The 1,153,433-nt window shown below is 45.2% G+C and overlaps 2 protein-coding genes and 1 pseudogene across 2 annotated transcripts; all 3 read right to left on the bottom strand.

The window, feature by feature from the left end:
• Nucleotides 1–197,831: 197,831 nt before the first annotated feature.
• On the bottom strand, nt 197,832–1,052,853 carry LOC138452344 (G protein-activated inward rectifier potassium channel 4-like). Its single transcript, XM_069604965.1, has 5 exons — nt 1,051,912–1,052,853; nt 714,564–714,727; nt 610,127–610,197; nt 321,314–322,273; nt 197,832–198,518 (listed from the first exon to the last, which is right to left on the bottom strand). The coding sequence occupies exons 4-5, from the start codon at nt 322,236–322,238 to the stop codon at nt 198,163–198,165; spliced, it is 1,281 nt and encodes a 426-aa protein (XP_069461066.1). The 5' UTR covers nt 322,239–322,273; nt 610,127–610,197; nt 714,564–714,727; nt 1,051,912–1,052,853; the 3' UTR covers nt 197,832–198,162.
• LOC138452327 (uncharacterized) lies at nt 1,023,940–1,031,914 on the bottom strand. The gene is made up of 2 exons (XM_069604964.1): nt 1,031,712–1,031,914; nt 1,023,940–1,031,618 (listed from the first exon to the last, which is right to left on the bottom strand). The coding sequence occupies exon 2, from the start codon at nt 1,026,502–1,026,504 to the stop codon at nt 1,025,389–1,025,391; it is 1,116 nt and encodes a 371-aa protein (XP_069461065.1). The 5' UTR covers nt 1,026,505–1,031,618; nt 1,031,712–1,031,914; the 3' UTR covers nt 1,023,940–1,025,388.
• An 830-nt stretch (nt 1,052,854–1,053,683) lies between the features above and the next one.
• Nucleotides 1,053,684–1,053,880, bottom strand: LOC138461370 (small nucleolar RNA U3; annotated as a pseudogene).
• Between the last annotated feature and the right edge of the window lie 99,553 nt (nt 1,053,881–1,153,433).

Genomic DNA, 1,153,433 nt, shown 5'->3' with positions numbered 1-1,153,433 from the left:
TGTAAACTGTTTTAAATCTTCCATTCATTTTCCGAATTGTAAGCTCTTGCTAATCCATTGCTTGTGATTGTTAATACCTTTACATTGTTGCTTTAGTGAAGAACTGTATTTGTTTCAAGGTTTTTGCACACATTCATTATTCTATTTATCCATCGCCGAGTGTCCTTTTTAACGTTGCAAGGGTTCAAAATGCGTTTTTCACTCTTATTTGGGGAGGGAAAGTCGGATTTGGATTCCGTTTTCAGTTTCTTATTCCTGATCACCTGCTGCTTCCTTGTATCCATTCATAATTGATTATTGGTGGGTTGAGGGAACGTTGCAGGGGGAAACCCTAACTTGAGTGCTATCTGTCCTAAATTAAAAGTGCTCCTATTCTGCTGTGCTGTGTATGTACTCCACTAAAAAGTCAAACCCAGTGCATTGCTCAGATTCTCATTTGCAACTATCACTCCATTGGTGATTGCTGCGCTATATTAAGAGGGCAGTGATTTTGTTTGAATTTCAATAAATAAATAAATATTGCATTTGACCAACCAGCCTGGCTCATGGTCCATTGTGACCTGGGGTATTTGAAAAGGGGGTGTGATATGAGTGGTGTACCATCCCAAAATTGAATCCACATAAATAAGGAGAAAAGAACCTCAGTTAGGCGCTACATACGAGGCCGGGGCCTCACTGTGCGTGTCGCCTGATTGAAATCCTTAACACCATTCAATCCCATTCACCCGCTTCTTGCCCTGTTATTTATTTTTAAATGTTTTTATTGGCATTTGCTTAGTTACAATCATGCTTCAATTTCCATATCACATGCCTGCATTTAATCAACAACAACAAAAAACCATTAACAACAACTTCCTACACATGCTTGTATTATGTGCAATCTCCTTCAGGGCAGGCGCTTCAATGGTCGGGGCTATCGTTTCTGTTGCTCATATCTCAGTTGGGGATTGTCACTTGTTTCCGGGGAGTGTTTAATTGGGTACATCTCGGGTGTTTCCCTGTCCTGCTTGGCGCATTCATGGGGGCTTATCATCAGACGGGTGGAACATGTCCCAGAGCAGTGCTTTCCATGCCCCACATTTGTCTGTACCATCTGCTTCCGCCCTGTTCGCTCCCTCCACCCATGCCTTGGTTTCTGCCTCTGCCCACCGCTCAAATTCCTTGTGCCACTTTTCATATTGCGGGCCGGCAGCCGTTTTCCATGACATGGCAATGGTTCTTTGGCTAATATACATGCTAGGTCCATGAACCTAACCACATGCTTGTATTTACTGATCCGGGGGTAGGCCCCAAGCAAATATTCTTTCAGAGACCACTCGTACCTTTGTATTCCAGCCTGCCTGCATGCTCGCTCTATGCGTGCCCAGAACCTTTGCAAACACACACCCCCCCAGAAAATGTGTAGCATATCAGCATCCTCACCCCTGCATCACGGGCATTGGGAACTAATTTCCTTTTTGAACATAGCTATTCTGTGCGGGGTCATGTATGTGCGGTATAACACATTCAGTTGTATTGATTTGAAGCGCTGATTCCTTGATACAGCCTTGGGGAAGCCCAGTATTCTCTCCCATTCTTTCTCTGTTATTGTTGCGCCTAGGTCTTTCCCATTGCTCTTTGAGCACTGTGCCCTTAGGGTTGGGTGTGTCTATCAGCATACAATATTACAAATGAAATGGTCAAAAAGGCCACAAAAGGACCCAGCACTAATGCCAAAAGTATCAAGGTTGTAACACAGGCAGCGTTCAACTGTTGAGTTGCGGGTACCTTGACCTGGTTACCCACAGAAACAATCAGGTAAAAAAGTTTAACAGTGAATTGCGCCAAGTTACAAAGATTGCACCAAAGTGATTTGGTATGGTATTTTGAGATTTAATACAGGACAGCCTGACACGTGTTTCAAGCGAAAGCTCTTCCTCTGAGGCCAGAGTTCCTTGTCCAATTAGAAGAGCCTCTCCCTTTCATCATTCGTCTGCCGGAAGGCTGTTACTCAAATTTGCAGTTGCAATTGCATTTGGCTATCAAAAATCGGGATTATAATTAGAATCGTCCTAACTTCAAGGAATTGCTCATCCTAAATGGACAAGGAACTCTGGCCTCAGAGGAAGAGCTTTCGCTCGAAACACGTGTCAGGCTGTCCTGTATTAAATCTCAAAATACCATACCAAATCACTTTGGTGTAATCTTTGTAACTTGGCGCAATTCACTGTTAAACTTTTTTATCAGCATACAATATTACCTATACCGCCATGTGTGTGCTATCTGTGCATACGTCAGCTGCTATCTGCACCTCCGGTGAATAGGGGTTTACCAGTTTCAGTAGGTTATGCGCTCTCCTCCAGACCTTCCTGCCCAGTGTTATCATTAGTGAAGTGTGTTTCAGGCCCTCCTGTTTCACCCACAGTATTTCTTTCAGTTGGATGGGGGCCACTAGCTGTTGTAGTAGGTCTGTTTCAGAGGTAGACTTGTCTGCTAGCCATTTAACTATGTGGCTAAGCTGTGCTGACAGGTAGTATCTTTCGAGATCTGGTAGTTTCACACCACCCTTGTCATATGGTAAGTATAGAATTGCTAGTGGGAGTTTGTGGCGAGCCGTGCCCCACAAGAAGTCTCATAGCAGCCCTTCCAAGGAGCTGAAAAAGGATGCCCTTACGTAGCACTGCACGTTATTGAAGAAGTACAGGAACCTTAGAGGGAATGATCATTTTGGTGATGGCTACCCTTCCTAACAGTGATAGTGATAGTGGCAGCTGCAGAACTTCATGGACTTCTTCAGACTGTGCACCACCTTTGCTGTGTTATGTCCGTGCATTTTCTCCGGTGTGTGTCTAATGTTCACCCCAAGGTACTTGAATGTGTCCACCTCCCATTTGAGTCCCACCACAGGTAGTTCATCGATTTCCCCTTCAGCCCAGCCAACGAAAATATGCAGGATTTGGTTTTGCTGAAGTGAATGCCTGACACTTTCGCGTAGTTGTCAAGTATGTCAAGGATCACTGGTCAGATGGGATCTCTCATGTACAGCAGCACGTCGTCCGCATAGAGCGACAGCAGGTGTCCCCTTCCCCCAACCCAGATGCCAGCATTCAGGTGTTGCTTCCTAAGGTATATCCGCTTCTTGTGATAGTCTCACTCACCTTGTATGCACTCTCACACACAAGTACCATTTTCTCCCACCAACCAATACCTCACCTTTCACACACTTTCAGCAATTTTTCTCTACACCCGTCTGCACTGTCCTTTCTCCGCTTGATCTTTTGGCCCTCGTTTTCCCTCCCTTTACCGCACCCGAACAACCCACACTGCCTTTATTCCCATGTCCCTTGTTTAACCTCCCTCTTACCCTTCTATTTGGTCTCTTCCTCAGCTGGTTCTCGAGGCCAACCACTGACATCCTTCTCCCCAGAGGCTGGGTTACAGGTATACAAGCACATATCATAGACTTTAGGCCCCCCCATTGTTGTACCTGGGTACGCCAGCATGTGGTAACGACGGCCTGCACAAAGTATAATCAATTGCAGAGTTCCAATGTCCTCCAGCATTTGATAATCGCAGCTCGCTAAGGGTCTAGTTCATTCCAGAGTTTGTATCAGGACTAAACAAAGTCTCTGGATTGCCAGTTTGGTATACAGACTGCGCCTTGGTCCGTCTGAAGGTACAATCAATTTCACGGTTTGTGCCCGTCTCACCTAGATCATCTGGACTGCTGGGTTGGTGTGTGGATGGCTATGCAGTTTTGCAGCTCCTCGCCAGCTCTCTTCTGGTTCGGTTGCACGCTCTTTCCTTTGGCCACCATGCCTTTTGGTTAATGTATTCCTATGGTACATAAGGAAAAAGACTTGCCTGCTGTGTGCACAACAGTTATGAGTCAAGAAAAGGTGGACCTTGGTTCACTTAGTCAGGCACGGGTACCAGGGACAGAGACTGGGGCCATCCGAACTCCCTCACCCCACCTCTGGGGTAAGAATGCCTATAGGAATCCCCGTGGTAGGCCTCCCACTCCAGGCTGATAGGGGTCCCCATCCCTTCATGACAGGGTCAGATCTCTGACCCTGTAACAATAATGGCATGTGTGATAAGACATTGAACTTTAAAAAAATCTCTTTTTTGTTGATAAGCAGATACTAAGCCTTCCAGTCTAAGTTTAGAGATTAATTGGTTGAATTCCTCTGTCGATATAGGATAGGGCGGAATGAGCTGAACAGCTCAATTCGAGTGTGATGTGGAAGGGTTATAAGGAAAGTAATTTTGTTTTTGATCTGTGTATGTGGTATACATTGTTTTGTGGTATAAATGGTCTGCAAGTGAGTTAGAAAGGGATTCGGAAGATGTCATAGTATCTGAAAGTGCTTGCGGTTTATGGAATTCAGATATCTTGAATACTTTAAATATGGAGCTAAATTAATAAGGGAAGAGCCATGATTTTATGGCCTTTTTAAAAGCTGGTAGCTCAGAAATGTTTCTTATGAGGTAGAGGAGTGAGTTGCGCATTCTAGGAGCAAGAATCGAGAACACTGCTCCTCCTACGTGCCTTTTGCGATAAGCTGGTATTTCAATGGTGGTGTGAGAGAAATATTTCAAGTTCCTAGTGGCAACGTGTTTCGTTAATTCCTCCTGCAAAAAAAGCTAGTTATGTTCAATGGATGGCTAGGAACATAAAGCAGGGTACATCAAAGTCAGCATGCGCCCTGTCAGGATCCATTGCAGTGGAATCAGTGGCAGGGTAATGTGATCCCTATGCCTCAGTCCGAGCAACAATCTAGCAGCCGCGTTGCAGACCTTCCGGAGTCTTGCAATTATGTCTTCAGGGTTCCTCTGGTAGATAAACTGTTGGCACAGCTCAGTCTAGACAAAATATAGGTAACAACGTGGTTGGCGGTTGCAGCGATAGATTTTGATTTATGAAAGCTCCTACATGTATGTCTTGTGGAGATGGTGATAGGGAGAGGGTCGACTTGTTAAGGGTGGAAATGATTTGGGTTCCGTGCTCTGGATTATCTATAAGAGGCATTTTGGTTTTCTCTGGAGTAAGCAGAAGGTGGTTTGAAGACATCCATTGATCTATGTATAGAATATTTTCTGTGATGTTGCAAATTGTGACATTTATGATTTGTTGAGTATCAACAGCATCATTATGGTATTCAAAATTGAGTGTACTTAGGAAGGATTGCATAGGATATAATAAAGATTGAAGAGGAGTGGGGATAGTAATGATCCTTGAGGTACCCTGACCAGGCATCTTTTAGAAGTAGAGGCAAAAGGCTTGATGCACATTTGTTGAGGGTGTCATTTGATGAAGGACACAATCAGCTCTAGAGGTAGGTCTCTAATGCCCAGATCGGCTAGGCATACCTGGAGAATTGAATGGTCAGCCAAATCGAAAGCAACTGAAAGATCAGGTGAAATAAGAGCTGATGCCCGGTCCTAATCTGCACAGGTTTTTAGCTCATCCCATATCGAAAGTCATTTAGTTTCAGTACTGTGTCTGGGTCAAAACCACAAATTGCATCGCTTGAAGGTATGCTCCTCGATTTAAAAGTTTGGCCATAAATCTACATTTAGTGATAGCTATGAAGTTATTAGGATTAGTCGGATCTAGTCCCACTTTTTTTGTTAATGGTTTCCAAAATTCTTCCTTAAATTCATCATGTACTGTATCCAAAGAAAAGGAACCATTAAGTACAACTCCTGCTGCATCTGTTGTGACTGGGAACTTTAGGCATTGCTAGAAGAAGCCGGGGGTACATGGATCAAAGGCAAATCCAGCGCGCAAGCTTAAAAGGATTAAGTGATTGAGTTCTTCCACAGATATAGGATGGAATGAGCTGAACAGCCGAACAGTTCAGCTGATGCGTACGGCTACAAGTGCTAGCAGGCAGGGGTGGACTGGGAACCAAAAGTGGCCCTGGAAAACTTTTCAAAGCAGCCCCATATTTCACCAAATGAGAGAGCACGCCGTGTGAGCCCAACCCTTTAATGAGGGGTTTGGGAATATCCCCCAAGAAAATGGTGAATACAATTAACAAAAATGAGTTCATTTAAAGCATTTTGTAAACATGTATGGATTAAAAAGTCATGTTTTAAATAAGTTCATGATCTCTCAAAGTAGATTTTCAATGATAATGGGACAAACAAGAAGTGTCATTTCAGTCTGAATAACAGTAAGAAACATATCAAATAACACGTTTGGATCCAGTGCTCACAGAGGTCTCCAATGTCCCACAGCCTGCACATATATCTGAGTCCCCCCTCCCAGCTGTAAAGTACTAATGACATTGTAATCTCGATTTGCATTGCAAAGGCCACCGGGGTATATTTCAGAAAAATTCCAGGAATATGGGTCCATTGTCTGAAGCGGCCCCATTGCCAGTGGACTTTTTAAATCCTCAGCTGCCTGCACCTAGCACTGCTTTCCCTTCCAGTTCCGCCCGCCCCACAGTAAAGAGGGCTGCTGGGAATCATCAGTCAGTCCAAGCCAGAGTTTACAGGAGCCCTGCCGGAACCACTTTTCTGTAATGCCTGTCAGCAGGCCGGGCACGGTGCGGCCTTTAGACCTGCAATTCCTATTAACACACATTATCAGTACTGATTGAATATGTGTTGGTGTCACCTCCTCATCCGGCCAAAGGGGAAATGCCAGTATGTCACTCCCAAAATCCAACCTCAAAAACAAAAGCCATGTAATAAACATGGGCAGCAACAACACCCTACTTCATAGAATACACAAGCCATGACTCAATCCCCCTACACCATTGGCATAGAAAGAGGATTCAACAGCAGTTAACCCGAAAGCACAAGTACATACAAGCAGAAGCAACCGTAAAATAAATGCAAATCAGTGATAATGCATTGAAAACAAACGAAAGTGACTGCATTAAATAACTCTACACAAAACACAATGGTGCACAACTGCAGGCTCCATAAAAAGCAGCCTCTACAAGTTGCACACACAATAACCAGCAACTGCAATACATAAAGCACACATATAGGCATCTGAAATAACGGTTTATGCAATTATTCAACTAACCGAGCCAGCTAAATGGCTGAAATAGCAGCCACTCCTTAAACCAACAAAGACGGGGCTGTAAAATCAGCCCCACAACACACAAATCGAAGACAAACAGCACACCTTTGGCTATAACTCCTACACTGCAACCCCAACCACAGTATCCCTCCCTACAGCATGCGCGCACACACTCATGCAAAACCAAAGACTGTGAAATAATGCAAGAAACTGCCGTCGAGTACAAGTCTTCTAACACCCAACACCTTTAAAACAAGTATCTAGAAGCAGCAAAATGAATCACAAGGCTCCTTTTATAGTCTAAAATTAGAGCCAGCTGTTGCAGAGAGAAAGTGTACACTGCCATATCGACTGAGAACCCGCTCATTAAGCTAATATCTCTATGCTTCTGTACTACTTACCACGTGTCGCAGACAAAAGTCAAAGAGTAGTTTTACTTTCCCAGGGTCACATGGGCATTACTGTGTTAAACATGTGAAATACCTTGCTAAAACCGCGACATGATGCCCTGTGCGCCAACACGACACTGTACTGGATAGCTCAGTCTGCAAATGTGGTGTCTGCTGCTGGGCTCTGTTATGCCCACCTCATCCTCCAAAGTCAAAACCAATACCTCATGGTTGGTATTCGGTGAAATGAATGCGATCTCCTCTGTGGAAATTTAGACAGACTCCTTTATCCAAGTAAATCCTTTTTTCCTTGGAACATCATCACTAAGGAAACAGAAATGAGTGCTCCTTCGGGAGTCTAGGGCTCTCATTGTGGCTATTGCAATCTGGAAAGGACGCAGTGAGTCCGGGATGTGCCCAAACCAAAAACTAGAAAATGGACTCTGGAATCCTGCCAATTCTCTCGGGAAAATACCAAATGCACAGGTTATGTATGACCTAGTGCCACAAAACAAGAAGCCTCAAGAGACATATTAAGTGTACACACGAAACCAGGCTGAACAGCATGAGCACAGAGAAACAGGCAGAGACTGCAGTGCTCTCAATACGGAAAAGATAATTCAATTACAGCAACCCACATTACATGTTGCCACACCAGCAGACATAGCAGGGAAATAGACAATGTACAAAATGAGCCCGGAGGAGCAGGACTTGAAAAGGATACATGTCATTCATGAAATGTTCCCTCTATGTGTGTGCTTTTCTTCGTTTGGGTCGCATTTTCTTTTTGCTTAGTTTCAGTGCTATATTGTCCTCAGATTATACCATTTCCCATCAGGCGCTATGCTAGAGATCAGCATCAGCTCCTCCATGCCCGGCCGACTCCACCCCCCTCCCTGGCACAGTCAGTCAACACAGCAGCACATCGTGAGCCTGTGGCGGTGGCCGCCAATGCAGCCTGAATCCATGACGTGTTGCTTCACATGCGAGGGTGTGTGTTTGTTTTTATCTGTTTTTTTGTGCAACGTGCGGACCGTCTGGTACTGCAGGCTAGTTGTTTTCAGGAGCTTCATTTTCAAGGCACAATTTGGAATGATGCAGAGCTGGGCTTCAAAAATGCAACTATAGATTCACCTGTTATGGCGCTATAAACGCATCAAGCTGATACCTTTGTGGCAATTTAGTAATAGTCTTGTGACTTCAAACCTGTCATACAGCTTCCTATCACAGGGAGCAGTTTATATACATTAACATTGCCTTTGTTGACTCCCTCCTAGCTGTTACCATAGCTTGATTGAGTGATTGTTTATTTATTATGCGCTATACACAAGTGTTTCAAAGCGCACCCATGCATTGGCGGGGAAGACATAGGGAACACAAGACAAACGATCTTATTAGGCATGGCACATTCAGATTATGCAGGTGAACAGATGCAGGAAATGCGTGGGGGGGGCACTTGCTAACATAACTGTCCATCCAAACCGTTACATACTAGGTAGTGCAGTGACCCTGCTCCCTAGCACAGTTAGTCAGCACTGTCAGCCCTCGACGGTCACGTTCTCAAATGAAATCCGAACCCATACCACGTAGAGCAGTGATCATGGCAGACTGACAGCCATTCATGATGCGCAACCCATCATTTTAAACGTACTATCCCAATATACATCCAAACCCATACCACGCACAGTGCAGATTTAAGTGACAAACTACAGTTACCTATGAGGTCGCGGGTGGCCCAAGCCCACGATCGTGTTGTTTCCGAATCCGACAGAGAGAGTGCCCCTGTGCACAGTAGGTAGCTGCAAGCAGGCCGGGATGGGCGGGGGAGGCACTGCAGCCTGTACCAGCAGGGACCTGACAGTGGCAGGGCAGGATAGCAGAAGCCTTCTTCCAGCTTCCTGGCTAAGCTTGGGGTGCGTGCTTGACTCAGCCTCAGGCCTCAGCTCCACAGTGAGCCTCGCCGGTCGCTTTGCTGCACTTAAATGCAGCTCGTCCCCGAAACAGGGTCCGTACCGGAGCATGTGTATAAGAGCACACTAGGGCATGTGCGTTGCTTACGATGGCCTCCACAATGCGCAGGTGCGAGCACCAAACCTGTGGGCAGAATGCAGTGCTAACCACACCAAGGCTGGATCTGGCTGTCATTCATGTTCCCTCCTAATCCCCCCACATCCCCAGTCACACGAAGGTTATGTACATGAACAGACGATGACTTTTAGTCTCGCACAGAAAGAATCATTTAAGTAAAGTTATTATGCATGGGCAGCTTACATTCCCCCTCTTCATCTATGTATCCTTCCCCCATGAAAAGAGGCCCTATGTGCAGAGGCCTACCGGGGAATCTCCTTGTTTCTGGTGGGTCAGTCCATGCCTGCTAGCAGGGCTCAAAATGTGCACTTGCCACTAATCACTAACCATTGCTGAGTGTTAATTGACTCTTCATGAGTTAAGAAATGCTGTATTGTGTGCATGTGGAGAACTGAAGAGGCGAATGGATTTTCATGCCTGGCTAGTAGCTTTCAACTTGAATGTTGTACCTTTGTGCTACATAACGATTTTTATTTGATCCGATTATCCTTCTAAATTGTTTTTAATAGAAGCGGTCTGCAAGTGATTTACAAAGGGATTTAGACAGTGTGATAGTATCTGAAAGCGCCCCTGGGGTACAGTTGGACACTTCCTTGTGTGGGTCGGCAGCCTCCAGTATTGTGGCTGAATAGAATTTTGATCTTTCTTTTGTTCATTGATGCATGATGGCCTGTGTTTTGGCAGTGGGTTTCTGTGCTGTTATTTTTGTCCTCTCTCCATTTCATTTAGTGCCTTTAATTCATCATGGAACCACAGCTTATTTATAAATTCTCTGTTAGCTTCTAAAATACTCCTTGGTGTAGACATATATAGGCCTGTGGATAGCTAGTTTTATGGTCCATAAGGGAAGAATCGTCTGGTGTTATCCAAGCCAGTAGTAGGATGAGCTTATTGGTGATATCTATCTACTTTCAACACCCGAGGGAATTATTTGTTTTAGGAGGTTGTATGTCAGGCGAAGTGAAGCAGGTAGTGTTGAAACATATGGCTGCATGATCAGTCCATGGAAACTAACGAGGGACCAGTGGGATACTATGTTTGCATTACTGAAGATGGTGTCTCTGTGTCTGCCAGCTGGTGGTTTTCTTTTCTTTCCATTTTTAACCAATGTAGCTCAAGGCCTTCAAGACTGGGAATTCGTTTTTTGTGAGATGGTTCTGTGGTTGCGCCAGCCATATGTTGAAGGCCCCAAGGACACACAGGTGGGTGTGCGACAAAAGCTTGTTAGCTATGAAATCGCCCATTTTCTCACCAAAGTTAGAGTGATATGTAGGAGCGCAAATTAGATCGGATTTGGGTGATTCACGCTCAGCCTTCTTAGAGTTAAATGAACATTTTTGTTGGTGTGAAAACAGTTCAAAGTCCTCAAAAAAGGTAATCCAATAAATGATTTATTCTCATTAGGTTCAGCCAACACGTGTTTCGACCTAAGTCGTCCTCAAGGCTGACATAGAAATCATAGTACCATACATACATTAAAATCAGGATTTCGTGCAAATGCATGGGCATAGAACAAAACAGTGTTGTGTCCCATGAAGGTTACAAGTATATAAAATAGTTACATGGAATATATTTAAACATATTTGTTGCATAGCATATATATGTACGAAAAATGATTTAAACAATTAGCGAATCCATTAAGCCAAATAGTCACATACCCATGGTCATTTCACTGATGGAGGGTGATGCAGAAGCGAGAAAACACAATAAAGACACATTTTTACAAACCTGATTGAGTAGGTTAAGTCTTATTAGCATAGCTTGCTAAGTGCTTAGATGAATAATGCACCTCACTTGCACCCAGCCACTGTATTACTAAATTCCGTGTGAAAGTGCTACGTATTATGTGCTCACTAGGTTGGCCATGATACCCAGCATTGGGTGAATTGTTGAAGACTTTCTATTATTTGCCTGCTACCAAGTTGAGTGAGGTATGACTTAGCCCCATACGTTTGTTGTAGTGTGTGTGTTTACTTACACATAAATCACCCGCTGTGATCGCCCGCCCGGCATTAGTATAGATGGGAGTTCAATAGTAACTTACCCTTATTGTGCATAAGTCGATAGGTGATCCTGATGGGTTGAAATAAAATAGTCATTGGGCCTCATTACGAGTCCGCCGCTAGCCGTGCCGGAAAAACCGCAGGCTGCCGCCGGACCCGTAATACCATTCTGCCTCCGTGATTGCCAGAATCACCGGGGCATTGCAACCCCGGTGACTCGGTAATTCCGGAGGCGGAATTCTGTAAATCCCCATTCCCATGGAGTCCCATTGGACTCCATGGGGATGGGGACCATGGAAACACCGGTTACGTCTATGACAGAGCCGGTGTTTCCATGTCCGCCTGCAGGCGGGTAGTGTTAATCCCGCCAGGTCAGACCTGGTGGGAGTGACACCTCCTGCCTGCAGGACTCTGAAGCAACCAGTCCGGAAAGAACGGTGGCAGCGGTTTTACAAATTGCAAATTGCGGTACCGTAATTAACTCCAAGGTCCCTTTGCGGGTCCAATCCTTAATGGCTGGTAAAACCGGCCGTTAAGGTAGGGACCCGCAAAGGGACCTCGTAATTAGGCGGTAAGGGGTTAACGGCGCCGCCACCTTCTACGGCGTTAACCCCTTACCGCCTGGGTCGTAATGAGGCCCACATCTCAAAGTCTTTATAATTCCTTTTGTTTTATCCCAGTGGCACCGCGCAAGAACGCTTGCTGTAACACCATTTTTATTGTTGTGGTGGTGCTGTGGTGATGCTAGTGCGTGCAACGTCACACTCCAAACGTGCATGACATCACTTGAGAACAAGGCATGAAGTGTACGTTTCAGTTTGCCTGAGTAATGATACAAACCCATGCGCTAAATTTTATTAGTGATATGTAGGAGGTCTGTAGATCAAGAGGGAGGATATTGATGGAGGGGAAGAGGCATTTATCTTGGTGAGCATAGACTCCCGTGAAGGTGCCACAATATCAAGGTAGGAGCGTGTCGCGTGGGCTGTGAACAGTTTCAGGCAGTTCAAGGTGGAGACACAGCTGTATGCTAACATCTGCTTTCTCTGTACTAAGCAGTAAAGACTGTTCACTTATTATTGCTCCATCCAGTTTTTTTGTCTGCACTGCTTGGAGATCGCAGTAGAATATTGTGCAGCCTCAATAAGCATTATCGGGTTGTGTGATTGGCTATTCTTAAGACTGCGATGTATGCTGCCGAGCTGTGACCTGAAGCGGCGCTCTGATATTGTAATTGACTTATTTGGAGGCCAAAGTCAACATGCCGCCTTTGCACTAGGAAGCGCCCACCTCAGAAGTACTTCTCGTGAAGAAGCTGCTAAAACTTATGCCATTACTAAAGCTGGAGGCAAAGAAACAGAAGTGACCCTTCTAAACATATCAGTCACCTTCACACGTCTAGCCGTAGATAAAGTGGCTGATACATTGCCTCATGCTGAGAAAATAACAGCATTTTTCCCTAGGAAGCAAATACCGGACTTTCTTCTGAAAAGGTTGTGACCTCTTCACCCAATGTTGAATGCGGAAGAGGATCTTTTTTATTGCTTTCCTTTGACAATAATCAGGTATTACTGAACCTATGTTGCACCTTGCAGAGAGAATCTATGGGTGGTTGTGGGGTAACAACACAATCAGTCTTTCCACCTACAACCAACTCAGCAGGGTCTGTACCTACATTGGACCATAGACTTTCGAAAACCATGACTTAGAAACAATTTCAAATGATGTATCGAGTGGTTTGGACATTTTGAATACATCTAATGCTTTGAATATAATATCAGCTGAAGTTACTGAAATAGCAGTGGTTTCCAAGTCATTACTGGCACTATGCTCTAAAATTGCGACAGATTAAAATGATTTAATGTACAAAGTTGGCCGCATAGTTGATGTAATTTTAACAAATAGTGACATGACTTTGGAAAATGAATTGATTAGTATTCCCCATACTCCAAAAGTTACTTCCTATTCAGGAAAAGGGCTTTGTGATGAAGACCTAATTATATCAGAACCTATCACTGCCTTGCATTCTGAGGAACCTTTAAGTTCTAAAAAGAAATCCCCTGTCAATCTGGAGTCTATGAATAGCCCTGAAAAATGTACAGCCCAAACAAGTAGGCACAGTATAAAACACCTATAAAGACAAAGGAAAAGACAGCGAGGTAGACTCACAAACATTTCTAACAATAAATCTGTGAGTTCTGAAATGGCAACAAAAGCTGGTACTATTAAGGATAATCGCTGTTGAGACAGAAATCGCAGCAACTTAGGAGTCATGAGAAAGGTAATGTTATTCTGAACTTAAAAAAACAAAGTAGACAGGGACCTATGGATAATTGGCTGGGTACTAGAAATCCAGCACCAGACCGATCTTCTAGTTTAGAAGATGAAAGTGAGATGGCAAATGATTCTTGTGACAATGACCCTGGCTCATTTACTAATAATGATGCAGAGACTGCAACTGGAAATGCTATGATGACTCAATTAACATCATCATAGCTACTAGTGGGTGGCAGACATCCAGATACCAGAGTCAAATTGAACAAGTTCAATGTATCTAAAATTAAGATATTTTAACCTTTAGCTAATGTATTAAGTCCTTTTATAAACAGAAGCAATTTGATGCATATTTTACACGATATTCCTCAATTGGTTATGATCTCATCTAATGACATATCTTACACTGAGTTGCCAAAGAATGAAAGTGAACAAACCTGGGTAATTGAGCATTTTATATCTTCCTTGTTTGTCGAACATATATTATTGTATGCACCAGAGATTGCGAAAATGGGTTTTGAGATTTCTGACTTGCAGACAATTGAGGGTGACTTATAAGCATACTCGTTATGGAATGTTAAAGATTTGAACAATCTGATCATTGTAAAAACAGATTTGGGGCAGGAAATGAAGCATTTAGAAGCTAAAATGGATGCCTTTAAGATGGCAATAAATCAAAACAAATCGAGATCTGCTTCTATGAGCCTTGCTCAGAAAAACTGAATATAGGGTGATAATTTAGTAATTCATACAACTACACAGCTGTGCCTACTATCTTGGAATTATCGTGGCTTTAGATCATTTTTGCAACATCATAATGGTCGAAATATATTGTCTAATTCGGACATAATTTGTTTGCAAGAGACTTTGTTAACATCCACATGCCATATCAATGGATTCACAATAATGCAGAGAATGGCTGTTAAGGGCCGTATGGTTCGACCTTCTGTGGGGCTGATAATTGGTGTGAGGGTTGATCTTCAAGTAAGAGTATATGTTAGCCATTTGCAAGATAATAATGCGATTTCTGTGATCATATCTGGATTTGCAGAAGATGATCAATTTAGAATACCCTTGATTAACTTGTATAATCTTCCTGGTGGTACAAGAACTGGGCGGTTGCAAAATCACTTTGATAATGTACTAAACCAGTGATCGGATGTTGGCAATGAATATTATTTCTTGATTACAGGTGATTTTAATACAGCTTGTCACGAAATTGATATTAATTGTTCCATATTACCCTTACATCAACCTTCCTGAATGGATGGAATATGCAATTTTCAAATCCCAGTGAAATCTTGCAAGACACGCATCTCTACACTTAGAGGGTACGACGTCCTTTCATCGCGGGATGTTTTTTCGCAGGGTTTTTTACCGCAAATCTGTTGATGCATTTTGTGGGGAGGTTACAAAAATATATAAATTGGGTGTGGGTGTACAGGAATATAAAAAAAATGAAAGGGGATCAGGGTTTGGGGGGTAATCCCCCAAAATGAAAAATACAAAATTCGATGAGTTTTTTCATAAAAAAAGATCTTTCGTAAAAAACCCAACGAAAAAACATCCCGCGATGAAATGACATGGAACCACTTGGAGAAGAGGCAACCAGAGGTCAGACATTTATTACATTTTTGTGTTCAACTCTCTTATGACCAAAGTCACTGATTACAGTCCCTGTTTACAGGGCTTAGTGACCATGCAATATTAGGATGCTTATTGCATGTCAGCAGGATACCCAAAGAAATCATTGGAGTTGGAGAGGTTGGTTTGAATTGTCAAATGAGTAGACTAAATTGGTCAGGGAAAAATGTTGAACTATTTAATAGCTTATTAATTCAGTTCATGGAAAATAGAAAACGGTATTGTAGCAGCCAGTGTGCTTCATCTTCTTGGAAAAAGTTTGAGGATGCTATTGATGGCATGAAAAGATTAATAAGTGCTAAAACAAGAAATGTGGCATATCAATATTAAGGCAATGCACCATTTGATATCGAGATTGTTAACAGGAGAAAGATACATCGATCCACTATTAGTTTAATCAGGAAGGAATTGGCATATGATATAATAACTATGAAGAATATATTTGCCAATCTCAGAACTAAGTTCATAAATTGGGTGAGAGTTCACAAACAGTCTAAATTCAAAGCTCAGTTGTTGGCAATGCATATGGTTTTGGACCAGAAAGATAACAAAAATGTTTGGTATTATGTAAATAAATATATGGATGATGGCCAATCTAAGTTGATCAATCCTATCTCTGATGAAATATGGATGTGCTTTATCGAAAACTTTTATTATAGGAATGTACAAGGTGTGTGTGAAGATAGTAACATGATGTTCTTGAGGCACGCTGAAGAGAGCTATGATTCGTACTGGTTCTCCCAAGATACTGATGATATATATAGAAATATAATGAAGACTTAATCTTTGAGGACTCTGGGTCCTGATGATATTCCTAAGGTTGTCATTAAAGCTCAACCTGAACTGTGGGCCCAATTGTTGCATAGATTCTTCTCTGATATCCCTGAAATTGTACTAGTTCTCCAGTCATGGAAAAAGGTTACTTTAATTCCTATAATTAAAATAGGTTTCAATACAATTATCGATTATTAGCTCTCTCTGATAACATGTAAAAAAACGTTGTTACATGTTTGCTGGAGAGCCTTACTTTATGGACAGATTCTAATATGTTGCTAACTTTTCAGCAGATAGGCTTTCAAAAAATTAACAATGTATTTACATTAATCAATTTGATTAGATCTACTGTTGAAACAAAGGATGCCAAGCTGTATATCTGTTTTATAGACTACAGCAAGGCACTCGACTCAGTATCTCATGAACTCTTATGGGGAACATTGTTAAAATGGGGCTGTGATTATTACATCCTTGAGATGATCAGGCACATGTATAATGAAACCTGTGTGAATATAAGGTTGGATGTGAGAGGCACTACCTCTACAGATATGGCAACTAACTATGGAGTGAAACAAGGATGTGTTTTAGCACCCCTTGTGTACAATCTATTCATCTCTGACATGCAATCTTGTTGGAATGAGTGTAACAGCTTTGCACCAAAATTAGGGAACAGGCGGCAGAGGAGTAGCCTCTCCCCCGCTCTTTGATGACAGCAGGGACATCATTTCACCAAAATGCCAGGGGTAGCAGAAGTGACATCACACAACCCTTGACCCATGATGACATTACAGGAAGTGATGTCATTTGACCCCACCCCAAAGTGATATCGCGGGAAGTGATGGAACACCACCTTTAACCCGTTGACAAAACAGGAAGTGGCATCACATAGCATTGTACACTACGAAAAATATGGTTACGATATTACTATAATGTGATGTACATTTCATACAAGTATGGATCACCATATGTATCATTAAGATCAGTGTGTATAGGCCCATATTACCAAATTACTGTGAATGCAAGCAGACGTCCATGACCAAATGATAATTATGTGTTATTATATAGCACTTACTCTTAAGCACTTTATATAGAACAAATTTACATCCAATATCTCCCAACCTGTGTTGGTACTCATTTACCGACCTCAGAAGGATGAAAGGCTGGTTTGAGGCATTTAAGAACAGACTAAATCAGTGACACACCCCCTGAAGTGTGCCTGAAATAAACATTTAATGAGTCTAGCAATTATTGTATAGAATTCCAGAAAGTCACATTATTTGGTATTCCTATTCTTTCTTATTTAGGGTCAGTTCTGAAAGTGTTAGACTTGTGGCACTCCTGTTCTTCTTTTTTTAAGGGGCCTGAACAAGAAAGCCTGTCACTCCAGAAGTAAAGAGCCACATGGTGCTGGCCACAGCCCAGGAGCTAACATTACAAAAAAAAACAACTTTTTCTTTTTGTTTTTTTAGAGGTCGCAAGGAAGACCACATAGGTCGCAAGGGAGACCTCAGAGGTTGCAGTTGCGACCTCTGGTGACCCCTAAATGATGTCCCTGGATGACAGACAGGTAGATGTGGTATTTAGTGCCAATACCCCTCTCTCCTGTCCAACATTGTACAAATGAGGAGTATTGTCTATTGAGGCAGATATGCTGCCCTTATTTAAGGCAAATACATTGGAAACACTGGGTACACTTATTTAAGGGCAACATAGAACATAAAGGTATGTTTACATTGCGCACAACATGACTAACAGAGAATATAGATTTCTGATGCAGAATGTAGTTCGGCAAAATACAGCCATTGCATTACAGATGGCTTGTCATGATGCCCGCTCCCGGGGAGCCGGTTCAAGCCCTGCGTCCCCGAAAGCAGACATCCAGTCCCCAGGGAAGGACCCAGCAACCCCATATAGGGGCCCTTTGGACAGTGTCCTGGCGCCTATGGCGCTAGGCTCATAAAAGACATCAGTCCTGGCACCATAGGCGCCAGGCTCATTATGGGAGTGCTTGGGTGCACTTACCTGATGCAGACCATGCTGCAGGATCCCGGCCTCCTTGAGGCCTGAAAGGAACTACTTTACCTGTGGGACTAATTTACCATCCGGGCGTGGTCAGGGAAGGATACATACCTGATTGGAGGAAGGATACATACCTGGAACTTCTTCCAAGGCTATTTAAACCCCCCCGAACAGCCACACGTGCTTTGCGTTGTTCTGCATCTAGCAGCTGGACGCTCACCGTGTCTGCTCCTGCATCCTGACTTCTGCCACGCCTGCCAGCATCCTGGATCACCTGCAAAGGAAGAGAAGAAGAGAACAGAAGAAGGAAAAGTCCTTACCTGCTAAATCCGCATCCCGGAGACATCTCGCGGACAATCCTGAAAAGGAAGACTTTTATTTAAAAGCTCATCGCGTCGATCGCTGCAGCGCCGCATACCACTCACATTTACAGGGCGCCTCCATGTCCAGCAGCGATCATCCGGATTCGCAGTCATGCCCCAGCGCCTAGGGAGAAAAAGACAAGAACAAAAGGTGAGAGAGAGAAGGGAATAAGGAAAGCTAAATCTCCATGTTAAGACTTACCTGTTGATTCATTCCCTCTTCATTTCGGGTCCGCGCCGCATCCTGGCATTTCCGGACCCCGGCCCCTAAGGGGAAAAAGAGACATCAGCGTTAATGAGCGAATGAAAAGACATTACCTAAAAACGCTCATTAAAGACTTACCTGATTTCTACAAGGATTTCACCTCTCATCTCGGGTCAGTGCCTGTTCCCCGGCATTCCGTACCCCGGCCCCTATGGGGAAAAAGACACTAGCATTAGTACATTAATGCATGGACACAAGGGGAACCTCTTATCAAAAAACTTACCTGGAAGCCAAGCAAGTTTGGTTCTCACCAATCCGACAATCCAGTGAAGTAACTGGATACCAACGCGCCCCTGCATCAGAAGCAGGATGGAGAGCTCGTCCTTCCAGACCCTAAGGTGAGACGCTACGGGGAATCACAGAAGGGTTTCGAGGAGGGTGAGAGGGGAAAGTGGGAGGCCGATTGCATTACCCCGCAGACTTTTAATCCCCTATTTTCGCCTACAGAAGGATACTTCTGCGAGCCAGACAGGCCAGATTTGGGGGCCCGGTCCAGTCCGTCTTCCGAACCCTGCGCATCACCTTAGAAGAGGTCACAGCAGCGTGAACCAGGCCAGCGCCTCCGTGGGAGTCAGGTAAGCGTTACATGGCTGCAGGCCTTTGAATCCCATGAAGGTTTAAAAGTGCTGGACGTACAGAAAAGGTGTGGTGTGCAGAAAAGGGAGTATGTTGGGCAGAAAGTCAAGGTACAGTGATATAGCTGAATTTAATAGCAGAATATGTGATTTTCAATGGTGTGACTCATAAAACGAAACTGGAATACAGTCAAAAAGTAGGTAACTGGGTGAGATGACCTTGGAACAGAATGTACTAACAGTTTGGAAAATAAATGCGTCATTTGCTAAATGTGGTCTTTCCAAGTTTGAAAGATTGCAACATATATCTCTTGTTCAGTGAAATTTGGGAAACTACCGAGTCTTGCTAAATTTGCATAAGGAGTCATGTGCTTCAGGAAGTGTTTATGTCCAATGGGAAAGAAATTATGTTTTGACCTTTAGGTAAAGTGGCCAATTCAGCCCTGTTGAAGTATAAGGTTCATATTAGCATAAATGACTTTGCAATTTGTTGTCATTGTACAAAACCCATGGTGTATGTATTACAAGGTTGAGATTTTCCCTTTTCAACGGTAACGAGCATTAAATAAACAAATTCACTCCCAGCCGACTGTCTATGTCCCTCTTTGTCATGATGTATGTCTCCAAGAGGTGGCTGACTACAGAAGAGTATGTCGGGGAGGAACACTGTGTGTTTACAAAGCCTCTAGGATGGTTATCCTACGCTGATGATACCGTTAATAGACAGAAAAGTGATTGGGTTACAGTGTAGTTTAAATGACCTTGTTAGATACTAAAAACAAAATGGCCTCACCATCAACCCCCAAACAACCAAAGTTATGATCATTGGTGGTAACCAGTGCTCCAAATTTTGAGGTGGGAGTATTTTACTCCCTATTTTTAAACTTTGAGAGTAAATGTGATTTTTAAGAGAGTAAAAATTAGTTTTTTCCTTTGCAAGAGAGAAAAAAATAATGTGCAAAAACTTTATGGAAATCATTACCATGAGGTAGCTTTCTGTTCATGACAGAAAAGAGGGTTCTCTCACAATGAACAGATAAAGCACAAGGTGCAGTGGCACAAACACCCTCTGACAAGTATTACGCTTTTGAACTCTTTGTTCACACAGAGCAAGCCAGCTTGAGTAAAAACCGCGCATGCCTCCCCTACACAAACAGAAAAGGCGAATCAGGGCAGCCCTAATGAAAGTTTTTATCATGTAGAACAGGTAGTAATCAGTACAAAGTGTAAAGCAAGGGTAGCAGATGCCCACACAAAGAACCAATCAGGAATGTTTCTGCACAGTAGAAGCTCCTCTCATATACAACAGGTATAACATAGCCCTGGTAGTGCACACTCCACTCCTAATATAGAAAAGGTATTGCATGGGTCGCATTAGATCATGCTTTCCTCACATACAACAGGAACATTGTGAGTCTCAACAATGCAAGATTACCACACTTGGAATATATACATTATAGGTCCTAATAGTAGAAATTCCAGTTGCATAGAGAAAGAACTGCATGGGATGGAGCTATGCAAACAGCCCTACACTGAAGAGGTAAATTAAGGGCCTCACCAGAGCAGTGTAACCTACACTCATAACTGGAACATCATAGGCCTGAGCTGACCAAATTACTGCCCCAAAGAACATGTCAAGCACGTGCCTCACCAATACAGCAACGGATGAACCGCACTCATAGAACAGCAATAGTTAATTGCATGAGCTGGGCAAGATCCTCAAAGATAGAACTAATATAACAAAATATGTAGGCTAACTCAAAACAGAAACGTTTTGCATAGTAGGAATTCAATAAACCATAATTAGAAGGAATTGAGCCTTAGAAAATCACATTATTTCTATACCAATTCCCAGTCACTCTACAACTGTTTCACTGCCTAAAACATGTTGCAGCAGGGGGTGTTAAACTAATACAGGGTGATAGTAATTCAATACGCCTCATTATTTCTCAACAGTGTGACCATTTCTGTATATGTTTACATTTTGTAAACACAAAAAGCCTACCCAATTTCACAGTGAAGCAAACATGAATTTTATTGTGTGTTTTGAGGATCAATAGAATTGTCTTTCAATGTTTAATGAAAGTCCTCATTTCCTGGAACTACTACTACCTAATGGTATGCCAATGTTATGATACGTAAGGATGCAGTGCTAAATTCTATGCCTAATATCTATACCTAAATTCTGGCTGGACAGACTTAATGATTTGTTATTTATATTGCACTTTTGGCAAAGCACTGAACAAAGAACATATTTACATACAATTATCACCCAACTGAATTTCGCACTCATTTATCGACCTTGGAAGGATGAAAGGCTGAGTTGGTCTTGCTGGGATTCAAACCTACAAACTGCAAATCATGCACAGATAGCACTCAACAAGCTGAGCTATCTTACCGGCTGCCATCCTTCAGAGGTTGGTAAACTGACTATCGACTGAGGTATAATAATCACAGTGCCTAGAAGTTGGACAAACCATTTATGAAGCACGCTACATAAAAAATTTAAATAGATATCTGGATTATCACTATAGGGACTGGTTTTGCTGAGTTTCTATTTCAATTACAAATTTAACACATTTTTTGTAGCATTGTTTCCACTTCCTGTTAAGTCAGGTTTTGGCTGTTTTAATTGTAGTCTTGACAATTTGAAAGAGGATGTAACACCTGTGATTGGCTTAATTACAATCGCTCAACCTTGAGCAGGGACTCTGCTGCCACTAACCATTTATATTAATATATACCCCATTAGATGTAAGTTAAGATTGAGCGGATGTCAACTAGAGCTTGCATCCTTTTATAATTAGATTGTACATTAAAATTATACGTGTAAACATGATTTGCCTCCTCAAGGGAGCAGAAAGTATGCAGGAGGCACCCAAAACATGACAAAACATGAAAATGAATAGGACCCATTAGAAACAAAACAGTTCTCAATTGTAACTCAGTTTTCCATATCATTAAATATATGATCCTAAAATGCTAGGAAAATAAATATGCACAATGCTTCTGTTTGCTCCATTGCATCTACACACAAAACACAGCAGAAGTTGACCAGAAAGAAACCATTCTTTATATCACGGTGTGTGGTTTCTTTCTGAAAGGCTTCAGAGAAAAACATTCTGTTTCAGAGGCTTTTCTCCAAGGCTTGCAATTTCATCCATGTAGATAAAAATCTAAATTAAGAGTTGTGGTTTCTGTTAAGTAACCTGACCTTTGCAATGCTCCTCTCTGCTCTAAACATGTGAGTAAATGTATGCAGAAAAAGAATAAGGCTGTCGTATTTCCATAATTTTAATGCATAGAAAGGCCTGGAACGATGTTTATCTGGAGACCTGGTGGTAATAATAGAAAAGATCAGAAATGTGTTTGGTGGCTAGAAGATCGTGACATTGAAGTAGTCAAAGAAAATATCTATTTGGGAATACCGATAACCTCTTGTCTAAATAGTTGGGTGCTGCATAATTATATGCAGACTAAAAATGTAAAGAAAATGCATTTGATTAAATCATTTGTTGCACACAAAGGAGGATATTCGGCGTTAGGCTTTATAAAATGATATAAAAGTTGCATTATCCCAAAGATTTTATATTTGCTTGAGTCATTTTTGAAAAAATTATCATGGTTACACACATTGGAGGGAATGATTTGGAGGTATTTATTGGGATCACCTAGATGAGTACCGATTGAAGGGATAAATTGCGAGATGGGTTTAACTTCTTTTTTAACAATATGGACATCTAATCAAGGAGTGTTTTATCTTAAACTGCTGATTTTGGATACAATTAAGAAGAACTTTGTCTGGGGGAAATTCTCCCGGGGTCAGCTGGGCTGTCCGGGGACCTCCGGGCAGGGAGGCCCCAACTCCTCCCGCGTATCCCAAAAAATGAGTATGAGACACACACAAGAAGCAAGCTGGTTCTGCTGTTTATTAAACAACGGCAAGGGTGGGTCTAGGATCGTACGCGTCCGTCCTGACTCTCGAAATTCGTGGGGCTCGCAGGCCCTTTTTGCCTCAGTATGACGCGCTACTTGCGTCACCTGGGAAAGTTAGCAAAAAACCTATCGCCACTTTGGATTGGTTCCTCGAGTGGTAGGGTTATTATAGCACACGTATAGAGGAGATTGTTAGTGGTTAAGGGTCAGTCAGGTGGTATACTTGGGTTGTCCCTTCTATTAGATACATGAAAATTGTTACACGAAGACCCCTGATGATTGGCTAATGTTAATGGCGTCAGTGATGAGTGCCCCATGTTCTGATTGGTCCACTCGCGAGCCCCCCAGCCTGGGACCATCGTTGTTCCCAGCTCGTGGTGTATCTGTCATTTGCAACAATATGTAACTATGTGTTTGTGCAGACAATGCGTGGATTGGCTCATATGCTTGAGAGCAGACTATTCCCACCGCCGTAGGTGTCCATTGGGTCATTTCATTGTTGCAGCCTGTGTCTCAAAACGTGGGACCCGGCGACTTCTCCCTCCTGGGTCTGGCACCCTGTCAGGTTCGGCTTGGTCACGTGAGGAGAGACCGTGGTTGAGGCAGAATTCTGCACATTTAAAATTGTATTTGCCTCTGCGTGTCTGGCTTAGTTTGCAGGTGTGACCTTGGCTTCAGCTTGTGTCATGCGAGTTGCAACATTGCCCCCTTGGCTGTCAGTTCTCGCTAGGCTCATTCTGCAGGGTCAGCAATTGTACTTTTGCTCGTTCAATGTTCGTGGAGGCTCTTGCTTGCGGCCTACTTGGGCCTGGTGCATAGGTGGGGATGTTTGATGCACGGCACTTTAAGTTACGGTATCATATTGCTTCATCTCCAGTATCATGTCTTCGTTGCATTTCTCATCGCAATGCATGGGTTAGGAGAAGCGTCAGCAAGCATTTTAGATGAGTTCTTTGTGCGTCTTGCGTTTCTGCATTTTGAAGAACCTAAGTGAAAAATAATAAAGATGCGCGTCGGTGGGTGTGTCCGTCACCTACGTCATAGCACTGAATATGTTCTTCGTGTGGATTGGTGTGGGAGTGTCCAGTGTGCATGGTTGCACGGGTGTTCTGACCGTTGGCTAGGTCATCATGGCATCTCTAACGATGTGTTTATTTACTGTTGAATGGTTCAGTCGAGTTCATCCATGCCGCAGGTGTCGGCTTGGGCAGGGCAGGCTGGTGGGCAGGCTGGTGGGCACATCCGGATGTTCCTGTACCAGGGTATTTGGTCGTCTGGTAGATAGGCAAATTCCTCTCGTGGTGGGTGTCTGGGCCGCAAACCTCTAGGCCAGGGGCGTGAGGGGATTGGTGGGAGTCTTTTGTCCCATTCTCCCACTTCAGTCCCCCCTCTGGTCGACTTGTCGACCACAAACATATCTTTTTCCTTATCTCCTCTTACTCTCCATATTTTCGTTACTCCTCCCAGGTGTCCATAGTGGTTGACATGGTCTTCAAATGACCAATACATATACACACAGCTTCCTCCAGGTGTGCAGTATACCCATTTCCCAATGTAGCTCCTTGGGTTTCTTGGGTTTTCGAGCTTCACGGATGGGGGGTCCAGGTGGTTGGTGATGATCTGTTTGCGTAGTTTTTCTCTTTCTTTTATTATTGTGTCTGTGTGCTGGCCATCATCCGTCGGCATCAAGGGGTGCATACCAACCATTTTGATCATTTCGTCTGTAGTGCGTGCTTTCCGGGCCTTCCAAAACCTTATTATGATCAGTGCAGCTCCAGCCAGTATTATGCATCCAACTATAATCTTCAGTCCGTCCGACAGCCAAGATGGCATCCATGACCATAACATTGAAAACCAGCTGTCATCCTTCTTCACTCCTTTACTTTCTTCCATCATTTTGGAGTGCATCTGGGCCAGTTGTGATACTGCTTCTGTCAGTGTACCATTGTCAGCATCGTTAGCAGGAATAAATGTGCAGCATGATTGTCCTATCTTTTTGCAAACTCCTCCTTCCATTGCTGTAAGGAGATCTAATACATATCTGTTCTGTAGTGCTACCATCCTCACTGCTCGCAGTTCCTCTTTTATTGCTTTGAATCCATTTACTGTAGAATTAATTGTCATCATTAGCTCCCATCGAGTTATCTGGAGCCATTTTGCGTTTGCGTAAGCTTGTAGTCCCGGATGTATTATTGACGAGAAGAACATTGCTGCTCTGCTGAATAGTCTGTGTTCTGGTGGGATTGAAGTGAGTGCTGTTTCCGACCTTCCCCATAGGTAATTTCCTGTCAGAGGTTCTCCTTGTCTCTTCTTTCTATTCATGACATTGTTGTTGTTGTTGTTTTCGTACTCTGAACCCTTCTGAGGTTGTACAGATCTCTTCTTTCTCTTGTTTCCTTCATCCATTTTAGGGAAGTTCGCCATGTTCACATGTTTCTGGGGCACCACTAGTGATGGTACATTAATGTGTACCATTGTGCATATACCATTCCACAGAGGGGGCAGTGTGTGGTATGCCTTGTTTCCACAGGCCCAGTAATGGTCCATTAATACTGCTGTTCCTGCTCCCCCCTCAGGTAACTCTATCACGTTTGCACAGTTGGTGTTGTATCCCACGTCCACTTCTCCTCAATGTTGGTAGCATATTTTAGGTGCAGACAGCGGCAGTATGCTCATTGGGTCTTCATCCTTCTCCATCCACGTCAGCATAGGATCTTACTTGCCCCAAATCGTCCAACATCTGTTATTGTGTTCATCAATAGTTGTAATATTTTCTCTTGTTACCATGTTGCTGCCAATCACTCCTATGTCCCATTTGTTGTCCATGTACACCTTCCCTGTTATTGTTACCAGTGGTCTTTTCCAACATCCTTGTGTACCAGGAACTTCAGTGGCGTACCAGTCACATGGTAGGTATTGTAGTGTCACTTTGTTCGTTTCTCCCTTTTCAGGACCACTTGTCATGTATCTGAATGCTTCAGAATGCAAACTGCTCTTGTGGTAGCTCAAATAAGTCTTGAGGAAGTTGTTTTCGTATGGATATGTGTCTCGCGTTTTCCACACCAGCCTCACCACCGTCCCTTGAAATCGCCCTCTCGTTTGGAATAGTGCCAGGTATATTATACATCGTGCTGTCTTTTCATCTATTTCTGTGGCAACGAACGTTCGAGAAGCGCTCATGGTGTATGGGATCAATGAGCAGACGTAGCAGCTGTCTTCTGTTGTCTGCTTACCTATTTGGGTCATGTGTTGGTACCACATGTTGTTCGAGACGTGTGCTGAATCTGTTATGTAATTATCAATACCTTTATTATCTGAGTATGTGCTGCGTTTAACTCTATTTCCCTTATGTAGAGGCTTGCTAGTACCACCTGACGTAACACCTGTTGCAGCCGTGGGTTGGGGTACATTAGGTTTGGGTGCAGCCAAAATATTGATAGCATAACTTTGCTGCCATACAGAGGCAGCCAAAAAACCAGTGATCATCAAAACCCCTATCATTTATATTACAGAAGCTAGTCTCACCGGCATTTTGCTCTTACCTTGCTGCAGTCCAGCAGCTTATTCTTGCGACGTTAAAGTTGCCCGCCTGAAAATTCTCAATAAGCTTGTTATTAGTGTTAGTTGTTGTTTTCAAGCTCTCCCTATCAAGTAGTCGTTCAGTGCCCAGGCGAAGAGCTATTCCCACGCCAAGCTAAGCGATCTTTCTCTTAGGGCAGGCAAGTGTTGGTGAAGATGGGACATTGATTGTACTATGGCCAAGATAAATGCTGTGTAGTAAACACGTACCCTCCTTCTTTTTAGGTACTTTGGCCTTTTTATGTGATAGACAAATTGGTGTGATAGGGCTTCAGGGTAATTATCGTCTACTTAGCATCTACTCCTGGGCAATGTACGCTGTTAGTTATCTGTTTTCTCAGCAATACAATAATACGTGGTACCTGCATGTGCGAAAAAAAGAAAAAGAAAACATACAAGTGTTTACATGTGTATATGTGCAAGACAATGTCCTTCAATTGGGTGGTGGCTGTAGTGGGTAGGAGGTTTGTGGGCAGAGGGTTTGGGGCTCAACTGGCAGAAATCTCTTTACTCTTTGATCGTGTGACCATGGGGTGGGCGGTATGGGAATTACCAGTTTCTATTTCAGTAGTTGTCTCTGGGAATTCTGGGGGGTGGCAGGGTATGGAGACACTGAGGTCGTCAGCTGTGGTAGAAGTCTCTTTCTCCGTGGGTGACGCTGTCGCTGTTCTTCCAATGGCCCTGTCGGTGACGCTAGGGCGGGTCTGGAGTTTGTAGATCTTCACGTTGTGTAGGTGATTCCAAGCACGTTTGTCCTGCAACTTCACTGCTCTCGTAGATACCTCCTCTACCAGGTGGGAGCCAGTGAAGCGTGGGCTGTTCCACTTTCTATTGAAATTGCGGATTAGCACGTGGTCACCTTTAGCAATTTTGCACAGTTTTTCCTTTTCCAATTCTTTATCCGCGTCTTCTTGTTGATCACTCTTAGACCCGCCCCACGTGCGCTCGAGCTGTTGAGACACAAACACTACACTAGTAATCAAAGAAGACACATATTGGTACATTTCATCACCAAGAACAGTTGCAGTGTTTTCATAGTCTGTGAATGCTCTTGATGTTGGCATTGGAGGAAGGCGCATTTGACGTCCGGTCACCACCTTGTGAGGAGTGAGGTGGTGGTCGGAGCCTGGTCTATTCCTCAGCTCAAATAGAGCTAGCGGAAGGCAATACAACCAACTCTTCTTTGTTGTTTGCTGTATCTTTGCAATTGCCTCCTTCAGTAGGCCATTCAGACGTTCGCATAAACCGTTGGCCTGTGGGTGATATGCACATGCAAATTTATGCTTGATGTTCAGTAAGGATGTGATGTGCTGGAATATTTCATTAGCGAAATGCGGGCCGTTATCCGACCGCAGTACCTCGCACACTCCCCACCTGGGGAAAACCTCCCTTACTAGAAATTTAGCTGCTCTAAATGCATCTGGATGTGAGCAGGGTCCTGCCTCAATCCACCTGGAGAATGGGCATACCACTACAATCATATACCTATTTCCTTGACATACGTTGATCATATCAACGTAGTCAATATGGATGTGCAGGAAGGGTCCCTCTGGCCGGGGTATAGTACCTTTTATCACTTTCAGCGTGTGACCGGCCGTAAACTGTTGACATGTGAGACAATTGCTGATAAAATTTGTCACATGGGAATTTAACTCGGGACAGAACCAATCTTCCCTAATTCGTGCTGCAATAACTTCCTTGCCTGTTTGGGCTGGGTGGTGGAGTTGGCTCAGGGTGGTATTCAATAGTGCCAATGGCATTACCATCTTTCCAGTGTTACCCTGACACCATAGTGCGTCAGTTGGCGACATTGTACATCCTCTTTTGACCCATATTTCTTTTTCTGCCATTGGTGCAGCCGCTTGTAACTCCATTATCTGTGTGGCTGGGAGATGGGTGTAACCCTCTCTCATCAACATCTCTTTAGCTATCCCACTCCCTCTCCCTCTCTCTGACTCTGGGGGGTTCCATATCTCACCAAAATATGCAGCACACTTCGCATGTGCGTCTGCTGCTGCATTTCCTTTTGAGATATGATCTTCTCCATTAGTGTGTGCGGTACATTTGACCAAAGCTAATTCTTGGGGATCATTTATTACTTCAATTAATTCAGCTAATAAGAGAGCATGTTGCACTGGGGTGCCGTCAGCTCTACTAAATCCTCTTCTCCTCCATTTTATAAATCCTGAGTGGACAGTAGACGTGACATATGCGCTATCAGAGTATTTAGTTACTCTTTTGTGAAAGCTTTCCTTCAACGCCAAGATCAGTGCAACCAATTCTGCTGCTTGAGCAGAGTAATGTTGTGGTAATTGTACACATTTCACCGCCACACACACCAATTCCTCTGTCATTTTTACCACTGCTGCCCCAGTTCTCCTTATCCCATCACTCTGGTCTATTGTTGATGACCCATCAATGAACAAGAGCTCTCCTCCATTCAGCGCATCCTCTTCAACTTTTCTAGTACATGAGTACATTTCGGTAGTCTGCGTACAATCATGTGCATAGTCGCCCTCCTCAATAAGTTCCGCTATAAAACTTGCAGGATTAACTGTGCTGCATCTGACAATTGATAATTCTGGTCTAGATAAGATGATCTCATAACCTGACGCCCTCTGCGTGGTTAGTGTGGATTTAGGCTTGTTCAATATTGCAAATAGTGCATGTTCCACAAATAGTGTGGTTGTGCACCCCATTGTAATAGATGATGATTTCTCTACCGCGAAGGCAGCTGCGGCGAGACCTTGTTCGCAAGGGAAATGACCTAACATAACAGGATCCAAGTGACCACTGTAAAATGCTACCGGTTTGTATCCCATGCTTGTCTTTTGAGCCAACACTGCTTTCATTACTGCTGAGTCGCAATGTGAAAATATAAAGAATTGTCGTTCATAATCTGGGGTGGCCAGTACCGGAGCAGTTGATATTCCGTCTTTCAGTTCATCAAAGGCTTCTTTCATTTCCATTGTCCACCCCAATTTTTTCTCCCCTTTGTTAGCTCCTCTTAATGCTTCAAGTAGGGGTCCTATGTATGAGCTGTAATCAAATACCCATGCTCTACAGTAGTTGCACAATTCCAGGAACTGCTGCAGTTCCCTCACTGTTTGTGGCAATGGCGTTTTTGATATAGCCTGTGCTCTTTGTGGTGCAATCTTTGTTCCGTGTTGGGATATCAGCTGACCAATGTATAGTACCTGTTCCTGACAATACTGTAACTTTTCTTTTTCTACCTTGTAACCCTTTTCAGCCAATATTGTCAGCATCTTTAATGAGTCCTCCCTGCATTTTTTTCGCTTGTGCTGCAAATTATTATATCGTCAACATACTGCAACACTGTGCTTTTCAATTCAATGTTTCCCAAGTCCATCTGTATTACTCTGTTGAAAATTGAGGGTGACTCGCAGTACCCTTGTGGCAATCTGGTGTGTTTCCATTTTGTGTTTCTGTACGTGAAGCTTGTTAGATCTTGTGAATCTGGATGTAGGGGTATTGAGAAAAAGGCATTTTTGAGGTCAATCACTGTAAATCGTGATGCCTCTGCTGGAATGCCACACAATATTGTGGCCGGGTTTGCTGCTATGGGGTATTCTGCTTCCACTATGTTGTTCAAGGGCCTGAGGTCCTGGATGAAACGCCAAGACCCGCCTTTAGCTTTGCGCACTGGATATACGGCTGTGTTACATGGTGATTCTGATGGTACCAATATGCCATTATTTATAAGGGCCGTTATTGTTTCATATATGCCCTCATCTGCCTCTTTTGATAGTGGGTATTGCTTCACTCTAGGGAGTATTGCACCTTTTTTCAATTTTATTCTTACTCCCCCTATACTTTTTATGCACCCCACGTCATAGGGACTAGTAGTCCATAATGATGTTGGGATTTTTGCCATATCCTCCTCAAAAAAAGGAACTGGGGTGGATGTGGGTGCTTCAAGTGCCATTGCAATTTTCTGTGCCACTTGTTTGTACGTCACTCTTAGCCATATATCTACACTCATCATAAATACCATTTCACCCTCTTCCTTTTCTTCTGAAAAGAGCTCCTCGTCTGACACCTGGGTGAGCCTGCATCCCACAGCTAGGGCTATCACTGCCCTCCATGCTCTTCCTTCCCTGTCTTGGGCATGTACTGCGATATAATCAGCAGTTGCTATAATGCTCTCCATGCACACTGAAATCACCTTTCCTTCTGGTTCATTGGCTGGTGTTTCTGGTCTAAACAAATAGGCTGTTGGCCTCCTCCAGATCTTTCCTTCTATTCCTGGCATCCATGCGAATGCCATGTCTGTTCCGTACTGGAACAGTTCGCCATCTACTGGCACAGCCCTAATCACTGTCTGTCCACAGTATGCTTGCATAATTTGCCGTGCAGTGAGCATGTTTATTCCAGGAGTGGAACAAATTATGCCGTCCTCCATAAAGGAGATTGTCATATTCAACCAGCTCATTATGTCTCTCCCAAGTATGTTTACTGGTGAGTCCCTTGAATATAAAAGCGGGACGGACATGTCATAATCCCTTATCGATAAGGGGATGTTATCAGTAAAGGGAACCAACCCTCTAGCCCCAGAGAATCTTTGGGTGTTCATGGCCTCACCTCACATTTTAAATTTACCTTCCCTTATGCAAGACCGGGTCGCCCCCGTGTCAACAAGGAATGATCATTTTTTGTCACCTATCGTTACCTCTATGCGTGGTTCCTCCGCACTATTAGGTGTTACCGACAGGATGGGACACACCAAGGCCGTCTGTGGGCTGTCCTATTGTGGGTATAATGATTGACCACTTCCGGTGTAAGGGTTGTGTCCCAGGACCGTCACCCTTCCCAGTTGTGTTTGCTATAGCTGTGTATTGGTAGAGGTTATTTTATGGTCTTGAATTTGAGCGGGTTGCTGTACTTGCTGCACTTGATGTTGTTGTGTTATTGCTACCTGTTGTTGTGGTGGTGAGTATGTCTGTGGCTGTTGTTGTGTTGCTAGTTGTTGCTGCACATTTCCCGGCAGCAGTGCCTGCTGTTGTTGGTGGCCCTGCTGTTCACTTGTAGGCCCTTGTTGTCCCCGTTCTCCCCATGCTGGTGTGCCGGGTCGCATTCTACATGTGCGTGACATGTGCCCTAGTAATCCACAAATCCAACATACCGGTGGTTCCCTGGTCTGCCATGGAAAACTCCCTGAATTGTCCTGGTATACTGGTTGCCCGGTGGGGTAGAAATTTCTGAATCCCCCCCCCCTTGCTGCTGTGTGTTATAGCCGTATCCCCTCCCCCTCATCATTCCTCCCCTTCCCCTGTTATAATTATAATATCCAGTTCCTGGTGTTGAGTATCCTCCTCCCATGTTAGTCGTATATGGTGGGGGCGGCAGTTGTGCTACAATCTGTGGTGATTGTATTTGGGAGGGATCTTGTGCAGCCACTACTTGTGTGGGGTTTTGGGTCATTGTTGTAGGTGTAGTTATTAGTGCACCTTCCATCGTGTATTTAGTAAGTTTTTTCTGCACCAATTTAGCCTCTTCCGCCTTTCTATCCTCTTCCTTTTGTTTCATCTTTTCTTGCCATGTCCTACAATGATGTACTATCGTCAGTTGTATTTCTGGCCATGCTTTTGCTTCCATCCCCACTACTTTCTTCAGTTGTTTCTGCACTGCTTCTGGGAGCCCTTGTATTAGTATATGATAGAATATTGCTGGTGTTTTGTCCCATTGTTCTCTAGTTTCCATATGCCACTTCTCTTGAATTTCCTGTATATAATCAACAGGATCTTCGTTTTCACGCATCTTGCGTGATGTAATTGCTCTTATGTCTGATGTGTCTGGGTACTGTACCCTCAGCGCTTGCCATAATGCATGTCTGCAGTTTGCGAATGGTGCCCCATCGTGTGATGTGTTTGTTATTGTGACTCCGGGGAAGCCTGCTCTCTTCCAGATGTCATCTGCTGCATCCCCCAATATTGATATTAGGAGGCCCTTTATATCTCCTACTGCCAGTTTCTGTCCTGCGGTGTGTTTTTCCATTTCATATATCCATTTCCCCGCACCTCCACTTAATGATGGGAGCCTGCACTTTATATTTTCCTTGTCTGCATGCTTCCAAGGGACGTATTGTGGTCTAACCGCTCCCCTCTCCAGAAGTGGCATTAGGTTGTGTCCTGTTTGACCCCCTGGGTTCCCCAAAGTCGAGTCCGTGTACCCCTCCTCTTCTTCCGTATCATCTACATCGTCTGTTGAGTCCATATTTCCCTTGCTCGTAACTGTTTCTCCTCCATCTCTACCCCTTCTTTTATCATTTCCTTTATTTAATGTGGGCGTGTGTATTCGTTCTTCCTGCCTGCGTCCAGGGAGGTCTCTAAGCCTACCTGCATAGGGTGTGTGTTCATGAGGGGCGGGTGCGGGTGTAGGTGGGCATGTTGCACGGGATGAGTGTGGGGTGGTGGAGCATGTTGGACGGGATGATGAGGGTGTAGCTGCACGTGTCTGCCTTCCCGCCATTCCTTGCTCTTCCTCCTCACTTCCCCCCAGTTCTTCCTTTCTCCTGCAGGCCCATGGTGATTCCCTGTTTGTCCGGGTGATATACAATTTATCTAGACTTTCCCTTTCCCTATTTCTTCCTTCCTTCTCCATTCCTTCTTCTTCCTCACTACAAAAGTCATCCAGGAGCGACAACCCCCAATCTGTCTTTTTCCCCCTAATCGTTACTGTTTTTAAGTCTATTAGATCCGTTCCTCCCGTTTCTTCTTTACCAATTGCTCCCCTTTGTGCTGATGTTGTTGCGACGTCTGTGTCTCTGCTTACATATCTTCTTACTTCACTCTCCCCTCTCTTATCTTCTCTTTCCCCTTCTCTTTTCTCCACTATTTCTCTACCAATGTTCTCTCTTTTCTTTATTAATTCCTCCATTACTTCACTACTCATCTTTTCCAATATCCTTTCCTCTTCTCTCTTCCTTTCCCATCTCTCTCTTTCCCGCTCTAATATGCTCTCTATCATCCTCCCCTCTTTGTATTTCTTTGTCGTGTCTGATAGTATTCTCCTCTTCCATATTTCCATTTCTTTTTCTTTCTCTTCTTCCTCTCTTTTCTTGTCACGCAGTGCTGCTCTGGATACCCTTTCTGCTACTGCCTTTACCCTTTCAGCTTCTCTCTTTCGCTCCTTAGTTCGTTCCCTCATTTTTTCCAACTCATTCTTACTTTCTTTCCTTTCCCGTGCTCTCTCTCTTTCCTCTCTCTCCAGCTGCTTGATCAGTGCATTTTGCTCATCCCTTAATTCTGCTAATCGTTCCTCCTAAATCTCTTCCTTTTGTCGTGACAGCTCTTCCTCCTTTCTTTTTCCCCCTTCCCCTTTCATCTCGCTCTTTCTGTCATTATCCTCGTCCATTTTCCTTACTACCTCCTTCTCTTCTCCTGTTAATGAACCTCGTAATTTTAATAATACCTGCGCAGCTACCCACTCATCATGTCCTATTGCTGCGATTTGTTCTTCGCTAGTCCTCCCCTCCCCTGCGGGCATCTTCGTATAAGTTGGTCCCGTCGTACTAGTCTGCTCCCCTCCCGTGTGGCCACCGGTAGCTGTATATGGTGGCGGGCTGTATGCCGGGTTCGAGTACCCCTCAGCCGCCCTTAATTGTTCTCTCACTATTTCTCGTAGTTCCGTTAAAGGATATAACCCCCCTTCCTCTTTTTTCACTACCTTCGCTAGGGGCATGTCGTCGCTCAGTTCCTTTTTTATTTCCTTTTCGTTTATGTTGTGACTCTTTTCTCCTTCCTCTTGTCCGTTCCCCGTGTCCTGTGTGCCTTCACTCTCTTTTTCCCCATTCTCTTCTTCCTCCTTAACCTTCTTCTCTTCCTTTGTTTCCCCCACAGTGAACATTCCGTTTGGTCCTGGTCGGGACCCCTGGAACATCCTCCATAAGTTAAACACCTCCACGTGGTGTGTCAACTTCTTCCCCTTCTATGTGTTATGCAGATGGGTTAATAGTAAGTGTTGGGTGTATGGATCGAAACTGCCATTAGGCGGCCATGGTGTCGTCATTTTGTTGTCCGTCCCCTGTGTCCATTCTATGCTGTATTTGATCAGTTTCTCCCTATGGGGTGACAGTGTTTTACATATATGCTGTAGTGGAGTAGTGAGGGTGTTCCCCCACCCTCCCGATCCTGTCCCGTATGACATAGTAGCACTTCAATTGTTATCCTCCCTCTATATGGCAGCGGTTATCTTGCTAATAGTGTACGCTATACAATTTCAGATCTTTTACCTGGCCCCATAATTTTGGGGACTTGCGATTGTCCGCTAAAACAAAATAGTAAAATATAGCATTTGCATTTGTATATTCTTTTCTCTCTTTTCTTCCTTCACCAAACACTGTTACGGCCCCCTACGGCCGAGGCGCACGTAGCCCCCTGCGGCTGCATGCCCTGTGTGACGTTCTTATACAGCCGTCCCACTTTATTTTACCCCTCCTCCTCTTTCTTCACTTGTCGTGGCCGGCGTTCTCCGTGCGCGGCCACGTCCCCCTCTTCACCTTGCCCCGATCTACTCGTTACCGTTTATCTTCGTCTCCACTCCCTTACCATTATTCTCTTCCCCACCACTCTCCAAAAAATGCCTTGTGTTCGAGATATCCTATGAAAGCCCTACTGGTGACGTCACCGACCTCTTCCAAAACTACCGGTAAATTCTTTATATGTTTTTTCAAGAGTTTGAAATAAGTTTGCAATCTACCCACGTTAACCCCACAGCTGTCCTCTTGTCACGCCTGGAACAAGGTAATCAACAATATAATCAGACTGCGCACACTGCGTCGCCTCGCGTGTGATACGCCCCTCGACAGGAGGGCTTAACCAGCCAATTATCTTCCGTATTAGGCAACCAGCTAGCTACCGCCTACAGGGAAACGTCATCTATCTATTGAGTTTTCTGCTCGAACAATAGGGATCCTCATCTACTCATTGATCAATAATCACCAATTCGTAGGAAACCGCACACACACACCCTTACAGGTGGTCGCGGCCTAGGCCAATCAGTGTCTACGAGCGGCCGCACGTGATGTTTTCGTGCTCCGCCCCATCCTCTTTCGTAACGTAGCGGACTGCTCTCGCACTTATCCAGCTACCATTCACTTCACCGTCAACACTAATTTATCAAAACTTCGCCGCGCACCTGTGTAACACCTCCCACCTCCCGTATTCTATTCCTACCCCTTCCCTCACAATTTCACATTGCTTGTTGGGCGTGGCATACTCACCAAGTTCTCTTGATGCGGGGCCGCTCGACTGCGTGCACCCCTCCAAGCGGCTCGCCACCTCCCCTCGTCTAGACCACGTCTGGACACTCGCCAACCGCGGGCGGGATACTTCTCAACCGGCTCCCGAAGGCCAATATCCGGATTGCGCTGTCCGGTCTTTTCGCAGTTCCGTGATGGTCCTGTAGCCCTCAAAAGGGGGCAGCGGCAGAGGGGGCCGCGCCGCCGGGCCTCCTCGCAACGAGAGCACTCGGAAAAATAAAATAAAAGCAGATCTTAAACAGATCTCAGCAGTGCCTCCAACATGTCGGGGGGAAATTCTCCCGGGGTCAGCTGGGCCGTCCGCGGACCTCCGGGCAGGGAGGCCCCAACTCCTCCCGCGTATCCCAAAAAATGAGTATGAGACACACACAAGAAGCAAGGTGGTTCTGCTGTTTATTAAACAACGGCAGGGATGGGTCTAGGATCGTACGCGTCCATCCTGACTCTCGAAATTCGTGGGGCTCGCAGGCCCTTTTTGCCTCAGTATGACGCGCTACTTGCGTCACCTGGGAAAGTTAGCAAAAAACCTATCGCCACTCTGGATTGGTTCCTCGAGTGGTAGGGTTAGTATAGCACACGTATAGAGGAGATTGTTAGTGGTTAAGGGTCAGTCAGGTGGTTGTACCTTCAATTAGATACATGCAAATTGTGACACGAAGACCCCTGATGATTGGCTAATGTTAATGGCGTCAGTGATGAGTGCCCCATGTTCTGATTGGTCCACTCGCGAGCCCCCCAGCCTGGGACCATTGTTGTTCCCAGCTCGCGGTGTACCTGTCATTTGCAACAATATGTAACTATGTGTTTGTGCAGACAATGCATGGATTTGCTCATATGCTTGAGAGCAGACTATTCCCACCGCCGTAGGTGTCCATTGGGTCATTTCATTGTTGCAGCCTGTGTCTCAAAACGTGGGACCCAGGCGACTTCTCCCTCCTAGGTCTGGCACCCTGTCAGGTTCGGCTTGGTCATGTGAGGAGAGACCGTGGTTGAGGCAGAATTCTGCACATTTAAAATTGTATTTGCCTCTGCGTGTCTGGCTTAGTTTGCAGGTGCGACTTTGGCTTTGGCTTGTGGCATGCGAGTTGCAACATTGCCCCCTTGGCTGTCAGTTTTCGCTGGGCTCATTCTGCAGGGTCAGCAATTGTACTCTTGCTCGTTCAATGTTCGTGGAGGCTCTTGCTTGCGCCCTACTTGGGCCTGGTGCATAGGTGGGGATGTTTGATGCATGGCACTTTAAGTTACGGTATCATATTGCTTAATCTCCAGTATCATGTCTTCGTTGCATTTCTCATCGCAATGCATGGGTTAGGAGAAGCATCAGCAAGCATTTTAGATGAGTTCTTTGTGCGTCTTGCGTTTCTGCATTTTGAAGAACCTATGTGAAAAATAATAAAGATGCGCGTCGGTGGGTGTGTCCGTCACCTACGTCATAGCACTGAATAGGTTCTTCGTGTGGATTGGTGTGGGAGTGTCCAGTGTGCATGGTTGCACGGGTGTTCTGACCGTTGGCTAGGTCGTCATGGCATCTCTAACGATGTGTTTATTTACTGTTGAATGGTTCAGTCGAGTTCATCCATGCCGCAGGTGTCGGCTTGGGCAGGGCAGGCTGGTGGGCAGGCTGGTGGGCACATCCGGATGTTCCTGTACCAGGGTATTTGGTCGTCTGGTAGATAGGCAAATTCCTCTCGTGCCTGGTGTCTGGGCCGCGATCCTCTAGGCCAGGGGCGTGAGGGGATTGGTGGGAGTCTTTTGTCCCATTCTCCCACTTGAACTTATTACAACTTATTACAATATTTTTCCGTAATGGCAAAAGGCTTGTTTCCAAAATCCAAACCTTTTAAAGCATTTGAAACCGAGGTTCTTAAATGTTATGTTGAAATTGGTTTTACAGTAGAGAATCCATTTCTTTTAACTAGAGCAATAAATGAATTGAAAGAAAAAGTGAGACTTTGGTATATATGTTCTCTATTTCAATACTTGTCTTCTAAGTGCAAATTCTCAAAATACGTTAGATAGAGGTTTTATTTTCCCCATCCGTTCAATCACCCTGTGAACTGTAAACGTAAGAAGACACGTGATTTTATTTTTCGAGTGCAATTTAACCAGCTGCCACTTCAGAGGATTTGGGAGCATGGAAAGGAATTCCTGGAATTGTGAGATTGTGTCGGGTAAGTGGTGCAGACGTGGAAACCATTCGGCATATTGTTACCAAATGCCCGCTGCTGGAATCCCGTTATAAAGATGGTTATACGTTCTTTGTTTGTATATTTGGGAATGTGGAGACTGACCAGTTTTGGTGATCGTTGTATTCTGCAGAATCCATGAAAGGAACTATGGCAGAATTGTATATTTGGCAACTGTTTTTAAGTTGAGATTTTATGAGAAAGGACGAGATAAGTCCTGGTGAGATTAATTAGTGCAAAATCAAAAAAACAATTATCAAGGCAGGAAATAATTGATAACTCTTCTATGTGTGCTAAGCTACTCCCCTGCTCCTTCTCCTCTGACTTGAGAAAAACCTTTTATCTAGGAGAAAGAGCATCATGTATAATTAGGGAAAGGTTCTCATAGAGCCACGCTTCAGTAAGAATTAATAGATTGGTTTGTATTCTAAGAAACAGTCTTTCAGGTCACACTTGTACTTTGCTTCTGATCTCACATTGGGAAGTCAACAAATCCGTGCCTTGGATCGGTTAGGGATGTCCGGAGTGCCCATGGGTAATGCGCATGGGCGTGCCTCCGGTGGTTAAGGGTTCTGTCTGAAGAAGTGATTCTGGTTGCATGTGCAGAAAGTCTTGCATTGCCTGTGGTCGGGTTTAGCCTAATAGTTGAACTTCTTTTGGTTCACTTGCGGAGAGAAACTTAGCTATGGAAGCATTGATGGTATCCACTGTCTCGGATATATACCTTTTAGGGGGGAATGGGGATATTTATTTTTATGTATACATTTATTTATTTATGTATATCGCACCGAAAACCCGCAGGCATCAGGGCGCACAAGAACACGAAGGTACGAACAGAGAAGACAGGACAAGGGAGGGAGAGAGAGAAAGGAAAGACAAGGGGATCTTGTTCAGCCGCTTTAACTAAAGAGTAAAATCTTTAGTGATTTACGGAAGGGCATCAGGTTAGCGCCCTGTCGTAATTCCACAGGTAGAGAGTTCCAGAAGCGAGCTGCATGTTAGGAAAGAACATGCAGAGGCCATTTGTCAATTTGAATCTGGGACAACAAACCAGAGCCAAGTTATCTGAGCGTAAGGTTCTTTTGGGCTCGTATATGACCCGTAGGGTTTTCAGATAGGTCGGAGCTTTCCCGTAGTGGCATCTACGAACCAGTGTAGCAGTCTTAAATTAGATGCGGGCTGGAACCGGGAGCCAGTGCATAGCTTGTCTACTGGAGGAGATGTGATCCCTCCGAGAGATGTGTATAGCATCATTTTGCAGAACTTGAAGTTTGTGGAGGCATCCTGTGTTTGCACCAATCAAGAGAGCATTACAGTAGTCTGTGGAGGGGTTCATCTCCTCTTTTGCTGCCTTTGGGTGGTTGCAGGTATGGGTGCCTGCTGGGCAGGTCAATGTGAATATTGATCTTGGTGAAAGCTGATTATTTGAGGCCTAGTAGCATATTCAGTGTTGTTTTGTGTCAGTCCATCTAGGGAGCTCGGCGCATCAAGGACCTGAGTCACCACATTCCGCCTCACGCATGGTTGTTTATAGCGGAATACCTCATATAGAAGCACAGTGAATCAGGTAATCTCAGTTCTTATATTGAATTGGGGTTATTAAGCCCTGTGTGAGTAGCTTGATGGGTGCTATGTAAGCGTTTGGGAGAATGTGATACAATGGAAAAAACAATTTAGTGGGAGAAGGCATACGAATTAAATCACCCTGCCCATAGTTTAAAGGGAGCTGTTGTCTGTCAGTAGCTTTAGGTCAGTCCAGATTTAGATCTTCTAGTCTATTTGGTGATAGGTTTCCCCGGGGGGTTACACCATTCTTACGTATAGTGGTTCTGAACATTCTTAAGAGCATTCGAAGGGGGGAAGAAAGAATTGCGTTTAGGGAGACCAGAAGGGAGTTTGAACATTTGATCCTTAAGAGTATTCATGGAAGCAGTTCGTTTTTCGGGGGTGCTCACTTGAATTGTTGTGCGTATTGGGCTTGTACCCTGTAGTTCTGTGGGATAGTGGGCTACAGGTGAAAGGTTCTTTCGTACAGCTATCATTCACCATAGCCGTTCTGTAAAAAGCAGAATGTGATGTTAACCCTCTCTAAATGAGAGGCAGGTTCAGAAAGAGTGTGGCTATCATGCTTTGGGGCTGAGAGTAGGGTTCAGACCTGGAAGAGGAGTTCTCTACGGGAAGCTGGTTCTGTTCTGCTTGGCCACTGTCTTGTAACCTGTCCTCCCCTCTCGTTAATGTTGTGAAGTGGGTGGTGTGGATGGCTTCAGGATATGTCAGCCCTGAAGCCCTCTTTGCAGCCGTCCGGTTCGGTATCTTTTTCAGGAGACAGTCTGTATGAGGCAGGTATGGGTCAGAGTGACTATCTACTAATGGGGCGGAGAATGATACAGTTGACGGCGAGGAGGAAGTTATGCAGGGGTGTGAGATGACCGGCTGGAAATGTCCTAGGCTGGAATTATACTCCCGCAGATATTAGAATGTCGCTCGCGCGAGCCCTCTACTCCTTATAGCTATTCTATATTTTGTTTTTGCGTCTAAATGGTATATCTAGAGAGAAAAAGACTGATGAAGTAGAGAGCGTAGGCCTGCACAGATACAATACGCGTCACACAGTCCCTGCCTCCACGATTTGTATCTGAACCGTCATGTAACCCATTTAACTATTGTTTAAGTGATCGTGAAATGCGGAATCTGCAATTAACATATTGTCAGGGTCATCCAGGAAGTGCTTATTTTATTGCTCGAATGACAAGTAACAATAACTCGTCCGATAACTGTGTAATTCGTGGTACAGGCTATGTTGAGTGTGTATAGTCACGGCAGTCAGTTTTTAGGAAGGTGTGTAGACAATTCGTGTTGTCTACGAGAAGAAGAATTTTACGTAATCATATATGCGTAGATTAGACAGTAGTTTTCGGTGGATAGCAGGAAGTAGGTTTATACTTAGTAACAATGATAACACAAATATCAGAGACGCCTGGACAAAGCCAACTGAACTTCAGATGGGGAATGCAAAAGATGCATTAAAGATCGTGGTGACAGATTTTACATAAATTCTGTTTACCTACACCAGGTTTTGTCGGATACACTTTGGATGATAAACACAGAATATAACATTTGAAAAATGCTATGAACCTGGCACTATTTCATACAGTATAAGCAATTCTCCTTGCCTTTGGCTTTCCGACAGCGCCGTAGCACAACCTATTCAACATGGAGACCGCTAGAGGGCAGTATTGTTTAAAAAACCGGAAAATAGATTAATGGTTTTGAGAAGCTGAGTTGAACAATAAATTGTAAGAAAGTGCCCGACTTAATACATCAAATACATATAACCTAAGATGTGTCTGCAAGATGACACCTCATACCACTGTGCAATGCTCTAGAACATCCAGTCACTTAGTGGAAAATAAGTAAATTGTGGGAGCCATTCAACCATTCAACAATTCAAATTAAATTAACGAGTTTTACAGTGCTGGCAGATGAACCCTTCCTGTGCCCCCACTATTGTAACAAGTTGCTGCAAGCAGTGGCAGAGGCAGCTTTTGGTGCGGGGGGGGGCGGGGGGGGTGGTGGGGGGCAGGGGTGGATATCTCTTGAGCGGGAACCGGCATTGCAAATTCACAGTAGTTGGCAGGTGGAAACTATTGTTAATGGAACCAGTGCTGGAAATGGAAAAAATGTACTGGGGATCCTTGCAGGGATGGGGCACTGGGGAGTAGCTGGCCAGGGCAAAGGGGCGTAGCCTCAGGCTTGGTTACACAATACAAAATCTCTTCATAGAACCCAATCCTGGCGATTTGCATGAAAGCAAAACACATAATGGGAACATGAGGATGTCCACAATTCCAAATGTAAAACATGTCTGATAGGCCAAAACATGTGCCTGGAGTTGCTGTTGGTACTCATGTTCAGAGGAGAATAGCCTACCATTTTGGTGCTGGACTATCCACGGGTGGGACAAAGATTGATATGTGTATGGACATTTCTCCTCTGGGAAGAGCATAACGAGACCCTCCCAGGGCCATGGGCCGTGTTTGTTATGCACATTTTGGGTACTTAGGTTCTCACCCTAAGTTACCAGGGGAATCAAGCCGTGAACCCCTTTCTCACTGACTAGGCCGAAACACGTGTCTGGGGTAGCTGTTGGTAATCTTGTTCAGAGGATAATTGCCTAGCATTTCGGTGCTGGACTGCCTATGGTGGGACAAAGGCTGATAAGTGTATGGAAACTTCCCCTCTGTAAAAAGCAAATTGAAAGTGGTATAATTCCCAGTGTTTTCTAGCCATAACATGTAATAGATTATAGCGTTGGTCTATTATCATAATAGTGACCATTAAAAAAATGGTATTTGTTTTTTATATTGTGCTTCACGACGGACCCCAGCCTCTAATTGCGGTCATGGTATCAACCAAATGCTTCTCAGGTTTGTCTTGTTTTCAAGACGAGCCTACCCATTCCTTTGTATAGTGCATGTCACAACGTTTTTAGTCTCTTAATTGGCATCAATGTCATGTAACTTCTAACGATGAACTGGACTGTCAGAGGCTGGTGTCTGACATTTACTGTTATGCCTCTAACGCGTGGAGCAATGTTATGTCATTCACACATTATAGCAACAGTGTTATCTAATGTATGTGCTTCTACACTGCATACAAGTTAACTCACAGGCTACAAATCAAAGCGTACTGGGTTCTCGAACCTTCAGCAGTTTTAAAATAACTAACAATGAAGTCACTGCATATGCAAAACAGCAGGCGCCTATGTCCTTTGACAGCACCGGGCTTTGCTAATCTTAGAGCCGCCCCAGTGCAGCAGGAGGCAACAAGCTGCACACAAAACACACCTGCACGGTCTCCCACTACCACGTCAGATATATAAAGCGCCGCAGCCATATACAGGCCGATTCATGTAATTCCTCACAAGTGTTTCACGCGGCTGGCGCACAGCGTGCCTGTGCGAATGTCTGCGCCAGCCGCGTGCGATAAAATCTATTTCCGCGCACAGCGTATTCATGGATTCTCGCCTCCAAAAGCAGACGTGGCGCAGAGTGACGCAGCGACCCTGCAGCAGTGCCAGTTACGCCCCCAAGAAAGCCCTCGCGCAAGGAAAAGCCATCAAGATCGCAAAACCATTGCAAAGGGCTGCGCCAACCCTGTACCAGTTTACCGGACTGGCAAACAGCAAACGCAAAGTGGGGAACGTGTATTACGGGTTTCGGGAACACGCGTGCGCGAGAAGTTTCACACGCGAATGGCCTGGGTGCGTGTATTTCAGGAGTGCGCGAGAAGCTCCACACGCGAATGGCCTGGGCGCGTGTATTTCAGGGGTGCACGAGAAGTTCCACACGCGATTGGCCTGGGCGCGTGTAGTTCAGAGGTGCGCGAGAAGTTCCACATGCGATCGGGCCTGGGGGAGCGTGTGTGTGTATTTCAGGGGTGTGCGAGAAGTTCCACACGCGATCGGGCCTGGGGGAGCGTGTGCGTGTATTTCAGAGGTGCGCAAGAAGTTCCACACGCGATTGGCCTGGGCGCGTGTATTTCAGAGGTGCGGGAGAAGTTCCACACACGATCGGGCCTGGGGGAGCGTGTGCGTGTATTTCAGTGGTGCGTGAGAAGTTCCACACGCGATCGGGCCTGGGGGAGCATGTGCGTGTATTTCAGAGGTGTGCGAGAAGTTCCACACGCGATTGGCCTGGGCGCGTGTATTTCAGAGGTGCGCGAGAAGTTCCACATGCGATTGGCCTGGGCGCGTGTATTTCAGAGGTGCGCAAGAAGTTCCACACGCGATCGGGCCTGGGGGAGCGTGTGCGTGTATTTCAGGGGTGCGCAAGAAGTTTCACAAGCGACCGGGCCTGGGGGAGCGGGCTACGTGCATTTCAGGGGCTCGCGGGTGGTTTTACACGCGATCGGGCCTGGGGGAGTGGGGTACGTGTATTTCAGGGGTGCGCAAGAAGTTCCACACACGATCGGGCCAGGGGGAGCGTGTGCGTGTATTTCAGGGGTGCACGAGAAGTTCACCACGCGATCGGGCCTGGGGGAGCGTGTGCGTGTATTTCAGAGGTGCGCGAGAAGTTCCACACACGATTGGCCTGGGCGCGTGTATTTCAGAGGTGCGCAAGAAGTTCCACACGCGATTGGCCTGGGCGCATGTATTTCAGAGGTGCGCGAGAAGTTCCACACGCGATCGGGCCTGGGGGAGCGTGTGCGTGTATTTCAGGGGTGCGCGAGAAGTTTCACACGCGACCGGGCCTGGGGGAGCGGGGTACGTGCATTTCAGGGGCTCGCGGGTGGTTTTACACGCGATCGGGCCTGGGGGAGCGGGGTACGTGTATTTCAGGGGTGCGTGAGACGTTCCACACGCGATTGGGCTGGGTGCAGGTATTCCAGGGGTGCGCGGGAAGCTTTACATGCTCGCCTACAACACGTATTCATGGAATCGAACGTGGCCAATCCGGAAACACGTACACCAGCAGGAAGTAGGCGTACGTCCACCCGCACAGCATAAAAGTGCACGCAAACAACAAACAAGCTCAGACGCCAGGATGAACATACCGTTCCTAGCAGCAGTGGCCGTGGGATACCGCAAGAGGAGGAGGAGGATAGTCCGGGCCAGAATTTTTACACCCAGAACCAGCCTTTTTGGGATGCCTGATGACCATGTGCATGGGAGGTACAGGTTTCCACCTCACATAATACTCGACCTGGTCAGTGAGTGGGAGGATGACCTCACATCAACCACCCTGTGCTCCCAAGCACTCAGCCCCCTGGAGAAGGTCCTCAATGTACTGCACTTCTTGGCCACTGGATCATTTCAGCGGACAAGTGCCATAGTGGGGGGGGGTGTCACAGGCCACGCAGTCACGCTGCCTACACCAGGTCTTGGCCATCATCACCGCACGCCCATCAGTCCGCAGGCACATATACCTGCCCAGAACACCTGCAGAAAGGCAGGCTGTCGCCCAGGATTTCTACAGGGTGGCACAATTCCCCAAAGTGCTAGGTACCATTGATTGCACCCATGTGGCTCTACGTCCCCCCACGGCAACTGAGCACATCTATAGAAACCGCAAGCACTAGCATTCCATCAACGCCCAGGTAGTATGTGATGCCAAGGGAATCATCACCTCAGTATACGCCAACTATCCAGGCTCCACCCACGACAGTTTCATCTACAGAATGTCTACCCTAAACCGGGACATATAAGCTGGGCGGCACGGCGTTACATGGCTGCTCGGTGAGTATAAATGCCACTGCGCATGCATGCATGTCAGATACTGAGTAATGTCACACCCCACTAATGATACCCATCACCACCTCCCCAGGGGACAGTGCCTACCCTCTCAGCACCCACATGATGACGCCAATTCGGAACCCCACCACGCCACCCCAGGTAAGATACAACACAGCCCACATTGCAACCCGGGGCATCGTGGAGCGCACATTCGGAGTGCTCAAGTCACGCTTCCGCTCCCTTGACCGTTCTGACGGGCAGCTGTTATACGCTCCCCCAGTAGTGTGCAGGATCATAGTGGCAGCATGTGTCCTGCACAACGTTGCAACACGCCGGGGCCTAGCCGTGGACATGGTGGTGCCCCCACATCCCCAACCACATGCATGCCCACTGTGCATGGGAGGGGAAAGGGCACGGGGTGAGGCAGCCCGTACGCAGCTCGTGGCTAATTACTTCACATAAAATCACTCCCCTGTGGAGTGCACACAGCCCTGGCACATACCAGCTGACAATCAATGACGATTGTAACTGACAATTATGATGTGTCAATGGACAGTCAACTGTCACAACCATACCAGCCTGAGATTGTACATCTGGAAGTGTTCCATTGTGTGCTTCCCTACCTACACAAACACCACCAATGCTGTGTTCAAAAGACACACTTCTATGCTGCTAAAATCATTACCCCCTTGCAAGACACAACATGACAACAGTGCCATGTCACCCAACCCCTCCCCAGCACCGCCACCCAACACACCATGGCATGACATGGCATGTGAGAGCAAACAAAGTCATCCCCCAAACATGACACGTGTCACAAAGTACAGTGTCCCTAATGGAAACTGGCCACACACAATATTCCCACATAAATGTAGAAACAACAACACACATGACCAAATACTTACCACAATACAATCGACATAGCATAAACATGACAGTACTAAGGTAAAGGATACATAGTCTTACAACATGAGAATGCCAGCACATCCACCACCTCCAACTGTACAGTGTTGTTGCCACGAACATCTGGAAGTCCAATGCTCACAACATGAGCTCCATCTCCAAAGTGGACGGCCTTGTGAAGACATGAGGAATGAACCTGCAAATTAGGAGGGAGACATGGATGCACAAGCACACATCAATACACCATGCAGTGCACAATACAACAACAATATGCACTAGGAATGTATACACAGCATTGACTACAGACTGCCCACACATGTCGTGGGAGTCCAACGTCACTGTGTAAGTCACTGTCACTTGGGCACACCCTTTGCAAGCCCATGGAAATGGGAAGCAGGAGGGGTGTGTGTCTCACGAACCCAAGCATCTAACCCAAACTCAGGACAAGCCTGCATGTGCCCAGCCGGAATACAGTGGATGCCCACGGGAGCCACAAAAGGCAACACACTGCAACAAAAAATCAAAAATCAAAAATCAAAAATGGCCATGTGTGGACCAGGGGGGTGGGGGAGGCCACCCAGGAGGTCCGAGGACAGGGTGCCCACCAACAGCCACCTGCGTGAATGTTGGGAAAAAAAACACCTCCATGGGCTCATGGCCTGCACGGCTACTAAATTGTGGGAGATTCACTGCTGGATTCGCTCTCCTCAACCTCTGCTGCTGCTGCCACAGGAGGTGGTGGTGCTATGGGAGGCAGCCCACGCAAAGCCCTAGTTTGGTCCTCCGTGGCAGCAAGTATGCGGGTGTGGAAGGCCTCGTTCTGGAGGGATATGGTGCGGAGATCCCCATGCAACACCCGACATGTTGCCCGGACCTCCGCCCGAGTTGCCCGGGCCTCCGCCCGAGTTGCCTGCATCTCTGCTGAGAGCTTACAGGTGACGCGCTCCAGCAGCTGTTCCGTCCTGGTGACAGTGGAAGCCTCAAGGTCCACAAGAGTCTGCCTGAGGTGCCGGACCTCTCCCCTCAGGGCTTCCCTCTGCCCCTGGGCATCTAGAGAAATTGATTCCCTCAGATTGTCCAGGGCCGCCTGTCTTTCCCCTTTGGACGCCAACATGTCCTCCCTGACTGATTGGCAAATGGAGTCTGTTGCCTGCTGTAGTAGCTCCATCTGCCTTTCTGGGGGGACAATGGAAGTGGCCACACTCTCCATGGCTTGAGCAATCATTTCTGATGATGCTGCCTGTTGGTTGGCCATACCGTATATGGATTGCTCCCATGCGGTATTGCCCGGTGGCGGACGGCCACCGCGTTGGCGGGCACCACACCTGTCTGGGGCAAGGCGAACTGCGCCTTGCTGTGTCGGCACTGCCTGAGGCTGCATGACTGCATTTCCCCTCTGATCTGCTGGCCCAGGAACAGGATCAGATGTTGTGGAGTGTGGCCCTGCATCCGTAACCACCACAGGCGCACCTACCAACACTGACATCCCCATAGTGGGCTCTACCCCTGGTGCAGGTGGGTCGGACAGAACAGTATCCCTTCCATGAACACATACCTGCGAATCCACATAGGTCTCATCTGAATCAACACCTGAAAAGAGTTCTGGGGAGGTGCAGCCAGGGACACCCCTGGACAGTATGGCCTGCAGCAAGAGAGGGTTCTCCCCCACCACCAAACCACGTCCCCCACTGGTGCCTGGGCGTGCTACAGATCCCTCCTGGGCCTGCACCATTTCCTCTCCCTCAACAGCATCAAGTGCGTCATCCTCTGCAAAAACATGGAAGACAAAAAATGGAAACAGGCATTAGCACCATGGCACGCTATTAGGCCAGACAAGCTCCAGTAACAGTACTTGATTTACACATGTCCCACATGACTATAACCCTCCCATGCATGCACTGTCCATGAGTTGGAAGGGGAGGACAATGTCAGACACTGATGACACCAAGATGGAAGAGCAACACATTAGCTGCATGCTGGCTAGCAGTGCCATCACACATTGGCCTGGGAGTGGCATGTCCAATACACATACATGACACATGCCATCACACAGATGGCATGTACCATAGGCATGTCATATATGTGACAATAGGGCAGAGTGATGCGCAGTAGAACCGGGTGAATTCCTACAATCAGCCTGAATGAACACAGCTAAATACGGAACTATGTTGTTGCAAGATGCCACTTCAAGGGCAACTGGCGCGATGTAGTGCAAAATGCCTACTGAGGGCAGAAGGGATACTGTAATACCCAAATCCCGGGGCGCCGAATGCATTGGATGAAGCACATGGGTGGCCCAAAACACTCAGGCACACACACCCTGACCTGGCACTCAACCAGAACCCCTCCCACAAACAACATACACATGGATCACACACACATGCATGTGCACTCACCGGACAATGCCTCGTAATCTGGCAGTTCTCCCACACCTTGGATCTGCTCCTCTGTGACGTAGGTCCCAGCAACATGCTCATGTAGAGTGAGTTCAATGTCCTCTTGTGGAGACCCACCTCCAGTCACCAGAGTTGCGGCATGACTTGAGGCCAGCTTTTTCTTTGCCCTACGCTTAAGGTCGTTCCAGCGCTTGTAGCACTCAACAGCTGTGTGCCTCACAAACCCAAGGGCACTTATGCTGTCCGCGATGGACTGCCAGTGTGCCTGACGTCGAGCAGGTGTGATCCTACACCCTGAAGTGACCAACATTTCGGCGTCATGTTCGGACACATACTGCACAAGTGCATCCAGTTCGGCATCGTTGAAGCTAGGCTTCCTTGGCGAGCCGGACCGTGTAGCCGTGTCGGGGTCATCAGCCTGTACTGGACGAGCACTCTTCCTCTTTCTTTTTGTGGGTGGTGGGGATCCGGAGTGCCCTACGCCGCTCTGGACACTAGAGGCAGGAGCACCGCTGGACTGTGTAGTAGTAGTGTGCGATGGCACACTGACCACATGACTTTCTGCAGGCATTAGCTGAAGTGTGATGATGGCAGGGGGAACCTCAGACTGATGTACCGGGATCAACACTGTCCTGGCTGGGAGAGTCAGAGCTGGGGTGGTCGGAGCTGCAGCTGCCCCTGCAGCCTCCCCACCCCGCCTACTCGGGGCAGCAGATGACATGGCTGCCCCTGTACCACGTGGCCTGGTGACACTGGCTTGCGCCGCCACCCGTGGCCTAGACTTGGCGACCTGAAAGTCAGCCTGGGAGTCACCCTGTGCTAGGTCAGGTGCCACAACGGGCCGGTCCAACAAGGGCTGAGCAGGGATGGTGTCAGCCACGTTTCCCTCAACCATGGGGGGGGGGGATGTGTGTCCCTGATTGGTCCTCCACACGTGGGGGGCTAGGGGTAGTCTGCAAATCCTGTCCACATCCCCTACCGCACCCACCACGCCCACCTCTTGAGGCTTGGCCACCTTTGCCATCCTTACCACTTGCTCGCCTCCCAGCCATGGCACTGATGGATTTGTGCGTATGGGAGTTGCAGTAGACAATTGTCCTGGGCAATTGGTGTCAAAGGGGTAGGGTACTAGATGGAATTCGTACCCAAGTGCTCTAGCAAGGCTGTATGGAACCCCTGGGGAAAGATGACGGGTCACGCAACGCACAGGCACCCCTAAAACAGAAAATGACGTGCACGTGACCCCTCGTAGACCACATGCATGGGAAAAGGAACCCGCACTACGCTGTGGCACCCAGAAACACAAAAATGAACGTATGCGTGTCACACGCAGCCTACAATGACCTCTGAAGGGGTACGCTACACACGGGGCTAGCACAGTTGGTAAATACGTGCACGACTCACCGTCTGCCTGGGAAAAGAGCGTGAAAAATACGCGCGTTGGCAACACCCCCGCCAAAGGAAGATTTGTACACTGTCTGAGGAGACAGGACAAAAGGAGAAGTCAACGCTGTTTGAGGAAATAGGTCAAAGAGAAAATCAGAAAAATACTGACAGAGTTAACAGGGAGTATGAACTAGAAACACTGTGAAGTAAATCGCGTGTGAACCGACAAGAAGTACAGATTTCACCCACTCGCTCTCCACGAGAAGCACGTGCAAGGAAATGACGTACTACACGTACCTTTTAAACCACACCACACGTCCTACGTCACTTCCGCGTATACGCACTGAGGCCCTATCCTCCAATTACGCAGGCCGACACTCGGACGTGCAGTTTTTGGTCTTGTAACATTCCCCCGGGTACAGGGAAACGCCCGCGCGTGTCACGTCACAGATGCGCCTGCGCTGTCAGGGCCTTTGGCCCAATGGAATCGCGTACACAGGCCAATCGCGTGTGGAACTTCTCGCGCACCTCTGAAATACACGCGCCCAGGCCAATCGCGTGTGGAACTTCTCGTGCACCCCTGAAATACACGTGCCCAGGCCAATCGCGTGTGGAACTTCTCGCGCACCCCTGAATACACGCGCCCAGCCCAATCGCGTGTGGAACTTCTCGCGCACCCCTGAAATACACGTGCCCAGGCCAATCGCGTGTGGAACTTCTCGCGCACCCCTGAAATACACGCGCCCAGCCCAATCGCGTGCGCAACTACTCGCGCACCCCTGAAATACACGCGCCCAGGCCAATCGCGTGTGAAACTTCTCGTGCACCCCTGAAATACACGCGCTCAGGCCAATCGCATGTGGAACTTCTCACGCACCTCTGATATACACGCACACGCTCCCCCAGGCCCGATCGCGTGTGAAACTTCTCACACACCCCTGAAATACACGCGCCAAGGCCAATCGCGTGTGGAACTTCTCGCGCACCTCTGATGTACACGTACACGCTCCCCCAGGCCCGATCGCGTGTGAAACTTCTTGCGCACCCCTGAAATACACCCGCCCAGGCCAATCGTGTGTGGAACTTCTCGCGCACCTCTGATGTGCACGCACACGCTCCCCCAGGCCCGATCGCGTGTGGAACTTCTCGCGCACCCCTGAAATACACACGCCCAGGCCAATCGCATGTGGAACTTCTCGCGCACCCCTGAAATACACTGGCCCAGGCCAATCGCGTGTGGAACTTCTCGCGCACCTCTGTAATACACGCACCCTGGCCATTCACGTGTGGGACTTCGCGCGCACATTCACGTGTGGGACTTTCGTGTGGCGGACATGTATGGGCCTGTGCGCGTCTTTGGGCGTGCGCTGTTTTTCCCTATTCCATTCCATGAATACGTTTTGTAGACGAGCGTGTGGGCGTTCTGCGCACTTGCTCCTGTACTTCCCCCGTGACGGCCACATTTTCACAAGTTGTTCCCCATTCTCTGTGTAACGCCCCGTGTTACGCCTACTTTTGTTATGTGCGCCGCGCTATGTGCGAATTCGCTGTGGCCTTATCGCACAGTGTTCGATGACCTGTGCGCCAGCGTGTGCCAGCGTGCACCGCGCACTTTTTCAGCGCACATCCAATATTTTTCTCGTGCACGGACTTCCATGAATCGATGTGCGCTGGTTTCCCTGCAATTTTCGCACTTGCACTGCGATTTACGCACTTGCACTGCGAATCGCATGTTTTCGCACGCTTGCGCCGAAATTTTCGGCGCACATTAATTCCATGAATCGGCCTGTAAATGTGGGAAGCTGCATCGAGCTACCACTGTAGGCGATCCCAGGCCTTAGGCCACACCTGGTGAAACACCCAGTTTCCTGCTAGACCAATCAGATAGATCACCACAGCCAGAGGATCTTCCGGGATGAGATACCCCCGAAAGTGTGCCCAACTCCTTTGCCACCATCAAACTTACAGCACTCTCCTTCATGAGCCCATGGAGGGGCTGGTACCATTGGAGTCTGTGGCAGCGGGGACCTGTCTGCCCAGTTGGGCCGGAAGAGACAGAGGGGTTTGGTGATGCCTTCCCACTCTTCCTCTTGGCGGGTTTTTCTCACTTTCTATCTGGCACTACCTCCACCCCAGTCACTCCATTCGCCACCCTCATCTTTTCAACGTCGCCATCTTTGAACCTGTATCTTATATTTCTGCTCTCACCTCACTTCTTCCTTCGTTACATACTTTCTCTTCTCTTTCTCCTGACTGCTTCCTCTGCTCTCTCTTGATGCTCTCACCTCTCTTTATCCTTCCTATTCCTTTACCCCTTCACGCAAGCCTTCCTAGCCATGGGAGAACTCCTGCCTTTACCTATTCAGACGTGTTCTAAGTCGGACTGAACGCATACGTCTCAAATCCCATCCTTCTGCTGCTCTTTCGTTCTTGTCTTCTCTCCACTCTACCTTTTACTGACTGCTAAAAAGGACTACTTTACTAATCTGTTAAACTCTCTCTCATCTCAGCCTCGTTACCTCTATCACACTCTGAATCATATTCTCTCCCCTCTTGCTCCTGACCCAGTCACTCTTTCCGCTCTCACTGCGCCCGATTTTGCCGAATACTTTTCTGCAAAAATGTCTATGCTTCGTTTTTCTATTCCTTCGTCTGCTACTTCTTTGCTATCTTCTACTGTTCCCTTTCCCCCACTCTTCTCAGTGATGTCCTCATTTTCTCCTCTTACGTCTCCTCTCTCCTTGCTAAGTCAAATCCTGCTCTGGGCCCCCCGTTTCCTCTGCCTTCTTCTATGATTCCTTCCGGTACCCTCTTCTTATTCCTTTTCTTACCACCCTTTTTAAGTCTTCTCACTCTAATGATGTTTTCCCCACATCTTTCAAGCATCCTTCTATTCTACCTGTTCTGAATAAACCTCCTCTGGATCCTTCCTCTGCAGCTCACCCTATTTCACTGCTAACTTTCCTCTCTAGGTTCTTTGGGTGCACAGTCTATGTGAGGGTTTCTCCTCATGTCAATGCCAATGCTCTTCTCCCTCCTCGCCAATTCTGTTTCTGCCCAGGTCACTCCAGTGAGACTGCCCTTCTTGCTGTTCCTAACTCTCTTCTCCCCGCTCACTAGTGTAAACTTTCCTCTCTTCTCATATTCTTGGATCTTTCTGCTGCATTCAGCACTGTTGATTACACTGTTCGCCTTTCTTCTCTTCATGCTCTGGGCTTTCGAGTTTTAGAATGGTTCCCCTCTTATCTCTCTGCTCGCACTTTCTCAGTCTCCTGGCCTAGCCAGTCCCCTTCTATTTTTCCCTCTCAGCCACGGTGGTCCCAGCAGCTCTGGTTTAGGCCTTTTATTCTTTTCTCTCTACACTATCCCACTCGCGTCTATTATCTCTTCTTTCAGAGTCTCCCATCAGCTTCATGTGGATGTCACAGATCTTTCTATCCTTTTCTTTCACTCTTATTTGCAATCTACTCTTTCCCCCTGTCTTCTTAATATTCAATCACATATGACTGCTCTCGATGTACATTTGATTCCCTCTAAAACCTAGGTGATCCTTTTTCCTGCCTTCGCTATTCCTTCTCTCATGCACCCCCATTTCTTTTCCTTCTATCTCTACTGTACCCCGTTCTGTCGCCCGTAATTTGGGCATTACTTTTGATTCTTTCTTGTCTTTCTCTGCACACATTTCTGCTATCTCATTGCTTCCAGTTCTATGCGTAAGTCTCGTCAACTTCTCACTGTTCAATCTACTAAGATCTGCTCTCTTGTCTTGTTTCCCCATTTTTCTAAATCTATCTTAACCCACTGAGTGCCAAGGACGAGTATGCTCGTCCTTTTTGCATAGACTTGCATAATAGCCTGGCACTTTAAGGAACATCTACTTTCGACTTTAATGAGCTGTGTTTTTTTTATTAATTTAACTGCTTTTCTTACTGCTCGTGGTTTGTTCAGCGTTTTGGCATAAAGAGCTATAAAAATATAATAAAATACAAATACAAATGAAGAAGGCTGTCCTTTTGACTAATTCTTGCCTGTTCGCCGTTTGGTTCTTTGATTGTTTTCGACTTTTACACCCTCTAATGAAGACCCTCTGATGGTACTATCAATGAAAGGAGGCCCTCAGGAGTGTGAGAAATAACCAGATTTGGGGAAAATCTGGTAATTTCTTCTTTCTTAAAAAAAGAAAAGAACGTGAGATGTGCTTCCCATAACTCTGTGGCACATTATTTACCTTTTCCATTGAGCATCAACGAATGTCAAAATGAAAACGTTCTCAGCAGATTTAATGCCAAATCTTTCTTTGGTCCAAATGATGAAACTGCCTGGGGTGGCAGGAGCGTGTAGTAGGGGGTTTTGGAAATGGACAGGCGGGCTTCACCTATACCACTCCTACCGTTCTGAATAAAGTAGACATTGAACAATGCTCTGACCCATTCAAATGTAAACATCACAAATCATAAGGGGCCCATACATCGGCCATCTTATTAGGGGTGGGAATTATGCTTCTGCAGTGAATAAACACCAGAAAAGAGATGGCACATTATCTCCATAGGCGGCACACCCACAATCGCCTGTCTTTCAGGTGTGCGGGCCTGGCCCACGCTCATCAGCCAGTGGCATCCTCTCTTCTGTCTGCTTGTCCTTCACACATATACTCAACTACCTGGTTTCCAAACACTCCCAATGTTTTCCCATTCAGGTTAATGAAACACCGAGAAATAAGGTAAGATTATCTGCAGAGGATCACAGAATTTAATCAAGTAGGGAAGCTGTGGGTTATATTTTAGCTCCCCAAGTCGCAGTCATCACTTTAGCCACAAGACAGCATTCTGCTCCTGGCACACCTCTTGCAACAGGAATTCTTCATATATTGATAGTGGAAGGTGGAAAATGGGCATGAATATACATCCAGCTGAGAGATGCTTCATTATTGGTATTACCCAAAATGATAGTTCCGAATTGGCCGAATAGTACAATTGGCCGAATTCGGCCAGTACTATTTGGTCGTTTCGAAATGATCAATGTGGGTAATCACTACCAAACATGGGGAGTGGGGGTTGCTGGGGTGTCCCCTGCTCCTCATGTTTGGTAGTGATGGCCTTTGGAGGTAGCAGGGGTATCCCCCGCTTCCAGAGGTATGGAGGCGTGTGTCATGACTGCTGATAGTTCCAGGACCGCTGATACGAAGCGCTGTCCTCCCGTTTCCCCTGCATTCAGGACCTCTGATGTTTCCGGAGTGAGATGTTCACTGTTTGCATACAGAATGGCTGCTAAGCCATTCTACACGCGTTGGAAGTTGTTGGGACTGTCGCCATGGCGACTATGCGGCGGCTCGATGGTACGCCTCAAGGTGAACATGATTGAAACGCTCCCCCCGTGATCACGTGGACGTAAAGAGTCATGTGTCATCTATTTAACCATTCGCCATGCGGGAATCCGGCGCTTCTGATTGTGTGTTTCAAGGCTCTGTTGTATCCCGCATTCCAGCGCACTACTTTGTTTCCATTTCTGAAGATTAAAACAACGTTTCTGTCATGATGCCTACCTCTAAGGAACCAGTCCGGGCCCAGCAACCCCAGAGGCAGGCATCATTTCCCCCAGGAAGGTCTCAGCGGGCCCAAGTCGGGGCCCTTTGGACTGAATCCTGGCGCCTTAGGCGCCAGGCTCATATTGGACCCCTGTCCTGGCGCCTTAGGCGCCAGGCTCATAATCGAGGACATGTGTTTAAGTGCTTGGGTGTACACTTACCTGATGCAGACCTTGCTGCAACATCCAGGCCCCCTTGAGGCCTGGATGGGACTATTTTGTCTCTAGAACTACTTAACCACACGGGTGTGGCCTGAGGAAGAATGCATACCTGAGTGGAAGGATACATACCTGGGACTTCTTGAAAGGCTATTTAAACCACGCCCGATCAGTAACTCACGCTTCGCGTTGTTCTGCATCTAGCAGCTGGACGCTCACCGTGCCTGCTCCTGCTTCTGGACTTCTGCCACGCCCGCCTACATCCTGAAACACCTGCATGTGGAGAAGGAGAAAGAATCGGACAAAAGAAGAGCCCTTACCTGTTTCAACCTCGTCCAAGAGTCGTCCCGTCGGCGATCCTGAAAAGGAAAGACTTTCATTTTAAAAGGTCAACTCACCCGTCGCTGCCGCGCCGCATTTCACTCACCTTGCTGCCAGCCTCCATTGCCAGCGGCGCTCGTCCGGATTCGCTGCATCAACCCGGCACCTGGGGAAAAAAGACAGAAATCAAAGGTGAGAGGGAGAAGAACATAAGGAAAGCCAGAGCTTCCATTTAGACTTACCTGTTTGGGTCATACTTCATTTCGGGTCTCTGCCGCATACAGGCACCTGCATACCCTGGCCCCTAAGGGGAAAAGAAAGACAGCGGAATTAATGAGAGAATGAAAAGGCATAATAAAGACTCTCATTAAAGACTTACCGGAACTTACCTCTCGTTTCGGGTCTATGCTCGTTCAGCATTCTGACCCCGGCCCCTATGGGGAAAAAGACATCTGCATTAGCGTTTAATATTGCACTCAGAGGAAAAACATTCTTTGAACACTAACCTGAGCATTCTTCATCATTTTCATCGCTCTTCTCGGGATCCACGTTCTGCACCTGAAAGAAAGACAATAGAGACTTTTTATTCTCGGACATTAGCAGAACCAACATGGATGTATGAGAGTGAATCCAGTGAATTAACTGGGTTTCAACGCGCCCCTGCACCAGAAGCAGGAAGGAGAGCTCGCCATCACAAAACCAAAGATGAGATTCTAGGGGAATTACAGAAAGGGGGTTCGTTCAGGAGGTGAAGGGAGTGGGAAGCTGCACATTGCCCCGCAGATCATTAACGCCCCTCCCTTTTCACATACAGAAGAACCGGCCCTGCCATACTCTGAGTCCAGCGCCTCACCGGAAGAAGCAACTTCATTCCAGTCCTGGTCAGCACCTCTGTGGGAGTCAGGTGAGCGTTACAGTTTCCAGGACTCCGGCTTCTACGCCCGCTACACAGTCACTGCAGGATTCACAACCTCGAACTGGTAACGGATTGATCTCATTGTTACTTCGATACGTTTACGTCTATATCTCCATGGTTGGCTACAAAGGTGTGGGAGGTTTATTATGGGGCAGTTTTGGCCGCAACAAAATTGGCTTTGCACTGATTTGACCACGGTCAAATCGGCCATTTCAAGTAGGAAAGGGTAACATTTGACTGTTGCATGAGTGTTTTGACTCAGGGGATGCTAGGCAACCCTCCAGCACTCTATAGGATAGTGTGTGCTGGGTCTGAAAATTTAAAGAGACTAGTAAAGACAATTTAACTTTACATGCTCCGGGAGACAGTAGTCAGTCCAAGAGAAGGTATTTAAACCTTGGGAAGTCTGAAAGACATCCCTGTGCCACTGCACTGAAGGTGCTGTGTGACACACAGAGAAAGATGACGTCTATGGAGTTGTTTTAAAACTCAATAACCAAAGAACACAAAAGTAAAGCACACATCAAAATACATGGAAGAGTGGGAAAAAGGCTCACACTCTCTCCAGGTAGAAACATCAAATCCTAGAAATCCAGCAAAGTTGCTGAGGGTCTCAAAAGGTAAGGGAAATTAGCACATTCTTGAGAATTCTCCCTAACACAGACCCACTAGATGACTGGTTGGAGGCTGGGTTTACCAGGGGCAGGGTGCAGGTTTCAGTACAAAAATTGACTCATCTGTGAGGAAGTTCAATCAAATGTTTTATGATTTAAAAATGTTGGCCATCCACGTGCAGCATTCACTAAAATGGGTATTTCCTCTGCAGTCTCCCGTACGCAAACCAACAGAAGCTGATCCTGCTTAGCTTCACAGTCAGCAGGGTGAGCAAATGACTGATGGCATTCATGGTACTGAGATGAAACACTGATTGTATGCAGCTGCACAGCCTGGATTGGCTCGACCCTGCCACCTGTGAATATAAGCATGATCGGCCTTGGTTGGTTTGCAGAATGGGAAACTGCAGGGGAAATACCAAGCTTAGTGACTGCTGCACATGGGTGGCCAACATTTTGAAATCATAAAGGTTTTGAGTGAACTTCCCCACAAATTAGTCAATGTGTGTACTGAAATCTGAACCCTTCCCCTTGTAAAACCAGTCTCTAAGCAGTCAGCTAGCGGTTCTCCAGAGCCAGCCGTGATCATATTAAATTAAAACATGTAAACACGATCCAACCAAGGATGATCCTGCTTAGCTTCACGGGCAGCAGGAAAATGATTAGTGGCATTCTGGGTGCTGAGATGATCCACTGATTGTTTTCGGCTTTACAACCTGGATGGGCTGCACCCTGCTGTCGGTGAAATTAAGCAGGATCGGCCTCGGTTGGTTTGCGGAGGGGTGACGTTGTCATGCGGGCCTTGTGACAGCAGCGTATTAATGTCAGCTTGAGGGGCGTGTCTTATGATTTAATTCCACGGGGCTAGGGCAATGTATCAACGGATAAGATTAGCACAAGATGGCAGTTTCCAATGTGTGAGTTTCGGTTGTGTAAATGTGACAAAATCCAAGGTAAGATGCATTTGTTTTTTTTAGGGTCGATCGATATATGATTAAAAATACATGCCCTATCCATTGGGACAATAAAATTCTTGAGTGAATTTCCCCTTTAAAGCACACGCGTGTTTTGTTACTTTTAAATGTTTTTATAATCAACCAAATATAGAGTTGATTTGATTTGTGACATTTACATTGCGCATCGGGAAAAATCAGCTGCATCTGATCTTACGGTACCTAGTATCCTTTTATTTTCTTGATTTGAAGCATTTGTAAATGAAGTGAGAGATGTGGTTGCTTGCTAGAAAGCACATTTTGTAACATAATCTGCATACTCCACAACAACAAGCCACTGTCTCTGTAATACTCCAGAATCAACGAGTTTTGTACTTGTGAACCATTACAAAGGCTGCTGCGGCTCTCTCTGACTTAAGGGTACAATTTAAATACTTATTAATAGCGGACAGGTCCACCATGCCCATTTCGTCTTCAGTTTCCCCACCTACCAGTTGCATTACCACACACACACACACACACACACACACACACACACACACACACACACACACACCCATCCCCCATTGTTGTATTGTGTGTATTGTGCTTGGAGGTGAATGTAGAAGCATGTGATGTAAGATGGAATGTTATGGTGTGAGTGAGGGAATGCTTGTGATGAGGGTTCTAAGCCTAGGCAGCCGGAATGCCCCTGCCTGGGTGATGGGAGCCAGTGTCTGTTCCTAGCATCAGTTATACTAAGATAACCCAATGTAAGCTAACTATATATAATCAAGTACTTACCTGCGAGCGTAAGGAAGTCACCTTATTCCAAATATTTTTGCCAAAAAGTAAATCTTTGGTGGTGCTTACTTGATGAAGCGCTGTCCCTGCTGGAGGCAGGTTGGCACACTTGCCCAAGTCAGGGTCTCAAACAGGGCGAACACCCACTCTGCCACTCCCCTGACTCTACCACTGGAAACCTCATGTTCTCAGTCTTTGATAGCTTTCAGTGGTGTAATTTTTCCAGGCATGCTGTTCTGAGACGTTGATCCTTAGTTGGTCTGTTGTTACTTATGTGCAGCAACGTAATTTTAGATTAGCACCCTGTGGGTGGGAGCCAGCCAATCAGCAGGCTGGAAATGTGGGCTCACACTCCCGATCAAGTTCCACTTCCAAGCTGCCTAATGGCCGGCTCTGCAGCCCGCCATCTCCCCCAAATCTCTTTTGCCTTTTTTATCCCAACCCACTTTCCCCAACCTCACTCACCTGATTGTGGTGGTACTGCCTGCCGCTGCAGCTTCCCAGTGACTTCCTCTTCCAGCCGCCATAGTAATGGAATAGGGGCTCCGTACAGAGCCCTGCCTTCTACTACCATGGCAGCCATCTTTGCAAAGCATTATCAGTCATTGTACGGAGCGCACGCGGCATCCCATTTAATGAATGAAAATGCTTCCTTTTTTTGAACACCCCGGGTTACCGCTTTGGTAACCCGGGGTGCCCATGGCATTCTTGACCTGTTCCATTGTAATGCCCTAATGCCCTAGTTAACCGCCCTCTCTTCCCTCAGGACATGAACTCGAGCTGCTGGGCCATTTTCCCTGGTATGGCCTGTGGAAAGGGTTAAGAATGCCATATTGTAGTAAAAAGTTGGAAGGCAGGTGTCTGATGCTGATGCGGGCCTAGACAGCGTGTTACATTTCAGTGCACAAAGCATTTCCAGAAGCATGCAATGTTTTTAGTATGATCCAAAATAAAACCCGATTGGGGTAAAATGTAAAGAGTTTGGGACTTCTACTTCATTAGGTATGTATCCCATTCTAATACAGGGTTTCAAGATGATGAGAAATCTTGCAATTGCCAAACCCGCTAGCTGCTCCGAACTAGCAGTCAGTATCTGTACTCCCTAAGAGAGCATTATCATGAGTTACTTATCCAAACATATGCCTTGGAATGACCCATGGCTGGCTCAGCTTTGTTGTCCTCTAATGATGCTTGCACATGGCAGGCCGCCAAGGTGCACACTTCCCGCCATATAGCAGCATGGGCACTTAATCAAAACAATTCTTACAGTTGCACGCATAGATCCTCAGTGTATAACAGTTTACTAGGAACTTACAGTACTCTTTCATTTTGGCTATCAGGTGATGCTGAAGTTCTACCTGTGACGAAATGACTATCGCTCTGCAGGTAAATAGGGATGAGTAGTGGCTAAAGTGCCTATTCAGCCCCACATTACTACTAAACCAGCAGTGATCCCTAGCCCGAAGGCAGGCTATTCTCTTAAGAGGGGTGTGAATGTGATGACAATAGCTACCCAAACAGCAATAGCACAAACGTTCCAAAATAAAGAATATCCAATCAAGGTTTCAACTAAACACACCAATATGCAATACATATGACTATAAAAACATGATCAATAACCCAACCGTGCAGAGAGAACACATGAAATGCAGACTCTAGATGTAGCAAACACTGTGGGTACTGTAGAATGGCGAGAAAGGCAAGACATTGCAACAATGTCACTTGTAAGGACAAGTCTTGAAGACAAATGTGCAAATGGGTGGCTTAGCAACAACTAGAATTCCAAAAGTGGACCATGGGCTTTGAAACTCGTTCTTAGGTGGCTTGCCCGCGTCAAATCAGGCTTTGTAAGGTTATCTGTGCACATCGAACGGGGTTGAAAGGTGGATGGTTGTGGTTGTCCAGGTGGTGACCTGGCGTCCGGCCGGTTTGGAGTGGAGCTCTGCGTGGTTCGAAGGTGGCGCTCGAGTGATGCAGTTCGATGAGCCCACCAGGGTCGGTTCAAAGGTCAAGCCGGTGTAAGGCAATGGTTACTGCTGGGTCATGTCGATAAGGGACACAATGCTTGCTGCAGTTCGAGTTGAGGTCCGGAGCATTCAATGGGGGGTCCTGGTGGTTTGATATGTGGTTCGAAGGTGGTTTAAAGTCATTCACAGTAGAAAGCTGGTGTCCGAGCTGAACAGGTGACCTGCTATGTGGGTACAATGTGGCAGTTCCATGAATACAACACAGTGGTTTGAAGAGTGGCAAAAAGCAGCACAAGGGGAGCTGGTGGTTCGAAGGTGTTTGAACATGGTCGATTCAGGTCCAGGGATTATTTGAAGTGGCACAATACAGGAATACAGCTACTTTGTGGCTTCTACTGGAGTCCGAATCCAGGTGTTCGGGGACAAGATTGGCCCTTTTCCTCTTTGCTTCCAGGAGGCTAGCTTGCACCTGCAGGAATCCTTCACCTCCAGTGAGGATCCTAGGTACTGGTGCAGCTGCCTAGTGCAGGTCTTAGTCCAACAGCAGTCACCCCCCAATGTACCCCGGGGACGGGTAGAGCTTGCCTTTGTCTTGGAAAATCTGTCTTCACCTCTAGCAGAAGGAAACGACTGCTCACACAAAAATGTCCAAACTAATTATTCTGTTCCTCATTAAATGTCCAAAGGAATCAAAGACGGAGTGGGACACCATTTCCTTATAAGGGTAAAGGCTGTCAGGGGATTGGATAAGAGCAAGCCTGCTTTAAGAGGTCCAGTGCCTGTTAAGTTAACAAGTGACTTTTGGCTTGCATCATACCCAAAGTGCTCTGCTCTGAAGGAAGTAAAGGAGCTAGGAAGGAAAGAGAATCACACAGAAAACCAAGATGGAGGAACCTTCCTCCAGTCCCTTCTGCTCTGTCTGACTTTTCTAACCCAACCTCTTTCTCAAGCCTGTAGTTTCAAAAGCACTTGGGTATGCAACACCCTGGTGTGTGGTCGGCCCTTTTGTTAAGGGTGTGACATTTGAAGCGTGGTTCCAATGAGTCATCCTGCCGAGCTTTTCCTGGGCTGCAGATGTGTTACCCAAACTCCCATGGAATTAAAGAGAGAGACAGCTTTGTCTTGCTCCTACAGTAGAAAGGCTAGAATCCACATAGCGTTTCCATAGCTGACCTGAGCTCATAGGTTTGACATATGTAGTTATGATACAAATCTGATGTGGGTGTAATAATGGTATGAAGAATTAGTCACCATACCAAAAAACATGTATGGCTTATTATTAGAGATTATCCTGCCACCGGATAATAGTTCTTTATAATTATTATGGTTTTGCATCAGAGGTGCATATTTAAATACAACTTGGGTCTGCTGTGACTTTGGAATTCACCACAGCTCTCAAACAGGGCACCTGTGACAGCTGAACGAGCTCTGTGCCACAGTAGAGGAGGTGCTGCAGAACATAATACTGATGCAGCATGGCATAGGTGTTCTCTATGTGTTTGTCAAAGAATTTTCTGAAAGGGGGTTCTGTTTCACACACTACCCTTTCTGAGATGGATCATCCTCTTTATTTAATTGATTAGAAAAATAAAAAAGACAGGGCTTCAACAGCCTTACCAGATGGAATTTACTCACACCACCAATAAGCCAACACTGTTGCATTGGAGTATAGCTAGGAGGGAGATGACATGTGAGGAGGGATACATAGCCCATGGGTGTTGTTTTGGAATTTCCTACCAATTGACTGCCCATGTAACATGTTAATCACTATGGCCAGCCCGCCCATTACCTGCCCTGCCCAACCCAAAACCCACCATCCTGGAAGCCCTTTGAGCTAGCTCTATCAAGCAGTAACATTAAATCCTGTCCTGAGTTAATGGCTTAATTGCAGTGGTAAATGGCCTAACACATGTCTTAACCAGGTCACTTGTTATATATCTGTTCCTTGCACTAGAGTCCTGTTAAAAAAGTACTGTCAAAGCCAACAGTGCATAATAGAAATTTACCAGGCACTACTATCAATTGCACAGGTACTCACACCATTTTAAAGCGGTTGCCATCTTTTGGCCAAGTAGTGCCATTGTGGCAGTGCCTGGCAAAAACCTATCCCATGTGGGGGCATGCTCCAAAGCAAGATAGGAAAGTAGTATAGCAAGCAGTGTAACAAGATGGGGAGGAGATCGGTACGCCGGCTTTGGGTGCACCCATTTCAGAGTTTCGCCTTCGGCCCAGGTCCCATTTAGACGCGCCTGGGGTATTAGTGCAAACAGTAATATCCCGGCGCAGGAACCTTTGCACGCTGGCATGTTACTGTTTTCTTTAATATATTGAACTCCTAAGCAGTAATAAATGCAGTGCTTTGGTTGACAATATATTTAAGCCAAACATTATGTGTTCAGTACATGGAACCATTACAGCTCGATGTCCTGAGCGCATAGTGTTTGGCTTAAATATACTCTCAACCAAAGAACCGGATTTATTATTATTTAGGATGACAATTTATATAAGAAATCAGTAACCACCCAGAGCGGATAGGTTCCCCTGTGTTGGGATATCACTGTTTAGAGTGGATGGGTGTGCCCAACAGGGGTCGTTTAAATAGGACCTGTGCTGGAGGCGCCACACCGAAATGGTCTGTGCCAAAAAGCCTGTGTGGGAACATCTGCCTTCAGAGGAGATTTGCGACTGGGGCACGAAAGGGTAAAGTTAGCTTCTCACATATTCTCAGCGCTGGTCATTGGGCCGGCTCTCGCCGGATCCGAGATCCGGCGCCAGATGCGTAGCCGGATCTCAGGATCCGGCCAGAGTCAGCCATGCTCTGCGCGGTGTAAAATTGAAAAAAATATTTTTGAAAAAATAAAATTGTTGAAAAAAAAATGCCCACCAACGGCACTGAGTATGGAGGCGGAGCAGCTCATTGCCGCCATGAGCGGTCTGCTGGCTCCGCCCCCCCACATGTACACAGTCAGACTTCGATAAAGGTCGCAGCTGCAGGACACGCAAACTGTAACTTCCTCTGTTGACCCTGTACAAGTGGTCATCAAAGGAAGTTACAGTCCTCAGCCACGACTGCAACTTTACATATCTTTTGGTCTGCATGGGAGCCTGCATACCCATTTTTTGCATTTGGTGTAGGGGTCGATTACAGTGGGCGCATGCACAAATACAGCCTTTACTCATGTGTGCATGTGGCTGTTTATTCCATCCCAGATGCATATTTGTCACTCAAACATGCATGACACATTTGTGCACTTGCGCAGATTCATCACGTGTGCTTACGAAGGTGTCTGTATGGGACTATGCTTCAATGTATCCGTATCATTCTTTCTACGCACCAGTCACTTTGACTCAGTGCACCAAAATGGCCTAGATGCAGGAAAACAAAACTTGGGACAGCTCGAGCAATGTTGCCACAGTTAGGGCTGTCACAAGATGTGGTGAGGCCCGGGGCAAAAACATTTGGTGAGGCCCCCTTTCGATTTTAAGCACTGGGCCAGCGGGGGCACCTTCTCAGATCTCCCCTTGTGTTTGTGTGGAGGAACCCAAATATGGTTTATTACTACAACTGCAAATCAACTACAGCAAATTTGATTTCTCTACTGAAGAAAGGTTTATACCAGACTAACTTTTGTATCATATGCATAAATATATATAGGAAGGCATGACAGCATGTGGTGCATGACGTCAGCATTAAGGAGCACACTGCCCCTGTGTGCGCATTAAAACACACTTCATACATAGTGACAGATAGATGATGTACAGTGGAGGCTGGTGAATTTCTAAACTGAAGAGGCTTAAATGTTTGTGCCAATTATGCAGGATAGACCGGGCACAGTGAGGGTGCCCAAACCAAACAAGGGTTATTTGAGGGGGTTTCTCACTCCCAAGAAAAAGTTTGAAACATTGGGTTAAAATTATACATTTAACAGCACTTTCTTTGTAAAATTGGGTAGAAATCCATACAGTTTGCAATTGTTTTTTTATGGAAGCACGTGGAAAAACCCAATAGTTGCAAGTCATCAACCGTGAATAGGAACATTTTCCAATACATTTCACGCTGCTGTTGCCCACAACGTATGCTAGCATAAAATGATATTCACGCTGGTTGTTCCCATGTGATCTATGCAGGCTGCACCAATATATGGCATTATTACCATGTACGCACTCCCAGGCAGGAAACATGCCATGCCACAAAAAGTATGGGCAGGCTGACTGTGCACCATAAGTTTTATTACTTGCTCGATTGGCCTAAATTCATTGTGGGCCAATTTATCCAAGTAGTATGCTTGCTTTAACCTTGATGCATAGTCCTGTGCAATGTGGGTAAAGCAAAACAAGCATTGTCAATGCTAACAGTTTGGGCTTTCATATAGGTATGGTAAAGGCACTGCTGTATTGGTATTTACTGGCCGTTGATGGTAGCAGATGCAAACTGGTTTGAGTACCTGAGCATCTAATAGCAGTGTCTGGCAAATGCCTAATACGTATGCACAAGCCAAAACTGTTGGCTTTGCCAATGTTTGTTTTTAACAGGACTTCAGTGAAAGACACGTAGGGTGCATTACCATTGAGCAGATCTGGCTCTAGCTCCCTCCCAAAATGTTGGGTTTTGTTGACTCGACCTGGCTGCATGGGTGCGGCCAGCCCCTGGCTAGGGAGGGCTGAAGCCCTCCCACTTTGAGGCAGAAGGCCTCTCTCAAAGTGTTGCCAGCCCATAGCTTTCGTTAAGGAGTGGCAGCAGCATCGAACATACAGAGTACAAATGCCTATCCATGCAATATCAACAGACTAACTTTGATAAACCCAAAGTCTTAACTTCTGGTCTCAGCTTTTAGATGGCCCACCTCTCCAGATATTAGCATAGCATTATGAAAGTAAACAGCCTTAGGGCGAAAGGTACAACTCGTTACCAAAGGGAAGGTGAAATAGCTATTCAGCTTCCTAGCTTGGCTCAGGGTATCGGGACGGAAGTGGGAGGAGGGCTCGTTGAAGATGTGTCAGGGCTAGTGGGGGCCCATTTCTTTGCGATGTTTGTGGAGCACCCCCGGCCTTACAGATTGGATAAATAGGCCAAGGCACCTGTGAAGTTCCCAAATCAATAATGAAGTCAAAATAATACAGTGAGGCGGTTGAAAGCTGTAGAGTATCAGTAGGTATCTGTGTCGTAAGACTGCCAACATGGGGGCAGCTGCTTGGTGGCCCATTTCAACTGCAAAAGCAAAAAGACCCAGGCGCCATCCCTCAATGGGGAGACTGACAGCAGGATGGGGTTATTGGCCCCACTCACTATCCACTTTCAAAATTGTCATCCAGCCCCTGCTGGGCTGACCAACAGAGCAGTGGCCAGACGGAACAAGACACAGATGTTAAATTGTGCCTGGGCTTTGTGTTAACAAAGGCACTGCAATTACTAACATCAAATATGCCACTGTTAGCACCTGCATTCATAAACATACATTTTTAGGTAATTGAAATTGTGATGTGGGGTTAGTACTTGCATGCTACGGGAGTGATTAAAAGGGAAGTGGTGACATGATACATCTCATTCTCAGCAGTCCTTAAGTGTGACGTTTCAGAAATGAAGGTGAGAGTTAGCTGCTGGTGACATTTAAGCTTCACCAGAATAGTCTCATTCGAATGTGGAAAGATGTTAGATGTGCCACACAAGTAAGTTTGCCCCTCCCCCATCGGCTCTGAAGTTAGCGCACTCCCCACATTTGAAGTGTTAGTCCCACTCCGTAGCAACCTGAAAGTTTAGACGAAGTGCACCTCTTATGCCATGACCCCACCTCTTAATTAATTGGCCCGCAGGTCTGCTAAATGTAGGGGTGGGGGCTTGTGCACATACTCACATACAACACTTTAATCCATGCATTCATCCACCAGTCACACAATTCCTTGCATGCACACAAACATAAAACCAAACACAACATTGACACCAACATACACACCAATATACACGCGCACATTCATGCACATATGCATGGTCATTTAATTTAAATACTTTTTTATTTGTTTAGTTGATAAAATCAACCTTTCAAATTACAAAACAATTATCTGTATTGAGTAGTTTTACATTAAAAGTTTGGGAAGCTCAAATAACACAAATAACACAAAAGCATGTGCAAATAAATGAACACAAAGTAAAATATCGTGCTTCGACTGGGTACAAAATACAATAAAGCATAATTTACTTGCCTATATGACATACTGTAGAGCACACGACTCACATTCTTCCATAAAATTCATGAAATTTACATGCACCAATTTAATTATAGTGTCATGATTCTGTGAATATGACGTCCAAGACTGTACTATTGCTACTTTTGTGGCTAATTTAGGACATGAAAACATTTGCTGCCAAATATCCGTCTGCATATACAAGTTTTGTTCTTCAATGAAATTTGTGAAGGAGAACTTTGAAATTGACTTCAGTTGAGGGCAATGAACTATGCAGTGTTCCAGTGTCTCTTTTTGGTTCGGAATTTTGCAAAGCCGACACTGGTTTAGCTCCTTCGAAATTTGCTTCCTTTGGCCCAAAACATCTAATTTTGGCCATAGAGGCAAACGGAATCGGAGGAACTTGTATCGAATCTTTGATCAAGGAAATCTAACCAAATAATCGGCAGTAGTTCTATATGGTTTGTGACCAAATGATTTACGGTCAAAATCTCTATACACTAGGGGGTGGTGTGTTGAGCAGCCCAAGATGGCTGCTTAGCTTTGGAGCTCCGTGTGGCTCCGGCCAAAATCCGCCCACAGCTGTGGTCTTCTCTATCCCTGCGACCCCATACTTTGCAGAGCTGTTCCTTTATCTCTCCTGCCTGCTCCCTGACAATCCTGCTCTGAATCGGTCCTGTGAGTCCAGGGAACAGGACTAGTGAATTGGTTGCCTGTCGGCCTGCAGGGGCCTCTGCCCCCGCCCAGCCCCCGCCTCCTCGTCTTCGGCTCCTCTCGACTGCGGCGGGCGGTGGAGCGCTGTGTGCGGTGCCTGTGTGGACTGCCCCCCTCTGAGGGCTCCCGCTGCACGGCCCGGGGACACCTACTTGAGGCGGGATCCTACCATCGTTTGCGGCAGCCCCCCTTGGAGTGCGCCATCGCATGGGCGGCCGCCGGGGGGGCCTGCGCTGCAGTGCGCCCCGACTCCCTCCCTCATTACCAGCGCCGGAGCTCTCGTCTTAGCACGGCGCGAGGTGGCTGGTCTGGAGCCTGACCGCCCCTGGAGATACGAGGCCCATTGGGCGAAAGACCACAGCATCCAGGTGAAGAGCGGGGAGGGGCCGCCGGGCTGGCGCTCGGCTCCCTGTCTTGCTTCCCCTTCTCACCCCACACTGGAAGGGGGCACCATGCCCTGACTGCCTGTCCCTAGGAGTGGACGTGCAGGGGCTCGTGATCATAGCACAGGACACCTTTTTCAATCCCCATCACTGGAGCCCTGAATTGCACCATAACCCCCTTCCCTACGCAGAGGGAATGCAATTAAAGTACTCTTGGGCTGGTGGTGTGCTGGCCCTACATTCTCCCTCCCCCCTTGATTGGTGGCATCTGGGCTCCTGGGGGAGCGAAGCCTGACAAACTGAACTTCCACAGTGCCCCCCAGCCTAACAGAGGAGTGGCTGACATTTTTGTCAGGTGGCTATTCGCCTTTGTGGACTGGCGGCTTCCCCCTCTTGGCCCCTGAGTGGCCCCACGCTCTCTATCTGGCTGCGTTCTTCCCACCTCCAGTGCCGCTGTAGTGTGTCCGCACCGCCGCCACAGGTGTAGTGCCCACCGCCTGCCATTGCATCGATCCCTTGGCTATCCGCCCTCCCCCATTTGCTGCACTTGTGAGCCCCCACCTCACCCGGGACTGTACCGGCAATGTCCAACAGTTCTAGAGGGGCCTTGAAGGGGGGAGCCATGGACACATTTACTAAGACTGTCCTGAGATCGGAGGCCGGTCACACATCATCCCTGCAGGAGGAACCTGAGCCTGATCCTCACCCCGGTACAATGGCCCCCGATTTGACTACACTCATGGAATCTATGGCCAAAAATTTTGCCTCCTTCCACGAGAAGTTGGATCACATTAATGCCAATGTGGCCTCCCTAAAAACACGAGTGGACAAGTGGCTACTAGAATAACTGACGCTGAAAGTAGAATATCAACGACTGAAGATGATATTCAGGTGCTACAGAATACAGTCGCCTCCTTGTCACGGGATATGAAGAGTGTAAAAGCAAAGTGCGACGACTTGGAATCGCGCTCTCGCAGAAACAACTTGTGCATTATTGGGGTTCCTGAAAACGCTCTGAAAGGACGCATGTAGGATGCTGTAGAAACCTTGCTCAGAGTCCTGCTTGGCAACCCGCACCTCTCGCCCCACTTCACAGTTGAACGTGCCCATCGAGCTTTGTCACCATGCCCCAAACCGGGCGACATCCCAAGGCCTATCATCGCCAGTATTCTAAATTACAGCGACAGAGACCTCATCCTCTGCCTGGCACGTGAGAAGGGTGACCTACGCCTCGAGGCCAACACCGTCAGGATTTTCCCAGACTTTGCAATAGCGGTACAACAAGAGAGGCATCAATTCCTCGGGGTCAAGAAATTGCTTAGAGAAAAAAGTGTCCTGTACGCCATCCTGTTTCCTGCAAGACTCAAAATTACGCACAACAGTAAATTGTACTTTTTTACTGTTCCCGACGAGGCGCACATTCCTCTTCAAGATCCAACTGGTAGCCTCGCCAACGATAATTGACCTAGTGTACCTTACCCTAATGCGGCCTAACCCGCCTAGTAAACTTTCACTTTGAATGAGACAATGCCAATAATGTACTGCAAACTCAGCAAACTCAGCCCCTTCTACAAGTACCCGGCTTCAGGCTTTCCCCTTGTACTTTGGCGCATCCTCATCTCCAGCCTGTTTCCATTAGCCTACTGTCTTTGGGGCCTGTCATAGGATCCGCTTACCTCAGAACCTGTCCTCAGCAGCTTTTGCTGTCTTATATGACGTTCAAATGGCCGTCCACACGGCAACAGCACACCTTACTGCAATTGCAATGTTTATGTTTTGTTGGGTGTTACTGCTGGTTGGCCCCGGTTGGGCCATGGTTGGGGCATATCCCTGTTGGATGTTGCCCTTCGACCTCTACTTCTCAGGGAGCATCAATTTAATTGGTGGCACACGCACCTGGGGTGGGGGGATATACACTGCAAGTTGGGGGTGGGCAGTGAGGGTGGGGGGAGGTAAGGTTGGGGTTTTGGAAAATGTTATTGTAAAAGGCAGAGGCAGACGGGCAGACCACACGACATCGGGGCACCCAGTTAGGGGCTCGCTCCACCCTATTTGCAAACTGCGGCGACAGTGGTGGGATGTTCCTTAGACTCTCCAGATGCCTACTACAGTAATGTCCTGGAACATCCGGGGTTTAAGTAATTACACCAAGGCGCGTAAAATCATGACTTACGCCAATAGACATGGATGTAAAATACTACTGTTACAGGAAACGCATTCCATGGGCCCCCTGACCAAGTGTATGGCACCATTATGGGCTCCCCACAGATATTCCACCTCCTATTCGACCCGTGCCAGAGGGGTACTTACCATGATACATAAATCACTTAAGTATTCACTCCACAAGAGCTACATTGACCTAGAGGGAAGATATATTATATTGTACTGCACAATAGCTAGCAGAGAATACCTGTTAGTAAACACTTATGGCCCCAATGTGGACTCCCCTGACTTTATCGACCAGGTGGTATTTAAACTGCTGGGCTGTGTAGGGGTGCATATTATCTGGGGGGGAGGGATATGAACTTTACTTTGGACCTTACATTGGATAGAACAGGCACAGCTCCCAGACCATTATCTGGCGCGGCCCAAAGACTTCTAGCATACTGCTCAACACTCGACATACAGGATGTATGGCGGGTGCTACATCCACATGCACGCGAATACACTCACTACTCCTCGGTGCACGATAGCTCATCCAGAATTGACATGCTTTTTCTGTCAAGCGCAATGCTGGGGAGAGTGGTGGAAACGCAAATTCTGGCTCGTACCCTGTCAGACCATTCACCGATCGTGATGTCCCTGGAACTGGGAGTACCTCCCACACCATCAACACTTGGAGGTTCAAGTCTAATGCACTCCAAGACATAGTATTCAAGGTGGATATTCTTGCCGACATTCAGTCCTATTTTGAGCTTAATACACTCCAGTCCACCTCCCTGGGAATCCGATGGGACGCCTTCAAAGCCTTCATCAGGGGAATGTCTATCTCCAGGGAGGCAGGAGTCCTTAAGACTATAAGAGCAGCCCTTGGCCGCTCTGAAACCAAACTCTGCGAACTAGAGAGGCCCCACCCATCATCAGTTGACCCTGCCACTCTTCTCCAAATTAGCAGTGAACTCCAATTCATTAAAGAGCAAGCCACTAGGGAGGTGCAATACTTCAGCCGCCCGCAGGCTGCGCAGAAATATGGGGAAGCTGATAGGGCTGGGAAAACACTGGCTGCCTTTGCCAGGGGTGAGTGGGGCCAAACTCAGATCACTTGGGTTAAGGACAGACATGGTACAGCTCGGTGGTCCGATCAGCAGATCCTGGAAGTCTTTACGGACTTCTATTCAGAACTATAATCTCAACCCCCTGAACACAGCAAATCTTTTATGCGAGACCTCCTTGAGCAGATTCCCACAACTTGTATCTCCCCCGCAACCAGAGACAAACTGGACTCTCCCTTCCAACTTGATGATATAGTTGAAGCCATATATAAGCACTGGGCCCCGATGGGCTGACCGCAGAATTTTACCAAGAGCATGTCGCCATACTAGCCCCCAAACTACTTGAAGTGTGGAATGAGTCACTCCGACTAGGATCCCTTCCCCCAACACTGCGTGAGGCCGTTATTACAGTTTTACTTAAACCCGGTAAGCCCAAGGATGAGTTCGGATCATAGAGGCCCCTCTCCTTAATGAATTTGGATACTAAAGTTTTTTCGCTAAAGTGATCGCCAATCGTTTCCTCCTGGTCATATCATAAATGGTCCATGATGACCAGTCGGGCTTTGTGCCTGGGAGATCCACATCCCATAACATTAGAAGGTTGCTCAATGTTATGTCGCGCATTGACCAGGGGACGAGTGCAGTTGTAGTCACACTGGATGCCCAGAAGGCATTCAACATGGTGTCCTGGAAATACATGTGGCTGGTGTTGGAAACCATGGGCATAGGGCCTAACATGATTGCATACATTAAGTTACTGTACACCTCCCCGGTGGCCAGGGTCCACGTCAACTCCAAGACGTCGGGCTTGATCCCCCTTTTTAGAGGTACCCGGCAAGGCTGCCCATTCTCCCCGATCCTGTTCGCCCTGGCAATGGAGCCAACGGTGGACTACGTAAGGGAGCGACACTCTCGGAAAGGTATACAGCTGAAAGACTCCACTGAAATTATTTCGCTCTATGATGACGACGTATTGTTGTTTATAAGAGACCCGGCTGTTCACCTTGACCCAATCTTGCACGATATTACCCGTATAGGCACGCATTCTGGGTTCACTATTAACTATAATAAATCCGCAATCTTACCCCCCACCAGCTCCACTGAGTACCGCTCTGCTGCTCCCCTGACGGGATCAAATATCTGGGAGTCCAGGTGGCCCTGACCAAAGACACATTATTGGCAGACAACTACGTGGCAGCGGCAGAGCAAGCAGAAGCCAAGATGGCGCGCTGGCGCACCCTTCCACTTTCATTAGCAGGGAGACTCTCACTGGTGAAGATGATCTTACTCCCCAAATTATTGTACATACTTAGCAATGTCCCTATCTGGCCCGGAAAGAGATACTTCATTAACTTACACAAGCTGTATGCCCAATTCCTGTAGCACTCTGGCGCTGTGCGTAAAAAATGGTCAGACATGGCACTCCCCTATGATAGAGGGGGATTCACCGCCCCCGATATGCTACGGTACTGGATCGCAGCACAGGTGCAGTTTGCCTCTTATTGGTATCCCGGGCCCCCACCTTGTCCCCATGTCAAGCTGGAAACACTGGCAGCAGCGGGCACCAACATAATGTCTTTAATCCTACATCAGCAGTACCAACCTGATTCACCCATCGACCCGGGCTATGCCACGGTGCTAGCCTGGGGCCGGATATTTGAGACCTGCATTGAACAACGCCCATACTACAAATGGCTCCTCCCCTGGCGATTTCCCGGGCTGGAACCCACATTCGACACAGCACTGGTACGACACTGGGAGGGCCTGGGAGATCACACCCTAACTGACTTCTACCCTGAGGGACAGTTTATTACCTCACAAACGTCACAAACATGGAGGCCGGGTCACTCGGGCTCCGCACTGGAAACCTTGCAGTTCTATAGACTCTGCGTCGCCTTCAAAGATGCATAGGTGGAGCTCACTGACCACCTATGGGAGAAGATGTGTTCTCATACCAATAGGGTTTCCTTAAATTTCCGCTATCGAACCATACAATTTAAGTTATTAAACAGGCTGTACTACACCCCGTGCAGGATATCCAGCTTTGCGCGTGCTGACCCACGACCTTGCCCTCTCTGCAGCGCGGAGGGAGTTGACCATTTGCACATGTTCTGGAATTGCCCAGGCCTGACTACATTCTGGGGCAGGGTGTTGGAAACGCTATCTGAAATCACTGACTCTGTGGTGAATACTGACCCGTTGGGAGTGCTGTTTGGGATATGGCAGACTGAGGGGGCTAGGAGCATGGGTAAGTTCCTGAATATTGGCTGTATAGTGGCTAAACATTTGTCCCATCCCCGCCTTCATTCCAGAAATGGTTACATTTGCTCACGTGTTCCCGAAACTGTGAAGAAGACTTTCTTGAAATTATCCCAGCCCGCTCCCGCCCCAAGAACATATGGTCCGCTTTCAACAGTTACTTGAATGGCTTGGACGATACTTCCACATTAGACGATTCTCCCCAGCCTCCTCTTTGAAGTGCTCTGGAACTTGTTGCCCTGCGATATGATGTCCCCCCCATGCTGTTGTTCTATTGTTTCTGTATACCTCTGTATTCGCGCATGTATTTGCGTAATGCTTTGACTGCCCTGATGTATGTATATGCTTTATGCCTCTGCCAACTAAAATAAAAGTAAAAAAAATATATATCTCTATACACTAGGCATTTGGTTTGATTGACACATCAATCATGTTGATGGATCTTTATTTTTGCACGACCTTGATTGATTAGAAGCAGTCCTAAATCAATCGAGGCATCCGCCAGTGCATTCAAGGTGAATTTACACCAAGTTTGAGAGAACACCTGATTCCGAGACAACAAATGATTGGCCATTTTTCCTAAAATATTTGGGTGGTTTAAGGATAAAAGACATTTTTGCAATAAGACACAGTATTTCCAGATGACATGAGAATACATGGATAAAGAACCCAACTCAAAGCGAATTAATGGTAGCGGGGTGCAGACAGGGAGGTGTAAACTTGCTTCCAAAAGAACGATTCCAATTTCTCCCACCATAAGGCGTCTTTTGGTATTGTGGCTTCAGTTCCATAGGTCAAAATTGGAATCACTTTTTGGTGGTAAAAGGTCAACACATTCCTTACTGTACATTTGCCCAACTTGCCCATTAAGATTTTCACTTGGGAGACCAAGGAGCGTAATTTCCTTCTTAGATTTGGCTTATACCATGAATTTGTCAAGGTATCAGAGATCGTTATGCCCAAGTACCTGTATTGGGATACTTATTCAAGTACAACATTCTGTAGCTTCCTATTATTAGATTTTACCTTAGTACATGAATGCCATTTGCATACCATTGTTTGAGTTTTAGTTGTATTAATTATCAAATGGTTCTCATTTACATAAGTTTCCAAAGCATCTAATACATTTTGCAGTCCTATGTGAGTTTTAGAAACAAATACAAGGTCATCTGCGTAAAGCAGATAAGCGATTTTATGTAGACCCAAACTCGGTGGGTCACTCCTGATCTGACTAAGAGCCACTCCCAAATCATATATGAACAGGTTAAATATTGTAGAGGCAAGTATGCACCCTTGTTTTAACCCTCTATACATGCAGAATTTACATGACATATGTCGCCTCATTGAAAGTCTAACCTGCATGGATGTATTTGTGTGTAGAAGTACGATTAGAGACACAAGAGATTGAGGGCAATTATATTTGACCAATTTGTTGTAGAGTAAGACTCCGATCAATAGAGTCGAACGCCACCCTGAAGTCGACGAATGCTAAATATAAAGTCTGCCTCTGTGCTGCGTGGTCTGACAGAAGCATGTTCAGAGTGATAATGCTTGGAATTGTGCCCAAACCGGCAACAAAACCCGAAAGGATCAGTATACCGTGCTTGAGCGGACCACTTATTCAACTCTCTGAGAATTAAACGAGAGAATATTTTCCCCGGCGCGTCTAATAACGCAATGGGTCTATAACTAGAGGGCTCTTTCCTGTCCCCTTTTTTATAAATGGGGACTATGATGGAATGTTTCCAAGTTGGTGGTAAAGTTTGCGTCTTATTGATGATGGAGAAACTATTAAACAGGATTTGAGTCCAAGTTTCTGGATGTTCTTTCAACATCTTGTTGGACAACCCATCGGGGCCGCAAGCTCTTGACTGACTTGCTTCTTTGATAAGTAGTCTGATGTCATCCAAGTCAAAAGATAAATGAAACTCAGAAGGGGTTATGATGGATTCTAGTTTTTCCCCCCTGTCAGGAAGTTTATAATGATTTGTGAAGTGGTCAATCCAAGAGGATTCTGATACTTCATTGGCTTGTGTAGTTACTTGAGGACCGATTCTAACTTGATTAAGTAAGGTCCACATTTTAGCCACATTCTTATTTTGAACAGCTTTTAGTAATAGCTGACCATCTATCTGAAAGAGCTTGGCACACCTAAATTTGAGCCAGTTTTTGTATCTAGTTCTGATGTTTATTAGGGTTCTGTACCTGATGTTAACTAGTAGATTCTTCGCTTCACGCTTCTGCGATCCATACAAACTTTTTTGTGTTTTTAATTCATGATCAAACACATGCAGTATTGATGTTCTATTACCCTTCTTTGAGGAGGTGGCATGCAATGTTGTTTGGAAGGCTTGCATCATGTCTGAGTAAAAAACATTGCTAGTACCATTATTTGTACAAATTCTTAAGGCTTCGTAATTCAAACATGTGTGAAAATTACCCAGGGCCTGTACACATATATACACATTTAATTTAAAATATAAAAACACTTACCTTACCTCCATGCACCCTTGAAAAGCCCCAGAGCAGCCAAGGGGGACCGGATGGCACTCACTCCGACACATAGACATGCTGTCTGACAGGAGACAACTCTTCTCCTATCAGTCAGAGTGTTCAGGCTGAGCAACGTGAACACACTGACTGACAGGAGAGAAGCCCTCTGTTGTCATTCAGCATGTCCACTTTGTCAGCTGAATAACAGGAGGCAGCAGAGCTCGCTTCTGAGCCCTGCAGTCTCCCATTATTTTGCTGTTTGTTGCGGAGCAAAACGGCTTTGCAACAAACAGCAAAATCATTGCAGGGGCAGAGAGCAGACAGCACGGTCCCCCGTGTGAATAAAGGACACGGGAGACTGTGCTGCCTTCTACTTAAGAGAGGGGAGCGCGAGGCCCAGGGAAGTTTGCTCCTCCTGCCCCCCCTCGTGACGGGTCTGGCCACAGCACAAGGTTTTTGCACAAAGATGGCTCAAAGTGTATAGCGAAAGTTTATAAAAACAATTCCATAAAATGTCTGTCTAATGATAATCAGCGCTGCCTCAGCATGATGTTTCTCAACAGAAGACCGCAGCTTCTGCACCTTAGGACCCAAGATTTTACACAAACCAAACAAAGCCCCGACCAGGTTTATTTGTTCATGCAATGTTTGTCGGATACATGGACCTGGAATATTTATTTATTTATGCAGTTTGTCGAATACTTTTATCCGATAAACATTGCATAAATAAATATACAGGTATCCACAAACATTGCATGAATAAATAAATACCCATTATTAACATTGAAACTATCCCACATGATGCAGCCACCTAACTGCTTTCAGAGGGGAGCTGCAGGCGCTGTGCCAGGTGTGCTTCAAGTAACAGAAAGCATTGCTTATGGCGTACTGAAAAACACTGCATGGGATGCAAATTGTGCATTTTAAATAATATTTACTGAGTAGTTTAAAGTGGAATTGATATATAGTTTGGAAAAGAAGCATAATGAAAGAAATTGCGCCGTTTTAAACTATTATTTTGGACATTTCCTTTGATCGAGGTCAACTGCCACCTCTGCCCCCCACAAACCCCGCCTCCTTGGGCACCGCCTCCCCCATCCAAACTCTTACCCCACTCCAGACCTTCTGGGATCCCCCACCACATTTTTTTCCATTTCCACCACTGCATATTCTGAGACACGAAAGTACTATAATACAAAGGTAGGTCACTTGTCTAGGGACTTGTTAACCTTATTGTTGTGTCCTACAGGAAGTATGTGGCTACTTCTACACCTGCTCGCGTGAGACAGGGCTGCAGTGGGAGCATTAAGGTAGGGTGACTGGCAACGAGAATTAGAACATGGAATCACATTTAGTCCGTGTCAATGAGGGTTTGTGCAATCCTGTTGGGACCTGAACTTAAGTTTCTGTGAAGGCGTCAACAATTTACTAGCCAAGAAATGTGTTGTACAAACAGGGGAACATAGATACAGCGAATGGAGGATTGCATGGTGGTAATGCAGCTGTAAATGGGGTGACTTTACCAATTCCATTGGGCAGGCGAAAGAGGTACCATCAACAAATCAGCCTAGTCCTTGTGATTTGAGTGTTAGCAATGTGCATCTTTTTTTCAGGCACCTTTGAACGTTGAAGGTAGTCTGAAGGCCATACCAGAAGGATATTGGCAATGGCTACCACTAACATTCAAATCCCATTTTGCTGATACACGAAAATGACCTATTAATCTGGAATTTCTGTACTCTTGGAATACCAGAGGGCACTCCCATCTCTTTGAAGAAGATGGTCTAGTTGCTTACTTGGAGCAGTTTAATATTGTGGTTCTCCAAGAAACATGGTTATCAGCAGAGGTCCAGCTCGATGATAGAAGTACTGTACATGTGTCACTAAACAAGGTCCCTTGGGGAGACCTAAAGGTGGCCTTTTAGTCCCTGTTCGATCCCCTTAGAAGATCGAGAAACTATTATTGTCAGCATGTTTTAGTTACCAAACTCGCATTAATTGTGATCAATGTATATGACCCTCCAAGTATGGTTTTGACTCGCTATAATGTAAAGACTGTTGTATTAAAATTATAGAACAATCGCTATCCCATATGGCTCATGGGTGATTTTAATGCTGAAATTGGTGATCTCCCTCTACACAATGATATTTCCGTTAGATCTCAAGTTGCTTATCCAAATCCGTTGGGTAGTAATAGCCAGGGGTTGACATGGTATAACATGCTGTATGCCCACTCTCTAGTGAAAATAAATGGATTAACATTGGGAGATGTGAATATGGCTTTCACTAGGATTGAGGGTAAATTAGCCTCTAGCCTTGACTACATATTTTCTAATGAAATGGGAATACAGTACATAGTGAACATGAGCATTGCCGAGCGGGAGGAGAGTGACCGTCTGCCTCTATGCCTATTATTTGTGCTTCCTAGTTGGGTGGAGGAGGAAACACAGAACATGATGGTAATGGGGGTGTATACATTAGTGAAGGTAAATACCGCATACCATGGCACCCTAGAAACATTGAGAAGGTGAATCATGCGGTGTTTGCCCTACTCCCAGCGTTTATCACTGAGGGGGGATGGGAAAAAATAATAACTTGCAATTGTTATCTAATTTCTCTCAGTTAATGATAAATATTAAAAATCATATAGTAGAGAGACAACCATATAAATCAGTTGGTGAAGGATCGAACATTAGCCTACCCTGATGGTTTGGAAATGACACTATAATTAAAGATGCCAAAAAAAAATTTGAATTGAAATTTGTAATGTGCTAAAATGTAGTATTAGCACATTAACTGTGAATGGGGTCACTATACAGATCAAATATCTCAAGAGGAATGATAAACAATGGATTAAACTACATAAAAAAAGATTGTGAAATGAAACAGTGGCAAAAAATAGCCAGGTTAGCTTTGGCCAATAATACAGAAGGAATATGGCATCTACTAAACAAAAATAAAAAACGTGAAATTACAATTAATTGTATTACTGAGGCAAAATGGGAGGAATATATAAAGGGCACCTTGGGGAGAGTTGAGGATTCAAATGATGTCTTTTCAATCCCGAATGTAAAATGGGAATGTAAGGCTTCTGAATTAGATATCATTGTAATTATCGAAAAACTGAAGAATTCTCGTGCTGCAGGACCCGATGGGGTTTGCAATCTAGTGCTTAAAAGCCAACCAGTGCTATGGGCTGCTGCCCTTTCCCTGTTATTCAAACAAATAGGTAATATTGGTGAGATCCCTATATCGTGGAAAACTAGTCACATCTTAACCGTCCACAAGAAGGGTGCATGGGACCAGCCTGCACATTATTGTATGCTGGCCATGCTTGATGTCTCATCTAAAATCTTCACAAACGTATTGTTACATTAACTAAATATGTGGATTAAAAATAATCAGATATTACCAGATAATCAAAAAGGATTTAGGGACAAGTCTAGCACTATACATAACTTATTGATGTTGACATCGATGTTTGAACACTCATGGGGAAGGAGCGATTTAGACGTATTTTGTGCGTACATCGATTTCTCTGCCGCATTTGATACAGTACTACGTAAAAAAACTGTGGCAGAAGCTTAATGCATGGGGCATACCTCAAGGATTGCTTAGAATGCTAATGTTACTTCATACCAACACCACAGTTTGAATAAGATTAAATGCGGCAGGGAGACTTTCAAATCTCATGGACACCTGTTGCGGTGTTAAACAGGGGTGTATGATTGCGGCCATTCTCTTCAATTTATACTTAGTGGATATGAAGGCAGCATTTAACCTAGTTGATGCAAACCCAAGAAAGACCAACACTGTGTTGATAGGATGGCTCGCCTATGCAGACGATTTGTTATTACTAGATTACACCCCTGTTGGTCTGCAGCGCTTGCTTCATTCCCTTGTTGCTTATTCCATCGAAAATGGATTGACAATCAACATTGAAAAAAGTAAAATTATGGTTGTCACAAAAAAACATAGACCTAAGAAATAAATTTGGACTTTAGGAACAAGAAAGATCGACCAAGTCAAAATATATAAGTATCTGGGGATAATTGTCGATGATAAGCTAACCTGGGATGCGCAATGGTTGGCTGTCAAGCAACGTTGTCGCACTGCCGCAAAGGCATTAAGCACATACATTGGTAGAAATAATGGTTATTCAGTATCAGCAGTGATGACCATTTATGCAGCAAAATAAGGTCAGTGCTTTCGTATGCTGTGGAGATTTGGGGCCACAAATTAGAAAAACGTTTAGTAATTTTAGAAGCTACGATGCTGAGGAAACTATTGCGTCTTGCGCAATGTGTCCAGTGCTTTAAGTGGGCCGGGGCCTGGCGGGGCCGGGCTCCGGCAGTCTCCAAAAAGTGGGGCTGAGCCGGGGCCCTGCCGGGGCCCCCCGGCCTCACCACGCCATGGCAGGACGCATTACCCCGCCGCGGCCGCAGCCGCGACGGGATATGCGCCCGCCACTTTAACGTCAGGCAAGCTGACAGAAGTGCCAGCCAGGCACAGCGTTGCTGTGACTGGCTGGCACTTCCGTCAGTCACTGTAACTTTCTCTGATGACCCCTCATCTGAGGGGCCATCAGAGGAAGCTAGAGTCCCTTAGTTTTCCCTCGCCAGGTCACTGACCCTCAGCGAACCCGCGGGCTACGTGATCTAATCTGCAGATTAGATCACGGAGCCCGCGGGTTCGCAGAGGGTGAAAGACACCTCGGGCTCTGTGATCTCTGCTCTAAGCAGAGATCACTGAGCCCGAGGCGCCTTTCTGCTTTGGCAAGGCTTTATAAAAGATGCCTTCAACTGTGTACGTTTAAGCCATCTTTTATAAACGTAGACATATTTCTATGTTTATAACAGACAGCTTGAATCGTACACAATTCAAGGCATCTTTTATATAGCTTTGTCGACGGACAAAGCCACCTTGGGTTTTGTCCGTCCTCAACGCTTTATAAAAGATGGCTACGTTTCAAGCCGTCTTTTATAAACATAGACATATGTTACAAATGTCTATGTTTTTAAAAGGCAGCTTGAAAAGTACACAAACCATAGTAAGGTAAGCACACAAGTGTGCGTAACTTACTATGGTTTGTGCACTTACAAGCCACCTTGTATAAACATAGAAATATGTAACATTGCTATGTATATAAAAGAAGGCTTGAAAAATCACAAACCATAGTAGTACGCAAACAAATAGTTAAATGCTCAAATACATTTATATATTTGTTTGCGCACCTTACTATGATTTGTGCACTTTTAGGCCACGCCCGCAATGGAAGCCACGCCCCCAAACGAGGGCCCCCCCTCAATTTTTTACCCCACTTAAAGCACTGAATGTGTCAGTGTTGAATATTTGTATTTGGAGTTTGATCTAAAAGGCATTAGGTATGTTTACATTAACCAATGTGTGTTGTTCTATGAAAAGGTGTGTAATTTGCAAATCGATACGCTAATTGTCCCATACATGAAGGCCTTTTTGCAGCTGGAAGGCAATGCTCCGATGTGCACGATGGGAAAGTTATTCAAAATACAGAGGAAATGGACAGTGGGGAGTGATCCGCACGATGGGAAAGTTATTCAAAATACAGAGGAAATGGACAGTGGGGAGTGATCCGCACGATGGGAAAGTTATTCAAAATACAGAGGAAATGGACAGTGGGGAGTGATCCTTGCCACTCTATTGGAGCTTTGAAAATGTGGCTAAAAAGGAAATTGTATGAGTTTGCATATGATCACAATGTGATAAAAATGGCATCTAATAAATATAGTGATGCTTATTGTGCAGAGTTTTTATCCATATATAATAATGCCCCCCCTGTACATACCTGCTTACTCAAGCACCAAAACATTCCGCACCTACTTATCCTTAAATGTAATGTGTCTGAGGCTCTGGAGACCAAAGGAGATAGAATAGGTGTTGCGTATGATAAGAGGCTTTGCCGTCTGTGTGTGAACACCGTAGCAGAGACACTCCTCCACTTAATAATGTACTGTGAAAGTCTCACTACTTTACCATATCAGTATTTTAAGTCTTATGATAATGTGATAAATATGATGGAACTTGATGAAATGTGGATGATTTTTATGAGTGGTATTGATATTAATTTAATAAATTTCATCCTATTATTTTATATTAAGATTGTGGATATTTTAAGATGCATTGAATAGGTATTTGATGTAACGCTGTTATCATTTATGTGATGATGTAGATGTGAATTTTTTTATTGTGTTTTTTAATGGTGTTTGGTTCTTGTGATATACAAAGCCCTAGTTGGCTGAATGTATACTAATAAACTAAAATTATTTACTCTAAGGGGGAGATGTAAAAGCGAATTCGAGCATAGAAAGGGGTCGTAAATGAGAGTGACCAGAATTCCCAAACATAAAATTGGGATAGCCCACCACCATAAAAGTACGACAAAAGGCTGCCAGGATTAGAGTTCAGTAGCGGGAAAAGGGGTCCGCGGGAGCATATTCCAGACGCTCCCCTGGATATAAACTGTGTGCATGAGACTGTGACTCTCCGCGTGCTCGGCTCTGGCTGCTGCCAGAGGCGGGCCTGGGAAACCCTTTCTCAAGCAGGCCTCTGTGACACAATCAGTCAATGCACGTGCCTGTTGATTCTCGATGGCCTAGGCATGGGTAGATTTGCCTTAGTGGGAAAATCGCAGAACCCTTATTATTTACTTGGGTAGGGTGACCAGATTTCAGAATAACAAGCATTAGCAATGGCTGCAGCTTAGCATTGGTGAAGGTGTGAAATGCACGGCTGTAATGGTACCAACTGACCAGTAATGGCAGCAGCTGCAAAATGGTGCCGGTATTTGGGCATATAATAGACAATGCCAATTTAATACTTATACTCAAGCCAAAACCGTTCTCTTTGCAATGTTTTTTTTTTAATAACAGGACTTCGGTGAAGGACTCACATACAGCTTATAAATGAAGTGGCTGAAGGCACACTTGGTTAAGCCACTTTTATTACACCAGTAGCACATCACTTACAGTTCTGATTAAGCCATGAACTCTCAGAAGACTGCCACCCACTGGCAGGCTCTTTGGGCGCACGGTTTGATGTTACTGGTTGGTACAACTAGCTGAAAGGTATCCATCAGGACGTGTATTGGGTGGGCAGGTGTGGGTACTATATATCCAAGCACTTGCATCATTGCACGGGATTCACATCAAATATTCAGATATACATATCGGTGTTAGGTACTGCCACAAAGGATCATGTGGCTGTTTGTGCAATGTGTGTGTGTCTGTGCATGTTCAGTGTGAATGTGTGTAGTGTGGAAATATGTGTACGTGTATGGACATGGTATCCGCATACGCACAGTGTGTGGAACTGCGTGAATTGTGTTGTACGTACATTGAGTGAGTGTGCACATTGTGAGGTTGTATGAGCGATGTGTGTGTGTGTATGTGCAGTGGGTAGGCGTATGGTCGGGTGTGGGAGTATGGACAGCGTTGGGGCTTATGTTTAATTTGTGGGCACATGTTATGTTCAAGGTGAGAGTGCATACAATGTATGCGTACATGTGCAGTATAAGCATTGTGCGGGTTTATGCACAGTATGTGCGTGCCTTTGCATTGTGTGGATTATGCACAGTGGATGTACGCAGCGTGCAGAGGTGTGCGTGCATTGTCTGAATCATGTATGAGCATTGCTTGGTTGTATGTGCAATGGAGATACGCATGTGTACAATTGGAGGGCGTGTGTGCATTGTGTATGTGTAGTGTGAGGATGTGTGCGCAGTATGTCCGTTTATGTGCAGTGTTCAGATGTATACACAATGTGTGGATGAAAGGCCAGTGTCTTGGCAAATGCACAGCGTATGGGCTTATCTCTGGTGTGAGTGTGTGGTTTCCTACTATTGGTGCATGCCCATTGTTGTTATGTGCAGTGTGAGGGTGTGTGCAATGTAAAGAAGTGTGTACACAGGGTACTTGTAAATGTGCAGGGGCACTGTTTTTATCTTTCATACAGTGCGTGCTTTATAAAGGTAATGACGTTGATACAGATCAATGGGCAGATATGGCACTAGACTGACATACAGAGCTGGTTGGTTACTTCGGGGAGGATTAATCAGGGAATCAGGTCATTACACGGCTGTTACATTGACCACAATCTCCATGAGTGTGGCCAAAACAAAGAATAGGAAAGTATACAGCTTCCACTATCTTGAACAATGAATTGCACAGTGCTTTCAAGAAAGACAGGTGTCTTCCATTACATGTTTTATAATTAGCCACAGTTGATGACGTGAAAAACATGTTTGTGGAAGCAGGAGTATGTCCCTTGCATGGCACGTGCATGATGAGGTAGGTGTGTGACCCTTGGTGGGGGCAGTGGCCTAGGATGCGGGGGTGGAGGGGTGGGCTAGGAGGAGCCCCACATGTGTCCGAGTGTAAGGGGCTCAGGGCTGGCACAAGGCATGGGTTGCCTATGCCTCTGCCCAAGGCCTAATTTACCAGGGGCTCAGCAGCCCCCCTCTAGGACACTGATTAGGGGGGACGATGGTCAAGAAAACCACTTCCCCAGCCACTAGCATACGGGTCGCCCAAATGTCTTCACAAAGCTCTACACATTAGAAGGGGCAGATATTTGTCATTTGTGAGTGGAATCCATTTGACTTAAATTGGAATGAATGTTGTGGGTGATAAGATCTGAAAGAGACTTGCATCGAAGGTCACGACACAGCTCCAGAAATCTCAGTGTTCTCAAGACTATTAACCAGAGCCACAAAGTAACCCCCACCCTTTAAATTGTTTAATGTATTTCTGTAACTTCTGTTAATTGTAGTTATTGTACACTTCCATTCAGAATGGGGATATTTAGCTGCTATCAAACTCTTTGCTTAACCTATTTATAGAAGCATTTGCATATTTGCCAGGTCGGTTTAGTATATATTCTTTTGACCCACCAAAATGGAAAAGATGCACGAACAGCTGTTACTCACCACTCCGCAGGAGGTCAAGGATGTGGATGAATGACCATGGAGATGATGGGAGTACAGGAATCGATTTCAACATTCACTTCCAGCTCCCCTGAGTACAAGACTCAGGCTTCCTCAAAAGAGGGGCTCTTTTCTACAACGTACCTCTGCTGTTTCGATTGGAACAGGCAGAGATGTCAATTGAATAAAAGAGCGGGGAGAACACGCACCACCAATACCAATGCTGAAAAGGAATACAAAAATATTACACAGTGTTGAGAGAACCCAAACAATCAAACAACAGTATGATATAGTAAATACCTAGGCAGGTATTGGAGTGGAGCTTCCCCGGGATGGATCTACAAAAATAAGGAATTCACTTTAATGAGTGGAAAATAGTCTAAGGGATCAACCTACAGTATTAAACCAAAAACAACAGACCTGAATTGTGGGCAATACAAGGGTTGAGAAATGGCCAGGATTGGAGACAATGGTAGGAGAAAATAACAAACAGGAATATTAGTACAAGGAAATAAGCCCGGGTGGCACGAGGGTCGCACTAGTGTCGGGTTGGTGCAGAATCAGGAAAGCGTTAATATGCACTTTGATGGTGAGTTCACAAAGTCTGATATTCCAATTAGTGTCCCAGAATTCAGCAAAAGGAAATTCCCCACAGAGCAGTAAGTAAATGGTACGTTAAAGACAAAGATGGAGTTGGCAGGGTTCACCCGTGGTACTGCTGCAGTGAGTTACCTGAGAACAGACACATTCAGGCAGGAGCGGAGTAGCTGAAGTGCTTCGGGGTGCTGGTAGCGGAGAACCTGCGAGAGGCAGCTGGAGCCGGAAGAATAACGTTCCGCGTCTACTGACAGCAAGCCGGAGAAGTGCCACGAGAGGCAGCAGGAAGCAGGAAGAACAATCCAATAACATTCCGCGTCAAGAGCCAGGAGAACACAACAAGGACCAGGGGAAAGAGTGAGCAGGTCAGGAGCAGTCCGGGTCAATGCAGTAGCGGTCGGTAGACAGTGCCAGAAAAGGAGGAGGAGTTTCAATCTGGAAGCCAGGCGAGGGTCAGAACCAGGTAATCAGGTCAAGGTCTCGTGAGAAAGGTTTCACGAAGGAAAGAACGGACGTAAACGCAGTAGCTGTAACGCTAATTAGCAGCAACAAGCCAATTGAAAGACAGCGATTTTAAAGCTGTATGGGGACATGTCTTGCCGTACGTCTTCTACGTACAAGACGTGTCAGGTGACACGGATTCCGCCGTAGTTTGTGCAGGCACCATGGCAACCTGATCTGCTCCACAAAGAAGCTTGCAAATGAGTCGAACGCTGCAGGGGAGCCTGAAGTGTAACAACAGCCAAGAGCTTAAATTGCAGGTTTGACCCACTCCGAGCTTCACCACTTAAGCAAAGTGTGTGCCTTATCTGCCAGCATTTTGAGTCCGGAGAAGCAATTCATTGTATGCACTTTTCAAAAGGGCCCAAATCATACAGAGTGTGATGCTGCTCCATTTATAATAATTATAGTGACCAGTCATAAACAAATCACACAGGTATTTGTTTTGTGTTGTTATATTTGTGCAATTGTCTTCCCAAAATGCACTGGACTATCACTCCTTGTGACGTCACTTTCAGTATTGTGCCATCTTGCAACGTCAATACATGTGCACATGGGGGGTGGGGAGCGTGAGGGGGGACTCCATGTCTTTTTACTGATGCTCAGGTCCTGCAGATCTTAAATCTGGCTTTAGGGTGCTTGTTTGGTGAGTGTGGTGAGGGTGCTCGTAGCAGGGGTTTCTGAGTGTGTCCCGCCCACTGCCTTCTGTGTGCAGCGCAGCTGGGAATCCTCGGATGTAAAGCTCCCAGCAAGGCGAGCGCCTCGTTTAATACCTATCACCTGCTTCACTGAAATGAAGACCAAAGACCATGGGCCACATAGAGTTTTTAGGGTGGCTGATCTTGCTGGGATGAGACTATTGGCAGGATTACATCCGTGCTTTGTGGCAACCATCCACACCTGTGCCTGCGTCTGCATGCAAAGAGACCTGCCATACAAGGGATTATTTAGTGCTTTAAGTGGGGTAAGAAATTGAGGGGGGGGGTCCTCGTTTGGGGGAGTGGCTTTCATTGTGGGCATGGCCTTGAAGTGCGCAAACAAATATATAAATGTATGTGAGCATTTATATGTTTGTATGCGTACTACTGTGGTTTGTGTACTTTTCAAGCCATCTTTTATAAACGTAGCAATGTTACATATTTCTATGTTTATAAAAGGTGGCTTGAAAGTGCACAAACCATAGTAATTTACGCACACTTCTGTGCTTACCTTACTATGGTTTGTGTACTTTTCCAGCCACCTTTTATAAACATAGACATTTGTAACATGTTTCTATGTTTCTAAAAGACGGCATGACACGTAACCAATTCAAGGCATCTTATATAAAGCGTTGATGACGGACAAACCCAAGGTGGCTTTGTCCGTCGACAAAGCTTTATAAAAAATGCCTTGAATTGTGTACCGCCTCGGGCTCTGTGATCTCTGTTCAGAGCACATAGATCACAGAGCCCAAGGCGTCTTTCACCCTCTGCGAACCCGCGGGCTCTGTGATCTAATCTGCATATTAGATCATGGAGCCCGCAGGTTCATGAGGGTCAGTGACCTGGGGAGGGCAAACAAAGGGACAGTAACTTCCTCTGATGACCCTGATGAGGGGTCATCAGAGGAAGTTACACTGACTGACATAGCTGCTGGACCCATATGCACGCAATTTACCTTAGTGCTTTTCGTAACAGTGGTAATGGGCTGCCGGGAACCTTTCCCTCCCCAGAGAAAGGTTAGACCACACATTTGTCAAGTGTTGGCAATAAAAGGCCGTAGGACTTTATTGTTACAGATATGGTTATGGAAACAATAACAATAATCGCATATCCTAATAATATCATACTTTTGGGCACCAGGTCCTGAGGTTACCCACTCTGGCCCATGCCGCCTTCTTGTCCCACGACTTGTTATGGTCACCGTCCAGTGTCCTGTATTTCTCTTCATTGTTCTTCTTCCTTCTTTTCTAGGGTGGGAGGGCTTTGTGGAAAAGAAGAAAGAGAGTGGAGGACACTGAGTGAACAGCGAATCTCCTGACTGTTTGGGTCCCCGTTCAGGGTCCACAAACAGTTTGTATTTTTCTGAGAGCTGTGCAGATCTTATATAAGACCCAGGGGTGGCCCTGGGTCTTTGATGTGCAGCCGTGGTGGCTGACTGTCTGGCCCCCCGAGGTGGGGGGGAGCAGGTCTTTGTACTCCTTCCTGCCTGCTGTTGGTTTCCTCTGGGTGATTAGCACCCTGTTGCTTTGTGGACCTCACCCTTCCTGCGCTTTGTAGTGAAGAGAGACTGCGTGTCTCTGTGTTGTGGGGGAGAGGGGAGCAGGCTTGGGGGGAAGGCAGCTGCCCCTCTCCCATGCTTGCCGGATGGTACCAGCAGTTACCCTGCCTCGCTTTGGGCAGCCCAGCAGCATTGTCCATAACTGCTGGACCCATATGCATGCAACTTACCTCAGTGCTTTTTGTAACGGTGGTTGTGGGCTGCCGGGACCCTTTCCCTCCCCAGAGAAAGGTTAGACCACACATTTGTCAAGTGTTGGCAATAAAAGGCCGTAGGATTTTATTGTTACAGATATGGTTATGGAAACAATAACAATAATTGCATATCCTAATAATATCATACTTTTGGGCACGGGTCCTGAGGTTACCCTCTCTGGCCCATGCCGCCACAACCTGGATGGGTTACCGGCTGTCCAGGTTTCCCCCAAAAGTTGTTGCTTGCTTTGTCCTAGCTGCCTTGTCTGTTCCCCTTAGTTTGGGTATTCCTTTGATCATGCCTGGTGCCGTGCTTAATATGGCCCAATTTGGGGGAGCCTTATGGTCCATACGCTGTCTCTGTTTTCTACTTCGATTCCCACCTTATGCTAGTGTTTGCGCATGTTCCCGGGGAGCCCCGCTTGGTTCCCCTGTTTTCCAGTGTTTGCCCATAAAACAAAATAGTTTACATTAATCTGTAGTTTAGCTGCCTTCTGGCCCCGGCCTTTGTGGCTTTGCCCTGTTTATCTATTTTTTAAAAACTTTATGGTTTGAGGCTTCTAGAAGCGTGGCCCGGCCCTTTGTGGCATTGGCCAGATTTTTTTATCTTAGAAACATTATTGAGGTGGATTTGTGGACAGGTGGAGGAGCCCTGGGGGTATTTGTTCATATTGGACCCTGGAACATGTAACTGTATCTTAACTTGGTGGGGTAGCTCCCTCCTGTTCCCTGAGCTTTGGTAACCATTGTGGAATTTCACAGGTTTTCTAAGGGATGGTCCACCCCTGTTTTACTCATGTTTGTTAACAAGAGGTAGTTTTGTACCTGCCTTTTGGTTCCGCGCTACGATATGGCTCCCTGGCCCTCGCCCTTGAGCGTTTGTTGGCTGTTGTATTGTGCTGTGTGGTGCTTTTCCCCACTGCTTATTAATTTTGTTGAACATGTTTTCCGGTTCCGTGCTACTTTTAGCACTCTGGCCTCCGTCCTCGGGCGTTGGCCTGTTGTGCTGCGCTGTGTTTATTCCACACTGCTTATTAATTATGTTTGAACCTGTTTTCAGGTTTGGTGCTATTTGTGGCACCCTGTCCCCGGCCTTCTGGTGTTGGCATTTTGTGCTATGTGGTGTTTGTTCCCCACTGCATCCTAATTTTGTTGAACCTGTTTTCAGGTTCTGTGCTACTTGCAGCACTCTGGTCTCGGCCCTCGGGCGTCGGCCTGTTGTGTTGTCTGGTGTTTATTCCTCACCGCTTATTGTTTTTGTAGAACCCGTTTTTGGGTTCAGTGCTTACCTGCAGTTTTCGGGCCCCAGCCTTCGGATGTTTGGATTTTTGCCTTCTTCTGTTTCTCGCTTGTATTTTCCTCTGCGTATTTTTCCTGCCTGGTAGGCTGTAACCTTATTCTCTGGCATCTTGGTGCACTGTCAGCCTGACTTCTGATGCACCCATGTGTTAATGGTCTTTCCTTTAAAAAATACACCTAATTCTCTTGTATGTTCCGCTACCTCTTTTGTTTCCTTCTCTATTCTGTTCTGGACACACTTGCATCACATGTTTTGTTTTTGTTATTTATATGGCGCTACGGACCCCCAGGTATCAGCGCACTGCTAATTTCCCATGGTGTGTGGTGCTCATTTTTTGACCTTGAAGCTAATGAAAGGCTGAGTTCGGCCCTGCCGGCGTTCAACCCTGCTTTAGCAGGCTCTGCCCTGATGTCAAAGTGCACGCTCTACTTGCTCTGCTATCTGACTCGCTGTACCGTTTTGTAGGGTGTGACTATATTTTGGAGATATATCCTCTATCTGTTACCTTGGCTGCCCTTAGCGGCAAACCTGGGTTGTTATTCTGACCCCTGGTTTGTGCTCGTTTGTCCTGTTACCTGTGTTGATGCCATTCTGCTCCAATCCCGGCCACCTCAAGCCACTGGGGAAACTGGTCATCCGCTTGAGTACTACCTGCATGTTGCGGGGGATCCTGATGGTCTGGAACACTTCTCTCTTAATGGTGCCTTAGTTTCTGGGTTTTGTTGTAATCGTTCGGCTGTAACTTTGGTTCTGCGTATTTATTATTACCCCTGAGGTGAAGCTGTGTTTGGTATGGGCTGGACTGGGCTCTGGAACCACCCTTTTGTGCGAGTTGTGGCTGCAAAATGCTCTGCTTGCTGTGTTACCTGACTGTTAGGTTGTCTGTCCTGTCCTAGCTGCTTGTTTCAGCTCTTTGAACTGTTTAAGGGGCAAACTTGCTGTTCGTCTGCCTGCATGTGTGTGTCTTTGGGGACCCTGGCTGGTTGTGACCATTGGTGGGTGTGCGGAATCTGTGTCTTCTGGTGCCCTGTGTTGGTGCTATCTTACTAACCTTGCAATGGTGGCTTTGCTGTCATCGCCCCTTCTTCACCTGGCACCTTACTTCTAGCCTCCGATGTCCTGGATGCTTCTGTGCTCTTTTGTCGTATTGTCGTTGCCCCCTTATGTGCCTGTGGTCTGGTTCTGTTGCACTACTTCAGTAGTGTTGTTGCAACTGGGTCCCCTGAGTACAGGTTTTCCTTAGTTGTGTGTTGTTTGTACCCGTTTCAGGGTTCTGTGTTTATTCTGCGTATACAGGAATGTGTGGCCAGCTTCGTTTTGGGTAGCTGTATTTAGTTGGAGATCCCTTTCAACGGGTTCTATTTTTTGTGGCCTTTGTTTCAGGCTGATGCTGCTACGCATTGGCTTGTGTGTTGTCTCTGCCAGGCTTCAAAACTGCACCAGTATGCTCTGTCCGGGTGTGCCAATTTTTTAGTGCTTATGCTGGCATTTGTATGAGTGGTTTCACAATGTGTTCCTGAGGTCCAAGGTATCGGCCTGTCCCTTGCTCCACCCTCAAACTTCTTGTGTTATGCGCTAGGCTTGTGTCTTGGCGCTGCCTGTGCTGCAACACTTTGGCAATTCGAGAAACGGGCTTGTTTGTTGGTAATTTGGCTTGTTGTGCGCTGTCCATGGCCTACCCCTGTTGTTGGGTGGCATGTTCCACGGCTTGCTGTGCCCCGTATCAGGGTACTGTGTTGTAGATATAAACTTGTCTCATGGCTGGTTACACTGATTTGTAGTGCTTGTGCAAGTTTTTGTGTTAATTTGGCTTGTTGTGTGCTGTCCCGGGTCCACCCTCTTTGTTGGGTGGCATGTTCTATGTCTTGCTGTGACTTTTAATAGGGTACTGGTATGTAGATGACAAACCCTTGTCTCATGGGCATGATAACCAATAGTTTTATTTTGTTTGTTTGTTTTGGCATCTATACAGCATTAAAAGCCATCAGGCCTCTGCACGCTTTTTATGCCCATAGGTGTGTGATGTTTAGTTTATCGACCTTGGAAGGATGAAAGGCTGAGTTTGGCCCTGATGCAAGGCTGACTTTGGCCCTGATGAAAGGCTGAGTTTGGCGCCTGGCGGGATTCGAGGCTGCGTTGGCAGGCTCTGTGTGGATGCCACAGACGAGCATTCTAAACGCTGTGCTCTCCGACCAGCAGTTTGAAAAACTGTCTTTTTCGACAGTGTCAGGCTAACTGATGTGCCATGCCCCGTATCAGGATACTGGTGGATGCTGCAGTAATTTTGTAAATTAGAACGTGCTCTGCTATTGCGAGATTGCATGGCGTTTTGGCCTTTACTTGCCCGTGTTTCCATAAGAGCATATTTATGGTGGAACTACCATTCTTTATTCATTTATCTTCGGACGTCTGCCCCTTGCTTTTGTGTCATATCGTCTCAATTTAGCGCTACGAACCCTTGGCTATCTGAGTGCTGCTTATTATTACCCACAGTGTGTGGTGCTCATTTATCGACCTCGGAAGGATGAAAAGCTGAGTTTAGCCCTGCCGGGATTCGAACCTGTGTCAGCAGGATGTGCACAAATGCCAATGCAAGTGCTCTACTCACTGTGGTATCGGACCAGCTCCACTTGAGTTTTCTTTAAACTTTTTCACAGAGAGGCACATCCTGCAGTGCAGGCAGGGTTGGGTCGGGGTCAGCTCCTCTGCTCCTTTGCTTCCCTTCGTTTTCTTGGCTTCCCCACGGTGTCTGGTGTTTAAACAACTGTGCTGAGGTGTCTCGAATGCTAGGATCCATCGTGATTTTATTGCTCCACTAATGGCTTGTTCTGTGTGTGCCAATGTCATTATGATAAACATGGGAACATTCCCCTGTTTCTCCCCCTTAGTAGAAACAAACTATGATTTACGATTTTTTGGTTTTATTGCTCCTCCTCTGGTCTGCGGCGTGTGTGCAACTATTATTATGCTAACCACGAGAACAAACCACTCGTCTTTATTCGTCGTAGCCCAGCTCTGTAAAAATGTGCATGTAACTGGTGCTAGGACCCTCGGGCATCTGAGCACTGTAGTGATTTGCATTTTAACTAGTGCTACGTCCCTCGGGCATCTGAGCACTGCTTCTTATTCCCCGCGGTGTGTGGGTGCTGTTTTATCGACCTCGAGGGATAAAAAGCTGAGTTTGGGCCTGCCTGTATTTGATCTGCGTTGGCAAGCTCTAACAAAATGTTACGAGCACTCACTCAACTAATAATTATTTAGCATTTATTTAGCCATGGTGTGTGGTGCTCATTTATCAACCTCAGAAGGATGAAAGGCTGAGTTTGGCCCTGCTGGGATTTGAACCTGCCTCAGCGCTCTACTCGCTGTGCTACTGGACCGGCTTAATGACAAGCTGTTTGTATTTTACAATTGCCAGTGCCATTAGATTTATATATGCAAATATTTCTTTATGCTGCTGCTTGCTTTTTGGTAACTGGCTGCTGTTATGCCTGTATACCTCCAATTCTATGTTCTTTGTTGACTATACTGTTTAGTAAAATGCAATGCCCTGTAACGATGTATCATTGGTTTTGTACAATGAAGCATTTATGTAGCGTTACCGAAATATCTGAGTGCTGCTTATTATTGCCCACAGTGCGTGGTGTTCATTTATCAACCTCAGGATTTTTTTAAAGTGCCCTGATCAGGCAAGCACTTTAAATACTAAGTACTGTGACGAGGAAGAGCATGCATATGTGCCATGGAGATTACTGGGAATTAAGAGCAGCGCATTCCAAATACTAAGTACTGTGACGAGATAGAGCATGCATATGTGCACTGGTGATTGCTGGGAAGTAAGAGCAGCACTTTCCCGCTTTTACTGTGCATCATCACGACAACCAACGAATGCGAGGTTGAATTTGGCCCTGCCGGGATTTGAAACTGCATCTTTCAGCTCCCAGGGTGAGCGCTCTGATCGTTGTGCTATTAGACAGACTGCAGTGCACTTTAAATTATAGCCTGGCAGATATACTGTCAATCCTCTTTCACGAGATTGGTTAATTGGTGCCCTGTCAATTGTAGCAACAGACCCCCTCCACCCCCCGTGCTCCTGCAACAAAAACTATTGGCCTGCGTTTCCCATATTCATTGTTGTTTATTAATTTTGGAAACTGATGTTTGGGCATTTAAATGTAGCCGCGTTGTAGCAGACCATGTTGCTTTGTGCTGACTTGCTTCCAAACTCATCGTCAGTTTCACCCTGCGGCGTCCTTAACCCCCCTCCTTGCCGAGCTGGACCCGGCCGCAGAAGTAGCGGGCCCGTTGTTTTTGATTTGTCTAAGAGGGGAGGCTGAATCTATTTCGCTCGGCCGCTCTGCTATGTGGAGCGGCCAGCGTTTCATTCCCCCGGCGCCGCGGCTGATTTACTAGAGATACTGTAGCAATGTCACCGCGGCGCCGGGTTCTGTTTCTTCAGCGTTCCAACTCCGGAGGCTCGCTGCAGTTTCACGATTCCCTGGTCTTAAAGATGTCTTGCGTTCCTTGCCCCGCTGGGGCCTCCTTAAACTGCGAAGGGATACGTTTGTTGTTCTGCAGCTCTTATATAAAACCCAGGGATGGCCCTGGATCTTTGATGTGTAGCTGTGGGGGCTGGCCCAGCCCCCAGGCCGGCTGTAGCCGACTGTATGACCCCCCGAGGGGGGGGGGCAGGTCTTTGTACTCCTTCCTGTCTGCTGTTGGTTTCCGCTGGGTGATTAGCACCCTGTTGCTTTGTGGAAAGGTGAGGTGTTGTTCACACCTCACCCTTCCTGCACTTTGTAGTGAGGAGAGACTGCATGTCTCTGTGTTGTGGGGGAGAGGGGAGCAGACTTGGGGGGAAGGCAGCTGCCCTTCTCCCATGCTTACCGGATGGTACCAGCAGTTACCCTGCCTTGCTTTGGGCGGCCCTGCAGAATTGCCCAGAAGTGCAGCCAGCCTCAGCGTCGCTGTGGCTGGCTGGCACTTCTGTCAGCTTGCCCGACATAATGACGGCGCATCTCCCATCGCAGCTGCGGCTGCAGCGGGATAATGCATCTCGCCAATGTTGTGTGGTACCGGGGGCCCCTAGCAGGGCCCCGGCTCACCCCCACTTTCTGGAGACTGCCAGGGCCGGGACCGCGGGCCCCGGCCCACTTAAAGCACTCTGCTTATTGAAATAAAATGCGTACACATGAGAGCTGTTGGATGGCCTTGAGATCGTTCTCGGAAACAGAACTTGGGGAGCCTGAAAATATAGACGCCTGCTTCCTGTAAATGGCCGCAGCAACGCACTTACATTATTGTTCTGCGTGATGGCGTGTTTAGTGGTGTGTGCCTTTGCAGAACTACATATTTAACAGTGCAGGATGAGCACACTTCCCAGAATGTCGCGCAATGAGTCCTGCAGTCGTATACTTTGCAACTTTCTTTTAGTAAATGCAGTTAACTGCGTAACGTAAATAGCTGAAACAGTATTTATAAAATAAATAGCTAGATGAGGTTGTGTGTGTGAGATCGTACATACACACTCACGAACATATATAATATAGTGGTTAGAGGTGGCATGTTCACTTTGGCGCTACATACATAACGGCGCGTAGTGGACGGACTGGCCTGGAGTGCCATCCAATGGCCCCGCACTCTCATCATTTGCAGAGAAGCCCCAGATGCTCTTTGACATGACACCTTGAATTTCTCCTAGCTGATGCTAGGGAAATCTGGCAGGGCAGCTGTGAGCATTACGCAATCCTTCCCGTTTCATATTTGTTATGTTTTGCAGATTCAGGTGTGATGAACGTGCACACAGTAAAGGAGTCACGCAATTGCTAAACAGGCTGGCCTCAGGGGCAGACGCTCTGCATTAGCAGCAGCAGCCTGTGCTGGCCCAGGGTCAGCCGGTGCACGCTAAATGGCCGAGGTGCCCTGTATGAGACCGCAGGAGAAAGGACGGCCCGCTCCATCATCAGGTTGGCTGGAAGCTGGAACACATGAGTTCCGTAGGAGTGGGCACTGGTTAGTGGGAGCGTCTAAACAACCTCTAATTAGTTTAATAAAGACACACACACAACATGAAATAAAAGAAAGGAGGGTGCGAGCGAGAGGAGGGTGCTCAGGGTCGGACTGGGACAAGAAATAGGCCCGGTCACCCAAAAAAAAGTGGATCACCCCTCGCCTCAAAAAAGTGGCCCACCCCTCGCCTCATGACCCTTGACCTCTGATGACATCACCGGAAGTGATGTCATTTGACCCCACCCCAAAGTTACATCCCAGGAAGCAATGAAACACAACCCCTTGACAAAACAGGAAGTGTCATCAAATAGCATTGCTCCTAAGTACACGAAATTACTGTGAATCCAAGCAGACGTCCAATGCCAAATGATATGTTATTGTGCGAAAAAGAACTTCCGAATTGTTCTTAAAGTTTTGTAAAAATTGCTGTGCAATTAAATCAAATAAAAAAAAGGAAAAAATAAAAATTATGTTATTGTATAGCACTTACGCTTAAGATCTTTTTTCATAGAACAAATATGCATACAATATCACCCAACCTGTTTTGGTACTCATTTATCGACCTAAAAAGTCTTTTTGAAGAAAAATAAAATGAAGAAAAGATTTTTTAATTTTTTCAATTTTTTTTCTCCAAACCGGCCCAGGCATGGCCAGAAACCGGCCCCCACTCCCCAGGGACGATTTCGGCCCGGCCACGGGCCGAAAGGCAGAGGGTCCAGTCCGACCCTGAGGGAGCTTACGTTCATCATACCAGTAACAAGTCAGCAGCATTAAATACAATACATCAAGGAGATGAAGGGGCTTGGGTTCAGCCTGCCAGTATTTAATGATATTAAGAAAGATACTACAGGCGTGAACTCTGCAGGAAACTACAGAGCAGCCAATCTGCCCAGTGATGCCTTGAAAACAATGACGTGGTTGTGATGATCATTGCTAGAAGATGAACAAGCAATTGAGGGCCATTTTGAGCTGTTGGGAAGTCCCTATTAGTGGTAGTGTGAGGAAACCATTTTCATTGTTGGGGGGTGGGGGTATAACCTGGACGAGAGAAGTGCCCTAGGGGGATTATGAAGCCAGAGAACACAGAGGAATGGATAAGTGAAAGTTAACATGGCAGGGTAAAGGTCAACTACACACGAAGCCACAGTGATGAGATATGAGGACTAATGAATGCAGATCAAAGGGACCTTCGTGGGCATGGTTTTGGGTGAGGACGGGTGGAGAACAACATAAGTTTCACATACTGAGGGGTATGCGAGAACACATAAACACCACTTACAGGCTATGTCTCATATGTCATCTACTCTCTGAAATCCTCATTGACCATGCCAATAGTTTCAACTTAGATGTGTCCCTTACAGTGACACCTATACCCTGAGACAGGCAGCCAGGAATAGACTTCAGTGGTGGGAAAAGCGCATCCCATGCATTAGCCTTGATATACCCTGTGTGGATTTGGCTGTGACTCCAAGCATGCTTTGCTTTCATTGTTATTTGAGGCCGGGCCATGAAACTATTTCCCAAGCAGGTCTCTATGGCTGAATCAGGTAAGGCATGTGCCTCTTAACTGAAAGGTTGGTGGTTTGAGACAACGCAGTGATGGTCAGGTTTGACCAGCTGGAAAAATCGCAGTTGTTGTTACTTACTTGGATAACAGTTGTGTTGTTTTGTCGGTAAACAGGCCTAAACAGCTACTTAGGTGAAGAGTGTATTCTCCCAGATGGGATTCTACAGGGGCCCCAATTCCAGGACAGTCCTGGCAACACCTGGACATCTGGTCACCCTAGCAACCCGTCTCTTTAGAGAGCCAGAGGACGTGCTTAAGACAGCACCGGAAGTACAGATGTCAGTCACCGTGAATAACTCTATGCTTATGTAACAAAATGTACTCCCCTTGCAGCCAAAAAAGACAACCATAGAGCTGCTTGATCATGGAATTAGAGGAAATATTTAGAAGCTGTTGCCCCATCTCTGACTAATTAAGCATGACAACTGGCCACCCAGAAGACACGCTTGTTTATTACTACACTGCTGAACTCGCTTCAGAAGCTGTGGGGTGTTCCAGTGACAGGACCACTGACTGGACAAAGGTTTTCCAGTCCTGGAAAACTTTATTTAAGATCATCAGCATAGGGGGCACCTTTTTTGTGGCCCCCTAAAACAACAGTCAGATCAGCTTCTCCTTCAGTCGGGCCTCCTTAAATTTAATTCGCTCTATGACACATCTTAACACCTTTGACAGGGGGATTCACAAGACCTGGGCAGGTGTGGGTCATTCTGGTGGCCCCCTCTGTTGCCCAGGCGTGCCTGTTTTCTTGACGCGATTGAGTTGACCGTGAGGCCCCTGATGTTTTTTCCCTTGTTCCCTCCACCATTGCAGACCCAGGGGGCTGGCTGCTAAGCAACAGTTGGTAATGGGGATCTGGGTCTTGAAGGGGAAAAGGGCTAAGACTCAAGAGGCTGCACGAGAAAGTATTAATATCACTTCAGGCGTCAAGGAAGGTCTCCACCTTGAAGTCTTATGCTCCTTATTGGGACTCAAATACTGCAGGAAGCAAAATCTCCTGCATTTGGAATGTGGGTTGCTAGATGTTTCCCGGGTTCCTGGAGGAAGTTGTCAATGCGGGCCGACCCCTCTCTTTGTTAGGGGCTCAATAGGTGGCGGAGAGAGCCTTCAGGGGTCAATGGGTGGAGTGTTTGAAGAAAGAGGAACCTTTGGTCGCTTGCCTCCTGAATAGTTTTGCCCTTTCCCACCCCAGAGTGCATGAATGTCCCCTGCCTGGGCTTTGCCGTTCTTTGTTAGGGCCCTTCATGGTCCCCCCTTTGAACCACTGGCTTCACTGGACTTTAAACTCCTGTCCTGTAAGACGTCTTTCATGGCAGCCATAACCGCAGTCATACGGATCGAGGAATTGGGTGACCTGCTCATTCCCCTTTTTGGTTGTGGAGCCTATGACCATCGTGTTACACTGTGGTTGCTCTCTTAGGCCAAAAGTAGTATAATCTTTTCACTTGTCCCTGGAGATAGTTATTGCTTCCGTTCCTGAGGACCTTCTAGAATCGGAAGTAGTGGAGATGGCAGGTCTGAATATGAGACAAGTCCTCCTCACTTATCCAGCTAGAACCGCTGCCGCCAGGAAGTCTGAGAGCCTGTTTGTCACGTTTGGGTTACTGGAAGAGGTCGGAAGGCCTCCCCGTCATCATTATCCATTGGCTCAGGAACACAATTTCCATAATTTATAACCTTCATGGGGTGTAAGAAATTCTAAGGGGAAACACCAGAGTGTTGGGGGCTTCTTGGGCAGAGACCAGGGGATACCTCTTCATCAACATATGTAAGGCAATCACAGGGTCTTCTCTTGAGTTTGCAAAGCATTAGAGTTTCCCACTACCAGGGCAAGGGGACCCGGGATTCAGCCAAGCGGTCGCCCATGCAGTCCTTGGTTAGGTGCAGTGTGGTCAGTAAATTACACTCTGTGTGCTCTCTTTGTCTGGAGTGTCTTATTGCAAGCGCCACAGCTACTGAACGATTTTGTGATAATTCATGAAAAAGTACTGGGCCGAGTAAGAGGGATGTGGAGGTAATGACAGGATTACTTACTGGCAACCTTTATTTCTCCTAGCCCCATTCTTCCTCATACTGGTACTTGGACTCACCACCCTACCGGGGGGCCTGGTGTTGAGGTGTTGGTAGAATTCAGGAGGTTAAAAGTTAAGCCACAACCTTTTTGAGGGAAGGCAGAAGGGGCCTTCTACTGTGGCTTAAATGAAAGGTTGAGATTGCTGCTGGGAAGGGCAGCGCCCTTCGTGAGTCAATACTGGCATGTAGAAGATTATGACTAGGAGTAATGATGATGACGGTAAGTAATCCAGGCATTCAATTACATATCTGAAGCCTGGGGAGATTTCCGTAGAAGTTCTTGCACTGAAATGGCTTCAAAGTCATGTACCTAATTTGTGGGCACACCTAAAGTGAATCTCTGAACATTTAACTTGGGGAATTATATTTACAGTTCTATTAGAGACTTAAGGTTTGGGAAAGGAAGGGTCCAAACGGTCTCCATAACTCAATATGTTACCCGAGGAGACAACTCTGCATTGTCCACAAGGCCTTCTGGGGCCTGGGTCCTAAATACCTTCAACTCTCTCTTCCCAAATATCTTCCTTCCCGAGCCCTTCGCTCATCCGCCTCCAATTCCCTCAGGGTTAGCCGCTTCTCGAAGCTTCGAGCTGGGGGTAGATCTCTCTCCGCGGCAGGGGCCTCCCTCTGGAACAGCCTTCCTGCCTCCCTGAAACTTGAGGAGAACCATCTCCGGTTCCGGAAGAACCTCAAAACCTTCCTCTTTGCTTCTGCTTTCTCTCTCCCTCTCCCCTGCTGAACAGCTAATTAATTGTTCACTGAAACTGCACTGATCCTGCAACTGGACCACTCTAAACGGCCTCGGTCCTGGGCCCAGCCACTCTCCACTTGCACTGATGCCCTGGAATCCCTTTGCACTGCGGGACTGTCTCTGTATCCCTACAGCCCCCCCCCCCTTCCCCAGCACTTGCTCTGCACTTACCTCGCACTTGCCACCAGCTGGCCCTATTTATTTATTACTTTACGCCACTTACCTTGTACTGCACTTCCCCCCCTCCCTTTCCCCTTGCACTTTTCCCCCTCCCCCACCCCTGCACTTGCGCGATCTGAATGACACCTGGCCTAGTAGGATCGTTGTCTGTCTCCCCTTGTCCCTTCCCTCCCTGCCTCGTCGCGCCTTGAAACACCTGTGTATAGGCGCGTTACAAATACCATATCATATCATATCATATCATATCATAACAGAGACTCTGTTACTGTTGGCAGACGATCTTCCATCTCAACCTCCCAGCTCTAAATGGACGTGAGGTGAAACTAACTCTTCAAGTATATTTGCTCACAACACTCAGTAACTCAGCCGCTTGTTCGTTCACTCGCTCGCTCGCTCACTCACTCACTCACTCACTCACTCACTCACTCACTCACTCACTCACTCACTCACTCACTCATCCAATCAATAACCCAGTCAGTCCCTCACTCACCCACCCAGCCACTCACTCACTTGCTTGCCCCATTCTCAAATTGTTGATACCACACCTTTGCTGCGGCCACCCCAATCTAATGACACTCTTGCAAGGATATTATTTAGCCATTTCTTTGGTTTCGAACTACCTTGACAATCATCACAGGAGCATCATATAAAGAATAGTTTATCTTTGAGTGCAATAGGTCTTTTTTTTTTACAGTTAGCTGCCTTGACTTTTGGCCATATAACGAGTCGTCCTTGCTGAGCAGTTTTCTGTCAAACATTCTCCTCAGAGCCCCCTTCACATCCTTGTTTCTGAGACTATAAATCAGGGGGTTTAACATTGGCATGAAGGCAGTGTAAAGCACAGCAAACAGCTTTTCTTGGTCCAGTGCGATTTCTGGCGGTGGTTGCATATACATGCAAATAATAGTGTCATTGAACAGAATTACAACTGTAAGGTGTGAAGCATAAGTGGATAATGTTTTGTGCCTCCCGGCCACAGACTGGATCTTTTAAATAGTAGAAATTATGTAAACGTAGGAGATAAGGGTCAAGAGGAAGGGCACTAGTCCTGCTAACACCCCAGCGATAAACCTCAGTAGGTCAAAACTGTGAGTATCGTTGCAGGAGAGTTTTATTAGGGCACGGGGGTCAGAGAAGAAATGGTTAATGTTAACTGAATGACAAAAATAAAATTGTGATGACAATCCGACGGTGGGCACCGTATCCAGGAAACCAGGAGTCCAGGAGGCAGTCGCCAACAGGATGCAGGCCTGTTTATTCATTATAGTAGGGTGCTGCAACGGATGGCAGATGGCCACCTAGCGATCGTACGCCATGGCTGCAGGCAGGTAGAACTCCGTACTCGTGAATGACATGAAGAAGTACAACTGCGTCATGCACGCGGCGAAGGAGATGCGCTTGTCTTCTGTAAGGTACCTCACTAGAAACTTCGGGAAAGTGACAGAGGTGCTGCAGATTTCCAAGAGGGACAATATCATCATGACGAAAAACATAGGTGTGTAGAGGCAGGGATCTGCGTATATGGCTGCCAGTATAGCGAGATTTCCAATAAGGGTCGTGAGGTAAATGAACACAAACATAAAAACCAGCAGACTCTGAAGCTTGGGCAGATCGGAGAATCCCACGATGATAAACTCCGACACAACACCTGTGCGATTTTCCAGTTGCATTACTGACACCTTTGTTCAGTAGGAAATAAGGGATGCCGGGGTTATTTTAGAGGAACAGAAAAGTACAAAGAATAAAGCATATATTTGTAATTCTTAGCTTTGAATCATAAATCTTTATGCAGCTGCTGGCCCAATTAGGGCCTGGCTAGGTGAGTTTCACGCTCAGCCCCTGAGGACGTTAAGAGAAATGAAGACAGGCACCAGTGTGGGTTAAATACTTTATTTAATTCATATGTGTTTATACTATGACTTACCTGTTGTTGTCGGTGAAACCAAGGTTCCCTTCAGGGACGTCATTTCACCAAAATGCCAGGGGTAGGGAAGTGACACCACACGACCCTTGAGCCCCTGATGACATCACATGAAGTGATATCATTTGACCGCACACCAAAGTGATATCGCGGGAAGCGATGGAACACGACCTTTTCACCCGTTGACAAAACAGGAAGTGGCATCACATAGCATTGTACACTACGAAAAATATGGTTACGATATCACTATAATTTATATAATTTATATATCACTATATATAGTGATAATTTCGAAACAAAAATGTCGACTTACAAAAATGTCGAAAAAAAATGTCGAAAACAATAATGTCGAAAACCTATACTTATAATGACAAGAGTCAATTTTTAGAAAAAAAAATTCGAAAAAAATGTCATTTAGCACTATCAATAAATACATAAACAAGAAGAGTCCCCCCCAACCCACCTCACCCAACACCCCCTGCCACCCCCCCACCACTGCCCCACCACCCTATCACCCCTCATACTCAACACTTTTTAATTATATATATATTTATTTATTTATTCAATAAATAAATAAACAAGAAGAGTATCATTTACTAGGGGTGGGGGGTTCCCCCTAACCCCCCTCACCCAACACCCCCTGCGACCCCCCTACCCCCCCACCCCCCTCAGCCCCCCCGCCCCCTTCTCACCCCTCATACTCAACACATTTTAATTATATATTTATTTATTTATTTATTCAATAAATAAACAAGGGAAATATCATTTACTAGGGGGGTTCCCCCTCCAACCCCCCTCACCAAACACTCCCGTGCCACCCCCCACCACCCTCTCACCCCTCAAATTCAACACATTTTAATTATACATATATTTATTTATTTTTTCTAAAAATTCGAAAAAAATGTAGAAAAAAATTCGACATTATTGCTTTTCTACATTATTATTTTTTGACTTTTTTTTGGACATTTTTGCATTCAACATTATCACTGACCACCGTGATGTACATTTCATACAAGAATGGATCACCATATGTATCGTTAAGATCAGTGTGTATAGGCCCATATTACCAAATTACTGTGAATGCAAGCAGACGTCCATGACCAAATGGTAATGATCTGTTATTATAGAGCACTTACGCTTAAGCGCTTTATATAGGAAAAATATACACCCAATATCACCCAACCTGTGTTGGTACCCATTTAACGACCTCAGAAGGATGAAAGGCTGAGTTGAAGCGTTTGAGAACAGACTAAATCAGTGACTCACCCCCTGAAGTGTGCCTGAAATAAACCTTTAATGAGTCTAGCAATTATTGTATAGAATTCCAGAAAGACACATTATTTGGTGCCACAGCCCAGGAGCTTGCATTACAGAAAGAAAAAAAAATGTTTAAAAAAAACGTGTTCTTCATTTTAAATTTTTTTTTAGAGGTCGCAAGGGAGACCACTGACGTCGCAAGGGAGATCTCAGAGGTCGCAGTTGGGACCTCTGGCGACCCCTAAATGACGTCCCTGGTTCCCTTCCGATAGGGGACACCTAGAATGTTGAAGGACAATGAACAGGTCTTCCCTGCCCAAGGACAATGGATTGGACAGAACACTCTGAAAAAGAAAACATTAAAAGAACTGTTGGCCATAATGGTTGTTGCGGACAAGAGAGGAAGGAACATGGAGCCGGAGGACCAGACAAAGTCTCCCTTGGGGGCTCAGCCTCGAGCGGCTCACCAGTGGTGTGGAGAGTCTTTTAAGCTAACATAGACTGCATATAGCAGAATCAGTCTAGCCTCGGTGCAAACCCTGGGCCACGTGTGACAGGTGACCCAGAGGACGTCTCGGCCTGAGGAGCAGTTGGCACACCCCGGGGGGCAGTCAGGATGACTTTATCTATAAAATATATCATTTTGTATTGTTCGTTTTTATGGACAAACGTCTCCGGATCTAACACCTCACCATAACAATTCCAACCCAAAATTCTGAAACAAGAAACAGGCTGCTTTTAGTCTGAACATTGTGATTTATTTAACATTATTAATCACAATAATTAAAGGTTGTCTCCTAACTTTGAATGCTGGGAAGCCACCAACACTGTTCTAAACAAATATAGGCAGCTTGTCTACAAAAGCAAAACACTACCTGGCAGCTATTAGCTCACCAGTGCTTGCATTCACAATGCACACCACACACCCATTCATAAAGAAACAGGTCTAAATAAGTATTCTAGATGAAAATATGGAACCTTCTTCGATATGAACATTCAATTTATCACTGCTTGTTAGCATCATAAAATATTCTCAGCGGAAATGCACAATATATATTTCACTTTACTTTCTCTGACACCATCGACAAGTATTGCCATCAAAGAAAACATTCACATGCAACTTTCTTATTGTAGGTGTGATTCTCCTCTATTTATAAGGCATTTTTGTTTTGTAATTTGGACATGCATATAAGTATATCCGTGCAGCCTCTACACGGGCTGATTGAGGTATTGGCTGGCTGGGGCTAGTCGGGGATAGTCTTTCTGGAGACTGCCAGGGCCCGTCCCCGGATGGCCCCGGCCCACTTAAAACCCTGGTCAGAAGAAACAAAACAGTACCTTTCAATCATAATAGCCAGGAGGGCTTTCTGTTCCCGCACTCCGCCTTCACTGGATTAACAGAACTTCACTGCAAAGGTCTGAACATCAAACGGAATTAAAACTGTACGGTTCGTCGGGCTCACAAGTGTTCACATCCCCATTTTCCTTTTTTTCCCTTTAGTAAATCATATGCTGTCACCATAAACACGGAACTTCTGGAATATCTCTTTCTGGATGGCAGGCTCCACTCAGATGGGTGCTTTTTTATACGCTTAGTGTACAGCAATGGAAAACATTTCATAGGCGTTCTCAACTTCGCCATCCTCTCTTGCCATACCGTGACGTCACCAATGAGGACCGTAACTTGGAGCTCATCATAGCTCCCAGGACTACTTGACACCAATGGCTGCCGGCTCTCCAAGGCTGCCTTAATACTGTTGCAGACCTTCAAACGGTGCGCCGCACCACACGCAAGGATAACGGCCCATCCAGTGCCAGTTTTGACATCGTTATGGTGCCCCACAAACACTATTGTGGTTAGGGATCTCAGCATACCTTCATATTCGATCCTCCCACACCTGGATTGGAGGCGCTGCACCTTCCTTCTTCGATACTTCCAGATCCCAAACAGCAGTCTGTTCAACACTCTTTACTCTGGCTCACCTCCGGCCCTTTTTTCAGCGGCCCTTTGGCTTTTCAGCTCCACTTACCATCCATTCTTCATTTCTCGTGGGCTCTTTCAACTCTCTGCCACTTTCTCTGTATCCAAATGGGTCCTCAGCTTCTCAAGTGCTCTACAGGGAATACTTTAAAACCTTGTCGCCAATTTGTAGTGCCTGGAACCAGGAATGGTAGACATGACACAGGGTGCACACAGGAGCCAGCAGGTACAAAAGGTAAGTAGGTTTTATTGTAATTTCAGGTTACAAGCTAGAAGTGAAGGGAGAGCATATGTGGAGGCAACCTTCCAGTTATATCTCCCATCCTGAATCCCCAACTGTCCTCTTTGTAACCCTGATGGAACTCAGGGTTCCATCACCAACTAGCATTCCATGGCTTGCATTGCATAAGGCAATGCAAACCCCACACTACGCTGGTTCACCATCAGACCTCATCATCACTCTCTTCCATGGAAAGTTCCTGCAGTAGGGACCTCCTAATGAGCTAGAGGGCACCCTGAGGCGTGGTGCATCTGTGCCTCAAGAAAGGGGGGGTCTCTGTAGAGCAGCATCTGAAAATGTAAACTCAGAACTGAAGCTGCAAGAACCTCTTATCTACTCTGCCAGTGAGGCAGAAGACTAGATTGCTCTGCCTTAGATGCAATGGGTGCATGGCACTAGAACATTCCTCCTGCAGGAATGCTCCAAGAAGCATATTGCCCATAATTACATCACTCAGATTTAATCAATGTACCTCTTTCCCTCTCGGGCCCTGTTTACATTCCACAGAATGGAAAAAGCAAACACAACACGGGTAAACAATTCTGTAATTATACAAATGCATTTATTTCATAGGATATATTCATTCATAAATGGCTATTGTCATGATGGTGGAGGAACAGAACACTCAACACACACTGCAGTTTGGTGTCACAACTTCATTCTTCAGAACTTGGATGTAAGGGGATAAACCAGAGGTGTACAAGAAACTAGGGTGAGTTACTTGGGGGTATACAGAAAATCGAAATTCTTGGGTAGATAATAGTATGCCCCGCCCCCATTCTTATTGTCTCTGTAGGGCTGAAAGAGCATTCTTTGTCAGGCTACATAAACACTATCTTTTGGGTTAGCTTCACCCAAGGATTGAGGGTCAGGGTTAGGGTGAGAATAATTTCTACAGGGCCTGGGAGTATGTAAACTAAAACTCAGGAAGGGAAAACTATGGTGAACAGTGTCAAGATGGAGGAGTATCTAAACCTAGTGCATAGGTCTATTCTAAGAGGACCCAATGTCCTAGACCAATGACCAATTCCTTACTCTAAACAACAACATGATCTCAGGGTTGTTGCACCCTGGAAGTGGTGTCCATCAGTTCACTAAGAGTCTCATGGTATTTAAAATGCCCAAGGAAGCTTCTTTCTTGTCCTTGATGGATGATCCAGAGGACAAGTCATTCAACTGGGATCTGTAACTGTACATACAACACATACTTACCAAGGTATAACCTTGTGATTCCCCCATCCTTGTCACAGGGTACACCTTCAACAGTTACCAGCATGAACTTCTTCCTCCCCACTACCTGGATGCTTTCCTGACTGAAGTTATGATTAACCACCAGCCAAGGATCACCCCCCCCCCGAGTTTGACCCATGGGACACTGCACAGGTGGTCAGATGGTCTGTGAAGCCCACAAGATTCATAGCGGAGAGCCAAGTCTGGGTGTCAGGGTGTTTGGTGTTGTTGGTCAGCAGTAGGAATTTGGTCTTCGAAGGGCTGATATTCAGGTTAGCACTGGACATCCAGCACTGGATCAATGTGAGGCAGGCCTTGAGCTTGTGGATGTCTTCAATGGAGGATATCCTAAGATAGAGATGTGTGTTATCTGCGTAGTGGTGGATGTGGATATTGTCTGGTGCCAGGAGAGGTCCAAGTGGTTCCATGTAAAGGTGAAGATCAAAGGGGAGAGAATGAATCCTTGAGGGTCTCCACAGGAGATGGGTAGTCAGTGATATGAAAGAGTCAATTTTGATGAATCTGTAGCGATTAGCAAGGTAGGATTTGAACCAGCTGAGCTGGTGCACGGTCTAACTCATTCCCATGAAACGATGTAGAATGTTGGTGAGTGTCTGGTGGTCTACTGTGCCGAACACTGCTAAAATGTCGAGCAGAGCCAGCAGGCAGTGATAGGCATCATTGAGGATGTTAAACACTTTGTCAATCACCTTGATGGTAACTGTTTCCGTACTGCACCTGTGTCGGAAGCCAGATTGGTAGGAATGAAGGAGGCTGTGTCGATGTGTTGTGTGGCTACTGATTTCTCAAGGATCCCATGTAGAAAGGGAAGATAGGTGATGCAGTGGTAGTTGCTAAGGCAGTCAGCGCCCTGGGTTGTATTCTTGAGAATGGGGAGTATTTGTCTGTTCTTTAAGCTCGAGGGGAACATGCCCTGAGTGACAGATGTTTTGACGATTGCCAGGTAAGGGTGGACCACTTCAGTTGAAAGGAGACTGAGCATGGAGACAGAGAGGAGGTCTTCCATTTACGATGTGGTCTTGAGGGATGCCAGGATGTCAGGCGGGATTTCCAGGGTGAATGTCTTGAAATGTGTTTAGGTAGTGGTAGTTTTGCGAGATGGGATGTTTGGTGTGTTGGCAGTTGTGGAGTTGGTGTTTATGTGCTGGCAGATCACACTGCTCCTGTTGATAAAAAAAGAGTTGATGGCAGTGCACTTTTCAATTGAGTGAGGAGCGGTTGGGTTGGGCAGAGGGTTTATGCAATGCCTGATGGATTTGAAGAGGGCTCTGCTTTCGTTGTGGCCTTGGCCTTTGTTTTCTGGTAGTAGTTGGCTGTGGCAGTGGTAATTAGCGATCTGCCTGTAGCCTGGAGTTCCTTGCGCAGGGCAGGGCTGGATGTGCTGGACTGTTGACAAGTATTTTCTTATTTTCTGATGGCTCTTTTGTTGGAGTAAAGTTCTTGAGAGTGTCATGAACCACCGTACGCGTCCCTTCTGGAATTCGTGATCCCTGACCCATAGGGGACTGAACTCAGCAGTACTCCCAATATGGCCACGGAACTCGAACGCTGTTTGCCAGTCTCCCATCGTACGCTCTACGTTCTACAAATCAGGCACGCCCCAGCAGCCCCGCGTGTCTCAACGCTACTGCTTGCAGTAGTCAGACGTGTGCGGCTGGAGTTCGTACGGCGATTTCTTCTTGTTCCTGGTTCCCGGTCCCCTGATTCTCTTCTCCTTTCATCCTGCCATTTCTTTCCTCATCTTGCATTCCTGGATTGCGATCGCATTCTCTGAACGCTTTCTGGAGTCGGGTCACGAACCACACACTGGAATCCGAGGATTCACGCACAGGGTTGTACAAGACCCGAACAGTGCGTAAGAAGACAACTTCGAAGATCCCTAACAAACAATGCAGACAGGTGAGAAGGGGGGAAACCTGTGACAGAAGATTGAGACACCAACAAACTGATACAGTTACGGAGATGGAGGCTGCAGCTCAAGACCTCATGCGCGGCATGCAGGAGTTAACAACAGAGTCCAAAACCTTAAAGCCGAAAATGCGGCACTGAAACAACTGGTTGTTGGGCAGAGTGGTGGATAAATATGATGGCTCTTCAATGACCCTTCGTGGCTTCCTCGACTCATGTTTGGTGCACTTCACCTTTAAGCCCTACTACTTCTCCACCCCCAGGGCACAGGTGGGTTTTATGATTTCACATCTCTCCGGGAATGCATTAACTTGGGCAACTCCCTTAGTTAATTCTGGTGATGCCCTCTTGGATGACTATGACTGGTTTGTGCAGGTGCTGTAAACCATGTTCGATCGCCCAGAACAGGTTTACAGTGCCCAAGAACGCTTATTGGACTTCCAAGTAGGATCCCAGGATATGCCTACTTATGTGACACGCTTTAAGAAACTAGCCAAGGAAGCAGACTGGTCCTCAGAGGCCTGTTTCACCCTCTTTGAAAGAGGATTGAATGAAGAGATAAAAGATGAGCTAGCCAGGGTAGCTCGCCCAAGTTCCTTCCAGGCTCTCCTTGATCTTTCTTTACAAATTGACTTTCCTATCCAGGAAAGAAAGGCGGAGAAGAAGAAGAATAAAGTATCCTACCAAAAGGCCTCCACAGAACCTACCCCTAGACCTGAGCCTGTTTCCTCCCCGACCACGGACCCAGAACCCATGCAACCAGGAGCCTTTCGTGGACCCATAACTCCGCAAGAAAGGATGCGACTGATTCACACTGGTCTATGCATGTATTGTGCCTCTGATAGACATCTTGTGAGAGAATGCCCTATCGCTCCTCCACGTTCGGGAAATGCCAGCTCCCGATGGATGGAGCACAGCTTCGGGAGAGAGATGTTTGGTCCACATCTATTCCATCCTTGAACTCTCCTGGACAAAACAATCTTGTGATTCTGCAGGCCTTTCTATTGCCTTCCAAGAAAGAATCTTATCCCATTCTGGCCTTAGTGGATTGTGGGGCCTTGGAGATATTCATAGATCATAATTGGGTCACTACCCATAATATTCCTTATGAAACTCGAGACATCATGCAACCTGTAGAGGCTATCGATGGAAGACCTCTCTCTTCAGGACCCATTACCCTCCAAACCGAAGAGATCCTGCTTTCTATAAACCACCATCAAGAGAAGATCAAATTCGACATCATAAGATCTGCCCATTAACCAATGGTACTGGGTATGCCTTGGTTACAGAAGCACAACCCCTGTATCAACTGGGCAGCAAGATCCTTGTTTCTTGGTTCAGAACATTGTATGTCCCACTGTTTATCCCTAGATTCCTCTTCAAGCTCCTCTGAAGATTCGCCACCTAATCAACAAGGTCCACTCACAGTCTTGAACATCATTGAGGTTCCCAGGGCCCATCAGGTCTACACTGATGTGTTTTCGACCGCCATAGTCCAAGCCCTTCCTCCTCACAGACCTGAAGACTGCGCAATTGATACTGAACCCTCAGCAGTGATGCCCTTTGGAAGGATGTTCATTTTATCAGAACCTGAGAAAAGTGCCCTCCGAAAATGCCTGGATACCAACTTAGAAAATGGCACTATACGACCATCCAAATCCCCGGCGGGAGCTTCATTGTTTTTTGTTCCTAATAAAGACACCAAGGAGCTAAGACCTTGCCTGGATTATCGTGGGCTTAATCAATGCACCCTCAAAGACCACTACCCACTGCCCCTAATCTCAGATATCCTGGAAACGGTAAGAGGAGCTGTAGTGTTCACGAAATTAGACCTCAGAGGTGCCTATCATCTGATCCGTATAAAGGAAGGTGATGAATGGAAAACAGCCTTTAGAACACATTTTGGTCATTTTGAATACTTGCTTATGCCCTTCGGACTTGCCAATGCCCCAGCGGTTTTTCAACTTTTTTATGGACCGGATGTTCTCTGATATGCTGTTCCTCTTCGTCATAGTAAACCTGGACGACATATTGATATACTCCAAAGACCCTCTGAAGCATGAAGAACATGTGAAAGCAGTTTTACAACGTCTACCTGAAAATATGTTCCTGGCTAAACCCGAAAAGTGCCTTTCCCATGTGTCCACTGTTCACTATCTCGGATTCGTCCTCAGCCCAGAAGGAATTGGAATGGACCGCTTGAAAGTAGACTCTATTCTATCCTGGCCCGTTCCCACAACTGTGAAACAAATTCAATCCTTCCTGGGGCTTGCTGACTTCTACCGGAAATTCATATCTTCCTTTTCGGAGATTGTACATCCGATCAGCTCATTGTTGAAGAAGGATACACCCTTTTACTGGACAGCAGTCCAAGATGAGGCGTTTCAACGGTTAAAGTCGGAGTTTACATTAGCCCCCATCCTGGCTAAACCTGACATTGATTGACGCTTCCTAGTGGAAACAGATGCCTCTAACTACGCCATCGGGGCAGTCCTGAAACAAGAATTCGATGATAAGTTAGAACACCCCATTGCCTACCTTTCTCGCACCTTGACCCCTAGCGAAACCCACTATTCTGCTTTGGAAAAGGAACTATTAGCCATCCGTCAATCCTTCACAGACTGGCGTCATCTACTCCTGGGAGCGAAACATCCTGTTCAGGTCCGCATGGACCACGGAATCTTCAAGTCCTGCAATCCTTGGAATGTAGGAACAGTCGCCAAGCCCGTTGGGCCTTCTTCTTCGCCCAGTACCAGTTTCAAATTCATCATGTTCCTGGAACACAAAATATAATAGCCGATGCCTTATCCCGACGTCCTGACTACGAAATTCTTGAAGATCGATCCTTTCCAGAGATGTTTCCTCATACAATATTTGTTTCCCAAGCAATCAGTCTCTTAGAAGACATTCGGATTGAAACTCAGTCTTCCAAAATCTGGAAGGAATTTAGTGGGAGGAATCAATGGAACCTCAAGACGAAGGGCGGATATTTATTCAAGGACAATTGTCTGGTCATCCCCACTCAGAGACTACGACAAAAGATCACAAACCTATGTCAAGATACCCTTCATTCAGGACACAGTGGCATCACCAACACCCTCTGTCTCATACAGAGGCAGTTTTGGTGGCCAAATATGAGGGATGACGTCCAGCATTACATCCAAACCTGTGCAATCTGCACTCAAAACAAGCATGACAACCAGAAACCGGCAGGTCTCCTACTCCAACCAACGCTGCCAACAAGACCTTGGGAATTCATCACTATGGATTTTATTGTGGAACTACCACCTTCCAGGGGATACACAACAATTATCGTTACCATTGATCTATTCACTCACATGGCTCACTTTACACCTTTATATAAACTACCATCCTCCTCTGAACTTGCCGGAATCTTCCTAGAACACATATTCCGACTTCACGGAAAACCTTCTAAGATCATATCGGACAGAGGACCCCAATACATATCTCAGTACTGGAAACAATTATGTTGCATACTAGGTATCCAACGTGCCCTATTTTCTGGTTATCATCCACAAACCAATGGGGCTACTGAACGCGTGAACCAAACTCTGGAACAATATCTTTGCTGTTTTGCCACCAGGGTCCAGGACGATTGGTCACTCTTAATACCTGTGGCTGAGTTTGCCTACAACAACTCAGATCACTCGGCTGTCAAGGCCAGTCCCTTCTTCTGTAGTGAAGGATTCCACCCTTCGGTTTTACCATCCATTCTCCCGCATTCTACCCCTGTACCTACAGTTGACTCCTGGATTGAAACCCTCATCAACGTACACAAAGAAGCAAAGGAACACCTCGAAAAGGCCCGAACAGACACCAAGCGCTATGCTGATTCCAAAAGAAGACCAGGACCATCATACATAATAGGTGATAAGGTCTGGCTATCCTCGAAACTTCTGCCTCGACACTTATTACCAAATAAATTGGCTCCCCGGTATTATGGTCCTTTCTCCATAAAGGAAGTCATTAACCCAGTGGCCTTCCGACTCAAACTTCTCTGTTGAAACCATACGTCCACTCCTCCCGAACTGCTCCAAGATCTACCCCTGTGATTGTCAATGAACAGTTAGAATACAAGGTTTCCAGAATATGTGACTCCAGGTACAGACGTGGTCAGCTACAGTATCTGGTCGAATGGAAAGGGTATCCTCCCAGTGAATGCACCTGGGAACCAGTCTCAAACATAAATGCCCCCAGACTGCTCTGAAGGTACCACCTTATACACCCGGGCAAACCCAGAGGAACTGGGTTTCGGAGGAGGCATGCTGTCATGAACCACCGTATGCATCCCTTCTGGACTTTGTGGTCCCTGACCCATAGGGGACTGAACTCAGCAGTACTCTCAACATGGCCGCTGAACTCGGAACGCTGTTTTCCAGTCTCTGCATCGTACGCTCTACGTTCTACAAAACAGGCATGCCTCAGCGGCCCCGTGCGTCTCAACGCTACCGCTTGCAGTAGTCAGACGTGTGCGGCCAGAGTTTGTACAGCGATTTCTTCTTGTTCCTGGTTCCCGGTCCCCTGATTCTCCTCTTCTATCATCCTTCCCTTTCTTTCCTCATCTTGCATTCCTGGATTGCGAGCGCATTCTCCGAGTGCGCTCTTCATAGTTCCTGGACTTATCCGGACATCTGAACGCTTCCTGGAGTCGGGTCACGAACCACACGCTGGAATCCGAGGATTCACGCACAGGATTGTACAAGACCCGAACAGTGCGTAAGAAGACAACTTCGAAGATCCCAAACAAACAATACAGACAGGTGAGAAGGGGGGAAACCTGTGACAGAGAGTGCCAGGGTGCATATGGTTTAGGCTTGGGGGTGTGCTGTTTACTGGAGAATGGTGGTTGATGTTTTTTGGGAGGTAGTGTTGAGTTCTTGGAAAAGAAAGTCACAGTCCTGGCTCATCTGAGATAGACCAGCCCATGTGTGGTGGAGGTTGGCGAGATCTTCTGTGAGAGCTTGTGCTTGATTGTGTTGATGCAACTAATGTCAAAGGGGATTGCCAGATGGTCTGACCAGTAGAGCGGGACTGGAGAGCTGTGTCAGAGGGTGGGCAGGATGGTGAGGATGAAGTCAAGGATATTACCTTTCCTGTATGTTGGGTCTTTCATGGGTTGTGCAAGCTTCTAAATGTCAGGAATGCAGTGCAGAACAGTTGAGATCACCAAAGATGGCAGACGATTATAGTGGAGAGAAGAGAAGAATGCCACCTGTACCTGCTAATAAACCTCATTCGGAGGATTGGAAGAATGTTTTCAAGATATCACAGAGAATTAATCTGCCTCTTATGGGACAGGATGTACTCCTAACTAAATCTGAAAATTGAACAAGACTGTGAACTGATGAAAACCAATTTAGGAAAACAGGAGCCGATGCAGGTTTTGGTGCCAGGGGCAGAGTAGGATCCTCTAAAATGTCCCTACTTCGCAGGCAGCGTAGGCAGTGGGGGCTATATTGCAATCTGAACGGAGCCCAGAGGGGGCTATTACTCAAGCCCCACAAACCTTCCTTAGGTCCACCACTTCAGGAAAATAACCATGATGGGAAAAACACCCAACAGCAAGATTCAAAGACAGAGTGCAAGTCAGCAAGGGATTGAAAACTTCAGACGTATACATGACACACATATTTTTGATATGCAATTAACTATATGCGTGCTGGATATGATGCCATCTGAAAGTAGTGTTTCATTGCACCAGCCCCAGAATTATCAAATGTGTCTGCTCCTCCAATGCACTATACAGTGTTTTCATCTAGTTTAGTTTGGATATCTATAAAGTTTAGCTTCCACTCCAAGGGCACCTGGACACTGGGCAATTCAGTTATGATATTACTATATGATTAGGCAAGAAATAAAAAATAAGAAACAGTTTTCAGATGTTTCCTGAATTGTATATGGTCATTAACTTTCCTGATGGAGGCAGGGACGGATTCTAGAAAGAGGAAACTTGAAAAGAGATGGAGCGTTTTCCATAGTTGGCATACAGGGAAATCATTTGGGGGTCACCAGGGGTCGCACTTGTGACCCCTGAGGCCTCCCTTGCGACCCCAGTGGTCTCCCTTGCTACCCATGTGGGCTCCCTTGCTACCCCTAAAAAGAAAAAACAAATCGGAAGCTCCTGGGCTGTTGCCAGCGCCATATGGCTCTTTGTTTCTGGAGTGGCTGGCTTTCTTGTTTAGGCTCTTAAAAAACACAGGGTTCCACAAGTGTAAGAAAGAATATGAATAACAAATAATTTGTCTTTTTGGAATTCTATACAATAATTGCTAGACTCATTAAAGGTTTATTTCAGGCACACTTCAGGAGGTGAGTCACTGCTTTAGTCTGTTCTTAAACATCTCTAATTCACAATGCAGAACAAAAAGTCCAAAAAGCATTAAGAGTAGAATAAGCATCCATTTCGGACTATGTATTTTGCTTTTCTCAAGTTGCAGTTATAGCATGTTTTTGTCTGCCGTTGCCTCTGTTAGGATTATCACAAGACATTGGGCCTCATTAGGACCCTGGCGGAGAGGGTGTTACGCCAGCGTAGTGCATGGCGTACCTCTCCGCCATACTACGAGTTCCCGTAGCGCCATGGCGGCCTTTTCCGCCTGGTTTTACCAGGCGGAGAAAACCATGGCGCTACGGGACCTCGTTGTTAATTACGCCACCGTATTTTACGGTGGCGTAATTAACTCCTTCCCCACTCCCATTATACCCTATGGGGCAAAAATGGGAATGGGGAAGGGCAGAATGGGGATTGGGGATTTACCGCTCCGCCGAGGTCGGAATGGGGCGGTAAATCCGCCAACCCCCATGGCGCTATCGGCGGCTTTCCGCCATGCTTCGCGGTGCATTTAGCACCGCGAAGTCCGCCTGGGTCCTAATGAGGCCCATTGCATCTTGGTGTCCTAGGTCACCTGACAAAACCATTGTGCCTAAAAGCTTGTGTGAGGTGTAGAAATGTTTGATCATAGCACATAAAGCTTATCCCCTCCCCCCTCCTTGGGCTCTTTTCACTCTTGGTATGGCTAGTTTGTGGGCATGGAAAGATCTTCTTGGTCTGTTGGATTTTGTTCTTTCAATTTTCTGGGACTGGTACTGGTGGGGCGGTCTTGCTCACACATTTGTGGGTGATAGAGAGTCGTGAAGATAATCCTTTCTTTAATCGGGAGCCATTGAGCCCTTTTTCTGGTGGCTGTGATGTGGTCCTTCTTTGGGATATTCAATGCTGCTTGGAGCAATCACCTGCCCAAGACACGTGTCTACACTGAATGACCCTTAACAGTGTACTAAGTGGCCTTTATCTGGGATTCATCTTTTTCGCAAGTCTCAATGTGACGAGTCTCTTGTGCACCAGAACTCCCAATATGATGATTCTCTTGTACAACATGCATTGTGAAAAGTGTGTAATTTCACATCATGTCCCCCCACTCCTCTCCCACTATGTTTCTGGTGGTCAGCCATGGAACTCTTATGTAGTCCCCTTGTCACCCCACTCCCCTTTTCTGATTGAAACCCCAAAAACCTCTGCCCCTCCCTTTTTCCACAATCCCCACTTTGCATTGTAAATCACTATGTTCTTCACTTTTTATGCTGTGCTGTTAATCTCCCTGGATCTGTAGCACTGAATTGCTGCAACTTCTACTGTAACTGTGCCGTAATGGCCTATTTAATGTATGTTTTATTAAGCTGTCTGTAACCTTGGCGTGATACCTAAGGGTCTGGGCGTGTAACAAATGCAATAAATAAATACAAATAAATAAATCTAAGTTCACTCCACTACTATAACAAGATCATATTATTGGTACAATCCAACGAGCAGTTACAAATGATATTAACAGTGGACAGCATAATGCTAGAGCTAAACAAATGAAACACAACAAAAGACCAAATCTGACTAGAGAGGAAAGAGCTGCCCTTGACAATTTGAGAAAAGATGAATCAATAGTTATCAAAGAAGCTGACAAAGGGGGGAACATTGCAGTGATGGACAGAATCGACTACATTGGCATGACAATGTGTCATTTGAACACTCCTGGATGGTATGTTGTAATGAAATGGAATCCCGCTAATAAGGTAGTTGAACAACTAAAGGAATTGATTGACAATTGGTATCACTGAGGATGAGCAAGCATTCTTAAGAGTAAAGGAACCACGGCTTCTGACACTGCATTTTCCCCCTAAGATACATAAAGACTTTGAAAGGATACCGGAAGCCAGACCCATCCTTAGTGGCATAGGGTGGGCCAGTGAACAGTTATATGCATACATTGATGTCCTGATCAGGCCACTTGTAGAACAATTGCCTTCATACCTTAAAGAATCTACGAACGTGCTGAACATACTAAAAACTATAAATTGGGATGATGGCTTTATATTGGTCACACTGGACGTCCGAGCTCTATACACATTTATCAGACATGAGCTAGCACTAAAGACAATAGAATATATATTTAGGGAAGTCTCCACATTGCACTTCCACCAATGCAATATGCTCATGGAAATGTTGGAGGCAAAATTGCAACACAATAATTTAATCTTTAAACACACATATTATATACAAGTGCAAGGGGTAGCAATGGGCACCAAATACGCACCAGCATTGGCAAATCTTTTCAGGGGCCTCTTCGAGGATACTGCCATCTACACCAGTGAACTTTATTTGAAAGGACCATTTCTATGGGCAAGGTACATAGACAATATATTCCTTGTCTGGAAGGGAACTAAGTTACAGTTACAACAATTTATTGAGGAATTAAATGTGAATGACTTTGGAATTACGTTTGTGGCAACACAAGATGATAAAGAAATTGACTTTCTTGATCTTAAGATATAGGTATAAGGAGGCAAGTTAATGACACAAACTTACAGGAAACCCACAGAAGTAAATTTAACACTATACGCTATCAGTAATAATCAGAAGTCAGTCATACGCAACATACCAGTGGGAGAGTTTATCAGAGCAAGAAGAAACTGTGAGGATGAGATGATATTCCATGAGGAAGTTGACTTACTATCAACCAGATTTCGGAAAAGAGGTTACCAACGTAACATAATCCAAGATGCAGTAACAAAGGCACAAGTAATGGATAGACACGAGACTCTGGCACAGAAGAGAAAACCTAAGAACATACAAGGAGACACAATTAAATTCATTACATTCTCAGAACCAGCATCAGATCTGCAAGATGCTAAAGAAACATTGGCACCTATTACTTCTTGACAAGGACTTGGAGGGATGTCTAGATAAGGAACCGGCAATTATCTTCAAAAGAGCAAATACTTCACAAAATAAATTGAGTCTGTCTTTTCTACCAACTGAAACCAAGGAGCAAGCACTAACATGGTTGATTCCGATGAGACAAGGTTTCCAGAGACGTGGAACATGCTCAATGTGCACATTTGCTCATTCAGATACAGAGCAATGGGACTAACACAATGATTAAGGACTTAATTAAATACAGAATGCCGTTTGTAGAATAAGCATTGATATGTGTGTGTAGCAAGATATATATAGGTAACACGAAACAGCCATTGAGAATAAGAATGAGGGAACATATTTCCTCCGTCAATAGTCAGGACCCACGATTGCCCTTAACGGCACATTGGCAAAAAGAACACCAAATGGAAGACAAATCAGGGATTTGATTTATAGGCCTGAAAAAGGTTACACTCAATAAGAGAGTTGGTGATAAGGAGCGACTTCTTAGGCAAACAGAGGCAAGAACCATTTGCCTCTTCCGTAGCATATGTATTGGTCTTAATACTGACAATGAGATGAGCTTTTTTCTTTGATTGAGCGTTAGCGTATATACAAAAACTATTCTGTATGTATTGGGATTGGTTTGTAGTTTAGTATGACCACACTGAATATGACAGCATATGCTAAAGAAGTACTCCTTTACATGCAGACATAGAATCTATTCCCTACGGGAGGTGAGCATCTGAGACAGTGGATGCCGACTGGAAATTATTTGAGATATTACCCAAATTGTTCATTTACAATTGTTTGAATGAACAATTGACCGAATTTAAAGGGTCACAATTGACCTTTTCACAATTGACCGCATATACATATATATATATATATATATATATATATATCGCTTTGGTAATATATATATGGGGTTTTGGGCGGGTTTGGGTTGGGTAGGGGGTTGCGGGTGGTTTACCCCCGCATATATGTTACAGTTGACCTTCACAATTCGGTCAACTGTGAAAAGGTCAATTGTCATTCGAACAGTTGTAATACGAACAATTTGTATACAACCGAAATAGATAAGGATGTGATATTAACTAGTAATCAGAGCGAGATAATTAATTGTGGGATAACCCTTGGTATTTAGACAGTGCCATGGAGAATGGACAGGGCTAACTACATCATGATTGTATACGAAAAACAAGGTGGTCCTCTGTCTTTCGTAACTGTAAGGGGAGTGCATTCCATGCTTGGGCCCCTTGGATGTGAAAGGTGCAACCTACACCCCTTGATCGTTTTATCCAGGGTAGTTCCAACAGGAACCTTTCGGCAGATTTTAAAGATTTCCTAGGTCGGTAGATGCTAATCCTTTCCTTCAGGTATAAGGGGGCATTACCATAGATACATTTATGGCAAGTCATAAGTAGTTTGAACTGAATACGTGCTGCCACCGGGAGCCAGTGGAGTTTTTTTCTGGCTGCACTGCTGGGTTCTGAGAGTTTCATCTGGTAGATGATCCAAACTGCAGCATTCTGTATCTTCTGTAGCTTTGTTGGCACCTCCCAGTAGTGCATTACAATAATCTACTCGTGGCAGTATTACCGCCCTAACGAGTTTGATACGATTTTCCACCGAGATTAGTGGGGCCACTTGTCTGAGGACCTTAAGGTGGTAATTGGTATTTGTGGTGATAGCTGTAACATGCGTCTAGTAGTCTAAGCTTTCCTCCATGTATGTACCTAGTGTCTTGACTTTTTGCACTACTTTAATTTAGTTTCCCTCGATTGTAAAATGGGCGTACTTGTGATCTAATTTAATTGGGGCCTGTCGAGGGCCAAAGAGCATTAGTTCTGTCTTGGCCGCGTTTAGGCAGAGCCAATTCGAGGACATCCATTGTTTTATGACCTGGTAAACTGCTTCTAGTGTAAGATGGTCACTATCATAGTTCCCAGTGATATTCAGTACAAGTTGGAAGTCATCAGCGTAGTTCAACACACGGAGGGAAGATGTACAGATTGAACAGCAGGGGGAGAGACAAGCCCCCTGCGAGACTTCACATGTCATGGTCTGTGGCTCAGAGGAACAGTCACCCAACAGACCCGCGACTGGCGATCCTCCAGATACTTGGTGCAATACAGAGAGAGTCATGAAGCCATTGGAATATTTCAACAAGGGCATTTGTGGGTAATGAAGTATATTTAACATGTTGGCCAATTACAGGAAAACGAATAATGTATTAATCCAATGAGAATATGAAAAGGTAATTTTGGATTACTTTAGTACCTGAAAAGTAATCCGGTTGATGGCGGTGTTAACAGAATCACGTGAGTATATAAGGGATCTAAAATTGTGGAAACGCTTGGAACGCCACAAACATATATGTTTTTCGTGATTTAGAATACAAAAGCTTATGCAGTGTTTCGAAGTAACTAACTGGGTAATACATAGCTGATTTCGTGGAAGTTGTAAGAGGGATGCGGTTTCCTAAATTTAGAAGAGCTTGAGTAAACATAGGGAAATACAGGTGCGGTGACTGGGCTCTACTGAAACAGTTGGGGATGACAATTTGGAAGAGGAATGTGAGCTTATACACACGGGGAATCACAGTGGCGGTGACCGCGTGCTTTTGAAACAATTAAGATGACACATGCAGCGAATTTTTGCAAGAAAGGTTAACTTAAATATTATCTGCAATATTTGTTTAATACAAGAACTTGTGCAATGTGCGATAGAGTAATACACAATAAGTGGAAGTATGGTTGCTGGGACCGCATGCTTTCTTTAGCAACTGCAGATGTCATGAATATAAACGCGTCCAGCAACGTGGCAGTAAATCACACAATGTGCACATAAGCTGGACATGTTGCTTAAATATCCAATTGATTCTCGCCAGAAAAAAAACAGCCAAAGTCATTGATTTCTTCTGGCGAGAATCAATTGGATATTTAAGCAACATGTCCAGCTTATGTGCACATTGTGTGATTTACTGAAACCGGGCTCCTTTACCGGGTTCCTGCAATGGGGACTTACCAGGTCATTCCGACATAGGAGGACCCGGTCATTCCTCCTGGCAGGAACCATTCCCCATTCCCATTCGAGCCCCCATAGGGCTCAATGGGTTATGGGGAGGGAGGTAACAACGGGCACATTACAAGTGTCCCGTTGTTACCTCCCTCTTCCCCTCGCGAGACCCGGAAAAGACGCCTGGTTTTACCAGGCGTCTGATCCGGGTCCCGCGAAGTGAAGCTCGTAATCGGTGCTCCCGGAATGAAGGGGACAAGCCCCGTACGGTCCCCCTTCATTCCGGGAGCGCCAGCCTTATAATGAGGCCCCATGTGTGTTTTTTTAATATATTTGTCTTGGTCTTCATTATTGTTCAGGACCACTGGCATATTTTTCTTTTCATTAATAAAATGTGCCTGGTCATAGTTTACCTGGGAGTCAATGGACACTCAGAATACTTAGAATTACATTTATTTATTTTATTTATTGTGCATTTTTTTAGGTGCTCATACATCTAGAAATTGTGTTTTAAAGTGCCCACAGTGCAAAAGGGAACAAGGGAACAAAAGGCAAATAAAATCACAATGATGAAAAAAAGACAGAGGCGGTCCTACTAGCCCTTGTGAACATTCAGAACGTGCAAGTGCAGAGAGAGAGAAGGGACAAGGGATCAGGGGGGTAGAAGCTACAGGTTCCACGGAGGGGGAAGTGCCAGAGGGTCAGCTGCAAGGCAACAGGTAGGTGCCTGGCAGAGACCACTTGGTAAAGAGTGGGCACTGCCAGTACAATAAGTGCAGGCCTGTGACACAGCACATGGCAGTGGGAGCCCAAAGGTAAGTGCATGGGGAGGGCGAGGCTGAAGGCAATTGGACAGAAGGCCAGGTCCCAGAAGCACACATACGGGCCAGGGCACCAATCTCTGAGACTGTGGGGTTTAGCACGGGAGGGAGTGAGCGAAGGAGGAGGAGAAGAGTAAAGTCTAGAGGAGCGTGCAGAATTTGAGGTGATCCGGCCCAAGATGGAGAGGAAGGGGGAGACTGTTCCAGAGAAGGGAGCCAGCCGAGGAAAGAGATTGGCCACGCGCTCTCTGCTTAGAGAAGCGCTTGACATGTAAAGAGCTGGAGCCAGAAGATCAGAGAGATCTGGAGGGAGAGTATTTGATGAGAGAAAGTTGAAAGTTGTAGTTAGCATTGTACCCACCCCCAGACAGCCTTATGGATGATGCAGAGGGATTTGAATCTGATCTGTGCAGCAACTGGGAGCCAGTGGAGAGATTTTAGGGCTGCAGAGATACAGTCCCTGGGCTTGAGGCCAAGGATAGGTCTTGCAGCTTTATTCTGGATTAGCTGGACGGGGCGGATAGAGGAAGAGGGTAGATTAAGGAAGAGGATGTTGCAGTAGTCCAGCCTAGAGAATACCAGAGCTCTAAAGACATTAAGCTTCTGGGGAAAAGTGAGGAAAGGGAGGATACCTCTGAGGAGGTAGTGTTGGAAATGGGCCTTCTTGGCAAGGTCCAGGATGTGAGGAAGGAAAGAGAGAGAAGAGTCGAAGATGACTCCAAGGTTTCTGGTATCGGATGAAGGAGAAGGTGAGTGTGGCCAAAGTAAAGGGAGGACAGAAGGAGCAGGACTCCTAATAGGAAGGATCCTAGTCTTGCTGCCATTGAGACAGAGATCATTAGAGGCACAACCGGATTGGATAGCAGATAGGCAGTCAGGAATGGTAGAGAAGGTAAAAGGAGGTTCAGAGGGAAGTTTGAAGAAGAGTTTGGTGTTGTCTGCATAACACTGGAAGTGCGGGGAGAAAGTGGAGATAAGGTGAGCAAGCGGGGCGAGATAGATGTTAAAGAGCTACCGTTCTCAATTTGATTTGTAAAAAGTGCATTCTAATAAAAGTTCTACTTAAATTCATATATTTAGTACATGATAACAAAAAGTGTGCTATATTCTCGATTTCCCCAATTTCACAATCACATAAATTGCCTAATGAGAAACTATGGCACCAAGCTTTGTCACTGGTTCGAAGGACATTGTGAGGTGTCAGAAATGAAAGTCGGACACAAAGTTGCCATGTTTTTGGTTAAAGACTTTTACTAACAAAAAAACAGGTTGGGAAAAGGCTTCTCTGACCCGGCTCTAAGAGGATCTTCCCTGCCTAAAACCGAAAACTAAGGATTTGTCTGTGTCAGGATGTCAAAATCAAAACTGTTCTTGTGTCCAAACGTTATATTCTGATCCTCACACTATAAATCAAAACTATAAGGTCCCTAAAGGAAAAATAGAACAGCTCCAACATAAAAGTTCTCCAAGGTAAAAGAACCTTGGCTTTAGAGGATGATTCCCTTTCCCCGGATTCTTCCTCAATGCCAATGATTACTGGTGTCTTTCTAGGCGTACAACAATCCTGTTAGTTACAAAGCTACTTCACTTGTAGTTCCTTCTTTTCGAAAGTTTCCCTTGTTTACCAAACACAGTTTTATATTGTTTCTTGGGACTTCCTGTAGATTTGCAACTGCCTGGTATACATGCTAGTACTTCGTATGCACTTGTGATTCCCTGGTATACTTCCCTGCAAGGACTTCTCATGCACTTCGAACTGCATGGTTTACTCGCCTGCCAGAACTTCTTATATTCACAGGTAACAGTTCCTCTTTTACTTCCACAATTGCATATATCTTTTTGAGTATTGTACATCTGGTTGATTCAAAATTCGGTCTGGGTTCCCCCATATTTGCTATCCAGACACTCATATATGGCTGGCATCTTTACTTTCAATATGCCTCCTTGGTCTGCAATTTAATGTCTCTGTTTCTGTGGCTTTAATGTTTACAGTTTGTATATGGTGTGGTTGGCGAAATGTTCCGAGGTCACCACTTTGCTTGGGTTAACTCTCCGGCTCTGTGTGACATCTTCGGTCCCGTTCGCACTTTCGCAGCAAGGCTTTGCTGCCTGATTTCCACTCTGGACGGATTTGACATCGTTCTGGTTTCTGTCATTTCATGCTGGATAAGCCTGAGACTGTACTGTGCTCCACGCTCCCATCTTACCCCGTGTCCAAAACGTGGGGAAGGGAGACCCAGGCTACTGCATCCTGACATATTATTTGAGAACACTTTTTTCTTTTCTTGAGAACTATCCCACACCCCTTTTTTGTATTAGATCTGAGGTTTGACAATAGATTTCTTAGTATAGGCCCTTTTTTTGACACAACACCACTTGGACTGCTTTATTTTCATTTGATGGTTGACGCTTGATCCCACCTCACATTTAGATTAGGCGTTTTTCCAACCTGCATACAGCATTCATTGATCAATAAACACCCTTGAACTTTGATCACTTGTGTCCGTCTTACTTGTTGTCACCACGAGTTCCTCACAAGCCCCACCATCCATCCTGCTTTGATATACGATCCCAATCCTCCATTGTATCTCTTCATTCTCATCTTCTCATCTATTAGATGTGAGGTTTCGCAATAGGTTTCTTGGTATAGGCCCTTTTTTGACACAGCGCCACTAGGACTGCTTTCTTTTCATTTGATGGTTGACACCTGCTCCCACCTTAGATTTAGATTTAGATTAGGCGTTTTTCCAACCTGCAGACAGCATTAATTGTTCAATAACCACCCTTGAACTTTGATCCCTTGTGTCTGTCTTACCTGTTGTCACCATGAGTTCCTCATAAGCCCCACCATCCCGCCTGCTTTGATATACTGTCCCGATCCTCCTTTGTATCTCTTCATTCTCATCTTCCTCGGGAAGCGTACGATTCCTCATTATTTCCTCCATTGCCTTTACTTGTCTTTTCCAGCTCCTCTCTCTTTCCAACTCCTGTCACCTATTTTCTTCCTCGCTCCTGCGCATACACTCTTGAGCAAGCCTTTCAGCCTGCCGTCTCTTCCTTTCTTCACTCAGTAGCACTTGTCTCTTCCTTTCCTGCTTTGCTTCTCTTGCTGCCACTGCGCTTCCTCCTTCTGCTTCTCCCTCTCTTCTTTCTTCGTTCTCATCGCTTCCCTTTCATTCTCCCTCTCAACCTCTTCTAATTACCTTCTCTTCCTCTCCTGCCACCTTCTTTCTCTTCTCTCCCTTCCCTCTACTTCTTCTATTGCCTTTTCCCATTCTCTCTCCTCCTCCTCTAACTTCCTCTAACTTCTGTTTCTGTCACACTTCTTCTTCCTCTCCATCTTGTCTCTCGTTAGCTTCCCTTTCCTTGTCCTTAGGATCGGTCTTATGCTTTCTGTCTAGTTTAAGCAATATCTGTCCTCCCACCCATTTGCCCCTGTCGATGGTCACCCCTCCCTTGTCACTCTCTGCCAGTTTCGCCTGTAATTTGCAGTACTCGTTACACCCATCGTGCTTGGGCTGTGAATTGGAATTATTTAACTTTACTTATTGTGTCACAAGGAAACTGTCTCTTTTCTCCACACAATATGTAGGATATCTCCCTCCCCCCTATATTTGCTAGATTACTGTTCTCATACTTACATACGTTGGTCGGCCGACACCTTCGGAAACACCTCCTCCCACAATCTGCCGCTCCACCCTCTGGTTTGCAAAACATCCCACAGAGAGTGGGCAGGAATTTCACAATGTGTGATTGGCAATCCGGTACTCACAGGGTGCAACCTAGTCCTTCAGTCTCCCGGCAGGAAAAAGGTGGTATAGTCACTGAGGGCATTGGTGACCATCCTCTGCTACCATTTGTCAAGTTTTGGGAAGACGTTCTCTCTCTAGGGTAAGCAGCGGACAGGCAGGGAGCGTCCCACAGCCATATAAACGAATTAACCCATAAAGTGGCAAAAATACTGTTTAATTAACAATCTCCCAATAAAACAGGGATGGTCATGGACATCGGGTGATCTCCAGTTCTCTCTCGTCTGGATACAGGCTTGCCGCAGGGTTTTACTTTGATATTATGTCACATATAAATGATACATTGAGCAAACCTAGGGGGGATATGATTGGGTGAGTAGTATGGTAGAGTATGGATCCTATATGGGGCTAGTACTCTAATTGGTCCGGTAATATCATGTAACTCCACCCAGGACCACCTAAAAAAACATACAAGGGGAACAGGTCATGAGTGGCTACAACACTGTTATGGTGAACATGGAAGGTGGACACTGATTGGTAAGGGAAAGCTTTCTAAGCCTTGGAGGTCTGGAGTGTTACCCGCACATGAGCGACAATTGAAGGTGATGAGAACAGCCCCAAGGTGCTGCGTGTTGTACTGAAGTTACCATTCCCTTATTCCCTAGGCATCGAGCCAGGACTTTTGACTTTCAACTTTACACTGTATTCTATCTTTCGTCCTAAAGAGATGGATGTAAACGAATGTCCATGTCTGCCCATGTCTGACTCTAATGAATAGGCATTCTCTGCCAACTGCAAGTCATGTGCGTGGGGACTGTGTTTCGAATTAACCTGCTCAGTAATTTATGAGGCTTTTAGCTGTTTTTAACATGGGTGTCATTAACTTCTTGGCCTCTGGAGACTTGTTTGAGCTACTTTCTCTTCTGTGTCAGGTGTGAGCTGATGAGAACCTGACCTTCTTGCAACATTTGTTTTTTTGCTTCTTTAGATCGAGTTATATCAGTTGTCTTGGATCTGCTTATTGCCTGTACTTTTCCAATGCTGGTCTGAGCCTGTCTTTTTCAACTAAGCTTGGCAGTCTGTGCACTTGCTATCTGCACCGCTCAGCTTGGCTCCTTTGCTTGCTCAGCAAGACAGGGTCTCTCTGCTGCCTTATGGCTTGCCAATGTTTCCTATTCATCTAACGTGACTACGTCCTGCATCTTGGTTTACATGGCCACTCTGTTTAGTTGCGCTCTGCATTAAGCAAGCATTTATATGTATTCTTGTGCGGCTTGCATTTCAGCATAGAAAAGAGAGTGTATGTGTTCTACCCTAGTGGATGCAAGCATGTTCTTCGTGTCTAAGTGAAATTTGACCTGGTGTTCGTGTATCTTTGTGCTTGGATGTATATGTGCTTCGTGTCTAATGCGTCTATGTGGGTCGGCCTTAGCCGTGACATCATTTGTCTCTTTCATGATTACAGCTCATCCAGGGGTTCCATCGCCTGTAGATTTATTTCTTCAGTGATGTCATCCGGGTAGGGTCTGTAAGGATGTCTCAGGGAGTAACGACTCTCGCAGCGGTGATACAATGGTGGTGAGGGCGTAGATGCTATGAGCAAGGTACACCATTCATGTCTATACCGTCGAAATGAGGGGAGGGCCTAAGAAATGATGGACACGTTCATTTGACTCTCTTCATATCCATTGTAAACGCTAACTGCCATGCAAACTTGAGAGTCTGCATTTACTCATTTTGCATGGCACAGTGCAAGTGTGTACGCCACCTTTTTGCACTGTACTTTTGCACTCCACAATTAAAATGTAGAAAATTACACAGAAGGGACCTGTGCAAATCAAAGTGCAAACGTAACCGGTCCCCTCTGTGCAATTAACGGGAAACTCAAAAATTAACCCCTTGGAGTTTAGAGGTAACTTTGTAATACACAAGGCACATGAATCACAGCTTTGCAAGATCACCTGCTAATATCAGCCAATACCAGTCAGTGAAAATTCCACTTGCCAGCCTTTCAGCTATTCTTTATCTTCAAATGAGAAGTGTTTACCAATAAGCCAATTGTGCTTGCGGGGTAGGGAACTCATAACTCCTGGCAAGCTTCTACTCCTCGAGGCGACTGATTACTGCACTGAACCAGGAAACATGGCATTTTGGCGGGTGATCAGTAAGTCATTAGAGCAAGTCATCCACACATTTATTACTGTTGCAGAACATCCTTTCATGTGCCAGTGGTAGAACTCAAGCAATCTGCGTACATCCAAGTGCTCTGAACACGTTAGGGGAAATGTGCAATGCCGTGGAAGGTAATTTCGACACGAATAAGACCAGTGAATGTCTTTGGGAAATAGAACAAATGTGGATAGAGTTTCAACGTACTCGGGTGAGTACTGTATAGGAATATCACTCTGTGAAATCAGAAGCCAAGGGGACCTTGTTCTGAAAATAACCCATTGCAAAAAAGTGCAACTCAGATAACTGCGCAAAGGGGTTTATGGCAGTAAGAATATTGTGGATGAGTTGAAGGTCACTTACAATGAGGCCAAGCAGGTACAGGATTGTACTTGTATCGAGTTTATAAGCCTTCAGTGTTTGTTCATCCGATATTGCACATATGATCACCCTGGACTAATAGATGTGCTGCCTACTGGCTCTTCTTGGGGTCTGATGATGAACTTCCTGGGCCGGAAGAGGATGCAAAGATACAGTTACTGCTGAGGTAGTAGGTACAGTTGCATGGACTTCTCTCTCTTCTGTTGTGCTGTCAATTCACAGAAAGACCCACACGTTTGCCCCATTTTTTTTTGGGGGGGGGGTTATTTTTACACTTCATTATTCCTTTGTGATTTATTGGATTTATTACGGACAAAGACATCTTTGAAACATACATCACATGACCTATCAAGGTACTTATAAAAATTAACTTTTTTAAAATTGTGTATTTGGTTATTTTACAAACCTTAACACATTTTAAAACATAACATTAATATATGACAATAGAATATTATAGAAAAAGACACAATCAGTTTATCTCAATACAGTTGAAATCATGATCATAAAACCATGATCATAAAGATGGATACTGCGGTGATCCAAATTTAGGCTACTTATAACATGTTTACACTCACCCAACTCAGTATGTACAATTCCAAATACGAAAATCAGCTTAAAAATCTTGGTAATTGGTTACTAGTCGAAACGTTTTTGCACAGCCTTCGAAATGGAGTGAGCAGCTGGAGCAATAACAATTGAGTTGGCTCTATAAAGTGCATTCCAGAATTGGTCCGATTCAATTTGTGCAATTGTCCCAACAAACTTCGCATATCCCCTTACGCAAAGAGATTTTAATGTTGTGCACATTGTCAAGATATGATCTACACAGTCTTAGCTAGTGGGGGATATGTTTCCATGCTCCCTGATATTCCCATGTTTGTAAGAGGTTAAAACGTAAATACAAAATAAATCTTTTCAATGCAAAATGACAAAGCTTAGACAAGTAGGTGCAAGGGACATGTAAAGAAAAGCGTTCTGTCGAGTAGACCTTATATCTTTTCTTAGAGGCAAGTACGGACGCATTATTAATTCTATCCCATTCTCTTGATTTCTTTTTGACAGTTTGCTCAATATTAGGTGTTTCATATGCATACATCAAGGATATGCCCAAAGCATCAACAATAGGCTTGCCGATTGTTTCAGCTCAGAAATAAACATTCTCTTTTCTATTTTCACTGAGGTTTCCTAACTTTTTTTTAAAGCTTATTTGCATTACTCAGAAGAGAAAAAAGTTTCAGAAATAGGAGTGTGCGCTGAACGAGCCAAGAAGTGGGAAGGGAATAGGTACTGAATTCCATTCGGAATGCCTCCACCGGATTGGAGCTAGGCAGGTTCAAGACAGAATGCAATACTTTACCCTCTAATATGTCCAACCACTTAACTTGCTTAGAAGGGAGGGCCTAAAGGCCCCGTATACCAGCTTGTATGATACTTGTTCTATAGATGATTATAAGGCATTCTATGTTGTTACCAGGGCCTCATCACGAGTTGGGCGGTAACGGCGGTGCTATTAGCCCTACCGCCAAACCCCCCGGTGCTATTAGCGCCAGATCACGGGTTTGGCGGAAAGATTAGTGCCCATTCTCCATTGGGCCAATTCGGGAATTCCTCATTCCCCATTGGGGCCAATGGGTAACATTCGCGCTGTTACCGCCGGCGGATTTTCCGCCGGCGATAATAGCGCCGAAAATCGGCAAATTTGCTGCAGATTTCCCCCCAGCTGAAAGCTGGGGGAAATCCGCCAAGGCCATGATCTGGCAGACCCTTAAATGCGGCGGTAATAGCGCTACCACCGCATTTAAGGGTTACCGCCAGACTCGTGATGAGGCATATGTCCCATTTAATAATCAGCAATTTGTTGCATGTCTTAGTGGTTAATATGTCCCTATAAAAATAGGCAGTAGGATTAAGCATTAAAGGAAACCCTAAGTAAATGTAGCTGGCTACTACTTCAAGGGGGTCATTTCCCAATGTCCATGTAAAGATATTTTTCTTTTGGCAATGAACCCCCAAGACACATGATGTCAGTTTGCTTTGTATTTATCATCATGTGATGTTCCAAAGCAAAGGCGGCGAGAGCATCAAGGGTGTCTGATCAAAGAGGATAGTGTCGTCGGCATAACCAAGCCATGACACTGACTCACTGCTAATTCTATGGGGAAAGCTATGCACAGCATCAATCGATCTATCCATAGTTGAGATGTATAAACTAAATAATAGGGGTGCGAGGACACACCCCTGTGTCAAGCCTGAATTTGTTGCCATGTATGAGCTGAGCTCCCCCTCCTGGTTTAGGCAAAGACTACAACCATACCAGTATAGAGTAATTTGATAAAGTGCAATAAGTGCGAGTCTATTCCCCAAAGAATACGTTTAGACCATAGAAGCTGACGCGACACAATATCAAATGCTTTGCTATAATCACCAAGGCAACAGTAAAGATTAGATCCACTACTGCACCTTGCTTCTGCCATCATATATTGTATTGTTCATACGTTATCCAGGGTGCAGTGCGCCTTTCTAAAGCCTGAGCCCAACTATTTCATTTTGCTGATGCAATAGGTGAAAATACCTTTTGGCTGGAAGGAAGCATTGCCAATATGCTATAATTAAGGGGATCATGTCTAGGGCCTTTCGTATGGACAGGTATCCTCTATTTGTCTACATAGTTTTAATAGAACTTTGGCCCAAATTTCCTTATTTATTTTCATACCACTGTTAGCTATTCCATCCGGCCCGGGGCTCAAGAGGGCTTCAGTTTTTTTATTGTCATGACTATATCATCTACCTCAATACCCTCCCCAAAGATCCTATTGCAAGGAATGCAGCAGTCTGTACTAAGCTTCCCTTCATCTTTCGCTTTGGCGTATCAGCGTGTAAATTAATGCAGAAAGACGGAAAGTAATACATCGTAAAGGCTCGTTCAATATCTTACATTCGTCAACAAACATGTGAAGCTAGAGTATAACAAACGAAAGATTGTAATACGTACCATACGGTAGAGTGTGAAGTTCAATTTTATGGTGACTTAAGTACATGGCTTTTCCTGGTCGGACATGGGTTGTAGTACAAGTTGTTTGTAAAATGTACGCAAGTGTTACTATTGAGACTCCTAATACTTTAAAATGTCCGAAGACAACTGGTCTGAGGTTAATCTTTTGCCTTGTTTTGTACACAACACATACAATAAAGACACTGTTCGCTGAACAGGTCTCCTTGCAGGCAAGGCTGTTAAACCAGTTTATTGCCCAAGGTGTATTTGCAGCTTCGCTTGATCTGTTTTCCACTGGTGTAACTTTTACCTCTGTCGAAATACCACTGTTTGGAAGAAGGGGGTGTCAAGTCCAAATTTTAGCTCAACATAGGTTGATGAAAATAAAAAACAGAAAAAGGACATGGTTTATGTTCCAGGTCAACTTTACTTGTATGGTCATCACCTGCGTTGCTATATCTGTAATAAGAAACTGTAATTAATGTAACTAATGTAAATATTTATATTTCTTCTATAACATGTATGCATATGTATTCTTGCCCTTGAGCATGACGCGCTATATAAATGAATAAACCATTCAATACAATATCTATCCAAGAAGTGCTTTGTGTGGTATTATTACATTTTCCAAGCATTCTACATACAGTGCCACCCTCTGAGACTAGCAAGTGCAGCGTTTGCCAACTTAAAATCACCAATGCACTGGGGGGGTGATTTACAAAGCATTTTTAAATAGGATTGCGCCATTGTAAAACACTTTTGTAAAATCAGGCCCTACAGCTTGACACAGGGCTTCAAGGAACTGCCCCCTGGGCTATTGCACAAAGGCAGGGCTGATGCTGTAAAGATGTGATATGCGCACTAGGAAGGCAGTAAGAGCGCTTCTCAGCGTCACTTCAGGTAATTGCGATCAACAGAGCTTACTCATGTTGTGACATTCTCAATCCCTTAATTAGAAGTACTTAACGTTTGATACAATGTAATGGGACAAGGTCGTCGTGAAGCTTTAATGAAACCCCAGCGAGGTGTTTTCCTAAGGCGGAGTAATAGAACATGTGCATATGAATTGCAGGTTACCTTGCAGGTCACTTATTTATTTTAAACTTTTGATGTTCCGTTGGTGTTCAAACTCTCCATCTGCACACAGACAAACATATTGATAATATAATGACATGAACTAATGCATCCACTTGAGCCATTCAAGTTTATAGGTCCTAAACCCTGCAGATCCACTGATCTTTGCATCCATCCTAGTACCAATAAACTGAGTCTCGAGGAGGGAACCCCACCATTGGTGGCATGTACGCAAGTAGTGAGTCTAAACCTGATTGTGAGCATATCTCCCGTAGTCAGGAACATTGATTTAGATCATGTCTTGGAATGCTGTGAGCATTAAGAGACTCTGCGATGATGCTGAATTCATGACAATGCTGTGAGTTTATGCACTGTGCTATGAAGTGTGAGTACAGAAGATCCAGAGTCGGGAGTTCTCAACACATGTTTATTGACACACAGTAAGTGGTTGCAAGGCCTGGGAAATATCGGAATTGAAGCCATTTGTGAAACAGCCCACGGAAAAGGACTGTGAAGCAGTCCAAACTGCCTTCCATAATAAAATCATCAAGGCACGAGAGACAATCTTTAACTGTAAAGCAATTAACATTTCCATCCCAGACAACATAGGGGAAAACAAGATCGACTCACAAAGTCCTAAATTCAATTTTAAACCAATATCACTATAAGACATGAATAAAACCCTCTCAAGTATTAAATGTTCCTCATGCACCGAGAAGGTGCTGCCACCAAAACTAATTCATGACAACGCTGCAGTCTTTGCGCCGTTTTTTACAAGAATGGTAAATGCTTCGTTTAGAGACGGCAACGTTCTTGCCATTATCAAAACTGTTACGGTAACACCATTACCAAAAAACCTCAACTCAATCAACAAGACCCCGCAAACCTAAGGCCAATTACCAACTGCAACTTCCTATTAAAAATACTGGACAGGATTGCCACCGAACAACTCCAGGAGTTTGTGGATGATAACAATCTACTACATCCACAACAATCGGGCTTTAGGACAGCCCACAGCACGGAATCCGCGCTATTGGATCTGCAAACAGAAATGCTCAGCATCCTCGACCAAGGTAAAACTGGCTTGCTGATCCTATTGGACCTCTCGGCAGCCTTTGATCTGATGGATCATCAGAGACTCTGAGAGGCCCTAGATCAATCAGGAAACTGTTCTAAAGAGGCCACAGACTGGGTGTCATCCTCTTACAAGACAGGCAATCTATGATTGTATGGGGGAAACACTCCTCTAAACCAAAACCAGTTGACTGCGGAGTCCCTCAGGTGTCAAGCTTTTCCCCCCTGCTGTTCAATTTATACATGCGCTGCCTATGCTCACTGCTAACCCAACTCGGAATATTTTCACCAACTTCGCTGACGACACCCAATTGGTGTTTGAACTTAGTGGTAACTATGAACAGGACATCGAAAACTCTCGAGAATCTATAACATCATCGAAAGTTGGATGAAGGACAATTGGATGTGCTTAAATGCCACCAAAACAGAGCACATGATTTTCGGATCATCCTATGCCAGGAAACAATTAAGTCCGCAATACACCGCATTTAAGATCAAAGAGACGCAAATCCTTATAGCAGACAAAGTGAAAACACTAGGCATTTACCTACAAGCATCCTTGGGAGCAGAAGCCCACACGGCCTACCTCAAAAGAAACTGCCAATATCATCAAAAACGACTGAAAAAAATCAGACCCTTGCTAAGCCTACAAACCAGCACAACAATAGCAAGAGCCACAATTCTCTCCCGGTTGGATTACGGAAACTCTTTATTAATGGGTGCCAGCAGCAAATGTCTAAAACAATGCCAAGTGGTGTAAGCGATATTCAATCAACACTACAGCTAAGTCAATGCCTAGTCTGGGATGCTGAGGAAAACCCTTATTGATGTATTTTTATGTCCAGTTAAGTACTCTGGATGACAACCCTTGTATAACACCCCCCTCTTAGAATCCCCCTGACCGCACTGAGCCAAGAAGTAGGTTTGTTTTGCAAATTTAAAAGGTTTGTTTGGACAATTCAACAGTATCTATCTATCACACTTTATAAATAAATTGATAACTGATATCACACTTCAGAATATGACCGTGATCAACAATGGATAATGTTACAGGGGTACGCTGATTTGGTTACTTAGGAGTAGTGTAGAGGATGAGGTAGCTGAAAATGCTTGATGGTTTCAAGGAAATGCAAGGTGGAATAAAATGCAGTACAGAAATAACTTGTTATGATTTTAGCAAAAAGTAATATGATCACTTTTTCTTGACAATTCACCCCCCCTATGCAATGTAAGAAATGGGAAGGAGAGCACACAGTCTTCAAGAATCCCACCAAATCACACTTTATAATGCAATACACAGTTCCAGTTCCCCCAGCAAGCTTAGAGAAAACAGGGATGAGTTTTAAACACAGGCAAATTACTTTTAATGTGGTTTGCAAGGAAGTGAAAAGGTGCTAAAAATTGCCTTTAATTCCCTCTAGAGGTTCAGGGTGAGTGAGAGATGTTTGTTGGTATTAGTTCAGGCTCACTTTAGCAATGCTCTATGAGATATTACCAGGTTGCAAATGGATTTTTAACAAAGGAAAGAATGGAGCTGCTATTTTGACAAGTGGAGAAATTGAGCCAAATCGTAAATCGCGGTAAATTTTGCAAGTGCGTAAATCGCGATTGCGGAAAAAGTATAAGGAGTAGGAAGTCGGTTCTAGGTTCGTCCAAAAGCCTACAATCACATTTCGTCCCTAGCCCAAACGGTTCAAGAGATACGGACAATTTAATAAAGGTAGATTTTCGGATTTGAAGTAAAACTCAAAATCACAGATGACAGCTCGCCGCTTTAGAATGACAGATGACAGGATTACTAGGAGGCAGTTCTACTTAGGTTAAAATAGTTTGGATTAGATTATTTTAACTAAGAGATTGGGTTCTGCACAGTTCTGGCGGATACTCACTCCTAATTTTGAAATGAATGGGCCTCGTCACGGATCTGGTCAACTGGACTGGACTTCGGTTCTCTCTGCTCGGCGGGTCAATCAGGCACCGGTTCTGCTCACAGCGATCCGGATCTCTGGTTCTGCTCACAGCGGTCTGGGTCTGGTCTACGGTTCCGGCACAAGTTCTTGGCAAAAGAATTCAGACAGCTTGCCCGGCTGTGGAATAGTTTGCAAATGATTTTAAGGATGCTGAGGCCTGCTGAGAAGAGTTCTCAGTTTGTGGGTTTAGGTCCTTGCTTTAAGTTCTGAAGTACATTTCTGGTCTCTGAAGATTGATGGATGTGAAGTCTGGAGTCTCCCGGCAGAGCGTCCCGCAGAAAATGGAATTGAATTCCCTACCTGGGTTTCAGTGGCCTATTTTTATGTGTTTTGAAAATGGGTGTGTGCGTGGCATAACTGAGCCTGCCCCTCTCTACTTGTCATTGGCCCAATTCTCCCCTCTCCCATGATTGGGGGAATTGGGTTGTGAGTCAGAGTGATGAGGTCTGTTTATGGGTAAGAGGATCCTCCCCTGGTCAATTTGCCCACAAATCTATATTTGATTCAAATACATATTTCCCAGGTACACAAGTGGTTGACATTACATGTACATATTATATATTCCTTATGGTCCATGCTTGTCCGCCTCTGATCTTCCTGGGGGTTTGCATTAAAAAATGACAAGATTTTGCGCTTTTTTACTGGTTTACCAATATCGGACATTTACCAAAATTTGCACACATGTGCGCAAGGAGTATGGACATTAATTGATGAAGTGTCAGATTTTTAACATGCAGACATTTAGAGTGAGACCCTATTTTCCGCTAGCAACCCCCCAGAATACACCACAGGGTCCTAACGCCTCTTAAAACGTTCACAGAAAAATCACAAGAATAATGGTATTAATTATATAATTTTGACTAGTCCGCACTATGCGTTATCTATCTTTTTAAAATTATGCTCTGGTCAAAAAGGGGTGTGGCTTCCCACATCACAGGGTGGAATAACTGGTTTATCCACTTCCCCCAAGCTCAGCTGCTAGCAGAGGCACTGCCCCTCCCAGTTTCCCCCAAGAGGAAGCCACTTTACAGCCCCCCCAATATAACATTTGCCTGAGCCAAAGAAGGCCCATTGTTCAGTTCCCTGTAGTCCCCAGCTGCCACTCCCCTTTCAATCAACAGGGCCATGTGACCTCCTTTTGGTGGGGCCAGCAGGATGCAGCCAGGCCTGGGAACACAGCTTTTGATCCAGTTTCAACTCCTGTCGGGGTAGTTGTCAGGCAGAATCCAGTTTCATTAAGCCAGGTTTCAGCTAAATGTCACTTTTTGTTCCCAGTTTTCTACATTCAAATCAAACTGACAATGTTTACATATACATTAAATAATTACTTCCTTCAAGTCATTTCAGAATATAGTTTTACATTGTATCCACCTCTTAGCAAGTCTTTCCTTGGTCTGGTTTGGGTTCCTCTGTTCAGTTTTACACAAAAGTCTGGTGGTTTTAAAACGCCGGCTTTCTGATAGTGGTGAGCACCGGTATTGCAACCATTTTTGGGGTTAAGAAAATGAATTCCCCACAGTTCTGAGTTGCTTTTTGGCAATCAGCATTGCCATTCCCAATGGTTTCAGGCTACTTTGTGTGTAGCCCAATGGTGGTTTTAGGCAGTGCCCTCCTGTGCTCACAACATAGGCAAAAATGGGTGGCAGCCTATTCTTCATGTTTTTCCTGTGCACTCTCTGGGGAGTTCTGGCCATCATGATGTTTTCCATGCCAGTACTGCACAGTTTTATGGTAGGGCTTGGATGCATGGGTAAAAACATCCCACAGTGGTCCAAAATAATGCTATCAGAACATTCACCGGTAAACCTAAGAGAGAACATATCACAAAGGACAGACAGGATCGACACTGGCTAGCGATTGAGGAACGCATCATATTCAAAGCCATTACCCTAGTACACCGATGTTTATATGGAAAAGCGCCAATCTACCTAAAAAAACAATTCACGTGGTATGAATCATACTGCAACCTGAGATCTAATACGACTGGTCTTCTCCACGTTATTCCAGCAAAAAAAGCAAAGAGATTAGGCAGGGCTTTCACGACCAAAGCAGTCCTTAAATGGAACAAACTCCCTCCCGCACTGAGATGGGAAACCAACCATTTACTATTCAGAAAACAACTAAAGACACTTCTCTTCAAATAGGAGCCCACCTTAGTTACTCCACTAGCCCAAATCTTCTTCTATATGACTTGTTTTATGTGGCCCTCGCCGTGTCCTGTTTTATATATGCTAGTCTGTCTTAATGTAATGCGCTCTGATGCCTGCGGGCTGCAGCGCTATATAAACATATAAATAAATAAAATAAGTAAACAGGATAGAACCATACAACAACATAAAGGCTCCGAAATCAACAGTTGCTCAGCCCTGGATCTCTATGCAGGCAGCCTTCATGTCCAACAACCGGTTGGAAACGAATGCCCTTTGGAATGCTACCAAGGCCATTACCAGATTGATCTATCAGAGTCCCTGCCCTCTGGGTTATGATCGAGTCAGTGCCTTGGGTTCTTGCCTGCCCTTTTGGAGCTCAAGGACAGGTTGGAGGAACTATGCTGGTACCTTTTTACACAATGGTGGATATCGCAGGGGCAACGTGTTTGTCTTGGAAGCAAGACAACACAGCAGAACACAGGTTTGAATCCCAATCCTGTGCTTAGAAACCAGTCTCTGGTATTAAGCGCGTTATAAAGAACAATTATAATATTAGAAGACAGGAGCTGTCAATAATCAAAACTGGGTTAAATGGATGAAACGAAACTGTGTATCCCCTCCACTATAATGACCAAATGTTTTGAATAAAAAAGACCTTACCCCTCTCTACCAGGTATAGTCTGTTGTAGTTACCAACAGGTACCTTTTGCGTTTAAGTAGTGTAGCATTGTAAGTTTAGGTTGGCCATACAGACCATTAGTACCTGGCGAGGGGTGTGTGGCAGCCTCCCAGCCACATGAGGAGTCTCAGAGCGGGGGCTTTACCACACTATAAAGCCACTGCCCTGAGCCTCCTCAGAGTGGGTGGCCGCTATCTTGCCTCGCTGGGTTTTCCGGGTAAGTGTGCTGACCCACGTTCTTGCGCCCCCGTGTCCTTTCCTCACCCCCTTTTGAACCCAATAAGGCACCCCCTACCCCCTCCCCACTTACCTTCTTGCTCCTTGTCCCTTGACTGCGCTGGGAACAGTACTGTTCCCAGCACAGCACCAGCGCCAGCAAGGCCTCAATGGAAAAGGAGAAGGGACTACATATAGTCCCTTCCTCCTGAAACATAGAAATTATTTATTCTTCTTTTTGAAAGTTGCGGTTTCACAGCTTACAAACTATAAGTACCCCGGTGCATCGTGGCAGGGTACTAATAGCTTTGCTTGTGCCTTTATCTATGGCCCAGGGGCATTGCCTGGCCCAGTAATGCCCCCCAGCCTGTTTAATATTACTTTATTAGACTGTACTGTGCATAGTATTCTGTTTGTGATGTCATGTCGTAGAACTAGAGGCAGTTTATGTCACCAAAGTCAGTTGGGGCCGGGCATGGAGGAGTGTGAGGTGCCAGAAATAAAGCTATCTTTACATACCTGCTCAGGAACCATCATTTCACAGTCCTCAGATGTTGTATGGTTGGTCTTGGCATTCTTCTTTTGTTGTGTTGGAATATGGCCCTCGGAGAACCTTGTTGTTGTATGGTCTCTGACTTGGCTGCATCACCTCATATGATGGTTGATTTCCTCTGGTGGTTGTTGGACACCAGGTTTCCTTAGGGACTGAAATGGGTTTGTTTATTGTTCCCTCTACTGCCCTAGAGATTTCTTGATCTTTGCTGTCCAGTAGATGTGTAGTTCTCACTCCTGTTCTAGGGGTTCTTCTTGGCTTCAAGGTCCCTGCCTGGGAACATGTGGGTAGGCATTCCCTCCACCTTAGTTAGCCTGGGACAGATTACCACTGACCCCCAACGGGGAACTAATTACAGGGTGTTGGGGTTGTACTGATGTCTTGCTCACTGCCAAGCTAGTCTCAATCCCACACTGTTGTTATGGTGTCAGTGATAAAGGGAACACATCATTTCTGACTTGCTTCAGAAACCTCCCTGGTGCTCTCTGACTGGTCCCTACGAAGTGCTTTTTGCAGTTACTCAGTAGGCTATCTTCTGTGGTCTAGATGGTCTCCCTGGGTACCACCTCATAGACCCTGGCTATGCTCCAGGTGGACCTCTGGGCCCTTTGGCTGTGGCCCCAACCACTCTTTTGGGGCCATGCCCACAAGTCTTGCCACTTGCTCTGCCTCTATAACCTGGCTCCACTCCAGCCGTGGCCATACTAGTCATGTCACATGCCCATGTACCTGCCCATTTACACACTCTTTCCTGCACTTTGCTCAATATTAGATTGGCCAGTGTTGATTCTCTACCTTTGCTTTCTCTGTTCTCCTGTTGCACTTTTCCTCCTTATCCTGCTCTTACTCTCCTTCCTTAAAGTCCCTACCTACTTTCTCTTTCCTTTCACATTCCTTCAAATATTCCTTTTTTCATCCTGCTCCAACCTCTCCCACTCTCTCTACTTCATATTATTTCCACCTCCTCCTTCAATCTACAGCTCTTGTCTCTCTTTGTCTCTCTGAAACGCTCCTCTTAGTAACACTGATCTCTTCCCCACAAAGCTAGTACACATCGGCTCTCTATTACATTGTGAATAACATTGTGATTGGGGCAATAAGGGCTTTGACTGGCAGCTCTTTCCTGCCTAGTTTTCTTGGGCCCTGAGTGGCCCCCGATTCTTGCGCCCAACACCTCTGCCCTCAACTCCTGAGAATATACTCTTCTTCTCCTTAACTTCAAGGGAGGTTTTGCTTTCTAACGTTTTGGGACATTTGCTCACCATTTCAAGATCATTTTTTACAGTCAGGCTAAAGTATCATCACTGATTTCGAACATGTTGACCCACTTGGGCTGTTTGTGTGGCACTGGCTCTGTCCATCTGCCTGTGTGTATGTATATATATATGCAAGTATGTATCTTGGTGTGTATGTGAGTTTTTGAGCTCCACACAGCAACCTAAACTCTTTTCAATCAAATCCTTGCCATCAGTAATCGTCACAACAATGCCTTTGCACTCCTTACACCAATATGGATGGAGTGAGCCATATCCACCAATGTTTCTCTCAAACTCCTTGGAGCGACTACTCTACTCCACCTACACAGAATTCCTCTCTCCAGGCTAAATTCATCTCTCACCTCCCAAAAGATGAAGCCTCCAGGCTAAATTCATCTCTCACCTCCCAAAATGCTATTTTCAGTTTTCATTTCTGAGGCCACTCATACTCCACACTTTGTATGGCACTCTTACTCTTGATATCCTCATCTATTTATATTGCCTCTGCCCACTCAGTGCAATCAATAACACCATCAAGCATCATGAATACATGATCCATCCATTTCACCACAATCGAAGCACGCTTTTCACACTGACCACTTCCATGGATCTTAAGCAAATTGTGCTCTCCCCCATACACAACAAAGGCAACACCCTGGACTTAGTCTTCACATTGTCACAAAATGTGGCACTCAGAGCTCCAAATTGTTTTTCAGCTCAGTTTACCACACTTCTAGGGGAAAGGGGGAAAAGTGGATAAAATAACAAACACCAGGCTGGACACTATTGACTAGCTGGTTCCTCACCTGTAGTTGAGACAAAAGCATATACAGCACCACAATTACTCATTGAGTCTCTGACCTTATAAACTATATCCTTTACTAAATAGTTAAAACGACCATACCTGATACTTCTCCTGAAAATGCCCTGAGAAGTGAATTAGTAGATAAGACTTCCTTACCAGTTGCCAGGAAAGTTTAAGGATCATTCAGCCTTCTTAGATAGGTCCTTGAATGCATTAACAGTCTTTCCCAGTAACTTCTATGGATCTTAAGCAAATTGTGCTCTCCCCCATACACAACAAAGGCAACACCCTGGACTCAGTCTTCACATTGTCACCCTGCATCACCTATCTCACTTGACTGATCTGACCATGCTGCCATCCCATTATCAGTCACTCGCTGAACTACAGCTCACAAAGTTTAGGCTAAATTCCCCCTCGCTCAATGCTGCTCATTCAAAACCTTCCCGGTCAATGAGCTAGAAGCAAACTTTGCAGATTTCCCCACCACAGGGAATGCCTCGGGCCAATTCTGCTATGAAACTGGTGGACACTCATGCCCCCCTAAAATCCCACTGGGCTAAAACCAACCTTCTACCCCATCGTAAACCCCTGAGCTATCCTACAACAAACGCTCAATAGGAGCCCTAGGGAAATGATGGCGCAAAAACCATAACTCGTGAGACCTCACCATCCTTAAATCTCTGCGTACAAACCATAGGATTCTGACTGCTGAGGCCAAAACTGCTTACTACTCCACCACCATTGAGGCAACCTCTAACAGGAGCAAAACCCTCTTTGAAGTAGTAAAGCATTGCACCAACCCCCCCTCACTTGACCCCAAGGTACCAGCAACTCAGGGAAAATGTGACAAAATAAACAAATTTTTTATAGAAAAAAATAGACAAAATCCAAGAGACCATTAAATCAACCTCTCACAGGATTAGAATCCCCGCACCTGGCACACACACTGTCCTCTCTTTCCCATGGGTCTACTAAAAATGACTGCCTTACTCAAAACTATTTCCTACTCTGATATAATTCCGGCCTCCATCATTAAACAATTGAAGTTAACGGTACTCAATGTGCTCCTCAGTCTTTCCCAGTAACTTCTAAATCTTCTTTTACTTTTACAAACTTTTTTAGTTCAAGATGAAGTAAGGAAGTTCCAATGAAATCCAATCTGGTAAAGGTTTTTTGTATGCTAATATTAGTCTCTTAAAGATGTAGAACTTGAAACTTGCGAAGGGAATTCACGTAGTAAAATTCACGCTTGCGTGCTAAAATTGCACATAGCAAAAAACCTGCACATGCGCTTTACGTCCACGTAGCAAAAAACACCCACACGCGTGATTGTTTCTCGTAGCAGAAAACACGTACACGTGCTTTAGTTCCACGTAGCAGAAAACACATACACGCGCTTTAGTTCCAGTAGCTGTAAACACGTACACCCGCTATAGATCCACGTAGCAGAAAACACGTACACGCGCTTTAGTTCCATGTAGCAGAAAACACGTACACGCGCTTTAGTTCCATGTAGCAGAAAAAACGTACACGCGCTTTAGTTCCAGTAGCAGTAAACACGTACACGCGCTACAGATCCACGTAGCAGAAAACACGCACATGCGCTTTAGTTCCAGTAGCAAAGTTCTCGCACACGCGTGATTACTTCCCGTAGCAAACACGTGCACACGTGCAGTTGACTCACGTAGCAGAATTCTCGCGCACACGCGGTTGCTTTATTTAACGGCTCAAACACGCGCTTGCTCTGAAAAGTCACGCAGCTTATGAAAGCATGCGCGCATTACAGTTTTGCGCGGATACGATGAACTTGCTCGCGGTCGTGAACCTTATCAATTATATTAACCTTTTACAAAAATTACATAAGACTAAGATAGTTCTGTATTTAAGTTTCCTTCCACTTAAAAATTATTAGAAAGCACTTATCTCATGAATGAGTCTCAGAAAAGTTCTTCTCACTGATAATGGAATCTTCTCACTCCTGTCCTGTGTCCAAAATGAAATCCAAACTCTTTTCCAGTTTATTACTCTAAGAAGCCGCTCGACCGCTTGAAACTTGAAACACCTGATCAAGTTAAGCAGGAGCAGCTTTTCACACGACCTCTCAGCTGAGTTTCGACGATGAAAGGCAGTTTAGAATGTTCACTGTCCTTCCTATAAACAATCACCAGCCAATCAAAACTTAGGCTGAGCACTTCCATCTTGGCTTGGGGTCTTTAAAAAAGGCTGCAATTAAGGTTAAGGCTAAATTGTCTGTATCTCAAATAAAACCAATCATCACACACCAAAACCCTTACTAACTACATATGTGCCACACCTGACCCAATGTATGTAAAGATAAGTCAATGTATGTAACCCCTGACCTAAGAACATGTCAATGTATGTAACACCTGACCCAATGTAACACCTGACCCAATGTAAGTAAGAAGGTGTCAACCTGACAGTACCCCCTCCTAAAGCCCAGTCCCTGGTCCACTTTTAAAAGGAAATTTCTTATGAAATGTTTCTACCAAACGAGGAGTATGCACATCTCTTGCTTCTTCCCAAGTGCACTCCTCCGGTCCAAAGCCTTCCCAACCAATAAGATACTGCAACTTTCCTCTCACTCTTCTCGAATCTAAAATTCTCTTAACTAAAAATTCTTCTGAAGCATCTTCTTCAACCACAACTGCCGAAAGAGAAGGTTTTAATCTAGTTCCTTTAACCACAGGTTTTAACAAACTAACATGAAAAGTTGGGTGAGTTTTCATATGCCTAGGTAATTTAAGACGAACTGCCACAGGATTTATCACTCTTTCTACAACAAACGGTCCAACAAAACGAGGACTAAACTTTTTTTTTCCTTTTATTCTCAAAAACTTGGTTGCTAACCACACCAAATCTAGTTTACAATACTGAGGACTTGCCTTTCGTTTAAGATCAGCAAACATTTTGTATCTTTGTTTACTTTCCACCAACACACCCTTAGCCTTCTCCAAATATATTTTCATAACTTCTAGTCTTTCTTCCACCTCAGGGTTTCCTGAATCACTATTTACCTCAATACTTAAAAAACGAGGATGAAAACGCTGTCCCAAATAAAAAGGGGACATAGACGTGGCATCTTTACTGCAGTTGTTATATGCAAATTCCACAACCCACATCAAATCCACCCACTCTTCACCTGCCTGCAGATAGCACCTCAAATACTTTTCCAACTCTTGATTTAACCTTTCCACCTGACCATTAGTTTCGGGATGGTAACCTGATGAAAGACATACCTCGACTCCCAACCTTTTACAGAAAGCCTTCCAAAATTTGGAAATAAATTGAGACCCTCTATCTGAGATGACCTGATTGGGAATTCCATGTAGTCTAACAACTTCTTGCAGGAAACTGTGAGCTAAACTATCGGCGGTAACCTCTCCCTCCATCGGTATAAAATGTGCCACTTTAGTGAGTAAATCAACTGCAACCAAAACCGAAGTACACCCTTTATCCAGCGGAAGATCCGTGATGAAATCCAAGGACACTGAATACCAAGGCCGCGGTGGAACAGGTAAAGGCTCCAATAACCCAGACGGCTTTCCGACGAGGCTCTTTGATCTTGCACAAACCTCACAGGTCTTAACAAAATTAACAGGGTAATTCATAGAATTTCGCAGAAAAGTGTCGCAAGCGGCTGGCGCAGAGTGTCCGCGTGCGATTGTCTGCGCCAGGCGCGTGCGCTAAAACCGATTTCCGCGCACAGCGTATTCATGGATTTTAGGCTCCCAAACCAGCCGTGGCGCAGAGTATCGCAGCGACCCTGCAGCAGCGCCAGTAACGCCCCCAAGAACGCCCTCGCGCAAGGAAAAGCCATCAAAATCGCTAAATCATCGCAAAGGGCTGCGCTAACTCTGGACCAGTTTACAGGGCTGCCAAACAAGGAACGCAAAGCGGGTAACGTTTATATCAGGGTTACGCGGGAAGTTTTACACGCGATTAGCCAGGGTACGTGTATTACAGGGGTACGCGGGAAGTTTTACACGCGATTGGCCAGGGTACGTGTATTACAGGGGTACACGTGAAGTTTTACATGCGATTAGCCAGGGTACGTGTATTACAGGGGTACGCGGGAAGTTTCACACACGATTAGCCAGGGTACGTGTATTACAGGGGTACGCGGGAATTATCACACGCGATTTGGCTGGGTACGTGTATTACAGGGGTGCGCAGGAATTATCACACGCGATTTGGCTGGGTACGTGTATTACAGGGGTGCGCGGGAAGTTACACACGCGATTAGGCTGGGTGGGTCCTCACAGGTGTTCCTTGTACACCCTCCACGGCCCCTGCAGGCAGCCCACAAAACAGGGGACTACCCTGCACACCTGCTCATGTCCCCCAGCACCCCCACCCCCCCAGCACTGTGGGCCACCCTCCACCAGGCCCCCACTCATGTCCCCTTGCACCCCCACCCCCCAGCAGTCATGGGCCACCCTCCACCAGGCCCCCACTCATGTCTCCCACCCACCCCACCCCCCAGCACTGTGGGGCACCCTCCACCAGGCCCCCACTCATGTCTCCCACCACCCCCACCGCCCAGCAGTGCAGGGGCAGCCACCACCAGGCCCCCACTCATGTCCCCTATCACCCCCACCCCCCAGCCACCAGGGGCAGCCTCCACCAGGCCCCCACTCATGTCTCCCACCACCCCCACCCCCCAGCAGTGCAGGGGCAGCCTCCACCAGGCCCCCACTCATGTCTCCCACCCCCCCACCCCCCAGCAGTGCAGGGGCAGCCTCCACCAGGCCCCCACTCATGTCTACCGCCACCCCCACCCCCCAGCAGTGCAGGGGCAGCCTCCACCAGGCCCCCACTCATGTCCAACTCATGTCTCCCACCACCCCCAACCCCCAGCCACCAGGGGCAGCCTCCACCAGGCCCCCACTCATGTCCCCTATCACCCCCGCCCCCCAGCAGTGCAGGGGCAGCCTCCACCAGGCCCCCACTCATGTCTAGAAGCATCCCCACCCCCCAGAAGTGCAGGGGCAGCCTCCACCAGGCCCCCACTCATGTCCCCTATCACCCCCACCCCCCAGCCACCAGGGGCAGCCTCCACTAGGCCCCCACTCATGTCCAACTCATGTCTCCCACCACCCCCACGCCCCAGCGACCAGGGGCAGCCTCCACCAGGCCCCCACTCATGTCCCCTATCACCCCCACCCCCCAGCAGTGCAGGGGCAGCCTCCACCAGGCCCCCACTCATGTCTCCCACCACCCCTACCCCCCAGCAGTGCAGGGGCACCCTCCACCAGGCCCCCACTCATGTCTCCCACCCACCCCACCCCCCAGCACTGTGGGGCACCCTCCACCAGGCCCCCACCCATGTCTACCACCACCACCACCCCCGAACAGTGCAGGGGCAGCCTCCACCAGGCCCCCACTCATGTCCCCTTTCACCCCCACCCCCCAGCCACCATGGGCAGCCTCCACCAGGCCCCCACTCATGTCTCCCACCACCCCCACCCCCCAGCAGTGCAGGGGCAGCCTCCACCAGGCCCCCACTCATGTCTCCCACCACCCCCCAGCCACCATGGGCAGCCTCCACCAGGCTCCCACCCATGTCTACCACCACCCCACCCCCCAGCAGTGCATGGGCAGCCTCCACCAGGCCCCCACTCATGTCCCCTTGCACCCCCACCCCCCAGCAGTCATGGGGCACCCTCCACCAGGCCCCCACTCATGTCTCCCACCACCCCCACCCCTCAGCAGTGCAGGGGCAGCCTCCACCAGGCCCCCACTCATGTCCCCTATCACCCCCCAGCCACCATGGGCAGCCTCCACCAGGCCCCCACCCATGTCTACCACCCCCCACCCCCCCCAGCACTGAGGGGCACCCTCCACCAGGCCCCCACTCATGTCTCCCACCCCCCACCTCCCCAGCACTGAGGGGCACCCTCCACCAGGACCCCACTCATGTCTCCCACCCACCCCACCCCCCAGCACTGAGGGGCACCCTCCACCAGGCCCCCACTCATGTCTCCCACCACCCCCAACCCCCCAGCAGTGCAGGGGCAGCCTCCACCAGGCCCCCACTCATGTCTCCCACCCACCCCACCCCCCAGCACTGTGGGGCACCCTCCACCAGGCCCCCACTCATGTCTCCCACCACCCCCACCGCCCAGCAGTGCAGGCGCAGCCACCACCAGGCCCCCACTCATGTCCCCTATCACCCCCACCCCCCAGCCACCAGGGGCAGCCTCCACCAGGCCCCCACTCATGTCCCCTATCACCCCCACCCCCCAGCAGTGCAGGGGCAGCCTCCACCAGGCCCCCACTCATGTCTCCCACCCACCCCACCCCCCAGCAGTCATGGGGCACCCTCCACCAGGCCCCCACTCATGTCCCCTATCACCCCCACCCCCCAGCCACCATGGGCAGCCTCCACCAGGCCCCCACTCATGTCCCCTATCACCCCCACCCCCCAGCAGTGCAGGGGCAGCCTCCACCAGGCCCCCACTCATGTCTCCCACCACCCCCACCCCCCAGCAGTGCAGGGGCAGCCTCCACCAGGCCCCCACTCATGTTTACCACCACCCCACCCCCCAGCAGTGCAGGGGCAGCCTCCACCAGGCCCCCACTCATGTCCCCTATCACCCCCACCCCCCAGCAGTGCAGGGGCAGCCTCCACCAGGCCCCCACTCATGTCCACTATCACCCCCACCCCCCAGCCACCAGGGGCAGCCTCCACCAGGCCCCCACTCATGTCCCCTATCACCCCCACCCCCTAGCCACCAGGGGCAGCCTCCATCAGGCCCCCACTCATGTCTACCCCCACCCCCAGCAGTGCAGGGGCAGCCTCCACCAGGCCCCCACTCATGTCCCCTATCACCCCCACCCCCCAGCAGTGCAGGGGCAGCCTCCAGCAGGCCCCCACTCATGTCCCCTATCACCCCCACCCCCCAGCCACCAGGGGCAGCCTCCACCAGGCCCCCACTCATGTCTACCACCACCCCCACCCCCCAGCAGTGCAGGGGTAGCCTCCAGCAGGCCCCCACTCATGTCCCCTATCACCCCCACCCCCCAGCACTGAGGGGCACCCTCCACCAGGCCCCCACTCATGTCTCCCACACCCCACTCCCCCCAGCACTGAGGGGCACCCTCCACCAGGCCCCCACTCATGTCTCCCACCCACCCCACCCCCCAGCACTGAGGGGCACCCTCCACCAGGCCCCCACTCATGTCTCCCACCACCCCCACCCCCCAGCAGTGCAGGGGCAGCCTCCACCAGGCCCCCACTCATGTCTCCCACCCACCCCACCCCCAGCACTGTGGGGCACCCTCCACCAGGCCCCCACTCATGTCTCCCACCACCCCCATCGCCCAGCAGTGCAGGGGCAGCCACCACCAGGCCCCCACTCATGTCCCCTATCACCCCCACCCCCCAGCCACCAGGGGCAGCCTCCACCAGGCCCCCACTCATGTCCCCTATCACCCCCACCCCCCAGCAGTGCAGGGGCAGCCTCCACCAGGCCCCCACTCATGTCTCCCACCACCCCCACCCCCCAGCAGTGCAGGGGCAGCCTCCACCAGGCCCCCACTCATGTCTACCACCACCCCCACCCCCCAGCAGTGCAGGGGCAGCCTCCACCAGGCCCCCACTCATGTCCCCTATAACCCCCACCCCCCAGCCACCATGGGCAGCCTCCACCAGGCCCCCACTCATGTCTCCCACCCCCCACCCCCCCAGCACTGAGGGGCACCCTCCACCAGGCCCCCACTCATGTCTCCCACCCCCCGCCCCCCCTCCAGCACTGAGGGGCACCCTCCACCAGGCCCCCACTCATGTCTCCCACCCACCCCACTCCCCAGCAGTCATGGGGCACCCTCCACCAGGCCCCCACTCATGTCCCCTATCACCCCCACCCCCCAGCCACCAGGGGCAGCCTCCACCAGGCCCCCACTCATGTCTCCCACCACCCCCACCCCCCAGCAGTGCAGGGGCAGCCCCCACCAGGCCCCCACTCATGTCTCCCACCCCCCACCCCCCCCAGCACTGTGGGGCACCCTCCACCAGGCCCCCACTCATGTCCCCTATCACCCCCACCCCCCAGCAGTGCAGGGGCAGCCTCCACCAGGCCCCCACCCATGTCCCCTATCACCCCCACCCCCCAGCCACCAGGGGCAGCCTCCACCAGGCCCCCACTCATGTCCCCTATCACCCCCACCCCCCAGCCACCAGGGGCAGCCTCCACCAGGCCCCCACTCATGTCTACCATCACCCCCACCCCCCAGCAGTGCAGGGGCAGCCTCCACCAGGCCCCCACTCATGTCCCCTATCACCCCCACCCCCAGCAGTGCAGGGGTAGCCTCCACCAGGCCCCCACTCATCTCCCCTATCACCCCCACCCCCCAGCCACCATGGGCATCCCCCACCAGGCCCCCACTCATGTCCCCTATCACCCCCATCACCCAGCCACCATGGGCATCCCCCACCAGGCTCCCACCCATGTCCCCCTGCCCACAGGCCCTGACAATCCTCAAGCATGGGCCTCATGGCCAGCCACCACAGCCCAAAGACACAACCAAGTATTACATGCACCCATGATACTACTCCAATGGAAACAATGTAAATCAACACATGTGTCTCACACACACACAATGGTTGCAAGTGAACCTGAAAACCCATATCATGACATGCATGAAAACAATGAGATGAAACCACACATTGAAGAATGAAAAAATCCAAATAATGTATTAATAACAACAGTAATGGCAATCAAAATGAAACAAAATACACAAGTAAAAAAAATAACAAAATCAAGCTGGCTGTCCCTTTTCAAATTAAAATCAATAAATGATAATCCTAAAAAATTTCTTCCAAAGTTCAAGTCCATAAAAAGGAAATGAAGGGAAAAAAGAAAATGAAAACCATTGCTCCATGGAAAAAAATATCCATAGTAAAAAAAATATCCAAATCCAAAGTCCAACTATGTACAAAGTATTCAGGGTCCATCATCCCAACAGAAGAAATGAAACCTACCAAAAAACCTATCTAAAATGGAAATATATACAAAAGGTGGAGCAGTGTCCGTCGACTCCAAATAAAAATAAACTATAAAGGAAAACTATCACTAAATAACTATATACAATGGCGGCGGGCCAGTCCAGCGGCTCACTTAGTGGTGTTCCGGGCCAGGGCATCATCGAACTCCTCGTCTATGTCCCGGAGGCGGTCCTGTTCCATGGCCCCGAGGGTCCGCAGGGAGGCCGACATGTTCACCTCCAACTCCCTGCGGATTGCCTCGAGGCACTCGGCCCGCCTCAGGGCCTCTGCCCTGACCATCGTGAGCCGCGCCTCTTCCGCCCGCCGCCGCTCCGCACTTATCTGCTGGCCCAACCGCTGCCACACGGAAGATACTTCCCGTCCAGGGTCCTCCTGCCCTCCGGTCGAAGCCTGCCCCTCCGATGTTGAAGGCCCCGAGCTATCGTGGCTCCCACCTACAGCCTCCTGCTGCTGCAGCTGCTGCTGTCCATGTGCCCTGTCCGATGGTGCCTGCACATCCTCCTCCAGTTGGGGTGCAGTCGTTGATGTGGCCACCCCTGCTGGACGTCCGACTCCCGACTGTGGCAGGGATCTGTTGTCCACCAGCCTGGCCGCACGGTCGGAGGCAGCTCCACAGGGCACCCAGGTGACACATGGGTGGGAAGATGGCATGGAGGACGACTGGTGCATAGGGGGTTCCGTGGAGGAGGGGGTCGGAACAAGGTCCAGGAAACGGAGGAATCCAGCCCTGGTGAGCTGTCCCAGTGGGTCAACGCAGTCAACGAGCCATGCAAGAAGACGTGCAGACTCATCATGAAAAGACTACAGGTCAGCTTGCATGGCCCGTTGACGCAACGCCACCCCACCCTGGACAGGCTCAACCTGGTGCAGGATAGCCACATCCGCAGGGAGAGGAAGGCCAGGTGTTGTAAGCCAATCCCCTCCCTGAGAACGGGTCTGGAGGTAGGCATCCCCGCTGGTGCAAGATGATGCAGTGACAGGAGCAGGGACAGGATTGCACACAGGCACCTCCGCGGTGGCCTGTGCTGCCTCCTGTCCCAGATCCTGCACTGCACCACTAGCACCAGTGGAATCCCCACCTCCAGACCCCGCCTCTGTCGCTTGCACGGCCTCCTCCTCCTCCAAACCCCCCACCAACCTGAATGACTCCGTGCCATCTTCCTCTGTTGGGCCCTGTGGGGTCCCAGCTGCCCCTTCTGCTGCCGAGGAGTCCAACTCCAACCTCCACCTCTTGGACCTCCCCTTGGCAGCTGCGGCCTGGGACACGGCACCGGACTCCTCACTCCCCGACGAGATCAGAACCTGGGAGGGGATCCGGGCCTTGCGTCTCCAGCTGGTGGTGCGACCCCTGCCGCTGTGCTCCACAGCACCTTCTCCGCCCTCTTCATCAGTTGACGCTGCAGACAGGGAGAAAGAAAACACAGGCATCAGGGCACTGTCCAATGGACTCATACACACATGACAGTCATACATGAGTGGCATTGGTAAACCTCAGACATGGCATCACAATCCCCAACACACATGTCATTTCAACTTGCACACATGAGCCATACCACAGGCATATTGCAACAGCCAGCACCATCAATTCACATACAACAGCATGAGCAGCCAAAGGTCATCCACACATCACATGCAACATAGGGAGTACACTACACATGCACACACATCACCAAACTTGCATGCATGTGTACACCTCCACCAACTGTCGCAGTGTTCCGATCGACATTCATGTCACACCTGACAATCATTCCTCCACATCCTGTGCCATGCAAGCCCACACACACACAAGCACAATCCATGTGTCACACATGAGACCCCTCGCATGTGTCACCCTCACGGCCCTGTACACCCCCCCCCTACTTGCCCACATAAAAATACATGTTCAACCTGCACACTCCTGGCACACCACACGCACAGCTTACAATCAGTATACATGTACACTTACCGCTCGACTCCAGACGGGTCTGCCTCTCAAGGACCTGGACGTGGAGCGCTGGGGATATGCGTTCCAGGACCCTCATCTGATCTTCCGACAAGTGGCCCCGGCGCCCCTTAGCATCCGCTGCCCTCAGGAGGCGCCGGGCCTTGTTGAGGGTCCTGGACCTGAAGTCCTCCCAGCGCTTCCTGACACGTTCGTAGTCGCGGACTGCCACAGCCTCCGCGTTGATGGCAGTCATGATGTCCATCCAGATCCGAGTCCATCCTTCCTTGTCGGCGCGCAACCTTCCGAAGAGGGCTTCATACTGCCCCAGGACATGCTCCACCAGGACACCAACTTCGGTGGCAGTGAAGCTGGTGCCCCTCTGCCTCCTTGGCCGGTGGTTGCCACTGGTGCCAGATGTTGCAGTGCCCGACATGGCAACCCCAGAGGCAGGAGTGGGTGGGCAACTGGGTCCTGGGGCTGGGCTGTGGGGCGATGGAAAAGCAGTCGGGAGTCTTCGGTTCCAGCAGGGGTGGTCACAGCAACAGCACCCCTGGCTGATGTGCAGGCAGCAAATGGCAGGGCACGTGGGCAGCAGGCAGTCAGGCAGCAGCAGATGGCAGGTGGGAGCGTGCTCAGGACTCTGGGGGGCAGTAATTCGGCCTTCTGGGCAGGAGCGTGGTCTTCCGTGTGTGAACGCGTGGCCAGCTTGATACGGAGTGATTTTGCACGTGAAAATCCTGTACGTCTGCGTGTAATTCGAGGAAAGGCCCTTAGCGCGTAACCGCGTCAGCACACGTCTGTACATTCATTGGCCCAAAGGCCACCAGCGTATGCGGGTCTATGAAGTCACGTGCACGTTGAATATGGCACACGTTTGAAATGTTGCGTGTTAAAAAAATGAAAGACACGTCCCAGTGTCAAAGCGTGTAATTGGTGGAAATAGCGCGTACACGCGGAAGTGACAAAGCGTGTAAATGGTGGAAAAAGCGCATACACGCGGAAGTGACAAAGCATGTAATTGGTGGAAACAGCGCGTACCCGCGGAAGTGACAAAGCGTGTAATTGGTGGAAACAGCGCGTACCCGCGGAAGTGACAAAGCGTGTAATTGGTGGAAATAGCGCATACCCGCGGAAGTGAGAAAGCGTGTAATTGGTGGATACAGCGGGTACACGCGGAAGTGACAAAGCTGTAATTGGTGGAAATGGCCCTAGCGCGTACACGCGGCAGTGACGCTGGACGTGTGGGCCTGCATAAAAGGTACGTGTAGAACACCATTTCCTTGTACGTGCTTTTCGTGGAGAGCGAGTGGGTGAATTCTGTACTTCTTGTCATTTCACACGCGATTTACTTCACGGCATTTCAAGTTCGTACTCCCTGTTACCTCTGACAGCTTTTTCTCTTTTTTCTCTTTTTCTGGTTTTCCTGGGCCTGTTCCCTCAAACAGTGTTCCCTTCTACTGTTGTCCTGTCTCCTCAGACAGCGTACAAATCTTCTTTTGGCGGGGGTGTTGCCAACCAAACGCGCTTCTTTTTCACGCTCTTTTTCCTGGCAGACCGTGAGTCACGCACGTATCTAACATCTGTTCTTGCCTCGTGTGTAGCCTACCCCTTCAGAGGTCATTCTAGGCTACGTGTTACACGCATACGTTCATTCTTGTGTTACTGGGTGCCACAGCGTAGTGCAGGTTTTTTTTCCGCACACGTGGTCTAGGAGGGGTTGCGTGCACCTCATCTCCCTTTTTTGGGCTTCCTGTGCGTTGCGTGACCCGTCATCTTTCCCCAGGGGTCACATTCAGCCTTGCTAGAGCACTAGGGTACAATTACCATCTGGTACCCAACCCCTTTGACCCCCAATTGCCCAGGACAATAGTTTACAGCCACTCCCATACGCACATTAACATCAGTGCCATGGTTGGGAGGCGAGGATTCCGTAAGGGTGGCAAAGGTGGACGAGCCACAAGTGGTGGCCGTGGTGGATCCGGTAGGGGACGTGGTCGTTACTTGCAGGGTGACCCTGTCCCCCCATGTGTGGAGGACCAGTCAAGGGCACCCATAATCCCCCCCCCCCGGTTGAGGCTGATGTGGCTGACACCATCCATGCCCTTGTTGGACCAGCCCATTGTGGCACCAGACCTGGCTGACTCCATGGCTGACTTCCAGGTCAGCAGGCCTATGACACGTGCGCTGGTGCACGTTGATGTCATCAGGCCACGTGGATCAGGGGCAGCAAGGTCATCTGCTGCCCCAAGTAGGCAGGGTGGAGAGGCTGCAGGGGCAGCTGCGGCTCCATCCACCCCAGCTCTCACACACCCAGCCAGGACAGTGTCGGTCCTAGTCCATCCTGCTGACATTCCCCCTGACACCATTACACTTGAGCCAATGCCTGCACCAACTCCCATGCTGAGTGTGCAATCCCACACTCCTGATACAGAGTCCACCAGGGCTCCTGCCCCTAGTGTCCAGAGCGGCGCAGGACACTCAGGATCACCACCACCTTCCAAGCGGAAGAGTGCTCGTCCGGCACAGGCTGATGCCCCAGACACGGCTACACAGTCCGGCAAGTCGAGGAAGCCCAGCTTCACGGATGCCGAACTGAATGCACTTGTCGAGTATGTGTCCGCACATGATAACGAGATGGTCATTGTTGCAGGATCCAAGACCACACCTGCACAACGCCAGGCACACTGGCAGACTGTTGCGGACATCGTAAGTGCCCTTGGAATCGTGAGGCGCACAGCCAATGATTGCTATAAGCGCTGGAATGACCTAAAGCGCAGGGCAAAGAATAAGCTGGCCTCAAGTCATGCCGCAACTCTAGTGACTGGAGGTGGGTCTCCAGTAGAAGACATGGAACTCACTCCGCATTGTCCGGTGAGTGCACATGCATGTGTGTGTCATTCATGTGCAGGGTGTGTGTGTGAGGGCTTCTGTTTGTGTGCCAGGTGAGGGTGTGTGCGCCTGAGTCGTTTGGGTCACCCATGTGCTTCATGCAATACATTCTGCGCAGCAGCATTTGGCCATAGCAGTATCCCTTCTGCCAACAGTAGACATCTAGCCCAACAGCACGCCAGTTGCCCTTGAAGTGTCACCTTGCCACAACATTGTTGCTTATTTTTCTCTGTTCATTCAGGCAGATTGTTTGAATTCCACCACTTTTACTAGGCATTTCTCAGTCCTCTAGTCACATGTCTGACATGGCTATAGTAAAGTGGAGTGACTTTGTTACCTGGATATAATTTGTTCACACATGTCCCTGTGCAATCGGACCATTTTGGACTGGCAGCTCCAGGTGAAAAATCAGACCTGTTTGAATTAGAAAAGCTATTACATGCGGGAACTGGACTGAATGAATAAGTGCTGCCCTCCTCTCCATCTTCACTCAATAGCAATGGTACATGCCATCTGTGTGATGGCATGTGTATTTCCCCTGGCAATCACAGGCCAATGTGTGATGCCACTGCCAGGCAGCATGCAGAAAATGTGTTCATCTTCCATCTTGGTGTCATCAGTGTGTGCCATTTGCCTGCCCTTCATACGCAGTGAGGTTGCATGCATGGGAGGGTTTTAGTCATGTGGGACATGTGTCAATCAAGTACTGGTTCTGTTGCTTCTCAGCCCTCATTGTGTGCCATGGTGCTAATGCCTGTTTCCATTTGTTTGCTTTTATGTCTTTGCAGGGGAAGACGCACCTGATACTGCTGGGGTTGTGGAGATGGTGCAGACCCAGGAGGGGTCCGAGGGCCGACCGACCATCAGTGAGGGACGTGGTGTGGTGGTGGGTGAGAACCCACAAGTGCTGCAGGTCGTGCTCTCAAGGTGTGTCTCTGGCTGCACCTCCCCCGAGCTGTACTCAGGTGTTGATTCAGATGATGAGACCTACGTGCCGTCGCAGGTGAGTGTTCCTGGGAGGGATTCTGTTCTGTCCCACCCACCTGCACCAGGGTCAGAACCCTCAATGGGATGTCAGTGTTGGCAGCTACGCCTTTGGTGGTTACGGATGCAGGGTCACACTCCGCGACATCTGATCCTGTTCCTGGGCCAGCAGATCAGCGGGGGAATGCAGTCCTGCAGCCTCAGGCAGGGCCAGCACAGCAAGGCGCAGTTCGCCTTGCCCCAGACAGGTGTGGTGCCCGCCGACGTGGTGTCCGTACGCCACCTGGCAATACCGCATGGGAGCAATCCATTTACGGTATGGCAACCCAACAGGCAGCATCATCAGAGATGATGGCTCAGGCCATGGATAGGGTGGCCACTTCTATTGTCCCCCCCGAAAGGCTGATGGAGCGACTACAGCAGGCAACCGACTCCATCTGCCAGTCACACAGGGAGGGCATGTTGGCGTCCAACAGGGACAGGCGGGCGGCACTGGCGACTCTGCAGGAAGCCATCTCCATAGAGTCCCAGGGCCACAGGGAAGCCCTGAGGCTGGAGCTCCTTCACCTCAGGACGACTCTTGTTGAGCTTGAGGCTTCAACAAACCGAAGGACAGAACAGCAGCTGGAGCATCTCACCCGTACGCTCTCAGCTGAGATGCAGGCAACTAGGGCGGAGGTCCGGGCATCCCGTGAGTTGTTGCATGGGGACCTGCGCACACTCATCCTCCAGAACGAGACCTACCACACCCGCATGCTTGCAGCCATGGAGGAACAGACTAGGGCCTTGCGTGGGCTGCCTCCCATAGTGCAACCACCTCCGGATGCAGCTGCACAGGGTGATAATAGCGACAGCAGTGATACTCCCACAATAGGGTAGCCGTGTGGGCCATGAGCCCATGGAGGTGTTTTTTTTCCGCAAGATCCACACAGGTGGGTTTTGGTGTGCACCCTGTCCTCCGACCTCCTGGGTGGCCTCCCCAACCCCCCCGGGCCCATTAATGGCCATTTTTGATTTTTATTTTATTTTTTTTATTTTTTTTTCCTTTAATTTTTTTTTTTTGGGACAATGTGTTGCCTTCTGTGGCTCCTGTGGGCATACGCTGCATTGTGGCTGGGCACATGCAGGCTTGTCATGTATTTGGTTCAGATGCTTGGGTTTTTGTCACACACACACCCCCTGCTTCCCGTTTCCATGGGCTTGCAAAGGGTGTGCCCAAGTGACATTGACGTACATGGTGACATTGGACTCCCACTACATGTGTGGGTAGTCTAGTCAATACTGTGTATACATTCCTAGTGCATATTGCTGTTGTGTTGTACACTGCATGTTGCATTGATGTGTAACTCATCATCCGTGTCTACCTCCTAATTTGCAGGTCCTTTCCTCATGTCTACACAAGGCCCTGTACTTTGGAGATGGGGTCCATGTTGGCAGCAGTGCACCTACAACTCTACATGGCGGCAACACTGTACAGTTGGAAGTGGTGGGAGTGCAGGCATTTCGAGGTGGTGAGACTACTAATTCCTTACATTCGTAATGTCATGTTAATGGTAGTTTAGAGGGTCAGTGGCTGATAAGTGTTATTGCTAAATACCTGCTCAAGTGTGTTGTTGGTCCTGCATTACTGTGAGCATTTCAGGTGTCGCGAGTTTCAATTAGGGACACTGTACATTGTGACACTTGTGTCATGTTGTGGGGATTACTTTGTTTACCTGCACATAGCATGACATGGCACGGTGTGTCGTGTGGCGGTGCTGGGGATGGGTTGGGTGACATGCCACTGTCCTCATGTTGCATTTTGCAAGTGGGTATTCATTTTAGCTGCATGAATGTGTTTTTTCACGAAACTGCATTGGTGGTGTCTGTGTAGGTAGGGATGCACACATTGTAACACTTCCAGGTGAACAATCTCAGGCTGATATGGTTTGGACGGTTGATTCTCCAGACATTCAGGATCAGTGTCAGGTTGAGTCATCATTGATTGTCAGATGGTATGTGCCAGGGCAGTGTGCACTCCACAGGGGTGTGATTTCTATGTGAAGTAATTAGCCACTAGCTGTGTACGGGCTGCCTCCCCCGTGCCCTTTCCCCTCCCATGCGCAGCGGCCGTGCATGTGGTTGGGGATGTGGGGCCACCACCATGTCCACGGCCAGGCCCCGGCGTGTTGCAACGTTGTGCAGGACACATGCTGCCACTATGATCCTGCACACTACTGGGGGAGCGTATAACAGCTGCCCGCCAGAACGGTCAAGGGAGCGAATGCGTGATTTAAGCACTCCGAATGTGCGCTCCACTATGCCCCGGGTTGCAATGTGGGCTGTGTTATATCTTACCTCGGGTGGCGTGGTGGGGTTCCGAATTGGCATCATCATGTGGGGGCTGAGAGGGTAGGCACTGTCCCCTGTGGAGGTGGTGATTAGTATCATTGGTGGGGTTGTGACCTTGCTCAGTATCTGACATGCATGCATGTGCAGTGGCATTCATACTCACCAAGCAGCCATGTATCGCCATGCCGCCCAGCTTCTAGGTCCCGGCTTAGAGTGGACATTCGGTAAATGAAGCTGTCGTGGGTGGACCCGGGATAGTTGGCATATACTGAGGTGATGATTCCCTTTGCATTACATACTACCTGCACGTTGATGGAATGCCAGTGCTTGCGGTTCCTATAGATGTGCTCAGATGCCCTGGGGGGACGTAGAGCCACATGGGTGCAGTCGATGGCACCTAGCACTTTGGGGAATCGTGCCACACCGTAAAAATCCAGGGCGGCAGCATGCCTTTCTGCAGGTGTTCTGGGCAGGTATATGTGCCTGCGGACTGATGGGCGTGCAGTGATGATGTTCAAGACCTGGTGTAGGCAGCGTGACTGCGTGGCCTGTGACACCCCACCCACTATGCCACTTGTCCGCTGAAATGATCCAGTGGCTAAGAAGTGCAGTACATTGAGGACCTTCTCCAGGGGGCTGAGTGCTTGGGAGCACAGGGTGGGTGATGTGAGGTCATCCTCCCACTCACTCACCAGGTCCAGTATTATGTGTGGTGGAAACCTGTACCTCCCATACACCTGGTCATCAGGCATCCCGAAAAGGCTGGTTCTGGGTGTGAATATTCTGGCCCTGACTATCCTCCTCCTCCTCCTCCTCCTTTGGTAGCCCACGGCCACTGCTGCTAGGAACGGTATATTCATCCTTGCGTCTGAGCTTGTAATTTTATTTGCGCGCAAATTTATGCGTCACGGGTCGGCGTATGCCTGCTTCCTACTGGCGTACGTGTTTCTTTGCGCGTGTTGTAGGCGAGCGTGTGAAACTTCCCGCGCACCCCTGAAATCCAGTACCCAGGCCAATAGCGTGTGGAAATTCCCGCGCACCCCGGTATACATGTGCGCTGATGTACTCGCGTGTGTAAGTGCCCGCGCACCCCTGAAATACACGTACATAGGCCAATCGCGTATACGTGCACTTTTGTTCAATTACACGCGCTGACACTCTGACGTGCAGTCTTTCCACGTGTGCTCCGTCATCACGTGCTATGAGGGAAACACCCGTGCGGGTCACGTCACAGACGCGCCTACGCGCTGAGGGCCTTTGGTCCAATAGAATCGCGTATGCGTGCTGACGCGCTTACGTGCTAAGGGCCTTTCCTCGAATTTCACGCTGACGTGCAGGATTTTCACGTGCCAAATCACTCTGTATCAAGCTGGCCACGCGAAAACACACGGAAGACCACGCTCCTGCCCAGAAGGCCGAATTACTGCCCCCCAGTGCCCCGAGCAGCCTCCCACGTGCCATCTGCTGCTGCCTGCCTGCCTGCCTGCTGCCACCGTGCCCTGCCATTTGGTGCCTGCACATCAGCCATCTGCAGGGGTCCAGTTGCTGTGTCCACCCCTGCTGGAACAGAAGACTCCCGACTGGGATTACATCGCTCCACAGCCCAGCCCCAGGACCCAGTTGCCCACCCACTCCTGCCTCTGCGGTTGCCATGTTGGGGACTTCCACATCTGGCACCAGTGGCAACCCCAGGCCAGAGGGGCAGAGGGGCACCAGCTTCACTGCCACCAAAGTTGGTGTCCTGGTGGAGCATGTCCTGGGGCAGTATGATGCCCTCTTTGGATCGTCCCGCGCCAGCAAGGAAGGACGGGAGAGGATCTGGGCCGACTGTGTGGTTGCCATCAACGCGGAGGGGGTGGCAACCCGCGACGTCCAGAAGATCAAGAAGCGCTGGGAGGACTTGAGGTCCAGGACCCTCGTGAAGGCCCGGCGCCTCGTGGAGGGGGGCAGGGGCCGCATGAGTTCCATCCAGATGAGGGTCCTGGAACGTGTACGCCCAGCGCTCCACGCCCAGATCCTTGAGAGGGAGACCCGTCTGGAGTTGAGCAGTAAGTGTCCAAGCATTGCTGTGTGAGACAGGGCATGTTGTGGTGTGCTGGTTGTCTGATACTTGCCTGTATGTGTGACATAGGCCATGTATGCATGTATGTGTGCAGGGACATCATGGTAATGCATGCGCGAACAGTGATGTGTGAACCACATGGTTGTTGCATGTGTTTAAATGCGAAATGGGGAGCCCTATGCAGATTTTACACATGAGAGCATGCCAGTCTCTGTTCCTGGACATGGGTGGGGGTGAGGGATGTGTGCTGATGCCGGGTACATATATGGTAGTCATGTCTGTGTGCCTGACCTGCGTGTCTGTGACTTGTGAATGCCATGGATGCATGACACATGTGTGTGACAATGAACAGATTCACTGATGCAGCCTAGTTACCCTTGTATCCGCTGTGTTTGGGGTGTATGAGGCCAGATGTATGTGACTGAGGTGAAGTGTGTGCATGTGATAGGCATGACCCATGATGCATGTGAGTTCCATATCATTGTATGTTTCAAGAGTCCATTGGACATGTATGGAAATGTCCATGGCATGCACCATGCCTGTTACTGTGTGTGTTTTGCCTGGACTGACCGATGTGTTGTGGAGGGACATGATGGAAGTGTACTTTGACAGTGGTACTCATCTGCTATTGCTTCCTGTCTAGGGGACCATTGAACAGTACCCTGATGCTTGTGTTCTATGTCTCCCTCTACGCAGCGGCTAGTGAAGAAGAGGGCGGAGACGGCGCTGTGGAGCAAGGCGGCGGGGATGCCCCCACGGCTGCAGCGGAAGGGGTGGGTGAGCCCCCACAGGGGCCTGCTACGGCGGAAGACGGTGAGGAGCCATCCAGGTTGGTTGTTTCCACAGAGGAGGAGGAGGCCGCCACTGAGGCACACATGGGGCCTGGTGGGGGCATCCCTGCTGGTGCAAGTGGTGCAGTCCAGGGGCAGGGGCAGGAGGCAGCACAGGTCACCGTGGAGGGGCCTGTGCATGTCGCTGTCCCTGACCCTGTGAGTGCACCACCATGCACCAGCAGGGATGCCCCGTCCCAGGCCCGTCCGCAGGTAGAGGGGATGTCCATGTCACCTGACTCCCCTCCACCTGCGGACGAGGGGACCCGTGTCCGTATGGAGAAGGTCCTGATTGGGGTCGCGATGCGCGCGGGTGCAATTCGTGATGACGTGCGTGCTTCCCGGGAGGAGCATGCACATCATCACGAAGAGCACCGTGCCGACGTGGCCCAATTGGGATCTTCAATGTTCGGGGGTTTCCTGCATGTGTCGGCCAATCTGGCGGCCCTCTCCTCCTCTGTGGAGGCTATACGCCGGTCGTTCTCCTTGCCGTCTTCCGGCCCAGATGCCACCAGGGCCCCCTGTGGACCTGCCCTGACCAATGCAGCCAGCTGGGTGGGGATCCCATCCCTGCCACAGTTGGGAGTCGGAGGTCCAGCAGGGGTGGACACCACAGCAACTGTACCCCAGCAGATGGAGGATGTGCCGGCATCATCAGGCAGGGCACGTGCACAACGGCGTCGGTGGATTCCATCAGCCTGGATGCCGTCATGCTGGCAGAGGCAGTTGCGTCGGAGGCAGCAGCAGAGTCAACGTGGGAGGCATCATGGCTCGGGGCCATCAACATCGGAGGGGCAGGCATCGGCCGGAGGGCAGGAGGACCCAGGACAGGAAGTGTCTTCCGTGTGGCTGCGGTTGGGCAAGCAGATAGGTGTGGAGCGGCGGCGGGCGGAAGAGGCGCGGCTCACGATGGTCAGGGTGGAGAACTCCATCCGGAGGGCCCTGAGGCGGGCCGAGTGCCTCGAGGCAATCCGCAGGGGGTTGGAGGAGCAGATGGCGTCGTCCCTGCGGACCCTCGGGGCCATGGAACAGGACCGCCTCCGGGACATAGACGAGGAGTTTGATGATGCCCTGGCCCGGAACACCATGGAGTGAGCCGCTGGACTTGCCCGCCGCCTTTGTATATAGTTCTTTAGTTTTAGGTTTCCTTTGTTTCTTCTTATGATTTGGAGTCGACGGACACTGCTCCACTTTTTGTATATAGTTGGATTTTAGTTAGGGTTTTTTGTAGGTTTCCTTTGTTCAGTTGTGCTCATGGACCCTTGGATGTTTTGTACATAGTTCTTCATTGGATTGTTTTATTTTTTTATTTTTAATTTATTCTCCATGGAGCAATGGTCTTTGCATTTATTTTTCTCTCTCGGATTGATTTTATTTTTAATGTGACTTTGAACAACATTTTTTTGGATTTGGATTTGTAGTTTTGATTTTTTTGGACGGACATGCAGCTTATCTTTTTTTCATTGCCATTGTAGTTTGTTTCATTTCATTTGCATTCAATTTTTTTAATACAATTTTGTTTTCATACTTCACTGTGTGGTATCATCTCATTGGTTTCATGCATGTCATGTTGGGTGTTTTCCCATTCAATTGCAACCATTGTGTGTGACGGACATGGGTTCATTTGCTTTATGAACATTGGGGGTGTAACATGTAATTTCCATTTCCATGTGGGTGAATGGGTTACTTGGTAGGGCCTTTTGGCTGTGAAGGCTGACCATAACGCACATGATTGGGGATTGTGAGGACCTGGGTGCAGGGGGACATGAGTGGGGGCCTGGTGGGGGATGCCCATGGTGGCTGGGGGGTGGGGGTGGTGGGAGACATGAGTGGGGGCCTGGTGGGGGATGCCCATGGTGGCTGGGGGGTGGGGGTGGTGGGAGACATGAGTTGGACATGATTGGGGGCCTGGTGGTGCTGCCCCTGCACTGCTGGGGGGTGGGGGTGGTGGGAGACATGAGTGGGGGCCTGGTGGGGGATGCCCATGGTGGCTGGGGGGTGGGGGTGGTGGGAGACATGGGTGCGGGCCTGGTGGAGGCTGCCCCTGCACTGCTGGGGGGTGGGGGTGGTGGGAGACATGAGTGGGGGCCTGGTGGGGGATGCCCATGGTGGCTGGGGGGTGGGGGTGGTGGGAGACATGAGTGGGGGCCTGGTGGGGGATGCCCATGGTGGCTGGGGGGGTGGGGGTGGTGGGAGACATGAGTTGGACATGAGTGGGGGCCTGGTGGTGCTGGCCCTGCACTGCTGGGGGGGGGTGGGGGTGGTGGGAGACATGAGTGGGGGCCTGGTGGGGGCTGCCCATGGTGGCTGGGGGGTGGGGGTGGGTGGGAGACATGAGTGGGGGCCTGGTGGGGATGCCCATGGTGGCTGGGGGGTGGGGGTGGTGGGAGACATGAGTGGGGGCCTGGTGGAGGCTGCCCCAGCACTGCTGGGGGGTGGGGGTGATAGGGGCCATGAGTGGGGGCCTGGTGGAGGGTGCCCCTGAATGCTGGGGGGTGGGGGTGCAGGGGGACATGAGTGGGGGCCTGGTGGGGGATGCCCATGGTGGCTGGGGGGCGGGGGTGGTGGTAGACATGGGTGGGGGCCTGATGGAGGCTGCCCCTGCACTGCTGGGGGGTGGGGGTGGTGGGAGACATGAGTGGGGGCCTGGTGGGGGGTGCCCATGGTGGCTGGGGGGTGGGGGTGGTGGGAGACATGGGTGGGGGCCTGGTGGGGGCTGCCCATGGTGGCTGGGGGGTGGGGGTGGGTGGGAGACATGAGTGGGGGCCTGGTGGGGGATGCCCATGGTGGCTGGGGGTTGGGGGTGGTGGGAGACATAAGTGGGGGCCTGGTGGAGGGTGCCCCACACTGCTGGGGGGGTGGGGGTGGTGGGAGACATGAGTGGGGGCCTGGTGGAGGGTGCCCCTGGATGCTGGGGGGTGGGGGTGCAGGGGGACATGAGTGGGGGCCTGGTGGAGGGTGCCCCACACTGCTGGGGGGGTGGGGGTGGTGGGAGACATGAGTGGGGGCCTGGCGGGGGATGCCCATGGTGGCTGGGAGGGTGGGGGTGGGGGAGACATGAGTTGGACATGAGTGGGGGCCTGGTGGTGCTGCCCCTGCACTGCCGGGGGGTGGGGATGGTGGAAGACATGAGTGGGGGCTGCCCATGGTGGCTGGGGGGGTGGGGGTGGTGGGAGACATGGGTGGTGGCCTGGTGGAGGGTGCCCCACACTGCTGGGGGGGTGGGGGTGGTGGGAGACATGAGTGGGGGCCTGGTGGGGGCTGCCCATGGTGGCTGGGGGGTGGGGGTGGGTGGGAGACATGAGTGGGGGCCTGGTGGGGGATGCCCATGGTGGCTGGGGGGTGGGGGCGGTGGTAGACATGGGTGGGGGCCTGGTGGAGGCTGCCCCTGCACTGCTGGGGGGTGGGGGTGATAGGGGCCATGAGTGGGGGCCTGGTGGAGGCTGCCCCTGCACTGCTGGGGGGTGGGGGTGCTGGGTGACATGAGCAGGTGTGCAGGGTAGTCCCCTGTGGTGTCGGCTGCCTGCAGGGGCCGTGGAGGGTGTACAGGGAATACCTGGGCGCACACAGCCAAATCGCGTGTAGAATTTCCCGCGTACCCCTCAAATACACGTACCCAGCCAAATCACGTGTGAGACTTCCCGCGCACCCCTGTGATCCACGTACCCAGCCGAATCGCGTGTGTAAATTCCCGCGCACGTACCCGGCCAAATCGCGTGTGTAACTTCCCGTGCACCCCTGAAATCCATGTACCCTGCCAAATCGCGTGTGGGACTTCCCGTGCACCCCTGAGATCCACGTACCCAGCCAAATCGCGTGTGTAAATTCCTGCGCATGTACCCGGCCAAATCGCGTGTGGAACTTCCCGCGCACCCCTGAAATCCACGTACCCTGCCAAATCGCGTGTGAGACTTCCCGCGCACCCCTGAGATCCACGTACCCAGCCAAATCGCGTGTGTAAATTCCCGCGCATGTACCCGGCCAAATCGCGTGTGGAACTTCCCGCGCACCCCTGAAATCCACGTACCCTGCCAAATCGCGTGTGAGGCTTCCCGCGCACCCCTGAGATCCACGTACCCAGCCAAATCGCGTGTGTAAATTCCCGTGCACGTACCCGGCCAAATCGCATGTGGAACTTCCCGCGCACCCCTGAAATCCACGTACCCTGCCAAATCGCGTGTGAGACTTCCCGCTCACCCCTGAGATCCACGTACCCAGCCTAATCGCGTGTGTGAATTCCCACGCACGTACCCGCCAAATCGCGTGTGGAACTTCCCGCGCACCCCTGAAATCCACGTACCCTGCCAAATCGCGTGTAAGACTTCCCGCGCACCCCTGGGATCCACGTACCCTGCCAAATCGCGTGTGTGAATTCCCGCGCACGTACCCGGCCAAATCGCGTGTGAAAGTTCCCGCGCACCCCGGAATACACGCACACGTTATTTTTCAGTCAGCGGGTGTCCGTGTTTGTGGGTATCCCTTTGCACGTCATTTGTCCTGGAGGGCCACAGTATAGGACATTCATCATGGCTGTATATAGGTGCTATTTGTTGGCGCACCTTTTGGCGCACATTTATGACAGGCGCTGAGACGCTACCGCCTGCTTTCTTGTGGCGGTCGTGTTTGTGCCTGTGCGCTGGTTTGACCGTGCGCTTTTTTGCCCTATTCGATTCCATGAATACGTGTTGTAGGTGAGCGTGTGGGCGTTCGCACTTGCACCCTGTACTTCCCCCGTGACGCCCACATCTTGGCAAGTTGTTCCCCATTCCGAGTGTTACGCCCACTGTTCCGCCTACTTTTGTTGTGTGCGCCGCGCTATGTGTGATTTTCTCTGTGGCCTGTGCGATTTTCGCTGTGACCTGGCGCACGCCGTTAGATGGCCTGTGCGCCAACGTGCGCCACACACTTTTTTAGTGCACATCCGATGGTTTTCTCACGCACGGCCTTCCATGAATTGATGTGCGCTGCTTTTCGTGCGATTTTCGCACTTGCACTGCGATTTTCGCTATTCCACTGCGAATCACATGTTTTTGGCCACTTGTGCCGTGCTAATTATTCCATGAATCGGCCTGTAAGTGTATCTTGTCGAATCTTATTCCACCAAAAATGTCTTCTGACCAACTCTAAAGTCTTTCGATACCCTGGATGTCCTGCCAAAACAGATTTGTGACACTCTTTCAAAATCTTTTCTCTCAGTTCTACAGAAGGTAAATAGAGTCTGTTATCGAGATAAGGCAAACCATCTTTAATCTTGCGAGCTGGGTCCAGACAAGCCCAATCTTCTAGTTGCGTCCCAGAGATGCATTCCCGTACCTTCTTGAAAATTTCACTCTCCTTTTTCAATTCCAGCAAGAACAAAACGTTCAGGAGCGATTAACGGAATTGGCTCACTCACCGACTTAACTTCACTTTCTGGAAATTGCGGAGACAAAGCGTCCACCTTTTTATTTTGATTTCCCTGTTTGAAAGTTACTACAAAATCATATTCTGTGATGAATAATGACCACCTAAATTGGCGAGGCGTCAGAGTTCTTGCTGTTTTAAAAAAAAGTAAATTTCGATGGTCAGTTAATACCGTCACAGAGTGACGTGCTCCTTTATGGAAATGTCGCCATTCTTCAAATGCAACTTTAACAGAAAGAAGCTCACGGTCTGAAATGGTGTAATTTTCCTTAGCTGGTGAAAACCTCTTAGAAAAATAGGCCACTGGATGTAATTGCCCAGTCACATTATGTCTCTGTGACAACACTGCTCCCATTGCCACATTGGAAGCATCCGCCTCTACAAAAAATGGTTTAGATGTATCTGGGTGAATCAAGATTGGACTGGAAACAAATCTCTCCTTCAAAATCTGGAAAGCTTCATCGGTTTAAATCTCCCAAATAAACAGAACTCCTTTCTTCAAAAGCCGAGTAATTGGAGCTACTAAACTGGAGAATCCCTTAATAAATCTTCGGTAGAAATTTGCAAAGCCCAAAAAACTCTGGATCTCCTTTACATTAGTTGGAGTTGACCAATCTCGTACCGCTTGCACCTTCTTTGGATTCATTTCCAAACCACTTGGAGTGATCACAAAACCTAAAAATTCGACTGAATCAGTATGAAACTGACTCTTCTCCAATTTAGCATAAAGATTATTCTCTCTTAATTTCCTTAAGACCTGTCGAACATGAATCTTATGTTCCTCTAAGTCCTGAGAAAAAATCAAAATATCGTCAATTTAAATGATAACAAAGATATCAAGATATTCCCTAAGAACCTCATTGATAAAGAATTTGAAAGCCGGAGGGGCATTGCAGAGAACAAAAGGCATCACTTGGTACTCATACAGTCCAAACCTGGTCTTAAATGCCATTTTCCACTCATCTCCCTCTTGGACTCGTACAAGATGGTAAGCCCCGCGTAAATTCAACTTAGAAAAAATGGTGGCACCTTGGATCTGATTTAACATTTCTGAGATGAGAGGGAGAGGATACCGATTCTTCATAGTCACTCTATTTAATACAAGTCCTAAGGGATCCATCAGATTTAGGCACAAAGAACAATGGTGAAGCTGCCGGCGATTAAGAGTGCCGAATAAATCCCTTAGCCAAATTTTCCTTTAAATATTCTTTCAAATAATCATTCTCTTTTTCTGTTAAAGCATAAACCATACTGCTAGGTAAAATGGCCCCAGGGTCCAAATCAATCTTACAATCAAAGGCCCAATGTGGAGGTAACACTTCAGCTTCCTTTTCATCAAATACACCCCAAAAATCCTGATAACAAGCAGGAAGTTCACCCAAAACTGCTCCGATGTCAAAACCTATTGCCCCTCCTTCTGCAAGCAAAAATGAAACTGAATTCACAACTCTTTCTCCCTCTTCTGGACAAATTTCAGAGAAACAATGTTCCTGACAAAAAGTAGATTCTAAAGCTACAGTTCTTGCACCCCAATCAATTCTAGGATTATGAAGGGAAAGCCAGGGCATACCCAAAATAATTTTCAGGATTGGAGCATCTATTAACTCAAAAGAAATATTTTCTTTATGACCTCCAGTCAACTCCATCACAAGTAACACTGTAATATGAGTGATTGGACCTGAAAAAAGAGATGTTCCATCAACTGCTCTGACCTGCTCCACTTCCTTCTTTGCCACCAAGGGAACCCCTTACATCTTTGCCAATCCCTTGTCCATAAAATTACCTGTAGCCCCAGAATCAATTATAACTGGCCCAGAACCTAAAATCACCTTTTCAAACAGCAAGGATATGTTTATAGTTATGTGAGGAACAGCTGTCTGTATAGTGTTAGCCACTTGTTGCATTCTGCCGGAAGAACTGAAGATCTTCTTGGGAGTAAAAGGACATTTTCCAAGAAAATGACCACTCCTACCGCAGTATAGAAACAGATTATTCTCCCTTCTTCTAGCCTTTCTCTTCCTTGGATAATCGACCCCTCACCGACTCTGCAGTTCATTCCCTTTTGGCTTCACTTCTCTGTTCACCATCTCAACCTTAGACCTCTCCATCCTTCCCTGAAACCTTACATCTCCCTGTGAACGTCTACGCTCTAGACGTCTTTCAGTTTGATGAAAATCTAACTGAACAACCAAATCAATTAGAGCATCCAAAGTAGTAGGACGCTCCAAAACTCCCGCCAAGGCATCTTTTAACTCATCCTTTAAACCTCTATAAAATAAAGAAGCCCTCTTCTCCTCTGGCCACCTACTCTCTAGAATTAGAGATCTAAATTGAGTGATATAAGAAATCAACTCCTTACCTCCCTGACGAAGCTCCAGTAGTTCACCATTAACCTCTAAAGATACCTGTCTCTTGTCAAACATTTTTTTAAATTCAGCCAGGAAAAGGGAATAATTATTCAATGGCAAAATCTTTTGACTCACCAAAAGACTTCCCCACGCAGAAGCTTCTCCAGATAAATAGGATAAAGTAAATGTCACCTTTGAGGCATCCGTGGTGAATAACTCTGGACGACTTAAGAAATGTAATTCACACTGAGTCTGAAATATTTGAAATTTTTTAGAATCTCCCAAAAAGTGCTCCGGGGCAGCCAAAGGAACAGGCATAACTAAAGTTCCTAAACCCCCCACCGCCTCCATCTTCTTGGAAGCCTAGGTTCTTGTTCTTCCCCTTCTCTCACCAACTCAGGGGGAGACCCAGCACCCACCGAAACTTCTACTTCTTGCATTTGAGTTACCTTTAAGTTTAACTCATCCAACCTCTGACAAAGATTTGAATACTCCTGATGAGCAACCCGTAACTCTTTGCGCATTTCTCTAACCATTACTCCCAACGCCTCCATGGTTGTCTCATCGGGGTTCATAACAGCTCGTGCAGACTACCTTTATTGGCCTTCCATTCTGTCAGGCTGAGTTTCTGATCTTTTGTCTGCGGAAGCTGCTGAACCCCCGGACAATCCACCTAAAATGTAGAACTCAGAGCTCCAAATTGTTTTTCAGCTCAGTTTACCACACTTCTAGGGGAAAGGGGGAAAAGTGGATAAAATAACAAACACCAGGCTGGACGCTATTGACTAGCTGGTTCCTCACCTATAGTTGAGACAAAAGCATATACAGCACCACAATTACTCATTGAGTCACTGACCTTATAAACTATATCCTTTACTAAATAGTTAAAAAAACCATACCTGATACTTCTCCTGAAAATGCCCTGAGAAGTGATTTAGTAGATAAGACTTCCTTACTAGTTGCCAGGAAAGCTTAAGGATCATTCAGCCTTCTTAGATAGATCCTTGAATGCATTAACAGTCTTTCCCAGTAACTTCTTAATCTTCTTTTACTTTTACAAACTTTTTTAGTTCAAGATGAAGTAAGGAAGTTCCAACGAAATCCAATCTGGTAAAGGTTTTTTGTATGCTAATATTAGTCTCTTAAAGATGTAGAGCTTGAAACTTGCAAAGGGAATTCACGTAGTAAAATTCACGCTGGCACGCTAAAATTCCACGTAGCAAAAAACACGTACACGCGCTTTACGTCCACGTAGCAAAAAACATGTACATGCGCTTTAGTTCCAGTAGCTGTAAACACGTATACGTGCTATAGATCCACGTAGCAGAAAACACGTACACGCGCTTTAGTTCCATGTAGCAGAAAACACATACACGCGCTTTAGTTCCATGTAGCAGAAAACATGTACACGCGCTTTAGTTCCAGTAGCAGTAAACACGTACATGCGCTATAGATCCACGTAGCAGAAAACACGTACATGCGCTTTAGTTCCAGTAGCTGTAAACACGTACACGCGCTATAGATCCACGTAGCAGAAAACACGTACACGCGCTTTAGTTCCATGTAGCAGAAAACACATACACGCGCTTTAGTTCCATGTAGCAGAAAACATGTACACGCGCTTTAGTTCCAGTAGCAGTAAACACGTACATGCGCTATAAATCCACGTAGCAGAAAACATGCACACGCGCTTTAGTTCCAGTAGCAAAGTTCTCGCACACGTGCGATTACTTCCCGTAGCAAACACGCGCACACGCGCAGTTGACTCATGTAGCAGAATTCTCGCGCACGCGCGGTTGCTTTATTTAACGGCTCAAACACGCGCTTGCTCTGAAAAGTCACATAGCTTATGAAAGCATGTGCGCATTACAGTTTTGCGTGGATACGATGAACTTGCTCGTGAACCTTTTCAATTAAATTTACCTTTTACAAAAATTACATAAGACTAAGATAGTTCTGTATTTAAGTTTCCTTCCACTTAAAAATGATTAGAAAGCACTTATCTCATGAATGAGTCTCAGAAAAGTTCTTCTCACTGATAATGGAATCTTCTCACTCCTGTCCTGTGTCCAAAACGAAATCCAAACTCTTTTCCAGTTTATTACTCTAAGAAGCCGCTCGACCGCTTGAAACTTGAAACCCCTGATCAAGTTAAGCAGGAGCAGCTTTTCACACAACCTCTCAGCTGGGCTTCGATGATGAAAGGCAGTTTAGAATGTTCACTGTCCTTCCTATAAACAATCACCAGCCAATCAAAACTTAGACTGAGCACTTCCATCTTGGCTTGGGGCCTTTTCCAAAGGCTGCAATTAAGGTTACGGTTAAATTGTCTGTATCTCAAATAAAACCAATCATAACACACCAAAACCCTTACTAACTACATATGTGCCACACCTGACCCAATGTATGTAAAAATAAGTCAATGTATGTAACCCCTGACCTAAGAACATGTCAATGTATGTAACACCTGACCCAATGTAACACCTGACCCAATGTAAGTAAGAATGTGTCAACCTGACACTCAGCATCATTAATGCCTTCCTTGTAGAGGAATCATTCCCGGACACTCTCAAGACTGGTCTCATACAACCTCTTTTGAAAAAACCAACCCTAGATCTAGATGACCTGGCCAACTACTGGCTTAATTTGAAGCTCCTGTTTATTTACAAAATCTTGGAAAACGTAGTTGCTACACAACTACTCACCAGAAACGAACAACTCCACCTCCTAAATGACTATCAGTCATGGTTATACCCAAAGTGTAGCCTTGAGACAGCCACCATATAGGTGTTGGATGATGCTCTCCATATCATGGATAAGGGCGACTCACGCCTCCTCGTCCTCCTTGCCCTCTCAGCTGCATGTGTCACCATCGACCACCAGATCTTTCTCTCCCACCTCACCGACAGGATGGGATTTTCTGGCACTGTCCTGAATTGGCTTACCTCCTACCTCTCAGGCAGACATCAGGCTGTCCAGATCAACCTGGTGCATTCTAACCAACTCCAGGTTTCCTGTGGTGTCCCCCAAGGCTCCATCCTCTCACCAATCCATTTTAACCTTTACATGGAGCCTCTGGGCACTGTCCTCAAAGATCCCAATTTAGCCATCCACCAGTATGCAGACTATACTTAGATGTACATGAGAGTAAATAGCATGCAGGTGATCATTCGTATCCACGATTACGCAGCCATCATCCAGTCCTGGATGTCGACTGCCTACGTGAATCTAAACCCATCCAAGAGTAAATTCATCCTCATCGGTCCGCACACTGAAAAACAACTTGTCCACCAATGGTTAAATGATATGTGCCTAAGGTAATTTCAACAAAGGAGGTAGAATAACAATACCTTTTTCTTCCCAATGGTGACCCGCTGTTTTTTGCTTTTTTTCAAAGCAGTAATAATCAGTGCAGAAATACGTTTTTTAATAGTAAAAAATATATCCTTTTATTTGTTATTTCATTCAATATCATCAAAAATGTACTACAATTCTAAAACACCTTGTAAATACAGGTAGATAGCCGAACACATCACATCCAACAATGAATATTTATAGACACCATTAAACAAATACCTAACAAACACAGCACAACACTTGATACCACATTAATCTATTTGTTGTGTTTACAAAGAACCCAACATGTTTCTGTCAACACAGCCATTTTGGTCAGACATTCATCAGGGGTATCCTTCTCCAGCTTTTATTCGGTGTCCGAACGTATATGCCCTGGCAGAAAGTTACTTTTAAAAAGCTGCCATGGTAGCTTCACGGAAATGTAAATGTAGAGCATATATTCCAAAAATCCTCTTCAGTAGGACTTTTATTTCTTCAACACACCCTTAAAATGGGTCAGAAAAAGACACGCTCCAACGACGGGTGACACTCAATATGTGCAACACGGCTAGCAAAGCACCTTCACTTCGTGACCCTGATTTTCGGGACTGTTTTTAGTAGTACATCAAGACTAATTACTCCACATCCTCAGACTGCAAAACGCTAGTGCTGCACTTCAAACCTCTCTACAAACAAGCAGACAAAGTATTTAGACACTCTTGCATGCTCTGCTCCACCCAATTGCAAGTTCAGTTTGAAATTGCAATAATAGTCATACCTTGATACTTTGTTGCACTTTGTTTGTTTATTAATTTTCTGAAATTCAACAAAAACCCTCGACACATGTTTCTCCAAAGTCAATCATTTGGTTCCTAAGGAGGGTAAGTCTAACTTTTAGACATAATATTGGGGTTCTGTAAACAAATAATTGCATTTGTGAATGATTCTGTAACTTATTGCAAGTTGTGTGTCTAATTATTATAAAACCTGAGTAAACATGATGTTAAGATTATGGAAGAGGCACAGTAATATATTCCTTATTGACATTTAACTGCCATCTGAAAGGAAGGTCGGTAAAGAAAAAGTTACTCACGTGTATGTAGCGCATTTTAAATTTTAAATGGAAAAGGAGATATTTTCTTTTTTTTGTTCCACAATATGCAATAAATTATTTTTCATGAATGTCAGATGCCTTTATTTAGAAAACAAGTCCCTCTAAAATCTTGGTGCCTTGCTGTCATTAGGGAATCTCGTGATGAACCTGTTCACAACATGATACCATTTAAAATTAGAGTAACACGTGTTCAGGATTAATATCTACTAGTGTAGTAAAATGTACAAGTTTGCAAGTGGTTCTTACCTATGTATGATCAGTTGAAATGCTCCTAATTGTAAGAAAGCAAGGGCAAGTTGAAATCACTGGCATGATAACCGTGTCTTGTGTTAAGTGGATTCAAAATGGCCACTTATTTATAATGGTGTGATGACTTGAAGCGCTGATTTGCAATGTCATTGCGTTATCGCGCTGCACACCATTTTGAATGGGGTAATTGCCGTGTGCATTTCGTTATTGTTATAATTGCATTGTATTTGTTGACTAGAATATACGTTAGTCTATTTGTGGGTGTCAATGACCTTTTTCAGGCTGGCAGTGTCATCACCTTGTATGTTTAGAACAATCTATAACGTTAGGAGAAACTCATAATGTAAGATAACTAACCTCCTTGTGGAGGCTAAAGTGATCACAAAGAACATGCATCAATTGTCGTTCTCAATAACATGCAAATATATGGCATGGAGTGGATTGGCAGTAGTTAAAGAAGAGGTCATTTTTGTTACTGTGTTGTGGCTGATGAAGACACGGTCTATTGAATAATGTCTTGCAAGGTAATGCCATGAAGTCAATTTGAGTCATAAGAAATGACTAATTTCTGTGTCTGAATTTAAACCGGTAAAATAACAGTCCACTAAACAGATCCATTTGGCTTCACATTGTCTTAGGGTTTTCTTCCAGTTGCCTTCTCTCACTGGCTTGGCGACCTTTTCAATTCCAAAAATGTCACCTGTTCAATGTTATCGTTGTCATGTTCTTGATGAAAATGGTAAGCCAGCGGGTACTTGGTGTCTTTGTTTTTTATACTTCTAAGGGGTTCCGTGATCCTTGTTTTGAGGTGGCGAATTGTGCTTATGTAGAGTTTTTGGCAGGTGCAAAGTATCCCATAAGCTACAAATTTGGAGTTACAGTTGATGAATTCTCTAATTGTGTGTTCTTTTCCATTTGGCAGTTTAAAACTTGTTTTGCCATTTGCAGAAAATGGGCACACTGGACAGGTGCCGCATTTGTAATTGCCTCTCAACTACTGTGTGTCCCAAAGTTGTGTTATTTTTGTGTGTGATTTATTTGGTTGGAAATGTGATGGACATAATACGTTTTTGAGATTTTTAGCTTTCCGAGAGGCTATACATGGAGTATTGCTCAAGTAATCTTTGAGGTCTTAATTCAATGTCAGTATGGACCAATGGTTGGATAATATTGTTCTGAGCTGTTGTGCCTCCGAATTGGAGGTTGTGATACATCTGACCTCCTTGTGGATTGCTGTATTTGATTTGACTTTGCAATAATTCAGTTCTGGTTCTTAATGGCGTTTTGTGGTATACTTTCTTATGAATCTTGTTGTTGTAGCCTCTATCTTGGAATGTTTGTTTGGCATGTTCGATGTGTTTAGCCAATTTGTTTGGTTGCGTACAATTCCTTTTGATTCTTAAAAACTCGCCATACGGTATATTGGATTTGATTTGTTGCAGATGATTACTTGTTGCATGTAAAGTACTATTGCCTGCTGTTGGTTTCACGTAGAGGGTGGACTGAATAGTATTGTTCTTTATATACAATTCCAAGTCCAGAAATTGTATTCTGTCTGTGTTTTCCTGCATTGTGAGTTGCAAATTATAGGTGTTGTTATTGAGATATGCATGATATTCTTGTAATTTCTGTTTTGAAAAGTTCCAAATCACCAGGATGTCATTGATATATCTGCCCCAGTAAATTATATTGTTGTGTTCTGTAAACGATGTATGTTGCCAGGCATGTTGGAGTTCAAAATGGCCCATGTAAAGATTAGCATAGACGGTGACAAACTTAGCCCCTAGGGCTGTTCCTTGCTTTTGCCTGTAGATGTTGTTGTTAAACATGAACATTTTAATTTGTAACGTAAAGTTAAGTATCTCCAATAGCATCAGATTTTGTTGGTGATAAGAAATTGAACATGTGTTGTGGAAATAATAAGTGGTGCCAATGCCCTTTGTTTGTACAATGCTGGTATATAAAGATGAGACATCAAATGTTACAAGTCTAAAATGTGGTTCCCAGTTAACAGTTGTTTGTTGTTGGATAATGTGTTTAGTGTCCTGTATAGATTAAGATAAACCTGTGGGCAGTGGTTGAGGATGCTTATCGATGTATTAAAAAATGGGCACAGTAAGGGAACCAATATCATTAATAATTGTCCTGGTTGAATGCACATTGGTGAAGGTTTTGTGAATTTTTTAAATGAAATAGGCAGTTGCTATAATTGGATGTGATGTTTTCATGAAGTCTCTTTCATCATCGGATAATAGGCCTGTATTATGCCAATGATTGTTCATTATATTTCATTCTTCAATGAGAGTAGGCAGAGGATTATCTCTTAGTTGATCGTAATAGTTGAGGTTTTGCAGATGTAGATTAGCCATGGTGAAATAATCTGTTGTAGAGAGGAGTACTATTTTGCGTCCTTTGTCTGCTTGTTTTTTGACAATGTCCACGTTTCCAAGTGCTTGAATGGCTTTTGTTTCTCGATAAGTAAAATTGTGTTTGATGGGTTTAGTGCCCGATAAGGGTTTTCTTCTGAGATCTTTGATGACTAGTTTCTGGAATATATCTATTGCATTTTCCATTGTTAGGTTGGGAGTAAATCTTGATTTGGGTTTGAGCTGTGTTTCCTGCGACAAACCTGTGTCTATATTTAGTTGAGATGTAAGAGTTTCCAAGGTGTGTTCTTCAGTTGTTTCTTGTAGGTTCAGTAGCAATAATGTATCCTCAACAATAGATTTTGTTAGTGTCGATGGAATGGATTCAGTTTCATCGATATGTCTTTTCATTTGCATTGAAACATATTATTTCAGTTTCAAACTCCTACATAATTTAAACAGATCCACACTGGTCTGGAAATGATCCAGATGGCTGGAGGGGCAAAAAAAGAAGACCTTATTGAGGGCTGAGAGCAAATGGGGGAAAAGATCTCTTTCTGTGAGGCTCATTACTAGGTTCTCCGAGATAGGATGTTTTTGAACCTTGTGAGTATTCCTTGTGAGTTTTCGATATCTCCTGGAGCTCCCCCACCCCTACATTCTCTCCTTGTAGGCTTCCATTTGTTGATGTAGTTACCTTGGACTTATTTTGTGATGGTAGAATTGACTTGAATAGCGGGTAAGTTCTGGCTAACCTGTATCTTTGATATTCTTCTAACAAAGGAAAGGGGGTTTCTTTTTGTGGTATATTGGGAATAGTTGAACTGGCTGAGGATGAGCTTGATGTTTCTGTTTCACTTCCACTGGCTGTCTCTGGTTCAGATTATTGTGGTGATGTAGATCGTGGTCTGAATGGTTTGTTGTGAGGTGGCTAAGATGTTTTGAGTTTTTTTGAAGATGTTTGCAGTTTTTGAAATGTGGAAACTCTATTATACTTGTAGTCCATTTCGTCCCTGAAAGAACTTTCTTTGTTTTTAAATTTTTATTTCTTTTGTATGCACATTCAGGAAATTGTCTAGTATTTGATAATTTTTAAACGTGGCTTCTGCTATGTTAGATCTGTGAACATTTGTTTGATGGCATCTATCTCTTTAAGTAAGCTTTCATGTGCTTACATGTGCTTTTTTGGCTTTGTCTATGATCCTACATATCATCTCTTTAGAGGTGTTGATCAAAAGTTGTTCGCAGTCTTTCAATGCTTCTATCTCGTCTTCCTCAAATGATGGAAAAATGCGAATGTATAATCCTCTTGGTATTCTGTTGACTTCAAGGTATTTTTCAAGTGTTGCTACCTCCCACCATCTTGAGATCTCTCTTTTAGAGAGCTGTTCCAATTTTTCAGATAACGATTTGGGAGAGGTTGTATTGATGTTAGTACTGATAGCACTGGTATCTTTAGTTATCAAAGATCCTGAAAATCATTTTTCTGCCTCTTCCATTCTTGTTTTGAATCTTTGCGACATTGTTTTGTTGTATAGTAGTGCTTTGAGAATTTCGCTCTGCTTAGGTTGCTGAATGAAAGGCTTAAAAATATAGCAAACTAATGCAGCCTCTAGTCAACCTTTGGCAAGCTCTTTGTAAAAGCAAAGTGTTGGACTTAGTGATGCGTGAGGGCTGCAGAGATATGGTACTCTCACACTGAGGCTGCCCAGTGTGCTGAAGAACTGCAGACAAAGTATTGAGACAATCTTGTATGCTCTGCGCCACCCAATTGCAAGTTCAATTTGAAATTGCAGTAATAGTAATAAATCGATGCTTTGTTGCACTTTGTTTATTAATTCTCTGAAATGACTCTGTAATTGATGTTGCTTCACATCTCTGTAGAATCACTGTAATGAATGTTACTTCACATCAAAAATCATAATTCAACAAAAACCCTCAATATGTGTTTCTCCAAAGTCAATCATTTGGTTCCCAAGTGGGGTAAGTCTAACTTTTAGACATAATATTGGGATTCTGTAAACAAGTAATTGCATTTGTGAATTATTCTGTAATTTATTGCAAGTTGTGTGTCTAATTAAAATAAAACCTGAGTAAACATGATGTTAAGATTACAGAGGAGGCACAGTAATATTTTCCTTATTGACATTTAACTGCCATCTAAAAGGAAGGTTGGTAAAGAAAAAGTTACTCACATGTATGTAGTGCGTGTTAAACTTTAAATGGAAAAGGAGTTCTTTTCTTTTTTGTTGTTCCACAATATGCAATACATTTTTTTCATGAATGTCTGATGCCTTTCGTTAGAAAACAAGTCCCTTTGATATCTTGGTATCTTGCTGTTATTAGGGAATCTCGTGATGAACCTGTTCACAACATGATACAATTTAAAATTAGAGTAACATGTATTCAGGATTAATATCTACTCGTGTAGTAAAATGTACGAGGTTGCCAAGTGGTTCTTACCTATGTATGATCAGTTGAAACGCTCCTAATTGTAAGAAAGCAAAGGCAAGTTGAAATCTCTACAAACAAGCGTGATCTTTCAGCAATGATATGTGCCTACAAGAATTTGATCCACGACTCAGCATTCAAGCCTTGAAGAAACACATAGACAAGAAGGCCAAAAAAGCCTGGTTCAGAATCTCTACCCTTTGAAAATCAAACCCTTCATCCCGCTGCACGACTTCCGTACTGTAGTGCCTGCCCTTGTGGTCTCGCACATCAATGGGGAAACACTCTCCTGACATGGCTCCCAGCTACTCACTTGCCTCCCCTAAAAGCAGTGCACCAAGCTGCAGCATGTCTTGTTACGGGAGCACAAAAGTTGACCGAATCGACCCATCGTACGCAAACTACATTGGCTTCCACTCCAAAACCGGATACTGTTCAAGACTGAATGTATCATCGACCAAGCAGTCACGAGGATCACGCCAGTGTACCTAGCAACTGTAAGGAAGGCATGGTATCAGCAGTGATCACAGACACAAGTGATCACTGTTCAAGGGCGTTTATTGAACTGCAATTGGGTTTAAAAAAAGCCTATCCAATCCTAAATCTAAAGATGGGAGCAAGGTACGATCGATGATCAAATAATGATAATGCAGTCCTAGCGGAGTCTGGTCAAAATAAAAGGGCCTATAGTAATAAACATATTGCCAATCCTACAACAAATGGTGTGGGAAACAACGTTATACAAAATTATTATTTTTTTTTCAAGAAATTACATGTCAGGATAGTTGAGCTGTTAGCGTCCCTTCCCCACATTTTCAGCATGGGACAAGGTGGCACACTCGAGCTTAGCACATACTCTGGCTTTTCTAGCACGAGGATGCAGTTCAAAATCTCAGTATCAGGACCTTCTGTTCCAAAGTCTCTTTGCCATTCAAAGTTTCTTGTTTCAGAGGGCCTAATGCGACAAACAAAACATTCAGTTCCTTTCTCCTCAGGATTCACATATACACAATTACTCTGGTGATTCACTGTTCACCCCAGGTGCCCCTCCACCGGGCTCAGACCCCCTTTAACACAAAACCTTCAATTGGTCTCTGTCTGCCTGGCTCGGACCAAATTTATCTCATTTTCCAAACTTTCTTTACTATATCAAAATCAAAGACTTTCGACTGCACAGTCGCAGGGCCACTTCGATTCACAATTCTTTGTTTTCTTCTTAATAATTTTTAATTGAGACTGTCAATTGAGGTGTCTTTAGTTGCAGCTTGGGGCTCCTCGTCCACTCTGGGGTAAATGTGTATCGCACCTGGTCTGTAGGACTAACTGAGGGGGTACCTCTCGATATACTTGTCAACCATAGGTCCATTGGGGATTCGTCTGAAATAGAATGGGTGATTGCAGTGTTTCCTGGCCTTCTTCCGTGTCATGTATTTCATAGGAGGGGGATGAGGTGGTAGGCTTCCCCATCCTTCTTCAATCTCAATCTCCTACCAATTCTTCAAGATAGGTACAGAACTCTAAAATATAGTTACTATGCCTCCAAATTCGTGTACATACCTACAACACTCACAGAAACCTGATGAAGCTACAAGTACAGCTATCAATACCACCAAAAGAGCCCTGTTACCCCAGAGAGACCTATCGCTATGGCGCTATGTTTCTCTACAGTCCAAATCAATCACACTACCCAGGTATCCCCCAACAGTTCATTGTAAATCCTTTGCATATCTCAATCTTTCAACATAGAGCATAGTTAAATCTACCAAGGCAGCATATTTATCAAGGCCTTGACAGCATATGTGTCATACTCTCTGCTGTGCAGTTCCAATCCCCATTAAGGAGTGTACCTCCGGTGGCCTGGAACATGTTTCTAATAATATCTGGAAATTCTTTCATCTACCATGGTCCATGCTGCAAAAAACATGCTCATTTAAGTCCTACCTATATCATCAAGCTGCCGCAGTACATTGTAGGTTTAGTATGCTTATAGCTGGGGGCCTGTTAATGCTCCTTCTCATCAGCCTATCAATTCTTGACAGCAGAAATACCAATTTAAAGGAGTTATTCTCTGAAGCCCTCTGCCATGGGTAACCGATAAACCCAGAAGGAGTACTTATAGGGACATGTCTTGCTCTATTTGACACTCAGTTCTAAGATCATAAACCCCAGTTTAGCATGAAAGTATGCTTAGTGTTGTATGATTCTCCATTTCTTAAGCCAAGGTACCCCCGGGGCTGACCCCTGGCTTATGAGGAAACCTGCCACTACAGACTCTCATCTAGCTTTCATCTGCACCATTTAAACCTTTGTCTATTTTAGATGCCTAAATATACTCTAACAAAGACTGGCATATCCAACCTCTGAAATCTCACAGTCATGGCATAGAAATCAAGTCTCTACTGGTCACAAGGATGCCACAGTGTTACCAGCGGCCTAATCGGTGGAACAGGACACGCAAACATGCCACGCATCAAGGAACGCAAGGGGAGGGAACATTCACGTGTAGGGAGGCTGACAGTTGAGGGAAGTGCCCGTGTTAATCGCTATTGTTTCCTGCACAGGCCCTTAATAAATAAGCCTGTTCACCTACCTCATGGCTCTGTATTCATTGTGGTCCATGTCATCTTGGTGACAAGGATAGAGAAAACACCATGTCGGCCCATGCAAGCGTGAGGCGTCTCTTCTGCCAGTGAAATGTGCTGGGCTGTAAGTGCCAGGGGCTCAGCCAATAATTGACCCAAGAGCGGCCGGCTCTCCACTTCGTGATATGGAGAAGTGTGGGTGGACAGGCGGTTGGGAGGAACTGAAAGAAAGACCAATACTAACAGGCTAAAAAGGGAGGAAGGACTGAGCACAGAAGTAGTATCAGCGTGTATTTCTGAGATTGAGCAAACAAGGGTGTCCTTTGACCACAAAAGAGAGGTATTGCTTGAAGAAACTAAGGAACATGGTGAGCATGGCAAGTTATGAACGTTCCCAGACTCTGCCGCCATTCCTTGCAACACAGGTTAATGTGTAGATCACGGCTTTTGAAACTTATTTTGCGGCCAGGGATGGAAAAAGCTTTCAACCTGAAAAGAAAGGCACTTTGCTGATTAATGGATTGGCATTCAAAGGACATACTGTTCTCCATCACCGGAAGTGCACGATGTGGACTTAAATGAGTATGAGGCAGTTCTGCAGCTAGAGAGGCACTATGTGCACAAACTAATGTTACCATTGAGAGATATGCGTTCTATATTGGTCATCTTGGTGCAGAAGAGTCAATTGGGGAATATTTGGCAGCACTAAGGATATTGTCCGTGGACTGTACTTCTGTGCAACTGATTGATCAGCATTTTAGTGATTGAATCGTGGTGCATTTCAGCAGTTAAAGAATTCACGAAACTATTGAGCTATAGGGATTTAGATCCCATATGGGCCACATTTGAAAAGCCCTTTGTGCGAGCCCTTATAGGATTACAACCCAACCTCACGGAATCCACCTTTGAGATCCACATAGACCACAAACCCTTCAAGTCGTTAATGTCCATGCATGGGAAAACCCAAAGTTGCTTAGCCAGTCCATCAGCTTACAGTGTATGAACTTCAATATTGAGCACAGCCCTTGCCAGGACCATGACAACAGAGACGGTCTTGCTAAAATGTACACCAACCAGCACCAGAGGCCTGTCCCGTGGGGGATTAGTTGTCATGTGCTTAGTCTGGAGGGGTGAGTGTTAGGTATATACTTTTTGCTGGCTGTATTTTGGACCTGCTTTTCTCCCAGCCAGCCTTAATCCCACGCCTGACTGAGTGCGGCTCTTGTTTTATGTACTCTACCTTAAGAGCCCTTATGACTTTTAACAGGCTGGGGTACCCAAAGGCACTCCTTAGTCTACCAGAGAGAGTGTATCCTCTCTCTATTAGTCATGTGGCTAGGCTTCTGCTGGCTTTTTTCCATATGTAAAATGCTTCCCTTTTGACACCCTCCTCCATTCATCTAAATTGCGGTTGTCTTTGTTGCCATGAAGACCTGCTGGGCCATATGACTAGCCCATGTCCATCTTTGTGTGTGAAAGGGGAGGATGCCATCTTTGGCCGATGGATGTGTGTGTCCCAGGACTGGGGACTGCAGTCAGCCTGAGAACAATACTGTCTGGCATATGCAGATGCCTGTCTGGGAAAGTGTGTAGTCACTCCTTTGTGTGAGAGCCCTTCCTGTGTGCATGGGTGTGCTGGGAGGGATGGCTGGCCAGTGGCTGACCACCCCTTTGTTTGAACGATGCTTGGTGTGTGATTGGGTGATGCATCCACACACTGCCTCCCAAGAGATTCAAAGCAGACTCCTTTGCTCACTGACCTTGTCAACAGCTGCAACAGTGCACCAGCACTCTGGAAGGCCTGGTGCTCGAGGGAGGACCAATGCTCTGCACCAGCATTCTTTGAGGCAGGGAGTCTGGTTCCATCTCCCCACTGGGAAGATCTAGAGACTCGTGCTGCCACGACTGCTGCAACTGCATCCGCACTGCTGAACACACCTTCCGGGTCCTTCTTCTTTGGCTGGCTCCTCTCTGGTGTGACTTCATTTGTTCTTCTTTAGAGTCCCTCTGAACTGACCTCATACTCAGAAGCAAAAACCTTTGCATGAGGGCTATGTGGGAACCCTGCATCACCATCAACCACAACCCACTCTCTTTTCTGTTCTTCTGGGTCCGACACCTGACCTGGGAATCATTTGATTGGGGTTTATTGGTGTTCCCAGGGATCTGGGGGTACCTCGAGCACCAGTGACTCGTTGCTGGATTTCTCTGTGGTCACTGAACAACGTGCACAGCAATCACATTACAAAACTGCAGACTACCTCCTGCAGAACTCTTTTTCTGGTCACAGGGTTTTGCTCTCCTAAACCTCCAGAGCTGCTGTTGATCCTTTTCTTCATGCCTTTCTTCATCCCTGGGCTTCTCCTTCACCTTCAAGGAACTCAAAAAGGCTTCCCTGCAGCAGAGGTCCAGGAACCGCTCCTTGGAACACTTTCACACAAAGGTCACTCTTTTGTGAAAATGACTGTCCCTATTCGCACTGTTGGTCTCCCTTGGTCTCCTCTTGAACGGCCCACCCTATATAGAATAGCCTTTACTTAACTGCTGGTAACTTTTTCTTTCTAAGAGGGACTGTTATTGACTCTAAAGACTTGCATAATAGCCTTGCAGTTAAGTGTTGCCTAGCTGATGCATTGCAGCATCTTGTTTTGCAAAGTTAATTTACCTGTGAGTTTATTGTTTTTTTTCTTTGTTTTTTTCTTATGCACAAATGATATTTTTATAAAAATATAGTGCATGGACATTCTCCTACTGGGTGATAATGAATAGTGTGAACTGTACTGATTCGGTTACCAGTCAAATGGTCGAAAACATTTGGTCGACAGGACAATTGGTCGACACCATTTGGTCGAATGCCAAATGGTCGAATTTTTTTTTTTTACCCATTTTTTGGTTTTTTTTGGGGGGGTCCCCCCCAACCCCCTTTTTTTTCTTTTTTTTTTTTTCCCCACACGAAAACCCACAAAACACATATATATATATAAAAAAAAAAAATTCGACCATTTGGCATTCGACCAAATGGTGTCGACCAAATTGCAGTCGACCAGTTTGTTGTCGACCAGTTGACTGGACACCTACTGATTCACCACCATACTCCAGCTCCTGAGAGTTAGACCTGGACTGCTATGTCACGACTATCTCCTGCAGAGCCTGGTGTGCTTGAGGGAATGACTAGCAGTACCTTATATAGGAAGATACCCCTGAAGGCCCTTTAGAAGCGACTTAAGGAAATTCTCTCTAACGATTGGCAATTTAAATTGTGCCTTGAGTTCTACTGACATGGATCTTTCTTCTGCATTTAAGTGATCTTTCAAAAAAGTTTAACTTTCAAGAAATCAGTGTGTTCAAGTGTTCATTCCATCTGGGGCACACGTAGAATGCTACTCAGCAATACAAGTGTGGATGCAAATAAAGGAGGCAAAACATAACTAAGAAATAACACCTTTGTGCAAATATAATACATGTTTTTAATAATGAAATATGATCACTGCTTTATTTCAAAAATATTGGAAAGAAATAAATAAGATGCTCTAAATATGCTACTTTAATTTGTACACGAATAATGATGAATAATGTTAACATATTAATGTACATTGAATTGTGGGTAGCTTCAACACAATTGTTTAGCTTTTCTCAAATCGTTCACAGTCTCTTCAGTTTGGAGGCAGCGGATAAAACTCTTTTCCCAAGCAGTATTTCCCTATTAGTTAAAGTGGGGTTTGATTGCGCCTTTAGTGGATGAATACAACATTTGATGTAGATGCATTACCCAACAGATATGCAGATAAAGGGCAAAATCCCAAAGTTTTTGTTTTCGGGGAACCAATTCTCAAGAAGGGACGTTAATCAGGAGACAGAAAATGGTGCGTAAAGCACAGAGAACTTAAAAACCCCTCACTACTGGAACCCAAGGGGAAGTAGAGATTGACCGATTGTCATCACATACAACTTAACAACACCATAGATATGTCACACAAATACACATTGCGATGAAACTCATTGGGACTAGAGGAGAAATAGAACAATCTAAGTGGGAACAATGTATATAAATCTTATTTTATTGATAAATATTAAAAGCAATATATATTCATACAGTAGTGCATCACGAAAAACACAAAAGACGACTGTCTATGCAATACGACATACAATGGGGAGAGTGGAGATTTTATCAGTCCTCCTTTCGCATTTGAAAAATGTGACTATAGCGGTTATGCTTAAAAGCTATTAGAGAAAGAGTGTCGACATGTTTCAGCCAGAAATCAGATTAGATACGTTCTCAGGTATCCATTCAGGAGTAGGTAAAATGCCCATCTTCAGGACAACAAATTTCTTTATGATGAAGCTGATGTGTAGTTTAGATGAGACATCGTGGATTTAATTCCACAGGGTCAAGTGTGCTGGAGTAGATGCAAACGTTCATCCATCTCAGATTTATTTTACGTATGTTTGGCGGCACACTAGCGGCACAAATCGTAGGGACTATGGCAAGGTGCACCACATCAGATAGTTTAATCACCAGCGTTCCTTCCACTGTACTTTAACACCGCGTCTTTTGATTGTACAAAGAAGCTGCATGGATGGGTCAGAAGTGAATGCAACCCGAGTTGAAGGTATATATCCTTCTCAAGAAACTCCCATGAATGGCTCAAGGAAAAGCTCTTATATTAATCGTATTGGGAGACCGGGTGTATAGGCGTCCAACAAACGGGTTTCATGTTGGTAACTATGTTCAAATATACGACGTCCGTCGAGGTCTGGGTCGCAGAGAAGCCGGGATCAGTCGTTCACTTCGGGTGCTGGCTAACCTCCAATGAGTTTCATCGCAATGTGTATTTGTGTGACATATCTATGGTGTTGTTAAGTTGTATGTGATGACAATCGGTCAATCTCTACTTCCCCTTGGGTTCCAGTAGTGAGGGGTTTTACAATTCTCTGTGCTTTACGCACCATTTTCTGTCTCCCGATGCATTACCCAACTACACCCCCATCACCAATATGTCCTTTTTGGGAAGAGCAATGGGAGCTTATGGCGCATCTCAAAGAGCGCTGTTTTAGGATCAACAACATTTACTGTCTGGATTTAAGCCAGGTTTGCACGTTCACTTGTATGAGACACAGGCTCACTGTGCGTTTCTGAGGCGGAGTGTGTACATCAGTATTTAAGTCAACCTGTTTTGCATGGTCTTCGGTGCAGTAACTATTCCTTACCTTTTGTGAGAACATTCTATGCCATATATGAAATAATGGTGTATTTCTCTGAAACTTGAAGTTCATCTTGGCCTATGCCATGTTAGCAAAGGGTTCAATAGAATGTTGATCCAAAAGAAAACAAGGCTAACAAATGAGGCTAACAATTTATTTATATTTAATTCTATTTCAATAAATTAGGCTAACAAAGTAATTTATGTTGCACTTTTGTGAGCTTTCGTAGAATTCTTCCACTTCCTCAGGAAGAGATGGAATGAAGCCTTTGAAAAACATTACACCTTACATGGCCTCTCCTGGATATACCCATTTATCTGTTCCTGTCTGTGTGCCCGATTTGTAGATTTGCTCAGATGCATGTATAAGATGTCGCACTCCCCCACACATTGCAATCTTCAAGGTCCAAATGGTGCACTGTGTTAAGTGGGACAAGGGGCAGTGGAACTGAAAAGAAGGGAAAGAAAAAAACAGCCCACCCTCTTAGTACTCTCAGAGAGGCAGGAGGGAACGGCTTACTTCCAATCATAGTAGGTGCAGTCCATTTGAGACTCAGTATGTCAGGACCCTCTTCTGTGTAGATGCTTCTTCTACAGGATGTTAAGCATGCTACACCCAGGATCTGGTGGCAGGACCAATGCATGTTTAAGCCTAATGTTAAACAGAAAGACTGATCCTTATCACAAATTCCACTTTAAACTCTGTAATTTGTGAATAACTGCTTGATTTTGTTATCCACGTTGTGTTTTCAATGTATGAGATTATTTTACGCAACTAAGGGAGGCTTGTGCTAGTCAAGCTATACTTCCTCATACCGTGCCAGTTTCCACCTTATCCTCCCTTCTGAGCTTTATTTATTTATTTATTTATTTGCATTTGTTAAGCCCACTTGCAGCCAAGAGGCATCGAGGCGCTGTTATAGAATGTGAGAGGACTTGTGATTAGCAGAGTGGATGACCATAGGTCTCATAGTTACACATAGATATACAGTGATGTAAACATAGAAGTACATTGATGATATCAGCAAAGAGGTTGCCTGATGTCTAGCTCAACCCCGCCCAGTAACATGCATGCTTCAAATGGAAGCTCCACTCCCGGAGCAGGGGCACCAGTTTCGCGGGATCAGGCGCCCCCCAGAAATCCAATCTGTAACAATGTTAACACTGTTTCAATGCCACTGCCCTCGAATCTGGACAGTGGCACACCACGAGACATTCAGAAGTTGTCTCACCTGTTCCTGTGTCCGGAAAGCTGGGAAGCAAAGGGACAGCCAAAGCTTTTATTGAGGGGTAGGATGCCGAACCGGACACATTGGCTTGCTGTGCCATTAAGTTAGGGAGCTGAGAAATGCTCACTTTCTTTACTGGGAACCCACCTCCAGAGTGGTTCTGCGAGACTGAACCTCTGCCTAATAGTTGGATGGAGTAGAAGAAGGGAAAGGGATCGATATACCCCATTTGTATTACCAGACTGCAAAAGGTCCTGAGTGAGTAGGGCTCAGTGCTTTCTAGGAAGGCCTGTGTCTCTGGATGGAGAGATTAGCCACTAATCGTGGGCTGTGTTCTTGAGTGTGGGACAGCACTCAAGAACCCATCGCTGTTTTCGAGGCACTAGCCAGAGGGTGGCGTTGTCTCAGATCTGCAGACCACAGACTTTCAGGTACAGTCTGATATGCTGGTTGACCTGGAGCCACAGGGATTCCTATGCAAGCCAGTGTCCCGTGAGGTTGACGGCTACGGGATGTAGAAGCACATCAGAGAAATGTAGAGAGAAGTATATGACAGGGGGATGCTGGATCACAAGTCGCTGTTTGTAGGGCTCTGTGGTCCTCATGATTTACAAGCAAACCCAAATGACACATTGTAAACCAAGATTGCAGAGCAAAACACCCCGCTTCCCTGGACCAGCAGGCAAAGGCTTCTGGAGTATACAGTGAGTCTAGAAATTGCACACATGCAAGGGCTCCATGCTGGCAAGTCGACCAGCGTATCATAATGGATTCAGGTCACCATGCCTCCAAGATGTGGACTTTCCTTCTTAATCCTCACCTTCCCCACGCCAGAGTAACTGCCACTTCTTTCAGAACACATGGGGAGAAGGCGGGACCAACAATGTGGAACCAATCACACACTCTAGGCAATTACCAGGTCTGGCCTCAGCCACACAAACCATTAGCCCAACAAGGGGAGGGGAGAGTATAAAAGGTAACCTGGCCAAACCTGCCAAGGACTGGATCAGAACCCGAACCCTTGCTAAAAAGAGTCACCGCCACCACTGCAAGCCCTTTCGAACGCTGCCCGCTGCCCATCACAGCAAAGACCCTCTGAACCCATCCTTACTGTGACAAGCCCACACAGACCATGAAGAAATCCAACCCATAACTACAGGACAGGACTAATGTCTGGCAGAGAGACTCCCAGGACCCCCCTTGTTAAATCTGCATATTTAAGTAACTTTGGGTCTCACCCTAAGTTACTAGGGGAATCCAGACGTGGACCCCTTGCTCACTATTCTTAGAGAGGCACAGATCCACCCTACTGATGAGGTCCAACCAGACCGAAACACGTGTCTGGGGTTTCTGTTGGTACTCTTGTTCAGAGGAGAATTGCCTCGCATTTCGGTGCTGGACTGCCCCAGGGCAGGACAAAGACTGATATGTTTGGGATATTTCTTCTCTGTGAAAGATAGTGAGCTAAAGACTCTGGGTAAGTCCCTCGTAACCAGGACTAATGTCTGGCAGAGGGACTCCCAGGACCCCCCTTGTTAAATCAGAAGAAGAAAGAAGCCATAGGTCTGGGAGTTAGACACAACAAGGTTTTTGTGGGGAGAGATCTAAGAGAGATAGCGAAGAAAAACAGAGGAGAGATTGGACAGAGTTCTGTGAGGGAGAGAGAGAGGGCTAGGAAGGAGAGTTGTGAGAGAAGAAACATCAGGTAAGAGGGAGGGGGTGTCACGTCTCCCAGTACACACCCTGCTAGGAATTCTACAGTTACACCAATCAGCCCGCACCTACCTGGCACAGCAGTCACCTTCCATCAGGGCGCTCGAAACTCTCGAGCTCACACACAGAAGTGGCGACATTCCGCCAGACAAAGGAGAGCGCTGGTTGGCATTCCGGGAGTTTTCCGACCCTCATTTTGTTGGCAACTGCCATGGAAACTCCTGCATGTTCTACGCCGCCGCCTGGTTACACGGAGATTCACGTGTCATGTGATGTGACTTTTCATCATCTTGTATCACGTGACTTTCCACACGCTTCCGTGATGCGCATCACATGACTGCATCTAGCAGTTAAAGGCATCGGAAGCCATGGAAGCAGTGCTTCACAGCTGCTTCTCGTAAGGACTGTTTGGCATTTTGTTTATCATTGGATTACTAAGTACTACGACCACGGACTGCTGCACGGATTGCTTCTTCTTCTCCCTGCATCTGTTACCATTGCTTTGGACCTTTGTTGTTTTTTCTACTGGCTTTCGACCTCGGACCTGCTTACCGGACTGCATATCGGATCATCCTTTGCATGAAACTTTTGGCTCTTGAAATCCACTGGCTTTTGACCTCGTTTTGTACATTGGACTGCTACGAATTACTTCTTGTGCAATTCATCTTGGCCCAGGTGTTGATCTGTTACCCAAGCCTCACTGGATACCCGGTTCACTGACTCTGCTGTTGATCCCCTGCTGTTTATCATCCCATTAAGGCTCTTGATTACATTACACTTAGGTAAGCCTTGCTAAGACTTGTTCATATATTGCATATTGCTCACATTGCACCTTGTTGAATTATCACTCATTGCCTTACAGTGGTCAGGGGGTCCTTCCGGTGTTCCTGGTTCCAGATTGACGGCTCACTACACCTTTGGCCTCAAAGATTGCACAGGCAGTGATTGGTTTTTCTGCCTGTTTGGTACTTGGGGACAGAGGTATTTATTAATCTGCACAACCATCAAGATCAGAACAGGAGGGAGATCTAGAGAGAGAGAGAGGTGAGAGAGAATGAGAAAGAGAGTGGGAGAGAGGGGTGTATGTAGTGAGAAAGGGGGAGAGAGTGAGAGCAGGAGAGAGAGCGAGAGAGGGGGGAGAAGGTTTAGAGTGAAATCACTGGCTCTGCAGGGGAATGAGGGAAAGACAGAGGGCAGGAAGTGAGAAGACAACAGAGGGGGAAGGAGAGTTTAAGTAGGAGGGGAGGAGGAAGGTGACTACCAGAAAACGAGATGGTGATAAAGTGCAAAACTTGGCTAAGAGCCAAAGGGCAGCTCCAAAAAAGGTAGAGCAGGCTACAGTCAACGGGCTAAAAGTAAGTCTGATAAAGAGTATCACCAGAAGAAGACTAGTAAAGCTCGGATATTAGAGTGACCACTAAAATACCTTTCCTTGATGTGAATGGACTAGTAGCATGGGGTGAAACTCCTACTCATCTATGTACTACTGCGGAGCAGAATCCAATTCGTCACAGATAGACTGTTAGTGACTACTTGATCATTGTGGGGAAATTACCCTAAACCTGGAGGATAGGAGTGGACTCACGACCACAGGATTAATAAATCTAGAAAGCTCACAAGAAATCCCATCACTTATTATGTTGTTCCAAACCAAATCATTGTCTTAGAAAGCCCTTAAAATGATATTCCATATTCTATGTGTTGGCAGATTAGGAAGTCTGAGTTCACAAAAGATCTGCTGGGCACCCATTGGGGACTGGCCTTGTGTTTGTCTGTGTAAACTTCACATTGTAACTTTAGCTGTTATGTCCAGAAGCAGGCCCACTATCCATGATGGGATGGTCGACTGGTCAGCTGCAGGAATGTTGTTTCATCAGAAATAGTAATCATGATTTGCTTGTGGTAGTCTGTCTTTTCATGCTGCAGCACCGGAGAGTTGAGCTTTTATGATGGCGCTCTATTGCCCGGGGAGAGCCACTGCACTGACCCACATGTGGGAAGTGCACTTTACTTTTTGTTAAAGATGCTGCATTGCCACATGGCTAGTGGTGGACGTGGTGGCTTTCTTTAGCCTGCAAGGGCATTGTGCAATGGCATCATCCTTTTTATATGTGTTGTGTATGAATATTGCAAGGTCTAAACAGTTGTATGTGCAGGTGCGTTATAAATGACATATCATATCATGAGTCACACTCAAGGGAATTCGTTAATCTGTTGCAAGGGAGTGTCTGATCGTGTTTGTTTTATGTGTGGATCTAAGGAGGTTTTTATTTATTTTATATTGTATATGCACATGTTTCGTTGGTTTGTATCTTTTTGTCTTTGTTTCTTTTGTTTTGGGTGAACATTTGACTCGATGTAGTAAAGTAATTAATTAGAAAATACAACTATGTCTGATTGTCTTTGAACAATGGCTGTCTTTGGCTCACAAAATCACATTTGATCTGACACTGCCTTTAGATCATGGCATTATCCTGAGGTTTTGCCTTGACCCATTGTTAGGGCAGGATTCCATTATGGTGGCTCTTCTGTCCCATATTATGGAAGTCCTACACTTTTTTCCCTTGTGTTTCTAGGATCTCAGACTTATTTTTGTAATCAGAGGGATTTCTCTTCAAGTCCCCTGTAAGCCTTTTTATCGTATGGTCCTATCGTAGTAATGTTTAAGGCCCGGGAGGCAGCCCTAATTTAGTTTTAATTTCATCAGATGTGCAGATTATTTTACTAATTCAGTAGCCCAATGTATCTTTTTCAGATCCATTGTGGTACGACTGTATTTTATAAGTCATGCTGTCAGCCATTTTGTTTTTGCTCTTTCCCTTTTTTGTGAAATCATGAGGCAAGTCTACAATGGCCTTTGTGTAAATATGTGCTCACTCTGATGCCAGCCCTGCACCCTCTATTGTGGTTTGGACTGGTTTAGACATGCTAATACACATACTGGGCCTCATTCCGAGTATGGCGGTAAGGGATAGCGGCCACCGGTATACTCCGAGTTCCCTCTGCGCCCTCGCCCTTAACGCCTGCTTTGAGCAGGTGTTAAAGTCGAGGGCGCAATGGGGCCTCCAAGCCAATAACGGTGACCGTAATGAACGGTCACCGTTATTTGCATCTTCCCCATTCCCACTGAGCCCTATGGGGGCTCATTTGGGAATGGGGAAGATCCTTGGTGAATGGGGAATTACCGCCCCGCCAACCTTGGAATGGGGCGGTGATTCCGCCATCCACCAAGGCGCTGCCGGTCCGGGTACGGCGTCAACCAAGGCGTTGCTAGCGCCGTACTCGGAATGAGGCCCACTGTGTGGATGGACCTTGGTGTTTGGTGATTTTTAGGACACGACTATTTGGCTGGTCAGCAAAGCTCTTGTGTGTGATTGTAGTGCTGGCTTAGGCTAGCCAATGTGTAAATGGGCAAATCTTTGGGGCGACCGTGATGCTCCATTAATTTTTCTAGATTTCTGCTCGATGTCTTGAGGTTTGCTCACCATGGTGCCTCCTGGGACTTGTGTTCTTACCCTTAGCTCTGCTTTTTGTTTTTGGCTGCTGAATGTCCTTCCTGTGCTGTTCTTCACCCCCACCCCCTTCAACATCCCCCACCGAGTTCCCACCTCCCCTGGTCCTCCATACTGGCTAATCTGAATACCTTGTACTGGAATTGTTTCTAGGCCACTTTAACACAATCTTCCCAAATCACCGCTTGGTTGTGCGCCTTGGTGTATGAAGCTGCAAATCACTCAGATGAGTGGTGGGACCCCACCTCTGATGTTTTTCTGTGCCGGCCTGGTTGACTCCACCATTGTTTCCTTTGTGAGACTGTTTGCTGACAGTTGGCTGCTCCTTATTGCCCATTGAGTTCCTCTGTCATCCTGAGGCTTTCCTTGACATTGTCTTCATTCATTCCTAGCTGGTGGGAAGGTGTATTGTTTTTCTTTTTAGTTGTCTGGGTTTTCATTGGTTTGGGGCTCATGCCCCTGCATGACCAGATCCTGAAACTCGACCTGAAGTAGAAGACTTTTACACGTCAGGTTGTTCCGTCATTCCGGTGCAATAGTCTCTGAAACTGGGGCCATGAGTACTTACCTCTGGGTCCTGGCTGGTGGGTTATTCTTCAAGTTATGCCTATGTGGTCCCTATAGACCATGGTTATAGGTTTCTTTTGTTCACCTTCTACCAGGCTTTGCCGTAGACCTGTATTGCCATGACTCCTGATTTGCTTCCATTCTTTCTGGTGCTTCTGGGTCTCGGGCCTCGGGTCTCAGACCTGGAACTCTTTGTGAGGGTCTCTTCCGGCATCCCCTGGGGTATATAGTTGTCTTTTCCACACGTTGTTGGGAGAATTCAGACTTATCTGACTTTTCATCATAACAGCAGCTGTGACTACAGAGTTTGGGCTCACTACAAGTTTGATGGTATCTCGCCAGTAAATCTGACAAGATACTACCAAACGGAATTACTGCTACACTTCTTGGTCCAGTGGTATTACTGCCAGATTACAAGTGGTGGTAGGCGGTGTTAGCCCCCATTGATTGTAGTCCATAGGACTCAATGGGGGAGTTCTGTGGTCTTACCGGCAGCGATAATTCTGCCAAATTGCAGTTTTTTGGCTGAAAAGTGGCGGATTAACTTCTAGCTCTTAGCTGCATTTTGACTACACTGCCCTCCCTTGGGTCTGTGGAGCTTTAGGCCAAAAAAAACAGAATTCTAGCATGTACCACTGATTTGTAATTATTTTCAAAGTCCTACATTACACTGCAGTCTATGGACACGTCTTGCTACAATGCCTACCTTCGCGTTACCTTTGTATCATTGTAGTCGTAGGAGTGTAAGGAGACCATACGGGTCTGGTGCTGAATGTGTAACTGTATTATAACTTGTGTTGGTCCTTTGGGCTGGTTACTAAAGTATAAACCCCATTTCCTCTGACTAGCTATTGCATTTAGTGCATGATGTGTATTTGTATCACGTGTAGTACCATATATCAGAGTTATGGGAATTTATTGTGACATAATGCGTCCTGAGCATGACTGCATATATGTATTTTTTTGTATCTAAGGCTCCCTTTTTACCCCCTATGCTAGAGCCTATATGGATTGTCCTTACATTTAGTTTGAGGGGTAGGTAGGGTCCCCACTGACCATTACTATTACTTTAGTACTATTGTGATGCATACATTGTGTTTTAGTATGTCTCATGTCTAACCTAAGTGCTTAGTGGACCTAATAGATATTCTATGTGTGACCTTATCAACATTGTATTCATTTCAGTATGCTCCTATGGTATATTCTTTGGGGGTAACTGTGGGGCGTAACTGTACTTCACTACCAGCCTTGCCTTTCTCAATTTCGTTATGCCTGTCTGCTCTGCCATTACCTTCCTCTTTAGAGAGCTTGGTCTGGATGTTGGTTGGAAAGCCTGTTGTACCTTTAGGTAAGATGGCTTCATATCCTTCCCCTGTGGGCTGTGGAACAATCTCTCTAACTTCAAAAGTGAAAGGTGGGTCGTCCCTAATAGAATCTGACATTCTTAGGGCTTGGTTCGGGTGCAAAGTGTTGTTGTTTAAATGACCATGGGGGAGGTTTAATTTCTAAAGAATGTTCATAAAATACCTTTTTAGCATCCTTTATCTTGATGGGAAATGTGCTAGATGATGACCCTTTGGCACTGATTTACCCTTACAAGCAAATGTCCCATCTTGCGTTAGAGAAGTCCTGGGCCTCCGCGCTTAAGGAAAAGTTGGGCTGTGAGAAATCCCTGACCGCTCTAGTACCACCTACTTTCCTTTTGTCACTCTCAGGATTTCCATAAGACTCTTTAGGTGAGATCCTAAAAGCATGTCTAAATGTATGGCAGGATACCTTAAAAAAACTTGCATATGCACCGTCTTAACTTGCAAGTTTCCCCTTGCCATTTTCAACCAGTGCCGGAGGTCAACAAAGTTCTACAGTTTGGGTAGAGAGAAAGACATGCCGGGATGGTGAGCCACTGATAGTAGCATTCTACCAATGTTTGAGCAAAATTGGAATCGCTTTGGATCTCCAAAGTTGGCCAAAGAAGACATCAAAAGCTGAGAAGCTCAAACCAGCTGGTCTTGCCGGATCAACATGAGTCGATAGGATCAACATGAGTCGAAAGGGCTCATGCTTGATTTTGTGTATATGCTGATTCAGCCCTAGTCTTGATGGATTACACGGATCATACATGTAGCCATCTATCATTAAACAGGACAAATAGGTGGCAACATTTTTGTCTACCACAGCACTGAGAAAAACAGTTTTGTTTTCGACAACCCCCTTGATGTGGTTTCATCTCCAGGTGTTATGCTGTATCTCCATGACATGTGCAGCGAGGTGTTCTCTGACAGGTGCATGCTTCTGCAATCTCACATTCCCTGTTGTTGCCATTCTAATAGGGAAACAACATCTTGCAATGTTATTTGTAGGTTCGCTACAAGGAGGCAGCATCTTCTCCAAGATTTGCATATTTTCCTGTCAGAACAACCACCCGACAGCATGTTTTGTCCTTATCCAAAACTCTGACATTTGTATTGGGTCTTTTGAGAAAAAGCCTTATCACCAGTTTGACAGATTCCCATATTTCAGAAGAATTTGTTGTCATCCGGCACTCTAAATTATTTGCGTGCTTTGCCAATTTATGTCCATTTATGATTTCTATGTATCATTCCTTTCACCCTTCCCTATTCCCATCAATCCATGTATGTTCTTTCCCTTTAAACCGGTAGAGTTCCTGCAGCATGTTATATTCTTTTTTACTTTTAATTTATAAACAACTGATTTGTATCCATTTACTTTTGACTTGTATTTAATTATGCTACAATTATCCTTATTCTCTTCACACAACAGGACGATGGGCCGGGTCGAAAAACACCTCACTGTCGCTCCCAGTACCTGGATCCTTAAAGGGGAATCAATATCTCACACTGTGTTCTGGGGTCCCTTGGTCTACTCACTGCTATCCATTATTGGCTCCATATGACTAATCAAGCAAGAAATCCCCACCCAGACCCGCTCATTGTTGAGTGGCCCCCTTACTTCCTTTGGCGGGTTTGGAACTTCAATGAAAAGTCATATTTCCACTCAAGTTCAGGTGCTGTGGAAAATCACACAATCCCATGTGCAAATTGCGATTTGCAATCAACCCCCCCAGAGACAAATGCTTATTCCCACATCTCTTTAGGCCAAAAGGAAGGATGGTGCCAATTCCGTCATTAAAATACATTGAGCACAGTCGACATTTTGCCAAACCGTTCAGTGGATTAGAGAATCAACCGCAGCAGGAACGGGCAACTCAGAGAGTGACGTGTGAAGCACGAACAGTCTATGGGGGTCATTACGAGTTTGGAGGTAGCCATGGCGCTATTAGTGCCATGGCTGCCTCCAAACCCGGGTCCGGGTCCGGTCTGGCTGAATGGGGACTTACCGGGACATTCCGACCTATGCGGACCCGGTTAATCCCCATTCAGTTAACCATTCCCCATTCCCATTTGAGCCCCCATAGGGCTGAATGGGGAAGGCACTGATAACGGGCCCGTTATTAGCTCAAAGGTCCCTTAACGGGACCAGCACAGACGGGTGGTCAGACCAGCCGTTCCTGTTGGGCCCGCTAAGGGACCTCGGAATAGGGCTGTAAGGGTTTACTTGCACCGGCATCATTACCGGTGACCGTTAACCCTTACCGCCCAACTCGTAATGACCCCCCATGTCTGCACCGGCATCAGAGAATGAGTGCCGGTGCCAGAGAATGAGCACCGGCTTGATGTCCTTACCATTCCTGAGCGTGAACTGTAATCAGACAACCAAAAGCGAGAATGAACTATGAGCCACAGAAGACACAATTTACAATAGACAATTACTGACTACAGGTGTAACCACAGCTGGGTGTCTCGTGTAAACGTCACTTATGGCCACCATAGCCACCTCTGTGACTGGCACCGAGGAAGAGTCACACATGATCTCTTAATCCTCTGATGGATGCTGCTGCCACGTCACTGTTTTCCATCGTGGAGAGCAGTCAAGGGACTTCACAGTTAACTGTGATCACAGTCATTGGTAGTGCCAGAAATACTGGCCACCACACACATCACAGCTTTGTCTTGCTTTGGTGCAGCGGAAATATCTGATTTCAGCATGGAAGAGCCCCTCCTGTCATAAGCTGCTGTCCAAATTTGTTTTGTTGAGATCACCATTGGTAACCACTGGCCCTTGATCTCCTTCTCCGCCCCCTTCCCTGCCTTCTGTCTCCTCCCCATCCACTGTCACTTTGTTGGACAGGCTCTGGTTCAGCTGGTTGGAGATGGTGGTTAATTGCAAGGGCTCTCCCTTGCTGGCTAGCTCGGCAAGGTCTTTGGCGCTACAGGTTGGGGTGGGGGTCTCGTCGGTGTTGTGGAAGGTGTCATAGTCCACCTCGTAGAAACCCTCCTCCAAGGTCAGCACTGGCATGAAGCGATGGCCCCAAAGCACTTCACTTTCGACATAGGAGCTGCGGGCTTGGCAGGTCATCCCTAGGAGAGAGAAAAAATAGATGTCGTCTCAGTAAACACATTGACAGCAGCAAGGAATACATACAATAGTTCATCAAATGCCAGCTACTGCGGTCAACTCCACCCTCCCACCCCCATAAACCGATTTATGTAGATAAAGGATACATTATGCTAGCCTTTTAAAACAAGGGAGATGCCAATGTTGCAGGTTAATGCCCCTCCTCCATGTTATGGGCCGCTGCATAGACCAGGCCCATAAGTTGGGGAAGGGTAATTAACCAAGCCGATAATTTCCCCCCCTCCGCCCTCACCCATGGCCTACAAGACTATTAGCACACAATGGTAACAGCAATAAAGACTTTAGATTTGTTAGTTTAATAGTGAGTAAAGTTAAACGAAAAAATGTGTTCATTGAAAGTGGTTTTATTTTGTGATAGTTTAATAACAGAAGGTGGCAAAATGTGGGAGGAGCTATGGCCATTAGCCTTTGGGATCGTCTGGGGAGCTTGACACCGCAAAATGCTGGAAAAATGTGGTAGGGCTTGCTAAATGACCTGGGGTCTTCTGGGGGGACTGACATAGAAAAGGTGATAGATATGTGGGAGGAGTTGCTTAATTACTTTCTGTCTAATTCTGAAGTCGGAATGTTTGTAATGCAGTCAAGATCAGAAGTTACTCTCTGTATTCTGAGCATTGGAATTGGGTGAGTGTAGAACAATCATTATTTCCATTTGCTAAGACTAGGGGCCTCATTACACGGTAGGCGGTAAGGGTTAACGGTCACCGGTAATGGTACCGGTGACCGTTAACCCTTACCCCCTTACTACAAGGTCCGTTAGCGGGTTGGAGAATTTAACTCCTGCTTTTTGCAGGTGTTAAAAACCAACCCGCTAAGGGACCTTGGTGCTAATTACGGCACCGCAAATTTGCGGTACCGTAATTAGCACCTTCCCCATTCGCATTATGCCCTATGGGGCAAAAATGGGAATGGGGAAGGGCAAGGGGGAATTACCGCCCCACCAACCTTGGAATAGGGCGGTAATTCCCCTTTCCACCAAGGCGGTGACGGTATTTTACCGGCATGGACCAAGGTACTACCGTGTAATGAGGCCCTAAGCCTCCTTAATTTCAAATTGAAAATCCTGCTAGTTAAACTTGTAAACAGTTCTAACCAGGGGGTATAGAGACAATGTTATGTTTCCTATTTTTTAGTTATCGAGGAACCAGAACCTTCAACTGGTGGGCACAGTAGCATGGAGCTGTTTAACCCCAGAAAACATAATCAATCAATCAAAAATTGTATTCAGCAAAAATGCCATAAAAGTCACATAGGTAAAAACATACATGAATAAAAATGTTAACACATAATCAATCAAAATGCATTACAGGTCAAAAGGGACACATATGATAAAGTGCACAGTGCACAATACGAAGAAGGAAAATGTATATCTAAGTTTTTTTAGAAGTCCAGCAGGGAGATTATAATCGCAGCCCTACGACCTCGTGTTAATAGCAATGATTAGTGTCCATGTAAACCTATCACATAAATTGTCAGTGCTTCATATTCCGATAGACTCACTGCCAGCTTTGCCCTATTGTTGGGCTCATCCATTTTCGTCTTAAAAGTCAAGCTCTAAGGACATATTGGGCAACACAGCTTGCAATATATGGGTTTGTGGTTCCTTTGTATAATTCCAATTCTTCAGTGGTGGAACAGGCACCAGCTTCCCTGAGCTGAGGACGTAGATATCTAACTCATAATGGTTTTGAAACAGAACACAAAAACAGAAAGTGAGCCACTGTCTCATCTCCCAGACCACATACAGGGCAAACCTTTGAACTTCCCCCATCTCAGCGGTTGGTAAAAGTAGCAGTCGGTAATGCCCTGAACCACAATCTTAAAAAGAGTAATCTTGCATATGGGGGGGAGGGAGATAAATAGTCAAGATAACTTTCGAGACCAAATTCAAATTTATAGCAAAGATTCACAGAACCACAATACAGTCTACCTGTGTTTTCAATGATCTGTTTCCCTGGGATGACAATAGCTGCATTCTTTTTTTAATAACATATTTTATTGGTTTTAAACATTCATACAATACACCAACAATTTCCCCCCACCCTCCATCCCCTCAACACCCGGGTTGGTTCATCACTCCGTTCATGTCTTGCCGCTCAGTACTTTGCTTTCCGGTTATACATTCCTCGCAGTGTTCCGTGTAATGGACGTGCGCAACCTCCTGCCCCTTTACCAGCGGATCTCAAGTCACACGATCCTCCAACTTTCCCCAAATCTTGGTAGCTTTTGCCGGGCACCCCCGTGCTGTGTAAATTCTGTGCTCTTTCACCGCACAGATATCCATTTCGTTAGACCACTGGACCACTGTCGGGCTTTTCGGGGCTCCCCATTTCTGTGCTATGTCGCGCTTTATCAGGCCCATTGCCGTGGAGAGAAAAACACCCTCCCATTTGTTCGAGATACTTTCATCTGGGGCCCCCAGTAACATTGTTGCAGGTTGTAGCACTATTGTGCGTCCCAGAGTTCTTGTTAATATTTGGCAGCATTGCGTCCAGAAGGTCTTGATTCTAGGGCAGTCCCAGAGGAGATGGATGAAAGTGCCCTACTCCCCCCAGCATTTCAGACAGTTGGGATCCTCTGCCCTTCCCCAGCCAAATAGGGCCACTCGATGGTAGTACACCCTGTGGAGTATCTTAAGCTGTACCAGTCTAATTTTGGAGTCTATTGCAATGTCGCGTGGGTGCATAAGTATTTGGATCCAGTCTTCTGGTTCAATGGGCCCCACGTCTCCTTCCCATCTGTTCCTGAGGCTGACCAGTTCCGGGGTGGCAAATGCATTAATCGCTTTATACAGAATAGTTCTGACCTTAGCGGGACTATGCTGTGTCAGTAAGTTGCGTTCCAGGGGTGTGTAATCTGGTGCATCGTTAAGCACTTGCCTGTGTGCATTGATGGCGTGTGTTAATTGTATGTAGTGGTAATGTTCTGCGGCCGGGATTCCGAATCTCTGCTGCAGGGTTTCAAACGGGAGGACGGATCCATCAGCAACAATGTCTCATATTGTGGTTATCCCTGCCTCCACCCACTGGCTTCATGCAGTCAACTTCCGCACCTCCTTCAACATATAGTTATGCCATAATGGTTGTGCCATAGTGATCCTATTCCCGATTAAATTCCAAATTTGGTATGGCCAGTGGGGCATTTTGCAGTACATAAAGGAAGCGTGGAAGTGACATCATTTTAAAGAGTGCCGCTCTACCCATAAGTGTAGCGGTCGATTAGTGGATGCAGGTTGTGTGCCATGTATTCCGAGAGAATCCCAGAGACCCATATGCCTAGGTAGCGGAAGCCCTCTCGTTCCACACTATATGGCACGTCCCGGGGGACTCCCAGGTTGCCACCCTTGACTGGGAAGAGGACTCATTTACCCCAGCTAACTCTGAGTCCACTAAAGTCCCCAAAGGTCGTCGACATTCGGGTTATAGTTGGGCATGCGTGGTCTGGGTTGCTGAAATAGAGTAACAGGTCGTCCACATATAGGGAGACCCTGTCCTCTAGTCCATCTGGCCAGCGAAATCCGGACCATGTAGTAACCTGTCTGAGCCATCGGGCGAGTGGCTCGATTGCTAGGGTGAACCGGAGGGGGGACAGAGGACAGCCTTGCCGGGTGCCTCTGCCCAGTGTGAAGGTCCCAGAAGTCCAGCCATTTACCCTGACCGTGGCCAGTGGAGCCTCATATAGAAGTTGGACCCAGCTAAGAAAGGTCTCACCAATGCCCATGCGTCTCAATATTGCCCAGAAGCTTTCCCACACCACCGAATCGAACGCCTTCTCGGAATCAATTGCGAGAAGAGCAAGTGGTGTGTCGAGACTCTGGGCCTTTTCCAGTAGTAGGTGCAACCATCGTAGGTTCATTCTGGTCGATCTTTGTGGCATGAAGCCGCACTGGTCTTGATGAACCAGTGAGGATATGACCAGTTGAAGCCTGTTGGCCAGTACTTTGGCCAAAATGTTTGCTTCACTGTTAATAAGCGATATCGGCCTGTACGATGTGCACCAGTCAGGGGGTTTGCCTTGTTTGGGAATAACTACAATGTTGGCCATTCGTAGGTCCAACAGAAGGGTGCCCTGTTCTTTGGCTGCCAGGAATAGATCGTGGAGGGGTGTCGCTATCTTGTTGCTGCCCAGTTTCCTCCAGGTCTCGGCTAGGAAACCATTGGCGCCTGGTGTTTTCCCGGATTGTAGCTGGGACATGGCCTCCACGATTTCAGCTTCATCTAACTCCCTATTTAGATGTGTTTTCTGGTGCTCTGAAAGTTGCGGTAGCACAATCTCATCCAGGAGGAATGGGTCTATCGGTGACGTTGGGCGGCATAGAGCGTAGCATAAAAGTTAGCGAAAGCTTCCGCTATCTCTGGGTCTGTTTGGGCTGGTCTGTTGGGGTTATCCTCAATCTGCCTAACGTGTCTGTGCCCTTCCTCACGACGTTCCAGCCAGGCCAATAGTTTGCTGGCTTTGTCGCCATGTTCATAGATTCTGGTCCTTGACTCCTTACGCGCTTGTCTGGCGTTATCTAGCGCTGTGTTATGGAGAGTTGCTCTAGCCTTCACGAGGGAGCGGTGGGCATCGGGGGTCGGGTTGGAAATATACCTAGTTTCCCATTTCTCTACCGCTTCCTCTGCCTCCGTCACTTTCCTATGCTGTTCTTTCCTTTTATTGCACATCCAGGCTGTCATTTCCCCTCTAAGTACCACCTTGTGTGCCTTCAATAATATCACCAGGTCTTCTACAGAGCCTGTGTTTATTTCAAAGAATTCATTGGATTTTTTGGTGATGTTTTCCACGAACTCTGGAAAGCCTAGATAATAATTGTTTAGCTGCCAAGCCATGGGTGGTACGGGTCTATCTGTTTGGAGCATTACTTCCAGAGGAGAGTGATTAGATATGCCGTGGGGAAGGAGTTCTGCCTTCTTTACTCTATATGCTTCGGGAGTCGGAAGGAAAAAATAATCAAGCCTGGACAAGGATGCGTGGGCTCCCGAGTTGAAAGAGAAACCCTGGTCTGTGAGGTGGAGTTCTCTCCATAGGTCACTTAAGCCTAGTGCAGTTGCAAAGGTCGCTAGCCGCGTGGGCTTGTTTGGGTTCCAATTCCGGATGTGGGTCCGGTCTCGTGTATTACACATGACATCATTGAAGTCCCCACCCAGAATCCATAAATCCGGTTGTTTTTGCGCCATCAGGGCCGTGACGTCCCTCAGAAGACCATCCCCCAACCCCGGTGGGGAATATATTGCCAGAATAGCCACCGTCTCCCCCCACAGTGTGCCCCTGAGCATCACAAAACGGCCACAGGGGTCCAGTTCCACTGCCAATAATTCAAAGGGGAGCCGCTTGTGTAAGATCAAGACTCCCCGGGATCCCATTGTGTACCCTGCATGATAAGCTTGTCGGCAGTTGGTCCTACGGAAGAACCGGCATGTTGAGCCCACTAAATGTGTCTCCGTAAGAAGAGCCATGTCAGGGGAGCGTCTGTTAAGGAATTGCATGATAAGCCGGTGTTTAATACTTGAGCCCATGCTATTATCGTTCCAGGTGAGGATCCTTAGGTATCTATGGCGTTCATTGGATACCATTGGGGCATGCACATCTCCACTTGTGGAACCATTATGTTGTTCTGTGGCCATTTCTGTCTGGGAATGTAGGGTACTGTGCCAGGTGGGTGTATGATATGTCTGGCTGTGGGAGTACAATGGTTGCACCTGGCGTGGGTATTGAGCATGATGTGCTCCACGGTCTCTTGGTGAACATTAGTGTGGTGTAACTTCCTGGAAAAAATCTAACATAAAACAACTCCCCGTCCCACCTCCCCATACTCCTCCCCAACATGAAGGATCTGTCGCCCAAACTCTACTGTGCGCCTAAAAACGATGTCACCAGATCAACTTATTGTAAACTGTTATTACTTTCCCACTGACTTATACTCCTTTCTGGGTCAAGCGTCTTGAGTCGGGGCGTGGCATCCGCCGTGGGCATGGTATGTTGATTATAATTGCATATCATTCGTTTGATCCTTCGTGCAGGGGTGACGGCAACCGCGTGCTGGTATCAGTCCAAGAGGGGTGTGTTGTTGCAGGTGGTTGCCCAGAGGGCAGTTGGTTAATGAGTGCGTTGTTGCTTCATTCCGATTTTTCATTTGGCCGGTGTCTCTATTAACCTTGCTAGGGATTGGGACCTCCATTCGGTTCAATCAGGTTCTCCGGTGCGGGTTGCTGAACAGGTCTTTCTCCCCTTGGTCGAGGCCCGGTCTTCCCCTGTGGTTTTGATTGGATCTGGTCCAATCTCCTACGATGTGCATCTCTGTCCATTTCAAGGCTTCCTGTGGGTCGGTAAAGTGGACTGTCTTGCCTTCATGTTGGATCTTCAACTGGGCCGGGAACAGTAGCACGTATTTCACGTTCATAGAGTGGAGCTTCCTTTTTAAATGTTCAAAGGATTGTCTGGCCTTCTGGACTTCACTGGTATAATCCTGAAAGAAGGCGACCCTGGCTCCGTTATATGTCATCGTCCCTTGTGCTCGGGCCATCTGTAAAATGGCGTCTCTATGGCGGTAGTTAAGAATCTTCGCGATGATTGTCCTCGGGGGTGCCCCCGGGGTCGGGTGACCTGTAGGCACACAGTGTGCACGTTCCACCGAGAAGAAGTTCAAGAAGGTCTTTGGCACAAAAAGGTCCGCCAGCCACTTCTCCAGGAAGAGTTCCATGCTGGGTCCCTCTGTGCGTTCCGGCAGACCCAAAATGCGAATGTTGTTGCGTCGGGACCTGCCTTCTCCCTCTTCAACTCGGGCTTCCAAGGCTTTCAGATGGGTCAGTGTTTGTGTGAGTTGCTGGTGCACACCGCCTAGGTTGTCTTCCACGGCAGATAACCGTTGTTCTACTTCCCCCGTCCGGGAAGAGAGTTTCTTGAGGTTGTGGTGAAGGAATGAGACCTTGGTGGAGATGGTGTCCATTTTCTGCTCCACCGAGGAGCATGAGCTGGCGATGGCAGCCATCACATCCTTTAGCGACAGGGGCTCATCTGATGGACGGGGGGGTCACCCCCGAGTCCTCAGCATTTGGTGCGGTGTGTGTGCTCGTGGCGTATTGATCCATGGTGCTTTGTGTCATGGTTTTCTTGCTTTTTCTTTGCCCATGATGTAGTTTTCCACGGGACAGTAATTGTGGATACTGGAAGAGCACTCTTCTCTCTTGGCGTTGTTTAAGCCTCCACTGGCAGCTGCATTGCCCTTGCTGTGTTGCTTCCGTATTACAGTTTGGGCAACCGCGACCCCACCACAGAAGGGTTATGATCGCTGAGAGTCAGGCGTGGAGTTCCGGCCGCTGTAGGCGATTGTCAGTAAGGAGCACCCCTGTGTTGCGGGTCTTCCGCCAGCCGTCCTATCTCGCTGCTCTGCCGGTATGTCGAGTACGGGCCCGTTTCGTCCACCAGCCGCGGCTGTAGTGAGGGAATGTTCGGTGCTGGCTGCGGGCAGTTGTGGCTTATGCCGCCAATGTCCTTATTACTGGCTAAGCTGGCGTTACAGGCCGGTGGCGCGGCCAGAGATTGCGCCGCTGTGGCGCCGCAGCAGTCCGGAAATGCCCTGTGATCTCCTCCATTCGCGGTCTGTCAAACTGGTCTCCTCGCCCCGGTGTTTATGCCATGGACCTGTGGCAGCACGTCCCCCTCCAAGAGAGCGTCAAGAGGAGGGCCGGAGCAAGACGTGTTTCCTTGCACATCGTCTGCGGCTGTTTGTGAACCTGCATGTGCGGGTTTACTAGAGGATCACTGTGGGTCTCCCCTGCACTGCGGGGCCCCCAGTGCCTGCAACCTGATGATTGGTACGCAGTGCTGGAAATGGCGGTGTCGCTGTGTAGGGCCTGTTGGATGGTTGCCCCGTTTTGAGTCGTGTCCTCTTATTCCTGCTTTGTGTGCTTTTTTAGAGGCTACTTGTGCAAAGGCCTGCACCGGTGTAGGGAGCCTGGTCCTTTCCCCCAGGTCGTTTACCTCACTTCACGGGCAGCACACTCTGGGTCGCCCGCGCTGCCAATGTTATTATTGCAGCCGCGTAGGCTGGGTGACCTGTGCACTGATGTGTGTCACTGTCAAGATGCTCCTCCTCGGATGCTCCCGCTGCTGTGATGACAGCCTGGGCATCACGGGCGGTTCCCATGGGCCACCGGGTGTAGGGGTGATGTTCCAGGGATCTCTCACCACTGATTGCCGGTCTTTGGGGCAGGCCCTCCGTTCACGCTGGCACAACGGATGGAAGGAGTCCACTCTCCATCCCTGCCCAGGCTTCTTGTCCGCAGGCGGCACCACGCGGCTCCGGAGGTGGCCTTGGTCGATAACACCAGCCGTGCTTCACAGTAGCACACCACGGCGTGGGGGAGCACCGACCCCCCTCGCCTTTACCCGCGCCGGGGACCGCCGCACCTGGGGACAGCAACAGGTCACGACAGCAGTGTTCCCCTAATCCCCTCCGGGGGCACTGGCTCAGAAACAGGCACAGCAGGCGGGCATCGCAGGTGGGCACCTCTTGTCCTCTGCTGTATTTTTAGCGTGTCCCGGAGGTGGTGGCCATCTTGGTTGAAGTCGGGCGTCCCTCTCCGCTATTTTTCGGCGCCAATATCTCGCTCTTCACTCAGCGAATTCGGTCCCCTTTGCTGCCATATGCCGCTGCGGGGTTCCTCTGCACGAAAATGTCTTTTCCATAGGAATCAACTTCCCAAATCACATAATATTTGCAGGGTATTTCGGGCGGCCATGGGAGCACCTAGGAATCACGTCTCCATTGCATGCTCGCTGGCCAAGCCCCCTAATAGCTGCATTCTTAATTCTTCTGTAGGCCACATGAACTATAATTTGTGGCTCCTCCCAGTCCGGCCTCATTAAGTTCAAACATACCTTTTTCACATGGGCCACCCAAGGAATGCTTTTGGAACCCTCAAGGTCCACGAGATGTTTCAAAGCATCTGGAGACGTCCCCAGCTCTTTAGAGCTCCAGAGCCTCATCCAATACAGTGTTGGGGAAAGAAGCCTGGTCGCCAATTGGGTGCACTTCAAGTACCAAATGTATAAGAGCAGTGTGGGTAGAGCAAGGGAGCTGAAACTGTTGTTTCATAAATTTGTTTTCCCCCTATTGAGGCCAATGATGTTTATATTACCCCATAGCTCTGAGCCATAAAGGGTGGCAGGGATAGCCTGTTTGCCATAAAGCTCGATAGCTGGGTGGACTGCATCTCTCCCATGTCTGTAGAAAAAAAGTTAATGTTGCTCAACCATATTCCAGTTGAGATGTAGAAAACCACACCTCTTTTACCTACCTGGTCTACACATACCCAATCAATAGAGTAGAAGGAAGGGTCCTACAGAGCTGGCGGCTTGTCAAGTTCAGAAAAGGCAAGCCACTGTCCCTCCCCAGCCTTCATCGAATATTTACAGACACTGGGAAAATAATGGATTGGTTGAGGTTAGACCACTGCCTTCAAGTGGGGTCTCCTTCCTCCCTATGGTCTGTAAATAGCATGAGATAACCATATGCAACTAGTAGTGGCCCCTGTCATACTGACCGACCAAATGCACCTGTGATGGCTACTCCCACTCTCTTGGCAAGCAGAAGCAAAGTTCTGGCATGGCGGCAGGTGAGCACAAAGGGAGGTGATGGAATAATGGGGGATATTGAAGGCAAGGTATCTTGTAAACAGATCTGAAAGTGATTGAGAAGACTAGCCCGTGGAAGCCCAAGGGAGGGCATCAGGATGATAGGCGCACTGTATATATGCTTGAAAGGAATGGAGTTGGATGTCCTAAGGCAGTTAGTGGGGATGCTTTTAATTGCTGGGGGTGGTGAGAGCTCTGAGATGTATGTGGGTGGTTGGCAGATGCCCTGAAATGGTCCCGATTTGGTTTGCATGGACCTTTTGTGGTTAGCTCTCCCCTGACTCCGTGATTCATCCTGTAACTGGGTGATTGTTGTGGTCACGTTCATGGAGCATGATGGGACAGAGTAAAAGCAAAACCAAAATTTGAGGGCTTGAAGGTTTTTCATAAATACTAACCATGGGTACAGTTCTGTGGGCATATACATAGGGCTGGTGCAAGGAATTTTGCCACCCTAGGCAAACTGTCAGATTGGCGCCCCCACCACACTCTTTCTGGGTCCTAACTGTTCTCACCAACCGTCACCATTTTGTTACTGATTGCTCCAACCCATTACATTACCTTCACCTAACACATTGCTCACATCTTCTGCTGTGTATGGATACCAATGCACTTTCTTTTTATTTTTTATTTTATTTGATATGGTTGAATTCAATCAACCTTTCAAAAATAGATACAAAACATGACATACAACAACAATTGTTTTTATAAAAACAAAAAAAAGAAGAAAAGAACATTTCATTAAAATTAGTTACTTGATTACATACTTGAATAACATTCTAAAATAAGATTCACTTAACTGCCAATTCATTTGACTCACAGCATGTTTAACAACATCAATGTTAGAGAAAAACAAACAAATCAAGAGTACTCAATTTGAATGAACAGCAAAGTATTTTCTTCAAGAGCCCATGTTGGAGAGAATATAACAAAAATACAACCTATTAGGCAAAGATGGTCAGCTGTATATTTTTTGCCCCACATTAATACCATAAATGTTTACTCCTACTCAACGATAACCATACTATGCTATGATGTAAGGTTTGCGTTTGTTTTTGTTTCTTCCAGATTGAGGCTAAGAAGGAAATTAACAGCTGCTATTTTAATTGCCATGTTATTACACCCCAACAGTACTGGCCAACATTCAGACTTGGATATATTTCCCAGATACTCACAATGTCTTGTGAAGACAGTTTGTCTTTTAGATCTTAGCAGCGTGCATTCCGTAATCAGATGGACAAGGGTCTCACAAATAGTGTCATCTTTACAGAATCGGCATGCATTTTGTGCAGCACTCACAACACCACGTCTTGCCTTTATATCAAGTGTTACCCATAGGTTAAAGTGAAGACGAAGTATTACATACCGATATTTTGGCAAGGGCGAGCGAATCAGATACGGTGGCAAGATACTTATTTTTTTTGGTGGAAAATGTAGTGTGTCACCATCACGAAACGTTAAACATAACTGACAGGTGTTAATCCAGTCAGTCTGGTAAATTTTTGATTTAGCTTTATCAGGATTGAACAACACCAGGTCAATGGTGATATCTACTTTAGCTAGTATCAAATACACTTTGTCTAGCCAATTATTGATGTATCTGGACTGTTTAGCTGAAAAGAGATACTGCGATTGAGCAAAACGTTTTCATTGGTGCACAGTAAACATTTCCTAAATAGGGAGCACAGGCGTCAGCTGTAATGTGCCTAGAGAGAGAGAGTAGCCCCAACTCATATCTCATCCATGGAATTGGTGTGCATTGGGGGAGATGTAACACTGAATGCCAAAATTTTGCTTCCCACTGATTAAATTTAAATGGGGAATCAATAGGGATAGTTTCTAGGGCGTATTGTAATATGGGGACGATTTTTATGGTCCAAAAGTGCCATGCAGGTAGAATTGAAAACTTGCCATATTTATGCATGATAATACGGGCTTGTGAAATGGTTGTGATTACCTTGTACTCCACCCTCTCGAGCTGGCCATGTGCTCTTCACTGTCCTTCAAAAATTATTCCCAGATAACAATAATTTGGTACCACACCAATAGGTGTAAGACTAATAGTTCAGACAAATGACAAGGGCCCAGAGCGTTTGGGGGAATATTGTACGATCTGAGTTTTGGTGGGGTTGATGGATAATTCATTAAGATGTACATATTCTTGGAACGCATCAAGTAGGCGTTGTACCCCTACCTGGGTCCTGGAAATGAGGAACAAGTCGTCAGCGTACATAAGCAATTGTATTTGCTGATTATTCAATTTGGGAGAGTCTGAAATGACCCTTGACAATGGAGTTTTAACATCGTGTATATAATAGTTGAATAAAGCCGAAGCAAGTGAGCATCTGCTTTAGACCCCGATATGTGGGGATATTTTCTGATAAGAGGCCAAACAAAGTAATTTGAATTCGAACCAATGTTGCATAATGTAAGGAATGAATTATATTAAGCAGCGTTGATGGACAGTTATCTCTTTCAAGCTTTTTCATTAATAGGAGGCGACTCACTGAATCAAAGGCTGCGTTTAAGTCAATAAACGCAAAGAAAACCTGCTGTTTGTACTCCTGACATTGAGCTTTTATTGTATTGAGAGTCAGTAAGTTAATGTTGGTGCCCATGCCAGCCATGAAGCCTGTTTGGTTAGAATCACAGCGGTTATGGATCCCTGTCCAAGAGTTAAATTCATGGAATACGAATTTGGTGAAGATTTTCCCTGGAGCGTCTAATAACGCGATGGGAAGATAATTCCCCAGGACAGAGCGATCACCTTTTTTGAAGATTGGAATTATTATGGAGGACCTCCATGACGGTGGGATAAGGCGTGTGCATAGTATGCTCTGAAAGATTGTAGACAGCATGTGAGCCCATCTATGGGGGTGAGTTTTAAACATTTGATTAGATAGTCCATCTGGACCTTCCGCTCTGGAAGAACTTATCTTTTTGATAATAGCATAGATGGATTCATATGTGGCTTCCAGCTGCCAGGTCGATGTTGAGACCGGCTCATAGTGGCAATTAGCATATTGGGGATCAGCATACAGAGTTGAAAAATGCTTGACCCACATTTGCTCAGTTACTCCATTCAGTTGTGTATCTGCTTGGTGATGGCAAGTGTGGTTGTTTAGGAGGGACCACATGCCGGATGAGTTTTTGTTACGCATTGCATGGGCCATAGCTTCGCTATCTTGCTGGAATAATGTTGACTTCCGCCCACAAAGCCAGTTCTTGTATTGACATTTGGCAAACCTTAGTTTTTGCCACTCGTTAGGAGATTTAGAGAGTAGAATTTTCCTTTTGTTCATCCTGTATTCCGCCTTCTTTTTTGAGACAGTTTGATCAAAGATATGTGGATGTCTAATAATATTAGACTGAGGAATAGTAACCCTTTGAGCAAATGGATGTAGCATGTCTGTATATTGATTGCCACAAGAGGTATTTGACTTATCCGCAATGAAATGAGAAAACTGATTCAAAGTGCTTACGGTCCATCTCAGGCGTGTACGCGAGTTGTTTACTCCCAGATTGCCGTGATAGTAGGCCTTTCTGCTTGTCGGAGTTAAATTGAGTTTAAGCCGGAGAATTAACATGCAGTGGTCACTTTTTGGGTGATCTAGGACACTAAAATTATCAGTATGTTGGAGTAGTTTAGTATCGACATATATATATAGTCGATGATACTACTCGATTGCCCGCAATGGCAGGTGTAATGTGGAGGGACATCACCTTGTACTGTTCCATTCACCATATGGTAGTTACGTTCGTGCATGAGCGACGTCCATTTGCAGACCACTTGGCTTTGAGGCCCAGCCCGCCAGCAATCTAAATTTGGATCGCCCGTATGATGGTATATGAAATCATGTTGTCCAGTAAAATAAGGTAAAACATGTCATAGAGGCCAGCAAAAAAGCTTTCATCAGACATGCTAACGGCATTACGATATATGTTGACCATGGCAAAAACTGTCTCTCCATTGGAAATTCTAACTAATTGTATATGGGCTCCAACGGATGCCCATGGTACAATTGAAAAGCCTGCTTTGATGTTTACAGCGACAAGGAGGCCTGAAGATGGTCTGCCTCCAGTAGGCACTGCTGGAATCAATGCCAATTCATAATTGTCCCATAATGGGAGTTTAGTGAGCCATATATCATGTAATGCTATGATATGATAGAGACCAGACATCTCTCTAAATTAGGAGGTTAGATGCCTGTGACCCCTAGAGTTCCAACTAATAACATTAATTTTGATTGCAATATGCCGTTGTAGTGGTTATTGCTGAAAATTCTCAGATGACCAGGGTTCTCTGGAATCACGATGGGTGGCTTGATTGATTTTAGGCATTGTGGTAGGTACTTTAAGTGTCAAACGGACAGTCTCTGGAGCTTCAGCTAACAAAAACCCCATGTTGAATAAAACCATTTTGTTGCGCCAAATTGATTGAAACACCACACCTAAAGGAATCCATAGTCTGACTATGGAGAGGGGAGAGTCAGTTAGAAATTCTATCTGGTCTATATCATCTGTAGTGATGTTACATAATTCGTCAATATCGCCAAAAATATTCAGCACGCTTTGTCGATTAAGATCATACACTGGGTGGTTGCCCTCTCTGCATTTAAGAATCAGGGTATGAAACTTTGCTTGTTGTGGATGTAAGTGTCAGTTTTGCGAGGTGACCATTTCTCATTGGTGGGTGTACCTGGAAAATTAGAGGACCAACCCTGCCTAGATTTCAAGGAATCATTGGAAGTTGCTGTAATGGGTAGTTGGTTTCCATCAGACTTATGGCTAATACTCCTTAACGCTTCCGTAGGGCATAGTGGCTCATATCGTGTTTGTGCAAAAGCTTTCGCCAAGTTAGCAGCTAGATAATCATCCACTCTCTTTTTAAGTTCATCTGTTAAGATCTGTGGAGCAGCACCAGCCAAAGAGTGCGGCAGTTGAGACATGGGAGCAAAGGAGACTGATTTAGGTTGGGTTGCTGGAGCCATGGACGTTGTAATGAAGCCAATGGTTGCAAGGGCCCAGAATTTGCAAGACTCAGGCTAACGGTGCTCCTGGTAGACTTATCAGGTACCAAGGAAAGTGATGGAATTTTCTGAGGATTACGTAAAGCGTTAACCAGTTGTGTGAGTGGCGAAAGAGGCACAATGGGTAAGGCTTTGGCACATGTATTAGGGATGGGCAATGTAGACTGTTGGGAAACTCCTGCTGTTATGGGTAGCACATTCACAGTGGGCGCTGAGGCATCAGAATGGTGAGTATCAAACGCAGTTGCCGTTTTACCAAGAGCTTTAAAAAAGGTGGTCAGAGTACTTTTTGGGTTTTTAGTTCCAATCATGTTTTCCGTTTTTTTATAGGAATCAAAGTTTTCTTATTGTATTCTTGCATTTGGGATTCTTACTTTCAATTGTTGTAGATGGCTCTGACCCTGCTTGCCAATCAATGCAGTTTGAAGGTTGGGCAATTTTTCAGTGGAACAAGATACAGCTTCACGCGTCTTATTTTTCAATAATGACGGAGAAGTATGCCCCATATGAAAAGACCCAGGGCCTATGATGCCTGAGATAGGCGGGAGTGGGCAAGGCGCCAGAACAACTGAAGTTACCAATTTTACTGATAGCAGAGGCGATTGTGCAAGAGATGGATTTTCATTGCAAGAAGCCAAGTGGCTAGATATCATAACAACTGACTCTTCGAGATTTTCTTTGCTTGGGGAAGCTTTGGAGAGCTGTTGTGTTGAAAGCCATTTCATTAAGTCTTCGAATTGAAGGGCTTGTCGAGCTACTTGGGTATCAAGTGATTCGAAAAGTTTACACAAACTATAAATAGCAGTGTTAATTGCAGATAATGCAGGTTGTACCATTAATAACGTTTGGGCAGCATTATCAATAGGGTAGGGTTTGTTGGGGCGTGGGGTTGGTAATGCAAAGGATTTGAGCATCGGAAGGGCATTTCCAGATGACGAATCAGTAGGCACACAAGACACAGAGGGCACGCTAGTGATACATTCAGGCTCTCTTGTAGAGTGGACAGACTCGCATATGCTTGCATGAATAGATAGAGCAATGGAGTTCGGTAGCAATTGAGGAAAAGCAATTGGTTAAATGGACATGTTCGAATTACGCACTGTGGGGCAATTTATGGTCGATTCCATCATTGTCATGTCAGAGATTGGATGAGGATTAATATGCCTCAAAGGCGTGTGATGTGAAGCACTGATTTTCCTTATTGTCAGAGGGGAAGGAGTGCGAGTCTCACATGATGAAATGGAAACTGGGGATAGGGGAGAAGACATGCTTATTTTGTCATCATGTGCGGTAAACGGAAAACGGGCTTGTTTATGAGGGGACCGGGGAGTAACAGACGTGGCTGAAAAGAAAGTTTGGGGTAACAGGGCAGAGTCAGGATGGCCTAATGACAGTGATTGAGGCTGAAGAACAAGGGACAACGGGGCAATGGGAGGCATATTCGTTGTGAGTTTGAATGAAGTGTAGGAAGTAATTTAGAAAGTGAGTGCCGGACGCGAGGTGCAGAACGACAGCTCACTTTGGAAGTGATCCAATTGACACAATTCAAGCAGGCAATATAGTGATGCTGTCTTACCCAAAGAACAAGCTCCACCAAATGTTGTGTGAGGCATCACAAGAAATTAAACGACTGCAATGAATATTCTTACAAATGCTTATATCAACGTTTAAGAGCCACACGGGTACAGTGCGGAATAGAGTAGCACACCCCCGGCACAGCGGCTGCGTGGCTAAGCGGCAAAGCGTACTCAACTTGGTACTCGCTCGAGATGTGCGCGCGCGATGCGTGTGCGTTGCATTCAAATACACTGAGCCAATGAGGCGTGGAAAAAATGAGCCAATCTCTATGTAGGAGAGGCGGGACAAATGCCTCTGTCACTCAACCTGTAAATGGAGATAGATACGGGTCAGCAAATGTTCAGGCAAATGTTCAGGGGGCCAATGCGCAATGTTTGTGATGCAGTCACCTGTAGAGAAACTTCACAGCTGTTCGCTGGTTACCAGCAGAGAAGCAGAAACAGGCACCAGATCGCAACACAGGCAAGTCCGAGCAGGAGCAGAAGGAGCGGCAAAGCGGTACTCAACTCGGTACTCGCTCGAGATGTGCGCGCGCGATGCGTGTGCATTGCATTCAAATACACTGAGCCAATGAGGCGTGGAAAAAATTAGCCAATCTCTATGTAGGAGAGGCGGGCCAAATTCCTCTGTCACTCAACTTGTAGAGAAACTTCATAGCTGTTCACTGGTCACCGGCAGAGAAGCAGAAAGAGGCACCAGATCGCAACACAGGCAAGTCAGAGTAGGAGTAGAAGGAGCGGCAAAGCGGTACTGAACTCGGTACTCTTCACAAGAGCAATAGCATGTCGCTGGTAGACTGTATCCAGGCAGGCTGACTGCCTTGTGAAGGCTCTTGGATGCGGTTGTGTGTCAGCTGCACACATGCTATCAGCGGGTGATGGCAGGTTGAGAGCTGGCCAGGAACAGCAACCAAGAGCTAATCGCTTGTGCAGGGTTATTATTCAAAGGGACTCTTTCTGAGTGCATGGAGCGTTCATGTCAGTCTGACACTTATTGTACACATGGATGCACACAGCAGGCTTTGCTTGTATTGATGACTGATGCTGGCTGATAAAGTAAAGTGTAAATAGTCTGGCTTTATTTTGTTTTGCTATCACTCAACTTACCCTCCACACTGAATCTGTTGCTTGTCTCCGTGACCATCAGTCTGTTTTTAGAGCATCTAGGGCATGGAAACTGCTCTTCTGAACATCCGTGAAGACCTGCTCTCAAATCTTGACTCTAACTCTCCCTCTGTCCTCATTCTTCTCGACCTCTCTTCTGCTTTCGATTTGGTAAACCACAACATTCTGATCACCCGTCTCTGTGATACCCTGGGCATCACAGATCAGGCCCTGGCATGGCACACTTACTTTCTCTCTGACCCGCCCTCCCAGGTGGAGGTTGGGTCCTTTCTCTCCACTTTTACTCTCTCTACTTGTGGTGTCCCCCAGGGATCTAACCTATCCCCCTGGCTTTTCAATATCTACATGGCCTCCTTGGCCCAAAGGATCTCTACCTTTCCCTCTAACTTTTAGTGTTATACGGATGACATACAGCTCTCTTTCAGGCTACCCTCAGTCTCCTCCTCTTCCTCGCTCATTCCTGACTGTCTATCTGCAGGTCAGTCTTGGTTTGCTGCTAATGATCTTTGCCTGAGTGCCGGTAAGATAAAGATCTTACTCATTGGGACCCCTGCTCCTGCTTTCACACTCTCACACTGGCTGACCTCCCTAGGCCCTGTGCCCTCACCTACCAATGAGGCAAAACATCTAGGGTTTATCTCTCCTTCTCCCACATCTCAGACATCTCCAAAAAGTTGCACTACCAACTGCACCTTTCTGAGAGGTATTCTGCCTTTTCTCACTTTTCCCCAGAGACTCACCACCTCGCAAGCCCTGGTTCTCTCTAGGCTGGACTATTGCAACAGTCTCTTACTCAATCTTCCGACCTCTACTCTGTGTCCTCTACAACTTATCCAGAACAGAACTGCAAGAATTATCCTTGGCCTCAAGCCCAGGGAACGCATCTCTCCTCTGCTGAAATCCCTCCACTGGCTCCCCGTGGCTGCAAGGATTAAGTTCAAGACCCTTGACGTAATCCACAAGGTTTTCTGGGGCCGGGGCCTGCACTATCTACAATACTCTCTTCCTAAACACTCTATCTCTAGAGTCCTCCACTCGTCCTCCTCCAACTCTCTGCGGGTGAACCACTTTCACAAACAGAGATTTTGGGGTAGATCTCTATCCTCTGCAGGTGCCTCCCTTTGGAACAGCCTCCCTGCCTCTTTCCGTCTTGAGCCGGAGCACCTTAAGTTCTGTAAACTCCTCAAGACCTTCCTCTCCTATTCCTCCTTCTCTCTCCGTCTCCCCTGCTAACTTCCGTTCTTTTTCTGTCCACCCTCCTTCTCCACCCTAACTCTGTTTAGTTTTGCAGACTGGTTGCATGGTTCACCTCCAGAGCCTTACAGGTCCCAGGTTCCCCCGCCAGTCTTTTGCACTTGCCTCCGTGCCACTGCATTATGTTCAGCATTACTGCACTTTCAGATCATGCTCCATGAGCGGGGCAACCTCTCTGCCCTTAACCCAGGGCCCTGCTGGACTGGACTCATTTGTTCCCCCCAGGCCCGCCTTCCTTGCACCTCTGTCTGTACGCATGCATGACCTATATGTACTAGGACTAGTTAGTTTGTCTGTCCTGTCGGTTACATGTAGTTATAATGAATCCAAAATAACGAATACCATAATAACGAAATTCCAAAAAACAAATTCCTTTATCGTTGTTTTTGGGGGTTTTTGGCCCAACCCCCCCATTTTTTTGTTCTTAATACTTTTCCCCCACCCCCAAAACCACTATCCCCCTCCCAACCCCTTTTCTAGTTTTTTTCCAAATTCAATATTTTGGAATTCGTTATGTTATATTGGTATTAGTTATTTCGGTATTCGTGATAATCACTGCATACCATCTTGTACACCCCCCCCTTTTGTGTCCCTTCTCCCTAGATTGGTCGCTACTGTACCATTTCATGCACTTGTACTAGGTGAAATGCCGTCAGGCAGAGTATGCTAGTTTTTCTGTCAATCACTCGGAAACTTCAAGGCCTAAGAGTGAATACTATATTTCCTTGTTCCCTTCCTGCCTTGAATCGCTTTGAAGCACTCCTCCTGTGTATAAGCGCTGTATAAATGAACAATAAAATAAGTAAAAATAAATAAATTAGTGTCATGATGTTCCCTTAAATAGGTTACCTTGCACTCCAGTACTAGAGGAAGTGTGATGAGCCGGCACAGCCCCCAACTCCCCTTTGTCTTTTTTAAGCAACAACTATATTTCAAAGTGACCTACTTGAGCAGAGATGTGACAGAACAGTAATGAACTGCACTTACTGAAAACATCTTTTTCCGTTGGTGTAGCCTGACTGATGAGGGCGAGGGCTGACTCTGAGATGACTTTCAGGCAATATAGGGCTATTGGCTTGAGTAAAGCGAGCTCAAAGACATCCCAGGAGAGGATGCGCTTTGGGCAGGAAGTGGGTGGGAATGGCTGGCCATAGGGATTAGCATGGCCTTAGGTAGTCAATGGACTGCAAGCTCAAATGGGCACAAGTGTCCCACAAAGGCAGATGGGGCAACTCGGCCCACCCATGTTCCTCACATTTGATGTAATCACTAAAACAATGTCTGAGAATCAGGAAGACTTCATGATCTGCAGGGACACTGGCATTGCCTGCATTCCAGGGTCTCAGTAAACATCCCGTATTTATTTCCACATGGGGCCTTCCGTGAATTTCTTGCCTCCAGGTCTCCTGGATGCGTTGAAAAGCTATATTCCGAATCCCCAAATGGGTAGCGTGGGGGGACTGGCTTTGGATTAAGGCGCTATATAAATAACACATCATTATCATTATCATTATTTGAGGACCTTCTCTGTCAAGAACAAGTTTTCCCCAAGGAAGGAAATGGCAGCCATATTATTTTTTGACCTTGGAAGGTTAAAATGTGGATTCGGTCCTGCTTGCATTAGTCCCATTGACCGGAAGAGTTTGCACTGCACATAGGCGGGGCGTCTACAGCAGGCGTGTTGACAAGGTGAGCTAAATTAATGCATAATATATTGCATGCACGCACCTCTGCCTACACTTTGTGCTATTTTCCACTGTTATAGTCAGTGCAATAAGATTAAGGGTACAAACGGGCGTTCAACCCAAACTTTGTTTTAAAGGTGTTTGCAGGGGACGCACTGACTTTTGTGTAGTGTAGTGAGAAGGAGACACAGGGCACACATGAGCATGCAATCTGCACAGTGTCAGTCTCCTAGTGTTGCACGCGCAGTACAGCAGAGAACACATGTTAACGAAGGTACCAGTTCCTGCTAGGGGGATTTGAAGAAGAGGCGGGAGTGTGCAAAGGAAGCAGGGTTGATCCTATCAAGACAAGGCAGTATACAATTAGTGTGGAGTCCTCACGTGCATGACATCTGACGGACTGTTCTCAGCATAGGCTCCAGCACAGGCAGGGCCCAACCCCAGTGCCGCTCTCACAGCACAGAAGGGGCCGCCGCATCCAGGATGGGTGGCCTACGCGACAGGTACTTACTGGCCTGCCGTTCCGCACAGCAAAAGGCTGCTGCCGGACTCCAGCCAGGGTGCGCAGGCCACCACGTCTGATGGATGTTCGGGACGGTGGACCAATAAGTTAACAGGCTCAGGGCAGGGGGCTCAGCCAGGCTGCACAGTGCAAGCATTCCCTGATAGACTCACACCATGATCATCAGGACGATCGGTCAAGACTCGAGGGGGCACGTATCATATGGTTCTTCGTTCATGGCCTGCCATGTGTAGTGCAATTTCGCAGGTGCCGGACTGTGCCAGCGCTGCCATGTCAATGCCATTCGTGACCCTGGCCCGACCCCAACCTTTGCGGCGTGGCGGCGCCACCTGGTCTGCTGCTGCTGCAGCCAGCCTCAGCCTGCAGACAGTCAGGGCCGGTGCTATCACAGGCAAGGCAGTTAGTATACAGTCAGTGTCGAGGTGTTAAAGCAGCATTATGCTGCTCTAACATTTCCACATATAGGCAAGCGCCTAACCTTGCCTAGTGATAGCACAAAAATGCACAAACAAAGGTATCAAAAGTGGGATGTTTCCCACCCCTGGGATCTAAGTGACATCAGAGTAACTCAAGCTTTGCTTCTGCACTCTATTGCTGTTGTTGATAGCGTCCCATATCCCAGTCAATATATTGTTGCTATAAAACCACCTGGAAGGAATTGTGCTGATTGGCACACTATTGAGGGTAGCCTCACCTTAGACAACAATAACTACATGGAAAAATGTAAAAGGAACCACGGATTGCAATGCCCTTTTAGTGCAGGTCTCACAATCACTACGAGCCTTTCTTTGAATCCGACTGCTTTTGAAAGCAATAGAAGGGCTTGGTGTGTTTGCTTTATGCCAACGTGGTCAGTGCACAATTTGCATTTAGCATAGGCAGCACATGCCAGAATGTTTTGCAGTGCACTGCTGAGGCTAAAAACCTGTCAACTCCCTGTTGTTGACAACCACGCTCTGATATGATCAATTAATTCTGCAAGGCATTCCGTGTTCACTGTAACATACGCAGTGTGTGTGTGCTCACTATGGCACATCTTGTTTAGCCATAGTGGGGAATCTATTGATCGCACCAAAGTTAGAATGCATATGGAGAGGTTCGAGTGGCCTGCTGGCTCAAATGATAGCTCAGTGTGTTACATCCTTTATGCAGAGATCTGTACACACATACTAGATCACAGCTCCAAACACCTTCAAAGCAGACTCAGCATTTCTTTCCTCTCGAGGTTGATAAACACAAGCACATAAACAGTGGTGATATTAACACCAACTGCGCTACAAAACAACGCACCTGCACCAGGAAGTGCTAGCTACACAAACTAACATTGCATCCACATGATGCAGGGCTACGGATCAGTTCCTCCAAATGAGGTTTGCAAAAACTGTGCAGCCACCCCAATGAAGAACAGAGTACATCATCAGGGGAGGTGATTAAGTAGGCAGATTGGAGAGCGTGGAAGCAAAGTGATGACGCTCATTTCCCGTCTTTGTCACAGGGTGAGTCTGAGACCGTAGACAGGCCATCAGATTTCATTGTATAATGCTGTGCTTTCTCTGGTGGAAAAGTTTGCTTTCTCACATTCTGGTGGCATTCTTCAGCTCAATGTCTCCCTTTTCTTGTCATGTAGGACATCTCAGATGGAAGCTGCCCTGGGTGAGCTGACCAAATGTCAAAGTGCCCTGGTGGTGAGTTCATTTTCATGTGTTCTTAATTGTCCAAGAAACATTTTGCTTTTTACTACAATTAAAATGTTTTTCTTCACATTATGAATAACAATCTGTAAATCGGATTGTAAATCAACCTGTAGGTTAATATGTGTCAAACAAAGACTATACGCATGTGATCTTATCAACGTTTCTTTTGTTCAGTTATTAAAATGTTTAGAACATGGCAGTAAAATCGTGATGATATTACATCAGTTGGTATCTGGTACTTGTAGATGTCCATTTATGGTGAATAAAATAAAGCCACATTGTATTCTCCTTTTTATTTATCACATGTTTTGTGAACTTACATAGGGTCTAAAAAAGGTAATTATTTTAGTTTTTAAATGTCACACATTCAAAAACTCGAGCGCTTTGCTCCTTGAAAGAAATGGACTGGGAAACAATATGGCCAGCTGCAGGCATAATATACTTGGCTCAAATCCCAGCTTCAGGACGTACCTAAAATATGTGATCCTGTGCAACCCTTTAAATCTAATAATGCCTATACTGTTAAAATTGCCAGCCCATATATATTTCAATATTGTCATCCCCTGAGAGTGGTTTAGTTCTCATGTTGCCCTCTTCAAAAAGGCTCACTCGTGATCTAACTGTTTATAATCATGCACTATATATAATATTAGTGCAGAAAATGCAGGATTGGACCTTCACCATCCTGTCCACAAAACTCTGCATCTGGAAACTATAACGTATCACAATAGTCCAGCCAATCCCCATCAGATGTAGAACAAGTAATGCCAATTTTCTCAAAAGATGTTATTAAAATAAAATTGTAATTTTACATACAAGTTCCGCAGAGGGGCTCCCACAACCTTATTTATTTTGTAAAAGTTGGGGTTTCATCCTAGGTAAACCAGGGAAATCCAGATGTGGACCTCTTGCTCATTCTGGCTTAGAGAGGCTCAGCTTCACCTCACTGAGGAGGTCTAACAAGGCCAAAACATGTGTCTGGGGTTGCGGATGGTACTCCTGTTCAGAAGAGAATTGCCTAGCATTTCGGTGCAGGACTGCCCTTGTGGGTGGGGCCAATCTAATACCAAAATTGATATTTCTCCTATGTGAAGGGTGCAGTGAGCTCAAACATGTTTGAAGACCCGCCGCAGTTGGAGAAATTCCATAGAACAGGGTATTTGACCCATGTTTGTTCTCAGTGGAGGCGCTCCCACACCCTTGTTTAAGTTGTAAAACTTTAGGTTTTACTCTGAGTAACCTAGGGTAATCCAAACATGGACCCCTTGCTCAATGTGCCTTAGAGAGGCCCAGCTTCACCTCACTGAGGAAGCACAACAAGGGCAAAACGTGTCTGGGGTTTATGATGGTACTCTTGTTCAGAGGAGCATTGACTAGCATTTTGGTGCTGGACTGACCTTGTGGGTGGGACCAGATTTTATGCAAATGGTTATTTCTCCTCTGTGTAGGGTGCAGTAGAGGTAGCTGCATCTTTTGTTGATCTCTCTACGAAATAGCTCAAATGGGCTGCTTCTGCTCTTCTCGTATGGGGGGTGGCATTCCTTGGTCTTTATCATCCCTTTTCTCAGCATCAGCCCCTGCCACAATTCTAAGAAGCCATCCTAGTTGCCACTGTAATTAAATGACTTAATTGTAAACTGATAGTGAACCTTCTAAAGTCAACCTGATAATTGAATGTGCAGTTTACTCAAAGGCAGAGGAGGCAAATGAAGAGGGTTGCACTCTAATCACATATGTAGTGTCTTATTCTTTCATGAGAGAGAGAGAAGAAAAAAAAAATAAAAGAGAAAAACTCGGCCCAAACAAGGCAAAACTAGAGATAGGGTCTCTAAGAAATGCTCTGTTTGATATATTAGAGAGGTTTCCGCAGACAGCCCTAGAGGTCCCAAAGCAGAGACCTGGGAATCACAATCTCAAATTGATACATTCTTCGATCAGCATTTAATGTGGGAAAGAAGGGATTGGACAAGTCCCTGCAAGTTGTCCATGACAAGTTACTGGATGTGTAGCTACTATAGTTCAGAAATTCTAAATATCAGGTGTTGCACTTCATCAGGGGATCCACTTTGCCCAGAATAGGTAGGTCAGTGGGTATACATAACCTTATACTTCCTGGGAAATGTAAACAGCACGTTTAGCAAAATGGCATCAAGCTATCTTAATACCTAGTTGGATGGGATTGCTCCTAGAGAGCTTGACCCACACCTGCGGGCAATCATTTTGATTGTCTATTTCTCACCAAGTTACACCAAAGGTTGAGGCCTTTACACGAACTACAGAAAATTGAGTCTACTTTTCACTCCTCATCAGTGTGGTGGCAAAGACCAGTTATGCTAGAGAGTTTTCTTCAGATTTGGTTTTGTTTCACGTAGCAGAATAAGAGGTGTGTCCAGAGTCAACTTCATCAATGTATTGCCCACCACAGTCCCATCAAGTGCCAATATACCAGGAAAGACTACCAGTGAGTGTCAAGCGAGGCTTTCCTTCTTTTCTTCTACCAACATGCTTGAATGCTCACCCTAAATCATCCTTTGGCAGGCCGTACAGCCCTCCTGGGAGGAGGGGGCGCAGTTCGTGTTTGCCACGTGACAGACGTGATAAGAGACTCTGAAAATGTCCGTTCCAATCCACAATTCAAAACAGCAACCACGTGAGTGCTCAGCCATATCAGCCCTTGATGAAGCCCTTTGTGAATGCGCCATTATATTATGTGAAATTGTGGTCAAGCAGTGAATTGTTCACGTACAAGAAGGCCTTAATGGATTTAATGGGATGTGAGATGGCGTCCAAGCTACATTGACTTGCTCATATTAAATCCGTTTTTTTACCAATTGCAGATGGAACAATTATTTTGGGAAAATCCAACACTGTTAGAACAGAAAGGTGGCAATCAAAGATGCATATAGAGACTGGGTGCAAGCCAGAAGAGTGACAAGCTGTCTGGCACTGACCGTGGGTTGAAACTATCTGAATGAGAACCATTCCTATGAATGGAAGAGTTACTTAATGTTTAAGTCCCTGTTTGAATGCTCTCTCTTCCTGGAAATCAGACTGACTATCCTGCCACTGGCCCCACTAACAAAGCGTATGATTTAACAATGGGTCTGACAACTGTCCATTCTGCAAAGATGCATTTGAATCACTCCTACACCTTTTGTTTGTTTGCAGAGGCTACTCTAGGATACGCCAGTCAAACTTGAAACAATGTATTATATCAAGGAACAAGACTGTTCGATTATGTTGTCACACTGTGCAAGAGTACTCTATATAAGGATGTGATATTTGCTACGGCTAACTGTCAAGCCAGGGCACGAAGAAGGAGGTCTGCCAGATTGTCTGAGTGTTGTATATTAATCATGCTTGCATAGATTTGATCATTTTATCATTTTTATGTTGCTCTTATGGGCCATGTGCCGAAATAAAGCATTGTTTGATGATGATATTGAATTGTCCATCCTTTTTGTATCTTAAGGCAATTTTAGCAGAGTGACAAGTTTCCCCAAGTATTCTTTTATTTCTGCCCCTTTCATTGCTTTGCTCGAATATATGTCTCATTAATATATTGAAAAATGGGCGAGAGTTGGATCCTGGCTGGCTACACTACAGTTACCAGAATTCCCTGCTGCCACAACCTGGTACTTACCAGATGGATTTTATCCTGCCCACCTGAATTCAATCAACCTCCTAGGAGATTGCCTCAGCATGAAAGCGCGCTAGGAGGAGAGCATCTTTGGACTGTTTGAGCTAAATGCAGCTGGAACCCATAGTCACACCCTATATTTATTAAAGCAAAAAACATTAGTTGTAGGGATCTTAAGGTGAGAACTTAACGCAACAAAACCCCTCAAAGTCAGCTAATTTCCTGCCCCCTGTTACGCAGCCTATGACCACAATGACGACATCACAGATCACATCACTGATTACATTACAACAGTAACTGGAATTAAGCCTTCAGCCATGGTCACTGTGCATGGGCAATTATATTTTAACACATGAATGGGTAATAGTCATCGCTTTCAGTTATGGACAGCGATCACAACCTTCACCCATGTGCATTGAATATTTAAAAAAATTAACAGCTACCAACCATTGATTTCGGCCTTTACCAGTGGATACAGCTTTCAACAGTGTACACCATTTATTATATACACTGGTCACGCACTAGCCATTGGCTTTAGCACAATACTGGCCAGTGGCCACAATTTATGGCTGTGCCCACTATATAATCTTATTTATAAATGTGCCACTGGTCATTGCCTTTGACCTTGAGCAGTTTGCACATCTTTTGCCCATGTCCACCGTATATTTTAAAATAATAAATTGCAATAAGCAATTGCCTTCAGCAGTGCCCACTGTATGTTATATACACTAACCAGCCACTAGCCATGGTCTTCAACTTCAACACAATACTAGTCAGTGGCCACAGCCTTTGGCTTTGCCGACAGTGTATTCTAACATATTAATGGGCACTAGATATGGCCTTTAGCCAGGGCCACTGACTGCAGCTTTCAACGTTGCCCACTGTATATTTTAAAAGGATGTATGTGAAAATACCGAAAGAAAAAAGTGCACGCCGCAAAGAAATGAAATGAATTTGTTTGTATAGTACAATCATTTTGTATTGGCGAATTAATGTTAGCATTACATGTGCAAGCATAATCGCTATTATATTATAAGTTAAAAGTGAAGTTAGTGCACAGAATTAATGATAGAAAAGAAGAGGTAAGCTACATGGTCATCTATGATGAACTCCCCTGTCTCCCTGCGATGCCAGTTCCCTTCACTTACGTGGATGGGAACAGGCGCTGCAAGATCCTTTTTTAAAAATATGTCTTTATTTGTCTGCCCAGCTAAAAGCAGGGGATACCCCCTCATGCTCTGATCCTATTATAGCGAACAAGGGAGCAGCGGACACCCCCACATCACCGTTCCCCCTTTTCGCTATAATTGGATCGCACGGTGTAATTGTTCGACATTTTTGGCTGTACGAAATTTTAGTGCAGCTGAAATTTGAACAATTATGCCATATGTTCTTTTTATTTGACTTTTTCTACGGATACCTTTTAAAACAGTGATGGGCTACCAGGCATGGCTTTTACCAATTGGTATTTTTGAACACTAACCGAGCACTAGCTATGGCCTTTGGTGCTGGCCAGTGACCCCAGCCTTTGTCATGCCGACGTCCATGGCCTACACTGTTAATAAGGTAATCAAAGTTTTCATGAGCTAACATATAAATGATGATATGACTAATTCCATTATTGATGTAATCAGTTATGTACAATGCAAATAGTGTTGTTACCAGTGATGGTATCAGTGATGTGATTTTCAATGTCATCAGTGTTCTCATACAACATGTAATTACTGATGTCATCAGTGATGTGGTCTGTGATATCATCATTGTGGTCATAGGCAGCGCAACAAGCGGCACGAAGTTAAGGTGGCTTTAGCTGAATTTCAGGGGTTTTGTTGCGATATGTTCTCACCTTAACGTCCCTGCAACTAAAGTTTTTTTCTTGAATTTCAAAGGTTTTGTTACAATGCAATTCTCACCTTAATCCCCCTGCAACTAAAGTTGTTTCCTTGAATTTCAAGAGTCCTGTTATTTCATAGATTTTTAGAGCGCTTCCAGACCACTAGCATGGTCTTCCCCCATGGTCAGTGGGCACAGCCTTTGGCTGATTGTATATTAATCATGCTTGCATAGATTTGATGGCTGTGCCCACTGCCCATTTTAAAACGCTACCAGTCCAGTAGCCATGGGCTTTGGATTGCAGGTTTTGGGAACTCACAATATTTTTTGCCAATGCACAGTGAGATACAATTATTTGCCATGGACTACACAATTTGGTTAAGTGTTCTAAGCGGTACACCCCATTTTGGCGTGCCCTTTTTTTGGCGAGAAAGCCATTCCGGCACCGTTATTTTGCCACTATGGATGTTTGGACATGGCTGACACTGCAGCCACTTCTAAATGCCCTCATGCCAAATAAGACAACAGGACTGCACTGCAACAAAGCTTGCCACCTCCCAGTTGCGTGGCTTTTCTTTTAATTAAATAAATTAGTTAAATAGAAAATAACATACAGCCTTGAACTCTGGTCTGCCTGAGCAAGATTCAGCATTTAAATCACACAGCCACAATGGGTTGGTGCTTCAGAAGGCATACATTTCATGCTTAGCCTACAATTTAATATGTTCAATTGTAAAAGGCTAAGTATGAAACTTGTGAGAATCCGAACAATAATATCATTGTAGCAGAATGGTTGAGTGCTGCATCTCAAACTCTTGCGTGCCAGGGTTCAGAAAGGCAGCATTCAGCACAAATGTGTTTTTATTTTGTTTTTTCTAATGTATAATGTTGCCCAGAGATAGTGTAATACATGTTCCATTCTGTTTTATAATGTTCCAGTAAATAAATGTGTTTCATGTTTAATACATGTTCAATTCTGCAACAACTGTGTAATACATGTCCCTTCCTGTTTTATAATGTTGCAGTAAATAAATGTTTTTCATTTTTAATCCATATTTCAAAATGCAAAGTGCCTGCAGGTTCATGCCAATTGTGACCTCTCGCGCCAAAACATCCTTGCACCAAGAGGTACAAAATGCAAAGTGCCTGCACGTTCTTTTTCACCCCCAATGTCACTATAGCTGTAAAAATATCTTTACAAAAAAAAACCTGTAACTACGGGTACTGAACTATACATACCCTCGGCTATCTGTAGTCCTTTATAGCCATGAATATTGGCAAAAAAACAGAAAATAATGCTTTCCCTCAACAAGTGCCCCACCTCATCTTGCCACCTCCCCCCACTTCCCAGATGGACTCCTCATCTCCCCTGCTCTCTCCCTTTCCCCCCACAACACAGGTTGTTTCTGTGACACAGTTTGCTATGAGATGTCGACTATTTGAGGCTATAGTCTAGGCTACAGAAAGCTTAGTGTTGCAAACTCAGTCCCTAGACCCCTCCAACTCCCAAATTTCACTTGGTGCCCTCTAACCCCCGTGCACCTCCTAAACTCTAGCGTGATGCCGTTGGCATGTTTTTTCTACCTGCAAATCGCATTTTTCCTGCATTTAATTTCCCCAATCCTCGGCTATAATCTCGAATATCTCTCGCATCAAGGGAAAAACAAGATGGCAGTCGTTTCAGTTCTAAAAAAACCCAATTTTGGGTAAATCCCGGAGATATAGCTATTTATTTTTGAGAAGGGGGCACCTTATTCTCCGTCAAATATGTAAATAACTACTGCACAGAATAACCCCAAACCATGCATGGATCGCGAGTCAACGCTTCGTGCCGAAGTTGTTTAAGACCTGGTCCAGGGGGGTGCGGCCGTATCCTGGGGGATGGGGGGATGGCGTAAGAGCCCAGCATGAAATGTTTAAAAAAATATATATATATATTTTTTTTAAGATTGTAGGAAATGGTCAGCCTGGACCATAAAACGGCCATAGGCACCGATGAAAAAGTGGCCAGCAGTTGAAAATGGATATTCAGTCCTTTAGTCACAGACTTTTTGAATAGTACCCAAGGGGGTGTTTTTTGTTCAAATGTAAACAAATTGTTATATTTAAAGAATATTTATTCAGCAACAATGGCCAAAACTACTAGCTGCATAGTGAAGTAACTCCCCAAACTGGCACACATTGGCCAAAAAAAGTGGCACAATTTGACTGGCCTACACTAGAATTTTGTATTTTTGGTACGGTCATCGCCCTATTGCCCTATAGACCAGTCCAAGCCTGGCAGCTCATCCAAAATGGGTAAGGGGGCACCCACCCACTGGCCCACTCACCCATTATGGAGGAGCCGAGGAGCCAGCCCAGTGAAACACTGAGCACTCCCTCAGCTGCTTTTTCCAGCTGAGGGAGTGCTCCTGGGCTGGCAGAACTGTCAAAGGGAAACACTGTTTGCCTTTGACAGTTCAGTTCCCCAGCTGCACATGACCACTGAGACATGCAACGCTGGGGGTGTTTTGCTTCGTCAGCCCTTTGTAGCTCACTGGAAATGCTGGCTGGGGCAATGCATGTATATATGTGCGAGGGGGTGCTCCTGCACCTCCTCGCTCATAGGGGCAGAGCAACCTGGAGCAGGGCCTTTTAGCAACCACGCGCAGACCCCTGCAGAAGGTACGTTTATGGTGATTTATTTTTTATTTAAATATGTGTATGGATGCGCATGTGATTGTGTTAAGGGACTGTGGTGGGAGCAGGATGGCCGGGAGCACTGGGATAGCGGTGGGAGCAGGGTGGGGAGAGCCCAGGGTCTGTACTGGGAGAAGGGTGCAGTGAAGGCGCACAAAAGTTCATCTGGCACATTTGGGGGGGGGCAGCCTGCCCAAATTTTGCTCAGGTTGGGCCCAGGCCAAAAAAGTTTGAAGACCACTGGTCTACACGAAAATAAATGGGGAGTTGGCCACACTTTTGGCAAAAATCTTTTTTTCTGACGCTTAACTTTTTTATTTTTTAACAAATCATTTTGAAACTTTGCAGTCTTGTGGGGGCGGCGGGGGTGAAGGGGGCTTAATCACATTCGAAAATTTCGCTCAAATCCGTTACTCGAATCAAAGGTTATTAACAAAAGAATTTTGAGGGGTTCCTATGAAAGTCTGACTCACCTTAGCTATTGCCACCCTATAATAATAATAATGATTATTATTATTATAATTCATATTAGGACAGACCACCAAGCTCATAACATCTTGGGCAACCTGTCAATCTGTGAATTCACAAGTAACGCACACACCTTATACTTCCATGTAGCTTAGTGAGATAATTATCTTTGTCCATATTTGCCGAACTCATTTGCTCATTATGTTTGCCTAAACATCTACTTTCCCTTTCACTTCCAGTCAGGCTCCCAGCACACTGAAGCAATTTACAAAAGTATAGTAAATACAAGTCCCTTGCCTTCTTTTAATTCCTAGCCACAGGAAAGCTCTACATGGCCACTAGGTGACAGCATTGGACAAAAAATATAAGTTCAGTCTCACACTACGAACACACCACAGACTAGATGCATTTTTGGACGAAATAAAAATTTAATAAATTGGTCTACAAATGGCCGTTGGCAACAAAATTCAGCATTGGCAGGATACATTTCTCACTACAGAACCCAGCACAGCATATACTGTAAACTATAAACTATACATCACATAAAAAACACAATTGTCCTATAGTGATTTACATAGAACCTATAATGACATCTGTGCACACACCAGGAAACAAGCTGCAACATTGTTATTAATGACTGAAAAGTCATGTTAATGAAAATCATGATGTCATTTAATGAGAATAAAATCTTAGATGCTGAGTTATGTGGTCCAACTGCTAAAAACCATGTGATGTAAGTTGAAAATAATAGGCTGTGTACTCAAAACTTTGGGCCCGATTCTCAAAACGTGTTTTTCACAGAATTCATGGGATGTGCTCGTGCATCCCCTTCCGTGCATGAAAACATGTTTCACCAAATTCACTAAGGGCATCGGAATGTGTGCCTCCAGGATGCCCGTTACCCCTTCTTACGCAACTGCACAATTGCCAAAAACTGGTTGGCGAAAGGGAATTTTTTGTGTATTTCAAAGACCTTTAATTCACAAATGGAATGCATTTAAAAAATGCTCAGAAAAACAAAACATGCACCGCCACCTGCTAGAACAGGCACATGAGGCCGTGTAGTGCATGTGAAGGTAATTTCTGATTTTTTAGAGAATTTAGACATACTTCGCTCAATTGAATCTCCCTCTCCTCTCCAGTGAGAGCTGTGAAGCGACAACCCGTGCAAAATGGACACATGCAAAGGTGAAAAGTGCATTCACAAGTCAATGGCCATAGAGCCAATGAGATAGGGCAGCTTGCAGGCTCGTGGAACTGTGGGTGAGAGCTCACCTCAGGCCAATAGTGAACCACCGCCTCAACCACTGGCAACTATTCCTTTGACCTACACCACAATGGTTCTCAACTCTCTTCCAAAACTCTTCTCCTCTGCTGGTGACTCTTTTAGCAGAGTCGTTAACCTCTTTCCCCCCTCAATCCGCCTGTTCCGATCCTACTGATCACACATGCCTTCGCAAGCAGGTGGGTGCAACCATGGGCCAGAGTCCTGACAGGTGTTCACAAGGCCCTACTTGACTTCACACCCATCCTCAGGGGAGGACAGTGTTAATGAGCTTATCCCAATCCCTTGGGAGGTGTAGGAAACATCATGATTTTTTTAAGAGAAGTGTTTGGTTTTGCCAGCGGGGAGTAGGATCTCGGGCATCCATTGCAGATGGCCCAAGCAGCCAATTCCCTGCCTCCAGTGATCTGATCCCACCGATCATCAGCCAGATTTCTTTGAGACTTGGGTGCTTGGTGGCCGGCCTGTTCACATCCAGGGAACTTCTTCTGTTTCAGCAACTGAGTGCAAGAGGCATGGTTGTCAGACGACCCCTTCACCTTTAAGCCCCCACTGCTTCTTTACTTATTCTCTCCTTTTCTCTTCTCCTGAGGATACTTCAGAGGTTCACAGAGAAGGTACCCCAAAGATAGTTTTGATCCCTTCTTGAGAGATGATATCATGGTTCCCTCTTCCCAAACCCGGATCATCTCCTCCTTGGATGCTGCCCTTGGTGCCCTATGCCCTGTTAGGACCCCATGCACCCAGCTTGCCACTGTCCCAACTACACCTGAGGGCCTGGCTGCTGAACACAGAAGTCAATTTCAATTGGCAATGTCAGTTGAGGAAGCTTCACCCATCCAGTGCCCCAGGACCTCTGCCACCGTTAAATCATGGGCCACACATTGGATATCCTTCTGTGGCTGATGCAGGTATTGGAAAGTAGCTCTTCTTTCCTGCCCTATCCCCCACACCTTTAGGTTCTTCAAGAGGGATCCTACCAGGGCCTTGTGGTGTCCACTCTCAGGTGCTAACTTGCATTCATAAGAGCATTAGTGGGTGCCTTGGGAGGGCACTGAGGAAGCTGAAATGGTTGCCCCTTATTTTCTCAAAGCGTTGTCCACATGCCCTCAGTAGTCTCCGTTCTGCCCCCTCTTAGCCCATGACAGTTTATTTTGTGAAGCTACAAACATATAAATCATTCTTCCTACTGCCATGACTTAAGTCAGATTCACCGGAGAACTGCGAGCTGTGATGAAATCCCTTGCTTGGGGGTAGCTGTGTGATGCCCCCAATGGCATGATGCTGGACACTAGAAGAGATAGACTAGGGATCCTCATATCACCCCATCTCTACCAGGAGTAAGGCACAGGACTGTCACAGGCAGCACTCCCTTAAATCCTCTGCACCTTTGAGGGGTTCGAGCCAAAACACTGAGGTTCCATTAAATGATGGCTCACCTTTGTGATGGCTCAGGTTGAGTAATCTATATGGAAGTCCTACAGGAACCGGTGGCATCCTGATGGCATCTGGTGCGAGACTGCGTTGTCACTGTCAGGTCATGAGAAAAAGTGTAAGGATGGTGCACATGGCTGATTGTGAAAAACATGCATGCCATCCAAGATGGCAGGCAACCCTTGAAACGCCTCGCCCTGTATCACTGCCCATCATAAGCACATGCAGGCGCCATTGCTATCAAGCCAGATGGCTCAATGGCAGTGGCAATTAGCCTCTTTAAGAAGAAAGGTAATATGGAATGGGTGTGGATAGAAGGAGGTGATGGACGACTTGCAGTGACTGTGAGTTCATCAGCTACCTCGGTAAGGGAATCCGGAATGTGATTTACCAGCTAAGACTCATACTGTTGAACCCAAGGAGAAGTCATCCTGTAGTTGGTGTTTTACGTTTCACCCTAACTTGTAAGTAGCCCTAATGAACCCTTTTTTAAATGTACCACTGTGCCTGCCTGGGGTTGGTTCTTCACCCATCATCCTCCCTTTACTTTAAAATGGTGTCCACAATTCAGCTCCACAAGGACATTGTTCTACGCACTATGGGTGCCCCAGGATCTATGCCTAAGAAGCTCCAGGTGAGTCCTCTGGATATGGGCAGGAAGTCAAGCCATTTCTGGGTACAATGCTGGAGTCCTGTAAGACTCAAGCTTTCCCACTGGCTACCGTCAGGGCCATGTGATGTCCAAACCTTCCATTCCCACCCTAACAAGATGGATGAGGCTAACTATATAATTATTTTTAAGAAAACGACCCACATGTGTTTGCCTGCACAACACATCTCATTTATTTACATAATGCTGTTTCTCTGACACGGATTTTGTGCCATCATTGGTGGCTTCTCAAGGTGTTGACAAATTGCAGGTACAGTAGGTTTAGTGTAAGCAAATTGTAGGCTACAGATGCAGACGCTCCATCTTTCATGCACACATTGAAGCTTATTGTGGCTTGGTGTTGGCAGAACATGAATGCACGCCTCCTGATTTACAGCAGACGAATCAACTCTACCTCTTTGTAAGCCCTCTCCCAGGATATTAGGTACAGCACAAAGGCAGTATCCATCATCATTCAGGGAAGGGTCGTACCTGACCATAACATTAGCCTATTCATCGGCCAACCCCATCATTTCCTACAGAATTCAGGGAAGCTCAACTAGACCGTTAGCTTCCCCTTGGACAGAAGGTGTCTATGACAGATATCTGCAGGCCGGCTGCTGAGTCTCCCTGGACAACTTTTTTAACCACTACTGACCATGCTTATGTAGAGGTGCTTCTAGCATTCGACGTGCTGTTCTGGGTGTGGGCCAGTAACTTCATCTCACCATACCTTAATAGAGGTCACTGCCATTATACAGTCTGGTGTTGGATTTACTTTCGATCATCTACCAACCAAGCTTGTTATTTCCTCTTCTGTGAGGACGTGGGCGAGGAAGGGAGAAGCATTTTTAATGCTTGGTGATATACTGGCAATCTTCAGTCGCACTGAGTGCAACTAGTCTTTGACCCAGTGTCGCTTTCCTTCCTCCCGCCGTAGTAGAGGATGGGTTAGCTAGGTCATATGGTATATACACAGGCATTTGTGAGGTGAAACACGCTCTTTAAACTGCTTTGAGGAGGGGATTGGGCCTTGATGAGGGGATTGGGCCTCTAGTAGAAATAAATTCTTGAATTAAAGCAATGGGTATGACCTAGATTAGAGGTATCGTTCACCTCTTCTGTAGGGACGAGGAAGAGCAGGATGTGGTGTAATGATGATTACTGATAAGCATTCCGGGAATTTGTGGGACATCATCCCATGCTGGACCTGTAGAAGATCTCTAAAAGGATCAGTGGAGGCAGAGCACAGGACGCATAGGTCCATACCCCAAACACACAAAGATTACAATAAGGAATGTCTGGGGTATTTATGTTTCAGAAATAAGGACACCTGCCGACTGGGTTGCAGTGGAGTGAGCTAAACAGAGTTTTATAACAGCTAAATGTAAAAAATGTATTACAGCAGACAATTCTGGAACATGCAATTAGCACAGTCGCTGTTATCTATCCATTGATCACCTCCCCTTTCTTTCCTTCTTGTACTGTTTTTTTTTTTAAAACGTCCACCCCATTATCCCCATTTAATGTAGCCATTGGAAATTGTTACATTTTTTATAAAAACGACCCTCTTTGGATTAGCATTGTTGTGGGTTTTCTTAAAATCCTCCACTTTAGGGCCGGATTCACAGAACCTTTTCCTATGGGATTGTGCCTTTGTAAAAAGCTTCTGTGAATCAGGCCCTTAGTGTTTCTGTCTCTTGAAAATGCAGGGTACGACCCTCCAACAGAACTCTCCACCTGTCAGCCTCCCAAAGAAATTGCTTTTTTTTATTTTTCTTTTTTTACACCATGGTACAATTTTATATAAATACCTCTCTGAGTGGGCGGACCTCTCCTCTTCACTCCTGGTCTCGACCACTCAACTCCTCCTTCTTGGAGACTTCAACATCCACCTGGATGCCTCCTGTCCCGCCTCTGGACTCTTTTGCGACCTCTGCGACTCTCTCTCACTTTCTATTCTCCCCTCTGGCCCGACTCACTCACCAGGGCACACTCTGGATGTTCTGATCGCCTCAAACCTTCCCCTTTCTGTCCCTTTCACCACTCCTCTCTCCTGGAGTGATCACTTTCTCCTTTCCTCCCATCTGACCCTCTCTACCCCCCAGGCTAAGCCACTTCTATCATTGCCACCCACCTTCACGGTCATCCGACCCATGAGGCGTGTGTAAATTGAGGTTTTTGCCGCACCTTTCTACACCCCCCCCTCTTGGCTGACTCTCACCCTGACACAGCCCTTTCCATGCTCCACTCTGCTATATATGATACTCTTGATATTCTTGCCCCTGTCATGAGAATCCGCCTGAAGCTCAAAGCCAAGTGCAACTCGTGGTACGACTCAGACCTCGTCACCCTTAAACACAAGTGAAGGGTGGCCGAGAGGAAATGCCGTGCTTCAGGTACATCCTCTGACAAACTGGCTGCCGCCTACTCCAAAGGCAATACCGGCTCTCTGTCCTCACCAAGAAGAGAGCTCATATCCAAGACTGTGTCTCTGCGGCATCTAACAACTCGGCTGAACTCTTTAAAATCTGCAAGGAACTGCCCAATCCTGCCACAGTCTCTACCTCTCCTGTCCCTTCCCAGGCCGTCTGCACGACACTGGCTTCTCACTTCATCTCTAAAACTTAGGACATCCTCTCCTCACTCTCCTCCTCTCCCCTCCCTCCCTCTACTCCCTGCTCTTCCTCAGTCCCTTCTGCAACCACCTCTCCTCCCTCCTTCTCTGCCTTTCCCCTGTTCTCAGCAGAAAAGGTTTCTAGACAAGTCTGATCTATGAAAGTCTCATCAAAACAGGTTCACCCCTGTTCCTCCAAAACCATCAAGGACCACATTGACTCCCTGGCTCCTGCCCTTGCTGAATTCTGCAACCACTCCTTTGCCACTGGAGTCTTCCCATCCACTCTGAAGCACTCCCTTGTGCACCCTCTTCTTAAGAAACCCTCTGCCGACCCCTCCTGACCGGCGAACTATCGCACAATCTCTATCACGCCCTTCCTGGGCAAACTCCTAAAATAACTGGCCATCTCCCAGTTTAATCTCCACACTGAATCTGTTGGTTGTCTTCATGACCATCAGTCTGGCTTCAGAGCTGCCAGAAGCACGGAAACTGATCTCCTGAACATCCGTGAAGACCTGCTCTCCAACCTTGATTCTAACACCCCCTGTGTCCTCATCTGGCTTGATCTCTCTTCTGCCTTTGACACGGTTAACCATGCCATCCTGCTCAAATGTCTCTGTGATAACCTAGGTATCATTGGTCAGGCAATGGCGTGGCTGACTTCTTTCCTCTCTGACCGACCCTCCCAGGTCCAACTTGGGTCCTTCCTCTCCGCTATCTTTTTCTCTACCTGTGGTGTCCCCCAGAGGTCCAACGTCTCTCCCTGGCTGTTCAACCAATACCTGGCACTTCTTGCCCACTGCATTGCCGCTCTCTGAGCCAACTTTCAGTGCTATGCAGATGACACTCGGCTCCTTTTCAGGCTACCTTCGGCCACGTCTTCTCCGTCTCTCATGACTGTCTGCTATCCAGGAGTGGTGTGCTGCCAATGACCTCTGACTTAATGCCAGTAAGACTGAGACTCTCCTCATCAGCGCACCCACTCCCTCCTTTCCTGTCACTCTCTGGCCGGCCTCTCTTGGCCCTCTTCCTGCTCCCACCTGTGAGACTAAAAACCTCAGGGTCCTCTTCTACTCCACACTCTCCTTCTCTCCTCACATCTCTGACATCTCTAAGAAGTCACAATACCAGCTGCACCTCAGCAAAGGTATTCTTCCATTCCTCTCCTTCCGCCAGAAGCTCACTGTCTCCAGAGCTCTGGTTCTCTCTAGGCTGGACTATTGCAACAGCCTCTTTCTAAATCTGCCTGCCTCTACTCTCCACCCTCTGCAACTCATCCAGAACAGGACTGCAAGACTTGTCCTTGGCCTCAAGCCCAGGGATCGTATCTCTCCAGGGCTGAAATCTCTGCACTGGCTCCCATCGGCTGCGAGGATTAAGTTCAAAACCCTCTGCATTGTCCATAAGGCCTTCTGGGACATGGGGACTCAATACCTTCAACTCTCTCTTTCTAAATATCTTACTTCTCGAGCTCTTCGCTCATCCGCCTCCAACTCCCTCAGGGTCAGCCGCTTCTCCAAGCAAAGAGTTGGTGGTAGATCTCTTTCTTTGGCTGGTGTCTCCCTCTGGAACAGCCTCCCGGTCTCCCTGCCTCCCTGAAACTTGAGGAGAACCATCTCCCGTTTCGGAAGCACCTCAAAACCTTTCTCTTTGCTTCTGCTTTTCTTCTCTCCCCAGCGGACCTCAAACTGCACTGGTTCCTGGTCACCCTCTGATCTCGGGCCCAGGTCCCTCCCCTGCCAGTCTCACACACCGGCACTGCCTGCCTGGCAAACCGCACTTGGGGTCTGTTTCTGTATCCCTACAGTCCCACTACCAGCACTTGACACCTGATTCCGCACTCGCCACCTGCTGGCCGTTTCTTTCACTTATTGTTTTATTCTATTCCCATGTACTGCGCTCCCCCCCGCACTTTCCCCTTCCCCCATCCCATGCACTTGCACGATCTGAATGACACCTGGCCTAGTAGGATCGCTGTCCGTCCTCCATTTGTTCCCCTTCCCTTGCCTCGTCGCGCCTTGAAACACTTGTGTATAGGCGCGTTATAAATGCCTTATCATATCATATCCAAATATAATCTGGTGATATCAAAAGGACTCAGAGTAAACGATATACCTCAAAAGCAAGCAGAAAAAGACCTGGCTTTTCAGCTGTGCATTCTGCACTGATGGAGTAAAAAGTTGACGTCACCCAGAGCTCAAGTGAGTCACTCTGGCTGGTTAAGCACCCTCTGCACTAGGGATTTACAGCACAGCCAGCTATAAACGACTCTCAGCCATTCTTGTCCGGGTTCTACATGACTTTGATGTTGATCTATGCTGTTTAGTGAATAATCTCCCGGGACGGTGGGTGCTTATGGACCACGCATCCAGAATCTCCCTGCAGTTTAAAGAGTCACCCCAAATCTCCGGAGTACTGAGGCTTTATTGAAAGGTGCCCTTTCCTTTGTTAACAATATCCATGTGCTCGTCATAAAACACAACGCCTGAAGGATTTCAGAACTGTGAGAGATCTCATATAGTTAACAATCTTCCTGTTTTGCGGGTGCTCACAGAGCACAAAGTGCAAGTCTTTTCGAACCTGCGTAAGTCTCATGGATTGGGAAGGATGGTGTTTTGATTGTATAACTCGATGAAAAATTACAAGGATACGTCAAATATCCCCGAAAAACAATAAACATACAGTACATTTCCCCCCAAAACACTTCAACATCCGTGAGCACCTTGAGTAGAATGCTGACGGAGTGTCAATCAAAAAATCAGGATCTTTGGAATGCAGTTTTCCGTCAGGTGCCTGCTTTAATTCTGAAAATTGTTTGCCCAAATGGTTTGTCTCCTCAGTTAGTGGCAGCAGGCCCCGGGCAGAAAAAGAACAATGTGGCACCCCCCTTCCCGCCGTGCCCCAGTTCAATTGGGGGTTCGAGGGGGGGGTTAGAGACACCAAATGTCTCTTTTTGTGGTGGTAGAAACGTTATTTTAAAATTAAATGCGCTTGCGGCGCTGCAGCACCCTATTAAGATGATTATCGCTCCACTCCCGCACTGGAGCAGGGTGGTAATTATCCTAGGGTGCCAGCATCCTATTGTTTTAATTTCAAAATTACACTTCGCCAACTATGCCAGCTCGGGTTATCCCTTGAGAGGCTCCCCTGAGCTGGCACCCTGGGATCTAATGGCACCCCGAGCGGTCGTCCAGCTACTCCTGCTCTAAGGCCGGCTGTGCTCCTCAGTGTCTCAGCCTATTCCTCAGTTGCACCCACTTTTGCCTGTGTCTGTCTTCATAGTCCCTGCATTCCCTCTTCAGCCTCTGCTCCCCATTGCTCTTCGGCGTGCAGGAAACTGAACATAACTTCTCCTTTCCTCTGTGTGTCGGTCCACTCGCCTGCAGTCTTATGGCGGCCATCGTGTAACACGTTTTCATCTGCTCAGGTCGCACTCTCTTTTTCACGTTCGTACATCGATTGCTTAGCATTCGGTGCGTATACACATGCCATTGAGGCTACAGATCTAAAACCTAAACCCAGGGCTATGTATTAATACATTTAGAGCTTATGGGTGCAGCGGATCAATGTCTTTAACTGCGCCACGGAATGATCTGCCCCTCCAGCTCCAAATGTACCAGCTCGCTGCATCCTGTTACTACCAAACTATTGCTCTACATTTTTAGTTAATGGTTATAAATATGAAAAACAGGTGAATCAGCTAATACGCTTTCTCTCAACTGATCTCCATTAAAACATGTTTCTAAATATGTCTAATTTGAGGTGAAACGCAAGCCTTGGAGATTTTTACATTGGAGCTCTAGGCAGACTCAGCAGACATGGCCTGAGGGTACAAGTGGAGACTGGGGTGTCAGGTCTTGGAGGGGTGGCTGAGACAGGACAGGAAGGGCTTGGTGAGTTGAATGCATGGGTGAGCGTGGCATTTGCGACAGAACTGGAAGGGATGGAAGCCTATTCGCTGTGAGGCACAGGCATCGCTTGACCTTTCTCTCCATTATTTGCCCTTTTTTTCTCCCTTTCTTTCTTCCGTGTCGCTTCTGCACGCCACATCTCCTTTTAATGCTGCATCACTTGTCCCTTCAATTCATTCCTTAGCCCTTTCCTTTGCGCTACTCGCTGTTTACTTCTTTACCCTCCCTTCCTCTGTTCTCCTTTCACATTTTATCTATTTCTTGCCTCCTCCCCAGAGGCGTAGCCAGGATTGTCTAACAAGTGGGGCCTGAAGCTAATGCAATTGGGACCACCGCAGTGACATTAACATCTCTAAATGCCCACAGAGATTTTGCGTGGGCCTTGCCCACTCAGGCCCTACCCTGTCTACGCCTCTACTCCCAACCTTGCATGTCTCTGCCCTGCTTTATTTCTCCCTTCATGTCTTCTGTGCACTTTGCATGTATGCTTTCTCTCTTCATTGCTACTCTCGTTCACTCTAATCTTTGTCTCATATCTCCTGTGGTGAATTGTCAGCAATGAGAATACTATTAACCAGGAACAGTTATATTTTCTTTTTTTAATTAACAGTAAGGCCATGTCAAAAGTTATCGAAAAATATCTTCTTAGATTATTCTTCACCTCTCGACATTTCCCCATTAATGATTCTGAGAGAGTTTATGTTATGTTAAAGGTTCTTATACCGTGCACTGTTGCCACCTGCATGGTTTCTTGGTGCTTTGGTGGATCTGTAAAGCAAGGGCTGAGGGGGGTAAGTTAGTAGGCCTGAGCGGGAGCTAGAGAGCTGTGATGTGCTGTTGGCAGTTTCAGTTTGGTTGACACCATTTGCTGAGCCTAGGTGTGTATTTTGGTTGGTAGCTGCCATGTGCTGTTGGGCAAGGCTATGTGTGCTTTGTTTTGTTGTTGTAAAGGCCAAGAGGTTGTATCACCAACCTCTTGGCTTTAACAGAGACCTGTCCATTAGAGGCTCTCACCAGCATCACACCCAAGCATTCCTGAAGGCTCTCGCCAGCCTCTGCCTTCTGCTGCTAAAGTGTCTTTCTTAGAGTCTCTCGCCAGCCTCCAGATCTCTTGCTTGGGTATCTGATAGAGTGTATCTGAACTATCTAGGCATGTCTTCCAGGCATTCCTTAGAGGCTCTCACCAACCTCAGGCATCGGTTGCACAACTGTTTATTTAAAAGAAAAATGCATTGAGCATTTGTATGGTGCCTATACAGCAGAAAGTTGTTCCAGGTGACACAGGACAAGAGGGGGTAGGGGCAGAGGAGAAAACAACAATATCGGTCCTACTAGGCCTTGTGACATTCGGATCATGCAAGTGCAGTATCAAGAAGGGGGGGGGGGCAGGTCAGGAGTTGGGGATGGGATAGGGAGAGGGTGAAGGAGGGAGAAGTGCTGGAGGGAGGGGACCCAAGGGGCTGGGCAAGTGCTAAGGGGTGCCCAGGAGGGCAAGTTCCAGGGCGGGTAGGGGTCAATAGTGTGAGGGGGAGGTGGCCAAGAAGGGTGCCTGCGGGCAAGTGCTGGTAGGAAAGGCTGAGAGGGGAAGACTGGTCGACAGAGGGTCTGACCCGAGTGAGACTCATAAGGGGACACAGGCATCAAGTCGTAGCGCAAGGAGGAGACTAGCAGGGGAGGGGGAGAGGGAAAGAGGAGGAGAAAAGGAAGGTCTTGAGAAGCTTCTGTAACTTAACAAGATCTGGCTCAAGTCGGAGAGGGGACGGGAGGCCACTTCAGAGGGAGGCTGCTGCCGAAAAGAAAGATCTACCCCCCACACTGTGCTTGGAGAAACATCTGATCTGCAGAGAGTTGGTGCTAGAGGACCAAAGAACTCTAGCAGGGGGGTATTTAGAGAGAGAGTTGAATGTAGCGAGGTCCCAGGCCCCAGAAAGCCTTGTGGATGAAACAGAGGTTCTTGCATTTAATCCTTGCAACCAATGGGAGCCAGTGGAGAGATTTTATGGCTGGAGAGATACGGTCCCTGTGCTTGAGGCCAAGGATAAGTCTTGCAGTCCTACTCTGGAGTAGTTGAAGAGGGCAGAGTGAGGAAAGAAGCAGATTAAGGAAGAGGCTGTTGCAGTAATCGAGCCTTGAGAGAACCAGAGCTCCGGAGACATTGTGTTTTTGGGGGGAAGGTGAGGAAAGGGAGAATGATAGTGGGCCTTTTTGGCAAGGTCCGCAATATGAGGTTAGAAGGAGAGAGAAGAGTCGAAGATGACACCCACGTTTTTAGCCTCACACAAGAGTGAGGGGAGGGGGCACTAGGAGGGCCGCCATGGTGTAGGATGGAAGGAGAGAGGAGTCCCAATGAGGAGGTCCCAATGAGGAGATATCCCAGGCTTACTGGCGTTAAGGCAGAGATCAGATCAGAGATCTGCCCTGACCACAGGAGGGGTAGCCCCTTCCAACACTGCTGGAGCAGTGCATTGCAGAGGAGTGAAGCCGGAGCTTCCTCCATCTATTAGGTAGGCCATCTGGCTTATTGTACCTTGCACAAGATTCCGTCTTTTATTGCCACTTCGTGAAGTGCTTTTAACAGCACATTACTGCTGCAGCATTCTTTGACGATTTTGCCACAGCTGCAACCTTGCCTGGCTGCGTTACTTATTTCATCCAGACACATTCGAACTCTCAGGAATGCCTGGGCGCCATTCCAAGATGGCTGCCCGGCAACCATTGGCACCTTCCCATTGTGCCTGGACCTTCTCGACCTGCCTACGCTCCCATTGGCCACGCATGTCCCCTAATGGGCCAATAGCAAACCGGGAGGCGTAAGCCGGCCTCTGCACAAAGGCCTGCACCAAGGCTGTCTTCCTGTCCCAGCCTGTCCCACCTTCACTCTGCCCTGACCACAGGAGTGGTAGCCCCTTCCAACACTGCTGGAGCAGTGCGTCGCACAAGAGGGAAGCCGGAGCTTCCTCCATCTGCTAGGTAGGTCATCTGGCTTATTCTACCTTGCACAAGAGTCCGTCTTTTATTGGCACTTCATGAAGTGCTTTTAACAGCACATTACTGCCACAGCATTCCTTGACGATTTCGCCGCAGCTGCAACCTTGCCTGGCTGCATTACTTATTTCATCCTGACACGTTCAAACTCTCAGGAACGCCTGGGAGCCATTCCAAGAAGGCCGCCCGGCAAACATAGGCACCTTCCATTGTGCCTGGTCCTGCCTACACTCCCAAAGGCCATGCATGTCCCCTAATGGGCCAATAGCAAACCGGGAGGCATAAGCCGGCCTCTGCATGAAGGCCTGCACCAAGGCTGTCTTCCTGGCCCATAATCTGAGGCTAGGCTCGAGACTACAGCTGACTGATACTCTCTGCCTTCCCCATGTTAGCAGCGGCATAAGCCCCCGTCAAGCCCCTATCGACCAATCTACCTATATACCGCACCAAACTACCGGCACTCACCGCAGTCAACCATGCACCTTGCATGTTAGGAACCAGAGACTAGCATCTAGGCTCCCTTTGCCATCATAGCCGTCAACCTAACACCAAACTCCCACGACCACTCAACGCCCACACCCCTACTCATAACCCCACTTCAGCTCTAGTAGCAGACGTAAATCCACTACCGCCTCAGCCTACCTGCCATATCAAGACCAATAAGCAGCTTATTGGCGCCTTGATCAATGCCCGTTCTCTCTCGGCACCTGCCCTTGAAATTGCAGATCCGATTACTTATGGAAACTTAGACTTCCTGGCAATTACTGAAACCTGGTTGCACAGTGCATCCGGTCCTTCACTCTCCCTAGCTGTCCCAGACAACTACTCCATCATTAGATAAGACAGGGACAACAATCTAACCAAGGGTGGAGGAATAGCCGTCATCTTCAAAAGCTCACTTGAACTCAGGATAATCCCAAACGCAGGATAATCCCAAACGCATCTGCTGAACTTTTATCCATCAAGTTACCCCTTTCCCCCAACCAAACTATTACAGTACATCTTCTATACAGGCCCCCTGGCCCCATTACTACATTTATTGATAATATATCGTCCATTCTTGCTTCTAGCACCAAGCCCAACTCGCAAATTCTTCTACTTGGTGACTTTAACTTAGGCTACCAAGATGCAAATGATCTTAACGCCTCTGACCTCTTAAACATTCTAACTGGCTATGGCCTCACTCAACACATCAAGGAGCCTACCCCCATCAAAGGTCGCACCCTTGATTGGGTTACTGACCTTAACTGTAAGCTTAAGCTTATCTCTGTGACTCCATGCTTCCGGTCAGACCACTACAAAATAACCTTTGCAATTAACGCCAGGCCTCAAACCTGCAAACCTAATCTTGCCCCTGCCACCCAAACACGTAATAAGAAGGATATTTTGACTGAGAAACTTCTCCCCATCATTCTTCGTCTTCTAAATACGACCCTGACCACCTGCTCTGACCCCACAGTTTTAGTGGATATCTATAATCATCCTATGTGCAAAGCCCTCGATATTATTGCTCCACTAAAATTGCGCAGACAAAAACCTTGTTCACATTTGAACTCTTGGTTCACCCCACATCTAGGAGACTTACATAAAGAAAAAAGAAAGGCTGAGTCCCTTTGGAAAAATATACCTTCCCTTGCCAACAAAAACAACCTAACTCTCGCCCCCTCCACTTATAAAACTGCTATTTTTGTAGCTAAAAAAGATATTTATAACAAACGTATCAAACAGGCCCAATCTAACACAAAAGAACTATTTAAGATCCTTAAGGAATTAGAGTCCCCTGTTGCCCCTCTGGTGACATGCTCCCCTGACGCTGCATGGTGTACGAATATTCAAAAGGCTCTTTTAGATAAAATTGCCTTACTTCAAACAAAAATACATGCCAAAAAGAATAACCTTACCGACTCTACCTTGAACACACCTCCGTTCAACCTCCCAATCCCTAATCACCCTCTAAAACCTTTCATTTTTTCTCCGCTATCCATTGAAGAAGTGGAAAATATCATCAAAAAACTCAAACCCTCAAACTGTCAAGGAGATACTTGCCCTGCACATATTATCAAGGAAGCTGCACATGACCTTGAGCCCTTCATCACGACCTTTACAAATGCCTCCTTCAAAACTGGTATTGTCCCGGATAACCTCAAGGATGCCTGGGTTATCCCTTTAATCAAAAAACCCTCCCTCGACCCTTGTAACCCAGCCAACTATAGGCCTATCACTACGGTACCTTACCTACAAAAAACTCTGGACCACGCTGCCTACATGCAAATACAGGACTATCTTGAATCCCACCAATTACTCGGTCTCCGTCAATCTGGTTTCCGTCCTAGACACGGCACAGAAACTGCTCTGACTGACTTAAAAACTCAAATTGACAATCTAAATGATAAGGGTAAGATGGCACTCCTCCTCTTGCTTGATCTGTCAGCGGCATTTGATTTGGTCGATCATAAAATTCTCTGTCACCATCTCAAAATTGCAGCGTATTTTTCTGATTCAGCATCATCCTGGATTAGCTAATTTTTGGCTAATAGAACTATGAGGGTCTTCTCTCCTTTAGCCTCCGCAGAACCTGCCCCTGTCTCTTGTGGAGTCCCCCAAGGGTCTTGTGTCTCTCCCACATTATACAATGTATTTACCAAGCCACTCTTCGACATACTCGACTATCTGGCTGTCTCATACACCGACTATGCTGACGACACCCAGATACTCATCCCTATCACTGGTGATCTAGCCCTCGACACAAAGGCACTCAATGAGGTCTACTCAATCATCCAGACCTGGATGGCACATCATGGGCTCTGCCTCAATGATGAGAAAACAGAGCTTCTTATCCTTGGATCATGACTATCTCAACTACACTAGCACTTCTACCCCTTCAACTCCCCATGCTCGTTCTACTATGCCTATGCTGCAGTGCATCCTACGCCCGGCCCTAACATCCTTACGTGTTCTCTGAGCTAGATTTCAATTTTGCACAGATTATGTAACCTGTTTAAGTTTTCTGCATCACCTTTGTTAAGTTTGCTCCCTCGAGGAACATATCATGCCTGCTTGTAACCACTTTCATATAAGGAAGAGGTGGGAAGCTTAAAGGAGAACTCTGTGTCATCAGCACAGCACTGGAAATTAGGAGAGAAGGTGGGGATCAAGTGGGCAAGATGGCCAAGGTAAATGTTGAAAAGCCACAGCGAGAGGATAGAGCCCTGATGGATGCCACAAGTCACGATTGAGGTAGAGGAGAGAAAGGTGCCCAATTGAACCTGGGAGGGTCAAGAGGTCAACCAATCCAGTGCCTGGTCAGTTATTCCCAAGGCGATGCATGTCATACAAGGACATCACGAATCTCTTTTTTTTTTAGTCAGGCATTCTTCAGAGACATTTACCAGCCTCCTGTCTTTGTATGGGAATTATTATTCAGAGGCTTTTGTCAGACACCAGGCTTTGTGAAGTAAGAGACCTTCAAAGACTTTCACCAGCATCCTGGCTGTGTCAGGGAACTATTCTGCAGAGACTTCACCAGTCTCTGGGCTAAATCAGACAAACACTCTTCAGATAATTTTCGCAGCTTCTTGGTTTTGTCAGGCAAGCCTTTCTGACTGAGCAGCTATGCAGCTTTTTCTTGTAGTTTCATATGGTCTGGTGCTGTTTCCAATCCCTGCCTTTGTTTACTAACTCTGTTTCCTGCTCAACATGTTCACTTGACTGTAGCATCCTTTTAACACTCTCTCTGATTGCTTCTGATTGTTTGGGGGATTATATCATTTTCCTTCTGTTCGTGATTGGCTTTGGGACTTTCCGACCCTGCAAAGCATATTTTAGGTCCTTGACCTTTTAACAGACAGATGGATACAAATGTAACAAAACTTCCATTCGCCATTATGTTTTCCTCTGCGGGAGTGAGTCAGAGCACTGCAGGGAGAACCTGCTGTGAAAACTAATGTTTCCTCTAGCAATAAGAGTGAATCATCACATTTCCTTCTTTGCCCCCTTTTCACGTTTGGGCTTCCTTGTCAGTCTCCTTTCCTTGTATTCTCGGTCAATTCCAAGTCTCCTTTTAGTGTGTCAGTGTTATCCTTTGTAATCATTTACTTCTTCTTTAGTTGGGACTAAACTAAGCTCTCAGCCAAAACTATTCCAGTGACGTACAAGTAAGAGAGAGATGGCATGTGAGGAAGGACACACAGCTTGTGGGTGTTGCTTGGTTATTTTCCCACCCAGTGAATGCCCCTGGGAGTGCTAATCCCTATTGCCATTCCTACCCACTACCTGCCCCTTCCTGCCCAAAACACCTCCTGGGATCTTTTGGAGATTTGAGTTTGTTCTATTAAGAGATAGCATCAAACCTCTACCTGTCAATGTTATTTCTACAGTCTTCTAGAAGTTAATGGTTTAATTACAGATGCAAATGGCTACTGGAGTAAAGACAATGGGCCTCATTACGACCCTAGGTGCCGGCGCCGTTTACCCTGTACTGCCTCATTACGAGGTCCCCTCGCGGGACCCAGGAAGCAACGCCTGGTCAAACCAGGCGTGCTTACCGGGTCCCGCGAGGGGAAGAGGGAGCAAAGAACGGGCCAACTCGTAATGGCCTGTTGTTTGCTCCCTCTCCCATTTCCATTCAGCCCTATGGGGGCTGAAATGGGAATGGGGAAGGACCGGGTCCGGGTCCTTGGAGGGAGGAATTACCGGGCCATTCCAACTCGGAATGGCCCGGTAATTCCTCATTCTGAGGACCCGGACCCAGACGCGATTTCGGCGGCAGCCATGCTGCCAATAGTGGCATGGCTACCGCCGAGGTCGTAATGAGGCCCAATGTCTTAAAACGGTGCCTTCAGCCACTTGATATAAATCTCTTCCACACGCTGAAGTCCTGTTAAAAACAAACAACAAAGCCAACATTTTTGGCTTGCAGAATTAATAAGGCATTTGCCAGGTACTGCCATCATATGCCCAGGTAGTCATTCTATTTTACAGCTGTTGCCATGTTATGGCCATTATGCCAGTGCCTAGCAAATGTCTATCCCATGCCTAAATAAAAGCCCAAACATTTGGCTTTGCCTGTTTATTTTCTGTTTGTCATAATGGGTTGCCCTATACCTAGTTCCAGAGTTGCTTGTGGTCCCCTGCTTTGGATCAGTTTAAATGTTCATTGTCCGACAGATCCCAGGTGATCTCAATGTCTCCCTTAATTTCCAGCAGTATCCTGTTGATGTGTGTTGTGCCACAGGTTTCTGCCCTGTCCCCTCTTTATCCAATGTCTGTGTCATCCCTCGACTGGCCCTCCTTTGATACTTCATCACTCTTCATATTTACGCCGCTGACACGCCACTCAATTTGGAATGATTTCTTAATCGGGTTTTAAATTCCAAGCATATGTAGGAGGAACATTTGAGCTTGTCATGAGTTTATAATGAACAATTGATTTAAGCTTTAGAAAAAAATCAAACAGCACCATATACAAAAGAGCAAATTATATTGTGTCATGGAAACAAAGTCAACCAATGACGAAATCTCCCGATGTTTAGTAAAGAAACCGGTAAGCAAAACCGAGATGTTAGTATTGAACATAAAAATAATGAGGAAAGAAAGAAGGGTAAAGAGTGAGACGAGAGAGAGTGTGTGTGAGAGAGAGAGAAGGCAAGATGGTTCCTGTGTAAAACATGTAGATGCACCCAATGCACAAGCAGTCAAATGTTCATAGTTGGATATATGTATATATGGTCCAATTGCTCTAAATGTCTGTTAAGTAGCACTCAGGGTATCCTCAGACGTAGTACCCATCAGATGATTGAGGTGAGAAAAAATCTGATAAGCGAGTTGGCCTGGATATTCCCACATGATTATTGCAATTGGTGTAACAAATAAACAGAGACCATAAGGTTATATAAGTGCCTACGCAGTTGTGAATCTCTGCACATATCTGTTCCATAGCAATCGTTGACCATATCCTGTGCCGCCATCATTTATTTTGTGACATGTTTGTGGATTTCCAAGCTTCAGAGTTTATCTGGTGTTCACCAAAAAGTGCATATTAGGTGAGCCATAGGAGACTTTAATGGGTATTCTTCATTTTGTCATGGGTCACCCAATAACGACATAATGGGGTCTTTGGGAAGAGTGATGCAGGTGATATTGTAATGATAGGTTGGACTTGTTCCCAGAAAGGCTGGATTTTCTGGGATACTCCCACCAAATTATGTAGGCAAGTTCCTCTCTGAGAGTTGTTCCTTCAACACAAAGTGGAGGTACCAGGCCACATGTTCTCTAGTCTAGTAGGGGTTAAATGGAGGTACCAAGGAAAATATTCTCAGCCAGATTCACTGTCATTATTAATGCCCGATCTCCCATTGTAAATTAGTTTCCTAACTTTGCATATAGGGTACCTTGTGTTAGATCATCATCAAAAGCTGTATGACATTGGGAAACAGCATTATGATTCAGATGACCCTCTAATATGGCCTCAATAGAGCAGAGCTCTCTGCAGTCATCTTTACATATTACGGGATGTGAGAGCCAGTGACAAATTTGGGTATGTAGAAATGAATCCTTTTCCCCAAGGTCGAAAACATTTTACACACGTGAAAATCAAGAGGGCTATAACTATCAAAAAGTTGGCTTATATTCTTAAGACCCACCTCCTGCTTCCTGGCAAACCAATTTATTTCCATTTATGGGGAGAAGTTGGGGTTTCAAGCATACTGGGGTCAGCGGAGAAGGATATGTTATTCCTTACAAGCTCCGATGGATTCCCAGATGGTGCATTCGAACTATGTTCACCTCAATCAAACCCAGCAAGTCAAACGTTATCAGCCTCTATGCTGCAAAGCAGAAAGGCTGATATAAAGGTGTTAAAGGGGGGCACCCTTTTCTCTGTTAAATATTTTTCAAACTATTAGATGGATTTACCCTAAAGCAGTCAAGGAAATTATGTCAACACTTTGTGCCCAAGATATTTCCCATTTGGTCCAAATCTGTCCAGCGGTTTTTGTGCTATGACTGTTCAAAAACAGCACTTTTTCTATATGTGAAAATGAATGGGCTAAAAATGGTGGTGTTTTGTTTTCTTTATAACTTTTTCATTTTTATAACTTATTGTTCCCAAAGTTTACATATTGGTGGGGGTCCTTGGCAAACGTTTTACTTTGAACATTTCATCCAAATCCCTCCTGCAAGTCAAAAGGTATTAGCAATAGAATTTTGGGAATAAATGGCTTTTTCATTTCTGTAAAGTCTCTCAGACTCTGGGCAATACTCAAAGCACCATGGGAGACATAGCTATTTTTTGGGAGCAGGGGGCACCCCTTTCCTCGTCAAATAATTTTAAAACATCTGGCTGGATTCACCACATTTCAATGGGAAGAGACTGGAAACAGCGTTTCTTTACTTTCTTAGTAACATTTTCAATTTTGAATGAACCTTTACCAACATGTTCAGTCTGTGGAGGCACATGAAAAATTGTTTAAATATCAGCCAAATCGGTCATGCAAGTCAAAAATGCTGTTACCTGGAATATTGCTGGCCTGAGGAAAAAGCTAAAGGATAGCGATTGGTGTAATTTTATTAGAAAACACCACATTCTTTGTTTTAAGGAGACTTGGGCGACAACAAATTGTTTTATGCAGCTGAATGCAGCTTTTGAACAGTTTGCCAGTAAGGGGCCAGAGAGGAGGCCGAGTATGGGCTTCCAAACCTGGATAGATCCCTCTATAATAGATCATGGGCCTCATTACAAGTCCGGCGGTAACCGAGCTGGAAAATCCGGCAGGTTGCCACCGGACTTGGAATGAATTACCGGCTCTGGAATTGCCAGAATTACCAGGGCATTACAGCCCCGGTGGTCTGGAAATTCTGGAGCCGGCATTCCGTTACTCCCCATTCCTGTGGAGTCCCATAGGACTCTACGGGAATGGGGGCAATGGAAACACCGGCACCATGCGGTAATGGTGCCGGTGTTTCCACATCCGTCTGCGGCCGGTGGTGTTACGCCCACTTCGTCAGACCTGGCGGGTGTAAATCCACCGGCCACAGAACTTGTAGTTTGCTGGTCCGGAAACAGTGCTGGTACAGTTTTACCGGCATCGTTAAATCCGTAACGGCTAATTTGTAATGTGACCCCATGTCTCAGAGATAGAATGTGGCTGTAAAGATCTGAAACAGCTCCATGTAAAATTATGTGACGACAGCAATTTGATATGTGATAGGCTAGTACCAACAAATGACATTAAGACTATCTTGTTGGTTGACAAGCAAATCAGGTATTTGGAGGCAATCCACTTAGATAAGCGAACTATAATTGTGCTAGATGACCAGAATGTACAATTCCAATCTCTACATCTGACAAATGTTCTCCTTTAAGAGCAGGACACATTTTGGGATATACCGGATTTGGCTGCCATTGTACATTAAACTGATGTTCAGCATTCTGCCAGTGGCTGCAATACGGAACAAATTGAATGCTTCTGAATCAAACAAATGCCCATACTGTCAGGAAATGACAGAATCACTTGAGCATTTTTTATTAGTCTGTCCCCTGTACATGTATTCTAGAAAGATATATTTGTGCCCAAGATTTCTTTTTGATATTAATACTGCAAACTTAGCCATGCCATTCTGTAGAAAGCCTGAGGACCCTGCTAATGTGTTTGCAATAGCCAAATACACACATAGGTCCTGGTTGAAAAGACCTGCTTTTCTGAAACTTTTATCTTGAGAGATTTCTATTTTTATTTTTGCTTTTTTCAATGGAGGTAAATATGCTAATATTATATTGTGCTTCCTGATCATCCACATAGCATTGGTGATAATACATTGCAAATTGTGTGATAAAGATGGAAGCGCAAATCGGGGATCTGCAATGTATATGCACTTTATATGTTATATGTATTAGGATTTTGGAATGATGATGTATAATGTCAGTTGTAATGCTAATACCGAGGGATTTTGTGTGATCTGTGGGCGCATTTTATATGTTGTAAATTGATGACATTTTAAGCATATGGCAAAATGTAATAATTATTTTTATTGAGATCTGTATATTATCAATTTTATCATGCTGATGTGCTCTGATCTTCTGTATCTGGCTTTTATGGCGCTCATCCGAAATAAAACATTTGACTAGCTGGCAAGTCAAAATGTATTAGCAATGGAATTTTCGGATTTCCTATGTATCTAGGCGATCACTATAATTATAGTGCGGCGACCACCGCACTAGAATAAATTATAGTGCATTGGTTACTGCACTATAGTTAAGCGGAGGTGGGAAGTTATGATCATCTTAACCCGGCATCCCCCCTGTTGTAAAGCCAATGAGCACATACATAACAGATGGGATTCACAATGAAATCCAAAATTAGAGGCCTGCAAGATAGCTCAGTAGGTTGAGCATGTGCTCCTGCGATCTGTGTGTGATCTGCCGGTCACAGGTTTGATAAATGAGCACAAACTCTGTGTGGGTGATAGTGTATGTATATGTATGTATATGCGCCCTATGTAAGGAACAAAGATCCTAGGGGTCATCAACGGGGGACTCCGAGTTAGGATGATCATGACTTCCCACTTCTGCTGAATTTCAAGGGTTTTGTTGCCTTCAATTTTATCACCTTAACTGTCCCTTAACTAATGTGTTTTCAATGAATTTATATACACAGAGAGACAGAGAGAAAGGAGACTAGATGTGCATATGATACCCTGGGTAAAGATTGAAGTATATATCTATAATTAACTTTAAGATATTTGTTATATTATATGATATACACTTACAGTGAGACATGTACTGGGCTCTGCGACGGAAATATTTGACAATGCTGAGTCATGCAACTCAGCTAATGAATAGAAAAATATACAATTCTATTTACCCATTTCTACCCGACAATCAGGATTGAAAAATTGTTTGTGACATTTAAAACATATTATCACCTCTTTCAGATAATGACCCCCTGAATTCTGAGGTGCTATGATACTTTTGAAATCCTATGGACCCCCTTTTATATGAGTTATTCCATCGCAAACCAGGATCTATCAGTGATATGAGGCGTTTTAGCCCTTCATCCTTCTGAGGTTGATCGAATGAGCACATTTAGTAAGGAAAATATAAGCGCTATTATTACAGAGCTTAGAAGATGGATGCCTAAATCATGAAGTCCAGAAAACTGAAAAGAGCAGGGAAACTCTAGCCTCTGGACCAGAGTATTATAGTTACATAAAAAAGCAGAAAGAAAATGTCCAGAGAAAAATATATATTTTGAAAAAATGTATGAAAATGTATTTAAAGTGATACCAACAATTTAAGAAATGGTGAATCAATCACAAATAATTAAACACTTATCACTTTAATACAGCAAAACAGCAGCAATTATATGCATAAATCGGCTAAAACATCATCACACATACTTGCCATTCATAGTGCACTCATTCAATCACAACTCATCATACCGTGACATACATTCAAAAAGCTAAAAAATAAAGGAATCATGTTAAAAACCTATGAGGAGAAGGAATTCATGACTAGTCCCCATAAAACAGACATTATTTTTATGTTCACAATCAATAGAGTTAATTTCACAGCTAATCTATTGTTAGGGTGGATCAGAAGAGAAAGTGCAAAAGATCGCATCCCTGTAGGGTTTGTTTGTTTATTATATTTCTATAGCGCTCCGGACCCGGGAGTATAAGGGCGCTTAGTACAAGTTACAATGCACAGTACATGGTAATAATCAGTAATAGTAGTGGAACAACAAGTATACATGATATATGTACATATATATATGCAGAATATACAGACAGTAGAGGTAATAGCAACCAATAATGACAGAAATGAGCCATATGCAATATATACAGTTTGTAGCTGAGGTCTAACTTGAAGGTTGACTTTTTGTCAGAAGCCACCCAATGGCCAGCTTCCTGAACGATTGGAAGGATTTGGACGCCTTAATATTCAGAGGCAGGGTGTTCCAGAGTTGGGAGGCGAGGACAGAGAAGCTCGAACCTCTGGCTCTTTTAGAGGTATATCTAGGTACTGTGAGACATAGGGTGTTGGAGGATCTCGTAGTTCTAGGGGAAGATTTCAGACTAAATGTGTTACTAAGGTAGGGAGGGGCTAGCTGGTTGAGTGCTTTGTAGGTGAGGCAGAGGATTTTAGATCGATTTTATGTTGGATGGTGAGCCATTTGCATGATGTTCTGGTGGCAGAGATGTGCTCACGCCTGGGAATGTTTAGTGCTGCCCATAGCGCATTATTTTGAAGGACTTGGAGTTTACTAATTATCGCTTGATGGCACCTAGGTAGAGGCTATTACAGTAGTCTAACTTAGATTGTATAAGAGTTCAAGCTAGTGTGAGGCAACTGTTAGAGGAAAGAAATGGTCTACAAGCTCTAATTAATTTTCCTGTATAGGCCGTGGCTGAGGCGGTCGAGTTGACTTGTTTGGCGAGGTTGGTATTAGCATCGAGGTAAAAGTGTTTTTACATTTTTGGCAACCAGGATAGTGTTACCGTCGATTATGATGTTGGAATAGTTGGGACTTAGTTTTTGTAAGTTGTTGGGTGAACCAACAATGAGCAGTTCAGTCTTCTCGTCATTCAAGCAGAGGCCATGTGTGTCCATCCATGCCTGAATGATGGAGAAGATTTCATTGATCCTGGTTACATCAGATTTGTAGTTGCCCGAGATAGTGAGGAGTATCTGGGTGTCATCCGCATAGTTTGTGTAGGTGACACCCAGACGGTCCAGTTTATCAAAGAGGGGCTTTGTGAAAATATTGTATAGGGTCGGTGAAACACATGAACCTTGAGGGACACTGCAAGTAATGGGGATAGGGTCTGCTGCTGCCACCGGAGAGAAGACTCTCATGGTTCTATTGGGCTGGAAGGATTGTATCCACGCAACAGCAGAGGGGGAGAAGTGGGAGGCAGAGGAGAGGTGATTACAGAGAATCTTATGGTCAACCAGGTCGAAGTGGGCTGAGAGATCTAAGAGGAGTAGGATGGCCACCTTGCCCTTGTCTTTGATTTCGTCAATCTGGCTTTTAAGATCAACAAGGGCCGTTTCTGTTCCATGCTGAGGCCAGAAGCCAGACTGACGCAAATTGGTTAGACTCAAGGTAGTGCTGAATTTGCAAGAAAGCAACTCTGTCAAGAATTTTTAACAGGAAGGGGACGGTTGTGATAGGCCTGTAATTAGTAGTGATGGCTGGGTCCAAGGTCTGTTTTTTCAGTAGCGGGAGGACCCATGACTGTTTCAAGTTATTGGGTACCGAGTTGGTGGAGAAAGACATGTTTATAAGCTTTGAAATAAAGGGGGCGAGATCTCTTGCTGCGTCTTTTATAATCTGTGCGGGGAAGCTGTCCCCTTTGCAGTTTGATGGTTTGAGCGAGGTTATGATTTTTTGCACTTCAGGAGCAGTGACTTTTTTAAAGGTGAAGCCATGGTTGGTGTTAGGGGTGGTAGGTGGGCTGGGGATAGAGGGGCTAGGGGTGGGGTTACTATTAGAGAGTTATAGTCTTTTGATTTCAATTTTAGTTTGTAGGCCAGTGATTTTGTTCGCAAGGGCATCTTGGATGCTGGTGCACCAGAGTTGGTCCTTCACGGACGTGTCCGTGGGAGGACTAGGGTTTTCTAACTCCTTCAGGGTGGTGAACAGTTCTTTGATACTGGAACTAGCATTACTTATTCTTATATTATAGGCTTCCTTTCTAGTGCAAATTATTTCTCTTTTATAGAGGGAGGATGCATTTGTGAGATTGATTTTATGTTTCTCTGTTGGGTTTATTTTCCAAAGGGCTTCCATTTTGGATTTTTTATTTCTAAGAATTTTAAGTTCAGGAGTGTACCAGGAATTGAGATGTGCTTTAGGTTTACCTTTACGTAATTTTAGAGGGGCGACAAGGTCGATAGCTTTGGTCATGACGTTATTGTAGGTGTCTACTAGTAGATTAAGGTCCGCTGAGGTGGGGATCATATTTAGAGTGGGTAGAATCAGTGGAATGAGGGCTTCAGCGGTGATGTTCCACTTATTTCTCGTCGGGCATGCTGGGGCAAGTAGGCACGGTATATGGTGTGGATTATTAGTGCTGATGTCAAATGAGAGTAGGAAATGGTCGGTCCATATGAGTGGTTGGGGGTCCTTGCAGATAATGTTGCAGTTATGGGCAGCGAGCCAGTCTAAGGTTCTGCCTTTCTGATGTGTGGGTAGGCTGTTAAGTTGAGAGTAGTTATGTTCGCCAAGTGCATTGGCAAGGGCGGAAGCTGGAGTGTCGTGAGGATCGTTGTATCCCAAGTTAAAGTCACCTAGAATAATGTTCTGTGATGAGGGTTTGGATTTTTCAGCAATGAGGGACGTTATATCTTCCTCGAAGGAACCTATGGGACCGGGAGGTCTGTATATTAATTCTAGGGTGATGGTATTCTTAGGGGTAGTTTGGATTTTGATGGATAGTTGTTCGCAGGAGTTTAGAGGAGGGGAGGTCACAGATCATTAGATATCAATCCAGCGAGGATTTCAATATAAGTGCTACACCTCCCCCACAGGCATTAGGCCTGTCTGCCCTAAGGATGGAGTAGTTGTCTGGGACCGCGAGTGTAAGGGAGGGACCTGCTGCGGCATGAAGCCAGGTTTCTGTGATGGCGAGGAAATCCAAATTTGCTGAATGGATGTCGGCGATTTCCGTAGGGTGGGCCACGAGGGATCTGACATTGAGTAAGGCTCCTTTAAGAGGCATAGTGTTTGCAATGATGCTTTTGTTTGTGGCTTTAGGTGTAAGATTGTTGGTCATTTTGTTAAGTAAGGTAGGGAGTCTCCAGCGTAGTCTATTGTTGCAAATCATAAGGTTAGGGTGGGCTGTAGGGCGAGGTTCGAGCAAGTTGCGTGCGTTCAGGATATTGTCAGAGTGGTTGTCTGTGGCGAAGCTGGGTGGAGGGTTACCTGGAGTAATGCTAATTTTAGTGCTTTGGTCTGTAGGAGCAATGTGGGGGAAAGGAGGGTGGGAGGGTAGGAAGGGTGTGGGGCAGGGAATGGGGTGGTGTCTTAGAGAGGCAAAGTTGGCAAGTCCGTTGCTAAATGGGATATAGCTGTTTCTACTACATGGTGCGCAATCGGGCAAGATGCAGAAGGGAAACATGATGAGTACTAGCCAGGCTGGCATGGTTCAGATAGGGGATCGGGGCGGGATGCTAGAGGGATGATGGAAGTTGTAGGCTACACTAATGCTTATAGGGCCAGGGTCAGACAAGCTAGTTAGGGGTATCGCTGGATTCGGGTTTGAAGCATGCTTACAGGTAGCTTGTGAATGGCATGACTAGTAGGTAGGTTTAGAGTAGCAGCTAGCTAACGACCATGAGGCACAACACAGTCAAATGTGGTCTACTGGTGACCATAAGGCACAACACCATCAAATGTGGTCTGCTATTGACCATAAGGCATAACACAGTCAAAATGTGGTCTACTAGTGACCATAAGGTACAACACAATCAAATGTGGTCTGCTATTGACCATAAGGCATAACACAATGAAAATGTGGTCTACTAGTGACCATAAGGCACAACACAGTCAAATGTGGTCTACTAGTGACCATAAGGCACAACAGAGTCAAAATGTGCTCTACTAGTGACCATAAGGTGCAACACAATCAAAATGTGGTCTACTAGTGACCATAAGGCACAACACAGTAAAATGTGGTCTACTAGTGACCATAAGGCACAACACAGTCAAAATGTGGTCTACTAGTGACCATAAGTGCAACACAATCAAAATGTGGTCTACTAGTGATCATAAGGTTCAACACAATCAAATGTGGTCTGCTATTGACCATAAGGCATAACACAATCAAAATGTGGTCTACTAGTGACCATAAGGCACAACAATGTGGTCTACTAGTGACCACAAGGCACAACACAGTCAAAATTTGGTCTACTAGTGACCATAAGGCACAACACAGTCAAATGTGGTCTACTAGTGACCATAAGGCACAACACAGTCAAAATGTGGTCTACTAGTGATCATAAGGTACAACACAATCAAATGTGGTCTGCTATTGACCATAAGGCATAACACAATCAAAATGTGGTCTACTAGTGACCATAAGGCACAACACAGTCAAATGTGGTCTACTAGTGACCATAAGGCACAACACAGTCAAAATGTGGTCTACTAGTGATCATAAGGCACAACACAATCAAATGTGGTCTGCTATTGACCATAAGGCATAACACAATCAAAATGTGGTCTACTAGTGACCATAAGGCACAACACAGTCAAATGTGGTCTACTAGTGACCATAAGGCACAACACAGTCAAAATGTGGTCTACTAGTGACCATAAGGTGCAACACAATCAAATGTGGTCTACTGGTGACCATAAGGTGCAACACAATCAAATGTGGTCTACTGGTGACCATAAGGCACAGCACAATCAAGTGAGGTCAGTTAATGTCGAGGATGCAACAGTACAATACAGCGCAATAGCACAATGGTCGCTGAGCGACAGTAAGGCACTACACATAGCACAGTGGACCCTGAGCATCTGTATTAATAGATTTCCATTGAGGGCTTGCACAACATTTTCAGTCAAGTGACTCAGGCACTGGGCCACCTGGATTCGAGGGTTCAGAGTAAACGCTACAATATCAAATTTCCAAACTTGTACAAAAAGATCCCCTTGCTACCTACGTTACAAAAGGAGGGCTAAAGAGCGGTATACAGGCAATAGAACCATGCAGTATAGGGAACCACTAATATATGAGAAGGTTTAAAGGTAGTTCTTATTGCAGGGAGAGCCGTTTTGCGGTGAGAAGCGGTGCGCACTAGTATCATAGGTTGGCTGATACAATTTGGCTGATTACACATGTGGCAATATGTTGAGTATGGCAGAGTGTCGATTTACTCACATGGCAAGATCGATATGCGGAAGCGTAGTTCAACTGGGTCGTCAATGGCGCCTCGATGGTAGAACAGGAGACAATGGAGGCCCTAGACGGTTATGTAGAAGGGGTAAAGATATTCAAGAGTCTTCTCATGTCTGAGCTACGGAGGGGCAGCGTCTGTGGCCCAGGCTCAGAACAGGCGCAGGAACAGGCCTTATCCTCGCGGGCCTTCTCCGTGGTGGGCCGGCTTCTGCCTGCCGGCTGGGGCTCCTGGGACAATAAATAAGTGGGTTGCTTAGCAACCAGAGGCTGGCCTCTCTTGCATGCCGTGTCGGTCGGCCATTTTAGAATCAGGCTGGCGTGTGCTTCGCGCTGGCTATTGGCTGATTGTGATGCCGAAGCAAAGCGGAGAAGCGTGGATTGGTGTTGGAAGTAGCTGTAGCTTGCTACAGTGCGTGCTGCGGATAGGACTTCTGTCCTTTGCAGCTCGAGGCGAGGGATCGATCAGTGGGGAGCTCCTAGATGGGTGGAGCTGAGGAGGGGCTCCTGCCCGCTCCTGGGATTCCGATTTCGACATCCAGTGGTAGTAAACACGACGTCTTCCTCAGGAGGTAGATGTTACCATTCTGTAAAAAACACACAAAAACATGGCTGTGGACTACTATATAGAAAATCCAAGTCTTTGCTGGCTGTCTGCCAAATACGGTTAAAAAAGGGCAACTGCTGAAAAGCAGCCAAATTTGCATTATGAAACAACTATGGGATCATATATGCCATGTAACAAATAAGCAAATAGGAATCCCAATCTAACAACTGTATATGCCAGAGTGGAAGGGATAGTGACTCCCAAGAAAAGACCGTGCAGATTGGCAGAGAACCTTCAGGACCATAGTTAATCTGCGAAAACTGTGCAAGCATGTAAAACAGGTTAGATATATGCATGTAAATGTTAGTCAGGTCAAAAACTGGAACCATGCCTCGAAAGGACTAGTGCTAGACTGACCTGGTGAATACCAAATTGTTGTAACGACCATTGCGATATGGTGCGGCCAGTCACACTGGAGATATCAAGACCAAATCCTGACCTGAAACAGAACCGAAATGCACTGAATGAAATAAGAAAGGGCTAGGGTTCTATATAGAGTGCCTGTGTCTGGAGCGCAGATGAAAGCTCACCTGAAGGACAGGGAAGTCCAAGGCTGCATGTGTAGAAAAATGGAGAAGCAGCACCGCTTAACCCGAAGAATCAATGTCGTCTGTGGGTCACTGCAACAAATGTCAAAGGAAACCCGTTACAGTGCTAAATGGCAGGGGAATCCCTGTTTAAAAGTGCCAAGTCAGGATACAGCCTCTGCATTAATTAAATCTCAAATATAACAGAACTGTAAGGGTCCCCAGCGGTCATCCCTGCACCTCGAGGGGGCCAAGAGTATTATGCCAATAAAACGTTTTTTATTTTCATGTACGGCATTCGAGTAAATGCTCGTGTAATTGCAATGTTTAAACTACGCATGACGGCTTGAAACTCCCGCCAGAGCTATGGCACAACTCGAGGTTAATAACAATAGCTACAGCTTAAGTGTGCATGGCGAAAAGGCTGGCCGCACGCTTACTTCCATCAAACAGATGCCATATCTGTTAAATTGCCCGCATAGTAGGGAGGCAAGATGACAAACTCTTCGTCCCGAAATAATTTCCCAATCGGAACGCCACGCATGCGTGTAGACAACCTACACAAAAGGGGCTGGCTGTAGGCAACTGCGAGCCAAGGTCTATTTAAGTAGAATGAAATGTCTGTCTGTGCATGACTGCGTTGTAAAGATCAAGGACCCAAGCACAGGCGCTGGCGCATATATTACAGCCCGAAATGTAATGAGCTCAAATAGTAAATGCTCCCACAGCTGAAGGGAGAATATAGCCGGGAAGTAAGCACAGATGTAAAGAAAACGCATGAGGAAATTCAAAGCTGCCAATTGAATGCCAGAAGGATTCTGGGAGTCGTAGTGCAACTAAGGGAATTGTGAAAAAATGCAATTGAATTAAAAGTGGAAAGCTGCCAGCTAAGCGCCCAATGGATTTTGGGAGTGGTAGTGCCACTTAGTAGATTGTGACTTGATAGATTAGTCAATGATGCTACCACTGGCTGGAAACTATAGGCAAATAAAGCATCACAAGAGCTTGAATGAATGAAAAGCTGCTGGCTAAGCGCCAATATATACTAGAAGTAGAAATGCAGCTTAAGTGCAATATAGAATCTAACAATATCTAAATGGGCCAGAACGGCGCTAGAGGTGGAAGCATCACTGAGTCTCTAAAAAAATATACACAAACCCTTCCTCAAGAGAACCCAGAACGGAGTGCTTCATTATAAGAAATGTCTGTAAATATTATGTGAATGAAACAAAAACAGACAGCAAGAATGACAGCAGCTGAAAGGTTCGTACATTGGGCAGTCCTAACGGGCAAGTAGGTGGGCTCAGGAGAAGCTCACTAGACACAGGCGGCCAAATGGCAGCAACTAGTAGGCAAAAGAATATAGATTGGGTTGGTTCACTGCACAATCATAGTAAAGAGGGGGGAACGTAGGAACACACGGTAAGAATCTCACTAGCGGGTATTGAAGTGACTCTAATGTGTTGAGACCTTTGTGGAGTGTTTTTAAATTAAAGATCCACATTTGTTCCTTATAGGATAATTTGTTAGCCAATTGTACTGTATTATTGGCAAACATTTTTCTAAGCAAAACCAGATTAAAGAATCTGGGTTGTGTCCCATTTCTACACAATGAATCAATAGTGGAGCCGATAAATTGCGTGTTCGGATGTTTGAACGGTGCTCATTAATGCGTAGGTGGACTTCCCTAGAAGTTTTGCCTACATAAAAAAGCTGGCACGGGCACTTAATAGCGTAAATTACATTCTTGCTTCTGCAGGTAGTAAATGTACATAGTGCCCAACACATGCCATTGTAAGTGAAGTCTGTCGTTTTTTTTTTTTTCAATGTACAGGCTGCGCACGAGGTGCACGGATAATGGTCTTTCACCTCATTGAGGTTGATATCCCTAACCTGGTTGGTACGACCAGGGAGTCTAGATGTCCGAGTGAGTTTCTGCCCTAAATTTTTGCTTTTTTTAAAAGCAAATAGAGGTTTCTCTAAATTGAGAACCGTGGAGTTAAGGATCCTCCAGTTTTTCAGAACAATAGCTTTAATAGTCTCACTGTTTTGACAAAAAGTGGACACACAAACTAACTGTTCTTTCTCAACAGTTTTGTTTTTGGGCCTAGGAAGGGCGTCCCTATTGGTATAACGCGCTCTTTTTCTTGAGTGTTTGATAAGTTTGCGGGGGTAACCCCGATCTGACAGTCTGACCTGTAAGACGTCTGCATGACTATTAAATTGTATAAGATTGGAGCAATTGCGGCGCAACCGTAGAAACATCCCATAAGGGAGATTACGTAAAAGACTTTTGGGATGTTGGCTTTTGAATTGTAACGTCATGTTCCTTTCTGTGGGTTTTCTGTAGAGCTCAGTCTGCAGAAACCCATCCTCATTGTAGATAGATAGATCGAGGAAAGCAATGCGAGAGGTGGAGTGTTCCAAAGTAAATTTGATGTTGATATCTGCTTGATTAAGCCACCTAACGAAAAGTTCCAGTGTGGCAATATCACCCTTCCACAGTAGTAAGATGTCAACAATATACAGACGGTCTAACTTGATGTTAGTGATGTAAGGATTACCATCATTCAGGACAAAATTCTCTTCAAACAAGGCCATCAAAATAATAGCCAAATTAGGGGCAAAAGCACAGCCCATAGCCGTCCCTTTAGTTTGCAAAAAGAACTCATCTTTAAACTTAAAGAAACTATTAGAGAGGACCAATTCCAGGCATGTGGTCCAAAAATTAGTGGGAACCTCATGTGCAGGAGGACGGCGGTCCAACATAACATGCAGACACTGAATAGCCTTATCTTGGGGAATATTTGTATAAAGGGTCTCTATATCTAAAGCCACCAAGATCTGTTTTGAGGGGTCAAATGGGAGGCCTTCAACCAAATTAATAACATCCCTGGAATCTAACAAGTATGTCGGAGTTGCCATCGCCAAAGGTTTAATGAACACGTCTATGTATTTGGATAACGGCTCTAAAATAGAGCCGCACCCTGAGACTATTCGGTGACCAGGCGGGTTTGATGTATCTTTGTGGATCTTGGGGATGACATAGAAAAGGGGAGTTCTTTCCTCTGAGAAATTGATGAACTCGAATTCATTTTTCAACAAAATGCCCTCCTCAAGTGCTTTTTCAGAAAGGCAAACGATCTTCTTTTTGATCAAAGCAGTGGGGTTGCCAGTGATTTTACAGTAATGGCCCGGAATGCTAAGAAGTCAAGTAACTTCTTGATCGTACAGCCCGGAATCCCAAACTACTATGCCACTGCCTTTATCGGCACTCTTAATCACGATGGACGAGTCGTATGAAAGACATTCAATAGCGTGAAATTGAGCTAATTGGAGATTTGGCCTCATGGTGTTTCTAGGAAGCTCAAGACATTTGGCTAGTTCTTAAAGAACATTTTTTTCAAAAACAAGAACTTCAGCAGGAAGTTCTGCTATGTTGGGAGAAAAAGAGGAAGGTCTGGCCAATCCTGACTTATTAGGCTCTGAAGTGTCTTCTTTATCAGAGAAAAGGGCTCTTAGCCTAAGCATGAAGTCCTACATGGACATATGATATTATTGCTTGGTGAGATACTGAAATAGCCTGTGGTAGTTCAACACCTGATTAGCTGGCAATTGGGGGGTATTTCTGCTAGTGGAGGGTAGTATTTGGGGGTGTATTTATCTATCATCGCAGCAACAAGATCTTCCATCAGCATTTTCAGAATTTTGAAGCGCTTAAAATGCTAATTGAAAAGAGCAAAGCGCAGGGACGACATTTGGGTTTCACTAAGGGTCGCAGCTGTGACCCCCTCCTGTCTCCCTTACTACCCGTGGCATGCCCTCTGCGACCCCTATCAAAAACAACAGAGAAAAACGGAAGCTCGATGATACTTTTTGCTCCTCTTAGGGCTTCATCCATAGACCCCGGTCCATTCCCAAATGGCTGCTGTGTTCTGCATTCTATATGTTACTATGGGAACTGACACTTCTTTCCTATTAGGCTCTTTTTAATTTCCCAAGGCTGTACGGTTGTGTTGAATGATGCTGTCACATTATGCCCGTCCCTACATTTTTCCATAATAGACATTCGGGAGTTGCAGCAGGTAGAGCTTTTGAATAAGCCAGTTACGCCACTGCTGCGGTTGCTCTCCTTTTGGCATCCATTTCCTATTGAAAGTTTATCCCCGGCATCTACATGTTTACCATGAGTGAACACGTTGCATGAATTTAACATATCTGGACAGGTGACCACGCCACATTGCTGTTTTTTGCAGTGAAGTAAACGGTTTGGCTGTGCTTACAGTGCCCTTTTGGTGAGTTTCAGAGAATCCAGTTGACCCACTCCCTTTCTAGGGCTATCAATTACATTCTATCATCCTGCTCTAATATATATATATATATATTTTTGCAGGACACTCCATCGACTTTATAGCCCATTGTTTGATACATATCTTGGCATTTTGAATCCATATGATACCTATTGGTAATAATGTGCTTTGAAAAACACTTATTCCGGCAGGAACACAGTCGTTTGGAACCTTTGGGACCACTTCGGTTTAATTTGGCATTTTCCTTGTGATTAATGGCCATAGGCCTTGGTTTTTAAGCACTCTCTTTCACGCCAGTGCATGGGCTGTTGGTTTTCCATGCATTACTTATTTAGGCAATGCCTTTTTGCACAAATACAAAGAGCGTGTGCTCATATTTCCCCAGATTTCTTATTGGGTTCTGATTTTTCACCCCGTGTCTCCTCTTTCCACAATCAATTATTGTTTGGCATATATGGCCTGGAGAGGTTGCGTGCTCTGTGTGACACTGCACCATGTCTAATTTGTTACATGGTTTCCTGTCTTTTATTAAGCCCCTTTGGATTGGTGTGGGGTATATTGAGTGGTGAGTTTGTTTTATCTAATAATTTTCTTAGCACGCAAATGTACATGTTTGTTCAGGATAATTTACTGATATATGAAATGTGTATTTTTTTAGGATATTACAGTGATATCATAACCATATTTTTCTTAGTGTACTGAGGAGCAATGCTATGTGATGCCCCTTCCTTTTTTGTCAATGGGGGAAACACTGTGTGCCATCACTTTTCGTTATGTCACTTGTGGGCTGGGGTCAAATGACATCACTTCCTGTGATGCCAGAGGTCAAGGGTTGTGTGATGTCACTTCCACCACCACTGGCATTTCGGTGAAATGACGTCCTTGGCAAAGCATTGCACTTCCAGTGTCTACAGACACATGAATACATACAGGCTCATTTTGGGTTTGGCAGTGTAGCAGTTAAGTGGTGGGAATTCTGCTACTGTCATGTTATTTCCACTTTTCCACACGGCCAAAGAAAGAGTTTAGCGCAAATTGCTTTCATGACCAAAACTTGAGGAATTACCACAGGCCAAATTGCCAACCCGGATAATTGATGCGGAATAGCGACGCCATTTACACATTTGCAATCTGCAAGTAAACCCACCAGACGGAAGGGCGCTAACAGTATCAGAGCTTGGCGGTCATTCTTCAGTGACTGCTGGCAAACTCATAGTGAGGATCATAGTCACAGCGAGGGAAAGGAAGGGTTAGCTGGCTTTAAGTGAGGATCAACGCTTGTAATTGGAAAAAGGAATTCCAAGGTGGCATCCGTGTGTGCAGCGAGGCAATGCTTGTTCCCGTATTGAACAAATATGTTTTTTTCATGCAGCAATTGAGCAGTCGCCTGAGGCTGCCCCGCGGCAGCGATGTATCTGTCAACACCAAAGCCGCGCAGGAGGAAAGATGATTGAAGCCAATGCTTAACCAACTGCACCGTCCAGTCCACAGCTGATGCACCACCCAATCAGTTTCTGATCACAATCATTTAAGCAAGTGTGGCTCCGAGACCCTCTTCCTCTGAAGGGGCTGCTCCTGGCGTTCTGCATCTAAATCTTTCCCCAAAGACTCCTCGGGTGTGGACCAAGCTGACATACCAGATATCCAGCACATGAAAACGTCTGTTTAGCATGTCTCTTTAGACACGACCACATCTCTTATACAGTGGGGTCTCTTCTATGGCGCCCACTCAAGGAAACACCACAGTTAAAAAATGATGGGGCCGGTTGACAAAACCTCTTCCAGGAGTAACTGCATCTCAACACAGGAAAAATAAATAATTTACCGCTGGTATAAGAAACAGGCGATAAATAGCATAAATCCTATCCTGGTCCCTGATTCTGAAGTGCATGCTAAATTAGTAAAGTAAGGTGTAAAGGTGGTGGCTGATGTGTGAACGTTAAAATGTTCCCGTGCAAACTATTTAGATGTGGGAACAAAGTGGAAATATGTTAAGGAAAAATATTTTGCAGTTCTAGGAAAAAAGATCTTTCATTGGAGAATACATATAGGCCCTGATTCATGGAATTATTTGCGTGTAAAACGGGGATTTGCGTGCCATTCTGCCCGCAAATCCCCATTCGTCAAAGAGGGATTTGCGGGCAAAATGGCACGCAAATCCCCATTTTACACGCAAATAATTCCAACAATCAGGGCCATATTTTATTTAACCTAAGACTGCTCCAGCTCAGGTTGCCCTGCATATACCACTATAAGAGAAGGTGCAAATTGCTCTTGATGGGAACTGAGTGTAACTTACACTTTCATTCCACATAGTTTTGCCAAGATTCACTCACAATCTTTCTGAATACCATTTTCAGGTGAAGGTTGCGACCAGATGTTTGTTTAATGTACACTAAGCGCAACTTATGCTCGTAAACGTAATTCTTTGGAGCTCATGTTCTTGGAGGGGGAAGTAATATGAACGGAAGGCGTAAAATCTGTTAGTAAAGCTTTAACGCCTTTCATTTACGTCATGCCCCATTTTCAAGCATTTGTGTGGCAGCGAGGAGGGGCGGAACACAACGTGCGTTTCCACCCCTTACATTACATTACATTTTATTTGTTATGCGCGCTATTGACCCTAGGGCATAAAGGCGCAGGCAACGAAAAGACATACAACACAAATGAGGACAGGCTTAGAGGTGTGGATCAAAGCATCCTCTGTAAATTATTCCACTATTCCCTGTAGTATGATGCAGTTTATTGGAGAAATCTGTGAGTACAGTAGATCAAACAAATAAGAAAGTCTTCAGTTCCTTCTTGAAAGATGCGAGAGAATAGTGACTCCTCAAGCTGATAAGAAGATTATTCCACATCGCGGGGGCCTTCACCATAAATGCTCCCTTTTCCGCCTTCATTGTTTTACATCTTGGCTGTATGATTTGATTAGTGAGATCGGATCGCAAAGATCTTACATTACTTTTTGAAATTATGTGCTTTTGAAAACTATAACCAGTACTCTAAAATTAATCCTGGCTTCAATAGGTAGCCAGTGTAATGAGGGTCTGGCCACAGTTACATGGCTATGCCTTGGCAGTCTAAGAACAACTCTGACCGCCCAATTCTGTGCTACCTGCAATCTTTGCAGCACTCTTTTGTTGATGCCCAGCAGGAGGCTACAACAATAGTCCAATTTAGCACCTATAATTGCCCTGGCTATGGTCTCAGTGCTTTCTTGTGAGGTCATTGGCCTCAAATGAGCCAAGAGTCTGATATAATAGACTACCCCTGCCACCACTGATGAGACATGAGCTTTCATGCTTAAAGTGGAGTCGAGAGTTACTCCTAAAATCTTTGTTTTTGATAAGGGAATAATGATGTCCTCCCCCAATTTAAAGGAGCTATATTCTTGACTCAACTTACTAATCGCCTTAGAGCTGCCGACTATTAGCAGCTCAGTCTTACTGCGATTAAGAGCTAGAAAATTATCCAACATCCATTTTTCAATGAGGGCAAAAACTCTATTCACCTCCGCCTCATCCTTTTTGTGATGTCCTGATAACTTGATAACACATTGAGTGTCGTCTGCATAATTAGACTCCTGTAACATAAAGAAGAATGGGGTCATGAACAGGTTATACAGACATGGGGACAAACTTGCCCCTTGTGGGGCCCCATAAAGAACGGAAAGTAGACTAGCTTCAGCGGAGGCCGAGCAAACTCTACTTGTTCTATTCTCCAGGAAAGAGGCGATCCACCGGGCTGCTGAGTCTGAGAGGTTAGCTACCTCTTGTAGTCTTGGAATTAAGATCGAATGCTCGACCAAATCAAAGGCCGCTGATTGATCTAAAGAGATTATCAGGCAGAGGCCACTTCTATCCATTTCCCCCATTAATTTAGATTTCAGTTCTAATAACGATGTTTCCGTCCCATATTTCTTCCTGAATCCCGACTGATTTGGATGGAGGATGTAATAAAGGTCTAGGTGCTCTGCGAGTTGACTGTAGGCCACTCTATCCAAAATCTTAAGTAAGAAGGGTGTGTTGGAAATGGGTCGGAAATTTAGCGGATTATCCATTGGCAGTCCCGGTTTTTTTAAAATGGGGGTAACCATGGTTGCTTTTAATTCGTTTGGTACACTACTTGCTTTAAGAGAAGCATTTATAAAATGACAGATTGCTTTAATAAGCTGCGGTGGACATGTTTGTATAATCATGGAAGAGCAAGCATCACCCCTACATTGTGACGGTTTCATATGCTCTATGATTTTTAACAGCTCACTTTCTGTGATAGAGTGAAAGTTGACCTGGGGGACTGATGGGTCACGCGTGAAACCTTCAGTTACAGCCCCACCAGCATCAATGATTGATTCCCTTTTTTCGAGCATGGTTGCCCTGATTTTATGAAGTTTATTATGTAAACCTTTTTGTATCTGTTGACACCATTCTGCGTCAGTTTTAACTAGAGAATGAGGCGCGACCGGAGTAATTTCCTGTTCCTTTAAAATCTTAGATTTCCCTCGTGTTAGATTTAGCTTTACTTATCCGGCCATTATGGAATTCTTTTTTAGCTTCCAGAATCAACTTTTTATATTCACGTACGGAGATCTTATACTTGACGAGTAACCCTGGGTGATGCTCCTTTTTCCAGGCAAAGTAAGCTTTCCTAACCTCAGTTTTTTTGGTTCTAAGGTCATCCGTGAACCAAGCCTTACTTTTATGCTCGTTAACCTTGATCTTTTTCAGTTTAAGGGGGGGCTAGTTTATCGGAGATGTACGCCAGTTTATCTGTCAGTTCTATAGCCATATTTTGTGGAGACATCTCAGTATGAAAGTTTACTAAGCTGTCCTTAATCAAAGGCTCAATATTAGCCAACGTGATCTTTTTTAGGCTCCGTGTTTGCAGTTGAAGTGGCACAATTGGCAGCTTCATAGGAAAAGGCGTGTCCACTGTAAAGTGCACAAAGGAATGGTCAGACCAGGGACACAAACTTGCGCTAATGTTATTACAATTAACATTATGAGTGCATAACCAGTCCAAAGTGTGACCAGAAGCATGTATGGGAGAAAACATTAATTGAGAGAATCCCAAGTTATCCAAGGCTTGTGTAAAATCAGTTGCAAGGCAATCCGAATCAATGCCCAGCCAGTAATTAAAATCACCTAAGAGAATGAGTCTAGACGTCGGTTTGAGTTGTGGTAAGATATAAGAACTAAGTGCCTCAGCTAACTGCACAGTGCACAATGGTGTACGATATACAAGTAGAAGATTTAGGGTAGATTCTGAATTTATGCCTATCTTAAGATGTATAGATTCTGTGCCCTCTAAGAGAAAACCCGGTGATTCCCAGACTAAGAGTGAATCCTTAACAATCAATGCTACTCCACCCCCTCGACCTTCCTCTCTATCCCTTCTTAGCATCACATAGCCGTCTGGAATGGCTAAATTAAGAGCAGGACCAGCTGCGTCATGGCCCCAGGTCTCTGTAAGTGCGCAAACATCTAAGTTATTAGATTCTATGTAATTTGCAACCTCAACTGAATGTTTTACAAGGGATCGAGTGTTGAGGAGCAGGCAGCGTAGTTCTGATACCGGGGAAACTACAGGATGAGAAGGATGAGAAGGTAAGACAATCTCTTTCACGTTCTCTCCATTTAGTGGCAGGCCCGCTCCCATGTTGGTATTAGGCAGTAGGTTATTAACAATGTTAGTGCTGAGGGGAATTGTGCCATTTTCGCTAATATTAGACACTGACAAGCTCTGCTTTAAAGTTTGTAGTCCTGCCAAGTTCACCCCAAACTGCTGTATCCCCCGTACCCTCAATAGAACATTTTTACAGGTAGAGGGATACATGTCACACAAGACTCGAAAAGATAGGACTTAGTCCTTTATCAACAGTTATCCATTCATCTGAATGCCATTGGTTAATTCAAAAAGTACAAATTTTAATGGAGATAGCAAAATAGTCTAAAATACATGATTAAACCCTCTAAAAAGATACAAGTGTATCGTGTTGACAAAGACTAACATTAAGAACATACAATTCTAAAAGATCTTAGAGATAATGACTTTCTAATCTCTAATTCTTCTATTCTAATTCTATTCAATAATTAGGATTAGATTGTCCCTTCATTGGAATTTTCAATTCACTCAGACAGTTTAACTAATTAGATTGACAAAAAATTCTCGACATGTTTCAGTCCTCTGTGTAGGTCTTGGGACTTTCTTCAGGAGTGGTCAATAAGGGGGGTTTAGAATGGGCTTCAGCTAAGTATGAACTCTTCTGGCCTCTTCTTTAAGATGATAATAACTGTTGATAAAGAAACATTAAAAAAGAATCAATTTATGTTTCTTTAGACACGTTTAGAGGTGTCAAAAAAGACTACAGGGTCCATTTGGTTACCTGGTCTTCTTAGTGTGGGGGCTTTCTTGATTAGCAGGCGAAAAAATTTACACATGTGTTGGGCATAATTTTCTTGGGAGGAAGGATATTCCTACCGAGTCTGCAAACAACAAATTATTTTATTTACAAGAAAGTCTACTCCAGCCTTCAGCTTAGAAAACACAAAGCATTCTGGTAATTGCAGTTCCTCTGCGAGGTCGTTTAATTTGGAGAGGAGTGGTGTCCTTTCTTTAGTAATTGGTTATGGTTTCTATATATTTTAAACGTATTTTAAACATAATGGCGAGATCATAATAGCTTATCCCTTATGCATGGGTTCTTAAAAAGGTCGCATTTTAGTCAGCTTACCAGTAGTTTAGTCAGAAAACTCTCTCAGTTCTTTTCCTTGCCGCGATGTTTTGCGGATGTGTTAATGCAGTTTTAGCTTCTGTGTAGAGGCTTCTACAATTGGTTTCTGAAATAAACCACACGGGTTGTATCCGTTAGTTCTAAATGGATTCCTGTTTCCCATTGCTGAAAACAGTTCGAAAAAAGACTTCAGTAAAACTGTTCTCCAGCTATTCTTAAAGCTAGAAAAGTGCTAAAAAAATGCTAAAAGGATGTTAAAAAATGCAAGTCAAATGCTGAGTTTAAATCTAAGTGCTATCTTACTTCTCTGTATTTCAATACTTTGCACAGGCTACCGTGTGTATCATGATTTACCTGTTTCTTGGTCTCTAGTCATTCCCAATGGTGCCACTACAGGGTGGAGTGGTATCCCTGTGGGCTGGTGTCTTCTATGGGCTGATTTTAGCTCCTTCTGTAAGATCCTCCTTCATGAGTGCCTGCGCCTGTTCTGGTTAGTATCTATGTTTGGGCCGCCATTTTGAGAGGTCTATATATAGCTCTCTAGTAGTCCTTTTTTAGTGTTTATGTCATTAAAGGGCCTCTACTTCAATTGTGTTCTCTGGCTCTGCTATTAACAGTCAAAAAGAAGGTTGTGCCGATGATTATAAATTATACATTAGGGCGATCAGATTTTTAACCAATCTATAGACTCGTTGAGTCCTATTTTGTCACTTTTAGTTAAAAAAATTAATCTCTGTTCTTTTTCAAGTAGGATTCTATTTTTTGTATTGTGATCTCTCCCTTGTACCATTAGTAAAACGGTCCAGCTGAAGTTTTCATAACCATGTTGTGCTTCCCCAAAATGTTTTACTAGAGGTGCGTTAGTGACTTTATTTTTCAAACAGCTTTTATGTTCAAGCATCCTGGTTTTTACCTTCCGGTTTGTTTTCCCTATGTAGTGTTTATTACACGGACATGTGATCATGTATACTACATATTCAGAATTGCAATTAGTCATTAGTTTTTGTTTCCAAGGGGTAAGTAACCCTATGTCTATTTCTTTGGTTTTTTGGGTTAATTTACACATTGCACAATTAGTGCATGGGTAATGTCCAATTATAGGTTTAAGTCCCCAGGATTCAGTCAGGCTCAGGGTTTTTGTTGGTTTTTCTTTGAGTTTGTTACTACTCACTCTGTTCCCAATCGTCTTGGATTTTTTGTATGCAAAAAGAGGAACAGGAATCCCTATTTCACTCTTCTCAAAGATTTTCCATTGGGTTTTTACTATTTGGCTAATTTTCAGACTCAAATTAGAGAAAGTGTTAACACATACTAGCATCTCTTGTTGCGGTTGTTTAATTTTTGCTTCTAGGAGGGCTTCCCTGTTGTTGTTCGCCGCTCTTTTGGCTGACTTTTTGATCAGTTTTTTAGGGTATCCTCTTTGTTTTAATTTGGCCGTCAGATTTTTTGCTTCTGTTTCAAAGTCTGCATTTTGGCTGCTATTTCTCTTTAGTCTTAACAATTGGCCGTATGGAAGGTTATCTCTCAGGTGTTTAACATGATGACTGGAGTAATGTATGAGTGAGTTTTTTTCTGTTTTTTTATGGTAGGGTTTAACCAACAGGCGCCCGTGCTCATGAAAAATGGTGAGGTCGAGGAAATCGATGGAGGTTTTTTGAATATTAATGGTAAATTGAAGATGTGGGTTACAATTGTTGAGCCAAATTAAGAATTCCTCTGCTTTTTCTACTCTCCCTGCCCAAATTAACAGGACATCATCGATATACCTCGCCCATGACTGTATATGTGCTTCAAAAGGATTTGTTGTGTAAAGGTATTTTTTCTCAAAAAATTCTACAAATAGATTAGCTAGGCTCGGGGCCATCGTAGCCCCCATCGCTGTTCCTTCTATTTGTTGAAAGTATGAGCCTAGAAACTCGAAATAATTTCGTGTAAGAGCTATTTCTATACACCACATAATAAAAGAGCTGGGTACTGGGTCGTTGTCAAGTCTATTGAGTAGAATTTCGCTGATGGTTTCAAGTGTAGCTTGTTGAGGGATGTTAGTATATAGGGATACAATATCTAGACCTATAAGGAGTGTTTTCGCGGGATCGTATGGGAGATTTTCATATTTATTGATCACATCTTTGGTATCTTTTAGGTAAGATCTCATTTTCTCTACATATCCTTTCAGGTAGTGATCTGCATACTTAGATAACGGTTCTAAAATAGAATTAATCCCTGAAACTATGGGTCTACCTGGTGGTTTAGTCAGCGTTTTATGGATTTTGGGTAGGCAGTAGAACTTGGGTGTTGCTGGTTCCATTTTATTCAGAAAAGCTCATTCCTGTTTGCTAATCCATCCTCTATCACAAGCTTTGGTAGTTTTAGTTTCAATGAGGTTTTCCAATTCTTTAGTGGGATCTGTAGGTAATCTCTTGTAATAGTTCTCATTTTCTAGTTGTCTGTGGCATTCTTCTATGTATTCTGTCTTATTTAGCAACACTATAGCTCCCCCCTTATCTGCTCTTTTAATAATGATCTTATCATTGGAAGCTAGTGATTCGATCGCTGTTCTCTCATTAGTGGTCAAGTTTTGATACATAGGGATGTTTTGTTGTTCCAACTTGGCTACTTCCGCCAGAACTCTTTTTTCAAAAATTATTGATTCTGGCGAGTAAGTGTATGAGGGGGGACAGAAAGTAGAGGGATTTTTGAGCCCTGAGTGGTTCAGAGTGTTGGGTTCTCTATTTGTTTCGTTACGTGTAGCAAAGAATTCTTTGAGTCTTATTTTCCGCATAAATTTAAAAAAATCTGTGCGGATCAGAAAAGGATCATGTTTGTTCGAAATAACGAATCCTAAGCCCTTTTCCAGAACTTGTTTTTCCATATTAGTAGGCGTATACGTGGATAAATTCACTAGAATTGATTTCCGCTCCTCAGGTATCTCTGGTCCCCGTTCCATTGGCCCCGATTGGGCCCTTGGTATAAAAAAGGCCGTGTCCCTTGATTCCTGTTTCCTCTTTTTTGTCTATGATTGGGGTTTCCTCTTCCACGATTTGGTGGATTTTGACCTGGGTTAGTATTATCTGGATCGCTACTTGAATTGCTTGAGCTATATGATGTCGCCCTGAATCTAACTCGTCTGTTGTTTCGTGGTGATCCTTGTATCTGGGCCATCTGTGTTTTATATCCTTCTTTAGTGTAGGGATATGCCTTTTCATGTGAGTATTTACTCAGATCTTTTTTTAATCTTTGAATTCTTTCTAATGTGTTAGTTTGTTTGAAGTCTTTCATTTCTTTCTCTATCTCTTCCAGTCTCTTTTTGACTACGTCTAGTGCAATTAGTTTTTTAAAGTCATCTTCCAGTTTTTTTAGGTCGATTTCTATTTTGCTAGATGTTTCTTTGGCTGTATCTATTATTAATATCAGCCAATCTCTCCCACAACGGTTAGCTATGTAGCTCCATTGTAGGATGAATTTGGCGTTGTCTAAGAACAGTCGTGGCTCATTTGGAACCGTTAAGCCTTGTGGTAAGGCTTTGTTCTTTAGGTATTCCAACATTATGGCGCCATGTAATTCTGTCCTTATCAGTCTTTTGCGAAGTTGGATTATTTCATCCCATTCGTCTGATTTATCTGGGATATCGCCCAGTTCACTGTTATTGATGATCGAGATGGCGTTCATGAGTGCCGTTGCATAGTCATCGCTATAGCCTAGCGTTCTGTCTTCCGACATATTAGCTTTTTAATATGTCTGGATAGGGAGCCGGAAAAGTCTAGAGAGGGGCGCGGTCTAAGGAACTACTCAATACCCGAGTGCTTCGTTCTTCAAGGCTTAAGGCTGTATCCTACACTTGTTAAGTCTCTGTGACAGATCGCCACTATAACATAAGGAATCCAATGAAGAGAGCCCAAATTCCACGATTGTGGAGTCCTATCTTGTTTTTGGGACTTTAGGTTACACAAGACTCGAAAAGATAGGACTTAGTCCTTTATCAACAGTTATCCATTCATCTGAATGCCATTGGTTAGTTCAAAAAGTACAAATTTTAATGGAGATAGCAAAATAGTCTAAAATACATGATTAAACCCTCTAAAAAGATACAAGTGTATCGTGTTGACAAAGACAAACATTAAGAACATACAATTCTAAAAGATCTTAGAGATAATGACTTTCTAATCTCTAATTCTTCTATTCTAATTCTATTCAATAATTAGGATTAGATTGTCCCTTCATTGGAATTTTCAATTCACTCAGACAGTTTAACTAATTAGACTGACAAAAAATTCTCGACATGTTTCAGTCCTCTGTGTAGGTCTTGGGACTTTCTTCAGGAGTGGTCAATAAGGGGGGTTTAGAATGGGCTTCAGCTAAGTATGAACTCTTCTGGCCTCTTCTTTAAGATGATAATAACTGTTGATAAAGAAACATTAAAAAATAATCAATTTATGTTTCTTTAGACACGTTTAGAGGTGTCAAAAAAGACTACAGGGTCCATTTGGTTACCTGGTCTTCTTAGTGTGGGGGCTTTCTTGATTAGCAGGCGAAAAAATGTACACATGTGTTGGGCATAATTTTCTTGGGAGGAAGGATATTCCTACCGAGTCTGCAAACAACAAATTATTTTATTTACAAGAAAGTCTACTCCAGCCTTCAGCTTAGAAAACACAAAGCATTCTGGTAATTGCAGTTCCTCTGCGAGGTCATTTAATTTGGAGAGGAGTGGTGTCCTTTCTTTAGTAATTGGTTATGGTTTCTATATATTTTAAACATATTTTAAACATAATGGCGAGATCATAATAGCTTATCCCTTATGCATGGGTTCTTAAAAAGGTCGCATTTTAGTCAGCTTACCAGTAGTTTAGTCAGAAAACTCTCTCTGTTCTTTTCCTTGCCGCGATGTTTTGCGGATGTGTTAATGCAGTTTTAGCTTCTGTGTAGAGGCTTCTACAATTGGTTTCTGAAATAAACCACACGGGTTGTATCCGTTAGTTCTAAATGGATTCCTGTTTCCCATTGCTGAAAACAGTTCGAAAAAAGACTTCAGTAAAACTGTTCTCCAGCTATTCTTAAAGCTAGAAAAGTGCTAAAAAAATGCTAAAAGGATGTTAAAAAATGCAAGTCAAATGCTGAGTTTAAATCTAAGTGCTATCTTACTTCTCTGTATTTCAATACTTTGCACAGGCTACCGTGTGTATCATGATTTACCTGTTTCTTGGTCTCTAGTCATTCCCAATGGTGCCACTACAGGGTGGAGTGGTATCCCTGTGGGCTGGTGTCTTCTATGGGCTGATTTTAGCTCCTTCTGTAAGATCCTCCTTCATGAGTGCCTGCGCCTGTTCTGGTTAGTATCTATGTTTGGGCCGCCATTTTGAGAGGTCTATATATAGCTCTCTAGTAGTCCTTTTTTAGTGTTTATGTCATTAAAGGGCCTCTACTTCAATTGTGTTCTCTGGCTCTGCTATTAACAGTCAAAAAGAAGGTTGTGCCGATGATTATAAATTATACATTAGGGCGATCAGATTTTTAACCAATCTATAGACTCGTTGAGTCCTATTTTGTCACTTTTAGTTAAAAAAATTAATCTCTGTTCTTTTTCAAGTAGGATTCTATTTTTTGTATTGTGATCTCTCCCTTGTACCATTAGTAAAACGGTCCAGCTGAAGTTTTCATAACCATGTTGTGCTTCCCCAAAATGTTTTACTAGAGGTGCGTTAGTGACTTTATTTTTCAAACAGCTTTTATGTTCAAGCATCCTGGTTTTTACCTTCCGGTTTGTTTTCCCTATGTAGTGTTTATTACACGGACATGTGATCATGTATACTACATATTCAGAATTGCAATTAGTCATTAGTTTTTGTTTCCAAGGGGTAAGTAACCCTATGTCTATTTCTTTGGTTTTTTGGGTTAATTTACACATTGCACAATTAGTGCATGGGTAATGTCCAATTATAGGTTTAAGTGCCCAGGATTCAGTCAGGCTCAGGGTTTTTGTTGGTTTTTCTTTGAGTTTGTTACTACTCACTCTGTTCCCAATCGTCTTGGATTTTTTGTATGCAAAAAGAGGAACAGGAATCCCTATTTCACTCTTCTCAAAGATTTTCCATTGGGTTTTTACTATTTGGCTAATTTTCAGACTGAAATTAGAGAAAGTGTTAACACATACTAGCATATCTTGTTGCGGTTGTTTAATTTTTGCTTCTAGGAGGGCTTCCCTGTTGTTGTTCGCCGCTCTTTTGGCTGACTTTTTGATCAGTTTTTTAGGGTATCCTCTTTGTTTTAATTTGGCCGTCAGATTTTTTGCTTCTGTTTCAAAATCTGCATTTTGGCTGCTATTTCTCTTGAGTCTTAAAAATTGGCCGTATGGAAGGTTATCTCTCAGGTGTTTAACATGATGACTGGAGTAATGTAAGAGTGAATTTTTTTCTGTTTTTTTATGGTAGGGTTTAACCAACAGGCGCCCGTGCTCATGAAAAATGGTGAGGTCGAGGAAATCGATGGAGGTTTTTTGAATATTAATGGTAAATTGAAAATGTGGGTTACAATTGTTGAGCCAAATTAAGAATTCCTCTGCTTTTTCTACTGTCCCTGCCCAAATTAACAGGACATCATCGATATACCTCGCCCATGACTGTATATGTGCTTCAAAAGGATTTGTTGTGTAAAGGTATTTTTTCTCAAAAAATTCTACAAATAGATTAGCTAGGCTCGGGGCCATCGTAGCCCCCATCGCTGTTCCTTCTATTTGTTGAAAGTATGAGCCTTGAAACTCGAAATAATTTTGTGTAAGAGCTATTTCTATACACCACATAATAAAAGAGCTGGGTACTGGGTCGTTGTCAAGTCTATTGAGTAGAATTTCGCTGATGATTTCAAGTGTAGCTTGTTGAGGGATGTTAGTATATAGGGATACAATATCTAGACCTATACATGTCACCTGCCTCTGTAGTCTGTGGTCCAGATAACAGTTGTGCGAGATTGGTGCTAGAATCTAGCATGGATCCTACCTTCTTCTCTAAGAGCATAATCCTGGACCGCGCGAAGGATTTAGTTTTCTCTGCCCTAATTGCTCTCAGAGCCTCCTCTACCCCCATGTTCCGCCGGCTGAGAAATCGGCGTCCTGTAAGCGACCCTGTAGCGGACTGGAGCAGACTGGCCCCGACTCGTCCGCGCCGGCGTGTTCGCGCCGGGTTTCAACAGAAAAGTGCTTCCGGACTACAATCCTTGTGGGGATTGTAGTTCAGAGCTCACGCACGCCTTGAAAACAAGTTGTGCTTCCTAAGCCCACGCAATAACACAGAAAGCAGGCAAATGCTTCAGCGTTCTAACCCTAAACAATAAGCAAGGTGAAACCTGCAAGTTAAGTACAATTCTTAAGCGAAATTGTTAAAACAACTAAAATTAATAAAACGGCAATTCGAGTTGCCCAGAACTGCTAAATACAATTTAAATACAATATAATGGCTTCTTCCTCTACGCCATACAAATGCTCCAGCATCTGTGCCGACATGGATTTTCATGCCGGCGCAGATGTTGAAGATCTTTATTAAACAGGTGAGAATGGAAGCGAAGCCATGGCCAGGAATACAAATGACAATGATGCATCACTGCCAATTAATGCAGGAGAAAAGAAAAAGAAAGCGGAGAATAGAAAGCAGGAGGAAGCAAAGTTAGTCCAGAAAAATAGCCAAAGAGGGAGCAGTATTGACAAGTAATGAAGTAGGGGTGACACAGGAGATGCAGTCAGGGCAGCAACATAATGCAGGTTATCCTGCAGATCAGAGCAGGTAAAACCTTTGGCCAAGAGGAAGAGGGAACGGGCCTAGAGGAGAAGGATGAGGTGGATTTCAAAACCCCCAGGGAAGAGGAGGATTTAATGATGGAGAGCCACAACAATGCTGGCATTATGGAAGAATTGGACACATAGCTTAGACATGCAGAGGCAGAGGAGGTATGTACCAGGACTGGCAAGCCCCAAGAGGGGGGGTGAGTTATGCTTCACAATATAATACAGAACCACAGGAATGTTATGTCCAAGATCACACACAGGCTCAGACATATGCGCTGCAACCGCAACAAATGCACCCAGTACACTGCAAATGCACGCACCTATGCAAGCATGTCAGGTACAACCGCAGCAAGCACAGACACAGTAGGCTATGGTACTACAATGGAACATGACCCCAGGAGCTAAACAAACACCCTCACCCACATTGACAGGTATGGGGATGAATTTATACCCACAATATGACAGCACACAGAGCGACATGATGTGTTCAGTACTATCAGTGATAGCAGACCCCCAAGAATAACCAAGGGTCAGAGTAACGATCTGAGGCAAGACATTTTCATTCCTCATTTCTCATAGACACTGGAGCCGCTCATTCCTGTGTCTGTGAGGGAAAATACACAATGTCAGGCACTGCCATGAATGAGCATGGATTCTCTGGGGTAATGAATTTAGTTCCTTTTACAGGTGAATTGACAATCATTATGGAGAACATGACATGTCAATGCCATTGTTATATTCTAGGCAGACCCCAGTTAACACATTAGGGCGTGACCTGATTATAAAGCTTAACATGACAATGGGCCTCATTACGAGTTTGGAGGCTGCCATGCCCTTAATACGGGCATGGCTGTCTCCAAACTTGGGTCTGGGTCCATGGTCCCTGAATGGGGAAATACCGGGCCATTCCGACTTTGAAGGGCCCGGTATTTCCCCATTCAGGGAACCCAGACCCGGACCTTCCCCATTCCCATTCGAGCCCCCATAGGGCTCAATGGGACTGGGGAGGGAGCTAACAACGGGCCGTTAATAACGGGCCCATTGTTAGCTTCCTGTTCACCTCGCGGGACCCGCAAAGGACGTCTGGTAAAACCAGACATCCAGAGCGGGTCCCGTGAGGGGATCTCGTAATAGGGCGGAATGGGTTTAACGGCGCCGGCACCTTTACCGGTGCCGTTAAACCCATTCCACCCGCCTCGTAATGAGGCCCAATATCTTTTACTGATGAAGTAATATGGTTCTCTACTCCCGGGATAAACTATATGCATGTGGGACACTTTATATTAACCTTTACAGGCCAGAAGGCATTACGAGGGGTTCCTTTAGATCCAGAGGTGTTTTACTATGGAGTTACTATCTAATTATCATAGTTACCCAGATTGGTAGGTAAAATATTGAGAAAACCTGATCAATTCTTGTTTAGACCAGCGATTCGCATGGATGATGAGGAAGGGCAGACTATTCCCTTGGAGTTAGAAGTAGCAGTGGTCAGAGAAGAAAGGGTGATGATTAATGGGACAGATGATGGGATAGAGAAAAATGATAGCCCTCAGTGAAGGCTATAGGCTGACAGATATGACAGATGAAGAACTGTTTATAGATGACTACGCTGATGATGAACTAGTGTTTTTTATAAGTCTCAGTTATTGGATTAAGGTAAAAATATAGAAATACCACAGAGAATGGCGTTGGCAATTAGAAGACCGTCATTCTTCCAGGAAGACTTAGAGAAAGTGCCAAAGATTTTATGGACCACAAGTCATATGATGTCAATCTATTAAAAGGGATAGGCACTGTTAAAATTAAACTAAAACCAGGAGCCCTTTTACCATGAGAAAAGCAATATCCTATGTCCAGGGAGGCGGATGAAGGTAAATTTGTAACCATTTCCGCTTTAATGAAGCAAGGTATATTAGTGGCATCAAATTCATCATGTAACCCAGTTGTGTTCCCTGTAAAGAAATTAAAGGGGGGGTCGTGGAAATGTTTACAGGACCTTTGCCCCCTAAACAAGATACTCAAAGCTGAATTTCGTTTAACTCAAAATCCTGTGACAATACAGTGTAACATCCCATCAAGGCCCACTATTTCACAGATATCGATTTCAAAAATGCATTCTTTTCAATTCTCCTTCATAAAGACTCACAAGATTTGACTTCCTTTTCCTGACGAACGATCCACTTGAAACATACTCGTTTAACACAGGGGTACTGTGAGTCCCTTCAATCTTTAACAGAGACCTTCTGATGGACTTGAGTAATGTCCAAGTCGGAAATGCAATAATCCAGGATGTGGATGACATTTTGGTGTGCAGTGAGACAGAAGAAAGATGTAGGGAAGACACAGTTAAACTCATGAACATACTCTCAGAGAAAGGATATAAGGTAGAAAAAGTTACAATACTGTCAGGAAGAGGTCTTGTATGTAGGACAGTTGATCTCACACAAATTGAGAAAAGTGACACCTGAAAGAGCAGAAGCATTTATGAAAACCATTGCACCTAAAACAGTGAGGGAAATGCAACAGTTTCTAGGTGTATGCAATTATTGCAGGAACTGGGTTTTCAATTACAGTACATATATTTGATCACTTTTAAAAGGACTCAAAGAAGCACAGGTGGACAAAATCTCAATAACATGGACAAATGAGATGACTGCAGGATTTGACAAATTAAAAAAGGAAATCAGTTCAGCCCCTGTGCTAGGGATGCCAGATTATAATGAAGAACGTTATTTATTTCCCCATTCAAATGGGGAAGTTATGACCACAGTCCTCCCACAGAAGACAACATTAGGACATGGACACAAACCATTAGCTTATTATAGTTGGATTTTAGATCCAGTTATGGAAGGACATTATCCATGTGAGAATTCTTTAGCTGCTGCTGCATTCGCAATTGAAAAAAGGCTTCAAGCATAACAATGGGATGCCCAATAACGTTATTTGTAGAGCATGCATTATTCACAATTTTAGAGAAACCCAAAAGTACATTTACCACACAAAGAGCATCTGGGAATGAGGTGATTATTTCCTACCCTAAATTGTTAGATGTAAGACAGTAAATCCTGCAATATTTATAGCAGAACTAGTATGAGAGGATGATTATGTACATGACTGCACAATGTATATTGAATGTTATAATCATACACCCCAGGCCAGGGAAAATGCCCTCAGGAGGAGGGAAGCTATTTGTATTGATAGTTCTTTGAGAATTGACCAGAAAACTGATGAAAGGCATACTGGAACAGTGGCAATAAAGCTGAATCGGGAAGCAATGAGACTGTCTTTGAAATATTCAGCACAGGCTGCAGAACTAGTGACGCTCATTGAAAAGCTGTAAACATTTGACAATGAGGAAGTGACATTGTACTCTGACTCTGCCTATGTGACGTCAACTGTACACAAAGGTTTGTCATGCTGGATAAGGAGGAGATTCCTCTGTGCAGACGGCACTGCAGTGCAACATGCAGCCTCATTGGATGGGCATATAGAAGCATTGCGTCTCTCACAGACCCTAGCAGTCATTAAATGCTCAGCGCTTTCCAAATGAAGCCACGGACATAGAGGTAAAAAAAGCAGCCTATTATCAACCCATATTTAGTCTTGACGAAAGGATGATAAACAAATGACAGGATGCTCCATGTTGGTAAAGGAGGGCTTCAAATGCTAACTATTCTCCAGTTAATTGAAATACCAGTTCGAGCCCCACAAGAAGAACAGGATTTATGGAGAAAACGGGGTGTTCTTTATCCCCCACTGAGGCAATTTGGAGACAGGATAGCACGGGAAAGCCAGTTATGCCTTATTGAGTGTAGTGCTGGAGAAACGCCTCTACCCAGCACACATGACTCGAGAAAGTCTAGCTGCTACAATAGCAGAAGAGTGGTTCCTACACAATCTATTAGAGCATGTGGCACAGTTCATTGTAAATTGCATTGTGTGCCAGAAATTTACTACAGGGCACACTTTGAGAACATTAAGAGGAGCATTTCCAAGACCCAATGGCCCATTTCAGTATCTACATATAGATTATGTGGATATGTTACAGACATTTAACTTCTACAGATATATGCTGGTCGTAGGATGTCCTTTTTCTAGATGGATCAAGGAAGTTCCATGCATGCACCCTGATGTCTCTTGTGCTGCCAAGTTCCTTGCATGGGAGGTGTTCCCAAGTGGGTGTGTGCAAGGTTTTGCAGTCTGACAATGGACCACATTTGTAAATTAGCTGATGTGAATAGATAGTTCTCCTATTAGGTATTACACATACATTTTATTCTGCTTATCAACCACAGGTGAACGGCGCTGTGAGAAATTAAATGTATTATTAAAGGAAAGAAGAGCAAAGCTCAAAAAAGCCTTAAAGAAGGGATGGCTATATTGCCCGCCCTTTGCCCTATATGCCCTGAGAAATCAGCCTGGCTCATATCACCATCTAACACCACATGAGTTGGTGGCTGGATGCTGTATGAGAACTCACTTGCTCCCTCAACTAGGGTAAGAACTGATGCCCACAGTGTAGCAAACGCATTAGGTGATGGGATGCATGATTACCTAACAACAATGACTGCAAGTATTTCTTTCATGTCTCAACAAATCAAGAACCAAAGGGGGGGGGTCAAAAAGAAGTGACAAAGATAAGCAACCTCTTGAAACAGAAGACTTTCTAAAGCCTCCAAGTTTGTATCCAGGCGACCAGGTGCTGGTGCACAAATTCAAACGCACCTGGAGTACACCTCGCTTTGAGGGGCCACAAGAAGAGGAAGAAGTTAACCTCACTACTGTGCATTTAATGGGATGGAGAGAGTGGCTATATCTACACAACATGAAACCTTATAAAGAAAAAATACAGACCACTCCTGCAACTGTCCACAGTGAAACAATAGAAGTAGACCCAGTCAATGGCCGGAAGCAAGGATAAAGAGAATGACAAGCACATCATTCTTTTAGATTAGGGATTAATGTTTTCCAAATTCGATAAGGAGAAAATATACTTGCAGTTATATTGGACATTTGTTAGACAGGACAACGGAGACAATGAGAGAAGAGTCTGGTGTTTGAAAAGAAAGAAGAATATTATTAATCGTGTATGCTACCCATCATAATGACAATACACACACTCTTGTATGATATTTTTTCCTACATATTACACTCTTATCCTGCCTTGATCTGAAGAGGAGTAAACATTGTTAAATTTTTTCAGAGATCCCAAGATTAATTGAATCATTTGGAGAGTAATAATTGCAATCATGTTACAGTTTCTGATGTAAAAGTGATTCAAAATGAGATAACACATTTTCATGCATATTAAAGTTAAACAAAGGGGGGTCTGGGAATCTCTCTACCAGCACGAACACAGCCCAATGACCTGTTCTGGGGTGAATAACCCCTGGGAGAGACTCTACAAAGTCTTTAGCTCACTGTCCCTTTCACAGAGAAGAAATTTCCCTGCATATCAGTCTTTGTCCTGCCCAGGGGCAGTCCAGCACAGAAAGACTAGGCAATTCGCCTCTGAACAAGAGTACCAACAGCACCCCCATACACGTGTTTCAGCCTTGTTGGGCATCATCAGTGAGGTGAAGCTGAGTCTCTCTAAGAACAGTGAGCAAGGGGTCCACGTCTGGATCACCCTGTTAACTTAGGGTAAAACCCTAAATTAATGTATGCACAACAAAGGGGGGGTCTGGGAATCTCTCTACCAGCACGAACACAGCCCAGTGACCTGCTCTTGGGTGAATAAACCCTGGGAGAGACTCTACCAAGTCTTTAGCTCACTGTCCCTTTCAAAGAGAAGAAATTTCCCTGCATATCAGTCTTTGTCCTGCCTAAGGGCAGTCCAGCACCGAAATACTAGGCAATTCGCCTCTGAACAAGAATACCAACAGCAACCCCTTACATGTGTTTCAGCCTTGTTGGTCATCATCAGTGAGGTGAGGCTGAGCCTCTCTAAGAACAGTGAGCAAGGGGTACACGTCTGGATCGCCCTGTTAACTTAGGGTTAAACCCTAAGTTAATTTATGCAAAACAAAGGGGGCGTCTGGGACTCTCTCTACCAGCACGAACTCAGCCCAATGACCTGTTCTTGGGTGAACAACCCCTGAGAGAGACTCTACCAAGTCTTTAGTTCACTGTCCCTTTCACAGAGAAGACATTTCCCTGCATATCAGTCTTTGTCCTGCCCAGCGGCAGTCCAGCACCGAAATACTAGGCAATTCTCCTCTGAACAAGAGTACCAACAGCAACCCCATACACGTGTTTCAGCCTTGTTGGGCATCATCAGTGAGGTGAAGCTGCGCCTCTCTAAGAACAGTGAGCAAGGGGTCCATGTCTGGATTGCCCTTTTAACTTAGGGTGAGACCCAAAGTTAATTTATGGAAAACAATGGGGGGTCTGGGAATCTCTCTACCAGCACGAACACAGCCCAATGACCTGTTCTTGGGTGAGTAACCCCTGGGAGAGACTCTACCAAGTCTTTAGCTCACTGTCCCTTTCACAGAGAAGACATTTCCCTGGAAATCAATCCACTGCCATTTTGTCTGCTATAATCAGTTCTATGTGTATTTAGTGGTAGTTCAAGGCATGCCCTAAAGATCTGCACTCTGCCTGGCACTGCTGCAATATGCTCCATGAGAGGGGCTACCACTCTGCACTTAACCAGGGCCCCCTGCTGGACTGGGCGCACTTGTCCCCCTCCCTCGCACTTCCTGTTCTGAGCACCTACAAGACCTTGACCTTGAATGTTCTAGGCCTTGCAATGTCCTCACTCTGTCTCCCCTCCGTAGCCTGGTCATGCTTGAAATACTCATGCATAGGCGCATTGGATTACCAATCACCAATCAATCTGAAATATCACCAGGCCAGTACTGTAGTTATTGATCTGTATGTTCCTTTCCCTCCCCACTTTCTCCCCTCACTCTTTGTCAAGCACTTCACTAGTAGATAAGTCTGTGGCCTAGTGTGCTAGCTATCGTATTAGATCGTTCGGAATCTTCAAGACCTAAGAACGACAACTGTACTCCCTTGTTTCCTTCCCGCCTTGAAGCACTTTGAAGCACTTCACTGGTGTATAAGGCTTTACAAATGAACAATTAAAATTAATAAGGGGCAGCCAATGAAGTGCTAACCCGTATGTATTCTATATGTAGATGTGTTCCCTTAACCAATCCCTTACCTCAATAGGTTTTATGATTTGCCACGTAGAATGACGTCATAGATGACGCATATTGGGGTGTAAGACATCTATGTAATCAAGCTGCTATGTGAGTGTGCAGGCATCACTCCAATGCCTATTGGTTCTCCCTGCTTTATTAAATGAGAATAAAGTAGTAATTTGCCACATTCTTTGAATCCGTCAGATTATTTGGTTTTAGATCATTATTTGTAATTCCATCTAGCACAAAATAAGCTTCAAGGTGCTAGAGCACATATTACTAATATTAAATGCCAGAAAACACTTGCAGACATGGATGGAACTGGTATAGGGAGCACTATGATTTTAAGTGTGAGCTAGAGTGACAGGGGCAGGGGTAATGGGGTAGCGTGGGGTGGGATAGTGTGATGCAGGGTGGGAGTGAATGGAGGCAGAGTGGGGTGAGGTGGGAGTGGATGAGGTAGCAATGGGTATGGTATAGAGGAAATGGGGTAAAGTGGGAGGGTCGAAAGAGTAAGGCATGATGGGAAGTTGAGAGTGGTGGGGGTATAATGTTGTGGGAATGAAGAGGGGTGAGGATGTAAGGTTAGAGTAGAGAGGTGTGAGGAAGGGAGCATTGGGTTAGAGAGAGATGAGGAAGAGTGTTTCTTGTTGGAAGGGCTTAGGAGGGTAGCTGGGAGGTAGAGAGGGGAGAGGAGGAGTGGGTTGGGGTAAAGAGGAATAAGGAAAGGCAGGTGCAGGTAGAGGAGTCGTGGGGGAAGAGGGTGGAGGTAGAGATGGGGGAGGAAGGGTGGATGGGGAAGAAGAAAGGGATGAACTGTGTGGGGAGAAGATTGGTGTGATGAAGGGTGGATGGAGTTCAGTGTGGTGTGACAGGATGGGCAGGGGTTTGGGTGAACAGGGCTGGGAAAATTGAATGCAATAGAAGAGTGTGGGAAGGGAGCAGAGTGGGGGTTGTAAGGCTAGAGTGGGGGCAGCTGGTGGGGGTGTGGAGTGTTCGTGTGGAGTGGAATGTTGTCATGGGGTAATGGTTTGTTGGTGTGGAGTGGTCGGGTTTAGTGGTGGTGCAAAGTGGTGATGTGGTGGTTGAGTTGTGAAGGTGTAGGGGTGTTGTGGTTGTGTGGAGTTGTGATGTCATGGTGGCATGTATTAGTCTAGAGTTGTGGTTGTATGGAATGGTGTGGAGTCGTATTAGTTTGGAGTAGTGGTATAAAGTGATGGAGTAGAGTGGTAGAGAAGAGTGTAGTGGTGGTGTGGGGTAGTTGTGTAGTCATTTGGAGCAGTGTGGAGTAGAGCTGTGTGGGGCGGTGAGGAGTTTTGTGGTTGGGGGAATTGTGAGGAGTAATGGGAATGGTGTGGTGGGGTGCTGTGATGCGGTGGTGTGGAGTGGTGGCATGGAGTGGTGGTGTAATGTGGTGGGGGAGTGGTGCTGTGAAATGGGACAGTGGTTAGAGTTGTGAAGGTAGTGTGGTGTGGTGAAGTGCTGTGGTAGTGTTGTGTGATAGAGTGGAGTAGTGTGGTGGAGTGGTGGGGTGGAAATGAGTGTTGGGTTTGAGTGGTGTAGTGGCATGAGTGGTGGGGTTGTGGAGTGATGGTGGTGCAGAGAAGGTGTGGTGTGGAGTAGTGGTAGTGTGGCATGGAGTGGTGGTATTGAGTGGTTTTGATGTGTAGTGGTGCTCTGTAGTGGGATCAGTCGTTTGGATGGGAGGGGTAGAGTGGTGTGGGGGAGTTGTTTGATGAAGGTCTGTGGTGCAATCATGTGGTAGAGTGGTGTGATGACATGGAGTGCTGGTGTAATGTGGTGGAGTGGTGATGTGGAATGGGGCAGTGGTTAGAGTTGGTGGGTAAGTGTTGTGTGGTTTGGTGAAGTGCTGTGGTAGTGTTGTGTGATGGAGTGGAATAGTGTGGTGGAGTGGTGGGGTGGAGTTGGGTGATGGGTTTGAGTGGTGAAGTGGCATGAGTGGTGGGGTTGTGGAGTGGTGGTGGTGTAGAGTAGGAGTGGTGTTGAGTAGTGGTAGTGTGGCATGGAGTGGCAGTATGGAGTGGTTTGGTGTGGAGTGATGCTCTGGAGTGGGTTCAGTGGTTATAATGGGAGGGTAGATGGGAGGGGTAGAGTGGTGTGAGGGAGTGGTTTAATGAAAGTCTGTGGTGCAATCATGTGGTAGAGTGGTGTGCTAGGGCAGAGTTGTTTGGTGGGTGGAGTTTGTATGGTGAGGTGTAAAAGTGTGGTGGCATGGAGTGGTGCTATGAAGTGGTGCTATGAAGAAGTGGTGCTGTGGAGTTGTGGTGGTGTGCAGAAGTGGGGGTCTGTAGTAGTGGTGGCATGGAGTGGTGGTGGTGTGAAGTGATTGTGTCATGTAGTGTGGTGATGTGAGGTTTGGGGATATGCAGATTGGGGGTGTAGAGGCCTAGCGGTGTGGAGGTGCAGGGGTGTGAAGGTATGGTGGTGGTTTAGATGGGTTGAGTGTTGGCATGATGGGGTGGAGTTGTAGAGTGGTGGGGTGGTGTGTGTGGTGGGATCTGTGGAGTGCAATGGTGTAGAGTGGTATGGTGGTGTAGAGTGGTGAGGTAGTGTAGAGTGGTGGAGTGATGCTGAGTGATGGTGTAGAGTAGTGGTGTAGAGTGGCAGCATTGAGTGAAATTGCACAGTGTAGTGTGGTGTTAAGGAGTGTTTCTGTGGTGTGGTGTAGTGGTTTCGATGATGGTGTAGGGTGGTGCTGTGGTGTTGTGGATTGGAGGTGCTTTAGCACAATGGTGGTGGTGTGGAGTGATGGTATGGTGGCATGTAGTGGTGGTGTTGTAGTTTGGGGTGTAGAAGTATGGGAGTTATGAGAAGGACATTTAATGTTATTATTTTTATTTGATTTACAATTGTTGTTTCTTTCCCATTATATATTTAAGAAAATTAAAAGTAAAAATTCCAAGCGGAAAAAACAGGACTGGGTGGCCTTTTCACACATGACAGGGAGAAACTTGAGAGCTCTGCATTATGTAACATGTTTTAAAATGTGGCTTGTTCTGCTAAAGTAAGGTGGACAGACGTCCATGTTCAAGCCCTCTGTCCCCCTATTCCGAGAGTTTATCTTCATTATCTTCATTGAAAAAGCCAGTCCAGAGAATCCCACCTGCAACTACAGCACAACTATAAACTTTCTCTCAGGTCTCCAGGTAAAAGACAATCCTCATTCCGAGTTGGGCGCAAAGGGATAACGGGCACCGTTAAGGACATCAGTGCCGGTAATCCCTTTGCGCCCTATTCCGAGGTCCCTTAGCGGGTCCCTTCCTTATGGACGGGGCCCGTTAAGGGACTTCAGAGCTAATAACGGTACCGCAATTTGCGGTACCGTTATGAGCACCTTTCCCCTTCCCATTGAGCCCTATGGGGGCTGAAATGGAAATGGGGAATGGCTTTTTCAATGGGTACTTACCGGTTCCGCAAAGGTCGGAATAGACCGGTAAGTCCCCATTGAACCAGGGCGGACTCGGTACCGGTATTGGAGGAAGTCATGGCGCAAATAGCGCCATGATTACCTCCAAACTCGGAATGAGGGCCAATGAGCTTTTACCAACAATACAACATAATAGTTAGAAAGCATATAAATGTAATAATTGTGTGATCATTTTAAGCTAATATTTAAGCCGGATTATCGCCATCGTGGGCTGGGCAAACCATCAACCTTTCAATTATCAGCCAGATGCATTAATTGATTGTGCCATAGAGACTGCTGTGCTAGCGTTTTCATAGATGGACCTGGCCTAGCAATCAGAGCACCCCTTCTTTGTGTTTAACATGCACAACAGTCAGCCAAATATGCAGTTTATATCCCCTGCAATGTTACAAACCAGCCGCTGTCACCGCCAACGCCACTACCACCCCCTCTCACTGCCCCTCCTCCTCCCTTTTCCCACTACAGAAGTGTAGTCCTGGTCGCCCATGTCAAATTGTAGTCCTTCCTTTATAATGGTGGCCAATTTCTTTTTTTTCATTTTGACAATCTGGTCACCCCATTTTTGTTACCTTGACTAAAGAAGTTTATATAAACAATTCTGTACAATATTACTTCTGGAAGACCTTCAAGGGCCTAATTAATGCAGTCCGAGGCAGCACCTGGCACACAGCATTGAGGGCGCATCAGGTGCGGCTCCCAGGGCTTTAAGAGCTATTACATAAAGTAAAAAAGAAAATCTGCCCCGGACAGACCACTGGCGCTAGGGAACAACGCTGCCTGTTTCACAGCTTTCAAATAACACACAAGTGTGAGGTCTGAACAGCACGTAAAATCCATTTAAGTTAAACAACAATATACTGTCAATTCCCTTTGAGATCCTACAAAATGTTAATATTACCGAATGGCTTTCAATGGAAATATGAAGCTTTTCAGTCTTTCAGTGTTAGACACAAGCCCATTCCTCAACTGAAAGGTCGAAAGCTACTTGAGAGTTATGTTAATAAAATCCCAGACTGTACCTGGTCCCTGGCTGCCAGAAGGAAGCCCGTCTGTTACTAGGTGCATGTAACCTTTGGAACTTATGAAAAGGGTTAACGAATGAAAATTAGGGTCAAATCAGGGTCAGAGTCATGAAGCTTTCCTTAAGTTATTATTATTTGAAGGGTTTGACCATTATATAAGTTTTAGTCAAATGGATCCTGCTCTACTCTCAATAATGCTCTTATCCAATACATTCGCACCTGGGGAAAGACACCCAGCTAATCAGGTGACTGAAAAATCAGGTGAGAATACACTATTTTTCCAGCCACACAAGGCCCATACTTGGTTGTTGCTATATTAATGGCAGGGAGGTAACAGGGAGCCTCTCCCTTTTGTCTTTCCACTTTTCCAACCTCCCCACCCCAACAGACATCCCAAACCCTTTCCCGATGGACTTTGCTCCCTCCCCACCTTCCTGCCGGACCAACGGTCCCGGCAGTCTTCCTGCCCATGGCCACCATGGAAATAGAAAAGGGACTAACTCCCTTTTCCAATGGCGGGGGCCACCTTGTTTTTTATTTCTTTTTCAGGAGATTGGGCTCATGCAATATGCGCAAGTCCCATCTGCTGTACAAATAAATAAATAATTAAACTGTTTGTACCCCGCACGAACCCCAGAGTGTGAATAGCCATCACCCTCTTGTTGGGGGTGCATAGATAGGCAGTAACCTCCCACAACCCTCGCAGAGGACCCCACTTCGCTTATGCCTGCCTAGGCTCGGGCTAGTGGGCCGTAACTGGCCATGTATGCCCTCCACCCCCTTCCATGTGAAGATGATTGCTGCATTCTTATACAAAGTTTGCACTGGAGCAGCATTTCAAAACCCAATTCAGAGCGCCTCCTGGACAATTTTGAAAGGTGGAGAATTATGAGATCACTTGAAATGACCCAAATCAAATCTTAAACAGCCTGCATTGTGGGCTGGCGGCAGGACGTTTATCTGCTATTGCACAGAAATGCATCAGTCTGAGGCCAGATTCTCGAAAACATGCAGAAATAAAAAAGAGGAGGATGCATCTTTTTCATTTGCGCCTGCTTGCGAAATGCACAGGCCACCTTTAGTGGACGGTGACCTGCGTATTTCAGTGGGCCGGCCTAGCAGTGCAAATAAAGTACTGGCCAGTCCCCTTGCATAGATTCGTATCGGGCCGTGCATGCAGTAATGTTGGGAGAGCGCTCCCGACACTAGATCTCACCTGGATGCTAGAAGAACATATGACAGTGGCAGGCACTTCAAGGGGTACAGAATGCAAACACGGCTGCACCGGTTCAAACTGCTGCTGTTTCACTTAAAAATAAATACACGACTGAGCCAGAGAGGACATTGACATGCTTTGTACATCCTGCTGCTCGTTTTTCAAACAGGCACAGAGGAATATATGTATTGTCTGTGCATTTCAATGTGTATCCCATGTTTGTATTCGAGATGCGCATTGAAATCCACAGAAATGCTCCCTTATTTCCTCAAAAGTGCAAAGGGGTTGGAAAAGGCCCCCCTCTGCTTAAATGTAGAGTGCCATGTTGGTCTGTTGCCCATCTTTCACTAAGCCCCCACCGTGCTTGCTGTTCCAGGGCATTTGGTTTAGCATCCTGCTTCCCTCCATGTTTGCTTCTGTCCTTTTTTCTTCTGCACCACCATGCGACTCACTCCACTGCGACACAAAATACAATATTAATGCTCCCTGCATATTCTGGGTGTGTGTGGGTGGGTTTGTGTATTTCCACAATAACCCCCATTTACAGAGACGAGCTGCCTGTTGTTTCTTATGCTTTTTCCCTCTGTGCAGGCCTCTAAACTTTGCCCCTATTGGCTCAGACACCAGCAAGCCTCTGCCCCGAATTCGCATCTTGGCTATCTTCCCGCCCAATATCATGACGGGATGATTGAGGTGATTGAGGGCGCTCCCCCCCCCCTTTTACTTCTCCACGTCTTCATCTTGCAATTGGAGTGGTGTGATTAAGAGGTTTGCAACAGTTGAGGGCACAGTAGCATCGACACAGCAGAACCAGTCAGTTGCCCAACAGTGAAAGAAATGCTGGTGACGGGGTATGAAAGATCTGGCTTAACACTTGAGCATCACTGAGCTGCATAGCCAGCAGGCATTTGCAACAGAGGCGGCTGGTCCAGCAGAAGTGGAAAGTCTCTGCCCTCAATTTCAAACCAGCCAGAACTATCCCGTAACCTGGCACACTCCAACTAAAGGTGAATTAGAAAGAGTCTTTCAACCACTTGCACTCTATGGAAACTTAACTGCAGTCTTTACACATTTTACGAATCTACAAGCAATTTAGATTCTTTGTTAATACACAGAGTTGAGGCTCCCGGAAACCCTATGCAGTGTTGCCTTATGTGTGGCCCACCACTAACACCTATGCAACACAAGGCATTGCATCAGTGAGCCCAGTGCTACCAGACCATGGTATCAGCAGCCATTTCCCCTACCGTGTATACCTAAAACCGTGTGCAGTGTGAGCGCAGGCCGTGGCGCTCTAGTCGTTCGATGAGGTACTGCTGTGCCAGCAGGTACAGCGCACCAAACCCCCACGAACTCAAGCAACAACGTGGTGACACAGGCACGCATTGCCACGAGAATAAATAGTGGCTGCACAACACCGTTCGCTATGACTGAGGAGCTGATTCTGAGCTCATCATAAAAAAAGAGTGTGGAAATATGACAACCTCCCGTCCATTTTCCAGCACCACCATTCTGAAGTGGGTGGAAGTATTGAAAGGGAGATTTCGTACTTTTCAGCGGGAAAACCTGCTAAAATCGCTAGTTGTGGAGGAAACATGTGCTTCAGTGGCATTGCAAGCATTTCTTTAAAGATTCCCACCTTTCTAATTTAAGAACGTTTTCTTAAACTTTCATTAAACTAGAAAAGTGGTGCTGAAGTCTAAGATATGCAATGTTTATAATGGGAAAAGTGTGCAGGGGAGGTTAGGTGTCGTATTTTAACTCCTTTTATTGACATGATAAAGCATTGCTGCTGGGAGGGGAATTCCATGTGGCTGCCCTGCATTCCTCATGGTTGCTACGGCTGTTGTCAAGCCGCAAATCAGCCTCATGCAAAAGCCGAGGCTTTCATGTACCAGTACCACATTCTTGCACTGTCTGAATATGGTACATTTAAGAAATGTATTGTTCCGGCTTGGAACAACACAATTCTATTCAAACACAGACCTCTGAATCAGACCCCGAGTGGCTACATGTGTGGGGCTCATTTATTAGTGGGGGAGCCGTAGTGCGAAGTCTGGAAAAGATGAATTCATTTTACTATATTGCTGTTGCCTTCCCTAATCAGTGAGCCGGCTCATTGTGTGGACTACACATGAAGGACAGATGAAGTCTCTAATTCAAGCCAGCCTTTTCCTGCCTGCATAGATCATGTAAAGAGTACAGCACATATTTTCATCAAATGTCTAGGTATGGCTATGCAGCAAAAGTAATAACTAAATTGTCTTTCAGTATGGGATATTTTTTAATAATAATTCTAAAAGTGATTGCCTTCATACTTTCCAAATTGCTACTACATGTAATGGAATGAAAATGTATTGGTGATTCTTTTTATTTTCAACTATAATAAGGTTTTTGGGGGTCTAGCTACTATGTGATTAATGTCATTTGTATTTTTTGTATCAGCATTTATAGAAATAAAGATTGAATGCTCTTTTTCCTCCATTGCGCCCTGTCACTGCATCCGTAGTCTGAAGCACAAAAAAGGTTGGGCTATGGGTTATGGAATGTAATCATTGTTGGTTGACCCCCTTATAGGCAAAACCCTTAGGATAGGAGCCAGCAGGCACTGCAGGACCTCTCACAAAGCCTGGGTAAACCTATTTTGACGAATTCTGAAAAATCCAATTGTTGTCCGATTCAATTCGAGTCAAGCCGTCCTGAGCTTCAATCACTGTTCAAGCAACAAGATTTGAATGTATTCAGGCTAGAATGGTATAAACGAGGCATGCACAGTTACCATTCGTGATCAGACTTTTAGACAGAGGCAGAAGCAGGAGATTGCTAGAATGGTTATAGGAGAAGTAGGGCATTCAAATAGGTTTCACTTGTGGTAGAGGTACAAAATGAAAATGGGACTGAGTTGAGGACCCGATAGACCATTAAATTAAGATTTAGTTGAGACAGAGGTAGAACATTCAAATAACGTAGGTCATTGTTTTGTGATTACAACTGGAGGAGCGAGTTCCAATGACTATCCTGCATGACATATACAAGCATGACATTTCTTGATAGTGGCTAGGGAATGTAATTAAACCCCCAGAATCGTTTGAAAACCGGTAGGAGATTACATTGAGTGGTTGGAAAAGAGTTTGCCAACTTTTTGTAGAGACAAAATATTACTTGCAAAGAAATAATCTTAGACTTTTTAGAGGCATGAGATTTCATTCAGTTATTGTAGTGGTTGCACCTACCGTTCATGGAGGATGAGAGAAAATACTAGCTGTGCAGATTTGTGACAACACAAAATGTTAGTTGTGATGAAACATGCTTAGCAATTAATTTGAAAGACTATTTTTCATTTTAGGCATTTTGCGCAGCAGCCATACTGTGGATTGATTTCATTTTTTCACCATTTCTCATATAATTTCCAGGTGGTTTTGGGGGTATAAAATGCATTTACCTGTGTCTCTGGGAACTGTAATGGCCAGTTAGACTACGTTTCTGGCTGATCTGAACATTTTACAAATGTGAGAGTTGGTGAAAGGTGGAAAATTAAATTAGGAATATGCTGAATAATTTACATATTCATAACTGTTGTACATTTTATGAAAATGACAAAAATGTGACACATGGCCATGCTACATCGTACAGATTTGGCGGTCGGCTTCTCTAATTCCCCATGATCAGCTAAAACAGAAAATATGTTTAGTATGGCAGTTGTAAGCACAATTATGAAGTTGTGATACATAACTAGTTTTTGCCAAAAGGTTGAAAGGAGAACAAAGGATGATGACAAATGGAAAAAGACAGATGTTGCTCTAAACCCCTCAATCAATCCTCACTGGGGGTGGAGAGAGAGGTGGTAACTGTCCAATCCTAGCGACAGGGATTATTGAAGGGTACTTCCCCTAGATTGTAAAATTGGATAGGCCATTTTTGCTATATAAGGGGGACTGCACTAGGACGGGGGACACACAGAAACCAGGGAGACTGAAAAAGAAGAAAGACAGGAGGACAGACTGGAAGGCTGCTGAAACTTACCAACTGACAGCTGTCATCTTTGAGAGTGAAGTGACCAGACCTCTGCCCTACCTTTCCAGAGTGTCCTGAGGTGAAACTGGCTTTCCTGGACCTTGAACAAATGCTTGCTATGTAAGCAGAAATAACCCCAGCCCTAAATTGCATAACCCTTAATTCTTGTAGCATTGTAGCCAATATTTCCCCATTGAAAATTCCTCATTGAAAACCCCAATTGCCAGTGCATTTAAGTCACCTCCGCATTGAAGAATCTTTTGTTTGCCTGTGTATTTCAGTCATCTCCCCATAGAATAATATCTTGTATACCTGTGTATGTTAGCGTATCCCCATTGAAAAACCCCATCATTTGTCTGTGTAAATCCTTAGTATCTTTGTAAGTAAATCAATTAATTCCCACATTGAATTTCACGGGATCGGGATTGGTGCAATTCGAAACCAGCAATCCTTTTCCCAGTGTTTTTGTTAATTGTTATAGTTATAAAGTGTTGCCCCAAAAGAATGAATCCCATTGTGATCTGAGAAACAAATTTGTCCCAGTGTTTAAATCGTGCACTGCTAAACGAATATTAATTTGCCACTGTATTTTCCCTCTGCATTTGCTATCTCCCAAAAACTGATTTTCCTATTGTGAGCTTCCCCATTTCCCTGAGCTGCCTGTCATTGTAAGCACCAGTGAAAAAGAATTCCCATTTGCATTTTTCCTTTCCATTGCACACATGTTGAATCTTCTAAAAACAATTTTCCTACTCTATTTCTATTTTCCCTGGTGTGCTGATTAGTATTCTCTAAAACTCTGCCTGTCTCCTAAGTGTAAGCAGTACAAATGTTCTCCTATTCTGTCCCCTAGCAGTTATGAGAAAAAATAAAAAAAAACATTCTTCCATTGGTGCTCCAAAAACGGATTTCCCACTGCTTTGCTGGATCCCCATATTGTTTCTGAGAGCACCACACCAAAACCGATTTTCCCCAGTATTCCTATTCCCTGCCCCTGCCTTCCATTCAAAGGAATCAAGTCCAATTGTTGTTTGGGGGTTGAGTGTCACAGCGGGAGTGCTTAACCGTCATGCAATCATTTTGAGTTGAATTGGTTTTGTCTTGCTTTGTCATTAAAAAAGGAAGTAGCATGACAGTATATCTTTATCTAGAAGTCTTTGTATTTGTGTTGCAACAACATTGGTGGCTCTTGTAATTGGTTGATTTTCCTTTCACATTAAATAAAACATTAATAATGTCATGAGCACTACTCCCGAGGAGCCAGGACTGGCCCAGCGCCCCCGGAAGCAGACCCTTCTTCCACATCTCCGGACCCAGCAGACCCCTACAGGGGCCCTTTGGACCGTGTCCTGGCACCTTTGTCGCCAGGCTCATAAAGGACTTCAGTCCCGGCGCCATAGGCGCAGGGCTCATATTGAAAAACTGTGTAATTATGCTTGAGTGGACTTACCTGAGGCAGACCATGCTGCATACTTACCCAGAACAATCCAGTCTGGCTGAAGTCCCCAGCCATCAGGGCTGGGAGGAACTATTTCCTCCATTCAGGAACTCTTTTCTTACCTGGGTGGGGCCGGTGGAAGAACACACACCTGAAGCACTTCTCTGCTATTTAAACCATGGAATACACGTGCTTCGCGTTATTCTGCATCAGCAGCAGGACGCTCACCGAGTCTGCTCCTGCATCCTGGCTCCTGACACGCCCGCCAGCACCGGAACACCTGCAAACAGACAAGAAAAGAGAAGGCGAGCATTAGAAATTATTCTTACCGGAATCCGGCCTCAGCAATCCTACCTCCGACGATCCTGCAAAGGAAAGGTACAAGATTAGCAGCGCTTTCAAACGCTCGCAGCTGCGCCGCCTTGCCTTACCCATCCGTGGCCTCCCCGAACTCCACCGCGGCCACGACGCCGGCAGCATCTCGGCACCTGAAAAACAGAAAAAGACAGTCATTAGAGGTGCCCGCTCTAAAGCGGCCACATTTCTTCCACTTACTTACGTGCCTCATCACGCGCGACAGCGGCTGTGTCGCCGGCAGCATCTCGGCACCTGTAAGCAGAAAAAGACAATCATTAGAAGTAAGCAGTCGCTTTTCTTTCACTTACCTTCCTCCATCGTGGCCACAACGCCAGCTACATCCCAGCACCTGCATAAGAGGAATACATGGTGAGCACTAACTAAGCACGGAGAACAAATACTCACCAAGAGACTTACCTGCTTTAGGTTTCTGGGCCCCAGCTCCTGTGGAGAAAAGACACTCCTACTTACGGCTACCGCAGGAGAGACAAAAGGACACAGTGTCTGCAATTATTTCCCATCCAGTGAAGTAACTGGATTCAACGCGCTCATCTTTACAATACCTAAGGTGAGAGCTCGCAGAAACCAAGTTGGGGGTCAAGAAGAGTGAGAAACGGGAGATTGGTGGGAACACATATCCACCCCAGCTGGTAATCAATCCCTTTTCTTCCACCTGCAGAAAACTTACTCTACAAGCCAGGCAATCCAAATTCGGAGGCCGCGTCCAGAACATCTTCCGGGCCCTGCGCCTCACGATAGAAGAAACGGTAGCAGTCCAGTTCGGGTCAGCGTCTCTGTGGGAATCATGTGAGCGTTACAGAACGCGAAGCCTACCAATAATCTCCTACCCAGGCGCTACGGAAACTTCTGATACAGATCAACTGGCCCAGCTACTGGGGGAATTAAGGGCTGAAGTTCATGCTGCTCGCCAGGAGAGAGTTAATAGTGTCAAAGGAACGAACTGACGACCTTGCCAGACAGTTATTACAGAGCCAAGCAGGGCAAATCCCTCTGCCCAATTCAGGGGGGAATTTTACCCCAGTTACTTCAACCAATCCCGTTCAAATCAACCTACCTGGAAATGTGCCACTGGCACCACCTGAACGTTTTGCTGGAGACCCTAAAAGATTTGCAGTGTTCATAAATCAATGCCGATTGCACTTTCTCTGCAGGCCCGCGGCCTACCCGAATGACCAGACCAAGTAGCATTTGTACTTTCGTATCTTAGCGGCAGTGCCGCCGATTGGTCAATTCCACTGGTTACACAAGATGATCCAATCCTTCGGAATTTCCAAGCCTTCCAGACGAGTATGGAAATACTTTTTGCAAGGCATTCCCAGGGGCAGGCCCTGGACAATGAACTCCTTTCCCTACGACAGTGCAACCAGGATCTCTTAGCCTACATTGCATCCTTCAACAGGTTAGTTGTGGAAACTGGATGGCCCGAGGAGAAAAGAATCACGCTATTTCACCGAGGTCTACGCGGCGAACTCAAAGACGTCCTGGCCCAGGTCGTAAATCCACCTCAGGACTGTTCGGATTATATTGATTTGGTGGTCCAATTAGATCACAGGCTTCAAAACAGGAAGGCGGATCGATCCAGATTTGAAACCCGAATCTTCACTAAGACTCAGAGCAACTCCAAAAGTGTCGATGGCACCGAACCTATGCAGATTGGGGTTGTAAAGGGCCCCTTAACCCAGAAAGAGCGTGACAGAAGACGGCAAATGCAACTGTGTCTCTATTGTGGGAACTCGGGACATTTCCTTTGAGACTGCCCTATAAAACCACCTAAGAAGACCGTAGGAGCTTCCGACCAGAATTCCGAAAAGTCTGAGCCGGGAAACGACCTTGCCCGACAAGCGTAGAGGTCCGCTTGCCGAGCTTAAAAACCAGTTCTTTGACCTCGCACTTCATTATGCCAATGGTCCTCGTAAATCCGAAGCAGGCAGAAAGATTGCATGCAATTAAGGCATACGTGGACAGTGGAGCTATAGGAAATTACGTGGACCGCGAGTTGGCTTCCAGGATGAACCTACCTCTTTGCCCAAAAGCTGTTAAAGATGTCATCACCACTGTAGATGGGACTGAGATCGCCTCCGGGCCGGTAACCCATACCACTACTGAAGTGACATTACTAGGCCAAGACGGGCATCGGGAGGTAATAGTGTTCGACGTGATCAAGGCTCCGCAATTTCAAATAATTCTGGGAATCCCTTGGTTGGAAAAACACAATCCTCAGATTGATTGGCGAGAAAAGACAATAACGTTCCCAGAGTGTGCACAAACCTGCTATCTACGATCAGACATTGGCCTAGCGTCAGTAATGGCCGACAGTTTGCAATTACCACTAGAGTATCGAGAGTTTCAAGATGTTTTCCAAAAGGAACAGGCTAACACCTTACCGCCTCACAGGTCATACGATTGCCAGATAGATCTACTACCCGGTGCAACTCCTCCTTGCAGCAGGATCTACGCCCTTACCGAGCCCGAGAACCTTCACCTGCGACAGTACCTTGACCAGTACTTGGCCAATGGATTTATTCGTCCATCAAAGTCCCCTGCATCCTCGGCTCTGTTCTTCGTGCCAAAAAAGAAGGTGACCTCAGAACCTGTATAGACTACCGCGCTCTGAATCAGATAACGGTAAAAAACAGATACCCTTTACCTCTGATCCCAGAACTCCTTGACCAGGTGAAGGATGCTTGCATATATACAAAACTAGACCTACAGGGGGCTTATCACTTGGTACGGATCAAGGAAGGCGATGAATGGAAGACAGCGTTTCGCACTAAATATGGGTTATTTGAGTACCAAGTGATGCCTTTCGGACTATGTAATGCACCGGCCGCCTTCCAATATTTTATGAATGATGTCTTCAGGGAGCTCATTGACGTCTGTGTTGTCGTCTACATAGATGACATTCTTGTTTACTCCTCTTTGGAAGCAGATCACCGAAATCATGTTAGAACAGTGCTTGAAAAACTTCGCCAGCACAAACTTTTTGCCAAACTTGAAAAATGTGTTTTCCATGCCACTGAAGTCGAATTTCTGGGTTTTATCTTGACACCCAAAGGAGTCCACATGGACTCGCGAAAGGTGGACGCTATTCTCAAATGGCCATCACCTACTTCTGTAAAAGGCGTTCAGAGCATGTTAGGCTTTGCCAATTTTTATCGCAGATTCATTCCGGAGTTTTCACGAGTGGTACAACCCTTCATGGCTCTCTTAAGAAAGAATAAACATTTTGAGTGGTCTGAAGAAGCTGAACAAGCCTTCCAAGAGCTAAAAGCCAAGTTTACTTCTGCGCCAATACTGAAGCACCCACACCCAGATCTCCCTTATATCGTTGAAACCGACGCATCCAGCTTAGCAATGGGAGCGGTCCTCTCACAAAGAGACCCAGAGACTAACCAATTACATCCCGTGGCGTTCTGGTCTCGAAAGTTCTCGGCGCCTGAGGTTAACTACGCCATCACAGACAAGGAACTGTTAGCTATTAAATCCGCCTTTAAGGCCTGGCATCATTATCTCCTTGGGGCCAGACACACCATCACGGTGATCACCGATCATCGGAATTTACAGTATCTGAAAACCGCCAAGGCTCAATTCTCTCGACAGCTCCACTGGGCCCTGTTCTTTGCTGAATTTGACTTTGTGATCACTTACCGCCCCGGCAGCAAAAATGGCAAAGCAGATGCTCTTTCCCGGATTGGAATGGGAGACACCATTGTCAACCCAGAGCCTGCACCAATAATTCCTGAACAAAGGATCTTGGGCCTGATTTCTTCACAATCCATCGAGGACATTGAGGCAAAAGTTAAACAATTTCTGAACCCATCAGACTTGCAGAACTGGCTACAAAAAGGAATGGATTTCACTTTAAACAATGACTTACCTTATTTCCGAGGACGATTATTCCTACCACACGCCGATTTGCAAAGGCAAGTAATCTCCTGCTATCATGATTCATTGATAGAGGGCCACCCTGGCATTGCCAAAACAGAAGAGAAAGTGAGAAGACAATTCTGGTGGCCTTCGTGGAGAAAAGACATAAAAGAATTTGTGATGTCCTGTGGTGTGTGCACTCAAAACAAGGGTCAAAGAAAAGACCGGCTGGTCTTCTCCAACCATTAGACATTCCACCGTCTCCCTGGCACACCCTTTCTATGGATTTTATCACAGACTTACCCTCCTGCTCCGGGTACAACACTATTCTCGTTATTGTGGATTTGTTTTCCAAGATGGCCCACTTCATTTCGTTAAAAGGCTTACCCTCAGCTTCGGTACTAGCCAGAGAATTCCTTGAAAACATTGTCCGGTTACACGGATTCCCATCGGTACTAATCTCAGATAGAGGAAGCCAGTTCATTTCCCATTTTTGCTGTAGTTGCTGTCAATTGGCTCAAATCGATGTAAGACTCTCAACCAGCCATCACCCCCAGACCGATGGTTAAACTGAAAGAACTAACCAGACTCTCCAACAATATTTACGATGCATGCTACAACAGTCAGAGAGCAACTGGAAGGACGTCCTTTGGATAGCAGAGTATGCATACAATAATTCTGTTCACTCTGGAACCGGGCAAAGCCCCTTCCACACTTTGTATGGAATTCATCCTTGAACTTCCAACCTCGATCCACCTCAAGATCTTGGAACACCCGCCGTGGATCAGTTACACACTGCTATTACCAAAGCCTTCAAAGAAGCTGCTGCACATTTACAACAAGCTAAAGAAAGGTACAAGAGAGGAGCATAGCAACACCGAAGCGAGGCCCCTTAATACCAGATTGGGGACCAGGTCTGGTTGTCCACCAAACACTTATCACTCAAAGGACCTCGCACTTTTAATCCCAAATATCTGGGGCCATATCCAGTTACGGCCATAATAAACCCAGTGGCCGTTAAACTAGGATTTCCAGCTCATATGCGAATACATCCTGTTTTTCACGTATCGCTTTTGAAACCCATGCAATCTGGAACCAGACTTACCAAACCTCCACAACCAATTCAAGTGAATGGAGAACCTGAATTCGAGATTAAAAACATTTTGGACTCTTAAGATCATCAGATCAAAGCTGTTCTACCTGATTGACTGGAAGGGTTACGGGCCTCAAGAGAGGTCATGGAAACCCTATGACCACGTCCATGCTCCTCGTCTAATCAAGAAATTTCACCGAACCTTTCCGGATAAACCAAAACCCCCGGGGAAGACAATTTTGGGAGGGGCCTTGAGAGGGGGGTTCTGTCATGAGCACTACTCCCGAGGAGCCAGGACTGGCCCAGCACCCCCGGAAGCAGACCCTTCTTCCACATCTCCGGACCCAGCAGACCCCTACAGGGGCCCTTTGGACCGTGTCCTGGTGCCTTTGGCGCCAGGCTCATAAAGGACTTCAGTCCCGGCGCCATAGGCGCCGGGCTCATATTGATAAACTGTGTAATAATGCTTGGGTGAACTTACCTGAGGCAGACCATGCTGCATACTTACCCAGAACAATCCAGTCTGGCTGAAGTCCCCAGCCATCAGGGCTGGGAGGAACTATTTCCTCCATTCAGGAACTCTTTTCTTACCTGGGTGGGGCCGGTGGAAGAACACACACCTGAAGCACTTCTCTGCTATTTAAACCACGCCCGATGGAATACACGTGCTTCGCGTTATTCTGCATCAGCAGCAGGACGCTCACCGAGTCGGCTCCTGCATCCTGGCTCCTGACACGCCCGCCAGCACCCGGAACACCTGCAAACAGACAAGAAAAGAGAAGGCGAGCATTAGAAATTATTCCTACCGGAATCCGGCCTCAGCAATCCTACCTCCGACGATCCTGCAAAGGAAAGGTACAAGATTAGCAGCACTCTCAAACGCTCGCAGCCGCGCCACCTTGCCTTACCCATCTGTGGCCTCCCCGAACTCCACCGCGGCCACGACGCCGGCAGCATCTCGGCACCTGAAAAACAGAAAAAGACAGTCATTAGAGGTGCCCGCTCTAAAGCGGCCACATTTCTTCCACTTACTTACGTGCCTCATCACGCGCGACAGCGGCTGTGTCGCCGGCAGCATCTCGGCACCTGTAAGCAGAAAAAGACAATCATTAGAAGTAAGCAGTCGCTTTTCTTTCACTTACCTTCCTCCATCGCGGCCACGACGCCAGCTACATCCCAGCACCTGCATAAGAGGAATACATGGTGAGCACTAACTAAGCACGGAGAACAAATACTCACCAAGAGACTTACCTGCTTTAGGTTTCTGGGCCCCAGCTCCTGTGGAGAAAAGACACTCATACTTACGGCTACCGCAGGAGAGACGAAAGGACACAGTGTCCGCAACTATTTCCCATCCAGTAACGTAACTGGATTCAACGCACCCCTGCGCCTGAAGCAGGATGGAGAGCTCATCTTTACAATACCTAAGGTGAGAGCTCGCAGAAACCAAGTTGGGGGACAAGAAGAGTGAGAAACGGGAGATTGGTGGGAACACATATCCACCCCAGCTGGTAATCAATCCCTTTTCTTCCACCTGCAGAAAACTTACTCTACAAGCCAGGCAATCCAAATTCGGAGGCCCCGTCCAGAACATCTTCCGGGCCCTGCGCCTCACGATAAAAGAAACGGTAGCAGTCCAGTTGGGGTCAGCGTCTCTGTGGGAATCAGGTGAGCGTTACAAATAAATACCTTATTGATACACAACGGCCTGGTTCCTAGCCCATTGTGACACAGGACCTTTGTGGAAGTTGGGTGTGAGACGGGTGGGAGGCCTACTCAAAAAGAATCCGTAGTATACTAAAAAAATCTAAAGCATTTTTATTGTGTGCCACATTAATTTTAGGGGAAGGAGTTCCCTGGCTTTGCATGTGCCGTGTAATAAACCATGACAATGAAATAAATAGATACTTAACTGTCCTCCTTCCATTACCTCTGGTATTAAATAATTAAATAGAATCAGTCAGGTCACCTGGGAGCAAGTTCATTCACATTTGGTAAACAAATAATTAAATAGCATCAATTGGGTCACCTGGGAGCAAGTTCATTCATATTTAGTAAATAAATAAGGGTCACCACCAGAATCGCTACATCCCTGGTAGCTAAAGACTACCTCACAGGCTCACAACACCTTGGACACAGACACACAAGCACCAGCAGCCTTAAGAGGGAAATGCTTAACCACTACCCGTTTACCGGTGGGGTATGTAATATGTCCGAAAGGAGCCTACCATTACCCTACAGAAACTGCCTATTATAAGATGTGGAGGCAGGCAGATCGAGGGCACCAGGCCTGCCCTAGCCCAAAAAAACAAACAGGGTTTTGTTTAAGCCTGACACCAGACCAAACACAATGGACATAATTCTCCTTATTTACCACTAATGGTCCCCTTCCCACCACGTCACTATCCCAGTGCAGGAATAGGAACCGTCCCACAAAGCGGATGCGCAATACGAGGTAATGCGCTGGTGAGGGGGAAAAACACACAACCCAGATCCCACCTCAGTAACACATCCCTAGTGAACAAAGTTAAACCAGGCAGCAGTCAAGACCGCCTGAGGTGTAAAGGAAAAAAGAAAGAACACATGTGCACATTACACAGCGCGCGCTGTGTAACGTGCCCCTTTCTCACTTTTTTCCACTCCTACCCTAGCCGCATTACGACACGGGGAGATAGTGGCCAGGATCTGTCCCTCACAGCTGACAAACACCTGCTAACTGTCTCCATCATTCTGTTCCTGGCACTGCTCAACTACTCGGCCCTGTGAAGGCGCGAGTGAACTAGGGGCCCGGAAAATGGACACCAACGGGGGACGTCCCTTTCCAGAGAAAGCGTCACTGCTTTCCCGGTTTCCTCGCCTCTCCCACTCGTTTTCCCCCGGTGCTCTCCCTCTCGTGCGGGACGCTACCGGTTTTATTCCCCACGGGGATCTGCCACCTGCACTGCTCTGCAGGTGCGTTCCCATCAATGCTGAGGTGAAACCACCTCACAGAGTGGCTCGCTCCCGCTGCTGGTGGAGCATACTATGTTTGCAAGGCAAAACCGCTTTGTGCTGGGAGCACGCCGCAATGTGAAGAGCGAGAAGGAAAGAAAACGAAATGCTCGCCAAAACATGGACATACCGCCCATTCATACACACAAACTCACAACAAATGCAGGTTTACACTTGGAAATTGACAAAGGGTTCCACATGGAGCACCTGCTTCCATTACATAGAGGTAATTTCAGGTGCAGTTTTGTGTGTTTGTCAATCAATGGGTCACCACAGCCCTTTATTTGGCACAAAATATATGCTCTAAGCATGTCGAGGGTTTGCCCTGGGCTGCGCGTAGCAATACTGCCCTTTCCTGTGGCCTTCACAGGAAGATAACAGAGCCAGAGGCCTTCGTTAAGGCCCTCACTTGGCTCTGGCCAGTAACTCTAACTCTCGGCCACTACTGACCAGTCAGGCCCGTGGGAAATTGTATTATTTCTTAATGAAGCAACCCAAAAGCCATTTAAACCACGAGCGAGGATTTTTTGTAAAGCGAATCGAACCGTGAAAACTGAATCAGCCTTAGGGGCTGACAATTTTTAAATATTTAGGGACTGCCAGTTTTGACAGGCTACGCACTTTGAGATTAAATTAATTGCCCAGGATCACATAATGTGATCAAGTGGTGAAGCTAGAATTAGAAATTTCGGCCCTTGAACACATTTGTTTCCTAATTCTTGTCATAGAGTAAGATGCAAATATCCGTGCTTCACTTTTATTAACTAAAATATGATGCTGTTTTGTAGACTTGTCTTTGAAAGTACACAACTCACAGGATAATGCAATATGACAATATTTTTTTAAAAAAATCCTTATAGAAACATGCTCCGGAAAAGACAAATAATCCTAGCTTTATTTTTTATTTCTTCAAAGGAAGTGCGCAAATACCAGAAAACCTATTGATACGAACCTAAAAAAAATCTCATCTGAGTTGTACGACTGTATTTTAAAGCTTTAAATGCAGCTTTAAATGCATCCATCAAAATAAACTGTGAAAAAGTCACCTGCTGTTAAGCCACTGTTCGACATGTTGCTGGCAGATAGGAAAAAGAACATTTGAAATTGTAGACAAAGCAAACCATTTTGTGTCAAATAAGCAAAGCCCGAAATACGTTTGCAGAGATTGTGGATATTTTGTTAACTTTCTCCTGGCTATAAACCCTTTTCACCGAGGACAGCACAGTATAATACTGTTAGATAAGATGATTTGTCTAGGATCACAGTGATGCACTGGGGCAAAGCTGTGATTTCCTTGATAATGAAATTTCACTCTCGGATTTGGATATCTAATCACCTCTCCCAACTAATGCAGTATGCACTGCACTCGGGATAGCTGCCCAGTGTTTGGAGGGGCCAGTCTATAGACCGACACCACTCTAATGCTCTGCTAGTTTTTATAACTAGCGTCTTTTTTTTTGAAGCACAGTAGGTATTACTATGACCAAAATTCAAATACTCAAGGTTGTCAACCTCTGAGAGAGGAAAGGCTGAGAATGCCTTGTCAGGCTTTTGTATTGTGATCTGACACAAAAACACAGATCTCTGCAATACACGCTTAACACGCTGAGTTATCTTCTAAACATAGTCACTTAAACCTATCAATATGCATTTTAACTTTGGCTATTGCCCATAATCAATACGCGGAGGATAGCTGAGGGTTAACGTGTTTGTCTTGGAAGCAAGACAACGCATAGTAACACAAGTTTGAATCCGGTCTCGCGCTTAGAAACTGATCTCCCGTACCAAGCACGCATTATCAAAGAACAATTATAATAATTGTAATTATAATATGTTCCCCAAAGAAAGTTGAAATTTGTGCTCCAGCGAAAAATAATTTGATACAGTAAACACACGAAATGATTTAGTGATCAGATTGGACCTTAGTTCTCTGCAATTGCCAGGCATTAATTTAGGAACTCCAGCAGTGTACAATAGAATACCACGACATGTCTTATTGGTGGTGTGCAAAACATGTTCACAGACTTCCTGACATCAGGCCTCCCGAGCAGGGGCGGACTGGGCCATAACACTGTCTCGGGCACCAATGAAAAAGTGGGCCACAGTTGCAAATGGCAATTCATTCCTTTTGTGACACTGTTTGAATAGTAACCAGGGGGGAGTTTTTTGATAAAGTGTGATGCAAATTGTGCATTTTAAAGAATATTTATTCAGCAACACTGGTCAAAACTACTAGAGGCAGAGTGAATTAACCCATCAAATTATCCCACATGGGCCAAAAAAGTGGCCCACTTTGACCAAAGAAACGGGCCTACACCAGCATTTTGTGTTTTTGGTTCGGCCATTGGGCCTATTGCCCTATTGGCCAGTCCGAGCCTGTCGCCCACGGATGGGGCCCGGGGCAGATGCCCCTTTTTCCATCCCATTAAGACGTTGCTGAATCTTTGGGGTCATATACAAAAAGAGGTACCTGGTACTCAGATCTGATCGACCCAGGTATGTAAATAACATACAACACACATTATCTAAGCCTGGATCAATCCAGTCGTAGATAGTGTGTGTTTAATGTGAATCTTGGGATGGCAGGGGTGCTAGGATACAATACTGCAGCATTATAGGGGCAGTGTGGAGGTGTCTTGTTAAATTCTGGTTGCAGTGTGAAAGAGGTACGGGCCAACTCTGGGAGCGTGACATGGGGCAATTCTGGGGCCACTGTGATGTAGCAGGGGGCAATGTAAAAGTGGCATGTTTCAATAAGAAGTACAATTAGTCTTTTCCATGGGCAGAGGTATAAACACTTCTGGGGCCGACTTAAAAGTGGTCTGGGGCAAAGCTCTGGAGCAACGTGAAAACGTCACTGGGCAGTTATGAAAGTAGAAGTGGCCTTTTTTAATGCAATATTAAAGGTTCATAGGCCAATCCTGGTGTCGATTTGAAAGTGTGAATGAGCAATGTTCTAGAGCATTGGGAAAGTAGTATGGGGCCATGTAAACATGGCAAGGTGTTGTATCCTAGATTCAGGTTCATTTACATATGGTAAGAGAGCTGTGGGTCTGTGAGTGGAGCTTAGAATGTTTGTGTGAGGTATGGAAGGTGGTGTGTGAGAGGGTTCCGGGATTGATGGTTAGGGACTAGCAGGGAGAGAGCCAAGGATAAAGGCAGCATACTATTGAACTCCTGATCTCACCTTTCTTACTGAAGCTGTAACCAATAAAGAGGTTTTACTTTTGCATACCTGGCTCTCTGGTGGTTACTGTGTATCCTGCTTGTATGTTGATACCACCAGCAGATACATCACAAGGCACAGCTCTGGGCAATGTGACACGGCATGTGAAAAATTCCGAACTTATTCAAGGTAAAGTGAAAACATAGCGAGGAAGGCACAGGCGGCACTGCGTATTAAGCAGCGAGTTTGTTCAGGGTATGATCTGGCAGAAGAGCGCCCCAAGGGTGTTGTTAGGAGGCACACTGGGCTAGTGCTCCGGGGACGCACCAGTAGCAAGGAAACTATCTGAACAGTAAAGCTTTTCTGAAGGGAAATAGTATCAGAGCCATGCAGCTATCTGCCGGGATGCTCGTCGACAGCGGCAGCAAGTAACGAAGCACGGGCTGTTTCCTGGTCTTTTCTTTCTGGCGTCACTTTGCCTTCCAATCTAGCAATGTGACAGCTTCTGGCCTCCAGAAATGGAATGCAACCCAGGCAGGTACGGGGGCAGTTAGATTGAGAAAGACTTCACTGTCATGAAGGAGGTTTTGTAGGTGATCTGGTATTGGTAGCCAGGGCAGAATTTTTTGAGAGTAGGAGGGATATGCTTGAATTTTCTGGTGTCAGCTCTGCCTCCGGTGTATCATGCTGCCTTGAGAGGTGTGAGAACAGAGGCGGGAACGCTTGCGAAGAGCACATTTCCCAGCTGGCCCGGTCAAGGGATAGGATGGTGCTCCTGAAGTCAGGAGGGTGGATGGAAAGCATGTTTTGTTTTGTACAGTAGCTGTATGGGGATAGCATTTCATAAAGAAAGGGGTAGAGGGGAATTCCAGGGAGGTGGCTACAAGAGTAGTCGAGTTGATTGAGCACTAGGGTGCAGGTGAGAGTTTTTGTGGACTGGCACGTGAGAAAGGGCCGATTTTCCAGATATCCAACGGGTTGACTCAGGCAACAGCAGTGGTAGAGGTGCTAAACTGGTGAAGTAGAATGGTACTGTGAAAGGGGATTCCCAGACTGGTGCCTTAGGGAATAGGGAAAGGCGGTGGGAGGAAACGAAATGTTGAGGGGAGACACATTCTGTGCAGGAAGCAGGTAGCCTTGGAGGATTTGAGAATTAGACAGCACAGTACGAGACAGTGATGGATGATCAAAAGACGGTTGGAGATCCTTAGCCACTTAATTTCCCATGGCATGGTCTTCCACATACTGGGCTACCCCTCTATCTTACAGGATGTGGAAGACTATTCCCTTGCAGCACCCACTATACTTGTTGGTGCAGTTGTACAAGGGAATTGTGCACTGATAAGTGGCTAAAGAGCGGTCCGGGGTGAAGGTGGGAAAAGAGAAGTACATCTGTAGATCATTGGCAGAGAAGTGGTCTGGGAATCTGAAGTAGGCGATGAGCTTGCTGAGGCCAAAGGTGCCTAGGGTAAAGGACAGGGCAGAACTTTGGGAGACTCCTACTGGGAGAGGGATAGAAGTGTAGCTCTCTGCAGGTGCCAGAATATGGACAATAATTCATCAGAGAAGTAGGAGGCCATCTAGGTGAGAGCAATGTCGAGTTCTGTGTATGGAGACGGTGAGTGAAAACGAGGAATGGCCAATAGTCTCGAAGGCTGCAGAAAGATCAGGAAGGGCCAGTATGGGTGAGAGTTTTAATAGTGGACAGTCATGAGAAAGGTGAGTGATGGTTCAATGCCATCTCCATGGAGCGATGTTTGGGGGATGCAAGCTGTAGTGGGGTGCAGAGCCTGCTCACCTCAGATAATCTGGGGATCCTATTGAAGGTCATGGGCTACAGGAATTTGGAACCGTGAGGGTGAAGGGAGATGGGTAAGTAGTTGATGAGGCTGCTAGGGCCAGCCAATGACTTCTTTAGGATGAGTAGAAACGTGGATATTTTGAAGCTATCTGAAAATATCTCAGTTGAAGGGGAGCTATTAAGGATTGAAGCGATATGTGAGTAGGTTAGTGGTATAAGGTATGTGGCAGTTTGTGGAGTGAACACATTGACAGGAGCAAAGGATGGGTTGTTTGTCAGGCGAATGGTTGCCAACTCAGTAGGAGAGTATGGAAGGAGTAATATGGGGTGATGTTACATGGCACAGGTCGATTCTGGGGAAATGTGAACAGGGTATCTGGCAACCCTGGGGATCATTTGAAGTGGAAGGAAGAATTCTGTGGTACTGATAAAAAAGGACCGGACAATATTTGGGGTTAATGAGAAGCATCATGCAGCAATCCTGGTGGCAGTAGGCGGTTATGGGATCATTCTAAAGAAAAGGTGATAGTGGCATGGTGCTGATTTTAGGAGCAACGTGAACATTATATGGGACAGTTTGGCAATTCGTGTGATTTGGATTCGGGCAAACCTGAAAGTAGCATGGGATAATGCTGGGAAGTGTTTATTTTCATGGGGCAATTTGAGCTGGCATAGTGGCTTTCTGCGGGGATTCTGCAAATAGCTTGAAGCAATTCCAGGGGCAAGGTGAAAGTGGTACGGATAAATCTGAGGGCAAAACAAAGATGCATGTGGCCAGTATAGGGCAAAGGTAAAGGAAAATTAGTAATTCTGGGGCAGTTGTGCATGGCAATTCTCTGAGAAATGTTAAAGTGTGTTGAAACAATGCTCTGGGGACAGCGTGAAAGTGGTCTCCAGCATTTCTAGGAGTAATGTGAAAGTGGCCTGGATCAATGTGAAGTTGGTATGGGATTATTCTAGGGCAGCAAGAAAGTGGCACGGGGTAATTCTGCAGGCAGTGTGAAGTGGCATGTGGAAATGTGGTCTCATTGGTGGTGCCAGCTTTCCCACACGGGCCGCCACCCACTGGAATGCACTGCCACCTCACATAAGAATGATTGAATCCCACCAAGCCTTCCGCAAAGCTGTTAAAACCAAGCTCTTTGTATGAAACGTACCTGACTGCATTCTGTTACTGTATTACGAATATCATGCCTCACCTGCAACTATGCTTGTAATTGTGTATCCATAAGACCTCTGGTCTCATGCATATCTGCTGAATTAAGAATCCAACACTTACTTGTAACAGCGCCTCGATGCCCATGGGCTGTAAGTGCGCTATACAAATGCTAATAAATAAATAAAATAAATTGTCATAAACCATTGTGAAATTCTCTGAGAAATAAAGTGGCATGAACTAGTACTCTGGACCCAGTGTGAAAGTGGCAAGAACAAATCTAGGGGCATGGTGGAAGTGGCATGGGGCGTTGATCTGTCATGTGAAGTGTCATGTGGCAATTTTGGACAATGTTAAAGTGCCATTAAATACATCTGATGCAAGGGACGGGTCATGGGACAATATAAACGAGCAACCGAAACATCAAGATGCAGTATTAAAACAAACGTGGCATTGGCAATTCTGCAGGACTGCACCGTTGCATGAGGGAATTGTAGGAGACATGTTAAAGTGACATGATGCAGAGGCCTTGTTAAGTTGAAAGTGGAATTGGGATATTCAGGAGAAAACTGGAAAGTGGAATTGGCTAACATTGGGGTGATATGAATTGTCGTTTGGAATTCTGGCATCATGCCAAATTGGGACATGTCAATTGTGGGGAAATGTTGAGTGCCCTGGCGTCCACCTAGTGCCAATGAGTGATTGCATGAGGTAATTATGGAAGCCTGAAGTTGAATGGGCCACTAAGTAAGGAATGTGAAATTGACATAGAACAATTCTGTGAGCCTGTCAACGTACCTGGTCATGAGGCAATGCTGTGGGGTCTATTTGAAAGTGGAATGTGACAAATACCTGTGTAACGTGAACATGGACTATGCTTGTGCTCTGTGATACTATCACTGTCAATAAGCAGTGCCTGGTGCAGTGGCTTGCGGTAATTGAGGCGGCATGGGGATAAGCAATCAAGAAGAGTGCATGTTCAGCACAGTATGGCTAGGAAATAGAGAAATCCCAAGGGAGAAGGCTGGAGGGGATAGCAGGCCATGCTCAGGTTTTTGCACATACATGTGGGAACTGGCTTACCTCCCATGTCATCCCTATGGCCAGAAAAATTACTTGCACATCACCATCCCCATATGGCATATCCTCAAATATCCGCTGAATCTGTGGCATCGACCCACATTGGCTTTTTATTGCTGGCTACTGTCTCATAAATATTTCATAACACCTAATTCCCAGGGTTTTGACCAATGGAGGAACCGAGAGTAGGAGAAACTGTAGAAGGATTGGTATAATCGAACCATTGTGTCTGGTCCACAGACAGATCATACAAAAAAGCTTGAAAAGGTGCCATCAAAGCTTCCAGGATCTCACACACATAGCCATTCATGTTTACCAAGATCTTTGGCTACAAAGGGTCCTACAATATAGGAAGTCTAACATTCCATTCACAAAGACACGGTCAATGAAATAATGGACCACCTTCCTGCCTGACCTGTCAGGGCAGCGAGAGCATGATGGTCAGCCCATCCCATTTATCTTTTCTCCCCAACATAAAACATGGATTTGACTGAACGTTTTGTGTATCGTAACTTAATCCGTGCATAACCTCACACTTGGATGGGACTTTTCACTGAACTCTTGGGACTCAGTGTGATTTGCATAAGTCTTGCACTGAATTCCTGAGTACATTTTCATCAACTTTACTTGTATCCAAGGATAGGGTGATACAGGCTATAGAAGAATGTTCAAGTCGATTTCACCCACAACACGCACCAAACACCTTTTTATTAGAAGCTGTAATGTTCACGCTTTCTTGTTCCACCATTACTAACCTATTCTTGGACTACTTTGTACACATGTACTTGGTATACCACCTTTACCTTCTAGTGCAAAACATTCCTTTGCATTTGCAGCAAAGCCCACTGAGCCACCTCTAAAGCAAACATGTTTTAAATGTATTGCTGAGTCTTCTAACTGCTATGACTCCCTTTAGATAGCTTTTACATGGCGCCATTGTACCCCAAAATACTGTATCCTATGGATTATTATCTTTCACACCTCAATAATCACATGTTTGCTGGACAACTCAATATCTTTATTATTATTATTATAATTATTATTATTGGGGTGTTAATTGAGTGCAGACATGGCTTACGGACACAACAATGTGCTTTACAAGACATGGGGGGAAGTACACAAGGAGGAAAGCAGAGGCACAAGGGAGTGGGGGCGATAACAACAGGGGAGGGAGAGTGCAGTCAATTTGCAAGCATGGGATCTGAAAGCAACCCCGGTAAGGAAATAGGCGAGACCAGACCGCCCAGTCTCAGGTTAGGTGGAGATTGGAAGAAGTGTAGACCTCAGTGTTCGGAAGGAGCCATTTATTAAAGAGGAGGGTCTTGAGCTATGAATCCATCCATATCTCTTGCAATATTAATTGTTTCTAACAAGGTAACCGATCCTACAAATATATATTTCCTATATGTTAGCACTAGGCGTCTGATTCACAAACATTTGCACTGAAGCAAATCAGGAGATGCCCTGAGCATCTCAGATTTGCTCCAGCCACCTTATATCTCATCTGGAATGCCTACAAGTGGAGCACATCTGGAGCTGCTTTGAGCATGGTTGAGATACACGTGCAAATGCACATCATAAACATTTGCTCAAGGGCATCTCAGAGTTGATCCAGGTTGCTCCAGATTTGATCTAGTTTTAAGTTTTGTGAATCAGGTATTGGGGGCGGGCGGTGGAGGCATCTCCTGATTGATTCCAGTGCAAATGAAGCGGCACCCTAGATGTTTTCATCATGTGTTGATCACTTAGGTACTCTACCCAGAATCCTTTTGCATAGCAACGAGGGCCCTTATTGTAGCAATTTAATTAACATATGATTTATCTTTCAGTTATGGCCTTAAGTAAAAAAAATGTTACATTTCAGCACTGCATAGGTTTAAAGGACAAATGCACTTCTAATGTGAATAAATGTGGTTCAGCATATTCTGCCGACAACTTCACAACACACATTTGATGTCTTCACACTGTACATAACATTATCTATGTGCAGCATCGTTTACTTACTTCAAGAGAATAGCCTCCTAAAAAGAGAATTATTCTCAAGAATAGATGATGTCGAAAAATACACCAACATTGATTGGAATCCAACCCCAATAAATACAATTCGCCAAATGTATTATTCAAGTAATTACCATAAGTCAAGGTAATATTTTGTGAAAGATGGCACTGTGGAAGCCTGCAGTAAGAGTGAAACACCTGTAGGCCACTATTCCTGAGTACAAACAAATCAATCTTATTCAATAAATTCCCTTGACATAATATATTCAATAAGCTTTCTAATATAGCCACACTCATCAAATTGTCAATACATTCATGTAAAAGTGAAATTCATCTATTTGAAGGGTTTCTTCATAAATCTGTACCAGCAAATTCCAATTATTTAGAAAGTGGTGCAATCAGTCTTTCTATTTTAGTCATATGATCATCAGATATTTTAGGTATGATTGTCTAGGATGACCTAATGCAGCCCATCTATACACTCTCATATTTTGGGAAGGGCAATCATTTGGTGTGTTTCATACACCTTGTGCAGATATAGACATTCTAATGTACTTTACACTTTTTCGCATCCATTCGTGCCCCTTTTTCCCTTCCCCAGCTTCAATTTCCACTTTCTCAGATGTAACAGCATCACCTGTTTCTGATCATCACTAGAATGCTCCAGTCTAGCTGTCCTTAAATACACTTGAAAGGAATCCAGCTATCCAGGTTACTACTGGTTGCTCCCTTCACTGGTACGAATGCTGAGAGTGACATTAACAATCTACTGCGCACACAACCACAACACCCACATATAAAACATCTGTTAGTAAGATGGCTCCATTAAGTTTGCAAAGATATAGTTTAGGAGTTATGCACTGGAATACTACACTGTGGGGATATTCAATGATGATAGTTCAGAATATTCAAAACGTTTGTTGTTGCTTCGTGACAATGTCTAAAACAACACTTGTTACTATGCACATGTTGTTTTCATTAAACTAAGTTTCTTTCATTCGGCACCCCTTTATCAATTCTATTCACAATATTTACAAAGGCACCAGGCATCGCAGGACCTTCAAAAGAACCACTGACCGTGACCACACTGCGTAAAGAAATAGACATCAACTAACTACTGGAAACACTAAAACCAACCAAATCTACCATCTCTGGAGATGGATCACACTAGAAGAAAAACTCCACCACATTCACAACTGGATTATTTCCATGTTGGACTGTATCGCCCATAAGGAACCTTTATAAATCTCCCAAAAAATGAAACAGATAATTTAATAGCAAATCTGCCTACGATCAACAGGTATGCATTTAGAGGGCTGAAGTAATCAAAGCAAAGAAAGCACACTATTTCAAATGCATTGATTCAGTGCATCACAGCGAAAGGGAAATGTATAAGATCATCAGGGAATTCAAAAACTTGAAAGCCTGCAACACAACCCCTATCCCTACACAAGAGCTTTGAGACCAAATTGCTGCACATTTCAACCAAAACATGCTCAACATCCAGGATCACCTTGACAATAAAGGATGCTCCCACCGGCATGCCACCAATGAGATTCCACCAAATCCTCTTAGTATCTCCTCTCCTTTGTCTATCCACATTCTGTCTACAGAGGACCTACACACTACCATTGACTTATGCAACCAATCAGGATTTCTTGAGGATCCATGCCCCCCCAATCTTTGCAAATCAATCATAAATTCTCCAGACTTAGCACACAGGTTCCTATCCCTCCTCAACAACTCCATCGGCACCAGAAAAATCGCAGCGCAGTTAAAATCTGCCCTGAGGCCCACAGGCATGTGGCGCGACATAAGTAATAAAATAAATGAATAAATCATCAACTCTGGGATTTCATTGAAATAAATCAACTCCTCAATGAGGTACAGCATGGATTTAAATCTTCTAAGAGCATAGAATCATCTCTGTGCTCCATCTGGGATACACTTAAATACAATACGGATGCAGCGTGCTCATCCTGCTAGACATCTCAGCCAATTTCAACACCATTAGTAAGCTCTTAACTGCTTTAAAAGCACCCCCCTCCAACCTCAGGGATATAGGAAAAAGAATATAAACAAGCATCAAAATATGAAAAAAGAGCTCATCAATGACACCTGGCATAAACTCTTGGAATCCTCTCGAGTGAAAAATGGGACAAAATTCTGGGAAAAAGTAAAGCCAGGCCTGCCCTTCTCAGGTACACGGCATGCATCACCCAGCGCTGTTCTTGCAGACGACTGGGCAGTCCACTTTTCTAAACTTTATTCAGATAGGCAATTGACAATGTTTAATGTTTATGTCTGGGAACCATTTCCCCAGGGGAGTAGCTCTCCCTCCTCCTTCTCCATAGGGAGTTTGACTCGTCTGCTGGGACAATGTACTGTTCAATTAAAGCACAAAGTGCAGGTAAAGCCCCAGGGCCTGATAGATTACCTGTGGATCTTTTAAACATGATCCTTATTATTTGGTCAGTCATTCTGTTTTATATATTCTTAACATTATGTTAGTGGCAAATAACTTCCCAAATTCCTGGAAAGATGCAATCCTGTGCTCAACTTATAAGAAGGGCAGTAACACATTACCATCATCATATCTCCCTATATCCCTATTACACAGTTCGTTCAAAATCTTTTCATATACATTTTTGTATTATCTTAGTGACTAGGTGGAATGACTTCATATTTTATCCGACTCTCAGGATTCCTCGAGCCTCAGAACTGCATATCAGACCTTAAATATGTACCTGATTCTTGTAAGGATGGTGCACATTAAAGAATAACCCATATAAGTTGCCTTCATGGACCTATCCACATCCTTTGATTCTGTCAATAGGACAAAGCTGTGGATGGTCCTTCATGAACAGGGCATGCCAGACAATATGGCCAGAGTCCTGTTGGAGCTTAATAGAGGTAACAGAGTCGCAGTGAGAGCAGTTCAATTTGGGGACAGTACCACGTGGTTTAAGGTTGATAGAGTTGTATGCAGCGGTGCGTTTTGGCACTCCTGTTGTTCTTCCTACATACTTCATAAATTAAATAAATAAATATATAGTATTAATCTTGAAAGCGTATTGCTTGATGACCAAGTGGGCATCCCTTTTTTGGCTGTAAAACAATACCTGCCATGGCATATCCTGATGACGTGGCTCTTATTGCAAGGACACCGTGTTCGCTCCAATAACTTATCACTATATATGTGAACTTTATCACCTCCCTGGATTTAAAATTCAATGCAGCCAAATGAGTTGTCATCCATTTTTCAGATTTGTCAATCCTTTTTTATTTCGCCCCCCTTTTCACCCAATATATATGCACGGGGAGACTCCCATTAGCCCCCCTTTCATCCATTATATACTATACCCATCCCCCCACATATATATCGGGTAAAAAAGGCGGTTGAAATAAATACAAATCAATGTTTTCAGGGGTCACAGAAAACGCAGCACAGTAATTGTACTATCCCAATGTTTCAGCTAGCAATCGCCTTAAAAGGCACTTCATTTATACCACTAGGGCAGATGAAAAGATCTAAGAGAAAGACCATTTTACCTATTTGGGGGTACATTTTGGTTAAAATCCTAGGGGTCTTATGCACTTGCACATCGCTGCCAGTAAGATGGCTCAAAGCACAGAGGCCCTCAGTTAGTTTGCTACAGTTTCTAGGCTGCAACCTGTGCCGATTATCATGGGAATCTGAGCGGCACGCCCCAAGGCTGTTGGAATATATGGCACAGAGGCTTGTGTCTCTGAAGAGCCACATGAACAACAAGTGGTGGAAAACCAATTTTAGGCCTGCCAAACTGTTCTGCAGGCTTTAAATTATACATAGAATTAGGTATCAACTTTGGCAAGATTGACTGGCTCGTTAATTAAAAATACATAACGTTTCAAGGCATTTCGACTACTGGTATTCAACCATGTCTTATTTCTACAATACACATTTATGAATGTTGGTCTTTGACTAGGCTCCGTTTTAATTTGTTGCCACTTGATACATGGTTTGCCACCTGGAACAACCATGCATGTTCCTAAAATAGTAGTTGACCTTTCTGTAGTGACAAGGCTGAAATGAGTTTGCATTTCATGTTATAATGCCCAAAATATGCTATTTTACGTGCTTACTACCTGATTCCAATCCGAAAGCACATTAATATGAGGAAATGCCTCTAGACCTGAAACCATGTGGTTTCAAGTAACGAATTGTGGGTAAATTCTTCCCTAAATGCCTACATAAGAAAGGCTCTATAGCTCAGATCTATGCTATGATGAACCATGGGTTATATGCCTGTGTTTTAACTTGATGGATAATGTATTCATTTTTGTCGGTTTTTATTGTACTATGTATCTAATGGTTTATGTGCTTTAATGAATTGTTGAGGTGCAATTCGAATACATTTTTATGATGATGACACCACCAGTCACGAGATCCTCCTAAAAAGGCTGGAAGATATTGGTATTAAAGACATAGATCTACACTGGGTCATCCCTTTCCTCATGTGTAGAACAGAAAGCACTATCTTGGGCCCCTACAGTTCCTAGCCTTGCCGATTTAGCTGTGGTCTACCTCAAGGATCCACACTCTCCCCTCTACTTTTCAACATCTATATGACATCCCTACTAGACATGATCAATAAGTCTAGTATCTCCTGCTACAACTATTTGGATGACACACAGAAAATCTACAAATTTGTGAACCACCCATCACCAAATGCCCCAGACATTAAAAACTGCCTTGCACAGGTGGACGCATGGATGACAGCAAACAGACTACAACTCAACCCTAGCAAAATAGAATAATGCTCTGTAATCCTGCATTTTCTAACCACCACAATCCCTTAGCCTGACGACATGGTCCCTTGCACATTCCCATCAACCATTGTAAGGAATCTTGGAATGACAATTGAAAACAAAATCACTCTTGATCCACAGGTCGGAGCCATCGCCAGAAGCTGTTTCTCCCAGATGCGCATGCTACACTGCAACTTACCTTACTTTACATTCATCCACAGGAATATGGCCATCATTTCTCTACTACTATCAAAACTAGAATAGGCAAACAGCCTCTATCCCGGACTCCCAGAATACCTAATGTGGAAATTTCAAAGAGTTCAAAATGCAGCGGTAAGACCACTTCTCAGAATGAAGTGATTTGAACATATTCTGCCAGCATTTTGTGTTCTCCACTGGCTACCCATCATAAAAAAGAGTTCTGTTCAAAACCTTGTGCATCGCCAATCGTTTATACTTCAAGAAGTATGTTTTAACACTACACTGCCTTGAGAACACTTAGGTCCAGCAATGCTGCATTAGTACTAGCACCTAACTTCAACAAGAAATGGCAAGGGGGATCCTTGTTTTCAGTTCTGGCCACAAAACTGTGCAACACCCTACCCAAACCTCTCCACCTGGAATGAACCACTTCTCATTTAGGAAACAGCTCAAGACTTGCCTTTGCAACCAAACATTTGGAAAGAAATGAAAAATAAAAGCAACCGACTACAAACTGTGCACCAGAAACCTTGGCTAATTCACAATAAGCAATTTTCAAAATTCTTGGCATTACCATCTATGAGAAACCAATATAATGCATGGATCCTCTGCTGTGTGACACTGATCTGCACCTTAATCTCAGTGCAATCTACAACCAAAAGCCAGGAAGTGACAACATCCTCACCCCGAGCCAGCCTTTTCATCCTTCAATTTAACTCTTCACTGCACCGCACACACTCCTGCACATGACCTCCAGGTCTATTGTACTTAACAGATTCAGACCCTATCCATCTTCTATCAACAACCATGCTGTACCTTTTTGCACTCCACAATCCGGGAGCTGCCCATATGGCAAAACTGCATGGTTGGTAACAGCCACTAACAACAATGGTTTCTGCATATGCCACCCCAGTATCCGGCGAACACACCATGCCCTCCTTGTATTTTACAGTCATGTACACTGAGACCATTATTATTGTCAGAAGGGTGCTATATATGACCACTTTACATTACAATACAAATAAAGCATGCAGCATTTTACATAAACCCTACATACATAAATCAACTGGATTGTGAAAAGCAGCATCTTTTGGTTGGAATCCAATTGACTTTAGAGTGACTTTTCAAAATGTGTGGACAAACCATACAAGGTTTTTAATATTTAGACCTCAAGTCAATGAATTGCAGAACGTGATGTGCTTGTAACTGTAGGTTTCCTGAAGGAAACTGAAACTTTTGGGTCAGTCTTAATGGCAGATTGACAGCACACAGCTGGTCACCTAAAGAGTCTCCCTGGCAGCTACACGATGCTGGGCATTGGGTGGGGAATCCCCACATGCTGCGTAAAAGCAATGAATGCTATTTTCAATAAACGTTTAAATGAAAAAAAAAAGTTGGAATGACGATTCATCAATTTCCAAATTTGACAAAAAGAGAGAACTGATATGACTGGCCAGAAAGAAGGTGAATATCTGGTTGGACTTAGAGAGTAAAGAATCTCAAAACGAGTTCTAAGGGTGCGATAGGTGGGTGGAATCTTCTTTATTCTGGGAGAGGTGGAAGGTATGATTGGATAAGGAGCACAAGGGTTCTGGCGGGCTGCTGGAAGGTAAACATTTGGGAGGAATCAAGTTGAAAGTAGTAGAGGAAGAACGCTATCCTTTTGGAGAAATGTTGACTAGTGCTTCAACAGTTGGGAAGGAAATTGGTGCACAGTTCCCAAAGAAGAAAGCAAATAGAGTACATAAAGTTGGAGAGGACTGTCCAAGCCAAAGACAACTATTCTAGACAAGTATAATTTGCAATTTGGATCTCCTTCCTTTGCCTTTATTGCATTCACCATTTTACACTCTCTGTAACAGCACCCTAGCTTTCACCAAAGCAAAATAAAGCATTCTGGCTCCATATGTTTGTATGTTGTTAGGCTGTCTTCTATGGCAGTATTTGGCAGCCTATAGGGCTCCAGCAATTCAATGTGCTCTTTGCAGTTTACACTGAATGTCATAAATTACATGCAAGTTTTTAAAAAGTATGAACATTGCCTTACCTGTGGCCTCCACCATTCCTTCCAGGATCACCACAATTTCAAATTCCTCCTTTCCAAGTTGATCCTTTGAGATTTCCCAGAACGGGCTCTGCACATTGAACTCATGGCAGATGATCAGGGGAGAGACCAGGAAAAGTCGGTCATCCCCTGTGTCAAACCCGACATTGATATCAGTCTGGTTAAGCGGGATGAACTCCCCCTCCTTAGTCTGCTTGGATTTAATGAGCTTGGCTCGGATTGAAGCCTCCACAATATGGGAATTTCTCAAATCTCCCACCCTGAACATCAAGCACAGCTTCCCATCTCTGACTGAGATGACTGCCATATTAGAGAACATGAGGGTCTCTGCCCGTTTTTTGGGCTGGGAGATCTTGACAAACATGCATCCCACCATGAAGGCATTGACAATGGAGCCCAGGATTGCCTGAACAAGGAGCAACACAATCCCCTCTGGACACTTGTCCGTGATTACGCGGTAACCATAACCAATTGTAGTTTCCGTCTCAATGGAGAACAAAAATGCAGAGACAAAGCCATTCAGTTTGTCAACACAAGGTGTCCAGGTGTTATCATCAGTGTGTTCCAAATCCCCACGAATGTAAGCAATTAACCACCAAATGAAGCCAAAGAAAATCCAAGTTGTGGTGTAGACCATGGTGAAGACCAATAGGTTAAATCTCCACTTGAGGTCCACCAGCGTAGTAAAAATGTCAGTAAAGTACCGGTATGTTTCCCTGACGTTACCATGATGGACGTTGCACTTTCCATCTTTTTCGACGTACCGCTGTCGGCGTCGGTTTTCTGGCTCTGCCATTACCAAGGTCCTGTTTGTGGGAACCACGGGGCCATCCCAGACCTGCTTGTGCATTTTGTTCACTCGGTTTTCAATGTCCTGATCCATGTGTTTGCAGTTGTTCATCTTCATCTCAGAGCCCAGGAATGGGTGTCATCCTCTCCAACCTGTTGGAAAGAGGAAAATGTAAGCATCTGTCCCATGGAAACAGACCAAAGGACTCACGTATTTTATGACATGCCCACGAGTCAAGCTCATTAATAAAACTCTGATTGCCTCAAACCAGATAAGTCGAATCTGTGTTTCACTCTAAATTTAAATCCTTAATAGGGACTTGTAGTAGTTTGAAAAAGGCATGTACCAGAATTTATAAAGCCTTTATGTGAAAGTGCCAAATGTGGCGGGGGTAAATAAGGTCCCGAGAATGTATGTATCACACTCATACAAACTACAAAGCCTAAGGAGTGCTGTTGGTCTCATGCTAGCAGTGGTGACCCCTTTGGGCCTCCGGTGGGAATTGTTTTTTCTGCCAATGATCTAAATCTTATCTGCTCTTGCGCCTATGAGAGTACCATAGGACAGGCTTTGCTCCTTGTTTTGGCAGGGGCACCAACATGTTTATTGGTGCATCAGTGTCCCCCCTGAGAATGGGTTTATTTAGTTAGTTTGATGTAATTTTTAGGCAGTGTTGAGGGTTTTTAATGCAAGTATGAGTGCACTTGAATGTGAATATGGAGTTTTTGAATACACGTTTCTAGCATTAGTGGGAGTTTTGAAATTACATATGTATAATTTGAAAATTAGTTAACACTCACCAAATTATTTAACTACTTAAAATATGTAACTATTTAAACTATACACTCTCAATTAAAATCATGTGAGAACTGACTGTTATATTATAATCCTGGGTCTTGCTAGAGTTTGGCTTTTGCCATTTGCATGTCTACATGGTGCTTTGGGCCATGAAAGTCAAAAAGGAGGACATACAGGTGAATTAGTGGGAGCAGAGAGAGCAGAACAGAGATGACTATTTGACCAGCTGTGGAGACAGACCAGGTGTTGCTGTTCCTGTGAGTGGGTGTGCGTCGCCTTGTGTGCTGTATGCATTAGGGTTTTTCTCGGGGTGTTGTTCAGCAAGCCTCCGATCCATTGGGGTACTGTGAGGTGGAAAGAGCATGTGATAGAGTTGGGACATATATGGAGGTTTTGATTTGGGTGACGGATGCTGTGAGATGACAAGAAGGCCCATGCAGGCTGCTACTGCAAAATTCATGGGAGTCGGTTTGAACAGGAGGTTGAGTGTTTGATGCCAGCTACAGATTTGAGTTGCATACCTTTCATAGTGTAGCATGTGTAGCTGACATCCTGCCAATCACCGCCTCTGGACGTTGCTCATTTCTTTGCAGCATAGCATGGCATAGCATGGCAGAGCCCTGAGTGTGCAGCATGACATACCATTGTAATTGCTCCATGACCTGAGCAGGAGTATGGGATTGTTCGTGTTATCAGGTATCGTCACGATGAAGTGAGCCTCAGCGATCCTTGCAGATCTTGCCACAGTCTTAACTTGAACTTATCTTGCATTCTATTGTGCTGTGATGCTAAAGATCACCTTTCCCGTGACACACAGCATGATGGGTGCAGAGGGACCAGGGTGGGTGTTGTTGGGTCTTGAGGTGCGGGCCGGCTTTGGGATACCAATGCCTGCAAGTGGGCGAGTGTGGGTTGTGTGGCATATCGCAGCATCACTGCACAGTGCATCAAGGTAAAGCAGACTGAAGTGGATGCCGGCCCTGCATCAACTGGTGGTATGGCAGCATGTGGCAGCATGTGGCGAGGCAAAGGGATCTTGGCTGATTTTGAAACAGCACAGGGTGGAATGAAGCATTACACTCTGCAGAAATGTCCCAGCGTGCTGCAGTAAAAGCTTTGTCCGGCACGCTTGGGCAAATCAAGGGTGCCAGATAACAAAATATTCCGGATAACCACATTTCTGTTTATAGGATGGAGGTAATGTAAGCAACCGTGGTGTTAAGAGCAGGTGTATTACAAACCCAAGTAGCCTGCTGCCTTAAGAGACAACTCCAAATGAGGCAATCGCCCCCAAGGAATCCCATCGCCCCTGAAAATCCAGACTGTAGAGGACCCTGACAGCTCTAACCCTCTCACACTCTGGCTGGTACGCCAGCAGGCATGTAACATATATAAACACATAACATAACAATTCCCTTGAAATGACATCATCCCCTCCATGCTGCACAAACCCCACCCTCCAGGTATTATTCCTTATCCATGTTCCTCCAGTCTCTCTACTGATGACTTACAACTTAACATTCATTCAGCTGATAGTGTTTAGTTTTAGGGCAGTTGCCTCACCTGCATGGTGCATCTTACTGCTTCCTTGGTGCTCGTGCTTTTCCCTGGCATTCCATGCACTGTCCCATGCCGCATAGGGGTGCAATGTACTTATCTTTCTATGTGTAAATATCCACAACCTCGTTATCACACTTATCACTCTTAATACACATTACCACACGGCGGAGTAACCAAAGTGTGCCATTCTCTCCCTGTGGCACATTGGGATGCATCCCTAACACGATTAAGGGCTCCGACATCTTTAAAGTCCTCTTCCCGGCACCTTCTCATCTTACTCTGACTCTGACCCAAATCTGAATGGGATACTTGGAGCAAGTGTCGAAAGGCCTTTCATATTGCTCCTAATATACCTAACTTCTTCTCGTGGCAGCACTTTACCCCCAAGCTGGCATTCCCTCATGCTGGATTTAACTGATAATGTATGTCTTCTGATGAGCTGAAAAGGGGATACCAGCGACACAATATTGGGTGCTGCTCATACACTCCACACCATCGCACCTACTGAATTCTGACAATCTATCTCATTAATGATGGCTTTTTCTATGGCTCCTGCCACTGTCCAGTTGAATCTTTCAACTAGTTCTTCCCTTCAGGATGATACAGCAAAGGGAACGTCTGCCCCCTTGCTTCTAGCGTACTTGGTGACCTTTGCACAACTAAACTGGGCACGGTTTTCACTTCGTAGTTCTTTTGGGTAGCTCTTCACCTGAACACGCCTTTCGGGAATGTAATTGGTTCCCCTACCTGTCACACTGTCTACCATATTGGAGAAATAATTGCCAATGACCAGTTAAAATGTCTTTCTGTTGCTTAACCTATTGTATGGTCTACCTACAATGCGAATGCCCAGGCACAACCATTTTCCACCTGTGACATGCATGGGACAAAATGGCTGCTTACGAATATGATATGGGTGCCCGGTCAACACCCCCTCGCTATACATAAGATATACACGTTTTTGCCAGGCCGCCAGTATTTCCTGCACACATTGCACCTGCTTCCCATGATGCCATGATATCCCTGATGCACATGCAAACTACCCTCTCTTGCACTGTCTCCGGGGACACGCGTATGTACTCTCAAAGATATGTCACCTTTCGTGGAAAGCTCCTGATTCACCTCACAAAACTTTCCCATTTTATCATCCATGTGGGCCCAATTGTCCCAATTGAGGATTCTGCTCTATTGCTTCAGCCCAGTCATTTCTTGAGCCCGCCCCACCGCTCCCCGCAATCCTCCCTTCTTCATATTCTTCCCCTTCTCCCAAACCCCCAAGTGTAGCTAGAGATATGCGAGATAACAGTTCTATAACTCAATTCTGCAACCCTGGAACCTACTCCCTTTTATAATCACATTCCTGCAGCCTTGAAACCAGGCATGTGATATTGGAGTAGCCCTTGACATTTACTTCAACATTAGCACTTGGACCAGTGGTGTGTTGTCTGTGCGGATGGTGACCTTTGTTCCCCATATGTATTTTCAGAAATACTCTCTTCCCTAAATCCATACCAGAATTTTCTTTTCAGTGAAGGAGTATCCTGTTACCGCCTCAGTCAAAGCTTTGAAGGTGAAGAAGATGATCCTATTCTCTGTACCTACTCTTTGGGATAATTCTGTCCAAAGCCTGTTGATGCTAACGTCCACAGTTATTGTCACTATTAAGCTTATCTTAATCCCCCCAAATTGTGCGGTCATCAAATACTGCGTTATTCTTCCCTGAAGCCTTCAAACACTTGTCGTTGCATTCAAACCTAGCTCCTTTCTTGTTTTGGAATTCTAAGGATGTGTTAGTTTTGCAGAATTTCTTAAAAATACACTGTAGAGTTCCATGAGGACTAAATGCTTATTATTGTGGATTGGGGCATCCTCCATGTCATGCATGCGAGCTCCCTTTGATCTTTACTCCATTCCATTAGTCATATACCTTACGTTTTCAACCTTGGAGGCCCTGAATTTGCACTTGCTAGCCTAAATGTTTATTCCCTTTGCAAAGATTATTCCAAGGACCATGTTAAGACTCTTGTTCTTTCCTGCCCTGGACATATATTAATATTTCTTCATAGATTATGGCCTTTTATGTTATTCAGCAAATAGGTCATCATCCTTTGGAAAGCCACTGTGGAGGCAACCATAAAGGGCATTTTACAATAAATGAATAGCCCAGAGGGGGTCATAAAAAACAGTACACTTTTCCATCCAGGATATCTGGTGGTATGTATTTGATAGTTCCAATGTCGACGATAAAGTTCCAATGTCGACAATAAATTTACTCTTCTGATATTATTCAACATCTCAGAAAAAATTATCCTGGGAAATATATCCACTTTTTCTTGTCAACTTTACTCAATGTGCATATTAAATCAGGTCCATTTCTAGTGAAAGCTAGTTCAAAGAATGTTCAGTTCTTGTGTCTGCGATCTCCTGGTTGTGTCATGTCAAGATATAGATTGATATATATTTATACGCTTATGGCTTATAGTTTTGTGGGTTCTATGTACGCAAAAAAAAACGCAGCAAAAAGGCTGTGGTTTTGCCCCTGCAATCCATGTAATGGAAGCGAGGGACACCCCCACAAGCCCCCGGACCCATTATACCATTAATGAGGAGCGAGGGACACCCCACGCAACCCCTGCTCCTCTTAAATGGTATAATGGGTACACTTTTACTGGGTGAAACCACTGCATTTTTACCGTGATTATTTTACATAGAACTTTTTTACACCGTTTTGTGTTAAGGGGAAGATGGGAGGGCCATGTGACACAGAGTTTGTGACATGGTTTCCTGTTTGACTCTGGTTTATGACAGGAAGGTGTTCAAAGTGGCCGGGTGCCTCCCATAGCTAGTGGATGTTGGACCCAGAGGATTCACAGGATGTTAATGTGGGATCCCTGGACCAACATTCCAGGGACTCCAGAGTGAGATGGGAACTTGTCCCATGATCTTATCCTGTGACTTCACTGTTGTCTGTCAGGAATTGTCGATTATTACACTACGGATCCTCCACAAAATATGTGCTGATGGGGGGGCGGTCTTACAGAGGTGGGGATCAACAACTAAAGAAGGACACAAAGATAGGAACCAGCTAGACCCCCAAATTGCACTGTGTTATTTACAACATGAACATTAAGACACAAATGCACAACTTAACTATGAATGCACTATTACAGACTCTGATGTCATTTAATCAAATCAAAGTTTAATCCTATAGATATCTAAATGTAAAGAAATGTTTTATCCTGATCGTGTAACCAGGCACGATCTATAAACAGTAGTGATGGGTGTTAGTAAAAATGCCCAAAAATAAGTGCATAGAACAAATACATATCAAACAACATATCATTATTAGAAAATTAACAAATCAGACAAATCTGTAATAGTGCATGTATAATTAAAAAAGCCGTTCCCAGCATAACATACGCCGTTCTAGCAGATCTTAAAAGTCAGTGTCGGTTGGTAATACATACTGTCACTTCTTCCACTTCTTAAATATCGGAATTATCAGCGATTGCTTCCAGGAAAGGGGCATAGGTCCCTGTGGCTTATTAATGGTCATTGAAAAGGCTAAACGTATAAGTAACTGTGTTCTTTTGAATTTGAAAGGCATATTTGTATCAAATGTAGTGAGACATATGTGCAGTAAAAGAACACTATCTAAGTTCCACTGATTACACAGGCCTCTATGATGTGTCTTTGGAGACACATCATTGTTAGCCTTGTTCCATTGCAGAGTCCCTGTGATGGTATAAGATTGCGTAGTAGCATAATTACAACACCTACTTTCAATTTTAGATCGGGAGTAGGCATTCGTCCTGCAGCGTTTCACTCCTTAGATACTGCAACATTTAGCCAGTAATTAACTGTTCATTGTCACTAGAGCCGCTGTGCCCTGTGTGAATAAAAGTGGGGGTGGGGAAGAAGTAACATGAAATTATTTTGAATATTTGCGATAGTGGAACGTGAAGGTGACTGCGAAGTGCCGTGCTCATTCTGTTTGTTAAAATAATAGCTGTTGAAGTGGAAGGGCACACAGAGGTGCACTTTGCCATTTGGACAGCAGAGGGCAACCTACCACTGATGAATTGTATCGGCTGAGTACGGAAACATACCTAAACATTGATGTAGCAGGATTTTTATGCTATGCTATGTGATTCTATGCTATGTTGTGCTATGTTATGCTACATTATGCTCTCTCATACATTTAGGCCTCAGATCCTCCATTTTGCCTTTTCATGAGGCCTACCTCTGCACTCAGCTCCTCTGACACCCCGCTTGGAGCAGATTAGACCAAGACGCTGTAACACGGCAAAGGGACAAGTCAGACCTGCTCTTCCAGTTGCTCTCTACACGTTTAGCATTAGCACCATGTATGCTAGATAGCAGTAGTGTTTCTTGCGAATGGTGCTTATCCATGTTACAACAGAATGTACCCAGCCCATGTACATTACAAGGTCACAAGTCAGATGCTGACAGTTATTGCCAAATGGCTGCAATGGCATGCCAAGTAACACCCCATTGTGAAAATACAATAATATATATATTACACGGCCTGCCGTAGAGGCCGTGTAGTTATGGCTAAGTTGCTAAACCCATAGGAAGAGCACTTATAACTTTGCTCCCCCTGGACGAATCCTCACCAAACTTTTCGCTTGGAATTTTTTTGGCAAGTTTAGTGAGATTTCATCCAGTGGGGGCAAAGTTATAGGGGGGGTCCCAAAATCTTTTTTTTTCCATAGACATAATGGAAAAAAACTTTGCTCACACCTACATCCCAAACCGCTGGATGGATTTTCACCAAATTTGCGGCAGGAGCGGCGGCTTGGTCCCGAAAGTGTGCTTTTGAAAGATACATTTTTGGATGTGGAAATAAGGATCACAGACCATGAGTACCAAACAACTATTTTCAGAAAGAGTACTGATCGCAATAACCTTTTGCAAAGACTCAATTTTCACCAACCGAGCCTAATCAAAAATCTTCCCTATAGTCAGATGGTAAGGGTAAAAAGGATAGTCAGTGACCCTTCTAGTTATGAAAAAGCAGTGAAAGACATGGGAGACAAGTTTTTGGAGAGAGGCTACTCTACGGCTGAAATAGAGGCAGCCACCATCCGTACAGCCACACAAGACAGAAAAGATTTGTTGAAACCTCAAGTAAAGAAGAAATCCACACCTCCTTCAGTTTTTGAATCCAAATTTTCCAGACAAAGCAGGTGGATCAAAACCATAATTAAAAAGAACTGGAACACAATAACGTGTGATCAAAGAATAGAACACCTGTTTAAGGAATTTCCTACTTTTGCGTATCAACGTAATCAAAACCTGAAAGACAAACTAGTGAACACTAAACCTCCACGCAAGAAGAAATTCACAGACCGCATTGGAACATTTCCTTGCCTCAATTGCAGTAATTGCAACTATATTATAAAAGGACCAATCATCAGTCATCCGCACTCTGGAGAAAAAATCAAACTAAGAGACTATGCGACTTGTGACACTCAAAACATCCTTTACGGTATCAAATGCCCATGTGTATTTTTCTATGTAGGTCAAACACAACGCACAGCGAAAATTCGCTGGAACGAACATAGATCATGCATCAGGAACCGAACAGTTACCTCAGCAGTAGCAAGATATTGGTGCGAGAAACGACATAGTTTGGCACAGATAGAATTTGTGATCCTGGAGGAGGTACAAAGAAACAACAAATATGAAAATCTACAAAAGCGACTTGACCAACGAGAAACGTACTGGATTGATCGACTGGGCACTCTGGCGCCGAAGGGTATCAATGAAGAGATAAACTATATGTGCTATTTGTAATTCTGCAATTTTTTACTTTTTACTTTTTTCGTCTGTTTCTAGGGTTGAACCTTGCTGTTTTGCCGTCTGGGATACCCCTGTATTCTAAGCGTGTCTCCTTGTTTTAGATCACCAAGCTTTTTAAGATGGACACCTTTATAGAACAGTTCACCATTTGTGGACATAAAAATGCATTATGAACATGCCCCACCTTAGGCCAACTAACACATACCTTAAAACTGCAACTGTTGGTAAATCTCTGGGTATTTTTGCAAATTCTACTTGTAACTACATACTTTGTTCTCATGACGTTCTTGGAGTTCTATGCTTGATATGACATTCTGTTTGCCTGATTGCCATTTAACCTTTCTACGAGATATGTAAGATTTTGTGCCAGCGCTACAGTCGCTTTTTCTCATTGGAGATAGCGCACGCATTGTCTATGCACTGGTTTGCAAAGCTTCCCTGCTCCCATGGTGATTGTCCCGCCTTCTGTGACGCCACAAAGGTGGGACCCAAGGCGTACGTGCATCTACACGACGCCGTTGGGTCACCATGGAAACATTCAAATACAGAAACAGTCATTCGCGCGCGCGCTCGTGCGAATGCAGCTGAATGCACTGACACAGCGTCTCTGACAGGTAAGGTTGACTCCATTTTCCCCGCTCTTACGGCTTCAATTAACGTTTCTTGTTATTAATTAGTTTCCCTGTGGGTTTTACAGGAGCCCGCACTTCTACTTGTTGCTTCTCACGCATATGGAGAAACATTTAAGAATGATTTGAAACATAAGGTATGGGAAATGTTTTATAAACAAGGTTTTGTTAATTTGTGGTATATACAGATACTCAGTTATTGACATAGAGCTTTTTCTGCTTTTTTCTTTTCATGTTCTTTCCGTTGTGGAACCCTTGGATTGGGTATGTGTTTAAATGTGTTCATCTGAAATGTTGTTGTTATGCAATGGCCGACAATTACTGAAATGTTGGTTAATGTAGATAGATCACTGAATCAATGTACCGCCCTGATGAAGGTTTTTGTAACCGAAATGCATTGGCATCTGTACATATGATCCTAACCAGATTTGGTGCAGCCTCATTGAATATGACAGAATAATATTCAAAAAGAGCTACGAAAAAGGGATGCGAATAAACATTTCTATAAATCCTCATAATTGACGGCGATAATTTATTATTATTATATAAGTTGTGGACAAACTATTTGATACATTATCTTCCGAATGTTCAGCCCTCTTTAGGACCAACTGCGAGCACCAGTTCTTGATAGAGCATTTTCACTCTATCTCTTTGTTCCATGATTTTTTGGTCCTTATGCAACAGGACCTCTTTATAACTGGTAGCCCCAGGCGAAAGCTTTACTAGATTGAACAACTTTCAATGTTCAACGTATGAGTTACATCGTAGTGCCCACCTTTACCTTCATTTTTGCTTAGCTTACCATAACTGGCAAATTTCGGAGGTTTTTCGGTCTTACTTGTAACAACGTTTTTTTCATTGAATTTCATAGATTTTTATTAGTGCAACTTAACCATAATGGCCCTTTAGCAAACATTTTTCATTGAATTTCATAGGTATTTTATTAGTGCAACTTAACCATAACGTCCCTTTAACAACGTATTTTCATTGAATATATAATATTTATATATATATATATATATATATATATATATATATATATATATATATATATATAAAATATATTAGTGATTTGCTTTTTAGCACCCTTGGTTACCAGGGGTTGGAAGGGGGGATGAACACCACAAAGAACTCTCTTTGTATACCGTCCCCTCTAGGGCTCCAATGCCTTCTCAGAAACTGGTTGATCATATATCTTCTTTTACTGCTTCTAAAATAAAAAATAAATATGTGAAGCGATTGTCCCTCATAAAGTCCATCAGTCCCTTTGTTCTCCTGGTGTTGTCCCATTGCCTTCCCGTTCTCTCTGTGAATCTTTCACAGTGCTTTTAGAAATTGATACGGTTTCCATACTACCCTAATTTAATCTGGCACAATCTCTGGCCCCATACCAGTGAAATTACTCAAACATCTGATAGTTAATTAACACCTTGTTTAAATGAATTAATTAAATGTGTATTTTTTATTGGGAGTGGTTCCTATGGAACGCAAGACAGCAGCACCTTTACTTTTGTTAAAATAATCCCACTGGTATGATTTGGATTTTGGCCAATATTCTGCCCATATTCCTGTGTTTTGGTAAAATATAGAAATCGCAGTTACAACTAGGCCTTGACATTATTTAGACTCCACTGATGCCTTGACTCCTTTTCATTCGGGCTATCGGCCCTTAGGGGAATGGAATGGATGTTGGTATTAGCTTGTGATCACCTTCACGTTTGCCATCATGTTGGCAGTGTATCCGTTCTGATTTTATCACTGAGCAGCATTTGATACCATCAACCCATTCTATTCTTTTCCTATGGCTCAAAGCCATAGGCATAGGCATCTCTGTGTTGTATATGTTTGGCTCCTTTCTTGGGGATCAAACTCAGCCGGAAGCTGTGGCCCCTTCTCTATCATTCCCTAGCCTGCTTAAAAGTGGAGTTGCTCAGGGCTCGGCTTGTTCCCCCTTACTACATAAGACCTATCTCTGACCTTTAGCTAATCTTATCCATAACCACAGTCTCTGTTTTAATCCTGTATTGATAGTACCCAGATACCAGTTTATCTGGAGCTGGATGTGAGTGTTTCATAGCACAATTGTGCTTACTGTCTGAGGGCCATGGATGCTTAGATAGATAGCAACTGAGTTAAACCTAATTTAGAGAAGAGGGAGGTAATGGTTATGGAGCAGTGCTTTGGGGCTCCCATCTCTGACCATCTTAGTTGGGACCACTGCCCTACCAAATACCTTCCTCAGGAATCTTTGTTTTTGGTTTGACCAGGACTTTTCACTAAGCCACAGTTTAGTCATATAACTAGTTGCTTTTGGTGTGAAAATCTAAAATAAATCCTACCTGATCTTCCTTCTGAGCTTTGAACTCTTACAGTAACTTCTCTTGTGTCAGCTCGTCTGGACTATGGCAACTTGCTTTATCTGTTTCTCCCTAACTATTTGATTCATTGTCTTCAATAATTCATATCTCAGTGTCAAGACTGGCTATGGGAGCTGCCTTTCACACCCTTTCTAAACCTCTCCAGTCCACCCTGTTCAGGATAAAGTTTAACATCCTTTGTCCGGTCTAGTTGGTCTTTTACGGCTTGTGATCTATTTTCCTCGAAGCTACAACCCTTTGCAAATTCTTCACTCTATTTTTCAGCAGACTTGGTAGTTCTAGGCTTTCTGTTCTGGCCCCCTTCAGCGTGGAACAGCATCCTATAATCGGGCTGTAATCCTGTCAACCTTTTGTCATTTTGTCATACCTTAAAAACATGAATTTCCCCTGGCTAATGCATGTTTCTTTTGCTCTCGTTCTTTAACTTATTCTTCTTTTAATCAGTGAACACTATGATGCCTGTTGGTGACTGAGCACTCTATAAAACCACTCCAAATACCTTAGAAGGAACGTCAAGAGATTCGTAAATTGTCATTGTAATTGATCTAAGGACCTTTGGTATGGCATGGTCCTTCTGAATGAGGACCATTTCTACCTCTCTTTTTGTCTCTTCTGTTTGCCATGACAATATTGAAGTTGGACGGGCTGGTTCCATATAATACTGTGGCAATAAGCCTTGAGGCGGCGGGCCAATACCGCCCAAGTTAATGCCCTTGCTACGCTCAGGCCTGTAACTATGGGCCCCGGGAGCAAAATCGCAGGCGGTATTGGCCCGCCATTGAGTGGCTTATTGCCATTAGTATTCTAGGGTCTGCAGGCTCTGGAAACTAGTTTTCATGAGTTTGCAGCCACGGAACACTAATGGCTGACACAATCTTTTCAAGCAGCATTTCTTTTGCCGTTTGAAAAGGTTTCATCGCAGTACGCGTTAGTTCTAGGAACACTAGAACGAGCATACTGCTTCATCAGTACAGAGCAACAGGGTGCCATTTAGGGCTAAGTTGCTCCGTACTAATGAATGGGAGGAAACTGGCCACCCTGGCAAAGGGGCAAGGGACTATGTGTGGTCCTTTCTCCCTTTCCATGGTCACCAGGAAAAAAAAGGATGGAGTACCCGGTGCGCGATGCATGTTAGTGCGTCCATGGGATTACACCATGGTATAGCTCGGAAACGAGCCAATCCACGTTAAGTGTATCCTGTGGAATGTCGCCGCCGGGTATTAATGTCGAATAGCCATAAGTCATCAAGGGCTTCATTAAAGAGAGTAGTCAGCGTCACTCTTGAAGGAGATTGCAGATGTATGCTCATTACTTTGAGATTAACTATGAGTTTGTAATTTTGCTCTTTTGTTATTTTCTAGTGCTGATTTGGAATTTCAATATGTGTCTCATTGTCCTGTTGTGCTGGTTCCATTCGTTTGGGTGTTATTGTGGTTTGAGTTATTGGTCTATACATGTGATTGTGGTGTTATCAGCTGAGCCAGTATTACTGGGTGGATGGTCCTTTGTGGAATACTGTGGTCATTTGTTGTGGGATGGTGCAGGAGTCTTCATCTAGCATGTCCAGGAGGCATATTCTAGAGTCCTGGTTGCTGATGTCATTTTTGCAGTTCTTCTTACTTATGGGCTGATGTTTGTTATTATTAATGACCATTGGGCACTCCATGTTCATGATATCACACACTGTTGGTTGTCTTTCCTGTTTCTCTGTGTTACTTGATTCTATTGCATGTTGTCCTGCAGGCTCTTTTTGTGGTCTGGCTGCATTTCTGGGCTCTGAGGTCTCCATCATGCCTCAACGGTCAAGTTGCTTTTACTTAGGTATGGCACAATGCAGAGTGTGGGGGTTCGCATTTGATGATAAAGTCAGTGTAAGCGAGAACGGCTTCTTGGTAGTGGTGTGTGGTTTGTGTATTCATTTTATCCACAGCAGTTGCAGCATCCGCTTCCTTCTCCCGGTGGCCTTGCTCCTTTTTTGGCAGATTTGGTCGTCTTCTGTGGCTCCTGGTTATGGCTCTTGTTATACGTGCAGTCCTCGTGGAGTTGTGTTGGTGATGCGTCTCTCTGTGGCAAGTCAATGTGTCTGGTGTGGTAAATGGCCGGTAACAGTTCTGTAGTTGCGTGACTTCTGAGTCACAGTAGGAAGTAGGAGATGTGTGCTAGGCTCCTTTAGTGGGTGTAGGCTATAGGCTGGTTGTAAGATTAAGGGTGCCCCTGTTGGTATCTTCAGAGACAATGAAGTTGTAGTTGTGGTTGCCTAGTTGCAGACACCAACACACCCCCTGTAAAGACTGGAGGGGGGTGTCTGTACTCCTGCTCTCTATATGACAAAGGAGAGGCACAGAGGACCCCAGCCAAGATTCTCTATAGGGTAGCGCTGGTTGAGCAATCAAGGCCTAGCTTCTCAGGAGGTGATGCAGGCTGGTTCTTAAGTACAGTGTAGTCCCCAAACCCCCACAAAGGAATCAACACCCTGTATTAGTTAAAACACAGTCTTTATATAATTAAGTTCAAGGTTATGTACACAATCACAATAACTCACTTTGTGCTCAGTAAATCTAAACTGGCAAATATATACAGTTCTAAGTGGTACCACAATTATTATTAGATCTCATTAAAGTGCATCAACTGTACTCTGGTTAAATGTCACACAAATCACTTAATAAAGGTAACCAAAAATAGACATAGGAGGAAAGCAGTTGGTTAGAACAATTGTCAGAATACTGGCCCCTACCACCTAGGCACAATTCTGTATGGAGATCCCCCCACCTGGGCAACCTGTAAATAAAGATATATCATACAAGCCCAGTCCATATATTGTTCACAAGAGTCTTATTTTCTTCTACAATAGTTCTACCACCCCAATGTACCTGGAATAGCAGAGTTCGTCGTTGGGTCATCGACGGATCCTTCTTGAGCGGCTCCCTTTAAGGCAGGAGCCACAGATTGTTGAGATCCTATGAGGAAAAGGGTTGAACGACGACGGTGAGGTGGCAGCTTCGTTCCAAGCGGTGCTCGTCGACGACGGAGCGTTGGCATCCTGCAATGAAGAGGCGTGCGCGGCACCTCGGTGATGATAGTTCAGGACCGCAAAGTGGTTGAGCAACGTTGGCACAGCAAGGGCATTGGGTCGTCGGCAACTCTGTGGTCTTCAGGTTGCAAGAAACCCATCGGCGGATGCTCCTCGGCGCGTCAGTGGCCTCGACTTTCTCCGGCGGGACAAAGCGGTTGACAGTGCAGACGAGAGCATGCTTGGATCAAATGTTACTTAGACAAAGGGAACACGGCGGCTCCGGTCGGCGACGGCGCTCATCGACGGTGATGGACAACAGTGTCCGGGCGCTTCTCCTTGTGATTCCGCGGCGGTTCTCATCTCCGGTCGGCAGCCTTTCATAGGTCTATCTACCTGGGAGCGCTGGCAAAGATTAGCAGTGCACGCTGATCCCTGGTAGCTCCGGAAGAGGGCGCCTAACCAGGTCCTCTCTGGGTCAGTCCTTGGAGGCACAACAGCTTTCAGATCAACGAAGTAGAGCAGCAGCAAGACTTCTCTTCCAGCAGGGCTTCAAGTTTAAGCTTCAGTTTCAACTCCAGTTTCTCTTCAGCTTCTGAACACGAATTCTAGCAGATATACTAGTTGATCTCCCATTCATTCTGCTGGGTCATACTCAGGCAACCAATCGGTCAGAAGGACAGTCATGCAGGCAGGCAGCCAATCAGGTGCATAGTGCATTCAGGACATTCCCTTCTCTCCAGACACTCAAAACAAGTTATGTGTATTGGGACAAGTACCCAGCCATTCAACACTCCACACTGCATTCATACCAGTTTTGGGCAGGCCTGTCTCAGTCATTGGCCCTCATTACAACACCGGTGGTAACCAATGGCGCTATAAGCACCATGGTTGCTGCCGGTATTGTAACGAGTCCGCCAATGGTAAATGGGGAAATACCGCCCCATTCCAAGGTTGGCGGGGTGGTAATTCCCCATTTACCATTGGCTCTTCCCCATTGCCATTTTTGCCCCATAGGGCTCAATGGGACTGGGGTAGGCGGTAATTACGGTACCGCAAATTGGGGTACCGTAATTACCTCGGAAGTCCCTTTGCGGGTCCCTACTTTAACGGCTGGTCCAGACCAGCAGATAAGGTCGGGAGCCGCAAAGGGACCTCGTAATCAGGCGTTAAGGGTTTAACGGCGCCGACACCTTTTACGGCGCCGTTAAACCCTTAACGCCAGGGTCGTAATGACCCCAATTGTGTCAAACACCAGAAACTAGACATCCACAACAAGAAGTGCATATTGGTCACACACTCCATTCACCCAGGTCCCACCCACAGGGCGTACCCACAACATACAGTCTCTGGGAAGGCTCCATCCAGTCTGGCCTGGACTTCACAACAACACCATATATTGAACTTCCACCCAACAGCCAGTCAGGGGGAAGGGACAGAGTCAGGGCTTCCCAGGACTTTGGGAAAACAAGGTAACAGAAAGCAAGAGGTCGCCAGGGCCATCTTGTTTCCTATCAGGAATCAACTGATTCCAATGGCCAGGCCTGGGCATCCCAAAATGGAGGAAACTCAGAGCACCTGTCAAATTCAGCATGGAGCTGCCACCAGCCCATACCCTGCTCTGTGGGCCACAGACAGGTGCCCTAAAACATACACTAGGGCGACAGGGTTGCACCCCCACCCATGGATGCCATAAGGGTATCCCATGGGTCTGTACACCAAACCAAAAGAGAGCTGCACCGCCAGGAGTCCCACATGAACTCCTGCACGGAAAAAACAACACAACACACGATACAAAAAAGTAAAGGACAAGGATATGGAGGCCTAGCCCCTCCGATGCATTTCCAGCATCACACCCCCCACCAGGAAATCCAGGTGTTTAGTCCCTTCTTCATTTAAAGAAATCCTCAAACCAATGTCTACACAGTAGCAGCTTCAAAAACCTGCTACATTAGGAAATATACGATCCGAGCAAGTCGACTTTAAAAACACAGCTCTTTGATCAGCATGACTATTATTGCTGAAAATATAATGGGCCTCATTAGGAGTGTGCCGGTCGTGGTAACAACGGTGCCGGTAAGCTACCGGCACCGTTGTTACTGAACCGGCATACTCCGAGTTCAGTGAGCAGGTGCCTTTCCATCCGCCAGGTTTGGCAAAAAGGTTAGCGTTTGGCACCCAAACATATTAATGAAAAATAACCGTAAAAAAGATGACTGTCAGGAGAATAGCAAGGAGAGCCCAAGTAAAAGTTCCTTATATAGGTTTATCATCATGATGGTCCACAGGTGGCAGCTTGTGAATTATTTAACTCAATATCCATATTCCTCATGAATGTAGTGGAGCAGCCGGGAAAAAGCAAGGTGGGTTCAAGGAGTTGTCCCCCCAAGAACTTGTTTTAAATAATACGTTTAAGTGGTACTTTTTACAGTACACTTTCAGAGAAACATTTGGTAAAAAAAAAACACACAGTTTGCAATTGATTTTGTAGGTTAACACATGAAAAAATCCAATAGATGCAAGTCATCAACAGAGTACATGAGCATTTTCCTCCACCAATATATCCCAGTGCTACCACACAAGAATACCCAGCTGTTGGCTATGCCATGGAATAATGCCATGCCACAGTAAGAAAACAAGCCCAGACTGTGTGCACCAATGCATGGCAGGATTGCCACATAAGATCACCAATCATGTTTGCTTTACCTTTGATGCCAGTAAATAATGTCATGCCACACCAAGAAACATGTCCACACTGGCTGCACCAATGTATGCGTAAGAACACTCATTATGCTGGTTTTGTCAATGATGCCGAGTAAAGAAATGGCATGGCACAGATAGTAAGAAATATGTACAGACTTTTTGCACTAATGCAGGCCAGTGTGGCCACCTAAGAACACTCATCATGCTGACTTTGATGCCAGTAAAAAATGCTATGTTAGAGTAAGAAAACATCCTGGTTGCAGGAATGTATGCCAGAATGGCCACATAAGAACATTCTTCATTCTGGCTTTCCCCTTGATGCCAGTAAAAAATGCCATGCTGCATTAAGAAAATACATAGAGATTGGCTGCACAAATGCTGGCTAGTCTAGCAAAGTAATATCACTTATCATGTTTTCTTTACCCTTGGTGCTAGTATAAAATGTGTCATGCAGCAATAACAAAATATATCCAGACTGGCTGCCCCATCGCAGGCAAGACAAGATGCATAAAAACACCCATGAAGTTTGCTTTACCCTTGATGCCTGTATGTAAAAAAGGTGATGCACCAATAAGAAAACATGCCAGACTGCCTTCCGCTGCACAAATGTAACACCTCAAATCAGATGCCTTCTCCCTGACCACACGCAAGCACATGCATTCATACACATTCATTTGCGCACCCATACAGCATTCATATACTAATTTTCACCCCTGAACCAGACAACATACACTCCCCCATCCACATGTGCACCCATACAACATACTCTCTCTCATTCATACTTGCACATTAACAACATAGACTCCTTCATTCATATGCACACTTGCAGACACAGACTCTCACATGTGCACATACACACATGTATAGATTATTTTGCTTACCTGTACACCCAGTACAGAATCCCCTTCACCTCATGCTCTCATAATATCATACTTACCCAATATAGAAATATTTGTGTCCAATTTCCAAAGTTTCCCATTAAAACTCTTTGATTTCATCTGCAATCATTTTTAACACTTCTATACACTTCTTGAAACTATTTAAACTAGTTTTGCATCCGTAGACATCTACGAACATTTGACTTCATAGCGGACCTTCCGGACAGTGCCACATGACCATACGGTGGCGCGCGGCATGATGACGTGTCTGAGAACCCGTCCACATTTCACGATAAGATCTCTGCTTGCCGGACAGTTTGGAACTGCATTTTCTACTGATCTAGGAACTTCCAACTTCAAAATTTCCCTTGCACAGCTCCAACACCTATTCCTACTCATTATCCATTAACAAGCTAGTACACAGTACATACTTTTAGCAAAACTGCTATTTATCTTAAACTGGCAACAGCTAATGCCATTCCTAATGCCATCCCTCTTCCCCAAGAGCCACCACCACTGCTGTAATCAAGGAGCATGAGAAACAGTGCCCCCTAAGAAATAACACACACGCAACATTTTCCCTTGTCCACCTACCCCTCCATATTAGTGTTTGGTTGCTCTTCCCTTATTTCCCTCCCCACCTTTCGTTCTCAGCTCTCCTGCCAAAAAAAATACATCCAAAAACAACAAACAACATATTGCTTTAGGAACCACCTTTCACAGTTAAAAAATAGAACTAAAAAAGAAACAAATGTATAGACTCCATCTTCTTTATATTTCTCAGTAAAGTACATAGACTAAATAAGATTTTCCAACATTTCCATTTGCATTTTGTGCTATGCTCATGGGAATATTGTGGCATTCATCCTCTGTTCCAGGGACGAGTTCTCTGGACCATTATCCCGTATTTCCAGCCCCTGAAATGGGGGATGAAGGCCATTAGCACCCTAGGTTCCCAAAGCGGGAACCCGGGGTGCTAAAAATAGGATTTTTCTTCCAACACCGGGACACCTGCGGCGCCCAGGTGTAGGAAGGAAAATCCTTTTCCAGGATGGCCACCATGGAAAAGGAAGGTGAGGGCCCCTCTTCGCTTTCCATAGCAGCCTGCAGAAGGCAAAAAGAGAACCCTATGACCATATTACCACCAGCACATTTTTCTTCCCTTTCAAATCTATCCTAATTTCGAATAACATTATCACAAAGCCAGACCCAGGTGGACATGGCCACTTTAATCCTATATTTTATCCCTTGTGGTCATGGCCAGTAGCCAGATTGTCTGGATCATGACCTTATTCCATGACCCGGACAATCTGGCCACTGCCCAAGGCCACAGGCTACCCCTCAGTCACTAAAGGTATACTGCTATTTTTTGTAGCTACATTATGACACTTGTCAAATAATAAAACACTGGCACATTTGTAAAACCATGCTTATAGGTCCTTGCCAATGCTCCTTACGCAAGTTTGCTGGAAATCCACCCATGTTTTATTTTTTCAAAAGTGTCAAATGTACGCACATACAATTGTCATATAACCTAGCCCACACTTGACAAAATCTATTCAGCCTTTAAGAAAAACATCTGAATCTAGATCTATAATCTTTTTGCAAACCTTTGTGTAGATTTGTCAAATGGCACCACATGTATAAGCCTTTACAATATTTTGGGACCCCCACTCTAATTTTGCTCCCTCTCGACAGAATCCAACCAAACTTCACAAAAACATGTATATGTTGATCTATTATCAGTTTGCCAAATGAAGTGTAGATTTAACAAATGGCACCTCATTTATAAGCCTTTACATTATTTTGGGACGCCCCCTCTAATTTTGCCCCCTCTTCACAAAATCCTACCAAACTTCGGACAAACATTCCTATCTAAAGGTATCATCAGTTTCCCAAATTAAGTGAGGATTCGTCAAATGGCACCTCATTTATAAGCCTTTACATTATTTTGGGACCCGCCTCTAATTTTGCCCCCTCATGACAGAATCCCACCAAACTTTGCATACTCACTCAGAATCAGCCCAGGAATATACATGCAGTTCCATTAAGTGGCGCCAAAGTTATAAGCCATCCAAGAACTGCATTTCACCAACCCTGTGATGCTGAGGTGTTCGTGAACTTTTCAGGACTGTTCGCGAAAATCCGAACTGTTCGCGGACTTTCGCGGTAAAAAACACCTATTTTTTTTTCTTCTTGCAGCCATATTCCATCCCATCCTCATCACCCCTCACATCTCCAGAGATTATTTGATAAGTTTGACAAGTGCAATGTTGTGTTTTTTAATATGTTTTTACCGCGATGTCCGCAGACACCGGCCGATGTCCCAAGATGGCAGGCGTTTCCAAAAAAAAATGAACAAGCTCTAACTCAGAGAAGACTATGACAAGACACCTGTGTGTACAAAGGTGTGGATTGCTTATGTTTGTTTGTGGTGCTTTCCATTAGGTTGTAATTGAATGGGCTAAGCAGGTTGTTGCCATTCTTTAATGGGTCAGACATGGAGTTCAAACGTTGATATTTTCTTCGAATGCAATAATGCAGAGGTTCTTGAAGGAGCTTTGGGGTCTCTTGGTTGGCTTGTGTTGGCCCTGTTGGTGGAAAGATGTCTGGTGCAGCATTATGGGTGTGGCTGCATGGTATATCTAGTCCTAACATCTGAGGAGAAGGCATACAATGGCTGGTTAGTTGGTGGATAACAAGTTCAGTGTATTGCCTGTTTTTTTGCAGATTGATTCTATGAAGTGGTGCTTGATGTTCATGGTGTCGAGCAGTTCGATAGTCCCAATATCAGTTGTGTCATTGATGGATGCTATTGTTATGAGATTTGTGATTTCATTGAGAATGTGTTGGGGCAGTTTTTGAGTGTGGGTGATGGAAGAGGCATGTGAGCAGTTCCATGGATGCAGGTCTGGTGTGCTACTGGATGGTGCATGTACAGGAGGTCTTGCAAATAATACTGGGCCCTCAGTCATTCTTCACTTTGCAGTCCTTGGAGACTGTCACTTTCCATGGATAAAAACATTCATGACGTGTGTGGGGACGGGAGTGAAATGTGTATATATTATAAAGAGTATATCTAGGTTGTAAGTAATAATGAGGTCAGAAGTGTCTGCTCGATGTAGTTCTGGGAGTGAGCATTGATGAGTATGCGGTTGCATGTGTGCTTTGGAGGTGAAGTGTGGGTGTTGATGTGTGAGATGTTGATGAGGTTCTGTGAGCCAGAGATGCACAGGAGTGGGGTGCAGTCTGGGTCTGCGTCTGCGGGTGATATGATATGATAGGTTATTAATAAAACGCGTAATACCCAGAGGTTTCTAAGCGCGGACCCAGAAATCAAACCTGTGCTGCTCAGTGTCATCTTGCTTCCAAGGCAAGCATGTTGCCCCTGAGCGTTCCTCCCAAGATGAGGTGAGGTTGGGAATGGGAAGGAATGAGTGATGGGTGATGCAAATGCCACCGGTTTAGCTGGGATGCAAGGTCCCGGGATGCAGTCCCTTTTATTGGGCTTAGTAGGATCGAACTGGAATTGGCCTTTACTTATATAACACAAGCTCTTATATATTGTTATGTTAAGGTCATTAGTTAAGCGCACAGTCACCCAAGGGTATCATGGAGCTGAGGAGAGAGAGGTCAATAATCCATATACCGATCAAACTAAAACAGATAGGTTTTTAAAGCTTTTCTAAAGGTCAGATGATTTGACAGATTTTTCAGTGTCAGTGGAAGGGCATTCCAAAGTTGTGCTGAGGCAACCGAAAAGGCCCGGCCTCCAATGCTGGAGCGGTGAAATGGTGGGACGCAAAGTAAACCTGCTGAGGCGGATCGAAGAAACCACAGGGCGGAATAGCGGGTAAATTTAACGCACAGGTACTCAGTCCCTTGATTGTGAAGAGCACCATGCGCCAGGTAGAAAGCCTTAAACTTAATCTGCTGAGTGACAGGAAGCCAATGCAGAGAGCGCTGGACCGGTGAAACATGGGCCCCATAAGGAGAGCCTGTGGCCACCCAGCCACAATGTTCTGCAAATGCTGAAGCCACTGGACTAAGCCCTTGGGCTAGGCTAGATATAGTGAATTGCAGTAGTACAAGCGACTCATAACCATGGCTGCAACCACTGGCGGCTGCAGGTGGAATGGTATCAAAGGAAGCACCTTTTTTAGTATTCTTAGATGAAAATGGCCTGCTTGGCAGACCACCAAGACTTGTGCCTCCCTGGAAAGGGAGGCAGAGATCATCACGCCCAAATTCTTCACCTTTACAACCGGTGTGGGAAGAGGGCCAAGAGAATGTGGCCAAAAAGAGGAGACCTAGAGAGACGGATCAGGGGGGACACACCACCAACACCTCTGTCTTGTCTCCATCAAAGGAATAGTGCCATCAAAAATGTTGTTGGCTCAAAAGATGGGCCATCATCAAAAATATATATAAAAAGTATTCATTAAGAAAGTTCCTATGTAAACTTTTGAGCAAAAGAGGCCCAAAGTCACAGATTTAAAGCACTACGAGGCATCCATTTTGTGAAATGGATGAGCCTCCTGTGCTTTTGTTAATTTCTGCCCTTACGGGAGTAATGAAGCAAAAGCCAGCCAGCTGTAATAAACAAAAGCTACCAGCAGGTGGCTTTTGCTTCATTATACCCACACAGCAGAGATTAACACAAGCTGCTGCTGGTAAGTGCTTTAAATGTTCTTCTTTTTTAAAAGCACTGCAAAATAAATGCTGCGGTTTTCTTTCTAACTTGGAAAGAAAACCGCAGCATTTATAACATTGTATTTATGTTTGCTGTGGCTTCAGCTTTGAATCTCCTGGGTTCCGGGGGAGAATAGGAGACTCAAAGCTGAACCCACAGCAAACCTAAATACAACGTTGTTGTATTTAAATATGCTGTGGTTTTCTTTCTACGTTTCCCGGAGTCTGAGAAACGTAGATAGAAAACTGCAGCATTTAGAAATACAACAAGGTTGTATTTCTGACTGCAGCAGCTTTCACTTTGAGTCTCCTGGACTCCCCTGACCCGGGGGAGCCCAGGAGACTCAAAGCGAAAGCCACCGCAGTCAGAAATATAATGTTGTATTTGTAAATAGCACAGCATTTACAAATACAACGTTGTATTTAGGACTGCAGCGGCTTTCACTTTGAGTCTCTTGGACTCCCTGACCAGGCTGAGCGGGATCAAAGAGGTCTGTGTATTCCATAAAAGAGGACTGCAAAGGAGAAATTAAAAACTCCAAAAGCTTCATAAAAAACATCAGAAGAGAATTAGGACGATAGTTGGAAGGCGAAGTAGGATCCAACAATGGTTTCTTGAGAAGAGGGATCACAGTTGCAACTTTAAGCTCAGGGGGAATAAAGCCCGTCTGACAAGAAGCATTAACTGCCACAGTGATCCCACTCAGCAGCTCGGAAGAAATATCCTTCATTACAGCAAGGCGGATGACATCGGACGGAGCCGCTGACTTAATGTGTTGAATAGCCACAAGTTTTTCTGATTCAGTAAATAGCCCGAGGGAAGAACAACCCCCCGAGGCAGTCCAGCTATTAAGGCGTAAAAGTTCAATCAGAGGAGGAGATGTTGTTGCAGCCTGCGCGATATTAGCTTGAATGTTCTCAATTTTAGTAATAAAAAATTGTGACAGCAAGTCACAAAGTTCCTGAGAGGAACTCACTGAAGGAACCAGCTTAGCTGAGGAGGAGAGAAATCTCACCACACAGAAAAGGGTATTTGGCTGACATAGAGATGATTCAATCTTTCGCGCAAAATACATTTTCGTAGAAGCCACAATGGCCGGAGAGTAAGCTACAGCACGATATTTGTACTGAAGCTTACGAGACGGGTCAAAGGGTATTCAGCACTTTCGTTCTGCCTGTCTAAGGTCAAGACGTGCAAGTTTAAGATTTTCTGTAAACCAAGGTCCAGAGTGAATTTGTCGTGGCTGAATGAGCCGAAGGGGGACCACCATATACGCCGCTTCATGCAGAGAACGGGAAAGTAGCCCGCTTCATGCAGAGAACGGGAAAGCAGCGATAGAGCGGCTACTGGAGCAGCACTACATTTGTCTTTGACTAAGGAAATAAGACCCTGAAGGTCAACTGATCGCCAGCAGTGTTGCCACCTTCTGAGAGGGGCAATCGTTTGCTGCATCTGAGCCACTTTGAGCGAGCAGGTCACTAAGAGGTGATCTGACCATAATACTGGCTCAGCTGAGAGTGTGGTAATTAGGGCTTCATTTGCTATGATCAGAACTAGGGTATTCCCCAATTTATGGGTAGGACCTAAGACAGATTGAACAAGCCCTAGATATAACATACTGTCAAAAAAGAGGGCACGTGTTTGGTGGGCTCTTGGTGCTCATTGTGGGCCTCTTTTTGTAATCACTGTTAATGAAACTCCTGGCAGTAAGTGCTACAGAAAAGTATGACATGTAAACATTAAGGTCATTACCACTGAACATATGATCAGCTTTGAACTGGTATTAAACAAAATGCTTACTAGATAGCAAAGGCCAAAATGCAAACTGTGTACCATGTTTTGTTACATAACAATGTAATGGTTCCATGTCATTTCATCGCAGGACTTTTTTTTGCTGGGTTTTTTACCACGAATTTTTTATCGAAAAAACCCATCCAATTTTTTTTTTTTGGGGGGTTCCCCCAACCCCCATTCAATTTTACTTTGGGGGGTTCCCCCAACCCCCATTCAATTTTACTTTATATCTGTTACCAAAAACCCACATCCTATATACATAAAATTTTAACCCCCCCAAATAAAATTCAATGGGATTTTTTCGATAAAATATTTCCAGTAAAAAAAACAGCGAAAAAACGTTCCACGATGAAAGGACATTGCACCCAAGGTAATCACGGCAAAGTGTTTTTTCCTGCAGAAAGCCCTCTTACAGAATTTCACATTGGTTTTTGCTGGTGTTCTTTTATCACTGAATTACAACCACCGGTACATTTTGACCACGAGAGGTAATCAAGATATTGGCGAACATACTGAAAGATGTCTTAGGCCAGTGCTATTTGTAGCCCACCTAGAGTATGTATCACCTTTGTGAACCCTCCCCCTCCGTCCCCCACAGCCCAGTTTTGTTCTAGCAGAATAAGACTTGAATCGCGTATGTTGAGTTACCCTGATCCAGTGTAGAGATTATTTAATCACTTCTCTAGTGGACTTGCCCACCTGCCTTGCCCGTAAAAATAAATAAAGGGGGCATGTCACTGAAACGCACCCAATATATTGTTCAACAGATGTTACACCTGTTTCAGATAATGCTCTGCTCATGCACTCCTGTCTCCCTCACATCGCTGTGAAACGTGTTTTTGTAATTCATATTTATTTCATGTATACAATATTGTTTCAGTAACTTGCAACATCATTTCAATTTAATGTATATGTTAATATATGTTACCTGCTGTTTTACACTGTATCCATTTTCATGTTGTTACCTTTCTTTATCTACTGCACCTTTTGTGTTCCGGGTGCATAGGATCAATGCTTTTCGTTTCATTTATGTTATTAAAGGAGTGCATTATTGAAATGTGTTCTTAATGATCCAGATAAGAATACACATTAATTCAGGAGTGCATTAACATGAGGGCATAGATTTATGTATGCACGACTGTTTGCAATTCAATTCAGATGCAAAAATGCAATGTCCATCCGTTTGGATACGTTAGATGTCTTTATCATTGCGGAGATAATTGAAAGGAGCATGCATCATTCAGGGGGATTTTAATCAATTCAGATGCACCAATGGCCACTCAGAAGAAATATGGGGTGCATCCAGATGGCCCAGTTTGTGTTCTGCATTTGAAACAATGAACCGGCATTCGCAACCTAAGCATGATCTAATTTGTGCCATTTCATTTTCCTGGGAAAGGAGTGGATGTAATAGCTTTCAGCCCATGCCCCGTGTACATCCTTTTGTAAATATATGCAGATCGCATTATGAGAATGACTTTGTAATGGTTTCATTGAACGAGTGCTCGCTCTTCCAAGTGAACACCAGAGCACACTCATTTTCCGGACCCTGAAACATCAGACCCAGTAAATTCACCGCTCTGAATCCATGTTCTACCATGTATCCAGTTTAGACGAGGAACAGGCAGATATCGAATAAGACAGCCAATCATAGACCTTGAAATAACTTCCCCATATGCTCTTGATATAACGTTCCGATTTCCTGTTTTTTCAGCATAACATTAACGACACTGCCATCTCCCATAGCCATTCTTCACTAGTATCACTAGTATTTTAGTTATGTTCTAATTTCTAAGAGCAATTTTCTTTATAACTGGCGGCCATTTTCCAACCACAATCTTGAGCTGATCTGATGGTTTGACAGATATCCAGTCTTTGCTTCGAAAAAAAAATGTCAACGAAACGTTTTCCATCGAAAGTTTTGCATTGACATTTTTGCAATCAAATGCATATTTGTGTTGGGTAAAGGGTTATATTGAAGGAATCTGACCCTTCTTTATTTCCTGAACAATAACAGAGAAGATTAAATTGAACGTTTCCCAAGAATCACTGTTTATCTGGCAAAGAGGGCGTCATTTGCTACTTAAACATAGTCCATTTATAGACAAAGTTTTTTTTTGCTCACAACCTATTTGTCTCTTTCTTTCTATTCATGATATAATGCCCACACATTTTGGCTTTGTTTTTATCTCTGAACCCAATACAATGCCTTTTGCTTATATCCAGTGAGAGGTAGATTTGCCTACCAGCGAGGCCCTCCTTGCTCCACAGCACAGAAGACTGAAATGGCCGCCTTCCAGCTGGTTTTCATATTCTTCATTTGTCTAGTTCTGTGGATTCGTGACCAACAAGCATGTACCCGGAAGTTTGCTCGGGCTTTGCACTGGCTGCAAATTCAATCCCACAAGGCAGACTCCCTCCACCCCTAACCCCCCACCCGCCCCCCAGTGGACTGAGGATAAATCACAACTTGCTGTTCTCTCCTAAAAAGCACATCGAACAAAAACATACAGAGGTCCTCATACTGCCATTGGCCCTTGACAGGACTAGTGATCATATGAAGGCCCCATTCCATTTATACTTATAGGGGACCACATGAACCACACTCTTTGGGGAGGTCTGGTTCATCCGCAAAAATTTCTCTTTGGCGTGTTCGTCTGTCCACCGGATTGTACTCGGGAAGCTTTAAAGCTGGAACTTTAAATGGTATGCAGTGATTATATTGCATCCAAAACAACAAATTAAAAAATAACTAATTCCCAAAAAACTAAAAATGGGGTTGTGAGAAGGAATAGTGGTTTTGGCGGTGGGGGAAAAGTATTGTTATTTAAAAAAGGGGGGGGGGTGTTGGTGGGGAACCCCCGAGCCACCCCCATACAACAAAAAATGAATTTGTTATTTTGGAATGAGTTATTTTGTGTTCGCTATTTTTCCATTAGTTATTATTTCATTAGTTCTAATTACATGTAACCCTTTAAACACTTCAGGAAACCCTATGGCACCATGTTTTGGACTTCGCTATACCACCCAGCACTTGAACAACATAGATAGCAGTTTCATGCTCAACTCGAACCTCATCACATTCATTTATGGACTTCCACCTATCGCGGGCAAAATGATCACACAATAGTACTTCACGTGGCACATTGCTTGATAAACTCCCTGTCTTCGGCCGGGGCCTCCTTTTGGAACTGCCTCCCTGCCATCTTGAAACTTGAGGAGAACCATCTATGGTTCCGGAAGCTCCTCAAGACCTTCCTCTTCGCTTCTGCCTTCGCCCTGCTTCTCCCCTGCTGATCTGCCTTTTTCCCTCGGCATTCTGCACCTGGCCACCTTCTTCCCTTCGGGCCCAGGTACCTGCTCTCCCTGCCATCCTCCTGCCCTGCCTCCGGTCCACCCCTTGCACTGGGGCCTGTGTCTGTACCCATGCAGTTCCCCACCCACTCTTCTTCTGCACTTATCAGATACTCCCTATCTGACTAACCTAGCACCTTTGCCTCTTACAGGCTGCACTACCACTGCTAACACTCTATTTAATTATTTATGTACTTACTATTTATTTTGTTTCTCTCCTATGCTCTGCACTTTCCCCCTTTTTCCCTTCCCATGGACCTGCGCATTCTCAATGTCACTGGGCCTAGTAAGATCGTTGTTTTTGTTTCTACCCTGTTCCCCTCCCTTTGCCTGGTTGCGCTCTGAAACACCTGTGTAAGAGCGCGATATAAATAAAATATCATATATCATATCATATCAGGGTGTCAGACAAGCAAGAGGCCCCTGGCCGTTCACGTGCACCAGCATGCCCTTTCCTTTTTACATCGGAGTCTGCATACATCTACACAAGAGCACACCTATCGAGCATGTTACCACTCTTCACTGCTAAGCTACATCACCTCCCTCTGTTTCACATCAACCAGGGTGCCTGGAGTCTAGGCAAACGGCAGAAGTGCGCTGTACGCATCCCATCAATGTGACATCACATAATGCATTATGAGATGTTTTGGGCACCCCTGTCCCCAACGCTTTTCCAGATAAGGAATGTAGGTTGCTATTATCTGTCACAAACTTTGCCTCTCCCACTATCCTCTTTCAAATTCTTTTTGTATCTGCACGTTTAACGTCCTGTAACCACGATACTTGTTCAGTCTCTGACGGATCCCTTTTTCTAGGCATTGCTTAGGTCCGTTAACATCTTTTCCCATACAACACCAGAGCTAAGTTCACTAGTTGTTTTTTCTCCAATAGGTATAAGGACTTGTACTAATTTTTGCTCAACTCTCAGCGCAAAGAGTTCCAATCCAGAACGTCTCCCAACATAGGGTGTCGATACTCAACACACAGAGGAAACAATGACGTTTTACAGTAATCCTTGCTTGCGATTTGTTGGCACAACACACACAGGAGTTTCCTGCATATTGTGGCCACAGTTAAATAATCAGCACAGACGAATCAATTAAGAAATTGGATAAGACTGAAACGTTTTTGACAATTGTTTAATAAAGCTAAGGTATTCAAAACTTTGAAAAAAAACATTAATCTGGCATATGGTAAATCTGGTCTGTAATTAACAAAGCAGGAGTTCAGGTGCTTAAAATGCAGGACTGGTTGCGAGCAAGGTAAGGACGTTTTGAAAAAAGTTCTGGGGTATTAAACCAAATATTCTTTGGGGTTTCCTGTACTTTTTAGCAATTAACAATGGACAATAAAGAAAGAAGTAGAAATTGTCCTTGCGAGGCCTCAGCGGCTAGGGCGGCTAGCATTATAAATATTGCTGACCTTGCTGGGAAGGCCTTGGCACTGGTAAGCGGTACAAGGCAGATTTTGCCAGCATTTTGTGGGATAAGGGCAGGACTGCTATTAGTACATGGAAAAGCCCAGGGTGCCACACGGTGGAGAAGGTGTCAAGTAACCCTCACGGTTACCCATGATCAGATGTTTTCTAGAAGTGTCGTGTCACATGATGGGAGGAACCAGCAGGTCCACAGAACATTAAAATGGGACAAGCAGGAGTTTACTCCCTGAAGCGAGAGAATACATCTTCCCAGCACTTCCATCTTTTCCCAAAGTCAACTAAAGTCCTTTGGGTGAGGAGACCTTTCACCACCTCTCATATGTGATTTGGGGGTTGGTTGCTGTTTTTAGTTTAAGAGGGGATATTCAGCAAGATATTGCATTGCAATCAAATTAACATCCTTTGCTCCTTGATGCTCTTCCAAATCTATCATGTGGGATCTTTTTTCCAACCACAATCTGGTGCTGCAACAAGGATTTGCTGGAATCCTGGGATGTCATTGACAACCATGTTAACCGACATTCTCTGAACCCCACGGAGCATCATCTGACTGGTAGGAGATTGCTCCAAATTTCTATTGGGGACAATCTAGGGAGGCTGTCCGTAAGTGCTGTTTCTCCTCCAGCACTGTAGCAAGAATGGAATCAGACCTGAATGGGGAGATTGGGTCAGCTTCAAAAGGTGTAATCTGTAAAATCAGGGCAGTCACAAGGGGGGAGGGGCAGGAGGGGCAAACTGCCCTGGGTCGTGCACTTGGGGGGGGGAGGGGGCCTTGCGGCACCCTTCCCTGAGTAGAAGGTAGCACAGTCTACCTGTGTCCTTTATTTACACAGTGGACTGTGCTGGCTGCTCTCTGCCCCTGCAATGATTTTGCTGTTTGTTGCGTAGCAAAATAATGGGAGACAGCGGGGCTCAGAAGTGAACTATGCCATCTCCCGTTATTCAGCTGACAATATAGACATGTTGAATGAAAAGAGAGGACTCCTCTCCTGTCAGTCAATGTGTTCACGTTGCACAGCATGAACATTCTGACAAATAGGAGAGAAGTCCTCTCCCCTTAGGCAGAGTGTCTACGTGTCGGAGTGAAGGGAGGGCCATCCGGTACTCAGGTGGCTGTGTAGGTGCTTTTGAAGGGTGCATGGAGGCAAGGTAAATGTTTTATTTTATTTTAAATTAAGTGTATATATATATATATGTGTATTTAAATTAAATATCTATCTATATGTGCATGAATGTATGCGTGTATGTTGGTGTTTATGTTTGTCAATTCTGTGTTTGGTTTTATGTATGCCTACACTAAAGGAGTTCTTTGACTGGTGGATGAATTCAGTGGTAAATGTGTTTTATGTCAGTGTGTGTGGCAGCCCCTGCGGACCACCAAATTTAGGGGTGGGGGCATGGCATCATGGGTGCACCTAGGCTAGAATTTCAGGGAGGGAGGTCTATCACTTCAAATATTGGGAGGGGCGCTAACTTAAGAGGCTGTGGAGGAGGAGGAAACTTACTTGTATGGAGGCATCTAACTTCTTTGCACATTAGAATGAGACTATTCTGGTGATGCTTCAATGTTACAAGAAGTTAACTCTCTCCTTCATTTCTGAAATGCCACACTTAGGGACTGCTGTGAGAATGAGCTGTTTCATGTCACTTCTAAATTCATCCCCCTGGCATGGAACTGCTAACTCCATATCACAATTTAAATTGTCTAAAAATGGATGCATGTGAATATAGGTGCTAACAGGGAAATGCTTTATGTTAGTAATTGCAGGGCCTTTGTTTACAACAAAGCCCAGGCATCGTTAAACATCTGTGGGCGTAAGTGAATTGGCCTATTTAAACGGGTCGAATAGAAAAATGATCGATTTAGAAACTCTGCTCCATGACCGCACGGAGTGGTCTTTCTAAATCGAATTGTCATACTTGTGAAACCCCTGCCACACACAAATGCGCGCAGGGGCTTAAGGGCTGACAAGGACCCGGAAGAGCTGTTGCTGGAGTGGAAGATAGGTCTATGTCCGTGTGTGTGTGTGTGGGTGGGTGAGTGTGCGTGTATGTAGTGAGTTTGTATTGTGATGGGAAGGGGGCGGTGGGGGGGTTAAAAGGGAAGTTTGCGGGGGTTAAACCCCCATGATTAAGTAAACGACCTGCAGGAGAGGGTGGGTGTGGGATGGGGTTCACCCTGTCAGGGGCAGGGGTGGGTGGGGATTGCAGAGAGTGATTTTGCTGCATTAAAAGCTGAAACAAAAACATCTGAAATAAATCTGTCTTTTTTGTTTTCAGTATTTAACAATCGGTAATATCACATAGAACCCATCTGTGACCTATTCATTCAGACCTCGGCTCTGTAGGTCAGCCAGGCAGGAGCGGAGCCAGCCTCAAACTTTTGAGGTGGCTGGATGACAGTTTTGAAAGCGGATAGTGATTGAGGTTAATGTGGGGCGAATAAACCCATTGTGCTGTCAGTCTCCCCACCCAGGGATGGGGTCTGAACCTTTCAGTTTTTATTGCTGAAATGGGCCTCCAAGCAGCTGCCCTCATGTTGGCAGTCTTATGACAGAAACCTACTGATAATCTGCAGCCTTTTAAGAACCTAGCTGCATTCGTTTGACTTCATTATTTAAGCACTCCACAGGCACTTTGGCCCATTTTTTCAACTGTAAGGCAAAGGGTACTCCCCAAACATTAAAAGGAAATGGGCCCACACCAGACCAGACATATCTTAGGCCAGCCCATGTCCCATTCCCATCCCAATTCCCTCAGCCCAGCTAGGAAGTTGAATAGCTATTTCACCTTCACTTTGACCACTAGTTGTACCTTTCACCCCAATTCAGAGGCTGTTTACTTTCATAATGCTATGCTAATCACTGGAGACATGGGCCATCTAAAAGCTGAAATTAAGACTTTGGCTTTATCAAAGTGGGTCTGTTGATATTGCATGGGCAGGCTTTTGTCCTCTGCATGATTGTTGCTGCTGCCGCTTGTTAACAGCAAATACAGCGCTCTCTCAAAGGCCCTTGATTTTGCTATCGCAGCTACGGCTGATGACACACCGAAAAAAAGCTTCAAAGTTGGAGGGCTTCAGCACTCTCTAGTCAGGGCCTGGCACTGCCCATGCAGCAAGGTCGAGTCAACAAAGCCCAATATTTTGGGAGGGAACTGCAGCACGATCTGCTCAATGGTTTTGCACCACTGCATGGCATTCTTTTTAGTTTGGGTTACGTTTGTGCCAGCAATAAGCCAAAACAATTGCTTTAGAGAACAGACATTGGTGGAAATCGACCTTTTTACAGGGGCATCTCACCCAGTGCAGAGAAAGGGGCCAGGTCCAGCGAGGGGAGGATTGGGAGAGTGTAGGGCAGGTATTATAGTCACCCCCATGAAAATGTACCTCTTCCCCTTAGAGGATTTATCATGTCAGCAAAATACAAAATCTGCACCGCTTATGAACCTAAAATATGCACATAAATATTTCCAGTACAGTGCAACATTAACAAGAGATTGCACAGGGCTCCTGCTCAGACCGTCAAGTGGTCTTGTGGGGAAATGTCTCACTTCAGAACCTAGCGCCCAAAGTTAAAATCCCTGCCTGACATAGTTTAAAACAGGAATGCACCACAGCATTCTTAAATAAATATATAGTGCACATTGATTTCACAGGATTGTGGATCTGAGATCCGAGGAGATATATTTTGCCGGATTTGTGAAGAACCATCCTAATTACAGATAGGAAGAAATGGCATATGAGGAGGGACGCAAAGTGTGTACGTGTTGTTTAGTTATTTGCCCACCATTTGAATTCCCGTGGCCATGCTAATCCCTATGGCAATTCTCACTCAGTTCCTGCCTGCGCCCCACCCAAAACACCTCCTCATTGGAACTCTTTGAGCTAGCTTTAATCAAGCCTTTTCATCAAACGTTGCCCTCAATGTGTCTGAAAGTGTTTTCTCAAAGGAGTCTTCTGAGACTTGATGGATTAATTGAAGTTGTAAACATGCTACTGGTGTACTAAACATTTCTTGACCAGGCCTACCTTCAGCCACATGATTTAAAAGTACCACGTGCCTTTCAGGCAAGGCCTGTTAAAAACAAGCATTGGCAAAGCCAACAGTGTTGGCTTGTGCATAGTTAGTAGGCATTTGTCATGCTCTGCTATGAGATGCTCAGGTACTCGAACCAATTTGCACATTCTACCATCAAGGACCAGTTTATACCAAAACAGCAGTGCCTTTCCCATGCCTACACAAAGCCCAAACTGTTAGCATTGCCAATGCTTGTTTTGCTTTACCCTTGATGCACAGGACCATACATCTAGGGTAAAGCAAACATACTACTTGGCTAAACTGTAAAACATTGACAATAGGCCAGTCTAGTCAATAGCAACATTTATGGCGCACAGTCAGCCTGGACATTCTTTCTGTGTCATGGCATTTTTAATGGCGGGGAGTCCTTATATGGCAATAATGGCATATATTGGTGCAGCCTGCATGGACATACATGGGGACAAGCAACATGAATATATTTTTATATTAGCATATGTTGTGGGCAAAGGCGGCATGTAATCTATTGGAACACTTGTGTATAGGCGCGTTATAAATGCCATATCATATCATATCATCGGCTTCATACAAAACCAATTGCATACTGTATGGATTTCTACCCAATTTTGCAAAGAAAGTGCAATAAAATGCATAATTTTAACCCAATATTTCAAATATTTTTTTCGGGAGTGGGAACCCCCCTCAAGCACCTTTTGCTTGTTTTGGGCTCCCTCACTGTGCTCTGTAGCTCCCGCATAATTGGCACAAACATTTAAACCTCTTCAGTTCAGAATTTCACCAGTCTGAACTTTACATCATCTATCTGTTATTGTTTACAATGTGTGTTTTAATGTGCACACAGGGGTAGGGTGCTCCTTAATACTGGCGTTGCGCACCACACACTGTCATGCCATCCAATATGTATGCATATGGTACAAAGGTTAGTCTAGCATAAACCTTTCCTCAGTAGAGAAATCTAACTTTGCTGTAGTTGATTTTGTATGCAGTGATAAAATCGCGGCAAAAATTATTACCTGTAAAAAGAATTGCAGCAAAATGCTGTGGTTTGACCCCTTAAAGGTGTACCCCATTACACCATTTAAGGGGAGCGGGGGATGCGGGGGTGTACGCCGCTCCCTTTAAATGGTGTATTGGTCCAGTGGTTGCAGGGGTGTCCCCCGCATCCTTTACATGGAATGCGGCGTCAAAACCACAGCAATTTTTGTGTTCACGGCCATTTTTGCCGTGATTTTAACACATAGAACCGTTGATTTGAACTTGTAATAATAAACCATATTTGGGTTCCTCCAAACAAACTCAAGGGGAGATTTCTCGAGTCTCCTGTGTGCGGCGGTGCTGCCGCTGGCCCAGTCCATAAAATCATAAGGTGGCCTCACCTAATATTTTGGCCCGACCCTCACCACACCTTGCGACAGCCCTGTGTAAAATTTGTGTTAGGTCAGAGCACGTGTAGAAATGCACATATGCGTGGTACTGAAACAGAATACACAACACTGTTAAGAACGTCATCTGTCATTCAGTTAGATGCATGCAGCCAGTCAGGTAAGGGAACTGTAATCAGTCAGTATGAATCATGACTGATCTATATTAGTCAGTTAGTAAGGTGTGTAGTCAGCTCCCATTAGCTAGAAGCACGACGGATGAGACGCTAGGGTATAACATCAGACATCCGAATAGTATGAATGGGTGTGTATGAAGTTGTCTTGGGAGTACTCTAGTCTTCAGCCACACACAGGACCTTCCCTGGAAGAGGCATCCAAAGTAAGGAGGAGCTTGGGCAAGGCCATGACCGGGCAGATTTTATTTTTTCCGCTTCCACTCCTATGGAGCTCTTATGAGTGAATGCTTTCCTCTCCTTTCTCAAAGGACACTTAGCAGGGTGTCTCTTTTTCCTAAATATCTACAATGTCCCCATGGTAGGGCCACAGAAAAGTGAGCTCACCTAATTGTGTGAATGTAGACAGAGCAGTTGTAGGATTGGCTATTTTAATATAGCTTCTGTTTTAAGGGTGTAGCAAAGTGACAGGGTTAGCAGGGCTGGCCAGAACAATGGCAACAGGACAATATAAAGAAGGGCCTACTCCGCATAGGGGCACCCCAGCACATTACATGTGTATGCAGCGTAAAAGCAGGACATGAAGGGCAGAATGCACTAATGCGTGAGGATAAACCTAATCCCTTCCCCCTGCTTTAGGCACACTTGAAGAGTGCGCTCAAGTCTAGAAAGGGGATAATTTGTGCAAGTCAGTGTGAGGCTCATTCAGATTGGTAGGAGGAATTATTACCCAGCACACATGGCGCAACGGGAATACAGCGTGGTGATTGGCTCATTTGCGAGCCATACCACATGGTATTCCCTTTTACGCTGTGTGTGTCGGGTATTCTGTTCCCGGCGAGGGGCGTGGCAGCCCCTCAGCCAATGAGGAGGCTTGAAACGGGGCAATCCCCGCTCCGAGCCTCCCCATGGCTGGAGGCTTGTCTCGTCCCCCGCCGGGGACTCAGGTAAGCCATTTTGTTTTTGTTTCCCCTTTCCTCCTACCTCCTCCCACCCCACCCCACTTATCTTCTATCCCGCAGTCTCCGGCGGGGGACGATGGAAACCTCCAGCCGTGTGGAGACTCGTGCGGGGCCATCCCCGCTTCAAGCCTCCACACGGCTGGAGGATTCCATCATCCCCCGACGGAGACCACGGTACGTTTTCTTTTTTTTTCCTTCCTTCCCCACCCCACTTAACTTCTTTTTTCTTCTTTTCTCGGGAGTGGACGCACTGGGAACATATTGTTCCCAGTGCGCCCGCTCCCAATGGCCGCCATGGAAAGGGAAAATGGACTACGTTTTGGTACTAATGGCAATATGCCCCTTGACTGCGGGCCAATACCGCCCCAGGTAATGCCCCTGGGCATTACCTGGGGCGGTACTGGCCCGCAGTCTCGTGGCTTATTGCCACAGTATTGGGTAGGCAGAATACAACTAAATTGAGGAGTTTAAAAGATGTGAATGAAAAACTGAAACACCATCGCAAAATTGGACCCACTCTGCTGCATCCTCAGCTAGTAAAAGATATGCAGGAGGTGGAAACAGTGAAGGCGTTAATTCACTTCCTTACCAATGTACCATCTTCCCCGGTGCAGTATGCTCCATTCAATCTGTTAGGAAAGATTTCTTAATCGTGGGTAATTTTCCTTCAATGTGGCAACCCCTAAACTTTTTGCTGTTGTTTTCACCATGATCTAGACTTTGCCAGAGAAGTGCAGCCTTCTGCCGCACTCCTCTGGGCTTTCGCTCCATTCTTACGGGGAAACTGACATGCCCTTAAGACAGTCAGTACCGGGAAACGCTGTTTTCCGTAGTTTCTTTATCATGTTGCGACTTTCGTGCAACATGACACAAGAGGGCACTGTAAGTTACTGCTCTCTTGGGTCTCTAGCCTTCTACAGGCCCTAGATACTCTTTTTGGATTGTAACTGATCGGTGCAAGTGAATCACAGACGGGAATGGTGGCAGTGATCGTTTCTTGTGTTTTGAGCTCCTCTTGGCGTTTTAAGCACGTTTCTTGCGATTAGCCCAAAATGGTGGCCTGGCTCCCAAAATGGCCAGACCACGAGGCTCCTTTGTCCTGTCCGCTGACCATCTTGCCCCCTTCACCTTCCCCAGGTCGAGCCGACCCGGGGCCTTCCTTATTTGGGCATGTACTTTCCCGCGAAACACAGATGCTTTTGCGGGCTTCTACAGGCCTTGTGTGTGCCTCCAGGATGTGGGCTGGGATGTCTGGTCCCAATACACATCCTGGGTGCCAGAGAGTCTAGGGTGGTGTGAATGCCTGGGACCACCGTGGTCCGTGATAGGTCCACGTATGGTGTGAGTGTTGATGAGCGGATCTCCCATTGGGTCCCCTCCGTTTTGGCGCGAAGGGAACCGTGGATAAGAGGGGGCTGGAAACGCCACTACCATGTCTATCTCCTGATTTCTCATGAACAAAGGAATACAGGAGCAAAGTATCCTGCAACCACGAGGCTGAACCGAGGAATCGCTGGTGACCCGCTGAAGGACTGTTCCTCTGCACTGCTGTCGCTTTGTGAAACCCTTTCTACCTCTGATCGAACCAGAAGGCCTGTACTGGTACTTCGACCCTTGGAATAGCGGGGACAGCTATTCTCGGCATCTTCACCATCTCCTGCACGTAAGCTTTCGGAAGTGTCTCTGGGCCATCCAGCAGACTGACCAGCCTACCCAGGAGTCTTGCTCTGTAACCGCCGCCAGGTTGTGTTGTATTTCTAGTCCTTGTCACTCTCACACGATTCGTACACTTGGCATTCCCAGGTCTGAAGTGAGTAGTGTACATTTGGCTGAGATACACACGGCCGCTCCGTTGCCCTGCTGTGGTAACAAACTGTGCGGGTTCACTTCGTTTGGGACATCTTTAACTCAACTCTGCTGCTGCAGAATCTACATGACGACGAGACGTCCCCTGCTCCCCTGAACCTGCCAGCACTGAAACTGACGCGGAGAAGCCTGGGTCTGCTTGCATCGGGGACCGGTGAGTAGCATAGCTAGGAACTGGTCGCCCTCCTGCAGGAGCCCATAGCTTTTCCCCGCTGTGTCAAACATCACGCCTTTCCGTACTCGCGCTCTGCTTCTGCCCACAGTGGAGGCTGCGCTTGAGTCGCGGAACTCTGTTCTTCTTCATTTGTGCACCAAACTGAACTGCCTGATTCCCTCGAAGAGGCTCCCCTTTTTGCCCGTTGGCACCAGCGTGTGCAGGTACTTTTGAGCACAAGGCTCCACTCTTCGTAGGGCTTGGACTTCCTTTTAGTTAGGTGCCTCTGAAGGCGGACTGGGTCTAATCATTATTTCGCACTGCCTGTTTTCCTCCCCTTCTAGGTGGACTACACATTTCGTGCCTCTAACGCTTTAGACTCGTTTGTATTTGTATATATATTGTATTGGTTTGGTATGTGTTGGTTTACTAGAGTTTTATTGTGATTTCTTGCTACGGTCATTGTTGCAAAGGCCTTGGAATAAATGTGTATATATTTTTAATATAACACCTGTTTGGAGTAGTTTGTAAGTGTCCTTGCTTTGTGTGCTCATTGCGGGCTTTCAGTCACCCTCACCCCTCTTGAGACCTAGTCTTGACCGCCGCGATCGCTACCCTGATTGGTCTGGCTTGTCCAGAGATTACCCCGTTCCAAATAATTAGGTTGGCCTTCTGAACTTCTGCACCGCCAGGACAGAGTTCAGAAATCCGTCTTAACAAATTGGTGTACAGCGGTGGGATACGACTGAAGGTATCCAGTGTTGTGCACGAACTAAGGCATTTCAAGTTATTCCTACCAGGACACGTAGTGAATTGTCGTAGTATAACTTTAAAACGGCCATAGTCCTATCTAACAGTATGGAAACAAATACCTTGTTAACTTTAAATGCTTCCAAATCAGAAACATTGAAACAGATGTGTGCGGAGAGAGAGGTGTTTCCTCTCAAGGCACTAAATTGGATATGATCCAAAGAATCGTGGCGTGGCAAGAAGCGCAGCTTCACGCTATAACTTCTGAGGACAGTGCGGAAAGAGGTGGGGCTGCTCTCACTGGTAGAACCAACGGTTCTGCCGCTGCACTGATCCACCGCGACCACGAGGACAGGGAGGATGAGATGTCTAATGTTTCCTCTGCCAGTGTTGATGGGGAGGCTATGCTTGAATTCAAGAAGCAAGAGCTACGGTTTAGGCAGAAGGAGCTTGAGTTCAGCATAGCCAAACTAAAAATCGAACAGGCAGAAAAACAGAAAGACAGGGATCACCAGTTGGAACTGGCCAAGCTTCAGGTTGCAAATGGATCCAAGGGTCCTGGACATGGGTCTGGGTCCTCCTCTCATCCACGGTTTCCGAAAGATCTGCTCAGTGTGTATGAGGAAAGGAATGACATTATGGACTGGCTGAATACGTTTGAGTATGCATGTGAAGTTCAAGAAGTTGACAATGCTGATGAGATTGCCTGGTTGCTCAGCAGACTGCCCCATTCTGGCTGTAGTGCAATTATGGAAATGTCGAAGGCTGAGCGAGCTGATTTCGCAATGTTAAAGCAAACTCTCATTTTAATAAAGTATTTTATTATTATCATAGTGTTACAACAATCACAAAAATCAAAAACAAATCAACATAAGGACTATCATGGTCAGTCTCAATCAACAAAGGCAGTACACATATCAGCTGTGGTCAAGAGTCTTCCTTAGTACATATATCGGCGTGTAGTACATAATACCCATTGCACGCTCCCCAGCATGCAGGAGGGAGTCTTAGATTGCTTCTTCTTCCCACCTATCCCAAATTTTCGAGGCTTTGTTGGGACAACCCCTTGCCAAATAGATCCTATGCTCCATCATGGCGCACACGTCCATATCCAGTTTCCATTGATCCATTGTCGGGGGGTCAGGGGCTCCCCATTTCCGCGCTATATTACGCTTGATCAGCCCTGCTGCCGTGTGTAAGAGCAATCTCTCCCACTTGTTAGCTTCGATTTCATTAGGTATTCCCAGGAGTAGGGCTTTTGGGTCCAGTGGTATGGTCTGGCCCAGAACCCTGGAGAGCTCCCCACAGCATGCATTCCAAAAGGCTTGTATCCGGGGACATGCCCACAAGATGTGGAAGAAGGTTCCCTCCTCCTCCCCGCAGCGGAGACAGTTTGGGTTTGGGGCCCTTTTCCAGCCGTATAGTCGTGTCCTAGGGTAGTATACCCGGTGCAGTATCTTCAACTGCACCAGTCGGAGCCTAGAGGAGATAGCAATTTCACGAGGGTGCATGAGGACTTGTATCCAGTCCTCCGGATCTATCTCTCCCACATCCGCTTCCCATTTCGCCTTGAGCTCATTCAGTTCGGGGGTAGCAAAGGAGGATATGGCGTTATATAAGATGGAGGTGCATTTGGTGGGGATATACGCTGGTAGGATGTTACGCTCTATGGGGGTGTAGTCCGGTAGCCTTGTGTCAGCTGTTAAGTGGGTTCTTAAAGTGTGGGCTAGTTGTATGTAGTGATACTGTTCCGTATTTGGGATCTGGAAGTGTAACTGTAGATCTTCAAATGAGGCCAGTTTCCCATTTGTGAGCATATCCCCTACTCGCGTGATCCCTGCTTTCATCCAGTTGGGCCATGGCTCTAGTTCACGGGACGCAGCCAGGTTATTATTTTGCCAGAGAGGTTGTGCGATGGTGACTTTATTATCCCACCCAACGAACCGGTGTGCCTGTCTCCAGACTATAGTGAGGTGCGTTGTAGTTGTGGGTGGGGGGGTTCTCGGGAGGGGTTGATAAAGGATGGCCAGCAGGTCTGCATTCTGTATAGCGGCCATCTCAGCGCGTATGTGAAGTAGGTCCCGATTCCCGTGAAGCAGATCGTTAACCACAGCCAATTGTGATGCCCAATAGTAGGTTTGGAGACGGGGGACTCCCACTCCCCCCTCCCAGATCGAACTCTGAAGGGTGGTTAACGCTATTCGTGGTTGACCTCCCCCCCATATAAGGTCCCTAAGAAGTGTCTCTGCTAGGTGAAACTCTGAGTCTGGAATTCTGTGTGGGGCATTTTGAAGGACATAGAGATATCTGGGAAGGGTCATCATTTTAAAGAGTGCCGCTCTACCCATAAGGGTCAGGGGGAGAAGTTTCCAGTGTTGGACATCGATAATGAACCGGTCTGTGATCGGTCGGAGATTGTGTTCTACATAGCTTGTCAGGACCCCGGATATCCAGATTCCCAGGTATCGAAAGCCTTGTCGTTCAACTCGGTACAGGCATTCCTGGGGGATGGCCTGCTCTCCACCCTTCACAGGGAAGAAAACTGATTTATCCCAATTGATTCTGTGTCCGCAAAATTTACCAAAGCGGATGAGCAGCTGTGTTACGATGGGACAGGATCGAGGCGGGTCTCCCAGGTATATAAGGAGGTCGTCTGCGTAAAGAGATGTACGGTCCTCATAGCCCTCTGGCCAACTAAACCCCGTCCAGGCTGTGTTTTGGCAAAGGCAAATAGCGAGTGGTTTGATTGCAAGGGCAAACAAAAGGGGGGAGAGCGGGCATCCTTGCCGCGTACCTTGGCCCAAGGGGAAGGATCGAGAGGACCATCCATTTACCTTTACCTCCGCTTGGATGTTAGTATAGAGTAATTGTACCCATCCTATAAAGACTTCCCCGAATCCCATACGGCGCATAATCTCCCAAAGGATATCCCATCGAATTGAATCGAACGCTTTTTCAAAATCGATTGCCAGCAGGGCCAAAGGTCCGATTATGATCGGAGATCTCTCCATTGCCAAATGGAGACGGCGTAGATTCATCCGGTTCGATTTGTGGGGCAGAAATCTGCATTGGTCCGGGTGAATCAGGGTGGATGTAACCAGTTGTAACCGGTTCGCCAGGAGTTTTGCGAGGACCTTGGCCTCTCCATTAATCAATGATATAGGTCTGTAGGAAGCACATTTGTGTGGAGGTTTGTCAGGTTTGGGTATGACCACGATGGTCGCTTTACATAGGTCTGGTGGGAGGGTCCCTTGTTCCCGGGCGGCAAGAAACATTCTATGCAGGGGGGCCGCCATCTTGTCTGCTCCTAGCTTTTGCCAGGTTTCAGCGGGGAATCCGTTCGGGCCCGGTGTTTTCCCCGACTGGAGCTGAGATAGTGCCTCTGAAATCTCGGTCTCTGATACGGCGGAGTCCAGATGCTCCCTCTGCTGCACGGAGAGCGTTGGCAATGATAGCTCGGCTAAGAGGGATGGGTCTAGTGGAGAGGCTGGGGCTCGGTACAAGTCTGCGTAGAACATCGAGAAGGCCTCAGCAATCTCAGCGTCAGAGTGATAGCTGTTGCCCTGTGGTGTGACTATTTCCCGGACATGGCGTTGTCCTTCGTCTCTCTTCTGCAGCCAGGCGAGCATTTTGCCCGCTTTGTCCCCTAGTTCGTATATTCTCGCTTTAGCCTGCCAGTGGGCCTGCTTAGCGTCATCCATCGCTCTGTTCCGAAGACGCTCTTGGGCGCATTGGTGGGAACGATGGGTGTCAGGCGTGGGGTCGGAAATATGTTTAGCCTCCCTGTCGCTCCCTTCCTTCTCGGCCTCTAGTATCTTTTGGAGCCGGGTGTTCCTTTTATGTGTTGTCCAGGAGAAGATTTCGCCCCTAAGCACTGCTTTGTATGCCTCCCATACAGTCACAGGGTTATCTACTGATCCTTCATTAATTTCGAAGTATTCGGCAGATATTTCCTCTAGGCGATCTATCAGCTCCGGGAACCCCAGGTAGTAGCTATTAAGTCTCCACATTCTGGGGGGGAGGGCGCCCTGCATACATATTTCCATCGAAAGCTGTGAATGGTCCGAGATGCCCCGAGGGAGCAGTTCTGCGGACATTGCCCTATAGAGGTCAGTGTGCGATAGAAGAAAATAATCCAGTCTGGACATAGAACCGTGGGCACCAGAGTGGAATGAATATTCCCTAACATCGGGGTGTAGCTCCCTCCATACATCCCGGAACCCAAGGGCAGATGTAAAGTTGGCTAATTTGGTTGGGGTATCTGGGTTACGATTTCGGAGGTGGGAGCGGTCAGTGTTGTTGTTCATGGTGTCATTGAAATCCCCCCCTAGGATGTATATGTCAGAGTGATATTTACCTATAAGGGTGGTGAGGTCATCCAGTAATTCCTGTCCCAGACCCGGTGGAGAATAGAACGAGACAATTGCCACCTTTTGATCCCAGATCGTTCCCAGGATGAACACGTATCGGCCCCTGGGATCTTGTTCTACGGTATGCTGAATAAATGGTATACGTTTGTGTATCAGAATAAGGGTGCCCCTGGAGCCCATTGTGTATCCCGCATGAAAGGCAAGGCGTTAGTTAGTTCTTTGGAAGAAGGCACAGTTTACCCCAGCCAAGTGGGTTTCCGTAAGGAGGGCCACATCAGGGGAATGTCTATTTAGTAACTGCATGATAAGGCGATGTTTAATTCCTGACCCCATCCCATTCACATTCCAAGTAAGGAGTTTCAAGGACTTAGTGTGCTGCATGAGGGATATGTGAGTTTGCGTAGAGGATATTTACTACGTATGATGGAGATATTCGGGGTATAGCGATTCATAAGAGATGGCGGTGTATTCTTCGCCTGTACTAAGGAAGCAGGGTTGCTTCGTGGAACAGTGCGAGACGCCCCTAACAGGGGACAGTGAGTAGTTCGGCCCATGAGCAAGTGGCAGTCCTGAAGAAACCAACAAACAATTTTAAAACGTTCCCAACACACCCCCACCCCATACTCCACCCCAACACGAAGTACCTGTCGCCCAAACATGCTGATCCTTCAACTTAAGGTGTCAGCTCAAAAACCAGACCCTTAGATAGGGTCGAAACCAACAAGAAAAAGAGAGGGGGGAAGAGGTCTAACCAGGGGAGAGTTCAGACCTTTCCCCAGAGTTCCCACCTTGCGCCCATCATCGACTTCTTCCATGGTGGGTAAATTGCGCGTCGGTATCTGAGGCGCGGTCGGTACACCCTCGTGTGTCCCAGCAGTGTTCTAAGGTCCTCGTAGGGGACTATAGTTAGTTCATTCCTCTTCTTGTTGTACCGGTGGCTCCGGGATCTCCTGTCCTCCCCGTTCTGGGTGTCTCCTCGGGGAGGCCCGCCTCGGCCCGGGTCGGGGTCGTCCTCTCGGTCTCCTTGGTCTTGCCGTCCAATCGCCCTCTATGTGAGCCTCTGCCCACTTCCAGGCGTCTTGTGGGTCGGTGAAGTGAAGTGGACAGTAGTGCCTTTATGATAGATCTTAAGTTGGGCCGGGAAGAGCAGGCCGTATTTCACGTTCATCTGGGCAAGTTGTTTCTTGAGTGGTTCTATGCACTTCTCGGGTATAGCCCGGGAAGAAGGCGATTCGGGAGCCGTTATGGGTGATCGTCCCCTGCGAGCGTGACAATTGCAGAAGGGCATCCCTGTCGCGGTAGTTGAGCAAGCGAGCGATGATAGTCCGGGGCGGAGCGCCCGGGAGCGGTTTGCCCGAAGGTATTCTATGAGCCCTCTCCACCGAAAAGAATTTTGAGAAGGATTGGGGTTCGAAGATGTCCACGAGCCACTGCTCCAGGAACAATTCCGTGTATTGTCCCTCTTCCCCCTCCGGCAGGCCCAGGATGCGAACGTTGTTGCGGCGGGACCTTCCCTCTCCATCATCCACTCTCGCCTCCAAGGCTTTCAGGCGGTTTAAGGCTTGGGACAGCTGACGGTCGATCCCGCCGATGCTGTCCTCCGCTTCGGAGATGCGGTGTTCCACGACTCCTGTTCTGGAAGTCAGCTTCTGCAGATCGTGGCGTAGGAAGGAGAAATCCGCCGCCATACTGTCTATTTTGGTCTCCATGGAGGAGCGAGAGTTGGCGATGGCCGCCATTACGTCCCGTAAGGAGAGGGATTCATCTCCCATGGGGGAGTTTGGTCGTGTTGCAGGGTCCGCCGGGGCCGGGGTGGTAGCGACGGCAAACTGGTCCATGCTGCTCTGTGTAGATGGTTTCTTCTGCCTGTCCTTCCCCATGTTCTCGGGAGTAGTGGGGTGTCTGCTACGACGGGGCTGGAATTATTGTATGAACGCCGTTGGAGTGGTCGTACCCCCCCGGTATATGGGATGGTGGCTGAGCAGCGAGTCAAATGAGGGGGTATGAGTTCCAAAAGCCTCCTCCACCACGGCCTGGGGCTTATGTGACGAGAGTACTTTAAGGCCCAGCGCCCTTTAGTGGGCCTCCACAATACGCGTGGGCCTCCGGCGCTTCTAGCTGTTCCCCCAAGCGGGTGGCAGTCCCCCCTTCGCTGGTACCGTACAGTCCTCAGCGGGCAGGGCTCGGTCACTTACTTCTAACGCTTCTGCAGTCGCGGCGTGGTATCCCAAAGTGGATATGAGTCAGGAGGCAGGAGCCGCACACCACCGGGACCTCAGGAGGGCCGCCATTTTCCCCCGCACTTCTCTCGCGGATCGGATCCGTTCGGGCGTCCTCCGGGTGTCAGCGGGGCTCAGCCGGTGAATAATCTCAGGTTCGGCGGTGGAGGAAGAGAGGTCCCGGGCGTCCGCCTCACGTTCTGTCCCGTGCCCCGCCGTGTCAGGTCGTCTCGGGCCTCTCGATCAGGCGGAAGAAGTCCGTCCCCAGACACCGGCGGCCATCTTGGTCGCGTAGCTCCGCTGCCAGGCCTCGGCAAAATGTGGATTTATCTCCCTCGTCTGGGCAGGCAGGTGCCGCCACCTCCGTCAATCCGAGCCCGCAGCTTTATGGGCTCGGTCGCAGTGTTTATTCCGCACGAAATCCCCAGGAATCAGGATGAAAATGCAGGATTATTTTGGCGCTTGCGGGAGCTCACTCGGCTCACGTCCGCATCGTCCGCGCGCTGGCCACGCCCCCCGCAAACTCTCATTTTAAAGTTTGGAAAGACTCCTGCCCAATATTTAAAACGATTCCGAGAGTACAAGAAAAAAGAAGGTGGTACTTGGGTATCTTATGTAACCGAATCCTTAAAAAAACTTGACTGGCTGGGTCGAAGGTTATAAGGTTTCTACCTTTGAAGGCATGATAAATCTTGTCATGCTGGAACACATTTTTGCATCTTCTTCCCCGGAGCTTAAGCAGCATTTGGCCGATTCGAAGGAGATAGATCCTAAGAAGCTGGCCATTGCAGCAGACTTATGGGTGTCACATCGAGTGTCCCATAAGGACAAAACTCATCCTGGTAAGCAGGAGGAAGGGAAAAAGTCCAAAGATAAGGAGGGTGGAGAATCTGATAAATCTTCTTCTCAAAAGGGCCACAAAAAGAAAAATAAGGGTAAGACACAAGAGAACTCACAGGGTAGTGGAGGTCAGCCTCCGAAACAGAACTCTGGTTACAATAAGCCTCCCTATGTAAACAGACCCAATGGATCTTGTTTTGCTTGTGGAGCAACTGACCACGTGAAGGGGGATCCCCGGTGTAAGGTTAAACCTTTGGGGGTCCACTCCGCTAATCTGGCCTTCTCCTCCTACGAGGAAGAAGAGATTACAGGAGCATCCTTCTCCTCAGACTCATTTCCCAGCGGGATAGAAGCTGAGGTAGTTTTAGTTTCCCTGGGTTCCTGGGAGCCTAAAGTCGCAGAGGCGTATGCTAGGATTCCATATAATACCAAGCACTACTTTAAAGACAGTGTGCTGATCAATGGAGTAGATACTCCAGCTCTTACGGATAGTGGGTGCAGTCGAACTGTAGTGGATTCTACCTTGGTAGACTCAGAGGAAGTTGACAGAGCTACTCTGATGCCCACTAAGTTGGCTGACGGCCCACTCCGTATGTTCCCAGTAATACCTGTAAATCTTACTTTAAATGGTACAGCAGTCAGGATTCCAGTGAGCATTCAGAGAAATGTCCCAGGAAAGGTCTTGTTAGGCAATGATCTCAGAGCTTTAGGGCTCGTAGGAGACACTGCCGACAGACCCTACACACGGTCTCAAGCATGGGCAGCATTGGCCAAGACCAATACGATGCCCCAGCCGAAAGGGAAACCCAAGGCGAAAGGAGTAAACAAGTCAAGTCGAGGGAAAGAGAATATTCCCCCGAGCTCGCCTACCACTGCGGTGGAGGAAGTTGGTCAATCGCCCGGGCCTGACGAGGAGGTGGCGATGCCTGAAGTATTTGACCCCAACGACCATCCTGAACTAAAAGACTTGTTAGTAGAAGGTGGTCCTGATGGGGAAGAATTCAGTAAAGGCCAACGTGAGTGCCCATCTCTGGAAGGCCTAAGGAGATAGGCCTGCTCCCAGCTTGAGGGTGAACCTCCTGGGACGCATCGGATTTATTGGGAAGGTGGACTCCTGTATAGTGAGCCCACAGAGTCTACAGAAGGAGACCATAGGAGGTTGGTGGTTCCCCTTGCTGTAAGACCCTTCCTCCTGCAGTTGGTGCATGAAGTGCCCCTTGCTGGTCACCTTGGTATTAAGAGGACCAAGCAAAGGTTATCCATGCACTTCTACTGGCCCAAGATGGGGTGCAAGTAGAAAGTCACTGCAGGAGTTGTGCCTCCTCCAGTTATCTGGTAAGGTTGGCTCGACAATCCAAGCTCCATTGGTACCACTCCCAGTTGTGGGAATACCAATCGAAAGGGTAGGGATCGACATCGTTGGTCCCCTTGACCCTCAAACATCCTCGGGCAATAGGTTTATCCAGGTGCTGGTCGACCATGTAACCAGATATCCTGAGACCATCCCATTGAAAACTGTAACTGCCAAGTCAGTTGCAAAAGCGTTACTTGGCATATTTACTAGGGTTGGCTTCCCTAAAGAAGTTGTGTCGGATCGTGGCAGCAACTTTATGTCAAAGTATATGCAGGCTCTGTGGAAAGAATGTGGGGTCACCTACAAGTTCTCTTCTTCATACCACCCCCAGACCAATGGTCTGGTGGAACGTTTCAACAGAACGTTAAAGAGCATGCTTGGGGCTCTGGAAGAACCTCAGAGAAGAAAATGGGATTTTCTTTTACCATGCTTACTGTTTGCCTACCGAGAGGTACCACAGGAGGGTGTTGGCTTCAGCCCCTTCGAACTTCTGTTCGGTCATCCTGTACGGGGACCCTTAGCCATAGTCAAAGAGGGATGGGAGATGCCCACTCCCCCTGTTACTACCAACGTAGTAGATTATGTGCTGGGGCTCAGAAAACGGATAGTACTTCTGATGGGCTTGGCTAGTGATAAATTGAAGGCAGGACAAGCGTTGGTGAAACATTGGTACGACCAGAAAGCTTCCCTCATCAACTTTACCCCTGGTCAGCAAGTCCTGATCATGAATCCCATAAGGCCTTGAGCTTTACAGGACAAATGGTCAGGCCCTTACACAGTGGTGGAGCCCCTGGGTGAGGTTAACTATTTAGTGGACCTTGGAAGGCCTGGACAGGCTCCAAAAGTGTTTCACGTAAATAGGCTGAAGGCTTTCGTCCCAAGAGTCGAAATCGCAGCACTGCTACTGGCTTCAGATGTTGAGGAAGAGGAGTCTGAACCTCTCCCCGACCTGTTCCAAAGCGGTCCTTCAGATAGCTCCTTTGAGGGTGTCCGAGTGGCCCCTCACCTGACTTCTGATCAGCAGGCTGAGGTGAAAAGTTTTCTTAGGCAGTTTTCCCCCCTGTTTTCACAGTCGCCTGGTTTGACACCTTGGTGCAAACATAACATAGACACAGGAGACAGTGTACCTACCAAAAGTAGGGGATACAGGATGTCAGACAAAGTACGGTCTTATATTAAGACCGAGGTCAACAAGATGTTAGACCTTGGGGTGATTGAATCCTCTAGTAGTCCTTGGTCCAGCCCTGTGGTTTTGGTTCCAAAGGCAGGCACTTCTGAATTCAGGTTCTGCGTGGATTACAGGGTCATGAATGCTGTCACCAAGACAGATGCACACCCCTTGCCTCGAACAGATGAGCTGGCGGATACATTCGGTGCCTCCAAGTACCTCAGCACGTTTGACCTCACTGCTGGCTATTGGCAAATAGCTTTAGCAGAACATGCCAAGGAGAAGACAGCGTTTTCTACTCCAGACGGCCTTTACCAATTCAGGGTAATGCCGTTCGGGTTGAAAAATGCACCTGCCACTTTCCAGAGGCTTGTGAATCATGTTTTGAATGGGTTGGACGAATTCTGTCTTGCATATCTGGACGATATAGCAGTTTTCAGTGCCACCTGGGAAGACCATGTGAAACACCTCGGGATTGTGCTCCAGACTCTTCAGAAAGCACACTTGACCATAAAGGCTAGTAAATGCCAGATTGGACAAGGCTCAGTGGTTTACCTTGGACATGAAGTAGGTGGAGGGAGGATACAGCCTCTTCCCAGTAAAGTACAAGCAGTACAAGACTGGCCTACCCCCACTACACAGACCCAAGTGAGAGCCTTCTTAGGACTCACGGGGTATTACCGCAACTTCGTGGCAGACTATGGCACCATAGCTGCCCCTCTGACTGCCCTCACCACTCTGAAGAAACCCAAGAAGGTAACTTGGACCGACGAGTGTGAGAAGGCCTTCAACGGCTTAAAAGACTCCTTGTGCCAGGCCCCTGTCCTCAGGGCCCCTGATTATCAAAGACCTTTTATTGTGCAGACGGACGCCTCTGACACTGGGATAGGAGCTGTACTATCGCAAGTAGATGAGAAGGGTAAGGAACACCCTATTGGTTTTATTAGTCGCCAGCTAAAGGACAGAGAGCTCAGATGGTCCACAGTGGAGAAAGAATGTTTCTCTGTTGTGTGGGCCCTACGGAAGCTGAGGCCCTACCTCTATGGGACCCACTTCACTGTGCAAACTGACCATAAGCCCTTAAAGTGGCTAATGAACATGAAGGGAGAGAATCCAAAGTTGCTTAGGTGGTCCATAAGTCTACAAGGCTTCGACTTCACTATTGAGCATAGGCCAGGTGTCCAACATAGCAATGCTGATGGGTTGTCCAGAATGTTTAACCGACCTGAACAAGAGACTCATCCAGGGGTGGATTAGTTCCCCCTGTCCATAGTCTGGGAAGGGCGAGTGTTAGGAAAGATTTCTTAATCGTGGGTAATTTTCCTTCCATGTGGTAACCCCTAAACTTTTTGCTGTTGTTTTCACCATGATCTAGACTTTGCCAGAGAAGTGCAGCCTTCTGCCGCACTCCTCTGGGCTTTCGCTCCATTCTTACGGGGAAACTGACCTGCCCTTAAGACAGTCAGTACCGGGAAACGCTGTTTTCCGTAGTTTCTTTATCATGTTGCGGCTTTCGTGCAACATGACACAAGAGGGCACTGTAAGCTAAGTTACTGCTCTCTTGGGTCTCTAGCCTTCTACAGGCCCTAGATACTCTTTTTGGATTGTAACTGATCGGTGCAAGTGAATCACAGACGGGAATGGTGGCAGCGATCGTTTCTTGTGTTTTGAGCTCCTTTTGGCGTTTTAAGCGTGTTTCTCGCGCTTAGCCCAAAATGGTGGCCTGGCTCCCAAAATGGCCAGACCACGAGGCTCCTTTGTCCTGTCCGCTGACCATCTTGCCCCCTTCACCTTCCCCAGGTCGAGCCGACCCGGGGCCTTCCTTATTTGGGCATGCACTTTCCTGCGAAACACAGATGCTTTTGCGGGCTTCTACAGGCCTTGTGTGTGCCTCCAGGATGTGGGCTGGGATGTCTGGTCCCAATACACATCCTGGGTGCCAGAGAGTCTAGAGTGGTGTGAATGCCTGGGACCACCGTGGTCCGTGATAGGTCCACGTATGGTGTGAGTGTTGATGAGCGGATCTCCCATTGGGTCCCCTCCGTTTTGGCGCGAAGGGAACCGTGGATAAGAGGGGGCTGGAAACGCCACTACCATGTCGATCTCCTGATTTCTCATGAACAAAGGAATACAGGAGCCAAGTATCCTGCAACCACGAGGCTGAACCGAGGAATCGCTGGTGACCCGCTGAAGGACTGCTCCTCTGCACTGCTGTCGCTTTGTGAAACCCTTTCTACCTCTGATCGAACCAGAAGGCCTGTACTGGTACTTCGACCCTTGGAATAGCAGGGACAGCTATTCTCGGCATCTTCACTATCTCCTGCACGTAAGCCTTCGGAAGTGTCTCTGGGCCATCCAGCAGACTGACCAGCCTACCCAGGAGTCTTGCTCTGTAACCGCCACCAGGTTGTGTTGTATTTCTAGTCCTTGTCACTCTCACACGATTCGTACACTTGGCATTCCCAGGTCTGAAGTGAGTAGTGTACATTTGGCTGAGATACACACGGCCGCTCCGTTGCCCTGCTGTGGTAACAAACTGTGCGGGTTCACTTCGTTTGGGACATCTTTAACTGAACTCTGCTGCTGCAGAATCTACACGACGACGAGACGTCCCCTGCTCCCCTGAACCTGCCAGCACTGAAACTGACGCAGAGAAGCCTGGTTCTGCTTGCATCGGGGACCGGTGAATAGCATAGCTAGGAACTGGTCGCCCTCCTGCAGGAGCCCATAGCTTTTCCCCGCTGTGTCAAACAGCACGCCTTTCCGTACTCGCGCTCTGCTTCTGCCCACAGTGGAGGCTGCGTTTGAGTCACGGAACTCTGTTCTTCTTCATTTGTGCACCAAACTGAACTGCCTGATTCCCTCGAAGAGACTCCCCTTTTTGCCCGTTGGCACCAGCGTGTGCAGGTACGTTTGAGCACAAGGCTCCACTCTTCGTAGGGCTTGGACTTCCTTTTAGTTAGGTGCCTCTGAAGGCAGACTGGGTCTAATCATTATTTCGCACTGCCTGTTTTCCTCCTCTTCTAGGTGGACTACACATTTCGTGCCTCTAACGCTTTAGACTCGTTTGTATTTGTATATATATTGTATTGGTTTGGTATGTGTTGGTTTACTAGAGTTTTATTGTGATTTCTCGCTACGGTCATTGTTGCAAAGGCCTTGGAATAAATGTGTATATATTTTTAATATAACACCTGTTTGGAGTAGTTTGTAAGTGTCCTTGCTTTGTGTGCTCATTGCGGGCTTTCAGTCACCCTCACCCCTCTTGAAACCTAGTCTTGACCGCCGCGATCGCTACCCTGATTGGTCTGGCTTGTCCAGAGGTTACCCCATTCCAAGTAATTAGGTTGGCCTTCTGAACTTCTGCGCCGCCAGGACAGAGTTCAGAAATCCGTCTTAACACAATCCACAGCACACTGCCCCCCAACAACCTGCTCAGGTCCAAACCAGATCTATTTTGGAACCATGTTTTATACATTAACCCGTTGAACACTATCAGCCTCATGCCCCTTTACAGTCCCAGGTATAACCATGTTCTCTGGCTCAGCTGTCAGTATCTAACACCCAGTTTACAATCCAAATCTAGTTAGTGGTGAGGTGGACCCCCAGATTCACCTCCATTTCGGGTATGTCTACTTTCCCCTTTAAGCGTTCTGTTACCCAGGGATGCACATATTACAGAAGGAAGCAATTGATAATCCAAGACCCTTTAAGACAGCTACCAGGAAACTCAGACGATGGGAAAAACCTAGCTACCATGCACACATCATCGATATCGGGGGAATCTCAGAAACGTGGCCAAATATTTTCCAACTATCAGGGAAGTACCACAAAGCTTTTCCCGAGCAGCTGAAAACACAAATTCAAAAATATAATCCCTCATGGGCAGATATGAATTAACACATGCCAGTGATACCACTGGCTGGAGTTACACAAGAACTCACATAGCAAAGCAGCCCACCAGCAGCTGACCTGGAATAAATGCAGACTTGACTCATGCAGAGGAGACCTTATTAAACACAGTCTTCCATCGCCACTCTTGCACTGTGAATGTTAGGCCTTTTTCTCCCCTACAGGATTCTCAAATTTAGGTGGTTCCACGCATGTTGTTGCTTTACGCACTGTATCAGTTCCCACTCTTGCACTGTGAATGTTAGGCCTTTTTCTCCCCTACAGGATTCTCAAATTTAGGTGGTTCCACGCATGTTGTTGCCTTACGCACTGTATCAGTACCCACTCTTGCACTGTGAATGTTAGGCCTTTTTCTCCCCCTACAGGATTCTCAAATTTAGGTGGTTCCATGCATGTTTTGCTTTACGCACTGTATCAGTACCCACTCTTGCACTGTGAATTTTAGGCCTTTTTCTCCCCCTACAGGATTCTCAAATTTAGGTGGTTCCACGCATGTTGTTGCTTTACGCACTGTATCAGTACCCACTCTTGCACTGTGAATTTTAGGCCTTTTCTCCCCTACAGGATTCTCAAATTTAGGTGGTTCCACGCATGTTGTTGCTTTACGCACTGTATCAGTACCCACTCTTGCACTGTGAATTTTAGGCCTTTTCTCCCCTACAGGATTCTCAAACTTAGGTGGCCTCATACTGGCTTGAGATTTGAACTACAGCTCAGTTCTTGTCTGCCTTCTTCCTGACAGTTTCTCTTCCACCCCCTCCTCTCCCACCTACTCGATGGGGCTCTCGGTCTCTCCTATCTTCTCTAACTGCTTCTCTATTGACTATCCTGCTCTACTCACTAAATCTGGAAGGAAGAAGTTTAAAAAGGACATCCTGGTCTCAACCCAGGCCTCTCTATCACTGACACCTACACCAGTGCCTCCTCCAAGGAAACTCTCACCGACATCCTCTTTTTCGTGCCTTCACCTAACCTATGGACCCTTCATATGGTCTCTGTGCTCTCTCCATTCTCCACCTCTCCCATTAATGGTGGCACCCGTTGGGATGTCCTCTTGGCCTCCTCCCACTCCTCTAAAGCCATCATTAATGTCTACTCTAATGGGACCATCCTGGTCCAAGGCCCTCACGCCAACCTTCACCTCTTTGATAGACGCTTCCCACACCTCATCAACTTCCTTTCCTCTACTGCTGTCCCCTCTCCTCTGTCCTCGGCTACCTTGCCTTCCCCGTCCCTCCCTGCCCCCCTCTTGCTCCTTCTTCTTCTCCGCAGGGCGTACCTCTGATCTGTACCCCTCTCCGGAAGTCCTTCAAGGATGGTAACCTTCTCCACATTGCCACTCTAAACTCTCGCTCTGCTGTCAAACATTCCTCTGATATCTGTCGCCTTCTAGAGGAACTGGACCTTGATGTCCTCGGACTCACGGAGAGATGGTTCACGGCCAGCTCTGTCACCAGCTTTGACATACTCCGACCTGATGGCTACAAGATCCTCTCCGTGCCCAGGCTCAACCGCAATGGTGGGGTGTTGCCCTCATCTTCCCTGAGTGGATTCCTGCCACTGTCACTCCTACACAGACCTACTCTTCCTTTGAATGCCCTGTCTGTCGACTCTCTCTCTCTCCTAGCCATTCTCTTACTGTGGCTACTATCTTTCGGCCACCCGGGCAAATTTCCTCCATCCTCTCTGAGTGGGGAGACCTCTCCTCCTCACTCCTGTCCACAACCACTCAACTCCTCTTTCTTGGAGACTTCAACATCCACCTGGATGCCTCCTGTCCCCCCTCAGGACAATTTCGCGACCTCTGTGACTCTCTCTCACTTTCTATTCTCCCGTCTGGGCCGACTCATTCTGCAGGGCACACTCTTGATGCCCTGATCTCTTCTGACCTTCCCCTCTCTGTCCCTCTCTCCACTCCTCTCTCCTGGAGTGATCACTTTCTCCTATCCTCCCACCTCACCCTCCCTACCCCACAGGCAAATTCACTTCCATCATTGCCACCCACCTTCTCGGTCATCCGACCCATGAAGCGCGTGTCAGTTGAGGCTTTCGCCGCCACCTTCTCACCCCCCCTTCGGCTGACTCCCACCCTGACACAGCCCTCTCCACACTCCACTCTGCTATATCTGATACTCTTGATATCCTTGCCCCTGTCATGAGAATCCGCCTGAAGCCCAAAGCCAAATGTAACTCCTGGTATGACTCGGATCTCGTCACCCTAAAACTCAAGTGCAGGGTGGCAGAGAGGAAATGGGGTGCTTCATGTTCATCCTCTGACAAACTGGCCTGCCGCCTGCTCCAAAGGCAATACCGGCTCTCCGTTCTCACCAAGAAGAGAGCCCTTATCCAAGCCCGCATCTCTGCGGCATCTAACAACTCAGCTGAATTCTTTAAAATCGGCAAGGAACTGGCCAACCCAGCTGCAGTATCTACCTCTCCTGCCCCCTCCCAGGCCCTCTGCACGGCACTGGCCTCTCACTTCATTTCTAAAACTCAGGATATCCTGTCCTCACTCTCCTCCTATCACCTCCCTCCCTCTATTCCCTGCTCCTCGTGCCCTTCTGCAGCCACCCCTCCTCCCTCCTTCTCGGCCTTTCCCCTTTTCTCTGCTGATGAAGTTTCCAGACAAGTCCGATCTATGAAAGTCTCGTCAAAACAGGTTCACCCCTGTCCCTCCAAAACTATCAAGGGCCACATCGACTCCCTGGCTCCTGCCCTGGCTGACTTCTACAATCACTCCTTTGCCTCTGGAGTCTTCCCTTCTCCCCTTAAGCACTCCCTTGTGCACCCTCTTCTTAAGAAACCCTCTTCCGACTCCTCCTGCCCGGCTAACTATCGCCCAATCTCCATCACTCCCTTCCTGGGTAAGCTCCTGGAGAAACTGGCCATCTCCCAGCTTAATCTCCATGCTGAATCTGTTGGTAGGCTTCATGACCATCAGTCTGGCTTCAGAGCTGCCAGAAGCACAGAAACTGCTCTCCTGAACATCCGTGAAGACCTGCTCTCCAACATTGACTCTAACACTCCGTGTGTTCTCATTTTGCTCGATCTCTCTTCTGCCTTTGATACTGTCAACCATGCCATCCTGCTCAACCGTCTCCGTGATAACCTGGGTATCACTGGTCAGGCTCTTGCGTGGCTGACCTCTTTCCTCTCCAATCGACCCTCCCAGGTCCAACTGGGGTCCTTCCTCTCTGACATCTTTTTCTCTACCTGTGGTGTCCCCCAGGGATCTAACCTCTCTCCCTGGCTGTTCAACCAGTATCTGGCACTCCTTGCCCACCGCATCGCCACTCTCTGCCCCAACTTTCAGTGCTATGCGGATGATACCCAGCTCATTTCCAGGCTACCCTTGGCCTCCTCCTCACCTTCCCTCATCTCTGACTGTCTGTCTGCTATCCAGGAATGGTGTGCCGCCAATGACCTCTGCCTTAATGCCAGTAAGACTGAGATTCTACTCATCGGCTCACCCACTCCCTCCTTCCCTGTGGCTCTCTGGCCGGCCTCTCTTGGCCCTCTTCCTGCTCCCACCTGCAAGGCTATAAACCTCGAGGTCATCTTTGACTCCACACTCTCCTTCTCTCCTCACATATCTGACGTCTCTAAGAAGTCACACTACCAGCTGCACCTCCTCAGAGGTATTCTTCCTTTCCTCTCCTTCCCCCAGAAGCTCACTGTCTCCAGAGCCCTGGTTCTCTCCAAGCTGGACTACTGTAACAGCCTCTATCTTAATCTGCCTGCTTCTACTCTCCGCCCTCTGCAACTCATCCAAAACAAGACTGCGAGACTTGTCCTTGGCCTCAAGCCCAGGGACCGTATCTCTCCAGGACTGAAATCTCTACACTGGCTCCCAGTGGCTGCGAGGATTAAGTTCAAAACCCTCTGAATTGTCCACAGGGCCTTCTGGGGCCTGGGGCCAAAATACCTTCATCTCTCTCTTCCTAAATATCTTCCTTCTAGAGCTCTTCGCTCATCCGCCTCCAACTCCCTCAGGGTCAGCCGCTTCTCCAAGCAACGAGTTGGGGGTAGATCTCTCTCCGCAGCAGGGGCCTCCCTCTGGAACAGCCTTCCTGCCTGCCTGAAACTTGAGGAGAACCATCTCCGGTTCCGGAAGCACCTCAAAACCTTCCTCTTTGCCTCTGCTTTCTCAACCCCTCTCCCCTGTTAAATTCCAGACTGAAACTGCACTGATTCTGCAACTGGGCCACTCCCATCGATCTCGGTCCTTGGCCCAGCCACTCGCCCCTGCGCTGCCTCCCTGGCAACCCCTGCATTGTGGGGCTGTCTCTGTATCCCTACAGCCCCCCTTCCAGCACTTGTCTGCACTTACCTTGCACTTGCCACCAGCTGGCCCTTATTATTTATCTTGTTATTCTTCTACCCCTGTACTGCACTTTCCCCTCTCCCTTTCCCCTTGCACTTTTCCCTTCTCCTCTACCCTTGCACTTGCGCAATCTGAATGACACCTGGCCTAGTGGGATCGTTGTCTGTCTTCCCTTTGATCCCCCCTCCCTGCCTCGTCGCGCCTTGAAACACGTGTGTATAGGCGCGTTACAAATGCCATATCATATCATATCATATCAGTCCCTGAGTATCGGCCTAAAAAATTTACTGGTTAAAGATTAATCATTGTAAACAGAAGAAAGCAGTGCTCTCTGTGTACTACCGGACATGGTTAAATAAAAATGTGTACAGAATTCAGGTATAACAAAACCAGCAGACACTGCTTAAGAGACTGTGGAGAATGCTTTTGTGTAGGTGTTTTTTTTGCCAAAAACTACAGCAACAGCTTAAAATGATGCGTGTGGTCAGTCAAACAAAGCCCTTAACAGAATTAGTCAAAGCAGCAAGTCACTCTCTGGCATGTAAGGAGCAAAAGAAAGAACACACAGAAAGAACACACAGAACATGCTCAGAGCCTTGCAGTTTCCAAAGGCAGATGTCCAAGGGAGGAGGGTGAGGTTTCTCGATGGGAGGTGGAAGAGAATGGGAAAGAGGGACAGCCAGGAAATCAAAGCTGACATTTCAGGCAACAAGTTGTGGGGCGGGGTGTGGGGTGGCACCCCTTGTAATTTTTGCAAACAAGGGAAACATTGGAACAATAAATGCCCCAAAAGACCCAACAAACTTTCCAGCCACCACTCCCAGATTCGACCCTATTCCCAAGTCCAGGTCAATCAGATTTTATGCCAGACAACCTGGTAACTAGTGCCCCAAATGAAACCCTTTATTAGGACAGCCTTGGAGAAGAAAATGCCATCATTTGTCCTCTGATACACCTTGATCAAGAATCGGCCTATGTGCAATGTGTTATAGGAGGGCAGTCTTTGTCATGGTTTGTAGATACTGGAGCTAATAAGTTGGCCATATGATCTGAAACCTTCCTACCTGTCCTTCTTCCTCCACCTGAATTAATGTTGTCGGGATTTCCATTACACAATCATCACATCCCCTCATTAAGCCTGTATCTTTTTCTTTAGTCCAATCACAGTCAAGCATGCATTTTTGTTGAGTCCTTCATCACCCATTAATTTGCTAGGGTGAGATATTTTGTGGTAAGCAGAAGTATTTCTTGAGGTCTTGCATAATAAAACCAAAGCTGTATTAGCAGCTGTCCAGGAGGGTTCATCCGAGCCCTCAAATTCCAAGATGTCCACTTCTCTGAAGAACTTAATGATTCTCAGGTCCTACACTATTTAAGGTCCTCACATGGTTGGCAAGTAGGGTAAGTAGACAATGCAGAACCTATCTGAACCCGGGTTTACCATTCCAAGTGACTACCAAGAATCCCGCAGTACTAATTATACCCAGAAGCATGGGAAGGGATTTCAACAGCAATTAATTGATTGTTACAGCGAGACATAATCATTCCAATGAGTAGCCTTTCATTTAGCCTATCCTCCCTGTGGAAAGCCTGGCAAGCACAGTTACCCTTTTGTACAGGACCTCTGTGAAGTTAACTGTTTTATGGTGTTTCCCCAGTGGCCCTAATCATGCCACTCTACCATTATTCCTCCCACCCTCAGCATTACAGATCTCTTTCCAGTGATGTGTCTATCCAAGTGCAACCAGATAGCAGATAATTATTTGAAATGTCATACCATGATTACAATGTACCTGGACAAGGCTTCCCCATGGGTACAAAGTGTTGTCCAAGCTATACATTTTTTAAAACCTTTTTATATATGTTTATTATTCATTTATGGTGGAAATAGTAACTTAAACATGGACAGAAAGATTTTATTTTAAAACACTACAATATTCTCCAAACACAAATACATTTAAAATTCAAACATTTCAGCAAAATGCATTAAAGATTAATGTCACACCTGGGAGGGAGATAACATCCCAATAAGTTTGTTAAATATCAGCAACAGGAATGGTGTAAATCATGCACCAATAAACATTCCAGGATTACATATGGCACCTAGATCTCACCGTACAACTCTACATTTCCGGTGCAACTTTGCCAGACTTGAATATCTGGTCTTCCATACCCACATCCTGAATAACAATTGTTGGTATAATTGAACAATACATGGGAATAAATCACCTAGGTTTGAATGACCCCAACGACACCAATGCCACCCTCCTATCTATACCATCACAGAAGCAGGCCTCACTCTCAGGAACAACGGACCTACAGACACAAAAGTTGCATTCTGGATTGGATCGCAGACATCAATTGCTTATCCTGCATAACAAATACTGAAGCATGGGCCTCATTCTGAGTATGGAAGTAATCATGGCGCTATTAGCGCCATGACTACCTCCAGTACCGGTACCGAGTCCGCCCTTGTTCAATGGGGACTTACCGGTCTATTCTGGCCTTTGCGGGAGCGGTAAACCCCCATTGAAAAAGCCATTCCCCATTCCCATTTGAGCCCCCAAAAGGCTCAATTCGGAAGGCGCTAATAACGGTACCGCAAATTGCGGTACCGTTATTAGCTCTAAAGTCCCTTAATGGGTCCCGTCCTTAATGCCTGGTAAAGCCAGGCATTAAGGAAGGGACCCGCTAAGGGAACTTGGAATAGGGCGCAAAGGGATTCCCGGCACTGGTGTCCTTACCGGTGCCCGGTATCCCTTTGCGCCAAACTCGGAATAAGGCCCCATGTGTGTGGACAGATCATCACTTGATCTCATTCACCATCCAAGACAGTCTTCAAACCATCTCGGCTAGACCCATGGCCCCACCTGCCCTAACTAGAAATAGGAAAACCATTACAGTCCCTAACCTCTTACCACTGTTACAATCTATCACCAACTCTGCGAACCTACCCTCCAATCCTATGGATCTGGTTGACTTGTACAATAATACCATTAACTCCGCTATCTACTCCATTGCACCACTTAAACTCAGCAAAGAGAAACCTATAGCTCACTTAAACCTGTGGTTTAGTCACAGCCTAAAAGCTCAGCGCAATGAGAAAAGACATGCTGAGGCCAGATGGAAAAATAACCAGACAGATCAGAACAAGCACCTTCTCACCTCCCTGGCTGATAAGTACAAAAAGGAAAAGACACCTTTAATGAAAGAATAAAAACGCCAGCTCAAGCACTAGAGAAATCTTCTCTATCATAAGGGAGTTGGAATCCCCGGTCACTCCCAGGGACTCATGCATCAAAAATACATCTTGGTGCACAGATATCCAAGACGCCCTCTGCAATCAAATAACCCTGCTTCAAGAAAAAATGTGTGCCAAAAAAGCCACACTACACAAGATTGCCTTAGAAACACAAGACACCATATTTCAAGAAACCTCCATCAAACAAATCAAACCCAGTCATCAATTTAAATTCAACTCTATCTCAACCACTGAGGCTGAAAAGATCATCTCCTCCCTCAAACCTTCTAAATGTAGAGGAGACACCTGTCCAGCACCTATTATTAAAGAAACCGCAAACAACCTTGCTCCTTTCATCTCCACATTTATCAACTCCTCCTTCAAATCTTGCTCAGTATCCACCAATCTCAAAGATGCCTGGGTACTAACCCTACTAAAAATACCTAACCTAAACCCTAACATTTCCACCAATTACAGGCCAATTTACGATGTCCTAAACAACAAGAGTGCAGATAGATCCAAGCAGAACCCAACAGACACTAGAGCACCCTGCCCCACCCATCATCAAAGCCCCTCCACGATGACTGACCTTACTGTCTCTCAAACAACCACCCTTATCCCCACCGATCGCAACAATAGACTTGGTGCCAGAATCCACCACAAAACGAGCAAACGCCCACCTAAACCACCCAACAAAACCAACAAGTACACTATAACCCCCATCATCTCGACCCTCCATACACTAAAAGGAGCTCTTCTAAATGTTAGATCTCTGGTCGCCCATTCTACAGAAGTCGCCGACATCATTCTGACTAACAACCTAGACTTCCTTGCTATGACAGAAACTTGGCTACATGAGGCTGCAGGACCATCCCTTACCCTAGCCATCCCTGACAACTATACTATCCTCAGAGTAGACAGACCTAACGCCCGAGGAGGTGGTGTAGCCCTCATCTTCAAGTCCTCACTTGATATCAGACTAGGCTCCTCTCCTCCACTCAAATCTTGTGAACACCTCACAGTTAAACTACAAACCTCCCCGAAGAGTACGATCACTATGCACATAATCTACAGACCCCCGGGCCCACCTGGCTCTTTTGAGGAAGACATCACCTCCCTAGTAGCCGAAAGCTCCAAACCCTCAGCACAAATAATTATACTGGGAGACTTCAATCTTGGGTTTAATGACCCTCTTGACTCCCCTGCCACTACCCTGGCCACGGCATTAGAGGAGCATGGCCTCCTTCAACTCTGCTCTAAACCCACCCACTCGAAAGGCAGAATCCTTGACTGGGTTACCGCCCTCAATTGCAACATTACCCTAAAGGACCCTGTACAACTCATCTGGACGGATCACCACTTCCTCCCCCTTGACATTAATATAAACAACCTAGTGCACAAAAAGCCTATTATTGCTCCGGCCTGCCAAACTAGGAAAAAGAGCAACATTACAGCTGAAGCCTTAATGCCTCTGGTGACCCCCATTCTGAACGCCCTACCAACCACAACTGACTTAAACTTGATGGTCAACGCCTATAATGACTCCTTGGCCAAAGCTATCGACACCATTGCCCCACTAAAAATGCGTAAAGGGAAACCTAAAGCGCACCTGAATACATGGTACACCCCAGAGCTCAAACTTCTCCGACTACAAAAAAGCAAACTGGAATCACTATGGAAATCGGTGCCTTCAGCAGACAATAGAACTAACCTCACCAACTTCTCCACCCACTACAAAAATGAGATCACGCGTGCTAAGAAAGAATCTCTTAATTCCAGGATCTCACAGGCAGGCTCCAGCACAAAAGAGCTCTTTAACATCTTAAAGGAATTAGAAAACCCCACTCCTCCTGAAGATACCTGCACAAAGGATAAACCTTGGTGCACAGGGATCCAGAACGCCCTTGCCAACAAAATCTCAGGGCTCCAAACTAAAATTGAAAACAAACGGCAACAGCTCACTCATGACCCCTCCTCCAGACCCACCCATCCCCCACTCACCGCCTCTAGCTCAGGCTTCACCTTCAAAAAGGTTACCACACTTGAAGTACAAAAAATTATAGCATCCTTGAAACCCTCGAACTGCAAGGGGGACAGCTGCCCCGCACAGATAATCAAGGATGCTGCCAGGGATCTCTCCCCCTTCATCACCAAATTAATAAACTTGTCTTTTTCTAACAATATGGTCCCAAGTAATCTGAAACAATCCTGGGTCCTACCCTTGCTAAAAAAACAGACTCTCGACCCAGACATACCCACTAATTATAGACCCATTACCACTGTCCCATTTTTACTAAAGATCCTTGACAGAGTGGCCTATTTACAAATTCAGGATTACCTTGAAACTAACCGATTACTAGGTACTCGCCAATCTGGCTTTCGTCCCCAACATGGGACGGAAACGGCCCTTGTTGATCTCAAGAGCCAGATAGACGAAATCAAAGATAAAGGGAGGGCTGCTATCCTGCTTCTCCTCGACCTTTCCGCTGCCTTTGACCTGGTTGACCACAAAATCCTGTGCAACCACCTATCATCGGCAGCACACTTCTCCCACTCGGCGGTCACATGGATCCAATCCTTCCTGGACAATAGGACCATGCGAGTCTTCTCACCCATTGCAGCAGCCGACCCTATTCCCATTACCTGCGGTGTCCCACAAGGTTCGTGTGTTTCACCCACCTTGTATAATATATTCACAAAGCCCCTATTCGATAAACTGGACCATCTGGGTGTCACCTACACTAACTACGCAGATGACACCCAGATACTCCTCACTTTATCAGGCAACCACAACACGGACGCTAACAGGATCGGTGAAGTCTTCTCCATCGTTCAGGCATGGATGGCCACACATGGCCTCTGCCTGAACGATGACAAGACCGAACTGCTCCTTGTCAGCTCACCCAACACTATCCGGAATCTCAGCCCGAGCTACTCTAGCTTCATCATTGACGGCAACACCATTCCCACTGCCAAAAGTGTAAAAACTCTTGGTTTCTCGACACTAACACCAACCTCGCCAAACAAATTAATAAGACCGCCTCAGCCACTGCTTACACTGGGAAACTAATCAGAGCCTGCAGACCTCTGATATCCCCCAACAATTGCCTTACTCTAGCCAGAGCACTTATACAATCCAAACTGGATTATTGCAACAGCCTGTATGTAGGTGCCAATAAAACGGTTGTTAATAAACTACAAGTTCTACAAAATAATGCACTCCGTGCCGCCCTTAATATCCCCAGAAGAGAACACATCTCAGCCACAAGAATCACATGCAAATGGCTCTCCATCCAACAAAAAATAGACCTTAAAACTATCTGCCTCACCTACAAAGCTCTTAACCACCTGGCCCCACCTTATTTAACCGATAAATTCATCTTAAGACAGAATATTAGAACCACCAGATCCTCTAATACACTACAACTGACAGTGCCCAAATACTCCCTCAAAAGAGCCGGCGGATCCAGTTTCCCAGTTCTAGCTTCACAATTATGGAACACTATCCCATCGGACATCAAATCTACCCCTACATTTCAACCTTTCAGAACTAAGATCATCACCTGGCTACTTAACAATTAACTAGCACCGTATGTATGTATGTCACTAATTCCACTATAATTGCTGTCATAACTGATGTTGTAACTATACTTACATTGCACAATTGTACAAATGTTCCTACCTATGCCTGTAACTTGATGCTCAAGCGCCCATATACCTCTGGGTCAGGTGCGCTATAGAAATAAATAAACAAACAAACAAACAAACAAACAATCACAACCGTACCTTTCCTTCTCAAAATCCTTGATAAAGCTGCCTATCTCCAGATTCAAGCTTATCTTGAGATCAATAACCTAATGGGCACTCGCCAATCAGGCTTCAGACCGAGACATGGGATAGAGACGGCCCTCATTGACCTGATGAATCAACTAGACGACAGGAAAGACAAAGGAGAAGCCTCCATTCTTCTACTTTTAGACTTATCCACCGCGTTCGACCTAGTAGACCATAATGTCATGTGCAATCACCTTAAAACAGCCACCCATTTTACCAAGGAAGCCACCACTTGGATAAGCTCATTCTTGGACAATAGATCCATGAGAGTCTTCTCACCCTCCTCCGCAGCAGACCCAGTACCTATTACTTGCGGAGTACCACAGGGCTCCTGTGTCTCCTCAACCCTGTATAATATATTTACAAAGCCCCTTTTCTACATACTTGACAATCTGGGTGTCTCATACACCAACTATGCTGACAACACCTAGAATCTCATCCCCATCCTAGGATACTATGACAAAGATGTAACCATGATTAACAAAATCTACTTAATTATACAAACATGGATGGCCACCTAAGGTTTATGCCTTAACGATGAAAAGATGGAGCTTTCAATCGTTGGGTCCCCTAATAGGCTGACCAAGCTCTCTACTCAATACAACTCTGTCCTCATTGATGGAATTAAGATCAAAGTCGCTGTGGGATGTTTTAACCCACTCATCCAAGTCCTACAACAGAACAGTGCATTACTGACAGCGGAAACATCCTAATGGCCGCCGGAAAGCATGCTGCTCGCCAGAGATCATCCAAAAATGCACAGTAAAAATCTGAAAAATAGGCTGCCACTACTTTTGCCATGTCAGTGAACACAGGAGATCACTGCCTAAAACCCCCATTGGGATACCCACAAAGTAGCCTGAAACCACTTGGAAATAGCAATACTAAATGCCAAAAGCAACCCAGATCTGTTTGGGAATTCATTTTCTTGATCGTCAAAATTGCTAAAATCATGGCTCACAAAACAACCAAAAGGATACAACTTCTTGTTGGGTGTTCTACATTACTCTACTGCAAGAATCCACATCAGTACAACGTCAGCAAGAATCATATGTTATTAGGACAAAATCCCATGTTAAAGACATTTGATTTAAAGACAGCTGTCAAAAATGGGTGCAATACCGGTGCTCGCCACTGACAGGTGCTGGCGATTCCTAATCCTGACAGGAGAGCTGTCTTGCAGAAGCTAAATAAGCCAAAGCAGAGAAGTCTATCAAAATGCCATATAGAGTGCCACACAGTTATTTCATATTGAAAAAGACTTGGTTTAAAGAGATATTGCTTATTTTAAAGTTTATAATGTTATTTTTTTTTACAAGGAGCTCTGGTGAAATTGACTAGAAGGCAATCTGATTTAGCTAAGACTTCAAAAGGCTTGCTTTTCTATGAGAACCCTTCACACCTACTCTTCTCAGGCCTCTACACCAGAAGGCAGGACAGTGCATGGTCCTGTTAATTAGATGGAGAGACGCACCCTGGACTGATGCTCTGTTGGCAGGAAAAACAAGACAATAAACTTTTTCAATTGAATAGAATATGCTGATTTGGGGTGTGACAACAACAACTGCTCTGGGAGACGCAAGACATGTGACCTCTGAGTCAAGCCAAGCTTCTAGGGACGGGGACAAAGTAATTGGTGTACTGAATTCAATTGAGAGCAAATATATGTTTTATAAAATTTCAATTTACGAAGTGTTCCAAGCTGACAGAAATGTACAACTTTCAGAGTCTTAAAATGAAAAATCCACTCACAGTTCAAGAGTAAGTTGGACGCCGTGGGATGTTCTGAGGACAAGCACCATAATTATTAATATTGTGGATGCAGCGTTTATGCTAGAAACCTAAGAACTTCCAGTAATATGCTCAAAGAGGGTGTGTAGGTCTGTGTAAAATTGGGTGCCGAACCAATATTGCGAAATTCACCAAAATCGCGAATAAGTTGTCATTTCTGAACCCAAGCTCTTAGAAAGATTAGGGTTGAACAGAGACCTACCTTAATTAATCTGTGATGTACGCATGTATTCTCAACAACTTGTGTACCTGGGAAACATGTTTGGTTATGAAAAATTGTTTTTCTAAGTAAAAGCAAAGGGGAGGGACTTCAGCCAAGCCATAAACATAGCATCACTCTGGCTCATTCTGACTCACTACTCCTTTCTCCAGTCAGAGGACAGTAAATCCTTTAACCTATCAGGATCCTCAGAGGGTTGGGTATAGAAAGTCAGCCTCCACACCCCCTTTGGAAACACATAAAAAGAACCACTGAGACCCAGATAGACACACTCACTTTTCCACTTCAACCGATTTCTTGTGAAGCGCTCTGCCAGAAGACTTCAGATTCCAGATAGATCCAGAGACCAGACTCTAGAACCCAGCTCTAGAACCTTAAGCAGGGGCCTAACCCAAAATCTGAACTCTTCTCAGCAGGCCTCAGAATCCAGCAACCTAACTAAACTATTCAACAGCCGGGCAAGCTGTTTTGCTTCTGGCTTGAACCCTGTGCCAGAACCAGACCCAGAAAGCAGAGCTGTATCCAGAACCCGTCAGACCCAGACCAGACCGCTGTGCAGTGCCGATAGCAGACCAGAGAGCGTGCTGTTAGCAGAACCTAGAGGGCCTGAGACCGTCCGGTGGCGAGTGAAGTCCAAACCTGACCAGATCAGTGACGAGGCCCATTTCCCTTCCAGTCCAAAACGAGGAGTGAGTATCCAGCCTAGAACTGTACAGAACCAATCTCTTAGTTTAAAATAATCTTATTTGAACCATTTCAACCTGACCAGAACTGCATAGAAATCGTGTGTCCATTCTGTGATTTCAAATCTGTAAAAGCGCCATCGGTCATTCTGAAAATCTACCTCCACAAAAAGTCTGTATCTTTTTGAACCGCACATCCTAGAAGCGAGATTTAATTGTCATTTTAAAGCTAAGATCCGAAGATGTCCAACAAACCCAAAATGACATTCCAACTCCTTATAGTTTTTCCGTAATCATGCTTTACGCACGTGGAAAAAGTGCCGCTAATTGAAAATTAGATCCATTTCACCACCTGTCAAAATAGCTGTCTTTTGCTTGCAACTGCTGAAATTCGTTTTCAATCTGATAATCATTCATGAATCATTGCTACTGTTGACCTGAACCAATCCAAAGTAGTTATCACTTATCCTGAATCTCCTTTAGCGAATTTAAATCATTTTTAGCCTATTTTTCACTTCATTGCAATCACATTTAAAAGTATTTTTGCCTGTTTAAAATCATACCGGTTTTCTCTAAGCTTGCTGGCGGGAACTGGAAGTGAACTGCATTTGATTGTATTCTGGAAACCTGTGCGCTCTCCTTTCCATCTCTTCATATTGCATAAGGGGGGAGTGAGTAGTCACAGGGGAAAAAGTGATCATATTATCTCTTGTTGAAACCATATCGAGTTTATTTCTGTGTTGCATTCTTTCCCATCTTGCATTTCCTTGAAACCATACAAAGTATTCTCTGCTACCTTATTCTTTCTGTACCAACTCCTAAGTGATTAAAGAATTGTGCTATTGTGATATTATCTATTGTTGATCACTATTATATTCATAAGTGTGCTATCAAATATTAATTTATTCATAAAAGTGTGATATATATATTGTTTTATTCCTCAAATAAATCTTTTAATTTGCAAAACAAACTTACTTCTTGGCTCAGTGAGGTCAGGGGGATTCAAAGAGAGGGGCGTTATATAAGGGTTTATCATCCAGATTCAAAGAATTTGACATAAAAATATATTAATATGGGCTTCCATTGGGCATCCCAGACTAGGCATTGACTTAGTTGGATTGCTGGATTGAAGTCATTTACAGAGTGGGGGCTCGTAGCCGGGGATTCTGGATTAGAACTACCACTTGTGCAGCTTAATACAGTGTGCTGACTAATAGGATACATAAATCCTGTCGGATACTACGCTGTGTTACGCTGTGAAAGCACCCTTCAAAAGGGAACACTCTCAGGAAACGGTCTGTTTTGCAAGATAAAATACAAACTTCTGTAAGTCAGGAAGGAAATCAATTTCCAGAATGACGACATTGGGAGATATCAAAATAGCCAGAGAGCACCTCTTACATAAGCTATTTGTGAGAGGCGAATGGACGGAGCAGGACCAGAATGTGTGGTTTCAGGCAATCACACGACAGGTCACTGCAACTGAGTTAGATATCTGGAGAGGTCAGGGTCCCTTACATGTGGCCCTGAGTGAGCTATACATGGCCCCTAAGGCCAAAGATGAGCACGACAAGATGGTCAGGATAGCGGCATATTTATATTTATATATGGAAACCATACAGGAAAAATGTGCTGAAGGCCAAGATCTGGCAAGTAGGCAACTGTTGACATTAGAGAAGGCCCAATCTGATCTGGACTCTTCTGAGCAGAGGCTGCAGAGGAGCCAGGAGTCAGAAAATAACAGTAGGCAGTATATCATTAAAATTAAAGAGGATATGAGTATCCTGCAACAGGAAAGGGCAGACCAGGATACCAGAATTCTGGCCTTGCAGAAGGAGCATCAAGAAGGTTTGGATTCCCTACTGCAGAGCCAGAAAAAGCTGGAGCAACAGATAGATTTCAACAGGGCATGCACAAAGCAGGTAGCTACCCTGCAAAGCCAATTGGATAAAGAAAAAGAGGAGAGCAATAAATTGATTTTGAAAGACCTGGATACCCAGGCAGAGTTTGATGAAGAGCGCCAGAAAGCTGGTGCCCTTCAAAGGCAGAGGGACGACCTGGAGGCACAGAGGCAGGCTCTTGCTCAGGAAAGGGACACCTTAGGCCAGGAAGTCGGCCACTTAAAAAGGAAAATGGAAGAAAATCACCTGGCCCTCCAGAGACTGGGTGACCTCCAAAAAGAGCATCAGGAGGGTAGAAGATGCTCTGGCAAGAAAGGAGCAGACCAGTAGGGATGGGACGCAGGAGGTAACCCTCCTGCAGCAAAGACTGGCCCAGTACTCCAGGACCAAACAGGAAGCACAGAGAGAGAATGAGGCTCTCTGCCAGCACAATGATAGGTTCCAGCAAGAGGTAGCCATGCAGGAGAGACTGATAGAGTCTAGTAAGGCCTTGATTGAGGAATTGAAAGCACAGGCTCTTGCAGAGCAACAGGGAGCAGGGGCTGATAGAGATGAGGTTCACTGGGAAAGGGATACACCTGAGCATAACCTCAGGAGCCCTAGTACCAGAGGCCTCCATCTCTCCCAGTCCCTGGACTCTGCCAACCCCAGGTGCCCTGGCGCAAATGTGCCCAGGGCCACGGGGATGGCAGATTACTATCCAGTCAGAAATATGGGGCTCATAGGCCCGTACCCCCCAGGAATGGATGGGCGGGCATCCGGGTATGGGCACCCAAGTACAGCGCAATTTAGTGGGGAACCCCGGGAGAGTAGGCCCTCTAAGGGCATTCTGAAAAACTCTGCCCAGTTAGGTCAGTGGGGGGGTACCCATCACATCTGGGCAACAAGGAGGAATCTGAAGACTCCCCTGAGCGTCACAGGGCACAGGAGACCAGGTCCCCACACTGCCAGCCATTCCCAGGCTCGCAGAATCTGGGAAAACCTGGAAGAGCAGACGGGCTTATCTCGGAGCAGTGCTTCTGAATCAGAGGATGAATGGACCAGGGTTACCCGAACCAAGAAGGCCAATAAGGCAAAAAGGGCCTTGCTTAAGGACCCCTTAAAACAGATTAAGGCAATAAGGAGTGTCATCACTCCTTATCACAAGAACGCCAAGTATTCTGTTTGGGAACAACTGGAGCTCTTCGAGCAAATGATGGAGACTTTCCATTTGAAAGACAGCAGTAGCTGCGTTCAGTATGTAAAATGGACATTCTCCCCAGAATACTCCAGTTTCTTTGCGGGGCTGGAGGACCAAAACCATTCAAAATGGTCCACATATAGGGCGGCCATCTTAAAGCACTTTTCTGTTCATAGGAATGTCCAAGAGGCTCGCAAGGCAGCCTACAATTTACAATGTGGGGAGGATCAAGCCCCACAAGAATTTGTGCAGGAGCTGAAGCATGCCTTTGCGCAGACTAGCAAAAGGGTGCGCACTGATAGCAAAGAATTTGTTAACACTTTTTTCCATGCCTTACCCAAATACATCATGACCCAGCTAGTGAGAGATTTTCATGAGAAAAGGTCACTAGACTGGGTCATTGAACAGGCCACCCGAATCTATGAGGTGCAGAAGCCCATAGAAAATAAAAGTAATGCTCAGAAAAACCCAAAACCAACCAGCACCCCTGCTGCTGCTAAGGTGGCAATGGTAAAGGTTGCCCCCATTTTGGATTTGGAGATTGGGGGGGGGGCCTAAAAACTTGCCTGCACAGAATAATTCCAAGCCCAGAAGGCCCTCGGGCCAGTCACAGACAGGGAGCCAAGGAGGTAGTCCCACAAATGGGGTCCCTCACTCCCCTGACTATGTAAGTCCCCGCTACAAGGGAAACCGACCCATCCTGGGTTATGTGTGGACTCCTCCAGCCCAAGGGGGGGATCCAGCCAAGCACCTAACCCAGGGAACTTCCCTCCTAACTTCCCCCAGGAGGGCAGAAATTCCCCCAAAATCATCCATCCTTCTTTCCCCACTTCCCTGAGCCCAGACCACCTAATCCGGGAGAGGGGAGGCCAAGGGTGGAGGGGTACGCGAATCTTCCCAACCCTGGGTACTACCAGAGAAGGGATAGCTACTCTTCCCGGGATCAGCCGAGGGGAGAAAACAGAACCCTGTATCAGCCTGAGCGGGTTTCACAGTTAGAGCGCCAGGTCCGAATAAGGCACAGGAGCTGGGTTGCGTGCTGAGGGCTCAGCAGAACCCTCAGATGGGCATGCCGGCACAGAATGCCCCAAACTTTGAGCCTGGGGCTCCAGAACAATGACGGGGCAGCACCCCGATAACCCACCAGTTCCCAGGGAGGAGGCACAAGGGGAAGGGGGGTGTAAAGCCTTGGAGGAAGCTTCCTTCCCCACTTGTAAACAGCCCCTGGAAACCCAGGAACCGGAAACAAAATCTCCTACCCCTGAAGGTCTGCCACCCAAGGAGCAGAGAGGAGGTAGGAGAAACAAAGGACCCAAACAGACCCACTTTGAGGAGGAGGTACAGATCTTCTTCTTCAGAGATGGGGTAACTCCTCATAAAAGAAAAACGGGTCCCAAGGGATTCACATCCAGACTGGGTAGATGTGGGGACTGAGCTAGCGCCACCCATCATCTCATCCCAGAACCAACAGCATCAAAATCCCCTGGTTCAAACCCATTCTGGTGACTGCCTCCAAAAAGGGGGGGGGGCGGCCCAGAACCGGAACCAGGGGAACTCAAAATATCTCCTATCTCCAGTTGCCAACTTTTTCTTTCAGATTCCCAAGACTCTCCACAGATTTCTGCCCAAAACTCTTCTCTTTCAATGTCCAAAACCAGAAAATTAGCCCACCAGTTGTCCAAGAATGTGCATTATCTGTGCCCCCTTGCGGAGAAGGAGGGAACTACTATGCCCCGGTACAAGTACAGGGGCAGGGTACAATTTTGGCACTGGTGGACACTGGATCCCAAGCTACCCTTCTGTCCAAAAAGGCTTTCGATGAGCTAAATTCAGGAAGGGGGGAGAACTACCAAATTCCTCTCACCTCTCTTCCTGGACAACTTCAGAACTTTGACGGGAAGGAAATTCCCGTCGAGGGGACTGCGGATTTGGACGTTAAAATTGGGCGACACAAAGTGAGACACCCAGTCATAGTAGTGACTCCAGAGGGCACTCCTTGTTTACTAGGGAATGACCTCCTGAGAAGGTTGTCACCACTAATAGATTGCGTAAACAAGGTCCTCTGCACCCAGACTAGCCGACCAATAAAATTAAAACAGAGTGTCAACCATGTTAGTTTAAACGGCACATGCCACATGGATGAACAAAAATCTGACCAAGTAGAATTTCACTTCCAGAACAACCAAATTCCAGATGTGACAGTAATAGCAGTAGGACAACAGGCTGGTGATGTGGGGTCCTCTCTATTTCTGAAAATCAACCTTCCTTCCAGTATAAGGTGGTAGGAAACGCTCTGAAATTCTTTACCAATCCACAATCAGACATTCCCACTCCAATAGTCCAGAAAGATGTGAAATCAGCTCAGAGCCTGGCTGATGTTCAGCAAATTGGAGAGCAGTTGTTCATCCCTGTTCAGTTAAATGAAGGGAAGGACTCTGTTCTCGCCCAAGTGTGTGTGAACAACGGTAGGAGCTTCATCAGCGAAGCCATGTTCGGCCAACTCCCAAAAGATCCAGCCATTCCCACATTTAAACTGATAGACAAATGGGAAATGGATCTGGAAACACACAATTCCAAACATCTCCTGCCAAGCAGGTGTATGCTCTAAATCTCGATTGGCAACAAGAGCATAGTCCATAATTGTTGGGTCGTGCGAGACGTCACTGCCGCCTTTTACTTAGGCAGTGACATTCTCAATCGCTTTGCCATTAGTTTGGACCTAATAAACTTCAAAGCTTGGTCCCGATTAGCGGATAATCCCATGGGGTTTGATTATCCAGAGAAAGCATTTAGGTCAGCTCAATTGCCACTTTATGCAGTTGAAATTCAGATTAAAGAGGAAGTCACCATCCCAGAAAGGACCCGACAATTCTCCCTGGAAGTGAAAGTTAAAAGAGGACAGAAAATTGAAAAACCCTGATGCTTATATTCATCTAAATGCTTCTCTCCAACAGCAGGGGTTGGGGGTAAACCCAACACCATTAGTCAACATAGAACATGACACCATTCCAAAAGAGGTGGATAACAGCAACTTAAAGAGTATCACTCTAACCGCAGGCACCATTATTGGAATGGCGGTTGATGACCAACATTTTTCCATTGATTTAGGAAATGAACTGTTAGGGCCAATCCCCAAGGACTGTTTTGACAGTGACAGTGATGACCACACAACACCAGACAGGATCTTTACCCGGCATGGGGGGAACTTCCTGGTGTACACTTCCTGCCCTTATGGTAAGGAAGATGTGACTTGTGACTTCAGAGGGGATGAGGAGATTTTCCAGGTCCATGAGGGCTGCCTTTCCCACCTGAAGCCACCAGTCCAAATCGGCACTCTGACCAGGGACTTCTCCACCCAGCTGGAGGAGGCCACTGAGATAGCGAAACCAGAAATCTTTCCAGGCTTCAGGCAGATGGTTGAAGAGAGAGTCAACCTAGCTGATGCCTGTGTGACTCTGGAGCAGAAGCAAAAGTTGAAACAAGTTTTCTTGGATTTTCAAGATCTCTTTGCGGTGGACTCATATGACTGTGGTCGCACCGACATCCACACAACAACAATTCCCACGGACGCCGGCATGTTTGTGAAGCAATATCGCTTGCCTCTCGCATCAATGGAGTCCCTTACTGAAATAATTAAGAACCTTGAGTCCCGGGGAATAATCCGTCCAGTCCACAGCACCTTCAATAATCCGGTGCTGGGAATATTGAAGCTAAACGGCCAGTGGAGACTCTGCGCCGACCTTAGGGAGCTCAACAAACGGGTCCATACTTCCCGATGGCCTCTGCCCTACATTGACCAAGGGCTGGCCCAGATCCAGGGGTCACAGGTATTCACTGCAATAGACCTGACCAATGGATACTGGACCGTGCCTGTCTGTAGGAAGGACCAATACAAACTGGCTTTTACCTTTGGGGACCAGCAGTACACATGGACCCAGACTCCCATCGGATACCTCAACTCCGGCAATGAATTCAACATTTTCTTACATAAGGCCATGCCCGACCTGGGTGCGAGGGGTAGCCTGGCTTATGTAGATGATGTCCTCATCAAAAGTTCATCTGTGGAGGAACACATAGTGGAGATCCGTTATGTTCTGACACAGTTGAGAGCCGCCGGAGCAAAACTTTCCTTTCAGAAAGCACAGTGGTGTAGAACCTGTGTTAATTTCTTGGGGCATGAGATTACTCCTCAGGGTCTCTGTCCCCAAGAAAAGAAAGTGGAAGCACTCCAGAAACTGAAGGACCCCACAACTCTGCGGGAACTAAGGAGCCTCCTTGGACTGACTAATTACAGCAGAAAGTTCATTGAGGGCTACGCAGAGATCACCAGACCCCTGATTCATCTTTTGAAGGGGGGGGTTAAGTGGGAATGGGGTCGAGAACAATCCGAGGCAGTAAGACAACTCAAAAGAAGCCTCTCACAAGCGCCCTGCCTAGCTTACCCTGTCAGAAACAAGGAGTTTTTCTTGGAGACAGGGTTCTCTAATACATGCTTGACTGCAGTATTATATCAAAAGCATGACAAGGTCAATAAAGTAATCTCCTATGCGAGTAAAACTTTATCCTCTGTGGAGGAAAAATTCTACGATTGTAAGAAGGCACTCCTGGCAACGGTGTGGGCATTGAAGAATTACCGCCCGTTTATCCAGGGGGAAGACATCATAGTGGAGACTCCACACCAGCCTCTGCAATATCTCCAAAGTGACAGAAACCGGGCCGGAAATGTGAGTAATTCCCAAATTACTTCCTGGATTCTGTCAATGCAAGGCTTTCCTGTGGAGGTCAGATATGACCAAAACAAGAAGAGTCCCCTTGCGCAAGGTCTGGCTGACTTGCATGATTGTACCAGCGAAAACTGTCTCGAGGACGAAAGTCTAAAAACCAAGGACAACATGGAGGCATACCTTAATTCCCCACACAAAGTCTTTGAAGAAGACAAGTGTGAGGGAATGGCCACTGTCTATGTGGATGGATGCTCTTACCATGTTGACAACAACGGGGAGATAGAACTTGCGGCCGGCGTAGGGAATGCATGGGTGAATGAGTCCCCAGAACCCTCCGCTGGGTACAAGATTGGTCCCTGAAGTAGTCAGGTGGCAGAGTTGATGGCTGTGCATCAAGCCATCCTCACTGCTGTCCAACATCAACTCCACAAACTGGTCATAATTACAGATTCGGATTATGTACGGAACGGGTTCGTGGAGCACCTGGTTAATTGGAAAACCAGAGGCATGCTATGTGCTAATAACAAACCCTTGAAACATGGGAAGTTAATTCAAAATATTGATGATCTAGTCACCTCGAATGGGATGACCATCTACTGGAAAAAGATCAAGGGTCATTCCAAAGTAGAGGGACCAGACAAAACTGGAAATGACTTAGCTGATCAGCTGGCCAAATCCGGGGCCATCCAAGGGGATCTAATAGAAATTGAGTCCCTGTTGGGGGAAATCCAGGTCACTGCTATCACTAGGTCCCAGACAAATGCTCACAATGATCGTTCAACTGCACAATGGAGTAAGGAGACCCCAGATGCTGATTTGATTACGGCTCAGAAGGGGAATCCAATAATTGGTAAGTTTTACCAACACATTGAAGACCCTGAGAACATTCCCCTGACGGATACCGATTACATTGGGAAAGAGGACCTCAGAGTGTTGAAGAAATGTCCAAAAATGTTCCGAATCCAAGACGGTTTGTTGGTAAGGAAATCCCAAGCTGGTCATGATCAGTGGGTGGTTCCTACCTCATTCCGAAGCCTGATGTTAAGTCACGCCCATGATGCGGCCACAGCCGGTCATAGGGGGTTTCAGACAACACTTGAAATCTTAAGACCTTGACCAATACTTGAAGGGGTGTCTTGTGTATGCACAATTTCAGCCAACATCCCTCACACACCGTGCGGCTCTCCAAAAGAGGGGGATGACACTGCCATGGTCAGATTTGCAATTCGACTACATAGGGCCCGTGATTCGCTCCTCTAGAGGGAATAAGTACATGTTGATGGTGACATGCTTATTTATTGAATGGGTGGAATGTCTCCCAGCCCTAAACTGCAAGGCAGAAACAGCAGCTGCCCTGATGATCAATCACATCTTTTCGCGTTTTGGACTACCCCAAAGGATTGAGTCAGACAGAGGTAGCCATTTCAGCAGCGAAGTAATGACAAAGATGTGGTAGATACTGGGGGTTAAAAGGAAGCTACACATTGCTTACCGGCCACCCTCTTCAGGTGCAGTAGAACGTTACAACAAAACCATTTTTAGCATCTTAAAACGTTTGTGGCAGATTCTGGGCCAAGTTGAGATATCCGATTACCTCTTGTCCTAATGGCCATCAGATCTACCCCTTCATCTGCAACTAAAATATCACCATTTGAGTTGATGACTGGACGCAGGATTGTGCTTCCCCAGCATCTGTTATATACGACCCAAGAGCAAACATTGATCAATGCCTCCACAACTCATGAGCATGTTCAGAATTTAAGGAAACACCTTCAACATGCTTTTGCCTATGCTCAGCGAAATCTAGAAAGATCAGCCGATAGCATGAAGACCCACTTTGACCTGAAGACCACCAGAAAGGAATACAATGTAGGAGACCGGGTTTATCTGTACAATTTCCAAAGGAACCAGGCCAAACAGCTGAAGTTTCTGCCTACCTGGAAGGGACCTTTTGAAATTGTAGACAAGATCTCACCAGTCGCCTACAAAATCTGCATCCCCAAAGGCAGTTTTGCAGAGGGGGAAGACAAGTGGGTCCATATTAATCAGCTAAAGTGTTGCCATCCCAGGCACACTCTGCAGTAACTGGAGCAGTCCTCTGGAACCCCAGAGGTGGCCGCTCCAGATCAATAAAAATTCCAATCCTAAAATATCCCACACATAGTCCATGAAATATTATGATAAGAATGCAAATGTCTCCTGATTTATAAAATGTATATGTTCACCCCACTACATTAATAGTGGTGGGGAAATGTCTACGAATATGTTTCTGCCGCTTTGCTTTGTCATCCTAGGAGAGATAAACCATGGAGACTGACTAAGGAGGACGACCCGGAGACCGGGAGCAAAAGATCCGAGGGGCCCGGGGTATCGCTCAATACTCCCATCAGGACTGGCGAGGAGAACCGATCGATCTAACCCTGACGGAGGAAAAGATGCTGAACTTGCCATCTATGGAATCCGGAGAGATGATGCGGACATCCCAGTCTTGCGAATTTCCATCGATGAAAGTTCAGAACATCGCAAGAGGGGGGCTTGTGAGATGTTTTAACCCACTCATCCAATCCCTACAACAGAAGTATGCATTACTGGCAGCGAAAACATCATAATGGCCGCCGGAAAGCATGATGCTCGTCAGAGATAATCCAAAAATGCACAGTAAAAATCTGAAAAATAGGCTGCCACCCACTTTTGCCATGTCAGTGAACACAGGAGATCACTGCCTAAAACCACCATTGGGATACCCAAACAGTAGACTGAAACCACTTGGAAATAGCAATACTGATTGCCAAAAGCAACCCAGAGATGTTTGGGAATTCATTTTCTTGATCGTCAAAATTGCTAAAATCATGGCTGACAAAACCACCAAAAGGATACAACTTCTTGTTGGGTATTCTACATTACTCTACTGCAAGAATCCACATCAGTACAACGTCAGCAAGAATCATATGTTATTAGGACAAAATCCCAGGTTAAAGACATTTGATTTAAAGACAGCTGTCAGAAATGGGTGCAATACCGGTGCTCGCTGTTAGATCTCTCTGCCCTTCCAGTCTGTTAGCTGGGAAAGAAAGCACGGCATCGCCAGTTGCTCACCGGCGCATCTGCAATCAATGCCTTCAGCGCAAAACAAAGGTGTATCCAAGCAGTCGAATACTTCACTTACCTCGGATGCAGCGCGGTGCCTGGAAGGTAGCCTGGCAACGCTGGCGTCCTCTACACTACAGGAGCACTCGTCCTGCTGTGACGGTATCATGCAAACCAAGTCACGTGATACCGTCTTCATAAGCTCCTCCCTGTACAATCACTGGCGCTTCTGAACTTTCTTCGGTGGCGTTTTGGATTCGGATTTCCTGTTTCTGATTAATTGATTCCTGTTTCCTGATCACAGTTTTTCCTGGTCTTCCCGGTTTTGACTTCGGACTGTTTTGGTTTGCCTTTGATCTGGTTGCCTTCCTCCTCTTGACCACGGACTGTCCCTGATTTTGCCTTGGATTCTGAATTGGTCTGCACTGCCCGCTACGAAATTCCTCTGCCCCTCCGGACCCTTGTTACTACTGGACAGGAGTCCAACACGGTAAGACTATGAGAGTAATTAGGAACTCCTAATTAGGAACTCCTAGTTATTCTGGTGATTCATTGCCGTATTCTTTGCTTAGACTGCAGGTGCCAGCATTACCAGCCGGTTAACTTTCTTACCTGAGTTAGCAGGTTAGTGGTATTCCGTGTATGCTGTTTTGTATTGGCTTTCTTGTCTATGCAAAGTCTGATACTTGTCTTGTTTTCAGCTGGTGGTGTGTCCTCCTGTATACCGTGTCTACACTGCTACGGCGCCTGGGTCATCGGTCTCCTGTCTTTCCAGTAATAGACCATTCTGGTTGTTATTTCTAATAGCCAGACAGGTACATTATTTGGAAGACTTTGTCATTTACACGACGAGGCAAGTCGCTCCATTTCAAGTGTTTCCTTGCTCTGACAGATTCAGAAGCCTTTAATATGGATGCGAACGAGACCTTGACCACTATTTTGCAATTAGTGGCCGACCTTCGTAACGATATGACTGCTGCCCATTCAGTCACCCAACGACGGATCGTTGAGCAACAAGCGGGTATGCAATCCCCAGTCGCACAACTACCACCGTCTGACATGGCATCTGGGTCAGGTGTAGGACCACCGGCACCAGGGGCTGGGCCAGTGTACATGACGGCACAGTTTCCATTGGCGCCCCCAGAACCATTCAACGGAGATCCTAAATCCTACAGGACCTTTTTGAATCAATGCAGGTTGCATTTCCTCTGTAGACCTGCTTCCTTTCCTGACTCTACGACTAAGGCCGCCTTTTTGCTGTCCCATTTGGGTGGTACAGCGCCGCCTGGGCTAACCCATTGCTAGAGGATGGCAGTCATTTGCTGTACAACTGTGACACCTTGATAGATGCAATGAGTCGTGTGTTTGATACACGTTATGCTACTCAAGCTACAGATCTAGAGTTACTGGGCCTCAAGCAAGGGGAGATGTCTCTTCTTGCATATTTGGCCAAGTTCAACCAACTGGTGGCAGAGACCGGATGGCCTGAAGATAAGAAGGCATCACTGTTTTACAAAGGCCTTTCGGAACCCCTGAAAGATACCCTGGCCACTGTTCCGGTTGTGCCAAAAACCTTCCCTGAACTACTTGATTTGGTGTTACAAATCGATTCAAGACGAGCGGAAAGAAAAGGGGAAAAACAAACTGTTCCTCCCATGTCCTTTTCACCCCCCGCTCCTACGCCTAGTCCTTCGGAACCTATGCAAATAGGTGTATTACGGGGACCTCTCTCCGCTGAGACGAGAGAACACAGGCGGAAGAACGGATTGTGTTTCTATTGCGGGGCCTCAGATCATCTTCTGCGTGTTTGTCCCAAGAAACCAGCTAAGAAGCAGGGAAACGCCAAAGCTCGGCAGTAGAAGGGGTCCAGCTGCTGGGCATTTCTTCCATGCACTCTAATTCTTCCACCCCCTATTACCTCTCGGCTACCCTCTCTTCTGACACAGGCGGTCTAAAGGAGGTCTTGGCTGTCCTAGACTCGGTGGCTACCGGCTGTTATATGGATGAAAATTATGCTCGAGAGTTGGGATTGCCTATTGTGATTAAACCTTTTCCTGAAACCGCGAGTGCTGTTGATGGGTCTTCATTGGTTTCAGGTCCCGTAACAGAGTGTACAGCCACGTTGGTAATGACCACTAGCTCCGGGCATAATGAAAATATAACTTTTGATCTCATTGCGGCTCCACAGCTTAAGTGCATATTGGGACTGTCTTGGTTACGGTTACATAACCCCGTAATTGACTGGCAATCGGGGGAGGTGATGTTTCTTTCTGGCCATTGCGAAAACAATTGCTTGGAAAGTACTCCCGACACATCGAAACCTAGTCACGCCTTGCTTGATACCGCTTCCATTGTGGGAGCTGTTATCAACACAGTTTTACCAAGGGAATATCAAGAATGCAAGGACGTTTTTGATTCAGTTGCAGCAGACATTCTGCCACCCCACAGGACTTATGATTGTCCAATAGAACTGGTACCTGGGGCAAAGATACCATCCGGGCGAATATACTCTCTGACACCCAAAGAAGATTTAATCCTAAAGCACTATATTGAGAAATCCTTAGAAACTGGTTTCATTCGCCCATCAAAGTCCCCAGCAGCCTCTCCCTTATTTTTTGTCCCCAAAAGGGAGGGGGACCTACGCCCTTGTATTGATTATCGGGCTCTGAATGCGGTTACCATAAGAAATCAATATCCACTCCCGCTGATCTCTGTCTTGTTGGATCAACTCGGAAGTTCAGTGGTGTTCACTAAACTGGACTTGCGAGGAGCATATAACCTAGTGAGAATTCGAAAGGGAGATGAATGGAAGACCGAGTTCAAAACCAAATATGGGCTTTTTGAGTATTGTGTGATGCCTTTTGGGCTGTGCAACGCCCCGGCTACTTTTCAGTATTTCATCAATGAAGTGTTCCATGATATGCTGGACCGTTATCTGGTGGTTTATCTAGATGACATTTTGATCTATTCACCCTCTCTGGAAACACACATTTCACATGTAACCAGTGTATTGCAGCGATTAAGAGAAAACCACTTATTCGCCAAATTGGAAAAGTGCATATTTCATGTACAGGAGGTGGAGTTCCTAGGTTATAACATTACCAACCATGGGGTGCAAATGAGTCCCTCTATGGTATCAGCAGTGTTACAATGGCCGACCCCTGTGACCTTGAAAGAGCTTCAGTCCTTTCTGGGGTTCTCTAACTTCTACCGACGCTTCATTAAGGATTTCTCAACCATTGCTGCCCCCCTCACGGTTTTGACCAGTTCCAAAAAGCCTTTTCGCTGGAATGGGGAAGCTCAAAAGGCGTTTGAAAGTCTCAAGACCGCATTTACTACTGCACCTGTACTCCAGCACCCCAATCCAGCAAGGCCTTACATTGTGGAAGCAGATGCCTCAGGTATTGCTCTTGGAGCAATTCTGTCGCAATTATGCCCCGAGACCAATGGTCTTCACCCGGTTGCATATCACTCCAGGAAACTCACCTCATATGAAAGGAATTACACTATCACAGAATGAGAGTTGTTGGCAGTAAGAGATGCTTTCATGGTATGGAGGCACCATTTGCAGGGTACCTCAGAACCTGTCCAGGTTTTTACCAACCACAGAAATCTGCTTGCACTCCAGTCCGTTCAGTGTACTACAGCTCGGCATGCTCGCTGGCACGAGTTTTTCTCAATGTTTAATTTCACTATCTCGTATCGCCCAGGAGCCCTCCATTCTAAAGCTGATGCACTTTCTCGTAACCATGGTAGTCCGGAACCCAGTAACATGGATGGGGTTCCACTTTTACCTAACCAGGTGGTATGTGGTTGTACTCTCCAACCGTTCTTTATAGACAAGCTTCGAGATTGGGTGGAGACATCTCCCACGGAAATATCCACTCTGGGGCTGGAGATAGTGCAGTCCCTCCCTTATAAAGATGGGAAGGTCTATCTACCCGATATTCTTACTAGGCAACAGGCGATGCAATGGTGCCACGATTCGTCTATTGCCGCCCATCCGGGTATCCGGAAGACTCTGGATTTACTAAAACGTTGGTGTTGGTGGCCATGTATGGCAAAAGATGTTGCAGACCATTTGTCAACCTGTGTGGTTTGCGCCCAGTGCAAAACCCTTCATGGCAAACCAGTAGGCTTGTTACGACCTATGCCCATATCCGAACTGCCATGGACCATGATTTCCATGGACTTTGTTGTGGAACTACCGCTGGTGGAAGGCTATGACACGATATGGGTTATCATTGACTATCTCACGAAGATGGCCTTGTTCGTTCCTTGCAAAGGAATCCCTACAGCTCCTATTCTGGCAAGCTTGTTTCTGAAACATGTATTCAGGCGTTTTGGTCTGCCATCAATCATCATTACTGATCGGGGTTCACAATTCACTTCTCTCTTTTGGCAAGCGTTAACCTCTACCCTAGGTATTTATGGTAGATACTCCAGTGCATATCACCCACAAACCGATGGGCAGACTGAACACGTAAACACGACTATGGAACAATACCTACGCTGCCTTATCAGTCAGCTTCAAGGTTCTTGGGTCTCGCTTCTGTCCTTTGCTGAATACGCTTATAATGATTCTATGCATACTGTGACAGGTGTTTCTCCGTTCTTTGCTATGTATGGAATGAATCCTAGAGCCCTTCCTATACAATTCGAGCTTCCACTGAATAACCCTGCAGCTCTGGCTTGTGTGAGGGATTTGTCTGAAATACGCAGAAAGGTTCGACAACATTTACTCCAAGCTCAAGCAAAAATGAAAGAAACGGCGGACACTCATAGGTCTCCGGCTCCGAAATACAAGATAGGGACCAAGGTGTGGTTGTCTACGTGTAACCTGCGAATACCGGGTCGCAAAGCCCTAACACCTAAATTCGTAGGGCCGTACGTCATTTCGGAAGTCATTAATCTGGTGGCTGTCCGGTTGAAACTCCCGTCTACCTGGAAAATCCATCCGGTGTTTCATGTTTCTCTTGTTAAACCTTGCCATCCTTCTACCAGGCTTCCATCTCGCCCGCTTCCTATTAGAGTTCATGGTTCAGATGAATATGAAGTGAACGCTATTCTGGGCACACGTATACGCAGAGGTAGACGGTTTTACCTGGTGGATTGGAAGGGGTACGGTCCGGAAGATCGTACCTGGGAACCGGCTTGTAACATACATGCTCCAGCTCTAGTGTCCCAGTTCTGGTCTGCCCGAAGGGTGAGGGCCTCTTTGGGGGAGGATACTGTTAGATCTCTCTGCCCTTCCAATCTGTTAGCTGGGAAAGAAAGCATGGCGTCGCCAGTTGCTCACCGGCGCATCCGCAATCAATGCCTTCAGCGCAAAACAAAGGTGTATCCGAGCAGTCGAATACTTCACTTACCTCGGATGCAGCGCGGTGCCTGGAAGGTAGCCTGGCAACGCTGGCGTCCTCTACACTACAGGAGCACTCGTCCTGCTGTGACGGTATCACGCTAACCAAGTCATGTGATACCGTCTTCATAAGCTCCTCCCTGTTCAATCACCGGCGCTTCTGAACTTTCTTCGGTGGCGTTTAGGATTCGGATTTCCTGTTTCTGATTCATTGATTCCTGTTTCCTGATCACAGTTTTTCCTGGTCCTCCCGGTTTTGACTTCGGACTGCTTTGGTTTGCCTTTGATCTGGTTGCCTTCCTCCTCTTGACCACGGACTGTCCCTGATTTTGCCTTGGATTCTGAATTGGTCTGCACTGCCCGCTCCCTGCTCGACATTGGCCTGACATTGGATTTTGCCTTGGATACTGATTTGGTCTGCTTTGCTCGCTCCCTGCACGACATTGGATTGTTATTGGACTTTGCCTTGGATTGTTTCCACGCTACTACCTCGCCTTGAAAGATTTTGTTCCATCTTGGGTTTTTTTTAACTTCCTTGCTTTCGTCCCTCACAAGTACACGGACTAGAGACTTCCAAAGGTGTACGTTGTGGGTTGTCTGCTTGTCTTCTGCTTCGCGACTGAGATTTGCTACGAACTTCCTCTGCCCCTCCGGACCCTTGTTACTACTGGACAGGAGTCCAACACGGTAAGACTATGAGAGTAATTAGGAACTCCTAGTTATTCTGGTGATGCTTATTGAATAGTGATTCATTGCCGTATTCTTTGCTTAGACTGCAGGTGCTAGCATTACCAGCCGGTTAACTTTCTTACCTGAGTTAGCAGGTTAGTGGTATTCCGTGTATGCTGTTTTGTATTGGCTTTCTATGCAAAGTCTGATACTTGCCTTGTTTTCAGCTGGTGGTGTGTCCTCCTGTATACCGTGTCTACACTGCTACTGCGCCTGGGTCATCGGTCTCCTGTCTTTCCAGTAATAGACCATTCTGGTTGTTATTTCTAATAGCCAGACAGGTACATTATTTGGAAGACTTCGTCATCTACACGACGAGGCAAGTCGCTCCATTTCAAGTGCTTCCTTGGTCTGACACTCGCCAATGACAGGAGCTGGCGATTCCTAATCCCGACAGGAGAGCTGTCTTGCAGAAGCTAAATAGACCAAAGCATAGAAGTCTATCAAAATGCCATATAGAGTGCCACACAGTGATTTCATATTGAAAAAGTCTTGGTTTAAAGAGATATTGCTTATTTTAAAGTTTATAATGTTATATTTGTTTTACAAGGAGCTCTGGTGAAATTGACTAGAAGGCAATCTGATTTAGCTAAGACTTCAAAAGGCTTGCTTTTCTATGAAAACCCTTCACACCTACTCTTCTCAGGCCTCTACACCAGAAGGCAGGAAATCGCATGGTCCTGTTAATCAGATGGAGAGTGGCACCCTGGACTGATGCTCTGCTGGCAGGAAAAACAAGACAATAGATTTTTTCAATTGAATAGAATATGCTGATTTGGGGTGTGACAACAACAACTGCTCTGGGAGAAGCAAGACATGTGACCTCTGAGTCAAGCCAAGCTTCTAGGGGCGGGGACAAACCAATGGATGTACTGAATTCAATTGAGAGCAAATATATGTTTTATAAAATTGCAATTTACAAAGTGTTCCAAGCTGACAGAAATGTACAACTTTGAGAGTCTTAAAATGAAAAATGCGCTCACAGTTCAAGACTAAGTTGGACGCCGTGGGATGTTCTGGGGCGAACCCCCGTAATTATTAATATTGCGGATGCAGTGTTAGAAACCTAAGAACTTCCAGTAATATGCTCAGAGCGGGTGTGTAGGTCTGTATACAATTGGGTGCCGAACCAATATTGTGAAATTCACCAAAATCACAAATAAGTTGTCATTTCTGAACCCAAACTCTTAGAAAGATCAGGGTTGAACAGAGACCTACCTTAATTAATTTGTGATGTACACATGTGTTCTCAACAACTTGTGTACCTGGGAAACATGTTTGGTTATGAAAAATTGTTTTTCTAAGTAAAAGCAAAGGGGAGGGACTTCAGCCAAGCCATAAACATAGCATCACTCTGGCTCATTCTGACTCACTACTCCTTTCTCCAGTCAGAGGACAGTAAATCCTTTAACCTATCAGGATCCTCAGAGGGTTGGGCATAGAAAGTCAGCCTCCACACCCCCTTTGGAAACACATAAAAAGAACCACTGAGACCCAGATAGAGACACTCACTTTTCCACTTCAACCGATTTCTTGCAAAGCGCTCTGCCAGAAGACTCCAGATTCCAGATAGATCCAGAGACCAGACTATAGAACCCACCTCTAGAACCTTAAGCAGGAGCCTAACCCAAAAGCTGAACTCTTATCAGCAGGCCTCAGAATCCAGCAACCTAACTAAACTATTCAACAGCCGGGCAAGCTGTTTTGCTTCTGGCTTGAACCCTGTGCCAGAACCAGATCCAGATCCAGAAAGCAGAGCTGTATCCAGAACCCGTCAGACCCAGACCAGACTGCTGTGTAGTGCCGATAGCAGAGCAGAGAGCGTGCTGTGAGCAGAACTTAGAGGGCCTGAGACCGTCCGGTGGCGAGTGAAGTCCAAACCTGACCAGATCAGTGACGAGGCCCATTTCCCTTCCAGTCCAAAACTAGGAGTGAGTATCCAGCCTAGAACTGTACAGAACCAATCTCTTAGTTTAAAATAATCTTATTTAAACCATTTCAACCTGACCAGAACTGCATAGAAATCGTTTGTCCATTCTGTGATTTCAAATCTGTAAAAGCGCCATATGTCATTCTGAAAATCTACCTCCACAAAAACGTCTGTATCTTTTGAACCGCACATCCTAGAAGCGAGATTTAACTGTCATTTTAAAGCTAAGATCCTAAAATGTCCTTATAGTTTTTCCGTAATCACGCTTTACGCAAGCGGAAAAAGTGCCACAAATTGAAAATTAGATCCATTTCACCACCTGTCAAAATAGCTGTCTTTTGCTTGCAACTGCTGAATTTCGTTTTCAATCTGATAATCATTCATGAATCATTGCTAGTGTTTACCTGAACCAATCCAAAGTAGTTATCACTTATCCTAAATCTCCTTTAGTGAATAAAAATCATTTTTAGCATATTTTTCACTTCATTGCAATCACATTTAAAAGTATTTTTGCCTGTTTAAAATCACACCGGTTTTCTCTAAGCTTGCTGGGGGGAACTGGAACTGAACTGCATTTGATTGTATTCTGGAAACCTGTGTGCTCTCCTTTCCATCTCTTCATATTGCATAAGGGGGGAGTGAGTAGTCACAGGGGAAAAAGTGATCATATTATCTCTTGTTGAAACCATATCGAGTTTATTTCTGTGTTGCATTCTTTCCCATCTTGCAGTTCCTTGAAGCCATACTAAGTATTCTCTGCTACCTTATTCTTTCTATACCAACTCCTAAGTGATTAAAGAATTGTGCTATTGTAATATTATCCATTGTTGATCACTATTATATTCATAAGTGTGCTATCAAATATTAATTTATTCATAAAAGTGTGATATATATATATATATTGTTTTATTCCTCAAATAAATCTTTTAATTTGCAAAACAAACTTACTTCTTGGCTCAGTGAGGTCAGGGGGATTCAAATAGAGGGGCGTTATATAAGGGTTTATCATCCAGATTCAAAGAATTTGACATAAAAATATATTAATAAGGGCTTCCATTGGGCATCCCAGACTAGGCATTGACTTAGTTGGATTGCTGGATTGAAGTCACTTACATCTCCAAGGAAGTCAAGATTCAAGGCTTTTACCTGGACTCTGCTCTCAACCTCAATAAACAAATCAACGCCACAGCTTCTGCCACCAACTATACGTGCAAGCTGATTCATGCATGTAAACCATTCCTGTCCACAGAAAGCTGTATTACAATTGCAAGGGCCTTAATCATCTCCAAAGTAGACTACTGCAATGCCCTATATTTAGGCACCAACAAACGCAACACCCACAAACTCCAGAAAATCCTAAACAATACCCTAAGAGCGGCTTTAGGCATAACCAAACACAGCATATATCTCACGTAAGATGCACCACTAACTGGCTCGCTATAAATGACAGAATCAAGCTCAAATCACTCAACCTCACTCACACATGTCAGTTCAACAAGGCTCCCCTATACCTCACCGACAGATTTACTAAACACACCTCAGCACGACCTATCAGAAAAGCACAATCCAATAGCATCAAAATACCCAATTTTAAACTTAAAAAAACAGGAGGCGCTAGCTTTCCCGTTCTGGCTGCGCAATTATGGAACTCTATCCCAGATTCATTAAGAGACATATCTCTCTTCCACTGCTTTAAGACTAATGTTAAAAAGTGATTGCATTCCCGAGACCTGTGACCTCTCGGGCTTGTATCCTTGCACTTTTTCCTGCAGACTATACCTAAGTAAGAAACAGTAACCAGAGACATCTATCTATTGTAAATATGTACATTGTTGCCACAAAATATTATCTGTATGTATCTGTATTTGATGGCCATGTCATACGAAACTATGTAACCTGTACTGTGCCCACATGCCTACAGGCCCGGTGTGCACTATAAATAAATAAAAAATTACAATAAACAAACAATATAACGATTGTGCCTTCTACGGTGAAAACTCCAAGGTTTGGTAAACAGATGGCAAGCAATTTTGTAACCTCCCACAACGTGCCTTACAACGTGTATTATCAACCACCCAAACACAATGCTATATACAGCTGTTTCATCCTGTAGGTTTCATCCTGTCTAAGTACAGTTCACATACCAGATTGTCCTTATGCGCTGGGTAGCTGCTGAAACACCACCGTGCGGTGCACCGTGACCTCACTAACTACTGCTTACAATGCACCTCTAAAGACCTATGTGAATTTGCGGACACTAGACTAAAGTACTACCACCACTCTGTGCTCCGTGATGATGATACCATGCGCACATATTAAAATCACGACACAATCCGGACTACGTCAAGGACAGGTGAGAAAATCCTCTAAATTCCTGGGATAACAGGACAGTTTCTCTCACTTCTATATAACAATCAGATATAAGAGAGGTTTTTAATATAATTCATTAACTTGCTACCCCTAAAAGAAAATAGGAAAAAAAATGAAACTTTTTTTTGAGGTTGCTCGGCCGTAGCCAGCAGCATGTGGCTCTTTGTTTCTGGAGTGGCCGGTTTTCTGGTAGCTATAGCCAGTGAAATAGCTCAGTAGGTAGAACGCTCACTGCTGCAATTAGTGTGTGGTCTGCAGATTGCAGGTTCGACTCCTGGTAAGGTCAACTCATCCTTTATTCCTGCAGAGGTTGATAAATGAGTACCAACACAGGTTGGTTGATAGTGTATGTATATTTTTTCTATATGAAGCGCTTAAGCGTACATTCTATATAATAACAAATCATTATCATTTGGCCTTGGACCTCTGCTTGCATTTACAGTATTTTGGTAATATGGGCCTATGCGCACTGATATTAATGATACATATCGTGATCTATTCTTGTATGCAATGTATATCACTTTACAGTGATACCGTTACCATATTTTTGATAGTGTACTTTGATACCGTTACCATATTTTTCATAGTGTACATAGAAACAATGCTATGTGATGAAACTTCCTGTTTTGTCAAGGGGTGAAAAGGTCGTGCTCCATCGCTTCACGTGATGTCACTCTAGGATGGGGTCAGATGACAACACGTCCAGTGATGACATCAGAGGTCAAGGGTTGTGTGATGTCACTTCCGCTAGTCCTGACATTTTGGTGAAATGACGTCCCTGCTTATCCACCAGAGGGTGCAAACAAGCGGACTCCCGGCTACTCGAATGTATAAACCTCTCCAAAAGGCAAAATGCCATCATTCTTTGTAAAAGAGAGGCCAAATACTGTTTTTTATAACATTTAATATAACGCCCTCGATCTCACACAGTTCATTAAAAGGGGACAGCTGCTGGTGAAGGCCGATAGGGGGTTTAGAAAATAAAATGGCACCATCCGTCCTTAGCAAAATGGCAATTCTTTAACCTCACAAAGATAGTGCGTCAGCATCCAAAGTGAGCTTTGAGGTACTTAACTCAAATGCGGATGGAATCTTTGAAGAAAGGTTTGAATCAACTCCAGCCATTAGGGCCCTCATGGAGGTGGGTCTTGGGTCGAATCGAATTCTGCTTAATTCTGCTCAAGCTAGTTCAAGCCATAGGTCGCTACGCCTCAAATTGGGTTTACAAACATAATAAATGAATGTGGATTTTAAGAAAGGATTTGGCAGAATCTCAAATCTTTTTTAAGCGCAAGTGAGGAGATGTAAAAATAATGAGCCCTGTTCTCAAAGACCATCTGAATATCCACGTTACTTCCGTCTAAGATTTGCACCAATAGGGGCTGTTTCTCTGCATTTCAAAGTGCATGCCGAATCCACAAAAAGATTGCAATATGAAATGCACTGAAAATAATCACATTCCCCTGCACATTTTTGAAATTGGAAGGGGAATGGTCGTTTTTAGTCTCAGGAGGATAGCTCAGCGGCAACGTGCTCTCCTTGTAAACAAAACAGCACAAAGCAACATGAGTTCGATCCCGGCGTCTGTTTAGAAACCTCTGGGTATTAGTCACTTTATAAATATCCTATCATATCAAGAGGATGCACACTGACAACCCTGTCATACTTTTGCTGTTAAACAGAAAAGCACCGGTATGCAATTCTGTCCTTTCTTTTTAACATTTCACGATGGTGGGCCCTTTAAAGTCCTACCACTGTGAAGTGTAATACGACCTCCCAAGTGGGGGCTCGAAGCCTATCGCACATTAGTGTTGGGAGCTCCCTCCCAACACTAATGTATGCAAGGAGGGTCAGCAGATCATTTGTGCTGCCACACAGCCCCCCCCCCCTCCTGAAATGTGCAAGTTACCTTTGTGGATAAGGTGATTTTCATGGCACACGTGATGAGATATGCTTGTGTATCCAATTTACCACTTGCACAAATAAACTTGCGCCCTACTCTCTACGGGAGTTTAAATCTGCGCCTCACAGATAGGCCCTTTCACAAGCACTTTTTCACCCGTTTTTGCATTGACGCAAAAGGGAGGTGTCTGCATTTCAAAGCGCAGACCGAATCCTCATACAGAATGCTCATTGAAATACACAAGGAATAGTCGCTGTCAAATGCATCGCAGGACCCAGGTGGATGCCGGAAGGGTGCCATAGATTTGTGTAGGAAGCGTGCTTCCGACACTGATGCATGCATGGGAGCTGGCCGGCGCATCATTTGCACTTCCGCATCGCTCCGCTAAAATTCGGAGGTCGCCTTTGTGAAAAAGGTGATCTACGTTATGGAAAATGAATTCAAATGAAAAAGCGCATCCACTGTGCTTTTCTCACGTGCATTGCTTTGCATGTCCCCAGTGTATCATTTTCTTAGCCTCCAGTAACACTGAATTCTAGGAATGCTAGGGAACTGCTTCACTATCCTAGAATGTAGTATTACCAAAGGTACTTGTATCTATCCAAGGGCCTTGAACCCTGCTTTGAAAGTTTCCAAGCATTTCAAGCTTGAATTCCAAATAGTTTGATTCTTCCAGTCGACTCGAACCCCTATTTATTAGATAGGCGTGAATCATTTTGAAGCCAGTTCGTCCATCCCTAATGGTATTAGCAGCGCTGAGATGAAGAGCTGGTCATGAATAGAAAAGGGGTATAAACTAGTGTGGCAGGGACACCACTGGAGGTTGTTTGAGTCATGGGACGGTGGGGTTAACTATCTATCAGGTTTTAGCCCATCATCAGCTCAGTGCAAGGTGTGGCATATTCTTCCTCATTGTAGAGCTCTACCCAATTGGATCTCCGATGTAGACTATTGAGAGGCAGTTTCTGCCACTACTGCTAAACCCAAAATTTCCCTACAGGTTACCCCTACAGTTTCAGTTATTGTCACCACACAAATAGACCAGACAAAATCAGATGACTCTAGGTGGGCCAGGCCATCACATATGAGTGTTTTTGCATGGTATTGGGCTCATAATTTGTATTTTTCAGAGCATGAAAGACACTATGAGACGTGGCAGACAGATGCTACAGAAATCGTGCATGAGTGAATGGTTAAAGAAGAAGCCCAAGAGACCAGTCTTGTAGCTGTGGGGTAGTTGTCTTCCTCGTTACAGGGCAGGAGAGCGTCAGTTGCCCTTAGTCAGGTGAAGGCGGGGCACAATATCTACATGAAACAGAATTGGACAAAGCAGGAACTCTTAGTAACTCTGCATGTGTTGCCCTTCCAGGCTCGTGTGGGAATAATTAAGAGATACTCCCCTAATGGCCTCCTGTCCTAGTCCCAGCCGGTACTCCTCGGTCACAGAATTGCGGATAGGGGTACCCGGATTGTGCACAGGGCCCCACGAGTTTACAACTCGAGCTTCAGAGAGAAGAAAATGCAGACGCATTCTGCAATCATTATTTTCAGTTTACGCTGCCAGTGCCAGTATGGCTAGTGAGTGCAGTATGGGTAGATATTATTATGCTCAGTTAGAAAAATAAGGCAAAATAACATTATTTCCAATTTTCATAGTAAGGCCAGGGGCCAGATTGTGCAAAAAAGCAGAGCAAATGAATTTAGCATCCATTTTGCTGATTTGTTAATAGTGAATGGTGCAAAATGTTTCAGCCCCTTATCAGTATTATCTTAAATGTTTTAACCTGTGTAAATTTGGAGCAGGGTGTTTTCTTTTTTATGTGTGCTGCGTAATATTAAAAGAAATGTAGTAGACAACTTTTGTTGTATGTTATGCAGCAAACATAGTACAAAATAACGGTATAGAGAGGACTCGGGCTCTAGTATTGAACACTCCTGCGCTAAGCTCTCTTTATTAGTCTTGTGGTCCGGATTCTTCTATGCAAGGTCACAGGTTGGTAGAGGTGAACCCACACCTCTAGGTAGGTATAGAGAGACAGTCCTGGTTACCTCACAATGCATTACTTTGAAATTCCATATATGAATTGATTCCCACGCTAAATGCGTTTTTTTTCAGTGAGGTTTTTATTACGGTGTAGACTCATAGTCTTCTGGTGGTCAGCTGACACGTGTTTCGACCTTGAGGGGTCTTTATCAAGGCACGGTATAGGTTTCTTGGTTGGGGGGTGTTGCCTCAGGTCAAGTCCGTTGGGGTTGGAATATTCTTGTTGGGCTGTTGCAGTTGGAGGGATCTCTGAAATCTCTCCAACTGCAACAGCTCCTCCTAGACTGCAAAGACAGCCTTAGGCGTATCCAAAGACACAAGACTGGGACCCAAGAAGAATACTCCAAAACCAGTGGCCTGACCTGGGACAACACCCCCCCATCGAAGAAACCTATACCGTGCCTTGATAAAGACCCCTCAAGGTCAAAACACGTGTCGGCTGACCACCAGAAGGCTATGAGTCTACACTGTAATAACAAATAAAAGAAAACGCAGTTAGCGTGGAAATCAATTCAAATATGGAATTTCAAAGTAATGCATTGTGAGGTAACCAGGACTGTCTCTCTATAGTACAAAAAACAGCTGGTTTCGTTTTTGCCTGCGTGCAAACGTTTTTTGATAATATGGATTGGGATAAAATCTGTTTGCTCCATTTTGTATTATCAAAGTATTTGCTCACTTTCTAGCACCAGTGCAAATCTTTGATAATCTGGCACAGGTGCTAAAGACCCCATTAGCACAGTGAGGTTTAGCTCTATCACAGCCACAACAGTGACTTTCTGCCCATTTACCATAGTAAGGCCAGATTCTATGCACACCTAACATAGTAAGGCCAGTCTCCTTGCTGGCCAAGTAGCACACTACTGCTGAACTTCATAGGCCCATGCAGCACAGTAGGGCAAATTCCAGTAGGCTCAATTAGCACAGTTAACGTAATTACAAATTCAAGTATGCCAATTTAGCTCAGTAAAACCAGATTATAAAGGCCGAGTTATCACCGAGTTATCACCGTACAGGCATAGTTTAGTCTTCCAATTTAGCACAATAGGATTTGATTTTCAGATTTCAGCATGCCCAGTTAGTACAGTAAGCTCACATTTCACAGGTCCCTGTATTACAATAAGGGCAGGTTCCCTTTTGCTAAATTAGAAAATTTAGTAAATATTCCCTTATACAAAAAGTATGGCCAGATTGCACAGATTCTGTTGTCACAGTAAGGGCAGATTCCAGTATAGCAAATGATCACGCTAACACTGATTTCAATGTGCTTGGTTAGCACTGTAACTCTACTATCCTAGGCAATGAGCAGTAATTTCAGAACGGCTAGCTTTTAGTGACTAGTTAGGCCAGATTCTACTTTAGCCATTTACCACAGTACGCCTAGATTCGATGATAGCTAACATCCCCGCTTTGGGGGCGTACAGGAACGGAAACGGCCCACCAGCCTGGAAAGGGGCACTGATTAAATGCTGGCACCGGTGAAAGGGCACAGGTGGCTGGTGGACACTGGCAGTGCACGGCTTCGGTTCAGCCATCTGATTGGCTGAGCGCCCTTCCCCGGGTGTGACTATAACAATTTAGTGCAATAAGGCCAAATTCCAATTAGCACAGGAAGGCCGAGACTTTAGCCCAGTTAATACAAAACGGAAAGTTGCAAATGTGGCCAGTTACACACAGTATGCCCAGATCCCAGTGCTTGCAGGTGGCACAATAAGGCCACATTGCAGAATGCCCACTTATCACAATAATTGCAGATTTAAGTAGGCCTAGTTGTCACAATAATGGTAGATTCCTGTATGGTCAATTAGCACATTTAGGGAACATTTCAACTGTGCCCTTTTTCAGCCATAGCAAAACGGCAATTGACAGGAAAAGGTGGTGTGGCATGCGAAAGTGTCTACAGGGCACAGACCGGAAAAACATATGAACACCGCCAAGTTAGTTGCAATCAGAATTCGCCTGATTCAAGCTATCCGAGCTTCCTCGGGTGGAATAAAACCCTGACACTCGGTAATGATCGCCGCAGGGGGCCTATCTAGCTGGTAATAACCGGTGTGCATGAAGACGGATATTGCTGCAAACATCTCTTTCCATGCCGCATCCAAATGCCTCTCTGCGTATTCCTACTGGCTTTACATAAATCATCGCACATTATTTGATTGCACATATTTCCCACTTTGAATCTCGGAGAGACAGACTGTCAGTGGAACCGCAAGGACTACCCTGTCGTTTTAGCAGCCAGGCATGGCTCTTCCTCTGCCTCACTGTGTGTGCTACATTCAACCAATCAGCGTTGAATGTTTACGCCTTTGCCAGGGAAGTTGCCGGGTATCCTAGGATTCCTTCTCCCCTATCCTAAGTGAAGCTTAGGGCCTGATTTACAAAAATGTTTTCAATGGGACTTTCCCATGTTAAACCTTTTTTGTGAATCAGGCGCTAAGGGTCTTTAGCATCTGTTCCACCCAATCCCAAACCATTTGCGGAACGCCACATTCTGCCCCATTCCTATAATTTGGTCTGTTGCTGTGGATTACCTTGTGGAGTTTCTGATTTTGTATCATCTCACAAAATAATTTCTCAGAAAAGCGATTTTCAATAGTTTGGGCCTCATTACGACCCTGGCGGATGGACCATGGTGCTACTAGCACCATGGTCCATGCCGGTAACTTTCCGACTCCGCCATGGCGGAATGGGGAATTACCACCCCATTCCGAGGTTGGCGGAGTGGTAATTCCCCCTTCGGCCATGGCCCTTCCCCATTCCCATTTTTGCCCCATAGGGCATAATGGGAATGGGGAAGGCGCTGCACCGTACTTAGCACCAAGGTTCCTTTGCGGCATGGTTTTTAACGCCTGCAAAAAGCAGGTGTTAAAATCACCATCCCGCAAAGGGACCTTGTAATCAGGCGTTAAGGGTCGGCACCGTTTACGGCGCCGTAAAACCCTTAACGTCTGACTCGTAATGAGGCCCTTTGTGTTTTATAAATATAGATTTATTAAACTAAAAAAGAATGACATGTTTATATGTGTGTGTATGTACTGACATTTTTAACTTCTTAAGCGTGGACAAGGCTAGTTCTGGCATTGGGAGTGGTGAGTGCATTCTGGGAAACTTAGGGCCTCATTACACGGACGGCGGTGGACCAAGGTGCTTTTAGCACCTTGGTCCATGCCGGTAAAATACTGGCACCGCCTTGGAGGAAAGGGGAATTACCGCCCTATTCCAAGGTTGGTGGGGCGGTAATTCCCCCTTCCCCCATTGCCCTTCCCCATTCCCATTTTTGCCCCATAGGGCATAATGGGAATGGGGAAGGTGCTAATTATGGCACCGCAAATTGCGGTACCGTAATTAGCTCCCTGGTCCCTTTGCAGGTTGGTTTTTAACGCCTGCAAAAAGCAGGCGTTAAAGTCTCCAACCCGCAAAGGGACCTCGTAGTAAGGCGGTAAGGGTTAACGGTCACCGGTACCATTAACGGTGACCGTTAACCCTTACCGCCTTCCGTGTAATGAGGCCCATAGTCTTTTGGGCCTCTATGCTGAATGAAGGAATCTGCATTTTGCCACGTTTTATGATTACTTGGCATATGATGGCAAACCCTGTGGTGTGATAGAGACTCTCTGGACTGGATATAGCATATTATGCTGGATGTCAGTTTACATTATAGCAGAGACGCTTTTATGGGTGGGCCCCACCTGCTGCCAAAATTGGGGCAGAGGGGTAACACTGCTTGGGGAGGGAGTCGCTGGCACTTCATGGTGTGTGGCCAACTCACAAACACAGAAAACATTTTGCATTCTTTATTTCTTTCTCTCATTTACATCATCATTTAGATATAGAAAAGAACATATGCTTTGTGCGTACATGCACACACACAAAAAAACAAACAATGGTAATGCCAACTGTTTGGGCTTTGTGTAGGCATAGGAAAGGCACTTGGCAGGCACTGCAGCAGTGGTATTAACTGGCTATTGATGGTAGCAGGTGCAAAATGGTGTCAGTACCTGGGCGTCCAATAGCAGTGTCTGCCAACGCCTTATACTTATACACAAGATAAAACTGTTGGCTTTGCCAATGCTAGTTTTTAACAGGCTTTCAGTGAAGGACACTCATAGTGCTTATAAATAGAGTGGCTGAAGGCAGACCTGGTTAATGATTTATTACACCAGTAGCACGTTCATTACTCCAACTAAGGGCCTCATTACACGGAAGGCGGTGGTCCAGGGTGCTATTAGCACCCTGGACCATGCCGGTAAAATACCGGCACCGCCTTGGCGGAAAGGGGATTTACCGCCCCATTCCATGGTTGGAGGGGCGGTAAATCCCCTTTCCGCCATTGCCCTTCCCCATTCCCATTTCTGCCCCATAGGGCTCTATGGGACTGGGGAAGGCGCTAATTACGGCACCGCAATTTTGCGGTGCCGTAATTAGCTCCGAGGTCCCTTAGCGGGTTGGTATTTAACGCCTGCAAAAAGCAGGCGTTAAAACTCCAACCCGCTAAGGGACCCCGTAGTACGGCGGTAAGGGTTAACGGTCACCGTTGCCATTAACGGTGACCGTTAACCCTTACCGCCGTCCGTGTAATGAGGCCCTAAGTCATTATATCCTGGAAGACTGCTTTGAGAAAACACTGGCAGGTGCTTTGGGTGCAAAGTTTGATGGTAAACCTTGATTAACCTGAGCTAAAAGAATTCCCATGAGGAGGTGTTTTGGGTGGGAGGGCAGGCACTCAGTGAGAATGGGCATATGGATTAGAATGACCATGGGCAGCCAATTGATGGGCAATTAATGAAACAACACTCACAAGCTTTGTGTCCCTCCTCATGTGCCATTTCTCCCAATGTAAGTGGCTTCAACCCAGCACTCCAACTAAGTCAATGCCTATTAGTACCCGGCGAGAGTCAAGCAGAATGCAACACGCATTCTGATTGGCTCTCGCCGGGTCCTTACCCGGCCGAGAATCCTTTGATTCTCGGCCGGGATTCCAGCCTTGTCCTCGGCGGGGGGGCGTGGCAGCCCCTCAGCCAATGAGGAGGCTCGAAGCGGGGCCATCCCCGCTCCGAGCCTCTCCACGGCTGAGACGCTGCCTTCGCCCCCCGCTGGGGACTCAGGTAAGCTTTTTTTTTTTTTTCCTTCCCTCCCTCCTCCCTACCCCACCCCACTTACCTTCTTGCTTCTGCTTCTGTGTCCCTGGTGGGGGATGATGGCAGCCTCCAGCAGTGTGGAGACTCCATGCCTCCACACAGCTGGAGGCTTCCATCGTCCCCTGCTGGGGACGCAGGTACGTTTTTCTTTTTTTTTTTCTCTACCCCCTTTCCCTCCCTCTGACCCTCTAAACCCCACTTACCTTCTGCTTTTTTTCGGGAGCAGACGCGCTTGGAACACTTGTGTACCCAGCGCGTCCACTCCCGAAGGGCGGCATGGAAAGAGAAAATTGACGCCCGTTTTCCCTTTCCCGGTGGCCATTTTCTTGGTCGTTTTTTTTTTCTGTCCCGAAATGTCGCGGCTTTTCGGGACAGAAAAAAATGCCCCAATCACGCATATATTGCAGGCCGGGGTACTAATAGCAATATGACCCTCGGGCGGGGGCATTACGGACTCAGGTAATGCCCCGGGGCCTTCGTTAAGGCCCTCGCTTTGCTCAGCCTATAACTATGGGCCCCAGGGCATTGCCTGAGTCGGTAATGACCCCGCCGCTCGAGTCATATTGCTTAAGTCTGAGATGCCCAATGGAAACTCTTATTTATCTATTTTTATGTCAAAAGTTCTTTCATTCCTGGATGATGTACCCTTATATAACCCCCCTCTCTTTGAATCCCCCTGGTCTCACTGAACCAAGAAATAGGTTTGTTTTGCAAAGTTAAAAGATTTATTTGAAGAATTGAACAATATATATATATCTCACTTTTATGAATATGAACAGTATCTAAATACCACACTTATGAATATTTCTACAATGATCAGCAATGTGTAATATTACAATATCAACAATCTCTTTAATCAATTAGGAGTAGGAATCGGAAGAATAATGTAGCAGAGAATACTTGGTATGGGTCAAGGAAATGCAGTGATAGGAAAGAATGCAACACAGAAATAAAACTTGATATGACTTCAATCAAAGACAATGGGATCACTCTTTCCCCCTGTTATTACTCACTCCCCCCAATATGCAAGATGAAGAGATGGAATGAGGGCACTCGGGTATCAGGAATAACAATCAACAATTGCAATTTCAATCCTGATTCCCCCCCAGCAAGCTTCGAGAGAACAGTACCGATTTTAAATAGGTCAATTGCTTTTAAATGTGGGTTGAATTGAATGGGAAAATGCTAAAAATGATTTTAATTCGCTAAATGGGACACAGAACTAGTGAGAGTTGCTTTGGATTGGTTCAGGTCAAGCAATGATTGTAGAATGATTAGCAGATGGAAAACGAAATTCAGAAGTTGAAAGCAAGAAATAGCTGTTTTTACATGTTGTGAATTTGAGCCAAATGCAAAATCGCGGCAACTCTTCTGTGTGCGAGAAACGCGATTACAGGAAAAACTATAAGGAATTGGGTTGCAGAGGTTTTAGTGAAGGCAATCTTTCTCAAAAAGGGTCAAGATTTTACGAATGGGATTGTGCTTTTGAAGTTTTACCAACAAGCATAGGCTTATACTAAGGCTCTATGAACTTGCAAGATACCCAACAGCCAGCCACCAGAGCAGCGGCGCCTCCGCTCCGACTTTTGTCTGCCAGGACACTTGACTTTCTTCAGAAAATATATTTAGCGCAAGGATGATTTATCGGCACAGTTATCACAAGACTATATAATGAGAAGGATTCAGGATGGACACAAGATTCTATAATGCAGTTCTGGATAGGTTGAAATGGATTGAATAGGATTACTTTAAACTAAGAGATGACTATGGAAAGTTCTATACTAAATACTCACTACTATGGCTTTGGAATGGAATGGGCCCGTCAAAGATCTGGTCAAAGGTTTGGCTTGGACTTCACTCACCACCGGACAGGATTCAGGACACCTGGACTGCTCTCAGCAAGGCACTCTGGTCTGCACAGCCTCTTGGACTGGATCTGATGGGTTCTGTGTTACAGCTCTGCTGGACTGATTTGGATCTTGGGTTCTAGCAAGGGTTCTTGGCCAGAAGCAGCAAAACAGCTCAGGCAGGCTGTTGAATGGTTTAGGTCCCATGGAAGATTAGGGGATAAAATCAGGTTGCTAGATTTTAGGACTGCTAAAAAGGGTTCAGCTTTTGGGTTAGGCCTCTGCTTCAGGGTTCTGGAGTCTGGTACTAGGTTCTGGAGTCTGGATCTAGGTTCTGGAGTCTGGATCTAGGTTCTGGAGTCTGGATCTAGGTTCTGGATCTTCCTGCAGTGTGCTTCGCCAGTAGATCTGTGATGAGTGAATGTGTGTCTTTCTGGTTCCTCAACAGTTCCTATTTATCCATCTTCCAAAGGGGTGGGGAGGCTGATTATACAATGCCCAACCCTCTAAGGATCTGATAGGTCAGAGAATTCCCCCTCTCACGATTTGAGAAGGGAACAGTGTGTCATGATGTGTCATGTTTTATGGCCAGGGAGAAAACCCTCCCCTTTGTTTCTGTACAGCAAATATCTTTTTCATATAAAACATATTTCCAATATCCGCAACTTGTTAATAATACATAATTACATGGCAGATTGACTAAGGTACGCTTCTGTCAAAATCTTATCTTCCTACGAGTTTTGGTTCACAAGTGACAGTTTTTTGCCCTTTTGGGCAATTACTCAGTGTCAGTTCTATACCAATTGTTACACATGCATGCACATACCATCTGGGCATATTCCTGTAATTTCTCATGTTCCTAACATAATCACAATAGCTAGAATATGAACTGTTTCATGGTTCAGTCTCTGAATGTCGCACAGATTCCAGATTAGTTTTAAACTGTGGGCAAATTTTTCATTTTAATAACCTATAAATCCCATATTTTTATTAGTTCAGTACAATTTGCTATAAGTCCTTTTCTCAAACATACAGTTTCTTCAATTTCAAATCCACATTTTCAGTCTGTCCCGCCTCCAAGGCTTTGCTGAGTCAGAGAGTCACATGGGCTTGTCTTCCTGGGCAGTTGGTGTCAGTCACACCCAAATTAGCATTTTCATTCAGCTCAACGAAGTCCTTTGTCTTCACTCAGAGCAACATGCCCGAGTGCTCCTCCCATTTCCTTTAACACTTGCCTGTCAGATACTCAGCAGAGCACAGGGGAAAAGATTCCTTTGTTTAGGGAGAAGATGTGGAATGTGTTTGAAGCTCAGTGTGGGAAACCTCTTGGAGTTAGCTGAATCAGGTTGGTTTATGGTCAATTGTGACATTGTTCTATTACAGTTACAAATTTAAAATAAGCAAACATATCTTCAATTCCAGTCTTTTTCAACATGAAAATCAATGTGTGGCACCCTATATTGCATTTGATGGAGGTCCCTTCCTTTGGCATATTTAGCTTTTGAGACACAAGTTTCACCTGTCAGATTTAGGGATCGCCAGCGTCTGACAGAGGCGAGTAACGGTATTGCACCCATTTTTACCCATTTTTTACATATTTCTTTCCAGCAACCATCTTCAAAAGTGGATTTTGTTCTGATAACATATACTCTGCTGACATTATATTTATGTGGATTCTTGAAGTAGAATGATGTTCAGCACCCAACAAGGAGGTTGGATCTTTTGGGTGGTTTGTGAGCCATGATTTTTGCAAATTTGACAACCAAGAAAAACGAATTTCCACACAGCTCTGTATTTCTTTTGCAGTCATTTAGCTCTGTGGGTAGCCAAATGATGGGTTTTGGCAGTGGTCTCCTGTGTTACCACTGACCTAGGCAAAAGTGGATGGCGGCCTATTTTTCAGATTTTTCCTCCGCACTTCTGGGTGATTTTAAGCGAGCAGAATGCTCTTTGGCGGCCATTTTCTGATGTTTCTGCTGCAAGCAATGCACAGTAATGTTGCAGGGCCTGGACTAGTGGGGGAAAACATCCCACACCTATCTGTATTCTAATGCAATTGTTTAGCGCCACCTAATAGTCCAAACTAAAAAAACAGTAATGATGATTGGCATGGAGCTGCTTGGGTTGTCTGATGGCTCCACTCCCCCTTGCAGTGAGCCAATTATTTGTCATTGTTCTCTCTGCTATCAGTGACTGCTGGGTGTGGCCATGGGTGTGAAAGCGAGTGAGCACACCTGCTTGAGCCTCAAAGCCAAGCAGCATGAGGGCCCATGCTTTGAGAGGCAGCATGCCCTGGCTTCTATCGTGATTCCTGCCTGCCTTGGATCAGATGCTTCCCCTCCTCCTGTGCGGTTGGCACATTGCAGTAGCTTGCCTGAGCAGCTGCTCTGCCTCTGCCCTTCGTCTGTGAGTGGTTTAGCATGTCACCACCATTGTTACTGTTTGTCTGCACCCCCATGATCATCACTTTCACTTTGCTTCCAATAGCCTGCCTGCCACAGAAGGCCAGCCTGGAGCCTGAGTAGTTCTCTCTTTCTCCTCCTCAAGTCTTGAGTCGAGGGACACAAATGGTCATCAAATTGGGGAAGATACATACATTCATCATCCATGCAGGGCTGTCACAAGGGGAGTGCTAGTCAGAGGGGCAAACTGCCCCACACCTTGCAGGGCAGGGTGATGTCGCTGGGTGGTGGTTGTGTGTTGTGCTGTATGTTATTTTTGCATAGCCCTTCTGGCATCTGTGGCCAAGGGCCTGTGCCGACAATGGGATGTATGGACTAGTGTCCACATTACTGAGTTTAGCATGCAGACACCTTGATTTAAATCCTAGCTTCAGTACTTGATCAGTGCAGTGTTTCTCTGGATGGACCAACCTCTACATCTGCCTGTGTCTAAAAGTGCAATTATGTGGAATGCAATGTGAAACTATGGCCACCAGCTGCTGAGCTGACATGTACTAATATCGTCCCATCACTTCTAGCAGTCTCTAATTTGGCCTCCACAACCCCAAGGCCAGATTGTTATGCATGTGATAGCACATGTTTGAGGGTGCTCTGTCAGGATCTATCTAAAATATCAGCTTTTATCCAGCAGGATACAGGAGATGGGCAGTAACAGTCCACCTTACATAGAATTTGTAATAACCTGCTCGGAGTACAAAAAATATACACAAAGTTAAAGGAAAAGGAAATGGGGTGCTGAGTTCTGTAACTTGCAGAGCACCATTTCTGAACCCCATTAGGGCCAACTCAGCCTTTCACCCTCTCAGAGGTGAATAAAATGAGTACCATTGAGCTGAGCACTGAAAACCCTGATTACTTTAGTGCCCGGTTTGTATAAAGTGCCCAAAATAACATGACTTATAGATTTAAAATAAGTTTGTCTGAGGAAGAAATGTGGTCATCACATTGGGGGAGGGAGCCTGAGGAGGGCAATGGAAGGTCCACACTTCAGTGGAAAATATTTCTGGCATGGTAGCCCCCCCCCAGCCCCGAGCCTTTGATTCTGAAAGGCACACAGTTAGGGGGCTCCTCCATCTACGAGGCCCATAAATAAGTGTTGGTTTCAGAAAGCAGGGGTTTATAGCCTGAGTGGGCAACATTCTGAAAGAAATAGTCTAGTTTAAGCACAGCATGCTTTATGAGCTCATTCATGCCATTGTCCACCACACACAGGCCAGGAAAATGCTATCCCAGTCAGATATTGGGCCACTTCTAAGCCATGGCACATTTGATTCACAGTCATTATTGTCCGTGGGAACCTCTCTGAAGCCTGGGTCCCCAAGGGAAAACAAAAGCAGGTGACAGGCAGCATCCCCAGATGTGACAGGAAAGTAATAGTAATGTAAAGTATGTTGACCCAATGCACAATAAATATGTTCAGGTGTGTGAAGGGTTTCATTGAGAACATTTTCTCTGGGAATAATGCATGTGTCAAACTGTTGTTGGTGGTGCTGCACAAATTTGAATAAACAAACATAGGATGCAATCTCGCCTTAGTCTCTGACTCTCAATGTTGGCAATCATTTTGAAAAACAAAAGAAACTGACATGCTTACTTCTCTGTTTGTCTGCGCTTTGCAGCATGCCTGTTACAGTTCATTGTTGGATGTGTACATTGGGTGTTCCTGTCCTCCCTAATTCAATACTGCAATCACTTTTAAGCAGTTTATGATTTAAACCTTCCCAGGGACCCCATGCATTAGTGATACATCCTAATCATGAGGTGAAGAAACAACCATCAACTATGATTGGTTGGTTTTGTGGTAGCCTCTTTAATATTTTTGTGGCTATTCTTGTAAGTTTTTCTTAAAAAGAAATCGAGTGCTTTGGTTAAAAGAGACAACATAGAGAAACACCATGATTTTAACATGACATGGCTAAGTCAAAAACTGGTCAAAACTGTGTGTATAAACAAAGGCAAAGGTGAACAGTACAAAAGGTGCAATTCTTCTCAGATCTGTACAATCAATATGCAATGACTCCTTGTGATTGTTATAATTGAACTCGAGGTATACACAGTATTACTTCATAAAGGTCACACCCTCGTAGTTCCAATGCTGTAAAGTATTGTATTCAATTACTGTTTTGTTCAATACATTCAAACAGACCAAATAGAGTTAAGAAACATAAAGTCCTTTTGATGTAGGGCATAGATATTTAGCCATTACCGGGCTACTGTAGACAGTGGCAGTTGTATCTGTCTATGTAGAAAGAATGGTCAGCAAAGGCTGATCCATGACCAAGAGACCAAGAGAGTGGTTCAGGAACAGTTCATTGTTGGTGCATGGCTGTCAACCACACCTTAACCATTAGCACATTGTAAATCTTAGTCAGCACCTAGTTAAGGGGATGACTGACAAAAGGAAAGTGATAACAGTCAGGACAAGTGTGATCTATTTGTCTGCATGCACCGAGATACTGCACTGTGGGAGGGGCCTCCACTTGGCTACCCGGCAAAGGGGGCAATCGGGAGTGGGGCAGTATCCCAGCGGTATATGCGCTGGGATAGCGCTCAATGCTATTAGCGTTACTGCAACTCGGTCCGGCACAATTTACGCTGGATCCTGAGTTGACAGGGAGCGGGGGGGCTGGAAGTCCCCATTTCCATTGGGGACATTTTGGGAACTATTACTGAGGCGCAATTTCCACCACAGTAATAGCGGCACAAATGGGTAGAAACCCACCAAATTTACCTTCAGCTCAAAGCTAGAGGTAAAGCTGAGCGACTTGACACCCAACTCATAGTTGGGTGGAGCGGTAATGCAGCAGTAATAACCTTACCCCTGCATTTCTATCACTCCGCCCAACTTATGTTGAGGCCCAAAGAAGTTGTTACACTTTTTTTAAAGACTTAAACACATCATGATAATGCATAGTGTGCTGATGAGGTGTTGCAACCAAGTTCAGATCAGATCAACTGAACCTCTAAATGCCTAGTGTGTGCATTCACAACAGCACAATCTTCGTGGCGATTCCATCTTTCTTTGGCGAATATAGTCATAAATGCAATAATCAAAGTTCAAATTAATATTGATAAGTTTGAGTTACACCAGGGTGAAGAAAATAGCTCTGTGAGTTAAGCACTTATTGCAGAGATCTGTGTTCGTGTGCTGGGGTTCATATTTGTGTTTATACATGCTGTTGATGGGAACGATTACTGTGCTACTAAACAACATACCTGCAATAAAAACAACTAGTTATGTAAACTAAAATAGCGTCATTATGGTGCAGGTCTAGTTAGTGGTGGTGGGTTTCTTTCCTCACACCAATATTTTTTATAGCAAGAGCAGAATCGCAAGATAAATGATAGCTTCTACATTTCTGAGTGTCACCCATCTACTGGTTTATGCAAAATGTGCAATGGGGAGGGATGTTACCGTTTCTCAAGACCCCTTATAATTGCCCTCTTCATCTCTTCTTTACTTTAATTTGTGCTTTCTTTGAGACATATCTTTCATATTATCGGTCCCCTTTGATCAATGTCCCTTTTTTAATCAATTCCTGAGCATGACATATGCCAAATTCTGGAATGTACACAGTGTATATAATTGCCATCTGGCAAGGGTGCAGAGCCCTCGCTTTTTTGATTTTTGTTAATGCATAAAATGATGTGGGTAATTCCATCTCCAAAAGGATAATCTGCCAACCAGATCCACCTTTTCGTCGACTCCATGCCAAAATCATATTGTAATTGTTCCCTGCTGCATCAGTAGCCTGATCCGCAGCGCCTGCTCTGCTCATGGCGTAGAGCAGATTCAAAGGTCAGAAGATGTCCACTTGACAGCCACAGCAGAAAGTTCCTGCAGCACAGGGCCACATTTAAGATATACCCGAATACCAAAACTATGATGATGAGTAACCCATGTTGGTGGCAGGGTAAATTCTAAATAAACCTATGCCTGAGTTTAGGCATGGTGTATGGTACTAATTATGGTCATGGCCACCATATCCCAATTGATATCGCACATGTGTCAGCTCCTGTAAATCAAATTTGCTGTGGAAGGTGATGTGTATTCTGGTCAGCCAGCTGGAGACTGCCAAATGGCAGGACAGTAACCTGGAGGATAGGGTCTCTTCTTTGATCTCTTTGTCAGTGCAGGCAACACCCTCTGCCAGAGGCAGTAGTCCTGGGCCCGGGCATCAAAGGAGCACACCCATTCAAAAGGAGTAGCTTCATACCAGGATGCTGCATCTCTAAGGGCCACCTTTGTACTTAGTGGGAAGGGAAAGGGGTGAAATTAGAGTAGGCAGGAGGCTGTGATCAATAGAAGGAGACATTCACCATCTTGTTTCTCTCTGTCTCTCTTTCTTTTTCCTGTCTCCTCCACTTTCTCAGGAGAAAATCCCTTTGGGTGTGACATGTTAAGGGCAAAGTTCATTCTGTTCAAGAATAGGGATTGGACCACTAAATCAGGCTAGAACCATCCTCCCCCTGAGTTATCTTCACAGCAGCTGGAGTGCCAGACCACCAAAGCTCTCTGTTCTACCAAACCGGTTGCTCTGTTTATTGCACTGTGAATGAGATGGAAGGTGCCGGTACTGGCTTTTGTGCTCCTCCACCAACCCGAACTATTGCTTACGCTTCGAACTAGCTTGATGCTGCCTCGTGCCCTATCTAATCCCATCACCTGCTAGGCCTGAATTGACTGCTCTACACCAGGACCTGATCCGAATCACTGGTGAGTCATACAACGACTCTGACCAGGAGTTACAACCATGGCTCAGTCCAGCTAGCCCTTGAATGGCTGTCTCATCGTCCTGCACATCGATGCCCACAAAGTCATCACTTCGACGATCATTGCCCACTGACTCGAACCGCTGGAGCATCACACATCAACCCCTCCCAGCGGCTAAAGCCGACTTAGCCTGGATCAACTGCAAAGCAATCCTGGGACCACTCTGACCTGCGCCATTGAGAGCACCCCTACTGCTGCACAGAGCGGCCAAATTAGCCCCTACTTTGCGGCCACCAAGAACTGAATCCATGTACTGTTGTCCCTGAAATACCTTCACAGTCCACTTGGCCTATAAAGACTGGTTAGTTCATGATTGTACTTGTTTTAAACATTGACATATCCTTTTTGTGGCTAGTAATTCTCCCACCGTCGCTGGAACCACGTTCAGAGTGCTAGTTTCTTCTTGCATCTTCTCTGTTCTTCATTCGGGATGGATTTTTTAACAGTATTTCTATTTGTTCTATAGGTGGTGTGTTTAATGAAAGTATATATTTTTTATAGAACATTTATTGAACATTCCTTTTATTTTGGACTGTGATCTTGTGTTGTTTGGGTCACTACAGGTTCACCTTCACATACCTCATAAGAGCATAGCCTCCCTTCGGCCCATGTTACCACAAAAGGCGAAGTAGGTAGATCCCTTAACTGGACGTGTTTTATCTTTATGATTGAAGCCAGATTGAGTTCTTTGGCACTGTTAAGCAGTGAGTCTGGAATGGTTCAAGAGATCGCATTTTCTGACATAATTAATGATTTTGCAATGTGCACATTTAGATTGAAATAATAGTTTAATCTTGGCAGTGTTTCAGGCACCAGCCTTGGGCAGTAGAAAGCATACACTCACTGGCTGCTGCTCATTTCATTCTTTCTATGATTACTAGACTGTGTCTGCCACGTGGGTATGAACCGAAATGCTAAGTTAATTTTGATGTTTGTTACCTGCTTCTTTGTTTTCTCTGCTGCCTAGTCACGTAATGTTTTTACAAGGGTATGCACTTTGGACACATTCATACCGAAATTAATGGTCAGGCTGAACTGTTAGGTCATCATTTTATTAAATAAATGCTTGCTTAAAAATAATTTTCCTTTATTTTCTTTATATTATTCTAAAAACAAAGTAAACCTGTCTTCAATATAGCCCCTCTTGGGGAAACAGATCTCAGAGATGTGTAATGATTACATTTTATTAACAATTAGATAATCCATCTACAGCCTAGAGGAGTTTCTGTTGAATTTAACTCGGAGTGTGTAACCTCTTCATTTTGCGGATCGGGAGGGGGCATGGGCTTTCGTGACATGGGTTTCAGGGGGGGAGGGCATGGGTGTCAGGGGGGGGCATGGGTTTGGGGGCGAGGGGCAAGGCTGGCTGTGCCCCGGGCCCCAGAAACTGTTAAAATGGCCGTGTGATGCATGGCCAGGCTTAGGCTGCCTGAAGATGTACATATAGAGCACCAATAGCTGACATGCTGTGGCTGTGGCTAGGCTTTTGGAGAAAACACTGGCGCAATGTTATCATTACCTTGCCATGTGAGGCTGCACCGGGTGTATCATGGGAGTTACTTGAGGCTTTTCCTGGTCATATGATGCATTGTGTGCGTATAGCAGTGTTGTAATGTCTCCTGATTGTCATTCAAGCTGACTTGGCACTCAGACACAGACCAGCTGTGGAGTCGTTGTATTGTCCAGGTAGTAGCTTTATTATACATATGTACAGCATGTACATAGACCAGTTTACTCTTAGGGTATTTACAGTGGCATATAGGACAGGAACAGGGATGGGTAATAACACTACATTCAGAGAAGACCCACAGGCCATCCTATCATACCAGCTCAGGCCCCCAACTGACACTCTTGGAACATTCACTCACAGATCCACCCAACATTCTCCTGAGCTGCATTCACACATCAACATTCTACAAGCAAGCACTCCTGGCCAGTGACAAAGCAAGATTTACAATACAACAAGCGGATGCACGTGTCATTAAACAAAAGCAGATCGAAATGTCTGTGCAAATTCTTGTTTTCAAAACAGACATTAGTTATCATGTTTTTAAATTCAGGGATATATGCAGAGATGCTATCCATTCCCAAGCTAATGCTGGGCGGATGCCCAGTACAAGGAGTTAATAAATAAACCAATATATATGGGGAAATATAAAAGATTCCCGACATATTGACTGCACATACGAAATTAGGAGAGCCACCACCGTGCCTCGTGCCTCGTTAGGTTTCCTTCATGGGAACACAGGAACGCAATTACACCCTTCCAGTTGAGTTTGCTTCCGACGCAAGAGAATGGCCCCCTCTGGAGACATGAGAGACCCCTTTATGTCATTGTGGGAATGAGATAGAAACTCTCGAGCACTTGGTGCTGTGTTGTGAAACATTGTGAAATGACTGCAGGATTTGCTTTGATAGATACATGAAAGACCTTAGTCACCCTTTTGTTGAGTATGGGATAGGAGGCTAAGTTCCACCTCTGCTATTTTACAAAATGCATTATTACAATTTTTAGTGTGAGTACAATTAATTTAGAAGCGATGTATATTCAACATTTTTGCATTTGCGTATTTTAATTGTCATTTTTGTTGCGATTTGATACACTCATTGAATGTGTGAAATGTTTGCTTTTTGTATTTTTATGGGATGTGTCTAACTTGGTACTTTTGTGACTGTGTAAGGTTTTAAAGCATGTGCACAAAAAAAAAAAAAAAAAACCAAGGACAGTTGGATCAACTTCTTACCATGGGAGTGCTACCACCTCTCGCCCTCTCCTTAATGAAAGGTCAAGCAATGATGCATTTCCGCTGCCTAACCAAGCTGGTGAGTGACTTCAGTGTATTTCACCTCCCCACAGAGACCTGTGTATTATATCTCAAGGCCACAAATATAAATCCTGCCAAAGAATTTGTGGCTTCAAACCTCTCGGGTGATTATACAGACTATCATTCTGTAAGGTGACAGAAACACCTGTAATTTACAGCGCTACAAAACTAAAGTCTATGGCAGAAAGCACTTCACTTGTATTCAAGTGCCAGTACCACAGATTCCAGGAGCCTGTCCTACCCCGTTGCACCTTGGTATTATTGCCATCCAGCTGAAGGTCGTGCCTTTCCCCACCTTGAAGTGAACCTTTGCCTAACACTCATCCCTCCCACACCTCTCCCTGCCTCCCCGTGACGCCATTGGCTGTGGTGGGTGAGATGACCTTGGCCAACTGAGGCCACCATCCACGGCCCCCTCCTATGCAACATCACACATTCAAGTCCCAGGAACACAGAGTAGAGGAGTTGCACCGACCCTCTGGACTCTGATATTATTACATTGTCGCCAGATGGTGTGTCTTTCCCATACATACAAGCTTTTCCCTCCTTAACCCTCTCCAAGCCACTCGTGCACCCCCTTGTGACATTTGGTGGGCCACGTGATCTGGCCCTCATGTTAAAAGCCCAGGCCCCTCAGGGCAGCCTTGCCCTTGCAGCCAGCGAAGGGCAGTGGATAGCGGGGACTCCTGTTTTCCCACTCACCTATGCCCTGTATTGTCACCTGTGCTGATATGTTATCCAGATCCACTTTCCTAGCAAGTGAGGGACTTTGCCCTAAAGTACCCCCTTGCTCCTTTGCCAAATTACTGACACATATGCAAGGAAAAAAGAGAAACAAAGAAATTGTTTTTTGTGTTCGTACTGAGATGTTTTGCTCCTGTTGGCCTGCACCCTGGCGTCTAGTTGTACTGTTTTGTCCTGCACAGTGTGACTGCACTATGAGGTTCACCTCTGTGGATTTACATTGTGGTTCTCTGCTCCTGCCAATCTGCTCTGTGGGGCCCTTCATATTAGAATTCACACTCTCAATTCCAATTTTGCTAGTTGCTTTATGGGTCTAATTCATGATGGCACTGTGAGGTCTAATAGCACTTTGAGGTTCAGTTCGGCTTATTCACACTGATATTCTGCCCCTGCTGATTTGCACTGAGTTCTGATTTAATTGCTGCCAATGACGATTTGCTCCTGAATAAAGTATTGCTCCATGATTGCACCCTGTGTGACTCTGGGCCTCATTACACGGTAGGCGGAGGACCATACCGGCGTAAAATACCGGCACCGCCTTGGTGGAAAGGGGAATTACCGCCCTATTCCAAGGTTGGCGGGGCGGTAATTCCCCCTTCCCCCATTGCCCTTCCCCATTCCCATTTTTGCTCATAGGGCTCTATGGGAATGGGGAAGGCGCTAATTACGGTGCCGCAAATTGCGGTACCGTAATTAGCACCCTGGTCCCTTTGCGGGTTGGTTTTTATCGCCTGCTAAACAGCAGGCGTTAAAGTACCTACCCGCAAAGGGACCTCGTAGTAAGGCGGTAAGGGTTAACGGTCACCGGTACCATTACCGGTGACCATTAACCCTTAACGCCTTCTGTGTAATGAGGCCCTCTGTTCCTCATTCACATTTGCTTCTTCGATTGAACCCTGTGATATTTTGATGTTTGGGACCTAAACTGTTTCTAACCTCAACTGACATCACATTTCACCACACCACTCAATACTCTACACCAAATACAAAGACCAGTATAGGATCAACATTCAGGAACTGATGCGGGCCACCAAACAATCCCATGAAAAGAAACTAGGGTTTAGAGCATCCTACACAAGCATAGTACGCAACCCTACCAAAGCAGACATTGACCCGATACATAATGAGTTAATCTACCTTAGCATACACGCAGGCCACTTCCCTGCAGACTACACTCTAAAAACATCTAGAAGCTTGTAACAGAGTTTTGCACTGCTACCTCTGCTCCTTCTAACATAACCCAACCCATTCATCTGAGGTACAAAGTACTAAGAGAATAGAAAATGGCTGAAGTTGGGCTAGGCCCTATTTTTAGTTTTGGCTGAAAGCGGTAGTGCAAGCCCTCCCTATGAGGAAAGGAAAAATCATGTTAAAGAAATTGGGTATAGACTTGGAATTTGTGAAGGGTTGCACATATGTCCTTAGCCTGATAAGTGGCACATTCTCTATACTCTCTGCATCCATGTCATGTTAATGTGATTTAAAGCAGGCCTCCCTGCCCATAACAGTTGTCTTAAAGGCAGTGGGCCTCATTACGAGGTGGGTGGTAAGGGATTACCAGCACCGGTACGGGCACCGGTGCCGGTAATCCGTACCACCCTTCTACGAGTTCCCTTTGCAGGTCCTCCCTTAACGCCTGGTTTTACCAGACGTTAAGGACGGGACCAGCAAAGGGACTTTGGAGCTAATAACGGTACCGCAATTTGCGGTACCGTTGTTAGCGCCTTCCCCATTCCCATTGAGCCCTATGGGAGCTCAAATGGGAATGGGGAAGGACCCTGGTGAATGGAGAATTACCGCCCCGCCAACCTTGGAATGGGGCGGTAATAGCTCCATTCACCAGGGCGGAGTCGGTAAGGATTTGGAGGCAGACATGGCGCTAATAGCGCCATGTTTACCTCCAACCTCATAATGAGGCCCAGTGAGTTAATTCCAGCTATTAAACTGTGTATCCAAACACCACTCCACCTGGCCGAAAAACTCTCCATCTCTGGAGGCCAGCACACCGCCAGAATCTACAACATCAGCAGACTGGAAACAAAGAACTGTAAGCGGGGGAAAAAAAAGGAAGCAAGTCCTTTCCGCATCTTGTCTCTGGACAAAGTTACCAATACAGATAGGACTGCACCCTCCATTCAACACTTAATGAAAGAACTTACTTTTCAAAGAACATCTTGCCATTTGCTAATCCATAGTTCACTCTCCCCAGAGATACCAGTCATGTCCTCCCCTTACCGAGTCTAGCCTCTCTGCCCTACTTGTAAGCCCCACATTGCATCTCCTATGTATGGCATTCAGTTATTTCCAATATAGGTTTGCACTTTATAAATACCCCATGTAAATACATGCATACTTACATAAATACATACATAATTGTCACATTAAGCTGATTTAATATCTGTTTGCAAAAACAGTTGCCACTATGTAATGGGTTCATTGCTCATATTAAATAGCTACTGATGTAATAAAAATATCTTCATCAAGTATTTCTTCGGCCACTCAATTTCTAAGTAATATGACAGTCCAGCATGCACCCCTGGATTAAGGTAAATTGTTTCATTGTTTCTTTCCTTTTACAGAAAAGTTAGCAACTTGTACTAACATGTCATTATTTTGTTTTGTTTTGTATTGAAAAGGTAAATACCAGTAGTGACATGTTAGTAATTTTATTGGAATGATGTGTACAAAACTGTGACTTGCAAAAGTTGTAATGTTAAATATATATGACACAAAAGCCCAAACTATTTGCTTTGTCAGTGTTTGAAAAAGTTAGATATATAGGGCCTCATTACACGGTAGGCGGAGGACCAAGGTGCTATTAGCACCTTGGTCCATGCCGGTAAAATAATGGCACCGCCTTGGTGGAAAGGGGAGTCACCGCCCTATTCCAGGTTTGGCGGGGCGGTAATTCCCCTTTCCCCCATTGCCCTTCCCCATTCCCATTTTTGCCCCATAGGGCATAATGGGAATGGGGAAGGTGCTAATTACGGTACCGCAAATTGCGGTACCGTAATTAGCACCCTGGTCCCTTTGCGGGTTGGTTTTTAACGCCTGCTAAACAGCAGGCGTTAAAGTACCTACCCGCAAAGGGACTTCGTAGTAAGGCGGTAAGGGTTAATGGTCACCAGTACCATTACCGGTGACCGTTAACCCTTACCGCCTTCCGTGTAATGAGGCCTATAGAGTCGGTAAATTTACTACAAAAAAGAGGCAATATTATTTCTTATGTCTGTGGTATTTTTTAGCAAAACACACTTATATAAGATATGTGTATCCATGTAGAGCTATCCACCTACTGAGATTTATGGCAAAGTTAGCAACAATGTATTCAGAAGAGTGTATGGAGGATCTTCCTTCCAATGTATGGTTTGTTTGGTTGTTAAATATATGAATCAGTTAATGCACCTGTCAATAATCTGCACATGTTATTACAGAGAACTACATTTCTGAAAAACAATTTTCTGTAATGCAAAATACGAATGGAGAAGTATTCACATTGTATTTTGTAATGGACAAGGGTCAACGGGAGATTCAGAGAATTTGCTGGCAGGTGTTAAGTATGCAAATGGAGGAGCGTGGCTTAGGAGCCAAGGTGCACAGATGTGAACGTACTTGGTACCCAACAGACCTCTGGATCCAGCATGAAAATCGGTTGCCTTTACCCATTGTGGGGCGATCCGGGTGAAACGTGGCATTGGGCATTGCTGGGGGTGCTGGAGAAGGTCTGGACTCAGGTGCAGAACTTTTTGTGAACAGCATCTATACCTTTCTCCAGGTTGAAGGTGGAGCCACTCCCTCCTGATTCAGTGACACTGGAGTTACAGCGGCAAGATGACCACACTAGCTCGAGCGGAGTCACTCTGCCCATTTGTTCCTGTACTTCGGTATCGGTGGATCCAAACGTGGCGATACCGACATCAGTGTACTTGTGAATATATATGAAGCTGGTATGTACGGCCTGCAGAAGATGATGATGGCGAGGGAGGGGTGAGCAGCTTGTTGAGCCCTTTGAGGATACCCACTGTTTCTGAGGGTATGACTGAGCAGTACTTTGCCTCCTGTATTAGCGCAACCTATTGGAGGCACGGGGGATGCACATGAGATTTACCCTAAGAGATCAGAATTATGCAACCTTGTCATTTTGGCAACTGCTTCTGTTATGTCTGAAATAGCAGCCGATTAAAGTGTGCCTTGATAGTTTGGTGAGCAGGAGTGCATCAGTGCTGTTGGTACAAATCATTCCTGATTGTAATGATGGGGTCCCAGCATAAGCAGACTAAAATCGAGCATTTCATGCACAGGGGTCTGCCGTATAAAAGAACTTGTTTTGCCCCTAGAGCTGCAGAAACGGGTCCTGAGCAAACCGTTCTATATGTGATAGCTGCCCTAAGGGCATCATTGGAAATTAAGGAGGGTAGGGTGAGGGTGGATGTGTTGCTCTTGCGCCAGGAATTAAGTAATTTATCGGCACTGTGAACAAACATGGTCAGGAGATAGCAGATATGATGGCATCATCTTCAGTGCTTCAGACTCAGATGAAGAAGCCCCAGGACTGAACCATAGAGACTGGAAGATAGAGTAGAAGATGCAGAATGTAGAGCCAGAAGGAACAATATTCGTAAATAGGCATACCGGAAGATGAGGGGGATCACCCTAAGGACTATGTGGAAAACATGCTCTTACTATCAGTGGGCCCTGATAAACTATTGCAAGGGCGTGTGGTGGAGGGGATACACAGACCCCTGACTAAGAAGCCTCTACCAGGGGCATGCCCCATGCTTTATTTCCAGGATTATGAACTATAAAGACAAGGAATTAATTCTTTGACTTACTCGAGAAGGGGGTTGTGTCTGTAATAAGCAGCCCCTGGTGATATTCCCTGATTCTACTTGCCAAGTTCAAGTTCAATGAAGATTTTATCAGAGAGTTAAAATTATATTGCAAGGGGCGCTGCTACGATACATGCTCTTATTCCCGGCCAAGCCGAAGGTGATACACAACAGCAAGGCTTTTTATTTTACTCTGGAGGAAACCATGATTTGTTAATGACAACAGGGCCTAAATGACCATCTATAAACAGACACTGAAGAGATTAATGAAGGAATGTCCCAGAGACGAACCAGAGGGATTAAAACCACTGACCGCTATCCAAGGACTTAACGTATGGTCTGTGTTGCAGAGGTGGAATACACGAGCAAGGGGTTTACGGGGGAAGCCAATCATTCAGGCAGTACTATACCAGAGGTGGAAATGGGGACCCACGGCCTCCCTCAGGATTCTTGAAGGACTACAATGTGGTGGCACAGAATGATGTCAAGGTGGCTGGACGGGCGAATATGCAATGGATAATGCAATATAGAAAGTTCAGTTAAAATGGGTAAAATAATTGTTGATCAATTAAGGAGGTTGGTTGGGAATTGATTAAGCACGGTCCAATGGAACTGTCTTCACCGTAACGGTGGTCTCACTTGCTGGATCATATTGTTTAGGAACAATTGTGCCTGCTTTGCTGACTGAAGGTGACCCTTCAATGGAGGGTTACCTACGTGGTGTTGGCAGTGCACATGGGCTCTATAGCTCTATGGGCCTCATTACGACCCTAGAGGTAACCATGCAGCTTTTTGCAGCATGGCTACCCCCATTGCGGGTACCGGGTCCGGGTTCCCTGAATGGGGAAAAACCGGGCCAATCTGACCTTGGAGGGTCCAGTATTTCCCCATTCAAGGAACCCGGACCTGGTACAACTCCATTCCCATTTCAGCCCCCATAGGGCTCAATGGGAATGGGGATGATGCTAACACCGGGCCCCTTAATGACGAGCCCGTTGTTAGCATCCTGGTCTGCTCGCGGGACCCGCTAAGGACGCCTGGTTTTACCAGGCGTCCTTAGCGAGTCCCGCGAGCAGACCTCGTAATGAGGTGGTAGGGGGTTAATGGGGCCGGCAGCTCTACTGGCCCCATTAACCCCCTACCGCCAGGGTCATAATGAGGCCCAGTAGCTCTATAGAACTGGGAGACTTTGTTGGCAGCTTGTAGTTGAGAATCCTTTCATGTTCTTGTTTTTGTTGTGTTGGTTGGGGTTTGGAATACACTTATCGAACATGTGGGAGGGAAATTGCATGGTTGAATATAGATCATGGGTTCAATTCAGACTATGGGGCATCATTTCTGCTTTGGAAATAGATTCTTTACATGCAATATTGGGTGCCTATCTGGTCGGAGAAAGAACGTTCTGGGGGCGGGAGTCCTATGTTGATACCGTATTATGTCAACACAATTAAGGTGTCTGCCATTGAACGTTTGAGATTGGAACAACTTTACCAAGACATGTGGGGTGAGAGCCTATCTAAGGAAAAACGCAGTGGGTACAGCGTTCATTCAGGAAATGCACCTTCTATCGGATGCTCATAAGCAGAAAATGGGGGAATGTAATATGGCTCTTTGTATTCTGCTTATGCAAGAGGTGTGTTGATATGGGTAGTTGATGGGGTTCCCCTGAGATTCACCATGGTTCATTCAGACTCTGAGGGGAGGTAAATCATAGTATTGGGTCACCGGAGGGCAGGGAAGAGTGCTTCATTAATTCATATGCTCCTATCTCGAGTATATGAATTAATGATCCTAATGAGTAAATGTAGAATAGACAGGCGATCTGGATATGGGGCAGTGACTTCAGTTGCACTATTGATTCTATCTTTGATAGATCAGTGATCACATCATTTAATTCCAGGGTGTCCAGTTGGTTAATAATTTAATAATAATAATAATTTGGCATTTCTATAGCACTACGAACCCTCGGGTATCTGTGCGCTGCTAATTATTACCCACGATGTGTGGTGCTCATTTATTGACCTCGGAAGGATGAAAGGCTGAGTTTGGCCCCGCCGGGATTCGAACAAAGCGAGTGCTCTACTCACTGTGCCACTTGACCTGTTGTTCAAACCGGTTGTTTGAATGCCTAGCAAATTTGAATTTCCTGGCTGTATGGAGAGCTGAGCATCTGGGGCTACATATTTTATTTGAACCTACGAGGGGTATATACCATGATTGATAATTTCTTTGTTGGAGGGGAACACCTGTATTTGTGCAAAGGGATAAAATATATGGGGTGAACCTTGTCAAATCATTCTCCCATCGAGATGGGGCTCTGCTTCGGAGACTATAATTGTAGTATCACAACATAGAGAATGCGGGCAGAAGGGATGAGAGACATCACCTCTAGAGATGAACTGGGCTGGACTACAGCCAATTACATTGAAGCAGATGTGCGATTGGTTGGAGACAAGGTATTGAATGGGATATCTTCAAGGCAATAATGAGAGGTATATGTATGTCATTGGCATTTGGGGTGAGGTCTTTCCTGAGAATGTCCCTGGATGACTTAGAAAAGACGATAGATCACATTGAAAATGGAGCTACTGGCCCTGTGGGAAGAGATAGCGTTACACAAGTTGAGAACACATTGCTTGGCAAAGTGGGAGGCATTGGGTAATCATGATTATAATGCTTATAGTTAAGTAACCTGCATAGAGAGGGTGTTAAAGCAGGTAGGCTATTGGCATGGCTGGTTAATCACGAATGGCAGAAATACACGATCTTGACAGTTCATAACTTGGAGGGCCAGGAAGTCCACCACCAAACATGCGTTAATGTATCTTTTGCTGAATACTATGGGGCAGCTTATGCAGAGGCTTCGCCATGTGCAGGGATGGATGTAACTGACACACTAGCGATTATAGGTATGGCCAAGTTGAGTCCAACATTACCTGCTGAGCTGGGAGAACGTATAATGCAGCTGGAAATTGTGGGAGTTATACAGAATCTCCCACCAGGGAAGACATCGGGTCCCGATGGCTTTCTGTCAACGTTTTTTTAAAAACATATATAGTGTGGAACTAAATGCTAAACTACTGGAAGTCTTGCAACATTCCTTTGACAAGGCAGTCCTGCCCCAATCAAGGAGGGAAGCCTTGATAGTCGCGTTACTCAAATTGGGGAAGGATCCAAAGGTTTTGGGCTCATATCGGCCTGTGTCTCTGTTGAATACCGACATAAAGATATGGAGTGTGCTAATAGCCAGTCATTTGCAATGGGTGGTGCTGGGGCTGATACATCCGGATCATCTGGGTATCAAGAAAGGCAGGACTTTAAGGACAACAACAATGACAACACTATGAAAGCCCTGGAGGAGATAGAAAAGTCTGCAGCGTTTTGGCATACATTACCCTTATCATTAATGGGCAGAGTGGAAGAACATGATTATTGTACCTCACTTATCATACTACTTTACCAATGTGCCATTGCCATTGCACGTTTCAGAGAGTGGACACCCTAATAAGGGGAATACTTTGAGTTAAGGGCCCCAGAAGAGTGGCATTGAACATGTAGCAGGGAACTTACCAGACAGGTGGCCTAGAAGTGCCGCACCTCGAATCGTACTTTTTGGTGGCCCTATTACAATATGTGGCACAATGGCTGTCAGATAAGGAAACAGCTGAACTGAAGATTTTGGCAGGCTCTTGTAGCCCTCATACCCTTAAGGAAGTGCTTTGGCAGCCAAGCAAGGGCAGGATATGGGTGCATATGATAGAGTTGGGGAAACATATTTGGGAACAGGCGAATAGGTATGTGGATTATGCTGATCCATATTCCCCTAATATCCCCTTGAGCATGACCCTAGACTATCAGGGTATGCATAGTACAAACATGCTGGAGAAGTGGGGAATGAAGTATTTGCTGTGTGGGTAGATTCTTTTGAGGATGGCCATCTATTATCCTACTCAGACCTTTTGTAAGAACTGTGGTTTGGACAAGGATGAATTTTCTTTTATGCAGGATTGATGAGCAGCGCTCGTAAATTATGAACCTCGTTTCCTGCTGAACCACCATGCGGCCTGTTATCAGCAGGCCTTTATAGTCTGGATGAGGGTAGCCTTAGCCTTCCTAGTTCCACAATATATGAATTATGTTGGGCAACGGAGGAAAAGACAGGTGCTGAAAATCAAAAATGACTAGGAACAGGACTTGCGTCTGGTGTTTGAGTAGGATCAGTGGGATGTAATGTGTTCTTATACAAACTTGGTGTCCCGTAATGCCCGTTTGAAACTTGTACAGTATAATGTTTTAAACAGGAGGCACACTTGACACAGAAAGGGTTACATAGAATGTACCCGACCAGGTCCACAACGTGCCCAAGATGTGGGAGATAGGTGCTTCGTTCCTTCACATGCTATGGCATTCCCCACAGCTGCGTCAGATTTGGGGTGCAGTGGTGGCTAGGTGGATAGAAGGGATGCCCTTGGTGTGCCTACTGTGGCAGCTTATAAGGCAAAAAACAAGAAAACAACTGGACAAAATGGCCGACTTGGCCCTCGTACTGACAGAGGCACATAGATATTGCTTGGTTTAACCCGGTTGGACCTGCTGCACTGGATTGGTTGAGAGGTTGTGTAATTAGCAGTTTGATCAGAATGGAAACTATGTGTCCTGTGATAACTATGTAAAACTGATCAGAATGGGCTCTACTATTAGATGGATTACAATGAAGTTCTTACTGTATCAATGTTAATTGGTCAAAATGTATTAAAGTGGCTATGATGGTAAACTATGGTGTCTTGATAAAGGCGGTAATGTTGCTAGATCTGATTACACCGCCTGTATATGACCTAGAGGTGCATAAGTGAGGGCGGGGGTGGTCTTGGTGGGATTGTTGCATGTGAATCCCCCGTGCCATTGTTCTTTTAATCGTTTTCTGGTCAACAATGATCTGTGGTTTCATACTTGCATTTTTGGAAATGATGTTGCCTGAAAATGCTAATAAAAATATGTTAATTTTTTTATATATAAACAGTTCTGTTGAATGTGGTTGGAAGGCACAGGCTTTTGGATGGAATGGCGACGCAAAGAGGCCAAGACAGTTGTGGGGTAGCTGCGAGGTTTGACCAAGATTGGTGGTATGGGAGAAGAAGTCCAGGTGACTCCAACACAGGCTGGATGGCGTCGATCCTCACATATGAATAGTAGAAGTAGTCTGTACCCCAGATACAATGGCTGAGGAGACATTGCAAACATTTGTGGGTGTCAGAGTAAAAGGTGAAAAGATGAAAGGAGTACCATGGCGTGAATGAAAGATTTGGTGGGTTGTGTTAGGCTGAAATACAGGGTATTAGTGATGTGATCAAACTGCTATGCACATACACAACGGGAACAGGAAAGGCAGCTTTGCCATTAGCACAACTAATATCCTAATAGTTACTGTGCTTTGCTGGGGTGAGTTATTTGCTTTAAAAATATGTATTTGCTAAAATACAGCAGAAATCAGTGTGAGCCGTTACTAAAGCCTAGAACCTAGAACATGGCTTAGCCATAGAAGGGTTAAACTGTAAGAAAATGAGAATGGTATTTTAATACGTGCAGCGGGCAACGCAGATATCATAGCGCACAAGGCGGGAAACAGAGGCAGTGTTGCCTTTTCATGTTGCAGGTTTGCAACATATCACTGCGGAAAAAAACATCGCTACACGAAGCAGCGAGCTCAATAAAACCAAGGGTATTAACTCGTGTTGCTGCAGGAAGGAACCAGGTAAATATGTTTTAGTTCAAACCAAGGGGTATTGTTAATAAAAAGGAAGCGCATATCGCTCACCATTTTGTGTTAATGACAATCTAGGGTGGACAAAGTCAGACACTTTTTGATTGGGTACATACAGACTTTTATATAAAGTGCAAGCGAAGCCAACGTCATATGAGTGCTCAGCACAGGCGTAAAAAAGAGCAAGGACGAAAGAGAAACAGGACATGGTGGCTGGGAGATTTCAGCATTTTGAGCTGTTTGTGAGACACACTGGGTTGCATTTTGACTTGGAGGATACATTTCTTCTCATGCCTAAAGGGGCCTGCATTCATGTTGGAGAAATCCGTCCTGGCTGCTACCACGGAATACTTTTGTAAGAAGACAGCCATGCTCATCCTGGGGCAGACATGTTCACTGGTGTATCTGGCCTCCACTGCTCTGCAAACACAGATCGATAGGGAAGCCCTGGAGGAGAAAAGTCCCGGCAGAATGATTGGTGCTGGTGATGTAGTTGTCCAACCTGGAGGGCCCAGGACAATGTAGAACAGTTCATAGATGTAAGTCTTTTGTTTAGCACATTGGCAGCACATTATTTAGAATGTAAATATTTCAAGACCTTATCGTTATTTGATACACTAACTGCAAGCTGCACATTATTATTTGAGATACCTTCATGATAAATTAATATAGACCAAAGATATAATTTGGTGTTTGATGTTTTGCTTTGTGAGTGTCCTATGCAAGCTGGTTATTGGAACTAGGATTAGACTTCTAACTTCAATGCAAATGATGAATGGTTCTCTGACCAGCTACAAATTAGATTTGTAATGCTGTTACTTCATTTTCCATGAAGAATGTTGAATGATGTTTAGGTCTATGGCTTAGTAAATATGATTTCTTTAATACAAGTTAAGCTTTCAATAAGTTTATTTATTTATCCATTTATAAAGCGCCAGAGCACGCAGGCGCGTTATTAATCTGGTGTAGCTACTAGTAGTTTATAGAATTACTAGCAGTACCACCCGGCGTTGCCCGGGTATACATGCAGGGGTCTGCTATAGCATTGTGTATGTTTTCTTGTGTCATAACTTCCTAATTTAGAAAAATCGCAAAATCGTCAATCTCCCGCAATCACCCATACTGACAGCACAGGGTCTGATCCTGCTCCACCCCTGTGCGGGCCGAATGGGGGGGGTTGGTCAAATTTCTCTATCGTCAGTACACCCCACACTGGTATGCTGACCTTGGAGCAAAATGTAAGCTCATCAACTGTTGTGCGGCTGCAGCCATCAATTGCAAAATCTGCAATCTCCCGGAAACCGCCTATGGTGAAAGCACAGGGCCGGGCCCCACCCTGTGCATGGTGGATGGGTGGGGTTGGTCGAATTTCACTATTGCCAGTACACCCCTGACTGGTATGCCAACCGTGGTCACAATTTCAGCCCACCAACTGTTATGAGGCTGGCGCCAACCTCAAACATGCAAACTCACTTTCACAAATATATATAGATTAAGCATTGGCAAACGCAACAGAAACCATGTTGTTAGTTTTAAATTTAATTTTTACATGGATGTAAGAATCCTGAATGAATAAAAAATGAATGCAAAGAGACAATAGGCTTTTTTTCACATGGAAGCAAACCATTGCCCAAGAATTTTGCTATAGGAGAAGAAGTCCAGGCGACGCAAACACATGCTGCAGGGAGTCAATCCATATATATGAGAAGTAGGGACCCCATAGAAGTATAGACTGAGTTGAAGTGTGCCGATTGCTAGAGGTGCTGGGACTACACATTTTTTTAAAATTTAATATAGGGACCTAAACAATTGAAATCGAAAGTGGGCTGCTGCACCTTAGAGGGACTAGTAGTTACCTTGAAGACTACTAGGATATGGGAAACATGAAAAAAAGGGAGGGTATCACCTCATTCACGGTGCACTGCACAAACTGTAACTAGAAGACAAATAAATATAGCAGATATGTAACCAGACTTGGTTTCTTTGTGGAACGTATGGTTCAAGCAAGAAGTTCATGGATCCAAATAGGTTGCATGTGTAATAAAGTTTATAAAGCAAATTTAGAACAGATCTGCCGACATGTGTTTCGACACCAAACCGGGTCCTTTTCAAGGCAAAGCTGTGTAGGATTTGATCAAGTATAACAAATGGGTGACATGTTGTTTTGAAACAAAAAAAGGTTAATCGAAAAGTGGTTATAGCAAACAAAGATATAAAAACCATATATTTACATAATACATAGTCCATATGTACAGGGCCAAATGCAAAAGGCCAAAGTGCAAGCTATAAGGATATTTGGCGTCTTACAGCACAGAGTACAGCACTACTGCACAGGTAGCAATTTTTTTTTGATGCAGCACCACCACATGGGCGTGGTGCATTGTTATATGTGTTGCCAGAGTAACATGGACATATAAGTAAAGACAGGCTATTCAGTCAAAAACGATTTTTACATATAAGATGCAAATCTATTTTTATAGTTAAAAGCACACATGTGCACATTCAAAAATGCACACTATTTTTCACCTGAAATGCCTATGTTGCAAGAGACACATTTGAAAATTAATAACTAACCTTATTAATAGCTAACCTGACTAATAAAACTTCATTTAACATAACCCACTAATAAAAATGTGTCTCCACTGCAGAATTAGGCCTAGTCTGAAAGTGAACTTTTAAACGCACATTCATTTTTCTCTGCTGCCCTGTCCACATAACTACAGGAAGCAAAGAGCTCGAAGGAACAGGAAATCAGTTTGTTACAATTTTTACTGTAGAAATGAGCCATTGTGTAGTGAGGGAGGAGATGACATGATTGATTCTGATTGGAGCAGCGTCATAGCAAGTATCATGCTAGAGGCTGTGATTAGAGTTTTGCTGGGGAAGCTTGAGGAGAGGGGGAGAACAATCGAGATCTTGCAGAGCTGGGAGAAGGACCTGTTTCCTGGCTGAAGCATTCCTGCTGCAAAAGCTGAGGATTCCAGGCAATAACCCCGGTTTGAGAACGGCAGACGCTTGTTTTCACTGGGGTTAATCTTCAAGGGAACCAAATTCAGAAAGAGAATAGCCGGAGAAAACTCATGCTGAACAGATAAGGTAATTACAGAAGTGTGGGAGCTGTGCGAAAGTGTGCGAAACTCTTCAGTCAGTGTATTCGAGGGAGTCCCAGTCCCTTATCAGCATATTTAATGTTACCAATTGAATATATTCTCGCAGTTCTCTGTTCATTTTATCACAAATAATGTTGTACCATTTCATTTATTTCTGTAAAAAAAGGTTAAACTGTGTTTAAAGGAAATTTCTATAATACAAAAATATCTGAAAACAGACAGCTAGTGTGTATTATTTCTCTCTTTCATTTTGCATGGGAAAAGGTTTAAACGTGGGTAGATTTTTAAACAGTGCAATTGTCATTTTAAAACAGATGTGTGCATGATTATATTCAGTATGGACAGTTGTGAGTGACTGTTTGTAGCATAGCTTGTTGGAGGTACATGAGCCAACGGGAAGAGAGACTCTCTGGACATAGTTCCATACCATATATAAGGTAGTGGAAATTACCACAAAAATACCACAATAGCCCATGGTGGCACACAGCACTAACACTGAAAATGTGGTATCCCTAAAATGTAGGCCTGGGGTCTCTCTAGTGATCAAGAACAATCTAGATAAAAAACAAGGGATGTTGGATATTGAGGCCACAAATAAACCAACCACTATACCAACCAACCACGCAAATTATCGTGCATATTATCTAAATAGGTCTGAATTCTGAAATAATGCAATGTATTATTGTTATGTGTGATCCAATATGAATACAGAGAGTGATTATTGCTAAAGGTATTTTGGCGGTAAGAAAATACTGCAAAGCCCCAAATATCCACAAAATACCCAACATATTTATGGTGCGTTGCAGGCTGGGAAAGTGATCATAGAGTACCTACTGGGCGTGGCAAGCATGTCTCACACTGCCATTTGCACATTAAAGGGAACCCATTTTATAATAGCAGTGTGCCACTAAAAACGAATTTCAGAATGTCACAAAGGGAAACCACATTTTCAGACCTAGTGCAATATTTAGAGGCAAAGTTGTTTGCACATGGGACGTGGTCGTCGAACAGCACCTTAGAATGGCGTGACCGCATTCAGGGTGAGGTGCCGAAAGAAAAACTAGACAATATTTTTGCAGAAGGCAGCATAATTCAGGTCTGCCTTACAAGATTATTGAATGCAGCCGATAAAAGTGCAGAGAAAGACTGTTTAATACGGCTGTGCGGCAAAATATGGTTTATTTTGAATAAGTCCCTGCGAATGCAGGAGAATGATACCCAGCTAATTAACAGGTTAAAGACTGAATTAGATGGGGCAAGTAAAAATCAGGAAATGTTAAGAGCAGAATTGGATGTATGCCAAAAAGACATGCAATTAAAATGCAGAGACTTTGATGCTCAGTTATCCAAAAGCAAGAAACAATTTGAGGATAGTGAGCAAGAATTGGTACACTTAAAAGCCTTAGTGGACCACATTAGACAGGATAAAGATGAGGTTGTTTCAGAAATGCAGATTTTACAAAAAGAACATTGTGAAAAAGAATGTGACCTCCAGAGTGCAGAACAAGAAATGATTAAAATGATTCAAGAAAGAAACAAGAGAAATAAAGAGTTCAATGAATGCCAAATGCAAATGTGCGACATGCAGGAGGTGATTAATAAGATGAGTGATGAAAACAACTATTTGCAAAATGAAGCAAACAGACTCCTTAAAAAGTGTAAGGACTTAGAACAGCAAATGTGCATTCCCAGGTCCCAGGAGAGGCGGCAGGGTACCACATTCAGAGGCCGATTCATGGAATAAATGTGCGCCGAAAATTCCGGCGCAGAGGGGCCTATACGTGCGCTGCGCCGAAAAATAGCGAAAAGCGCAGGGAAACCAGCGCACGTCGATTCATGGAAGTCCGTGCGTAAGAAAAGCATAGGACGTGCGCTGAAAAAGTGCGCGGCGCACGCCGGCGCACAGGTCAACCAACGGCGTGCGCCACGGCCACTGCGCTATCACTCCGAGCGCAGCGCACAGCTCTAAAGTAGGCGGAACACAGGGCGGGACACTCGGAATGGGGAATAAAATGGGGCACAACACTCGGAATGGGGAAGAATGTGGGCGGCACGGGGAAGTACAGGAGGCAAGTGCGCGGAACGCCCACACGCTCTCCGGCAACACGTATTCATGGATTCGAACAGGGCAAAACAGCGCTCGATCAAACCAGCGCACAGGCCCAAAAACGTACGCCACAAGTAAGCAGGCGGTAGCGTCCCGACGCACTCAACGAAAGTGCGCCAAAACCTGCGCCAACAAATACCACCCACATACAGCAATGGGCCATACCGTGACCCCAAAGGACTAATGATGTGCAAAGGTGTACGCCATTTACACGGACACCCACTGTTCAAAAATTCGCGCGTGTGTGTACAACGGGTTGCGCGAGAAGTCACTCGTGCGATTGCCCTGGGTACGTGTATCCCGGGGTGCGGGGAAGTCCCACACGCGATTGCCCTGGCCACGTCGATACCAGGGGTGCGTGTGAAGTTCCACACGCGAAAAGCCAGGGTACGTCATTTACAGGGGTGCGCGGGAAGTTTCACACGTGAAAAGCTAGGCTACGGGAATTCCAGGGATGCGCGTGAAATCCTACACGCGAAAAACTAGGGTATGTCATTTACAGGGGTGCGCGGGAAGTCCCACACGCGATTACAGCAGGGTACGTGTATTTCAGGGGTGCGCGGGAAGTTCCACACACGAATAGCCTGGCCGCATGTATTTCAGGGGTGCGCGGGAAGTTCCACACGCGAATAGCCTGGGCGCGTGTATTTCAGGGGTGCGCGGGAATTTCCACACGCGAATAGGCTGGGCGCGTGTATTACAGGGGTGCGCGGGAAGTCCCACACGCGATTACAGCAGGGTACGTGTATTTCAGGGGTGCGCGGGAATTTCCACACGCGAATAGCCTGGGCGCGTGTATTTCAGGGGTGCGCGGGAATTATCACACGCGATTTGGCTTGGTACGTGTATTACAGGGGTGCGCGCGAAGTCCCACACGCGATTACAGCAGGGTACGTGTATTTCAGGGGTGCGCGGGAAGTTCCACACGCGAATAGCCTGTCCGCGTGTATTTCAGGGGTGCGCGGGAAGTTCCACACGCGAATAGGCTGGGCGCGTGTATTTCAGGGGTGCGCGGGAAGTTCCACACGCGAATAGCCTGGGCGCGTGTATTTCAGGGGTGCGCGGGAAGTTCCACACGCGAATAGCCTGGGCGCGTGTATTTCAGGGGTGCGCGGGAACTTCCACACGCGAATAGGCTGGGCGCGTGTATTTCAGGGGTGCGCGGGAATTATCACACGCGATTTGGCTTGGTACGTGTATTACAGGGGTGCGTGCGAAGTTACACACGCGATTAGGCTGGGTGGGTCCTGTCACCCTCGACGGCCCCTGCAGGCAGCCCACAAAACAGGGGACTACCCTGCACACCTGCTCATGTCTCCCACCACCCCCACCCCCCACCATCCAGGGGCACCCTCCACCAGGCCCCCACTCATGTCACCCACCACCCCCACCCCCCAGCAGTGCAGGGGCACCCTCCACCAGGCCCCCACTCATGTCCCCTATCACCCCCACCCCCCGCCACCAGGGGCACCCTCCACCAGGCCCACACTCATGTCTCCCACCACCCCCACCCCCCCAGTCACCAGGGGCACCCTCCACCAGGCCCCCAACCATGTCTCCCACCACCCCCACCCCCCACCATCCAGGGGCACCCTCCACCAGGCCCCCACTCATGTCTCCCACCACCCCCACCCCCCCAGTCACCAGGGGCACCCTCCACCAGGCCCCCAACCATGTCTCCCACCACCCCCACCCCCCCAGTCACCAGGGGCACCCTCCACCAGGCCCCCACTCATGTCACCCACCACCCCCACCCCCCCAGTCACCAGGGGCACCCTCCACCAGGCCCCCAGCCATGTCTCCCACCACCCCCACCCCCCACCATCCAGGGGCACCCTCCACCAGGCCCCCACTCATGTCTCCCACCACCCCCACCCCCCAGCAGTGCAGGGGCAGGCTCCACCAGGCCCCCACCCATGCCTCCCACCACCCCCACCCCCCCAGTCACCAGGGGCACCCTCCACCAGGCCCCCACTCATGTCACCCACCACCCCCACCCCCCCAGTCACCAGGGGCACCCTCCACCAGGCCCCCAACCATGTCTCCCACCACCCCCACCCCCCACCATCCAGGGGCACCCTCCACCAGGCCCCCACTCATGTCTCCCACCACCCCCACCCCCCCAGTCACCAGGGGCACCCTCCACCAGGCCCCCAACCATGTCTCCCACCACCCCCACCCCCCCAGTCACCAGGGGCACCCTCCACCAGGCCCCCACTCATGTCACCCACCACCCCCACCCCCCCAGTCACCAGGGGCACCCTCCACCAGGCCCCCAACCATGTCTCCCACCACCCCCACCCCCCACCATCCAGGGGCACCCTCCACCAGGCCCCCACTCATGTCTCCCACCACCCCCACCCCCCCAGTCACCAGGGGCACCCTCCACCAGGCCCCCAACCATGTCTCCCACCACCCCCACCCCCCCAGTCACCAGGGGCACCCTCCACCAGGCCCCCACTCATGTCACCCACCACCCCCACCCCCCCAGTCACCAGGGGCACCCTCCACCAGGCCCCCAACCATGTCTCCCACCACCCCCACCCCCCACCATCCAGGGGCACCCTCCACCAGGCCCCCACTCATGTCTCCCACCACCCCCACCCCCCCAGTCACCAGGGGCACCCTCCACCAGGCCCCCAACCATGTCTCCCACCACCCCCACCCCCCCAGTCACCAGGGGCACCCTCCACCAGGCCCCCACTCATGTCACCCACCACCCCCACCCCCCCAGTCACCAGGGGCACCCTCCACCAGGCCCCCAACCATGTCTCCCACCACCCCCACCCCCCACCATCCAGGGGCACCCTCCACCAGGCCCCCACTCATGTCTCCCACCACCCCCACCCCCCAGCAGTGCAGGGGCAGGCTCCACCAGGCCCCCACCCATGCCTCCCACCACCCCCACCCCCCCAGTCACCAGGGGCACCCTCCACCAGGCCCCCACTCATGTCACCCACCACCCCCACCCCCCCAGTCACCAGGGGCACCCTCCACCAGGCCCCCAACCATGTCTCCCACCACCCCCACCCCCCACCATCCAGGGGCACCCTCCACCAGGCCCCCACTCATGTCTCCCACCACCCCCACCCCCCCAGTCACCAGGGGCACCCTCCACCAGGCCCCCAACCATGTCTCCCACCACCCCCACCCCCCCAGTCACCAGGGGCACCCTCCACCAGGCCCCCACTCATGTCACCCACCACCCCCACCCCCCCAGTCACCAGGGGCACCCTCCACCAGGCCCCCAACCATGTCTCCCACCACCCCCACCCCCCACCATCCAGGGGCACCCTCCACCAGGCCCCCACTCATGTCTCCCACCACCCCCACCCCCCCAGTCACCAGGGGCACCCTCCACCAGGCCCCCAACCATGTCTCCCACCACCCCCACCCCCCCAGTCACCAGGGGCACCCTCCACCAGGCCCCCACACATGTCACCCACCACCCCCACCCCCCCAGTCACCAGGGGCACCCTCCACCAGGCCCCCAACCATGTCTCCCACCACCCCCACCCCCCACCATCCAGGGGCACCCTCCACCAGGCCCCCACTCATGTCTCCCACCACCCCCACCCCCCAGCAGTGCAGGGGCAGGCTCCACCAGGCCCCCACCCATGCCTCCCACCACCCCCACCCCCCCGCCACCAGGGGCACCCTCCACCAGGCCCCCACTCATGTCACCCACCACCCCCACCCCCCCGCCACCAGGGGCACCCTCCACCAGGCCCCCACCCATGCCTCCCACCACCCCCACCCCCCACCATCTAGGGGCACCCTCCACCAGGCCCCCACTCATGTCACCCACCACCCCCACCCCCCCAGTCACCAGGGGCACCCTCCACCAGGCCCCCACTCATGTCTCCCACCACCCCCACCCCCCAGCAGTGCAGGGGCAGCCTCCACCAGGCCCACACTCATGTCTCCCACCACCCCCACCCCCCCAGTCACCAGGGGCACCCTCCACCAGGCCCCCACCCATGCCTCCCACCACCCCCACCCCCCCGCCACCAGGGGCACCCTCCACCAGGCCCCCACTCATGTCTCCCACCACCCCCACCCCCCAGCACTGTGGGGAACCTGCCAGCAGGCCCCCACACATGTCCCCCTGGCCCCAGGTCCTGACGATACACAATCATGGCAGTAATGGCCAGCATACCCAGCACAAACACCCAGGCAAGGATTGCATCCACCCACATAGTGAATGCAATCAAATGAAACAACCCCAATGCCAAGTATGCAAAAGAACACATGTCCGTCACACACACATACACAATGGGTGCAAGTGAATGTCAAAACCCATATCATGACATGTAACAAACCAATGAGAAAATAACACAAGTGTAAGAAAATATAAAAAATGTATTAAATACCAAAAATAAGTGAAATTTTCAAACATACAACGATGTGGCTAAGTAAATAAATGGTCCATGTCCGAGAACAAAAGTGATAAACAAAAAAACAAAGGAAAAAAAAATTAAAATGAATTTGTCCAAAGCAATATCATGTAATAGGAAATTAATGAAAAACCATTACGTCATGGTGAAAACAATAAGAAATTAAAAAAATGTATCTCCCAAAAAAACAAACTATATACAGGAATGTTCCAGGGTCCATGAGCCCAACACCAAAAATGAAACCTACCACTAACTAATGAAAAATATATGTACAAAAAAGTGGCCATTGTCCGAGCGGTCCAAAATAATAAAAATAAATAAAGGAAACCTAGCACTAACTAACTAAATAACTATATACAAAGGCAGCGGGCAAGTCCTGCGGCTCACTTGGTGATGTTGCTGGCCAGGGCATCATCGAACTCCATGTCGATGTCCTGGAGGCGGGACTCTGTCCTGGCCCCGAGGTCTCGAAGGGACAACCCCATGTCCACCTCAAACTCCCTGCGAGCTTCCTCGAGGCACTCAGCCCGCCTCAATGCCCGACGCATGGAGAACTCCGCCCTGACCATGGCGAGCCGCTCCTCTTCCGCCCGCTGCCGCTCCGCACCTATCCGCTGGCCAAACTCCTCCCACACGGAACACACCACCATCCCAGGGTTGCCCTGCCCTCCGGCCGATGCCTGCCCCTCGGATCTTGATGGCCCCGAGCCATGATGCCTCCCACGTCGAGCCCGCTGCTGCCTCCGACGCCACTGCCTCTGCCAGCACGACGGCATCCAGGCTGATGGAAACCACCGACGCCGTCGTGCACGTGCCCTGCCCGATGATGCCGTCACATCTTCCATCTGCTGGGGTCCACTTGCTGTGTTGTCCACCCCTGCTGGACCTCCGACTCCCAACTGTGGCAGGGATGGGATCCCCACCGAGCTGGCTGCATTGGTGGGGGCAGGTCCACAGGGGGCCCTGGTGGCATCTGGGCCGGAAGACGGCAAGGAGAACGACCGGTGGATAGCCTGCACAGAGGAGGAGAGGGCCGTCAGATTGGCCAACACATGCAGGAAACCCCCGAACATGGCCGATCCCAATTGGGCCACGTCGGCACGGTGCACTTCGTGATGACGTGCGTGCTCCTCCCGGGAAGCACGCACGTCATCACGAATCACAGCCGTGCGCATCGCGACCCCAATCAGGACCTTCTCCACGCGGCCAGGGGTTACCACGTCCGCAGGTGGAGGGGAGTCAGGTGACATGGACATCCCCTCTACCTGCGGACGGGCCTGGGACGGGGCATCCCTGCTGGTGCATGGTGGTGCACTCACAGGGTCAGGGACAGTGACATGCACAGGCCCCTCCACGGTGACCTGTGCTGCCTCCTGCCCCTGGCCCTGGACTGCACCACTTGCACCAGCAGGGATGCTCCCACCAGGCCCCATGTGTGCACCAGTGTCGGCCTCCTCCTCCTCTGTGCAAACCACCAACCTGGATGGCTCCTCACCGTCTCCCGCCGTAGCAGGCCCCTGTGGGGGCTCACCCACCCCTTCCGCTGCAGCCGTGGGGGCATCCCCGCCACCTTGCTCCACAGCGCCGTCTCCGCCCTCTTCTTCACTAGCCGCTGCGTAGAGGGAGACAAAGGACACAAGCATCAGGCTACTGTACAATGGTCCCCTAGACAGGAAGCAATAGCAGATGAGCACCACTGTCAAAGTACACTTCCATCATGTCCCTCCACAACACATGGGTCAGTCCAGGCAAAACACACACAGTAACAGGCATGGTGCATGCCATGGACATTTCCATGCATGTCCAATGGACTCTAGAAACATTCAATGATATGTAACTCACATGCATCATGGCTCATGCATATCACATGCACACACTACACCTCAGTCACATCCATCTGGCCCCAAACACACCGAACACAGGCGAAACAAGGGTAAGTTGGGTGCGTCACTGAATCTGTGCATTGTCACACACATGTGTCATGCATCCATGGCATGCACAAGTCACAGACACGCAGGTCAGGCACACAGACATGGCTACCATATATGTACCTGGCATCAGCACCCATCCTTCACCCCCATCCATGTCCAGGTACAGAGACTGGCATGCTCTCATGTCCAAAATCTGCATAGGGCTCCCCATGCCGCATTTCAACACATGCAACAACCATGTGGGTCACACATCACTGGTCGCACATGCATTACCATGATGTCCCTGCACACATACATGCATACATGGCCCATGGCACACATACAGGCAAGTATCATAGAACCAGCACACCGCAACATGCCCTGTCTCACACAGTAATGCTTAGACACATACCGCTCAACTCCAGACGGGCCTCCCTCTCAAGGACCTGGGCGTGGAGCGCTGGGCGTACGCGTTCCAGGACCCTCTTCTGGATGGAACTCATGCGGCCCCGGCCCCCCTCCACGAGGCGCCGGGCCTTCACAAGGGTCCTGGACCTCAAGTCCTCCCAGCGCTTCTTGATCTTCTGGACGTTGCGGGTTGCCACCCCCTCCGCGTTGATGGCAACCACACAGTCGGCCCAGATCCTCTCCCGTCCTTCCTTGCTGGCGCGGGACGATCCAAAGAGGGCATCATACTGCCCCAGGACATGCTCCACCAGGACACCAACTTCGGTGGCAGTGAAGCTGGTGCCCCTCTGCCCCTCTGGCCTGGGGTTGCCACTGGTGCCAGATGTGGAAGTGCCCGACATGGCAACCCCAGAGGCAGGTGTGGGTGGGCAACTGGGTCCTGGGGCTGGGCTGTGGAGCGATGTAATCCCAGTTGGGAGTCTTCAGTTCCAGCAGGGGTGGACACAGCAACTGGACCCCTGCAGATGGCTGATGTGCAGGCACCAAATGGCAGGGCACGGTGGCAGTAGGCAGGCAGGCAGCAGCAGATAGCACGTGGGAGGCTGCTCGGGGCACTGTGGGGCAGTAACTCGGCCTTCTGGGCAGGAGCGTGGTGTTCCGTGTGTTTTCGGGTGGCCAGCCTGATACGGAGTGATTTGGCACGTGAAAATCCTGCACGTCAGCGTGAAATCCGAGGAAAGGCCCTTAGCGCGTAAGCGCGTCAGCACGCATACGCGATTCTATTGGACCAGAGTCCCTCAGCGCGTAAGCGCGTCTGACGTGACCCGCACGGGCGTTCCCCACTCAGCACGTGATGACGGAACACACGTGGAAATACTGCACGTCAGAGTGTCATCGCGTGATTGGCCTATGTACGTGTATTTCATTGCGTGTAATTGGACAAAAGTGCGCGTACACGCGATTGGCCTATGTACGTGTATTTAATGGGTGCGCGGCCACTTACACACGCAAGTACGTCAGCGAACCTGTATCCCGTGGTGCGTGTGAATTTCCACACGCTATTGGACTGGGAACTGGATTCCAGGGGTGCGCGGGTCACACGCTCGCCTAGAACACGCGCAAAGCATAAAATTGCGGACTTTAACAATAACAAGCTCAGACGCCAGGATGAACATACCGTTCCTAGCAGCAGTGGCAGTGGGCTACCAAAGGAGGAGGAGGAGGATAGTCAGGGCCAGAATATTCACACCCAGAACCAGCCTTTTCGGGATGCCTGATGACCAGGTGTATGGGAGGTACAGGTTTCCACCACACATCATACTGGACCTGGTGACTGAGTGGGAGGATGACCTCACATCACCCACCCTGTGCTCCCAAGCACTCAGCCCCCTGGAGAAGGTCCTCAATGTACTGCACTTCTTAGCCACTGGATCATTTCAGCGGACAAGTGCCATAGTGGGTGGGGTGTCACAGGCCACCCAGTCACGCTGCCTACACCAGGTCTTGAACATCATGACTGCACGCCCATCAGTCCGCAGGCACATATACCTGCCCAGAACACCTGCAGAAAGGCATGCTGCCGCCCTGGATTTTTACGGAGTGGCACGATTCCCCAAAGTGCTAGGTGCCATCGACTGCACCCATGTGGCTCTACGTCCCCCCAGGGCATCAGAGCACATCTATAGGAACCGCAAGCACTGGCATTCCATCAACGTGCAGGTAGTATGTAATGCCAAGGGAATCATCACCTCAGTATATGCCAACTATCCCGGGTCCACCCACGACAGCTTCATTTACCGAATGTCCACCCTATGCCGGGACATAGATGCTGGGCGGCATGGCGATACATGGCTGCTTGGTGAGTATGTATGCCACTGCACATGCATGCATGATGGATACTGAGCAAGGTCACAACCCCACCAATGATACCAATCACCACCTCCACAGGGGACAGTGCCTACCCTCTCAGCCCCCACATGATGACGCCAATTCGGAACCCCACCACGCCACCCCAGGTAAGATATAACACAGCCCACATTACAACCAGGGGCATAGTGGAGCGCACATTCGGAGTGCTAAAGTCACGCTTTCGCTCCCTTGACCGTTCTGGCGGGCAGCTGTTATACGCTCCCCCAGTAGTGTGCAGGATCATAGTGGCAGCATGTGTCCTGCACAACGTTGCAACACGCCGGGGCCTGGCCGTGGACATGGTGGTGGCCCCACATCCCCAACCACATGCACAGCCGCTGCGCATGGGAGGGGAAAGGGCACGGGGGGAGGCAGCCCGTACACAGCTAGTGGCTAATTACTTCACATAGAAATCACACCCCTGTGGAGTGCACACTGCCCTGGCACATTCCATCTGACAATCAATGATGACTCAACCTGACACTGATCCTGAATGTCTGGAGAATGAACCGGGAATACCATGTCAGCCTGAGATTGTTCACCTGGAAGTGTCACAATGTGTGCATCCCTACCCACACAGACACCACCAATGCAGTTTTGTGAAGTTACACATTGAAGCAGCTAAAATGAATACCCACTTGCAAAATGCAACAAGAGGACAGTGCCATGTCAGCCAACCCAACCCCAGCACCGCCACACGACACACCGTGCCATGTCATGCTAATTGCAGGTAAACAAAGTAATCCCCACAACATGACATCAGTCTCACTATGTACAGTGGCACTATTAGAAACCTGCAACACCTGAAATGCTCACAGCAATGCCGGACCAACAACATACTTGAGCACGTAGTACCATTAACATGACATCACAAATGTTACATATTAGTAGTCTCACCACCTGGAAATGCCTGCACTCCCACCACTACCAACTGTGCAGTGTTGTCGCCATGTAGAGTTGTAGGTGCACTGCTGCCAACATGGTCCCCATCTCCAGACTAGAGGTCCTTGTGTGGACATGAGGAAGGGACCTGCAAATTGGGAGGTAGACACAGAAGAAGAGTTACACATCAATGCAACATGCAGTGTACAACACAACAGCTATATGCACTATGAATGTGTACACAGTATTGACTACAGACTGGCCACACAGCTCATGGGAGTCCAACGTCACTGTGTAATTCACTGTCACTTGGGCACACCCTTTGCAAGCCCATGGAAACGGGAAGCAGGAGGGGTGTGTGTGACTCAAACCCAAGCATCTGAACCAAATACATTACAAGCCTGCATGTGCCCAGCCACAATGCAGCGTATGCCCACAGGAACCACGGAAGCCAACAGATCGAAGCCAACAGATCGAAGCCAACAGATCGAAGCCAACAGATCGAAGCCAACAGATCGAAGCCAACAGATTGTCCCAAAAAAATTGGGAATAAAAGAAATCAAAATAAAAATAAAAATAAGAAACAATCAAAAATGGCCATTGATGGGCCCGGGGGGGTTGGGGAGGCCACCCAGGAGGTCCGAGGACAGGATGCACACCAGAACCCACCTGCGTGGATGCTGGGAAGATAAAACACCTCCATGGGCTCATGGCCCACACGGCTACCCTATTGTGGGAGTATCACTGCTGTCGCTATTATCACCCTGTGCAGCTGCATCCGGAGGTGGTTGCACTATGGGAGGCAGCCCACGCAAGGCCCTAGTCTGCTCCTCCATGGCTGCAAGCATGCGGGTGTGGTAGGTCTGGTTCTGGAGGATGAGTGTGCGGAGGTCCCCATGCAACAACTCACGGGATGCCCGGACCTCCGCCCTCGTTGCCTGCATCTCAGCTGAGAGCATACGGGTGAGACGCTCCAGCTGCTGTTCTGTCCTTTGGTGTGTCGAAGCCTCAAGCTCAACAAGAGTCGTCCTGAGGTGAAGGAGCTCCTGCCTCAGGGCTTCCCTGTGGCCCTGGGACTCAATGGAGATGGCCTCCTGCAGAGTCGCCAGTGCCGCCCGCCTGTCCCTGTTGGACCCCAACATGTCCTCCCTGTGTGACTGGCAGATGGAGTCGGTTGCCTGCTCTAGTCGCTCCATCAGCCTTTCTGGGGGGACAATGGAAGTGGCCACCCTATCCATGGCCTGAGCCATCATCTCGGATGATGCAGCCTGTTGGGTAGCCATACCGTAAATGGATTGCTCCCATGCGGTATTGCCGGGTGGCGTACGGCCACCACATTGGCGGGCACCACACCTGTCTGGGGCAAGGCGAACTGCGCCTTGCTGTGCCGGCACTGCCTGAGGCTGCAGGACTGCATTCCCCCTCTGATCTGCTGGCCCAGGAACAGGATCAGATGTCGCGGAGTGTGACCCTGCATCCGTAACCACTGAAGGCGTAGCTGCCAACACTGACATCCCCATGGAGGGTACTGACCCTGGTGCAGGTGGGTGAGACAGAACAGAATCCCTCCCTGGAACACTCACCTGCGACGGCACGTAGGTCTCATCCGAATCAACACCTGAGTACAGCTCGGGGGAGGTGCAGCCAGAGACACCCCTTGAGAGCACGACCTGCAGCACTTGTGGGTTCTCCCCCACCACCACACCACGTCCCTCACTGGTGGTTGGTCGGCCCTGGGACACCTCCTGGGTCTGCACCATCTCCACAACCCCAGCAGTATCAGGTGCGTCTTCCCCTGCAAAGACATGAAAACAAAGAAATGGAAACAGGCATTAGCACCATGGCACACATTGAGGGCTGAGAAGCAAGAGAACCAGTACTTGATTGACACATGTCCCACATGACTAAAACCCTCCCATGCATGCACCCTCACTGCGTATGAAGTGCAGGCAAATGGCACACACTGATGACACCAAGATGGAAGATGAACAAATTTTCTGCATGCTGCCTGGCAGTGGCATCACACATTGGCCTGTGATTGGCAGGTGAAACACACATGCCATCACACAGATGGCATGTACCATTGCTATTGAGTGAAGATGGAGAGGAGGGCAGCACCTATTCATTCAGTCCAGTTCCCGCATGTAATAGCTTTTCTAATTCTAACAGGTCAGATTTTTCACCTGGAGCTGCCAGTCTGAAATGGTCAAATTGCACAGGGACATGTGTGTACAAATGATATCCAGGTAACAAAGTCACTCCACTTTACCATACCCATGTCAGACATGTGACTAGTGGACAGCGACATGCCTAGTGAAAGTGGTGGAATGCAAACAAACTGACTGAATGAACAGTGAAAAAGAAGCAAATATGTTGTGTCAAGGTGACACTTCAAGGGCAACTGGCGTGCAGTTGTGCTAGATGTCTACTGTTGGCAGAAGGGATACTGCTATGGCCAAATGCAGCTGCGCAGGAAGGATTGCATGAAGCACATGGCTGACCCATACGACTCAGGCGCACACACTCTCACCTGGCACCCGAACAGAAGCCCTCACACACACACCATGCACATGGATGACACACACATGCATGTGCACTCACCGGACAATGCCTCGTAATCAGCCAGATCTCCCACGCCTTGGATCTGTTCCTCCGTGACGTAGGTCCCAGCGACTGACTCATGTGTAGTGAGTTCCATGTCTACTACTGGAGACCCACCTCCAGTCACTAGAGTTGCGGCATGACTTGAGGCCAGCTTACTCTTTGCCCTGCGCTTTAGGTCATTCCAGCGCTTATAGCAATCATTGGCTGTGCGCCTCACGATTCCAAGGGCACTTACGATGTCCGCAACGGTCTGCCAGTGTGCCTGGCGTTGTGCAGGTGTGGTCTTGGATCCTGCAACAATGACCATCTCGTTGTCATGTCCGGACACATACTCGACAAGTGCATTCAGTTCGTCATCCGTGAAGCTGGGCTTCCTGGACGGGCCGGACTGTGTAGCCGTGTCTGGGGCATAAGCCTGTGCCGGACGAGCACTCTTCCTCTTCCGCTTGGAAGGTGGTGGTGATCCTGAGTGTCCTGCGCCGCTCTGGACACTAGGGGCAGGAGCCCTGGTGGACTCTGTATCAGGAGTGTGGGATTGCACACTCAGCATGGGAGTTGGTGCAGGCATTGGCTCTAGTGTGATGGTGTCAGGGGGAATGTCAGCAGCATGGACTAGGACCGACACTGTCCTGGCTGGGTGTGTGAGGGCTGGGGTGGATGGAGCCGCAGCTGCCCCTGCAGCCTCTCTGCCCTGCCTCCTTGGTGCAGCAGATGACCTTGCTGCCCCAGATCCACGTGGCATGATGGCATCAACGTGCACCAGCGCACGTGTCGTAGCCCTGCTGACCTGGAAGTCAGCCATGGAGTCAGCCAGGTCTGGTGCCACAATGGGCTGGTCCAACAAGGGCTGAGCATGGATGGTGTCAGCCACTTCAGCCTCAACGGGAGGGGGGGAGGGGGGGAGGGGGGGGATGATGGGTGCCCTTGACTGGTCCTCCACACATGGGGGGACAGGCTCACCCTGCAAGTTACGACCACGTCCCCTACCGGATCCACCACGGCCACCACTTGTGGCTCTTCCACCTTTGCCACCCTTACGGAATCCTCGCCTCCCAGCCATGGCACTGATATTAATGTGCGTATGGGAGTGGCTGTAGACAATTGTCCTGGGCAATTGGGGGTCAAAGGGGTTGGGTACCAGATGGTAATTGTACCCTAGTGCTCTAGCACGGCTGATTGTAACCCCTGGGGAAAGATGACGGGTCACGCAACGCACAGGAGGCCCAAAAAAGGGAGATGACGTGCACGCAACCCCTCCTAGACCACGTGTGCAGAAAGAAAAACCTGCACTACGCTGTGGCACCCAGTAACACAAGAATGAACGTATGCGTGTCACACGCAGCCTAGAATGACCTCTGAAGGGGTAGGCTACACACGGGGCAAGCACAGAAGTTGGATACGTGCGTGACTCACCGTCTGCCAGGTAAAAGAGCGTGAAAAATGAGCGCGTTTGGCTGGCTAAACCCCCGCCAAAAGAAGATGTGTACGCTGTCTGAGAAGACAGGACAACAGTAGAAGGGGACACTGTTTGAGGGAACAGGCCCAGGTAAACCAGTAAAAGAGAAAAAAGAGAAAAAGCTGTCAGAGGTAACAGGGAATACGAACTGGAAACGCCGTGAAGTAAATCGCGTGTGAAACGACAAGAAGTACAGAATTCACCCACTCGCTCTCCACGAAAAGCACGTACAAGGAAATGGTGTTCTACATGTACCTTATATACAGGCCCACACGTACAGCGTCACTTACGCGGCGTGTACGTTCACAAATCACACGCTTTGTCACTCCTGCGTGTAGATCCATTTTCACCAATCACACGCTTTGTCACTTCTGCGTGTAGATCCATTTTCACCAATCACACGCTTTGTCACTTCTACGTGTAGATCCATTTTCACCAATCACACGCTTTGACACTGGGACGTGTCACGCAACAATTTCCTGCACGTGCAGGTGACTATAGGCGCGCATATGCTGTTGACGGGTTTACGCGCTAAGGGCCTTTGCTGACGTGTGGGATTTCACTCCCTATCAGGCTGTCCACGCGTTCACACACGAGAGACCACGCTCCTGGCCAGGAGGCCAAATTACTGCCCCCCAGAGCCCTGAGCACGCTCCCACCTGCCATCTGCTGCTGCCTGACTGCCTGCTGGCCACGTGCCCCACAGTGCTGGTGGGTGGGGGTGGTGGGAGGCATGGGTGGGGGCCTGGTGGAGGCTGCCCCTGGTGGCGGGAGGGTGGGGGTGGTGGGAGACATGGGTGGGGGCCTGGTGGAGGCTGCCCCTGGTGGTGGGGGGGTGGGGGTGGTGGGAGACATGGGTGGGGGCCTGGTGGAGGCTGCCCGTGCACTGCTGGGGGTTGGGGGTGGTGGGAGACATGGGTGGGGGCCTGGTGGAGGGTGCCCCTGGTGGCGGGGGGGTGGGGGTGGTGGGAGAAATGGGTGGGGGCCTGGTGGAGGCTGCCCCTGCACTGCTGGGGGTTGGGGGTGGTGGGAGGCATGGGTGGGGGCCTGGTGGAGGCTGCCCCTGCACTGCTGGGGGTTGGGGGTGGTGGGAGGCATGGGTGGGGGCCTGGTGGAGGCTGCCCCTGCACTGCTGGGGGTTGGGGGTGGTGGGAGGCATGGGTGGGGGCCTGGTGGAGGCTGCCCCTGGTGGCGGGAGGGTGGGGGTGGTGGGAGACATGGGTGGGGGCCTGGTGGAGAGTGCCCCTGGTGGCGGGGGGGTGGGGGTGGTGGGAGACATGGGTGGGGGCCTGGTGGAGGCTGCCCCTGCACTGCTGGGGGTTGGGGGTGGTGGGAGGCATGGGTGGGGGCCTGGTGGAGGCTGCCCCTGGTGGCGGGGGGGTGGGGGTGGTGGGAGACATGGGTGGGGGCCTGGTGGAGGCTGCCCCTGGTGGCGGGGGGGTGGGGGTGGTGGGAGACATGGGTGGGGGCGTGGTGGAGGCTGCCCCTGCACTGCTGGGGGTTGGGGGTGGTGGGAGGCATGGGTGGGGGCCTGGTGGAGGCTGCCCCTGCACTGCTGGGGGTTGGGGGTGGTGGGAGGCATGGGTGGGGGCCTGGTGGAGGCTGCCCCTGGTGGCGGGAGGGTGGGGGTGGTGGGAGACATGGGTGGGGGCCTGGTGGAGGCTGCCCCTGGTGGCGGGGGGGTGGGGGTGGTGGGAGACATGGGTGGGGGCCTGGTGGAGGCTGCCCGTGCACTGCTGGGGTTTGGGGGTGGTGGGAGACATGGGTGGGGGCCTGGTGGAGGGTGCCCCTGGTGGCGGGGGGGTGGGGGTGGTGGGAGAAATGGGTGGGGGCCTGGTGGAGGCTGCCCCTGCACTGCTGGGGGTTGGGGGTGGTGGGAGGCATGGGTGGGGGCCTGGTGGAGGCTGCCCCTGCACTGCTGGGGGTTGGGGGTGGTGGGAGGCATGGGTGGGGGCCTGGTGGAGGCTGCCCCTGGTGGCGGGAGGGTGGGGGTGGTGGGAGACATGGGTGGGGGCCTGGTGGAGAGTGCCCCTGGTGGCGGGGGGGTGGGGGTGGTGGGAGACATGTGTGGGGGCCTGGTGGAGGCTGCCCCTGCACTGCTGGGGGTTGGGGGTGGTGGGAGGCATGGGTGGGGGCCTGGTGGAGGCTGCCCCTGGTGGCGGGAGGGTGGGGGTGGTGGGAGACATGGGTGGGGGCCTGGTGGAGGCTGCCCCTGGTGGCGGGGGGGTGGGGGTGGTGGGAGGCATGGGTGGGGGCCTGGTGGAGGCTGCCCGTGCACTGCTGGGGGTTGGGGGTGGTGGGAGGCATGGGTGGGGGCCTGGTGGAGGCTGTCCCTGGTGGCGGGGGGGTGGGGGTGGTGGGAGACATGGGTGGGGGCCTGGTGGAGGCTGCCCCTGCACTGCTGGGGGTTGGGGGTGGTGGGAGGCATGGGTGGGGGCCTGGTGGAGGCTGCCCCTGCACTGCTGGGGGTTGGGGGTGGTGGGAGGCATGGGTGGGGGCCTGGTGGAGGCTGCCCCTGCACTGCTGGGGGGTGGGGGTGCAGGGGGACATGAGCAGGTGTGCAGGGTAGTCCCCTGTTTTGTAGGCTGCCTGCAGGGGCCGTGGAGGGTGTACAGGGAACACCTGTGAGGACCCACCCAGCCTAATCGCGTGTGACTTCCCACGCACCCCTGTAATACACGTACCCAGCCAAATCGCGTGTGATGATTCCCACGCACCCCTGTAATACACGTACCCAGCCAAATCGCGTGTGATAATTCCTGCGCACCCCTGTAATACACGTACCCTGGCTAATCGCGTGTTAAACTTCCCGCATACCCCTGTAATACACGTACCCTGGCCAATCGCGTGTTAAACTTCCCGCGTACCCCTGTAATACACGTACCCTGGCTAATCGCGTGTTAAACTTCCCGCGTACCCCTGTAATACACGTACCCTGGCTAATCGCATGTTAAACTTCCCGCATACCCCTGTAATACACGTACCCTGGCTAATCGCGTGTTAAACTTCCCGCGTACCCCTGTAATACACGTACCCTGGCTAATCGCATGTTAAACTTACCGCATACCCCTGTAATACACGTACCCTGGATAATCGCGTGTTATACTTCCCGCGTACCCCTGTAATACACGTACCCTGGCTAATCGCGTGTATAACTTCACGCGTACCCCTGATATGCATGTTACCCGCTTTGCGTTCCTTGTTTGGCAGCCCTGTAAACTGGTCCAGGGTTAGCGCAGCCCTTTGCGATGATTTAGCGATTTTGATGGCTTTTCCTTGCGCGAGGGCGTTCTTGGGGGCGTTACTGGCGCTGCTGCAGGGTCGCTGCGATACTCTGCGCCACGGCTGGTTTGGGAGCCTAAAATCCATGAATACGCTGTGCGCCGGATTCGGTTTTGGCGCACGCGGCTGGCGCAGACTATCGCACGCGCACGCTGTGCGCCAGCCGCGTGCGCTACTTGTGCGCTGAATTCTATGAATTACCCTGAAAATGGAGTGGAGGTGAATTCTAGCTCTGCCCAAAGAGCTAGTGCTCCAGTGACTGGTCCGGTGACTGAACTTGGTTGCAGCGCCCTTGAGGGATTTGATACTCCCATTGGGGGCAGCCACCAATCTCATACACCTGAAAACAGGATTGAATCACAAAATAGCGCAATTCCATGCATTGCAATAAGTAGCCCCATAAAAATAATGAAATCCATTAAAGCCCTGATCAAACCATTTAAAAAGGGAGGTGAATTCTGCATTGAGGATCACTTAGAAGCGGTGCATGACATTTTTAAAGCACTCCAGATACCTAAGGAACAGTACAGACAATATTTTCATTTAACTTTAGATGCCCCGACGGCCAGCATCATAAGGGGATTAAATGAACAGCAGAATATGACCTGGTTGGAGTTTGAAAAAGAAATTAGGCGTCATTTTTCTCCTTTTCAGTCATTGCAGGAGGCAAAGAAAGTCGCTTACACAATTACTGCTGGACCTAATACATCCCCTCGCCAATTTTTACAAGACTTAAAAAGAGCATTTTCTCGCTTTGATGTATCTTTTGACCCAAATTCCAATGAGTTTAAAACTGCATACTTCTATGGGCTACAGAAAGTCATCATATCCCAATTGGTCCGTGAATTTTTTGACCGTGACAAGTCCCTTGAATGGATTGTACATCAAAGCACAAAACTATATGAGGTACTCTATTGTCAGGGTAGAGAAAGTGATAAAATGAAAGATACTAGACCTAAATCTAAAGAACCCTCAGCCACAGTAATGGAAATCAGGTCAGCCAAAATGTCCCTTGAGTCTGCCCAAAGCCAAGGTAAAAATAATGTGACACCTGAACAAAGGGGTAATCAACAAAGATCGCCATTTCCTGTACCAATGTTCCAATCACATGATCCTAGTAATAGAGAGAGCTACATCAGCCCTAGGTATTTAGGGGACAGACCCCGGGTAGGATATCGGCCTGATATGGCAGGTATGAACAATAACCAGAGACAAAATCAAGATCAAAGAAATGATGGTCCCTACCAGTCATTGGGGACACAGAGCAGATTTGATCCCAACACCATGATATATGGTAATCAGGATAGACCCCGATATGTGGATCGATTTACTGATAATGGAAATCAACATAGGGGCCAGTACCCACAATCTGAGAGACAGGACATGAGACAAAACGTGAACTACAATCCACGGCAGTACAATGATTCCCCACCAGGGGACTATAATCAAAGGATGGGTGCAACCCGCTCCGCTCCACAAATGAATCAAGAGTTCAGAAACCATCCCAACCGACATCAATCACCTGAGAGGTATCAGAATAGATCCAATCAGGGGGAAAACAACCAATATCGACCTAGGCCACAGAAAGAGGATCCTAGAGAGATGGAAAGGTTCCAGTGCCTTGAGGCCCAAGTGAAAATGTTAGCTGAGCAAATAGGAAAGCTCTATACAGCGCAAAAACAACCTTCCAAAGAGGGGGCTGATGGCCATAGCAATGACCGGGGGGCTTCCGAAAAGTGACTAAGTACTCATGATAACTGCAGTGCCAAAATGACAGATTGCTCTGATATAATTTTGCATAACGACTCTGAGATGCCTAATGGATTAAAAATGAAAGTGTCAGTAAATGAACTTGTGACAGAAAGTGCAAATACTTCTAAAAAAGAGGTACGGTTTAACCCAGAGCTAAATAAAACAGTAAAGATTTGCACAAATGAAAAAGAAACATTAGGAATTCCAAAAGAACAAAGAGACAGATTTAAGAAAAATGACTCATGCATGGGGAATACCAGTGAACAGGGAGTATGTGGGGATGCTATAGCTCCTTCCCTGGGCAAGCAAAACAATGACCAAACACAGACAGAAAAAGGAAATACTCAAAAGGAGGGTACAAGTCAATCACCTGAAGAATTCTTTAAGCCACATATTTTTGAAGAGGCTGAAAGGGCTGGTATCACACTAAATGATCACAAATGCACAGAATTAAAAAATGACAAATTTCTGAATGATGTTGTTACACATGTTCAGTTGGAAGGTTGTAATGTGGTCTCTGATGTTACCCAGATGGATGGGCGAACAGTGGCCACACTCCAAAAAACCTCTGATCATGGAGAAATGAATAAAGTCTCTCGCGCAGAAATGGGTAAAAAGGAGGGAAAAATGTCTTTCCATTTACCAATGTGCTTAGCCAAAAGTGAAAAAGACCTGAGAAAGGTGAGCCCTGAAATCAGTAAGAATTCACACTTCTTATGTGTATTAGAGGAAGTTGAGGACAGATATTATGCACCCATCACTGTAGAAGAAAAATGCCACACCTTTGCTAAGATTGACACTGGCGCACAGGCCACAATTATGTCCAAGGAGCTGGTAAAGAGTATCAATGAAGGGAGACCCCCACAGAGTCAGATCACAGTGAAGGAAAATCAAGGTCCAGTGCATAACTTTAATGGGGAGGAGGTGCCCATCATAGGTGTAACTGAGGTTGACATAAAAATAGGAAAGCACAGAATGAAACAAGAGGTATTGATCACATCATTTGTGAAATTCCATTTCTGATGGGGACAGATTGCCTGAAAAGATTGTCTCCTCTCATAGATGGGGTGAATGGAGTGCTGTGGTCCTTAACCAAAAAACCATTGAGGCCTAAGAGACTAAAATCACAAAACAGCAATATAAATGAATGTCACACCGTTGCCAAAACAAATGATGCTGTGGAGGTATATCTCCAGAATAGCTGCATACCTAGTGTCACTGTTATATTAATGTGTCAAGACAAAATGCAGAGCGACAATGAAAAACTACCTGTACAAATATACTTGGACCCAAGGAAAAGTTGGCAGACTGCCATAGATGAGCACACATTACGTTTTTATTTAAAAGAGAAAACATGCAAACAGAATATTGCTCCTAAAACAAATTCAGAAAAACACATTACCACTCTGGCAGAAATACACATGGAAGATGAGCAACCATGGGTTCATGTTGGTATAAATGACTATTTCAAAACAATAAAAGCCACTTTAGCGCTTGGACATGAAAGGAGTTTCATTAATGAGAAATTGTTGCAAAAAATAATGGAGAGGGAAGAAATCCCGAAATTTAGGATTAAAAACCAATATGTTTCTGGGTTGGACAGTCCAGACTTTGAAAACCAAATTGCAGGCAGATGCATGCTTAAAATTAGCATTGGGCAGAAAACAATTTACCATAATGTATGGATAGTGAGTGGAGCACAAAATTAATTTTACATGGGCAATGACATCATGCACAGAATGTGTATGGTGTTATATTTCCTTAATCAAAAAATATGGTCACGCCTAGGTGGTCCGGCACCTGAATTTGAAAACAAAAGAAGGGCTTATCATTGTGCACAACTGGTTCCTTATGCAATCGAATTACAAATGAGGAAAGATACTATTATTCCTGCATTTACAAAACAGTTTGCAATAACACTGAAATGCACAAATGGACAGCAGATGAAAGGCTCTGATGCATTTGTATGCCTGAATGAATCCATAAAACAGCAAGGCCTGTATTATGAATACATTCCATTGGTAGACATTGGTGAAGGATCTGTAAAAATTATGGTAAATAATAAAGGTTGTCAGGATATTCATTTAGAGGAAAACTCCCCATTAGGAATGGCCATACAAAAATCACATTATACGGCAGATTTAAATAACATGGTGATTGGAAATATCCCTGAAAAGTATGTAGATGCCAAGGGTGAGTTGCCAGAACACCTGGACTCTCAGCCCAAAGGAATATTTAAAATTCATTCTGTGTATCCTTATGATTCAAATGAGACAGTGTGCTGCCATCAAGAGGATTGCATAATATTTAATTTAAATGAAAATGAAACAGAAAATCAGCCCATTGAAGTGGAAGCTGATATGCCAAAATATTTAAAAGTGGCAGCTTTACAAAAAGACATAGCCACAGAGTTAGAGGAAAGCGCCGAGATTCCCTTACCAGAAGATTTTCCAGAATTTTCCAAAATGGTAGAAGAGCAGATCTCCTTAGCGGATGCGTGTGAAAGCAATGAGGAAAGGGACAATCTGAGGGAGATATTTATGGAGTTTAAGGATGTATTTGCAAAAGATGCTTATGATTGTGGTTTAACTGATTTACATGTGGCCACACTACCAGAAGGGTGTAGCAGAAATCCAGTGTTTGTACGCCAGTATAGACTACCGCTGGCATGTTTAGAATCATTGGCAGAGATTATTAAAAATTTGGAATCGCGGGGAATCATCAGGCCCATTCATAGCACATCCAATACACCTATTTTAGGTGTGTTAAAGCCAAATGGTCAATGGCGGCAATGTGCAGACTTGAGAGAGTTAAATAAAAGAGTACCAGTATCTAGATGGCCACTGCCATTCATTGATCAGGGCCTAGCTCAGGTACATGGTTCAAATGTATTTACCACATTAGATCTCACCTCTGGATATTGGTGCGTGCCATTGGCAGAGGAGATACAACATTTATTTTCCTTTACATTTGACAGGACTCAATACGCCTGGCTTAGAGCTCCGTTCGGGTACATCAATAGTGGGAGTGAATTTGGCATATTTTTGAGAAAGGCCATGCCGGATGCAGCGGAAAGAGGAACAATAGTTTACGTGGACGATGTCCTGATAAAAAATGAAAGCCTGAAAAGCCATTTTGATGAAATAAGACATGTGCTTGGCCAATTGCAGAAAGCAGGCGCCAAAGTATCTTTGCAAAAAGCACAATGGTGCAAGAAAAAAGTGAACTTTCTAGGGCATGAAGTGACTGAACATGGGCTAAATCCACAAAAGAAGAAAATAGAGGCCATACAAAGATTAAAAGATCCTAAAAATGTGAAAGGAGTAAAAAGTTTATTAGGGATGACAGGCTATAACAGAAAGTTCATTGAAAATTATGCAGAAATCACTCAACCATTGACTAAACTGCTTAAACTGAATACTCCCTGGAAATGGGAAAAAGAGCAGTCTGATGCAGTGGCTAAATTAAAGGAATGTCTTGTAAAGGCACCATGTTTAGCATACCCCATAAAGGACAGGGATTTCTTTATAGAAATAGGTTTTTCTGAACATTGTATGTCAGCAGTGTTATCACAAAAACACGATTTGAATCACAAAACCATTGCCTATGCAAGTAAGGCATTTTCCCAAGTTGAAATGAAATTTAATGAATGTGAAAAGGCCCTTCCGCCCCATTGTTCAGGGAGAAAAGGTGATTATTGAAACAAATCATCAACCTTTGCAATTTTTAGAGAGTAAAAGAATTAGATCAGGTAATCTAGCACAGTCCAAAATCACTTCATGGACGCTGGCATTACAAGGTTTTCCCGTAGAAGTGAGATATGGACAAAATAAAAAGAACACAATTGCTCAAGGGTTAGCTGACTTACATGACTGCGCAGCTGAACAAATACCAAATGAAATGGAAGTGGAAACTAGTTTGCAGGAATTTGAACAATCACCACACGAAGCTTTTGATGAAAAAACATGCAAGGATTTGCCAACTGTATATGTGGATGGTTGTGCTTTTCACATTGAAAATGACAGTAATAAACAATTAGTGGCAGGAATAGGAAATGTCTGGTTGAAATGTGAAGGCGTCCCCAGTATAGGGATGAGGATTGGAGATAGGAGCAGTCAGGTGGCGGAATTGGCAGCCATTTATAAAGCAATTGCTACTGCAGTTGATAAAAAGTTCAGTGAAATTGTCCTGGTGACTGATTCTGACTATGCACGGAATAGCTTTGTGGAGTATTTGCCTGGTTGGAAAGCAAGAGGCATGGTTACATACAACAAAAAGCCACTTAAACATGGAAAAATGATACAAGCCATAGACAAATTGGTGTCAGAGAATAATTTAACAATATACTGGAGAAAAATTCGTGGGCATTTAAAAACACCAGGCGAGGATAAGGAGGGAAATGATAAGGCAGACCACCTGGCTAAGATTGGGACTGTGATGGGAGAATTGCTACCTATTGATTATTTAATGGGTGAAATACAAATTGATGCAGTGACACGTTCTAAAGCACCAAAGGAGGTAGATCAACCGGTGGTGCAGTGGAGTCATGACACGCCAGACCAAGATTTGATTGAGGCGCAAAAGAATGATCCAATTGTGTGAATCTATTATAATCATTTGATAGATCCTGAACAAAATCCATTAACAGAAAATGATTGTATGGGAAAAGAAGAGTTGAGGGTGCTATTAAAGAACAAAACACGAATTAGATTACAGGATGGACTCATGATTAGAGAGTCCATAACAGGACAAATACAGTGGGTGGTACCCCTTTCATTCAGAGGGCTAATGCTACACCATGCACATGATGCCATAACTGCAGGCCATAGAGGTTCACAAAAAACATTAGAAATACTAAAAGATTATGCTTACTGGCCACATATGTCCCAAGATGTGGAATTATATACTAGAGGATGTCTAGTATGCGCCCAATTTAAACCTGCTTCACCAATGCATAGAGCACCATTGATGAAAAGAGGCCTAACTCTCCCATGGTCAGATTTGCAAATAGACTATGTAGGTCCTTTAAAAAGGTCGAGCAGGGGAAACCGTTATATTTTAAGTGTGGTATGTTTGATGTCGAAGTGGATTGAATGCATTCCTGCACCAGATTGTAGTGCGCAAACAGCAGCCACATTGCTGGTGAACCATGTGTTCTCAAGGTTTGGGTTGCCACAAAGAATTGAGTCAGACAGAGGAAGTCATTTCACAAGTACTCTAATGAGTAAGGTATGGCAAATACTAGGTGTGAAAAGGAAACTACATATCGCATATCGGGCAGCGTCTTCAGGTACAGTTGAAAGGAGCAATAGGTCTGTTGTGGATGTTTTAAAGAAATTCGTGGCAGAAGCAGGTTCCAGCTGGGATTTACGTTTACCGTTGGTTTTGATGGCAAACAGATCAACTCCTGCCAAAGCAACAGGTGTTAGCCCCCATGAGGTCTTGACAGGTAGGAAAATGGTGTTACCACAACACCTACTATACAGAACACATGAGCAAACACTTGTGAGTGCATCCACAGTTCATGAGTACATTGATGAACTGAGGAAGCATTTGCAACATGCATTTGCTTTTGTGCAGAGAAATCTGGAAAGGGCTGCTGACAGTGCTAAAACATACTATAATAAAAGAACATCAGTAAAGGAATACAGTTTGGGGATCAGGTGTACAAGTTTCATTTTGGAAATAGTAAACAGAAAAATTCTAAATTTCTAGCAGCCTGGCAGGGGCCATTTCGAATTATAGATAAGGTCTCTCCTGTAGTTTATAAAATTTTGAAAAATGAAGGTGAAACGGCAATAGAGCAGTTCGTCCATGTAAATCAAATCAAACCATGCCATCCCAGACATGAGATCAGGCAGCTTGAGCATGTAGAAACAGATAAAGTCCCTTGAACACAAAAAGAGAAAATAAATTTACAATCAGGAGGCAGTGACAGAGAAGTTAAAAAGTTGATTGTTATAATTGCACATAAACACTGTAATATATGTAAAAATATATAATATAAAATAAGTAAATAAATAAATAAATAAATAAATAATTATATATAATGGAAGCTCATGGTTGGTGTGCAGAGAAAAAATGTATTAAATATTGAATGCTGTTTTATATGTGCTTGTTTTCTTTTTAACTTTAATTTCAGGAAAAAAAAAAAACGAAATGTTTTTACCAAGCATGTTTTATTTTTGGCAAAAGGGTGAAGTTAGTTTTGTGCTATGTACTTAATTTGTTTCTTTTCTATTTGATTTAGAAAATTAACATTATTTGGTCGTAGGTTCCGGGATCAGAGGCCACGGGAGACGATGGAGTCCTGGAGTCCCCTGGATGAAGACCAAAAGATGCCTGTCTCCAGGTGGAGGTGAAGACAAGATAACCAGAATGCCAAAAAAAGATGACTCCTATGGATCCAAGATTGCCAAGATGAAAGTGTACTCGAATGAACCAAATGACATCGCTGGTCGGGACATATCAAAGGCGGACAAGAGTCCTGACATATGGAGTTCCACGTATTTATTATTTTAATTATTTATTTTAATTTGTTATATTAATTATTTGTTTTAGTTAGTTGTTTTATTTTATTGTTTTTAATTGACTTGTAAAATCGAAACTTAGAGTAATGCCACTTCCACTCAGAAGGCAAATGTAGAACATTTTGTAAACTAATGAACTCAGATGAATACTGTGTTGATTGCAACTTTTTCATTGATGCACATGAATATTCATTTTGTTGGATTGCTATATTGTGAAAAGAAGAAAAAGAACAAGTTGTTTTTAGGAATTGGCTTGGATCGTAGCCAAGTTCTAAAAACAAAAGGAGGGTATGTAAGGATATTTGGCGTGTTACAGCACAGAGTACAGCACTACTGCACAGGTAGCATTTTTTTTTTGATGCAGCACCACCACATGGGTGTGGTGCATTGCTATATGTGTTGCCAGAGTAACATGGACATATAAGTTAAGACAGGCTATTCAGTCAAAAACGATTTTTACATATAAGATGCAAATCTATTTTTACAGTTAAAAGCACACATGTGCACATTCAAAAATGCACAGTATTTTTCACCTGAAATGCCTATGTTGCAAGAGACACATTTGAAAATTAATAACTAACCTTATTAATAGCTAACCTGACTAATAAAACTTCATTTAACATAACCCACTAATAAAAATGTGTCTCCACTGCAGAATTAGGCCTACTCTGAAAGTGAACTTTTAAACGCACATTCATTTTTTTTTCTCTGCTGCCCTGTCCACATAACTACAGGAAGCAAAGAGCTCGAAGGAACAGGAAATCAGTTTGTTACAATTTTTACTGTAGAAATGAGCCATTGTGTAGTGAGGGAGGAGATGACATGATTGATTCTGATTGGAGCAGCGTCATAGCAAGTATCATGCTAGAGGCTGTGATTAGAGTTTTGCTGGGGAAGCTTGAGGAGAGGGGGAGAACAATCGAGATCTTGCAGAGCTGGGAGAAGGACCTGTTTCCTGGCTGAAGCATTCCTGCTGCAAAAGCTGAGAATTCCAGGCAATAACCCCGGTTTGAGAACGGCAGACGCTTGTTTTCACTGGGGTTAATCTTCAAGGGAGCCAAATTCAGAAAGAGAATAGCCAGAGAAAACTCATGCTGAACAGATAAGGTAATTACAGAAGTGTGGGAGCTGTGCGACAGTTTGCGAAACTCTTCAGTCAGTGTATTCGAGGGAGTCCCAGTCCCTTATCAGCATATTTAATGTTACCAATTGAATATATTCTCGCAGTTCTCTGTTCATTTTATCACAAATAATGTTGTACCATTTCATTTATTTCTGTAAAAAAAGGTTAAACTGTGTTTAAAGGAAATTTCCGTATATACCGTAATTAAATTACCGTATATAAGGTAGTGGCAATTACCACAAAAATACCACAATAGCCCATGGTGGCACACAACACTAACACTGAAAATGTGGTATCCCTAAAATGTAGGCCTGAGGTCTCTGTAGTGATCAAGAACAATCTAGATGAAAAACAAGGGATGTTGGATATTGAGGCCACAAATAAACCAACCACTATACCAACAAACCACGCAAATTATCGCGCATATTATCTAAATAGGTCTGAATTCTGAAATAATGCAATGTATTATTGTTATGTGTGATCCAATATGAATACAGAGAGTGATTATTGCTAAAGGTATTTTGGTGGTAAGAAAATACCGCAAAGCCCCAAATATCCACAAAATACCCAACATATTTATGGTGCGTTGCAGGCTGGGAAAGTGATCATAGAGTACCTACTGGGCGTGGCAAGCGTGTCTCACACTGCCATTTGCACATTAAGAAGAAAATACCGCAAAGCCCCAAATATCAACAAAATACTCAACAAAGCCAAATGTTATTGAATGTAGGATGAAGGAAAAGCACAGACCAAATATTGTCGCATGAACAAAAAATGAAACATTACCAATGATATTGGACGGTTCAGTATTCAGGATGTGGCATTGTTGCATCATACGACCCAAACATGAAAGGAAAAACAGAAAAAAAGAAACATAATGAGGGAAAACGTATTGGGACCATCCAAAGGCAATGAGAGAGTGTCTACGCTTGTAGTTGAGAAAGTGCCTACAGTGAACGGTGCCACACCTGGAAAATGTGGAACTACTAGAGACATGCGTGCAGACAGCAGATCATGCTTATGTAAGAGAAAATATTGTTCATGAGCAAAAAGGTTCGGTGTCCAAATATGGGAACCCATCCCAAATGTGAGATACAGGGATATGCAGGAGCAAACATGTAGCAAGCAGCAGAAAGAGAAAAAGGGAAAAGCTCCAGGACGTGATATTTATAGAAAGAGCACAAAAAAGGCGTGATTCTTGTGTAAAACATGCATGGGCCACCACAACATGGGGTGATGGCTGTAAAAAATTGTATTATGATTGTAAGGATTGAACGACAACAGGCGCTCCCAGGCCTGAGCAGGGTAAGTGGCTGCACAAAAGTGCTGAGGTAGTCTGTAAGAATGTGCAAAATGGGAGATATTTCAGACATCACGAATAAAAGCATGTTGCAGTCCTTATCATTGTGGGTGTGGGATGGGGTGCAAAAATAAAATCACATTACCTTTAAAAATATTTGGACACCGCACCTTTTTGCTCATGAACAATATTTTCTCTTACATAAGCATGATCTGCTGTCTGCACGCATGTCTCTGGTAGTTCCACATTTTCCAGGTGTGGCACCGTTCACTGTAGGCACTTTCTCAACTACAAGCATAGACGCTCTCTCATTGCCTTTGGATGGTCCCAATACGTTTTCCCTCATTATGTTTCTTTTTTTCTGTTTTTCCTTTCATGTTTGGGTCGTATGATGCAACAACAATGCCACATCCTGAATAATGAACCGTCCAATATCATTGGTAATGTTTCATTTTCGTGCATGCGACAATATTTGATCTGTGCTTTTCCTTCAGCCTACATTCAATAACATTTGGCTTGCGCTTTGGCCTTTTGCATTTGGCCCTGTAAGTATGGACTATGTATGATGTAAATATATGTTTTTTATATCTTTGTTTGCTATAACCACTTTTCGATTGACCTTTTTTTGTTTTAAAATAACATGTCACCCATTTGTTATACTTGATCAAATCATACACAGCTTTGCCTTGAAAGGGACCTGGTTTGGGGTCGAAACACGTGTCGGCAGATCTGTTCTAAATGTGCTTTATAAACTTTATTACACATGCAACCTATTTGGGTCCATGAACTTCTTGCTTGAACCATACTTTCCACAAAGAAACCAAGTCCGGTTACATATCTGCTATATTTGTATGTTTTCTAGTTACAGTTTGTGCAGCGCACCATGAATGAGGTGATACCCTCCCTTTTTTCCATGTACCCCTTAGAAGTAGTTGGCACCACAGATACAATGGTAGTGATTGAAGAGACATTGTAAACAGTTGTGGGGATCCTCACAGCTGCATTAAACAGACCACCCAGTTTACAGCAATTATCCACATCAAAGTTCGCAACATTTGTCATTTTCAAATGTGCCACAAAACCTCGGGAAAGCTGCTAAATAGGTCCAAAATGTTGTATTTGACCCACCTTACGCACATTTTTTAATGAGTCTAACTCAGGCAAATCAATGTCCATTTCTTATATCCAGTTCCCATAGCAACAGTGTTTCTAAATGGCATTCCTCATTGAAATGAACGTAATCACTCCACAGGGACTTTATCCATTGGGAAGCCCAACAGGAAGAATGGCAATGCTAGTCTGGAAGTTTAGGAATAATGATAATAACAATGTTGTGATTTGTACAGTGCATATGCAGATCTATTTATAAGTGCTTCAGTAATTGTTGTAAGAGCTGAGTCGGGCGGACTAGTGCATGGAACCCATGCCAAATGCATAATCCTGTACTTAAGGTGAGCCTGGTACACATTACTATTTAATTTAGGAACACATGTCACAATAAATGTTGCAATAAATGTCTGCAATGGTTTCTTTCTCTTGCTGCAAAAGTTTGAAACCAATGACACTGTATCCCAGGGGTTCTGGGTGAATCCAGCATTTTGAATATAATACAGCAGAGCGTGTCACTGTGTATCTTGGAAGACTCTATCCACGCCACAAACTTGTGTGTGTGTGGGGGGGGGCTGGTACCAGTAGGTGTGCATGAATGCACAAGATACATTAGTTAATTGAGGGACAAAATGAGTACATGAATGAACTATATAAATAGGAAAATATATGGAAACATTAAATGTCCTTGGAAAGCAGGGCGTTCTTTTGCTGGTGCTGTGCAGTGAGTGCCCATTTGCAAGATTTTCTCTTAACACCACACAAGAACGTGCAGAATGAACAAAAGATGTGCTGTGGCCTCCAGAGGCATCTCTGTACCTGGAAAAACATCAATGTTAATTACAGGGCCAAGGGCAAAAGCCAATACTGAAGTAAATATGCTTTTCTTGAAATTGCAATAAACAAGAACTCAGCGCATTCATTTATTAGAAACAATCAATTCAATTCATGTCATGGGACCCAGAGAAAATCTGCCTGTAGGAGCATAGCCCAGCCCACCTTGCAACCGCAGCCATGCACAACCGGGAGAGAGCCGCGTGCGCAGATAACGTGTAATCACGTGCACAAGGTTGGGCGTGAGGCCAGTGAATGATAATGCTTGTCTTTTGTTGAGAGGGCAGGCAGGATGATTGTTTTATGCCTAGTAGTAACATGGTTTTAATGTATTGTATAGGCCAGGTAGTCCACCCAACATCCGAACAACTATAACCAGTGGACCCATATGTAGGCATACTGATAGCATGTCCTGGGGTGGTGAACAAATCCCTTTCCCCCCAGGTAGTACATGAGAGACATTGGGTGAGTGTTGGCAATAAAAGGCTGTGGGATTTTATTGCACAATCATGGTCATAAAAAAACATAATCATAATTACAGTAACCATAATATGCTGTACTGTTGGGCATCAGGTCCCGAGGTTACCCCCTCTGGCCCGTGATGCCGCCATGAGCTGGATGGTTGCCTGCTGTCCAGGTTCCCCCAAATGTTATTGCTCGTTGCTTCCCCCTAGTTGCATTGTCTGCTCCCTATAGTTGGGGTATGCCCTTTGGCAGTGCCTGGTACTGGACCTTGTGAGTGGTTTTATAAAGGGGTGCATTAAATGCTGGACCTCCCCCCACTATTATTCACACACTTTGCTGGCTTAGTTATGTGTGGCCCAACCTCATATGTTGGCCTCCTATTTCCCTTGTACAGGTGCCTAAGCTTGTTTCTTTTAATAACTCCATCAATCCCTTTGTTTAAGAAAAATTAAACCTTTCCTACCCCTTGCGTGGGGGGGGGGCTCCTGCTCTGATGTTCGTTGTCTTACTGTTTCTGGGCCCCCTTCTACTTCTCCGCTTGCTGCAGTACTTACATGTAGCCCTGCTCAGGGGTGCCCTCTGGCCCATCCGCTGCGCCTGTAGGTTTTTTAACACTGTATTCGCTGCAGGATTGGCTTGGCTTTATTAATTTTGCTTCCTGTATTGTGTTAGTGTTTTGGGCTGTTCCTGGGGAGTCCCCTCGTGCTAGCCCTGTATTCCCAATTACTCATATTTCAACCCTTTTTGGTTATCATGCTATTACCTGTTTTCTGGCCACGGCCCTGTTATCTATTTCAAACCATTTTTTGTTTTTTATGCTATTAGATGCTTTGCGGCTCTGGCCCTTTGTGGCGTTTGGCTGTTGTCTTTGTGCTGCATGGTGTTTTACCACCAGGGGTGGACTGAGAACAAAATTAGGGGGTCCTGGAATCAATTGTTCCAAATGGGCCCTGGTACATATTTCCAGCAAGCCAAAACCTTTTTCTTATACAATTGAGTTACCTCCCCCCTGCTGCCCAAAGTGCGGTGACCTGTTGTGAAATCTCCCGGGTTTCCTATGGGATGGTGTACCAATGGTGGTTTTTCCATTGCGTTAAAAATATTTCAGGTCCATTCAGGTCCAGTGCTAAATTGTAGCTCCCTGGCCTCGGCCCTCGGGCGTTGGCATGTTATATTGTACTGTGTGGTGCTTTTCCCCACTGCTTATTAATTTTGTCAAAACCGTTTTCAGGTTCAGTGCTCACTTGTAGCTCCCTGGCATGGCGCTCAGGCGTTGGCCTGTTATATTGTGCTGTGTGGTGCTTTTCCCCACTGCTTATTAATTTGTAGCAACCTGTTTTCAGGTTCAGTGCTACTTGCAGCTTTCTGGTCCCAGCCCTCGGTTGTTGGCCTTTTGGTTGCTTTATTTCTTGCTCGTATTTTTTTCAGAGTATTCTGCTGCCATGTTGGCTGTGTCGCCCTATTCTCTAGCATCCTGATGCACTATCTGCCTGATTCGTGATTTTTCACATGTGCTATGGCCTCTCTTTGTATTTAAAAAATGTACACCTTATTCTCTTATAAGTTCTTTTCTGTTCTGTACTGTTTGGGAGGGGTCTGATATATTGCCCTTTCTGTTACCTTGACTGCCCTTTGTGGCAAGCCTGGGCTTTTATTCTAGCCCTAGTTTGTGCTCGTTAGTCCTGCTTTCTTGTGTTGATGCTGCTTCTTACCCCGTTTCGGTTGGATATGCTTGTATATGTGACTCTGTTTTAATCATCTGCCAGGAAAACAGGCTTCTGTATCTTCCTTGGGTGGCTCAAAACTGTTCCGCCCTTGCTGTGGTCTGTATCCTCTCACCGCTGGAAAAACTGGTCATCAACTTGTGTACAACCTGCATGTTGCGGGAAATCCCAAATGGTCTGGAACGCTTCTCGTTTGTTGACACCCTAGTTTCGGGGTTGTTATAATCATTCGGCTCTCACTTTGGTATGTGTGCTGTTGGTGCGAGCACCATGGGCACACGCTGGGTCTTGGTCCTGCTAAACTTTAAATTGTGTCTCTTGGATCTCTTAGTGCTGTATTATTATTATTACCCTTGATGTGTCGCACTGATTTTACACCCTCAGAGAGGTAAAAGGCTGAGTTTGGCCATGCCAGGGTTTGAAAACTGCATCGGCCGGCTCTGGGCCGATGTTAAAACGAGCGCTCTGCTTGTTGTGCTAAAGGCTGGGCTCTGCATTTCTATGTGGGTCTACAATATGAGATGGATAAATCTTTTGATTTTTAACGGCTGGTGGGCTGTGTTTGCTACTGCCCCGACTGGACATTGGAACCACAGTTTCTGAGCGAATGTACAAATGCCAACGCTCTGCCTGCTGTGCTACCTGACTGTTTGGTTGCCTCTCCTGTCTTAGCTGTTTGTTTCAATTCTTTAAGTAGTTTTTTCGGGACTGGCTTGATTTTTGTCTGCCTGCGTGTGTGTTTCTTTGGGCCCCTGGCTGGCTGTGGGACCGTCGGTAGGTTTGAGGAATTGCGTGTCTTCTGGTGCCCGCTTTGGGCTCTCTGTTACTCACCTTGAAGTGTTGCTTCTTTGGTGCCATCTCCCCTTCTTCACATGGCTCCTTACCACTAGCATCCGATGTCCCGAACGCTTCTGTGCTCTTTTGCTGTATTGTCGTCGCCTGTGGAAGATTCTGTTGCACTACCTCAGTAGTGTTTTTGCAACTGGGTCCCCCGAGTACGGGTTTTCCTTAGTTACGAGGTACCGTTTACAACACCGTTTCAGGGTTCTGTTGTTTATTCTGCATACACATAAATATTTGGCAAGCTCTGTTCGGATAGCTGCTTGGAGTTGGAGATCCCTTTCTACGGGTTCTCCTTTCCATGGCCTTCTGTTTCTGGCTGGTGCTGCGTCACATTAGCTTGTCTGTCGGCTCTGGCGGGCTTCAAAACTGCATCAGCATGTTCTGTCCGGATGAACAAAAATGTAGCGCTTCTGCCACCTGAACTGACTGTTTGGTGTTCTTATAAAGTGCTGCGTGACCACCAGGACTTTCGCCTTTGTTTTTGGTTTCCTCTTTGATACTTGAGTGCTGCTTGTTATGCAAAATAAATTTGGCAATTTTGAGAAACTGCAATGCTTTTGGTTATTTGGCTTGTTGCATGCTGTCCAGGGTCTACCCTGTTCGTTGGGTGAGCATGTTCTATGTCTTGCTGTGCCCCGTGTCAGGATACTGGTTTGTAGATGTAAAAACCCATCTCATGGGCATGCTTAAACAAATTTGTTGTACTTGTGAAAGGAAAAAACTTGACTCATGTGTGATTTTTCATGGTTTAAATAAATATTGGTTTGTACTCAAACTGCCATTTTGCTTTCTGTGTCTGGACGGTGGCTTGAAACTTGCATGTTGTTACTGGTAGACCCATGCTCTACCCGCTGATTATTGGCCAAACCCCCTGGCGCTTTTAACTGAAAGTTATTACGGAGCTTGTTTGTTTGATGACGTTGGTTGTGCTTCCAGCTTGCTCAAGTGGGCGCACTGTAGATGGTAGTGCCCCCCTTTTTTAAATGAAGTTTGTGCACCAACCTGTGCCTGGCGATCTTGTTATGCTCCGTGTCGTCCTGCTTCCCAACACGCAGAATTTATTTAGCCATGTTAAAACACTTTGCTTTTTCTGTGCCATCTGCTATCTTTGTGGCGCTGGAGGGATTGAGTTGTGTAGCTGTCCCGTGGCTATCTTGTCTTTGATGGTCGCTGTGGGTTGCCTGCGTGTGCCTTTGGCCTCTGCCTGTTGCCCCATACTTATTGTCGGGATCCGTGGCAAAGCTGGTGGGGTTGGGCCGATGTCAGCCTCTTCTGTTTTCTTTCTGTCCCCCGCGACCTGCTGACATTCTGCAGCCGTAGTTTTTCCCTCGCTGTGGTGGCTCTGGTCAAGGTGTTGAGCAGTGTGCTGCGACCGGAGGGGCTGGGCCAAACGTAACCCCCACCGTATTTGTGATAGCAATTTTTTCCCGTGGTAGGTAACTGAAAACTAAATAGATCAAACTGTTTGTTACCCATGTCAGGTAACTGCTGTGTTGTGCCCCGTGACCAGGTATTGTCCTACTTGGGGATTATGTAGGCTTGTTTCCTTAGCTTTTATGAATTTTGTAGTGTAATATTACATGCGTCACGTGCCTGTGACCCAACAGCGGTTTATCTGGTGTTGGAAATCTTTTTTCCCGTTTAACATCGAATATGCTTGGTAATTCTCATATTTCTAATCTTTAGAACATGTTACTACTGTTTTGGCCGTAGCTATTGACTTGTAACTCAAAACCTTCATGTTGTTACTTGTAGACCCATGCTCTACCAGTTGAGCTATTGGAATCCCCTTCAAACGTGTACACTTTTGCGCCTTTAAAGTTTATGAAATAAAATACTGCCGTGCTATTATCTTCCATGATTTTGTTCGTTAAAGTCTTTTTGTGCAGTAGCGTTTAAACAATTCTCATATTTTATATAGCTTACGAAATACAATACTGCCGCGCCTTTATCCTCCACAATTCTGTTCGCTAATGTCTTTTTGCGTGGTGCCGTTTAAACAATTTCCATATTTATATTCGTCCCAACATGATACTATTGCCTTGGCCATGCACCTCATAAATTCACTATTTTATTGTCTTTCAAGTTAAGAAAATCAAAAATGAATGCCATATCTTACTTTCCCACTTATGTTCGCTCATGTCTTTTTGTGCGGTATAGCTTTAAACCGCAGCTCCGTGTTGGCTTGCTTCCCACCTTTTAACAAAAGTTCATACGGTGTTCGTATGGAGGTCCGTTGCCGGGTAACCCCAGCAGGGACTGACTTACTTGAAACACAGTAGCAGTTGTCGTCTGCGCCGGGCTCGCTGGCCGTGCCTTCTTCCCCCTGGCAGCTTGATTTTTACGCACGCACCCCTCTCTGGTCCCAGCTGATGGGTGCCACTGCTGGTTTTCGCCTCCAGTTCGGGCGGCACTTTCCGGGGTTGCTGTAGGCTCTGGCTCCCTTTCCTTCTCTTTGACCACGATATTTCGAGGTAAAACACACAGCTCCCGCTGCGCTCGACAATGGATGTTCCAAGAGGGAAAGGGGAAGGTACAGAAGACGTATACAGCGATCTTTTGTTAAAGAAAAGAAGAGACTCTCAGTCCAAAAAGTACTCTTTTGTTTGGGTCCCCGTGCAGGGACCACAAACTGCTTTGCTTGGGTCCCCGTGCAGGGACCCAAACTTATTCTGTTTTCTGCTGCCAAAAGCAGCTCCTTGTATAGGACCCAGGGGCTGTCGCCTGGGTCCTTGTTGTGTCTGTGTGGGGGCTGTGGTGTCAGCCCCCTGGCCGGCAGATGCCGACAGCAATCTGCTCCTTATGGTGCCTGACAAGAATGTTCCCTGCCTACTTCCTGCTTCTCAGAGCCTGGTGTTTCTTTTCCCTTTGGGAGGAAGGGCAAAGTGTTGATTTAACACCTTGCCCTTCCCTTCTGTCATCCCGGCTGGCGACTGTGTGTTGCCTTGTGGGCGTGGTGGGAGACAGGGGGGAGCACGGCCCTGTTTGTAGGGCTGCTGCTCGCCCCTCTCCCCACCCTGGCTGCCATGAGGCACAAGTTACCTGGCCCCGCTTGGTACCGGGCAGAGTTGCCCAGCACTTATCCTGCTAAAGGCCAAACCATTTTCCTGCAATATTCTTGGTATACCCAAGTACTGTGCCTTAAAAAGCGCTACGTCAAATGCTGAATTATTCTTAAATATACTGACCATGCAATGCCGGTTTGAAAGAAATGCAAGAAAACCTGTACATGCCTTTGTGTGTTATAAAAGCAGTGATTTCTCATGAATTTTATTGAACTTGGTGGTAACCTAATCTCCCATGAAGTGTAGCGTGCACTTCAGCACCTCCTAGCCAACTGTACTGATGAGCCCACGAATCAAAAAGGTGTGAAGGCACAATACCATGACTATTTACGATTGCAAGTTCTCCACAATCCTATATCACTTCTATCACTCAGTAGTGAACAATGGTTATCACACATTCTGACGATTGCACCTCCATGATTGTAGGGTTCTTGCACGTATATTGCAGCAAGCATTTTATTTGATCCCGATTAAAGATCACTGCATTTTTTACTTTATGCCTAAATGACTCTGCACCCGGATTCAATTTGATCGTAAGTTTGAATTTGGTGAACCAATATAAGCATTTGGTAAAAAGCATGGCGAAGAAGGCAGCTCACTGTGCATCATGAACAAGGCTGTCACTCTCAAGTCCCCAAGCTACCTCGCAGAGAGGTTCAGCATCACAGGATGCCCGTGATCATCCAGAAGCAAGGACATGTGCAGGCTTGCCGTCACTCTCAAGTCCCCAAGCTACGTCGCCGGGAAGTTCAGCATCACAGGAGGCCTGTGATCATTCAGAAGCAAGGACATGTGCAGACTTGCCGTCACTCTCAAGTCCCCAAGCTACCCCAGCGAGAAGTGCAGCATCACAAGAGGCCTGAGATCATTCAGAAGCAAGAACATGTGCAGACTTCCCGTCAGCCTCAAGTCCCCAAGCTACCTTGCTGAGAAGTTCAGCATCACAGGAGGCCTGCCATCATTCAGAAGCAAGGACATGTGCAAGCTTGCTGTCATTCTCAAGTCCCCAAGATACCTCACAGAGAAGTTCAGCATCACAGGAGGCCCGTGATCATCCAAAAGCAAGGTCATGCGCAGGCTTACCGTCACTCTCAAGTCCCCAAGCTACCTTGCCGGGAAGTTCAGCATCACAGGAGGCCTGCAATCATTCAGAAGCAAGGACATGTGCAGACTTGCCGTCACTCTCAAATCCCCAAGCTACCTCGCAGAGAAGTTCAGCATCACAGGAGGCCTGCCATCATTCAGAAGTAAGGACATGTGTAGGCTTGATGTCACTCTCAAGTCCCCGAGCTACCTCACCGGGAAGTTCAGCATCACAGGAGGCCTGCGATCATTCAGAAGCAAGGACATGTGCAGACTTGCCGTCACTCTCAAGTCCTCAAGCTACCGCGCCGAGAAGTTCAGCATCACAGGAGGCCTGCGATCATTCAGAAGCAAGGACATGTGCAGACTTGCCGTCACTCTCAAGTCCCCAAGCTACCTCGCCGAGAAGTTCAGCATCAGGCCTGCGATCATTCAGAAGCAAGGACATGTGCAGACTTGCCATCACTCTCAAGTCCCCAAGCTACCTCGCAGAGAAGTTCAGCATCACAGGCAGCCTGCGATCATTCAGAAGCAAGGACATGTGCAGACTTGCCGTCACTCTCAAGTCTACCACAGCGAGAAGTTCAGCATCAGGCCTGCGATCATTTAGAAGCAAGGACATGTGCAGACTTGCCGTCACTCTCAAGTCCCCAAGCTACATCGCCGGGAAATTCAGCATCACAGTAGGCCTGCCATCATTCAGAAGCAAGGACATGTGCAGGCTTGCCGTCACTCTCAAGTGCCCAAGGTACCTCGCCGGGATGTTCAGCATGACAGGAGGCCTGTGATCATTCAGAAGCAAGGACATGTGCAGACTTGAATTCCACAGAAAGGAAAGAAACAGAAGACAGGCCTTCTCATCTCGCCCTCAAACTCTGGAACCTACTCCCTGTTGACACCAGACTCACATGCTGGCTTCTATGGTCTAGGAAGGAGCTCAAGTCCCGACTCTTCAAGCAATGGATCCTCCTTCACACATATGTCCACACCCCCTACTCTCTCCATCTAACCTGCTCCTCCCTGTTTCCTCCCCTGGTATGCTTGTATATCCCTTGCTGCATGATTGCCCATCCCCCCACCCTATAGTGAGCCCCCAACTCCCTAGTACTCCCTAGTACTCCCTCTCAATCCACTTCCCTTGCCATGTACTGCCCTCACCACTTGTAAAGCACTCCATTGCCTCATGAAGCTAGGTCCACGCCCAATACCCTAATAATACTAATAATAATACTTTTAATATTAGTAACAATAATAATAATAACAATGCATATCCATACCCACTTTTAAAATGTGTGGCTTACTTGCTGACTCAATATTTTGTATAGTCAAATGTGAAACGACTACTTCATTTGCGATGCAATGGCCCAATGAAAGGCCCTCTGGACATCCCAGAGCAGCCAGCTGTTACATATTGGGAGCCTTGTTCTTTTATTCTGTAACCGCACTGAAATGCAGCAAGCACTTGGAAAATGCATTCGTGTATAACACAGCATGGAGACAAAAGGTGGTCTTAAATGCAACATTACCCAACTGCCTTCTGTGAAATAACGTTAACAAAGCTAACACAATAAGGCTTGCAACTAAATGAGCCAAGAAGTATTGGCAAAGACAAGTGTAATAGCTTTGTATATGGTAAGATGTTTCTGTAAGCCCTGACATGTCAAAAATGGATTGCCATCTCGATTTGCAGAGCCAGGCCTATTGGCTTTATCAATGTAGCTTCACCCTGGAAGTTCCTTCACTTCATGCCTGCCAGATTGCCAACCTCCCTGCTTGCTCTGCAGCCTTATGAGTGCTTTAATTTCTCTCCCCAGCTCCTCTCATGCATTTTGTATTATACTTGTTATTTGTATAGCGCCAATTTTAACATTGCTGTAGTTTCAATGTGCTGTTAGTGGGAAAGCCCTCAAGGGACCGAAGTCCAGAGTGTTGGAGGTCCTGGAGCACAACTATGATGCGTGTGTGCATTCGACCAAAACAGGTTCAGCAGGGCTGGCCAGGCTACGGTAGAAAAGAAACCCATGTAGCTCGGCATGTGGGTAGGCGCCGAGAAGAATTGGGGCGGTGACTCCTTCTTCTTCTTCTTCTTAATTATCGGATTCGTGGGCGGACCCACGCAGGCGCTTCCCCATCCTAAAGGATGATGTGCACCAGACCCATCAATCAATACTTAGCTCACGTAAACACACAACTCCTCCCAACGGCCCATCTGCCTCACAAAATCCAACATCACACCGCTCCTCCTCCTGCCTCTCACCCCGTCACCTCCCAGCAAAGCCTTCCCACTCAGCTCAGCCACACCCAGCGCAGACAACCGAACCCTCATCAATTCTCTCTCCTCAACATGTCTCTCGCACCTAAGCAGAAAATGTCCCACAGTCTCAGGCACCCCACACACCGCACAGTCCCTCGACATGCGCTTCCCCACTCAAAACAGTCATTCAGCCCCACATGCCCTATCTTCAACCGATTCAGCATCACCTCCTACCCCCTCCTCCATTCCAGACTCCCCGCATCCACCTTCACCGACACTTTCCCATGAACGCCAAACATCCACCTGCCCTTCACCCCACTCACCCACCTCTCCTGCCACTCATCCATGACCCGTCTCACCACCACAGCCTTCACCTCATCCACACTCAAAGGCAACCTCACATCAACCAATCCCCTTCTCATACCCTCACCCGCCGCCAGATCCACCAACTCATTACCCAAAATGCCACTGTGACTGGGGACCCACGCCAACTCCAAATCCATTCCCCTACGCACACACCGATCAAACTTCCTCCTGATGTCCAAAATCACATCCTTCCTATCACCATCCCCTGCCACAATCGCCTGCAACCCACTCAATGAATCCGAGAACACCACCACCTTCTCATACACCAACTCACACACCCTATCAATCGCCAATGCAATCGCCACCAACTCAGCCGTACAAATAGACACATCATTCGTCAGTCGCCACACTTTATACTCCCCAGTGCTTTCCAAATAATACACCATACCCACTCTCCCAGACATAGGATCTTTCGAACCATCCGTGAACACCTTACATCCTTTCTTCCCTGCCACATACGCCTGACCCAAAGTCTTGATCTCACCCCTCAAACCCCGCATCTTCGACACCACACTCGCCAACTCTAAACACACCTTTGGAGACCCCAACATCCACATCGGCCATCTCACCAAATCCGTACCCGTCACAGCCAACAACTCGCCCACACCCCACTGCACCCCCTTCTCCCACATTTGAAACCCCAAAGTGCCCCCCTTCCACCTCCACTGATCCCCATAGTAGTCAAACCTCCAATTATACTTCAAACATTCATGCACCGGATGAGCCACACTCTTTGCCCTGCACTTCACCCACCACCTCATATTCAACGCATCCCTCCTCTACCCCAACGGCATCTCCCCCACAAGCACCTGCACCGTATTCACTGGAGAGGACCTCATCAGACCCGAACACACCCTCAATGCCCTCGCCTGCACCCTATCCAACCTTACACAGCACAACAGTCAGCGCAATCGGCCTATATGACTTACACTCCGTAGGAACCTTACCACCCTTCAAAATCGCCACCACAATTGCTCTTTTCCACAACTTCGGCAAAACTCCACTCTCATTGAACAGAGCCAATACCTCTAACTTACACTCCACAGGCAACTTCTCCAGAAATACATACATGACCCCATCCACCCCTGGGCTAGACCACTTCCCCTTCCGAATCGCCCCATCCAACTCCACCATAGAAAACAGAACCTCATACTGCTCCTCCCAAGTCCCAACATCCGCCAACAACTCCTGCATCTCCTCCTCAACCACACCCATACTTAGCCTCACCGCTTCTGGGAAGTTCCCTGAACTGTGTACCCCCGCAAAATACTACCCCAACGGGGCGGTGACTCGCTATGTGATCTGCGTGCCTGAAATGATCAGATTCTGCTGTCACAAGGTTTTGAGGAATAGGCGGAAAATGTATGTGAACAGCTCAGGCACATTTGTTGTGTCCTTGCTGTATACTGATGTGTTTGGTTAGCCGTGCCTGCGGCCAGTGGGGTGGTGTATCATACATACCATTGCCGCCAATTGCATGATAACGGGATTCACGCTGGAAGAGAATACGTGGAGACCTTAGAAGGGTAAATGGTCTTATGATTGTGGACTCACAACCAATCCTCAGTACAGTATGCTTGCAGGTGCTGGAATATACTCTCCAATACATCTGCGATTGCAAGCATCTACATCTGAAAGATGGCTTGTGCGTTGTAATGGCGACGCCTTAGCTCTGCATGTCTTGCATGCAGTGCCTCACCACAGCTTAAACTTCCAAGATGGAGGAAGATAAGCAGGCCCGCCGTTCTGAGTTCTGCTATACCTGATCTCTTCTCCTACACTTCCCATTTAGCAAGAATCTGAATGGAAAATAAAATGTCAGGATCTGCGGCACTTCTGTGAAGCGTCTCTAGAGAAGGGCTGGAGCTCCAGAGACAGGTGACAGCTCTGAAGATAAACAAGGCAATAAAGGATACGGTTCTTTGTTATCCATTGTTGAGCTGTGGCAGGTCACTCTATGCAAGGGTGCAACCTCAGGCAGTCATAACTTGTAGCCAAGTGGCCGGAGCCCACCTTAGAATTTCCCACTGACACTGCACAGACATTCCAACCAATACTGCAGCCACAGAAGCACTATGATACAATGCAGCCAGGCACATATCATGCACAAGCAAGTGACATAGTGAGCAACACACTACATCGCAACCACGCACATCACAACTGCAGCGTGTGATGTACTGCATGCTGCCGATTTGTTACGCCATTGCGTGCAGTGCTGTGTAATGCCCGTTCGCAAAGTTCAATGCTTTAGTGAATGGCACTTTGTATGCAACACATTATTTTCACAAGTTACCGGACCCTCCCCCAAGATACATGTGGCATATGTTTACCAGTCAGCAATGTCTTACTCAGTGCCATGTACAAGTATTAAGAAAGGAATTAGTGCCACAGGTTTCCTGCCTTCGCACCTCCTCACCAGAACCTCACCCAGAACCCAGTGACGCACGCTACTCACTCCTTCGAGAGCCAAGGAGATTATAAAGACACTCTACGACCACAGCTGACACCAACTGACAGCAAGTAACACAGTTGCACACAGATATCCCCTTTAAACCTGGACTGGAAAGCGACTGGAGGGGCCATTAGTTCTCGTAACCCCCGACAGGACAACACTTCGCAAACGAGAACTAGAAGGTGGTGGGGCTGTTATTTATCCAACCCCCCTGCCAGCCCCACCCCCCCAACTAGCCAGAGATAACACCAGTACTGGATGAAACGTTTAAAGGTTGAAGATTTAAAAGTGTTAGTCAAGGAGTCTACAACCACACCTGACTATGACAATAAATAAACAGGAGCACCTGCTGAGAGTAACTCACTAAATAAAACCATAATAACTGGAAAACGTCATAGAACTGGTCTATAGGTTTTTTCTAAATCCCGGAAAGTGTTACTGAAAGGCATGCATGGCTGGGACAGAGTCAGTCGCATGTCAATCTGGCGCTTTTCAAAGTATGCTAGTATTGGAGTAGAGCCAGTCACGTGCCAGGCTGGTGACGCAAATAAGGGAAGTAGGAATGGGGCAATGTTCAGGGGTAGACTGGCCTGTCAGGAACTGTGGAGATTTCCCGGTAGGCATCTACACTCTGGGCCTCTTTGGCGTGGTATTTCCAATTTTTTCCATAGGAAAATGATGGGGCTTGCTGAAAATGTTTTTTTTCCAGAGCTTTGTTGCCAGGCACTCAAGGGTTAATGAGCGCGGCCCCCCCACCGTTGGGAAGGCGGAGCTATTGCAGCGGGGAGCGGGAGGAAACGAGGGGAGTTCTGGGTAAGGCGCGAGAGCGCCAGTTCCTGTGGGATACGAGTTGAATAAAGAGTTGTTTGTTTCCACTCCGTGTGCGCGTCCTCCTTATTGACCCATCCAAGTGGGTAACACTGGCGACGAGGCCATCCCGTGCGCACAACGGAGTCCTCCTCCTCCTTGGCAATCCGCCACCTCCGTACCTCCGAACTCCGTCCTTGGCAGTCCGCCACACACGCCTCCGCCCACATCAGGGCCTCCTCCTGTCCTGGCGACGATTGCACGCCGCTGTCACGGGCATTCACGTGCCATCACCCGTCCTCCCTCCGCTCCACCGGGAGAGGGCCGCCTGCCCCAGCGAGAGCAGAAGCTCGAGGAAGTGCGCAGTGGGGCCCTGACAGCCCGCCTGGGTTTCCCGCATCCGCGTGTTGGTGATCCCGCCCACGCCTTCACGAGCTACCATCACCAGCCATCATGAGTAGAAGGGGTTCCACTTCTGGGTCCGGGCCCAGCTCGCCCCAACAAGTCAGCGCGACGCAGCCAATCCAACTACGGCTTCCCCCGCCTTTCACCATGACCCCACAATCCACGAAGGGACTGAGATGGACTGACTGGATGGAGGATTTCCAACATTACGTAAGGGGGTCTGGCGATGGTGACTCTCCCAACATCAGGGATATTTTCCTCAACCTGGTAGGGGGAGAGATAAAAACCGTAGTGAAGACGATCCCCGCAGCGGAACAGAGCACATTCAAAAACTTGATCACGGCGCTGGATAAACTCCTCATAATAGAAGTCAATCGTGACTATGAACGCTACCTGTTCAATAAGTGCACCCAAATGCCACAAGAGACTGTAGATGAGTTCATAACCCGCCTATGGGTGAAAGGCGCAAACTGCCAATTTGACGCATTTTCACTAGAGGAAGCCATAAGACTGAGAGTCATCGAAGGATGTGTGTCCCCTGCCCTCAAGAAACAGCTCTTGAAGAAACCTCTCACCATCCAAGAGGTGAGCGAACTCGCCCGCATACATGAAAGGGTCGACGCCCAAGCCAAATCCATGGGCAATCCGGCCAACTCCAAACTAGAGACAGCCAAGCTTGTCGCAGCCATGCAGCCATCTCGCCCAGGGGACAGAGGCTCACATCCATACAGAACGCAATCCACGCAAGTTCCCCGCCAACAGCGGCAATGCTATCATTGTGGGATGTCATTTCCCCATGCTGGGTCATGCCCAGCGCTATCCCAACGGTGCACGAACTGTGGAAGAGAGGGTCATTTCCACTCTCTATGCCGAGAAGGCATACCATTTCCGCCGATGAGGCCTCCAACACAGACCAGGACGCTGTTCCGCCCGCCGCCTCCACAATACAATCAACCCAGATACAACCAACAAGGGCTGGGACAAAGGCGATACATTAGAGCCATTGATGAGTACCAACCCCAGGGATACTCGGTGCACCCTGACCAGGCAGACCAGCCCAGGCCCCCTCACCGACAAATATGACCACCCACCGATGGATTTCAGATACAAGACTGCCTACCACGATGAACAGGAAGGGGCATATGAGTTGCCATATGATACATATGACCAGGACGAATTTGTCAATCTTATACTTGACACTGAAGAGGCCAGAGAGGCCCCCAAAATCCCTGTCAAAATAGGTAACTACCAGTTCCAATTCATGATTGACTCAGGCGCAACCGTTAACATTATGGGAGAGCAGGACTACGCCAAGATACCAAACCCACCTGATTTTCCAGTGGGGTGCTGCAACCGCCCTACAGACAGTGGGATGTTTCAAACCTCGTTCCTCGCAAAATAATTAGCAAACTCTCAGGAAGCCATGTAAATATACTGCCTTGCTATTGTATATATTTCCTCTGTAATTTATGTACTGCTTGTAACTACGGTTTCCTTTGCAACTAAGATGTCTGTAACAAGCGCCACGATGCTTCTGGGCTGATGTGCGCTCAACAAATTTGAATAAATAAAATTAATAACGTCTCCTTTTGAACGGCCGGCAGATTGACACGACGATACACATCATCCGGTCACTCGCCAGAAGCCGATGCCTACTCAGCTACCACATGGCGTCTCGTTTGGGGCTAATTGAAATACACGTGAAATCGGGAGATATCATCGCGGCAACCTCAAACGGCCCAAATCTGAGAGACTCAGTCAGCACCGTAACGTGCTATCAATCACAGAACGTGATCACACAAGCTGACATTGCAAGAGACTTTCCTAACCTATGCAAAGGCCTGGGCAAGCTCAAGGCCCCCCCCATCCGGCTTCACATCGACCCCTCGGTGACGCCAGTACCACAACACCCTCGGAGGGTTGGATTTCACCTGCAAACAGCAGTGTCGGAGGCACTCCAACAATTACTGTCCGATGGCATCATCGAACCTGCCACGGGGCCGACGCCATGGGTATCCCCCCTTGTGGTCGTGCCCAAGGAAGGGGGCAAGATCCGGCTGTGTGTGGATATGAGGGTGGCAAACACTGCTATTCAGCGTGAGAGACATCCGGGACCGTGCATCGAAGACATGATCGTCCAACTAAACAACGCACAGATGTTCTCCAAGCTCGACCTCATTCAAGGTTACCATCAGTTGGAGCTATACCCGGAGTCCAGGCCCATCACTACGTTCGCCACCCACGATGGACGCTACAGATACCGGCGGTTAAACTTCGGGATCTCATCCGCTGCAGAAATTTTTCAGGAGGCCATACGGCAGGTGATCAGACCCATTAATGGCACGCTAAACTACAGCGACGATATCCTCGTTTTCGGATCGACAAAGGAGTCCCATGACAAGGCCCTGCTTGCCACGTGCGCGGCACTCCAGGAAGCGGGCCTCACGCTCAACATCACCAAGTGTCGGTTTAGCAAGTCAAAGCTGAAATTTTTCGGACACATCTTCTCCCGCGAGGGGATGCTCCTAGACCCTGACAAGGTCGACACGATTACCAACCTGGGTGAGCCGCAACAGGTAGCCGAGGTCCGCTCATTCCTCGGCATGGTGGGGTACTGTGCGAGATATATACCCCACTATGCGTCTCTCACTGACCCGCTGAGGAAACTTCTACAAAAGGAGTCGACCTTCGAGTGAACCCCTGCCTGTCGTCAAGCATTCTCAGACATCAAGCGAGCCCTTACGGAGGCGCACCGCCTCGCATATTTCAACCCGTCGTGGCACACTGAACCTGTCGTGGATGCGAGCCCGGTGGGCCTTGGCGCCATCCTGGCCCAGACCAGCGGAGAAGATGTCCACCCAAGACACGTGATCGCCTACGCGAGTAGGGCGCTGTCCACCCCGGAACTCGCCTACTCTCAGGCGGAGAAGGAGAGTTTGGCCGCATTCTGGGCCTGTGAGCATTTCCATAACTTCATCATTGGGAAAAGGTTCACGTTAATCACGGACCATCAGGCCCTGCTATCCCTATTTGGGAACCCACACACCAAAATGCCCCCCAGGATTGAGAGGTGGGGCATCCGCCTGCAGGAATACAACTATGATATTGTACACCGCCCTGGGGGTGACCTTAACCCCGCTGACTATCTATCATAACATCCCGTCGGGGCGCCACAGACCCGGAAGGGAGATGTCGCCTATGTACAGTACATATCATCCAACTCACTATCACCTGCGCTATCCCTTGAGAGGGTTGCCGCTGCCTCAGCCGCTGACCCTACCACGGCCCTCGCCATCAGCCTCACGTCCACCAACAAGTGGAACGACCATCGCAGAGCAATGCTGGCGCACCCGGGGGTGTGCAAACAGGAGATCGAGAGGCTGGCCAGGATACATAGGGAAGTAGCTGTCAAAGACAACAACATCCTCCTCAGAGGGTGCAAAATCGTCATCCCTCCCACGCTAAGGAACAAGGTCGTCAACATAGCCCATGAGGGTCACAGAGGAGCCGACAACACAAAGAAGCAGCTGCAGTGCCACGTCTGGTTCCCATTTTTGGACGCGGCAGTGGAGGAATGGGTGAGGAACTGTCATGCATGCCAGTGCACAGCCCCTCCAGAGCATCCACCCCCACTGCAACACACACAGATTCCAGAACGTCCGTGGGAGCGCGTGGCAATGGACTTCTATGGGCCGACAGAAGCTGGTGACTACCTCCTGCTCTTCAAAGACGAGCACTCAAGATTCCCCATCGTCAAGAGGAAGTGTTTAGCGAGTGGGGGATCCCTAAAACAGTCAAATCCGACAATGGGCCACCGTTCTGTGGGCACGAATCCAGGACACTAGGGGAACACTTGGGGTTTGAACACATGAAGGTGACTCCTCGCCACCCGCAAGCGAACGCCATGGCCGAACGCTTCATGGCGTCAATCAAGAAGACGAGACAAAGAGCCAGGGTAGAGGCAGCCGACCCTCACCAGGCGTTGTGCCGACTCTTACGGGATTATAGAAACACCCCCCATGAAGCTACAAACAAGACGCCCGCGGAATTAATGCTCCGGTACAATGTGAGAACCCGCATACCTCACAACTCGTCATATGAGGAGCCGCCCAACATGGACATACTCCAAAGGGATGCAGAGGCAAAAGAGAAAGCAAGAAGGGACACCGATTCCCGCCGCCACGCGGTGACACCGGATTTTCACATAGGGGATGAAGTGCTCGTCCAGCAACCAACACCCATGAAGACAGATCCGCGGTTTGCCCCGAGCCCCATGAGGGTAACCGCAGTAAAAGGCACTATGGTGACAGCCGAGGACCAGAACAGAGCCATCACCAGGAACTGTCAACAATTCAGACACTACAGCAGATGGGAAGGAGTGGAACTGCCCCAGTGGTCGGTCTCTCCGGAGCCGCGAGAGTCGTGGGATGACTTGTGGATTCCCCCGGGAAGAGACCCGGGAGCAATGAGTCAAGAAGAAGGAACTTTGGAATCATCCGGGCCAGGTACTCTCGACGAGAGACCTCGGAGAGTCATCAAGAAGCCGGTGAGATTAGTTGAAGAGTGTTGTCTTTGATGTTTGGACATATTTGTTCGGGGGTGGTGTTGCCAGGCACTCAAGGGTTAATGAGTGCGCCCCCCCCCCCACCGTTGGGAAGGCGGAGCTATTGCAGCGGGGAGCGGGAGGAAACGAGGGGAGTTCTGGGTAAGGCGCGAGAGCGCCAGTTCCTGTGGGATACGAGTTGAATAAAGAGTTGTTTGTTTCCACTCCGTGTGCGCGTCCTCCTTATTGACCCATCCAAGTGGGTAACAAGCTTCTTTTGTTTCCCAGTCCACTCCTGGCAATGATAGTAATGTGCCAGCGGGTGTCCGTGAAAGGCCACAGGGGTGTGGGCAGTCAGTCGTATGTTAGTTAGTTATGAAGTGCTTGAATACAGTCGGTCATGTGTAAGGCTGGTCTCTCTACAAAGCCGGTAGGGCTGGAGCGGAATCAACGATAGATCAGACTTGTTGGTATAATAGAGGCACTGTGAGTGTGGGCGATTCAGTCAAGTGCAGCGTGTTTACCTAACAATTAAAGTTGTTGCTAAAATTCAATATGCTTCACCCGAGCAATGTGGTCAGTAACGTGTTAAGATGCACAATTTGGAAGCCTTCATTTTGTGGGTGGAATGTCCTTGAAAGAGCACAGACTGGTTTGCTTTATGGACTTGCGCAATGACGTACAGTGAGCGCAACCCTTATGCATCTGATTGTCATGTCACTGCTATGCCGCATTCTTCTAAATTGCGTTATGATGAATTCACTGGTGTTTTTTATCTTCAGAATAGTGCTCAACAGAAGAAAAAAAAACACATGCATGATGAAGTTCTCGCACAGAACAATCAACCTAACAGATGGCAGCTCTAGATGGAGGGAGGGTGCTTTCTAGCATCCTGGCCTGGAAGCCTGTCCGCCAGCATTTCACCATGCACATGATAATACACCTGTGCATTACAGTGGTATTTCACTGCTTTTATAGAAAATTATCAGCAGCTGTATCCTGACGGTTTGCCTACTTCATGAGTATTCATGTACGTGTTTCACACATTTCAATATCTGATCGCGAGCAAGCTCTTTAAATCATTCTGCTTAGCGATTTCGATGACGAAACACAGCCCAAGGGCCTGATTTATAAAACATTTTTTTACATGGGAAAGTCTAATTGAAAACATTTTTGTAAATCAGGCCCAAAGTAACAGGAAGACAGAAATCCGCTTTTAGCAACATCGGCCACTAATGAAACATAATGGCAGTAATGATACTATAAGAAAACATGTCCTTGTTTGTTCGGCCAATATATCGTGGTATCCCCATGTAACAACATACTCCAGTTGGCTTTACCATTAAAAATGCACGGCAAGCTATGAAAACATGTCCAAACTGGCTGCACTAAAATGCCAGTCAAGCTACATAATAACGCTTATCATGCTTGCTTCATCAAAGATGCCCAATGCAAAATGTATAACCACAATAAGAAATGGCTAGACTGGCTGCATTGAAATGTCAGTTTAGCTACATAATAACACTCATGCTTGTTTTGATCGAAAATGTCTAATACATCTTGCCACAGTAAGAATAATACCACTGATCCTGCTTGCTTTATTAAAGATATCCCAATAGAAAATGCCATGCCTCAGTAAGAAATGGCTAGAACGGTTGCATACAAAATGCCAGTCTTGCTTCATAATAACACTTATGATGCTTGTTTTATCAAATATGCCCAATACAAAATGTCATGCCACAGAAAGAATAATACCACTTGTTATTATTATTATTATTATTATTGTATTTATTGAGCGATGGCCTCGCTTTGAGAAGCAGCGGAAATCTTTACAGAGTTATACACCAATACAGATTCATAATGGAGCACTTTACTGAGGTGTATGACGTTACAGATGCATAACGGAGCACTTTTCATTGATAACAACAGAACAGATATACAGTGGGGGTAGGATACAGAGAGGGATAGAGGAGAGGAACAGCTGTACAGGGTGGCAGGGAGGAGAAGGGCAGGCAGAGTCTAGTGAGTCAGGAGGCGCAAGGGGCAACGTTATGGCCTACGTGTTGAGGAGGACGGACTCCTTGAAGAGGTGGGTCTTGAGTTCTTTTCTGAATTTCTGAATCGTAGGAGCATGGGGCGATTCTGATGCCGACGGATAGAGGTTCCATAGTCTTGCGGCATAGGCAGAGAAGACTTCTTTTCTTCTTTTCTGGTCCTTTCCTTTTTGTACTGGCGGATTTCAAGTCTTCATGTGTCCTGGCTTCTGGTGGTGTGCTGTCCATCAGACATGCAGAGTGTCTCTGCAAGGTAACTGGGTGATGTGAGAGTGATTGCCTTATAAAATTATGCAGCAAGACTTGAAGATGATTTGTGCGTTCAGCGGGAGCCAGAGAAGTTTGAATAGGGCTGGGAGTGATGTGGTCGTATCTGCCTAGACCCTTTATGACACTTATCAGGGGCATGCGGGAGGATGACGGGAGGCCTTCGAAGAGTGCATTGCCCCCATCCAGGTGGGTTAGGACCAGTGCTTGAACAGTGGATCTAAAGCTGTTTGGAGGGAGGAAGGGCTTGACATTTCACAGGAGGGAGAGTTGATACCAAGCTGTCCCAGCTTTCTTAGCTATGTGTGTCTTGAAGGAGAGGTGTATGTCGATGAGGAACACAAGGGACTTGGTGCAGTAGGTGAGTTTGGGTGTGAAGAGTGCATGGTTGATAGCCAGGTCTGTATGCGTGGGTGTTCGTTGTTGTTGGAGAGGAGTAGGAATTTGGTCTTGGAGGGGTTGAGCTTCAAGTATGCACTGGACATCCAAGGCTGGATCAGCAAGAGGCAGGTTTTGAGCCTATGAATGTCTTTTATTGAGTTGATATTGAGGTATAGCTGTGTGTCGTCGGCGTATTGGTGGTTGTTGTGTGTGATTGGAGGGCTCCCAGTGGCTCCATGTATAGACTGAAGATCACTATCGAGAGGATGGAACCATGCTGGATTCCACAAGTGGTGGGAAGCACTGGTGATCTAGAAGAGTCCATCTGAACAAACTGCTTGCAGTTGGCAAGGTAGGACCTGAACCAGTGCAGGACAAGGTTGCTGATCCGCATGCGCCAATGTAGGGTGTCTGTAATCACCTGGTGGCCTACTGCATTGAAAGCATTCAAGAGGTCAAGTAGAACCAGGAGGCAGGAGCGGCTGTCGTCAAGGATGTTTGTAGCGTTGACGACCACCTGTGTGGTTGCTGTCTCTGTGCTGCATCTGGGTCTGAATCCGGATAGGTTGGTTTGGAGGAGATTGTTGGTGTTGATGTGTTGCTGCAGTTGTGCAGCTACCACGTTCTCGATGGTCTTACCTAGAAAAGGAAGATGGGTGATGGGGTAATGGCTAGCTAGATTGTCAGGATCCAGAGTGGGATTCTTTAGTAGAGGGAGGATCTGTCCTGTTTCTAGGGTTAATGGGGATGTGCCTTGAATTAGGGAGCTGTTGATGATCTCTAGGTAGGGAAGGAGAGCTTTTGTGGGGAGGGTCTTGAGGATGGATGCTGGGAGGATCTAATACCAGCAGTATCTAGAGTAGCACTAGAAGAGGAAAGATTTGATGCAGGAGCATTGGAGAAAGGATCAATAAGGTCTTTCAAGAGTTAAGATGAGGTAGCGAGTATGCAACTCGAGGGAACAGTGACCGATCCCCGGTACCTCAATCATGAAGTGAGGAGGGAAACCTTTTCAGCGATGAACGTCGCGCATTGTCGTTGAGCCGACTGAACTTAGACAAGGGTGACAGGGATGATAGTGACACTAGTTGGGGACTAGAAATGTCAGCCAAGGAAAGAGAGTCTGGCCGTGGGGCAGAAGTAGGGAGTGCGTACGCCCCTGAAGGAAGTTGGCAGATGAATAAGGAGGTGAGATGGTCGGGTCTGGAACAACTTAAAGATAGAACGCCAGATCCCATAGCATATCCTGAACGTCCCGGAGGACGATCACATGGTGAGAAGGGAGAGCCTCCACCATATGTAAGCAGGTTAAGGTTGTTACTGACTAGAAGACAGACTGGGACGATTATCCATGCCATGGATAGACCAATAGTGGGATCGGACTATGGGATGGTGTTTGCACAGTTTCCCTTATTGGAGAAAGGGGGCACAAGACTGCAATACATTCCATGGCCACAGACTGAGAAGGATAACTTCAAATGCAAGCTCCCTAGTTTGACTTCAGGCGCTGGAAAATGGATATACTAATTAGAGAAAATAACAGGAGTAAATACGCTGGCCATAGTGGGCATAAAAGGTCTCCTGGCAGCCATTTTTGCAGAGAGGGCCGATGACATATAGAGGTATGTTGGAATTGTGGAATGACAGGATATATTGTGCGCACATATGGGAGCCAAGGGAATGTACAAAATAGCCAGTTTTCCAGAGAGGATGCAGCTTATCCTCTGCCATAAAGCACACAGACTAGAGAGGGCTTTGCCCAAGATCACACATCTTAACATCTTATCAGACACAAGCACCACAAGTACAACAGGTACAAAAGCAGGGAAAAGTACAAATAAATCCACAACATGGACAATCGCAAGAAGCTCCTATGCAGACGCAGCAGTGTGCAAACACAGGAGAAGTATTGACACCCAGAATAGGGGGTGTCACGGTGGTTGGAGGAAATCCTTTCACAGGGAAGGGAATGAGCTTGTATCCACAATAGGACAGTTCACGGGTGGCTTCATGTGCTTAGTACTATCTGTGACAGCATACCTCCAAGAGGAACCATGGGTCGATGTGACGATAGGAGGCAAATGCTTTTCTTTTCTTGTAGACACTGGAGCAACTCATTTGTGAATACCAGAGGGAAAATATCCAATTTCAGGCATTGCCCTAAATGCTCAAGGGTTCTCTGGAGCTATGAGTCAAGTTCCTTTTTCTGATAAATTACCAGTCTTCATAGGAGAATGTGATATGTCCGTTCCTTTGTTATATTCATGACAAACACTGGTTCATATTTTGGGACGAGATTTAATGACGAAATGTAACATGACGATTTCATTTACTGATCAAGGAATAGTGTGCTCCACTCCAGAAATACACTATTTAGCCGTGTAGATTAACCACTACATAGCAAGTATGCTCGTCCCTTTTGCATAGACTTGCATAATAGCCTGGCACTTATTAAGTAAAACATGGGAGAGTTCATACTGGCATTTACAGTAAAAGTGCCTCTGCAAGGCTTTCCAGTAGACCCAGAGATTTTTCTAGATGGAGTAACCATCTTGTTGACATGATTACCCGGTCTGGTAGGAAAGATTGTGAGGCTACCTGACACATTTCTGTTTAGACCACCAATACCTATGGATGAGGAGGGTGGACACACTATTCCTATAGAATTGGAATCAGCCATAGTATGAAGGGGTAGGTGATGAGGAGGGTAGACCATGGAGAACAGTTATAGCTTTTAAGGAAGGGTATAGATTGACTGACATAACTGATGACGATATGTTCAGGGAAGACCGAAGGGATGATGAAGTGGTGTTCTTCCTGAGCATTACAGGATAAGGATAGAGAAAAGGGAAGTCCCACAGCGAGTGGCTATAATGCGGCAACGACCAGCATTTTTTCAGGAGGAACTTGAAGGGGTGCCGATTGCCTTATTGACCACAGGCCCTTATGATGTAGGTTTATTAAAGGGGATAGGAGAGGTTAAAATAAGGCTTAAACGAGGAGCGATTTTACCTCGAGCAAAACAGTACCCCATGTCTTCAGAAGCCGTTGAAGGCATATTTCAGACTATTTCAGCACTAATGTATCAGAGGATACTGGTGCCATCCAAATCATTGTGTAATACTGCAGTGTATCCAATTAAGAAATCTAAAGGGGGGTTGTGGAGATTTATCCAGGATATGAGACCTCTTAACCAGATTGTAGATGCTGAGTTTCCTTTTGTCCCTAATCCGGTGACAATATTGTGTAGTATCCTGGTTGATGCTCGATATTTCACAGTAATCAATTTGAAAAATCTGTTTTTCTCAACCTCCCAGCATAAGGACTCCCAAGACGTAACTTAATTTACTTTTCATCAAAAAAGACTGAAACATACTGGGCTGCCCCAAGGGTACTGTGAGTCCCCATTGATCTTTAACAGAGTCCTACAGATGGATCTAGGCAATATTGATCTCAAAAGCACAGTGATACAGTACGTAGATGACATCTTGATTTGCAGCACCACAGAAGATGAGTGCAGACAGGACTCTATCCGATTAATGACTATTCTAGCAGACAAGGGATGCAAGGTAGACAAGGAAAAGTTACAATAATGGCAATTATATAGATCAGTTGATTTCGCATGAAGGAAAGAAAATGACACCTGTGAGAGCTGAGGCAAATATGAAAACCTCAAAACCAAGCACAGTGAGACAGAGACAACAATGTTTGTGTTTGTGCAACTATTTTAGAGCATGGGTGTTTGATAATAGCACGTACACGACACTGCTTCTGCAAGAATTAAAGAAAGTGCAAGTTGGAAAAACAAAACTAGAATGGACTAGAGAAATGGAGGAAGGATTTGAAGAGTTGAAAAAAGCAATTTGCACACTTCCTATTTTAGGAATTCCCAATTATGCTGAGCAATTTTATTTGTTTTTGCAAACAAATGGGACAGTCATGACAGCAGTGCTTACACAAAGAACCACACTGGGGTACAAACCTTTCGCATATTATTGTGGGATTTTAGACCCAGTTATGAGAGGACACTTCGCTTGCGAACAATCTTTGGCAGCTGCTGCGTTCGCAATTGAGAAGTCCACAAGTATTGTCATAGGTTGCTCTACGACCCTCATTAAGGAGCAAGCTCTCTTTACTATGCTAGAGAACCCAAGGACACATTGACATCCCAAAGAGCTTCATTTTATGAAGCAATGATATCTAACCCGTCAATTAAAGTTGTAAAATGTAAAATAGTAAACCCTGCTACGTTTATAGCTGAGCCAGTAGAAGAAGGTGATCATTTGCATGACTGTGCCAATTATGTTGCATTTTATGATGATATATCCAGTGTGAAGGAGAATGCTTTGGCAGGAGGGGAGGTTCTTTTTATTGATCAGACTAGCAGGGAAAGGCATTCAGGCGCAGCAGTAGTAAAACACAGATTAAATGGAGAATTCAAAGTAGTAGAAAGTGCAAGGCTACCGTCTAATTTTTCAGCGCAAGTAGCAGAATTAGTAGCGCTTATTGTCGCTCTTGAGAAACATGAAGGACAGAGAGGTGACCGTGTCCAGTGACTCTGCCTATGTAATGTCAACCGTACACATAGGGTTGTTACGCTGGAAAAGGATGGACTACCTCCACACAGACGGCACTCCTGTGCAACATGCGTCCTTATTGGAGAAGCTCATAAAGGCACTACAGCTATCTGTAGCCATAGCAGTGGTTAAATGTGCAGCGCATACTAAGCAAACAGATTTTGGGGCTGATTCATGGAATTATTTGCACCAAAAAACGGGGATTTGTGCGCCATTCTGCCCGAAAATCCCTTTTTACCAAATGGGGATTTGCGGGCAGAATGGCGCACAAATCCCCGTTTTTTGGCGCAACTAATTCCATGAATCAGCCCCTTTATCTCTTGCTGGAATGAAGCCACAGATGTAGAAGCCAAAAGGGTTGCATATGCTCCAGAAATGTTGAGTTTTGATGCTGAAAGTATTAAAGAAAATTCTGTTACAACAATGTTAGTGCAAGAGGGGTTTAATAAGTTGTCAATAACCCAATTAATAAAGATTCATGGAAGTGCACCACAGGAAGAGCAAGAATTATGGAAATGAAGGGGGTGTTCTTTATCCCCCTGGGAAACATTATGACGAAAGGACAGCACTGGAAAGCCAGTGATGCCAGTAACTTTATTAAAAGTCATGCTGGAACAGCTGCATTACCCTGCACAAGTAACTAGAGAGAGTCTTGCTGCTACGAAAGCAGAAGATTGGTTCTTCCCTAATTTCTTGGAACACGTTGCACTCTTTATGGTGAATTGTATCGTGTGTCAAAAGTTTACTGCTAAGCATACACTGCGAATGATTAGAGGATTAAAACCTTGACCGAATGGTCCATATCAGCATTTACATATCGACTTTGTCGATAGGCTGCAGACATGTCATGGATATAGGTATCTATTAGTGGTGATGTGTCCCTTTTCTAGGTGGATCGAGGCAGGTCCATGTATACAACCTGATGCCACTTGCGCAGCAAAGTCTTTAGTGTGCAAAGAGTTTGTGGGGTGGGGTGTGTGTGAGCTGCTAATATTCAATAATGGGCCGCATTTTGTCAGTGAGCTAGATAGATAGGGCTTCTATTAAACATAAAGCACAGGTTTTCTTCTGCTTATCACCTGCATGCGAACAGGATATGTGAGAGGCGTAACTGCCTCCTCAAAGAGAGGATCACCAAGATTAAATTGACTTTGATAAACAGGTGGCTGTATTGCCTACCCCTAGCCTTATATGCTCTTTGGAATCAGCCAGGATCAGACTACCACCTCACCGCGTAGGAGCTAGTGACAGGGCATTGAATGAGAATGCCCCTTACACCTCCATCTAAGAGTAAGAGTGATGCCCAGAGTGTAGCTAACATTTTAGGTGATGAGATGCATGATTATTTGAGATGTATTTCATTACAGATCAAGTCAAGCGCCCGGGGGTCGGTCTAAAAACACAGAAGAAGATAATTTGGCAACCAATCAAAGAAAACTGTTGTCACCACTTAAGTTATATGTTGGGGACCTAGTGTTGATTTAAAATTTTACTAGGAAGTGGCATGAGCTATGTTTTTCATGGCCCTTTTACTATCAAAGAAGTGTCCACTTCTGCTGCATAGGTACAGGGAAGAAGAGCTTGGCTGCACCTTGGTGATGTGAAGATCTATAAAGGCAAGACCTTCCCTCCCACCGTTACTGATCCAGAAGCAAGACAAGAAGAAGAATTTCCATGTGTGCAGACCCGATCGATGACGAAGAAGGAGAACGATACAGAAACAAGTGATTAACACATACTTTATTTGAATTGGACTTCCATAGACACTCCTGATAGATATTTTAGCAGAGCATGCAAAGACTTGCAGAGAATTCCAGGAATTTTGAAGTTAACTTTTATAGATACATTGAAGCAGAAAGTAATGCATCAGAGTTATGCCTAAATGTCAGTTCTTGATCCGAAATTGGAAGAGACCAGTATCCAGATTAATTTCGTGGAGAATATAATTTTTAATTGATCAAACACATGGTAACTGCCGATAGTGATGTTTATCGGCTTGTGCTTGCTGTCTTTGTGTTTATACTTCAGTCTTACTCTGCTCTTGTTAGAAGAGACGTTAATATTCATACTTTCTTGCAGGATCTTAAGAATGGTCCAGTGATAAGAAAACTCCTTATAGCTATAATTGAACATATTTTACAGTTGCAAATATAAAGAAATGTGATGATTGTAATAAAAATGATTAATGAAGAGAGTGCCATGGTTACTGAGAAGTAACAAATTCAACAAGTAATAGAGTGGTGCGAGAGATGGAGGCCCAGATTCTTATGTCTAATATACATTTGCTTGATTGTTCTCGTTGTCTTTCTGGTCCTCATCTTTCACAGACTCTATCATTTTAGTACTTCAGTTGAAGAAAATCTCTCTATGGTTCTCCCCACTATGAAAACAAATAAAGACAGGCTTTTTGATTAATGTAGGTATTTTGGGAGACACAAAATTGATGGAGAGGAAGATAGTGAAGGGATAAATACCCCTCTAGATAACAAAGCTCACCTGGTGAACAACATGTGGTATCAACACATGAAAAAAGTGGGAGAGAAAGCATTTAAGGAGGGTTGCTACGTCTGCTCTCTCATCCCCTATGCCATGAACACAGTAAGAACTTTCATTGCAAGAGAGGTTCCAGGGCACGATGCATTAGTCATCTTGCAACATGTACCACTCGAGGACAATATCAAGGAAGTTGGGCGACCTTGCGATGGAAATCAAAATGGTTGTTTCCAGACCAGAATGACTATATCAAGACACCACAAATGGAAAAGGAGCCTGGATGGAAGTGTATCCTGCATCAGGACAGGATGAGGTGATTTTTGAAGAAATGAAAAGAATGAATTGCCCTGATGTGACAGAAATAGCCAGATCACCTGTATGTTGAGAACAAACTCAATTATTGATCTATTGATGAGTGAATTCCAAGAAGGGATGGGAAGAAGGAATTATGTCCTTTGAAGCTCTGCTGAAAACCGATTACATACACGATGTACAGAAGGTGAATGATGGATGCTTGAAGTCATGGGCCAAGCACTCCAAACTGTTGACATGGGTAGAAGATGATTCAGGCCCAGTAGTTGTAATCCCATTGGTTAATGCAAAACTATGCTTCTGAAGACACAGAAAGAATCAAGTAGGATATAATATAGAATGCAAAACCACAATTGAAGTTCCTATGATGGGAGAAGGGACATCCTATATGAGGTTACCCAAGGATTGGGGCGGATTCTGTTCCTTGGTGCTCTTCCATGTTCCTGCATTAGTGATTCCTCAACGCGACCTGAACATTGGTGAATTTCCAAAGGTGGATGCCCATTTGCAAAAAAGATCGCTTGAACTGCTCCATCGGACAAAACGAGAAAATGAGGAGTACAGGTTGTTCAGTAAGACTGCCCCAATATTGATGACTATATTCATGTCTGGGATCCAAACAGTAGCAAATGCAAAGTGGTTAGAGATCACTAGGTGGGAGTGTTTACAGACAATCAATGCTACCATAAAGGTATTCAACGTCATTAAGGAAGAGATGAGGGCCATTCGACTGATGACCCTCCAAAATCGATATGTCCTTGATATGATCACAGCAATAGAAGGAGTTTATGCCAAAATCATGCCATCATGTTGCACATTCTAACTTCTTACAACTAACAAAATTGGACCTTGACAGGGATCATAGCGTTGTTGACAGACCTGCATAACAAGATGGAAGATGGGACGGATGATATTGAAGATGACAGTTGGTTTGCCTCCCTGTTCTCATGGATTCTGCAGTATTTTGCAAATATATTCAAGATTCTTGGAGTAATATTGGTGCTAGTGATGTTCGGATTCTGTGTGGTCAGGAAGTGATTATCAAATGCAAGAAAACAGCAAAGAAAATGGTGGGAATGAAGTTCATGATCGATGTCAGACCTGAACCAAACGCTAAGGAGCTGACTGATGATGCTGTCAGGAAGTACATAGATGCCAGCATTGTAGCACCTGAAGGAATGAAGTTCCTGTATCCAAATAATCTTAACAAGTACATGGGACGCTGGGTCTATTGTACCCCAAATGGACAATGTAACTACATGACCTGGAGTGTAGATGAACATGTCAAATCAGCCGGCAGCCTTAGGGAGGTGATGAAAAAATGGACACCAAAGAAGCACTTCTTCAAGAGAAAATATCAGGATGTGGAAACAATTGAGGAATTGGTCAAGGACTTGACCAGTCCGGGGAATGTAGAGGAGCAGCTGTATTCCTCTACAGGAAACCCTGCCCTCCTACCTCCCATATGTTGGAAGCCTGAGATTGTGCCATATTTGAAGCCAGCATTTGTGCCAATACCGTAGCGTGTATTCAAAAGAAGATACCCATTGAGACAACCCTATCAAATGTATCCCCGAAGACAATCTGAGGGAGGAACTCCCTGAAGGAATATGAGAAAAGAGCAAAGAAAGAAGCCTGTGAAATCATAAGAGCGTATGGAAGACGGCTCAGGATACTGGCTGAAGAGGATGTATGGCTCCTACAGGAACTAATGACAGCAAAAAATTAAGAGAACAAAAAAGATTGCACATGCACAAAGTGCTACAGAGAATCAACCGTTCAATAATTGTACAGACGCTGAAACACAACTAAGGCTAAATCATCATAGAAGCTGGCTATATGTAGTTAATAGAATGTAGGCAAAGCCACCACTGGGCATCGGTATCATGATTTTTAGTAAGCCAGGACCCATGAAGAAGAAAGGGAAAATTGTGTTGCTGCAAGAATAAACTGAATAGTGGAGCTGCATGGCGAGGTTGTCTGGCCTGAAGTCAAGACTAAAGCATCCAAGCTCGGCTTTCTATTCTGGAAAGGAGTGAACGTGCATAAGATGAATCTGCTCTTGTTAAGGTGCAAAGAAAGAACACCAAGAGTGCCAAGTTTAATTCATTTAAGGCATTTAAAACCTGCAAAATGCACCAAATCGTGGTCTCCTGTCACATGATCTGAGGATGAAAATAGAGTCAAACTTGGAGTCCTAGAACACGGTAGTGAGGGCTCGCAATCCTATGTATTCTCAGAGGCAAGGATACTTTGAAAGGCGACATTTAATGACAATCTTCACAGCAGAAGGCTTGGGTGATGAGAGATGCTGGACTAATTGGGTGGGGAGGTAGAGTGAGGCCCCATCTCCTTGCACCTGGGTCTGGGCTTACGTACTGCTAAATGAACCAGATGTTCCAGACATGGCACACGCGTGCCAACCAATTGTAGTTGTCCATGTAACAAAGGACCTTATAGTTTGAAGACTAATGAGAAACTGTTTACTTAATGTTTTTTAAGATTACGTGTTTTAGAGGTACGTATATATTTTCCACCTGACAGTGGGCAGCCAATCACAATCCTAGTCCCTATATAAAGTTTACTTAGATGTTCCCCTTAAGCCTTTCTCAATCCCCAGTAGGTTTTATATTATTTGTCACGTAGTATGATGTCACCTCTGACGTATTTTGAGTATATAACCATGTTTTTATGAAAGATTGTTTAGAGAAATCAAGCATACATCTGTTTCCCTAGAATTCTGATTCTAGGAAATTGTTCAAAATGTTGAAATAACAAGAGGTCGTCCCATAGCTTGTAGCTTCCACAATCAAAAATGATGATTGGTGCCTAGATATTCAGAACGCCATGGCTAATAAACTGGTTGGAATCTGGGAAGGCATAGCTGCTAAAAAAAAAGTGCCTACGAGACCCTTGGCATGCATACAGCTGGCAACACATTTACTAGGAGCCCAGATGTTCCCAATTTTGATTTTACTCTCATATCGGAGGAAGAATTAGCATTTATTATTTCCAAACTGAAAGCCACTAATTGCACAGGGGACCCCTGCGCCTCTACTATTATTAAAACCTGCCCACCCACATTGGTACAAGCCATATGTAAATTTGTAAACTCTTCATTTCCTAATGGCATTGTTCCAGATGAGATGAAGCAAGCCTGGGTTACTCCCCTTTTAAAAAAACCCAACCTGGATCAGACGGTCTCTACCAATTATAGGCCGATAGCGAACACCCCCTTTCTGCTGAAAATATTGGACCGGGTTGCATATACTTAAATTGCTCAACATCTCAATGTGCACCCTATCCTCAATTCCTTTCAATCAGGTTTCAGACAAGGCTTCGGCACCGAGACCTCTTTACTGGACCTTAAATCTCAATTGCTCCAGAGACTGGATAATCAGCAAATCTCGCTGTTAATCTCGTTGGACCAATCTGCAGCATTTGACCTTGTCGACCATTCCATCTTGACAGACAGGCTTATGTCAGTTGCCACCTGCTCCCAGGCCGCTACCAAATGGCTGCTCTCATTTCTATCTAACAGAGTCCGCAGGGTGTGTGCCAATGAGGCAAAGGCACCGACCATTCAGGTGCTCTTTGGAGTTCCACAAGGAGCTAGTCTCTCTCCTTGCATTTACAATATATTCATGGCTCCCTTCTTCGCCCATCTTGCTCAAGAGGGTATTTTATTTTCTAATTATGCTGATGACACACAATGTGTCATCCCTCTTACGGGTCCGCATGACTGGGACGAGAAGGAACTCAATCGCATATTTTCCATTATCGAACAATGGATGATGCTAAATAACCTTGCACTTCATCGCGGTAAGACTGAACTTATGGTGGTAGGATCGGAGGGAATTTTAGCTAAACTTGATCCAGCTTACAAGCATTTCCAGGTAGGGGATGATCAAATCTCCACCCTCCCTAAAGTAAAAATCCTGGGTGTGATCCTGGATCAGTCGCTCAACATGAAGTCCTATGTAGCCAGCATAGTCTCATGTGTCACCTACTACATCAAATTGTTGGCACACTTGGGACCGTTTATCTCTCAACAGAATGCCGAGTCTATCACCCGAGCGATTGTAGGAGCCAAATTGGACTATTGTTGCAGTCTGCTAGAAGGTGCCAGTAAATCCACCATCAATCATCTCCAGGTGATTCAGAATGGCGTGGTCAGAGTCATAGTGGGACTCTCCCTGTGGAGTTGCGGATACCCTTTAGACTTTTGGTTATCACCTTCAAATGTCTTAAGGGAGCGATGCCTCCTTACTTACAAAGGTATATAAGAAAAAAAACCTGCAGCCCAAATTTACGATCTAACAATCTTAACCTCCTTAATCAGCCAAGATTTAAAACCAAAAAAGCGCAATTGGGTGTCTTTGTGTTTGCGGCCCTGGCTCTCTGGAATGCCTTGCCTAGTCACTTGAGCAATTCCTCAGTGATGAGTAATTTCAAAAAGGGTCTTAAAACATTCCTTTTTAAATAAACATCCATTTTATATCCTCCCTCCGGTAAACCTTCTGACCTCAGGATACCTTTTGCCTGTTTTTTGTTGTATTTGTCTTTGTCCGCGCCCTCACACCCACAGGTCTATGCTGCGCAATATAAATGTTATAAAGTAAAGTAAAGTAAAGTTTATGTTCGTTGTAACTCCCTGTTTTCGATAATTGATAGTAAAACAGTACTTTGCCATCTTCCTGAGTTGGTTCAGTTATTTTGACTCTGAGTTATTCTGTGAACCCATCCATTGCATGCATGTTCCTAAAGGCCCCTAAACTCAATGCTCAAACAGTTCATTTACAAAATGCTGTCCATTTTCAGACTGCAGGACTTCGCACACACCCCATCTGGGAAATACCTCACGTACAATGGCAGCACATGTGGCATCGGGGTGCGTACATGGACGTGCCTTGATCCACCTGGAAAAGGGACATACTACAACTTAAATGTACCTATACCTATTGCATACTTGTAACATATCCACATAATCCATATATACACATATTTCTATCGACTCTATCCTGCCTAGTGACTGGTTCGACCACCACATGATCAGCTTCACCCTTCACACCAAGCCCTCAGATCCCACGTGACCAAAAAACCTGATACCTGTGAAACTAGAAACATAAAAAACTCACAGCGGACAATCTCTCTCCCGTCCTTAGAGAAGCATTTGCTTCCACCACCCTAGAAATCAACAACCCTACCAACCTGGCAGATTGCTACCACAAATGCCTCTCTTCCACTATTGATGCACTAGCTCCCATTACAACTAAAACTCGTAGAACAGATAAACGCACCAGCTTCTGGTTCAACGAGGAACTAGTCTCCCTGACGCATACCAAAAGAGCACTTGAACACCTACATAAAAAACCAACACCTTAGACTCTGCAACAGTGTTTAATGTTGCCAACAATATTTACAAAAAAGCAATAATATCACACAAAGCTAACGACCTCAATCTGCGGATTACCAAGGCCTCCTCCGACTCCAAGGAGCTCTTCTCCATACTCAGAGAACTAGAGAATCCTTGTCAAGACACAGCACCCGTCAGCGCCAGCAAAACCTGGTGTACTACAAACCAAGAAGACCAGCATCCAAAATAATCCTCCTACAAAAGAAAATCACCAACAAAAAATGAATCCTTGCAGGCAAAACCCCTCCCACCACCCTAGAGGATCTTTCAATTGCCAATCCTAGTGAACCATTTTCACAAAAGACTGTACTAGACACCATAGCCAAACTTAAAGCATCGAACTGTAAAGAAGACCAATATCCTCCCCACTTAGTAAATCTCTGTGCCCCCACACTCACCACCATTATCATAGAATTTATCAATGCCTCCTTCAGCTCCAATACAGTCCCCGCCAGCATTAAAAAAGGGTGGGTGACTCCCCTCATGAAAAAGCCATCTCTAGACCCCTCCGTCCCCACCAACTACCGACCAATAACAATGGTCCCTTTCCTATTGAAAATAATAGACAAAATAGCATACACCCAAATCCAAAACCACCTAGAACAACACCAACTACTAGGCGTATGACAATCAAGGTTTCGCCCAAACCACAGCACTGAAACAGCACTCCTGGACCTGAAAATACAAATGGATGCCACCAGAGAATCAGGCAAACTCTGTCTCCTAATGCTGTTAGATCTATCCACGGCATTTGATTTAGTTGACCATGACAAACTCTGTGCCACTCTGTCCACCAACTTCAACTTTTCCAACAATGCCACCAAATGGGTAAAATCCTTCTTAGACGACAGAACATCAAGAGTTTCCATTGAAAAAGAGTCGGCGGAACCCATACCAGTCCCCATAGGCGTTCCCCAAGGGTCTTGCTTATCCCCCACCTTTTACAATGCCTATACAAAATTGCTATTCGCAGCCTGGATGCCATGGGTGTCATCTACACTAATTTTGCAGATGACACCCAAATCCTCATCCCCCTATTGGGAAATCATGAGCAGGACTCACTGCTCATCAACCAAATTTACTCCCTAATTCAAAATTGGATGGCCCACATCAGCCTCTGCCTCAATGATGATAAAACAGAGCTACTGTTACGCTCACCTGATATCCCTGGGGGCGTCTGGAAGGCTCTGAGATCTGGAACCCTTGATGCGTAGTTGCCCAGTGCTGAATAATGAATCTTAGTTATTTGTAGGGTGAGCTATCCGTCCTGTGTTTCTTGTGCAGGGGCGCTTGATGTTTTTTGGCGAGCTGCCCGAGTTGCTTCACTGGTGCAGTGGTGCAGTACGCCTTCCTTGGGCCCAGGCCTGCTGTGACCCCGAATCTGCTGATAGGCAGGCAGGTTTGTTAATTGTAAGTCTTTGTTCTGTTTATGGTGGGAATTCGTTAATGTCTTTATCTCCTTCTTTTCAGGTCCGAAGGTCTTGATTCTGGCGTCCTGGATGGAGAGGCACGTTTTCTAGATAAGAGAAAGCGCAAAGCACAGCGCCTTTCTTGTCTTTTAAAGCTAACCTGTGTTTTCTTCTTCTACTCCTCACAGGCCGCTGCGGTGCTGCGAGTGGATGAGAGCATGATGAAAAACAGGCCCCCGGAATCCGTTAAGGTAAGTACAGCGCTGTGCGGTTGTTTAATATTGAAAGCGAACCTGAATATGTCTCTTTTCCTTTGCAGATGTTGCTGTGGTGCTCCGGATGGAAGCGTGGCGTAGCGCGATGGAATTCAGGTAAGACTTCTGGAATTCAATGTTTAGAGTGCACGTTCTAATATTGTTTTTCCCTTTCTCGTTATTGCAGGTCGCAATGTTCGAACAGCAGCTGTGGTAGCGGTTCGCCGGAAGTCCTTCAGCTAGTACTCACAAGTGAGTAATGTTTCTTCTCTCGGTTTCCACAGATTGCAGCCCAGTTGAGATGCTGAGTGCTGGATGGTGTTTTCTCAGCTAAAACAGAATAATCTTGTCTTGTTCTTGCAGGATTACAGGAAGATGCTGAAGACCAGGAGCTGGACACGGTGAGCGTCGCGCTGCTGGTTGCGGAATAACACAAAGCGTGTTCTGCAGTCAGGGTGTGGTTTATATAGCCCAGGTAAAGAAGTAGCAGGGAAAGTAGTTCCAGGCCTGCCACACCCAAAACACTAGACCGCATGGCTTGGTTCTTAGAACTAGACTGTGTGGGTGCTTCCATGTTGGATTTAAAGGCCAATTTACATAAATGGGACCTAGTTTGAACAGCCCTTCCTTCCTACATATGAGCCTGGTGCCAAAGGCGCCAGGACTGGCTCCAGGAGCCCTTTTGCAGTGGTTTTAAGGCACTCAGGGTTCTGGTGGGAGCCTGCTTGTGGCAAAACTTGTGCCCCCTCACAGTCATGACAGCTACTCATAGTGGGATCCTCTGCGAGAATCAACTCTCTCCAACCTGCCTATGTTTCATTCATAACAACGGTCCCTTTCCTATTGAAAATAATAGACAAAATAGCATACACCCAAATCCAAAACCACCTAGAACAACACCAACTACTAGGCGTATGACAATCAAGGTTTCGCCCAAACCACAGCACTGAAACAGCACTCCTGGACCTGAAAATACAAATGGATGCCACCAGAGAATCAGGCAAACTCTGTCTCCTAATGCTGTTAGATCTATCCACGGCATTTGATTTAGTTGACCATGACAAACTCTGTGCCACTCTGTCCACCAACTTCAACTTTTCCAACAATGCCACCAAATGGGTAAAATCCTTCTTAGACGACAGAACATCAAGAGTTTCCATTGAAAAAGAGTCGGCGGAACCCATACCAGTCCCCATAGGCGTTCCCCAAGGGTCTTGCTTATCCCCCACCTTTTACAATGCCTATACAAAATTGCTATTCGCAGCCTGGATGCCATGGGTGTCATCTACACTAATTTTGCAGATGACACCCAAATCCTCATCCCCCTATTGGGAAATCATGAGCAGGACTCACTGCTTATCAACCAAATTTACTCCCTAATTCAAAATTGGATGGCCCACATCAGCCTCTGCCTCAATGATGATAAAACAGAGCTACTGTTACGCTCACCTGATATCCCTGGGGGCGTCTGGAAGGCTCTGAGATCTGGAACCCTTGATGCGTAGTTGCCCAGTGCTGAATAATGAATCTTAGTTATTTGTAGGGTGAGCTATCCGTCCTGTGTTTCTTGTGCAGGGGCGCTTGATGTTTTTTGGCGAGCTGCCCGAGTTGCTTCACTGGTGCAGTGGTGCAGTACGCCTTCCTTGGGCCCAGGCCTGCTGTGACCCCGAATCTGCTGATAGGCAGGCAGGTTTGTTAATTGTAAGTCTTTGTTCTGTTTATGGTGGGAATTCGTTAATGTCTTTATCTCCTTCTTTTCAGGTCCGAAGGTCTTGATTCTGGCGTCCTGGATGGAGAGGCACGTTTTCTAGATAAGAGAAAGCGCAAAGCACAGCGCCTTTCTTGTCTTTTAAAGCTAACCTGTGTTTTCTTCTTCTACTCCTCACAGGCCGCTGCGGTGCTGCGAGTGGATGAGAGCATGATGAAAAACAGGCCCCCGGAATCCGTTAAGGTAAGTACAGCGCTGTGCGGTTGTTTAATATTGAAAGCGAACCTGAATATGTCTCTTTTCCTTTGCAGATGTTGCTGTGGTGCTCCGGATGGAAGCGTGGCGTAGCGCGATGGAATTCAGGTAAGACTTCTGGAATTCAATGTTTAGAGTGCACGTTCTAATATTGTTTTTCCCTTTCTCGTTATTGCAGGTCGCAATGTTCGAACAGCAGCTGTGGTAGCGGTTCGCCGGAAGTCCTTCAGCTAGTACTCACAAGTGAGTAATGTTTCTTCTCTCGGTTTCCACAGATTGCAGCCCAGTTGAGATGCTGAGTGCTGGATGGTGTTTTCTCAGCTAAAACAGAATAATCTTGTCTTGTTCTTGCAGGATTACAGGAAGATGCTGAAGACCAGGAGCTGGACACGGTGAGCGTCGCGCTGCTGGTTGCAGAATAACACAAAGCGTGTTCTGCAGTCAGGGTGTGGTTTATTTAGCCCAGGTAAAGAAGTAGCAGGGAAAGTAGTTCCAGGCCTGCCACACCCAAAACACTAGACCGCATGGCTTGGTTCTTAGAACTAGACTGTGTGGGTGCTTCCATGTTGGATTTAAAGGCCAATTTACATAAATGGGACGTAGTTTGAACAGCCCTTCCTTCCTACATATGAGCCTGGTGCCAAAGGCGCCAGGACTGGCTCCAGGAGCCCTTTTGCAGTGGTTTTAAGGCACTCAGGGTTCTGGTGGGAGCCTGCTTGTGGCAAAACTTGTGCCCCCTCACAGTCATGACAGCTACTCATAGTGGGATCCTCTGCGAGAATCAACTCTCTCCAACCTGCCTATGTTTCATTCATAACAACGGTCCCTTTCCTATTGAAAAAAATAGACAAAATAGCATACACCCAAATCCAAAACCACCTAGAACAACACCAACTACTAGGCGTATGACAATCAAGGTTTCCCCCAAACCACAGCACTGAAACAGCACTCCTGGACCTGAAAATACAAATGGATGCCACCAGAGAATCAGGCAAACTCTGTCTCCTAATGCTGTTAGATCTATCCACGGCATTTGATTTAGTTGACCATGACAAACTCTGTGCCACTCTGTCCACCAACTTCAACTTTTCCAACAATGCCACCAAATGGGTAAAATCCTTCTTAGACGACAGAACATCAAGAGTTTCCATTGAAAAAGAGACGGCGGAACCCATACCAGTCCCCATAGGCGTTCCCCAACGGTCTTGCTTATCCCCCACCTTTTACAATGCCTATATAAAATTGATATTCGCAGCCTGGATGCCATGGGTGTCATCTACACTAATTTTGCAGATGACACCCAAATCCTCATCCCCCTATCGGGAAATCATGAGCAGGACTCACTGCTCATCAACCAAATTTACTCCCTAATTCAAAATTGGATGGCCCACATCAGCCTCTGCCTCAATGATGATAAAACAGAGCTACTGTTACGCTCACCTGGTATCCCTGGGGGCGTCTGGAAGGCTCTGAGATCTGGAACCCTTGATGCGTAGTTGCCCAGTGCTGAATAATGAATCTTAGTTATTGGTAGGGTGAGCTATCCGTCCTATGTTTCTTGTGCAGGGGCGCTTGATGTTTTTTGGCGAGCTGCCCGAGTTGCTTCACTGGTGCAGTGGTGCAGTACGCCTTCCTTGGGCCCAGGCCTGCTGTGACCCCGAATCTGCTGGTAGGCAGGCAGGTTTGTTAATTGTAAGTCTTTGTTCTGTTTATGGTGGGAATTCGTTAATGTCTTTATCTCCTTCTTTTCAGGTCCGAAGGTCTTGATTCTGGCGTTCTGGATGGAGAGGCACGTTTTCTAGATAAGAGAAAGCGCAAAGCACAGCGCCTTTCTTGTCTTTTAAAGCTAACCTGTGTTTTCTTCTTCTACTCCTCACAGGCCGCTGTGGTGCTGCGAGTGGATGAAAGCATGATGAAAAACAGGCCCCCGGAATCCGTTAAGGTAAGTACAGCGCTGTGCGGTTGTTTAATATTGAAAGTGAACCTGAATATGTCTCTTTTCCTTTGCAGATGTTGCTGTGGTGCTCCGGATGGAAGCGTGGCGTAGCGCGATGGAATTCAGGTAAGACTTCTGGAATTCGATGTTTAGAGTGTACGTTCTAATATTGTTTTTCCCTTTCTCGTTATTGCAGGTCGCAATGTTCGAACAGCAGCTGTGGTAGCGGTTCGCCCGAAGTCCTTCAGCTAGTACTCATAAGTGAGTAATGTTTCTTCTTCTCTCGGTTTTCACAGATTGCAGCCCAGTTGAGATGCTGAGTGCGGGATTGTGTTTTCTCAGCTAAAACAGAATAATCTTGTCTTGTTCTTGCAGGATTACAGGAAGATGCTGAAGACCAGGAGCTGGACACGGTGAGCGTCGCGCTGCTGGTTGCAGAATAACACAAAGCGTGTTCTGCAGTCAGGGTGTGGTTTATATAGCCCAGGTAAAGAAGTAGCAGGGAAAGTAGTTCCAGGCCTGCCACACCCAAAACACTAGACCGCATGGCTTGGTTCTTAGAACTAGACTGTGTGGGTGCTTCCATGTTGGATTTAAAGGCCAATTTACATAAATGGGACCTAGTTTGAACAGCCTTTCCTTCCTACATATGAGCCTGGTGCCAAAGGCGCCAGGACTGGCTCCAGGAGCCCTTTTGCAGTGGTTTTAAGGCACTCAGGGTTCTGGTGGGAGCCTGCTTGTGGCAAAACTTGTGCCCCCTCACAGTCATGACAGCTACTCATAGTGGGATCCTCTGCGAGAATCAACTCTCTCCAACCTGCCTATGTTTCATTCATCATTGACAGCACCACAATTTCAATACTCAAGCAGGTCAAAACCCTTGGTGTCTACCTAGATGCCAACCTAACCATGACAAAACAAGTAAACGCCCTTTCCTCAGCCACTTCCTACACAGCAACGCTTATCTCCCTTAGCCGCAAATACCTCACGCCAAAAAACTGCATCACCCTAGCGAGAGCCCTCATACTATCAAAGCTTGACTACTGTAATGTACTCCTCCTAGGCCCTTCCACACCAACTTTACCAAACTCCAACTCATGCAGAACAAAGCCCTTTGAGCTGCTCTAGGCATAAAGAAATCCAAGCACATCTCCAACACCAGAAAAAACAACCACTGGTTACCCATTAAAGCGAGAATCAAATTTAAAACCTTATGCATTACACATAGATGCATCGCCAACACAGCCCCGAAATACTTTAACAATACAGTCACAAAAAAACACTTCACCAGACCCCTTAGATCCAGCAACAACTCACTCCTAGAAGTCCCACGATTTAAAAGCTTGAGAGCAGGAGGCAGCAGCTTTAAAGTGCTAGCCCAAACTCTGGAATGCCCTCCCGATCAACATCAAGAATGAAGTCTCCCACCAGCAATTCAAAAAATCACTGAAAACCTGGCTATTCAACCAATTCTAACCTACCCAGATAGCCCATCCGAACATCCCAACTATGCGCAGTGTACCTGATTCTCTATCCACTGTATTTTGTTTTCCTTTCCCCCTACCTCTTTCATTTATAATGTAAGATTGCAATAACAAACTGTCTCTAACTACTCCGTGATACCTCAGGGTCTGGGCGTACAACAAATGTAATACATAAATAAATAAATAGTTGCTGAAAGAGGCCTTTGGGTCTTGAGATTGCTCCTCTTACTGTTAGCTGAGTGTGTCTGTGAATTTCTGGTACAAACTGCCAATTACTATAAACTGTGCCACATGTTCTGATACATTTGGTGAAAACCAATCTCCTGCAAGCATGGCAGCAAGACTCTCTCGAGTCGTGTGCGTGGGGTAGTGAAGCTGCTCCAGCACCACCTTATAATAATGTTAGAGGCATAACTGGCTTTCCAGTGCTATCCTGTCTCCATGAAGCCTCAGTGGGGGATAAAGAACACCCCTGTTTCCTCCAAAAGTCTTGCTCTTCTTTTTTTTTTAACTCTTTATTATTTTGAACAATAGACAACCACAAAAACCAACAAAGAAAACAAAACATGACAACCACTCTGGCACTTCTGTGTGGATTTCGCCTCTGCATTTTCATCCTGGAGCAAAACTGCGGCCATATTGTCCTGGCCCACCGCCTTCTATTTGTCAGTCTCAAGTCCATCTTTCTTGCAGATTGGCTCATTCTAGGGGCATGGCGTATCTCTCTCCCTTCTCTAATTATTGTTCCTTGGCTCCACTGGGGTCTTCCGTACTGCTCTCTGCCTTTTGTCCAAATAGATCTTGCATCAGGGAGTTCCATTCCAGTATCTTTTGCCCACTGTCCCCTTACCCCTTTCTGCACCACTCTTGTACATACTACTGTTTCCGCCACTGCCCACTTCTGGGGATCAGACCACCATGAGTTTATACTTGGGCACCCCTTGGAGTTACATGTCATTTCTATTCGACGTTCAGCCAATATGCATACCAAATCCTTCATTTTGCCCAAGTGCGTTCTTTGTCTGCCTCCTCTGGGGAAGAGGCCCAATAGGTAAGATTCGGGATTCCATACTTGCATTTGAATTCCACCCCATGCCACTTTCTCCTTGATTCCCTCCCAGAAAATCCGTATCACTGGACAAGTCCAACACATATGCAAAAAGTCTGCTTCTTCCTCAGAGCAGCGGGGGCATTGGCTGGGTTCTCCCAGTCTCATCATGGTCATCCATCTGGTTGTAAGATATGCCCTGTGCATAAGATATAATTGCGCTGGTCTGAACCTTGCGTTCCTGGACACTTTTTTTGGGTATCGCAGCACTCTGGCCCATTCCTGTTCATTAAAGGTTCTCTGGAGCTCCCCTTCCCAGTGTCCTCTCATTCATAGCACTTGCGCATTGCTGGATTTTAACAACTGTTCATATAGTCTAGAGGCTGTATGTGCCCCTTCTGATGCATCATACTATGCATCCAACCCCTACCACACCCCTGCCCTGTATCATCCTCCTCTGGCGATTCTGCCCATCTCTTCTTGATTGTCTTTATCATGCTGGCATGTAGGATAAACTGGCCTCCATGTATATCTTGGTCCTCTACGAAGTTGTGGAATTACGCCCATTGTCCCTCTTTTATCAGATCTCCCACCTGGCCCACACCCCTGGACTCCCACTGGGATCTATATGTCGCAAGAGTTCCTATGTCCGGGCCTACGAATCCCGCTAGGGGGATCTGCGTCACACAGAGATTCTTCATCCCCTGAAGTTTCTACGCCATGCCCCACAGGGTAACTGCAAGTCTGACCATGTTTGGTAGGGTCTTGATCAAGGATTTATCGATCCATGGCAGTTCCCTCAAAAAATATAATTTCAGCGCCGGCCGGAAAAGTATTGTGTCTATTCTTGTCTCTTCCCCCAGCCATTTGACCACAAATTGCAATTGCCACGCCAGGTAGTATTTTTCAAAGTCCGGCAATCGAATGCCACCTGCTTCATAGTCTCTTTGCAGAGTCGTCATGGAGATCCTGCACCCCTCCCCCCGCACAGGAATTGTTGTGCTATTGAGTTCAGTTTTGTAAAGAAAGTCCTGGGTATGCCATATGGGATGTTCGTAAAGAAATATAACATACTTGGCAGTACCACCATCTTTAAGAGGGCCGCCCTCCCCATCATACCCAGCGGAAGGGTCCCCCAGAAATCCACAGCCTTTTGTGAGGACTTGTCTTTATTAATGGCTATGCCCGATAATCTGGTGTAGGCATCAATTGCTTCTAGCAAACAGGACAGGTTTTCTCACGGGTTCTCCACAAAAAGGAGCATGTCATCTGAGTATAGCGAAATTTGATGCACCACTCCGTCTATGTCTATCCCTGAGGCAATATATACAACATCGGTGACAGTGGGCAACCCTGCTTGGTTCCTCTGTATATCCTCCAGACCTCTGAGATGTGCTGTCACGTTTTCACTCTAGCTCTGGGATCCTTATACAGCAGTCTAATCCACCTAAGAAACTTTTATCCTATTCCAAAGTGGGCGAGGGCACTCAGCAGCCACTTCCAATTCACAGAATCAAAGGCCTTAACAGCGTCTAACGATGCTACAGCACATTCGCCCTGTCTGAGATTTGTCCGGTCTAGGCTCCTGAGATTCCATGAAGTGTTCCTCCCTGGGACGTAACTCTTCTGGACCGCATGGATCAGCGCGGGTATCACTCGTTTTAGTTGGTTTGCTAGCACAGCTGTAAGGATTTTGGCATTTTGATTGATGAGGGAGATCGGCCTATATGAGGCACACTCCAGCTGTGATTTCCGGGTTTGAGGATCGGTATAATTACCGGTTCTGACATGCTACCTGGCAACTGTTCCTTCTCATATGCCTCTTGATATGCCTCCAGCAGTCTCGATCCCAGGCTGCCCTTACACACCGGGGACTTACCTGATGGGAGTTCAGTGATCACTGTATCTATTTCTTCCACCGTAAGGGGATCGTCTAATAGTTGGACCTGGTCTTCTGCTATTTTCGGCAATCTTATCTCTGCCAAAGCCGCTGCTATATTCCCTGGCTCCACCTCTGGATTGGGGGCGTACAATCACTCATAAAAGTGGGAAAATAACGTGTTGATGTCCTCCTGACTTCTGACCTCCATCCCAGCTTCATCGTTTATTGCAGTAATTGGGTCTTTTTTACATTCCTGCTTGGTGAGCCAGGCCAAAAGCCTGCCAGGTTTATCCCCCTCTGCATGCAACCGCTGTGTATAATTCCCATATTTCAATCTTCCCAGTTTCTGCCAAAGTTCTATGCATCTCAGTCTCAGCGCCATTAGTTCTCTAGATTCCTCTCCCGTACTCCCCACACGGCTTTCCCCCAATTCTATCTCCCTTTCCAGGTTGCCGAGTGCCGCCAGGATTTCCCCTCTTAGCCACCCCGTTTTCCCTATTGCCGCTCCCTATTCACCACTTTGAACGCATCCCAGAGCGTGCCATTTGTCTCTACGCATCCCACTTTATGCTCAAAATAGTCTTGTATCACGTTGCGCAGGAATTCCTCAAACTCTCCCACCTTCAATGCCTCCGCCCTCAGCCGCCATGTTGCAATTGGAGCCCTACTGGAGGTATGTGCCCATGTTGCTAGTAGTGGTGCATGGTCGGATAGTGTGCATGCTTTGATATTTATCCCCGTAAATTCTTTGAAAGATTCTGTGCCCATAAATAAATAGCTTATACATGTAAATAATCCATGCGGGGCACTGTAATGTGTATACCCTCTCTCCTCACCATGTGCCGTCCTCCAGACGTCCGCCATATACAATTGGGTCAGGACCATTTGTAATGCTTTGGCTGGGCGTGCCGGCTTCCTGTGTTTGTCATCCGACCTGTCGAGGAGTGGATCCAAGATGCAATTGAAGTCTCCCATCCAGATGAACGTTGCTTCTCTTTACTGGTCCAGTTTGGGTGCAAGTTTCCTAATAAATTCGTACGCATCATGATTCTGTGCATACATATTTACCAGGCAGATTTCCTTACTCTCCAGCATTCCGTGCACCAGGACCATTCTTCCTTTGGAGTCACATTCTTGCTTTATTAGCTGAAATTGGACCCCTGGGGCAAACCATATTAGTACTCCCCTAGCATAGTTCGAATATGTGGAACTGTTAACCTGTCCTCCCCATTTCTTGTCTACTTTGGATTGTTTCTCCCATGTTAGTTAATCTGGAGCATCACTATCTTGACCTTCATCCTGTTTAACCAGGCATATACTCTAAGTCCTTTAACATAGGCATTGAGCCCCCTAACATTCCATGTTGGAATCGTTATCTCATCTGGGCCCATATTCGCTGTGTCTCATTTGGCTCCATCGTCCCATAGCCTTCTGTATGCCCACTGCCCTGTGTCTCCATCCCTTGGCCCCAACTTGGGGTACGCCATCTCCTTGTAGCCCGATTCTCTTTTCCTCATCAACGCCTTTCTGTATCACCGCATCCATGAGTCTTCGACTGAGGGTGCTCATCTGTGTCTGGGCCCCTTGCTCTTCATCATTTCTGCTGCCTTTCACTCCACTCTCTCTACTTCTGCATTTGTTGTTTCCTCCACTGGTAGTGCCACCTATCAACCAACCAAACAATTGACTAACTATAACTATACAACCAACACCTAGCCACCCTCCCCCTGCTCGGGCTTTGCGGCTTCTCTTGCTCTGCCAACCGGAGTGGGGGTAGGGGTTGCGTGTCCTGTTGGCCCTTACGGCTGAACTGGAGCCTGTTGCTCCATCATAAATTCCTTCTGGCTTACATTAGTTTCTGTATGCGCAATGTCTCTGTTCTTGGTTGGTCCACGCTCTTTATCACTGGGGCTTGTTTCCCTCTTCATTGGCATTCCTCAGTCTTTGCTGCGGGATGCATTGCTGGTCCATCCATGTGTGCCCCTCCTCTGACGTCTCGAAGAAGCACGTTCTTCACTGGTATATCACATTGAACTTAGTAGGATATAGCAGCGTGTAGCGCACGCCTGCTATCCTTAGGCGTTCTTTGGTCAGGCCGAACCGCGCTCTCTGCTTCTGGACCATGACCGTGTAGTCTGGGTATATGGTGATTCCGGAGGAGTTCCTGGTGATCACTCCCTCTTCTCTTGAGAATGCCAATATCTTTTCCCTAGCTTTTAAGTTCATGATCTTGGCGATCATTGATCTCGGGGGGCACCCGGCTGAGGCTTTCTGGTCTGGGCTCTGTGTGCTTGCTCTACCACAAACCCCTGGGATGGTGCATCTATCCCAATCTCCTGGAGCAGTAGATTCTCAACATGTCCCGTGGGGTCTCTGTCTTCTTCAACCTCCGGCAGTCCAACTATACGGATGTTGTTCCTTCGTGCCCTCCCCCTTCCACATCCTCCACCCTATGTCCCAGGATCTGCATCACTTCCGACATTTGCGTCTGTGTGACAGCGACATCGGTGGTGTTTTGCTGCACCTGTTGTTCTGTTGTCGTTACTCGATCTGTCAGGTTTCTTGCGTCCTGTCGTTGGAGGCCCACGTCCTCCATGACTGTGTCTAGCTCATTTTCTAAGGACGCCTTCAGGGCACCTATTGCTGTGTCCATTTTATTTTCCAGGGACGCCTTAAAGGGGGCAATGTCTTCCAATATGTGTCCCTCACTTGCACTTCCCACTTGTTGTGTGGCACTTGTTGTAGCCATTGCTGCATTTGATTGGGCAGGTTGCCTGTTTTCAGATTTCCTGGTGAAAGAGTCTATGCTGGTTTGTGTATGCTTTGCTCCTTTTGTCCTGTTTGGCATTATCCCTTTGCGGGCGTGAGGTATCATTTTCATTTCTGTTCCTCCTGTAGGCCCGACTGCGTGGATCTGCGTGGGGCAGGTGTCTGCCACGTACCGTGGTGAATGATGCCAAATCCATCAGTGCCACCTGCCCCAGTGTCAGCACTGGCACCCCAAGGGCCAAGTTCCCCCAAGTGTTTGGGGTAGAAGACCCTTCACTCTTCTCAGGTTGCTATGCTTCTCTCCAATCTTCCCCACATTTATAGGTAGAGCCTTGACACCCTGGTCGTGCAGACCTGGCCTTTCGCTATACACTCTTTATTAGGGATATTTTCACTCCCTCATGTGTGTCTTTTTGGGTCCTTGTCCAACCTCTTGCATCCCTCCTATAACTGTTCATGAGCCAGTGGCTTGTGGTCTCCCACATGGTACAGCTTGTCTTACTGTTGGTGGCCAATATTCGCCCGCAGCCGGTGGATGGGCCACAGCCACCCGCCTTCCATTTATTGTCTCCCTGTTGGTACAGCTGTTTAGAGGAGTTTGCACATCGTTACTTGGCTTTGCGGTCTCCTGGCGTGGGCTCACCCATGCATTCCTGCCACCTCACCACCTATTCACATGTTCACACTTAAGCTGGTGTGCTCCCATCCATCAGGAGGGAGTGCACCCCTCCGATCCTCCTTACACAACTTCTTTCGGGATTAATTATCAGGTGGACTGTGACCTCCCACATCGTATTGCCTCACAAATCTTTGTGCGCCCTATTTTGCTGAGTATTTCACCCAATGTCTGCACTGGATAGCTTATTTGCATCCTCCCTCTCCTTAACCCAGTCCCTTGGGCTTTAAACTGTTCAATTCTGCCCCCCACTCATGGTCTCAAGCCCATTGGGCAGTCCGCCAGCGGGGCCCACAATTCCTGTCTGCCGCGACCTCAGCTCGATGTCAAGCAGTGCAGCATGTTCGCACTGTGTGCGCTCATGTTCCTGTCCCCATTCTGGGCCTCCGATGCTGCTCCTTATGGCCAAGCACCTTTCCAGCCACAGACGCCCACTGCCCAGTTTTCCACGGGCATGGAGGGCCAGCTCATCTGTGCCGCAGCCAGTCCTGATGGGCTCACGGTCTTGCTGCATGCTTTACTTCTGGGAAGTCCCACACGGGCTCACTGGGTTCTGTCCGGTATTCCCCGGCCCTTCCCACTGGAGAGGTGGGTCGCTGGGAGGTGCAGCAGATGTCCTCACTCAGGTGTTAGTGCTTCTCTTGTTCGCTGCTTCTGCATCTGGCTCTCGCCTCCTCTCCTTGTCCGGGCCACCACTTAACGATCTTGTGGGCACTGGCTCTGCTGGTCTCAGGCCAGGCTAGTGGTGTTCTTGTCTGCTATCCCTTTAGGTCGGCAGGCTCTCACCTCTGCCTTCCTGATTGTTCTGGACTTGGCTTGCTAGGCCGGGGGCTCGGGCCGTCCCCTGGGTCACCCGCCTCCTTCAGGAGCTCCACACCAGGGTCAGCTTCCTCCCTCCACACCTTTCTGCTCACTTCGTCTCCGGAGCACTCTCCTCATTTCTGCATTGGCCCGGATCCGCCATCTTGGGGCTGCCGCGCTGGCCTGCCATCTTCCTTTTATTGTGCGTATCTCTTCACTTGGGATCCAATTTTTTGCGAGGGTCCTCCCAGGTGTGCAGCGGACCTTCATGCACCCATACACATGCTTTCCGCCACTGTTTTTTCGGTTTTCGCCAGTATAAACATATCATGGCTTCAGGATCACTCGGAGCTCCAGGAGCTTGCAGCCTACCTCATGGTCGCCACGCCATGCCACCAATTCTTGCTCTTCTTGTGGGGCTCGACCTTGTAATTCAATCAAATGGACAATAGACAACATATTGAACCCATCCTTAATCATCATGCACCGTCCTGACATTTGTTTAACACTTTTTACTTCAAAATCATAAAATATTTGAAAAATGGGCTGCTCTTTTGGTTTCTACATCTGCGGCTTCATTACCGCAAGAAATCATGTCTGACCTCTTAGTGTGGGCTGTGAATTTCACCACAACGATAGCCAATGGGAGTCTCAATGCCTCAATAAGCTTATCCAATAAGGACGCATGTTGCACTGGTGTGCTGTCTGCATGGAGAAAACCCCTCCTTTTCCAATGTGACAGTCCTGCAAGTACATCATCACCTCCTCATCCTCATATCTCTGGAGTGCGACGATAAGCAGTACTCATTTTGCAGCCTGTGCTGAACAATGTGAAGGCAGTCTCACACTTGACACTACTTCTAATTCACCATGTCCGTTCAGCTTCACTACTGCTGATCCCGTATGTCTTTCTCCCATTGTTTGGTCAATTTTCAAAGAACCATCAACTAATAGAATTTCCCCCTCCAAGAGCGTTTTTCTCTGTCAAGCTGGGATGTACGTGAAGCCTGCGTACCTGTTTTCTTTGATGTGGATCTTGTTGGGGCCGCCAGGCTGTAGCCAGCTGAATGACGAGTGTGTGACTCGGGGAACCCGCCTCTCCACCACCCAAATGGTACAGGGTGGAGGATGGCAGACTCCCAGCGTCACGGAAGGCACTCTCCTGATTAACGTGACGGTGGGACTGTGCAAGCACAGACAGGAGAGGCAGCAGTCAGGTTGAAGATTCGGAACAAGGTGAAGTCCAAGGTGAACGTGGGATCACACCAAACAAAGACTAAGTCGGGGCACCAATCCGCAGGAAGACACTTTCAGGCGAACTTCAGGTAGCTGGTTTGGAGATGGCTGACTAGCCCGATGGTCTGTAGATCCAAAAAGGACGAGGCACCAGGCAGGACCAGACAGGAAAAGGGGAACCAGATAGGGAAGGGAAACCAACAAGGGAGAGCCCAAGGAATAGGGAAAAAGACAAAGGCCCAATTGGTCCCAGGAGAGTCAGAGGGGAAACTGGAGCCAAGGGAACCCAGGGCGAGAACAAGGAACCCAGGCGACTGGAGGTCAAGTAGGGCAAGTGGGACCAAAGAGACCCTTGGGCAAAACTGGGCACCCAGGCAGGCAGAAGGCAAGCAGGACAAAAAGGACCCAGGGTTGAGCAGGGCACCCAGGCAGGCTGGAGGCAAGGCAAGGCAAAAGGGCCCAAGAGGACCCAGGGTTGAGCAGGGCACCCAGGCAGGCTGGGGGCAAGGCAAGGTGGAAGCAGGAACCACAGGAAACCAGGAGCGAGCAACACGAACGAAGCTTCCACGTTGAGACGCGGTTAGCTTCTGCTTGCGGTTCCCTTTTATGGGCCGCCGGCACCCGCGAGGCCTGAAACGCAAACCGTTTTGTCTCCGGGTGCCGGCGGACCCGAAACAAGGCTTGGAAGGCAAGCCCTTCCCAAAGCGCAGGCCCAATCTACGGCGCATGCGCGGAACCGAGACAGCGGTTTCCCGCGCATGCGCCGCAACCCTCCAGCAGCGGTTCCAGAAGCTCTCCTCCTGGCGGCTCCCCAGGTGCGAAAGCGCGGGTAGATCCGCCAGGAGGGAGAAAGGAGAGCGATCGCAACGGACCTCGGTCTCCCCAAAAGTGGCGTGACATTCTCTTATGCAGGGAACATCATCATAGAACTCATTATGCATTGTGCAGTCATATACATCGTCCTCCTTTCCTACTGGTTCTGCTATAAATGTTGCTGGATTCACTATTCTACAACTAATAATTTTGATCGCTGGGTTCGAAATAATTACCTCATATGCTGATGCTCTTTTTGTAGTCAATGGGCCTCATTAGGAGTTTGGAGGTAACCATGGCGCTATTAGCACCATGCTACCTCCAAATCCTTACTGACTCCGCCCTGGTGACTGGAGCTATTACCGCCCCATTCCAAGGTTGGCGGGGGCGGTAATTCCCAATTCACCAGGGCCCTTCCCCATTCCCATTGAGCCCTCAGAGGGCTCAATGGGAATGGGGAAGGCACTAATAACGGTACCGCAAATTGCGGTACCGTTATTAGCACCAAAGTCCCTTTGCGGGTCCCGTCCTTAACGCCTGGTAAAACCAGGCATTAAGGGAGGACCCGCAAAAAGAACTCGTAATAGGGTGGTAAGGGATTACCGGTACCCTTACCGGTGGTGGTAATCCCTTACCGCCCACCTCGTAATGAGGCCCAATGTACTCTTGGGTTTCTCTAGAATGGCAAAAAACAAGTGTTTGAAAAATAATTTCACTGAACGCCCCATTGTAATGCTTGCAGTTTTTTCAGTACCGAACGCAGCAGCAGAAGCTCATGCTAATGCTAATGCTAAAGTTCACTCGCTCGCAACAATAATGTCCTTTCATTACTGGGTCTAGAATCCCACTAGAATAGGCTAATGGTTTATGTCTGTGTCCTAATGTCGTTTTCTGTGTAAGAACTTTTGTCATTACCTCTCCATTTGAATGTGAGAATAGATAAAACTCCTCATTATAATCTAGAATTCCTAACACACCGGCTGTACTGATCGCCTTTTTTAATTCTTTAAATCCTTCAGTCATTTCATCTGTCCATATTATCTCACTTTTGCCTACCTGTCCTACCTTAAGTCCTTTTAAAAGTGGTTGAATATATGTACTTCAATAGATAACCCAGGCTCTGCAATAGTTACATAGGCGTATAAATTGTTGCCTTTCCCTCACTGTTTTAGGTTCTGACGTTTTCATGATTGCCTCTGCTCTCTCAGGTGTCACTTTTCTTCCTTCTTGAGAGATTAAATGTATTATATACAGGACCTCTTCCTGACAATATTGTCTATCGTGTATCCTTTCTCTGCTAGTATGGTCATTAACTGAACTGAGTCTCCTCTACACTTTTCTTCTGTCTCACTGCACACTAATAAACCATCTACATACTGAATTATGGCACTCTCAAGTTGTATGTTACATAGGTCCATCTGAAGAACCCTGTTAGCGCCATGGCTACCTCCAACCTCGTAATGACCCCCACTGATTTCTATATGTAAATGAAGTAAAATCCTGTGAGTCTTCATAAAGGGGAATTGAGAAAAAGGCGTTCTTCAAATCTATTACTGTAACATATTTAGCTCTGTCTGGAATATTACATAATATTTTATCTGAATTTGGAAATAAAGGAAATTCTGATTCAACTATATTGTTTAAGGGACGCAGATCCTGAATAAATATCGACAACCCTGCTGTTAATTTCTGCACTGGGTACACAGACGTTTTGCATGGGGACTCTGATGGCACTAATATTCCCTACTTCCTCAAAGTAGAAATAGTGTCAAATATGCCTTCATCTGCTTCTCTCGACAAGCGCAATTGTTTTGCATGTGCAAAATTGGTCCAGGGTTAAGCTTAATTTTAACTGCTCCTACTCCATGCAACAGACCCACTTCATATGGACCGTTGGTCCATAAGATACTGGGCACCTTCTCTAAATCTTCCGGGAAAAATGATGGTTTCATTTTTACCATTGCCATTCTCTGTGGTATTTCTCTATCCTCTGCTTTAAACCAAAAGTTATGCCAGACATTGGGCACTTTCTGTCTCGAACACAGGAACAAGCCTCTCCAGTGTCTACAAAAAATGAAAATGCCTTGCCTCCTATTGTTACCTTGTTACTCTTGCGGGTCTGGTGTCACTGACAGTACTGAACACATCATGTCTCTCTGTGGGCTTTCCTATTGTGGATATAAATATACCCCTGTACCTGTTCCCTCCTACCACAAACACACTCCCTAGTTTAGGTGTGGGTACTTGTGGGACCTCAGCATTTATGTTTCATTGTGGAACCATGGCCTGTTGTGTTTGTGTTTGCTGAGTTTGTACTGGTTGTGTTTGCATAGACACTTGATGTGGTTGCCCTTGTGGCATTTGTAACTGCAATGGCGCTTGCTGTGTTTGCTGTAATTGCGGCACACATGTCTGATTCTGCATGTGATCTTGGTGTATAGGAGGTGCCAACCCCTCCCCCTCAACTGAGTACAGATAACATGATAGGCAGATCAAATGGTCCTATTATTGCAAAAATCAGGATTATAGTGCCTTTGGTTAAGGTAAAAAGTGCACATGGCACTGCGCATATTTGAGTTAGAAGAACTTAGGAAGTGAAGAGTGCTTTAAATATCACACACAAATCATAAGTGTATAAGGATATATCATGTATAAGGGATATAAAGTGAGAGATGCTTAAATATATTAATAATAGCTACCTGAAGGATTGACTAAAGTACAAAATGGTGGCTAGTTTTAAGACAGGTGTGAAAAACCCTGACTCATGCTGACAAGCAACATAGGCTGATACACTAGACAATATTTGGCATCATCTCACAGTGAGATAATTGGGTTTGTTAGCCAAAAATAGAACTTGGCAGGAAAAGCAGACAGGATTAATGATGAAACCTTGGCACCTTTATCTATCTTGTTATAAGAAGGGCATACTGTGCTTTATGTAGACCAATTTGACAGGCCAGCTGCATTATTTGGCATCATATAATAGAGGTTATTAATTTTTCCATGGTATAAAGTACTAACTAACTTGTCAGGACCTCTAAAATTAGATCAAGATTTGACATTGATGTGATAAAGTTGTTTTGGCAGAAGTTGAGAAATGTCCAACCATGTCTAAAATAAGCTTATCAGTTTTGAGCGCCAGAAGGAATTGTTGGTGCCAACTATGACTAATTTGGGCTTAGTGTACACCAGACTATAAAAGCAGGGGGAAGGCATAAGGTCTTTGAGTGCTTTTCCAGGGTGTGTCTTGTAACTACAACTATTAAAGACTACTGAGAAAAAATCCTGGGTGCCTGATTTTCTCCTCTGTCTCTGAGAAGTGTTCATAGATGCCAGATGTTTGATGGGATAAAAGAAGAACCCCTGTTGACTGGGCATAATACTCTTGTGGTTCTGTATAGAATCGTGCAACATAGCCCCTCCCCCCACTTGAAGCTAGCCAGTTTTGCTGCATGCCTCCTCTACCTTTGCATGTTTGGGCTATATGTCCCATTCTTCCACAATTCCTTCTCCCTGAGGGTTTTGAAATCCACCTCGTCCTCCCATAGGTCAATTGCCTCTACCTCGTGGTCAAAATTTGTATCCCCCTTTGTCTATAGGATACACTACATTGGCTGACTGTGCTGGCTGTACCTCTTGTGTCGTCACACCTTCACCACTTGTCAATACCTCTCCCTGTATGGGTACTTTTGACATTTCTTTCTGAACTAACTTTGCTTAATCCTACTTATTACTCTCAGCATTCTTCTTATTCTTCTCCTGTAATAATCAACAATGATGCATGATAGTCAATTGTATCTCTGGCCATGGCTTCACCTCCATTCCTACCTGTTTCTTCATCTGCAGTTGCACTGGATCAGGCAGTCCCCGACATAAAATATGATAAGATAATGCCATTGTTTTATCCCACGATTCTCTCATCTCAATACAGCAGCGTTCTTGAATATCTTGAATAGAGGCACCAGAATCATCATCCTCAACCATTTTCCTTGTCATAATCACACCCATGTCAGATGTGTCAGGATGTTGTACTCTGAGTGCCCACCTTATGTCTGCTCTGCAATTATTAAATGTCGCTGCATTGTGTGTCGTGTTTTGTGCTGTCACACATGCATACCCTGCTCGTCTCTAAGTGCCATCAGCCCTCTTCCCTAGAATGGCTGCTAGCATGACTTTTATGTCACCTATTGCCAACGTCATTACTGATGTCATTCTTTCTAACTCATAAATCCACTTTCCTGCACCTGAAGTCAAACTGGCTAATTTAAATTTCAAATGATCTTTATCAATTTCTGGCCATGGTATATATTGCGGTCGCCCTCCCCTTTTCTCTAATAATAGAAATTGTGTAAATCCTGGTCCACAATCATACCCACCTACACTTCTTGTCTTCCAGGTCAGGCTAGTCTCCCCCTTTCATCTCTGTCTGGGCAGTGACCTTAATCTGCTTAAATAAGGCAGGGATATATACCCTGCACTGTGCGATCGTGCTTGTGGTAGCTCAGAATATGGTGTCAGTTCTGGTGTTTTTTCTTTGGGGTCTTCTAAGTCTGACCATATTACCCCTATTTCTATGCTTGAATCTTTTAAAAAACCACATCTGCCCTCTCACGCTCTTTAGTTTTCTTCTCTTTTTTCATCTGACATCATTATACCCCAGCTTGTATGACTGTTATCCCTTTCAGCATCATCAAGATTTAACCGATCTAGGGACAACGTTCTATGTTCATCCATCATTACATTATCTTATCTACCTCTTGCTTCCTTTAATGGAAGATCTTCAGTACTCCCTTTGGTTTTATAGCTGTCTTTATCCATCATTTCCCTATATAAATCCCCAATTTTTTTCCCTATGCCTTTTGCATCATGCTCGTCTCCCCACGAGCCGTTGAAATACGCTTTCTTCTTCCCATCTCTCTTGTGCATCGATTGGCACCATGCACCTATTAAATAAATAATCTATTTCGCCATCTCTTTGTCCCCTACTCCTGTTTATTGCTTCTTCCTTTCTTCTTATCTCTTTTCTCTTCTTCCTCTTGCCTTCTTTGCAACCTACATTCTTTCAATCTCTGTGTAGGTCTTTCTTGTGTACCTCATATGTTCTTCATTCTTCCGTAGTTTCCTCTCTTTTTCCTTCTCTTCCTTGTATGCCTTTTCTAGTTCTCTTTCCTTCTTTTCCCATTCTTCTCTTTCTTCTCTTTCTCGAACTCCGTCGATGCCCTTGTCATATAGCGTGAGTAATAACAGTCCTCTTATCCATTCATTCTGTACTATTGTCACTTCCTTGGTTGTGTCCTTCGCTTCTCTTTGTCTCTATTTGTCTGTCCTTTCTCTCATCACCCTGTTTATTTTAATTGCGTGTTAACATATATTTGCATTCTTAATTTTTGCTCTCTTCCATATTGTCCTTGCTGTTATAAGCGGGGGGCTCATATGTTGGATTAACATACCCAGCTGCTGCTTTTAATTCTTTTAGAGGATAAAATCCCTGTTTCTCAGTGTCTGTACTCTTGTTTTCAGGAAGGGAAAGAGGAGTCAAAGGCAGTACATCCACCCCTTAATGCTGATTAAGCATCCACTCCTTCTCAGGGGAGTCTTCTGTCTCACTCTGATACATCTTCCATAGTTCTAAAACAGGTAATGTTTTATGTAGCTTCTTCCCTTTATATCTAGCATGAAAGTATGTTGTCATGTGTCGCAATATCGTTTTTGATAATGAGCATTCTTGAGGCCACGGCATGAGTGTTTTCTTAGTCGTGCTTTTTACCCACTCAGCATGATATTTTCTAATCTTAGGTGTGTACCTTGGTAGTGTCCTGCATAAATGTAGAAGGGGAGTGTCCCCCATAATTACAAGTTGATTTTGACTGTCAATAAATACCAGATTATCTGTCCATTTGCTTGTTTAATCAAAATATATCTCAATAATTGACTACAACAAGCATCATCAATCGCTGCCCATTACCAAAAAAACACATTTTTTAAGAATCTATGTGATAAAGCTCTCTTTTATTCCTTCTGCACTTTCAATTAATTCTTGCTGTCTCTTTGTTTTATTATTGACACTCTAAGAATCTCTTCTTTATATATTTATTTATTTTCTTTAATTTGTATCCTTCTCTTATTGACGTCAATCTCTTGATTTTAAAATGTGATGACCACCTAAATTATTACTATCATTTTATATCTCTTAGTCTAGACACAATACACGTTTTATACTGAAATATTTATAACCCCATACACATGTGAACTTCAACTGTTTTGTGAACGCCTTTCTTTACTATCTCTAGTAAATGTATCTCATCTCACTATTCAACCCATTTTGGAGTGTGATACTGCGAGAAACCTGAAGGTTTCTCCCTAGCTAGTCCCCTGGGATCTGTCATCCAGGTGGCCAGGACACAGCCATCGCTATTGAATCCAGTTCCTGGGGGTGGACCAGTGAGGGAGGATCACCTGTATAGGGGCTCCTCTGGGAGTAGAGTGGGACACCAACAGGTGAGATGCGGTATTCCCCTTCCTTTGACACCTTTTCACCGCCTCTCACTTAGGACATTCTAAACCACTGCCCACCCCCTTTTCCAACATGAACACTTTCACACAACACAAAGGACAACAGACTAACACCAGAGCTCTTTACCTGACATATCCCAATACAAGGGTCAGGCAATTGATTGGAATCATACACACCTGATGACTCTTTCCCTACCCTACAGGGATAAAAGGTGGAGCCAGAGAGCACAGTACAAGCACGGCAGCCAGCACAGTGAGACGGCTAATTAGGCGCTGCAGTTCAAGAGAAGGAGAAAGGCGGAAGGAATCGAGAGGGTGGCGAGGAACGAAATGGCCTTGCCATTTTCATACTAAACCCGCTGAACCTTCGTGGAAGAGAGCTTAAGACCATGAACAATAGTACAAGTTTCTTGCAGCAGATGTCAATGGTACACGGGGCAAGGTTATGTCTATAATCAGGACAGGTTGGAAATGTCTGCTGCATGGGTGTTAACTGAGTGGACGTTGGCGAGCATCAACTTCTGTTTTGTGGACAGCGAGGGTACATTGATGGTCTTGAGGCTGATGTGGGTGAGGTTGCAGCATTGCGAAGTTCATGCCTTAGAGGAGGGGCACTGTCGTTGACGTTGGCATTGCCTGGTGGTGGTGGGGATGGCCTGTGGGGATGGAGGGAGAAATCATATGTTGGCGCATGCATACCTGTACTATGAGCAGGGGTTCGGACCTTGTGTCCTCCCGGTCCGAAAAGGTCCAAACAAGAATTGCCCTTTTCTCCATCTGGCCTTCAATTTGGATGCCCAGACGAGAGACACCTTTGATCTAAGAGTTAAGAGCAGAAAGGCAGAGGCAGGACTAAGAGGTGGGTGGGGCTTAGGCCAGGTGACCTAGATCCACTTGCACTGCTCACCAACTGCAAATGAAAGAGTCTGAAGGGGTGCTTAAGTAGGGAAAAGGGGCTGGAAAACAGGAAGGTGCCAACAGTTTAAGATGATGGACAGGTGGGTGGGGCTTAGGCCTGGTGACCTAGATCCACTTGTACCTGCGCATCAACTGCAAAGGAAAGAGGCTGGAGGGCTGCTTAAGTAGGGGGAAAGGGTGGTAAAACAGGAAGGTGCCAACAGTTAAAGTGATTGGCACCTGGTGTGGATTGCTTGCTTTATCAAACCTGCCTAATATGAAATGGCTAGACTGGCTGCATTAAAATCCCAGTCCAGCTACATAATAACACTTATCATGCTTGCTTTATCAAGCAGGCCCAGTAAAAAATGGCATGCCTGCTCCATGGTACACCAGCGTCTTAATGATGAATGTGTTAATGTGTGAATGCAAGGTGCTGAGGGGCACAGGGGGCAGATGCATGTCAGGAGCTGGGTTCCCAAGTTACATCCATGGCATTTGTTACTGAGCATCTATCAGATGCCCATTAATAAATAACATGCCTTCCCCCATTGCCCTCCAGTGCCTCAAATGCACAGATAATTAATTATGTGTACATGTGAGGCAGTGGGGGGCTTAGGGGTCAGACATGACATTGCATGTAAGGTGCTCGGAATCCCAGCGGACTGGGCTGGCATTGTATACTGGGTATACCCAGTAGAAAATGCCATGACTGCCCACTGAGCACTAGCACCTCACACACACACGATGAATGTGATTGTGTATATGCAAAGCACTGGGGCGACATCAATGTGGTTTTGTGTGTATGCAAGGTGTTAGGGTGTCCAAGGGGCAGGCATGGTATTTTTGACTAGACATCTATGATAGATTTCCAGTAAAAAAATGTCATCCATGTCTCCTGGGACCACAGCGCAAAAAACAAGCGCACACAATCAAAGTGATTATGTGTGTATGCAAGGTGCTGGAGGATCCAGGGAGGTCGTTGTGGTATTTTTTACTAGACATCCATCATAGATTTTTTAGGTTTCTGTGTTTGAAGAAACTAGATACAGCCAATCAAAATGTAGTCCTTCATTGAGGAGATGAATTAATAATTCCCCTGAATATAACTGCCTTATCAATGCCACACCACATTCAACCCATAAACAAATGATGCTTCATCGCATATGCTCGGGAGAGCTATGTTGTCACATAAAGATATATAATAGTGCAGCTTGGGTATTCCCCAAAAGCTAGCTACCCGATTGCAGCTTAGACCAATCAATTGATTGTAGTGTTGGAAGCCTGAACTGACTTCAACACTGCCTCTGCTGTATACATCTATCCTGCTTACTGCTCAAAAGTGAGACAGAAGAGAAGCATATACTGGTTGGGGAGCAGTCTCTTTGAGGAATTCGACCATCCACACAGGGAGAGTGCGTCTTTGCCTGGGCTTTTTGATTTTTTGTTTATTTAACAGAATGAATGATGGGAGATCAACCTCTGGAAAATATGTGGGGCTCACCGCACAGCAGAAAAACAGTAAGGTACTCTGGGAGGACACAGTTTACCAACTCCACCCTCCCCTGTCATGTGTAGCTGACACCTGACAGCTTTGGGAACATCAAAAGCCTCTGGCCGTGGGCAGCGTGATTAGCATTTCAAGGCCCCATGGATTTGCATCTCCATTGTTACACGTTGCTGGTGGTGGCAAATACTGAAGAATCTTAATTAGCAGGCTTCCGGGAAGGCCTCGGTGCAGGAATTGACAATGGAGAACCGGGAGACCAACACCTCTTTGCAAAGCAATGTATCAACGTGGTTTTACACCTCTATTCATTCATTCATTTAATGCATTTGTTATATGCCCAAACCCTTAGGTGTCACGGTGTAGTTATAGACAGTTTAAAATAATTGACAGAATAGGATACAAGTACACGATTTAAAATAAAATTAACATCCAATTAACAGATTATAATACATAAACAGGCTAGCTGTGCAGCGTTGGTATAATAGTGGTACCATGTGTTCTTGACACCCTACGGTATGTAAGGTGAACAATGTTCATAGGAGATAACTCACAGTTACTGACTTAATGGACTATTGGGTGCATTGGGTTAGAATGTGTTGAATAGCCATGTTTTAAGTAACTTCTTGAAGCATTGGAAGGAAGGCTCGGATCTAACATGTTGCAGGTGGGTATTCCAGAGTCTGAGGGCCATTACTGAGAAGCTGCTACCTCCAGCTCTGAAATATATGTAGCATGGGATGGTAAGGTGAGACTTATTGCTGGATCCTAGGGTTCTGGTGGTTTTGTTAGGAGTAACAGTGTTGTTGATGTATGAGGGAGCCTTTTCTGCAAGTCATTTGTGTGCAATGCAAAGCGTTTTAAAGATGATTCTTGCTTTGATTGGTAGCCAATGAGATTCCCTTCTGCTGATGGAGATGTGGTCAGATTTTTTTAGACCAATGGCTGCTCTAAATGCTTTGTTTTGTAACAATTGTATTTTAGCTACATAGGTCTTAGAGGTGCCTAGTGGGAGTACATTACAATAATTGAGCTTTGATAGTATAAGGGCTCTGGCCAGTGTTATACAGTTTTGTAGTGTCAGAAATTGTCGGCTTAGTGCAATGAGTTTAGACATGTATGAGGTGGTAGAGGAGAGGGCATTGACATGTTTAGACATTGTTAGATTGGCATCTAAATAAACACCTAACGTTTTGATGTGTTTGGAGACTGGGATTTGGGTTCCGTTGATGGTGACTGAGGCATACTCCTAGGGGAGGGCATTGATTTTATCAAGGAGATACCTCTCCTTGGTATGACAGGGCAGTGAATGTCCTGTCTGGAACCACTCTTTTCAGAGCAGGGAAGTATGTGAATTGTAGGAGACAAATGTCTGCCTGCAACCCCCTATTTCAATGGAGGCCCATGTTGTGACCAAGCGCTGTATAGGGCTCAGTTAATTAAGGAGACACTCTGATGTACAGCAGACAGGAATATGGGTGGGACTTAGAAGTATATGTTGTCATCCTTCCCCTGTCTGTTGCCAAGCACTCTGATTCTGACCTGAAGCATCACAGAAGATTGTTGGCGGGGACCCAGGATTGGTTCATTAAGTGGGGCTTAGTCTGCACCAATCACTGGGGACTGTTTGGCTGAGCCCCTCACTGATCAGATCTTCTGCAGACTTTGCAAGGAGTAAGAAGGACGCATGTGGACCTGAGCTGAAGGTACAGTCTACCTTACATCTTCTGCCAGTGAAGGAAGGCCAGGAGTTCCAAGAGGGAAGCAAGACCCCTCCCCTAAACATCTCCCAGGGAACAGAGGGAGATACCAGACTCAGAGGACCCGTCCAGCAGCTCCAGAACCGGTACCCAGCCAGCACACAGTATGCCCTGCTAGGCTCTGACAGAAAGCTTCCTAGGTGGGAAGTGCCGGAGAGTCTCTGTACAAAGGACAATGCCATTGGCTGCTAACACCCTCCTAAGCTTTGGGCCGTCCACCTTGAAAGGACACAAGCCCTGAGAAGATAAAAGGAGTGCCACGCATGCATCATCCAGCGTCCATCTTTTAAGGACATTTTTCAAGACAGTCGAGTCCTCAAACCACATCCGGCTGCACCGCTGACTGTTGTCATGCCGCAGTCACCAGAGCCACCCAGGATGCCTCAATCAGCATTCCAGATCGCTAACCCGCACAGAGACAATTCTTGGCCCCGAGCCATCACGCTAGACAGCCAGCAGACGTCCGCCCAGCCTCGCTTGCCGAACAGCCTGCCGCCTGGTACCCACAGCTGTCTCTTGCCACAAACTCTGTCTGAAGGGCTGTGAAGTGCCCTGGAACTGCCTCAATGCTTCTGAGCACCAAGAACGTCTTCAGCACCAGTTACATTGTGGTCCTACCCCCGTGGTCCTTCTCTGACGGCCCCTATATACAGTTACGACCCTTTGCCCCTGGGGTGCTGAAATCAGATAACCTTGAACAGTAAGACTGATTGCTTTACCAACTAACTTCCTGTCAGTATCCATAGTGCACCCTTTTCCCTTGTGAAACTGCCTGTCCTCTGTGTTCCTTTACAGTGTGGGATGTAATTGTAGTGTGCTAGAACTGTCTGTTGTAGTAATACAAAAGTAGATATTTTATACAACCTTGACTGGACAGTCCCTTTTATCATTGGGTAATAAATCTATTTTCGCTGTGTTGCAACTAACCAACGATCCACTACTGTGCAGAGATAAGCCTGCCGTTCTGTTCACGGTACCAACATTGGACAAGGAGGTCTTATAATTCACTTGTATTCCAATCTGTTCGGATCCCTTCTGGTGTACTGGAGGTGTGGGTTTGATTGATGGTTTAGAAACCGATATTCATCCCTGTACTACTGGTGCCCCAGAAGTTGATTTGTCACAGTCTCTTTATCCCAAAAGGTGACAATACGATTATGAAAGGTGCCAAAGCAATAGAAATGAGGTCAGGAAGGATGGGCCACCATGCCCAATATCCAATAGCGTTTGGGATGAATATATCTGGACTGTTTATTCGCCCAAAGCAATCTGAAGATCATGATGTTCATTTCTGATAGTTGTTTAGTAGAATAGATAAAAAGGAGAGCATAAAAAACGACGTGCATATTTAGCAACAACGGACAATTAGATAGAATTCACATAACTGGTGAGGATCTAGCTATGTGCCGGCAGCGGGCTCGAAGATGTGCCAGTCGAAGTACCTGTGATGATATTATTCACATCTAATACAGCCCGGTCCTTACAAAAATCCATAGCTCGATAGGGGACCTGCTCCACCTAGTGTGACAAAGGATACATTTCAACACCTTTATTATTACCAGAAACTGGTTGGGTCGCATGAACTCCGCTAGGGCCTAATGGTTTCTCAAAGAACTCAAAAGGATCACTATTATGAACAAGAGCCAGGATGGAGTTTCTTAAAATGGTGTAAAGTCTTATCTGAATGACTACCTGTCTTTTCCTGGATTCCTTAAACTATATCACAATCTCAGGGATGTAGTGTTTGGCTCACCTCTTGCCTCAAACTAATAGTCATAGGGATACTCGCCCAGTACGCTACTAGCTTCTCAGTTGCAGGTATATCGTGGCAAGCACGCTTCTTGTCTTCGACCAGCAGGTGCTTCCTCCCTCCTGCTGTAGGGTATTAACTTTGGTATTCTTCACATCAAGTAATTCCTACTCCCTTGTCTATGCTGTTACCATGAAATGTTCCCCTCAGCAAGCATTTCCTCCATGCTTGCTTAGGCCCATTGTCTGCCTCTGTTACTTTAACCAACCAGGTAGAGGGCCCCCCTAGGCCAAAGCTTTCACCCCTTAGCAGGCTCTCTTTCCTCGTCTCTGCCTCCTGAAAGAATCAGAAACACTGGATTTCTCCGCCTTCCAGCGGTTTGTTCTTCTTTGGACTTGGTCTCAGCCATTTTCTGGGTTACAGCCATCAACCGGCATGTAGCTTTCTTTCTCATCTCCTCCAGGGCCTTGAATATTGATCTCAGTGGGCTTTTAACATTCTCTGTTTCTCTCTCTGATCCTCTTGCCTCCATGATGGATGTCTGGTATCAGCCATTTCCTGCAGTAAATGGTGGCCTTAACATGTTTTCATTATTGATGTGGCCTTCTAATGAAGTCCCTGATTGGTGTCTCATTCTATTCTGGCTAAAGGATTGGCTGAATCTTTTTCCTAGGCACGTTTGTTCTGCTGTGATTATCCCTATGCCTGTTACCCAATGATAATTAGTGTTTCTCCAGGAGCAGCAGAAGGTTCAAACACACTGGCCTTCATTTTAGAGTCGGGTGCAAGGGATGCTGTCTCTGTGCAGCTGCGCACTGCGATGGCCTGTTCTGGCAGCATCTCTCCCTCGGGCTTGCTGACAGTTCTATCAGGGGAGTGCAGGACAACGGGAGTGAGGACCTCTTTTTTCCCGGTCCCGCTCGGGCATTTTGTGTCTGTACAAAGGAAGCAGAGTATGTTTTAATAAACAGGGCCCCCTGGTCAGTTCATTTGAGTCAATTGACAGTGATAAGTTAGGGAGGTTCGTGGAGATGAGGGAACACACTAATTTGGGTTTGAAATTATTGAGTGGAGGGGAGGTAGAGGTAGCCCTCCTGTCCCCCTTTCTAACCCATCTTTAAGGAATAAATGAGGGATGCAGAATACCGAGACATAATGAGGCATTAGGGGCTGGGAAATGTGGAGGCTCCCTTGGGGATCCCCCCATATACTACCTCTAGGTAGCACTTCACATGGCTTGTGGGCATCCCTGGCTCCCAGAGTCTCCCAACTTCCTTCAGGCTGCTGAAAGCATGTGACCAGAACGCTTCCGTGTGACATGGTGGAGGAGAAAGCATTAGTACCTTGGTGTGACATGTCAGTGAATGGGATTGTTTGGTTTCCTGACAGTAACTACCAGCGCAAGAAAGCGTTCAGAGGATTGTCACTGCTTGCCACCCCTACTCTTTTCTTGCTCTCCCTGTCTGCACCCACCCTCTTGCCACCCACCTCCCATTTGTCCCATCTGCCTTCCATCCCTGTGCCCTCATATTTCCACTTCCCTTGCTGGATGATATGCCAATCGTGCCAATGAATGGAAGTAGAACAGTTTGGAGCTCCCTTTTCTGCATTCCATGGTGGCCATCTTTGTTTGGGATAGTTTATCTTTAATGTAATGATGCTCGTCCACGAGTATCATTTCATCAAGCATATTTTTTTTAAATCCACCATGAGCACCCTAGGTATTTTATCATAGTGCTAATGGTGATAAACCCGAGAGGGCGGATTGTTACTGGATGGTAGCACCAGGTCCCCTGGCTTTATCATCAAATGAAGGTACAACACACTAACATTCGGAACTCTTTTGTAGAAGGGTAGCAGGCTTTGTGCTTTTTCTGGTTATTCATAAATGTGTTTTCCTTTATATAATTAAAACCTATCAGAGTACTGCTTCACGTGTACGCAAAACTTTCTAGATTATTCTGTGATATTAAGCCTATTCACCTGTAGCACGGTGTTTCTATAATTGCTCCATCCTTCCTCGTCTATTTGCTTCCCTGTCATTATGTCAGGCATTATATTCATGACAAAATAATTTACTGTGTAAGGAGTAAGGAGGGGACTTTAATAGCAGTAATGGCCCAGGGTCCAAGGTTTGGGCTTAAGAAAGACAAATGCCTTAATGAGTGGCCACACGCTGATATTGGCTAGTAAAGCATCCCTCTTAGGTGTAGACAGAAATTAGTACTCTGAAACGAGCTCACAGATCTCGACAGTCTGGGGGCCGGGGTGTTCCTAGGTCTGGAAAAGATCCAGGGCTACACTAATGTCACGACTGTTAGAAGCCAGCCTTTTGGTTGTAGCCCCTGAGCTTCTATTCGGGGCTACAACCAAAAGACCCGGGAGTAGAGCCCCCTAGCCCAACCCTAGCAACGCCTTTGTCTGGCGGTACAAATAATGGAGGCATATAGATTAGCTGAAGGGGAATGTTGAGATGGAGCAAAGGAAAGAGAAGAACTACCAGGATTCAGAGGCAGAGTGGTAGTGAGGATGAGCCACAGTGAGGAGAGCCAGCAAAGTAGACAAGTACAGGGCAAGCAAGGAGATGAGCTGGGAAGGGTCTTTGCAGTGGACAAAGGGTGGAGAGATGGTTCGCAGGCACAAAGTTTATAATAGGAGATGGTATAGATGTGGAAAGTGGGTGCATACCTCTGAGAAGGCAGCCAAGCTTCTGAGTCAATCCATGAGGTAAGGCCCGGGCAACAATCAATGGGCAGGCTGGAACATCTGGAGCAAGGTACTAATTAAGCAATAATGCCACATTCCAATGGCCCTTATTAGTTTGTAATGGCCCTCAGCCCAATTAAACGAGGACAAGGTAACATTAACACTTTGTAATGGATCGTGCCGAGGGCATTATTACTACTAGAGCCCAATGAGAGCAGAATGTTTTATTTAAAACGATAAAAGAGAAAGGAGACATATTGGAGTAGTACAACAGAAGACTCATACCAGCCATTATTGCCCCCTGCTAGTGCATTGTCTGCAATGGAACTGCCAAGTTTTCAATGGTATAATATATTGTTAATGACTGTGGATGGGGGTGGTTGCCTGCTATCCTGAGGGCTTTTTACGTCTGTTTATGCCCCTCGCCGAGACCATCAATGAAATCAACACTCTGGCATCTTACTAAACCTGCTAATAGTTTTAATTATATAGATTTGCTATTTGCATAGTGTTTTCGCCAAGAACATTGACATACAATTATCACCCAACATAATTGGTTACTCATTCATCGACCGCGGAATGATAAACAGCGGAGTGGGTATTGCCTGTAATTGGACCTGCAATTTTCAGATCACTCACAGATTGCAAAAGGAAGTGTACAGTCCTCTGAGCTGTCGTACTCGGCTGTCATTGAAGGCTTACAAATAGTTTCTTTGATTCCTGGATGCAATGATAGAACATAAAGAAGTGGCCAGGCAAAGTCAGCGAGGTGGTGCATTAGAGGGATTTGCATGGTGGTGGACAGGACTCATCTTCAGGAAAGTAGTGGCATGCAGGAAGAGACGGGAAGCGTTTGACATGCTAGGGAGTGGCACCCAGCTCCCTCTGTACACGAGTTTCATCATACCATATTGCCCAGTGTTGGGGGTAGCTCATTGGCTGGCTTTAACTCTACCACAAGTTCACTCAGCATTGTAATAGTGGTCATCATAGATACACTGTGTTGTTGCCAGGCAATATTGCACATGCACAGAGACATTTTCCAACACATTTTCACCCACCGACCAGCTCAAAAATGACATGTGTACTTAATTATTAATGAAAGAAAATGACATCTTGCTTTAGTGGGTCTCTGCACATGTGAGTCACAAAATGACCAGAGCAATGCATGTAATCTAGCCCTAATTCAAATACAACTAGAGCGTCCGGAATAGATTCATTGTTCTCAAGAAAGATTATCTCATATAAATGATGTCACTTTCTGTGGTGACTCTGTTACTAGCTGTCCATTCATCCGTAGAAGAAACTGTGATTTATTAGAGGCTCTATTTAATACTTGCCTTCTTTGGATTATCCATACTGTGATAACTAAATTATTTGGAGAGCTTTCTATAGTGATTAAATGAAACCAACTGTTCACCATAGAGTTAAACAACTCCAAAAACGTAAAAATACTAAATGAAAAGAGGGAAAGAAAATCATGTATTCTGAAAAACCTAGAAATTAAAAATGACTAGGCATTATTATTTATTAGTACCAAGTGAGGCTCAATCGGATTGTAACAATCAATCTGATTGTCCCTCGCCAGGGCGGGAATCCCACTCCGCACTACATTCCTTCATGCCCACGGGAGGGGGGTGTTGCAGCCACTCAGGCAATGAGGAGGCTCGGAACAGGGTAATCCCTTCTCCGAGCCACCACACGGCTGGAGGCTGCCATCCTCCTCCGCTGGGGATCGAGATGTTTTCCCTCTCCCGCCCCACTCCCAATCCGAACAATCCCCTCCCCGCCCTCCCAACCCCACTTACCTTCTATTTGTTCCATTTTGGGAGCGGACGCACTGGGAACACTTCTGTCCCCAGCACGCCCGCTCGCGATCCACGACAGGCCATCATCGAAAGGAAGAAAGGACTGCATGTAGTCCCTTCTCTCCTTTCGATGGCAGCCATTTTTTTTGTTTACTTTTTTAATGGGCACCATGGAAAGAGAGAAGGGACTACATATAGTCCCTTCTCCCGTTTCCATGACGGCCATTTTATTTGTTTACTTTTTTTCTATTTCATTGGCCACCATTGGAAATGGAAAACAGACTTCGCGGTATAACTTTCCCCGGTGGCCATTCTTAAAAAAAAAAAAAAAATCCGAAACACCAGAGCATTTTAGAACAAAAAAAAATACTTTTAGTACCCCCGTTCCTATGGGCTGGGGTACTAATAGCAATAAGCCCCTTGCCGCGGGGGCATTAACGAGTCAGGTAATGCCTTGGGGCATTTGTTAACTATGGGCCCCAGGGCATTACCTGACTCGGTAATACCCCTATGGCTCAGGGCTTATTGCTTAAATAAAATAGAAAAGGATTTGCAAATGCATATTCAGAGATTGAAAACAAATCATCTCAATATAGAATTGAGTCTCACAAACAGTAAAGATATGGTTTACTTTTTTGATCTGGAGATACATGTCAATTCAAACAAAATTGGAGTGAATCAGATTAATATGATACACAAGTAAAACTAACAGAGATAGGTTTAGCAACCGAGAGTATTGTGAAAAAATATATTGCAGCAGGTATAAATAAAAGTGATGTCAAATTGTGATCAAGCATTCTAATTCTCCACAATAAAACACAATACGATCTGCAAGAGAACACTATGACATTGAATACCTGATGTTTATTACATAGTATTGATATTCAGAAATTGTTAATGGAAGATTGGCACATGCTGGAAATGGATTCAGATTTGAAAGAACATATTTAAGAGAAACCAATCATGGTCTTCAAGAAGTACCCATATTGATATAGCAATTATGGCCAAACTACATGCTCAAAATCACAGATCACAAGAGAACATGGAGGGCAGTGGCCTACATGGATTTTTCAAATGCAGCACTTGTTCAGTATGCAATTATATCTAACGTACAACATTACAGATTAACAGATTCTTCCCACAAAATAATTCAAGGTCATTTATCATTAGATGTATTTGATCAAAGGTTTTCAATCGGCAGCACAAAAAAGGAATCAAGATTAAGAATCATTGAACAATTTAGAGCTGTCAGAAACAAAGACATCAAATACTATTAGTAGCACACTGGCCTGAGCATCATGCAAATGACAATAATCAGTCAGTCAAAAAGTTTATTTTGATGCAAAGATCCATTAAACATACAAATACAAATACAACAACATCCCATTTTCCCAAAAATAAATTTTCGTTTTTTTTAAAGGTTTTCCTTAAAAATCAGGTACAAAAATCCATAAAAATACTATAATGAATCTGTTCATAGCGAGACATGACATTAATAAAAAACACTGTTCCAATATTCCCTTCCCTAAAAAGAAAAATAATAATTAATTGGTTGCCGAGAAAACACGTCCCCTTTTATTCCATCATTACATTAAGAGCTTCCATCTCCCTGGAGCCTCATCAGCCCCTTTCTAAAGTACATTTCTCTTTTCAAAAAGGAGAGCAATGCCCAGGCAGTACAAATGGTATCTGCACTCAAAAGAAAGATGAGTGCTGCCTTATAGTTACGGATCTCTGCCTTCTTTAGGGCTGGTAACAATGTGGCTCTATGTATCCCAGCATAACCAACACAAAACAATAGTACATGTGCCAGATCTTCACGCTGGTGTCCACACACTGGGCAACTAGCAGAGTCCGGAAACCCTTTCCATTTTACTATGTTTCCTTGCAGAAGGAGCAGTCAAACCTTGCCCTTGTGATTAACCACCAATCTTTTTTATGAGAACCCCAGTTAGATATGGTTGAATCAGAAAGGGCCTGCTAATCGACGTGTGTAATTGACCGGATTTAATTCCATACTCCAATAGTATTCTTTTCCTCGTAACAGCCTCACCCAGCACCAAGATATGTCTTTCCCCCTCTACCTTTGTTATTAAAACATCAGGTGGAAAAAGAGTGTCTGGTTGGCCTCCTCAAGGGCTTGGAGATATAGTCCAGCCAAGGAATTTTTTGTCACCCCTCCTTCCCAATACAGATCGAATGATGAAATGGCAAAGTGAGGCAAATTAATTTGCCCATAGCCGGACCCAGAACAAAATCGGTGCCAACCCCCACAGGTCTTCCTAAAACTCCATTCCCAATTCACGATGAATTGCAATATTTGCAGCAGAGTTTGGGAGACCTAACAGTCTCCTAATAAATCTGCTCTCTTTTATTTGCATTTCGTCAGCCCCCTGAAAGCCCCATATTGGGGCACCATACATTGTAACAGCCATTGTTTGGGCACTGTAGATCTTAGATATCACTTCTAATGGTTTTCCCTCACACCTTGACATAAAGCGGAAAATGCCCCCTATTTGCTGACTCATTTTTGTAGATTGTTTAGCCAAATGTGCCTTTCCAGTTAAAGCTTCTGAGAAGCTCATCCCCAGGTAATCGAAAACCTTTACCCTGGGTATCACCTCTCCAACACATAGCATCGGTCTCGAAGCCACAGGCTGCTTCTTGCCCACGCACACCATCACAGCAGATTTTTTAATGTTAATTTTTAGAGCCAATTCACACATGAATGTTGTATATGCATTGATCAGGGTCTGTAAAGCTCTTGGTGTTCTGGCAATCAGTACTGTAACATCAGCGTACGCAAGGACAAGGAAAGCCCTACCCCCAAGACTAAAAAGTCATAAAAAATGTTAATGAGGACTCCAGAAAGACCATTAATATACAGACAAAAACATATGGGGGCCAACACGCAACCCTTCCGCACACCACATCCAACATTGAAGCTTCCCGTGCAGTGACCCCCCGGTCCACTGCGCACGCATGCCTCATTGTCTGTATGTATGTCAACCAACACCCTCAAGATATCCCCCGGGCAACCCAGCGACCCGAGCATGGCCCAGAGCTTAACCCTGTCCACCTTGTCAAAGGCTTTGCTCAGGTCCATGAACGCTAAATGACAATAAAGAGGATGTATCGTTTCATGGAAATGTGTATATGGGGAAAGGCAGACAGGAGATCCACATCAGACAAAGTGAAGACAAACTGATTTTCTTGTTTAGCAGTTTCAAGGATGGCATGAACAAAGATACAAAACTGATGTTTTTAATAAATATACACTCTGCCTATTGAATCATGACTGTAATTAGTTATTCCTAAAACATCCAAACAAATATAACTATTTGTAAGAAATGAAGTAGCTTAAGAAATATGCAAAATCAAACAGGATTCAATGATATGTTCTAGATCTTAGAGAGAATCTCATGCTGTGGATAGTGAGTGGCTGTGTCGCTGCAGTAACAGATTCCCAACATAGATTAAGACCAGCATCTCTAAATAGCAGATGTTTCTGACTATATGGCTATCATTCAACTGGTTAAGTGCTCTGCTGAACGTTAGATCAGCAGTTAAGCATGCCATAGAGATTCATGATTTTATCCAATCCCAGGAATTGGATTGTATCTTTATTATGGAAACCTGGTTTAATGATACATCACAGGCCATATATCATTTACTGGTTCCCCAAGATTACTCTATACAATCTATAAATAGAAATACAAAAAGAGGGGGTGGGGCAGCGGTTATTATTAGATCACCGCTAAAGCTGTCCCATTTGCCAGCATTAGGGCACGCATGTATTCTGTGCACCCCAACTAGAACTATAAAAATTCTGTTTGGATATCGCCCACCAGGACGTGCAAGAGCATTTCTGGATAATTTGGATCGGTTTCTCGCAGATACTGGTAGTAAGCATAAGGAATTACTTTGTTTGGGTGATTTCAACATCTGGGTGGAGGATATGATGTCTGTGGAGGCTAAGGAATTAGCAGAGATTCTGGAGATTCACGCAATGAAGTCTTTGGTAGCCTCACCTTTGCATAGTTATGGTCACTGCCTGCATGTATTATTATATAGAGGGGCTATCATACAATTTTCAGTCATGCTTTCAGTTTCATGGACAGATCATTATGCCAGATTATTTAAAATGGCACCGCCAGAGAAAACGCTGGAGGTGCACGACAACTGTATGATTGGCCAGTTCCGTAAGTCTAAAGACGTATTAAAAATCTCAGGGGATGATCTGAAGCAAATCCTCTGCACAAATTGATAACTCCTTGCCTTGTGAAGAGTTTTTTAATAAACACACAGAGATCATGGACAGGCTGTGTAAAGCATTGGCCCCTTTCCAATAAAGTATACCCAGGAAAATGGCCAATTCCAGGTTCTCGCAAGATTTCGCCCAGAAAAGGAGACAGTTGGGATCCCTGGAAAACAAATGGAGGAAAAGACGACATGCAATAATTTAGAGCTGATCAAGATTAGCCAAAGAGAGTAAAGAAAGGCCATTTTTTAAGCCAAATAAGAATGTATGTTAGGGAAGATTGACAAAGCAATTAATAGGCCTTGTGAACTATACTCAGTTATCTCACATCTTGTGGAACCTAAGCGTGCGTCAGCAGTGCCAGAAACTTCACAAGGACAGATAGATGCTTTCAATTACCATTTAATGAAATAAATAGAACTGATCAGAGAAAAGATTGCTCAATCCATACCGATAGATCTTCATGAACAATCAGAGGTGGTTGAGGCTATCAATTCAGATGATGCAGTGGTTCAGAAACCATTTTCATTTACTGAAGTCTTGGAGGAGAGGATATGTTCTGTACTCTCTAACCTGAAGGCCACAAATGATGTTTTATTTGCAATTCCATCTTCAGTAGCCAAACGAGTGACTATGGATATTGCCCCCTTCATCACAAAATTTGTGAATAGATCTTTACCACAGGAACAGTGCCAGCAAATGTCATGACCACTGTGAGGGGGCACAAGTTGTGCCACAAGCAGGCTCTCACCAGAACCCTGAGGGCCTTAGAACCACTGCAACAGGGCTCTTGGAGCCAGTCCAGGCGCCTTTGGCACCAGGCTCCTATGTAGGAAGGAAGGGTTGTTCAAACTAGGTCCCATTTATGTACATGGGCCTTTAAATCCAACATGGAAGCACCCACACAGTCTAGTTCTAAGAACCAAGCCATGCGGTCTAGTGTTTTGGGTGTGGCAGGCCTGGAACTACTTTCCCTGGTACTACTTTACCTGGGCTATATAAACCACACCCTGACTGCATCACACGCTTCGTGTTATTCTGCAACCAGCAGTGTGACGCTCACCGTGTCCAGCTCCTGGTCTTCAGCATCTTCCTGTAACCCTGCAAGAACAAGATTATTCTGTCTTACCTGAGAAAACACCATCCAGTACTCAGCATCTCAACTGGGCTGCAATCTGTGGAAACCGAGAGAAGAAGAAACATCACTCACCTGTGAGTACTAGTTTAAGGACTTCCAGCGAACCGCTAACACAGCTGCTGTTCGAACATTGTGACCTGCAATAACGAGAAAGGGAAAAACAATATTAGAATGCGCGCTTCCAAAACATCGAATTCCATCAGTCTTACCTGAATTCCATCGCGCTACGCCATGCTTCCATCCAGAGCACCACAGCAACATCTGCAAAGGAAAAGAGACATATTCAGGTTCACTTTCAATATTAAACAACCGCACAGCGCTGTACTTACCTTAACGGATTACAGGGGACTGTTTTTCATCGTACTCTCATCCACTCGCAGCACCACAGCGGCCTGTGAGGAGAAGAAGAAGAAAACACAGCTTAGCTAAAAAAATAAAGGCGCTGCGCTTCACGCTTTTTCTTACCTAGAAACGTCCCTCTCCGTCCGGCATGCCAGCATCAAGACCTTCGGACCTGAAAAGAAGGAGATAAAGACATTAACGAATTCCCACCATAAACAGAACAAAAACTTACAATTATCAAACCTACCTGCCTACCAGCAGATTCAGGGTCACAGTAGGCCTGGGCCCAAGGAAGGCGTATTGCACCAGTTAAGCAACTCGGGCAGCTCGCCAACAAACATCAAGAGCCTCTGCACAAGAAACGCAGGATGGATAGCTCACCCTACAAAGAACTAAGATTCATTATTCAGCACTGGGCAACTACGCATCCATGGTTCCAGATCTCAAAGCCTTCCAGACGCCCCCGGGGATATCAGCTAAGAGTAACAGCAAACTGAAGAAGGCAGTGGTTACCCCACTGCTAAAAAAAGTGAATCTAGATCCCAAGAATTTACAGAACTATAGACCTGTGGCAGGATTACCACGGCCGCCAAAAGTTCTGGCTAACGTTGTCACATCCCAGTTGCAGGAATATGTGGAACATGAGAAACTACTGGATCCTCTACAATCAGGATTTCGCCCAGGATTTCGGACAGAGACTGTGTTACACCATCCACTGGTCACCTTACGCACACGAATACCCGTGCAGCCACTAAGCCCTCCATCTCAGGACCTGATCTGCCTTCCCCTTCTAACCTCATGTCCTCACTCCCTCAAGCAGCATGGCAGCGGCGGACCATGCTATACAACAAGAACACACGAGGGCATCCAACGCGCTATGGTCATACTCACCCATTGCAATGTTGGCAGCTGCCCTGGCATCTTGGAGACAGTCGACGGAGACGCTGGCTTTTTTCTCTGCTTCATCACACCCCCAGGAAGACCCAGCAGTGTTTTTGAAAACTTGGGTCATGTGACAAGGAAACGTGCTACATCATTGGTCACGTGATGGGGTCATGTGACACTCCTAGGCCTTCAAAACCGGAGAGGGAACGCTCATTCAGTGCTTCACAGCTGACCCAATCAGGCGCTGTTCGGCGTCTTCCTGTCTCCACATCTCGATTCTGGACTACGGACTGTTATTCTTGGCTTCCCCTGTCAAGCCCTCGGATACTGTTTTCCTCTGCTGTTTCAGGTCCTTTTGGACTGTGTTTTGGATTCCTTTGGATTACCCCTGGTTTCAATGAACTTGGCTGGCTTTTGTCCTTGGAACTCTTAACGGACTGTTTTCGGATTTCCTCTTCTGTTACCTTTTGGAGTGCCCTCTCTATACAGGTTTTTGCAGTGCCAAATTCCACAGCAATCTTCCAGTACTGCGCATACCCGCTGCCGCTTGCTCCACACTGCAGCCACACAGAACACCTCCATTTTCATCTGTGCTCTTTCTGTCCCCAGACTCCTTTGTACCTCGGTAGCCCCTTGATATTTGTTACCTTGCTATTCAGTGAATTGTTTGCCATTATACTGACCCATTGCTTGCTTTACAGCGGTCGAGGGGTCACTGGTGTTCCTGGTTCCTGGCGTTCTTCGGCACTCAAATACCTGTGGCCTCAAGGACAGCTCAGGTAGTTATTTGTATCTTTCTGAGTGGAACTTGTGGACAGAGGCCCCATAATCTTCACGACCATCAAGTCATAACAGACTGTGAAGCCGACAGGTCGTCCAGATTATGGAGGCATCAGCTGGGGACCCCGTGGTGGCTCTACTGCAAGCAATTACTACCTTGAGGGCCGATATGGACGCAGCCAACACGGCCATACACCACTGCCTTGACTCCCTTCAGAGTGCTCGCTATCCCCTACCTCCTGATTCCGAATTTGGGGACCCCACACCTCCAACCCCTGGTCCTTCTGCCACCCCTTCCATCATCACACCGGTAATAGCTCCCACTCCTTTTCCTTTAGCACCCCCTGAGAGATTCCAGGGAGACCCCAGGAAATTCCGTACATTTTTGAATCAATGTAAATTACATTTCCTTTGTAGACCTTCAGCGTTCCCTGATGCACCTGCCAAGGCTGCGTTCTTGCTTTCCTATTTGTCTGGCATCGCCGCCACATGGGCCAACCCATTACTTGAAAATGATCATCCAGCCCTTTATGACTTTGACCTTCTAGTGACTGAAATGTCTAAGGTTTTTGACACCAGACACAAATCTCAATCCAGAGATTTGTAATTACTTGATCTCTCTCAGGAGAAAAGCACCCTTATAGAATACATAACATGATTCAACCAGTTAGCGGCAGAAACATCCTGGCCCAAAAACAAAAAGGCTGTGGTATTTTACAGAGGTCTAAGCGGCTCCATTATGGACGCTTTGGCAGTGGTGCCGTCGCTTCCGACTCAGTACTCTGACTGGTTGACCTAACACTCCAGTTAGACGCTCGACGCACCGAGCGCAAGGCAGAAGCCAGATTCTCGGGTACACAGTTGCCGGTTCCTCCTGATGTAGCCAGCGAACCCATGCAAGTCGGTGGAATACGTAGCCCTATAACTATGATGGAACGGGAAAGGCAGAGAACTGACAACGCCTGCTTTTATTGTGGACTTAATGGACATTACGTCAAGAATTGTCCACGGCGCCCAAAGCAAAAGAATCCAGGTTTTCCGACTGCTCGTCCCTGAATATAGGAGCCAGGACGAGTTCTCCACAGTCTCCCTCTTTTTCTCCTCCGGCATGTGGGCCTATTAGACCAGTCACAGTCCACACTTTATTAAAGCCTACTCCTGACACAATGCACCCCGTCAGATTATCATTGATTCCGGGGCCACTGGCTGCTTTATTGACATACAAATGGCTTATGCCTTGAACCTTCCACTAGTTACCAAGGAAGATCCCGAGCCTGTACAGGCTGTGGATGGGAATTCCCTTGCTTCTGGACCTATTCGACAACAGACTGCTCCCCTGGAAGTAGTCATCCAGGAAACACATAGGAAAACACTTGCCTTTGACCTCATAACCACCCCTCAGTTTGGTATAATTCTTGGCATCCCTTGGTTAAAGAAACCTAACCCGCTAGTCAATTGGGGTACTGGCCAGGTCTGTTTTGAATCTGAAGTATGCCAACATTTTTGTCTTATCGAGAGAGAGGAGGTAATCGATACACCTGCTGCAGCGTTGTGTGCAGTAGCACATCTGACCCTGTCTGTGACTGATGAACACCACTCATCCACTTTGCACATGGTTGGTTCTGTCTTTGCCAACATACCTCCAGTTTATCACAAGTTTCTGTCAGTCTTCGACAAGGGCACCGCAGAGAGTTTACCTCCACACAGACCCTACGATTGCCCCATAGATCTGGTCCCTAATGCTCAGATCCCCAAGGGCCCGAATCTATTCTCTATCACCAGTAGAGGACAAAGCCTTGAAAGAATACTTGCAGGAGGCGTTACGTTTGGGCCACATTCGGCCCTCCCCCTCGCCTGCTGCATGCCCCATCTTCTTCGTTCCAAAGAAAGAGGGGGATCTTTGCCCCTGTGTAGACTACCGGCGTTTGAACGCCATCACTATCAAGGATAGATACCCCATACCTCTCATCTCTCCACTCTTGGATAGATTAACACACGCTTCCATCTACACCAAATTAGATCTCTGGGGAGCATATAACTTGATACGTGAAAAAAGTGTGTGGCAGGAAAGGACAAGGTGGAATTGGCGCACTTGACAAAAGGGATTTGAGGGCCGGTACTTGGGCAGCAAATGGGAGCAATGTGTGAACACCCTGCCTGCAGTGTGCACATAAAGTAACTATGATACGGATTGGTTTGCTCCCAAGAATTGCACACACAGCCAAAAATTGAGTTGCTTAATTGCAGATGATTTAATGTGAATCAAACAACAGCCGACACGTGTTTCGAGCAGAGCTCTTCCTCCAAGGCTGAGAAAATTACCCAAATTATGTACAGTTTTGACAAACAATAAACAGCAGTTAAGCATCATGCAGGTCCAAAAAACATACAGTAAGCATATGGGTGGCAAGGGCAAAGCAAAATAGGCATCACAATGTTGACCAACATTTTACACCAGTTAATATGCATTGCAAGGTAACATTATATGACATGACAAAATTAGAAATAGACATGAAAGGATATATAAACCGTAGACCATTGGGGTGAAGCGAGCCGTCAAGTCAATGGGCCTCATTACAACCCAGGCGTTAAGGGTTTAACGGCGCCGTCGGCACCGTTAACCCTTAACGTCTGATTACCATTTTAACGCCTGCTTTTAGCAGGCGTTAAAATGCAAGGCGCTAACCCGCCTTGGTGCTAATTACGGCACCGTAATTTACGGTGCTGTAATTAGCGCCTTCCCCACTCCCATTATGCCCTATGGGGCAAAAATGGGAATGGGGAAGGGTAAATGGGGAATGGGGATTTACCGCCCCACTCACCTTGGAATGGGGCGGTAAATCCGCCATCCAACATGGTGTAAACAGAGTTTACACCATGGTGGTAAAGTAGGGAACTTACCGCCTGGGTTGTAATGAGGCCCAATTTCATATATAGAGAATGAAAAGGAAAAAAGATATATACTAGAGAGTAAGTGATGGGAACGGCCCTGTAAACACAAGACTCATCATACTTGTATCTAAATAATGGAAGTCGTTAATGAATTGGTTTTTACCTGAGGAGGCTTGGCTCTAGAACTACTAATTTAGAAAACAAAAAACAAAAACCAAGGGTATTTGTTTGAGAATAGCCATATCAAAAATTAAACAACCCGCTAGCAATAAGATTGCCATGTTTCATTGTATAGAGTCTTACCTGATAAGGTAGATAAATATACGATAATTATAGTTTGCGGCTCCGCTGTAGGCGGGACAAAAATCTAAGTTAGCCGTTTGACATATGGTGGAATTTAGTGACATGTTAGATGGACATTCTATGGGTTAAAAATAAAAAATAGAAATTCAAATTTAGGAAATAAAAATTACTAATTAGAAAATCCTACCTATATAAAGGCGGATGCGCATGCAATTGTAGCTGTCAGCCAAAGCAATAGGAACCTAATGCGATAGAGTTGAAGTAGACACGCAGCATCGTGTAATGGGGAGACAAAAGCGATAAGAACTAATTAGTCAATTAAAAGGCACTCGCAAAGGCGAGACGGTCACATGCGTGTCCCCACAGGGTGAAGTATCCTTAGGGGTCGGCGCGAAAGACCTGCACTTACCGGCGTTTCCACCCGGACTGATGAAATGGAGCCTCGCGCATGGTTGCTGAGCTCGTATTTAATACGGCCAAGCCCAGTTGAGCAACTAGAGCTCTGATGTAGGCTCTGGCGGCCATATTGGGTGCAAACCCAAGTTGTAGTTTCAAAGGTACAAAGGTCCATGCACATTTAAGTTGAGGATCAAGCGATAATTAATACTAAATAAGAAGGCCATTATACATAAGGTGACTGATAATTTGTAATTGTTTATGTAATTATTGAAAGTTAATTTATAGTAGATGGTCGAAGGAGGCACGACCAATGCAGCCTGTCTTATGTTAATAGCAAAAATTAATGATAACATTGGTCATAACTGTTATTATAATGCCCAATCTACCCGTAATAACAAGATTCAAATAAACAGGTAATGTTCACAGGATGCGCAATTATTGCAACCTTGTGTTGGCAATTATGAAGGGTGACATGGGCCATAGAATGCCCAGTGTCCCCAAATTCTCGATGCTGCGTGTTTTCTGGCCAATTAATTGAGATAATTGTGCAAAAGAGGTACTTAGCTCCAAGTTATCTATCAGATAAAATTAGGAGCTACATTGGAAGCCACCAACTATATTCATGTGACAAGAATTTGCTGCATGTTCCCCTGTCTAATCACGTGAGTAAAGGGGATCGAAGATTTGGTGTCTATGGACCCACACTTTGGAATAGCCTCCCAGGAACCATTTGAGACCTGAAAACACTCATCGTATTCCGTAAGCCGTTTGCTGATTTTGATGTCATCAGTATGGAAGCAGATTTATTGTTACTTACGGGACCAAGACACGATTAATTTCGTCAGGCGCACGTTTACAAATAAATCAAAATCAAAATCAAATGATGCTACTGCCAGATGACTATTCTAATCACTACTTTATTCACCATAATCTTAGGACACATGACTTTTATCTACACTTTAAACACTGGCCTCTGCTTTAAATCATTTTAGTGTGCCTCAATTTGATGACCTTTCAATGAGTTTATAAACATCGAGTTCTTAGCACCAACTCATGGCACCTCTAAGACACATATAGTGAACAAGCAGTATATATACTGTTATTCTATTTATGAAAGAATCAAATTTCAACCAGATTCTATTGTTTTTTATTTATCAATATATAATTATCGGGGAAACACAAATTGATTAGCAATAGTGCTAATTCCATGAAAAACTGCACTTGACATTGTGTAAAGATTTTCTAATATGGCCCTAATGTTTTTTGAACAAAGGCAGACTTTGCCCTAGTGTTAATACCATGCGAAATTGCACTTGCATTGGTGCAAAGATTTTGTAATCTGGCTTTAATCAGCATTAGTACCCGGCAAAGGTATTCTTTACGCTTACAAACAAACCAATTGTTTCTTTTGCAAGCCTTACCTGACGGTAAACCCACTCATGCTATTGCGTGACCCTCGCACCGCTTTTTTTTTCTTCAGGCCACCATGGAAAGGCAGAAGGGACTATATGTAGTCCCTTCTCCTTGTTCCACGGCGGACATTTGTTTTGTTTACTTTTTTTTCAATTTACTTCAATGGCCACCATGGAAAGGGAGAAGTAACTAAGCGTAGTTCCTGCTCCCCTTCCGTGGTGGTTATTTTCTTTGTTTACTCACTACGCTCAGGCCAGTAACTATGGGCCCTGGAGGCATTACCTTATGCAGTAATGGCCCGCAGTCTCAGGGCTTATTGCCTTAACAAGATGAATGCTATCATTGCAAACATTGCCAACATCAGCAAAGTGGAAACTTTGTGATGTCCAGTAAATCAAATCCTTTACATGGCTTAGTCTCTTAACTGCAGGGGATGTAGATGACCAAGCCCTCCACAGGAACTTTGTATCATGGAGGATGTGGAAGTCCATGTCATTATGCCGCCTGCTAAGCGGGTGAAGTGTTGAGGATGAGGATCAGTGTGAGCATAGGATTTGAAACAGATATGTAGGACATGCATCAGAGAGTGGCACCCAGATATTGACTGAATTAAGGTCAGAAACATAGAGACGAGGAAAAGAGAGTTGAGTGAAAAAGAATCAAACCTTCAATTAATTCTTGAAGCACTGAGGAATGCAAACTCTCAGACATAATGGAATCTGCATTGTACTAGAGAACCATTTCGCTATATACTGTTTTCCCTCGCCCGGAACTGCTGGTTCATTGACACATAGCTCCAGTATTTTGGCCCCAGAATATCCCAGATATATGTCCGACACACCCGTGAGAGACAATGGGCCTCATTATAAGTTTTGCGGAACGGGTTAACGGGTTCCGCTAATGGAGGCGGACCCGTTTAACCCATCCCGTGAAATTACGAGGTCCCCTCGCGGGACCCGGTAAGGACGCCTGGTAAAACCAGGTGTCGTTACCGGGCTCCACAAGGGGAAGAGGGAGCTAACAACGGGCCGGTTGTAATCGGCCCGTTGTTAGCTCCCTCTCCCATTCCCATTGAGCCCTATGGGGGCTCAGAAGGGAATGGGGAAGGTCCGGCCCCGGATTCCCAGAGGGAGGAATTACCGGGCCCTCCGAACTCAGAATGGCCCGGTAATTCCTCATTCTCGGAACCCGGTAATGGAGCCCGGTTTGGCGGCAGCCATGCAGCTAATACCTCCATGGCTGCCGCCAAACTCGCAATGAGGCCCACTGTCTATTGCTGTACCAACAGCTGTCTGCTTCCCGAAGAGTTTGCAGGACAGGGGAGGTTAGATCACTCACCTGTTGAGTAAGCAGCTGCAGGAGCTGTAAGTTTGATTTGCTTGAAACATTACCTCATTTTATAAATGCTCATTATGTAAGAATTATCCATGCAAAATAAACATCTGTTTTTCAGCATACCTCAATTATTTTCCAGATGATTGCCAAAGAAACCCCCACATACATAAAGCACCTGGTCACTGCAAAAATATTGAAAATAATAATAATAATCATAATCATAATAACAAAAATAATAATAATAATAATAATAATAATAATAAGAAGAAGAAGAAGAAGAAGAAGAAGAAGAAGAAGAAGAAGAAGAAGAAGAAGAAGAACTGTTATAATCATAATAATAACAATAATAACAATAATAATTTGCATGATAGAAATGTGTTTAAGTTCAGTCTTTTCATGAGATAGAAAATAAGGGAATCATTATATTTTGTAACAGGTATTTTGGCATCAATTTGACTATAATTTGAAAGGTGTTGGGATGTTGTAATTTCGGGTTCTTGTACTGTAACTCTACCGATCTCTTGATTTTATCCTCTGTTTAGCCCAGGCAGTTAAATGCTTTATATTGACTCATGCTCAAATCTCAATGCACAAAAATCCACAGATATCGTGAGAGAAAATGACTCCCTTTCCCTGCCCCCTCGACCTTAAGTGAGCATTGTTTCTTAGGATATCGGTGCATTGCGAACTGAGCATGTGCACAGCCATACTTAGGCTACAATTCAGTGCATGATGGCCCTGGAATGATTGATGTTGCACCCATTGTATTCTCCCATGTACTAAGTGATGATAGCATATAACCTTTTTATCAGAGACTTATTTGACAGATATAAAGATCTGTGATCCCAAAATGCTCTTCTTCATACAGATCCTTTCATTGTACTATTTCTGATATATATGATGCAAAAGCATTCCATTGGATGACCATAGAAAACAAACATATAGCTTTCACATCTATACCAAATCTTGATTTATACAAAACAAGACAGATGTTGTTATACAAAATAATAAGCAAATAATGTGAAATTATTTTACAAGAGAAAGGTTTTATAGTAACATCCTCGAGTTAGCAAAATATTGACTCTATTTACCTGACCAACATATTTTGACTGGTAGTACAAATAATTCATGTAACATAGTCTTTTTCAGGGTCCCTTTTCAGATAGTATTGGTCATCCTCAAAAGGCCTATTGCATAAAATTATTACATTGTATGAAATTATCCATGTGAGAGATCAATAGCGCTGAAAATATTTTGGTACAGAACAAGAATAAATACTCTGAGAAAGGAATTCATCATCTGTCAGATACTCGTGGGGGGAAACATTTATTAAAATTATTTTCATTTTGGGGAAAACCGAATGCTACTATACTTCAAAAAGGTATGCTGTTGGAAAACCTTTATTTGACAAAAAGTCATCACATTTGAACACATCAACAAAAATACATGATATTAAATATGATACAACCCGCACAACTAAACATTAAAAGGAGAATGTGTCCCCAAAACAAGTTATTGCATCATAGTCAATATTCAAAACATTTAAAATCATATTAATAAAACACAAGTACATCAATGCATAAACCATCCTCGCCCTCCTTCACACAACAGAACACTTGCTAATTCTAAAGTGATCACAAATAATCTATGAAACTAATACTAGGAGAGCTATACTTGCAGCCTAAAACACTTATTAATTTTGCAACAGTGATACAGAAGTAACATAAGGCATCACCACTTTATCAATACATTCTTCCTCAGCAGTCAAGCTCTATGCATGTAACAAGCAGTTGCACACATTACTGAAGGAGTGGAGCTTCTGCTTGAACATAATAGTGCAGATCCAAGTGAATCAATAACAGCCTCCAGCAGAATGGGTCTCAAATAAAAATGTCTTGACCGTAGGGTCGACATGCAGAGAAAAATAAAGTTTGAGACTGTCTCCTTAGCAATACCGCACTTTGGGCATTTATCGCAGTCAGAACCTTTCCATGTATGCATAAAATCAGCACTGGGCAGAATACCCAGCCTGAACCTCATATGCACTGTTCTTTCATAAACTGGCGTGATTGAGTCCAAAAAGGCTTTGAAGTCAAGCTCCTGCCCACGTTACAAGTACTTCCAGCCTAGCTTTAGCCTAAATGTGTCAAGCAAGAGATGGTCCCATGCTCTCTGCTTAGAAAGTTGCTAGAGCCGACTCAGGCTTGAAGCGCGAAGGCTCTGTGGATTTTCCCAGCACTCGCTCGCTTTCAAAGTGATTAGTAAGTCTTTCACACGGGCAATCCATCTCAAGCTTCTGCTTCCATCAAGGGACATAGGGCCTCATTACACGGTAGGCGGTAATCATGGTGCTATTAGCGCCATGGTTGCCGCCTGTATTTTACTGTGTCTGCCTTGGTGGATGGCGGAATTACTGCCCTACTCCAAGGTGAGTGGGGGCGGTAATTCCCCATTCACCAAGGCACTTCCCCATTCCCATTTTTGCCCCATAGGGAATAATGGGAATGGGGAAGGCGCTAATCACGGTATCGCAAATTGCGTTACCGTAATTAGCTCCAAGGTCCCTTTGCGGCACCCTACTTTTACAGCTGGTAAAACCAGCCGTTAAGGTCGGGTCCCGCAAAGGGAACTCGTAGTAAGGCAGTAAGGGTTTACCGGTACCGGTAACCTTACCGGTACCGGTAAACACTTACCGCCTACCGTGTAATGAGGCCCATAATCTGTAACAGTGCGTCCTTCCACTGCCCTAGTCCTGGTTGGGTCCATACTCTTACGCAGAGGGATACTGGCCTACACACAATTTCTGCAACCAATGGGATAGTACCATATTATAAGTGAACTAGAGCAGTCAGTGCACTTGCAGGTAATAATGATAACCTATTCATGAAGTTATTGTCCCTGACAAGGATCTTCTTAATCTCTGCATACCCCCATAGTTCGGACCCACAAAGTGCTGCTGAAAGAGTCTGGCTCTGGTATAGTTCCAATGCCGGTGATATAACACTGCTCCCATGCCGGGTAAAGAAAGAAAGAATGGCATCATAGTGGCAGCCCTGTTAGTCTGGATCACCCATCCTGGACTTGCCTGGAATCTAACTCCAAGGTAATCAAAACTATTGACCTGTTCTAGTAGGTCACCCTCTATTATCTGCTTAATCGGGATATGTTTCCTAAAACATCAACTAGGCTTTAGTCATATTTACAGTGATACCAAGGTCCCTACACTTCCTCAAAAAACAGAGAGGGATTGGTTCAGGCCATGCGGTCTTGTGGCAATAAAAACTGCATCGTCTGCATAAAACAGGGCCGGGAACTTAGTTAAGGCCATCTTGGGACAGTCCTGGCATTCACCTAATAATGCATCTATAATCTTCTGTGCATAGATGTTAAATAAAAATGGGTCCTGGATGCACCCCTGCCTAACACCCAAACCTGCCCCAAAAAAGCTGTCTGTTCACCTCCCAAATCATAATGGTCACAGGCTTTCGTGTCCGAATAGAGCAGTGAAAATATAGTAATCAGATACTGGGGCACTTTTCGTACTATCAGCACCCGCCACATTTCTGCATGGGACACAGAGTCGAATGCTGTCCTAAAATCCATAAAAAGCACATATAGATGCATTTTCTTTAATAAAGTATACTTCTGGATTATAGGGAACAGCATAAAACATTGGTCCACTGTTTCATGGCCCTTCTGGAACCCGCCCTGCTGAACACTAATCGCATCATACTGTCAGTCCAGAGTTGTCGATGGCTCAGTATAACTTTCGCAAACCACGTCTAAGAGTGAGAAAGGTCTATAATTAGCTTTCAAAAAGGTATTCTGTCCTCTGTATGAGAACGATAGCAAGCACTAAATAATACCTGTGTCAGCAGGGGCTTTTCATATTAGCAGAAACATCATCAGAAATAGAAATTGAAACGCTGATCATAAACAGTTCATTACATGGTACTGAGTTGGATAAGCTCTCATTTAAGGGGCAGAAAACGAGCCTGCAAAGATATCGGTGGTAGAAAGGGGAACCATTTTAAATGAAGCCAGAAGAAAACACAATTGTGTGAGACAGACAAGTTAATTGTTTCTGCCAAAGTTTGCCAAAAAATAGAGTTTAACAATGCCCACTTATGGTCGAGGTAGCAGAAAAAGGGAGTACTTTTGTCTTGTCGACTGTAGGGGTGAATGTCCAATATAGAAGTATGTTTCTTGTAGCTGTCGGCTTTCTTGGGATATCGTCTTTATATTCCATACTGATTCATACAGGTCCTAGTGACTAGGAACGCCAAATAATTCCTATGGATTAACCAAGTAAGATGATAGGGAGGGAGGATAAAGAAAAGAGAAATTGTACTCACCAAATACTTGAGTTTCACTAGGAGAATCACAGTCATGGCGTTGGTGTTGTTGGATTTCTTATGTGAATAGTCATTGTGTGGTTTTCATGATGTTTAGTCACCAAAATGTATGTCTGTTAGGGCATAGCAGATAGCTTTAACTGCGGTTAGGTCTGGCTGATACACATTGAACATTTCTGTATGAGTGTATTTGGCGTCGCTCTTCTATGTTAAAAGGAGAAACCGCTACAATTCGGAAGTGTGTAGACAGGCATTTTATGTGATCCAGACACACAGAGAATATACCTAGTTGAGATCTTTCAGGTGGTTCTGAAGATAAACCTAAATGGCACTACGTAAGTGTGTATAAATATGTAACCAAAAAGTATTATCATTTGCAAATAAGTGTTGCCTAGAAGGATGGAAAAACATGATCTTCCTGTGGAATGGTTTGCAGCCGCAGCACTAAGTGGCCTGCTAGTGTTGCAATAAATGCCTAGGTAAATCGCTATTGGAATTTAATACGAATGATAGACCAGCAGCTAGGGCTGGATTGGGTATTACTGCCCTGAAGACCGAGTTAAAGGCCCAGGAGTAGGAAGTTATGAGTTGTAGCGCGACTTAGGAGCTGAGCTGAGGTTACATGCTGATACAAACTTTCATGGGCTGTAATAGATCTGCAAGCTATCCTGGTTCATGCATTTTATTTATTTATTGGGTATTTATAATGCGCCTTGTAAGAGGATTCAATCCAGCACTACAGCTAAGTCAATGCCTAGTCTGGGATACTGAATGGAAACCCTTATTGATATATCTTTATGTCCAGTTCATGAGTTCTGGATGACTACCCCTATATAACACCCCTCTCTTGGAACCCCCCTGACCCCACTGAGCCAAGAAGTAGTTCTGTTTTGCAAGTTTAAACGGTTTATTTGAGAATGTAAGCAATATATATATATATATATATATATATATATATATATATATATATATATATATATATATATATATATATATATATATATCACACTTTATAATAAATTAATAATTGAATATCACACTTAATCTGAGCAGTAATCAATAATGGATAGTCTGGCACTAGCACACTTCTTTATAATCAATGATGAGTGGTTATAGGATGGATAAGATAGCAACAATACTTTTATGGTTTCAAATGGATGCAAGGTGGAATGAAAAATGGAGTACAGAAAAAAAACTTGATAGGGTTTCAGCAAAAGACAATGTGATCAGTTTCTTGGACAATTCACCCCCCCCCTTTTATGCAATGTAAGGATATGAAGATGAAGATGAAGATGACACAGTTCTTAGGAATGCAATCAAATAGAATTCAGTTCAATTCCCCCCCCAGCAGCTTATACAACAGATAGGAGTTTTGAAACACAGGCAAAATGCTTTGAATATGGTGACAACGGAGTGAGAAATATGCTGAAAATGCTTTTAATTCCCTTCAGGAGGTTCAGGGTGAGTGGTATCTAGTTAATATGAGTTCAGGCTCACTTTAGCAATAATTCAGGGATGGTTCTTAAGAGGCAAACGAAATTTAGCAGTTCAGGCAAAAGCAGCTATCTTTTTACAAGTAAAGAAATCGGGGCAAATCGCAAATCACGGCAAAATTCACGAGTGCGAGAATCGTGATTGCGGAGAAAGTATAAGGAGTAGGAAGTCGGTTCTAGGCTTGTCGGAAAGGTAAGATTCTAAGCTTTCAGAGGAAAGTTAAACCAAGTTCCTAGACGGTTCCGGAGTTATGAACGATTTTGTGAAGGTTGCTTTTTGGATTTGAAATTTTAAAAGTTCAAAGCGACAGGTTACAGCTTGCAGCTAGAAAATGACAGGTGACAGCTTTGCAAATGACAGGTGACAGTTAGGAGGCAGTTCTGGTTAGATTAAAATAGATTGAATTATATTATTTTAACTAAGAGATTGGTTCTGCACAGTTCTGCTAGGTACTCACAATATATTTTGAAATAGGCCTCCCCACGGATCTGGTCAGGTTTTGGACTGGACTCCGGTTCTGGTCTCGGCACTTCACAGTGATCTGGGTCAGCTCTCTGGTTCTGCTAACAGCGGTCTGGGTCACTCTGGATCTCTGGCCTCTGGTTCTGGATACTGCTCTGCTTTCTCTGGGTACAGCACTGCTTCTGGATCTTTCTGGCACAGGGTTTCAGGCCAGAATCAACACCTGGGTCCGGCTGTGAATAGTCTGCAAATGATTTTTGGGCCTGCTGACAAATACTTTTGCTTGCAGTGGGCCTTCTTGGTTCAAAGTTCTGTAGTCTCTGTTTAGCTTGGAAGTCTAAATGTAGGATCTCTGGATGTGAAGTCGTCGGTCAGAATGCTCCGCAGCAAATGAAATTGAATGTCTCTACCTGTCCCAGCAGTCTCTTTTTATGTGTTTTGAAAGTGGGTGGGGAGGCTAGCTTTCTAGGCCCAACCCCTTCAGAGTTCTGATAGGTTGGAGAATTCTTTGCGTTCTCACTGGAGAGCAGGATTGTGTGTCAGAATGATGTCATTTAATGGCTTGCAGAAAGGACACTCCCCTGTCAAATTGCACACAAATCTATATTTGATCAAAATACACATTTCTCAAATACATAGTGGTTTGTCATTGCATGTACATATTACCTATCACATGAGGTATACTCTGTTCAAACTCTGCTCTTCCTGAGGGCTTGCATTAAAAAATGCAACTTATTTTCGATTTTAGTGGGTTATGCAACCTTGGTTCTTCATTAAAAATTATACACATATACACGGCCTGTCCTTACATACTCCAGTAATTTCCCATGTCTCTAGCTTAAACACAGAGTCTGTAGTATCCATAAATAGCGGGGTTTTGCCCCAGAACATCACACAAATTCCCAACGCATCTTAAAACGTGCACAGAAAATTCACAAGAATTATGGTATCATTTAAATAATTTTGACAAGTCCGCACTGTGAGTTATACATCTTTCTTAGCATCATATTCTGGCCAACAGGGGTGTGTCTTTTCAGGTCACATGGTGTAGAAACCAGTTTATCCAGTTTCTGCCAAGCTCAGAGACCCTGCCCCTCCCAGCTTCTGCCAAGAGGAAGCTATTTTACGGTCCCCCTAATAAACCATCTGCCTGGGCCCTGGAAGGCCCATTGTTCAAGAGGAAGCCATTTATGGCCTCCCCCCAATAAACCCTCTGCCTGGGCCCTTTGTTTAGTTTCTAGCAGTCCCTTGGTAATTCAATCAGAGAGGGGTAACCTCCCCTCAGAATGCAGCCAGGCCTGAGAACTGCTGTGGATCCAGTTTCACTCCAATTGGGGGGAAGTTGTCGGGCAGAATCCAGTTCCTTAAGCCAGGCCCCAGCTACTGTCACTTTTAGTTACCCAGTTTTCTGCATTCAAATAAAACTAACAATTTTACACATGCAGCTGGAATGCTGATTCTAAGTTCAAAACTATGACATTTTAACAGTGACAAACTATGTGGCAGTCACAAGTCTGTCCCTCAGTTTATTTACACATTTCGATTTTTGGTCATTTTAAATCCAGTTTCAGTTTAAGCCGCTGCAGACCTGCAGAGCTCTGCCAGTCTTGTTATAAACCTTCAAGTCACTTCAGAATATAACTTTACATTGTATCCACCTCTCAGTAAGTCTTTCTTTGGCCTGCTTTGGGTTCATTTATTCAGTTTCACACAAATGTCTGGTGTCGTTTTAAAACGCCGGCTTTCTGATAGTGGTGAGTACTGGTAATGCAACCATTTTTGGGATTTAAGAAAATTAATTCCCCACAGTTCTAGGTTGCTTTTGGCAATCAGCATTGCCATTCCCAATGGTTTCAGGCTACTGTGTGGGTAGTCCAGTGGTGGTTTTAGGCAGTACCCTTCTGTGCCCATAACATCGGCAAAAATGGGTGGCAGCCTATTCTTCATGCATTTCCCTGGGCATTTTCTGGGAAGTTCTGGCCATCATGATGTTCTCCATGCCAGTACTGCACAGTTTTGGTGGTAGGGCTCGGATGCTGGGTAAAAACATCCCACAAGCCCCGCTCTTGCGATGGCCATTCTGTTTCACTGATGTAACTCGCAAGATCTGGGATGTTCTCCTCATCTTCTTCCGGTAGATGGCACAGTTCAGCATCTTTTCCTCCATCCGGTACTGATCGATCGGTTCTCCTCGCCGGTCCTGATGGGAATATTGGGCGGTACCCCAGGCCCCTTGCGTCTCTGCTCCCGGTCTCCGGATCGCCCTCCTTGGCCAGTCTCCAGGTTTTCTTTCTCCTAGGACGACAAAGGAAGAGCGGCAATACCTATTCATGGACATTTCTCCCCCACCCTTGATATAGTGGGGTGGCATATATATTTTAGAACTCAACAGATATGAACATGCACATTTTTTTAAATTAAGCGACAGGAACACATAAACTTGAGAAACACAGAATTTGATAGGTTATATGTAGGATATTTTAGGGTTGGAATTGAATTACTCTGGAGCGGTACCCTCTGGGATTGCAGAGGACTCCTCCAGTTGCTGCAAAGTGTGCCTGGGATGGCAACACTTCAACTGGTTTATGTGGACCCACTTGTCTTCCCCCTCTGCCAAACCGCCTTTGGGGATGCGGATCTTGTAGGCCACAGGGGAGATCCTGTCTATAATCTCAAACGGTCCCTTCCATGTAGGCAAACATTTTCGCTGTTTGGCCTGGTTCCTTTGGAAATTGTATAAATAGACCCGGTCCCCCACCTGATATTCCTTCCTGGAAGTTTTCAGGTCATAGTGGGTCTTCATACTCTCAGCTGATCTTTCTAGATTCCGCTGAGCATAGGCAAAAGCATGTTGAAGGTGTTTCCTTAAATTCTCCACATACTCATGAGTTGTGGAGGCATTTATTAGTGTCTGCTCTTGGGTCCTGTAGAGCAAATGCTGCGGAAGCACCATCTTGCGTCCAGTCATCAACTCGAATGGTGACATTTTGGTTGCAGATGAAGGGGTAGATCTGATGGCCAATAGGACCAGAGGTAATCGGATATCCCAACTTGGCCCAGCATCTGCCACAAACTTCTTTTATATGCTCACAATGGTTCGGTTATATCTCTCTACTGCCCCAGAAGAAGCTGGCCTGTAAGCAATGTGTAGCTTTCTCTTGACCCCCAGTATCTCCCACATCTGTGTCATTACTTCACTGGTGAAGTGGCTACCCCTGTCTGACTCAATCCTTTGAGGTAGACCAAAACGGGAAAAGATGTGGTTAATCATCAGGGCAGCTGCTGTTTCTGCCTTGCAATTTGGGGCTGGGAGACATTCCACCCACTTGGTAAACAAGCATGTAACGGTCAACATGTACTTGTTTCCTCTAGACGAGCGAATCACAGGGCCTACAAAGTCGATTTGCAAATCTGACCATGGCAGTGTCATCCCCCTCTTTTGGAGGGGTGCACGGTGCGTGAGGGATGATGGCTGAAATTGTGCACACACAAGACACCCCTTTAAGTATTGGTCAAGGTCCTGCCCCATGTGTGGCCAGTATGCAACCTCTCTTGAGATTTCCAGTGTTGTGTGAAACCCCCTATGACCGGCGGTGGCCGCATCATGGGCGTGACTTAACATCAGGCTTCGGAATGAGGTAGGAACCACCCACTGATCGTGGCCAGCTTTGGATTTCCTTACCAGCAAACCGTCTTGGATTCGGAACATTTTTGGACATTTCATCAACACTCTTAGGTCCTCTTTCCCAATGAAATCGGTATCCGTCAGGGGAAAGTTCTCAGGGTCCTGAAGGTGTTGGTAAAACTTACCGATAATTGGATGCCCCTTCTGAGCTGTAATCAAATCAGCATCAGGGGTCTCCTTGCTCCATTGGGCAGTTGAAAGATCATTGTGAGCATTTGTCTGGGACCTAGTGATAGCAGTGACCTGGATTTCCCCCAACAGGGACTCAATCTCAATTAGATCCCCATGGATGGCCCCGGTTTTGGCCAGCTGATCAGCTAAGTCATTTCCAGTTTTGTCTGGTCCCTCTACTTTGAAATGACCCTTGATCTTTTTCCAGTAGATGGTCATCCCATTCGATGTGACCAGATCGTCAATGTTTTGGATCAACTTCCCATGTTTCAAGGGTTTGTTGTTAGCACATTACATGCCTCTGGTTTTCCAATTAACCAGGTGCTCCACGAACCCGTTCCGTACATAATGCGAATCTGTGATTACGACCAGTTCGTGGAGTTGATGCTGGACAGCAGTGAGGATGGCCTGATGCACAGCCATCAATTCTGCCACCTGACTACTTCGGGGACCAATTTTGTATCCAGCAGAGGGTTCTGAGGACTCATTCACCCATGCATTCCCTACGCCGGCCACCAGTTCTTTCTCCCCGTTGTTGTCAACATGGTAAGAGCATCCATCCACATAGACAGTGGGCATTCCCTTACACTTGTCCTCTTCAAAGACTTTGTGTGGGGAATTAAGGTATGCCTCCGTGTTGTCCTTGATTTTTAGACTTTCGTCCTCGAGACAGTTTTCTCTGGCACAATCATGCAAGTCAGCCAGACCTTGCGCGAGGGGACTCTTCTTGTTTTGGCCATATCTGACCTCCACAGGAAAGCCTTGCATTGACAGAATCCAGGAAGTAATTCGGGAATTACTCACATTTCCGGCCTGGATTCTATCACTTTGGAGATATTGCAGAGGCTGGTGTGGAGTCTCCACTATGATGTGTTCCCCCTGGATAAACGGGCGGGAGTGCCTTCTCACAATCGTTGAATTTTTCCTCCACAGAGGATAAAGTTTTGCTCGCATAGGAGATTACTTTATTGACCTTGTCATGCTTTTGGTATAATACTGCCGTCAAGCACGTATTAGAGAACCCTGTCTCCAGGAAGAACTCCTTGTTTCTGACAGGGTAAGCTAGGCAAGGCGCTAGTGAGAGGCTTCTTTTGAGTTGTCTTACCGCCTCGGATTGTTCTGGACCCCATTCCCACTTGACCCCCCCCTTCAGGAGATGAATCAGGGGTCTGGTGATATCTGCGTAGCCCTCAATGAACTTTCTGCTGTAATTAGTCAGTCCAAGGAGGCTCCTTAGTTCCCGCAGAGTTGTGGGGTCTTTTAGTTTCTGAAGTGCTTCCACTTTCTTTTCCTGGGGACAGAGACCCTGAGGAGTAATCTCATGCCCCAAGAAATTGACACGGGTTCTACACCACTGTGCTTTCTGAAAGGAAAGTTTTGCTCCGGCGGCCCTCAACTGGGTCAGAACATAACGGATCTCCGCTATGTGTTCCTCTACAGATGAACTTTTGATGAGGACATCATCTACATAAGCCAGGTTACCCCTTGCACCCAGGTCGGGCATGGCCTTGTGTAGGAAAATGTTAAATTCATTGCCGGAGTTGAGGTATCCGAAGGGAGTCCGGGTCCATGTGTACTGCTGGCCCCCAAAGGTAAAAGCCAGCTTGTATTGGTCCTCCCTACTGACAGGCACAGTCCAGTATCCATTGGTCAGGTCTATTGCAGTGAATACCTGTGACCCCTGGATCAGGGCCAGCCCTTGGTCAATGTAGGGCAGAGGCCATCGGGAAGTATGGCCCCGTTTGTTGAGCTCCCTGAGGTCGGCGCAGAGTCTCCACTGGCCGTTTGGCTTCAATATTCCCAGCACCGGATTATTGAAAGTGCTGTGGACTGGACGGATTATTCCCCGGGACTCAAGGTTCTTAATTATTTCAGTAAGGGACTCCATGGATGCGAGAGGCAAGTGATATTGCTTCACAAACACTGGAGTCATTCCAGGGTCTGTGGGGATTGTTGTTGTGTGGATGTCGGTGCGACCACAGTCATATGAGAAATGGAAATCCAAGAAAACTTGTTTCAACTTTTGCTTCTGTTCCAGAGTCACACAGGCATCAGCTAGGTTGACTCTCTCTTCCACCATCTGCCTGAAGCCTGGAAAGACTTCTGGTTTGGCTATCTCAGTGGCCTCCTCCAGCTGGGTGGAGAAGTCCCTGGTCAGAGTGCTGATTTGGACTGGAGGCCTCAGGTGGGAAAGACAACCCTCATGGACCTGGAAAATCACCTCATCCCCCCTGAAGTCACAAGTCACATCTTCCTTACCATAGGGGCAGGAAGTGTACACCAGAAAGTTCCCCCCATGCCGGGTAAAAATCCTGTCTGGTGTTGTATTGTCATCACTGTCACTGTCAAAACAGTCCTTGGGGATTGGTCCTAACAGTTCATTTCCTAAATCAATGGAAAAGTGTCGGTCATCAACCGCCATTCCAATAATGGTGCCTGCGGCTAGAGTAATACTCTTTAAGTCGCTGTTATCCACCTCTATTAGAATGGTGTCATGTTCTATGTTGACTAATGGTGTTGGGTTTACCCCTAACCCTTGCTGTTGGAGAGAAGCATTTAGATGTATGTAAGCATCAGGGTTTTTCAAATGTTGTCCTCTTTTAATTTTCACTTCCAGGGAGAATTGTCGGGTCCTTTCTGGGATAGTGACTTGCTCTTTAATCTGAATTTCAACTGCATAAGGTAGCAATTGAGCCTACCTAAATGCTTTTTCTGGATCATCAAAGCCCATGGGATTATCCGCTAATAGGGACCAAGCTTTGAAGTTTATTAGGTCCAAACTAATCGCAAAGCGATTGAGAATGTCACTGCCTAAGTAAAAGGCGGCAGTGACGTCTCGCACGACCCAACAATTATGGACTATGCTCTTGTTGCCAATGGAGATTTTGAGCATACACCTGCTTGGCAGGAGCTGTTTGGAATTAGGTGCTACCAGGTCCATTTCCCATTTGTCTATCAGTTTGAATGTGGGAATGGCTGGATCTTTTGGGAGTTGGCGGAACATGGCTTCGCTGATGAAGCTCTTACCGTTGTTCACACACACTCGAGCGAGAACAGAGTCCTTCCCATCATTTGACTGAACAGGGATGAACAACTGCTCTCCAATTTGCTGAATATCAGCCAGGTTCTGAGCTGATTTCACATCTTTCTGGACTATAGGAGTGGGAGTTTCTGATTGTGGATTAGTAAAGAATTTCAGGGTGTTTCCTTCCAGTGCGGAATACCACCTTAAACTGGAAGGAAGGTTGATTTTCAGAAATAGAGAGGACCCCCCATCACCAGTCTGTTATCCTACTGCTATTACTGTCACGTCTGGAATCTGGTTGTTCTGGAAGTGAAATTCTACTTGGTCAGATTTTTGTTCAACCATGTGGCAGGTGCCGTTTAAACTAACATGGTTGACACTCTGTTTTAATTTTATTGGTCGGCTAGTCTGGGTCCAGAGGACCTTGTTTACACAATCTATTAGAGGTGACAACCTTCTCAGGAGGTCATTCCCTAGTAAACAAGGGGTGCCCTCTGGAGTCACTACTATGTCCGGGTGTTTCAACTTGTGTTGCCCAATTTTAATGTCCAAGTCTGCAGTCCCCTCAACGGGAATTTCCTTCCCGTCAAAGTTCTGCAGTTGTCCAGGAAGAGAGGTGAGAGGAATACGGTAATTCTCCCCCCTTCCGGCATTTAGTTCCTCAAAGGCCCTTTTGGACAGAAGGGTAGCTTGGGATCCAGTGTCCACCAGTGCTAAAATTGTACCCTGCCCCTGTACTTGTACCGGGGCATAGTATCTTCCCTCCTTCTCCTCAAGGGGGCACAGATAATGCACATTTTTTGACAACTGGTGGGCTAACTTTCTGGTTTTGGACATTGCTAGAGAAGAGATTTGGGCAGAATTCTGTGGAGAGTCTTGGGAATATGAAAGAAAAAGTTGGCAACTGGAGATCAGAGCCATTGTGGGTTCCCCTGGTTCCGGTTCTGGTCCGCCCCCCCTTTTTAGAGGCAGTCACCAGGATGGGTTTGAACCAGGGGATTTCGGTATTGTGGGTTCTGAGATGAGATGATGGGCGGCGGTAGCTCAGTCTCCATATCTCCCCAGTCTGAATTGACATCCCTTGGGACCCATTTTTCCTTGGGAGGAGTTCCCCCATCTCTGAAGGAGAAGATCCTTTTCCCAGGATCTTCTGAGGATCCCTCTCCATCAAATTGGAAGACCTGTACCTCCTCCACAAAGTGGGTCTGTTTGGGTCCTTTGTTTCTCCTACCCCCCCTCTGCTCCTTGGGAGGCGGGCTTTCAGTGGCAGGAGATTTTGTTTCCGGTTCCTGGTTTTCCAGGGGCCGTTTACAAGTTGGGAAGGAAGCTTCCTCCGAGGCTTTACAACCCCCTTCCCCTTGTGCCTCCTCCCTGGGAACCGGTGTGTCATCGGGGTGCTGCCCCCGTCATTGTTCTGGAGCACCAGGTCCAGAGTTTGGGGCATTCTGCGGTGGCATGCTCATCTGAGGGTTCTGTTGAGCCCTCAGTATGTGACCCAGATCCCGTGCCATATTTTGGACCTGGCGCTCAAGTTGTGAAACCCGCTCAGGCTGATACGGGCCTCTATTTTCTCCCCTGGGCTGATCCCGGGAAGGGTAGCTATCCCTTCTCTGGTAGTACCCCTGGTTGGGAAGATTTGGGTACCCCTCCACCCTTGGCCTCCCCTCTCCCGGATTAGGTTGTCTGGGCTCAGGGAATTGGGGAAAGAAGGATGGATGATTTTGGGGCTGGAAATTGGGTGGATACCTGGGGAAAAAGTTCTGTCCAGGATTTGGAGAATTTCTGCCCTCCTGTGGGAAGTTGGGAGAGAAGTTCCCTGGGTTAGGTGCTTGGCTGGATCCCCCCCCTTGGGCTGGAGGAGTCCACACATAACCCAGGATTGGTCGGTTTCCCTTGTAGCGGGGACTTACATAGTCAGGGGAGCGGGGGACCCCATTTGTGGGACTACCTCCTCGACTCCCTGTCTGTGACCGGCCCGAGGGCCTTCTGGGTTTAGGATTATTAGGTGCAGGTAGGTTTTTAGGCCCCCCCATCTCCAAATCCAAAACGGGGGTGACCTTTACCTCTGCCACCTTGGCAGCAGCAGGGGTGCTGTTGGTTTTGGGATTTTTCTGGGTATTGCTTTTATTTTCTATGGGCTTCTGCACCTCATAGATCCGGGTAGCCTGTTCAATGACCCAGTCTAAAGATCTTTTCTCATGAAAATCTCTCACGAGCTGGGTCATTATATATTTGGGCAAGGCATGGAAAAATGTATTGACAAATTCTCTGCTGTCTGTGCGCACCCTTCTGGTGGTCTGCGCAAAGGCACGTTTCAGTTCTTGCACGAATTCTTGTGGGGCCTGATCCTCGCCACATTGCAAATTGTAGGCTGCCTTGAGAGCCTCTTGAGGATTTCTGTGAACAGAAACATGTTTCAAGATGGCTGCCTTATAGGTGGACCATCTTAAATGATTTTGGTCCTCCAGCCCCGCAAAGAAACTGGAGTATTCTGGTGAGAAGGTCCACTTTACATATTGAATACAGCTTTGGCTGTCCTTCAAATGGAAAGTCTCCATCATTTGCTCGTAAAGCTCCAAGTGTTCCCAAACAGAATACTTGGCGTTCTTGTGATAAGGCGTGATGACACTCCTTATTGCCTTTATTTGCTTCAATGGGTCCTTAAGCAAGGCCCTTTTTGCCTTATTGGCCTTTTTGGTTCGGGTAACCCTGGTCCATTCATCCTCTGACTCAGAGGCACTGCTCCCAGAGGTTCCTGTCTGATCTTCCAGGTTTTCCCGGATTCTGCGAGCCTGGGATTGGCTGGCAGAATGTGGGGACCTGGTCTCCTGTGTCCTGCGTCGTTCAGAGGAGTCTTCAGATTCCTCCTTTCTGCCAGGATTTGATGGGTACCCCCCACTGACCTAACTGGGCAGAAATTTTCAGGATGCCCTTAATGGGCCTATTCTCCTGGGGTTCCCCACTAAATTGCACTGTGCTTGGGTGCCCATACCCGGATGCCCGCCCATCCATTCCTGGGAGGTACTGGCCTATGAGCCCCATGCTTCTGGCTGGATAGTAATCTGCCATCCCTGTGGCCCGGTGCTCATGTGCGCCAGGGGACATGGGGGTGGCAGAGTCCAGGGACTGAGAGAGATAAAGGCCTCTGGTACTAGGGCTCCTGAGGTTATGCTCAGGAGTTTCCCTTTCCCAGCGAACCTGGTCTCTATCCGCCCCTGCTCCCTGTTGCACTGCAAGAGCCTGCGCTTTCAGTTCCTCAGTTAAGGCCTTACTAGACTCTATCAGTCGCTCCTGCATCGCTACCTGTTGTTGGAGCCTATCATTGTGCTGACAGAGAGCCTCATTTTCTCTCTGTGCCTCCTGATTGGTCCTGGAGTACTGGGCCAGTCTCTGCTGCAGGAGGGTTACCTCCTGAGCTGTGTGCCTATTGGCCTGCTCCTTTCTTGCCAGAGCATCCTCCACCCTCCTGGTGTGCTCTAACAAGTTCTGGTGTTCTTTTTGGAGGTCACCCAGTCCCTGGAGGGCCAGGTGATTTTCTTCCATTTTCCTTTTTAAGTGGCAGACTTCCTGGCCTAAGGTATCCCTTTCCTGACTAAGAGCCTGCGTCTGTGCCGCCAGCTCGTCCCTTTGCCTTTGGAAGGCACCAGTTTTCTGGCGCTCCTGGTCAAACTCTGCCTGGGTATCCAGGTCTTTCAAAATCAGTTTATTGCTCTCTGCCTTCTCCCTATCTAGGTGGCTTTGCAGGGTGACTACCTGCTCAGCACATGCCCTATTGAAGTCTAACTGCTGCTCCAGCTTTTTCTTGCTCTGCAGTAGGGAGTCCAAACCTTCTTGGTACTCCTTCTGCAAGGCCAGAAATCTGGTATCCTGGTCCGCCTTTTCCTGTTGCACCACATCCATATCCTCCTTTATTTTAGTGATGTACCGTCTGCTGTCATTTTCTGACTCCTGGCTCCTGAGCAGCCTCTGCTCAGAAGAGTCCAGATCAGATTGGGCCTTCTGTAGTGCCAGCAGTTGCCTACTCGCCAGATCTTGGCCTTCAGCACATTTGTCCTGCATTGCTCCCATATGTAAATATAAATATGCCGCTACCCTGGCAATCTTGTGGTGCTCATCCTTGGCCTTAGGGGCCATATATAGTTCACTCAGGGCCACATGTAGGGGACCCTGATCTCCCCATATATCTGACCCTGTTTCAGTGACCTGTTGCGCGATTGCCTGCAACCAGACCGTTTGGTCCTGATGAGTCCACTCACCTCTCACAAATAGCTTATGTAAGAAGTGTTCTCTGGCTATTTTCATATCTACCAAGGTCGTCATTCTGGAATTTGAGTTCCTTCCTGACTTACAGAAGTTTGTATTTTATTTTTGCAAAACAGACCTTTTCCTTAGAGCGTTCCTTTGAGGAGTGCTTTACAGCGTAACACAGCGTGGTGATCCGACCGGATATGTGTATCTGGTCAGCTGGCACACTGTATTAATCTGCACAAGTGATAGATCTAACCCAAACGTCCGGCTCGAGCCCCCACTTTGTAAGAGGATTCAATCCAGCACTACAGCTAAGTCAATGCCTAGTCTGGGATACTGAATGGAAATTGATATATCTTTATGTCCAGTTCATGAGTTCTGGATGACTACCCCTATATAACACCCCTCTCTTCGAACCCCCCTGACCCCACTGAGCCAAGAAGTAGTTCTGTTTTGCAAGTTTAAACGGTTTATTTGAGAATGTAAACAATATATATATATATATCACACTTTATAATAAATTAATGATTGAATATCACACTTAATCTGAGCAGTAATCAATAATGGATAGTCTGGCACTAGCACACTTCTTTATAATCAATGATGAGTGGTTATAGGATGGATAAGATAGCAACAATACTTTTATGGTTTCAAATGGATGCAAGGTGGAATGAAAAATGGAGTACAGAAAAAAAACTTGATAGGGTTTCAGCAAAAGACAATGTAATCACTTTCTTGGACAATTCACCCCCCCCCCTTTTATGCAATGTAAGGATATGAAGATGAAGATGACACAGTTCTTAGGAATGCAATCAAATAGAATTCAGTTCAATTACCCCCAGCAGCTTATACAACATATAGGAGTTTTGAAACACAGGCAAAATGCTTTGAATATGGTGACAATGGAGTGAGAAATATGGTGAAAATGCTTTTAATTCCCTTCAGGAGGTTCAGGGTGAGTGGTATCTAGTTAATATGAGTTCAGGCTCACTTTAGCAATGATTCAGGGATGGTCCTTAAGAGGCAAACGAAATTTAGCAGTTCAGGCAAAAGCAGCTATCTTTTTACAAGTAAAGAAATCAGGCCAAATCGCAAATGGCGGCAAAGTTCGCGAGTGCGAGAATCGTGATCGCGGAGAAAGTATAAGTCGGTTCTAGGCTTGTTGGAAAGGTAAGATTCTAAGCTTTCAGAGGAAAGTTAAACCAAGTTCCTAGCACTTCCTGGGCCTGCTGATAAATACTTTTGCTTGCAGTGGGCCTTCTTGGTTCAAAGTTCTGTAGTCTCTGTTTAGCTTGGAAGTCTAAGTGTAGGCTCTCTGGATGTGAAGTCGTCGGTCAGCATGCTCCGCAGCAAATGGAATTGAATGTCTCTACCTGTCCCAGCAGTCTCTTTTTATGTGTTTTGAAAGTGGGTGGAGAGGCTAGCTTTCTAGGCCCAACCCCTTCAGAGTTCTGATAGGTTGGAGAATTCTTTGCGTTCTCACTGGAGAGCAAGATTGTGTGTCAGAATGATGTCATTTAATGGCTTGCAGAAAGGACACTCCCCTGTCAAATTGCACACAAATCTATATTTGATCAAAATACACATTTTCTCAAATACATAGTGGTTTGTCATTGCATGTACATATTACCTATCACATGAGGTATACTCTGTTCAAACTCTGCTCTTCCTGAGGGGTTGCATTCAAAAATGGCAACTTATTTTCGATTTTAGTGGGTTATGCAACCTTGGTTCTTCATTAAAAATTATACACATATACACGACCTGTCCTTACATACTCCAGTAATTTCCCATGTCTCTAGCTTAAACACAGAGTCTGTAGTATCCATAAATAGCGGGGTTTTGCCCCAGAACATCACACAAATTCCCAACGCGTCTTAAAACGTGCACAGAAAATTCACAAGAATTATGGTATCATTTAAATAATTTTGACAAGTCCGCACTGTGAGTTATACATCTTTCTTAGCATCATATTCTGGCCAACAGGGGTGTGTCTTTTCAGGTCACATGGTGTAGAAACCAGTTTATCCAGTTTCTGCCAAGCTCAGAGACCCTGCCCCTCCCAGTTTCTGCCAAGAGGAAGCTATTTTACGGTCCCCCTAATAAACCATCTGCCTGGGCCCTGGAAGGCCCATTTTTCAAGAGGAAGCCATTTATGGCCTCCCCCCAATAAACCCTCTGCCTGGGTCCTTTGTTTAGTCTCTAGCAGTCCCTTGGTAATTCAATCAGAGAGGGGTAACCTCCCCTCAGAATGCAGCCAGGCCTGAGAACTGCTGTGGATCCAGTTTCACTCCAATTGGCGGGAAGTTGTCGGGCAGAATCCAGTTCCTTAAGCCAGGCCCTAGCTACTGTCACTTTTAGTTACCCAGTTTTCTGCATTCAAATAAAACTAACAATTTTTACACTGCAGCTGGAATGCTGATTCTAAGTTCAAAACTTTGACATTTTAACAGTGACAAACTATGTGGCAGTCACAAGTCTGTCCCTCAGTTTATTTACACATTTCGATTTTTGGTAATTTTAAATCCAGTTTCAGTTTAAGCCGCTGTAGACCTGCAGAGCTCAGCCAGTCTTGTTATAAACCTTCAAGTCACTTCAGAATATAACTTTACATTCTCCGTACCTCTCAGTAAGTCTTTCTTTGGCCTGCTTTGGGTTCATTTATTCAGTTTTACACAAATGTCTGGTGTCGTTTTAAAACGCCGGCTTTCTGATAGTGGTGAGTACTGGTAATGCAACCATTTTTGGGATTTAAGAAAATGAATTCCCCACAGTTCTAGGTTGCTTTTGGCAATCAGCATTGCCATTCCCAATGGTTTCAGGCTACTGTGTGGGTAGTCCAATGGTGGTTTTAGGTAGTACCCTTCTGTGCCCATAACATCGGCAAAAATGGGTGGCAGCCTATTCTTCATGCATTTCCCTGGGCATTTTCTGGGAAGTTCTGGCCATCATGATGTTCTCCATGCCAGTACTGCACAGTTTTGGTGGTAGGGCTTGGATGCATGTGTAAAAACATCCCACAGCCTATACATAATGTGTTTCGAGGTGCAACAAGATACGCAGGGGGCAGGGACGACAAAATAACGGCCTTAGGCCTTGTGATGTTCAGATTGTGTAAGTGGAGTAGCAAGAAGTGCAAGGGAGAGGGGAGGGGGGTGGAGTTGCGGTCAGGGTGGAAGGGCCCGTGAGGAAAAACGGGGCCAGTGGAGGTCAGGTGGACAGAGCCAGGGGAAAGCAGAGAGTGCAGGGGAAGGAAGGTTCACAAGTTAAGGGCAAGGTAAGGGGCTGGAGGGCTACAGGGGTTCAAGCCTAGCCAGACTAGTGCATAAGGAGGCCTGCAGAGGGCCAGTGCAGAATGAGGGGGCAGGGGAGACTAAGTGCAGGGGTACACTGGACTAGGAGGGCCTGGTGTCCTCTAGAATCTGAAGGAACCAGGCAGCCAGTCAAGAGGCAGACAGGGACATTAGAAGGTGAGGGGGAGAGGGAAGGGGGAAGAGAAAAGGAAGGTCTTGAGAAGCTTATGGAACTTGAGGAGATCTGGCTCAAGTCTGACATGGAGAGGGAGGCCGTTCCAGAGGGAGTCACCTGCCGAGGAGAGAGATCTACCCCTCACTCTCTGCTTGGAAAAGTGTCTGATCTGCAGAGAGTTAGAGCTAGAAGACCGAAGTGCTCTAGCAGGAAGGTATTTAGGGAGAGAGAGTTGGATGTAGTGTGTTCCTAGGCCCCAGAAAGCATTCTGGAGGATGCAGGGGGATCTTGAACTTGATCCTCGCAGCAACCGGGAGCCAGGGGGAGATTTCTAGGCTGGAGAGATGCAGTCCCTGGGATTGAGGCCAAGGCTAAATCTCACAGTCCTGTTCTGGATTAGTTGAAGGGGGCAAGGGAGGTGTTAGCCAGCTTGAGGAAGAGGCTGTTGCAGTAGCCCAGCCTAGAGAGAACCAGAGCTCTGGAGACATTGGGCCTCATTACGAGTTTGGAGGCAGCCATGGTGCTATTAGCACCATGGCTGTCTCCAAACCAGGCTCCATTACCGGGTTCCCTCAAAGAGGAATAACCGGGTCATTCCAACATTGGAGGACCCGGTTATTCCTCCTTGAAGGAACCATTCCCCATTCCCATTTGAACCCCCATAGGGCTCAATGGGAATGGGGAGGGAGGTAACAACGGGCACATTACAAATGGCCCGTTATTACCTCCCTCTTCCCCTTGCGGGCCCCGGAAAAGCCGTCTGGTTTTACCAGACATCTTGTCCGGGTCCCGCAAAGGGAACCTCGTAATCGGTGCTCACGTGATGAAGGGTGCCGGTCCCGTACCGCCACTCTTCATTACGTGAGCATCAGCGTCGTAATGAGGCCCATTGAGTTCTAGGGGAAGGTGAGGAAAGGGAGAATCCCTATGAGGAATCCCTATGAGGGTGGTAGAACTGAAAATGGGCCTTCTTGGCAAGGTCCTTGATGTGAGGAGAGAAGGAGAGACAGGAGTCAAAGATGACACTAATGCTTTTTTGCCTCAAAGGGGGTGAGGGGAGGGAAAGAGGGAGCAGAGGTTCCAATGAGAAGGATCTCTGCCTTACTGACATTAAGCCAGGGATCTTTAGCAGTGCACCGTGTCTGAAGAGTGAACATGGTAGAAAGGGAGGGGCTAGGGGCCTTCTTTTTTGTTAGAGGGGGGCCTGACTCAAAAAGGCATCATATAGTAGGAAGAGAAGAGTCATAGGCTACCCCTGTCCTAACGGTGTGTAGGAGGTAGGCTATGAGAGGCAGGTAGCCAGTTTTTAGATGCTGGCTATACAGGGTCACAAGAAAATATTTAAAGGTAAATAGATTTATTCAAAGATTTTTACACACATCTAAAAACAATAGGTTTAGAACATAATCTATTGAGAGTTTGCTTGAGCCAAAACCTCGACACAGAGTTCAAGCTGTTTTATACATCACAGTTCAAATAGGTGGAGGTTAGTAACATATTGTGCGAGAAATTCAGTACTACTTTGAGAAATAGTAGTATTTGTTGTCGACACAGAAATATGTTTCCAGTCCAGGATGGAGTCAGCCTTCACTTGAATGTAGAAGTGTTGCTTGGTGAAGGGTCCGGACTTTCATCAGGACATGGTTCAAAGAGAGGGGGAGTTTCTAAAAAGGATAGAACGTCTTTAGAAAGTGTATTGGAAGAGGTGGGACCACAAAATAGACCTGCGTGATCAAGGCCTACCTTGAAGTATCAGCGGTTAGACTGGAAAATTTGAAAGCCTGCGCTGTTGTCTAGGCGGGCGGTTGTAGCCTGAGTCTACAGGAAAACAAATGGGTAACAATTAGTTACCTTGATGTAAAATGGATTCACAGTGTAATGTTAATTTAGAGGCGGGCATACCTTAGATGAAGGTATGTTCAGGTCCAGGTGTCAAAACTGGAAAACGAGGGTCGTTGTAGACAGTGACCGAGAGGATTTAGGCACTGTTTGGATTGAAAAAACCCCGTTAGGTAAGGTTTTGAACTGAGGCGGCAAAGTGATTTGGGTGATGCCTGTATAATTAAATGCTATGCAAATTGTGATATTATGGAAGACAGAAGTTGTTGATGGAGGATTTCTACCGTGATTGTGTTTAAAAAGTGACTATTGCCAAAAATGGAACGTGATGGATGATTTTGAATGGCCATCGGTGATGTGTTGTATAAAGTGACAAATGCTATCTGTTGATTTAGGCAAAATGCCGGCGATTTAAAAATTGTTGAGAGTGGCGTCTGTGTGATTAAATAGCAGAGTAACCGAGTGCACCAATCAGGCTGAATTAGAGCGTTGCCCGTCTTAGTTGAAAAACTTACCTAATAATATACAGCTCCAGCGATGCTGATGGTTCTCAGTGGAGAGCTGTGGCTATCCCAAAGTTAAATGAAGGAAAGTCGCGTTGAGCGCGCATGCGTGCATTGGAGATCTGGGTAAGCTCCAAATGCGCATGTGCGGCAGAGAACGCTATCTTAGAATGGGAACCGCATGCGCGGTGAATAGTATATCGACAAAGTTGGGCAAGCAACTCTTTAGAGACTGAGGGAGTCATGTCAGTACATTCTGTTGGGTGCATCAAAACAGCTCATAGTTTGAAATTGCATTTGTGACGAAAATGCATATGTGACAAAAACCACATGACATACAATGGCAAAGAGATTGAAATAGACTGAAGTACAAATTATAGAAACGGGTCCTGGCATGGTCTCGCCGGTATTAACTGTTCATGTGCTGCGTCTATTATGGTTTGTCAAGTATTGAGAAAAGCACATATTATACATATTTTTGAGAATGGCATTTTTGTCGATACAGATAGCGGTTCACTGATAATTAGAACAAGCGATTTCAAAAGGCATGACTGCTCAGAAATGCGTGACTTGAAAGAGCAAAATTGGGTGAATTGATTGATTGACAGAGTTCTGGTGGGTTTTTAAAAGACAGGGTACTAACATTAGAAGTACTTCGTGGTTGTGTTTATATTAGAAAAACTATTTTTTGGAAGAATTGTTTTTTGAAAAACAGGCTCCATTCGATGGCAACATTGAGGCCTTGCTTGACTGAGTTCAGGCGATATATCCATTGTTGCTCCAATTTTCGGAGTGATAGATCTCTGTCACCTCCTCTGAAGGGGTTTCTGGCCGTTTGCAAAATGAACCAAAACATGTCGTTGTGTGTATGTTTTTTCTCTTGAAAATGTGCTACCATTGGTTTGTCTGGGATTCCGTTCTTGATGCATGAGCGATGCTCGCAGATGCGTTGTCTTATTTCTCGTTTACTTTTGCCAATGTAGAGTAGTTTGCAGGGACATTGTATGGCATATACCGACCATTTACTTTTGCAGTTAGTAAATGTGTTGAAGGACCAAGTCTTGCCATTGAGTTTGATGGATTTCATGTCTTTGGTTAGGCAGCAAACAGAGCAGGACCCGCATTTAAAATGGCCTTTAATCGGCGGTAGGTTCCATAAGGTGTTCTGTCTTTCAATGGGTTTGGTGGGTTCAGTGTAGGTGTTAACCAGTCTGTCCTTCAAATTTCTGCTTCTTTTGAAGGCGAAACGAGGTTTAAGAGGTTTGAAAGTTTCCGTATGTAGAATACTCCAGTGGTGTAGGATGCTTTTCTTAATTTGATTACTTAAGGGAGAGAAAGTAGTGACATAGGTAATTTTATCTTTACACAGATCCCGTGATGTGGGGGAGAGACAAGATTCAAAATTCGAAACCTTACCTAACGGGGTTTTTTCAATCCAAACAGTGCCTACATCCTCTCGGTCACTGTCTACAATGACCCTCGTTTTCCAGTTTTGACACCGAGACCTGAACATACCTTCATCTAAGGTATGCCCTCCTCTAAATTAACATTACACTGTGAATCCATTTTACATCAAGGCAACTAATTGTTACCCATTTGTTTTCCTGTAGACTCAGGTTACAGCCGCCCGCCTAGACAACAGCGCAGGCTTTCAAATTTTCCAGTCTAACCGCTGATACTTCAAGGTAGGCCTTGATCACGCAGGTCTTTTTTGTGGTCCCCCCTCTTCCAATACACTTTCTAAAGATGTTCTATCCTTTTTAGAAACTCCCCCTCTCTTTGAACCATGTCCTGATGAAAGTCCGGACCCTTCACCAAGCAACACTTCTACGTTCAAGTGAAGGCTGACTCCATCCCGGACTGGAAACATACTTCTGTGTCGACAACAAATACTACTATTTCTCAAAGTAGTACTGAATTTCTCGCACAATATGTTACTAACCTCCACCTATTTGAACTGTGATGTATAAAACAGCTTGAACTCTGTGTCGAGGTTTTGGCTCAAGCAAACTCTCAATAGGTTCTGTTCTAAACCTATTGTTTTTAGATGTGTGTAAAAATCTTTGAATACATCTATTTACCTTTAAATATTTTCTTGTGACCCTGTATAGCCAGCATCTAAAAACTGGCTACCTGCCTCTCATAGCCTACCTCCTACACACAGTTAGAACAGGGGTAGCCTATGACTCTTCTCTTCCTACTGAATAGTGAACATGCAATCAGGAATGAAAGAGGAATAGGAGGAGGCAGAGGAGGGAAGCTTGAAGGAGAGCTGTGTGTCATCCCCATAACACAGGAATGTAAGAGAGAAGGTGGAGATCAATTGGGGTAGAGGGGCCAGGTAGATATTGAAAAGCCAAGGTGAGATGATAGATCCATGAGGGACACCACAGTTGGAGAATGTGAGGGAGAAGAGAAAAGGACACAATTGAACCTCGGAGGGTCGATCCGAAAAGAAGGAGGTCAACCAGTCCAGACCCAGATCCATGATGCCAAGGGTATCACAGAGCCAATTTATCAGGGTGGCATGATTGACTGTGTCAAAGGCAGGGAAAAGGTCAAGAAGGATGAGAATGGAAGGACAGCCAGAATCGTAATTAAAGAGCAAGTCTTCAGGGGTGTTCCAGAGAGCAGTTTCCATGCCCCTGGCAGCTCTGAAGCCAGACTGGTGGTTGTGGAGACAACCAACGGATTTAGTGTGGTGGATAAGCTGGGAGATGACCAGCTTCTCCAAGAGTTTGCCCAGGAAGGGGATAATAGAGATAGGGCGGTAGTTAGCCGAACAGGAAGGGTCGGCATAATGCTTTTTGAGGAGAGGGTGCACATGGGAGTTCTTGAGGAGAGGAAAGATCCAGTGTCAAAGGAGTGATTGCAGAAATCGGCATAGGCTGCAGCAAGGGAGACAATATTGTCCTTGCTAGTTCTGGAGGAGCAGGGAGCACTTGTTTGTAAGAGACTTTCATAGAGCGGACTTGTCGATAAATCGCATCAGGTGTTATGGGAGAGAAAGAGGAGAGACGAAGGGGCAGTGAGAGGGGGGCCATGGGAGGCCTGCAAGCAGGTGTGAGAGAAGGGTGCGGAGTAGAGGAGAATGAGGAGAAGATGTCCCGAGTTTTAGAAATAAAGTGAGATTACTCAATGTGGATTGTGGAAGTTATGCAACAGGGTTCTAATGAAGGTCATAACAAAGCTCCATTGGGAAAGATGCCCTCTGGGGAAAGTTCCTTTTCCATTTCATGGTTATTGGATGGTGAGTGGCTCAATACAATTCATGCTCATTTTATGAAAAGGAAGATGATACATGGCTGTTGTAATTAAATGCATCAGCGTCTGCTGCACTGGTACGTGTTCCAGTTGTCACTCTAGGTGGCATACATGAAACCTAAAAATCATGATGGAATACTTCAACAATGAAGAAGTGGTTTGAAAAAGACAGAGGAATTGTTCTCAGCATGGTAACAATAGGCTATGTAAAAAGCTTTAAAGGTTAATTTAGCAATGCTGGCCTTGCCACCACCTTGTTAAACCGTTTTTTATGTGCATTTAATCCCACGGTCTGCCATCTTTTCAAATGTTCTCCCTTGTTGGTGTTTGTGGTTTTGTAGTTGGAATATTCCCATGTCATGGAACTGTGCTGAGGTCTTTCAGCTTTCTTAATAAGGTGATACGCAAAGCATGCGCAACAGGGTACCGGCCTTTCCCTTTTGATAAACACCATATAGATGTAAGGAATGGGTATTTTCACTGAGCTGAAAATATTAGCATTCCATTTTTGTATTTCTTTTTTAAGGTAAAGAGCAATTTTGGATTACGGTTGCCAACGATTTCAATAGGAGCCAATTCTTCAGATGTAATTGTCCAATGCTTGCACTCTTTTAACAAAGTTTTGCAGCACAGACCATTTATTCTTGTTTTTTTGTTTTTTGGGATTTAGATGCAAGTCAATATTTTTTTGTCCTGGTACAATGCTCTCTGGAGTGCTCTGATTGTCTGGGTCAGCCTCTCTCTAGTATTCTGATTTGTTGGATTCTTGCCTCATTGAAATAGCTAAATTTGTTCTTGCAATTATGCGTCAGGTTCAGAAATTTCCCAAATGGGGCATTGCTCCCGAGAGCTTGCATATGTTGGCTTGTGTTATGATGGAGAATATTTAGGTATGTCACCTTATGATATAAAGCAGTATATCCTTTCAAATTTCATGTGTGATGTACATACTCAAGAATAGCAATTTCCATTTATTTATAGTCATGATCAAATTTAAATGGAGGGCATTTGGTTCAGCCAAATATGGAAACTTTCTCACTCTTACATGCTTACATTCCAGATCATGCGAACCAAGCCTATGTATCTGTTCCATAAACACAATTTTATGGTAGGTTGAAGATATTATTTTCCTCTAACATGCAAAAATCTAGGGCAGAATTGTTATTTCATCCTGATGCAGATCTCTCTGGGCCAACGTACAGGCTCTCCCCATCTACACAGTCCATCTATTGACATAAGTTCACGCAGCATATATACATGTTCAAAAGAACAGGCCTGCATGGTTGTCTCCTTTTTTTGCATGAATAATTCTCCTACACTGCCATTGCCTAGGTTGGAAAGTTAATATTAAATTAAACACAGCACACATGACATTCGATCCAGCACTCCTCTGATTACCTGATTCTATTTATGAAGCAGCTTTTCTGAATTCTTAGTAAACTCTCTACAAATGTATTAATGCTCAGATTCTGACAGAGTTGTTCCATTTCCAAGACAGGAGAGCTGAAGTTATCTTAGTCAATCAGAACTTACTATGATAAACATTTGGTGTTCATATATTACATTCCGTTTATTAATAAACTATTTATTAATATGACCCTGTGGATTTAGTAACTGAGGGGGTCTTCATCAGGGAGTACTGGGAATGGTCCTACCATCAATCACAGTGAATGCTAAAGTCCAGTCCCCACTAGACCACCAATAACATTTTCATTTTTTTAAAATTTCCTTTTTTTATTTTAGAAGGCCCCTTTTTGCTGTACCTATTTTTTATGTTAGGGGTGGAGTGTATGACGAATGACACAATTCAGTCACTTCTCCCCAGCGGGAGCACTTCCCTGTGAGGCTAGGGAGGTGGACCCTCTGCGCAATATCCTCCCTAGGGGTAGAGGCAAGTGGGACCTCACTGGGAGAGACTCCCCCCACAGGGACAAGGACTGCCATTCTGATGAGGAACTCCCTTTACATTTCAACCCATACTCAACCAACAGCAAGCCTGCTGAAAGAAAGCAGTTAGAATCTCTGTTCATCTGCTACTGTGATGTCCTATCTAAAGATAAGTACCTGCCTGGTACTGTAACGAATATGACTCAGAAGCTAAAGAAGGACTGCCACGAGATGCTGGGGAAGCCCCAGAGCACTGTCATAAAAGTGGGAGGAGAGAGAGATAGACAGAGAGACCCAAACATTTTTCAAACCAGCTGTGAGAGGGATGCTGGTAAACTTGAGGGAATGCTATTTCCCAAGCAGGGGAGAAGCTGGGAGGGACAACTGTCTGAGCTGCACTGTTCAAAGGACAGACCAGTGAGAGGCTGTCAGCTGGAAGGTATTCCCAAGAGGGACACACAGCCCAGAAGCGGTGGCCAAGACAGAGAGTGAGAGAGGAAACCCCTCTTTGAGCTGATACCGCTTTACATGATGCATGCTGAAGCATGTCAGTGAGGGAGAGGAAACTGAGAGCAAGAGAAGCACAGAGAAGCGGTGGCGGAGATGGGGAGAGAGAGGAAACCCCTCTCATAGACGATACCACCTACCAAGAAGCACACCGAAGGGGAGCCGAACACACAGAGTGTCCTGACCAGAAGGAGAGAAGTGAAGGAGGCAATGCCGACCCAGTGAAACAGCCCCAATACAATGAAGGTAACAGGGAGAGCGGGAGACCTGAGGAGAGTGGTGCTGATAACGATTGGTTAAACAATAATCACTACAGTCCCAAGAATGAATATAACGATTGGAGTAATCATGCTCGTCACAGTAATACAAGTGATAAGCAAAGTGAGAATACCTACTGGGTTTCTCAGACTTGTCCCCGTAGAACACAAAGTGATAAGAAGAGTGAGAATAACTACTGGGCCTCTCATACTCATCCCAGTACAATACAAAGTGGTAAGAAGAGTGAGCATAACTACTGGGATCCTCATCCCAGTAGAATACAAAGTGAAAAGAAGAGGAGGAATAACTACTGGACTCATCAAACTTGTTTCAGTAGAACACGAAGTGATAAGCAGAGGGAGACTAAGTACTGGGCTCATCAAACTCATCCTAGTGAAACACAAAGTAGCAAATAGAGTGAGAATAATTACTGGCCTCGTCATACTCATTCCAGTGAAATACAAAGCTCACAGAAGAGAGATATAATCTTTACTCAGTACATCATACAGGTCCCAGTGAAAAGAGGACCAAGACTGGTACGGAGGAGAAGATTGTTTGTAAGCCTCAACATATATGTTTGAAGGCAGACAGAGAGAGACGTCTTACTTCCTGTAAAAAGGACACAGTGAAAGTACCTCAAGATATCGGAGCATCCATACAGAAGGGGATCTCAGGAGCGTGGAAAAGTCTCATAAGCGCAGCTTAGTTTTGGACAGAGGACAGACTTGATTTGGACTTCATAACTATTAGGAAACCCCGCAAATACTGTTTCCCTACTTACTATTCCAATGCACACCACCTTCCTTGGCAAGTGCGATCACGGTGGCAACCAAATCCACGTCCTTGTCTCTTCCCCTTGTCTGAGTACAATCCCAGCGACGAGCAAAGACAAGGTTAGACCGCGTCATGATCACTTCCCCCTTCTGGAGTCACGCACACAAGATGCAACAGGGTCCTTTCCTCTGAAACAGCACTGGTCACATGATTGCAGTATTCGTTTTTGGCAAGACTATTTAAAACATTACGAAACAAGGGAACTTGCGTTCTTGCAATGGTTCCAGAACCCCTATGGACCCCGGATCTGGGATTGTACAGTATCTTTCTTGATTACTTCTCAGTTAATTAGGTATTTAGTTAGTTTCCATATTTCAAGACTTTTTTATATGGAACTCTATATTGACAGACTGGATTTGGACTTTTTTCAGTGCTGTTCATAATATATTGTCACGCATTGTTCTTTCCTCCATTCCTTTTGCCTTACCTACTCTACTATTACTATTACTGCTATCATTGTACTTATCCCTTTGCCTTGTCCTCCTCTGCAGCTCCTGTATCCCAGATTCTCCACCCAGCTACTGATAGGAGGTGTATCACGTAGCACTTCCGCCTGGGGGAAGCCACTCCATTGTTTAGTAGAAAACCTACCGGTGGATTTTGTTCCTACTGGTGAACAGTGTACTTATTCATGCTCCTGAGAGACACTCAGCTCACTGTGATCCTTGACAATAACTGACAACGAGCACCCTAGTTACTTGTGTTCGGTAGGGAAACCGATAGCTTAGGGAATGTTAGGTATTTTTCTATTATTTTGAATAAACAGATATTGGAAATTGCAACTTCTAGTCTCTCTCCTCCTTCTCACCTGCCACAGGTCCAAGAGCAGGGTATAGACTAACAAAATCTGTAAGGGGGAGGTCTGTTGCCAAATAAATAAATTAGTGCCTTGAATGATCAGCAATGGCCCTACATAATCTCAGATACTTGGCCGATGGTCACTTTGCTTTTACAAAACTAAGCCAAAAAAGCAGAGCACTTGCAGAGAGTTTCCAACCTATGATGGCTCCCCTTTTAGCACTTCCTGGTCATTGATCCCTCGTTTATCGTCTTTTGTTACTTTTGGTACTTGGCTAAACTGTCCTAAAAACAAATGCACTCATTTAAATCAAACAATGTATTTAAATTGTAGGCCATTCCGGACATTAGCAATTTACATTTAAAAACACTATAGATCACTGGTAGAGAGGCTGGAACTAATTTGTCAATACTGCTGCCGTTTTTTAAAATTGAGTGCCCAATCCTCTACGCTATAAATATTCTGGTTGGGTAGTACATACAAGCATGTGTAAGCTCGAACAGCCTACAGTACATCACTGTGTGCATGACACTATCCTCTTGATGCCACTTAGTGCCTGCTTTGCATAATTCAAGATGTTCTGTATGGCTAAAACCTTGCGCATGAGCATTGCAATTTGTGTCTAGCATCACACTAAGGAGAGAATGGAGAGGTGTACTTGTTTTCTTTTATGCATATCAATAATGGAGAAATTGTGCGAGAGGTGACTCATCGAGATGCAGGTTTTTTTTATCATAGCAAAGGGCACATCACTTGTTGGACGACATTACAAATTTCAATGGCATGTACTGTATCAGGGAAAGAGTCACTTCTAAAAGCCACAAGATACAGAGAGGAAAAGAGGTTGGTGGTTGTGAGACATGGCATAAGAGGTCTACGAGGAGCCACCTCTCCTGCCAAAACGAGACCCCATGAAACTCAAGAAAATGTTCAAGGAAGAGTAAACCACCTTGCTATATTTTATATATTCTTTCTTCCCCTCTTGTTCTACTTTGGCCGCTCTTCCTTATCTTTCATAGCCATGACCCCTATTACTTGTTCCATTTAACCTAGTTGTAAGAATAACCAGTGGTTTAACAAGTCTCTAAAGTTGAAGAAAAAAGTGTGGTTGAAAACTAGATCCTCTGGGTATCTACTTGAGGTTAAAGCAGCTCTAAGGAGGTATAAGGAGGCTATTGTTGCTGCAAAATCTGAATGCCTGCAAAATCAAATAGGTCTTGCTCTAAATAGACCTAAGGCACTTTTTGATACTGTGAAACATTTTAGTTCTCCTTCTTGTACCACTTTGTGTCTTGCTCCCTCTTTATCTTTGGTTAATTACCTCAATGCTTTCTTTATAGAGAAAATTGATGTGATCAGAGTCAAAATTGAACTAGAAAGTGTGCCAGTACCTAGCACCCCGTTGAATATCAGTAGAGTGTTCGAGTCAGACTCAACGGGTTCAAAGTTTGATTTTAAACCAATGGAATTGGATTTGATTGGTAATCTCCTTTCCAAATTAAAACCCACCAATCATAACTATGACCCGATTCCGGCATATCTAGTCAGAAAACATGTGGAAGTGTTAAGTGCACTTGTGCTGGCTATTATACATGATTCACTAACACAAGGTTGTATACCTAATGAGCTAAAAAGATCATATATTAGACCTCTGCTGTAGAAAGATACTTTGGACACCAAGGTCTATTCAAACTATCGCCCTATCGCTGGTTTATCCTGGTTGGCCAAGATCCTGAAAAAGATTGTTATAATCCAATTACTGGCTCATGTGGAGGAGCAGGGTATTTTGGATGTGTATCAATCTGGTTTTATACAGGGTCACGGGACCGAGACAGCATTACTATCAGTCTGGGATGGTATCTTGAAGGCAGCAGATGAAGGCGAATGTGAGTCATGCGGGATCTCTCTACGGCCTTTGATACTGTTGATTTTGAGAGCCTCATCTCTAGACTTTCCAAAACGGCCCAGATCTCAAATGCCTCTTTGAAATGGTTCATTTCCTTTTTCAATGACTGCTTCAACAGGTTAAGTTTGGGACCTTTATTTCAGATTTCTTGGCAGTTGGATATGGAGTCAGTCCCTCAGGGATCATCTTTGTCACCTTTGCTTTTTAATATTTATATCCACCCCTTGTTGAAGATTTTTGCTGAATTTTGACTATTTTACTATGCCTATGCAGATGACACACAGATTTATGTACGGCTGACCAAACCCACGGAAGCTATACAGAGAGTGTTGGCTTGTGCCAGTAAAATTAAGAACTGGATTGCTGATAACAAGCTCCAGCTCAATCCAAATAAGACTGAAATTATTTTGTTCGGTTAAAATATAAATGGGCTACAACCTTGTCACAGGTGCCTTGTCCTGAGCTTTTTGAGACACAGACATCCTTTACCCGAAAAGTTAAAAACCTTGGTTTCACTTGGTAGGCAGATCTTAGTTAGAACCAGCAGATAGATAATAAAGATAAATCTGTATATTATCAACTCAGACTCTTAAAACCGCTATTACCACTGATTCCATCCAAAGATCGTCCCACGGTGGTCTGTGCCTTGGTGAATTCAAGGCTCTACTACTGCAACCGACTGCTTATGGGCATTCCTAATAAAATGCAGTGCTTGCAGGTTGCACAAAACCAGGTCGTTCGGCTGATTTTCTCCAGCCCAGACCTTCTCATATCTCACAAACCCAGAGAGAACTCCATTGGCTGCCTGCACAACAAAGGGTGTTGTTCAAAACCCTGTTTGAATTTTAGATGCATCCAAGGTACAGGCACAAGATATCTGGGTTCAAAAATGTTGGCTTATCAACCTGAACACTGTTTACGTTCATCTATGAAAAAACTGTTGGTGGTCCCTCATTCAAGCTCTGTTACTTGGGGCGATAGACGCTTCTACCATGCAGGGCCTGAAATGCCCTACCATCTGAACTCTGCAAAGCTAAATCTTTGCTAGAGTTCAGAATTTTTTTAAAAAACGTATCTGTTTGTTTCAGATATAGCAGCTTTTTCTGGTAATTTTCCTTGCTGATTTATCATCCGCGCCCTGATGCACTTCTTTGCCCGGTTCCTGTTTGGGATATGTGCTATATAAATTGCCAAATACAAATACATGGTTTATTGCACTATTTTCATCTATATATTCAGAGGATTAAGAGAATAACAATGTGAACTTTGGGGTAGTGCCTGAGGACAGGCATACAGTCTGTCATGAAACCATAACAAAAAGTATGGCAGAAGATGTCAGGCGGTGTGCGCGCAATACGATAGCTCCTTTATAAACAAAACAAATGGTGACTAGGACAAGTGCAACCCCAGCATAGCAAATTCTGACTACAGTAGGGATGAGCAACATTTAATTCTAATATATTGAAGGGTAAGCAGATTATCATGAGAATGTTTCTTTAGATGAGGGATAACATGACTTAAAAAAAAATGGCCAAAATACATTTAACTATTTTTTATTGTAGAAATCATTTTGGGAAAACTACAAGAATTAGTGGAACAATTGTACTGTACAAACAGTTTTGAAAATACCCACTTTTGTAACAATATTTGAGGTATACATAACATTAATTAAGTAAGCAAACCAGAAATAAAGCAAGAAACTAAATACAGATTATGATAAATGGTGTTAAAATGATGTGTTGATTTGAAACACGTCTTTAAAAACGTATTTATATTGTAGAACACTGACTAAGGATGAACTACTGGAAGTACTTGAAACTCACCCAAAAGACCAAAAGAAGCATTGGCTAACATGGGTCGGATGAAACTCATCTTGACCTTTACTGTTGTGTAGAGGGTAATGAGAGGGAGCTAATAGAATAACAGTAATACATTAACAACTCCAATATCAAAGACATAGGTACAGACACATGAAGGGTGATATATTCTCAATATAATTGGAGAAGTATATGCTGTATTTGTATGCATCGGATATTGAATATATGTTATGTTTCTGTCGCCTTTTCTCCTTTTGGTTGTACCTTCTTTTTCGTATCTTTGTATCCTATGACATTGACAGGTCATATTAGAAAACTTAAGGAATGAGCTATTTTGAAAAACAATTTGCTTAACGATTTGACACGTATAGTCAATCTAAACCTTGACCTGTGTGGTCGTAACACGTTTTGGCGGGTTATGTTGTGACTGTTCTCGTTATAACTTAGCAAACACTATCCTAACAAGCAGTTCTAGATGAAATTGGATTTCGTACAATTTTTTTAATTTAATTAGACTTTGAAACTGTGTGAATTAAAATCAGAAACTATCTCAAGTACATATGAATAAAACATGGTTTACTCTTTTGAGTGTAACTGTATGAGCTCAATCAAAACCCTTATGATTAAAATTGGATTTTGAATATAGCTCCTTTCCGAATGTTTGTAAAAAACTTAAATAGAGTTTTTGTGCATCAGTGCACATTCAATAGACAAAATTATTCTGAAAACTGGGGCATGCGCGTAGCCACCACATAATTGTGGATTCGTAGAAATATCAGATAAAGCTGATCTAGAGTCGTGGCACATGAAACAGTGTGATTGCAGACATCACTAACTGTAGGGAATTGCACATCAAAATGTTACCAATGGCAACTCAAATTCACGACACCAAGATCAAATGTGAACTTTTGATAGTGGTCCTTGTTGGCAATGTAATTCTCTGGTTAATCATTTCTCTTTTGCTGTATAGAGATCATATTTGAAAAAGGCATCAAACTACCATCAACCAATTTAAGACCAACTGAAAAATGTCTAAACTGAGGTCACTGAGTGCAAAACAGCGGGTCTGTTGTCTATCCATGGCACCCAGCCCAAAATGTCTTCTGATTAATTGCTCCACAACAGGGCCATTGCCACAGTGATCACAATACATTTATGTAGGTAAATGTTCAGGGGAGACTATCTACCAGTAGGAGAGTTTAGGGGGAGCAAATGGGGAAAATGATGACAACATACTTGCCAACATTCTGTGACCAATAGATATCGGATTTTTGAAGTTTCAAAAATAATAATTCCCATAACAATGACATCACAGGAAAATACAAAACATACGTTGTTGGCACCATTGAAGCATTCTAAAATACACAACCCATCAAGCAGCACAATATGGAAAGATGTTCAAATGTTAAAAATGTATAATTCTGAATGGTAACTTAACACCAAATTCAATTACCTAACTTCACAGATGGTAATCACACAGAGTTGGTAGGCAATGTTTGCCACTGCTCTGTAGCAGCAGCCTGGGCAGTACATATGTATTGCAAGTTGAACACTGAATGACATGGCAACTGATAACTCCCTTAGTCTGGTAGGCAGATGCTGTGTGATGCTGTTACACTCTGCCATTTGCCTTCACTGGTGGTTCACCTAAGGGTTGTCCTGGCAAGAGTGCAGGACAGAGTCAAGTAGCTGTCAGGTAAGTGGATTGGGATGAGCCCAATCAAAGTAATCACCTACCAGTCCACTGCACAGACAGACTAATTAATGTGTGCATGTTGTCCTGGACCCTCCATTAGAGTCACATAAATGACTTGCCACAGTAAAAAGCAGAAGGATATGTCACTGAAATCTGTAGGCGGTAGGACTGCTTAAAAAGCAGTAGCCTACTGCCTAAATCTGTAGGGTTGGCAAGTATGTGACAATCTTAACTCAGAGTCTCACCATTGCTGAGCCCATTAGCTCATACATGTGATCACAGCAGGGATAAAAAATGAGATCTAAAATGACATTGTGGGGGACATTATTGCGGGGACTAAAAGTTAAGCTTGTCATCAATTTCCCCATGTGCTCCCCCTAAACTCTCCTACTGGTAGTTATTTGGCAGCCACTAAGTATTGCCACAATGGAGAATTGACCCTCCCCCCATCCTCATTCCCTCCACCGCTGTTGTACTTATGTTCTTTGAGAAAAAAAAGCAAAGTATGTTTTTTTAATTATATACAAAAAATATTTCATAATAGAATAAAACTTGGATAATACATGCACAGGTTTGCTGAGCAATGTCACACTTACTCCCGCTGTGGAGTGAAGGTCAGGGTTTGTTATAAACAATATTTTTCTTTACATAACCCTTCATTCAATGCAACGGTTCAGTGGTGGGTCAGGCTGGCACAGGTTGCTTGGTTGCCTTATTGCAATCTTTGAACAACGTTTCATTTAAACAAACTTATTTCCAGCGAGCGGCAATGTGCAGTGCCCTCGTGCTCCTCCTGTCTGAATATTCAAAAGGCAGGCTGATATGCCAAGAGAGGGCGAGAAAATAAATCAAAACGCGTTGAAGGATCTTTCTAGGAAACCAGGCTCTTCATTTGCCTTGGCAGGACAGACACATTATTCTTTCTGTACGAGAAGTTTACGTTTCTGTACAAACAAACACAAACAACATTAATCTTGCACTCAGGGAAACACCACACTGGCAGCAGCGCAAGGGTTAAAGCAGTTTGCATAAATGCATTAGGAACTGGATGATGGGACACCCTTGTCATTTTGACCTTTTACCCCTCACTGAATCGGCTTGCCCTTTTTGATTGTGTTTATATGTTGTGATTTAGTGCCACCTAGCATGAGCCACAATTATTCACACATTTGCAGAGAGCAGGGATGTCATTTGCGGATGTATACAAGGTCTGCACAGGCACTTTGCCTGCATCCATGCCGATGCCATAGCAAAACTGCCTCCCAGTTCACACCAACTTAATGCTATACAAAGGCAGAGGGCTGGGGCGGATGGCATGTCACACTCTGCAATATGGAAGCTGCGCCGGCATTCCCTTGGTACCATTGATACGAGGTGTTGTGAGGAAAGGACGGGGTGCAACAAAAAGGTATCCAGTATTTTCACTGTATGTTTTCCACTGCTGTATTTTTCCCTGCATGTTTTCACCTACGTTTTGCTGCAAAAATGCAGGTGCAACATTTAGGTGAGACAATATGGTATGGATGGAGTGTGGGTGGTAAATGCAGTGGTGTAGTGAGGGATTACATGGGGTCTCCCCCACATTTTGAAGCCCACAAAAATAGGGGAAACTGGCTGTAGAAAATGCTGCATCTGTTGAACTCGAGGGTAAGGAACAATCTTGACTTATCCACCTAAGAGTGGAAGATTAATTGTTTCAATACTAACGAATTCCAGAATCTTGTTGGGGGCTTGATGTCTGGTATTGGGGCAGGACCAGGTAGTAAGTGTAAAAAACCACCTAGGCATACCCATGGCTTTAGTCTGGAATTAGCAGAAGCAAAAAGGGGTATGAGAAGGGAAATTCAAATGATACAATGTACGAACCCTGAACGGGCTACATGTAATGAGCTGACTAGAAAGGTCAGACAGTCCTATAGGAATTTCTGCAAATCCCGGAAACATCTTGCTCTACAGCGAGATGCAGAACTGATGTTAGGGATTCTGATTAAATCCGAAGTCAGCTCGTTCTGGTATCTGGTCAACTGGCAAGACCCTAATTATGCTGTATCCCAGATTAACTCAATTTCTGAATAAGAGTGGGTGCAATTTTATGAGGACAGATTTGGGCACCCGCTGACCATTATCCCGACAATAAAGGAAACAACAGGAAATGCCACATGGGAACCTCAGCTCGATCTATGCACTATTTACGGTTTTAATCTCTAGATGCAAGTCATCGCGTGCCCCAGGCCCTAATGGTCTCAAAAATAACACCTTTAAAGGAGACCGTAATTTGTGGACGAATCTCCTGTATTTGGAGTTTAGAGACATCATTATTACCGGGATCACTCCGAGCTCCTGGAATACGGCACATGTGGTCCCTATCTTCAAGTGTGGGGGCAGGACTGATCCCAATAACTATCGACAGATCTCTCTTATCGATGCCGACTGTAAAATCTGCTTGGCAATCCTGCTCTCACACTTGGAGGACTGGGCTACCACTTATCATCCGCTGGCCCAATTCCAGACAGGCCTCAGGAAGGGATATTCGACTAACATTAACAGCTTGGCACTCAAGTGTGTTAATGTTAACACACTTGAGTGCCAAGCTGTTAATGTGACAGAAGAGGCTTGGCTTCAAATTAAGGGCTGTACTTATATGGCCTTCATCGATCTAACTGCCACATTTGACTGCATCGACCGTGGCAGACTAGGGTCCAAACTTGCCAAATGGGGGTTGCCTGATGGGCTGCTAAAACTCATTAGTGGTGTGTACGAAAACGGTGGCATGCAGGTCCAATTAAGTCAAAAGGGGGACATCTGGAGGAGAATACGATCTTACCAGGGGTGAGGCAAGTGTGTGTCCTGGCCCCTTGGCTATTTAATCAGTACTTCTCCGATGTAACACTATCTCTTGCTAAAAAGGGGCTGGTTGCCCCAAGGATCAGCAAGGAAAAAATGGTACGTCTAATATATGCAGATGACGTACTGATCTTTGATTGAAATAAAGTTGGGCTGCAAAGATCTCTAAACAACTTTGAGAACTATGCCAATGACAATGGGCTAATTATCAACCCAACTAAAACTAAGATTCTTGCCTTTAAGAAAGATAAAGGGATGACTAAAGGACCTGTATGCACTGTTGGAGGCATGCCCTTGAAATTAGCGGATTCAGTTTGGTATCTGGGCTTCTATTTTTCATCCTGTAGAGGCCCAAAAGTAGCTAATGAGACCCTGCTGCATAAGGCTAAATTCTTAGAAGCTCAGATTATTAGAATTGACCGAAAGTTTGGCAGATTCTCCCTCAAACCCTCAATGATGTTCTTTGGAGGCAAATATGTGCCTAAATTGACCTATGGTTAGAATTAAGATATGATAATTTGTGTAAAATCTTGAGCAAAATTGAAGGAAAAATTTGGAGGAGAATCCTTGGAGTGTCAAACGTGATTCCGATTTCAGCTATCCACTTTTAGTTGGGTATGGTGTCACTGTGGGCTCGGGTACAATGGGCTTCCCATGTTCTCGACTCAAAAATGATTGCGCTAATTCCTGACTCCCTATACCAACTAATGAGTCGAAAATTGGAACATTCATTTGCATTAATGAACTTCGAGCTCGACCTGAATGTACCCTAAATGGGATTGGTGTGTCTGTGGAAACACTGATCTCGAAACCTACTAAGGCTAAGCAAGCCTTGTTTGACTATGATTGATCTCACAATCCAGATGCATTTCATTCTTATCCATCAATGAGCCACCTGACACATGAACACAGACGAAGAGGAACCATGACTAGGATCCTGTTGCGATTTCCTAATCGTCACTACAGGGGCATCCCATTAAGGGTGAGGTGTAACTTGCTAGCAACCAGGGAAATCCATTTTAGGAGATCGCTTATCACGGTGGAGTTAGCTACTTTTCGGTTTTGTATGGCAAAATTGGAAACCTTAATGCATCTGGTGCTTGAATGCCTTTCACTACAGGGCTTAAGAACCTGGTATTTGGGGCCACTAGCCATGAATCCATTCCTTTATGACAAAGATATGATATGGAAACATTGTCTTGAAAACTTTAATATCCGGAAAGGGTTGGCCCTGGCTGGTTTCATGAAATCACTGAATTTGTAGATCAGGTGAACTGATGATTCTCAGCAGAGGATGTATTTTATTTTTACTTAACTTGACGTGATCTGCAAAATGTGGACTTATTCTGAATCTATTGTGTTTATTTGAATTGTCTGTGGATTCACTGTATCTACACTACAATTGGTAGCATAATATCTGATGTGAATGTAATTGTTGACCTTTTTTTTTAAATATTATGCTCTATCTGTGTTATTATTAACTGTTGTGTACACACTGAACCAACTCGATTGACCCACCTCGAGGGAGAACTTCTGTTGATGTATTGGACTCAAATTGATTACCTTTCTCTTAATTTATTCTGTTTTCCTACTTGGTAATCATGTGTGTACTTTTTACTTTATTCTTCTTTTAGCATTTTCTTTTTTTGTTTTTTAATTATGTGTACCATGTGATTATTTGAAATCTTCTTTGTAAAGGTTTGAAATAACCAAATAGAATAAAACAATAAAAATAAATGCTGCAGTGAGAAATCCGTGGTAAAAAACATAAAACCCATACAAAGTCACAAGCAGAGTAGATAGAGTGCTAATAAAGAACCAGCGGGTAAACATTCTACACTTGATGACAACAAAAAATGAAGCATCCAAGATGCCATGTATCTGCATTAGGAGCTGCATTAGGAGCTTTAGAATCCCCAGAATGTTCTTTGGCGCAGGCTACAGAAAATGCAGTAAATAAGGGCTTTACCCTTACTACTAAAGCTATAGAACCTGAGGCATTACCGCTAGGGTAATGGCCCGTAGCAATAGTTAGAACATTAACGTAGTCCAGAGGCATTACCCAACCGGAAATGCCCCCACCCCTATGAGGGTTCTATTGCTCTCAGTGCCCGGGGAAGTTGTAACTGGGTACTAATATACATTTTTCTCGAGTTGAGACACAGCATTGCAACCGTTTCTCAACTCTAGAAAAAATTATTGGCAAAAAATGGTCACCACGGATCCGGGAGAAGGGACTACGTGTAGTCTCTTCTACCTTTCGATGAGGGCCAGATGGAGAAAGCACAGGAACAGTGAGGGACGCGATGCGGGTCCCTCTTAAAGGTAGGTCTTACCCTGCTGGGTAACGACCTGGCGAGGGAGGCAATCAGATTGATTGTAACAATCTGATTGTCCTTCGCCGGGTACTCATTTTCATTAATGCATACATGAAACCCACTCATTAAAAAATAAAGTCCAAGTGTGTTTTGGAGTCAGTCATGGATTTGTGTAATTAAACAAGCATTGGCAATGCAAACAACCTGCTACCCTGCTATCAAATCCCTGCTACCCAGTGCATATCTTGTTTAAAGCACCCCCTTCATCTGTGCCTGCCTGGCTGCTAGGCCGACTGGTGAGTTAATTTGTGTACTGTGCAGCACCCCTGTCTGTCTCGCCCGCTATCGCTGCAGGGCACTTTCTACCTCCCCTACCTTTTCTCGCTACAGGGCACTGTCTAGCTCCCCTACCTTTTCTAACTGCTACTCTATTAACTATCCTCTCTCGCCCACGAAGTCGAGAAGAAACAAGCTTAAAAAGCTCTCCTGGCCTCCAACCCAGGCCTATCTATTGCTGACACCTATGTCAATGCTACTTCCAGGCAGAGTATTACTAACATCCTGTCTTCTGTTCCCTTGCCCGGACCTATGGACTCCCCACCTGGTCTCCACTCTCTCCTCTTTCTCCTCTTCTCCCATTAATGGTGCATCATTAATATCTACCCCAATAGCACTATCATGGCCCAAGGTTCTTAACTTACTATTCTCCTCCTAGACCAGTGCCTGTCCTCTCTCATTGACTTCATCCCTTCGCCTGCTACCCTCCTTCCTCCTCTCATATATCATCTCCGCCACCACCAACGGGAGTACCACGCCCCTGTACACCTCCTTGGAAAACTTTCAAAGGTGGTACTCAGCTTCACGTAGCCACTCTGAACGCTCACTCTGCTGTCAAACACTCCTATGACATCTGTCTTCTTCTTGAATACCTTGACCTTGATGTCCTCACCCTTACTGAGATGTGTTCAATGCCAGCCCTGTCACTGCTCTTAACACCCTCCTTCCTGAGTGCTACAAAATCCTCTCCAAACCCAACCGGCACAGAGGTGGAGTGGCCTGGATTTTTTAAAGCCTGTACATAGGCTTGGGGCCTCACCAACTCTCTCTTTCACCCCTGCCTCCATCTACAGGCTCTGGACCCTATCTCTCTCTTCCTCTCTGAATGGGCTGACCTCACCTCCTCCCTCTGGACCTCTAGTTCCAACCTCCTCCTCCTCCTCTGTGACTTCAATATCCACCTCAAATCTCCTGAGTCAGCCACCTCACAGTTCATTGACCTCTGTGACTCCGTCTCTCTCACTATTCTCCCTTTCGGGTTCGACCCATGCATCCGGACACATTCTGAATGCCTTCATCCATGGAGACATCCCTATCTCTAATCCGTTCATCAGCCCCCTTTTCCTGGTCTGACCACTCTCTCATCTCCTCCCACTTGGGGCCCCTCAGCCACCTATCTGAGCCACTGCCGCACTGCCAACCTCCTTCACCATCATTCGACTGATGAAATGAGTGTCAGTCGCTGCTTTTGTCTCCACTTTCATCCCCCTCCCCTGCTCCTGACTCGCCCTCTGACTCTGTCTTTACTAACCTCCACCTCTCCATCTCTAACACCTTTGACATCCTTCACCCTGTCATGAGGATCCGCCTGAAATCTGCCTCCAAGGGCAATAACTGGTATGACTCTGATCTAGCATCTCTGAAAACATAAGTGCAGAGTTGCCGAACGGAAGTGGCAGACCTTGGGTTCTTCCTCTGAAAAACTGGCCTGCCGCCTGCTCTAAAAGCAATACCATTTCTCTATCCATTCAAAGAAGAGAACCCACATCCAAGCCCGCATCTCTGGAGCCACAAACAACACAACCTAATTTTTCAAAATCTGCAAGGAACTTGCCAATCCAACTGCAGTCTCCACCTGTTCCTTTCCTTCCCAGGCTCTCTGCACCATTTTGGCCTCCCATTTCGCTTCAAAAACTCAGGACATCCTGTCCTCACTCTCCACAACCCCCACCTCCACTCTCGCTCCTACTCCCTTGGTGCTGCTCCCTCCACTGCTGCAGTCTCCTTCGCATGGCACCGATGAGATCTCTAAAGTTGTCCGCTCTGTGAATGTCTCTTCCAAACAGGTGGTCCCCTGCTCTTCTAGAACCATTAAGGACAACGTCTCCACTTTTGCCCTAGCCCTAGCCTCTTTCTGTAACCACTCATTCACCACTGGCTCTTCTCCTCTAGCTCTCAAGCATTCGCTTGTGCACCCTCTACTAAAAAAGCTGTCTGCTGACTCTTCCTGCCCGGCTAACTATCGCCCCATCTCCACCACCCCCTTCCTGGGTAAACTCTCGGAGAAGCTGTTCCTCCACGAACTGATCCTTCATACCGTACTTGCCAATTTGTATTCCAGGCATCCAGAGGAATGGAAACTGCTCCCCTGAACACCTGTGAAGACATTCTTGCAAATCTTGACTCTAACTCTCCTGCTGTCCTCATTCTTCTCGATCTCTACTCTGCCTTTGACACAGTCAACCATTCTATCATCATGAAATGGCTTTGTGATACTGTCAGACGGGCTCTCCTCCTCCCCTGACTCCTCCTCCCCTGTATGCTCAGGTACTTCCTCTACCTTGACTGAGCTCTTCTTCTTGGTCTTTCTCTTTGTCCCTTGTCCAGGCTTCTTCTCCTTTTTTTGACGTAAGTAGGGCCGCGCTCCCTCGGCCGCCTCCGTGGTATAGTACAGATCCAGAGGTAACCCGAGGAGCACGCCCTAAAAATGGGGAAAAAGCTGTTTGGCAGAATAAACCCTGATGGATTCCGAGACTGTAGTAATGGGAAGGTCCGATGATAAACCAGAAGACTTGCAGAAGTGGGGAATCTGGTCAGCTGACACCACAGACGCGAAGCTCCGATGTAAACAGAAGAGGCTGTTGCTGGAGCCTTCTGGACCCGGTGTAGGGGGTCCGTAGGATTAAACGGTATAGCGGACTACCATGAAAGATACTGCACAGAGGTAATGATGCAGGTAAGGACTGAACAGAAAAGGTAACAACAGAGGGAACACGAAAATTAGGATAGAACAGAGTAAAGATAGAAGTCTCCCGACACTAGAGAGGGATATGACTAAGATGGTTGCAGAGAGAGACAAGTGCACGGAATACGCATGGAGAAAGGGAACGAGTAGTGAAAGCTAAAGTAGCTAGAAAAGTCCCCGATCACCTTACCTAAAAACCATTAGACACCGCGAGTGGCAAGGGACAGGAAAGGCAAAAGCAAAGTAATACGGGAGACAGAGTAATGCTAGTCGCTGAAAGAGACTAGCAGCGCAGGTAACACATACGATACAACGCGCCATGCGCTAGTTTGATCAGCGAGTTATAGGTTCCGTCGGCCCTCTTGATTTAAGCTAGACCATTGGTCTTGGTAATGGAATCTATGTTAGTAGTACTTCCAACGGTAAGCTATCTTCCAGGGCTGGTGCATGACAGTATGCCCCCTTCTATACTTGCTTCCTCCTGGTTTCCCTGGATACAGTCTATGGAAACGCTGTACAAGTCTGGGGGCATTCACATGGGTTCTTGGTTCCCATGTTCTTTTGGCTATAGGATAGCCCTTCCAGTGGATCAAATATTGTAATGTTCCTTTCCTGTAACGGGAATCCACTATTCTATCCACTTCATATTCTTCCGGTTCCTCCTGAGGTGTGACAATGGGTCTTCTCCTAGAACTCTTAAAAGGATCTTCTTTATGTGTCTTGAGTAGGGAGGAATGGAAGACAGGATGTATCCGCCGCAAGGCGTGAGGTAGCTTTAATCGGATGGCCACTGGATTGATTTGAGACTGAATCTGATAGGGACCTATATATCTGGCTGCAATCTTTCCCATATGCGCCCACCGGGGAAGATATCTTGTAGAGAGCCAGACCAGATCCCCCGGCTTCCAAAGAGGAATGGCACTGCGTTTGGCATCAGCATCGGTCTTGTATGTCTTGCGGCTGTCCTCTAGTGTTTGTAAGGCTTCCTTGTGGGTACGGTGGAGATCAGTGAGCATCCTTTCCAAAGCGGGAGTGGTGGTCTGACATCTGAGAATGGAAGTTCCTGGTAGGTGGTGAGGATGATATCCATACGTGCACTTGAAAGGACTCATTCTGATGGCAGTGTGGTAGGTGTTATTATAAGCGAATTCCGCCATAGGCAGCAGAACTGCCCAATCGTCTTGTTCCTTGTTACAAAAACAGCGAAGATACTGTTCTAGGTTGGCATTTAACCTCTCTGTCTGCCCGTTGGTTTGCGGGTGAAACCCAGAAGACAGGGCTTTTTGGATACCCAGTTGGGTGCATAATGAGTTCCAGAACTTTGAGGTAAATTGCGTCCCTCTGTCGGATATGATAGAACGTGGTAACCCATGTAATCTAACCACCTCACGAAGGAAGACGGTAGCTGTCTCTGAGGCAGAAGGAACCCCTGAAAGGGATATGAAATGTGCCAGCTTAGTGAACAAATCTACTATCACTAGAATAGCGGTCTTCTCCTTAGAGATGGGAAGTTCCAATATAAAGTCCAGTGAGAGATCTTCCCAGGGATGTGTAGGTGCCTTAGCTTGGTGCAAGAGACCATGTGGTCTATGACGGGAGGTCTTGTTGATCGTGCAGGTGGGACACGAAGAAACATAATACGTTATGTCTCTTCGCATAGCCGGCCACCAAAAGCTCCTGGAGACCAGCTCAAACGTTGCCTTTTCTCCCTTATGTCCGGCTAGGGGTAGGTCATGACAAAACCCAATGGCTTGTTTTCTCAAAGAGGGTGTGGGAAGAAACAAAGCCGATTGATGGAACCACAATCCCCCACGTTCCTGCAACTGGCAGGAGTTCTTCTCTTCCTGGGAACTGTGAAATTGTTTCTCTCTGACCTCTTGAAGGAAAAGATTGGCAATCATAAGGAGGTGGTGTCTTGGCAGGATCTTCTCCGTCTTCACCTCAGATAGTTCCTCATTAGCCCAACTTCGGGATAAGGCGTCAGCGACACTGTTTTGAGATCCCGGTATGTCGGTGATCTGGAAGTCGAAGTTAGAGAATTAGTATGCCCAACGAGCATGTCTTGAGTTTCTGAACTCCATCTGTTGAAGAACCTTCAGATTTCGATGATCCGTACGGATTATGAACTGATGTAAGGCTCCCTGTAGAAGATGTTTCCATTCTTGGCAGGCACTTCGTATAGCCAACAGTTCTCTCTCGAGTACCGAGTAGTTCCTTTCGCTTCCTGTCAAGGTACGAGATTAATAAGCAATCGGGTGTTCCAACTCATCAGTTCCCTTCTGTAACAAGACGGCTCCCAAGGCAACCCCAGAGGCATCTGTCTCCAGAACAAAGGGTTTACTCTGATCAGGCTGGACCAGAACAGGAGCAGAGGTAAAAAATCCTTTTAGGTTCCTGAAGGCTTCCTGAGCGGAGGGTCCCCAATGGAAAGCTACTCCCTTCTTGAGGAGATTGGTGATGGGCAATACGAGGTCAGAGAACCTTGGTATGAACCTGTGATAGAAATTCGCCAGACCTAAGAAACGTTGAATCTCCTTGACTGAGGAGGGTTCTGGCCATTGGTCTATAGCTTGAACCTTGGCTGGGTCCATGCGGATTCCCTTGGCGGATAATATGAATCCCAAATAAGGTACCTTCGAGGCCTCGAATTGACACTTCTCCGGCTTTGCAAACAGGTTGTTCTCTAAAAGTCTGCGGAGAACCTCACTTACATGGGCACGATGTTCAGCCAAGGAAGGAGAGAAAATCAGTATATCATCAAAGTATACGACAACTGATATGTATAACATATCCGCGAAAATCCTGTCAACAAAACGCTGGAACACAGCAGGGGCATTCACCAGGCCGAATGGCATAACGCAATATTCTAACAACCCCAACGGTGTTCTGAATGCCGTCTTCCACTCGTCCCCATTCTTGATCCTTAACAAGTGATATGCTCCTCGGAGGTCGAGTTTGGTAAACACCTTGGAGTCTCTGACCGCCTCGAGAATGTCTCTGATAAGTGGCATTGGGTATCTGTCTCGAATGGCTATACTGTTCAGACCCCTGTAATCAATACAGGGGCGTAATTCCCTCGAGTCCTTCTTAGAAATGAAAAACAATGATGCTCCTCCTGATGATCTCGATGGTCTGATAAAGCCGTTTTCCAAGTTGGCAGCTAGGTATTCCTTCAAGGCTTCCTTTTCGGCCAAGGATAGCGGATACATGTGTCCAAAAGGAAGTGAAGCTTCTTCCTTGAGGTCTATGCTGCAGTCCTCATTGTGAGGAGGCGGGAGGAGTCTAGGGTTAAGATCTTTGAATACTCTAGCAAAAGACTGGTAGTGCTTAGGTAAGGAGGATACCAAGAGGCTTCCTTGAACATTGGCCAGACTGGATCGAACTTCTATCGAGGAGTCCCTCGGATTCAAGCAGTGTTCTTGACAAAAGTCTGAGTCGAAATTGATCTTGTTCCTTGTCCAGTCGATTCTGGGATTATGTCTTCTCAGCCATGGGATTCCCAGAATCAACAGAAAATGGGCTGCTCCGATTACATCAAAGCGAAGAGTCTTGACATGATACTCCATTCCGATCGTAATGGGAATGGTCTCCATAGTAATGGGTCCAGAAGTTAGAGGACGCCCGTCCACCCCCTCTACTGGTACGGGTCTGTCCTTTTCTCTTAGTGGGATCTTGTTCTCCTGGGCCCAGGTCACATTGATGAAGTTTCCTGCCGCTCCGCAGTCCAGCATGGCCAATACCGAGAGTTCTTGCCCTGGTCTGCAAGTAAACGTAACTTGGAACACCATCAATCAGTTATCTTCTACTCCTTCTGGGGTAGTTCGGGTAAGATTGCAAGGGTTTGGACTGTCTTCCCCATGGTCTCCCTTGCAATCACCTGGGGTCTGGCGTCTCCCTGTCGCTTAGAGGGTATGACAGGACAGTCCTTGAGAGTATGTTTCGCTGACCCACAGTACATACAGAGACCCAGGTCCTGTCTTCGCCTCCTTTCGGCCTTGGTAAGAGGTCCTCGGGTAGAACCTATCTGCATGGGTTCCTCCAAGGTAGGATGTTCTCTTCTTCCCTGTGGGGGGCTATACTGAGAGGTCGTTCCCCTTCCTCTTCTCCTTTCTTTCCACCTTTCCTGAAGACGGAAATCAATCTGGAGTACTAGGGTAACTAGTTCTTGAAAGCTGTTAGGCCGAATCACTCGAGCCAGCTCATCCTTAAGTTCTTCATTTAAGCCTCGTCTGAATAAGGCCTGTCTTGCAGTATCTGGCCATCCAGTTGACACGGCCAGGGCCTGGAATTGTGCAATATAACCTTGTAAATCTTGATTCCCCTGTTTGACCTCGAGGAAGGCGTCGTACTTAGAATACTATACGTCAGAGTGCTCAAATCTGTTTTTGAATCCTTGTACGAACAGGGCATAGTTATTCACCATTGGGTCTTGGCCGGTAACTAAAGGGGTCGCCCATGCCAGGGCACTTCCAGCCAGATTGGCTATGAGGAATCCAACTCGAGCCCTTCCGGACTCAAATGCTCGAGGTCTAAAAGAGAAATAAACCGAGCAGGCATCTAGAAAATCCTTAATGTATTTCGGATTTCCGTCGTATTTACCATAGGTAAAGGGCATTGGAGGTAGGTCATCTCTGCTGGCTTCCCGAGCCGCAGCTTGTTGTCGAAGAAGGAGGTTCTCAGCATGGAGTGATTGCATATCAGCTCTAAGGCCTTGTATGGTGTTACACATCTCTTGGATTTGTTCCGGAGATGCCATTTCCTTCTTTTGGCGTTGTATACTGTCAGACGGGCTCTCCTCCTCCCCTGACTCCTCCTCACCTGTATGCTCAGGTACTTCCTCTACCTTGACTGAGCTCTTCTTCTTGGTCTTTCTCTTCGTCCCTTGTCCAGGCTTCTTCTCCTTTTTTTGACATAAGTAGGACCGCGCTCCCTCGGTCGCCTCCGTGGTCTGAATATAGTACAGATCCGGAGGTAACCCGAGCGAGGAGCACGCCCTAAAAATGGGGAAAAAGCCGTTTGGCTGAAAAAACCCGGATGAATTCCAAGACTGTAGTAAACGGAAGGTCCGATGATAAACCAGAAGACTTGCAGAAGTGGGGAATCTGGTCAGCTGACACTACAGACGTGAAGCTCCGATGTAAACAGAAGAGGCTGTTGCTGGAGCCTTCTGGACCCGGTTTAGGGGGTCCGTAGGATTAAACGGTATAGCGGACTACCGTGAAAGATACTGCACAGAGGTAATGATGCAGGTAAGGACTGAACAGAAAAGGTAACAATAGAGGGAACACGAAAATTAGGATAGAACAGAGTAAAGATAGAAGTCTCCCGACTCTGGAGAGGGATATGACGGCGGAGACTAAGAGGGTTGCAGAGAGAGACAAGTACACAGAATACGCGTGGAGAAAGGGAACGCGTAGTGAAAGCTAAAGTAGCTAGAAAAGTCCCCGATCACCTTACCTGAAAACCATTAGACACCACGAGTGGCAAGGGACAGGAAAGTCAAAAGCAAAGTAATACGGGAGACGGAGTAATGCTAGTCGCTGAAAGAGACTGGCAGTGCAGGTAACACATACGACACAACGCGCCGTGCGCTAGTTTGATCAGCCAGCTATAGGTTCCGTCTGCCATCTTGGAATAAGCTAGACCGTTGGTCTTGCTGATGGAATCCATGTTAGTAGTACTTCCAACGGTAAGCTATCTTCCAGGGCTGGTGCATGACAGATACCCTCTGCATCATGGATCGGGAGCTGGGTTGGCTAACCTCTTTCCTTACTAAACACCCCTCCGAGCTGTAGCTTGGCCCTTTCTCCTCATCCACTTCTCTCTACTCCTTTGGCGTCCCCCAGGGCTCTATCCTATCGCCATGGCTTTTCAATATCTATCTCACCCCTCTTGCTCACCTGATCTCCTTCTCTCCTACTTTCCAGAGTTATGCTGATGACCCACTGCTTTCCTTCAAACTTCCCTCTACTACCTCCTCTTCCTCCTCTCTCATCCCCAACTGTTTTTCCTCTATCCAGGCATGGTGTGTGGCTAATGACCTCTGTCTTAATGCTAGTAAGATCCTTCTTATTGGGACTCCGGCAACCTGCTTTCCTGCCACCTTCCTTGGGCTCTCTATGCTCACTATCTTGTGATGCCAAAAACCTCAGGGTCATCTTCTACTCCTCTCTCTCCTTCAATTCTCACATCTTGGACCTTGCCAAGAAGGCCCACTTCCAGCTTTACCTTCTTAGAGGCATTCTCCCTTTCCTCACCTTTCCCCAGAAGCTCAATGTTTTCAGAGCCCTTGCACTCTAGGCTGGACAAGTGCAACAGCCTCTTCCCCAATCTCCTCCTTTCTTCCCTACACCTCAATCAGCTAATCCAGAAGAGGGCTGCAAGACGTATCCTTGGCCTCAAGCCCAGGGACGTATCTATCCTGCCTAAGATCTCTTCACTGGCTCCCTGTAGCTGCGAGGATCAAATTCAAGACCATCTGTATCATCCACAAGGCATTCCGAGGCCTGGGAACACGCTATCTCCAACTTTCTCTCCCTAAATACCCCACTGCCAGAGCCCTCCACTCCTCTAACTCCAACTCTCTACTTGTCAAATGCTTCTCCAAGCCGAGAGTGGGTGGCAGATCTGTCTGTTCGGCTGGTGCTTCACTTTGGAATAGCCCCCTTCCGCTCTCAGATTTGAGTCATACCACCTCAAGTTCTGGGTAACTTCTCAAAACTATACTTTTCTCCACCTCTTTCTCTCTTTCCCTTCCCTGCTAATCACCCCACTGCTGCTGACCTTCATGAATCTCACAGGTTACCAGGCCTGTACCCAGTCAACACCAGGACCCCCAGACCCCTAGCACTGCCCTTGTGGGCCCCCTACCTGATGCTGTGCATCCCACCCTGGGTTCCTCCAGCCCCGCACTTAGCCCACAGCCTCCTCCCCTGGCTTCCCTCTGCACTTAGTTAATAGTTTGAGCAAGAAGGGTTTCCTCTTTTTTTTCGGGGGCAAGGGTGTGTGAGGAAGGAACTGTCTCACAAAGCACACTGTCAGGAGAGTAGTGATTCTTATTTTCACTAGCTGCATTGATCACATACACGTGGGTATAAAAAAAACACAATTTTAATTCATATTCAAATCGTTAAAACGACCATCACAGGGCCAGGTAAGTCAATGGTCCGGCTAAAATACAAGACAAACAATGTAGCCATATGTCGGTGTGGTCTCAAGGTACTTCATAGTCTCGGTCATAACATCAACCTTCAGCATTTCACAATAATATACTGGTGACAACATGTGTAATATACTGGTGACAATTTGAGTCATAGCACACCAGACGTGCTATGTCTCAAATTAGGATGTCATGCTTATCCAAATTCACTCTGGTACTAACATCACAATTGCTAAAATAGATTCTATGATAGACCTGTGTATCTAAAAGTCAACAAGTTGTCACCAGTATATCATTGTGAAATGCTGAAGGTTGATGTTATGACCGAAACTTTGAAGTACCTTGAGACCACACTGACATATGGCTATATTGTTTCCCTCTGCACTTTCCTTTCTGGGCCCTCATCAGCACTTACTGATACCTGGCTCCCTCCGTTCCCTCTCCCTCTCCCCTGACATGCAAGTGCAGTGAAGGAACTGCAGCAGCACTTCCTTCACTGCACTTGAACGTCCGAATGTCACAAGGGAATGTACATTTACTGTTTTCTTTTGCCATTATTATTTTCCTAGCCCAACTCGCCCCCCCCTTAGCCTTGTGGTGTCTGGAAACACCATTTTGTTGTATAGATGCCTAACAAATGCTCAATAAATCGGTCAAATCAGCAGTTTCGGCTTTTATGTAGACATGGGACTTCCATAATGGTACCAACTGCTCATTGGTGGTAGAAACTCCAAAATGTGCAAGTACCTGACCATATAATAGCAGCCCTGTGCAAATGCTTATCTAATAGCCATACACAAGCCAACACTGCTAGATTTGCCTGAGCTTGTTTAAAACATGCCATCAGTGAAGGACGCGCATACTACTTAAAAATAAAGTGACTAAACGCAGACCTGACTAAGACATTTTTATTACACCAATAGTGCGTTTCCAACTTCAATTATACCATAAGATCACAGAAGACAGCCTTGAAGAAACACTGTGAGCTCCAACATTGGTGACAAGGCTTGCTTAAGCTAGCTGAAATTGATCCCAGGAGGGTGTGCTTTGGGTGGGGAATGGACACAGGGTCTAGTATGGCCATGGGTATTGAATGGGTGGGTAAACAACCAAACAACGCCTACATGCATTGTGTTCCTCCTCATATGCCACCTCCTCCTAGTTATACTCCAATGCAATCGTTTCTGCTTAAAGGTGGCGCTAAAGCGCCCCTCATAGCCAACACGTAAAAGGTAATACAATAATTCAGTGAACGATTCCCCAGAGTAGCCCAACCTCCCCATTGATTTAATCACCTGCACCAGGGTTCTTTCTTTTCTGTTCATTCTTCATCTTTGTAGCTTCATGCTTTCCAAGATTTTCGGATCTGAAAGAAAGAAGATTTTGATAGGTTTACATATCTTTGGAGATGCATTTCCCTTAATTTCTGTTTAATCACCTGCCAAAACATCTGATTTGACTTGCCTTGAAGAGCAAACAGGTTAAGAGGTATGAACACAATATACCTGTGGTAGTGCTGTCTGTAATACTTTAAACGTGTTTACCACATACTTCGCCATAAGCATTGAGTACATGCACAGATCTGGCTGTTACATACAAAGATCATTTCTTTTCTACACCTGTCACTCCCTACCCTAGTGTCGCATTCAATATCACTTCTAAGTGTACAATATTTAGCTGAGCAGAGGGGCAGCTCATAAAGACAACCCCACAACAATCAACTTCTTACAACTGTAACCTATTTATATGTACCCTATTCCAGAACTAACGATATTTCTGACAGTGCCCGTAAAACGCCAAAACCTTCCAAAGTTTTTCAGTATAAAACCAGGCATACACACTTAAAAGCCCTTCTAAGTTGCAGAACTAACCTTTCACATGGAACACAATGTGGCTCGAGTGTCCCTTTCCCACTGCAGGTCGTAGGAGCGCAGAGGATGAACATGTATGGCTGCAAGCCCCTCTTGCTGCATTTCAAGCTAGGCGTTCCACGGAAGTTGTATCCACTGGCATGGCTTCCTGGGCTGACATATTCTATGCCAGAATTATTGGCATCTAGTTCTGCGGTGCAGTAGCAGATGACCCCATTTTATTACTTTTATTTACTTTTTTTAACCTACTTTATACAACGTTTTCAAAATCCATGGGCTCTGGAGAACAACACAGCAATGGCATTTAGAGAGATGTGCAGGCGTCTAATGTCCCGTAGAACCCAAAGGGTGGAGTGTAGACTCCTTTTATGATCCTCGTTGCTCTTAAAAGTATATGGTTAAGTGTCATAGACCTAGCCGAGGGTCGCACTGGGAGTTATGTCCCTGAAAGGTGAGTTAAAGGCCTGTGTTTAACAAGGTTTATGGGTCCATATCTTCCAGTAGGGGTAGAGTGCGTAGTCTATATGGCTATTAGTGCACCCTTTCTTGTTTAAATTAACTAAGAACAAAAAGTAAAATCTCCACCTGCTGGTCAAAACCCTGAACATTTTTAATCAGATGTTGAAAACTATCTAAGATCTAATTGAAAAGTTTCATTATTTTAACCAGCAGTTAGGTATCATGTTGTTTGTTGTGCGTTTCAAACAAACTCAGTAATGAGCACGTACGAGCTAGGGGAGAAGGAAGGGGTGGGGCTTGCTACACAGTCCGGCCAATGTCTGCAGGGCGTGGTCTGCCCAAAAAGAAGCTGCCATGGGCAGTGAGGGGGAGAGGCGTGGCCGCTTCTCCCAGATGTGGCCTAGCAAAGATTGCACCATCTGGGGCCCAATACCCCAAAAGTAAAGAAGTCAGTGTGCGTTTGGGGAGGAGTTGTCAGGGATCTGGGCCACGTCTGTCAAGCGTGGCCCAGTAAAGGAGAGAACTGAGGAGGGGAATGGTGTGGGTGGCACCCTCTAAGCATGGGACTGCCGTGAAGAGAGGGAGCACCATGCTGAGAGATCTGCTCGTGGCTCACTGAGACCGGCTTCACCTAGGTCACATCCGCCCCTCTGGACCTGGTGCATGTCACCTTGTAATGGCAGCTCGGAACTGTACACAGATTGACATATTATTCTGCAATCTATATTGCTTGTACAGCTCGGAGATACACCCATCATTAACGCCATATCAGTGCGGGGGTTCATTAATGATTTCCTATTGGTGGCAGCCATTAGAGCAATGGACACACTTGGCTGTTGTTACCAGTTACCGTGTGTTACAGAGCAGCAACCATCCGCGAAGGTTATGCTGTCCATAGTGCAGATGTGACCCTGGGCCAAACTTGTCCTGCATAAAACAGTTTGCTTCCTTTTGAGGAAATATCCTTATTTCCATTCTGTGGGGTGGTTTTCTCTTCATTTTAAAAATGGAGGGCATCCTTGTCATGAATAGTGAAACGGTAACGCACAGCAGAAACACACATGGCTATTGCTTGTTTTTAAGATGTACTCTTCAGTTCAGGCTTATACAATTAATCTAACAGACATATAAGTTAGTCATCATCCTTCCAATGTGGCTGTTTGATTGTCCCCACTATCTACTAATATAAAGGACTGTTTTGCAATAATAATATATATCTTGATGCACAAATAACTCCATATTGAATTGGGGCTAACAGGAATAGTTTCTCTTGAGAGGTTTCCAATTGCTGATTTAAAGGTCATTAAAAATCATTCAAAACCATCACAAATCTTTTGAGTCACATTGATGGGATTAGTACTCTTGTTTGTCTACAAATTTAACATTTAACCTGTAGGTAATAGTCAGATGGATGGAAAGAATCGTTTGTGGCACGATATAAAAACAAACTACAATTCCCAATAGTTATTTAGTTCTTATGGACATTATTGTGCGATTATCAGTTGTATTCCTTAGATGGGGAACACTACATTGTGGCGGATTCGTCAAGTCGGAAAGTGGTAAATGAATTGGTCCCCAAGATGTGAGTGAATTAAGGCAGAACTTTGCTATAAAGGGTTTTTGCAAAAGATTTTCTAGAAACATTATCAGTCTACTGAATATAAGTGAAATTCTTGATTCGTTTTATATAGCTACGAAACGTATGGCTACATTTGCTAAGAAGGAATAATGATATATTGACTCCAGGGAAGTACTAAAGAAGATATGTAGTGCATACACATACATAGAAGAAGCAAAGGTAAGCAGTAAATCATCAATAATATAGGATGTATTAGATGACAGAGTAAAGAAAATAATGTTAAAGTTGACTGAATCTCCAGTTACCCCATTCTTTAGTATTGTATTTCAAATTGAGATGCCCATTAAGAGGGAATTTAATCTGTAAATGGTTGTGGGACACAAGAAGGGATCTTAATATCCCTCAACCAATAGTTCATCAATTGACTACTCTGTTATTATATATTAGAAAATGAGTAATGAGTTTTGTTCTTTCTACAGCTTGATTTCAAGATTCTGTGAGATGTTAGAATTAAAGTTAACACACAGGATGATTTAAGGAGTGATTGGATACCCCCTGATGAAAGTTTGCGCGCTAAGGGAAAGAGAAAGACAGCAACATGTACATGCCAGGGAATTGAGACAGTTGAATTGTTTTCCCTGTCATGTTTTTCGAAATTTGTCATAGAGGAATGTCGACCATTTGGATTTTCTTTGTCAATTTTTCTGAATTAATGTTGTGTTTGTATATTAATTTGTGAATATATTCATAATGGTGATAATGTATATTGGTTCCACAAATATTTACCTAGATAGGATATAGGATATAGCCTTTGTTAATTGGATAAAACAGATGTAAGAGCAAGGTTTTGTGAGAATGATGTTTTAGATAAGAGATAGACAGACTTTTGTACTATGTTATTAGTTGCATTTAGTATATGTTTGTTATGAATTACTTCCATAGTTAATAAGAGATCATTGTATCCTATGACGTTTGTGACCAATGTATGCAAAATTGATTTTATCTGTTGATGATGCTTTGTAATTTTGTGAAGCAGTAGATAACAGAAAATCAATATGGTTCTACACTATGAGTATGGTTAAATTGATTGTCTCTCCATCAAGCTTCATAGCATTGAAACTCAGGAACTGAGCTAGTGTTTGCAGAGCTATGAGGTTTCCCAATTTCAAGCGTGAGAAGGCCATCCTCTCCTGTTTTTATTGGAATGAATTCTGAGACTTGTATTTTTGCATTTTCTATTTTTAACTTTGGACTACAAATTCCAGATTTCCAAGATAAATCAGCACAGAGGTCCTGATTTGGAGGTGGATAGTAAACAGGAAAAGTGTTGGCAATGAATTCTAAACTAACCAGAGCACTGTGCTATATATCAATTCCACCACTCATGCAAAGCCGTGATTTATGGCACAGCAACTCCCCTGCCAACTGCCTCATGGAGCTGGCAGGGGAATGTATTCAGAAGACAGAGCACTCTTTCTGCGCCAGGATAAAAAGGTGATAATTATCGTCACACTGTGAGGTGTCGTTCTTGAGAAGAAAAACATCTTGAGTTTCATGAGGCATAAGAAAAATGTCATTCTGTGATGGACCAATACTTTTCTTATTTCCTATGTACTATGTGCCTTGATTTACATGGACAGAGAATGTTGAGCAAATAGGAAAGGTGTCTTTCCATCACAGAATTAGACTTTTGTTATTTTACAAGAAGCTCAGAATCAGCCTCTGAGTCGCTGCAATTGGAGAATGTTCGCAGATACTGCAGCATCAGTTTCTCAGCACAGTGAAGAAGTGGACTTCAAAACTGCACTTAATCATTTATTTCACCCCCCTTAGAATGTGGGTGGCGATTTCAGGCATGGAGCATCTCGGGTGTAAACGCCATTTTGCTCACAGGATTAGAATCAGGCCCCCAATGGCTTTCTGTTGCATGGAATGGAAGACTTGACAACTCTTGTGTGGCTTTAACCCTGATCACATGTATTGGATCTCAGAAGGGGGGGACCAGGTTTGAAAAGAGGTTGTATTTATTCAAAGGTGTGTCTTTTACAGTAATTTAAGCACGTGTGGAGGTGGTGATACTTGCAAATAGTTTGAGCATTAAAAAATTAAACCATTTGTGCACTGTTATTATTCAGCAAGGCATGCCACGATACCTGCCCAGATTTTTTTAAATCAAAGATTTCAGTAAAATTAGTTGAATCTACTTTGTTTGCACTTACTTTTAATTAAGTCACACTCAACTACCTGATAATAATATGGTTGTGTGTAAATGTCAGTTGTGATGATGAACACTTCTGGGACTCTAGAACATTTGGAAGCACTGTCATATTAGAAATGCCCTCTACATTGGTGCCAACAAATCTATCCTTCACAGAATCCAAATGCTACAAAACAATGCCCTGCGAGCAGCTCTTGGTGTGTCCAAAAGATCGCATATATCTAACATCAGGCGCCAAAATAACCGGCTGTCCACCCAAAATAAAATCCATTTAAAAACTGCATCCCTTGTTCACAAAGCTTGTTCACAAAGCTGTGAACAATGCCGCACCTAGCTATCTTACGGACAAATTCCTAAAGAGAAGCTCCACCAGACCAGCAAGAACCCCCAATGACAATAGCCTCATTATACCAAGATTCAGGCTGACTAAGGCTGGGGGAGGCAGCTTCCAGGTCCGAGCAGCCCAACTCTGGAACTCACTGCCTCACCCCCTACGTGAGGAGCAGCCTTTTTTGAAATTCAGATCCAGCTACATACATTTCCTGAAAGCTGCCGACAACTAGCTCTCTAGCTCTTACCTACTCCTGAGACCTGCTAGTGTAGATATGTTAGATACCTGCCTAGTTGCTGCCTATGTGTATATATTCCCCTTCTGGCTAGTGACTGATGTCCTGTTAGCGATTGTATATATGCTGTCTTCTTGTAATCTGTAACTGAACTCTATGGCCTGTGTATATTTTGCCTGTATATAATCTGTACATTACTGTATATTTATGTATATAACACGCAACCTTGTAACTTAAGCCTCGCATTGTCTGTACCTCTACGCCCGGCTACCTTCGGGTTTGGTGCACATTGTAAGTGAATAAAACAAACAAACAAACAAATAAAGGTTGTGTTAAGGGCTCCAATGGGGGACTCCATGCATTACCTACAAGTGTATCACACTTCATAACTTCTACACTGACGACCAGGGTGAGATCCAAACCCATACATGCAAAGGACAATGGATTTCCAATATACTGGCATTTATAAGCATAACTTGTTTTTTTTTCTGTTGAGATCAAGTTTTATATAGAGTGATCTTTGGTTTCTCTACCCTGAAACTGGTACCCTTTTCTTTAATTTTTAGCAATTTAAAATGCTATTGTTTCGCTTAATGATATTATGACGTTTGTGCAACCATCCATGATAAATGATGGGCCTCAAAAGAAGCTTCCACAGGCTTCAGATCTGATGATATTTGTTTGCATGATACTCCTTTACCATTTAACTATTTACACATAGGTGTAGTGCAAACCTATGTTTTGGAGCTATGGCATCATGCCTACATTTACCCCCGGTACTACTCTTTTCACTTTAATACAATGACATCTAACCCATACAACTCAGTGCAGCTTGGGTTAACATTAAATCTAGACCTTGATTAGGGGAACAAAACGTTATCCAAATGTAGAACCTATTTGGGGTCAAAACTCAAATCTGGTAAGGGCACATTTACTAAATCTTTCAAAGCTCCAAAAGGTTCACACACAACGCTGTACCTCGAAGAAGTGTAGACAGCAATGCTGTTATAGTTAGACATTTTAGGACTCACACTAGGGTGGCAGATTTTGTGGGGCGCAAGAGTTATGTTTATATTTGATATATAGTTAGGCTGGATTAGCACACAGGTTCCGAATGTGAGCAGTAATGCTTCACCAAGGCTTCTAAAAAGCTAAATAAGCAATCCACTGACTGAGTCAACAAGTTATTAGGATTTACATGTACTTAAAAAATGGACGAAATACAAACATTGTGGCTGATCAATTCCATGAATTCATTCGAAGTGTCTTAGCAGTTTAAGACATTAGAGCAACACAATTACTGCACTAACACGGCCAACTACGTCTCAGCTAATGCAATTTGCAATTTAATGCAAGAAAGTAGTCTCATGTCTGGACTGGGTGGATTATTATGGTCTAGAGATGTTTCAGTGCTGACTGGGAAGCAATGACACTTCTGCATCTTCATCAGAACAATATTACCATTGATGTGAGTGTATTAGAATCCGTGAGGGACAGTTTACCGAGTAGAGTGCACTCAAAAGCTTATCCTGTCTTAGGTCAGTCTTTGGAGATGTTGTACTGACAAGGAAACACAATGGTGTTTTTTTTTTATTCTCAGAGTACTAGCCTACACATAGAAAAGTAATTAGGAACAAATGCCTACTACCCGCTGTTATTGTTGGAAATAGTTTCAACAAACTTCAATAGGGCCTGGAGGCGTGCGCATTTGTTGAGTATCGGAGATTGAAGAGGACTGTTGGTGTAAATATCCCAGATGAAGCAAACGATTGGACTGATTGGTTGACTGAGTTCAAGTACAAAGGTCACTTTGCCTCGGGAGTCCACAACCATCTGGCAGGATACAGAGAAGTTAATTATAGTCTGCTAGACAAATGGTCAGAAGTCTTAGGTTCAGAAATGAACGAAAATAGATGGAGCTTTATATGCAGAAATACTAATTTTACTTCCCTAAACCTAGCTGAATGAGTTAGACAGATACAAATATTGAAGAGAGTTTACTGGACACCACAACAAATGTAGGAAAGGGGTTTGACTGACTCTGAAATGTGTTGGAGATGTAAACACAGGGTGGGTTCGTTTGAACACGTGATGTGGGAATGCAATGGGTTCAGGATGTTCTGGAAAGATGTTACATTAACTATGAACAAGGTTCTGTTACTTGATGTTGACTATGATTTTACAACAATTGTCCTGGGTGAGGAGGATGTGATTACAGATTTGTCTTACCCACACCGGTGTTGGTTTTTCAGGACGTCATTGTCTGCAAAGAAAACTATTTTACGTGACGGAAAAGGTGTTATTTTACAGCATTAAGGAAGGCAACCTTTATGAAGAAATATGGGAGAGGTTTATGGAATTATAAGTGGACTGTTTGGATCAAAAGGTAATGTAAAGATGCATGTTAACAATGTCAATACTGTACTTTAAGTTCATCATTCTTGTGTGGGAAGGTTTTGGGTGTTTAAGTCCTGTTTACATACTAAAATGTGTAATGCCTTGTTTACTGATAATTTGTTTTCAATAATAATGTGAATCCAAAAACAAAAAATGTCTTCAATACAATTGAATCTGGAAGTGCACAATCTACTGTCTTGAATTGTGGTTGGACCAGACTTCAACTAGCTTAGCTTATGGGCCCACAAGTAATGTTCATCATCCCCATGTGTCAGGGACAATGATTCACAGCCCAACACACCAAAAGGCATCAATATGCAAATGTGGAAGGCAGGGGAGTTGCTAGGGGGGGTAAGGGGGCTATAGCCCCTGATCTTTTGGTTGTAGCCCCGGATAGAATCTCAGGAGCTACAGCCAAAAGACTAGCTAGCCCCCAGTCCCAACAGTTCTGACATCAGCTTAGCCCCAGGTCTTTTCCAGACCTAGCAACTCCCCTGTTGGAAGGATCTTTGCTGCAGTGCTTGTGAAATCAATTGGTGAAAGAGTACAGGCAGCAGGATGAACATAAACCAGCCCAGGTTTTTCCAACTAGGCCAGGAATGCTCATCTCAAGATTGATGGCATTGGTGGGCAGTACATCAATGACATCTCCTGGATGCTTTGCTAGCAGTGTGGGGCGCAACCTAGGCCTGAATATGCGCTAGGACACCATCCTCTATAACTATGAGTCTTGAATACAGATGGGTCATCAACATTATCGGACAGCAGACCATCAGCTGCACAAATATGTGATGCTTATCAACCGGACACTTCTCTTATGCTAAGAGATGACGGACCAGCAGAATATTGTGACAACAATTGATCTGTGTAGCCAGAGGAACATGTGCAAGTTGCTGTTAAATCCTGAAGCTGTAGCATGCAAGAAAAAGACAATGTTTTTAGTGCTGCTAAGGGTATTGGCTCTAACTGCAGGAGAAGCCTTTCAGGCCTCTAGCTTGAACAGCTGACATAGGAATGAACAGTCACTTAATTGCAGAAAACTCTGAAACAACATCAGTCCATAGCTAACTCGCCAGGTCAGACACTGACAAATGGAATGTTTTTTTTTCATGGTGTGTAATTGTAATTGTTTATTTGTATAGCATTTATACACAAGTGAAGTGCTTCAAAGTGCTTCAAGGTGGGAAGGGAAAAAGGGGGTATTAACGTCATTCTTATGCCTTGAAGATTCTGAATGATCTAACAGCAATAACTAGCATGGGGGCATAACAAGACAAAAAGGTTGGTCGACCTAAGGGAGGGGAGCCAGCAGGGAGGTGGGATAGAGGAGGACATGACAGAAAAACATGCTAAGCCAAGTGCAGGTAGGTTGTGTAAGTGTGCAGACAGAAGTGCGATGGAAGGGGTGTGGTTGAGAAACAGTTGTTATACTGACTTAGACTCCCTAACCATCTGCTGACTTACACATTCCATTGCCTACTGTACCACCACTGTTCTTCAATCATACTGTTTTCACAATCGCAGGCACCACTTATCAATAGTCCTCAGTCTCTCCCACATGATGCAGCCACCGCATAAAATTGTTGCTCCCTTACACAGAGCAGTGCCAGCCAATAATGTTCATAAGCTCTCCCACTGATCAGTCTCAATCTCACATGTGGGCAATCTCCTTGTGTGGTCAGGCACTCCCCCATGGCTCACTAATTTCTTCCCCCTGAACAGTGACCCGCAGCAATGAAGGTTGGTGGTGCTTCCTATGTCACACTGTGGTAGCTGCAACTACCATTGATTTCCTCTCCGGCTGCTTGAAGGCATGAGGCAAGCAATGGGTGGCTGAATACCACATCACCTGGGCTCCGAGGTTCTCTCCAGATAGGGGTGCTGCTAGTGCCGTGCCACCCTAAAACAATTACTGGGTGTACATTTTGATGGTGCCACTGGCAATGATTGGGCAGGCTGGCTAAATGAGGGTATTTCTATGCTGCGTGGCATGGCATATATCATGACACTGTGATGCATCCTGGCCCTAGGGCATTCTAGCACCTGTACTCTCCCCACGGCTGCAGGGCCTGGTGGTGGCATCTGGGTCTACAGTCAGCTCAGTAGAGGTTGGGTACCCATTTGCCCAGAACATTTCTTCATGCCACTGATGAATGTCGTTTTGCATGGCCCTCGTCCCCAGAGTGCACAGACTTCGCATTCCTAGTACCCTTCAGAAGACCAACCACTCCTTCCTCCCCCTTGATAGTGCTTCCCAATGGTAGGTCAAAGTAATTCCACACCCAGAACCATGTGCTCCTCGTGTTGGGGTAGTGATCCCTGTTTTCAGGGACTACTTTGTCTCACTTGCCCACTCATGCAGGGACCATTCAATTGTTCTTCTCCTCCAGATTGTTTTGTTCAACCGCCACCTCCTCTCAAATGAGGAACATGCCTGTGTCGTATTTCTAAAACAATGCAACCGTACAGGTCGACAGTCTTCAAACATAATAATGTCATCAAATAGAAAATACGGTGCAATAACAAACACACAATTATAACTCAGCCCATTGAACAACTGCATACCCGCCCCCCTTCAGCCCATTGTTGACACTGTTCCAGCCTATGCGCTCTCACTTAGTGAATGCAGTCTCACGGGTTAGTCTTCCCTGTTCCTTTCCATCAACGTTTCCCTCCTGCCACTCCACTTTCCGCCTCCTGTGTCTCACAGTGGTTTGTCATCCTGTGAAAGGGATAAACTTTGTACCGATGCATTCCAGGCCCCCACGTCTAGAGGTCCTGCCACAATTGCCTCTGTGCTCAGAGCCTGCTCCTGAGATTCTTCTTGTTTACCCACTACTTCTCCTGAGGCCTCTCACAATGCCTCATCCCCCCACCCCCCACCGACCCTCCGACTTGAAAGACTGGCGAAGCTGCATTGCTTGGGACCATGAACTAACTGGTGCCAGCAAACAGTACAGTTCCTCCTCCTCACCAATTATGGGACAATCCTCATCAGCTCTTTCATCAGCTCTTTCTCCTCCCACCATCTTCCCTTGCCAGCATTGCAAGCATGTCACCCCCCTCATGAAGAAAGAGAACCAGAAGAACAAAAAACACTCTAAGTAATAAAAACATACCCAAGAAACAAGGAAGCAACCCAGGGAACAAGCACACTAACAACACCACACTAACAAGAATGAAATCCCAACACAGCAGCAGTTGCAGAGACAAGATCACCACTACAACAAACACACAGAGGGAAACTGAGGAATTGTTTTTGGTCTTTTTATGCTTTACACACCCAAGAAGAATAATATGAAGAAAAAAAACATAATAGTTAGTACCTAAAACTACTTCTAAAACTGCTCATCGCTCTGTTAAGAAAATCTTCCAAAACACCAAACTCTCTTCAATTGTGAGCCCGACCGGAATAACATCTTCTCTCTGAGCACAGCAACACCCACAAAAGGAACCGGAAGTGAGCTGAGCCTTTTGTCAAACTTCATTTAGGAGATTCGAGGGATCTGAAAGACTTGTGTATAGGTGCCTTATGTCATATCATATCATAGCATATCCAGGGTCGGACTGGGAGAAGAAATAGGCCCGGTCACCCAAAAAAAAGTGGCCCACCCCTCGCCTCAAAAAAGTGGCCCACCCTTTGCCTCACGACCCTTGACCTCACCAGAAGTGATGTCATTTGACCCCACCCCAAAGTGACATCCCGGAAGCGATGAAACACGACCTTTCACCACTTGACAAAACAGGAAGTGGAATCAAATAGCAGTGCGCCTAAGTACACTAAATTACTGTGAATCCAAGCAGACGTCCAAGGCCGAATGATAATATGTAATTGTATAGCACTTACGCTTAAGCTCTTTTTTTATAGAACAAATATGCATACAATATCACCCAAAATGTGTTGGTACTCATTTATCAACCTAAGAAGGATGAAAGGCTTTTTGATAAAAAAAAAGATTTGAAATATATATATATATATATATATATTTTTTTTTTTCTTCCAAACCGGCCCAGGCATGGCTAGAAACCGGCCCCCACTCCCCAGGGACGATTTCGGCCCAGCCACAGGCCGAAAGGCCGAGGGGCCAAAAAGACCCTCAGCATATCTGATTGACGGAATAAATTCAAACAATTAACGAGGGAGAGATTTGATTGGTTGGATGAACCCAACGAACAAGCCCAAGGTTTTATCCAAGCATCCTGAATGGACCAAACATTGTAATGAGAAACCCAGAAACCCTCTTCAAGTTCGACCTGTGATTTGACCATGCAAAAAACCTGTTTGACACTTGTGATATATAATGCATCACGACAATAAGATTTAAGGGGGCCGCAGGTCACATTTAATTAAGTTCACATTGGCTTGCACTTATTGGATGTATCCTCGGCCTTATTGCAGGCGAATCAGTACTTTCCTCAATATCGTTGATATTATACGCCTACGCGACCCCAATCAACGGCACAACCTGTAGTGATGAGGGTGCAAAAGGTAGAATTTTAACACGAAGACTGTTTGAAGTAGCTAGCATAAAATCCGAAAATGCTTGCTAAACTTCGAATTCTATAATGAGGATATTAGATATTGTTGCATTCCTCCCTTCAAAACCAATTTGTTTAGGGGGTAGTAGCATAGCGTTATGTTCCCAGACAACAGTAACTAACTTTTTATATTAATTCTAATTGTTGAGAGACAGAAAATAAGCATTGGATCTTCAGAGAGGTGCCAAAGTGCACAGCATTGTTTGACGAGGTAAGGGATACAATTGTCTTTACAGATCTAGTTTGGTATACAACATATAAAAGCTGCGACCAATGTTTCATTTAAAATATGGCAAAGAGGAGTGAATAGCCGGTTCAAAATAAAAATGGAGGTTTTTGTTTCTACCCTGGAGAAGTGCAGTTCAAGTTGTGAAGTTAGAATAAAAGTTAAAACAAAGACATGAGGTATTTCTCCATTTCTTTGCAACATTTTTCATAAGTATGTTTCAAATAGTTTGAGCTTTTTCGTTTTTTGAAATGTCCCTGAATGATAGATTTCACACTGACAAGGAATCCGATGACTGTCAGTGATTCTTTTCCTGGTCTGGATTCTGTGGTAAAAGTAAAACCGCCATTTCCAAATTGAACTATGCCATCCGTGTGAACTCTATACCACGAGGAGACTTTAGAGCCTCTGTTCACGGATGTCATTTGGGGGTCGCCAGAGGTCGCAAGAGCGACCGCTGGTGATTGGCCAGCGACCCCTGTCAATCTCTTGCGACCTCTGGCCGTTGACCAATCAGAGGAGGAGGGGGCGTAGCCACAACGTGCTGCGACGCTTGTGTTGGCCAGCCTCCATTTTGATTATTCCACGTGCGAAATACGTGTGGTGCTTCCTTCTCCGAGTCTTGCTGCTGTTGTGTCCAGATAGAGCAAGCATCCACGTCGGTCGAATCGGGTCGATCCAACCCCACTGAAGGAGGCCAGTGACTTCGAGCCTCGAGGTAACTAACTCAGGTGAGTCAGTGAGTCGAGCGGTGCCGTGCCTTTTCACTTTGCCTTCCGGCGCCTGTAGTATTTTCTCGTTGTTCGCATTGAACTCCAAGTCCCAGCATGCTGTTGCGAGGTAGGGTTCGTCCAGGTCCAAACGAAAAAAAAGTCGCACGGGAACATCGCTTTTATATTTTTTTCTTTTGTTGACACCTGAAACCGTGTAGGCTTGCACCTACCGGTCTCCGTTGCTCACACTGACACCAATGTGCGCGGCATTCAGAGTAAGCGGTCAGGCTCACGGGGAGTGCACGCCGTGTGACTATGGAAGCACTTCCTCCCACACAGCTCTCCCCCTGCACCTGGGCGGAGCCCCCCCGACCCCCCTCCGCCGTGTGCGTAGTGCCGCCAGGTTCTTGTGTTGGTTTCGCTTTGAGTGAGGAAGCGGCGCCTTAGTGTGGAGTCTCTGCCGGTGCGCATCCTCCACACGGCGCCCTGACTGGAAGGCAGCTGACAGAGTCTCTCTCCTCAGAGGGAACCCCGCCTCTGCTCAGCAAACGGGTCTCTTCTCGGCGGGGTATGAGCAGCGGCTGTGTGGTGCCCCAGAGATGAGGGGCGCCTTCTCCTCGTGGCCGTGGGTGATGCCCCTGCTGGTCCTGACTGTGCGCGCTGCCGCTTGGGATTCCTCAGCGAGGCACGTTGTGGAGTTGAAGGTAGCGCTGGAGGAGATCCACCGAGTCGACCCCAGGTTCCTGTCAGTGACCATCGATGCCAGTTGGCCGCAGACCCCAAGTACATTGCCTTTTTGGGGTAAGTGGCGGGGGCAGTGCCCTCTCCCCACACCCAGGGTCCACTCAGTTGTGCGTTTTGGTAAACGGGAAATAAGCCCCCATGTTGGGCTATAAACACTGCTGGTCGGTAAGGCACTGTTGATGGATAATATCCAGGGGCACGCCACGACTGATGTTGAATGCTTAAATGTTGAGAGACGTGGCCAGAGCTGGGAAGGTAGCTCAACAGGTTGATAGACGGCTGCTGCGATCTTCCCATGGGCGTAATTTTAGGGGGAGGGACAGGGTTGTTTGTCCCCCGCCCCCAACTTTCATGGCACACCATGTTGTCTCCATTCATTTGGCTGGGGCACGTTTTCTTCAGATGTCATCTCCACCGCAACATTTTCAGCAAAGTTCCTCCACTGTGTGCATCACCCGCGCACTACTGCCCGTTCTAATCTTTGTGGGTCCGACTGTGGCCTTTTCTTGTTCTGTGGACCTTCTGAACCATGACTTTTTTTTTCCAAACCTTATTTTGTATGGAGATTTCTTATTATAGTGTCAACCAGGTATGAAAGCAAATGAAAATATAACGTTCATGCATATCGGTTCAAGGAAATAAGTAATTGTTTTGCTTGGCCCAGCGCAGGAAAGGGCTGGGAAGGAGCTCCGTTCCGGCAAAGTCTGTATTGCCGGAGGCCCGGCTGCCACAGAAAACTCGCCTGGCTGTTCCCAAGCGGAGCTCTCACCGAGGAGAGGGGCAGTCCAGCTAGAAGAGTCCGCAGGCACACTAGACCGAATGTCGTCGCCGACCGCGGCAGGCAGCATCAATTCATTTTACTGACGTGGAAATCTGTGCCGGAGGCGGCTTACAAGCTGCCTCTGGCACATATTTGCAATGTAGTAAAACGAATTTGGTGCTGACGGCAGCCGCAGCACGGCAGCCGCAGCACCAAATTCATTTTACTAACGTGCAAATATGTGCTGGCCACGGCGGCTGCCGCCGGCACATATTTGCACGTTAGTAAAATGAATTTGGTGCTGCGGCTGCCGTCGGCACCAAATTCATTTTACTAACGTGCAAATATGTGCATGTATGCGAGAACATGCCCCTTGCCACCCGTGGAATGCTGATTGTGACTGTCGGGGGGGAGGCAGTGCTCTGGTTGTGTGGCTGTCTGGGGGTGGGGGGAAGCACGCTCTGGTTGTGTGGCTGTCTGGGGAGGCGCGCAGCGCGCTCTGGTTGTGACTGTCTGGACACAAGCATTGAGTGATACCGCTGAAATCTAGCAGTGTTGTGAGGAGCCAGGAGGTGCGAAAATCACAAGCTCTTCCTGATCATTTATTGGCCAGCTCCCCATCAATTGTTTGTTCTAGTTAACGTCATTTGGGGTCTTTCCATAGGAAATGTTCTGACACGCATAAGATAAAATGTTTGAACAGTCAAGGTGTGCTGGCTGCGTACCGGACTACACTGTCTCGGCTATGCCTCATGACAAAGTGAGTGCTTGTGGGCAGTGCTGATGCATTTATCTTGCTTTTTGTAACCTTTTAAGGTAAAGCTAATAGCTTTCAAATGAAAATAAACCGAGTACCGATGCGTTCCACCCTCTGCAAATAGTATTCAACAAGCACTTTAATTTTCGAAGCATTGATATGTATGATAGCACCAAAATTCCAACGTTGCAGTAATTTCATGCACAAATAGAGTAGCCCAATTATGTGGGGGGAATTGCCCAATCTGACAACCCTAATTGAATGCAGGAGCCAGCTCTAGTCGCATGCTATGACAGCAATAGAACTGTGGCACAACTGCCGCCATAGGTCTGGACTTGTATAATAGCATCAGGCAGCACATGTTTAGGCATAGTGTATCTAACACTAATATGGAACTGCCAAGTCTCACCACACTTTCAGGGTTGGTCAGCCTAGGACCAAAATGTGGTACTAAAAAGCACCCATACTGTCATAGCCACATAGGTTACTAAGGTGGCATATTACAAAAAAGGGTGCTGGGGGAGAGCATGGAAAGGAAAGCAATTGACTTGTGTAGACCATTTTACCAAATGTATTTAAATTAGTTACTGCAGTATTTTCCAGTGATGCTTTTGATACTTTATTTTGTGCACCCAGCCACATATTACATACAGTCAGGTAAGGGTGAACCGTGTCACCATGTTTTGCCACTGGCACAAGTTGACAACGCTTCTGGTTACTCCCAGGAGAACACTGGTTACTACCAGTAGGACACTGTCCCATATATGCCACTGGCACAAGCTGACAACGCTTCTGGTTACTCCCAGGAGAACACTGGTTACTACCAGTAGGACACTGTCCCATATATGCCACTGGCACAAGCTGACAACGCTTCTGGTTACTACCAGGAGAACACCGGTTACTACCAGTAGGACACTTATGGGCACTGATAAGGAGGTTGCTGGCCTAGAGCCCTAAGGAAGTCAGTGCCAGTCGAAGGATTTGGCTCGAGCCCGGACAATCCTGAGCCGCTGCCGCCGAAGCTGCAGCGTGAATGTCCCTCATTGGCTAGGACCGCCCCGATACTCCGCCTGTAACAAAAGCTTATGCAAATTAAACTGCTTAAATTAACCACAGGCAGATGAATTCCAAGTCATTTGTGGCCTGCAGCCTATACATTTTGCAATGCATTTAACTAGGATTTTACCTTATGACACGACATTATATAAACTGCTCCTTGCCCAAGCCACACACTCAGCCTGGGCCTGCTGCGGCCTAAGAGCTAGTTCCTAGAGATCCTAGGGCAATGGTGCATAACATGCGTCCCTCTGAGTCACAGAATGTTAATGATGAATCGTTGCCCGGCCTGAAGTCAGTCTCTAGGTCTGTCATGTGCAAAGCCTCTGTGGTCCAGTTTGTCTTTGCATGATGCGTGCACCCCAGAACTCTAAAACTCTATTAAAAATTAATATGGTCTGGTGTTGCGCAAATTAATCTTTCTGATATTTTGTTATTATTTACAGACCTGCATCTTCGTGTGGGAGTTCCTTCCTTTCTGTGTTCTCAACACCAGAAAACAGTACCACCATTGAGCAGCTGACATCCAGCCTTATCTGTGACCGCTGTGAGAGGTAAATGAACGTGAAGCAACATATTGAAAATATACAGCATATGTTAATGATCTGATCTATTTATGCATTGCAGCCTTGTCCTAGTTGTCCTAGTTGTTTCAACACTAAAGATGGCTGTTTCTCTTCCATTTAATCAGAGAGTACCACAAAATTAACTTCAAACTGTATGACACTGAACGCATGCTTCACTTCAGTTTTTTTGGGACCTGCCGGTTTCCTTTTTTCATACGGGCAGAGTTTGAACAGGTTGCAACTGTTAATCTCTCAAATGTAAAGTATTACCCTGACAGATACATACTTGAAATTACTGCTTAGGTATGTACTCAGTGCTCCAGATAAGATTTTGAAGTGGGACTATTGTATTCCCTATTTTGTAAACTTGGACATAAAATGATTTTTATGGAGTAAAAATGTAAATCTAGTTCCCCACGGCAGTATTTTGTAAGCAAGTAAAAATGCTTTAACTGAAAAACAGAAAGGTTTTTCTAATTATTGTTGCACCTAGTTACTCATACACATTAAAAGATCATGTGTATGTCTACCGATCGAGCAGTAATAATAGTACTTTCTTCCTTTGGAACTACGTGTGCTACCTCTCCAAACATCCATGGAGCTGTGTGCGTGAAAGCAGGGGCTCAGGGTCCACAGTGTTTGTTTCCTATTTTTTGTTGGGAGTATTTGTAATCTGTTTTTCTTTTTGGGGAGTACTCGCTTATTTTCAGGGAGTACACTGATAAACTTGTAAGCCAAAGCAATACATTTCAGATTTGTCTCCTCTTTGGTATTCAGCGGAAGTGGTCCTCCAAAGAAGAGTGAAGCACAAAAGAAGTCGTGAGGACACTGAGGAATCCATCATTTGCTTGAATAATAGCTTCTTATTTAGCAGTACTAAAAGAACGAACATGTCTACACCTACAGGAAAACCCAAGGATCCAAAACAGAGGTCAATCGTTGATATGTTTTCTCCAAAAGCAAGAGGAGCTGGCCCTACTCCAGGCTCTGATTCAAGTAAGCGCAAGAGGTCTGATGATACCTCAAGTGGCAGTTCAAACACAGCTGCACATGTTGTCCAACCATCGGCCAGCACATCAACTCTTACTGGCAGCGAAGCTGCTTCTTCAGGTGCAGACAGTGCATCTACATGTGCTGACATTGGTTCACTATCTCCACATGCTGACTCTTTGTCTACAGCTCCACCTTCCTTGGCTGACATAGCATTTCCTTCATTTGTAGTGGCCACTGATGGCTCTTGTTCACGTGCAGACATTGCTGTGACGGTTTCACGTGATGCTGATGACCTAATCAACACTTCAACGTTCCTGGATAGCGCAGAGTGCTCTTTCAACCCTGATGTTGAGGATTGTTCTTCCCGTATTGGTATGTTTGATGATCCTCCCACTGGTGCTTGCTCTCCCGACATTTCACTCCTCGGGGAGAGCACAAGCAGCTCTTGGTTGCAGAGCGATAACAGTATGCAGATGTGTCTAGCTGAGCAGGGCATTCCAAGAAGATCTCCAGCTCCCAATTTAGATGACAGTGTGGTGACTGATCTGTCCCCAAATCCATGCAGTGACCCTGTACAGCCAAAACTTCCTACATACCCTGTAACTGGTTCCCGTAAGTTTAACGGAGACTACAAAACATATCCTTGGGTGGAATATTCCGTTCTGAAAGATAAAGTATACTGCTTTGCATGCAGACATTTTGGTTCTAATTCTGGAGGAGGGGGGCGTGCACGTGGCAATGTTCCATTTGTTGATATTGGCTTCGCTAAATGGGAAAAGACACGTTGTTCTTTAAAGATGCACTCAGATTCTGATAAGCATAAGTCTTCGGTTGTAGCTTGGGCAGACTTTAAGCGTGTACAACAGACTACAGGCCCTCACCACTCAATTGTTTCAATGCTAGAAAAGGTTGGGGACCAAGAGATTGAAGAGAATCGTCAACATGTGCTGCAGTTACTAAAGGTTGTATGTGTTTTGGGTCGTCAAGGACTTGCTTTCCAAGCCACAGATGAATCGCAAGACTCCCACAATAAGGGAAACTGCATAGCAATATTGCGTTTGCTGTCTGATAATAATGAACTTCTTAAAGTAAAAATGGCTAGACGATATGGGCACTACACATCTCCAGAGTATCAAAATGACATGATCTCAGTTGTGGCAAATCTTATACGTCAGAATATCGTTAGGAAAGTAACAAAGCACTTTGCAGTGTTGGTTGATGAAACCAAAGACATTTCGCATAAAGAACAGATGAGCTTTGTGATCCGGTTTGTAGATCAAGATGGGAACATTCAGGAAAAAGCCATGGGATGTTACCACATGGAGAAGTTGGATGCCTCCAGTTTAGCTGCAGCCATTGACAAATCTGTACGCAATGCTGGCCTTGACTGGAAGAACTGTGTGGCACAATGCTATGATGGGGCATCAGTTATGAGTGGCTGTTTCAATGGAGTGCAAGCGAAAATAAAAGAAATTGCTCCACAGGCAGTGAAGGATTTTTTCTCAACTTTGCAGGCTGTGTATGTGTTCCTTTCACAAAGTTCTCCTCGGCACGAACTCTTTGTAAAAGCTCAAACAGAAAGCGGTCTGGAAGTACAAGAATTAGAAAGACTTTGTGGCACTAGATGGTTTTATTGGTACGCGTGTGTTAAAAAAATACAGGCTCGATTTGAAACCATTATAGTTGTTCTCAGTGTAATAGAATCATCGCAACAACGTGACAAGCAGGCTTGTTCAGAAGCCAGAGGACTTCTCCGAAATATGCAGTGCTTTGAGTTTTTGCTAACTTTGTTAAGTATGGAAGCAATTCTGAAAAAGATTTGTGTGTTATCTGATGAACTTCAGAGAAAGCATCTTGATTTGCCAGATGCGAGTCACCTAATTCAAGTGACAAGAACTGCCCTCGTCAACCTTAGACAAGAATGCCATTGGGTGAAAATCGTCAATGACGCAACGGAATTGGCAGAAAAATGTGGTATTGAAACAGTTGAAGACCACGACCGCAGAGCTTTACCAGTAAGGCAGCACCAACTGAGCAGCAAACTCAAAGAATACCTTGTTGGTACTACTGTAGGGAAGAGGCCTGGACATTATGAGCACTCTGAGGATCGAATGCCACAGACTGAACAGATAAAGCAAGAGGTGTTTTTCTGCACCTTGGATAGGTTTGTAAGAGAGTTGGATGCTCGTTTTATAGATAACATGGGGCTTATCTAGGCTGCCGGCATGTTCAATCCAAGGGCTAAAAATTTCTTGGAGTACTCATCTGCAGATGTTCTTGCTCGGCACTACCTAGGGCCCCAAGTAGATTATGCTGCATTGCATTCAGGCCTTGACACTGCAAGGGGCTATTTATCTGGCAAGACTTTAGCAGGTATTCACTCTGTCAGGTACTATCTCAATGAATCTCCAACAGGCTTTTCTGAGGTCCTAAATCTGTTGGATCTGGTTCTTGCATTGCCGATTACAACTGCAACAAATGAGAGGTTCTTCTCCTGTTTGAAAAGAGTTAAAAACTATTTGCGAAATAGATGTGGAGACAACAGACTTAGTGATTTGTTGGTAATGGCATGTGAACCTATGGAGGTTGAAGAGGTAAATTTAAGTGATGCCATTGACTGATTTGCTGTCATGCGACACAGGAGGCATCCTCGGAAAAGATGAACCATTATATTCTTTGACACTGTTAGATTATAGCTCAATTTTCCAGTTAGGTCTTTCTTTTCAAGTCACGCAGACCTAATCAGCACCACATACAGTCTTCAAAACCATCTGCTACTCTCCTACACTACCAGCCTCTTCTCCTCATGAAGTCAGCCATGATACATCGCTCATGCACTACAACCAGTTTGTCTCATCTTCAAAACACTGCATGGTATGCTGTTGAGTTTAGTCAACATCCTATTTTTTACCAGTGAGCTAAGCAACAATGGACCATTACGTCAGAAATATCATGTGTGTCTTTAAAATGGCATCATCTGCCACACCGCCGGCACCCTACAGATTTTCGGTCTAAGCAACAGCAAGACATTCAATTAGCCTTTTCCTGTGAAGCGAGACAGGCACTACTAGTAGCACAGCCACAAGCATCTGTCAACCGCCAGTCTCTTAGAATCTGAGTAGCCTCCATCAGCATCTTCTTGACAGGTCAGCCAGAAGCTGCAGCACAGCTGGAGTCTTGTGTCATGAAAACATTTGCTAACCGATTCCCGCCTGGCTCTTCTTCATTTCCAGTCAAGGAAGCAATGATGAGCCATCTAAGCAGCAACTTCCATTAAGCCAGTCACCAGCTACCCCACAGCTACAGTTCTGTCTTCACAATGCCAGCACCATATCCTTGATTTGTAGTCAACCAAGCAATGATGAGACACACCCAGTCAGTGCCCTCTGTTAAAACCAGCCCGGCACCATCGGCATCACAGCCAGTATTCTGTGACCTCAAAACAGCACCTGCCATACTTGCAGCCTCTTCTCTGCCAAACACCTGCAGCTCCACTACCAGAGTTCTGTGACCTCAAAACAGCACCTGCCATACTTGCAGCCTCTTCCCTGCCAAACACCTGCAGCTCCACTACCAGAGTTCTGTGTCTTCTTGATCTGTTGCCATTGAACACTCACAGACCTCTCCTCTGGTTTCCAGTCACCTAAGCAACAACCTGCCTTCGAGTCAGAATCTTCACCTCACATGCCATTGAAACAGCAGCACCGGCACGTCTGTCAAGCCACTGTTCTGCTCAATCTGGTAAGAAACTACATTTTAAGTCTTATGATCAGAGTGAAGGAAGAGCAACTGTTGGGCATTATCCAAAAATCTATATAATAGTACTAATTGTTGGAATGTGTACCATTGTGGTGCGGGGTGTGGAGGACAATGAACATGTAGGAACAGAAACCTAGGCATATAAAGAGTGTTGGTGAGTGTGGGAGTAATGCAAAATGCAGCCAGGATTTTTTCCCCCATAAAATCTGGGCACTGGACTGATGAGGCTTTTGGTACTGAAAGTTGTATCACTCAGTAATGCACTGTATGCCTTGAACACATTTTGAACTAATCTTTTGGCAGCCAAAATAACACAAGCAGAAGAGTCATTAAAAACTGAGGATGCCATACATGTTTTCTGGTGAAATATTCTCCAATCTCCCCTTTTATCCTGGCTTTCCCCTATCCCCGTGCCCGCCTATCCGTCCCTGTCCCACCAGAATGTGATTTCGCTCTGTAGTCCTGTTGAAATAACAGGGCAGATCCACTTAAAGAGGGGATTGGGGTTCATACACTTCACGTGGCAACATGGACCTTGACACTGATACATATGATGATCCATTCTTGTATGAAATGTCACAATACACTAATATCGTAACCATTTTTTTCTTAATGCACTGAGCGATAATGCTTTATTAGGCCACTTCCTGTGATGTCATGGTGGGGGTGTGGTCAAATGACATCACTTCCTGTGATGTCACTCTTGGGGGTGTGGCACTGTGATGTCACTTCCGCTACCCCTGGCATTTTGGCGAAATGACGTCCCTGCCTCTGTGGCTGATCGCTCATTCGCCACCCTCCAGGGCTCAGCCTCTGTAAACACTACTTGCTGATTTGTGCCCGAGTTATAGTTCTGCTCCTCTGCAGAATGACTTCCCTTATCGGGGGCTTCCTTGTAGGAAGGGCTAGCCCTTTTATCCGTCGCACTGCAGCATTATATGGAGGGGCAAGCCAGAGGCAGGGAACAGAACTGTCAAATTAAAACTAAACAAATGTTTACACCGCCATGATTTGGCATCATTGCCTTTAAAAAACATGTGCAATGTTTGTATTAGTTCATTTAATTTAGTGTTGGCAACACAGCCTGTTAATTATCTGGTCATAGGTAAGTAGCCTGCTACAGCCAGGAAGTAGTGGGTGGGGCAGATAATCCGCGATAAAGGCCATCAAGAAAAAGGGACGAGTGTGAAATGAAAACTACAACGAAAATAAGAGGAAAGGGATGCAAAGGAAAAGGAAGAGGGAAGCAAATAAAGAAAAGGCAGGGGAACTGGGAAGGAAGAAACGAAAAAGGGATTGATTGAGGTTGAACAGAAGGATGGGCAGAATGAAGTCAGTGCATTGTACATAGAAAGGAAGGAAGGAGATTAGAAAGGAAGAAAGGAGGAAAGGATGGAAGGAAAGATGTAGCAAGGAAAAAAGTAAGGGAGAAAGCAAGGAAGGAAGGAGCCAAGGAAGGAGTAGAATAACGAGGACAAAATGGAAATAAGGAAGGAGGGAAAGAACACAGATGGTAAAGGGAAATTGGCTGGGAGGAGGTAGGAAAAAGGAGGTAGGGGAAGAAGGAAAGAAAGAGTAAGGAAGAATGGCGGATCGGAAGAGAGAAAGTAGGAAGGAAGATAAGAAAGGAAGGAGGTAAGGAAGGAACAAGGGACGGAAGGAAGTAAGGAAGCAGAGAAAGAAGAAGGGAAAGGTATTTATGAAAGAAAGGGTAAGGAAAAAGGGAGGAAAGGAATTATGCAAAGAATAAGTAAGGAAGGAAGGAGGTAAGAAAAGGAAAGACACAAGAAGGAAGGAAGGAAGGAATAAAGAAAGGAAGGAGGGAAGGAAAGAAAGGAATGAAAAAGTTGAGAAAGACAGGAAAGAAGAAGTAAGAAGTGATCTAACATTTTAATCTAATGCCAAACTCTCGTACATATCTGCTTTTGTCTTGTATATTCTTTATTTTGTGGTCACCTGCACGTCAGACTCTGTTGTGTTAACATCACCAGGGGCAACTTGTCCATAATGAGCGATGGTGCATTGACCCACTCCCCATTATGGATGAGCCAAGCAAGCCCAGTGAATACACTGAGTACTCCCCCCATAACTGTTTCCCTTTGACAGTTTAGTAGTACCCCAGCGAATGCCAAATCAGCCATGCAAGGCCGGGGTGTTTTCTTCCCTAGCCTTGCATGGCCTATTGGAGATGCCGGCTGACGTACTGCCAGTCTGAATGTGCGAGGGTTGTTCTTGCACCTCCCCACACCCCCAAGGCCCCAGGGGTGGCGTGATAGAGATGGTCCGACTCCTCCGCACATATGCAGGAACCAGGAAGCACACTCAGCTTCCTGGTTCCTGTTGCATGCTGCATTCTGCATGCTGCGGTGGGGCTGCAGCGCCTTTATTACAGAAGAAGAATGAAGCAGAGAATACCAGAATCCTTCGCGAGGCTGCAGGTAAAAAAATAACAAAAACCCATTTGGTTGTACGTGTATGCAGGGGTTTGTGGTTGCAAGTGAGTGCGTGGATGAGAGAATGTATGTTGCTTTGGTGTGCATGTTTAAGTGAGAGAGGGTGCAAGTGTGAATGTGAGAATGAATGAAGAATAAATGCTGCATGAATGCAAAGTTTGTGTGTGTGAATGGTAGAGTGAATGAAGAATGAATTATGTCTTAATACAGGCGTGTATGGTGGAAAGTGACGTAGCTCTGATCAATGAGAAAACCGAGCTGATGATTGTAGGCACAGAAAAGAAAATCATCAAGCGCAGAGAAGAATACATGTGCTTTAAGGTAGCAGAATGCATTATTCTCACACAGAAGAAAGTCAAAACACTGGGAATATATTAGACCAGAACCTCAACATGCGGACCCAAATAAATAACTTAGTATCGTCATCAGCATACTATATAAAATTGTTGGCCCAGCTATGACCTGAGACAGTTGCTAAGGCCATTGTTTCTGCTAAAATGCTGTTAGGGATTTGTAAGAGTGATTGGGCCAGGCTTCAACTAATAAAAAACAGCACTCTTGGCCTCAAGAAGAGAGACCATGTGTCTGAGGCTAGAAGAGGCCTACATTAGCTCTCCATTGAGGCAACAATTGAATATCGACTGATGATGATCACCTATAAATGTGTCACATTGAATACACTGTTATACCTATCTGAAGTATTAAAGAGCAATTTCTCCAGTCGAGATCTTCAATCAAATAGCCTGAACCTACTGAAAGTGCCCAGATGTAAACCAACACTGGTGGAAAAAGGGGCCTTTTTTGTGGCAGCCCCGAGAGCTTGGAACAGGCTTCCGTGGGATTTTAGGGAAATAAAGTTTATGGATATCTTCAAAAAGAAGTTACCAACATTATTATTCAGCTAGTGCCCATACTTAATCATTTTAGCTGTTTTCCCGATCTGTTCTGCATGTATGCCCTTTTGTTATACAAAAAAGGGCGAGCCTGCTTAAAGTCCCAGGTCCTTCAGGCATTATATACTGAGAAGAAAGAGGTGGACCTACATGACAGGGAATAGCCTCTTAATACATTTATTCTTTCATAAATACCAATAAATGTTCAAATTTAGTTTCTAAAAACTTTTATTCTCATGGTAAATTCATGTACAGTACTAAAACATTTCAATAAACAGTTAATTATAAATTGGACTCAGACTGATTCACTCATACCATTCATGCTGTTTTTTTACTTTTTGTAACACACTAATGACATGTGTATATTTTTGGCCTCGTATATAAAAGGCCTCTAACTCTATTTAGACAATTCCACAGTAACACACTAATGACATGTGTATATTTTTGGCCTCGTAATTAAAAGCCCTATAACTCTATTTAGACAATTCCACAGTAACACACTAATGACATGTGTATATTTTTGGCCTCGTAATTAAAAGCCCTATAACTCTATTTAGACAATTCCACAGTAACACACTAATGACATGTGTATATTTTTGGCCTCGTAATTAAAAGCCCTATAACTCTATTTAGACAATTCCACAGTAACACACTAATGACATGTGTATATTTTTGGCCTCGTAATTAAAAGCCCTATAACTCTATGTAGACAATTCCACAGTGTGGAATTGTCTAAATAGAGTTAGAGGCCTTTTATATACGAGGCCAAAAATATACACATGTCATTAGGGTGTTACAAAAAGTAAAAAAACAGCATGAATGGTAGGAGTGAATCAGTCTGAGTCGAATTTATAATTAACTGTTTATTGAAATGTTTTAGTACTGTACATGAATTTACCATGAGAATAAAAGTTTTTAGAAACTAAATTTGAACATTTATTGGTATTTATGAAAGAATACATGTATTAAGAGGCTATTCCCTGTCATGTAGGTCCAACCTCTTTCTTCTCTGTATGCCCTTTTGTACTTTCAGTTGCTGGCCTCTTTGTTCTGTCTGTCTGCATTGTGCCTGTATGCCTTCGGGCCAATTGGTGCGCTATACAAATATATTAAATAAATTAAATAAAGAAATAAATACAAAATGCTAATGCCTTTGTGTGAATGGGAGAGTGCACGTGGGGATTACTTACCAGTAATCTTCATGACTACTAGTCCAACTTTTCTTCGTCACAGTACTTGCATGTGAATGAAGAATGAATGTTGCAGTATGTATGCTGATGCATATGAATGAATCAGAGAATTAATGTGGGTATTACTTACTGGTAATCTTCATTACTCCTAGTCCATCGCTTCCTCGCCACAGGACTTGGGCAAGGACAGGGACATGGTGGTAATGGAAAATGAATGATGCTATATAAATGCTTATGTGGGTGTGTGAATTGGAGAGTCAATGAAGAATGAATGATGCTGTATGAATTCCGAAGTGTGTGTGAATGAGAGACTCAATGAAGAATGAATGTTGCTGTATGAATGCTGATGCATGTGTGAATGGTAGAGTTAATGATGAATGAATGCTGTTTGAATGTTCATTGATGAATGCAGATGCGTGTGCCAGGTGGGAAGAAGGCCTCTTATTGGGGTTGGGGAGCAGGGTGGGACAGAGGCCAGGAGCAATTATTTTTGTGTGTGACCAGTTTGGACAAATATTCACCATTGCATGGCATTTTATTTACTGGACACTAAGGGGAGCACAATGAGAGTTTCTACTGCTATTGATGGGTATAGTCTGCACATGTTGCCTTACAATGGCATGGCATTTGTTTACTGGGCATCAAAGGTGCAGGCAGCATGAGTGTTCCTCCATGGTACTGTCCACATTGGTGGGTCCAGTCAGGATATATTTGCTTACTGTGTCATGGCATTTGGTACTGGTAAAGCCAATAGGAGGGTGTTATTATGTGGTAATATTGGCATATATGATCGCAGCCTCCATGAACATTTAAGAGCACAGACAAACTTGCGTATATTGTGTGCAAAGGCATCTTGAAAATGAGCTAGAACAATAATGCTCCTACTGGGCAATGTTGATGACTTGCATCCATTGGAATTTTTTATGTTTTACCCACCAAATCCCAAAGAAAACTTCTCTCAGAACTCCCAATAAATCCTGCAAAATCAGCGACGGAGGATACAAAAATATTCCACTAAAGGTGTGAGCAGAGTCTGAACACCCCCTGGCACCAGTGACAGAGTATGGTGTCCTGGGAGCCCAACCGACACCCTGAAAGCAGCTGCAGAGTCGACGCGGGCGGACAGCAGCGTATGCAGCAGGGAAGCAGCCATTACTATAACGGCGGCAACAGGGCCCGTGCGCCTCCTGGAGAACCTGAGGGGCGATCCTGTCTGCCTTGGCGCTGCTGGGTTGGAGTGCCTAGAGCCTCTTCACTAAGCAGCACAGACAACAGGACCGTAGGCCGTAAGAGGCACGGGAGAGGGCGCTGGAGCAACGGCAGTGATCACGCTCATCGGAGCTACCTACAGTGACGCGTCAGGGCGAAGAAGATGCGAGGCGGCTCACCCGCCAGCCTCGGGTAGGTGGAAATCACAACGCAGGAAAGCTTACCCATCAGCCGGTAAGTGGGGCACTCGTGGCAGCAGGCAGCTGAGGGAGACCATTAAAATGTGCCCGTGTGCTTCAGGGCTGTGAACACACCACCCCATAAAGGCAGGTCAGAAGTGGGGATTTCAGCAAAGAAGCAGTGGGGGGCAGGCTCCGTGGCAGCCTGCTCCTGCAACAACCAACAGATCCAATGTAAAGGGGCAAACCCACAATGGGAGGCAGCACAGTGTAAAGCGGAGGCAGTTTGGAGCCTACTACAGGCCTCCAGCCCGTTCCACTGCCCCCTGGTGACAATCAATTTCGATAGGAGTGCAGAGGATGGGTGGGACATGGAGCAGACTGGCTGGGACTCCCAATGCACTACAATTCTGGCCTACCGGGTCACGATATGGAACCACACCTGAGAGAGAGAGAGCAACTATCCCTCCCTTGGCATTGCAGATCCCTCACCTCACAACATTTAAGTAATAATCCTGCTATGAGGGACGATAATACAGGGTGCAGGAACACAGGTAGTATGGAGCCCGCCCCTGGATCCTGATCACCAACTCTTGCGGCTAGTGCGTGTCGAGGACTTTAACACCCTTACCGATCACAGTCCAATAATAGTGAGACTGGACTGGCTGAACCATTTGACATACATAGCCACCTACTGCCTTGGTGTCTGGCTGGAGGTTGGAGGCAGTACGGAGCCCAACCAAGGCGGGCATCTATGCATCAACCGCCGAGCGCACAGCATTAGTGGTGTATGGGGAGCCAGGGGAAGAGCTTAGTCACCTGGTGAATTCCCTACTACAAGCGCAAACCGAAAAGCATGAGGTGATAAAGCTGTATCCTTACGATCGAGAAGAGACAACACTGGTTCTACTCATCCCCGGAGAAGGGCACCGCCCTGGAAGAGACTTGTTCAGCCGGGAGCAAACACATCAAACTCACTGAGACAGGAGCCCATACGTACTGCCACATCTAAGCGTCATGTACTGAAGGCCCACACGACCACAATCTGCACCCACTTGGGGGGAGATGTAGGGCGCTCCCGACCTCCGACAGGTATTCCTGAACGGATCGTGCAAGTACCTAGGTAGACAACCCCCAAGCATGGGGTAGTCCAAAAAAATGCAGTTGAAACTCAACTTTGAAAGCGTCCCTTGCACCAAGACACCTAGACAACAACCCCAGACGGAAACATCCGACTCAACGGAGGAGGTAGCGGAAAATGTCACCGAACCTCCCAAGAATGACATCAAGAGCTTCTATTAGATTTAAAAGCTGGCATAGGAGGATTGGACTCCAGCTTGACTCTCTATCCTCCAAGGTAGACCTACTACAACACAGGCTGGATAAGCATGGCAAACGTTTAGATGAAGTGGAGCAGCAAACATCTGGCCTTGAAGACGGGCATACCTCCCTCATTGGTAGGGTCCATCACTGGAGGTCCAAGTCAAGGCACTAACAGCAAAAAATGAAGACTTAGAGGGAAGAACCCATTGGAATAATATTCGCCTGGTCGGTGTGCGTGACTGACAAAGCACACCAAGAGGGAAGAGTTTGTGGAGAACATGTGCAAAGAGCTGTTCGGAGAACCAGTGCTATCCCCCTTGTTCGTAGTGGAGAGAGCTCATCGCATACCGGCATCTCACCCGATACCGGGAGGTGCCCCCACCCCATCATCGTGCTTCTCCTGAATTATAGAGCTCGTGTGTAATTATAAACTAACACACTAGAGTAAAAACATGATGCTTACACTAACCTGGATCAGAAGATGAAATAGAGCAGCATTGGAGAAGTATCCCCCTAGGCCCTGGACCCCTCTGCGCTGGATGAGAGCGAAGAGTAACCCAGAATCCACAGAGAAAACCCTCCTGGGGAAGAAAACCCTGGATGTCATCCGTCTTCTGTTCTGAGGTTCAGGCTGTGGTATCGGACAATCGGCAGGAGTGGTACTCAATGTGAATTACCTATTAAATATAATGAGAGGAATTAGGATAATGTAGGATTCGAATGTGAAATAAGCTGATCTGGAATTTCCCCAAATTACCTAGATTAAGGCAGCGAGCTCCAGTATTACGTGTGCAGCAAGAACGAGGGCTAAAGGAGAAGAACTTCATAGAAGATGCAAGAGGTTAAGAAGTGCTGCTCCCTATTCCGAACGGAGAAAAGAAGACAGAGAAATAGAACATTCCATACCTCTGATCTACTTCTGATACAGGTGTCGTGGGAAGGCTAGCGAGCGAAAACATTTTCATAAGGTCAGAGGGCTAAGGGAACCAAGAAACAAATAGGGAATCAGATGAGATAGTTCTGCCTGGACCGGGCGTATGCAAGAAAGAACCTATAGTATACCTTTGCTAAGCCCCAGAAGGATGTGACTGTGAGGGATTGCACGGCGTTTGTGGTTGTTCTCTGAGGACCGAGTCCCAGATATTCAGGATAAGCAGTTTGTTTTGTCTAATGAAGACAAGAATAAAAGATTGCGATCAGAAGTGAGAAAATGAAGGAGCAGAATGCTTAATCTGTGTACGGCTGCTAGAGAAATGGTGTCCGTACCGTTGCCTGGCAATGATCTAACATTCCAGGAAGTAAAGCCGTAACTGATGCTTCGGCTGAAAGGCTGTGCAAACTCACTTGTAGAAACTAGATTGAGGCAAGAAAGGACAGATTAGACAAAGGCAAGGTGAATACAAAGGGTAGAAGGATACCTAGCACACAAACTTACGATGCATCGTCTACGGGTAGAAGTGACACGTAGCCTGCTGTAAGCACAGTCTCTTCACTGTTCATGCTTGGAAGGGAGGGCGGAGCCCGGTGTGTACCAGAAGCAGAGACTGCAATGCTACTCCACAACCGGGGCACCATGTTGGGAGGTGAACAGGAAACCCCATTGACCTGCCTCCATCAGTGCCAGAGCGACCAATGGTGTCCTCCAGCCATAAAATTGCAACACAGTCCTTCGACTGGCGCGAGACAAAGGAGAACTTCAGTACAATAGAGATAAAATTAAAATATACCCGGACTTCTCTGTGACAGTACAAGCGTCTCGGTGGTCATTTCCTGGGGTGAAGAGGTGCCTGAGAGACTGCAACATCCCATACTCCATGCTATTTCCAGCAAAGCTCCGGATCCAGCACACCGTGAGGAATAAAGTTGATCAAACTGTATAGACCTCTAACACCATAACTGTTTAATTAAATGGCCTCAAAATATAGAAACCCTAGTTGGAAGGGGAGCCCGTGGACTCGGCCAGGCACTACCGCCCTGAGCTCCAAACTGTATAAGGTATTTGGGATAAAAGGGGGATGCTAACGGACGGGTTGGGGTTTGCCCGTGGGGGAAGGTGGGAGGGGGAACACAAGAACAGAGAGAAGGAGTAGAGTTCAACAGGTAACAAGGAAAAGGACCAAGGTTAAGCCCAGATGTTGGGGATCCGCTCCAGTAGGGGGCGGACCCAGGGGTAGTTATGATTGTTGGAAGTTCGGTCCTCACCAGTTCACTCCTCTAGGATGACTATAAATCAAGCAGCACCGATCTGTATAAAGAAGGTAATGGGTGGAAATATCCGGGTCCCATCGCTTAGACACACTAGGGATTGATGGGGTTTAACATAGCAACATGGAATATAAGAGCGGGGGAATAATCCTGCCAAGATTCGGAGAATCTCTCAATCCCTCAAGAGACACTGGATTGATATGGCACTAATCCAGGAAACCCATCTCACACCTTCCTCAGAGGGTAGGTGGGGTGCTAGCTGGGGATGCCATAGATACTTTTCCTCCTACTACTCCTATGCCAGAGGAGTGGCAATTCTGATAAGCAAAGGGGTGACATTCTGCCTAATATTAGTGTCTAGTGATGACATTGGGAGATCACTATTGGTGCATGGAGTATTTGAGGGGACAAAGGTAGTCCTGGTAGATTTGTATGGCCCAAACATGGACAGGAAGGTAAGTAAGTGGGCACCACTTGTTTAAATTCACTTTCAAACAGATCAAAAAAGGTTGAGGTTATAAATCATCTTTCAAAAAATTCACAGGAGCTGGCTACGATGAGTCTGGAGACACCCTGACTCGAGGAACACAAAAATATACAGAAGACCAGGTAACAAACCTGGCCACACAGCCACTCTCTGTATAAGCCCTACCAAGGGCAGTGCAATTTGCAAAATTAGAGTCAACTAGTAAATGTTCACTGTATTTACAGAATGTAACTCATCCAAATAAATCTCTTAGTCGGATCCAAAAGTAATATGCGTTTATCAAAAAGAAAATTCCAAGTTCGTCACTAATAAAATCTTAGTGAGGCCGCGGCTAACTCATCCCATAATTGTTATAGACATAAAGTGCCAATGCATTTCGGAGCATTCAGCTCCTTCATCAGGGCAGGTCTAATTTACACAAACTGTGGAACATTTATACCAAAAGCATCAAGTTTTGAAAAACATAAACAAAATCGTGATTGTGTTACAAAATATAACCATGCGTGAAAACAATATAAAAATAACATACCAATTTTCGATGAGTTGCAAGGTAAATGGAAGAGGTGAATTAAGCCACACAGTAGGGAAAAGAAAAGATGCCAAAATAAATAATGTGTAAATGAAATAACACAGTTAATTTGAACATGATCAGAAAACCAAGGAAAGTTACCTCAAGGGATCGAGGTAGCCCGTGGAAAAAATGTGCGGGGAGTTGACAACAACTTCACGCAAGATCAAAGGTCTGGAAACCAGACCAAATCAATTCTTCAATCTGTAGGTGCAACAACATGTGTTTTAGTGGGTTGTCTCAGAATTTGTCATAGACACTAGTTGTAGAGGTCTGCAGGCTTACCTGTACTCGTAAAGCTACGAGTGTACTGAGGCTGGGATTGCGGTCAAGCAGGGGACGCCATTCCGCATTGCCAGGGAACAGCGTTCCCAAGGTTACTCATACTAATATAAACACGTGACCCAAATGTGTCCATTGATCGACACGATGCCGATAGGCAGTTGCACTCTATGCAATCAGGCAATCAAGGCTAAGAATCATAGAAATAAAGAATTTGCAGTAGAGCTGATGATAATCACGGAATTATAGAAGGAAAGAAATCGAAAATTAAATATGAGAAAAACGGCTGATAGACATAGAAAACATACTGCCGATTACACTCTATGTAATCAGACAATTCAAGCCAAGAATTCAAATAAAAAAGAATTTGCAGTAGAGCTGATGATAATTACGGAATTATAGAAGGAAAAAAATCAAAAATTAAATATGAGAAAAAAGGCTGATAGACATAGAAAACATACTGACGATTGCACTCCATGCAATCAGGCAATTCAAGCCAGGAATCCAGATAAAAAAGAATTTACAGTAAAGCTACTGATAAATGTAGAATTGTAGAAGGAAAAGAACAGAAAATTGAATATGAGAAAAAAGGCTAATAGACATAGAAAACATACTGACAATTGTGTATAAATGAGTGAAAATGTCATAGATAAAATAAACAAACATTGTGATAATAATAATAATGATAATAATAAGCATATTAGACACACTGCGATATATGGAAAAAATCATGCAAGGGTAGCATGTGTATCTAAACCATTACATAAACAACTAATGGGTGTAATCGTGGATATATCATGTACATTTATCATAAATACACCAGTCGCATGCGGTAGCCCCCGGAAGGCGCTACCTTGGGTCCCAAACCTAAGTTCGGGAAGGGCGACAATGGTGTGTAAACGTTGGTGATTGGATCCTAATGTGATAACAATTCATATTGAACCCTAAAATAAAAGACATGAATGACCCCCTTAAAGAGAGAGGTCATCCAAAGTGTCCCGGTATAAATGTACATTGGTAGAGGAAGGGAATCATGTACTAGTCACTCATGTATCAACATAATCCTCTTAAGTCAAGCATGGAAAACAATGATTCAAATGTAACAGTGATAGTTAATCTCTTCATTTAGGCCATTTGGGTAGAGGCTCCCAAGTTTGTCTATCCAAAAGGTTTCTCTTTGGTTGAGTCGCAGGCCCAAATCCTCATGGGGATTCGATTTCTTTAACACTTCAAGAATGACAAATCTAATTTGAGTCAGGTTGTGGCTCTCATCACGCCAGTGGCGTGCCACCGCCGAGTTGGTGTTACATGTACGTATGCACGAACGGTGCTCGTTCCAACGTGCCTTTGCTGATCTCGTGGACTGTCCTACATAATACTTACCACAGGGGCATTTTATACCATATATAATGTTCACACTATCACACGTACCAAATGTCTTCAGGAAAATCTTGTTGCCTGTTCTGGGATGGTATATCGTGTCACCCTTGATCACCAAATTACAATTGATGCAATGTAAGCACGGATATGTTCCTGTGCGTGAAGTAATGGGTTCTTTCATCGGTGGCCTCGTGTGGACCAGTTCATCTCGTAGGTTTTTGCTCCTTTGATAAGCAAAGACTGGAAGTTGTTCAAATAGATTCTGGACCCTTACATCATTCTTAAAAATGCTCCAATGTTTCTTAATGGAATTCTTTATTTTGTTACTCTGAATGGAAAATTTAGAAACATATACTGGAGTTTTGAGTTCTTTCTTGGGTTTAGTAGTACTTTTCAATAGGCTGTCACGATCAAGGGAATTAACCCTCTGGACTGCCAAATCCAATTCATCCTTTCTGTATCCACGTGCTTCAAATTTCTCTCTCATGTTCAATTGCTGTGCTAAGTAGTCTTCAGGATCGCTCACGATCTTTTTAACTCTCAACAATTGACTGTAAGGAAGATTTTTGAGTAAACTGGACTGATGGAAACTCAGGCGGTGAAGTAAGTTATTGCGATCTGTGATTTTTCGAAATAATGTAGTAGAATAGTTGGCGTCTTTTTTCTCAATCTGAACATCAAGGAATGTGATTCTGTCTCTGGAGGTCTCTTTGGTGAACTGGATGCGCTGGTCGATGTTGTTAAGATATGTGAAAAAGTCACTGAAGCTCTCATCCGTGCCTGTCCATATTCCAAAAATATCATCGATAAACCGTAACCAGAGGTGTATATTTTTGTTCCATTCCTGGTTATTCAGTATATGGTCCATTTCATACTTATGCATAAAACAGTTGGCATAGGATGGTGCCATAGTGGCCCCCATTGATGTACCAGACACTTGAAGGAAGAATTTGTCTTGAAATTGAAAATATGAGTTCTCTGAAATAAAGTGAAGGAGAGATAGTATAAATTCCTTCTGTGCTCGAATTTCTGGTGCTTTTAACAGCAGCCATTCAACTGATTCTATCCCAAGGTCATGAGGTATAGATGTGTATAGACTCTTCACATCAATGGTAAACATCAGGTGATCACAATCAAAAATAACAGAGTGTAGTTGCTGTAAGAAGTGTGTGGTATCTCTAACGTATGTAGAAGTTTGTTGTATTAGAGGTTGCAGAAAAAAGTCAATATACACTCCCAATGGTTGATTGATGCTACTCATTCCAGCAACAATAGGTCTCCCCGGTGGTTTAACAAGATCCTTATGAATTTTGGGCAACGTATAGAAATTGGGAACCCTTGGGTGTGGGTTGTTGAGGAATTTATAGGTGTGTTCATTTATCCAGTCTAATTCCATGGCTTTATCCAACAACATCTCAAGGTTCAATTTGATAGAAAGAGTGGGGTCTTGGTCTAAAGGTGCATAAATGGTCCGATCTTGCAGTTGTCTGATGCATTCAATGTTATAATCTGTAGTGTTCATGATGACTAGGGCGCCTCCCTTATCAGCTGGGCGTATGGTGATATCCTTATCACAATATAAATCTCTGATGATTTTCATTTCATGAGGTTTCATGTTTCTATGCGGTGGAGTTTTATAACTGATCCGTTCAATGTCTCGAGTAACAAGTTTTTGAAAAATATCAATTGATGGTACTGAGATTGGTGGAATGAAGCCACTCTTAGTTCTGAATTCTTGAAAATCTGGGGCATCCGAGGTGTTCTCGTATGGTTCTAACTCCTCAAAGAATAATTTAAATTTAAGTTTTCTTATGAATTTGTACAACTCAATCTTGGTATTAAATAGAGTGGTACTGTAAGTGGGTACAAAACTCAACCCCTTTTGTAGGGTATCCTCTTCAGTTTTATTCAGAGTTTTATGAGATATATTTATGACTAGGTTTTCCTCAGTTGTAATCTTGTTTGTGGTTTGTTTTTTAGATTTCCTCCTCCCCCTGCGGGTTCTTTTGGGCGAGCTCCTAAAAAAGGTCCAGTCGTAGATGTGCGTGTGGACGGGCTGGCCGTTTGGTTGGGATCGCTCGATGCTTGTTCTGTCGGGACCTCGGTCTCCCTCTGTGCGTCTGAATCGGAGCTGGAAGTGTTATCTGATGGATACCTGTGGAGTTTCTTTGGTGCTATCGGGCCATACTTCTCCATCCATGTATAAACTTCTTCATTGATATAATCATATGTGTCCCTTTTAAACTTCTTCACCTTCTTTTGTTCCAACTCGTTCTTGTAGTCTTCCAGTTTCGCATTGATGTCAGTTAGAATGATATCGTATTCTTCTTTTCCTAGTGAACCTACAAGTTCTTTCTCAATTTCCTGAATTTCAGTGTTTAGTGTAACCACATTTTTTGATAATTCCTGTATGGTTAATAAAATCAGGTCAAGGGAACACTTATTCAAAATAACCTCCCATTTCCGTACAAATTCTTTGCTTTCCTTGCAAAGTGTTGGGCGAAGTTGGATCCGTAACCCTCTTGGTATACGTTGATTCTTGAAATAGCGGCCTAGAGTGATCGCATGTAGTTTGCGGTTTATCTCCTTCCGTATCAAGTATTCAAGTTGTTTAATGCGTTTAGCCGGGTCATGGACAGCACAAATGCTTTTGACTGGGTCATGACGCAACTAGCTGGGTTCCGAACGGCCACAATTGTGTGTGGGGGGGTGTGTATGTATCAACCCACTCATCCAAGCCCTGCAACATCACTGTGCATTGCTGGCAGCAGAAACATCATAATGGTCGCTGGAAAGCATGCTGCTCGCCAGAAATCACCAGAAAATGTGCAGTGAAATCCTGAAAAATAGGCCACCAGCCACTTTTGCCTATCTTAGTGAGCACAGGAGATCACTGCCAAAAACCACCATTGGGCTATCCACAAAGTAGCCTGAAACCACTTGGAAATAGCAATGCTGATTGCAAAAGAAACAGAGCTAGTTTCAAAAATCTGTTTTTATTTGATGTCAGAAATCATGGCTCACAAACCACCCAAAAAGATCCCACCTCCTTGTTGGGCGGTCAACATCATTTACTGCAAGAATCCACATCAATACAATGTCAGCAAGAATCACATGTTCTCAGAACAAAATCCTATTTTAAAGATACTTGATGGAAAGACAGCTGTCAAAATGGGTGTAATACCGTTGCTCACCTCTACCAGAAAGCCAGCATTTTAAAACCATTTGTGTAAAGTTGAACAATTGAACCCAAACTATGCCAAAAGAAGAGAATTCCATCAAAATGCCATATAGAGTGCCACACATTGATTTAATGTGGAAAAAGACTGGATTTAAAGATATGTTGCTTATTTTAAATGTATGAATGTATTTTTTTTAACAAGGAACTATTTTGCAATTGACCAGAAGGTAATCTGATTTAGTTAAAACGTTTCAAGAGGCTGTCTTTCCCTGAGAACCCTTCACACCTTGGGCCTTCCCACTAAAAGGGAGGATTTCGCATGGACATGTTAATCAGATAGGGAGGAGATTCCTCTGCTGGCAGGAGAAAGAGACAATAGAGTCTTTCAACTGAATAGGAATGCTAATTCGGGTGTGACTGGTAAACAACTTCTCTGGCAGGAAGGCAGGTCATGTGACCATCTGACTCAGCCCAGCTCTGGGGGCGGACCAGACTGAGATGTGAATTGAATTGAAAGCAAATGTATGTTTTATAAAAATGCTTATAACAAATTGTACCAAGCTGACATAAATGGGAAACTTTGAGGTTCTTAAAATGAAAAATTCACTCACAAGTTAAGACTAAACTGGAATCCGTGCGATGTTCAAAGACTAAACCCTGGAATGTATTCTTCCTGTAGCTACTATGTTTGTGCTAGGGACATGAAAAATTCCAGAGATGTGCTCAGATGGAGTGTGTATGCCTGTGTAAAATTTGGTGCAGAACCAATATTGGGAAACCCACCAAAAGCGTGAATAAGTGGTCATTTCTGAACCCAAGCTCGTAGGAACATGGGTCTTGAACAGAGACATGCCTTAATTAATCTGTGATGTATATATGTATTATGAACAACTTGTGTATCTGGGAAATATTTTTTGGGGAAAAATTTCATGGATTTTCTATGTAAAAGCAAAGGGGAGGGATTTCATTAAAGCCATAAAACACAGCATCACTCTGACACATATGACACACTGCTCCTGTCTCAAATCAGGGGACAGGAAATTCTCTGAGCTATCAGGATCCTTAGAGGGTTGGGCATAGAGAGTCAGCCCCTTACCCACTTTGGAAACACATAAATAGGGACTGCTGAGACCCAGAGAGACACACACTTTTCCACTACTCAACTATTCTTGGTGAAGCACCCTGCAGGACTCCAGACTCCAGATAGATCCAGACTCCAGATAGATCCAGAACCAAACTCTAGAACCCAAACTCTAGAACCTTGAAGCAGAGAGGCCTAACCCACATGCTGAACTCTTTTCAGCAGGCTTCAAAATCTTTTGCAAATCTGATTCTAATCCCTAAACTTCCACGGGACCTAACCAAACCATTCAACAGCCTGGCTGAGCTGTGTTGCTTCTATCTAAGAACCCTGTGCTAGAACCAAGATCCAGACCCAGAGAGAGCAGTGCTGTAATCCAGAACCCATCCAATCCAGTCCAAGAGACCGAGCAGACCGCCGTGCAGTGCAGAGAGCAGAACCCAGAGGGCCTGAGACCTGTCCGGTGGCGAGTGAAGTCAAACCCTTGACTAGATCTTGACGGGGACCAGTCCATTCCAAAGCCTAGGAGTGAGTATTTAGTCTAGAACTGTCCATAGTCATCTCTTAGTTTAAAGTAATCTTATTCCAACCATCTCAATATGTCCAGAACTGCATTACAGAACCTCTTTTGTCTATTCTAAATTCTTCTCTCCTCCACATAAATCTGTGATAATTGTAGCAATAATCATCTTTGTGCTGATATTTCTGAAGAGGGACAAATGTTTTGACGGACAGAGATCAGAGCGGTGGCGCCGCGGTTCTGGTGGCTGCCCGTTGAGTGTCTTGCTTCTTCATAGCTCCTTAGTATATGCCTATCCTTGTTGGTAAATCTTTAAAGCGCATCTGTCATTTCTGAAATCTTGATTCTATTTCTGATAGTTTTTCCGTAATCGCGATTCACACACGTGGAAAAGTTGCCGCGAATTGCAATTTGGCTCAATTTCATTTTCTGTCAAAATAGCTGTTTCTTGCTTTCCACTGCTGAATTCCGTTTTCAATCTAATAACCATTCATGAATCATTGCTAGTGTTGACCTGAACCAATCCAAAGTAATTCTCACTAGTGCTGAATATCCTTTAGTGAATTAAAATAATTTTAGCATATTTTCCCGTCCATTGTCATCACATTCAAAAGCATTTTTGACCTGTGGTTTAAAATCATACCTGTTCTCTCTAAGCTTGCTGGGGGAACTGGAATTGAACTGCATTATTGAGTGTATTCTTGAAACCTGTGTGCCCTCATTTCCATCTCTGCATATTGCATAGTGGGGGAAGTGAGTAGTCACAGGGGAAAAAGTGATTATATTGTCTTTTGATTACATTTATATCAAGTTTATTCTGTGTTGCATTTTTCCCATTATTGCATTTCCTTGAATCCACGTAAAGTATTCTCTGCTACCTTATCCTTCCTATTCCGACTCCTTACTGATTAAAGAAATTGTGGAGACTGTCATATTACCCATTGCTGATTACCGTTCATATTCATAAGTGTGCTATTCAGATCTTATTTTATTCATAAAAGTGTGATATATATATTGTTGCATTCTTCAAATAAACCTTTTAATTTGCAAAACAAACTTACTTCTTGGCTCAGTGAGGTCGGGGAGATTCAAGGAGAGGGGCGTTATATAAGGGTTCATCATCCAGATTTAAAGAACTTTGACATAAACATATATAAATAAGGGCTTCGATTGGGCATCCCATCCTAAGCATTGACTTAGTTGGAGTGCTGGATTGAAGTCACTTACAGATGAAATACTACTACTCTTGACTCCCTGTGCGATAGGGAGCAACCCCAAGGGGAATGACCAAAGTGAGACTTCAGATACGGGAAATGTGCATAACATACAATTTAGTTGACGCGTGGAGACAGCGTCATTTGAACGTCTAAGACTTTACTGACCATTCCTTGGTCGATGGCTCAAGCTCCAGATTAGACTACCTGCAGGTATCCCGGGAAAGAGGATTTCACTGGGGGGACATCTGCATTCTCCCTAGGACGCTCTCTGATCATTCCCCAGTGCTACTAGAATGTGCGCATGAGATGGGTGGGAGGGGAGGATACTCTGGAGGTTCAAATCAGGGGCTCTCCAAGACTCGGTATTTACCCAAGAGTTGCAGGAAGAAATACAGTCCTTTCTCCCACATAACAAGGGATCAGTCACCTCTGGCAGAGTTTTATGGGAGACCCTAAATCGCTATGTCACAGGGGTCTGCATATCCAAAGAAAATTGAATCTTACAGGTCATCAGAAGGGAGCTCACCAAGGGAGAAACCCAGATTAAAGCGTTATAGGGGGAATACACAGATAATCAAGAACCCTGAACAATGTCCCAAATCTGTGAGTAACTTGACAAATTCAAGACGAACAGGGATAAAAAAAATTGGTTTTTGGCCTGGGGGCAGTAGGTGCGACAGTATGGCAAAGGCAAGAAACCAGGAGCGCTCCTAGGATGGCTGATAGCCGCAGAAAGACGCCCACCTTTCATGGAATGCATACAGAATCCACAGGGAGAATTGGTCCATTCCGAAGAAGACATTGCAGAAATCTTCCGAGTCTTTTACCAGGAGCTGTACAGCTCCAAATGTGCGAAAGACCCAGAAGCCCTACGCGGCTAAACTGAATCATACTGGGTGGAAGGGAACTTGCCGGAATCTCTTAAGAGACCGATCACTCTTCATAAAATATTAGCAATGATCAAGGAACTCCTGGGGTCCAAATCACCAGGTCTGGACGGACTGACAGGGGAATTCTATAAGGCATTCTACCCTACCCTAGCACCACTCCTCCTCCTCAGATACGAGGAGATGATGGAAAGGGGAGTTCTCCCTCCCATGATGTGTAAAGCTAATGTGATATTACTGCATAAGCCTGGAACACCCCCAACTCCTCGAGGACTGTTGCTCGTACAGGCCAATCTTCTCAAATAGGATCTTTGCAAAATTTGTGGCCAAACATGCTTCTCCCATTGATGCTCGGGTTGGTATTGGTGGATCAGGCAGGTGTCATACTCGGACGAAACACCTCGCTTGGCCACCGCCGCTTCTTTGGAATCATCGAAGCTTTAACCCCTTCATCCAAGGCAGTCGCAGTACTTTTGGATGCCGAAAAGACCTTTGACTCCGTCGAATGGCCATTTCTTTTGGCAGTACTAAAACAAATAGGGCTCGGGGCCTTCTTCATTAAAATGGTCTAGCTTCTTTACAAGATCCCTTCAGGAAAAATTCCAATGAGGAGAGCGCGATCGGCACGATTTGACATGAAAAGGGGGACCAGACAAGGCTTTCCTCTATCTGCACTCCTGATCGCTCTCGTTATGGAACCGCTTGCTGTGGGTTTAAGAGAGTGACAAATTGAGAGAGGTCTTAGTCTGAGTCCAAATAAGCTAATCATATCTCTGTACGCCGATGACGTGCCCCTCTTCATAAATAATCCCGAGACCAACTTGGAACCAGTAATGCAGGAGGTCCTCAGGTTCGGGGTGTTTTCGGGCCTCAAAATGAACCATCACAAGTCTGTGGTGTTCCCTCTCATGGCAGAAACTATGGAATATCATGATGAATTTGACCTTAGGTGGGAGTCCTCAGGTTTAAGGTACCTGGGGGTGATGCTGTCCCCAAACCGCAAAGAATTGTTTCACAATAACTACAGGAAGACCTTCCGCTCACGCTCCTAGGGTGTATATCCATTGTCAAAATGATCATACTACCCAAACTTCTGGACCTATTCATTAACGTCCCTATGTTGTTGTCAAGAGGCTTTTTTCAGTGCTTGCAAGGCCTGATCCTAGACTTGCTATGGGATGGGAAACCAGCAACAGTAGCCTATGCAATGCTTGTTGAACCAACGACAAAGGGAGGCTTGGCATTACCAGATCTAGAACGCTACTACTGGGCAGCACAAGTACAATTTTTGGGACACTGGTACGCCACTCACTCTGTACAACCGCACGTCCAGATCGGATGGGCCTTGACGGCCCCTAACTTGCTACAAGAAATGATCGTTGGAGAGCTCTGAGTACTACCGCAGACACTAAATGTGGATGTGATCACATATGCAATATGGCGAAAGAATGCTATGAGAGACAGCATCCCCAGCCAATATTCACCCCCTTTCTTCCGGCAAAGCACATCCCCGGGCTACCCTTAACAAATGAACGCGTATTCCTGCAATGTGCGGAACTCTGCCCTAGACATATTCCTGTACTTCCGGCTCCGAAATACGCTTAAATCCTTTTCCCCCTCATTTCCCGCACAACTACCAGTATGGCAATTACTGCATGGGATGATCCAGGTGCAGGGGGAGGGACGGCTGATCTGAAGGATCTACAGAGATCTGATGGCAGACAGGACGGGAGGGATGGAAATCCCGAGGAAATCCCGAGGAGAAAGTGGGAAACAACCTTAGGTGACCCCATTGCAGAAGAGGACTGGCCTATTTATTTATTTACAGTTATAAAGTACACAACAGCCCTTAGGCATCGCAGGGCTGTTCAGAAGGCTTACTTAGTTACATAAGTGCTTGTGAAAGCAGACAGACATACATGTTGCCTAACCACTTGTTGGCGTGGATGGCTTACTTAGTTACATAAGTGCTAACAAGGAGATACAGTTTGCCTAACCCCATGTTGCAGGGCGACAGCAGCATACAAATGCAGAGTCAGGTTAGGTGGTACGAACATGTTGCCCAACCCCATGTTGCAGGGCGGCAGCAGCACACAAATGCATAGTCAAATTACTTAGCACAAACATGTTGCCCAACCCCATGTTGCAGGGTGGCAGCAGCATACACATGCATGGTCAAATTAGGTAGCACAAACATGTTGCCCAACCCCATGTTGCAGGGCGGCAGCAGCATACAAATGCATAGTCAAATTAGGTAGCACAAACAAGTTGCCCAACCCCATATTGCAGGGTGGCAGCAGCATATAATGCATAAGGACAGTTTGGGCAGATGTGGCTAGGAAGTGGAAGAGCGGGTTGGTGGGGGGCACACGCAGCACACAGGCGACCAGGTGGGTGGGTGGCACACGCAGCACACATGTGACCAGGGGGGTCGGTGGGGGGCACAGTAACACACAGGCGACCAGAGCATACCTGTAGCGCACAGGTAGCTGACAGAGGCCTTAGGAGTGGGCCTTGGAGGGAGGGCCGGGCAAGCCTGCTGGCTCTCCCATAGGCCAGGATAAACTTAACCCCAATCAATCAGGGCAGAGTGGTAGAAAAACAACAGCCCGGGCACTCCAGTGCAGGTTTCCAGCCATCTTGGAATAACCATGTAGGACCCCCAAACAATGAGGAAAAACACTACATTGCCTTAAATCAAGCAGTATTTCTAAAGGCAGCTTGATACACTGCTCAGTGCAGTATTTTGTCAATTTTAGATATTAAAAGTTATAGATATTTAGATATTTAGATATTTTGATAATAGGGCCTATATATTGACGCAGACCAAGAAGGTTTCCCTCAACTCCAGGTATAAACGTATTCATTTTAACTTGGTTCAGCAAATATACTACACCCCTGCTAGACTACACAGACACATCCAGGCCATTCCAGAAGCATGTGCTAGATGTGGTTGCTCCTCGGCAGGCTTCCTCCATTTAACGTGGGAGTGCCCGAGAAACAGTCAATTCTGGGCGGAGGTGTTGTCCAAGACCTCACTGATCATAGGAGAACCAATGGAGGTCAATCCGCTTACAGCACTACTGGGATGTACATAACCCCTGCAACCTGCTGGAAGGCGACTTGCAGGACTGCTATTAGTTCTGTCACGTAGGAGGGTAGCTATGACATGGGGGAGAGGCCTACCCCCCACCGCACAACTGTGGCGCCAAGATATAGCCTACTGTCATGATATGGAAATAGCGTTCATTAGGACTCTACCCTTGCATGTGGGCCCACCGGAAGTATGGGGCCCCTACATCCATTACATGATGAACGCTGCTGACTGATAAAATAGTACAAAGTGAAGAATATTACCTAATATCTTACCTACTCGAAACTGTGATTCAGTGACGCTGCTCGGAACTGTGTATTTCTTGGGGGAACGGGGGCGGGGGAGGAACTGGACTTCTTTTTGCATGATTTGTTGATGTTGACAAATGTAAAAATAAAATATTTAAAAAAACAAAAGTTAGTCTGCCCATTCCAAGGACTAATGATAAGCTAAATAAATGTGTTCAAAATGCACGGTGGTAACCCAGAATTTATAAGCATTTCCTGGGGGAGACCACCCACCCCCGTGAGCCATACTAGCTTTGTCCGGGCTTCGCTCGGTCGCTCCCGCATGTTCAGGGAAAATATGCATGCCCCTCCAATTAAGAAATTCACCAGCCGCCACAGAACATCACATTATCAGTCCATGCCAATCGTGTCATGTCTTCCTACCATGTTCCCCTTTGCAGTTGGACCCTTTCAGTCCTAACCCTTTATTTTTCTCTGCCATTTTTAGCCTCCCACCCGACATTCGTCTTCTTGCCTTTCCTTCTGAAGTTTTCAGGCAGGCACATCGAGTTCTGTTTATCGCGAGCGGCTTTGCAGTCCTATTCAGCTTCTTTGCCTTGCCTCAGGCAGAATCCAGAGTCTTCTATCCAACTTCGTCTCACGGTTCTGCACTGGATTGTGTTCAATGAATAATTCCTTGTCAGTTTAAAAATCGTATCTGATATTATGAGACAGGGGAGCTTGCTGCAATATGATTTGGGGATTAAAGTGTTATTAAAGGATTAGCTCAATTTTTCATCTTTCAGAAGTGGAATGATCTGGGGCGCATTGATTAAAACTGGTAGAAACAATGGATTTTCATGGAATGTGCGCCGGGCGGGGAAGTGAACACGTGCCAGTTTACATTGTGCATACTGAAATGGGGCACTTAGGGTCGATGCACCACTGCAATGAAGCTGAAGCAGCTTGTGACTGCGAATAGGCCTTTTCAATAAATGTGATGAATCTTTGGAGTACTTGATGGACATCTTTGTATCGAACATCTGGTCATAGTCTGTGGGGGGAGAAGTATGAGAGGGGGTCAGTGTTTTCCACATTCATCCAGACCCTGGGCACCTCTAGGCGATTATTGTATAACCATCAGAGTGTGGGTCCCTCAGTGTCTGACCTCAGTAGTCAAAGGGTTCATTTAGCCTTATAGACTGCAGAAGGGGTCAATATTGCAGGATAACGACCGGCTCCATAGTTAGGGGAGGGTCATTATGCAAAGTGATAATGATCACTCCTGAAGTATATAAGCCTATTAGCTCATGGAGCTGTACAACTCAAAAAGGCAGCCCTCTTATTTTGGGTAAAAAAACAGCACACACAAGTAACTGCTAAATTAAGGAAAACTGAACTAGCAACTATACAACTGATCGATGACACCCAATGAGGCCAAAACATGTATCAGGTTTCTGTTGAACATATGCAGATGGAGTGTGACCTAGCAGTTCAGTCTGAAATGAACACATCTATTTTAAATACAGTCTTTTCCATTCTCTAATGGTATGGCAGGCTGAAAATGGTCTGGAGGCTTGCTCAGAGTATTGCCAGTGGTTATGATTCATTCAAACATTCCAACCATCACTCCTAAATGTTGTCATATGGCAGCTATGAGGCATTATCTGACATTGTATAGCATATCTGGAACATTTGAGCGTGCACTTGCTGTATAATGGTACATGTGAGAAGGACCCTTACATATAGCAACTATTCCAGGTGTATGAGGAATTCATTGTCAGTACACTGGATTACTGAAGCATTTGGGGATGCATTTGGAATCTGATGGCAGCACCTGGACAAGCAAGGCTACACATTACACGTGGTGACTGCATTATGAATACCAGCATTACATATTTATGTTGCATTTTAAGCTGCTCCCTGCATTTGATTTCAGCACACATATGAGTTGTAAGCCCCTCTATCGTGAACAACCACGGCCAAATAACCGGTTCCATGGGTGGGGACCCACTCAGGAGGGTCTGCAACTGCATGTTTGCTCTCTGTAGCCTTCACAGAGGAGAAATATCTATTTGCATATCAGTCTGGTCCCACGCACCAGGGCAGCGAAATGCTAAGCAAGTCTCCTCTGGGCAAGAGTACTTACAGCAACCCATACACATATTTTTGGCCTTTTTGAGCCTAATCAGTGAGGTGAAGCTGTGCCTCTCTAGGCTACCACACACTTGTTAAATTGATAAAACTTGGGGTGTCATCCTAAGTAACCGAGCGCAATCTAGACATGGACCCTTTGCTCACTTTACCTTAGAGAGGCTCAGCCTCATCTCACTTTGGAGGCCCAACAAGGCTGACACACGAGTCTGGGGTTGCTGATGGTAAACCTGTTCAGATGCCAATTACCTGGCAATTCGGTGCTGGCTGCCCTTTTTGTTGGGATCAGACTGAAATGCAAATGGATATTTTTCCTCTGTGGCAGGTACAGTGAGCTAAAACGTGGTTGTGGACCCTCTTGAGTGGAAGAAATTCCACACAAGAGATTATTTGAATCTTATTCATTCTCAGAAGAGGGGCTCCCACACTCTTATTAAATGTGTATTTTACGTATGGTGACTATGAAGCGTTGATTGATACAAGCTTTTTAGGCCGCCACCAAAGTGAAGCGTCCAGGAAAGTATGTTTATATTTAGAGAGAGCAACACGTAGTATACTAGATAGTGCTCAGGATTCCAAAGTGACCTACCCAATTAATGATGTACCACAGGAAAAAGAATCCCAGGAGGATCCTGGGAGGCACACCTCTGCAAACCTCGTGAACATTCCAAGGAAAGATGAGAGCACACTAACCAGAGTCAAGTAAATCATCAGAAGATGTCACAGACTTCCCTGTCATATCAGCATTCATACAGGTTGCATAATTGTACCTGCATGGACCTACGCCAACTCACAGGAAACAAAGAATCAACGAATGACAACATCCGAATATGAACATTTTAGATTTTCTAGGCACGCACGGAACATAGGAGGTACAGCTGCCATGGAGAGACACACACCAGTTGAGCTGTTAACTACTACAACCCTGCCTGGGAAAAGCCATGGATGAGCAGCCCCCAGATAGACATTCCAAAGTTAATGACCCTGAAAAGTTGGGAGCATCACTAAACTTGCAGAGGGCTGAGGAACAGATTCATTCATGTAATCCACTGTTATGTAAAGCGGACTTGTGTAGCTAACTTCTGCCAATTTGGTGTCCTACTACCATAGGTAAGTCAGTAGAGCTATTCAAAGCCCTCGCTTCCTAGGGAGACATATACACGTTGCATCCTCTGCACTACCGTTCAAAAACATTTCATAGGTGTTTACTTCTATTGAATTCCTGTAAACATGACATACAGAAATGGAAGAAGCGTTTGTTCCAGACACTGCTATAACCTGCAGACTGCAAGAATCAATCAAGGACTTATTGTATACGACCTGAAGTGCGGACAACCAAAATGAGAGAAAGGCCAGGATGCCAGCCCAGCAAGGCTCTGGTATCTGACAATCTGATGAGCCATTGCCATTGGCAAGCAGCAGCTCCACAATATGCAGCACTTTGCTCTTTATCTTGACTGAATATAAGGTCAGACTTTAGCCGGGCACAGGAGACACAGATTCAACCGTCTCCTCATCTTACATTCTCACAGTGTGTTCTCCATTCCCAATGAGATGGGACACTTTGTTTTTCAAGATGTTGGTCATATGCAAAAATGATGAACCCACTTCTCTTGTCACTAAGTACAGTTTCTTTTTTATACAGTGAACTTTCAACTATGTATGTTATTACATGAATGGACATCATGGACTGTTATGAAAAGAAACTACTAGAATTTTCTGCAATAACATTTTAAAAAAAGCTAATTACAGAAAGCTAAATGAAAAATTAAAAATTTGTTTTACATATACTTTTTGAGTCATGTGTTTAGCACCAGCAAGCATGTTGCTTCTCTTAATGGTTGTCCAGAATGACATGTGTTCCCATTAGGGTCTAAACAACCAGTGTACACTGAATTCTTCCCGTACACCTTTCAGATTCATCGAGGGGAGGACAACCCCTTTGTTATAGCACTTTGCTCTTTAGTCATTTTTTAACCTATTGGTATTGATGACACACATTTTTAAATAGCATTTTGGTGCACCAACTTATCACAATGGTAACACAATGGTAACACACATGCTTAAAATTGCTTTCTATGGGGTAATATTATTGACACCTTGCAAGTGCAATTATGCATGGTTTTACCCTTAGGGCAACATTACTCTAGTGCAAAAAGCATATGCACTCAATGGAAGACCAGAAACATCTGTCTCTTAGAAGATATCGGCAGCTCGGAAAAAGAACTAGATGGCAATCCAACAAAGACAGCAAAAAAATTGAAAGAATGGGATTGGTGTCAGATGTTGGACAAGGCAGAAAACAACAAACTCATTAAAAATCTGCCACTGGAAGTCCGGAAGATAAACCAACCGATGCCATATCTCATCAAATTTCCAAACAAGAGACTCCGTTCGATATTTTTAAGAGCTTGGTTGAACTGGCTGAAAACCAACGAAATCCAGAAAGTCGGGGGGATCTCGCTAGAAGACAAATGCAGGTTCTGTGAAAGAGATAAAACAACGGAAACCATAAGACACCTATTTATCCAGTGCCAGAGTCTCATGGAAGTGAGAAGAAAATACGTGGTACATCTGTTCACAGACTTCAGACTACAAAATGAAGATTACTGGTGGAGTTTTCTGATGTACGGTACAACAACCAAATCAGTAATCGCTGTAGCAAACTTTCTGGAAAGTTTTAACCTGGACAATAAATGCTAGGCCATCACAGGGGAAAGGGAGCTACTAAATCTTCTCACTCAAAGGATCAAGCTTTAAACAGAGACACTGTATGCCATTTGTCTAACTCTCTTCAGATGACGCAACACTTGTAAAAACTAATAAACATAGGTAAATCAAGTATAATAAAAAAAAATGCACTCAATGCATTTTTGAACTCTGGCAAACTTTGCTCCAATTATAATAGCATTCTGATTTAACACTAGCGCTAACTTCAAAAGTCCTTTATGAGCGTGATTGCCGGTAGTTTGTCGGTATTTGTGTTTCTGGGTCCTCTTCCAAGTCTTAAAGCCATGGAATTTTTTGCTAGCCGGAGAGCACATATGCTGTTGAATGTCTTGGTTCCTGCTCATTTTGTTCAGCATGCATTATGAATGAACTCTAGTTAGTTAAGTTTATGTTTATTCGGATTTAGAATCCATAAAACACAATCATAGAAAATATATCTCATTAAACAAGAGTATAAGTACATTACATATCTTTAGGTAATACAATCCACATTAGATGTTGTACAAACTTGCCTTTACTGATATCAAACATGTTGCTAATAGAAGATAATAACGACCAATGATCTAAAATACAAAACAGCACATAATTAAATATTTAAAATATCTGAGGAACTTTGGATGTGATATTTAATGCTGCCTTTACAAAGATTATTTATTGATATATCGATGTCTACTTTTCTGAGGTTAATAAATTCCTTTCCCTGACCTTGTAGTCTACTGTGTCCAATGACCTCTGTAAAGGTGCAAGACACATTCTTCTTGGGACTGGTGCCAAGGACAAAAAAAAAGAAAATGGCCCCTACTTTCTCTGTAACCCACCAAAAAACTGTACAATCTTTGATTTAACATAGGTTCTGGCACCCACCTGAATGCTACATAACTTAGTGGCAACAAATTCATGCTCAGAAGATAAATCCAATATTATACTACTAGTCATTGCTACAGTATGACGATAGCAGACATTGAAAAGAGTATCCATCATATCCAAGTATCCTATGGAGGAGCTCTTGGTTGAATTAAGCACCAAGTGGTCCCTCATCTTTTGGGTAAATACAACTTCCTTGAAACTAGTGCTGGATAACTGAGCAATTTGGTCAGGAAGAACAAATAGGACTCTTTCCCACAATTGGTACATTTTGAATTCATACTTTGGATCCAGGAGCTTTTATGAGTTGAATAATTGGACCATACCTCATTAACCAAGATGCTCAAGAGCAAATCTGGTGTGGATGACGAAATTTATACCCATTATTTAGCTGTTCTTATCGTAATTAAATAATCAATATAGAGGATGTTGGTTTCCAGATGCACCATTAGATTATTAGTAGATTTGGGAACACCAAAAGCTGCTTGATACATGCATTTTCCCCTCAATTAAGTGATCATTGTAATGAAGTCCCCAGACTTCATAGGTATACTCTGCTTGAGACACTACTTTGGCATTGTACACTGATACAGCTGCCCTAAATGAAGAATAAGAAAGGTACTTATAGAATGCAAACATGCTTCATGAGGTCTTTCACATGCAAACTACATTCACTCTCCATCCATGCTCTACTGAAGAGCACATGCCAGAAAATAGGAATCAGAGCATAGGTGTGACTCATGACCTATATCCATGTGTATCAATATCCTGAAAAGGCACTACTTAATAAGCAATTAAAAAATATATACTTATCTTGGCAAGGTCAGAATCAAATCCCCATAAGAAAGTAAGATATCACCAAGCCTTCTTGAGTGGACCAAATATGCTGTCATATTCTATTAGGACAATTCATAGCTTCTGCACAGGCAGATGATTATTAGCTCGTTCTTTATAAATCCCGAAAAGCAATCTCACTGTTCAGGAAAACACCAGGAACACTTTTTAAAACAAGGAATTACAGACAACCAGTGTGTTAGTCTGTGAGATAGATGAAGACTGTACTTCCACTAACCTGGCACAACGCATTGGGGAACAAGCCCACAACACTGTGGCAGCCTGAGTCTTGCATGTCTGGGATAATCACATTTCTGAAACTGAGAATTTGAATTCTTTAACATAGACCACAGACTACATTGCAGTAACCCTTAAGAAGCTGAACATTTTGAAGAAGCAGGCCCTATCTGCTGTAGCGAAACACCACGCAATACATTGTTCAGAAGCCTCTGAACTCTGGAACTGGAATGAATGATGCATATCACAGAAAAACGAAGCTACTCTAATGAGCTTGAGTAATGCTTAATCTTGGCCAAGCAGAAGTCTGCCCGGTGGCCATTCAAATGAGGCCAGGTATGAAAGAACTTCTCATGATCAAGAGTACGGCTTATCCGCAATAATACATGCATCTAAGTAGTAGCAGAACTGCAGGTCTCTAGAGGAGGCGTACAGGGCCTATCTTATCACCCTCTGAAACCCCTCAAAGCTGCCCATGGGTAAAACCTAAGACCATGCAGAGCCACAAGCACAAAAGTAAACAGAGAAATAGGCCGGCTGGGCACACCTCGGCAGCTGCCCAAAGCTCATGGAGACTGTATATAAACTGTATCCCAGCTGCCTTTTTGAGCTCTGTCACCCCTTGAAAAAGGCATAATTAAGTCAAATGTAAGTTTTTCACAGAAATGAGACAACGCCCTGCACAACAGTGCTTTAAACAATGGTTATTCTTAAAACCTGAAATGGCATAACACTTATCATAGATGAAGGAAAACAGAATTACTTTCTTCAAATAACACAAAGTAACTTATCACAGAAAGCAAGGTTTAGGGGTCTCTATCGTCCACAAAGTCTCACTCAGCTGACTCATCAAACCCTGTTGATCAGATGCTGATAAAGACCATCCAAAGACCATCCAAATGGTGAGTGGGAAAAACATTTCCTCGCTCGGCAGGGTGTCTTAAGCGGAAGTACTGTGCCTGCATTGCAGCTTGATCTACGCTGCTTCTGCGAGGTTCCATGTGATAATTCCGCCACAAAAATATCACAATACAAAAATATCACCATATTTTTGCAGCGAAATTCACAATGAACCCTGCGGGGGACACCCCTGCAACCCCCACATCAACCCCCGCTCCCACATAATATCCCCAATAAAAATATCGCCTATGGCGAACCAAACGGCCATATTTATGGCAATGTATTTGTTGGGGATATTATTGCCTGATACCGCGAGATAGGAGTCAGCCAATGGGGCTAACCAAGGAAGACTGTGGTAGTTAGCCAGGCTCAGCAGAATCTATTGACAGTGGATCCCCACTAAGCTAGCACAGCAGGTTGGGGCACCTGCATGCCGAGAATGCAGATAGTCCATTCAATCTTCCAGGCTATATCAATTCCTAAGCCAACAATTACCACCCTCTTCTCACCATGCCAGGGGGTATGGAGTGGGGGGTGGGTCTTTGGTACTGTACAGCAAGGTCTCTGCTCTCAGCTTGGCCCAAATGGTGTGGACAGATGTATGTCCTAACAACAACAAAAAAAGTAACTCTCAGAAGGGAGGTGGGATGGGTGATGAAGTACACGCACAGCATGTTAAGTGCCAGGCTATTATGCAAGCCTGTTCCAAAAGGACAAGCACACTCATCCTTGGCACTTAAGGGGTTAATTAAAGTACAAAAGAGAAATACAACAAAAGCAACCGATATAGAGAAGGATCTTTAGCTGCAGGGACTCATAAGCTGTAGTTCCACTACCTCCAGACTCCAATATAGGGATCATGAGACAGGCAAGGGGAGATGAAGGCGGAGGGACAGGAGCACGCATTGCAGGGTCGCTACTTCCATATAAAACTCAGAAGGGTTTGATATACGTACCCCAAATCTACATAGATCCAGAAACCCTGTTGAGCTTTGTTGGCTTGGGTACTGTAGTCCTCTCACTATGCTCTTCAGTCATGTGAGAGGGCTTGGTCATGCAATAAAGCATCGTACAGAGTGTGGAATAACCTTATGGCAGCAGTCAAAGCAAAGTAACATAAGATGGAGGAAGGGGACCAGTCTGTAACTGCATGCCATCACCCTCACTCGAGAGGTCATACAAATAGCGGCAATGTCTTCTTACACATGGTGCTTCCCCATCTCATACAATGTGCCTTAGGAGCCCAGAGCAGTCGTGTGGTGTTCTAAATCCCTGTCATGACCACGGGTCCCAGAACACAAAAACCACACCATCTAGTGATGGGAGCAATGGGTCACTTGACTCACTTATGTCCCTTTGGGACTTATAAACACAGGGGCCCTGGCTGGACTCAGTCCTGGCGCCTTTGGTGCCAGGCTCATATAGAGATGTGAGCAGGAACACTTTAATTCAGTGCAGGAGTGCTTTCATTTTACTTCAGTGCACACTTTATTTCAGTGTAGGAGTGCTTTTATTTTACTTCAGTGCTGGAGTGCTTTTATTTTACAAGAACTTTCCAGGTGCTGAAAGCCTTTATTCCAAAGAACATCCCCATGTGCTTACTCATTGGGCGTGGCTCCCTAGGCCTGGTCTTCAGGTGCTGACTCATCGGGTGTGGCAGGGTGTGGCAGCAGGCAGGCCAGAGCTACTGGGTGTGGCCAGGAACAAGACTATATAAACCCACTGATTCCTCAAGCAAACGCTTTGCGTTACTTTGCACCTCCGTGCAACGTGACGCTCACCACCACCTGGACCAGCTACTTTCCTTGAGATCCTGCAACAACAGCATCCTTACCTGGTCCCTGGCTCTCATCTCACGGCAACGCTCCATCTTCTTGGCAGATCCCGAATCGACGCTGCAGCACCTTCGCTCTCTGTCCCACGAAGCCGAAGTCCTGAAATGAGAAAAGAAGACAAGACAAAGTTAGTACTCCCGAAAACACCCAATCCAGGGTCCTGCTGCATTTAAAACCCAACGCACCCTAAGCCACCATTAAAGGCTACTTACCAGTTGTTGGACCATCTCAGCCCCGCTCCTCCCTACCACCCGCTCCGCTTCTTCTACCGCAGCTACCGCCGGCACTGCTACACCACCTGCAAGGGGAGAGAGCAGAGAAAAGAGACATTACATACAAAGGACAGAGAACAAACTTTACAAATACAATTACAACAGTCGGAAGACAAGCGGGCAAGTGGAAACAAGGGAAACCTTTACCTACAAGAGAAGTGGACTAGTCGCAGCTGGCCCGGACTTCCCCGACATGGGACCAGTGAAGGAACTTGGTTCCCTTCAACAAGCGCCACTGCCAGAGCAGCAGGATGGAGAGCTCATCATCATCATTCAGCAGGTGAGCCTCAAAAGTATGTCAACTCCAGGGAAGCCACATCCAGGGAGAAGAGGTCTGGAGAAGGGGTCAGGGACCACAGGCTGCATACTCATATGACCCTCCTTATATTCATGCAGGAACTGCACTTCTCATCACCGCAGTTCCCCTCACAGACGCAGAGGGAGGAACAGACAAGAGGAATTTCATCCCTGGGAGGGCTGGGACCATGCCCCAACACCTCTGCAGAGACCAGGTGAGCGTAACAATCTCCTTTGTTTGATGCCTGTATTATCGATTGATTTATTTTCTTTCCTGGGATTTGAAATCCACTACAATGCCTCAAAGCTCTAGGAAGCTAATGCAAGCCGGCATGTTAGCAATGTATATCACACAAATCAAGAAAAAAGAAATAAGGCAAAATTAAATATTAAGAAACTCATTTATGGAAGCCACCAGTTCTTTCAAAGAATGAGCCATCACCCTCTCATCAAAAACAACCCAAATGTTCCTTCCTCTGGCCAAGAGAGATAACACGTCTTAACTAAAAGAGGAATGGCACCTTTTAATGAAAGGAAACAGCAATTTGTCCCAGGGAATAGTCAAGGGTGTGAGGGGTGGAGTCATCTTACCTTTCAGACACAGGGCCTGGGCCAATATCTTTAATATCCACCTGAGGACAATCTTCAGAGGCGGTGCTGTTTCTGCTGGGTTGCATCATTATTTGTTTGGGATGACCAGCGATGGAACACTTTGTTATGTGCCTGCACTAAGCTGTAATGTCCATACTCTGCCTGTTTTGAAATGCTACTCTCAGGTGTGGTATGCTACACTGTGTTATGTAATGCCATGCCATGTTTCTAAGCTGTAGAAAAAGGTTGTGCAATGTCTTGGAATCAATGTGTTATTTTCCCAAATCTAAATGGAAGGTAACTATTATCTACACAAGTGTTACTGTTTTTTTACTTGCATTTGTATGTACTCATTCACTCTTTTGTGGGGGGGTGTAAATTAACTCACACAAGCAACCAGTGTCAGCCAAGTTGATTCCTGCCTCACACATCACTGTAACCATTCCCATAAAGGTCCGAGGAGGAATTAGGAACCTCCAGGAAACCCGACCAGGGCTTCTGCTCCCCATGTTCAAAATCCCCCCCTCAGTTAAATGCGTCCACATTTCCTTCCAGCTTGGTCATCTATAGTTTGTGGCCATTTGTGGTTTAGGGAAGTAAAAAGAAAGGCTTTGCTTGCTGTGTTTTCTTGGGCATGGTTTCTACATGCCTTGGCTATCCATGAGAATGTGGAAAGCTCATATGTCTGACCACTGCTGGGCCAAAGAAAAAGCTTTGTAGCCTTAAGCACTTTGCCCAGAAGCGCACACCTAGGGTATTGGTCAGGTATTACAAACATTCTGTTGGTAACACCCCCAAACATGTTTTGGGGTTGTTTTGCTCACGTTTCAGGGAGCTTTTGCAAACTTGACAAATTCAGATTTCTGACAGACAACCTCTCCCAAATGTTGTTGAGGGCCTAGGAAAGTAAGTGCAAGGGCTTTGCCATCTGTGTTTTCTTTGGGCATGGTTCAACATGCCCAGGACGACCATAAGGTGAGGAAATTCCAGATATATGCCCTTGTGCAGATAACACTTCTCTCTAGCTAGCTCGCTGCCCTCATCCCAACTATCTACCCGACGTTGGCCCCCCTACCACTTCTGCATATTCTACCACACTCCTCCTTTGCCTCTCTGAAAGGCAAAACACTTCAGTGCCAATACTTTTGGCAGGAGGCTCTATATAAAGGCAAGATAACATAACATAAGACCCTACATAGATCCTCAAACCCTGAGAAGGGAACTGTGTAAAATGGAGTTTTTTTTATAAGGGGCATTTTAACATGCAGTTCTGGCTCAGACACTTCTCCCAACACAAAGTCCACGGTCTATTTCTTTGAAATATAAACAATAGGGGGATTTGCTCTATAGTGCGCCAAAAGCAGCAGCTGACATCCCGCTCCTTTATTGTAGCCAAGGGGAGAATTTCAATACAAAGAGCTATGGAAAGGATGGAGAGAAGGGAATCCTGCATTACAGACCCTGCCACCCCTGTTATTTTGCTGTCCAGGATTCCAAACTGTAGAATTCACATCCACGTGGTCTATGCCTTCTTGAAGACCATTGTGAATTTTGAAGCAATGTGAACAAATGTCTTTACCCTAGATAATCTACATTCCTATCTTTCCTCGATACTACATGGTATTCAGATCGTTGTGATGCCTCTCTCGAGTCGAGATGCACACTTTGCAAATATCCATCTGCCTACCTACCTACCTCTCTACCTAACCCAGACATACAAGCTAGACCCACGACTGGAAGCAACCGCCATCCAGCATGGCATAGCTAGAAGAGTCCCGGGCCCATCGTTGGACATACTCTGAGGTGGTTAAAGCACCTGGTGCATATACCTGGTGAGAGTGGTTATAGCACTTGACCCCAAAAAAAGTCTACTACTATGTAGTGTCCTATTGTATTGCTCCTACTATGCTTAATGCGTGATTTATTTGGTGGTTTCCTCTGAATACTACAGCGTGAGTTTACAGAAATGACACATGTACCATAAATGTCGAGAGTTCCAATAATACAAAATATTCTGTTCCCCAATGCACTAGTATCGTGTTGAATTTCTAGAGAGGGCACTTCGTTCGACAAATTGCTTCATTCCTGTTAATGGTTTGTGCTCTAATGGGCTGATGTTCTATTGAAGTGATAGAACCCTCGGAGGGGGGCATTGCCAGTCTCTTAATGCCCATGTGGTGATAGTTACAAGCCTAAGTGAAGCAAGGGCTTTAACGTAGCCCTGGGGACATTACAAGATGGGCAATGCCCTCCTCCAAGGGTTCTGTTGCTATTATTACCCTGGCACGTCGTACCGGGGTACTAATAGCATTTTTTGGATGAGTTGAGAAACAGCATTGCGACCGTTTTTCAGTTCGAGAAAAAAATGAAAAAAATATATGCCAGGGATCAGGTAGGAGGGACTACATGTAGTCCCTTATCCATTTCCATGGTGAACATTTAAAAAGATATATGGAAAAAAACATGGCCGCCATGGATTGGGGCAAACAGACTACCAATAGTCCCTCTCCTTTTCCATGGCGGCCTGAGGAAAAAAACAAAACAATACAGCAGGACGTGGAGTACGGATCTGTTGACGCCTGTAAGGCTTTTCTGCTGGGTAGCGACACAGCGAGGGCCAATCAGATTGCTTGAAACAATCTGATTTTCCCTTACTGGGTACCAATGTTGAATTTGAGATATTCACAACATATTTATAGAAGGCTTAAACATGTTTCGCTCCACAGGCTTCCTCAGGGCCTGAGGAAGCCTAACATATATCCAGTGGTAAGATGAATCAAACATGAAATGTACATTTATTTGATTATATATACACTTGTAGATGGAATAATCCTAAGGGAATGTACCCAAGAGCTACAAAAAACACAAACCCAAACACTGCACTATACATTGGTCAAGAATGTCACCAAATCATTAACTTTTGAGTACATTAATTGAAGATTATGTTTTGTTCTTTTTTCATGTATTATTTTTCTTTTTCTTTCCCTCTCGCTCTCAATTAATCTTCATATTAACATCAATATGCTAACATTTGACTATTGTAAATTGCCATGTTTGATTCTGTTCTTATAGTCGCTATGTTGCAGGATTCATCCTCTATCTCTTAGTTCAATCGATATTTTGCTGTCTCTCTCTATCATTTTACCAGTCAGTCATAATCACAGGCCCCATCAGGGGATATGCCTTGGTTAACCCATAGGTAATCGCCCTCTTGGATGGCTTATTTATATGTGTTGAGAGCAACGTAAATAGCTAGCTCTTTATTGTATTTATGGGGCTCCCTTGTGACTGACCTGAGGGGAGAAAGCCACATGGTATCACTCAATAGGGGAGCACTAGTGGTGAGAACTGTTTGAAGTCTCCCTTATCTGAAAGAGGTTGGCACCCTTCAATCTCCAGTTCCCTTCTCTCCTCAGTCACCAACTGCCATCTCTCAACTCAAGTCGGTCATCATTGTCATTGGTCCTGTTGCATCAGTCCCATGTCTCCCACCAACAGGTCCACACATGGTATACAAGTGCAGCATCCCACACTGCACTCTATGGTGAGTCATTACCCCCTGTAGTGTACACAGGCTTCCCAGCGAACAGTGGTGTCAGTGTCAGGACAGATGAACCCCTTCTTACTCAATCATCAGCTCACCCTTCTTTTCAGGCTTTTAAAAACAAAACTCAACAGACAGTAGCTGACCCAAATTACTTGGGGATAAAGTAGTCACTAATTAGCATTCGTATATCAGGGCAATTTCAATATGTAGGTCAAAGGTGCTATCTGTTGGAAATTTAAAATGGAAACAAGCTTGCAAATGTAGGTACTTCTGTCCTGCAGGAATAGGGAACATGCGCACATGGAGGCACAAATAAGCACCTCTTCTGTCACAAAGCTAAGAGGCATTCACTGAGAGGTACACAAAACAAAACCTGGGTTTTAACGAGTGTAGTTTATAGGGGCTAACCACAAATTTAGGCCAACTAAAGAAAGCGTGGTATAAAAGCAGGATGGCTTCTGAGTGAGGTTTAACAAAGCGAATTACCTTGGTTTTAGGAAAAAAGTCTCCAGAGTCACCAAAAAGTCTCTAGAAAGTACAGCATAACAGCAGGATAGTCGCTTTATGAGTTGCAACAAGGCAACGTCTGTTGAATTATGGGAAAGGTCTCTGGGTTGAACAGAATGTCTCTCAATCCATGGTCCCTCCTGTAAGCCATTACATGTTTCTCAGTCATTCGCAGTAGGTACGGCGGTAAGTGTCCCCACACTTTTTCTTCTGCTTCTCTTCTTGATCTCTTGTACTCCTGGAAGGCTCTGTGCCGAAGTTCCAGGGATTTACACACTAGGCATTAGCACCTTAGCAGCAGCAGACAGGTGGATGGGAGCCACCAAAGCAAACCCCCAGCAGTTTCAATAAGGGTTAGGTTGCTTTGGCTGGTTAATATGTTTGGTTGAGTACTGCACACCTACTTTTATCCAGGGCGACTTGACATTCATTCCCAATACCCCACTTCTCCTCTCCACCTTTCTCCACAATGCTCTTCTCGTAACTTCTTTCATACCTCCTCAATGCTGACAGGTACTCAGACCTCATCCCTCCATAACTCTCTTCCACCAGGTGTATAACATAAAACAGGAGTTATAGTACCCACCTTTCCTTGACCCCTCCTAAAAATAATCTTAGACTAGTATGGCTGCACTAAACACACTAAGGTACACTGCAAATTCCACTCCAATAAATACTAGAAAATACAAATGTGTGACCGTGCGCCAACTACAACACTTCTGGTGTTTTACACTTATTGAAAACACATTTGTGAACCATTAATTTCACTTCACAATGTTCAGATTCGGTACTATTTTTTTTATGGAACAGTCCAAACCTTAAATTCTATCCAGTGTTGATGTGTTGTGATACTTCTGATATTAAATCCTGTTGGCTACCAATGTATTACGAAACATCTACAAATAAATCCTATTTTCTTCCAACATATGTTTCGACCTTGAAGAGGTATTTCTCAAGGCACAAACTCTCACAATGTCCTAAGCTAATACTCTTACATAACTAACGTTTAACAAAGTAATCTGATATTTTAATGAGCCGCTCTTCCCTTTCCATGGCGGCAATGGGAAGCTGCAAGGAAGGTGCAGCTGCCACCGCAGCTGAAATAAGGTAAGTGGGGGGAGGGTAATTAAAAAAATAAAGTGTTGGAGGGTGGGGGGAAGATGGCAATGGGAGGAGCCGGCTATGAGGCAGCTTGGAACGCGGGCTTACACCGGCGGTTCAAGCCTGTGTTCCTAGCCACCTGATTGGCTGGCTCCCCCACCCAGGCTGCAAAGGTTTTATAAAACAAGCTCGATATCAAAACTTAAAATAGACTTTAATAAGTTAGGGATGGGTAGCAGACTCCTCTTGGTCATTGGTGGATATTATCTTTTTGTCTTTATCTGTTTTATCCTCCTTTGTTTATTGTTCTATAAAGGATTGTAAAATAACAAACGTGCCTTGACTGTTTTTATAATCTGTTTCTGGGATTAGCAAAATTTAATTGAACACATCCAACTGTTCTATGAGTTATTTTCCAGAGCCGTGATTTCCTCTTTCAAATATCTTGCTTGGATTGTATTTGCTTTCCCTTTTAAAATGTTGTTGCCACTGGAATAACTTCTTGCTTGATCTGGGTTTGCCTCCCTTGAAATATGTCAGTTTTGAGCTGAAAAACCTAATTATTTCCAAACTTGTATTCACAACTGGCAGTGCAGGTCTCACCGATTCTGTGGCCCTTTGCATCAAAATCATAGAACTCTCCAAACACACACCAATTGGTCCCGTGTCAATCATGATCTTGGTACTACTGTAATCTACCCTTTTGTTCTCGGGATTGTTTTTTCTTCATGGGATCGTCACACAGCCACGCTGGGTGTTCACCTTGTTTAAATGCCATGAGCTTAGTTTTACATCTCAGACTCCATGTCCCGGAGTCTTTGACAGAAGCCTTGACCGGTGTACTCACTAAGGCAAAGTGAAACTTTTTTCCAGACAATATATGATATGATGGGACAATGTGAAAACTAGCATTGCGGAAATATCTGTGTGGTGATAACTATGTCTGAGCCTGTAAGATCTATCACTTGAGGTAATCCTTCATCACTGGCACAATGAACAGCCCTGGCACATTCGACAAGTTGAACTGCCACGTCATGCAGATCAAAAGAAAAACATTAATTGAGACTACTTGTAGTAAGAAACATGTTGCACATGCTCATTAAAAAAGTATGTACTGATAATAATAACTGCCAAGTTATTCTGCCACCCAAGGGCAAGACACCATCACATTCACAATGGGCCCCTGAGCCAAGACCTCCTTACCAAAGGGTCACTACCCGGTTTGAGACTCCTTAGGAGACGACCGGATGGAGGAATGCCAATTGCCATTTGAAACCTTATTCAGGACTCAGTTATGTTATGTTATCAATTTTATACACAAAAATGTGCAGCACAAATTATGCCAAAAGGCAGCTTGGTGCTAAAAAGACATACAGAGCAGACAGCAGGAACTAGACACAAACTATCAAAAAAGCTGTTTTTTTTAGAGATTGACAAAGTGCAGATGAGCAACAGTAGAGCGCGGAGCAATCGGCAGGTCATTCCATAATTTGGCAGCTGCCAGTGAAAAATCCTGGCCACAAATTGAGAAATAACGAAATACAGGGACAGAAATAAGAATTCGGTCCCTCGAACGAAGAAGATGACAGGGGACATAGGGGTGGAACTTGAGCTGTAAACATTCAGGTTTCACAGCATGAAAAGCCCTGCGTACCAAGCACAAGGATTTTAAGTACATGCGCTTGGCCACTGGAAGTCAATGAAGACAAGCAAGAATCAGGGAAATGTGATCCCTGAAGGGGGAGCCTGTGATCAGCTGCGCTGCAGAATTTTGAAGATTTTGTATACGTTGTATTAAAAAAACAAGCCTTTCTCAGGATCTCCAACTCGAAGTTGCCTGACTGGCAAACTGTGCCAATCTGAGCAGCCATAGAAAGGGAAGCAGAGAGTTTGACACCTCCGTTTTAACAGTGAACACAGGTGCAGTAAGAGGGCCAAAGGAGGAGTCCCAGAAAGAGGAAGTCTGCAGAGAAGACAATGAAGCAGGACCCGCCACCATCACCTCAGACTTACCGCCATTGAATTTGAGCCAATTGTCACTCATCCAGCTCCCTACAGCCCCCAGACACTCCCTTAACAGAGCTGCATCGTAGGGGTGGACCATATCAAGACGGACTATGATCTGGGTATCGTCTGTGTAGGAATAACAATGGTAGGCATGGGAGGGGGTGAGAGCTACAAGAGGCTGGATGTGAATATTAAATAGGGTTGGGGAAAGGGCAGAGCCTTGTGGAACACTGCATACCAAAGAAGAAGGTGCAGAACAGAAAAGAGGAAGAGAAAGGGACTGGACTCTGACTGAGGCACCAGCACGGGCCTATGCTGATCCACGTAAACCCTACATCCTTCATATGGACTCCAGCCCAGGCCATCTATATAGCATTGCTTTGCATTGAGCACTAAACATGGTTTGTGTCCACGCACCACCGCCTAATGGATATTGCTTCTCCCTTGCTTACTGTGGCTCACCAGCCCTCCCATGTGGATGCAGACTACTAACCATCCCCTGGCCTCCAATGTCCTCATACAAGGACCTTCAACCATTTTCCTTCTGGTAAGGATAATTCATAACCAGCCAGTAACTTTACGCCTTTTGTGCTGTATCTCAAGAAACACATTAACCAGCCCCTTCCTTCCCCTCCACCCACCCTTCTTGTCTCCTCCTTGGTACATTTCATGAACAACTGTATGTTACAAACCAATGTGACTCTATATTTGAATGAATTGTGTACTACCAATGCATAATTTTACTGTCACTGTGACGGCACCTCACCACGCACAATGTATATACTTACCATGTGTACATGATTCTTGTTGCGCCGCTGCTCTCTTACCTTGTCACAAATGCATGCACACATCACTGCACATGCAGAGCCGTGATAAAGGCTTTGGTCGAAACACGTGTTGGCTCTTCTCACAGGCACTTAGCACTGTACGTGCTAAGACAATGGTCACAAAAATCAACAGTAAAAAATTCAAAGTGTGAACCACAACAAGGTGTTATGACGTTCTTCAACAAGTAACCCTGTCCAGGATGGTAACATATTCCAGCACCATTACCAACAAGGTTTGCCCACCCACTAGTATATACTTCACCATTGGAATTATCAGAGCTTTTTCCCACGCAAACCATGTGCCAGTCTGCAGGAATTAACTAGTCACCCGACTAGACAAAGTAATAACGCAGGGGTCTGCCATTCCTCCAAGTTCTCTACTGTTCTACAATGGCTAATGAGAGTTGCAGCCCTACCTGCTTGAGCACCAGTTAAATATCCTCTTGTGTATCCATTGTGGGAAGAGGTCATGCTAAGAAATTATGGGACACTTCATCGAAACTGCATCCTTCTGTTGCGAGATGAGGTGAACCTGACTGGCCTGGAGCCAGAAGAAATGGGACAAGCGAGGAGACTTCCCACCTGTTATGATATTTTGGTTTGTTGTAATTGTTCTTTTCACTAAATGAAATCTCTGATGTAACACCCTCTGGTATACACTCCCACCCTATAACTCTAGGAAAAGAAACAGGCTGTATTAGAAATCAATATTTTGTTTTATGAAAGTAAAAATCAATTCAAAGTTGGTTCCCCAACTTTATGCTCGGGAAGTCACCAAAGTCAATTACCAACACATAGGCAGCTGGTTTACACATTTCCTGACACATCATTTGCCAGGCCAGTGTGTTTAAATACTTTACAAAGCATATAAATAAAACTAACTTTCTTGAATGACAGATTTTAAGACATACTGCATTTTATCCAATATCGATAACAAGTCTAGATACTAGAGAAAGGTTACATAAACCTCAAGATTACCATGCCCTCAATGTTGATATGGTTCTGTGTGTTCATAGCAAAGGCATATAAAGGAAATACAAGCCAAAGTGAGCTATGTAACAACATACAGGCTTGTGATTAGGGAAGCCGTGCTATCAATTAAGAATGCACAGGAAATGAAGGTCCACATGGCCTCAGGGTCGGTGTGGAGGCAATGTACTGTACTATGGCTCTGGGAGACAATGCCTGAGATGCATTTAGAGGAGCAGTTGGATATATTTTTCCTAACTCCTGCCCCCGCAGGCCATCATCCTGGAACAGCAGAAGAAGGGCCCTATGTGAGACTGCTCGTTTTGTTCCTATACTGCATTGTGTGTATTAGAGATGATATGCACTCAGACAACCGTATCGAATGTACCCTTTTATTGAAAGTTTGGAAGGATGCCTTGTGGAAGGATGTCACCACGCACCATTGGACATCATGGAGCGTTGAGAGAAATCTGATGTGGACAGCGTGATGTCATAAAGAAGATATACATGGACATACTAAAATGTTATGAAAACACTTAAGAGTGATGATATAACTGAAGCGATAAGAGAAACATGTACAAAATGATAAATTAATCATGAATGCAAAAGAAGACAAAGTAACTTGCTCACCAATAAGTGTAAATACACAGTAACACAAGGTACAAAAGATATAGAGAAGCTTGCTATAGAGGCATACATAACGTGGCAAGGGCGGCCATAGTTGGAAAATTGACACCGGCTCATGTAAATATTCAATTTAGCTACCTTAGAAACAGATCCAGGTTGCAGAGTCAGGATACGCTGGAAGAACAGCTTCCTGTGAAAAAGAAAGAGGAGTCTATGTTAGGCTACAAGGTCAGCTACAGATGGGAAACCTTGGCTCATGGCCAGCTGATGTGAGATGATGGACCTAATTGTGAAAGTAGGGAGTAATCTGATGTGATTCAAACACCAGGGTTTAGGTTTCCTTACGTGCTGCTAGCCCAGCCGAAAATGTCTAAGATTGGGTAAGAATGCCAACCAATCAGTTGGTCTATGGGGCAACCTGCTATACAATGTTGCATAGATCAATCCACTGCCATTTTGTTCACTATAATCAGTATTATACATATTTTGAGGTAGTTTGAGGTGTGTCTTCCAGATAAGAGACAGCCAATGAAGTACTAACCTGAAAACATTCTATAAGTAGATATGTTCCCCTAACCAAAATCCCTCCCGCTAATATGCTTTATGGTTTGCCACATAGGATGACATCCTAGATGACGCATAATGTGGCATACGACCTCTGTGTAAACAAGTTTGTGTGTGGGTGTGCAAGCATCCGTCTGCTGTCTGCCAGTTGATTCTGCTTTATTAAACTGAGAATAAAGTTGTACTTTGCAATATTCTTTGAGTCTGTCGGGTTATTTAGTCTGAGATCTTTATTGGTAATACCATCCAGCATAAGAGACGCTTCAAGATGCTAGAGCACATGTTGGTAGCAGTGTGGATGGTTGAGGTCTAGTTGGCCTAGCCCCAGATCCAGATCTTCTGACTTTTGGCTGCTCCCGCTATTAACCAGAAGACCGCAGAGCTTCCTGTGGAGAATGACGTGCAACAATACACATGTAAAAAGATACGGTTGGCAGGTCCTGCTTTGATGAAATTCATGTCCGGTCCCTGCAGGTGCCCCTTGGATAGAAGGTAAACTTGTCGGTTGAGGGAGAGTCGATGCCGAGGGAACCGAGCTGAGCCACGGATGTAAGCAGAACATTGAAAGTGAAAAAAATAAAGGGAGGGACTGTGTTGTAAATAATGTATATATAAAAGTAACTAGATTTTTGGGGGATTATAAAGAAGAGAAGTATATACTTCGATTCCCGGTTCCAAGTGGATGGAAGGGAACACACTCTAAATACTCCAAATAGGGGCATTAAGGATTCCTGGGGCAAAGCCAACAAGAAGAGTGTGTATCAAGCTCCAAAATGGGGCAAAAATGAGATGGGATCCATTCACCAAAGATAGTAAAGGAAGTTGTATGCAGGGGAAAATGTATGTCATCATGGGAGACACTCTTCCTCTACATTTATGCAGGACATTGCCAATATATTCAGCTAAGATAAGGAAAAATAATTCGGAATGTGTCCAAGGCAGGACTAATAAGACACCCATGCCATGGCCTCAGGAAGGTTTGTTGTCAAAATCAGTATTGCGATATATGACAACATATTTGTATGCTACATATAAGGGAAAGAAGATACAGAAAAGGGTGGCTGTTTCAGAGCTATGGAAGATGTATCAGAGTGAGAAAGAAGATCCATCGGAGAAGGAGAGGATGCTTAATCAGCATAAAGGGGAGGATAACATGCCTTTGGCTCCCCTTTCCCCTCATGAAAACAAGAGTGTAGACCCAGAGGAGAGGGGATTTTATCCTTTAAAGGAACTGAAAGCAGTGGCAGGGTACGTTAATCAGACATATGAGTCCCCTGCTTATAACAGTGGGTACAATATGGAAGAGAGCAAAAGCAGAGAATGCAAATATATCTCGACACACAATGAAAGTAAACAGTGTAATCAGAGGAAGGACAGAAAAGATAGACATATGGAGATAGAGGAAGAAGCAATGAAACAGAAAGAAATAAAGGACAAAGCAAAGGGAATAACAATAGTAGAGAACAAATCTATTGGAGGACTGATATTACTCAAACTGGATATTAAGGGCACTGGTGGGGTTAAAAAAAGAGAAGAGAGGGAAGAGCGGGAAGAAAAGAAAAGGAAGAAGAGAGCATATAAAGAAGAGAAAGAAAGAGAATGCAAGTGAAGGGAAGAAGGAAGAAGGTATGAGGCAAGGAAACAAAATGAAAGACTAGAAGAGAAGAGACAAGAGAAAGTAGAAGATCAAAGAAGGAAAGAACGTAGCTTGCAAAGAAGGCACGGGGAAGATGAATTAAGGGAGATGAAGAGAAGGGAAGAGGAAATTAACAGAAGTAGGGGACTAAAAGATGACGAGATAGATTATCTGTGTCATAGAAGCATAGTGCCGATCAAAGCACAAGAACAACTTGAGGAAGACACAGGGTCACAACAGCCCCGCTGGGAGCTTCAAGGGGTACCAAGAATACTATCATTGGCTGATGTGCGAGATGCAGAAGGCACAGAGAAAATACTTGGGGATTTATATAAGAAATTATGAGGGATAAAGAAAGTCATAAATCCCAAGAGAATATAGAAGGATCGCTATCAAGAGAAACCAGAGGTAGGCTAGATGACTTGATAACAGACAAGCACAGAACACTGTCTTTAAATAGAGTAGATCTTGATGAGACGGAAAGGGATAATTGCCATACAAGCTGGTGCATAATAATGCCAGACGAATAAAGGGAAGAAAATTAGAGCGCGCAAAGGGAGGGCGCATGCAGATTTTCAAAAGAGTTGAGTGTAGAGTCAGGGGTAAAATGGACAGATTTAGAGGACCCCAAAGAGAGAACACCAGAATGAATACCATATACTGAGCGACCACGAGCATGATTGCGCAGTGCAGGGGATGTATCCCTGTTTTATGTAAGCAGATTAAGGGCCTTACCAGGATGGAGGAAACCAGGCTAGACTAGACCCACCTGGAAGATGAGAAGTGTAGGTAGGCATGATTATTGGCCAGCATTTTCACAATTCCCATTATTAGAGGAAGGGGTAGCAAGACCACAATATATACTGTGGCCACAAATGGATAAAGACAATTTAAGATGTGAATTACTGAGTTTAACTTCCAGTGCTTCCGGTGCAGGATAATGGATTTATGAGCTGGAGAGAATTACATCAGGAATCATGTTAGCTATAGGTGACTAGCAGCAATCATAGGGGAGAGAGCTGACAACATTTGGAAATGAGCAGGAAATGCAGGGGTGACAGCAGAAAAGACGACACACAATGGAGTGCCATTTAATAATTGCAGAGCAGATGTATGGCGGGCGCTCAGAGTAAATGGGTGCAAATATGACTAGGAAAATGGGGGAAAATGGGGGAGGATGAAGACCCTTGAGACACGTGAGATAAAACGGTAACATTATTTTACCACATTTTGTGTCAGGGACTGCCCTAGCCAGTACAATGGAAAGTGAAGAAACAGTGGGCAATGGAAGCTAAGCCACGGCCAGAAATACAATTGACAACCTTGCATCACTGCCGATGAATGCAGGACAATAAGAAGAAAGCCGACAGTAGAAAGCAGAAGGAAGCAAAGTTAATTCAGAAGAAGTTGTCAAAATTAGCCATAGAGAGAGCAGTATTGACAAGTAATGGCGGTGTGGTCACACAGGAGATGCAATCAGTGCAGCAAAACAATGCAGGGTATCTCACAGATCAGAGTGGGTACAATGTTTGGCAAGGGGAAGAGGAAATGTGACGAAGGGAGGAGGACCAGGTGGATTTCAAAACTCACAGGAAGTGAATGATTTAATGGAGGACAACTGCAACAATGTTGGAATTGCAGAAGAATAGGACATATAGCTAGAACATGTATAAGCAGAGGTGGCATACAGAAATATTGGCAAGCTCCAAGAGAGGGTGTGGGGGGTGGGCTATGTTCTGCAATATAATACAGAACCACAGGAATATTATGACCAAGATCACATGCAGTTTCAGACATATGCTTGCAACCACAGCAAAAGCAGAAAAAAACCATTACAAATGCAATCGCCACAAGGGCAATCACAGCAAGTACCCATGCAAACACAACATGTACAAATGAATGCAGCAAGCACAGAAACAGCAGGCCAACATGCCACAATGGAATATGACTACAGGAGTTCAGCAAGCACTTGCACCCAAATTAGGGAGTGTGACTGTGGTAGGAGTAAATCCTTTAACAGGTACAGGGATGCATGTATCTCCACAATAGAACAGCCCACAGAGTGACTTGATGTGTTCAGTACTGTCAGTGACACCAGACCCCCAAGAGGAACCAAGGGTCAAGGTGAAAATAGGAGGCAAGACATTTTCATTTCTTTTGGACACTGGAGCAACTTGTTCCTTTGTTCGTGAGGAAAAATACCCTATGTCAGGCATTGCAATGAATCTGCAGGGATTCTCTGCGGCAATAAGTTGTGTTCTTTTTACAGACAAATTAAACAACTTCTACAGGAGAACAAGACATGCCTATGCCATTATTATATTCTAGGCAAACACCATTTAACATATTAGGGTGTGACTTAATGATAAAACGTAACATGACAACATCTTTTACTGATGAAGGAATAGTGTGTTCCACTCCAAGGATAGATTATATGAATGTGACAGAGTTTATATTAGCCTTTTCAGGCCACAAATAATTACGAGGGGTCCCATTCGACCCAGAAGAATTTTTGTATGGAGTGGCTGTTTTATTATCGTGGTGACCCAGATTGATAGATAAACTATCAAGAATACCTTATGAGTTTTTATTCAGACCAGAAATCCCTATGGATGATGAAGAAGGGCACATTATTGGCTTGCAGTTAGAAGGAGCAGTGGTCAGAGAGGAACGGGTGGTTCTTCATGGTACAGATGATGAGGGAAGAGGATGTAGAACAGTGATAGCCCTCAGTGAAGGATCCAGGCTGAGAGATTTGACAGACGAGGAGCTGTTTAAGGATGAGTACTCAGATGAAGAATTAGTATTTTTCATAAGTCTCACTTATTGGATAAAAGAAGGGAATCGAGAAATACTGCAGATAATGGCTTTGGTAAAAGAAAAAAACATCATTGTTCCAGAAAGACTTAGAGAATGTGCCAAACATTTTATGGACCACAAGTGCATAATACGTGGGTCTATTAAAAAGAGAACGAGCAGTTCAAATCAAGCTTAAACCAGGAGCACTTTTGTCACATGCAGAGCAATACCCCATTTCCAGAGAGGCGGATGAAGGTATATTCAAGACCATTTCCACTTTAATGAAACAAGGAATATTGGTAGCATTCGATTGTCCATGTAACACAACTGTGTACGCAGTGAGAAAATTGACGGGGGGGTGTGGGGATTTATTCAGGACCTTCACCCTTTAAACACCATTGTCGAAGCTGCGTTTCCTTTAGTTCCCAATCCCTCAACAATATTGTGCAACATCCCATCTAAGGCAAAATATTTTACAGTCATAGATTTAAAGAATGCATTCTTTTCTATTCCTCTCCATGAAGACTCACAGGATTTGACTTCCTTTTCGTCTACAACGATACACTTGAAACATACGCGATTACCCAAGGGATAATGTGAGTCCCATTCAATCTTTAACAGAGTCCTCCAGATGGACTTAGGTAATGCTCAGCTCGAAAGTGCAATAGTTCAATAGATATTGTGGTTTTATTACTGTGATGAATTGTGTATATTTTCAATATTTTATGGGCTACTGTTTTCTTTTTGTGTTTAATGGATGAATTTTTCCGAATAAACATATTGACTTACTGACCGACAAATGCCGAATATGTGGGTGGCATTTTGGTGTGCAGTGAGACAAAAGAAATATGTAGAGAAGATTCAATTACACTCAAGGCTATGCTCATAGAGAAAGGATATGAAGTGGACAAAGAGAAGCTACAATATTGCCAGGAAGTCTTGTATATAGGACAGTTGATTTCTCATGAGGGGAGGAAAGTGACGCCTGAAATAGCAGAAGCAATTATGAAGACATGAGAACCTAAAACAGTGAGGGAAATGCAACACTTCTTAGGCCTATGTAACTATTGTAGGGCCTGGGTTTTCGATTACAGTACCTATATTCAACCACTTTTAAAAGGGCTTAAAGAAACACAGGTGAGCAAGAGTAAAATAATATGGACAGATGAAATGATTGAATGATTTGAAGAATTAAAAAGGTGATCAAGACAGCCCCTTTGTTGGGTATTCCAGATTATCATGAAAAATGTTACTTATTTTCCCATTCGAATGGTGAAGTCATGAGAGCAGTCGTTACACAGCAAACGACATTAGGACATGGACACAAACAATTAGCCTATTATAGTGAGATTTTAGATCCAGTTATGAAAGGAAATTACTACCGTGCGCAGTCTTTAGCTGCTGCTGCATTCACAATTGAAAAAGCTTCAAGTATAACAATGAGGGGTGTTCAGTAACATTATTTGTTTGACATGCTTTATTTGCGATTTTAGAGAAACCCAAAAGAACGTTGACCACACAAAGAGCATCAGGATTTGAGGTAAGTATATCAAATCCTGCGATGAAAACTGTCAGATGTAAGCCAGTGATCCCAGCAACGTTGATAGCTGAACCAGTAGGAGAGCATGATTGTATACATGATTGAGCAATGTATACTGAAAACTATAATGACATTCCCCAAGCTAGAGAAAATGCTCTCAGGAGGGAGGAAGCTGTTTTTATTGATGGTTCTTCAAAAATTGACCAAATGACTGGCAAAAGGAATATTGGATCAGTGGTAGTAAAGCTGAAACGAGAGGGTGAATTTGAAGTAGTGACAAGCGCGAGATTGCCTTCGCATTGCTCAGCAGAGGCTGCAGAATTAGTGGCCCTTATCGCCACACTTCAGAAATTCAAAGATGAGGAAATGACAGCGAACTCTGACTCTGACTATGTGATGTCAAAAGTACACAGAGACCTGTCATGCTGGAAAAGGAGGGGCTTCTGCCGTGCAGACAGCACTGCAGTGAAACATGCAGCACTATTGGATAAACCTATTAAGTACTAGCACTTCCATTGACTCTAGAAGTCGTAAAAAGAGCAGAGCATTTTAAAAGGACAGATTTAATTTATTGCAGAAATGGAGCAGCATATTTAGAAGCAAGAAAGGCAGTCTATTTCCCAACCATTTCTAGTTTTGAAATAGAAAGTGTTAAACAAATGACAGGACGATGCATGTTGGTAAAGGAGGGCTTTAAAATGCTGTTTATTGTCCAGTTAATTGAGACACAAGGGCGAACACCACAAGAAGAGAAAGAATTATGGAAGAAGCAGGTGTGTTCTTTATCCCCCACTGAGGTAATTTCGAGACAGGATAGCACTGGAAAGCCAGTTATTCCTCCAGCATTATTCAGGGTAAAGCTGTAGCAGCTCCACTACCCTGCGCATGTGACTCGAGAGAGTCTAACTGCTACAATAGCAGAAGAGTGGTTTTTGCCAAATCTGTTCAAACATGTGGCACAGTTTATTGTAAATTGCATTGTGTGCCAGTAATGTACTGCAGGGCACATTTTGCAAACAGTGAGAGGAGCAATTCCTAGATCCAATGGCCTATTTCAGCACCTACATATAGACTATGTAGATACACTGCAGACATGCAAGGGTTACAGATATATTCTGGTTGTGGTATGTCCTTTTTCTAGATGGATCGAGGCAGGTCCATGCACACAACCTGATGCCACCAGCGCTGCCAAGTTCCTTGTGCATGAAGTGTTCCAAAGATGGGGCGTGTGTGAAGTTTTGCGGTCTGACACTGAACCACATTTTGTAAATTAGGCATTAAGCATACATTTTCTTCCACTTATCACCCACAGGTGAATGGCATCTGTAAGAGAATAAATGGATTATTGACGGAAAGGATTGCAAAAATAAAGATAACCTTGAAGAAGGGATGGCTACATTGCCTACTGCTAGCCCTATATGCCCTAGGAAACCAGCCTAGCTCAGATCACCATCTAACTCCTCATTAGTTTGTGACTGGATACCACATGAGAACCCCCCTTGCTCCTACAACTAGGTTAAAAATGAATGCCTATAGTGTAGCAAAGACATTAGGTGATGAGATGCATAATTACCTAACAACAATGACTGCAAGTGTTTCTTTCATGTCTCAAAATGTAAAATATTGAAGAGAGGGGTCAAAGAGAAGCGACAAAAATGATCAACCATTGAAGCAGAGGATTTGTTAAAACAACCAATTTTATAGACAGAAGACCAGGTGCTGGTATGAAGGTTTGTATGCACATGGAACACTCCCCGCTTTAAAGGTCCATACAAGGTGGAAGAGGTCACACCCACACCAGCCAAGTTAAAAGGACAAGGAACCTTGCTTCATTTGCGCAACATCAAGCCATTTAAAGGTGAAACCAGACCCCCCCTGCAACTACCTACAGTGACGCAAGAGAAGAAGTTCCACATATGCAGACTCGTTCTATGGCCAAGAATAAAGACAAGGAAAGTGAAGAACACATCGGCACCTTAGACTAAAGGCCAATATCTTTCAATATTTGACAAGGAGTAAAGAGACTTGCAGTTATCCTGGAACTTTTTAGATAGGCTCAAGAGATAATGCGTTGAAGTACCACAACTATTTTTATGTACATATTACAGTCTTATCCAGCTCTAATAAGAAGATATGTCAAGGTCATGATGTTGCTTGGAAATCTTAAGAACAATTGAATTCGTTTTAGAATAATTATTGCAATCATCTTGCAGTTTTTGATATACAGGTGTGATTCATAGAGATTTACAGAGTTACATATTAAAACTTTGAACACAAATGAGGAGGTTTCAGAATATAATAGGCTTATGGCCATCAGGACAATCAATGAGGTCCCATGGAATAATAATTATGGTGTCATTTTGAGTTATGATTTGTGTTTTATTGATTAATATGACGTTTAGACAAGTTATAAGAAACAATACAGATATGGTGGGTGACAATGAAACATTTACTGTTGCCCTGATGAAATTACAAACAGCATTTTCTATAATTTTACTAGGCATTTATTTCGATTTAAAAGTGATGTTGTGGAAGATCATGAAGATATAAATACATATCTTGATAAACCGGCTCATTTAAAGAATAACCTATGGTATCAGCAGATGAAAAAGGTGGGAAGAAGAATGTCAGATGAAAGCTGCTATGTGTGTTCTCTTATACCTTATGCTTTGGGAACCTCTAAAATATTCATAGCAACAGAAATATTAGTGAAAAAGACACATTGCCTGACACACCTTGCACTTTGTCTAACATAGGACAGTTCAAAGACAGAACAGCATCCATAGTCAGGATAAATAAAGCAACATCTCAAATAGAACACATTTATGTACAGGACATAATGTCAAGAGAGAAGCCAGAAACAATGCATCAAATAATAAAATATGAACAGCCTGGAATAATAGGAGCAGGAATCAAGATTGAAGAAAACAGGATGTTGCAATTCAAGGATACGAATGGGAAGGAAATACGAGAATGCTCGGAAAGAGGTCAATTACAAATTAAAGGAACAGTGCTTACTCAGTAAGGATGGGCTGATGGATTGGTTATGTGCAAAGCAACAGCATTAACAGGACAATGGGAAGTAGTTGTGGCAAATGCAGAAAATGAATGCAAAACCAAATGGCCTAAGATTGCAAAATTGTTGAGACAATGAGAGGGGACCATTGCAGATGCTAGACCTGAAGAATGTGCCATGACCCATAGAACTTGACCTTTCTGGACTTCCTGGTCCTTATCGTGACGGGGCTTGTATTCCTTGTTACTCCCAACATGGCTGTGCCAAGTGACTTGCCTCGCACCAGCCTTTACGTCGGACACGGCACGTTCTATAAATTGGCCACGACCCCGCGGCCCGGCGTGTCTCAACGCTATCATTAGGTAGTGACTAGACGTGTGTGTGCTGTTCGGCGAATCCACTATTCCTAGTTTCCTGGTCCCTTCTTCCTTCCTTCCACCTTTTCCCTCTAAATCTGCTCCCGGAATCCTCAACCCTAGCGACCGCTACTTTCTTCCTGGACATCCTTAACTGCGACCTTCCTGGAACTCTGAACATGCTCTGGAGCTGGACGAGACTCGAGTGAGCCTATACAAGACCCGATCCGTCCACAAGAGGATTCCTCCCGCGGAACAGAACAAGAAGCGTTCCCAGGTGAGATGGGGGGAGATCTACGACAGTTTGAGATGCCAAACGACCGACACTGATACTGCTATGGAGAAAGCAGTCCAGGACCTCATGCGTGGCATGCAAGAACTAACAACTGAAGTGCAGAACTTAAAAGCGGAGAATGCTGCGTTAAAGCAACTTGTTTTGTCTCGCGACTCCGCTAACAAGGAGAGTGTGTTACTGGGTGGAGTGGTAGACAAATATGATGGCTCGGCAAAGTCCTTACGTGGATTCCTGGATTCCTGCTTGGTGCATTTTACTTTTAAGCCCTACTATTTTTCAACTTCCAGGGCGAAGGTGGGCTTCATAATCTCGCACCTCACAGGGAACGCGTTGACCTGGGCCGACCTCCCTAGTCAACTCTGGAGATGCCCTCCTGGATGATTATGATGGATTTATTCAGGCACTCAAAACTATGTTCGACCGTCCAGAACAGGCTTATAGTGCTCAGGAATGGTTACTTGATTTCCGTCAGGGATCCCAGGATATGCTAACGTATGTTACTAGATTCAAACAACTGGCCAAGGAAGCAGATTGGTCCTCAGAAGCAAGTTTCACTCTATTTCGCAGGGGTCTAAATGAGGATATAAAGGATGAATTAGCCAGAGTGGCTCGTCCTAGCTCATTCCAGGCTCTTATGGATCTAGCCATGCAAATAGACTTCCGAATCCAGGAAAGAAAGGCTGAAATAAGAAAGACCAAGATACCCTTTCAAAAGAACTCCCTTGAGACTTCTGTAAAAACCGATCCTGCCCCAACCCCTGACATAGATCCGGAACCCATGTAAATAGGAGCCTTCCGTGAACCTATTTCCCCACAAGAAAGGATGAGAAGGATCCACACAGGCCTGTGCATGTATTGTGCCTCGGATAAACACCTTGTTAGAGAATGTCCTCTAGCCCCTCCACGGCGTTCGGGAAACGCCAGCTCCCGATCCTAGATGGAGCGAGGTGTTGGGAGAGAGATGTTTGCTCCACATCAATTCCATCCTTGAACTCTCCTGGACAAAACAATTTGGTGATACTATAGGCCTTCCTGTCGCCCTCCAAGAATAAGACCTATCCCATTCTGGCCATGGTGGACTGTGGAGCTAGTTTATCCGATCCACCCGGAAAACCTGCAGACCCAGTCCTGTGATTGTGGACAATCAACTGGAATATGAAGTGTCCAGAATATGCGATTCCAGGTATAAACGGGGTTGACTTCAATACCTGGTTGAATGGAAAGGATATCCTCCTAGCGAGAGAACCTGGGAACCAGTTTTTAACCTAAATACCCCTCGATTGCTTAGAAGATTCCATCTCATACACCCGGGCAAACCTGGTGGAACAAGTCTTCGGAGGAGGCATGCTGTCATGACCCATAGAACTTGCCCTTTCCGGAATTCCTGGTCCTTATCGCGACGGGGCTTGTATTCCTTGTTACTCCCAACATGGCCGTGCCAGGTGACTTGCCTCACACCAGTCTTTACGTCGGACATGGCACATTCTATAAATTGGCCACGCCCCCGCGGCCCCGCGCGTCTCAACGCTATCATTAGGTAGTGACTAGACGTGTGTGTGCTGTTCGCCGAATCCACTATTCCTAGTTTCCTGATCCCTTCTTCCTTTCTTCCACCTTTCCCTCTAAATCTGCTCCCGGAATCCTCAACCCTAGCGACCGCTACTTTCTTCCTGGACATCCTGGAACTGAAACCTTCCTGGAACTCTGAACGCGCTCTGGAGCCGGACGAGACTCGAGCAAGCCTATACAAGACCCGATCGATCCACAAGAGGAATCCTCCCATGGAACAGAGCAAGAAGCGATCCCAGGTGAGACGGGTGGAGATTTACGACAGAATGCGTCTTTATGCTTCAGAAATTATGACACAGTGAAAGCGGGAGAAAACCGCAAGTGAGTGTTCGATTGTACCAGGCAGGAAGGAAGAAACAGTAGACCTGGTGGACCATTATTGGGCCTGTCAATCAAGAGCATATATAATGTTGCCACCAAAATGGGGAACAGCTTGTTCATTGGTGCTGATAAGCATATCAGTCTTAGTAGTACCACAAAGTGACTTGTAGATTACAGACTTCTTAAAAATGGAAACCCGCCTGAAGAAGAAAAGGCAATTTCATTGAAGCAGACAGAGGAGAGATAATTACTTCTCAGCAAAATCAATAGAAGCTTATCATGACATTCCAAATGAGCATACATTGTTCAGCAGAACAGCAGTGATATTTACAGCTATATTTTTGCCAGAAATTCAGACTGCAATGAACGCCAAGTGGCTGCAAATCACCAGATGATAGCTGCTGCAAATGATCAATACAATAATAAAAGGATTTGATGCAATCAGAGAAGAGTTGAGGGCAAACAGGCTTATGGCTCTCCAGAACAGTTATGTCCTGGACTTGATTCAAACAATCAAAGGAGGCGTGCATGCTAAGATCGGGCCTACTTGCTGTACATTTGTACCTGCCCATGATAAAGAAAATTGGACTTTGGCAGAAGCCATAATGATGTTGTCAACCCTGCATACGAAGATGGAGGATGGCTTTGACAGGAGCGAAGAGGACGGCTGGCTTTCATATCTGTTTTCATGGATTCCAACTTAATTGGCAAATGTCTTCAAATTACTTGGAGCAGAAACAGTGTTGGTATTGCTAGGATTTTGTCTCATAAGGATCATCTTGGGACAATGCCAGAAGACAGCCAAGAAAGCTATTGGGGTGAAGATTGTGGCTGATATAGATGCTGGACTGCAGATGCAAAATGAGGAAAGTATATAAAGAAAAGCACCCTTGCACCTCAGAAATTAAGTTCTACTACGGTAAGGAGCATACACAAATATGTAGGATGATGGATATTCTGTCCATCATCAGGAGATTGCTGCCACATGACCAGGAATGTAGATGAACATATAAAGAATGCAGATCAACTGAGGAGGGTGAAACAAAAGTATGAAAATATGATAAAGGAGAATGAAGAGAGGAATGTGGTCAAGGAGGGAATGTAGAGGAGCAGTTGGATGCATTTTCCCTAACTCCTGCCAACTCACGTGTCATACTGGAAAAGCAAGAGAAGGGACCTATGTGAGACTTCATGTGATTTGTGGTTCCTATACTGCATCAAGTGTACGAGAGAGGATATGCACACAACTGTATCAAATGTACCCTCGCACTCTAAGTATGGAAAAATACAGTATGGAAAGATGTCAGCACGCACCATTGGACATCATGGAGCACTGTGTGAAATCTGACGTGAATAGAGTGAAGTCATAAAGAAGCTTTACAAGCACAGACCAAAAAGATATGAACATACTAAGCAAAACATGTACGAAACGTTAAAGTAATCATGAATACAAAAGAAGACAAAGCAATTTGCTGACCATTAAGTGTAAATATGCAATAATGCAAGGTAGAAAAAATACATAGTAGCTTGCTGTAGAGGAATATATAGCGTGGCAAGGATGACCATAGTTGGAAAATGAATGCTGACTTGTGTAAATATTCAATTCAACTACCTCAGAAATAGATCAGAGTTGCACAGTTATGAGACACTGGAAGAACAGCTTCCTGTTAAAAACAAAGAGGAGTCTATGTTGGCTTGGGATCAAGGATGCTATTTTTAAGGAATAGCTGCAAAGCACAAAGGGAGGTAGACAGATAAGCCATGGATGAGACAGATTTCTCTTAGATTATAAGAGAAGAAAACATCTGCAAGAGCCAAATATTGCACAATTAAAAGTGTATAAAGTCTATACACGATAGAGTGAGCAAGTCTCTAGAGGCCAAGAGGAGCATTGACATCCAGTATAATTAAATCAAATAGCAATAAATAAGAGGCTCCAATGGAAAAATTCGTGGTCTCGTCACATGTGACTCAGAAGTTGAAAACAAGGGTGATTCATTAAGCCTCGGATGAAGATAGTGATGTGCTTTCACTCCCTTGAATGTCATAGAACAGAGAACAGGCTACAAAGTCAACTACAGAAGGGAAACTTTGGCTCATGGCCCGATTGATGAGAGATGATGGACTAATTGGGAAAGTAGGGAGTAATCTGATGTGATTCAAGCACCTGAGTTTTGGATTCCTTACGTGCTGCTAGCTGAGCCGACAGTCTAAGGTTGGGTTAGAATGCCAACCAATCAGTGGGTCCATAGGGCACCCAGCTATACAATGTTGCATAGACAAATATGCTGCCATTTTATTCACTATGATCGTATTTAGAGGTAGTTCGAGGTGTGTCTTACAGATAAGAGACAGCAAATGAACTACTATGCATAGCGATGCTCCACTTCATATGAAGAACAGAAAAACAACCTAGCTACAGCACAGTTGTGCATACTTAATATCGGACAATAGCATTATCTATATCACAATTGGTTGATTAACCAAGAAATTATGACAAAACAGAATCTTACAATATTCGTGAACTGAAATTGAGAGATAAAGAATTATTATAAAAATGTAAATGTCCTTTTAATTATTGGTTTGTTTGTTAATTCATAGGATGGTTTAGTATTTTTTTTTTTAAAAACAAAGCCGTTTGTTTCTTAATCCATAGGGTGGTTCAGTATTTCCAAAAAACACAGTCAACACCTGTTTCGGCACTCTGGGGTCTATATCGAGGCCAATTATGGGTCTGTTCCCATAAGGATAAAAAGTCCATGAAGATTGTTATGATGAATTCAGGTAGTGTATGTCAAAGGATCTGTTGTAACATTAGTGGTAATATTTGCATTTATCACACGTGGGATGCCCGTAGCCCAACAGGGCTCAGATGAAAGCATCTATTTATATAGACAGATATAGTAACGGTCCACTCTAACGAGTACAACCGAAGAATTTGAAATTGAAATGTACAATATATCGTATTCAGAAAGGAACGGGAACTGCTTATATTAGAACAGATCCTTTCACATGAGGATTACATTTTGACCCATGGATGAGCAGATCGACCATCGTTTTCATCACATTTGGTTTTGAAAGCAGCAGTCACAGTGAAACGGTAATAAATCAACAAATTGACAACAATAATATCAGTAGTCAGATAACCACACATGCCGTGTACCAGGGGCCTGAACCTAAATGTTGAAATCTGGGGAATCTGGCCTGTACTGTAATATCAAAGTTCATGGCAGGGGAAAAGAGTTCCATTCATATGGGAAAGACTGTGTGCATGATGCAGTCTGCCAAAATCCCTTGAGTTTAGGGCACTACAGTTGATAGTTCTGCAACAGGACAAATGTCAATGTTCAAAAGAGTTCCTACCTGGACTAGGCACTGAGAAAACGTAATACAGTTCAGTGTCTGAAGCTTTGTCAGCGCGTTCCATACTAAAGGTTCAAGCTAGAAATATACATAACACCAGCCGACAAGCTAACAGTGGTACTCAGAACAAAGAGAATGGCCAAGAGGTGGTAATAACAGGGTCCAAAACTGGGTGGAAGTAGCATATCAGTGGCTGCAGCTTCTAATTTGTGCCAGTGAAGTACCACATCAGGAGGATTCATCATCGTCAAGTGGTCAGATCCAGGGGTGAGTGGGCATTCTGACTAGGGTGGCCCTCCGTGGGATCCAGTGGGGTCAGGCACTAGAGGTAGTATGCAAGGATTGGGACCCGAATCAGGGTTGTCTCCTCTGGTGTTTTGGTCGCTTGATGAAGAAGCATGAACAGCAGCTCCTGCAGAGGCCCGATATTTTATGAACAAGTTGAGGAGTTGGGGGTCTCAGTTCAGTACCTGGGTGACCTGGTGCACTGGGAGCAGTGGTATCCACCTTTGGTGCTGCTCATGGAAAGCCTACAGTATTGGGTTGGGATGGCTCTGTCAGGTTTGAGACTGGGCCAGTGGTGAAGGCATCAGTGGTTGAGGCTTGGCAGCTGAAGATCAGGCAAAATGGAGGAGGTGGCTTCAGCAGATGCTGGTACCTTGCAGCAGTGGGAAGCATGTATCCAGGACATCAGTTGGAACGCTTCACAGTTGTGTGAGTTGTCAGCAGCACCTGATGTGGCCCTCGCCACCTGGGCTGGAGTGCAGACTTCTGCAGTTGAACTGTCATGAGGATCCAATCGCTGGGGTTCAGAGGATGACGGGGCTAATGCTCCAGTTCTGGAAGGGTAGCTTGAACTTGGGCATTAAGATAGCAAACCATTTTGACTAAAGCGCACCAATGCTGTAGAACAGTTTATTCTTCTACATGTAGATTCGGGAGGTCTGGAGCTGTAGGGCGAGCAGTTCCTATTTGCATGGGGCATCCTGTAAGGATCTCACATGCAGACAGTCCAGGCTTGGGCTGAGGGTTATATTGTATGGCAAACTGCACAAGGGGCAGTGCCTCCGGCAATTTCAAACCTGTTGTCTGACACACTTTGGACAACCTAAGCTAGAGATGACCATTGTGGAGTTCAACCAAACAGCTCAACCGGGGGTGTTACGTGCAATGAAACTGTTGTGAGATTCCTACTGCCTTGCATACTTCTTTAACAATTTGACTAGTGAAGTGGGTACCCCGGTCACTGTCTATAAGAAGGGGAAGCCCAAATCGAGGTATACATTCTGAAAGCAATTTTTTGGTGAGACAGTGACAGCATTTGCCCTCCTGCAAGGGCTGGCTTCCACCCAGCCCGATAAGATATCTACTATAACCAAACAATAAGAAAACTTTATTCACATGGGGAGCTGTATGAAATCTGTCTGCACATTTAAGAAGGGAGTCTCTGATACTGGATGCACAGGCAGCTTTGCTTTTACAACCCTCCCAACATTATGAGTTAGACATGTGACACATCTTTCACAATAATCCTGTGCCAATGACGCAAAAACAGGGGCGTCCCAGTTTCTTTTCACTATAGAAATCATGGAATTATTACCAGAGTGGGCAATGCTGTGGGTCCCTCGTGCCAGGTATGGAAGCAGCACTTTGGGTGCCAGCAGGCCTTAACTTACACGACTGCTGAATCCAGTTCACCTTTTTCATTTCAGGAGCTTTGTCTTGGAGTATGGATAGGCTGGAAAAGAAGGCAATCTGTGACTGTTGGACTGCAACACAAACAAGAGTTTCATTAGTAGCCAGGGGCAAATTTAAGGACACTGAATGAGCTGCATTGTCTGATAGAACATTTCATTGGACAACGAAAGACTTAAAAGGGTTCTGTCCGTTGCACTTAAAAATAGCTAGGGCAGATGGGAGCAGTAGCGCATGCAGTAGAGCTGACACATATAGGGGTACCGGTGAATGTTTTCAGCAAGCACGCTGTTTCCATAGGACACCAAAACCGTGCACAACACCATGAGCATATCGGGAGTCAGTGTAACTGTAGCTGACCTATCCCATGCCAGGTACATGCTTGTGTGAGGGCTATGAGTTCTGTGACCTCGGCAGACTTGACAGTGTGCAATCGTAAACCTCGAGGACTAAGTGGGGTGTACATTCAGAGTAATCAGAGACAAGATCTCCTGTCACGTTGCTACGCAGACATGAGCTGTCCACGAAGACTATCAGGTAAGGGTTCTGCACCAGATATCAAATAAATCAGCAGAAAGTGACAGACATTCGACAACCACTAGTCAATCATGCAGTTCTCTATCCAGCAGGGTGGGCAAAAGAGAAGCAGGGTTTAAGACAGGAGAGAGGTTCAATGTTACACTTGCCTCAGAAATTAGCAATTTCTATTTTTTTGCGAGTTGAGAATTGGACACATGCTGTGTCTTCCCTTAAGCAGCAAGGCCAACACTGGGGTACTGCAACTGTGACAGGGTGACCCTGTACCAATGAATCAGTCTTCTGTATCAACAGGGCGGCTGTGGCAACAGCCCGCAGGGAAGTTGAGAGTCCTGCCACTACAGGGTCTAGTGCTACACTGTGGTATGACACAGCACGATGCTTATCACCTTGGAACTGTGTTAACACTCCTTGGGCAAATCCATTGCGCTCATGGTAGTACAACACAAATGGTTTATCATAGTCATGCAGGCCCACAGCTGGGGCCATTGCGAGCGCTTTCTTTATGATGACAAAGGCGTCTTCAGTGTCCTAGGACCATGGCAGGTGTTCTGGGGTCGAATCATGCGTGAGGGTCTGAAGGGGCTTAACTTTAGTGACATACCCCAGGACCCATTTTCTGCAGTAAGTGACCGTACCAAGTAACCCTCTCATTTGCTTCCTGGTATAGGGGCTTGGGAACTTTATGGATTGCCACAATATGATCCTGGGATAGGTACCTTTCCCCAGCTGAAATCTCATGTACCAGATATTGCACGTGGGGTAAGCACAGTTGTAGCTTGTTCTTAGATGCCTTGTAACCCTTTTCAGCAAGTGCTGTCAACAGAGTGAGGGAGTCCTTCTCACAGTCTCCCAAGGATGGGGAGGCTAGTAACAGATTGTGTACATTATTATTATTATTATTATTTGACTAAAGCGCAGCCACTGACCTGGAGGCCTAAGGGCACTAGCTAAACAAAACAAGAAACACAACAATAAGGGGACTCTGAACATATCACAACAAAACAGAGAGCAGAGGAATCCAAGATTACAACAGAGGCATTTCGTTAAAAAGAAGGGTTTTCAGACCCTTTCTGAAGACTCTGAACTACATAACGCACCAGTGCAGACCCTCCTAGGAATACCACCGAATCAAGATCCGTTTCAGGATTTGGGAAAACAAGGTGGGGCTCTCTATGTACCGCATAGGAAGAAGGGGAACATGTACTTGGTGGATTTATAAGGAAAGGCAAACAGAAACTTGCTGTCAGGTTGAGTCGGAATGCAGAAAAAAGCTGAGCACAAATTTACAACAGTGAATTAGGTGGCTGATGGTGGGATACAAGGCAGGATGGTGGCTGGATTGGGGACCACCAGAAAGGCTGGCAGGACCACTTCATTAACCGCTTGTAGGTCTTGTATGAAATGGTAGACCTGTTGACCTAGCTTTTTGGTGAGCAAAATCGGATTATTACAGGGGCTCAGTGTAGGGAGAATAATACCCTGTTCAAGCAGGGACTCTTCACGGGATGGATACCTTCGCCTGCCTGTGTAGATATGGGATACTGAGGCACACATAGCAGAGGCTTGGCTGGGTTCAGGGGGGTCCTGACTGGCTCGGCATTGGGCATATAATCAGCTTCATTTGCATGGGTGGACCATAATTTGGCAGGAACTCAATCCAACACTCACTGCTGCAGTCAGGGGGTACTGGTTCGGTCTCCAGGGTTTGAATGGTGAATCTCCTCTAGCACAGCTAAAAACTCATGTTCCCTGTCGGCAGGGATGTCAGGAAATATGCTATCAGGGAAAGAGTAAATTGAGCAACTCAGTTTGCATAATAAATCCAACCAAAACAAATTAACAGGGCAACAGGGACTCAGCAAGAAAGCATGGTTGTCTAAGATAAGACCAAATGTATGCATAAGCGGGGGAGGCACAGGGTGACATAGTGGCATACCTCCAACAGCATTGACAATTTTATCAGAGTGCACAATATGCAGACATTAAGTAGCCTTTAGTGCTAAGTGTGCTGCTTCGGTATCAACCAAACATGAAACCTTTTGACCAGCGACAGTACAATCAACATAGGGAGCAGCTGAATTAAGTGGTATGAGTGGTGGTACAAGCTCTGGAACCCCTCTGCAATCCTAATGAGCATTCCTTCAAGGTGACATTGAAGGCGGAACACAGCCACCCCAATCGGTGTGTTTGTCGGCTCACCATGACCGTCAGACTGAGGCAGATACAGAAATTCAGCTTTCCGTTGTCCAAACTCCTTACTGTAGTGTTCCTGATAGCTGTAAGCATTTGAATGATATCTCTCATTACTCTAGCTCTGTTCAAGTGGCTGAAAATCACATCGCCCCCTTCCCTGGCATGGAGCAGAACCCTCCCCTTTCCTGTAACTGATGTATCTGTAGTGGTGTGAGCATAGCCTCTTTACTCTCTTTTTGTATCTCTAGTTTTTCATGAATATGTGCAGCGAGCAGAAACTCACTCAAATTCCTTTCCTACCTAGGAGTACAGATTTGTATCGCTTCCAAAACCAAGTACGAATGCTGCATCAATGATTCCAGAATACTATTAAAAACATTGTTTCAGATGGTCAGGCTATTCTGCTGGATTTTCAACCTTTACCTATTTACAGGCATTGATTTTCACCCAATCATTCATCCAAGGACAGATTTTGATAATTGTCTGTACTAGTCTATCAGTAAAAGCCTTTGAACCATCATTGGGGGGTTCTTTGTCTGGCCAGTTACAACACTGGTTTAGCAATGTAAAAGTGTCAGTAGGTAGGGATGATCGCAGCAATTGGTTTAGGTTTGCACATGTGGGAAGATAGCAGTCTATGATGAACTGCAGTTTCTTGGAGCTTAACTGGAACTTCTCGTATTTTAGGAACCCTTTGAACAATAATAAATAGGTTGGTGGCACCCCATGGTGAATGTACTGTAACTATGGTATTTCCTTCTCCAGGAAACTGCCTAAGCCCAAATGCTGCAATGCTGGTATTTGCGGGGGAGCTTGGGAACCCCTTAAAGGTGTGGGAGATAGGGGAAGATGGTGACTGGAAGAGATTGGACATTTTGAAATTTGAGCTTGCAGCGCAAATGGAATGGGGCATGGAAATAATCAGGATAAACTGGAAATAGGACTCTGAGGTGCAGGTGTGGAATTCTAATCGGCTGGATTGTAAGAGTCCAGAATGTCCTCATGGGATTCCTTTGGTGGGGGAGCCCCTTGGATAATTGTGCCAGGCTTTATGGACAGGGACCTGTAGGTTGGACTCCTCACTCTTTAGTTTCTTAACTTGTCCCTGAAGCCTCTCTTGGGTATCTTTCAGGGCTTGGGTATTCATTTCCCATTGTTTTTTTGGTGGCTTTGGTGTACCAGTCCAGATAGCAATCCCATTGATGGTGGTGTACTCGTGCACATGCCTTCTCTATTGCCTTGCGCAAGATTGTTATTTTGCCCAAGTCAAATGTGCCTTACTGCGGAAAGTGTCAAGAAGTACCTTGTGAAGTCCCGATCTCTAGTATGTTGAAATCTGTGGAGCGCTATCTGCATGTTTTGCCCTTTCCCATTTCCCTATGGAACATCTCTGTACTAAATCAGTCCATCAGACCGGTTCCACCAGGGGTGCTGCCTTGTGAAGAAGCAAAGACCCCAATCTACAGGGCCGTGGATTCAAGGAGAGGGCAAGGGTATGCTCTACCTCAAATAGAGTCCTGTACTAAGGTTGGTATCTGGTCCCCAGGGTAGTGGTCAGTGGGTCCCCAGATTCTGCAGAAGTGAATTTCTGGGAAGTTACCCATTTGCACTGTGTAACTTGTAAATAGACATGGCCTGGACCAGGTACAGGTAAACTCCTTGAGCATAAATGACTTAGCAAATATGCAGTACAGGGCTGGTTTGGGCAGATAGGACAACCTATAGATAGAATCCTCTTTTAAATTGCACTGATTCCTATAGACAGCTGTTATCTCCTCCTTATGTCCTTATTCTGTTCTATGAACTGCATTAACTTCAATGGGCTGGTACAGTGCTTTGCTGCCCAGCCCATTCCCCAGATCCTGTTTAACCAACTATGCTATGATATGATAAGTCATTTATAAAATGCCTGTACTCACGTGTTTCTAGGCGCGACAAGACAAGCGAGGGAAGGCAGAGGGAGGGCAAGACAAACAATTTTACGAGGCCTTGTGTCATTCAGATGGTGCAAGTGCAAGAATGAGAAATGCAAGGGGAAAGGTGGCGTGCAAGGGAGAGGGAAGGGGAAACAGGGCAGCATTGTTCTGAGTAAGTGCAATCAGGGAAGCGCGGCTCTGGGTGAGTGCCAGGAGCCGAGGGACTGTAGAGGTTGCAGTTACAGACCCTATGTGCATGGTAGGCTGGAGAAAGTGCAGGGGAGACTGATCAAGTAAGAGCCTGGTACCCAGTGAGACCCTGAGGATAGCCAAGCAACCAGTCGGTGCAGCAGGCCGGTAGATATGGAAGGTCAGCAGGGGAGGGAGAGAGAGAAAGCAGAAGAGAAAAGGAAAGTTTTGAGCTGCTTACGGAACTTCAGGTGGTCCTGCTCAAGTTTGAGAGGGGCAGGGAGGCCATTCCAGAGGGAGGCACCTGCGAAGGAGAGAGATCTACCCCCACTCTCTGCCTGGAGAAACGTATGACCCTTAGAGAATTGGAGATAGCTGAGCGAAGGGCTCCAGAGGGAAGGTATTTAGGAAGCGAGCATTGGATGTAGTGCGGGACATTGCCCCAGAAAGCAATGTGGACAATGCAAGGTGTCTTGAACTTGATTGTTCCAACCACCAGGAGCCATTGGAGAGATTTCAGGGTTGGAGAGATACGGTCCTTGGGCTTGAGGCCAAGGATAGGTCTCACCATCTATTAACTTTGTGACAGTTTGGAAATGTTAGATTGGTTTTTCCACTCTCACTATCCCTATAATGGAGGAAGATTCCAGGCCAGCTTTCCCTCTCAGCAAGATATAGCCCTCCTGTGACTAACTGCAGGATGTCAGACACCTTCTGCAAACTGCATTTAATTTATTTCATTTCATGAACTCCAAAAATATAGTGTGATTTCCTCAATGTTTACTGTTGTTGTAAAATTGCCATATTAGGAGTGTTTTGATACGTGTTCTTCCATTGGATCCTTATTTGCAAGTTTGCATGTGCATATCTGACATTGCAACCCTTTTTAGTAATTTACACAGACCTGGTGCTCCCCTTGTCTCCCCCACAATCACATCCACTTGGGCTGTGTTTGTTCCCTGGAGACATTCTGAGGAGACTGACAACCTTTGTTCTGCTCTCAGGCTTGCCTGGGGCATGTCCCCCCTGCTGCTGTCATCATCCCTCTGCTCCATGCTGCTAGAGGTCTCTTCACCTGACAGGCCCTAAGACTTCCTGTATGCTGCCCTGCTGCTCTTCATTATTCCATTTCTGGGCTCATGGAAGGTTTGGTTGTCCCTGGACTGTATGTGAACACCCTAGCTACATGTGAGCATTTGCCATTTCCTTGGCAGACTCCGCTCTTAACAGCCCCTCTGAGATGTCACCTGACTTGCTTGATGTACCCTCTACAGTTCCCCTTTCTTCCATGCGCACATGCTTATGCTTTGGAGTATATGCTCTTCTCAACCCTGGTGCAGGAACCTCAGCTGTTAAAATGAGGTTCTGTGCTCACATTTCCATTGACTTTCATTGTGCAATGTATTTCTGAGATTTAGTTTAAGCGCAATACCCCATCTAGTGGTCCCTCCCTTTTGCCACTGATATTATGCATTCCAAATTTCACATGCACTAAACTCTGTTTTGGGTGTGCAAACAGTTCCCCTGAGGGTTGGGACTGTTCAGCCCATATTTAAGCACCATGTGCCCCTCTCAAGAGCATATATGCTGTAAATACATTTACTCTGCTCTGAATTGTGCTCCTGCTAATCACTTCCTGGAATCATAAAGCTTGTTTGAATTCACTACTCATGTACAGGATTGCAGGTCAGCTTCACCCTGTGGTTCTGAAAGGTGGGGGGCTAGTGCGGGAGTCCTGAAAGTTGTACATAAAGTGTCATTTTGATGAAAAACCTTGTTTAACCCTACCAAAGCACGCTTACGTTGAAAGACACCCTAGGTTTGTCAATGCCTTGCAGTTTTGAAACTTTTGTTTGAAACACTTCTACTTTCCTTTCAATGGACAAGCGTAATACTGAAACAAACCAAAAATAACAATTTGAAGATGGCTTCTACTGGAGGTGGCTTTGTGGGAGGAGGCTGGACATTGAACTCCCAGTAAGTGACTGATTCTTTATAGTAAACAATGTGTAATATTCCATATTAACCACTGGATGGCAGTCTACGCACAGAATGTGAACCTAAAACAGATTCAAATGTTCATTACTTTCATTCAAAAAGTAATTACCAAAGGAAACAACATTTGCGCAAAACCTCTGAAAGTACGAAGCAACTACAGGTACGTAGCTTGGTGGATAATTAAGATTACAAATGTGTTGACCTTTGAGACAGTGAAATGCACTGCTAGGGAAGGCAATGCCCATAGGTCTGGAATTCTTTAATACAAGTTGCACTCTCATTTGCCCAGCTACCACTGCTCTGGATAAGAGCTTGAAGTGGGCTCATTTAACAAGAGTACAATTATTTTCTAGGAGGTACAAAAAGGAATTCACATTCCCAATGAAGGTATTCTTTTTTATCATTTTGTAATCCATACTTCTTTGCAGCTAGTAATTCATGCAAAGTAAAATTGCATTTTAAAATTAATATTAGACAGAGTTAGTATGCTTATTCCTTCTTGTGGCACTGCCCTGCTGGCACCTGTGAACTGAACACATACATGAAGCTGTGTGGGTGGTAGTAAAGGATTGGCTCCTATGTATCATTCCTTGCTTACTTGTTGGGAGCCTTTTTAGGGAATAAAAGTGGCTGGTATACAGTTTACCTTTGGCGCACCCAGTTACAGTCACCATAACCAAGAGACACCCTCACATGAAAAGATACGGCCATCAGCCGTGTATGATAATGTACTGGGCCTCTTTACAAGTTTGCCGGTCCGGTAACTACGGTACTGGTAAGCTTGCTGGTACCGTAGTTACCGGACAGGCAAACTACGAGTTCTGCTTGCGGGTGCCTTTTCGCCCGTCAGGTCTGACCTGGCGGGGGTGGTCCGGCACCCGCGAGCCGAGCATGTTGGATGCACCAGCACCATTCTGAATGGTGTCGGTGCATCCGGCCCCCCATTCCCATTGAGCCCTATTGGGGGAGCCCTATTGGGGCTCAATGGGAATGGGGAGCATTTTTTACCGGCGCCCGGGAACAGGCAATTACCGGGTCCGGCAAGGCTGTAATGACCCAGTAATTGTCTATTCCCGGGCGCCAGTAAAATTCGCAAGTTCAGGGGCAGCCTGCCGGTTTTACCGGCAAGGCTACTGCCGAACTTGTAATGAGGCCCACTGTCATCATATGGCAGTTGCAGCTGCATATGTCTTAGAGCTGCCACATACATCCATCTGCAGTCAACCTATGGTCGGGTCTAACCTTGTGTGCTGGGTACAGCCATTAAATACACAGATGTAGCGTGTACGCAAATACATACAGCCTTGTGCATTACGTACAACATCCGACGTGTTTTATGTGTATTTTCAACAAAGTGCATTGTTACTAGCAGAGGCCATAGTGTGCATGGACGGCTAATGGCGTGGGAGAGGAATGGCATGGGGGATGGAATAACTATGTATAAGATGGCTGGACCTGCCTGCTCCACTGTTATATCTACACAGGGTAGCAGGCAGGTTCAGCAATCTTAAATGAAAAGGCAAGTCTGCAAGAGGTCTAGAATTGAACCATAGAGGTGGCCTGATGGATGTAGCTGGGTAGGTTGTTCCATAGGGTAGAGGCCACAAGTGAGCCATTTCTGTCTCTTCTGCCATTTCACCTGGAGATAGGAACATGTGAGGTATCATCGAGTAACTCGGAGAGCAACCTGTTAGGATGAAGAGCATTTTCCATCACTGAAGGCCTGTGTGCTAGAGCTGAAAAGCACGCACCTGCAGTGAATTTATAAAGTTACGAACAGTGTTTCCAAGACATATGTCTTAATGGTGAGGATGTCTTTTTCGAAACAATTACATTTACAGTTACTGCCATGAAGAAATCCGTGAGGAGCGTATTCATCAGTGAGCAAGAATCATCTGTCTACGGTCAGCGATGCCCACCTTACGTTCTACAGGGTCTTTCCCTCAGGCATGTTAACTGGATTGAACATTTCCTTTAAATGTATTTAATGGCCTTTATGCTGTTTTATTGAATAATCGCATGTAATCTAAATGAGGTCGTTTACCTATGGTTACCATAGCGAACAACCTGGAAAATAAGGGCGACCTTGTTTCAGGAAATAAACTCCTTCTTATACAAGGAAATACATTGACAATGCTGGAATGGTTTATCCTGCCCTAAATTAGTGTGGATTGCCCAATGTGACACAATGCCATCGGCGAGGGTGCCCTAAACCTTTTGTTTTATGTTTGCTGTGCACGTTGAGGGTGTTTTCTCTTCAAGAAAGTGTTTGCTGCTAAACAGACATATTTCCGCCATATCCCCGGTTGCTAAAAAAAAAAAGGAATGTCAGTGGTTACACCATACCTGGATTCAAGCTCTATGACTATATAACATAATCACAGACATTCCATAATGGCTTAATGTATACTTCTGCTGTGCACTGTCTAGAGACACGCCAGCAGGTGAAATGAGAGTTGGCCATGAAGTGTCATGAACGTCAAATGTGCACATGCAGCTTGGTAGTTGTTTTGGATGCAGGTTATCTTTTAAAAGTTCAGTTGGCTCTAAGGGGACAACATCATACCATACAGATATCCAGTTGGCACAAACATAATAGTATAGGTTTTGGCAATGTATGGTATGGGTTTTAAACAGTCTGATACAACTGAATTCCTTCTAGAAGCAACACTGCCGCCGTTTAATGATAAAGGACCACATTAGAAGTTTGCTGGTGCAGGACAAGTGCCGATAAAAGTGGCAGTAATTCTGTGACTATACACAAAATGAGTACCCGCGTCCCCTGCACACTATCTATGCCCTAAGCCAAACGTTTTTTTGTTTTCAAGTATATTAATTTCTATGACCAACTATCTGTTATCCAATAAGAACAACAATCCATGTCTACAAATCTAAAGAGTAGACATGCCAGAATGATGATACACACAGATGTCTAATTAAGTTTAATTTTCTTCACTGTTTCTTTTGTAGAACTACTTGAAAACACTACTTGCCCCTGATGAAGAGTAAATGACTTGAAACGCGTTGGGCATTTGAATAATAAATACTTTTTATTTTTGATAAAAGAATATTGTCAATTGAATATTTTTTGTGATCAGTCACTTCTGGTTGTAATAACATGAATTACTGTACCCATAATTTAACCTCATACAAGCCATACCGGCTACCCTCACAGCAGGTTAGCACGTATTAGGCTCACAAAAAAACGTTTGGCTTAGGCCATGGACTGTGTGCAGGGGACGCGGGTTCCCTAACAGGGTACTGATTTTGTGTATGCTTCTTCCCCAGCCTAGATGGCAAGGCTGAGATTTTTCTCCCACGCACCTAGAATCTTCTTAAAACTACAATCTTATGTTCCACGTCAGACACCTTAAAAAAGAACCCCAAACAAACATTTAACTAGGTGTGCTCTGTGTTTACTTCTCATTTAGTAATTCTGTGACTGTCACTTTTCCCACACTGGCAAACCACAACTTTGCCGGTGGGGGTCACTGATTTAACTCGAGCAAAGAGCTGGAGATAAATAAGGGCCCCAATGGCAAAAAACTGCTGGTTGCCGGGAAGACCAGCAATGCCCTCCATGGGGTCCAATAGGATTCCATGAAATGGGGATTTACAGCCTTTTCCACCACCTGCGATATCCCGGTAATACATGGATATCAGATGGCGGAAACGGTAGGGCAGTTTACCGCAATCTCACTGGAATTACCGACGGGACACCGGCAAACTTATTATGAGTTTGAAAGCACCAGCAATTTTTAGCTTTGGCTATTAGGTGGCACTGAAAGCACTGTCAAAACTATGGTATGGGAAATGAAGACAGGAGAGAGATGAGATTCATGGAAGGACTTGCACTTGTGGTATTGTTTGATTATTTGCCCATCCATTGACCGCCTGCTGCCATGCTACCTCCTATGGAAATTGCCACTCTCTTTCACTCTAGCTTTGTGCTTTCCGAATAGCCTTTTGAAAAGTAATGACTTAATTGCAGCTATAAACCAGCTTAACCAGCTTCTAATGTAATAAAACTGTTTTAAATAAGTGCGCCTTCAGCCACTTGATTTATGGTTGTGTGCTGAAGGTGCTAATTCAGCACCAGATAGGGGGACGCACCTACCAAATGCAGGAGTAAAGAAGATGCAGAGGGGGGGCGGCCACATGGGGAAAAACACAGATACTCTGAGCCACAGACACACTGTATAAAGGACTTCAACGGAAATGGTAGGGGATAACGATACATTGGATGTAAACTTGGTCCAACACATTGCTCTGTGATTAGCTAAAGGAGGGGAGGGACAAAAATACCATAATCACAAATACGCATAGTGAGAAATCCCTCGGAGCGGGAAGGATCAGGGAACTTTACAATTTAAAACATGTAACCACAACGACAAGGATGTGCAAAGGGGGGAGGAGGCTCAATTTACTTGTCATATCGGAATTAAGACAACCAGAACTGGGTGATGTAATTGCAGGGTGGTCAGTCAAACAAGCCGCCTTGCACAATAGCGGGCAGCGTGGCTTTGTACCAGTGTGCTGGTCGCATGACCACCGATGCCCATCGGCAGGCAGCCGTGGGAAGGGAACATTGGACGGAGTGGCATTCCTGGGAGGGCCAATTAAACGTTAAGTTCCTAAGCTCTGACGAGGTGGCCAGCACTCAAAGTATCTATCACACAGTTCGCAAAGGTAATTATCTAACAGGTACCGTGTGAATGCCCCCTTTCCCTCCAGCTGCAGGTTGTCTTGTGTCCCATTCTCAATAGTGCTGACCAATGGCAGTATAATAAAGTTTCAGCGGTCAGCAAGAATGTTGCTTCATTAATAACAAGATGTTCTGGGGGGTGGGTTGTAAATAAAATGTGCAACCACATGGGGAGTCGATGTGATGGGAAACTATTGAACTGTTTGCTCTAATGACACTTTCAAAAATAAATGTAACTATCGAAGCGCAGGAGGAGATTGCAATCCAATCAAGTCCCTGGGAAGCACATAAAAACAGATCCTCCAAATTGCAAGTGTTTCTACTGACTTGTAAGAAAGGCATGGTATCAAAGTAAGACAGACACAAGTGATTACAGTTCAAGGGTGTTTATTAAACAGTAAAGTGGGTGAGATAAACGCCCCATCTAAACCTAAATCTATGATGGGAGCAAGCTACGACCATCAAATAATAATAATAATACCGTCCAAGTGGAGTCTAGGCAAATAAAAGGGCCTATATTAAGAAACCTATTGCCAATCCTTATCGCAATGCTACAAAAGAGTGTGGGATAATGTTTTCAAGAAATTTAAAAAGTGTTCACAAAACGATAAATTAGGATGCCATGGCCAGGTCTCATTTTCCCACGTTTTTAGCACGGGACAAGGTGGGACTCCTGGGCTTCTCCGGCACAAGCTTACAGTTCCTTTTCTCACTATCAGTGTCCAAGTCTCTTCTCGGGCAAAGTCTCTTGCTTCAGAGGGCCTGATACTTCAAAACACCAAAACAACAAAACAAAAGTTCCTTCCATTATCCTTTTGCATCGGGTGATTTTCCTTCACTCTTGGATCCCACTCAACCAGGCTCTGATTCTTGTCTCAGTCGTCAGCTTCCCTCAGTCGGGCTCAGACCAACCACTCACTGTGGACATCCCTCCATCAGGTTCATACTTGTCATCACAATGCTATTCACCAAGCTTCTTCACAATTTCACCAGTGCAGCCACCGTTACCACACCGGCAGCCCCCAATCCCTCGCATCAGAGCCAGTCCTTTCAACCCAACCCCTGAGCAGATCCACACCCTGGACTGTCTGGACCGGGACACCATCACCACCATAGTGGACCTGATACACGACAACATAGTGACCCTCATTGAAATACGCACCGCCATCCCTCCTCTACTGAAGGTAGTGTCTGTGCTCCACTTCCTTGCCACAGGCACCTATCAGCCCACAGTGGGGCACTTGCATGGCATATCACAACCCTTTCTTCCCAGATTCTGAACCAATTGCTGGATGCTCTCCTCAAGCACACAAGGGACTACATATCCCTACCACGGACTCCCCAGGAGATATTTGATAAAAAGTTGCCTTCCATGCAATGGCAGGCATGCCAAATTGTGTATGTGCCCTCGACTGCACCCATGTGGAGTTGGTGGTCCCGCATGCCATGCAGGTGGTGTACCTCAACCGCAAGCAATACCACTCCATCAATGTGCAGATGGTATGTGACGCCAGCAAGATCATCACACATTGTTGTGCCCGATATCCAGGATCAACTCATGACTCTATGGTCCTGCAGAACTCCACGCCACCACGCTTCATGGAGCGACATGCTGGACGACGTGCCTGGCTGCTTGGTAAGTTGCAGGTCTGCCACATGGCATTTAAATGGGGGGAGAGATGCACACACCACCATGCTGCCAATGTTGATGTGACTGAACGATGTGCACATCACCGAACACTGTGCCCCAAACCATCACAAACCGTACATGACACCCAAATCCCATATGAATGAAGTAAGGTCGACACCTATCACTACATGACTAACAGGAAACCACCCCACATCCCACAACACATGCACCACTCATCAGCAACCCTCACCCTCTGTAACGCCATTGTGCACCATGCAGTGCATATGCCCCATGTTGCTGTCTTCAGCATATCAACACACAGGACAAGCATCCCTGGGAGTGCATCAAACTGAACCTACTAGGGAATCCACTGTCTGGCACAGGGCCGGCACACTCACAGGAGTGCCGCATGTCACCATGGGAATGATCAGCGCTGATTGCCCAATATTGTACAGACTACTGACAACGCTCCCCCTAAGTAAATCTCACAGAACACACCACCTCACTAATTTGACACTAACACAGCTGTATACATACACGATGCATGTGCAACAAGACATCATTGCACACCATGTATCATCTTGAAGATACAATCCACGCCATTAATCCATGACACAGGACACATTGAGGGACTGAAAATGGCGTCAATGCATCCAGGGACATGTGCATGTGGGCAACGATAACCTGCAGGCATGTGTGACTAGTACAGCTGTCCATCATGAATCGCCTAACATTTACCTTTATTTCCCTTTCATGCAGGTGATAGTGGCTATCCCTTGAAGCCGTGGCTCCTCACCCCTGTCCGAAACCCACAGAACAGGCATGAGCAGGACTACAATCGTTCGCATACCCAATCACTGTGTGGTAACCGAGCAGACCTTTGGCCTGTTCAAGGCACGATTTCACTGCCTCATCCGGTCGGGTGGGGCACTCCTCTATAGGCATGAGAAGGTGGCCAAGATCATCATGGCATGTGTAATGCTGCACAATATGTGCATCCGCCAGAACGTGCCCCTGCCCCCTGACATTGACTGCTACCACCCAATGATGATGAAGGGGAAGAAGAAGATGTGGCTGGACATCATCACGGTGCCGATGCACAGGAGGGACGTGCTGTGCGCCAGTCAATGATTGCACAATATTTCTGACACTCATGGCAGCAGAGGGTGACATGATGGTTGGACAGAGGGCACTGGGTGTGGGGGTACATTTACACTATGCACTGTAAATGAATAAATGACACATGCGCAATGATGAATGTCCACTCAGGTCTTGTTTTTCACACAACCGGTGTATTGAATGTAACAATATAAACGTAAGAGACAAAACCCTCCACCACCCTCCCTCCCTCCCTACCCCCACAACTCCCCCACACACCCTCACCCCACTCCCCCTCCCCCACAACTCCCCCATACACCCTCACCCCCCACCTCCTCCCACAACTCGCCCACACACCCTCACTCCCCACACACCCTCATCCCCCACCGCCTCCCCCCACAACTCCCCCACACACCTTCCTCCCTCTGCCCCTCCCCCCACAACTCCCCCACACAAGTCCCATTGAGTCCCCGAAGCCTACATGAGGCTGCCATAACTATTACTCGGCACTCCCTGACACATGTCTGTGTACGGGCCGACCTGCGGAGCGGGCTCTTTTGTGTGGAACTGCAGAACGACGGTGTGGCCGCCTGCAGAGGTAGTGTGGCGGCATGCCCTGCCTCCATGGCATCTGAGATGTGCCCTAACACATGTCGGAGGGCCGAGACCTCCTCGCAGAGGCGACTGGTGTTGTCTGTGATAGATCTCACCAGGGAGGCAGTGTTGTCCGTAATGGACCGGCGTAGTGCAGCTAACTCCGTACGCCACTCCTCTCTGGCCTGCCTGTTGTACTGTACGAACTCACGCATGAATGCAGTTAGCAGGTCAGCCTGCTGCAGGCCTGCAGGTGCACCCATGTATGTATTGGGCCCCTGGCTGTCATGGCCATCCTGCTCAGCCTCCCCAACACTGGAAACTGGATCTAAGTGTCCCTCTGTGTGGTCATGGCCCGACTGCTCTGTGGTGCTGCCGTTCCCGGTATCGAACGATGATACTTGGGGGGATGCAAGTTGAGTTGGGGTATGGACCACATACATTATATCGTCCTCCATGGTGCCCCAGATGTCCTCCTCTGTGTTATCAACAGTGATGGGTGCCGTGGCTGCCACCTCCCCAGCCACACTCGACTCCTCCGAATGTGATGGCTCGCTGGTATCATCAGGCTGACCAGTGGGTGGAGGTGGTGGTGGTGCTGTGCCTTCCACGGGCCTTGGTGGCAGAGGTGCAATGGGTACCTGCGGTGGCTTGGATGCTGGTACACGGCGCCCACTGGCTTGTCCCCTCGAGGTTGACGGCCAGTTGCTGTCCTCCTGGGACCTATTCCCGGGTGTGGCCTGTGCAGGGGTGCCTTCCTGCCCATCGCTGTCATGGTCAGTGCCTGTGGGGGTGGAAATGAGGGACGGCATGAGTGATGTTTTGATAGGCATCATACATACATTGGGGCAATTGCTCATCCACACAATTGGGGGTAATAGGCATTTGTGTTTGGAAGGGCACATCATTTGATACATGGGTGGTAAATGCAGGCATATGTCGGCATCAGTCATGTTGGCCAGGAACAGTGCTGTCTGACTTGCATACTATTTTGCACATGCACGCTGTAGTTCCTCGTGGAATTTTCTACTTTGTGTGGTATGTTTCATGTACGATTTTGCCTTACAACAGGCATCTGCATGTGTCTGTCAAGCATCGGCCTACTTTACGGGGAGTCTGTGTGTGTGTGGGCGGCCATAGCGTGACTCTTCGGACTGACATTGGGGTTGACTTTCATCAGATTTGGCATAGCAGTGTTTACTTTGGACACTCACCTCCATCAGCCGATGTTGTGGCCCCACACTCCATCTCGCCCACACCTTCGATGTATTCCGTCCCAATCATGCTTGCACATATGTCCTCCCACGGGGTGAGCTTTATAGGGGAACTGGGACCTCCTCCTGTTTCCATGGCCTGGCTTCGATTGATGGAGAGGATGTTGCGCACCCTTAGGCGCAGGTCGTCCCATCGCTTACGGCAGTCTTTTACTGTGCGTGGTATGTTGCCCACAGCACTAACCTTCTGGGCAACAAGTGCTGAGATCTCTTTTTTTCTTAGCACTGCCTCTCTCCTCATGTTGCTGGAGAGGACTGTGGCAGCATATTCATGCAGGGTGTCCACAAGCATCTGGAGCTCATCCTCGTTAAATCGTTCCTTTCTCAGGCGGGCAGCTCCCTTCTTCAGGGCCTTGGGCATTGTGGTCTTGGAGGTGGTTGTTTCCTGACAATCAGCAGTGTCCCAGGGGTCCTTTGTGGTGACAATGGCAATGGATTGTGTTTTTAAAGATGGCTGCTGTGCATTTTCCCGTTCCTGTGCGATGACGTTACTTCCGGTTCCGCTTATTAGCAGTGACCGTAAATAGCAGTGACCACTAATTACGGTCAACGCTATTTACGGTCACTGCTAATGATGCATTGGACAATGTCAGTAGTGTTATCTGCGCTATGCTTGATGCCAGTAAGGGCTTTTTGGGAGCCTTTTGCGCCATGGTGCTAGGTACCTTACCGGCATGGCGTAAAGCTCGTGCCCGCAAAGTCGTACTAGTCCTCTATTAGCGGACTGGTTCCAGTACGGACGCGCTATTTGCGCCATGCTGGTAAGGGACGTTATTTACCTCAAAACTCGGAATGAGGGCCTTTGTCTCACTGGGTCACTCTGTTTGAAAACCGCAAGCAGGGGTTTCACACATTCACAGTGTGCACAGCGTTTCACACAGCTGGGTGCAAACGTCTGTTTCACAATGTCAAAACTTCAGTAATGTGTTAAGGACTTTCGATTGTACCTATGGCCTCTTGGTCCTTGTAGTTTTCTTTTTCCCAATATTCAATACATTCTCTTTGTTCATAAGGGGGGTACCAGCCATAGACCTTCGACCAGGTGCCCACGTGGCGCTGGACCACTCTATCTCTGGTACTGATGTGTTCATAAAAGACCTCTTGTCTAATTATCTTCTTACTGTTGCCACTGCAACCTTGAGCTCAACCCAGTTTGGGTGACTATCAGCTCCTTCTGACTCACTGGCTGTGCGGAGCTCGTTGGTGGTTCCTTTGCCACGGGAGCCAAGGATGGTACCACGATGGCTACCTCGTCTCCCCGCCCTGGCTATCAGTGCGGGAGGGTGCCATGTAACGCTGACATCCATCACACCATGGGCCAGCTGCAATTCTCAGTCATTTGTTTCTTTCATCTGAGGTTTTGCGGGCTTGGGTTGAAAAGGGCAAGGACAATCTTCTCCTTGACGTCCTTTCAGGTCTCGCCGCCTTTCTTCTCTGTTTGAGCTGCTGTCCTGGAATGGCTGCTTCCTCGTGTGTTTGGCCTTGCTTGGAGTGTGCTCTTGTACTCTGCCTCTTATCCCAATGGGGAAGGGAAAGGGTAGTCAAGTGTGTGTAGTTGTCAGGTATTGCCTGACTTTTGCCTGACCCTTGTTTTGGGACATTTCAGGTAAACGGCACGGGTATTAGTCCGTCGTCGTTCATGCTGTGGGAAAGCTTTTGTGTTAGAAAAGGGGGTGGGGGTTGAGTTTTTAAGTATACTTCCAGGCATGATAGAGAAAAGGTGTCACAAGAAGTCGATACCGCGTCTCAACCTTCAGTGTCCCACTTCCACTCCCTGAGGACCTCCCCATCCAGGCGATCCTCCTGCACTGGTCCACCCCCAGGAACTGGATCCAATAACGATGGCCGGGTCCTGGCCACCTGGATGACAGATCCCCGGGGACTAGTAAGTGAGACACCTTCAGGTTTCTCACACTTCCGACCATTGTATTTCTTGTTATAAAACTGCTGTTCATAGTCCATTCAGATGTCAGCCTCTCGATCAGAGCTAATCCACTGTTCTGTTTGATTTGTGCTCACCCAGCTGCAATAAACAGCGTTGCTTCTTGGCCAGTTTTTGCTCCATTTTTTTAGTACATGGTTTTTTATTATGCACTAATTAGCAGATCCCTTAATACAGGGGTATGTTTGTCCTTTTATCTGTTCCATGCGCATACTGTTCTGTTTAAAGCAATCATGGAAAAATCCAATAGTTGCTTGCATAGGCATCAGATAGGCATTTGCTAGGAGCTTCCACAATATGGCCCCTTCTCTCCTTTAAGAATTGTTTTTGCCCAAGAGCTGCACCAACAAGGTGGCTCAAAACAATTTTAAAGGAGAGAGACGGGGTACCGACCTTGGACAAAGCTTAAGAATAGCGGGATACTTAATTGAATCTTGGTTGTTACACCTGTCCTAGGGAAAGCTGTAAAGACACTATATAGCTGAAGCCAGTCGACAAAAAGAAGGGGAGAGACTTTATAATTTGAAGGTCAGTTCGCAATAATTGATGCTTTTAAGGGTCTTATTGGACTGTTGTGTGGTCACTTAATAAGTAAATAGTTAGGAACATAATAGGAGCCAATATGTTAAATAGTTTCTAACTGTATTTAAAGATTTTCTTTTTGCATGGTCTTGAGCCAATCTATATTCACATAAACACTGGTGATCAAATTGGTTTAGATATAGAATCAAAGGTAGTGAGCGTGTATACTTGATGCCTCATTCTTAAGGATTTTAGATGCTTGACTGCTTGACTGCCTGGCGTTTTACCTTTGGTGATGTAGACTGGTTAGCTTCAACTTTCCAACCTTAGCCCAAAGGACATTTTAAAAGTCACTAATTACATTTTGTGTTTTCGCCCTTTTATTCATCTTTCCTGCACTGTTTTGCGTCCTGCAGTATAAACCCAGAGTGTGCAATCTATATAACACTAGACAGCTTTATGTTTGTACAAGCCTTGAAGTTTTGGGTACATAGTGTATTTATTAGTTACCTGCATGTAGCGAAGTAGAGTACCTACCTTGGACATATTTTTGGCGGGACCTCCTGTATTATTGTTTGGATGTCACTGCTTCTGACTCACAACTTTGAAGAGTATAGCCTTTCAAAGTAGAGATGAGGGAGGTATACAATTCACCTCTCATCTGTTTTACAGTAATGGCTCATGATTTTTTTAATGGAATGGGCACAAAAATTTCCCATGAATATGTTCGAGTTACTGAGCATAGTGTGGAATCCCGAACCAACAAAGCGAGATTCACACGGGTTCTCCTTCCTGAAAAATGTCTATAATAATTGGTTAAAATTGTGTATTTTACACCACCCTTTCTGTGATAAATTAGATAAAAAGCCACACAATTTACAATCGGTCTGTAGGTTAGCACACACAAAAATACTATAGATCACAAACATTGCATAGGAGAATTTTCTTGAGCATTGTCCAATGCATTTTCATAATGTCCTTGCCCCCAATATTGGCAAGTATTCTGCCAGCACAAATAAAACGTGTTCATGCTATTTGTGGCCATACATGTCCATACTGGCTCCACCAATGTATGACAGTATTTGCACATAAGACTATACTCCTTGCCCTTAAGGCCAGTAATGAAACGATTAGAAAACCATTCTTGCTCTTCCATTATATTCCAGTGTCACCATGTAAGAACATACTCCTGTTGGCTTTGCCCATAATACCAGTAACACATGCCATGCCACTGTCAAAAACATGGTTGCACTCACTGCTTCAGTGTAGGACAGTATGGGCATGCATGAATGGTCATCATATTGGCTCTGCCCATGATACCATTGAACATGCTTTGTCGACTGTTAGAAAACATATACAGGCTGCACGCACAAATGAACAACTGATACAGATATGGACACTCATCATGTTGGCTTTGCCCATAACGGCAGTAAAATATGTCATACCTCTGTCAAAAAACACGTGAATACTGGCTGCACCAATGTAGGTCAGTATGGCAACATAAAAACATTCATCATATTGGGTTTGTCAATAATGGCAATAAAAGAAATTGCATGTCATTGTCAGAAACATAGCCATAATGGCCTGCATCGATGCAGCCAGTATGGCAGACCACTCATCCTGTTGATTTTGTCCTGAATGCCAGTAAATAACACAATCCTACGGTAAGAAGTACATACTGCTTGCACCAATGACCCCCCACCCACATCTATGTGCACTCATCATGTTGCCTGTGTCCATAATGCCAGTGAAAATGCTATGCCCACTTTAAGAAAACATGTCAATTCTGTCTGTACCATGGTATTCTCCACTCCAATCCTGCACCCCCTTGAACGAACACTCATATTAGCTATACCTATGATGCTAGAAAAAAATGCTTCTGTAAACAACGAAAATAACTATGCAGGCAGCCACCACACCAGCACCCCCTCAACAGAGGCTTGCTTCTAGTTGGCCTTTTCTATTGCACACACATGTATACATGGACTTATACAACATACATGCCATTTCATCACATGTGCACCCATACAATATACACACAAGCTCTTTCACATGCATGCCCATACAACACAACATGCACTGCATTCACATGCACACCCAAACAAATCCATGCATCCATACATAGGGCCTCATCACAAGTGGGGTGGTAACCCCGGCGGTAAGACTTCTGGGGCTTTTAGTGTTACCGCCGAACCCCCCGGCGCTATTGGCGCCCTGTCACGGGTTTGGTTGAACGGTAAGTCCCCATTCCCCATTGGGCCGATTCAGGAATTCCTTATTCCCCATTGGGTCTAATGGGGAGTGTTCGGCACTATTATGGCCGGCGCTATTACCGCCGGTGGTAATGATGCAGATTTGCCCCCGGATCAGAGCTGGGGGTAAATCTGCCAAGCCCCTGATTTGGCAGACCCTTAAACGTGGCGGTAATAGCGTTACCGCCACATTTAAGTGTTAACGCCAAACTCGTGATGAGGCTGATAACGTTTTTTCTTGCCTTGAGCACTGTGCTCCAGACACCGCCTCAGCAACACATCACCCCCCGCGATGGACCTCCTGGTCCCACACATAACACAAACAGGAACACAGATGCAGTGTCAGCTTTCTGGTTCCTGTACATGTGCAGTTGAACCACTGCACCACCATGTCACTGCTCAGGCTCTGTAAATATGGGGGAGGCACTGGACCACCCCCTTTGCACTTTTGGCCATCTAGTTAACCCATCCTGCATTCCCAAGGAGGCATGCAGGGCTGGCAGAACCAAATGCCTGTGGCCTTGCATGTCCCATTGGCCATACATGCTGGGGATTTGAACTTGTGGAAGGGAAACGTTTCACTACACAGTCAAAAGACAGCGATGGGCAGGACATACTGTTTTCACTGGGATTACTTTTTCCCTCCATAATGGGTGGCGGGTCAGCACCCCATCAGCCATTAGGGACCAGCCGCAGCTGTTTTAGCTTTATTAATGAGACACTGATTGGCCCAACTGTAGTATAGGTTTGGGTATACCGCCTATTTGCCTTGTATCTCATCTGACCAGCATCGGTTTCATAACACCAAGTTTCACTGTGCCTCCAAAATGCTACATTAATTTGGATAGAAACTAGGAACAAAGCCCAAGAATAAACTTGCACGATCTGACATTGGCCCTCATTACGAGTTCGGAGGTAGCCATGGTGCTATTGCAGCATGGCTGCCTCCAAAACGGGCTCCATTACCGGGTTCCTGCAATGGGGACTTACCGGGTCATTCCGACATAGGAGGACCCGGTAATTCCTCCTTGCAGGAACCATTCCCCATTCCCATTTGAGCCCACATAGGGCTCAATGGGAATGGGGAGGGAGGTAACAACGGGCACATTACAAGTGTACCGTTGTTACCTCCCTCTTCCCTGGCGGTTTTACCAGACGTCTGATCCGCATCCCGCAAAGGGAACCTTGTAATCGGCGCTGATGGAATGAAGGGGGCCGGTCCCGTACCCCTTCATTCCGTGAGCGCCAGGGTCGTAATGAGGCCCATTGACTCCCTAAAAGATTTTCACAGTACTTTTTGCGTTCATTATGTCTTGGTACAGAAGGGCCTCTCCACTGAAAGAACTGGGTAATGTAATCTAAAATCTGTAATCTAGCTATAGTTTAGCTCATAATGATTAGGTCTTATGGAGTAAATTGGGGAACAACCTGTTAGGATGAAGAGCATTTTCCATCACTGAAAGCGTGTGTGCTAGAGCTGAAAAGCACGCACCTGCAGTGAATTTATAAAGTTACGAACAGTGTTTCCAAGACATATGTCTTGATGGTGAGGATTTATTTATTTATTTGCATTTTCAAAGCGCTCACACAGCCCAGAGGCATGGAGGCGCTGTTACCACGATATGTCTTAGTTGGGTATTTATAACGCGCTATATACCCAGAGGTTTCTAAGCGCGGACCGGGCATCGAACCTGTGTTGCTTTGTGTCGTCTTGTTTCCAAGGCCAGCACGTTGCCGCTGGGATGTCTTATTAAAAACAATTACATTTGCATTTACTGGCATGAGGCAATGCGTGAGTGTATGCATCAGTGTGCAAGAATCATGTGTATACGGTCTCTGGCGCCCACCTTTCATGCTTCGCCGCCGCTCCATCTGCAAGGCATGTATGATGCAGGAGGGGTCGCCCCCACCGGTACAGTTCATTTGGTGGAGTCACTGCTTTCCATCAGACACTGGTGCAATATCTTGCTCCTTTATGCGAAGCACACTGTGGCTGTGTTCAACATTAGCGCTGTGGAAAGAAAAAAAAAAGATGTGTGTTTTGATTTGGCAGCATTTAAATAATAATTGCATTTTGGAGTATATTATTTCCCCGAAACTGCATTCAGTGTTATTTTGTAAAACTGTATCACTGCCAGTTCTCAGTAGCTACATTTTGTCAACTAACTTACAGCCATACCTTTCAATGTATCCAGAGAGGCTACTGTCAAGAGCATATCCATGTTCAGAACAAAGTACAGCAGTGTTTTTCAACAAAATGATTAGCGTGGCAGAAATGACATCACACATCTTTTGATCCAATGTGGTACCACAAGAAGGGCTATCCCATAACCTTTGACCCATAATGAACACACATCTGCCACAGGGAAGCTTGTGTCTCCAGCATAGCAATAAACAGTACTTGATAACAGGAGCAAATGGGTGGTAAATCTCACAACTAAAGCTACACTACCCGAGCAACAGCAAAGGGGTAGCCTTAGCTACCGCTGGTATCCCTGATGTGCCTAGTATTAATTTAGGCGGGCATCATAATACACATCTCAATTCTAATTTAGATCATCATCACAGCACAGAGAAGCACATGCTAACAACTCCACTTCATTATTTATTTCACTTGTCAGTGTGCCTGTGCGCAGCGTATGCAGGATGTGTAAAAGTCATGCAGGAACAATGTAAGATTTCTTTTATGTAGGTAGGTTTTGGAGGAAGTTTTGAAGAATTGATGGTCCCCTGCGCAACTAGTTGGTTAATTTGATTTGTCCAATGTGTCCTACAGCCTATAACATGGTTTGCCTGGGATCCAAAAACTCCAAAGTTTCCCAGTGATAATAAGTATGGGTGAACATGCAAACCTTGTTTGGGAATGTTGTTGGAGAATGGTTGGAACCATTCATTTCCTGTTTATCGGTTTGAAAGAAGTTAGCAACTCTTGGTTCGTGTTCACATAGAAGGTTTATTTGTTGGTAAATAGCACGTATGCTAGGTGCATGTGAGAAAAAAGCCAAAACGTGTTTCGACCTGAGTCTTTATCAAGGCGCAGGGCAAGTGGTGGTCGCTCCTTATTAAGGGCGTCTGGGTCCTAAGTGTTCGAGGAATGTCCGTTCAGATTGGATACTCAGCTGCCGACCTGAACGGACATTGCTTGAACACTTAAGAACCAGACGCCCTTAATAAGGACCAACCACCACTTGCCCTCCGCCTTGAAAAAGACTCAGGTCGAAACACGTGTTGCCTTTTTTCTCACATGCACCTAGCATACGTGCTAGGCCAATTGGATATTTACCAACAAATAAACCTTACATATGAACACGAACCAAGAGTTGCCAACTTCTTTCAAACCGATAAACAGGAAATGAATGGTTCCAACCATTCTCCAGCAACATTCCCAAACAAGGTTTGCATGTTCACCCATACATGTTTTTATGTACCGTGTGATTTGATTTTTTTATATTTGTTTGAGGAGCGGAGGCAAGCGTCAACATTTCCGAACCCAGCGACACAGTCGTTCCATCAAAAAACCCCACCAGCATTTTTGCCTGCATGCAAGTTTGATCGGGATTCCTAGGGAATCTTTTTTTTCCACCTGCAAAAGGCAGACGGATTCCATAGGAATTCATGTAAATGCTATCTGTCCTCTATGGACATGGCAGGCGGGATGCACCATTCGTTTTGTCACAGATGTACATCTAACACAGAAACACTGGTCCGCTGGGATTTACATGCTGTAGATGCACCTATGTCAAAACATATAAAAATAGCACAGAGGGGACTGCTTGCTTGTAAGTGCAGTCCCCTACGTGCAATTTGCAGGTCCATTCAGAATGAAGCCGAGCATGCCAGGAACCAGGGTCGGCCTTAGGGCAGTGCTTCCCGGGCGACCACCGAGTGTGCCATTAGCACCCCACCACACCAGCCCGGGGGAGTCTTTCAAGCTCTTCCCCGAGCTGCCACGGTGGGAGAATGTGCAGCAGGCACCGTTTTGAAATTAAACGCACCCCGCTCTCGGGAGCGGACTGGATTTAATAGCAATAGGGCGCTGCAGCGCCTATTGAAAAATGTAGCACCCCGCATGACCAGGGGAGCGCCGGGGAGGAGTGGGTGTGCCAAAGGTTTGTTTTGCTGGCCAGGACGCTGCAGCCTCTAAGGCCGGCCCTGCCAGTAACCCAGCAAACATTTTCAATCATTCTCCAAGGAAATGCAATCTTCACCTTTAAAAAATGTTTTTTACAATATAAACATTATAATAAAGGCACAGTATTCTATATTATAAGTAGGTATCCTTCATAGGCCAGTTTGGAACTTCGATAGCATTGATCAGTTAACTCTTTGTTTCGGTGTGTAGATATAGGCATCGGATGTCCCCAGTCTACTGGTCCCAAGATAGGTCAGTTAGCTTGGTGAATTCGCACCAATTATCAGAATGCTTACAACTGCGAGAAAATATCTTACTAAAACAATTTTAGGTGTCACATTTAGTACACCTATCAAACAATTCAATTAGTTAAAAATCAGGTTAGAGCGTGTGCGAGAGAGAGAGAGATCTTGGAATATGTTTGCAATTTGTCAAGTAAGTCCATCATTTTACCCACCATAAAAAGATAGATTAGGTCATTCACTTGAGAAAAATGCCTTTATCAAATCAATAACACATAACTCGCCCCAACAGCACACGAGGACTCACATCGATCCGATATGCACACCCAAGCTCAGCGCACGGTGAAAACCAAACTGAAGCTGAAAACAGGACATCACCTTTTCTCACTTTCCTACCCCCTCTTCACACTACTAACCCCCCCCCCCCCCACCCACTCCTTGTTTGTAGATCCGCCTGTGCACCTGGGGACCAATTCCGTTGGTGATGGTGTGCGGTACAAACACCTTTAACATTAACATTAATATTAAATTGATCAGAAATCTCAGAGAGTTTAGCGCTCCCAGATCCTGCATGTGACGTGCAGTCACAGGTTTAAATCCTGGAAGGAATCAATACATGGAGTGTCATTAACCTTGATAATAATAGTGACTAATAGCACCTATTATTAGTGTGCTCAGGGTGGAAGGAATATGGCATGACAAACTATTTTAAAAGGCAATATAATTACCGAGTTTGATTTCTTCTACAGTAGAACATTGAAATTCCCAAACCTTTTCAGATCAGAATGACATCTTCCCATCTTCATGTCAGCTTCCTATAATGTGCTTTTAGGGGAACACTTAATGAACCACCTGCCGATTGGCACTAACCCCTCTTATGCCTCACCAGGCACATCAATGCAGGCACTGAACTCACTCACAAAATCACCCACATATCAAAGGGCGAGGTGGAGCTCCCAGCTGTCTTCTCGGAGTAACTTATGCAACGGGCACAGACACTGCAGCGATCTGACATAGCCATAAGGAGTCCTGGCAACATATGCGATCTAACTGGCTCAAAAGTATTGCTCGTAAAAAAAAGAAAAAAAATGCAAACGGTTTTGATTGATTTTACAGTTTGTGTAATGTCACCCCACGTGGGATTGGTATGTCCAGACACGGGCCCTACAGCTGGTGGGCCTAGAGACCCAAGCTACAGCACCAGCACACTGTTAATGCCCAATGAGGCTGAAATACGACTAGGGCCGTGGGTGGTCTCATGCAGAAGGCATGTGACACAGCAGTTTGGGCAGGACTGTCCATTTTGGTGTGGGCCGTAACCTGATTTACATATGGTCTTTCCCTTTCCTTAATTGCATGATAGGCTGAAAAAGAACAGTCTCAAGGGTAGGGTTGCCAAGAGCAATGCCAAAGGTTATGATTAATTCAAACCATTGCTGTCATCAAACTGGTTTTCCACCAGCCATTGACCGTATTTATTAAAGACACACCTATGAGCAATCCGTATCAGACACCCCGGCCCAATATTTCAACAGCGTTTTAGGGCCTTGCAGGAAGGCTTTTGTAAACCCAGTTTGACCATGATGTGGATTATTGTAGGTTCATGATGTCTTGGCAGAATGTTGCTAGCACAGAGACCAAGCTTGTTTTATATGGCGCTTCTGACCACAGGTAGTCACTAGTGGCCAAACAATTTGCAATTATGTTATAGCCACTGAATTATTTTTAAATTGTTGTGTTGTAAAGTTTCTATGTGAAGTACACGAACAGGGATTGCCTGTGATGTGGCAGGATTGCTATGCTATGCAGGATTGCTATGCTATGTTATGCTAAGCTATGTTATGCACTACTATGCTATGCTATGCAATGCAATTCTATACTATGGTATGCTACGTTAGGCTCTCCCGTACAGTTAGGCATCAGACCCTCCATGTCACCTCCCTCTGCCTTCATCTGCCTGCTTTACCCACAGCGCCTCGGACAGGCCCAAACCCCTCCTAGATTAGAGGACACGTCAGCCCTTCACTGCCACTTATTCGCTACAAATATAACCATAGCACCATATATGGGAGATAACAGTAGGGTTTCTACGAATACCGTTATCCATAATATGTGCCCGCAGGGCTGCCTCACAAGTGAGATGTCGACAGTTCTTGCCAAATGTCTGCAATATTGTGCCAAGTAACACCCCATTGTGAAAGTCCCATACCATGGCGTGTGACTGGGCACCAGTTTGCATTTTCATTTTAACATTCATGCCCGTTTCTTTGTTACACTTAGTTTAGGAAGCTTGTGTTTCATTTGTTTGCGTTTCCTTTTCATTTCAGTTGCTTGTGGCTGCCGCTCGCGATGTTCATTTTCCGCTCATCCTGCACGTCTGTTCTTGCTGCCCACTTGCCACCAGCCTTTTGATTGGCTACTGTGGGGTCTTGTATGGCTGCAATCTGTGCTCGAGTGGATTCTCTGCAGGTACAGCTGCTAGGGGCGCCCTGCTTTTAACTGTGACCTTATTTTATTTGGTTGTTTGAATTTATTTTAAATGATTTGGTTTAGTTTGCTTCTATTTCCTTTAAGCTATGGGCTAGTCCTATGGTGAGGCGTGTGACTGGACGGCAGTTTGCATTTTCATTTTTTCATTCATGCTTATTTCTTCATAATACTCATTTTAGTTACCTTTTTAGGTTTCCTTATATTGTGTTTCCTTTTCATTAGAGTTCCTTGTAGCCGGGCTTCCAGCTGGAGGGTGCCTGGCCTCCTCTGGAGCCTCAGAGTCTCGTGCCCGGCCACTGTCTATGTTTATTTTCCTTTCTGACATGCACTCATTCGGAGGAGTCTGTTCTTGCTGCCCACTTTCCACCAGTTTTCTGATTGCCTAGGGGCATTATTTAATGTGCACATCTGGCTAGCGCCAGCATCAGAAGTTCAGCGGATGAGCGCAGCAGGAACGCGCCTTGTGCATCAAAGTCTTGCCAAAGTCAAGCCCGTCTGTGCCCGTCCATGACTCCGATGGGCCGCAGGCAGAATGTTGTACTGGTGACTCGAGAGGATTCTAGGGGAATTATTTGGACACCAAAAAGGTTTGCCCTGTTGATTACTTAAAAAGTTTTATGTTCAATGCATGCTTGCTAGTGTTGCACGCTGCTGATTGTTATGATCTGCTGGCTGATCTTTCGCCTGACCAAACCTGTGTAACTGAAACCTGGCTGCAGGATTCATTGTGTCCATCCGTGGTACAGGCTTTACCTGCTAATTTTAAGGTCCTTCGTTTGGATAGAATCTCATCCCACCCTTGTGGTAATTTAACTTTAATTTATAAATCCTGTTTTGTCTGTACAGTGGTCCCGAATTCGCAACAGGTCAAACTGAAGCTTTATTGGTGCAGTTCTCTTTATCGCACCCCTCTCGCCAATCCTACTTTTTATACTGCTTTCCTTAAACTGGTGGCTGATCTAAGGACACAGTATACTAACCTACTGATTGTGTTATATTTTAATGTCAGGCCGAATGACGCATCTGATCACCAAGCTCCCCCAAAGATCTCAGCCTTGAGTGATCTAGGCCTTCAGCAGTTGGCACTGTGCCAACTCATTAGTTAGGCAACACGTTAGATTTAGTTTTAGCTACGGTTTTCCCAGCAATACATATACCTTGGGCAGATCATTTTATTAATCCTTTCTTCATTGTGAGCAATACTCTAATAAATCGTCAGCTTGTTATCCTCAATTGTGAAAATGGCGTCTTGTCGAGACCACTCAGATTTCCACTGAAAGTATGGACTGTTGTGTGAATGCACAAGCTGTGGATTTAGTTACCCTCTCACAAGGTTTTAGTGTGACCGGTGACCTTCCTCCTCCAAGCGGTGTACACGCTCTTCCGAGCCATGGTTTAACCCTCACCTGGCGGAATTTAGGCTCTCTCAGAGACAGGCAGAGCGAAAATGGTGATGGCTTATTGGTTAGATGCTAAGGCCTCCTTTCAGCAGACTACGACCATTTATCACAAAGCCAATTGTGAGGCAAAGTGTGCTTTCTACACTGCTCGGGTGGAGTCTCCTCTTAACCAACCTAAAGAGCTCTTCAACCTGGTGCGCTCTTTTATCTCCACCACCTCCTCCTCAACTGCTATTATGCCTTTGCAAGCTCTTTCTGACTATCATTCCTCCTATTTTACTGGAAGTATTGTGACTATTCGAGATAAAATTCTTTCTTCAGGTCTTAGGTCTGCCAATCATAAGCCCGCGAAAGTAGCCTCCAACCCAGTCCATCTCTGGGATAGTTTTCTTGTCTTTGTGCCAGATGATGTTATAGCTGCTACGAACCGTATGAAATCTGCTTCTTCTTAGAGTCCATTCCTCTTTTTACTCTTACAGGGATTATGTCTTATATTGCCCGCATAATCACTCAGGCTGTTAATCATTCCTTTACATTTGGCACTATTCTTTCCCCCTTGAAACATGCTTTGGGGATTGCTTTATTGAAGAAACCTTATTGGATCCGACTCTTCCCGCTAACGTTCGCCCTATTGCTCTTCTTCCTGTCTTCATGAAAGTGTTGGAATCTTTGGTCACCACTTTGCTTAAATGTTCATTTTCTCTTTAAACCTTTTAAGTCGAGCTTCCGCCCCAGTCCTGGCACAGAAACTGTGCTTGTTTCTGTAGTGGATGATGTTACAGAAATTTATGATCAGGGCGATATTGGAGCACTTGTTTTGCTTGACCTTTCCGCCACATTTGACACTATTGAGCATACCATCTTGCTTAACCGTCTGGCTACAGCCGTTGTTGCTGGCACAGTGCTGGTTCAGCTCCTTTTTGTCGAATCAGGCCCAAACGCTCTCGCTTTCTCCTTATAGCTCTGCTGCGGCTCTCTTGGTCTGTGGATTCTTACAGGGCTCTGCCCTTTCACCCATTTTGTTCTACGTCTAAATTCAGCCACTTGTTAAGCTTGTAAAATCCTGTGGCTTTCTTTGCTATTATTACGATGACGACACTCAGATCATTATTCATCTGGATATCACACAACCCCAGATTGCTCTCCATCTCTGGCTTTGCTTAGAGGCCATGGGGAATTGGATGAATGACAAATGGCTGAGGTTGAACGGAGACAATAATGAGGTGCTGGTCATGGGTTCTCCATCAGCTGCCTCTTTCAGGACGCCTTCTTGTTGGCCTTCCTCACTAGGAACCCTTCCAGTCCGTGTCTCTGTGGTAAAAGATCTTGGCTATGAAATTTTTGCCTCTTGGTCCGCCGAACCTCAAATTAGCACGGTCTGTCAATTTGGCTATTTAAGTTTAAATCATTTGGAAAGTCCTTCTGGACCTTCGAGCTCACATGCCTGCTCCAGGGGTTGCTTCTTCAGTTTTTGGAACTATGGACCACTGTAACTCCCTTTTTCTTGCACAGCCAATGTATCTTATTCACCCTCTTCAGGTTTCGCAGAACTTGGCTGCTAGAGTTGCTACTCAATCCCGCCATCAATGATGTGCCTCTCCTCTTCTAAATTCACTTTATTGGTTGCCGGTTCTGAGTCTCATTCATTTCAATCATTGTGCATTGTCCACCGTGCCTTCTATGGGACTGGTACAGAATATCTTCTATCCAGGTTTCCCCATACATTCCGACTCGTGATCTCTGGTCCCAAGATTACTCCCTATTTCAGGTTTCTCGTTTTAGATGCTCAGGCATTGGAGGGTACGCTTTATCAGTAGCTGCTACCACTCTGTGGAATCAGCTACCATGCTCTCTCTGTGCTACTTTGGGTCATTTTGCATTTCACCACAGTTCAAACATGTTTTTGTTTTGATACAGGTTTCTGTGCTTAGTTGCTGTTACTGTTTGGGTTTATTCCAGCACCATGATGCCTTCAGGGGTGTACGTTTGCGCTCTGCAAATAAACTTAACACACCATAACATAACATTCCATTAATTAATTTAATTTGAAAGCATATTAAGATCACTATACAAAAGTTGACAGATGAAGAAAAGGACGTCAACACATTGCCTACAACATGTTGTTTTTGTTTGCATTGAATATAGTTACAAAAACATTAGGAGCAGAATACATTTTAAAATAATGCCACTTTCTTCTCTTTTAAAAGAATGCCCTACACATATTTTGAGCCCCTCCTCAACCCTTTTTATCAGCATTCTCTCTGCCTCTCTGTCCGCAAGTACCTCTTTTGTGTCTGTTTTGGCAACCCCAGAGCAAACCAACCACACACCCATCCCAGAACTGCCCTCCCTTTGCGCTTGTGTAGCGCTGCTTGGACTTTGGCAGGAGAATCACAGAATGATTCTCACAAATTTCAATGCAAATTAGTTCCCACTCAATAGAAGAATATCCTTAATGAAAAGCACTTTACTCTAAAGAATGAAGGGACCAAAAACCGAAATTTTGAATAATGGAAAGAAAACGGAGGAAACCACTTATGGACAGATAAGCAAAAAAAATTACTCTTTACACAGATCGCATTGCTAGTACCTCAACTCAACATAAATAATTATTTTAAATTATAAATGAAGCTAATAAGCATTACACTCTGTCCCAACGAGTGGTTCCCGCTGAACACCTAGGCCTTCATGTTGCTCCTCGCACCACCTGACTCGCTAGACGCTGTCCGCCCCTCTCCTCCCGCCACTGGGTATAGCTGTACCCCTCCTGTGTCCCGCTCTGTATCCTGACTCCCGCTGTACATCTGTTACCATTGAAAAGTGCTCTGTTATGCATCTGTAATGCTGGACACCTCTGTAAAGCGCTCCGTTATGTTTCTGTATTGGTGTATACCTCTGTAAAGCGATGCATTGCTTCTTGAAGCTAGGTCTGTGCTCAATAAATACCATCATAATAATAATAATACAAATAATAATAGCTATACAGCAACACACTGGCTGCTTATTTTCACACACGGTTCATGATAGTCAAGACTGATTACCGAATAAACAATTCCCTGGAATCCATAATGGAGGATTTCCTCGTAAACTGTGGTAATCTGGAAACATTGAACTCACTACCGCATGTATACACTTTACCCCCTGTAATGAAGTGACCTCTAGGCTTCTTGTAGGTTGCTTCAGGTTAAAATAATGAAGAAGATATCAAGTCATTTTACAATTGTACCAAAGCAGTAACACAAGTAGACAAAAGTATTCTTAAAGGCTGGCTGTGTAGTGAATAGATTGCAGTGATGAGCCAACATATGTGCTTAGGAAATGTATGTACTATGGATGATTCCACAATGTACTTTAGCAGAGCTGGGTCCCATAAGCAGGAAGGCTTTTCCAGTGTGTTGCAGTTGGAAATTCAAAACTGAACCATGGAGGTGAATCAAAGAAAGGCTTGATTGGCCCAAGACCCCAGGAGGTCGAGGCCACTGGGGGCCTGAATGTTCGAGCAATGGTTACAAAACGTGTGAAAAGAACAAAACTCCTGTCTTAAACGAGAAACGAGAGCATCAAAGACATCAGAAGTTTCAAATTTATAGTATTTTAAATGCAGAAGGACTCTAAAACATGGTCTACAGTCACGTGGTCAGATGAAAATAGACATTGGGAAGACAAAGTATGCCTATACTCCCTCATATTCTCCAGCACAGAGAACATTTCTAAGGCCCAGTTCAAAGCCTTAATTGACTAGTAGACTGCAAGTGTGATGATAGATGTCAGGCTAATTGGTGGGAAGCTATGGTTATGACCAGACCACCAGCACCTGGATGGCAGCTTGCATGCTGCTGACATAGGTGGAATGTTACAGAGGGGTACAATTATAGAGGGCCAATGGGACGTTGTGTATTTGATGATGTTCATAGAAACCTGCACAAGAGGAGGGCTTAGTTGCCCCTGTCAGGAACCCAATCACCTTCCCTGAAAAGTATGGAACGTATACCTATATGTTCCCGGTAAGCCTATCACCTTCCCAAGTAGGTTTTTGTAGTTTGCAAAGTAGGGAGACATCAATGATGACGAGTTTTTACTATACTTGTTGTATCTTTTATGAAATTTGCTGAGTGTGACGATCGAGCAAGATCATTGATGTTCGCTGCACTCCCTGTTTCAGATAATTGATATTAAAACAGATGCACTTTGCCAGCTTCCTGAATCAATTTGATTATTGATGTTTGAGTATATTCTGCATCTCCATCCATCTCAAAGTATTGCTATCTCGTCTTAAAGGGCTAGGTCGGACACCGCAGTTCAAGTGGCTTGCCTGGGCTGCATCCCCAGTTACCTGATGATTCTCTCCCCTCACCAATGCACCAACCAGCACCATCCACGACATGACCTACTGATGTCAGAGTGGCCCAGGTAAGATTTTATTTACCAAATAGGTAAACCCTACATATGCTCATTGCAATGAGTGTGAAACAACAGGAAGCTGAAAAACAGCAGGATAATATTTATTCACAAGGAATAAAGGTACTCGTGCAGTACTGTTTTCCAATGACCGAGCACCGAAACTGTCAGCATGCTCATGCTGTTGGGTGATGTACATTCAGCAACTATCAAACACCAAAAAGAAAACATAGAACTTGTTGCAACACCTGCCCACAAAGTACCAGGCCCATGTTAACTTCCCTCTTCTTTGTGAAGGCTAACACAAGTCAAGATCGGGGTTTACTTAGGCCTTGTAAACTGAGGGAAGAGAGGGCTATGAATTGGGGAATGGTCATTATCACAAGTGACAATGACCCTTCACGAAGCCTATAAAGTTATTATCACATGCAGTAGAGCAAATGCAACCTAAAGCATTTGTATTGCTCGGTAATTAATTAAGCATTCAAATAGCAACAATAAACTTTACGCTTTTTGTGTTTTATTGCTTTTCCTTAGTTTTCAGAATAGAGTCTATCTACACAGCCGGAGACAATTTTTAGTGTACTGCTTGTCAGGCAGCTGGACAAGTCAGAATGTTTAGAATAAGGTTTATACTAGAGATTATAGGCTGCATTCCAGGCTTCCTGATTGGCTAAAAGGAAGTCAATAATGGAATCCATGCGCTAATTAAGCTCTGTAGACCTGGTCCCAGGGCCGTATACGGCATTGTGAGCTGTGAAGACTGTGTTAAAGGCTTGAGCGAAGTGAGGGCTTTTAATAAAGTGTATGACCCATGATGCATACCATGGCCTGAAAACAAGGAGAAAACAAATGGGATTAAAAAAAGGAGAAAGGGTAGCAGACATCTTTCAGTCTACGTTCAAGTGTGGACGTGGTTGTATTGGGCGTTTTTGTAAACAGTTTCGCCATTAGGAGGCGAGGTTGCATTGTTAGTGTAGTGGTACGAGTGGTCATTTTGTAGGCGAAGGTGGGCAGGAAAGAAAAAAGAAATGTGCGTCACGGACACAAGCAGGCCTGAGGACTGACATTTCAAGTTATTTCTTCATGGGGCTCATTGGATGTTGCAGGGCCGTACAGCAGTCCTGGAAGCTGAGTCCTAAGGCAGCACAGAGCTGGGCTGTGTGCGATGTGGACCACAAAGAGGCCTGCCGGCTGAGGTGAGAAACGCAGTGACCAATCTGCGGGCTCTAACGGCTCTTAAAGCACTGAGTCTGGCCAATCACAGCACAGAATACAAGTTCCAAGGAACTAATATCAGTTATACAATATATGTATAAATCATATGGAGGAAAACATTACATTGCCCCTTGCGCTGCAGTCTTCTCTCTTACTGCTTTATGAAATGCCGTTCTTTGTATATTATTATTATAAACACATGTTAAGGTTTGCGGTCCGGACAGAACTCATCTCAAATGTCCCTTTGAGTCCATTAATAAAGAGCTGCTATATTAGTTACAGATCATGCTTGCACCGTACGGAAAACATCTATCTCAGGGCCGTCATTTCACCAAAATGCCAGGGGTAGAAGGAGTAACATCACACGACCCTTGACCTCCCTGATGATGTCACAGGAGGTGGGAATTTCACCCTTTGCCAAGTGACATCACAGGAAGTGATGTTATTTGACCCCACCCCAAAATGACATCACAGGAAGTGGTGGCACATAACCTTTCACCACTTCACATCACCGGAAGTGGCATCAGATAGCATCGTCCCTCAGCGCACTTAGAAAAATATGGTTACGATATCACTGTAATGTGACATACATTTCATACAAGAATGGATAATCATATGTAGCATTATTATCGGTGTGTAAAAGCCCATGTTACCACGGGAAGTGTATGAGCCCATATCCCCTCTTTATGTGGATCTGCCCTGTTATGTCAGCATTATTACAGAACGAAATCACATTCAGAGCCACCTCAGCAAATAAAAATAGAAGAGAAGTCTCTTCTTAGATAACAAATAGTCCTAACATAAGCAGAGCAATTCCAACACTTATCAGATCCAACTCAGACACTAAATGAAAATCTATATCCAAAGAAGTGATGGGTGGAAGGTTTTGAATACATCTTAATCACTGGCACTGCACTGGGCAAAATTCTACATCACCGTTTTTTAACCCCAATTGAAGATCATAAAGAAGAGATCTTGCCAAGATGAATAGCTGGATTACTGTCACCTAATTGTGGCCAAAGAAGCCCCAAGTTGGCTGTGACCTTACAAAACAAGAACTGACAAAAAGCCAACATTTTTGGATTTTGTGTAGGCATGGGAGACATATTTTCCAGACACTGCTGTGATGGTACTGTCTAACCATGAGCAGATGGCAAATATTAGCATATGTGCATATTATGACACTGCCTGGCAAATTTCTAATGCCACAACCAGAGCCACACCTGTTGGTTATTAACAGGAATTCCGTGCAAATAACAGATGCAAGGAGCCAAGGCCGCATATTTCTTATAAATTAAGAGGCTGAAGGCACATTTGGCCAAGACGTTTTTATTATGGCCGGAGCTGGTTTATAATTTAAATGGAGTCATTACCTTTGAGAGGGTTGTAATGGGTGGGAATGGCCATACTGAGTAGTACAGCAAATTGATGGTTGAAAATCCCAAATACCCACCGGTGATGTGCCCAGCCGCACATTCCATCTCTCCACTACCTTCATGTCCCACAACAATAGCTTGAGCTGATAAGCAGAGTTAGCAGCACCACCTAAAAGCCAACATCTAAAAGAGCGGGTTCAGTTTGTTGACCAGCGTGTAACGTCTGTGGGGTGACTGCAAACGTGGACAAATCAGACTGCAAGGTTTGCCCTTTTGGCCAGCGCCTTATGGGAAAGATGTCACCAAGCTGGGAGCTAGAGACCCGAGTTCTTCTCTAGTCCCTGTATCTACCAAAGGCGTGTGTGCAGTTAGAAAAGTGCCACCCCATGTTAAGGAATTAGATGCTTCTATTTAAAGAGGCATGTTATCTGAAAATCTCTCGTGCTCCAAAAGGTAGACTGAAACATTCGGATGGAACCATGCAAGAGAACGTGCATTTCCATTGCTAGGTCTTATTTCTAGCTAATATATCAGTCTTTATGTCTCAGACGGTGACAGCTTTTACAGTCAGTTTAAAGTGCTTCGCTCTGTCTACGTAAGGGTTGCAATTGCGGACACAGGAGTGCACTTGGACATCGCCACTAAACGCCCAGGAACTATACTCATTCCAGAGGCTAGCCTGCATCAATGTTCCCAAGAATGCATGGAAATAGAAAATGCTAATGTCTGCATCTATTAAGGTAGGTCTACTTCAAACAGTCCAATCACAGCAACAGTGAAAACATAAGGTAAAACCGGCAAGGCTACCTCTATACCGGCAAGAAAGTCCAGCACCCGTGAATGGGCAATTACCGGGGTATTCTGGCCCCGCTGGACCCAGCAATTGCCCTTTTGCGGGTGCCAGAGCCGGTAGATCCCCACTACCATGAGCCCCATAGGGCTCAATGGGAATGGGGATGCCTGTAGCACCGGCACGGTTCATTACCGTGCCAGTGATACAGGCATGCTGTTCTTGTGGGTGCCTTTCATTCTGCCAGTTCAGACCTGGCGGAATGAAAAGCACATGCAAGCACAACTCGGAGTTTGCCAGATCGGATACAACGGTACTGGTAAGCTTACCGATACCGTTGTATCCGGACCTGCAAACTCGTAATGAGGCCCAATGTTCATTTCAAGGATGGAGGAGAAGATCAAATCACTGAGAACCCGCTGTCAGTTTAATAGGCAGAGGAGAAGGTTAAAACACTGCGAACCCCATGTCTATTTACTAGGCAGAGGAGAAGGGCAGAGCACTAAGAATCCCACCTGCATTTACCGGTTGGATAAGAAGGGCAACGCATGAAGAACCTCACATACATTTAGTTGGCAGAGGAGTAGGCAAAAGCACTGAGAAGCACACGTTTATAACGTTGGTGGAGGAGAAGGCCAAATCATTGAGAATATTGCATGCATTTAGTAAGCAGAGAAGAGGGCTGAGACCACCGTATACATTTAGAAGGCAGAGGAGAAGTGCAAAACACTGAGCAAGCCATGTGCATTTAGTATCCTTAGGAGGAGGGCAACACGTTGAGAACACCATGTGCATTTAGTAGGCTGATTAGGCCAACCACTGAGAATCACATCTGCATTTAAAGGCATAGGAAAAGGGCAAAGCACTGAGAACCCCACAGCTGTTTAGTAGGTAGAAGACAGGGGCAAAGATCTGAGAAACCAACATGCAATGTGTAGATGGAGGAAAAGGCCAGAGCACTGAGAACCCCACATTCCTCTGAAACACTTGTGTAGGAGCACGATAGAAATAAAATATCAGTCAATCAAAGCAGAGGACAAAGGTGAATCCAAGAGAGCTCCATATGAATTTAGTAGGTGGAGGAGAAGGCCACATCACTGAGAACTCTGCCTTCATTTACTAGGCAGTGGAGAAGGGCAAAACACTGAGATCCCACATGCATTTCTGTGAGTGAAATTATCATGTCTGAATCTGCCATGGTACCCAAATGTTGCAGGGCACAGGTTGGTGGTCTGCAGAGGAATACATCTTTCACCTGCTGCAGCAGCAGCTGTTTACTTTGGAGAGGCCCAGATAGAATGTGTGTCTCTGTGCCATCCACGCTGAGCAATCAGTAGCTGCAGACCTCTCCCACTGCAAAGAACAGGGACATTGATCTCAAAAGAATCTGGGGCATTGGCGAGAAATGTAATTATGCGTGCAGTGCCCTTCCACATGCATTAGGTGACAGAGGATGGAGTTCAGGAAGAGGAGAAGGAGGTTGAGCTGCCACCAAATGAAGCACACAAGGGATAACATACGACATGAGCTCAGCAGTGCACGGATTAAGAAGTGGAGATGATGCCTGTAAATTCCCCATCTCAGATTTCCTCAGGAATATGATGACAATGAAGCCCATGACAAAGATGATGCTTCACCCCCTGTTTCAAGATTGAGACTCAGAAACAACGTCTGCTCTGATGACATCAGAGGTAGTGGGGGGGGGTCAAAAGACAAGAAGTGTGTGCAGACATTGATGAACCCATGTGACTGTCAAGTGCAAACACTGTAGAGTGGAAGCAAGAGTCAGACATGCTCCATGTGCCAGTGCACAGTCTTTTCCAAACACCGTCTGAAAAACACATGCTAAAGGTAATACAGCTTTGCAGTCGGTCACATTAACAGCACAGGCTCTTCAGTAAATAGCACCCACACAGCCTCGAAGGCAAAATACAGAGCCCAAGAGGAGGAGTGGTAAGGGCCCCTCTCAGCACACACGAACAATCACGAGTGTTAAGGTTTTTAGGTCAGGAAAGCAACGGGATCACCTTGCCAACTGCAATATATGCAAATAAAGTGTATTCAGAGGAAAGATGGGTACCAGTTTGGGAACCCTTTCACTTTTGGCCCACATGATATGGCATCGTCGGGATGCATGGGAAAAGAAAATGGAGACAGAGCAGCAACTTCCTACCTCTTAACTGCAGGCAATGGTCACATTAGCATCACTCTCCTGTGCCATCACATCAGAGGAACTTGCTTATTCACAGATTTTCACAAGCCCTATAGGAACACCATGTTTGCCTGCAGATACCAGGTAACGCAAACATCTTATTTCCACTGAATGCAGCCGCCCACCGTTGCTGAGGGGCTCAAGCCTGTCACAAAATGTCACAAAATACAAGAAAACGTCTTTCTATTCAGTGACAACCTTGTTGCAATGTTGGCAATAGATTTACTGCCATATACCTTTGTAGGAAACCAAGGATTCCAATGCCTCCTTTGCCTAGTTGATCTCTGCTGGGAAATCAGCAATGATATTGTGAAATTCAATAGCACACATCTATGACCGTGCTGTGGAAGCAATGGGAATGTCACTGAACCACTGTGTTGTTTAGAAAGTCCACCTACCAATGGAAACCTGGACGAGAGCTCTTGGCACCTATTTTATGGCCATCACCAAACAATGCATCACCTTCCTCCATACCTTTTCTTTTCAGCAAAGCACAAGTAAGCAGCTGGCCAATGTACATGCAAGGGTTTGACCGCAAGTCCCAAAGGGGACTTCATCTCTGGGAGTAAGTAAAAGAGGTTGTGGCACATTGGCTCACCCCTTGAGGTTTACAAGTGGGCTTAGTAGCAGCTGGCAATGGATAGGTGAACCCATCCAGGTGCCCCGCCTTGTCTATATCCTATGCCTATGTGTTAGCCAGTGCCCACTGCTACATGAGATGGTAATGGTGGCCCAGAAACTCTGTGCCCATTTTCGCAGCTCCTATAGTGCACACTATAAGTTAGAAAATGTCGAGTTTTGCTAGTCTTGATGAAAGATAGTTGAAAACTCTGAAAATGTTAATATTTTATGACATCATCACCAGTCGCAGGTGATTTGGGACTTAAGGTCTGAGCTCTCTCTCTCTCTCTCTCTCTCTCTCTCTCTATATATATATATATATATATATATATATATATATATATATATATATTCAGTGAAAAAAACCTTGTTAAAGGGACGTTATGGTTCCAAGTAAAACCGAAAAACCCTTGAAATTCGCCAGTTATGGTAAGCTAAGCAACCATAACTCGCGCCACCACCATGCACTGCTAAGACTAACACCCAGGACATCAAAGATGACATCACAAATGTCATTGATGACATCACTGATGACATCACATGTGTATGTACTTCTCATGAAATATGTGTAGAAGGGATTCTTATTATGTTGCGAAAAAAGTGTCAAGAATCATTGCAAGAAATATACCCTAACAAGTGCATTGAACGATGCATTGATATAAATAGCATCCTATTATGGGGTTCTATCTAGTATACTAGCCTACTCATACAGAAACATAACATTGTGTGCAGCGTACACGATGAAGGTATGATATTCGTAATGTTAATATGTTGAATAATGAAATGATAATTGTTTTCTTAATAGATTTTTGTGTACTGTGAAATATGTAATAAGTAGCTAATAAAACCCATGTATACATAATTGCATTACTATAGACAAAACACAAAGACACAAGAACACATACCAATATGGGTATATACAGGGAAAGTGAAGTTAGCAAAAAAGCACAAGTAGTAGCAGAAACAATTCATAACTTAACTGATTAGTTTCATGCAAATAAATGATTGATCTGTTTCAAAGCTGCTATTTACCCTATGTATATGTATCACTTGATGTGATTGGACCCTAAGGAAAGTAATGTGAGTACAATGTATACGAATATGACCATATACAGGGAAAGTACAGCCATAAAAAAAAACAACAGAACTATCAGAAAGTGCTCATAAATCTAGTGATTATCTTTATGCACAAAAAGGATTTTTTCGGTTTTACTTGGAACCATAACGTCCCTTTAACAAAGTTTTTTCACTGAATTTCATAGGTTTTTAGTAGCGCAACTTAACCATAACGTCCCTTTAACAAAGTTTTTTTCACTGAATTTCATAGGTTTTTAGTAGCGCAACTTAACCATAACGTCCCTTTAACAACGTTTTTTTCAATGAATTTCATAGTTTTTTAGTAGCACAACTTAACAATAATGACTTCCACTTTATATACATGTCATATGGAACTGACTAGATCTCTTCTTATGAACTTGATGTCCGCAAACTTATTTAATGTTCGCGGACATGTTCGGAGAACAGTGCCACTACCTAAAAACTGTGGGGGGGGGTGGTGGGGTATGTTTGATTGTTATATCATAATATAGGAACATTTAACAAATTCAAAAAGCAGCACACAAACACATTATATATAGTAATACATAAGAAATGTAACCCATATATGTAACACACTAACCATTCATTTAAATACAATATGTTCTGAAATGGAATATACATTGGAAGATAAATTGGCTTCCAAAATAATTACCTCACAGACATAACAGAACTGAGAACAAGACCAGACCCACTGAATACATAGGACTTATCTTACCAGAAATAGTAAGTGCACTTCATTTTACTCATATATTTATAAACTTTCTGTATTAGATTAAAAAATATATTATCTTTTTTTTTTCTCACAGAAATGTCTAGTACTCTGGAACGGCTAGAGGACAATTTCCCACATGAAGAAATGTCACAAGATAGTGAAACTAATGGTAAACACTTTATAATATAACCATTTATTTATTATTTTTTTATATACATTTAACATATATATTATTTTTTTGTACAGAGCATACCAAAATAGAAAAAAACTTCAGAAAACCCTGCTATGGATAACAGTCTTCACAATATAGAAGAAAAAATGGATGTATTGTTGGCTAATTTTAATAATTTAAAAACTTTTGTAGAAAATCATTTCAAACCAAAAACCTCGTACCATTGCCCCACATGTCCCTCGTCACCATATCCCAGTCAATTATCCCCAAACCCTCTCCATAATCCAAAACGTTTTGATGAGACTTCCATCCCTTCTTCACCTAATACCAATCATGTTGAAACCCCAAATTCTCCTGTTTTTGTTTCTGTTTCTGCCTCACCTTCTCTGTCATAAATTATTAATATATGTTAAATAAAGTTTAATTTTTATATTGTATTGTGAATAGTTTCCTTTTTTTTAAAAAAAAACAATAAAAGTGTCCGCGGACAGTGCGAGTGTTCTGAAATGTTCGTACATAAACGAAAATGGAGGTGTCCTGAAGAACACCACACCTGTTCGTACTGTTCGCTAGCAAGTTGAAACTGTTCTAAGAACACACGTGTGTCCTGAAATGTTCGTAAAGAAACAAAAATTAAAGTGTTCTAAAGAACACTATATCTGTCCGTAATGTTCGCTATCAACTTAAAACTGTCCTAAGAACACAATTGGTGTCCTGAAATGTTCGTAAATAAACAAAAATGATGTGTCCTGAACAACAGTACAACTGTTCGTAGTGTTCGCTAGCAACATGAAACTGTACTAAGAACACACGCGGTGTCCTGAATTGTTCGTAAACAAACAAAAATTAAAGTGTCCTAAAGAACACTATACCTGTCCGGTACTGTTCGCTAGCAAGTTCAAACTGTTCTAAAAACACACGCGGTGTCCTGAAATGTTCGTTTCACGTGTGACGCACTTTTAATTACTTCAGAACCCGAACAGTGTCCGTAGGACATCAATGCGCATGCGCTAACCAATCTCCGTGCACTTGGTGTCCTGCGGACAGGCGCTTCCTTCGCGGACTAGTTCGCGAACGGATCATATGACCGCGCCCACGCTCATCGTGTGTCCTGAAATGCGGACACTGTTCGTGTCCCCGAACAATTTAAAAGTACATTTTCAGTTAATCCATAATATTTTTCAATAAAATCTCACCATGGCACAAGTCCCACATAGCAATCTTGAGTTTCTATATACCTTTTAAAACTTTACGATCCTTTTTTTGTGTTCGATCTGTCCGCGGACAGTGCTCTTGTCCGCAAACCGCGCACAAGCACCCCTATAAAAGACCACGCCCAAGAGCTTATTTCCATTGTGTTTCTGGCTATTCTTCAGAACACAGTGATTTTTGCTGCCACCTGCACACTACACCATCATCGAGATGGCATCCTTGGCTGCTGAACTGCCACTTGGTGCTGCACCTGCTTCAGCACCACCCTCACCCCCTCCACCACCACCACCTCCCCAAGGCCCTGAAGAGGGGAACAGGAGTGAGGATGCGGAGGAGGAAGAAGAGGATGATGAGAATGAGGTAGAGGAAAACCCTACTACCCGCACTAGGCGTGAGTCTTGGGTGTGGCAGTTATTTACCATTCATGGTAATGTTCCTAAGGCTCGTGCGAACCGTGTTACCTGCAATGAGTGCAAAATGATACTCTGTCGTGGGAAGCACGGTAAGTACAGCTTTGGGACCACTACTATGAAGCGACACCTGAGGTCATTTCACTCTGGGGCTATTCGCAGGGTTGTACCTTGCGAAGAACGTAGCAGGTTGATTTCCTCTACTTCATCCTCTGTTTCTGATCCTGTCACCACAAGGACCACCTCTGTGGGACAGCGTCTTCCTCAAGCTGCCTCACAGTCCATACAGAATGCTGATGACCCTTACCTTTCGAGGGTCACAGTTGTATGTATGTACTGTGACACAGAACTCTTCAGGGGGGAGCAACTTCGGAATGCTTTTGAGACTATCGTCTCAGAGCATGAGAAGACCTGCTCACTACCCAAATAAAACCCACTCTACATCTTCCTCTCTCAGCTCGCCCTTTCTTATCCCTGTGGTTGGTGTCCCCCCCTTTACCCTCCTTTACCCTCCTCTCCTAGTGTGTCGTGTCTGAAAAACCAAAAAAAATACCAAATTACAAAAATCAAAAAAAAATAAGGCTCTTTTCCCAGCCGCCTTTCCCAGTTAAAAAATAGAAGTGAAAATAAATGAAGCAGTGCTCTTTGTATTTTTTAGAAGTCCGCGGACAGTTCGCGAACATTAAAAAAATTGGGTTGCTACTCCATCACAAACATTGTAATTTTCTCTGGAAAGAAGTGGTGGCTCTGAAAAGAGCCTTTGGGTGGTGTTTGTAAGTCAAAAATTGTAAATGCTTAACATCTACTTCAAAATCGTTGTTGTAATTCCAAAAAAGGTTGCAATGCATTTTGTACATTTCTCAGAAAAATCTGATTGCCAGCATAAGTAAGATGGACTCCATCTCTGCGAAAAATGTATGTACTACAAAACATAATATTTTCATTGTGAAAAGAAGACATGCCAAAATCTCTTACAAAGGCACAAACAGCCTTATTAACATTGCGCCTTGCTTTTTTCATTTGTGAACCAAATGAAGAAGAACGAAGCCACATTTGTCTCTGCGCAATCCATGAAAATATCACTTGAGAATTAGGAAACATGTCCATAACCTTCCTAAGTCCTTCTTTCATAGCAAATTGCAAAAAATTCCAGTCACATGTCCTAAACTGTTCCCTCCACAATGAATTACAATTATGTCTGGATGTTGCTCTGTCTCCAAAGTAGCACAGAGAGGTAGCAAGTCCAACCACTTCATTCCACGTACTCCATGCCAGTGTACTTCCACATGTGGGAATCCAAGATCTACAGCTACTCCACAGCTTTCTGCATGCACCTTCAACCAATGTATCCACGAATCTCCTAAAATCCCAACAATCTGTTTTCTGAAACACACAGCCATAGCTATCTTTTGTTCCCTCAGCAAAAAGAGTATCTGAGAAAATCTCTCCTGGCACAACACACCCACCAAACTTTCCTGACCAATCCCTTTCAGTGCTTATTCTCATTTGCATGACTTCTGAACCCAAAAATCCCCGGATGTAACTCCCGATGTCCGCGAACTACCGCCATGTCCGCGGACATATCGTAACATTTACAGACCTTCTACCATTTCCGCTACACTCTCTCTGCCATTCCCTCATTGGATGTACCTCAAAAATCACATGACCATGCACCAATCACATTCAAGACCTCTACATCTAACTGCATCATCATAGATCAGCACTGCAAATGTACTCTGAATCTCTCTGAGTACAAGTGTCATATCATTGGCAAGCAGCATCTACCAGAAATACTGTACAAGTCTTCAAGATTTCTACTTGCAGCTCCATGCATATCCATATGCATGAACACAAACTTCAGGTATGCATGTTTTCTGCATAGTAGATGAACAGACAATTTCCTAAAATCAACTATCACTTATAAACGTTTATACTATTTACTTTCTTTATACACACACACTCAAATCATGTTAAACTAACATTTTTTAAATGAAATATATAGACTACATATATTCAAACAAAATTGCATGCAAACACAATCTATGTTTAAACCTTTATAAAAATACTTATACAATTTCATATTTTTTGTTTTTATTTATTTATTTACTTAATTACTTTAAATTAGACATGACATTGAGGCGCTATTACCTAGAACAGTTTACTTACAGAAATAGTGGTATTCACTAATATATTATACATTTCACAAGACATAGTAAAGATATTTTTTTTTTGCTACAGTTAGTCATTCAATACAATTTGTTCATTAAGAACATATCATATGTACTGAAATGATGCAATGTATCTTATGTAAATAAATTAGTTTAATGGTTTTAAAGAAGGCACTGAGGATTTCAATTAAAAAATCAATATCTAAATTAAAAACAGCGCTATGTACAAACAAAGTTACTCATTTGAAGCTTTTAGAATTGCAGTGAAGACCAGTTTCCTGAAAAGAAGCAGCCGAATTCGAAGAAGAAAGAAAAACTAAGAAGTTACCTGTTAATTTAAAAAAAAAGTAAGTAAAATATCACCATAATATTTGTATTATTAATCAAATATACTATAACGTTAATACGAGCTATTTCGGTTTCTAAAAATAGAGATTTTGTACCATTTTGTCCAAAAATGTCCATGTCTTAAACAGCGATTTACAGCCAGAATGGCCCACAAATTTCTATTTTTGGACACACAAATTACCCAACTGAACCACTACAATTTTCATATTATAGAACAAACAACTGTTTTAATTGTATACATTAGATTTACTATTTGTACTTTTCCACACCACTAGCTTACTTTTTTTTGTCATCTCAACCCCAGTTTAGTAACACATGAATTCAAGAATACCTATCCCTACTAGTTTTAGTTCCCAATGCACAATCACACACCATTACATACATCTTTATCATCTTACTCAAACACTCATGCACACAGCACACATACATTCCAGAACACCCCAACCCATATCTTCTTTATTTTTTTCAACAGACCCTAAAGAATGCCTACCAAAAGTCAAGTCCGTAGAAAGCAACGCAAAAGTAGAGCAAATGAAAATAAAGGTGTCCAACATAAGCATCCATCTCTAGCAGAATTTGTAAAAAAAGTTGAAACAAAACAGCTAATACAATCATTTAGTGAAACACAAGAAGTTTCAAGTACAACAACTTTGCTTCCTCTATCAAAATGTAAAACAAACCAAAAAACAATTAACTGTCACATCACGGCAGAGATGGCGGGTATTGGAATCGCTGGCGCGGGATCGCTGGCGTGACAGTCCGTCATTGATTTTCCTGCTCAGCGATTCCCTGCGTCGTCCTGGACGTTGCGCGCGTATGAGGCCGGAGGTATAAATACCACCACTTCTGGGTTACGTGCGCATTGCAACGTTCCGGATTTCTTCCAGTGTTGCTGCTGCTCCCGTGATTGTTCCCGCTAGCATTTTTTCTTGTCTTTCTTGCCCTGCTAGGGTTACACTGCCTCTCCCTTGTTTCTAGTTAGCTTTTTCCCTCCTTTTCTCCCTGTTTGCTGCCTTCCTTCCTTCCTACCTTTTCCCCTTCCTCCTTTTTTCTGTTCCTTGTTTCTCCCTGGTACCTTGTTGGATCCGCTGGTTTACTGGCCCTGCCTGCTCACCGGACTGTTTTTGCTACTCCCTTGTACCTTGTTGGATCTGCTGGTTTACTGATCCTGCCTGCTCTCCGGACTGGCTTGTCTACTCCCTTGTACCCTGCTGGATCTACTGTTTTACAGTCCCGTGTTCTCTACCGACCTGCTTTGGTGTTACCTGGTACCTCGCTGTGCTTCTGGTCCCAACCGGTGCCGGTTGGATGGTCGACTCTTCCACCACCTACCATTCTCCAGCACTTCAGTCTACTATGCACTTCTACCAGAAGGAAGTCTTTAGGGTTTTTTTGTGCCGTTGACTTTTTCCCCTGGGTGGTGCTCCCGGTGGGAACGCCCCCGTTGCCCCTATCTTAGTGGCACGGTGGCATCCTATTGAGGGCGTCCTTATCTTCATAAAAAAAAGGAGAAGCCTTCAAGACACAAGGAAGGAAAACTTAAGAAGAAAGTGGAAGGTGAGGAGTTGGGGGAAGGGGGTGAATCTGCTTTTTCCTCTGAAGAAGAAGATATAACCAACGTTAATGACATTAACAGAAAATCAGCTATCAGTACAGATAAAACTACTTCTTCAAATTTTAATATAGTGCAAAGTAAGCATACCAAGAAAAGTATTTTAGCCAAAATATACCGTCACAAAGTCCTTCAAAATCTTATAAAAACAGGAGAGAAATCAGGTTCAAAGCTTAAAACCTATTGTAGGAAATTAATCTTAGAAGCATTGATGGACAGTGCAATTCTTCTCAAAAGAAATTTATTTATTTTACTGTTAAACAAAATGAAACCACTAACAAAACTAATAACTAAATTACAAAAAAGACTTCTCAATAAGCGAAATATCAACAGAAAGAACTTCTTAAGTATCAGCGGAGGTGAATGGAATCACACTACAAGCACAGAACCATATTTTAATGAAGAAGCGTACAAACAAAAGCAAACGAATACAATTGCCATACATAGCAGTGGTCGAGGTTATGAAAAAGTGAATAATACCATAATGAAACAAGAAGTACTTCTTACAAAAATATGCCCCGAAAACTTAGAATTACCCCTCCATTCAACTGAATCAGAACGTCTAGTGTACAAATGGCCATGCACGTCAATGTGTAACATTCCCAAACAATGTTTCAAATCTTTACGCCAATTCCTCAATAAATATGTAAAAAGCAAAGACAAAATCAAAATTAAATTACTGCAAAATATAGATACCTGTCCAGTGCGCAAGTACACAGGACTACAAGGACATTCATTGGCCTGCATTACAGGACCTACTTGTAAAACCACTTTCCATGATATCAAAAGGATATGAACACATCATTCAACTATAAGAAATCTAGTCTATAAACTGTACTATGCTAAAAGTCCTGCTTTAGCACTAGCAAAGTTAAATAACATCCTTCTACATGGTACAGCAAAAGACCTACTTGAAGAAATTCACTATATCCAGAAAAAATATTTTGGAAGTGAAAGCCATTTACAGAATGAAATAGCTTTAAACCAATTAAGCAACAATTCTACACATGGCAACCTTCTGCTAAACACATACAAAAAGAAATACTAAAATTTAAAAGTACATCAGCTGAAGTACCAAACCATGTATGTGTATGTTGCCGTAGAATTTTGTATAAAAGTAACACAAAAACTGTGGACCTATCATACAAAATAGAAGACAATGAAGATTCTAAATGGTTTGAATTAGCTCTCTACCTTGTAGCAGGAAACAAATATGAAATAACTAAGCCCTTAATACTTTGCAGTTATTGCACTACAAAACTTGACAACAACCAAACTCCTTCACGTTCTATCATAAATAATTTGGAATTATACCCAGTACCAAAACCTCTACAACAACTTAATTTATATGAGAGCATCATAATTCAAACAGTACACCCATTTCAAGCAATAATACGCCTTCAACCAAAAACAGCAAAATTACCTCCCTCTGAATTGGTAAAAGGCATTTGTGGAAAAGTAGTTTATTTACCATTAAATCTAAAAGAAAATGTGCATACTCTAGGAGTGCAACGTCCAATGCAGCAATCTTTAATTATATTAGTAAATGAAGTACCTACAAAAGACAAAAAAATATGGCAACAGCTGGTAGATTTATATAAAGTTAGACAAGCCTTACCATATCTTAAAGAGAATAATGAATATTACAAAGAAATTAATATTGAAGAAAACTTGAAAGATACAACTGAAATAATTCAAGAAACACAAGAAGCTGGTCAATTTGAGCTACTAGATCCTGCTACAATATCAAATACTTTAGACCATTATACAATTCATCCTTTGCACTGTAATGACACCGTACAAGATGTACTGGAAACTTACCAAATGCGTCAAACAAAAGGATCGCCAGTCAGTGTATGGGAAAAAAGTATAGAAGCACGTGCTTTTCCTCTACTCCTTCCTACTGGCAAAGGAGGAAGGTATGATGATAGACCTATTCAAATATCAGCTTCAGAATACCGCTCATTACGGATGTATTGTGAAGATCCCAGATTTAGACAAAATGTGGAATACATATTCCACCTACTCTTTGAAAGTGAACTAGCAACTTTATGTTACGGAGTTGCACACATATTAAAATCAGGATCACACTTTCAAAATATGACAGCTACACAATTATTAGAGAAAGTGCAATAAAAGGATGAGGTTTTACAATCAAATATTACAAATCTATTAGCAAATATGCGTGGTACTAAAGAGTACTGGTTTCGACGTCATGGAGATGTACGTTGTATGATCAGAAACCTTGGCCCACCCACTTGGTTTGTTACATTAAGTTGTGCAGAATATGCATGGGAAGATTTACATGATTTCCTACGCATATCAAATAAAAACAAAACAAACATAGATATTCTAACACCTGGAGAACTTTGTTCTTTGGATCCTGTTAATGTTTCAAGATATTTTCACCATCGCTTCATTGCTATGCTACATTTTATTTGTAATAAAACTGTTCCTCCCCTTGGAGAAGTGCAACACTTCTTTTGGAGAAAAGAATACCAAGCCAGAGGAGCACCACATATCCACATGCTTTTATGGATTAAAGATGCTCCTAAATTTGGTCAAGACAGTGATGCCACTGTTTTACAGTTTATTGAAAAATATGTCACTTGTGAAATTCCATCAGAAGCCACAAATAGTGATCTTCGTGCACAAATTTTACAATTTCAAAGACACAAATGTGGAAAATATTGTCGTCGCAAATACAAAAACAAAGGCAAATACTACACCAAATGCCGATTTGGTTTCCCTAGACCAGTTACAAATACAGGTCAAGTAAACAACCTCATGTCTTCAGTTAGACATAGTGTTAAGGTAAGTCACCTAAAAATACATATTACATAAAAAGAAAAGAAGAAGAAAAATATATCAATGATTATAATGCAATCATTGCCCACTTATGGAATGCAAACATAGATGTGCAGTACATTGCAGACAATTCTACTGCAGTTGCACGATATGTCAAAGCATACTTAACTAAAGCAGAAAAGACAGAGCTCCAAGACCTCTGGAATGACCTGTCATCAGATAAAACAGTATCTCAGAAATTATACAGCTTGGGCATAAAAATGCTCACCCATAGAGAATGTGGATCTTATGAAGCAGCTGATCGTTTAACTGGTACTTCATTGTATGGTAAATCTGAAAATATAGTATGGCTAAGTCTTGGTCCAGCTAAATCTAGAAAAAGAGTTCTAAAATCATATGAAGATATAGAAACAATAGCCAAACATGATCCCAACAGCCAAGACATTTTAAAAAACAATTTATTGGACACATACTACCCAAACAGAAGTAATACTTTGGAAAACATGTGTCTATACCAAATAGCCCAAAACTACACATACAAAAATAATATGAAACCTGGTGAAAAAAAAGGTAAATATAGAGTGACAGACTGTGAAGGCAGCTTAGTTAAACTCACTAAATCAAATTTAATTAATTATATCAAATTGTCATTGAAGACTCCTCAACATAAAGAAGTATATTACATGTCCCTGCTACAACTCTTCAAACCATGGAGAAAAGAAGAACAATTACTAGATAACTATGACTCATATGAGGATGCTTTCAAAGCAAATGAAAGCACTATAACTGATGTAAACTTTACACAGTACAAAACAATGTTGCACAATGAACAGCAACATGAAGAAGCACTCCAAGCCCAACTAGATAAGGATACTCCTGACAGTAGTCAACCTTCTGTAACAGGAAGCCAAGAACCACTTGGAGAACCACTAATAACAAATGAGGCAGAATTAGCTATGATAGAAGTAGAAAACACCATGTGTCAGTATGAAGATAAGGAAGACTTAACTATACTACAATCAAAACTAAACAATGAGCAAAGTAGCATTTTTCAAGAAGTAACAAAACAAATTGCACATGGTGTAAAACATGAAAATAAAGAATGTTCCTGCCATAATTATAAACCTATACTGTTGTACGTCAGTGGTGAAGCTGGTTCTGGCAAAACATTCCTAATCAAAATCATTAGTAAGTTCCTTCAACAATTGACAAACAACAAACTGTCAGCTGTTGTTACTGCCCCCACAGGTTTAGCTGCCTACAACATAGGTGGTGTTACATTACACCGATTACTACTATTACCAGTAGAACACCAGAACAAATTAGACTATTACAAACTTTCTGCAGAAGCTGCAATGGAATTACGCAGAGTATTGAAACAAATGAAAATGCTACTAATAGATGAAGTGAGCATGGTCTCCAACCTGATGTTAGCTTTGATTCACCTCAGATTACAAGAAGTACTCAAAACAGACTATGAAGAGCTCTTTGCAGGAAAACACATTATTGTTTTTGGAGATCTGCTTCAATTAACACCAGTAAAAGGTGAACCTATTTTTAAAACATTAGGGCACGAACTCTGCCATAAAACTGTTGGCAGCATTGGAAATGTCAACCTTTGGCAACATTTCCAATACAGAGAATTAACAGAAAACATGCGCCAATCTGCAGATCTAATTTATGCCAACATTTTTAAAAGTTTGAGAGTTGGTATACTTTCTAAAGAAGCAGAAGCAACATTGAAAACCCGGCACATTAATGCCATTCATGGCGATAATGCATGTGCTACAGATGTTATGGAACAATTAGCCCACAAAAATGTCAATTGTATGGCCTTAATGCCAACTCTTGCAAGCTGTCTCAAATTCAATGAAATAATGTTAAGTAAAGAAATGCAAACAATAATGGAAACTAGCGCCACAGACAAACTAGATGTACATGGTATGACACTACCCATGTGTGACCAAGCCACAACAAGACTAAATAATTTAGAAAAATCAATCTCAAACACAGCAGGCTTAGAAAAGATGTTAAAATTATCCTTAAATTGCAGAGTAATGCTTAAACGTAACCTTGACGTGGACCAAGGACTAGTTAATGGAACACTGGGTACAGTTGTTGGCTTTCAAACATACCCACGTGACAACAAAATTCAGTTTGTCAATATACCCTTTGACAAACTTTCAGAAGTAAAACGGATAGGACGTTCAACAGCTAGATTCCTTCACTTCAAAGATATGTATGTACGGAGAGAACAATTTTCTCTAACTCTTGCATACGCAGTCACGATTCATAAATCACAAGGTCTTACCCTAGACAAAGCAATGATAGATATTGGTAACACAGTCTTTAAAGAAGGCATGAGCTACGTAGCACTATCACGCTTACGTGCACTTGACGGTCTATTTCTAATCAACTTTGATGCAAGTAAAGTAAACGCTGATATTCCTTGCATTTTAGAATATAATAGACTTCGCTCACTATACACTCCCCATCTAAACACATATTCTGTTCCACAAAAACTAAAACGTTGTAAAAGAAAACTAAATCAAACAGAAATGCAACAGGACGTCACTGCAAATCCTCCAAAGAGACTAAAAGAAACTAATACTTCATCAAGTACCACAAACAAAAAAGAATCAATTAGAGAAAGTAAACCAGGTACTTCTTTAAAGAAGGAAGACAAACTCCAAAAAAAGCAGTTAGATACAGAACTACCTGGACCATTTAAATTCTCAAATCGAGTTGGTGTAAGTTGCTATGCAAATGTAGCAATGAATATTCTATTTCAATTACCACCAATTGTTGACAACATTTACTTACACTTTAGAGACCCATTGTGTATTCAAATGTTAGTACTTCATAGAAACGCAAAAAACAATCCTGACAACACATATAGTGTTTATGGAATAAGACAAGAATTGGACTTCTGTGCTGGAATGGTGAAATTCACTATAAACTCACAGGAAGATCCACAAGAATTTTTAATGTACTTACTACAAGTACTGGAAAACAAAAACATACCTATAAAGGAAATCTTCCAGATTTCATACATGTGGAAACATACATGCACTCTGTGCAACAATGTGACACAAGAAGAAATTCCCAATGAACGCTTCATATATATATCAATACCAAATTGTGAATCCATTCCATTTCAGCAACTTGTACAAAATGCAAACCATGGTAGATTATGCTCTACCTGCAATTCAGATAATCGCTCCACGTTAGTAATACAAACACATAGTAAATACGTAATACTAATGCTTCTACGTTACAATGCAGATGGTACCAAAAACAACTGCAAGCTGACTGGATTCACACATAGTCAAATATCACTTGGTAAGAAAACCTTCACAACAATAGGTATAATCTACCACGCAGGAGCCACAACCAATTCAGGGCACTACACGGCATGTATAAAAAAGAAATGTGGATGGTTTGAATGTAATGATAGTACCATTACTCTAAAGCAGAGATTATCAGCAAATCTTACAAACGCTTATTTGATGTTCTTAAAACCAAAATTTGATAAATAAACTGTATTTAAACCTCTAAGTAAATGTGTGTTAAAAAAATGTAAACTGTTAGAATACTCCAAAAGCTATCTAACTGCTCAAAGATTCTACAACAACTAATCAGATAAATGAATACCACTAAATTAGACCAGAAAATACACAGTTAGAATACGCTAATTGGTATCTAACTGTCTCAAAATTATAAATTTGTGTTAAAATAATATAAACTGTTAGAATACTTCAAAAGCTATTTAACAGCTCAAAGATTCTACAACAACTAATCAGATAAATGAATACAACTAAATTAGGCCAAAAAATACAGTTAGAATACGCCAATTGGTATCGAACTGTCCCAAAATTTAGCAATATCCAAATAGATAAATCAAAACCACTAAAATATATTAAAAAAATAGACAGCTAGTATACGCCAATTGGTATCTAACTGCTCCAAAATTTTATAATATCAAAACAAATGAAGAATCTGTTACTGCTCCAAAAAAAATACAACAAAGCAAAGTATAAAGCATTAGCCAGAAACAACAAGTGAACACTGACAACAAACAAACAAATAAACTGTAGCATAACAGAAAAAGGTTTTTTTTTTAATCCAACATGGATTTTTTTTTCTCCCACAGACCCAATGATTTTAGCAACAAATACAGAAACTGAGCAAATTGCACAGTACTCTGATTTGTACTCTACTAAATATGAGGGTCGAAAAAAAATAAAAGTATATTGCTTATACAATGTAATAAGTCATTACAAAATACTAATACTAACATGCTATTTTCTTTTATCACAGAAATGAAGAAGAAAAACATGGACTCCCATTACTAGACCAAACAGTAAGTATACAATAATAAGGACAACCATAGCAGCATATCACATCCATAGTATCTAATACCTTTGTTCCTTATACATTTGTTTTTCACCCAAAGTTATAAGCAAATATGAATGTGATATGCTGCGGTGGTTGTTGCCAGGGCATAGAGTCTTGGGTGCATGGCGAAATGGCCATGCACCCAAGACTCTATGCCCTGGCAACAACCACCGCAGCATATCACATCCATAGAGTCAAACATTTCAACTATGATCTATGGGAAACTTTTAATGTCCGCGAACAATGTGAGTGTTCTTAGAACACTTTGAACTTGCCAGCGAACAATACGGACACCGTTTTCAGGACACCCCCTATGAACATTTCAGAACAACGCGATAGTTCTTAGAACACTTTCAACTTAACAACGAACAATACGGACAGCGTCCTAAGGACACCCCCTACGAACATTCCAGGACACCGGGAGTGTTCTCAAAAACGTCTTCAGAACACCCCCATTTTGTTTATTTGCGAACATTTCAGGACACCGCGGGTGTTCTTAGAACACATTCAACTTGATAGAGAACAATACGGACAGCGTCCTCAGGACACTCCCTACAAACACTCCCCGGACACCGCGAGTGTTCTTAGAAGCGTCTTCAGAAAACCACCATCTTGTTTATTTGCGAACATTTCAGGACACCGCGAATGTTCTTAGGACACATTCAACTTGACAGAGAACAATACGGACAGTGTCCTCAGGACACCCCCTACGAACATTCCAGGACACCGGGAGTGTTCTTAGAAGCTTCTTCAGAACACCACCATCTTGTTTATTTGCGAACATTTCAGGACACCGCGAGTGTTCTTAGGACACATTCAACTTGACAGAGAACAATACGGACAGCGTCCTCAGGACACCCCCTACGAACACTCCCCGGACACCGCGAGTGTTCTTAGAAGCGTCTTCAGAACACCACCATCTTGTTTATTTGCGAACATTTCAGGACACCGCAAGTGTTCTTAGGACACATTCAACTTGACAGAGAACCATACATTTGTTTTTCACCCAAAGTTATAAGCAAATATGAATGTGATATGCTGCGGTGGTTGTTGCCAGGGCATAGAGTCTTGGGTGCATGGCCAAATGGCCATGCACCCAAGACTCTTTGCCCTGGCAACAACCACCGCAGCATATCACATCCATAGAGTCAAACATTTCAACTGTGATCTATGGGAAACTTTTAATGTCCGCGAACAATGTGAGTGTTCTTAGAACACTTTGAAATTGTCAGCGAACAATATGGACACCGTTTTCAGGACACCCCCTACGAACATTTCAGAACAACGCGATAGTTCTTAGAACACATTCAACTTGACAGAGAACAATACGGACAGCGTCCTCAGGACACCCCCTACGAACACTCCCCGGACACCGCGAGTGTTCTTAGAAGCATCTTCAGAACACCCCCATTTTGTTTATTTGCGAACATTTCAGGACACCGCGAGTGTTCTTAGGACACATTCAACTTGACAGAGAACAATACGGACAGCGTCCTCAGGACACCCCCTACGAACACTCCCCGGACACCGCTAGTGTTCTTAGAAGCGTCTTCAGAACACCCCCATTTTGTTTATTTGCGAACATTTCAGGACACCGGGAGTGTTCTTAGAACACATTCAACTTGACAGAGAACAATACGGACAGCGTCCTCAGGACACCCCCTACGAACATTTCAGGACACCGGGAGTGTTCTCAAAAACGTCTTCAGAACACCCCCATTTTGTTTATTTGTGAACATTTCAGGACACCGCGAGTGTTCTTAGGACACATTCAACTTGACAGAGAACAATACGGACAGCATCCTCAGGACACCCCCTACGAACATTCCAGGACACCGGGAGTGTTCTTAGAAGCTTCTTCAGAACACCACCATCTTGTTTATTTGCGAACATTTCAGGACACCGCGAGTGTTCTTAGGACACATTCAACTTGACAGAGAACAATACGGACAGCGTCCTCAGGACACCCCCTACGAACACTCCCCGGACCCCGCGAGTGTTCTTTGAAGCGTCTTCAGAACACCACCATCTTGTTTATTTGCGAACATTTCAGGACACTGCGAGTGTTCTTAGGACACATTCAACTTGACAGAGAACCATACATTTGTTTTTCACCCAAAGTTATAAGCAAATATGAATGTGATATGCTGCGGTGGTTGTTGCCAGGGCATGCAGTCTTGGGTGCATGGCCAAACAGCCATGCACCCAAGACTGTATGCCCTGGCAACAACCACCGCAGCATATCACATCCATAGAGTCAAACATTTCAACTATGATCTATGGGAAACTTTTAATGTCCGCGAACAATGTGAGTGTTCTTAGAACACTTTGAACTTGCCAGCGAACAATACGGACACCATTTTCAGGACACCCCCTACGAACATTTCAGAACAACGCGATAGTTCTTAGAACACTTTCAACTTAACAACGAACAATACGGACAGCGTCCTAAGGACACCCCCTACGAACATTCCAGGACACCGGGAGTGTTCTCAAAAACGTCTTCAGAACACCCCCATTTTGTTTAATTGAGAACATTTTAGGACACCGCGGGTGTGCTTAGAACACATTCAACTTGACAGAGAACAATACGGACAGCGTCCTCAGGACACCCCCTACGAACACTCCCCGGACACCGCGAGTGTTCTTAGAAGCGTCTTCAGAACACCACCATCTTGTTTATTTGCAAACATTTCAGGACACCGCGAGTGTTCTTAGGACACATTCAACTTGACAGAGAACAATATGGACAGTGTCCTCAGGACACCCCCTACGAACATTCCAGGACACCGGGAGTGTTCTTAGAAGCTTCTTCAGAACACCACCATCTTGTTTATTTGCGAACATTTCAGGACACCGCGAGTGTTCTTAGGACACATTCAACTTGACAGAGAACAATACGGACAGCGTCCTCAGGACACCCCCTACGAACACTCCCCAGACACCGCGAGTGTTCTTAGAAGCGTCTTCAGAACACCACCATCTTGTTTATTTGCGAACATTTCAGGACACCGCGAGTGTTCTTAGGACACATTCAACTTGACAGAGAACCATACATTTGTTTTTCAGCCAAAGTTATAAGCAAATATGAATGTGATATGCTGTGGTGGTTGTTGCCAGGGCATAGAGTCTTGGGTGCATGGCCAAATGGCCATGCACCCAAGACTCTATGCCCTGGCAACAACCACCGCAGCATATCACATCCATAGAGTCAAACATTTCAACTATGATCTATGGGAAACTTTTAATGTCCGCGAACAATGTGAGTGTTCTTAGAACACTTTGAACTTGCCAGCGAACAATACGGATACCGTTTTCAGGACACCCCCTACGAACATTTCAGAACAACGCGATAGTTCTTAGAACACTTTCAACTTAACAACGAACAATACGGACAGCGTCCTAAGGACACCCCCTACGAACATTCCAGGACACCGGGAGTGTTCTCAAAAACATCTTCAGAACACTCCCATTTTGTTAATTTCCGAACATTTCAGGACACTGCGGGTGTTCTTAGAACACATTGAACTTGTTAGAGAACAATACGGACAGCGTCCTCAGGACACCCCCTACGAACACTCCCCGGACACCGCGAGTGTTCTTAGAAGCGTCTTCAGAACACCACCATCTTGTTTATTTGCGAACATTTCAGGACACCGCGAGTGTTCTTAGGACACATTCAACTTGACAGAGAAGAATACGGAGAGCGTCCTCAGGACACCCCCTACGAACATTCCAGGACACCGGGAGTGTTCTTAGAAGCTTCTTCAGAACACCACCATCTTGTTTATTTGCAAACATTTCAGGACACCGCGAGTGTTCTTAGGACACATTCAACTTGACAGAGAACAATACGGACAGCGTCCTCAGGAAACCCCCTACGAACACTCCCCAGACACCGCAAGTGTTCTTAGAAGCGTCTTCAGAACACCACTATCTTGTTTATTTGCGAACATTTCAGGACACCGCGAGTGTTCTTAGGACACATTCAACTTGACAGAGAACAATACGAACAGCTTCCTCAGGACACCCCCTACGAACATTCCAGGATACCGGGAGTGTTCTAAGAAGCTTCTTCAGAACACCACCATCTTGTTTATTTGCGAACATTTCAGGACGCCGCGAGTGTTCTTAGGACACATTCATCTTGACAGAGAACAATACGGACAGCGTCCTCAGGACACCCCCTACGAACACTCCCCAGACACCGCAAGTGTTCTTAGAAGCATCTTCAGAACACCACCATCTTGTTTATTTGCGAACATTTCAGGACACCGCGAGTGTTCTTAGGACACATTCAACTTGACAGAGAACAATACGGACAGCGTCCTCAGGACACCCCCTACGAACACTCCCCGGACACCGCGAGTGTTCTTAGAAGCGTCTTCAGAACACCCCCATTTTGTTTATTTGCGAACATTTCAGGACACCGCGGGTGTTCTTAGAACACATTCAACTTGACAGAGAACAATACGGACAGCGTCCTCAGGACACCCCCTACGAACATTCCAGGACACCGGGAGTGTTCTTAGAAGCGTCTTCAGAACACCACCATCTTGTTTATTTGCGAACATTTCAGGACACCGCGAGTGTTCTTAGGACACATTCAACTTGACAGAGAACAATACGGACAGCGTCCTCAGGACACCCCCTACGAACACTCCCCGGACACCGCGAGTGTTCTTAGAAGCGTCTTCAGAACACCCCTATTTTGTTTATTTGCGAACATTTCAGGACACCGCGAGTGTTCTTAGGACACATTCAACTTGACAGAGAACAATACGGACAGCGTCCTCAGGACACCCCCTACAAACACTCCCGGACACCGCAAGTGTTCTTAGAAGCGTCTTCAGAACACCCCCATTTTGTTTATTTGCGAACATTTCAGGACACCGGGGGTGTTCTTAGAACACATTCAACTTGACAGAGAACAATACGGACAACGTCCTCAGGACACCGCCTACGAACATTTCAGGACACCGGGAGTGTTCTCAAAAACGTCTTCAGAACACCCCCATTTTGTTTATTTGCGAACATTTCAGGACACTGCGGGTGTTCTTAGAAAACATTCAACTTGACAGAGAACAATGCGGACAGCGTCCTCAGGACACCCCCTACGAACACTCCCCGGACACCGCGAGTGTTCTTAGAACAGTTTCACTTTGCTTGCGAACAAAACGGACACATATTGAGTCCTTAGAACACCCCCAGTCAGTTTATTTAGAACATTTCAGAACACCCGTGATGTCCGCAAACAAATCGAACACAAAAAGAACGTCTAACACATAAAAAACACAACTTTCATCCTATCTCATACACTCCCACCCTCCCCAAACACTCCTACACACCAACACACTCTACTAAATACACATTTTGAACAAAGTTTCACCGCGCTGTCCGCGGACGTCCGCGAATCCAAGATGGCGGGTGCTACCGAAAAATCTGACGCGCTTCACGCTCACCAAACTTTGGAGAGACCCAAATACTTTTTTTGCAAAGTTTGGTGAGGATCCGTCCTGGGAGAGCGAAGTTATAAGCCACCCAAAAGGTGCTCTTCCTATGGAAACAGCAACTTAACTATAACTACCGTGGCCATGTAATATATATAAATATATATATTAGCAACACTGCTCAATACAAGATGCTAAAATTCCAAATCACCTACTGATGGTGGTGATGTCATAAAATAATGAATCAACCCACCAATAAAAAAATAATTAATCAAGTCTGCTCAGTAGAAGACATTGGGCCTCATTATAAGTTTGCTGGTCCGGAAACAAGTGTGCCGGTAAACTCACCCTCACCCTTGTTCCTGCACAAGCAAATTACAAGTCTGCCTGCCGGAGACGCTGTGCCGGACAGGTCTGACCCTGCCAGACACAGTGGCCATGGTAGGCAGACTTGCCTCAGGAGCACTGGCACCGTTGTTAACGGTGCTGGTGCTCCCGTGCCCCCACTCCCATAGGGTCCCATAGGGTCCCATAGGGTCCCATAGGACTCTATGGGAATGGAGATTTACAAAATCACTGGCGCTTGGCTTCCCGGCCGCTGGACTCGGAATGAGCCGGTGGCACATGGCACAGGGAAGTCAGGCGCCGGTATATTATTCTGAGTATGGTGGCAACCCGCCGGTAGCACTGGCAGGTTTACCGCCAGACTCGGAATGAGGCCCATTGAATCCCAAATCACCTGTTCTCAGTTTTAGTAACACATTAAACCGCCAAATAAGTCTTCATGAACCAGGAACACTTTCTAACTCTCTCAACTTCCTTCTAGGTGCCTATGTATGTCTATATACATATATATATATATATATAGTTATTTTTAATTCAGGGTATTTATTTAGTGTAGACCTAGATTCAGCAAGCAACAGAATGCTTTACATGTTATAGGGGGAAGTAAACAGTGAGCGAGAAGATGGCAAGGAGTCACTATAGGGGAACAGGGCGGTAACAATGGGGAGGGAAGGGCTAGCCATTTGGCAGCAAGGGATCTACCAGCAACAAGGGGAGGAAACAGGAGGAGAGAAAATCGCCCAGTCTGAGGTTATGTGGGGAGTGAAAAGGGGTGGACGTAGGTGTTAGGGTGAGCAGACCCTCAATATGAAATGATCGGAGTTCTCAGTTTCAGAAATACATTAAAAACCCAACTAAGTCTTCCTGGACCCAACCTCTTCCTATGTATAGCCTTGTTTCTGCCTTTTAATGACTGCAACTCAGCACCTGACACAAAGTTGCACATTTTGACAATGTTTGTTCTTTGATGCAGCCTTTTAAAGAGGCCACAGAGTAGGCTAGCGTACACCACATCACTCTGTGAGATCCTGCCACTGGTGTATCTGCTGGAATTACAACTATTCAACACAGTACATGAACATGACCCATATGGGAAGCTCGAAGAAGAGCAATTGGCTATGTATCTGCTCTGACAGGATCCACACATTGTTGGGCCGAAGGCAAATGTGGAGTAGCTCCTGGCATCTTTCTTGACCTGTGTTTTAAGGTCAAGGTGGCAACTTTTAAACATTATTTATATGAGGATGTGGAAAATGCAAGGGGTCCTCATTTGGTTCCATGTCACTTAGCCAACAGTAATTATGTCGTGTACTTTACCACACAGTTATTACTATGATTTATTTTAACATTTGCCCCATGCTCCACTTCCCTTCATTATGCCCCTACGCCAAACCCTCCCCACTCCCTTTTTACCCGCTACCCACAAATACCTATATTCTATTGATGACATTTTGAAGTAATTACTTTGTGGTAAATTACCACAAAGTAATTATTGTTGGTGAAACAACTGGCTACCCCTCATTCACAAGAGGATAAACTAGTCATATGTAAGTATGCATGAAAGATATGTTGTGGATAGAACAAGAAGAGACAGCCAAACATTAGAGATCAACAAACCAACTTGGGACTCCACCACTGCAAAAAAGGTTTTTCAAACAGTGCACACTCATTTCCCACCACTTCGGACACTAGATATGATGGCACCACAACAAACCTTTTAAGACTGGAAATATGTAAGGGGCTGTGGGAAAGACTGCTTCCCAGTCAGGCTTTTCTATATGCATCAGGGCCCCCTGAGAATTCAGCAGGCCCACTGAAGATCACATGTTGGAAGCCTATGTTCTCGTCACAGCTAACTAGGTAGCGATGATGAGCCCCTACAATTCTGGTCTGACAATTAGCCAGTGTGGCCAACAGTAATTGATCAATACGCTGTGGATAGCCCAAGCAGGCTCCTAGCTACTAGCATGCAGCATTTCTAGCAATGTTAAGGCTATTGTTTCAAGCCACACCATCGCCTAAATGACACACACATCAGGGAGAACTTTCTTTTATTTAAACAAATAGCATCTTGATGCCCAAGACTGCACTGAGAACAAACACAGTCCCATTTCTTGGAAGACCACTCAACAGAATCCATCCTCAGATAAGCAAGAGAAGATTTGTGTGCAAGCTAGCTACCTTCACGTGGATGGAGAGAAATAGGGGAAGGTGGTGGGGACTTTGCCTGACAGGAGTGGAAAAGAGAATCTTTCGTATTTCCTTCACCCTGTATTTGACGCTAACTGTGGCGCCAAATTCGGTGTCCTACTACCAAGCTCATAATTTCAAGGTTTTGCCACAATATACTTTGATCTACAGTCAGTGCAGCTACTCTGAGTGCTAGTAACACACTAACAACCTGGAGGTTCAGCCCAAAATTGTTTGGCTCTTCAAAACAGTGAACCACGCTCTGTGTCTTAGCACTGCTCCCACAATTTGGAGTTTCTGCCTCATTATGGGTGTCTTTTTTAACCAGAAGTGCTATTGTCTGTCAGTCATAGTACTGTGTTCAAACTCAGAGGTTCTCCTTGAATTTATATGGCTCTACCAACCAGCAACACCACTCTCTGGGTGCAAGTAGTGCACTCAAAACTGGAGGTTCTGTCTCAATGTTTTGGATATACATACCAGCAAAGTCACTCATGCCTTTTTTCTGAAGTTTCCCAATGCACCATGTCTCCACTTTTCAAATAACTTTATTTGACAAAAGATAGTCCCATAAAAGTTGAAATCGATAGAACATAGAACAAATTAATATTGAGGATCGCTAGCATGTATGAGATTTACAATGCCGGTCAGCATTGTCTAAAGTGGATATTGCACAATAATGGCTATACATATTTTACTTCTGTGAATGTATACCGACCTTGTCACCTTCATCATCAATTTTATTAACGCCTCCTTTACCACCAACACTGTACCCGCTAGACTTAAAGAAGCTTGGGTCCTCCCTCTTTTAAAAAAGCCTTTGCTTGACCCCTCATTGCCCAACAACTATCGCCCAATCACAACTATCCCATTCTTATTCAAAATTCTAGACAGCGCAGCATACAATCAGATTCACAGCTACTTAGAATCTAACCCCATTTTAGGAACACGTCAATCAGGATTTAGACCCAGACATGGACCACCTTAAGTCAGCAGCCAACTTTTCAACAGAAGCCACCAATTGGATTGCTTCCTTCCTGGAAGAAAGAACAACGAGAGTCTTCTCGGAATCCGCTAATGCGGCACCCTTCACCATTCTGCGCGGAGTACCACAGGAATCATTATTAGTGGGCTCACCAACTGTGCTAAAGAACCTTAGCAAACACTTTTCAACTTTCAAGATAGACGGAATACAGATCCAAGTCTCTAAGTCTATCAAAACCTTGGGCATATACTCGGACGCATTGCTCTCTCTCAACAGATAAGTAAGCTCCATCGAAACCTCGTCGGCATACACCGCCAAGTTGATCAATTTGCTAAGAAAATTCCTCAATGCAGAGAACTGCTGACCATTGCCAGAGCAATAACGGGCACAAGATTAGACTGTTGCAATGCCCTCTTTGCAGGAACCTCCACACGGAACCTAAAAAACCTTCAAATAATAGAAAACAACTCCCTAAGAGCAGCACTCAATATCCCGAAGAGAGAACATATCTCATATCTCAGAGGCTAGAAAACAAGCTCATTGGCTACCTATCAGACAAAGAGTTATTTTCAAAACCCTATCGCTCACAAATGCCTAAGCAAAACAACCCCTCAGTAGCTGTCCCAAAAAATACGGAGAGCACAGCCCAACAAGCCTACCATATCCCTCCACGCTGGTAAACTACTTATGCCCAGAGTGAAAAGGGCTAACGGTGGAGGACTAAGCTTCCCTTCAGTCGCTGCACACCAATGGAACTGCATCCCAACTGACCTTAGAACACTGAAATCCTATTGGGCATTCCGCAAAGCCTTGAAACCCTGGCTCTTTGCCTCATCACTGCAAGACTTTTGATTACCCCCCTTACCAATATGATTACCCACCATGAAGCTATGTCTAAATGTAAATTGATTTGAAGCTAAGTAAAAAAAAAATGTAACGAGTTAGCAACAGCACCCTGATGCCCGAGGGCTTAGGCACTATACAAATGGAATAAATAAATACATTTACAGAACAATGTAAAGTAGTTGTTAGTTTGTACTGAAATTTGATTGTACTTCTATGTCGGAATATAATATTTAACCCATGGTACACAATTTGCAGCTAAAGGATATAAACTTTGCTTCCTTGCCTGTTTATTAGAAACATTGTTTAATTCCTAATTAACTGTATCAGATTACATGAAAGAAAAGCATGAACATAGGAATGGACCGCTTGAAAACATGTGACGTCTTCAATTCTAGTTGCTTCTTGGATTAGCAACAATCCGTCAATTGTACTCATTGTTGTCATATTGTAATGAAAGTTGGAGCTCAAAGTATTCAACAGTTAATAATACAAAAACAATTTGCTTGGAGGCCCCTGTTCTATCGAAAGCTATCATATCTTTTAAAATGGCTTTTAAAAGGTGTTTTCAATATACCATATTCACATCCACAAAAGTGCAGACATTTAATTTTGGTTTTAATTGTAGTTCCAGATGAAGTAGATCTTCGGCCTTTAATGATCTCAGAGCTAATAAGGAATTTGAAAAAGTTTGTTCTGCTTTGGCCAGGAGCAAAAGGTAAAACAAATGTAAAACACCTGCTGCTTATCTCGCTGGACCATGCGGGTTTTCCTCATACCCCTTAAGAGCAGGTGGTACCGCATGCCCGTCAAACTCGACGAGAAAAACTTGGAATCTTTCCATTGGATTAGCTTCATTGTATTGCCTTCTTTTCAATCTAATTATTCCAGCAAATTAATGTTTGAAACCCTGATGCTTAGATAATCAAAATCTCTAAGACGTGATATAACAACGTTCCTAATATAAAGCACAGCAACATTCCCACTTCTCTTTTGATAACCCAACACATAGGATGCATGCAAGGTCAAACAACTTTCATAGCCTTTTAATATTTTTTGGAATGTTTTGGGTGTCCTCCCTATAAATAATGTCACGATTCATGAGAATGTGTAAGTCACAGCCACTGAATATGGTTGAAAACCAAATCTGTTGCATTGTAATGGGCTACTTTGTGGGGCATCTCAAATGTGTCTCCACAACACACGGTTAAGAATGTGTTTTTAAAAATACTGTTCGGAATCCCAAAATCAGCTCCCAACTATCCTGTGCATTTAGAGCTGGGTCTGCGCTATCTGGAGGACGATATGTCCTTGGAGCCGGTCCTCCATTGGATAAGTCTCTGGTCGAGACCCAAAGCAATTTTATCGCAGCTCATCCTCGCCAACGGTTTAAACAAGCCCGGTGCTTTGTCCACTCTACTGCCCAATCACGTTAAAAAGTCTTTATTGAAAATGAAGGCACTACCTTTTTTCTGCTCCTCGGAGTTTATATTTGCCAATGAAGGTGGACCTAAGTAACCGCCTTAAAGCTTTATACCTGGACCGGGGAGAAAGCACACAACTATTGAAACCTAATGTGAGATATGTACTGTTTGCTTCAAACAAAATCCAGGACTACCTTTCATGGACAAATATGTTCAAAGACAGATGTATAATTACTAGAGCATGTCTTAATTGTATTCCCCTCGGGGCTGTCACCTCACACTGGACATGTAGCAATTTAGAATAAAACTGCAAGTGCCCTGCCTTATGCGAAGATTTCTTACATTTCATATCCTTTCCTGCGGCTTATTCTCATGTCAGAGCAAGAGCAACGCTACCGGCGGGTTTCACACAATGCCGCCCCGCCTCTTGTTATTTACTGAGAGCTGAAACACCAGTAAGACGCTGGCCACTACTGTCATATCTTCAGCAGGCCCGAAGAATAGCGAACAGCAATGTATTACTATGACTCAAGCCGTGCTCTATTTGAAGGTTTTTATCTTTGTTTTGTATTTTATACCTGAATCATATACATTTTTTATGTGTTTTATGGAATTTTATTTTCGAAATAAATGAACAAACACATGAAAAATCTCATCAGCACAGGCAAGGCAAGGTATCAATCTGCATGCCATCGAAGGACCATCCATGCTACAAATAGGCAGGTGTCTTCCTAGACAGTTTAACAACATGTTTGGATAGTAGGGCTACTACACAACCTTGTCAAACTCCCTTTGCACATTTGAAATAGTCTGTGTATTCACCAGCCCTCCCATAGGTTACATGCGCTGCTGTCTACAATTATAGCTGAGCTGTAATGTTCAACGATTCCAAATCAAAACCAAGGCTAATTAGAGTTTCCCATAAGATCAGCCCTTCAGCGCTGCCAAATGCCATACACAAGTACACAAAGGCCAGGTCGATGCTGCATCTCCTGGCCTCTAAGTACAGGTGGGGCGATTTTATTTTTAAAATGAATTTTATTCGGTCTAAATCAGAAACTTACAATAGTACATCACACCACAGTTTAAAGGCAAGAATAAGCATACACACACAGCGAGATCCAGAGTCAATAAGTACAGAGGACTACCATGCTGCCCACAGTACATGAACACCTCCCACAATGTTCTCCAAAAGCAACCATGGCACTTCCAATCACTATTTGCCGAGGGAACAACCTATTGCACCTCACTAAATCATTTGTAATTTGATGCCTGGGTTTCAACAACAATTTCCCGATACCCTCTGCACCCTCCTCCAGCGGTCGTTTATGCCTCAGGAAGTCCCTGAATGGCTCCCATATATCAACAGGTCTCAAACAGGCTAGGGCCCTGCTACAGAATTCATTTTCAGTGTCACTGCCCCAGCACAACTCCGACATCCATTTGCACACAGCCAGGGCCTCACAACTAGTCCAAGACATGAATATGCACCTTTTAGCCAACAACAAGCAAATTGAAAGCAGCTTCACCACTGCAATTCTATCTAATAGTGTATGCTGGATGATAACCCATCCGTCAATCTTCGTATTCAGTGTATCCAAATATCCTAGATGATTATCCTTCAACAAGGACGAGTGACTCCTAATGACAATCACCTCCAAGTACCATATCCCTGCCTTTTCACAACTGTTACCATCTAAGCCATTGGTTCTTTAGGTGCTAATTTTTAAGGAAAGCAACATTGACTTTGTCCAGTCAATTCTCAGTATGGACATTCTCCCAAAGCATTCAATCTCAGATGTAAGCAGAGGCAAATTAGTTGCCAGGCCCTTGATATAAAGATTAATGTCATCAGCATTTAGCCAATCAACTCCCGAGTACCCCCCGTTGCTAGGCCCCGTTGACAATATCTTAACCGCAAGCGAAACGCCAATGACTCCATCGCAAGCGCAAACGAAAGCGGCAACAGTGGGAACTCTTGCCCCTCCCCCCACTACAATCTGAACACAGCTGAATGATGGCCCATCAACCCAATCCTCTCCATGACATCCGGACAAAGTAGACGCACACAGCGTAAGAAATACTGCGGAAGCCCCACCAATTCTGATACTACAAACAAAGAGTCCCAGGCAACAGAATCAAATAACTTTACCATTTTTAATAAGGCCCTAATAGCCTGCACCTTTGGGTCTAATTGTGCCATAAATGCAAAAAATCTCTGCAAATTAAACTCAGTGTACCGCCCCGGGATGAAGCTAGACTGGTATACATGGACCAGAAATGACAGATACGGGAGAAGCCTGTCTGCGAGAATCTTGGAAAAAATCTTGGTATACAAGTTGATCAAAGATAATGGCATGTACAAATTGCAGTTGGTAGCATCCTTGCTCGGTTTTAGGATCAAAGATATTATACCTTCCCTCATAGTCGAAGAGAGACTACCCATCTCCAGTGCTTCCTGCCACATGTGAAGCAAATACTGAGCAACCTTTGAACCAAATTCTTTATAAAATGTGCCCATGATTCCATGAGAGCCAGGCACCTTAGAAGAAGGCAAAGCGGTAATGGCGGCCATGACCTCCTCCAGTGTTATTGGTGCCTCAAGAATCAGCCGAGCCTCCCAGGCAAATGCGGGTAACAGAGTCTCATTTACAAAAGCGTGAAGCTGCACCTAATCCTTCTCCCCCTTTCCTTATATAGCGATTCATACAACTTGCCAAAGACCACTAAAATTTGCTCTTCTCTGGGTCGGCGATCAACTGTCGCTTTTCGTCTTTGATTACTGCTACATCCACGAATTCCGTTCTCCCCTCAGTATATTGGCCAAATGACACCCTGGTCTACCCTCCTCCCTATATTGTCGGGCACGATAAGGGAATGCCAGATACCGAACCTCCCGATCGGCTTCAACCTGGACCTGGTCCAGTGCAGTTTTAATAAAGGACCTGATCTCATCAGCATCTGGCCGAGTCATATTAGCTTGCAGATCTTCCAATTCTCTCTCTAGCAGATCCAGCCTATGCTGAATCGTTTTAAGCACACCATTTTCCAGAACCATACACCGCCCCAGAGGTAAACTTTACATTTTTCCCACATGGTACCCATGGAAGCAACTGATCGAATGTAAGTTGTAAAAAAATCAGTTATCATCTACAACAACGTTGCCTTAAACAACACATTGTGCAATGCCAGTGCTTTAAAATGCCGAAAGGTCCGTCTCAGAGTTTCACCCTGCAATGCCAGCATCCAAACCACCTGTGAGTGAGATATATATATATATATATGTATGGCCCTCATTACGACCCTGGCGGAAATCGCGGTGCAAAATGCACCATGGAGCACGGCGGAAAGCTGCCGATAGCGCCATGGGGGTTGGCGGATTTTCCGCCCCATTCCGACCTTGGCGGGGCGGTAAATCCCCATCCCCCATTTTACCCTTCCCCATTCCTATTTTTGCCCCATAGGGTATAATGGGAGTGGGGAAGGCGTTAATTACGCCACCGTAAAATACGGTGGCGTAATTAACAACAAGGTCCCGTAGCGCCATGGATTTCTCCGCCCGGAAAAACCAGGCGGAAAACGCTCCATGGCGCTACGGGAACTCGTAGTAGGGCGGACGGGTCCGCCGCGAATAACGCTGGGGTAAACCCACTCCGCCAGGGTCGTAATGAGGCCCGTATATATATATATATATATATATATATATATATATATATATATATATATATATATATATATATATATATATATATATATATCATACCTAAACCCAATTTACTAAAACACCCTTGTAACTCTAAGTCAGCGCAAGGACAACATAGGCACTATCTGTGTCAGTGACATGTTATGTGTGCTCCTTCAGCACATCATTGTGCCACAGCTAACCTGTTTGGGCATCATGGAAATGTTGAAGGCACTCGAACTGGGTTTACTCTAAAAAACTGTGTTCTTGCAGAGATTGTATATTGCGTGGCTTGCCTTCCCCTTGGCAGTCACCCTCCTCAAGCTTAAGTATTCCCACACCCCTGACCCAATGAGTGGTAATGACATATGTTTGGATGCCTTTTGACTTTAATTCACCCACTTGTGGAAAGCCTGAGCCTGCCTTGTCCCCTTTTATTGGACAGACAATGTTGCACCGGTCCCAGTCTCCTGTGCCATGTAATTTGAACCATCTCTGTCTCCTCTGCCTGGTGCTCTTCAGTCTCCTGCAGCATCATCACCTCCCACTGCTCTCCCCTCTTGCCTTAACCCACCTGAACCTCTGTAGGCTACCACTCCTTGCTGTTCCTGGAGTATACACTCCATTCTGTGAAGTAAAGGAGTGCTATTGTCGGACCTTCTCCTGGTACTCCTCCAGAGACTCTGTGGTTTCTGTTCTTACTACAAACTCCTCTAGGTTGGTATTTCAGTCCTTCTGTCTGCACGACTTCATCCACTGTCTCTGCCTTAGCAAACACTTTCTCCCCTCCGCAATCACAGTCTTCCCCTCCTCGAGCCCTCCATCAACCCAACTCTGCCCCAGCTCAGGCTCTGGCTTCCCCTAGTAGTTGACTATCTCAACCTCTAACTGTGAGGTAAGTTGAGGATTGGGCCGCCTCCCCATCTTCTCCTTCTGCCTGTCATTCCCTCCAAGTATAGATTGGCTAAGGGCTCAATGTGGAAGACACAAACATGCCTTCATGTGCCTAATGTGCCTATAATGCCTTGGTGCCTAATGTGTCACTGGGCAAAACATAAAATAAGTGACAAAGACAAACAAAAAGGATTCTCGCAAGACGCACATGATGGGAAAGGATTCTTGAAAGACAAAAAAACAGTAGGGAAGGTGGTGATTGAGCACAGTACATGAAGATTTCTTGGGTTCACACACAAAGGGTGCTCTATAAACACATGAAAGTCAATGTATTATGAAACCTTTTTATTGTTTTACATTTATGGGGTGACACAAAGGGAACAGGGAAATGTACAAGATTAATTATTACAGCTCCTTTAGTTGTTTTTAAAAAGGAAGCACGGGTGTAAAGGGAAGTTTAGAGAAGGACCATAAAGGGCGTACAAACAGACAACAACAGGGATCAGGAAACAAAAAAAGCACTGCTAGCAATTTATAAACCCCCAAAACACTCATGAACTCTCCTATACACACCAAAAGCAGTCCAAAGCCCTCCAAAACATCAATTTTATGAGCCTGTCCTGTCCACTCCTAATTCGACAGCCAAAAAGAACCAGGGTCGGCTGGGCCATAAAATTGTCTCGGGCCCCCATGAAAAAGTGGCCCACTGTAGCAAATGTCTTTTCATTCCTTTTGTGACACTGTTTGAATAGTACCCAAGGGGGAGTTTATTTGATCAAATCTGATGCAAACTGCATTTTAAAGAATATTTACTCAGCAAGACTGGTCAAAACTACTAGCCGCATAGTGAAGTAAGTGATCAAACTGGCCCACATTGGCCAAAAAGTGGCCCACTTTGACCAAAGAAATTGCCCCACACCAGCATTTTGTGTTTCTGGTTCGTCCATTGGGCCTCTTGCCCTATAGGCCAGTCTTAGTCTGACCAGAACCCACAAAATAAGATGGAAGCAAGCTGGGCTTTTTACAGATCCTTCAACCTCTTTTAGAATGGCTTTTGAACTGCAAACTCAATTTTCAGGCCTTGAAATTGGATTGGATGCCTTGAACCTTGCCTTCAGATAAGCGGCAGTGTTTGACCCCTAGAAAACGCTGCAGGAATCCCATCGGGAGTATCGAACAGGCCCATAAAAACCTCGAGCATCCCTTGTAGGAAGGTACGCTGTCCTAAAGAAAAATACCCATTGTCTCTCCTCGGGGAAAAGGGAATTGGAAAACACTGAGCCAACATAGTGAGTTTCAGCACAGAAGCAATGTCAAGCAATGTAAGTGACTCTAGTGGAGTCAGTCTTTAGGTGTGCTGTATGTGACTAAGGTCCGGGAGAGCACTTCTAAGATAATCACAATATTTTAGGTTATTTAGACACAAGCCCATGCTATTTTAAAGGATCTCTGTCCGAGTGCTCATCCTGGAATCTGAAATAAAGAAGTTGGTTGACGAGACCCAGTTGGGGATGTAAACCATCAATAGCCTTTTAACATCACAAAGTTGGATGTCTTGCTATCCAAAGACTCTACTTGGCCAGGCTAAGTAATAATATATGATTTTGGGGACATTTGCTATAATGATGGTTATTTTGTCCTATATTTTTTTTTTGCTGGTGTTTCCATTATAGATCAAACAGTCTTGTCTGTGCTCAATATTGTAACCTTGACATACAATGGCCCTCAGTTTATCAGCAGGTTACTTAGGTGGATTTTCAGACTAAGCTTCCTTGTTTTTAGTGGACATCTGGGTTTAGAGGCTGAAATTAGGCTATTCTTTTCGGGTCCCTAGATTACTCTACCACATGTTGATGGATTTTTGGTGTAACTTGTAGTATTCATTTTTATGCAGTGTGAATTTTATCAGGAAGGCAGGGCATAATGACTAATTTGTGTTTTAACAGTTGCAGCTGGACTTGTGGTCAGGCTTTTGGCAATGGTCATTCTATAAAGTTCCCCCATGTGCCTACATTTTCAATATGTTGTTCTTCTACTAAGGCTACCAGCTCCTTGTATGTTGAGGCACTTTGGTATTTTTCATAAGCGAACGAAGTAGCTACTCCATAACATTCATGACAGTCTACCTGGTCCACATTGAAGTAAATGAGGAACCTGAATGGATGCAACACACAGGAAAGTAGGTTTCTTCTTTTTTGTTCATGAGCAGGTCTACGCCCCACAGGCTTCCTTCAAGCCAGCTCTCTTTCTGTTCCCTTCTCTTTCTAAAGGCGCACATTCTAATAGCAGATGCATGTTGTTATCATTCCACATACAGTATTTCACATTCGCACCCGGGAAAGGCAGATTGACCAATCACAATCCACCTTTCCTGGGCGTGATTGTGCATTCACTGCCACAGTGAAAAAAAGTCAATAAAAATGGCCATTGAAACAGAAAAGGGACTAGGTCCCGTTTTGAATGACGGCGGACGTTTTTGAACTTGTTTTCCATGGCCCCGTCATCCGAAATGGGACCAAGTCGCTTTCCTATTTTAATGGTGGTTGCCATTTTTTTGACATTTTATTTTCTCCGAAGGGAGATGTGCACTTGTAGAGCTCAACTCCCGTCTGAAGAAAAACAATGAAAACTATCTGCACCCTGGGAAATCCTGGGGTGCGAATAGCTTTCATGCCCCGGCTGGGGGTGGCGGACATGGCATTTAATGGCCTGCAGGCCGAGTTGAGGCTATCGCTTTCCTCGGGCCTACCAAAACTTGGGCTGACAGGCTGTTAAACGCCATGTACGCCCCCCAGCCGGGGCATGGCAGCTACATTTTAGTTCTCTGAATACGTGATGTTACATAGTACATGACCTCTTTCTAGTCTTCGACTATAAGTGGGATGGGACCTTCAAACTTTCACTTTCGACATTTATTCATTTTTAAAATCACTTTTACATACCCGTGCATCCGTGTGTGTAAGGATTTCATCATTCCCGCATCCTCTGCTCAATCATCCTCAGACTCCTTGCCTTTCCTCCTTTTTCTCTTCTCTCACCTCCCCCCCACCTCCTGAATCTCACTCAAACCCTTCTTTGAGGTTTCAAAATATCATCACTGCAGCAAATATCATTACAAAGCTTTTATAAACAAGAGTGCAAAACGAGAAAGGAAAATAAATTCCCCTCTTGTACGTCTCACTCTGCCAATAAAAACCTATTTTATGCCAGCATGATATTTTCATGCTGGTTTAAAAATAAAGTGTAGAGGAGCAGCTGCATGTCTCTGCAGAAAATCCCACCCCCCCTAACTCCTATATGTTGGAAGCCTGAGATCATGCCATGTTTGACACCAGCAGTTGTGCCAATACCGCAACGTATATTAGAAAAAAGATACCCATTGAGATAATCCTATCGAATGTATCACCGAAGAGATGACAATCTGAGGGAGGACCTCCCAGAAGGAATATAAAAAGAGTAAGGAAAGAAGCCTGTGACATCAGAAGAGAGTATGAATGACGTCTCTGAATATTGGATGAAGAAGATGTATGGATCCTACGGAAATTACTGGTGAAGGAAAGAACCAAGTGAACTCGAAAATATCAAAAAGGACATTACACATGCACCAAGTGTTACAGAGAATTAACCATTGAATAATTGTACAGATGCTGAAACGCAAGGTAGACTAAGTCATCACAGAAGCTGGCTGGCTATATGTAATGAATAGAATGCAGGCGAAGCTGCCACTGTATAGAAGCTGGACATCGGTATCATGATTTTTAGTAAGCCAGGACCCATGAAGCAGAAAAGGAGAAGTGTGTTGCAACAAGAATACGTTGAAATCGTGGAGCTGCATGGCAAGGTTGTCTAGCCTGAAGTCAAGGCTGAAGCAGCCAAGGTCGGCTATCTATTTTGGAAAGGAGTGAACTTGCAAAGGATAAACCATCCCTTGTTAATATGCAAAGAAAGAACACCAAGAGTGCCACGTTTTATTCATTTAAGACATTTAAAACCTGTAAAATTGACCAGGACATGGTCTCCTGTCACATGAGCCAATGATGAAAATAGAGTCGAACTTGGAGTCCTAGAACACAATAGGGAATGCCCGCACTCTCATGTATTCCCAGAGACAAGGATAGTTTGCAAGGCCAAGTTCAAAGACAATCTTCATGGCAGAAGGCTTGGGTGATGAGAGATGCTGGGCTAATTGAGTGGGGAGGTAGAGACAGGCCCATCTCCTTGCACCTTGGTCTGGGCTTATGCGCTGCTAAATGAACCGCCTGTTGCAGGCATGGCACAAGCGTGCCAACCAATTGTAGTGGTCTTTATAACAAAGGACCTTATAGTTTGAGATGCGTGTACCTAATGGTTTTGAAGATGACATATTTTAGAGGGAGGCATATATTGGCCATTCGACAGTGGCCCGCCAATCACAATCCTAGTTCCTATATAATATGTATTTAGATGTTCCTCTTAAGTCTATCCCGATCCCCAATAGGTTTTTCATTATTTGCCATGTAGCACGACATCACCTCTGACGTATTTTGAGTACATAATCTTGTTTTTATGAAAAGATCATTGAGAGAAGTCGAGCGTACGTCTGCTGATGTTCGTTGTAACTCCCTGTTTTAGATAATTGTTAATAAAACAGTACTTTGCCATCTTCCTGAGTTGGTTCAGTTATTTGGATTCTGAGTAATTCTGTGAACCAATCCATTACATGCATGTCCTAAAGTGCCCTACGCTCATGTGGTAGCTGTGTGGATGGTTCAAAAAGATCCAAACTAGTTTGTCTCCAGTATTTCGGGCAATCGGGCATCCTCTGCCACTAGTTGGAAGATAGAACACCAGATCCCATAACATATCCTAAGCATCCCAGAGGACAATCAGATAGTGAGAAGGGAGTGTCGTCACCATATGAAAGCAGGTTAAAGTTATTACAGACTACGAGACAGACAGGGATGATTATCCCTGCCATGCATAGACTAATAGTGGGATCCAACCTTGGGAAAGGGTTTACGCAGTTTCCCCTGTTAAAAAAAGGGGGAGCAAGACCGCAGTATAATCCATGGCCACAGATGCACAAGGATAACTTAAAATGCAAGCTTCCTAGTTTGACTTGGCTTCCTAGTTTGAGCGCTGGGAAATGGATATACAAATTAGAGAAAATGACAGGAGGAAATACGTTTGCCATAGGGGATATAAAAGGTCTCCTGTCAGCCATTCTTGGAGAGAGGGCTGATGACATATGGAGGAGAGCGGGATATTCAAGTGTGACTGCACAAAATACAGCGCATGATGGGGTATCATTTAATAATTGTAGAGCAGATGTTTGTAGGGCACTCAGGGTACAGTATCCTGACACGTCAGATATGGGTGACAGGCTGTTCACCCTCACCACCCTTCTCCTCACCTGTGGCTTCCTCTTGTTTGTCCTTACTTACCAGAAATGGTTGGATCCACGAAAGGCACAGGGAGGAACACGTAGAAACGCGAGGATGGCGGCGGACCGCTAGTACGAGTGGCAAGATGCCGAAAGCAAAGGAAAAGACTGAGAAGGCGTAACGGACAAGTTCCGTGAAAGGACTAAGGAAGTAGGAAAAAGCAAAGTTAAACGGAGGTAAAGGCAAGCGGGTAGGAGTAAACACTGCAGGAGGCACTGAAGGCGCTAAAACAGAGTATTAGCTGAGCGATGGTATCACAAGGAAAAATAACACAGATACAGCGCGCCGGGAGGTGGGCGGGGCTTGCTTAAATAACAAAGGCAGCCATGTTGGATGGGGACTGGACTGCTAAGTGAAGGTTCTCCGCTGCGAAACCTTCCACTTCTGCCATAGCTTCCAGGGATGGATCCTGACAGTATAACCCTTCTCCCTCCGAAAGCCCCCTGGTTTTCCCGGGTATCTTTGGTGAAACTCTCTCAGTAACCTTGGAGCATGCAGATGGTGTCTGGGTTCCCAGGTTCTTTCTTCAGTGGAGAAACCCTTCCAATGGACAAGATATTGGAGACTGCCTTGATAATACCGAGAATCCACTAAGTATTCCACTTCATACACTTGTGGTTCTACTTTTGTCGGAGTCTTGGTTTTCCGAAACTTTTGTGAGAAAGGATCCACCTTATATTCTTTAAGCAGTGATGTGTGGAAAACAGGGTGTACTCTCTGGAGGTTCTTAGGCAGGCGGATTTCGTATGCCACTGGGTTTATTTGTTTCACAATAGGATAAGGACCCAGATATCGTGGAGCAAACTTGCCGGTGTGTATCCACTTGGGTAGATACCTTGTGGATAACCAGACCCTTTGTCCGGACTTCCAATCTGGGTTGGGTCTTCTGCTTCTGTCGGCCCACTTCTTTTGTGCTAGTTGGCTGTCCTCTAATACGTCTCTCGCCAATTTATGTACTTTCTTTAGTTCTGATAACCTGTCATCTATGGCAGGACATTTGGTGGGTTGCATTCCGGACCAAGGCATCTGCTGAGGGTGGTAACCATAAGTGCAATAGAAAGGACTCATTCTAGTCGAGGTGTGGTTGTTGTTGTTATAGGCGAACTCGGCCTGCGCGAGGTAGGAAGACCAGCTCTCCTGTCTGTTGCTGCAAAAACATCTTAAGTACTGCTCAAGTCCGGCATTAAGTCTCTCTGTCTGACCGTTGCTCTGTGGGTGAAAGCCGGAAAACAGTGCTCTGTGAATCCCCAACTGTTGACACAACGATGTCCAGAACCTGGAGGTAAATTGGGTACCTCTATCCGAGACTATGGTTCGAGGCAGGCCATGCAAGCGTACTATATCCCGGAGGAAGACTGAAGCCGTCTTTGGAGCTGACGGAAGACCTTCTAATGCTGAGAAGTGGGCCAGCTTACTGTGTGAATCAATAGTTACCATGATTGCGGTCATTCCTTCTGATTTCGGTAGATCGACAATAAAATCCGTAAACACGTGTTCCCAAGGTTGGGTGGGTAGGGTAGGTTGCTGCAGTTTGCCCAATGGTTTGCCTGTTTGGTATTTGTTGGTAGCACAAATCGGGCAGGCCGAAACGTATCTCTCTACGTCCTTGTGGAGTTCTGGCCACCAGAACCTTCGGCTTATGAGATCCTGGGTCTTCTTGATACCGGGGTGTCCAGCGAGGGGGGTATCATGACACCAGGAGAGGATCTGTTCCTGAAGTCCTTTAGACGGGAGAAACAACCCAGTACCGTGGTAGTACAAACCATCGTTGGCCAGATTGACAGTGGTTGGAATGGTTGATAGCGAACCGTATTGGGTGGTAAGTTCTTGCAAAAAGAGAGATACACCTGCCGTGATCTTAAGGTTGGGAAACAAGAGATCGTGATCTTGATTATGGTTGGTTTCTTCTCCTTGGCATCTGGAGAGGGCATCTGCCATCTTGTTCTCTGACCCTGGTAAATAAGTGATGTTAAAGTCATATTGAGAGAAGAAATATGCCCATCTAGCATGTCGGGCGTTGGTACACTCCATCTGCTGTAACACTCGGAGGTTACGATGATCAGTTCGTACTTGAAATGGGTGCGCTGCTCCTTGTAACAAGTGCCTCCACTCTTGGCATGCCAGTTTGATGGCCAGTAGTTCTCTTTCTAAAACAGAGTAATTTCGTTCGCTTTTGGTCAGGGTTTTGGAATAATACGCTACTGGATGCGTGAGACCATCTTCTGCCTCTTGCAATAGAATGGCTCCCACTGCTCCACCCGAGGCATCAGTTTCCATTATAAATGGTCTTGCTTGATCTGGTTGCACTTTTCTGGTTTGACCAGGGGGTGATTTGCTCGGAGCCGATGTAACACTCTTTTGACTTGTTCACGATGGTCCAGTAGCTCTTGAGAATATATCAATATGTCATCTAGATAAACGACCATTGAAACAAACAACATGTCAGAGAAAATCTTGTCGATAAACCTCTGAAAGACTGCAGGGGCATTTACCAGGCCGAAGGGCATAACCCTGTATTCATACAATCCAAATGGGGTCCGAAATGCGGTCTTCCACTCGTCACCTCTCCTCACTCTGAGGAGATGGTAGGCTCCTCTAAGGTCCAATTTGGTAAAGTAAAAAGCCCCTCTAACAGCTTCTAGGATGTCCCTTATGAGTGGCATAGGGTAGCGATCGCGGATTGTGATCCGATTTAACCCTCTGTAGTCTATGCAGGGACGTAGTTCGGTGGTGTCCTTCTTAGGAATGAAAAACAGTGAAGCCCCTCCTGAAGACCTTGATTCCTGTACTAGACCGTTCTGCAGGGTGTCATCCAGATATTTTCTTAAGACCTGTCTTTCGGAAAGAGATAGGGGAAACATCCTGCCAAATGGGACAACAGACTCCGGGGTTAGTTCTATGGCACAATCCTCTGGCCGATGAGGAGGTAAGAGTTTGGGTGTAGTGTCTTCGAAGACCTCAGCATATTCTTGGTACTGACGGGGAACCGATGAGACCACCTTGAGTAGAGGGGTTCCCTTGTCTTTGTCTTCTCTTTTGACTTGAAGGGCTGATTGGCAATGCTGTTCACGGTAGGAAGAATCAAAACGCACACAGTTGGTCGTCCAATTTATTTGCGGATTGTGTCTTCTTAGCCAGGGTATTCCTATCACCAAGGGAAAGTGGGCTGCTCTAATGAGATCGAATACCAGCAGTTCCTGATGCTCTCCCAAATCCAAACGTAAGGGTATCATCTCGGATTGGATTGGGCCTGAGGACAGCAGGGTACCATCCACTCCTTCTACCAGAATGGGCCTTTCCTTCTGCCTAAAGGGGATCTGTTGTTCTCGAGCCCATCCTTCGTCCATAAAGTTCCCTGCGGCACCGCAGTCCAGCATGGCTAAGTCCTCCACACATGAAGTTTTGGTTGTCCAGAGTTTGACTCGAAATACCATCAGGCTGCTATCCTCTCTTAATTCTGTTGATCTGGTAAGGTTGCAAGGACTGTGTCTTGTTCCCCCGAGACCTCCCTTGCGAAGGACCGAGGGTGGAAGTTTTCCTTCCTTCTCGGAGGAACTTCCGGACAATCTCTGAGGAGGTGCTTTGAAGAGCCGCAATACATACAGAGGCCCGAATCCCTGCGTCTTTTGCATTCTGCAGGCGTGAGGGGGCCTCGGGTTGCCCCTATCTGCATAGGTTCCTCTCGGGTGGACGGTTCCCTCGAAGGGTAAGGAGCCGGGCTGGATGAGGGCTGCTGAGATGAGGTCTTCTCCTTTCCTGGCGGCGTTTGTTGAGACGATACTCTAATTGGAGAGTGAGTGACATGAGATCTTGAAAGGATGGAGGTCGAGCTACTCGGGCTAACTCATCCTTCAACTCATCCTTAAGTCCCCTCCGAAAGATCGTCTGTTTGGCAGATTTTGGCCAATCTGTCTTCGCCACTAGTCTCAGGAAGCGAGATATGTAGGTCTGTACATCCGTGTTTCCTTGTTCTACATCTAGTATTGCTTCAAAAGAGGTGTACAGAACCTCAGGACGATTGAATCTGGCCTTGAAAAGGTCCACAAATGAGTCATAATTAGCCAGTGCAGGATCATTTATTGTTACCAACGGGGTGGCCACGGCCAAGGCATTTCCAGTGAGATTGGCTATGAGGAACCTCACTTTAGCTCTGACGGTTTCAAAGGCGTGGGGACGAAAGGCGAAATATACGTGGAAGGCGTCTAAGTACTCCTTTAGACCGCCTGGATAGCCATCATATTTTCCGAAGGATAAAGGCATGGGTGGTAGGTCTCCTTGGTCGTCCCTATGTAGGACTACTTGTTGGCGTAGGGCGGCATTTTTGGTTTTCAGGGATTGGACTTCTAGGGTTAGCCCCTGCAATGCTGCCACCAGCTCTTGATACTGTTCAAATGAAGCCATGATTCTGTCTGGGTGTTGTATTCTGTCAGGCTGTTTACCCTCACCACCCTTCTCCTCACCTGTGGCTTCCTCTTGTTTGTCCTTGGAGTGTTTGGAGGATCTTCGGGGAGTTCTGGTAGCTTCCTTTGTAGACTTGTCTCTGGACCTCCTGTCATGCAAGTAGGGTCTGGCTCCCTCGGAGGCCACCTCGACAGGAAGTGGGACCTCTCTTGGGGGGCCCCAAGGAGCCAAGGCCCCGCGACAGGGAAAAGACCGATGGACGGTAAAAAACCCTGTGTTGTCTTCCTGAGATTGTATTGGAGATTGTATTGAATATGAGACTCTCCAATAGCGGATGTGGTAGTGAGTGATCCGGAGTGAATCCAGGAAACTGTGGATCAAGTAAGTTCGTTCTGTCCACCAAAATGAAGATGGCTTGAGGAAAAGAAGGCAGGATCCGATCCGTGGAGACTTGGCCGGATACAAGGTAGCAGCAATGAGAAGCGAAGCGGGAGGAAAGAGAAGGGGAATAGAGCCCGGAACGGGGAGACGGTCCGAGCAGATAGGGAAAGGTAGGAAAAGAGGGAGAAGCAGTTAAAGTCCCTACTTACTAGAAACGGTTGGATCCACGAAAGGCACAGGGAGGAACACGTAGATACGCGAGGAAGGCGGCGGACCGCTAGTACGAGTGGCAAGATGCCGAGAAGGCGTAACGGAAAAGTTCCATGAAAGGACTAAGGAAGTAGGGAAAAGCAAAGTTAAACGGAGGTAAAGGCAAGCGGGTAGGAGTAAACAGTGTAGGAGGCACTGAAGGAGCTAAAACGGAGTATTAGCTGAGCGCTGGGATCACAAGGAAAAATAACACAGATACAACGCGCCGGGAGGTGGGCGGGGCTTGCTTAAATAACAAAGGCAGCCATGTTGGATGGGGACTGGACTGCTAAGTGAAGGTTCTCCGCGGCGAAAACTTACACTTCTGCCATAGCTTCCAGGGATGGATCCTGACAATGGCCCTCATTACGACCTTGGCGGAGAACCATGGTGCTATTAGCACCATGGTCCATGGCGCTAAGTTGCCAACTCCGCCATGGTGGTTGGCGGACTTACCGCCCCATTCCGACCTTGGTGGGGCGGTAAGTCCCCAATCCCCATTTACCCTTCCCCATTCCCATTTTTGCCCCATAGGGCATAATGGGAGTGGGGAAGGCGTTAATTACGCCACCGTAAATTACGGTGGCGAAATTAACAACAAGGTCCCTTAGCGCCATGGATTTTAACACCTGCTAAAAGCAGGTGTTAAATCCGCCATGGCGCTAAGGGAACTCGTACTCAGGCGGTAAGGGTCGGCGATGTTTACGCCGGCGTAAACCCCTTACCGCCTGGGTCGTAATGAGGGCCAATGGGTGCAATTATGACACGCCAGATGAAAGAAGATGATGACCCCATTGTTAACATTCAGGGTATTCAGGAGAAATGGCAACTTGAAACTCACAAGCCGTGGGAAAAGACAGTGACATTATTTTACCCCATTTTATGTCAGGGGTTGCCTGAGCCAGTACAGAGGCAGATGACGAAACAAGTAGGGATGTAAGCAGAACCATGGGATGAGATACAGCTGACAATATACACCATTGTCAGTTATTACAAGAGAAAAACCGAAAGAAGGATGAGAATCGAAAAATAGAGAAAGCCAAATTAGTTCAGAAAAAAATTACTAAATTTGCCATAGAAGGGGAGGTATTGGCAAGCGGAGAAAGATTGGGAATGCAGGAAGCAATGGGTGCATCACAGGCAAATAATCTGCACCCAATGGCCAAGTTGGATATGGGTTTACACCACAGGGTAGAGGTATGGGTTACAGAGAAAGAGGAGGATGACTTCCAAATAATCAAGATGGGTTTCAAGGTACAGAGAATGAGAACCAGGATGCACAGGGAGGATATAACCAAGGAGGGACTAATAGGAGAGTTCCTCCAGTATGTTAGAATTGTGGAATGACAGGACATATTGCAAGTGTATGTGAGAGCCAAGGAAATGTACAGAATGGACAGTTCTCTAGAGGGGGTACAGCTTACCCTCCACCATATAGCACACAGACCAGAGAAGGCTTTGCCCAGGATCACACATCTTATCAGACACAAGGGCCGCAAGTACAACAAGTACCACAGCAGGGACAAGTACAAATGAATCTGCCACAAGGGCAGTCGCAACAAACCTCTATGTAGACACAGCAATATGCAAACACAGGACAAGTATTGACACCCAGAATAGGAGGTGTCACTGTGGTAGGAGGAAATCCTTTCACAGGGATGGGGATGAGCCTGAATATACAATAGGACAGCTCACAGGGTGATTTGATGTGTTCAGTACTATCTGTGACAACAGACCCCCAAAAGGAACCAAGGGTTGATGTGACGATAGGAGACAAATCCTTTTCTTTTCTTGTAGACACTGCAACAACTCGTTTGTGTATATGAGAGTGAAAATATCCAATGCTCAAGGGTTCTCTGGAGCTACAAGTCGAGTTCCATTTACTGATAAATGACCAGTCTCCATAGGAGAATGTGACTTGTCCGTTCCCTTGTTATTCTCACAACAGACACTGGTTAATCTTTTGGGAAGAGATTTAATGACGAAACTTAACATGACAATTTCATTTACTGACCAACAAATAGTGTGATCCACTCCAGGAATACACTATTCAAATGTGGGAGAGTTCATACTGGTGTTTACAGGGCAAGTGGCTCTGCAAGGTGTTCCGGTAGATCCAGAGATTTTTCTATATGGAGTGATCATTTTAATGCAAATTAACAAGGGGGGTCCTGGGAGTCCCTCTGCCAGACATTAGTCCTGGTTACGAGAGACTTACCCAGAGTCTTTAGCTCACTATCTTTCACAGAGAAGAAATATCCCAGACATATCAGACTTTGTCCTGCCCTGGGGCAGTCCAGCACCAAAATGCTAGGCTATTCTTCTCTGAACAAGAGTACCAACAGAAACCCCAGACACGTGTTTCGGTCTGGTTGGACCTCATCAGTAGGGTGGATCTGTGCCTCTCTAAGAATAGTGAGCAAGGGGTCCACGTCTGGATTCCCCTAGTAACTTAGGGTGAGACCCAAAATTACTTGCATATGCAAATTAACAAGGGGGGTCCTGGGAGTCCCTCTGCCAGACATTAGTCCTGATTATGAGAGAATTAACCAGAGTCTTTAGCTCACTATCTTTCACAGAGAAGAAATATCCCAGACATATCAGTCTTTGTCCTACCCTGGGGCAGTCCAGCACCGAAATGCTAGGAAATTCTCCTCTGAACAAGAGTACCAACAGAAACCCCAGACACGTGTTTCGGTCTGGTTGGACTTCATCAGTAGGGTGGATCTGTGCCTCTCTAAGAATAGTGAGCAAGGGGTCCACGTCTGGATTCCCCTAGTAACTTAGGGTAAGACCCAAAGTTACTTAAATATGCAAATTAACAAGGGGGAGCTAAAGACTCTGGGTAAGTCTCTCGCAACCAGGACTAATGACTAATGTCTGACAGAGAGACTCCCAGGACCCCCCTTATTCATTTGCATATGCAAGTAACTTTGGATCTCACCCTAAGTTACTAGGGGAATCCAGACGTGGACCCCTTGCTCACTATTCTTAGAGAGGCACAGCAAACACGTGTCTGGGGATGCTGTTGGTACTCTTGTTCAGAGGAGAATTGCCTAGCATTTCGGTGCTGGACTGCCCCCGGGCAGGACAAAGACTGATATTTTTAGGATATTTCTTCTCTGTGAAAGATAGTGAGCTAAAGACTCTGGGTAAGTCTCTCGCAACCAGGACTAATGTCGGGCAGAGAGACTCCTAGGACCCCCCTTGTTAATTTGCATATGCAAGTAACTTTGGGTCTCACCCTAAGTTACTAGGGGAATCCAGACGTGGACCCCTTGCTCATTATTCTTAGAGAGGCACAGCTCCTCCCTACTGATGAGGTCCAACCAGACCGAAACACGTGTCTGGGGATGCTGTTGGTACTCTTGTTCAGAGGAGAATTGCCTAGCATTTCGGTGCTGGACTGCCCGAGGGCAGGACAAAGACTGATATGTTTGGGATATTTCTTCTCTGTGAAAGATAGTGAGCTAAAGACTCTGGGTAAGTCTCTCGCAACCAGGACTAATGTCTGGCAGAGAGACTCCCAGGACCCCCCTTGTTAATTTGCATATGCAAGTAACTTTGGGTCTCACCCTAAGTTACTAGGGGAATCCAGATGTGGACCCCTTGCTCACTATTCTTAGAGAGTCACAGCTCCTCCCTACTGATGATGTCCAACCAGACCGAAACACGTGTCTGGGGATGCTGTTGGTACTCTTGTTCAGAGGAGAATTGCCTAGCATTTCGGTGCTGGACTGCCCCAGGGCAGGACAAAGACTGATATGTTTAGGATATTTCTTCTCTGTGAAAGATAGTGAGCTAAAGACTCTGGGTAAGTCTCTCACAACCAGGACTAATGTCTGGCAGAGAGACTCCCACGACCCCCCTTGTTAATTTGCATATGCAAGTAACTTTGGGTCTCACCCTAAGTTACTAGGGGAATCCAGATGTGGACCCCTTGCTCACTATTCTTAGAGAGGCACAGCTCCTCCCTACTGATGAGGTCCAACCACCGAAACACGTGTCTGGGGATGCTGTTGGTACTCTTTTTCAGAGGAGAATTGCCTAGCATTTCGGTGCTGAACTGCCCCAGGGCAGGACAAAGACTGATATGTTTAGGATATTTATACTCTGTGAAAGATAGTGAGCTAAAGACTCTGGGTAAGTCTCTCGCAACCAGGACTAATGTCTGGCAGAGAGACTCCCAGGACCCCCCTTGTTAGTGATCATTTTAATGACATAGTTACCTTGCCTGGTGGGAAAGATAGTGAGAATACCGGATGAGTTTCTGTTTAGACCATAAATACCTATGTATAAGAAAAGGTAGACAGACTATTCCTACAGAATTGGAAGCAGCCATAGTACGAAGGGAAATGGCAATGCGAGAAGAGGTAGACAATGAGGGTAGGCAATGGAGAACAGTGATAGCTCTTGAGGAAGGGTATGGATTGACTGACATAATTGATGATGATATGTTTGGGGAAGACCGAAGTGATGATGAAGTGGTGTTATTCATGAGCATTACATACTGGATAAGGATAGAGAAAATGGAAGTCCCACAGTGAATGGCGATAATGCAGCAACTACCAACATTTTGGAAAATGTGCTAAGTGTCCATTGGAACACAGGCCCTTATGACGTAGATTTCTTGAAGAGGATAGGAGAGGTTAAAATAAAGCTTAAGCCAAGAGCGATTTTACCTTGAGCAAAACAGTACCCCATGTCACGAGAAGCTCATAAGGGTATATTTCAGACTATTTCAGCGCTGATGAATCGGGAATCTGGTGGCATCAGAATCATTGTGTAATACTGTGATGTATCCTATCAAAAAATCTAAAGAGTTGGTCATTGAGATTTATTCAGGATATGAGACCGATTAACCAGATTGTAGATGCAAAGTTTCCTTAAGTTCCTAATCCGGTGACAATATTATGCAGCATCCCGGTGGAAGCCCAATATTTCACAGTGATTGATTTGAAAAAGGAGTTTTTCTGAAACCCGTTGCACAAGGACTCACAAGACTTGAATTCATTTATGTTTCGCAAAAAAAGACTGAAACATATTAGGCTGCCTCAAGGGTACTGTGAGTCCCCATCAATCTTTTACAGATACCTACAGATGGATCTAAGTAATATTGATCCCAAAAGTGCAGTAATACGGTATGTCGATGGCATCTTGATTTTCAGCATCACAGAAGATGAGTGCAGAGAGGATTCTGTTCATTTGATGACTATTCTCGCAGATAAGGGAAATACAAGAGACAAGGAGAAGTTACAATACTGCCAAGAAGGGGTGTTATATATAGGTCAGTTGATTTCGCATGAAGGAAAGAAAGTGACAGCTGAGAGAGCTGAGGTAATTATGAAAACCTCAAAACCAGACACAGTGAGACAGATACAACAGTTTCTGCATTTATTCAACTATGTTAGAGCCTGGGTGTTTCATTATAGCACATATACAAGGCCACTTCTCCAAGCATTAAAGAAAGCACAAGTTAGTAAGACAAAACTAGAATGGCCTAAAGAAATTGAGGAATGATTTGAAGAGTTGAAAAAAGCAATTTGCAGAGTCCCTGTTTTAGGAATTCCCAATTATGCTGAGCAATTTTATTTGTTTTCGCACACAAATGGGACAGTCATGACAGCAGTGCTTATACAGAGGACCACATTGGGATATAAACATTTGGCATATTACAGTGGGATTTTAGACCCAGTTATGAGAGTACACTTCCCTTGGGAACAATCTTTGTCAGCTGACGCATGCGCAATCGAGAAGTCCACAAGTATTGTCATGGGCTGCTCTATGACCCTCTTTGTGGAGCATGCTCTGTTTACCATTTTCGAGAAACCCAAGGGTACATTGACATCCCAAAGTGCTTCAGTTTATAAGGTAATGATTTCTAACCCAGCGATTAAAATCGTAACATGTAAAATGGTGAACCCTGCCACGTTTATAGCTGATCCAATAGAAGAGGGTGATCATGTACATGACTGTGCTAATTGTGTTGAATTTTATGATGATATACCCTGTGTGAAAGAGAATGCCATAGCGGGAGGGGAGATTCTCTTTATTGATGGTTCTTTGAAAATTGGGGAAAGGCATTCAGGCACCGAAGTGATAAGACATGAAAGAGGATTATAGGGGTGCACAGACAGGTTAAGTAAAAAGTCTGAAAGTAGTAGGATTTATAAATAAGAAATGTATCAACAAAGGGTAGTGTTCAGTATTCAATCAGTCTTATGGTGCAATCGGGCTGTCGTCACAAGGCCACTTGGGACAGAAGAAAGCAAAAGAATCCAAAGCTGTGTATTGCTACACAGCAAGCCCAGATGCACTCAAATAGGGAAAAAGATATCCCTCTATTTCTATTAAAATTCATTAAACATTTGGTGCCAAAAGAGGCGTAAATTTTACGATGTGTTAACAACGTGTGAACTTCTCTTATTTGCAACAGAAAGGGTCATTTCCTTTTTGGGTTTTTTAGACCTTTTCTCTTACCTTTGTGGATGCTGGTTAGCTTCTGCTGACCGATCGCCATGATTAATCACTTGCCGCGCCGTGGGGGCAACCCATAGTTCCTTTGAACTACGGTTGTTGCCCCCACGTGCGCATTATTTTAACCCCTTGACTAGGTCTTATGTTGGACACGTACTGCCCTTCTCTTAATGACCATTTGTCATTTAACAGCTGTTATGTGCAGCCCTTTCTCCGGACTGCTCGAGACTGCCCCGCCTCTTTCAGTGTGTCACTCTTGTTTACTGTTACATTACCTTGGCAACACTGCACTCGTTGGTGCCCACACCAAGATGGACGTCGCTTTTGGTGCTCTCACGCGCATGCGCGGGGTTACCAAGACTACGCTGTAGTTTTGGGAAGCTCAGTTACTTCGCTCGCACTGCAGCGGCGAGATGTTCATTGCGTGTTCGCATTGGAAGGTATGCATTTTTTGTTTCCCTGAAACCAGTTACACGTTGCAATAACCTGGTCCACGTACCTCGCTTGGTTGAGACTTTAGTATTATATTATTGTACTCGCTTTTATTATATACCTTGGACTTCACTGTACAGCTAAACCTTACCGGTATGTGTTGCTGCACTTGTGCAGTGTTCTAAAGCCACCAATTCCCCTTGTTCATGCAGTTTACTTGCATTTGTTCGCACGGGCTAATGCCTAACGATTTGTCGTAGTCTGTCATTGTTTACTGTCTGTACTTATATTCTAAATCTCTCTTTCTCTTCACTATGGACTGATTGCCCGTTATTGGTGGGCTTAATAGCTTAACTTTTGTCCTTACCTCCATAGATACCCCAACATACTGTGGTTTTTGGCTATCCGTTGTTTCTTGTCTGGATTACCTGTCTGTTTCCTGGCACTTATATCAGCAAGGTTAGTGACTCTGACTCGTCTCACTATGTTAATTGACTTCATGTAAATCAGAGAGTTTTTATTGAAATATCTTTTTTCTTTGCTACCCCACAGAGACTGTGTTAGAATCTAATGTTTATGAAAATAAAAATGAAGTCTATCCCCTGAAGATGGTTCCATGAACCGAAACGCGTCGGTCTTATTCGGGTCACACCTGAATATGAGGCTTCATTTATGAACTGTTGAATGATCAAATCCATACATCTAGAGTTTGTTTGCACTGTAACTATTATACAACTTTACAATTGTGTTACTCCTTACAAGCATTTTTTTGTAAACGCTTGTTGCTCTCACCTTTGTGCTATTGAATACCTACAAGTGTCCTTTCCATGTGCAAATAGGGAACACTGATACTACTGTTTGCTTACTAATGTACGACTTGTTGGACTCAGAAGATTAAAATCCATAAGTCAGCTCTAGTGTTTTCGTTCTGATTGTTCTATCGGTTTGACCTCTATGACTGTATATTTTATCCTGAATAATACTGCCAAATGCTCTAAATGACCCTTTCTGTTGCAAATAAGAGAAGTTCACATGTTGTTAACACATCGTAAAATTTACGCCTCTTTTGGCACCAAATGTTTAATGAATTTTAATAGAAATAGAGGGATATCTTTCTCCCTATTTGAGTGCATCTGGGCTTGCTGTGTAGCAATACACAGCTTTGGATTCTTTTACCGAAGTGATAAGACACAGATTAAATGGAGAATATGATGTAGTGATGAGTGCAAGGCTACTGTCTCACTTTTCAGCAAGCAGCAGAATTAGTAGTGCTTATTCTTGCACTTGATAAATATGAAGGGCAGGAAGTCATGGTGTACATTGACTCAGACTACGTGACGTCAACCGTACACACAGAATTGTCATGTTGGAAAAGAAGGGGCTACCTCCACGCAGATGGCTTTCCAGTGCAGCATGTATCCTTATTGGATAGGCTCATTAAGGCACTAAACTCCCAGTGGCCATAGCGGTTGTTAAATGCGCAGCGAATACTAAGCGAATAGATTTTATCTCTTGCAGGAACAAAGCCGCAGATGAAGAAACCAAAAGGGTTGCATATTCCCCAGAAATTTCAAGTTTTGACACTGAGAGTATTTAAGAAAATGTAGTTACAATGATGTTAGTGCAAGAAGGGTTTAATACATTATCAGTAACCCAATTAATAGAGAGACAGGAAGAGCAAGAATTATGGAAACAATGGGGATGTTCTTTATCCCCCACAGAAGCTTTATGACGGCAGGCCATTTTGAAACAGGGGGAGGCATCCTGCCACACACAATTGGGTATTTACAAACATTTTATTGTATATAGTACTTATTTTGTCACGCTTTTTGCTTTTACAGTACTAACTATTCATAAATTGAAAAAGTAGAGGAGCAACAAAACTAATCTCACATAGCTTTTAATTATTTAGCTCGTGAAACAATGCAATATTCATTCAGAGCATGTCTGGCGACAGGACAGCACTGGAAAGCCAGTGATGCCAGAAACTTTATTAACAGTTGCGCTTGAACAGCTGCATTACCCTGTGCATATAACTAGAGAGAGTCTTGCTGTTAATATTGCAGAAGACTGGTATATTCCTAATTTGTTGAAACATGTTGCACTAGTTATGGTGAACTGCATCATGTGTCAGATGTTTACTGCTGGGCATACACTGAGAGCAATTAGAGGGCTAATACCTCGACCGAATGGTCAATTTCAGCATTTACATATCAACTATGTCCCTATGCTGCAGACATGTAATGGATATAGGTTTCTATTATTGGTGGCACGTCCCTTTTCTAGGTGGATCGAGGCAGGTCCGTGTACACACCTTGATGCCACTTGCGCAGTTAAGTTTTTAGTGTGTGAGGTGTTCCTGGGGTGGGGTGTGTGGAAAGTGCTAAGATCCAATAATGAACCACATTTTGTCAATGAATTATATGAACAGATAGGGCTTCTATTGAACATAAAGTGCAAGTTTTCTTCTACTTATCACCCGCAAGTGAAAGGACTATGTGAGACACTCAAAGGCCTACTCAAGGAAAGGATTGGTAAGATCCAATTAACTTTGAAAAAGGGATAGCTTGTCATGATGCCTACCTCCAAGGAGCCAGGTCCGACCCAGCAACCCCAGAGGCAGGCATAATTTCCCCCAGGGAAGTGCCAGCGGGCCCAAGCTGGGGCCCTTTGGACACAGTCCTGGCGCCTTAGGCACCAGGCTCATGTTGGACCCCTGTCCTGACGCCTTAGGCGCCAGGCTCATAAAGCTAGACATGTGTTCAAGTGTTTTAAGGTGCACTTACCTGATGCAGACCATGCTGCTACATCCAGGCCCTCTTGAGGCCTGAATGGAACTACTTTACCTGTGGAACTACTTTCCCCTGGGTGTGGTCGGGGAAGGATACATACCTGATCGGTGGAAGGATACATACCTGGAACTTCTTCCAAAGCTATTTAAACCACGCCCGATCAGCAACTCACGCTTCGCGTTGTTCTGCTCCTTGCAGCTGGACGCTCACCATGTCAGCTCCTGCATCTGGACTTCAGCCACGCCTGTCAGCACCCTGGGTCACCTGCTAAGAGAGAATTGGAGAGAAAGAAGACCTTACCTGCTAAAGCTGCATCACGGAGACTTCACACCGACGATCCTGAAAGGGAAGACATCATTTTAAAAGCATTTGGTTTCGATCGCTGCAGCGTTGCATTTCACTCACCTTTCCTGGGCACCTCCATCTTCAGCAGCAATCATCCAATCCGCAGTCACTTTCCAGAGCCTAGAGAGAAAAAGACAAGAACACAAGGTGAGAGGAGGAAGGGAATAGGCAAAGCTCAGTTTCCTTCTAAGACTTACCTGTTGGGTCATTCCCATTTCATTTCGGGTCCTGCCGCTTCCTGGCATTCCGGACCCCGGCCCCTATGGGGAAAAAAGACAATGGGCCTCATTACGACCCAGGCGGACTTCGCGGTGCTAAATGCACCGCGAAGCATGGCGGAAAGCCGCCGATAGCGCCATGGGGGTTGGCGGATTTTCCGCCCCATTCCGACCTTGGCGGGGCGGTAAATCCCCAATCCCCATTCTGCCCTTCCCCATTCCCATTTTTGCCCCATAGGGTATAATGGGAGTGGGGAAGGAGTTAATTACGCCACCGTAAAATACGGTGGCGTAATTAACAACGAGGTCCCGTAGCGCCATGGTTTTCTCCGCCTGGTAAAACCAGCCGGAAAAGGCCGCCATGGCGCTACGGGAACTCGTAGTATGGCGGAGAGGTACGCCATGCACTACGCTGGCGTAAAACCCTCTCCGCCAGGGTCCTAATGAGGCCCAAAGACATTGAAAGAGCTAATGCAAAGACATTACCCGAACGCTCATCCAGAACTTACCTGTCATTTACTGGAACTGCACGTTTCACTTCGGGTCGGCGCCATATCTCCGGCATTCCGAACCCCGGCCCCTAAGGGGAAAAAGACATAAGCGTTAGCGCTTGCAGCAATAATACAATGAACATTATTATTAAGCTTGAACTTTTGAACTTGCTACAGAACTCTTACAGCGCCTTACCTGAATAGTCAAGCTTAATTGAACTCCCATCAAACCTCAATCCAGTGAAGTAACTGGGTTTCAACGCGCCCCTGCATCAGAAGCAGGATGGAGAACTCATCCTTCCAGACCCTAAGGTGAGACTTCATGGGGAATCGAGGAAGGGTATCGTGGAGGGTTGGAAGGGAGTGGGAGGCTTGAGCATTATTCCGTCAGTAGGTAATGCTCCCTTTTCACGCACAGGGGAATATTCCTACGAGCCAGTGAGTCCATCTTCAGAGTCCCGCGCTTCACCATAGAAGAAGCATCAGCACTCGAAGCCAGACCTGCGCCTCCGTGGGAATCAGGTGAGCGTGACAGAACGCGAAGCCTACCCACAATTTCCCACCCGGGCGCTATGGAGACTTCCGAGACAGATCAGCTGGCCCAGCTTTTGGGGGAATTACGGGCAGAAGTGCACTCAGCCCGCCAGGAGACTAAAGCTCTCAAAAGAGAACTGATCCTATCCAAGGAAAGAACAGATGACCTGGCCAAAAGGTTATTGCAGGCCCAGGCAGGGCACACTCCTTTACCTAATTCCGGAGATACTTCCACATCAATGGGTTTGAATAACCTGGTACAAATCAATCTACCTGGACACATGCCTTTGGCCCCGCCTGAACGTTTTGCGGGGGATCCCAAGAAATATGCCGTCTTTATGAACCAATGTCGATTACACTTTCTATGCAGACCCGGGGCCTTCCCTAACGACCAGACCAAGGTAGCCTTTATACTATCTTACCTCAGTGGCAGTGCTGCCGATTGGTCTATTCCATTGGTAAATCAGGATGATCCCATTCTCCAGAATTTTCAGGGTTTCCAGGCCAGCATGGAAAGATTGTTTGCTCGACACTCTCAAGGACAGGCCCTTGATAACGAACTGCTATCCTTATGACAAGGTAATCAGGATCTTCTGTTCTACGTTGCCACCTTTAATAGACTGGTTGTGGAAACTGGATGGCCAGAAAACAAAAGGATCACATTGTTTCATCGAGGCCTGCGCGGAGAGCTTAAGGATGTTCTAGCTCAGATAGTAGATCCACCCCAGGTCTGCGCAGACTACATAGACTTGGTGGTTCAACTTGATCACAGACTTCAAAATAGAAAAGCAGATCGGTTCAAGTACGAAACCCGAGTACCGATCAAAACCCACGCTAACTCCAAGAGTACCGACGTATCTGAACCTATGCAAATCGGTGGTGTTAAAGGACCATTAACACAGAAGGAACGAGAGAGAAGGCGGCAAATGCAACTTTGCCTGTATTGCGGGACTTCCGGTCACTTTCTTCGAAATTGTCCGGTTAAACCACCTAAGAGGGTGGTTGGAGCCACTGATAACGATTTATTGACACCTGATTCGGGAAACGACCTAGCCCGACAAGCGTAGAGGTCCGCTTGCCGAGCTTGAAAACAAACTCTTTGACCTCGCATTTTGTCATGCCAATGGTGCTCGTGGACCCAAAACAGCCTCAGCTGTTGCATGCTATAAAAGCATACATCGACAGTGGAGCTATTGGAAATTACATAGACCGTGAATTGGCTTCCAGGATTAAGCTCCCTCTCCGCCCGAAAGTAACCCAAGATGTCATTACTACAGTAGATGGAACCGAAATAGCCTCAGGGCCTGTAACGCATTCCACTGTTGAAATGACACTGGTGGGTCAGGATGGACATCGGGAAGCAATCGTGTTTGATGTGATCAAGGCCCCAAAATTTCAAGTAATTCTTGGAATTCCTTGGTTAGAAACACATAATCCCAGAATTGACTGGCGAGCAAAGAAGATAAGTTTTCCTGATTGTGAACCAACTTGTTACCCAAGAAATCCAGTTATGGGTCTAGCCTCAGCAACTTCCACCCCTGTACAGCTACCGTCAGAATACCAAGAATTCCAAGACGTTTTTCAGAAGGAACAGGCTAACACGTTACCTCCCTATCGGTCTTATGATTGGCAAATCGATCTGGTACCCAATGCTCAACTACCTTGTAGTAGGATTTATGCTCTTACGGAACCTGAGAACCTACATTTGCATCAGTATTTAGATCAGTACCTAGCCAATGGTTTTATTCGCCCGTCCAAGTCTCCTGTCTCCTCAGCTCTGTTCTTCGTGCCGAAAAAAGAGGGCGACCTTAGAACATGTATAGACTATCGCGCCCTAAATCAAATAACGATTAAGAATCGTTATCCTCTGCCCCTGATCCGTGAGCTTATCGACCAGGTGAAAGACGCTTGTGTGTACACCAAGTTAGATCTCCGAGGAGCTTATCACCTGGTGCGTATAAAAGAAGGTGACGAATGGAAGACTGCATTCCGCACCAAATTTGGGCTCTTCGAATATCAGGTGATGCCCTTCGGTTTGTGCAATGCACCTGCCGCCTTTCAGTACTTTATGAATGATGTTCTTCAGGAACTTATCGACATCTGTGTCATTGTTTATATTGACGACATCCTGGTGTACTCCTCTTCAGAATCCGATCACAGAAAACATGTTAGGGCAGTTCTTGAGAAATTGCGCCAGCACAGACTATTTGCAAAGCTCGAAAAATGCATTTTTCATACCACAGAAGTGGAGTTTCTCGGATTCATCCTGACACCTCAAGGAGTCCGAATGGACTCGCGAAAGGTGGACGCCATCCTCAAATGGCCATCTCCTAGGTCGGTGAAGGGAGTTCAGAGCATGCTCGGCTTTGCCAATTTCTATCGAAGATTCATCCCAGAATTTTCCCGAACAGTCCAACCCATCACAGCTCTCCTAAAGAAAAACAAACGCTTTGAATGGACTCTTGAGGCCGAACAAGCCTTTCAGGACCTGAAAACCAAATTCACCTCTGCACCTATATTGAAGCACCCGCACCCAGATCTCCCTTACATTGTGGAAACCGACGCATCCAGTTCGGCCATGGGAGCTGTCCTGTCGCAAAGAGACCAGAAACTAACCAACTACACCCTGTGGCCTTTTGGTCCAGGAAATGTTCTCCTCCTGAAATCAACTACGCAATTACCGACAAAGAGTTACTGGCTATTAAATCTGCTTTCAAGGCTTGGCGTCACTACCTTCTCGGGGCAAGACACACCATCACCGTAATTACGGACCACAGAAATTTACAGTATTTAAAGACGGCCAAGGCTCAATCTTCACGACAACTCCGATTGGCTCTATTCTTTGCGGAATTTGATTTTGTAATTACCTATCGCCCTGGCTGCAAGAATGGTAAAGCGGACGCCTTATCCCGGATTGGCATGGAAGAACCCAATTCGAGTTTAGAACCTGTGCCAATCATACCTGAACAAAGAATCTTAGGCCTAACTTCATTGCAAACTATTGAGGACATCCAAACGCAAGTAAAACAACGTCTAGACTCTTCAGCCTTACTGGAATGGAGTCAAAAGGGTCCTCATTACACCGTTAAGGATGACTTACCCTACTTCCAGGAGCGGTTGTTTCTGCCTAGTAAAGAATTGCAAGAACTTGTTATTGCCCATCATCATGAATCATTAATGGAAGGACACCCTGGTATCGCTAAAACGGAGGAAAAAATCAAACGCCACTTCTGGTGGCCTTCTTGGAGAAAAGACATAAAGTCTTTTGTATTGTCTTGCGGAATTTGCGCCCAAAACAAGGGTCAAAAGAAAAGGCCAGCCGGCCTACTTCAACCCTTGGATATTCCACCGGCACCATGGCACACCTTGTCAATGGACTTTATAACTGACCTGCCTCCTTGTGCTGGTTACAACACTATCCTTGTAATTGTGGATCTATTCTCCAAAATGGCCCACTTTATCCCTTTAAAAGGTTTGCCTTCAGCTTCCACCTTGGCCAAGGAATTTCTGGAGAATATAGTTCGCATACATGGTTTCCCTTCTATATTAGTCTCGGATCGTGGAAGTCAATTTATCTCCCATTTTTGGAAGAAGTGTTGCCAACTAGCACAAATAGATGTGCGGCTATCCACCAGCCACCACCCCCAGACCGACGGACAAACCGAGAGAACCAATCAGACTCTCGAGCAATATCTTTGGTGCATGTTACACCAATCCGAGTTAAATTGGAAAGACATCCTTTGGATCGCAGAATATGCATACAACAATTCAGTGCATTCTGGAACCGGACAAACTCCTTTTTATACTTTGTATGGTCACCATCCTCGGACCTCTGATCTAGATCCACCGCTGACCCTGGAAATGCCCGCAGTAAATCATCTGCATTCCACAATAACCCGAGCCTTCAAAGAAGCTGCAACTCATTTACAGCAAGCCAAGAAAAAGTATAAAGAAAACCTGATTTGCACTGAAGTAAAACTCCTCCTTACCAAGTAGGAGATCAGGTATGGCTAGCAACGAAACATTTACCCCTCAAGGGCCCGCAGACCTTCAATCCCAGATTCATAGGACCTTATCCCATCAATGCTATAATCAATCCCGTGGCCTTTAAACTGGATTTACCGTCTAACATGCGTATTCATCCAGTTTTTCATGCATCACTTTTGAAGCCAGTACAACCAGGGACCCGACTGTCCAAGCCTCCAGACCCAGTTCAAATTGAAGGGGAATTAGAATTCGAAGTTAAAGACATTTTAGACTCCAAGGTGTTAAAGTCCAAACTCTTCTATCTTGTTGACTGGAAGGGATATGGACCTCAGGAGAGATTGTGGGAGCCTAGTAACCATGTTCACGCACCTCGATTAATACAAAGGTTCCACCGGAGATTTCCGAACAAGAAAAAACCCCCGGAGGGAACAACCTTGGGAGGGGCCTGAGGGGGGGTACTGTCATGATGCCTACCTCCAAGGAGCCAGGTCCGACCCAGCAACCCCAGAGGCAGGCATCATTTCCCCCAGGGAAGTGCCAGTGGGCCCAAGCTGGGGCCCTTTGGACACAGTCCTGGCGCCTTAGGCGCCAGGCTCATGTTGGACCCCTGTCCTGGCGCCTTAGGCGCCAGGCTCATAAAGCTAGACATGTGTTCAAGTGTTTTAAGGTGCACTTACCTGATGCAGACCATGCTGCTACATCCAGGCCCTCTTGAGGCCTGAATGGAACTACTTTACCTGTGGAACTACTTTCCCCTGGGTGTGGTCGGGGAAGGATACATACCTGATCGGTGGAAGGATACATACCTGGAACTTCTTCCAAAGCTATTTAAACCACGCCCGATCAGCAACTCACGCTTCGCGTTGTTCTGCTCCTTGCAGCTGGACGCTCACCGTGTCAGCTCCTGCATCTGGACTTCAGCCACGCCTGTCAGCACCCTGGGTCACCTGCTAAGAGAGAATTGGAGAGAAAGAAGACCTTACCTGCTAAAGCTGCATCACGGAGACTTCACACCGACGATCCTGAAAGGGAAGACATCATTTTAAAAGCATTTCGTTTCGATCGCTGCAGGGCTGCATTTCACTCACCTTTCCTGGGCACCTCCATCTTCAGCAGCGATCATCCAGATCCGCAGCCACTTCCCAGAGCCTAGAGAGAAAAAGACAAGAACACAAGGTGAGAGAAGGAAGGGAATAGGAAAAGCTCAGTTTCCTTCTAAGACTTACCTGTTGGGTCATTCCCATTTCATTTCGGGTCCTGCCGCTTCCTGGCATTCCGGACCCCGGCCCCTATGGGGAAAAAAGACAAAGACATTGAATGAGCGAATGCAAAGACATTACCCGAACGCTCATCCAGAACTTACCTGTCATTTACTGGAACTGCACGTTTCACTTCGGGTCGGCGCCATATCTCCGGCATTCCGAACCCCGGCCCCTAAGGGGAAAAAGACATAAGCGTTAGCGCTTGCAGCAATAAGACAATGAACATTATTATTAAGCTTGAACTTTTGAACTTGCTACAGAACTCTTACAGCGCCTTACCTGAATAGTCAAGCTTATTTGAACTCCCATCAAACCTCAATCCAGTGAAGTAACTGGGTTTCAACGCGCCCCTGCATCAGAAGCAGGATGGAGAACTCATCCTTCCAGACCCTAAGGTGAGACTTCACGGGGAATCGAGGAAGGGTATCGTGGAGGGTTGGAAGGGAGTGGGAGGCTTGAGCATTATTCCGTCAGTAGGTAACGCTCCCTTTTCACGCACAGGGGAATATTCCTGTGAGCCAGTGAGTCCATCTTCAGAGTCCTGCGCTTCACCATAGAAGAAGCATCAGCACATTAAGTCAGACCTGCGCCTCCGTGGGAATCAGGTGAGCGTGACATGGCTCTATTGCATACCCCTAGCCTTATTGTCAAAAGAGAAATTATATCGTGCCACCTATTGCAATAAATATATGTATATTGACCTACGCCAAGCTGCTCGAAAGTTGCTTGCGAAAGAATCCGTGTTGCAAGGTCCTGACCTTAAATCAATGTAATCCTCCATTTTAGGCCAATCCGCCATTTTAGGATTTGCTTTGTAAATGGTGGACGATGTTGTTCCAAAATACAAAATGGCCGTCTTGACCTCTGTACATAGCTAATATGTAACTTGCCTGCAGGCCACTTGTTGAGGTCGTGAACTGAGACCTTGTCCTTCGTTGACCTGTGTGTAAAAGGATTATTCGTGGAACAAAACTAATCCACGAGCATATGTTGAAACAATGTATTCAAATACTGAACGTAGAACACTTGTTTAACTACATTGTATTAATGTATGAGAAGGCCTGCATGGAAAATCTTAGAATACACAGTTATTGCATAGGCTTGTTGATACATGTATTAAAGGCAAACCAGTTATATGCGGTTGTTCGAGACTTGGCACGAACCCTAGATCGGTGATGTATTAAGTGGAATGTTAACCTGAAGCGGGGCTGGACATCGTGCCCACCAAGTGTATAAAAAGCAAATGCATTCTAATGTACAACGTCTCTCACTGAACACACTGAACCACGCTGGAGTTTGTTGTGCTGTACTGAGGGCCGATAGCTATCTGATTTTGCTCTGTTTTTGTAAACTGGATTCAGTATAAAATAAAGTACTTTGTATGTTCCTTTGTAACCCGTGTTCGGTGTATTTCCTTTTGGGGTACTCAGCCTCGATATTTTGATTCTGTTTTCACAGTTGGCGCCCGAATAGGGACCCTCAAGATTGATGCCTAATTGTTGAAGGTTGACACACGCTATCGGACCGGGATCGGACGGTGTGACAAAAAGGGGCCCCACTGAACGAGACGCTACACCTCAGCAGCGCTGCACGACCCTGGACGATTAGCTTGTGGTCTGAGACAGCATCTTGACGAGGGTCCACTTATCGAGGCGGGCAGATTTGCCGAAATCACCATACATGAGGTAAGATTAGTTAGGTAAGATTCTTCGAAATCCGATCAGAGCTCCTTAGGTTTGTTCAGGTGAGTCGTGACCCGACTCTTAATTCAACCCTGAAAATTTGAATTTGGCGCATTGAATCTGCAGACACAATTATTGACCAGGTAACACCAATAATTTCACATGCCTGGGAAATGGTCTACCTGCTTCAGGGCATTGTTCCACAGCGATAGACAATCTTTGGAATTTAGCCGTCCAGCACCACAGGAGGGGTCGCCGGCATGCACTATGTACTGTAAGCATGGCATTGGAAGTATAGTATTTAATGACATTTGGCACAGACAAACCAGACATGCCTCCTAACTTCAGTGGCCAATCAATGGTAGTTTTGAAATCCCTCGTATTGAGTATTTAGAGTAAATTCTATTAAAGAAAAAGGCTAGACCTGCAGCATTTGATGTTTTGCAGAATTGGAAAAAAGAAGCGTTGCAACAACTTAAAATTAGAGAGAAGCATGTGCGCCATCATAAGACGAACGTTGAGAAAGCATTATTGTATGACCAAGATAAACATTCTGAATCGACTAGAAATACGGACAGGGCTTTCTCACTTGGAATTCAAAAAATATATCAGTCCAAAGATCTCCATACTTCCGATGAATTTATAGATAAGTTAATAAATGAACAAAGGCCTGGTGCTTCTGCGCCACCTCCGTATGTTCCTCTTCCTGCTGCTTTGCCTTTTCCTCCTGTTATTCCTGCTCCACCTGCTGTTGTTCCTGTTGTTCTTGCTCCTCCTAATGTTCCCTTTGCTCCAGATCCTCCACCTCTTTGTATCGCACCAGTTACAGTACCTCCGTTGAATTTGCCTGCTCCCTCTCTTCCAAGTGGTCCTGAGCTGCGTGTAATCGATCGAGGTGCAGGGTCAAAGGTTGTCACTCGCAATACCGTACCACCGGAGAAGAAACGTGAATTAATTGCATGGGCTAAGCATTGTATGGAGAAGGATGATCAAGCTAGTGTTTTTGCCACACTTTGTAATATGGATAATTTTCCTGAGAAAAATGTTTTTATTGAAGGGTTAGGGATTCAGTTACGTATAATGTGGGGAAAATTAAATAATGTCGATCTCCCGCAAGGGTTAAGGGATCTAAATATTCTAGCGTTTTCTAGAGACACTTTGGAGAAGGTAAATGAGCAGGTCGAGAGGTTATATGGGTATAGAAAGGAGTTAGAAAATGTACAGAATGAGAATGACGAGGAGGAAAATATGTATGTACAGAAACGGTTCCGTCCTTGTCGTAAATCGATATCTGAGGAAACACAAATTTGTACGAAAGATGCACTTAGATGGATTTCGGATATGTCGATAACTCCTGTTGAAGTATATGACACGTATGGTCAGTATATGCCAGAAATGCAGAGGAAAGTGATACAGGTAATGATAGAGTACCTACAGGATGATTGTGTAAAAAGAAAGATTGTTGTCCCACAGAGTTATTGAGTATTTACAAGAGAGCTTTTTAACTTGACACTTCTTCGACTGCTTTAGCGCTCGATTTAGCTCTGTTGCTTAGTAAGCGTTCGGAGTCATCTACTTCTCAGTTGCCTCAGTTGAGAGAGGTTCCTCTGACATTTGTCCCAAGGGTTGAGATTGCGGCCGACGCTGCACAGGGTATAGTCGCTGTGGACATTCCTGCACATTATGTATCACAGTTCGTTCACGTCCCGTTCTCAAGACAGGAAGTGAATACTATTAGGAAATCCATTCCTGATATTAGGAAAAATCTGACAGGATTCTATAAAGAAATAGAGTCCGTCTTGCAATCCTCAGTGTTCACCTTAGGTGATATTGATTTGTTATTCCCTGTACTCCTACCCGTATATTTGTGGAAGCAAGTTAGAACTATAGACGACGTACCAGGGTTGGGAGATACATGGGTGAATATAACTAGACTCGATGGAGAAAGGCCAGCTGGTGAAAGACCGCATCAGGTGATACTAACTCTGCCTGATAGAATTATTGCAAAATTAAAAACTATTATTCCAGAAAAAAGAATTATATGGGACAAACTTACAGACTTTGTCCAAGAAAAGTCTGAGGGTGCTACTGAGTTCTTTAATCGGTTCGAACAGGTATTTTCGGATTTCAGTAGACAAGACCCAGGCACAGAGTCTGGGAAAAGGTTGTTCATGGACAAATTTGTGCGTGGGTTGCTGCCTGACATCCAGTCACAAATTATGTCTTCTGAGTGAGCTTGGCAGGCGAAATCCCAATTAGAAGTACTGCACATGGCTCAGTACTATGAGAACTGTGTCAATAATGAAAAAGATAGGGTTGAAAAACGAAAAGGCGATTTGAAAACTAAAGTGCTATTGCAGCAAATTGTTAGAGGCCCCAGAGGGGGTAGTTCTCAGGTTAAAGGTCAGTATGTCCCACAGGGGAATGTGCCCTTGAGTCCTGTGAACATTAACCAGTGCGCTTATTGTCGTCAAGAGGGTCATTGGCAAGCACAATGCCCCGTTCTTCAACAAAGGTCAAATAATACATTTGGAAATATGGGTAGGCGATCCAGAGGTCGCCCGGGTGTAGGGGGCCCTGGTAGAGGTCAGTTTGCACAGGACCCTCAGCAACCTTTCTCGCAGGACAATCAGACTCCGAGTGTGGACACCAGGAACATATTTTATCATCCTTCCGCTGCATATTTATCTGAAGAGCTTCCTTTTGATGACATTCTGTTTTGCTAGGATTGCCCGAAGCAAGGTTTGGAACCTACACCTATTCCCGTCAATCAGAAAGGTCCCTACGTTCAATGGTGGTGGGAAATAGGAAACCTCAGTTTTTGATAGACACTGGAGCACAGAAGTGCTCCATTGATCATTCACGGGTTCCAAACATTCCACTGTCAGGGCAAACCAATGTTTCTGTAGAGTTTTCTGGCACACCAGTTGTTTGTCGAGTTTCTTTGCCGGTACCTATTTCTTTGTGTCCCTTTACAGACCACTGTCCATTTCTGTTGACTTCAAATTGTGGAGAGAACTTCCTGGGGTTGAACCTGTTAAAAGAATTAAATGCGGTGATTTGTTGTTCTTCTGATGGAGTGCGTTTGACGATTTCACCAGAGCAATTTTCTGTCTCGCAATTCTTGACTAGACCTTTGCCGCCAGAATTCATTAATGTACCAGAGAGCTTATGGGCTGTTGACTACAATGATGTCGGTGTTTTACAGATTGAACCTGTCAAGACAGTTTTGAAACATGGAATTGAGCTGCCACGCATTCCCCAGTATAAGATTTAAGTTGACGGCGAGCGAGCTTTGAAATACATTGTTTCCGATTTTGTGCATCGTGGGGTGATTGAAGAAATTTTAGGAAGTTTGTGTAATAGTCCGATTTTACCCGTGTACAAGAAAGGCGATAATGCAATTCCATTCCGTTTCATAATTGATTTACGTGCCATTAATAAAGTCGTGGCTCCACAATTTCCAATTGTGCCTGATGTAACGACAATCCTAACCACGATTCCAGCTACAGCTACTTACTTCAGTGTGGTGGATCTAAAGAATGCTTCTTTCTTTAGTATCCCTATACACAAGGATAGTAGATACTTGTTTGCGTTCACCTTAGGGGGATGCTCATTCACAATTACTCGTGCACCTCAAGGGTACACAGAGAGTCCTAGCATTTATAGTAGGGCTTTGAAAGAACAACTTGATACCTTTGAACTGCCCTCTACCTGTACTTTGCTTCAGTACGTTGACCATTTGCTTTTAGCTGCTGATTCTGAGAGTGCCTGTAAGGAGGGCACTGTGTTATTGCATATCCATCTAGCCAAGCATGGTCACAAAGCTTCGCTTAAATAATTTCAATATTGTTGTCAGAAGGTCGCCTATTTAGGCTATCTCCTGTCCAAAGGAGGGAAGAAGATTGAGACCTGAAAGAATAAAACACATTTCTGGCATGTCTGTGCCAAATACGCAGAAGAAAGTTAGAGCATTGATAGGTATGGCTTCTTACTGTAGGTTGTGGATCCCAAATTTTTCACTAGTGATCAAACCGATGTTGGCTTTGAAGAAGACGGGCATTTCTTCGCCATTGCCATGGAACGTGGAACACCAGCAATCGTTTGACTTGCTTAAGACTGCATTACGCTCTGCACCAGTTTTGGGCACACCAAACTATGAAAAGGCCTTTGTGTTGTTTGTGCATGAATGTGATGGATGTGCTTTGGCTGTATTAACGCAGGAACATGGTGGGAAGAATAGGCCGTGCGGTTACTTTTCTTCTGGCCTTGATCTTGTATCATGCGCTTTGCCAAGATGTTTGTGAGCTGTTGCTGCTGCTGCTGCTGCGTCTGTAAAACAGAGTGAGGGAATGGTCCTAGGCCATGATCTAACCCTGATGGTGCCTCACTCTGTAGATGTTCTACTGAACCGAACTCAGACGCAACACCTCACTTCTGCAAGGTTGACAAGTTATGAATTGATCTTGTTTGCTCCTCACATTCAAATTAAGAGGTGTTGTGTTCTTAATCCGGCTGAACTCCTACCTTTCCCGCAAGATACTACTGGCGGCGATGAAGTGTCACATGATTGTTTGTATACGACCGAACAAGAGACAAAGGATAGAATTGATCTGAAAGATACTCCTTTGGATAAACCGCAAATAGAGCTGTTTTTTGATGGCTCCTGCTTTAAACTTCCAGATGGTACATCCACAGCTGCTTATGCGATCACTACTTTAAGCACGGTTGTGGAAACTAAAAGAATCACGCATAATTCTGCGCAGGCCGCAGAGATTATAGCACTGACCCGAGCTTGTGAACTTTCCGAAGGGCTTGCAGTAAATATATATACTGATAGTCAGTATGCCTTGGGGTGGTTCACAACTTTGGGAAACTTTGGTCAGAGAGAGGGTTCCTAACTTCACATGGCACCAAAATCCAACATGGCTCCCTAATAGTACAACTACTCTCAGCGCTTGCGCTCCCTACTCAGTTAGCAGTTATGAAATGTGCAGCACATCGAAAGATGACAGATGATATAGGGAAAGGGATTGCTTTCGCTGATCAGATAGCTAGACAAACTGCTACCGATCCCCATACGGAGATGTATGTTTCAAGGGAGACTGCAAATGCTTATGCGATGGATGAGGGTGTTCGGTCTGTACGGGATATCCAAGCTGATGCCACTTTAGAAGAATCCAAAAGGTGGGCTGAAGGCTTGGGGAAACTTGATGATGACGGGTGTTGGGTGGATATAGTGGAAGGGAAATGGCTACTCCCTGATGCGTATGTAATGATGATGGTCTTCATGGCCCATGGTCCTACGCATGTATCTGCCCAGAAGATGACAAAAATGTTAGAGAAAGTTTGGGTAAATGATAAGATTTTGAAAATTGCCCAGCGCTACGTCAAGGATTGCATGATTTGCCTACAACATAATGTGGGAAAGGGGACAGCAACTCCAAGGGGAAGTTTTGGGCCACCCTCTGTCCCCTTCGAAGCGATACACTTTGACTTTATTGAAATGGAACGATGTGATAATAAGAAATATGTGCTGGTGGTTATCTGCGCTTTTAGTAAATGGGTTGAGGCTTTTCCTGTTAAAGATGCTACAGCTAAGAATACTGCAAAAATCATGTTAAGGGAATACTTCCCGCGGTTCGGGCTCCCAAGTGTTATCTGGTCGGACAATGGTCCACATTTTGTCACTGCTGTAATTCTGCAGATATGTATGGCATTACGAATTGACAAACGGTTCCATTCGGCCAGACATGCTCAGAGCGCCGGACTAGTAGAAAGACACAACGGTATCATTAAGAACACGCTCGCTAAAACGTGTGCAAGCACCAAACTAAAATGGCCGGACGCCTTACCGATCGTGTTGTTATCCATGCGTACAACCCCTCAAACTAAGACTGGGCTCCCTCCATTTGAGGTGGTAATGGGGAGACCTGCCAATATTTGGAACCTTCTTAAATGTAATTCATTGAGAAATGTTGAAAATGTATTACGTTCAGATTATTGTAGCCAGTTGACTAAAAACCTGTATTTGATTTATCACCAGGTACGAAAAGCTTTACCTGTGCGATACGAGGGCCCGAGCCACAGCATACGGCCTGGAAGTTAGGTGCTCGTCAAATCGTTCGAGCGCTCCTCTTGCCTCGCGCCTCGCTGGTGTGGGCCATTCCAAGTCCTGTTGGTCACCCAGACAGCGGTGCGGGTCGCTGGGAGAAAGAACTGGATCCAAGCGTCCCACGTGAAGAAACTTCCTCACCCTGTGCCACACGTTACAGAAGAAACAGAACCCCTCGCTGATACTGCAACCAACGATCCCAAAGCAGTAAGTAGCACTGAGAGTGTGTCGGAGAATCTCTCTGAGCCCGTGAGGCTTGGGGAAGCTGCCATATTGTCTCCACACTCTCCAAATGTTTTGCATCCGGAAACTGCCATTTCAAATTCGGCACCTTCACTTGCTTCCGACACGTTGCTTCCAGCATGAAGTGACGACATATTGTTTCCAGATCAATCAGTACCGGGAAAAGTAAGGTTCAATCTACGTCCAAGGAAATAGATTTACGGCACGGTTTTGCTGTGCATCTGATAGACTTACGGCACGGTTTTGCTGTGCATCTGATAGACTTACGGCACGGTTTTGCTGTGCATCTGATACACTTACGGCACGGTTCAGCTGTGCATTTGAAGAAGAAAAGGATCATCCAAGGCTTGTTTTTGCCAATAATTTGAGAAAGGGGATTCTGTTGGCTAGGGTTGTGGAAGGACTAAGAAGTCGCTCGACCGGGAGGTCGCCAACAACAAACTTTGGAGTATCCGTTTGAAGACTACAAATGCCTGCTACCGCTCGTATGGGACTTGTAAATAAGGGGGTGACCAACCGGGACAATGGACAAAATGCCTGGGCCCCGAAAATGTATTGCTGTATTTTTATAATGATGGTTGGGTTTTTAATAGTCGCTGCCTTAGGATCGTGGTACCTTGCGTAAACTCATTCTTTAGAACTTTTGTTGCATACTAAAAGTACACCTATTGTTCCTACTCCCTTTGTACATTTGCATACTCTATCCCCTATGGATTCTCAGCACAGACGAAGGTACCACAATAACACTCTACTACTTATCATGAATACTACGCATGCCTTTTTTAATAAATCTAACTGTTGGGTCTGCTCACATTTACCGCAACACGGGGATAAGGGGCTAGGTTGGTATATTCATTCTTTACCTTTGACAACTGCTTGCTATGCTTCTCTTAGAGCAGTGTTCTTTGGCCGGTGGAATGATAGCATCTCAGGGAACTTTGATGGCACCAATTTGAATAGTTTTGAGAAACGTGTTTTGACTCCCCTGGGATGCTCGCTTTTCGCAAACAGGAGTAAACCGAATGTTGCTTCTATTAGGCCTTCTGATAAACTGTCTCGTCCTTTCCAATCTTTGATTTCCTTTAAGATGGCTCCAATAGGCAATAAGGATGCCATGCCTCCTTCTTACACTGTTAACCATAGCCCCGATTCAGTTTCTTTTTGCATACAGAGGAATGGAATTCAGTCAATGGGAAATTTTCTAAGTTGTGCCAACGTTGCAAATTTGACTGGGGAAAACAGACCTTTGTATGTAGGCGAACCTGTCTACTTTGTCTGCGGTAATGTAGCATTCCCATGGTTGTCCAGGGATTGGCAGGGAACCTGTTATTTAGGGATCCTTTACCTGGGGTGTTTATAGCTAGTACAAGAGAAGTTTCAAAGGCTCGTCCACGGCGGGACGAGAATGGTGACACCCCAGCACAAATCTTGGGAGATATAGCTAAATCAGTTGTGCCATTGTGGAGGCAGATAGCGAATTCAGAAGATATCAGAAAATTAGTGAGAGTACTGGAGAGAACCATCAACCGGACCACGGACATACTCTATAATATGACGTTAGAACAAAAGGCGATACGATTAGTAGCACTTCAAAACCGAATGGCATTAGATGTCATTCTGGCTGAACGTGGTGGAGTGTGTAAATTAGTGGGGTCCGCTTGCTGTGTTTTTGTACCAGATTCCTCCTCAACTATCTTCAAGGCAATACAGAATCTGCTCGTCCTTAGTTCCGAAGTGCATGTTCCCGAGGGAATCTGGGATCTAAGCGCTTGGTTCTGGGACTTCTTGCGATCTTGGGGTTGGAAGGTACTTTCGGTCTTGCTAATTATTTTGGGAATCCTGTTGTTTCTTCGTTGCTGTATTCAGTGTCTACCTGGTATGTGTTCGATGCTAGGGGGATGTTGCGCACAAGCGATAGGTTCGATAGGACATAATGTGTATGCCCCGGATAAAACTTCCAAAGAATATGTGTTGAAAGAAATTTTAGCAAACGATCTAATGGCAATACATATTTCCGACAGTGATTCAGGGTGCATGGACGATGATGCATGGAGTTATTTGCAAGGAGATCCAAAGTAGTTTTTAGCACTTGGCATAGGCCAAAAGGAGTGTTTGTCAAAAGAGAAATTATATCGTGCCTCCTATTGCAATAAATATATGTATATTGGCCTACGCCAAGCTGCTCGAAAGTCGCTTGCGAAAGAATCCGTGTTGCAAGGTCCTGACCTTAAATCAATGTAAGCCGCCATTTTAGACCAATCCGCCATTTTAGGATTCGCTTTGTAAAAGTCACCCTGTGAGTTAAAATGGTGGACGATGTCATTCCAAAATACAACATGGCCGTCTTGACCTCTGTACATAGCTAATATGTAACTTGCTTGCAGGCCACTTGTTGAGGTCGTGAACTGAGACCTTGTCCTTCGTTGACCTGTGTGTAAAAGGATTACTCGTGGAACGAAACTAATCCACGAGCATATGTTGAAACAATGTATTCATATACTGAACGTAGAACACTTGTTTAACTACATTGTATTCATGTTTGAGAAGGCCTGCATGGAAAATCTTACAATAAACAGTTATTGCATAGGCTTGTTGATACATGTATTAAAGGCAAACCAGTATATGCGGTTGTTCGAGACTTGGCACGAACCCTAGATTGGTGATGTATTAAGTGGAATATTAACCCGAAGTGGGGCTGGACATCGTGCCCACCAAGTGTATGAAAAGCAAATGCATTCTAATGTACAACGTCTCTCACTGAACACACTGAACCACGCTGGAGTTTGTTGTGCTGTACTGAGGGCCGATAGCTATCTGATTTTGCTCTGTTTTTGTAAACTGGATTCAGTATAAAATAAAGTACTTTGTATGTTCCTTTGTAACCCATGTTCGGTGTATTTCCTTTTGGGGTACTCAGCCTCGATATTTTGATTCTGTTTTCACAGTATATGCCCTTTGGAATCAGCCAGGATCAGACCACCACCTCACCCCGCACAAGCTAGTTACAGGGCGTTAAATGACAATGCCCCTTACACCTCCTTTTAGGAGTAGACGTGATGCCCAGAGTGTAGCTAAAACTTTAGGTGGTGAGATGCATGATTATTTGACATGTATGGCCTCTAGTATTTCTTTCATTTCAGATCAAGTCAAGTGCCAGGGCGGTTGGTCTAAGAACACAGAAGAAGGTAATTCTGTAATCAATCCAATCAAACTATTACCAACACCTAAGTTATATTTTGGGAACCTAGTGTTAATCAAAAACTTTACCAGGAAATGGCATGAACCACGTTTTCATGGTTCTTTTATCATTGAAGACGTGTCCCCTTTTGCTGCCAAGATACAAGGAAGAAGAACTTGTCTGCCCCTGTGTGATGTGAAGATTTATAAAGACGAGACCTTCCCTCCCACTGTTACGTATCCAGAAGCAAAACATGAAGAAGAATGTCAGCGTGTGCAGACCCGAACGATGACCAAGAAGAAGGATGATAACACCACGAGTGATTAATACATGCTTTATTTGGACTGGAATTCCATGGACCCTCCTTATAGATATTTTAGCAGAGAGTGAAAAGACTTGAGGAGAATTCCAGGAATTTTGAAATCGAGTTTTGGACATACATATTGAAGCCGAAAATAATGCATCAGAAATATGCCCAAATGCCATTTCCTGATCAGAAATTGGAAACAAGATCAGTATCCATATTCATTTCATGGAGAATATTTGTTTTAAGCTATCAAACATATGGTACCTACCGATAGTGATGTTCATCGGCTTGTGCTTGCTGTCTTTGTGTTCATACTTCAGTCTTACCCTGCTCTTGTTAGAAGAGACTGTAATATTTGCACTTTCTTACAGGATCCTAAAAACTGTCCAGTGATAAGAAGACTCCTTATTGCTATAATTGAACAGATTCTTACAGTTGCAAACATAAAGAAACTTGATGTTTGTATTAGAAATGATTAATGAAGAGAGTGACACGGTTCTAGGAAATGAACAAATGCAACAAACAGTAGGGTGGTGCGAGTGATGGATGCCATGTTCTTATGCATAATGTACACTTGCATGAATGTTCTCTTTTTTCTTTTTGTTCCTCATCTTTCACAGTCTCTACCATGTTAGTATTTTCACTGAAGGAGAAGTCCCTATGGTTCTCCCTACTGTGAAAATGACTTTTGATCTACTCTATGAATACTATACAGATTTTGGGAGACACAAAAGAGATGCAGAGGACGATAGTGAAGGGATAAATACCTATCTAGATAACACAGCTCACCTGGGGAATAACATTTGGTACCAACACATGAGACAAGAGGGGGAGAAAGCATCTAAGGAGGGTTGCTATGTCATATATGTAGAAGACAAATCAGGTCCAGTAGTACTAATCCTATTGGTTAATGTGACACTGTGCTTCCGAAGATACAGAAAGAATCATGTGGGATATAACAAAGAATGCAAAACCACAATTGACATTCCTAGGATGGGAAAAGGGACAGCCTTATGGACCGATATTGGGCTTGTGGATCTAGAGCCTACATAATGTTGCCAAAGGATTGGGATGGAGTATGTTATTTGGTGCTGATCCATGTTCCAGCATTAGTGATTCCTCAAAGCGTCCTGAACATTGGTGAATTTTGAAAAGTGGATGCCTATTTGAGAAAAAGAAGATCACTTGAACTTCTCAGTCGGGCAAGAAGAGAGAATTATGTCCCAGCCAAATCAATAACATTGTATGACTCCATTCCTGAGGAACACAGGTTGTTCAGCAAGACTGCCACAAAATTTCAACTATATTCCTGCCTGGAACCATGGGTCTATTGTACTCCAAATGGGCAATTTCACTACATGACCTGAAGTGTAGATGAACATGTCAAATCAGCAGGCACCCTGAGGGGGGTGATGAAGATATGGACGCCAAAGAAGCACTTCTTCAAGAGAAAATACCAGAATGTGGAAACAATTGAGGAGGTGGTGGAGGACTCAACCAGAGGGGGGAATGTAGAGGAGCGGTTGCATACCTCTGCAGGAAATCCCACCTCCCTTCCTCCTATATGTTGGAAGTCTGAGATCATACCATGTTTGACATCAGCAGTTGTGCCAATACTGCAGTGTATATTCGAAAGAAGACACACATTGACACAACCCTATCAAATGTATCCCCGAAGAGACGACAATCTGAGGGAGAAACACCCTAAAGGAATATAAAAAGAGCAAGAAAAGAGGCCTGTGACATCAGAAGAGAGTATGAATGACGTCGCTGAAGTGGATTTATGGATCCTACGGAAACTAATGACGAAGTTAAGAATTAAGTGAACTCTTAAATATGAAAAAGAAGATTACACGTGCATAAAGCGTTACAGAGAATCAACCATTCAATAATTGTACAGATCCTGAAATGCAAGGTAGACTAAGTCATCTTAGAAGCTGGCTATATGTAGTGAATAGAATGCAGAGGAATCTGCCAGTGTATAGAAGCTGGACATCGGTATCATGAATTTTATTAAGCCAGGACCCTTGAAGAAGAAAGGGAGCATAGTGTTGCAGCAAGAATAATCTGAAATTGTGAAGCTGCATGGCAAGGTTGTCTGGCCTGAAGTCAAGACTGAAGCAGCCAAGGTCGGCTATCTATTCTGGAAAGGAGTAAACGTGCAAAGGATGAATCATCCCTTGTTAAGGTGCAAAGAAAGAACACCAAGAGTTCCAAGTTTTATTCATTTAAGAAATATAAAACCTGCAAAATGGACCAGATCGTGGTCTCCTGACGCATGAGCCTTGGATGAAAATAGAGTCGAACTTGGAGTCCTAGAACCTGATAGTGAATGCCTGCACTCCCATGTATTCCCAGAGACAAGGATACTTTGCAAGGCCAAGTTCAAAGACAATCTTCATGGCAGAAGGTTTGGGTGATTAGAGATGCTGGGCTAATTGGGTGTGGGGGTAGAGTCAGGCCCATCTCCTTGCACATGGGTCTAGTCTTACGTGTAGCTAAATTAACCGAGTGTGCCAACCAATTGTAGTGGTCCACATAACAAAGGACCATATAGTTTGAGACACCAATCAAAAAGTGTGTATCTAATGGTTTTGAAGATTACATGCTTTAGAGGCAGGCATATATTGCCCACCTGACAGTGGGCAGAGAATCACTGGCATAGCTCCTATATAATATGTACTTAGATGTTCCTCTCAAGTCTATCCCGATCCCCAATAGGTTTTTCATTATTTGCCACATAGTATGATGTCACCTCTGATGTATTTTGAGGATATAATCTTGTTTTTATGAAAAGATCATTGAGAGATATTGAGCGTATGTCTGTTGATGTTCGTTGTAACTCCATGTTTTGGATAATTGTTAATAAAACAGTACTTTGCCATCTTCCTGCCAGGCACGTCATTTCACCAAAATGCCAGGGGTACTGGAAGTGACATCACATGACCCTTGACCTCTGATGACATCACAGGAAGTGATGTCATTTGACCCCACCCCAAAGTGACATCGTCGGAAGCGATGGAAAACATCCGTTTACACATTGTCAAAACAAGAAGTGGTCACACATAGCATTGTTTCTACATACACTATGAAAAATATGGTTACAATATCACTGTAATGTGATATACATTTCATACAAGAATGGCTCACCATATGTGAAAATATCTTTCCTTCGAAGCCTCTTGTGTTAAAATAACAAAAACAAAAGTTCCTTTAACAAATAATAGTTTGTTTCCAACATTAGCTCATTGATTTTTGAATTTGCGGACATCGGCCGGTGTCCGCGGACATTGTGGTAAAAACATATTAAAAAACACAACATTGCACTTGTCAAACTTATCAAATAATCTCTGGGGAGTTGATGGGTGATGAGGATGGGATGGAATATGGCTGCAAGAAGCAAAAAAATGGGTGGTTTTAGCCGCGAAAGTCAGCGAACAGTTCGGATGTTCGCAAACAGTCCTGAGAAGTTCAGGGACACTTCAGATGTTTGGGGGCAGTTTTTGTATGGCATATAACTTTGGCACCACTCAATGAAACTGGATGAAATGTTGCTATTATATTCCAGTCCTGATTCCAAATGTGTTTGCAGAGTTTGGTGGAATTCTGTCAAGAGTGTGCAAAATTAGAGTGGGGTCTCAAAATAATGTAAAGGCTTATAACTGAGGTGCCATTTGACGAATGTACACTTAATTTGGCAAACTGATAATAGAACTAGATATTAATGTTTTTGTGAAGTTTGGTGGGATTTTGCAAGGAGGGCCACAATTAGAGGGGTGGTTCCAATATAATGTAAAGCTTTATAAATGAGGTGCAATTTGATGAATGTACACTTATTTTGCCAAACTGATAATAGATCTAGATATAAATGTTTTTGCGAAGTTTGGTGGGATTTTGTCACAATGGGGCAAAATTAGAGGGGGGTCCCAAAATATTTTAAAGGCTTATAAATGCCTGCTCTCTCATCTCCTATGCCATGAATACAGTATGAACTTTCATTGCCAGAGAGGTTTCTGAGCATGATGCAAAGTGTCTCAGTTATCTTCCAACATGTACAACTCGAGGACAATTTCAAGGAAGCTGGGCGATATAGATCAAAATGTTTTTTTTCCATACCAGGATGACTACAACAAAATGCTACAAATGGAAAAGCAGCTTGGATGGAACAGCAAGATGCTTGTGTATCCTGCTGCAGGACAGGATGAGGTGATCATTGAAGACATGAAGAGAATGAATTTCCCTGATGTGACAGAAATAGCTGGACCACCTGCATGTTGGGAACAAACTCAACTATTGATTTATGGATGAGTGAATTCCAAGAAGGGATTGGAAGAAGGAATGACGTCCTGTGCAGCTCACCTGTGAATGATGGGTGTTTAAAGTCATGGGCCAAACACTCCAAACTACTGACATATGTAGAAGACAAATCAGGTCCAGTAGTACTAATCCTATTGGTTAATGTGACACTGTGCTTCCGAAGATACAGAAAGAATCATGTGGGATATAACAAAGAATGCAAAACCACAATTGACATTCCTAGGATGGGAAAAGGGACAGCCTTATGGACCGATATTGGGCTTGTGGATCTAGAGCCTACATAATGTTGCCAAAGGATTGGGATGGAGTATGTTATTTGGTGCTGATCCATGTTCCAGCATTAGTGATTCCTCAAAGCGTCCTGAACATTGGTGAATTTTGAAAAGTGGATGCCTATTTGAGAAAAAGAAGATCACTTGAACTTCTCAGTCGGGCAAGAAGAGAGAATTATGTCCCAGCCAAATCAATAACATTGTATGACTCCATTCCTGAGGAACACAGGTTGTTCAGCAAGACTGCCACAAAATTTCAACTATATTCCTGCCTGGGATACATACAGTAACAAATGTCAAGTGGCGACAGATTGCCAAATGGCAGCTTCTGCAAACAATCAATGCTACCGTAAAGGGATACAACGCTATCAAGGAAGAGCTGAGGGCCATACGACTGATGACCCTCCAGAATAGGTATGTCCTTGATATGATGACAGTGATGGAAGGAGGAGTTAATGTCAAAGTCGGGCCACCATGTTGCACATTCATTCCTCTCATGATGAGCAACATGGAACTTTGACTGAGGCCATAACGTTGTTGACAGACCTGCATACCAAGATGGAAGATGAGACAGATGACATTGAAGATGACAGTTGGTTTGCCTCCCTGTTCCTGTGGATTCCGCAGTGGTGGGCAAATATATTCAAGATTCTTGGAGTAATATTAGTGATTGTGATGTTCAGATTCTGTTTAATCAGGATAGCGATTGCCCAATGCAAGAAAATTGCAAAGAAGATGGTAGGAATGAAGATCATGATCAATATTGAACCTGAACATAACACCAAGGAGCTGACTGGTGAAGCTGTCAGAACATATATAGAGGCTAGCATTGTAGCACCAGAAGGAACGAAGTTCCTGTATCGAAAGCATCATAAGAAGTACATGGAACCATGGGTCTATTGTACTCCAAATGGGCAATTTCACTACATGACCTGAAGTGTAGATGAACATGTCAAATCAGCAGGCACCCTGAGGGGGGTGATGAAGATATGGACGCCAAAGAAGCACTTCTTCAAGAGAAAATACCAGAATGTGGAAACAATTGAGGAGGTGGTGGAGGACTCAACCAGAGGGGGGAATGTAGAGGAGCGGTTGCATACCTCTGCAGGAAATCCCACCTCCCTTCCTCCTATATGTTGGAAGTCTGAGATCATACCATGTTTGACATCAGCAGTTGTGCCAATACTGCAGTGTATATTCGAAAGAAGACACCCATTGACACAACCCTATCAAATGTATCCCCGAAGAGACGACAATCTGAGGGAGAAACACCCTAAAGGAATATAAAAAGAGCAAGAAAAGAGGCCTGTGACATCAGAAGAGAGTATGAATGACGTCGCTGAAGTGGATTTATGGATCCTACGGAAACTAATGACGAAGTTAAGAATTAAGTGAACTCTTAAATATGAAAAAGAAGATTACACGTGCATAAAGCGTTACAGAGAATCAACCATTCAATAATTGTACAGATCCTGAAATGCAAGGTAGACTAAGTCATCATAGAAGCTGGCTATATGTAGTGAATAGAATGCAGAGGAATCTGCCAGTGTATAGAAGCTGGACATCGGTATCATGAATTTTATTAAGCCAGGACCCTTGAAGAAGAAAGGGAGCATAGTGTTGCAGCAAGAATAATCTGAAATTGTGAAGCTGCATGGCAAGGTTGTCTGGCCTGAAGTCAAGACTGAAGCAGCCAAGGTCGGCTATCTATTCTGGAAAGGAGTAAACGTGCAAAGGATGAATCATCCCTTGTTAAGGTGCAAAGAAAGAACACCAAGAGTTCCAAGTTTTATTCATTTAAGAAATATAAAACCTGCAAAATGGACCAGATCGTGGTCTCCTGACGCATGAGCCTTGGATGAAAATAGAGTCGAACTTGGAGTCCTAGAACCTGATAGTGAATGCCTGCACTCCCATGTATTTCCAGAGACAAGGATACTTTGCAAGGCCAAGTTCAAAGACAATCTTCATGGCAGAAGTTTTGGGTGATTAGAGATGCTGGGCTAATTGGGTGTGGGGGTAGAGTCAGGCCCATCTCCTTGCACATGGGTCTAGTCTTACGTGTAGCTAAATTAACCGAGTGTGCCAACCAATTGTAGTGGTCCACATAACAAAGGACCATATAGTTTGAGACACCAATCAAAAAGTGTGTATCTAATGGTTTTGAAGATTACATGCTTTAGAGGCAGGCATATATTGCCCACCTGACAGTGGGCAGAGAATCACTGGCATAGCTCCTATATAATATGTACTTAGATGTTCCTCTCAAGTCTATCCCGATCCCCAATAGGTTTTTCATTATTTGCCACATAGTATGATGTCACCTCTGATGTATTTTGAGGATATAATCTTGTTTTTATGAAAAGATCATTGAGAGATATTGAGCGTATGTCTGTTGATGTTCGTTGTAACTCCATGTTTTGGATAATTGTTAATAAAACAGTACTTTGCCATCTTCCTGCCAGGCACGTCATTTCACCAAAATGCCAGGGGTACTGGAAGTGACATCACATGACCCTTGACCTCTGATGACATCACAGGAAGTGATGTCATTTGACCCCACCCCAAAGTGACATCGTCGGAAGCGATGGAAAACATCCGTTTACACATTGTCAAAACAAGAAGTGGTCACACATAGCATTGTTTCTACATACACTATGAAAAATATGGTTACAATATCACTGTAATGTGATATACATTTCATACAAGAATGGCTCACCATATGTGAAAATATCTTTCCTTCGAAGCCTCTTGTGTTAAAATAACAAAAACAAAAGTTCCTTTAACAAATAATAGTTTGTTTCCAACATTAGCTCATTGATTTTTGAATTTGCGGACATCGGCCGGTGTCCGCGGACATTGTGGTAAAAACATATTAAAAAACACAACATTGCACTTGTCAAACTTATCAAATAATCTCTGGGGAGTTGATGGGTGATGAGGATGGGATGGAATATGGCTGCAAGAAGCAAAAAAATGGGTGGTTTTAGCCGCGAAAGTCAGCGAACAGTTCGGATGTTCGCAAACAGTCCTGAGAAGTTCAGGGACACTTCAGATGTTTGGGGGCAGTTTTTGTATGGCATATAACTTTGGCACCACTCAATGAAACTGGATGAAATGTTGCTATTATATTCCAGTCCTGATTCCAAATGTGTTTGCAGAGTTTGGTGGAATTCTGTCAAGAGTGTGCAAAATTAGAGTGGGGTCTCAAAATAATGTAAAGGCTTATAACTGAGGTGCCATTTGACGAATGTACACTTAATTTGGCAAACTGATAATAGAACTAGATATTAATGTTTTTGTGAAGTTTGGTGGGATTTTGCAAGGAGGGCCACAATTAGAGGGGTGGTTCCAATATAATGTAAAGCTTTATAAATGAGGTGCAATTTGATGAATGTACACTTATTTTGCCAAACTGATAATAGATCTAGATATAAATGTTTTTGCGAAGTTTGGTGGGATTTTGTCACAATGGGGCAAAATTAGAGGGGGGTCCCAAAATATTTTAAAGGCTTATAAATATGGTGCCATTTGACAAATCTACACAAAGGTTTTCAAGATTATAGATCTAGATATAAATGTTTTCGTAAAGTCTGAATGGATTTTGTTTTTTGACAAGTGTCATAATGTAGGTGCAAAAAATAGTTATTTACCTTTTGTGACTGAGGTGTAGCCTGTGGCCATGGGCCAGATTGTCCGGGTCATGGAATAAGGTCATGATCCGGACAATCAGGCTACTGGCCATGACCACGCGGGACAACACATGGGGTTAAGGTGGCCATGTCCACCTGGGACTGGCTTTGTGGTAAAGTTATTCGACATTGGGATAGGTTTGAAAGGGAAGAAAAATGTGCTTGTGGTAATATGGTCATAGGGTTCTCTTTTTGTTTTCTGCAGGCTGCCATGGAAAGCGAAGAGGGGCCCTGTACGGACCCCAGCCTTCCCTTTCCATGGTGGCTATCTTGGAAAAGGATTTTCCTTCTTAGACCGGGATGCCGCTGGCGTCGCGGTGTAGGAAGAAAGATACTTTTTTTAGCACCCTGGGTTCCCAATATGGGAACCCAGGGTGCTAATGGCCTTCATCCCCCATTACAGGGGCTGGAATGGGGGGATAATGGTCCGGACACCTCGTTATCCACCCTCGCTTCTCTTGGGCTGATATCTTGGGCTGCCCGGCCGGTATACAAAGTTCCATCCCTGGAACGGACGATAAACACCGCAATATCGCCACTAGCATAACACAAAATGCAAATGGAAATGTTGGAAAATCTTATTGAGTTTATGTACTTTACTGAGAAATATAAAGTAGATGGAGTCTATACATTTTTTTTTTAGTTCTATTTTTTAACTGTGAAAGGTGGTTCCTAAAGGAACATTTCTTTTATTGTTTATTGTTTTATTGAAACAATACTTGGCCATCGACTGTCCTGAGAACTGCCATTGGAACTGTCATCTTGTGCTGGAAAGCCTGAGACTTTACTATGCTCCATGCTCCCATCTTACCATGCGGTTAAAACGTGGGGAAGGGAGACCCAGGCTATTGCATCCTGACATATTATTTTGAGAACACTTCTTTCTTTTCCTGAGAAATATCCCACATCCCTTTTTTGTACTAGCTGTGAGGTTGGCAATAGGTTTCTTAGTATATGCCATTCTTATTTTGACAGAACGCTACTAGGACTGTCTTATTTTTTATTTGATGGTCGATGCTTGCTCCCATCTTAGATTTAGGTTTAGAATAATAATTTTCCTCACTGCATACAGAATTCATTGTTCAATAAACACCCTTGAACTGTTATCACTTGTGTCTGTCTTACTTGAGGTCACCATGAGTTCCTCGCATATGGTGTCAGGGTGGGATGTGACTCAATTGAAATAAATTCGGGAACCCTGCAATTTCAGAAGCTTAGTCAGAGAGCCTCCAACCTTTCATTTGCCACCAAAGTATCAATACTGTTTGATATCTGTAGCAGTAGGGAAGCTATTATCCCACCTGGGAAAAGAGGAATGATTCCTGCAGATTTATTCTTGATTCCCCCTCCAGGATGTTACATACGATTAGCCCCAAAATCTGGTTTAGCATGGAAGTTCGGGATAGACTTCTTAGCGGGTGTTATTGATCCTGACTTCCGAGGAGACGTGAAGGTTCTCTTACAGAATCATGGCAAAGTGGCTTTTGAGGTATGTTGGGGAGACCAAATTGCACAGAGAATTTTGGAGAGAGCTCTGTTCCCTCAATTTCAAGAAAGTGAACCAGATGAAACAGACAGAGGCAACTTAGGCTTTGGAGAAGCTGATAAATCCCCTACCATCAAAGAAATGAAAGTAGAGGAACCCACCATTTATACCGATCTAGCCTTTGCCCAGCGTAATGATTCAGCCCTAGCTGAAACTTTTTTACAAGCAATTCCTGTAGAAGAAGGACTAGAAAAGGGAAGTCCCTTTTTCTTCTTAAAAATAGGGTTACTTTACAGAAAAAAAAACCTCCCCAGAAGGGTTAATAAAAACTCAAGTGGTAATGCCTAAAAGTCACTGAAAGGTTGTGCTAGAGATCGCACATTCCAATCTTACAGGAGGAGATTTGGGCCAAGCTAAAACCCAGGCACATATTAATGGAAAGTTTTACTGGCCAGGTATCTACGCCGACATCAAAACTTTCATAGAAACATGCAAGATTTGTCAAAAGACCAACCCACAATTTCCATTACTTGCCCCTCTGAATACGATGCCAAATATAGAAGTCCTCTTTTCACAAATTGGCATGGACATAATAGGACCTCTGGAAACATCTAAATTGGGCAACAAATATGTCCTGATTATAGTGGATTATGCGACCCGATACCCTGAGGCTTTTCCACTGCGGAATAATACCACTCTGCAAATCTTGAAACTTCTTCTTCCGTATTTCTCTATGGTTGGCTTTCCCAGGAAAATACTAATAGATCATGGTTCAAATGTTAATAGTAAGCGTATGGCTGAAGTCAAAGAGCTGCTTCATATTACCACCTTGGAAAGTTCTGTGTACCATCTCCAAACCGATGGCTTAGTAGAAAAATTCAATAAGAACTTGAAACTAATTCTACGTAAATTGGTAGACAAAGACGGGAAGGACTGGGACTGAATTATCCCATGGGCATTATTTGTAGTGAGGAAACCCCCCCCCCCCAAGCCTCTACAGGTTTCTCTCCCTTTGAGCTACTCTGTGGAAGAGAACCAAGGGATGTCCTGGACATGCTCCGGGAAACCTTGGAAGAACGCAAGGTGGCCCCTATTCCAATATCCCAAACCACATCTAGAATGCGAGAACGCATGAAATTAGTCTGGGACTTGGTTTGTATGTATTCACATGGGAAAGGTCCAAAACAAACAAAATGCCAATTACGATTAAAAAAAGTAAATGTACAATATTTTTCTATTGGACAGAAAATATTGGTCCTCTTACCCACTTCAGAAAACAAACTCATCTCCAAATGACTCAGATAATAGAAAAAATAGAAATTGGCACATATAAAATAGCACATCCAGACCGAAAACATAAAGTCCATTTATACGACATTAATCTCCTAAAAGAGTGGAAAGAAAACCCATCCGCCAGCCATGCCAAAGTTCTAGCCTGCCTAGTTCCCGAAGACATAGGTAACTTTGACTTAAATCCACCAGAGTTATCTAGCCAACAACAAGAAGATCTAAATGACATAGTAGTCTCATTCCCTGATGTATTTTCTGAAAAACCGGGAAGAGTAAAAGGTACATATCATTACATTCGGACACCATAAGGCAAAGTAGTTCACCTAAAACCTTATCATATACCTGAGGAGCGAAAACAGGTAGTGATTGAGGAAGTCAACAAAATGTTGAAGGCTAATATCATAGAACCTTCCTCAAGTCCATGGTCCTCTCTATCGTGTTGGTCACTAAACCCCACTGGTGTTGGAGGTTCTGCATTGACTTCCGTCAAGTGAATGCTAAATCGGACTTCTATGCCTATCCCATTCCCTGCATTGATGACCTAATTGATAAACTAGGAACAGCTGTCATGAGCACTACTCCCGAGGAGCCAGGACTGGCCCAGCGCCCCCGGAAGCAGACCCTTCTTCCACATCTCCGGACCGAGCAGACCCCTACAGGGGCCCTTTGGACCGTGTCCTGGCGCCTTTGGCACCAGGCTCATAAAGGACTTCAGTCCCGGCGCCATAGGCGCCGGGCTCATATTGATAAACTGTGTAATAATGCTTGGGTGGACTTACCTGAGGCAGACCATGCTGCATACTTACCCAGAACAATCCAGTCTGGCTGAGTCCCAGCCATCAGGGCTGGGAGGAACTATTTCCTCTAATCAGGAACTCTTTTCTTACCTGGGTGGGGCCAGTGGAAGAACACACACCTGAAGCACTTCTCTGCTATTTAAACCACGCCCGATGGAATACACGTGCTTCGCGTTATTCTGCATCAGCAGCAGGACGCTCACCGAGTCGGCTCCTGCATCCTGGCTCCTGACACGCCCGCCAGCACCCAGAACACCTGCAAACAGACAAGAAAAGAGAAGGCTAGCATTAGAAATTATACTTACCGGAATCCGGCCTCAGCAATCCTACCTCCGACGATCCTGCAATGGAAAGGTACAAGATTAGCAGCGCTCTCAAAAGCTCGCAGCCGCGCTGCCTTGCCTTACCCATCCGTGGCCTCGCCGAACTCCACCGCGGCCATGACGCCGGCAGCATCTCGGCACCTGAAAGACAGAAAAAGACAGTCATTAGAGGTGCCCGCTCTAAAGCGGCCACATTTCTTCCACTTACTTACGTGCCTCATCACGCGCGACAGCGGCTGTGTCGCCGGCAGCATCTCGGCACCTGTAAGCAGAAAAAGACAATCATTAGAAGTAAGCAGTCGCTTTTCTTTCACTTACCTTCCTCCACCGCGGCCACGACACCAGCTACATCCCAGCACCTGCATAAGAGGAATACATGGTGAGCACTAACTAAGCACGGAGAACAAATACTCACCAAGAGACTTACCTGCTTTAAGTTACTGGGCCCCGGCTCCTGTGGAGAAAAGACACTCACACTTACGGCTACCGCAGGAGAGACAAAAGGACACAGTGTCCGCAACTATTTCCCATCCAGTGACATAACTGGATTCTACGCACCCCTGCACCTGAAGCAGGATGGAGAGCTCATCTTTACAATACCTAAGGTGAGAGCTCGCAGAAACCAAGTTGGGGGTCAAGAAGAGTGAGAAACGGGAGATTGGTGGGAACACATATCCACCCCAGCTGGTAATCAATCCCTTTTCTTCCACCTGCAGAAAACTTACTATACAAGCCAGGCAATCCAAATTCGGAGGCCCCGTCCAGAGCATCTTCCGGGCCCTGCGCCTCACAATAGAAGAAACGGTAGCAGTCCAGTTCGGGTCAGCGTCTCTGTGGGAATCAGGTGAGCGTTACAACAGCCACATATCTGTCTATCCTAGATTTACCAAAGGGGTACTGGCAAGTCCCGTATATGGGCCAGGTAAGGAAAAAACTGTGTTTTCAACACCCCTAGGGTTATTCCAGTTTAAAGTCCTCCCTTTCGGCCTACACAGTGCACCAGCTACGTTCGAACATCTTATAGATAACATCCTATAACCCTATTCAGACTTTTGTGGGGCCTAATATTGACGATAGCATAATTTATGCTAAAACCTGGGAAGATCATCTCTTCCATCTTTATACCATCATGAACGTCCTTAGGAATTCAGATCTAACTGCAAATCCAGCTAAATGCACATTAGCCCAATCAACCGTGAAATATATTGGCTTCTTTGTATGAAATGGAACTGTACAGCCCCAACATGAAAAAGTAAAAGCTGTCTTAGATTCTTCAACTCCCAAGACCAAAAGAGACCTTAGAGCTTTCCTTGGGTTAACAGGTTATTAAAGTAGGTGTAACCCCAACTATTCCAATAAAACGCCACGGTTGACAGATAAACTTAAAAATGCTGAACCCCAGAAACTTCAGTGGAGTGAAGACGACGAGGTATGCTATAACATCCTAAAGCAAACAATATGCCAAAACCCAATCCTAAAGGTAGTCGACTTCTCGAAGGAGTTTGTGTTACAGATGGGCGCCCGCCTTAGAGGGTTAGGAGCTTTTCTGTCCCAAATATGCAACAGATTAGAACATCCCATACTATAAACCAGTTGCAAGTTGTTCCCACGTGAGAAAAACTGCTCTCTGATGGAACAAGAGGCCCTACCCATCAAATGGGCCATTATCCATCTCAGGTACTATCTGTTAGGTAGAAAGTTCACACTGGTTACCAACTAGTCATCCTTAGTCTTGATTAGCCAACGTAAAGAGTCTAACCCTCGGGTCATGCAATGGTTTCTGGACCTACAACTCTATTGTTTCATGGTGGATCACCGGAAAGGAAAAGACCAAGGAAACATGGACTTTCTTTCTCAGTTCCCCTGTGAAACAAATGTGGCTACATTGCATGGATGAGGGATATGTGAGAAACCTGAAGGTGTCTCCCTACCTAGTCCGTGGGATCTGTCATCCAGGTGGCCAGGAAAAGGCCATCGCTATTGGATCCAGTTCCTGGGGCTAGACCAGTGAGGGAGGATCACCTGGATGGGGGTCCTCGGGGAGTGGGAGTGGGACACAAACGGGTGAGACGGGGTATCCCACTTCCTTAAACACCTTTTCCTCATCCTTTTTTGCAGGATGTTACAAACCACTGCCCCCACCCCCTTTTCTAACACAAGCACTTTCACATAATACAAAGGACAACGGACTAACATCAGGGCCATTTACCTGACATGTCCCAATAGAAGGGTTAAGAAAAGTCAGGCAATTGATCAGAATCACACACACCTGACGGCACTTTCCCTTCCCCACAGGGATAAAAGGTGGAGCCAGAGAGCACAGTACGAGCAAGGCGAGCACTGCAGTCAGCACTACGAGACAGCTAACTTGCGGCAGTTCAAGGAAAGGAGAAAGGCAGCAGGAATTGAGAGGGTGCCGAGGAGACAGGTGACCTAGCCCTTTTCATCCCAGACCCACAGTACCTTCGTGGGAGAGAGCCTAAGACTGCATACAATAGCACAAGTGTCCTGCAGCAGATGTTAGCGGTACACGGGGCAAACCTATGCTGATAAGCAGGAGCGATGGAGTCTCCCATGCCCTTGCTACCGTCCTTCAGTCCAAAGAGGCAACAGCCAAGTGGTTCATCACAGCCAATGAGGTGAGGGGAGAATCAATAAGAACCGGGCTGTGTTGTATGAGAAGCGCAAAGTGACAAGTTTGAACCAAGTTTAACGAACTTTGAATTAATGGTAAAAAGGTGGAAGGGGAGACCAGCTGCAAAGGGAAACAGGCACCATGTGGGTGCTAATTCAAGAGACTCTGAGCACCATATAAGAGAAACTACAGGTACCAGAAGGCTGTAGGAAGACCAGTGAAATAGGTCAAAGTGGTCATACAGAAGGTCAAGCAAAATCCCAGTACAACCGAAAGACTTTGATCTAAAAGCACTTCGAAACCAAGGGAAGTGAATCCCAAATTGAAAGAAAGCATAGGACGTGAATCTTGCATTGCGAGAAAGGAAGGGAAGGGAATCCTGCATCGAGAGAAAGTGAGGGAACTGAATCCTGCATCGATAGAAAGCGAGGGAAGTGAATTCCATAATACTTGAGAGTAAAGTGAATAGGAAGTCAAGAAGGGGCCGCATCCAGAAGAATGGGACCCAGGGGTGAACCCATCACCCAGCAAATATTGGAAAGTACCTTTCATTTGTTAAAGGAACTTTTTTTGTTGTTATTTGACCACATCAATGCTCGAAGAAAGAGACTTTCACAGGAAACGAGACATGGCCATTGACTGTCATGAGAACTGCCATTGGAACTGTCGTCTCGTGCTGGAAAGCCGAGACTGTACTGTGCTCCAAACTCCCATCTTACCCCGTGGTCAAAATGTGCGGAAGGGAGACTCAGGCTACTGCATCCGGACACATTATTTTGAGACCACTTCTTTCTTTTCCTGAGAAATATCCCACATCCCTTTTTTGTACTAGTTGTGAGGTTGGCAAACGGTTTCTTAGTAGGGGCCCTTCTTATTTTTACATGACGCCACTAGGACTGCCTTATTTTTCATTTGATGATTGACGCTTGCTCCAATCTTAGATTTAGGTTTAGAATAGTCATTTTTCCGCCTTGCATACAGAACTAATTGTTCAATAAACCCTTGAACTGTGATCACTTGTCTGTCTAGCTTGTTGTCACCATGAGTTCCTCACACTACACAGTCTTCTGTGGACAAAAGAAGCCATTCCATTGCTTCCAAGCCTGCAGCATGTGCTATATTTGTATACAAACTGCATACATCCATCGTAAAGAGTATGCCCACCAAATTCTCATCTATTTTCATGTCTTCGATCATGTTGAGAAAATCATTGGTATCTTTTATATATGTTTGGACAGATTGGACCAGTGGTGGATCACCTTATCAAAAGGTTCTAATGAACCATCCGATGCTGCATTTATTGGCCTCCCAGGAGGGTCAATCAAGCTCCTATGTTCTTTAGGTAAGATATAGGGAACTTGCATCACTGGATGTGTTTTGGTAAGAAATTATTTCGTTTTTTCAGTGATCCACTCATTCTTCTCTGCTTCTTCCAATATATCTTTAATGACTATTCAAGCTTGTTCAGTAGGATCTTGAAATACTTTTAAATATGTGTCTTCATCTGCCAGTTGTCGCTCCACTTCTTTTTATATTTTGTTTGATCCATGATGACCAGTGCTCCTCCCTTTAAACCAACTCTGCTGGTTTAAAGATGATATTAACATTGTTTCATATTTGCGATAATGATTCTTGTTCATGTTTGGTGACATTTTCTGTTTGCCTTTTCTTAAATGAGAGTTTGCCTAATTCCATTAGAACTTTTTTCTGAAAACACGTCCAGTACATGATTCTTTATTGGTGGGGAAAAGCAGCATTTTGGAGACATCTTTATATATTCTGATTTTTCTGAAGATTCAGACCGGTCTGTTGTATTAAAAAACAATTTAAGGCACATCTTTCGTGTCAAGCAAAAGAAATCTATCTTTTCCTTTAAAAAACTACTGCTGTATCCAGGAACTAACGAAATGCCCTTCTGTAACTTTTTTCTTTCATATGAACTTAATGTGTAGGTAGAGATGTTGATCATTAAGTCTTCTTGTTTGGAAAATGTACCTTGCGTGCTGGATTTTTTCTTTTTGCTTCGTATTGTTTTCGACCGCCTAAAAAAGGAGCCGTACTGGAGCCTGCTACTGTCCTTCTTCATTACCCGCTGTTCTTGATTCTGTAATGGATCTCTGCACGTTGTTTCTTCTTCAGTTTCTGTACTTGATGCCTCTGATGAGGTTCTCAAAGAAGTTGAGTTCCTTCTCGGGCTTGGTGGATATTGTGTATTACGAGAATTGTAATAATCTCTCCACATTTAGACAATGTCCAATTCGTAGTCTATTGTATCTCACCTTTTCGGACTCTATTGCAGTCGTGAAGTTGTCTAATTTATTATTGATGCCTTCCAGTGTTGCCGAAATTTGCTCTTTTGTCATCAAACATGAAAGTGTGGTCTTGATTGTTCCAATATCTGTTAGCTGTGATAGTGATTTTGCCAGTTCCTCAATCGTTAAGAGAATCAAATCCAAAGAGCATTTGTTTAAAATGTGTCTCCATCATTTCACAAAACCTGGACTCTCTCTGCACAATGTTGGTTCTATATCTACCCTTAAACTTCTCAGAATTCTTTGAGAGTTATAGTATTGTGCTAATGTGCTCGCATGACGTTTTTGATTGATCTCTCCCCTGATGATCTTCAATTGACCAATTAATTCCTCTGGCTTTTTACCCTCTGTACTTTCATTTTCTGTGTATGAAATGAAGTTCAAAATGCAGGATACTTTATTCACACAGGGGACTGTGCTGGTTGATCTCTGCCCCTGCAATGATTTTGCTATTTGTTGCACAGCCATTTGGCTACGCAAAAAACAGCAATATGATGGGAGACTTCAGCGCTCAGAAGTGAGCTCTGCCAGCTCCCGTTATACAGCTGACAACGTGGACATGTGGAATGACAAGAGAGGACTCCTCTCCTGTCAGACAGTGGGTTCATGTTGCGCAGTGTGAGCATGCTGCCTGATAGGAGAGGAGTCCTCTCCTGTCAGGAAGCATGTCTACATGTCGGAGTAAAAGAAGGGCCTCCTGGTCCTCCTGTGGCTTTGTGGGTGCTTTTGAATGGTGCATGAAGGTAAGGTAGGTGTTTTTGTATTTAAATGTATATATATGTATATATATATATATGTGTATTTAAATTAAATGTGCATGTATATGTGTATGAATGTATCCGTGTATGTTGGTGTTTATGTCTGTGTCAATGCTGTGTTTGGTTTTATGTATGCGCGCATGCAAGGAGTTGTGTGACTGGTGGAAGAATGCAGGGGTGAAAGTGTTGTATGTGAGTGTGTAGGCCAGCCCCCCCCTTAGATTTAGCAGCCCTGCAGACCACTAAATTTAGGATTGGGGGCATGGCATCGGGGGGGTTCATCTAGGCTAACATTTCAGGGAGGGGAGCTAACACTTCAAATGTTGGACAGAGTGCTAACTTCTGCTGCAGTGGAGGAGGGCAAAACTTACTTGTACGGGGGCATCTAACTTCTTTGCACATTCAAATGAGACTATACTGGTGAAGCGTCAATGTTACAAGAAGTTAACTCTCTCATTCATTTCTGAAACGCCACACTTAGGGACTGCTGTGAGAATGAGCTGTCTCATGTCACCACTTCCATCTAATCACTCCCTGGCATGCAAGTGCTAACCCCACATCATGATTTCAACTATATGCATGTGAATGCAGGTGCTAACAGTGAAATGCTTTATTTTAGTAATTGCAGGGCCTTTGTTAACAGCAAAGCCGAGGCACTGTTTAACATCTCTGACCTGTTCCGTCCAACCTCAGCTCTGTAGGTCTGCCAGGCAGGGGCAGAGCCAGCCTCAAACTTTTGGGGGGCTGGATGGCCGCTTTGAAAGCAGATAGTGAGTGAGGCCAATGAGGGCCCAATAAACCAATTTTCCCCCCTCTGCTCATAAATATTGTGTTTTTATGTATTGCAATGTACCTCCCACCCCTGCTCCCTCCCTTACCCTGTGGGCACTTTGAAACAGTATTGTCTTATTGTATAAGCACCTAACAAGCAAACAATACATAAATAAACAATACATAAATTGAACTTTCGGTCTACCCACCCAGGGATGGCGTCTGGACCTTTCAGCTTTTACAGTTGAAATGGGCCCCCATTTTGGCGGTTTTATGACACAGAAACGTACTGATAATTTGCATCTTTTAAACCACCTAGCTGCATTCATTTGACGTCATTATTTATATAATCCCTCCACAGGTACGTTGGCCCATTTTTCCAAAGTGTAAGGCAAGGGGCACTCCCCAAACATTAAAAAGAAATTGGCCCACACCAGCCCTGACACATCTTTAATCCGCCCAGCTCCCACTTCCCTTCCAATTCCCTGAGCCCAGCTAGGAAGCTGAATAGCTATTTCACCTTCCCTTTGGCCACTAGTCGTAACATTCACCACAACTCAGAGGCTGTTACTTTCAGAATGCTATGCTAATCACTGGAGACGTGGGCCACCAAAAGCTGAGCCCAGAAGTTAAGACTTTGACTTTATCAAAGTGGGTCTGTTGATATCGCATGGGCAGGCTTGTGTCCTCTGCATGATTGATGCTGCTGCCGCATGTTAATGAGTGCTTAAACATAAACAAATACAATGTTCTGTCAAATGCTCTTGAATTTGCTATTGCAGCTACGGGCTGGCGACACACCGAAAAACGCCCGCTGCCTCCAAGTCGGAGGGCTGAAGCCCTCTCTAGCCAGGGGCTGGCATGGCCCATGCAGCCAGATCGAGTCAACAAAGCGCAACATTTCATGAGGGGACAGGAGCCTGATCTCCTCGATGGTGTTGTGCCACTGCATGGCATTCGTTTTAGTTTGGGTTTCTTTTGTACCACCAATAAGCCAAAACTATTGCTTTAGAGAACAGGGAGAGTGTAGGGCAGGTATTTTAATCACCTCCATGAACATTTGCCTCTTCCCCTCAGAGGATTTATCTTTTCAGCAAAGTGCAAAATCTACACCACTTTTGAACCTAATAAATGCACATGAATATTTCCAGTACAATGCAACATTGACAAGAGATTGCACAGGGCTCATGCTCAGACCCCTCAAATGGTCTTTTGGTTAAGTGTCTCACTTTGGAACCTAGCGGCCACGGTTCATATCCCTGCCTGACATAGTATAAAACAGAGCGCCCACAGCATTCTAAAATAAATGTATAGTGCACATAGATTTCACATGATTGTGGTGTTGGATCTGAGATCCAGGAGGGATGTTTTTTGCTGGATCCCGGATCTGAGAAGATCTGTCCTAATAACAGCACTGAGTACAGATAGGAAGAAATGGCATATGGAGAGGGGGACAAAGCTTGTAGGTGTTGTTTAGTTATTTGCCCACCCATTGACTTCCCATGGCCATGCTAATCCCTATATCAATGTCCACCTAGTCCCTTCCTGCCCTACCCAAAACACCTACTCATTGGACCTTTTTGAGCTAGCTTTAAGCAAGCCTTACCATCAAACATTGCCCTCAAAGTTTCTGCAAGTGTTTTCTCATAGGAGTGTTCTGAGAGTTAATGACTTTATTGGAGTTGTAAACACGCTACTGGTGTAATAAAAATGTCTTCACCGGGTCTACCATCAGCCACTTGATTTAAAAACACCACGTGTCTTTCACTGAACTCCTGTTAGAAACAAGCATTGGCAAAGCCAATAGTTGTGGCTTGTGCATAAGTATTAGGCATTTGCCAGGCACTGCTATTAGATGCTTGGGTACTCAAACCATTTTGCACCTGCTACCATCAACGGCCAGTTAATACCAATACAGCAGTGCCTTTCCCATGCCTACATGAAAGCCCATACTGTTAGCATTGTCAATGCTTGTTTTGTTTTACCCTTGATGCACATGTTCATGCATCAAGGGTAAAGCAAACATATTACTTGGCTAAACTGAACCACATTAAATATAGGCCAGTCTAGTCAGTAATAATATTTGTGGTGCACATTTAGCATCGACATACTTTCTGTTGCATGGCATTTTTACTGGCTGGGAGTCCTCATATGGTAATAATGGCATATGTTGGTGCTGCCTGCATGGACATACATGGGAACAACCAGCTTGAATATATTTTGTTATTAGTCTATGTTGTGGGAAAAGGCAGCCGGAAATGTATTGGAAAATGTTCTTGTGCATGGCTGGTGACTTGCAACTATTGGGCTTTTCCATGTGCTTCAATACAAAACCAATTGCAAACTGTATGCGTTTCTGCACAATTTTGCAAAGATAGTGAGGTAAAATACATCATTTTAACCCAATGTTTCAAACATTTTCTTGGGAGGGAGAAACCCCCTCAAGCACCTTTTGCTTGGTTTGGGCTCCCTCGCTGTGCTCAGCAGATCCCACATAATTGGCTCAAACATTTAAGCCTCTTCAGTTCAGAAATTCACCAGTCTCCACTTTACATCATCTATCAGTCACTGTGTATGATGTGTGTTTTAATGCGCACAGAGGACTAGCGTGCTCCTTAATGCTGGCGTCGCGCACCACACGTCGTCATGCCATCCTATATATTTATGCATATGATACAAAGGTTAGTCTGGCATAAACCTTTCTTCAGTACAGAAATCTAACTTTGCTGTAGTTGATTTGCAGTTGTGATAATAAACCATATTTGGGTTCCTCCACACAAACTCAAAGGGGGTTTTCTTTCGTCTCCTGCTCGCAGCGCTGCCGCCTCTGGGCCAGTGCAATAAATCGTAAGGGGGCCTCAACCAATGTTTTGCCCCGGCCTCACCACACCCTGTGACAGCCCTGCTACTTACGCCATGATTGGCTGGTGACAGTGTGCTAATTTGTTTTTTTTAATCTGTTTTTGTAATTTCTTTTGCTACAGTTCAATGTTACAGCACGAAGGGGAGGGCTGTAACAGGTGTTCTCCCTCCTCATTCTCGTTGTCTGCCTTCAACTTTGCCTCACCCCAAGGACGCCTTTTATATTCCCCCCCACACCCACACCCACCACCAGCAGGCTGCGATGCCATATTGAGGAGCTGATGTGAAAAGATGAAGTAGCTGTAAACTGGTGTAAACACCATTTTACAGAATGCTTGGATGGCGGCAATATTGCAGGCACTTCGGGTAAACAAGCTGTTGGATTCGCCGAGAGTGTGCTTTTTGAATGGCAAGCCAGGATGACTAACTGTCTGCAGCTCGCCTCCCCTTCAGCGGGAGCCTCCTGAAAACACTCAACTTCCGGCTTCAAACAAAGGCTCTTCATTCAAGATGCAGAGGCGTACCCCAGTGCATCTGTTTTCGCTTTAACAGCATCAATTATTGCAAGAAGAACCCGGGAGTGCAGTAATTTAGAGAAACTGTGACTGCAATTATTAATTAAACGACTTTCAAGAAATGAAAGGAAGAATATAGCTGTATTTCTGAAGCAGAAAGACAGTCTTGCAAGTGAATATTTTAGTTCTGCCTGAGCACGAGATTTCAAGCTCACTGAAACAATTCGACTACATTGGGGTACTATTTCAGAGCGCCAAGGATGGGTATGGCGAATGGTTAAGCAACTGGCTCTTATTTGTTCCAGTATTCCAAATTAAGGGTAATTTATTGCGAAATACTAATGAACTCCAGGACGATCATGTGCGACTAAGAACATATTCAAATATCATCGGTGATAGAGAACGGATTTACATTAAGGAACCATTAACTGTGACCACCCACAGTGAAACTGTGGGCCAGTATTTGAGGAAGCAGCGTAACAGGAAATAATAATTACAATTGTGTAACGCGAGTGCTTGCTGGAGCCGACATTCCACATGCGTACTGTCTGAGGTCTTGCATATTCAAGGTTCGGCTCCTCGTTGCAACGCCAGGTGTGCCCATCTATCTGCCAGCCCTTCCTCCCTCTAGGTGCCAAACTGGCACCTGTCGCCGATGCAGAGTCCTGTTTGCTGACTGGCTTGGCTTGGAGATTCACGCCGCCTCCTGGTGGCCTGAATCGAGACACTGCCTTTAACTCTAGGACACGTACAAAGCAACCATGCGAGGTCAGCCATCCTCATCATGGCACATGCCAGCTGGCAACATCATCTTTAGGACGGTGCAGTGGGGAGGGAGATTCCATCCTGGGGGGCTGTGCACTGCGGCATGAGAAAGTGCCTTTGGCTTAAAGTTGCAAAAATCATAGAGAGTTGAAAACAGCACACCCCAGGCGAACTATAGAGCATAGTCAGGCCAGGTGGTCGATGTCTGGGGGCCCATTTCAACATGATGGTTGGGGGCCTCCTTTGCTTAGAGCAGGAGACAGTCTGAGGCAATGGGGCTGCATACATTATAATGGAGACAAAGAAATACACCCAGCTATTAATAGCCGACGAGTTCGACGAGACTGACAGCCATCACGGAATTGAAACACGAAATGCCCACTGATTATCACCTCATTGCCTTTTAACACGAGTTCCTCTTCAACAGCACCTTCCGGACAAAGAAGAATGTATAGCTTTTCAGTGGGCATTTGGTGTTTTAGCTCCATGCTAGCTGGTCAGGTAGTGATAATCGGCAGATATTTCCTTGTTTTAAATGTGCGCTTTTCAGAGCTTGCACTATAAGCTTCATCTACTGGCACCCTTCAGACCGCCACTTCCAAATAAAGGCCTGAAGGCTGCAGCAAATTTTGTAACGTGAGTGCTGCAAAGTACAGATTTGAAGCCCTAGAACGAAAATATTATAGAAAAGAATCTATTGCAGCATTATACAACTAATGACTGGCAACATGGGGGCAGTTGCAGCCCCCTGACCCCAGCCGAGCCTCGAGGATCCTTTTAATTGAAAAGGTTGAAAGGCCCCGGCGCCGTCCATGAGCATATTATGTGATAGGGCAGACATAATATGGAAATAAATAGGTAACACAAGTCAAGAAACCAAAGGGACAGAATACATGTGCAGCTAGTAGCCAGTATGGAGAGTTGGATGCCATTTGCTCTTCTATTTATCTATTTATTAAATAAATAAATAAATAGAAGAGCAAATGGCCAAATCATTTAGCATTTTATCCCAAGCTACGGTTTTATTAGGAAGTTCGTCGTCGAAAAGCAGGAGGGAGATTCCCACAGCAACACAACTTACTCAAACCTATTTAAACACAAATGTCTATTTGAAAAACACCTACATACTGAAGAAATACACAAAGTGATTACATCTGAGAACGGGAAAGGCTCTAAGCCCAGATAGCATTCGAGACACATTTCACCAAGCCTTTATAGCGGAGATAATCACAGCCATGACGCCGATATACCAACTATTTGGCACACACGGCTGCATTGTGGGGAAGTTGTGATAACCTTTGTGAATTCTGGTGAGGATTGTTTTGATGCTCTGGGGACAGAATTGAGACAGTGGAAGTGACTGTCACCCCACACTGTGAACAACTGTATAGGGATGGGGGATCTACATAACTACTGAACCCATATGCATGCATCATAGTACTTAGCCGAACCCTACCCTTACCCAGAATAATTTGGCTCACACATTGTTTGTCAAGTGTTGGCAATAAAAGGCCGTAGGTTTTTATTGTACAGATATGGTTATGCACATAACAATAATCACATATCATAAAAAATAATACACAATACTTTTGGGCGCCAGGTCTTGGGGTTACCCCCTCTGGCCCGTGCCCACCTTCTTATGTCCCACAACAGTGTCCTGTACTTCTTTTCCTTTGTTCTTCTCCTGTTTTTTGTATGGTGGGAGGGATTTGTGTTAAAGAAGCAAAGGTTTGGAAGGCACTGAGTCAACAGTGCACCTCCTGTGTGTTTGGGTCCCCGTTCAGGGTCCACAAACTAATTGTGTTTTCTCAGAGCATGCCACTCTGTATTTATAAGACCCAGGTGAGCCCTGGGTCTTTGATATGTATATTAGTGGGGGCTTTTATGTGTCAGCCCCCGGCCGGATAGCCGACTGTCTGCCCCCCGCCCTCCAGGGGGGCAGGTCTTTGAACCTGATTCCTGCCTGCCTGTTGGCTTCCTTGGGTGCTTAGCACCTAGCTGCATGAAGGAAGGGTGAGGTGATTGCTCACACCTCACCCTTCCTCAGCATTGTGCTGGGTAGACTGCGTGTCTCTACGACTGGGGGGAGGAGGAGAGGAGCAGAGGAGGGGGAGAGGTTGTGCTGCCCCTCTCCAGGCCTGCTGATGGTAACAGCAGTTACCCTGCCTCGCTTTGTGAGGCACTTCAGCATTGCCCAGAATTTATTCACCGAGCCAAGCCCGTGGAGCTGGCACAGCAGCAAGAGCCAGGAAAGACCCCAGCCAGAAACAGAATGGCAGCGTAAATAATGTAAAGAAACATTAGTGGGCGGTGCAAGCTTTCCGGACATACCTAATACAGAAATCCCCACTAAATCCCGAGCTGGCATCCTGGCTGCATACCCGCCAACAACATAAGGGCCCGCATTCTGCCTCCCCACTCCCACAACGCAAGACACCTATCTGGCATCCTGCTTCCATATCCCCTACCATAACATGCTTACCGGGCGTCTTGCCTCCCCAAATTTAAACAAGAAACCCATACCTGGAATCCCCCCCTACCCACCCCACCACAACAAACTTTACTTGTCACTTGCAACCCCACCCTTAATACAACACCACAACCTGGCAACCGCCTTTTCTCTTTCATCCACACAAACAGGAGTGCTAGTTGGGAGAGGGGCGGCAAATAGGCTAAGGTAAGACTTCAATGCCATAAACAAACAAGCTTTGGTAAAGTCAATAGTTTGGCGTTTTGTAGAGGCACTTTGTGAGCAATTGTCAGGCATTATCTCCAAATACCCAGGTACACACACATGTTGAAACATACTGGCATTATGATGCAGATTCTCAAAAAACATTGCATATCTCATTGGAGGTTGGCAATTCACAAAGAAAACACCCAAAAATGCCCATTTCATAAGCGTGCACAAATTGTTGTGCAAAAGGGTGAAAATCAATAGGCATCAAAAGGCACACCTGATGAGATGTGTATGTTACTGGCATATCTGTCAGATTCTGTGTTGTCTATGATTTTGTTGATGTAGAATTATGCATTTAATTCTTATATTTGTGTAAACACGGGCAGTGCGATTGCTAGACAGCCACATGGAAAGTTATCTACTTCTTAATGTCCTCACTCTTGTACAAGTGTTCTATGGCTACAAGGGTATACGGCCCACATGGGTGCAAACAATGGCAACACAAACACACAGTCCTTCCATGTCCTAAAAAGCCTTCACTATTCCTTCCCTGCTACATGTATAATGAGGCATCTATATATACCCTGGCAGATGCAAGGATTATGTTAAAGACATTGGGCCTCATTACGAGTTCGAACGGTAGCTGTGCCTGCATTACAGGCAGGACTACCGCCGAACTCGCATCCGTCACCGTCACCCGCGAATGGTCACTTACCGGCCCATTACGAGTTGAATGGGCCGGTAAGTGCCCATTCGCGGGTGGCGGTAATGCCGTGCTCCTCATCCCCATTCTGCCCCATAGGGCAGAATGGGGATGGGAGAGGGAGCAAACAACGGGCCATTACGAGATGGCCCGTTGTTTGCTCCCTCTTCCCCTCGCGGGATCCGGTAAGCACGCCTGGTTTTCTGTGCTTACCGTATCCCGTATCCCGCGAGGGTACCTCGTAATGTGGCGGAACGGGTTGAACGGTGCCGTCACCTTTTACGGCGCCGTTTAACCCGTTCTGCCAGGGTCGTAATGAGGCCCATTGTGTCAGGCCAGTGACTTTGTGGTTTATGAAATAAACACAGTGATGTCACTTGTGATCTGGAAGGGGTCTTTGTCCAGGAAATACAGGGTTAACAGTATCTTAAATAGTGGTGGTACGGCACGGGCTTGCATTGACAGTGTGGTAAGAGCTCCCTCTCACTGACTCGCCATCTCCAGCAGGATATGGATTGGGAAGTGGTACCTCTGGGTGACCTTTACATCAGCCAGAGATCCATCTTCTATATATCATTTCCCTCTTCATCGGTTTGGTGCAGCAGTATGATGCCCATTGGGGTGGTCTTTTAGGGAATGTGCACGTGTCTGTCTGTGCTGGGATTTTATACTGCATTGTTGGTTGTGACTGGGCTGCACTGCGTGCTCCTTTGGTTTGAAAATCAGTCTTTTCTGGGAAATTACTCAACATTAAGAAAGGAGCAATTTTCAAAGAACATGTTTTGGAGCAAATCCAGTTGTCAGGTTTTGTGAATTAGGATTTTCAGGTGCACCTTTGCTCACTTTGTGTGGTCACTCCCTTTTGCATGCTTAATTTGGTGTATTTGCATGCTTTCCACCCACTTTTCACATCTTTTGCACACTTTGTCTGCACTCCTTTTCTAAAGTGGCACATTTCTGGGAAGTGCACTTCTGTGAATGAAGCACATCTATTTGTGGCACTTCTCAGATTTGAACACTTTTTTTTATTTTTGTGAGTAGGACCCTATATAGATAATGACTTGCATTATCACATAGGATTTTCATGGAATCTCCTGGTACTCACAACATCCCTAGGCACCGCCAGTAAATTCCCTCATAGTTACAGCATGGGCATGAATTTCCATCAAGTGTCCATTTAATCACAACACTTATGTATATTTTCATCATATATCTTGGTGTTTATAGCAGCATCAGTGATTGACATCAAATGTCCATGTACCCAACCCTTGAACTGGGATTTGCCATCAATTGTTTAGGTACTCACCCCATTGACAGATAATGCCATCAAATGGCCTCATAATCAGATTATTGGCATGGATTTCAAATGCCTGTGTACTCATTCTTTTCTCACAGATTTCCATCACGTGGTCAAATATGGCTCCTACCTGACTATGCCTCCTACAAACTGGCTACTCCATTATGCCAATGAGTGGCAGCATTCTCCTGCACACTGGTGTTACAGAGGCAGATGAGATGAATTTTCTTTAAAATAGATGCACACTGCCTCAAGGTGACAGGAACATGAATGAAGAAATTAAATAAACTGTATTAATGTGGTGTTAAGCCCCCGTTCCAAGTGCTGAAACGGGGGTAACAGCCGGCCAGCCCAAGTTAACGGCCCAAGCAAAGTGAAGGGCATTAACGAGGTCTCCAGTCTCCGCTCTGCAGGCCGCCATGGAAAGGGAAGGTGGGGCTCCATATGAAAGAGCCCCTCTTCCCTTTCAATGATGGCCAGCAGGAGGCAAGGGGGAGGAGAAAATAGGGAGGCGGCGGCGGCACCCACCACCGCTGAAATAAGATAAGTAGGTGGCTAAGGAATGTAAAAAAAAAAAATGGGAAAGAGGGTGGGAGGACAGTGGCGGCACGGGGAGCCGGCCGCCAGGCGACATGGAATGCGGGCTTTCACCGGCAGTTCAAGCCTGTATTCCTAGCCACTTGATTGGCTGGCTCCCCCACCCCCACCAGGGTGCTAATATATTACTCATACCTCCTGGGTTTATACGCACAAAGATGATAAACAAGAGAAAACAAGCACATTACATAGATCAAAATGGGAAGATGAAGCTGCACAAGTGCAAAGGCAGATAGAGATCATCTACTTTGACATGTTGTTTTTGTGTAGGAGGCCTGCAGTCTTGCTCCACCCTTCCCTGATGCCACTAGTTACATATTTTCAGTGAACAATTAAGGTGTGTGTTCAGAATGAGAAACTGCTGAATAACAGTCTGCGTGTTGATTACATTCAACATACAGCATATGCCTTTGGGTGATAACCTTTCTTTATAAAGAGTTGTGCATTTAAGGAAGCAATCAGAAAATATGTATATGCACTTGTATTCTTTTCCTTCTTTTGTAAATGAAATTAATGCATTTTAATAAGTGTCTTGTACCTGCCCATTTCTATTTTGTATGGTCTTACTCTGTTCATTATTTTAATTTGTTTGTAGATGTGCATTGTGAGGTCATATGTGCAGTGTGTAATATATGGCAAATTGGTGTATGCACAGTGTGTGGGCATATGCCTAGTTTTTGCATTTGTACATTGTGTGGGTATATGTTCAGTGTGCAGGTTTGTCTGCATTGTGTAGGTGTATGTGCTATATGTGAGTGTATGCAGGGTGTGTGGGCATATGCCTAGTTTTTGCATTTGTGCATTGAGTGGGTATATGTGCAGTGTGCAGGTTTGTCTGCATTGTATAGGTGTATGTGCTATATGTGAGTGTGTGGACAGAGTGTATGCATGTGCACATCATTGTAACTATGTGGGTATTTATGAATGCATGTGCATTGTGTTGATGTAGGCGCATGAGGTGCAGTGTGAGCATGTACTTCCAGTCTGCGGGATTATGTGCAGTGTGTGGGTCTATGTGCAGTGTGAGAGTGGTGTGAAGTGTGTTGTTATGTGCACAGTGTGTAGGTGTATGCACACTGTATGGATGTATGGGCAGTTTACTGTGATAGGACTTTATGCTGCCCGTGTGGCCACCACATTGATCTCCTGATGATGAGGCTAGTCTGAGTGGATATTGCATATTTGCCCATTTCTGTTATTAGAAAGACTAAAGGAGAGTGAGTTATTGGAAGCAGGAGCTGGAAGCACAGTCTGAGTGTCTTACTTTAAAGTTCTCTGGTGTGTGTCTCAATTTATGTACTTTGTGCGAGGGAAAGAAAAATACATTAACAGTGAATGATTGAGATGAGGATAACCTCAGAATTGCATTCTAGCTGACAGATCTAGTACTGCCAGTTAAGAGTGATAAGAGGAAGTGCAGGTGGTGGTGTGATTAGCTTGAGATGTGCTCAACAAGCCCAATGCAGTTTAGGTCCTGGTTAGATTGAATGTGCTTACACTTCCCCAATCCACCTACAAGAGATAGATCAAGGGTTGGCAAGGCATATGTGGTCTAGGCATCTGAGTCGGAAAGAAGCTGTGAAATAAAGAAGAATGCTGGGGCAGAGTTAGGATGATCATGAAAGTGAATGGGGCTCATCGGGAGTGATGCACTTGCATTGCCACAGTCATGTGTTAGTCATTCTGTGTGTGTGTGCGCACATTATTTGGGTGCATATGCATTGTGTAGGTGTATGTGCCATATGAGCCTGCATGTGCAGTGTGGGAATGTGTGCAGTATTCGTTTGTATGTGTAGTGTACATTGTATATATGCAGTGTGATGGTGTGTGTTGAGGAGGGTGTATGAACAGTGTATGTGTGCATGTTTGGATGCATTTGCAGCTTTTAGTGTGTGTGCAAAATATGCATGAGTGTGTGCAATGTATAGGGGCATGTGGAGTGTGTCAGTATGTGTCAGTATAGGTACAATATGCTGTGTATGCATTTGGACAGAGTGTGTGCATAAGGGTAGTGTGCAAGAGTATTTGTGGGCGTATGTGCATTGTGTGAGCATGCATGAACTGTTTGGATCCATGGCCACTGTACGTGTGTAGTTCTAGTGTTGGGGGTATTTAGAGTATGTGGGGTTTGAGGCACATTGGGGGCTTATGCAGAATGTAGACATATGCAGACTGTCAGGGTGTTTGTGTGCATTGTATGAGTACATGTGCACTGAGTGGATGTGTGTGCAGCGTAAGCAAGTATGTTCAGTTTGAGTGTGTATCTGCACCATGCAGGTGTGTTTGCAATGTGAGTTCACAGTGTGAGGATACATTGGAGTGTTAATGTGCAGAATGAGCAACAATCAGTCTCTATTTAAGTAAGGCTGTCATAATTTTAATCATCCTCATTGTGCATCATCTCCTGCATGCAATGTAGATATGAACGAAATTCAGACCATATGTCTTTTGGTCATGACCACGCACAAAATGCAACAATAGTCTGTCTCAATATCTTGCACATATATCAGCATTTAACTTACAACAAGGCTAGCCTCACACATTTTGTGTTGAACGTCAGCATTTCTGGAAGTAGGCCTATTAGACAAGTCATTGACAGCAACAGGACATGTGTTTCAAGTATTCCAGATAGCTTTTTTAAAGAACATTATAAGGGCGTGTGTGGTATGCTGGTCATCACTGTTGAATTTTGATAGTACAGTGAAATAACATTCTAGATAAAAATAGAAAAGTCAAAGAATTTGGGAAGTCGATCACTAACACAATGCCACATAATCTGTGGGATTCTTTGAAAACAAATCTGGGTCATTAATAAGAGAGCTGCTACATGGGAACTGAAATATAGCATGTTAAATAAGATTGTAGTTTTTGTGCGACTGCTCAATTTTCACGCGATTTATCCTTCCTCATTCCTGGGCAGATTACAACATCGAGCCCATTTCATCAGGCCACATGGAGCAGCCTGCATCTCATGCCCGGTGCGGCCCTTGTATCATGGCCACCATGCTCGGCCTTCCTCTAGATTGAAATTGCCTTCCTGCATTCGGACAGCCAGATTGGCTGTGTCCCACAACAAGTTGTGGATGACCCGCGAGCGGCAGGCGACGCCGCCCCCCTCAAAAGGCTACCTTTAAAGGGCCTAGGAAGACTCCTCTCTAGTCTTATCCTTCCTCATCCCAGGGCTGACTATAACATCGAGCACATTTCATAATAACACATGGAGCAACCTGCATCTCAAGCCCAGTGCGACCCTTGCAACATGACCGCCATACTCAGTCTTCCTCTAGATTGAAATTGCCTTCCTGATTGGCTGTGTACCACAACAAACTTGGGAGCCTTTAGGTGAGGCCAGCCCCCTCAAAGGGCCACCTTTAAAGTGCCTTGGAAGACCCCTGTCTGGTCTTATACTTCCTCATCCCTGGGCTGAATATAACATCAAGCCCATTTCATCAGACCACATGGAGCAGACTGTATCTCATGCCCGGCGTGGCCCTTGCAACATGGCCGCTGTGTCAGCTTTCCTCTAGATTGAAATTGCCTTCGTGCATTTGGACTGTCTGATTGGCTGTGTCCCACAACAAATTGAGGTTGAACTGGGAGTCGACAGGCGACGCCGGCCCCCTCAAAGGGGCACCTTTAGAGGGCCTTTGAAGACCCCTGTCTGGGCCTGTCCAGGCTTGATAGGGCCCCTTGCCCTGCTCAGTTCTCTGGTGCTGCAATACTCCTATTATTGGGCCCTGCACGTGTGATCGCGGGTAAGCATCCCATGCCTTCCCTATTTGCCTCTTCCATGTGTTCTTAAAGTGGTTATATTTCAATACCCCGCTTCACCCAAGTTCTCCGGTACAGCATTCCACTCCTGCCACCCCCTGGAGGTGACCTCTTTGTCCACCGTCCTGGGTCCAGATACCCGTCATAGTCTCCGAGATATCCATTTATATATTTATAAGTTTCTTTGTCGACTTCCGACTGAGATTTTTACATTTATAGAGAGCTTTAGTTTTCACACTTTTAAGATCTTGAAGATCATGAGTAAACCAAGAGTAAGGTTCCTTAGTAACACATTTTTTATTAGAGATGGGTGCTAACATGTTAACAGTGTCTTGAATCGTAACTTGGTAGGCTGCAGTGGTATCTTCTATAGAGGAGTCATCTTTAATCATGTGATTGACTGTGGTAATCCATGGTTCAAGGGATTCGGGCGTACGTTTTTTATACGTTTTTTAGATTTCTACTACGTGTGATGCTAAGAACAGGTTTCTTGTTGTCGTTGATTTTATCTGAAGACATCTCGAAGTAGATAAAAAAGTGATCCGACCAAGGACAAGGACTCACATCTATGTTGGTCGGTGTGGTACTGAGGCCACACAATCAGTCAAGAGAGTGTCCCTTCACATGAGTAGGCACATTAATGTATTGAAGGAAACCTAGATTAGATAAAGCTCGATCCAAGAGTTTGGCACACAAGTCAGTACTATCTCCTAGCCTGTAATTCAGGTCGCCCATTAAAAGGACATTAGATAACGGTTTTAAACACATCAGAGAGCTGATTGCTAAAATCCTTCATGGATTCGGGTGGCCGGTAAACCAGAATAATATTAAGTGTGTTCTCTGCATGCATTCTGATTTTAACATGGAGTATGTCACATTTGTCAATGTTGGAGATGTCAACTTTCCACACAGATAGGGAGTCTTTCAAAATAAGGGCCACTCCACCTCCATCCTCTTCTTTCCTGTCTTGGCAAAAAATATTATAACCACTGGGTAAAGCCAGGGCTAGGGTGGGGCCTGAGGCGGGGTGGTTCCAAGTCTCTGTGATAGCACAGATATCTATATTATTTGAAGATATACAGGATGCAACTTCAAACGAATGTCTCAGTAGGAGCGTGTGTCAAGTAGTAAGCATTTTAGAAGTCTTTTACTTGTGGTGTTATTTCCAGCAGAGGGTGAGGTCAGAGAAGTAGAGGAGGAGGTATTGTCCTGTATAATGTCAGTGTGTCCAGATATACTTAATGTGGTATTAATAATAGCAAGGGAACCACTAGGAGTAAACATGATGTCATCATCAGTTGCAGCATCTCTGCCACAACTGTGTGAATTTTCCAAATTGGAGGTGATAAAGACTGACGGGAGGGGATCAGCGCGTTATTGGTACACAGGATGGGTGCGTATACGGCAGTCATCTGATTGCGAAGGAGGGCAGACCTCAATTCTGAGTCAGTCCTCTCCTTGGCAATAAGTGCTAGAATGTCTGTAATCCCCATCACGCTTACCTGACAACCAGACCGGCAGAAGAACCACCCCACAGCCAGGCAGCGCCACAGACCGGCACAGACCGGCAAATCGCTTTTGCGCTGGTGCTTTCGCGCCGAGATTGAATTTAAATTGACTACCTGCGAACTACAAGGATGCTGGGTAATGTAGTTTTCCTTACCCCCGAGAGCGTGCAGAAACACTAGGTTTTTACTTAAAATCACATTCGTGCACCGTAGTGGATAAAAGAAAGATTATTAAGTATCAGAAAGGAACAAGCTGAAATAAAAGCCTACACAGGGCTATTTCAAAGAAAATTAAAACAGATTTTTAAAAGCAACACAATAAAATCAGGGTTCAGTGCTAAGGCAGAATCAGACCAGAGGTGGCCAAGAGAAGGTCTAATATACCGGCACAGACCGACAAATCGCTTTTGCGACGGCGCTTTCGCACCGAGATTGATTTTAAATGGACTACCTAAGCCTACAAGAATGCTGGGTAATGTAGTTTTCCTTACCCCCGAGAGTATGCAGAAACACTAGGTTTCTGCTTCAAATCGCTTTCGTGCACCGTAGTGGATAAAAGAAAGATTAGTAAGTATCAGAAAGGCACAAGCAGAAATAAAAGCCTACACAGGGCTATTTCAAAGAAAATTCAAACAGACTTTTAAAAGCAACACAATAAAATCAAGGTGCAGCACTAAGGCAGAATCAGCTATGAAAGTCTCCTCTAAGCAGGTGCTTCCCTGCTCCTCCAGAACTACCAAGGACAACATTTTACCCCTTGCTCCATCCTTAACTGATTTCTGCAATCACTCCTTTGCCACTGGTGCCTTCCCCTCACTTCTCAAGCCCTCCCTTGTACACCCTCTCCTGAAAAAAACATTCTGCTGATCTTTCCTGTCTGGCAAACTACCACTGTATCTCCACTACCCCTTTCATGGGCAGACTCTTGAAGAAACTGGCCAGCTCCAAGCTTGTTCACCACACTGGATCTTTTGGTTGCCTCCACGACCACCAGCCTGGCTTTACAGCCAGAGACACGGATAACTGCTCTCCTGAACACCCGTGAAGACTTGCTCACTAATCTTAATTCCAGCTCTCATATGTTCTCATCCATCTTGACCTCTCCTATGCCTTTGATACAGTCAACCATGCCACCCTAATAAAGCGGCTCCCTGATACCCTTGGCATCACAAACCTGGCTCTAGATTGGTTGACTTATTTTCTCTCTGACCAATCCACTCAGGTTCAACTGGGCCCTTTCCTTTCCCCCTTCTCACTCTCCACCTGTGGTGTCCCACAGGGCTTTATCCTCTAGCCCTGGCTTTTCAATATCTACCTGGCCCCCCTAGCTCATCTGATCTCCTCCTTCTCTCCGAATTCTCAGTGTTATTCTGATGGCACACAGCTTTCCTTCAAGCTACCCTCCTCAACCTTCTCTCTCATTCCTGACTGCCTGTTTGCTATTCAGGCACAGTGCACTATTAACGATCTCTGCCTTAATGCCAGTAAAACAGAGATCCTTCTCATTGAGTTCCCTGCTCCTGCTCCATCCCACACTCTGGCAACCCTCCTTGGGCCCTCTCCCCCAACCCTCATATGAAGCAAAAAACCTTGGCAACATCTTCAACTTCTCCCTCTCCTTCTCTCCTCATGGACCGGGCCAAGAAGTCCCACTTCCAGATTGACCTCCTCAGAGGCATTCTGCCCTTCCTCACCTTCCCCCAGAAACTCAATGTCTCCAGAGCTCTGGCTCTCTCCAGGTTTGACTACTGCAACAGCCTCTTCCTCAATCTGCCTAACTATTCCCTTCGCCCCTTTCAGCTAATCCAGAATAGAACTGCAAGACAACATCTCTCCAGCCCTTACATCTCTCCACTGGCTCCCCGTGGCTCTGAGTATCAAATTCAAGACCCTCTGCATCATCCACAAGGCTTTCTGGGACCTGGGACCATGCTATCTCCAACCTTCTCTCCCTAAATACCCCCCCACTAGAGCCCTTCGCTCAGTTAGCTCCAACTCTCTGCAAATCAGATGTTTTTCCAAGCAGAGAGTGGGGGTAGACCTCTCTCCTCCGCAGGTGCCTCCCTCGGGAATGGCCACCCTGTCCCTCTCAGACTTTAACCGGATCTCCCTAAGTTCCGGAACCTCCACAAGAACTCACTTTTTTCTTCTTCCTTCTCCCTCCCCTTTCCTCGCTAATGCCCCTTCTGCCTGTGACTGGTGGCCTGGTTCCTTCAGAGTCCTACAGGGCACCAGGCCATCCACTCCCTAGTCTACCTCTGCACGTATTCTTCTGTTCCCCCCTCATCCTGCACTTGCCTGCACTGGCCGCGCTGCCCACACTTAGCTGGTTGGCTCGTACTTCTTGTAGCGTCCCAACCCCTTATTTGTGCTTAGTTGTTGACATCCCTTACTCTCTTCCAGGTGTGCCCACCTAGCCTCCCAGGCACTTTGCTTCACATGGGTCCTTCCTCCTAGTTAGTGCACTTCTCTACCTCCCTTCCCCCATGGCCTTCTTGTTACCGCACTTGCACAATCTGAATGTCGCAAGGCCTATTAGGATCACTACTTCCCCTTTCCTGTTCCCCCCTACTGCCTTGCTACGCCTTGAAACACCTGTGTACAGGCGCATTACAAATTAACAATAAATAAATAAATAAATGTCATTTAAAACCTATTAAGCGTACCAGGTTTGTGGAAAATGAAACAACTTCAGTGAAGGACACGCAAAGTGCTAATAAATGGAGTGGCTGAAGGCAGGCCTGGTACGTGTTCACAACTCCAATTAAGTCATTAACTCTGAAAAGACTGCTTTGAACAAACACTGGCAGGTAATTTAAATGCAAAGCCTGATGGTAAGGCTGTATTACAGCGAGCTAAAATAGTTCCCAGGAGGAGGTGTTTTGGGCAGGCAGGAATGGGTGGGAGCAGACATAGGGATTAGCATGGCCATGGGCAGGCAATAGGTTGGCACAACCAAACAACACCCACAGACCGTGTGTCCCTCTTAATACGTCATTCCTATGTGTCCCTTTTCATATGCCCCATTCCTCCCTATCTGTACTCCAATGCAATAGTTTCAGCTTATAATTAGCCCCAACTAAAAAGGGAGAATAACGAGACACCACTAAGGTTATTGAGTATTCGAACAACTTTCCTTTTTTCCTTATTCTTTTTATTATACTCAGAGTTCATTACAGTTTTCAAATATGCAAATAATCATCAGGCTTATGAACTATGCAAATAATCATTACAAGTAATGAAAACATCTATAAACTGTTAATGACAAGGAATACATCTAAGAGTCTATCTGGTGAAAAGAAATAAATAATGGGAGGGTGTCTTGAGTGACTAGGAGGGAGAGACACAGGATAGGTTTAGGATGATAGGGGTGGGAGAAAAGACGAAGGGTGGGGGAGAGAGGTGAATCAAGGGGTAGGAGTAAAAAAGAGGTCAGAGGTGGGTCACTGGAATGTACAATAGTTACACATCTAAGAAATGCAGTTCCAATTATTCCACTTACAGTTCTGTAAAAACAGGCCAAATAAATTGATATTTTCCATGAGCTCATTCCTAGATTGAAGACTGAGCAAGTCTGTAAGCCTCATTTTTATTTTTCTCACCTTGTCTGTGCTGCCAGAGTCTTAATATCATCGGCTTGGCGCATGTGATTTCACGTAATGTCCAAAGAATTGTGGGTTCTTTAACGATGTGAGGAAAACATTTGCTCCAAAGCCACCAGGATGGGCTCCAAGTGAACTTGTTTTCCCACAACCAATCCAGTTTCATGTTGCACATACTCACAGAAGCCAGTAACCTTCCTGAATATTCATCAATCTCATCAATAGACATGGACTCACCTGCTTCAACTACACAGACGACACACAAATCATCTATAAAATCAACACTAGTGGGGAACCGGACCTAAACCTCACAAACTACCTCACACAATTAAATGAATGGATGAACACCAACAACGATAAACTCAACCCATACAAAATAGAAATCATGATCACGCCCAGCAGCCCGTCAAACCAACACTGCATTCCATGGCCTACCGAAATGGTAAATCGACCAGAACCGGTTAAAAACCTCAGAATATTAATTGACAACGACTTAACACTAGGACCACAAGTCAAAGCAGTAATGAAGAAGAGTTTCTTCCACCTACGCACAGCCAAATGGATATTACCTTACCTCACCTTCGCACCTAGAGTACTTGCTGTGATCTTCCTCGTCATGTCAAGAATAGAGTAGACCAACAGCATCTATGTTGGAATTCTGGACTACCTCGCCAAAAAACTACAGCAAATACAGGATGCAGCAGCAATACTACTTCTCAGACTCAAGAAGAACACATCACACCAGCACAAATAAGGCTATACTGGCTTCCAGTCAAAAAAAGAATCTTCTTCAAAACACTTTGCTTAACGTACAGAACAATCCTCAAACAAGGAGTGGAATTCATACAGGAACAAATCACCATCTACAAACCAAATCCAACACTGAGGTCCAGCAATGACATCTGCCTTGAACCAAAGCAATGCTCAAAATTCAAATTCAGTGGATCAGCATTCTCCTGCATCTCTGCCAAACTTTGGAACTCACTCCCAAAGACAATCTATACCACAGAAAAACACCTAAAATTCAGAAAATTACTAAAAACATGGTTCATTAACTGACTGAGCTATACAGGAAAATACCATTGAATAGAAACAATCAGCCACAACACTAGGAGATACACCCAAAACCGAGACAACTGAAACCGAATGAACAGAAACCGGGATAACTCAATGAAGTAAAACACTTAAAGGATACAAACTCAGCCAAACCAACAAAACCATCGAAGAGAAGCACACAGACTGCCCTCATCACTAACCCTACTAAAATGTTTCCAGTATCCTACACTCAACCTCAACTACCAAACAAAACACACAACTACCTCTACAGCAGCAAAACCCCAAAAAACACCACAAAGGGCACACAATCTGAAACACATGACAGAAACCTAAAACCACAGACACAGCAACTAGACCATACTGACTCATACAACAAAACACCACCAAACCCTCACCAACTAAAAACAAATCCATCACACGATGGCAATTATTTGTGAACGTATGCTAACAGCAGCACAATAAAGCTCTCTTGCTCTCAACAAAGCCCTCAGTACCCCCTAACTAACTCCCACCCCGAGCCCTCCTTCCTTTTCAGATCCACCAGAGCACCTGGAGACCATGAAAATGTCAGCAGTGCGCGGTGTAAATCACAATAACATACCATAAAATAACATTGAGATTGTTCTTAGTAACCTGTACAAACACACATCTGTATCACACAATCATATCTTTAAACGTGTTAACGTGAGTCCAGAAACCACACAAGAGAGTTATCTGTCACATTAGTCTTATTCTGGGGGTTCTCTTGCATTTCCTCGCAACCAGCAGGGCATGTCTCTCAATCAATGTCTAATCCCAACTCATCTGACCATTTCTGTGCACACTGTGAGAGATCCACCTTTCAGCAAGCAGCAAGCCGCCTATTTACATTACTCTGCTTTGGTCCCAACTCTGATGTTGCAGAAATGCTGAGACTCACCTGACTCTTATTTGCTAGGCATTCAGGAATCTGTCTTTCAGTCCACTTGTCCAGTTTCCAGAACTATCTATTAACATAAGCTGGGAGATTGTGTTTTACTCTAATTCCTTCCTAAGAAGACAGACCGGACACATTACAAAGATCAACGAGTTTCTTAAGTCTCTCTCTGGCAGAGTCATTAGTTGTCATGTCACAGCTTTATTGCATTTCGGATGCAGATCTTGCAGTATTGTAGCTTCTCCACGAATACAGGCGACTTCGATTCAGCTTTTGAACATGGGCATCCATCTGTTCTGCTCATATTGAGCCGTCACCTATCACAGGCATTTGCTTTGCAAACAGGGTCTCTAGGGCTTCTGCCAGTTCCAGCAGACGTTGAGTCCACTTTGGTAATGAAGAAGACATCTCTCTCTTCCCAGAAGGTTGCTCGATGCAGTACTGGCACATCATCATGCAATTTCAGATTGGGCAGGTTGAAACCTTTCTTGTCCAGCAATGAGTATATCTTCAGGAGGCTCAATAAGCACTTATTTTTCCCCACACAAACCCTCCTGCTGCAGTTTCTGCAGTTTCTTCCAGTATCCACCTCCAATATTAAGGGCCAAGGCTTGCCCCGTTGTGATAACTTCAGAGCCACAAAAGGTTACAAGTAGAGGATCTAGATTTGCCCTACACATAACTTTACCTTCTGTGGAAAAGATTATTTGTAGAAAACTGAAGTTTTCATGTTGTCATTTCATCCTCCACTCTTCAAGATGGTCATGGAAACAGTTCTTTGAAAGGGGGAGGACCTCACCATTTGATTGGTTAACCTTGGAATCTGCAACCCTTCTCAAGCTCCTCAGGGCAACAATGAAATGTATACTCCTGTCCCCCAGTCTCTATGCCCTTCGTATCCATGTTTTGTTGGATCAGCTCTACCTGTGGCCCAAGGCCTAAATCAAAGAGCAAATGTGGCAGAGGACAACTCTGCTGCATCCAGCGATGGAATCAGAAGAATTCCGAACACCAGCCATTCAGCTGCACACAAACCTCTGGGGAATGATACAGGACACCAATCATCCTTGTGGCTTGTTCTCAGCAGCCCACCTGTGTTTTCATTGTGAAAATGAAGTACTGGTTGACTCTATCAAATGATTTAACCATGTCAAGGCATACTGCAGCAGTTGTTGTCTCACTTGCTAGGGCCAGTCTTTTTATTTATTCTAGCGCTTAGCTTATCTTAAAACCACTGGTAAAGCACAATGTACACACAAAGACATCTTGGCTCTACTTAATCAGAACGGTCATCCAAAGCAGTACCTAACCTAAAGGATTTCTACAAAAAGAAAAATGTTCAAGGAGCGATGAAAAGAAAGATGGTCAACAGTTGTCCGAAAAGGAAAAGGGAGCAAATTCCAGAACTTAGCTGCGGCAATGGGAAAGGCATGCACACCCACCCGGGCAAGCCGCACAAGTCGAACGTGAATGGTCCATGACTCCTGTGAGCAGAGGGGGTGATTAGGGACGTATGCATGAAATTTGCACTGAATGTACTCTGTCCCCCTGCCAAAAAAGGTGCAATGCTCTATGCACATGTACTTACACTGAAGCCATTGCAGAATGGGGAGCCAACTGCTGCAGAGCGGGGCTGATGTGCATATGGAAAAGGGTCCAGGTCACCAGTCTGACTGCTGCATTTTGCAGAACTTGCAGGCGGCACAGCAGATATAATTCCGGAGCCAGGTAGAGAGACTTGCAGTAATCAACCACACTAAGTACCAGAGCTGCAACCACTGGAGCATGAAACTGCAAAGGTATACAAACCAGACCCTTGCGCAAAACCCTAAATTTGTAATGCCCAGATTGACAGACAGATGCTATCGGAGCCTCAAGTGACAGAGGAGATGACAGCTTGACTACTAAATCCTTCACTACCAACACCGGTGAGGGGAAAGAATCAAGAGAAGAGGGACGAAATTAGGGAGTCAATAGAGATGAGACAGAGTAGAGGTCCACCGCCAGGACCTCAGTCTTGTCCCCATTCAATTTCAGCCAGTTGTCGCTCATCCAGCAACCCACAGCCTCCAAGTAACTTCACAGCTGAGATGTCGGATTAGGCTGAGAAAGATCAAACTGCACAATGATCTGGGTATCATCAGTATTGGATTAGCAGGGAAGACCGTGAGTGCAAACATTGAATAAAGTAGGGGGAAGGCAGATCCCTGTGGGACCCCACAGGATAGAGGTACCAAGAGATCAAAAAGGGGAAGAGAGAGAGATTGTGCACGATCAACCAGAAATGCATTAGACCAAGATAGCACCTGTTTGGTTACACCTGCCCTAGCTAGACGGTTTAGCAGGATGGAGTGGTTGACAGTATCGAAGGTAGCTGATAGATCTAATAATATCAGTGCCCCCATTCCACTCTGATCAGAGAGCCGGGCTAGATCATCAACAACAGAGACCAACACGCTCTCCATACCACGGCCAGCACAGAAGTGAGATTGAAATGGGTAAAAAAAATAGAGGTTTCGAAAAGCGAATTTAGGAGAGGAGAAATTAAAGATTCCAACAACTTCATAAGGAAAGGTAGCAGAGAGATTGGACAGAAATTTGCGGGAGAAGAGTGATCAAGTGAGAGCTTTTTCAGAAGGGGGATCACAAAAGTCTGTTTCAAGTCGGACGGTATGAAACCTGATTGACAAGAGTGATTGATTGCCTGAGCCACCCGCGAGGTAATGGCCAGCATTATATTCTTGGAGAGAACGGAATAGAGTCCAGGGCAGAAGCAGATTTTAGTTTAGAAGTGGCTATCACTATGTCCTCAGGGGAAAATGAAGGAAAAGAAGGCTGCAGACAAGCTGGGGCACACTCGGACAGGACAGAATCGAATGTAGCTGTTTTCAGACCCGAGGACGCGATATTTTCCTGAATAGACAACATTTTGTCACAAAAGAAACTAGATAGCAAATTGCACAGATCCTGAGAGGGACTGCAGGGAGGACAGAGAGCGTATAAGCTCAAACAGTTCTCCAGGATGGTTGAGAGCAGATTCCACTTTACCAGAGTTGCGGCTGCTAAGAGCAGCCGCAATAGCCTTATGGAACAAGGCAGTGCCTGACCCAGAAGCATGCGCCCAGACTGACAGTACGATTTCCTCCACTTCCGCTCAGCCTGCCGATGTTTGAGCTGCAAAAGCTTTAAATCTTCATCAAACCAGTGCTCAGTTTGTCAGCCTCGCTGTCTACACGGTGAGGCAGTCAGCAGTAACAATACACTTTTGGATAAGAGAAACCAGATCCACAGCTAGCAGAGCCGTGCAAACGGCAACAACCAACTGAGCCACCTCCGCTGTGTCAACAGAGTGCCAGTTGCATTTCAAGATTTAGGTTTAGAACAGGCTGCCTCATCTCAGTATCTTGGATCTATGCATTGTTGCTGTCCATCTTGTACCAGTCTTTTGTGTGTGCAGGGGATGCTTGTGCTCTCGCTATTTCTGCTTTACTTGTTCTGTGTAAGAAGGGAACTTGTACTGCTGTTGTATGTACCTCAGTTGTTCTGCAAAGTGTGAGGAGAGCGCTTCCACGTGTGATGTACCTCTTCTGGCTAGAGTGAAGTTTGCACTGCTTGTGCGTGCTGTGTATGTGCTGAAATGTATGTCGCCTGGCAGTATTGTGCGAGTGGAGACTTGGGGAGACGCTGAAATACTGCCTTTGAAAGCAGAGGAAGGTCTAAGCACCACGTCTTCCAGGTCTAGTAAATAGCCTCCAAAATCAGGCTGCAATTGCGTGCCTCCACCAGGATGCACCGTCTCCCCCTACTATGTCTATTATGTGCAGGTTATGGGAGACATTCCTGCTGCATGTGAGTAACTCTTACGAGCGTGAGTGGATATCGTACTGCTTCGGCCTGCACTCTTCCTATTATACAAGAATCACGCAAGCTTGTATTGCTTTTTTCAGCCCAGGAAGGCACTGTGTGTGTGTGTTTTGCGTGCACTGTTGCTATCTTTCTTGAAGCACTTCTGCGTGTATGGAGCTTACTTCAAACTGATCACACTGGCTCTTGCTTACTCTCCGGCGGGCGGGACTTTAGTTTCCTTGTGTGTAACGGAAGTTTGCACTGCTGATATTGGTGCTGTGCTTGTTTAATTTGTGTGAGGGAAGTTCACACTGCTGTGTATAGAAAGGGAGCCCATGCCGTAGCTGCCTGCGCTCCAGTGTTGTTTGTGCTGTGTAGGGAAAGGTTGCCTTGTGTTTGCCCAGTCCATGCTGGTTCGTTCTCTGTGCATCACGGAAGCTGTGTGAGCTGCACCCATTCTACGTCTGTGAAGGAAGATTACTCACCCTGAAAAACAATCTACCTCACTTACACAGGTCGGAACAACCTACAAAGGCCTATCATGAGACCATGGGAAAGGCTCTAAAAACCAAACGTGTCTTTGGTAGAAAAAGTAACATCTGGTTCTCACTTGAACTGAATGAACTAAGAGTACACAAAAGGAAAAGCTTGTATATTTGGAAACGTTCACAGCTTGCCTCGGACATGGTAACCCACACAGAAGTGAGTTTGCGCACTTCCGGAGTTACAAAGAGCAAGTCTGGGTTGCGGCTGCAGTTCAAAAGTCCATAGCATTTCCTTTCAAGAACCCTCCCCCATAAGCCTCTGTGCCAAAGAAAATGCAAAACCCTCTAAAACCCTCATAAGGGCCCCTTCCTTAACCAACAAGGATTCTTCCCAACTACTGAAGGGGGCCCCACTGGATTAGAACTTTCTTTTCCAGGATAGGTTTCAGTAAAACTAGGTAACCCCTTCTTAGATACTTGAGAGGACTAGCATAGGTTGTGGATGCTATATTATATGGATTTCTGACTTCCTCTTCTCTTTGTAATTGAACCTTTTTCTCTCTCTTCGAATGTCACATTTTGGAGAAGCATTGTCTACCTTCTCAGGCCTTTCAGTCTTGGCTGACTAGGAGTTATCAAGGTACTGCAAGGGACCTTTGGACTTAAGGCTAGTGCTGGACTGAGGAGATTGTGGGAACCTCCCTTGTGCACCTCCTCTGGTGCCTGCACCAAAGAGCAGGTGTTGGGACCCAGTACCCAAGGCCATCCCAGTCCCATCACCCAGCTTTTTACATGGGACTATATCACTCGTTTACAGGCTGCATTGTTGATATTTATACAAATCTTACTGGAACCTTGTTTAATATAAACTATCACTTGAGGATTCCTAAATACTTGTTCTACTGTTTTCCTTTAGCCACAACCCATTTGTTGGACCAGCGTAATTACTAACTAAATGTTTGCCTCACAGGGTAACCTCCTTTGTCTCTTTGAATTATTCCAGAGGTATGCCCTATCATCTAAGGTGGGGGCACAGATATGTGCACCGAGGTACAGTATCTCAGGAATGTGCGGTGTAAAAGTCTTCCACCTGCTCTGCTTCACAGCAAGTTTGGAACTTTATAAATCCCATTCATACATATAAGACTCTCTTCTTAGAACAGTCCTTCCTTACCCAGGTGAATCTCCACTAGGATTCCCAGTAACCTAGCTCCTGATTGCTATTGAGGTTTGCAAGAACTTTAGTTTGTCACCACAGCCACAGGCTATGTGGGACCATTTTCTAGAGGGCCTGCTGGGATAAAGCTTGTGGGGGCCCCTGCCGGCACCTATGAAGTTATAGGAATGCGCTGGACAATGTGCTTTCCATGGAGGGAGGCTTGTCTTTACCATAGCTCTCATTCCTGAAGAAGGAATTTCAGATTCTAGGCCTTGGTCATTATTGGACCCATCCTAACGATATTGGTGGAGATTTCAAATTTTGTATTACTCAAGTACTGAGGGTAGCAAGGGAGGCCAAATATGTATGGTTGGTAGTCTCCGACCAGTTTTCCATATACAGGTATCTGCAGCATTTTATGAGGTACAAGGACTGATTGGATCTAATGCAATCCAAGCAAATGCGAACCCCGTTTCTCAAGGCTAGTATGGGCATTTTACTCTTGGCTGCCTTGAGGAACAGGTGGAATCATAATGCCAAATGAACCTGTCCATTCTGCTTCGATGTTGCTGAAGATATGACGCATTTTGCCCTGCTCTGCCCATTTTACAGTGACCTGAGGAGACGCTCCTTAAAGTACCTCCTGATTCATTGTGGAATACGTACTGCGGCAGAGGGTACTACCCATTTTGACTGATAAAAATCGATTGAATGTTAGAATTTGACCTATTTCGGCCAGTACCATTCGATCGATTTACCGAACAGGTGGATCGGCAGTTGCGGGGGTGTCCCCCGCTCCCTAAGTTTGGTATTTTTGGGTTTGGAGGTTGCAGGGGTGTTCCTGCTTCCTCAACATTGCAGGCGGGGGAGTCCCCCACTTCCTCAACATTGCAGGTGGGAGAGCAAAAAGAAAAACAAAAAAAAGGAAAAAGGTAACCTGCGACGTCGGATCTGACCCACATTAGAGGGAGGGGCTGTGGGGGTGGTGAAAAGTAATTTTTTGACTGTTTGGCTGTTGGGCTGTTTGGCAGAAATGCAAATCAATTTGCAGGGAAATTGACTACGGTCAATTCTGGAGCGAAAAATTACTCTTCGGTCAAACGACCCAGATCCACGGCAGAGACCCTGTCACTATGTCTTGCAGCTAATGACAAGGCCACAACTTTTGCTATGGGCTGGTACTTGTTGAGGGCTTGAAGAAAAAGAACCAAACACATCAGCTGGTCCTAGTAGACTGTTGCTGGTTTTGTTCATCTTTTCCTGATCCCCTGTCTTAGATCCTAACAAGATACTATGTGATAGGGGGTCTATTGCCTTAAGCATGTGGTTGGCCCCTGTGGTAAAACACAGATCTTCTGCTTGTCCAACAAATTGTTAGAAGTGATTGTATATTCACACTCAGCAAGGACTCTGGTGCTCACTGACCAATATTGTCTATAATAGACTGAGATCTGTACTTTCACATTTATTGCATTTTGCTGTTTAGCACTGGATCTTATTCATGTGGCGATGTGTTTATTATGTTTTATTGATGTGTATTGTATTTGTTGGCTTTTATGGTACATTTTCACCAAAATAAAGTATTAACAAACAAACAAACGCAATCATATTGTTTTGCAGTTATTGTTATTTTTGTGCTTGGTCAGGGTTCCCAATTGTTGGCATGGACCTTGTAGGTGACTTAAATGATAGGTTAAATTCACCAATGCATCCTAACTCTTGACCTCGAGTAGAAAATATTCCCGAGTTAGGCTTTACCCAATTAGTCAGTGATATTACCCATGGCCTGGACATTCTCTTGATGGAGTTCTCTCAAACATATCTAGAATTAAAGTAAAATCTACCACTGATTGCTCTTGGTCAGACCACACTGGGACTCCATTTAATTTAACTTTGAATAATGAGGATCATGCTGAAATCTAATGTGGTCTCTGTTCCATACACAAGCAAGTGGTCAAATCGAACCCCAGAAAAGTTGGAATCTGAACTTCTAAACCTTTCTCTAAGCTCGGCCAAGAATCAGACTACTGTAACTTACACAAAAGGTCCTTCGAGGCATCCTGTACGGTAATAGCACCACAGCATTAAATCCGCTACCTCTTTTGAAGATTAAAAAACAGAGAAAGAACAAGCACCGAAGCAACTTTATCAACCTTTTTGGTATTCTGTCTGTGCCTAAGTCAATCATGAAGCAAGGATTCCAGGTACTTTTATCCTATAGTCACCTGAAATGTCTTGTGACTGTGGCTATGCACTGCCAATGCTCCTTCTCCACGCTCTGTGCGCAACTTGCCACTTGATCTATGTGCCCTTTATCTCCCTCACCCACTCCCAGCTTCTGTAACTGTGACAAATCAACTTCCGGGGCACCAGTGGTCCAGGGATGAATATTGGTTTCCAAACCATCAATCAGCCTCACACCTCTAGTACACCAGAAGAAATACGAACAGATTGGAACACAGGTCAATTCTAAACCTCCTTGTCCAATTTTGGTAACGCGGACAGAACAACTGGCTTATCTCTGCAAGGTTGTGGATCGTTGGTTAGTTGCAATACAGCGAAAATACAATTATTCCCCTATGATAAAAGGGACTGTCCAGTCAAGAGTGTATACAAATATCTACTTTATTATTATTACGACAGACAGTTCTAGCACACTACAAAATACAACCCACACTGTGAAGGAACATAGAGGATGGACAGTTTCACGAAGGAAAGGGATACACTATGGGCTCTGACAGGAGGGTAGTCAGTAAAGCAATCAGTCTTAACTGTTCAAGGTTAATTGGTTTCAGCTCCAAGTAAGCAAGGGGTCATATATGGCACTAGTGGCATTCATTCAGATAAGGACCAGGGGGACAAAACCACAATGTACCTGGTGCTTGAGATGTTCTTGATGCCCTACAGTGTCAAGTTGGTTCCAGGACGCTTTGCAGCTCCTGCGACAGAGTTCAAGATGGGAGACAGCTGCAGGTATCAGACGGCAGGCAGTTCGGCAAGTCGGCTGGAAATGTGGCTACAGGCTGGCCTACATGGCAGCTCAGGGTCAAGATTAGCTGTTTCTGTGCTGGTTGGTGGATCTGGAACACTAGTCGAGGCATCTCTGACAGCTTTAGTGACTGCAACGTGACAACAGTCGGTGGCGTAGTCAGCCATGGTTTGTGGGCTCGACTGCCTCAAAAATTTCCTTAAAAGATGGACACTGGTTGAAGCTTGTGTGGCACTCCTCTTAGCTTCTTCACAGGGGTCATGGTGTCCTATAAAGGAGGATGGCCCAAAGCTGAGGAGAGTTTTTGCAGGCAATGGCTTTGTCCTTTGTTCAGAGACTCTCTGGCACTTCCCACCCAAGCTTGCTGGCAGAACCTAGCAGGGCTGGCTGGGTACTGGTTCTGGAGCTGCTGGATGGGTCCTCTGAGTCTGGTATCTCCCTCTGTTCTCTGAGATGTTTAGGGGAGGGGTCTTACTTCCCTCTTGGAAATCCTTGACTTCCTTCACTGGCAGAAGATGTAAGGCAGACTGTACCTTCAGCCAGGGTCCAAATGAGTCCTTCTTTTTACTCCTTTTGAAGTTGTTGGATGATCTGCTAAGTGAATGGCTCAGTGCTCTTTTGAACCCAAATGGCCCCAGTGATTGGTGCAGGCTAAGTCTACCTTAAAGAACCAATCCGGGGTGCCCACCAACAATCTTCTGTTATGCCTGAGGTCAGGGCCAGAGTGCTTTGCAACAGGAAAGGTAAGAGATGACAACATGTACTCCTAAATCAAACCCATCTTCCTGTCTGTTGTAGATCAGAGGGTCTCTCTGGTTAACTGAGCTATCTGTGGCTCTTGATCAAAGCACAGGTTTGTGGTGAGAACAGACTTCTGTCACTCTCAAATCACATACTTTGTCCCTCTGAAAGGGGTCCGCTCTTCAGGGGTTGCCTATGGTAAATAGTGGACCCAGACATGCCGTTCACTTTCCTTCATACAGAGGGGTGAGAGCTAGCTTCAAGGGGACACTCTGCATATCAAAGAGGTGTTAGTTTTCCTGCCCATTGTTAAGTTAAGTGACAAGGCCTATTTGCAGGCCTGCTTCAATTAACTCTCATCAGTATGCACCGCCACCACACAGAACAGGGCGGTTCCATGGAGACTTTAACATTTATTTAGGCTGGCCTTGGGAGGACGAAGGTGTTGCCCTTCTCCTCTGGATGTTTTGGTGCACCCCTTGCTGTCACCAGTCAAATAAATGTGGGAGGAGTGCTCCTGTAGGCTGTGTCCCCTGAATACACTGGACTATATGTTTATTTTGTGGCGAGCATTAGAAAATGTGTTCACAATAGCCTTACACATTTTCGGAGGTTCATCTCCCATCATTCATTTCCATTTTCAAAACTCATCAAAAAAAGGCCAGGGGAGCACACACTTCCTGTGCGGATGGTTGAATTCCTCACAGTAACTTTATGCATCAAAATACATTTGCTGTCATTTGTTCATGGAGACAGGATTGCTGAACACTACGTCTATGTCAAAAAAGTAATGTTCAATGAGAGTTTTCAGGGATCTTCGCTTTAACACCTTTTGAGTATCATATTTCCTTGTAGTGTCGCTCAATCTGCTATTGTTTTAGCCTTACCTTTCAAAAGAACATTTAATAAACAGTTAATCAATTCTGTTTGACTTGCACACTCTGGCACATTTAGTAGTGTTTCAGGAGGTTTTTCTGCTCCTCGCAAGACATTGGGGGTCATTCCGAGTTGGGCGTTAAGGGAAAAACGATGCCGGTAAAGGATTACCGGCATCGTTTACCTTTACGGACCATTCTGACCCTCTAGACCGTTATTTACGGCGCCGTAAAGTACGAGGCCGTAAATAGCGGTCTCGTGGTGCGCGCACGACACCTCATGCCGAAATTAGCGGCATGGCGTAAACCGGAGCTGACCCCAAGTCATGCGGACATGCAAAAAACGGCCTCTACAAGGCCGCAAAGTACCTTACCGGCATGGAGTAAATACTGGCATCGCCGAGAAGGTGTTAAGAACCCTGAGCAGTGTTTCCAAGAGGCACAGGTGCACTCAACCAGCACAGGTGGAGGCAATGGAGTCTGGCACAGCACAAAAGGAGCACACACACTCACCACACCCCCTCCCACACCAATATGGTACCAATTGTAGCAGGATTACTGGAGCTGGAGGCCCTGATTGCAAGGCAGCAACGACAACAACAGCAACAACAACCACAGCCCCACCACAGAGGATACACATGAGGAGAAGGAGGGTGAGGCAGGCCCAGCATGCCCTACCGGTGCAGCCACCATTACCACACCGGCAGCCCCCAATCCCTCGCATCAGAGCCTCCCCCTTCAACCTCACACCAGAGCAGATCCACACCCTGTACCGCCTTGACCGGGACACCATCACCACCATAGTGGACCTGACACATGACGACATAGTGAGCCTCATAGAAATCCACACTGCAATCCCCCCTCTACTCAGGGTAGTGCCTGTTCTCCACTTCCTTGCCACAGGCACGTAGCAGCATACAGTGGGGCACATGCATGGCATACCACAGGCCATATTTTCACATATACTCAACCAAGTGATGGATGCCCTCATCAAACACACAAGGGACTACATATCCCTACCCCGGACACCCCAGGAGCTATTGGATACATAAGTTGCCTACCATGCACTGGCAGGCATGCCAAATTGCATATGTGCCCTCGACTGCACCCACGTGGAATTGGTCTTTCCACATGCAATGGAGGTGGCGTATCGCAACCGCAAGCAATACCAATCCATTGACGTCCAGGTGGTATGAAATGCCAGTAAAGCCATCACACATTGCTGTGCCCGATAACCCTGATCAACACATGACCCCCTGGTCCTGCGGAACTCCACGCTACCACGCTATATGGAGCAACATGCTGGACAACATGCCTGGCTGCTTGGTGAGTCACCTGATTGGGCCATGGCAGCGCATTGGGGCCATGAGTAGGGTGGATGCATACCCCAACTTGGTGGGAAAGGGGGGGTGCATACTACACCTGTGTGGGAATGTTGATACCGGTGCACGATGTGCACCCCACAGAACACAGTGCCCCAAGGCAATCGATATGGCACATGACTGCCTAACCTCACAGCGATGCTAGAATGTAGAAAATACAACACTACTCGTCCGACAGGTAACCTGGCCCAATACCACAACACAAGCACCACTCATCGGCGGACCTCACACACCGTAAGGGCATCCTGCACCATGCACTGCTTATGCACTATCTCGCAGCCTCCTGCATCCCACCACACAAGACAGACGTCCCTGGGAGTGCATAGAAGTGAGCCCAACAGGGATACAGCAGCGTGTCACTGGTTCCGCACACCCATAGTAGTGGTGCAAGTCAACATGGTACTGATCAGTGCAGTAAGACAAGTATGCTACTGACTACAGTCAACACCCCCTGCCACCAAATCTCACAGGACCCAACACATCAATGAATTCAGGCCAACGCTGCTGCACGCATATACGGTGCACGTGCAACAAGATGTGAGTGCACACCATAAGCCATCTTGAAGAAGGTACCCCTCCATCATTCCATGGCACAGGACACATAGCCGGGCCAGTAATGGGGTTGATGCAACCAGGGACATGTGTGTATGGCCAGGAATCAACAGCTGCCATGCAAGACTGCTACAGTTCGCCACCATCAATGTAGAAACACTTACCTTCCTTCCCCTTCCATGCAGGTGATGGTGGCTACCCTTTGAAGCCGTGGCTCATGGCCCCTATCCGCGACCCACAGAACAGGCATGAGGAGGACTACAATCGAGCCCATACCCATACACGGGTGGCCATAGAGCAGACATTTGGCCTGTTGAAGGCACCATTTTGTTGCCACAGCCGTTCGGGTGGAGCACTCATCAACAGCCACGAGAAGGTGGCCAGGATCACCATGGCATGTGTAAAGCTGCACAATATGTGCATCCGTCGGAACATGCCACTGCCACCTGACCTGGGACTGCTACCACCAGATGATGATGAGGAGGTGGATGAAGAATTGGCAGGACAGCATCACAGTGCAGATGCACAGGAGGTATGTGCCGTGTGGCAATCATTGATTGGACAATATTTCTGACACTCAAGTCAGCTGAGGGTGTCAGGATGACAGGGCATCGGGCACTGGTTGTGGGGATACATGTACACCATGCACTGTGAGTCATTAAAAGACACATGCACATTGATCAATGTCCACTCTGATATTTTTTATGCACAACCGGTGTATTGTATTAGTAGTTTCACACGTGAACAACAAAACCTCCACCCTCACCCCCCTCCCCCAACTCCCATACACACCCTCAACCCCCTCCCCCCAACTCCCATACACACCCTCACCCCCCTCTCCCCAACTCCCATACACACCCTCACCCCCCTTCCCCCCAACTCCGCAACAGTAGTCCCGTGTGGCACATTGAGACCACATGTGGCAGCATTGTCTATTGATCCATGCTCCCGGTGCCCGGGGGGCATGTTCCTGCGCCACTGAGAACGCAGCAAGCGGCGCGCTGGGCTTGCCGGGGTGGGGGGACTGGTTGAGGGGGTGTCCTCCTGCTGAGTCGCATGAATGGGACGTGCTGCCACAAGGGCGTCTGCAATGCGTCCAAGTGCCTTACACACACGGTTGGTGCTTTCCGTGAACACCTGACGCATTTGCCTGAGCTCCTTGAGTAACTCCAACCTGCCCTGGCGGTTTTCCTCATTGAAGTCAGTGATGAGGGCAGTGAGTTGTCCTGCACGTGTTGCTTCCTGGGATGGCGTATCATCCCTGCTGGGTATTGGGTCGACATGCCCTGACAGGGCCTCGAATGGGGTACTGGGCACGGGATCTGCGTCTCCCGGTGCATCGCCACGTGCACTTCGGACTGGTGTGTCACCCTCCCCAGAGTCCCTGCACGACACCTGGGGGACATTGCAGGGCTTGGGGGTGTATACAGTGGGGTAGGAGTCCTCCTCTGACGCCCCACAGATGGACAAGGGGCTGTCCACGATTTGCAGAGGGGTCGTGGCTGCCACCTCCCCAGAGATGCTGGACTCCTCTGACCTTGGTGTGGTGATTGTTGCAGGCGCTGATGCAGTGAGGGATGGGGGTGGTGCAATCTCAATGGGCCTTGGAGGAGCTGTGGTGGTTTTGTCCTTCCTGGCCGGTATGCGGTGGTCCCTGCCTTTGGCACTGGATGTGGTGGGACGGCTTCTCTCAGGCTCATCGCCCTCATGCTCACTGCCTGTGGGTGTAGAACAAAGGTACAACATGAGTGGTTGTGTGAGACGCTAATGTCATTAATGGCAGTATTCACATTTCAGTCATTTTGGATTGGTGGCATTTTGGCCGTTACTACATCACTGGTTTTTACGGATGTGTCGGATATGCACACAGGTGTGGGACTCACTAATCCTGGCCTGGCCATGTGCAGTCTGACTCGCACACTGCCAAGCCTGCTGCACAGTGTGCTTATTGGGATGTGCTAGTTACTGCACTGTGGTTGGTGGGCATTATGTGGTAGCACTTGTCCCTTGGTGGCAGTTGTCTTGCCATTATCAGAATGGGTGGAGGGCAGTATGACAAGGTGCATTGGATGGGGCTTGGTAGTGTATTCAGCATGTATTAGCCATTGGCGGTGTTGACTTTGGACACTTACCTCCATCAGCAGACGACGGAGCCCCACACTCCATTTCAACGACGCCCTCGATTGATTCTGTGCCAATCAATGCAGCGCATGTCTCCTCCCATGGCGCTAGTTTCATTGGTGAACTTGGTCCACCTCCAGTCAGCAGTGCCTGGCTGCGGTTGGCTGCGAGGATGCTCCGCACCCTCAACCGCAAGTCGTCCCATCGCTTGCGGCAGTCCCTGGGAGTGCGGGGGGTGGTGCCTACTGCGCTTACCCTTTGAGCAAGTTCTGCCCAGATGTTTTTTTTCCGGACCACTGCCTCTCTGCGCATGTCGCTGCTGAAAACTACGTCTGCGTGCTCGTCCAGGTGGCCCACCATGGCCTGCAGCTCCTCGGGGCTGAAGCGCTGCTTGCGGAGGCGGTCCGCTGACTTTTTCGGGGCTTTGGGCATAGCTGGCGGTTGTGTAGGCCTTTTCTGAGGTTCAGGTTCGTCCCAAGGGTGCTGCCTGGAGAGGATGGCAATGGATTGTGTTTTTAAAGATGGCCGTCGCGCTCCTTCCCGTTCCTGTGCGATGACGTAATTTCCGTATCCGTTATTTAGCAGTGACCGTAATTTACGGTATCCGTAAATTACGGTCACCGCTAATTACGGACGGCGAAGCTTCGATGGCGGTGTTGTTAAGAACGTCTCGCTTCATGCCGGTAAGGGGTTTAATGGGCCCTTTAGCAGTATGCCGCTAGGGGATTTACCGGCATGGCGGAAAGCTCGTGCCCGCGAGGTCGGAATAGCCTGTAAATAGCGGTGTGGTACCAGATCGGACTCGCTCTTTCCGCCATGCCGGTAAAAAACAATACTTACCTTCAACCTTGGAATGACCCCCATTGTGACCATTTTGTTTTTCACATTCTCAGTGATACACTGTGTCATACGCATGAGCATCTTTTTGATTGATGCACCCAGACAACCTCAGGTTCCATTGGCCTTTCTCACTTAACTGAACATCAAACATGTTCTGACCTGTATCTTCAGTGCCAATAGGGTTCAATGAATGACTCGTAACGTCAGGTCTATCGCAAGAGAAGAAGCATTGTTTTAATTGCATACATGTACTCTGGGATTTTGTACAGGAGTCTCCTTCCGGCTTCATGAGCTCTCCCCAGCATCCTAAGTTTCTGCCAGTCGTTTTTTTGTAACTTGCTCGTAGATCATCAAGATTACAGTGGTTCTTGGCGTGTGCACTTCTTGTACCAGGAAAGATGCCAACTTGCATCACATTGATTTATTTCTTTTGAGATTTTATATCCAAAGTGTTCTCCCAGGTGTTCATAATTACTGTCTTCGCACGGATTTTGAATTCAAGCTTCCTTCTGTTGGTATTGACAAAATAAACGCTAATTAAGTGTGCACCACTTGAAAGCTTTAATTTGAACAATGATGGTTGCACTGGCTCTAGCTGTGCTCCAACTGCCGTAACTTAAGTCAAACTGTTGAACTTGAACAACATAATGCACATTTTGAGAAAAAAAGAACTGAACGCATAACACTAGTATAGGAAGTGCATATTTGTACAATACACATTGATTGATAGTTTTGAGACACCATTGAATTCATAGTAAATGTTATGTTCACCTTTTAGACCTGAAAATATCTTTCCAGCGAGACAATAGAAATTAAAATCAGCTCATAAATAATTAGGATGTTGAAGATTGTAAATTCTTCATAGGTGGCCATCTTGAAGATGCCATCAATCCAACACACCAGGTATGATCGAGTGACTCCATAGAAACTATTTAACTATTGTAAAGGTCTGCAACCTTTGGCTCTACAAATGTTTAGGACTACAATTCGTATCAGCCCCAGTGAGCATATTTAAGGACGAGGCATCATGGGAGTTGCAGTTCAAAACATTTGAAGAGCAGGCTCCTCCTACCTATAGCTAGTTGCTGAAAACCAGCGACACCTTTTCCTCGTAAAATAGGCCAGAGAACATGTTTTTTCCACATATGCTTCTTCGAACAAAGTTTTTTTTATCCCAAGTTTGAGGATTCACCGGGGAAGGCATGGCACGCTTTCTCCCAGCGGTATCACCTCATCCCTTCCTAATACTTAAAACCAGCAACGAGATCAATGCCAAGGAGAGGAAGAGAATTCCTGATGATGTCTGGGCCGCGTTCAGATCTGGATGAGGAAAGGACGGTGGATAATGGCTGTGTCTCTGAGCTCATACTATTAGATCATTCCAGCAGCCTGTGCCACTGTGGATCAGCCTGCCCTTCTCAGTCCTTTATCTCTTTTCAGAGACTGCGCTCCATCTTGGACTGAGTCCTTTGTTACCCGATGAACTCAAGCAATTGCTCTGGCATCTAATTTCAGAATATGTAAGTGCTTGTTCTAGTGTTTTCTTTAAGCCACACTATTTTTGCTGCTCCAGCACAATTTCAAACTAAATACTTGCTTTACAGGCTGACAACATGTGTCCCCTTAAAGGATTCCTGAGGTTTGACGTATCACCACACATGGACGTGTAGCCACTTGCACCGAGGGACGTGGTGTCAGGGTTGGCAGTACAGAAGACTCTCTTCTTAGGCGGGCTCTTACTTTTTAAGGAGAGGAGTGGGGGGTCTCCTCTAAGACTTCCAATAGCTTATTACATAGGCTTGTACTGACTTTGGTTTCTTAGCCCAATCACTGGCTGCACAGCGGTCTGATTGGAAAGGCTGCATGAAGTGCTTTGTGCAGTGCACAGCTTTTTTAGGACATTTCCTAGCTCTGATGCAGCTGTAAGAAACATATAGTCCAGATTGTCTAGGACCTCTGGGAGTTGTAGTCCTTCGGAATTGAAAAAGCTAAACTACTAGATCCAGAATGTAAAGGTGGGTATAGTCTTGTGCTCTTATCCCCCTGGCTGGCATTGCTTTTCGGTATAGGTTGAATAAATAAAGGACATGTGTCCACCGTGAAGTGCCTGTTGCCTTGATTTTGTTTGTGTACATTCAAAAGATGCTGGCGCTTGCACGTGCTTGCTAGGTTCGGTGACACAATGGGAACAAGTTCTCATTGCGCATACACCCCCTCCTACACATTCCCGTGGAGCATTTTTGCACCTATGTGAACATCCACAGACATGGGCACACATGAGTGGCGAGTGGTCAGAGTGATAACCTTCCTCCTTACTCCTCTTTGGTAAAACACTTGAGTGGGCTAATGCATCTGCTGCAGACATCTCTATGCAAAATAAAGATCACAAGTACACAATGAGTTATGCCCCTGGCCATTTGAGATCATAAGTCAAGAACACCAATTCTTGAGTATAAAGAGATTTTTGGTATTCTATTATGTTCCTTAAGCTGTAAACTATAAAGGGTTTTAGGAATGCTTATATATTGCACACCACAAACTGAACTGTGTGTTTTTGGCGCAACATTAGTTCTTTTCAATGCAGGGATACTCATTTTATATACTTCAGAAGGATGAAAGTGTAATTTCTCCCTGTCCGCACTTGACTGAGCAATCTATTGACTGGATAAAGATATCTGAAGCCAGTCTCTTAACCCACAGAGCTGTGTTGTCAAAGTGTAGTAGGAAGTAATATTCATATATTGCTAACCATAAATGGACTGTTTCTTGGTGATTTAACAGGTATTAGCACCCTGGCGGGGTGCCAGCCAAATAAGTGGCTAGGAACGCGGGCTTGAACTGCCGGTGAAGGGCTGCATTTCATGCCGCCTGACATCCAGCACCCCTGCTGTCATCTTCCCCTCACCCTCCGTCTGGTTTTAAAAAAACATCCCACTCCACTTACCTTATTTCGGCTGCGGCAGCACTCGCTAATGCCGCTGCAATTTCCGCTCTGCTCACAACGGCCACCATGGAAAGGGAAGAGGGGCTCTCTATGGCGCCCCACCTTCCCTTTCCATGGCAGCCATCTTTGTAAAGGATTTTCCTTCTTACATCGGGGCGCCGCAGGCATCCAGTTGTACAAAGAAAAATCCTTTTTTTTAGCACTTGGGTTACCGTTTTGGCAACACGGGGTGCTAATAGCCTTAAGCCCCCGTACCAAGGGCTGGAATTCGGGTTAACCACCCGGAGCACTTATCTGCCCTCGCTTCACTCGGGTCGATAACTTTGGTTGCCGGGCCGTTAACCGCCGTTCCAGTCCTTGGAACAGGTGATCTAACGCCATATTAAAAACCGGTGTTGAATGCAGAATTCCACACAACCAATAATGATTGGGTTCTTGCCAATAATCTCCATTGTTGCACAAGATTCCAAAGACCCGTTTGGTGTTCTGGAGCCCTGCACTCACTCTGGGTGGCCTGATTACTCTAAGATCCCACACCTACCTTTTTGAGGCTCCTGGGCATGCTCACTTGGTTCCCCGATCTGCCTCCTCCTTTCAATTCCTTTGGAAACGGTATGGAGGACGTCTATCTCATTCAAGGTAATGCACATATTTTTCTAGGGCAACCATATTGGAATATTGTTTTTTATTTGTTGGTATGATATTATTATTATTATTTATTAATGTGATACAGTTTTAAACAAATGTAAAAAACTTTACACATAAATTAACGTCAAATATCTCAAATACAAATTACAATACAGTAAAATACAATACGATTCCGAATCTTAATAAATCCTTGGTACCATTTCTGGATAGTTAATTTATAAGGATTTGAGTCTAAATCTAAGAGATGTGGGAAAACGTCTTAAACTTCATCATACTAAAAATACAATATTTCATATTTATACTACAAAACACCATAACATTTACTTATCGGGGAAGACCCCCTCGGGTTTAATTTCATGAGAGCGGCTGCTATTCGCCATACCTGATAAAGTGCTAAATGCAGTTTAGGGTTATTTGTGTTAACACATTGCTTCCAAAAGTCTGCTTGGCCCATATAGTCTGTATTGTGGTAATGCACATATTTTTCAGGGCAACCATATTGGAATATTGTTTTTTATTTGTTGGTATGATATGGTATTGTTTATTTATATAGCGCCTACACAAGCAAGCATTTCAAAGTGCTCAAGGAGGGTGGGGACACAGGGAAAAAACAAACAGTCGCTCAGAACCCTTGAATTTCTGAGACGAATAATAGTCTGCACAGGCAGAGTAAGTGCGTAAAAAGTACATTTAACAGACTGGGGGACAGCAAATAGGCCTGACAGCGATTCTGCAGTTTTTTTAGATAGTGCATGTAACGCTCACCTGGTTCCCACGGAGGCGCGGGCGTGGCTGGAACTGCTGTGACCTCTTCTGCAGAGATGCATAAGACCCGGAAGATGGACTGGACTGGATTCCCCAACCTGGCTTTTCTGGCTCGGAGGAATATCACACACAGGAAAAGGAAGGGTTAATAGTCTGCGGGTGATGTTCTGACCTCCCACTTCCCTTCTCTCCCTCTGTGAAACCCTTTTGGGATTCCCTGCAAAGACTCACCTTAGGGATCAAAATGACGAGCTCTCCATCCTGCTTCTGATGCAGGGGCGCGTTGTGATTCCAGTTACTTCACTGGATTGATGAGTTTAAACTAGTTTGTCCATTCCCGTCGTACCGCAAATGTTAATGGCAAGTTTGGGTTTATATTCACTCATCTGTTCTTTTCTTTCGCAGGTGCTGGAGAAGATTCCGGGCTGCAGGCGATTTGGATGAAGCCAAATTCTGGTAAGAATTCCGATGAGAGATTCCTTTGCAGTTTTAAGTATCTCCTTTAATGTCCAATGTCTTTTTCCCCATAGGGGCCGGGGTACGGCAATGCCGGAGGTAAGGCGCCTACCCGAAAAGAGCTGCTGTGTCTCTCTTGCAAATGGGTAAGTCTTGAGTGAGCGTATTGCTAATGTTCTCACATGCTCTCACTAATACAATGTCTGTTTTTTTTCCCCTTAGGGTCCGGGGTGCTGAGATGCCGAAGGTATGGCACAAACCCGAAGGCGGAGAGGGAATTGAACCACAGGTAAGTTCTACTTAGATTCGTGTTTCCCTTCTCACCTCTCTTTCTCCTTCCTTCCAATAGGTGCTGGATGGCGGTGGAAGCTCCGGATGGACGTCGCAGGACTCGAAAACGCCATGTGTAGGTGAGTGAAATGCAGCGTGCTGCGCGCGACGCGATGCGCGTTTAAAATGTTTGCCTTCTTTGCAGGATCGTCGGCGTGCAGAATCCGGAGTGCAGATGTATCAGGTAAGGTTCTTATTTTCACCTGTTCTCTTCCCTTTTCTTCTTTAGGTGTTTCCAGGATGCTGGCAGGCGTGATGGAGGACCAAGGCAGGAGCAGGCACGGTGAGCGTCCAGCTGCTAAGTGCAGAACAACGCGAAGCATGGTCTGCTGCTTGGGTGTGGCTTAAATAGCCTTTCAAGTAGTTCCAGGTATGTATTCTTCCCCCAGAAATATGTATTCCTCCACCGGTCACACCCTAGAGATCAAGTAGTCCCTAGAAAAATAGTTCCTTCCAGTCTTGGAAGTTGCAGCATGGTCTGCACAGGTAAGTTTACACCAAGCACTACTCCCAACCTACTTCTGTATGAGCCTGGCGCCGATGGCGCCAGGACTGATGTCCCCTATGAGCCTGATGCCAACGGCGCCAGGACTGAGTCCAAAGGACCCCCATCTGGGGCTGCTGGGACTTCCCTTGAATGCATGGTGTCTGTCTCTGAGGGTGCCGGGCCTGGTTTGGCTCCTTGGAGGCAGGCATCATGACAGTACCACCCCCCAAGGCCCCTCCCAAGGGTGTCCAACCTGGAGGCCTCGGTTTATTTGGGAACTTCCGGTGAAAATTCTGTATTAGTCGCGGTGCATGTACATTCTCACTTGGTTCCCAAGATCTTTCCTGAGGTCCATATCCTTTCCAATCAATCAGATAAAAGAGTTTTGACTTGGACATCTTAGAATCCAATATGTCCTTAACTTCCAATTCCAATTCCCCATCTATTGGAATTGGTTTTGGTGGTTTGCATAACCTGGTTCCGGGTGGTACTGGTTTCAACAGTGATACGTGAAAAACGGGATGGATTCGCATATTAGGTGGCAGATCGAGTTTGAAGGCAACGGGTTAATGATAGCTTTGATTGGATAAGGCCCTATATATCTTGGGTTAAAAGTTCGTGGACCTTTAAGCGGTAAATGTCTAGTTGCAAGCCACACTTGGTCTCCTACTTTGTAAGGAGGTACTTTACTTCGATGAAAATCAGCATTTTCCTTGTACCTTTCTTTGGCTTGTTGTAAATGCGTATTTGCTTCCTTGAAGGCTTGGGTTATTGTGGCATGTAAATGATCAACGGCGGGCATTTCAAGGCTTTGAGGGGATTTTAAGGTCCGAAGTCCTGGGATGATGGCCGAATAGGGTATAGAAAGGAGTCTGACCCATTCCAGAATGCACAGAATTGTTGTACGCGTACTCGGCAATCCATAGAATGTCCTTCCAATTACCCTCAGATTGAGGTAACATACACCGCAGATACTGTTTCAGGGTCTGGTTTGTTCTTTTGGTTTGACCATCGGTTTGAGGATGGTGGCTGGTGGATAATCGCACATTGCAGGATCGTCGGCGTGCAGAATCCGGAGTGCAGATGTATCAGGTAAGGTTCTTGTTTTCACCTGTTCTCTTCCCTTTTCTTCTTTAGGTGTTTCCAGGATGCTGGCAGGCGTGATGGAGGACCAAGGCAGGAGCAGGCACGGTGAGCGTCCAGCTGCTAAGTGCAGAACAACGCGAAGCGTGGTCTGCTGCTTGGGTGTGGCTTAAATAGCCTTTCAAGTAGTTCCAGGTATGTATTCTTCCCCCAGAAATATGTATTCCTCCACCGGTCACACCCTAGAGATCAAGTAGTCCCTAGAAAAATGGTTCCTTTCAGTCTTGGAAGTTGCAGCATGGTCTGCATAGGTAATTTTACACCAAGCACTACTCCCAACCTACTTCTGTATGAGCCTGGCGCGGATGGCGCCAGGACTGATGTCCCCTATGAGCCTGACGCCAACGGCGCCAGGACTGAGTCCAAAGGGCCCCCATCTGGGGCTGCTGGGACTTCCCTTGAATGCATGGTGTCTGTCTTTGAGGGTGCCAGGCCTGGTTTGGCTCCTTGGAGGCAGGCATCATGACAGTGCAATTAAGGGGTGCAGACAAGGGAGAACAGACATACGATCTTCAGTCAGTGCATACGGATTGAGCAAGTGCACAGAGGGTCACAGGGAGGGGGAGGATCAAGTGTACCCGATCGGTTGAGACTGGGGTAAGTGAAGAGAGAGCCACTCTCTGGGGTAGTTTCTCAAGTGCATTGAGTGGGGTAGGGTGTAGGACCCTGAGGCAAGTGCGAGGAAGGACTGGAGGGTAGTGGGGCCAGTAAGACTCAGAGGTACACCCGGAGGCCAGTTAGCATGCTGTATGGAGGAGGAGGGAGATAGGGAAAAAGCCGAGAGCTATGTTAGCAGGGTAGAGGGAGAGAGAAGGAAGAGGAGAAGAGGAAAGTCTTGAGGAGTTTCTGGAATGTAAGGAGATCTGGCTCAAGACGGAGGGTGGCAGGGAGATTATTCCAGAGGGAAGCACCTGCTGAGGATAAGGATCTCCCTCCAAATCTCGGCTTGGAGAACTGGCTCACTCGCAGAAGGTTGGAGGTAGATGAGCAGAGAATTTAGGTAGACAGCATTGCAGGTAGGTAGGGCCCAGACCCCAGAAAGCCTTGTGAACAATGCAAATGGTCTTGAATTTGATCCTTGCCACCACGGGAGCCAGTGAAGGGATTTCAGTGCCAGAGAGATGCAGCCTCTGGGCTTGAGGCCAAGGATAAGTCTTGCGGTTCTGTTCTAGATGAGTTGCAGAGGGCGCAGAGCAGAAGAAGGGAGGTTCAAGAAGAGGCTGTTGCAATAGTCCAGCCTTGTGAGTACCACAGCTCTGGAGACAGTTTTAGAGATGTCTGAAATGTGAGAGGAGAACAAGAGAGGTGAGTCGAAGATGATCCCAAGGTTTCTTGCTTCGCATGTGGGTGCAGGCCTAGGGCAAAGGGAGGCCAGCCAGAGGGAAAGTGGGAAAGTGGGAGCAGGGTTCCCAATGCAAATTATCTCAGTCTTAGTGACGTTGAGGCAGAGGTCGTTTGCAGCACACCAAAACTGAATAGCGGACAGATATGAATGAGGAGGAGGTGGTGGCTGAGGGTAGCCTGAAAGATAGTTGGGGGTCATCCGTGTACCACTGGAAGTTAGAGGTGAAATTGGAGATCAGATGTGCTAGGGCAGCCATATAGACATTGAAGAACCAGGGGGATAGGTTAGATCCCTAGGGAACGCCACAGGTTGAGAGAGTGATAGTCGAGTGAAAGGCTCCGCGTTCGACCTGGGATGGGGGGTCTGAGAGGAGGAAGGTTAACCATGCCAGATCCTGAGGAAAGGGGGGTGTTAGTGTCAAGATTTGAGAGCAGGTCTTCACAGGTGTTAAGAAGAGCAGTTTCCGTGCCTCTGGATGCTCTAAAGCCAGATTGATGTCCGTGGAAGGAACCAATAGATTCGGGGAGGAGGGTCAGCTGAGAGATGGACAGCTTCTCCAGGAGTTTGCCCAAGAAAGGAGTGATCGAGATAGGGCAGAAGTTTGCCGGAATGGAGGGGTCGACAGATGGTTTTGTGAGCAGAGGGTGCACAAGGGAGTGTTTCATGGCAGTTGGGAAAGCTCCAGTTGAAAAGCAGAGACTGCAGAGATTAGCCAAGGCTGGGGCGAGAGAGTCGATATTATCTTTAATGGTTTTGGAGGGGCTGGTGTCCACCTGTTTGGATGAGGCCTTCATAGATCGGACTTGTCTGGTGACCTCATCCAGTGTGATGGGTTAAAGAGAAGAAAGGGTAAGTGGAGGGGGGGGGCAAGGGAGGCTCCGGTGTTGGTGTATACTGTGGTGTGGAAGAGAGGGTGGAAAGGATGTCTTAGGTTCTTGTGTTGAAGTTTGCATCCAGGGCCGAGCAAAGGTCCTCGGTTGGTGTGACAGAAGAAGAGGCTGCTGCAGGATTGGCCAGCTCTTTGCGGACTTAGAAAAGTTTGGCCATGTTGTTTTCAGCCATCGGGAAGCAGGCTTGAATATATACTTTTTTCCTGGTGAGGATCCAAAGTCGATAATGCCTTTGAAGGAGGCGGCAGGCCAGTTTGTCAGATGGTTCGCCTGACACATTCCATTTCCGCTCAGCTGCCCTACACTTGCATTTAAGGGCAGCCAGGTTAGAGTCGTACCAAGAGTTGCACTTTTTTGAAGGCTTCAGTTGGACCCTCATGACAGGGGCAAGAATGTCAAGAGTGTTGGTGATAGAGAGATTGAGGTTAGCGAGGGCTGTGTTAGGGTGGAAGTCAGCCAGAGGAATGGGCAGAGGAGCCTAGGAGGAGGCAAAAGCAGCCACTGTCACTTTTTTCATTGGTCTGGTGACATTGAAGCCAAGCGTCTGTGCTGTATGTATTGCTGCAAGAGGAGAGGAGAGCTTCAGGTGTGTTGAGATAAGGGAGTGGTCAGCCCAGGAAAAGGAAGCAGTGAGAGGGATAGAGAGAGGGATATCAGTAGAGATAGGAACATCCAAGGTGTGGCCCGCAGTGTATGTGGGGCAAGAGGGAAGGATTGAAAGGGCGAGAGAGTCGGAGAGGTTGCAGAAAGGGCCTGAGGAGTCAGGAGAGTCCAGATGGATGTTAAGATAATCCAATAGTATTTGAGAGGAGGAGGAAAGTAGAGAGGAGGCCATGTCAGCCCATTCAAAGAGGAAGAGAGTGGACTGACCCTGACATCAGAACTGTTGACATTTGTTCTGATGTTTGAACACCGTTCATTTAGATTTGGCACATGAACAACATATTATATGTTCTAATATGACACCTGCACTCACCACTGGTGATTTCGCAATTCATGCACACGGCCATTATAGATTCACTGGAAGAAAGAGCTTCAAGAATGGTGCATCCATGTGGGTATTTTCTTTCTTCCGATTTTGAGAGGTCTCAACACATGCCCGAGATGAACCAGCGGCTCACTATATGCGTGTATTGTGAGACACTAGAACCCAGGATCTGTTTGTTTTCCCATGCTATTCCCTGCAAACATATGTTGAATGCTTGCTATCTCCAGGGTCGGACTGGTGCATAAAATCCATCCAGACACCGATGAAAAAGTGGTCCACAGTCAAACATTACAATTCATTAGTACCCAGAACAGATTGTTTGAGCACTATCCATGGGGATGTTTTGGTGAAATATGTTGCCAATATTGGATTTGAAAACAAATTTGCTTAGCAACATTATTTGAAACTAGGGTAGTAACTATGACACTGGCCCACTGTGGCCAAAAAGTGGTCCATTCTGTCAAAGAAAACCGGTGCCATTCTACAATCATAGGATGGCAATTCGGGCCTTTCCTTATTGCCCTGTAGGCCAGTCCGGGCCTGTTGATCTGTGCTACACGTGCACCTGCAAGAAGGAGATCTGCAATCGTGACCCCTATAGCAAACATGACAACTGGCCATGCTAGTTTCAGAGATTGCACCGCTTTCTGCAAGCACAAAATGTCCAGGCACAGTATGTTGAAATGGTCTGATGTCATGGTGTCGAAAGTGGCTTTGGAAAAGTCCATGCTGGTGCTGGGATCGAAAATGGGTTTGGGAACCTCGAACTGACATAGGGCCTCATTACGAGGTTGGCGGAATGGGTTTAACGGCGCCGGTAATGGTGTTGGTGCCTGTAAACCCATTCTGCCCTATTACGAGGTTCCCTTGCGGGACCAGCTTAGAACGTCTGTCCAGACCAGACGTCGTTTGCGGGTTCCGCAAGGGGACCAGGGAGCTAATAACGGGCCCATTATTAACGGGCCCGTTATTAGCTCCATCTCCATTCCCATTGAGCCCTATAGGGGCTCAAATGGGAATGGGGAATCGTTTTGTGAATGAGGAATTACCACGTCCTCCTAGGTTGGAATGACCCGGTAATTCCTCATTCACAGAATCTGGACCCGGACACGATTTTGGAGGCAGCCATGGCGCTATTAGCACCATGACTACCGCCAAACTTGTAATGAGGCCCATAGACTGTCCATGCTGTGTACAGAGAGGGGGCCCATCCACACAGGCTATGGGTGCATTTCTGCCATGTCCGCAGACATCCAAATAAGGCTACTCGTTACACATATTTCATGGTAAATTCACTGATGACTGTGACTTAATCTCTTGATTTAGGTACCTGTTTGTGGCCATCAATCACAACGGTGAACACGCACCCCTTCATCCTTCTGAGGTCAATATATTTAGTGCCATTACATTGTTAATTATAACACCTATTATTACAGCGCTAAACAGCAGGAGGAATATAGCACAAATCACTATATAACACTTGTTATTAAGTTTCATATACCTTCCACCTCCCTGACGACAAAATCCTCAACTTTTGATATTCCTATAGACGTCAGAAGGGTGAAAGGCTGAGTCTTCCCTGCCCGCATTCGAACTTGTGACCTACAGACCTGCAAAGTACATTGCACTTTCCTTTGTCAATTTGCTGCTCTGTGAATAACTGGGCCACAGTCAGCCAACTCATTGCACTGAAGGTATTGACCTTGAAAGGTTAAAGGCTGAATTATTCCCGCCCCATAAGTCACACACAACTGTCAGGAAGGAGCATTTAACTCATGGGCCATTCCACTGGCTTCCAGCTGTGAATGTGCCCGCTAGTCACTAAGGCGCTTGTTTGCACAGACAGGGCGGGTGCAAGGATTTTTGCTGCCCCAGGCGAAAGGTAAAGTTGTTGCCCCATCAATATCAGCCCCATGTGTCCTGACTATAGTATCCCCTTCCACGAATGTGCTTTCACCTTTTCACATGCCTGCCCTGCCCACCACATTCAGAAGCTGCCATTTTGTCATTCTGTTTGAGACCTTCTTTTCACAACAAGGACAACCAAATCACTCTCTCTTACAGACACAATCTATAACACAGCGGCAACATCAGAAACCATGACCAGATCACCCACACCTGTGTAGCCTGTTTACTGGGCCAATGTGGATCACTTTAATAGAATACATTAAGCATCTTTGAACGTTATCAAAAGGAGGCTCCTGCATTCTTACACTAACCCCAGTGGCTCTGTGCTAGCGCCACCCATACAGACATGGAGCTGCTGCTGACTTTGTGTGCAGCATTCTTGCCCTGCTTCCACTCACAGCCATTCAAACCTCACTAAGCTAAGTGATAGGTCACTGAAAGGGTGAGGGTTGTGTTGGCTGGCGGGTGCTTTTCTGGGGCCACCAAGTGCTCGGGGATGACGGTATCCTTCTTGCATCTTCCTTTCAGACATCAGAGATGGAAAAGAAATACCCTTTGCTGAGACGTGCACTCCCAGCCAAGTGGAGAGAATTCCTTGGCATCTCGGCTGCCTGAGAGAAGGATGGAAGGGTGACTGTCACTGCCAGCACTGAGGGTATTACCCAGTTTCACCGAAAATAATTCCCTGACAGGCCGCTTTCACCGAATGGCAGCATGTCGGGGACCAACGCATGCGCTTACGACGCAATCAGTAAGCGGAGCAGATGGCAGTGGTGGTGCTGATGGTTAGGTCTTTGGAGGGGGTAGGGGTATGTGTATGCGTGTTTGTGTATGTGTGTGTGTATGTGTGTGGTGCGTGTGTGTATGAATCTTGTAAACATTGGGGGCGGGAGGGCGGGTCGGTGGGCTGGAAGTCCGAGGGTGATGGGAGTGGCCCCCATGAAACACACAAAAGGAGGGAGAGCAGGGGAGAGAAAAGAGGTTGCTGGGGTGAGAACACAGGAGGGAGCACTGAAAGGGGATGAGGCTTCCCCTCAGCGCCGTAACCGGACTCAGCGAACTGTGCTTCGGTGAAATCGGCCTGCAGGGAAACACCATAGATCTGCTCTGAACAGGTGTTGTGATACCCAGAGCTCTACCTGGCAGTACATGCCGTTTCCTCTGCCAGGCTATTTATTAGCAATGAGCCGCCATTAGCTCCAAATGTAAAAATGGGGAGGTGACTTTGCCTCCTGATCTGCCCGCCAGGAGGTGGTGTGGAGACAGAGAAAGCGATGCTTCCATTAGGCTTCCTAAATAGGGGCTTTAATGCACTGTACACCTAGGAGTTTAAACAATGTCCTTTAAAATGTTCCATTTCCCACACACCGTGTCCTTTGTAGGGTATGCAGGTGCTTCTTTCCCGTGCAGGTGAAGCACAAACGTTATGCACATGCAGAAAACACAGCACATGCTGCAGAAGTTCAAACTTCCCTGAGATACTGGAAAAGTGCAATATGGGTAGCACCAGAGCAGCCTTCCCTCCTAATAGAATAGGCATAAGCACAGCATAGGCAGGGCCAGTGCACGTTGTCCTCAAAGAGTTATAGTATGAAGGGGCAGAGTACAAGCTTACCTAAAAATCCATCATGGGCAGCGGTGTTGAGCTTTCCTCACAAACAGATGCAGCACGTGGAGGGTTAACGCAAGCTTCCCTACCAACCAGGTACATCTGCAGCATGGAAAAGTCTAGTGGAAAGTTCCCGCTCACAAACGTACAACATGGACAGCAAGAGTGCAAGCTTATCCGGCAAATGGCTCAGCACGGACAATTAGAGGTTTTCTCACAATAACACACATCATGAACATGGTCAGTACAAGCTTCCCTCACAAACAAGCAAAGGCATATAATGGATAGGACCAGTGCATGCTTCTTTTCCAAGCGGGTACAGGCACAGCATGGGCAAGGCTAATACGTGTTTTGTTAACAAATGGGCACATTGACAGCACAGGCAGGGCTACGTCTAGCTTCGCTCACAAATGGGTAGGTATCCAGTATTGCCATCAAATGAATTTCTACCAAATTATTATCCATCGAAATGTATTCATTCAATGGATTTCGACCTCAAACATACATTTAAAACAGGTGTATGTTTGGGTTGGAAATTCCATGGGTTCAGGAAAGGGTTAATTTTGAAAATTGTGGTTGGGGTAGGAGGTTAGGGAAAGGGGACCCCTGGAAGTTGGGAGGGGGGGGGGGGGTTTGGGAGGGGAACCCTCCCAATAAACAACACAAGCTAGAGGGAGAATTCCAGTGCTGAAAAACATTATAGATTTCAGCACTGGACAGCTCCCTCTGACTGCTGTAGTGTGCACTTTCATTTTATTTTCTTGAACTGTGGACCTTTGTTTTATTTTATTGCACCCACAAATAAAATAAAAGTGCACACTACACATCCTATACGGAGCTGTTCCGATTTAAGCCCTGGACAGCTCCATAACGTTAAAACGTTTCACATGTTCCATCGACTGTCCATGCAAGAAATGTAAACTGTTTATATAACGAAACACTTTTCCATGAAAGGGTTTCGATGCATGAACACTTTACACTTCATGGTAATTCGTCGGAACATTTTTTGTTGCTTACGTTTCGATGCATTGGATTTTCAATGGAAATCATTCGATGAAAAGACTATAAACCAAATGGGTACATGCACAGCACGGGCAGGGCCTGAGAAACAGATGCAGCATGAGCAGGGCCCTGACAGCTTCCCTTAAAAACAGATACAGTTCAGAGAGGGCCCGTGCACATTCCCCCCACAAACAGGTACAGCATGGTTAAGGCTAGAACAACTCCCTTGTAAATATGTACTGGCACAGCAATCCGGGCCAGTGCATGTTTCTCTCACAAACATGCACAAAGTCAGCATTTTCAGGGCATCTGCCTGCAAGGGACTGTGTCAACGTCTCTTGTAAATGGGTACAAGTATAACACAAACAGGAGTACTGCAAGCTTCCATCACGCCCTGGACAGGTACAACATGTTTAAGGGCAGTGCAAGCTATCCTTACAAATGGTTGCAGATGAAGCTTTGTTTCGCCAATGCAAACACTCTTAAAAATGGGCATATGTACATAGTTGACAGAGACAGTGCAAGCTCCCCTGATAAACACATCTGGCGCAGTGTGGACAGTGGGAGTGTCATTTGTAAAAAGAAAAGCCTATTCCATCGGGGATGGCTCCATGCAGACTGGAAACTTCCATGAATGCAGAACTCTCTGATTTCAGATGCCTCCCTCCCCAATGAGTGACTCTTGCCAGAAGATGAATGGAAGAGGGCAAGGTACATGTGGCACACTGTGCAAATATGCCTGATTTCTGCACTCTCTCTGAACAATATCACACTGGCGGTCTTACTTCTTGAGTGGGAGTGGAAGGGTAAAGTGAAGAAAATAGCATAGCTGTTGGTGTAAACAAACACACACACCCACACACCCCCCCTTGCACCCTCCCCCCTTTCTGGGGTACAGGTGCACTGCAGAGAAATCAACTTCGGGGTCTTCTGTGTTCATTGTCACACCCACTGGCCTACTAGCTGTAGAGGCATCGCTTTTTTTATCTTCAAATTACCAGTAATCTGCAATGACGCTCCAACATGTTCAGTTTGTTTACTGCCTTTCACTCTAAGTTTAACATACCAACAAATGACCCCACAAACCTTTCACAGGTTGTGTGCTATACACGTATCCATAATATGCACATATCCCCCGCCAGCATGATTGTCTTGGCTTCATAACCTGAACTAGATTAACACAGACTGGCATGCACTGGCACACACTGACCATTGTGGTTTAGCATTACTTGGAAAGTTAGCACAGAAAACTGCAAAGTAATTGGGCAGTTTTTGTTCGCCAAATTTCCAAGAAACCCTACATAGTGCCTGCAGCTATGAAGTCTCTCACGCACAAAGTATGGCAACTTGCAGATAGGGTTTGCACCAAAATAAAATCTATTCATGTAGCAGTTTTAAAGTTGCACGAGTCGATAAACTTCAATTTGAGAGCAAGTGCTGCATTAAATCAATTATAGAGGCAGTTCTCCGAGGTAGCCCTTCCAGGACTGCTTAATCTGTATTTATCACTTTATTCATGCTAATAAAAACGATTAAGGGACAATTTGCCTCAAGTACAGCACACTTTGTTCTTTTCTGAGATTCTGCGGGAAAGGCCATTTGGATCCTTGTTGCTGGACTTGATTTGCATGAGACCTCTAATCCCACACATCTCCCTCCTGCTCCTACCTGTGTTGTCTCTGCTTCGGCTGGCCCTTTCTCTGCCTCCAGAAGTCCTAGGAGAGATCTACCAAGACTCTGACCTGAGTAGGGTTAGGGACTGACCTTGGTCTGACCATGTTGTTTTATCAATGCTTCTTATTCCGAGGTCTGTCTTTTTACTTTTTAAGCAAGACCAAGTGGCATGCAGTTCAAACACAGGTGTCAGCAGGACATATACCTGATTAGACTGCCAAGTTAGTGCCTCCTAGATCTTTGAGCATTCTGGTTGGCAGGTTGGCATCACGAAGCCACTTCAACTCTGATTCTTGTACTTATGTGCAATTCGTGATAGCAGAAGCGAAATTCTGCAATCTGGTGCCCCCTGATGAACAGTGCCCTCAGGAGGCTCCTAGTTTGGCTAATGCTTGCATGGGCCTTGTGTGCAGACCACTCTCGGTGTCATGTATGACAGCGTGGTGAGCCCAGGAATTGCCTTCTATGCAGTGCATATCTGTGCAATAGAGCACTGGATAAAATAAGAGCGGACGTGAAACCTGGGCATATGAGTTCTTGCTAAAGGCCTGATACGTAGACCCTTTTCCGGATCATTTTCCTTGCTGGGACCCAGGACAGCAGAGCCTTAGCGTGGTTGGGCAGGCAGGGGCAGTGATATCCAATTTTCTGTTTGAACGCAAATTGCTGGTGAGCCTAAAAGGGAACGCATCTGATGGTGCTGACTTGGTTAAAGAAAACTGCTTGCTACCATTTCACATTGGGCCTCATTACACGGTAGGCGGTAGCCATGGCGCTCTTAGCGCCATGGCTACCCCCTTACCGCATTCCGGGTCCGTGTTCCCGGAATAGGTCATTCCGACCCTGGAGGACCTGGTAAGTCCCCATTCCGGGAACCATTCCCCATTCCCATTTGAGCCCACATAGGGCTCAACGGGAATGGGGAAGGAGCTAATAACGGTACCGCAATTTGCGGTACCGTTATTAGCTCTGAAGTCCCTTAGCGGGTCCCTTCCATAATGCCTGGTAAAACCAGGCCTTAGGGGAGGGACTCGCTAAGGGACCTCGTAGTAGGGCAGTAAGGGATTACCGGCACCGGTGCCCTTACCAGTGCCGGTAATCCCTTACCGCCTACCGTGTAATGAGGCCCTATGAATTCAGAGGTTTTCAATCCTAGGATTTTCAGCACAGATGTTTCCAAAGATGGTGCTGCTGCAGCTGTTTGGAGAGACAGGTCCGGAAGAGTTAATGCTGGAAGAGTTATCGTTAATGCTCCCAATCCTCTGGCCTGTTGCCAAATCCTGACATCTCACATCTTGAGAGATTTGATGTCCGAATGTATTACATAACTGTGGGATGTTTCAACCCACGCATCCAAGCCCTACAACATCATTGTGCATTACTGGCAGCGGAAACATCATAATGGCCGCCGGAAAGCATGCTGCTTGCCAGAAATCATCCAAAAATGCACGGTGAAAACCTGACAGATAGGCCACCATCTTCTTTTGCCTCTGTCAGTGTTAATACAGGAGACCATTGCCAGACCCTATCCTTTGGCTGCACACAGAGCAAAACCAGTGCAAAAGAATATGGCGCTGTTCAAAATCCGTTTTAATTGATGTCAAAAATTGCTAAAATCATGGGCACGAAACCACCAAACAAAAAATCCAACTTCTGGTTGGGTGTTCTACATTACTCTACTGCAGAATCCACATCAATACAATGTTAGCAAGGATCATATGCTATCAAGTAAAATCCCCTTTTTGAAATGTATTAATTCAAGACAGCTGCCAAAAATGGGTGCTGTACCGGAGCCCGCCACTGACCGGTACTGGTGATCTAAACTCTGACAGGAGACATGGATTTCAGAAGCTAAACAGTATCCTGATGCAGCTCAGACTTCTAAAGGGTTGCGGTCCATGAGAAGCCTTCACACCTCAGAACTCCACACAAGAAGGCACGAAATCACAAGTTTCTGTTAATCAAATGCAGAGTGGCAGCCTTGACTGATGCCCTGCTAGCAGGAAAAACCAGACAAAGGATGCCTTCAGCTGAATAGGGTATGCTGATTTTGGATGTGAACTGTCAACACTGCTCTGGGGGAAGGCAAGACATCTGATCTCTGAGTCAAGCCAAGTTTCTAGGGGCGTAGACAAACGACTGTGGATTCAGAGAGTCCAGCAAATATATGTTTTGTGAGAATACTGATAACTAATTATACCAAGCGGACAAACATGTACAATGTGGAGATTCTTAAAATGTCAATTTCACTCACAATTTGAGACCAAGCTGGTCGTTGTGTGATGTTCTGAGACCGAACCCTGCAATTTATTAATATTGCAGACACTGTGGTTATATCAGAAAAATGAAAACTTACTGTAATATGCACAGAGAGGGGGTGTACCTCCGTGGAAGATTTGATGAAAAACCAATATGGCGAAACCCACTAAGAGCGCAAAATGTTGTCATTTCTGAACCCAAGCTCTTAGAAAGATCAGGGTTGACCAGATAACTGTCTTAAATTAATCTGGGATGTGTACATGTATTCTCAACAATTTGTGTACCTTGGAAACATGTTTGGTTATGAAATATTGGGTTCTAAGTAAAAGCAAAGGGGTGTTTCTTCATTAGATTGTAAAATAGTAGCATCACTCTGACTCATCCTGACTCACTACTCCGTTCTCCAGTCAGAGGACAGTAAATCCTTTAACCTATCAGGATCCTCAGTGGGTTGGGCATAGAAAGTCAGCCTTCCCACCCACTTTTAAAAGACATAAAAAGAACCACTGAAACCCAGATAGGGACGGCTCTTTCCACTTTCTTGCGCAGCACTTTGCCGGACCAGACAATATCCAGAAGGACCACAGGCTCCAGAACTTAGACTCCAGATAGACTCCAGAACTTGAAGCAGATAGGCCTGAACCAAAAGCTGAATCCTTCTCAGCAGGCCTCAGAATCCAGCAACCTAACCAAACTATTCAACAGCCAGGCGAGCTGTTTGATTCTGGCTAGAACCCTGTGCCAGACCCAGACCCGGAAAGCAGAGCTGTATCCAGAACCAGTCAGACCCAGACCAGACAGCTGTGCCGTGCCGATAGCAGACCAGAGGCCACGCTGTGTGCAGAACCAGAGCCAGAGACCGTCCGGTGGCGGGTGTGCAGTCCCAGGCCCATTCCAATCCAAAACTAGGAGTGAGTATCCAGCCAAGAACTGTGCATAGTCATCTCTTAGTCTAAAGTAATCTCATCCCATCCATTTCAACCTATTTAGAACTGCATAGAAATCGTGTGTCCATTCTGTGATTTCAAAGCTGCAAAAGTGTCATCTGTCATTCTGAAATCTTGACTTAATTTCTGAAAATCTACCTCCACAAAAACGTCCGTATCTTTTGAACGGTATGTCCTAGAAGTGAGATTTAACTGTCATTTTAAAGCTAAGAACCTAAGCTTTCCAAAACGACCTTCCAACTCCTTATAGTTTTTCCGCTATCGCGATCGACACACTCGGAAAAAGTGCCGCGAATTGCAAACTAGCTCAATTTCACCACTTTTAAAAATAGCTGCTTCTTGCTTTCCACTGCCGAAATTCGTTTTCACTCTCATAATCATTCCAGAATCATTGCTAGTGTTGACCTGAACTAATTCAAAGTAGCTATCACCTACCCTGAATCTCCTATAGGGAATTAAAATCATTTTTAGCATATTTTTCACTTCATTGCAACCACATTTAAAATTATTTGGCCTGTGTTTTAAAATCATCCCTGTTTCTCTAAGCTTGCTGGGGGGAACGGGAAATGAACTGCTTTTGATTATATTCCTGAAAACCTGTGTGCCCTCATTTCCATCTCTTCATATTGCATAGGGGGGGAGTGAGTTGTCACAAGGCAAAAAGGGATCAGATTATCTCTTGTGGAAACCATATCCAGTTTATTTCTGTGCTACATTCTATCCATCATTGCTTTTCCTTGAAACCATACAAAGTATTCTCTGCTACCTTATCCTTTCTATACCAACTCCTAAGTAATTAAAGGCATTGACTTAGTTGGATTGCTGAATTGAAGTCACTTACATAACTCACCTTGACCAACATCCTCGTTGGTTTGCAGGAAGGGAATTGAAAAAGATTCTGTGGGTGTTCCAATGTTTGTGCCAAGTATTGTTTTTAGAATAGCATAGTGTACCAAAGAGGCCATCAATGTGTAGGAGCAGGGAACATTCGGTTCACCAATATGTTTCCCTTATCGTCCAAAACTAACAAAGACCCTTCAAGCATATTTCCAAATATGGCCCTGTCATGGTAGGCCAAACACAGTTGGTAATGTTAAGACCGGCAAGCATGCCAGACAAGCTGCTGTGGTGGACAAACAGGCCGCGCATCACATATGAGTGCAACAGTACACACAGTTTCTGCACCTCTCTCTACCGGTTCCTTCTTGTAGTCTCTGTTTCCTGCATTTGATTGTCTGCAATGGTTATTCAGGAGATGGTATTTTTCACTTGGTGCCCTCCATCTAGGCCTTTGCTTGATTGCAGCTGGTGCCCAGGGCTATAGTCATCCCAGCCTGTGACCAAAAAAAGTGATCTTGCCCATGACCAGCTGCAGATTGTGTGCCAGAGTTTTGAAGGCTGTATATGTAATGGTTGTAAAATGCCAGACTGACAGCTTGCTGGGTGCGTAAATAGGACCGAGACCTCCTGCGTGTGAGTACATCTCAGGTAGCCTGGAACTCTATCGATTCCTGAAGAAAGGCCTAATTGTCACGAGTGTTATACGCAACACTTGATCAGTGTTTCAAGGTGTAATGTAAAGAAGATGAGTCGCACATTCTGATGACCTGCTCAAAACTGAGAACACAAACATGGCTGGCAGAAACCATATGACAGTATATATGGTGATGACAGCACTATTGTTCCTTCAGACATAACAGACGACAAGTACCTCTTCAGCCAGATGCACCCTGGCTTTTAAAGATGTTGTGTATGGATAACATGGGCAACAGGCATTTCACTTATTAAAAGTACTTTCTGCTCAAATATAGGAAAGGCAATGCTGTTGTTCAAAGGAGGCAATGATGGAACCAAGTTTATTTTTATACCAAAACTATCAGCCTCAGAGTTACATTTCCTAATTGCTCATTTTTCAGAATGTGTCAATTTCTTAATAACTGGTTTATTTGTATAACAACACATACATTTTTTTAATCACACATCACTTCATGTTTAGGTCTGGCTGTTGAAAGTTTTAGCTGTCTTTCAGAGTTACTGAAGATAAATATTATTCGGACCCTGATGCCAGAGTTATTGAAGATACACATTAAAGAGACCCTGGTGTCAATCAGCTGCTCCATGATGCATAACGAGTGCATTGTGATGAAAGCTCAGTTAAACTAGCAGCCATTTTATAGGAGCCAGTGAAACGAATTAAGTTGGGGAGAGAGTTATTCAATGTTGTTTTAAGAGCTTGTGTTGTGGACCATGAAAAATACCAATATTCCCAACCCAAACCCATGAATCAGCGCACAAACAAGATTAATTCTTTTCATACACCCCACTCTCAATACAAGTAAAAGTCAACACATTAGCCACAGTGCCAGGGTATAACTTCTGCTTCATCTTAAGTCATCCTTCCCTCTTAGTGAATACACAACAGACCTGAATGAACTTAAAGGCCTACATACTCATGAGCCTCATATTTGCCCCCAAAAGAATAGATACTAAACAGCAGCAGGAACATATCTAATAGCATGTTGCAATGTGAAGGGTGTGTTCAGAAGACTCAGAAGTAAAGTAAGAGTTCCAGGGTTGTAGATGGGGGACTGAATCTAACCCTCATGCCCCCCTCACAAGCCTAAGCACGAAGGCAGAGAAATTACAGATGTGCCTCACTTCTAGGCCCATCACCACAAACTCAATGTATTGCAGTTGTGAGAAACGTTATTCACTCAGACAACCGTTCAGACCATACCGAATCAATGATTTGGACGATATGGAAAGGACCTGGATCGAGTAAGTCGACTGACTGCAAATACAGAAATCAATGACATCACCACAGACATCACGACGCAGCCCTGCTATAAACGAAGAACATATGCATCCATTCATGAAGTTACATGAACATGCACTAGTTTATTGCATAGAGACACAAAGCACATGCATATGACCCATGTAGGTGATAGGACAGATACATATACATATTGTTGTGTTCACATCTTTTGCTAAAGCTGAAACCGCAAGATGCAAAGAGTTCATATATTAAGCTTGTATATGCTCAACTGCTACTAACATGGAGAAGCCATAAGGAGTGATATAGAAGGTATAGATCCCTGAAAAAGATGGCAAAGAGGAGACATGCTTCGAGCACATTGAAAGGCTGAACAATTGCCGTGAGTAGAACCAAGGCACTCAGCCAAGGACAAATGGAGAAGCAAACGTTCCAGTTACCAAGAAAATAAGCCACCTGCAGAAAGTCAGGCTAAACTCCTCATTATTACAGGCGAGAGGGCTTCATTTTTTGGTCTCAACAGACGTGAACCAGCTGAACGAGACAATATCCATTCAACCTAGGCAGACAAGGAGACCCGTTCCCGTCAAACCAAAGGTGAAGAAGCAATAAGTGTTGCAGCTGGATGTTCAACTGAATGCACTCTCACAGGCCTAGGCGATCAGAGAATGGCAACATTAGGGAACATATTATACCTCCATGTTCATTACCATTGCCTTGAAAAGGTACACTCTGTCTGGTAAGTGTCCAGGGTCCCAGGGTTGGGAGGACACACTCTGACCAATCCAGATTAAACTTTCATGGGGGGGATAATTTGTTGCAAGGGACAGTGTAGACTGGCATTAGTAGGGGCACTCTTAGGATGGGCTTCTAGACATGGTTATTCAATCGTAGGACTAATCTATAGATTATCTATCTGTAACAGGCTCACACAGACCAATGTAATCGGCTGATAGGTTTGTGGGACGAAACTTGAGTTTGTGACATCACAACTGTACAAAACCAAGTGACACAGGCTCGAAAGTCGAGTGCCCTGTTTTCCGGTGTGATCCATGTCTGTTTTGATTGCTAACCTTTCCCCATGGTTGAGTCTTCCATTCTTATGTGGCAGGGAAAGTTTTGATGGGCCCAGGTGTTCTCTGCTGGCTATCAGGCGGGGGGCGGCGGGGGGTAGGATAGAAATCCCTGCCCACTTTTAGCAGGATTCCGAGTACGGTGGGTTGCCGCTGGACTCAGAACGAATTACCGGCACCTGACTTGATGGTGCCACCTGACTTGATGGTGCCACCAGGCTAATCCAAGTCCGGCACCCGGGAAGTCAGGCGCCCGCGATTTCATTACTCCCCATTCCCATAGAGTCCTAACAACGGTGCGGCTGCTCCCGTGACAAGTGTACCTACTATGGTTGCTGCGCCCGGCAGGGTCAGACCCACCGAGCACAGCGGCTCCAGCAGAAAGACTTGTAGTTTGCCAGTCCAGAAACAATGGTGCCGGTAGGCTTACCGGCACTGTTTTTTCCAGACCAGCAAACTTATAATGAGGCCTCGAGTTGCATTTCAAACATACTTAAATGCTGAAATTATCAATATAGGTATTTCTGACACAATGCCTTCTTGAATGAACCCTGAAAGTCTAAGATGCATTTTTCCTGCAACTAAAGAGCTGAAACTCCTCAAAAGTGTTATTTCTAATATGCTATAACTTAAAGATCGATACATGAGCACATATCACTTCACACATCCACCAGAAACCTTTAAGTCCACGTTGCATCATTTTACAAATAGAAAACCTGAAATGCCTCAAATTGTTTTCTCTAACATGTTAAACCCTACTCACAGCTATCTTTATCATCCCACACTACAGTCATTCACACCCAAGCTAGCAATTAAAGTAAAGCATTTGTTTCTCAAATGCAATCTGTCTTAGAATCTCTACCCCTTAAAATCCTAGAAGTATGTCAGACTAATAAAAACATTTCCCTTGTTACTTTAACTTGATTGATTGATTGATTTCAGAATTTGTAGAGTGCAGATGCATTGGAGCCAAGCAAGAAATTGAACCTGGGCGCAGGTGATATAAATGTGGAACCAGGAATCTAGGTACTTAAGCGAACAATTATTCAAAAAGAAAAGTCTTCAATTTCTTTCTGAATTCAAACAGGAAATCAATTTTCCTAAGATCATATGGCAAAGAGTTCCAGACTTGAGGACATGCCCGGGAAAAGCATCTGTCGCCCCATGAGACAGATCTCAATGGTGAGAGCACCAAAAGATTTTGGGCCTCATTACAACAGTGGCAGTAAGGCAACAAAGCCGCCAGTAGTGCTACCAGTGCCATTGTTGCCATGCCGCCACATTACGAGTTATGCTTGTGGGGCCGCTCTGCACGTCTGGACAGACCAGGCGTGCAGAGCGCCACCCGTGAGCAGAACAGGATGGTAGCAACGGTACCTTATTAAGGGTATGGCTACCTCCAAACTTGTAATGAGGCCCGTTGTCTTGAAGATCGGAGTTGACGATCTGGGTGATAAATGGTAATGTTTGAGGAAAGATGTGGGAGGCCAACCCATAGACACATTCACACGTTAAACAGAGGGTCTTAAACAGGACCGTCTGCTGTAACGATAGCCAAGGAAGGTTTCTCTGAAACGGGGAGATAGCCGAGCGTTTCAGCAGTGAATAAACCAGCCTAACGGCTGCTTTTTGGGCAACCTGTAATTGCTGCAGTTGGCCTTTGGGTATTCCCATAAGCAAAGCATTGCAGTTGTCTAACCTAGAATTAATTAGTGAACCAACCACTAACAAGCAATCTTTGTCTCAAATGAGTGGCAGCAAAGGCTTCAGCAATTTCAAATGAAAGTAGTAAGCTTTGACAGTTTCATTTACCTGCTGGTTGCAGTTTACATTTGCTTGCTAAATACATCCAAGGTTTTTAACCTCGGTTGAAAATGATGTTGCAACCTCAAGGAGCGCTGGGCAGGGAACACACTGTAAGGTCTTAGCCAGATTTTTCTTGGACTCAAATACTATGATCTCAATTTGTGATGGGTTTAGTTGGAGTTTGTTTGCCAGCAACCAACTTTTTATTTTGCTGACGCAAGATAATACTCTATCATTGCTTCCACAGGTTCTTTTAGCCGAACGTAAATTTGTGTGTCGTCGGAATATGAATGGTAGTGCAGGTCAGCCTGTGAAAAAATATCCAGAAATGGACGAATATAAACATTAAATAGCAGAGGGGATAGTGGAGAGCCCTGGGGCACTCCACATATAACCAGTAGAGAATCAGAGCTATGTGTGCCCAACTTGACATATTGTGCTTGATTGGTTAAAAAAGGCATAAACCAAGTCTATGATTCCTTCGATACCTGGGCCACTATGGAAAGCCTTGAGATGAGGATCTTAAAATCAACTGTATCGAAGGCTTATCATCCACATGCACATATAATCCCATATGCCCAATATGATGTAAGCAACAAACTGTAAAACTCTCCCCACTCAACCCCCGTTACGCCTTTCCAGCCAAATGCGAAAATTGGGGAAACAACAATGACAGCCCCCCCCCCCGCTGCAGCTCAGCTTCAAACAAGTCTTCCAATTAGCAAAATCATGAACAAGACATTAGAACAAGCTAATCACATTTCTGCCACTGCCGCGCCCAATGAGGTGCAATAGCTTCACTTTGTGATCACGACGGACCTGTCACGAGTTAAACATCTCACATCTCCCATCTCACTGTCTTGGCAGCACACAACGTATTAAATGCTCTCCATCCGTCCTGGTCACTGGCTTTCAGCATACGTCAGGACGCCAGAGAGTTCTAAGGTTCAATTTTTTTCCCTTTCTTTGCATGAAGATGTGGTACTGCAAACCTATCCAACGATCACCAACACCCCTTCATTGCTCAGTGACATCATCACAAGCCATCCCACCAGTGAGCACAGCAGATCTCCAGAACGGCAACAACTTCAACTGCCACTACCGTAACACTATAAGGTATGTTTTTCTGTCAGATGTGCTGTTGGAAAACCGAACAGCCTCCTCCTTGGCTCTTGGCACTGGTTCTATACTTCATTTGTTAGGACAGCCATAACAGAGTCAACCCTCTTTCCATTGTTAATCATTTTTTACAGCCAGCTGTCAAAGGTGTCAAGTTCTTTAGTAGTTGCATAAGAAAAAGCAAATAATTGGGAACGGTTCTCAATGTGCCAGCCTTTATAGTCAGATAATAGGAACAAATTATTTTTATTTTCCAATATTTCAGTTCGTGTTACTTCACACCAATTTGCTTGATTTTCAATTTGTGTTACTTCACACCAATTTGCTTGATTTTTCACAATTTTTCCAGATACCTGTTAGTTCACACTTGTGAAAAAGTACAATTAATGATTCTTGCTAAATAGATTTGTCCTATTTGTGTTGCTTTACACTTTACAGATCAATCTAAATGTTTTTATCTCACAACACGTGTTTCACCATTCTTTTGTGTAAAGGGTTCTTCAGGAGAGAAAAAGTAACAATTCCTATTTGTTCTGAAGTGAACAATAATCTTTCATTCCAATTTAGTTATGCAGTAAGTTTTAAAACAAAGTTCTAATTTTCTTCAAAAAAGATGCTGAGCATAGGCCTATGCGGATGGCATCAGGACACCAGGCTTATCATGGCCTCTTCTACCCAACCTATTTAGCTCAGCATCCTTTTTGATGAAAATGAGAAACTGTGTGGACATGAATGATTGGATATCAGGGAGTAGGTTCAGCCCAATATAGAAACCTGGAATATTATGTTAGTCAAAGGAAAAGTTCACTCAAACATTTGATTGGCTCAAAAGATGGGCCATAATCAAAAATATGTATAACATTTTTTTTCAAACAAAGTTCCTATGTAAAATGTTGAGCAAATGAGGCTCAAATGCAAACATTTCAAGCACTCGGAGGTATCCATTTTGTGAAATGGATGAGCCTCCTGTGCTTTTGTGAAGCTCTGCCCTTGCGGCAATAATGAAGCAAAAGCCACCTACTGGTAGCTTTTGTTTATTACAGCTGGCTTTTGTTTCATTATTGCCAGAGATCAGAGAATGCAGTCAGGATCCCGTCTGCTGCTGGTAAGTGCTTTGCTTTTTTACATTTTATTTAGATAAAAAATTACTGCAATTATAAATACAACATTGTTGTATTAATGATTGCAGTGGCTTTCGATTTGAGGCTCCCGGGCTCCTGCTAGCCAGGGGAGCCCGGGGGACACAAAGCAAAATTGCCTGCATTTATAAATACAACATTGTTGTAACTATGATGTCTGTGGTTTTCTTTTTAGGTTTCACAGTCTCCCGATCTCCCCGGCTTGGGAAACTTAAAAAAAGAAAACCACGGCAATAATAAATACATCCGCGTTGTTGTATCTATGATGTCCATGGCTTTCTTTTTAAATTCCCCGGCTCTGGAAACTTAAAACCATGACAATCATAAATACAACCGTGTTGTATTTATGATTGTAGTGGCTTTAGCTTTGAGTCGCCGGGCTCCCCCTGCCCAGGGGACCCCGGGAGACTCAAAGCGAAAACCACCACAAGCAACTGAGCTGTCCCGGGAGGATAGCTCAGCGGCAGCGTGCGCGTCTTGGAAGCAAGACGACACGGAGCAACAACAGGTTCGATCCCCGGGTCCGCGCTTAGAAACCTTTGGGTGTTTAAGCGCGTTATAAATACGTAACTAAGAAAAAAAAAAAACACACAATTACGCAAGACAATTCCCGTAACAGCGCCTCGATGCCTGCGGGCTGTTTGAGCGCTTTATAAATGTGAAATAAATGAAACAATCAAAAATACAACACAGTTGTATTTATGATTTCCGTGGTTTTCTTTTTAAGTTTCTAAACTTAAAAGGAAAACTACGGCAACCATAAATACAACATTGTTGTATTTATAATTGCTGTGCCTTTTCTTTTAGTGAAGTCCAGGCAATTATGAATACTTTGCTGGCATCCTCTGTTAAGCTAATGTACATGATAACATCTGAACCTGTGAAGCAAATGAATAAAGAAGCTTGAAGGAAGTGTGACGAGGCACTAGGTAGTTACCAGTTGGTTGAAAGGGGGGGTTTGCTTTGGGGGAAGGTTGCCCATTCATGTGGAGTGTGACTGTGAAAGGGAGCTAGGGGACCGAAGGTCCAAATCTAGGTAGGGTATAAAAGAGGCTAAAAAATAGAAGATGCATCAAACTTGTTGGAAGTTCTGATGACAATTATACAAAGAACTAACAACAGAGAGGGAATGAATGGTAGAATGGGGAGGATGTCGAGTGGTAATGGGGTTGATAGAGAAAGCATAGGGATGGGGAGTTGTCCTTATAAAATAAGAATGGTGGCACAGGTGATACATTGGACACAGACGCATTAGAAGACAAACCTGCAGTGAAGCATACTGAAAAGGACCCAGCCACAGTTGTACCTGCATGAATGCTGCTGGTTCCAGGCAATTTTGTTCACCCCAGGGCTCCTTAAGCATGATGGTGTGCAGTAGGAGGCACTGTTTCCTTATATAGGGTAGCTAAACAGCTGGGAGGGATGGGTGCATTTTTGGAAGTGTTTACACTCCTATACAAGGAGATTAGATCCAAAGATGTTGTGAAGGAGCTACTTCTTAGGCTGCACATCCCCTGTAATATTTACAAATGGAAGTCTGTTTTCTAATTTATGCCATTGGATGCTGTGAGAAGTTCCTGTAGCATGCCCTTAATGAAAAACATGGACATAATAAGAAGGTGCATGTGGTTTTGCATGTCTTAAATATGCACATTACTCTGGCACGGAAGGGGCAGACATTTTGGGACACGGCCTAAATCACTAATTACCATAGTTAAGTTATTTGCATTTATACTGTTGCCATTTGCATGGTCTCTAGGCACTCTGGTGGAGTTGAATAAGAGGTAGTAGTTTAAGTGAATAGGGAGGGAGGGAAAATGTAAGGTGTCTTTGCTCTTGTGCTGATGCATACACACCAGAAGTACCCTGAATTCTCCATGTAGGTCTGTTACTAGGTGTTCCCTGTTGAGAGCATAGATGCATTTGTGTCCAGAGCAGAGCACTGTGTGCCCGCAACATAAGGATGATTAGCCAGAACTGTGATAAATAGGGTGATTATAGGGGTGTAGCATTCTGTTGTTTGATGTCTGCTAGCAGGGTTATTCAATTGACTCCCCGCCTCACCCGCACACTCCCCCGGTGCCTCCCTGCATGTGGGCAGCTCCAGAACGAAGGTAAGCCCTGCTGGGCTATGCGTGATTACTTGCAAAGTCCATTTGAATATGACTGCCACATCGTCCTCAATTGAGGCACACAATGAGTGCCTGGATAATCCCCCGCCCCCTCGTGCACTTGATCGGATGCTTGCTGAATTACAGCATCCTGTTCCTGGGATCCAGCAAGCGATGCCGGCCAACTTAAAAGGACATCTTTTAAGGCCAAAATCTACTTCCCCTGTCTGGCCTGTGGAATGACCATCGACACACAGGAGGGCCTTCCCATTTTACCTGCACACTTCATCGCTTCATGCCTACATGTGGGCAGCTGCAAAACAAAGGTAAGACTTTCTGTGCTATGTGTAATTAATTACAAAGTCCATTTGAATATGGCCTCCACAATGTCTTCAAAGGTGGTACATGATGAGTGCCTGGATGATCCCCCGCCTCCGCCCACATATGATTGGATGCGTGCTGTATTACAGTATCCTGTTCCTGAGAGCCGCCAGGCGATGGTGGCCCCCTTTAAAGGCCAGCTTTTAAGGCCAAAATCTATTTGCCATGTCTGGCCCTGCGGAATGGCAATCAACGCATAGGAGGGCCTCTCCCCTCAACCGCACACTCCCCAGCTGCCTGCATGTCGGGAGCTCCAGAATGAAGGAAAGCCCTGCTGGGCTATGCGTGATTAATTACAAAGGCCATTTGAATATGGCCGCCACATGGCCTTCAATAGAGCCACACGATGAGTGCTTGGATGAACCCCCGCCTGCATTTAATTGGATACATGCTGTACTTCCTGTTTGTGCGAGCTGGCAGGTGACACCGGCCCTCTTTAAATGGAAACTTTTAAGGCCAGAATCTACTTAGCCTGTCCAGCCCAAAAAGGACCCTGAGACAAAGAAAGTCCAAGGTAAATTCTACCTTACTATGTGCGATATAAAGCTACCCTGATCCTGCTCTCTCTCACACCAAACCACATTTAAATAAAGCTGACAACTTTCCTCCCCAAACTAAGTATTCCTGGATTCTCAAATCGCCAGCACCACACGTCCGTTCTCTTCCATAGCCGCTCCACAGTGAGCGTGAGTCACACATTTGGAATCACTACTAGGCCTCCACTCCAGCATCCGTTCTCAGCGCACACATTACCGCTGTTTCAACCTCAGACCCCTCTTGCACATTGCTCCCAGGGAGCCACTATCCCATTACAACGGCAGCATTAATTCCAAGGCCATGTCCATCTGCTGTGCACATGACCAGTTGCCTTATGGCAATGACATCCTGAGGCCTGCTCCTGTGTCCTCTTACCTACTCCTGCCGGTCACTACATGCCTCTCAGCTCTTTCAAAAAAGGCCCATCATGCATGGATCGTGCCCCACCATGTTGCCTGCTAACTCCTTTAAACATCTTCCAAGCCTCGCAACACTATCACAGTGCTCCACAGTGCGTACTCCCCTCATTAAGCAATGCGATAAGGACATCATCCACTTGGAGGTACTCTCTAGTCTCCCCTCAACCCTCTCGACCTCCTCCCAAGTTGGGCACCACCATCAGTACTGCTTATCAAGCGCCTTCTGTCCATTCCCTTGACAACAGAGTACCAGCCACTACTACCAACTCTACTTCCTCCTCACCATTCTCAAATAAAGCGCCACCTCACAAAGAAGTAAACCTGCCCACCCCACAGCCCTTTCCGGTTAATGACACTATGATACCAAACAGCACCATTACTACCTCTTTCCTCATCAATGATATCCCTATACTGAACTACGCACTAGTCAATGCCAGATCAATTCTAACCCACCCCCTTGACATCCTCAACCCATCACTGCAAATAACCTTGATATGCTACCCATTTCTGAAACTTGGCTCCACGCTACCTCTGGCCCTTGTCTTTCCATCGCCATTTCTCCTAAGTAAACCATCTTTCGCTGTGACAGGCTTGATGCCAAAGGTGGGGGGTTGCCTTGATAGCAAGAGACACCCTCTCAGCAGAAAAATCAGCTCTGCTCAGTTGGAAAATTGTAACGTACGCTACCTCAAAATTCCCCTATCGTATACAGAGACTATTACTATGTGTGTGATTTATTGTTCTCCAGGTCCTTTGAACTCCTTCGAGCAGTATTTACTCCACATGTTGAGCACCAATGTCAAACCCACCTCGAAAACAATTCTCCTTGGTGATCACAAGCTAGGTCTTCATGACCTAATGACCTGAATGCTGCCTCTGTAGTGAACACACTCATCGCCTTAGAATTATTATAGTCCATGTCAGGAACTACCTACCAAAAAGGTTGCATCCTGGACTGGCTAAGCTAAACTGCCAGATCTTTGTCCTGGCCAACCTCCCATGCACATAGACCGACCGCAACATCATTACTTTCACCATTGCCATTAACAGCCTACCATCCCGCTGCATCATCCTCATACCACCTACTATCTCTCGTAGTTCACAGAAAATTCACCAAAGACTGCATCCTGCCCTTGCTTGACAGACAGGTTACCACTGGCACACCTAGCCCACCTTGACCCTGTCAGGCTCGCTGACCTATACTCCAACATGCTGCTGAAAGCAGTTGACTCAATTGCACCCCTTGTGCCTCGTAAATCTAAACCCACTACACACCTTAACTTCTGGTTTACACCCGCCATCCTGGTTTTCCATGCTAAGAAACAAGAAGTAGAGGCTAAATGGAGAAAGTCTCCTTCTGACTTACTCAAATGCACTTTCACCACGCAATCAAAACCTACAAGACAGCCATTCTACTAGCGAAATCATCCACCTACAACACTAGAATCACAAATCCAAAATCAAACACTCTGAGATTCTTACCATTCTTAGAGAACTTCAAACCCCCTTCTCCCTCACACTCGACTTCTCCAAAGGTGAGAACTGGTGCACCAAGGTCCAAAATGCCCTCTTGGACAAAATCACTTTGTTACACGCATAAATGCTACAGAAGTATGCCAGTACTAACCCCAACAATCAATCTCATCAGACAGCCCTTATCCCCAAAGGCCAAAAAGATCTCCCCAATCTGCTTTAACACCATCTCTGAGCACAAAGTCTCCTCCTTGTTTAAAGGTCTGAAGCCCTCGAGATGCAAAGGAGACATCTGCCTGGCTACTATTATCAAGGACTGTGCAGAAGTCCTAGTCCCCTTCATCACCATCTTTATCAACTCCTCCCTCTCCTCTTACTGAGTCCCTACCAGTTTGACGGAAGCCAGGGTACTCCCATTGCTAAAGACCACACTACTCCCACTAACTACCGACCTATCACTACTGTCCCCTTCCTCTTGAAGATTTTGGATAGAGCAGCCTATATCCAAATTCAACATTACCTGGAGACCAATCACAACCTAGGGATCCGGCAATCAGAGCTCCGTCCAGGACATGGTACGGAATCTGCCTTGCTTAACATAAAAAACAGCTAGACAAAATTAAGGACACAGGGAAATCATCCCTCCTACTACCGCTGGACCTTTCAGCAGCATTCGACTTACTTGACCACAAAATACTCATATGCCAATTTCACACCAGAGACATCCAGCTGGGTCACCTTGTTTCCGAAAGACTGAACAATCAGTGTTGTTTCTGACAATGCAAGTGCCCCCGCTCCCCTGCACCTATCTCTGGTGGCATCCCCCAAGGATGTTTCTCCCCTGCACCTTATAAAATGTTCATCAAACCACTATTTGATCTCCTAAACTAATTGGGCATCCCCTAGACTACCTCTACCCAGATTCTCCTCCCCCTCTCCGGCAACTACCACCAAGACTCAGAGAAGCTAATCTCTATCAGACCATTCAAACATGGATGGCCACTAACTTTCTCTGTTTTAACGATGACAAGACCGAGTTACTTATCATCGGCCTGCCTGCTGTGATCAACAGCCTTGGCCTCCTTCACCTTTGACAGTATTGCATTCCCGTATCCCAATCAGTAAAAACCTTAGGCATCAACCTAGATGCCTCTCTGTTACACGCCAAGTCAATGCCATCTCCTCCTCGGCAGCTCACACCAGTAAACGTAATGCCTCTAGGCCATTGCGGTTGAACGACAGCTGCCTTACCATTGCCCATGCCGTCATAGGTGCAAGACTGGACTACTGCAATGTCCTGTTTGCCAGCATCACCGATCAGACTATTCAAAAACTGCAAGTGATCCAAAACAACGCTCTCTTGCAGCTCTAAACATTCCCAAATGTGATCACATCACCACTGCTGGAAGAAAGGCCCACTGGCTCCCAATACAAGAAAGAATTATATTCAAAACCTTGTCAATCACCCATAGTTGCCCCTCCAAGATTTATCCCCTTACCTTGTTCAGAAATTCTCGAGAGCTCTGTCTACAGGTCCGAACAGAACAGCCTATGCAAACAGGCTCATCCAGCCCAAATTCAGACTGTCTAGAGTGGGTGGATCGAACTTCCCAGTTGTTGCAGCTAAACTATGGAACACATTACCCCAACTCCGTAAATAACTGAAAACTTGGCTCTTCATGTAGTGTACCTTGATGCCTGGTCAACAGACAAGTAATCTTGTCCTTCTTGGAAACACGGTCTAGTAACACTCTCGCAAATGTCTGCTATCTTTTTTTTCTGCAAGCTGCACCTTGATACCCTCGGGTTTAGTGCACAATACAAACATAAAAACAAATAAATACATAAATAAATTGCTTTTTGCAGGTGGGTTCATTGGTATGCGTGTGGAATATTTGAGCATATATATGTTGCAAAGGCTAGTGTGGGAAGGTTATTAGAGGGTCTGGTGGGCAACCTGGTGTATCCATCCAGTGTGGCAAGGGTTTCGTCCCATTTGGGGTGCTATTTGGGAACAGTACTTGTGAGGAGAAGTCCTTCAGAAAATTACTATTGACTGGTATCTCTGAAAGTGGACAGTGTGCATCCACTGTCATGAATCCCTGGGTGCGCCCCTTTTAGGCCTCATGGTCCTTGTTACAACAGATTTAAACAACTAATACCTCCAATATGGCCGTCCAACGCATTCCCTTCTCGCTCCATGCGTTGGACGTAACCCTTCTCTATTTCTAGACCACGCCTTCCGCGGCTCTGTGCGTCTTAATGCTATAGCGATTAGCGACCAGACGTGAGCTCCGAAGCTCACGGTTCTTCTCCTTTCTACTCCGCTATCCCTTCCTCGAAACCCCCCGCTTCTTCTTCCTCCTGGATTCTAGTTCTAGCAAACTTACCTTGCCTCCTGGATTCCTGGATTCGACCTCCCGGAAAACTGAACGCATTCTGGATTCGGCAGAGACACGGGCCGCCTTCTTCAAAACCCGATCCATCCGAAAGAAGGCAGCCTCCAAGAACACCGGTAAAGAACGGATTCAGGTGAGAAGGGGGGAACTCCTTGACAGTTTGAGATGCCACCCAATCGAAAGCGATATCGACATGGAGGCTGCCGTGCAGGACTTGATGCGTAGTATGCAGGAACTGTCAACCGAGGTACAGAATCTGAAAGCGGAGAATGCCACTCTCAAACAATTGGTTCGATCCCGGGATTCTGCCACATAAGAGAGTGTTATACTGGGAGGAGTCATTGATAAATACGACGGCTCCGCAAAGACCCTTTGTGCATTCCTGGATTCGTGCTTGGTTCATTTTACCTTCAAGCCTTACTATTTTGCGACCCCCGGGGCCAAGGTGGGTTTTATAATCACTCACCTTTCCGGGAATGCCTTAACTTGGGACACTCCCCTCGTTAACTCTAGCGATGCCCTCCTAGACGATTATGATGGGTTTATACGTGCCCTAAAAGACATGTTTGACCGCCCTGAGCAGGTCTATAGTGCACAAGAACGTTTGTTTGACTTTCAGCAAGGGACCCAGGATATGCTCACGTATGTGACCCGATTTAAACAACTGGCAAAAGAAGCCGACTGGTCCACTGAGGTGAGTTTTACCCTGTTCAGGAGAGGATTGAACGAAGAAATTAAGGATGAGCTGGCCAGAGTGGCACGACCAAGCTCATTCCAGGCATTAATGGATCTTTCCATGCAGATTGACTTCCGTATCCAGGAAAGGAAGTCAGAAAAGAAGAAATCCAGGGGCACCCCTTCCAAGGTATCATTTGAGGGTACTCCCAGACCAGAAATCAACCCAAGCCCAGTTTCAGAATCCGAGCCCATGCAGATTGGGGCCTTTTGTGGACCCATATCCCCACAAGAGAGAATGAGGAGAATTCATACGGGCTTGTGCATGTACTGCGCCTCAGATAAGCATTTGGTTAGAGAGTGTCCTTTAGCACCCCCTCGGCGTTCGTGAAACGCCAGCTCCCGATCCTAGATGGAGCAGAGCTTCGGGAGAGAGATGTTTGCTCCACATCTATTCCATCCTTGAACTCTCCTGGAGAAAACAATTTGGTGGTACTGCAGGCCTTTTTATCACCATCCAAGAATATAAACTATTCCATTTTGGCCCTGGTAGACTGCGGAGCTATGGGAATTTTCATTGATCATGAGTGGGTTGATAAACATCAGATTCCCTACGAGTCATGAAGCACCATGCAGCCTGTGGAAGCTATCGACGGAAGACCCCTCACATCAGGACCCATAAGCTTTCAGACCAAGGAGATCCAGCTTTCAATAAATCACCATCGAGAACTGATCCGGCTTGACATTCTTAAGTCAGCTCATTACGCCTTGGTATTGGGCATGCCCTGGCTACAGAAACACAATCCATATATCAATTGGTCTGCGGGTTCCCTATTCCTAGGCTCAGAGTTTTGCATGTCTCATTGTCTATCCCTAGGACCTCCATTAACGCACCCAAAGGAACCAACAAAGGAACAACAGACACCACTAATGGTATCCAATGTCATGCAAGTTCCTGAAGTCTACCAAGCTTATGCTGATGTGTTTGCGACTGCCATTGTACAGGCCTTACCCCCACACAGACCTGAAGACTGCGCCATAGAGACAGAACCCTCTGCAGTGATTCCCTTCGGCAGGATGTTCATTCTTTCCGAACCCGAGAAGAAGGCCCTAAGAGAATACCTGGATACCAACCTTCAAAATGGCACCATAAGAACTTCGAAATCACCTGCTGGTGCTTCTCTATTCTTTGTTCCCAAGAAGGATACCAAGGAACTCAGACCCTGCCTTGATTTTCGCGGGCTAAATCAATGTACCCTCAAGGATCGGTACCCGTTACCCCTGATTTTGGATATCCTGGAAGCCGTTAGAGGCGCAGTGATATTCACCAAGTTGGATCTCAGGGGCGCCTATCATTTGATCCGTGTCAGGGAAGGAGACGAATGGAAGAATGCTTTCAGAACACCCTTTGGCCATTTTGAGTACCTAGTCATGCCCTTCGGATTGGCTGAAGCCCCGTCAATTTTCCAACGCTTTATGGATAGGGTGTTCTCTGACATGCTGTTTCTCTTTGTTATTGTATATCTGGATGACATATTGATCTTTTCCAAGGATCGTAAACAACATGAGGAGCAGGTAAAGGCAGTGTAACAGAGACTCTGAGATCATAAACTCCTAGCCAAACCTGAAAAATGTTTGTTTCATGTGACCTCCGTCCACTACCTAGGGTTTATTCTTACACCAGAAGGAATCGGTATGGACCCTTCAAAGGTAAAAGCCATATTGACCTGGCCCGCTCCTACTTCCGTGAAACAAATTCAATCTTTCCTGGGACTCGCCAATTTCTACCGGAAATTCATATCTAATTTCTCCGAGATAGTGCAACCGATTGTTGCTCTCCTGAAGAAAGACACTCCTTTCCTCTGGTCAACACCACAAGATATGGTGTCCCAGCGTGTAAAGACAGAGTTTACGCAAGCTCCTATCTTGGTTCAACCCGATACTAGCTGTCCATTTCTGGTAGAAACGGACGCTTCAAATTATGCCATTGGCGCAGTCCTGAAACAAGAACTAGGAGATAAACTGGAACACCCGATTGCTTACCTCTCACAAACTCTGGCTCCTAGTGAAACACATTATTCAGTCCTGGAAAAAGAATTGTTAGCCATCCGCCAAGCCTTCACTGAATGGCGACATTTACTTTTGGGAGCTAAACATCCAGTTCAGGTCCGTACTGACCACCGAAACCTCCAGATTCTACAGTCTTTGGAGTGTAGGAACAGTCATCAGGCACGTTGGGCATACTTCTTTGCCCAGTACCAGTTCCATATCACTCACGTTCCTGGATCACAAAACCTGATCGCCGACGCCTTATCTCGAAGACCTGACTACGAGCCCACTGAAGACAAGGCATATCCTCAGATGTTTTCCCCCAAGATCTTTTTGGCCCAGGCATTCAACCGCCTCAAAGAAATCCAAGCCCAAACCCAATCCTCTGATCTGTGGAAGGACAAATCCAAAAGAAATCCTTGAAATGTAAAGGTCCGGGAAGGTTATTTGTTCAAAGACAATCTGTTGGTCATCCCTACAAAAAAACTACAACAAAGAATAATGAATCACTGCCACGATACCCTACACTCCGGACATTGTGGTGTCACCAATACCTTCCGTCTAATACAAAGGCAATTCTGGTGGCCTAGGATGGGACCCGACGTACGGCAGTACATTCAATTCTGTGTTGTCTGCAATCAAAATAAACACAATAACAAGAAACCAGCGGGCCTTCTACTACAACCTACATTGCCAACTAGGCCTTGGGAGATTATCGCTACGGACTTCATTGTGGAACTGCCACCATCCCGTGGGTATACCACCATCATGGTTACCATAGACCTGTTCACTCATATAGCTCATTTTATGCTGCTGCGTAAATTACCATCCTCTTCTGAACTAGCAGGAATCTTCCTGGAACACATATTCCGTTTACATGGACTCCCTTCCAAGATCATTTTGGATTGCGGACCTCAATACATCTCTCAATTCTGGAAATATCTCTGTCAATGCTTAGGGATCCAACGTGCCCTTTCGTCAGGTTACCACCCTCAAAGCAATGGAATCCCAGAACGTGTCAACCAAACCCTGGAACAGTATCTTCGATGCTTTGCCACCAAGGTCCAGGATGACTGGTCGCTCCTGATACCCGTGGCTGAATTCGCTTACAATAATTCTGACCATTCGGCACTTAAGATCAGCCCTTTTTATTGCAGTCAAGGATTTAATCCGTCGGTCCTACCTTCTGTTCTTCCCCAATCTACACCAGTACCTACAGTTGACTCCTGGATCGAAACCCTTGTCAACATACATAAAGAAGCCAAGGAATTTTTGGAGAAGGCCAGGAAACAGAAATATGCAGATTCCAGAAGAAGACCTGGCCCTTCTTATGCAGTCGGTGATCAGATCTGGTAGTCCTCCAAATTACTACCCCGACATCTACGGCCTAGTAAACTGGCCCCTCGGTACTATGGTCCATTTTCCATAAAGGAAATTATAAATCCTGTTTCTTATCGGATCGAGTTGCCTGAATCCTGAAATGCAGCTGGCTTTCCTGAACTTTTGACAAAGGTTTTCAATGTAAGTAGACTTGAACCCTTTGCAGCCCAAAGGTGAGGGAATCTGCTGGCCTTAAATCCTTTCCCTTTACAGTGGATAGGGGAGGCGCAAAACCGTGTAGATCCTTAGCCTATTTAGCTAAACATATTAATTTAATTAATTACCCTTGGCCGAACACCACAGTGTGATTTTTGTTCAAATCCAAAATTAACAAGGCTCATTTTCAGTGTGCGCTGAAAACTATAGACTCTAGAGTAATTGGGTTATCCTAGTTTGCCTGTTAACACTGACTTCGTTTGGTAAGAGGGCTGTCTTTGTCCCGAAACTAAAAAAAATCCCTAAACGGCCCACTGCCCCCACACAGGCCTTTAAGTGGAGGGGGTCTGAAATCCAAAATGTTCAAATAATCCCAATTTTTACCATCCAGCTTCCCAAACCACAGTCCTTTAAGTGGAGGGGATCTGAAATCCAAAATTCTCAAACAATCCCAATTTTTACCTTCCAGCTTCCCCAACATAGGTCTTTAGGTGGAGGGGGTTCTGAAATACAAATCCTTAAATCATCACAATTCTTCTGTCTGCCTTCCCCAATACAGACCAAAGTTGAGGGGTGGGGTCTGAAAACCCCACTGCTAAATCACCCTGTGTTTGTTCACTGCTAGCCCTTTACGCATGCAGGAAAACCAAAATTGCACAGCATTGCAAATGTAAAGTGATTATATTCAGGGACCAGTGTTGATGATCATTTATTTTGAAATTTGTATAAAGTAAAATATTGTGATTTGAGTTTTCCAAACTAAATTGTATGTTATTTATGTAGAGAAACATTTATTGTGTTGTGCCACCAATAAAGTGGTGTGTGACATTTTAGTGTGATTTTCTATTACTTATCATCCAAATAAATACAGATATATTTCCTTTACACCAGCCTGGTTCTTGGATCATTAGTCCCTCAGGGGGAAGGTTCCAAGGGTATGATATGCATCAGAAATAGGGCTGAATAGAGAACTGACACTAAACTGTTTATTGTGAGAATCCTAGATTGGGGCGGGGGGGGGGGGTTTTAGGAACTCCCTATGTTGAAGGTGGCCTCACAGTACACTGTTACACTCTTTACCACAAGAGGACTGTTAAGGGTTACGAGAGGCATGTACATTAGCTTCAGAGAAAGGGCTGCCTGAGAGATTGAAGGTGAAGTGAGCACCTGACACTTGCATTACTTCCATATTATGTTGATTAACATACTGAGCACTGTCTTAAACCTCACTCTCACCTTCCTATGTGCTGCACTCAGTGGGCTCTGCTGGAACCTTTGTCAATAAAGATAATGCCCCCCACGGAACAAATGGTGTTTGTCAGGCATTCATCAAGCAATCCAACAAAGGGCCAGAATTCCTGCAGCGGTATACCCGAGTGTCAAAATGCCCCTAGCCCCTCACCCACAGAGATCATAAGCAGTCCAAATTTGAAACCCTGCACCCTCTGGACCCCTTCAACTGGTATTGAGGGTGCTCCATAACTTCAATTTGATTCAGAATTGTATTGAAACTCTGCAGGGGCTTCTTCACAGGGAGCTCAAGGAGATGAGGAAATGGCAAGATAAAAGGTGGAATGTAGGTTCAATGTTCCCCACAAAGCTCAGTGCACCATCCCAGTGCCTAAAGGGGGTGTTGCAGCTGAAGGAAGGTGAAGAGGAGCATGTTAACAGTGAAAGAAAGCAGGCTAGGGTGTTGGGGATACAGAGGAAGGAGGGAAATCCCACAAGAATTCAGTTTCTCATTTGCAGTATCTCCATTTTCTTGTCGGGCAGGGAGGGATATCTCACTACTCTCATTGGAAAGCTCTGACAAGGAGCTAACATATGGACCTTTGCAAAATACAGCAAGCCAGACCATTTGATCACAAACGTGAACAGGATGTGTTAGCCGAATGGCAAGGAATGTGAAGGCTTCTCATATCGGCTGTCAGATTATGGCTCGAACTCTGGCAGGATGGTTAAAGTGCCGTACAACACAGGGTGCATTGTCCTTCTATTTATTGTTCCCCAATTCTCAAAATAATCATGGGTTCTGGTATGCAATAGTTAACTCATTTAAGGGGCTATCCTTCCAGTCATAGGGACAGTCTGTCAGACGTTATTGTCTGTGCAAGGTATTGACTGTCCCCACTTAGGGGAGTCCTGGAGTCAGGGGGGAAGTGCCTCCCCCATAAATAGCTATTCGAACTACAGAAAGGAGTGGGGAGGGATGTCTTCATGGAGTAAGGTGGTGTCTGGACTGAAAATGTAACTGAAATATGTACAGTTTTACACGATTTAATGTGATTTCTAGCACGAGAGCTAAACATGAGTTTACATTGTTTTGAAACTAGTTCCACATGCAACACAACGATGTGATTTGGCCATGTGGGCTCAATTTATTGCCTGGTAATTTTCCTATAATATAAAAAAATAGCTTAAATCCTGGATTATTTCTAGGAAGATCATAGAAACTTGATCCATAACTAATTGCACTTGCTTTAGATTGGCGCATGCAAAAATGTGTCACACGTGGAGATTTAGCCCTTAGGATGGCATTTTGGAAGAACCATGTCTGACTAACGAGATTCATGTGATTTAGCACACCTCCTGACATGTGAGGTGAATATGGTGCATGCTTTCAGACGCTGCCTCAAATTCCCTATACGAACATCATTTGTTTGACCTGTTGGAATTAAGTTTGATTTTTTTTACAGTCCACCTCCCCATTAATTTTGCACATTTTGGGCTTATCCAAATCATACGTTTAAGGTGCCATTCCTTGTCAGTATACTCATTTTCAGACCACTATAATGCCATTTTATGGAGTTTTAGGTGCTAAATATATTAGATCATGGTATGCCGTGCTATGTTATAGTTAACTTTTGTACCATGCCAATATACCTTTCTGGGATACATAACAATCTTATTTTGGTCATGATGGGGGCTACAACATACACACGAGGCATTCATTTGCATGAGGTGCTGATACCCTGGAAGTCGAGAAGATGTTTGAAAATGTGATTACAATTTATACCACTCACTGCTACCATTGGCATAGTCTCCAGGCACACTGGTGGATCTGAAAGATATGGGGGATGGGAGTAGTTGGTTAGTGGAGAGAGGGAAAATGCAAGATAGTTCAGAGCTCTGTTGTCTCGATGCATGCAGACTTGAAGAGTCCTGAGCACTGTGTGTGGATCTGTTTCTAGGGGTACTGTGTCAAGAACATAGAAGCATTTTGGTCCAGATGGGAGCCTTTTGTGTCTGTGGTGCTAGTAGTCATGAAATCATCGCATATCACAAGATGATATTTCAATCAAATGTTCGATTGCAAATTAGGTAGCTGAGCTGATGAGGAGGTTTTTTTAGGTTCAAAAGTTAAGAGGTACCATTAAATCTGCCTTTCTCTTGCTGATGCACCCAGATAATTGTTATTTGCTGGGCATACATATGGGGTAATTCATAACATGTGCAGTTTTTGAGTCTTTCAGCACCTATTTGAAATGGGCATTGTGATGTTGGCATCATGGAAGGAGACACAGACAACAGGTTCAATGTACAACAAAAGGCTTTTTATTAAAGAAAATGTCAGGATGGAGTAAGGACTAACTGGCCGTATGCTAAGGTGGGATTTCACTACCTAAAGAAACTAAGGAAAGTATGTGTCAGTAAGTTCAACTGAAATGCCTGTCTGTGTATAAATCCTATGTTTGCCCTCACAACTAAGACAAATCAATGTGTAGGGATGTCAACCATAAACTAAACAGTGTTCCAAACGTAAAGTTCAGAGCTATTTCCAGCTCAGGCTTCCTCTTCAGCCTTTTTTCCCCAAATATCAACCAGTTTATCACAATGTTCAATTTGCCTTCTTCTGGACTTGAATTAACAATGTTCCACACACCTTTGTAAATGTCAGGATGCCCTTTCCCAATTTCAATATAGTTCCAGAGCAGCACGTCTCAGGATTTCCTTCCCCAAGTTCAATATAGTTCCAAGGCAGCATGTCTCAGGGTTGCCTTCCCCAAGTTCAATTTCAAAAGATGTCACAAAACATAGTATCTTGAAGCTTTGTTCATTAAACTGAGTTTCAACATTTCTTTACTGCTCTGGATTCCCTTCCCCAAGTCTTATATGCACCGATAGTAGTTTTCCTTTATCATATAGGGGTTCTCTGGTCTTGGCGCAGTTGTTAGAGTAAGTGGTCCACCCATTACAAGTCACACAACCAGGAGCCTTGCATTCGCTTTCAGCAGTTTATAATTCAACATGTAGGAGTTCTCTGGTCTGGGCGCAGTTGTTAAATGCCACAATCCACCCATTATAGGTCACACAACCAGGAACTTCAAGCTCTCTTTGAGCAGTTCAATATTAAGTTAAACAAGTGATTTCTTAAATGCAGCTTCACAACTTTACTAAACAAGTGATTTCTCAAATGCAGTTCCACAACAAGCACTTGCTCAGCCTTGACTTCCAATCTGCAGTCAGAGTCCTTCATCCAACTTATTTTCCTATTTTCTTTCAGTACATAGTTAAATCGTAGCAGGTTTTTTATTAACATTAAATTTGATGTTCAATGTTATCAGTTGTGCTATTTTTCCAACTCAATATTCAAAATGAATAGTCTTGTGTTTCATTCAGTTTGGTATTCAATAAATGCAGATTTACTTGTTTCATTAAATTTGGTATTCAATAAATGCAACTTTCCTTATTTCATTCATTTTGGTATTCAATAAATGCAGCTTTGCTTACTTTCATGGACCACTATTATATTCACAGTCCTTAGGAGCGCCCGGGAGGTTCCAATCTCCCTGACACTTACCAGGGTGTGGCAGCTCCTCTTGGCAGCTTCTCTCAAGCGGGAAAGCCTGTTCTCTGGGTGCTTCCTTCAGCACACGCTGGCCCACATGCGCAGCTCAACCTCCATTCCACCGCAGCACCTGCTGCCCGCCTTCCCACTGAGGGATCTCGGTCCTACATAGTCCCACCAGCAGGACTCTCAGGATCTTGGTCAGCGTCTCAGTGTCTCGGCTTCTCGTGCTCCAGCACACCTCCTTCTGCTGTGCCTTCCTCTTCCCCTGAGGCTTTCATGTGCTTCTGTATTCCACCTCTTATACCCGTGTGGTCCTTTGATGGGCTGCAAGTATATTCCATTCATTAATGCTGCTTGACTCTTATTACAAGGACATGCCTGACCTCCAATCATCTTTTTTGTCCCTGTACCAAAGTGGTGAGAGTAAGTGGTGTCTATTACAGTTGCTTCTTGCTTGTCTCAGTACTAGAGTGGGGAAAGTGTGTAATGTTCATAATTCTCAGTTGTTTCTTCCTCATCTCAGTATCTTTAGGTACCCCAAGAGGGGAATAAAGGGGAACTGCTCTACAATGACCCATAAAGATTGGGGGAGGGTTATACTGGTTGTCACGAGGATAAGGGGGATACCATGTTTTGCCCAAACGTACTTCACTGCCAATCCCCAAGAACCCTCCACCCAGGTGATCCTCCCTCGCTTGCCCACCCAAAGGGCCAGGATCCAATAGAAATGGCATTTACCTGGCCACCTGCGTAGAGGATCCAAGGGGAGTAGGGGTGAGAATACCCTCAGGTTTCTCACAGCATTTAAGAAATGGTCTGGATATGGGCAGGGTCTACAGGTCATTCATTATCTGGATATTCTCTTTTTGTCAGGAAAGAGGTAATGGATTTATGTGGAAGCCTGTACCAAGACTTCTAGAAGCTATCTAGAGTCCAGGAGGTGTGCATTGTAGAACATACTACAACTGCAGGGGCACCTCTATCTAACCTGCAAAGTGGCCTCGCCAGAAAAGGCATTCTGAGAGGCAGCTGGTACTGGCATTGTCAGGACAAAAGAAACCTTATTACAAGATCAGGTATTTGAGGGTGTGGCAGGAGTTCCTGGCTAATTACAATGGTGTATCCATATCTTTATATCAGGGGAAAAGGGGCACTTGCCCTGGGCCCCAGTCTTGGAGGGTTGCCCCAGAAGGCTGTCTGATCTAAGTAAGTCAGTTTGCATTGGTCATCAACATTAAATAGCACATGTAAGGATATTTTATGGCACGCTGCTGAGGCTCTAAAGTACACTCTGCGCTGACCAATTCATCCTGAGATGCTTTCTGTGTTCACTGAAGCATACATAGGGCTTCATTACAAGCATGGCGGTAGAGGGTTAACAGCGCCAGTTAACTCTCTACCGCCTCATTACGAGGTCTGCTCGCGGGACCCGCTAAGGACGTCTAGTAAAACCAGGCATCCTTAGCGGGTCCCACGAGCAGACCAGGATGCTAACAACGGGCCCGTCATTAACAGTTCCATTGTTATCATCCTGCCCATTCCCATTGAGCCCTATGGGGGCTCAAATGGGAATGGGGATGTACCGGGTCGGGATCCTTGAATGGGGAATTACCGGGCCCTCCAAGGTCAGAATGGCCCGGTATTTCCCCATTCAAGGAACCCAGACCCGGTACCCGCTATGGAGGTAGCTATGCCGCAAAAAAGCGGCATGGCTACCTCTAATAGCCGTAATGAGGCCCATAGTGTGTGCATTCACAGTGGTATGCCTTGTGTAGCATTCTCCCCTTTCTGTCGGGGATACATTGATCATGTACAGTAGCCAATGCTGAAATGCATATTGATGAATTTGAGTGACACAATAGTGAAAAAGATAGCTCAGTGTGTTAAGTACTCAATGCAGAGATCTGTATTCATATGCACAAATACAATACCAAATTCCAGCAAGGCCGACTAAGTCTTTCCTATGTCTAAAATTGATAAACCTGCCTGTATAGGTACCTTTATTGTGGCACAACAGGTGCCATTATCACCAATTTACCTGCACCAGATAGCAGTTGCTATAGAAACTAACATTGCATTAGTATGCTGAAGGTCGAGACATTGGTTTGTTCAGATGGGGAGTTGTAAAACTTAAGCAGCCACCTCCAATGATGAGCATAAAGTGTTAGTCAGAGAGGTGATTTGGCATCCAAATCCAAGGGGGTCATTACAATTTTTCCATTGTGGGAATAATTACAGTCCAAATGACGGTAATTCTGGCACCAGCACTTTTCACAGACCGGCGAGACACAAGTTTGCCAGTAGCGGCACTGATTTACCTCTAGCCCTGAGCTGCTGTTAAATCAGGCCCCCACCAGCAAATAAAAAATGCTGCAATTATAGGCACCGATATTGCCGGTGACGGTAATTGCGACAATCCCCTCAGACCTATGGGGCTCCATGGAATGGGGATTTCCCACCATTTCCGGCACCTAAAATATCCCGGAAATACTGGGATATCTGGTTATGGTAACGGTACGGCAGTTTCCCAGTATCCCCCTGGAATTACCGGCGGCATACCTCTAATGAGGCCCCAAAACTTCGAACTAAACCGTTCAGGTTTGTATCCTGGTTTTGCCAGCAATCAAAATACTAATCCTGGGCAAATCAACTAAAATCAATGACAGTGTTGTGTTGTCTTCTGTGAAAAGGTTTGCCTTCTCACGTGCTGGTGACATTGTTCAGCCCATTTTCTGATCTTTCTTTTTGTATAGGCCATTTGAGTGGAATGCAAACATTGGAAAGTGGACACGAATCCCAGCTTCACCTCTTAACCAATATGTGATCATGGATACCTCAATCAATCTCATATTCCCTAACCTGTCAAAGTTACCAGTGCCTAAGCCTTTAAAAATTGTCAGCCTTTGAGAGTGATTTTGTTCTCATAGTATGATCTTCAAAAATGACTCATTCAAGGTTTTACTGGCTATAATGTGGCTTCCTTTATAATAATGGTGATCACTGATATACTGCACACCAGAGCCACTTGTTTCTTTGCTCTCTAATGGCAACAGTACACGAAAACCATGTGCCTCTTCTAATCTCAGTCTGTCAGACACCTTCCTGATAGCTTTGAATCTTCATCCTATATCTATGCTATGGTATGTGCAGCTTTCTCAACGCTTTCAATTGGTGTCCTGTGTTCATACTTGAACACTTTTGCATTTCCTGAGGCAGTTAATCTGAGATCTCTTTCTTGTCTTGTGCACCTTTTTCATACGATCTGTGTCCTGCCTTTATACTACGGCCGGTATAACTTCCATGTGGCTGCTATTGATTAAATGTTTTCTGTACCACTCCTAGAACACAACACAAGTACCCTCGCCATGGACTGCTAATGTTGCCCTTGAAATGCTAATTGCTTCTCATTATTCTGATTAGACCAAGAATGAAGAGGGTAAGGGGACTGGAAGTGAGTACCCCATGCTTATTTTGATCACTACGAGGCAGCATTTCAAGCTATGAGTTGTGATTACTACAAGGGGGTCGACCAGATATTCTGGATCCCCTTTTTCATTTGGCTCAGTGGAGGGGGGGCCCAAAGCTGAGTGCGCCCTGGGGCCTGAAAGTGCTTAAGATAGCCTTGGGTGTATCCTTGTGAATCCCAAAGGACCTACTGTAATGGAGTGTTAAGATCCTCTCAGAAGTGGGGAGTTTGTTTGGTCTGGCCATAGATTCAAAATTACGGTGGTAGGCAGAGAGCAGCCCAGCATCATAGGTAAAGAGGAGTCACAGCACTGAGAACAAGAAGGTAACCTTTGTGGCTAAAAACAAGAGTGTTCAAGCCATTGTAAACATGAAGTTGACTAGAGGTGCCTGGCGTGCTGTGTTTTATAGAATATGATTCTGCAGTGCCTGAGAATGTTGAATTTAGAGTGAGACACATCCTCAGGGTGGACGACCTGCACCATTTCTCATCCTCAATTGGTAAGGTTCTGTGATTGGCTTTGGAAGTGGAAGATTGGGCAACCACTGGTCCCATGGTTTAACATCAAAATTCAGGCCTATGTAAGGCTTAGATATTAACAGTCTTGTGTTAGTTCATGTACAAAATGTTATTATTCGTTTTTAGAGCAGGTTATAAGTAGAGTTGTGCCTACATTATTCCCTCTCGGGAGCACATGCTATTGTTTCACCCATTCCTGGGTTTTCTCAAGGCACATATATGTTTTGCATGGTGGAAAACATACTTTGGGTAAAGCATGGGTATATGCAGTTTGATAGGTCTGAGAGGGAAACACATATGAACCTGTCAGGGGGGGTTAAGGACCTTTCTAGGCCTATGGTGAGAGTCCTACCAGGGTTTAAACCAGAGCCAGCCCAAGCAGAGAGGCGGAGTGTGGGAGTTGAGAGGGACCAGTCCCTGTCCCTTACCTCTTTACTTTACTTTATTTTTTGTATAGCACCACACACCCAGTGGCCTCAGAGCGCACAAAAAATCTAAGACAGACAAACAAACAGATACAATCGGGTTGAGAGCGGGATGAGTCAAGCCATGACTCTGTGCTTGAAAGGGCCACCAACAATCACCCCATGCCAGCACATCAGCCTTCTTGCCTGTGCCTTTCTCTTCGTCTCAGAGGATCTCCAATGTCAGAAGCATTAACAATGGGACAGCCAGCAAGCAACCACAGAGAGACAAGCCTGAGCCAATGAGATACAAACCATGCAACAGCCTGAACGAAGCAAGCTGCTATGTGACCCGCGTTAGCATCACTGGATCCACCCACTTAGAGACGGCAATCCACACCAGCACAATGCCAGAGTGAGTCAGGGTGTGGTGCACCCATTGGGTTCATATGCTCAAGGACATTAAAACCACCTTCTTGGGGCCCATGGAGCAGTACTCTCACCAAGCTGGTATCCTTAACCAGCTGGGAAGCAATCATGAGAACTGGGAAATTGAATGCTGCAGGCTGCCATTGCCAGAGACCGTCAGACCCATATATAAGAAAAGGAGTCGGGCTGAAGACCCCTTTTGAAAGCTTCATTGATTGTAACACCTGAATGGGGAAGAGGACAGTCAGTAGTTGGCCCGGGGAACCAGCAGAGGGAACAAAACAATGGGGAAGAGGGAAGATAAAAGGGAGTACAGGAAGGTGTGGGTTGTTTTCATGAGGTCAAGGGAGGAGAAAAAAGACCAAGAAGCTAGGTGGAGGAAGGATAGAAGAGAGGAGCATGAAAGTGAATTGCTGAAAGAGTTTGCAATGTGAGGCATTGGTTGGTGGTAGTGGTACTTAGGTTTGAGAGTGTACATAAGGTGCGTGAGTGAGATCAATAGAGAGAGAGTCAGGAGTGAATGAAAAGGTAACTGGTGAAGTGAAAGGAGGGTGATGTGGGAGAAGATGTGAGTGGAGCCAGAGGAGCAGTGGCATCGCTGGAGGGTTGTGGGGGGCCAGGGCCCCCCCTGTGAAACCTTGTGCCCCCCCTTGTGCCCCCCTACCTAAACAAGCAGTGACCATGTTCTCCCCCTACTTTTGTCTGTGCCCCCTTAATTTTATCTTTGGCCCCCTCTGTGCCCCTCCTAAATGTTATTCCTGGCGACACCACTGTAGAGGAGTACTAGTGTGGAAAGGGGATAGTACTAGTATGGAGCTGGAGATAACAAAGAGTGGCAGGGAGTAAGATTGGAGGGTGGATGTAAATAATGGAGATAGAAACATCAGAGGGACAGAATAGGAATTGTAAGGGAGAGCAAGGGTAGATGATGGGTATTGTTGGAGGGAGAAGAGTAGGGGGAGGTAAGAGAGAGCAACAGATAGACAAAGGGAGAGGAACATCAGAGCATGAGTGGATAAGACCAAGTGGGGCCCGATTGTCTGGAAGGCACACACCCTTTTGTTACATCACATTGGGGAACTCAGAGCAGGGACCACCTAGATTGTTCCCTGAGGGAGAGTTAGGCAGATAGGGTTTTTGCTTTTAGTCTATCACTCTTAGACAGTTTAGTAGACAGTACGAGTTACTGATCACTAGACACAATCCAGGGGTTGGAGGATGCTTGGGTGAAGGAGGGAACACCCTTCTATAGACAAGATAGAGAGGGATGTCTTTTAGCAAGCCGCATTACCACTAAAAAACAAACAATCCCTGAACTGTTTAAGAGAGCTGATGTGATTTTGAGGCCATATGTGACATGGGCAAGTGGATTTCTGACAGGGAGAGGTGCTCCTCTTATTCATGGGCACTGATAAGCATTTCATAAAGGCAGTGGAAATAGTGGATGAGTTCATGAATGAGTTCACAGGTTTAAGGGTAGGACTGGGAAAAATAATCTGGGGATATTTCCTCTGTGTGCTTTTATATCACCAGCAAGGGCATGTTATAGTTCTTCTTTTTTTAATTATTTGTGTATTTATGGTTACATAAACCTTTTAACACAATCAAATACAACATGATAATATAAAAACTTCAAATGTATCAAAAAACACATTATAATTATTACACTTAAAAACCATATACAATCTTACATAATTTATACATATCAAAAACTGCATAACATCATAGCTAGTGCATTTGAATTAATAACCACTGATTACAACTTCATAGCTACTTGATATCATCCAATGATATCAAGCACATATGATACATTGTATAATTCTATAATGTACAATTCTCTGAGTATAGTAAGCTCCATATTTGATCACTTATATCGCAGCCTGAAATAGCCCGTTTGGTAAATATCTTTAAGTTCCACACAATTTGTTAAATGATGTCTAGGGGTTTTAATCTCCTGATGACCTATTCTACACAAACGTAAAAAATACACCAATTCTAGATTGAGTGGGTGGAAGCTCAAGCCGGATCGACATAATACATCGTATTATCTTCATATTTTGATGTTTTATAAGGTAATCACAAGGCAAGTCGAATGGCAGAGATTGCTTAACATAATTTTCATATTTTCTATATTTAGTTAGATAGCTAATATTATTGTCTCTATCATAGATTCTAGTCATATTTTTAATCTGTTTTTCCATTATTGCAACATTAGTTTCTTTATCAATGTTAAAACCAATTTCATCAAAAATACATCCTTATTCCATTCTTTAAAAGCTCGATTTGCACATCCCCGAGTTAACACTTTTTTAAAAATGGAAAATATGCAATCCCGTTCATCGATTTTGCTTCTCATGTGAATGTACAATATCCCATTGCCAATTTCTTTTGCATATTAAGGGAGCAATCCTAGCTCACAATCCATTCCATGGGTACCCCGAGTGCGCTTCTCCAAATCTTGCCTTCAATTTATTTTAACCAACTTGTTTCTCTAACAGTGAATATCTCTAGCCCGCTACTCAAACAAGGAATTAAACAGGTTTTATATAATTTAACAAGTCCTTCCAAGGAATAAGCACCCTTAGCATTAACAAAATGTAATACCTCGAGGAACCTTTTTTCAATTTTCTGGCATACACATTTCTCTTGTATTGCTATATTGAAGGCATCAGAAATAAAAATACCTAAATAAACGTAATTATGTATGACCTCTATTCTATTTTTATTCATTGACCATGTAAACATACTTTTTGTTGCGTTCTTCGATTCAATCATCATGATCTTATATTTTTAGTAATTTTTTATCAACCTATTATCATTAGAGTATTGTAATAATGTATTAATAGTTAGTTGGAGCCCCGTCTGAGTTGTGTCCAGGAGTATCATGTCGTCCGCATATGAGAGCCAGCCCAGACGTTCATTGACTATCTCCGGTGGACAATTTCTGCAGTCACTTATACTCACTCCCATATCAGATATGAACACATTATAAAGAGTGGGTGCAAGTGAACAGTCCTGTTTAGAGCCCACAATAGTCACAATGGTTTCACTCAAAGCACCCTTCTGATTCAATCTCATTTGGGCCACTGCATCAGTATAAAATATCTGAGGTACCTTTGAAAGATAGAAACAATGAGCCTTCCTCTTTCAGATTGTCCCTTATCAAATACAATAGTGTCCAAGCATTGTGTAAGGTGCTCATGCCTCTACGGAAGACTGTTTCTTGCTTAGATAATACATTATTTGTTTTAATCCAACCATTCACCTCCTGTAGAAGGACTTGAGCAAACATTTTTGAACAGGCATTCGTCATTGCCAATAATCTGTTACATGGGTCATCTCTAGCCCCTTTCTTGAGTATAGGTATTAATATAGTGGCCTTACAACTAACTGGAATAAATCCAGTCGTATTAATCGTAGAGAATAACTGTGCCAATGTGTTGGCCCAAAATCCAGGATTTCTCGTATAGATTTGGTTAAGAATTCCATCTGGACCTGTAGCTTGCAAAGGTTTGGTTCTAACAATTATTTTTTCTATATTATCAGTGTCGAAAGTCAATTGTATGCTGTTATTACAATCACTGCTTCTCGGGACATTGTTGGTAGTTTGGCTATTACTGTAATATTTATTTTAACATACTTAATCCAATCCAACTCCTTTATTGGGTTAATATCTCTACCCAAACCACAATTTTTCTTATTATGCACATTATACACATTCCAAAATGTGCGTCCATCACAATGATTTAACAGAGATCTAAGTATTACCCATCTTTTGGAGTGTTCAGAGGCTTTGTGTCTCCGGATAAAGTTCTTATAACTTGTTTTCAGGTGTTTTATTATGCATCTCTTCTCGCATTCATTATTACGATTGCTCTTCACTACATTTATTTCTTTGTAGTGTTTTTTTTTCCTTAGCAATTATAATATCAAAAACCTTTCTTTTATACATAGTTTTACCTTTATTAATCCTGGAACAATCATATCTATATTATTTCACAGACTTGAAGATTTCTTCAAATGATTTTGTGTCCACACTACCCTTTTTACCTACACTGGAAACCAGTCCCCCCCCAAAAAAAAACACAAATCTGTTTATGTTATCAATAGACCGGAGCATAATATTACACAGCCTATTTAGACTAAGAGTCTCCATCATAACCTCTTATTGTTATTTTTGGTCTGCCAGGCGATTTCAAATTCAGGCACGCCATGATCTCTAATTGAAATGGGAATGAGAATCATTTGGTCTATGCCGTCCATCAGCGAGTCGTAGAAGAATATATAATCGATACAGGATTTTGTTTTCTCCACTAAAACAAGTATAGGGGGGCAATGTATCCATATGATCATTTACATGCAGTTGATTAAGGCAATTTGTATTAACAAATGATATCCTGGGATCCAATTCATTAACCACTTCCACTCCAGGCAATAGAATCTATGCACCATATTTATTAGAAAACAATCTATTCGTTTTCAGTTCTGTATTGCTCTTACTTTTAAATCTCTTATAATTCAAATCACCCACAATCAAAAAGGATCCCTCAGGGTTTGCAATTCTCCAACAGTCCAATAGCTTCTACAATTCATCTATAATCCTAATTGTGTAAATGTTATTCGGGGAACATTTATGAAAAGAATATTCTTGTCATCATTCCCATCACCATAGGACAGGGTAGCTGCCAATAGATGTTGACATTTTCATATTTGTGCAGTACTCAGTTAGAACTAGATGGTTTTTAGCCCCCATCATTAGACACCCAAAAGGTCTGCCCTTATTATTCTTTAAAACCTTCCTGTATATAACAGAGATGCCATCCAGGGCAAAATCAATCAGTAAACACATTTCCTGAAGTAAGAAAATATCAGCCACGAGAAAAACCGCAGTCCCCATATCCTTAGACACAAATGAATGATAACCTCTAGTATTACATGATATTATACTCAATTTATCACCAATCACCTTGTGTTGTCAATCTACTTCATCACAGTTCTCAAACCGTGCTTCCATACCCTTGTAATTTGGAGTAACCATGTTTAAAACTGCTAGAATTTTCTTTATCAAACTGTCAATATCAATGACCTGTTCTTATCCCTTATCCTTGTCTCTATTTTCTTTCTTGCTCACTGCGGTCTTAATTTGTTTTTCTTCTACTCTTGTAAGTATATAGCCCATGTCTCTCAGTATATTGGCGTAAAAAAGTATAAGTTCCAGGATAATTGGAGAGACAAGATGAATTATAGACCAGTTAGCTTCCCTTGCTGTGAAAGGAATCTCAACCAATTGTATCTCCTTTGTTGTGATCACCTTCAAATCAGGGACTTGATTTAATCATTCCAATACATTTTTCCTATTCAAAAGGGGGCAATGAGTTGTTGCATATTTATCAACAATTTACATTTTTGTAGGCCTACTCATGGCTGCACTTGGTATATCACTTAATCCGGGCTTCTTAGGAACGGCACTTTTACTAATCGGAACCAGAAGTTCTTCATTGTCCTCTTCGGATGCATCATTTACCTCTTCAAAAGATAGGTTATCAATACTTCCTCAATTGGGTCATGATCCATTTTTATTTAATACCTTCTTATTACCAGTCTTGCCATTTAGCCACTTTTTAATTGACCCTTGTTTAGACTTTTCAATATGTTTTATTCTCTTTGCCCTTGATTTCCTATTTTGCTGCTGCTTTTCTTCTACTATAAAAAAATGACCATCAGTCTCAACACATAATAAACTAGCCAGGCCCACATTAGCCAATGACAATGCACTGCTGGAATTTTTCTTATTAATCTTCTTTTTCTGCTTGGTTTGCTTAGGATTCTTCCCACTTCTTATCGATGAAATGTCCCTATTAGAATTACGAACAGCACGGTCTTGCGTAACCAATACAAAACTATTGTGTACATCCTGTACCGTTATTATAGTGTCGATCCTATTTTGGTCCATCGACTAAGGGTCAACTGTGGTAATTGCTACTGCAGTAGATCCATCTCTACTTTCAGTACCAGACAGCAAAGTATTAAATTGTGTATATATAAAAAACTATAACCACCAGCTTTCCTACACCCTCTTTTAAACATTGCTGTTCTCTACTTAAGTAATTTCACATCCTTACTGTTCGTGGCCTGTAAGAATGTCATTGTATTTTCCCTTGTTCATCCCTTGCATTGAAGCGCTTTGAAACACATTGTATAGTCACTATATAAATAAACTATCATATCATATCATATCATATTACGGAGGTTAATTAATGCCTTTTGTAATTTTATATACTCTGGCTCTGAGGTATCCTTCTCATCTGATACATCGGTGGAAAAGTAGGAATCATCTTCAATAGGTGATAACGTATAAGCCTTTTCTGCAAAATGTGCTAAATCGGGTGATCTCTCTAAATTAGTTAATGGGTTAGATCTCTGTAGATTAGTTAAAGGGTTTTGTGGTAATGGGGTGATTATTACCTGATTATTCACAGCATTCCCATCATTCACGTTTGCATTTTTCTCAGTCATCACTTTTATGGTTAAGACACAATTTGAGTAAAGAGTTGTTATCATAGGGTCCACCTCGGACAGGTAATGAACAAAAACAACAATGTCCAGCTGCTCCAAACAGAGGAGGGCCAATTCGATTACGATGGACTGTTGCCATAACGGAAATGCTCACTAAAAGAACTACAAACCATAGATGTGTATATGGATACCAAACTTTGTTTAATCACAACCACGAACGCCCGAGCACCCAACAGCCTAACAGCACTCGATGGTACACTCAGCTAGTGCGTGCGTGCTGGTGCGCATGCATAGTTCTTTTTAAAGAAATGTGGTGGTCATGGGGCGTGGCCACAATATTAGTACAAGATCCAGTTAAAATGCAATGGCAACCTATCTGCAAAGTAATACAATAACACAAATTGAAGAGCTAGCAGTCAGATTGCTTAGGTAGTGAAATCCACGTTGCATCCAATAGTAACTCACAAGTAGAAATGTGAGTATCCACAGGTCAGCGTCCTTCCTGGCAGAGTCCCACAGCCTAACAGCACTAGATGGAGCACTCAGCTGGTGCATGCGCGCTTGTGTGCACCCACAGTTCTTTTTAAAGAACCTTTGTGGTCAGGGGGTGTGGCCACAACATTAGTACAAGATCCAGTTCAAATGCAGCGGCGACATATAAGTAAACATGTGAGTGTCCACAGGTCAGCGTCCTTCATGTCAGAGCTTATAGTTAACAGTTCCGTTTCCATTGAGCAATTTAAAAGTTTGATTAAATGGAAGCTGCCTGGTCCAAGAGTGGGCACGTAGACCTCCAAGAGGGAATGTAATATAATATAAAGTGGTCTTATACAGCACCCTTCTGGCAGGTTTGTTGGCCTCACTTTGCGTGCTCTATAAGGAACGACGGCAAAGGAAACCTACAAAAGGGAGGAAAAGTGGCATAGGGTAGGTGAACACATTGGGATATGGGCTCTACATATACATTAAAGGGCAGCTGTTAGACCCTACGGCACAGAGGTTATTGAAATGAACTTGAAAAACATGACCATGCCTCAAATAAAAGGGCTTTTGTCAACACAATGCTAAGTGCATCTGTGGATCCTTCAGAGCGTCCACTCCAAAAGCAGATTGGTCTTTAAAAGAGACCCCATATCCTGAGACAAAGCACAGGGTCACTGATGACACAGGGACAAGAAGCAGCGCATGTTGTTGTAGCTACTCTCAGCTCTGAGTATTTACAAATAGGAAGAGAGCAGACATCATTGGGAGAAGAGTATGGGCATGCAGCGTCATTTACTGATAGAAACGGAAACTTAACATTGGACTTGTCCAAGTCCTGAAATGTATGACCAAAGCAGGCAAGAAAATGCACAAAGAAAAATATCATTTTGTTGAAGGACAGAATAATTATCTTGGATACATGATCTCTGGGTCTTGTCTGAAACCAGAAAAAGCTTAGTTGTGGCAATTGATGAGGCACCAGAACTGGCAATTATAGAACAACTCAAACTTTTTTTAGGATTGACAGAATACTATGCTGAATTCCCCATGAACCTTTTCACATGGATATAACAAATGAAAAGTCTGTTCAAGAGAGGGTAAGACTGTGCATGGACTGAAGAAATGTGTGAAGCATTCAATGATGTCAACACAGCAATATCCAGACAACTTGTGCCACAGTTCATGCCAGTGCATAGAGCATAGAGCTCCACTCACCCAGATCAACAGATTAGAGAAACAAATGGTGCGCATATGCTTCGAAAGAGAAATGTTGGCATGTGCATGGGCAAAGTCATACTTTAGTTCCTACATGTGGGACAGGGCGTTCAAGCTCTGCACTGACTACAAACCCCTCATACACATTCTCACTCCAGGAGGCACCAAAACAGCCACCTCCAGGCAGGCCATACTGGCAGCTAAATTGCAGGAATTCATGTTTCAAGTTCATTATGTGCCGGGATGAAACAATAAGCAGGCTGATAGGCTATCGTGCTTCACACTAAACCAACCCCAAGAAGCTGATTTTCTCAACAACAAATGTATTTTTTTATGTATTTATTGGATATTTCTATAGCTCCTATACACAAGTGTTTGTAGGCGCCACATGACAAGTTGGGGGGAACATGGGAAAGAAGTAGAACAACAAGTGGTTATATTGGCCTTGTGACAATCTTACTGTGCAAGTGCAAGACAAGGTGGTAAGTGCAGGGGTAGGGGATAGAGGGAGAGGTGCAGGAGTGGGGTGCTCAAAAGGGGGGTGGGCAAGTGCTGGGGTCCAAGGTGGCAAGGGCCAGGGGAAAGAGAGGGAGAAGGGAGGATAAGTGCAGTGGACAGGGGAGACCAGGTTAGGGCAAGTGCTGGCAAGGGATGCTGGGGGGACTGGTGGTGGTGGGGTCGGTCTGGACCCTATGTGATTCTGAAGGCACCAGGCACCAGCAGCGGCAGAGGGAGCATTAGCAAGGGAGGGGGAGAGGGAAGGAAGAGGAGAAAAGGACAGTCTTTAGAAGTTTACGGAATTTAAGAAGATCCAGCTCAAGTCTGAGGGGGGTAAAAGAGGCCGTTCCAGAGGGAGGCACCAGCCGAGGAGAGGGATCTACCTCCCACTCTCTGCTTGGAGAAACTTTTGACCTGTAGAGAGTTTGAGCCAGAGGACCGAAGGACTCTGGCAGGGAGATATTTAGGGAAGGAAAGCTGAATATAGAGAGGTCCCAGGCTGCAGACATCCTTGTGGATGATGCAATGGGTTTTGAATTTGATCTTTGTGGTCACCGGGAGCCAGTGGAGAGATTTTAGGGCTGGAGCGATGCGGTCCCTGGACTTGAGGCAAGGCTAAATCTTGCAGTTCTATTCTGGATTAGATGAATGGGTCGAATGGAGGAATGAGGCAGATTGAGGAAGAGGCTGTTGTAGTAGTCCAACCTAAAGAGAACAAGGGCTTTGGAGACATTAAACGTCTGCAGAAAAGTGAGGAAAGGTAGAATGCCCCTGAGAAGGTGAACCTGAAACTTGGACTTGTTGGCAAGGTTTGTGATTTGTGGAGAGAAAGAGAGAGAGAAGTCAAAGATGATCCCACGTTTGCTTTCCTCATAAGTGGGTGAGGAAAGGGTACCCAATGAGGATGGCCAGGGATTGGTGGGGGGGACAAGGAGCAAGCATCCCGATGAGAAGGATCTCTGTCTTACTGGAATTAAGGCAGAAATCAGTGGCAGAGCACCATGCCTGAATAGCAGTCAGGCAGTCAGGTATGAGGGAGGAGGGGGGAAGAGGATGGCAGCTTGAAGGAGAGCTGTGTGTCATCTGCATAACACTGGAAATGAGGGGAGAAGGTGGAGATCAGGTGGGCCAGCGGGGCCGGGTAGATGTTGAAGAGTCATGGCAATAGGATAGAGCCCTGAGGGATGGCACATGTATAGATTGAGGTGGAGGAGAGAAAAGGACCCATTTGCACTTGGGAGGATCTGATTGAAAGGAGGAGGTCAGTCATACCAGTGACCTGTCTGTGTTGCCTACGGTATCATGGAGATGGTTTTTGAGGATGGAGTGGTTGACTGTGTCAAAGGCAGAAGGAAGATCAAGGAGGATCAGAACGGAGGGAGTGTTTGAGTCCAGGTTAGAAACCAGGTCTTCTCGGGTGTTCAGGAGAGCAGTTTCCATGCCTCTAGATGCCCTGAAACCAGAATGATGGACATGAAGGTAGCCACCCATTTTGGCGTGGAGGGTCAGTTGGGGGATGACCAGCTTATCCACGAGTTTGCTCAAAAAAGGGGTGATAGAGATAGGGCAATAGCTAGCCGGGCAAGAACTAACTTTTTTTAGAAGAGGGGTTGTGAGAAGGAGGCAGCGGCAAAGGAGTGGTTGCAGAGGTAACCCAAGGCTAGGGCGAGAGATGCAATGTTGTCCTTGATGTTTCTGGAGGAGCAGCAGGGCACCTGTTTAGAGGAGACTTTCATAGAGCAGACCACTCTAGAGATCTGATTGGGTGCAATGGGATAGAAGGAGGAGAGTATGGGCGGGAGAAGGATGCCAAGGGAGGCAAGAGAAGGGAGGTAGTGGGGCAGGAGCAGATGACAGAGATGACAGCATATCTATAGTTGTGGAGGAGAAGTGGGCGGCCAGTGCAGTGCTGAGGGCCTGGGATGGAGTGGAAGACTGCAGTAGGGCTGGCAAGCTCCTTGCAGATTTTTAAAGAGCTCAACAGTGTTATTGGTGGCTCCTGCGATGCGTGCTTGGACATGAGCCCTCTTCTTACAGCAGATGGTGAGACGATATTGCTTTTGTAGTAGGCGGCAGGCCAGTTTGTCAGAGGATGAGCTAGAGTCCTGCCACTTCCACTCTGCAGCTGCCATGTCTGAATCAAACCAAGAGTTGCATTTAGAGGCAGGCTTCATGTGGATCCTCATGACACGGGCAAGGATGTGCAGGGTGTTAGAGATAGAGAGATGGAGGTTAGCTAGAACAGAGTCAGATTTGCAGGGGGGCACAGGTGTGGGGTGCTACCACTGGGAGGTGGGGGGAAAGAAGGATGAGGGAAGAAGGTGTGGCAAGGGAGGGGGAAGCTGAAGAGAGATGCAAGACACCTGTCAAGAAGGAGGAGGTTGGGCTGGGAGCCCTGGGCCATGATACTACCATTGTAACAGACATTATTGGTGCATGTGGAAGATGTAAAGTGAGCCAATAGCACTTCCCATCTGGTGCCACCAGTAATGGGTGAGGAAAAGAAAGGGGAGAGGACACAAACCATATGGAGAGACCATAAGGAACAGCAAAGAGAATGTTGGTGATGGTTTGTCTGGAGGAAGCATTGATGTAGGTGTCTGCAATGGTGGGCAGACCAGGGTTGGAACTCAGGAGTGCCTTTTGAAATGTCTTCCTTCCAGACTTCGTGAGAGAGGCAGGATAGGTGATGGAGAAGCAATTCAAATAGATAGGCGAGACAGAGAGCAACATGGGGGCAGAGACAAGAGGGTAGAGGGGGGGTTTGTGGGGAATAGCAGGGGAGAGGGTTAGAAGCACTATGCAACAATAGAATCTCACCAGGCGGCCAATCAGACAAAATCAATGAGCACACTAGAAGTGCCCAGATACAAAGATCTTAAACAAATTGGAGAGCACACCTAAAATCGAATTTGCCAGAAGCACTAAAAAGCAGTAAAAAATGAAAGATGCACAGTTGCAAAAGCACAACGAAAATGCATTATTACTTCAATTGAGTATCTATAGCAAGTAAGACATGGCGTGATCAATGTAGGCAAGCAGTATCCACTGTTACAGAAGCCCCCTGCTTCAGGATTCACCAGGACAAGTGGCAGCGATATGTTACTCGCTCATCATTTCTAACATTTAAAGCCAATAACATCTCCCCTTGTTCTGTCAGTGAATGAACCCAGCAGAGCCAGGGCCACGTGCCTAACTTTGGGAAGCATACTGTCCACTGCCCACGCCAGATGCAGGCACCGTCGCTGAATTCTAGCAAGCACATCTGCAAGGTGACTTATGCATACTGCATTGCAAAGCAGGTTTTCACAGCAGTTGGAGTTCTGTTCCAAATGCAAGATTTTTGCACGGCAGTGAATGTGTGCTAGATGTTAGGTGGCAGCGTACTTTGAAGAAAAAAAAGACAATTTCACATCACTTAACGAAACGAACCAGATGGATATCAATCACTTTGGACACAAAAAAGCATCAACATGACATCAGACGTTCAATGCTCACTCTCCAAGCTCGGGACCACGCAGATTTTGCCCAGAAACACCTGCAGAATACTAAACACACTGCCTCAGGTCAGCTCCCAGAGGCCAAGGACACACGTCACCAAGGCTGCACGTCTTTCACTTTCTTCAAAGGAAATTGTAAGTTATTTTTTAAGCTGCCCGCCACGTCACATGACGTGCCTTTGAAAGTCTGAATATTTGACTAGTCACATCAAAAAAGCAGAAATCCTCCAGGGCCCTTGACCGACAGAGAAAGATCTGAATACACTATCTAAGCCGCGGTACTTCCAAATAGAACAATTCGTTCTCTTCTCAGTGTCTTAACATGATCTCCACCTAACTGCGGGGTGTGTTGAGTAATAACAATCAGTAAACACAAGGGGCAGTTGTAGAAAATACATTTCTTATATTTATTTCTTCATAAATCTGGAAACCACTGCATATAATAAACAGTGGTTTTGTTCAGTTTGTTGGAAAAGGTGCGTGGCCCATCTCTGAGCATCTGCATGTGATTGCTTTTTGGAGCGTAGGGTTCCTTTCCCCGCCGGCGACCACGGAGTCGCGCTACTCACCTAATGATGAAGTTAAATTGAAGACAATAAATACAACAAGCATTGGTCCAGTTTGGGCTTTTGTGTAGGCATGGGAAATAGCATGCAAGGAACTGCCATGGTGGTACTAGCTGCCCATTGACGGTAGTAGATGTAAAATGGTGCGAGTATATTGGCAACTAATAGCGGTGCCTGGAAACGCTCTGTGAATCAGGGCCTAAGACTTGTACACAAGTCAAAACTTGTTTTTAACAGGACTTCCTTGAAGGACAAGCATAGTGATGGTAAATCGAATGGCTGAAGGCAAACCTTAAGACGTTTCTACTACATCAGCAGCGGGTTTACAACTCCAATTAAGGCATTCACTCTCAGACGACCACTTTGAATAAACACTGCCAGGCATGTTGAGTCCAAAGTCTGATGGTAAGCCTTGAATAAAGATAACCAAAAGACCTCACACAAAAGAACTGCACCACATTTTATTCATAGAAAAAGATATTTTTATAGTGTTCAAGTTCACACAAAAGAAAATTGGAAATATAACAGTGCCCTTTGGGATAACACGAGTTTCAACACAACAGTGTCTTTATCAAATCCGGGCTAATTGATGTCTAAAAAGTTTTCATTTGTTGTTTAAAACAAGAACAGAAAAATAAATAAAACACAAAAATCAAAGAGAGGGGGATCAGGAGGGTTGGTTAGGAAATGTGGAAACAAGGAAAATAAATAAATAAATAAACTTCAGATCCGATTTGTAATCACCAAATATTGTGCATCATTTTCTGCATTTAACCTTAATGGCTACATTTAAGTATTAGAAAATACCTAACCTAAAAAGGTTTCATGTATGGGTTCAAGTCTGTGGACCAAAGCATTTAAAGGGATACATCTCACCTGGAAAGTAGATTATAATTGACTCAGGTCAGGAGTTAATCGAACATTGTAGCAGTTTGTATTAGTGCCTGTATTTGAATTCTAATTAGTGTTGCAATATGCACAGCTAGTTAACGAGTCCCCATATTAATTTCTAACCAATTTGTAATTCTTACTTGCACTTCTTTATCCAGGCCTTGCCACCCATAGGGTAGTTCCTAGGGGACTTTGGTTAGCCTTGTCAATTGTTTTTTATTAAGCTGACGGGTGGCGCGAAAAAAACCTTTCTCATTAAGATTTCTCCTTGTAACATGAATCAATTATCCACCTTCTAATACATCTGCAGGTGTAGAAGGCCATCTTTCTATTATATAATGTTGAATGCTTTTAACAGTGTTATTTGGATCAGCAGGTTTTACACAATTTTGTTTGCTGATTGCCCCATTTCTCTCTTGTTCTTGTGGTTCAAGTGAAGCAACAATGCTCGCTTGTTGAGAAAATCAGCTTTCTGGGGTTGCTTTTAATGGGAGTCCTGAAAGGTAGTCAATCTGCGTATTTTTCCTTCTATGTACATATTGAACGTGGAACATGAATTCCTGCAATTTAGCTGCCAATCTGGCCAGCCTCGAGGTTGTGGTTTTTGTGCCTCCTGGAAAGAGAATGTGCATGAGTTTGTGATTGGTTTGGGGCTTGAACTTCCTAACCCATGGTAGGAGCTAAAGTATGACATTGACCATGCACATTACAGCCTTTCTCTTTTGATAACTAAGTAGTTTAACTAGGAGGGATCACGGCTCTTTGAAGCATATGGCACTATCAGTGTCTTGGTTCTGTTGGTCTCAGTAAGTGTGGCTCTATGCCATAGTCCCTGGGATCAACTGTGACACACGTCCACATTTCACAGTAGAGTAGCTTCAGGAAGGGTGGATATTGCTTTGTTGACTTAATTGAAAGCTTCACACAATTCTTCAGTCCATACAAAGTCTTGCCCTCCTTTGAATTGCGTTGACCTTTGTTCCGTTTGTGTGAAAAAGTTCATAATGAATTCAGCATAGTATTCTGTCAATCCTAAAAAAGATATCAGTTGCTGTTTAATTGCCAGTTCTGGTGCCACATTCATTGCAGAAACTAAGGACCTGATTCACACAGTGTTTTCCTATGGGATTGTGCCATTAGAAAACACTTATGTGAATCAGGCCCTAAGTCTTTTTCTTGTTTTTTTTAACCAGACACAGAGATCATGTATCTAAGATAATTCACCTGTTCTTGAAAAAAAATATATTTTTCTCTGTGCATTTTATAGCCTTCTTTGGTCATGCATTTCAGGACTTGGTCAAATGTTAGATTATCACTCTGAGCATGTTCTCCATACCTTAGAACCACAGGTGGCTATTTTTATTGGAGGGGTGTAAACGTTCCCCACAAATATGCAGCAGTGAGCAAGCATAGTGAGGGGGCTCAAACCAACCAAGGATAGTTCGGGGGAATGAGTTTCTCCCTCAATTCTTACAGTGTAAGACATGGGCTAAAGTTATGCTTTTTACAGGCCATTTTCTATGAAAAATTTCGTAAAATGCCACATAGTTTACAATTGGTTTCTAAGGTAACACATGAAAACATCCAATAGATGATAAGTCACTAACGGTGCAGAGGAGCATTTTCCTGTGCATTGTCATGATGTTTCTTCCATCAATACCTCCAGCCTGTCTAAATCCAATATTTTCTGTCCTACCTTCAACTGTATTGTGCTACTGTCCAAACAAACACCAAGCCCAATGCTGGCTACCACACGTTGTAAAGCACTCCACTGCTCTCGAGCTAGGTTTGTGATATAAATGTCAAAATACAATAAAATAAATGATGCCTTTGCCGACAATATACGCTAGTATTCTGCCAGTTCAGAAACAACTTCCATTCTGGCTGTGCCCATACATGTCCATTCTGGCAGCACTGACATATGCCAGTATTCCCACATAAGAACATAATGATGTTTGCTTTGCCCACAGTGTGAGTAATGATAAAATAAGAAAACATGCCCATCCTTGTCCAATAAATGCGATATCACCACATAAAAACATATTCCTGTTGGACATTCCCACAATGTCAGTACAAATTCCATGCCATTGTAAGAATACATGTCTGTACTATCTGCACCAATGTAGGCCAGTATGGCCACATGAGAACACTAATATGCCATAGCAGATCCTGCAACACATGCAAATGTCACCAGTTATCACAAAAATCATTCCACTTTATTTCGTTAAATATATAAAAAATATTTTTTCAAATCCACATATATAATTTATAAACAATTATTAGTCTTACATATTTTAAAAACATTTTAACCCTAGTACAATATTTAACAATCTGTATAACTCATCAGTATTAGAAGGGGTCCCCTTTTGTAGAAGTCAAATTTTTGACAGGTGGTCACGCTTCCTGCTTCTGGTCTTAGTTCCTCCCTCTAATTTGATATAAAAAGGATATACAAAAGGTTTCATAGAAATGTTATATCAAATGTTTATTGGCTTTAAAGGGTTTTGTAATGTATATCAGTTTTGATATAAAGTGAATATGCATTTCATACTAAATCTATATATAGATGGAAGCGGCTGGCAGGGGTGTTCACTGATGTTGCTCGATCGAATGCCGAGAGCGAAGTGAGCTCTGAAGACAGGGACTGTGAATCTAGGGTTTCGCAGAGTGACGCTGGGATTACATCACAGAGGGGCTCCACCCTGGGGTATTAAAAATATTTTTGATATGGAAATGTATTTATCAAAAGAATATTAAAAATCATATTTTTCGATCTATACATGTATATACACATATTTGTTGATATAAAATATTCATTTACATTTTGTATATAAACGTCCCCGAAAATGTTGATATGCAACAAATTGTATATCAATTTTCATATAAAAATGTACACCAATCTTATATGAACTGGCTTTGATACACAGTGTAAATAATGAAAAGCAGTTTACTATGTAAGTAATGTGTGCTTCCCAGAGCCTGCACAAAAGTCAAACTGTTGTTTCTAAGGGGTCTACAGCTTCTTATGCGTGCCATACATGTGTCCCTCTGTGACCCAACAAATAGCTGTGAACCAACACTGCAGGGGTTTCATATTACAAGGCTGGGGGAATCATAGGAATGCGATGACTCATAGAGAGGTATTCTAGCTGCATTAGCAGAAAGTACAGATGGGGTTTATATTTAGAGTGCCAGACAGGGTGTTTGTGCCAGCTGTATAAACAAACCATCCATGTGAATTCAAATGAACAATGTTTACCAACTAAAACTAATGGTCATTAGCAAGGCTATTTTTAATTATGACTGAAGGCGGCAGAGGCAGCAGCTGTAGGCTGAAATTAATTTTAGATGTTGCTAAAACACATAGGAAGCAGTATGCAGGAAATACCATGCTATGCTTTGGTTGATAAGAAAAATGGCATTGGTCGCAGGAAGCAACAGTAAAAGGTATTGTTTCTGTGGTTCTTACAATTTTTGTGGTTTTATTCAAGCTTGATAAGGCTTTTTTTTACTGTGTTTATCAATAGTCAGGCCTTTTTGAGACAGGCCATGAGACAAGCCATGAGACGGGCCCTTTCTTAGGCAGTTACTTTTTGAGATAGGCTGTACATTTTTAAACTAAACATCTGTGTGCTTTTAATGACGTTTTTGTAAATGTATAGTTTGCCTAGAATGCTCTGTGGGTTTGCATATTGCTAGGATAATGCTTAGATGTTGGGTGCTCCATAGTCTAATTCTCTGCATGGATCTTATGTTCTACAACTGTTATTCAATACTTAAATGTATTGTTTCTGAGGATTTTACAATTTATGAGGTTTTATTCAAGCTTGATAAGGCTTTTTTTACTGTATTTATCGATAGGCAGGCCTTTTTGAGACAGACCATGAGGCAGGTCCTTTCTGAGATAGGCCCTTTCTGAGAAAGGCTTTGCATTTTTAAACTAAACAGCTATGTGTTTTTAATGACGTGCTTGAACATGTATATTTTGCTTAGAATGCTGTGTGATTTTGCATGTTGGCTAGGATAGCGCATACATGTTGGTAGTGGATGTGTGTGATATCACATTGACACATAGCTTATGTTCTAGAACTGTTTTTGAGATTTTGATTACAATGCTTTGGAAGAAGGTTAAAATGTTTAGAGGGATTTCTAGGTGTTTAGTATTTATAGCGCTGCTATACAATCATTCAGACACTTCAATATTAAAGCTTGGAACCCACAACTCTTATTACCATTCCAAACCTTAAATTAAACATTAAATAAACCCTGAATGCACTTTTGGTGCACTTTTCTTTTTGTGATGCAGCATATTTGCATGCGCACAATGTCATGTTTCAGCTTCACAGCGTCGATAAAGTTGATTAAATATTTGCAGTGTGTAAAATATTCAGCACAGAAGTAACAGTATGCACCAAAGATCACACATGTCACGCAAACACTATAGCTGAGATTTATTTTGTATCAAGTTCTAGAGTTGATGACATTTTTAAGGTAGGTAAGTATCAGGGTGTTATATAGGGCTTGAGATGTTTGTGGATGTGTACAAGTAGACTTCTGTGCACGTGCATGTTTTAGATTGTGCCGGATTTGTTTTGTACTTCTAAGTAGGCGCTACATTTTATTTTATTCCGCATGCAGAGTGGCACAAAGTAAAACTAAATGTGTCTAATCTGTCTAAACGGGAAGCACAGATTGTTGCCCCACATCTTTACATGTGGAAACTGCAATGTCTACTTTAAAAACACATTTGCGCGGTAGATAGTGTGCTACGACTTTCATAAATACAGTTTTAAGTTTTGCAATGTTTTATACAACCTTCACATGCCCCAAGATGCGGTAGATTCACATTTTTTTGGCAAATATCACACCTTTGATGAAGTGGTGTAGCCGAAATGTTTTTATATAAACGGATTGAAATCTTCATTGCTTAGGGACCTGTACTTGGTTGTTACATTCGATTTAAAACGTTTCTGCTGACATTGCAACATGCTGTGTGCTGCTACAGTTGTAACATTGTTGGTGAATATTGTAATGCACTGATGCTTCCTGTGTACAAGACGACCTATCTTGATTCTATATTTTTCTGTTTTCTATATAAATGTTTTCCAACAACTGGATGTTACAGCAGGTCGCTTCTGAAAAACAGCCTGCAGAGCTCAGCATTCGACGCCCTGTTCTGCACTTAATTGAACAATTTCTGGATGTTTTGAGGTGCCAAGAATGATGTTTGAGAGCACGACAAACCATCATGGTCTCTGTGCTGTTCCCACACTGTGTGGGACATGTGGCCCCTCATAACCAACATACATCAACACCATGGATCTAGGAATACCCAAGGATGTGTCTGATGTTTTCATGCAATCAGATAGGCCAGACCTTCATGTCAAGGACGTGTGGAGTGTGCCATTTGCTGATTCTCTGGGGACTTCAAACCACAAAGGCCGGGGGTTGCCCCCGACAATGGAGAATGGCTTTTGAGCTAGTTTAAGGAGCCCCACTAACAAGGGCTATGGAAATGTTGCAGGAAAAAACTGGATTTTTAGACCCAGTCGCTATCTGTAAGCACACGGTATAGAGGGGGTGATGGCGCCCATTGTTTCATCATCACCAGTTGTTACACAGCTGCTCTACCAAGATATCACTCAAAGGGTGCTCCAGAACCAACACTACAAATGTGAAGCATTGTCTTGAGGGCCTGAGGATGGGTCATCTTTGTTGTTGATCATAAGGGCCGCTGGATTGCCTAGGGGCTCCGATGAGCTAAGTTGTTCTTTTGATTTATCAACAGGGCTCGAGAACAGGTGTTATGGGGTGTCTGACAAAGGGCAACCCATTGTTTTCTAGAGGGGTGATGGGATGGGGCACTATATGTTGGATGATTCATTATAACTTCTAAATATATGTTGTGTGTGAAATGCAGTGCATAGGTTTTATACAGTTTTAAGGGGTACATTGTATCATGTTTTTATTTGCAGCTTCTATGTACGCTAGAGAAGACCATGCATTTAATTAGTAGGTTTTCACATGGTTCTTAAGCGCCGGATATACACGCCCAGGTACAGCAGTGTTTGATTTATCAACTTCTAGAAGATTGAAAGGCTATCCACCCGCTGTGATTTAACCTCACCTGGGGAGCCCACACATAGATATATGTACATTGTTTATTAGAAAACTCAAATGTTTAGCTGGGGTTAAATTCATTATACTATTTAGTTATACAAGATATAGCCTGTATACTAAATTGACCCCTAAATAGAAATGTTCCACTTTTTTTATACGTTATTTGTATGTTTCTAAGTACATGTCTAAATAAAGATATAATAAAGTGCACTGCCAATTTGCTTTGAGCACATCCATATTAGATGCAACAACGTCTACTACCCTAAAGATGACTGTTTTCATGAATGCCCGTAAGAAAATATGTGGAAGTGACATAATAGATATTGTCCTTGAATGTTTAAAGCCTCCCTGCCAAAAGTAGCATCATTCGAGCCTCATCATTTTAAGCTTTCTTCTCACAAATCAGGTGTGCCAAACAAAAGGCCATTGGGCTGTGCAACCTCCTTCTTCAGGCTCTTCACACAAAGTACATAATGCAATGGTATATTAAAACAAGGTAGACAATGCAGTGAAAAGTGAAAATGTACCCATTGAAGCAAAACAATCTAAATAAAGCGTGACCTTAACATCAAAGTTTTTTCTTTTAAGCAAAGTCAAAATGCTAATTGTTTCTACAAACATCCCGTAACAAACCCTTCAGAGTCCTTTCTGACTGGCACATTGTGTACCGCGCTTTCACTTATTTGCATGAGACTATTTCTAGGTCTAGCATGAGACTATTTCTATCCACTGCTTAAGAAGTTCTCTGGCCACCACTATTTATTATTATGCTTTTAATGTTCATAGGTCAGTGGTGTGGCACGCAGGAGGTGGTTTTGAATCCACTCCATTCAACTATACAAATGAGTCTGAGTCCCCTGACATGAACACTATTTATTTCTTTAAATGTGAATTCTAAGCAATCTAGACATGCCATACTATGTTACAATAGATCACTTAATTCCCACTGCCCTTCCCCAGCCTCCTCTTTCACAGCCTGTGATTTGTGAAAACAGTCAGATTCAGGCTGGGGCTGCAGGACGCACAATCCAGATTCAAAATATGGTACTTCCATAGAGATGAAAATTATACCCAAAGATGGCAAAACAGATATTTGCATTGACTGACTAATAGGAGCATCCTTTTCTGTTGATGAATTGTTAAAACCACTTAACTCACCTGTTTGAGGCTCATGTGTAAATATTTACGCTCTGAGCATCTGAACAATGGGTCAAGGAGCATCAGAGTGATACTGTGTGACATTTTTGTTATTGTAAGCTCATCATGCAAGGTATACAGCATACATAATGTAACACTTTCTATGATCACTTTCCATAAGAAATTGTTGAGGTATGTTGTGAGCATTGTGTGTCCTTCGGCAGTGGTAAAGCATGTGGAGCTAGGACATTTTTTACAACATGAACATTTTAGCCCTCAGATCTTTGATGCTTATACTGCAACATATGAAAGGTAAAGAGACAGACAAATAAACACACTTTAGACATGCAGTCTGAACATTTTGCAATCTATGATGAACTCTTTGAAATTTCCTATTTTCCACCGATTATCGACTAGTACCTTCATGTGGTAGTGGCTGAAGTACACAATCAAGCTCATAGGCATCGACTATTTAAAATTTTGAAAAAGTCAGATTGGTTATACCCAGACGCGATTGAGCTAGGACACCACAGGCATCAACAGCCCAGACACCAAAATCTCCTATTTATTTGGAGAGGGTGCGGACCTATCAAAGAAGGTATAAAACATTTTCGGCCTTTCGGCCATGAAGCATTACAAGGAAGTTAGATACATGAACTTGAACCAGTTGTGCTCTATCGGGCATGGACTAAACAGCCCCTTGTTTACAAGACGATCCCCCTGTGATACTTTCGGCATCTTACATTTTCTGAAGAATCTACAGAGACTTCTGCAGAGTAAGACTGAGATTTTGTGTTTTGTGCTGCTAAAAATGGTGGCGCTGGTTGTCAGACCTCGTTCTGGCAGTGTTTCTAAATCTTTAGGCAAAATTCTGCACAGCCAAATCATAAAATCCAAAGGCAGATGATTGTTAAATGTTTATCAGGGGCCGTTTAATCTTTGCCTGGCATCTAGTCTCATAGGTTTAATCGAGCCATGGAGCATAACAGACACAGATATACGTGCAAAAGCTTTGCAAGTACTTGAAGAGCTGGGAGTCGCAATGGCCACACAGTAGGGTTTGGGCAGCTGTCCCTCTTTGCAGGATATTTTTGATAGACCCATCAATATACTTTACTTTAACAATGGGGTTTGGTGGTATTTCCCACTAATGGCTGAAACAGCCAGAAACACTTTTTGTATGTGTTACACCACAATAGCCATTTCTATGGTATAATCAATCTAAAAGATTTCATGGGGGCAAAACATCCTTGTCAGCACTGCCACCACATTTCCAAAAACAAACATAGATACAGTTGTCAATATCACTGTCATTTGTATTTAAATGAGCAATGAAAAACAATTAAGGAAAATCCTGAAAAATGTCCTCACTGTCACGCATTCATGAGGTCTTGGATCTGTCAAGACACGCACATTAAAAAATCAGAATTGGGGTTGACCGTATGCGGACCGCGCATTGGCTGCCATGCATGCAAAAAATGTCTTCCCGAGAGTCTTAACTGTACTGGAATAATTTGTAAAGTGTTTAAAGTTTCTGTTATCAACACAGCTGAACTCCTGTGCTACATGTCGGCTGGTAGACTTCAAGATAAAGCTGAGGAGTACACTTGCAAACTGTTATCTCAATGATGCTTCTAACACACATTGGCCACTCCCGTCTAAACTGCTTCATTTTCAAAAGGGGGTTACTCACCGATTATATAGCCCATAATGTTTTAGATACGCATTGTTCAGTCCCTATGCCAACCCTTAGCGGTGTCACCCGCATCATTTCTACAAGGCGTTTAGAGCTCATCATGTGGCATATTTTACGTAGTGAATTATTCATATATAAGATATTTCCAATCACTCATGAGCATCCTGTCTGTGGTCATCAATTTTATGTCCTGAGCACCATCTGTGAAAGTGTTGTTTTTAACACGTATTCACCACTATGGCCGTAAAACCATGTATGGACAGAATATCAATCCAGTTCACAACCGATGTGACCATGTCATCTTTAACGCTGATGTCTCCGTTAGCAAAACACCAGCCTTACACAGGCTATTATCACAATCCCCCGGGTTTTCGATTTGGTTTGAGCAGCAAGCACAATAAATAGTGATAGTGTCTGCTACAGATTTGCTCTCCTTGCTGTCCACTTTATCGGTTAGATGCTGTAAACAAAACAGAGAAGCATTTTTTTAACTATGGTTAGTTCTAATGCCCTACAAACGCCTCGCTTTAAAATATACCCACCAGATAGCCTGGGCTCTTGGACCCCCATTTTTCCAGATGCTCCAGTGGGGCGAAGTCACATGGCCATCTGCTGAACCATAGATCCATATCCACTGTCTTCTGAACACACATCGGGCGCAGCTGGTCGCACCAGTACCACACCCAGAGGCTGCTCCAGAACCATGTCATCACCATTCTAAGTTGCCATTTCTAGATTAGCAACTGTTATGGGCACATTTTTCTTAATGTTTTGAACACAGTCTCCAACAGAACACCCCATGTCCGGAACAGTGAACGGCGGCTCAGTGCCAACAGAAAATATAGACATGTTCTCACAGAGCTCACTGGCCTCACGTCCCATCATCAAGTCCTGCACATAGGGGGGCGTGGCCTACGCACATGGAGTGAGGATGTGTTTCCCTAGAGCTCCCGTCAAGATCCTCCTGATGATCCTTTAACGCATGGCCGGATCTATCCAATCTCAACAAAAATACGTTTCTGCAAAATCTAAGTGATTCCGCTCTTCTTGGGGACATTTTCCCTAAAAAACGGAGCCGGCATCCAAGAGAACGTAGCCCCGAATCTCCAGCCCCCGGGGACCCAAGATGGTGGCCGCAAAGGCGTCCTGACCCCGAGGAGGAGGAGGGGCCGACCGCGGTATCGAGGAGCCACCCAGATCCCCGGAGCGCAGAATAGCTGAGAGGGTTTGGAACCCCCGCACACCTTATTACCAAGGCAGCCTCCTCCCCCTCATATCCTGTGGCTCGTCACCCGCTGCGGCTGCCTGCACGGACTACGCGGTGCGGATCCTGAGAATTGCGTGATCGCCGGAGGTAACACAATATACCAAGGCCTCTGCTGGGTGGGACGCGGCCCGCTCGAGGCCCCCAGACCTCTGCCACCCCGCCCGCTCCAAGTCCACATGCATGGGGCCATTTGGGGACAGGCGCAATATCATTTAAGCACCCCCGGTGGCGAACCCAGACTCTCACGAATAATATCAGCCCAAGCGGAACTTCCCCAAGGCACGGGGCTCAATGGGACTAATCGGGCCTCCACACGCCCTGTGCCCACACCAGCCGATTAACACCTGGAGCTGAGGACCAACGCTCGAATAGTGGAGAGAACACTTACCCCAGCGCCGCACCGAACAAGTAAGGAGTAACACTCACGGCAAGTTGAGGGCACCCCTCTAACATCAGTGATTGACAATACCTATGGAGGCTTATATAAAGGAGTTAATCTCCAATCTCAGGCTAGCCGGGGCCCCCTGCCACCCACCTTGAACTGCCACCCATGGACCACCTGTCACCTCAAACTGCCTGAGCCTGGGGCTGCAACCTAGAGCCCGCACACAGATACGCAGAGCCCGTAGCCAACCCAAGAGGGGGACAGGGTGGGACGGTGCCATCTTTAAGCAGCCAAGGTGCCCGACTCCCACAACACCCCCAAGTGTGCATCAGGGCATCCAACACATGAGCCCATGAACAGAAGGGGTCGGAAAAGTCCACATAGCACTGTCCAGACTAAAACTACAGGATTAGTGCAACACAGTGGCCATAGGACATAGAGCTGGGGCAGCTCCCATCCCCTAGACACCTCCCACTCCAGACTCTGTGGGCACCCAACGCTACCTTCCCAGCACAGATAATTGCTGCCCCTGGGGATGGCTAGTGAAGATGTGCGCCTGCAGCTTGGAACCCTATCCGGAACCCGACTTACTAATCGACATCTACACCACAGGCAACCATGGCGAATTCCAAAGGGAAAACTAAGACTACTATAATGGAGTCATTCAGTGCAGGTAAACCCAAAGAACCAAGCCAGAAGCCCAAAGGGACCTGCGCTGAACCACCAATACCAAAAGATAACGACAAGGACAACCAAATACTTGAGGCCATCAATGGGCTTCGCACCTTTACAGACACAAAAATAGAACAGGTGAAACGGATATGATGCTTATGCGCAACGATATAAGCAAGCTCTCGGACTGAGTGTCCACCGCAGAGACGGCGCAACAAGAGATGACTGTGACCCTTAAGGACCTACAAGGAAGAGTGCAAGAACTCGAAAGACGCAATAAGTTCCTAGAAGACAGGGCTGAGGACGCCGAAGGGCGCTCCAGACGCAATAATGTGCGCCTATTTGGAGTTCCTGAAGGACTGGAGGGCTCCAACCCCACCGGCTTTATTGAAACCCTCAACAAGAAATAGGCGCCAACCACCTCTCACAGGGTTTCACTGTTGAAAGAGCCCACAGGTCTCTGCAGAAAAAACCCACCACCAGGATCCCACCCACGCCCGATGATAGTCCGTATCCTGAACTTTCAAGACAGGGAAATCATTCTACGCTACTCACGAGAGGGAGGCAAAATCGTGAGAGACAATGCCAAAATTGCTATATATCGGATTATACTCCAACAGTACAAAGGGCGAGGAACACTTGTCCCAATTAAGGCCAGGCTGCGACAACTGAACATCAAATACATGTTGATGTATCCCTCAAGGCTTAAAATAATACACAAAGACAGAGCAATCTTCCTGGAATCACCGGCAGCGGCCACCATGGGGCTGGAACACAACAACATGGCAGCCGGGGAAGAAGACGCACAGCAATCCACACACTAACACCACAAGCAGGATCACCCAAAGACGAATCAACGAAATAGGCCACGTCATGGAGAGCGAAAACGGGCGGGAGACGACCACCCTGCCAACCAGATTTAAGGCACCCCCCATGAACGGACTTGCGCCAGCATACTGCTGACACTTCTCACCCGCTCAAAATGTCCTGGAAGGGCTCTGACAGAGAGGGGGCCCCCGAGCAATGCAGAATCTGCTCAACCTGTGGGTGCAGTTGGTCCACTTGGACAAGTTTGGTTTGTTTCACTTTTTTTTGTTCTTGGTTGAAAGGTCCCACAGTCCTCAACATGTCCAAGGTCCAGAGTTGGAAGGCACACCACAAAAGGCCAAGGGGCCAACCCTATAAATATGGCAGCTGAAATCAAGGTGTTAACATGGAATGTCAGAGGGATGGGCACTTATATGCGAAGGAACAGGATAAAATACTTCCTGAGAAGAAAACATATTTCCATTGCAATGCTTCAGGAGACGCACCTTGCCGCTGAGATGGACTCTCGGATCCCAAACTCGTTTTGATCCATGATACATGCATGGGATCCTCATATGCTATCATTATGTGCTTTTCATGCAATGCTCCCGGAACCACAACACAACTCCACCGATACAGCAAACCATCAACGCATCTCAATGTATATGTGAATTTGTGTGTGAGAGGTTTAATGCTTAAATCTTTATATTTCTAAATGAGCTATTTTAATGGAGGACTTTACTTGAGGAATTTATTATTGTTATTGAGAGTATTTTTTGGCCTTATATTTGATGTGCGTGTTTACGGTATATTCATTCTTATTGTGATTGCAAAGGTTTTGTGCAAACCATAAACAATACACTTGTTACCCTTCTTTTGTCTGGCCACTCTGATCCCACATACCGCACAGCATGCCTCGTGGTACCTTCAACAGTCATAGCCACAATCCACTCATCCTTTCTGATGATTCCCTCATGCATGACAAAAATCATTTCCAACTGTTCCACCAGACCTTCCTCCTCTTTTTGCCCACCCAATCTCGAAAAATGGTCTGCTAACACATTTTCTCGACTGGGAAATACTCCCATTCTGAATTAGTGCCCTTGAATCTCAGATACACAACTTGCCAAACACCTAGAGACCTTGTTCAGCCCTTTTGCTTCAAAAATAGTTTTAAATTGCTTGCAATCGGTCCGTATCACAAATTCAGCTCCCAAACAAAGCTGCAAAACTTCTCCACATCCAGCGCCTCTTTTTCCAATACTGAATAAGTTTTCTTAGGACCCTGCAGGACCCTCGAAGATACCGGGCCATTCCAAAATACCGGGCCATTCCGACTTTGGGGGGCCTGGTAGTTCCCCATTTAGGGAACCCGGACTATCCCCATTCCCATTTGAGCCCCCGCAGGGCTCAATGGGAATGGGGAGCATGCAAACAACAGGCCCGTTAATGACGGGCCCGTTGTTAGCATGCTGGTCCCCTCGCGGGACCCACAAAGGATGTCTGGTCTGACCAGTCGTCTAGAGCGGATCCCGCGAGGGAACCTCGTAATGAGGCGGTATGCGGTTAACGGCGCCGGCACCTTTACCGGTGCCGTTAACCCCTTACCGCCTCACTTTTAATGAGGCCCAAGCTATATTATGTGTTCAGCACCCTTACCATCCATTTCAGACCCCATCCCAACTACACTCCTGTATGTCCCCTACCGAGATCATTCTTTTGCCCCCTGATCCACCAACCTTTCAGACGTTTTTGTTTTGTTCAGTTCAATGTATGTAAATTAGCGCCCATAAGCCTTTGGGTACCCAGTGCGCTTTATAAATTCCTAAACATAAACATAAACGTAAACTTGCAGCCACAGTAATCACTGACTCTCTTTTTGTGTCGAACTGACTTAGGACCCTGACCAAATCAACCTTTATTGAGTTAGATTCTCTCTGGCATCAGTCATCCCATACAAAATCCACACCTTTCTTAAGTAATTTCCTCATCTCACCTATTGTTTCTGAGAAATGTCAGCACATTTCTGAAAATGTTCTATCATTCCCCAAAATGATGGCAATTTGCTATTAGAACTCAGCATTTCTATTTTCTTGATTGCATTTGCCATGCCGCTTTTGGGCCTTACCCCCAATGCTGAAATCTTGTGCCCTAAATATTCCACCAAGTTCCTCCTGAACACACACTTCTCTTCCTCAATATTACTCCTTTCTTCTCCAAAATTCTGAGAACCTGGTCCACAACCACATAAAGCTGTCCAAGGTCTCGCCACATACCAACGCATCACCTTGAAAACAATATACACCTTTCATCCTTCCAAACAACTTGTCCATGACCTTCTGGAAGACAGATGATGCAGAAACTAAACCAAATTACATCTTATGAAACTGGAATATCCCCTCATGTGTTATGAACGCTGTTAACTTCAGTGACTCCTCCTCAAGCTCAATCTGATGATAGGCCCAAGTCAAATTCAACTTGGAAAACACGGTACCAATCCCCACCATTGCTAGTATATCTGTCATATTTGGAAGAGGGTATCTCTCCACCACCACACATCTATTTAACTCTCGAAGGTCAACACAGAGGCAGAGTTCACCAGTGGGATTCTTTACCACCATCAATGGAGAAATCCACTGCACACTTCCTGCACGTTCAATTACACCCAAACTACACAATTTCTTATTTTCATCTTTCACCTTTTCCTTAAATACTAATGGCACTGAGTGCAATTTTACCGCTACTGGTATACTCCCTTCCTTAAGTATTATTTGGTTCTTTGCCCCCTTTATCTTAGCTATGCCTTTGGTAAATACCTTACCATACTTCTCACAAACTGTTCCACTTACTTGCAGCACTTGCCCATCAGTAGTGGGATCAAATCTAGTCCCCAACCTCATCTCTCTTGCCACCCTAACAATGTTGCTTCTTTTGTCACATATATTGTTCCCACACCTCTCCTTCCCTTGAATTCTAGATCTGCTTGGAAATATACTAGCAGTATCCTGTCTAATTTGTACCAAAGTAGACTTATATCGAGCAAAGACAGGTCCCTTACATCAACCTTTACGCATTACCCTGAGTCGTTCGAATCTGAAATGACTGAGGGAGAAAAAAACAAAAGTTATTTTTTAGAAAATAACTTTTGTTTTTCCTCCCGCTGCCATTTCAGATAACCCGCTCCCACCCACCCCCTTACTTAAGCTTCGGCAACACACATCACTGTGTGCCGCCGACTCACTTTGTACCTGCAATGCCTGTTTCCTTCATTGCGGGGTCCTTTTTAAATTTATATTTTGGAAAGCGGGGACAGCCCTGCAAGCCCCGAAGCCATTACAGTGAACAAGGGTGCTGGGGACACCACCGCAACCCCTGCTCCGCTTGTTCACAGTAATAGCACCGAATGGGAGACTTAATTGAAATGTTGGGCTATAGGTAATTTTCGTATAGCCGAAATTCAATCAAATCTCCCATTCGCTTTTTTTTCCCGATCAAATCTACGGATACCAACCTTTACATCATGTTCATACAAGACATAAGGCAATTCTTGGTGGCTGGATCGGCCATCATGAACATCCTCTCGCCAATCACACTGATCGGGGAAATCAGACTTTCACAATCCTCTTCATCCAGACCATGCACCACATTCACAGTTATCATCTCAACATGAACTTCTTCTTCCCCCTTAGATGAAAACTGACTGTCCTCTGAAACAGTCCTCTGGAGCAGATCTCTTTCTTCAGCTGGTGCATCCCTCTGGAACAGCCTCCCTGCCTCTCTGAAATTTGAGCAGAACCATCTCTGGCTCCGGAATCACCTCAAGACCTTCCTCTTTGCTTCTCTCCGCAGCTGATCTCCTGTCTGATCCATGCACTGTTTACCAGGCTACCCTCTGAATTTAGACCCAGGTGCCTTGCCTGTCCAGCTGAATACCTGCACTTCCTTCTGGCAACCCCCTGCACTTGTGGTCTGTATTTGTAACCCTACAGTCCCCTTTGCTGCACTTATTAGACACCTTTTGTCTGCACTTCTAACACCCGCACTTGCCACCTGTTGGCTGCACTACTTGTGTTGATTCCTTGCCCTACACCTGTCCATCCTCTAACCCCTCCCCCACCCCGGCACTTCTCCTCTCCCCACTCATCTACACTTGTGCAATCTCAATGTCACTAGGCCTAGTAAGACAGTTGTTTTTTGTCCTCCCTCTGTTTCCTCTCCTTTGCCTTGTTGCACCTTGAAACACTTGTGTACAGGCTCATTATAAATGCTATATCATATAATATCAAACATACAGTACTTTCTTTGGCTCATCTGTAAATTCTTGCAACAACTGACATAGTAGCCCCACTGCTCACACTTTTGGCAATTAACCTTTGTTCCCTATCATGCAGGCAATGCTGCAAAGTGCGTTACTGGCACAGCAAAAACATATTCAGTTATCTCCCTTTTGTCCCTTTGGGCGATTTCCTTTACAATCACTTCCACCTTTATTACGCTGTGGGTTTCCTTTCTGTTTCCTTCTAGACTTCTCTTCTAAGGAAAGCTTTACAATGTGCATGTTCGGATCCTTGTTTTCTCCTTTAACTAACTTTGTCCAGTGGCGTAACACAAGCTCTGGGGGCCCCCCTGCAAGCCATGTTGAGGGGGCCCCCCAACTCAACAACAAATCACGAGTCGCGCCACACTCTGGGCCGCCCTAGACTACTACGCTTGCGCAATACGCACAAACGTGTTGCTGAACGGGTATGCCACACACTGCACTAGGAGAAAGATATAAATATGTGTTTAATGCAACATACAGCCCATTGTCTGAGAAAAATTGACTAAAAAGCCACAGTGTTTGCTATTGTTGTGTAGGGTAACAGCAATCCAAAACTTGCAAGTCACCAACAGTGCACATGAACATTAATGCTTTGCTATTAAAAATGCCATGCCACAATAAAAACATGTCCAACTGGCTGCACAATGTAGACCAATGTAGACACATAATAACATTACTGTAACATTTAGACATACCTAGACTGATGGCACAAAAATGCCAGTCGAAGCAATAAGACTCATCAAGAACACAGCACACATTCAAGCCTACATCTCTACGGCCTCTAACAACACAGCCAAACTCTTTAAAATCTGCAAAGAACTGGCCAATCCTGTTGTGGTTTCTACCTCTCCTGTTCCCTCAACAGGCCCTCTGTACGGCTTTGGCCTCTCGCTTCTCCGCTAAAGTTCAGGACATCCTGTCCACTACCTCCTCTTCCTCTCCCTCTTCCTCTCTCGGCCCCCTTTGGCCATTTCTCCCTCTCCTCCTTTCTCCTCTTTCTTTCTAACACCTGACAAGGTTTCTAGACAAGTCCCATCCATGGACGTGTCGTGGAAACAGGTGCTCGCCTGCTCCTCGCGAACCATCAAGGACCACATTGACACGATCCAGCCTGGGCTGATTTCTGTAATCATTCTTTTGGCACTGGAACTTCCCCTCTCCCAAATTCTTGGAAAAGCTGGCCAACTTCCAGATTACACTCCACACTGAATCTGTTGGTTGTCTCCATGACCATCAGTCTGGTTTAAGAGCTACCAGAGGCACAGAAACTGCTCTCCTGAACACCTGTGAAGATCTGATCTCTAACCTTGATTCCAGCATTCCTTCTGTCCTCATCATCCTGGAACTTTCCTCTGCTTTCGACACAGTCAACCACGTCATCCTGATCAATTGACTTCATGAGAACCTGGGCATCATGGATCAGGCCCTGGAGTGGCAGACCTCCTTCCTCTTGGACCTCCCCTCCCAGGTCCAACTTTGTCCCGTTCACTCCGCCACCTCTCTCTACATGTGGTGTTCTCCAGGGCTCTATCCTCTCACCCTGGTTTTTCAACCACTACTTGGCTCCTTTGACCCACCTGATCTCTACCTTCTCCTCTAACTTACAGTGTTGTGCGGATGACACTCCGCTTTACTTCAGGCTCCCCTCAGCCTACTCTCCTCTCTCGCTCATTCCTGGTGTCATCTTCAACTCCACTCTCTCTTTCTCTCCTCAAATCTCGGACATCGCCAAGAAATCCCACTACCAGCTGCACCTCCTCAAAGGGACTCTTCCATTTCTCACTTTCCCCCAGAAGCTCACTGTCTCCAGAGCTCTGGTTCTCTCTAGGCTGGACTACTGCAATAGCCACTTTCTCAGTCTGCCTTCCTCTACTCTGCACCCTCTGCAACTAATCCAGAACAGGACTACAAGATTTATCCTTGGCCTCAAGCCCAGGGACTGTATCTCTCCAGCCATGAAATCTCTCCACTGGCTCTCGGTGGCTGCAAGGATCAAGTTCAAGACCCTTTTCATTGACCATAAGGCTTTCTGGGACTGGTATCTGCACTACATCCAACGCTATCTTCCAAAATGCCTTCGTTCTCGAGCCCTAAGGGCTAGATACTTCTCCAGGCAGAGAGTGGGAGGGTAGATCCTTCTCCCCTGCAGCTGCCTCCCTCTGAAATGGCCTCCCTGACCCTCCCAAACTTGAGCCGGACCACCTGAAGTTCCTGAAGCAGCTCAAAACGTTCCTCTTCTCCTCTGCTTTCTCTCTCTCCCTCCCCTGCTGACCTACCTGTCCGCTGTAGCAACTGGTTGCTTAACTTCCCTCTGTCTCACTGAGTCCAAGCTCTTTCTTGATCAGTCACCCTTGAACTGCCTCCAGGCCTACCACGCAGTTAGGGGCTGTAACTGTAACCCTACAGTCCCTTGTTCTCCTTGCACTACCCAGAGCCGCGCTGCCCTGATGGCACTTACTAAGTGCATTGCTGCCCTGTTTTCCCCTCCCCTCTCCCTTGCACTACACCCCCTCCCTTTCCCCTTGCATTTCTCGTTCTCGATCTGAATGACACAAGGCTTAGTAAGATCATTTGTCTTGTCCTCCCTCAGTTTTCCTTCTCTTGTCTTGTCGTGACTAAAAACACTTGTGTACAGGTGCGTTATCTATGTCTTATCATATCATAACATATCATTTTATCACAGATGCCCAGAACAATATGCAGTGCCACAGTAAGAAATGGCTAGACTGGCAGAACCCAAATGCCAGTCTAGCCATGTAATTACACTTAGCAGGGCTACTTTATCAGAAATGCCCAGTTAAAAAAAGTCATACCAAACTGAGGAATGACTAGACTGGCTGCACCAAAATGCCTCTCTAGCCACTAATACCACATATCATGCCTGCTTAGAACGGGCATGGACGACCATTATGATTTATTGCACAACCCTACACCCCCCCACACACATCTCTTCTCCCTGCCATCCCCTACCCCAACCTCCAAAATCAGCTCAGTGGCCCAGAATTACCTCCACGTCCCTCTTCCTTGTCCCAGTGCTTACTTATGAGGCTCCTTGCCTCACTGGTAAGTACTGGAGGAAGAGTGGGACTAGGAGTAATGAAGATTACAGGTAGCTAAGTCAGGCATTACCTTCATGTACCTCTACCTTATCCCAGTATTTGTGTATGAGGCATAATGCCTCATACACAAGTACTGCCTCATACACAAGTACTGGGATGAGGAAGAATAGGGCTAGGTGTAAAGATGATTACCAATAATTAATCAAGGCATTAAACACAAGTAGTGGTGGAACACCATTGAGCTGACTGGGCTTCAGCACCCCCCCACCCCCGGCTGAAATTGTGGGCTATGTTGACTTGACCTGGCTAACCTTCAGAGCAGTTGCCAGACAGAAAAGGACACAGATGTTAAACAGCACCTGGGTTTTGCCATTAACAAGGGCCAAGCCCAGCAATTACTAATGTACATCATTTCACTGTTAGTACCTGCATTCAAATGGCAATGTTTTTAAGCAATTGAAATTGTGCTGTGGGTTTAGTACTTGCATGCCAGGGGAGTGGTTGGAAGGGTAGAGGGGGAACAGGAGACCAGTTATTCTCACAGCAGTCCATAAGTGGGTGCTTTCAGACTTAAAGGAGAGGGTTAACTGCTTGTGACATTGAAGCAGCACTAGAATAGTCTCATTAAAATGCATAAAGTAGTTACATGCCCCCACACAAATGAGTTTGCTCCTCCCCACCACACGTGAAGTTAGCGCCTCTCCCAACATTTGAAAAGTTAGCCCCCCTGAAATGTAGGTTTTGTTGCGCCCCTGAACACAAGCACACACACCATTAACCATATATACACACGCACAACCAGCCATCCATATATTTAAGTGTGCACCCTTTCATCGTACACGCACACCCAGCCACCCATACATTTGTGTGCACCCTTTCACCATAACCTCATACAGACAGTCACCTATACACTTAAGTGTGGACATTTTCACCATACAGGCACACCCAGGCAGCCACCCATACATTTCAGTGTGCATCCTTTCACCATACACTCACACACGCACATGTCATGGGTTAAGGGGAGCCATAATACTTCAAAAATACATTGGGCCTCATTAGGACCCTGGCGGTCACGGTATGAACGGTGCCGGTAAGGCACTGGAACCGTTCATACCGTCCCGCTGCATTACGAGTTCTGCTCGCGGGTTCCTGACAGCTCACCAGGTCTTACCTGGCGGGCTGTGCGGCACCCGCGAGCATAACATGTAATTGCGTCGGCACCGTTATCAACGGTGCCGGTGCAACCATGCTCCCCACCCCCATTCTGCCCTACTGCATCATCTTGTAATGGGCTGGTTATTGCCCAATCACGGGAGGTGGTGCCGGTAGTGAGCATGGCGGTAGTGGTGCCTGCCATACAAGCACGGCTACCCCCATGCTCGTAATGAGCCCCATTGTTTCTATTTGAAGTCACTCTTACCTCATAAAGAAAATATTTCCGTTAAGGACTGAACCATAACGGAAATAATTTCTTTATGAAGGCAGAGTGACTTAAAAAAAAAAACTATTTATTTTTGAAGTCATAGGGCATCCCCAACCCCATGACATGGAGGACTCCAGCCTAGAGTCTTCGTGTCATGGGGTGGGGGTAGCTACTGGACTTTTTGTATTCACTCTGCCTTCATAAAGAAATTATTTCTGTTACAGAAATCATTTCTATAGAAATGCAGAGTGAATTCAAAAAGAAACTGTAAAAAAATAAAAAAAAAATCTTTCTTTTCTTTTACTCCAAGTGGGGCCCCCTTCCAGAACATGTGGTCGTGGGGCCCCCTGCCCCGCATGGGGTGCGGGGGCCCCTGTTACGCCAGTGACTTTGTCACACAAGCCATAGAGTGCTCTACACTCTTTGCTATTTGAATCACCTCATCCAAACTTGGTTCATCCTTAAGCCAGAGCTCCTCCCTGATCCTATTGTTGCTACAATGGATCACAGATGTTTTCATCCAATGCATTGCCAAATTTTTCATGTTAGAGCCAAATGACGCAAGGCAGTGATATAGTCCTCTACATTTTCTCCACTCTCTTGCACCCTTACTCCGAAGTTATATCGCTTTAAAATTGTGTTTGTCTTGGGGTTAGTGGGCATCTAACTTGAGCAATGCTAGGTCCAGTTCATTTGACACATTAGACTCCAAAGTCCCATCCAGGTTGGGCTGCGTGTCAAAAATATGCTTACCTTCATATCCAAGAAAGTGCATTAACAATGACACTTTCCTGTCAATGGTAAAGGAGTTTCCACACACAGCTTGCAGATAATGGTGAAATCCCTTCTTCCATTGGCCCCAGGCTAGGGCTAGGTGATGCCATAGACCATGGAGGACTAGGCACTCCAGGCATAGCAATTGTCTCACTGGAAGGGCCGGTTGTAATACTTGTCACCAGAGTACACTTTAACACTCAGACACAGGGGCTAAAATCCCACTGTACTTTGTCAAGTACCTACTACCGCCTCTTATGACTCATTTCTTAGGCAGAATTCACCTCCACACCTTTTGTGGGAGGAATCCACCATTGATACTGCCTTTCCGTGCGTGGAGAAACAAAAGCGCGTCAGCACCAGGCTGTATGCTAGGCAACCAGAGGAACGCATGTTGCGTTAACATTGCAGAGGCCCCTCCAAATTGGGACACTCCTCCTCCTCTTCCTTTCTGCCCTAGGATATTTCCTCTGCATGGCACACTCCTAGCTGTGTACGGGCGACAGAGCCCAGCCATGGAAGCGAATGGTGCCCCCTTTCTGATGTCAGAAGCAGCCATCTGCCCCTCCTCAGGCTCCGGGCATCCTTCAGCACCACACCATACTGCCATGCCATACACAAGCTGGCCACGGGCACAAGGAGGATGTATCGGAGTTGATTGTCCATGGAAATGACCAGCGGTTGAAACTGCTGCCTGCAGGAGCCACAAGGCTGCAGAAAAGCTCATTGCCAATGAAGTAAAGCTTGCTTTGCCACTGCAGGATGAGGTAAACTTGTTTATTGTAATTTACAAGCAGGATCACAGTAACCGCCAGCCTCCTACCTCCCAGCTCTCTCCCTCTTCCAACAGCCAATCCTAGAATGCGCCACCATCCATAAACAGTCCATCGTTCACATTCCATAATCAGGAGACATATCACAACAATTGTGCCATTCTATACCTTCATTCAGACCCTCATGTCATCTCCATGTTAGGAAAATGTATTCTTGTTCTCTTTTTAACAGTGTCTTATTCTTGTCATTCTCATCAAATCACTTAATTTGTTTGATAACTGTCCACACAAATTCATCATATTTGTGATTCAGTAATGTGAAATGTTGGGTTCCATACACTATATGAGTGGTCTTCGGTTGAGCGCCTCAATTAAATCCAGGGACCCAGAGCTTACAATTCAACAAGAAATGGAAGCCTGGGGTTTATGGCTAATGAATGGAAACGTCCCTGGCGACTGCCCCCTAGCTGTACTTGACAAAATGTGCATTCATGATCAACCCCAGATTATGTTTTTGTTTCCTGCTCCCTTTATGACTTTTGTGTTAACTTGACAATTGCTGATCTGAGTGAAAGTGATCATGGTATATTGTGTCTCAATATATATATATTACATGGCCACGCTAGTGGCCATGTAGTTATGGTTAAGTTGGTGTTTCCATAGGAAGAGCACTTTTTGGGTGGCTTATAACTTCGCTCCCCCTGGACGAATCCTCACCAACCTTTGCAAAAAAAAGTATATGGCCCACTCTGAATTTATTTGCAAAGTTTGGTGAGGATTCGTCCAGGGGGGGGAAAGTTATAGGGGGGGCCCCAAAACTTTTTTTTTCCCATAGACTGAATGGGAAAAAACTTTGCGCACGGCTACAGCCCGAACCGCTGGACGGATTTACACCAAATTTGTGGCAGGAGCGGCGGCCTGGTCCCGAAAGCGTGCTTTTGCAAATTTGGTGTAAATCCGTCCAGTAGTTTCTTTAAAAATGACCAAAATGTAAGACAAAAAAATTAGTTATTTCTGTGTTCGCTTCGCGGACGGACTTCCCTGTTCGCTCCACGGACAGCACCCCGATTGGCCCAGCGGGTTGCGTCATGTCCGCAGACATGCGGCATGTTCGCTGATTGGGCGGCGTGGTGCGTGATGCGCGTCAGATTTTCTGTCGCGCCCGCCATCTTGCATTTGCGGACGTCCGCAGACAGCGCAGTGAAAGTTTGTTCAAAATGTGTATTTAGTAGAGTGTGTTGGTGTGTAGAAGTCTTTGGGGAGGATGGGGGAGTATGAGATAGGTTCAAAGTTGTATTTTATTTATGTGCTAGACGCTTTTGTTGTGTTCGATTTGTCTGCGGACAACACGGCTGTTCTGGAATGTTCGTAAATGAACAGAATGGATTCGGTGTCAACTTGAAAGTGTTCTAAGTACACTCGTGGGGTCTTGGAATGTTTGCAGGGGGTGTCCTGGAGACGTTGTCTGTATTGCTCGTTGGCAAGGTGAAAATGTTTTAAGAACAATCGCGGTGTCCTGAAATGTTCGTACATAAAGAAAATAGGGGTGTCCTGAGGACGCTGTTTGTATTGTCCTCTAGCAAAGTGAATGTGTCCTAGGACCTTCCCCCTGTCCGCGGACATAAAAATGGTTGCAATGCTTGCATCTATGGGTGTGACATGCTGCGGTGGTTGTGGCCAGGGTATAGAATGTTGGGTGCATGGCCATTTGGCCATGCACCCAAGAGTGCATGCCCTGGCCACAACCACCACAGCATATCACACCCATAGTGGCTTTAAACTTTGGGTCAAAAACGAATTTATAAGGAACAATGTTATAAGCTTGTATGGGTGTGATATGGTGCGATGGTTGTATTTATCTTGTTATGCGTACTATTTGGTTTAGTAACGGGAGTCCATGTTTTTCTTGTTCATTTCTGTAATAAAAGAAAATAGCATGTTAGTATTAGTATTTTATAATGACTTATTACATTGTACAATCAACATTTTCTTCTTTTTATTGACCATCATATTTAGTAGATTACAAACCAGAGTACTGTGCAATTTGCAACGTTTCTGTGTTTGTTGCTAAAATCATTGGGTCTGTGGGAGAAAAAAAATCCATGTTGGATTAAAAAAAAAAACCCTTTTCCTGTTATGCTACAGTTTATTTATTTGTTTGTTTTCCGCGTTTACTTGTTCTTTCTGCCTAATGCTTTATGCATTGGATTGTTTCAGTTTTTGTGAGCAGTAAGATATTAGGTATTTGTTTGGATATTGTAAAATTTTGGCCCAGTTAGATACCGGTAGGCGTATTCTAACTGTTTATGTTTTGATATAATTTCGTGGTATTGATTTATCTGTTTGCATATTTGTAAATTTTGGGACACTTAGATACCAATTGGCGTATTCTAACTGTCTATTTTTTGCTCTATTTGAGTGGTATTAATTTATCTGATTAGTTGTTGTAGAATCTTTGGGCAGTTAGATAGGTTTTGAAATATTGTGACAGTTTATATTTTTTTACTACAAGTGTACTTAAGGTTTAAGTACAGTTCAGTTATCAAATTTTGGTTTTAAGAACATTAAATACGCGTTTGTAAGATTAGCTGGTAATCTCTGCTTTAGAGTAACGGTACTATCATTACATTCAAACCATCCACATTTCTTTTTATATATGCAGTGTAGTGCCCTGAGTTGGTTGTGGCTCCTGCGTGGTAGATTATACCTATTGTTGTGAAGGTTTTCCTACCAAGTGATATTTGACCATGTGTGAATCCAGTCAGCTTGCAGTTGTTTTTCGTACTATCTGCATTGTAACGTAGAAGCATTAGTATTACGTATTTACTATGTGTTTGTATTAGTAATGTGGAGCGATTATCCGAATTGCAGGTAGAACATAATCTACTGTGGTTTGCATTTTGTACAAGTTGCTGAAATGGAAAGGATTCACAATTAGGTATTGATATATAGACAAAGCACTCATTGGGGATTTGTTCTTGTGACACATTGTTGCAGAGAGTGCAGGTATGTTTCCACATGTATGAAATCTGGAAGATTTCATTTATAGGTATGTTTTTGTTTTCCAGTACTAATAGTAAGTACATTAGAAATTATTGTGGATATTCCTGTGAGTTTATAGTGAATTTCACCATTCCAGCACAGTAGTCCAATTCTTGTCTTATTCCATGAACAGTATACGGGGTGTCAGGATTGTTTTTTGTGTTTCTATGAAGTACTAACATTTGCATACACAATGGGTCTCTAAATTCTTTGAAATAGAATATTGATTGCTACATTTGCGTAGCAATTTACACCTATTTCATTTATAAGTTTAAATGGACCAGGTAGTTCTGTATCTGAGTGATTTTATTTAGTTTGTCTTCCTTCTTTGACGAAGTACTTGGTTTACTTTCCCTAATTGGTTCTATTTTGCTTGTGGTACTTGATGAAGTTTTAGTTTCTTTTAGTCTCTTTGGAGGATTTGCAGTGACATCCTGTTGCATTTCTGTTTGATTTAGTTTTCTTTTAGAACATTTTCCTTTTTGTGGAACAGGATATGTTTGTAGATGGGGAGTGTATTGTGAACGAAGTCTATTGTATTCTAAAATGCAAGGAATATCAGCGTTTACTTTACTTGCATCAAAGTTTATTAGAAATAGACCGTCAATTGTACATAGGCGTGACAGTGCTACGTAGCTCATGCCTTCTTTAAAGACTGTGTTACCAATGTCTATCATTGCTTTGTCTAGAGTAAGACCTTGTGGTTTATGAATGGTGACTGCGTATGCAAGAGTTAGAGAAAATTGTTCTCTGCGTACATACATGTCTTTGAAGAGAATGAATCGAGCTGCTGAGCGTCATATTCCTTTTACTTCTGAAAGTTTGTCAAAGAGAATATTGACAAACTGAATTTTGTTGTCACGTGGGTATGTTTGAAAGCCAACAACTGTACCCAGTGCTCCATTAACTAGTCCTTGGTCCACGTCAAGGTTACGTTTAAGCATTACTCTGCAATTTAAGGATAATTTTAATATCTTTTCCAAGCCTGCTGTGTTTGAGATTGACTTTTCTAAACTATTTAGTCTTACTGTGGCTTGGTCACACATGGGTAGTGTCATTCCATGTACATCTAGTTTGTCTGTGGCGCTAATTTCCATAATTGGTTGCATTTCTTTGCTTAACATTATTTCATTGAATTTGAAACAGCTTGCAAGAGTTGGCATTAAGGCCATACAATTGACATTTTTGTGGGCTAATTGTTCCATAACATCTGTAGCACATGCATTATCACCATAAAGTGCATGAATGTACCGGGTTTCCAATATTGCTTCTGCTTCTCTAGAAAGTATACCAACTCTGATTCTTTTTAAGATGTTGGCATAAGTGAGATCTGCAGATTGGCGCATGTTTTCTGTTAATTCTCTGTATTGGAAATGTTGCCAAAGGTTGACATTTCCAATGATGCCAACAGTTTTACGCCAGAGTTTGTGTCCTAATGTTTTAAAAATAGGCTCACCATTTACAGGTGTCAATTGAAGAAGATCTCCGAAAACAATGATGTGTTTTCCTGCAAAGAGCTCTTCATGGTTTGTTTTGAGTACTTCTTGTAATCTGAGGTGAATCAAAGCCAATATTAGGTTGGACACCATGCTCACTTCATCTATTAGTAGCATTTTCATTTGTTTCAATACTCTGCGTACTTCCATTGCAGCTTCTGCAGAAAGTTTGTAATAATCTAACTTGTTTTGGTGTTCTACTGGCAGGAGTAGTAATCGGTGTAAAGTGACACCACCTATGTTGTAGGCAGCTAAACCTGTGGGGGCAGTGACAACAGCTGACAGTTTGTTGTTTGTCAATCGTTGAAGGAACTTACTGATGATTTTGATTAGGAATGTTTTGCCAGAACCAGCTTCACCACTGACATACAATAGTATAGGTTTGTAATTTTGGCAGGTGCATTCTTTGTTTTCATGTTGCACACCATGTGCAATTTCCTTTGTTATTTCTTGAAAAATGCTACGTTGCTCTTTGTTTATTTTTGATTGTAGTGTAGTTAAGTCTTCTTTATCTTCATAGTGACACATGGTGTTTTCTACTTCTATCATAGCTAATTCTGCCTCATTTGTTATTAGTGGTTCTCCCAGTGGTTCCTGGCTTCCTGTGACAGAAGCTTGACTACTGTCAGGAGTGTCCTTATCTAGTTGGGCCTGGAGTTCCTCTTCGTGTTGCTGTTCATTGTGCAACATTGTTTTGTACTGTGCAAAGTTTACATCAGTTATACTGCTTTCATTGGCTTTGAAAGCGTCTTCATATGAGTCAGAGGTATCTAGTATTTCTTCTTCTTTTCTCCATGGTTTGAAGAGTTATAGCAGGGACATGTAATATATTTCTTTATGTTGAGGAGTCTTTAATGACAATTTGATATGATTAATTAAATTTGGTTTGGCGAGTTTTACTAAGCTGCCATTACAGTTTGTCACTTTGTATTTACGGTTTTGCTCATCAGGTTTTACATTATTTTTGTATGTGTAGTTTTGGACTATGTGGTATAGACACATGGTTTCCAAAGTGGTACTCCTGTTTAGGTAGTATGTGTCCAATAAATTGTTTTTTAAACTGTCTTGGCTGTTGGGATCATGTTTGGCTATTGTTTCTATATCTTCGTATGATTTTAGAACTCTTTTTCTAGATTTAGCTGGACCAAGACTTAGCCATACTATATTTGCAGATTTACCATACAATGCAGTACCAGTTAATCGATCAGCTGCTTCATAGGATCCACATTCTCTATGGGACAGCATTTTTATGCCCAAGCTGTATAATTTCTGAGACACTGTTTTATCTGATGACAGGTCATTCCAGAGGTCTTGGAGCTCTGTCTGTTCTGATTTGGTTAAGTATGCTGTGACATATCGTGCAACTGCAGTGGAATTGTCTGCAATGTACTGCACATCTATGTTTGCATTCCACAAGTGGGCAATGATTGCATTGTAATCATTGATATATTTTTCTTCTTCTTTTCTTTTTATGCAATATGTATTTTTAGGTGACCTACCTTTAACACTATGTCTAACTGAAGACATGAGGTTGTTCACCTGACCTGTATTTGTAACTGGTCTAGGGAAACCAAATCGGCATTTGGTGTAGTATTTCCCTTTGTTTTTGTATTTGCGACAACAATATTTGCCACATTTGTGTCTTTGGAATTGTAAGATTTTTGCATGAAGATCACTATTTGTGGATTCTGACGGAATTTCACAAGTGACATATTTTTCAATAAACTGTAAAACAGTGGCATCACTGTCTTGACCAAATTCTTGACCAAATTTAGGAGCATCTTTAATCCATAAAAGCATGTGGACATGTGGCGCTCCTCTGGCTTGTTATTCTTTTCGCCAAAAGAAGTGTTGCACTTCTCCAAGGGGAGGAACAGTTTTATTACAAATAAAATGTAGCATAGCAATGAAGCGATGGTGAAAATATCTAGAAACATTAACAGGATCCTGAGAACAAAGTTCTCCAGGTGTTAGTATATCTATGCTTGTTTTGTTTTCGTTTGATATGCGTAGGAAAGCATGTAAATCTTCCCATGCATATTCTGCGCAACGTAATGTAACAAAACAAGTGGGTGGGCCAAGGTTTCTGATCATACAACGTACATCTCCATGGCGTCGAAACCAGTACTCTTTAGTACCTCGCATATTTGCTAATAGATTTGTATGATTTGCCTGTAAAACCTCATCTTTTTGTTGAACTTTTTCTAATAATTGTGTGGCTGTCATATTTTGAAAGTGTGATCCTGATTTTAATATGTGTGCAACTCCGTAACATAAAGTTGCTAGTTCACTTTCAAAGAGTAGGTGGAATATGTATTCCACATTTTGTCGAAATCTGGGATCTTCAGAATACATTCGTAATGAACGATATTCTGATGCTGATATTTGAACAGGTCTATCATCGTATCTTCCTCCTTTGCCAGTAGGAAAGAGTAGAGGAAAAGCACGTGCTTCTATACTTTTTTCCCATATGCTGATTGGTGATCCTTTTGTTTGACGCATTTGGTACGTTTCCAGTGCATCTTCTATGGTGTCATTAGAGTGCAATGGGTGAATTGTATAATGGTCTAAAGTGTTTGCTATTGTAGCAGGATCTAGGAGCTCAAATTGACCAGTTTCTTGTGTCTCTTGAATTATTTCAGTTGTATCTTTCAAGTTTTCTTCGATATTAATTTCTTTGTAATAATCATTATTCTCTTTGAGATATTGCAGGGCTTCTCTAACTTTATGTAAATCTACCAGTTGTTGACACATTTTTTTGTCTTTTGTAGGTACTCCATTTACCAAGATAATTAAAGATTGTTGCATTGGACGTTGCACTCCTAGAGTGTGCACATTTTCTTTTAGATCTAATGGTCTAATGGTAAATACACTACTTTTCCACGAATACCTTTCACTAATTCAGAGGGAGGTAATTTTGCAGTTTTTGGTTGAAGGCGTATTATTGCTTGAAATGGATGAATTGTTTGAATTATGATGCTCTCATATAAATTAAGCTGTTGAAGGAATTTTGGTAGTGGATGTAATTCCAAGTTATTTGAGATAGCACGTGAAGGAGTTTGGTTGTTGTCAAGTTTGGTAGTGCAGTAACTGCAAAGTATTATGGGGTAAGTTATTTCGTATTTGTTTTCTGCTATAAGGTAGAGAGCTAATTCAAACCATTTAGAATCTTCATTGTCTTCTATTTTGTATGAAAGGTGTATAGTTTTTGTGTTACTTTTATAACACGTTCTGCTGCAACATACACACACGTGGTTTGGTACTTCAGCTGAAGTGCTTTGAAATTTTAGTATTTCTTTTTTGTATGTGTGTAGTGAAAGGTTGCCATGTGCAGATTTGTTACGAAGTTTGTTGACAGCTAATTCATCTTGTAAGTGGGTTTCATTTCCAAAATATTTTTTCTGTATATACTCGATTTCTTCTAGTAGGTCTTTTGGTGTACCATGTAGAAGAATGTTATTTAAATTGGCTAGTGCTAAAGCAGGACTTTTTGCATTATACAGTTTATAAACTAGATTTCTTATACTTGCATGATGTGTTGATATCCTTTTGATATCATGGAAGGTTGTTTTGCAAGTAGCTCCTGATATGCAGGCCAACAAATGTCCTTGCAGTCCTGTGTGCTTGCGTACTGGACAAGCATCCATACTTTGCAATATTTTAATTTTGATTTTGTCTTTGCTTTTCACATATCGATTGAGGAATAGGCGTAAAGATTTGAACATTTTTTTGGGAATGTTACACATTGACGTGCATGGCCATGTGTAAATTAGATGTTCTGATTCAGTCGAATGGAGGGGTAAATCTAAGTTTTCAGGGCATATTTTTGTAAGGAGTACTTCTTGTTCCATTATGGTATTATTAACTTTTTCATAACCTTGACCACTGCTATGTATGGCAATTGTATTTGTTTTCTTTTGTTTGTACGCTTCTTCATTAAAGTATGGTTCTGTGCTTGTAGTGTGACTCCATTCACCTCCACAGATATTTATGAAGTTATTTCTGTTCACATTTCGTTTATTGAGAAGTCTTTTTTTAAATTTAGTTATTAGTTTTGTTAGTGGTTTAATTCTGTTTAACACAACAATAAATAAGTTTCTTTTGAGAAGAATTGCACTGTCTATCAACGCTTCTAAGATTACTTTCCTACGATAGGTTTGAAGTGTTGAACCTGGTTTCTCTCCTGTTTTTATCAAATTTTGAAGGACTTTGTGACGGAACATTTTGGCTAATATACTTTTCTTGGTATGCTTACTTTGTACTATGTCAAGATTTATAGAAGACGTTTTATTTGTAGTGATAGTTGATTTTCTGTTAATAGTTTTTTGGGTCATTTTACTTTGTGATAGAGGAGGCAAAGTTTTTGCACTAGAAACTTCTTCTGTTTCACAACATGACTGTATTAGCTGTTGTGTTTCAACGTTTTTTTACAAATTCTGCTATAGATGGGTGTTTATGTTGGAGACTTTTCTTTTCATTCGCTCTACTTCTGCGTCCCTTTCTACGGAGTTGCTTTTTGGTGGGCATTCTTTAGCGTCTGTTGAAAAAAATACAGAAAGTATGGGTTGGGGTTTTCTGCAATGCATGTGTGTTGTATGCATGATTGTTTGAGTAAGATGATAAAGATGTATGTAATGGTGTGTGATTGTGAATTGGGAAGTTGAACTACTAGGGATGGGTATTCTTCAATTAATGTGTTACTAAACTCGGGTTCAGATGACAGAAAAAAGTAAGCCGGTGGTGTGGAGAAGAATAAATAATATAGGCAAAGCTATACAATTAAAACAGTTGTTTGTTCTACAACATCTACATTCTAGCGGCTGAGTTGGGTAATTTGTGTGCCGAAAAATAGGAATTTGAGGGCCATTCTGACAGGAGATCACTGTTTAAGATGGGGGGATTTTTGGTCAGAATGGTGCAGAATCTCTATTTTTAGGCACAGAAATACCATGAATGCACCGTACAGTCCGTGTGAGTTATAAATCAAATATTATGGTAACAATCTACTTACTTTTTTTTCAAAAATGAATAGTTTGCTTCTTAGTTGTTCTTTGTAAATCAAAATCGGCTGCTTCTATTCAGGAGAATGGGCTTCACTGCAATTGTAAAAGAAAGAAATTAGTAATTTGGTTGCTATATAGCACTGTTTTCATTTTAGACATAGATTTTTTTAAATTGAAATGCTCAGCTCCTTCCTGAAAACCATTAAAACTATATTATGACTAAGAGTAGGGAAGAAAATATCTTTACTATGGTTTGTGGAATTCATAATCTACCAACATATACCACTATTCTTGTAACTAAGCTTTTCCACGTAATAGTGAGTCATTGTCATCATGGCTCTCAACCATGTGTGTCGCAAAGGCTGGTGAAATCACCTGATTTTGTTTTTGGCGGGTGAGACGACCATTGGAATGAATGGGCGTGCAGGAGGCTTTGCGGGTGAGTCAGTCCTTTACAAGGCGGGTGACACCCGCCAAAAGCGTGTGAGTTGAGAGCTATGTGTCATAGCCTGCTTTTGCACGTAACAGTGAGTGAATGTCATAGTCTGCTTGTCCTATATAAATGTATGTAAGTACTTATATAAACGAAAAAAATTAAAACCAATTATGTGTTTGTACAAATATTATTGTTTGAGATTTGATCATAGAGTGTGTATGTTATTTTGTGTGATTATATGTCGTGTATATATTTTATTTCAAAAATGTTAGTTTAATAGTATTTGCATGTGTGTGTGTGTGTGTGTGTGTGTGTATGAAGAAATTAAACGATATAAAGGTTTGTAAGTGACAGGTCATTTTAGGACAATGAAACAATGATCGTCCATTCATTTTTCAGATTATAGAAGGTAAAAGTCGGTTAGAAAATGTGTTCATGTACTGTGTAGAAAATATGCATACCTGTACTTTCTGTTCATGTATACGGATATGGACCAAGCTGCAAGTAGAAATATTGGAGATTTGTATAGTATTTCTCATAGATCGTGGTTGTCAATGGTATGAGACTTGTACTCCGAGAGATACACCGTACATTTGTAGTGCTGCTCTATGATGATGCAGTTACATGTAGAGTTATTGGATTTGATTGGTGGATGGTCATGTGATTGCTTAGCTACATCCAATGAGGAAATGGCACAGAGAGTGAAATCGAAATGGTAGAAGGGCTGTACATGTTACGATACATTCGCGGACATGGCGGTAGTTCTAGGACACCGCGTATTACATCCGGGGAATTTGGGGAGGGGAGATATGGAAATGAGATTGGATGAAGTAAGGGATTGGTCAGTAAAGTTTAGTGAATGTGTTGTGCTAGGAGAGGTTTTCTCAGATATTGTTTTTGCAGAGAGAAGAACAGATAGCTATGGCTGAGTGTTTCAAAACACAGATTGTAAGGATTTTGGGAGACTCGTGGATTCATTGGTTGAAGGTGCATGCAGAAAGCTGTGGAGTATCTAGAGATCTTGGATTCCCACATGTGGAAGTGCACTGGCATGGAGTGCGTGGAATGAAGTGGTTGGACTTGCTACCTCTCTGTGCAACTTTGAAGATAGAGGAACATCCAGACATAATTGAAATTCATTGTGGAGGGAACAGTTTAGGACATGTGTCTGTAATTTCTTTGCAATTTGCAATGAAAGAAGGACTTCAGAAGATAATGGACATGTTTCCAAACTCTAAAATAATTGTTTCACGGATTGCGCAGAGACAAGTGTGGCTTCGTTCTTTCTCATGTGGTCCACAAATGGAGAAAGCAAGGTGTAATGTTAATAAGGCTGTTTGTGTCTTCCTAAGAGATTTTGGCATGTCCTCTTTTAACAATGAAAATATTTTGTTTCGTAGTACATAGATTTTTCGCAAAGATGGAGTCCATCTTACTTATGCTGGCAATCAGATTTTTCTGAGAAATGTACAAAATGCATTGCGACCTTTTTTAGAAATACAGCATTCGTTTTGAAGTACGTCTTACGTAGTTAAAATGTTTTACATTCAAACACCTCCCAAAGGCTCTTTTCAGAGCCACCACTTCCTGTTAGAGAAAAATGCATTGGTTTCAATAGGGTAGCAATGCAATTGTTTTTCTGTTCGCGGACCGTCCGCGGACTTTCACGAAATGGAAATGGCTATGCTATGGCTAGGCTATGTATCTTCACTTCTATTTTTTAACTGTGAAAGGCGGCTCTGAAAAGAGCCTTATTTTTTTTTGATTTTTGGTATTTTGTATTTTTTTTGTTCTTTTTTATACACGACACACTAGGAGAGGAGGGAAAGGAGGGTAAAGGGAGGGGGACACCAACCAAAGGGATAAGAAAGGGCGAGCTGAGAGAGGAAGATGTAGAGTGGGTTTTATTTGGGTAGTGAGCGTCTCAAAAGCGCTCCGAAGTCGCTCCCCCCTGCATAGTACTGTGTCACAGTACACACATACAACTGTGACCCTCGAAAGGTAAGGGTCATCAGAATTCTGTATGACCTGTGAGGCAGCTTGAGGAAGACGCTGTCCCACAGAGGTGTTCCTTGTGGTGACAGGATCAGGAACGGAGGATGAAGTAGAGGCAATCAACCTACTACGCTTCTCGCAAGGTACAACCTTGCGAATGGCCCCAGTGTGGAATGAGCGCAGGTGTCGCTTCATGGTAGTGGTCCCAAAGCTATACGAACCATGCTTCCCGCGACTTAGTACCATTTTGCAATCATTACAGGTGACACTGTTCGCATGAGACTTAGGACCGTTTCCATGAACGGTAAACAACCGCCACACCCAAGATTCACACCGACGGCGGGTAGTAGGGATTTCCTCTACCTCATTCTCGTCATCCTCTTCTTCCTCCTCTGTATCCTCACCCCTGTTCCCCTCTTCAGGCCCTTGGGGAAATGGTGGTGGTGCTGAGGCGGATGTAGCACCATGTGGTAATAGTCGAGCCATGGATGTCATAGGCTTGGAGATGGAAATCTAAAAATCTGCAAAGTATGGAGCAAAATGCAGTGTGCTCTGTGGAATAGTCAGAAACACAATGAGAATGCGCTCTAGGGCATGCTCTTATATCGGAGTGCTTGTGCGCGGGTCGCGGACATGCGCGCCGTCCGCAAGACAGATCGAACATCAAAAAAGGTTCAAAAAGTCACAAAAACTATGTGGAAAGTTAGGATTAGTATGTGGGATTTGTGGTATGGTGATTTTTTAATGAGAAATATTGTGGATTATTTGGAAATGTACTTTTAAACTGGTCGGGGACACGAACCGTGTCCGCATTTAGAGCACGAGATGAGCGTGGGCGCGGTCACATGATTTTTTTGTGCGCATGTTCGCTAAGGTAGCGGTCGTCCGCAGGACACCCAATGTACGGACATTGTTTTGCGCATGCGTGTTGATGTTCTGCAGACAGTGTTCGGGTCCTGAACTAATTAAAAGTGCGTCACATGTAAAACGAACAGTTACGGAGAGCCATTAGTTCTTAGCACAGTTTAATTTATTTGCTAACAATACGGACAGACATAGCGTTTCAAGCACACCTCCATTTTCGTTTATTTACGAACAATTCAGGACACCACGAGTGTTCTTAGAACATTTTCAACTTGCATGAGAACATTATGGACAGATGTAGTGTCCTCAGGACAGTTACATTTTCGTTTCTTTACGAACATTTCCGAACAACCACGGTGCCCGTGGACACCTAAATTGGTTTTATCACAAGGAACTGAAAGTAATTACAACACAATATAAGAAAAGTAACTTTATTTCATATATATATATATACAATTATGACTGGGAAGGTGGGGCAGAAATGGAAACAGAAACAGGAGAATTAGGGATTTCTAGATAACTGGGATCAGGTGAAGAAGGGAAGAAAAGCTATTCGAAACGCTTTGGTCCATAGACAGGGTTTGGGGTTAACTGCGTGGGATAGGGTGATGGGGGACAAGTGCAGGTAGGACAATGGTGTGCTGTTGGGGGTTTCGCATAATCTTCCACAAAGTTTTTCAAATCCATACAATTTTGCATAAGGTCATCCATTTTTTGATTAATCTGCTCTAGAGTGATATCCTCTGATTGTTGTTGTGAGATGCTTGGAATTTTTGTATAGTCTGTAATAAAAAAAATGTATATGTTAAATGTATACAAAATAATATTTATTAATTGGTTTATATAGTAAAGTGTGTACCATTAGGTGGACTATTTTCTAACATTTACTCTCGTGGGAAATGCTCCTCTAGCCAGTCGAGAGTACTACACATTTCTGTGAGAAAACAAAAAAGTAATATGTTTTTTTTTTCTAATATAGAAAGTTTATAAATATATGAGTAAAAAGAAGTGCACTTACTATGTCTGGTGAGATATGTAATCAGTAATGTATACGTCTGGTCTTGCTGTTGGTTGTGGAGGGTCTGTAAGGTAATTATGGTGGAAGCCACTTTATCTTCTTTTGGTATATTCCATTTTAAAACATATTGTATTTACATGAATGGTTAGTGTGTTACATATATGGGTAACATTTTTTAAGTATTACTACATATACTTTGTATGTGTGCTGCTTTGTGAATTTGTTAAATGTTCCTATGTTATGATACAACTATTACACATACCTCCCCAGAGTTTTTAGGTGGTGGTACTGTTGTCCAAACATGTCTGCGGACCGTCAAATTCAGTAGAAAGGGTTCAGTATGTTCCATATTATATGTACATAAAGTCAAAGTTATTATTGTTAAGTTGTGCTACTAAAAAACTATGAAATTCAGTAAAAAAACTTTGTTAAAGGGACGTTATGGTTAAGTTGCGCTACTAAAAACCTATGAAATTCAGTAAAAAAACTTTGTTAAAGGGACGTTATGGTTAAGTTGCGTTACTAAAAACCAATGAAATTCAGTGAAAAATGTTGTTAAAGGGACGTTATGGTTCAAAGTAAAACCAAAAAACCCCTGAAATTCGGCAGTTATGGTAAGATAAGCAATCATAACTCGCCCAGCCACCGTGCACTGCTAACACTAACACCCAGGACATCAAAGATGACATCACAAATGTCATTGATGACATCACCGATGACATCACATGTGCATTTACCTTTCATGAAAAGTCTGTACAAGGGATTCTTAGTGTAATGTTAATAAAAAAAAGTGTCAAAGATTATTGGAATAAATATCAAGTGCTAATCAGTGCATTAAGCTATGCATTGATATAAATAGCATTCTATTATTAACTTCAATCCAGTATACTAAGGTACTCATGTAGAAACATAGGCATTGTGTGCAGCATACATGATGGAGGTGCAATATTCATAAGCTTGCCATGTTGAATATTGAAATGATAACTGTTTTCATATTAGAGTTTTGCGTACAGTGAGACTTGTGATAAGTAGGTAATAAAACCCACTTACTGCATAATTGCATTATTATACACAAATCACAAAGAGACAACACCACATACAAATATGAATATATACAAGGGATACAAGGGAATTGAAGTAGGAAAAAGAAACAGCAATAGTAGCAGAAAGTGTTCATAACCTAACTGATTACCTTTATGCAGAGAAATTATTGCTCTGTTTCAAAGCTGTTACTTACCCTATCTATATATATCACATGATGTGTCTGGACCCTAAGGAAAATAGTGTGAGTACAACATATAAAAATATGAGCATATACAGGGAAAGTACAGTAATAAAAAAACATCAAAAGTATCAGAAAGTGCTGATAAATCTACTGATAATTTTAATGCACAAAAAGGATTGCTGTCTTTCAAGGTTGTGACTTCTCCTATGTATATGTTTCATATGATATGACTGGACCATAAGGGAATTATTCTAAGAACATACTTGAAGGATAAGCCTACGAATATAGTAATTTACAATTTTTAGTTCCTGACTGTTACTGAAGAAAATCATGTGGCCTAGATATGTCAGGAAAGGAAATAAAGGGAGAGCCAGCCACGTGATGTCATCAGTGATGTCATCAATGACATTTGTGATGTCATCTTTGAAGTCCTGGGTGTTAATGTTAGCAGTGCACGGTGGCGGCGTGAGTTATGGTTGCTTATCTTACCATAACTGCCGAATTTCAGGGTTTTTTCGGTTTTACTTTGAACCATAACGTCCCTTTAACAATGTTTTTTCACTGAATTTCATAGGTTTTTAGTAGCGCAACTTAACCATAACATCCCTTTAACAAAGTTTTTTTACTGAATATATATTTTTACTGATTCGTCCCCAGAGAGGCTACTGGACTACTATCACTGCATCTGCACCAAAGGCCATGATCCCCACAATCATGAAAGTGAGTCTGACAACCTCCAACACTAACTCTCCTGAAGTGTCCTCTGTGCTCCATCCTTGTCTTATCTAACTACATTACTTTTTCAGCATCTTCAACTCTAATTTTTGTACTTGTGCACCATCTGCTTTGCATTGTTTGCTACCTCCGTTTTTAAAATCGAATTAGGGTGTTTTAACTTCACTTGGAGCAGCTGATTTGCAATTTTTGCTGCCTCAATTTTTAAAATCGAATTTGGGTGTTGCTGTCTCCTTTTTTAAAATTGAATTTGGGTGTTTTAACTTCACTTGCACCATCTGCTTTGCATCGTTTGATGCCTCAATTTTTTAAATCGAATTTGGCTGTTTTAAATTCATTTGCACAATCAGCTTTGTGTTGTTTGATGCCTCCATTTTTAAAATAGAATTTGGGTGTTGCTGCCTCCTTTTTAAAAATCGAATTTGGGTGTTTTAACTTCACTTGTGCACCATCTGTTTTGAATTGTTTTCTGCCTCCATTTTTAAAAATTTGCATTTGGGTATATATAGTTTATATATCACTGTAACACCTATCCAATTGTAAATCTATTTCCTCTGTGTTTCTCTTATTCTCTCTGACTCATTCTACTAGACCTTTTGTGCAGTGCTGCCACTCCCCCTCATTCCTTTGCTAATCCTCTTCCTCCTATGGCTCTCTCTATCTCTCTTATATTCCCAAACTGCTATTCTATCACCTTACCCCCATCTCTCTCCAAGTCCGGCAGGAAAAAGCACAAAAAAGACATCCTGAGTGCAAATCCTGGACTTCCTATTGCAGAAACCTATGACAGTGCTTCCTCTAGAGAGGTTTTCACTGATATCCTTTTCTCTGTTCCCTCTCCTGATCTTTGGACTCCCCATCTTATCTCCACTCTCTCTCCTACCACACACTCCTCTATTAACGGTGGCACCAAGTGGGAAATCCTCTTGGCCGGTTTCACATCCTCTCGTTGCTTCGTTAACGTTTATCACACTGGCACCATTCCGGTTCAGGGTCCACAACCCACCCTCCTTCTCTTTGGTCGCATCCGGCCTTCTCTCATTAACTTCCTTCCTTCAACTGCATCGCCCCTTTCCACTCTCTCTCCCCCTCCTCTGATTGGTGTACCACCCCCCTGCACCCCATCTCAGAAAACCTCCAAAAGCACTGACCACATCACCTGGTGACTCTTAATGCCCGTTCAGCCAACAAACACTCCTCTGACATCTCTTTCCTTCTTGAAGACATTGACCTCAACATTCTTAGTCTTACCGTGACTTGGTTCAATGCCAGCTCAGTCACTGCCTTTGACTCCCTCCTCCCTGATGGCTTCAAGATCATCTCCAAGCCTCAACCCCACCACACTGGTGGGGGGTTGCCTTAATTTCCCCCAGGTGGGTTCCTGGCTGCATCTTACCTACCCAGCCAGAGTCCTCTTTTGAAAGCCTGATTTGTAAGTTGTTTACCTCACCCACCACCATCCTGACCATTGCTACCATCTACTGGCCTCCAGGTGCCACCTCTCAATTTATCTCTGAATGGGCTGACTTCTGCTCTTCTTTACTTTCCTCTAACTCTAACCTTCTCCTCCTGGGTGATTTCAACATTCAACTGGACTCCCCTGGTCGGGCATCCACTGTATTCACTGACCTCTGCACCTCGCTGTGCTTCACCATTCTCCCTTCTGGGCCAACCCACACAGCTGATCACACTCTCGATGCCCTCATTCACTCTGACCTCTCTCTCTCTCCCATCATTCACCCCACTCTCCTGGCCAGACCACTCTCTCCTCTCATCTTGGTCCCATTGGACTGTTGACCCCCCCAAAGGTCCCACCAACCTCGTTCACTAACTTCCGCCTGATGAAATAAGTGACTGAGGCAGCCTTCTCCTCCACCATCATTCCTCCTCACCCCCCACCTCTGACTGTACCTCTGACACTGCCCTCAGCAACTTACATCCTTCCATCACCAACACTCTTGACATTCTAGCCCCAGTCATGAGGATCCATCTGAAACCTGCCTCAAAGGTTAACAATTGGTACAACACCAAACTTGCAGCTCTGAAACGTAATTGCAAGGCAGCAGAATGGAAGTGGCTACCCTCAGGTTCATCCTCTGACAAACTGGCATGCCACCTTTTCCAAAGGCAATACAGACTCACCATCCATGCAAAGAAGAGAGCCCACATCCAGGCACGGGTCCCCGGTGAATCCAATAACTCGGCTAACTTTTTAAAATCTGCAGGGAACTTGCCAACCCCTCTGCAGTCTCCTCCTTCCCTTCTCCTTCCCAGAACCTCTGCAATACATTGGCTTCACACTTTGCCACAAAAACTCAGGACATTCTTACCTCCCTTTATACACTTCCTCACATCCCATCCCCCCACACTCCCTCCTCCCTCCTCCTTCTCTCCTGTCACATCTGAAGAAGTTACCAGAGCTGTCTGCTCCATGAAGGTCTCTTCCAAACAGGTATCTCCTTGTTCTTCCAGGACCATTAAGGATAACATTGGCTCTCTTGTCGCTGCTCTCGCTGATTTCTGTAATCACTCTTTTGCCACTGGATCTTTCCTCTCCCGCTTAAGCACTCCCTTGTGCGCCCACTCCAGAAAAACACATCCTCTGATCCTACCTACCCTGCCAGCTATCACCCTATCTTCATCACTCCCTTCCTGGGGGTGCTGCTTGAGAAGCTGGCCTTGCCTCATCTCAACTCTCATACTGAACTTGTTGATGGCCTACACAAACATCAATCTGGATTCTGAGCATCCAGAGGCATGGAAACTGGTCTTCTGAACACTCGCAAAGAACTGCTCGCATCTCTTGACTCAAACTCTCCAGCTGTCCTCATCCTTCTCGATCTCTCTTCTGCATTTTACATGGTAAACAATTCCGCCCTCATACAAAGGCTTCATGATACACTTGGTATCTCGGAATGGGAAGAGGACTGGCTATCTTCTTTCCTCACTAACCGCTCCTCCCAAGTCATCCTTGGCCACTCCTCTCCTACTTCCATCACCACCTGTTGTATGCCCCGAGCTCTATACTCTGCCCTGGCTCTTTAACATCTACCTTGTTCTCCTTGCATGCCTACTCTCCTCCTTCTCCACCAACTTACAGTGTTACACAGACAACACACAGCTCTTCTTCAGACTCTCTGCTGACCCTCTTGCACCCTCCATTATCCCTGACTACCTATCAGCCATCCAGTCCTGGTGCACCTCCAATGACCTCTGCCTCAACACCTGTAAATCTGAGATCCTTCCCAAAGGGACCCCTGCTGCCTCCTTCTTCGCCTCACTCTGGCCTCCTCCTTGGGCTCTCCCCCTTCGCCTTCAACTGAAGCTAGAAACCTTGGAGTCATCTCTGACTGAACTCTATCCTTCCTCCTTCACACTCAGGACACTGCCAAGAGGTCCAACTATCTGCTCATCCTTCTCAAAGGAATCTTACCTTTTCTCACTTTCCCTCAGAGGCTCAATGTGACTCAAGCCCTGGCTCTCTCTAGACTTGACTACTGTAATAGCCTCCTCCTGAACCTTCCCTCCTCAACTCTGCAACGCCTGGAGACTTATCCAGAATAGGGTAGCAAGACGTATCCTTGGCCTTAAGCTCAGGGGCTGCATTTCTCCTGCACTAAAAAGTCTTCACTGACTCCCGGTTGCTGCACGGATTATATTAAAATCCCTCTGCATCATCCACTAGGCTGTCTGGGCCTGGGGTCCACACTATCTTCAACTTTACCTCCTACTAAATACTCTCCCTCTAGACCACTTTGTTCCGCAGGCACCAACTCTCTGTGTGTAAAGGTTTTGCTAAATAGAGGGCAGGTGGTCGCTCCCTCTCCTCTGCAGGCTTCCTCCTCTGGAATACCCTACCCCTTCCCCTGTGCCTTGAGCAGTATCTTCTCAAATTTTGGAAGCTCCTGGAGACCTTCGACTTTTCCTCCTCTTTCCCCCCTTCTCTCCTCTGTTAATCCTACAGTTGCTGAATTAGTGTACTTGGCCCTTATGCATCCTCGGGACCTCGACCTCCCACACCAATTCTTCCCAGCTCCTGACTATCCACAGTACTTAGCATCTATTATTTTTTATTTATTTATTTATTTATTGTGCACTAGCCAAAACTTGACTTTTAACATATTTCAACAAATAGTAAAACAATATAAAATCCAACAGAAATGTACATATTCTGAATACAAAAACAGCAAACATCCTAAAAAACAAAGGAGCAAAAATTCAAATCACTAGTAACAATTCAATCTATAACTAACTAACTTCAGTTCCCTTAAACACCTTCCAACCTCAATTGATAAAGCCGACTCATTCACAGAAGATAGTCTTGCCCAAAAATCCTCGGTATTGAGATAGGACTCGTCATAAACAAATCTATTCAAATGTCCAGCCCTAATACTCCAGGTCCCAGAAAAACTAGATAATAAGTACTTAGCATCTGTACAGCCTCCGCCCAGGAGGCTGCCAATTTCACCTGCCGCGGCCCAGGCCATGTGGCACTGAACATTCCTAGCACTTCATCTATGGCTCTCCCCGAGCTCGGACACCCCAGCACTTTTCCACCTCTTTGCTCTTCCTTTCTGCACTTGCACATTCTGAATACTCACAAGGCATAGTAAGTTTGCCCCCCCCACCATAAATGTTGTGTTGACTTAATGTATTTTCCCTCCCCTGCTCCCTCCCCGGTGGGCACTTTGAAACAGTATTTTCTAATGTATAAGCACCTAACAGGCAACCAATAAATAAATAAATACTCCTAGTTCTGCGATTGAAATTCACCCAAGAGTCTGTGCTGTCTGTGCTGTCTGTGCTGTGATTTGGAAAAAACCTGCGCTTATAGATCGCTCGTCATACACTTTATGATAATAATGGTGACTTATTGGATCCTGCTAAGCATGGCTGGGTTGTTCAGGACTGCTTGAAAGGACTGACATGAAGTAATAAATCAGGTCCTCTGTGTCCTTGCAAACCTCACTAACATATTTATTTTCCGCTAGTATAGTTCAAGAAAAAAGAACTTGGGAATCTTACAAAATATCCCTTTCTTATGGCATGTTGGTGACAACTTAATAATGTCATTTCAAATTGGCGGTTATAGGTCATAGTACCGAATCAAAAGGATTGAATGACAAAAGGGTCGAGTCAATTCAACCGAAAAAAAGGATCGAAATATTTTAGCCAGATTGTCCGAAAAGTGACAAAGCTTCTGTACATCGAAGTATTCGTCTGGGCTGTGAAGCACGGCGTCCGAATGCCGTTCACGGATGCCGTGCTTCACAGCCCAGATGAATACTTCGATTTACACAAGCTTTGTCACTTTTCGGACAATCTGGGTCAGCAGATACCATCTGCAGGAAGTGTCTCCACCATTATCAATTTAGAAGACATTCCTTACCGTTTGAGGTACACATCTGTTTCCTCCATGGCTCATTCAATGCCGTCCAGACATCTATACTCATGATGGATATTCTCGCTTACCCTTGCACTGGATAGGTTTTTGATAGAGATCCCGGGACAACCATTTTTTCCATCACACGTCCTGATGAAGGCCTACCCACCAAGCTGCACTCCACAGCTCCTTTAGGCCGAAACACTGTTGTGTCGACGTTAAATACCACCTGAACAGTGCACAGTTCAAGCATTGTTTGTTGTTTGCGACTTTTTGTATATATGTTCATGAAATTTAGTTTATGTTCTTTTCCTGTGACCACCACAAGTGTTATGATTGACCAAGAGTAGCATTTTGCTGTTGCTGTTTTTCCATTGAGATCCAGTTCTGTCCACTGGATCATACTTTTTTGTATTGTTTTCTCAAACACCCCTGGGTGCTCTATCCCTATCAGTTTTATCCAGATGCTATTAAAACGCATTTATGTGGAAAAAAATGTATTTCCAGTGATTGAAAGGGTAGATCCTTTATTTGGCGTATTAATAATATTAAACTTGAAAATGTATTCTCTTTTAAATATCTAGGGGTCGAGTTTTTTGAGAGACCAAGAAATACTTTGCTGGAATTCCATTTGCGCATTGCTGCAACTGTGGCTTTGGGGCAGATGAGGCAGCTGGATCATTGTTTTGGTCCTTTTTCAATGTTAACCTCATTGCAATTTTTCCACCAAAAAATAGTCCCTAAGATTACTTATAGGGCTAAATTTAATCAGGACATGGCAGTTTGGGACAAGATTGAGGCATTTGTATGGAGCAAAACCATCTCCCTTGCGCAGGGTGTCCCTATTGGGCTCATAAGACATGAGCTTGAACCCTCCAGCCCAATCGCTTTTCAATAATTTGAAAGACCTACTTACAGCCAATTCTTGTGTGGTATTACAGACTTGGGCATCTAAATCTGATTGTTTGCTAGATGATGTGTGCATTTCTACAATTGAACTGATCATGCTCTGAGGTTCTGTACAAATTAAAAAATATTAGAGCAAGACTGGATTGGTACTCGTAATTCAATTATGCCCTATAATCTATACTATCACTGTAGACAGGAAATTAAACCTTTTTATATGTGTTCCTCCCAATTTACAAAAACATCCTTCTCATGATTTTAGAGCTAATTTTATATGTTTTAAACTAAATTTGTTCTTAACGATGGAATTTGCAGGCACCAGAATGGGCATTCAGAGAAAGGAGAGGCTATGCCGCCACTCTCATCAGGGAGTTGAAATCTTGAGGCATTTTATGGTTGATTTCGAACAACATTTTTGCTTAGGTTTATTTATAACATCTCTTTCTCCGATAACATGTTATGGCTCTGAATTATAAATGCCCGGGAAGTTTCGTTATGCACAGCACTACTTGGTTTTATATCAGAGGTGCTAAAATAGATGGTTATGAGCATTTCATTAATGTTTTTGGACTTATTGTTCTATCTAATTATCTTTTGACATTTTACTATGTATGTTACGTGTATACCCAATGTGTTTTAATCTTTTGTATGGATTTATGTGTTATTTTTTAACTGTATCATACAATAAATAAAAAGGGACTTCTCAACCTTAACATTGTCCTCGGTTTTACTTTTCTTACTGTGTGTCTTACGTACTTCTGTCCACACGGGCCTGCACTCACATACCTACTACAAAAGTGGAATCACAATTAGTGAAACCTCTTTGTGCCCATTTAGTATTTAATCACATTTCTTTTTATGTCGATTTTTTTGTGAGGTGGCATACACCACACCTACCGAATGGGTGATTACCCATGGGGCAAGGGGGTAAACCCCACTATTGACCAATTTTGCTTTTTTTTCTTTCTAACAAAATAACATTCACCATGTTGGCTTGCCAATAATGGCAGTACAAAATGCAATACCAATAAAAGAAAACGTGCATACTGGCTACACCAGTATGGCACAGTATCCCCAATAAGAACACTAGTCAAGTTTGTTTTGTCCAAAATGCCATTAAAACATGCCAGTACAGGCCATATTGGCTGCTCAAGTGGCCTCGCACCCAATCCCACCCAGTCTTGATCCACCCCACTAGCCCCCCCCACACACAGACATTCATACCCATTCATACACACACCCTTAAAACATACACACCTCTCTCATTCACAAGCACACTCTTACTCAACATTCACACTTACCTCTCATTCACATATGTATACATTCATACCCATACACAACTTTCACACTGCCATCTCATTCACAGGAGCGCTTGAACACCCAGAAAACCCCACATGCATGTATATATGCTTTTTTTTCTTCCTGATCCGGCTCTGGACCTCACACTGCCTAATAAAAAGCAGCTGCAAGCCCTATGGCTTCTGTGCATCACACAGACGAGAACCCGGAAGCATGAAGAAGCCCTTCCTGGTTCTCGACATGCACGGTTCAGTCAGAAAATCAGAAATCGTAACTCCAGGGCAACTCAATGTAGGAGGTGGCACAGGGGGGCCCACTTCGCACATTTGGACATGCAGTTCCCCAGCCTTCTTGCTCAATGGGCCATGCAAGTCTGTGAAGCTAAATGTCCCTGCCTTGCATGGCCCAGTGGGCATGCACCCTTGGGACCTGGAAATTGTAAGTGGAAACCATGTTTCCATGCACGCGCTTTGGCTCTGACTCAGTGGCACGTCTATTATGGGTGGGTCAGCGGCCCATTGCCCATTTTGGACGAGTTGGAAATCTATAAAGTTCTTGAGGTCATGCAGCAGCGAATTATGCACCATTCCTTGAAAAAAAAAACTGCAGCTGACGATAAAACAAAGAGAATCCTATTAAATTGGAACAACCCCATGGGCGTTTCCTGTAGCCATAGTTGGTCATATGCATTGCGCATGAACACTTTAGAAAAGTGGAATGCCTTGGCCAGAGTTAGAACCAGTTGGAAAATGTTGAGCAATTGGTATTTGTCAGTAACTATTTCAGTAAGTTCGGGCTGAGTCATTCTATGGCTTCCCCTCGCTCAATGGCCCCATATATGGCCATCTTATTCAATATTTCTTGCAGGGATCCTGACTGGTCTCAACCTTTGGTTAACAGGTGCAGAGCTGGGTTCCAGATTTCTGACATGCGGGTACCCCGTCACACATCTTCATTCTTCCTGATGATACTTGGCTAATCTTCCAAAACTTGTGAATATACTTGTTCATTTCTGCACGGGTCTAACTTGATTCTGAGTGCCTTTGCTTGGTGCCAACCCAGTATCGGGTGTCCCTCTCAATCGCACCCACTCTCCTGTGCCTCCAGATTGCTGATTAATCTTTAAATTTCAAGTGACAGCGTAGTGTAGAAGGTCATTGTTATCCTGTGTGCCCCATGCTTGGCATCTGTCTGGCGCAGCTGTAAAGTGTCTTTGTTAAAACACCCTTTCAAACTGTTAATTGGTTGTTTAGTCAAATCAGAGCCTGAATAAGCAGGTCGTTTGATATCACAGTATTTAAATTTCACATCGCAGTACAGTTTGGATTTTTTCTCACCACAGAAGGTGTTTATCTCCAGAACACATTGTTCTTCCAGGTCACCTGATACTTCACTCTCTGATGAGTTGTCTATGTCGTTAATCGTTTTGTGTCCGTGCTGTTTATATAGTCTCTGTAATGCCCCTTGCCTTTTCTCTGCAGAACACACCACTTTCTTGGGGAGTGTGCAGGATCACCATTTCAGAAACACTTTGGGCCCGATTCATGGAAGTGTTTTATAATGGCGCAATCCCAAAGGAATACGTTCCAGGAATCAGGCCCTTTGTGTTCCATCTGATCTCTTTTCTGAATGTCTTTTGGGATGTATGTTCGCATGGCTTTCATGTAACCTGGTGTGCACGCAAGCTGTTTGTATCTCCTCCACAGCTGCCTGTTCATTTGCAGAGCTTCCTGCAGGGTAGTATTTTTCAAAGCTAGCCTTTTTTCCTGTATCTTCATGTCCCAACATCGTGTTATCAGCCTATATGTTATGAACTGGCATCAACGTTGCAAGTGACAGCGCGTTCTCTGAAGCCTGTGAGGAAGTCATCTGCGGGTGTTGATAGCTTAGTTTCTGGTGCAGGTCTTCACCCGGTGAGTCATCACATGGTCTTGGCTGCCATATTGCCTTTCCGGTGTATTAGTGGCTTCAGCGTACACATCACAATCCTTACCAGGATTGTATAGTGCACCGTGACAGACTATCAAATAATCAGTGACACCGCAGCAGGCTTTTTTCTGTCAGGTTCATGTTACAGTACCATCCATAAAGCCTATGCCACGACTCCGAAATAAACAAATGGTTCCTTTTCTGAAAGCTCGTTTTTAGAGGCCTTCCTCCCCACCACACTCTCCCCTCAGCCTGAAGGAGCTGCTTTATATATACCAGCCTGGAAGGATTCTCGGTGGAACATTGGAACAGATACACTACACTTATAGATAAACATACATGGAAAGACAAACTGACCGTGCACATGCACGCACAGCCGAAGGTGAAAAAGAAATTAAAAGGAAACAACATTTTTTTTAACAGTTTATGCCAATTTCTCCATTGATGGTTACCCTGCGTGCGGCATTTTCAGGTTGGTATCGGCGCCAGTGGGGCACAAAAGTGCAGATTTCGACTCGTCACCAATACGGTGTTGAGTAATGACACTGAACAAACACAATGTAGAGTCAGAAAAGAACGTGCCCTTATTTCTTCATGAATCATGAAATAAACTGCATTAAATCAATGGGCCTTGTTGAGTTCCAGGCCCCGCGGCCGTGCACGCGCGGGGGCTGCGGTAGTGAGAGGTAGGCCGCACGGCCTGTGTCGCAGCTCCAGCAGGAGCTCAAAGAAATACGCCACACACTCAGCAATGGTGTGCCCGGAACTGCCCCTGAACTCGGGGGCGGGGATTTTATTTGGCACACCCTGCGTCACCGCGTAGCGGGACGCAGGGCGGATGCAACATTCCTCCTTTATTTCAAACAAAATAACATTAGCACAAACGCAGTAAACTCAAAGTTCAACAAGTGTCCAAACGTCAGACCAAAAAAACCACCCAGCCCCTCTTGTTCGTAATCCGTGTGGGCTAACTACCACACATAGTCATTTAGCCGGGCGGGCGGTTTAGTAGCAGTTCTCAAACCGTACCGCCCTACTCGGGGACTAACCCCCACAGGCTCAGGGGTTGGCTCACCTTCGCTGTCCGGGTCCTCCTGGCCCGGCTCCCCCAACTGGTCCCAAGTTCTGTCACCCGCTCCTGCCTCATCCGGGATGGACACGGGCTCTTCTTCGCTGGGCTGAGCTTCATCGTCTTCCTGGTGGCACTCACCATCAGTCCACAGATTGCGTGGCACCGCTTTAAACCACGACGCATTCCTCGTCACCTGTCGATGTCCTTTTGTCACAGTCACCATGGTTCCTTGTCTGCCACTGACAGTCCATGGAAGCTCTTCATATCTGGTGTTCAGTTTCGACTTTGTGGGGTTGCGTAGCATGACGACTTGGTCACCCACTTGATGATTGGACGGCCTCGCCCTCCTCTTGTCGCTCATGTGGGCGTTGGGGCTCCTTCTCCTCCTTTCCGTGCGTTCTTCGTTGACCTCGGATGCGGAATCGAGGATTTGATGACTGTGCCAAACATGAGGTCCGCAGGCGGTATTCCTGTCGTGCTATGGGGGGTGACCCGATAGTTCCGTAGGAAACGGTAAAGGTCAATTCTCCACGGGCTAGCATTCGCCCTTGCTACCCTTAACACTTTGTTTATGGTCCTCATAAATCGTTTTACATCCCCGTTTGCCTGGGGCCACCTCGGCATGATGTGATGGTACTTTATATTAAGGTCATGGAGATACTGTTCGAATTCCTCCCCTGTAAAAGGGGGCCCATTGTCACTTTTGATAGAGGTTGGTAGGCCATGGGTTGCAAACATTTTCTCTATGACCGGGATGACGACCTCCGCCGCTGTGGATTCAACTATCTCAACTTCTGGATAGCGGGAGTGGTCGTCAATAGCCACCAAAAGGTAGAGGCCTTCTCGTAGCTTACAAAAGTCAATGCTGATGGCCTCCCATCGGGCGTGGCCACGTTCTGCCGACAGAATCGGTTCTGGTTCCGGTGGGGCCCCAGTTATCTGGCAGGGCAGGCACGTGCTTATGAGTGTCTCGACCCGGTCATCGATCTGTGGGAACCATACCCTGTGCCTGATCCAAGCTTTTGTTCTTGCAAGCCCTTGGTGTCCCTCATGTGCTAGGGCCACTATCCTGTCTTGTATGCTCAGTGGGATTACAATGCGGTTTCCTCTTAGCAACAATCCGCCCTCGGTGATCGACAAATCTTGTCGGACGGTGAACATGCCGGACAGAAAACCCTTTGCTTCTACCGTTCTGTTGTGTGTATGCTTCATAAATGTCTTCCAATCGCCTGAAATAATGGCATTTTTCACTAAGTCACAACAAGGATCTCTGTGAGTTTCTGACTCAATGTCCTCGATGCTGACGGCCTTTGGCCTCATGGCGCATACCACCTGGCATATATGCTCCTCGGTCTCTTCGGCCACTTGGATTTCTTGGGGGTTGCCGCTCGAGGATGCCTTGATAAGAAGTCCGCCGGGTTTCCACTGCCCGGCTGGTAGACCAGCTCAAAATTGTATTGTTGCAGATGGTGCAGCCATTTGGTGATCCTTGCCGGCGGGTGTGACAATGTGCCCATGAAGATGGGTAGTAGCGGTTTGTGATCAGTGATCGTCGTGAATCGACGTCCATATAGGTAGAGATGAAAATGCTGACACCCCCACAGCACGGCGATGGCCTCCTTTTCAATGTGTGAGTATCTCTGTTCTGTTGCCGTGAGGGCTCTCGAGGCATATGAGATGGGCCTTTTTCCCCCTCCTTAGTTACTTGCATTAGGATGGCTCCGAGCCCTATGGGCCTCGCATCCACGAACAGCTCTGTGGGAAGCTCGGTGCTATAGTATGCCATCTTGGTGTCGATGGACAGGGATTCCTTGATGCTTTCAAAGGCTTCCTGACACTTCTGTCCCCAGTCCCATTTGGTGTTTAATTTGGTCAGTTCGCGTAGGGGCTCAGACAGAGTGGCCAAGTTTTGAATAAACCTGCCGCAGTAGGTGGCCATGCCCAGGAAACTATGTACTTCAGTGGGCGTCATTGGTGGGCTCGCGGCCTGAATATCTGCAACCTTATGGGGATCAGGGGAGATGCCTGTGCTGCCGAACCTGTACCCAAAGAAGGTGATTTCGGATCTGAGGAATTCGCACTTCTCCCTGTGTATGGTGAGTCCAGCATCTTCCAGCCTGCCCAGTAGAATCTGGAGCCTCTTGATGTGTTCTTCCCTGTCGGGAGCGTGAATCAAGATATCCTCGCTCACATTGAGGACACCAGGTATGCCCCTGATGACTTCTTGAATGGTTTGTTGAAAAACTTCAGCAGCTGACGGTATCCCGAAACTCAGGCGTTTGTATCTCCGCAACCCTAAATGCGTTGAGAACGTTGTAATGTAGCGAGAGTCTCTGTGGAGTTTGAGCTGGTGGTATCCCACCTTTCGTTGCCAGTGTTGAGTTCCAGGCCCCGCGGCTGTGCGCGCGCGGGGGCTGGCGTAGTGAGAGGTAGGCCGCACGGCCTGTGTCGCAGCTCCAGCAGGAGCTCAAAGAAATACACCACACACTCAGCGATGGTCTGCCCGGAACTGCCCCCGAACTCGGGGGCAGAGCTTTTATTTGGCACGCCCTGCGTCACCGCGTAGTGGGACGCAGGGCGGATGCAACAGGCCTTTTGCATGGTTGTTGGTGCATAAAGCAAAACACGTCCATGTTGTGAGTGCTCGCCTTCACAGTTTTTAGATTTTTTTTTAATGTCCTACAAGGATTTTTGCATCCATTTAGACGTAATACATTTGGGTGATTGCCAACAAAAAAATGTTTAAATGTGTATTGACGAGCAATACATATCATGGATGTTTAATTTTGCTTGAATTTTTTTATTTATTTTATTTTTCTTATACATTTGGTTGATTGGCATTTAAGGACTGGACCTCTGCTTTGAAAAAGCCCCTAAGTGGGTGAAACTGTTGGCCATGCAGCTGGCAAATCACAACATGTTATTTTTTAGCCATTGTATAATTGCCAGGAAGCCACTATACTAACCAAAACGTACAGAAGTTAGGTTCTTACTATGTTGTGACTTCAGTTATCCAAGAAATTGATATTGAATAAGGATCCATTAAATGATCTTACATCCACAGCAGACTGTATTCAGTGTATACATGTGCACCTTAATTGAGGAACTCTGTTGGGAATATTACTCACCCAATCTCTATACTTGTTTGAGTCGTTGGTTGTAAACTTAATCCCTGAAGGTGGCAGTCTTCCCTTTTAAGAAACCAGGTTTCAGGACACATAGGCGCAGCCCCCATTTATATCTGACAACTACATCATAACCATTACACAATTTTCAGGCCAGGGGACCGCAGCCTACACATTTTGCAACCATGGATGATTACAGAGATAATAAGGATGAAGATTTTGAGGCTTTATTCACACCCAGAGGAAGCACCGAATTTAGGAGTACCCGCACTTATAAAGAGACACTCAGAGACAAATCCATTAAATTAGAGCACCTAAGCATTACAGAAATCAATACATATTGGGCGAGGGGTACCATTAGAAAGTACTTTGAGAAAGAAAAAATACCCAGAGTCCTCCAAATTAGTATCATGCCAGATTTCAATAATAATGCAGATGCAGAGCTAGCTGAAAAATGGGTGCACAACCTTAATACTGGTTCCAGGACAATGATTGAATTGCTCAGAGAGCATGCGAGTAAGGAACATAGGAGAATAGAAGAACACATTGTTGTATTGAAAAAAGAAATTGCAGAGATGCCAGCCCTAGATGCTACAAAATAAAAAACGACAAAACTATTTATGAGATAATTCCTACACATCAAGATGAAGTCAACTATCGTAAAACCAGAATTTATTTTAGAGAAGAACCGGACTATACATACAAAAGGGTCTATACATTTCAGCAAAAATGCGACAGTGACATTAGAGCTTCCCGCTCACGGGATAGCACCCCCATTTCTGCACCAGTGATACAGATAGTGAGCAAACATCATCATCTACTCAGGCTACTGCAACCACAACTGACATTCATCTACGTAAAGGTAATTTTTTTTTATTTGATCAAATCAGCAAGTTCAGAAGAGGAAACAAACCAGACAATACGAAACATGTAAGATTTACAGATCCGGTTGCTCAAGATACATCAATGCAGAGCACAGATTCACAGGATGCAGAGGATGAAGTAAGAGAATGGGAAAGTGTAAGAATACACAATGAAACACAATCCGCAGGTCGATCCAGGACCAGAGCAGAATCCTGTGTACAGAATCTGTCATGAGTAAAAAAGGCACAGAGAACCTGACCACTAACTTATTCAGTGTAGCATTGGATGAGCTGGACATGCAGGTCCTTAAAAGAGGCTTGTCTTTTGCATCATATATTCCATTGGGCTATACACAAACACACATTGACTTATGTAAATTCATAAGAAAATTGAAACTCAAAAACACTTTCATGATTTAGACAACGATCAAATGGATCATTCCAGTACTAACATTATACCAAGCACATTCACAGTTGGTGACTTAGAAGACACTAAGTTACTTCTATCCCTAGATGATGAAACCAATGTATCAGAAGCTCAGATTGTGTGCGATCTACAAATTCGGTCGATACCATCTTTGACTCCGACTTGAAAATCAACTCATAATTTGCGACATCCCAAAATAGTGTCTTTGAGACCTTTTATATAGCTTAAATACTGGATATACACAGACTAATAGATAAAACGAAAACAAAGGTCAGCACATGTTCAATAATAACCTGCCACCACAGGAATGCAGAGCATTAAATAAGATTATGAAGGATGAAATGATTGGAATCAAAGAGGCAGACAAGGATGGCAATATTGTTATTCTTGACAGAATTGGTTACATTAAAATGGGAACAAACCAACTTTACACACCCGGTTGTTATATTAAGTTGAATAGTAATCCAATTTCTCAAATCTGGGAGGAATATAATAGTCGAATTGCTAGATGGCAAAATCACGTAATCTTGCTCGACGAGGATAGAACATGTTTATGGGCAAGACAATCCCATAATGCCAACAATGTGTTTCTTACCAAAAAGACTCAAACAATTTGTTCAGAACTTACCAGAGGTGAGACCTATCCTCAGTGGTATTGTGTAATTATAGAATATCCAAAAATACATAAATCAATTTCTACAGCCATTAGTAACCCAACAGTCAATATGTGTACGTGATTCAAAACACATCATTCAAATATTGAGTACAATCAAGTAGGAAACACGTTTCTTTCTATCAAGTTTTGATGTTAAATCCCCCTATACATCTATCAAGCATGAACTAGCCATTAAAGCATTTGAATATTGTGCTAACAATATGTCTGCAGCATATTACATGCATTTGGAATGACTTAAGGATGTTTTAGCATTCACTGTGAACAACAATATATTTACCTTTGATGAGACTTACTACAAACAAATGGGGTCGCAATGGGGGCTTTCCATGCACTATGACTTGCTAACTTATTGATGTCACAGTTCGAACTCACACATGCCATAAGGGCATACAACAATTTTGCAGAACATATCAAAGGATGGTATCGCTACCCAGATGATATTCATGTAATTTGGGATGGAAGTACTGCTATCTTCACAGATTTTACAAGCTATATTAACAATAACACATTTGGATTGGAATTTGTGGGACATATCAACAGCTGCAAAATCACATTTTTGGATCTCACAATTTATATTAAGGAGAACAAAATTCATACCTGTACATTTATGAAGCAAACAGTGGTAAACCCGACATTATAGCAGTTGCCACCAATGGCACTATATTGACAACATTCTGGTGGATGAAGTCATACGAGCTAGACACAATTGTATTGAGGACGTGGTTTTTTACCAGGAATTGATTACTGTCAAAAATAGATTTTGTAGAAGAGAATACAGCGAGGCTGTGTGGAAAAAGCTATTATGAAAGTACACAATCGAACAAGGCAAGACCGAATGGCACATATGCAGCATAATAGAGGCATTGACAAACAAACAGTGAGATTTATTACCAGCAGTAGCAGTGAAAACAATGTTTTGTATAACTGTTTGCATAAACATTGATATTTGCTTAAAATGGATGAGGCATTACGTGAATATATCTCAAGCAAACCAACCATCATGTACACTAAAGCTCTGTCACTAAGGAACAGATTATGTTCAAGTCTTATGAAACCTATTGAAACACCTGACAATTGGCTGACTATTGCACAGATTAAAATATCAGGCTTTCATAAGCGTGGATTTTGTTCCATGTTTTTTTTATGCCTTGGATCATACTACCAGCTTCTTCACAAAATGGTTGACTGCACATGTGAATACATTCCTTAATTGTTGCATCAGATATGTGGTATATCTTATTGTATCTTTCTGTAAAAATGATATGTGGGAAGCACAATTAGGAAAGTTTGCCTTCGAAATTAGAGAGCAACCGAATTCCATGAAGAATGAAGACAGCCAATCCCCACTTGCTCAACAATGGCTTGAAATGCATGGGACTGAAGATAAGAAAAATGTGAAATTCCTAGCCATCGACCATGTAAAGCCACTAACCAGAGGCGGTGACAGAGACATTGATCTGAGAAAGTTGGAGGATAGGTATATTTGTAAACTCAGATTGACGCTATATGGACTCAACACAGATACTTAATTGGAAGTATTTTTATGATATAACAACTATAACTGTATGTGATTCAACTCAGATACTGAAATGGGAGCAATTTCCCCAAACAATAATCACACTTGAATGGGCTAGAGTGCTGGGTTGCTTTGTTGCTCAGACAGGTGGATATATATTCCTTAGTTCCTGTTAATATGTAAGACATTAGGCAAATATTGGCTCTTCAAACTAGCATGCTCTATTGACATAATCGAATTTCTTGTTGTAGTGACATAATGGCAGTGTTAGGGAGAATTCTCTGTTAAGGCTAATTTCCCAAACCTAGTGAGTCCCCCAGCAGCTTTGCTGGATTTTTGGGGTTTATTTCTTTCTCCTGCTAAGAGTGAGACTCTTTTTCTCCCACTCTTAGACATGATTTGAGGTATCCTTTGACTTTGTAATGTGTTTTATGGGCTATGGGGTCTTTTACTCCATAGGGCTTCATGTATTTTTGGTATGTGTGTTACACAGCACACTCCGTGCCGTAACACAGTGGTGTCATAGTGACCCCCAAACATAGACTCCGTACCCTGGGACTGAATACTGTCTCCCAGGGCATGTAAAGTCACCATTGGCTTTAATAGTCCTAAATTGTGAACAGAAGCAGTACAAACCATCATATTGTGGGCATACTGGTAGGGGCAATTCGATTGCCCCTGGGTCTGTTGTTCGAGGGGGCACTGTCCAGTCCCTCCTGAACGAGTTTTGGCTGGTGGCAGCGGATACTACTTTTTATATTCAACCGCAAATATATTCCTATGGGATTTTCCCATTGTTCGAGGCTAATACTTTTTAACATAGCCTCAAACATACTGCTGATTATTTATTTAATATTAATTCACCAGTTGGTATTTTTTGCCAGAACTTGGTTCCAAAATGGCGTTTGTGTTCGCTTCTGTGACTCCAACCCAAGTCGAGCTCTTTGTTCCACTTTTTGGAGGGCTTCTCCACAGAAGCCTCCAAAAGTGGTGCCACTCTGTCTGGGTACCAGAAGGGGTGTGGGAGGGGGTTTAGGCACCCTGGACTGAGTTGTCTCGGCAACTCAAGTCGCACTCTTGTGTGATTGGCCCAATGCTGAGCCGCCAAGCTCACCACTTAGCATGTTTGAGTGACAGCTAGGACTGATGAATGGGGGTTTTCTGCATAAAAGCAGGGCTTTGGGGACTGGGACTTCAGACGTCACCACAGGACCAAAGAATCCAAAGAGGGAGAAGCTGAGCCAACCTGCAACGACGACACCACCGGTGGAGCCCTGCTGAACCGACTCACCACTTCTTCCAACGACAGAGAAGATCTTCATCCCAAAGAGTCTTCTTCCTTTGACTGGTGGGGATAACCAGTTTGCCTGCCTTTTCGCCTTCCCGGATTATCTCGTGGCCGCCTTGCCTGTGCCAAGCACCCCGGCAACCGGGATACCACGTTTTACCACTACCACAAATAAAAGGGTAGTACCTTTTTACCGGAGAACTCCGCGGCTGGTTTCTTCCCTGGCACTGCAACGACCTTCAGCTTTCCTCCACGTCGAGATCATCTCTTCCTCTGGACGATGCTGGGACTTGCATCCACTGCCAGGAACAACTGCCCCTGCTGGAGAATCCTTTCCACTTTCAAGGTACTGTGTCCGCCTGGCCTGCCTCGCAACGGTCTGTGTGGGGTGTCTCTTAAATCCTCAATTTACCACTTGGGTTGGCCCTAGGCTGGCTAACTAAACTTTTCTGAGCTGAACTGATTCCTTTTTAAACTCTCTGCAAGACTTTCCAAGCCTTTTAAACTGTGTGATCTTGGGCGCATTGGTGTTCGACTCTCTCCAAGAGGGAGCCTGGCCTCTGAACTTTTTGCTCACAAGTAGACTTTGACTTTCCTGCCTTGCTGAGTGCTTCTAAAGTATTGTGTTGTGTGCTGTTCCTAATTTCTGCCTTTTTCCCTCCCTTTTTCTTAAACTTATTGGAGTGCCATCTTTAGTTAAGCGCGCACCTCTATCTGGAAATAAGTGGTGTTAACCTAGACTTGTCTAATAAGGACTAAGGGATGTATATATATTAATAGTGACTGTGTTTTGAACTTGCTTACAATAATAGTGCTAGAGTGTTTCTAAGTGTGTCTTTAAATAAATAATTATATACTTGATACCAAAGCTCTGGTCAGTGTTTGCTTGTGCTACTGTATTTTGGTACCTATCTTGTACACTCAATATACTGTCTAACTCTTCTTGAGAGAAGTCTGGCTGCTCAGCCACAGCTACCAAGGAATTTCTGGGTGGTACAGACTGCTACCAATTGGGTTTACTGCCAACAATGTACAGGTTTCTGCCTAACAATGGCACCCATATATTTCTTAGCACATGTTGATTCTAAGACATTTTGTAAGCATTGGCTTTTGAATCTTGCAAGCTATCTGCACACGATCAAATGTCTTGCTGTAGTGAAACAATGGCATAGATGCATAAAAACATATAATTATACAACATACTTAGATGAATATCAGAATGTGACTCCTTGGTATTCACAATACTAATCTTTTTCGTACCGTATACAGTATTTTAATTTGTGACATCAAAATCTGTCACAGGTACAACATACAATACTGTGCACTTTGGATTGGCTCGGGCACTTGCCATATTAAGTATACATGAAAGGACAATAATACCAAGCACTGACGATTGCACAAACGCTGTTTATAAGAACGACTGTGAGTTTTACCCTCATGAGTCAGGGAAAGTTTGCGGATAACATGGCTGAGCAAGGCAGACCCGGGACAGCACAATCCCACGCCGGCAGTTATGGACGGGTGCATGCTGGAATTGGGCGTGCAGCAGTAAGACACACCAAGATAGCAGATCGCAATTTTGCTGGCTTGGTGCATGGAGCTGCGGGCCATACACGTGTTGCATACTGAGTCACGTGCATGAGCTGTAGTAAAGCCAGCCCCCAACCAATGAGGAAGCCTAATAACGATCCTGACATGGGTGCTCCCAATACACCAAGTAAGGGCCACATTTTAATGAGGAAAGAGTATAAAAACCTGCAAGGAAGACGAGAGAGTGAAAGAGTTAGGTGTTGGTAGTTGGTGGAGATGGTGACAAAGGGCGAAAGAGTGAGGAGCATTGAGAGGCAGAGGGAAAGAACAGAGCGGGCGAGTGCCAGAACAACAGGCAGAGAGTTTTCCCAATTTTATAATCTATATAAGCAAATTTGATGTCATAGGGCCTCATTACGACCCAGGCGGTAAGGGGTTTACGGCAGCGTAAACAGCGCCGACCCTTACCGCCTGAGTACGAGGTCCCTTAGCGCCATGGCGGATTTAACACCTGTTAAAATCCATGGCGCTAAGGGACCATGGAGTTAATTACGCCACCGTAATTTACGGTGGCGTAATTAACGCCTTCCCCACTCCCATTATGCCCTATGGGGCAAAAATGGGAATGGGAAGGGTAAATGGGGATTGGGGACTTACCGCCCCACCAAGGTCGGAATGGGGCGATAAGTCCGCCAACCACCATGGCGTAAACGTAGTTTACGCCATGGTGGTAAAGTCACGGCCCAGGCGGTAACTTACCGCCTGGGTCGTAATGAGGCCCATAGTGTTCCAGGACATCTGGGCTCTACTTACACCCCCTATTCACATTTATGAATGTTTCCAGTTACCCAAAAATTTTAATGGGAGAGGGAGGAAACGTGGTGTACATAGCACATATTTTTGCAAGATATATTTTTGTTAAATATTTATAATGCACATAATGGTCACAGTTTGCATATCCCCGTTTCCCTGGTGCATACATCACACCATACACTGATCCCCCATTACGAGCAGGTAAGTTCCCATTCCCGTGGAGTCATTGGGATAGGATTCCTGGAATCACCGGCAGCTGTGATTTCAGCATTTATTTGCTTTGGGGGGGGGGCATTTGTGATGTCATCTTTGATGTCCTGGGTGTTAAGTCTTAGCAGTGCACGGTGGCGGCGCGAGTTATGGTTGCTTAGCTTACCATAACTGGTGAATTTCAAGGGTTTTTCGGTTTTACTTGGAACCATAACGTCCCTTTAACAAAGTTTTTTCACTGAATTTCATAGGTTTTTAGCGCAACTTAAACATAACGTCCCTTTAACAAAGTTTTTTTTCACTGAATTTCATAGGTTTTTAGTAGCGCAACTTAACCATAACGTCCCTTTAACAAAGTTTTTTCACTGAATTTCATAGTTTTTTAGTAGCACAACTTAACAATAATGACTTTGACTTTATATACATGTCATATGGAACTGACTAGATCTCTTCTTATGAACTTGATGTCCGCGAACTTATTTAATGTTCGCGGACATGTTCGGAGAACAGTACCACTACCTAAAAACTGTGTGGGGGTTGGGGGGTATGTTTGATTGTTATATCATAATATACGAACATTTAACAAATTCAAAAAGCAGCACACAAACACATTATATATAGTAATACATAAGAAATGTAACCCATATATGTAACACACCAACCAGTTATTTAAATACAATATGTTCTGAAATGGAATATACCACAAAAAGATAAATTGGCTTCCAACATAATTACCTCACAGACACAACAGAACTGAGAACAAGACCAGACCCACTGAATACATAGGACTTATCTTACCAGAAATAGTAAGTGTACTTCATTTTACTCATATATTTATAAACTTTCTGTATTAGATTAAAAAATATATTATCTTTTTTTTTTTTTCTCACAGAAATGTCTAGTACTCTGGAATGGCTAGAGGACAATTTCCCACATGAAGAAATGTCACAAGATAGTGAAACTAATGGTAAACACTTTATAATATAAACCATTTATTTATTATTTTTTTATATACATTTAACATATATATTATTTTTTTGTACAGAGCATACCAAAATAGAAAAAACTTCAGAAAACCCTGTTATGGGTAACAGTCTTCACAATATAGAAGAAAAAATGGATGTATTGTTGGCTAATTTTAATAATTTAAAAACTTTTGTAGAAAATCATTTCAAACCAAAAACCTCATACCATTGCCCCACATGTACTTATCCCTACTCACCATATCCCAGTCAATTATCCCCAAACCCTCTCCATAATCCAAAACGTTTTGATGAGACTTCCATCCCTTCTTCACCTAATACCAATCATGTTGAAACCCCAAATTCTCCTGTTTTTGTTTCTGTTTCTGCCTCACCTTCTCTGTCATAAATTATTAATATATGTTAAATAAAGTTTAATTTTTATATTGTATTGTGAATAGTTTCCGTTTTTTTTTTAAAAACAATAAAAGTGTCCGCGGACAGTGCGAGTGTTCTGAAATGTTCGTACATAAACGAAAATGGAGGTGTCCTGAAGAACACCACACCTGTTCGTACTGTTCGCTGGCAAGTTGAAACTGTTCTAAGAACACACGTGGTGTCCTGAAATGTTCGTAAAGAAACAAAAATTAAAGTGTTCTAAAGAACACTACATCTGTCCGTAATGTTCGCTATCAACTTAAAACTGTCCTAAGAACACAATTGGTGTCCTGAAATGTTCGTAAATAAACGAAAATGATGTGTCCTGAACAACAGTACAACTGTTCGTAGTGTTCGCTAGCAACATGAAACTGTACTAAGAACACACGCGGGGTCCTGAATTGTTCGCAAACAAACAAAATTTAAAGTGTCCTAAAGAACACTACACCTGTCCGGTACTGTTCGCTAGCAAGTTCAAACTGTTCTAAGAACGCTATTGGTGTCCTGAAATGTTCATAGGTAAACGAAAATGGAGGTGTCCTGAAGAACACTATACCTGTTCGTAGTGTTCGCTACCCAATTGAAACTGTTCTAAGAACACAATTGGTGTCCTGAAATGTTCGTACATAAACGAAATTACACGTGTCCTGAAGAACACTATATCTTTCCTTACTGTTCGCTACCAAGTTTAAACTGTTCTAAGAACACACGTGGTGTCCTGAAATGTTTGTTTCACATGTGACGCACTTTTAATTACTTCAGAACCCGAACAGTGTCCGTAGCACATCAATGCGCAGGCGCTAACCAATCTCCGTGCACTTGGTGTCCTGCGGACAGGCACTTCCTTCGCGGACTAGTTCGCGAACGGATCATATGACCGCGCCCACGCTCATCGTGTGTCCTGAAATGCGGACACTGTTCATGTCCCCGAACAATTTAAAAGTACATTTTCAGTTAATCCATAATATTTTTCAATACAATCTCACCATGGCACAAGTCCCACATAGCAATCTTGAGTTTCTATATACCTTTTGAAACTTTCCAATCCTTTTTTTGTGTTCGATCTGTCCGCGGACAGAGCGCATGTCCACGAACCGCGCACAAGCACCCCTATAAAAGACCACGCCCAAGAGCTCATTCCCATTGTGTTTCTGGCTATTCTTCAGAACACAGTGATTTTTGCTGCCACCTGCAGACTACACCATCATCGAGATGGCATCCTTGGCTGCTGAACTGCCACTTGGTGCTGCACCTGCTTCCGCACCACCCCCACCCCCTCCACAACCACCACCTCCCCAAGGGCCTGAAGAGGGGAACAGGAGTGAGGATGCGGAGGAGGAAGAAGAGGATGATGAGAATGAGGTAGAGGAAAACCCTACTACCCGCACTAGGCGTGAGTCTTGGGTGTGGCGGTTATTTACCATTCATGGTAATGTTTCTAAGGCTCGTGCAAACTGTGTTACCTGCAATGAGTGCAAAATGATACTGAGTCGCGGGAAGCACGGTAAGTACAGCTTTGGGACCACTACTATGAAGCGACACCTGAGGTCATTTCACTCTGGGGCTATTCGCAGGGTTGCACCTTGCGAAGAACGTAGCAGGTTGATTTCCTCTACTTCATCCTCTGTTTCTGATCCTGTCACCACAAGGACCACCTCTGTGGGACAGCGTCTTCTTCAAGCTGCCTCACAGGCCATACAGAATGCTGATGACCCTTACCTTTCGAGGGTCACAGTTGTATGTATGTACTGTGACACAGTACTCTGCGGGGGGAGCGACTTCGGAGTGCTTTTGAGACTATCGTCTCAGAGCACGAGAAGACCTGCTCACTACCCAAATAAAACCCACTCTACATCTTCCTCTCTCAGCTCGCCCTTTCTTATCCCTGTGGTTGGTGTCCCCCCCTATACCCTCCTTTACCCTCCTCTCCTAGTGTGTCGTGTCTGAAAAACCAAGAAAAATACAAAATTACAAAAATCACAAAAAAAAAGGCTCTTTTCAGAGCCGCCTTTCCCAGTTAAAAAATAGAAGTGAAAATAAATGAAGGAGGGCTGTTTGTATTTTTTAGAAGTCCACGGACAGTTCGCGAACATTAAACAAATTGGGTTGCTACTCCATCACAAACATTGTAATTTTCTCTGGAAAGAAGTGGTGGCTCTGAAAAGAGCCTTTGGGTGGTGTGTGTAAGTCAAAAATTGTAAATGCTTAACATCTACTTCAAAATCGTTGTTGTAATTCCAAAAAAGGTCGCAATGCATTTTGTACATTTCTCAGAAAAATCTGATTGCCAGCATAAGTAAGATGGACTCCATCTCTGCGAAAAATGTATGTACTACAAAACATAATATTTTCATTGTGAAAAGAATCTCTTAGAAAGGCACAAACAGCCTTATTAACATTGCGCCTTGCTTTTTCCATTTGTGGACCAAATGAAGAAGAACGAAGCCACATTTGTCTCTGCGCAATCCGAGAAAATATCACTTGAGAATTAGGAAACATGTCCATAACATTCCTAAGTCCTTCTTTCATAGCAAATTGCAAAGAAATTCCAGTCACATGTCCTAAACTGTTCCCTCCACAATGAATTACAATTATGTCTGGATGTTGCTCTGTCTCTAAAGTAGCACAGAGAGGTAGCAAGTCCAACCACTTCATTCCACGTACTCCATGCCAGTGTACTTCCACATGTGGAAATCCAAGATCTACAGCTACTCCACAGCTTTCTGCATGCACCTTCAACCAATGTATCCACGAATCTCCTAAAATCCAAACAATCTGTTTTCTGAAACACACAGCCATAGCTATCTTTTGTTCTCTCAGCAAAAAGAGTATCTGAGAAAATCTCTCCTGGCACAACACACCCACCAAACTTTCCTGACCAATCCCTTTCAGTGCTTATTCTCATTTGCATGACTTCTGAACCCAAAAATTCCCGGATGTAACTCCCGATGTCCGCGAACTACCGCCATGTCTGCGGACATATCGTAACATGAACAGCCCTTCTACCATTTCCACTACACTCTCTCTGCCATTCCCTCATTGGAGTACCTCAAAAATCACATGACCATGCACCAATCACATTCAAGACCTCTACATCTAACTGCATCATTATAGATCAGCACTGCAAATGTACTCTGAATCTCTCTGAGTACAAGTGTCATATCATTGGCAAGCAGCATCTACCAGAAATACTGTACAAGTCTTCAAGATTTCTACTTGCAGCTCCATGCATATCCATATGCATGAACACAAACTTCAGGTATGCATATTTTCTGTATAGTAGATGAACACATTTTCAAACAGACTTTTACCTTGTAAAATCTGTAAAATGAATTTACTGTACTTTTTTCAATTTCCTAAAATCAACTATCACTTATAAACCTTTATACTATTTACTTTCTTTATACACACACACTCAAATCATGTTAAACTAACATTTTCTAATTGAAATATATAGACTATATATATTCAAACAAAATTACATGCAAACACAATCTATGTTTAAACCTTTATAAAAATACTTATACAATTTCATATTTTTTGTTTTTATTTATTTATTTACTTAATTACTTTAAATTAGACATGACATTGAGGCGCTATTACCTAGAACAGTTTTCTTACAGAAATAGTGGTATTCACTAATATATTATAAATTTCACAAGACATAGTAAAGATATTTTTTTTTGCTACAGTTAGTCATTCAATACAATTTATTCATTAAGAACATATCATATGTACTGAACTGATGCAATGTATCTTATGTAAATAAATTAGTTTAATGGTTTTACAGAAGGCACTGAGGATTTCAATTAAAAAAATCAGTATCTAAATTAAAAACAGTGCTATATACAAACAAAGTTACTAATTTGAAGCTTTTACAATTGCAGTGAAGACCAGTTTCCTGAAAAGAAGCAGCCGAATTCGAAGAAGAAAGAAAAACTAAGAAGTTACCTGTTAATTTAAAAAAAAAAGTAAGTAAAATATCACCATAATATTTGTATTATTAATCAAATATACTATAACGTTAATACGAGCTATTTCGGTTTCTAAAAATAGAGATTTTGTACCATTTTGTCCAAAAATTTCCATGTCTTAAACAGCGATTTACAGCCAGAATGGCCCACAAATTTCTATTTTTGGACACACAAATTACCCAACTGAACCACTACAATTTTCATATTATAGAACAAACAACTGTTTTAATTGTATACATTAGATTTACTATTTGTACTTTTCCACACCACTTTCTTACTTGTTTTTGTCATCTGAACCCCAGTTTAGTAACACATACATTCAAGAATACCTATCCCTACTAGTTTTAGTTCCCAATGCACAATCACACACCATTACATACATCTTTATCATCTTACTCAAACACTCATGCACACAGCACACATACATTCCAGAACACCCCAACCCATATCTTCTTTATTTTTTTCAACAGACCCTAAAGAATGCCTACCAAAAGTCAAGTCCGTAGAAAGCAACGCAAAAGTAGAGCAAATGAAAATAAAGGTGTCCAACATAAGCATCCATCTCTAGCAGAATTTGTAAAAAAAGTTGAAACAAAACAGCTAATACAATCATTTAGTGAAACACAAGAAGTTTCAAGTACAACAACTTAGCTTCCTCTATCAAAATGTAAAACAAACCAAAAAACAATTAACAGAAAATCAGCTATCAGTACAGATAAAACTACTTCTTCAAATTTTAATATAGTGCAAAGTAAGCATACCAAGAAAAGTATTTTAGCCAAAATATACCGTCACAAAGTCCTTCAAAATCTTATAAAAACAGGAGAGAAATCAGGTTCAAAGCTTAAAACCTATCGTAGGAAATTAATCTTAGAAGCATTGATGGACAGTGCAATTCTTCTCAAAAGAAATTTATTTATTTTACTGTTAAACAAAATGAAACCACTAACAAAACTAATAACTAAATTACAAAAAAGACTTCTCAATAAGCGAAATATCAACAGAAAGAACTTCTTAAGTATCAGCGTAGGTGAATGGAATCACACTACAAGCACAGAACCATAATTTAATGAAGAAGCGTACAAACAAAAGCAAACAAATACAATTGCCATACATAGCAGTGGTCGAGGTTATGAAAAAGTGAATAATACCGTAATGGAACAAGAAGTACTTCTTACAAAAATATACCCTGAAAACTTAGAATTACCCCTCCATTCAACTGAATCAGAACGTCTAGTGTACAAATGGCCATGCACGTCAATGTGTAACATTCCCAAACAATGTTTCAAATCTTTACGCCAATTCCTCAATAAATATGTAAAAAGGAAAGACAAAATCAAAATTAAATTACTGCAAAATATAGATACCTGTCCAGTGCGCAAGTACACAGGACTACAAGGACATTCATTGGCCTGCAATTCAGGACCTACTTGTAAAACCACTTTCCATGATATCAAAAGTATATCAACACATCATTCAACTATAATAAATCTAGTCCATAAACTGTACTATGCTAAAAGTCCTGCTTTAGCACTAGCAAAGTTAAATAACATCCTTCTACATGGTACAGCAAAAGACCTACTTGAAGAAATTCACTATATACAGAAAAAATATTTTGGAAGTGAAAGCCATTTACAGAATGAAATAGCTTTAAACCAATTAAGCAACAATTCTACACATGGCAACCTTTTGCTAAACACATACAAAAAAGAAATACTAAAATTTAAAAGTACATCAGCTGAAGTACCAAACCATGTATGTGTATGTTGTTGTAGAATTTTTTTATAAAAGTAACACAAAAACTGTGGACCTATCATACAAAATAGAAGACAATGAAGATTCTAAATGGTTTGAATTAGCTCTCTACCTTGTAGCAGAAAACAAATATGAAATAACTGAGCCCTTAATACTTTGCAGTTATTGCACTACAAAACTTGACAACAACCAAACTCCTTCACGTTCTATCACAAATAATTTGGAATTATACCCAGTACCAAAACCTCTACAACAACTTAATTTATATGAGAGCATCATAATTCAAACAGTACACCCATTTCAACCAATAATACGCCTTCAACCAAAAACAGCAAAATTACCTCCCTCTGAATTGGTAAAAGGCATTCGTGGAAAAGTAGTTTATTTACCATTAAATCTAAAAGAAGATGTGCATACTCTAGGAGTGCAACGTCCAATGCAGCAATCTTTAATTATATTAGTAAATGGAGTACCTACAAAAGACAAAAAAATATGGCAACAGCTGGTAGATTTATATAAAGTTAGACAAGCCTTCCAATATCTTAAAGAAAATAATGAATATTACAAAGAAATTAATATTGAAGAAAACTTGAAAGATACAACTGAAATAATTCAAGAAACACAAGAAGCTGGTCAATTTAAGCTACTAGATCCTGCTACAATATCAAATACTTTAAACCATTATACAATTCATCCTTTGCACTGTAATGACACCGTACAAGATGTACTGGAAACTTACCAAATGCGTCAAACAAAAGGATCGCCAATCAGTATATGGGAAAAAAGTATAGAAGCACGTGCTTTTCCTCTACTCTTTCCTACTGGCAAAGGAGGAAGGTATGATGATAGACCTATTCAAATATCAGCTTCAGAACACCGCTCATTACGGATGTATTCTGAAGATCCCAGATTTAGACAAAATGTGGAATACATATTCCACCTACTCTTTGAAAGTGAACTAGCAACTTTATGTTACGGAGTTGCACACATATTAAAATCAGGATCACACTTTCAAAATATGACAGCTACACAATTATTAGAGAAAGTGCAACATTTTAGACCAGTAGAAGTATAAAGGACGCCTTTCCTTGGTCTTTTTGAAGCTCAAATGACCAGCCAAAGGTATATCATGGGCCAATTGTAGGAACTAGAAGCTGTTGGCAAGGGGCACTACAATTCTTTTGCAGTCCCCAGGGATAGACTCAGTCAGTTCACTGTAGAAGAGGCCATCTTCCCAGCTTAACTTATGCTTTCCAACTTCTTGCCCATCAAGTTGGTTAGCAGCCTGTTGTCGAAAACCCTCGAGAGTAGGATACTCTGTTTGTCCTCTGCTGAAGTCTGCCCTGTTGGGTCCTCCTTCTGCCAGTAAAGACTGCAGCTCAGGATGGTCAACATGGTCAAGATCTCCAACCAAAACAGTGTCTTCTTCCAGATCTGACTCTTCAGAAGCTGGCCCAACCACACATGGCTGTACCTCACACTCTGCCTCAGCAGGTGGAGGGGTCACAGGTGTGACCTTGGACAATCTTGGGGATGTCCTTGTTGGTAGCACAGGGGTGCTGTCTGACTTTTTCCTTGAGGTCTTGGGTTTTCCCTTTGCCTCTTTCTTTCCAGAAATAGCAGTGAGCAACTCCTGTGGAGTGGGAGTGATGGTTTCTTCTATCAACTCCTTTGGAGAGCCTCTTAAGGTCCTCTCCCTGGCAGACCTAGTGAACTCCTGTTTCCTTTTACTGGGAGGCCTGGGGGTGCTTGACAGGACTCCAAGAGTTTTCAGGTCATTACCCAAAAGGACTCTCCCAGGCACTTCACTCAGCATACTAACAGGTATTTTGACAGTCATATCATTACACTGGATGAGAGCTGGTAACTGGGGAAGCATTTGCACAGGACCTCCAGCTAACTTGGTGAGGCATTTGGCTGTCTTAGCAACATCCTCCACCTTGAAAAATTATTCATCCACCACAGTTATGATGGCTCCATTGTCTGGGATGGCAGGAGTCTCCTGGCCATTCACAAAAACACTAACTTTATAATACTGTTTAGTATTATCTGGGATGGAATTATAGACATCTAAATTCTGCTGTTCCCACAAGCCCTTGGACACTAAAGAAACACTAGCTGAGACTCTCATGGGTTCATCAGCCAGTAGGTGAAAGTTTCTATTTGCCATAGGTACTTCTTTCTCTCGGGAGAAGTCTAAGGAGACAGTGTGGACCCCTGAAGTTTTAACCTTACATCTGGGATCCCCTTTCACATGGTCAGTTGACCCACAAACATAACATTTCCCAAATGTCTTGATGAATGGGGGTTTGTTCTGACCTCCATCTGGTTTGGGTCCAGATGGTATACTAGCCTGATTCGGTTTCCCTTGTGCTTTACCCTCATGTTGTTGTTTGTGGCCCTCTTTTGGATGGGAGGTATTAGAATTCTCCTTGTTATCTTTCTTTGGCTGCTTTCCCTCATCCTTCTTCTGAATTGCCCCAGAACCCTTGTGAGTAGCTCTGTTGGCAACCCACAAGTCAGCAGCCTTAGCTAACTTCTTGGGATCTATCTCCTTTGAATCAGCAAAGTGCTGTCTGAGCTCAGGAGAGCAGGCATCATAAATTGACTCCTGCATAACCAGTTTTCTTATACCTTCATAAGTGTGTACTCTATAACCCTTAACCCAACCATCTAAGTTTTTCAAACATTCACATACCCAGGTAGCCGAAGGGGTACCATCATGCTTTTTGAGGTTCCTAAACCTCTTAAGGTATTGGGAAGGAGTCTTCCGAAATCTAGCAATTAAAGCTAGATTCACAAACTCATAATCCATCCTATCCACCTCCCCCAACTCCATCACAACATCAGATGCAACAGTGGGTAGCCTAGAGAAGAGCCAGGGAAGCAACTGATTCCCTGTTAGACCTTGAATCCCATGGTCATATTCATACAGTGTCAAAATATCTAAAATATCAAGCTTAACCTCATACATACCCACAATTTCTTTAGGCATACGGGGTCTCTTAGGACTGGAAGACCTAGAAGACTCTGGGAGAGAAGCATTCTCAAGAGATAACTTTTTCATTTCTAGTTCATGATTCAACTCCATTTCTCTGAGCTTACGTTCTTGATGCTTTTGTTCAGTTTGAGCATTTAAATTCCAATTCAAGCCTCATCTTTTCTAGAGCAATGAATTCAGGACTGAGTGTAGGACCTGTAGGGGTCCGAGTGGACAAATGTTGAGGTTGCTGAGCAGGTAAGGGAGCAGTAAGGCCTACATTATGAGACACCTCTGCCTCTTCTAACTCATCAATAATAGACACATTATCATCCTCATAATTTTCCACATTTGCTGAGGAGTCGGGTATTTCAGACCCACCCTCCAGACTTTGTTTCTCTAACAACCTTTCAATCAATTCAGACTTTTTGCCTTTAACAGAGAGTTTCCTTTCTCTATACAGATTTTTAGGTAATCCACAGTGTAACTAAGGAGGGTCTCCTGACTGTAGCTTTCCATATCAGACATGATTAATATTGATTTTAGTGATGTTTAACCTTGTGGTTAGTTGATCCAAGGTAATGGCAGCACTCTAAGTGTAATTACTATACTTGATCCCACCGCTGCCACCAGTGTTAGGCAGAATTATATGCAGTACCCTTTTGGAACACCACACACAATTAAGACTACAAGAGACAGTACAAATTCACCTTTGGTACAAGCCTGTACTGCACAGTAAAGTGGTAGCGATGGTAGAGCAGCCAGATTTATCTCAAGAATAAGTGAGCAGTATCAAATAGTTACACAAAGGACAGCAATTACTATGATTCAAACAAACACTGACTCAAGATTTCTGAGTAAAAGAATATACATTTATTTACACATCAGTTGTAAAACATTTCACTAAAGTAAAGCAGATTAGAAATAATACTCTTAATACACCACACCACTCCCAATAGATTCTGGACAAGTTAAGCTCAAAAACGAAGTGTGACCAAAATGGCACTCCAATAATTTAAAAGGGAGGGAAAGACAAAGTTAGACAAAAATTGAGCAGCACCAACAGGTAAGTAAGCAGGGAAATCTAGAAAGAGGAACTACAGTGATGGGATCAAATCAAAAAGGTTTAGGGCCAAAGTCAATAGGACAAAAGTCTTTTTTTCAAGATCACACACTTTAGGGTAATTTGCGGTTAAGTCTTTGCCAAGAGTTCCGGACGAGGTTGGTCGGCAGAAAAGTTAGTTTAAAGAGTAGAGAAGGACAAGCCCTCAGGTTGGCAAAAGGTTTCACACACCTTTACCGCGGCTGGACTAAACGAACAACCAGGTTCGAACAGTACCTAAAATGGAGAAGCAGCTGTAGCTGAGGCAGACTTTCTGGCAGGTCCTGCAGGCTCATGGTTCCTGAAGCGACTGTTGGACTGACACGAAGTAGGACGACTGGAGGGTCCTGCACTGCCCAGGGAAGAAACTAGCAGCAGAGCAAAGCAACGAAGAAAAGGTGCGCTCCTTAAAACCCAAGCAGGGTCCGACCTTCCTGGCTATCCGGTTCACTGTAGCTCTGCACAGCAAATTCGACCAGAGGAGGGAGGCCTGGCTTGGAGTTTGGGTGAACTGGTTGGTCCCACCAGCTCAAGGGGAGAAGATTCCTAGACGATCTTCCCTTCAGTTGGAGTATGAAGATTTGGACCTGCAGCAGGGCTTCACCGGGCGGTTCAGTCATTGTATGGGGTTGTCTGCTGTCAGCTGCTCTTCAGTTCTTTCGTTCCAGTGGCGACTCTGCTTTTCCAGCCTATGATGTTGACTTTCATCAAAATGCCGACTTCCATTATGGCGCAGCGATCACATAGATCACTTTGCCTGCATCCCCCTACCGGCCTTTCCCCCTACCCCCTTACCTTTTCGACGGCACACTGAGAAGTGTGCCGCCATCTCCCTTCTATCCCTGAGGCATCAGTTCTCTTCCACTAACGTGGGTCTGAACTGGCGCAGCAGGGTCCTATTTTCTTTTTTAAACATTTTTCCCCTTTATTGTCCCCCGTTAACATCCAATGGAAGTGGGGGACACCCCCAAAATCCCCAACCCTGAATAACCTGACAAAGGAGAGCGGGGGACACCCCTGCAGCCCCTGCTCACATTAGTCAGTATAGTGGGGGTCAGCATTTAAGCATGTCGCAAAGGCGCAGTATTTGCCAAGTTGCAGTGTTTGGGACAACAGTTTGGTACATTCCAGAGGAAGGCAGATGATGGGCAGAGATGTGGTGAATGCCAGTTTGAGTGTGTTTCCTTTATCGTGGGCTTGTTCTGTGACAGGTTGCTCATAGTCCATGGTATCAAGCAGTTTGAGTTGTTTTATTCTAGATTTCCTGGTGGTGGGGTTCCTGGGCAGGATTAGGTCTCTGAGGAAGACATTAGATTTGTTGTTGCCAGATGCTGTTATGATAAGGCCTGGGGTTATGTTGAGAAAGACCTTGTCGGTCTGATGAAAGATATCTGTCTGAGCACTGGTGAGTGGGAGGTGGCACGTGAGGCTCTCCATGAATGAAGATGTGAAGTGCTCCTGGAGGATGCATGTCCATGAGGTCCTGTGGATAATACGGAGCTTCTGCCAGCCTTCGCTACATGGTAGTTGTGCTGGATGATGTAGCCTATGGGGATGAGGACATCCAGGGAGTGTGTGGAGTGGGGTTGATCCATGTGTCTGTGATTAAAAGTGTGTATGGGATGTGAGTGTCAACGAGGTCAGCAGTGTCTGCTGCATGTAGTACTGTGGAGTGAGCACTGATGAGGTTGCATGTTTATTTTGGAGGTGGGGTATGGGTGGTGATGAATGAGGTTCTATGGTTCTGAAGTGCATGGAAGTGGGCTGCAGAATGGGTGTTTGCGTGTATGAGGGTGGATATGACAAGTGATGAGTGAGGTGTGATGCACGTGATGTTGAATATTATAGAATGCATAGAGAGAGGCTTCTATCCCTTTCCAGGTCCAAATAACGTTTTTATATCTATTTTGGGAAAGGTCTAGATATGCAGAGGTTGCAGTAATCTAATCAGGATGAAATATAAACATTAATTGAAGTTAATTTCTGGGTAAAGAAGTCAGTGAAAACTAACAATCTGAGCAAAACTGGATTATGTACCACTTTGGACCGGGGGGGGGGTGCAAGGCTCGTTTGTTGATCCAAAATGATAGTAAGGTTACAGACAAAGGAACCAGAAATAGGTGATAGGCCAAGTGTACTCAGCTAGAGGGGTTTTGTGACATTGACTTTTGCAATTTAAGCTGATTCTCAACCATCCAAGTATTTACCAATGACATATAGATTAAAATGTTTGATAAACATCCTGAGTGTTTTATCTACTCTTATCTGCATGTCATTGAATTAAGTATGGAAAGTAAAATGAAGTGAAGGAGTGCAGCCAACGATTGGACTTAAACATTAAAGGAACAAAGCCGAACCCTAGAGTACTCTAGAGTCATCGGTGAATGTCTTGGACGTGCATGTTTCCAGCATTAGAGACCAAGTAAGATTTATGAGAAATAATCAAATCCACTTCATTGCGATTGCGATTTAGTAATCCAGAACTGTTGTAATTGGTCTGAAATGATTCAGTGATGGACAGTGTTGAAGGCAGTGGCAAGGTCCAGCAGGATCAATACACCTTTGCCTCCCTCATTGGTGCCTCTATACCATCCTGAACTGAGTTTCACCATATCCTTATTTATTGGAGAGTCACAGATCACATGACCTCGCCTCACCAATGCCCAAGGCACCTCAGGGTAGCATTGCCTGGGCAGCCGATGAAGGGCAGAAGCACAGGGTTAATCCTGTTAGCCTTCAGAGATACCCGCCCTCCAGGAAAGTGCCAATGTTCTGAATACTCCCTGATCCTGGTAGGCATTATATTACACCACTGAGATTTCAAACACTGTGATTTTTATACCATGCCAATTTTCTCAGTCATGCACTGTGGGGCTAGGTTGAGCACATTCATGGAGTGATGAGCCGGTGACTTAAGCATACCCTTCTAGGTTTATAATGGGCTCTAGGGCAAGGCAACATGTGCAGGAATGGCAGTGGCAGAGAAAAATTGGTCAGAAGGGTAACAGAGGAGCTGTTCAGGGAAGGTTGGTGGAAGAAGGGCTTCAGGAGCAGATGCAACGGGAGTAGCATGGCTCCATTCTGGCGTATTTAGGGCTGCTGAGCCAGATGATAGGTGAGCTGGAGGCAGATGACTTTCCCCTAATTCCTTGTTTCTTGTGCATTTATTTTATTTTATTTTATATAGTTTTATTACACGCCGAAAACCTGACAGCCATCAGGGCATGGGAACATAAAGCACACAGAACAAAACAAGTTACACTGAGCCCAGAGTGGTATAGCACAATAAGGATATGTTGATATGTTCATAACTATTCAAACTGATGCATTTTCAATCCCTTTCGAGATGAAGCCAGGTACAGTCCAGGCGTAAATTCAATGGAAGCGTGTTCCAAAGAAGGATGCAATATACAGGAATGATTTCCCAGAACCCCTCACCAGTCCAGGTTCATAAAAATGTTCTTAATTAATCCCAGTGTTGCCAACAGTTGTTAAGAGGCTTTTTCAGAACCAACTCTGGTGAGCTGGTCTAAGAAGCCAATTTAAAGGTAAAACCATAAAGTCCTTGACCAAATTCTCAACGGTGGAGAGGGTGAAGAGGTAGGCTTAAATTCAGGAGGAGGTAGGCTTGGTAAATATTACAGTTAACTAGAGCAAAGTCTGCAAAGGGACAGCAGTACATAGAGGTAGATACAAAAATATACTATTGATTACACATAAGCAAGCCTCTAGTTCAACACACTACTGGTATGTAAACTTAGTATAAAACATGTATGTAACCACCCTTTTGTAACGCTAAAATAATTTCCCTGCACTTTTGAACGCAACTGAGTTAATAATATTCACTGTATATAGCTAACACTGGTAAAGAGAGATCCAGGCTGGTAGCTCTTCAATTTATACTTCAAATTACTCATGAACATCCTCAGGAAACATGGCATACCTTTCCACTCGTACGCAGATGACACCCAGGTATTCATGAGGATAAGAGATTTTAGGGAGTCATACGGAAAAGTGGAACAACGCTTGCAGGAAATTCAGACCTGGATGTGCGCCAATCAGCTACTGCTGAATGCAAGTAAGACTGAGGTAGCCACATTTGCATCTAAATACCACTTAAATAGAGAACAATTATACCTTTCATGCTTCCTGGGGACACAGCTTGAGTTCTCTAAGAAAGTCAAGAACGTAGGTTGTATTTGGGAAAATAACATGGGATGTGGAGCTCAGGTCAGCGCGAAGGTACAGGCAGCTTTCCATTCACTTTGACTGCTGAAACACATCTATCGCTTCATTGCAATGGAAGATAGAGCAGCGGTAATTGGTACTTTGGTCAACTCCTCACTGGATTATGGAAATGCATTATTATCAGGCATACCGATTTATCAGTTACACAGATTACAGGTTGCTCAAAACGCAGCAGTAAGGCTAGTATATGGGGTTAGAAAATAAGCTCTAATTTCAGTGTTATGGAGAACCTTACACTGGTTACCTATAAAGCAAAGAATCGATTTTAAGATTCTTTGCCTAATTTTCAAATGTGTAAACAATATTGGCCCAAGATATCTATCGGATAAAATTAGGAAGTATGCCCCTATTCAACAACTACGTTCTGCAGATAACAATCTGCTCCAGATTGCACGCACGAGGTATGTGAGTAAGGGGGATCGCCGTTTTGGAGTTTACGGTCCAAGAGCATGGAATAAATTACCGAGAGAAATCCGTGGAATTACAGATCTTGCAGCATTCCGCAAGGCGGTAAAGACCTATCTGTTCTGTTAGCCCTTGGATTTGAACTCGTTCTGGGGTGCATCATGAACCACCCGTTAAGAGAACTGAGCAGTGTTCCCACCTGCCACAGGTGGACACAATCAGCACAAGTGGAGGCAATGGAGACTGTGGCAGCACAAAAGGAGCACACCACACCCCTTCACACACCCCTTCCCACACCAAGATGGTCCCAATACTAGCAGCATTACATGGGCTGGAGGACATGATTGCAGTGCAGCAGCAACAACAACAGGCAGCACAGAGGAGACGCAGGAGGAGGAGGAGGGCAAGACAGGCACAGCAAGCACCACCACGGCACCTAGTCATACCACAGAGGCAGCCACCAATCCCCAGGATCAGAGCCAGTCCATTTAACCTAACCCCTGAGCAGATAAACACCATGTACCGTCTGGACCGGGATACCATCACCAGCAGTGGACATGATACATGATGACATTGTGAGCCTCATATACATCAGAACTGCCATCCCCCCTATACTAAAGGTGGTGACTGTGCTCCACTTCCTGGCAACAGGCACCTAGCAGCATACAGTGGGGCACATGCATGGCATCTCACAATCAGTATTCTCACGCACGCTGAACCAGGTACTCCATGCCCTCCTGAGGCATGCACCTGAACACATATTCATGCCACGGACTGCCCGGGAGGTTGCAAACACCAAAGTTGGCTTCTATTCACTGGCAGGCATCCCAAGTTGCATTGGGGCCATCGACTGTACCCATGTGGAATTGGTGGTCCCACATCACAATGAAGTTGTCTACCGAAACAGGAAGCAATTCCACTCCATCAATGTCCAAATGGTATGTGACGCCAACAAGATAACCACACATTGTTGTGCCCGTTTCCCCGGATCAACCCATGATTCCATGGTCCTGCGGAACTCAACCATCCCATGCTACATGGAATGACAAGCCAGACTACGTTTGTGGCTACTTGGTGAGTAGCAGGGCAAGCACATGGCAGTGTGATTGGGGGCGGGGGAGATACATACTCCAACTGGGTGTGATTGGGGGGGGGGAGATACATACTCCAACTGGGTGTGATTGGCGGGGGGGGATACATACTGCAACTGGGTGTAGCTTGGCGTTCGTAGGACAAATGCACATAAAGATGTACGCCAATGTCCATCTGGGAAGGCCGCAATGTACCTGAGATGAACCAACATGCAAGTATAAGCTACACAACATAGAGAACAATCTAGGTCTAGAAACATTAAACATCCATCCACATCCACATTGCACAACATTCAACACCACAAAATACACAAATCTCCTACATGCCGTCAAGATAGTCATACAGAATCAGCACAGCACAACCACAATTATGCAATGTGCCCTTGAATGCATGCAAAGGGATCACCCCTACCCATAGCATTGTACCACGTACCTATAGCACCACTGAAGTGATGCCTCTGTGCATGGCAACATAAATGTTTGAATGGCAGTACACTAGCAGTGTGGTACCAATTCTGCCTGGGCCCAGGGACACGTAAAACCTGGCCTCACCCAGGACATGTCAATTACTGTTGGAGGCATTAATGGGGCATGTTCACTTGCAAGGTCGAGCTCCTCAACTTTGCACATTGCAGTCACACAGATCGTCTGCATGCATGCTGTTAATTGTGGACTTCAATCACAATGCAAAGTCAATTTGTGTGATATGAACAGGCCGCTCTTGACTTGAACAGTAACCAGACCCCATTCGTCCCCCCATACAGGTGATGCCGGCTATCCCCTGAAGAGGTGGCTCCTTTCCCCTGTACGGAACCCACAGAACAGGACGAAGAGGACTACAATCGTGCACATACCCGTACCCGCATTGTGATCGAGCAGACTTTTGGCCTTTTGAAGACACGGTTTAGGTGCATTAGCAGGTCAGGTGGCGCTCTCCTGTATGGCCATGAGAAGGTGGCCAAGATCACCATGGCATGTGTCACGCTGCACAATATGTGTATCAGACGGAATGTGCCACTGCCCCCTGACGTAGAAATAGAAGCACCTGATGAGGATGATGATGGTGATGAGGACGGAGTTTACGGGGATGCAGGTCATGCAAGATGGGATGGCCAGGAGGGACGTGCTGTGAGACAGCATCTGATCAACCAATATTCTGAGTTACATGTTTTCTTTTTGTAGGAATGGATATGGGTAGTAATGCACTGGTGTCTGTTTGGAAGCGCACAATGGACCCTGTCGCCAATAAAGTACACATACACAATGAAGAAGTCCAAGCCTGTGTATAGATCAAACACCAGTGTATTAAGAAATGTGGAGATGTAAAAGTGCATGTCCCCAAACATCATACCACCCTTCCCCCCAACCCCCACAACAGTCCAAAAACACCCTTTCCCCCACACCCCACAACAGTCCACAAACACCCTTCCCCCCACCCCCCACAACAGTCCAAAAACACCCTTCCCCCCACCCCCCACAACAGTCCAAAAACACCCTTCACCGCACCCCCCACAACAGTCCTTTATGTGTCTGGCACAATGTTGTTGTCCAGCTATGCACGTGGAAGCTTGACCATGCAGTCCCTATTCGCCATTGCCACCACCGGCATTAGGAGGCTGGCTAGACATGCGCCTGGTGGTGCGTGTGGAGCGGCGTAGGGCGCTTGTCTGCCTCGAACTGGCGGATGATGAAGTGGCTGACTGTCCTGGTGGTGGTGGTGGTGGGAACTGGCGGTCCATTGCGTCCGCTATCCGCGTGAGGACCTCCCTAAATTGGACAATCTCCCCACACAGCCTGTTGGTGCAGGCCTCCATTGCCTCCCTGGAGTGCCTGGCTGTCTCTGTAATCTCCGCCCTGAGATGGGCAGCCTCCTCCACATGCTGCTCAACCAGCACAGTTATGTCCTCTTGGCGCTGGCTGATGCTGGCCAGGTCAAGGGCACTGTTGCGTTCTGGTGGTGTGGCTGCTGCGCCTTCCGATGCAACCAGGACAACTGGTGAAGCCACCGGTGGGGTACTGAAACCTCCCATGTTGTCCTCGCCAGGGACACTGGACCCAGGTGTCTGCTGTGGTGATGCCTCAGGTGTTCCAAGGGGGGTTGGGGTGTGCATCTTCATGTGGAAATCTGTTGTATCCTCCACATCTGAGAGTGGTGCTGTGGCTGCCGCCTCTCCTGAGGAACTAGTTGCAGCTGAGGGTGGGCCCTACGTGGCTGGGATCTGTGGTGGTGGGTTCACCTCAGGAGGTGGGGCAGTTGTTGCTGGTGTGGACAGTTGCATCTTGGCAGTGGCGCTCCACCGATGTTTGCCACTGTGCATGGGGACTCTTCTCCTTTTGCCCCTTGATGTCGTGGGGGTGTCGTCTGTGTCCTGTGGCCTTGATTTTTTACTCGCAGGGGGTGCCTGAGTTGCAGTGCCAGTATCCTCACTGTCTGTATGTGAGCCTGTCGGGGACAGAGAAGGGGATGGCATTGGTTACGGTTCTATGTACTTAATGCAATATACGTCAATAATGCAGTTGTGGGCATTTGGACTTCATTGGTAAGGATGCAGGTGATGTGTCTGTTCAGTGGCTCATCCATGCATGGTTGTGTGTGGCACTTGTCTCTGGTGATGTGCGCATGTGTGTGTGTTTGGGTTTGACACTGACATGGCCAGGGTTTTATGCATCTGTGGATGTTTGGGCATCCATGAGGTGATTCTGGGCTCACATTTGAGGGGACCTGAAGATTCACAGTGCTTACTTTCATGTGTACACTCACCTCCATCTGAAGTGGTTGCCACGCCATGCTCCATTGTCCCGACTCCGTCTATTGATTCCACTCCAATCAGGTTGGCGCAGGTCTCTTCCCACTCCTTTAATCGGCGAATCAGATCCACCTGCTGTGGCTATGTTGCAGTTCGCAGACAGGATGCTTCTAACCCGGAGGCAGAGATCATCCCACTGCTTTCTGCACTCACGGACATTGCGAGTGGTGGTGCCCACTGCACTCACTTTCAAGGCAACATCTGCCCAGATAAGGGTCTCCCGACGCATGTCGCTCGCAAATACCATGGCTGCATTAGCAGCAAGGGTCTGTGTGAGCATTATTAGCTCCACCGTGGTGAACTTTTCCTTGCGCTGCCGGTCGGTGTTTTTTTTAACGGCCTTAGGCATGGCGAGGGTGTCCCTGTGGATTTCCAATTGCAAACTACTCAAAACAGGTCCAGGTGGCAGAGGATAGCAATGGATTGTGTTTTTAAAGATGGCCACCATGCTCCTTCCCATTCCTGTGCGATGACGCTATTTCCGGTTCCGCTTTTTAATGGTGACCGCTAATTACGGTGACCGCTGTTTGCATGTTGCTGGAGGTCGGAAGTGCTATCTGCGCTTTCATCGGTGCCGGTAAGGGTCTTTTTGGGGTCTGTAGCGGCATGGCGGTGGGGTCATTACTGGCATGGCGCTATGCTCGTGTCCGCGTACTCGTAATGGTACGCTATTAGCGCACGTTAACAACGCCATGCCGGTAATTTGCGATTTTTACCGCACAACGTGTAATGAGGCACAAAGTGTCCTTCATGGAATCCTTCCTAAAAGGCTCTCAGCGGTCCCTGCTGTTTGACTCTGTGAGAAGAGTCGCCTCAATCGAATCAGTGGGGATGCACGGTCTGATGGGTGCACCATCAGTCCCTCAAGTGGGAACAGCCCCTGAATATGAGGAGGTAACTGGCTGCTGCCTGCAGCCATTTGGATGCTGACACAGACATCGGGCCTCATTACACGGAAGGCGGTGAGCCATGGCGCTATTAGCGCCATGGCTTATGCCGGTAAAATACCGGCACCGCCTTGGCGGAAAGGGGATTTACCGCCCCATTCCAAGGTTGGAGGGGCGGTAAATCCCCCTTCCGCCATTGCCCTTCCCCATTCCCATTTCTGCCCCATAGGGCTTTATGGGAATGGAGAAGGCGCTAATTACGGCACCGCAATTTTGCGGTGCCGTAATTAGCTCCGAGGTCCCTTAGCGGGTTGGTTTTTAACGCCTGCAAAAAGCAGGCGTTAAAGCACCAACCCGCTAAGGGACCTCGTAGTAAGGCGGTAATGGTTAATGGTCACCGTTACCATTAACGGTGGCCGTTAACCATTACCGCCTTCCGTGTAATGAGGCCCATCTTCTATGAGGACTCAAAGGGGGTCATTGTGGAGGCATCGGCTCACAATCATCCAGCCGTTATTCAAATGGCTGAGGCCCTCCTACGTGAAGGGAGGGAGGATGTGAGCTGTAGTAACCTCACTGTGGTGGAGACAGAAGCCTCACTCCTGGCACCTTGAATGTCTTTTGCGATCTTTGGGGCTCCTGAAGTGAGGGCAAAGAAAGTATCTTTGTTCTCTAGCTCCAAACAGTTGGAGCAGCCAGCAGCAACCTGAATTAGAGCTCCAGCTATAAAGAAATCAAAGAACAGGAAGGGTGCCCATAGGAATGCTGGTACGGCTCAAGAAAATTCCTGAGAAATTTGCCATTGCTGCGTCTTCCTTTTGAACCCCTTTGCCCGAGAGCCTGTGAAGCCAAACTGCAGCTTCCACCTGTGGCCTTAGACTTGCAATCTATGCCATTATCAGATAACCTGCCACCTGTCTCGGCGTTTGTGACCAATGTTGGGGAGTATGGCCCCCCCAATGAAGTCCTACCACTTGGCAATGGGGGGACTGGAGACGAGGAAAGGATCACGTTTACCAATATTCCTGTTTTGGAGGGCAGTGCCATCAGCTGCTTGGGGTAGCAGTCTTGGTCCCATTGCACAAGAAATAACTGCCCCAGCGCTTGCTAGTCACTCATATTAACCTGAATCCACTCATCGCCCATGAAGAAAGAAGACAAAGGGCATCATTACAAGTTTGACAGTCCAGAAACAACGGTACCTGTAATCTTGCCGGTACTGGTTTATTCTAGACCGGCAAACTACGAGTTGTGCAAGTGGTTGCCTTTCACCCCGCCAGGTCTGACCTGGCGGGCGGAACGGCACCCGCTCGCAGACCTTGATGGATGCACCTGCACCATTCGTAAATGGTGCCGGTGCATCTGTCCTCCCGAGTCCCACTGAGTCCAAATGGGACTAGAATGGGAATGGGGAGTAATATTTTCCACAAAAAAATTACTCCGGCGGCAGCCATGCTATTTGTACTGGCACGGCTACCACCGGACTCATAATGAGGCACAAAGCCTTCAGGAGCCCCATGTGAGCATATGAATGACAGAAGAACACCCTCCTTCTTAACGTTGGAGGAACGTTGCTCTAAACTCGCAAACAAAGATGCAATTGAGTTACCATTACCACCCAAACTAGACTTCTTGAATCTTCAGTTACTCTTATCTTGGGAGTTGAAGGACTGTGTCCAATTGACATTGATTAGGACGGCCATCCTGAAATTACTCACTGAAGTGCCTACATTATCTAATTCAAGCTCAGCTGATATTAAGCTTCCTTTACATCGATCAAGTGCCTCTCGCGGAACTCTAGGGGCTACGTTAACTTGCTGTCATCAAGGGCCTCTCCCATTCTTGAACCAAATGTGTTCTGTTCTCCTGGAGCCCCTGAGTGTGGATGGATATCACTATTTGTTTAATCCTGCCTACAAAGGGACAAAAGGAAGACCAGCCTCCGGGTTACTGTTCGGCATCCAGAGCGATATTGGAATAACAGTAACCACTTATGCTGTTCCAAATGCCTTTATACAGGCAGCAGAACTGACTTGGGACAAGGATTTGCATAAAGAAATGTCTTTTACTCTGATAATTAATCTATATTGGAATCCCAATACGATAACCAAAGAATGTTTTCTTGGAGCAATTGAAGAGCTATTGTACGAGTGGCAAACTGTTAAAAATGCCAACTCAATCTTGTTGTGTGGTGACCTTAATGCTGTATGCCTGGAGTCTACCGATTTGAGTGTGTCAGGTGGTAATGTTATGGCTAGGAAGTGTGGAAGTGAATGGATGGAGCTAACTAGTGCTTGGGACTTGAATATTTTGAATGGCATGGTTGCGGGTGATATTCCCTCAAACCCTATTCTGATTAATCCTATCGGGGAGCAAGGGTGGATCGACCACTTCACAAATATACAAAGGGGACAATGGGGAGGAAAGCTCCCATTCAGAACCAACTACAGCCCTGTGGCCTCTGGCTTTCTCAGAGGAACAGATAGTCTCTTTACTCAAGTGTAACAAGAATTCTCATGCACAAGGGCCCGATGGTCTATGGAACGCAGTCATGAAACTTGAGCCCAATCTGTGGACGCACATTTTGGTTCTAATCTTTAATAAAATTACCTCTGCAGCGACCATTTCGAAAAACATGGGCTCAATTTATTATTGTTGCGATCTTTAAAAAGGGTCAACGATGGCTCCCTTCCAACTACAGGCCCATAGCACTTTTAGATATTCCAGCTAAGTTTTACACTGGTATAGTGCAGAGCGAGCTATCAGTTTGGGCTTCTGGTGCAGGCAGATTAGACCTGCTTCATATAGGCTTCAGAAAGGGTACAGGCACTAATGCTAACATCTTTTTCCTGGGAATACTTAAAAAAGAAGCTATGGTGAGGTCGAGACCCGTCTATATGGCATTTATCGACTTCGCCATGGCTTTCAATAGCATAGACTGATCCCGTTTATGGTTGGAACTCAGGAAATGGGGATTCCCTGTTCATCTATTAGAGATTCTTGTTGCCTTACACTCTAATACATCTATCACAGTGCGCCTTAATGACTAGTGCAAACTGTCAGTACCAACTGTGACCGGGTGCGCCCTAAAAAAAGGCTGTGCACTGGCCTCTTTACTCTTTAGCCTGTTTCTCTCAGACCTTGCTGAGATTTTTCTAGGTATCCGCAGCTTTTCGCTGAGCTTGGCTGATATTAGCTTGGGCTACTTACTCTATCCAGACGATTTAGTTCTGTTTGATTATACCCGAATAGGTTTACAACACAAGCTTGATGCCCTGGCTGAATGTGCAGCATTGAATCATCTAAGTATCAATACAGAAAAATCAGAGATACTGAAGTTCAAAACGGGGATGAAAAATAAATATAACAACTTCCGCTGGAGTATCATCAGTATGGCCCTAGAAAAGGTCTCAAACTTTTGCTACCTGGGCTGTAGATTACAGATTACAGGAGCTACAGAACAAAACAGAGTTCCACAAATATCACCGCTCTAAAATCTTGATGCTGGCTACTGAAGCCTGTGCTGTGAATCGGACATTTGGGCATTCTTCCCTGAGCCCAGAGCTGAAATTCTATAAAACGAAGGTTCTACCATCCATAATATATGGGGTGAGAATTGGGGTCTTCCTACATTACTAGAATGTGATGCTGTGGAGGGTATGTTTTGAAGGAAGGTACTATACCAACGGTGTTCCTATGGCAGTCATTCGCTATGAGTTAGGCCTTTCTTCCATACAATTCTACATTGGATGGAAGAAACTTTCATTACTGAAAAATGTCCTCTGTGCTAGAGAAAGCTATATATGGTGGTTGCTAAAACAATTGCTGCATAAGAAGTCCTGGACTGCCTTAAATGCATGGGAAATGGAATGTTATTTGATTTGTATGGAATTTCGAAAGAACCAGTGTGTCAGAATCCAACTATACTAAAAAGGAGACTCAGAGGTCAGACCAGTCGGAACTTGTCCTGAATATCTGAACAGGTAACCCAGCAGGTTATGGCAATCAAGGGTAATGAGGCTACGGTTAAATTTGATCACACAAGAAATTCTGGGTGCCAGGAATAAAGTTCAGAGAGCTTTGAGATCATGTTGCATCTGCTCCTTGGTTGAAGAGGTTGAGACTTTGAGCCAGATATTACTGCACTGCTGATCCCTAGAGGCCAGGCGTATATTTTACTTTGGCAACTGTATCCATCCTTATGCCCAGGTCCATACTGAAAGAGTGTGGCAGCTTATCATGAACTCTCACAGTTATAACAAATGGATGGTCACTGCAATTCACTTCTTAAAAGAAATGTTGGACACTCGTGAATTGGTAACTTGATTGTTTTGCTCTGCACTCAAACTCTTCCGTTACTGGAAAAGTTGTTTTAAACTGTGTCTTTGTCATTTGTTTTTTTCTATGTTTCTTAATGTAATGAATGTAATGAAATAATTAAATAGTATCTTTTGTATTTTGTTGTATTCTGAATTTTAAATGAAAAATTGCTTTTTATGCTCCTTCTATTTTTATGTGTTGTTAAAGGTTACTTTGTTAACCAAATAAAAATAAAAAATAAAATATGTTTTTTAAAAAGTCAGCAACCTTAGCTAACAAATGTCAATGGATAAGATTTAAGTTTTCTCTTTTGTATAGAGAATATTATTTCTTTGTTAACAGATATTCACATCATATACCAATGTCCTCACACCATTTGCCAGGCATTGCCATTATATATCGTATTATGCTATGGTATTTTATGCCATCTGATTTGGTTTTGTACCACACACTGCTGCCATTTTCATGGTCTTCAGGCGCTCTTGCAGGTCTGAAAGCGCATAATGTGGGGAGGGTGTGGTTATGGATTTGGAGGGAAAAAGACAAAGGGGCTTGTTACAAGTCCTCCTGTATCTAACCGGTAATTCTGACAGGATACCGGGGGACTACTGTACCACCTTCGCTGCCCCCCGATATTCCGGCATTACCTGCAAGCATTATTAACAGTGTAGTTTAACAATCCTTCACGACATATAGAAACACTTCAGGTAAGAAAACAAAAGGCTACAACAAAGTGTACCATGTCTGTTCACGGCCCACCAGATTTCGTGCACTTTAATGGGACCATGCCCTGAACTTAACCGCAAAGTAAAAATAGGATGCAACACGCTCACAGACCACTGTGTCAAGCAGTGATGCTGCTGCAGTGCACTCCTTGAGCCTGAGAGGATGCGGTATGCTGCAATGCAGAGAACTGTTATGGACAAGGATCCAAGATGGCGCCAATGTTGTGCAACAGCTATAAAGCTGCAGACCCACCAGGTAATAGCAGTCATGCTTTTAACCAATGCTGAGAAGCTGCCTGTTACATGGTCAAGAGGCAAGTTAGTGGCACATGGGGAAAATCCCAATCCCAATACATATCACATGTCACATGTCACAACACCCTAATGCTCCAGCCAATCCCAAGGGTTCACATAGGTACACACACAAACCAGTTAGGCCTTATAAAAGAGGCTGGGTGATACCAGCAGAGGCAGGTAGCAACCCAGCAGAAGAAGGAAGTGTTCTTTGGCCCTCCCTGCCAAGACAAGATGACTGCCACATGGTACAAGGTAGCCTCTTTTTTGGAGTGTGTATGTACTTCTCAGCCCCTGATATAAGGTGTGATGCTTGCCAGAGGGATAGGAGAGACCTGGAAGTAAATGTTGAGAAACCAGAGATCTGAGAGGGACTGGAAACTTAATGGTGAGAAACCATAGGTTTAGTAGAGACCTGATCAAGTGGATTCTGAGAAACCAGAGGTCTAGGAGAGGTACAAAAGGTCAATGATGAGAAACCAGAGGTCTATGAGAGTCCTGGTAGTGAACCCTGAGAAACCAAGGGTCCATGGGAGACCTGAAAGTGAATGTTGCGAAACCAGAGATCTGAGACCGGAAACTTAATGGTGAGAAACCATAGGTTTAGGAGAGACCTGATCAAGTGGATGCTGAGAAACCAGAGCTTTATGAGAGACCTAAGTGAATGATGACAAACTAGAGGTCTAGGAGAGGTCTGAAAGTGAATGTTGAGAAAACCAGTGGTCCAGGAGAGGCCTGAACAGTGAATGCTGAGAACTCTGAGGTGTAGCAGAGATGGCACTATGAATGCTAAGAAACAAGTGTTCTTGGAGAGAACCAAAACTAAATGCTGAGAAATCTAAGGTTTATGAGAGCCTGAACTGTTGAGAAACTAGAGGTCTGTGGAGAGCTGAATATGGGCCACTGCAAACCCAAAGGTGAAAGAGAGATACAGAAATTCAGTGTCTGGAATCACAAGAGACATAACCCTTGCATGTTCAAAAGCTGGATATAGGGGTCTAGATGAGACTAATAGTGAATATGCATGAGGTCCGTCCTGCAGAGATCTGTTCAGGAAAAGTGGAGAACCCAAAGGTCTGACTGAGACCTGTTGCTTAACTTATTGTTTGCGGACAGAGGAGAGGTCGATGAGAGACCTGTATCTTGAAAGCAGAGAATGCAGAAGTCTGGAAAGTGTCTGGGCTAAATACTAATAGACACAAAGTCGAAAAGAGAACTACCTGGAATCGTGCAGTACCCGATGGTGGCGAGAGGGAAACCTTATGACTTTGAAAGAGACCTACTGGAGGAGTTGGATACCCTGGAATAGTCCACTTTGTGTTGTCCCATGCCTGACACTATCTCATTAGTAACATCTGTATCATTTACATAGCTCTCCCTGCTTTCTATATGTAATTGTTACAACCCCTTTCCTAATTTAAAATCAAATATAATTATTAAATTGCTTCTGTCAGAAAATATTATCTATCCATGAACGCACAAATAACAAATCCAATCCACATGATAAAATATCTTAAAATAAACAAAAAAATAATACATTTCCAATAACAACAGAACAAAAGAAACTACAGTTAAAACTAATTAAGAAGTTGAAATTCAAATAATTCCATTGAATTTGCCAGGCACGTTATAAATATTTGCAGTTGAATTTAAAATGCCCTGAAAGATGGAAAGTATGATACACACAAGTACATAGGCGCATGTTTTACATTGTAGGATAAAATAAGCTTCTTCCTACATTTATGATATAACGGCAAAACGGTAAGCTATATGTATCTGTGTCTGCTACCTGGGTGCACAAAGGCAGCAGTTAGAAGTTGTAGTATGCCATTTAGCCATCAGGCTAGTGAGATACAAGACGCCTAAATGGAATCTCTTTCAAGGCTTCACAATCCATCCCAGATACGGTGCACATGGCCAGACACTTTCAATGCACATGCATCCTAAGGTTAGTGATCCCCAGGAAAGGCCAATAGGAAATGACGTAAGGCCCATGCAGCAAACGCAGCTTTAATCTTGCAGCTGGTCTCCTCAGCTATCACCAGATTGTCATTCCAGAGATGTAGGAAACCTAAATTAGATAGACCGGATCTATACTTTGAGAACCATTTCCGCTGGCGGCCCTCATTCGAATCGCTCAGGTGCCAGAAGACCTTTTTACGTATTGCTAAACGATCAATCGTGTTTAATCGGAGCCACAACTAACAGGATTCTGAAACCTGCCTTACAGTAAACTGGTTATTGGCCCACTTCCAAAAAAGCAAAACTGTGAGGGCACTCTTTTGGCGAGACAGCAGATGTTTCAAAAAGCACTTTGTCCCAATGCCAATAGAACTGAGGTGTAAACACACAGGCCGGCCCGCAAAGAGATGTCAGCTATGGCTGCACTTTGTGTACTGCCAGTGGCTGTTTAGTTGCTCTGCCACCATATTTTTGGGCAAAAGCAAGAGTGTTGCTTCAGCACACACCCACTACGATCGACGTGGCTACTCCAGAATCCATTAGCTGATGACCTAACGCTCAAATAATCAAACTGCTCGTCTTGATGGATCACAGATCCATTAACCTGAGGCCAAGGTAATTATGTTTCCATCATTTTCCTCTGTATTTATACAAATTCATGTTTTGGCCATTTTATCTGTATTTATCCACATTTATTACTTGCATTATAAAAGGATAGTTTTCAACCAGTGTTCTTCTGCCTGTATTTGAATGAAAATAAAATACATTAACTAAAAAGTACACACGGATACATACTGCACACACACACAGAAATAAGTTGAACCACATCAATGTCCTCTCCATTATTATCATAACAGCACATTGCTGCTCTCCTGTGAGTGTTTCTGACCTGAGAGATGTGTTGTCTGCAAATATAAGAACTTCTAAACTATTTTTCAGACGACTTTTACACTGACCTTGCTGCCAGTCTGTGATGCCATTGCCCTGCAGTGTTTGACAGCCTGGGGAACCCAGCAGAAAGACATGTTTTCCATCTTATTTAATACAGAGAGGAAGCAGATTGATTTTCGTCTGTACGTAAGTGTAAAGATCAGTACCAACGGAAAACAGGGAGACTTAATTACTCTTCAGAAAAATCTTAATCTTTCCAGGTTTATGGCATACCAAACATTTAGATTTGCTGCATTTACTTTGAGGGCCCGATATGTACAAAACGTTAAGGAGATGATAACTATTTTTTCATAATCCTACCAAGAGTTTTTAAAATTAAACCTCATCAGAATATAGCAATAGACCTACTTTAGTGCCCTAAATTCTGGGGCATTACAATTAAGTACATCTATCAAAGCATTAATATTGAATAAGAACAGCATGGGAGAAAGGACACATCCATGTCTCCCTCTTATATCAACACTAAAAAACTCAAAGCACGCCCCAGCTTGCCCAAATCTAACCCTGGGCTTATTCCCCTTGTGCAAAGACTGGATCACTGTTAAAAGAGGATATGAAATGTTGAAGAACTTCAGCACTGGCTATAATAGCCTTGCTCCCATTACCCTGTCAAAAGCGTTCCTGAAATGGTTGAACACAAAAAAGGACATATTCTTTCCGCTGCAGCATTTCTGTATGAAGACATTACTTTATTTTCCCCAACCCGTTCTTCCAATCGTGCTAAAAGAATGTTTCTATAACTCAAAATAAACACACTTGTGGAAACAGGTTTCTATTGCGTCACTTGTATCATTGCTCGATTGTCCTACACAACCCCTCCCTTTTATATTTACAGAGCTATCCGTAAAAAGAACAAGTTGCAAAAGGCCCCTTTTTAGACCACTTTATTATTAATATTATTTTACAATGTACAAAACAATTGCTGGGATCGGCATTCCAAGATGGTGGCCACGGTTTGGCAAGTGTTTTTCCCCTTGTTTTGGCAGAGCAACGTGGGAGGCAAGAAATACAACAGTGTTGCAAGTAATATGAGGCTGAGGGCCTCATTACACGGTAGGCAGTAAGGGTTTACCGGTACCAGTACCGGTAAACCCGTACCGCCTTACTACGAGGTCCCTTTGCGGGTTGGGGAATTTAACCCTGCTTTTTGCAGGCGTTAAAAATCCAACCCGCAAAGGGATCAGGGTCCTAATTACGGTACCACAATTTGCGGTACCGTAATTAGCGCCTTCCCCATTCCCATTATGCCCTATGGGGCAAAAATGGGAATGGGGAAGGGCAATGGAGGAAGGAGGAATTACCGCCTTCCCAACCTTGGAATAGGGCGGTAATTCCCCTTTCCTCCAAGACGGTACCGGTAAATTACCGGCATGCACCATGGCGCTAATAGCGCCATGGTTTACCGCCTACCGTGTAATGAGGATCTGAGTCTTATCAGGAATAGAGTACATTGGGACTTGCTTAGATAAATTATATGAATGATGACCATTTGCGATGCCCGGCCTTTGTAAAATCTCGCCGCAATGCCTGGGAAAACAGCCAAAAGTGTTCCGACAGGAATTTTTATGTTTGGAAAATGTCTGGTTCTGAGCCAGGCATAAGACTCAATGGGCCTCATTACGACCCTGGCGGACGGGTTAAACGGCGCCGTAAAAGGTGATGGTGCCGTTCAACCCATTCCGCCACATTATGAGGTCCCCTCGCGGGACACGGTAAGCACGCCTGGGAAAACCAGACGTGCTTACCGGGTCCCGCGAGGGGAAGAGGGAGAAAACAATGGGCCATCTCGTAATGGCCCGTTGTTTGCTCCCTCTCCCATCCCCATTCTGCCCTATGGGACAGAATGGGGATGAGGAGCACGGCATTACCGCCACCCGCGAATGGGCACTTACCGGCCCATTCAACTCGTAATGGGCCGGTAAGTGCCCATTCGCGGGTGACGGTGACGGATGTGAGTTCGGCGGTAGTCGTGCCTGTAATGCAGGCACGGCTACCGTTCGAACTCGTAATGAGGCCCAATGTAATCGTTTCCCTATAAAAAGCATGCTCAACATAACACTGACAGCACACACTAGCAGCATCCCTCTGATGATGTTACGTGTCGGTCCTTCCGCGGAAGCTTTGTTTTATTGCAATAAATGATTGTTGAACTCACTTACGAGTGCATTTATTTTTGACGGAGACCTCCGCCTGGTGAATTTTAGCATTGACTCCTCTTTTCAAGTTTGGTGGTGCACGAAAAAAGTAGCTGTAGTTCCATTAACACCACTTTCATTGGCAGTTCTGGAATTACTGCCATTTCACCTGCACCGCCAAAATATATGTTTGGTGGATGTACCGCTGTTGGGATTACCATGCTGTAAATCTGCCGGTAACGGGAAGAAAAGTGAAGGGTTCACCTTCAGCTTGTTGCTAGGGGTAAATCCGTCACTTTTCCTCCAAGAATCATCGGATGTACCATGCGTTCATTCCGCTAGCGGTAAGTCTGGCAAAAACAAAACATAGGCCTCATTACACGGTAGGCGGTAAGGGTTTACCGGTACCGGTATTTTACTGGTACCGGTAAACCCTTACCGCCTTACTACGAGGTCCATTTGCGGGTTGGAGAATTTAACGCCTGCTTTTTGCAGGCGTTAAAAACCAACCCGCAAAGGGACCAGGGAGCTAATTACGGTACCGCAATTTGCGGTGCCGTAATTAGCACCTTCCCCATTCCCATTATGCTCTATGGGGCAAAAATGGGAATGGGGAAGGGCAATTGGGGAAGGGGGAATTAACGCCCCACCAACCTTGGAATAGGGCGGTAATTTCCCTTTCCACCAAGGCGGTGCCGGTATTTTACCGGCATGGACCAAGGTGCTAATAGCACCTTGGTCCACCGCCGTCCATGTAATGAGGCCCTGGGGAATGACACCACTCTACCACCACTCTACCATTAAGTCTCGGGAGGATAGCTCAGGGGCAACGTGCTTGCCTTGGAAGCAAGACGACACAGGTTTGATCCCGGGTCCGTGCTTAGAAACCTTTGGGTATTAAGCGCGTTATAAATAACATATCATATCATATCACTTGTAATTCCATGGTAATGCCATAGGACCAAGTCGTGGTAACAGTAATCAGGTTTGGTGGTAATTCAGCAGATTTAAAACTCGTAATGAGGCCCATTGCGTCGCAGCTGAGATTACAAATCCTGATTGCAAGTATTGTGCTCTACTCTAGAATTACCTGCTTGGAGTCAGAAATATGACGACCCAGCAAACAGACGGATTTTGTGCATATTGTGCCATAGTAATGCTCTCTGGGTATTACATTTGCTATGCCCCAGCAGTAGGAGACAGTGTTACACATATTGCTCTTTATGCTCCCAGATGGGTATCATACTTATTCTGCACAGATCATATCTACTAGGAATTATGTATGATGTACAGAGCGGTAACAACTAAGGTACATTAAGCGTGTGCACGAGGGGCAAGGGTAGAAATATAGCTTGTGTTGTATTGAGAAGGGATATATTCTTATAGTGGTGGAGCAGGAAGGTTTGTAGGAGATGCCAATTGTTAAGAGTTGGCCTTAGGGCCGAATGACGAGCCGGGGGCATAAAGCGTGTGTCTCACCAGCATATTTTATCACTAACTGCCTCTTCCTCCCTCGAGGCTCCTCCTCTTCCTCCTATGACACAGTCCTTCTTAAAGGACTCCCACACATTCTCCCCCGACACTCACCCCTGCTCTAAACTGTAGTGGGTGCTCGCATGGCCTATATTAAATGACTGGCACACTTTTGTTGCGTCATAAAAGTACATCTCATCCTATAGGGAACATACTTATGAACGGGAGCAAAGGAGAAGCATAAAGATGTCAGTGAGTGATGAAGTAATAGTCCAACATCATCACTTCAATGTATTTCATTGAGGGCGGAAGAGCGCCATGAAGAGGGAGCATTACATTTTCAGGAGCATCCATGACTGGATAAAAAGGTAAAAACATCAGGCGCAGGTCACACAAAATCTCAGAAGTATGTAAAAATAAAGGCACCTCACACTGACATGAGCCCCAAACCACAAACACACCTGGGATTAGATTAACACCCAGTACAGTGAACACAGGCTGTACTGGGCACAGCCTGAGGCTTTTGCCCCACCTTAATTCCTTGCCAAAACAATTGCAGCTCCTGAAAGCACCCACATGGTCTGAATACTGCTAGTATTCCGACGCAATAAGGCTGGTACTGCAGCCACTGCCATGCAAAGAGCATGAACGTGCATGAACCCAATGACACATTCAGGGGGCGATGGCCCTGCACAAAAGGGGCACAAGGTGATATAGTCTATATATTTACTCTCTGGGATCCACCTTGCTATCTGCACTCTGGGGTGCGCTTTACATGTGCACCACCTTCTGGATGGTCCCTATAAAGGGCCCCTGATTGCCTGTGCGCATACTTTGATAATACAAAGCAAGGGCACTGGCAATAAGAATTCCCTGCATCCCTGCATTGCAGATCACACCCTTTGTAATGTGCTCCTTCTGCTTTTGTGGTGACACATTTGGCATAGCCAACGTTTTTTTTGCCACTGTCTGTAATATCCACATGTTCCCCCTGCAAGGCTGAAGGAGGGAGGCGGAGGGAACGCGAAGCGTTTCCCCCTGGGGTTATTTTGACGCTGCACAGGCCAGCGAGTTGGCCTGGGCACAGAACGCCTCTCCGGGGGTATTTAAGGGCAGGGAAGGTTCGGGAAGCAGGCGATGGTTGGGGACTTTAGATTGAGAAGTCCTGTCGCCTGCTCCTGAGCCTTCCCCGGTTGTGGGCCTGGTAAGGGTTTATTTGTGAGGTGAGGAGAGGGTTAGGATAAGTTTAAATTGTTTAAACAGTTAGCGTTAGATTAAAAAAAAAATTATAAAATGTTTATAAGTAGGTACCGTAAATAAGGTACCTCCACTTACTGCAGTTACTCTAGGTTCGCCGGGTCTTCCCGCTTTATTTTATCTGTAGGGTGGGATCTCTGTGCCAGGTGTTGCCTTTATTCGCCGGTCGTTTCTTTTGTCAGGGCAGCTCTGGTTAGGGAGTTGTCGATGGTTCCACCGTGTCCAGCTACAGCTGTTTATTATTTAGCGCCCCTTAAGGAAGTGGCCGCGTGTCCTCCTCTCTCCGGGTAAAAGGTTGTTTTTCATAAACGGTGAAGCCGCCCTGTGCAGCTCCATTACCGTCTGGTTGCATTTAGCTTCTGGGGCATGGGGCTGCTCGTGGCTTCTCAGCGCGATAGCGTGCGCTCGGCAGTGCGGATCGCGAACTGTATTTTCAGTACATATATTTTATTAGCTCGCTGTTTTCACTGTGTAGCTTGTTGCAGTGTGGTTTTGTCTTTCTGGCCTCCCCCTTTTTGTTAAAGCAATTTGTTTTATATTTTGATATTTGGTGGGTCTATTGGGGTGTCAGTAGGGTTTATCTGGTAGGGCAATAAAAAAATAAAAATAAAATGCCCTAATAATATGTTAAAGGATTTTCATTAAATCTTATTAGCAGGTACTAGGTTTTTATATCTTCTTTCAAGGCTATATTGTTGGCTGTTTCCCACGTTTTCGTGCGTTTAATTTTATTTTAGTTCCCCCCGGGTAGTTTCTGGCTCGGGAGTGTTTTTTCAGTTACGGATTATACAAGGGACATATATTAGTGCGCTGACATAGTATTTCAGTGCATCATGGTGGGTCAGGGAGCCAGTAAGAAGGGTGTTGTGGATGCCAGGGCTTTGAGGGAGGCCTTTGAAATTATTACCAGGGTATCTAAGATACAACTGGAAGGGGCGGTGGCCGAGGTCACGGGAAAAGGGGAGGTAGGTGGGGGTAGGCCGCAGCGTGGAGCAGCGGCAGATGGGGCTCTCGCGGCAGTAGTGGCGTGCACCCCGTCGGCTGGTAGTAAGGAGGTCTGGGTGTCCAGAGGCAGGAAGTTGAGGAGGGAGATTGACAGGAGAGCATCCAGGGGACAAATGTGTGTGGGTGGGGAGGGGGATAGGGTGGGGGTGCATAATGTCCAGGAGGAGGTGGGGGATGTCAGGAGTGTCCAAAAAGGGGTAGGACAAGGGGGCCGGGATGGTGGGGTGACGGGGCTCAAGGTGGTGCATCAGGCCAGAAAGGAAAAGGGGGAAAATACCTGCAGAAGAGTGCAGGTGGGAGAAGGAGAGAAAGGTCCCCATCAATTAGTGAGGTTAGGCAGGGGCGTGGAACGGCCCCACCGGCTAAAAGGAGGTCAGGCGGAGGGCCCTGCACAGCCCCCGCTTTTATTGAGGACGAGGATGGAGAGGGTTTAGGAACGGCCTCTCCTCGGTCGCCGCGAGGACAGTCTAGAGGGCGCAGCAAGAGGTCGGGGGAACAATTGGCGGGGTGAGACTGCTGACATGTTTTGTCCCCGCAGTAGGAGCCCAGTAAAAAAAGAGATGAGGAGCATTGAAGTGGAGGTCAGACCGCATACAGGCGATGGCGGGACAGAAAGAGGTGAGCGGGAAAGGGACTGGTAAACTGCATGGCAGAGGGGGGATATGAGAACGGGTGCAGGAAAAGAAGGGTTTTGTCGGCAAGGGGCAAGGAGAGAGATTGGTGTACAAGCTATTGGAGCCATGGTGAGTGACAAGGGAAATTGCTCGGTGGAGGTACAAACGGACAAACTGGTTGAGCCATTGGCACTCGAGGTACAGTTTTCAAAAGAGAAAGAAGCTGAAGTGAAGGGAAAGGAGAAAAAGCTACCTTACATGGGCATCACAAAACCTTTGGGGGCGCACTTGATGGCAGCGACTAAGGATAAAATTCAGGCAGGGGAATTTGTGGACATGTTTAAACTGCTTCATAGGGAAGTGAGAGCAAAGGAGGGGTCTAAGGAAGAGGAGAGAGAGTTGGCATTGCGCCCAAGAGTACCAGTGATAATTGAAAACTGGACGACAGCGTTTATTATTTATGCCAGTGTATATTGGTAGAAATTTCCAGAGAGGTGTGAGGTTCTGCTAAAATATATGGATATGATCATGAAGGTGTTGACAAGTTTTGGGGGGTTTGCACGGTTGCGTTATGATGAGGAATTCAGAGCAAGACTGGCTGAGGACAGTCATGCTGTTTGGGGGAGAAAGACATGGATTTATGGCTGCAATGGATGGCGCCAACGAGGCCTCTCCCGACGTTGCACACAGCAAGTGGGCTGCCTGTTCCTTTCCGGCCCTTTCTTGGTCGCCCCACCCAGAAGGGGGCAGGGGGAAGAGGAAGAGGGCAGTCCTCAGCTACGTGTTGGGCATTTAACAAGGATGGCTGCACAAGGAATTTCTGTAGGTTCAGACATGAATGTAGCAAATGTGCAGGAAAGCACTCTCTCACGCAGTGTTTCCAACAAGGAGACAAGGGGAGGGGGAGAGGAGCCGGCAGACGAGTTGTGGGGAAAGGCTTTTACGCCAGTTAAGTTGGATGTGCTGGAGAAGTGGTTGGAGTTTTATCCGGACAGGGTGGGGGCTAAGATTTTAAGTGAAGGGTTTTGTCATAGTTTCAGGCTGGGCTATCAGGGTCCAAGTGTGTGCCGGTGGGCGGAAAATTTGAAGTCAGCCAAAGAAAATGTGGAGGTGGTAAGACAGAAATTGGGCAAGGAAATAGCGGCAGGGAGGATAGTAGGGCCATTTGATGATCTGCCGGGTGATTTAGTGGTATCTCCGCTGGGTGTTGTGCCAAAGAAAGCCCTGGGGGAATTCAGATTGATAAACCATTTGTCATGGTCCGAGGACATGTCCGTCAATGATTTCATTGCCCCTAAAGAATGTGGGGTTGCATATGCAAGTGTGGACCAGCAGGTGGATTTGGTGTGAAAAGCGGGGCGCGGGGCCTTCATGGCCAAGTGTGACATTAAGGATTTTCAGCTGTTGGGTTTGCAATTTGAGGTAGGATATACATCAACAAAGCTTTGCCAATGGGGTATGCAATTTCCTGCGCCTTGTTTGAGCATTTCAGTTCGTTCTTACAATGGGTTTTTTCATACAGTTCAGGTTGTGAAAGTGTGCTGCATTACCTAGATGATTTTCTGTTTTTTAGCGGGGCGGAAGGAGAAAGAGAGTGCGAAGAGATGCTAAAGTTGTTCCAATCTTTGATGGGGCTCTGGGTGTGCCTCTAGCGGAAGACAAAACAGAAGGGCCAGCAGTGGTGTTGACGTTTCTAGGAATTGAACTGGATTCCCTGGCTATGACCTCACGCTTGCCGCACGACAAGGTGAGCAAACTGGTAGGATTGTTGGAGAAAACGGTTGGGGCAAAGAAATTGATGCTAGTGGAAATGTAGAGTTTGGTGGGACAATTGAATTTTGCATGCAAGGTGTTGGCCCCAGGGCATACTTTTTGCAGAAACATGGCGCGGTCTATGGCAGGACGAAAGTGCCCACATCATCGGATAAGAGTAACATGTGCAGTGCGGGAAGATTGTAGAATTTGGTTGCGTTTTTTGGAGAGCTTTAACGGAGTGTCCATGTGGCTGAAGGGAGAACCGGTGTCTTGGGAAGTTCAGATCTTTTCAGATGCAGCAGGTGCAGGAGGTTTTGGTGTGTTTTGGGGAGGAAAGTGGTGCACGGAGAAGTGGCCATCGCTTTGGTTGAGGGAGGGAAGGAGCATTGCATTCCTGGAATTCTTTCCTTTGTTGGTTGCACTGGAGTTGTGGGGTAAGGAGTTGCAAACAAGAAAGTGAATTTCAACATTGACAATGAATGCGTGGTTCATGTAGTGAATCGGCAGTCAGCGAGGGATCAGAGGGTGGCGAGGCTGATGAGAGAGTTTGTTCCACTTTGCATGGAATGGAATGTGGTTTTCAAGGCAACACATGTGCCAGGGAAGGATAATGGCAAAACTGATGCATCATCTCGTTTTCAAGGGCAGAGATTCTGTGGATTGGCTCCAGATGCGGATCAGGAGGGGCAGCGGATTCCGGAGGAGCTGTGGAAAATAGGAAGCTGAGAGCGTTTGCATTGGTGGAGGGTTCTCTTGCTCCTGCATCTAGATGCGGAAGAACGGAGAAGGGACGATGTCACTAACTTCCTTTTGAGGAGCATGGATAGGGGCTTGTCTAGAGCATCTATAACGGGGAAACTGGCAGGGATTGCTTTCTATGGGAAGTGGTTTTGGGGTTTTCAGCCGAGCGGTGAAGAAACGTCAAACAGGCTTTTGGAAGGATGGGCAAGGGAAAGTAAGAGGGAAAAAGATAAGAGGAGGCCGATATCGGCAGAATTGCTAACTAGGTTGTGTCAGGTGGTGGGGGGGTTTGCTGGTCAGCCTGAGAAGGAGAATTGTGCACAACTTGCTTTACTTGGCTATTCTTTGGGGCCTTTAGGATTTCTGAGCTGGTGGGGGGAAAAAATTGGGTAGGCTGTCTGCAACGGTGGGATGTCCAGTTTACTGAGTTATGTTTGGACATCAAGATCAGGAGGTCTAAGACAGATCAAAAAGGAAAGGGCTTGCGGGTTTTGCTGGGTCGAGGGAGTAAAGAGTTATGCCCAGTTCGGACAGGTTTGGTTTGGAAGGAGCGTTGCGGGGGTAGGACAGGTTTGGTTTTCCAGCATGAGAATAGGGAGCCACTATCAGCCCAGCAAGTTCTGGGAGTACTATGAAAGGTTCTGGTAGCAGTGGGGGAAAGGACTGAGGATTTTGGAACTCATTCATTTAGGATGGGGCAGCATCTGCAGATAGCAGGATGGGATATTCAGAGGAGAAGGTGAAACGTTTGGGGCGATGGAAGTCAGGGAGGTACAAAGGGTATGTCAGGGATTTTGGAAAAGGGGATGTTTGATTGAAGTTTTCAGAAGTCAGCAGGAAAGTTGCATTTAGTAGGTTGTTGTTTATTTGTAAGTGATTTTGTATTTCTTTTTCAGATACTGCTCGGAAGCCGGGGCAGATCGCAAAATCTGGTGGGCGGGAAAAGAAGCTGAGAAAAGGGTTTTTGGCAGGCAATTGGGTTGCAGCTATAAAAATGTTTTGGTAAAATGGTCCGGTTTAGGGGGGCTTTGTTGAGATCACTTACTTCCTATGTTGGCAGGGTTGAGGGAATGCTATGGGTCTCCAGATGGGGTGATTATTCATGCTGGGGAAAATGACCTGGTAAGAGATACGGGCGTGGCTCTTCTGAGGAAAATGAAAAGGGATTTGTTATGGATCCGAGAAATGTGGCCTCAAGCATATGTAGTTTGGACTAAGTTATTGCCACAGAGAGTTTGGAGGGGAGCGAGAAGTGAGGGAGCGATAGAGCGGGCAAGGAAGGGGATAAACAGAGAGATGGTAACATTTTGTGCCTCCGTGGCGGTACAGGTTTTGGACCACAAGGAAATAGTTTATAAGGAGTTCATGATATTTAGAGAGGATGGTGTCCACTTGTCGGTTTTCGCATCGTCATTATATGGCGGACTTGAGCTTGTTGGTGGGAGATATGTCAAAGAGTTGGAAGTAAGGAGAACTGTGAGGGGTGGGGCAGAAAGAACACCTCGGTGGAGGGTTTTCCTGGTGCCGGGGGCATGGCCCTTTTAGATGTGGGGGGAGGGAAGCACAATGGGGGAATGGCGCGGGAAAGGATAGGGGTGGTGCTGTTTGTATAAACGGGCTAGCCCGGGGGAACAGGTATTGAACCTGAAGGGGCATGGCCCCGGGGAGAAAACTGGACGCATTGAGAAGTGGTAAGGAGATGGTAGGGACCAAGGGATGGTTAGGGAGGAAGCAGATTTATTTAATTATTAAATTGTTGGGGAAATGAAAGTGTTAATTATTAATTGGTTTGTTTAAAATAGTTTGTTAGTTTGTAAGGCCAGGGAGCCAGGTAAGCGGTTATTTGTAAGCTTTGACCTGTCACATTAAAGTGACCTTTTCCACTCTAAATGAGTCTGGGTGTTTGTGCAGTAAGTCAAAAGGGGGTCCCCGGGAGGAACGCAAAGCGTTTCCCCCCGGGGTTATTTTGACGCTGCACAGGCCAGCGAGTTGGCCTGCGCACAGAGCGCCTCTCCGGGGGTATTTAAGGGCAGGGAAGGTTCGGGAAGCAGGCGACGGTTGGGGACTTAAGATTGACCCGCCCGCCCACCCCCTTTTTCTTTGTTTTCGGGTTATTTCAGGTACCTGGTTCTAATTTCTGGGGGGGTAGGGTGGCCTCTTTTAATTTGGTTTCTGCTGGGTATTATTTATTTTAAACATTCCTGGGAATTTTAGTCGCTAGTGAAGGTTTGTATTGTTTCGGTAGTTTTGTGTGACAGGTTGGGGCATTTGTTTTGAAAGTTGTGATGTATAATATCTGTTGCTGATGTGGCAGGTCAGACTGGCTGCAGGTCATAGGTAAGAGGAGATTAGTGTAGAGGGGAGTTTCTATGGGCCTGGGAAGTTGCTTGGTTGCCGGGGAGCATGGCCCCTTTAGAAATGGGGGAGGGAAGCACAATGGGGGAATGGCTTGGGAAAAGATGGGGGTGGTGCTGTTTGCACAAACGGGCTACCCCTTGGGAACATGTATTGAACCTGAAGGGGCATGGCCCCGGAGAGAAAGTGGGACGCCTTGAGAAGTGGTAAAGAGACGGTAGAGACCAAGGAATGGTTAGGGAGAAAGTGGATTTATTTATTTATTTAATTGTTGGGGAAATGAAAGTGTTAATTATTAATTGGTTTGTTTAATATAGTTTGTTAGTTTGTAAGACCAGGGAGCCAGTTAAGTGGTTATTTGTAAGCTTTGACCTGTCACATTAAAGCGACCTTTTCCACTCTAAATGAGTCTGGGTTTTTGTGCAGTAAGTCAAAAGGCAAAATGTGCCATTTGTACAGTGGGCAATATTAGACAAATATGCGTCAAGTGTTCCATCACCAGAAAATTCCGCATGAACACCTCATATATCAGTGATTGTCAAAAGGATGTCCATTCATTTCTCTCAGCCACTCCTCCTCTAAAATTCTGTAAAGTTCCTAGTGTTCATGACATTTAAAATTACACCCAGAAATGGGAAAAACAGGATAGCCCTTGGAACCCAATAGAGTAAAAGATGTCAAGCCATATCATCCTCATATCCAAGTCTCTGTTTTTTTCCAGGCTGCCCGTCTTGTACAGGCAACTTTCACTCATAAAATAATTGATATTTGTATTGTAGGTGTTGATAATGTACTTTGCGCAGTAGGACAAATGTAACCTTATTAACATGACTCCAACATGCACAGGAAGTGATTAGAAATTAACTATGTACAATTGTAAAAAGTGCCAATTGACAATATTAGGGTCAATAAATAATTTCCGTTTTTTAAGCTTCTTTTGCTGAGAGCAAACAATATTTATTCTTTCAAAATGTCCTTCCATTTTGGAAAATGTATGATTCATATTAAAACCAATGATGTGTTCATCTGTGAGACTCAGAGCACTGGTTATGTTGTGTGCTGGCATTTGAAAGGTATTAGTGCAGTTGAAATAGGACATTTACAGTAGCATGCATACGTACTAATAATTAACAGAAACTAGAAAATAACAAAGGCAGTTGTAGACCTTTAATGCTCTGGTCCTATACAAGGTATGTCAGAACTATCAGGTAGTTCTGATTTTCGCCTAATAAGTTTGCCCAGGTTTTTCTGTAAATAGTGCTGTGATCTTTGAATTTTGTATTCATCTGCTTTTGCTGTTGCTCTGGCTAGCTATTTGCAATGACTAAGCCGATATGTGAATCAAAGCAGTAAAATACAGTTTAACTTTTTTTATGTATGAATCCAGTAAACACACCTGGATTTGATATGTATGTGTAAAATGTGTCAGAAAAAGAGGGTTGGTTTCAAGCTAATTCACATACTAGAAACTAACATTATGTGCATATCTTTACAGGTAGACACAAGTCTGCTGCTCCCTTTGCTATTGACGCATTCGTTTAGCAAACTGACTTTTTTAGCCCACAAAATATATGATTTGTACCTTTTTAGAGGGCAACATTTGAAGAGCATTAGTACCTTAGTGCATTAGAGCATGTGTGGGTGGGAGGAGGGGGTTTGCTCATGTAAGGACTGGAGCACTAAGAGCATATTCACAGAGGAAATAACTAAAGCACAGATGTGACTGTAGAAGGTGTTAGTAGTGTGAGAAATAGAGCCACAGTGTTATGTGTTTTCATTTTGAAGGTGCAGACAATGAATCGTGAAGCAGAAAATAGAACACTTTGCGCATGCGTGTATGGCATGATATTCCAGGGATATAAGTGTTGGATACACGCTGTACCCAGTGTCTCAAACATAGAACCCACCATCTCTCTCTCTCTCTCTCTCTCTCTCTCTCTCTCTCTCTCTCTCTCTTTCTCTCTCTATCTTTATCTCTTTCTCACACATACAAACACTCTCTCTCTTTCTCACTCTATGGCCCTCATTCCGAGGTTGGTGCTAGCACGAATACCGGTACTACCACCGAATTGGTGGTATGGGGACTTACCGATCCAGTCCGACCTTGGCAGGACCGGTAAACCCCCATTTGAAAATCCATTCCCCATTCCCATTTGAGCCCCCATAGGGCTCAAATGGGAAGGGGGAAGGCGTCAATAACGGTACCATAAATTGCGGCACCATTATTGACCCGGTATCCCTTTGCGGGTTCCGTCCTTAACGCCTGGTAAAGGAGGGACCCGCAAAGGCACCTCGGAATAGGGCGCAAAGGGATTACCACAACGGTGTCATTACCGGTGCCCAGTATCCCTTTGCGCCCAGGTCGTAATGATCCCCTATGTCTCTATCTCTCTCTGTGGTCAAGAGTTGCATAGTCAGGTGAGTGTTTGCAAGATCAACAGCAACCATTGCTGACTGCAGTGTTTAGGAATATTTGTGTGTATATCAATTTATAGGTTCAGCTAGAGTGGCACAATTGGTCTTATGCTCCCTAATTTACAGTCCCACCACACAATTCCAGGCAATAATGTCATGCGTTACTCTTGCGTGCCCTCTTGGAGGCTATGGAGCACCTGCCGTTGACACGGCCATTAGAATGTGCCATGCTTTGCTCTCTTTTCCTGGTTGTTCATTCTAATCCTTCCTGTCTTCTACCTTTGTTTCTGTATTTAGCCATGCCCCTTTTTCCACTCTGCGCGTTGCAACCCCTTAGCTTTTCACCTCTGGGCTGCTCTTGGAGACTCCCCTTGGATCAGCTGTTCCGCTTACCTCACTGACGGTGCCTGTGGCGTTAGTGAGCCTCTGGTGTTTGATTCTTCTATCCCGACTGGATACTTGCAAACAAGACGATCTACTACCGCAAGCATCACGTGCTGCTGTCTTCCTCGGTCCACAAGACTGGTAACCTGACTTGGCTAAACATCCCTGTGAAGGCGTCATTACCTGACGGCTAAACATCCCTGTGAAGGCGTCATCTCTACTGGACCTAGAGAAAGGTTTTTTCAGCCTTGGGCTTTTTCCTCTCACTGGCGCTCTCGGGAGGGAGGGTCCTTTGCCCGTCCTGTTTTATCAGGCGGCAGAGTGGCTTCCACCTGTGGGAGGCCGTACCTCTTCAAAAAGAAGAATTCCAAAGACCGGAGGAAGAAGAACAGACCACAGGAGTCCACTTCGAAAGGCACAGTTGAGGAGGAGGGGGATTTGGCGCTAAGTGACTACTTAGAAGAGGCATACAATCTTGACAAATAAACAGACTGTGATTGCTCAAAACTCAAAATGTATTTAAAGAAATGACTCAAATTTGAAAAAAGGTGGTTTCCAGCTTTATACCACGGAAATCCCTACACCATTATATATTCATAAACGCTTATTCAATCAATCAAATCATTTTATTTTGACACGAATTCCCATAAAAGTTCAATAAATAACATGCTTGTTAAAAATAAAAAATACACTGTGTATTCAAATATAATCAGAAAAAAACAGATGATTCTGCCGAAGACGTATACAATTCCATCTAAATTGAGTCAATATAACAATACAATTAAAAAGGAAATCATAGTAACATCACATCATTCTATCAAACAGCAAATGCCTAAGGATCTTAAATGCAGTGTGTCTTCATGTATTTATTTTAAACTAGGACAGCTCACTTGCAATAGAAAGTTTGTCCATTCAGATGAAAACAGTTAAATTGAGCTCTTGTTACCATGTTTCTCAATTTCATATATAGGGACCACTCCAAGGAAGGATTAATGGAGTTGTCACTAGTAATCAAACCCAGAAAGATATTAGAGGTTTTCATTGATTCTCGATGTTCAGAGAAAGTGTGGAAGCTAGGTAAAATGGTTACCTTAATCCTCATAATATCACTTCTTGAATATATCAAAATTCAATGGTCAATTCAATGAGGCAACAAGAACTGTAAAAGTATAGCGCTAATATACTTTAGCCATGGAACCTCATTCACTTTAACACTACAAAGTGATCTTATTTAATAACTTCTGAGATAAGGTGGCTCTCAAGCTTTTGCATATTGTCAAAAACAGTAATATTGAATAAGCTTGAATTTCATCTTCATATCTAATTGTTTATGCACCACATAATTTGGTGCCCCAGACGTTAGGCCTAATATTTTCTTTCAGAAGGCATTTTCAGTACTCTGTATACTGGGAACTTCCTTAAAAATCCAAATACTTGTGACACATACTGCACAGATTTAACTTTGCCCTCATATGCACGTAAAATTAGTTTTACGGGCTGTGCCTTATATTTTCCAGCAAATTTAAAAACATCAATTGATTTACATGTGTTGAAAAACCGTTGATTGAAAGTGCATACCTAAATAGTCAGAATGCTCTATATCTAGAACCACATGTTTAGCAAAATAAAAAATTGGAATTGTTCTTATTCTTCTCACAGAGAAGAACATTATGGCTGATTTAACAATATTATTATTTTTGAGATCGAGGACCTTTATGAAACTTGAATTTGTGTTTAACAACATCTGTAGAGTCTGTGGGGTTCTTTCAAGTAACATACTATTGTCTGCATATGCTAAAAGCAGAATATCAATGAAAGGAGTTGCAGGTACATCAGCTGTCAGTTTACACAATGGATCATACAGAGCATTAGTATATAAATGAAAGGGTAGAGGGGTGAGAACACAACCCTTTCTTACTCCTTTTGTTAGCCGTACAGGGGCGTCACTCAGCCCTCACAATCCAGTCTAATAACAGCATGATTTGTTGATTGGTGGGCCATTAATAAGTTTATTGTATAGGGTGGTACTCCAATATTCTGCAGTATATTCCACAATTTGTCACAAATGGCAAGACCAAATACTGTAGACAAGACTCTTGGTCAACCAAAAGAAATTCTCCCTGCTTACATGAATCTCAATACTGTTTCTAATGCAAGCATTAATTTCCAGGATTAATTCTAGATATATATTATACTCTAAAAGATACTAAGCATTTTAAATACACTTCTTCTATGATTACTTCTATCTAAGCAGCTCAGTTTACTTCAATGATACCATTCTACCTACCAGCCAATGTGTACATCTTTAAATGAAACCGTTTGAACATTCTACATGACAACTTGGTTTGTGCCAGTATCAAGACAAGTTTGTTATTGGAGAAAATGTATGGTAAAAAAATGTACTTTTCAACAAATGTACATTCACCTTGGTTCCGATATAAGTGTAAGCTAGTGAATGTATAGGCTATGTCGAATTCATTCAAATATTGGCAAGAACCAATTGCATCTGGCTCTTGCATGCTTGGATTTGAAAAACAATGCTCTTAGAATAGTGCAATCTTCTCTGAACATATGTGTGTGCACTTTTCTCTCTGAATATGTGTAGATAACGTTCAATGCACATGTGTGTGTGCAGCTTTAATCTACATGTGTGTGCTGCTGTAAATACACGTGTGAAGCTTTAAGTACACTTTTACGTATGTGTGTGCACAGCTTTCAGAATACTCCTATTCATTTGCTTGCAGCTCTATACATTTTGGATTGGAGAAGTAATATTCTCCAGTACAGGTACAATTGTACAGTACCCATGCCCTGTCACAGTACACCTTGGTCTGCTTGTGCATTTCAGGAAGGGACTGCAGGAGAATAACACTGCACACGATTTTCAGAGAATAGAACTAACACCCTATACTCACGTCTGTTGTGCAAACGTGTACTTTATGCCTAGGGCTCCCCCAGATAGTTTAATACATGATATCTCACAGACAATAGTGTGCCGGGAATGCACTATTGTGCAGACGATTCTACACTGGCTTTAAGCCACGGATTCTGTTTTAAATAGAGCCTATTTTACTAAACAGCAATATGCATTTAGGTTGCACCCACCAAAAGTGCATCCAATCTCAAATTGAGCCTCTAAACACAAAAATGCATTGGGATCTAACTAAATGGCATGTCACTTTCTAATAAATGTAAATGGTAGACACAGGGCATTGTTTCTAATACTGCACCTGGGTCTTTGTCATATTAGGATTTCTTTCTAATTCCCAGCCGCTTTGATTCCTGAGATTTTACAATGGATAATACACAGGGACAATTTAGGGTTATTTCACAGTTGTACATTCTTTTAAATGTGGCTTCACATTTCTGTAGAATCAGCAGGGACCCAGTCAGTCTGGAATTACTCCACCAACAAGCTCTGGAAACCAATTTACAACATGGACTGGTCAACCCCCGCTCAATGGGTTACGTCTCGAGTCTCCATGGAGAGCAGTCATCCAGATGGGTTCAGCTTTCTTCCCCTTGGCCAACTCCTTATAGAACAGTTCTTTAATATTCCTCTCCCATTATTGATTCATCAATTCCCATGGCTGCAAAGGTGGGAGGTAATAACCCCTAAAGTTATCAAGAGGCATTTTGTTTATGTCAAATACCTCTAGATGTGGTGTGCACGATCACATGCATGAAAGGTCCTGGGGTGTTGAGTACTTCCAGGGATAATTGTGTTTCACATTTATCTGCCAATTCTTCCATTACACCACAGGTGAATTTTACATACTATGGAAGCTATGATTTTTTGCTATAAACTGTGATTTGTTTTAAGTTGAAAGAAGTGTATTTTCAAAAAGTATGATTTTTCAATGGATTACATTTTTGATTTTCAAGACACACAAAGGACTTTTCCTTCAATTTTAAAAAAAATATATTACAAATAAATGCCGATTCTGGCCTACAGTTGACACTGGTAATGCATGGAACATGTGATATTTTTCCAGTTAACTGACATAGAAAGCTCAAATATGCTTTTTCTTCTTGGAGTAAACAGTTGTGTGACTTTCATTAATTTTGATACTAGTTAAAACAGGATTCTTGGAGGTGCATTTCTGGGGTCTGGGTCCAAATTACCTTCAACTATCCCTCCGAAAATACCTCCCCTCTAGAGCCCTCCCTCAGGGTCAGTCGTTTTTCAAAGAAGCAAGCTGGTGGTAGATCCCTGTCTTCGGTGGGGTCCTCCCTCTGGAACTGCCTAACTGCCACCTTGAAACTTGAGGAGAACCATCTACAGTTCCGGAAGCTCCTCAAGACTTTCCTCTGCCTTTGCCCCTCTTCTCCCCTGCTGATCTGCTTTCTCTCTCAGCAATACTGCATCTGGGCACCCTCTGCCCTTCGGGACCAGGTACCAGCTCCCCCTGCCACCCTCCTGCATTGCCCCATGGCCACCCCTTGCACTGGGGCCTGTATCTGTACCCATACAGCCCCCCCCACTCTGCACTTATCAGATACTCCCTATCTGACTAACCTTGCACTTGGCCACTCACAGTCTGCACTACCACTGTTTTGGATCACCTTATTTATTTATTTACTTATTATTTATCGTGTCCTCTTTTATGCTCTGCACTTTCCAATTTCTCCCCCTCCCTTGCACTTTCCCCCTTTTCCCTTCCCCATGCACTTGCACATTCTCAATGTCACTGGGCCTAGTAAAATCGTTGTTTTTGTTTTTTCCCCTGTTCCCCTCCCTTTGCCTGGTCGCGCTCTGAAACACCTGTGTACGAGCGCGATGTAAATAAAATATCATATCATATAATATCTCATATGAATACAATAACAAAGGCTTAGTTTGTGATCAGGTCTCATGACTGCATTCATTTAATGGGGGCTACTGGAAGAGGTGCATTTTTGATCAATTCATATTAAGTTACAACCAACTACACTTTTTGGCATGTCACATTTTGAATTAAATGAATCACAGCATTTTTCAAAGTGAAGTGAAAACATGACAAAAGACTTCTGGTACTATGATTAGTCTTTGGTTCATCATTAGATGTCCTATTATTTTGCTTAAAGAAAATAGATAGAAAATGCAGTAATTGAAGAGGAATACAGTGTATTTTAATACACAAGAGTATCCTTCTATGTGCTTGAGACCCAAGAACATATCAATTTTGTAATTTCCCGAATGGTTGCTTGAGGTTTAAAGTATGTGTTCTTAGGCCTGCTAAATTATCTTGGATGTAAATGCACCCCAATGTTCTCTGCCTTGTCATTGTGCATGGGGCACTGTTCCTGTTTGGTTCTCAGCCTGTCTTTAGCATTGAGAAGCCAGTCCCTAGATTTCGCCTAGAAGTCCTTAGGATTGGTTGTAATTGGTAAGGTTTGTTGAAAATTTCTCTTAGGAGCACATGCATTTATTTACATTTCTCATTTACAGGAGCACCCTTCTCATCATGGCAGCAAGAAAGATGCATAAATCTAACAGGAAGTATGCATTTGAGAATAATGTCTCTCACTCTTTTGGAAAGGTTTTTCTGTTGTCAGTTCCCTTTAGGCACTTATGCTTTAGGTCCAGAGTTCCTTAAAAGTGAAACCAGAGAAAAAGTGTGAGATACCTTGCAGGGGGAGGAAGGGATTGTGCTTTTGTATGGTTACAATTATAATGAGAACCTCAGTGACAGATGTATCCCTTAAGGAGGAGACTGACTTGGTATTTTAGGCATGCATTGTCATGGAGTGTGTTCTTCAGGAATATCACCCTCTCAATGATGTTTAATTGTCTGCATGGGGGCCTCTAAGGAGAAGCGAAGGTTGTTTCTGCTGGGGTATCTAGAGTAAGACAAAAATCTCAAACGATTTAAGGTTCTAAGTTATTAAGTTTGGGCAAAGTTCATGACAATTTTGCACTGAAGAATGCTTGTGTGCAGAGCACAGAGCAGGTATGGTTTCCTCATTTATTTATTTACTTGCTTTTAATCGAAAAAATTTTAACGATTTTTACAAGAACCTTTATTCTTCTTCAGATGCGCCAAGGCGCTTATCATGATCGTTTTTGCGATGACAATTCTCAGGTCATAGTCATTTTGCGCCTTCTCTCTCAGGATTACCCTGTCTTTTAATTGTTCATCGTATTTAGATTACAATAGGCGATTTCACTGGCCTGGCCCCCTCTGCTGTTTTCATATGGGCCTGTGTGTTGGAAATCATTTCGAAAGCTAGATCTATTAATTTTACTGCCGCTATGGTCCATCTCGTTGTTTCTCCTGAGATTAGCCTATTCCAGACCGCCTCTTCATCTAGCTTCATCACCCCTTGCAGACATGATTGTAAATATCTGTCTCTGTTTGTACTGGTTTTTGGGCATTTTAGGACTAGATGTTGCAATGATTCCACTTCCTCTTTGTTTTTACATAGGCGGCAGCTGTTATCCATTTTCGATGATCTAAGGGCTAAAATTTGGTGGGTCATCAGCAGGTTTAATCTTGCCTTCAAAAATGTGCTCCTCATCTTTTTATTCGGAAATTTTTTGCAGTAATTCAGTGGCTCTTTCACCCTATTAAAAGTCGGTGGAAGGTGGGTGAGTAGCTTATTTACTCTCGCTGTGTCTACAGTCCGGATCGAATCCATAAGTTCAATTTTTATCTTTACTCGGTCTGGGGTTGTTTTGAGATCTTTTTCTGTGCATGATATTTCATTTAGCGTTTCTTGTATTGTTACTGCCCAATTGTTGAGCGCTTTACAGGTGCCCATTTTCAATTCTTCTGATATCACCGCAAATATTGGCAAGGAATCGGCCATTATGATTTTTCTATATAGTCTCAGCTTGCTTTGTTCCACTGATGAGGCCAAAGAGACCAGGCCCAGTTCCCTTCCAATTGCGGGCATGGAGGTTGATTTGAGTAGGCCTAATACTGCCTTCCACACATGTCCTTCCAGTTTTTGCCATATTGAGTTCGGTAAGTTGAAGGCGGCTTCCATACCATAAATGATAGAAGGCACAACCTTTGCCTTGTAAAATTTTATCGCTGGAACAATGGAAAATTTCCCAATTTTTTTGTCAACCAGTCTAGTTTGTGCTGTAAGTCTTTTAACTTTGTGCCATAACTGATCTTGTATTGCTTTGTCACAAGATGATCCATCTAAGGTTACCCCTAGGTATTTAAACTTGTCGACTACTTCCAATTTGGCGTTCTCCAAATGCCAATTCAGCTGCTTCGTATTTTTGTTTGCGTTTTTTTCGAAGACCATCACTTTAGTTTTTGTTGTGTTTGTGATTATTTGTTGACATATAGTTTGCCAGATTGTTCAGTTTTCGTTGCAGCCCAATTGGAGTTTGGTCGATAATGATGGCATCATCTGCGTACAATAGTCGTGGGATGATTTCATTTCCAATTTTTGGTGGGAAAGCTCGTATTTTTTCCTCTTTGATCTGATAGTCACCCAAAAAAGTAATGAACAGGGCTGGAGCTAGTGGGCAGCCCTGTTTGACACCTCGCTGGATTGCGATCTCTTCCGACAAGATGCCTTGTTTGCTCAATTTTACTCTAATTTTTGTATTTTCATGAAGCGCTTTTATTGGGGCCATGATGGACGTTGGGCATTTCCACTTGCTCAGTTTTAGCCATAGTTTTTCTCGGTCGATTTTATCAAAAGCTTTTGATAGATCTACGAACGCTAGGTAGATTCTTGGGGCTCCTTCTTTTACTTTCAGGATCTGTAGGATCAATATATTTATTGTCGTGCCTCCCTTCTTCTGAAATCCTGTCTGAAAAGTGTCGAAGCAGGGTGCAGTATTTGCCCATGTTCTGAAATGGATCAACCGCTGGGTTGCATAGATTTTGCCCACAATGTCTAACAGCGCTATGGGCCTGTAGCTTTCCGGGTCTTCTCTTTCGCCTTTTTTATACACTGGCACAATTATGGCCTTTAGCCATGTTTCCGGGACCATTTTTGTCTGGGCACAATGTGAGAAGATTTTGCTTATTATCACTGCCCAAGCGTTCGCTGATTGCTTTAGGTCGACATTTGTCAACCCGTCGGGTCCAGGGGCCCTTAATGTTTTTACATTTTTGATAGTCTTTCAATGTCTGTAGCGTTTGCCACGTTCACCCAAGTGGCTGTCGGGTCCGATACTCCTTTAGTTGTTTGTGTTTTCGGTCGCTCAAATTGTGCCGTTAGATATGCTTTCCAACTTGACTCAGGGACTTGATTTGTCAGTTCCGGTGGCTTCGAGGGATTTGCTGCTTTGATTATTCTCCAGAAATCACTTGTTTTCTTTGAGCCAAGACTTTTCAACATACTTTCCGCGTCTTGTTGGTACATCCGTAATCTATGTTGCTTTAGCCACTGATTATATTTCTTAGCCTCCACCTGCCAGTTTTCCCAGTCTTCCTGCTGGTCTCTTTTTATTGCAATTTTTCTTAACCTCCTCACCACTTTTCTTCTTTCAACCACCAGTTTATCATATGTGTGCAATGCATTTGACGTTTTCTTCTGTTGACTCCTCGCTGGTTTTTTGTATGGTATTAGCAATGGTAGGTAGTTTGGTCGAATTTGTGGTACTTGTCCTTGGGCTTCATCTGGAAGTCTATAGCTTGCTGTTATCGTTTTTACATCTTCTTCTGTTAGACGGACTCTTGATTGCTGGTTGCTTATTTCAAGATTGTGTTTGTACACATGATTTTCTGTTTGTGATCCTGTCCATTTACATGTCAGCAAATTATGATCACTGTGTGTGGTTCTTTGAACTTTGTATTCCTCAATTCTGGGTAGGAATTCTGTTGACACAAAGATGTAATCTAGGGTAGCTTTTGCATTCAAGCTCTCCTAAGTTGGAATGTTCTTTTGCTTCAGAAATAGAGCTGCGATGTTATGAGGATTTCTTGGTTTAATCAAGGTCTCCCATGCGATACCTCTCTCTCGGGTCGCGCCTTGACACTTTCCCAACTTTGTTTCTTCGTTCCCCTCCCTACAATCGGCGTTTAAGTCACCACATACGATGATGTCCGCATTCACATGTTCTGTTTTGATTTTGTCTATCATCTTCGCCATTTTTTGTGCAGTACGTTTTGTTTGTCATCTTTTGGGGGTTCCAGTACGTGTTTATTATGATGACTTGGTTGCAAATCGCCTTGTTCTTTGATTTTCCTTCATTGGTCCATGTGGTCAGTATTACTACCATCTCATATGATTCATGCAGTTTTATCAGTGTTGCCAGGCCTACTCCCATTTTCGTTGCTGTCAACAGACCTGAGGATGGTCGGCCTAACAAGCCCTTGCTTGCAGGTGCTATTTCCACTACATAGCCGTCTAGGCCGGGTTTTTCTTGTAACCAGGTTTCTTGTAGACATATGATGTCTAGTGCGCCTAAGTCCACGTCGCCCGGTCTGGTTAAATGAGTGTAGCCTCTTGTGTTCCATGACCCCAAGATGAAACCTTTCTTGCTTTCTTTTTGGTCACCACTACTTTGTTCATCCCATGTAGGTGCCGGTGACCGCGTTAATTGCTAGTTCTCTGTTTTGCGCATTAAGGCTGCTTTTAGCCATGCTAGCGGGCCCGTGTCCGTTGACATCTCCTTTGTTTGTCTCGGGGGTGATTTCTTTGCTCTCTCGTTTCTACTGTGGCGGCCAATTCTCTCTGGGCTAAAATGTCTCTGAAAGCGTCTTGGTTCCGCTCTCCGGTATAGGTTATGGTATTCTGAGCCCGTGTCCTGTTGCTCCTTCCTTGACTGCGTGTTATGTTGTTGTTTTTCGTCCTTATGGTATATTCGGTTATCTTTTCTGTCTTCCGTTCGTCCATACTCCAATTCTGAGTCGGTACCCTTTTCTTCTCTATGTTTTCCTATTCTATTAAATCGATACCGCTCTTCTGTCCGTGAAGTAAAATGGTGTGGCCTTTTTTCTTTTTGATCGTACTGATGCTCTTTGTTTTCTTTTTTGTATTTCTCTTTTTATTTCTGTCAACCCAAACCCATTTTGGCCCATTTCAATAGCTGCGTTTGCCTCTGTGTCTTGCCGGATTGGTTCTTTCACGTGAATGTATGCCTTTGCGATCTTTCCTCTATGGTAAGGCTCTACTAACATGATGTCTTCTGTTTTTATCATTTTCAGCGCGTTCATTTTGCTCATTAATTTCAAAATCGTCTTCCTATTCAGGATCATATATCCTCTTTTTGGATCTAGTTGCTCAAGTTTGAATATACGTTCCTGTTTTTCAGCTTCCGACGTACCAGTTCTTCTGTTGTCCTCTGAGCTTTTTATCACCTGTTGTCGGTGTGTTGGTGACCGCTCACTTATTCTTTGCTCTTTTGAGGGCTTTCGTTCTTCTTCTCTGATCTTTTTTTGTATCTCCAATTCTGTCCTCTTTTGGGTCTCACTTGCCTCTTGGCTTCTTTTTGGTGTTTGGGCTTTCATGTTTTGTCTAATTTCTATTTCTTTCTCTGATTCTTTTTGTTTTTGTATTTGCTGATCTGTGTTCACCTCAATCATTGAGTTGTTGGAGGCGGTCTCCCAATGCTGGGACAAGTTCATCAAGTTAGTATCACTCATAAAATCTTCAACCGAAAGGGGAGAGCTTCTCGTTTTGTCTCTTTTCCCTGCTCTCGGCCTGGACTTTCCTCTCTATTTCCTTCTTTTTTTTTTCTTTTGGTTTTTCTGATTCCTGCTGCTCCGCCTTCTCTTTCGGTGGAGCTTTCTCTACCTTGTCATTATTCTTTAGTTTCAATATCACTGGAGCTTTTCTCTGAGGATGATTTCGAAGTCCTGATTTAATTGGGTATATTTGTGGGGGTTTGGACCTTTCCTCCATCACTTCCTTTATCTCTTGGTCTCCTTTGTGCCTATCTGTGGTTGCAGCCTTCTTACTTTCCGACTCCGATTTTTTTGTTTTCTGATCCTCCTCCTCCGTCCCCCTTTTTAAGTACTCAATTTGTTTCTTTAAGTCCTCCAGTTCTTTTTCCCACCCTTTCTTGTAGGCGTCATTTCTTTCTTCTACAGCTGTGATGTATCCTTCTATATGCGTGATTTTTGTGGACATAGAGGACAGAATTGATGTATTATCTTGTATTCCTTCTTTTATTGTTTCCTACAGTTTGCAATATGGGGCCAGTGCGATCGTTATTGCAGACATGATTGTTAGTAGATCTGATTTTTTACTTGGGGACTCCTTTTGTATCGGCGTGCCTATTTCACTTATCCGTCTGTTTTTCGGCAATTTCGGTGTGCTGGCTATTTTACCTGGCGTTGCCATTGCTTCCATAAATAGGCTGTCACTTAACCTGGTTCTGTGTGATTTTTCCTCCATCCCTGCACACTTAGGTTGTTCTTTCTGTGCTTCTCTTTGGTGGTTCACTCCATGTCGATCTCTTGCTTTCTCAGGGGCACAAAGTAGCTGGTCTAAATTCAGGTGTGCTTTTGCCCAATCTGGGCAGGCCGCGTTTTGACATTGGTCTTTTAGTTGGAACACCCTCTCCCGGGCCAGGGCCTGTCTTTAGTTGTCGTCTTCAGTTCTTAAGGTATTCCCCCCTCCTTCAGAGGGTGCCTCCTGATGTTCTTTTAAGGTGCTTACCTTCCGTCTATCTTCTCTTTCTTCTATTTGCCGCCGGATTGCTTTCGCCGCATTCCTTTTTTCCTGCAAGAGCTGCGACAAACCTATAGCTGGTGATCCTTCCAGCCCAATGGTGACCCCGGGGGTCTGTTGGCTATCCCCTGCGGAATTTACCTCAACAGCAGTTCTGCGTCCGATAGATCGTTTTCCGGGTCTAATTTAAGTTTCTGTTGGTTAAAGAAAAATGCTTTCAATGTTCCTGACAAGGATACTGGCAATGGTCCTTTTTGCATTCCACACAAGACTTGAAAAGATAGGACTTGGTCCTTTATCAACAGTTATCCATTCATCTGAATGCCATCAATTATTTCAAAAAGTACACATTTTAATAGAAATTACAAAATTGTCTAAAATACATGATTAGACCCTCTAAAAAGATACATATGTATCGTATTAACAAAGACAAACATCATGCACAATCAATTCTAAAAAATCTTAGAGATACTGACGTTACTGATCCCTAATTAAATCCCTGTTGTGTAGTTCTTCTAGATCAGAGTTACGATTATGATTCATCGTTATCTTTTCTATTTTTCTATTCTAATTCTATTCCATTATTAGAATTAGAACATCCCTTCACTGGAATATTCAATTCACTCAGACAGTTTAATTAATTAGACTGACAAAAAAATTCTCAACATGTTTCAGTCCTCTATGTGGGTCTTGGGACTTTCTTCAGGAGTGGTCAATGTGAGGGGTTACAAGTGGGCTTTGGCCAAGTTAGGAATCCTCTGGCCTTCTCTTAGAGATGATAGTAACTGTTGATAAAGAAACGATAAAAAAGAATCAATTTATGTTTCTTCCGACATCTTTAAAAGTGTCAAAGAAGACTATAGGGTCCTATTGGTTACCTGGACTTCTTAGTGTGCGGGCTTTCTTGGTTAGCAGGCGAACATTTGTCCACATAGGTTGGGCGTTATTTTCTTACGAGGAAGGATCTTCCTACAGAATCTGCAAACAAATAAATGTTTTATTTGCAAGAAAGTTTCTTACAGCCTTCAGGTTAAGAAACGCAATGCATTCTGGTGGTCGTAGTTCCTTTGAGGGGTCATTTAGTTAAAAGAGGTGTGGCATCCTTTCAGTAGTGATAGGTACTCGTTTATATAGATTTTTAAACATTGTGGCGAAACCTTAGTGGCATTTCCATTGTGCATAAACTCTTAGAAAAGGTCGCGTGTTGTCCGCTTACCATTAGGTTTAGTCCAAAAAGCTCTTTTCGTGGTTTTCCTTGCCGCAGGGTTTTGCGGATGTGCTAATAGTTTTCTAGCTTCTGTCTTGCGGCTTCTACAGGTGGTTTCTGAAAACAAACCACAGGGAGTATGTCCATTAGTTATAAAGGGATTCCTGTTTTCCGTTACTGAAAACAGATCGAAAAAGGCTGCAGTTCAACCCTTCTACAGCTGTTCTCAAGCTAAAGTTTAGCAAATTAAATGCTGTGTTATATCTTACTTCTATTTAGCTCAGTATTCGGAGCGGGTACTGCGTGTGTAGTGATTTACCTCTTACTTGATCTCTTGATATACCCAATGGTGCCGCTGAGGGGTAAAATGGTATCCCTGTGAGCTGGTGTATTGTAGGAGCTGCAATTGGCTCCTTCTGCACGATCCTACTTCATAGGAGCTCGCACTTGTTGTGGTTCGTGTCTACGTTTCGGCCGCCATTTTAGGAGGTCTAAATATAGCTCTCTAGTTGTCCTTTTTTAATGTTGTTATAATTAAAGGACCTCTAGTCTTTTTAATCCTCTAACTCTACCACTGACAGACGAAAAATGATTATAAATTGAAACGGTCAGATTTTTAACCAATCTATAGACTCATTGAGTCCTATTTTATCACTTTTTGTTATAAAAATGAATCTCTGTTCTTTTTCAAGCAGAATTCTGCTTTTTGTATTCCCTCATTTTTTTTGAGGTTTCTTTATTATATTTTCTCCTGTCGTTTTCGTTTTCCTAGCTGTGCACACCCTCTTTCTTGGGTGTTCTTTGCTGTTTTCATTATATTCGTCTTTTCTTGATTTTTTCTTTGCGTTGTTGATTTATTGGTAGTTATCCTTTTTTTCTGTTTTGCTTCTAGGGCTTTTTTCTCCAGTTCCATTTCGGAATCTGAGTCTGACATCCCCTTTTCACTTTCTCTCCAACTTTCTTCTGTGCTGCTTTCTTTCCCTTCGTGCCTGATGGATTTATTGAGTGGCACTTGCATCCGATTTTCCTCCCTTTGTTTTGTCTCTTCTCCTATGGCGTTCTCACTTATGCCTAATTCCTCAACAATGTCAGCAGACCCTGGATTCCTGTGTACGCTTACTTGTACCACTGTTTTGGGATTCTTCTCTTGTGGCTAGTCAGGCCTACTTCCTTCCTCATTCTCTTGTGGTAGATTGTCCACATCCACACTTTCCCTTTCTTGCGTGGCAGTCAGACTATTAGCCTGGCTCTTTGCCAATTCCGCTATCTGCGTCCCTTTGGTATGCTCGTTGGGGCTATCTGTTTGACCTCGGACTTTCTCACGGCGTTTCTCTAGGCCACTCCCCTCTGTGTTCCCCATCCGCGCAGGGCTCCGCGTGGGGCTCCTCCCGACCCGCCATGGGTCAGGCAAGCCTGTTTGTCCTGCTCCACGGTTTGCTGGCTGTTCCGGTGATTTCTTCTCCCTCTGGTCCCTCCGGTCCTCGGCGTTGCGGCGCTCCTGCTGAGGGTCCGTCAGCGGCTGCCCTCCGGCTGCCGTTTTCGGACCTACTCGCCTTAACGGCGGTGTGCAGGGCACTGCTCACCTCGGATCCTGGTAGGTCTTGTTTTCTTTCACCGCCTAGGTTTGTTTGCGGGACTTGTGGTCCTGTTGTTACTTGTGCGTCTTCCGCCCCTGGTTCGAAGACGCACAAGGCTGCCGTCATGCAAGCCTCTCTGAGCTCGTTGTTCATGCTGTTATTACGAGTCCTCGGAGTATGTAGCTCCTTTTTTCCCTCGTGGGCAGTTTCTTCACTGAGAGGCGTCTTGGATTTCAGCCGCCTGGCTGGCGATTTCACACTCCTTAGACGCCGTTTGCTGTTGTCAGTATCTGACTCTGATACCACCTCGTCCGATTTTTCATTTCTGCTATTTTTTCGCCCTTGATGCAACGGTGGTCTCTCAGATTTTGGGCTGCGTCCATATTGCGTCTACCTCTGCCCCCGCGGGCTCCCGCGGATTCCAGCAGACTCAAATCTCCTCACCCAACTCCGCTCACCGCTCCGCTCTGGGTGCAGGGTTTTTAAGCCCTCCCACACGCTGTAGTAGACAGGGGAGAGAGACTCCAGCAGACTCAACTCTCCTCACCCAACTCCACTCACCGCTCTGCTCTGGGTGCAGGGTTTTTAAGCCCTCCCACACGCTGTAGTAGACAGGGGAGAGAGACTCCAGCAGACTCAACTCTCCTCACCCAACTCCGCTCCTCATTTATGTCTTGGTTGCCACAAGGATTTCTTTTTACTTCACCGAGCCCTAAGCATGTGCTTCCGGGTAATGTGCTAAAGGTCACCCAGACTGTCTTTCACTCAGCACTGGCCAGGCTTGTGAACCTTACACAGTCGTTCGAAGATGAGCAAAGTCATGTTAAAATCATGGTCAAGGCACACAGACGGCTAAGCCACAAACAACCGGGTTCGATGGATGGAAAAGCTGGAAGGAGATATGAGCACATTTAACTGAAGGTAGGATTTCGGCTACAGCTTCACTGGGAGCAGAAACCCCGGTCCAGATTTACTGGAGGTTCCTGAGTCCTACTAGGACCTTTATGGGAAAGCCTTACATTGGTGTGTGCAGCAGGAATCCTCTAATGCTGAGGCTGGGTGCTTATGGGAGTTAATGAACTTAATCTAGCCTTTGACTAGTTGCCTCAATCTGGGCTGCAGTTACTGTCCTCTGTTAATAAAAAGCAGCAAGTGAATCTTAGGTGAAAACAGGGTTGTAGGGTCTAGTTAACAGATTAGATTTCCAGGTCTAACTTCTGTTCCTATTCTGGTGTTTTTTGTTTATTTTTATTTGCATGTTTAGGGGTTACTACCTGCTGCCTTATGGCTGCTTCAAAGTGCGTGAACAATAGACATTCAAAGCAAAACATTATAATGAAACCTCAACACAGCATAAAATGACTTAACCAGCTAGTATAAAAGGGAACCAACGTCATATTCTCCCCCATTTCCTCAATAAAGAGTGAATACTTACATACAAATACAAGTAAACATATCAGCAACATTCAGGTACATTCTAGTTAACTTGCATTTAGCTTTGGGAAAAGAACACATTGATTCCAACAGAACAAAACATTGTACAACATATTTCGACAGCTTAAAACCATGGCATATGCATAGCATTCCAAACAAAACTGAATGCAGCACTTCAAAACAGGCCAGTGCATGGACCATCTAGCTTAGTGCAGGCACATAAAAACATTCCATCGTTGGGCATCCCAAACAAATAATGATGGAACCCAGCTCAAACTGTCAGTATATTCCTTTATTTGACATTGGGCCTCATTACAACCCTGGTGATAGTTGTACCTGTAAAACAGGCACGGCTGCCACCGGAGTTGCATTTTTCCAGCGGCCAGAAATGGGCAATTACCGAGTCATTACAGCCTTGCCGGACCCGGTATTTGCCTGGGCGCCGGAAAAAATTCTTTCCCATTCCCATTTGAGCCCCATAGGGCTCATGGGTAATGCACAGGCACCGTTGTCAAGAGTGCCTGTGCATCCAAAATTCTATGCTCGTGGGTGCCTTGCATTCCGCCAGGTTAGACCTGGTGGAATGCACAGCTCCCGCGGGCACAACTTGGAGTTTGCCAGTCCGGATACAATGGTACCGGCAAGCTTACTGGTACCGTTGTATCCAGACCGGCAAGCTCGTAATGAGACCCTTGTGTCTTCAGGTGCATAGCGAAAAGACAAAACAATCATACAAAAATAAATTCAGTAGCTAAAAAAGAGATTGTATATGTTAAGAACCATTACAAAAAGGAATCCACATTAAAACAGCAATAAAAACTCAGCAGTGACAGTGCACCCAATATTAATTATGTTCCAATACACTCGCTAACAACAATTATAACATACACATGCATGGTTAATTCAATGCACGTTTCCTCTCCAGCCAAGTTCTGTGAATGTAACGAGCCGTGCCAAATACTACAGGTAGTTGAGAGGACTTCATCAGAAAAGATACAGCGGATCTTAAGGTGCGTGAGCCAGCATTCTGTAGTGTAGGCCTCAAAACGGGCATACAGAGATTTTTCATAGGCGGGAAAGATTACATCTAGATATGCTTTGAACCCCATCACTGACTTAAGCGCAAAGTACTCAGAGCTCAGTTTGAACTTAGTAGAATCTATCATGAGCCATTCCAAAGCCCATAACATGGATGTCACTTTTTGGGCAACAATATTCCACAAGGAGAAAGACTGTGGGTCACCCCAAAACTCAGCTGCATTTAATTCATGGAGCATGTTCTTAATGTGGACCAACCATTTCAGACTGCCCCCGCCCTATCGAGGGACAGGAGATGTGAAATTGCATCACTACACTGGCCCAGACCTGGTTGAGTCCATAATCTGGCCCAGAAGAAGATCGGTTCACACATTGCTTCTGCACTGACTGGGGTGGTGCCATATTCACGGTGGACCAGTGCTGTGGGGCACTTAAGTGAGTTAACAGTAATTTCATCAGAACTGTGTTCTCTCCTATGGCCAATTTCCCAACATTTGAGTAACTCTAGAGCTCCACTAGAAACAGTACTGTCTGCAATACTTGCCCGTTGTATGAATTCAAGGCCGGCAATATGGCATTGCTCCTATGTCGCTAAAAAAAATGACAGAACAGCTCTGCTGTACTTTCCCAGAGTCAGAGTGGCTTTGTCTACTTCAGTGACCCATCACGAGCTCTCTTGGAATCTAACACCCAGGTAGTGAAAACGCTCAATCTGTTCTATTGGGACACCCCCCACCTGAATTCTGATTGGTACATACTTCAAAAATTGGGATCTGAACACCATTGATTTGGACTTACTGATGTTCATTTTCAATTGTAAATCCTTGCACTTACCCAACAATATGGCCAAGGATTTATGCAGACCGAGCTGTGGTTGCAATCAAAACCGCATCGTCTACATGGAATAAAGCTGGGTATCTGAGGCCATTTTGGGACAGTCGTGAGCCCCACTTACCAGTGCATCTATAATTTCTGGATTTAGATATTAAATAAAAGTGGGGCCAGTACACTGCCCTGTCTGATACCCTGCTGAACATTGAAGGTATTCGTTAGTTCCCCACCGAGCCAATAGCAGACACAGGCCTTGGTTTCTGAATAAAGCTTAGATAATATGAAAATTAAATATGAGGGGGCCGTGCATGCCAAAGAATCTGCCAGAGTATTGCCCTGGAAATTGAATCGAAAGCTGGCTTTAGATCCATAAACAACACATATACCTTAATTTTCTACAAGGCAGTATACTTTTGAATTATCGAAAACAAGATGAAACATTGCTCCACCATACCTCTACCCCTCCAAAAGCCTGCCTGGTTGCTAATGACATTATTGCTGTCCACTCAGGCTTTGCAAATGGTTTAGCATGACCTTTACTGAACAGCTTTCCTGGTTCGTCTAACAGGGAGATTGGCCTGTAGTTAGACGGGCTGTCCTTTCCACCGTTCTTATATAAAGGGACAATCACTGCCTTGTGCCAAGAATCAGGAATCTCCCCGTGACAGAATAACATTGAATATTTTACACAGGACAGGCTCCCAAATAGAAACCTCATTCTTAAATAGGTCTGACAGCATTAAATCTGGGCTGTAGCCTTCCCATGTTTAAAGATCCCATTGCATCCACTACCTCTATCTCCATAGTAGTGAGTATTACCAAAGATGGCAAATGTTGCATTACTTAGAGACAAAAGGATGAGGAGAAGGGGCAACATAAGCCTGAAAAGTGGAGCCTCCAGACCTCTTCACTGATATAGCAACTAAAAATCGTTCACCCTTTAGGTCCCTGTCTGTTACCTTTTTCCAAAAGGACACTGTATCCCCTGATTGAAGGGCGTTGCAAAGAGCCTCACACCTTTCCACAGCATGGTCTTTCTTTTTACTGACAATCAAGCTCTTATATGTTGCTCTTAGCTGGCTTAGTTTAATTCTGCCCACCCCTAGAGGGGAACCAATATATATATATATATTTATATATATATATGTTCTCATTTAGCAGCTCCACAGGCCCCGTCGCACCAACTGTCATGACACAACAATTTGTTCTTCACTTGGGCAGCCGGGACGGTAGCATGTGGGTGAATACTGAGCTTTAGCTTTTCAAACTCGGCCAGAATTGCCGAGTCTGTGGGGTCTAATTCATTGATAGTACTTAGGTTATCAACAATTGAGAGATACATGCTTAATTTTCCTTTTTGTGCCATAACAGTGACCCACTTCACCGCTTTACGAGTGTGATCATTAATTTCTATTTCAACCTGCTGTGTAACTGGGGGACCCTAGCATTGCCCACCCCAACATTTTTCTCTGAAATATGAATAAATAGAGGCAAGTGATTGCTTTCAGCCTGCTCTAAAATGCCCAAATCTCCAACTCTCTCCCAATCGATTGCCAAAACAAAAATATAATCTATAAGTGAGTGACCAATATGTCCCTTAAAGGTCGGTTAAGCTGGTTGGTCATTAACAAATCTTCCATTGCATGCTCTTAACTTCAAATTGTATATAATACATGAAGAGTCGACTGAGCTGCGGCATGATCTATGGGAGTAGCGTGCATTCAGACTGGGACTGTCCAAGGCCAGGTCCTGATCATCCCACATCTCCTCTAGTTCTTTTAATGGTTCCAACTGTAAGTTGAAATCCCCACCTACTAAAGTATAGTTATGCATAGAAATTGGGCCGGTTTAGTGGACAGCATGTCATAAAGGCACTCCAGAGTGGCAAGCCACCGCAAACTCAGGGGTCTCTTGTAGATGTTAAATAGGCAAAATGATTCCTCATTACCAGTTCTAATATGCAACATTTGAAGGTCGGGAGAAGGTGTTGTTAGGACCTCTACCTTCAAGCCCAGTGTCACCTCAATCCAGACCAGAAACCCCCACTGGGTCTGCCCTTCGGAACCTTGGTTGCAGGGTTCTAGAAACACTGATAGCCTTGAAGCATAATCCAAACAGTTTCCCAGGTCTCTTGCAGGGCGATAAGATTAAAGCCACGAACAACAGTAGACCACACCGAAACATTTCTCACGCAATGTTCCAAGAGAGGAGATTAAAACCCTCGACTGCTGTTTCGGTTACATCACACCCCCTCTTCAGTCAATCAACTTCTTCCAGGTGTATGAGATTCGCAGCCTGAACCAGGGTGGAACCCCTTTCAACAAGATACAAAACCAAGGGTTGCTGAGCACCCGTATAGCAATTTAAAGCTGTTACCAATAGATTCTAGAGGAAGGAAATGGGTCTCAAAAAGATGTTAACTGACCCCTTCTGATAGCATCTTAAATCTATTGCCAGGAATCCCTCAACTAGAAACCTTGTGGAGAATTCAATACTTATGTAATCATAGTAGGAGTGGGGTATCCGGCCCTGCAAACAGCATAGTATATGACTTCTAATGATGGAGAGGCAACCCTTTACGTGGTGAATCCAATGTGTGCACTTGTTTTAAAGACTCTATCCTCCTGGAAGCCCCCTGATAATTGGGGTACATTCATCACTGCCACAGAAAAATTGGGATCGTTGGGCACAGAGTTAGAAGTCCAACCAGGAGTAATATACCCCCTCGCCTTCCCCAGGATGGCCACATTTGGGCCCGATATCAGGGATAGGGGTGCTTAGTTCGGTGTCATAAGCACTGCTTATGACAATTATTAGTAGACAAAGATGTAGAAAAGCAGGCTTAGACAGGGGCCGTAGGATTTCCTCCCCACCCCAGGGATAGCTCTTAAAGAGGGTGCCTTACAGCCCAGCCCATTGATATGAGGGGGCTTGTAAGCTGAGCACATTACTGGTACCAGGGCCTTTGGGACCCTCAGAGCCTCCAGGTACTCTGGGCTATCCTGGGAGGGAGTCACAGTAGCCACCTTCTTTCTTAGGTCTACAAGCACCTCAGTCAACACACTTGTCCAACAATAGGGTTTCTGTGCAATCATCTCCTTGAGCTTGAGCAGGAAATAGTCCAGCTGAGATGATATCAAGGAGCCGTCCTCTGGATCAGGCACATGTTGGTCATTCACTCTAGTTTGGGTGCCTCCCTCTTTGGTCAGCTTCCCCCCCAAGGAGGAAGAAGGAACCTCCTTATTCTTGTGTTGCAGCAATTTTCCTTAGCCTTCCCTTTTTGGCAGGCTGCTTCCCAATTAGAGGCCTTCAAAGTCCCCCTCTGCTCCTCCCTTCTTTGGAGGCTTGGCCTTCAATTAGACAGTGAAATCACTTAGTGAGTTCAATTGAAGCTACAAACATGATGTTGTTAGATGATGGCCCTATGGGCAGCTCCAAAATCTCTTCACCATCAACACAACATGGTTCAATACTTAATATCAAGTAAGTACAGTCATCCTCACCGGCATGTTCCTTCAAGGATGAAATGACCTTGTATGCCTCCTGGCCAGGGGTCTCAATAATACTGGTGATGTAGTCACCTACAGCAGAATGCTTAGAGTTTACTGGAATAGTGAAATTCTTTCCCACTTCTTGACCAGATTTATAAGTTGTTTCAAATGGGCTTAAGCAATCCTTCTTATGGATACTTAGGCTCCCAACTGCCTTATGATTGGACTTAGGAAGTTGAGGTTCACAGAATGTGATTAAATCATCCTCGCTTACTTGGAGAGCGCAATTAGATGAAACGCCTATAACAGGGTCCTTGGCCTGCTGGGCGTTCCTCTTAGAAATGATCATTATCGGAGTAGTAGTAGATGGGCCCTTGATGTCAGATAATAGACCTTTTCTTTCTGAGATCAGGCTAGTCACTTCTTTTATTGGCTTGAACATTCTGAGGCTCTTATTTTGAGTCTCTCCTGTGAGGGTTTGGCCATCTGATTTCCTCTTGACCATGTTCCACAGAACGCTGGACGCAGGACACTGAGCAGGTAAATATCGGCATGTTGCAGCGTATTGCAGTTTTAACAAACAACCATGTAGCAACCAGATGTCACCCCAAGCACAACCTCAATTTCGATGTATGGATTAGAGGACAGTTCCGGGGTAAAAGGTCATAGGGAGGTACTTACCACTGCCACAGAAATACAGGCAAGAATTAAAGAATTACTGGGTGGGCACACTTCTCCAAACAGCCCACGGCTAAGAACAGCCACCCTTTCCCACAGCCGGGCTTCACCGCTGTGGGTTGGTGCTGGTGATTTTATTCAGCTGCTTGAGGGCGTGTTGGGAATAGAAGGCAGGAGCAGTTCAGAACATAGTGGGCCGCTCTTTCCCGCAGCCGGGCTTCACCCAGCAGAAACAGCAACGCAAAAGTAGCGTGTCTCCAGAAAGAGGACACTGGAGTGGTTGTGTGCATGAGATCGCGCACGCACACACGCAAATACGTACACAGACACACACACACCTCTGCTCCAGACTCACCGTTTCTGGATTTGAAGTCTGCTCCTGCTTTTGGGGTTAACAATCTGCCAATACATTCCCTCATGGGTGTTAAATTAATATATGTGAACATTACTTTATCATAGAGCAGCAACAATAAAAACCTAGTTCATAGATAATCTAACAGACGAAGGGGCAGCGATACAGTTGCTCCACCAGCAAAGTACTGGGCGAGCTGAACGCTTAGTGTGAAAATCCACAGTACCAAACACAACACCTTTACCCCTTGTTTGAAAGACGTATGCTCTAGGCAGGACACATGTTAGACCATTTTTTTCTTTGAACTCTATTGTTTCAGTTACGTTGCCGATGCTGCTCACTTGCTCAGATCATTTTGGAATCCCATTTTTTACCCTCATGCCCAACTGACAGTTAAAACTAGGTACTCAACTAAAGGCCTCATCTACTTCCAGAAACTGGACATTATTCGCTCCACCAGCGATCGAAGCCAAACCTGGTGAGATTAATAAAGCAATGTATAATAGCCAAGATAAAGAAATAAGACTACATTTTCAAATAATTGTTAAGCAATTGCAGACTATATCCCTCCTATGCAGCAAATAAAACCAACATTTCGACCAGGTTAGCAGAATTGCTGCTCCCAATCCATTCGACAATCCTTTTTAATATTTACATCCAACAATTAGCTGAAAGCGGCCTCTATTTCCTGAACTACATGGATGATACCCAGTTTTAGGTCAAATTAACCAGGGACTACAACTTAATCTCAATCAAACTAAGAGACTGGCATAGCTCCATTGAAAACTGGATGGCCGGGAACTCCTTAAAGATTGATCTGGGAACGACAGGAGTTCTAGAAATCAAAACACCTACCTAACCCTGGAATATCACCTTTTGGCCAGAGAGTTTTGGCGCACGTCCCTGACCGGTATAAATGTCCAATTGCAGCTAACCAATGACTTATACCAGGGGTCTGCAACCTTTGGCTCTCCAGACGTTTTGGACTACAACGACCATCAGCCGCAGCCAGCAAAGTCAACGGTGGGGGAACATGGGGATTGTAGTCCAAACCATCTGGAGAACTGCAGTTGGCAAGATGCACACCCAACGAATGTTGCGCTCTATTAACGCACAGCTCATGACATACCTAAAATGCCTGGCATTACCCTGTAATTTAATATTCCCAACCTCAATGGCACCCATGCAACTCAACCTTAGAAGGAGGAATAGCTCAATGAAAAATAATTGTCACACCACTGACCTTGCCCCAGCTCCACTGTCCTTTTTGTGGTAAATAGTAGGAAGCCAGACCCTCTCATTACTGTAATATTGCCAGATTCAATGCCACTAATGTGCCACAGAAGATTAAACAGTTGTAACATGCACGCTTGAAATGTGGTTGACTCTGTGCCAGCCTGACAGGTCTCTTTAGAGGGGAATGCTTGCCTGCCAAGAACTCTCCCCATTATAATATTACCATTATAAATAGGACCCATGCATGGAACCATAGAGGAATGCATGTGTGCATCATGCAGGCATAGACACGTGACTCACACTACCACAGCGTGACTGGCCTTTCATTTCATACCTGAGTGCGTCCAGCTATTAACTGTCTTCACTATAAATGACCACTATCCATGGTACCCATTCATGAAACCACAGAAGGGTGGATGCGTTCAAAATGCCAGTATGTAATGATACTTTACGACAGCATGCCTGGTTTTTCATATGTAAATGCCGTCTAGCCATCTACTCTCACTAGTGTAATATTACCATGATCAATGGTACTCCTGCGAAAAACTGCAGAAGGGTGATTGTGTTTATCACACAAGCTTGACATGTGATTTACTCTGCCCCATTGCAATTGGACATTTTAGAGGCAATTAACTGCCCTAAACTCTCCATACTGTAATAGTACGTACATAAGGATGGTACTCCTTTCACTGACTTCCAAGGATGAAAAGCAGACCATGGTTTTCATAAAAGGTGATTCACTGTGTCCTGCACCTATGATGTCGCAAGTCTGCCATGAAATCTCACATCCCCCCACTTCATTTGTACTTAGTTAATGAACTTCTGATGGATCATGAAACACTGAGTCGCTCCTATCCAGAGTGAAACCTGGGACCTGCAAGTTACACACACATCTTCGCAGCTAGTGCTTTAACTTACTAAAAATGTTACCGCATGCAATGTGTTGTCTTTCCCAGATACCGTGCACTGGTGTCATCAGTCTATTTCCTCCAGCCGACTCCCAGCCCATATCCAACCGCAACTAAAAACACGTTCCTTTCTCCGACCGCTTGCCTGCTTGCTGCAGCCTGACCCCCCTTTCCATCTTTTTTTACATTCCCTGCTGGCTCTTGACTCTGAAAACAGTTTCTGAGTCTCGCGCACCACCTTTGAATAGTTCACCTGGCTCTGATTACAAAACAAGGAAGTGATCCTGATATTAGCGGATCCACAAAGGCATCAGTGAGAGAGATCATTCCGTGGGAAGAAGGGATGGAGTGGTGAGCAACAGTAGTATATAAAGGGCGCCTGGCGAAGTCCTGATATGCCCAGAAGGGTACTTGTAGGTAAATAGATAGAAATCAGGGTGAGAGATGCGAGAGCAGCTGTCGAGTTTTTGAAGCTATTTTATTTTGCCTTCAAAAAGATTTTGCACAGATTAGTATTTTTAAACATTTACATAACTTTCGATAAGCACGAAAGGTTAGGTGGACAGATATTTCTTTTTTTGCGAAATACAAATGAGGAACCTTCCGTGCCCCCTCGCAAGCTCACTCATAGGGTCATATCTGTTGCTTGTCATGCCTCCTCTCTATTGGCCCAATGTCGAACACCAATAACCACGGCCATTACTCAATCCTATCTTTGCCCTACCCTACTCTCCTTTGGGCACCCCATTGGCTGGCCGGCCCGGCTGGGCTGTTTTTAACCTATGGTGTCTGCACTCCTCAGTAGCATCCATTACCGCGAGGAGCGCAGACATTGCCACAACAGGCTTCAGTAAGTCACCTTGTTGATTTATGCTCTTTCTCTCATTTTGACAGTTCGGAACAGACAGCCTAGGTACCTCCAGCATTTCCTACCTAATTCACTGTCCTTTTATAGTCCCACTCGTGCACTGTAGAAACCTTTAGCCTTCTGATAGACATCTTTTAAACGCGCACAACAGCACCATGCTTGCAAAAAGATTGGAAAACTTTATATACCAAAAACACACGGCGATGGCTACAGCCAGCTTCCACCCTGATCCAGCACAAGTACTCCGGACTTTGCACCCACCACAAAATCGTATCTCCTCTTGCACGCTCGTATCACCTTTAATCACAGTAAACTGGGTTTTGCAGCCCATAGTTCACCGTGGCGTTTTTAACTTTATTCCTGCCACCGACAGGATACCAAATCGATAGGCATCACCTGATCGTATTGCTGACAAACACCACTCTCACGAGACACCCAGACCACCGGTGTTCATCATTCCAGGTCCAACACTCACCACTCCAACACATCCCATGCTGGATGTACATGGACCTCGTGTTGTGCTTGAAATACACTGACTCCCCCACATGCGGGGATAACGGTATACTTACCTTTGTCTCTACAGCTCCCAGAGACCATAGGCATTAATTAATAGCCTGAGTGACCTGAGTCATACGAGTCTTCCCATGTCTCCAAGAGTCCGGCAACCATAACAGGACTCCAGCACAGCGTCTCCGCTACACCACAGCAGATGGTAAGCTGTTCTATGGCAATACACTCCGAGTGTATTTTTAGGCACCATTCAGCCATTATTTATTAATACGTAAATGAAACCTTAACTACCCGAGATCCTGACAGCTCTCCCCTTCCCCCACAGATTTCTTTTACGGACAGAACCTGTAGTAAGAAACCATCCTGATGAAGGCCACTACAACCTCAGGATTAATCCCAGCCCAGCTTGGCCGAAACACTGTTGTGTCGATTTTCTGTGGCACAACCCCTGTTTATATGTGTTTGTAGAATAGTGTTGTGTTCACTATTGTTGTTCTAGTACCCCCGGACTTATCACAGTCCTGGGCTGCACACTGTTGACACCTTCTGTCATCAATCACTTGTACTGTATACTCGTGCATCACTGTGAAAATTGTTCCTCCGCAAGAAAAGAGGACGATACTCATTTGTATTTTGCAAAAAAAGAAATATCTGTCCACCTAACCTTTCGTGCTTATCGAAAGTTGTGTAAATGTTTAAAAATACTAATCTGTGCAAAATCTTTTTGAAGGCAAAATAAAATAGCTTCAAAAACTCAACAGCTGCTCTCGGATCTCTCACCGTGGTGAGCAACAGGCAATATGGTGTGCCTGGGGAAAAAAAAACTCATGCAGACTTTTGGCAAAGATTGCTCCTGTCTAAAGAATCCACTGCACTTTATATCATGACCAGCACCCACTCATGCCATCGCTACGCCCAACACTCTCCTTCCTCTGTTATCACAGGTGCCTCCTAGCTATTTGCACCCAAGAAATACAGATTATCCAATCAGAATCTGCCTTTCCTGGGCCGACTCTGTAATCACGGCCGAACCCGTGGCATAAAATAGAAAAGGGACTAGAACCCTTTTCAAATGGCGGCGGGCATTTTTTTTTGCATTTGTTAGGGCTGCCGTCATCCGAAAAGGGACCTAGTCCCTTTTCAATTTTAAGTGCGGCAGGCCTTTTTTAACTTTCCCCCCCTTTTTCTCAGGAGATAGGCATTTGTGAATACGATGAAAAAAATTAACAAAAAAATCACACCCTAGTTAAATCCCGGGGAGTGAATGGCTTTCACTGCCACAGCAGGGGCGTGGACATGGCTGGTAACGGCCCACACAGCCCAAGCCGAGGCACGAGAGAACGGGCTGCCAACCCATTACCAGCCATGTCCGACCCCCACCTAGGGGGTGGAAGCCATATAAAAGCATACCCTGACTGATCTACCCCCATAATGTCAACATCACTTCCCTAATTCCCCCAAGCCGCAGGGGCTCCCGTGCTCTAGCCTCACCAGTGCCATTGTAGTACACACATGCCCTAAATGATATCCATATCACTGGAACCTTCCCACGCACATATGCACTGGATGCTCTAATATTCCTATAAGCAGGACCTGCCCCCCCCCCTCCCACCCACCCACACATCTACTCCTAATATGACTGGCAGATTCCTAAACACACATAGATTGCACACTTTCCCATATCCCTGACAACGCCTTCTATTCATTCTATTCACTTTCCATATCATCTTCAGCACCTCATTGTGCACACATATACCCCTAATGCATGCCCAGTGGCTCTACTTTCCATTTCATCTTCAGTGCCTCCTTATGCACACATCTAACCCTAGCGCATGCCCAATGGCTCTACTTTCCATAACATCTTCAGCACCTCCTTATGCACACATCTACCCCTAGCGCATGCCCAGTGGCTCTACTTTCCATATCATCTTCAGCACCTCCTTATGCACACATCTACCCCTAGCGCATGCCCAGTGGCTCTACTTTCCATATCATCTTCAGCACCTCCTTATGCACACATCTACCCCTAGCGCATGCCCAGAGGTACTACTTTCCATATCATATCATCTTCAGCACCTCCTTATGCACACATCTACCCCTAGCGCATGCCCAGTGGCTCTACTTTCCATATCATCTTCAGCACCTCCTTATGCACACATCTACCCGTAGCGCATGCCCACTGGCTCTACTTTCCATATCATCTTCAGCAATTCCATGTGTACACATCTACCCCTAGTGCATGCCCAGTGGCTCTACTTTCCATATCATCTTCAGTACCTCCTATGCACACATCTACCCCTAGCGCATGCCCAGTGGCTCTACTTTCCATATAATCTTCAGCACCTTCTTATGCACACATCTACCCGTAGCGCATGCCCACTGGCTCTACTTTCCATATCATCTTCAGCACCTCCTTATGCACACACATACCCGTAGCGCATGCCCTGTGGCCCTGCTTTCCACATCATCTTCAGCACCTCCTTATGCACACACATACCCGTAGCGCATGCCCTGTGGCCCTGCTTTCCACATCATCTTCAGCACCTCCTTATGCACACACATACCCGTAGCGCATGCCCTGTGGCCCTGCTTTCCACATCATCTTCAGCACCTCCTTATGCACACACATACCCGTAGCGCATGCCCTGTGGCCCTGCTTTCCACATCATCTTCAGCACCTCCTTATGCACACACATACCCGTAGCGCATGCCCTGTGGCCCTGCTTTCCACATCATCTTCAGCACCTCCTTATGCACACACATACCCGTAGCGCATGCCCAGTGGCCCTGCTTTCCACACCATCTTCAGCACCTCTTTATGCACACACATACCCGTAGCGCATGCCCTGTGGCCCTGCTTTCCACATCATCTTCAGCACCTCCTTATGCACACACATACCCGTAGCGCATGCCCTGTGGCCCTGCTTTCCACATCATCTTCAGCACCTCCTTATGCACACACATACCCGTAGCGCATGCCCTGTGGCCCTGCTTTCCACATCATCTTCAGCACCTCCTTATGCACACACATACCCGTAGCGTATGCCCAGTGGCTCTACTTTCCATATCATCTTCAGCACCTCCTTGTGCACACATCTACCCCTAGCGCATGCCCAGAGGCACTACTTTCCATATCATCTTCAGCACCTGCTTGTGCACACACACACCCGTAGCGCATGCCCTGTGGCCCTGCTTTCCACTAGCATTAACACTCGCTCCTTACACGTATACCCGCCAAGTGCTTTTCCTGCTAAATCATCCCAAAACCTTAGAAACGTTTCCACTTAGCTTCAATGCATAACAAGGGTTTTGCAAACACAAAATACAATAGTCATACTAAAACAATATACAGATACAGTTATTCAAACTGTAACTATAAATCCCTAAACAATTACTAACTACCAAGCAGGGAGGAGCACATCGGATAGTGATGCTCTCAGTCCCGCGGGTTCTCGTGGAGCGGTGCTGATTGTACAGGCGTCGGTACTGTAAATGCAGATAGAACTGCAGAGGCGCCCAGTGGACGAGAGTTCCCTTTCCTTCCGCAGCCTGGCCCTGGATCTACACTTCCCTGCTCTGCCCAGGAACGCCTGGACTCGGGCTTTATCTGAGGGGGATAAAGCCAGACTTGCTACACAGGAATTAACGGGGCAGAAGGGTAGACCATGAATGGATGTCTCCAACACACGCACCTGTTCTTTGCATCGTGTGTCCGGTTCAGCCAGGCAACATGCACGCATATATCTAGCGCTCCAACTCCCAAGCCATTTCTACCGCCTCTGCCGCCCCGCTGTGCACTCCCCATAAGACTGCTGCGGTTTCCCACACACCCCTAACCGCGAAGCTTAAAGCTCTTTCAACCACACCATCAGTTCCAAGTGGACACATACATAAATAGTGCTGTGCCTCCATGTCCTGCATGCTCTTCTAGTTCAACAGATCTTTTGCCAGACCCCAATTGCTGAACCCCTACTATTCCCCACGAGCAAATGCATATTGCTGGACTGCAACTGCTCGTTCCCGCGAAAACCCGAACCCCTCCACCTCTTACCCCTATCACCTGTCCCCAACGCCCTCCCTGTTCTCTTCCTTCCCTGGGTGCCCCCCTGACCCCTCCACTTTCCTACCACCTGCATCGCTCCGCTCAGACATAACCCCTGTTCTGCAGCACCCCCTACCACAGCTTCACACATTCCTCCTTTCATTAACCCTGCTCTGCCACCCCTGCCCTCTACCAACATTACAACCATACCCCCACCATGCATTCCACCCTCCCCCACGCACCTCCTTCCCACTTTACATGCATGCCCCCACAATGCCTTGCCCCACCCCATCCCAACTCATCCCGCTCCCCAACTTTACACCGCATCATGCCTTACCCTGCACCCTTCCTCGCCTTGTATATTTGGGTGCCAGCTCATCTCTAAGCGGCCAATCACTTGGACAAGTTAACCTCTTAAAAGGGTCTGCCAGTCCGAAATAGCAACCAATTAATGATGGGCAGTTGGAGGGGCGAGTAAAAGACCTGGTAACCATCACCAGCACCTTCCCATAGATGCAAAGCTTTAATGTGTCTGCTTTTACACTGGCCCCTTCCTCATAACGCCATACCTTGTGCTCATCCTCCCATATCACCCTCAGCACCTCTGCATAAGCACATACACCCAGCTGTGCACTTCCCATAGAATGCAGAGCCCCTTCCTAGCCATACATGCCTTTATGCATCTATGCTTCTACCTTTACACTGGTCTCTTCCCCATACATCCATATATAGATCTCCAAGTCCCATATAACCCTGAGCACCTCTGCATAAGCACATACACACAGCTGTGAAATTTCCATAGAATGCAGAGCCCCTTCCTATTCATACATGGCTTTATGCATCTATGCTTCTACCTTTACACTGGTCTCTTCCCCGTCCATCTATATCAAGGGTTCCACATCCCAAATCACCCTGAACACCTCTGCATAAGCACATACACCCAGCTGTGCACTTCCCATAGAATGCAGAGCCCCTTTCTATCTATACACGCCGTTATGCTTCTAAGACTCTGCCCTTAAAGTGGTCTCTTCCCCATACATCCATATATAGAGTTCCACATCCTGCACAACTTTCAGCACCTCTGCATAAGCCACACACCCAGTTGTGCACTTCCCATAGAATGCAGAACCCCTTTCTATCCATACACGCCTTTATGCATATATGCTTCTACCTTTACACTAGTCTCTTCCCCATACATCATTATATAGAGCTCCACGTCCCATATAACCCTCAGCACCTCTGCATAAGCACACACACACAGCTGTGCACTTCCCATAGAATGCAGAGCCCCTTTCTATCCATACACGCCGTTATGCTTCTATGCTTCTACCTTTACACTGGTCTCTTCCCCATACATCCATATATAGAGTTCCACATCCTGCATAACGTTCAGCACCTCTGCATGAGCCACACACCCAGTTGTGCACTTCCCATGGAATGCAGAGCCCTTCCTATCCATACAGCATGTATGCACCTATGCTTCTAACTTTACACTGGTCTCTTCCCCGTCCATCCATATATAGAGCTCCACATCCCATATAACCCCCAACACCTCTGCATGAGTGCACGCAAAGCCCTGCACTGCCCATAACAGCAGAACTACCATCACATACATGCATGCATACCTACATGCCTACATACATACATGCAGTGCTCCTGCTACCCATTCCACGGGTCCCTTCCCCATACACAAACACCTAGTGCTTTACTTCGACCACAAGAATGTCCTCCCAGTCTTTGAGGCGTTCTATAGCCACGTGTCCCCAGGTGCACAGCATCACTGATGTGCTGGCCATGAAGCCAGTCTCTCTGGCTCTGGACCATATATCTTCCTGGTAGGCACCTCTAGAAAATCCTGCTGCCCATCTACAGCATACCCTAGTGCTGCCTTGCATCTGTCCTGTTCGTGATCCCCACGGCTCTGCATCCTGAGAGCGTCTCGCATAGTCTAACAGATCGAGCACGATTCTCCAATGGATCCCTCTCTGGGGATCTAGCTTTCAAATGCATCTCAAGAAAGCAGGCCCTCCCCTCGCACCTTCCAATCATCTGGTCTGTACCTGGCCGCGCCTTCCAAGGTTCTGGTCCGGTACCTGGAGTTCTTGTTGGCTATCCCAACAGCTCTACCTCTTCTCTGATTCTGGACTGTCATGTTATGGAATCTAGCCCAGTAAATGGATTCCCAGTACATGGCCAGAACAACCCTCAGAACTCCCTTTGCTGGTCCAGCAGCTCCACATTGTGCCACTCTTCCTGAAGCCACAAACTATCAGCCTATCGGATAGAAGGCTGTGAAAGTGCACTTCTGTAAACAGTTCTTCATACACTACCCTTGCGTTGTCCCTATCTTTGATTGTTGGCTGGCTGTTCCTGTCCCTGCCTCTGTCATTGCATATCCTCTGCACCCCATGTTACTCTTTCTAAATTCCAACTCTGTCCAATGCATTCCACATGCCTGGTGCAAGCCTTCCCCACTCCCCCTCGAACGCCCTGAGATCATCGTCCCTGCCTGTAAAGCGCTCCCCTGCTATAAACCCGGCAGAAGGTCTTCTCTGGTCACATACCAGCAGTGCAAGTCTATTGGCACCGAGCCACAGGCTTAAAGACACTCATCCCAATCGCCACAGAAGGCACTGGACCCCGAATCCACATATCCTCTTCCTTGGCCGTTCACCCCCAAAATATTGTACTTGAACCAGCACTTGCATTCCAGGGCAGAACCGTGGTCCTCAATTCTCAGACTCCTCGGGGGCACGCGCATACTTTCCTCGTGTGGTCCTACATGCCCAACAGCCATCACTGACCTTGCCAGCCAGACACATAACAGTAGCGATACAATCCAGCAGGTAGCGACACATTCACAAGTCGCTGGACCGTCTGCGGCCACCCTCCACAGACCCCCTCACCTGCGACTCAGCTCCGCCGGGCGCCTTCTCAGGAGCCGAAGTGGGGAGCCAGCCCCAGCACCCAGCGTGTACCACGCGGCTCCTATAGGAAGCAGCACCGAGCTGAACCCACACAGCGCTGAGCGCGCCTTCTGCCTCCAGCGCGCAGCGAGTCACGGTACGCGCCGTCTCCCGAGTGCCACGGGTGCCAGCCCTGGCAGGGGGGTGCTGCCCGCTTTGCTCTTCGAGCCGAGCTCGCATTGGAAATCCACACTTCAAGAGAGACGCAAAGCTGTTCAACGGGATACCGGGGACCACACTTTCAGGAGGGGTGGGGGGCAGGGGTTGCGCGAAGGAGGGGGAGGAGGGAGCCGGAGAGCGGGAAGGGATCGAGGCAGGGAGCAGCAGAAGAGGGTAGAGACCCCGTACAGAGCGAGAGGACCGTGAAGAGGGTGAGCGAGAGGGAGAACAGCGTAGGGGGACTGAAAAGAGGCAGACCAGGAAGGAGAAGAGGGAGAAAAGGGAGAACAAGGGAGAATGGTGAGTGGTTCAGGGAAAACGGCAGAAGGGGAAAGACATCGGGCGAACGGGGACGTGGCGAGAGGGAAAGCGAGAGGGGAGTGAGAGAGCAGAGAAGGATGAGGAAGGGAAGGAAACCAGTCAGATGAAAGAGAGAGAGCGTGGAGGAGAAAAGGCAGCACATGGAGTGCGCATAGAGAGACCAGGACGAGAGAAGATGAAAGGAGCAAGGATTAGAAACGCCACCGAGAAAGAGCTGAGGGGGACCGCGAGAGGAGAACGAGAGAAGATGGAGACACACCGCAGCAGGTGCGAAGCAGGCATGGACGGGGAAGGAAGGACTAGGAGAGAGGGGTGCCACGGGGGTTGGAGGGAGAGTGTGTCCTCTGGAGGACGGGGAGACGGAATCCGGGCGGATGCACAGCACCCGTGAGGGTGGTACGAAGAAGGAAATGGGGTACGGGGAAACTATGGGGAACAGAAAGGAGGGTGCTGGAATGAGGAGAGAGGAGAGGGTAGGCGACAACATGTGGCGTGAGTGAAAGACGCGGATACTGGCAGGGGGTCGACATCCCAAAAGGAAGTGGGATAATGTTGACTGGAGGGTGGAAGCCTGAAAACGGGCAGCACGCTGGAGAAGGGGGGAGAGAAGAGAAACAAGGTCACTGGAGGGCAGAGGATTTGGGGTGCAATGATAAAAAAAAAGCTGGGAATGGAGAAGAACTGGCGCGAGAACAGGAGATGGGAGGTAAGGAAGGCCAACTGCAGCTGTGTCGCTAAATATTACTATTAGGCGAGGACCGCTAAACTAGTTGGTACAAGTAGACTAGGTGGGCACACACCGATGTGGGCCAAAAGGCCAAACAAACGGTTTGAAGTAAGCCTCTGTTTTAAAAACCTGTTTGCAGTTATTAAAAATATGGCTTTCGGACAGTCCAGAATATGTTTGGCCAAGAAAAGTCTACTTCAAGTTAATATTCATCAAAACAAAGTTACTCTGAACAGTTAGTTGCAAACGGCATTTTCAGCAGTGTTTACTCTTCCGCATGCTCTAATGTTGGATTTTCATCCAACGCTTATTTAGGAGTCATTTCTTGTGCTATAGCTTTAAAACCTCGAAGGTAAACAACACATTAGCGAAAGTATTTCAAAGTCCCTTCCTCTTAATCGGGTAATTGAGAGCTCACTTTTTTTATTTATTTTTTTATTTTTCACCAAGCAACCCTGAGAAAAGGAGAGCTCTCTCTATTTTTCACCAGAATAATGAGCAGCTAACCACTCAGTTTGTGTTCCCTTCCTCCAGCCCTCCTGTAAGGGAGAGAGGAACGGTCATCAATAGCAGACAGCAGCTGCATAAATGCAACACTGTCCACTTGCTTCACGCTCAGAAGAGAACACTTCAACTCTTCCTCGTGGTTAGCGAAGACCAGACACTTTCAAACACATTTCCTCATTTTTTTTTTGTAAAAATATCTTTATTAAGTGCTTACAGATGATACAAGGGTAATAAATTCAATTCAATAAGAGCTCACGCCCACATCACCATAAACAGTACCTTTACAACTCTAACATTACATGAAGCATTTCAACGGTCATCCCCTCGGCGATTTGATTCAATCTTCTGGTGTATAACCAGCTATGGAAAGTTGACATCATTTTCTGGGGGAACTCCCCCCCTTCGCACGGGTGTCGGGCGGATTGTCAGTAGTGTCAGCAGGTCTGGGGCTGGATTGCCATTGTTGTGGGAGGGAGTGAGGTAGTTGAGCAAGGTTTCAAATGATGTTCATGCCCTGGATATAGGGTGCTGGCTGCTTTGCATAAAAGCAAAGTGCATTTTGGGAACATAAGAATGACCACCAATTTATCAAACATGTCTGTGCTAGTAATTCACACGTGTATTCCTTCTGCGCGTGCAAGGCAATCTTGGTATCTTGCTTGTTTCCTTTGTCAGAATAGTCACCCTGAAAAAGGTGGGGTGTAGACTAATGCCTCCCTCAACCGGGATAGAAATCTAGACAAAAAACCTCCTGTGGGAGCCACGTAAAACTTCTGTGACTCTCACCATTCAACTCTCATTCTCACTCGTACTCAATACACCAACCTTCCAAACCATATTCCTACTGCAGGCACATACCCAAGGTCTTATGGCCGACAAAATATGTCTGTGTTCTAAATTTCAATGTACAAAAATAATAAAAATATTATTTTTATTACATAAACAAGAGATACAAATTCAAATAAACCAATGCCAGTTTTGTGTCCACTCAGGGTGGACTACTCTTCACAGCAATTTGTGATGGGGTTAGTAGAAGTACCTCAATATACTTGAAAAAGGTGTGTTGTGAACCAAGCTGACACAAAATTCACTTCTCTCTTCTACAGATGTGAGTCTGGACTTAGAGCCTAAATTCCTTTTATCTGGCCATATGCAATATTCATAGCCATCTTAGATATTTCCCTTTGGCCAAATTATATTCGGCAAACACATACAATATAGACAGCTGGTAAGCTAAAGTGTGCTCCGTCTCAGCTCCACATTAATAAACTTGATGCGCTGTGGAAACCAAAAGAATTTCGACAAACATATATTTCGGCCTTGATTGTGGGTCGGTTTTGACTGGACCAACCCTAAGTTTATATAAGCCTTCATCCAGACAAACAACACACTAAAGTCCCCTTGGTGAATATGTGATGTTGGGCATAAATGGACTCTTTAATTCTTGAGCTGTTGCTCTTGGGACTCTTGGTAGATGTCCCTCTCACATGCAACAAATGCAGTTCTGAAAATGATACTTATATCGTCCGATTTAAATTATCAGTGCTGAATTCTTACTCGCACCAGGTTTTTCCAAGGCAAAAAATTTCTCTGGGAGTTCTAATAGAGGAACTGGGTAAACTCTGCTGTTGACTTGTGCAGGCTGCTTTGTGGGGTGAAAATACAACCCGAGGGTGACAGAGATGGAGAGGCCATGCTAGGCCCTATTGTAAGAGTAAAGCTGGCTGATGTTGTGACCCATTGGAAAATGCAGGCCAGTTCAAAACATTGTTTTCCAACATAATACCTAGTGAATGAACAAAAATTGGCCTATTTCAACATTAGTAAAATACAAAGACACCGAGTTGAAGGAGAGTGTCCCTTAGAACTGGTATATTGCTAAATGTGTCCAATGGAGTCAAACAAAATGAAACAGTTTGGGCTGCAGATGTTGACTTTGTGTAAATTGGGAAAAGGCACCTTTGACAGATTTAAAACCACAGCAGTGCAGTGTGGAAAGAAAAGATACATTTGAAATACAGCACATTTGAAAAATACCAAGGAGGAATTGTGCCTTACATTTAAATAGTGGAGCCAAGTGACATATTTCGGAGAAAGACTCTTACTTTTCACAAATAAACTGACATTCAAATAGAAAGGCCCACTTGTTGGATTTTTCTACATAACTGTGGCCTATGTGTGATAATACATAAAGTGAACTCATATCTGTCTAAACCGTATATGTCAATAAAGATTGTATTTTAAACCACATGGTCAGAGATAATGTTAAAATGTTACAAGTAAGCACATATTGTCGATTTAAAGTTGTATTTTCTGAAATATGGATGCAGCTGGTGTTTTCCAAGTGAACTGAAAGGTCTGCGCCTTTGAAAATGGGAAATCAAGACCTGGCCTGGGCACCCCAGGAAAAGAAGGCCTGGTTTTCATTTGTAAATACAAAGAATTAACAGAGAATTAGATCGTATTTGTGGGATTTGCAGATAACACAGCCAGCAGAAAATGCCTTCAAGGCCAGGTTTTCCCATCAACTGTGCATTAGTAGCCAACAGAAATGACCTTGTCAGGACTAACTCGACCTCAAGAAACGACTTCAATGCTACTAATTAATCAAACATTGTGTATGAAACAGATTGCTGATAAGCAGATGTTCAGATCAGGTGATCATAGAGAAATGCAACTTAGGGATAAGTGGGGGCTTTGTGAAACTGAGGGACCCATCTGATGTCTTGCCATATGATTAACATTGGGCCACCTTTTATTTAATAACAAGAGAACCTTATGTCCCAGTGAGCCCATGCGGGACTCATATTAAATGGGAGAAAAAGCCAGTTTGGGTGATGGATACAACTTGAGTTATGAGAAAAAATATGATTCTGGCCTTCCCATAATTCAGAGGGAATAGAAAGTTGGTGTGATGATAGGTTATGGGAGTAAGGTTTGAATCTGGAAGGGGCAGATTTGTGACTAGTTCAGCTCAGAAGTAAATCGATAAAAATGGTAGCTCCTCACAGGAAGGGCGTGCCTAGATATGATTAGTATTTTCTGATGCGCCATAAAATATAGAACGCAAAAATATATATGTGCCTCCAGTTATCTGAAAAATTAGGGTAGCTGCCGTGTTGTTAGATTTTAAGGTCACTGATAAAGTTAAACCCACATGTCATTTTGGGATGATGAACCTTTGTCCTCCCTCAGCCTCCATCATTCACACCCCCTAACTCCCTGTCCTATTAGCAGACAGTGGGCATATTGGAATAGGGAGACGGCTGGCCAATCTGTAGCATGGGAAGTTGTAATAGTAGCGTTCTGTTTCAATCATTAAGGCTATGTCAAGTAGAATCGAAAAGGACACCCACCTGAATAACAAACAGCAACAGTGGATGATACGAGAATTTACCTGGTCGCCCTGAGTCTACCCAGAGATACTAGGAGGTAGATGCAGGGTTTCCAGGGAAACCCTCTGGGGAATAAAACCCTGTCCTAGATATTGTTGTTGAAGTCTTCCCCTGTTGTTAAATGACTAGGATTCGGAAGAGGCGTGTTCTTTCTGTAACGCTGGAGATGTCAAGAGTGTTTCCAGGTTGTGTACTACAGTGGACATATAAAGAAAGTGTTAACAGCAAAAGCCTGCCAGAGTTAGCTTCGTAGAAAAAGGAAAGATGCTCACCGATATTAGGAATTTAGCGAGTCTCGTTATGTTGAGGTAACGTTTCTTTCAATGGAAATGAAGGATAGTATGCTGCATGAATAGAGATGGAAACAAGTATGAAGGATAAGTATTTAGAAGCGGTTAGAAATATGAGAAATTGACTGATTACAGAGAAATAGCATTCTGTCTAGATGCTTTGCTAAACTTGTTGAGCAGAGCGTGGAACTGTCTGTTCTTCAGGCTCGAGAGCTTACTTCTGGGTCTCCATTGCCGTGGTAATGATAACGTGAATCCAGAAAGCAGCTGCAAAATGACAGGAAAATGTTGAGAATATACGAGCGGGTTGCTTGCAAGTAAGTTAAATGTAATGACACGATTCCTACCTTGCTTCCTAACATGATATTGGCAAATTGAGAGAATGGTATGACTCTGGACGTAGAGAGGGCAAGAACTTCGTCCCGAGTGGTATCAACTCCTAACAAGGCAGAGAAGACAGGTTTAGAAGGCAAGGAAAGATGAGGTGTTAGTGAACAGAAGAAAATCTAGTAGCAAACTTATGAAGCAGAGTTACGGCAACAGTAGCAACGCAACGTGGCTCGGATCCAGCCACCCTATAACAGCATCCGGGAAACAAAAGTCGTAACCGCCCATCCACACACCCAATAGAGTCTGGAGCCTGACACACAGACTGAGGAGCCATGTTGGAAGGACAAAAGGAAACCGTACCAATTCCTTTTCACCGCTGCTACAAAGACCACCTAAAACGGCAGGACATGACAGAAGTATGATAATAATGGAGTGTCACCAGCCCTATAAGATATCATTTTTCTTTCGGAGAGGGATCTTTCTCTGACTTTCTGACTATTGGGACCTCTCTTTGGACTTTTGATTTTTCTCCTGACTTTCCCACTCTATTGCTGGATTTAGTCTGCTTCGGGAGTCTTGCAAAGAACTCACAGAGAGACAAGAGAGCTACCAAGGCCTTAAACCTTGCATGGGAGACGGAGATTGGGAAATCTAGAAGCTAGCTGGGCCTACCATTTGAGGAGCAAGAGGAAGTCTGGGTGCTGGGGACTACACTTGACCGAAGCCTTTGACCAGATCTGTGCTGTCCTCGGAGGAGCTCTACTGTTTCCGTGGATGCCCCATAACCAGGGCCTCCCATGTAAGTAGATTAATCTAAATGCCAAAAAATGTGTGGGGGGAATCTGCCCGCCTTAATCTTCATCTCGCATAGCGGTATGGGGGGGAACTGGGGAGACCTGTGGTACATTTTATTAAATCAAACTCAGATTAATTCCACTATAGGATTGTACCCTATCGATTTAAATTGAATTGTGTTGGGAACTGCCTGTCTGAATCCTTTTCATTAATTCCCTTATAGAAAATAACAGGATGATTGTTGCAAAACACAATTTTCCATTTATTTACTTGCATCCCAAAAGGATTTTCCCAAGGCCCTGAATTTTGTGCAAATAAAAGCCCAAAACGATTTTCCCATTGAGTTCCTTTCCTGACTTTGCATTTCAAATAAAAAAAACACTTTTTTTCATTGTGTCTATTTGTCAAACCCTGCCTTTTAATAAAAAGCCAAAAGATTGTGCTACTGTATTACCACTCCCCGTACCTTGCCTTCAAACCGGAGGGATTCATATCTAATTGATGCCTGGGTGTGAGGGTTACTGGGAGAAAAGAGTGATAACCCAAGCAATCACTGGGGGTTGGTTAAAATTCTATCATTGTTAATGTGCAAGAAATACTCTGTGTGGGTTGATGTAACGTCTCTAAATTCTACCCGTGTGTTGTAGTATCTGTAAGTTCATTAGAAAATTAGAAATACAAGTCAGTCAATTGGTGCAAGTAGTTTGAAATTGTGACATTGTGTTGTGCCACAGCATTGGTGGCTGATGTTTTGGTGGCTATTAATCTTTGTCAAACCTTAAATTAATATATATTCTTACTATACAAAAGCCTGGTTCTTTGCTCATTGGTGGTAAAGAAGGTAATTGCCGGGGTGGTCTGAGACAGGTTGGAGGCCTAACTAAAGTTGAATCTGTATAAGTGCTTTGGGTGCCCGCCACCTTGCTTGGGTGGGGGAAGAAACTTCTTGAGTTGAGAGTGACCACCTAATTAATCGTGACAAAACTGGGGGCTCTTGGTCGGGAATTGGTTGAGTGTCTTCACTTGTGACAGTGCAGTCGCAGCAGCCTATTCATTTGGGTGTAATTGCATTGCAGTGGATGGAAAGTTGTGTTGCATTGTCAAGGTGCCAACCAGACCTGTAGCCTGGGTTCCGGGGCAGTGTATAGATAAAACAGTGTTGATTCTGAGTTGTCACTGTGAGTGAAAACTGAGCAGGAACAGGGTTAAGATTTTTGTCCTTGCATAGTGAGTATATAAGGTGCAGAACACATTTCAGAATGAGCACTTTGGAAATCAGTATGGTCAAGAAGCACCTCCTATCCAAATTGTTTATTAAAGGTAAATGGGTAGAACAAGAACATGAAATGTGGCAAGCCAGAATGATGCAGTAGGTTACCTCTGCAAATGTGGACATGTGGCTGGATAATGGGCTGTTTCGTAGGGCCCTAAAAAACTTTTAAATGACACAGACCAGCAAAGATGAGCACATTAAAATGGCTCAGCTCACAGCATACATATATTTCCAAATGCTGATCATGGAAGAAAGACACCAGACTAATGTGGCCTCTGTGCAAAACCAGGCTGAGCTTCTGAATCAAGCCCAGAAAGAGCTGAAACAATTAGAAGCGAAAGTGCAACAGAGCCAAAACGTAGAAAATATTATTGAACACCTAAAAGTTGAGTTGAAAACACAGCAGCAAGAAAATGGAGAATGTGAAACTCAATTTTCTTCTCTGCAAGGGGAGTATAAAGAATGTGTTGAAAATCTGAGCACAAGTCAACACAAATTAAGTTAGCATGTTGTTCATAATTGAGCCTGCTTAGAGGACATTTTCACTTTTCAGTTGCAGGTAAAACAACTGAAAGATGAAAACAGCCAGATAATTATTAAGGGGGTTAATTCTCAGGGTGAGTTCGACTCAACCCGGCCTAGTCCAACTGATCCAGAAGGCCAGTCATTATCCGACATTGATGAGGGTTCAGGGTTACCAAGTAGAAGGGAAGGTGGCCGGACTAGTGGGCTCTGGGAATTTAAAAATACCTTTGCATGTGCTTCTGACATGGAAGGCTCCTATGATGAAAAGATCACAGAGTTGGACTGACAGAAAATGAAATTATAAAAGGACCACGTGGCCCTCTTTACAGAAAGAGAGGAGCCAGAGTTTAGGCCTCAAAAGAGCATCTTAAAAACCTCCACACATTCAGGGAGGTGGGGGGAATTCACCATCCCTGGAAGGAGGAAGGAGGAGGATGAGTACTCTCTGGTGCGACAAGGGGAGTATAAGGGAGATGACCCTGAGAGCCCACAGAACCACAGGAGAGAATAGTCCAGACCCCATAATTCTGACAGCTATTCCCAGTCTCATAGAGGTAGGGAGCACCTAGAGGACAGGGGTTGGACCTCCAACCTTAGCAGCTCTGAGTCAGACAATAAGTGGACTCAGGTGCGGTGGAAAAGGAATTCTGCCAAATAGAAGAAATGTCTGGTTAAAGACCTAATTCGGCAGATAAAGGCCATGAAAAGCTTCATGACTCCTTATGATAAGAATGCAAAATACTCTGTATGGCAGCATCTAGAGCTTTATGACCAAATGACATCATTTGGGATCATAAATGATGGGAATTGTATGGACCTCGCTAAATGGGCATTCTCCCCTGAATACTCCAGTTTCTTTGCAGGGCTGGTGGACAAAGATCACCAAAAATTGTCCACCTATAAGGTGGCCAATCTTAAACACTTCTCGATTCATAGGAACCCGCAGTAGGCCCGCAACGCAGCATACAACATGCAGTGTGGGGAACACCATGCTCCTAGAGAGTTTGTGCAGTAGCTGAAATGAGCATTTGCACAGACTTCTAGGTGAGTAAACAATAGCTTGGAGTTCATCAACGCAAATATTCACGCTCTCCCAAAATACATAATATCGCAATTAGTAAGGGATTTCCCTGAGCGTAGGACCCTGGATTTGGTGATAGAACAGGCCACCAGGATTTATGAGGTCCAAAAACGATCTGAAAATAAGAATAACCAGAAAAAACAAACCCAAACCATCAAACACACCTACTGCTGCAAAGGTAGCAGAGGTAAACATATTCCCCCATTGGATTTGGAGACAGGAGGGCCTAAAATACTCCTCCAACCAACAATCCATCTGACCCTGCCACCTACATCAGCACGGGATACAAGGGTAACAGGCCCATCCTGGGGTATGTCTACATACCCCTGGCACAAAAATGGGGACCTACCAGGTAGGTACCGCCCCCAGAAACATCCCTCAAAACTTCCTTCAGGAGGGAAGAAATACTCCACCCTCCAACCTAAGCTACTTTCCCAGATACCCTTCGAAGCCTAATTTCCTGAAAAATTCTCCTCTCTCTGCCTAGTTTCAGGACAATAGATTCCCGAATCCGGGAGAAGGGAAACCTAGGATGGTTACCAGGGAAACTCCCAATACCCAAGCTACTCCGGGAAAAGGGACAACTACCCTTTCCGGGAGTGGCAAAGGTATGAATCTAGAACTCTCTACCAACCAGAAAAAATGTCACAACTGGAGCGACAAGTCCAACAATTAACCCAGGACCTGGGTCACATGTTGGGGGCTCAGCAGAGCCCTCAACTGGAAACTGCTGCCCAGAATAACTCAATGCTCGGGTCTGGTGCCCTGGGGGGCAATGATGGGAAGAAACCTCTGACAACCAACAGGTTCCAGAGGAAGGGGCCCAGTTGCAAGGGAGATGTGAAGCCACAGAGGAAGCTTCCTTTCCCACCAGAACAAATTACTTGGAAACCTCTGAGCCTGAACATAAAGCTTCTACCCCCGAAAAGAACAGAGGGTAAGTAGGAGAAATCGAAAGCCAAAGACAACCCACTTTGTGGCAGAAGTCTGCACCATCTCTTTCAAAGGAGAAGAATCCCTGGAGGATTCAGGGAGGAAAATCTTCTCTTTCAGATATGGAGGGATCCCTTCCAAGGAAACATGGGTCCCAAAAGATTATGATTTTTTTGGGTTAAGTGTGGAAACCGACACAGAGCAAGAAGCTCTTCGACCCAAACAATGTCACCCAGAGGACCCAGAAATCACAGAGGTATCCTCCCCCTAAACAGGTTCAGGCAACTGTCTCCAGGAAAAGGAGGCCAGCAAAGGATAGGAGGATAAAGGAGACTTTCCAATCCCACCTGTTCCTGGGTGCAAAATCTTTTTTACAGATTCCTGGACTCCGACACAGAAAACGGTCCAAAATCACACAATGTCGGAGTTTAATATAAACAAGATTAACCACCAAGCTGGCACAGAACGCACATTTTTTTTGCCCCTTCAGGAGAGAGAAGGACTATTTTATGCTTCCGCCAAGGTACATGGTAAGTGTGCATTATCAGCACTGGTGGATACTGGATCCCAAATCACCCTCCTGTCCAAAAAGCCTTTCACCAACTCAATTCAGGAAGGGGGAATGATATTTCTGTCGAAGGACTGCGCATCTGGAGATAGAAATTAGGCAACATAAGGTGAAACACCCAATGATAGTCGTGACTCCAGAGTGCACACCTTGCCTCTTGGGGAATGACCTCCTTTAGAGGTTGTCCCCCTGTATTGATTGCGTGAACAAGGTCCTCTGGACCCGGACTAACTGACCAATTAAATTAAAACAAAGGACAAATTATGTGAGTTTGAATACACGAATACACATGCCACATGATTAAACAACGGTCCGACGAAATAGAATTCCATTTTAGGAACAATCAAATCCCAGACATCACTGTCATTTTTGTAGGAGAAAAAAATGGTGACGGGAACCCTACTCCATTCTTGAAAATCAACCTCTCTCACAGTTCTAAGTGGCATTCCACACTGGAGGTAAATACTCTGAAGTTTTATACCAATACACAATCAGAGGAAAACCCAAATCCCATGAAAAAAGATGTTGAAAAACCAATTCCAAGTTTGAACAACATCCAGATAAAGGGAGAACAGCTGTTTTTCCCCATTGATATAATATAATATGGCATGGATATTCCAAATTCCAAACATCTCCTGCCTAGCAGGTGTATGCAAAAAATTTCTATTGGCGACAAAAGCATAGAACATAGTTGGTGGGTTGTGAGAGAGGTCCCCTCCGCCTTTTATTTAGGCAGTGACATTCTCAATTGATTCGCATTTAATTTGGACCCAATAAATAACAAAGCCTGCTCCCGAATGGGGGGTAACCCCATGGGCTTTAACAACACTGAGAAAGGATCCCAGTCAGTTCAATTGCTCTTGTATGTGGTTGAAGTTCAAGTGAGGGAAGAGGCTACAATCCCAGGACAGGTGCAACAATTAACAATCCCTCTAAAAATTACATGAGTACAGAACCTCAAAAATCGGGACACCTATATTAATTTGAATTATCATCTCCAACAGCAATGGTTGTATGTACATCCGACACCCCTAGTTGACCTAGAACACGATACCATTCTAATATTGGTGGATAACAGCAACCCTTGAAGTATCACTTTGGGCGCAGATACCTTTATTGGAATGGTGGTTGATAGCCAACATTATTCTATTGATTTAGGTAATGAGATCATAGGACCAATTCCAAATGCCTGCTTACATATAGACAACGGTATCCTTCCGGAAACAATTTTCACCAGGCAAGGGGGGGATTTCTTGGTGTACCATTCCTGCCCTTTTAGTGTGGAAGAGGTGACCTGCGACTTCAGGAAGGATGAAGTGGTATTCCGGATCAACAGTGACTACCTCCCATCTTTGGAACCTCACGTCCCACCCAACACCATCACAATAGATCTGTACACTCAACTGGAGGATACTACCCAAATTACTGAGCCCAAGGTCTTTCGAGGCTTTTAGCAGATGGTTGAAGAACGAATCAATCTCGCTGATGCCTGTGGAGCAAAAGCAGGAACTGAAACAAGTGTTCCTGGATTTTCTTTGCTGTGGATTCATATGACTGTGGATGCACAGAGATATTTTCAACCACCTGTTAGGGTTTCCAAAGACGTGCCAAGTAGCACAGAGGGAGAATCCATCTGGAAACTAGTTGTTGACAAACTCTTCCCACAAATGTACCCTTCTACTTGGTATGAAAAAACAAGCAGAAGAATCTATTAGTTGAAAGATGGAACACAGGTACCCCTGACATACTGGTTGCAAAAAATAAAGAAACACTTAGTACAAGGAACAACAGTGGACAATTCCAGCTACAGTAAAGGCAGACTGAACTAACCTCCAGTAGCTGGAAGAAGAACCAAAAAAGGCAGTGCAGGGGGGATGGCAAACATAAGTCTGCAATATGAAGGAAGGGTATGTAATGAATACAAGGAAGACAGAAGGCTGTCCTGAACAGTAAAACAAGATAACAGATCTGGGTTTACCAGCAAAAATGAGTCTCGTAGTCCATGAGAAGGTACAGTTGTCCGATGCAGAAGCGATGTCCCTACGGCACAAGGACACCTAGCAATGCCATTCAATAGTTCCACAATGACTACCCCGACGGCACGAGGACGCCTATCTACATATGGTGTAACTGTCTCTAGTCTGGATAACAGTGTTCCTTAGTGGGACGGAGCAAGTTGATTGAAGTTGGCGTAGAGAAAAGGCAATCCGTTGATGACGAAAATGTGGCGTCGGTAAGAAGGCAGGTTTGATGTTGCTGTGGGCAGTCTTAGGAACAGCAACACTCTTTGCGGGCAGTTTGTTCGGCAGGTCGAATCAAGGAGGGTGCGGGCAGTAACCAGGGACAAAGTGCTTTGTAAATGAAGTCCGTCGGCAGAGTCAAAAAGGGTGCGGGCGGTGACCAAGGACAAAATCACGTTGAGTGTGCAATCAGTTAGGCAGGCAGGGCCGTTTGGGTGCAGACAGTAACCAAGGGTGAAAACGGGTTCCAAGAGCAGTCCGTTCAACAATCCGGGCAAAAAGGGCATGAACACATAGGATCGAGCAAGAGCAAGACTGTTAACAAAACCAAGGTCAGGAAATCATCAAAACGAACACTGGACCAAAGAACGCGACTGGGGTAACTTCAATTAGAAGCACTGAAACGAGAATGAAGCATTCTTTTACATGTACCGTGTCCTGGAATACACGTCACGTGAGGTCGTGTCCGACTCCTCCTTCCTATGCTGTAGCATGTGAGGCAGGGCTTCCACCATCTCCATGGCAACTGCGAGAGAAATGGTGCAGGGTGTACTCGCCAGAATGGCATCCATTTCTCCTTTTCTCCTGTGAAAATGAACCAAGGGGCGAACGAGGAGTCCACTCATGTGCGGCCCAAGGGACACAGGCATGTCAATTCCGGACAGCATCCTCAACTGAAGGGAGTCTCTCCCCCAAGCAGCATGAAAATGAGACAGTAGACATGGGGCATGAATGTTTTCAACAAGTTCCCAGGTCCTGTCTTCAGGGCCATAGCCTTTCCAGTTGATCAAATATAGCTTGACCCCATTCTTGATCTTGGTGTCCAACATGGCATTAACCTCGTATTCCTCTGACCCCAGGATGGTAATGGGTGGTGGACAAACAGGTAAGCGAGTGTCCGGATGACATGGCTTTACCAAGGACACGTGAACAACTGGATGGATACGCCAGGTAAAGGGCAACACCAGTTTCACAGCAAGAGCTTGGTTATGACATAAGGGCCCACAAAACGTAGTGCTCGATGACCAGGCCGATGTAAATTCCGGGTAGACAGCCATACTTTCATCCCTACTTGATAATCTGGAGCCAGGGAACTATGGACATCCGTGAAAGCTTTAGCACTTGCCTGTGGCTCCCACAAGTGACTCTCTATGTTCTGGTGTACAACATTCAATTCCCTGACACAATCCAGGGCAGCAGGATTATCCTGGGGCAATGACGGATCCAAAGGCAAAGCTTGTGGATGTTGGCCGTAAAGCGCATAAAATAGTGAAGAGCCTGTGGATGTGTGAACCGAATTGTTGTAAGCAAATTTGACCACCACTAATACTGATAACCAAGTGTCCTGTTGTTGAAGGAGAAGGCAGCGAAGATACTGTTCGAGGATGGCGTTGAGTCGCTCGGACTGGCTATCTGTTTCTGGGTGGTATGCGTTTGAATACCTGTCGTCAATGACAAACGAAGCTGTGAGCGCTTTCCAGAAATGCGATGTAAATTTGTTATGATGATTGTAGGGAGACCAAATAAGTGAAAAACTTTTTTCATGAACAGGTCGATGAGCCCAGGCACAGTGGGGAGACCCCGACATGGAATAAACAGAGCCATTTTGGTAAAATAATCGACCACTACCCATGTGGTGTGATAGCCCTGTATGGCTGGTATTTCGACAATTAAGTCCGTGGACAACATCGTCCAGGGACGGCGTGGGACAGGCAGGGGTTGCAGTAGACCCATGGGTTTGACAGGGGACATTTTGCACTGGGCACAGATGGCACTAGAAGCGATATATTTGGAAACATCTTTTTGCATGGAAGGCCACCAACACCACCTGCATAGCAGGTCCAGGGTTTTTCCTTCAACCGGGATGTGCTGAGAACATGGAATCATGACACCATAACATAGCGGAATGATGGGCACCTGCGTCGGGCATGTAGATGCAACCTTGGACATAGGGTAAGGGATTCACTACCTCCAAATTGAGGTCTGTGATCTCATCTGTATGACTCAAAACCCATTCCTGGAGTGACTGACGGAGTGACGAGTGTGGGGTACAACCACACATAACCTGGTGTGGCAACAGGAGGGTGCTCTCTTGTCTTGCATCCGTGGAGGAACCATACATGTGTGAAAGCGCATCGGCTTTGGCGTGCAGGCGTCCTGGTCTATAAGTTATGGTGAAATCAAACATTGAAAAGAATTCATGGCAGCAAGCATGCCTCGTAGTAGTGCATCTGACCGACTACATAGCGAGGAGGTTTCAGTGGTCAGTAAAAACTTGCACTGGGTGTGCTGCACCCAACAAATGATGCCTCCATTCTTTGAAAGCATCCTGTATCGCCACAGCTCCCTTTCTATGATGGTATAGTTACACTCGTAGGGTGTGAGCTTGTGTGAAATGAAAGCCACCGGATGGAGGACATCTGTGTCGACACATGGTTGTGACAAAATGGCCCCGATGGCAATACCTGAGGCGCCTGCCTCTACATGAAATGGCAGAGCCGGGTTCGGGCGCTGTAACACAGGTGAAGTAGTGAAAGCGTTCTTAAGATTGTCAAAAGCCTCCTGTGCTGCAGAGGACCATACAAACGGTCTTTTATTGCCAGTTAGAGTGGTCAGCAGCACCACCACTTCCGAAAAGGACTGTACAAAATGCTGGTAAAAGTTAGCGAATCCTAGAAAGGACTACAGGGATTTCAGTGTAGTAGGAGTTGGCAAATCTAGGACGGCTCTAACCTTGGCTTGGTTCATCCTGACCCCTCTGTTAGTGAGATCGTAACCGAGGAACTGCACCTCCGAGGTGTGAAAAATACACTTCTTTCCCTTGGCATAGAGATGGTTTTCTCACAGGCGCTGGAGCACCAATGTCACATGCTCTACGTGTAGTGTATATGAGGGGGAATAAATCAATATATCATCCAGCTATTCCACCATGTACCTATCCAGCATATCATGAAAGACATTGTCATAAAACCTTGAAAAGTTGCCGGGGCGTTGCAAAGGCCAAATGGCATGACCCTGTATTCAAACAGGCCATATTGTGTCTTGAAGGCTGTTTTCCACTTGTCGCCGTTGCAGATTCGCACCAAGTTGTATGTTCCCCTCAGATCTAGTTTGGTAAATAGAACTGAGGACCCAATTGATCCAGTAAAACAGAGATCAACGGTAAGGGATGTTGGTTCCTGACGGTTACTGCGTTAAGATCCCTGAAATCTATGCGCAGCCTTAGATCTCCTTCTTTCTTAGGGATGAAGAATAGAGGGGAGGCAGCGGGTGACGGGAGGGTCATATGTATCCTGTGCGAAGGGCTGTCTCAATGTAGTCCTTTAGAACAATGTTTTATTTCTGCGTAAGTGAGTAGACCATTCCATTGGGAATGCGTGCTCCAGGTACCAGGTCGATCGGACAGTCGTAGGATCTGTGAGGGGGCAATTGCTCCACACTGCCCTTATTGAAAACGTCCATGTATGAGGCATATTCATCAGGAATGGCCGTAGTTGTGACTGAACCCACCACCGGGGCATTGTCAAGAAGTAGTCGACAAGGACTGGCAATAGGAGGCGTGGTGTCCTCCAAACAGTAGGATTCACAGTGGTCTAAGGTAAAGCAGATCCCGTGCTCTCGCCAATCAATTTCAGGATTGAGCATGGAAGGTTGAGTATCAGCCTAAACTGGGGAGCTGCGATCATGTCGAACGAAATACATTCCGTGTGTCCATTCTCTGTGGCCATAATGAGGCCTATGGTGCTTTCGGTTACCAACCCTGAAATTAGAGTTGTACCATCCACTGCGTTGACGACCTCTGGTCTTGATTTTGGGATGATGGGTATCCCTGTTTCTCGGGCGTACTGTATTTCAATATAATTGCCCATATCCCCAGAATCAATGATAGCCGAAACTGCCCAGGAGTGACCTAAGGAGGAAGACAGGGTCACCGCGAACATGAAAGGTGATGAACCATGGGAAAAAACGGGTTCCTGTAATGAAGTACTCAACAAATGAACCCCGTCTATTGCTGAGCCTTGGTGTTTCCCGCCTTTTTGGCCGGTTTCTTAGGACATGACCAGAGGTAGTGCTCCGAAGAGCTGCAGTAGTAGCACAGGTTATTCTTCCACCTGTTTTCCCTTTTAGTAGCGGACACTGGCCCGCGTACAGCCCCTATATGCATAGGCTTGGCAACATTGCCTCCTGATGCATCTGTGCGTACGGAAACCGGGGACTGAGGTCTTTTCTCGCCTTTCCATTTGGCTTTTCGAGCATCTAATTGTAGCACCAAATCCAAGAGGTCGGGGAACACCGTTGGAACCACCGAGGCCTCTATAAAAAATGTCTGACTTCTTTTCCTCTGGCCATCCTTTCTCAGCCACCAGCTGATTGAACTTTGCCAAATAAGAGAGCAGGGAAGACTCCCATGATGCAGACCCAGGAGTTCAAGGTCTGTGACTTGCGTTTTATAGCGGTATCAAAAACCCATCCCATAGCATTGATAAGGGCGTCACAGTCTTCCAGCATATAACTGTTCTCTTCAAGTAGTGGGTTAGCCCAAGCCGCGGCGGTTCCACCCAAGTATGAGAGTATGAAAGCTGCTTTGGTGGTGGAGGTAGGGAATGCACCCGGGCGACATAGAACACAAAGTCTGCATTGGTTGATAAAAGGGCAGTATTGCTTTGGGTCACCATTAAACCGCTCTGGAGGAGCCATAGAATTTTCTTGACATGATCACTGGTACCAGGTGTGATGCTGGAAATGCATTGCAGGGACAGGGCCTCCCTGTCCTTGTTCTGTAGTCCTTTTTCATGTGTGTTCTGTATTGTTTTCTGCCCAGGAGTCCATGTGGAACTCCTGACAGTGCAGCTCTTCCTCTTTTTGGTTTGGTCTACAGATCCTTGGGATACCCTTATGGCACCCATGGGTAGGGGTACATCCCTGTACCCCTAGTGTATGCTTCTGGGCACCAGTGTGTGGCCCACAGAGCAGGGCATGGGCTGGAGGCAGCTCCATGCTGAATTTGACAGGGGCTCTGAGTATCCTCCATTTTGAGATACCCAGGCCCTGCCATTAGAATCAGTTGATTCCTGATAGAAGAATAGATGACCCCTGTGGCCTCCAGCTTTCTATTGCCTGTTACCTTGTTTTTCCAAAGTCCTGGGAAGCTCTGACTCTGTCCCTTCCCCTGACTGGATGTTGAGTGGATGGTCCATATATGGTATTGTGGGGAAGTCCAGGCCAGACTGGCTGGAGCCATCCCAGTGACTGTATGTTGTGGGTGCACCCTTGGGGTGGGACCTGGGTGAATGGAGTGTGTGACCAATATCCACTTCATGTTATGGGTGTCTGGTTTCTGGTATGTGACACCAAGACTGAGACAGCCCTGCCCGAAACTGGTATGAATGCATTGTGGAATGCTGAATAGCTGGGTACTTGTCCCAATACACACTTTTCGTGTTGTGAGTGTCTGGAGGGAGGAGAATGGCATGAATGCACTGTGAGCCTGGTTGGCTGCCTGCCTGCATGAATGCCTTTCTGGATTATTGGTTGCCTAAGTGTCACTAAGCAGAGTGAATGAGAGACCAAACAGTATATCTGGGGACCTCTCACTGATGGAAATCGCTCAGAAGCTGAAGTCGAAACTTGATGCTTACTCTCGAAGCCGAGCCGAAAGAAGGTGAACCGATGTTTCCTTCGACACAATCTGAAAGGTGCTGTGCCTTCAAGAACTGATCCAAGAGAGGACGTAGCTAGGTGACTCCTTCCCGAGCTACTGTGACCATCGTGCGCCGCTAACCTTCGCCGAGGCGCCCTTGAAGCCAGCCTTCGAAAGACTGTCAACCAGAGATGGGGACCGCCGAGGAGAACGAAGAGAAGCACCAGACAGCTGTCAACCGTCGTCAACCAGGGTTTGCAGGTTTGCTATAACCGCTGAAGGGCCGTCAAAGTCTTGTTGCTCAGAAGCGAGGACAGCTTGACACCATGCCGCTGACGACCGGAGCAGCAACACTCCATTGATTAAGACACTTTGAATTTGAAGATGGTCTCGCCAGCACCACCGACCTCTTTGTCCCACCGGAGAAAGTCAAGGTTGCCGATGTGGCGAGGAGCATCCGTCGGTGGGTATCCCACCACCGAAGACTGCAGAGATGCTGAATACTCAACGCCCTTGCTGGGACAAAGTTCTTCGCAGGACGTCCACAACTGATCGTCAACGATCTTTGTTCATAATTCTTTGAGGGATCTCGATGATCCATGGCTCCTGCCTTAAAGGGAGCTGCTCAAAAAAGATACGTCATTCACCCAACGTCAAACTCTGCTATTCCAGGTACATTGGGGTGGTGGACCCTTTTTAGAGGGAAATTACACTCATATAAACAATATATGGACTGGGCTTGCACTATATCTTTATTTACAGGTTGCCCAGGTGGGGGATCCTCACACAGAACTGTGTCTATCGGTAGGGGCCAGTATTCTGCCTATTGTTTTAACCAACCTGCTTTCCTCCTATGTCTATTGTTGGTTCACATTATTAACTGATTTGTATGACATTTGAACTGAGAACAGTTGATGCATTTTAATGGAATCAAAGAGTAATTGTGATACCACATAGAAACTGTATATATTTACAATTTTAGATTAACCTGAGCACAAAGTGTGTTATTGTGATTGTGTACATAACTTCAGCCTACTTATATAAAGAACTGTGTTATCACTAACATAGTGTGTGGACATTCCTTTGTGGGTGCTTGGGGACTACACTGTACTTAAGAACCCGCCTGCATCACCTCATGAGAGCTTAAGACTTGATTGCTCGACCTTCGCTACCCAATAGAGAATCTTGGGTGGGGTGCTCTGTGCCTCTACTCTGCTATATAGAGAACAGGATACCCCCCTCCTGTCTTTACAATGGGTTCGGCTGAGGTGAGGGAAAAGCAGAGCCAGAAGCTTCCGAAGGTGGGGCAGAGGCACCTGCCCCATCTGTTGAGGAGGAGGCCTGTAATGCAACAATGTGTTGCCTCATTAGCAGCTGACATATCAGCACGGAGTTCGGAGACCAAACGAACTAGTGTATCTAGAACATCAGCTGTGTCCCTCTTAATTTAAGGCTTCTAATTGTGTTAGGCTTTCCAAGGACGTGCCTAGTAGCACGGAGGGAGAATCTGTCTGGAAACTACTCACTGACAAATTCTTCCCACAAATGTACCCTTCTACTTGGTATGAAAAAACAAACAGAAGTATTTATTAATTGAAAGATAGAACAGAGGTACCCCCAAAACACTGGCTGCAAAAAAAAAGAAACACTTAGTACAAGGAACAACAGTAGAGAATACCAGCTATAGTAAAGGCAGACTGAACTAACCTCCAGTAGTTGGAAGAAGAACCAAAAAAGGCAGTGCGGGGGAGATGGCAAAGATGTTCCTGAGAACTCTATGATATGCTGAAGGCTGCAATATGAAGGAAGGATATGTAATGAATACAAGGAAGGCAGAAGGCTGTCCTGAACAGTAAAACAAGATAACAGATCTGGGTTTGCCAGCAGGAATGAGTCCCATAGTCCAAGAGAAGGTACAGTAGTCAGATGCAGAAGCGCTGTCCCGACGACACAAAGACGCCTAGCAATGTCATTCAATAGTTCCACAATGACAACCCCAACGGCACAAGGACACCTATCCAGATATGGTGTAACTGTCTCTAGTCCGGATAACAGTGTTCTTTAGTGGGACGTAGCAAGTTGATGGAAGTTGGCATAGAGAAAAGGCAATCCGTTGATGACGAAAATGTGGCGTCGGTAAGAAGGCAGGTTTGATGTAGCTGCGGGCAGTATTAGGAACAGCAACATTCTTTGCGAGCAGTTTGTTCGGCAGCCGAGTCAAGGAAGGTGCGGGAGGTAACCAGGGACAAAGTGCTTTGCGCATGCAGTCTATCGGCAGTCTGAGTCAAAAAGGGTGCGGCCGGTAACCAGGGACAAAATCAAATTGAATGTGCAATCCGTTAGGCAGGCCGGGTCGTTTGGGTGTGGGCAGTAACCAAGGACAACATCACGTTGAGTGTGCAATCCGTTAGGCAGGCCGGGGCGATTAGGATGTGGGCAGTAACCAAGGGTGAAGACGGGTACCAAGAGCAGTCCGTTCAACAATCCGGTTCAAAAGGGCATGAACACATAGGATCGAGCAAGAACAAGACTGTTAACAGGAAATCATGAAACAGAACACTCGACCGAAGAACGTGACTGTGGTAACTTCAATTAGAATCACCGAAATGAGAAAGAAGTGTTCTTTTACGTGTAACGCATCCTGGAATATGCACCACGTGAGGTGGTGTCCGACTCCTCCTTCCTACCCTGCAGCGTGTGAGGCAGGGCTTCCACCGTCTCCATGGCAACTGTCAGCACGAGAGATACAGTGCACTGTGTACTCTCAAGAACGGCATCTGTTTTCCCCTTTTCTCCTGTGAACATGAACCAAGGGGCGAACAAAGAGTCGGCTCATGTGCGCCCTGAGGGACGCAAGTGTGTCAATTCCTGACACCACCATACCCACAGTCACCATACACACAGACACTTCAGTATTTGTGAAGCAATACCAGTTACCTCTCGCATCCATGGAATCATTCACAGAGATTATTAAAAATGTAGAATCCTGTGGGATAATTTGTCCAATCCACAGTACCTTTAACAACTGGGGATATTCAAACCCAATGGCCAATGGAGACTTTGTGCAGATTTAAGGGATTTAAGTAAATGGGTCCACATGTCAAGATGGCCCCTTCCCTACATCGAACAGGGACTGGCTCAGATCCAAGTGTCAAAGGTGTATACCACCATTGACCTGACCAACGGTTACTGTACAGTACATGTAAGTAGGGAAGACCAGTATAAACTTGCCTTTACCTTTGGGGGCAGCAATACACGTGGACCCGAACCTCCTTTGGATACATATACTGTGGCAACAAATTTAACATCTTCCTACATGAGGCCATGCCTGATTTGGGTGAACGGGGGAAACCTGGCCTATGTAGATGATGTCTTAATCAAGAGCTCAACTGTGGAAGAACATATAGCAGAAATACGCTATGTTCGGACCCATTTGCAGAAAGCTGGAGTAAAACTGTCCATTCACAAGGCACAGTGGTGTAAGACCCACGTGAACCTCTTAGGGCACAAAATCACCCCTGCGGGTCCCAGTCCCGAGTGAAAAAGGTGGAAGCATCATTGAATTGAAAGACCCTTCTACTCTGCGAGAACTAAGAAGCCTTCTTGGACTCACTAATTATTGTAGAAAGTTCATTGAAGACTACGCGGAGGTCGCTCGACCTGTGGTCAATTTATTGATGTCCGGGGTCAAGTGGGAGTGAGGTCTGGGACAATACGAGGAGGTAAAAAAACTAAAGAGAAGCCTTTCCCAAGTCCCTTGTTTGGCTTATCCCATAAAGAACAAGGAGTGTTCTTGGAGACAGGGTTCTCAGATACTTGCTTAACAGCGGTACTGTACCAAAAGCACGACAAGGTCAAGAAAGTGATCTCGTACACAAGCAAAACTGTGTCCTCTTTGGAGAAAAAATTCAACGATTGCTAAAAAGGCACTCTTGGCAATGGTGTGGCCGTTGAAGAATTACCATCAATTTATCCAGAGGGAGCACATCATTGTTGAGACTCCTCACCAACCCTTGCAATATCTCTGAATATGGAATGTGAGTAATTACAGAATTACTTCCTAGATTCTGTCCATGTAAAGGCTTTCCTATGTAGGTCAGATATAGCCAAAACTAGAAGGGACCTCTAGCGCAAGGATTGGCTGACTTGCATGACTGTGCTCAAGAAAACTGTCTCCAGTTCGAAAGTCTAAGGACCAATGACAATATGGAGGCGTACCTTACTTCCCTGTACAAAGTCTATGAGGAAGACACATGTCCGGGGATACCCACAGTTTATGTGGATGGGTGCTCATACCATGTTGACAATCACAGGGAAAGAGAACTAGTGGCTGGCATTGGGAATGCCTGGGTGAATGACGCCCAGAACCCTATGCTGGGTACAACATAGGTCCCAGAAGTAGTCAGGTGGCAGAGTTGATGCCGGTACATCAAGCCATCCTCACTGCAGCACACCACAAACTCAAATAACTGGTCATAATCACTGACTATGATTATGTCAGGAATGGGTCCATGGAAAACCTTATTAACTGGAGAAATCGAGACATGCTGTGTACAAACAATAAACCGATAAAGCATGGGAAACACATTAAATCAATTGATGATCTGGTAACCTCTAATGAGGTGACCATCTATTGGAAAAAGATCAGAGGTCACTCCAAAATAGAGGGACCAGACAAAACTGGAAATGACTTGGCTGACCAGTTAGCCAAAACCAGAAACTTCACAGGGATCACATAGAAACCAAATCCCTGTTGGGGGTAGTCAAGGTTGCTGCTATCACCAGGTCCCAAACCCATATCAATAATGAACTCTCAACTGCCCAGTGGAGTAAAGAAACCCCAGATGCAGATTTGATTACTGCACAAAAAGAGGCCCCTTTTATTGGGAAATTTGATCAACATATTGAAGATCCTGTGAATTCATCTCTGACAGAATCCAATTATGTTGGGAAGGATGATCTCGTTCCGAATCCCAGGTGGTTTGTGGGTACCGAGATCCATATCTGGATGTGATCAGTGGATGGTACCTATGTCATTCCAAAGAACGATATTAAGTCACGCCAATGACATGGCCACTGCCAGTCATAGGGGGTTTCATACCACATTAGTAATTTTGTGTGAAGTCACATATTGGCCACGCATGGGCCAAGACCTCGACATCTACTTAAAGGGGTGTCTTGTGTATGCTCAGTTTCAGACAAGTTTTCTTGCACAGAGCTCCCCTACAGAAAAGGGGAATGACACTGCCTTGGTTAGATTTGCAAGTTGATTTCATCAGGCCAGTGATTCGCTCCTCTACAGGAAACAAGTACATGTTGACCGTGACATGCTTGTTTACCAAGTGGGTAGACTGTCTTCTGGCGCCGAATTGTAAGGTGGAGACAGCTGCCACACTAATGATCAATAACATCTTCTCTCATTTTGGCCTCTCTCAAAGGATTGAGTCAGACCGAGTAAGTAATTTTACCAGCGAGGTGATGACAAAGATGTGGGCGATACTAGGGGTAAAGAGAAAACTCAACATTGCCTACCACTCAGCCTCGAGCGGGGGAGTTGAGAGGTACAGTAAAATAATTATGGGCATCTTGAAGAGGTTTGTGGCAGACTATGGACCAAGTTGTGGCATTCGATTACTGCTTGTCCTAATGGCCATTAGGTCCACGCTGTCTTCTGCAACCAAAATGTCTCAATTTGAGCTCATGACTAGACAAAAATGTTGCTACCTCAGCATCTGCTCTACAGAACCCAAGAGTAGACCCTGATCAATGCATCTACTACATATAAGTACATTGAGAATTTATGGAAACACCTTCAGCACTCTTTTGCTTACGCTCAGCGAAATTTAGAAAAGTCAGCAGGAGGTATGAAAGCCCACTATGGGCCTCATTACAAATCAGGCGGTCCGTAAATAACAGTGGCGGTAAACCCGCCGCCACCTTTGTTTCCGGACCGCCTGATCCCGACTCCTGCAGGCGGGAGGTGATGTTCTGCCTTCGTGATTCCCGAAAAAGCGGGGTTGTAATGCCCCGGTAATTCTGGGAATCACGGAAGCGGTATGGTAATACGGGTCCGGTGGTAACAAGGTGGTTTTACCGCCTCGGTTACCGCCGGACTTGTAATGAGGCCCTATGACTTAAAAACGACCAAGAAGGAGTACGAAGTAGGAGAAAGGGTCTACCTGTACAATTTCCAAAGGAACCAGACCAAGGAGAGGAAGTTCCTCTGCTCTTGGCGCGGTGCCTTTGAAATTGTTGATAAAATCTCGCCTGTTGCCTATAAGATCTGTATCCCTAAAGGAGAACATACGGAAGAGAAATGGGCTCATATCAACCAGTTGAAGAGCTGTCAACCCAGACAGCGTTTATGACTGCTTGAAGAGCCCAGTGAAGTTGAGACCAGGAACCATCTGAAGAATTAAAGGAAAGGATGGAAACCTGGATGGAGAATATATCACAATTACAATGAGTAGAGGAATTTATCCTAACAAAGAATTTATAAAAGTCAGGCTAAAAAAAAAACAATATGAGTACAAATGTTCTTTTAAGAGAAATAAATGCCAATGTCTTATGTGATGATGTTTTGTTGTTCAAATGGTATGCCTATTTACTTTATAAAATACTTAGCCTCTCTTTTACTCTCTGCAGACTTAATAACTCATTACCTTCATAGCCTGGGGTAGGAGGTTCCAAAAAGGGACGTTTTCCAGGACCAAACCCCAAAATCCAGAAAAAGAGTGGCATGCAGACCAGACCACCACTCTCTCAGGACAGGAAAAAAGGCTGACGTGCTCCAATGAGCAAAAATTCATGGAATGAGCCAAAGCAAAAAGAAAGCAAAACCCCCCAGAGTGACAGAGATGGAGAGGCCATGCTAAACCCTATTCTGAGAGTAAAGCCGGCTGATGTTGAGACCCATTCAAAAATGCAGGCCAGTACAAAACATTGTTTTCCGACTTTAGGCCCAGTGAATGAACAATATTGGACCTATTTCAACTTAAGTAAAATACAAAGACACCGCGTTGAAGGCGAGTGTGCCTTAGAAATGTAATTTTGATAACTGTGTCCCATGGAGTCAAACAAAAAGAAACAGGTGGTGCTGCAGATGTTGACTTTGTGTAAATTGGGAAAAGGCACCTTTGACAGATTTAAAACCGCCAAACCATAGTTGAAACATACTTGTCATTTTGTATGCTATAATTCGCAAAGAGATAGCTGTGGTGTTACAGGAATCACCAGTGGTCTATTCTTGTGACAAAGTCTAAGGGACCCCATGGGGTAGAGGCTACAGGCACATTAATTCATACATGTATACACAATACTAACAAGAGAAGCTTTTTATGATGCAAATTTATTACATAAACCTTGTGGTATTGGGCCAGCAACAATCAAGGTAGGGCATCCTGATACCTCTAAGAACCAACAGATAGTTGATGTATCCGAAAATGTAACTGTCACGGTGCTTGCCCCCAGACATCAGGAGCAGACCAGCCTGCCAAGGGTACTGGCACCCATGGGGATCTTTAATGCCCCAAAGGATTGCCTAAGGGCTTCCTGGACTCGGTCCTGGCGCCATTGGCACCAGGCTCATACTGCCCGCTCAAGCAAAGCAGGTTACAAGGAGAGAGAACCACGTGCAGACCAATCTGAGGCAGGCTGAAGGGACTACTTTACCTGGGGACTACTTGATAGGGTGTGGTTGGAGGGACTACTTTACTTGGGGACTACTTCTTGAAAGCTATATAAACCACGCCCTCAGAACAGAACACGCTTCGCGTTAATCTGCACTCCTGCAGCGTAACGCTCACCGTGTCTGCTAACTTTAGGCCAGTCTTCAGCCACGCCCATCCAGGTTTTTCATGAGCTGCCTGCAAGGAAAGGAAGAGGGAGGAGAAAACAGAACAAGGATCTTACCTGATGCTCCATCTCGATCGCTCTGTAGTCTCCGCTTCTGCTGAGCTAAAAAGGAAAACAACAGGTTAGCCGCACAGACCATGTGAAAGAGATTGCAACACTGTGCAAAGCTAATACTTATCAGAAGGCTGTTCACCCTTGTGATCCATTGAAGCACCATCACTCGATCACCACTCCGGAGCTGCCGCACCTGTCGAACACCAAAGAAGACATCAGGTTAACTGCGCAATGGGGAAGGGCCTCATTAAAGACATTTAAATCTTACGCAGCAATACTACTCACCTGAAAGCTGCATTTCCTTGCGGTCCCTCAAGACATCATCACGTGATCTCCGCCCAGAGGTATCGCACCTGCATAATAGAAAAAGAACAGCAGGTTAGTTGTGCAGAAGAACAATACCGTATGTTAAGACATTATCGCATAACGCTGGCGTGGAAACTTACCTTGGAATTCAGTTCAACATTTCTGGGGAGGAGTCTGCTTCATTTTATGCACCAAGGGGAAACCTGAAAAGAAGAGGCACAGGAGTGAACTTTTGCAAACTTGAAATCTAAAGCAATCCTTACCATTGGTAGAAAGACATACCCCATTGAGTCATAGTTGTCTGGAACTCTTCAGGATCAGAGAAGTAACTAGATCCTTGAACTGCTACGCACCCCTGCATACAGTCGCAGGATGGAGAGTCCACCATTCATAACACTAAGGTGTGACATAGCAGAGGGGTGCACAAGGAGGCCATGGGAGGTGGGAGTCGGTCCTCCTCCTTACGGTTAGGTAACCTTTTGTTTTAACATTTTAGGCAAATCTGCTTTTGTGACGGAAGGGGCAAACAGAAGGGGCACGTGGAGCCATTCAACATCGGACCGTCCAGTTCCGTTCGGCGCCCCTGTGGAGACCAGGTGAGTGTAACAGAATGCGAAGACTTCACACAAACCTCTACCTGGGCCCCATGGAAACCTCAGAGACTGACCAATTAGCCCAGCTTTTGGGGGAACTCAGAGCAGAGGTGCATTCAGCTCGACAAGAGACCAACGCTCTAAGAAGAGAACTGATTGTGGCAAAAGAGCATACCGATGATCTAGCCAGACAATTACTCCAAGCCCAGGCTGGCCACACACTGTTACCAGGAATGGGGGCATCAGTCCCAACTCAGTCCAGTAACTCAGTGCAGGTGGTTCTTCCGGGAGGCATACCTTTGGCTCCACCAGAACGCTTTGCATGAGACCCTAAACGGTTTGCGGATTTATGAACCAGTGCCGCCTACACTTCCTAATCAGACCAGGGGCCTTTCTGAACGATGAAGCAAAGGTGACCTTTGTTCTTTCATACCTCAGTGGCAGTGCTGCAGACTGGTCCATACCACTAGTTAATCAAGATGATCCTCTTCTCTGAGATTTCCAGGGGTTTCAGCAGAATATGGAGAAGCTGTTTGCCCAACACTCCCAAGGCCAAGCTTTAGATAACGAACTGCTGTCTCTTCATCAAGGGAACCAGGATCTGTTAACAGATATTGCAACCTTCAACAGATTAGTGGTGGAAACCAGTTGGCCAGAAGACAAAAGAACTATGTTATTTCATTGTGGGATGAGAGGTGAATTGAAAGATGTCTTGGCTCAAGTGGTCAACCCACCCCGAGACTGTGCGGAATACATTGACTTAGTGGTCCAACTAGACCACAGACTGCAGACCCGGAAAGCTGACCGAGCTAGACTGGAGAATCGTGTGTTTGTGCATCCAAGAGACAACACCTCCAAGACCACAGACATGTCTGAACCCATGCATATTGGAGGTGTACGGGGGCCACTATCTAAATCTGAGATGGATAAGAGAAGACAACAACAATTGTGCTTATACTGTGGGACGGCCGGCAATTTTCTCCAAGACTGTCCAGTGAAACTACCCAAGAAGGCCGTCGGGATCGCTGATAAGGTCAGCGCCGAACCTCCGCCCGACAGCATAGAGGTACACTTGTTGAGTGAGAAGAAGGACTCCCAGACCTTGCATTTAGCCTTACCAATAATCCTCATTACTCACCAGCACCCATCTCGCATGCACGCAGTCAGAGCTTACATCGACAGCGGAGCCATAGGTAACTATATGGATCAAGAATTGGCTTCAAGGATGTGTCTGTCTCTTTGCCAAAAGTCAACAACTGATGTGGTCACCACCGTCGACGGAACAGAGATCTCTTCTGGTCCTGTAACACACTCGACGACGCAGATGACGCTGTTGTGCCAAGATGGGCATCGAGAAAGCATTGTGTTCGACTTAATCAAGGCCCCGCAATTCCAAATAATTCTGGGAATGCCGTGGTTAGAAATGCATAATCCTTGCATAGACTGGCGTGATAAGAGGTTGACCTTCTCAGAATGTGCTCATACCTGCTATCCAGAAGAATCCCTGACCAAGAAAATCGCAACAGTCATGAGTCTGGCTACCCCCCGAATACCAGGATTTTCAGGATGTTTTCCAGAAGGACCAAGCCAATTCTTTACCAACCCATAGACCATATGATTGCCAGATCGACCTAATACCTGGTGATCAGATTCCTTGCAGTAGAATTTATGCCCTCACAGAACCCGAAAATCTTCATCTAAAACAATACTTAGATCAATACCTGGCTAACGTCTTCATTCGCCCGTCCAAGTCTCCGGCGACCTCTCCCTTATTCTTTGTCCCTAAAAAGGAAGGAGACCTAAGAACTTGTATCAACTACCGTGCATTAAACCAAGTGACAGTAAAAACCAGTACCCCTTGTCTCTAATCGCGGAACTGCTCGACCAAGTAAAGGATGCTCGAATTTACACTAAGTTAGATCTCAGAGGGGCGTACCATCTAGTATGAGTCAAAAAGGGGGACGAATAGAAGACTGCCTTCCGCACTAAGTACGGGCTATTCAAATATCAAGTGATGCCCTTTGGGCTTTGTAACGCCCTGGCAGCGTTTCAATATTTTATGAACAATGTCCTTCGAGAGCTAATTGATGTTTGTGTCGTCATATAATGACGATATCCTGGTGTACTCAGCTTCTGAGCGGGATCATGTGAAACACGTCTGCGCCGTACTTCAAAAAATCTTCGGCAACATAAGCTGTATGCCAAATTAGAAAAATGTTTCTTCCACGTTACAGAGGTCGAGTTTCTTGGGTTTGTTCTAACTCCATGTGGTGTTCGTATGGATTCACAGAAGTTAGATGCCATCCTCAAGAGGCCCTCTCCAACTTCAATCAAAGGAGTTCAGAGCATGCTTGGATTTGCAAACTTCTATCGCAGGTTCATCCCAGGCTTTTTGCATTTGGTGCATCCCATCATATCCTTATTACAAAAGAACAAACGCTTTCAGCGGTCGGATGAAGCAGAGAAGGCCTTCCAAGACTTAAAAAGAAAATTCACCTCAGCCCCAGTCCTGAAACATCCTCGCCCAGATCTCCCATATGTGGTAGAAACTAATGCTTCCAGTTTGGTAATTGGGGTGGTCCTATCTCAGAAAGACCCCGAGACAGGTCAACTTCACCCAGTGGCCTTTTGGTCACGAAAATTCACAGCACCTGAACTGAATTATGCTGTAACCGACAAAGAGCTTCTGGCCATCAAGGCAGCATTTAAAGCTTGGGGACATTGGCCCTCATTACAACACTGGCGGTAACCCATGGCGCTATTAGCACCATGGTTGCTGCCAGTGTTGTAACAAGTCCACCAATGTTCAATGGGGAATTACCACCCCATTCCAAGGTAAGTGGGGCGGTAATTCCCCATTGAACATTGGCCCTTCCCCATTCCCATTTTTGCCCCATAGAGCTCAATGGGACTGGCGAAGGCGGTAATTACGGTACCGCAAATTGCGGTACTGTAATTACCTCGAAGGTCCCTTTGTGGGTCCCTACTTTAACGGGTCCCGCAAGGGGACCTTGTAATTAGGCGCTAAGGGGTTAACGGCGCCGCAGCCTTTTACGGCACCGTTAGCCCCTTAGCGCCAGGGTCGTAATGACCCCCATTATCTCCTAGGAGCCAGACACACCATTACTGTAATTACAGATCACAGAAATTTACAATACCTAAAGACGGCCAAGGCTCAGTCCTCTCAGCAGCTCCGATGGGTGTTATTTTTCGCAGAATACGATTTCATGATTACTTACCGACCTGGTTGCCGAAACGGCAAGGCTGATGCTCGGTCCCACATAGGGATGGAAGAGCATACTCAAATCCGGATCCAGTACCCATTATCCCAGGGGGGAGAATCCTAGGAATCACTACTTCATTGACCTTGAACGACATCCACAAGGAAATTTCACATGTCCTTGATTCCGAGGCCTTACAGGACTGGTCGACTAAAAGCAGATATCATTCAGTTACTGATCACTTACCTTATTTCCAAGGATGTCTATACTTACCTAGTAAGGAACTTCAGAAGCAGGTCATCTCAAATTACCATGAGCCGTTGGTGGATGGCCACCGTGGAATCGCAAAAACCAAAGCCAAGATCAAAAAACATTTTTGGTGGCCAACATGGCGTAAGGATATCAAACAATTTGTGTTATCATGCAGCATTTGTGCACAAAACAAAGCCCAGAAAAAGAAACCATCAGGTCTACTACAACCTCTGGACGTTCCACCTACACCCTGGCATACATTGTCCCTTGATTTTATCACGGATCTTCCTCCCTGTAATGGCTTCAACACCATATTAGTGGTAGTAGACTTGTTTTCCAAAATGGCCCACTTCATTCCGTTAAAAGGTTTACCCTCAGCTTCAATTTTGGCAAAGGAATTCCTAGAACAAATTGCCCCGATACACCTATTCCCCTCCATCCTAGTTTCAGATCGGGGCAGTCAGTTTAATTCACAATTCTGGAGAAAATGTTGCCAGTTGACCAAAATTGACGTAAGGCTTTCAACCAGCCACAATCCTCAAATGGATGGTCAAACCAAGAGAACCAACCAAACTTTGGGACAATACTTAAGATGCATGTTACATCAAACCGAAACCAATTGGAAGGACATTTTATGGATAGCCGAGTACGCCTACAACAACTCTTTGCATTGCAGCACAGGGCAGAGTCCATTCTATACAATATATGGAATGCATCCACGAATCACAGAACTCGACCCACCTCAACTTTTGGAAATTCCAGCCATAAGCAGTCTGCACACTACCATTACAAAAGCCTTCAAGAAGGCAACAGAACATTTAAAGCAAGCTAAAGAAAGATACAAGAAATCTGCAGATCAACATAGGAGTGAAGCTCCAAGGTACCAGATTGGAGATGAGGTTTGGCTATCCTCAAGGCACATACCACTAAAAGGAACTCACTCATTCAATCCCAGGTATTTGGGACCATACACCATTAAAGCTATCATCAATCCAGTGGCAGTAAAATTGGAGTTACCTCCGAACATGGTAGATGGTGAACCAGAATTCGAGGTAAAAGACATTCTGGACTCAAAGTTGGTGAAATAGAAACTTTTCTATCTAGTTGACTGGAAAGGCCATGGTCCACAAGAAAGATCGTGGGAGCCAAGTGACTATGTTCATGTGCCACATCTAGTAAACCGGTTTCGTAGAAACCACCCTACCAAGCCTGGACCAGCAAGACAAACCACCGTGAGAGGGGCCTTGCGGGGGAGTGCTGTCACGGTGCTTGCCCCCAGACATCAGGAGCAGACCAGCCTGCCCAGGGTACTGGCTCCCATGAGGACCTTTGAGGCCCCAAAGGATTGTCTAAGGGGTTCCTGGACTCGGTCCTGGGGCCGTTGGCGCCAGGCTCATACTGCCCTCTCAAGCAAAGCAGGTTACAAGGAGAGAGAACCACGTGCAGACCAGTCTGAGGCAGGCTGAAGGGACTACTTTACCTGGGCACTACGTGATAGGGTGTGGTTGGAGGGACTACTTTACCTGGGGACTACTTCTTGAAAGCTATATAAACCACGGCCTCAGAACAGAACATGCTTCGCGTTATTTTGCACTCCTGCAGCGTAACGCTCACCGTGTCTGCTAACTTCAGGCCAGTCTTCAGCCACGCCCGTCCAGGTTTTCCACGAGCTGCCTGCAAGGAAAGGAAGAGAGAGGAGAAAACAGAACAAGGATCTTACCTGATGCTCCATCTCGATTGCTCTAGAGTCTCCGCTTCTGCTGAGCTAAAAAGGAAAACACCAGGTTAGCCGCGCAGACCACGTTAAAGACATTACATCACTGCACAATGCTAATACTAACCAGAAGGCTGCTCACCCTTGTGATCCATCGAAGCACCATCACTCGATCGCCACTCCGGAGCTGCTGCACGTGTCTAACACAAAATAAAGCATCAGGTTAACTGCGCAATGGGGAAGGGCCTCATTAAAGACATTTAAATCTTATGCAGCGCCACTACTCACCTGAAGGCTGCATTTCCTTGCGGTCCCTCAAGACATCATCACGCGATCTCCGCCCAGAGGTACCAAACCTGCAGAATAGAAAAAGAACAGCAGGTTAGTTGTGCAGAAAACCAATACTGTATGTTAAGACATTATCGCATAAAGCTGGTGTGGAAACTTAGCTTGGAATTCAGTTCAACATTTCTGGGGAGGAGTCCGCTTCATTTTATGCACCAAGAAGAAACCTGCAACGAAGAGGCACAGGAGTGAACGTTTGGCAACTTGAACTCTAAAGCAATCCATACCATTTGTATAAAGACTTACTCAATTGAGTCATAGTTGTCTGGAACTCTTCAGGATCAGTGAAGTAACTAGATCCTTGAACTGCTACGCACCCCTGCATACAGTCGCAGGATGAAGAGTCTGCCATTCATAACACTGAGACATAGCAGATGGGTGCACAAGGAGGCTACAGGAGGTGGGAGTTGGTCCTCCTCCTTACGGTTAGGTAACCTTTCATTTGAACATTTTAGGCAAATCTGCTTTTGTGACGGAAGGGGCAAACAGAGGGGGCACATGGAGCCATTCAACATCGGACTGCCCAGTTCCGTTCGGTGCCCCTGTGGAGACCAGGGGAGTGTAACAGTAACCCAGCGTTTTCTTTGTCTAGCTGTACCCGCTGTATTTTGGGCTTTCTCCTTGTCTTTGTTTTCTTTGTATTCAGGAGACAGATATGGATAAACATTTTCTATTTTGAAAGATTGCATATCCTGGCCCAGTTACAGCGGGTACAGCTAGACAAAGAAAACACCGGGTTACATTTTCGGATACATCAAGTTCGGGCTCAGGACCAGAAGACCCGAATTCCCAGTACGGCCTGAATATACAGCCAAGGTCCTTCTTTCCACAGCCACCGCCTTTTTTAGGGCAAGGGGTCCCAGGAACACCTTCTGGGGGCCCCCTCCCATGCCAATGTTCGGATACCCATCCTGGCACCGACCGAGAGGGCAGCGACGCAAACGACGTCGATAACAAATCCGGACTCGCTACTAGTTTTTAACCTTTCGGGAGAGAATCTTACTAAAGTAGAACTGACAGTGCTCACCAAAGGACTATCATACGTCCCTACCAACCAGACTCACTGGTTCGGGCTGGAAAATGAATTACAACACTTTTTCAGGTCTATCAGACTTAAAGCCCATTTCAAAGACTCTGACCAGAGACCGGAGCCGGAAGATACTGGACTCAGACCCAAATCCAACTACTATCCTCGTGACAACGAAACAGAAGCAGCTCTCATTACCTTTGAAAGATGCGTCAGACAAGAAATTGCCAAACTCCAAAAACGCAAACATCGATCAGACACAATCTCACCAATGCTGAACGTAAGGCCCTTAAACAACTATCTACAAATAACAACATTGTGATAAAAGCCGCGGACAAGGGAGGAGGGAATGTGGTACAGAACATCACACAATGCAAAGAAATGGTTATGTCCCTACTGGATGACAGAACAAACTACATAGTACTAAGCAGAGACCCTACATTAACCATCAAACAGGAAATCATGCTCTGTACCAGATATGCTCTTGAACATGAATGGATCACAGACAAAGAGGAGTCCTTTCTCAATATCTCCGACGAGAGAATACCAGCATTTTATGCCCTCCCAAAACTTCACAAAAATGCTACACAACCTCCAGGAAGACCCATTGTGTTGGGCTGCGGCTCGATTCTTGAACCTCTTTGCAAATGTATTGATTTTTTTCTGAAACCTCTATGTCAACTCACTCCCACATACCTAAAAGACACAATGTCAACCATTAACATTTTTGAAAATATAGCCTTTGACAATAAGACAGATATCTTGGTGACGCTGGATATAAAAGCATTATACACCAGTATCCCACAAACTGCAGCCTTGAACTGCATATGGAACCATCTCACACATCATACGGAACAGGAGAGAGTCCCAGTCAATTTCATTTTGTAATTATTAGAAATAGCTCTCACCAAGAATTTCTTCATGTTCGTTGATACCTTCTATATCCAAACTTGCGGCACAACCATGGGGGCCGCTTTTGCCCAAGTCTGGCAATAATCTTCATGGCAGAATTTGAATCCACCCATGTACAAAACCATCACAACCCGTTTTGGAACAACATTACCTGATGGTTCCGATACATTGACAATATTATCTTCATCTGGAAGGGTTCTGCCTCCACACTAATACACTGTCATGAATGGCTCAAAACACGGTACACCATTCTACAATTCACTATCAATAGTAGTAGGACAGCAATCAACTTTTTGGACTTAACAATTAAACTTGAGGAGGGCAAACTCCTCTGCACCCTCTACAGAAAAGAAACCGACAGAAACTCAATGTTTCACTACCGCAGCAACCACCCGCAGAGTCTGAAGACCAACCTCCTCCCTTTTGGTCAATTCCTGAGATTGAGGCGCAACTGTTCAGACACTCGCCAATACCGGTACCATGCAGAAATCCTGGAATCCAAACTACCAGCTCGGGGGTACCCAAACAAATTGCTCAAAAACACCAGAAAGAGAGTCCTTTGCATCCAGCCCAAAAACAGAGACACTGAGACCAATAGAATTACCTGTGTAACCACCTTTAGACCTAACACCAACAGGATAAAGAGCAACATCAAACAATTCTGGCCACTGATTCACCAGACACTACCCGATTAACCACCACCCAGAATGGCCCTCAAGCGTTCCAAGAACATAAGCGAATGGCTCACCCATGCAAGGCTCCCCAAGAAAACCCTCAGAATAGGGTTGTGGAACCCAAGCAAGATCACGGGCCACCACCCATGCGGTTCCTGCAGAGTGTGTCGTTTTACCAACAAAATAAAAACTTTCCAAATTGAAGGCAAGGATTGGACCCTACATCAATTCACCAACTGTAAAACACCTAATGTTGTCTATGTATTAGAATGCCCCTGTGGCTTACGGTACGTAGGCCAGACGAGTAGACCAGTACACAAATGCATTGCGGAACACCGGTCTAGAATCAGCCTAGAATCAGATGCCGGACTACAACAGCCCCACTAGTGTCTCACTTCTTGGAACTACAACATAATCAGGACCAATTCAAGTGGTGGGTCCTCGAGAAAATACAAAACACAGTAAATGTGAGTAATTCCTTGAACTACTAAGAGGCATGGTCGGTCTTCAAACAGCGGTCCATCGAAAAAAGGTCTGAATGAAGCAATGCCATTGGATAATCGACACTACTAAGGGACTTGCAATGGCCTAGCACAACCTGCCATTGAACCCCCAATTGTATCCTACCATTCCAACATGGTTTCACCTTTTCCTGCCCTAGGTAGTAGCACCAACATACAGTGCCTCCGACAGGACCAGTACTGAGCCCATGCCGTGGCTCCATTCAACTCTATCTGCCTTGGCAGCCTCGAGGCATTCTTTGTCTCCATTTTCCTCAATATGGTTCCTTGACACTACTGCACCCTGTGGGGCGTTTTTGTACCAGTTCACTTCCCAATGCACTTCAGCCTGCTAACATGACCTTCCTGATTTGCACCAGCACATTGCACACCCCGTCTAGGTTATGTCATGGGCCAGGTTAAGCCCGTTGTTATAGCCCTCCAGTACGCTTTACACTGACGGGGCTGTACATTCGTTCGATACGTTGCCATAGCAATGTGGAAATGTTTTTTCCAACTAAGCTCCAAGCCGAGTGCTTTTCGCTTTCCACGCATGCGCTTGGTAGCAGGATTTTGTCCACCGAGCATGCGCATTAGAACTCACATCATGCATATACAGCTCTCTTCTTCGGATACGTCCGTGTCCCCTCACCCACGCTTGGCTCCACTTTGTGGTAAGCAGTAGGCACTCACCTTGCGGATGGCTCCCATCATGGGCTAGCCACCCGCCCAGACCTGCATCGGCACATATTCCAATTCTCATGCCTCATCCGGCAGCCAGTTGTGCAGATTTTTCAGCTCTGTCGGCTTCCATTTTCTGTTTCGCCCAGAGTGCTCTGATAGTGACCCCGCGACAAGGGCTCTACCCTCTAGGTGCTTCTCCTCTACCAGCAGCGTGGGTGCCCCCACACTCTACCCTCGACACTTCTGAAGGCTACAAGTGCAAATTATTTTGCCCCCAACCGGCGTAGCATCACTACCTGAAGGCTCCCTCCAACAATAAAGGGCTTTTAGGTAAGCTACCCAGTGACTCCATTTGTTTTTACTTTGCATACCAAACTGAAGCATGCCACACTCCCAGTATTTACACAGGGTTTTGCTACCTTTCTGCTATTTTACAGATGGTCCCGCTTGGATTCGTGTTTAGCCCTGCATTCTAGACCTGCGGGGTACACCTGCCTCCTGCTGTTTGAACATGGCTCTAGCAGAATAAACCACAACTGATCATCTCCCCCACTCTGCCTGGAGTCAAGCTCAAGGTTGGCTTGCATTTGTTTTTAATGAGAATGGTTTCTCTTTTTTCCGCCACATAGCTTTGTGCCTGTGCATACATCACTGGCATGACTTGTTCGTACACTCCACCTTGTGTAAAGTCTAATACTCCCTCATCTTGAGTTTACTACCCATAGGGAGACACACTCCTTTGGCCCGGAAGAAGGCACCAAATCCTGGAAGCCGAAACATCCTAGGGCCCAGCCCCACACCTGCTGGCCCCATTTACACCTTTGTAAATTTTATGTACCCGACGTAGACCAAGGGTTGGTCACCTAGAGATCACAGACAAATGTCTATATGTATGGGACATGTCCCGACTTTGCAAGGACAAGCACTTTTCTCTTACATTTGTTTGTGCACCACTAATTAGTGCCTACTAGACTTGATGATGTTCTATTGCAGTCTACTTTTACGTTCCACTTTTCTAAGTTGCTGAAAATGTATTCATTCCTATGTTGTTTTTCTCCTTTTGCTTTTACACCCTTTATTTTACAGCATTTGTGTTTGATGGAGTACAAATGTATGTGAACACATTGTCACTACTATATATACTTATGAAAATTCACTATTGCAGAAGACATTTAAGATACATGCTCTAAATGCTATCTGTTGGTTCTGAGAGGTATCAGGATGCCCTACCTTGATTGTTGCTGGCCCGATACCACAAGCTTTATGTAATAAATTTGCACCAGAAAAAGCTTCTCTTGTTAGTATTGTGTATACATGTACGAATTAATGTGCCTGTAGCCTCTACCCCATGTGGTTCCTTAGACTTTGTCACAAGTATGGACCACTGGTGATTCCTGTAACACCACAGCTATCTCTTTGCAGATAATAACATACAAAATGACAAGTATGTTTCAACTATTGTTTTGTGGCTAACACCTTGTGTGATATATTGTATACCTCAGCCTTAGGTTCCGCCTTTAGGGCTGCCCCTTCAATTAACATTGTCAGGAGGCAAGACTTGAAACCTTCCTGCATGGACCCAAAGGGGGACCAAAACTTAAAGATTCCAAAGTTGGCAGGGGCTAGCAACATTAAAAGCAAACTACTTGCTCACAGGAGACTGTTATGTCCCATTTGCAGGAGAAAGACTTCATTACCCAGATCCCCCTGGGCACAGAACTACAGGACCAAGCCCAATAGGGGCGGGACTTGCGCGCGCGTGCGCACAAAGAAAACCCAAGCACGGGGCTTGTGCTTAAGCTCCCGGCAGGAGAAGACGTGTTCGGAAGAGCTCCGAGGTCGGGGATCAGCACGAAGGGCCACGCCCCAACCAGCTCCCGTTCTGGCCCCTCGCAACAAAAAGCTAAGTAGCGCTCGCGCTGGGGGGACTCCAGAGATAAGGGGAGAACACATGGTGAAACCCACAGAGGTCCAGGAAGGCAGTTGGGGGCACATGCAAGGGGGGCTCCGCCCGCATTTACTGACCCCCTTGCCAAACATCAGCTAAGTCACGAACAGGCATTGCACCGCGAACCTGGCATATCGCGTGTGTAACCCTGAGGGGGGAAATCTCGAACCCAGCGCAGTGCATGAACTTTGCATGGCAATAGCTACGTGGGGAAATATTGTCGAGCAGAGAGCTCAAGCCGCTGCACGCCACGTGCGGCCGATACCCCGCTTCCCTGGTTAATAGGTGGATCGACCTTGTGGCTTCATCAGTGCACTGCGGGCCCCGCGCGGCGACACCGCATTGTTGTTTGACCGAATTAACCTGTTCACAAACTAACTACTAACAGAAAGTGCTCTGAACTGTAGCATACGCAATAGGGTGTGATTAACCAATTGCATGCTCATGCTGGCCAGTGAAGTTTTGAGTGTGTGTGTGAAGTAACACACAAGGTTGTAACTCCATGCTCTCTTGCAGCGGTAATACGCTCCAGATTACGACCGGACCAGAGAGTACGCAGGCAGGAGGCCAGTACTCACCCCAGAGCTAAGTCTTTTTCCATGTTCCATAACTCACTGCTGTATATGTAACTCACTGCTGTATATGTAAACTCTGTTTCTTGTGAATGTACATTGAATGTTTTATCCGATGTTCCCCTCCCTGTCTACTTCCCCTCACCTAACCCTTTCACCGGTTACCCTACAATTGAACCTATCCAACCATCGAGTCCCTAACCCTCTTTCCCCGCTGGAGTCTCGGTAACTTGAGTAAGGTTAGACTGCTGAGGGGATGGTTGGTTCGTGCCACTCCTGAGCCTGAAGACTGGAACCTGACAAACATAGATTTAAAACCGCAGCAGTGCAAGTGGAAAGAAAATATACATTTGAAATATACCAAGGAGGAATTGTGCCATACATTTAAAAAGTGGAGCCAAGTCACATATTTCGTGGAAAGACACTTACATTTAACAAATAAACTGACATTCAAATGGAAAGGCACACTTGTTGGATTCTTCTGTATAACTGTGGTCTATGTGTAAATAATATCAAAAGTGACCTAATATCTGTCCAAACCATATGTCAAGAAAGATTGTATTTTAACCATATGCCCAGAGATAAGGCTAAAATGTTACATGTAAGCACATCTTGTCTATTTAAAGCTGTATTTTGTGAAGTATGGATGCAGCTGATGTTTTCCCCACTGCACTGCAAGGTCTGTGTCTTTGAGAATTTGAACTCGAGACCTTGTCTGGGCCCTCCAGAAAAAGCAAGCCTGGTTTTCATTTACAAATACAAAGAATTAACAGAGAATTTGAACAGAATTGTGGGATTTGCAGATAACACAGCCTGTAGATATGACCTTTAAGGTCAGGTCTCCCCATTAACTGTGCATTAGTGGCCAACAGAAATTATCTTTTCAGGGCTAACTCGACCTCAAGAACTTCTTAAGAGCCACTAAACATTGTGTAGGAAACAGATTGCTTATAAGCAGATGTTTGGGTCAGGTGACGATGGAGAACTGCAATTTAGGAATAGGTGGGGGCTATGTGAAACTGGGGGACCAATGTGATGTCTTGCCATATGATTACCATTGTGCCACCTTTTCTTTAATTAAAAGAGAACTGTATGCCACAGTTAGCCCATACCAGACTCATCTTAAAGGGGAGAAAAGGGCCATTAGGACCAATTAAATACACATTTTGGGTGATGGTTACAACTTGACTTATGAGAAAAAATTATGATTCCCACCTTCTCATAATTCCCAGGGAATCGAACATTGGTGTGATGATAGGTCATGGGAGTAAGGTTTGAATCTGTAAGGGGCAGATTTTTGACTAGTTCCGCTTAGAAGTAAATCGATAAAAATGGTAGCTCCTCACAGGAAGGGCGTGCCGAGATAGGATTAGTATTTTCCGACTTGCCACAAAATATAGAACTCAAATATATATATGTGCCTCCAGTTATCTGAAAAATTAGGGAAACTGCCACATGTTGTTAGATTTTAAGGTCAGAGAAAAAGTTAAACCCCCTCGCCATTTTTGGATGATGAATCTTTCACCTCCCTCAGCCTCCATCATTCACACCTCTAACTCCTTGTCCTATTAGCAGCCAGTGAGTGTATTTGGGGGAGGGAGAGGGAGAGTGCTGGCCAATCCATAGCGTGGGAATTATGATAATAATGGAGTGTCACCAGCCCTATAAGAGATCAGTCATGGAGGAGAACAAGGGAGAACAAAAACAATGATCTTACTAAGCCCAGTGCCTTTTAGAATGCGCAAGTGCATGGGAAAGGGAAAAGAGGGAAAGTGCATGGAAGGGGGGAGAGTAGTAAAGTGCGGAACAGAAGAGAGACAGAATAAATAATAATAAGTAAAATAAATAAATAAGGTGATAAATAGTGGTAGTGCAGCCAGCATGTGGAAAGTGCTAGGTTGAGCAGATAGGGTATATCTGATAAGTGCAGAAGAAAAGTGGGTAGAGGGACTGTATGGGCACAGATATCGACCCCAGTGCAAGGGGTGGCCTGGAGGCAGTGCAGAAGGGTGTCAAGGTGAGCGGGTACCCGGGCCCGAATGACAGAGGGTGGTCAGGTGCACGGTGCCTGATAGAGAAATTAAATAAGACCTTGGTTATGTCCCTGCAGGAGGAATATGGTTTGAAAGGTTGGTGTATTGAGTATGATTGAGGGTGAGAGTTTTACGTGTCTCCCACAGGAGCTTTTTTGTCTATAATAATCACCATGACAGTAACAATGTGGACAAACTCCAGGTTATCCAAAATAATGCTCTTCAAGCAGCCCTGAATATATCCAAAAGAGACACAGTGATGTGTGTAAAGCATGACACATATATTTAGTTTTGGACAGTTTCATTGATTAAGTTTGGTGTGTAGAGCAAAGGATGACTTTCAGATGCAAACTTGTGCTGCTCAACTGCATACATTGAGCATTGTAGAGAGTCAGGGCAGAGAACTTCTTCAACTTGTTGGGGTTGGTCCTTGTGTCTACACTGAACGGCACTCTGGAAAGACAGTTTTTGCCGGAGCACATCTCTGCCTTGTTCTGGCCCAATTCTACCCCTGTATACAACTAGCCAATAACAATGTGTACTGTAAAAAGCTTCTTCATTATTGCAACAATAAAAATAATATTACTTTTTAGTTTGGCTATTTGGTGGTGCTCAAGTGCCACCTATACAGCAAATCTATTTTACTGGACTACAACTAGAAGGAGGTGACATTTTATCAGGACCACACAACTGTGGGTGTTGTTTTTTTTATCCACCCACTGACTGCCCATGTCAGTCTGTAGGGACATTTTTCCTATTACCTGCCGCTCCCCACACAAAACACATCCACCTGGGATCTCTTGGAACTAGCTCTATCAAGCAATAGCATCAAACATTGGCCTGCCGTTGTTTTATTTCTTAGATGTCTGCTGAGGGTTAATTGTGTAATTGCAGGCTTTAAATGTGCTAGTTTTAAACAATGGTGTCTTCAGCCACTTGATTTGGTAACATGTGATTTCATCAAATCCCAAAACAACTAATGAAATTTCAACGAATACAAAACAACTAATACCAACATAACTAATGTATTTTTCATTGTTTTGGGGGGTTCCCCCCCAATACCATCCTTTTTACATTTTACTAATACTTTTGCCCCACCCCATAACCACTATTCCCACTCCCAACCCCATTTCTATTTTTTTCCCAAATGAGTTATTTTCCTTTTGTTGTTTTTGTATTCGTTGTAATTTCATTAGTAAGTTATTACTCATTAGTTATTTGATATAATCATGGCATGCCCTTGATTTGTATCTACTCCTTGCATTGAAGTCCTTTTAAAAACAATCATTGACAAATCCAAGATTTTTGGCAATCCCAGCTGTTGCCATCCAATGGCCAGGTAGTCGTACTGTTATTGCAGTGCCTGGAAAAAGCCTATATCATGCCTTCACAAAAGCCAAAACTGTTGCTAGTACTTTTGTATATAATACTTCATGGTGGGTTCTTCCTACAAGCAAATGATCATCTTTAATCGCTGTGCTTGTCTAAGTTGGGAACTCTAGGAAACTAAGTTTCTCTATTTTTTGTTTGTTAAAATATGGATTGATTCTATTAATTTTTTTGGTATGGAATGAATACATTGTTTGTTAATTTTTAGTAACATGCTTTATTGGAAGAGGACGCATTATTTTTAACATTTGGTTTTATATATTTGTGCACAGTCTGCTTCCAAAATTGACTAATATGTAAGCCTCACATTCTACTTGCACAAATTGACAAATCCAATAGTTTTGGTTGTTGTATGGTGAAAACCGTTTCTGAGTTCATGCTCATTGAAACAGTCAGCAGGCAGGTGGGGTATATATCAAGGGTGAAGCAGACAAACAGCAGAGAGAGGGTGTGTGGGGGTGGATGAATGTATATGAATGTGAGGATTGATGAATGATTTTGAATGCAAATGTGTATATGACTGATTATGAGAAGTAAGGGGAGGGCGCTGGATGGATGAGTGAACAATTAAGGACTGGAAGTTTAGGGCATATGATAGTGTGAGGCAGGATGGACAGATAACATGCATAGATGTGATATGAAGGAATGGGTTATTGAATAAGAATGTTAGGATGGATCAGTGAGGGTGAACCTGGGCAAATCAGTGATAATGTGAGCATGGGTGAACGAGTGGGTCGAGGGCACCAGTGTAAAGTCCACAGCATGGGACTGGGGTTCGCGGGAAGTTTCACACGCGATTGGAGCGGGGTAAGTGTATTTCTTGGGTGCGCTGGAAGTTTCACACGCGATTTGAGCCAGGTAGGTGTATAACTGGGGTTCGCAGGAAGTTTCACATGTGATTGGAGCGGGGTACGGGTATTTCGGGGTTGCGCAGGAAGTTTCACACGCGATAGGCCCTGTGCGAGTGGGGTACGTGCATTACTGGGGTGCGCAGGAACTTTCACACATGATAGGCCCTGTGCCAGTGGGGTATGTGTATTTTGGGGGTTCGCGGGAAGGTTCACACGTGATTGGAGCGGGCTACGTGTATTTCATGGGTGCGCTGGAAGTTTCACACACGATTGGAGCGGGGTACGTGTATAACTGGGGTTCGCGGGAAGTTTCACATGCGATTGGAGCGGGGTACGTGTATAACTGGGGTGCGCGGGCAGTTTCAAATGCGATTGGAGCAAGGTACGTGTATTATTGAGATTCGCAGGAAGTTTCACACACAATAGTCCGTGTGCGAGTGGGGTACGTGTATTACTGGGGTGCACGGGAACTTTCACACGCGATTGGAGCAGGGCACGTGTATTTCGGGGGTGTGCGGGAAGTTTCACACGCGATAGGCCCTGTGCGAGTGGGGTGCGTGTATTACTGGGGTGCGTGGGAAGTTTCACACGCGATTGGCCCAGTACGAGCGGGGTACGTGTATTACGGGGGTGCGTGGGAAGTTTCACACGCCATTGGCCCAGTGCGAACAGGGTACGTGTATTACGGGGGTGCGCAGGAAGTTTCACACGAGATTGGCCCAGTGCGAGCGGGGCACGTGTATTTCAGGGGTGCGTGGGAAGTTTCACAAGCGATTACGGTGTCAGAGTGGGGTACTTGTATCCAGTGGGTGCGCGTGGAGTCCCACATGTGAATTAGCACTGTAGGTCCTCCCAGGTGTCCCCTCTATCCCCTCCACGGCCCCTGCAGGGAGCCCACACCACAGGGGACTACCCTGCACCCCTGGTCATGTGCCGCAGCCAGTCCATCCACCATGGGCATGCCCCCCAGCCAGGCCACATGTCACATTGCACTAGTGATCACCAACTCATGTCCCCCAGCACCCCCACTCCCCAGCAGTCAGGGGCACCTGCTAGCAGGCCCCCACTCATGTCACACTCATGTCCCCCAGCACCCCCAACCCCCAGCAGTTAGGGGCACCTGCCTGCAGGCCCCAGTCATGTCCCCCAGCACCCCCAACCCCCAGCAGTCAGGGGCACCTGCCAGCAGGCCCCCACTCATGTTCCCCAGCACCCCCACCTCCCAGCAGTCAGGGGCACCTGCCAGCAGGCCTCCACTCATGTCCCCCAGCATCCCCACCCCCAGCAGTCAGGGGCACCTGCCAGCAGGCCCCCACTCATGTCTCACTCATGTCCCCCAGCACCCCCACCCCCCAGCAGTCAGGGGCACCTGTCAGCAGGCCCCCACTCATGTCCCCCAGCACCCCCATCCCCCAGCAGTCAGGGGCACCTGCCAGCAGGCCCCCACTCATGTCCCACTCATGTCCCCCAGCACCCCCACCCCCCAGCAGTCTGGGGCACCTGCCAGCAGGCCCCTACTCATGTCCCCCAACACCCCACCCCCCAGCAGTCAGGGGCACCTGCCAGCAGGTCCCACTCATGTCCCCCAGCACCCCCACCCCCACCCCCCAGCAGTCAGGGGCACCTGCCAGCAGGCCCCCACTCATGTCCCACTCATGTCCCCCAGCACCCCCACCCCCCAGCAGTCAGGGGCAACTGCCAGTAGGCCCCCACTCAGGTCCACCAACACCCCGACCCCCCAGCAGTCAGGGGGCACCTGCCAGCAGGCCCCCACTCATGTCCCACTCATGTCCCCAGCACCCCCACCCCCCAGCAGTCAGTGGCACCTGCCAGCAGGCCCCCACCAATGTCCCCCTACATGAAATACAGATGCACAATCATGTCCCACTTCTACACCAAAATACCACAGCACGCCACCCCATTCTTGAGACGCAATAATTTCCCAATCCACCCCACACTGACATGCCTATCTCAAGACACAAACCAATAGTCAACTATGTACATCAACACATGTCCGTCACACCCACACACTGGTTGGCATTGATAGTGTAAACCCACATTTTCACATCCATCAACCCAATGAGCGAATCCCACACATGGAACTAAAATATGAAAATGTATTATGTACAAAAAAAATCAATGACATGAAAGCATAAAACAAACAGCAAACATGAAATGAAAAGCATGTGCAAAAGATGAGTAAATTAAAAGTATAACCAGTCCAAACAAATCCGAAAGAAAAATAGTCCAAACTCTCCCTCCAACAACGCAAATCCAAAGGAAACGTAAAAAGAAAAATCCATTGATCCATGGTGAAATCAAATGAAAAAGGTCAAGATAATCCATTGTCCAACTATGTACAATCCATTGTCAAGTGTCCATGACCCCAACGAAAGAAATGAAACCTACCTAATAAACTACATAATAAAAAAAACAATATACAAATGTGTGTGGCATATTCTATTCATCACAAATCAAAGAAAAAGGAAAAGGAAACCTAACTCTAAAAACTATTTACAATGGCAGCGGGCTAGTCTGACGGCTCACTTTTTGATGTCCCGGGCCAGGGCATAATCGAACTCCCGCTCAATGTCCCGGAGGCGGTCCTCTTCCATGGCCCCGATGGTTCGCAGGGACGACGACATGTTCACCTCCAACTCCCTGCGAATTGCCTCGAGGCACACGGCCCGCCTCAGTGCCCTCCGCATGCAATTCTCCGCCCTGACCATTGTGAGCCGTGCCGCTTCTGCCTGTTGCCACTCCGCATCTATGGCGTGGCCTCTGGCCGATGCCTGCCCCTCCGATGTTGAAGGCCCTGAGCCATCATTGCTCCCACCATGTTGCTGCTGCTGCTGTGCCTGTGCCCTGGCTCTTGCTGCCTGCACGTCCTCCTCCGGCTAGGGTGCAGTTGTCGTGGTGGCCACCCCTGCTGGACGTCCGACTCCCGACTGTGGCAGGGATGTGTCCTCCACCAGCCAGGCCGCTGGGTCAGAGGCAGCTCCACAGGGTACCCAGGTGATGCATGGGTGGGAAGATGGCATGGAGGAAGACTGGCGAGTAGGGGGTTCAGGTGACGAGGGGGTCGCAAGAAGGTCCAGCACAAGGAGGAATCCAGCACTGGTGACCCATCCCAGCAGGTCATCGTGGTCAAAGAGGCATCCGAGATGACGTGCAGTCTCTTCACGAAAAGACCGCAGGTTACCTCGCATGCCCCGTTGACGCAATGCTATCCCAACCAGGACAGGCTCAACATGGTCCCGGATAGCCACGTCCACAGGGAGAGGAAGGCCAGTTGTTGTGTGCTCATCCCCTCCCTCAAAATGGGTCTGGACGTAGGCATCCTTGCTGGTGCCAGATGATGCAGTGACAGTATCAGGGACAGGATTGCACACAGGCAACTCCGCGGCGGCCTGTGCTGCCTCCTGTCCCTGCCCCTGCACTGCACCACTACCACCAGTGGAATCCCCACCTCCAGACCCCGTGTGTGTCCCTTCCGCGGCCTCCTCCTCCACCAAACCCCCCACCAACCTGGATGACTCTGTGTCATCTTCCTCCGTTGGACCCTGTGGGGTCTCAGCTGCCCCTTCTGCTGCCGAAGAGTCCACCTCCAACCTCTGCCTCTTGGACCTACCCTCGGCAGCTGCGGCCTGGGACGCAGCACCAGACACCTCACTCCCCGACGAGATGACAATCTGGGAGTGGAGCCGGGCCTTGCGTCTCCGGCTGGTGGTGCGATCCCTGCTGCTGTGCTCCACAGCACCCTCTCCACCCTCTTCATCAGTTGACGCTGCAGACAGGGAGAGATAAAACACAGACATCAGGGCACTATACAATGGACTGATACACACAAGACAGTTGCACATGAGTGGCAGTGTCAAACTTCAGACATGGCATCACACTCCACGACACACATGTCATTTCAACTCACACATATGAGCATTTCCACAGCAATATTGCACCAGGCAGCACCATCCATACAGATACAACAGCATGAACAGCCAAAGGTGAGACTGACATCACATGAAACACAGGGAGTGCACTAGACATGCACACATACCACCACACTTACATGCATGTCTACATCTCCTCCAACTGTCGCAGTGATGCGATCGCCATACATGTCACATATGGCATTCAGCCTTCTACATATCAGAGTCACGTGCATCCATGTTGCATCACAGTTGCACACTTGTCAAATACACACACATGCACATGTGCACAGTGCAGATACATGCAGTAGGAACCACCATCCATGTGTGACACCACAACCATGCCAACGTACATACACAGAAAATCAAACATGTGTGCTCCCACACCTGCATTTGCACAGCATGCTTACCAACGCATACACCATCGATGTGTCTCACACCTAAGAGGACTCACATGTGGCAGCCTCACTCCCCTGTTCATACACATCCCTACATGGCCCTACGAAAACACATGTGCAACCTGCACACTACTGGCACACCACCACATTCACAGCGTCCAATCAGTATGCATGTACACTTACTGCTCGACTCCAGACGGGTCTGCCTCTCAAGGACCTGGACGTGGAGCGCTAGGCATATGTGTTCCAGGACCGTCATTTGGTGGTCGGACAGGTGGCCTCGGCACCCCTTGGCATCCGCTGCCTTCAAGAGGCGCTGGGCCTTGTTGAGGGTCCTGGACCTGAAGTCCTCCCAGCGCTTCTTGACATGTTGTAAGTCGCAGACTGCCACCCCCTCCACGTTGATGGCAGTCACGATGTCCATCCAGATCCTGGCCCGTCCTTCATTGTCGGCGTGCAAACTTCCAAAGAGGGCATCATACTGCCCCAGGACTTGCTCCACCAGGACACCAACTTCCCTGGCACTGAAGCTGGTCGCCCTCTGCCTCTCTGGCTGGGGGTTGCCAGTGGTGCCAGATGGTGTTGTGCCCGACATGGCAACCCCAGAGGCAGACGTGGGTGGGCAACTGGGTCCTGGGGCTGGGCTGTGGAGCGATGATATCCCAGTTGGGAGTCTTTGGTTCCAGCAGGGGTGGTCACAGCAACTGCACCCCTGGCTGACGTGCAGGCAGCAAATAGCAGGGCAGGTGGGCAGCAGGCAGTCAGGCAGCAGCAGATGGCAGGCGGGAGCGTGCTCGGGGCTCTGGGGGACAGTCATTCGGCCTTCTGGGCAGGAGCGTGGTCTTCCATGTGTTGTTGCGTGGCCAGCTTGATACGGAGTGAATTGGCACGTGAAATTCTTGCACGTCAGCGTGTAATTCGAAGGAAAGGCCCTTCGCGCGTAAGTGCATCAGCACACGTACATGGTTTCATTGGACCAAAGGCCCTTAGCGCGTATGTGCTTCTGTGACGTGCCTCGCGCGGGCGTTTCCCTCGTGATGTGGGCATAGTGGTTCAGCGCATGTGAAAAAACTGCACGTCCGCGTGTGAATGCGTGTAATCCGAGGAAAGGGCCTACGCACGCAAGTGACATGATGCACGCAGGTGTTTTCATCAAAACAGGTGCATGTTCATCGTACACGTCCAAAAACGACACGTCCGAGGGTCAGCTCGTGTAATTGGAGGAAAGGGCTTTAGCGCGTACACGCGTGAGTGACTGTGTACGTGCGGGCCGCTTTAAAAGGTACGTGTAGGACACCATTCCCTTGTACGTGCTTTTTGTGGAGAGCGAGTGGGTGAATTCTGTACTTCTTGTCGGTTCACACGCGATTACTTCACAGCGTTTCAAGTTCGTACTCCCTGTTACCTCTGACAGCCGTCTTTATTTTTTTTGGGCCTGTTTCCTCAAACAGCGTTCACTTTTTCTTTTGTCCTGTCTCCTCAGACAGCGTACAATTTTTCTTTTGGTGGTGGTGTTGCCTACGCGCACACGTGCGTTTTTTTCACGTTACTTTTCCAGGCAGACGGCGAGTCACGGATGCATTTACCAACTGTGCTTGCCCCGTGTGTCGCGTACCCCTTCAGAGGTCATTGTAGGCTGCATGTAACACACGTACGCTTGCTTTTGTGTTTCTGGGTGCCACAGCATAGTGCGGGTCATTTTTCCACGCACGTGGTCTACGAGGGGTTATGTGCACGTTACTTTTTGTTTTTGGGGTACCTGTGCATTGCGTGACCCGTCATCTTCCCCAGGGGTCACAGACAGCCTTGCTAAAGCACTAGGGTATGAATTCCATCTAGTACCCTACCCCTTTGAGCCCCAATTGCCCAGGACAATTGTTTACTGCGACTCCCATACGCACAACAACATCAGTGCCAAGGTTGGGAGGCGACCAAGCGGTAAGGGAGGCAAAGGTGGCCGACCTCCAAAAGGTGGGCGTGGTGGACATGGTAGGGGACGTGGCCATGATTTGCAGGGTGCCCCTAGACCCCCATGTGTGGAGGACCAATCAGGGACACCCATGCTCCCCCCCATGGTTGAGGGTAACGTGGCTGACACCATCCCAGCTCAGCCCTTGTTGGACCAGCCCATTGTAGCACCTGACCCAGCACAGGATGACTCCCAGGATGACTTCCAGGTCAGCAAGTCTAAGCCACGTGTGCCGGTGCAGGTTGGTGTCACCAGGCCACGTGGATCTGGGGCAGTGATGTCATCTGCTGCCCCAAGTAGGCAGGGTGGGGAGGCTGCAGGGGCAGCTGCAGCTCTATCCACCCCAGCTCTGAGTCTCCCAGCCGGGACAGTGTCGGTCCTGGTCCATCAAACTGACGTTGCCCCTGCCAACATCACACTTCAGCCAATGCCTGCACCAAGACCTATGGTCATTGTGCATTCGCACACTCCCAGTACCCAGTCCACCTGCGCTTCTGCCCCTACTGACCAGAGCGGCACAAGCCACTCAGGCTCTGCTCCACCTTTGAAGAAGTGGAAGAAGGGTGCTCTGGCACTACAGGCTGAGACCCCAGACACGGCTACACAGTCTGGCACGTCAAGGAAGCTTAGCTTTAATGACCCCGAACTTGATGCACTTGTGACCTATGTGTCGGCACATAGCCGCAAAATGGTGGTGACTGCAGGGTGCAAGACCACACCTGGTCAACGTAGGGCACACTGCAGACCATCGCGGACTGCATAAGTGCCCTTGGGTTTGTGAGGCGCACAGCTGATGATTGCTACGAGCGGTGGAATGACCTGAAACGCAGAGCAAAGAACAAGCTGGCCTCAAATCAGGCCGCTACTCTGGTGACTGGCGGTGGGTCTCCACCAGAGGACAACAAACTCACTGAACATGAGTCTGTTGCTGGGACCTTCGTCACAGAGGAACAGATCCATGGCGTAGGATAGCTACCTGATTACGAGGCATTGTCCGGTGAGTGCCCTTGCATGTGTCTGTAATCCATGTGTATGTTGTTTGGGTGACGGGTTCTGATTGAGTGCCAGGTGAGGGTGTGTACTCCTGAGTGTAATGGGTCACCCATGTGCTTCCTCCAATCCATTCATCTGCCTTTGATTTGGGTATGACAGTATCCCTTCTGCACACAGTAGCCAATTAGCACCACATTACTGCTGTTGCACTTGAACTATCATCTTTCAACAACATTCTCATTTTTTCTGTGTTCATTCAGGCTGATTGTTTAGATTACCCCATTTTTCATATGCTTTTTTCATCCCTAATGCCACATATGTGACATGCTTCTGTCATTGTTTATACCCCACATTGTGCCACTTTAGGTAACTGGTTATGTGAATGTTTAAACCATTAAGGGCGAGGGAGTATTGGCCTGCTGAAATTTATTTTTAGGGCCTGTTTGCATGTGGAACATGATAGTTGTTTCCTGTCATGTTGAAGTGACCAACCATTGATGTGTACATCTGCCTACAATCACTGTCTAATTGTACACTGGATGTGTTGCAGTGTGTGGCACATGCATATTTTGCAACACTATTCTGCATTAATCTTCTCATCATGTCCATGTGACATGGATGTTTGACAGTACTCATTCACTGACATATCGCTATAGTTGTCTAATTTACCATGGCTATGCTACATGACATCTGTGTGCTGGCATGTGTCATGTATGTGTATTGGACATGCCACTCACAGGCTGATGTGTGTTGCCAGTGCTACACGACATGCTGTGAATGTGTTGCTTTTCCATCTTGGTGTCCTCATTGTCTGCCTTTTTGACTCCCCTTCAGAATCATTGACAGTGCATGCATGCCAGGGTTATGGTCATGTGGGACATGTGTTAACCATGTACAGGATCTCTATCTTGTCAGGCCTATGTGTGTGCTATGGTGCTCATGCCTGTTTCCATTTCTTGTGTTTCATTTTTTTGCAGGTGACGACGCACTTGATGCTGGTGAGGTTCAGGAGATGGTGCAGACCCAGGAGGATTCTCAGCCACGACCAGGCACCAGTGGGGGACGTGGTGTGGTGGTGGGTGAAAACACTTTGGTACTGCAGACCATACTGTTGAGGGGTGCCTCTGGGTGCAGCTCCCCAGACCTCTATTCAGGTGCAGAGTCGGATGATGAGACTTATGTGCTGTCGCAGGTCAGTGCTTCTGGCAGGGATTCTGTTCTGTCCAACCCACCTGGACCAGGGGTAGAACCCTCTATGGGGATGTCAGTGTTGGTAGGTCCGCCTTTGGCGGTTACGGATGCAGGGTCACACTCCACAGCATCTGATCCTGTTCCTGGGCCAGCAGATCAGAGGGGGAATGTAGTCCTGCAGCCTCAGGCAGTGCCATCACAGCAAGGTGCAGATCGCCTTGCCCCAAACAGGTGTGGTGCCTGCCGATGCGGTGGCCGTGTGCCACCAGGCAATACTGTACGGGAAAACTCCATGTACGGTATGGCAACCCAACAGGCAGCATCAGTAGAAATGATGGCTCAGGCAATGGAGAGGGTGGCCACTTCCATTATCCCCTCTGAAAGGCAGATGGAGCAACAACAGCAGGCAACAGACTCCATTTGCCAATCACACAGGGAAGACATGTTGGCGTCCAACAGGGACCGACGGGCAGCACTGGAGACTCTGCGCGAATCCATATCAATAAAATCACAGGGCCATAACCTCAGGCAGAGTCTGCTTGATTTTGAGGCTTCCCGAAAGTTCGGGCAGAACAGCAGCTGGAGCAGCTCACAGGTACGCTCTCAGCTGAGCAGCAGGCAACACGGGAGGAGATCCGGGCATCCCGCGAGGCCATGCGTGCAGAAGTGCAGGCAGCCCGTGATGTGCTGCATGGGGATCTCCGCACTTTAATCCTCCAGAATCAGACCTTCCAGACCTGCATGCTTGCTGCCATGGAGGACCATACCAGGGCTTTGCATGGGCTCCCTCCCATAGTGCCACCACCTCCTGATGCAGCAGCAGAGGGTGAAGAGACAAACAGCAGTTCTCCCACAATGGCATTGCCGTGCAGGCCATGAGCCCATGGAGGTATAATTTTTTCGCAACATCCACGCAGGTGGGTGTTGGTGTGCACCCTGTCCTCAAACCCCCTGGTTGGCCCCCCCTGTCCCCCACATGGCCATTTTTTATATATTTTTTTTTACAGTGTGTTGCCTTGTGTGGCTCCCGTGGCATCCACTGTATTCCGGCTGGGCACATGCAGGCTTGTCCTGAGTTTGGGTTAGATGCTTGGGTTCGTGACACACACACCCCTCCTGCTTCCCGTTTCCATGGGCTTGCAAAGGGTGTGACCAAGTGACAGTGACTTACACAGTGACATTTGGCTCCCATGAGCTGTGTGGGCAGTATGTAGTCAATACTGTGTGTACATCCCTAGTGGGTATTGTTGTTGTATTGTACACTGCATGGTGTATTGATATGTGCTTGTGCATCCATGTCTTCCTCCTAATTTGCAGGTTCCTTCCTCATGTCTTCACAAGGCCGTCTCCTTTGCAGATGGAGTTCATGTTGTATGCAGTACACTGACACATTTGCGTGGCAGTAACACTCTACAGTTGGAAAGGGTCGATGTGCTGGTTTATTCAGGTTGTAAGACTACCACTACTTTGACTTAGTACTGTCATGTTTTTGCAATGTTTCATGGTGTGTTGCTGTATTGTGTTGGTGGTAAGTATTTGTTCATGTGTGCTGTTTGTTATTGATCACTGGGAGCATATTGTCTGTGGGCAGTTTCCATTTGGGACAGTGCACTTTGTGACACTTGTGTCAGGTCTTGTGCATTGCTTTGTTTGCTTTCACATTGCATGACATGCCATGTTGTGTTGGGTGGTGGAGCTGGGGAGGGGTTTGGTGACATGACGCTATTTTCATGTTGTATTTTGCAAGGGGGTAGTCATTCATGCAGCATAAATGTGTGTTGTTTTTGTGACACAGCATTGGTTGTCTTTTGGCAGGTAGGGATGCACACAATGTAGCACTTGCAGGTGACCAATCTCAGCCTGGTATGGTTGTGACAGTTGACTGTCCCTTATGTCATCCGCATTGATTGTCAGCTGGTATGTGCCAGGGCTGTGTGCACTCCACAGGGGTGTGGTTTTAGGTGAAGTAATTAGCCACCAGCTGCGTACGGGCTGCCTCACCACGTGCCCTTTCCCCTCCCATGCACAGCGGCCCAGCTTGTGGTTGGGGATGTGGGGGGCACCACCATGTCTACGGGCAGGCCCCGGCGTGTTGCAACATTGTGCAGGACACATGCTGCCACTATGATCCTGCACACTACTGGGGGAGCGTATAGCAGCTGCCCACCAGCGTGGTCAAGTGAGTGAAACCGTGACTTGAGCACTCCGAATGTGCGCTCCACTATTCCCCAGGTTGCAATATGGGCTGTGTTGTATCTTCCCTCGGGTGGTGTGGTGGGTTTCCAAATTGGCATCATCATGTGGGTGCTTAGTGGGTAGGCACTGTCCCCTGGGGAGGTGATGATGGTTATCATTAGTGGGGTTGTGACATTACTCAGTATCTGACATGCATGCATGTGCAGGGGCATTTTTACTCACCAAGCAGCCATCTATCTCCATGCCGCCCAGCTTCTAGGTCCCAGTTTAGGGTTGACATTCTGTAAATGAAACTATCATGGGTGGACCCTGGATAGCTGGCATATACTGAGGTGATGATTCCCTTGGCATCACATACTACCTGCACTTTGATGGAATGCAGTGCTTCCGGTTTCTGTAGATGTGCTCAGTTGCCCTGGGAGGACGTAGAGCCACATGGGTGAAGTCAATGGCACCCAGCACTTTGGGGAAGTATACCACCCCGTTAAAATCCTGGATGACAGCCTGCCTTTCTGCAGGTGTTCTGGGCAGGTATATGTGCCTGCGGACTGATGGGCATGAAGTCATGATGGCCAACACCTGGTGCAGGCAGCGTGACTGCGTAGCCTGTGAGACCCCCCCACTATGGCAGTTGTCCGCTGGAATGAACCAGTGGCCAAGAAGTGCAGTACATTGAGCACCTTTTCCAAGGGGCTCAGTGCTTGGGAGTACATGGTGGGTGATGTGAGGTCATCCTCCCACTCGATCACCAGGTCGAGTATTATGTGAGGTGGAAACCTGTACCTCCCATACACCTGGTCATCAGGCATCCCAAAAAGGATTGTTCTAGGTGTAAAAATTCTGGGCCTGACTATCCCCCTCCTCCTCCTGCGGTATCCCACGACCACTGCTGCGAGGAATGGTATATTCATCTTGGCGCCTGAGCTTGTTTGTTGTTTGCGTGCACTTTTATGCTGCGCGGGTCCATGTACACTTGCTTCCTGCTGGCGTACGTGTTTCCGGATTAGCGCGTCTTTTTTGGCGCACGCATTGGCCCCGTTCGATTCCATGAATACGTGTTGTAGATGCGCATGTGGGCGTTCCGCGCATTTGGCTCCTGTACTTCCCCCGTGACGCCCACTTTTTCACACGTTGTATCCCATTCCACGTGTTACACCCCCGTTCCACCTACTTTAGTTGTGTGTGCTGCGCTATGTGCGCTTTTGCTGTGCACGTAGCGCACGCTGTTTAGAGACGTGTGCGCCAGCGTGCGCCACGCAGGATTTTAGCGCACATCCAGGGATTCACACGAGCACAGACTTCCATGAATCGCTGTGCGCGGGATTTGCTGTGGTTTTCGCACTTGCGCTGCGATTCGCATGCTTTCGCAGGAATTTTCAGCGCACATTTATTCCATGAATCGGCCTCTTTATGTATATAGATACATGGGAAGGTAGCGTTTGTAAATTAAGCACGATTATTATGAATGTATTGCTTCTTTACAAAATTTACATGGACAGGTACTGTATGAAAATTATAAACACACAGAATAAATGTATATTACGCATGAAGTGTGTACATTACACATGCTCAGAATGAAAATACAGCTTTTATACAAAATGGACATGTACTGTATGTACATTACACATGCTCAAAATGAATGTACAAGCTTCTATACAAATTGTACATAAGCAGGTAGACATTATGCATGTTTTTATGAATGTGCAGATTCTATACAATATGTATAAAGACATATAGAGTATGTACATTACTTGTACAGTTTCTATACAAAATGTGCACGGACAGGGAGAATATGCACATTACGCGCCCCCAGAATAAATGTACAGCTTGTGTAAAACATCTATACAGACATGTATAGTTTGAACATTTCACAAGCTCAGAATTAATGTATGAATTCTATACAAAATGTACACAGACTTGTAGAGTATGTACATTACACACACCAAAATGTACAGCTTGTGTACAAAATGTACATAGACATGTATTGTTTGTATATCACATACGTTTAGAATGGCGTACGTTTAGAATGGATGCACTGCTTCTATACAAAATATACAATGACATGAATCAGAATGAGTGTACATCTTCTGTACAACATATGCATCGACATGTAGATTAAATACATTACACATGCTCAGAAGAAGGAACACCTACTACACAAAATGTACATGAGCATGTAGAACATATACATTAAGCATTCTTACAATGACTGTACAGCTTCTATCCAAAATGTACAGAGATATGTAGAGTATGTACATTATGCATGCTCAGAATAAATGTACAACTGCTATACAAACTGTACACAGGCACATTGAGTATGTACATTACACATGCACAGAATGAATGAACATTTTCTATACAAAATGTACTCAGACATGCAAAGCATTCTAGTGGGGCCACCATGTCCTATTCAAACATACATTGGAGTGGTTATATCACACTGCAATGGATTTGTAAAAAAACAGGCCCTGCCAGCCTCAAAATACGAGGAAGAAATTGGGGGATGCAGGGATATAAGGGTATTGGAAATTGTGGAATGCAAATTTTTGAAACATTTATAACTTTTCTCCTTGAGTGCCCCATCATCACCTGTGCACCTAGAACTGGATGTTTTGCCAGTGGGTGAATTCATTATATTAAAAGCAGTCTTTTTTTCTGGGTGAGATTGTGGCATACAGAGGGCCTAGTGAAGCAAAGGGAGGCCTTGAGTCAACTCATGTCATTGGAGGGAGGAAAAAGCCTCAAGTGGGTGAAACATTTAAAGGACAGTCTCATGGATCTAGGCAAGATTGAAGCATGGGATAATCTCCTGAGTGTGAATGGCCCAACTCATTCCACACTAATCAAAGTCGCTGATGCAAGATCGAGAGATCATCGGGTGGAAGCAGCAAATATGCTAAAATTGGGGCCAGACTATTTAATGCATAAAACAGGGACAGGGTTTGAACATTACTTAGATCTAATTAACCTCCCATTTCAAAGAGCAATGCATTTTCGATTCAGGTTAGGAATATTGCCATTGACATCATTCACAAAAGCGTGGTGAAGCAATGAGATTGGAGAATTTCTGCTTTGTGGGGCAGAAACTGAAACAGTAACACATTTCCTTTTGATTTGTGCAATGTCCCTTAAACTTAGATGTCTTTACCCACTCCCAATTTATAAAACAGTAGGCATCTATGCAATAAGGGATGCATTCTGTAATGCCTGACATAGGGCCTCATCACCAGTTTGGTGGTAACCCTTAAATCTGGCGGTCACGCTATTACCGCTGGATTTAAGGGTCCGCCAAATCAGGGCTTCGGCGGATTTCTCCCCAGCTCTGAGCTGGGGGGAAATCCGCCGAAAATTTGCGCTATTACCTAAGAGCGCGAAAATTCCCCATTGAGCCCAATGGGGAATGAGGCATTCCCGAATGGGCTCAGTGGGGAATGGGGAATTCCATTACCGCCAAACCCGTGATCCGGCGCTAATAGCGCCGGGGAGTTTGGCGGTAGGGCTAATACCACCGGCGGTAATACCGCCAGCGTTACTGCCCAACTCGTGATGAGGCCCATAGTCTTTACAACTGCCCATTATATACACAGTGCCTGGATGTACAGAGGTGAATACCATATGACACAAGTGATTTCAAGTTATAATTGTTTTTGTGCCTGCTGTCTAACTTTTTTAATTATCTGTACTTTGCATATTTTCAGGACATTATATTTTTAGACATGAACTATGCTTTTAGGATGTGTATGTACTTGATGGTTATAAAGCCGAATAAAAGTTGTTTATGATTATGGCAATGCATGCTCATATCGAATATAAAGCTTCCATAAAAAACGTATACGGTGTGGTAGGTCAAAAGGAGGAGACTGTCCACCAAGTGCCATGTTTAACCTGCTTTTATTTAAATAATAATGAAAATGTCTCACTAACCCATATTTAAGGGATGCCCTACCTAACTACACTAAACTAGGGTGCTTGTTGTCAGATGTGAAGTCCAAACTTAATAGTCCGTCCTCTGTCAGAACGGGCCCAAGCAGACTCTACCACCATTAATACAAAACCAAAAAGCTAGTAGAATGACTCTCTTGTGCTGGGGGATGCTTCTCAGCTCGAGTCTCGTCAATAGGATACCTTCAAATAGTTTCTCAGTATTCCTTGTAATAGCTCTTTCAGTTCTTTCAATGGGCCTTCCCAGACCATTGGGTATTTGTTCCCTCTGTTTCTCCAATTACGTTTCTTCTTCTCAGGATGCATAAACAAAGTCTCTCCTTGATTTGTATTCCTCTCATAGTCTTGCCATTCACAGTAGAATGTATCTCGTATTCCTATGTTGTTACTATACTTTGGTCACTCACTGGGTTGAGTGTATCTGCCCCCTGGATGATCTCCGTTCTTCACACACTTTTGCCAATCACAGGGATGAATATGCAGGGTCCCTGAGTGATCTTCCCTCCCTCTTTATATAACTTTGCCAATCACTGGGACGAGGATGCAGGGTCTCTGAGTGATCTTCAATCTTCATTTTCCTTTGCCAATCACTGAAACAAGGATGCAGGCTCTCCAAGTTATCATGACTCTTCATATACTTTTGACAATTACTGAGATGAGTATGCAAGATCCCCAAGTGCTCTTCACTCTTTACACCTCACTCCCCGGATCTTAGACTCACCCAGTACCTGTATTGAAGGAGATCCGTGTCACCGGGTCAACATTTTCTTTCTCTTCTGTGTGGTCAGTCAGGGATGCTTCTTTCGTATCTCTTCTGTCTCTCTTTCAACATGCTTTGCACTTCTTTGGTGGTTGTGGTGGTGGAAGGAGTTTGTCTTCGGTTTTATTCCACACCACTACTTTTTGGCTGTTGGTTGGGTACTCTACCCATGAACAGACCTCCTCTGGTCTGTTATTGGTGTATTGCCTACCAGTATGCCAACAGCATGGCTCTTCTTTACTCACCCCCCTCGATCTTCCCTCCAGGGACTCTTATGGGTTTCCTCTGCTCTGGTTGGACAGCATGTTGCTGTCCCTTCTTCTCTGTGTCATTTTCTCTGGAAAGTGCACTCACCCGAGTGTTAGACGTTACAAATTACTAGAATCCAATCAGCGCTATTCAGCCATCTTCTGGCTTCTGAAAAGGGCGCCAAAACCACAGAGCCGCATCCAGCCATAAAAAAACTCTGGCCTGGATCCTTCCCCATTGATCCCTACGGCAGAAGCCCTTCCAGTGTCCTGTCTTCAGTCTGATGGATCCTGAAGTCTACCCTGCTGCAACCTCTTCTTCTGTGCTGAGTAAACCATGCAAAGAACCGCTTGCCTAGAGCCTTCCCTGTGATTCCAGCTGCAACATTCCTTACAATGTCCTGTCTTCTGTCTTCATGATAAAGAAATTCAACAACTGGGTTTTTGGCTGCAGATTCTGACGTCTTCTTGCTGCAACTCTTCTTCCACAGTAAGGTACTGTGTTGATTCGGGTATCTACTCACTTTAAACCTGTGATATTTCTGTAAAGCTTTTGGGGTGTTTTCTGTGATTGGTAGGCCACTCATCCAGTTCACCAAGCCCCACTGCTGGAATCCTCTTAGGGTGTCCTCTCTAAAGCCCCTGGACCCTACCTAACATTAAAGTGAACTACTTACTTGTTGAGCAGTCTTCCACAGGAACTCTGACTTTTGCCTGATACAGAACCCTACTTCACCCTGCCTACAGCTGGCTCCTAGACCACAAGCGTCCCTCTTCTGCCCTGAGAGAACTCATGCAATAGACTAGGGAAGGACTGGATAAGTAAAGGATTGTGTCTTGAAAAGTAAAACAAGTGTTTAAAAGTACTTACATGTGAAAGAGTTGGTTGGTAACTGTCACTCTGAGAGTGGACAGTTACAAAAGGTATTACCTTGAATGTCTGTTGTGCCATTCTGAAAAGTATATATACGGTTAATTTACTCACCTCTGAATTGGTTGTGCCTCTTTTCCAAAGGTATTTGTGTTGGCTTCACTAATTATTCCTTTCAGAGAATAGTTGTAAAAGTTCCCAACTGGGTCCACTAACTAGCTGTATAGCCTGTTCAGAATAAGTCTACCTAGAATAAAATTGAGGCATTCAAAAAAAGTATAACATTTGCTTTCCCTGGTCTGTTTATACAGATGCTAAAACAGTCTTAGGTCTATACAAACCTTTACATTGCTGATAGCTCCTTTAAAAAGTATATAGGTTTTACTTACCTTGGGTTAGCTATGTGCCATTCCAGCATGTGTTAAAGAGTTATTGCTTATCTCAGTCTGTGTTCCACTGATCTGAAAAGCCACTGTAATAGTATATTACAACATTAGGTTTTACCTGCCTACAATAGCTGTGTGCCATTCTTGAAAAAGTGTTCTTTAGGTGGAGCTGACCCTGGTCTGCCTGGTGCATCCCAAATTAGTGTAATGAGTTCTTGCTTATCTTTGACGGTGTTCCACTGAGCTGAAAAGCAATTGTAATTGTATGCCATGCAAAAAGGTATTAGTTACCTAGTATAACTTTGTGTTATCATGTAGTTATAGGTAAATACAGTGGGCCTCATTACGACCCTGGCGGAAAGTTACCGCCAGGGCCGTGACTTTACCGCCATGGTGCTAACTACGTTAACACCATGGCGGTAAGGGGATTTACCGCCCCATTCCGACCTTGGCGGGGCGGTAAATCCCCAATCCCCATTTACCCTTCCCCATTCCCATTTTTGCCCCATAGGGCATAATGGGAGTGGGGAAGGCGTTAATTACGCCACCGTAAATTACGGTGGCGTAATTAACACCAAGTTCCCTTACCGCCATGGATTTTTACACCCGCTAGAAGCAGGTGTAAAATCCGCCATGGCGGAAAGGGAACTCGTGATTGGCGGTAAGGGGTCGGCGCAGCTAACGATGGCGCTAACCCCTTGCCGCCAGGGTCGTAATGAGGCCAAGTTCCTTGAATGAGTGTTCCACTATTCAGAAAAGTATCCTGGTAACAGGGTTGGTTGCTAATTAGATTTCTTTGCTGAGTGTCACTGAATAACTGAGAGGGTCTATGACCCTTGTATTACAGAAATCCACAAGTAACTAATGGGTTTACTCCCCATGTCTAGGTGTGCCCTAGAATAAATGTGTTTGATAAGGTCTGACCTACCTGGAAATAGTGTTAGTGTTCTAAATAAGGTCTTTGCTTTGGTCTGTGTACTTTAAAGCATAGTGTTGTGTTTTTATAATTGTGGTATATATAATGTGATAGTACTTATTTACCCAAGATTTACCTTGGTCTACTTGAATTTAAATAAACCCTTTATTTTTTACAATGCATACTGTTTCAGTGTTTCCTTGGACCATATGTGTACTATGATTTCTTTGTACTGATTCTACAGCCCTCTCTCCCTCCTAAGAGAAGTCTGGCTGCTCTCTCTACGCTACTTTATACTCAGGTGCTACAGCCTTAGAGTAAGAGTGAAAGCGTGTATTGTCTCAGTTGAATGGTTTTACTGTCTCAGGTAAGCTTACCAGTACCATTGTATCCGGACCGGCAAACTTGTAATTAGGCCCATTGTCTTATTCCAAAAAGAGTTCACAACACAAAATAGGTTTTTCCAAACACCCACAAGGTCTCAAGTTCCAGAAAATATGAACGTTTTGATTTGGTGAAGATGAAGGGATAGCTCCGTAATACATTTCCACCATCTGGTTTGGTATCTCTTTCCATGGTTCACTCTTAGCTTGTTACTGACTTTCTCCTTGACTTGTTCTAGTCGCATCTCTTTGTATTCTTCAGGTTCGAACGGTTCCCCCAATCTCACATTCTTATTTATCACCTGGAGTTGGTGATAACCTCCTCTGGCATACACTTTACTTGGTTTGGCATAATGTCTGTACACCATCTGATGCATTGGTATAACTGGGCCTTCTACCCTTTCAAAATTGTTGCCTTTAAAAACAATGTCCTTTTACCTAGAGCCTGTTAGCCCATGACATGGGGTTGGGGCCATCCTTTCCACTTCCCTTGCTCCCCTCTGGTCTGTCTCTCTCTCCCCCACCACTGTTAGAACTCAGTGTACCTTCTCAGACCAGGGGGCTCACTCAATTGAGACAGTTTCCACTTGCTAACATCTTGCCTCTTCCTCTGGCTGGCATCCTCCGGAGGGTTGCCTGGCATTTCCTTCCTCACCGGCTTCCTCACTGTTGGAATCAGAGGAGTTGTCCCTCCATCACAGGTTGGGCTCAGCATTGTGGCTTGGGCTCCCCACCCACAACTTCATCGGCATAGGTACGCCTCCAGCTGGGACCATGCTTTCTTGGTCCTTATTTTGCTGAAGTTATGTATTTCGTCACCTACTCAGCAAAGTCTCTTTCATTTGCCAGTGCTGATGCTGGTTCCACTGAGAACCGTAGCCCCATCTCCACCCGTTACTGAGAGGCTCGCCTCTCTGGTGTGACCAGGACTGTGAAAACCCAGTCCCAGCTGGAGGCAGGACGGTGGTGAGGACGTGGTGGGCGGGGAGCCCAAGCAACGATGCGAGCCCAGCCTGTGATGGAGGAACAACTCCTCTGTTTGCAACAGTGATTGAGTGGGCAAGGAAGAAACTGCCGGGCAATCCTCTGGAGGACGCCAGAGAGTGGAGGAAGGTGAGAAGTCATGCGAGTGGAAACCGCCTCACCGGAGCAAGCCCTTGGTCAGAAAAGGTTCACAGGGTACTCACAGTGGTGGGGGAGAGAGCTCCCGCTTTTTCTGAACCCGTAGGGTGGGCTTTGTTTAGTGAGTTCACCTCCCTAGCCTCCCTAGCTCTTTCTTGGGAAGAAGGGACGAATTTCCCAGATTCGTCAAAATATCTGCACATTTACCGTATGGATCATCAAAAAAGTAATGGCATCATTACCAGTATGACAATGCATAGAAAAAGGCAGTAAAGTGATAGTGATTCTGTTACCGCCACTTCACCACACATTACCACAGTGCCATCCTACAAGTTTTGGCAGTAAGGTGGAGCATGTACCTCCAGCAAAAAGCTGGAGATAAATCTTCCACCTGCCAAAAATCATCGAAATTACTGCAGCGGGATTACCGTTTATGGTAATTCCCCAAAAATCCATTATGGAGTCCAGTGGCCTCGAAAATTGGGACTAATGCCACCGTGGCACCACTCATAATCTCATGGTAAGTCCCTGGGGCCAAGTGGTGGCAGTAACAGTAACATATGTTGGTGGTCAATTTACTGCTTTTTTCTGCCAAACCTGTAATGAGGCCAATCTTTTCCAGAGAAAATATGTAGTCTAATTATTTTGTTTAAAAATGAACCTCCATTTTATTCCTAAAGCAATCACAGAGGAATTACACATGCAAAACCACTGCGGTGTCCCACATCAGGTGTGGGTAATCCAATGGCGGCTGGTGAATTTTTTAATTGGAGGGGTGTAAATGTTTCCCAAGAAAATGTGTGAGTCACTGAGCAAAGTGAGGGAGCCTGAAGAAAACAAGGTGTGTTCAGGGTTTTCCCCAAAGAACATTATAAAAATAATGGGTTTTACAGCATACTTTCAGGGAAAATTGGGTCAAAACCAGAGGCGTTCCTGGGGGGAGGGTGTGAGGGGGCTGTAGCCCTGGATTCAAGCTCAGGGGCTACAACCAAAAGGCGAGCTAGCCTTGAGTCCCGACGGTCCTGACATTGGCATAGCCCTGGATCTTTTCCAGACCTAGCAACAACCCTGGTAAAAAAAAAAAAAAAACAGAATTTGCAATCAGTTTTTTGTGGTAACACAGGAAAAAAAAACATTAGATGCAAGTCATCAACAGTGAATAGGAGTATTTTTCAATTTATTTTCATTAAACCTCTGCCCAATGAATATGCTAGCATAAAAAAAAACATTTTCATGCTGGATCCGACCGTACAGGTCCATGCAGGCTGTACTAATTTATATGCCAGTATTACAATAGAAGAACATACTCTTGTTTACTTTCCCAGAAATAAAATACCATGCCGCAGTTAGAAAATATATCCAGACTTTCAACACCAATGTATGCTAGTCTAGATATGTAATAACATTCATCATGTGTTATTTACCCTTGACGTTCAGTAAAACACACCATGTCACAGTAAGAAAATATGTAGGCCAAATCGCAACCCTTATCATGCTTGATTTAACCTTGGTGTTCCGTACAAAATGCAAAGCCACAGTAAGAATTCATAACCAGACTAGCTGCAGAAATATAGGCCAATCTAGCCAAATAACAACACTTATCATTTTTGCTTTAACCGTAATGCCCAGTACAATGCCTTGCCACGGTAAGAAGTTGTAACCAGACTGACTGCAGCAATGTAGACAAGTTTAGCCACATAAGACCACTTATCATGTTGGCTTTACTCTTGATGCACAATGCAAATGCCATGCCACAGAAAGAAAACATAACCAGAATGGCTGCAACAATATAGGTCAAAATAGCAAAATAATAAACCTTATCATGCTTACTTTACCTTTTATGCCCAATATGAAATGCCATGCACAGTAACAAAATAAATGTAACCAGACTGGCTGCAGCAATGTAATGCAGGCCAGTCCAGAAACGTGATACAAATAATAATAACAATTCTTCCAAAAGAACATGAGTACATTTGATTCCCAGTTAAAAATGTCATGATACATTAATAAACCCCCAAATAAGATGTCTAAATCGCAGCACACATGCAAATACCCAAACGCATTCATTCGGCATTCATACACATTCACTCATGCACGGATACATAGCCACCATCACACCCATACACCATTCATACACTCTCTTTCACCTGTACACCCAAACAACATTTACCCATTTCTTCACATGCAGTCACCACAAATATACTGCATATTTTCCTTACTCGGCAGGCTCACACAATGGCTCTCTGGTTTCTGTGCAGCACGAACAGGAACCGGGAGCAAAGAAACCTTTTGGGTTCCTGCACATGCACAGAGGAGCTGGAGTGCTCCCTGCTTGAGGCCCCAGGCCAGCTGAATGTGCATAGCGTTACAGAAGCTCCCCAATGCACATTCAAAGCTGCAGTACCCCAGCTTGCATCGCCAATGGGCCATCCAAGGCTGGGGAAGCAAAATATCCCTGGCCTTACATGGCCCATTGGACATGTGCTGGGGTATACAAATTGTTAAAGAGAAACTCTGCTTACTGCAGCTGAGGGAGCACTTAGTGTTTTCACTGACTGACTTGATGGCTCGTCCAGAATGCGTGGGACGAACCGCCCCTAGGATAACACCCATTCCTGAATCAATATCAGTCAGACATATAACAATGTGAGGACTTTGCAAACGCTCAAGACTCTCTGAAAGTAACCATGTAAGATCACACTGTTTGCATGTTTACACTGCTTTTTTCACACTTCATGAAAAAGAACACATTGCAGCTCCATCAGTATATTTATCAATAAATAGATCTCCTTCCACATATACCACTGTAAATGGCTCTCCGTTTAGAGGCACCCCTCTAAAAATAAAGCTTTCACACCAATTTCTGGAATGCCTGTCACGATAATGATCCCGTAAATCAAGGCAGCCCTAAACTAACATAAGTTAACCTTCAGTGTGTTGTGGCTGTAGGACAGTCCACTAATTTAGTGGCCAAATGTCTTCTCCTTGCCATTTCACTGAACCTCCACAAACTGTAAACCAGCACTGCATGACTTTACTCTTTTGCCAACTCCTGAAATAGACTTATTAATGATACATTCTGTAAAGTGAAAACGTAGCCCACACATAGCACAAAAGTGGCAGATTGTAGGCCAAAGGTGTGAGAAAAAGTCCAATCTGGCCACCCCAATTCCTTAGTATACATATGCACTTTGTTCCAACTTTGGGCTGGCAAATGGAGGGGAGACCAGATATAGTGTTATGATTGGAGTGACAAAAGAACTCAGACAATCAGGGTGTGTATGGCCCTGGCATGTAAGGGTCAGGAAAACCCTGATTGGATGAATGCTCTATAGGGAGGCATCGGCAGGCTTAATTATGCTGTATCTTTACATGAATCTGAAAGCATACAACCAACATTCACCCAAAAATAATCCTCACCCAACGCCAGGGTGAGACACTCTGCTTTAAGATGTGTGAGGCGAGTACTATCAACTATTTCTATAGTTCACACCATAAACTGAATTGAATGTTGACTCTTGAATGATAAGTGTTATTATTATGTAATTAACTGGTACCTATGTAAACGTATTTTGGCTATAAGCAGACCTCAGTAGGATCAACATTAATTCACCAAACAGAATCATATCAATTGAAGGATACCCGCTGCCCACACATCCTGTAGTTATGGTAAATTGAGCACTTATTGGGCGGCTTATAATGTAAGCCCCATTCGACACATCTGCAGGAAACCTTCCAAAAAACTACATAGACCCGACTGTGTTTTTTTGGGAAGTTTCCTGAAATTTTGTCAAGGGGCAAAGTTATACTGGGGTCCCAAACATTTTGAAATGTCATTTGACTTACATTTAAAAAAATCTGATGCGCCTACAGACTGGACTTTTGAACAGTATTTTACCAAACTTGCACATTGAGTGGAAGTTTGTTTCCAAATGCGTGATTTTGCATGTTTAGTATAAACCTGTTAAATCCTTTTTTTAATGTGGCCAAAAAGTATGTGAAAGATTTGTGATATCTTGGTCCGGTATGCAGACGCACTTCCTAGTTCACTTTTTGTTGATTCTTCTGGACCAATCAGGGAGGTGAATCACATACAAAAAGGCGCATCTTGGTCAATTGAGAAACCTAAGTAACATCAAAAATGTTCAAAGGTACGCTGTGATGGATTTGCAAACTGTTCCTGTAGTCTGCAATCAGCGTGTTAAGACAAATTTTCAAAACACAACATTACACTAGTCATATATTTGAAACAAACTGTGGCGGGAAAGCTATGCTGAGGATGGGGAGGAGGGGTGGAACATGTTTAGAAAAGGGCAGAATAGAGGTGTTATTTTTTCATGTATTTCACAAATATTCAGAACGTGTTAGCAAACGTGAACAATTCCAGGACATTTATGCATACGTCTGTACATAAATATATATTGAAAAATATTTCTTTTACAAAAGAGTTAAGGTTAAACCAACAAGAATGGAAAGCCTACAAACATTAGAAATAATAGTATTAAGGTAACAACATACAAATATATTATCAATGCATTTCTACAAATATTATCTTAAATTCAAATATCATGGTAACCATTGATAATACATGCTTATGTTGTTACATTAACATTATTTCTGATGTTTGTAGACTTTACAGTTTTGTTGGTTTTAGAAAATTGTTTTTCAAATAATTCCCACTATTTTTGACATTCTGTAATTGTTTAGAAAATGGTTTAATGTACTATTATATTTTGTAAATTATTATGTGTTATCTTTTGTTTAATTGAAATATATTAATGTCTCCAGTAATTATATTTGTTTATGTAGTTGTGTAAAATGTAAATTATTAATATTTGTAGAAATGTACATTTTATTTTTATGATGGCCTCCACATCACCCCTTACCTCCAATGTAAAGAACAACCTTTGAAAAAGAGTTCAATAAAAAAATAACTTTAAATTTGAAGCCGATTAGATTTCACCAATAAAGGTTTTCCAGGTTATAATATGAATGAGATACTTGTTCATTTTCTTCTGGGCATCATAATGAAAATCGCCGGAAATTGAAGAAGTATGTAAAAGTAGACTTACATATTATTAATATTAAAATAATATATATTTGGAACTGTTATGTTGCTTTTATTAATTTGTTTATTGGATTGATTAAGATTTTTGCAAATGTATGCAAAATGTATAATTATGTATTATTTTTAGATTTCTTATTCTTATGAGGTAAATTGTATGTTTTGTATATGTTGCACATGTTTTAATATTAATAATATTTAGTTAAATTGTTATAGTGAAGTCATATAATACTTAAATCGCACATATACATTATAGATTAGGTATGTGTTTTATATGGTGTATTTCTTAATGTATGCATTTTGAATATTTATTTTTTAAATAATTTTAATTAGTATGAACTTTGGGTGTGTTTTTATGGTTTATTAAGTAAGAAAAATACATTTTAATTATAATATGTGTTATAGACATTTGTGATGTTGGTGGTTTTACATTTTTTAATTGGTAAAAACTATTTTCAGTGTTAGTGTGTTTTGGAAAGCATTAAACAAAAGTTTAAAATATTCTAGGTGTTGTATGCATTTTTTCTTTTTTCTTTTTACATACATAATCGATGTATTGTTTTAGTTGCATTATAACTTATTCAATAGCAAATTAATAAATCAGTACATACTTTCACTTTGTTTCGCTTCATGGTACATTTATATAGAACTTTCGATATTCTAACTAATACAGTGTTGCAATTCAAATTTGCATGATGCTGCTACTTGTAAGAAAATCACAACAATAAATGCTTCTAGCCGTGAGGAGGTGTAATACTTAATTTTCTATTATGCATTTCTCTTAATATGGTTTCTTCATAGCTAACTTTCGTGTGACTTTCGACTTCGATTAGAGAAAACAATTTTTCAATAGTATTCCTCTATGTATCCTTGTTCATATAACTCTCCTCTAGATATATCATGTGCAATTTGACTATAGTTAAGAAATCAGTTTCATATTGTGCAAGCTAAAAATAACACTAATACAATGTAAGACAACACCATAGTAAGATAAAATGACACTAATACAATAAAAAGTACTATATACATTCATAAAATACTATTTTTTGCACATTTGGTATGGATTGGGGCATCCACTGTTCGATAGTTTATTCCATAAAAGCTCTCATGACACAGAATCAAATGCCTGTTTAAAATCAATAAAAGCTAAAAAAAAGATTGGTTGTTTTGTTAAAATAGCTTGTTTTTTAATAGCAGCAAGGATTAACAGATTTTAAAAAGTCCCAACCCCCTTCATAAAACCAGATTGGTAGAAGTCTAAAAGCGGATTCTCATTAACCCAATTCATGAACACTTTTAAAATTAATCATGCAAACATCTTTCCCGGGATGTCTAAGAGCGATATTGTTCTATAATTACTGGGCTCTAGGCGGCTTCCTTTTTTTAAAAATGGGGATAAGAATTGCTTCCGTCCATGACAGTGGAACTGAAGCCATTCGCAATATGTTAGAAATGATCAACATAACATTTTTGCCCACTTATGCGGGTGGGCTTTAAGCGTAGCATTGGATAACGAGTCGGGCCGGGGGCTCATGATGAGCTCAGTTTTATGATTAGGATCGTAATGTCTACTTCATCAAACATTAGAATTAATTCATCCTTTGACACCAGGCCAGACAGCCCTTCCAGGCCTTTCCATGCTCTTAGCTTCAAGTTGCTGCAACACAGCTTTACGATCCAGCCTTTTTCCGTGGGTCTGAGCTTACTAAACATGTGACACCGATGTCCAGAATTCCATATAATGGCAGCACCGCCTGCAGTCTATTCACTATGTATAGCTAGCCTTTAAGGACATTTTATCTACTTGCATTGCTGTATCTGTACAGTTATAAATCAGCCAGCATTTTCGGCGGTGCTCTTCACACGTGCAATCTTTATTCTGCATATGAAAGACTTGATTCTTTATTTTGCCATCAGTTTCCATAAGGTCTATACATCCTCTTCTTCAGCCACTCTTCTCAGTGCATTAGACTTGCTTCTAGTGGCGTCACCAATTTCTCTTACTTTCATCTTCACATTCCTTCGGGTATCGCCTCCAAGAGATCGTCATCTCTACTGGGATACATCATGTAGGGTCTTGTCAATGGATACCTTTTCTCAAAGGCTCTCTGTGGAATAGGCATCATCACTGGTGTTGTGCATGTCATGATTTCTGGCTTCCAGCATATAGGAAGAATGGGGGCGGGTATTCCTCCAGAGGCATTCAGCTGCTCCTCTACATTAGCAATCCTTTGGGGCTTCTGGAGTTATTGCATCCAGTACTTTTTAAAATATTTGAAGGAGAAGGGGTAGGTATATCTCCCATGGTGCTTTGCAGGATAAAGATTTTTCAAAAATGAAAAATCTGTCATCTTTTTCTTCTGATGGAAGAAATAACCACATTTCTATCACCAGCTACGTGAAAACGAAAAGCAGAAAACACCCATTTAAATCTGGAAAAACAACTACATGGCATCAGGCTAGAGGTGGGGCAAGGGGAGAGGAAACTCTGTGACATTTGGGAGTAGGAAGGGGACCAGGGACCGAGTTACGAGCACAAACATTTTCCCATAGCCACAGTAACACGGAAGGATAACCACAGATATATAAGAAAAGGTGAGCGGAAATGAAAGTGCTTTACATGGAATAATAAGTGTTGGGGGAATGGCAGAGAGCTGGGGAGGTGAGGGGACCTGGGAGTGAGGCACCGATGCGGGGGGCACTGGTAAGTGGTTTTGCTTCTGCGTTTATTCTGATAACCACAGGTATCAAACACCTACAAATGCCTGTGGCTACTGCATAATTATTATAGGCATGGTTATGGGGAAAAAGTAAAACAAATATATATATTTTATTTTAACATCTACAGTGAGGTAGGGGGTGGACAATCACTAGCAATGGCCAAAGTCATGGATAGTGGCCTGGTTGTGTTTTACACAATAGAGTATACACGGGTGAATGCTGATAGTGTTGTAAAATGTGGGCATGGCCAAAACCCATGGCTAGTGGCCTGGTAATGTTGCAAGATATACAGTGGGCACGGCCCAAGGCCATTGCTAGTGGCTTGGTAGTGGTGTAAAGTATACAGTGGACATGGCCTAAAACCGATAACCTTTGATAACCTTTGAAGAGCGGTAACCTTTTCAAAGCCCCATAAGCATACATCATAGTTAGTGGCAGCCTTGTATTGAGCCTTATATACCTTCAGAATCATGTTTAAAAGTTGACCATTGCACCTGGTTTTGAAATGAGAAACTGCTAACATACATTGGCCCATGTGAATCTCTTGTCTACTTACATGGGCTTTTCGAGTAACAAAACAGGAGAATCAAATACCCAAGTAGTCAAATTCTTTCTTTCATCCTGAGGATTACTGCACCATTGCTCAACATTGGGTGCATTTTTATAGGCTTCTTACCTGGGCCATATGCCAGGACTGTTGATTTAGCAGTGTTGATTGTAAAGTCAAGAGAGTTTATAAATACTGAATGCTCCAAAATCAATTTCTGTAGTGCATTTGGGGTGCAGCCTATTAGAACAATGTCCTCAGCATAGGCCAATAAAGGCAATGCCCTACTGCCCGCTGTCGGAAATTCTTCTCCCATTTCCACCACGGCATTATGCAGTCTGTTGATGTACAACGTAAACCGAACAGGGGCCTGTACACAACCCTGATGCACCCCCATATTTGCTTCAAAAAGGGAGTGCACTGGCCCCGATCCCCAAAACGGACACAAGCTCTATTGCTTGAATGTATGCATCTAAGTTTGTCCATGATCTCCATGGGACAATTCATGGACACAACAGCTGTCAGCACCTCCTTCCAGAAAAAGACAAGGGGAGTGCCTAGGGGATACATTTCCTCAATCTTTGAGGGACCATGATACAGAGAAAAAAAGTGCTCAACCCAGGTTGTGGCCTGTACATGGGACTCGGTTCCTTTCCTTATGATCTTAATTTTGGGCCATGGGCTACAGAATCCCAGAAATTCCTAGCATAATTTGCCTCAACAGCACTCAGATGGGAATCCCAGCTCTCTTCTTATAGTTCCCTCTTCGTCCCTTAAGACCTGACCAATACTCTGCACAAGCCTCTATAACTGCGCCCATAGACCTTTCTGGGGAATGAAAAATGGATAAGAGAGCTCGCTTAGAAGCTCTACAGCGTTCATTGAACCAACCTTTAAGCGTCTGCCCCTTGTCAATAAATTCTCTCTTGAAGGAGTCTGACACATTGCCCATGAGCTCAAGAAAGTTTGCTACTAGCTCAGAAGGTATTAAGTCTGCCTTCAATATAGTCAACATCCGCGCAGAGCACAGAAAACCCAAATATTGGTAGAAAGTGACAGGATCAATGTTCTCCCATTTAACCTTGTGTTTTTGGTGTGGGTTAATCATACACCGCCAATATGTTTAAATTGTATAGCAAGAGTGGAGTCTCACTGCCAGAGGAATTTCAGACAAATAGGAATATGATCATTATAGGGTTCGGAGAATACTTCGAACTTGTGTATCAGGTGCCAATGTTTAAGCTCCACAGGATAATAATAAATTGTCAAAGAGCCTAAGTGATTGCTAAACGTTCTCTTACCCGGAACATCCGTACGCACATGACCATTAACTACTCTGAGACCCCACTCTATGAGCCAAGATCCTAGCTGTAGTCCTCTGGGACAAGTATGGGTTCCAACATTGTTTGGGAAGGAATCCCCCACACCTCATCTTCCATAGAATCATACACGTCTTCTACCAGACCTACCCCCATTTTTAAGTTAAAATCACCCCTCACCAGCCAAATGGATTTATAATGAAACCTGGGTAGCAGCGTTTCCTCCATATATATTTTAAAAACAGGCAATCTATTGTTCTCAGAACTATGGCGACTATTATAGAAATGTACTATGAACATAGAGGGGCCAGTGGGAGAAAAAAGAACAACATGCTGGAGAAAGGAGAAATTAGGATCTCTGTACTTACTGGTACAGGCTAGCGGGGCTATTATCATGTTAACCATGTCCCCAATAGCACATCCTCTTTGATTCTTTAAGGTCGGAAGTGAAAATGACATATGGCCATCCAAAAATAAGTTTTCCATGGTGCAGGTTATTGATTTTTAACATATGTTAATATTTTTTAATTTGAATTTGATAAATTAACTTCCATTTAATGATGTATTATTATAAGTTATTGTGTAACACACATACATATGTTTATTGACAGTCTGGAAACATATGATATTCTTGGCCGTATTTACATTTATTTGAAAAATATATAATTTTGGAAATGTACAAATAGTTTATTTTAATACACTACTTATTATTGACAAGCAACACGCAACATTTATGACTAGGCGATAAAGTCCAAACCTTAAAGTGTAAAGTATTAAAATAAATGGTTTTAAGAAATGTTTACATTTTTAAAGTATGTATTAATTGATGACACTTTTATTTTTGGACATGACTAGCAGCATTTGTTTCTCCTAATCCACTTTTTGTTGCACATTTTAAGCAGCTTAAAAGAACTCAAGCAGACTCTGGATGAATATTTGGTTGGAAGTAACACAGACGCACCAATTTCATATTTTTGGGGAACTTTAGAAGGTACAGGTTCATGTCATTTTTCTACTGTCGCACTTTCAAAAAGTAGAACTACTTTTACATTGACGTTTGTTCATCTGTTTTATTTCTATAAACATTTTTAAATATATAAATGCTCTTGTCTGTTTTTCATATGGGCCAACATTGCAGACTTTCCTAAATGCAATTTTTGAGAGTTACTCCTTTTAAGTTCAGCTATTAGGTGGCGCTGAATGCGCTAGCTTTAAGCCAACACTATTTTCATTAAAATAAGAGCTTTGACAAAATAGCTTCAAATAGGGGCTTTGAATGAGGGTCTGTAATGCTTTTCAATGCAGATAACATATGATGATGGATTTGTGTTGTTTGGCTATGTGTTCACCAATTTAACGCCCATCTCTGAGTTAAAGCTATATGATTTTTCTCCCATTCCCACCCATCTCCAGCCAAAACCCCTTTTGCCCTCTTTCCCTGCATTTGTATTGTATGCTGAATTTGTCAGCCATTTTTACTTCCAAAAGGGCGGGCACCATATGTTAATGGTAATACAAAGTTATTTGATTTGATTGATGCTTTAAAAATATTTACTACAGCGTTCAAGTTATGCTACATATCATATATTTAACAAGTTAGTGTTATAGATAAGTTTTATTGCCAAATGTCTTTGAAAACGTCCATGTACTTTTGCCTGTTGGTCTAGGGTGGCACTGCAAGTTGTTCATTTTGGCACTGCAGATTAGGCTTTTGCTCCCCGAGCAGCTTGTGTCAGAGAGATTTCAGAAGACTGAACAGATAAGTGGAAAGATAGCATATTATGGTCAGCATAACAATGCCATCCTTACAACCGGGCCCGTACTCCTCTTCGCACTTTGAAGGTGACCTGATTGAACTAGATGTGTTTTGTGGAGTGAAGGCTGTCATTTTTAGGGCCACGGTTCTTTGGGGGTTATCACCCTAGGGAGCACCCAAGCAAATGGTTGAAGACCAGATTTTCTTTTTATTGTACACATTAATACAGAAATATTGAGCAGTGGGCTGCAGCCACCAAACAGCTGCTCAATATGCCCTGTATTAATGTGCTCCGTGGTTGGGGCCACTGCTAAACAGCAGATAAATAATACATACACACGTGTTGTGGCCTTTATCTGCCTTGACATCAAGCCCCTGTCCAGCTTTCCCTGCACACTGCTGGGAGGCCACACACCCTACTTATCCTCCCTTTGAAGGCACCAGAATAATTTAGTTGCTGGTGGTCGGTGCGCTGTTTGTGGAATGCCAGCAGGATGAAGAAATATCAGACTTAGAAGTAGGACAACTAAATAGATCAAAACGTTCTCAACGACTGGCAGTCAAAAGTCCCCAAGATGGTTTTTAACTTTACAAAAGGGCAGAATTTGACAGTGACGCAATGGCCGGTGGCCCATATGAAGAACATGTTGCTGAACATTTAGACATAGAAACAATTGGGCTGCCTGAGAGGCTGAGGCTGTTTCTGGAGCAGGCATGAATAGCTGGGGCCAGGAAATCGGACCACGTTGGAGGAACAGTTGCCCCAATATGAAGTAAGGATTAGACATTTGACACTTCTTTTAGACTTCAATGAAGATGCATTTGATTCCACTGAGCATCCCTGTTCCCTAACATGAGAGAGGCAGTGCAGTGAGCATACTGCCAATGATCAATTAAAGTAACCCACTTGGCTCAACTGGATCCTTTGATAAACCCTCCCTCAGACCTACCTGCACATAAATCATTAATGTGGCTTGTGCTCCAGAAACACATACTAAGTGGAATGATTAGCTGTAGCGTGCCACGGCTTTGCCATTGTTAAATATACATCAAGCTTCAAATGAACAAATTAACACACCTTTTGTTGGAATATTTTCCGAAAGAATAGTGGCCATTTATTTGCATTTTTTCCTGCCGGGAAAGCCATTTCTAAGACAAAAACACAACTGCTGGTTTATCTGCTTTTTTGGCTTAGTAATAATCACTAAGATCTGTGAGAAGAAGCAACAATGGAAATAGTGTAGCGTCTCAGGTGTGAAATCTGAATGGTAATAGCTGAAAGGCTAGAAGCGGTCTCGGTCCTGGGTGAGATAGAGTGCTATGCGAGGAAGAGTAGATGACATCTGAAAAGGCATGTAGTACTGGTAAGTTGCACATGTGAGCTTGGCAGTCCAGGGGGCCCCCTGTGGGGATCAGCTCACACCTTGTGCATATGCTTATCCCTGACAGCTGCCCCTCCCTACCCTTGCAAGGACAGCCCCTAGAACCCTAGAATCTGAATGAATAAGGTATGGCAATCCCCCTGAGACCGTTAGGTATAAAGGGGCCATAGAGACTGCAAACTCCAGATAGCAGACATATTGCAAAGCCCATCATATGCCTTAGCCCCATAACACCTGTCTGTCACTGCCAACGCACTCATTTTCCCCATTGTGTGTCTGTCACACCTCCCTGTCCCCATTTTAAGTCAAGGCACAGCACAGTTATGAAAAATCTCCACGCCTTCTTTCATCCTTTTGCTCTGTGTTTCATCCGGAAGAATCCCTGCAGTGTTACAGCAACACGGATACTGAAGGTCTGGTGCCACATCACAACCTGGTGAGTTTGTGTGTGTTCGTAGTCGTGGAGGGGGGATTCTCACTGTGGACTGTGTGAGAAGATTTTGGAGCTTGAGGGAGACAGCAAGGTAGACCTCTGGGTGAGATTACCAGAGAATCTACCACCTGCCCTGACTCATGCCTGACAAACACCTGACAAACGATTGTATTGTCTTGCCTAAGATGGGCTCTGCCCATGGGGGGCTGAATTCACAGCAGGCCACTGAGCAGAGCACCTGAGAATTGTAGAGTGAGCTTTGAAGCATCTCTCAGCCTGCCAACCAGCATTCTAAGCAATGCAACATGGGTGACTGTGGTACCGAATTTAAAGTGCCTCACATAACTTTTAGCAGTTGCTTATGGTAATTGACTGGAGTTCAGAGACTGCTGAGCCCGCCCCCCCCCATCTGCCAAATCACAGATGATTGTTTTGCTGCACATGGGATACAATGTATTGATGAGAGAGAGAGCAGGGCAGTGTGAGCTAGTGAAATGGGACCTGTATGCAAGAAGCCAGTGGTGGGACTGCAGGGTTGCAGCTTGTTTTTCCTTGGCTACATGCTATTCAGTGTGTGTGCGTGTTGTGCATGTACACATAGCAGAACCCTCTAATGTAGACATTTGCTCTAAGGTTGACAGACTATTTATAATATGCATTCCCCCTCTTGCACTGCAAAACACAATACTACTGGGTCCCTTGAAACATACGGTCGAGCTGTCACATAGTCACTGATGTAGCAGTCATGTCTGCACCTGAACACAATGCTCTGCATGATTTTTTATATTTTATAAACTAGTCATTTATGTTAGTAATTAAAAAGTAGCTTAATTCTAATTACTATTTGCATGCAATGTAATGCTCTTGTATTCCCATTTTTGCACAGTCTTTCAAATGACCTTTCACCCTACTTCTCTTCTAAGCCATAAGAATGGGATGAGGCACAATACAAAAATCAAATAACATAACTTGAAATAGGAGTTTTAAATTGTGTTTTTGACAATGTTACAGGAGATGTCATTGTTGCAATATAAGTATGTATAATTTGCAAAAAGCTTGATACATTTGAAGTATAGGAGAAGTTTTAACATTTCAAATACAAATAGTTCAAGTGTTATAATGTATATTTCTGATTTGTGCTGAATTAAAGTACTTTTCACCATTGAAACGGTACTTGTAGTAGTAGGTATTACATTTTTTTGATGCCTCTATAGTAGAAGTTTGCACTTTTTAAACAGTAATACTAGTTGCAGGGAATGTATCTGTGTTCCTTCTGGGAATGTCAGGACTTTGGACTGTGAAATAGTACTAGCTTCATTATTGGGCAGTTTATCTTTTGACTGAGTGTTTATCATTCCTTTTAATGCGTTTATTTTAAGTGTTTGGCTTGATTAATTAAATTCACAGGGTGTGGCACAGGTTGCCTCAATAGTAACATTGGGAGTATTAAAAGGTATATTAGAATTCTCAGTTTTTTGTTTCAAATATTTGAAAGGTCTTGTGGATAATGTAGGAAAGACATGAACTGGTACAATACACATTGTTCTTTCTGTATTAACTCGTTGTTTATGAAATATGTCTTATCTTCTACTAGTTATCCTGTAACATTACCAATAGTTGATACAGTTGGGATGTCATAGGTGTATTATGAAGAAATGTTTCTTTCAACTTCCTGTTTGCTAATGATGTGTTTGCAGTTATGTTCCTTTTTGTGCTCCTTTTTGGAGGAATGTTTGTTGTGGTTTTTCTTTTTTATTTGTTTTACAACGTTTTTCATGCTTGTCGTTTTCCAGCTGAAATTAAATAACAACGGACAATTTTATTTATTAAAGGGCCATGTATTTTCACTTTTACTGGAAGTTTATATTTTTTAAATAAAAATTATGTTTTTGTTTCTTGGGTGGAACCACAATTTTGATTTACCTTTGTTTTAATAACACATGTTTAAATAACAAAGGGCATTTTTTTTATAAAGGAGAATCATTTGTTTCTTTTATTGTATTATTGAATGTTGTAAGAAAACACAATTGTATTTTAATTTTATTGGACAAAAGACAATTTGGTTTTACTTTTGTTGACTTTAAAGTTTTTGTTGTAATTGTTTTCATTTGTTTTTTACTTACAATATTTATGATACGATATTTATGATGACGTTTATGTTTTTTTCTCAATATTTGGTTGAATTGTATTTTAATCCCGTCTTAGTATCACCTATAAAGCATGAGACATGTTGTTATGATACTAAAACATGTGCATGTTAATGACAATGTAATAATGTTAACATTAGAACATTATTATTTGATTCATTGTACAGTTTTATAAGCTGTACATTATGTGTAATGTTGGTTAAATGTTTTGTTTATCGTATGTGAATTATGTACTGTTTTGCATACATATGTGTACATTATAATTGTAAGGACACGTGTTAAACATTACATGTGCCTAAAGGATAGCTAGTTAGAGTACACACCGCTCTGAGCTTTAAAGTCTCTGAAGCAAATAGTACGCTATGGCATACATTCATATTTGCCTATAAAATGTAGTGCTATATCGCATTACGAAAGAAGCAACTGAATTAGCAGGACGCTTGTTAAAAAATAAGTGTCCATAATACATGGTTATTAAGCATACACACTTGTTGAGGCTATGAAGTGTTTGATGCATATGAACTCTTTGAACAACTCAATAGTAGGCTACTGCATACATTTGTATTTGTAGTTAATATTTATTGTGAGATATCATTATTAAATAAGTAACTAAAAGGGCAGGTTTTTGTTGTTTAACAATGTTCACAAATAAGTAATTATTGCACTCACTGGTAAATGTAGATTTCATAATAACTATTTTACTAACCTCACTCTGTAGAAACGTTTAAAGTAATGGTTGACATTTTCAAATTTGCTGAAATAAAATAAGCATACATGAATTACTTTAATGTAGCATATTAAACATTCTACAAGTGTAACATTTAATGTTAATGCTAGTGGTTATTTTTATGAAAAATTGGGAAAAGTTTCTAAAGGGTACTTAGTTTGCATCTGTGCCAGTCACTGTATTCAATGGAAGCATTTAATATTGTTAGTAGGCATGGACGGAAAGGTGCTGCTTCTGGGCGTGGTGAAAAGCATAAACAGCATGTACATTTGTTGAAAAATAACTTTGAAGGAGTGTTTCTGTATGGTGATTGCTGAGTACTATATCAACATATAATTAGTTTACATTACGCATGCACTGTTAGTAATTGTTCGCATGAGCATCTGTGAATGAAAAAAAGTGGTTAGTAGTTTTTTTTAGATATTGATGTTGCAGTCATTTAAAAATTAAGCACCATGCAAGTGTACAAGAAATGTGTTGTGCATTTATTATTTGTAGATATTTATATCCTAACGTATATACATCATGAAATGCATCTGCAATATAAGTGTATTTTGCATTACACATACATGCATATGAGTAGTGGTGCAGCATGATTCCAGTCATGTGGGTATAAGTATAACTGCAACATTATTACAGTATGCATGCACACAATATTTCTATAGCAAATTATGCATATTGTATGTTTGCCATTCCCGTATTTATAGTGTTTTGCACATAATGTTCAGTATGCATGCGCTTGCAAAGCAAATTGATTGTATTCTACATGTTCTGTATTATTACAGTGTCAAAATACTAGATGAAATTTTGATTCATGCTGGGGGCAATGATTCGGGATATAGACAAGGAAATTAATTATGTTTTCAAATGAAACATGACTTGGTATGCCTAACAGAATTGTTTCCAAGAACTAAAATGTTGTTTCCATGCTTGGCTGCACAAAGTGGTTATGCGTGCAAGCGCTAATGGTCGAAAAGGTAATTGTGCACAAATCACTGTACATATATGTATTTTTAGAGTTGTTGGAGTACATTTAACTAATGATGGGAATCGTTTATTTTTTAGCCAAAATGATTGAAGGCCTACATAATATATTGCAGTAATGGGCTGCTTTACTTTGTTTGTGTAAACAGCATGGTTATTGTTTTAGTGTTTGTAGTAATGTGTATACAGTGGTGTGAGTATGTATGTCAGTGGGTGCTCATGCTAGAAAAGATGTATGTGTGAGGTCATGAAAAGGTTGCCTGCATATTGTTGCTTGAATGAAGTATTTCCTTGCTTTAGTATATGTTGTAATGTGTACACACTGGGGATGATTGCATATGCAAGCGGGTGCTTATGTTAGAAAAGTTGCATGTGTGTGGTCATGATAAGTTGGCTGCATATTGTTGCTTGAATTATATATTTCCTTGCTGTTGTAATGTGTATGCGGTGGTTGTATGTGCATATGTTGTGTGTGGTTATGGATGTTTTAGATATCTTTGGCTTGGTTGCTGTGCATATGGTTGGCATGTATTTTGTACTTTGTTCGTATTTTTCAAAAACAACATATGTTGTTTCCATTGAACATGCATCAGAGTTACACCTTAAATTCTTATTATCTCAAAATTGGCCAAGTTGATTGTCAAATCATTTTTCAGTGCACCAATTCCGAATGAAAGCTAGGTGCCTGCAAAGCATTGTAAAAATCGAAGTAGCCAATATTGAGATATTTGGGCCAAACAAATATTTGCTTTTCCTATAGGAAAACCCCATGTTAACAGCTGTTCAAAACACTATCAAAGTAAACATGCTTTAAATTCCAAAGTTGTTTATGTCAAATTCTGAAATTTTTCATGCATAGGCAGCTGCCTCTACATATTATTTTTGAATATTTTATGATTTTTTCATGCAAGCGTTGAAAAGCTATTGAGAAAAGTCATTTTTTAAAAAGCCATACCGGCTTCAGCTCAGCGTTAGCTATGACTTGTGCTAGCAAAGGCATGATGTATAGCTATATCGATATGTACATGTTCTGTGAAAAAACATTTAATTTCAGTGTAAACAATTTTTTAAAAGGACGTTATTTTTCAGTACAAAATCTAAAAAACGAAGACAGTTATGCTAAAGTGATTGCAACCCTGGCATGAACCCCACCATGCACTTGTCAGAAAAACCCAGATGACAACACAAATGGCATCATCTGTGACATAAAATATATCCTCACTTACTGGTAACAATCAGGATATTGCAGCAAACATAAGAATGGTGACAGGTAGTTCTAACATAAACTAGTACACATATCACAAAATGCCCTTATTCAAACAGAAACTGTTTACTGAACACAACTTAATGAAATACCATGTTCATAAGTAATAATGATGGTTGCACTCTTCGTTCATACCTTCAGGGATAATAGAACCACGCCTATTTATCCAAAATGCTTCTCTGTGAGGACATTCCTCTCTTTTGTTCCTGTATCCAACACCTCCAATATCTTATCTGCAAATTTCATTTGGGTAATGTGGTGTCTTCTTTCCATAAATGTCTATCAATTAATGAATTCATTTTGTTAGTGCGTATGTTAGACCTATGTTCATTCCATCATCTTTTTATAGCTCATCTGGTGGACTGGCCCACAGAGTAAATACCATAATGATATCTGATTGAGTAGATTATATTTGGGGTATGGTAGGATAATGTTTAAATGAAATGCCTACCCCTGTTATAGGACAACAGACTGTATTGCCTTGCAGTTAATACATTGACGATAGGGAGATGTACCTCTTTTCATCACACAGTTGATTTGAGCAAATCCTTTAAATTATTACTTTTTTAGTAAGCAAATACTGGTAATTCACTTAAAATCTCACAATTTGTTCCTCACATGTCAACATGTGCATATTTTTATTATTGATATATTTAATCTTGTTACTCTGAACAGAATACTTGGATATATATATATATATATATATATATATATATATATATATATATATATATAGTAAAGAATGAATGGAATGTATGGTTTTAATTAAAGATTAAAGATTTAAAGATTAAAGAAGCTTTGCAACGGTGCAAGTGCACAGTTGCTCAGTATTAGCACTATGGCAAAGTTTGCCCTATTTTTAAAAACACTGGGACATAGTAGAAAATCATTGCACCATGACAAGTGCAGTTTGGCATGTTATAAGCACCAGGGATAATTTGTCCTGGTGCACAAAAGATACATGTTTGAATGTATTTTTGTACAAGGGCAAAGTTTGCCCTGATGCAAAAATGCATTGAAAATGCATATTTTTTACATTAGGTCAATTTTTGCTCTGGTGCATATAAAATGCCAAACTACATGTGTCTACGCATGCTCCAAAAAGTCTGAATTTCAAATGTGGAATCACTATTAAGTACAGAATAAGTATTCGTATCACTGAGTTGTCTGTTACACTCTTTCTCATAATCAGTTGTTCTCATAATCACTATGACTCCCTCTTTATCAGCAGGACAGATAGTGAAACTCTCATCTGTGTATAGGGAATGGATAAAGGCTAGGTCTTGTTGGCTAATGTTACAATATTTTGGTTTCTTAAAAGACAATTTAGCAAAATCATTCAAAACCACATTGTAAAAAACATCCATAGAACAGAGGTAGGGGCTACAAAAGAACTGCAGGGCTTAAATTCTACAAATTCTTCCTCTATAGAAACAGTGGAATTCTCATTCTCCAAATCTATAATACTGAAAAATGCCTTCAATCTGATTTCACGTCGGAACCTAAACAGGTGTATCTTATTCTGAAAAAGGTTAGTGCTGTAGGTATTCCCCTCTGTAATATATTCAGTTCTTTAGCGTTAGGTTCCCGTTTTATACATTTATCACTAGATGTGTCTGGTCTATTGTCATGTTTGTATCTTTAACTGTCGCCCATTTCCTCCTTCCCCTGCAAGTTCTATTCTTCTTTTACAAAGTACTTGTCTACTGTGTTACTTCATTGGTGTCTGTTGTGGTAGGTATATCTATGTTACTGGCTTCTGGGTTATCAGAACTACTTCTTAAATTGATGTTCTCAGAGTCTGAATTTGATAAATCAGAAGAATTATACTATTTGTAAGTACTGGGAGTGGTCTTATATTTGTCCATCAACATATATACATCATCGTTCAGATGATCCTATATGTCCCTTTCGTATGTGCTACTCACTTTGCGCAGCAAAGTGAAGAAGTGCAGGGAAAAGGTATCATTCAAGTGCAATTGCTGCCTTGTACTTTTGCAATTCACTGTGCAAACGACGAAAATGTGCTGGTGCCTTCATGTAGGTCAACACGTAAGGGCTCCCCGCTGCCAAATTATGAAATTGACAAACATGAGCTTGTAAGTATTTACAAACTTCTGGAACATCTATGGGAGCCATCATGGCACCTGCTAATGCTAATACTTTTATGTACACGTTTGCATAAAACCTCATAATACCCCATCCAGTGGGGCACTAGTATCTCCGATATTGGGGACAACGTGTTTGCAATATGGAATATGGAATAGCTCATATGATTATTTTCTTGATTTCCTTAAACACCTAAACATTATTGATTAACAGTTTCAGTTTACAGCCAACATAGGTAATCCCAAGATACATGTTTTGGATGTTGAAGTAGTGCCTAGGGGTCAGGGTCTCGCCACTACAGTTTATTGCAACCTTAAGTTTCTGTCCACACCACCTAATAAACTACACATCTTACTCTACAACCAGCTTCTTCAAGTAAAATGATGTGACCGATGAAAATCGGAGCAGACAGGTGCTAGGAACATTACATTGCTAAAAACATTTCTGAAAGAGGTTATCCAGAATATCATCTCAGATCAGATAGAGAAAAAGCAGACACATCTAGAGGAAACATCTTTTGCACATCAAGATCCCACATTCTGTTTCTTCTTTAGTATATATGGATTTATCAAAGTATTCTCTTCAGAGTAACATGATTAAATATATAATTAATAAACATTGCCATATTTTGACTTGTGAAGTGATACTTTAGTCACTTGCAAAATAAGTAAGGATTTTCTTGTCAATAGTGATCAGAAAGTATCTCAAATCAACTGTGTGATGAGAACAGGCACATATTCCTGTCTTTATTGTATTCACTGCAACAATGTTGTGAACGGCAATACAGTCTGTCATCCTAGAACAGAGGAAGGCATTTCACTTAAACATTATGCTACATGTGATACCTCGAACATGACTACTCTATCAGATGCCTATGTGGTGTTTACTCTGTGGGCCAGTCTATCAGACGAGCTAGAATCAGATGGAATCAATATAGGTCTAACATACTCACTAACAACGTGAATTTATCGAAGGCTAGACATTGGGCATCATTATGACTCTGGCGGTAGCTGTGCCGGTAAATACCGGAATGGCAGCCATTAGAGTCATTTTTTTTCCGTTACCCGGCAAGGGGGACTTACCGGGGCATTACAGCCCTGGCCGTTCCAGTAATTCTCCATTGCCGGGTGCCAGAATATATTACTCCCCATTCCCATGTGAGTCCCATTGCACTTAATGGGAATGGGGAGGCCTGATGCACCGGCACCAATCATGAATGGTGCCGGTGCATCTGTCGAGGTCTGCGAGCGGGTACTGTTCCACCCGCCAGGTCAGACCTGTCAGGCTGAAGGGCACCTGCTGACAGAATTCGTAGTTTGCCGGTCCGGAAACAACAGTACCGGCAAGCTTACCAGTACCGTTGTTTCCAGACCGGCAAACTTGTAGTGACTCCCATTGTAATGAAGGAAAACACCAGATTAACCAGATGCAATTTCAGATATTGGAAGTGTTAGATACAGGAACACGAGAGAGGAATATCCAAAAGAGATTGCTTTAGAGAAAAGCATTTTGGATAGGCTTGTCTCCGCCATCCCAGGAAGTATGAAAAAAGATTGTAACCTTCAATATTACTTATAAATAAATGTATTCTCATACTACGTATTATCTTGAGAAGATTTTGAGCTTCTTTATGCTCCCCTATTTTTGAGTTATGACAGATGACAATATCTAAATTATGTTCAATACTGGATACATATATACATTATGGACATCATTAAATAGCTATGGGGTGTAATTTAATTATATGTAGATATCTTCATGAGTTAGGATATATGTATCTGTGTTGATGTAAAATATGATGAAGTAATGAATGGTGCAATTTATGTACACTGTGCACATTGCAATTACTCTACTGGGGTATACCAATGTGAATAATAGATGTGTTTTTATCTGTAGTTTCTAAAATACAATAAAGAGATATTGACATTTGATTGACTGTGTACTTCTGTCAAACACTTGGTGATACCTACACTATATACACAACTTGATCAAATTGATAAATCTGTGCTTCCTGCAGAAAATTAAATAATATTAATTGACTATGATCTACGATGCTTTAAACATATTGCAGAATTACATTTTTCTTGTGTTACTCATTTATGGTCATTTATGGTGTCATTAGAACAGAATAAAATGTTGTATTAGAATATGAGTGTGTGGAATTGGTGAACTGTTTTGTTTGCGTCATGGGAATAAAGCTTTATTTACTTCATGACGATTCCCACAGGGATGCCAATATTCTGTTGCATGATAACATCACATCGGGTGATTTGCTCAGGGTTATTTTCCTCTTTTAATGTTTTGGTGTTCTCTTTTAAACCATTTCAGCATTCTCGGCATGCTTATAGAGCCAGGATAGCAACTGTATTAGATTAGACCATTGGTAAGTGCTACAGCAAGGAGTTTTAATATGTTGCACAATTGATACATATACTATGAAGTTATGTTGATAATTGAGTTTAAGAATGTTCATGATTTATGTTGTGTCTAGTTTTTCATTGATTTTGAGCTACACAGTTGCCGTGAAATTGATTACCTACAAGGTATGTTATTTAAGTATTGGTTGGAAGTCATTTTCAGTCTATTATGTGCATGTTCTAGTTTTGTTCATTATTTAACTTTTTTCAATACTCTCTTACTACCTGCCCATGCACCTGACATCAATGCCCTGATAACCAAACACAACCTTGACACTCTAGCCTTCTCTGAGACCTTGCTTTACGAGGTCTCTTGCACCGCTCTATCCCTAGCCATGCCCACTGGGTGCACTATCTTCCAGAATGACAGACCCAGCCCTGATAGCTAGAGAATCCCTTCCCTTCAGGCAGATCAACACATCCATCGATGTGAACACTGATCTTCTAGCGCTCATACTCTCACCATCACCTACATGCACAATCACCTTCCACGTCATCTACCAGCCACCTGCCCCCTTCAAATTGTCAAGGCAAACCTACTTCATATTCTTCAGGATAACATAAAAGCCTCCTCAAAAATGCTCTTGTTAGGAGACCTTCATTTGGGCCCTCATGTCCCAAATGACACACAAGCAACATCGCTATCTGACACCCTTGACAGCCTAGGCTGCTGTCAGTGCATTACCAATCCCACCCACAGGAACGGATGTACTCTATACTGAATTGTTGACTACAACTGCAAGGTCTCCACCAGTGCCAACACACCCTGTCCCTGGTCGGACCAATGTATCATCCACTTATGCATCGCACAGTCTACAAAACCCAAAACCACACCTAACCCATTACCTCCAGCTGTAACACAAAGCTCTCAGAAGCCCACGAGAGACTTCATCTTGCCCCTGCTCAACACCCCATGCCTCCAGACCCCGTCCGACTCCAACCCCATCTCATTGGTAGATATATACACCTGAATCCTCTCTAATGCAGTGAACACAGTAGCCCCCCTAGTTTCACACAAAACCAAAATAGTCAGACATTCCAACTCTTGTTTTTCCCCTGACCTTATAGAACTGTGCAATCAGAAACAACAAGCCCAGCTAAACTGGCTAAAGAATCCCACTGACACTCTGAAAAATGTCTTCACCAAATATCGAAACTTTATAAATCTGCCACAATCACTGCTAAATCAAATTAATTCAAATCTAGAATAAGCAATGGCAATTCTAATTCAAAAGACATTTTTACCATCTTCAGAGAACTTGAATCTCCTGCCCCACCCCCCACGACCCTCACTAAAGATGAAACCTGGTGCTCAGACATCCAAGCAGCGCTACTAGGTAAAATTGACACCCTGAACATGAAAATCCTTTCACAACAAACAAAATTCAACAAAGGCCCCATAGCCGCAAGTAACAGCTGCACTCCTCCCCCCATTACCTCCACCACTCAGTTCTTCTTCATAGATGTCTCTGAAAGTGAAGTCTTAAAGCTGATCAAAAGCTCAAAACCCTCAAAATGCACAGACGATATATATGCCCTGCATCCCTCATCAAAGATTGTGCTGATATGATAGCCCCCTTCTTCATGGCCTTCATAAAAACTTTCTTTGCCAATAGCACTATTCCAGGCAGCCTCAACGAAGCATGGGTCCTCCCTCTCCTGAAAAAAACATTGCTAGACCCAGCATGCCATTCAACTCTAGGCCAATCACCACTATCCCCTTCCTGACTGCAAGTCCTGGAGGACAACCAAATCCTAGGCATGTGATAATCTGGCTTCCGCCCCGAGCACGGCACTGAATCTGCCCTTCTCAACATAAAAAATCAGCTAAACTAGATCATGGAAGAAGGAAATCCTGCTCTGCTCCTTCTCCTAGACCTATCGGCTGCATTCAATGTGGTCAACCACCTAATCCTCTGCTAGCCCTTCGCACACTGACGCTAATTTCTCCACACCAGCCATTGCCTCGATCGCATCCTTCCTGGAAGGAAGGGTCATGAGGGTCTTCTCAGAGATTTCTAATGCCTCCCCTCTACCATCACCTGTGGTGTACCTCAAGGGTCTTGCATCGCTCCAACCGTATACAATATCTTTACCAGCCCACTATTTAACATCCTAGAGTCCCTCAGCATAGCCTACACCAATTATGCTGACGATATCCAAATCCTCATACCACTCTCAGGCAACTACACAGATGATTCCAACACTTAATAGCAATATCTATTCTACAATACAGGCATGGATGCCAGCCAATAATTTTTGTCTGAACAGCGACAAAACTGAAATCTTAATTTTCAGCCCACCAAATGCCCTTAAGACTTTCATAAATCAATACACTGCCTTCCAGATTGACAATTGCTTAGTTCCCATCTCAACCACAGTAAAAACTCTAGGGTCTTACCTCAACGCCTCACTTACTATGACCAGACAAGTAAGCGCCATTGCATCCTCAGCATCCTATGCCACCCAGTTCCTCAATGCGGCCAGACAGTTCCTCTCCAAATATAACTGCTTTACCATTGCCCATGCAATCATTGGCTCCAAGATCGACTAATCCAATGTCTTATTCACAGGCGCCTCCTCTGGAAACATCCACAAACTTCAAGTTATCAAAACTTAGAGCAGCCCTTAATATCTTGAAAAGAGAACACGTCTCCAAAGCTGGTAGGGAATTGCACTGGCTCTCCATCCAGGAGCGTAGCACCTTCAAAATGCTACCCATTCCCCACAAGTGCCTCTACAATACAGCACCCCCATACCTCACCCAAAGAATCACCAAAGCTCCCTCCTCAAGAACCACTAGAGCCCCCTACACTGATTAACGAATCATGCCCAAAGTTAAGAGACGCAAAGCCAGAGGCTCAAACTCCCCTACCTGTTGCTAGACTCTGGAACAACCTACCCTGAACCTTGAGGGCTGAGAAATCCTACTGGACCTTTTATAAAGCTCTCAAACTGAGCTCTTCTCCTAACTCGCAACTCCTCCTACCCACCTCACCTACTCATCAGATGATTAACCCTACTACACCACTGTACTGTATGTTAATTTGCATGATAATGCCACTTGATTAATGTAACTGTGTTACCCTTGTTTATGTACCTATGCTACCCTTGTTTTTACATGACGAAACATGATTATATGACAAGGCATGACTAGGTCACTTGTACCTGTAACAGCGCCTCAATGCCTGTGGGTTGTATGTGCGCTGTACAAATGAAATAAATAAATGCATAAATACATCTACATACTGTGTGTAAAAGAACATTTATACAGGTATGTGCTGCTAAAACATGTTTATGGATAGGCACAGAATATTATGTATCCATTTGTTGTATACATTCAGATTTGTTGTAACTTTTGGCTCATTTGTATTTTTTAGAGCCAGTCCTGAGGAAGGACCTTTGGTCCAAAATGCATTGGTGAAGTGATCATCTGTCTCTGTATTTTTCTTTTGGCAAAGAATAAGAAGAACCGTAATTGTTATAAACATTCAGCATTTTTTAGTTATATGTTCAACCAGTTCTGATGATTTTTTTCAGCAGTTGTATTTTCAGTTGGATGCTACGCATTGTGTAGTATGGATACTGATTTGCACCATTATATATTGTACATCCAAGTGAATCAACTTACTTTGTGTATGATAGTAACTTTAGAGGTGGTACCCACCTTCCTCTGTAACTTAAATGTGCTCTCATATTTGAAAGTTGCACTTTTTCCATCATTGCCACACAGCATAATTAACAGTGTACAGTGCAGAAAGTTATCCTATATTTTGCACTAGCAAATATCTACTGAAAGACACTTACAGGCCGATTCATGGAATAATTAGCGCGGCGCAAGTGGCCAAAAACGTGCGAATCGCAGTGGAATAGCGAAAATCGCAGTGCAAGTGCGAAAATCACACGAAAAGCAGCGCACATCGATTCATGGAAGGCCGTGCGCGAGAAAACCATCGGATGTGCGATAAAAAAGTGCGTGGCGTACGTTGGCGCACAGGCCATCTAACTGCGTGCGCCATGTCACAGCGAAAATCGCACAGGCCACAGCGAAAATCGCACATAGCGCGGCGCACGCAACAAAAGTAGGCGGAACACGGGGCGTAACACTCGGAATGGGGAACAACTTGCAAAAATGTGGGCGTCACGGGGGAAGTACAAGGTACAAGTGCGCGGAACGCCCACACGCTCGCCTACAGCACGTATTCATGGAATTGAATAGGGCAATAAAGCGCACGCTCAAACCAGCGCACAGGCACAAACACGACCGCCACAAGAAAGCAGGCGGTAGCGTCTCTGCGCATGTAAGAAATGTGCGCCAAAAGGTGCGCCAACAAATAGCACCTATATACAGCCATGATGAATGTCCTATACTGTGGCCCTCCAGGACAAATGACGTGCAAAGGGGTACCCACAAACACGGACACCCGCTGACAAAAAATACGTGTGCGTGTATACCGGGGTGCGCGGGAAGTCTCACACGCGATTTGTCCGGCTACGTGGATTTCAGGGGTGCGCGGGAAGTTCCACACGCGATTTGGCCGTGTACGTGTATTTCAGGGGTGCGCGGGAAGTTCCACACGCGATTTGTCAGGGTACTGGATTGCAGGGGTGCGCGGGAAGTTCCACACGCGATTTGGCCGTGTACATGGATTTCAGGGGTGCGTGGGAAGTTCCAGACGCGATTTGGCCGGGTACGTGGATTTCAGGGCTGCGCGGGAAGTTCCACACGCGATTTGTCAGGGTATGTGGATTTCAGGGGTGCGCGGGAAGTTCCACACGCGGTTTGGCCGTGTACGTGTATTTCAGGGGTGCGCGGGAAGTTCCACACACGATTTGGCCGGGTACGTGTATTTCAGGGGTGCGCGGGAAGTTCCACACGCGATTTGTCAGGGTACGTGGATTTTAGGGGTGCGCGGGAAGTTCCACACACGATTTGTCAGGGTACGTGGATTGCAGGGGTGCGCGGGAAGTTCCACACGCGATTTGTCAGGGTACGTAAATTGCAGGGGTGCGCGGGAAGTTCCACACGCGATTTGGCCGTGTACGTGGATTTCAGGGGTGCGCGGGAAGTTCCACACACGATTTGGCCGGGTACGTGGATTTCAGGGGTGCGCGGGAAGTTCCACACGCGATTTGTCAGGGTACGTGGATTGCAGGGGTGCGCGGGAAGTTCCACACGCGATTTGGCCGTGTACGTGGATTTCAGGGGTGCGCGGGCACTTACACACGCAAGTACGTCAGCGCACCTGTATCCCGGGGTGCGCGGGAATTTCCACACGCTATTGGACTGGGTACTGGATTTCAGGGGTGCGCGGGTCACACGCTCGCCTACAACACGTGCAACGCATAAATTTGCGCGCTAACAAAATAACAAGCTCAGACCCAGGATGAACATACCATTCCTAGCAGCAGTGGCTGTGGGCTACCAAAGGAGGAGGAGGAGGATAGTCAGGGCCAGAATATTCACACCCAGAACCAGCCTTTTCGGGATGCCTGATGACCAGGTGTATGGGCGGTACAGGTTTCCACCACACATAATACTGGACCTGGTGAGTGAGTGGGAGGATGACCTCACATCACCCACCCTGTGCTCCCAAGCACTCAGCCCCCTGGAGAAGGTCCTCAATGTACTGCACTTCTTAGCCACTGGATCATTTCAGCGGACAAGTGCCATAGTGGGTGGGGTATCACAGGCCACCCAGTCACGCTGCCTACACTAGGTCTTGAACATCATCACTGCACGCCCATCAGTCCGCAGGCACATATACCTGGCCAGAACACCTGCAGAAAGGCATGCTGCCGCCCTGGATTTTTACGGTGTGGCACGATTCCCCAAAGTGCTAGGTGCCATCGACTGCACCCATGTGGCTCTACGTCCCCCCAGGGCATCAGAGCACATCTATAGGAACCGCAAGCACTGGCAGTCCATCAACGTGCAAGTAGTATGTAATGCCAAGGGAATCATCACCTTAGTATATGCCAACTATCCTGGGTCCACCCACGACAGCTTCATTTACCGAATGTCCACCCTAAGCCGGGACCTAGAAGCTGGGCGGCATGGCGATACATGGCTGCTTGGTGAGTATGAATGCCACTGCACATGCATGCATGTCAGATACTGAGCAAGATCACAACCCCACCAATGATACCAATCACCACCTCCACAGGGGACAGTGCCTACCCTCTCAGCCCCCACATGATGACGCCAATTCAGAACCCCACCACGCCACCCGAGGTAAGATATAACACAGCCCACAACCCGGGGCATAGTGGAGCGCACATTCGGAGTGCTAAAGTCACGCTTTCGCTCCCTTGACCGTTCTGGCGGGCAGCTGTTATACGCTCCCCCAGTAGTGTGCAGGATCATAGTGGCAGCATGTGTCCTGCACAACGTTGCAACACGCCGGGGACTGGCCATGGACATGGTGGTGGCCCCACATCCCCAACCACATGCACAGCCGCTGCGCATGGGAGGGGAAAGGGCACGGGGGGAGGCAGCCCGTACACAGCTAGTGGCTAATTACTTCACATAGAAATCACACCCCTGTGGAGTGCACACCGCCCTGGCACATTCCATCTGACAATCAATGATGACTCAACCTGACACTGATCCTGAATGTCTGGAGAATCAACTGTGAAAACCATATCAGCCTGAGATTGTTCACCTGGAAGTGTTACAATGTGTGCATCCCTACCCACACAGACACCACCAAGGCAGTTTTGTGAAGAAACACATTCAAGCAGCTAAAATGAATACCCACTTGCAAAATGCAACAAGAGGACAGTGCCATGTTAGCCAACCCATCCCCAGCACCGCCACACGACACACCGTGCCATGTCATGCTATTTGCAGGTAAACAAAGTAATCCCCACAACATGACACAAGTGTCACAATGTACAGTGTCCCTAATTGAAACTTGCAACACCTGAAATGCTCACAGTAATGCAGGACCAACAACAAACTTGAGCAGGTACTACCATTAACATGACATCACAAATGTAATAAATTAGTAGTCTCACCACCTGGAAATGCCTGCACTCCCACCACTTCCAACTGTACAGTGTTGGCGCCATGTGGAGTTGTAGGTGCACTGCTGCCAACATGGACCCCATCTCCAAACTAGAGGGCCTTGTGTAGACATGAGGAAGGGACCTGCAAATTGGGAGGTAGACACAGATGATGAGTTACACATCAATGCAACATGCAGTGTACAACACAACAGCAATATGCACTAGGAATGTATACACAGTATTGACTAGACTACCCACACATGTAGTGGGAGTCCAATGTCACCATGTACGTCAATGTCACTTGGGCACACCCTTTGCAAGCCCATGGAAACGGGAAGCAGGAGGGGTGTGTGTGACTCAAACCCAAGCATCTGAACCAAATACATGACAAGCCTGCATGTGCCCAACCACAATGCAGCCTATGCCCACAGGAACCACGGAAGGCAACAAATTGTCCCAAAAAAATTGGGAAAAATAAAATTAAAAATAAAAATAAAAATAAAAAAAATAAAAAATGGCCATTGATGGGCCCGGGGGGGTTGGGGAGGCCCCCCAGGAGGTCCGAGGACAGGGTGCACACCAAAACCCACCTGTGTGGATCCTGGGAAAAAGAAAACACCTCCATGGGCTCATGGCCCACACGGCTACCCTATTGTGGGAGTATCACTGCTGTCGCTATTATCACCCTGTGCAGCTGCATCCGGAGGTGGTTGCACTATGGGAGGCAGCCCACGCAAGGCCCTAGTCTGCTCCTCCATGGCTGCAAGCATGCGGGTGTGGTAGGTCTCGTTCTGGAGGATGAGTGTGCGGAGGTCCCCATGCAACAACTCACGGGATGCCCGGACCTCCGCCCTCATTGCCTGCATCTCAGCTGATAGCGTACGGGTGAGACGCTCCAGCTGCTGTTCTGTCCTTTGGTGTGTTGAAGCCTCAAGCTCAACAAGAGTCGTCCTGAGGTGAAGGAGCTCCTGCCTCAGGGCTTCCCTGTGGCCCTGGGACTCTATGGAGATGGCCTCCTGCAGAGTTGCCAGTGCCGCCCGCCTGTCCCTGTTGGACGCCAACATGTCCTCCCTGTGTGACTGGCAGATGGAGTCGGTTGCCTGCTGTAGTCACTCCATCAGCCTTTCAGGGGGGACAATGGAAGTGGCCACCCTATCCAAGGCCTGAGCCATTATCTCGGATGATGCTGCCTGTTGGGTTGCCATACCGTAAATGGATTGCTCCCATGCGGTATTGCCAGGTGGCGTACGGCCACCACGTCGGCGGGCACCACACCTGCCTGGGGCAAGGCGAACTGCGCCTTGCTGTGCCGGCACTGCCTGAGGCTGCAGGACTGCATTCCCCCTCTGATCTGCTGGCCCAGGAACAGGATCAGATGTCGCGGAGTGTGACCCTGCATCCGTAACCACCAAAGGCGTAGCTGCCAACACTGACATCCCCATTGAGGGTTCTGACCCTGGTGCAGGTGGGTGGGACAGAACAGAATCCCTCCCTGGAGCACTCACCTGCGACGGCACGTAGGTCTTATCATCCGAATCAACACCTGAGTACAGCTCGGGGGAGGTGCAGCCAGAGACACCCCTTGAGAGCACGACCTGCAGCACTTGTGAGTTCTCACCCACCACCACACCACGTCCCTCACTGGTGGTTGGTCGGCCCTCGGACCCCTCCTGGGTCTGCACCATCTCCACAACCCCAGCAGTATCAGGTGCGTCTTCCCCTGCAAAGACATAAAAACAAAGAAATGGAAACAGGCATTAGCACCATGGCACACATGAGGGCTGAGAAGCAAGAGAACCAGTACTTGATTGACACATGTCACACATGACTAAAACCCTCCCATGCATGCACCTTCACTGCATATGAAGGGCAGGCAAATGGCACACACTGATGACACCAAGATGGAAGATGAACACATTTTCTGCATGCTGCCTGGCAGTGGCATCACACATTGGCCTGTGATTGCCAGGTGAAACACACATGCCATCACACAGATGGCATGTACCATTGCTATTGAGTGAAGATGGAGAGGAGGGCAGCACCTATTCATTCAGTCCAGTTCCCGCATGTAATAGCTTTTCTAATTCAAACAGGTCAGATTTTTCACCGGGAGCTGCCAGTCCAAAATGGTCCAATTGCACAGGGACATGTGTGAACAAATGATATCCAGGTAACAAAGTCACTCCACTTTACCATAGCCATGTCAGACATGTGACTAGAGGACTGAAAAATGCCTAGTAAAAGTGGTTGAATGCAAACAATCTGCCTGAATGAACAGAGAAAAATAAGCAACAATGTTGTGGCAAGGTGACACTTCAAGGGCAACTGGCGTGCTGTTGGGCTAGATGTCTACTGTTGGCAGAAGGGATACTGCTATGGCCAAATGCAGCTGCGCAGGATGTATTGCATGAAGCACATGGCTGACCCATACGACTCAGGCGCACACACTCTCACCTGGCACACAAACAGAAGCCCTCACACACACACCATGCACATGGATGACACACACATGCATGTGCACTCACCGGACAATGCCTCGTAATCAGGCAGATCTCCCACGCCTTGGATCTGTTCCTCCGTGACGTAGGTCCCAGCGACTGACTCATGTGGAGTGAGTTCCATGTCCACTACTGGAGACCCACCTCCAGTCACTAGCGTTGCGGCATGACTTGAGGCCAGCTTATTCTTTGCCCTGCGCTTTAGGTCATTCCAGCGCTTATAGCAATCATTGGCTGTGCGCCTCACGATTCCAAGGGCACTTACGATGTCCGCAACGGTCTGCCAGTGTGCCTGGCGTTGTGCAGGTGTGGTCTTGGATCCTGCAACAATGACCATCTCGTTATCATGTCCGGACACATACTCGACAAGTGCATTCAGTTCGTCATCTGTGAAGCTGGGCTTCCTCGACGGGCCGGACTGTGTAGCCGTGTCTGGGGCATCAGCCTGTGCCGGACGAGCACTCTTCCTCTTCCGCTTGGAAGGTGGTGGTGATCCTGAGTGTCCTGCGCCGCTCTGGACACTAGGGGCAGGAGCCCTGGTGGACTCTGTATCAGGAGTGTGGGATTGCACACTCAGCATGGGAGGTGGTGCAGGCATTGGCTCAAGTGTAATGGTGTCAGGGGGAATGTCAGCAGGATGGACTAGGACCGACACTGTCCTGGCTGGGTGTGTGAGAGCTGGGGTGGATGGAGCCGCAGCTGCCCCTGCAGCCTCTCCGCCCTGCCTACTTGGGGCAGCAGATGACCTTGCTGCCCCAGATCCACGTGGCATGATGACATCAACGTGCACCAGCGCACGTGTCATAGGCCTGCTGACCTGGAAGTCAGCCATGGAGTCAGCCAGGTCTGGTGCCACAATGGGCTGGTCCAACAAGGGCTGAGCATGGATGGTGTCAGCCACATCAGCCTCAACGGGAGTGGGGGGGGGATTATGGGTGCCCTTGACTCGTCCTCCACACATGGGGGACAGGCTCACCCTGCAAGTAACGACCACGTCCCTTACCGGATCCACCACGGCCACCACTTGTGGCTCTTCCACCTTTGCCACCCTTACGGAATCCTCGCCTCCAAGCCATGGCACTGATGTCAATGTGCGTATGGGAGTGGCTGTAAACTATTGTCCTGGGCAATTGGGGGTCAAAGGGGTTGGGTACCAGATGGTAATTGTACCCTAGTGCTCTAGCAAGGCTGAATGTAACCCCTGGGGAAAGATGACGGGTCACGCTACGCACAGGAGGCCCAAAAAAGGGAGATGACGTGCACGCAACCCCTCCTAGACCACGTGTGCAGAAAGAAAAACCTGCACTACGCTGTGGCACCCAGTAACACAAGAATGAACGTATGCGTGTCACACGCAGCCTAGAATGACCTCTGAAGGGGTAGGCTACACACGGGGCAAGAACAGATGTTAGATACGTGCGTGACTCACCGTCTGCCAGGTAAAAGAGCGTGAAAAAGGAGCGCGTTTGGTTGGCAACACCCCCGCCAAAAGAAGATTTGTACGCTGTCTGAGGAGACAGGACAACAGTAGAAGGGAACACTGTTTGAGGGAACAGGCCCAGGTAAACCAGTAAAAGAGAAAAAAGAGAAAAGGCTGTCAGAGGTAACAGGGAGTACGAACTTGAAACGCCGTGAAGTAAATCGCGTGTGAAACGACAAGAAGTACAGAATTCACCCACTCGCTCTCCACGAAAAGCACGTACAAGGAAATGGTGTTCTACACGTACCTTTTATGCAGGCCCACACGTCCAGCGTCACTTTAGCGGCGTGTACGCCCTAGGTCCATTTCCACCAATTACACACTTTGTCACTTCTGCGTGTAGGGCCATTTCCACCAATTACACGCTTTGTCACTTCTGCGTGTAGGTCCATTTCCACCAATTACACGCTTTGTCACTTCTGCGTGTAGGTCCATTTTCACCAATTAAACGCTTTGTCACTGCCGCGTGTACGCGCTAGGCCCATTCCCACCAATTACACGCTTTGACACTCAGACGTGTCTTTCATTTTTTTCACACGCAACATTTTCCAACGTGTGCCCAATTCAACATGCATGTGACTTCATAGACGCGCATACGCTGGCGACGCATTTACGCGCTAAGGGCCTTTCCTCGAATTACACGCAGACGTGTTGGATTTTCACGTGCCAAATCACTCCGTATCAAGCTGGCCACGCGTTCACACACGGAAGACCACGCTCCTGCCCAGAAGGCCAAATTACTGCCCCCCAGAGCCCTGAGCACGCTCCCACCTGCCACCTGCTGCTGCCTGACTGCCTGCTGTCCACGTGCCCTGCCATTTGCTGCCTGCACATCAGCCAGGGGTGCTGTTGCTGTGACCACCCCTGCTGGAACCGAAGACTCCCGACTGATTTTCCATCGCCCCACAGCCCAGCCCCAGGACCCAGTTGCCCACCCACTCCTGCCTCTGGGGTTGCCATGTCGGGCACTGCAACATCTGGCACCAGTGGCAACCCCCGGTCAAGGAGGCAGAGGGGCACCAGCTTCACTGCCACCGAAGTTGGTGTCCTGGTGGAGCATGTCCTGGGGCAGTATGATGCCCTCTTCGGAAGGTTGCGCGCCGACAAGGAAGGACGGACTCGGATCTGGATGTACATCGTGACTGCCATCAAGGCGGAGGAGGTGGCAGTCCGCGACTACGAACGTGTCAGGATGCGCTGGGAGGACTTCAGGTCCAGGACCCTCAACAAGGCCCGGCGCCTCCTGAAGGCAGCGGATGCTAAGGGGCGCCGGGGCCTCTTGTCGGAAGATCAGATGAGGGTCCTGGAATGCATATCCCCAGCACTCCACATCCAGGTCCTTGAGAAGCAGACCCGTCTGGAGTCGAGCGGTAAGTGTACATGCATACTGATTGTAAGCTGTGCGTGTGGTGGTGTGCCAGGAGTGTGCAGGTTGAACATGTATTTTTATGTGGCCAAGTAGGGGGGGTGTACAGGGCCGTGAGGGTGACACATGCGAGGGGTCTCATGTGTGACACATGGATGGTGCTTGTGTGTGTGGGCTTGCATGGCACAGGATGTGGAGGAATGATTGTCAGGTGTGACATGGATGTCGATCAAAACACTGCGACAGTTGGCGGAGGTGTACACATGCATGCAAGTTTGGTGTTGTGTGTGCATGTGTAGTGTACTCCCTATGTTGCATGTGATGTGTGGATGACCTTTGGCTGCTCATGCTGTTGTATGTGAATGGATGGTGCTGGCTGTTGCATTATGGCTGTGGTATGGCTCATGTGTGCAAGTTGAAATGACATGTGTGTTGGGGATTGTGATGCCATGTCTGAGGTTTACCAATGCCACTCATGTATAACTGTCATGTGTGTATGAGTCCATTTTACAGTGCCCTGATGCCTGTGTTTTCTTTCTCCCTGTCTGCAGCGTCAACTGATGAAGAGGGCGGAGAAGGTGCTGTGGAGCACAGCGGCAGGGGTCGCCCCACCAGCCGGAGACGCAAGGCCCGGATCCCCTCCCAGGTTGTGATCTCGTTGGGGAGTGAGGAGTCCGGTGCCGCGTCCCAGGCCGCAGCTGCCGAGGGGAGGTCCAAGAGGCAGAGGTTGGAGTTGGACTCCTCGGCAGCAGAAGGGGCAGCTGGGACCACACAGGGCCCAACGGGGGAAGATGGCACGGAGTCATCCAGGTTGGTGGGGGGTTTGGTGGAGGAGGAGGCTGTGCAAGCGACAGTGGCAGGGTCTGGAGGTGGGGATTCCACTGTTGCTAGTGGTGCAGTGCAGGATCAGGGACAGGAGGCAGCACAGGCCGCCGCGGAGTTGCCTGTGTGCAATCCTGTCCCTGCTCCTGTCACTGCATCATCTTGCACCAGCGGGGATGCCTACCTCCAGACCCGTTCTCAGGGAGAGGATTGGCTTACGACACCTGGCCTTCCACTCCCTGCGGATGTGGCTATCCTGCACCAGGTTGTGCCTCTCCAGGGTGGGGTGGCGTTGCGTCAACGGGCCATGTGAGCTGACCTGCAGTCTTTTCATGATGAGTCTGCACATCTTCTCGCATGGCTCGTTGACCGCGTCGACCCACTGGGACAGCTCACCAGGGCTGGATTCCTCCATTTCCTGGACCTTGTTCCGACCCCCTTCTCAAAAGAACCCCCCATTGTCCCAGTCGTCCTCCATGCCATCTTCGCACCCATGTGTCACCTGGGTGCCCTGTGGAGCTGCCTCCGACCGTGCGGCCAGGCTGGTGGACAACAGATCCCTGCCACAGTCGGGAGTCGGACGTCCAGCAGGGGTGGCCACGTCAACGACTGCACCCCAGCTGGAGGAGGATGTGCAGGCACCATCGGACAGGGCACATGGACAGCAGCAGCTGCAGCAGCAGGAGGCTGTAGGTGGGAGCCACGATAGCTCAGGGCCTTCAGCATCGGAGGGGCAGGCATCGGCCGGAGGGCAGGAGGACCCTGGACGGGAAGTGTCTTCCATGTGGCAGCGGTTGGGCCACGCCATAGATGCGGAGCGGCGGCAGGCAGAAGAGGCGCGGCTCACGATGGTCAGGGCGGAGAACTCCATGCGGAGGGCCCTGAGGCGGGCCGAGTGCCTCGAGGCAATCCGCAGGGAGTTGGAGGTGAACATGTCGGCGTCCCTGCGGACCCTCGGGGCCATGGAACAGGACCGCCTACGGGACATAGACGAGGAGTTCGATGATGCCCTGGCCCGGAACACCACTAAGTGAGCCGCTGGACTGGCCCGCCACCATTGTATATAGTTATTTAGTGATAGGTTTCCTTTGCAGTTTATTTTTCTTTGGAGTCGACGGACACTGCTCCACCTTTTGTATATAGTTCCATTTTAGATGGGTTTTTTGGTAGGTTTCATTTCTTCTCTTGGGATGATGGACCCTGAATACTTTGTACATAGTTGGACTTTGGATTAGGATATTTTTTTTTACTATGAATATTTTTTTGCCATGGAGCAATGGTTTTCTATTTCTTTTTTACCTTCATTTACTTTTCATGGACTTGAACTTTGGAAGATATTTTTTCGTATTGTCATTTGTTGATTTCATTTTGAAAAGAGACAGCCTGCTTAATTTTTTAATTATTTTACTTGTGTATTTTGGTTGATTTTGATAGTCATTGCTGTTGTTTTTAATACATTATTTTGTTTCTTTCATTCTTCAATGTGTGGTTTCATCTCATTGTTTTCATGCATGTCATGATATGGGTTTTCAGGTTCCCTTGCAACCATTGTGTGTGTGTGAGACACATGTGTTGATTTACATTGTTTCCATTGGAGTAGTATCATGGGCACATGTAATACTTGGTTGTGTCTTTGGGCTGTGGTGGCTGGCCATGAGGCACATGCTTGAGGATTGTCAGGGCCTGTGGGCAGGGGGACATGAGTGGGGGCCTGTTGGAGGCTTCCCCTGGTGGCGGGGGGGTGGGGGTGGTGGTAGACATGGGTGGGGGCCTGGTGGAGGCTGCCCCTGCACTGCTGGGGGGTGGGGGTGGTGGGGAACATGCGTTGGAGATGGGTGGGGGCCTGCTGGCAGGTGCCCCATAGTGCTGGGGGGTGGGGGTGGTGTGGAACATGGGTGGGGGCCTGGTGGAGGCTGCCCCTGCACTGCTGGGGGGTGGGGGTGGTGGGAGACATGGGTGGGGGCCTGGTGGAGGGTGCCCCTGCACTGCTGGGGGGTGGGGGTGGTGGGAGACATGAGTGGGGGCCTGTAGAGGCTGCCCCTGCACTGCTGGGGGGTGGGGGTGGTGGGAGACATGAGTGGGGGCCTGGTGGAGGCTGCCCCTGGTGGCTGGGGGTTGGGGGTGGTGGGAGACATGAGTGGGGGCCTGGTGGAGGCTGCCCCTGGTGGCGGGGGGTGGGGGTGATAGGGGACATGAGTGGGGGCCTGGTGGAGGCTGCCCCTGCACTGCTGGGGGGTGGGGGTGGTGGGAGACATGGGTGGGGGCCTGGTGGAGGGTGCCCCTGGTGGCTGGGGGGTGGGGGTGGTGGGATACATGGGTGGGGGCCTGGTGGAGGGTGCCCCTGGTGGCTGGGGGGTGGGGGTGGTGGGATACATGGGTGGGGGCCTGGTGGAGGC

Source organism: Ambystoma mexicanum, chromosome 1p, assembly GCF_040938575.1.
Source record: "Ambystoma mexicanum isolate Mex_15411 chromosome 1p, UKY_AmexF1_1, whole genome shotgun sequence".
Lineage (NCBI taxonomy): Eukaryota > Metazoa > Chordata > Amphibia > Caudata > Ambystomatidae > Ambystoma > Ambystoma mexicanum.
This window is presented reverse-complemented; position numbering and strand designations above follow the sequence as displayed.

Bases quoted from the DNA above. Each gene is read 5' to 3' on its own strand.
- LOC138452344 (XM_069604965.1), bottom strand. From the start codon at position 322,238: ATGAAGATGAACAACTGCAAACACATGGATCAGGACATTGAAAACCGA. The intron at 198,519-321,313 runs GTAAGGCAATGT...TCTCTCTCCTAG, and splicing joins AGGAATGGTGGAGGCCACAG to GGATGACCTGCCAAGCCCGC.
- LOC138452327 (XM_069604964.1), bottom strand. From the start codon at position 1,026,504: ATGGTCTTCGAAAAAAACGCAAACAAAAATACGAAGCAGCTGAATTGG.